At 33.7% G+C, this 1,148,764-nt stretch overlaps 9 protein-coding genes across 14 annotated transcripts; 6 read left to right on the forward strand and 3 right to left on the reverse strand.

Moving 5' to 3' along the window:
* The first annotated feature begins 574 nt into the window (after positions 1-574).
* fng (Fringe glycosyltransferase) lies at positions 575-266,749 on the forward strand. Its single transcript, XM_089634917.1, has 8 exons — positions 575-1,061; positions 65,979-66,027; positions 83,720-83,822; positions 213,505-213,652; positions 222,069-222,154; positions 256,786-256,856; positions 260,381-260,558; positions 262,029-266,749. Exons 1-8 carry the CDS (start codon positions 750-752, stop codon positions 262,081-262,083), a joined length of 1,002 nt encoding a protein of 333 aa, XP_089491043.1. The 5' UTR covers positions 575-749; the 3' UTR covers positions 262,084-266,749.
* A 113,246-nt stretch (positions 266,750-379,995) lies between these two features.
* LOC149421596 (uncharacterized) lies at positions 379,996-608,152 on the forward strand. Its single transcript, XM_089634449.1, has 11 exons — positions 379,996-380,527; positions 453,718-453,948; positions 562,515-562,651; positions 587,294-587,585; positions 589,707-590,311; positions 596,323-596,705; positions 600,390-600,911; positions 601,731-601,916; positions 603,921-604,353; positions 605,671-606,089; positions 606,373-608,152. The coding sequence occupies exons 1-11, from the start codon at positions 380,521-380,523 to the stop codon at positions 606,707-606,709; spliced, it is 3,552 nt and encodes a 1,183-aa protein (XP_089490575.1). The 5' UTR covers positions 379,996-380,520; the 3' UTR covers positions 606,710-608,152.
* Positions 608,153-613,461: 5,309 nt separating this feature from the next.
* Positions 613,462-639,563, forward strand: LOC149421597 (annexin B9-like). 4 transcript variants are annotated; one of them, XM_089634922.1, is made up of 9 exons: positions 613,462-613,844; positions 614,677-615,093; positions 615,479-615,658; positions 623,475-623,679; positions 624,627-624,706; positions 626,726-626,798; positions 631,395-631,568; positions 637,055-637,236; positions 637,866-639,563. In XM_089634922.1, the coding sequence occupies exons 1-9, from the start codon at positions 613,827-613,829 to the stop codon at positions 637,920-637,922; spliced, it is 1,386 nt and encodes a 461-aa protein (XP_089491048.1). In that variant the 5' UTR covers positions 613,462-613,826; the 3' UTR covers positions 637,923-639,563. The 4 variants fall into 4 exon arrangements, with proteins under 4 accessions (XP_089491048.1, XP_089491049.1, XP_089491052.1 ...); XM_089634923.1 differs by having other exon boundaries at positions 615,482-615,658; XM_089634926.1 differs by lacking the exon at positions 614,677-615,093 and having other exon boundaries at positions 613,466-613,844; positions 615,482-615,658; positions 637,866-639,562.
* Positions 639,564-641,192: 1,629 nt separating this feature from the next.
* Positions 641,193-956,137, reverse strand: Nos (Nitric oxide synthase). Of its 3 annotated transcripts, none has more exons than XM_089634919.1 (21): positions 955,677-956,137; positions 772,290-772,426; positions 761,741-761,903; positions 742,992-743,083; positions 742,645-742,786; positions 737,590-737,729; positions 725,387-725,561; positions 718,601-718,782; positions 717,884-717,998; positions 710,018-710,266; positions 702,872-702,976; positions 694,932-694,999; positions 661,891-662,212; positions 651,676-651,927; positions 651,108-651,261; positions 649,068-649,237; positions 648,614-648,824; positions 647,935-648,016; positions 646,867-647,194; positions 645,126-645,317; positions 641,193-643,286 (listed from the first exon to the last, which is right to left on the reverse strand). In XM_089634919.1, exons 1-21 carry the CDS (start codon positions 956,034-956,036, stop codon positions 643,179-643,181), a joined length of 3,747 nt encoding a protein of 1,248 aa, XP_089491045.1. In that variant the 5' UTR covers positions 956,037-956,137; the 3' UTR covers positions 641,193-643,178. The 3 variants fall into 3 exon arrangements, with proteins under 3 accessions (XP_089491045.1, XP_089491047.1, XP_089491046.1); XM_089634921.1 differs by lacking the exon at positions 955,677-956,137 and adding an exon at positions 834,840-835,011; XM_089634920.1 differs by lacking the exon at positions 955,677-956,137 and adding an exon at positions 824,945-825,022.
* Positions 791,522-821,144, forward strand: LOC149421599 (cilia- and flagella-associated protein 299-like). Its single transcript, XM_089634683.1, has 4 exons — positions 791,522-791,682; positions 801,250-801,427; positions 811,784-811,981; positions 820,974-821,144. Exons 1-4 carry the CDS (start codon positions 791,522-791,524, stop codon positions 821,142-821,144), a joined length of 708 nt encoding a protein of 235 aa, XP_089490809.1.
* A 127,714-nt stretch (positions 956,138-1,083,851) lies between the features above and the next one.
* On the reverse strand, positions 1,083,852-1,088,233 carry Sec20 (vesicle transport protein Sec20). Its single transcript, XM_089634450.1, has 5 exons — positions 1,088,074-1,088,233; positions 1,087,783-1,087,955; positions 1,087,542-1,087,693; positions 1,086,068-1,086,171; positions 1,083,852-1,084,596 (listed from the first exon to the last, which is right to left on the reverse strand). The coding sequence occupies exons 1-5, from the start codon at positions 1,088,158-1,088,160 to the stop codon at positions 1,084,432-1,084,434; spliced, it is 681 nt and encodes a 226-aa protein (XP_089490576.1). The 5' UTR covers positions 1,088,161-1,088,233; the 3' UTR covers positions 1,083,852-1,084,431.
* A 703-nt stretch (positions 1,088,234-1,088,936) lies between these two features.
* Positions 1,088,937-1,105,800, forward strand: hd (humpty dumpty). Its single transcript, XM_089634451.1, has 10 exons — positions 1,088,937-1,089,249; positions 1,089,699-1,089,820; positions 1,090,805-1,091,018; positions 1,091,776-1,091,915; positions 1,092,885-1,093,110; positions 1,094,271-1,094,421; positions 1,095,069-1,095,376; positions 1,097,705-1,097,908; positions 1,102,124-1,102,313; positions 1,103,042-1,105,800. Exons 1-10 carry the CDS (start codon positions 1,089,142-1,089,144, stop codon positions 1,103,221-1,103,223), a joined length of 1,845 nt encoding a protein of 614 aa, XP_089490577.1. The 5' UTR covers positions 1,088,937-1,089,141; the 3' UTR covers positions 1,103,224-1,105,800.
* A 4,676-nt stretch (positions 1,105,801-1,110,476) lies between these two features.
* On the reverse strand, positions 1,110,477-1,136,647 carry Mi-2 (chromodomain-helicase-DNA-binding protein Mi-2 homolog). The gene is made up of 18 exons (XM_089634927.1): positions 1,136,472-1,136,647; positions 1,135,945-1,136,015; positions 1,133,322-1,133,444; positions 1,130,471-1,130,621; positions 1,129,524-1,129,669; positions 1,125,861-1,126,040; positions 1,124,974-1,125,144; positions 1,124,186-1,124,500; positions 1,123,627-1,123,802; positions 1,121,130-1,121,253; positions 1,120,786-1,120,959; positions 1,117,833-1,118,008; positions 1,117,518-1,117,695; positions 1,113,710-1,117,423; positions 1,113,178-1,113,372; positions 1,112,109-1,112,271; positions 1,111,577-1,111,722; positions 1,110,477-1,111,205 (listed from the first exon to the last, which is right to left on the reverse strand). Exons 1-18 carry the CDS (start codon positions 1,136,506-1,136,508, stop codon positions 1,111,203-1,111,205), a joined length of 6,243 nt encoding a protein of 2,080 aa, XP_089491053.1. The 5' UTR covers positions 1,136,509-1,136,647; the 3' UTR covers positions 1,110,477-1,111,202.
* Positions 1,136,648-1,140,807: 4,160 nt separating this feature from the next.
* On the forward strand, positions 1,140,808-1,146,019 carry LOC149421603 (uncharacterized). The gene is made up of 4 exons (XM_089634452.1): positions 1,140,808-1,141,032; positions 1,141,169-1,141,304; positions 1,141,545-1,141,694; positions 1,145,422-1,146,019. The coding sequence occupies exons 1-4, from the start codon at positions 1,140,938-1,140,940 to the stop codon at positions 1,145,641-1,145,643; spliced, it is 603 nt and encodes a 200-aa protein (XP_089490578.1). The 5' UTR covers positions 1,140,808-1,140,937; the 3' UTR covers positions 1,145,644-1,146,019.
* The last annotated feature ends 2,745 nt before the right edge of the window (positions 1,146,020-1,148,764 follow it).

Below are 1,148,764 nucleotides of genomic sequence, written 5' to 3' on the forward strand. Positions count from 1 at the left end.
TACCAGGTCCGACCCATCACATACCTCTTCTTGTACAACGTACAAAGGAGATAAATAATGAGAGAAAGACATTCTATAATCCAGTCTCACGATGAATGGATAAAATAATAATACGAGTTGGTATCGGATATTACCTACTCGTGCCATGTTCTGTGTTTGGTTCCGTTCACCTCTCGGATGATAAACACACGAAACCAATAATATTTAACCGCTAAACCCTACGGTACAGCTCGAGAGCTACATAATAGCAGACAACAGTCCGGTGATCCGTACCTGCCAATTACCTCCGAACATTATAACGCGAGAAACGGCCATAAAAACACGCAAACAAAACCTTTTTCAAAACATAACCTCTCCATGCTTCCCGCTTAAAGTTTTTTATGCGCGCGCAGAGAGAGACACTTAGCTCACGTGGCCGCAAGGTGTATAAACCCATCTCTCTCCCACAAAAACAAAGAGAGACGGAGAGCTCACGTGGCGCCCGCCCAGATAGCCGCGTCCCTCTTGCGTAAACTGGAGTGGGAGGCCGGCATTCAAGATGGCGCCGTCGCTATCGGCACGTCTCGCGTCAGTGCTACAGTTTTATTTAGTTTACATGCGACAAACGTGCGCGACGTGTGTAAAACTGAATCACGGATACTCGACTCGATGTATTGCAAGTACTGCGCGGGAGTTTGTTGTTATTATTTTATATTTTAGTGTCATGTGGAATTGTTTTGTTTGCGCGCGCATGCTGCGCAACAAGTGAGATGGGCGCGAGAAGCTGGCGGCGGGCGGCCCAGAGTGTGTTCGGCTGCCTGGCCCTGGCCTGCGGAACCCTGCTGTTGTACCAGGCTGGAGCTGGGCCCGTTGCTGGCCCCCGCCCAGGGCTCCCGCTGGAGGGGCCCGCGCCCCTACCCGCCCTGGAGGCCGTGACACCCCCGCCCCCGGCGACGGCTACCCCTAGGCCGCTGCTCACATCTCTCCAAGATTTGTTTATCAGTGTTAAGACTACGAGACATTACCATGATCTGAGGTTGCCCATCATTCTCAAGACCTGGTTCCAATTAGCAAGAGAACAGGTTTGTTTACATTTTGTTTTCCTATGTTTTGATTGTGTTTGGTGTCTAAAATTTAATAAAACTTTCGGTCCTTCAATGTTATTTTAGAAAGTGAACCTACAAATTTAATTAAATCTACTAACCACACTGTCAGTTACTAGCAGTGGTGTACAGTTAAATTTTATTTGCTAGTTTCGTAAAAGTATTTGAATATGTTTTTATAGAATCACGCAAAAAGCAGATATATTTAATTATTTCCCACCCTTATAGAATAATGTTTTATTTTACAACCTATTAGCAATAGAAATGATAAAAACTGCCATCTATAAAATAATAACATAATCCTTGTTTTATCCGTACGGATGTATTTTGCTAAATTTTACATGTTCATGATAATATGACGTGAATAATACAAATTAAAAAATAGTAGTAGGTTATCTACCTACTAATTTTCACAGTGCAATTTTCGTGAAATATCATCTCAATGGCGCTAATATAAATAATAGATTTAAAGGTTGCAGATTTGAAATATTACCTATAAGCAGGTATGCAGTAAATAATAACAACATTAGGATTATTTGTACAGCGCCGTTTTTGCGAAAAATCACTTCAACAGCTGTGTACTAATATAACCTTCTTTCCTTTCATTTTCATTACTATGATTTATTATTTAATTTCTACAAAACACTGTTTTAACCTTTACAAATAAATGCGTTACATCTCCCGCCAAACCAAGGTATACACGATATATTACTAGAATATGAACTAAATTATAATTTTAATTATTTATATATCGTGATACAAGCTTTATATGTAAGCTCGTCCATATTATTACCCTCTTGCCTCGTAACAATAATTCCTTGATAATCCGTGAGTATTAATTGCATTTGATGGCTTTTTGCCCCCGAAACCATCCAACCACCTGCCGCTTTTATCTGAAATTAATAATAATACTTGGATGACTTGTATAGCGCCGTTTTTGTGCAAAAACACCTCAAGGGCGCTGTAACACCTCAAGGTGAACAAATGAAGCAGCTACTGAAATTAATTGTTATTTTGATTATTGTTAAGAACTACCCGGCTTCACCCGAGCTTTTAACACAATTTTATTATTATCAATCAATTTGAGAAATGAGAAAAAACTAATGTGACGTCTTACTTTTTGACAATTAATTTTATGAGCTCATGTTGGAAAAGCCGATACAAGTTTATTAGACAGACAGCTAATTAATATATTTTTATTTATAACTTGCTGTACTCTGTACGTTACTGTGGCTCAGTTTGTCTAACAATAGCGCGTTTTGCACTTACGTCCAACAGATGGCGCTGTTTTTTTTTAAACATGTTTTTACCGGTCACAGGTGACATCTATATAATATAGGTATATAAACGTTGTGTCAAAATTTCAAAGCAATCCGTGAAGAACTTTTGGAGATTTAAGATTTTGAACACACGAATATTAACATATTTATTTATATAGATTATTGACTTACATCAATGATATAGATAGATAACATACAAATTTTGTTTTAGAATCCAAATTATGTTTATCATATCACATTTATTTCTGTTAGTACTTCTCATCCAGGAAGAGGAGTATATTAAATGTTCTTAGCCGTTATATAATGATGGGGAACACGCATAATTACGTTCAATAGTATTATATAGTACATATTATGGTGAAGGTAACGAAAATATTGAAATTAAAATAAATACCTTTCTATGTATCTATTTAGAAATTATTTAGAAAATAATGTTACCGAGCGAGTTAATTGTACATAGGTATCGATACGTCCTCACACAGAATAGTTGTATAAAATTCACGACGCCAGAGCTCACGGTACGAAAGTTTTTCTGCTTCTGTCAATCGAGTGTCTTGCATTATAATTAATTTTAAGTTCTGTCACACTTAATTTTATTTCATTGTGTCCGTTTTAGATTGGCAGTGACCATAATTCGATGTGTTTAGGTACGAGTAGGTACCATGTTATTATATCTGCCACCCCGTGCGTGACGTGCCTGACGTGGCACGGAGAATAAACATAACCTCACCACGGTGACTGGTGACCGTCACGGTCAGAGCACATGCTACTGCCATGTGTCCAATCCGTTTTATATGCTACTTCATTGATCATTTAATATGTACTTTTTATTACTTTAAAACTTATCAAAAGAGACTCCAAAACTCGAAACCAATGAACTACAGCAGGTCTAGTCCGGCCATTCATCCTAGTCTCCAAATTCGCGGTATTGCAAAATTCGTCATTCAGTCCAAAAAATTTAGTTGTAAATTCCCAATAAATGTAAAAAGCAGCTCGGCTCATAACATACGTCAGTACATTTTCCATATTCTAATTTCTTACTTATATCCGGAAATTTACGCGTTTGCAAAAACGCGAATTTTTACCAAAAATTCGCAATTTCTACGCGAATTTTGTCAATTTCACAAGTTTAACTCAAAATTCGCACTTTTCGGGCAAACATAGCGGATTTTAGTATTTTTCTGATATTTTAAAATAAGAATACTTTTAACATTACAAGAAAATATTACTATACCCATGGTTTTGACAAAAAAATTACTTACCGACTTTGACAAAAAAACTTTTTTGTTATTAACATCACTTTTCTTTGGAAATTACTATCGCTCAAATGTTTCTCAAAAATATGGCGAATTTGGAAAGAAAAACGCCAATTTCGACGTAAAATACCGCGAACTTTTCAAGTCCCTACTTATAATCGATTTAATTAGGTAGATATTATATTAGTATGTGAATAATTTCTTTTCCATTGACGTACCTAAAAAGCGAAAACCAATCGGTAGGTACCTAATGTTTACTTTTCTTATCAGAGATTTCTCAATAAAGTATGATTTTGACCTGCAAAATTGACGCGGACATTTCAACACCATAGGTGTGCCTGACTTTCTAATTTGGCGACAGAAAGTGGTGCTGCCTTTTAAAGTGAACTATTTAAATTGTTGTGCATCATCGCCAAATTGGTCAAAATGAATTATTTAAATGACCAAAAATAATATGCTTAAATCTTTGATTTACTATTTAATTCCAGTGCTATAATATACTTTGGCAAATAGCTCACCCAGTGCTGGTTGTATATTATTAATGGTCCACTGGACACTGGTTACTTTTCCACACACGTGTGCGTGGGAAAATCACGACCGTGAAAAACAGAGGAAATAAACCACGGCGTAATGAGCACTGAATTAAAACAATCATGCATTCGGAAATTGCGTCTCGCTTAGGCTCCGATGGGGTAGACCAATCTGAAGGACATAATATGGAGCATTCATAATTCACTGGAAAGGTAGCTACTTATTACCTATTATTTATTATTATTTATTATTTATTAGGTACAACATTTTTTACAATTCAAGTTTTCCAGTAATGTTGGCCTCACTGGGTGGCTTGCCCGTGCTGAGGCCTTCATTTTATAATATGAAATATAAACTACATAATACATTTAATGAGAAAGATTATACATTTAAAATTAAAAATACATAATAATATATTTAAAATTAAAAACAATAGTACATTGAAAATAATCTTTTGTGTTTGTGAGTGATGTGTGTTTATATTGGTTTTGTGTGTTACGTGTAGGTTTTATTTTTATTTTATGCTATGACATTTTGGTAATATTGTCTTTTTTGTTCTTTAATCCATTTTGTAATTTTGTGTGTGAATTTATTTTTATTTTCCTCAATTTTAATTTCAAGTTTTAAATTGTTAAAAGCTTTTATTGCATGGTATTGGTAGTGTCTTTGTCCAAAGCTTGAATTTACTGTCGGAGTTTTTATGTTTTCTTTGTACGCTTGTCTAACTGGTCTGTTAGTGTTATTTTGTGTATGTTGAAATTTATTTTTTTTTTGTCAAAAATGTAGTTTAGTAGTGTTTTAACGTATAATTGGCGTATATCTAGTACGTCACAGCTGTTGAAATTTGGTCTGTATCAGTCAGTCTATGTTTTTTTAGTATTACTTTTAAGATCGTTTTCTGTGCGGTTTCTGTGTAATTGATAGCCGAGTTTGTTGCTCCTCCCCAAACAATAATACCATATTCTATTATTGATTGGCAAAGTCCAAAATATTTTGTTTTCAATTGTTTTATTTTATATATGTTTCTTATGTTTAGGAAAATGTGTATTGTTTTGAGTAATATAATATGAGTAATATATAATAATATAACCTATGAACCATAATTAACCATTCTATTCTACTACAGAAGCTTGATCGAATAGGTATTCACGGTGATCTTTTTAGATGGCTTAAGTCTTACTTAGAAAATAGAACACAATTAGTACTTATTAATGGGTACGAATCACCTCCCATAATTGTAACATCAGGCGTACCCCAGGGGTCCAATCTTGGCCCACTGCTTTTCTTAATCTTTATTAACGACCTTGGCCCCATGTTACGCTGTGATTTTGTTCTATTTGCCGATGATCTCAAGATTTACCGCAAAATTTCCACTGATTCTGATCATGTTAAGCTTCAAGATGACCTTTACACACTAAATAGCTGGTGCATTCAAAACGATATGTTTTTAAATATTGAAAAATGTTACATTATTACTTTTACTCGTAACAGAAAACGAAAGGATTTTGCATATTCCATTAATAATGTACGATTAAATGCAGTCACCACTATAAGAGATCTAGGAATCACTCTTGATTCAAAGTTTATGTTTGATGTACACATAAATGATATTATAAGTAAATCAATGAAAATGATTGGATTCATTCATAGAATATCGAAACCATTTAAATACCCCCAATCCATTATAACATTATACAACTCGTTGGTCAGAAGCAAATTGGAATATGGGAGTGTTATCTGGAACCCACATTATATAAAATATTCTAAAAGTATTGAATCTGTGCAAAAAAAATTCCTAAGACTGTTATCATATAAACTTGGATTAAATGCCTCACTCAAATCTTATGAAGAACGTCTACTAAACTTCAAATTTACGACATTGGAAAAAAGAAGACAATTTGCAGACTTAATATGTTTATATAAAATTATTCATGATAAACTTCTTACCACTAATTGTCTGAGCAATATTCATATTAAAGTCCCTAATAGACATAATTTAAGGAGCCAAAATATATTCCATATTGATATATTTAATAATAATATTGCATATTTCAATCCACTATCTAGAATGTGTCGTCTGTACAATACAGTTGAATGCGACCTTATAGATATATTCGCAAACAGTCTCGCATATTTTAAAAAACAAATCAACCATCTTCTACCATGATATGTTATGGAGAACAGTTAAGAGATATAATTGCTTTATTATTTTCTTTACTTTTCTTCCTTATCCTTTCTCTGTACATTTACTATATTTTATATTTCATACTTAATATACATGTTTTATATTTCTTTTTAATTATTATTATATTTGTATTTTTTTTCTTTCACCACTAGCATCTCCGCCTAATATCAACTAAACCTTGTTTACGCATGCTGTGAACATTTTTAATTGGGGTGTTAATATCTGTGCACATTCCCACCGAAATAATATAAATGTAATAATTGTTAACACTCTGTAAATGTTTCAAACAATAAATAAATAAATAAATAAATAAATAAACCATGGATAATAGAATCAAGGCGAGATACGGCACGTAAGCTTTTGCTGCTAGAGCTATCCCGATGAGTTACAAAACTCATTGCAGGAAGAGAGGAACTTACACTAAATAGGTGGGAGTTAAAAGGTATAATTATACAATGGTATTTTGATAACTAATTTCTAGAGATGTTCCGACTAGTCGGCGACTAGTCGGTAAAGCCGACTATCCGGCCACTATTGTAGTCGGCGATTAGTCGGCGACTAATCGGCAAAGAGCGCCGACAATCCGGCTTCTTACGTTGTATGTATATTCAATAATAGGAATGCGGGGGAACTACATGAAATAAAAACCTTGATTATATATATTTTCTTTTTATAATCAGTCTTATACATTAAAAAATGTAAAGCAATCTTTCCTTTGGTAATCACTTTTTAAAATTACTTGCTTGTAAAGAAAACATAATTATGACATTTATTGAACAAAATTAGTATCTATCCTAATTAACATAAAAAACAACATAATATCTTCTTATCTTCAATGAACATTTATAAGTATTTCTTATTATTAAAATAAAAAGTAGATTTTTTCAATTAACAAACTCAGTTATATGTATTAAATCAAGATTGTATGTACAAAATGCACAGTAATATATGTACCTATATGTATATTATATATATATATATATCCAAAAATTCTAAACATGAACTGTTTGATAAAAACAAAAAAAAATGAAAAAAACATATTTCTTATAACCATACCTACAAAATCTAATCAAATCAAAGTCACAATTGTGACAACCAAAAATATCATAATCTCCTTATATTTTTTATAACTTATATTTTTTAATTAAGGGTAAATTATGATGTAAGGAGACTAAAGCTTCTGCCTTTCTGGTAGCAATCGATTTCTTTTTGTTTCATATATGTTTCCGGCCTCTGAGAACAGCTTCTCACTGTAAACAGAACTTGCGGGACAGCAGAGGTACACTTTGGCCATGCGCGACATTTCAGGGTACCTAGAACTATCCCCGAAACCGTAATCGGCTTAGCCGACTAGTCGGCCGACTAGTCGGTCTTATTACAACCGACTAATCGGCTAGTCGGCTAGTCGGCGAAAGTCATAATCGGCACATCTCTACTAATTTCACTATTTAAAAACAGATACGACTAGTATTAGTATTCGTGAACTTAGTTGGCGACACGTTTAACCACGTTATCGTTCATTCTGATTACGCCGAATTTGCCGCTAAAGCTTGATTTAACATACCGCAATTGGGGATGCCATAATCTCACTGGCTCCAGACGGTTGGTAGCAGTTAGGACTCTTGTGCGTTATTGAGATAAAAAGATAGCTGGCTTTTAAGAGCTGGTCACTAAACATAGCTAAAATCATTGTCAATGTATGCGTTCGATGAATGAGAGTGTTTCTCAATTTATTTAATATAATCTTGTATTATACCAAGTAGGCTGTCTACAGTCATTCTTTAACGAGAGTCAAATCTTAAACCCTAGAATCCAAAATCAAAAATTAAGACCGCTACGCTACTATACTTGTCAACCTCCTTGACACAGATGCTGTCCTAGAAAAATGCCTTCTATCTTTTCTTATGATTCGACTTACATTCTTTCATTCTTGGAAAATAAAAAATAATAAAATAAAATAATACCTATTCGAAAATCGTCTTCATTTCTTACATTTATTAATATTTCAATATGTTAAATAAATAATTTTTTTTAAATTATTTCCTTCGTATTATTAATTTACGTAATTGTATATTATTTCTTAAAATCTGTCGTTGGAACTATGAAAAAATATGTTTAATTAACAGATGAACTAATGTGTACCAGACTTTAACGTGAGAAAAGCCGTGTAATGGATGTTAATGTAATAAATAATCACGCGTCACGCCATTGCCTCCACAATCTCAGTCCCCAGTTCCCATGGCTCCCCTCGTCCATCAACTCGTATCCAGATTGCAGAGATTTAAATTAAACTATTCATCGGGGGTAATTAAACAATGAAACAAGTGGCCGACACGTTACAGCGGTTTTCTCACACTTTTAAAAATTATAATTGTGTTTGCAAAATATATGAATTTAGCTTACATTGCAGCTGTTTAACCGATAAGTAAAACATAACTTGGTTGTTTATCACCTTCTTCAGCCTATCGGAGGTTGGTTATCATCAACTGACAGCATATAACAACTCTCTCTACCTGCATCACTAGCATCAGTTTATTTATAGTTTTCTGATGGTGACGTTTTGTAGCAAAAGCTCTTTAAAGCCACAAAATTCGTGAAATATGAATATTTTCTACAATATAAGGCAGAAAGGAAAACCTCATGTTTTGTTAAAAAACTGTAACACTGAGCTCTGAGGTCATGAAATTTTAACAGTTTTTACTCACTGAATTGTCAAGGTTCACAATGTTCTCAGGTTAGCGAAATTTATATCATGTTTAGAATTATCCCATTTTTATCCGTCAAAAAGCAAGTAAATATGACAAATTGTTTTATTTTTCTTAATCCCTTTTCGGACGAATCCGGGTGTTAAAACTGGTTATAATGAAATGGGTCATTTTACATTTACTGGAAAGATGTTCACTTTCGGAAGTTTTCATTAGGTACTTAATTAAATTGAATTTTCAAGAAATTTCCCCGACGGAAAGCAGCTATTTCAAGGAAAGCTGTATTTAATTTGCACTGTGCATTGCTGTACATTTCTAACGAATAAATTTACCAGGAGAAGTTTGCTACTACCTCTTCTGCTCCCTATTCTCCTGGGATTTTAAACATGAGTCTCCTACTTTTAAGTGTAATTCCATTAAAGTGGACTGTAGAACAATCCCTCTGTGGTGAAGTAAAAGAAAGTTTCCTTAGTTTCCTCCATTGGACTTATACTCTCCTGATACCTGGTGTTTCTTGTTTTGAAAGGAATTACACGATATTATATACATATAATGAAGGTACTGGATTGTCAGATGCAAAATAATATCTACATTTTTTTCGTTCTGTTTTGCCCATTGTTCTACTAAACCTACGTTTAGGAATGAATGCAGTTTCGAATTTTAATAGAAAATCATTTTATGGTACCTAACAACTTATTTTAAACACGTTCTCAGTAGTTTTATAGTACCTAACAACTTATTTTAAACACGTTCTCAGTAGTTTTATAGTACCTAACAACTTATTTTAAACACGTTCTCAGTAGTTTTATAGTACCTAACAACTTATTTTAACCTTGTTCTGAGTAGTTTTATAGTACCTAACGACTTATTTTAAACATACTCTTAGTAGTTTTATGTTTCGAAAACTTGATAATTACAAGAAAATATAAGAAATTAAAGTTAATGCTTTCTACCTCTTTTTTCCCAATCAACAATATTTTTTATATATTTAGTAAATATTATAAAACAAACAAAACATAATCATAACAATTTGACGTTAATTAATATTTCAAAAACACTTAATGTTGAAATGGAATTTCGAGTTGAAAATAATTGCGATGATCTAGAAATTCTATAAAGAACAAGCTGTACAATTTCACGCCTTTCGCGTTTTGGATCAGGCGTCTATGAAAGTCTGAAAATCCGAAATTGTGACCTAAATGGATTAAAGCACTATTAGCGTGAAATAACAATTCAAGGCCGCTTGCGCGTATTGGTATACAAATTGTTGACTGACCGTTTTTATGTCATTTAAATTTTTTGTAATTTATCAGGTAAGTTCGGTCTTTTATATATTTACTAATAAAATTGATTTTTATTGAATATCCATCACATTAAAAGCTTTTATGTTTGTGTATTTTGATAGTATTTGCCTTAACTCTTAGCATTTTCTTTTTACTGTTGAGTAAGCCGTAATTAAAAAGGCTTTTATGCCAGCGCAAACAAAAGACGAGTCTTCCAACTCGATGTGCCAATGGCAGTAGGAAAACTGTCTGCTGTCAGCATTTATTGTTACTGCACAAGACGTTGCAATGGAAATTTTGCTGCAACTGTCGTATATTTTCTAATGTAAAATGACACAATAATAATTATTTTTCTGTCTGTATCGGTCAATCAATAAATGTCAAAACGCACTACTCAGCAAAAAGATTACACGTAGAGTTCGCAGTCCATACAATGGTGACCGGATAAATCATCAAAATGATAATTCATCACATCTTTAAGAAGTTATATAAAGTCATGGAAAGTGATTTAACAAAAACATTGTAGGTTAGGTTAGGTTTCAATTTTATTTATTTATTTTATTTTTTTCATCGTTTTTAATGATTTTATATCACTTTTTAAAGGTGTGTTGAGTTATCATGGAACCCCATACATTATAGGTTCAATTATATTTAAATAGAGAAATATGTATACATTTGCGTTTGCAAATGAAATGATAGGTAGGTAGGTACCTACCCATCCTGTAATTTAGGAATTAGGTAGGTACTTGCTAACTCTCTAAATTTGGAATGGATTTTGTAAATAACGTTGTTTTGTCGAGTATATGGATAATTTAAAATGAAATAGTCTACCTAGTCTAATTTCTATGGTTCCGGCTTTATAGAACACAACCTCAAGGGCATTTTACGAAGTACGATCACAACTTAACAAAGATTGTAGATAATAGTTTTACACATTACGAGCTTAACATATCGGCATTTTCATTCTGTTTCGTACTTAGGAAAACACGGTTAAAAATTATTTATCTGATGGAATTCTTTATTTAAAACATTAATTTTAATTAAATTATAGTATCTAATAGTTGACGTGCACCCGGCGTTGCTAGGGGGTTGTGCACGATTTGGAGTAAAGTTTTAGATTGTGAATTTGGGGATAAACATGAACTTTTATCTACTTTCTATAAATATTATATAAATATGTAAACCTTCCGGAAGAAATTCTCTAAATGATAGTGAAAACCCTATCAAAATTCGTTTGAGAGCAAAGTTGCGTTTTCGCGTAGTTTAGAAGAGCTAAGCGCACAAACAGACAGACGCGGATAGCAACTTTATTTGATACTATTTAGAGATGTAAACTTTCAAAATGTATGCACTACTATTTATAAGAAGGTATAGAAGGTGTACAAATAGTTAAGGCATATTTATTTATGAAACAAACATTATTGAAACTTTTTATACAATATAATAGCAAACCTTTCCTCAATTTGTTAATCAATCCCTTCGATTTAACAGGACATAATTATATTTCTGGCACTATTAAACGGTACGATGAGAGTGTTGGGGTCTTGCCAACCATCACTTGCTCAATTCAAAACTCACAGGTCATATCGTGTAATATTTTCTACGGGGGTGCGCGAAACCATTGGGGATGATGGCCTTAGGTGGGCCCGCTCTATTCCCGCCCGGCTATATAATCCCATCAATGAATTTATGGCACCCGAACGATGCCATTTGGCGCCGGTCCAGTTCTCCATCCCCGTCCTGTATTATTATAATTCAGTTTTGGATGAGAAGTAATGAAGCGGGAGTTATATCGATTACCGTGGCTGATGAATTAGAACACCTCATTAAATTTCCTGGCTTCGAGGATATGAAGAGAGTTTATTGGACTATATTTTACAATTTTGCATCATGGTAATATTTGTTTGGTCGCAGCTTCAGTGGGATGAACAGTAAATAGTGTATTAGTCGTTATGTTGTACAATTAGCACAAGGGTTTGCCTGGATTTAAATTTCCTGCTGTCATTGATTGCTTGTTTTGTGGGTGACTAGAATGGAATGCCTTCTATCTGGCATAATATTTCTTTACGTTTTTCGTGAAATCGTTCAATCTGCTTACAAAGCATAGTATTGTTTTGACTTCTGTTTATTTTATAAAGTGGTCCAGCATTGTGACCACTTCAGCAGTTAGCGCTACCTAACATATGGTAACTCGTAATAAAATATTGCTTTGTTAATACATTTTTACAATACTTTTTTCCTTATTGTGAACTCTTCAGTTCAAATCATCCTTCCATCCGTAACACCTGAAAATCAACCCTTATTCCCCTCGAGCGTGATATGTTATTTCTTTCTCCATAGAATTGTTAAAATTATACCACTTAGCTACAATAAAAAATAACAACCAGTTTCAATCAGGACCTAGAGGGGGTGCCTTGGGTTTACTTTATGGGCTGGGTAGATTGAGACTTGTATCTTGTATGGGGTACGAAACGGGTTAAATGCGTGCGTGCGTGTAGGTCGCGTGCCAATAGACCACCTAGTCGTTTTATTGTTATTTTGTCACTTGGGACGAGGAGCTCTCGAACCGCACGCTTATTTTGGATTTATGAGTACCTACGCGCATTTCAAGTGGAATAAAACCTTAAGGCGATGCCATACGTAGTAATGCAAAATCATGTGTTTTTGGTTTGAAAATTTGGTCGCCTAGAAATGTTTCAGATGCTTTCATTAAATACTGCGAGTAGAATATATCTTGGCCTTTGAAATAATCGAGTATTTTTTAGATAAGTCATAAAATAATGTATAAGGCCACGAAAACTGCTTTAAAGTTTAAAATCTCCTACTTACGAACCCATTTTCGGTTATGATTTTATTGTATAATGTGGCAAATTAAGTCATCTATAAAATGATCGAAAAAAAATTAATATTTATGCCTGAACATCCACAAAATAAAATAAAAGGCACTTTTTGGCCATCTTTTTTTCTTTCATAAATCAAAACAGACGGATGGTGTTAAGCGGGAATTTAAACCTTACCGCCATCTACGTAAGGGTTGTTATTGATAGCGACTCAATTTAAAATATTATACGACGTAGTGCATCGCCTTAAATTAAAATAACACTTGATTTCCATGGTGCGCTTTTGTGAAATGTCACCCCGAGTTCCCTGTAGCCTTAAACATCGACTGTCAAAAGGTACGTATAAACCTTAGAGTGACAATATACAGTATAAACGAATAATCGTCACACTTTTCAACAAATGCAATGGTACCAACGTCGTATTAAGACGATATAAGACCAATAACGGGGGTTTGCTCGACGCTCACATTTTCATTATTTCTGATATAAGTATTAACCGTTTAAATTTTAAATAACATCCAAATATTACTTCAACTGTTTCCGACTAGTTTCCTTTGATGTTGGTTTTCCACAGTGGCCTCTGAGCTACTAACCCTTTAAAGAAATATGCATTATTTACCAACTTTTAGTGCCCAAATAAGGATCAACATGTTGAGAGAGTAAGTACCTCGTATTTTCGCATTTTACGCAGACTTTGTAAAAGCATTTTTAAAGAAATGAAATTTTGGTAAGCCTTATTTATTCAGACTCCTTGGTCGTATATCTGGGCTTAAACTGAGGAATCCTCTCTTTTCTCACAAATTTAACATTCAGACATCTTTACGCATTTTTAGGAAAATTTATTCAAATGGCTGGTTTTTGGATGATCTTTTAGGATGATATCTATTATTTTTTTAACTTTCTAGTTTGTTTACGTAGATATTATAGATGCACTTTCTTATTTTTCTTCTTGTACCCTCTCCTAATCTTCACCCTGCAGATGCATTGCTGAAAGCATTTTCAAACTAGAACCTGTTACATGGCGATAAATTCATATCACCCTCGGAAAAAAATTATACTGCACATAAGCAATATATTTTTTAAATACATCCATTTCAATTTTCACTTTTGTTTACAGTAATATTAATTATTTTCTTTCATACCAATGCAAATCTTGGAAGCGTAACTTGACCCATTTCCCGAAATCCGATCGAGGTGAAACTCAGCAAATAGACTCGTTGTCGATGATAATAAATTCTATCAAATTTACAGCAGCTAATATGCGAAAAAATGTCGGCCATATCGGATCGAGATTTGGCTCAGTTGTTAGCGCGTTTGACTCCAATCCCTGGGGAAGAAGGTTTATTCTTCAGTCAAATAATATTTTTAATGTTTTAAACGTTCACAGCAGTTAAGAGCCAGTCTCTGGGGAGGAAGGTTCAATCCTTAGTCAAACCAAATAAATATGTATTTTAAATACATAATGTATTATTAATAGACGTATTATTGTAAAAAAATATTTTTTTACTGGTTGCTTTTTTTAATTCTAGCAGACATTACACTAATTAAAAGTTTTATTATCACTAAATAGCCATTATTATAATTTCTCTGCATTTAAATATCCTGGCGCCCTAGGGCGTCTGACCAGGGGGCCTACTCCGTATCTTTCGGGTTAACAAACCAGTAAGTTCGAGGTTTAACCTTTCCTTGCCGGTGCTGTCAACTGAGTGAACATCGTCTCTAATTAATAAAATATCTATCTGAATATACTAAACATAGAGCGCAAATTTTAGGTATTCCTACGCATTAAATTTATGTATTGCATTAAGGCGATGCACTACGTCGTGTAATATTTTAAATTGAGCCGCTATCAATAACAACCCTTACGTAGATGGCGATAAGGTTTAAATTCCCGCTTAACACCATCCGCCTGTTTTGATTTATGCAAGAAAAAAACATGGCCAAAAAGTGCCTTTTATTTTATTTTGTGGATGTTCAGGCATAAATATTTATTTTTTTTCCGATCATTTAATAAATAACTTAATTTGCCACATTATACAATAAAATCATAACCGAAAATGGGTTCGTAAGTAGGAGATTTTGAACTTTAAAGCAGTTTTCATAGGCCTATACATTATTTTTTTCTGGGCTTATAAAAAGACTTATCTAAAAAATATTCGATTATTTCAAAGGCCAAGATGTATTCTACTCGCAGTATTTAATTAAAGCATCCGAAACATTTCTAGGCGACCAAATTTTCAAACCAAAAACACACGATTTTGCATTACTACGTATGGCATCGCCTTAAGTAATTACAATATATAAATATTTACCGAGTGTATAGCACCGGAGGAAGACGAATTTTTTAATACCGTAAGGGAAGGGTTAATACGGGTTTGTGGCATGGCTAAACTGGCGTCAGGAAAGTTTCTAAAGAAACAGAGTAGGCCCCCAGGCCTATAGAATTGACAAAATGCTTATCGAATTAATCATTTAATCTAATTTCATTACTTAATATTAAAAATAAAACAACGAAGAGAAAAACTGTTCACAGTTGGAAAATAAAATTATTTATTGCACTGTGTGTAAAAAAAATGTTTCTGCTCCAGTTCGTATTTTTCCTACAATATTGTAACTTTTATATTTAAAAACTAATTGATCCCCGATTATTTATTTCAAATCCGCTCTGTCAATAGTTTTTTTTCGTACCGTTTCCCCATAGTTATTACCTCTCCCTATTCAAAATTCCATTTCCGAATAGCCTTTCACGGCTTTATTTTCCCGATTTGGATCTAAATTTAAGCCAATTTGAGGTTTTACTCTTTTTAGGTATTAAGTTATTAAATTAAATAAACATAATTTAGTCTTTCATTACCCGAATTTCCTGCTTTAACCTCACTTTTAACTCCCTAACGAAATGCCCATCGAGATAAATACGATTATTAACAAAGCATAGACCACACGACATCTATCGGTTTTCCTTCACACTCAAGTGACCATCGTTTATAAATAGCCGGGCCGCGGTTTCGCCTTCACGCTCGATTAGCGCTATCGGATGCATTCGGTCGGCGATGCGTTTTGCGGTGGCCGGTTCGATGTTTGCCTACCGAACCGGAGAGTTATTAAATCATTTTCGCCTTTTTCCCAACACGGCTAAGCTGACCGCATGTCCCTCGCCGATTTGGCCGCCATTTGTTTAATTTATGCCCAGTCAGTGATTTCGCTCTTGGACTTTTGTTTTCCACGACGCTCGAATGCGTCCGTTTACTGTTTCATTTTCAAAAGGCTAGACAAAAAATAAACCGACTAAAGTCTAAGTTCTCTTATTTCATAGATTTGGGTTTAGGAGGAGTCACGCTGCGTACGAGAAATGTTTAAATACATAGGTTTTTCGTGTGGACGAGTACAGTTCTAAATTCAGCATTCCGCTGGTGATTGTCTTGTTAGGACTTAAATTACTGTGTAATGTTCGAGCATCCTTACTGGATCTGACATTATGCTGTTCCCATACAGCGTTAACATGGGCGTGTGTTAGCGTTGTTTAATAAAAATCGCCTTGCTATTATTGAATTTCCCCGTGGAGCCTTGTGCTTTAGAGAAAATATCTCGGTAGACCTCTAGGTTATGTTAGGTATAATGTTGCCAAAAGTTACAATGTGGTTTGAAGCGGTGTATATACGATGGCCTTTTCACGTCGTTACTGATTACCTACTGCATCTAGTGATGATACATTATCCTTTTGACCGCACACTATAGTGCATATGTTCAGGTAGACCTATCGTCATAGCATGACACCTTTGATGAAGATGGTGATTTAACTACGATAAAGATACCATGTTTACCGTAAAGAACTTATTTAGAAAAAACGTTACAAGCTTAACCAAATGTGGTTATGGTTACCCGCGTGGTCCAATCCATCACCTCCACCTACATAATGTGAGTCAAAGGTATATCAACAATCAACTGTTTACACTTTTAAAGGTTTATCGGATAAAATTGCTCTCTTATCGCGTTCGTAGAAAAGAAACGGTTTCATTCCATTGTGGTTACTTCTTATCTAACTCCGTTCATGGTTTATCGTTCTATTGGTAAATATTGACTTCCTTGTTTGGAGGCGGATCACGCGTGGGGCCTGGCTTTCCGTGTTATTTATGCAGGACCCTGGCTGTGAGTCTTGCCCAGGATGCCAATTATTTTTTCGGGTTAGTTTTGCTGAAGGAATTGTGTTCGCTTTTGAACAAGAAGTGAAGTTTAATAGACTCGCAACTTATTCGTTTTATTTCTGTATCTTTCCATTTAATTTTCTTTGAATATTATTAATATTGTTGCCGTGATGAAAATAACCTTAATTTGATTTGTTAACTGTCTACTGGTGCTGTTAATGAAATATCTTCACTTATTATGGTAATATTACAGAAAAAATGGTGGGAGATGTATATGATTAGCCAGTTACGTATTGCTTAACTTTCCCTTCTCTGTTCTCTCGTTTTCATCTTCATTATGGGAATGTCAAAGTTTCGATGGCATTAATAATTACATAATTTAACTAAAACGTGATAAATATACTCTCATTAGTACCTTATTTTATATGACCATATTTGAATTATTTTTTGTAGAAACTCATAAATTAATACATCGTTTATTTGCTGTTAGCCAGAATTGAACCCAAGATCTCTGGTCACAGAGTCAGGGATTTTGCTGGCCTACTCCGGTAATTGTCATCAAAATGTATTATAAAATAGGTACCAACACAGGTACGTCATTGTTATTTTAGACAATTATACCTCCATATAATGCGTCAATTCAAACGTTCACAATTCACACAGATATCTTTGAAAATAAATCTATTTCTCAACGTGTTTGTGGTATTAGGATCATTTACACATTTCTATCCAATTGTCTTGGCGTGGTTTCGCGATATGCATGCAAATTGTGGTTTCTTTAAGGTTTCCGCCTTTCCATCCAATAATTTACTTAACATTTCTACCTCCGAAAGAAATAAATGTTTCTGGTTTGTATTATACCTACCTAAATGTACTTACATTTGTATGAGAGAGCGTTTCGTGGATATTTTGGAAGGGGTGGGTACCCACCCTGGTTTTATAATCAAATTTTCCGCTCAGTTGGAAATTACGTTGCCTCGGGCCACTTACTTTAAATGAGATGTTTCACCTATCTATTTTTCAGTGGCGCGCAGTAACTTTTACCTGTTTTCCCTTATTGCATTAGTATTTTTGGTATTACACCCATGTATTAACGCGGATAGTGAAGATGAACTGGTCTCTTTTGTACAAAAAATTCAATCGATGATTTTGTTGTTAATAAAACTTTTAGATACTATATTAAATTTGTATAATAAAACCTCTTGATTCTCCGTACGCCACTGCTATATTAATATTTCTCATCATTTCTCGAATAGGCACCAAAAACTGACCCACCCACTGAGTTGTACCATTTTTACAAAAAAAAATTACGTTTACGTAGAATTTAAAAAATTCTTAATTTTTCTTGTTGAAGACATTAAAGATATTAAAAGTTGAACCTTCGTTACCATAAATTTTTAAATAAGAAGCAGTCGCTCTCCTTCATTATACAAGTTAAGGTTTATAGCAGGTATTACAAAAAAATACCCCGCTTAATTTTTTATGTACTTTTGATAGTGTATTCCTGAAAAATGATAACTTTTTTATTTAACCCCTCTACGGAAATCACGTCCCATGTTTACACTAATCGCACTTAATTTGTTAACTGTTCAGTAACAGCTAGTTGTAACAGTGCTATGAATGAGCCCCCATTAAACGAGCAGAATGGGGGGTGGTTTTTATGTTATGTGTATGTTAGTACTAGTTCCATTGGTAACACCCCCCCGTTCCCCGCGTGCCACGGTTAGAGCGGGTGTTTGTGACCCCAGCGTGGGAATATAATATGTATGAATATAGCGGGGGTCGGGGTATCAGATACCCCCCTATATGCTTAGACAGATCATATTTTGATGGTTCTTAAACTACACATTCATAAATACCTACACAATTTGTTAAACCTGTTAGCAAATGATTTTTGATCGTTTAGACGTAATCTGCAAATCTTATAATCGTTATAGTTATTAATAAATATTATTGAAGTTGTTTGAATTTATTAATGAATATCATGTCTTAAATTTATGATAGAAAAAGTCTACGACAGATTAAAAACTATCAATTCGTGAAATTTGAAAAATTGTTTGTGTAAGGAATTAACGTATAACTCGCAGCTTCTATTTGCGAGGTTTGTTGCTTTAATTTTGAAATATCATTTTAACTGGAAGGAAGGAAGCGACGTGAATAATGAAATGGAATGTTAGAAGTGTAAATGAACCCTCTTCCCGATATCTGATCGAGCTGAAACTCGACAGATAGACTCGTTATCTATTACAGTGCATTCCATCAACACAATATACGAAATGCACTGTCATCGACAACTATCTGCCTAGTTCAGCTTCATCGGATGTCGGAAAGTGGGTTAATTTCCACTTCCAAGATAACATTTCATTGATTTGCATTTTTTGCATTACACGAAAAAAATTGCAATTGCAATAGATGTATTTAAAAAAAGGGTGTTTAAACAAGGACATTGCGAACACGCCATCTGCGACTTAATGTACTTTCAAATTATAGTAGTGTTTACAATTAAAAGTATGGAAAAGTAAAAAAAAAATATAGACAAATAATTTCAAATATATGAATATTGTTATCAAGCATCAAATAACTCTACCAATTGGTAATAATCATCAGACAACTCTACCAATTGTAATCAAGCATCAAATATCACTACCAATTGTCATCAAGCATCAAATGATTCTAGTAATTGTTATCAAGCATCAAATAAATCTACCAATTGTTATTGAGCATTGCGACATTGCGGGGTAGTTAAAGCTAGTCTTCGATAATCTTTGATTTTTTCATACAATGTTAGATAAGATGAAAAAAGGTTTTTGCTGTATTAAACAATTTGTCATTTTTAAGCAGCGCAGTTGACAGATGACAACGTCCCATTTCTGTCTGCCTTCAATTAAATGTCGATATAGTTTATTTATAGCAGACAGTTTGAGGAGTGTGACCCTCCGACGAATTGAACAGACAAGAGAGAAGTTCATCCGCTCCCATTCTCGCTTCCCTTCATCTCATCCAGCAAATTGTTCATAATAAACACTCGTCGGCCTTTTATCCCATTATGGGGTATCAATGGGCCACTTTGCTTTAATGGGACGCTCCGTGCTTTATTGTACGAGTGTCAAAAGCGTTGAATGAATAAAAAAATACATCGGATAAATGGGTGTGTCTCGAAACGATGCCGTAATCAAAATTCGCCATGAAAAGCGCATCGTAAATAATTATTAGTATTCATATCAAGTGGTTATTATTTTGCATAAACGTAAACATGATATTTATTCTGGCTACAACTTTGGAGAGATTTGGCCACTTCTTGAACGCAAACTCCTCGGTTTCCTCTAAGTTTAGTCCATATTTGTGCCTTCACACCACTGACGTCAGAACACTTGCTCTATTCCCCCACCGTCCACCTACCTAAGTTTAGGTCTCCAGAGAATTCTCTTTCCTGCAAGCTTAGTACTTATTAAGAAGCCTCTTCAGTAGTCATCCATTGGAATCATAGACTAAGTATTATACATCAATGATTGGAATCGCAAATATTGTATGCGAATCATTTTTTGGTTTTATTTTGAACTGTAATCAATGTTTGACACAACTATTAGTGTTGCTGTGGTTAAAGTTAAAATTGGAAAGGGATTCCGACTCACCCCTGGTCTTTTCGATACATATTATGGCCTTGTAGGACACTGCTGGTTATCACTGCACAAGCCTCCGTAATTGACTCGAATTAACGCACCGAAGGAACTGCACCGGATGATAAATTGTTGCAATATCACTCAGTGGTACTCCACACTGTCGGACAGGGGCAGGTAATTGGGTAGCGGGTAATTTGGTACGCATCATTGGTACGGACATTCGGTCAGCTTTATATGACATGCTGTTATCTGTTTTTAATAGCTTTTTAAACTGTTTGGTCTTGATTTATTAATCCGACGGATGCCATTTTCTTATTTTTATTTATTTATTACAGAATTTATTTTACAGACGTAAGTAAACTTTAACTGTCCAACTATTAGGAATAATTCCCATTTTAGGTCTGTCAAATTGACAAGCTTATTTCAAAATAAGTGCCATTTATCTCATATATTCTAGATGAAGAAAACATAGTACAAAAGAATGTATGAATATTAATCAAGTAATAAAGAGGAGTAAAAAATTACAGATATATTATATAATTTGTGAATTTTGATAGGTATTGGTTATTGTTATGAACTGTATGACGGAATGCATTAAATATTTAGTATAAAAAAATTCTATTTTGTAATGTCCTTTAAAACTTAAAATAAATAAAAAATATATATTTTTGGTTTGACTGAGGATTGTACTCTCGTTCCTAGGGACTGGAATCAACCGCTCTAATAACCTCGCCAAATGGGTAGGACCGACATTTATTTCGTATATTAACCGCTGTAATGTCACCCGATTTCAGAGAAATGCATATATACCCCCGTTTGTGTACGTGATTGCCACCAAGATAGATAAAAAATGATATATTGCGATTTCGTCGACAACGAGTCTATCTGCTGAGTTTCAGCTCGATAGGATGTGGGTTGATTTCCGCTTACAAGATTTGCATTAATTTATTCCCGAAAACAAAAGTGAAATTCAAATTGTAGATTTATTTAAAAACCAAAACATTCATCAGAATTCATCAATCAAATAATTCGTATTCCAGTTAAAAACGGGACTGCAGGCCTTTAACGAATGAATTGACAGGTTTCCTAATAAACTATTAATAAAACACGAATGTGCTGTTGCGATGTCGGAACACGTAGAAAGCCTGTGCAGTGAACATATTCGGTTCCCTCAGTGTCTTTCGTATCCAACCTGGATGTTATGGAAGCTTGTGCGTGAAATAAATCAATCTCCTGTGAGTGAAACCAACCATCAACATCAAAGGGGTAAGTCGGATTCCTTCCTTACTCCATGTTCACCATCTCCAACCATAGTTGTGTCAACTTCAAAGTTCACAGTTAATATTTTATAGTCCACTCTCGATTCGCCTATTGCGATCACATTATTTGTATGCATGTATATGGCTGCAGAGAATCTTGTATGCTTTTCAAAAAATTTACGTTATTCTTCGTGATTTTTGGCTTTAGTCCTTCTCGGGAGAAGTCTATATTTCGTGATTGTTTCTTTGAAGTCCGCGGTAACTGCTGTTACCAGAGTGATTATTCTGTTGAGTAGGAAATTGAATAATAGTAACTTTAATTGATAATGGTCGATGTCAGTAGGACGACTCAGCAGATCACTTTTCCAATAAGATCACTGCCCACGCTTGCCCTAAAAGATGACGTGACTTGAATTTGATACAGAACACGATCGCGTTGAATCCAATAGATAACATATTCTCGTAGATAATCTTCTATAAAAATAGCATTCATCATAACAACTCAACGGGGAATCTCGGAGATCTCATTTCAAATGTAACCTTAGAATTTTTGTATGAATCGAACTCGGAACTTTTTTACTCCAACAACGGTCATCAACCGATATAATCTCACTAACAGGCCTACTCCAAATTTCTCTTTTGTCATATTACCTAATATAGAAATAAGATCCCTGAGGCGTATGTGAAGATCCGCAAAGAATGCAAGGCTGATGTAAGCGTAATGAGTAATATTATGAAAGGGACGCTTATATGGTGTGGACATGTAGAACGAAGGAGTGTAAGGAGAATAAATAACGCAAATTTGAATAGTAGCAGAAGTCGGGGATGCCCGAGGAAGACATGGCTCGATAAAGTGAATCAGATTCTTGAGTCGGGCCATGTCAAGAGTCAGAATAATAGAAGAGTATGTATGAATGTGAATGAGGCAAGGAGTGTGTGCCAAGACTGAGTTGTTTGGCGATCCGTCCTCTCTTCCACCCCTGCGGGGAAATGGCGTGATGTTAGTTAGTTAGTTAATAGGATGCAGCTGTATTTTTTTTCAATTTTTCATTTGAGAATCGCTAATGTTATCCTCGATAATGAAACTAATCTTTAAGTTAATATTACTATTCCCAGCATTTTATACAGCCTTCAATGGTTGGGGTTAAGATTAAACATGCCATAGAGATAAGATGGGGAAGTTTTATCTGTGTTAGTGCTCATTTGCAATCTTCCGCAAACTTCCTTGTGCATGGCTGTAATAATTCGGCAGTATCCACTTATCCAGCGCAGTTACAGTAAACATTACGCCCATCTTCCCCTAGCAGCTGATATGGTAATCCCGGGATACCGAATGCCGACACATCTTCCTGCAAGCCGGGAAGTGGGTCGCTCGGGTCACGACGACCCGCGCGGTGCTCGGCGTGACCCGAGCCGGGCGAGATGTGCCGATGACCGATATTGTACCTTCGCCGCGACACGACCCACCACTGCGGCTCTTACTTTTCAAACAAACAAACACACGAACGATCCGATCTCGGAATGGCCTTGTTATTGTTTGTAGAATTTTAGCACAAATTGGTGCGGTACGTGTGAGGTTAAACGTCTTTCCTTCGGATCGTTTCTATTGATCTCTGGAAATGTGCGAATGTTTAGAGTAATACGTAGGTACGTACCTCGTCTACCGATTTTCAGTTATTATTTATACACTATTTTGATTAATCTTTATAACGAATTGGTGTACATTATGAATACCAAAAAATATGCTTCAGATAAATTGAAAGTTTTCCTATCGTTTCGCTTGAGTAGAATACAAATAAAATAATAAATTTCTTAATAAACAAAAAAATTCAGTAGAAATGTATGAACGCGTAAAGGAAACAACTTTCAAAAAATACAGTATCATAGCTAAAATTATCTGTGACAGTTTCACTTGATTAGCTTTTTTGCTTTCTTACAAAATTATTTACAAAATAAATAAAAACCAGTTTTGTGCGTGAAATCGAACGTTTGTAGACTCCTTTTGTCAAGCCATTTTAATGTCTATTACCTACAATATAAGGTATACCAAGAATATACACATTATTGGCATGTAGATTCCTCTTGAACAATACTATTTATGGTCGTTTATCAGTTATGTAAAATTTAAAACACGTTTATTAGTAAAGGGCAAAATTAGTTTAATTAACAAATTTATTTCTTTGGGTTTTGATTTTCACGTTAGGTGGGTACCTACAGTAATTATTATATACTAATATAAATGAATAAATGACCAACAAAATTTATGTAGGTGCAACTCGATACGGAGAAATCTTACTGATATAAAATTTAGCGGATTTATTAAGAATCTCTTCAAATTATTCGTATTCCGGTTAAAAACGGGACTGCAGGCCTTTAACGAACAGGTTTCATGATAAACTATTAGTAAAACACTAATGTGAAAATCAAAATTGAAATATTTTCGCATTTCGTCACTGTTTATTATCAGGACAAACGCGGGCTCCTTAACACGTGTTCCGATATATTATATATAGTACTAAAAGTTTATGAAGAAACGGCCTGCAGTCCTGTTATTAACATTAATTTTTCTCCGTGTATTTTTTTAGTATTTCGAGATTTACGACACTGGTGATTTCGTAAAGCTTCCGCGTAGTTTTCGTATCTACCTGTTATATGTATATGTATCCAAGTATTTATATTATAGGTATGATGAAAAAAATCATTTTCCATTTCAATTACCGGTATTACAGTCTTATTCAGTACCGCGTCTGTAAAAAATATCATTAAGTTGCAGGTTTCTAGTTTGCGATCTCGGATTACGAATTGAAAAGGTATTGCAAGTTTCTTTGATCGCAAAAAATTCCGTTTACTCATTGAAGTCAGCCAGTATCGGAGCTAAAAGTTATCCATTCTCCGAAGAGCAAATAAAAATGGAATGGAATCGTGATGGAAAATGTTAAAGCCAAGCATTTTTTGTGTCTAGTGTCTCGGGCAAAGAATGGATATTACTTTATTTTGTTGTATTGCTTCTTTGGCTTGTTTTATGTGAAACTTTATGAAAAGAACAACTGTTATTCGTGAAGATAGAATTCTTATAATGGTAACACTTGCTATTTTCTGTGGCGCACCTAGAACTACAATTAGTACTAATATCTCGTCGAAACTTGTTCCACTATTATAACGCGATAAGCGCTGCACGTAGACCAGATTCGGAAGTTTTAGTTAGATCGTTGGGAGAGTTGGAGGTCAGTTGGAGGTAAAAAAACGGAAACTATTTTTTGCTTCATGTCTCATCTAAATAATCTATAGTAATCACACCAATGCATATGTGCCTTTTAAAGGAAGCAATGTTCCTAAAGTTAAATATGTTGACAGAGCTATATTCATTCCCCACGCGATGCAATCTCTGAGGAAAATAACTGCATATACAGTTGGTGCGAGAAGCAACTACATTAAATGAAGCACGGAGTGTAGTGTTATATTTATTGGGTACACGATAATTAATCATACTCTCCAGGTCAGGGCTGTCTAAATGAGTCCGTTATTGATTCTAAGGCGATGCCATACGTAGTAATGCAAAATCATGTGTTTTTGGTTTGAAAATTTGGACGCCTAGAAATGTTTCAGATGCTTTAATTATATTCCGCGAGTAGAATACATCTTGGCCTTTGAAATCATCGAGTATTTTTTAGATAAGTCTTTTTATAAGCCCAGAAAAAAATAATGTAAATGCCTATGAAAACTGCTTTAAAGTTCAAATCTCCTACTTGCGAACCCATTTTCGGTTATGATTTTATTGTATAACGTGGAAAATTAAGTTATTTATAAAAAGACCGAAAAAAAAATATTTATGCCTGAACATCCACAAAATAAAATAAAAGGCACTTTTTGCATAAATCAAAACAGGCGAATGGTGTTAAGCTGGAATTTTAACCTTATCGCCATATTCGCCATATCTACGTAAGGGTTGTTATTGATAGCGGCTCAATTTAAAATATTACACGACGTAGTGCATCGCCTTAAACAATATCTAATAAACCGTCATAATTTTTTCTTCACTGTGACAATGCGGGTAGTTTGCGTAATTGCATTAAATCAGTATTATTTAAATTATGAATTCGAATATGTAATTTATAATATGTGACTTAAAAAAATATGCTGTACTGTTTCAATTTTATATGAATGTATGTTGTGTAAAGGTGATCAGAGAGAGGGATTATATTCGTGAACTGAAATTTACTCCTGATGTCGATTATTAACAAATGGACCATCTACATAATGTTATGTAGATGTGTTGGAATGAATTAGTAATCGAAGTAAGGTTTCGACGACACATTTGAAACCTTTTTTATTTGCCGTCTGTTTTTAGACATCCAAATCCACATCATCGGAGCATTTAATTCAAAGCATCGCTCCAATATTAAAATATTTCGTACACAAACATTTCGATTATCAACATGTTTCGATTATGCCCTTAACTACTTTGCATTACCTACTTGATTGTATCGCAGAAATAAATGCGTAATTTTTTTCTTCTATTTTATTTAATTTGAGCAGAGTAATCCTACCCATTCTTTATATCAATACTTCATCCTTAGATTATCGCCTTTTTCCTTTAAAATTTGTCGCCGATATAGCTGAAGCGATGTCTTGTCTCCGGGAGTGCTCCACTCGATCTAGCTTTTCTGCTTGACCAATTTGTATCAATGAATAAATACAAAGACGATGCTAGCGGAAAGAGATGGTCACAACGACCAACTACGATTACCTACTTACTTGTAGCCTGAGTAGGTACCTACTTAAAACGTTAAAAGCTTTTCCCAGAGGTCCGTGCAAATGAATTACCCGATAAATTGCTGTGTAATTCAACACAAACGAAATGACAGAACGACCACCGGGGTGTTCTAACATTAAAATTACATCAAAATTTATCTACTGAGCACCGAGTTGACTCAATGCATGGTTAATTAAATTGCCAAAATCACTCAATGATAACGATGATATTTAAGTACTCGTATCGTTTGTACTCTGAGTTAAGTGATAGTTGTGGTTTGGTAAATCGTTTCGTAGCGTCGATTAAGAATTGCAACGGACCATCGATCCGACGCGGTGCATTGGGCATAATTATTAATTCAGATGGAATTCAAGCAAAAAGTCGCCGACAAATGAAATGTGCACCGGTGGTGGACGATTTAACCGCGAAGGGACGTGCTGATTTCTTTGGGTCAGCGTAATGGCGACCGTCGATAAAGGTCTTATTATTTTATTGCCTCGTATAAATCGCATAAAAAATTGTCTCCTTTTTTTAGGTGGGTCGTTGGAAAATGCTACATATCCCGAGAGAACGTTAAATCGATTAGCTGCAGCTCCTTGTCGCCAATTTCAGTCGAAAAACCTTTTTTTGGCATAATTGTCTTTTCGTTCTTCGATAAATTTGATGCAAGGTGCCAGTGATTAATGTTTTTCTCGTCTTTGATACTGCACAATAGTTTTAATGTAGTGAAGCTGAAGAAGTAGGGTTGGAAAGGAGAAGGGTAAGAGGAAATATAGGAAGTGCCTTGTTATTCAGATCTGGTTACTTACATTTTCAAGAAAATTTGAAACAAACAAAGCGGCATTGCAACTCTAAATTGCAGTCTGTCACCAGACTATTTTTATTTATTTATTGGGCAATTTTTATAGCGCCGCTTTTGTGAGATATCACCTCAGGTACGCTTTACAGTTGATGCAGGTATTACAAAAAATATAAATATTACAAAAAAAAAGTGAAATTAAGTTAAATAAAATGAAGTACAGGAACAGGTGACTCGAAGATAGAAGATGGAGACTCTGCAGCAATCCTAGGTGGTGAGGAAACTGGACCAGCTGCTGCAGCGAAAGAGTGCACAGTGCCAGCACGAGGTTCGTCATCCCTCCAGGTATGTGTCTACTGCTAATTAAGAGCTGACACAGTATCCTCACATAGATAAAAGACCTTGGCAGCATCGCTGTGACGTTCGGCAAGTCCATCATTCATCTCCATGTAATCTTGTTCCTGGTGATTGTGTTAGTGGTGCATAGTGCCAGCAATAATGACTATATAACGAATCTGCTGATACGTCGCTCTGACAGCATCTTCTACCCTAGAAAGTGCAATCAAATATACATATTATACAATATTTGTATGCACTTATGAAAAAACCCATATTTTTGTGTTAATTCATTTTTATTTTCTGTTTACCGCCCTGCCACGGAGGTCCTCAGCACTGTAATGGCACCGTAGCAACTAAAGCTAACTAAATTGGTTATTATGAATTGTTAATATTGCTGTTAAACTATATACATATTTTGTTTATATTATACATATTTTTATTTTTACAAATATAATACGACGAAAATTTACAATGAACAGTATTATGCAATATTAATTATGTTCAATAAATACTTATTTTCCCCTTTTAAATATTCTATAATATTTTTATTCAATTTATAAAAAAACAGTTTATTTGTAAACAAGTATTGTGTAAAAACATTAAAAATAAAAATGGAGTTCTACAAATTAAACTTGATAACAATACATAAATACTTAAAATTTTAAACACATAATACAGAAACATATTAGTTATATTTACAGCTAATTATTTTTGCTTTGATGTAGAACGGAGAGGTTTTAAATACATAATCGAATAGGTCTGTGCTGTAATGACAGTTAGGTAAAAATCACGCTAGTGGGGTGTTATATGAATAATTAAGGCTATGGTTGTCATAGTGGAAAAGATGGTGGATTCGAGTAGATTTAATATATTATACGCACAAAATAATATATATTATATTGTGTGAAAGTAAAGCTAGAAGTAAGTGACAAAACTGATAGGTCTAGCGTTCTGACTAGCAGCGAGTTAGCTTCAATTGTTTTCTAAAGACCGTATTATTTCCCACTAGTAGTCGGCCGTCGGATCGGCTTAATTCGTTCGTTATTTTCCCATCAGTTGATGATTTTTCTCCATAAGTGACGGCGCGGGCGGCTGGTTCACTACTTCGTAGGCGGGATCTCCAACGGGGAATCGCTTCTTCCGTTCATTGTGTTGCCATGGGAACCAGTCATGGGAAAAAACGTCGAAACAATCGCGAGTTTTCTAGACGGTGCCCACGCAAACGTAGGAAGTCCTGCGATCTCATCGTATCACAGGGTATACGTATAATGCTATAATTTGAAAGTAAATAAATTACGGCATTGTTAATATTGCAGCAGATGCATATCGCGGTATTTCGCATGAGTTGTTTTTTCTCGCTCGAATTGGTGGCAATGCACTTTAATTTAGAAATTTTAAGACAATGACGGCTACTGCATTCATTTGTCAGTGACTAACAATAGTAGAATGAACCTTGCTGTGGGATTATTGGCCTCTCTTTGCAGTGAGATGAACTGGATTGTGTAAAAGTCGATTGATTGATCTCACAGTAACTACACGACATACATTAACATTTAAAGGGAAGAATACAGCATATATTTTTAAGAGACATTTTTTCAAGTTTTTTGCAAATTATTTCAAATCTAAATTCTCCAGCATATTTTTACAGAGTTTTAGATTGTTTTTACTAGCAAAACAAAAACGAAACCTTTATTATTATTAGTACTACGCAAAGTTTCGACCAAAGGGTCCATTGATTTTGAGAAATCCGATAATGGTCCCTAAACATTTGCCTACTGGGTGTACTGGGACATCTAAAAACTGTGATTTTATTCCGGCACTCGTAAAGTAACGACTGTTTCTTTTATCAATAGTATCTATTCATTGGGTTTTCTCATTTCAGCGTTTTTGAATTGCGTTATTATCAAAAGACCCGCTCCGAATTCTCATTGTATTGGTCAATGAGTTTAAATGAAAAAATCTAACTAAAATCGCCGTAGCCATTGACCTAAAGAAGATGGTCGTTTTTAGGTAACCGTGGCTCAGGGATGACGACTCGTTGAAGATTTTAATTAATTTCCTTCTAACCTTCGAAACGATTTGTATTTTTAAAGAGTTTCGAGATTCGTGAGAAAAAACTAATTGTGGTTTAAATTAATGTACGAAGTACACACCTTCGTCAATTTTTTTGGAAATATTTTTCAGATTGATAATAATAATTCCCGGCTAATTTTGTATAATTTTTTACCTGAGGGCGTTTTAAAAAGCTTAAAATTACTTTAATAAAAATTACGTTGAAAACGCTTAATTTCCGTAATATAATTGTTTTTTCACCCATTGATGATCATTTGGATGATATTTTGTTATAATATGAATACTTTGTACTTGAAAGCAATGTTGAAGAAATAGTTTATTACTTCGCTGTTAATTTTATTTATGATTATTTTTTCTTGTTTGGCTTGTTTATGACTTGTTGTATTTTGAATACAACACAGGCACATTTCTGGAATTAAAAAAAAAACTTTTATAAAATTATCACTTTTAATTTTATCCATCTCTTAACTTTTCGAAAAGTTCTTGCATAAATTCAGAATCGCATGTAAACTTTATGGTTTATCGTCGAACAAGTCCATTCTTCCCGGATTAAGTAGAAGTTATACCATCTTAATCTGTTGCAATTCTTCAAAACTTTTCCCTCGCATAACGTTCATAACTTAATAGACTTAAATTTCGCATTGTAAGTTTTTTTTGCAAATTGCCAACCTGCTGATATTTTATTTAGAAATATCAGCAGATATGATATGTTTGCTGTTTGCTGTTTGTCTGTTACTTCAGACAAGTCAGCACTGGTTAAAGTTACCCTATCGTAACTGGTTCAGAAAGACATGTACTTTAGTTACCTGTTCATCCGATAAGGAAGGAAGGCAAACAATATGCAGTGTGCCTTTTGCGTCTTCCGGGCGATAATATCAATGCAAATAGCGGAATCTCCTTCACTAGTCTGTTATCCTGATATCTCTCGCATTGTATCTGGTACGCAAGCAAACCGATGTCGATTCATATAATCTACTGAAATAATTTACTTTGTATTTATTGATTTTGTTCCTTTTTTTATATATCCCTCACAAGAGCGCCCCTGTCTGTACAGTGTAAAGTTATGGGAACTATGGCCCCACTCGGTTGGGCAGAAGATTCAGTATTCAGATGGTCAGTTCCTGCTAAAATGTTTTTAAATTCTTGTTTTAAATAGGTACCAACGTATTATTTTTTCTATGTTTTATTTATTGACTCTTGATCGATTTCAGACTTAACTTACTGATTTCTTCTAACGGATGTAATGATTTATGATAAGTTTAAGGTCCGTAAGTCTTACTTAGTCAATGTCCGTAAGTTATTAAGCCTCACCAAACTTTTTCCCTAATGTGCTCGTACCTTCACTCCTTATTTTTTTAACTGATAACTCTACATTATAATACAGTCTCTACGTTATTTCAGATATTTTTTAAGGAGTATTCTTCTCGATTACTATTCAGACAGCGGTGGGCTATTAAAAACACAATTTAATTCCAAGTACTCTTAACCTTTAAATTGTCTCCCTTCTGGCTTAGTGAGCTCGAATTCCATGACGTACTTAATCGTTACAATTATTATGATTGTCCTTAAAACCCTTTCATACACCCACCTGTTTAGTTATTCCACCGTGGAGACGGAGATCGTTTCATCTCGCAAAGTGGTGCTTGCTTTTTCTCTCCCTCTAATTTGAATAACTGCCGGAGGGCGTCTGCCGTTCCAATGTCAATCAACGGGCACAGCGCGTCTCGAGTTCTCCTCGAAACTTCTGTGCTCCTGTTATTAACATATCGAAATACGATACAAAAGCCCAAGAAATAACAGAGCGGGTAATAATGAGGAAGATTACAAAGAATTCTCGTGGAACGCTGCCTACCATGCAGGTTGTATGTATGTTGTTAAATGTTTTCGATGTAGTCTACCATGTTGCGCGACTGAACACTGTATATTTTACATAGACCTGACAAAAGATTGCCCTGTTTGATAAAATTTAACAAGGCTGTAAGATATTTTGCAATATTCAAAGTAACGTAGTCTTATCGAATGCAGATCGCCTTTCCTCTTGTGTATCACTATTTTGTATCATTCCCAACAGCAAGTTTCTCAAACGTTTTGTAGTTTTCAAATAATGTCGCAGTAGAAACAGTATTTAAATTTGGACTGCTTACAGAAATAATAATACCTATTCCGGATTCGGACATGATTTTTATTACTGTGCCCTGTGTTTGAAGTGCTGCGCTTTAGTTCACTGGGTCAACAAGAGTTCAAAAATCAAATATGTATGTTTGTTTGATATTTGCGTAGATAGGAAGTTGTTATTGAAGTCCCAAAACAAGCATTGAAATACCCGAAGTTTTTAAACTGTAAGCGAAAGGATGAAGGGGATGAGCCAAACATGCTGACCAAATGAGTACATTAATAATAATAATATTTGGCCACAATTCTTTGTTCCATAAAAACCCAAATTAAAAGACGAGTTAATTAGGGAAAAGGGAACAAACCAACTTGCAAGGAGCGGGAAATGTGGCGCGACCATCCCACTTTTGGTGATTTGTCAATAAATCAATCTGAAAGTATACAGGCAATTCTCATATTGATATCACGAATTACTAGTTCTTTTTACAATGTCACGCCAATTGGTGGCTGGCAAATCGGGTAAATAAAAGTTTGGGCTTGTTTCCAGAGTTTAATATTTTGTTACATTATTAGTTTTACAAATGTGTTATTATTTAGTTACCTCTATCAATTGTGGCATACTGCGCCAGGCGATTCGTTTGAACGTTCAGGTCTTCCGCTGAAAAGCTCATCGAACCCTCTTGGTTCTAAAAATTTGGTAAGGTGGTTTGCCCCAAGCTCATCGAAACGATACCCAGATTTCATGTTAAGGCAAGTAGGTATATAAGGGCATTAATTTGAATATCTGCGGTCCTCATCGTGTTTTTCAAATACTTGATCGCACTAACACATTTACATGTTTTGACTGACTCAATTTGTTTCTTGCTGTATGTGTACCTAACTAAGAAGCTACTTTGTGTACCTACCTACTTATCCTAAAAATATAGTTTTTACTTATCTTCCTCTTCTTTTTACTATTAAAGTGATCATAGTGCCAAGAGTTTTCTGAAAAAAAAACGGGATATCATTTTCGTTCTTGCGCACAGCATATCTACAAGGGTACGATTAAAACGCGTAAGAAAAGTTTATATGGTTCCTTCACTGAGTACTCCGCCGCAAACACTCTTTCTATCAAATGAGTGGTTTATGATAAAGAAAAATGTAATAGGCCTTTACGTGTCTACTAATTTCAATTTAAAAGGAATGGAATTCCTTGGAAAGTGAAAGAATAATTCTCAGAAGACATAACTTTTACTGCTACCGTCTGCATATCATTCATAACGCCGAGTCTCCCGGGTGACCAGTAACTATCCACCTCTCCGCGAAGGACGCACGCGCCGCTATTCGTACCCCGGCTCCAATGCCCGCCTATTGTTATTCCGGGCACGGACGGGCCCGTCCAACATAGGCATCGCACGTCACGCGCGTTTTGTCTAGAGATGGTTTGTACCTGAAATGGGCTGTCACTGCGGTGACAGTTACCGGAGACCAATGTGGAACCAGTTCCGAAAATAATCTGATTCTCAGGGAAATAATGTCGATGGTTCCAGTGGCAGCAAGTCACCGGACCAAAGTAACCGGGACAGGAATATCGACCATCTCTAATTTGGTCCTTCGAGCCAGACAGTAATGCGCCCCTGAAGACCTGGACCCGGAGTGATGGACACTAAAAAATACATTCATTCGTTCATAATGGAAACGGAAAGTGGTGCTTTGTGGTAATATAAGTCAACGTTGCTTTGTTTGTGGCAGTAAAAGAGTTGAAGGTAAGGATGTGGAAAACTGATTTTATGAAGACATATATTATGTTTATCTTGCCTTCTTTTTTAACCAAAGAATTACGGATCTAACAAATAACTTTTTTTCTGTCAGGGTGCCAACAAACTCGCAACACCGGGAATTATTAGAATCATTAGAAAGTATTTTAAATTTTGTTCACCTTTTATAGAAAATGCTGATATTTTTAGAAATTCTTCAAAGTTTATTTGAAATTTCCTGTATTTCTTATGACGAGTTGTTTCGGAGAATTTGAACAATTCTTCAAATATCAAAGTTAATTTTCAAGATCTGTGAAAGATTTTTCAAGTTCTGTTCTAATTTCAGTTCTATCAAGCAACTAGCCATGATTATATAATAACATAACTGGAATAGAACTTTCACAGAACCTGAAAATCAACTTTGAAATGTGATGAATTGATCAAATTCTGTGAAAAAACCTATCCCTAATTCTAATAATTATTCCAGGAAAAAAAACACAATTAATTAAATTATAGTGGAATGAAATAGAGCAAATTTTTTTGGTGGCTTTAGTAGAATCTTAATGGGTTATCAATCTACTTCTCGGGATCCTTTTTAAAATATCAGGCTCACCTACAAGTAAAAGTGCTCTGGGAAATGTAGAATATTTATGACAGGTCGTTTCAGAGAATTTGAACAATTCATCAAATTTAAAAGATAATTATCAATTTCTTTGAAGATTCTATTCAAGTTTTGTTAATATTTCAGATTTGTGAAACAACTGGATAGTAATTATATAACAACCGAACTTGAATATAACCTCCTCAGAACTTAAAAATCATCTTTGAAATTTGATGAATTGATCAAATTCTGTGAAACAGCCCATTCTTAGTATTTCTATGGCCACTTTAATAAAATATTTTTTTCTTTATTTATTCAATCGTTAGCTACAATTAGGCATCTTTATCATTGTACGTATTAAATTGAATACGCCAGCATTTAGTATCATTCAAGATTCTTTATTTTGGAATGTTCATACTATTTTGGGGAAAACGAGTATGTCAACTTTCAGCTATGTCGCAAACCTCCATTAAAATGCAAATATGAATCGGAAATTACTCTATAAAGAATATACACGTACAAACAAGTTTCAACAGTCGTAATTACTAGAACTATTAAATTTAATACGTCAAGTTTTGTCCATTTTTATGAATGAATATCGACAATGCAATTTGGCTGAGCTTCAAACGTGATGCATCTGGGCGAGCAATAACCATACTACTAATTATTCATTGAATTCAATCAATACCCTAACTAACTAACTAACTAACCATCACGCCGTTTCCCCGCAGGGGTAGGCAGAGAGGACGGACCGCCAAACAACTCGGTCTTGGCACACACTCCTTGCCTCATTCACATTCATACATCGTCTCATACATACTCTTCTATTATTCTGACTCTTGACATGGCCCGACTCGAGTATCTGATTCACTTGATCGTGCCATGTCTTCCTCGGGCGTCCCCGACTTCTGCTACCATTCACATTTGCATCATATATCCTCCTTACACTCCTATCTTCGCTCATTCGCTCTACCCAAACCATCTAAGCGTCCCTTTCTTAATCTTACTCATAACGCTTACATCAGCCTTGCACTCTTTGCGGATCTCCACATTCCTCACACGATCAAACATGGTTTTACCACACATACGCCTCAGGGATCTCATTTCAACAGCATTTAATCTACTTTCATCCTTTCTTTGCCAGTTCCATGCCTCACTTCCATACATCAAGGTAGGTACCAGCACTCCGTTGTGGACTGCTAACTTCGCTTCTTTGGACAATTTTTTGTTAGCGCCTACGGCGTTTAGTCCTCCATTAACGGAATTACCTGCATTTACCCTTCTTTCGATATCTCTGTCAGCCTTCCCATCTCTCGTAAACATACTTCCTAAATACACAAACTCATCCACCTGCTCCAAGTATTCAATCAATACCCTAAATAGGAGATAATGGTTGATTCCTCCATCACAGCTAACAGCACAAACTGAATGTTTTGTCCAAGATGTCTAATTAGATCTAGTGCACGAAGAATACTTATTGATATATAATATTGCTAATTTATTAAAAAAATCTTGTCAAATTATTCGTTTTCCGGTTACAAACGGGACTGCACGCCTTTAACGAATGAATTTACAGGTTTCCTAACAAACTGTCGGTAAAACACGAATATGTTGTGAGGATGTCTGAACACGTGTTCATAAAAAAATTAATATTGTCGCATTTCGTCATTATATTTATCAGGAAAAGCGTTGCTGCATGAACACGTGTTTCGATACATACTGAATGGACCAATAATTTATTAGGAAATGCATTGCAATCACGTTTTTAACAGGATTTTAAAATAAAAATTGTAAATTAAATATTAAAATTATAAATCAGACATACTTATTTTTCTTCGTGTGAGCTGTTTGATCTCTGTTATGGCCGTACCACCAACAGAACTGATGTGACGCCATCACAAGTAAACTAATTTTAGTCAGCCCATCTCTACAGTTAGTAGGACTGCCTACCTACGTATAGTCAATGCAGGCATCGACGGTTTAAACGCCCGAAATGCGGTCTGCATGTTAAACAATGCTATATTGCTATTAGCAATACATGCATAGCTTCGTATCGATACCTAAACGGAACCAGACAAACAATCGAACATTAACCAATGTCTGGAAAATCTGCTCGACATCCATGGACCAAACTCACAACGCGTTCATTGACGACAAAACTAAAAACACTTCATCAAAAGAAGCAAAGTGTTCCTTTGATTTATTTTTCGATTTGGGTTCAAAATGTACAGTTTGACCTTGTGCCAAAACTTGATTGATGAATGGAATATTGTGGATGCGTTTTGGTCAGCACGCACCATCGGCAGGCACCTGACGTATCTACCTCACATTGTGCAGTCTCTTTTGATTTTTAAACATTTTTGAAGCTGTGTGTTTTGTATATAAATACATAATTAATGCTTTTCTTTCCTGATTTCGTATTCGAACAAAATAATTTAATTCCAAAGGAAGATGCTCTTCACAGCTTCGTCGATCTCTTTGCGTCGTTAAATAGTTAGGAGACAACGCGTGTCTAGAACCTGTGTTTTTTTTCCACTTTCCTACGAGGATAGCATTCAAATTGTTTTACGAATTTGTCATATTTTTGCAACGTAATAACGTGTATATATGCAGCGTATGAAAGGTTCCTTCCACCTTGCAAATGTGCTCTCAAAAGAATGTTTTCTTTTTCCGAAAGGCGATAAAATACTTGAACACTGAACCTGCAAGTTTGCACTTGTAAGCAGCATTTAACCCAAACACTGGAATTCCACCGCTCTGTTCCAGAAACCTGAGATATTCTTTGCATTTTGTAGGAATTTTTCGTTACCACCTGCTACTGGCGTGTTTACCGTTTTTGTTCCCCCGGGGCAGGATACGGGGACAGAGGACAGAGGACAGAAGATAGAGAACGAATAGCCGGGATTCTTCCAAACAACAATAATAGTAACAGTGCTGTACCTGTCGAGAGAGATGTTGCAACCAAACAACTCGACACCTTTATGAGGGCCTTTGTATTTTGTACGTACCTGCTTTAAATGCACACGCATTTCGCATTCATTGCTTTGTTCCACAGTAAAACCCCTGTTTTTTTTTTCGTCGTTAATGGACTACTGAATTTGTAAACATGTTAGGATTTATCAAAAGAATTTGTGTCCATGTTTGGATTTGTTTAATGTGCGGGCTGTGTTGTGTTGCAGCAGTTTGCACATTAACATGCGCTTTTAACGATTTAATGATAATGTTGATGTTTTTAAATTGTCACATTAGTGTTTAAATACACATTTCTAAGTGGCTGCTTTATCTTCCTACAAAGGAAAACTATTTTGTTGGTTTTGCTAAACATGTTGTTGAAATGCATCTTATGGCACCATACCAGTTGACAATGTAATATTTTTAAATATTCTGTTTTGCATAATAATGTGTACATTTAATATGTAGGTACCATGTTCAAGTTTTTTTGTTTTTATCTAAACGTTAAAAATCTCCTGCTGTCACTGTATAATGCAGTAAATCATGTAAAAGCCCATCATCATGTTTATAACAAATATGTATACTTTATGTTTTTACATAAATCATGTACGACTACCGTAATACGGGCATGAGTCTAGCTCATCTGTCTTCCGACACTTGTCTATAGATTGATTCCCTATTTTTAAAATTGATTGTACTGCCTTAGGGAGTTAAAAACAAATCATAATTTTTTAAATAAACTTCCTACTCGTTTACACTTGTAAATAACATTTTTTTTACTACATAATCATGGGTTACTAAGTGCACTTCACTCCCTAATTCAAATTCTGACCGATTAATTGCAGGAGCAACATGGGTTTAAATTGTAAATTTTCCACCAAATTCTTCTCATCTCTTCATCCTTATCTCTTATTAGTTTCGGCCAGTTTATAATGTTCACGTCTACTCGATGAACTGATGTTTTCTAACCGTCCTCCTTCCATACTTTTTCTCAACTGTATCGCTTTCAATATCTCACCTCTCTGGTGGTCCATCCGTCCTCAGCAGCTTCCTATAGCATCTGTTCAGCATTCGGTTCGCCCTGATTGAATTTAGCTCAGTGTCACGGGGCATGATTATATCCAAAAGACCCGCGAAAAAGTTAAAAAAATAACAGAGATTACTAATTTATTTATTTAAAGGCTCTGTTAAATATTCAATACAATTTCTTTGTTTTAAAAACCTTTCAAAATTGTTCATTTTGATGCATTTTTCAATATATTTGTTACATTTTGTCTTAATAATAATATACCATGACGAAATGCAAACATATTAGGATTTTCAATAACACCTGTTCCGACATCATGATATTATATTATTAATTTACAAATGGTTTATCAGGAAACCTGTTAATTCACTCGTGAGGCCTACAATCCCGTTTTTATCCGGAATTACCAATGATTTGAAGAGATTCTTAATAAATTAGCAATATTCATTTTTCTCCGCGATCTTTGGGTAGTAAAAACTTAAAGCCCTTCAAAACACTCGAGTATATAATCGAGTGATCACACCACTAAACTTTACTCCATACTGGGTTCCATTTTCAACAAATAATTCCGCTGTTTACTTCAAAATTACGTCAAAGGCGGGTGCTGTATAAATATGACTTCCTAGGCTCTATCTAATTATGTAAAAATACTTACCGGGCAGGTCACTTCAGAAAAACAGTTTTATTAGAAAGTTTAAGCTTGGAGAAGTCCTAGTCCTAGCTTTGAGTAGTCCTACTATAAATACTGTACGCAACTACACAAGCAAGAATCTCTTTATTCTGATTTATCTCTAATAATATAACTAACATTCCGCTATTATATTGTATTTTATATAAATTTAAATGAAATAAATTATTAATTTGATTAAATTAAATAAATAATTTAATCAACAAGGATCGGCATGTTTCAAAAACGTCATGATATATATTTATATTCAATAATAATTATAATGTTAACTTTGATAATGAATTGTGTCATTTTTGTGAATATCACCTAAAGGGCGCATTTCCGACGTAGTAGTATTAGTAGTCAAATATTAGTGTAGTGCATACCTATCTTTTGGCGTAGGTACCTACCGCTAGTAGCTCTAATCTGCAGGACTATACCTACTGCAAAATTTTTTCGTACATTGATTATATCGAGGTGTTATTTTTCAACAACACCTGAGTCATTATTTTATTTATGTCTATTCTTGAATACACATTTTACAAATGATTAGCGTGGTTTATATTGCAATACAGAAAAAAAGTACAGAAAAAAGGTACAAAAAATAAAGGAAATATGTTGATATAGGTAAAACTGTGTGTGGGTGATATTGTATGTTACGTGAGCACCTCACTAGGAGAACCTGTGCTGAGGTGTTAACGTGCTTGTGATTAAGTGTGACAGGTATTTATTTGTTGTAGTAGAAAGTTATTTTTAATTTTTTTTTTCACAGACATATTCAAACATGCAAACATGCATTATATATTTTATTATGAAAATAATATTAATAGTTCCCAGTACATTAAATCAACCCGTTTTTTAACATTATTTCCACAATGGAAGTCCTGAGAAAAATAATTTCCCTCAGGGGCTATGTCATCTCTGGGGATGCTGTGTGTAGGGTCTTTTTGAGAATAGGGAGGAGTGAACACGGGTCTTGAAGAGACCCATGTTGTAGGAGAGAGGAAACACAGAGGCCGGCAATTTTTTCCACAGCCGAACCCTCGGAGCATCTTCCATTGTAATACCGGTAGAACAAGGACATCATACCTACCTGACGCCTGTTCTCTAAAGATTGCAATCTGCTTGTTAAGATAAGGGAATCTATCAAACGGACCGCCCATTTCTGCACAGCGTCAAGGGTTTTAACAGGTAGTTTTGGGCTCCAGAGCAGAGGTGGCTGTCAAATTCAACAGTGGGGCGATACTTGCGATTTGTACAGAGTCAGCAGCTGTGTACTATTAACGGTCTCACTTGAAGTGAAATATCACTAAATTGCTTTATCAAAAATTATTTTTATATTTGGTACTGGTCTGAATTTGAACACCCATTAAGCAGGTAATTTATCATTTTTCGATTATTTCTCGATAATGTTGTTGTACAATGAAAGCGGATTTTGATGTTCAAATCCATTGCCTCCGGAAACTGCAAATCACCAATAATCTCCCAACAGGAAATAGATAACCATTAAATTCACCACTTCACGCCCATTCAACTTGACCACCTTCAATTAATTATTATTCCGGTAAATAAATAAATAAAAAATCTGCTTTATTAAAGATGATTTGGCAGCCAGAATGAGGTCACGGCCAATTTCTGAACAGTCCTCAATGAACTGAGGATATTGGGTTATATTCCTAGTCATTTATTTATTTATTGACGCCCTATTGGGCTTTTAAGTACATAAAAATTACAAACTTCATTTTTAGCAACAGTATAAAACAAACAATAGAAAATCGAAATAAAATATAATGATTTCTTATACATTATTTACATTTAAAAAGTGGTAGACTAATTTGGCTTTAAATGTATTAAAGTTCAAATTAAATATGTCAGCGACATCACTTAGTTCATTGCCCAACCTATGTATTCTTTCTAACACAGAATTCGTGGCGAAGTTATAGTTGTAGAATAAAATATTCCGTCTAGTATATTTTGGAGGTATATGTAAAGATAGCAAGTTTATAGTGTCAGGGCAGTCTAACCTTGAATGCACAATTTTATATAATAAAAGAAGATCAAATATTTTTCGCCTTTCAGATAATTTCGATAAGTTAAGTTTACTGCGTAAATTGACATAATTGATTTCAATAATAGGAATACCAATTTTGAAATTAATAAAACGTAAAAATTTATTTTGAATTTTTTCAATTTGTAAACAATGAGAGTTGAAATGAGGACACCAAATGGTTGCATTGTATTCAACCTGACTTCTAACCAGAGACGTGTACAGTAATTTTATAGTTTTTATGTTATTAAAGTCTTTAGCGATTCTGAGAATAAATCCAAGCATTTGTAATCCCTTACTGGTAATGCTATTAATGTGATTCAAGAAGCGTAATTTGGAGTCAAAGATAACTCCAAGGTCATTGAATTCAAAAACTCTTTTTAGATTGGCATTGTTAATTGAGTAGTCGAATAATAAAGGGGTTTTAGATCTATGGAAACTGATCGTTTGGCATTTGTTGATATTAAGATGTAATTTGTTTACGATGCACCATTCATAAAGTTTATTTAAGTTCATTTGTAGAGTTAAACAATCAGAAGAATTACCGATCGATTTAAACATCTTTAGATCATCGGCGAATAGAAGAAAGTGAATATTATCGAAAATTAGTGAAATGTCATTAATAAATAGTAGGAAAAGAATTGGTCCTAGGTGGGAACCTTGGGGGACCCCACTTAAGGCAAAAAAAGTGTAAGAAGTTGTGGAGGTAATTTATACAGATAATTTTCTGTATGATAAGTAACTTCTAAGCCATTCGAGAAAGTTGCCGCTTATTCCCAAGTGTTCTAATTTTTCCATTAAAATGCGATGAGAAACAGTATCAAAGGCTTTGCTAAAGTCAGTATAAATTGTATCAACTTGAAGACCCTTGGACAGTGCATTAGAAATAAAATTTTCGTAAAGCAATAAGTTAGATGACGTAGATCTGTCTGGCATAAAACCATGTTGAAATGTTGATATAATTGGTTTAATTTGATGCATGATTTTACTTAATATAATCTTTTCTAAAAGTTTAGGTAGTGATGACATAATACATATGGGTCTATAATTTTCAATTTGACATTTATCTCCTTTTTTAAAAATAGGTGTTATAAAGCTACTTTTCCAAATTTCAGGAAAACAACCTGTAGATAAAGATAAATTGAAAATTATAGTAATAGGAAGAGCTAGAACATGAATACAGTTTTTAAGTAATATTGAGGGAATCATATCTGGCCCCGAATTCGACCTGGTATCCAGCTGTTTGATAAAAGTCACAACATCATCTACTACCACATGGATGTTATGCAAGTTGAGTGAGCTTTCGGTAAATTGGGGTTTATCAGATAATATGTTGTCATTGTCTTCAACATATACACTCTTGAAGAAATCTGCAAATAAATTTACAATATCGTTTTTGTCATGACCCACTTTTTTCCCATAAAACATTGTACCGGGAAAGTTAGAGTTATTTTTCCGAAAGGAGTTAGCGTAATTCCAAAATTTATTAATATTTGTTAAAATAGAATTTTCAACATTGTTGGTGTATTTCTTGAAACATACTTTCGATTGCCTAGTACAATCTTTACGCAGAATGGAGAATGCGATATAATTATCTAGCGTTCTATTTATTTTATAACGTTTGTGGGCAATTTTTTTATCGTACGTTAGATTAATTAGTTCAGAATCGAACCATTTAGGGAATTTAGAAGTGTAATATTTTTGTAGGGGTACAAATCTATCGATTGCTTGATAAATTACATTGTAAAAGTATTCTAAGGCCTCATTTAAATTTGAGCTTTTACAAGTGAGATCATAAGTCCAATTATAAGTAGATAAAAATTCTATAATCTTTGGGTAATCTGCTTTTTCAAAATTACGCTTGACAATCGTGGGGTCAATTACCTTAACATAAGTATTGAGGTAATTGATTATTAGAGGGGGGTGGTATTTATCGAATGGAAGAATCATTTCATCAGAGGCATACACATTAACATTAGAAGAATTTGTAAAGACAAGATCGAGAAGACGAGAATTGATGTTGTACACATGGTTTTTCTGATGCAGATTTAAAAAGTTCGACATTTCTATAATTTCATGGGAGCCATGATTGATGTTGTCCGGACTCGAGGACGCGATGTTCTCAATGTCCCATACAATATTTGGGAGGTTGTAGTCACCCATCAGAATAAATGTAGCATCAGGAAATTTTCTTCGCATAGTTTCAACTTCAAGGTGGTGCTCCTTATATGTTTGCAGGCCGGAGGATGGTGGTATATATGTGCAACCGATTATAAGTTTTTCATTTTTTAAGGAAACCATTACAAACACTTGTTCAAGATGTTTGTGAAGGCATTTCAGTTTCTTCGAATTCAGTTTGGTTGATACTGACAATAGTACGCCGCCACCTCTTGTTTTATTGCTGGAACTTTGACATCTGTCGTTATATAGTCATAGTCATGTCCGTTATCTTTTAATATTTCTGTGTCTTGTTCTGTTTCATGTTTTCTTTAGATTTATTAGTATTATCTTCTTCTTCAATGATATATTGCATTGATTGGTATAAGCTTCAAAATAAATTAAAAATAAAAAGTTCTTCCTTAATTATTTTGATTAAATTACCAATACAATACAGTAAGTATTCTCGCTGCAAGTTCTCCATTTTCTATCTCCATCGAACGTCACAGCGGTGCTGCCAAGGTCTGTTATCTATGTGAGGATACTGTGTCAGCGCTTTATTAGCAGCAGACACATACCTGGACGGATGACGGACCTCGTGCTGGCACTGTTGGTGGACGCGGTGGACCCTCTCTCGCTGCAGCAGCTGGTCCAGTTTTTTCACCACCCAGGATTCTTGCTGCAGAGTCTCAATCTTTTATCTTCGTGTCACCTGTTAACTTCACTTTGTTTTTGTAATATAATTTTTTTGCAATACCTGCATCAACTGTAAAGCGCCCCCGAGGTGATTGATATCTCACAAAAGCGGCGCTATACAAATTGTCCAATAAATAACAATATTGCTTTATTTATAATTTATCACCGATACAATTTTATTTGTATGCCTTTCTTGAAAGAACTGCGTTTTTATACGGACATAACTATTTATTCATATTAATATTACATATGTACGGGCGCGAACAAATAATTCGTCTTAATATTTTAAAGCGTAACTTTCAAAAAAGTGTATTTTCATAAAATAATTAAATTTACGCCATCTATGAACGCGTATATTATAACGCACGTTACGTTTACCCTTAAGGTTTTCTATTGCAAGTAGTTAATTGGTCATATAAAAATATGAGTTCGATGGGTTAGGTTGGAGTGTAAGCAAATACATCTCTTTATTTGGTGGTGTTTTGAAAATTAGATAATAATAACAAACTGTATGCTATTACATTTGTATTGCATAAAGAACGCCTTTCGCAAGTCACCACCTCCCGGTTCTTTAAGTCGTTATTTTATAAGGCAATATTTTCTAGCGCCCCGGGGTGCCCGGGCGCTGATAGCCCTCTGCATAATACATGCGCTCCTGGCACCCGCGGGGCGGAGTGCAACCTTCAACTCCCGCGCTGCCCCCCGTCATGACGTAACCCCGCTCGGCCGCCGGCAAATGAGGCCCTTAAGAAATACGTCGTCCAACAAAATAATAAATTATATTTTCGCTGTACAAGTATTACAGTGATTGGAGTATTGTCATGCTAAAATGCGTCTTGGCGGTATGAATATAAATACGATGTGTAGGGATTTTAATTGAAACTATTGTAGCCATTTTACAAAGGCCTCTCAACTCCTTGACACCAGATAGACGAATCAATTTGATTTCTGTAGGAGATAATGGTAGTCGTAATAGTAGTATTAATTAATAATCAGTAAACAAATGTAATCAAAAATATTAATATAATGTAATAAATAAATAAGTTGTAAATTAGAATGCGACTTACACTTCTGAATTCCAAAGCTGGGTTACAAAAACGTATCTATATTTTTTTGTTCTTTTACACGTTTTTTCTTAGACATTTTTCTCATTTAAATGACATAAATAAGGTGGGTACTATAAAAGCTAAAGGATTTCTCTGACTGTTCTCGAATCCGTTATCCGTGTAAGTGATCTTATATAACAAACTTATTTCTTCTTGCAAGACGTTCTCCAGAATCAGCTTTGAAAATTTCTCTGGTTCGTCGAGGTGAAAAATAATAAATTGGTCCTAAAATTCATCGATACGTTACCGACTCTGGTCGATCGGTTTTCTGAGTTAAAAATGTATATTGGAAAAGCCAAAATCTATCTTCCTTTCAGTTCCAATCTTCCTGCGCTTCGTTTTCCAGACAGTATCAGTAACATATTATTTGTAATATGTATTATATTATCAGAATCAATTGTCTAGTCTTAGAAAATTCGTCAATGTTTGCAACTTATTTTGATATGTTGCCCCGAATAGGAGACTACTCAGAGATAGTTGAATTTAGATTACTTTTCAGTGCGATCATCTCTTTGCAGTCTTATAGAATGTATAATGTTCGAGTTTTAAGGTTTTATGCAGTTATAATTTAAAAAAGCAGTTTGTCAGCAGGTCAATTTCACAATATTAATTATAAAACTAAAGCACGCATATAACGAGAAGCCACAATATACAAAATATGTAGATAAATAAGATGATAATGAATAATAAATAATTGATAATGACAATTGGACATCTTTTTACGTTCTAAAGAATGCCACACATACAAAAAATGAAATGAAAAATTGATCACTTTACTGAAAAAAACACATCTCAGTTAACATATCTGAATTATTATTTTTAATTAATGTAATTTAAAACGTAGATGATAGAGGTATTGTTTTTCAACAGCCACCAAATTTATGTCGATCGCCTTATACAAGACCTACCTTTTTGTATTAGAGCCGAATTTCCCTATCTTTAGGGAATTTTTTTCTCTGAAACTACGAACATATTCTGGGGTAAATATACTATGGCTATTACGTCACACTTCACACCTCACCATCTCATTTCAGTATTTGAGTACCTACCTCATACCTGCTAACTCATTCCTACCCAAATTTACACCAAACAATATGCAGATAGGTACTTAGTTAGGAAAATGAATTTTCATAGTTTAGACATTTTGCCATCACCTTGGTTTGATTTTACGTGGAAACCAATCGGATTTTAATTGGAAATGCATTATATCCGTGAATTTTGTAAAGCCGCCATGCGCTTGGAAATAATATTTAGTTTTATCTCAGTGCCTTTCGAGGGGAATGGATTATTTTGAGAAATTACAAATGATTGCTAAAATTCTAGTGTAGTTTTCTACTTTTATTTTTATTTAATTAATTAATTAATTTATTTATAATGGATGTTTACAGTTGTTCTCACTGACGTGAGAACAATCCAGGTTTTGTAAACCTTGGTTAATACTCAAATTGGTACACACAATTGCAAAAAAATTTACTCCATAGTACACATTAATTTGCATACATCTAAATAATGTTTCAAAAACAAAATTATGTAAAAGCTTACTCAAATTATAAATAATACAAAGGGAGGTGAGAGATACGAGAGACAGAAATAGACGCAAAAGATACACAGAGAGACCCGAGTAATACATAATTTAATTAGCGTAACACATTTTTTAGCAACGGCAGAACATTTTTTCTAAGTAAATTATCGACGAAAATGTACACTTCAACACACTATCTTATTATATAGTACGTATTATGTGGAGAGGATTGGCTGTGTTTCCTGTGTTGTTAATAACTTTAAAGTAGTGAGTCATTGATTGAAGACGATCATAAAAATAGCTCAAATTTTCAACGTGACAACTTCTCCATTGATAGTTTATTTTGGACACCCTTCCACAGCTCATTCCGTGGGATGAAATAGCGATCCAAATCTCCTTGTTGTGATAAATGTCCGTAATATTTAGCGAGCCACCGAGGCAAATTAAACACCCCGCTGAATAACTCGCTGCGAGTGGAATTCTCTACTTCTATTTGCTGTGCTGCCGGCCAATAATTTATAGCTTTATCGCACTATGCGGAGCTTTTTGTACCGATCCGTTTAAATCAGCGTTTGTAAACCCAACGAAGAACGTAATGAAACGTTTGTAATAGAAAAAAATCTCTGGTATAAATTACGTGGGTGCTTACGAACTGCAATTGAATTGTGTAAAGCGGGGGTACAACCTACCCTAGTCAACTGAAGTTTTATTCATCGATTGAATTTGCTTTAGAAAACTCGCCGCTTTTAAAAACTACTTCTATTAAAACAAATCTTAAGTCCACACGTTTGCGTTTTATGTTTGGTCGTCAAAGATTTAAATTGCGACAAATTGCATATTTTTGTTGTTTATTTTACACTATGTTGACCTCTCGTAGAAGTGCAGAATTAATTTTTATATTTTTTGTACCGTTCTTGCCGCCTTTTGTTGATGATGGATGAAGCGTTTTTGCGGTCCGCGCTTATGTTTGTTTTTTCTCGCGGTATCGTCATGAGCATTGTTTTTTTCGTGCTCGGATGATTAAGATATCTGTGGTGCCGGGCTCGACGTTAATTTATCATTTCACCTTTTGTGTGGAAGATTGCGCTTATGAGAGAATTAGCCGGTTACTCTATGTTTGTAGATACTTGCGAATTTTTGCGGTTATTTAAAGTAAACGGGTTAATAGATACTCACACTATTTGGTGGTTTAGCCGTCAACTTACGAGTATCGCTTCACCATGGATCGGTAGGTTTAAGTTTTAACCTCGTCGAGGAAAATTCGATAAAGAAAGAAGTCGAGAGTTTATTGAATGTAAAAAAAATTGCATGTAAGCTCGCAGCCTTGCTCATAAAGGAGTCCAATTTTTTTAATGTGGTAAAGGCATTATATTCTTATGTTTTAAGGACATCTGTACCCATACCTGAAGCAGTAAATTCAATATCATTAAATTGCTTCAAATTTTTCAACAGAGTTTGAATTCTCTCGTTCAGTGTATATTATATTTTGAGCTCGCATAAAGATGTCCAAAGAGAAGATGCATTTGAAAAGAGCCCTACAACTCGGTCGAAGCCGGTTAGAAAACTGCTCTTATGATATAAAACAAACATTATTTTTATCGATTTAATAATTGTATCTTTTTTTATGCAAGTTAATGTTCTCCGCGCTGGATTTTACCTGTATTTTTGAGGAATACCTACTGACATCTAAGTAGTGAATGTTTTTTTTCATGCTTAGATACATAAAATTTTTATAAAGTCTGTTGGTGAAGGCAGGCAACACATTTAAACCTCAGTCTCGGTGCGCAATGAGGATTTTTTTCTCATGTCTGTCTCTTTATAATAGCCGGTTTGTTATTCCATAAGTCAGTCGGGTCAGTCTATAAGCGTGGCCTTCGCCGCACTAGCGCCAGCTCAGCGCAAGCACATAATCAAATCTTCACACGTAAACACGTCGGACTAAAGCCTACCTTCTAAAAGAACTCTGATATCCCTTTAGGGACCATTTTTTAAGTATGTAAATGCAAAAATATAATATATGCAGTGATGTTTGTTGGTATCTTTCTGGGTTTGTTTTGTTTAGCTTGATTGTGGCCTAGTATGGAATGTCTTTGGTATGTTTTTATCTTTAGTGATAAATGTAGAGCTTTTACACGGAACACATATTTTTAAATGTTAACAATACATACTTTAAAAGTTAAAAGACGTCATGTATTGATGTAAAAAATCATTTGAATGCCTTTTATGGTTATAACTACAAGGATGTATGTATTGTCATTAAAATATCTACGGATGAGGTTTATTGGTTTCAGCGGAGAATAGAATATTCATTCGTGTGATAGTTAATACTAATAATGTTTGGATTATTTTTATAGTGCCGTTTTCATGTGAAAATCACCCCAAGGGCGCTGTGGGTCTCAGTTTGCTCTTATGGCGTGTTGTTTCAGAGAATTTTAACAATTCTTCAAATTTCAAAGTTATATTTCAAGTTCTGTGAAAGATCTTTTTCTGTTATTATAATGATATAATAACAGAACTTGAATAGGACCAGAAAATTAACCTTGAAATTTGATGAATTTTTCAAATTCTGTGAAATAACCCATCCTTACTGTTGTACTAAAATTTCTTGAGGCTGTCTTTGCGTTTCAGACATCTTGATTTTCCCAGTTTTTTCAGACATGAAAATTTTGGAATCCTCAGTATCTGAGAAGTTCCATGATCTCAGCTTATCTACCTATTTATTTCACGAAGTGTGAACGGGTGTGTGGAGATGAGTTCTTGTTCATGCTATTAGTATCTTGTGCGGTACACTGATCTATTGCCCTCATTCACAATTAATTAGTAGTGTAATTATTCTTGTTCCGAGAATTAATTATACTACACCCAGTTATAACAACCATTTGTTACATGCTAATTAATTGAGGAGGTAATAGATATGATTGATCCCACATGGATCTCACTTCTTATGTATTTTATTACATTAGACTAATTTTCAAATAAATACGCCGACATATTTATCGTTCAATGACCCAATTAAAATTATTAATAATATGATAATATTAATGAGATGACAACAGTATTCATTTTCCAGTGGTCCTATAGCTCTTTTTATGACTTTATCCTCATCTATGATGCCATTAGACTTCCCATGATACATTATTTCTCCAGGATTTATTTTTGATCTCTGTTTTATTCTCTGAGCGTGGCGAAGCTGAGGTATTTATTGATTATACTATTTGGTATTTCATGTCTGTAAATTTGTTTGTCACGTTCAGGTTTAAATATGGTGGCCAGTTTAATGGTTCAGTAAAGATTTATTTTCAAATGTTTAATCGTTGTTTTTATTAATTAAATAGGTAGGTATTTAAGTACCCACTTACAATCTTACGTTATCAGAGAAAATTTTTGGTTTTAAAATTAGATACATACTTAGAAGGGGTGCCGGGGTTCATGGGGTGAGGTTTGTCTAGGTCTTGGCGGCGGATGCGTTTTCCCATCTGCTGCATGGCTGGCCGGATCGGGAGAGACTGGTTGAGGGAGACCTTTTGACCTCTCCAGCCGCACTCTCGGACCTACCGCTTTGTACCGCAGTGGGAGTGATGGATTCATTCGTCCGTTATCCCTGGACACGTTGACCCCCAGATGGACTCGTTGACCCACCTCTCATATTTTTTCCTTCCCAGAAATTCCTCTCTTTCCTTTCCCTAAAAAGCCCTCCACATAGCATCCCCAAATACGACTGAGGAAAAAAATTCTTTCATGGCCTCCTGTGTGAAACTAATGTAAAAAAAAACTTAATAAAGGATAATTTGCACACCTTTAAAAACTATTCGATGAGATGTGTTGGTCCAACATTCTGCGGAGAAAATGTTTAAACAACGCTGACGTACGATACTACTGCCTTATTATAGAATTTAGGAATGCATTCATTAATTGGTTGAATGCATCATGATAACAATCGTTCTAAATAAAGTGTTTGAAAAACATTAAAAAATTACGTATTCTAAACTAATAATTAAGTTACATGATTCTAGATAGGAGGTTTGGTAATAAGTAAAATAAATAAGTATCTTTAGGAAATTCCGATAACCAAAAGTTATCTTTTAGCGTTCCAAAGTACCAGTTATCTTTGACATCGAATTCATATTTAAACAAAGAGAAAAACTGGGGTTCGCCTTCCATCTCATTTTCTCACCCTCAGTCGTCACCCTTATATGTATTATGCTTTTCAGGAAATATTATCATTGGGATGAAATGTAATTCTTTATGATGCCTGTAATGAAACGGCAGTGAGAAAAAACTTCTGCATATCATTGTGCCTATTTTTAGGTTTTTTCCGCCCTTTATCATGATTTTATTTTTCCTGTTCATCTGCCGCCTTTTGTTCGACTGTTTTTTAATAACGCCTTCGGTATTGTCTTGCTTTCCGTATTTTGATAGCACAACACACACCTTGGTCAATGGTCAATTGTTATAGGTACATATATACGAACCATTTGTTTTAGAATTAGGATCAAATTTAGACAATATTTTTAAACTCTTATTCCACACACGCTGTTAAGAGAGAGTGAATCCCTTTGCATTGATTAATTAATAATTCAGGTGGATTATTTGAATTTAGCTAAATTATTCTCGAGCACTAATAGTAATTAAGCCTGTTTAGAGTAAAAAGTAGAGGGCGCAGGGTCCATGTGTTAATTGCCTGCCCTCTGTTGATTCCCCGGGAGACTACCAGGACTATTAATTAGCCGAGACCCGAACCGCCCACGCGGCTCATTAAGCCGACTTCTGTAAGTGAATCACCTCACCTCAAATAACCGTCCTCAGTCGTTCATCTGACCTTTGACCTGCGTGCAGTTTTTGTACAGTCATTTTAATGTTGAAAAGATGGGAAACTCTGTCTAGCCGTTGTATTTTTTGATGTGTGTTTATTGATGTGTCAAAAACAACATAATCCAGAGAAAGATACGCGGTAACAGGAATACTGGCAGAAAGCGAACATGTGACAGCGATATCTACGCGAGAGGTTTGTCTATAATACCAAGGATTGAGATGTTAATGGCGTAGTGTAATCTCCTATAGGAGCGAAATATGAAGAATTGAACGGTCAGTGGCTGAGGTAGCATCGCGTCTGGGTCCCACCCTCAACTCAATTCCTCCAAAGTCCTTCATCACAACACAAGCAACATTTTCTGCAAACTGTGGAAGTAATATGAGATTTTCAAATATTGTCAGGTTATTCGTGACCCGGAATTGTTTGTCTTTCTTTATTTTTTTATTATATTACGTAATATTTTTTATTGCACACATACTTTGTTTTTAATTTATTTGTATTGTAGGAGCTATTTTTAATTTGGATATGATTTGATTTTTTTTAAATAATTTTTTTTTGATTTTAATATATTTTGCGAATAAAATGTGTACGTTCGAAAATGAAGGCGTTCTTATTTGTACGAAAAGCTTAATAACTTTGTATATACATATCATTAAATTTTCTCATTAGAAGTGCTGTGAAACTATAGTCGAAACAGCCCATTTATTGGGTTGTGTCATAATAAGATAAATTCATCTCCCGTCTGCTGCTTTGAAGGGGGTTGAGCGAAATTACTAATTAATATTTAAAGCACTAGAGAGTTACATGAAAAAAATTATAACATGGTCTGTTTTTATTTTGATCGGTTCATCTTTTCTCAATTAGCTAGTTGAGTTTGAGTATAACCTGCTAAGTACATTCTCCTGTGTCTCTGATATTTCGATAGCGCTAATGGTGCTGTCGGGTCTGCCAATAATCTTATCATTCTACATCGAGATGAATCTCCACACTCCGAACAAACGTACGGTATGCATTATAATGCGGCTGTTGGGATTCTGCGCGACCTGTCAATGATTTTGTGTCTCCCCTGAACACGTAGGACATTAATCGGCTGAACCGCCTTTGGAAACGTCACATAAATATTCATTAAACTCAGACAAGCGCGGTATTATAATGCGACAACTCACACGTGTGTCATTACACATGTGTGTGTAAATAATACATACATATATATCGAATTACTGGTTTTCGTTGTAGCCTTTGCCAATATTACTGTCGGCACCCCCTATTTATTACCTATCTGGAGATAGTAAAGACTTTTGCGACATTTTTTGTTCAATAATCAAACCCAATACCGTTCCCTTCTTACTCTATAAAAGTAAGTAAATGTTTTGTTAAATTTTCTCAATTGCATGGAGACATTCGCATAATTCGGAGTCTCAGAAGTTTGTCAACGAAACTTCTAACTTTTTGCAACAGCTGCAGCAAGTACAAACAAATTCTGTACAAATTTCATTCGCGAATGCAGCCTTCTGAAGCGAACACTCACTTTACTGGTTGTTTCATTGGTAGAACGCACACGTAGGTTTTACGTATTCATTAGAGAAGATAATATAGGTAGGTATTGACACTAACTTGTCGGTGTGTGTTCCATTATTATTACGGGTTCATTGAATTCGACAAAAGAGTCATTTGCATACAAATATGTTTCGTTTTAAATTTGTTGAAATGGATTTTGCCTAAAATTATCATAAAATCTCTAATAATGACATCTTCATCTCAGAAGGCATGTTTGTCGCTCTTTTAATGGCTTTGCCTATATTACAAGAAACCTGATATACGGTAGGTGTTAATTGTAACCAACAAATCAATACATTTTTAATGCTGTTGACAATGTTGACCCCGAATAACCGTTTTAAACCTGAGTAATTGAGTGGCATTATGACGCAATGCTGTGATAAAGGCATATCTATCATCTCCCTCTTTATTACAAACGACGCATGTAACAGAACAAGAGATTGTAACCTAGTTCTCAGCGGCAATATTTTATTTCAGAGTTCCTAGCACAAACCCCTGCATAATCAATATGGCTTTCTTGTTTTAATTTTATTTATTTATTCCTTTAGATTTACACACAGTACAATATGATACAAGATATAATTAAAATATTTTTAGTGATTATAGATTATTGTACCTTATCAGGTCGAAATTATTGGTTCCTAACTAGGCAAATAGCCCGTTCCAAGGAACCAACATATGTGAAAGTAAGTGTGTGATTTGTCTATGTCTATAATATATCTCATTAATGTTTTAATTTGTGATGTTTAATCGTTACAATCTTATGATAGAATCGAACTTGAGCTGTTGTGTATGAGCAATAATTAAAATAGTGGAAGACACATATAGTGTGTGATTAGTCTATATCTATTTATTATGTGACGTTTTTAAACATTTTTTCAGATTCTCATCTACCCAGTCCAATCAACCATTTAGTTATTATTGGGCCTATGTAGGAAATATTTCAAGATTTTATGTTTAATTCAGGTGGGATTTTGTTGTACAGTTTAGGTCCCAAGTATGTGTGTGTCGATACTTTGCCGTATTGCTCGTTGGGATCATCATTTCCAACATATTTTTGTTTCCCCTTTTGATACATTATAATTCGAAATCTTTTTATTTTCATTTGCATTTTGCTTCACATCCCTAATTTTCGTCAATAGCTTAAGCCCATATCAAACGCGATCATCCGTGGTCAGTCAGGAGTCCGTCATCGTCACAGTCGCACCTCCTGCTAATATTAATGCGTTAAATAGCACGCGTCGCCCGTCGCTCATGGAATCCTGGTTTTGCTTTCGTTAGTGATGAGGAGAAGCGATTTGCCGGCATTTGAAATCTTTCTCCTATTATTTTTAATCTTAATTCTGTTAAAAGCAAATTTCTTATTTGATTATCAAGGGACTAAAATTTGTTCATCTTTTCCAGAATAACGTATACGTCTTTCCAGAATAAATCACCCGTTTGGCTTTGAGGTAAATTTATAAGATTATCTGTGCATTATCGCTTATTAAATGCGAACTAAGCATTGTAATTTTATTCTGATCAGCAGCGGCATTGCGGCTTTTTGATATCTCTGCAAATGAACTGTCACATGGTTATTATATCGATTTTAATCAATTCTGCGCCAAATACCCCCGAACGTGAATCCGCTTACACGGTTGTATCAGCTGTGAACTAATTCCCTTTCAAGCGAACACTATACTGAAATATTGTGTATAGTCGGTTCAATGGGGATGATTTGTTAATTTGGCACCGTTAATGCCGGTGTCAGACTGAACAGACTACACAGAGTGTACACACTATTTGTACACAGTTACACAGTAAGCACTGGCACATAACATAGGGTGATTATTATTTTGAATTTGACGAATTCATTACGCATGTATTATCTTCCATGAACGTGTATGAGCGTGGAGCTCCGTCAATGTCTCTAAATTAACACTAATTTAATTAAATCAATATTGTTTCATCTGACGCCAGTAGACTGATATAATGAGCTTTACAGTATCTGTCTCTAAAGCTCGTTATAACAGAACAGCGCAGTGTCAGATGGAACATTGTCACTCTAACTGGAAAATATATATAAGACTAAATTTATAGGAGAGCAGTTAATTAAAGTAATTTTGTATCAACATAGTAATAATAACAATTGGATAATTTGTGCAGCACCGTTTTTGTGAGGTTCTATCTAATTGTATTATCTACAAACATATAGGTACAGAAAACAAACTTACTTGGCAGGTCACTATAAATTATTGGCAGGGCATTCGAAAGCTTAGGCTTGGAGAAGATACGACTTTGCACGCAGAGGACACTATTTTAAAATAATGGACATTACATAATTATACATTTGCTATTTTACCATGCATTATACTATTGATATTAAGTTGAAGTTTTCCGACACTATGGATATGACTGTCTGAAAAAGGTGAGTTTTAAGATGAGCTCTAAGTTCTGTCGAGTCCGTGACCATTCTTATATCATCCAATTGCCCGGTACCAGTGGTTCTATGCCATTCTTAAGTTGTAAATGGGCAGGGATTACCATTCAGATCTGGTTAACATGATTTTAAGCAATGCCCAACGATTCGAATCTGGAAGCTGGACTTTCACCTGAACGATACTAGAGTATCTACCACAGAAAATGTCTACTTTTTAATTTTTATTCTTCGTTACAATCACCCGCCAAAATGTCGAAGCAATTTGTCAGCAGTGAACTCACGAATGAAATGACCATAGAACGTAACTAAAAATAAGTATTACATCTTTTAAAAAAAATATATATATATATTGGAAGATTGAAAAAAATTCATATTCTTAATGCTCAACAACGTATAATAATTTTTTTCTTGTCTATAAAATATATTATTTTATTTACCCTTTTACGAGCTTGTTTTTAACCACTCTGTCTCTGTGCGGCTACTGCAAATATCCACTCCCAAAGGATTTTAATATCCATTCATCGACATTAGTATGGAATTTGTAATGGGACTTTTGTTCCAATTAACGTTTTTTTTTTGGTCCTGGAACATGGACATATTAATTAATCTGAAATATTCATTAATCATAATTTGAGTCATATGTGACCGTTGAGGATTGTAACTACGTTATGTTTGACGTTATGAGATATTAATTTATTCTATTCCCTTCATCTCCGTGTTCATTTCACCGCACGTTCCCAATATTGGCGATACCATAATTTCATTGATTCCCGACAACCAGGTTAACTAAACATGCGTGTACAGTACATTGTATTTGTCTTAATATAATATAGTTTTTCATGAGGGTATGTCGGCCTGTAGGTAATATCGACATTTCCAATATCTGCAAGTCGGTGGCCGAGTTGACATCGCGCTTGGGTCCCACTCAGGCGTATCGTGTTCAATTCCTCGGCTGGCTAAGTCCTCCATCACAACACAAGCAACATTTTCCGCTTTCTGTGGTGGTAGTAGGAGATTTTCAAATATTGTCAGGTTATTCGTAACCCGGGAATGTTTGTCTTTCTTTGAAAAAATTAAAAAAAAAATTCTTCTTGAAAGAAGAAAACGTCCTGTAATATTAAGCAACTGCGCTTCTGGCAATAAGGAACACCAGTCCCTTTTTAATTATTTTTTCAAGAACGTCCTTTTAAGTTAAAAATCAGTATATTTTTTATTCTTTTAGTTAGTTTTAATCGTCAAAATAATTTTCATAGTTTTTATTTTTCGGGTCTCCCAAATCGCACCAGATCTGAGGTGTGTCTATGTAACTGGCGCCGAGTGTCGAGACGTTATTTACGGTCTAAAAACTGTGAAACAACAATAATGAAATCTTACAAACAAAACCCGACTTTCATTGGTTCGATCTGCAAACAAAATCAGAATGAAATATGGACATTGTGAACTGGTTCCGTGACCCGTGACGTCAGAATCAACATATTCAGTCGTGCCAAGCAAACAAGGCGTTTTATTGTGATGGTGCTGAAGATTTTATATTCTACGTATAGATAATACTATACAATATAACTTTATATTCAGAATTTGCGTTTGTTTTTTGATCTTATTAATACATATTATTTAAGCCACAATATTTTTCACTGGAGTTCCTTACTTTTAAAATGTTGAGCGTTGTACGAATTGTTCAACTTCATGAGCAACAACTGTGGTCACCCTTGCATTGTGTTGCAATTATGATTTTTTGTTACTTCAGGTGATAATGAACCGTAGGCTGTTATAAATTATTATAAGCAATAATTAGTCGCCTGAAATATCCGTACAAATTGAAAATATCTCCCGAGTAAAAAAAAATAAATGCCGCTGACGGGAATTGAACCCGCGCCTTCTGATGTCCGGTCAGGTGCTCTGGACCACTGAGCTACGTCGGCTTATTTTCAACACCCCAAATAATTCAATATGTACTAGTACTTCAATCAACAATTACTGCTTATTATATTTTTTCACCTGGAAACACCTACCGATGTTAATACCTACCCATCTAGTTTTTGATGTTTTACGGTTTTTTGCCTTCCTTTTGGTCTATTTGAACTCCGATCATTTCTCTTCTACACGTAGAAAAATAATCACGCTAAACAAAGTGAAAGCATGCTAACTTCCTTATAAAAGATTAGTCCTTCAGAATATATCGAGACCACGTGTTCTTTTCCTGATAGATTTATATCTATAATCCTAATAGATAGGAAAAACGAATAATTTGACAAAACAGATTTTATGGATATGATGAAGAGAAAGAGTACCTATATTCATTTAACAAACTACTCACCTAACGATATGATTTAAGATTTTTCTCACCTAACGTTCAAAGGTGGGCCTCCTTATGGGAGACAAATAAAAACTAAATTTGCATAGAGAATCAACATCATTAACGATGAATCTCCACACCATTCGTCATCATTTTGTGTAATTTGTCTTAAGGAAAGCATTTGTGATTTAAAAAGAGAAAAAAAAACAGATATAGGAAAATAGGTTTATCACGTTGTTTAAACAATATTAATGGCTTAAATATTCACGCTTCGTAACTAATAATACATATATTGTCACCATAATTACAATATTGACGGTCATAATCGAAACTGTTTATTATGGTGATCGAATTTTCGAATTAATCGTTCTTAAGGCGAAGCTTAATGCTAAATCACTATTTTGATTAATCTGTATAACGAATTGGTGTACTTTTTGAATACAAAAAAAATGCTTTAGATAAATTGATGGTTTTACTATCGATTCCCTTGAGTAGAATACAAATGAAAAAAATAAATTACTCAATAAAAAATGTAAAAGTAAACTACAAAAAAAAATGATTTTCAATATAAATGTGTAAAGGAAACAACTTTAAAAAATACATTTTTATAACTAAGATTATCTGTGACAGTTTCACTTGAACTTTTTTGCTTTCTTGTAAAATTATTTACAAAATAAATAAAAACCATTTTTGTGCTTGAAATCGAACGTTTCGGGACTCCGTTTGTCAAGCGATTTTAATGCCTATTACCTACAATATGAGGTATACCAAGAATATACACATTTTTGGCTTGTAGCTTCCTCTTAAGGTTGTCGCACACATATATATCACCCCTGTACCAGATTAGCATCACCTCAGCTCGAGTCGTTCACAGCTATTTGTATGAAACTCCATAATATTATGCTATGCAACGCACACTAATCACTAATCAGTAATCAGCATCGTTACAGCATCGCCTCGTCTCGGACAACTGGTGAAACGATGGGGGACAGTGCCGTTCGCCTCGTCTCGGACAAATGGTGAAACGATGGGTGCCGTGTGTGCGATAACCTTTATTATTTTGATTTCCTCTGACCCTCGCGACAGAATGGCTTAAGTCGGAATAATGAATTAGTCGAAAATAACCATTATTTCAATGCAGTTTCTAGAATATACTATGTAGAGATACAGAATAGAATATACTACAATCCTCAGAGATAAGCGAAATTGATTAATTTGAGAATCCGGGTATTTCGTTTAGATTTTACAGATAATCGATCATTTCGAAATGTATTTTTTTGAGTTACAAGTATCTGATAGTATTATTATTTATTGACTGTACAGTTTAGGATTGTGTAGATGGGAGTGGCGCCCTCTGTTATTTAAAAAACATCAATGGTTCTTTTACTACGAACACTAGCAGATAAAAACCGTTTTTATCTGCTAGTGTTCGTATATCATCACTACAACAGAATATTCAAATGCAGATTGACGGCACCTCCAATATTATATCCCATAGACTAATTTCCCGCCACACAACTGTGAGTGATCTCATTTCGGTGCCAATTTATTCGGTGATTGTTACCGGACGCGAACAATATAATATATTGTGCTCGGGAGGTCATATGAGAATAATTGAACAGCTTTTATTTATTTATACGTTGGGCTGTCACTGCTGCCGGCACAGCGAACAGCAAGCATTCGAAATTTAAACAAATTAATTTGTTTATTTTAAATTATAAAAAAAATACCTTTGTGTTCACAACTATGTTTTTTGTCTGGAGCCAGTGAGGATATGCCATTGGGGTATGTTCCGAGGCTGAAAGTTGTGGGTAGGAGAAGGAGATGGGGAACAGGAATGTGAGGGAGTACCTGGCTATTCAGATGTGGTCACCAAACACGGTTAAACCCATTTCAGGAAACGTTTCAATTCTTAATGGTGGTTTTACACCAGGGGGATACTGAGAATATCTTCCATTCTGGAAGGTGCCCCGAGTATACTGCATATTATTTTTAATTAATAAATTATGAAATAACACAAATTAATAAAAATTTACTTGCGCACTAGTCGAGAGCTTTACCCCTCAACCACGGAGGCCGTTAAATTTAAAAAGGATATAATTTTTTTTCCTTAACATTAAACATTGGTTTTGAACTATGTCGGTCCTTTTTGATTGAATCGTGGTGAATACTAAATTATTTATTTTATTTCAATTTAAACGACGTCACAGAGTAATTTTGCAATTATTGAAGAATAAATTAGAATATTTAGAAAATTCTGCGAAAACTGTTATACTTGAATTTGCAATATTTTTAAAAAATATGGAAAATTTACAACAGTGTAGTTATTTTTATGTTGACGAATAATTTTTCTAAACCATTTTAAAATTAACCATTTTCAATTTTCCGCCAAAAACGGCATGTTTATTTTGATGTTCGGCGTTGACATTTTTATTCACAGTGACAATATCCCATTATTGTGGACACGGCGTTTTCCTGAAGTCTTTCAGAGCTGTGAACCTAGAATGATTAGACAAGACGCTTATGAAACCCCACCTTCCTTTGCTATTGATAGCTCCGGTCAGTCGATATTTCACTCAAAAGGTTCTTTATTATATTGGCCAATTGTTATTTTTATTCATTTTGTCCTACCTTCCATAATGCCAGTAATTTTTTTGTGTCCTTTTATGTCGAAACACCTCAAGTTGCGTTGCGGGACAACTGTTTGCCAACCTATTTTATGTGTTCAAAATTTGGGAGGTCAACACCTCTGCCATAGGTCACCCCAATTGGTTTGCTACGTTTGTTGATTTAGCAGGGGTGCCCGGGTTCATCAGCTGCGTGGCCTGCCCAGAGCGGGAGAGAAAAATGTAGGTACCTTTTCCAGATATGGAATCTTGGAACATTTTTTACAACAAATCTCGGCAAAGTTTCCAAAACTTGATGTACATACTTGAAAGCCTAGTCGATTATAAAATTATACGAGATTACAGTACTTGAATGCTGAGTTCTGGTTTTGATTTGAGAGTTCACCTGAACATTTCGTTTGATTTGAAAGTTCCATCAATTTGTACTTAGGAAAACAAAACATTAATAATATTCAAAGATGCCAATCATTGCCAAAGTGATTTTTTATACAGTCATTTATCAATTTAATAGCTACCCGGAGCTGATGATCATGATCAGACTGCCTCGATGGGAACAAAGCTGCACACTCGTATGTTTAATGTAATAATACAGGTAGTTGTTTGTACCCTTGGAATGTTACCCTGGACTCGACGAATACGATTTTGGTTTCACTGCTTCTCGAAACCGGCTTTGATTTGTATCGGCAATAACAATTAATACATAAATATTATTGGTTCAGCTTCTTGGAGCCGGTTTTCAAATATTCTGTCAATAGCAGATGTGTTGGGGCAGTGGCGTAGTGGGAAATTCGCCGGTAAATTACTCACTCTTTCCCTAAAAGTAATCGAATCAATAATAGTAATGGGAAAATTGTAAAAGAATATTGTTTTTGTAAAAAAATTTACAACAGCTTAAAAAAAATTATAATAATGAAATATTTGATGTCTTTAATCTCTAAATAGTATAAAACGTTTTCGGGCGCTTACATCGCTAACGCTGGCTAAATCTTACGAGACACGTCAAAATAATGTACTACGGAATTGTATATCTTAAAAAGGAATACAGAAAAGTCAATATCCTAAGGGTAACCCCATAAAGCAAAGCCGGGTACACGTCAGCTAGATATTAAATACAGGGTTTTCCAATAAGAGGTGTTATTTTGATATTCAATCGTAAAAGATCAATGGTTTTGTTGCTTGTGTGCCACGTAGCGCCGTCTTGTTGAAAGTAAACGTTGTCCAGATCAATACCATCCAACTCCGGCCATAAAAAATCATTAATTATCTCTCGATAGCGCAATCCATTCACCGTAACTGTTGCTCCAGCCTCATTTTCGAAAAAGTAAGGTCCAATGACTCCGCCGGACCATAAACCGCACCAAACAGTCACACGTTGAGGATAGAGAGGCTTTTCAACAATAACTCTTGGATATTTCTATTTTTGAGACCGATAATTCGTGGTGGAATTCCATTATAATATATTATAATAAAACAAATAAAAAACTTTATTCCACTTAATTTTATTTTGACCGTAACCGGTTTCAGCTCGTCAAAGCCATCTTCAGACTGGTACACAAAATTCTTAGTCTACGGTTTATTTTAAACTACCCCTCTCCCCCCTCCCCCATATGTTGTGTATATAAACCGTAGACTAAGAATTTTGTGTACCAGTCTGAAGATGGCTTTGACGAGCTGAAACCGGTTACGGTCAAAATAAAATTAAGTGGAATAAAGTTTTTTATTTTTTATTTTTATTTGTTTTATTATAATATATAATAACTCTTGGGTTTTCCGAGCCCCAGGTGCAACAATTTTGCTTGTTGACGAAGCCACCGAGGTGGAAATGGGCCTCATCACTCAAGTTGATTTGCATTTGATTCACTGAAATGAATTTTAATAATTTCAATGCGTTGTTGAAGCATGTATCGTTCCATTTTTATTAATGGCGTAGTTTCTACTTGTCAAATGTCAAAAATGACAGCTTCAAAAGTAACATCTACCGAAATAGCGGGCTATTCAAAATAACACCTTTTATTAGAAAACCCTGTAGTACAAAACGCAGTCGCTATCCACGTCTGTCTGTTTGTGCGCAAGTTCTTCTTTTTAAACTACGTAACGGATTTCGATAGGGTTTTCACTCTCGTTTAGAGAATTTCTTCCGGAAAGTTTATATATAAAATACATGCATATTATATTTGTTGAAGTGAATTGACACAAAACTGCTATATAAATGCTATGTTATTATTATCATTATTAAAGAAAGTAGAGAAAAGTCATGCAATGCCCGGTATATTCGCTCTAAATGAGCTTTTTATTGAGTCTTGTTCGGGGGAGATTTTCAAGCGTTATGGCATGTTTATCCAAAAGCGTGACTTTAAACATTTTATCTGAACTCTGTTATGGTTCTTTCGATATAGTATGGTGTTTTGGACTGGCGTTATTCGATAATTTTCAGAATTACAGTTATCCATGACCAACATATTCTATGTAGTCGCAAATGTCTTAAAACGAAAATTAAATTATATTTCATTCATAATGACTGACGAATGTCTGATTCGGCATTGTTTTTTGTTTTTGTTTGTTTTGTTTTTTTGAAAAAATAGTAAAACGATAAATAATGTTCCGCGTGTGAACTTTTAATTTGATTCGAATAATCTGAATATAAGGTCAAGGTTATAACGGCCCTCCACGTACTCAGTTCGATGCTGCGCCCCTGGATATTTGGTATCTAACTCGTTTTTCAAAGCAACTTGAATAGTTGTCCGGTTTGGCGGTTGACAGAATTGACAATGAAAAAAGTAATATCATTTGTTCGGTACCCACAACTTTGACAGGTGACAGATAAAATACTAAAATGTTGCCTTCGTATATTTATTTATTTAATTTATTATGGGGCAGTCAATACATTTGAAACACCGCCAGTAAATTCATGCCATAATTTTTTTTGGTGCTTTAGATTGAACTGTTATAAATTATGCGAATTGGTATTAACATATTTTTGAAAGCTCTTTAGATCTTGTTAGGTTCAATTGCTTACGAAATTATTCAAAACAAACATAAAAACTCCTCCCTTCTGTCTACTAGACTTTTCGTCAGAATCACGTTACATAATTTAGTGGCTTTCAAAATGACGTGAATATTGAAACTGTATGTAAAATTGTTTGAATGTAGAATGCTGACTTCTGAATAGGCTATTCATTAACTTCCGCCTCCCAAAGCGATCAGACATATATCGATCAAATAATAGCATAGTGTATCAGCATGTATTGTTTTTGGAATACGATCGGTACCACTTCGTGCCAACAGCTACATAGAAACATCCATTGATATTATATTAACCTCCCTTTATTCGCAAACCGATGAATATATGAGCGAGCAGGATGATATGGAATTATCGCCCAACATTTCAACGACCATTGTAGGTATTAGCCGAACGAAACTGCAAATCTAAAAATACTTAAACGCTGTTAAAATTAATACATCAATACTCGTCGGTCGGAGATTTGACGGGATAGTTAGGTGGATCGACTTCGATATACATTCTCGAAGGGAATTTTAAACAAAACGATTACCCGAATCCGGAAAAATATACACTAATAGACCAAAAACGAGAAGCTAAAATATTCTATACTTGAAGTGAATTCTGAAACATCGGTGTCCAGTGTCGACAGCTCTCTGTAAAGACGGATACTGCACTCGACCATAGGACACAGTCTCATACTGAAAATTTGCTTGGGAATCAGCAAATGGGGAAAGACTGACAATATTTTACGTTTAGATAACTTGGTGATTTTGAAGGATATATTTGAAAATGAGGTATTTTTTTAACCTCATCTCTCGTGTCCGGGCAGGTTAGATAACTCAGAACTCCAGTTGTCATTATTTTGGTACATGATGCATAATCTACGGAGCGACACTTTTTAATTGGTCAATATTACCATCCTTGAAGTTAATCTAGTGAATCCTACAAAATATTGTACTCACTGAAAGAACTTTCCTGCATGTGGGGTATAATGTAGGGGTACCGCTAATCGCTCGACTGTAACCGCTCCCACTTTTCCATAAACGACGCATTTAACAGAAAGAGAGATTACAATGAAGCTCTCAGCGGCAGGACCATACGGCATAAATTACACTGTGTTCTGTATACGGCATGTGGTGGATGGAGGCTGTAGTTAGAGCCATTCACATTAATTATGGAATTATAATTCCCCAAGCACCCGGACCATTCTATATGTAAATCGGCCCAAACAAGTCCAGGATTAGCGGCGAGTTGTTTAGGGACCCACGGTCGATTAATTGATATTTTAATTATATATTATGCTTTCTGTTTACCAATTTGGTTTTGTATAATTTTATTATTAACTTTGTGTAAATTATGCAAATATGAAAATAGCCTCTTTTGAAACAATTTAAACCAAACCATTATAGTTACCTCGTAAAAATGCCTTTCTACATACATCTTAAACTTTTACACACTTTCAACAGCCATTGTCATTAATTGCTCAGGAGCAAGTATTCATTTCAACAATTGATTTATTAAGCAAATAATTTGCCTAGGTTTACTTCGAATCATTTACTTGACTAATTCCTTAATGTGATCAGTGATTACTCTTATCAATTCGTTTTTCGATTTTCTTGGTAACTTGCACACCTCAACAGTAAAATTCCTGTATTGGACGTGTATTTGATTTTTATGCACGTCAATGTTATGTCTTATCTTATTCACTGCTGAACAGTATAATGCATTGCTATGCAGCTTCTATGCACTGCAATGCACTTGTGTGCATACTGCACTATGTCCAACTAGATGATCTAGGCTAGATCGCTAGATTGTATAGCCGCAGCCCGCAGCCCGCAGCTCGCCAGTGCATAAAGCTATTTTGACGGAGCGTTTTATTAGGCAAATATTCCGGGAATCCTTATGGTCAGAGATCCGGTAACTATTTACCTCTGATTAAATTGCTCGCTACTTGCCCGAACTTCTGAAGCTAACAAAGCGATGTTTGAAGCTTCACGCAATTAATTTTCTCGGAAAGTGTTCAGAATTGTTTGGATAATGTATTTGAATCAAAAGCTTCGTACTGTGTTGCATCACATGCTCTGCACTGATAGCATTTTCGTTGGAGATTCTCATTGACCAGGCGAAAAAACATTTTTTTTTTTTTTGATGAAGTAAACAATACCTTTCAAATAATTATAGGTTTGTGTGAAACTAGTTTTATTAATTGGATGCAACAGTAATTTGGTTTCATGTAACTACCTAAATATCAACTTCATATTCCCCTGTATTTTCGCGCTAACCAGAAACTTGTCGTAGATTCTTACTTTTTGATAGTTTAATGAAACGAGCATTCAAATCCAAATTACGTTTCAAGTTAAAAATTGTTTCGTTGATCTATAAATCCCAGAAAGAAAAGCTGTGGAAACTTCAACCCCAGCTTATAGCAAATAGATTATTCCGTTGTATTTACGACTGTTCAACACATTTTAATAAATGTATTTTGTTTGTTTCAGATATGGTTCTTTACTGACGCTGACAGTTCCACGTATCAAGAAAAAACAAGTATGTTGTTCACACTTTTATATTTATTTAATAATTGTTTAATACCACGGAACATGCCGAGAACAATAAACACACAAACGTGTTCAAATAATAATTCACAATAACACGAGTGTTCAATATTGGACAATGGGTATAAACTTGATTGGAACTTTTTGCTCACAATAATCGTGAATATGCACGAAACGGATATGACGGAATCAAAACAACGCGTGCTGTTGAAATATATTAATTATTCAAATGCAATTGAATATATTGGTATTAAAATATAATCATTTTATTTATTCATCTAAATTGGATATTGAAAATAAACGGCATTTCTCATTGCAGATTTTTTTCCCTTAGTTTGGGTACATTTTGGATTTTTATTGATCAGAATACGTTAGCGGAAAGCTAATGATATAAACGTAATGACTACAATTTATTTGGGCATTCACAGTACATTTTACTATAAGTTATATGGTTCTAAATTCAATTATACATAGTTAATATATCTATTACGTATGTCCTTAAAATGTATTTTTAATTTCGTAGGTATGAGTTAGTGAAAACAAAGAATACTAAATAGGAAGGTGTGTGGAATGTGAAAGAGTTTTTTTTTTTTAAATCTCGCTTGTGTTCGATTTCACCTTTGTATAATCAAGAAAAAATGCAGTTAATCAAATCTTTTACAAGAATATATGCAATTTTATGAAAACTTACTAACCAATATGTTAAAAATAAACATAGATAGTGCATTGTCTGGACTCACCAGAACTTACCAATTTAATAAATCTTCATATTCCGTCTAGATCAACCCCACAATCTGATTTATTTTATCTACCCTCGTGTAGAACAAACATTCGAAAAAATTCCCCAATTCCTCGTATGTGTGCACAATATAATATAAAATTTTACAGCATTGACATTTTTGGTAATAACCTATAGAAATATCGATATGAAGTAATGCGTACGATCGATTATTAATATGAGAGTATGGAATGTATCGGCAGCATCTCCTATCCTCTTCCTATTTTCCTCTTCCTCTACCCTTCCTTTAACACCAAATCAATTTTAAGATACTAAAACTTGATTTCTAATGCACTTTAACATAAGATACTTCTGTGGCTTGACTTCAGTTAACTTGTATATTTATCTCGTATATTATATAAAAGCTGTTTGTTTCTTACAAAATAATTAAATAAATTAATGATATATATATCTTTTAAATATTTCATACATTAATGAATAGTGACATACGTTGTGACTTGTGACATACATCATTCATGCATGGAATGCGATTTAAAAGGACCATAAAACTATTTAAATAACAGTACATTATCCTTTTCAATTGTTAAATTTTTGACTTTTGTATAACTTAGTTAGTTTTAATAAAATAAACAGTTTTATTTGATCTCGAAACTTGAAAATGTAACATATATCACAATTAATAAATGAAACCTTCTAATGAGCAATTAATAGCGGTATTGCAAAGTGCAAGTGTACGTACTTATTATTATATTGTCTGTTAAGAATCGACAGAAATTTAAACAAAATAATACACAGATATTCTTGGAAATTCTCCCAAAACTCTGTGTTTCAGAATTGTTATATTTTAATTCGTACCGCACAATTTAGTTTGGGGTAGGTACCTATGTTATCAATCGTTGAGGGGTAGGAGATGGTGAGGAGAAAGGTTGCGTATATACACTATACGATTTGATTATAAGTCGTATAATAAAAGGGTTCCACGAGAAATCAGAATAGAAACGTGATATAAAGTAATTGCAAAAAAGAACTATCAAAAAAACCTCTCCTAATCTATTTTTTTATCACTTTTCATTACTTTGTACCTCTTTTAGAAAGTGTTCTGATTTGTCCGTTTACCAATAAACGTTTTTTTAAAGCATTGATTGAAACCACATAGAAGATAACAAAAACGGTGTGTAGGTATGTACAGAGTGTTCAAAAAGATTATTAAAAACTAGATCACTTCCTCCTTCTCGTCGGGTGTGTAAATCTTAAACATTACATGTAAATCGAATTGTTAATTGTACGGCTAGATTTTTTCTTATGAATAATGCATGAAGGTTATTCTCGCCGAAAACTGAGTGGGCTTAATCACGCCCATCTCTCGGTCAGCAGCGGCTTGACTCCGAGAACAAATCGAGCAATGCGTACCTAATAATGGTTTGATTTGAACCAGTTCTTCGTGAATTTGAAAGTGGCCGCACTGTTAATTGGTTCATCGTGAATAAATTAATTTGATCCGACGTACGTGTTCCTGCCTTATAGATTTTTAATACACGATAAAGATTTTTAACAACACGGTGGTTGCGGATGGAGCAAGTTGCATATTTAATAGCAAGACAACTTTTTAAATCTATAAATCTCAACCACATTAGTTAGCTTTACACTACTTGGACAGCGCCCAAAAATATATATCCAAGTACCCTACATAGTACATGTAGTGTACATAGTACACTACAGATTAAAAAACTATTTTTTAACTTTTTCAGTTATTTTATAGCTTTATACAAGTGAATCTCAAACTGTACGAGTAGAAAAACAGTTTGAAATTCTTCGAAATGACATTAAATTTTGCCAAATTTCGCTGCACCCCTTCTAAATAGATTGCGTAGCGAAAAATCGAAATTATCTACTACTTACCTATTTCTGGATTTCGTGGATAAAATCATACCTCTGTGGCCGAACCCAATCTGTACAAGCGGGCGTTAAAAACTCTCCCTACGTGACCCTGACTTCTGGAGTCCCCCAGGGTTCAGTCTTGGGGCCCCTACTTTTCATTCTGTTCATCAACGATGTTGCCAAAATTATAGATTCATTCGGACTTCTTTCCCATTGCTATGCTGACGATCAGCAAATCTATTTCTACTGTGCACCGAATGAGAAAGACAAATTAAAAGATATTACTGTTCAATGCATTGGTGCCATAACAGAGTGGATGTCTTCGAACAAACTTAGACTAAATCCATCCAAAACAGAATTTCTCTGGACAGCAACAAAAAAGCGCCAGTCAATGTTAGACAAAACTCCTCTCATTACTTCTGGCTGCAACATCATCCCTAAAAATGGCATTAAACTCCTAGGTGTTCATCTAGATGAAGATCTCTCACTCAAATCCCAAATTAACAAAACAGTAAGCGCAGGTTTCTTTCACCTGCGTCAAATCAAATCTATAAAAATAAATATTCCGGCTAGCGCCACAAAGATGTTAGTAAACTCCTATGTTGTATCACGACTCGACTATTGCAATGGCATATACGCAAGTCTCCCTAAAATATACACTGACAGACTTCAGTCAGTTTTCAATGCTGCAGCAAGGCTGATAACTGGTGTTCCCAAATATTCCCACATCTCACAACATTTGCGGAACCTTCATTGGCTTAAGTGCCCTGAGAGAATCCAATTCAAACTCTGCTGGATGGTTTTTAAAGCCGTACATAATATGGCGCCACCCTACTTGTCGGAACTCTGCATTCCAAACGATGTTAATGTTAGGCAAGCAACGCTTCGATCAGCATCTTCAACAGCCATAGGTAGACTTTCAGTACCTATGCGCAATCACAATACCAATTTTGGAGTAGCAGGCCCAACAGCTTGGAACAAACTCCCTTCATATTTGCGAAAGATCGACAGCTCATCTGAGTTCAGAGCAAAACTAAAGACTCACCTTTTCAACTTGTCGTATCCAGAATGATGACCTTTTTTTATTGTTTTATTCATCAGTAGTATTTCATTGCTCAGTCCAGGGGATTTTCTATTTGACTTTTTTTTCACCGCTATTAACCGTTTATTACGCGTAAATAATTTAAAAAAAAAATTTATAACTGACACCACGCGCAGAAATCATAACAATCGGTATTTGTAAATATAAATTAAATATGTATGTTAGTCGTAAATCTCTTGTTTAAGCCGTAGTTGTAAGTCGTTTTGTAGCGGTATTGTGTAAAAATGCCCACTTGGTCATAAAAATATGTATAGCTTAAGTCATTAGTTAAAAGTCTTAGTTGTAAATCACTCGACATTAGTCTTAGTTATAAGTCTCTCTCTATCTATGAAACTTAGTTATAAACCAAAAGTAACTAAGCCTAAGTGATTAATGCATAAATTAAGTTGTTAAGCGCCCTTGAGGTGATTTTCTCACGAAAACGGCGCTATATAAATAATCCAATCATTATTATTATTATTATTCTACAGGTACTATATAGCAGACAATTAGTTTGCTCTGAAGCAGAAAAAAAACCTTAAAATCCAGAGAGATCTGTAATTTCGTCCTCGCAATGTTCAATTCAAAAAGTTATTTTATTTACTTAACATTTATTTAACATTATGTGTAAGGCAAGAATGGTAACAACGGTTGTTATCAGTTGAAATGTATGAGTATGGAAATTTTGCTAACCCTCTCAATACCAGAGTTCCTCCTGAGGAACATGAACAAAAAAAATAAAATTTCCCGTATTTTGTGTACCGTTTGTGAAGGATATTCCTCATTGTTCCAACCTTTATTCCAGCAAAAAATACTGTATATATAATGACAGATCCAGTTTCGGGTCTTTTGCTCAACTGGGATCCTGGGATCCGAACTGTGATGGAATTTTTTTTAAAAGTTTTCTTTATATTAATGTATGTTAACCATAGACATATGAATATAAGTAGACCTGCCCTAAGTGATTAAAAGCGTATTATCCCCACTCCCCATACCGGTTCCATTGGAACCGGCTGGGCTGGCGTATGGCCTCAAGTGAAATTTGAAAACGTGACGTCATCATTCTTGTGCGAACTATGGTCGAGGCATCATCGGTTCATTTTACGAAATAACACGGCAAAATGTTGACTTGTACTATGAAAACTTGTAAAAATAGATGTGAAAAAGAGAATAAACCCAATTGTCGTATTACATTCCATATATAAGCATTATTTTACTTTATTTTAAGCATATTCACATCGTATAATATAGATCAGTTTTAGAAACATATTATACTATCATATCGAGAAACGTCTGGACGCGAAACACAAAGCTGGTTGGTTGCTGGGAAGTAAATTATGAACATTTATAAAAGTATCTTAACTAAATACTTTAACGAAATATTCGACTCTGAAAATACAACCGAATTTTTTTGCCGAATTTGGACTTCGCAAATTAGTTCATAACGTGGCGAGTAATTTGCGCTCCCATGTAAAAATGTCTATTCATTCCAAAGCAGATTTTACTTTTAAGAAGTAAATGGTGATATTATAATGCGAGATGCCTATTTACTGTCAGATTGATTTATTGACGAATCACAGTCAGCCTTACGCCCTTCGTTCTTCAACAGTTGATTTTACCCCTCGCCATTATCTTCTCGTCTATTAATTCCTATGTCTGTGATGTTAACCCCTTGAGATCTAAAAAATAATTAAAATCAAATTAGAAAAAAAATTGTATTCCAAAAATTTTCAAATAATTGTTCAAGGTGTTATGAAGCTTAAAATATGGTCTATATATGGAAATAAAAGTGCGGTGCTGAAGGGGTTAAATAATGTAAATATAATGTTATATGTAGAAGGTACAACATTTTAATTCTTTGGAATATCTACCATTATTTTATATTTGAGGCTTATATTTTCTAATGAAGGCCGAAGTATTTAACATGAGCAGATCCGGAAATAATACACGGCTGATTAAGCGCAATGGTTGAGAGGGAAAGGGATGCTTATTTGGCCTGGGCATGTAGAGCGGATGAAAAAAGAAAGGAATGTAAGGATACTATAATACGAGAAAGACATGGCACAATCAAGCAGCACAGTGAATCAAACAGATAGGTAGGTACTTGAGTCAAGTCGAGGGCCAGAATAACAGAATAGTATGTATACGGATAAAAATTATCCTGTTAAAAAAGTGACGGCACGCCAACATCCTAATAAAATATTAGTCATTCAGAATATATCGTGAACACGTGTTCTTTTCCTAATAGATATCACGACGGAATGCGACAATATCGATATCAGTATTTGTATGAACACGTCCTCATAAAACATTAGGTTTTGACTGATGCTTTGTTCGAAACTCTTCTAATTCATTCGTTATAGGCCTGCAGTCCCATTTTTAACAGTAAAACGAAAATAATTTTACCAGGTTTTGAATAAATTAACAGTATTTCATATCAGTAAGTTTTCTCCGTGTATGAGAATGAAGCAAGGAGTGTGTATACAAGAGTTTGTATACAAGAGTGTGTACACTTGTGTAGCGGTCTATCCTATTTGCCTACCACTGCTGTGAAACGGCGTGGTTGTTAATTAGTTAGTGAAGTAGGTATAATATTATCGTACTCATAAACCCACTCGTTCCTACTAATGTACCTCCGTCCTACATCTTGATTTTAGTCGAAAACCATATTATTATTTAACGATTTCCAATTAAAAATCTCCATTTCTAATGCCATTGAATTCTCAATATGGATACCTCGTATGGAGTGATAATAATGCACTTTAATAACCTTAACAATTTCATAAGTAATAGCCATGCCTCACTTACGTAAGATTCCCACTAGTCTCGTACGTGTTACTGGTTAACTATTATTCATCACACGTTGCGTTGTAAACATATAAAAAAACCTGTCCAATTACTTTGATGATTTGATTTAAATTTACATTAATTATATATTAAAGGTATCACGGCGTGTGTATTTATAAAGAAAACAGTTTTTTCATCGTTTGGATTCATTAATTACTCCAAGTAATAAAAAATGGTTACATTAATATATTTAATGGCGTAGGTACGCGTACCTGCTTAATTTATTAAAATTACATCTTTTTTGTGACTAGTCATTGAATTTGCTCTACTTTGCATATCCAGATTATCGGCGTTTTCTTTACGTGAACTATTTTTCTCTTGTTGAGCTGATACTAATTTCAGATATTTTTTTCATATTTTTAATATTAAATAATACGTTTAGTTTTATGTTGTCTTTTTAAGGCGATACAACATCGTGTAATATTTTAAATTGAGCCGCTATCAATAACACACCTTACGTAGATGGCGATAAGGTTTAAATTCCCGCTTGACACCATCCGCCTGTTTTGATTTATGCAAGAAAAAAACATGGCCAAAAAGTGCCTTTTATTTTATTTTGTGGATGTTCAGGCATAAATATTTAATTTTCGATCATTTTATAAATATCTTAATTTGCCACATTATACAATAAAATCATAACCGAAAATGGGTTTGTAAGTAGGAGATTTTGAACTTTAAAGCAGTTTTCATAGGCCTTATACATTATTTTTTCTAGACTTATAAAAAGACTTATCTAAAAAATACTCGATTGTTTCAAAGGCCAAGATGTATTCTACTCGCAGTATTTAATTAAAGCATCTGAAACATTTCTAGGCGACCAAATTTTCAAACCAAAAACACATGATTTTGCATTACTACGTATGGCATCAATTACATCTAATTGAATTTGTTTTCTTGATTGAATGAATTATTGAAATTGAAGTGGAAATTAACCCACTTCTCGACTTCAGATCGAGCTGCTCGGCAGATATACTCACTGTCGATGACAATGCGTTCTATCAACGTTTTGCACTCATTCACACACACACACACGCATTTCTCTGAAACTGGATGAAATTATATTTACGAAATTTACAGCAGTAAATATGTGAAATAAATGTCGGTGATATCGAATTTGGATTTGGCTTAGGTGTTAGCGGTGTTGACTTCAGTCCCAAGGGAGGAAGGATCAATCCTCAGTCAAAAAGTTTATTTTTTCAAATTTTAAAAGTACGAGTTGAATTTTTATACTTAAATTTGTATTTATATGACTCCCTCAGACAGTCTCGCGGAGAGAGTGGAGCAAGCATAAGACGTCTGCTAATCGACGTACACTACGTAAAATAGACTCCTACTTAATCTGCAGATCCGATATTCCATAAATGCTAAAAATGTTTTTGCTTTCCTAATTTTATCAAAAACTATATTGAACAGAAAAATAGTTCTCGTGTATTCATTAATGATAAGCCTTCAAATGAAAGCTCTTGAAAGATATCTCTTGAAGAAAATGCCGGTTTTATTGCCAAAAATGGCTAAGAAAGTGTTTAAACAAAAAACAACAAGTTAAACATAAAACAATTATTGCACCACGCTTAGACTACTGTTCTATTATTCTCTATCTTAGTATTGCAGGTAGGTTAAATCATCTTCAAATAATTCAGAATAGAGCAATGAGACAAATTTTGAAGCATAATAAATATAAATTAATAGCAAAAAATTATATTTAATTAATTATTTATTTTATTTATAATTTAAATTATTTTCCCATTTGATCTCTGGTGAGTTGACGTTAGGGAATGCAATCCCGCAAGAAAATGTCAATCCAGGTATTTGCGGGACTGAACAATCTTAGTCCCGCTGGATCCAGGTATTTGCGGGATCCAGCAGAATGGACTTAGATATCTAATCAATCGTATAATAAAGACCTAATACCTCGATCTACCAACCTTGTTTTTATACTTTCAAATTTATACGTATAATAAAACAAGTTCTTTGGGACATTTTAAATGATTTATTAATAGGTATACCTTTAGTTAGACATAGGTAAAATTTAAGTCATTAATTGGCAAAAAATAAGATAAGACATAAATTTACATAACATACCCGCTTCGGAACAGACTTCTAGTCTAGTGAGGTGGGCAAAAGAAGTCTATGTACACAAATGAAAATAAAATAAACGCCCGGATTGCCGGCACTGAAACTGAAACTTCAATTTGAATAATAACGTTCACACGATAAACAATATTCTTGTACAATGAGCATCATAAGTTTAATTAAACATTATTTTGGAAATAGCTTCGTAAAAAAAGTTAAAGTATTAATTGTGTCATCTGATAAACGGCTTCTGATATTGGACACAAGGAAGCCAGCGGCTGAAAAAGCTCGTTCAGCTTCCACGCTGGTTGGCACAATAGTCATTAGCGCATTGTAAGTGAATTGAAGGTATGTGCCTTTTAATCCACCGGACTCGAAGTAATTCATTTCCTTCTTTATGAAAACCTCAAGGTTGCTCATATTGCCAGATCTAGGTTGTTGATGGGCTGTTGATCTCGAACTCTTCATACTAATCAAAGTAAGTTCGAGTTCGTCTTGAAGTGACATTGGTGCTTATGCTGCTGCTGAGTTTGTCTCCAGATTAGCGAGAGAAGTGTCAGAGTAACACGTATGAGCTGCGCTTCTCTGTAATCCCGCCAGTCCAGCGGGATCCCGCAAAATTTTCGACCGAGATTAGTCCCGCAAAATGTCTGCGGGATCTCGGTATTTCGGGATCCCGGTATACCGGGATTGCATTCCCTAGTTGACGTGTTGTTCTTGTATTGTTTTGTATTTATTTTGCTTATATAATGCACTTGCATAGTGTTGATTGACTAGATGATCATTTGTGGAAAAGTGAGTGGAAGGGTTTAGTTTTTCCTATGGGGAAGATTTAACCCGGACAATAAAATCGGAAGTTTAAAATAATGATTGTTAAACAAAGTTTTTTTTTAAGTATTTTACCACCAACCAACTTAATTTAGAGATAAACTACATTACAATAAAGAATTCCACACACGCCATACAAGACAGAAATAAAAAAAAATACTAAAAATATTGAATACATCTAAAACGTTTGTTTTAAAACAGAATTGTCTACTGTATAAAGGCATTTAAATGTAAAGCTAAGTTCAAAGTAAAAATAAAAAATGTACTTATATTAAGCACATTTAAAGAAAAGTGTACCACATTTATATCAGACCACATGAAGTGGATCTATTTTAAGTTTGGTAAATACAAAAAATATAAAGAGCTTTAGAAACAATACATTCCTTTTTTCTACGATAAGTGAACAATAATTGATGCTGTGGACGTAGACGAGACCACCACATTACAAGATGTACTTTCAAATATACATCCGCATTGTTTAAAAAATAATTTAAATACTACATACCAGCGAGAGTGATTTAAAAGGGTTCACTGCCTGCTACCGTTCTGACTAATATTCATGTCCCAGCGACAGCTAATTGAAGATTTTAAATTCCTCTCTGGGCTGTAATTTCATTAAAATTTCCTTATCTCCGCGAGGAAGAGTCCGGAGCCTGTTATTAGGGTCCAGCCGGGAGTTGAGGAGATGCTCAGTTCTGCCCGGCTACCGTGGCCCCTTGAATAAATTAAATTACTTCGCCTCGGGCCCTCGTTTAGTCGGGCGCTTCGGAGGGCTGCTGCCTTTTTGGTAAGAAGGAACCTCCGGAAGGAATCACACGACGAACACTGAATATAACAAGTCAACGATGTTTTGCGAAAGATCGGCGAAAATATCATTGGATCAATATGATGTCAAGCCAGCAGGGTTCTTATAGGAATAGTATGATGATTTCAAAAAAGGTTTCTAAATTATTTATTGGCAAAGTCCTACTCTACTATTTGGAATTTAATCTGTCTGTTAGTTTGTTTGATAGATTCCTTTTAAAACGGTGGCCGTGTTGGAAACTACCCTTTTATTCCGTCAAAGTACGCTTGATTGCGGCGCCTTCTACGAGCTGTCAAATCGGAATAATCAATATTATGGTACTTACCCCAGATCATTTTTATTATGTTTAAGGTACTTACCTACCGACCTGAAGAATGTTTGAAAAAATAATTGTCATTGAGATGGTGAAATTTTTTCGGACAAATTGTATGAAATTTAAAAAATGTTGCTTAAATATTTATGATTTATTATTACGTAGATAAAAATTAAGACACGTACTTAATAATCTTATGATTTCAGAGGAAATTTTGGTCTTGATTTATTAAATAAGAGAAAATTAAAAACACTTTTTTGGACATGAGGTTTACTGTTTACAGAACAAATAGTTTATTTTTTTACTTAACTTGTAGGGTCAGTTTTGATTGTTGGAATTGAACATAATAGTGAATAAAATGTTAAAAGTAGGTAGGCACTTGCATGTAAAAACTAACGTGGTAATAAATAATGAACATCCTAACCAAATTTATTTTTATTTTTCGGAATGACTTTATTGAGTAAAACCTCAAATTGTAATATTTAAATATTGAAGAGAATACAATATTGACCGTTTCCTTTTCTGATTTTTCTGTTTCAGATTTTCGTTTAGAAATCACTAATATTGTCTTCAATATTTAAATTTATTTTTAATTAATTAATCAATGTTTTGAGGTCTGAAGTATGCCTTTGTTTGCATTAATTATAATTAACTTTACCTGGCTTTGCGGGGTTAACAATAGAGTCAATGCAATGGTGTAGCGACAAACTCACTCCTAGGGCACTCTTGGTAACTTTTACCCAGAGAAATTTACCTAATAACTATATATTGTGTTAACAGGACAATGTTAATTGAAATTAATACCATAAAAAAAGCATCATAGAGGAGTTTTTTAGATTTAAAAAAGGCATATTTTATTGAATGTGGTCCATCTGATCGTAACGCCACTGAGTCGAGTGCATTGTTATGAAATTCTGACGAAAAATTATGTGAAATTGCAGCTTTGTAAAAGGCCGTACATAAGTGGGCCTTTGTGTCAGGTAAAATATGTGCTATGATGAAAACAACACGGTAAAGAGTGGGTAGTTTTTGCAACCTATTTTGTACGTAATAATTTTAATTAAAATTGTTTTGTTTATTGATAGTGATATTTCACCCGCTTTTCACCACTTTTCATGTTTTCATTCAGAATTTTCTACAACAAAATATTATGTTTGCTTGCTTACAAGCTATCTAACCCCGATATTTAATATATTTGGATCCCACTCAGTTTCGAGTAAACCAACTAATTTATTTCTAGAAGGTACTAGCCGAAGTACCCGGCGATTACGTTTCACAGAAATCAGGAGACATTAATTTTTTTTATTTTATTTTATAGTTTTTTAAACATTAAAACTTTCAACTACTTATGGTAGTCAAACGTCAGATGTGCAAAATTTCATCAAGCGGTATCAAAATTCTGCTTTAAAGACTGGGAAAAGGGGTGGTTTTTCGACATGTCGTGTAAAACTGTGAATTTGTTTAAAATTATTTTATTTTATAGATTCAAATTTAATACGATAAAATAAAGAACAATAGAAGGCATAAACACTAACAAATTATTATAGGCAATAATTATTACCCGAAACACAAATATAAATTGAAATGCCGCCGGAGGCGTTTATTTTTTCTCGGAAGATTTTTCAATTTATATGTGTTTCAAGCTAATAATTTTTCTTCTATTAATTTGTTATCCTTTGTGCTTTATATAACAACATTGTCTTGTATATGTTTACCTTTATAAAACAATACTAACAATTATGGAGATCTGGGAGTTTTCCAAGATTCTAAAATACTATATTTCATAAGGAACGTATTGAAAAATTTTTAGTAAATGCCTATTTTACGCATTGCAAAGCCCTTCACTTTACGGCATATACTTATTTTTCTATTGTATATGTTGTATTTATGATCACAACTTGATTTTTACTCAGTCACTTAGAATTATATTCATCCTATTGAAAACATTAAAAAAATTTAACAAACATCTGTCGTATCGGTTTAGTAATCATTCCATTGCTCTATGTAGATGTAGTAAAACTTTTCATGCTATTTTTAAGCAAAAATGTGAACTGTTTTGTTAATAATCTTTTCTGTTAAAAAGGATTGCATTTAGTTGTTCCGAACGCCACACCAGATTTATTTAGTTATACAAGTTATGAAAATCTAAATATGTGCATAATTCATTTGAGACGTATCTGCCAAACATACAACACCCTAAGAGATGTAGATATTTTCAATTGTACCTTGAAAGTTATAAATTTAAACTGACCGGATTTATCATAGTGATCATATTAGTATTCGAAAATTATACTAATTTTTACTGTTCTTACATCTCTTGTTTATTTTTTTTTGCAATGTTGTACGCGTATAAACCGCTTAATTAATTGATCTTAATTGGTTTATCTTACGTTTATTTCATAATGTAATTATCATATTATATAACGAAACGCAAAAGGATACTAATTTACCAACTCCGTATCGGTATGTTTATGTATTATTGATTTAAAAGAAATATCTACTTTTATGAGTTTATTTATTTCACTGTTATACGTGGTGGAATTATATAGTATTAAAATAGAAAATAAAACATTTTTTAACTTATTTCCACTTGTTTATTTTACCAGTACGAAACCGGTACTGGTAAAATAAACAAGTGGAAATAAGTTAAAAAATGTTTTATTTTCTATTTTAATAAATATCTACTTCATTTTCGATTATATCGATACTATCTCGTTGTGTGTAACCAATTTTTTACACCACACCGTTTATATACGATATTGTTGGTTGATTGAAATTTAGTCAATGAACAAAGCCAAAAGAAAAAAAAATAACAGAGATAAGGAGGAAGACTGTATTTATATTGGTGCAAAGGAAGCCTATTTAAATTCTTAGATTAATATAACATAAAATAACTTTCTCCTTCCTTCGCATCTTCCATTCTTTGATCTAACTTGATAAAGTACAATATATACAACATAGGCCTCATTTCCTTATCAGTATCAGGTACTGTACCTTCTCGACATTCCTATCTCGCTTAAGGGCCATTTGTTTCTGTAACCCTTTGCGTGTTAATGTTTCGATTAAGCCCTGAGATCGTTTGTTATTCCTGTCTCGGAATTATAATATATTGTTGGGTGGATGCCACCCACGTGCAAATCTGTAGGGGACAAAGGGTTAACTGATAAATTGCCTGGGGAGATTTCAAATCTGGCCACCGAGAAAAAAGGGCAATACGAAAAGTAAGCTGCTTATCCCTAGTGTATTTATTTAAATTAATCCTTTTATAAAATGCTTTTATTTTTTTTTATTTCTCGTCTAATCCCTATTGTAATATTTTGGGTATGTAGGTAGATTTATACAGCACCATTTTTGTGAAAAATCATTACTTGGTTTTTTATGATGACTGAATGGCAGAAAAACTTGAACCTTATAAAGCAAAAGTGAAAATGCCCGTTATTCTCACAAAAAATTAGGCCTTTTTTGTATTTAAATATTTTGTACTGCAATTCTGGCACTGAACGCACTAATAACGTGGAATTAAAATTTATTTAAAAATTTTAAATAAGTACATCTATTTGAATTTAATTTTTATTTTCGATAATGAATGAATGAATGCAAATCCTGGAAGCGAAAATTAACCCACGTATTCCCGACATCCGATCTAGCTGAAACTCGTGTGATAGACTCGTTGTCGATGACAATGCATTCTTTCTTTTGAATCAGTGATAATATGGCATCCCAAATTAGGGTATGTTGTGAAGCTGAAGGTAGTGGGTAGGGGTAGTATATGGGGAAGAGGAAGGTGGGGAAATACCTGACTACTCGGATCTGGTCACCAAACACGGCTAAGGCCATTTCATGCTGAATTTCTAAATGGTGGTCTTACGCCACCAAATAAAATTTATTTGGGCACGCCGGGATTAAACCAAAACCTTTTTTTATTTATTGTTATTAAGTTTAATTTGTAGAACTCCATTTTATTTTTTTATTTTGTATATATTTAATAATATTGTTATTGGGTTTATAAAAACAGTTTATTTTTAAACAAGTTCTGCTGTGTAATTATTATTACGCGTGACAGCTGTTTCGCCCTCTGAAGGCATTATCAAACTGTGGGTAGCCCACTTACAGACGATACATTTATATTATTTCTAGGTAGGTATTTTAATTTCAATTACTGATTTCTGAGTAAAATGTTAGAAATTATTAATGGTTATTACCCCAGTAAAGTTTCCCCAATTAGTGTAATGTTTAAATTTGACTGAATGGCTTTATGTTAGTTATTCCCAAACTTTGACTCATAGGGTTATTTTAATAGCATAATTAAGAACATAATAAACCCAATAGCAATATTATTGAATATGTAAAAAAAAAAAAAACCAAAACCTCCTAGATCACAAGGCCGGGACACTCATTCAAATCAGCCTTCTAACTCGTATGGGATTTAACTTTTTTTTTCAATTTATTTTTGTTTATCAAAACAAGTTATTTAACAAAAATTATGAAAATACATTTTTTTTGAGGTTGTCATTAAGTTAGGAGGCTGATTTGATTCATTGTCCCGGCCTTATTATCTAGGAGGTTTTGATTGAATCTGTGAACTCCGGATCGCTAGTCGAGAGCCTTTCATGTCTAATAAACTTTTGTCATTAAATAACTAACCATCACGCCGTTTCTCTGCAGGGGTAGGCAGAGAGGACGGACCGCCAAACAACTCGGTCTTGTCACACATTTATACATCGTCTCATACATATTCTTCTATTATTTCTTAACTTTTGTAGCTAGTAAAAATAAAAAATGCGTTATTTTGGTGTCAATCACGTACATACGCATTTCTCTGAAATCGGACGACAGCAGTTAATATACGAAATAAATGTCGATCCTACCCGCTCGGCATCTGGCAAGGCCGAGAGCATTTTAAAATGGACGTATTTATAGTTAAAAAAAACTATTGATTTGTAACCGAATAAATTGATTTGAAAATGATTTTCAATTAAGCCTTTTGTTTTCGTTTAGTTTCGGAGTACCTAAATAGTAAATAGGTTTATTTGTATGAAAAAGAAGGGAATCTATCAATTCGGACTGCTAATTAGTGAACCTAATCGATTGTACGGCCTAATGGTGAATGATGGAGGCGTAATCAACGTCAAATAGCAAAGAATAATTCTTGCAAATCCAATGTCAATTAGCTCCGAAAGGTACCCACCTATTCGATTAATTAACATTTTTATTCTCCTTTATCCCTGATGTATGGCAGGGCGGCATAGAGAAACGACGAGATGGTTAATTATTTAGTTCTCCTTTTATTGATGTTGTAATTAGGTACCTACCCTGATGTACGGAAGTGAGGCATGGAACTGGAAGAGAATGGATGAAAGTAGACTGAATGCTGTAGAAATGAGATCCCTGAGGCGTATATGTGGTAAAACCATGTATGATCGTGTGAGAAATGTGGAGATCCGCAAAGAGTGCAATGTAAGCGTAACGAGTAAAATCAAGAAAGGTAGGCTTAGATGGTTTGAAGAAAGGAGTGTAAGGAGAATATACGATGCAAATGTGAATGGTAGCAGAAGTCGGGGACGCCCGAGAAGACATGGCACGACCAAGTGAATCAGATACTTGAGTCGTGCCATGTCAAGAGTCAGAATAATAGAAGACTATGTATGAGACGATGTATGAATGTGAATGAGGCAAGGAGTGTGTGCCAAAACCGAGTTGTTTGGAGGTCCATCCTCTCTGCCTACCCCTGCGGGGAAACGGCCTGACGGTTAGTTAGTTAGTAATTAGATACTAATTTTTATCTAAAAATCTTAACGCCTGAATCACCAACAGTACAACGGTGAGTTCTGGTGTAGTGAAATTTGCATTGCGTTTTCTGTCTGAACTGACAGGTTTGCATCTTATTTTATCTTGCAACGTCGTTTAGTTTTTGATTTGTGATGATTTAAGACATTCTTTTTATTCAAAACAATAATTTTTTTTTCAATCAATATAATTTGTGTTAAAATCTACCTAATATTATTGTTTGAATTTTTAATTTGGGAAATCATTTCAAGTATCTGCGCCAATTTTATTTAGGGGATAGAGTGTAGGATTTTAGGAATAGTTCGAAATTGAAAGCAAACTTCCCGTGTTAAAAGTTTGAACGAAAAAGTGTACGGACTGACAGATTTTAACTTCCCAAGCGTCAGCCAACACGAAACTGGATTAGAAACATCTGCTCCCAGACTAACGACTTCGTGTCATAAACATAACATAAAATATTTACGCTACTCCTATTTATAATACGTATTAGCGATTTAACCTTTGTCCGGCAGCACAACTTAACAAACTTTTAAAAAGCTAACATTTAACATTTGTATGAAATATATCAAAGACTCATATCATAGAATTTGAATAATTAATCATATTTCAAAGTAAATTTTCAAATTATGTGGAACGTTCTATTCAAGTTCTGTTATCATTCCATTATGGATCAGTTGTTTCAGAGAACCAAAATAATAACAGAACTTGAAAATTAACTTTGAAATTTGACGAAATGTTCGAATTCAGTGAAACAAATGGCCCTAAGTGCATACCTACGAAAACAAACTTTTTTATGTTGTAAAAAAATATATCCTTTAAATACCCTTTTATAATAAAATAATATTACCATGTATTTTTTGTATCAGTTACATACAATTTTATACGGGTGCTATTGTATCTTCACATTAGTACACAAACCGATTATATCGATATTATCTCGTTGTGTGTAACCAAAATTGTAATTGAAATATAGTCAACGAATGAATGCCAAAAGATTTTTGTCCTGAAATTTGGCCTATGTAATCTTACACAAACATGTAGAGATGTCACAAAATACAAAATAAAATAAGTTCTCTACGACTTGTACAAAAAATTACAATTTAAAAAAATGCGAAAGTTAAAATACTCCATAAATATGCCGCTAGAAAAGGGTTTATACACAGACAAACTGACTGACATTATCGCATACCAATAACGTGGAGTTCTCACATGAATGCTACCAATGTCAATGCCCTTCCGTATAATGTAGTTAGTTTTTATGGTTAGTGTAAGAGACATTTTTTACTCCGGAATCTCACATGATAATTATTAATTGTTGTATTTGTTTTTACAGACGGCCATATGATAAACACCAATTGCTCGTCGTCGCACAACCGCAAGGCCCTCTGCTGTAAGATGGCCGTGGAGTTTGATGTGTTCCTCGAAAGTGATAAGAAGTAAGTTTATTTAATTTCTTTACTGTTTTACTACTTCGGTTTTTCACGAATTTAGAAAATTTGAAGAAAACAAATTCGTTCGGTTTTTCAAATCTCCATAAATGACGTTTCCCAGCGCCCTTGAGGTGTTTTTGCACAAAAACGGCGCTATAAAAGTCATCCAGGTATTATTATTATTATTTCCACAGTTGTAATGATCTAGAAATTTCAGTCGAAATAAAAGGTGTAGTAATTTCACAAACCCATAGATCATTGTTTGAGAGTTTTGTTGCGTCGGTTGGAGTTTAAAAAAAAAATTAGTATATCTATTTGGATTTTGATTTTGTTTTGATGAATGAATTAAGTGTAAATTAAACCAATTCCCGACATCCGATCGATCTTAAACTCTGCAGATAGACTCGTTGTTGATGAGAATGCCTTCTAATATTGTTGGCAATCACGCATACACGCATACACGCACGGAAACATATGTATATCTCTAAAATTTTATAACGTAACAGCAGTTAATATATGAAATAAATGTCGGTCCTATCCAATCGGAATTTGATTCAGTTATTAGTGCGGTTGACTCCAGTTCCTGTGAAGGAAGGTTAAATATTCTGTCAAACCATTTTTTTAAATACACTATAAAAAATCTATTAAAGTAATTATACCTAAAAAATGTTTTTGTTGAGAGTTTTGTTAGATCGAGAATGGTGTTCTTTACTATTTTCTTCACTATTAAATTCATCTTATTCGGTTTTCAATTATGGTTTTCCAAACAGAAGGTAATCGAATGTAAAACATTCGTAGCCATTAGTTGATTAGAAAAGGGATTCATTTTTAATGTGATAGTATATAAAACATCTCAATAGCTAGTTAAAATTCTAGATTTAACCACGACCCTGGTGTTTTTATCTTAGTACATAGTTAATTCTGAACTTCGAATCTTTACCATGACCCTGGTGTTTCTATATTAGTACATAGTTAATTCTGAAATTCGAATCTTTAACCACAGTCTTCTATAAGTCTTTACTGCCGCATAAATAATTAGATCCGAAAATTGAGACCCTTCTCTTATTAAATCTCGCTTGATGTCTTCCAACAATACACTCCTTCCTTTTAAGATAAAACATAATTCAGGTCACCTTTCCGAGCTATTAAGATTGACTTTATCTTTTCGTAATCCAAAAGAGAGGTGTTAAACAGTCGTCCATTCACTCGGTAAAACGTTTTTTGTGTCTGCTCTGAATACAAAAAAACCTGTAACGTCTAACGTCTGTTATAATCCTGTTGAGATTTTGTGGTTTGACTGGCATTCCAAGGGATTACGTTATAAAGTTGACAAGAAGTCTTCCAGTATGTGGCGGTTCATGGGATTAATTGTCCGAATGATATTATTGTGCATAATTAGACATACGGATTATAAAACTAAAAATAGGTTTTTCATGTCGGGTTTTAGAATGAATGGAGAATGAAGTGATGTCGGATTACATGTCCCATGATCATTATTTTTTGTTTGATCGAAGCATGTTCAAAAACTCAACATTATCATTCGTTGAAAAAGTATGCTAGCCGAACTGTAGTTACGTAAAAAATTTTGAACCCAAGACGATTTGATGTAGGCAACGATTGTACTGTTGATATACGGAGAAGAATGAGTATTGCTAATTTATTAATAATAATAATAATATTTGGCTAATTTATATAGCGCCGTTTTAGCCAAATTACCTCAAGGGCGCAATGTGTACAAATATAATATTATTAAATAATATTAAGATTATATATAAAACGGGATTGCAGGTCGTTTCCTGATAAACTTTTAGTAAATTCGTAATAATATCGAAACACGTGTTCATGCACCCGCTTTTGTCTTGATAATATATAATGACGAAATGCGAAAATGTTAAAATTTTTATGAACACGTGTTCCAACATCGCGACAATATGTAGTTATTTTACTAAAAGTTTATTAGGAAACCTATAATTCATTCCTTAAAGGCCTGCAATCCAGTATTTAACTGGATTACAAATAATGATGAAATCAGTGAAAGTCTAATTCTAATTTTAAAAAAGTGAAATTTCGTTAAGCCGAAGCTTAATGCCAAATCACTATTTTGATTAATCTTTATAACGAATTGGTATACATTATGAATACCAAAAAATATGCTTTAGATAATATGAAAGTTTTCCTATCGCTTCGCTTGAGTAGAATACAAATAAAAATATAAATTACTCAAAAAAAAAAAAAATTCAATAGAAATGTACGAACGCATAAAGGAAAAAAAACTTGAAAAAATACAGTATTATAGCTAAGATTATCTGTGACAGTTTCACTTGATTAACTTTCTCATAAAATTATTTACAAAATAAATAAAAAACAGTTTTTTGCTCGAAATCGAACGTTTCTAGACTCCGTTTGTCAAGCGATTTTAATGCCTATTACCTACGATATAAGGTAAACCAAGAATATACACATTTTTGGCTTTTAGCTTCCTCTTAATCACATTTGCGACCGTCGTGTTTTTTGTCTGGATTATTATGTCAAACTCTAATATCTGTACCGCCGCTAACTAATTGCTTTCATTTAGCCGCTGTGTCTATCAGTGTAAATTTACAAATATTTGCTCCTGATTTATCCAGTTTGAGCTACTTTTGTTACGCCTCGATATAAATTAATTGAAAATATTGTTTATTGAAAAATTACCTCAAAAGAACAAAAAAAATAAATATATATATATATATATATATATATATATATATATATATATATATATCCCGCTACATTTGTTGCGTCCGACCCCTAAAAACTCCATAGCATTGCAGCGTCCACCGACTTACAGCGTCCGATATACGGACGCTGCAATGTTTTGACCTCAAAATTGGCCAGAACGATGCTTACCCCATGTAGAATCGTATGGCAAAAATTTTTGTGGAAGCAAAAAATGTCTCAGAATGTCTGGAAACGAATATTGAACGTTTGACATTTTGCCGACAGGTTCGCTACACGATGTATATATCGAGCAGTGTATGTTTTTATTCATTTCTACGATCTTGCCGCGTCCACGAAGTAATATAATTTTCGATACATAACGACGATCATGCTGCGTCTACGCATTACATCGTTAGTATTGCGTCCTCAAGACCGATAATGAGTAGATATTATTTTATATACATAACGACGGTCGTGCTGCGTCCACGCATTACGTCGATAGTACTGCGTCCCCGTAGCCGCTCATGAGAATATACTATTTTTAACTCATAATGACAATCATGATGCTTCCATGCATCACGTCGATAGTATTGCGTCCCAGTGAACGATCACGAGTAGATATTATTTTGAATATACAACGACGGTCATGCTGCATCCACGCATTACTTTGATAGTATTGCGTCCCCCTGGCCGATCACGTTGAAATATTATTATGAATACATAACGACGGTCTTGCTGCGTCTACGCATTACGTCGATAGTACTGCGTCCTCGTGGCCATTCGGAGTACATTGTTAAATATTATTTGAGCGTTTGGTTGAGTAAATCATCAGATTTGGCAACATTTGGTTAATTTACAACGATGCCGCTTGATACTCAGAACTAAGAATCGTCTTGCGTGGTTTTTAATGCATAACGACGATTTTGCTGCGTCCACGCATTACTTCGATAGTACTGCGTCCCCATGGCCATTCACGAGTACATTTTTATAAATTATTTGAGCGTTTGGTTGAGTAAATCATCAGATTTGGCAACGTTGGGTTAATTTACAACGATGCCGCTTGACACTAAGAACTAAGAAGCATCCTGCGTAGTTTTTAATGCATAACGACGATCGTGATGCGTTTACGCATTACGTTGGTAGTATTGCGTCCGTTGTTGTTTTTTTAAAAAGAAAAAGCGTTTTTTTGGGAGCGAAACCCGGTCGGCACAAAGTATAAAAAATAAAAGTGGTGTTTACAAAGTTATTGTTTTATTTTAAATTAAATATTGTTGTCAATTAAACAAACAATTTATAAGTTCCCGAATATTATCTGTGTACTGGACACTTACGCCAGTGACATCGACTGTAAATGCCGGTTTCCTCCCGGGGGTACCTTATGTAAGGATTTTCAAAGAAACACAACTTGCGAATGTCGTCGGACAACTGACTGATTGTGGCAGTTGTTTGCATATTTATTGAGTTCGAATTGAACACGTGTTAATGTACATCAAATATTCTTATCTCTAAACAGGATGCATGAGAGCATTAAGGAACCAAGAAAAAATAACTAAATTTTAATTACTACGGTTAAATCCCATTTGAAACATGATACGTGTCCGGTGATAAGCTTCAAAAAGGGATTCGGCGTCGTTAGATACGTGATAACAGTAAATATTCATTTCCTTAATTATTTTAATGATTATGTCCATCCGCCTGCTGTCCGGTACACCCCCAACGTGAAAAAGTATTTTTCACCAAATAGTTTCCTCGGACAGCAAGGTATCTTCTTAAGGTGTGAAGAATAATGGTTTTCGCAGCAGGTGTGTTGGTATCTTCCAAGTGTAGATATTCATTGAAGTTTCTGTTGTTGAGAGGTACTGCTATGTTGTCTTCAATTTCAATTAAAAATCCATATCTTTTCACAGCATAAGGCGATCGTTAAAGTAATCAGCTTTCATGTTTCAGAAAAATGAATGAACGACTGTAACGGGCGGCCTTCAGGCCCTCTAACGCATTAAAGAGTTATATGACCCACATGTCAAGTGTTTACATGTGAGCTATTTGTTTATAATAAACAAATCTTTCGTTTGTAGTTCAAGTTCATGAATCAGTGTTATTGTTATTACTGTCTCTCATGTGACTCTTCTTATTGGGTTTATCTGAACCTTATCTGGTTCCTTATTATTTATTCCAATCTTTATTTCAATTACGCTCTGTGTAGTTTTATTCCTCGGCTCAGAGGATGAAGTTAGCAGCTTGTACAGCAACAACCTTTTTCTTAAACGATTTCCACTCTCGTGCCATTTGGATTGCTTCAGCGGTAGATTTGGAGGGGAAGTACAGAAAAACACAAGGACTATAAGTATTTTCAGTAGCGTCGGAAAATTCACTTTTTCCATCTGGCGTGCCAATGAACTTTGATTTCGTCATATTATGTGTGCACGGTTCTTCCAGGTGATTCTCCCCCGGCAGAAATAACCTTTTCTGGTATTCTGTTTTCATTTCCACCTGGAGAAATATTTCTTTCATGTTTGCAGCAACGGCAATTCTTTGTCCCGTATCTAGGAACCGAGTTGATTCTCTCCATTGGAGCGCCGTGATGGGCGCAACATAAACATTATCTTCATTGTTTTCTCGTGTAACAAAGCTGTCACCATTATCTCGTTCGATTAATATTTTTAGTGGATACACTTCTTGTGCCGCTAGTGTTCCGATTTCACATGGATTAATTTGCTGATAAGTATCAGTCAGCAGATTTATAAATTTCACAATTTTCAAAGATGTCACAATTTTCACAGATTTCACTATTTTTACAAATCTTGAATCGTCCTCGTAAATGGTGTTTCCGGGGCACCATACGCCTCCAGATGATAGTGCAGCATAATTAATTTTACTTTCCATCAGCGCCATATTTTGTGCCTGGTTGTCGACCCCTTTCCTTGCGAGTCGTTTCTTTTCGCCAACATTACTTAGCGAAAATGTTTCATAATATTCTTCATTTTTATGAAGCTGCCGCGCAGGGGTTAACGGTAGCTGTGGCCTTTCTATCACAGCCGTAGAATCCTCTGGCGGATCCTGAGGAGAAAACGGTGTCTCCGGTATATCCTCAGGCAGTAGTGTGAGGGTGGACTTCCAGCCACCCTGGAAATCTGCAAACAGTGCATCCAAATACCGTGCAGTCTCCTCTTCTTGTAGACGCTGTGGGCGCCCATCTTCTTCTAGTTGACGTTGTAAGCGCCAATCCTCTTCTATTTGGCGTTGTAAGCGCCAATTCTCCTCCTGTAGTACTCTTACTTCTTCTAATTGGCGTTGTAAGCGCCAATTTTCCTCTTGTAGTGCTCTAACTATTTCCCAAGTAGAGCGCGAGTTGCCGCTGTCTTCGGGTGCCGGCACTAATCCTCTCCTGGAAGCAGGTGCTTCGGCGCCTTTCCAGGAGCGCAGTGACGGTGTCATGTTTCTTGATATCTGAGGAAAATCCGGATCGAAGGACCATAAATGTACTGGACACTTACGCCAGTGACATCGACTGTAAATGCCGGTTTCCTCCCGGGGGTACCTTATGTAAGGATTTTCAAAGAAACACAACTTGCGAATGTCGTCGGACAACTGACTGATTGTGGCAGTTGTTTGCATATTTATTGAGTTCGAATTGAACACGTGTTAATGTACATCAAATATTCTTATCTCTAAACAGGATGCATGAGAGCATTAAGGAACCAAGAAAAAATAACTAAATTTTAATTACTACGGTTAAATCCCATTTGAAACATGATACGTGTCCGGTGATAAGCTTCAAAAAGGGATTCGGCGTCGTTAGATACGTGATAACAGTAAATATTCATTTCCTTAATTATTTTAATGATTATGTCCATCCGCCTGCTGTCCGGTACAATCTGAATATAAAATAAATCTTATAGAATAAAATAAAAACCTCAAGATATGAATTGAAATCTAGCAAGAATATAGTAACACAAATTGTGAAGATTATTATTAATATATTCATAGAATTATAAATATATATTTTATCACACCTTCATAAATGCAATGAAAACTTTAACTTAAATGAAATCAACAAAAAATCAAAATATAGAAGAATACGTATGTGAAACATACAGCGAATGCACTAAAATCTAGAACAATATAATAAATTTACTAACAATCTTGCACTTAAATATAAGGAGTATAATTTGAAACATGGACGAACTTCTGGTATACCTATGTATTTAACATTATGTCCACAACCAGATTTTTTAATACTATCCGAGGCACACTCGCATGCAATACATATAAATATACCAAGTATTCCAAACTACAAACAATATGGCACAAATTATCACAAAAATAAAAGTAGTGGAATTGTAGTCTATGCTAAAGAAAAATTTACTGATATCAATGTTAACGAAATACCAATATGTAACGCAAACTGTTTGTCAATTAATGAATCTTAATAATTATCCAATTAATATAATCGCATGTATCGAATACATAGCTCGTTATACCCTTATAATCCAGTAGGTACCCAAGCGATTCCTTCAGAAACTTGATCAGGGTGACTTAGAAATTTAGACTTAGAAACTTAGACTTAGAAATACTGTATCATTAAAAATACTTAAAGGTATTTATTTTGCACTTGCACATTCTACACTACTACAATATGAAATCGTGGTTTGCGGGGGGGGGGGGGGGTGCGTATAAATCATACCTACGTCCACTTGTGACAATTCAAAAAATATTAATAAAAATCATATTTAAAAAAGCCATATAACTATCCAACAATAAATGTTTTCCAACAAAAATACTCGTACATTAAGAACTTCAATTACATAAAGATTTATTTGATAAAAATAATATTCCATAATTAATTTTAAGCTAAATAATTATTTATATTGGAGGACTAACCGTACCACTAGTTCGAACTGCAACAGCAAAACATCATTATTTATTTAACGGTATAAAATTATTCAATAAATTACTCCTGGATATATCTGAGGAAAATTATGACAGTTACAAAAAAAAAACAATTTAAAATTCTCTAATACCACCTAATAAATTTTCTTATTGTTTTAAATTATTTATTTATTTATATTATTTCAGGGAAATCAACAGTTTACAATATGGTTCATTTATACACGTGTAATTTACCTAACTGAGAAACCAATTGCAGATTTCCGCAATATTCTATTCTATTATGTATGTAAAAATTTAAAAACTATACTTACAAGAACTAAAAAATATTAAATTTATCGAAGAAAGCAAACACTTAGTGGCTTGACATTATACAAAACGAAACAAATACTTTGTTTTAAACCACTTTATTTTTATTTATATTTCGTCGACCGGTTTGGATTGAACCCAAATATTGTGTAAAATAAATATAAAGTGGTTTAAAACATAATATTGTTTCATTTTGTAAAAAATATAACGTTATTCAAGAGGGAGATTATTATAACATGAGATTATTTTAACTGGAGATTATTATAACAGGAGATTATTAAAATAGAAGATTATTATAACGTAATACTACATAATATATGTCATTACATAATATAATAACATTTTATGAAGTTTGGTACACGTTTAATACATTTTTAATATAGTTTTTATATTTATTTTGGTTACATCGAAGATAGAATCAGAAAGAATGTTATTATACATATGTTGAACATATTCTTCTAAGACAAGCATTTTTATTTTACTAGATTACATGAGCGTGTGTGCCGTGTAGGTACTTTCAAATCAATTCTGCTTAATAAACTCCACATATTATGTTTCTGCTTATCATTCCTTGGTATTATTTATAACTAACCTGTTTTTATTACTTTTATTGTATTTTCTTGTAAGGCTATTAATAGTTTTTGTAATAATATTTGCAATACAAATATTTAAAAATATATTGTTGTCCTCTCCTAAGCACAAGCATCTTACTTATCAGAAAAGTGATTTAAATATTATTTAATATTATGTTGTAAATATTGTAACACTAAAGATGTTAAGAAATAAAAATAAAAAAAATATTTTTATTTTGAACTTAATGGTATTAATAAGTTTAACTCATTTATTAAAATATTGCAATTTGAGGTTGAACTAATTAAGTTAAATATAATAACAGATATTATTATATTGAATACGTAACGACAGAAGTTCTGCGTCGATGGTATTGTATCCTCGTGACCAATCACGAGTAGATATTATTTTGTATACATAACGATGGCCGTGCTGCGTCCACGCATTTCGTCGATAGTATTGCGTCCCCATGGCCGTTGGCGAATTTGTACATTTTTTATGTATTGTTTGAGTCCTTGGTGAAGCAAGACCCCAGATTTGGCAACATTCAGTTCATTTACAACGTTGCCACTTAGCACTCAGAACTAAAAAGCGCCTTGCGCGGGTGGACATTTTTGTAAGATGGTTTACAGTGGACGGTAAATTGATATTCCGACCTAAAAATGTCCGACCGCCCTCTGCAATGGAGCGAACTGGCGCGTTATGAAATGATACATTTTTACTAAGGATATCGTTGTAAAAAAATTGTCGCACGCCTGCGCCCAGTAGGTACGTTTGTATACAAGGTGCAACAAGATATTCATTAAAACTTCTCACTATCAATAGACAGTTTGTTGTCAGGTCTGGTGTGTTTCTGGATGTCAAAAAAATAAAACATAAATATATATACATATATTTTTTATAACCGCACAAGAGTCTCAACCGCTCCCGTCTGAAACAGCGAGACTGTGGCATCCCCAATCTGAGTACTAGGGTGAAGGGATTGGGGAGGGGAAGAAGATGAGGAAGAGAAATGTAGAAAAGTACCTGGCTATTTATATCTGGTCACCAATCACGGCAAAAGCTTGGAAATAACGTTTCCATTCGGAATGCGAGATTGCAAAAATGCGGCTTCGGATTGCGAGTCGAGAGTATTATCTCTCAACCACAGATGCTGTAATTAATTAATAAATTCACTATGAACGTGAAAACTTCACTAGAAAAGTAAGAAATATTTTGTGTTGTTTATTTATTTGTTAATTTATTTATTACACCTAATAGACGTTTACATTCTAGTTTAATAGTTGAGTATCGCAGTTATTATAAATTCTTCAAAATTAAAACAAAAGAGAAAACAAAATAAAATGAAAAAAAAATGTTACAACAAAAGCGTATAATAAAATAAGATACATTGGTAAAAATGATAAGAAGTCTCACATAAGTAGATATTCAAAATAAAGAAAAGATTGCAAAAATTATAGATGTCTATTTGTCTCGATATATAAAAGAATTAAAATAAACAATATTTATATTGATTATTTTTAAGGTGAAATATATCTCCCATATCAGAATAAGTCATGTAATCCTAAGGGGTTTAATAATATAAGGGGCATAACAACGGCCTAAATTTATCTTTTGAAACTCTCAAAACAAATCCAAGAGTCTTAAGGGCCGTATATACGGAAGACGTAAAAATTTAATCGACCTTCAAAACGCCATGTAACAAACAAATAATATACACTCGGACGCAAGAATATATTATTCAGTATGGACGTGAAACCTTTATTAGAATAGTCAGCAATATACGGCAGACGTAACAATTAAATTAGAGTGAACGGACGTGAAACCTATATTAAAAGGAACCTTCAATATACAAAAAATATACACCCGGACGTGAGTATGTACGTGACGCTAGAAATGTATGAGAGTGTAATAAACATCAAAACCTGCATTATTATGAATATTAAAAAAATATGATATTAGCGATTATCGTGAGTAAAACATAGTGCAATATTCACAAAAACAATCTAAAAAAAAGAACTAGAAGTGCTGGACGCCCAAAGACGGATTTACGCACGGACGCAATAAATGTTGTGGGACCTATATATATATATATATATATATATATATATATATAATTGACTAATATGTATATATTTTAGGTAGCCACTTTGCATCCTCAATCGTTTTTTAGCAAACACTGGACCCAACCACGGAGGCTGTCATCACAGTAAAACGATATGGCCCATTATTATGATAATCTTAATGATGTTATAAATTCGCCAATAATACGAGCTTTTCTACTCTACTATTTTAAGGCCTCTAAGTCATGCGGTTAAAATAATCTTGCGTCGTATCAAGACATAGTAAAACTGCCGTAAAATCTGACTATAAAGGCTCTAGCACCTTATAAGGGGTAGAGAAATATATTTTATATTATTATAATTTAACATTTAGGTATTATTAAGAGCGCAAAAGTCAATTTGTTACTTACTCATGGAACAATATTCTAATCGGAACTTTTGGAATGTTTAATTGTAGTAATGATGGCGTTGTAAACTTTATAACCGTAGAGTTATAAATGCGTTAGTATTGTTTTTTTTGCTATAGTTATTACCTCCAATAAATTTATCTTACAAATTATTTAAATAAATTTATTTATCTTATCTTTATCGTACTTCCTGTAGGAAGTATATATATATATATATATATATATATATATATATATATATATATATATATAGGTCCCACAACATTTATTGCGTCCGTGCGTAAATCCGTCTTTGGGCGTCCAGCACTTCTAGTTCTTTTTTTTAGATTGTTTTTGTGAATATTGCACTATCTTTTACTCACGATAATCGCTAGTATCATATTTTTTTAATATTCATAATAATGCAGGTTTTGATGTTTATTACACTCTCATACATTTCTAGCGTCACGTACATACTCACGTCCGGGTGTATATTTTTTGTATATTGAAGGTTCCTTTTAATATAGGTTTCACGTCCGTTCACTCTAATTTAATTGTTACGTCTGCCGTATATTGCTGACTATTCTAATAAAGGTTTCACGTCCATACTGAATAATATATTCTTGCGTCCGAGTGTATATTATTTGTTTGTTACATGGCGTTTTGAAGGTCGATTTAATTTTTACGTCTTCCGTATATACGGCCCTTAAGACTCTTGGATTTGTTTTGAGAGTTTCAAAAGGTAAATTTAAGCCGTTGTTATGCCCCTTATATTATTAAACCCCTTAGGATTACATGATTTATTCTGATATGGGAGATATATTTCACCTTAAAAATAATCAATATAAATATTGTTTATTTTAATTCTTTTATATATCGAGACAAATAGACATCTATAATTTTTGCAATCTTTTGTTTATTTTGAATATCTACTTATGTGAGACTTCTTATCATTTTTACCAATGTATCTTATTTTATTATACGCTTTTGTTGTAACATTTTATTTTTTTCATTGTATTTTGTTTTCTCTATTGTTTTAATTTTGAAGAATTTATAACTGCGATACTCAACTATTAAACTAGAATGTAAACGTCTATTAGGTGTAATAAATAAATTAACAAATAAATAAACAACACAAAATATTTATTACTTTTCTGGTGAAGTTTTCACGTTCATAGTGAATTAATTAATTAATTACAGCATCTGTGGTTGAGAGGTAAGACTCTCGACTCGCAATCCGAAGCCCGTAAATCTGACGGTCAGACCCGGCGTGCGCAAATAATTTTTTATTTGTTTGTGTTATTTCACAATTAATACATTAAACATAATATAAAGAGTGTTTGCAGCACGTTCCAGAGTGAAATATACTCTCAGTATCGCCCTGATGTGAGACCACCATTCCGAATGGAAACGTTATATCAAAGCTTTTGCCGTGTTTGGTGACCAGATATAAATAACCAGGTACTTTTCTACATTTCTCTTCCCCATCTTCTTCCCCCCCCCTAATACCTTCACCCTTGTACTCAGATTGGGGATGCCACAGTCTCGCTGTTCCAGCCGGGAGCGGTTGAGACTCTTGTGCGGTATATAAAAAATATATGTATATATATATATGTTTTATTTTTTTTACATCCAGAAACACACCAGACCTGACAAAAAACTGTCTATTGATAGTGAGACTTTTGAATGAATATCTTGTTGCATCTTGTATACAAAAGTATCTACTGGGCGCAGGCGTGCGAAAATCATTTTTACAACGATATCTTGAATAAAAATGTATCATTTCATAATTCGCCAGTTCGCTCCATTGCAGAAGGCGGTCGGACCTTTTTAGGTCGGGACATCAATTTACCGTCTACTGTAAACCATCTTACAAAAATGTCCACCCGCGCAGGGTTATTTTTAATTCTGAGTGCTACGTGGCATCGTTGTAAATGAACTGAATGTTGCCAAATCTACCGTTTTGCTTCACCAAAGGCTCAAACAATACATAACAATGTATATATTCACAAACTGACACGAGGACGCAATACTATCGACGTAATGCATGGACGCAGCACGGCCGTCGTTATGTATACAAAATAATATCTACTCGTGATCGGTCACGAGGATACAATACCATCGACGAAGCACTTCCGTCGTTACGTATTCAATAGAATAATATCTGTTTTTTATATCTAACTTAATTAGTTCAACCTCAAATTGTAATATTTTAATTAATGAGTTAAACTTATTACTATCATTAAGTTAGAAATAAAAATATTTATTTATTTTTATCTCTTAACATCTTTAGTGTTACAATATTTACTACATAATATTATGTAATATTTCAATCACTTTTCTGATAAATAAGATGCTTGTGCTTAGGAGAGGACAACTATATATTTTTACATATATTTATATTGCAAATATTATTACAAAAACTCTTTATAACCTTACAAGAAAATACAATAAAAGTAATAAAAACAGGTTAGATATAAATAATACCAAGAAATGATAAGCAGAAACATAATATGTGGAGTTTATTAAGCAGAATTGATTTTAAAGTACCTACACGGCACACACGCTCATGTAATCTATTTAAAGAAAAACACTGTAAAACCAATTCAAATAAAAATGCTTGTCTTAGAAGAATATGTTCAACATATGTATAATAACATTCTCTCTGATTCTATCTTCAATGTAACCAAAATAAATTTATAAACTCAATTTAAAATGTATTAAACGTGTACCAAACAGCATAAAATGTAATTATATTATGTAATGACTAATGACATATATTATGTTATAATAACCTCGTGTTATAATAAACTCCCTCTTGAATAACGTTTAATTTTTTACAAAATAAAACCGTACTTTGTTTTAAACCACTTTATATTTATTTATCTCAATATTTGTGTTCAATCCAAACCGGTCAACGAAATATAAATTAAAATAAAGTCTTTTAAAACAAAGTATTTGTTTCATTTTGTATAATGTCAAGCTACAAAGTGTTTGTTTTCTTCGATAAAATTAGTATTTTTTAGTTCTTGTTAGTATAGTGTTTAAATTTTTAGATACATAATAGAATAGTATATTGAGGAAATCTGTAATTGGTTTCTTAGTTAGGTAAATTACACATGTATTAATGAACCACATTGTAAACTGTTGATTTCCCTGAAATAAAATAAATAATATCAAACAATAAGAAAAGTTATGAGGTGGTATTAGAGAATTTTAAATCGATTTTCTTTGCAATTGAATAATAATTTAACAAGAACTTTGTAAACACCACTTTTATTTTTTATATTTTGTTTCGACCGGGTTTCGCTACCACCGAATGTTCTTCAAAAAACAATATTGTTTCGTTCTTCGTTCGATAATGATTTCAACGTAAAATAGTGTGTTTGTGTAAACTCCGCTCATACGAGTTTTGAAAACATAGTGTAGAGATATAATATAAAATAATAATCATCCTAGACATGAAGAAAAGTCAATAGGTGTTGCATATTAAGTAAAAATTGATAAATGTATCCAAGACACTATCCAGATAGCATTTAGTTCGAGTTGAATCCTGCAATGATACATAAAGATAGCAGCCAATAAAAATATGCTTTAAGAAAATTAAGATTAAGTATGTTTTATTTTTATAGTGAATATCTCACAAGAGTCCCAACTGCTCCCGTCTGGAGCTAGTGAGACTATGGCATCCCCAATCGGGGTATATTGAAGGGGAAGAGATGGGGAAGAGAAAGGTGGGGAAGTACCTGGCTATTCAGATCTAGTTACTAAACACGGCTAAAGCCACTTGGAGCAACGTTTCAATTCTGAATGGTGGTCTTACACCAGGGCGATACTGGGAGTAACTTCCACTCTGTTGGTAATTCTTAGTCGAAGTATATTACAGTAAATATGACCGAATCAGACAGGGACACATTATCTCAGTTGGTAGGGTCACGGCTCAGAAACCCAAAGGTCCTGGGTTCGAGTCCCAAATGTGACAGTGCCTTTTTCAGATTTTTTCGTTTCAGATGTTCGATTGAGTTTCGCTAATATTGTCTTCATTAATTAAAAATAATACCTAATCTAGATCGGCCACGGGTACGCAATACTATCGATGTAATGCGTGGATAGAGCACTACCATCGATATGTATTAAAAATAATATCTATTCGTAAACGGACGCAATACTACCAACGTAATGCGTAGACGCAGCACGATCGTCGTTATGCATTAAAAACCACGCAGGATGCTTCTTAGTTCTGAGCATCAAGCGGCATCGTTGTAAATTAACCCAATGTTGCCAAATCTGATGACTTACCCAACCAAACGCTCAAATAATATTCAACAATGTACTCGCGAATGGCCACGGGACGCAGTACTATCGAAGTAATGCGTGGACGCAGCACGATCGTCGTTATGCATTAAAAACCACGCAGGACGCTTCTTAGTTCTGAATGTCAAGCGGCATCGTTGTAAATTAACCCAATGTTGCCAAATCTGATGATTTACTCAACCAAACGCTCAAATAATACATAACAATGCACGCGTGAATGGCCACGGGACGCAGTACAATCGAAATAATGTGTGGACGCAGCAAAACCGTCGTTATATATTCATAATAATATTTCAGCGTGATCGGCCATGGGGACGCAATACTATCAAAGTAATGTGTGGATGCAGCACGACCGTCGTTATGTATATTAAATAATATCTACTCGTATCGGTCTCGAGGACGCAATACTATCGACGTAATGCGTAGACGCAGTACGTTCGTCGTTATGTATTGAAAATTATTTCGACCGTCGTCGTATATTCAAAATAATATCTACTCGTGATCGTTCACTGGGACGCAATACTATCGACGTGATGCATGGAAGCAGCACGATTGTCATTATGTGCTAAAAATAGTATTTTCACATGAGCGGCTACGGGGACGCAGTACTATCGACGTAATGCGTGGACGCAGCAAGACTGTCGTAATGTATTCAAAATAATATCTACTCGCGAACGGCCATGGGGACGCAATACTATCGACGTAATGTGTGGATGCAGTACGACCGTCGATATGTATATAAAATAATATCTACTCGTAATCGGTCTCGCGGACGCAATACTATCGACGTAATGCGTAGACGCAGCAAGATCGTCGTTATGTATCGAAAATTATATTACTTCGTGGACGCGGCAAGATCGTAGAAATGAATAAAAACATACACTGCTCGATATATACATTGTGAAGCGAACCTGTCGGCAAAATGTCAAACGTTCAATATTCGTTTCCAGACACTCCGAGAGATTTTTTGCTTCCACAAAAATTTTTGCCATACGATTCTACATGGGGTAAGCATCGTTCTGGCCAATTTTGACGTCAAAACATTGCAGCGTCCGTATATCGGACGCTGTAAGTCGGTGGACGCTACAATGCTATGGAGTTTTTAGGGGTCGGACGCAACAAATGTAGCGGGATATATATATATATATATATATATATATATATATATATATATATATATAGATTCAATGTAAGACCGTAGATATTTATAGATCAATTTAGAATATTGTCGTAAAACAGTAAAAGCAGTAGGCATCCCACTTTTTAAATTGACTGGTAACATTTTAATTATTCAAACATGTAAGACAATATTTCATATATTTTTATTTATGTCTTTGGTTTTACGCCCAGCCGGGCGTTTATCTTGTCAAAGGTTGAACATTAGAATCGCAAACTTGAGTCTAATCTTTAATCTTTTCGGTACATAAATGATGTAATCATGATTTTTAATGCATGCTAATATCTTTGCTAATGGAGTGTATCTTGCATATACGATTTATAAGGCTTAAAAAATCTATGATATCGCAGCCTGAGGTAGTCTATCTCAAGCGCGACACTAGACAAGTTGTGGTTGTATGTCTCGAATCAACTTGTAGATATGTTTAAATACGGTGTATGTCGCTTCTTGTATCTAAGCTTTTTATGTATTATTTTTATTCCAACAAAAATAACACAGTAATTTTAACTAGAATTACGCATTATTAATTAACTAGGCATTCCAACCTTGAACATAGTTGTCTTCAGCCCCGCAGGTAATATCCTTACCCCCCTGGCAGAGATATTTCAATAGCATTACTGTACCTATTTTTATTTGAATTTCTAACTTCTCCGGTGCCAACTAAAGAGTTTCTGTGACCGTTAATAAAACTAATTGCTTTCATTTAACCGGCGGTAGAACGGTAATAATTTTTCTTTTTAATAACCCCGCTCCCACCGATGCAATTTGCGGTGCAGTCGAGTAAACGGTCCATCGCTTCTTCAATACTTATGTTTTATTTTCTCAGCGCTGCAACATCAGTAGTTAGGTACTTGCGTTTAAATTTTAAAAGCTCCCTTAGTCGAAGGAGAACACTAACTAGAAAATGGTCGATCTGGAATGAATTAATTTCCCGCTAACTGCACGCGATTTCAAAGCGAAAACATGACGATATCTAGACGAGGAATGCACTCGCCTTCGAAAATGTGTCACCGAGAGAAAAAAATAAAAGATAACACGCGTTTGATTTTCTTTTTAACCTTTCTGTTTTAACCCTTTTTCCACGTTGGTTAAAAGTTACCTTGCCCGCTATTGAAAGGCGCGGAATGTGGCTGAGATCAGGAAGCTATAAAGATAGATCTGGATCACTTAACGTGTTCTTTTTCTTTACTAAATTCCTTCCTAGCCGCATTTTCATTCCTTCTGAGGAGTTATGTATTCCTGGTGCCTACCCCGCCGCGGGGCTCTTCACATTACGTTTTATTTATTTCATATGCCATAGCGATATTGAAATATCTCCGACCCATTTTTATTTTCATATTATTTCCCTCTCGTATCTCTCTCTCTCTCTAGTGCGGAGGTGTCAGGAATCCATTTGAATAATTCTTGCAGTCTGGCTGCCTGCCTTCGAGTTTCAATGAAAGTTTTTCAATATCCTTCCTTGGACAAGGAACTCATATTAAATATGGAAATACAGCATTTTCTATTATTTCCACATTATGTAATGTAATAATGCATTCAAATGTAAATATAGTATATATTGTGTATGCCCCACTTTTAAACAAAAATTTCATTTTCCATTTACATTGAAAGCTTGACTTCACTGGCCATTTGAACAAAGGACCGTTTTGATCGGAGTCGATAAATCACTCATTCCGACTAACTAATTTTTCATTCGTTTGTTTGATGGGTAGATTCTAACTCCCATCACAAAATTGCGATAAAGTTTTTCTTTTAAATTGGCCGAAATATTAATTAAATCCGTATGTAGAAATTTTCATTATTAAATATTTTAATGAAAAATCGTGAACGGGCGTACTTATCTATTTTCAGTCATCCACATGGCCATCCAAGAGAAACCGACAGTTTGAAAATTCAATTTCATTTGAAGAGAGTCGAAAGTTTGACAGCTTACTTTTTTAACAGTAAGTTTTTGGCAGTTTTTTTGGTGGAACTTATTCATTCAATTCTTCTTGCATTGAGCTTCCTAGCTGTTAATACTCTAATTGGCGTCTTCGTGACAGATCGAGGAGTTTAGTACTTGATAAATTATTCTACTTGTCATCAAGTCGCCCTCAAACATCTCACCAACGATTGACGGCCGCCGTAATCGAGGGGTAAGGATGTCCACTAGCAAGCTGGAGGTCGCGGGTTAATTCCGGCGTGTGCAAGTAAATTTTATTTGATTAATTTCTGTTATTTCACAAAGTACTCATTTAAAATAATGTATAGCATATTTGTGGCACGTTCCAGAGTGGAAGATACTATCGTATCGCCCTGGTGTAAGACCACCATTCAAATTGAAACGTTTCTTGAAATGGCTTTGGCCATGTTTGGTGACCACATCAGAATAGCCAGGTACTTCCCCACCTTCCTCTTTCCCATCTCCTTCCTTCCCCATTACCTTCAGACTCACAACATACCCCAATCGGGGATGCCATAGTCTCACTGGCTCCAGCCGTTAGGAGTCTTGTGCGGTTTTACATAAAAAAAACGTTCGGGAAACTCCGATCTGACTCGTCCTAGCCTTTGCGTTCTATCGATTCCTGCGGATTGTACAATGGGATATGGAAGTGTTGTATGTTGTTGTATGGAATATGTGTATGGAAGTGACCGTCGTATCCATAATTTCAGAAACTTCCACTTTCACAGTCGACGGCAATTTAAATTAACAAAATGTAAAAAAATACTAAAAATAAAATAAAATAAATAAAAATAATAATTAAAAATAAATAAATAAAAATGATAACAACTAACAATTTGTAGGCTTTTTAAGACAGTTAAAATACAGTTAAATTAAAATAAAAACTATAGCAGACTTAAGGTCATGCGATGACCAGTGTTTTTTGATATAGTGTCCTCTGCGTGCAGTTTTATCTTTTATAAGCATAAACTTTTTAATATAAGTGTGTTTGTCGGAAGTGACTTGCCAGGTAAGTATGTTTTGGTATCTTTTCTAAATAACAAATGTAGATCCTAGGAAATAAATTGTACCGCGCCCTTGAGGTGATTATTCACAAAAACGGCGCTCTACAAATTATCCAATTATTGTTATTATTATTCTGTTTTACTGCAATAACCACCACCACACATCTCAATATCATTCTGTACCCGTGTAAGTTATTTGTTTAATCCCGCTGTTCGGCGAGTTGTCGGTTGCCGTCCGAGGTCTGAGGTCCGAGAAGGATTTATTGCCCCAGAAAGTAGACGCTGGAACTAATGAAGACTCTTCGGTGATTGGAGGTTGGGGTAGAACCGCCCCACCAAATTATTGTAAGCTCGATTCGCAAGTTTTCTAACAATTCTATTGAATGTGTTCGCTAATAATTACTCTTTTCGTTAAACGTAAACTATATAATGCCCCAGGCACGCTTTTTTTACAATTTAATATACTCTCCCAGCTCAATATAAATTAGGGTTTGGTCTTATTTTTATCATGGCGCAGTCATCTAGACATTTTCCATGTTCAAATATGATTTAAGATTTTCACGGCCAAAAGTATTTTTGTTATTTGTTTTTGGGGTGTTATGCCGTGTTGCGCTAACTCCTTCTTTAGCCAACGTTTCGGACAGCATTGCAGTGTCCATCATCAGGGCAGATGTGTTATTTTTTTTTTAAAAATAACAAATCTGCTCTGATGATGGACACTGCAATGCTGTCCGAAACGTTGGCTAAAGAAGGAGTTAGCGCAACACGGCATAACACCCCAAAAACAAATAACAAAAAAAATTTCCATGTTCTTTTGCGCCACACCATATTCCATGTATTTTTTGTCTTGTAGTTGTCATGAATTTAACTTAAAATTAACTCAAGAAAAGTGGTAAAAAATAGAGAGACTGTATGGGTGGATATTTTACCTCCGTATGTGCGGAACGATTACATGGGGCGTGGTAATTAGAATTATTATATTTTGGGCATTTGTGGATACATTGTCAACCTGAGCCCTAGGCTAATAAAGGCATTCACCATGTCTCAGATTTTGAGTTAATACTTTAATGTTTGGCTAATTAGCCTAATTTTGGTGGAATTTTACCTGTAGGCGCCTTACAATTAAGACATTCATGAAAATCTATTTTAAACCTGAAAAAATAGCCATTCTACTTCAATAACTTGATAATCTAGATTTCTATTTTGAACGCTGTAAATATTTTACCGGATGCAGTGTGTAATCGAATATTGTTGTTTCTTTTAATTATTTTTTTGCCAATTATTGATTAATGACGGTTAGGTTCTAGTGGAAATATACTCCTAGTTCAGTTTAGGAATCATCCCCTAGACGCTATGCCTAGACGTCTATAAATCTTCATTCGAATAACCTCTGTGAGAAACTGAACTGCCAGGCGAGCAGCGGCTAGTAGGAATTGAACGGGAGATAAATTTCCTGTCTAATTAATTAATTAATTCTGTTCTTCGTTGCAAAGCTCTACCGTGTTATTGGCTTCATGTGTAGCTTAGCTAAAGCCTAATGGACCGGTCAACTTGCATGTTTTTATATACGAAGTAACGTTCACGAGGTATGATGCTAAGTCTAAGTGCTTAAAGATTATATAAATTGCACCTGCAAGGTAGTCGGTAAGCTAAAAAGCGCTTTTGAGTTCTGAAAGCTTTTCAGAAACGGTTTAATTTTCATTCTGAAATTTAAATTCAAACTAATAGTAGATATATTATATGCTTTAGATGTATTTTTATACCTTTTCGTTGTTAATTCCATTCAAGAATCGTAACGCCTAGAGTCTGTGGGAATGTTGTTACCCCCAACAAGGAATGTTGCGAGAGAAAAATATGGTTGAGAGGCACCTGGATAATTGTACTTTTGCAGTTCTGAAGACATTTCCATATATTCTACATGACCAATGTATGCGTCTTTTACATACATATACCATTTCAATCGATTTTAAATTGTACGTTAAAGATCAAAGTAAAAAAGAGACAAACATTTCCAGGTTACGAATCAACTGACAATATTTGATAATGCACTATAAATCTCCTACTACCATCACGCTAAACGGAAATGTTTCTTGTGTCGTGATGAAGGACAGCCGAGGAATAATTGAACCCTTGGGTGGGATCTAACCCAATAACCCTTTTTATTTGAACTACTCCAGGTTTTGAACCAGAAAGCTCTGTGCTAAGGATTTTCCCGCTGGATGATGTTTAAAGTAGTTACTTAATTATGTATGCAGTTTCTGCCTTATTTCGTCTATAAAATAAATTCTTCCCTCGATAGATGTTTGTGCTTGTTTATGGGAACATTTCACCCCGTAACAAAAAACAATGCTTGGCGCTGAAACTGTTTATTCTCTGACCTTTAATTTTATGTCTTAACAAAGTTTCGTTATGATCCCCGCCAACTGATAAAAATAAGCTGATTCATCAAAGAGTAATTTTGATATCTTTATTAAACCGTCTCAACCGTATAATATCATCCCATCCTCTGTTTTATCTCTCAATAAACTTAATCAGTTTTCTCCTCAATTCTCTTTCTCCTACATGTTTTCCTGGCGTATCTTACTAAATCAGATTATGTTTTTTGTCCCGGAATTGTGGTTATACTTATTATTAAGTTAGGTTCATAAAAAAAATAAATGAAACCGTTTTTTGGGGGAAAGATGGCGCACAGTGTTGACTTTACCGTGACTGTTGATTGAGACAAAGCAGTTTTGTCTTTCCCACACTGAGAGTGTTTACGTTTAACCGGCAAACTGTTTTATGTGAACCATATTAAGGTTGGCTAGTAATGCTTCAATTTTGTCTTTTGAAGATTGTAAGGGATGGGAAGCAAAACTCACAAAGTTAGATAATAATAATAAATTATAATATTTGGCTAATTTACATAGCGCCGTTTTCGTGAGAATCACCCGAAGGGCGCTGTACAAATATATTTCTTAAATACTAGAACCACTGACTTACGACTAAGGCCTATAACTACTATCAATGATATATATATATATATATATAGTTATTTACGGTGACCGGATAAATTAACAAAATGATAATTCATCACATCTTTAAAAAGTTATATAAAGTCATGGAAAGTGATGAAACAAAAACTTTATTAACTGGGTTAAGTAAGTTAGGTTAGGTTTAATTTTTCATCATCTTTAATGACTTTATTTCACTTTTTAAAGGTGTGTTGAATAGTCACTGTGTTGAGTTAGCATGGAACCATATTTATATATGTAGAAACATACAACTAAAATTAACATTAACAATCTAATTTTACTAGCGCCTTACTTAAGAAGAAGAAAGTTCTATTGTATTAGGGTGTTTTTATAGTTAGCTGGATATATATCTTAAATGAATGAATGAATGAAGATCCGTTGATTATACATGATTTTGTAATTTTTATTTTATTTTATTACTTACAGACTTTCTTTCGAATGCTGTGTTGAATTTAAAATTTGATAGTAATGCTGCTTACTAGCTAGAGGTCTTAAAATATATTACAAAATGTAATGTATTTGCAGCAGTGTACGTGGACAACCGTTTAGTAAATGAAGTGTGAATTGCCACTGATTACAGGTATTCCCACGGACCATATGTGACCTGTTTCCAAGGAAATGCACTGCATTGAATCTTGTCGAAGGACCTGCCTTCGTAAGTTATCAATTTAGTATCCGGTCAGCTCCCAAAAAGGCCGGAGTATTTGTTAGAATTTTGCACCTCGGATTGGATTATATGTATAGCCTTCCTGTAGTTTTTAAAGCAAAAAAGTGAAAAAAAGTTAAAGTCAACCCTTCGTTGACACTTCTCTAGCTGAGAAAAATCAAATCAAATCTGAGTAGTCAAGTACTCAGAGCTACTCGTATGTAGTTTCGTCAAATAACTTTAAATATACACACCAATGTAATATACCAATAAAAAATAAGATAATACTAATAAACGGAACATGAAACATAACAAGACAGAACTTCCCAGTTGAGACCATCACCTTATGTTTCTGTTTCTTGTTCTGTTTCGTTTAGATTTATTAGTATTATCTTCTTCAATGATTAATTAACTTTATCTGATGTGTTTAACGCAGGTGGCCTTGTACGGCTAAATGTAATGGACGAGATGCGAAAATATTATTATATTGAAGAACGTGTCGTGTTCCGAATTCCTCAAAACATATTCGTGCTTTACTGATAGTTTATTATGAAATTTGTCAAATCATTTGTTATAGGGCTCTAGTCCCGTTTTTAACAAGAAAACAAATAATTGACAAGACTCTAATCTCCCCCTCCTCCTTTCCCCCCCCTTCACTTAAAAATGTTAAGCCTTATTTCCACTGGCTACAGTGTGGTAACGTTAAAAAACTTTTCTTTCGCGATGTTTTCATAAACATAAACCACACTTCAGTTTGATCCATAATTGATATTATTTCTAAAAAACTTTTCAGGAGGTGGATAAAGAAGGCTTTTATGGAGTTATTAGCTGAAAATTACAGATGTGGTGTCGCTTTAAAATGTACACGATAATCTCAATAAAGCCGCCCGGATTATGCATGCTTCTTACTATTTATCGGTGTACTAGAACAACGCCGGTGGATTTATGATTCTATTGTACTAAGTTTCTGGAGTTTCATAAATCTTAACTGCATGTAATATATAATAATGGTATTTGAACTAGCGCAGCACAAAATTTGAGAAAGCCAAGAATTTCACGGTTCATCGTGGAGATCGTCCGTTTGCTCAGCGGCGCCAGCAGTCTTATATTACCTCAATGTTTTTCTGCTCTCCTGGTAGACAAATAATTTGATATCTTTGTTTTGGTCCGTTGTTTATCCTCACGTATGTGCAATATTTAACTAACATCTTGAGCAGCCACTCGTGGGCGTCTCTGGTCTGCGTAACCCGAGTCGTTAGAGTGCTTCAACTCCCAAGCTGCTCCTGAACGTCAGGTATTATTATTTTAACACACAATACGCGAGGCTGTACTGTTTGCAGATGTGTAACCAGTGACCAGTGTCTCTGAGTAATTAGATTTGCATTAAAAAATAATTCAGCATAATCGCGTTTACGTATTTTATTTATAAATTTATTTAGTTACGTCACTTTGATATTACATGTTCACCAGTAGGTCGGATTGAAATAACCTAACTTTGTATCCTGGAATTACAGTACGGATATGTGTTTTAAAATGGAGTTTGTTATAAAGAATTAAAAGAATTCATACAATATAAAACCATAAATCTTAGAACAAGCTCCGAACTAAAGTTCCCCAAAAAACCGAAATCGGAGTGAAACTAAAATTATATGTTAAATAGTTATAACAGTTTTTGTGAGATATTATAACACCTTAAATATGTAAAACAAAGCAGAACTTTATAAACTCGGCAAAAAGCTGTATTTAAACATTAATATGAAGTTGCCTCTGATTATAATGTGGAAAAAGTTTAGAAAAAAAACAATCAATTATTGTAATCCTTGTCGATGAAATGAAAAAATTCCAGAAATAATTTCCTTGCCTTTTAAAAAAAATATTACAAAATTTTTGCAGTTCTTGTCTATGGAACGAAATAAATCCAAACGTAATTTCCTTCTTGGCTTAGTTCTGAAAGGTTTCGCCTCCTTTTCAACTTTGTGCATTTCCTCTTAAGCAGCTCTGAACGTTGCAGCCTCGCGTCTGCAACCGGTAATAAAAAACTGCATCGGCCTCTGCATTCTCTAATGTTTATGTTTGTTTTACTTGCTCGCTACATTGGCCGCCAAGTGAAGTAACTTGAAACTGACGGGTATTTGGTTTTTTCGTTACCACCACCTGCTTCTATGGCGTACGTGTGTGTTTGTGTGTACTTTTTGTTACTATAGTTTTATCGGTAGAATGAGATTTATCTTATGTTGAACCAAATTTTAAATCCGTGTTTTACTTTTCATGTACTTTGCCACCTGCCTCATTAAAAAGTGATACTTACTAATTATAACTTTGGTTATGTAGTTATCTTTTATTTGATCGAGAATATTTTTCTCACGTGAGGCGAATTAGTAAAGAGTGAATGATGTTTTGTGTAATTCACTGGCGGAATAATACATTTTCGGTCCCGGGGCACAATAATTTATCAATGAATCTGATGATCTAATATAATACATATTAAAATGTATATTTTTTATGAAGTTTCAGTACATATTTCTATTGCGCCACTGGAAAAATATTTTCCCATTCTAATTTGTATTGTCATTAGTAAAACGTGCTTCTCTTTCTTGTGTCTATCCAGTTCATATTTGGCTAATTTATATAGCGCCGTTTTCGTGAAAAATCACATCAACAAAGATATTTAACTCTTACTTTTGTCTTTATTTTGGCTTATAAATGGGTTGCTCCCGGGCGGTACCCAGAATACCTAAGTTGTCGTTACGGCACTGATAAGATTTAAGAATCATTTACTGTACAACCAAATATAAATCTTTCCGTAAAGTCACGAAAACTTGTGTAATTCTTTCCGAAGAGCATTAAATTTTTTTTATTCGTTATTAATCTAAACACAAGTAGTAAAATAGAGCTCTTTCTGTATATAAAACAAAGTTGAGATAGATACATGAAACTGTCGCGACTGCTCTTACTGCTTACCCTTTCGGATACAACAAAAAATTCAATCTCTCACAACATGTGCATTGCAATGCACAGGCTGCAGTTCAGTAATAAAGTAACCATGCTTCATTTGTTTGTGTTTCATTCTCTCTCTTCTCCTTCTTCGTCTCAAGTCTCAAAGATCCTGTTTCTTCCTTTATTTAGTGACGCCATCTGGCATCCAGATTGCTCTGCATCCGTAAAGGTCGAATTAGAAAGGAGCTTTGTCATAAAATCTACGACCCCTGATACTTAATGCCTTGGACGTTTTGATGGAGAACGGTTTTGTAGCTTGCGTTTTTTCGTACAGTCCACTGACTCCTAGAATTCTTTGGTGTTTTTTCGTGCATTTCATCCCAAATAGGCAAAGTATGCTGATAGAATTTTGTAGACTGTGAAATGATAGAGTAAGTTTTTTTTGCGTTTAGTGAATCGGAGAATTTTAGGTATTTTTAAAGGCAGGTCGTAACTTCCTGGCAGTGATTTATGTCATATAATTAATTCTTTAAAAAAAAACGAAGTCCCAGATGTTGCCCGGTGTTTATGCAAAGTTTTTCGAAATCAGTTTGGCTGTGAAAGTAATTTTTCTCTTACTTTGAACTTCAAATAGGCGAAATTTCATAAAGACGTTTCAAAGTTCTGCCTTAAGGGGTGTGAAAAGGGGATGGGGCGGTTTTAGAAATCTCATCTAGACATTGACCTTCTTCTTATTGTGAAGGTCAAGTGTGCAAAATTTCATCAACCTCAGAATTACTGTAGATTTGGATCAAAAACAAAGCCACGCCCCCCATCACAGACACTCTTCTTTATACTATACAATAATCAATATATATTTATACTATGGTCAGACAATTGTTTAAGAAGCATTATGTATGGCGGTTTATCTCAAGTCATTGGACTCCCAAGTCTTCTGATGTCATTAATTTAGTTTTTATTTAATCCTAAGTACCTAAATTATTCAATGTAACATATTTTTTCATGTTAGGATTTACTTATGCATCACACCGTGATGCAGGAGTAGGCAGAGGGGACGGAATGCTTCATCTACATTCATACAACTTGTTAATGATTTCGACTATTGCCTTACCTCTTCTACTATTTTCTTCAATTGATCGTGCAAGTATGTATTCTACGCCTTTCAATATAATTTAAAATCGTCATTCTTCATGTCGGTTCCGGCTGCATTCGTTTCAAGTTTCCGAATCGTCAACATAAAGTTTCCCCATCGGGCACTGAAAACTTCGACAGCAAACCGAACAGCAACAGTTTCGCAGTCCCATTGTTCTTTGGTGGAAGGCATGCACAAGTAAAAGGCTCAGCACTCAGCAGATTGGCTGCCAACTGAACACACAACTGGGTAGGTAGGTTCCACGTTCTACTGCTGTTCTACTGTTCTGTCCTGCAAGTTGGGAGTGCTGGAAGTGTGTTTGCGTCTCCATTCGATGTGGACTGGGCTTAAGTTCATCGTTTACGGATCCACACTTCGCTGCTGCTAAATGCAGTTAATTGTTTGTCAATCAAAGAAGAATTATTACTATTTCAATTGGATTGTGAACATGCTTTTACAGAATATGTGGTGCTACTATGAATGTTAACCCTCTGTGAATGAGACGCGAGATAGTGAACCCTTGAGGTTACATTAAAAAAGTGTTAAAACTATTTTTTACTGCTGAATCTCTTGATCTGATTGAAAAGCTATCAAAGTATTGTCAATTGTGATTTATACTGATGAATTATTTTTTAATGATATACTAATGTTTATAAGACAAGTTTTTTTATGCATAGCACAAAGGATAACAAATTATTATAAGAAATAATTTTTCGCCTGAAATATCCATACAAGTTGAAAATATCTCCCGAGTAAAAATAATTGCCGCCGACGGGAATTTTTGCTTTTATTTTTACTCTTTGAGATATTTTCAATTTGTATGGATATTTCAGGCGACTAATTATTGCTTATAATAATTTGTTATGAATGATGAACCTCAAGCTAATGAGAAAAAATTTATATTGAAACTAATCAAATATGGGTAGTAAATTAATATTTAATTGAACATAATATTAATTATTATTATTATTTTTTTTTTAAATAATAATAATATTTGACAAGTCAAAAATATTTCACCAATAAATGAAGATATAATATGTCTCGACGCCATCTAGTGAGAAATTTGGCACTAACAAAGCCTTTCCTACAAAAATAAAGTTGGTTGTTTACAGGTGGAAAACATAAAATAAGCAATAATTGTTGATTGAGGTACTAGTACATATTGAATCATTTGGCGGGTTAGAAATAAGTCGACATAGCTCAGTGGTTTCAGAGCACCTGACCGGACATCAGAAGGCACGGGTTCAATTCCCGTTGGCAGCATTTATTTTTACTCGGGAGATATTTTCAATTTGTATTGATATTTCAGGCGACCAATTATTGCTTATAATTATTTTAATCTTGCTAAATAACAATGAAAAATAGCTTATAATTTGCATAAAAGTATCCGATTTCTCATAAAACATTCTTCAAAGCATCATTAAATTTAGACACTTTAAAATGCATTAACGATGTTGATAAATCAATAATCAGGCGATCGAAATGAGAAACGAAAAGGAAATGTAAAATAAGGATGTTTATTGAAAATTGGGTAATAAACTTACCCAATCTAATTAATTTTACTGGCAACGTTTCCGTTTTGGAAAATGAGCGGGAATTAATATATGTATTTTATTTTAAATGATTTGTTGTTGCCAACGCAGTTAAAATGAACAAAAATAACATTTTACTAGCGCAGACCACTGAAAAATTACGAGAAATTATAATTTAGGTTTAAAGTGAGGCTGAAAGGATTTATATTTAAAGTATTTATTTTTGTAAAGGTAACTCCATTAATGGAAGACTGAATGCAGTTCAACAAAAACACAAAAAAAAAATGTCCAAACTATAGAAGCTAGCAGTCCACAATGGAGTGCTGGAACCTACCCTGATGTACGAAAGTGAGGCATGGAACTGGCAGAGAAAGGATGAAAGGAGACTGAATGCTGTAGAAATGAGATCCCTGAGGCGTATGCGTGGTAAAATAAAACCATGTATGATCGTGTGACAAATGTGAAGATCCGCAAATAGTGCAAGGCTGATGTAAGCGTAATTAGTAAGATCAAGAAAGAGACGCTTAGATGGTTTTGGCATGTAGAGCGAATGAGTGAAGAAAGGAGTGTAAGGAGAATATACGATGCAAATGTGAATGGTAGCAGAAGTCGGGGACGCCCGAGGAAGACATGGCACGACTAAGTGAATCAGATACTTGAGTCGGGCCATGTCAAGAGTCAAAATAATAGATGAGTATGTATGAGACGATGTATGAATGTGAATGAGGCAAGGAGTGTGTGCCAAGACAGAGTTAATAATAATTGGATGTCTTGTATAGCGCCGTTTTTGTGCAAAATCACCTCAAGGGCGCTGTACAAATTTATAATACATTTCTACAGTGATCTATGTTATTACTATTTTATTTATTTATTTACTATTTATGGAGATAATATACAGTACTATATTTACCTGGTAGGTCACTTGAGATTAACACTTAATTAACATTATCTAATTGTTTATTAGCGAAATTTAGATAAAGGATTTAGGACATAATTGGAAAATTGAATATAACTGGACTTTCGCTTAGGAATGGTATATTTAATTTAAGGGTATGACGGCTTGCAGGCAGTTGTTTGACAGTTACGTAGTGAAGTTGGCAGTAAAGTAAAGTAGTGAAGTTGGCAGTAAAGTAAAGTTGGCAGTTACGTAGTAAAGTTGTTTGGCGGTCCATCCTCTTTGCCTGCCCCTCCGGGGAAACGGACTGATGGTCAGTTAGTAACTATAAAAAAATATTTCCCTCTGGACCATTGCCTTTCAAAAGACGATCAGAAAATTTACATTTAGAATGAACACCGTTAGTAAACTTGAAAATTACGACATTTATTAATAAAAAAATTGTGCCTAATTTATCGCTTGTCTGAATCTTTCCCACAATACTAATAATAAGATATGATAATAATTGGATAATTCATACAGCGCCGTTTTTGTGAAAAATCACCCCCTTTTCTGTTTTAAATTTTGAAAATGCAAGAAAATACCAGTTCTAGGGGTCATTGAACCGAAGTTACACAGAGACACACCACCGAAATGATTATTTTTAATAATAAAGTTTTATTAAATTCTGCCACGGAACCACCTACCGTGAAATTACTGTTTTGTTCTATTTTTGATATCAAAAAAACTTATTATTATTATTATTCGCGTAAAGAAATGTTATTTAGGTTAAATTGAAAATAAAAACAAACTGTCTTATCTTAGAAAGAGTTATTAAACGCCATAAAAAGCTGCTCAGGTGAGAATGCAATTATTCCGTCCATTCATGAGATTAGTAACGGATTATAGAACTTCCGTTTCCTGGTGAAACCGATCGCATTAGGCGGGAGAAAAACAGCCAATCAGCGGCCGGCGGTTTCCTTTTCTTTGAGGTCTTACAAATAGATAAACGAGTAATGTAATTAGTAATTACCTGCTTATAAATTACTTTGGGAAGTACCTGCTTTCCAACCTTACTAGATTTAAAATTGGTTAGCAGGTATTTTGTACCGATTGATATGGGTATATTATCAACATTATATATTATGAAAATTGTTGATCTTAGCCATAAGAAGTATTTACTTCCGTTTCGTAGCCAAGATTTATAATAGTGAATCAATTTTTGTTTTTATGTACCTACCTACATTCAGATTGATGGTTCCCTTTGTTTTCCACTGTTACAGAAATAGAACTGCTACAAATAAATAAGAATTGAAAAACGTACAAATTTGTAAAAAGGAGATACTATTTTGCAGTTTTTCGGTAAAAAATAATTTTCGAGATACTTTTCATGGCTTCGTCCTAAAATTTACTAAAAAAAACATTAAAAAACAAACGCCAGACTCAATTTGGGAGGCGGGTATGGGTACCGCCGCTCTTAGAACCATTTATTGGATAACCAACGGTTATATATCCGTCGTGTGCCACCCAAAGTGGTTCACTACGTTTGGTGACTTAGCAGGGTTGCCCGGGTTCATGGGGTAAGGTTTGTTTAGGTCTTGGCGACGGATGCATCTGCCCACCTACTGCATGACAAGCCGGATCGGGAGACATCTTTGACCTTTCCAGCAGGACTCTATCGACCCATCGCTTTGCCCGCAGTGGGTGAAATGGATTCATACGTCCGTTACTCCTGGACACACTAACCCTTAGATTCCTACCTACCCCTCATACCGGTTTCCTTCCCAGAACTTCCTCTTCTTTATTTTCTTAAATTGACCCCCACACACCATCCCCAAAGATGATATTAGGCCACGAGGGAAATTGTTTTCCTCAGGGCCTCCTGTGTGGAGCTAATGTAAAAAAATGTTGCATTTATTTCATTTGACATACAAATTGTTCATAATTATTACAACTGCACGGAATATGGTTATAAGAAGGCTATCATAGCATTCCTCAAACACTATAATCATTGTCAGGAATAATAATACTCTTCTGCATGGCTCCTTGATATCTTATAGTTTTAGCTAACATATGTATTAATTTATTAAAAAAAATATTTCTTATTCATAAGTATCATTGAATCGCTGACAGGCCTGAATTGTTAATGCATACCTAGCTATTCCAAGTACAATTAATTTTGTGGGTAACAATAAATTCACTACTAACTATTATCATAGTATTATACTCGACTTATGACAAGTTTTATACAAACCTAGTATAAAGTAGTTCAACTATTGTTACACTTGTATATATTTCTTTTGAATTATGCATTGTCTTACAGCACTTATATAAATAACTGCATCACTTGCAATAGTGTTTTTGTTTACACATTAATTGTTATTTAATTTATTGCTATTATTATCGTGTTTATCACTGTACGCTTGTAATTCGATTATCACTGTATTGTAAAAGCCATTATGTGGCGTTTGAATAAATAAATAAATAAATAACAACACCATATATTTAAAAAAAAAACCTTAAAGGTCGCTCCTGTAAACTGCTTGTTGAACGCGTTATCTTCTTTGAAACGATTGGCTACTCGCATAGATATTGAAAATAAATAGAAAATGCTACTTACTAACATAAATTCTCTTCTCACTTAATTTATTTTGTGTCTGATCTGACCGCCTCGTACAAAGTATAAAATATCCGAAGCTGCGTTTGCGACTCCTGTCCCCCGCGTTAATTAAAAACACTTAATCGCCCGGCTACCTATTACCTACGAGAGGTACGGTGACTACCAGAACCAGGTACCGGAGGAATGCAGTTACGGGACGCCCCACCGACGCGACGGGGAAACGGGCTTAATAAAGTGGGCTGTTTACTCGCCCGGTTCGAAACGTTCAAAGACGCCGTTGGGAGATGCCGTACAAAGACGTCGATCGATCCTCCTCTCACTTTGCAGCAGGGATTGAAAACCGTATATTATCTATTATAATTATATAAAAAATATATTTTTTGGCATGGCCGGTTCCACCCTGCTCCGAGTGTCTTCGGAATAATTCATTTTAATATGTTGTTAATATCCTAGCATAAACTTTAACCAGTCTGAAGATGACCTTAATTGGGTGAAACTAGATTCATCGAAAATATCGCGATAACTGGAAAAAAGTCACATGTTTCCATAAATTTTAATATTATCTACAATTGATTTTCAACATAAATTTATTGAGAGCTTAAAAAATATGTAGGTATGGGTTAGGTAGACAGCGATAATCGTGTTTTTCTTTACACTAAAAATCATTCTGTAAAGCAATCTAAGATAAATATTGGACAAAGAAACAAAAATTTCAAATGATATATGCACGTGCAAGTAAATACAACAAAAAAACAAGGTACCTACTTAGAAACAAGTAAGGAAAGAAGAAGGATTATTTATAGTAGATTAGATAGACATTTTACAGCGCCCTTGAGGTGACTTCACCAAAATAGTGCTATACAAATTATACAATTATTATTAGATGCTAAACTTATCTTTATAACAGTTTCAAAGGTGCATTTGAAATATTGCAATTATAATAAAGTAGGAAATGGAAGGAAACACACTGATTTAATTATTGCAATTGTAATGTAGTAGGAAATGGAAGAAAACACACTGATTTATGTATTGCAATTATAATATAGTAGGAAATGGAAGGAAACACACAGATTTAAATATTGCAATTATAATATAGAAGGAAATGGAAGGGAACCCACGGGATTATAATATAGTAAGAAATGGAAGATAACTCACGGGACTTACCTTAGTTATAGTTGTTTAGCGCAGATTGAATAACAAATATACCACAACATTCCACAGCAAAAACTAGAACCATTATTAACTCTCGAAACCCTTTTCAACAATAGTTGGTTTGTTGTGCATATTAGAATACAACCTACAAATTCGTCTCCCCCCGTTTGCGTACCTCTGATCTATCGAAAGCGTATCACGGGAATGTCCGAGTTATTGATGACAGCTGTTGGCTTCGACTGAACTGTAAAGGTATATTGGCTTTATTGAGATATAAAAATGGAGACACGTCCAAAAGTCGATGTCACTCCTTTATTAAATTTGATATGTATCTTTGAAATGCGAATCTCGATCTCGAAGATAAAGTGTTTTTTTTCAAATATCTTAAGCTGCGTATAAAGTCGCTTGGGGACTATTTATTATTCACAGGTCCTTCACTTTTCAAGGCCTTAAGATTTTGACACATTTTGAATTTTATAAGGATGCTGCGAATATTGGGACAACTTTTAATAATAACACGGCTAGAACAAATTAAAAAGATGTTTATTAAATATCATAAAATATTGCTTGTTGCAGTATAGGTAATATGGATATGAATACGTTCAATTATGCATATTTGGTTTATGTGAGCTGTAGTTTATTCCTCGACGACCTACAGTCGTGCTCGGGAACGATGACAAGTTACCGACTTAATCGATAATTTATCGATGTGCTTTTCTAGGGGGCTTGGAGCCTTAATTCAGCTTCCGATCGGATGTACTATTACTTTGGTCCAAAATTTAGGCCGAATATTTGGAATTCATCTTAATTCACTTTTTATCTCACTGTCAAAAAGATTTTTTAAAAATCCGTACTTACATAAATGACTTGCAGCTTTGATACTGTCAAAAACATCATCATTTGTCAGTTGTCACGGAGTCAAAGATGTCAAGTGTTTATAATACTAAAACGAGCAAATAATGTTTTACTTCCTTAGTAACTCTTGCTCCACTTGCCTTTCTGTTTTTTTGCTTCTTTTGTGTTTAAAGCTTAACGTAAAAAAATCTGGAACGTGTTTACTGATTCTTTCCAATTGGAACACATGCTCATAGATTTTTAGAACCGAATAAGCGTTCCATTTTGAATAGGCAATCACAAAGTTTTCTAGTCTCGCTTTATTATAGTTCTGTGAAAATCGTATTAGGAATGTTTGTACCTTGGGGGAATAGCTTGTTCGGATATTCGACACAGGTATTATAGTCCTGGCAAGAGATATCAAGTATAAACTTCACTGAGATATTTACCATTATCAGGATATTGCAACACATCCATACATTATATTGGACAGAATATAATAACTTGTATATGGAGATTTCTTTAATTAAATGCGAACATCCATATGGGATGGAGTGCTTTTGGACGCAATTGTGATATTAAAAAACTTTCTTACACTGGGAAATTGTATAAACTGTTAAAAATATGTGAAATATAAACACCTTTTCTAATTCTGATCGTCTTATTTATAAGCAACCAACTAACTAACCATCACGCCGTTTCTCCGCAGGGGTAGGTAGAGAGAACGGACCGCCAAACAACTCGGTCTTGGCACACACTCCTTGCTTCATTCACACTCATACATCGCCTCATAAATAATTTTCTATTATTCTGACTCTTGACATGGCCCGACTCAAGTGCCTGATTCACTTGATCGTGCCATGTCTTCCTCGAATAAATAAAAATCTTAACATTTTCACATAATTGATTAAAAAACTCTCCAAAATCCCTGCTTCCTAATCTCTTCAATTTTGAGTATGACGTAGGTGCCGCTTCTGGTTGCGAACACTACTGTCATCAGAACTCGGGACTGCCTACAGATGTTAACCGGTGTGACGTCACCGACGCCTTCCGCCTACTGCGAATCAAAATACACATAATTTAAATCGTCGTAGATAATCTATTCGTCAACTATTTTAATATAAAAATATCAATCTATTCGTTATTTTAATATTAATATAAATTTGGGATAGCACTCCACCAGCGGCAGATAGATAGCAGCTGATGAAGTTTTCGTTGGCAGAACTTTGTTGGTATGCTAATGTGTTAGTCGCCCGCTGGTCCGCTAGTGTCAAGGCATATAAAGCCCGGTTTATAGAATATGATAATTTTAAATCCGTCATCGCTTCTGAACTGGGCTTAATAATTGAACAGCGTGAGGGCTTATGGCTACCAAAAGAAGCCTTTGCATGATAATGACGCCACCGTCAGGAAGATTAAAGCACACAAACATACGAGTAATTTAACCTGATTTTGGAAGCCCCCGGGAAGACGGTGCAGATCCGGGAAGAGTTGTTTGGCGCTTGTAGTGATCATATTACTACTGAACAGCCTTATTAATTAATTAAAAAATATAATTTCTGAATATACAATTAATATTATTTTCAGTAGGTACACATAATGAATTTATGTCTCCATTCTCACCGTTGGTGGTGTGATTGAATGAAATGAAAGTTGCCTTCCAAACAGTTGATCGGGGTTCGATTCTCGCCGCGGCAATTTTTTATTTGATTTTTTTTACTTTTGTACTTAAGAAAAATCTTTTAAAATAATATCCCGAGAATTTTCAGCATTATGATACTATTTACACGTAATTGTAATAAAACCTCAAAGTCACACAAATAAAAATAAAAACTGACCTAACGTAACCTAACCTACACTAACTAACCTAACCTATAATTTGTATCATGTGCTTTTTTGTCACTGTACCTGCTTAAAATTGATAGATTTGTAGATTCAGGGGTCCCATTTGTGTTAGGTTAAGATGTATAGCTCTATATTCCCTTATCGTCTTGTATTGGTCGCCCCATAGAAGTATCCCTATCACATAATTGTTTTTTTTTTAAATTACTTTCTTCATCTAAGGGCCGAAGATCGAGGGATCCTCTGGTTACAGAAGGAGACGTGTGTATTTCGATTTTGAAACCCTGCCTATCAACCATGCTAGAGAACTATAACCTGAATTACAATTCGCTAAAACTATTTCTCTGAACAATTTACGAGTGCTGACCATTCCCGGTGTCCCATTTTATGAAAAGAAATAGTGAAATAAACTCGTTGTAAATGGTAACCCGTTAGTAACGCAGTCCAGTTATAAGCGAACAGTAACCACATAATAAAATTACGGTCCGACGTTGCTGGAATATGCCACCACTGCCTGTGAAAGGGTTAATGAATAGTCTTCTGATTGTATGGCACATGGATGTAGTTTGAACGCGGAATTAACTAAATGCTAGATATTGTATTTACTGGTACTGTACTGAACTGGATAATATTGAATTGAATCTTTTTTATGGTGCCGTGGTGTTATTCGTCTTAGTTGGTGGACGATTTGAATACATAAGCTGTGTAGAGCTCTCTATGCACGTTTTTCTATTTCGTTTTCGTTTCTTTTGTAAGTTGAGAGTTTTTGTGACACATCATAAGCCTGTCGGATACAGAGTAAAATCGTCTGGTGGTTTATGTAATTTTAGCACGAATTTGGCTCATTATAATATCTTTTTATTTATGCTATTGTTCTTATTGAATCTATTTTTTTTTATAGTGAATACCTCACAAGAGTCCCAACTGCTCCCGTCTGGAGCCAGTGAGACTATGGCATCCCCAATTGGGGGATGTTGTGAGGCTGAAGGTAAGTGGGGAAGGGAAAGAGGAAGGTGGGGAAGTACCTGACTATTCAGATCTAGTCACTAAACACGGCTAAAGCCATTTGGAGCAACGTTTCAATTCTGAATGGTGGTCTTACACCAGGGCGATACTGGTAGTATCTTCCACTCTGGAACGTGCCGCAAATATACTATATATTATTTTAATTAATTAATTGTGAAATAACACAAATTAATCAAATAATTTTTTTTATTAAAACACAAATAACATTGTTTACATCACTTTATTTAATAAAATTTATTTACGCACGCCGGGTTCGAACCCGCGACCTTCTGAATGGCAGTCCAATGCGTTACCACTGGACTATGCCGGCCGTCAAAAGATTAAAGCACACAAACATACGAGTAATTTAACCTGATTTTGGAAGCCCCCGGGAAGACGGTGCAGATCCGGGAAGAGTTGTTTGGCGCTTGTAGTGATCATATTACTACTGAACAGCCTTATTAATGAATTAAAAAATATAATTTCTGAATATACAATTAATATTATTTTCATTATTATTATTCATTAGGTACACATAATGAATTTATGTCTATTAATATGTCAATTGAGACTGCCGACACGCAATTTGCCTAATAATATTTATAACAATAATAATGTTTGGATGATCAAAATCAGTTCAAGGACGTTGTTCGATATATATGATACATTTCTACAATTATCTATCTTATTACTTATTATAGACTAGTCAAACTATTGTCAATTTATGGCTAACAAATTGCATCCACCGGTTCGTCGATCACCAATACAAAGCTACATATATGTGTACAATGCATTTGATTGATGAACGTGATGCTAGAATGTACAAATGATATTATTTACTTACATTTCATACAGACAGTCACTTGAGATTAACACTGTTTATTGTTTATTAGAGAAATATAGATCCGGTTAGAACGCACAGGACATAATTAATAAAAGAAAATTGGACTTTCCGGTATTATGTAAGGTTCTACAAGCACGAGTACCTACCCACAGACAAAAGTGTGTCAAGATGTTATGTATTAGAAAGTGTTTTGGGGTCATTTTTTAAGCAACCGTATTTCACCAAAATGGACCTACATAAATTAGGCCAGTGGATGAAGATGATGATAGAGAAGTCTGGACGCCACAGATATACATAAAAGAGTATATTAATCCAGCGAGGTGAGATTCAAAAGTGAAATCGTATGATTCTTGAATTTGTCTCTCCTCAATGACACGATCTTCACCGACGCATGAAAAGTTTTTGAATTTTTTTTTTGTTGAAAAATGTTTTTTTTTGTATTTGTAGGTAATACCTTTTTTTACCAATATTGCGTGTAATTTCTTGTATTTTTTTTTAAAGTTTGTAATGTGTAAGAGATTTAGCAATTTAAAATAAATAATTATTTTATCATCAAATTCTTATTAATGTTAAGTGTCGGCATAACAGAAAAGTATATATCAGACGATGTAAATAAAACAAACAGTGGCTGCCAATACAGAGTTATATTAATTAGCACTAATAAATAAAAATAACGAATTAAATGCTGGGCCTTCCATTAAATCATTGAACCCCTTAAACATCAGGTAAAAAAATGTAATTCGATTAATCTCCAATCCTTCCGTTAAAAATTCTCAGTTCCTATAACCCCTATAAAGAATAGCGGGGTATAATGTTATTTCCCCCCGCCGCGCCGGGCTACGAACCATGTTAGTTTCATCTTACATTGGACCTCACAGCGTGAGTCCGGTAGGCTAGCCATTGTAAATAGAGTTTACGTATTTCCTGCTCCTTTCGACTCAACTTACCAATTATGGCCAATAAGAAAAAACAAAGGATGATTTGTTTGAATTTTATTTATCAAAAAATATTTTGATATTTTAGATGCGCTTTCAACTTTGTCTCAGTTTTACGACGCCATACGTCCTTTTTCTGCTATCTTACCCTAGTTACCAATAGACAACTCCTGTTAGTTAGGGTAGTATTTAAAAAAAAAAAAAATGGTCGTAAAAATATATTTTTCATTAACTCCACACAGGTTGCCTTGAGGAAAATAATTTCCCTTAGGGCCTATGTCACATTTAGGGATGCTGTATGAAGGATCTTTTGAAGAAGGGATCAATGATGCTGGTTTCTCAGAACATCTTCCATTGTAATAGGTAGAACAAGGACATCGTAACTACCTGACGCCTGTGCTCACGTGAAGTTATTCTCCTGTGATAATTATTATTATCGATTCATTTCATTCAAGTTCGACGAGCTTGCTTTCGAAGTGTCATGTCATGATCTAAAATAGGGAAAAAAACTGCCTTTTCAAAATTCAAATGATTTAATTACAGTTTTTTAATTTACATAGCTAAAGCAAGTCGGTTAGGACCTATCTAAAGTCATTTACATAGATAAAGCTAGTCGGTTAGGACCTATCTAAAGTCATTTATATAGCTAAAGCTAGTCGGTTAGGACCTATCTAAAGTCATTTACATAGCTAAAGCTAGTGGGTCAGGACCAATCTAAAGTCATTTACATAGCTAAAGCTAGTCAGCTGGGACAGCATCCCTAAAGATGACATATGACCTGAGAATTTAGCTAAATAAGCTTTTATTTGAATCAAACGTAAATTACTTTTACAAATGTCTCTAACCCTTCTGGCTTTACAGTCAGCAAAGTTTTATTTAAGAATTAAATAAAAATATTGTAATTTTGAAGGAGCTTGAAATCATTGTAAAGCGATAGATGGAAACCGTTCAACGTTCTTCTTAGTATTAGTTATTCTTATAGTTCTCCACTGCATGTTAACATGCATTAAGCACAACATTAACAAAGGAAAATCATTCACTCCGGATGTGCAGATTGCAGAAACCGTTCGCACTGCGCGTGGGAAGTTCAATGCTTTAGTGCGCACATCACATACCTAGAACATAGCCCATAACATGCAGATTAATGGTGTATCAACCTGACCTCCTGATGTGATGAAAATCACCAGTTGCGACAAAAGAGCTGGGGAAAAACAGCCCGGAGACAAAACAAAACAAATATTAAGCACAATGTTATAAAAAACAATAACGGTTATAGACAATATTTTCGGTTACCGAGATCTTGCAGTGCCAGCGAAATGCTTCAGGTAGAGTAAATTGTTTTTTATGCTACAATGAGGCATAAAACTCCCGATGCAATCTTTTACAAACTTCCGAAATGCTCCAATTGGTTGGTTAAACGCACCAATACAAAAAAATGTATTTGTCGAAAACCACCTTCAGCGAAACTTACGATGTAATATATTATTACTATGTCAACATTATTATCTTATTATTATTTTTTGTTTGCTTTTCGTACATGTAGGTTGATCTTTTTTTTAGTTGTTGTATAATGTTAATTTATTTCCTTATTATTTTTTCCTTATTATTTAAGACAATATTGACGTCAATGATTAATGCTCAACATCTGCATGTAGTCCGGAATAAAATAATAATAATAATTGATGCCTGACGATTTAAAAACCTATTTTTTCTACTAGAGTACTGAAAGCGACTGGATAGTAAATAAGTACATAGTATATTAGTGAAACTTCGTTCGGTTGAAGGAAAATTGGACAGAAGGAGACTTAGATAACAATAATTAATTCATGTAGCGCAATTTAGTGATATTTCTCCCCGAGTGCGCTTAACTTCAGCTTAGCTTAACCTACTTGGTGGCCCAGTTTTTCATCTGTCAAGGTTGCTCTTCTCACATAAAATTACTCCCGTTGCGGCGCGTCTAAACAATAGACACAAGCAACCTTAATTATTATATTTGTTTAACTACAGTTTTAAGTTTTTTTACAGCTTAGTTGAGCGCCCTTCTGTGTGGTATTTCTCATCAAAACTTATGCCTTGTTGGTATTATTTAATATTATTGTACTGTAAAGTAAGAATAATGTATAGATACTACCCGTAAATGAGTTAAATATTATAGTGTTTCGTGAACACCTCACTAGGAAAGCCTGTGCTATGGCAGTGTTTTAATATAGGTAATATTGCTGTTTGAACATATTTTAATAATTTTGCGTAGCGAAATATGATTTTTGATCACTGAAGAGATGTATTTAATAATTATTGTTTTGAGATGGCAATTTACAAGAATTCTGCTAAGTTTATAATCAAAAGTACTATTTTCACTTGTGTTTCTGTTTATCTGTGTAACTCCGGTTCAATGAATTCGGATTTGCTTTCAAATGAAACGTTATTTTCAAAATTGTTCTGTTAGAGGATTAGTAGTTAAAAGATCTTAATTGACGATGTCAATTTTCTTTCGTATGTAGATCACACTTCTGTGGATTTTCTGTTCAGTACAGCAGATATCAAGGAATCAGTTTCCTCTATTTGTCATTAGAGCGGCATTATTAGATTTCTGTTATTATTCCTTTGTTTTATGAAATATTTTGTATTCGCACTCAACAAACAACATGTTGTGACCGGAGCTTGTATTCTAATAATAATAAAGCTAGTGTTTAATTATGTAAAAGGAAAAAAAGTGGATGATTTATGTGATTGAAATACAAAACAGTGCCTTAATTTAACATATTTTCCAAAACAGTTTTTTGTTGTAGAGCTGTTTTATCGCAGCCACAATATACGTTGCTCGTTTAAATAATATACATGGGTACCGAGTATCAACTGCACAAGCTCACACCGTTAGGTAGGTACAAGTAGTGCACACGAGTGTTGCCCTTTCCGTGCTATGATTGCTCTCATTGCTCCCATCCTGCCACGGTGGACCAATCTCGTGCCCGGCTATATCCATAACCAGTGCTGTTTACCACTCGTGTCCTGTTGGGTGTTAATTGGCGCTATTGTCTGGCGGGACTCTGGAGGATGCCGTCATTCTCAACACACTTGTCACACTAATTATAATTTTCATATTTTTATTTATTTATTGCTGTCGTTTAAATTGGCTAAAGCAAACATTTTTAACGCTTGAAAATTATTGCAGATATCTATGACTATAAACGTTCATGCGTAAATTTATCTTTCTGTGAAACTGGCTCCAGGTGGTTGGGACTCTTGTGCGGTATTCACATAAAACAACAAAATAAACTTGTGATACTAAGTCAAGGGTCTTATCATGTTTCCTCTACACCGCGTAGCCACGAAATAATAACACCCGGTTATAAATGTAATCCTGTTGACAACAGGGAATCAGCATCAATTCGTCCATTTTGTTTTTCAATTTCACTTAGGTTTTTCTCCTCGGAGACGTGAAACATTAATCAGCGGGCGGGAAACAAAGGTAAATTTATTTGCCACACTTACCGCCCCGGGAGACAATACAGTCCGCCAACAATGCCCGGCTTAGGGGTACGTTTCTGTTTCACTCGAATCCTTCATCCCCTGGGGAGGTGTGCCCAACCTTGGGAGCCTTACGTGTCAAGGCTTAAGCCTTTAAGTTCCTTAGCTTTAACCTTACCGATACGTATTACGAAAAAAATTTATTTACTCCAACCTGGTCACTTCTTGTGATTCTACAAAATTATATGTTCATTTGTAATAATATAATTTGAAAACGCATTTCATTACCTTCCAAAAACATTTATTTTTTATTTTTCGTGTACGTTCAGAATTATTCCATTTATTTGGATTTTGTTGAAATCGGAAATACTCCGACAGAATATGCCAGAAGCCTTAGGGGCTACTATACTATTATAGCTGGAATACTACTATACTGAAAAAAAAACCCTCGATCTTCCACCTTTTTATACGGTAGAACATATATTTATTTTATTTCTTTTTGAAGTGAAACTTCTTTAGGCGCGTAATGGATTTTCGGGGACGGAGTAAAACCGAGTCAGGATCGACACGAAAATGCGGGTACCCCCACCACCGCTCACCGTTCACTGTCCCTCTCTCACCATATGCGCTTGTTGAGGTGGGGGAGCCGCTCACGAACGTTCTCTCTCTTCTCTTCTTTCCTCTCTCTCAGACACCAGCGAACTGCGCCACGCCAAGCATCAGCTGCTTGGTTAGTATACTGCGTCGTGAGTGTAATACGAGTGAAATACGTAATTGATTGTGGTTCATACGGTTTGGTACAGAATTTCAGTGTTAAAAATGAGTAGTGACGAGATAGAGGTGATGAACACATCAGTGGCACAAGAGGAAATATCCTATCAAATCCATGCTTCGTCGTTGAATTATTTAACCTCTAATTTTCAAACTAACCTAAGAGAGAAAATAGAGATGATGAAATGAAAATAGAGAGAGAGGAATACTAGAAGTTTCACTTCTGTCTTGCGTAGGCTTGACACACCCACTTTTTTTTTATTGAATTGCGTTTGTTTTTAAAGAGAAATACTTTAAAATATGTAATAATAATACTGTATAATAATTAGGACGGTTAGAACTGACTAAAGAATTAAAAGTGCATTCAAATAATAATTTCCTTTAAAATAAAGACAAACATTCCCGAGCTACGAATAACTTGACAATATTTGAAAATCTCCTACTACCACCACAGTAAGCGGAAAAAGTTGCTTGTGTTGTGATGGAGCCAGCCGAGGAATTGAACACACTTCGCCTTGGTGGGACCCGAACGCGATGTCAACTCAGCCACCGACCTGTCACATTTTCGTCTTACTTACATACAGCAACATGCTGTGTCGCATGAGGATTGGTTCATTTCTCGTTGTCGCTTATCCGTATGTACCTACTCGACAAACGACATGCTGAAGTGGATTTCAATACATCAAAGACATGTTTGACAAATGATAGATGATCTATTTAATGGAATTGATTTTGGCACTTAAAATGTGATGTCGACCGCCATCTTGGTTGGTGACCACCCCTGTAGTAGTATCTTGATATTTTCGGTTTTAAGTATTTCAGCATTTTCTTTCAGTCCCTTTTGTGTCGGTCCTAAGCAACGTTTAATCGCAATTCTTTACGTCCCGTTAATCTTTGTGACATTTTTACACCGGATTTCCGAGTAGGTTGGTAGAAGAAGTATGTACTGTTGCCTTTAGATTTTATTTTTATAAACCTCACTTCATTGTTTACAGGGTAATTTGCATGCTCAAATTATGGTTTATGATCGAATAAAATTTTACGACCCGATTTAGTATAATCTTAGACATAATCATTAGCTTCAGCGAGTAACTATAAATCTGAGTTCCCTGAAATATAATATTTTCCAGTAAAGTAGTAAAGTCGTGTCATGTATATTTTTATATTGTTTTGAAAAAGTGCTAATGTAGTGCAGAGTTGTAGCGAATAAAAATCAGTGATGGTAACGTATAATTAACTAATAGTTAATTACAAGGTGGTTTTTTCCGAAATATATTTTTTTATTGAATTTGACAATAGCGCGGATCCGCAATCCGTTTTTCTACCAAAATATAACATATTTCCCTGGAACGCTTTAAGTTGAACGCTTAAAAAATAAATACGTATAAGAAAAAAAATAATATGAAATTCCTCGAAATAAAAAATCACAAAGTATGCCCCGCAAATTATAAAAAACACACCTGGTCCTATTATTTTACATGTTATATGTATGAAAACATGCACAGTGTTTCTTTAAATGCTACATGACATTATTTATCGAGAGATTTTAGCACTATTTAAAAAAATCCTTCTAAATATTTTCTTTTATTATTACTTATAGTATGTTTTAACTTATAGCTCTTCCTCTAAAATTCGTAATTATTTATCTCCCTTTCAAACCATATTCGTCTTCTTTTAGAATGCTTTCTAGAGAACCTTACACACTCTCGAGAGCTAAAACAGTTCTGTCGAACTAGAAATTTTAAAAGGATGCAGCCAAAGCTCATCATTCGAGGATTCTTCGCTGCTTCAGAAAACATATTTCTGCTTTATGATTAGTTAATATTTGTAATAATTCCAGCCGTTATTGCATCTACAATTAAAGTTCTGTGCAATGCAGTGTTTTTGGTCACCAGACTCTTGCCATTTAGCACTTGTCGACACATTAATAATTACATTACATGTAACACCACGGTTTTGAATTACAGTTGACATTTTCATCAAATGTGCAAGATACATTACAACATTACACCTTATGCAGTTCTCCATCTGATCTTATCATCTCGTACGTGATTCTGTTTTCTAACGACCAAGAGTATTCTTCTACTTTACTGGTCTTTAATCATTACCGCTTCACGCTTCTTCTCTCCTGATCCACTACCGCTGCACCGTATCGACCTTTACTCCCGAGTAGCACGCTAATTATTATTCTCCTTCGGGTTTCCAAGTCTAGAATGAGATTCGCTATTTGCCTCACCATTCATTAACCCCCGGAGTACAGAATACGTGAGGAGGTAAACAGTTCCGAGAACGTTATCAGATTGGAGATGTGAAAACACATTGAGACTTCTCTTAGAACGCTTGCCTGTTAAAAGTTTTCTAAAGCTCTTTTTCCTTTATCCAAATACATGTTATTGAGCATCTTCTTATACGTTCGGTTTACATTTGAATTGAATATGATAGATTTTATTTAACTTTTTCGCGTTGTGAGCAAGAAAACGAAGTTACCTGCTCTTTTTACGGTAAGCGATAATGATTTGTTTAAATTTGTTTTCAAGTTATAATCTTCAATCTATGTAAATTATAATATGGAAACAATTAAATTGCGGTGCATAGGTATCCTCTGACTGTGTATAACCAAATTCTGAGTATGTATGAATGTGAATGAAGCCAGGATGGTGTGCCAAGACAGAGTTGTGTGGCGGTCTACCCTATACGTGATGGTTAGAAACATAGAAGTAATTAACTTAATTAACATTTTTAAGGATGTTCATTTCTTGCCACGCGGTGAGTAAGTACGTACTTTAGAGTTTGAGAGAAAATTCGTTAAATTCTGTCCTTCATAAATCATTGTCGTAATTGAATGTGACTTTGCTGTATTTTAGTGTCCAAAGTTGCCCTGACGTGGGACACAAACGTTAATGATATCAACTAATTGAGATCTAAGTTAATTCCTCAATACGCCAGACTAATCGCCACCAATAAAAAGGATTGGCGTTTTCAATTAATGTTAAGTGCTCGTCCATTAAATGTGCTCCTCGGCGTTTATTATTTTCGCGAATTAAAAAAAGCTAAAGTTCGAGTGTGTAATGGATGACCATATATTGGTTTTAATTAATGGGAACAAAGTACTGCCGACTGCGACTGGCAGAATACATGTGCGAACGAACTTACGTAGAACTGATATATTTTTCAGTGCGGTTTTGGTTGAAAGAACCTAACCTTTTTCATTCCTCCATAAATTATTTGGCCCACTCTCGAAATTCGAGCACTAAAACGGAAAAAGGAAACACCGGAATCAAGGTTGGTATTATTTATCAGCGTACCCACCGAACTTGCTTGGAATTAAGTGCTTCCGTACCGAAGATGAAAACGTGCAATTTTTTAATTTCCTTTTCTCTTACAACCTCAAAGACGTTAATATACAGGGTGTATCGGCACTAACCCGACAAACTTTAACCAGCTATTCCTTAGCACATTTGGAGTAAAAAATGTTATGTGCACTTTGCTGTCCGGTAACGTTTTTTTTTAATAAAAAATTAATTAAACATATTTTCACCACATGTCACCACTGTTTTATCCTTTGTCAAAATTTGAAAGCAACATCGCAACTCTCGCGTGTTGCTGCGAACGAAGCCCGTATTACATAATCCAGTACCAGAAAAGAAATATTTTATTTAACAATAATGATTATTCACATTTTTCGTATGCGAATCACTGATTGTCTTCTTGTATTGTACACATCAGTTTTATTTTTGTATCTAAATTGTTTCACCTCTGGAATGCTTTGGTTTCACCTCTTACGCGTTTCACGTATTAAATAGTCTAATTTTGAAACTAAGAAACTAATTAGTAGATTTCCTGAATTTATAATCGAAGTCCAATAATTCTGAGCACTTTTAAAAACAATTTTCCTCACTTAGGTACTTATCAATAATAATAATTGGATTATTTGAACAGCGCCGTTGTTTTTTAAATCACCGTAAGTGCTCTGTCAAAATGTTACTTGCTAGGCTATCCTACAACGTATATTTTTTAATAAATTTAGTTATTTACAACTTCGCGGAATGTGATTTATGAATATTATTGCTTATGTTAAAAGCCTTCCAGAATTACCGGAATATAACGAGCAGCTTGACACACTTAAGTTTATTTCCACTAATTTGAAGGTACAAAGAATGTATAGTTTTAAAAACAATCCCGATGAATCAAAAAACGGTTCATATAAAACTGCTGCGCAACACACTGAGACAAAGGAAAGCACTCACACAAACGTCATGACTGCATTGGATTGACCACCTGCAAATGAATGCTGCCAGATTGCTAATTTATTTAAACAATAATTATTAAATTTTATTTAAAATATCGCAATTTTTTTAAAAAATCGACAATAAATTACAACTATAATTTAAAAAAAATATTCTTAACCCCACGCTTTTTCGTAATTGATTAATTAATTCAGAATTTAAACGTTGCTTGAAATGACTAGCCGTATTTGGTGACCAGATCTGAATATCCAGGTTCAGAATTTAAACGTTGCTTGAAATGACTAGCCGTATTTGGTGACCAGATCTGAATATCCAGGTTTAGAATTTAAACGTTGCTTGAAATGACTAGCCGTATTTGGTGACCAGATCTGAATATCCAGGTTCAGAATTTAAACGTTGCTTGAAATGACTAGCCGTATTTGGTGACCAGATCTGAATATCCAGGTTTAGAATTTAAACGTTGCTTGAAATGACTAGCCGTATTTGGTGACCAGATCTGAATATCCAGGTTCAGAATTTAAACGTTGCTTGAAATGACTAGCCGTATTTGGTGACCAGATCTGAATATCCAGGTTTAGAATTTAAACGTTACTTGAAATGACTAGCCGTATTTGGTGACCAGATCTGAATATCCAGGTTCAGAATTTAAACGTTGCTTGAAATGACTAGCCGTATTTGGTGACCAGATCTGAATATCCAGGTTTAGAATTTAAACGTTGCTTGAAATGACTAGCCGTATTTGGTGACCAGATCTGAATATCCAGGTACTTCCTCACCTTCCACTCCTTCCCTTAGCCATAAAACTTACCCCAATTCAACATAAAAATTGTTTAAATTATCGGATGTAATGAAATGCATAATAATTAGACCCCAAAATACTTAATTATTCAGGGAAATAAACCCCTGAGTCATCAGTTGGAAATACCAACGACATTAAGTGAAATTAACAATGCAATAATCCTATTATTGCATTGTTTAAAATTTCACTTAATTATTAGCATTAGCAAATAATATTGGGATTAGCAAATAATAATTTACGACAATTTACTCGGAAATCAATAAAGCCAGAATAATAAAAAAAGAAAGTTATCACTTACGTCGTCTGTAAGTGGCTTTACCAAAGTTTGATAATGCCGTCAGAAGGTGAAACAGCTGTCACGCGTAATAATAATTACAACTAGCAGAACTTGTTTATAAACACACTGTTTTTATAAATTTTTTAATAAGACTGTTAAAATAAAAAAAATCTCTAAATTGAAATGGAGTTCTACAAACTAAACTTAAAATCAAATAAATTTATTGCGAAGGTTCAAAGTACTGTACTGTAATATTATATTAAATAATTTTTACGTGTTTAATTATTGTTTAAAGTCAGATTAAAGCGATTAAAAAACCCACCTGGCAATTCTTATTCGAGTTTCGTTGTTTTTACGTATTGGCGCGCTTACAAGCATCAGTCGTCTCATTTTTAACCATTAATATTTAGTGTGTAGGAAAGAGAGAAGACGCTTTTCGACACACTTGTCGAAAAACTTGTTGAATGCCGACGGGCATACTCTTCTACAGATTTTATTAAATATTGATATGTAGGTAATATTGATGTGTAAATGAATGACATTGTGAGAATTTTACCAATAAATAATAAATGAAAATGCGGACATGTAGTTTATGTTAATTTTTTTATTGGAGCATTTGTTCGAAGTGACTACCATTATTTTCGATGCAAGCGTGTAGTCTTGTTATATTTTGATTATTTAAGTTTGCAGGATTTGCTTTAATTTCTGCAGCGGCTTCCATCACTCGTTCGAGCAGTTGCTCTCTTGAGGCTATTGGCTTAGCATACACTTTTTCCTTGAGAGCCCCCCACAGGTAGTAATCCAGGGGGGTCAGGTCGGGTGATCTTGGTGGCCAAGCAATGGCCGGACTTCCACGGCCTATCCAACGACCAGGAAACTCGACATCCAAGTAGTTCCGCACGGCAATCGAATAGTGTGGTGGGGCTCCATCGTGCTGGAACCACATTCTCCGTAGTAATTCGAGGTTCACATCTTCCAGAATCTCGCCCAGTTGCACTTGTAAGAACTCCAAATACATCGGTCCATTTAGTCTGGGAGGCAACTCGATTGGACCGAGTATTTGATTTCCCAGGATTCCTGCCCACATGTTGATGGAAAATCTGTCCTGGCTCGACGACTCCCGAACAAGCTTGGGGTTTTGTTCAGCCCAATGGTGCAAGTTGTGCACATTTAGCACTCCTGTTTTAGTGAACTGTGCTTCGTCGGTAAACAATATGTTTTTCATGAAGTCTGCATCTCTTATGACATTATGCAGCATTCTTCTGCAGTACACGACTCTGGAAAAGTGGTCATTCTCCATGAGGCCTTGGCAGCGCCTATAGTGAAAAGGTTTGAGCCCGTGCTTCTTCAGAACTCTCCATACCGCCATGTGTTCCCTGTGTCCTATCATCAGAGCGACCCGACGCACGGACAGCGTGGGGTCTTCGGTAATTAAGTTCAGGATTCTCTCCTCAACTGCCACAGGAACGATGTTGTGTCCTCCGCCGGCGCCTTCAATCCGTCCGATGCCACAGTCACGCAATTGTTGATACATCTGAAACAAAACAACAAATAACAACTGCTTTTATTATTCAGCTCAGTAATAATGTCAAATAAACAATCGCGGGCTTTTTCACTCATTTTATTTTTAAAGAACACTTATTTTAGGCACATATCAGAAAACTTACGTTTTCTCTTCATTTATTTCATTTTTTTATAGTAAAATGTATAACAAAGTGTTTTAAATTATAATTTTCTTAACTAGGTACGGTTGATATCTTGGATTCACAGGGGTGAAATTGAATTCAAGTAATTTAAATAATCCCATGGTGAGAAAGGGAGTGAATTCAATTGCAGTGAATGATGCATTTATTAGAGATTAAAATTAATTAACTTTTTAAAACGCCGTTTAGTGACCACTGAACACAAATCACCTAAAGTACAATTTACATTTTTAAAGTTGGTGGCCCCTTGTTATGTTTTTAATGTTCCCAGTTTAAATTTCAAAAGCGCTTTTTGGCATTATCAATGAATGTAAATAGTTTCAATAAACAATTGATAGGGTACAAACCTGGACAAAGGTAGCATGGTGTGGGACGCGTCTTCCAGGAAACCTCATGCGATACTCCCTTACGGCTGCTCGTGAATTTCCATTGCAAAATCCATAAACAAAAACAATATCTGCTTGCTCGGCAGGTGGATAATTGAGGGGCATATTTCAACAGTAAAAACTTAGATAACAAAACAAAAACGAAACTAGAAACTTGATGACATGCGAACTCCCAAAACAGCACTGACCACTGATACGAGACGGGGTGGCGGGAACCACACGGGACTTGAGACAGAATATGTGTGAAAGAGATGACAGTAGCGCGGCGTTGCCAATTATTTTACCCCTATACTGTGGGCAGTAGCGGAGTGTGGAAATTTTATTTATTTTTTGTTTTTAAAAGAAAAAAAATGTTACCGGACAGCAAAGTGTACATAACATTTTTTACTCCAAATGTGCTAAGGAATAGCTGGTTAAAGTTTGTCGGGTTAGTGCCGATACACCCTGTATACTTAAATAAGATTCCTCTGAATATGTGTTTTCACTAAACGCATTCGACCAGTGGACTCCACTACGTGGAGTGTAGATAGTCCACTCACACGGACTCTCAGGAAGAACGTTATTACAAAATTGGCTGTCATAGGTTGGGTTTGTCAATGTCCAAACTCATGTGAGACTATGCTGGTCACGTAGCACGACTATCATATGACCGTTGGATTTTATATTTTCTCCAATTTCATCGAATTTCGTTGTTGGTTGATAAAACTTAGCTGCCGATAGATGATATGGTTTGACGAACTAAGCAGATCTACTGGGTGAAGGGTCACCAGAAATCCTGAAAACTTGAGATGTTTGAGGTAGGCCCGAGTCCAGAACTCAATGTTAGAAGGTTTTTGAAGAAGAAGCGGGAGCCGACTATTGCATTAACCTCTAAACGGCAATTTGAGAAAAGCCGATCCCTTTAAATATCGTAAGCAGCACTCTTTATTCCGTCTCTGTCAGCGACCCTTTTAGATGTTGTTCTTTGATAGTCTTTGCACGTTCGGTTTACATTTGTATTCCATCCGATTTAAACATAGTCGAGTCAAAGGTGTCGTCGGGATTAATTCCTCTCAACCTACTCGTGACACTGTAAGATCCATTTTCGCCACACGAACTACTTACTCTCCGCAGAACGATTACATTCGCCGCAATTATACGACACCTACATTAAGTTAACCCTCTCTCGTCCACTGGTTTTCAGTTTTACAGTTTTCATCTATTTAGTTGTGGTATATATTTAATACTTTACAACACGAGACGCCTAAAACACGAACGTACTTGCCTCATTTTTTGATTACCCTTGAAAGGTGTATGCCATGCTACATAAAGTTTATATGTTTAGAAAAATGCATGAATTTAAACAAGTTTTTAGTCCTCAGAATTATGTCGCAAATGATGGTAAACAACTGATTAAGTTTTTTTTGACAGTTTGATAATGGACTTGAATGCCGAAACAGCTGTCACAATATTAAAAACTGAAATACTTGCAGAACTTAATAATAAAATTATTAAATTGGCTTTACTTTAAATAATAAAAAAAATAATGATATTTGGAGTTCTAAGAATTAAACACAGTCACAACAAATGAATATCTCTATTCAGAGAAGTAAGACCACTATTCAGAATTAAACGTTGCTTAAAATGGATTTAGCCGTGTTTGGTCGCCAGGTACTCTCTCACCTTCCTATTGTCCATCTCCTTCCCCTCCTCATTACCTTAAGCCTCACAAGATTCCTTGATTGGGGATGCCAATTAGGTCACAATTAGTCTCACTGGCTCCGGACGGTTGGGAGCAGTTGGGACTCTTGTGCGGTGTTCACATAAAAAGGTACTTACTCGTAGTACAAACAATTGTTATCTAGTAATTTTAAAACATTGTAGGTATCTAAAGCTTTTGCCATTTTATATACTTGATCCAAAAAGCTTAATTGCGAATGTTTGCACCCAAAAATTCTGCCAGAAAAACGCCGGTGTAGTTAACGTATTAAAAAAGCCCGTAAATATTTGGATGTGAAAGGGTAAGCTGGAGGCACTGCATCTTAAAAAGATCTTTTTCAGATTTTCTCCCAGTGAAAGGTTCTTTGAAAATGCTTACCCTTTTTTACACTAGGATACAATATTATCAATCAAATAAAAAAGCGAGTCACACTATATACTTTGGATCGTCTCTCTTTACCCGAGATTCTGGCGGCGTTAAGACGGTGTTTTACAGTTTCTTTTTGTCCGCATCCAGGTAATATGGCGTGTTAAGCGCGCATTATGGCGGTGGTGTCGCCCAAACAAATGTCGCCCTTATCGACACGGCCCATCGCGTGCGCGACTCTGTTGTTTTTATTCGCTGCCGTTTCGTAGAGCGAATTCAAATCTAAATTGAAATGGCGTTTAATGCTTCCGCGTTCGTATCGCCCGTTAGCGGAACCGGAAGGCTGTTTCAGGCGTATCAAGGAAAACATACGTTCTCAGTTTGATATGTTTGTGGAGTAGCTATTTAAATAAGTCCTTTCTCGGTTTCTGTCCTATTCATTTCACAAAATTTTGAAAAAGGGAAACTTTTAATGTGTTGTGAAGTGGTTTATAGCCCGGGCGTAGGCGGCTCTAATAGTAATTAATCATACCGAGTTAGTTGCTCGTAGCGGGAATAGACTTATTCCCCTTTCAACGTGAGCTTTACTACAACCTTAAAGTTTAGAATTTATAGTTTTACAATTAAAATACATTCCTCACTTTCCGATTTTCCACTAAGCATAAAATGTCAAAAACTATATCATAACTATATATCCACCCCAAAAGCTGTAAGCGAAAACAACAAAATCCCTCAAAGCGGTAACTCCAGCATTATGAAATTTTGCACAGTTGTGTAATGTTTGGAATATATAGGGCAATTTTATATATTTTTTTTGGGTTTATTCATTTATTAATTTAAAAGAAATTTACATTTCACTTTGTTAACTTAAATATATAACATTAAATAAGTAGTTTTCTAATATTGTTCTAATAACTTAAGATTAAAAAGTTTTTTTTTTAAATACATTTATACTCTCCATTTAATTTCCCCCCATTTAGCTTTCAGTCTTTCAAGTTTTTTCATCAAGAGATTAAAAACCTTTGAAATATCCATTTAATTTTCAGAAAATAAGATTCCATTAATTTTTTCTGTTCAAAAATATGTTTTAGTAGGTTCCATGATAACTCAACACAGTGACAATTCAACACACTTTTTAAAAAGTGACATAAAGTCATTAGAAACGTTGAAATTTTTTTTAACTTAAACTACATAACCCAGTTAATAAAGTTTTTGTTTCATCACTTTCCATGACTTTGTATAACTTTTCAAAGTTGTGATGAATTATCATTGTGATGATTTATCCGGTTACCGTTTTAGTAAAAGGGGTGTTGAGTTATTAATAAAACGTATTCCCGCTATCCTGAGGACTGCACGTAGAAAAATTAGTATTGCAGATTAATCTAGTTCATAACGGGACTGCAGACCGCTTCCTAATGAAATGATAGTAGGTTCTTTCCGAATATATCGGAAAACATGTTCACGCACCTGCGTTTTCCCCGTTAATATGTCATGCGAAAATATAATGATTTTTATGAACGCGTGCATACATTCCGTTTGTACTAAGAGTTTAACATGAAATCTATCAATTCATTCGGTAAGGGCCTGCAGTCCATTTTTTAACAGGATTACGAATAATTTCAAGTAAACCTTACTATGTAAATACTACCTCTGTACCTTCCTATTTATTTTTTAATTTAATTACGAGGGTGTTTGATTTAATTAACAAAGAGAAGGTCCCATTTTGCATCTATTATGCGTAAAGTACATTCGAGAAACAACTAGAATGGGGTTTAAGGGTCTTAAAAGAATTCATAATCTGTTCTTTCATAGATGGCACTAATTTAATTATTTTACTAAAAAAAAGAGTTTTTTTGCAAGTTGTGCAATTAAAATTAAGATGAATTCTTCGTTTGCGCAGTACTTACGGTATATTAATATGAATAACTAGTTTTGTCCTTATAAAAACTCAATTCTTTCAAGAAAGGCGTACCGATTCAATAGTGAATTTGTATTTGTTTGTTAAGTTTGAATGCGGAAAAAACTATTTAGATATACAGATTAAGTATGTACGGGCGCAAATAAATAATTCATCTTTATATTTTAAAGCATAATTTACAAAAAGTATTTTTTTACTGAAATAAATACATTAGCGTCATAGAGTAGATTATTAATTCTTGTATACTCTACAAAATAATGCTGGAAAGAAAAAAAATATTATCATAATAAAGCACCGATTATTTATAAATGCCCTAGAGACCTGTTGTGCGAAAAACAATTGGGTATTTAATAATACTAAAATTTTGACACCTGTGACTTAGTGTACATTGCTTTTAGAATATTATATCAGCACGCCAACCGGTTTCGGTACAACCATGACCTCGTCAGAAAAGATAAGATCAGTTTGCCTCTATACCAGAATCGGTTACATTATTCGTATCATTATAGAGATGTTTAACAAGTTACAGTATTTCACTATAAGAATAAATTTCATCTACATTGTTGGTTCACATAAACTTTGAACAGGTTTGGTTAGTTTCCTTCGCTGAATAATCGGCGCTTCATCCTGAATTTAGAATATCCTCAAATATTCCAAAAGTTATTACAAGTCCCCTTGCCGGCCGGCGTAACAGCTATTTACCCGGCACGCGTGTTGTGGCTTCCCATATCCGACGTTTTGTTAACTCAGCCGAAAGTTTGCAGACCTTTGCCCGCGGACCCGTACAATCTACATGAACCTTACGTAACCTGCCCTCGTTTAAGGGTAGGTAATAGATTGTTACATTATGTAGCTTATGTGCCCTATCCTTCTAGTAAGGAATCGACTTATTGAACATTCTTATTTAAAAAAAAAAATCTTGGACGTAAATACAAATTATTTTGCTTCTATTAAATAATATTCATGCTGATTTGGTTTTATTTGTTTTATTTATTTGTTAATATTACTACCGTGTAAAAGAGAAAGAAAACAGTAGCTATCGGAAGATAGACAGAAGAGCGAAGTGAGAACTCACTATGTTTTTTAGATTTATGTATTTAAAATATACTCGTATATTATTTCAATTGTGACAAATAGAAGTTCATTTCTCTACCTCCTAATTGGTTAGTAGGTTTTGTAGAGTAAGATAATAAATGTACCGGACGTACCTCCACCGACTTAAATTAATTTGCATAAATCTGAATTTACGCAGAGGCAGTTCCTTTACAAACTCACCTCTGCGCATATTCGAATTTATGCAACAAAATCATCTCTAAAAACACAGACCCGACCTTCCCGCAGAACTGAAAGAACTAATAAGAGAAAAAAACTACGCCCGTAAGGAATGGCAAAGATTCTCAAACCCGATCGATCGCATTCGTATGAATCGTCTCTCTCACCAGGTGAAAGTCGAACTTCAAAAATACAGAGACGAACAGTGGCACGACTTCATCTCCACTCTCGACGACGACAGATCACCCTTTTGGAAACTCTCCAAAACCCTTAGAAAACCCCCGACCAGAATAAGTCCCCTTACGGGCCCAAAAGGCACAGTGTATTCCTCTAGAGACAAAGCCGAGACTTTTGCCGACAGTCTCGAAGAACAATTTTCCCCGACCACGACCTACGATGACCCTCAATTCGTTTCAACCGTAGAATCAACAGTCTCATCCATCCTGACAGAAACCCCCACAGACAATCCAATCCCGTTCACAACCCCTCAAGAAATTTCCAAAATTATTAAAACATTGAAAACAAAAAAATCTCCCGGTCCCGACTTAATATCAAATAAAATTTTAAAATGCCTCCCCTCCAAAGCCATTTGCTCTTTCACAGCCATCAGCAATGCATCCTTTCGACTTCGTTTATTCCCAAAAGACTACAAAACTGCAGACGTTATCCTTATCCCAAAACCTGGTAAAGACCCCCTTCAGGCCATAAACCACCGTCCGATTAGCCTGCTTCCCAGTGCAGGTAAAATTCTTGAAAAGCTTATCCTCGCTAGACTGAAAAAAATAGTCGACGATTTAAAAATCATCCCCGACTTTCAACACGGCTTTCGATCGGGCCATTCAACTCTCCACCAACTTCTGCGGGTGGTCGAACAAATTACAAACGGATTCAACTCTCGCCAACACACTGTAGTCCTCTCCCTAGACGTCTGCAAAGCATTCGATAAAGTCTGGCACAGAGGTCTCATTTATAAAATGAACCTCCTCGGTATCCCCCTTTCAATGCTCCAACTCATAGCTAATTTTATTAAAGACCGTAAATCTAGAATCAAATTAGATGGAATTTTTTCCACAGTGAGATCGCTAAGAGCAGGTGTCCCTCAAGGCTCTATTCTCTCGCCAGCTCTTTTCAATATATACCTAAGCGATATCCCCCGCCCCAGCATCTATAACTTTCGCACCAAAAAAACCAAAATAGGCAAATTTGCAGACGACACTGAAGTCATGTCGACTTCAGTAAGCGAAATGACCGCTACACGACGCGTCCAAGACCACGCGTCGAAACTAGAATCATTTTTTAAACAATGGCGAATTAGCATCAATCCCTCAAAAAGCGCCGCTTGTGTTTTCTCCCGTAGATGCCCTAAACGACCCCCTAACATCCACTTGTTCGGCGAAAACGTACCTTGGAAAAAAAACATTAAATACCTCGGAATAACTCTAGACAGTAGATTAACTTGGAAAAAGCATATAACCGAAACTTTAAATTCAGCCAATAGAACTCTTGCAGCCCTTTATCCCATGATATCCAAAAATAACAAAAAATTATCTCCAAGGAATAAATTACTAATATATAAATCCACTATAAGGCCTAAACTCACATACGCTAGCCCTGTCTGGGCACACGCTTCAGAGCCTCAGTTAAAAAGACTACAAACATTTCAAAACAAAGCCATACGCATTGCCCTGGGAGCTCCTAGATGGATGAGGGTTGCTCAACTACACCGGGACTCTGAAGTTCCCCTCCTTAAAGATCACATCTTAAGTCTCGCGGAATCATTTTATGCGGGCCTCCCCACCCATGAAAACGCGTCCATCAACTGTCTCGCACAGTATGATGAAAATGAAATAACTACCTTTAAAAAACCCAAACAAATCCTACGTAAATCTTAAATCCCCATATTGCAGCCATGTATATTGCAAAAAAAAAAAATTCTAAAAAAACCTAAAAACTAATTCTATTTTTCCTACAACCAATATTTAAAATCATGATGAAAGAGAAAGGGGCCTTTTTGGCCCGGAGCTCTGTATGCCAATATTTCATAAGTCATAAGTCATCTCTAAAAACTTGTGTAAAATCTGTAATCTTATATGAAAAATTGATTAATAAATAAAACCACGGGGTCAAGCAGTCATCATTTTAGAGAAACCCCCAAATACCCTCTTATAAATTGAAATACCTATCATAATAAATTTGTACAAAACATGGAAGACTTGCATGAAATTTGAAATTGTGCAGACGCGGTTTCCTTTACAAAACTTGCCGTTTGCACAAAATTGAATATTGTGCAAAGCTTCCCTTTTAAATACCAACTCCCTTTAATATGTAAATTTGCACAAAATTGAATATTGTGCAAAGCTGCCTTTTTAATATGTAAATTTGTGCACACACTCACAAAATATCTGAAAATAAAAATGTCCCGGGCAGGCGGATTAAAGAGACAGTCAGGGACCAAGTCAAATTCGTCCCCTTCCGAGTTGCGCGACAACGGCGCTCTGTCCTATGAAAATTCCGGGAACCCAAAAATAATTCTCGGAATTTATCGCTAACAAAGGGAGAGCTAAGCCCGTTGGTCCTTTAAAAGGCAAAAAACTTGCGCAATTCGGCAGAGATCCAGCAACCATCAACATCTCTCCTGGACTGCCCCTGACTGCCTCTTCAAGCCTCTTCTGCCTTGGGATCTTCACTTCAACCTGGCCTTCTTCTTTCTCCCGGATCCCTGGTGCTCACCAAGAAGAAACATTTCACAATAGTCGAAGCGTCCCTTGTCAGGGCGCAGGTTCCCCCCTACCTTCCTCCCCCTGCCTTATACCTTTCTCCCATAATCTCCCACAGTTTCCCAATTTCTCCCTTTCCCTATATTTTTTCCCCATTTCCCCCCACATTTCCCCCATTTTTTCCCACATTTTTCCCCATTTTTCCAAATCCTCATATTTTTCCCCATTTTTTCCCTTTTTTCAACATTTTCTCTCCTTTTTCCCGGTTTTCCTTCCAAGGCGTCGAAGCGGCCAGCCGGCCACTCCCGCTATATCGTCTGTGCGGCCGGCGACTACAGTGCCGTCCCGTACAATAAACATATATGTTATCATTAAATTGATTCACTGAATGTACGGAGGCATCATAAGGATACACTATTCCTGTATAAAATAGTTAGTAACAATAATATTCAATGCCTAGAGTTGTTAAATACGATTCAATTAAATGTACCTGCGCGTTCAACACGCTCTTGTGTCCTGTTCAGCGTGGATCAATGCAAAACGAACTCTAAGCAGAATTCTTGTCAGAACAGACAATGCAATAATTAAAATAGCGTATTATCCAAGTTGGGTATTTTCAGCTGCAAACTTACCAAATACAAGAGGTCCATAAAAGAATATTTCTCTGATGGTTTATGAATAATGGTATGTCTCTATTGTTTATATGTCTATTATCTTTTGATTTATATCAACAACCTCTCCTCGTGGCTATAAATGTATTGATAAATATTTTGTTTTGTAAATTTTTTGTTTTATATAATCTTTTGTTTTGTATAATTTTTTGTAATTCATATTCCTTTCTTACAAATTTAATTTACTGATTCCTTATTATGCTGTCTCAGTAGAGGAAAAGTCGCAAGGAGGAAAACCATAATCTTTGTGTCCACAAGCAGAAATTCTTTGAAGAAGAAGAAGATAATACTAATAAATCAAAACGAAACATGAAACGGTACAAGAAAAAAAAATTAAAGGATAACGGTCACAACTAGGAATCGAACCCAGGATCTCTTGTCTTACCGTCTTACCAAGTTCTTCCTAAAAAAATCTTTCTGTATAGCCGGATTTTTCTTTTAATTGGAAAGTCAAAAGCTCTAAATTTTCAGTATAACGATGCTGAAATATGTCTAAAAGATTTTCTAACACCCCTTCCTGTCATATTTGTACAACCTTTTAAAAATACAATACCCCCGCACGAGCATTATTTTCTTTAAGGGTGACCTTTGACGGGTTTATTCTACTTATTCCGCCCGGATAGCTCTCGAATTACAAAGAATATCATTGAACCAAGTGTGTCTATAGCTGTACAGAGTATATAAATCCAGAAAGGCTGAAGGGAAGACTGTCTTTTGTTACCCAATCCCCCGATGAAACCCAACACGTCTGGGGATGCTGCTTGCTTGATGAGAGTCGGGAGATATGATCCCTTTATGGCCTGGTTAACATGCCAGTAATTACGGCTAGCCCCACTGTGCCACAGAGTCCAGAGACTGTACTCTGTACCGACTCTCTACTATTACCGTCTACCAGTGGCGGTTCGTGCAATGAGGCAGGGGAAGCTGTGCCTCCCCTAAAAAAATAGGAGAAAATTGGAAAATTATGCATGTATCCATTCTTCCAAAATGTTATAATATATTTTCGAATACTTGGACTTGTTGTGTTTATAATACTTTGTAACTCATCAAACCTGTGGATTTCCGTTCGCCAAGTTACGCACCGCAGTACAATAATTATCAAAGAATCGCGGATTTTATAATATGTATGTGGAGAGGGGTTAATGTTGTCGTATGGAATCGAAATTAATGGTAGCTGACATGTTGTTTAGTTTGAGGCGCACCTCACAGCACTTTCAAAGTACCGCCGATCATTTATTATTTAAAAAAAAAATATATTCAATTGATGGTTTACTACCACCATACTAGGCACATGCCCATGTTGTGGTGGTCGGATTACTTTGTCATTTGATTAGATCACCGATTATTTTGCTATCATGAAAGATCTTTGCGTTTATTTGATCTTGCGCTAACGTGGTTTGTTGGTATGTGTATGTTTTTTTTTACATTAACCACATACGGGAGGACCTGAGGAAAACAATTTCTCTCAGTGCCTACGTCGTCTTTTTTAATAAATGGAAGGAGAGGAAGTTCAGCAAATGTAAACGGTATGCGGTTGGGATAGGAATCTAGGGATCAGTGTGTCCAGGAGTGGCGGACATATGAATATATCCCTCCCATTGCGGCGCAAGGCGGATGGGTCGAGAGACCATTTGGAGAGGTCAAAGGGTCTCCCCAAACCAGCCTCTCCCGATCTGGCAAGCCACGCAGCTGGTGGGCAGGCGCATCCTGAACACACCTCACCCGATGAGCCCGGGAACCCCTGCTAAACCACTTGGGGTTACATATGACCGAGGTATTGCTTATCAAATAAATGTTTTCTGGGGCGGCGGTACCCAAACCCGCCTCTCAAACTAATACTAAAAAAAATGTTTGTGCCTTCCCACTTTTCAACCCCACAAACCGCCACTGCTGTCTACGTATATCCCTGCATGTAGGTGACAGTGTCGTCAATTTGCCATTAGGATGAGCAATGTTCGTAAGAAGTGGGAATTAATTCGATGAACACGATGATCAACGAGGTTTAATCATCATAGAAATAATTACATTGGTCTAATAATGTAATAGCGTTTTTGTGATTCAGTATATACCGAACTTCAACAACGATTTAAAGTAAGAAGACTTAAGGAAAACCCCATTCCTATTGTATCATCTATTTTTTAGTTATTTGATTTGCAAATAATGAAAAATCTTTCGAGGCTGATAATGTGTGAACATTTTAATAAATGTGTTATTTTTATGATTATTGTGCGTAGTACTGAAAAGATTCCAAGTTGGGTCAGATTTCTATGTCAGTGTTGTCATTTTATTCAAAAACCGTGATTTAAAAAAAAATGTTATTTAAAACCAGCATTTTTTATTGCAGATAATATAGAACATCACACACCTTTCTGCTCATTAGAATTACTTCATTCATATTCTTATCTGACTAAAGTATTAAATGTAATTGATCGTTCGTTGTCTTGTTTTAATTTTAAACGTAGGTACGCATTTCAGTTTTCATTTATCTCGATTTCAATTTGTTAGGTTTCTTTATTATTTGTTTCTTTATGAATTTACCCCACTTACAATAATTACACAGATTACTTTGTTCATCTCTAAAGAAGCAGGTGCAATTGATATCTCTACAAACTGGTCTAAAGTTCAAATTGAATGGTCCCGTATATTGCTTAGAATATTGTGTGGCAAAGTGTTCGGACAAAGTTCGCGCACAGATTGGCTGCCCCATACAAATTGGGCAATACTATATTATCTCATTAGGATTTCGCTCTCCAAACTGGAGGAGGCGGTTGCATGTCGCGTCGAAAGGCACTATTCATTTTTTCAGACGGCTGCAATCCATATTCACATCCCCGTCTTTTTGTGAAAGATAAAACCTGCACAATAAGATGATGAAGACAGACCTTTGCCCGCGGCAAGTGATTATTATCTGTACTTACATCCTAAATGCATAGAATGTTTTTTTCAAATGACTGTTCTATAGCTTTTGTCGTTTATTAGCGATAGCACTAAGCATGCTTGATCATAGAACCATCCAAATTTCGTTATTTTTAATAGTACCTATTGACTGCCGTTATAGATGTTTGATCTTAATACTTAAATTTATTTAAACGAGAAATATACCACCACTATGGCGATGAATAAAAAATACCTTGTTGAATAAAGGACTGGGGTAACACAATCGTACATGTTACACTATAAAAATCACATAATTTAATACGTATTTTACGATATGTATGTTATGTCTCAATGTTTCACTCATTATTATTTTGAATAAAAATATCTGTCATACTGCGATATTTTTAAACACATTTAAAAAAATGAAGATAAACAAAAAAAAAGTTAATTAATACAGATCCATTAACTAACAAGTGAATTTTATCTGACAAAAGCTTGGTTTCAACAACGGCCACCAGCTTTATTCAGAAAATACAAACGACGAATTCGTTACTTAATTAAATTCCAAGCTGTACAATTGAAGTGAACAATGTTTTTAATGCAGTGAAGTATATCTATCTTGTCTGAATACAAATAAATTGGAGGCAACACCTTTGATTCCTTTGAAGCCGTTGCTTTTTTATTCTCAGCTGGGCATCAGCAATCGTCGGTATCAACAAAATTGCTAGAGGCTAAAAACTGACTGATGGCTGAAATTGGCTTCCGAATAAAATAACGAGCGGCCCGAGAATTGGACAAAATGAGGTCACGTATTGTTGCAGGTTACGTGAATGAATTCGGCTGCACTCGGAAACGTGTTCGGGTGCTGCCGACAGGTCACAAAAAGAGGCACGATTACTTGAAAAATAACAACCAGCTCTTGGGGGGAAAACGTTTGCGTGACAGACAGAAAAGTCCCTCCGAATTTCTTTACTTTAATTTCCGAAGTTAATGATTAAGTTTTTTTAATCGATTGTCAGTCTTCAGCACTAAGGTAAATTTACACCAAATTCAAAATTTTGAATTGCACAAACTAGAACAACGATTAATGTAGTATAACCCTACACCAGCAGAGAGAACATTGGTGACAGTTCTCAGACACTCAGAGCACACGGTCTTGGGTTCTATTCTGTGTGTTAGGGGCATTCATACATTGTATTTAAGGTAATCCACCATGAAACATGGTGTGTTAAACCCAGAACATCATCCTGCGTTTCATATTAATAATATCTGTTAAAAAAACTTCAATTCATTCAGATTTACCCACATACAATACTAATTATTATTTACAGCTGTAAACCTCACTACTGTTAAAAATACAGATATTTTTACGTTTTTCCGTTGATGCCTTTTTTATGACCGGAACAATCCGATAGCCATTATACTCGTATAATTGCTTTCGTAAGTTTGTTTGGAAGTATGTTTCTTTCAAGAATGTAAATCTTTTCAAGCTAAGCAAATAATAACGAAACTGAGGACCGCCCATCCCGCCCTAATGTTGGCATTATCTGATTGAAAGGATTGATTTCATTCTAATGTTGACATTATCTGATTATTCCCGAGATTGTGGTTCGACTGTTGTGAAATGTGACTTGGACACGAAATGAATAGTAAAGTTCTTTCATTATCTTTCGATCCACTATTGCTGCTTGAAGCATTATTTGTATGTGAAACTCGGTACAAAACTCGCTTCGTAATAAATCCACAACTTCCTCTACGAATTACTAGTTTACTTCGAAGAAATACGGGGTTGCTAACTATGAAATTAATGTCGAAAATTATTAACTTGGTGACGGAACATTGTTAATAACGCTGTGACATTGTTAACTTAAGTTACTTCGTAGGGACGTATTTATAGAAGCTAAATAAACATGTATTCTATTCTCCTACTGTTCTACTAAAATAAACACGAAAACAGATTTCTCAAGTGAGATATTAGGTGGTTTTGAAACTTCTTTTGAAAATTCTTGCGAAATCAATTATTAATAAATAAATAAATAAAACTAAAATAGTTTGTATTGTTATTTTTTTTAAATAGGCATTCAACCATTGTATAAATAAATAAATTACAATAAAATAGTGTGTACAAATTTACCTGTATTTGGTTATGCACCGAAACCAGTTAACGTGTTCGTATTATGTTTCGTTTCATAAAATAAATACATGATTTTACAACACTATTTTCCATTTTGTTTTTACAGTTTCTACAGGGTTTTCCAAAAAGAGGTGTTATTTTGAATAGGCCGCTATTTCGGTAGATGTTGCTTTTGAAGCTGTCATTTTTTGACATTTGACAAGTAGAAACTACGTCATTAATAAAAATGGAACGATACACGCTTCAACAACGCATTGAAATTATTAAAATTCGCTTGAGTGAATCAAATGCAAATCATTTTGAGTGATGAGGCCCATTTCCACCTCGGTGGCTTCGTCAACAAGCAAAATTGTCGCATTGTCGGAATTGTCGGAAAACCCAAAAGTTTTTGTTGAAAAGCCTCTCTATCCTCAACGTGTGACTGTTTGGTACGGTTTATGGTCCGGCGGAGTCATTGGACCTCACTTTTTCGAAAATGAGGCTGGAGCAACAGTTACGGTGAATGGATCGCTATCGAGAGATGATTAATGATTTTTTATGACCGGAATTGGATGGTATTGATCTGGACAACGTTTACTTTCACACAAGCAACGAAAGCATTGATCTTTTACGATTGAATATCAAAATAACACCTCTTATTGGAAAACCCCGTAGATAGATTCTTTGATAAAAATTGAGTTATTTACTTTTTTTTTTGGAATTCGTCGGCAATCGAGCCCTAAATCACCAAACTTTATCTCTAGAACCTTTTACCCTACTACAACCGTCGGCCGCAGTGATTGTTTTTCTCGACAAATCAATCCCTTAAAAAATCGTTAGGGTTTAAAATAATGTTTGCTATGTTCTCTACCCTTTCTGCTTTTCGAAGGAAATAATGTATCAATATTTTCTTTTACTCGAGGGGCCGATCTCTCGGCGTTTTAACGATAATACGAGTTGCTTTGCCCTCTCACTCTACGGCGGCCGAACTGTTCAAGAGATGATCAAAATCTGTCATCGTCCTGGAGCCAATTCAACGAGCGATACAACACGAATTCTCTCGAAACATTATTATTATTTTATTTTGATGTTTTATTTATGTATCGAAGTAACTTTATTCAATCTTTGATTTCTTGGAATATTTTATTAATAGATTTATATTGTTTTCTTCTGAAATACATCATATTTATTTTTCTTAATATAAAATAGCTTCTTGCACAGTATTCATCCATATTTATTGATTTTCGTTGTCTTAAAAGTAGATTGTCAGTACTGAAGGTTTTTTCTCGAAGAAGTTATGTTTACTCAAATTTAGATCGATAAAAGTAATTGACAATTATTATCATTATTAAATATTGGGTTTTTTTATTAAAAAAAATCATTTTGAGAAAGGACTGCATAGTTGTGTACTGGATGAATAAAACTTAATTTAATTTAACATTATTTAATTAAATCGCTAGTTTGGATTTAAACGGAAGTTGTGAATGTATGATTTGGGATACAAATGCGTCAATATGCACTCAGTATTTATGGGTATTTGCAGGGTAAAAGGGAACTCCGGTCTTTAAAAACTAGGTACTTAGAAAAACTATCGATGCTATCTGCAGATACTATCGGTGTTCACAATACATTTAAAAGAGCCCCCTGTAAAATGTTTCGCCTGTGCTTACACTCGTTTTTCCCAACTCCCATATCAAAAATGCAATACTTCAACAAGATTTTAATAGTTTGTCCCATGGCTGAGAACCATGATCTTTGGGCTTTCCCATCACTTTCTTATCATTTTTCAAGGTAAATTATTATAATATTTTAAGTTCCAAAGTTTATCTTTTATTAAGAATAAAAAAGGAGATTATTCGACCTTGGAAAGGTAAAAAGTACCTACCCGTTTTTCCCGATAAAATGTTGGGATTTTTAAGGTTTCGGGGAAAAAAACATTTAATGTTAGCACACTGCCGCTGGCGATAATTTGCATGTTTTTAAAACAATTTATTAATTTTACTTTTTTGCGGGCTTGTAAATTACCTTTCCGCTTATTATATTTGACTTCAGTTCTTGGGACCCGAATTTTAAAAATCCACAGCCGCGGTAGGCAGGGATTTGTTTTAAAGAACAATATTGATTTTGCCCTCGGCAAACACTGGCCGGGGTAAACGTATTAAATTCTGTTATTTTTGGATTTAAGTGTAGCCATCAATATTTATACGATTCTTCATATTGTTTGCTCTCAGTGTTTTCGGCTACGTCGGTGGCAGACTAAGTAATTCTCTGAGACATCAGTTTGGTATACCTACTTCATCGTTTTATTTTACTTACATCATTTATTCATTTTCGCTAGAAAAAAAAAACACCTGACATTACGATGCGAGTATATATACATAAATTAATTTCAGAACTAACCCGTAGCACCTAATCCTATAATATATTATTTTTGTATTATTTTGCCAATTTAGCTTCTTCTGTAAATATTTTTTATTTTGGTACAATATTTTTTTTACATTTCATAGTTATCCAGTAATGTTGGCCTCACTGGGTGGCTTACCCGTGCTGAGACCATAATGCACACATTATGTGTATTTCTATTTGTTTTTACTATTGATAACTTGTCCCACAATCTTTATAAAGGTCGCGATATCGCTAAATATGCAAATACCATTAATAATTTACTTCAATTAATTTTCTTAATTTGACCCAGTTTTGTTTTTTTTTTATTTCCAATCTTGCACGACGCCCTTGAGGTAGTATTTATAAAACGGCGCTTTATACATAAGTTACGCATTTGAATCGAAGTTTTTTTTTTGATGAATCAAATACTTATAACAAAGAATTTAATTTTGAGTTCTGTTTCGTTTTATACAGAGCAAAGTTATGTCTGAATTATGTACGGTCTGCATTTTTAAACAAAGATCAAAAAATAATTGGCCAGAAAAATATAAAATGAATGTTACAAAAGTTTTCAATACCTTTCAAAATGGAATTAAACATACCATGCAGATAATCATGTTTAAAACATCAAAATATGGTACCTATATACGGTATAAAATATGGTATATAAGTAAACATAAGGTTGAGGACATATAAGATTAACAGGATAATATAGATTAACACCACCACAGCAATTTACAATCCGCTTCGGGTCAAGACTCCCTAGTGTGGAGGACTGTGAATAATAATGAACTTTTATTATGTACTACATATTTTATAACGTAACACACGATAAATCAAACTTAAATAATCTGTCATAAAAAAATAAAGAGTTATGTTTAATTTAGAAAATTATATAAGTTTACCTATTTATTACCTTGGAAACCCCAGTATTTGCTTTTCAAAACTGTTGAAGTAGCTACATAGGTACAGTGTTTATTAAAATAATATAATTTCCTAGAGTTTTGGGTTTACGAGTGGAATTCTTTATAAAAACAAAAACAGATGGCACCAGTGTTCCGTTTTGTTTGAAGAAGAAGCGAGGCTCCAAAGTAAACTTACATTTGACAGAATTCCGTTCGTAACGACCATATAATTTTCTTCTTTACTTAGGTTACACACTCAGGGGACTGGGAGAACGAACCTGTTTACATGTTTTGTTTTCATAGGGTGTTTTTACTGAGAACTCTGAAAGCTTTCATACAGTACCCACGTCAGGCCTGGCTCAACGTACCCAGTCTTATTGCTAATTTATCATTTACCTACACCCTACACCACACCTGAATGCAATTAATTCAATAGTCACAATATGTCCGTACCTATTCATATTATCAATGTACAGGTATTAATCGATTTAGTTTGTCGATACTGCTAGGACCGCCTGATAAACAGATCTCGATTAATCAACAACTAAGAGCAATTACGACTAACGAGATAAAACCCGATAAACTATGTATTACAAATTACAACTAGCAGCTACAAACTTATTGTCAACGATGTGGTAATTGATTGCGTTTTTCTAAGGTATTGATAACTTGGAACAGTTTCCATTCAGCAAGTTGATTTATCATTTAAAATCGAAGGTCAAGAAATGAGTCATCTCTTCTATCTTCCATTCATTCAAGTCATTTATCATTTATCTTCGAATCGGCGTTTTTTACTTATTGTTTTGTGGAGCCAATCAGTTCTTATTGTATTATTAGACTTGTATGTTGTGAATGGTATTTGAATGTTTCCACACGTCCATTTTTATTCAAAGAGGCAGCTTTGTTCCAGGCGGTTGGTTTGATTCAATAACAAATAGACTCATTTGTCTTGATAAATCAAAATGGAAAACGAACATGTTCTGTCAATGTCTGGTTCGATCACTCGAGAGAAATTCGGCCGCCGAGTCATGATTTTTTTAGTCGAACCCAAAGAAGGCTTAAAAATGCTAATTAATCACAGCTCAGTAGAATCGAATTTAAGTAGCGTGTAAATTTGTAATCTTTTGTATCTAGATCTATTAAAATAACTTCGTGATTCGCCGTTTCAAACATTATTGAATTAAATAATTGGTCTTGGTGTTTTATATTTAACTTTTACTATTACGATTATAAATGAGATAACCTTCGTTGATTAGTTGTTCAGCATTGGGTTCGCACTAGAACGTGAAGATAATACCTTCAGAAGTCAGTTAATTTAATAATAAAATTTAACATTACAAAGGCGCGCTTTGATTGAAATAACGCAATAAATATGGAATAACGTTATATAAATTTTATGTTATTATTAGAACAATTTTCGATACCAAGGAACTACAGGGTTTTCCAAGAAGAGGTGTTATTTTAAATAGCCCGCTATTTCGGTAGATGTTACTTTTGAAGCTGTCGTTTTTTGACATTTGACAAGTAGAAACTACGCCATTAATAAAAATGGAACGATACACGCTTCAACAACGCATTGAAATTATTAAAATTCACTTGAGTGAATCAAATGCACATCATCTTGAGTGATGAGGCCCATGTCCACCTCGGTGGCCTCGTCGACAAGCAAAATTGTCGCATCTGGGGCTCGGAAAACCCAAGAGTTGTTGTTGAAAAGCCTCTCTATCCTCAACGTGTGACTGTTTGGTGCGGTTAATGGTCCGGCGGAGTCATTGGACCTTACTTTTTCGAAAATGAGGCTGGAGCAACAGTTACGGTGAATGGATTGCGCTATCGAGAGATGATTAATGATTTTTTATGGCCGGAATCGGATGATATTGATCTGGACAACGTTTACTTTCAACAAGACGGCGCTACGTGCCACACAAGCAACGAAACCATTGATCTTTTACGATTGAATATCAAAATAACACCTCTTATTGGAAAACCCTGTAAAATAGACACGAATCGGACTTATTTTTGACAAGAGATTGGTTACATATTTTACTGGTCTGTCTAGTGGTCATTAAATGTGTGTGGACTGTTCAACACAGCATCAGCAGTCCGATTAATATATATGTTACCGCTGGGTAGGTATATTAAAATCAATCGTCTATTTGATTGCCTGTGTTAGTTTCGGAACACGAAAAGAGTACATTTTTATTTTTTTTTATTTTTTTTATTTTTTTATTGAATAAATAGTTAATACATAATATCAAAAAACAAGTCCTGCTAAGCCGATTGAATTGGCTTGTCAACAGGTGCTTAAAGTTAGTTTCAAATACATTTTTTAAAGTTATAATTTACATCTTATATCTACAGAATTAACAATTTTTTCATACAATATTTCATACATATTAAAATAAATATTTTTTTTTCCGATAGCCAATTTTTCACCATATATTTAACCTTATTCATAGATTTACATTGCTTTATAGTGTCAGGTAATAAATTAAATATCTTCGGTATGTTGTATTCAAACGTTCTCTGTCCGTATTTATTATTAAATTTCGGAACTATTAACCCGTCATTGCGCGTGAATCTAGTACTGTATTTATGTTCTAATTTTTCTTTATGCTGCGGGGTAAATATATACTGAATTATGATTTTTTGCCATAGTATAGCCTTAACAGGTAAAATTTTGGCACTCTGAAACAGCAACGGTGTATTATGTCTCTGTTTAAAAATATTAGGGACGACTAGTAATTTTACAATTGCGTTTTGTACAACTTGGACTTGTTTCAGATTGGTTGTACTAGTATTTCCCCATATGGTTAATCCATATCTTATAATAGATTCTGCCATTGACATATAAATTATTTTAAGTGTTTCAATTGATAGGAAAAAATTTAATGTGTACATTCTGCCAGCAATTGATCTGAGTCTTTTACAGGTTTTTTTAATATGTTTGTCCCATTTGAAAAAGCAATCTACTGTAACACCAAGATAGACATATTCTGTAACTAATTCTAAGCTTTCACATTTACAATTAGTCGGGATATTTTTATGGATGCAATTAAAACTATGAGAAATAATATTAGGATTGAATTGAAATCTGGCATTAGGTGATCTTATATGCATAACTTTGGTTTTTTTAGCATTTATTAATAGTCCTGCATCATGTGACCATTTACAAAGTTGATTAAAGTCAATTTGCATGAGTTCAATTGCAATTTTTAGATCTTTATGTGATATGACCAATGCCGTATCATCTGCAAATACAAAATGTTTAACAAAAGAGAAAAGTTTTTTCATTATAGTTACATAAATTATATATAGTGTAGGTCCCAATATGGAACCTTGTGGAACTCCTACAGATACATTCTTTGTTTTACTAAAAGTATTATTTATTTTGGTACATATTTTTCTATTTCTAAGATAATCTTTAAATAGATTTAACACATTTCCTCTTATTCCAATTTTTTCTAAGGTTTCTAGCAGTTTTTTAGAGTTAATTGTGTCAAAAGCTTTAGAGTTATCGATAAATAACACAATAACATGTAATTTATTATTTAATTGATTATTTATGTAATTGGAAAAATCTTGCAGTAATTTTTCAGTATTTTTTTTCTTTGAAAGCCATATTGATTTGGATCTATGATAGCGAATTTTTCAATGTAATTATTTAATTTATTTGATAAAAATTTTTCGAGAATTTTTTCTAACGCAGGTAGTATACTAATAGGCCTATAATTTCCCAGTTCAATGTGTTTTCCACCTTTAAATATTGGTCTAGTAATGCTACATTTAAATTCTTGTGGAATTTTTGCTTGCTTTATTATCGTATGGATTAAATGAGTAATTATTGGCCCAAGAGTTTTTATATTTCTTTTTAAATCAAACATTCTTATATTGTCAATACCTGTGCTTTTAGAGTTTTTCATTTTTTTAACAATGTTTTCAATATCAGTTATAGTAGCTCTTGGTATAAATAAACTGTGAGGCAGTTCTTCCAGTACAATATTAGTAGCTTTGTGATTGCATTTATGTAACATGTTGCTGATGCTATCCGAGAAGTAATTCACAAAATCATTTGACACAGAATCCTCAGTTCTATCTTTTAACATATATCGTGTTATTGTTTCATCACAATCGTTTTTGGGTTTACGTCCTAAAATATTATTTATCACATCCCAGGTTTTTTTTGTATCATTAAAACAGTTTTTAAATTTATTATTATAGTAGTTAGTTTTATCTTTATTTATAATTTTATTGACAAGGTTTCGTGATTTTTTGTATTCTGTTTCATATGTTTTGTTTGTTGGTGTACTTTTCCATTTTTTATATTGTTTATCCCTTTTATTTATTTGACATAATAATTCACTGCTTACCCATTCATTTATTGCATGTTGTGTTTTCGGGTTTTGCACTATCGTTTTAGAACTACTCTTGTAAAATTTATTAAATAAAGATTTTATTTTTTCATATAATGAAATACAATCCTTATCCTCTATAAGTTTACTCCAGTTATAATCTCAGATATGTCTATCAATATCCTTTTGTGAGATGATTTGAATATACTTATTTGCAAAGTCTACCTGACGTTTATGACATTTTATATTAATAGCAGTGATAAAATGATCGGCAATATTATTTTCACAGACGCAAGCTGTTATTTTCTTGCCTCTAAATTTGACAAATATATGGTCAATACACGTGCGAGTAATTTGTCCATTTGATACAGCTTCTCTGGTTACTACATTGATGCATTTAGTTAAATATTGGTTAGTAAGTAAGTTTTCATACGAAGTTACAATATTATCTTGTTCATCAAGCAAATTAAGATTTATATCTCCAAGTAAGATAATATTTTCCTTACTATTAATTGTCTCAAGATATGATGATAATTCCGTCAGAAATGAAGATTTACTGAAATTAGGAGGTCTATAGATAGCTATTATATTGACTTTAGTTTTGTCCTGGAGTATGAGCTTTCCTGATATATTTTCAAAATGTATTGATTTTAATGTTTTTAGTCTAAATTCAAATTTGTTTCTTATATACAATATAATTCCTCCTCCTGACTTATCAGTTCTGCAGTAGTTATATGCATTATATCCAGGAATATTGTAAATACACATACTTTCATTTTGTACAGATGTTTCACATAGCATCAGAATGTCAATATGCTTCAAACAATTAATTAAATATATATGCAATACATCCCAATATTTTTGTATAGATCTAATATTTAATTGAATACAAACAAGATTATCAGACGAATTTATGTTTTGTTTTTTTATCCAATCTTCTAAATTATTTACTGTACTACTTTCTATTTCATTATCATTATCTATATAAGAAAAATTATTCTGCGCCATTTAATTCGTGATGGTAATTAATTGTTTTCTTGTTTTGTTTAACAGATATATTTTGAGTATAAATTGAAGAATTTAATGTTAAATATTTAACAAAATAAAAGTGATTGTATTTTAAGCTAATTGGTACAAGTAATTTTTGATAAAGGCTTAATAAATATAAAATAAACTGTATGTTCACATCTAGTGTTATTTCAGAATATTTTTCATATTTAAAAAAAAAATTTAAAAGCTGTTTTTATAATTATGAATGTGAAATATAGTACACAGTGAAAAAATGCATGTTTAAGTAAACAAAAAAATGTTTTTGAAGGTGACGTTATGATATTACTATTAAAAAAATTATGTAATATAATAATGTTATTTTTGTTAGTTAATTTGTGATTTTTTATAATTTTTATAACGATATTTATGTAATAAAATGTAATAACACTAAATCTATTTTGAGACAGGTTTAATCTTATTTCTAGTCAATATTCTATTTTTTCTTTTGCTAAAAAGCTCATTTTTTTATACACAATACATTTCGTTTTATCGTTTGCAGAATGCCTGATGTCAATATTCCAGTTCATTTTTTTATTTTTTTTATCACAATTTTTACATTTAGGTTCTTTATCTTTGTTAGCACAATCTTTGTAGGAATGATCACCAGCACAGTGTGTACACAATGGTTTGTCCTTTTCTTTATGAAGACACCTGACAGAAGTATGTCCAAAGCCCAGGCAGTGATAGCATTGCACTAGAGGATGGGCATCCTCTACTTGTATTCTCTGGTATCCCACATAGATTTTACCGGTATATACTAGCCTTCTTCTTATTTCAGTACTAACTTCTATTATGTAATTAGATGTGTTATTATATTTGTTTTTCAAGATCTTTTTTAACGTCATCTCAATTTCTGGTTTATCTATCATCACATCCTTGATATCTTCATTCTGTTCGATTATATCTTGTATTATATAATCCTTATTATAGTCATTAGCAATGCCCTTAAGTATTATAGTTGGTCTTTTCTTTTTAATTTCTGTATTTCATCATGTATCTTATTGATTTATGAAGGTAGATTTATTGTGCCATGATACTTAATGCTGATATTAAAAGGCAACTTGTACACATTTTTGGGACAAAATGCATTACGAGCAGCTGTTCTTGGAATTAACCTCATTTTGATCTGAGAAGCTAATTCAATTGAATTTTTTAAAAGGCACCTAAAACACGTTTACTAAAACGTCAACGTTTGATATTTGTTATACTGCAAACTATTTTAATTGGAGTTTCACAAAGTAATCATCAATATAAAACACATAAACCTTAATTTTTACTTAAAACTTTACTGCAGATAATACTGATAATCCTGTATATGTTCTCCGATTAGGCTGTAGTTGTAGCTCTCAGTTTCTGATTGTGGTATGATGATATTTTGTGTAAGTTTCCTGTGCCTGCTGTGCTGGTACATTATTCATTGTTTATGGTTGTATTAATAACATTACAACTACGAGTCCTCACGGCACGTGGAAAGTAATACTTGTCTGCCTAACGAATTTAATAATAACAAAATTATTTACGATCCTTTACCCAAGGAATACCCTGACATTTTTATTGCGGTTTTGTCTGGGCGTTCTTTGTTCAAAACCCTTGTCTATTTACATTAGTATAAATCAAATTTTTTTGTCGAGGAAAATTTTTTTTTTGAACAAAATACACAACTTCAAAAAGCATTTATTATTTCTGGTACGTACCAAACAATTATTATTATTTTTTATATATATTTTCATGATACTCGTGAAACGGTTGTCCACCAATATATTACAGAGAACAGTGCAAATTTAGAAAACTTATAGGTAATAATGCGAAACGGTAAAAAAATTAAAATTTATGTACGAAACAAGTACCTGGTAGCATTAACAAATAGTAGAATTAAGTAAATGACATGTGTACATTGAAGATTTAGAAATACTAAAGACAACGATATCAAATGAACTTGCAAGATGTGACATTATTGTGTTATGTTACGTTGTTAACTAGAAAAGGTTTTGTAGAAATTAGATCAACGTATAAAAAGTCGTGGGGGCAGTTTTACCATTTTGTGACATGCGTCAAAAGATATTTGTTTATTAAACTATCTGTAAAAGACGTTGTCTGTCTGTAAGTACCAAAGATATTGTTCTTCTAATATCTTTGGTAAGTACCAATGGACAATTCAGTATCGTTAGGCAGTTGAGTCGCTCTGTTGATTGGCGAAAGATTGATTATAAGAAAGCTTTCGTCTTTCCGTCGGTAACTCAACGTTGATTACCTACTTGACATTACTTAAACAATTATAAAATGGTCATTCTCAGTAAAACAAGTTCAATTATCTGTGAATTACCGTCGGTTAACATCCACCCACGGGTCTGTACCAGTCTCCTCCGCATACCATGTTCCCACAGTCCTTATACCTAACCGAGACAGACCACCTCATTCATTAAACACTATCTTCATTAGCAGCTTCGTCAAATATGCAATACTGTTTGTTTAGTTCGTGGGAAGTCCATTTTGGACCGTGTTTCTTATCTGGATTCTTGTAATTTTGGTAGTCGTAAGCCATGGCTCCATGGTTTTTGATAGTAGTTCCATTATTGCCGAATACATTTTTTAGATTTAATTTGTTGAAAAAAAAGTTTACTAGGCTAACATCCATTATTCAGAAGAATTAATAATCCTATAAAATTCACATGTTCCTTCTACTGAAAGTTTAAATGCATCCGTGAAAGTTTTGCACTTCAATTATTTAGCTCAGGTGACATTCTTTATTCCCTGCATTACTGAATTATCGCGCAGCTTTCGGAAAAAGGTCGATTATTCACGATTTAACACTGATTACTCAGTTTGTCGTTAACTATCACAATATTAGAGCGTTCTTTAATGTGTCAATATTTTGTTTCTTAACTATATTATTTCGAGTCCTTTTTATCTTATGGCTCTAAAGCAATAGTTGTTTTACGTTGATTTTGTGCTACAGTTTTTATAATAATAAAGGAAATTTTTCAATACGATTATCAAAATTTTACGGCTTAAAGTGTGAACAACTACAGCATACAAAAAGCTCCCTTAACAACTCAACAATAGTAGAATTCTAGACTTGATTTGAAAAATACAGTTCATATTGCTTTTTGTTTTGTAAGTAATATCTCAGATTCCACTTGCTTTCTTTATTCTTTTATTGTTTTATTCTTAACATTATCAGTAGGTACGCCTGTTTATATTTAATAAGCAGGTTCACCGTAAGTCAATGTAGTTGTTTCTTAGCTACCTCGTCACGTAAACTGTCAATTTCCTCAGTATAATATTTCATTTTCCAGACTTACGCCTAATTCCACATGATTAGCTACCGGGCACCGAGCACCGGGTACCGTCCGCAGTCGGCCAGGGGGTAGCAGGGTAATTACATAAGTGATGTACGACATAAAATACTAAATAATGTACGAGATCAAGGTTGGACGTGCTCCAGGACGTTTATGATGTGATTAAGTTAAACGCGGCGGACACGACACAGTAACTCTTGCCAAATTGAAGAAGACTCAGTCATTTCGTAATTTAAAGCTACGAAATCGGCAATAGACTTTATTATACTCTTGTATTTTGTTCCATTAATGTTTACTAATGATTTTTTAAATTTCCTTTGTTTCAGGTAAGTCCCAAATGTGTATTTCCGGTTCTTCAATCAAAAAATAGATCTGCGGAAAAGTTATATGATTTTAAAGCTGCCTAAGTAAGTGCCTACCATTTTATTTACGTAATCGATTGTTCAGTCACTTGTTTTTTTTACTCTGTGAGTAATCGTAAGATAGCGTTATTCAATCAATAATCATTAGGAATATTCCCCCATTTAAAATTTAGACAGAATTATTTTTTTATATAAATGCAGGAAGAATAGAGTAATCTAAGTATATAATGTTTCGTTTAATATATAAATCGTCATTTAAAAATGAATAAAACACAATCACATTAAAACACCACCGTATGGTAATATATCTATGGTCTATAATGTCCACATTTGAATCGATGAAAATGTTGTCTGTATTTTAAAGATTGTTGTTTTTTCGGTGTTGATGGAATTGAAACATTATTTAGGCGTCTATAATAATTCTTACTTACAAAAATAATGTAAGTGGTAGGCATTGATTTACAATTGATCTATAGTGATATGTGTATTATTTATAAAGGATCAAAAAGGATTAGGTTAGTGTCAAAATCTAAAGATAATATTTATATGGTAATCTGCTTACGTAATACTCGTATCTGTACCCGAGAAGCATATTGTACACGGATGCAAGTCCAAAACACGAATTGTTCAGGAGAGCAGAAAAGCTATGTGTTTTTAGCAAATCTCAACTTATTTACACCAATATTTTGATTGATAATTAGAAGATATATTGTATTTTTTTTAAAATTATCAATATTTCAACTGTGGAAATTACTTGAGATTTGATAAAAACACACAGACTCTCCTGAATATTTCGTGTTTTGGAGTTGCATCCGTATGCTTCTCGGGTACAAATAAAATGTATACGCGCTATTATCACTGTTGATTATAATAATTAGAATATGATAGATACCACAAAGGAAAAATTGTGGAAACTATTGTATACGTGTAATTTAAAAAGAAAATATGCACCAAAATGTAAACAAACAAGACAATAAAGGTTAAATTTATAGCAAACATTTGTTAGACCACCTACATTAAAAACGGAACTGCAGGCCTTTAACAAATGAATTGACAGATAACCTAACAAGCTATCAGTCTAACACGAATGTGTTATGAGGATTTAGGAACATGTGTTCGTAAAAATTTTAATATTGTGGCATTTCGTCAATATATTTCTCAGGATAAGCGATATATACTAAATGTACTAATATTGTATTAGGAAGTGGCTTGCCATCACGATTTTAATAAATCAGCCGTACTCATTTTACAACAAAATTCGTACTCGCTACTTCACTGCGTTAATTTGATTATCATGAAACATGAATTACATTCTCTAGTTTTTTTGATCATTCTCGTTCCAGAATCTTGATTGTGCTTAAAGTTAAATAAGTAGATATTAGTAATTTACAATCCCAATGGTCAAATTCACGAGCCTCACAAACACCACACTTCATCACAAGTTATTAGATGATTGCTTACAAATAGATACTGATTCTACACGCTTGTACCATAAACTTTATAATTTAGTACTTATCTCGGCAGTATTTCTAGCAGTAGGCTGGCAGCTCGCGTTGTGGCGATCCCATAACTCGATTCTAGTCTTGTTTTATTGGATGTTAAGAGGTGCATTGATTACATTTAAGATTTCTTCTCTCTGGACGTATTTCTTCTTCTGAACTCGTTTCTGTTCTGCAATTTCGTACTTTCTCATCGCATTTAATACGAAGAAAACAACTTGGTCCATATTAAATACATTAATAATTATCCACGGGAATGTATTTATGCTGATTTATTAATGTAATCTCGTGATAAATCCAATTTAATATGGAAATTAGAGCAGTTTTCTCAAGTTGTGGCATCTAATTAATTATACAGTCCGAGACAGTTATGATAATGGCGTCCAGGAACAGGCTAGAATTCGAAAAGAATTAAATTATTTTGGGTTTCTCTCTTAACCGGTCGTTTAGAGATAACCCCATATTGAGTAAATAATTAATTTATTTTAATTAAATTAACAACACGCGGTAAATATACCACCCACGTAATTTGTTTAAAGTGGCAATGATAGAAATGACCAATAAAAATTCCGGCGTTTCATGTTAACTGATGCTGGAATAATTTAATGCCACATAATTATAAAAATAATACCTTCATGTTGAAGTGTGATGTACGGAATTATGATATGAAGTAGGTGTACCTCATAAAAGTCCCAATTCCCTGGAATTGTGACATCCCATAATATCATGTAATGCAGGGACGGAGAAAGGAAGTATGAAGGTTTGGCATACAGATACGGTCACTCAGCGTATTAAAATAATGTTTCCTTTCTGAATTACTATCTATATTTAACCTAAAATTACATAGGCTTAAGGATGATCACCAAAGTATTTTATATAAATATTTTTGACATGAAAACGTCTTTAAATTCGATGCCGGATGTAGGGAGAGGTAATCGCGCCTGATAACTAATTTGAGTCTGTAGACCTTTTGTAAAACGGTTGACTGCTCTAATCCACTGAGCTATTAGGGTATCTAGAAAATTGATTGTGTTTCACGTTGCATCGAAACGATACTCATATACTGTATGATTGTACCACCCCCCAGCCAGGGGGCACTGATTTATTAGGGCTTAGAACACGTGCTCTGAGGATGGGAAGGAGGTTGGAGTTTAATCAATCGGTATACATGGCAACCTATAAGCCAATATTGGAATTTTCGACGGGCAGGAATAAAGGAATTGATTGAGCGTTTTTTTTCTTTCTTCGTTTCATCTTTCTTCTTGCCTCTTCTCTGCTCTTCTTAAATCTTCGCGTCTATTTTGACTCTCCTTGGCACTTCTTGACCCTTCTTGGATCTTGTCGTTGCTTGGCTCTTCTTGCTTCTTATTTTGTCTTCTTGTCTCTTCTTGTCTTTTCTTGTTTCTTCTTTGCTCTTCTCGTTTCCTCTGGGCTTTTCTTGTCTCTTCTTGCATAGTTTAATCGACCGGTAAGGATGTCAACCTAATAAAGCCAATATTGGAACTTAGGTTGGGCAGGAATAAAGGAATTGATTGAGCGTTGGTTTCTCGCTTCCCACTTCTTGTTTTCAGCTTCTCGCTTCTGTAATTTTATTGCCTCTTCTGATCGTTTCCTGCCTGAAACAATACTTATTAACAAGTCCATCTCAAGTTCTCATTTTAATCTACCATTCAACAGTGGCCATTTTATTTCATGTTCGTATTATTCTTTACTGCATTACCATAAATTAAAAACATGTAGGTACCTATCTGTAACTCCATTATCGCTGTGCGTCTGTTTTACGCGGTTTGTTTATTAGTTGGTTGTTATAAGGCCACTCAAGTTTCTTGCTACGCTTGAGCTTGTTTCTCTTATTTGTCAGGCTGAGTACTACAGTACACGCTCTATGCTTCAAGGACCCTTCTGTGTCTACTCGAATCCGACTTACGACTTACAGCTTACCACTGGCACTTGACTTAACCCAAAACAGACGTAATGTATTTTGTTCATTCTATGATATTTGTATAGTATTGTAAACACTGTGCGGGAGAGGTACCTTAACTTTGGTATGCGTAAACCGATCAAAATTATTAGCATTATCTCAATTCATTTTTCATTATCAGTGAATCTTTCCCTTTTCAATAAATTCTTCTTCAACATGCAGAAATTGATTTCTGAGAAAAAGGTAACCGTTAGATGCCATAGTGACAATTTCTGAACAAACAGTTTCAATTTTTTTTGGTTTCGTTGATAACAATATGGTGTCTTGTTCATTTTTAACGTTTTGATAAATAGATATTTAAAAGCGCCATAGCTCATGGTGGTATTGCGTTGCTGGCTGGAAGAACGTTGATGTGATATATAAATTATAGATAGTGAAAGCTGCTCAAATTTCATGATACTAGAGTTTACAATTTCATTCATTTTTGGCGCTTCATCCGACACATCTTTTTTTAACTTTATATCTTAGATTTTCTTATTCTACACTGTTTTATGTCTCTAAATCAATAAAATAATTTTAGATTTTTAAACTCTAATGTGATGAACAAATATGTTCCTATGTAATTTTTGTTTAGCCAAACATTTTATTTTGAAATTTTCTAAATTTACTGAAAATAATACGACGTAAAACTGTAACTATTTTTTTAGAAAAAAACTTTATTTGCACCCTTATTGTGTGAAAGCCCAATTTATCACAAAAAATCACGACATACCCTTGTTGTAATAGGTTGCGCCATATCCATTATTTTTATGGACATTGTTTTGAGTTAGGATAGTAACATAATATATCAGATATAAATTTATCTTATAAGTTTGTTTACCGCTTTCGCCTCCCACTGTTCGAACCCATATGGCGCGCCATACGTTCGTTTATTTTGTCTTCGATCTCCCGGGACTACCGCGATTCTGAAACCACTCTGCAGTAGTCGCCTTGATATTTAATAATATTGATACCAATCGTCAGTAATAATAATAATAATAATTGGATAGTTATGATAGCGCCGTTTTTTGTGAAAAATTACCTTAAATATGCTTTTAATTAATTTTTTTGTGTGAAAATCGCGCAAGGGTGCAAAACTGAACCCAACCCTTTGGATTCAGTAAGACTAAGGCATCCCCAATGGGGGGTATGTTGTGAGGCTGAAATGAAAGTTGTGGGGAAAGGATGGAGACGAGGAAGAGGAAGGTGGGGAAGTTCCTGGCTTTTCATATCTGGTCAACAAACACGGCTAAAGATATTTCAAGCAACGTTTTAATACTGAATGATGGTCTATATGATAGGGCGATATTGAGAGTACCTTCGACTCTGGATTGGATGCTGTACAATTTTTTCTTACTTGGCTTTATTTTATAGAGAAACACACTTACCTGAATTTGTTGTAACTGAAATTATTAATAATAATTTTTTACATTTACTTTTTTTGTTATTAATAATATCGCGTGTCGTGGACTGCAAATTGTTTGCTTTTTGTATAGCACTTGATCTATGTTCGTGTTGAATCACATGCTTCCATACTCAAGTTCTGTTGAAAATTATTTTATTTTTATACTGTAATTTATCAAACAAATTATACCATTTTATAATTCCTACACTTCATTTTTAAAGGTTTCTAAACTAACTAACCACAGCACAAATCTGTCTTGGCACACATCTCCGCTTTATTCACATTCATAAATAATGGTCTCATACATACTCTTCTGCTATACGGAATATGAATAATTTTGTACGTATAAAAACTCAATTCTTTCAAGAAGGTCATACAAATACAATATCTTATCGGTGATTCAGTCCAGTTTTTTTGTAAAATAATTAAATTAGCGCCATCTATGAAGGCATAGATTATAACGTATCTTCCGTTTACCCTCAAGCTACTATTTTTTTATAAAAATATATATTAAGGCGATGCCATACGTAGTAATGAAAAATCATGTGTTTTTGGTTTGAACATTTGGTCGCCTAGAAATGTTTCAGATACTTTAATTAAATACTGCGAGTAGAATACATCTTGGCCTTTGAAATAATCGAGTATTTTTTAGATAAGTCTTTTTATAATCCCAGAAAAAAATGTATTAGGCCTATGAAAACTGCTTTAAAGTTCAAAATCTCCTACTTATGAACCCATTTTCGGTTATGATTTTATTATTATAAATGATCGGAAAAAATTAAATACTTATGCCTGAACATCCACAAAATTCAATAAAAGGCACTTTTTGGCCATGTTTTTTTTCGCATAAATCAAAACAGGCGGATGGTGTTAAGCCGGAATTTAAACCTTATCGCTATCTACGTAAGGGTTGTTATTGATAGCGGCTCGATTTAAAATAGTACACGACTTAGTGCCTCGCCTTAATATGTTTCAAAACCAAAGGTTTCTGGTTCGTAGTTATGTCAGTGGGTAGTTTAACTTTATTGAAACCTGATACCTGTACACTTTGATAAAATAACGGATTAATAAAACGAATTCTTTTCATCGAATGTATTACGATTGTTATTTAAATAATATAAGTAACGATCGTAATACATTCGATGAAAAGTATTACAGAAGAAATTATTATATTCAGATCACATTGGGAATTCTTTTCATCGAATGTATTACGATTGTTATTTAAAAAATATAAGTAGATAATTGTGCGTTTATGGGTTGAATAACTGCATTCCCAATGTGATCTGAAAATAATAATTTCTTCTATAATATCGTTATATCAAAATTGCATGGCCACTTTTCCACAAATATAGATAAAACAAAACACTGAAATCTTAGTTTTTTTTAATTAGATAGGTATTTAATTTGTCATTTAAGAAGAATTATTTTTTTAATTATAAACTAACGTTTATAAGACAAGGTTTTATGCATTGCATAAAGGATAACAAATAATTATAAGCAATAATTAGTCATCCGAAATACTAATACAAATTGAAAATATCTCCCGAGTAAAAATAAATGCCGCCAACGGGAATTGAACCCGTGCCTTCTGATGTCCGGTCAGGTGCTCTGTATCCACTGAGCTGTGTCGGCTTATTTCCAACCCGCAAAATGATTCAATATATTATGTTCTAGTACCTCAATCAACAATTACTGCTTATTATATTTTTTCACCTGTAAACAACTAACTTTATTTTTGTAGGAAAGGCTTTGTTAGTGCTAAATTCCCGTTGGAGGCATTTATTTTTACTCGGGAGATATTTTCAATTTGTATTAGTATTTCGGATGACCAATTATTGCTTATAATTATTTGTTATTTAAGAAGAAGATAATACTAATACATCTAAACGAAACTCGAAACAGAACGCTACACAGAAAAAAAGTTCACAACTAGGAATCAAACCCAAGACCTCTCGTCTTACCGGGACAGCTTCTTGACCTCTCGACTTTGGGACCTAGTTATTAAACACCATATTTGTCGAACTTATATACAAATTCAGAAATAAAAATATAATCTTGCAACGGTCACAAAGTTCCAATGAATTGGTTTGTAACCTAGATAGTGTTCCGGATAAACATATCCGATTTTTATTTATGTGAGATACTTATTGAATTTTTCGAAAACCTGAATGAATTCTAAAATGGAACAATCATATTACTGTATTAACAATTCAGGAACAAGAAAGTTTTTCTTTATTTGATAGTTATACCCATCAATGAAGTATATCATTGAAGAAGAAGAAGATAATACTAATAAATCTAAAAAAGTTGTTTCTAGATATTTAATTGTAATTTTTAGTGAATTTGATTTATTCTGAACATTATAGTAATCCAGCGTTTATGGACGTAGACATGTGTTTAATGTTTCCGCGACCCGTCACACAGACACTTGTATGGCGACACAGTGAGCTTTAATCACATTTAAGAACACCCGCAGTGACCGTAAACTCTATTAATAATCACGCCATTACGTTGTAAGCCCCGTACCGTTATTTACCCATTAGGACACTCGGTTCCTACTCTTGGGATTCACCGCCTCATAATGCCGCCCTGAAATCGTATCAATTTCTTGCTAATGGCTACTAATCTCGAATGTGGAATTGCAAATTACAAACCTCGTGATAGGAAACGAAAAAAGAGTTTTGTTTAATCATAACACGCTTTTTGAGATCTAGTGAAAGTACGTTTGGTTCTTAAGGCTTCGTAGTAAGCGTTCAAAGATGGTTTGAAAGGGAGATGTGTAAATACGAATGTTAGAGGGAGCGCGCTTATATTTAAAAAAATGATAATAACTAAGCGAAAATGGTGAAAATATTAAATAAAACGACTCGTTTGAAATAGAAAAAAACTCTCTCTACAAATGCTTATGTTGCATTTAAAGATACACTTTGAGTTTTTTCATACCCACAACATGTTAATACCCTTCAGTAATTTCATACCCTTCAGTACTTTGCAATGTTTTGTGTGTATTATGAATGCGCTATATATATAGATATATCTTATTTTTTTTTAATTTTACGTAAAACCAAATACAGTTTTAGAAACTAGATAGAAATAACTTCTGTAAAATTATCCGGTGTGTGCATTTAAAATAAACATATTAATACTATTTCGAAAAATTTTTTTTTTTATTTCAAACGTGAAAAATGTTATTAAAAAGTAACCACATTTTTACTAACTAATATATACCTAGCACATTTGCGTTACTTTTCAAAGTGGAAGATAACGTTAGTATCGCCCTGGTTAAAGACCACCATTCAGAATTGATACGTTGCTTAAAATGGCTTATTAATGGCTTATTATATGACTTAATTGGTAACCAGATCTGAATAGCGGGTATTTCTCTATCTTCCTCTTCCCCGTCTCCTTTTTTCCCACTACTTTCAGCCTCACAACGTACCCTAATTAGGGATGCCATAGTCTCACTAGCTCCAGACGGTTGGGAACAGTTGCGACTCCCTTTAAAAATGACACTTCCGTTGATTTTACTAATAATAATAATAATAATAATAATTGGATAATTTGTAGAGCGCCGTTTTTGTGACAAATCACCTCAAGGGCGCTGTACAATTTATTTCCTAGGATCTACATTTGTTATTTAGAAAAGATACCAAAACATACTTACCTGGCAAGTCACTTCCAATAATCACACTTATATTAAAAAGTACCTATCCTATCTTTACCTATCTGAGGATTCTAAAGATTGTGTTTTATTTATCTTGAATTCGACATGTTTCACCCAACCTGTACGAGAGTAGATGTTTATGTAATTGGCATTCATTTTCTGAGATAACCTATATTTCTTACAAAAGTTAACATAACGGTAAAGGCAATGGTTTTCTGAAATAATGTCAAATGCTTATGGGTCATTCCGCCGTTTCGTTCAAATCGCATGTTCTTGCAAAAAAGTCATATGAAAAATAATGTTTTTCAAGAAAGTTTTATTGGAAAATGTAGTTATTTAAAAAAGGAAAAAGTAGTATTTACCGGATTAGGCATTTGTTACTTAATAACTTTATGGTATACAAAAAACATGCTAAAATCTCATTACCTTCCCCGTGTAAATGAGGGACCGGTAAATTGATCAATAAATAAGAACATTTTACACTAGTAAAATCACTACATTCATTAATCGACCTGAATGTACAACTAATTTTGCATATTTATTGGTGTTTAATTTATTTTTAAAGTTACTGTATCATAGAAAGAATTGAGATTTTGTTTTTGTCCAGAAAAAATCGCTGTCGTCTTCCGCCAAAGCGGTAATTAAAATTGTGACCGTGTTTGTCACTGTTCGTCAGCTGTACCCCACCCCGCGCCTCCGTTACTAATCAGTGTACCGCTATATCTGGACGGGGGAGGACGTGCGTCGCTGAATAAAGAAATATCTGCGATCTCCGTGCTCGAAAACGACTTTGTCACCGACCAGGCATCATTACCTTCCAGCATTTTTTAAAGTAAGTACATGTTTTAAAAATTCGAATCATGAACCTATAAACTATAATTAGTCGGACTATTTTTTATTGAAACATAAAGATTTGTAATGTCATTATTAAGCGAGTTATTAAGGAAAGATTGTCAAAACCTCATTACCTTCCGTATCGTAAAATTTTTTGCCGGATGGTAATTTAGAGGTGTGGAGGGTAATGATAAATTTGTAAGGGTTATTTTTACGTGCATCTGGGACCATGTTTGGGGGTTCATAAAAGTTAATATTATCAATAAAAGCAGTTTCTTGCGTTCTAGCGTCGGACAATTTCAGTTTTGGTGAAATACATATTTGCGTTTTTATCTATTTACTGATATGGAAAAACAATCTGTTAAAATTTACCCTGCGAATTTTTATTTGAAAATCGATTTTTTTATTCAATGATATAATTATAATTATTCAAATGTAAACGAATAATATATTAAACAAATGGTTTCCCTACAGTCACAATTATTTTCATTACTTATCTTTATTACTTCAGTTGTCTATTAAAACAGATGAATTTTTACAAAATTTCAAGTTTCTAAACAAATCCAGATTTGAACAAAAATCTATATAAAGGGCATTATTAAAAGTCCAACGCAAATTTCTTGATTAAAAAACCATATCATTACTGTTTGATTTTAAATCATTTAGGGAAAAAAATATTAAACTAAGATATAAAAGTAATGTAACAATTTTTGGGCTCTCCTGTAAAAGTAACGAAATTGAAATTATCCATATTTGTTATTCAACTTCTCACTTGATCCGATACTTATGATAATTTTTCTTTATTATTTGTTACAGGCTAAACACCATAATCCACAATGGCAAAGTTAAATAAAAAACTGAAAAAAGAAGAAAAGTTATCCAAGGACAGGCTGCGTAAGCAACAAAAATATGCTGAGATTAAAAACAATCCGGAACTGTACAGTCTTCAGAAAGCGAAAGAAAAAAAAGATACTTAATGCGAAAAGCGCAAAAAAAGATTTGCAGCATTGAAGATATGAGTGAAAGAGCCCAGAGAGAGCAAAGACGAAGATGGCGAAAGAACTCTGTAAATTATTGGAAGAAAAAAGAGGAGCAGCGTAAAATAGAAACGATTACAGTAGAAAATATGCCTCCAATTCATGAAAATGTCAAGGAAGTACCCAATAATGTGCAAAATACTCACTGTCATTGACTGTCATTGCAGAAGACGAAATATATCGGAATAAATTTCCAGAAAAACTTCCCGGATTTAAAGGAACAATCAAAGTACATCAGGTGATTTGGTCTTCGTCGTTGCCATACAGTGTTGTTTTAAGACGCCTCAGCTGTTTCAGTTGCCAACACAGCAATCTGTTATGTAAGCACAGCAAACATCTGGGAGTACTGAATGTAGAAAATGACGAAGCCTGTATAGATGTCACAGTTGACATGAATATTGAAAACTTAAGCCTACAAATTGACTCGCCTACTATTTTCAATAATATTGATGACAATATGCTATTGAGCGAATTCGACGGCTCCATGTTTTTGGACGATACTATTGCTTCAACGCCAGAGCCTGCTAAAACTATAGAAAAGAAATGTAAAGTGAAAATACTCTCAAACGTCCCGTTCGACTATCAGCATTATTCCCTTTATAAAAATAGTACGCAAGAATTCAATCCTTTCGATCAATGTGAGTTCGAGAAGTTCATCCGATCCCTAAGAGTAGAATATCCTGATTTCGATGAATCAAAACAGCAGTCCCCCAAAACTGTGGAACTCCCACACATGGACATTGACGAGGAAACCAACAAAGAGGATAAGGAGGCGCCATTCAAATACTACTTAGATGACTGGATAATGGTTCAATATAAAATAACTAACACGACACATCATTTCATTGGGAAAATTATTGGAAAACATGAGTACACACTAGAGTACAAAGTAATTTTTTTGAAAAAAGCTCAAGGGAATTCCAAAAAATTTGTCTGGCCAACAATTAGTGACGACGATTTCATTTTGGAATCACAAATTCTTCAGCGCTTGCAAGATCCAGATGAGAATGAAAGAGGACAATTCACTTTCAAAAATTTGCCGAACTTTGATTTGAAATATTTTCCAGCAAAAACTTTCACAAGAATGATCTCAAGTTCCTTAAATATTATGTTCCTATTTAGATGTAAGACCTTTATCTTGTACTTATTAGTTACATATGTTGTGTTTGTTTTAAGTATCTCTGATTTTATTTTAAACTGCATTTCAATTGACTTCTGATTTTTTCTTATTTTTAATTATTATTTTTATTATTTCTATTTTTCAAATATTACAATGTTTGCTTAGGAATGTGAAAATTTTGTATTTCTTGTGTACAAACCTACTTATAAAACGTAATTATAAAGAATTCGACTATTCCTTATAATTTCTGGGTAAGTAGTATAATAGGAAAATTTTAGTTGTGTTGGGTTTGATGTTCCAGCTGCCTTTTCTTAATTTGTATTTTGATATTTTTTTCCATTATTTTTTAACAATTCATACAGATATTGCAAAAGCATAAGTAAGCAGAACTGATTACGTATGAAAAAATGTATTTCTTGTCTCCAATGTTCAAAAGTCTGAATAAAGCATTTAGTTTTTCACTATAATAGGTTTTTCTTCTTTTTCCTAATCCGCTCACCACGTCAAATGATACTTAGCATGATTTGAAATCTATTTTATTATTCAATTTCTATTAAAATTTCATTATTCACAGACATTTTAAGAACCTTAAACATGTTCACTACCATCTATTAATATTTCATTACCAAACTTCATTACCATCCAAATTTTTAAATTACCATCCAACAGTTTTTCATTACCATCCACACCTTCATTACCTTCCATCAATTTTCTTCGAATCCAAGTGTCGCACAAAGGTGCCCTTTTCACTTTCATACATCTGATAGGTACGGGAACCCATTTCTATAAAAATATATAGTAAAAAAGCAAAAAAAAAAAAATCCGCGGAAACAGGCAAATTTGAACGAAACGGCGGAATGACCCTTATACGTTGTACAAATGCGTATTTAACTCACGAATTTTTAACGCACCGAGGAATTTTTTTGTATTACATTCTTTGTGTAATTATATAATGTTAATGCTTTTTATTGTTACGTTAAGAAACCAGAATAATTGTTCGATTATATGTATAATATTATCTCGAGCTTTCAGAAACCTTTGCGAGATTGTAAAATACAAAATTGCTTGAAATGCAAAGACGTGTTATTATGCATAATAATTATTACTTAGTCAGCAGGAAATTCTGTTTAATCTGAACACGTCTCTTTAATGATTATTAATCTGTATAAAATTGCATAGTACGCTTGATAAGACGTTGGTGCTGCAGGGACTTATTACTGGGGAGAATATTAAAAATACAACATAATTTTACCTCGAGGTAAAAGCTGTCAGATAATGTCGCAAATAAATGGCATCTATCTCGTTTCAAGAGACACTTGTTCTGTAACAGGGGTGCACATCTTTGGTTGTCAATTAAGCACTATTATAATCATTTAAATTCTAAAACTTCATCTAAAACTTACTTACATTTTTATACAATTAAGAAATATCTTAAATCTTTCAAATATTAAAATGGTTTACTTTGCTCTTGTACAGTCAGTGTTGCAGTACGGAATAATCGCATGGGGAGGTATCTATAAGAATAATCTGTATTCGATAGTAACAACACAAAAAATGATAATCAAAGTTATTATTAAAAAACCAAGAATTTTTCCAACCAACGAACTTTTTGAAAAATTTAAGGTCCTACCGATTTCAAAACTATTTCAAAGAAATGCTATTTTAAAAGTTTTTAAAGATTCTGAAAGGTCCTCAACGCGAAGTATAAGACCTAGAACATCTGGGAACATGTATGTACCTAGATTCAACACGACAGCTGCACAAAACCATCATGAATATATAGGCCCAAAGATATTTAACGATTTACCGGATACAATAAAAAGTGAGAAAAATTATTTTTAATTAAAAAAAAAACTTTCGTTGTATTTTTACAGAGAAGATTGACTTACTTTTATCGATGATTTTCAGATACATTCTGTTGCTTATATTTTTGTTGATTTTTCGTTGATTTTCGTTGATATTCTGTTCTATAATTATATTCAATTTTCTTTATTTTACAGTATTTTTGAAAATATTTTTTTTCCATTTTTGTAACTATACATATTATTATCTAAACATATAAGCACATAGACTAGCTCCCCAGTTTGACCCGAGAATATTTCTCTACAAATTGGGTAAACAAAAAAAAGTGATGTCTGATATGAAATGTAATATATTTTTATCTCTTGTGAATATTTACTTTTTTTTCTAAATAAAAAAAAAAACAAAAAAAATAAGTTACAGAGTGGTAGGTACTCTCATTATCGCTTTGGTGAAAGGTCACCATTCCGAGTCGAAACGTTGCTTGAAATGCCTTTAGCCGCGTTTGGTGACCAGATCCGATTAACCAGGTGCTTCCCAACCTTCCTCTTTCCCATTTCTCTTCCGTTCGCAACCCCTTCATCCTCACATCCTGTCCCGATTGGGGATACCTCTGTCCCACTGGGTCCAGACACTGAAGAGTCACGGTCCAGAGCTGTTGGAACTTGAAAACAAAAATATTACGATAAAAATGGCCGGTGTAAATTTTACATATACGATTTAAGTATATAATGGAAAAAAATTGAAAGCCACCCGGATAGCATAAGGTTTGTGATCTCTAATGCTCCTGTTTACCATTTCCAATTCCCGAGCGAGGAGTTACTATCGATGGACTTGTTTCATGCCAGATTCTTACCAAGGGTAGTCGCACGTTTAATTGATTACTTTAAGTAGCAGATATTATCACGGAGCTCGGCTATAATTGTGACTAGCCTCCGGGTATAGCTGGTAATAGTATCGCTGATTAAGTGGATAGCAGATACCTCTGCCGCACTATGCGCTCCGGGTTGCTTTAATTGAGTTAATGGATATATCTGTCGCTTGAATGAGGCCATCATTATAATGGCTGTGTGTCCTTTTATACGTAAAAATACGCCTTTCTACGTTCATTTATTTCTTATATCTTGATTAAAATAACGATACGGGATTTCTCACGTTGAGTGTGATCTTTAATACGCTCCTTATACATTAATTTGTACAAATGGAGACTGAAATAGTTATTACTGACACTTCACTTTTCTTTGTATGATACGAAGCTTTTCAAGAATTTGTACCTCTCAAATGTCGGCATAATTGAACTTGAGTTAATGTGTAAAAAAATTATATAAAAACTCTTTCACAGATACGAGATAGGTTGTTCGTAGTAAATACTGTATAGGTACTGTATACTGTATTTTACAAAATTAGGGTAATTTTCTGCGATACTAATTTCCTAATATCCTTAACTGCTTTGTCGTGCAACAGTTGTTACAAAATGGGTGTTTTAAAATTTATAGCTTGTCGCACGGCAGCCGTTTTGTAGAATTATCGCAGCGTGTACTTTAGCATAGTAGGTACCTACTTACTTTGTTCGGTAGATATAATAGTACTTTCTCGGTATTATCTTCTAACGTACCGAGGAGCTGGTTTTTGTTCAATGTAGTGCAAAGGTGATTCTCTTCTTGTTAGAACTGTAACTTTCTTACCCGTTGACATTATCATGGATGCAATGCACTCACCTTCTCCAGTATAATGTTGGAATCTCAGGAGTCTTAGGGGGTACATAACAGGATAGGTGACGGAAATTAGGGGTGGCATTGTTAGTTTGTTATCAAAATGAGAAAAAAGATATAAAATATATCATAGATACATATGGGGTTTAATAAGGTTACGTTAACAATGATTTTTATAAAGTAACTTCTTTAAAAATATTTCGAAAATTTATCGTTTTTTTTCACCTACACTTTTTCTATTAATTGGCATTTTATCAGCATTGTTGACAGTTTAAAAAGATGTTTTGGTTTTTGAATAGTTTTTTTCGATTTAAAAAAAATAGTTACGTTTGTAATACTTGTCATTGGAACAGTTATAAAAGGTAATATTCATGTAACAAAAAAATTTCGCAACCGCAATACTTGTGCGTTGGTATTACGGTATTATTATCAAATTTATATAGTAAGTGAAATAAAAACAAAACAATATAATGTAAAATGTGACATTTTCAACAGAATTTTTTAAACATAACAAAAATCAGTTACTAATATTGTGAACTCTTCCTTGTGGGGCCTCCAGGGAACAAATGGGGAGTGAACTCTTCCTTCGCGAGGCCTTCGGGGAACCTAGGATAGATGAGAGTTGAGGCCACCTCCGTGAACTCTTCCCTTGTAGGTGCTTTGGGTAACCAAAGGGGATTGTAGAGGACAGATAATGCATTCTTCCCTCGTGGGGTCCTCAGGGAACCAAGAAGGAGTGGAGAGGAGATCTGAAGCCACCTCCGTGAAATCTTCCTTTGTCGGGCCTCCAGAGAACAAAGAGGGAGTGAAATCATCTGTTGCGGAGCCTTCGGGGAACCGTGTCACTTAGGCCATAGTACTGTGGCCTAAGTTACACGGGAATTATATGTAAAAAAATCAAAAATAAGAAGTTTTATAAAAGTAAGTGTATATAAATCTGATAATATTATTACTCCAGCGTCTGGACGGTGTAGGCCCTGTGATTGGTCAAATTCAAATTGTGTTTAAATAAGACTTTAAAGATTAAGACACCATTTCATACTGAAATAGAATCGCCACATGTAATACGATATTTCTTAAAAAATATCGTTTCTGCTTATACAATTTTTGGATAATATCGAAGAAAATATGTCTTAGAAAGTTCATAATCCATTGGATTAATTACATTACAGTGAAAATTATCCACAATTACGTGATTACGTTTGACGTTTGACGAAAAAAGCAAGCGTTAATTCAATATGGCCGATACCCGAATACGCATCGCGGCTAGGTGGCCGACAGAGCGCCCCTCTGGCGGTGAAGAAACGAATCAAATGACTGGCGCGTATATTTAAATATGCAAAATTACTTGAACATCAAGTGTTTAATAATAAGATTTCTTCTGGAAGTTTAGTTCTACTTTGCAATGGCATTTTTCATTATTATTTATAATTTTTTTTTGCTTATTAATTACATCTGATTTTATATTGACATGTTTTCTAATTTCTAAAATTTCTAAATTATTTATTTGCGATGCTTTAATCCTGAGTGAAGTATTTTAAGACCTGAATTTTTATCGAAAGTGTGATTCAAAAGATGATTTGCAAACTCATATTCACTATTTCCATTTAGAACCCTGAGATGTTTTTTAGTTCTGACTTCAAAGTTTCTATTGGTTCTACCTTTGTAAAATAAATTACAATCCAGCCCAATTGAGTTTATAAACTCCTGATTTTTTTGTTTGATTTTCGCAATCTATATTATTAAGAATATATTTATTCATTCTGTTATTAGTGTAAAACGCCGGTTGAATAGTACCAGGAATGTTTATATACATATATAATTTTAGAAGTGTCGTTATCCACAAACAGAATTCTACGCCATTGTTTATTTATATCTTAAGAACTAGGGTAAAAATACCGTTTGAAGATAATATGTTTAATTATTTTATTTAGTATTTCAACTATCAATTTATTAGAATAACCGTTATTAAATGTTATTTGTCTTATGAATATATTGTTTTATGGTTATATGCAACAAAAAAAATTCAGGTCTTAAAATACTTCACACAGGATATAAAGCATCACAAATAAATAATTTCGAAATTTTAGAAATAAGAGAACATGTTTATAAAAGTAGATGTAATTAACAAGAATTTTTTTTTATAAACTCTTTTTTAAATATTTTCCCACTTAACTGGTCTTTCATATTGTAATTCCTAATTCTTATAAACCCAGCCTACTCTTACCCCTCCCCCCTCCTTCCACTTCTTTTTTCCAATTGTAATCTATATTTAATTTTTGACTTCGGTGTATACTTCGTTCATGAAACATGTATTGGTTGTATATAATAAAGTGAAGTTAAAAAAGTTATTTGTTTTTTAATAAAATAAAGTTTAATCGGATAACATTATTTTATCTATTTCCATTGTATATCAATGCATACGTACATAATAAAATGTAAACATTATATTTATTTATTAATTGGACAATTTGCATGGCGCCGCTTTTGTGAGATATCACCTCAGGGGCGCTATATTGTAATAATCTACCTTTATATATAGATTTTTACTCTCCTGATGAAGGTGTATATATAATCTAACTTTAAACTTTATTAGATACAGTAACAGTTTTAGGAAAAGAATTACCACCAGTTGGAGTAAAATTCACACCTTTTAATTAAACCGACTGCTAATCACATTGCACAATTACCCTCCTTTTATCCATAAACACGGGTACAATTAATCAATATGTAATAATGTATTATTTCAGTCAACTTTGTTGTAACTATCTTTAATTGTTGTGACAAACTATACGATATTGATTCAACTTATAGACATTGACGGTTGTAACACATATTTAAGCACTGCAAGTCTCCTATGAGCAAATTATATTAGGTACCATAACAGTTAATATCAGTTGTAGACATGTAGTCAATAATAGTGTTTCATTTGAAATAATCCATCACAAATACGTAAAATTTCATTTATTCAAACAACTGTCATTCTTATTATGCCTAAATTGAGCATGTTATTATTCATTAACTCCTTCCTGTTCCGTGTTTTAACAATATATACTCACCCTCTCTCTGTGAATGACCTAATATCTATCTATTAAATGTAACTGTTGTTAATATCACTTAAACTGGGCGCAGCCCAAGCAAGTGCCGCCCGCAGGGCCTAGCAGCAAAAACCCGCGGAGCGGGTTTTTAACTGCTAGTATTGTATTATTCTTGCAATCAAAACCAAATCAAGGACAAATAAAAATCAGTTTTTTAACGTTACGTGAATTACGCTTTACCTAAAACCCTGAAACATTATTTAATACACAAGGGCTTATTCACCATCTAAAAAACTTTCCTTTTGTGATGAATATTCTAAAATACAATAATTATTCAAAAATTCCCGCAAGTCACCGTTTACCACAAAAAGCCGGCGTCGTCCTTTATGCCTTTGGCCAACCCTGCTGACCCCGGCGAGCAGAAAGTCAGCCAGGTAAGGCGGAAGGGCGGAAGCCCTGGCGCGTGGCCCGACTCCCGATAAGTCGTGCCCACTCCGCCCCCCTTCCGCCCGCCCCCGCCCTAAGCGTGCCGCTGGAGGTCACGAGCGCTGAATGCCGGCAGACCTAACGACAGGCACGCCGGCCATTCCTCGAGGGATATGTATATAACATGTGGAACAAATGCCCTGGACATATTTTCGCTTTTAATGACGAATTTATTGTAGATTTTTTTCGTATGATTACCGCACCAGTCACCGTACCCTACTAATCGTGATCAGTGAGACTATGACATACCCAATCGGGGTATGTTGTGAGACCGAAGGGAATGGTAAAGAGGAAGGTTGGCAAGTAGGCACCTGGCACCAACACTGCTAAAAACATTTCATTCAACGTTTTGATTTCGAATGGAGGTCTTTCACCAGGGCGATCTGGGAGTACCACTCTGTGAAGTAATTAATCACTTTTCTTCGGATTTTAGCTTTATCTGAAAACCCATTTGTGATTTATTATTTGATAATTATAATTAGATGTTGTATTAATTTTTCATATTTTGGAATATGGATGCGTTTAATGGTACTATCACAACACCATCAAGCGGTTTTTGAGCATGACCTATATCATTATGTCGCTCGCCATACAATCCCATACATACCTGTCACACCAGACAGATGATGTGTTGTAAGTTTGGGCGTGGCGATGATGATGTGCCGTAATCTGCTAGCCAGGCGATATTTGAAAATGATGCGACCCCTCTCCTGCCGTATATGCAAGAGAGATGGTCAGCTCAATTTAAATAGCGTCTTGATCGTGCGGCTATCAGCCATCAAGATGACAGATCCCGTACAAAGAAATGATATTCCGCGGTAGATCCCCGATTGATTTGATTTCTCTCCTGTCGTAGGAAGAGGAAGATTATAGCGTAGTATGACACCTTTACATATAATCTGTATAGGCCACGCCCAAATAAGCGTTGGTGCCTATAGCGTAATGTGCTTTAGGTTTATTCCGCGGCAGCTCCCCAATTGACCTGACCCCTTATCCTATCTGTATAGCTTCGCGTGACACTACACCATAATATAATATCTAGGCCACGCCCAAAAAACGCTTGATGCGTATAGCTGGTCTGAAACAGGCATCAGGGCTGCATTTTTTAAATAAGGTTATATGATAATGGCACCTACCTTTAATGCAATTTCAGGAAGGTAATACTACAAATAATCAATCTTTTTACAAAACTTTGTGAATGTATTAATAATATAGTGGCCCTAGTCCGATATTAAACGACGATGTTTTTGAATTGAATTGACCCTTGCAATTTATGTATCGCGTGTATATAATTTATTTCCTGAAAATTGCTGTTTACCTCTCACCGCCATTCACCGTTGCTGAGCCAATTTGGCGAGACCAGACAATATTATGATTAATTATCTTTAAATTGTAATTCTTCCCCGTCATTTTGGATTACCCGCTTGACAATGGCGGAATATCTGCGGCCGCCATCTTTGAACAAAATTACACAACCGCCACATAAATAGCGTTGACTTGAAAAACTCTCGTGATAATTAAATGTCATCGAAACCCGTGTTTATATGTGGAATCTCCTTGGTCTCTTCTCTTATTTCCTTGACTATTTAACTAAGCTACGGTATAGCCACGGTAGATATAGGTTGTTATTTTAATCTCCTGGGTCATTTTCTGACTTTCGTATCGTTTTATTTTGATAAGTAGGTACCGTTACTTTAAATTTTACCACTCTTAAGATACCTGTTGCAGGGTAAAACCGGTACGGTCAAAAATTCAATGTACTCGTAAGTTATAAAGGGTTTTATTTCATAAATTCATGTTAAACTGTAATAAATTCATCATCTTTATTTTTTTAAATTTTCTTTATTATTTATACCCGCTAAACTGCCAAAGCAGTTTGTCAGCAAACCTAGTTTCAAATTTAGAAATAATCCTTAACTTCCATAATCAAAAATTGCTATTTCCTTTTGAATGTGATGAAAATGTATATTTTTTTATCAAACCATACAATCGAATTTTCATCATGTGTAATAGTTTTGGTGAAGCTGTTTCTGTCTATCCCTGTCGATATTGTATCCCGCATTAAACGTATATTTATATAGTTCTGCTTGAAATAATAATTTGAATACTAATCGTCTTACTACATTCATACACGCTCGTTCAACGTTGGTGTGTTAAAACCGGTCCCGAGCCTGGTTTAAGTCCGTTTTAACTAAATAAACGCCATAGTAATAAGTCAAGTTTTTCACTAATCTGACTTACTTTACGCGTAATATTTACGTCACGTTTTTTTAGTAAGGCCGTTAGTGTTTCTTTGAGTCTAGAGTATGGTCTTGTGATTTTAACTCTAATGGAGCAACCTACCTGTAATAAATACCTGTAATAAAATCGCGATTGCTCAGAGCAGAGCAGAGCGGCGGTGGACCGAATGTGATTATACACCACCCACAATATAATGCACGGGAACCTTCCTCCCACCTTGCATGGCATCGCACACTAACGCTATCTACTCGGAGAAATACCTGAGTTACTCTCATTTAGACTTGGAGACCTTGTGTATCGTGCGCTTTAAATAAAGTTAATATTTTTGTTCGTAACTACCTGTGTAATACTAATCTACTTTTTTTTCAATCATTTGCGGGCCTCTGCGTTTCATCCCTTCTAACAACATGAACCTCTTCAGTTACTCCTATCTTTCCCCAAAAAACCTTACGCACAGCATCTCCAAATACGATATGTGCCCAAAGGGAAATTTTTTCCCCCAGGTCCTCTTGCGTGGAGTTTATATTTAAAAAGGAGGGTTGGGAAAATTTGACTATCGAGATCTGACCAATTCAACGCTACGTATCATTTCCGATAGGTTGTATTTTGAGAGAGTGGATATCACCCACTCTATATAACGCGCTGTATAAAATAATCCAATCACAATATAATTAATATAATAACTAGCCGACTTGAAAGTGGGGTTATGCAGACTCGTTTGAGGTCAAACATTAGTTCGTTAATTAAGACTAGGAATATATCTAAAGATAGTGTGAGCCCAGGCCTAGTTAGGGAGCGGCAACCAAGCAACCAATAACCTTATCCTGATTATAATTTGGACCTCCCACTGTAGTATTTATGAACAAAGCCTTGGCTGAAATAACCACCCTTCGCGGCCGACCCAGATGACGAAAGGCCCATTAACTATGGTTAGGCTTAATAATACGCATTATTTGTGGAATCAGGCTTTAATCTGAGATTTTCAAAGCCTTGGTGACATTGAACTCTAAAAGTGCTCCAATACAGTGAATACTGAACTTCTTAGGTAAACCTTTTGAATTTGTTTTATAATTATCATTTATCATATAATACTCGTAAATCAGCTTCGATTATAGATAATTGTCGATTTTTTATTTGGCCGGTGGTCATCGATATTTACATTTCTTTCTTTATTTGAACTCCGTTAGTCATCGATATTTATATTTCTTTCCTTATTTGGACTCCGGTGGTCGTCGATATTTATATTTCTTTCCTTATTCGGGCGTCGGTGGTCATCGATATTTATATTTCTTTCTAAAGAATAAATAAGATGCAAAATAGGGCGTTAATGAAATATTCATAATAAATGTGAATATTGCATTCAATATTTATTCGATATTATTTTTTGTTCATATTCGGTTACTAAATTGGACTGGAATTAAAATGCATTTTCGGTCAATTGTACTAACGTTGTTTATAAATTGCAGGAGCCAACAGTAAAAAGTCTTTCTAGGTAGTAAAGAGAATCGTACTAAAAGAATTGTACTTGAAAATAGTTCAAGGAATGATTTAGTTTTTTTTGCCTTTTTTCCCATATGGCTAAATATAACACTGATGTTTTTTTTATACTTATTTTATTTGGCTCTTAGGTGCAGGTGTACTAAATTGTAAATAAATCATATATTATTATGTATTTCAAAAGCCATCAGCATTAAATCGAATTAATCATATTATGAATCGACAACAAGTTACAAAAAAGTAGTATACTTCCCGTAACGTGTGACAATTAACTGGTCTAGTTTTTTTTTTCCGAATTATATCAATTTAATTATGCACTTGGCCACCAAGCCGTAAGTAAATAACTTTCAACTGTATTTTTTTTATATATCGATCAATGTAATTTTTTCTCAACTGCTGAAAAAGCTTGACGCTTCCTGCAACAATGTTGAATATACAAAATGTTCTAGATTTTTTGTCAGAATCTGTCGAGATTAAAATGTATTAAGTACTTAACCATTTCAGCCCCAGTGTTAATTCTAATTAACATGAACTTAGTGATTTTATTTACCGTAACGGTAGCGATTTAGAAAAGCCATGTTTTTGTTTTCTTATAGCTTGTAATCTTTTCTGTAGCGTCTATTTTTTCCGCTCGGTTGAAATCCTTATTCCCGCCACAAAATGATAAATATTTTGACATCTGCTGATTGTGAGTTTCATCGTATTTCTGCCGTCATTGATTACTTAATTTAAGGGATATCAATATTTTCTACTCGAATCACAAATATTTTAATGCATTAAGATGTGTTCTTTAATAATAACATCAGTTCAATTTGCCAGAATATTGTAAATGAATTTCAATGTTCATTCAAATTAACACTGGTAGTGACGGACATGTTTTCGACTAGTATGGCGAACTTAGTTATGGCGAACGAGTTTTTAAAGATTTATTATCCTAGATTATTGCTTTAGTTCTGAATGAATTTTAGTTAAAATGTTATTTGTTTGTACTTTAGAGATTATCACTACATTGTAAATGTGCATTTTTAACATGAAACTGTTATTTGTATTACTTTTGTGTTATGTTTATTTTACCTCATTATTTAAAAAATACCCTCTGACATCCAATGTTAATCCAAATTAAATTTATAAAAAAAAATTAAAAACCAAAAATTTTCTGAGGTATTATCAAGCATTACGTATTTTATATACAGGGTGTATCGGCACTAACCCGACAAACTTTAACCAGCTATTCCTTAGCACATTTGGAGTAAAAAATGTTATGTGCACTTTGCTGTCCGGTAACGTTTTTTTTTAATAAAAAATTAATTAAACATATTTTCACCACATGTCACCACTGTTTTATCCTTTGTCAAAATTTGAAAGCAACATCGCAACTCTCGCGTGTTGCTGCGAACGAAGCCCGTATTACATAATCCAGTACCAGAAAAGAAATATTTTATTTAACAATAATGATTATTCACATTTTTCGTATGCGAATCACTGATTGTCTTCTTGTATTGTACACATCAGTTTTATTTTTGTATCTAAATTGTTTCACCTCTGGAATGCTTTGGTTTCACCTCTTACGCGTTTCACGTATTAAATAGTCTAATTTTGAAACTAAGAAACTAATTAGTAGATTTCCTGAATTTATAATCGAAGTCCAATAATTCTGAGCACTTTTAAAAACAATTTTCCTCACTTAGGTACTTATCAATAATAATAATTGGATTATTTGAACAGCGCCGTTGTTTTTTAAATCACCGTAAGTGCTCTGTCAAAATGTTACTTGCTAGGCTATCCTACAACGTATATTTTTTAATAAATTTAGTTATTTACAACTTCGCGGAATGTGATTTATGAATATTATTGCTTATGTTAAAAGCCTTCCAGAATTACCGGAATATAACGAGCAGCTTGACACACTTAAGTTTATTTCCACTAATTTGAAGGTACAAAGAATGTATAGTTTTAAAAACAATCCCGATGAATCAAAAAACGGTTCATATAAAACTGCTGCGCAACACACTGAGACAAAGGAAAGCACTCACACAAACGTCATGACTGCATTGGATTGACCACCTGCAAATGAATGCTGCCAGATTGCTAATTTATTTAAACAATAATTATTAAATTTTATTTAAAATATCGCAATTTTTTTAAAAAATCGACAATAAATTACAACTATAATTTAAAAAAAATATTCTTAACCCCACGCTTTTTCGTAATTGATTAATTAATTCAGAATTTAAACGTTGCTTGAAATGACTAGCCGTATTTGGTGACCAGATCTGAATATCCAGGTTCAGAATTTAAACGTTGCTTGAAATGACTAGCCGTATTTGGTGACCAGATCTGAATATCCAGGTTTAGAATTTAAACGTTACTTGAAATGACTAGCCGTATTTGGTGACCAGATCTGAATATCCAGGTTCAGAATTTAAACGTTGCTTGAAATGACTAGCCGTATTTGGTGACCAGATCTGAATATCCAGGTTTAGAATTTAAACGTTGCTTGAAATGACTAGCCGTATTTGGTGACCAGATCTGAATATCCAGGTACTTCCTCACCTTCCACTCCTTCCCTTAGCCATAAAACTTACCCCAATTCAACATAAAAATTGTTTAAATTATCGGATGTAATGAAATGCATAATAATTAGACCCCAAAATACTTAATTATTCAGGGAAATAAACCCCTGAGTCATCAGTTGGAAATACCAACGACATTAAGTGAAATTAACAATGCAATAATCCTATTATTGCATTGTTTAAAATTTCACTTAATTATTAGCATTAGCAAATAATATTGGGATTAGCAAATAATAATTTACGACAATTTACTCGGAAATCAATAAAGCCAGAATAATAAAAAAAGAAAGTTATCACTTACGTCGTCTGTAAGTGGCTTTACCAAAGTTTGATAATGCCGTCAGAAGGTGAAACAGCTGTCACGCGTAATAATAATTACAACTAGCAGAACTTGTTTATAAACACACTGTTTTTATAAATTTTTTAATAAGACTGTTAAAATAAAAAAAATCTCTAAATTGAAATGGAGTTCTACAAACTAAACTTAAAATCAAATAAATTTATTGCGAAGGTTCAAAGTACTGTACTGTAATATTATATTAAATAATTTTTACGTGTTTAATTATTGTTTAAAGTCAGATTAAAGCGATTAAAAAACCCACCTGGCAATTCTTATTCGAGTTTCGTTGTTTTTACGTATTGGCGCGCTTACAAGCATCAGTCGTCTCATTTTTAACCATTAATATTTAGTGTGTAGGAAAGAGAGAAGACGCTTTTCGACACACTTGTCGAAAAACTTGTTGAATGCCGACGGGCATACTCTTCTACAGATTTTATTAAATATTGATATGTAGGTAATATTGATGTGTAAATGAATGACATTGTGAGAATTTTACCAATAAATAATAAATGAAAATGCGGACATGTAGTTTATGTTAATTTTTTTATTGGAGCATTTGTTCGAAGTGACTACCATTATTTTCGATGCAAGCGTGTAGTCTTGTTATATTTTGATTATTTAAGTTTGCAGGATTTGCTTTAATTTCTGCAGCGGCTTCCATCACTCGTTCGAGCAGTTGCTCTCTTGAGGCTATTGGCTTAGCATACACTTTTTCCTTGAGAGCCCCCCACAGGTAGTAATCCAGGGGGGTCAGGTCGGGTGATCTTGGTGGCCAAGCAATGGCCGGACTTCCACGGCCTATCCAACGACCAGGAAACTCGACATCCAAGTAGTTCCGCACGGCAATCGAATAGTGTGGTGGGGCTCCATCGTGCTGGAACCACATTCTCCGTAGTAATTCGAGGTTCACATCTTCCAGAATCTCGCCCAGTTGCACTTGTAAGAACTCCAAATACATCGGTCCATTTAGTCTGGGAGGCAACTCGATTGGACCGAGTATTTGATTTCCCAGGATTCCTGCCCACATGTTGATGGAAAATCTGTCCTGGCTCGACGACTCCCGAACAAGCTTGGGGTTTTGTTCAGCCCAATGGTGCAAGTTGTGCACATTTAGCACTCCTGTTTTAGTGAACTGTGCTTCGTCGGTAAACAATATGTTTTTCATGAAGTCTGCATCTCTTATGACATTATGCAGCATTCTTCTGCAGTACACGACTCTGGAAAAGTGGTCATTCTCCATGAGGCCTTGGCAGCGCCTATAGTGAAAAGGTTTGAGCCCGTGCTTCTTCAGAACTCTCCATACCGCCATGTGTTCCCTGTGTCCTATCATCAGAGCGACCCGACGCACGGACAGCGTGGGGTCTTCGGTAATTAAGTTCAGGATTCTCTCCTCAACTGCCACAGGAACGATGTTGTGTCCTCCGCCGGCGCCTTCAATCCGTCCGATGCCACAGTCACGCAATTGTTGATACATCTGAAACAAAACAACAAATAACAACTGCTTTTATTATTCAGCTCAGTAATAATGTCAAATAAACAATCGCGGGCTTTTTCACTCATTTTATTTTTAAAGAACACTTATTTTAGGCACATATCAGAAAACTTACGTTTTCTCTTCATTTATTTCATTTTTTTATAGTAAAATGTATAACAAAGTGTTTTAAATTATAATTTTCTTAACTAGGTACGGTTGATATCTTGGATTCACAGGGGTGAAATTGAATTCAAGTAATTTAAATAATCCCATGGTGAGAAAGGGAGTGAATTCAATTGCAGTGAATGATGCATTTATTAGAGATTAAAATTAATTAACTTTTTAAAACGCCGTTTAGTGACCACTGAACACAAATCACCTAAAGTACAATTTACATTTTTAAAGTTGGTGGCCCCTTGTTATGTTTTTAATGTTCCCAGTTTAAATTTCAAAAGCGCTTTTTGGCATTATCAATGAATGTAAATAGTTTCAATAAACAATTGATAGGGTACAAACCTGGACAAAGGTAGCATGGTGTGGGACGCGTCTTCCAGGAAACCTCATGCGATACTCCCTTACGGCTGCTCGTGAATTTCCATTGCAAAATCCATAAACAAAAACAATATCTGCTTGCTCGGCAGGTGGATAATTGAGGGGCATATTTCAACAGTAAAAACTTAGATAACAAAACAAAAACGAAACTAGAAACTTGATGACATGCGAACTCCCAAAACAGCACTGACCACTGATACGAGACGGGGTGGCGGGAACCACACGGGACTTGAGACAGAATATGTGTGAAAGAGATGACAGTAGCGCGGCGTTGCCAATTATTTTACCCCTATACTGTGGGCAGTAGCGGAGTGTGGAAATTTTATTTATTTTTTGTTTTTAAAAGAAAAAAAATGTTACCGGACAGCAAAGTGTACATAACATTTTTTACTCCAAATGTGCTAAGGAATAGCTGGTTAAAGTTTGTCGGGTTAGTGCCGATACACCCTGTATGTGGAAACAATAATGCGGATGTGAAAGGGTTAAGCCACAGATTTAAAAGTTTGGATATAGCTTTCGAAATAACATCGACTGGAAACTGCTTCTATTTTTTTTATTTTGTTAAATATAGTTCAACTTTCATTGCACTGATTGTCAGATAATAATTAATAATCTATATAAATGCGCTCTTAAAGAGAAAGGCTGCGGCTTGCGTCAGAATATCATGATTTATCTCTGGTTGTTGGTCTTAAGACTAACCGATTTAAACAAGGGCGTTGCCCGTCGAAATGAAATCTTTAATCAATGTATTTTAAAAGGCATTGGAGTCAATCGGAATCTTAAGTTGGATTATTAGAGTGGGCGTCTGGATGAATGTTATCAATTAAAAAATTATAATTAGATCATTCGTTTCGGATTAGTAAATACATTTATAGAAAGGAAGGTAGGCACCGCACAATTTTTGTTGTGCTAGTTTATATTTTTGATGAATTAATCCCTAGGTAGGTACTTAATTTATTTCCAATCATCTCTAAGTACAATTAGAGCGTACATTTTCACGACCAATAGTAGTTATCTTCCTTTTGTCATAATATATTATGATTGTTGCGTTTAGGGGTGTAGAGCAGTGCTGTCTTGCCTTCCCCCCTTGAGCCAGCGTTTCGGGTAGCCTGACAGTTTCCATCATTAGGCAGATAGACTTCCATAGTATAATAATAATTATTATGTAATTTTTTTAGCGCTGTTTTGTTTTGTTATCACCTCTTGATGTGGTTTCTGTAAGTTATTTGACTTTTGGGGGTTTGACTGTGTTTTCAAGGAATATTTATAAACATCAATTTTAAAGCAGTTGTGTGGTGCGCTTTACCAGAAGCAAGAATGAACGTATTTCACTCATGGTAACTTTGAATTATAGTTCATGTATTTAATCCACTAAGCTCTCAAGTTGCAAGCAATAAGTATTTTACGCTTTCTCAAGATGAAATGTGTCTGTTAGGGGCATTTTACACTATGTTTTTTTCATACTGAATCCCACATGGAAACTGTTTGGGGCCCATGTGAAAAATCTTTGCCTTTTACGATCATTATTTTCATACCTTGAGGTGAAAAAAAACGGCGCTTTACAAATTATCCAATTATTTTTATTATCGATTATGTACAGATAGATTCCATTAGAGAAGAAATAATATTTTTTGAAGGTACTATATCGTTAAAAAATAACACCTTCAAAATAGCCATAGATGACATGAAAGCGTCTGTCATTTATCTTTTCCATTACCGTCAGTAAATCATCAAAAATCTAGGCAAAATTTACAATACCGAAGAGTAATACACGTTCACCTTCAGTAAATGATACCTGTTATGGTCTTCTTATCAATATTTTAAATACAAATCGAAATAAACATGCATAATTTCACATAATATGATAACATGAAACAATTACAGACGTCAAATAATGTCTGCCATTTTAAACTGTACAAAAATCGGTAACAAAATAGAATAAGTCCTTTTTGTCATTCTGAATCCGTATTATGAAAAGTCGGCCCATATGGAAACTAGACAGTAAAAAGCTTCGTGTAAAACGGCCTTTGAAGGCGGTGGGTACTGGTATGGATGTTTGTATATCGGCGCATGCTTAATTGCGTCCTGTGCGCAGTCGTTCCGCGCATGAAAGGCGTGAATAATCTGCTCCCTTTTCCACGATCTCGACCGTTGAACTGTCCGCCGTGACGGCAGGGGCAGGCAGAGTAGTTGCCAGAGTTGGCAGAGTTCTCAGTCTTACCGGCAAATACCTTGTCTCTCAATCTGAACAAACTCGTTTCGGTGTGAGATTGCCTCGCACCTGCTTCCTATCTGGAATAACTGGCGGTGGATTTAATTCAAGTCTCGTATTAGAAATAGAAAATTCGAAACATGGATTTAGTGAGATGCGTAAATAATTGCGGCAAACGTTAAACACTGACAATTTTTTTAGTATCACTTAGAAAAACGGATCCAGTTTTGCAATAGTTAGTTATTGCTCGCATTGTAGAAAATATAATAAATGAACAGGAGGTATTTTGTAATATTTTTTACTGTAACATACCTCGTAATAATATTCTTAGGTATTAGGCATCTGGATATAGTGCTGTTTAGAGAGATGAGAAAATCAAATTTAAATTCTGTATATGTGATGTATTTATTATTACTATTAGAACATTTTCGACATCTTGACAGCTTCTACAAGTTTAGTTCATACTGACCAAAGTTAATAATAAATAATAAACTTTAATATCTTTATAATTACCTAGAATTATAATAATGAATAACCCTTGTCAAAGTGAAAGTTCCATAAACTTTCTAATAATTACTTTAGCAGATATGAAAATTTATATTTGATTTACTGCGAAAGATTCAAAAGGTGCTTTGATAAAAGGCGAAATTATAATTTTGTATATTTGTAATAAGCATTTACTTTGTGGCTCGTTATAATTTACAATAAAATATATAAATTTGTTTTAGACCACTTTAATTTTAATTGTACTCTACCGGTTTCCGAAGCACCCTTCCTTCGTCAGGAGAATATTAAAACTAACCTATGATACAAAATATTGACAGATATATACACAAAAAATATAATTTAGGTGTTTGAGTGGGAGGTTAACAAAGGGGGACGGGTAATTGCGGGAATTCCGGCAGTAACAAAGTTAGAGAGAGTCAGAGAGAATCATAATTTTGTTGTTTCCAAAGCATTTACACGCTTTTTGAATTTTGAATCTAAGCGGTCTCTTTTTTTACTTCACTTTATACAAAAAGGGCATTTGCAAATAAAAACTCACTTATCACCATTTGTTAAATAAAATTAAGTTACCCTTAGAAAATGCAAAGTAAAATTTGTATTGTAATTTTAATGTACTTACTAATTAGTTTCTTCAGTTTCAAACTCGAAACAACGCTCTTAACTAAGTCTCACTGGGAAATAATTACTCGAATATTGTCTGCACTAGCTAAGCCGAGCTTAAAAGCTTCCCTGGATTTCTTCGTATCTATAATTCCTTCACCAATAATTATTCTGGCGTAGTTTAATTATAAAATAAAGCTCTCTATAAAGATTGCACGAGCGGTAAGCCAAAAGCTTTGCTTTAGCTCTGCCAACGAAACGTGAACTATGACTTATTATAGATATATTTGTTTAATATTTTATCCGAATATAAATTCGTAATAAACTCTCTGCAACTATAAAAAATGTACCCATTTTTCTGCATTTTTTATAATTGTTCTGATATTTTCTTTTCCACACCATTAGCACGAGCACATAAATTCCTTGTAATTTAAAACAAATTGAATATTGAAAGTATTTGTTAGGGGAAGGAGTTGGGGAAGAAGTAGGTGGGAGAGTACCGGGCTATTCAGATCTGGTCACCAAACACAGCTACACAAACAAAATTTACGTGCCCACGACGGAATTTGAACCCACGACCTTCGGCTAGCTAGTCGAGAGCCTTACCCCTCAACCCGGAGGCTGTCATTACTGAATATTTTAAATATTCAAATTTTAAAATACAGAAAAAAATTAACGGCATAAGCTTTTTATTGAAATTGTTAAACTCTAAATTCGATTGTTGTTATTTCTCGAATTTAACCAATCTACAATACCTAAACGAACGTCTAGAGTCTAGACCAAAGGTTCCCAAAATTTTTTGCCCCGTAGACCACTTGCCAAATTTTTTTTTCCGTAGATCCCCTAGCCTGCCGAATATTGAATTTTCCTAAAACTATTGACGTCCCATGTCAATAAATCATTTATTTTTTTCGTAAAAAGATTCCCTTTCCTTGCCTGCCCTACAACCGGGTGGCGATATAGTTCCTCTGTTTTTGCACTGTGCAGACAAGGGCGCCCTTGTGAGGTATTACACCAAATGAAAATGGAGCAGGATAAGCGACGGGAATTTCTTTCTGTAGCTGGCCCTACAGAACTGCCCCTTAGGTTCTTTGTTAGCGCTTATTCCGATCAGTTCTTCTTGTCATATGATATCCGATTCTTCAACATTCCATTTCCACAGTCAAAATGTCCTCAAACTTAGTTTCGAAGTCTGTGTGAAGTACATCTAAATGTTGTACGTCATTATTACCCAAGACGTTTTTAAAAAACAAGTTGGGGAAATACGATAATTCTTGTTAGGCTTCCAATGTGCAATGTTTTTGTTCAATATATTAATTCTGAGGAGAAAAACAACGTAGGCTCTATTTATATACCTCAATAAACAACTTTATTTAATATTATATAAAATAATATAACACTTACTACACCATACCTTGTAATAATTATAACTGTTGGTTTTCCAAATAAAATAAAATAAAACAAAAATAAAATATAAACATAAAAATATCAAATAAGTAATTTCTCAGTCTATTATTAATATTACGTAAACTGTGTTATTTGTTTTTCGGAATAACTTTATTGAGTAATACCTCAAATTGTAATATTTAATTATTGAAGACAATATTAGCGATTTCTAAACGAAAATCTGAAACAGAAAAATCAGAAGAGGATACGGTCACATCTAGGACACGAACCCAGGACCCTTGTCTTGACCCTTAACAGGACCCTGTGTCCCGGCAAGAGAAGGGTCCTGGGTTCGTGTCCTAGATGTGACCGTATCCTTTTCTGATTTTTCTGTTTCAGATTTTCGTTTAGAAATCACTAATATCGTCTTCAATAATGTGTTATTTGTGTTAGGTGTATTGTGTCATTTACGGAAATCCTAAATATTGAGTTGAGGTAAATGGGGGTCCGCTCGTATGTACCCCCATTTGAATCTCGTGGACCCCCAAATTTTTTTCTCCTTGACATAGACCCCCAGCAAGCTGATATCGATCCCTGGGGGTCCAAATAGACCACTTTGGAAACCTCTGGTCTAGACAGACAGCCATTGACATTTTTCATGTGTCTTATAGGTACTTCATTCCAAATTTCAAAAGCCGTATATGCGAACTATTTCTATCTAGTTTATTTTACGCGTTTTTAACTAATATTAACGTCGATTTGGTGTAGGTATGTTGACAGATTATCAATTTTTATGTTACAAAATATTTATAAATTTTTTGTTTCCTGTAAATATTTGTAAAAAGTAAAAATTGAAAAATTCAAGACTTTGTAAATCTATGGCATTAAAATGGTACACAATTCGTAACTAATTTTTTTTAAACCACGATCATTGCTTTGTTAACATACGTACAATACACCCGATTCTTTATTTCGCGTAGGTACTCGTACAGTGTTATAGATTCTAACGGAGAAGTTAAACGTGGTACAAAATAGCTTGTGTATTTTACAATGTTGATTATTTTATAGAAGAGTCATATACCTCATATCTAGTTGGGATGACTTCAGTATGAAAATTGGAGATCGGAAGTATATAAAATAAAGAAAATAGTGTATAAAGCTTGGCTTAAACCCTGACGGCAGAAGTGTGTGCTTGGGCTACTAGCGAGCTAATTGCATTAGCTCTGGTTTAAAAATTGCATACTTATACGTACAAATCAGCCGATTGTGTGTTTTAGTTAGTAGCTCGCGTATCGGAACGAAATTAACTTTAAAGTTTTTTTTAATTGAGCGCTTGGCGACCAGCTAAACGGATTAACGAACGATTGTCATCGCCGCTTTCGAATATTTAAAATCTCGAATTGAATACATTTGTTTTTATCCATGTTGACATGGTTTTTTTTTCTATTCGAAATGTTTTATATGGTATAGCGGTTTTAAATTTAAATTACATTATAAATACACAGAGTGGCTGAGATAACATCAATATAAAATTTTTAAAAATAATATCAGTCAATTCTGTATCAGTGTATTGTCACATTTTAGGTAATGTATATCAGAAATACACCCCCACAACACGGTTCTCGTCCTGCACAACACGGGCAAGTAGGTACCTAATTTGGCGGTCGTAACGTACAAAAATATAAAACATCTGTATGTAACGGACTGTTATACATTATTCCAAATAAAAAAATGAATAAAAAAACTCGATTTACAGGCCATAATTGGATATTTTGTAAAGCACCGGTTTGTAAAATATCATCTGAATGTTGTACTCATCCACTGTTAACCCCGACACTGCCTCTTCCGCAGCGATTCAACATTTGTAATTAATTGTTAAGAACTAAAATGTTCAATTCACCTACATCTCTATCAAATCCGGGTGTCGGGTTCCTATCCAATTGTGTCACCTCCGCCATCGCATAAGCACCATTATCTGCTTATAATCATAATAGTAGAAGAAATTTAAATATTGTTATTATTTCTTCAATAATCGCAATTTCTCATTGTGGCGTCATTTGAATGTAATTAAAATAAATCACTTTGTACACACCACTATAATTTAATCAAAATCATTCACATGTTTCGAAACGTATGGTTTCTTAGTCGGGACAAACATATAATGGAAATTAATAAATATAGGAATTGACAAAAGTGTTACAATGAGCGGTTTTTAATCATGTTTTATATTTTTGATATATACATTAGTACAATAATGACCTATTTTATAATCATTTTTTTATTCAATTTCATTCGTTTTCATTTTCAATAATTGTCACTAATTAATCAGCGATCAACTTGTTTGTCTAATAATTTTCATTATAACTTTACTAACGAAGAAACCATCGGTTACGAAACATGTCGATTATTTTGATAAAATAGTGTTATTTTCATATTGTTCTTATTATTCGTAAATGTTTTTATTTATTTTAAAATCAGTAGGTACCGAAGTAAAATCTTTCGCATAGAATATCATTCAATCTGAAATTCTGTAACACAAATGTAAACCCAGTAGAGTAGCAAATTACAGATGCCATTTTCCAGACCTGTATTAATGTATTAATATACTACAGGGTTTTCCAATAAGAGGTGTTATTTTGAATAGCCTGCTATTTAGGTAGATGTTACTTTTGAAGCTGTCTTTTTTTGACATTTGACAAGTAGAAACTACGCCATTAATAAAAATGGAACGATACACGCTTCAACAACGCATTGAAATTATTAAAATTCACTTGAGTGAATCAAATGCAAATCATCTTGAGTGATGAGGCCCATTTCCACCTCAAGCAAAATTGTCGCATCTGGGGCTCGGAAAACCTAAGAGTTATTGTTGAAAAACCTCTCTATCCTCAACGTGTGACTGTTTGGTGCAGTTTATGGTCCGGCGGAGTCATTGGACCTCACTTTTTCGAATATGAGGCTGGAGCAACAGTTACGGTGAATGGATTGCGCAATCGAGAGATGATTAATGATTTTTTATGGCCGGAATTGGATGGTATTGATCTGGACAACGTTTACTTTCAACAAGACGGCGCTACGTACCACACAAGCAACGAAACCATTGATCTTTTATGACTGAATATCAAAATAACACCTCTTATTGGAAAACCCTGTATATTATATACCTGTTCTCATTTCCCTTGCGTATTATGTTACTAAGCAGCTGTAAGTTCATATTGATTCCAGCGTACACATTTGTAATTGCTTTCCTTTTATCAGTAAATTGTATCAGCGGAATAATTTATACTTCACTTAGTCGTCCTACCAGCATCCGTTAATCTGCGTCGTTATCTTTAATCACCTGTAAATTATGCCAGTTCCGTCCATTCCTTTAATTCGCTACTGCTTACTACTCGATAAACAAGTTATTTATTTATTGATTAAAGCATAATGTTTGTGCAATCTCTAAATAGTATAAAACAAAGTTGCTATCCGTTTCTGTCTGTTTGTGCGCTTAGTTCTTCTAAACTATGCAACAGATTTTTATAGGGTTTTCACTGTCATGTAGAGAATCTCTTCCGGAAGGTTTGTGTCTATAAAACATGCATATTACATTTATATACTCGTAAAGTAGCGATAATTAGACATTTTGTAATCAACTCATGAAAATAATATTTTCGGGCCCTTACGCGGACGGCTAGTAATTAATATCGTTCAATATTATAATATATAAACATATACAATATTATAAACTTGAAATATTCTTCATCCTGATGCTCAACACTCTTTTAAACACAAGCGCCAGTTTCTATAGAAGAGAAACATTAAAAAAAACAAAAGCAGTGAAAACTAGTTTTATGGAATATCTTTTAACATAGATTATTTTATTATTTTTTTTATTTTTTATTATTTATTTTTTATTTAACAAAATAGGTACACCAACAAAGCTGTCACATGCCAGCTTGTCTGCAGGATCCACCGAATCAAAATATCTTAAGTCTATGTCTATAAAATTGCATGATTATGTGTACATGAGTAAGTCTTATTTCTAAGTAGGTGCATTTCACAGATTTTATTTTATTGCAGACATTCGCAAAATGTATTTCTAACGAGTAATTGTAAATACATAATATATCTAATGCACCTCACTAAAAACAAAGAGTTTGGGAATTTAAATTAAGGTGTTCAAAGGTACATGGATTGATCATTTATTAACCACAGCTTTATGATTTTAGGGCAGGGTCTCTCATTATTCACAATTTGTAAGTTTTTATTTAGTTTGTTGAAGATCACAGGTACCAAGTATTCAAGAGTACGGCCTCCATACTTATTTAAAATTAAAATTATACAAAATAAAGAAAAAAGATATATAATAATAATGTGCTAATTAAACTTATTCATTTAGTTGCACATGATGATGAACAGGCATTTGTTGTCACATCTTCGTGAAGGTAAAAGTAGTTTGTTTACCAAAATAGTTTTATAAACTAGTGAAAGGTACATTGCTGCATAATACCACGTATAGAAATGGTATGCGATTATCAAAATGGTCCTATGTTTAATATACGTTTTTTATAGTGCACTTTATTAAAATCTGGTATTAAACGTAATTGCAGGCTGTTTCCTGTTAAACTTTTAGTACTTTCCTAATGTATCGGAAAACGTGTTCATGCACCTGCATTTGTCCTGATAATATACAACGACGAAAAGCGAAAAAGAAATATTTTTTTATAAACACGTGTTCCGACATCGCGTTTTACAGAAAGTTCATTGGAAACCCTTAATTTCATTCGCTAAGGGCCTGCAATCCCCTTTTTAACCGGATTACGAATGACTTGAAGAGATTCATAATAAATTATATTCTTAACTTTTCTCCTGTGTGCGTTATTTAATAATATTAATCGTTTTCGTTGTATATACCATATCATATGGTTTATTCCATGTTTTTATGTCGTGGAACATATGAAAATATTTTTTGGAACACCTGCATAGGTACCGCATTAGTACGTACATAGGTACTGTGTTTTGTACTGGATTGTTTTTGTTATTAAAATGGGATCTAGGCACAAAAAAATCCATTAATTCGCCATATTCGACTTTATGAATGTTAATCGCCGGTTTCACTTCCCATCGTAATGATGAATGCCATCGTAATGCGAGAGCGATTTTTTTTTGCTACGACCATATTAGGCATTATTTGCTGCCCGAGCCAAATGATCATAAAAAGTTATATCTGGAGGAAAGTACTCGTGCTCACTTTATGGCAAAAATATTACATGTTTTATGCTTTTTTCGACATCAATTCTCGACCTCATCAAGAAGAACTTCAGTTTATTTCGACTCGGGCTTTTTATTAGCTCCTTGAATGCACTGCTGTTCAAAATTCAATTTACTGACTCCCCGTAAAAAAAAACTTTAGATTTTATATTGATTTTATAATAATATTGATTTATAATAAGTCTAAGGTGATTAATTTTATGAATGAAGTAAACACTAATTTTATGAATGAAGTAAACACTAATTTTTTGAATGAAGTGAACAGTAATTTTATGAATGAAGTAAACACTAATTTTATGGTGTGACATTACGTGTGTAATTAAAATAAAATATCTTGTTTTACTTTGATCTTTGAAAACGAATACTAAAAAATACACACCTCTTGCTAACGAAAGTATTTTAAATTTTACACAACTTTTAAACAACCATTTGCCCTATATTATTGGTAATCAGTTGTGTCAAATTTAAAACTAGTTTATTAGTAAGACCCTTTTTACGTAATGGTCTACTTATACGTTTTTTTAAAACATACCGAAGCCAATTTATTTTTATGCGGGTCAACAACTAAATTCCCCTTTAAATATATTTTGGCGTATTTTTTAATAATCCATATTGCGTTTTTATGAGCTCGAGATTGGTGCCTTAGGGCGGTTGCCCAAAGTGTCCGAGCTTCGCTCCGCAAATGCACATTGCAGCCTACAAAATCGCCTTCAAAGCATCACTTAACTCCCAGTACTCGCTGTACCCACAATAATTAGGTATACTACATGTACATTCTGATGTAGTACTTTGAGTTTTGACAGGAATATAGTTTCTTAATTCGCCCTGCTGGAAAATCGGCTGTAAACATTGGGAGGCAGGAGCGTAGCGGGCATTTTAATTGGTTCGCTGGTCAATTGCCCCCGGCACTGGGCTGCCGTTGTGGAAGCTGATGGCAAATTGCACCCCTGCCTTCCACCGCCCGGGCGCATTAATCACCGGTCTGACTTATGGAAAACAGCTCATAAATTCTCGTGTAATTGGGTTTGAACATATTATGCTAATTCTCTTACATTCGTATGTATAGTATTATTACTTGTTGTATTTTTTTTTTCAATTGTGATTTAAGTATTTTGATTTAGTATTTGTAAATATTTGCACTTTTTAACCTAAGCTTATCATAGTTTGAAGAAAAGTTAGTTTAAGGCCAATTAAGGCTGTAATTAATTATTTTTCAATTCATGCTATGTTCATAGTCTTTCGTAGGCTCTTTTGAAGTTGATGTTACACTCATCGTGGTGACGGCAGATCAAGAAAATTATGAAAGTATAGAGTTATCGGAGAACTTGATAGGAACGGGAATTTCAATCATTACGTTTTGTTATTATTATTAGTGAGTTATTTGAGAAAGCGTTTTTTATTTATTTTTTTACATTAACCCCACACAGGAGGCCGTGTGTAAAAATAATTTCCCTTCGGGCCAGGGCCATGTCATCTTTGGGAATGCTGTGTGGAGGGTATTTTTAAGGAGAGGAAATTCTGGAAAGGAAAAGGGTATGAGGGGTGGGTAGGAATCTAGGGATCCAGGAATGACGGACGTATGAATCTATCCCTCCCGCTGTATCCGTCACAAGGCGATGGGTCAATAGATACCAGTTGGAGAGGTCAAAGGGTCGCCCCAAACCAGCCTCTTTGTTCAATTTTGACCCATTATGCACGGTGTAGGTACATTTATTTGACCACTGATAATTAATTAAAGACCATGGTTGGTTTTCTACTGAAATGCTAATCGCAAGTAGGTACCTACCAAATTTATTTTTATTTCTCAAAATCTTTATAATTTTTCATATCACATTCGTAAATGGTACTCATATTTTTGGTACTGGGTTTTGTTACTGTGTTTTAAAAAGGTTTTGAGAAATGCTTTGGAATACTGTATTTTAACTACATACTTAAGAGTAGATACAAAATATAATAGTACGACACATTTTTTCAAGGAATTCTTAAACCCTCTTTTGTGGCTAGCCTCGTCAGATTTTTTCCGCATACCACAAAATAATGAAGAGCAAATACTGCCATTATTTTAAAATCGGTTGTAATAAAATTTCCATGGAGTCAGAATACTTAAAAAAGATTTTTACAAAAAAAAAGTTCCTGTTTGCATTCAAAGTAGTGTTGCTTTCCTCTTGCTGAAAGAAACGTTCGCTATTCACTTTTCATTAAAAAAAACCCTCCCACGGCATCCCCTAAGTTTTCTTAGGTCTCTTACGAGGAGTTATAATAAGAATAAAATATTTATTTTTTAATAACTTAATGAGTGAAAACTCAATTTGTAATATTTAATTATTGAAGACAATCTTAGCGATTCTTAAACGAAAATTTGAAACACAAAAATATATGGACCTGTTTTCGTTTATATTTATATTTCGCTAATATTGTCTTCAATAATTAAATAGAATAAAATATATTTCTACGATATCTTTCACTCCACTCGACCTTACAAGGCAGCAGATATATTCTCATCACATTAGACTGGTAGGTACATTCACGAAGAAACACTTTATTACAGCACTGCTCTATTTGTACGTAGTTAATTAAAGAAGTTCCTAGTTAAGACCGCTTGTCAATTGTGATTAATGGTTGGATGGAAAGGAATAACGATGTTTGCATTCCCCATTAGAACGCGACTGTCCGCTGATTGACGACCGTCATCATCCCAAATGGAACATGTTTGGTTTTAAGGCTGCCATTTGAAAAAGTGATTGACTTTCCACTAGGCACTCCACTCCACACTACCTGCTCAAACATCAATAACGATTAAAGGAATACAAACAAAGGTGGATTCTTTACGTTGAAGTATTATTACTTATTACGAAACAAGTGCTCTAAACCCGTCTCAGGACGGGCTCTAAATACGTGCAACGGTTAACTTAGTTACATATTTATCATTTTTGTGTCGAATTTGAAAAACTCTAGTTACAATCTGTAGTTTCAACACACTTTTTGTGTCGAATTTGAAGAACTCTAGTGACGATCTGTAGTTTAAACACTGTTTTTTGTGTCGAATTTGAAAAACTCTAGTGACAATCTGTAGTTTCAACACAATTTTTTTCAACAATATTGTTTTATGTTTTTACAATTGAATGCTTTTTTTAAAACTCATGACGTTTCGGTATAAAAATAATTTCGCTAACCTACAAATTTCGTAATGCCGATTTTTTACCGATTTAGATCAAATATTTTTTATTAGCCATTAATTTTACTCTTGATAGTACGTATTACTTAAAAAAATATTATTCTAGTTTTTCTTACATAATATCCAACAACATTAATATTCAATTTATTTAAAAAAAACAGTTTATTTATAAACAAGTTCTGCCGTGTTAAAGACTCAGTCCTTATACATTAATGAGGACGGGTTGTTTCACAGAATTTGAACAATTCATCAAATTTCAAAGTTGATTTTTAAGTTCTGTGAAGGTTCTATTCATAATCAGTTGTTCACAAAACTAAAATAGTACCAGAACATGGATAGAACCTTCACAGAACTTGAAAATCAACTTTGAAATTTGATGAATTATTCAAATTCTGTGAAACAACCCGCTCTAAGACGTATGTGAATAATTTTGAACTACTCAAGCTTTCACAGCTGTTGTTGTTCTGAACCAACGTTGTGCGGTGTTTACACCCACCAGCTAAACAATCTTGCCTGCCTTGGTAGGGTTGTGTACATTCATACGACATTGATAGATGAAAGGAAATGTAATATACATATTATATAATAATAATAATAATAATAATAATTGGACAATTTGTAGAGCGCCGTTTTTGTGAAAAATCACCTCAAGGGCGCTGTACAATTTACCTAGTATCTACTTCCTCCTTTTCAATTCTGCTCGCTGGGAAACCAGGGTAATTCATTGTGAGCATTATTGCACTCGGTAAACGTTAAATAAGAGATTGGAATTATTCCAACGGGCTGTAAGACAAATTCTGCCACGTAAGGAATTCTTCCTCTGTTCAGAGTAGGTACTTTTTAACTTTTAAACTCTCTACTAAATTAAAATCCTCGACTTAAATTGCTAACTATTGCGTATGATAATGTATCCTTTCTTCGTAATGTCAAAGCTTTTTATTGTTTATGGCCTCGCTCCGTTCAGAATTATTTTTAAATTACGTGACACCGCGCTAGACTATTTATTAATTGTCCGAGGCTAGAGGAACTATGGATTCAAGTTTTGAGGAGTATTGTGGGGATGGAAGGAAGTAATGTGGTAGAAGGAGAAAAATAAGATAGTGGGAAGTATGTAATTTAGATCTGGTCTCTTAACGTAGCTAAAGCAATTCAAGTACCTAGTTCACATTTTTACAACGAAGTTGTCGAAATGCACTGTACGAGCATGCAGTCCATATTGGCTCAAAAGTTGTGCACACCCTGAGAAAAACGAACCAAAAATTATATTTTTAAAAAATTCGACATTTCTGATCAAATACATTTTTCCGATGTATTTGGTAATTTATTCAGTTGGCCTCAAAAATCAGCGGAAGCGTTATCAAATAACCATTTTCAAATATTCAATGCTCATATCCCGAACTTGCAACAAAACTACACACAAGTCTACCTTTGGTCATAGAAAAATGCCACTGCGAGCATGTATGTGCTTTAAATTAAAATTTTCCGCATATTATTTTTTCAAAAATACATATCGAGTTCAGACCTTTTGTAAACACTGCAATAATTTTCAAAAAAAAATCATTTGAAGACGTGATGCTAAAATGCGAGACGCCGGACATCATGTCATTATTTTGTTTTTAATAACGTACCGCGCCTTTATAATTTCGCTCTCGCCTAAGTACCCCGGCTAATGCATACTCGGCAAACCTAATTGTCCAGATCTGGTCTTATATTCTGGTTTAAGCGGCTTACAAGGCGCGTTGCCTGCAATTACTACCAGGAGCGTAGGCGGCCTAGAAGGTAGCGTGGATTTTTTCTCTCCTTAATAGCGGGAAGACGATCGTATCTGCTACCAATTTGTTCTTATATACGGAATCTCGTCCGATCGAATGAACCCCGCTTTAAAGTTATTCTTTGCTAATAGGTATTTGAGATAGCGTAACAGGCTTTGTAGTAGTTAGTAAATTTGAGCTTGTGCACTTTTGGTAAATGTTTTTTAGCACAGTTCGTAATTTGAGAATCATTTTCTTTTTTTTTTGTTTATTTTGTACTTCAGTATGCACCTAACTAGGTCAATATTCTAAGGTGAACAATATGATAATATTTCTGTTTTACCTTTAAGGCGATGCCATACGTAGTAATGCAAAATCATGTGTTTTTGGTTTGAAAATTTGGTCGCCTAGAAATGTTTCAGATGCTTTAATTAAATACTGCGAGTAGAATACATGTTGGCCTTTGAAATAATCGAGTGTTTTTTTGATAAGTCTTTTTATAAGCCCAGAAAAAATAATGTAAAGGCCTTTGGAAACTGCTGTAAAGTTCAAAATCTTCTACTTACGAACCCATTTTCGGTTATGATTTTATTGTATAATGTAGAAAATTAAGTTATTTATAAAATGGTCGAAAAAAAATTGAATATTTATGCCTGAACATCCACAAAATAAAATAAAAGGCACTTCTTGGCCATGTTTTTTTCTTGCATAAATCAAAACAGGCGGATGGTGTTGGGCGGGAATTTAAACCTTATCGCCATCTACGTAAGGGTTGTTATTGATAGCGGCTCAATTTAAAATATTATACGACGTAAGACACGATGCAATTAATAACTTAATTGGCCTCATTATACAATAAAATCATAAACGAAAATGGGTTCGTAAGTAGGAGATTTTGAACTTTAAAGCAGTTTTCATAGGCCTTATACATTATTTTTTTCTGGGCTTATAAAAAGGCGATCAAATTTTCAAACCAAAAACACATGATATTGCATTACTACGTATGGCATCGCCTAAAGAAAAGAACACGATTTCTAGATATATTCTGAATGACTAATATTTTATCATAAAATTGGCATGCTATCGCTTTTTTAACGGGATCATTTATCTCGGTGCAATCATTACGAGAAACTCGTATGTTAAAATTATACGCGGTGTGTATTGTATTTAAAGGTAAGAGCTTATTATGGAGATAATATTACTAGATCGAAACCACTGTCCTATAAATTGCAGATTTTAAAGGCTGAGCAAATTACATGTCACTATAACTCGCCGTTTGAGTGTTGCTGCCGATTATTACCATCGGATTCCCGTTTTTCTTAGTTGACGCTATCTGGCATTATAAACTCATAGTTTATTCAAATTATCGTTTTTATTCAATTTTTTTTAGTCGAAGCTCTTTGGTACTATAAATGAACTTGTAGTTTATTCATATTATCGTTTTTATTCCTGTTTTTTTTGAGTTGACGCTGTTTGATACTATAAATAAACTTGTAGTTTATTCATATTATCGTTTTTATTCCTGTTTTTATTTAGTTGATGCTGTTTGGTACTCAGCATAAACTTGTAGTTTATTCATACTATCGATTTTATTCCTGTTTTTTTTTAGTTGACGCTGTTTTATACTATTAACAAACTTGTAGTTTATTTATATTATCGTTTGTATTCCTGTTTTTAGTTAGTTGACGCTGTTTGATACTGTAAATAAACTTATAGTTTATTCATATTATCGTTTTTATTCCAGTTTTTTTTTTAGTTGAAACTCTTTGGTACTATAAATGAACTTGTAGTTTATTCATATTATCGTTTTTATTCCTGTTTTTTTTTTAGTTGAAGCTCTTTGGTACTATAAATAAACTTGTAGTTTATAGTCGATAATATAAATACCAGACAGCGTCAACTAAAAAAAAATCCGTAAAGATTCCGATCAGAATCATTAGCAACACTCAAACGGCGAGTTATGGTGACATGTAATTGGCACAGCCTTTTCAGTCGGCAATTTACAGGACAGTGGTTTTCAGCTAGTAAAATTTTCTCTTTCGTGAGCTTACCTTTCAAATGCGCATTTTTCTAAAAATTTAACATTCGATCTTTAAAAAACTAACTAAGAATGTGTCCTTAACGTTCTCGGTTTTATGCGTTACTATTTTTGCACCTGTAATAAATTCTTCCCTACATCTCCATTAAATTTAACAACTCTCCATTAAAATGTGCTGTATCTACCTTTCCATAGATATCAAAGCCCCGTTTGATGTGCCCGTATTTACGAAGGGCCGTTAAATCAGACAGAGAATTCCGCTGCATGAAAAAATATTCCACGAATAGTTAGTGCTCCCATCTACCGCAGAAGTACCGCGGATAATGATTAATGTCCCACCATATATATTGTGCCGTAAAGTGCACGCTTAAGTACCTGGTTAATCTGAATGGGTGCAAACAGCATTTAACTCTGTATTCCGTTACCGAGCACGAGAATCTAAAAGAATTTGCCGTATGTATTGACTTTGCGGTTTGGACGACTGTGTTCCGATTTAATTGCGTTCAGGTGTCTTTTTACAGAACAAAACTAACTGTGACCTGCCGAGTTTAGTAGGTATATATAGCGGATTTTGCACTCTAGTTCGAAAAAATTCAACCACAGGTTCTGATTACCGAGTGTAATGGTCTGCGCATTTATTTTGCCGGTTCGATTTCTCAATAAGGAACATCATTGAAAAATATCATGGCTTAAAATCATATTATTCAAGCAGATCAACAAATGCTGATTCTGAATATTTGTTGTATTATATATATCGTCATTTAAAAGTCACTCAAACGCCCTGTGATTGGTCGGCGGTTCCTGACGGCACTTAAACTGCTGCTTAAATTCGTGCATTAAGAATGCGGACAATTGTGTGCCAATTTACGCTGCGTATACTCGCACACATGTCACTACTGCAGTTTATTAATTATTTCAAAAGAATTCATGTTTCTTGGAAATCTGGCAAAATATTTAAATTGGGTTTATTGTTTTCATACCTCCCGATTGGGATTGACCTTATTGTTAACCCATAAAACTGAGGTACGTATGACGTCGCGTGTACCCTGTCAGATTTCGATAGTTTTGGCGGCCTTTGAAAAATGCACACTTTGAAAACGATTTTAACAATGAAATCAAAATTATAAAAAAAAATACTAGTGTTTACTTTAGAAAATGAACATTCATGATAAAAAAATTACTGTAATTCCTTACTGTCGCATTATTTAGTTTTGAAAATCACATTACACTATCACCTTATATTATCACGTTACAGACATCTTATAACGCAAGTCCAGCATTTTCCGCATGAAAATTGATTGATTTTTTTTTATGTGCTCGGTTGTAGAATTCCTTGGCGGCATTTTTATTTCCTCCTTCCTACGATAGGAGGCTCTTAAAAATCCTTGTTTACTCTTTCCCCTCCTTAAAAAGACCCTCCACTCAGCATCCACTAAAATGACAAAGAAAAGACTAAGAAAACCCAAAGGTTTTTATCATTTTATATTTGTGTTGTCGATCCTTAACTTCAGCAATGAAATCTATAATGTACAGTCCACGACCTCTAGAAACGGTTTATCATAAAGTTTTAACATAAAAAATTATGTAAATTTAAAATAGTTTTTTTTCTATTTATCTCTTTCAGTAGGCATCTACTTAATGTGGTGCGGCAACACATAAAGCTCGCGTTATTTCCAGTTTCCATTTCGCGAGCGAATGCAAAGCGTTTATTATTATGCCCATAATGTTGCCACACTTATTTACTTTATGTTAACCTATACGCATATAAAATAGTTTTACTTTTCCGGCAGATGGCAACTCTGAACCACCTCTACAGGCTGTTTGGATTAATGATCCGAATAAGAGATTTAAGTGCACATTATTTAAAGTCATCATGGCGGATATTATCATCATAATAACTTATTTTGATAGTAATGGTTGTCTACATTAGAGACACAAATAATTCATAATACGCGAAATGGTTTTTATGACTCTTTTAAAGTAAGTATAGTTTTGGGGTAGCAGCAGGTATTAAAAAAGAAATATCATGAAAAATAGATATATTCCTAACACAATATATTTTTTTGAAATATAGGCAAAATCTTTAATCCGTATTAACTATATGACCATAAATTGATACAATTTGTTTTTATTACCTACCTTCATTTTACATAAGTAGGTATTTTCCGTTGATTAAAACTTAGCACATTTGGTTTAAAACCGTGATGCCTACCTAAGTGCTAAATTCTAAACAGTCCTCACGTAAATAATGCTAAAAATCGAAGATAATAATTATAAAAAAGGAAATCGAATATTACACATTTAAACTGCCAAATATTTAGCATACTATGTTTGCACTTTCTACAGTTTTAGGACATTTAAAAATGTCACGTAACCTATTTCAAATTTAAAACGAATTTCCACTTGATTTTTTTTTTATGAAAAAGAAAGACAAAGCTTACCTGACCTGTTTATTCAATATATTAGTATTAATTTTGCAATTTCAAAAGCACGAAATTTCAATATTGGTATGAGTTGCCTACCTGTGAATATTTTTATATATGCGTTTTTTTTTACGTTATTGTTGTTATTTTCATTTAAAGTTTTTTAACCCCTAGAGCAATTTTGTGAGATATTTCTCCCAGACGTCAACAACCCTCAGTGTCTTTAAGTGAGCTATTTCTATTTAAACGGTGTTAGAAAGGGTGAACACCATGCTTTGTATTTCTACTTAAACGTTTACAATAGACGCTCCCGAAAAAATGAAATAATTCCATGAACAAAATATTGAGCTTTTGAAAAATATTTGTGAAGTTTTTATAATTTTTGAATAAATATTTTATATGAAACGAAAAAATAATTTTTGTTTTTTTAGTTTCGTGTAAGTGCCGATTACAGTTAACACGATAAAAATGTATGCTTGCGTATATATATAAGTCTATGGAGTAAGGGTTAAATTACCTCCTTTATACTTTAGGTAAGATATCTACATAGATTTAAAGGGATATGTTTTTGTTTTTATTTTTCATTGAATACAAGGTTCAATGCGTTACTACTTCATTACTAAATTATACATACGTATTTTCTATAGATAATCGTAGCAATGACTCAGTGTTTTCATATCCTATCCATCGTTCTGCCACTTTAGTTTATCAAGATTCAACAAGACCATTCATACAACATTACGTAATGAATCAGATACGATAAATAAAAATTAACTATTGAAATTTAAATTAACATCTTCTCAAAGTGCCTAGGTACTTGGGTACTCGTCTCGAGTTCTGAATTCGCGAAAATTCAATTGTCTATTATCTTTTTGACGTATCTGAGCTGTGCGCAACATTTTTCACAATATACTTTTTTTTAGCCATGATAAAAAATGCGGTACTTTATAACGACCTTATATGTAAGTTGTTGTACTTATGAAATTTGTTATCTGAATAGCCAGGCTTCTTCTCTTTCTTATTCTCCTTCCTCGTGTGTAGCGCGAATGAACGAAGAAAGGAGTGTAAGGAGAACACATGACGCGAATGTGAATGGTAGAAGAAGTTGGGGACGCCCGAGGAAGACATGGCACGATCAAGTGAACCAGATACTTGAGTCGGGCCATGTCAAGCGTCAGAATAATAAAAGAGTATGTATGAGACGTTGTGCGAATATGAATGAAGCAAGGGGTGTGTTCCAAGAATGAATTGTTTGTCTTTACTTCCTCTTTGCCTATCCCTGCGGAGAAACGGTGTGATGGTTAATTAGTTAGTGTTATCCTACTGGGGTTGAGATTAAAAACTAATAATCAGGATTCGCGCTAGTGCTGTATTGTGATATGTTCTCCATACGACCATTGTATTCTTCCAATAATTTTACGACATGTACCTACACGAAACAATTTTATGTGTGGGTAACAAAATACAAATTTACTAATAAAATTAGAAAAGAAATACACGTTTTAAATTAAACAAAATAATAAAATATAATATCAAGTAAGTTTTAAAGTTACGGTATAATAATGCAATATTGTTGTGATTAAGTGAAACATAAAGATTCATGATTTTATGTTTTATCTTTTAAAATACAATAACAAGCAAGAATATAATGTAAATTTTGAAATAACAGTAATACTGTAGTGAAAATGAATGTTTGCAAAAAAATTGTGTTTCAACATCTAAATCATGCATACGTAATTTAAATTGTGTTTCAACATCTAAATCATACATACGTAATTTAATTTGTGTTTCAACATCTAAATCATACATACGTAATTTAAATTGTGTTTCAACATCTAAATCATACATACGTCATTTAAATTCTTTTAGTATTATATTTTTTTAGTCATTTGCATAAGCTTATAATGGTTAGGTGAAAATGTTTGATTAATTCACTTAAGGTATGTTAAAATTTTACTTTTATTTGGGCACACAGACACGCCCATAACACATTTTAATCGGTATTTCTATTCATTGCAAACGGCAATAAGGCAGATGAGCTTATCACTTAAAATAAAGTTATTCGTTTATTTATCGTCCAACACTGTTTGCAATCGCTTTAACCGCGCCAGCTTTTCCGTGCCTATTGTGACATTAGTGTAGTTAGAGAATGGTGGATTTTCTAATTGAATTTTACAGCCTTTTGTTCAATTGTTCGTAAAAGCTCTCTTGAAAAATTCACGTAGAACCTTGCTCGGCCGCAAAATGTTTTACACCTCTAAATGCGCTCCGTTCGAAGCTTAGTTTGTGTTTAATTAAGCCCGCCAATTATTTGCCCTAATCACTCGCGCCGTCTGTGGATCTCGGCCGTTTCACTCAGTTATTATTAATATGAATACAATTCATGAGAAACAGAACAATTAGTCTGTTATTAGAACAGAGATCATCTAAATATGAGACCGTGCATATTGTATTCATTGTGTTGGTCTCTGGATTCATTCATATTTGATTGAATTAAGCTTGGTATTCAAGCTATGAGCTGTTATTATTCTCGCCTTTGTATACGAGTAGCACCCGTTCTAATTTTATAATCTTCTATGCCACGGAGTTCTTGTTTCGAGGAGCAAAAAGTAATATATGAAAACATTGGGTGGAACATGCATAATTTTTTTGGAACTGAAGTTCAGAAGTGCCACGAAGTAAGGTTGTGGTGTTTTAAAGTTCGTCACAATTGATTGACAATCAGAGACATTTTGATTTTTTATCATTTGAACAGTTCCAGTTAAACGCCGATTTTCGCCCCTTTTTGCTTTTGATTATTTTTGATCGGTCGTCAAGCTTAACGATCGTGTTGATCGTTATGTTTGACGGCTGATCACGATTCGATCAAAAGCTGAAATAGGTCGAGAGTCGTCGTTTAAAGGGGGACCTTTTAAATGACTAAATTTAAAGATGGCATTGATCGTCGATTTGTGTCACTTAAGAGGAAGCTACAAGCCAAAAATGTGTATATTCTTCGTTTACCTTATACTGTAGGTAATAGGCATTAAAACCGTTTGACAAACGGAGTCTAGAAACGTTCGATTTCAAGCACAAAACTGGTTTTTATTTATTTTGTAAATAATTTTATAAGAAAGCAAAAAAGTTAATCAAGTGAAACTGTCACAGATAATCTTGGCTATAATACTGTGTTTTTTAAAAGTTGTTTCCTTTACGCGTTATTGAAAAAAAAAATATTTTTTAGTAGTTTACATTTATTTTTTTTATTGAGTAATTTATTTTTTTAATTGTATTCTACTCAAGCTAAACGATAGGAAAACCTTGAATTTATCTAAAGCATACGTTTTGGTATTCATAATGTACACCAATTCGATATAAACATGGTTCAGTTTGAAATACCCCAACCTAAATTATTTAACGACTGTAATAAATTGTGTTACTTATTTTGTTATTAATTCTTAGTTGTTTTGCACAATGCAATGTCACCATAACTTTTGACATATTCCCCAATGTTTGTACTATTTATTATTCAATAAATTAACTTGTTAATTAAACATGAACTATTATTCTTGCCTTTTGGTTGATCAATAACAAGAGTGGCCACAAACCGTCAAAACTAGGAAAACCGACAATTATTTGGGAATTTGATTGATGTGGGATTCATGGTAATATCAGAGAATTATTAATTTTTAAGGGATATCAGGAAAATCTAATTTTGATATTATTTCTATCTTGGCACAGCGTATGTACGTTAACTGTAATCCGTTATTCGAGTTTTTTGAGATATTTGAAGTTCGAAGGTTGATTCATTTCAGTAAGCTTGTAGGTATTCAATGACTAGAGAATGCTTTTTCAACATTTTTCCGAATCACATTTTTTTTAAGGTCAGTATCATAATTGATAATTTACTCTTTAGTTCTTTACCCGAGTAGTAAAAAAAATTAGGAATTCCAGTGGAAATTGAATCTATTTTGATATATCCAATGATTATTTTTAAAATATCGAACAAAAAGTAAAAATGAATCTTGTTTACTCGGAATTATCAGACCGTTTTGAAATCTATTTTCTAATCTAGGTACCACCTAATCAAGTGAATAACTAATTTGACAGCCTCCGTGGTCGAGGGGTAAGGCTCTCAATTAGCAATCCGAAGATCGCGGGTTCAAATCCCGGCGTGTGCAAATAAATTTTATTTAATTAATTAAGGTTATTTTATTTCACAATTTATTAATAAAATATAATATGTAGTATATTTGCAGCACGTTCCAGAGTGGAAAATACTCTCAGCATCGCCCTGGTATATGACCACCATTCAGAATTGAAAAGTTGATTGAAATGGCTTTAGCTGGCTTTGTTGTCAATGTTGGAATAGCCAGGTACTTCCCCACCTTCATCTTTTCCATCTCCTTTCTCTTCATCACTGCCTTTATCCCTCCATAAAAAGAGAATATTAAAACAATCTAACCTGATTATTTAATCTCTCAATCTAATTTTTCACATTTTCCCTCAACATTAACATTGTACGCAATTAAGCGCAGAACGCAGAGCGCGCTGTCGAACTCGCGCACCTCCATCCATTAATCACCCGTGGTAGCCATTCAACCTCTTGACTTGTAATTGCGAGGTGTCTGTAGGCACTTCTTCCTTTTGTACTGACTCCTATCACTAAATCAGATCTTAAATGGATTACACTGTTCTCGGAAATTACACACTTGAACGCTGCTGCACAAGGCCCATTATTCCACAAATCTTTCTGATTACTTGGCAGTGTTTGAGATTCTGCAGGTTGCACCTGTCCTTGCATCCTCGCGGTCAAGTAATCGTCTCTTGAGGAGATCTTGGTGCATTATCAAGACCACGGGGTTTTATAATTAAACCTTGAAAGTTGCCGTTCGGAAACTCGCTGATCGATTTTCACGGTTTGTAATATGGGGGTTGATGCAATCGTGGAGAATCTCTTTTACTATCGGAAACAATTCATGATAATAAAATCCTCATTATGTTTTTATATCTCAATACGTTTGCATTACCATGGAGGCGTGACGCATCATGCGTGATCATAGACAAAATATTAGGTATCGTAATTATAAATCTTTTTAGCTTTTATCCACATTATGTCTATCTTCTGTATGGTATATTTTTAACTTGTTCCTTAATATTTATATTTTCTGGGGCAGGGTGTTCAAATTGTCATTTTTGCACAGTGTTAAACCGTTTGTAAATTTCTCTTAATTATATTAAATAACACGAAATTGATTTTTTAATTCTTTTGCGTGGTTACTTACTATTTATAGATACTGTTAAACTATTTTGAAATTACTATTTAAACTATATTAAATAACTTTAAATTGATTTTTTAATTCTTTTGCGTAGTTACTGACCCTTACAGATACTGTTAAACTATTGGGCAATTACTATTTTAATTATATTAAATAATTTTAATTGATTTTTTAATTCTTTTGCATGGTTACTTACCCTTACAGATACTGTTAAACTATTTGGAAATTACTCTTTTAGTTATACTAAAATTATTATAAATTAGTTACTAGCCCTTTCAGAGACTGGCTACTTAATAGTTAAGTTTGTCCAACCCCGAAGTAAATATATATATGTAAATATCTTCCCAGGAGCTGAAGTCCCCGGCGTTTACCGGGCTCTACGCAAGATTTCTCAAAATCTTTTTTGGACAGTAATCTTCCTCTTGTTTTGAAGGTCAAGCCAGCCTCGGAATAAAATTGTAGATTTGAATACAAATAAAATCAACGCCGCCCGCCACAGACGCTCTTCTCAGCGCCTTTCAGGTGATTTTTTAACAAAAACGGCGCTCTACAAATTATCCAATTATTATTATTACTTAAATACATATATAGATTAGTTTAAAATGTAATAATCAACTGGTGTCTTTATTAGTATTTTATGGATATTGAGAATACCATAATATAAGTCTAACCATGCGCAAAATTCACTAATGGGAGACATCAAACATCCTACGAGATGTAGACATTTTCAACTTTATCTTGAAAACATCTAAAATCAAAATGGCTGAGTCTATCTCTTGATGCAAACATTTCAGATACTTATTATGAGTGTTTATTGATATGAAGCAGATACTTTATGATGTAACATTATAATTTAAAACAAAACAACGATTTAGTAAACACCACAAACACAATGAGTGTTTTCAGTATCCTTATTGTTTATTTTTATTTATTTTTTTACGTTGTATTATATACAATATACTTCGACCAAATATCGATGAGTACCTATGTATAATTATATATTTGTATATTTTGTTTGGTTTATTAAATGTTGATTTTACGATGTAATTATCTTATAAATAACTCTTCGATTCCTTATGATAAAATAATAATATGTATCCACCCTGAATAACAGTTAAATTTATTATTATAAGCAATAATTATTTACCTGAATAACCCATACATTTGAAATAATCACCCGATAAAAAATAAATGCCACCGACGGGAATTGAACCCGCAGTCTTCTGATTGTTGGTCAGCTGCTCGACCATTAGAAGTATACAGGTTCAATCAATTTATTTTTTCTCGGGATATGTTTTCAATTTATATGGGTGTTTCAAGACAATAATAATGTATTTTCCTTTGTACTATGCATAAAATCCTTGACTTATAAACAATAATTTACCATTAAAATATAATAAAAGTTTAATGATTAGATTAGCATTTGTTTTAAAAAATGTTCATTTTAACGTTAAACTGTCCGATCGTCGCTTTAACACTGATTTCTCCTTCTTTCAGATGGTTCTGTCACTTTGACGATGATAACTACGTGAACGTTCCTCGCCTCGTGAAGCTACTTCAGGACTATAGCCCCAAGAGGGACTGGTACCTCGGGAAGCCATCCATCCAGGCTCCGTTGCAGATACTGAATCGCGATAACACCAAGGTATTTACTCTATCTATGTAACAGTATTAATACTTTATCTATTATATACTTTAAAAATAGGTAAGCTGGTAGAATACACAGCACAGATGTTATGTAATAATTTCCTTTAATACAGTCATCTGCAAGGAAAGTGTTAAGACTTGAGTTTTTAAGTAGTTATTGCCTTGATGTGTGAGTTTTTTTAATACATACAACTAATTGAATTTCACTTTTGTTTTCGTGAATGAATGAATGCAAATCAATGCAGATCGAACTGAAACTCGGCAGATTTGTCGATGACAATCCATTGTATCAACTTGAAAGCAATCACACATACTCACGGGACATGTACACATTTCTCTGAAATTGGATGACATTATAGTAGATAATATACAAAATAATTGCCGGTCCTACCCAATCGGGATTTGGCGCAGTTTTAAGCTCACCTAACTCCAGTCCCCGGGGAGGAAGGTTCAATCCTCAGTCAAACCAAAAACAAATCTTTGAAATTGGTTGCTAGCCGGCCCAAGAGATGGCGCAACTAGTTCGAAAACTGAAAATATATACATATAAAAACTTTGTTTTTTACGGGTTGATTTTTAAATTTATTTATGTGTTCGAATATTTAGGACCTTCATATTGCCATTAGTTTTAAAAATAGTCTCCGAAAGTGAGGCACATGGAACCACATTTCGGATGAAAATAGTGGTTTAGAAAAACACATTTTGCTAATTTTTTTTACAAGATTTCCTCATGTGGGTTTCTATAGACTACATCGTCATCCGGTTGGATGTCGTTGTGAGCCGTGTTAAGTAATGGTATTTTTGGGATTATAAATACAGGTCTTGTATAGGCAGTTAGTCGATGCTACTGTACTGATGATACAGCCCCGAGCTGGCTTCATTGCACTGAATGGATAATACGCACTAGAAATGACTCCAATTAGATTTGAAGGAAACCAAGGTCTCAACTGACTACCGCTCACCACGCACGATCTATATGTCTTTTATACCAGCCTGGCGTCGTATATTGCTATCCCATTAGATTAAAATGAAAAACAGTTCTGCATCTGAAATCGAAGCAAAGAAACACGCCCACGTCGTATTTCTTGTACTATTCTTTATTCTGTGCTACGTTGTGATATCTGTAAAATAGATATGATTTGAGATTTTCACAGCCAATACGGCATAATACCTCAAAAATAAATCAGTATAAGATTCTTATTGCACTAGAAATGGGCATCGATCTATTATCGATAGATTAGTAATCAGAACAACCAACAATCTGAGGTATCTTTGTACCCAAAACATAGTATTTTAATGCCGAAGCCCATTGGTAAATATATATAATAATTTATTTGTCAGACTTGAAAACTGTACCTACAGGGTCAGCAGCTAACTTTTACGCCATTACATCTACCGTAAGGAATGTTGATCTACAAATAATAAACAACTTAGTAGTTTTGGTATTGTTCGTAATGTTGACGCTTAGTTAAACACTGAATGAATAATAGCTCTGAGCTGCTGCATTGTTTCACCACTTGAATGTTTTGTCTTCATTCGGCCAACATTCACATTCATTCGTACTGTTCGTTCATTATTCATGGAGCAAACCAAACATCATGCCTGGCACTATCTGCCCGCCTTGAGATATCATCAGATGAGACATGCCACAGTACATCATATATGGAGCACCACGATTCTCGATATCACCAAATTCAAATCACGAACACGGTTGCTGTTCTTTTGTTTATTTGATTTCCCGCCATATGCTGTACAAACACCACCTTACACTTCTGAAAAGGTTGCTTGAAGAACTACGCAACAATGTTTTTTTTGTTGCAGCTTTTGTAAGAGTTGGACGTTTATTGTGTTTGCTTCACGATTTTTCTTCGTTTGTCTCCAAGTAATAGGTATAAATTAGTTTTCTTAGTGCCCCTTAAGAAGGCGAGACACTCCACCGTGCCAGCTGTTTGTGCGAAATAAATATTTAGTGAACTTGACTGGTCCGAAATGAGTTTTAATTTTTTTCTTTCACTCCTAAAAGCAATAAGATTACTCAAGAATTACTTACATTATTGTATTTTTCTTTTCAGTTCTCCCCGACCAATCCTCTGGGTTTATGGTATTCAGTAGTATCTAATTTTCAAATGAACATTAAATAGATTCCTATTTTATTACCTTAACCGAATAATTTATAGTATAATATGAATAATTTTAATGTGAGATAGTAACTGAATCCCAATTGCACATTCACGTTTTTCAGTTTCTATCGAAATACCACTTCCACGGCAAATACCACTTTTGGAATGGGATCCCAAGAGGGACCTATAAAACTATACGTATTGAGTTGGATTTTAAACAGTTTAAATTCCGTCTTAAAGTCACATTTAAACGAGCTCGTACTCTTATCACGTTATAAATATTTACAGACAACAATCTTAAAGTTCAGTATTTTTATCACACGTTTATTTATTGAAGGCCGTTCTTCAGAACGACAGTAAAACTATCAAACACTGAAATAAATATGAAATAGACCTAGTCTATAGAATATTTCTAACCTTAAGCAACAGTTGTAAATATGTAGGTCATTAAGTCACTGGTTTTATGTCAGAAGTTTAAAGCCTTAGTAGTAAGTCACTAGATATAAGTAATAATAATAATAATTGGATAATTTGTAGAGCGCCGTTTTTGTGAAAAATCACCTCAAGGGCGCTGTACAATTTATTTCCTAGGATCTACATTTGTTATTTAGACCAACTGTGCCAGCACGAGGTTCGTCATCCGTTCAGGTATGTGTCTGCCGCCAATATAGCGCTGACATGTGTCTGCTGCCAATAAAGAGCGCTGACACAACATCCTCACATAGACAACAAACCTTGGCAGCACCGCTGTAACGCTCGACGAAGACAGAAGATGGAGACTCTGCTGCAAGAATCCTAGGTAGCGAAGGAACTGTACCAGCTGCTGCAGCGAGAGAGACCTACCCCGTCCACCAACTGTGCCAGCACGAGGCTCGTCATCCGTTCAGGCATGTGTCCGCCGCTAATATAGCGCTGACATGTGTCTGCTGCCAATAAAGAGCGCCGACACAACATCCTCACATAGATAACAGACCTTGGCAGCACCGCTGTTCAAAATCACCTCATCCTAGTCTACCTTAGTCTCTCCAGTCACCTCCCAGCCATTCATGCCACCTAGTGCATCCTCTCGACCCTTTCAGACTCCTTCCTGGATCCAATACCTAAATAAAATCCAGCAAAAAAAATTACAATTCTTTCTATTGTCGTGATCCGACGATTTCACACCTCTGTCTCAGACCCTTAGGGCTCGCTTATCGCAGGCTATCATAAGCAAAATCTTGAACCAAAGTCAAAATGAGGTTTATTTGTGTCATCTGTAACAAAATACATAAACAAAAACAGAAAATAAAAACAAAAACACCTAGATGTAAGTCACTAGTTTTAAGTCAGTAGTTATAAGTCTTAACGGTTTAGCGGAAACAGAAGTTTTTTTGTATTTGGGATGTTCTTCCGAAAACGGTTGATAGATAAAATAAATATATTGGCCAGAATGGATTTTGTTAAATTTAATCCATATTAAATAAATAAAAATTTGCATTAATCAGCCAGTGGCAATGGTACAGAACAAATCTTTTGAAAACAAACTGCAATTTATTTAATCGATCATTGTACATAATAATATTCTGAGAGATAAAAACTGTGTGCTCATTATTGCATTGGTCCATTGATACAAACAGCGGACCGTAAACTCGATCGATTAGTATTGCGCACGGGGAGTATTATTATGATTCCTTTGAATATCATTACGTGGAATCCGGCGTACTGCAGGGCTCGGCACCGGGGCCCGTCTTGGCCCGTGGCGGGGCCATCGCGATAGGCCCGCGTTAGTCACGACCTGGTCCATCGGATAGGACGATGATGACCAGAAGGGTGAAACGGTCCCGATAAAATGTGCAGATTGCCCGGAGTATGCGAGGATGAGGAATGGCCAGCGGGCAACGGCGAGGAAATAAAGGAAGATGATTATGCAATGGGAACGCTTCGAGTTCTCTTCGTGGAAACAATGCTTCTGCTGAATTAAAACTATAAGCTCATAAATATAAAACAGGGAATGGCTCGCTTAAATTTTTCTAAATTGGTTAATTTTATTTTTTTATTCTTTGACTGTCAAAGGTATTAAGCCAATGTTTCGCAGTATCGCTGATGAGCTTGATCACGTTAACACGGTTTAACAAATGTGATACGGTATCGCTTCTAGAAAAATACATATTTTTGTGCGGATGATGGACACTGTAATGTTATAAGAAATGCTCGAAGAGAAGAAGGTAGAGGAAGCGCAATACGTCTGAATACCCCAACAGTAACTCACATTACACTATCGATATTATGTTTGATTGATGATAATAAAGGAATAATTTATTTTATAATGTTAAGCAAAATTATGCAAATATCGGTTTAGTTACTTAAATAGTTACTTAATAGTTACTTAGTTACTTAATTAGTTTAATGCTCGGCTGACTTGTTTTCTCATTTTCTGGAAATCGTCATTTTACATTTTATCAGTTGGTCCATGTGTAGTATACCAAAAATAAATCCACTTTATGGATTTCCTTCTTGTGACTCTATCCCCATTATGACGAAATATAAAAATATCCATCTACACAATATAATGTCGTTGCTGTATAGCAATGAATCATTTTTGAATAATTTTATTACAAACCTAGTAAAGACATTCCTATTTTATGATCTGTTAATTCGTGGGGGATTTTCATTGTAATACCTACATTACAATTAAAAAACTTCCTCACCCGTCCGTTTCAGGGAGAACTCCGGGCCTGTCTAAAATAAGTGAAACAAAGTTATAAAGATTTTTAATCACAAAATCAACAACTAAAACAGCGGTAAATCATTTTACACATTTCCAATTGTGTAGGCTTTATGGAGTTACTTTCACGCTGCCAGCATACAGAATACAGAGACACCCTACTACCAGTGGCGTGCAGTTCATAAAGGCTGCAAGGCTGTGACTCCAAGAAAAAATGTGTTTTTTTCCAAAAAAATGAGGAAAATGATACTAAAATATTCATTTCAAAATATTCAATGCACAAATCTCACTCGAATCGAGCAATGCACGCCACTGACTTGAGTCACTGGACTAAGGAATTGCTCAGAGATGTGCTTTGCGCTATAACGAAAGGTAAACTGTGTGTAGTTTTTCAAGTTCTAGAATGAATTGCGCATTGCGTATTTGAAAATGACTATTTGATTATCATCTTTCGGTGACCAAGTTGTGGCCAGCTGAGTTATTAACTGAATATTTCATATATATTGACCGGTCGGTGGCTGAGTTGGCAACGCGTGTGGGTCCCACCCAGATGTTCAATTCATCGGCTGCCTGAGTCCTCCACCACGACACGAGCAACATTTTCCGCTTACTGTGATGGTTGTAGGAGATTGTAAAATATTATCAGGTTATTCGTAATCTGGAAATGATTATCTTTTATTTTTTTTTATGGTTCGTTTTTCTTAGGAAAGGAACAGCTTTTCACCCTTTATGAACTGCACGCAAATGGTATTGTTACTACTACTTAATTATTTGAAAAGCACGAAGTGACCGATGCCAGTAGCCTTTCAACGACCACCCCGTTTACAAGGCCTTAATATTTAATGCTTTCTGGACGTGGGCACCTTTTAAAATGTTGCTAATAATTAAGGGGTGGAAGTGCATTTTCGGGGAACGGAAAACCCGCTTATTTCGCTGTTAAATTTAAGTACGTCGTTAAACTTAATGATGTTTCACTTGCAGCGTAAAATGGGTACGAAATATTTTATGAAAATGTTTTGGCAGCATCGTTTATTTAATTTTCTCTTTGTCTGACTGACACTTAATTACTTGAGCTGTACAGATGCAAAGACAGCAGAGTTATGGAATGTTAGAAAATTAGTTAATAATAATAATAATACTTGGATGACTTGTATAGCGCCGTTTTTGTGCAAAAACACCTCAAGGGCGCTGTACAAACTTATAATACATTTCTACAGTGATCTATGTTATTACTTAACTATTTATTTAGTTAATGTGGAGAAAATACAATTTTGGCTTTATAAAATCATATTTAAAATAAACCCAGTCCCTACGTATCGATAACGGCAAATGGATTCAATGGAAATACGCTAGAAATAATGGTATTTTTCAAAATGGCGTTCCATACTTTTCATTTACAAAAAAAAATATTATGCACAGTTATAAACTTTTATTTATTGACTATTGATAACATCAGCTTGTCACAGATTCTACGTGGTTAAACCTATTTTGTTGTTTACAAACAATTGTATACTCCGACATATCTGTATTTTCACAACGACATACTTATCTTTGCAGTCGGTTGAAAAAGGGGAAATAAAAAATAAGTCGTCCTCTCGATAGTTCGTAGTAATCATTCATGTTCATAAAAATAATTGAGCCTATTCACCTTCAACATACCAACTAGATCGAGAATTCTTTTTTTTATTTCAACAACAATATTAGGACCGAGTACTTAAATTACATGCAGTTGGCAATAATTGTAAATGTGCTCAACTGCACGGAATATAGTTACAAGAAGGCTATAGTAACATACCTCAATAATATAACTAAGCTAAGCATAATACTATTCTTCTGCATTGAATTTCTATATTTATTTATTTATTAACGGACATCGTCCAAATTACAAAATAATAAGACGAATAAAGTAAAATGAAAAATATAGGAGTAGACAAAGGTACATGAAAGCAAAGACATATGGTAGATATAATATAAGAAAATAAAGTGACAAGTCGAATCAAGTCAAGACTACGCCGTGGGTCAGGACCACAGGACACTTATAATATTCCGTCACTTGTTTAGCGACTGGCAAAAATCATTTAGACTTATTCCAAAAAAGTTAAGGTTTTGACTTGAGTTGACCAGTCTACACATTCTGGACAATGGTGAATAATATCCATAATTTTATATGCATAACTTATAGCAATTTTTTATTTCTTGATTACTGTTGCACTAAACTATTATGTGTATTAAATTTTTGTAATATAATAGAATATATAAACAAATGAAAAAAAACATCTTTGTACTTTTTTTGTATATGGTTTTTTTAGTTGTAACGTTTGTGGGTGCCCTTCTTATATACTTTTTTTGTTTATATACTTTTTCGGATTTGATACCGGTAGGTACTCGGTACCTTATTATTCCATTAATTTAATTTGCTCTCGTACTATGCCTCTTCCTATTGTATTAATTCGCCCTTAAATTTTCAGACAAGATGGTAGGATTTTGTACGGTTCATAGTAAAATGATATTACCTGGCTTCTTCTTCAAGGGAACATTATTTTAGTGAAAGCTTCCAAAATTGTGTTTTGGAAACATAAATATATTTTTTCTGCTTTTAATTGTCCCGTCTTTTCGAGCTTACATATATCCCCTGATTCAATTTAGAATAAGCCGAGAACTTCAATCAAATTATACTAACCGACGAAAACACACATCGTTATAAAGTTACTATTATACATTATTTAACTAAGGCTTAGTCTTAAGGGTTTAAATCCATGAATCTATTATTTTATATTATTGTGTATTTACAAGCTTTACAAAATTTGTTTGTTAAAGTTTCCAAGATATTCTGGATCATGTGAGTGAGTATAACAATGCTTGCTGATGAGTCTATATATCCCTGTCAATTCGCTTTGTTAATCTTTTGTCTTACATCTACGAGATTCGAAGACGTGTACGTTATTTGATCGAGGGATATACGAATGTACGGCAAGGGTTTGGCGTATTCTTAGGAATGCTAGAGATAATGAGACAGTAATCATATACTAAACTTGATTGAATATAACATAATATACTGACTTATTCACTGCTTTATTATGATTATTGTTAGAGATGATTGGATACATACATCAGAGTAATGATACAACTCAAAAAAACATTGAAATTTAAATTTTATTACATGTTGAAATGTTTTTTTTTACCATACCGGATAGCTGGTACGAAGCAATACTTTTACAGTTCCATCTATGGACGTAATTGGAGTAATTGTTCATGGCATTATTAATGTTCTTTCAGTGATTTTTTGTTTGGACATGTTTTCTCCATTGTCGAACTAAGCCAAAACATAATTACAATTACGCCACCTAGAATGAAAAAGTTAAATCCCGCTGAGTTATATGAGGTTTTTTCTTCTCTCTTTGCCGATTCGAATTAAGAAATTATGACTTGCTCTTTGTGCGATGGTATTATTGATTACCGTCTTCAACTCCAACGTATGTCCGATTGATGAGCTGTTGAGTTGTTTCTCCTTTTGGTGATTTGATCATGGTTGTTTGTCCGACTATCTGACTGACTGTCTGACTGATGATGTTCTTGGTTTTGTTTTGCAGCAGAAAATCTCGTTCTGGTTCGCCACGGGGGGCGCCGGATTCTGCATCAGTAGGTCCCTCGCCTCCAAGATGATGCCGCTAGCCAGGTGAGTGTCGACGATGGTTGCCGATGATTATCGATGATTGCCGATGATTTTATTCGATAAGGACGTCCCGTTGTTATTTTAATTTCTAATTAATACTGAAGTTTCTGCTTTCTTCGAGGTATCATTGGATTTCAGCTTGTCAATTTCGTTTTTATCGCAAAACAAAATCGACAAAAACATTCATAATTTTAAGTGGCACTCCTTGCTTGAGGAACAAGATTGCAATATACTATATAGTAAAATTAAAAACAACTTTAAGAATTTGTATGAACAGAGTAAAATCGTTATTTATTTATTTATTTATTTATTTTTGTTTATTGCAGAAACAAACAGTACATAATTACATAGATGACAATAGTTACAAAGTTATAAAAGTTAGTATAATAATTGGTACCAATGACATGTCGCTGACATATATACATAGGAGGTATATTATACATTTACGGTTAAGTTACATTTTTAAGTTAAGTTAATTAGTGTGCTGGGGAAGGAGAGAGGTGTGTGTGAGTGTTTGTGTGTGTGTACGTGTGCGTGTGTGTCTGTGTGTGGTTGTATGTGTTATGTTATGTTATGTTGAATTATAAACCCAAAAAAAGACCTCTGTCAATAAAACCTTGGATAACTTCTAATATCTTAGAAAACATTAAAAAAAAGATTCATTGTACAGAAGGTGGAAGAATTTTCCTAGCAATCAATTCTTTGAATTGGAATATAAAACTTTCAGAAATAAGGTGACAAAAGAGATTATTAAATGTAAGTCTACCTTTTTTAACAATAAATTCAAAAATTATTTTGGAAATACAAAAAAAACTTGGGATGAAATAAATAAATTATTAGGACGCAAGTCCAAAAGTAGTTGTGACGAAATAATCTCGAAATATATGTTAAATACGAATAATGAAGAAACCGTAGCGGATAAGTTTGTTGAATATTTTACAAATAGTGTTAGCTCTATGATACATAAATGTGATTATTTAGCATCGACCGTCAGGCCGAATGAAGTGCAACATAGTATGTACCTACCCAGAGCTACCTGCCAAGAAATCAATATTATTGTTAGCAAATTAAACAATTCAAAGTCACCAGGGATTGACAACATTCGAATGTTTGACATTAAGACACATATTAATATTTTAGGGCCTGTTATAACACACTTTATCAATTTAATTTTATCGTAAGCAGTAATACCAGATGAACTAAAAAGTAGCATCACTAGGCCAATTTACAAAGGGGGCAAACATACAGATATTCAAAATTATAGGCCAATAAGCATATTGCCAGCCCTAGAAAAAATACTTGAAAAATACATTTCCATAAAACTTAATAAATATCTAGAATATTTCTCTTTGTTGGATCCCAACCAATATGGATTTCAAAAGAAAAAAAGTACGGAAATGCTGCTCCAGGAATTTTCAAATCACATAAATTATGAATTAAATCTAAAAAAACAAGTGTTGGTTTTATTCATAGATAACTCTAAGGCATTTGATACCATTGATACAAATAAACTATTAGAAACACTGGAGGCAATAGGAATTAGAGGAAAGCTGCTGGTTTTATTAAAAAATTTACTAACTGATCGACAAATAAGAGTAAAAATTCTTAAAAAATTTAGCAAAAGAAAATATATCTCAACAGGTGTTGCACAGGGGTCAATTCTAGGGCCAACCCTTTATATTATTTATGTCTCAATTATGAGAAAATTGTTTTCATTCGCTAAACATTTTGTATATGCAGACGATACGGCGCTCGTAATATCGCACGAAGATTTGGTTACTGCAATGAACCTTATGCAACATGATTTTATTGCCCTACTGAAATGGTCGCATGATGCAGGCCTCTTTATAAACGCCAAAAAAACTAAAATTATGCACATCAGATCTCCACACGCCAGATGTAATGTAATTCCTTCATTATATACACACACATTTGACTGCATACATAAAAATGTTGCACAGCCCTGTTCATGTGAAACCATTGATTTTGTCAAAAGTTATGTATATTTGGGTGTTACTATTGACTGCTACATGAAATGGGATATACACATTGCTAATGTTTGTAAACGTCTACGAGCTATTGTGGGTAGGATTTATAAAATAAAATATTTCGTGCCTATAAGTACTTTAAAGTTAATCTACTTATCTCTGGCTGAATCCACTATACGTTATGGAATTACTTCTTGGGGACATTCTTGTAAAACTAATATAAGCTATATACAAACATTACAAAACTCCATTATAAAATTGTTAATCCATAAATATGACAGTCAACACAGAAGTAACATTAAATTAATATACAAGTGTCTGAATATTTTACCTGTCAGAGGATTATTGTTTTATAATATTGTAAGTCAACATGTTATATTGTCTGATTCATTGTATAGGGAAAGAGTTTGCCATAAACATAACACAAGATTCACTCAAAATGAAGGACTGGTAGTTCCGAAATGTACTAATAAATATGGTGAAAGAACTTTAAACTATATAGTACCCAAAATTTTTAACCTATTACCAATGACAATTAAAAATAATAACATGTATACTGCTAATGTTAAATATAATCTAAGGAAATGGTTATTGGATAATAATGATTTAAAATGATGCCCCTGAAATGGAATTCATATTGTTAGAAAATGGAAAAACAATTATTTTGTAATACCTGACTACCTACCTCTATTTATGAAACTATTGATGTACTTGTTGATAATACTAATTTGTTCATACATTTATTTTACTTGCTTATTATATAAGGCTTTTATGCTGCTATTTAAACTTTTCTGCAATGTAACCAATTTATGTAATTATGTACCGTTCAAATTGTATCTTATGAGTGTATAAATGTTGTCTCTATGTCCCTGCTGACAAACTACATAAGTAGTTTAGCGGGTTTAAATGTGAATAAATAAAAAAAAAAATTAAAAAAAAATTTACTACGGTACGAATGTACCAAATCAAAACGTGAAACAGGTTTATGTTTCATACACCTTATTATAAAATTGAATGTAAATTCACGTGATCTTATAAATATTTTAAAATGCTTCATGATATCGTGATTAACACTCGTACTTCAAAATAATTATTTTTACAGGTTCCGAAAAACTGTTTACATTGCGTTTTGTTTTTTGGCCTATTTAGTTAGTGTTTCATTGAAGTTGTTCCCTCAGGGCCTATGTTATCTTTTTGGATGCTGTGTTGGGGGTCATTTTGTGGAAAGGAAGGAGTGAATCTGGGCCTTGAAGAGACCCATGTTTTAGGAGGGAGGGAACACAGAAACTGGCAAATCGTTCCACAGCCGAGTTGTTGAACTCAAGTCGAGAAACGTGTGCTAATGTTGGGCGTGCGTATGGTTTGTTTCCCGACTTTGCACCGGTGCCAAAGTAGTTATAGTAGTGCTAGTTCCTTGGATTCTCTTCCATTGAAAAACCGGTAGAAAAAGGGCGGCATTCCCACCCGACGCTTGAGCGGGGGTGGCTGCGTGGGGAGTACTTGTGATTTAAGCAGAGTTAGCACTTGTGTAACTTAATTAAACGATATCAAGTTCCACGTATAACGAATATACAATATTATTACCCCTCCTCGTTATCTCCATTGTCAATTTAGCATAATTTAGAATGTCTCGCAGCAATAAAGCACTAAATTCATCTCCGGCGAATAAATGGTACCTGCCTAATAGTAAATTTATGTAAATTACTTAACCGTCCTCGGGTCCCTGTTCCCTGTTCAGGTGAAAGCCTGGACCTTAAATCCCCGACCTTCCCCTGCGGGACCCGTCAACCTCCAACCCTAGCCGTATTACATTTCCTGAGGTCAATCAATTTTAGTTAGAGGCGGCTACCTGCTTCCGAAAATCAGCTTTGATAGAAATTTATTTGCGGAGAAATGTAATAAGCCATGGAGCGATTATGTTTTTCAGTATTTCGTAAGTTATATATTATTTAATTTGGGTCGAAAAAAGTCTGAACGGTGACTGAAACGGCAAAACATATTCGTGTTTTAGAATTAGACCGATGAACACGCTTTTTGCTTGCATTCTTCTCAGAAATGTATGATGAAGTACTAGTGTGTATAATTTTTGCTTCTACCTATATAGCAAGGAATGCACATCAATCACAGATACACTTTAATTTTTTTAACGACCAAAGTAGAGATAAAACGGTAAAAGTTTGTTGGGGACACGTCCGTGTGTCGAAATAAGCTCAACCATGTCTTACTTCTGGTGAAATATTGATCAAACTTTTTCAAATATCGAAATTCCTTCTTGAATAGATAATCAATTTTATTGGCCTGTCTGAGATCTGGGCTTCAAAAGTCTGATGCAAATTCGTATGACAACCGTTTCCTTTCAAATCGATATTAGTGATTTTCTGTCGAATTTGTGTATATCTTTATAGTAAAATTTTCTTCCTTACTGTTTTGGCATTGTTGTTTCCTGTGCGTAAAATTCCTGCCGCGTTAAATGTAGTTCCCGATTGCATTTTATCTGATGGTCCCCAGTTATTTATTTAACGCCCAGAGGGCTTTTACATGTAGGTAGTACGTTGCAGTAGAATAGTGTATTTTATTGTTTTGTAATAGTAGGAATGGGTAGGTTTATAAGTTAAAGGATTTATGCATCATATTGTGCTAATAATCCGCTTTCCTGGTAAAAGGTTACTTAAAATGTTCACAGATTGAACGTGAACTAAATTCGAAACAAACGTCCATAAATCCGCTCTTCCATAAAACGCTGAAAAATATCACAAAGGTTAATAAAAATGAATACTTGCAAAAAGCTAAATTGCCTGTGTTCGTACCGCTCCGTTAAAAACGTCACTTCATTAAAACTATATAGCTCCCCCCCAACTAAATGATGAACTCGCGTATCTACCAACAGGTGTTTTTATGAAAGACCCCTGCGGCTTTCGTGCTTTAATTAACACCTCCCAAGACTATCCGGCCCCTGGTGACGGAAGCGGAAAACTATACTTTCCCGGGCGGAATTGTTTTCTGGAAATGCTTCCGTTTCCTGTCTGATAAAGCGGCACCAACCCTCCGGCATGAAGAAGTTACCTGGAAGCAATGATTTTTCGCGTACTAACCCGTACTGTCTGTCGAACACCATTGCGCATTGGCCTGGTCAACTCTTTGATCTAGATTCTATTCTTGTCCCTGTCAGGTCTGACGACAAAGTTTCCGCGAGTTAACTCTTTCTATAAACAAATAATGCTTACATTTTAGATATCTGACTTTTTATTTATTTATTAACCGAGTATATATGGACAAATACAAATATATACTATCCATAATTCGAAAGCTTTTTGCTTCAGATATCGTGTTATTATCCATTACGTTTAAATATTAATTAACGCGTACCTGCTTTTAAATAAAAAGGCCAAACAGTGTAATTCCTTTTTACTGTATCTCCTTCTGATAATTATAATTTATTTATTTATTTATTGCATTTCACTATTCATAAAACACTTTTTTTTCACATAAAAATCAACCTCACTAGGACTAAGGACGGGTTGTTTCGGAGAATTTGAACAATTCATCAAATTTCAACGTTCATTTTCAAGTTCTGTGAAAGATTTTTTCAAGTTCTGTTTTTATTTCAGTTTTGTCAAGCAACTAGCCTATAATGATATAATAACAGAACTTAAAGACGACTTTCACAGAACCCAAAAATGAACGTTGAAATTTGATGAATTGTTCAAATTCTCCGAAACAACCCGTCCTAAGCCTGTATCGCGGTTAATAATTTAAATTTGAAGTGAAGCAAATATAAGAGTAATCACAAGCATAAAGTAATTCTGCATACAAACACAAAATGTTTCAAAATTAAAGAAAAAATAAGTATTAGATGTGTTACCAGATTGGGTAATATGACAGTATATTGTAATCATATTTGAACCGTAACTAATCATTAATCATTATTCAAAAGAAGTAAAGTGGATAATAAAGACAGATAGGGTGACATTCAGTTTTTAGTAAATGGGATTTATATAAAATCTTATTATTTAAGAAAGGACAAGGATGAAAAAATATTAAGACAATCGTCTGTCAATACAAAAATCCTAATTAACTTTTTAAATTTAACAAAGGAATTGGTAAACTTAATACTCGTATGATTTGGAAGAATATTAAACATAAGTGGTGCCTGATTTAATAATTTCTTTGACCAGAAGTTTTAGTATGTACAGCCACACAGTTCAGTGTAGAGCTAATTATAGTTGTCCGCGTTTGTTGTGTTCTTTCAACAAATTTAATATTGATAAAAAATCGACGAAGTATTTGAGTGATATATAGCTGTTTTATACACATAACATTACATTCCTTATAAAGTAGGTTGGATGGATAACAGATTTTTTTTTGTACATTACTTTAAGGATCAATTTTTGAGTAGTATTTAGTTGTTGAACATTAGACATGATCCCCAGCATACTATGTCATAAGAAAGTCGAGATAAATAATAATGAGGCAAAATAGACAGTTTTTAATTTCTCGTTGTCCAATATGTGTCGAAGTTCTTTAAAAATAAATGTAAGTCTCCTGATATTCTTTGTTAACATATCGATATGGTTATTCCATCTTAAAAATTTATCAATCTTTACACCTAGATACATGATACAATCTACACTTTCCAAGGGGTGGCAATTACAATTTAGCAGAAAATTATGTATAATTAGATTATGAGTATCAGAAGGCTGACTTTTTGATGATATACTAAATATCACATATTTAGTTTTTATTTTATTAAAAGATAAGATTTTATTATTCAGTCAACTCTTTACTGTTCTTAATTCTAAGTCACATTTGTTAAAAGCATCTCTCCAGGTTTTACCCTCAAATATTAAAGCAGTATCGTCTGCGAAACTAACAATGTTACCTGGAATATCTAAATTACACAAATCATTAATGTAGATTAAAAACAATATTGGCCCAAGCACCTTACCTTGCGGAACCCCAAAATAGATTGGTTTGCTATTGCTTAAATGATTATTTATCTCTACTTGTTGCGTTCTATCACTTAGATAGGATGTGAACCAGCCTAGTGCTGTACTATGAATGCCAAGAGAAGATAATTTTTTGAGGAGTAATCCATGGGAAACCGTATCAAATGCCTTTGAAAGATCTAAGAACACAGCCAAAGCTTTGTTTCCATAGTCTAACGCACTAGTGACTTTGGACAATACCCTCAACACTGCATCACTTGTTCCTATATTCTCTCTGAAACCAAACTGATTGCTAGAGAGTATATTATATGTTTCTAAGAATGATACCAATCTCGACTTAGCCAATCTCTCTATTACTTTTGAAAGAGTATTGAGTAAGGATAAAGGTCTGTAATTATTGACATCTAGACGATCCCCACCTTTAAAAACGGGAATTACTTTAGCTTTCTTACAATGAGAAGGGAACTTCCCACTTTTGAAGCTAATATTTACAAGGTGAGATATGGGACCAGCTAATTCGGATACATGCATTTTATACACCATAACACTTAAAGAATCAATACAGCACGAGAAAGACATTTTTAAATCATTTTTCACATTTGTGACTTCAGAAATGCTAGTTGGTTTAAAATAAAAATTGTCCCCTGCAACGTGTATTATTATCAAGAAATTCATAACCTACTTTTCTGTGCCATCGTCGCGGAATATACATTTATTTAGTGGAAATTTTATCTTTGTTTTTATTAGAGTCGTTTAAATTTTAGCACTATAGGGAAACCGACATAGTTACGTCGATTTTGTCCTCAACCGCTAAGGTATATTTAATTTTTATTATAACATTCAGAGGTTGTTGCCGCTTCTTATATTCGGAATGATTCGCTTCATTAAGATTACCCATTGATAAAAGAGCAATTATAATTAAAATATAAAAAAATAACTTTTATTTGTTCAATAAAATTAATTGTGTTTTGCAATCCCTAAAACTTGTGTCCATAAAATAAACTATTAAGTTTATGCTTTTGCTTATCGGGCGAGGTTTTAATGACATTTTGATACTGTGGCCGGCGCTCCTTTGATTAGAATTCTCCCACACAGACCGCGGACTTTGAATGCTTTATTTTGTCTGAATTTGTTTTTAATTTGGTAACATTCCGTATCGCGAATTTTATCCCTAATGAGGTGAAATTTCTGGCATAGCTCTGGCCACGCCGGGACACGGTAACATTATTAAAATAAAAGAGATGCTTTAAAAAAAGAGAAAAATCTACCGGAATATTTTCATCTCGTCATTTCGGAATGGTATCCGTAACCCGCGGACTGTTTGCCCGCGGCGTTCGTTAAAACAATAGGTTCATTTCCGTCTAATAATGAATTGGTAGATTCGGATTCCAAGTTTAATAAAATTGTTTCGAGACAATTCACAAAGAAAAATAAAAATCTTGTTTTCTCAGTATCCATAAATTGTTTGAAATGAGCGGAATTCTCGAAACCAATTGTTCATAAAAATATATCTTCGTTTTGTTGTATTACAATATCTAGCTTCAAAAGTTCCTACGAAATCTTCACAAACTTTTAAAAGATATTGTAAAAATTAGTAACCTCTATGTTATACGAGTATAATAGGTTAGTAAGTTACATTTATGTTATATAATAGGTTAATAAGTTACATTTATGTCATATAATAGGTTAATAAGTTACATTTATGTTATATAATTGGTTAATAAGTTACATTTATCTTATATTATAGGTTAATCAGTTATATTTACATTATATAATAGGTTAATAAGTTACATTTATGTTACATAATTTGTTGACACTTATGTTATATAATTGTTTAGTAAGTTATATTTAAGTTATAAAATTGGTCAATAAGTTACATTTATGTTATAAAATTGGTCAATTAGTTACATTTATGTTATATAATTGATTTATAAGTTACATTTATAATACATAATTGATTAATAATTTACATTTATATTGAACAATTTGGTAATATTTCAACCCAGGAGCACTTTATTATAAATTTTCAGTTTATAATAAAGTGCACCTGGGTTGAAACTGAAGGTTTATAATAAAGTGCTCCTGGGTTGAAACTGAATAATAATAATAATAATAATAATAATTGGATAATTTGTAGAGCGCCGTTTTTGTGAAAAATCACCTCAAGGGCGCTGTACAATTTATTTCCTAGGATCTTCATTTGTTATTTAGAAAAGGTTTGTAATAAAGTGCTCCTGGGTTGAAACTGAAGGTTTATAATAAAGTGCTCCTGGGTTGAAACTGAAGGTTTATAATAAAGTGCTCCTGGGTTGAAATAAATAAAAAACAGTAGTTGCTATACATTTGCTTTCTTCAGTTTAAATTACCCCTACCCGCTACCTGCTGCTTTAGTTTTAATTACCGAAAAACGTGAAATGCCAAAAGGCTACAATTGTTTTCAAATACGCAACAATTTCAACAACTATTTTCGCCAACAATTGTCGTTCTCTACAAGAAAAAAGTACCCATCCACTTCCCATATTTTAATAAACCTGCTTGTTACAGTGAAAATCTTATCTGCCGGGATGGTAAGAAGTGCCTGCCCTTGAATAAGCATTTAATTACAATGAAGGTATTCAAGATGACCGAGAATATAATATATATTTTTAATCATCCCAGATCATACACCTAGAACAGACATGAATAAATTTTATCATTAATCCGGATTACACGGGACACCTTTTAATTTAAATAAACAGCTGATAAATTTGAATAGTTATTTTATAAAAGATATCACCTTTGACTTTTATCTTGTTAATTGCCCGGAATGGCCGGCTCTTCGGCATTTTAATGAAGATTTATTCTGGTAAAGCTCTCGTCGCCGCGGCCATAAAGGGAAACCGAAAAATCTAAACACGTCGCCGTATGATTTTCTGAATAAATTATCCGAGTTGATAATAAATGTGGTCCATTACGTTAGATAAGATCGGAGGCTTACCGAAGTCCGTAAACAGAAGCAACTTTGTAGACGTTGTTTTGGTCGGAATATAAACATATTACTTCTGGCCGATTTGACTAAGCTAAGAGTATTTTTATTACATCCATTGTTGGAAGTGTTACTCGTTATATATAAATATGATATGATTCTGTCTCGTGATTCTGATTGTTATTAAATTTTATTCATGCATTAGATTTGTACAGATTTTCTCGGAATCCATGTTCGGCGTCTCAGTTTATCAGCTGACTTAGTACATTTAATCAATTAATTACCAGATCTGAGATGTCGTCAAGCGTTAAGATATTTGGAATTAATCAGTGGCTAAATTTACCCACGAATAAAATGTAATTCTTATTATCCCCAAAATAATCTTCGCGTTATAAGTTACCTTAATGAGACAGGAATTCAAAAAACGGAAGTGCTAATGGCCTCGGATTATCTCACTCTTCGTTTATGAGGTTGGAGTGGAATTTTTTCTTGTGATAACGTCTTATGTTCGTACATCCTGGAACGGTGAAAACCTTTGGCTTAACAGGGCTTTGTAGGTTCATTATTGTTGGATATTTGACGACCTCTGGTAGAGCAGTAAGCTAACGACGCAAGATTATTTGTCGCGGTTTCAAAATCGTGACAAATAATTTCTAAATAGTATAAAATAAAGTCGCTCTCTGTGTCTGTCTGTTTGTGCGTTTAGTTCTTTTAAACTACGAAACGGATTTTGATAAAGTTTTCACTTTCATTTAGAGAATTTCTCCCGAAAGGTTTATAAATATAATACATGCACATAATATTTATGGAAAGTAGGGAAAGTCAATTTCGTGGACTTTTCAACATACAGGCTTTTTCCTTTTCGAGTCACATGGCGCAACGTATCACGTGTCATGCTTTACATTAATGTAGGGTTTTTAAGGCTATCCACGCAAATCCACCTCTGCATGTAACGTTCTGATTCGGGGGGAAATTACGCACTCCTTACGCCTTACGCAGATTGAGGTAAGGTTATGATTTATGCAAAAAAAACATCGACAATACGTTTTTTTTTGAGAAATGCAGGCATACATATTTTAAAAAAATCGATGGTAATCTAAAGAACTTAATTTGAAACACTATACAATAAAACCATACCCGAAAAGCGGTTCGTAAATATGAGATTTTACACTCCAAAATGTGTTATATATTTTTTTTTTCTGGGCTTATAAAAAGATTGCTGGATTATAGCAAAGGCCACGAAGTATTCTACTCGCAGTATTTAATTTCTCTAAGCGATCAATTAAAAACATATGATTTTGCATTACTTTGCATTGCATCGTCTTAATAAAATATATTAACTGCTTAAAATAAAATGTTTTTTTTTGGTATTTCGACATTTTTATTGCTTCCTATTTACAATGTACATGGTTTGTATGTACAACTTCATCGTGAGACAGTGATGTTAGTCTTTGGATTCTTCTTTTATATACAAACGACACGAGTTTTTTTGTTGGTCAATTTAACACACAGCTAGTGGCTAGTTTCTGGCGGGTGCAAAAACAATTTGTGGAATCCAATAACGAGATTGGAGCCGAAAAATCTCCAGACCAGGCGCAAATTAAACCAGTCGGGGGACAAATACTTTAAAAGCCCCTCCTCTCCCCCAAAACCCCCGCCCACTTTAGAACATAGCCAAATTGATGCCCTTTTCATTACATAATTTATTATATTTATGGGAAAAGTTTGGCGATAAAGGGTAGTGCAGTAATATAGATTGCCGAAGCACTGAAGCGATTACTCAATTTTACAATGGGTTCGCACTAGAATCTCTAAAGGGTGAAGAGTACAAACCCTGAAATTGTTCGTGGTATTTAAAAGTGCTTTATTTCGAAGCCGCCCAAAATAGCTCATTTAAACGTTAAGGCCAGTTAACAATTAATAATTTTATTATTTAAATCAAATTGAAATTTTTTTTTAATAAATTGAGCGACTGAACTGCTTAACGATTCTGGATTGACCATCGCCATTTTTAACGTCATTTACAGACAGTTCAGCATCTTCAAGTGTCTTTTGATTTATTTCACAAAGAAGTAAAACTGCTCCCATCAATTTTTATTCTTATATATACCTTAAATTTATCATCTTCTCTGTAATTTATCGGTGCATAATCGTTTTATGGAGAACATGAGTAAATTAATTAACACAATGATTGTGTTATATCATCTCAAAATATCAACAATATCTTTGAATGTACGTTTCTAACGCAGCAAACTTTGCAGCAAAGGCGAGTAGTAGCTAACTTAACATTAATACATAGAATTTTGTATCAAACTTCTTATCCCTTATTAAGTTTAAAATATCTTTGAGACGTACACGACATACAGTGCTATTACACACGCTTAATTATAAAACAAATGCAGCATCTAATTCGCTAATTAACCGAGCTCTTCATACTCTAAATGATATTTGTCTAAACCAGAGGTTCCCAAAGTGGTCTATATGGACCCCCAGGGGTCGATATCGGCATGCTGGGGGTCTATGTCAGCGAGAAAAAAATTTGGGGGTTCACGAGATTCAAATGGGGGTACATACGAGTGGACCCCCATTTACCTCAAGTCAACATTTAGGAGTTCCGTAAATGACACAATAGACCAAACACAAATATAATAGACTGAGAAATTACTTATTTGATATTTCGTAAAGTTGTTAATTGAGGTATATAAATAGAGTCTAGTTCCTTTTCTTGTCAGAATTAATATATTCAAGCAGAACATTGCACATTGGAAGCCGCGAATTTTCCTAGTTCCACAACTTGTTTTTGAAAAACGTCCAAGATAATAATGACGTTCAACATTTAAATGCACTTCACACAGACTTGAAAACTAAGTTTAAGGACATTTTGGCTAAGGAAATGCAACGTTGAAGAATCAGATATCATGTGACAAGAAGAACTGACCGGAATAAGCACTGACAAAGAACTTAAGGGGCAGTTCTGTAAGGCCAGCCACAGAAAGAAATTCCCGTTGCTTATCCTGCTTCATTTTCATTTGGTGTAATACCTCACAAGGGTGCCCCTGTTTGCACAATGTATAGACAGAGCAACTATACCGCCACCCGGTTGTTGAGCAGGCAAGGGAAGGGAATAATTTTACTAAAAAAATAAATGATTATCACATTGGACGTTAATAGTTTTAGGAAAATTCAATATTCGGCAGGCAGGGGGTCTACGGAAAAAAAATATTAGGCAAGTGGTCTACGGGGCAAATAAGTTTGGGAACCTCTGGTCTAAACTCTAACATTGACATTATTTCTATTTCACTGCCCAAATTCAAACGTGGTATCATGTCAATAATATAAACTGTTCAATGCGAATACATGTACACACACACACACTCACACATACATACACACACACCTATATACTACACACGTCACCTGGTAATTAAGGCATAAACATACCACTTACCAGACATTACAAGGAAACATATCATAGATACCCAACATGAATTATCCAGTGCCTGTATATTGTTTCATCACTGTAAAATATTTACTGTTTGTTTCTATAATATCAAATAAATAAATCACTCACAACGCAAAGTTTAAAAGCTTATTTTTTAATATGAAATTGGTCGTTTTCGCTTTTCCCGCCTCAACGCTGATGTTTATTGGATGACCCATTGATCGATGAAATGTTTAGCGATTGAATTGTAAATACGCTATATTCGGCCTTTGAAATGGTGCGCAATATACGATTTAATTTCAACATTTGACTCAACAAAGGGATTTATTGTATCTGTCTAATTGCACCCGGCTTGCATTGATGGTACCTTTTAATTGGTTTTGAATTGGCCGCGATCTCTGGCAGGATCGGGATCAGGGACCCCGCTGCTTCTACAATTCTACATGACTTTCAAACAATCAAATTTCGTTTTAGACAATCAAAGATCTAATATCGTGTTTAGATGCTGACACAATCAAAAACGGACTTTAATCGGTTTCGATGAATAGACTTATTGTGTTTTGGATTGTGTGTACTTATCTACTGTGTAGGCGCAATCATGTCGAAATTTTTGTTAATTTTATTTTGTTGGAAGCTTTGGAAATCTTCGGCAATTATCATTAATTGTAGAGTCGTTCGAAGATGTTATCTGAAAGCGATTTCTTTCTAAATATTCGTATCAAATGATTCGCAATAGTGTATAAAGTATGACTGCCTAGGCTTTTAAAAAAATACATTATTTGAATACCACCTCGACGCCGATTTACGATGCTGAAATATAACTTTAAACCTGGTGTGACTCGCCCACTTTGCATTTCGTCTGTCTGCGAATTCGTTTGCGCATTCCGTGTCCGGTCTATCCTGGTAAGGTGGTAGCCGTGTTTATCTTTTTATTTCACAGAGCGCATGTACGTAGCGACTGTTGCGATCTGTCAAGTCGGAGTATTCAATATTACGCGAAGTCTATTGTTGACAGAACTACTATTCAGGTTAACTACAGAATACTGAGGCTTTTTGAAATAAAAGGATATTTGAATCTGCAAAATGACAGATCTTGCTGGCGGTGCAGTAGTAAATATTAAAATCATAAAGGTACATAAGATTCATAATACAATAGTCAATTTAGGTACAACGGGTTAGCTTTGACTGGGGTTTTTAGCGTTATTGTTAGTATTCAGAGAAGCAGTGAAGCTTTTGCCCTCTGTTTAGGCCTCGGTTGTATAACCGTGAAGTACCTACTTGTCAATAGATTGATGAAGCTGAACGCCGTGTTAAAAAAAATAAGTGTTGAATCTAATAATACCAAATTGATGCCAGGGCTAAAAAACAGCCTTTAGTCCTGTAAATCAACGTCCTACTCAGGACACTATCAATCTTGATCAGCCTTAGACATTAGGTTTAGCCCGGCCAACGCGAGTACAATGTCCTTCATTTCTCTGGAAAACTGATTATCTTTAAAGCTTCGAGCCTTTTTCGTTGATATCTCTTATAGGTACTACTGGATTATGCTAAAGAACATCATGTCAATGGGCTCCCATCCAGATAAAAACCTCGGAGAGTATAGAAAATTAAATCTACAGCGGCCATTGTCGGCAGAGCCGTTGGAATTTTTCAAATTTCAATTACTGAGATGCGGGCGAGATACAAAATCACATTTCCGATCTTCGATTATTATCAATAATTGAATGCGGGCCCATGGAACTTCAATGGCTCGCACTGACTTGACCAAAATTATCTGATATTGTTAATCTCGAATCACTTAAATTATGTCCTCGGACCGGGGAGAGTAGAGTGTTACGGCGTGGACCGACAACTTGTATTATTTGTCATTGTAGTGTATAGTATATTTATCTTGTAGAGAAGATAAAAATACGTAAGAATCGTAAAAATACCTCTTAATTTAATTTAAGTATTTTACTTGTGTATACCTGCAATGAAATTTAACGTCTTAGGCTGCCTAAACCCGAATAACTGGTCTAATAAAATATTGAATCGTTTTATAGATTAATGAATTCACATGAAGTCAGCCATTGGACGATAGGAATCATGCTTGTCAATCTACTTACTATTTTAATTAACATCCCGAATCTCAAATACCTTATTTCTTTAAAGGATTTGAGAGAACAATGTAGATTTATGTAAAGTGAGATGATAAAGGTGAGGAGAAGGATATGATTATATAACTTCTTTCAGCATTCAAAACCTGTTACAAAATTTATACGTTGCTTGAATGGCTTTGGTCGTGTTTGGTGACCAGATCTGAATAGCCGGGTTTTTCTCCACTTTCCTCGTTCCCATCTCCTTCCCCTTTCCACTTCCTTCAGCCTTACAACATACCCCGATCGGGGATGCCATATTCTCACTGGCTCCAGACGGTTGGGAGCAGTTTGAACTCTTGCGCGGTTTCACATTTAAAAAAAAAAGATTTTAAAAAGGTGTAGTTTTAGCTAGTTAAATTAAAGCTTAGTTAATTTGCATTAAAACAACTCCACTTGTAAGCTTATTCTTCTTCCGCTCATCACGTGTGTCACATGATTCGGGAATCTGACCGTATACCTCCAGTCGCACGTGTCCTGACTGCACAGTTCACGTGAACAGGAAGAGAAACAGCCAGAACCCTCGCACCGCCCTCGCACACCCTTGTACCCATGTACACGTACACTCATGTTTCACTGGTGGCTTTCCAATTATCCAATAAAGTCCAATCTGCCATAACTCAAACTGATTCCACGTGGCAGTACTACGGCACTACCAATCAATCGATCGTGCTTCCGGCCATCCAGAACCACCCTTGCAGGTTGTATTTTTGATTCTATTCAAGTCACGTGTGGGGATGATCAGTAGGGGCGGTGGTACACGTGTTCTGTTGTGAATGTTGTATGCTCAAAGAGCAATGTGTATTCAAACTGTCTGTTTGACTTATTATCGTATTTCATTCGATTTGTGTCTTGAAATAAATCATCCCGAAAGCACACTTCGGAGGGTTATTAATGTGATTTGGTCATATCCAACCGCAGTCCTTTATTGCTACTAAACTCGACTTTGAGAGTCGGTTTTCGTGGTATGTTCCCTAAAAGCTTTATTTTTTCGTCTATTTGCCAAAACTCACATATAAAATAATCTTTTTGATTAAAAAGACTTTTTACTCTATTCTTCATGGGATATTAGCTGAAATAATATATTTGTCATCCTTTATGTAAAAGTTACAGCAATTTTTACTTTTCATTTTTTTTTTTAAAGTGAAACCGCACCAGAGTCCCAACTGCTCCGAACCGCCTGGAGCCAGTGAGACTATGGCATCCCCAATTGGGGTATGTTGTGAGGCTGAAGGTAGAGGGGAGGGGAGGAGATGTGGAAGAGGGTAGTGGGGAAGTACCTGGCTGTTCCGATCTGGTCACCAAACACGGCCTAAGCCATTTCAAGCAATATTTCAATTCTGAATGTTCCAATCTGGAACCTGCCGCAAATATACCATATATTATTTTAAATAAGTAAATTGTTAAATAACACATTGTTTTTATTTTCTGTTTTTGTTTATGTATTTTGTTACAGATGACACTCATAAACTTCACTTTGACTTTGGTTCAAGATTTTGCTTATGATAGCCTGCGATAAGCGAGCCCTAAGGGTCTGAGACAGAGGTGTGAAATCGTCGGATCACGACAATAGAAAGAATGTATTGGAGCCAGGAAGGAGTCTGAAAGGGTCGAGAGGATGCACTAGGTGGCATGAAAGGCTGGGAGGTGACTGGAGAGACTAAGGTAAACTAGGATGAGGTGATTTTGCACAGCGGTGCTGCCAAGGTCTGTTATCTATGTGAGGATATTGTGTCGGCGCTCTTTATTGGCAGCAGACACATGTCAGCGCTATATTAGCGGCGGACACATGCCTGAACGGATGACGAGCCTCGTGCTGGCACAGTTGGTGGACGGGGTAGTCTCTCTCCCTGCAGCAGCTGGTACAGTTCCTTCGCTACCTAGGACTCTTGCAGCAGAGTCTCCATCTTCTGTCTTCGTCGAGCGTCACAGCGGTGCTGCCAAGGTTTGTTGTCTATGTGAGGATGTTGTGTCAGCGCTCTTTATTGGCAGCAGATACATGTCAGCGCTATATTGGCGGCAGACACATGCCTGAACGGATGACGAACCTCGTGCTGGCACAGTTGGTCTAAATAACAAATGTAGATCCTAGGAAATAAATTGTACAGCGCCCTTGAGGTGATTTTTCACAAAAACGGCGCTATACAAATTATCCAATTATTATTATTATTATTATTATTATATTTCCAATATATAGTTAGTAGATCATTGAAGAAGTGTATATTATACATTTTTACAGCGCCCTTGAGGCGATTGAACGGCGCTATATAAATCATCCAATTATTATTATTATTATTATTATTTATAAAATTAAATTTACTTGCGCACGCCGGGATTTGAACCCGCGACCTCCAGCTTGCTAGTCGAGAGCTTTATCCCTCGACCACAGAGGCCGTAAAATGTAAATAAAAAGTTAGTAAATGTAAATAACAAATTATCATAATCTATGCATATGCTTAAGCAGATTAAGTAACTAACTAACCATCATGCCGTTTCCCCGCAGGGGTAGGTAGAGAAGACGGACCGCCAAATAACTCGGTCTTTGCACACACTTCTTCCCTCATTCGCATTCATACATCATCTCATACTTACTCTTCTATTATTCTGACTCTTGACATGGCCCGACTCGAGTATCTGATTCACTTGATCGTGCCATGTCTTCCTCGGGCGTCCCCGACTTCTGCTACCATTCGCATTCGCATCATATATTTTACTTACACTCGTTTATTTGCTCATTCTCTCTACATGCCCAAACCACCTAACCTAAACTTAAGCAGCTTAAGTATGCATAATATCTTTTAAAATGTATTTCAAGGGTTCTTCAGTTATCGTGTTATTAACTTAACAAGTATATTGCATTTCATTCTTTGTTTTATAAATATTTTTTTATATACCTTGTACGGTTTTTAATTTACTGTTAACTTTACATTTTAGCTAATGTTGCTTTTAATTTATCTTATCGTAAAAATCCAATAGTGCATTAATAAATAAATACTTTTATAGTTCGGTTATTTTTTACAAAAATGGCAACTTTGTTTAGAGTCTCTTTCAAACCCTCGTTACATAAAAAAGAGTGAATGTCCCTCCTAGCCATTGCAAACCTGTAAATGATTTGAGTCGCTGTAAAAATATAAATAGTTTAATGCAAATTGAATTCTGAGATGGAATTGAATTCAACTCGGAAGCTTTCCAAAAGCATCCTCTCCAACATGACGGCAAAGCTTTTGGTCTGAAGTAAAATTCCTCATGCTAATAAGCATTCTGCATTGTTTTCTTCTGTCAGACGTTGCTAAAATGAATGGCATTTTGATATATTATTTACAAAGCGCTCCTAAAAGCTACTTATGCCCATTCTAGTACTTCTAATTTCTGTAGAGCCATTTTTGTAGAAAATTACCAAACTACGAAATTATTGAAATTATTAAGATTATAAATCAAATTAAAAACAACATTATAACATAAATAATTTTTTTTAAATAAAGCATGAAATACAATATACTTGTTAAGTTAATAACTCGCTAACAAGCTCTTGAAATAAAATGAATAATATATTATGAATACTTAAGCTGCTTAAGAATATATATACATTGTGATAATTCGTTATTTTGGCTCTAAACGTATCAAAATTTAAAACGAACATATCAGCAATATTTATATACATTCATTGCCAAAATTATAGAAAAAAAAACCTAAATTGTTTATACGTGTTTAATAGTTTAAATAAGAAATGTGAGTAATTTTGTATTAATTCTTTAAGTAGTTTAATTTAAGATTAAACTTGATGTTGAAATAAACTGACTAAGTGATCACTAAAGTCACGTTAAGTGTCTAAATCCGTTGTCTACAGTTAACAACAGTGAGTAGTTGTCGAGAGATAGGTGTATACGATTATAAAATAGGAATGTGTCAAATCAAATGCTATGCATGTGATGTGAGTTATAGCCAAAGGCAGGCATTTCTTGTATTTGTATCCTTATCCGTCAAACATCTACCATACATCAGACACATTCAACAAATAATAAACTCCAACAACTGTCCGTTGAACTGCTTTTGCAGACATACGGTTCATTACTACCGTCCCTTGTCACTTGAAAAAAAAAAATATCTCCCTCTAGCAGCAATGCCTTTCACCGAAAATGTCAATTTGCATCGTTTACCTGTGTCTCCGTCTCGTCAGTCGAACGATCTGTGTCCAATCGACCCACCTACGCGTCCGGCCGTTCTATGGCCGGCCATATTTCTTCCACTAATTGGGCACATATCCTCAGCCTATCGGAGTATCAGAGCTGCCAGCCGTCAGTCTTTTGTTTGTTGCTCTATTTTCGGACGAGTCCGTCCTGTCCTCTCCACCGCTTTGGGATTTCTGGGATGATTGTCCTTCCTTGCCGCTCGGTTTAAATAATCTACAATCTTTGGGCGGCACCAGCTAACGGCCTGAACTTTTTGCAGCCTTCAATGCCGAAGTTAAAAGCTGGAAGCTGAAAGATATACAATTCCATGTCTTTTTGTAGGGATGGTAATAGTTTTAATGTTAAAAACCCTAGTATCGATAGGATAAGAAATGAGAAAATTGTGTTTTGCGTGCTTGCATCCTTGGGTGATTTTGTAAAAACCAAAACAGAACTAAATATTATTATATCGTACAGATGAGTGATCCATCGACTCTCGTTATTCAAATGCGAGATACCTACTGATAATTTTTTATGTACTTCTATAATTTATGCGCTTCGTTATTTTGGTTGTGGCATTGAGTTTGGCGATATTTTTACATTTAAATAAGTAACTATTCGAATTTAATTATTTTTTTTGGTAATTCATGAATCCAAATTAATCCATTTCCCGTCAGCCGATCGAGCTGAAACTCGACAGATAGACTCGATGTCGATAATGCAGTCTATCAATTGTTGCTGGCAGTCATGTACACACACGCGGACATGTACGCATTTCTATGAAATTGGACGACATTACAGCAGTTGATATATGAAATAAATAGCGGTCCTATCGGTCGGTCAGCATTTGGTGAGGTTGGTAAGATGTATTGACTCCAGTTCCTGGATAGGAATTTTTAAAAGGCATTTAAAAATAGACGTGTTATAATAAAAAAAATGTTTTTATAGGTTGTTTCTCTCGTTTGAACTTCTTGCATCTAAACTAAACTTATTTTATTTCTGACATTATATTGATGATTAATTATTACATTTGTAACAATCCATTCTCATAATTTTAGCTTGTGAACTAGCTAAATATCTCAACTTCGACAGATTAAATTAATCGGAACACTGTTTTATCAAGACTTTTACAATAACATAAAATTTATGCCGTTTTCTTGTATGATTTCAACTTGTATTTCGACGGGTATTTGAATACCTTTATACTATACGATAAATCTGACTGGGGTGACAGGTGTTTCTGCAGTCGACATGTGTTTAAGAAATCATATAATAACGGTATGCGAAGCCTCTCCTTAATGAAAATGTTTTAATTTAATTAAACCTGAAATTAACATGTCGCGGTTCGACAGTATTTAGGGATACTTTGGATCGGGTATTAAAAGCCTGCCAGGATTAAATTTGAATAAACTTTGATACTCGATTGGACTTTAGTATGTTCTACCTGAAGATATGTATTTCTTAAATTCATAATTGTATAGTACTAAGGATGGGTGGTATACTGGTATCACAGAATTTGCACAATTCATCAAATTTCAAAGTTGATTTTCAAGTTCTGCGAAGATTCTATTCAAGTGTTATTATATAATTATTGTCGTTATTATAAAATAATTATTTGAGCTTGAAAATCAACTTCGAAATTTGATGTATTATTTACATTTTGTGAAACATCCCGCCCTTAGTATCGTCTCATACTCACCCATGTAATTTTAAGTTATTTAGACCCTTGCCATAACCCGACCCGAGTATTTAATTTGATTGGTCGTGCTATGTCTTCCTCGGGCGTTGTGACATCGGGTTTCTTTCAAATCAGTTTGACCGCACTTCTTTTGATTTTCTGTTCGGTAGCTTTCATTTAAATTTTTCTCTTTCTGGAATAAGATCCTTGAGGTGTATGTGTGGTAAACCCATCTATGATCATGTGATAAATTCGGAGTTGCATGCAAGGCAGATGTAAGCTTAATGAGTAAGATTAATGAGAAAGGGAGGCATATATGGTTTTTGCATGTAGAGGTAATTAAGGAGTGTAATTAATGTAAACTGTTCTGAATAATAGAAGAGTATGTATGAATGAAAATGAATGTGAATGAAAAAAATGTGTGTTCTAAGACCGTGTTTTTTGGCGGTCCGCCCTCTATGCCTACCCCTTGGGGAAACATAGTTAATTGGTTAGTTAGTTGGTATCGGTTAGTTGGTTAGATGTCACTTACACTTAAGAAGAGATATATTATTTTATGAATATGCTTTAAGAAGTTTTCGTATTAAATAATGTAAATGCTGTTCATTCTGATTCCGCTTTCCTATCTTGCTTCCGCCGGTAGTGGAAGGCGTAATGTGACAGCTTGGAAATGTTGAAACGTTGAAATGTAATGAATATTTAAACGTAACAGCTTCATATTAATAATTATTACTGTTGCGAGTGACTTGACACCGAGTGAGTCGCTACATTATTTGCTAGTTCACAGAAATCAAAATGACTTAATCCAGAAACTTGAATTACTAATAATGCTTACCGTGTGCCAGCTTCGTAAAGCGAACATATTATAATGAGCACTACGAGAAATGAATAACTACTTCTATGTCCAATTTTTATGTTATTTCGTTTTTTCGTCCGAAATTTGATACAAAAGATAAAACAAACCATTTGGCTTATTTTGATTATGAAAATGGCGTTGCGAACGGACGTAGAAATTCCAGACGTAGATGTGTAGATTTCATAAACCCTAGACCTCACCGTTCGAGAGTTTTTGTGGTGTCCACCATTGAGAGAAGTGTTTAAAGTTATTTAATATATTTTAAATTAACAAATATAATTATTACCAACTTAGAAAACTACTAGTGTTCGCCTAAATATTGAGTACCGTAAAATGGGGTTAATTTGATCATTTTTCAACTTTTAATATAAATAACTTTTTATAAGATGATTTGTGGTGGAATTTTCATATTTATGTATTTTAAAAAAAGTCAGTTTCACAAAAGTGGGGCGACTACGATGTAGGTACCGTTGTATATTAGCTTATCACAACAGTACGCCAATCCTAAAAAAATAATTACGTATTTGTCCATAGACTCTATCATACCCATGTAAATGACACTAAAAAACTATTATAATCGTTGAGGAATTTATGCATATGTATTTACATTTTTCTCTGTCTGAAAATGTCTAAAAAAATTTAACAATTCAACCATCAATATGTTTGAATATAATTAGAAACCAAGTTTCTTATTTTCTGGCTTTATTTTATCCACGTTGCTCGACAAAAAGAAATGGTAATTTCTGAGCAGTAGTGAGAATTATACAGATTATCTGCAATGATCAAAGTCACCCCTCGATTCAAAAGTCACCCCACGGTAACTAAATATTTTGTGTAGTTAATACAATTAACAAATAAGGACAAATAATGAATAATAGTCCCCAGTAAGTAAATGTATATTTTGTTTGCTCTAGAATTTCAAAGTTGTATTTGTATTATTATTTGAAGGTGCTTTTGAACCAGATTTTTCTGTTTGTATGGTACACAAAAAGAGAGTAAAAGTTCGTAAACCGTAGACATAATTAATTTAGGTAGAACTTCTTTTAGATTGCTTTGAAAATCCCCCTCCAATGGTAATTATGCCCTGATGTACAAATATCTACGAGTAAGTAACATCGCGTTTTGTTTCCCCTGAGTACATGGAATATAGACATTTGGATTTCTATTCAAATTTATGGAGAGGTAGTATATATAATGGAGTGTAGTACCTACTTGTGTAGCATCCTTGGCAAATGGCTCTGCGGCGGTTGTTAAATTGTTTGAATTTATATTCATTTGTTCCCCGATGTCTTGTGATAAAATGGTATAGGGAAAATGAAGAAACTAATACAGTATCAAAAATATTTCCACCTCAAATTTAACGCTTTATGAAGCTTTTATTAATTATGTTTGTGGTGCAAGTGAGTTTTGGACCCATAAATTTCAATTGAGTTTTGTTTGTTGGTTTTATAAAATGTTTTTACAACATTTTTAAGATCGAACTACATTCACATCCTTATTATTAAACGTGTTTAAAATTTTACACAACTGAAAAAAAAAACATTTATCATACATTAATGGTTGTTTATCAGTTGTGTATACACGTTTATTAGTAAGGCCCTTTGACAGTTACAATATTGAATTAGACAGAAAAGTATTCTGAACGAATACAGTTTTATGTAATTTTTTAGCTCTGTAAATGATTCTGTAATGTGATTGAATTGTAAAAAAACTGCCTAAACGGGTAATAATAGAATTTTATCTCGTTTTGGTTTAGACTGTTATTAGTAACACAGCATTCAGATAGATATTACGTAATATGTCCCCACCTTTCTTTGATTATGAATAATAAATATGTTTTTATTTCAGCTAATGTATTTATGTTGTTTCGTGTCACTAAATACGGATACGTTTAATTAAATATCGGAATCTTAGCTAAATGCTTGCATAACCTCTTTTATAGCGACAATTAAATTCATAATGTTCAATTAGCAACAGAATACGTCCATATATTTTCGCTGTAAGAAATAATCGTCATCACGCTATTTTAATATTATATATTCATGAGGATGGAATAGTTATTACCAAAAATCTATTTATATTAATGGATCGATTAAAAAACATTTGCCATACGAAGGAGTGAGTATTAGGTATCTGCCCAGTAACTTAAGTATTTGCATCTTAACGAGAACGATCTATGAAAACAAATTTATTTAAATGTCATTTTGGATACATAATTTAGTATAAAAATTCACCTTCCTAATATTGTTGACCGTCGGAATATTGTAAAAAAGTTTTTTAGATTGTTTGCATAAAACATTATAAAAAGAAACCTATAAATATTTTAGCAAATTTAATTTTAAATATAAAAAAATCTGTTTTAACGGGTATTTAAATTCCAGCCCGCCATTTATCTTCTGAATAATGGACCAACACATTTATCCAATGATCTGCCGAGTTTATGCGATTATCCTTTTAATATCAAAGATGATATTTATTATTGAAGTAAAGCTTAGCTGAGTTGCCGAACTCATAAAACATTGATACTTGATGGCTTTGTACCCTTCCAAGGATGTTGGCGGGGAGCAAGTGCTTAAACTGAGGGCGGAATGTTTTTAAATATTAAAGCCGGGCTTAAACCTCCGCTTAGGGTGGCTCTTAGTCAGATGAATAGCCCTCTAATAGCTGAATACATGACTCAGATGTATTGAATTATTAATTTATTCAAAGTTATTACCGTACGCATAGTTAACCTCCGGTGTAATCCTCTTAACTCGATTCATATTATATGACGGTAAGTAACATTTTGACGGGGAACGCAACGAACGTATCAAATCTTGATGTGGGAAACGCACCTGTTACTGTTACACTTTGGTAATAATATCAAAATCTTCTCGACCTGACTTAAACGTAAGTTAGAAATTATTATTTACCTTAGTAAGTATTAAGTAAAATCTTCAAATAATAACGCTTTTTATTCATAATTTCCACGATGTTATGTTACTATGCCCGTATAGTGGTAGTCGAAATTTGTGTATGTAATTATATATATGCAAAACCTATCAGTTGTTAAATATGCTGTTTGGTTAATTACAATGTATTAGTAAAATGAGGAAATCTATAATTCATTTCTCAGGTAAGTAAATTGCACATGTATTAAACCAATCTCATATTCTGTTGATTTCCATAAAATGTGGGGCATTCTTTAAAACAGTTCCTTTCCTTTATACATAACCAAATCTGAACACTTATGACAGAATGATGCTTTATCTACTAGGAATTTATGTTAAACTGAATGTTTTTGAAATATTTCTGTTTAATAATTCCATACTTATAGGTATAATTATTTGAATGACAAGATAATTTTATAATGATCTTCTTTTCCAAGAATTATTGTTATAATTCATATTTATACAATTTTTTATTATTTCTGTATTTTGGTTTTCTTATTTCAGTTTTTAAAAAATTTGTCAATATCTATTTTTAGTTAGATATATAAAAAAATCAAAATTATATTTTCAATATCTGCAAATCATTGAACCTTTTAAAATTGTAAATCAGTAAAACCCGCTGACCTTCTAGTTTCCCAGAGCTTTTTTATTTATTTATTTATTTGTATATAATATTTACAGTGTTCACATAATTATTTATATTTGTACATGATATATTTCAAACTTATAACTATAATATGTTGTGTGTAAGGTAGGTTTGAGAAGGTGAAACTGTATGTGAGTAATATTGTATGTTTCGTGAACCACCTCACTAGGTGAACCTGTGCTGAGGTGTTTACGTGGTTATGTATAGGTGTGACAAGTATTTATGTGTTGTAGAAGAAAGTTTTTATTTTTTATAAGTTTTAATTTTAGTGTGTTTTTTTTTATTTTTTTTTATATAAATATAGTTTTCTCCTCGAAATATTCCAACAGAAAATCATGTCCATAAATAAATAATAAAATTGAGACCCTTGTTTCAGAGCTACCCTGCTATACTTAAATTCTGTAATGTATTTTTTCATATTTGATTATTGTTCGCTGTGCATTCTTGTGAGTTTGTCCTACAAATCTGCATTCAAATCATACCGCAACGTTCGTAAATAGGTTAATTTTGCACGTTTTCTTCTGTTAGCCTTGATGAATAAATAATAAGCCAAGTAACTCAATATAACTATATTTTCTAGCCTTGTGTAATAGCGCCATTGAGTTTAAAATCTGGCACTTCAAACATTAACCAAGTATTACGTTTACCCTTTCAGTTGCTACATTTGCGATATGAAACTACCAGTTGTGTTTTTTCTGAATTGTTTTCCAAGTGGAAATTACCATTTTTCTACATATTTTTACATATTCCAGTTGGTACAAATGAGTTAAAAACTACAACACTCAACACAATACGGTATTATATTTTGTGAGTGCCTCGTCTGTTTGTACAGACTGGATTATATAACAGTTTGCTGGTGTAGAATGCAGATTGTATATATTTAGGAACTTTCAATACGGTGCGACTTGTATCAATGGCAGCAACACTTGAAACTTTCTGGCTTAATTTACTGAATAATTCGCTAGATAAAGCAATTTGAAGTTTCTTGTCAGCGGCGGCGCTAGTTTCACATCGCCTGCATATTGATTTTATAAGGAGTAGGTGTTAGGTAATAACTTTGTTTGTTTTTAGAATTCGTTGGACTCGGTTTGATTCGAAATGTGTTATTTGCAGAGAGGAAATGAATTTGATCTGTTTCCTTGGGTTGACACATAACGATAATGACGTATACATGTGATAAAAATTGTTTCCTTAGGTGTTCCTTTACAACATTTTTTCTTGGTGTCGATAAATGGCATCAGAAGTAGTTTATTGTTTCAATTATTACTCCATTGCTAAGGCAGAAGGGTAATGACATTTTTGGTATAATTATATGCTATACAAATCCCGACAAAAAATATATTTTTTATTTTTTCCGTCAGTCATTACTATTGGCTTACCTCTATCATTTTACCTCGAGAAAAGTGATAGGTCAAAGCCGCGAATACACTTTTTACTACCAAAAATGTTTACTACGTTCGCGAAATTATTTTATTTTAAGAAGAGGTATAGCTGCGCCATATTTTAGAATTCTGTTTCCCCCCCCTTTTGAACCATTTATTATAACGTATTTGAATCACTACGAAGTAATGCAAAATCATGTGATTTTGGTTTGAAAATTTGTTCGATTAGAAATATTTTAGGTGCTTTAATTAAGTACTCTGAATAGAACACATCTTGTCCTTTGAAATAATCGAGCATTTTGTCCAGTAACAAATAGTGTCAGGCCTTTAAAAACAAAGTTTAAAATCTTCTACTTACAAACCCCTTGTTACTGACTATTGTTTTATTGTATAGTGACAAATTAAAGTTTTTAGAACATGATCGTAAAAAATTTAAATATTTGTGCCTGAATTTCAAAAAAAAAATCTAACACGCTTTTTGGCGATGTTTTTTTCTTACATAAATCCAAACAGGCGGCTGGTGTTATGCGGGAATTTAAACCTTATCGTCATTTACATAAGGTGTTTTATTGTAAGCGGCCCGATTCCAAATGTCACGCGACGTGGTGCATCGACTTAATCTGCTTTAAAAGATTGCGAATGTGAATTTATTCCCATTTATCAATATCGAATGGTTTCTACAAGGTAATACAGAATAATTTCAAAAGTTATTTTCAATTTCATCAATAATCGGTTATAATAAACCCTGATATTATAACTCTCATAAAATCCCTTAGGCTGTACGATAAGGGTTTTATAGTCTAAATCGCACAGTAGATTTAAACTGTTATTATTAAAATTCCATTATTAAGCAATAATTAAACATCCTGTATAATGTTGATAGCGGGTGCCACGGAAGCTAAACGAATGCCGTGTGTTGGTGACAGCCACTCAAAAGTGTTTGCGGCTTACCGAATAACTGATAGCGTAAGCGGAGTTGCGTGACGTAGGCTGTAATTATAATGCCATTGACTTTTTGGCATCCAGGGTTAATGATATTTACCCTCCTGTGTACGGGATTCTTTATAGGTACATGTACATTTTATTCGTTTATGTACAAAGGAAGGTACAGCCCATCCAAAATCCAAACCATTTTTGGACAAACGCGATTTTTGGTTTAGATTTGAGTGGATTTTGTCAAGTCTCTGATTTATTGAAGCCTTCTTAGTGTTACGTCTTCTTGTTACATCATTTTAAGTAGAACGATTAGATCCTTGGCTGCAGAGGTTACTTATTCAGAATCCGACAGGGGAAATAAAGACGTAGGTAGCATATTAATAGAGTTTACTATAGTATTTTTAGTTAATATACCCCAAGTTCGAGATTGGAAGACGATGTATCGCCCTGCTGAGTTACCACCGTTTAAATGTTAAGGCTGCTTTATGTGGCTTTATCTAAGTTTAGTGTCAGATTTGATCAGCCAGATTTTACCCAGCCTTCGTCTCCATGCCCTAATCCCATTCTTTGCAGCCTCGCAACATTCCCTAAAAAAATGAGGATACCATGCTGTAGCTCCGGGCAGTTGGGCCTCTTGTGCGGTGTAAAAAAAGTATTTCGCACCCTTTATAGTAAAAGTAAGGACTATAATTTTTATTCATCCCCATAAAAGTTATCCTCTTTTACCGTTTTACTTTTTTTATTGAATAGACCCTTTACTCAGCAGAACCCGCAGAGAGCACGTGCCGCCACGTGGCGTAGGGTGGATACTCGGTGTGAGGTCACGGGTTGAGCAATCCTAATATTCAAGGGACAGATCCTTATATATATATTTTTTATATATATTTTGAAGAACATTTTTATTTTCACTAGAATTTCGCGAACGGATGTATGTAACGGGGTATTTTGTTGTTTTCAATTCGATCTATGATCCTGTAGGGTAAATTATAGGGAGTTTACATCTCCCGAAAATAATAACATCGTTACTTTTACCTACATTTATGTGAGACTGGTATCACTATAAACTCGCGTGGCATATATTTCATTCTCTCTCCAGTGGTCTCAGCCGCCGGAAAAAATCATTTAAAGAGCAATTATGATTTAGCAAGTAATATTTGTTAGTAAGTAATTATAATTGTCAGTATGGTTTCCCTATGCCTGTGTCTGATAAGCCAGCACAGGTACCTTGTACTTTAGTTAACAGAAGAATATTATTGTTGCCAACTTACTTAATAATGCTTCTTTTCTTTTCTTTTCTTTTGTTGACTTTTTTGTTTTTTGTTTTTGTTTTTATTTTGTTTTTTGTTTTTATTTTTTTCATACATTTGTCACTAAAATTTTGTTTATTTTTGTCTACCGGTCTCGAAACGTCCGTGTCATAAACTTTTCTTTTTTTGTTTAAATTTAATTTAATGTTGTTATTATTTTAAATTTACATATATGTATTTTTTTAAATGATATTATTGTAAAGCTGCACATCTTGATACAGGAATGCCCTAGTTAGATGTGCAGAGTATGCTTTTTATGTAAAAACTGTTTTTTGAATTAAATAAATAAATAAATAAATAAATTTGTTTTTAAAATTTTAGTTCAAGGACCTACGCTAATTCGATGATATCCTTGAAAGAGTTTTGGTTTCGTATTTGTGAAAAAAAAAATGTATAAATGATTTCTCTTTTTTATTCATAACTTAAAATCATATCCCGAGGTCCCTATCATGTGGGCCTCAGTCCATTAGAGGTCAAATTAATATCTTATTAACATAATTATTTATAATTTAATCTAAAAGCATCTTAATGCATTCAGCATGTTTGCATACTTTTTCACATAAACCCTCCGTTAAACAGCTGATCGATCGTCCGTATAATTTCCACTTTCCATCGCAACCACTTTCGCAGAACGGATCGCGGACATTTTCGTATAAATCTACAGCAATTTATTTTCCCTTCAGCATGTGAACCGATTTGCTGCCCATACATCTTCCCATCCACCCCCTCCCCCCACATTATCCCCCTCCAATTATTAATTGCCCGGAGAATAGCACTCATGCGACCCTATCGTCTCAAAGGCACAACTAAAAATTCATAAAACTGTCCGTTTTACAGCTCACCCCAGTTACAAACTTCCCCTATAATGATATTTCATTTTAAGAACATGATGGTTGTGTAATTGAAACCTATCCTCTCACAGGAACAACCAGAAATTCGTAACATAACCCGTAGTTACAACCTCACTTGATTATTTACTGTGAACCATTGGTTGGATGACCAACACCCCTGTAATAATTTACCCCAAGGGAATTGCTACGTTTGGTGACTTAGCAGGGGTGCCTAGGTTCATGGGGTCAGGTTTGTCTAGGTTTTAGTGGAGGATGCATTTGCCCTCCTACGCGTGGCGGGTCGAATTGGGAGAGACTGGTTAGGGGAGCCCTTTTGACCTCTCCTACTGGACTCTCTCGACCTCTCGCCTTGCGCCGCAGTGGGAAGGAATGATTCATACGTCTGTCACTCCTGGACACATTGACCCCAGATTTTTTTCTTTCTCAGAACTTCCTCTCCTTACTTTCCCTAAAAACACCCTCCACACGGCATCACCGAAGATGACTGCTGATTTTTTTCTCAAAACCTCCTGTGTGGAGCTAATAAAAAGAAACTAGACTGTTTTTTACAGTTTAAAATAATGAGGGTGCTGTAATTGAAATCTTTTATCGTACGAGATGTGCTTTGTCACAGTTAATCTATTGTGAAAGAATGGGATGGCAGCATTATCGTCTTTCGTCTACCTTTCAAGGTCACCTTTAACGGCTTACATGTATGCACGTTTTACCTCCTGTTTACATTATTACGTTCACTATTTACATGGATGTTAGAGGGTAGAGGAGATTAGTTTATCTATGGTGAATCATCTTCTATCTCTATTGATTTGTGAGGGTGTTCGGTTTGTGAACTCGGCAGGTGCAAAGATATTTTGTAGTTGCAGGGTTGTCACAAACCAATAAAATAACAATAAATTTTGAATTATTAAAGATATATTAGCGATTTTTAAACGTCCTAGATGCGACCGTACCTTTTTCTGATTTTTCTGTTTCAAATTTTCGTTTAAAAATCGCTCATATATCTTCAATAATTAAATTTGAGGTTTTACTCATTATTATTCTTTTTGTTTTTATTTTTGTGGCATAATTTTAGTCATTAGCATCATTAATAACTATACTTCGTATGTCTGATATTTAGTTTGAGGTAATTTTTCTTGAATTTCTGATAAAATCATGTCTTCTTCAGGGCAGATTTAATACTTATTATGAATTCATAAGATGTATGATAATATTATGTATGAAGTAAGAGCCTTTTTAATATTTACTTAGTGGTTAGTAATTTCTTGTGTGAGATTGATTGGCTGATATAATATATGTAAAAGGATAGGGGATGTAAAATGGCTGATCTTTGTTATTTGATCGTTGAATCTCATTCGATCGCATCAAATGGGGCGATAAAAGAGGATAGAATGAATAAAGTCTTATCTTGATGCTTGTTTCCTGTGATGTGTGTATCACAAATTCTTATAGATTTTTAGGTGCACATCTCACATCACAATTATTTTTAATTCCACTACATGACGACATTCAATTTGGAAATGTACAATTTTTACAATTCACCTGATTCAATGGAACCAATCGAACCAATTTTCGAGAGCAACGATCCTTTGTATGCAAGTATGCAACGACAATATAACCAATGGATTGGAAATATCTTGCCATCGCACTGGCCAAGTAGGTAGTAATTCTTCTTCTTTCTTCTAGTAGGTAAGACTTTGCAGGAATAGATGAACAAGGGAGATGGTAATGTTCTTGGGACCTTGGCCAATATTAAACACTATCCGTAATAGCTCAATATTATAATGTTTTATTTAACTTAAATACATATTTTCTTCGAATCTTTCAAAGCCCTGCTTTAAAATGTTAAAAATTAACCTTTTTGTGTTCCTTGAATTCCTTCGCACGCTCTTTTAGATTCTTCCGTATCGCGGGAGGTCCTTTATCCGATGGAGGAGAGAAAGGAAAATTGGTAAAACCGCCAGCGGGTGGCACCGCACCAATAGGTACGGACTGAACCGGGGCTAAAGGGAACACGCGCTACCACCCTTCCGCTTCTGTGACTAATCTTCCAAGCGGGGTAACGTGTCTCCTAATAAAAGATTCCATTGATACACTATCAAAAAGGACTTCACGGACTTGCCCTCTCTCCACGGTTATTTATTTTCCAAATATTTTTTTTGATACAATGTCGATATTGCTTCGGGGAACTTTTTAAATATATAGGTACTCGAACACGGTTCGATGTAAAAGGTAATAAGATATATTATAATGTCCAAAGAAGCTAAGCTAGTGGTTCACAATGGTGTTCTGGTACCTTCCCTGATGGATGGCAGTGAGGCATGGAACTAGCATAGGAAGGATGAAAGCAGACTAAATGCTGTAGAAACGAAATCCTTGAAATACAATTTAAAAGATATTATGCATACTTAAGCTGCTTAAGTTTAGGTTAGGTGGTTTGGGCATGCAGAGCGGATGACGCCGAAAAGAGTGTACTGAGAATGTATGACACGAATGTGTATGGTAGAAGAAGTTGGGGACGTCCGAGAAATACATGGCACGATCAAGTAAACCGGATACTTAAGTCTGGCCATGTCAAGAGTCTGTATGAGACGATGCATGAATGTGAATGTTATTCACGTACCTACATGTTTATTGTTTTATTTGACTGAGTTTATTTTGAATGTATAAATAGTGAACCTAGGCTACCTGTTCTTGTCCAATATAACAGCTCAATAATGGACTATAACACCAGTTATCTTTATTTTGAACCTACACTTTTCACGAAACAACAAGTTTAGATGTTCAATAATTTATTGTAAGGGAAATAAAGTCCGTCCGGTGTAAGACGGAGATAAATATGACGGTATACAAAGTGTACGTACAAATAAATACACTTTTTTTATTTTTTTTTTATTTATTGTTATTAAGTTTAATTTGTAGAACTCCATTTTATTTTTTTATTTTTTATATATACAATAATATTATTATTGGGTTTATAAAAACAGTTTATTTTTAAACAAGTTCTGCTGTGTAATTATTATTACGCGTGACAGCTGTTTCGCCCTCTGAAGGCATTATCAAACTGTGGGTAGCCCACTTACAGACGATACATTTATATTATTTCTAGGTAGGTATTTTAATTTCATTTACTGATTTCTTAATTGATTTCTAAGTAAAATATTAAAAATTATTAATGGTTATTACCCCAGCAAAGTTTCCCCAATTAGTGTAATGTTTAAATTTGGCTGAATGTCTTTATGTTAGTTATTCCCAAACGATGACTCATAGGGTTATTTTAATAGCATAATTAAGTACTTCATAGTGCACTCATATTTGCATTAGGTTTGAAGATATCTAGTAGGGGTGAACGAATTATATTTGTTTGTTCATTAATTAGAATAGCTTTCGGATTATTAGAGTTTTTGTTAATTTCTAATTGCTCTAAAAGATTCAGTTTACGGCCTTTATTTTGTACGTGTAACGGAGTTGGTTTATTATTATCATTAAGTGAGTGATTTTCATCTAGGAGATGTTTGGCAAATTGAGATTGTATTTTATTATTATTTTTAAAAGATCTTATATGTTCTTTAAACCTAGTGTTAAAGGACCGGCCCGTTTGTCCAACATAAACAGCGTTGCATTCGTCACACTGGAGTTTAACACTCCTTTAACCTTTAACACTAGGTTTAAAGAACATATAAGATCTTTTAAAAATAATAATAAAATACAATCTCAATTTGCCAAACATCTCCTAGATGAAAATCACTCACTTAATGATAATAATAAACCAACTCCGTTACACGTACAAAATAAAGGCCGTAAACTGAATCTTTTAGAGCAATTAGAAATTAACAAAAACTCTAATAATCCGAAAGCTATTCTAATTAATGAACAAACAAATATAATTCGTTCACCCCTACTAGATATCTTCAAACCTAATGCAAATATGAGTGCACTATGAAGTACTTAATTATGCTATTAAAATAACCCTATGAGTCATCGTTTGGGAATAACTAACATAAAGACATTCAGCCAAATTTAAACATTACACTAATTGGGGAAACTTTGCTGGGGTAATAACCATTAATAATTTTTAATATTTTACTTAGAAATCAATTAAGAAATCAGTAAATGAAATTAAAATACCTACCTAGAAATAATATAAATGTATCGTCTGTAAGTGGGCTACCCACAGTTTGATAATGCCTTCAGAGGGCGAAACAGCTGTCACGCGTAATAATAATTACACAGCAGAACTTGTTTAAAAATAAACTGTTTTTATAAACCCAATAATAATATTATTGTATATATAAAAAAAAATTAAAAAAAATAAATACACATTTTTTAATTTTATTCCTTTGAAATGCGTATTTTGATAATGAATGTAGAAAATCGATATTTATTTGTTTCGCTTTCTTTTGTTTCAGTGGCGGAAAATTCATCAGTATCGGTGATAAGATAAGGCTACCCGATGACGTCACGATGGGCTATATAATCGGTAAGAATAATTCGTCACTCTTATTTCAAAATAATAACGCTGACAATGTGTAAAGGAGTGCACTAAAAATCTTAAATATCAAAATAAATTCAGTGTTTTTTGATTTATTTAATCTTTTTAGTCTAATGTTTTCTTTCTGTCATGTGTTGTTTGTGTCTATATTGTTATGTGGTTAGGTTTTAGTTGTAGTTGGAAATGTTATTATTTCATAAAAAACACATACTATCCATACTACTAAATTTTAATAATTTTTTTTTCTTTTATTTTATAGATTTATGAACATTAAAATTTTCAACTACCAATATGTAATTAAATCCTCAGCACGGGAGATTACAGTGAAGATATCATTATATCTATTTGTACAAAAACAAAAAAAGAACATAATAAAACATTATTATTATAGTTCTGGTTGTAGGTAGGTATTTTAGGACACAGGATGTTATGATTTCCATAACTTTATCAATAAATAAATATGTGTGAAAAGTATTTTTCTCGAATTCTAAGCAGTATATCTAGTGGTTGGGTTTAAATTCGACTTTAGTGAAGGATGATCCGTATAAATCAGAAGGGGTGATCTTACTACCCGCGGCGTTTACGTATTTAGATTGCTGAATTTTTCTTTTATTACCAAAATTCCGCGGAATTGCCGATATGGAGCGATATAATTTTTCCGAAATGCGCCATAAACCCACACAGACACACCAGACCCTTCAAGTACTGAACAAGAATTACATATTTTATGATTTCCGTGAAGTTCCGTTCGGGTATCAGAAAAAATCAGTTTTTGAAAAACATTTTCGTAATATTTTCTAGTACTGTACAAGAATTACATTTTTTATTATTTCCTCGAATTTTCCCTTCGGGTTTCAGAAAAATTCAGTTTTTGAAGAACATTAATGTAATAATAATATTGTGTATAATTTATTAGCAAAAATATCATTCTATGCACAAAAATATATATAGCAATGTTATTGATGTAAAACAGGGTTATTTAAGGCGATGCACTACGTCTTGTGATATTTTGAATCGAGCGGTTATCAATAACACACCTTACGTAGATGGCGATAAGGCTCAAATTCCCGCTTAACACCATCCATCTGTTTTGATTTATGCAAAAAAAAACATTGCCAGACAGTGCCTTTTATTTTATTTTGTGGATGTTCAGGCATAAATATTTAATTTTTTAATTTAATAAATAACTTAAATTGCCACATTATACAATAAAATCATAACCGAAAATGGGTTCGTAGGTAGGAGATTTTGAACTTTAAAGCAGTTTTCATAGGCTTTATACATTATTTTTTCTGGGCTTATAAAAAGACTTATCTAAAAAATACTCGATTGTTTCAAAGGCCAAGATGTATTCAACTCCCAGTATTTAATTAAAGCATCTGAAACATTTCTAGGCGACCAAATTTTCAAACCAAAAACACATGATTTTGCATTACTACGTATGGCATCGCCTTAATGTTCTTGTTTTGTCCTGTCCTGCTGTTATTTTTATTCTAAGTTTTGTCATCACTTTGTATAAACAGTATATTTAGTGTTATAATATTACAGTAATAATAATCTAGTATTGGTTGTGCTCGTTCTCATGCCTCGCATCCTTTGACTTAGGTACAAAATATATAAAATCGTATTGCTACAATTGATAAGCTTCCGCATTCCACAATGTAATACTAGAAGTCAAGATTTATTTCAGTGCAGAAATTCTGGGACTAACTACCATATGTATTCCTCTTTGCCCAGAATACTAATGGAGGGAAACAATTATACAAAGTCAGTGGACATCTTCAATTTATCTTTAAACAAATATAAAATGTTCTTAATGAAGCAATTCAGTTATGTGCAATAAATAATGTATATTTCTTAATATTCATATGTAAAAGCCCCAAAAAGGGCGTGAGCCCCCTCGTGTAGTAATGCACATTACTTTCATACTAATTCATTTTATTCACTTATTTCAAGAATCAGAATGTTTCGGTTTAAATAATCGATTATTTTGAAATGAAATTGAAACTCGATTATGCTCCTCCACACTTTCATCCGAATCAAGCCCCATAATCTTAGTGGAACAAGAATGTCTTATCCACAGTGTCTTAGCGGCGCGCTTACTGAAAATCCCTTTTTTTTACAAGAAGCTAGCCATTACTGAAAACGTCGCCATGTCCGTGAAAATTTTTAGGCTTGGATGGCGTTTTCATGGATTATTACTTCATTTCCTGAAAATTCAGGATCATAACTTGAGAAATACGAGCTCTCTAGATCATACAGCCTATTAGTCTTAGATTTATGTCCTTCGCCCCAAGTTCACGACTCGTTGCGACTGAAGCATAAATCACATTTAAACATTTTCTATCTAGCCTCAATTCTTCAGAGTTTTTTTACAACTGCCGGGTATTGTATCTACAAGGAAATTGTTTATGAAAACGGTGATTAACCACAGCACGCTTCATTAATCTTTTGCGCTTCACTTGTCTGCTTTCATTATTTCACCATGTTTATTACATATCGTTATAATTCTTTCTTATGTTACTGTAGGGACAGTTTAATCAATCACACTACTGTTTTTAAATAATTAATCAAAACGTACAGTTTACTGCTTCATTTTTGTATTTTACTTGGTGTTCAACTAAATAGGTATGGTTGATTTATTTAAATCCTGTTAAAAACGGGATAGCAAGCCGTTTCCTAATAAAATTTTAGTACTTTACGAATAAATCGGAACACGTGTTCATGCATCTGCATTTGCCCTGTCAATATATAATGACGAAATGCGACAATACAATGTGTTTTATGAACACGTATTCCGACGAATACATTACTTCTTTACTAAAAGTTTAACATGAAACATATCCATTGCGAATATTTTGAAGACATTTTTAATAAATTAACAATATTTTATATCCGTAAGTTTTCTCCGTGTAACTAGAGACTATATACAAGAAAATTTACCTGTTGAAAATGGTGACCGGATAAATCATGAAAATGATAACTCATGACATCTTTAAAAAGTTATATAAAGTCATGGAAAGTGATGAAACAAAAACTTCATTAACTGGGTTAAGTAGGTTAGGTTAATTTTTTTTTCATCGTTTTTAATGACTTTATATCACTTTTTAAAAGTGTGTTGAATAGTCAGTGTGTTGATTTAGCATAGAACCGTTGAAAATAGTGTATGGTAGATACGCGTGTAAAAACAGCGTCATTAAACTGCTGGTGTTAAATTGTTGGTGTGTATGAATTAACTACGTAGAATTAATGTTTAATTGTTCTTTGATTGGTTTTAGTCACAATTCATGTTCCGACTTTTTAAAAACTTATTAACTGTAAAGCCTTCTTGAGAAGACTTTTAGTCTATTAATGAAATGCCGCGTGAAATGTTTAGAACTATTATGAATCGCTTTCCCGATTATTTATTTTATGCCATTTAATAAATATATACATAGGTGTACCGTATCGTACACGGTAGCTTATTTCTCATAAATCATATATATTTGACTAATGCTTCTCTATTCTTCCAGAACACCTGCTGGGCCAGCCTCTTACCGTGGTGGACCAGTTTCACTCGCACTTGGAGCCGATGAAGTTCCTCCGAAGAGACAGACTTCACGATCAGGTGTCCTTCTCCTTCTCCAAGAACAAGGACGAGTGGAACGTCGTCAGTGTGGACGGCTTCGAGAACAACTACGATCCTAACAGGTGAGGATCCTTTTTACGAAGTGGTCAGTTTTGATCACAAACGGAAAATTTTTAGTAGTAAATATATTATTTATTTACTCATATTCATCATCATATTCGCATTTCCACGGAAATGTTTTTAGGAACCGGATTTTTAAAGACAAATACGAATCAATTAAAAGAGAAAGCACCTGTCGTGCTATTACGGAAGGGGGGTTTTAAAAGTTTGTAAATAGACCACTTGTAATTGTGTCAACAACGTGTGTATGTTTACCCACACGTGATGAGTCGTGCACAAGTTTTATTAGCTTGATCGTGCATGTCTTTCTAGATTCGTGTCATAGCATCGCTTTTATCGATCCTGCATTCTTTGCTAACCTCGTTATTTCTCATTTAGGAACATGTTTTCTGAATCCCATTACTTCTGCATTCGATATACGTTCATCCTTCTTTTGAAAATTCCATCCCTTACTTGTCATAAACGTGGTTAGTATTAGCGATGTGGCGCTTCCTTTGACGATTTTCGATAAGTATGAAAGTGAATTGAAATAGAATTTTGTGACGGGATAAAGGTATGTGGTATTCCTCGCGCTTTGTCTAGCCCTGAGTGGAAACAGCGCTCGGCATTAGGATCCGTAGGATTGGTTTCATGCCTAAAAAGAGAAGATGGCTGTTTTGTTGAAATATTTATTGAGCTCACTATCGTATTATTCATAAAAATTCTTAAGAATTATTAATCGAATTTGTTTGGCTCCAGAGTAGGCCGTTGATGATTCCATGTAATATATACGCTATAAAATGACGGTGACCGGATAAATCATCACAATGATAATTCATCATATTTTTAAAAAGTTATATAAAGTCATGGAAAGTGATGAAACAAAAACTTTATTAACTGGGTTAAGTAGGTTAGGTTAGGTTTAAATTATATATTTATTCGTCGTTTCTAATGACTTTATATTACTTTTTAAAAGTGTGTTGAATTGTCACTGTGTTGAGTTATCATAGAACCGAAAATGACATGTTTCTGGATCTTCGATTCATCACGCCGATGAAATATTTAAAATCGATACAGACAACGGATCACTATAAATCACGGTAATATCTATGTTTGTTCTTAACACAACACAACGAACCTAACGTTCGAAGCCTCTGTTAACGATTTGTCTTATTTTTTCATGACTCCGTGTAGATATGTTCACTCCATAAGAGGAACAATAAAACGAAACCCGTGTCATCGTATATTATGCTCGCAGCTTGAGATTAACTCAACAAACGGATACCACGTGTGGAGATCATTTTAATGTTTCTACTATCAATATCAATAATTTCATTTTAGTTTAATCGAGGAAATGATTTAGTGCTATGCTTTTTCATAATAATATGACGAATAACATTAAAGATGTAAGATTAATTGACTAAGACTTTATGAAGACAGTCTTTAATGCTGTTTTTATTTCACCATTTGATAAGTTACGTTTTATTTCACAGATTCCTGTCGCTGCACTGTTTCCTGTTTCCGTACTTCAGCTTCTGTCCCAGATAATATTCCACGCCAGTCTCTAGGCATTGTTCCAGACTTCCTGCTGCTTCCTACCGCCTCCCGCCCAACACCGTATCCAGACAGAGAGGAAGAACACCTCAGGTTAATCAAGGGAACTTTCGCCACGGGGATGCGCTAATGATTCTTCAATTACCGGCCAACTCTGCGAGCTCCAACTGCTGAACTAAATAGTTATATCCAACTATTCAGGAAATAAGCTGGAATATTGTAAGCAAGGAGCTTTGACACAAATAACATGTGAAAGTTATATGGAATTTTGCATCGCAATGTGCAGCTTTGAGGTATCTGACATACAAAAACCATCACCACGTAAGTCATTGTAAAATTAAAAAACAACAAAAATTAAAAAAAGTCGTATTGTTATATCCAATTCGCTTCAAACGCGGAATATTGACTTTTTTTTGGACAATGGCAATTATTGGACTTACGCGACGATGGATTTGCATCAAGTATGAAATAACATATCAATTAATACCCGGCGTTACTAGAACAAGAGTTATCATGCTCCTGTGATGTAGACTAACAAGTTTATTTTGTTGTTAGATTGGCGCCGCTGTAAAGCTTTTCTGGTTCATATTGTAAAATAAAATGTATTGGGCAATATTCAAATTGATAATATTATGTGCAAGTAATTTGCTGGTTGTAGTTGAGTCAAGTCACTTTGAAACAAACAAATCACAGATTTGTTTATTTCAATGATTATGTTTAATATTTTGAAGAGTTACAATATTTCGAATTTGATAAGGTTGTCGAGTATTTTTAAGAGATTTGAGAGTTTCTGTTTTCAAGTGGTAGTTGTGGCCAATTGGAATCTGCGCTGTTAAATTTTGTAACTTCAAGACAATAATTTTATAAAATTATGACGTATTTTAAATTTAGTTATTTTATTTTTTAATTTATTATTCATTATCGCCCTGTCGGGCTTTTACAGAGTAAATTGACAGTTTATTTATGTAAGTGTAACATAATACATGGATAATAGCATAACTAAATAAAAAATATTATTATGAACTATATTATACCGTCGTTGTAGCGATGTTTAGTCAGCCTTTAAAACAGAAATGTATAAACATGTATATAGGTTATATTCTTTATCTAGATGTTTATAAGCACTGTAAATCATATACATACCTATTATATTTATCCATTATTATATTCTTCAGACAAATATTATTGGTGAAAAAGTTGATAATCCAATTCTCAATTTGCCATTTTTCATAATTTGCGATTTGTTTTCCAGCAACTTGGAAGATGAAAAATAAAGTTGAAGTCGCTAAAATATAATGGAAGATTTTTCAATTATAAAGTTTAAACCTAAAAACTGCTCTGAAAATCGGCAGAATTTTCAGTGTTTTTGAAATCTGTTGCCACTCTGAATTAATAAGTCTCAAACAAAATTAAAGTGGTTTGATTGTAAATTTTCACGGCCAAAAGTATTATCGTGATAATTTTTTAATTATAATGCCGTTTTACGCTTGTCCCTTCTTTAGCTAACGTTTCGGGCGGCATTACAGTTTCCATGATTACATGCCTTCAACAAACTTTTATCGAGCTCTTTTGAAAGCCTACGTGGTTGAGCGGTTACGATCCTCGGCTACGAGTCCGGAGGTCACGGATTCAAATCCAGGCGTTCAAAGGTAAATTTTATTTAATTGATTAATTAATTTATGTTATTTCACATTTAAAGTTAAAATAATATAATACGGTAAGTTTGCTGCACGTTCCAGAGTAGTAACAGAAAATTTGCTTGAAATGGCTTTAGCCGTGTTTGGTGACCATATCTGAATAGCCAGGCACTTCATTTTCCCCACCTTCATTTTCCCCATCTCCTTCCCATCCCTACTTCTTTCACTCTCACAACATATCACAATTGGGATGCCGGTTTCACTGGCTCTAGATTGTTGGGACTCACACTTAAAAAGTATGGTTTTGTTATTCGAGCGATGATTCAAATTTAAGAGCACTATTCTCCCATATTTCATCTCGCAAGCCACCCGTGAAGCAAACATTGAACGCTGAACAGCCTCTATATATTTTTAATATTTGAGCCCATAAATGGGCATCTGTTATGTGTTCACCTGCGGGTGATAATAATATTTTGTATCCACCTTTTTGTATCCCGATAAACCTTTAATGTCTGATCACTGGGGGGCTTTTGAAATTCGAAGAACAACATATTACAACCACTGCTGCGACTACAAAAAACTTTAGTGCCCTTACGGCGACCCTTTAAGGGGTGTGATAATTTAATACGGCCTTATTTTGAATAGTGCCCGTGACTTATGGGATAAAAATATTTGTCAACAGATGGGGTACATACTTTTAACGGAATGAATACAAAATTTTAGAAGACAAGGCATATTTCACAACCTTTGAGTAACTCGTATTGGACAATTTTCACATAAATTTGATTGATTTGATGAATCTGTTGAGAAACTACTCGCCAAGTAACTTTAATCGTAAGATTAACGTGGCGGTAAACAGCCGTCAAGCAGACCCTTATTAGCTCATCGTAGGATTGAGCATTGAGTTTGGAAGATGTTTGTTTTAAACAGACAGGTAGAGTTACTTAACGGTGGTGAAACAGATAACATACGTTACTCAACGAGTTTGGCTAATCGACAGTTTACTCAAAGGCGATGAAATACTCCTTAAATCTTTACCTGCTGTGTTGATTTTTTTTTCATTAATCTTGCTCAAATTTTAAAATTATGTATGTATGTATGCCACGCGCCCCATGTAAAATATCTATCCTACTCTCGTAAATTATCTCCAAATTTGTCATGTTTGAAAAATTTGTTTTTGGTATTTCGTGGTGATAAGTTAACCCGAAAAATTGTTGTTTGTAATAATTTATTTAATTATCAATTACAAATTTTCAGTAAAATTTAAAGAACTCTCAAAAAAGCAACGTGCTATTTATATTGAAAAGCAATATATTGTGCTATTTATTTTGAAAAGCAACATATTGTGCTACTTATATCGAATTGCAACATATTGTGCTATTTATATTGAATACCAACTTAGTGTGCTATTTATATTGAATAGCTAGAAATTGTGCTATTTATATTGAATAGCGACATATTGGGCCATTTATATTGAATATCAATATATTGTGCTATTTATATTGAATACCAACATATTGAATAGCAACATATTGTCCTATTTATATTGAATAGCATCATATTGTGCTATTTACATTAAATTTCATCGATTAGGCGAATATTCTCGCACAAAGAAAAGTTACAGTTGGGCAGATTTCTTTATATGCGTATATTTATTCAACCACATCAATGAAAACAGCACATAGAGAAAATTTTTATTATTGAATATTTAGTCAGATTATTACACATACTAAATGTCAATGCCTTACGGACAATACATCTTATTAGCAGATGATGTGTTGTAAACTAACTCGAACATGAAATTAATTAATTTGAAAGCTTGACGGCAGTTGATTTGAATTAATTAAATATTCAAGTTTGTATTGGACTATCTTGTCCAGTGATACAATTTCCCGAGCTTCAGATTAAGTTTCAATAACAATTTTTAATGCTTGTTTCTGACGGAAAGCCTTTCATATTTCATATTCATATTTTGAAAATATGAATTTATTTTTTAGTGTTTTTTTTTTTAACTCTTAATTATTCCACTGTCTTATAACTGGGCAACATTTGAAACGAGTGGCTGTAAAAATAATACACATTTTTAATTTTTCGTTCTTCCTCTGCAAATTCCGTGCTTCGCGAGGTTAAATTTAATAATAATAGTAATTGGATAATTTGTATAGCGCATTTTTTTAAATGAATAATGACCCAAGGGGCGCTTTTATTATTATTATTGTTTTCTGATCTTGGTACCTTTGTAGAAATTATTGTAAATTATTGTACATTATATTTAAGAAATTCTTCTTAAAACCCTTCTTTGAAAAAGTATCTGTGATCTTTGTAATCTAGTTTTAAGTGAAATAATAATGTAAAACACATTTGTAGTTGTATTGTTTTTTAAACATATTCCACATACGTAATAATTCCATGTTACATTCTTGTAAACGATTTTTATCGTAATTTATAAATTGTTTATTGAAATAATGGTTCCTGTGTGAATCTCTTTGAAAAAGTGTCATTGAAGTTAGTTTTTTTTAAACATCATCAATTGTAATCAGGCGTCAATCATGACAGCGTGTGGCTTACATCATCACAATTTTATCAAAAGCCGAAACGGGCCGAGAATCAGCGTAGAATGGAGACCATTCAAATGTCTGATCGTCGATTTTTTTAATCGTATTTGATATAATTATATATGCGACAAAGTTTTGAATACCCCAACTTTAATATTGAAATGCCTAAAAAAGTAGAGTTATTGATTATTAATTTTGTACAAGCAAAATGTTAAAATCATTCCATCATATTATTAAAAATTCTACGACCAATAGTTTAATAAGTATAAAAATCCGCTTTTTTCCTAGTCTAAGCGAATATATTTTTTAAATACTTTTATAAACATTAATTTTATAAATATAAACCTAACATTTTCATGCAATTAACAGAGCAATATTACATTGAAAGTTTTGTACATATTTTTTCTAAGTCTTTATCTTTTAAAAGAAATTATTGTTATCTTTGTAAGCTTTTGTAAATATTTTACTATATTATATCCAAGTCATTTGAAAAATGATTGTTAATATTTTGCAGCAAATTAAATGAATATTTTATTACAAACTTTTTTTCATCAATACCTACCCATTCTTCCTATGTAATAACTATATCATTAAATATGAAATTTAACCCAAATACGAACTGAATAATGAAAGCTTTCTACGAATGATTTCTTCTTGCAACATTAAAAAAATGAAATCAGAGATTCGAAATCGACTGTGACGTAGATTTACCAGTTTTCCGCTTGTCCTACGAGTTTCCGGACACTGCGTATAAAGAAGAGTGTTTGTTTTTTTATAAATCTTTTATTTTTTTCGAGATTGAGAAAGTTTGCACACTCGACCATCAAAACAAGAGGAAGTTGACTGTCTATATGAGATTTCTAAAAATAACACAAAACCAGGGCAACGCCGGGAAGCTAGTCAAATATAAGCAACAACTACTTGTTCCAAACTAAATAATTTTGCTATCAAACCCGTTAAAAAAATAAACAAAAAATACAGCATTACAACAAAGTTCAAGCCAAACGTTTACACAACCAAAAAATATATCCGCTGTATTTTCTGACAAAAGTAGTGTCCTCCACAAGGGAGAACACACAAACATTTATTTATCATTTTATATTCCAGGCGCGTATTTCCTTTCAATTTGACGTAGAAATTATTTCCGCAACTTCCAACGAACCCCCAGAGATGTCACTGTCTATTTGAACGTAGAAAAGTTTCTTTATTAAATTCATGAATGGGGTCGAAGTCTTATGAGGTAGAAATGAAAGGAATAGGCGTCCCGCCGAATCTACGAAGGCCTTATATACGGAAAGCCAATAACTTATCAACGCCCGCACAATTAAACTTTCAAACACGACTTGGAACCTTATACCTACATTGAATTTCTTTAGTCAAATTCTCGTTGCTTCAATTATTTTCGAGAATTTTCCTGGATAGGCGAGAATTTGTAAGATGGTTGCCTTTTTAAATAGCCAATGTGAAAGCAGAATTTCGCATGGTTCTAATCTATAAGTCAGGAAGGTTTTAATGCTTTTTTCGTATTTGAATTTCCAGAGCATGTTCTTAGGTGTTTACACATCTACCAAGGTATTTTAACTTTATTCAATTAAGTTAATATTAAATTAAATTTACTTACACACGGTGTCCGGAAACTCGTAGTAAAAGTGAGAAGCTTTTTGAGCTTCCGTTTTCGAGTAAATCGGGCCCGGAGGTGGAATTTAAAAAAAAAATATAATAGCAAAATGACAATGTGTAGGTACTTAAAGGTCCCACACACCAAGACCATAGATGCGATGTAAGTAAAGTGATGCACACACCTTGTTACAATTCCTATATGTAACATATCCTGCCATAGTCTCACTAGCTCCAACCATTTAAATGTATGATAATTGTACATAAATACACGATCTGAAGGAAATACGGCATAAAATCTGTTTACAAAGCCGCACGATTCAAGCATCTTCAACATAAACGACCTCCCTCTCCTTTATGGGTTGAAGTGGTGAAAAAGTTCCGCCCACGTTCATGTTACTGGTTAACCTATATTTCGTGCCAACCAACTTCCTCTGCATTGAGAATTATGCACACAGCGCCGCGCCGGAACGTCTCTGTGATTCAAATGCATAATCTGCAGGGGTGAATTTAGTGATATATTATTTTTCACTGACGTATAATAAAAACAGTGCTAAATGGAAGATATTTCCGAACACCCGTTATTCAAGATATGTATTCAAATCCAAACCGAACACAGCTAAATCCATTTATTTATTTTATTTATTCCTTTAGATTTACACACAGTACAATATGATACAAGATATAATTAACATATGTTTAGTGATTATAGATTATTGTACCTTATCAGGTCGAGGTTCCTAACTAGGCAAATTGCCCTTTCCAAGGAACCAAAAATATGTGAAAGTAAGAGTGTGATTTGTTTATATCTCTAATATATCTCATTAATGTTTTAATTTGTGATGTTTAATTGTTACAATCTTATGATAGAGACGAACTTGAGCTGTTGTGTATGTTTCAATTGTAAATGCGCAATAATTAGAATAATGGAAGATAATATATAGTGTGTGATTAGTCTATGTCTATACTATGTCTATTTATTATGTAACGTTTTTTAACATTTTTTCAGATTCTCCTCTGCCCAGTCCAATCAACCATTTAGTTATTATTGGGCCTATGTAGGAAATACTCGTATTACAAGTTTTTATATTTAATTCAGGGGGGGTTTTGTTGTACAGTTTAGGTCCCAAGTATGTGTGTGTCTTTTGATACTTTTCCGTATTGCTCGTTGGGATCATAAGGTCATTTCTGGTGTGGCTTCTTGTGATATGTTTATGGACAACTTTATTAATATTGTCTAGATTTTTATATACATGGATAATAATCTTTTTTATATAGTTTTGATGAACATCAAGTACATTAAATTGTTTAAAGAGCTCGTCGCTAGAGAACCTATATGGTTTGCGCATGACCGTATTCAATTCAGACAAACTTAACTTCCATGTCAAAAGCTTATTATTACTACCTACTTTGTAAGTAACTATTAACTACTTTGAACTTTATCTGGGTATCTAGCACGGTGAAATCGATAAGTTTACAATATCGAATCGATAGGCGCAATCACCGATGATTTTATAGAAATTTCACGAGCACGGTCGCGCTGTTGATACCCGGACCGATATTGATAAGTAATAAATAAGAAGTCGATATACGCTGGTAACACCAGAGGTAATTATTGTCTATGAGACATCAAACGTCAAACAGCTCCGTAAAAATATTAACAAATTGACATTGTGAAATTGAAATTCTAACCTAAATAGGCGTTGTCAGTCCGAATTTATTTACTGACTCTAAAAAGGGAGTTAATTAGTTAAACAGGTCACCATTTTTTATTGAATTAATAACTTACATCAAACCAGGTTTCGTTTATCTCAAGCTTCATCAGGGCTATTATATTAACTAAAGCATAATTGGCTGTCAGTTATTGATTCAATAAAAAACAAGCCCGAACTAATATAGCGTCATTAGCCCGAACAAATTCAACTCGCTGTGTATACGACTTCTTTCCATTCTAAGAGCTTCATTAGTTCAACTCCGTTCGCCAATAAGCCAGTAATTAGGTACAACGAACGACATTATTAAACATATGTGTACATTAACAGTTAAGCGAAGCTTATTTGATACTATTGAGGTCACGCTAAAATTTGTCTATCGCCCGTCGGAATATTTCTTATCAATCATTGACAGTGCTCGAAAAATGTCGCTAACTGACAGAAATAGATGACGAGTTTTGTTAATATCGTATTGACCTCCTGGACAAACAGTAACAAGTCATTTTGTGAAAATTTCCCCTCATAATTGGGCTAAGAGATTGGACATCGTTTTATAAGTTCGTATGTTTTACATATATATTTGTATATTGTTTTCATTAACTCCAAACAATATCACAATTTCTCAATTTTTGGCAAATCAATGCAGAACCTCTGTATAAGTTACCTGTATATTCAGGTTGTTGTGATGATACGATTCTCGTTAAAAAACGGAGATGTTGAATAGTGATTACTTTTGTTTTTATTAGTTTTTTCCGATTTTATGTCCGGGTTAAATCTTCCTCACAAGGAAAAACTAAACCCTTCCACACACTTTTCCACCAATGTTCATCTAGTCAATCCACATTATACAAGTGCATTATATAAGTATAATAAATAAAACATAATACAAATACAAGACTTCAAATCACCAGAGATCAAATGGGAAAATAATTCACCGACTCCAGATATTTTCATATCAGAGGGTTCGGCTCGGTAGACCTTCTAATTTGACCTATAAATCCTACTGATCCCTCAATATAAATATTTAAAAATGTATATGTATATCAATTTATTATTATTTTTATTTGTTTTACGTTACCACCATAATACTGGAATTTGCTAGTTTGGGGTATTTTAATAATAAATAAATCTTCATTTCACAAAAAACATAAATAAATCAAGTATTCCACACTCGCAAAGTATCCCGCACGCACCGGCCCCAAACATAAGAATGAATTTCTCGTTCGATTTCACTTTCTGTGCTTTCCCACCCTGCTCTAGTCTTCACCCCATCATCAAGGATCTTGGCCTCCGGGTTATTTCCCATAGGAACCCGTTGGTCATGAACTTTGCTGTCGTTTGGCATTATTTCAACACGACCGGCCCATCGTACCATCAGAGGGTCGTTTTTCATACCTTTCCCTTCACGCACAAATTTTCTTATTTATTTTCTTCTATGCGAAGAAAATAAATAAAATAAAAATCATAGAGCGCCTCGTCTCATAATCGCAAGCAATCACTAGCCACATATCTGTGAAAATATAACTTATGTTTAAAAACCTCGGATAAGTTTTTTATTTTTTATTTTATTTTATTTTATTTTTTATTTTTTATTTATTTATTTATTTATTTATTTCATTCAAAAAACAGTTTTTACATAAAAAGCATGCTCTGCACATCTCACTAGGGCATTCCTGTATCAAGATGTGCAGCTTTACAATAATATCATTTAAAAAAATACATATATGTAAATTTAAAATAATAACAACATTAAATTAAATTAAATTTAAACCAAAAAAGAAAAGTTTATGACACGGACGTTTCGAGACCGGTGGACAAAAATAAAACAAAATTTTAGTAACAAATGTATGAAAAAATAAAATAAAATGTCAACAAAAGAAGCATTAGTAAGTAAGTTGGCAACAATAATATTCTTCTGTTAACTAAAGTACAAGGTACCTGTGCTGGCTTATCAGACACAAGCATAGGGTAACCATACTAACAATTACAACATGGATAGTATGAATAATAGATTATAAGAAAAAATAAAAATAACTAAATAAAAATAGGTAAATAATAACCGATAGGTAAGTAGATAATATTATAATAAAAAGTAAGTAAGTAAATAATTTAGCTGGACAATAATTAAAGTAAATTTTAATACGATAATTAAGTAGATAATAATAATAATAAGTAACATAATAATATATAACCAAAAGTTATTTTAGAAGTAAATAAGTACATGCGCAGTAAGTAAGTAAGAAACAGAGCTTCCACAAGGAATTATGATATAAGCGACAACATGGGTGATCCAAAATCATCACTCTCAGCTAGTACGGAGATTTTGACCATTTTCTTGAATGAATTTAACGTACCTATAGTTTTTATATTTTCTCCAAGCATATTATATAGCAACGGAGCTTTATATGAAAAACTCCTTTGTCCGAAGGATGTTCTGGTATACACCGGCTGATACATTAAAGAAGAACCCATTCTAGTGCTGCGCACTTGTTGAGATCTTTTAGCAGTAATAGTGTTGTTGAAAATTTTACAGAGAGCCTGTATTATGTACAACTGCCTTATTGTCATAATTTTTCTTTCACTATATAATAACTTTGATGGATACATAAAATTTCTCTTATACATTATTTTTAAAATTAATTTTTGCGCAACATTCAAAGGCTCTAAGGTAGTCTTGTTACAAGAACCCCAACAGACAACATTATATGAAAGCATTGATTGAACAAGAGCATAATATACAGTTTTTAATGTAACTTTGTCCAATATGTTTCTTAGATTTTTGAAAATGTAGGCTAGCCTTCTTATTTTGTTTCTTAATATAGTAATGTGATTGTTCCATTTTAAATTTTTATCAATAATTAAACCCAGGTATTTGATGTTGTCTACTCTTTCCAAAGATTGACAGTTACACTCCTGCACACAACAATGTATTTTTAATGAACGTTCCAAAGATGGTTGATTTACAGAGGAAATGCTAAAAGTAATATATTTAGTTTTGTTCATGTTTAAGGTTAACAAGTTTTGATCAAGCCAATTTTTGACTGCCCTTAATCCTGCCTCGCACTTAGCATACGTTTCATTCCATGTGTCAGTAGCAAACACCAAGACAGTTTCATCTGCAAATACAATTGAAGATCCAGAAAATTTCAGTTTACAGATGTCGTTAATATATAACAAAAATAGAATTGGACCCAGAACACTACCTTGAGATACACCATATACAATTGATTTATTTGAGCTAATGTGATCATTAATTATTACTCTCTGTGTTCTATTTTCAAGATATGTTCTGAACCAATCTAAAGATTTATTAACAATACCCATTGAACTGAGTTTTTTTAAGAGTAAACCGTGGGATACGGTATCAAATGCCTTAGAAAAGTCTAAAAAGACGGCCATTGCTTTATTGCCAGTATCAAGAGCTTCTACGACTGTGGTGATCATTTTTAATGCAGCATCACTTGTTCCCATGTTCTCTCGGAAGCCAAATTGATTATCTGAGAGAATTTCATATCTTTTTACATAAGACATCAACCTAATTTTAGCTAATTTCTCTATTATTTTTGATAACGTATTTAGCAAGGAGATAGGTCGATAGTTATTTACATCTTTGTTATCTCCTCCTTTAAATAGAGGAATAACTTTGGAATTTTTGCAATGATTAGGGAACAAGCCATTCTCAAAACTAACATTTACAATGTGTGTAATAGGTATAACTAGTTCAGAAGCATTTTGTTTGTAGACCATTGCACTTATACTGTCATTTCCACTCGAAAAACCTGATTTTAGCTCTTTAATCACATTTAAAACTTCATTACAATTCGTTGGTTTGAATTCAAAGCAGGCATTTTGCAAAGATTGTGTTGGATTATAATTTTTTACTAAAGATTCTTCACTGGTGTTATTTGCACTACACAAAAGATTAGCAAAATTTTGACCTATATCACAAAAAAAATTATTCACGTGGTTAGTAATGACTGTTGGATTATCATTTATGGAAACAATGTTATTATTTACTTTCAGTTTATTAATGGGCACTGATTCCTTTTGCAAATCCAATGCTTGTTTTATTATTTTCCATTCTTGCTTTATGTTTCCTTTTACCTCGTGAAGCTTCCCTTTATAATATGTCTGTTTGGTCGTTTTTATAATTTTAGAACACCAATTTTTGTATCTTTTATAATGTGCAAACAGTTCGATATTATTTGGTTCTTTACGACAACTCTTGTGTAATTTGTCACGTTTAATGAGGCAGTTAACAATTCCAGAAGTTATCCATGGTTTCAAGTGCTTTTTATTACAATGGATTCTCTTAGTATATGAGCAATTTCCAATATGTAATTTTAGACGTCTTATGAAATTATCAGCTGCAGTATTGACATCACTGGTGGATAAGACTGTATCCCATGTTTCCTCTTTCAGTGTCGAATTTAGTAGGTCATTATCCACAGTTAGTCTAAGCTTTACGTCTATTTTTTTTGATTTTGTTACTCTGGATTTAGGATATTTCAATAATGTAGCAAAATGGTCTGTAATACTGGTCCTGAATACAGCACTCTGAAGATCGTCTTTTGACTTAACCATAATGTGATCAATACAACTCTCAGTACTTGATGTTACTCTAGTCGGTGAAATAATAAATGGTTTTAGACCGTGGTAAATCAAAAGTGAAAGAGTTATCTTTGTTTTTTTTTTGTTTTAAGAAAGACAAATATTCTCGGGTTACGAATAACCTGACAATATTTGAAAATCTCCTACTACCACCACAGTAAGCGGAAAATGTTGTTGGTGTTGTTATGGAGGACTTAGCCAGCCGAGGACTTGAACACACTACGCCTGGGTGGGACCCAAACCCGATGTCAACCTAGCCACCGACCGGTGTTTGCCTTCATAATCTAAAAATCTAGCTCCATCCCTTAGAAGGAAGCTTCGCAACATCCCCAAACTTCAACATTCCACGTTCTCGCCGCAATAAAAGTGCTCACTGCTCACGTACAAAGCGGGGGCTCCCGCCACCATTACACACAAGTGGCTTCACTTGTTCCGTATTCCGGGCTCCGTTTGGGGCTTGGGATGAGCCGAGCTACAAATCAATGTAAATGAATTGTTTGCATGTTTATGGTCGGGACCAGATTCGGTCCGCACCCCGCAGAGACCACAAACTACTGATTTAGTCATGAAGTTTTGACTCGATTCCAGATACATATATGGATAGTTTGTGTGAGGGTTTCATGATTCTACATTCGAGATAAACATAAAATAATAATACAACCTTGTGAAATCCATACCCACACTTCTGTGAAATTAGCTTTATTTTTTATTGAGGTTTTATGACATTTAATCGATTTTCAGGAAGTATAAAATTTTAAAAAATGTCGCTGAAGAACCAAAATTGCACAATGACGAAAACATCAAAACCATTTATTAAATGAATGGATTTGAAAATAAACAATAGATTTTGTTTATTTAGGGCAGTGATGCCCAACGTTTTCAGGCAGATGGCCGATTTATAAATGAGCCATGTTTTCAAAAAAAGTAATCGGGTAACCTTTTTGTATTTTGTAAAACTGTAACTATTTAGTAACTATCAGTCGATTAACGGACAAATATAGCACCGCAGTCAAATTTATTTTCTATCCCCAAGAGCAAACTTAAAAATGTTGTCGATTTTTTAAAATTTTGAAATATTGAAAACATCGAAGACAGAAAAATTACTCGCGATCTTTTCGTGTTTTATGAAATTCTTAAATATTTTATCATAGAATTCACCCGGAAATTCTAATAAGTGCTTTAAATAGATATACTAGTATCAACACTCACTTCTGCCATTTATATATTTTCAAAAATAGCGGTTATATAATCTGAACCAATTAAATATGTTAATAATGAAAAAATGTGCTGTGCCCAAAGAAAAACCAAAAAATACAGTTTATTTTTATGGTTTAGAAAATCAGATTTCGAACATAATTTTGTGTAAAATCTTTTGGAATTTTATGAAATGAATACCTTTAAAATTTAAATGCAGAAAGCCCTGCGTCGAAGGCGAAAACAAATTTACATTTAAGGTAAAGCTACAAAATTCTAACGTTTTTCTAAAAAAGCTTTTTTTTGAGCAGTTGACAGATTAAACCTTTTGCAAAATAGACTATAAACCATTGAATAGCGCCCAGAAATTCAATCAATGACCATTAAACGCGGTCTCCGAGGTCTTACCAAAAATATTTTGAGCCGAGAAGAGTTAAAATATTAATTAAATTGGTCCACAAAATTTTTTTGTTTCTGAGGTTCTTCTTTTTTTCACGAGAAGTACCGCAAATTTCTGGTATATTATTAAGCACGAAGAGAGAATAGTGTTTTCAGAATCGCTTTGAATTTAATAATTCGCGTGGTAGTTTATTGTCAAGCTTTAGGGCCTGTATTCCTGAAAGCGCGATTTCTGAACTAGATAAGAGGTAGGAAGTAGGTATCCAGTCTGAGCTCTGAGCTACTATGGACCTAACATTAAATAATCACTTTATTCTAATTTAATTGTCTTTAATCGTGTCGGAGTGCTTTCCTTGGTATCGCTTTTCCATAGCCGCAATGTTCTGGTGAAATCGTTCGCCATGCTCGTCACTGACATCTCCCATATTTTCTGGGAAAAAATTCAAATAAGAGTGAAGGAAGTATATTTTAGTGACGTTATATCCCATATTTTTATAGGCCATGAGCAATGAGCATTTCAGACACAATGCTGATATGGTCTTCACTTTAATGACTCCCAAGAAATTTCTCGACAACATTCTTGAAGGCTGACCAAGCGGCTAGCTGAACTGGTCTCAACACTGTTGTAAAATTCGGATCAGCCAAGACCTCCCTTATTTGTGGTCCCACGAATATTTCTTCTTTAATTTTTGCGTCGCTGATCTTAGGAAACTTTTGCTTTAAGTAAATCATGCCATTTCCATCCTTTTACAAAAAATTTCATCACACCCAATTTAACATGTAAGGGTGTAAGTAAGATTTCTTCAGATTTTACTAAGGGAGCATGTTGAACATTCTTCGTGCCAGGTTTAAGGTGCTTTCTAGTAGGCCAGTCCTTCTTGGCAAAATGGTTTTTCTTGTCTCTGCTGTCCCACTCGCACAGAAAACAACAATACTTTGTGTATCCCGCTTGCAGTCCTAGTAGGAGCCTTATTTTTAGATCACCACATATTTTACATTCGTATTTTACAAATTTATTTTTTGTTAACAGCAGCTTCATATTGTCATAGTTCTCTTTCAGGTTTGCAGCATGACCAAGTGGAATGGATGGTCAAAAAATCAAAAAATCGATGATAACTCACGAATAAATATGAATTAATAACATTTTAGTAAAACTTAAAACCCATAAAAACCTGACGTGATAGAAAAAAACTAATCACATATCTGAAATCAGCCTGAAATTTCCTGTCAGATTTGGCTACTTTCGTTAAAGGGACAAAAAATGTGTTGACCAGTGTAATTATTTTAATTGTTTGACCTGAGAAAAAAAATTGCACTATCATTTTGAAAATAGGTATTTGCATTTTGCATTTGAAATGGTTTTCTAAAAACTATTTTGCATTTTCAAATGGAAAAGTTTTGACCCATTTCCATTTTGCATTTCAAATGGTTTTGGGTACCCATTTTGCACATCTCTGCAAATATGTACTAGCTTCTAAGTACGAATATAATAATGTGGCTTGTTGTTTGTGTGTGTACTAGCCGTTTGTGTAAATTGTGCAGAGAAGAGAAAGTGAGGCAAGCGAGGTTTTGTTTTATTGTTAGTAATAAATTTCTTATTTTCCTCCTGTTTTCTTCCTGATGTAATTTATCAGACATACACACTACTCGCACCATCTTGTATTTGTATAAATTGTGTGGCGGGGCTTTTCCAACTTTATCGTACCAAGACCCACAAAATCTTTATTTTTTAGGCCTTAGTTGAAACAGAAGGGGTCTTATTCGATTTTCTTTATTAGCAGCTAACTTACTTTCCTTTTTTTAATTTAATGTTAAAAAAATTTAAATTAAATCAAAGTCCTGCAAGTATTTGTAATACTCGCAAAATACTTGCTAAACCTTATAATAACATTATGAAAATTTGATTGATATTAACAAAAATAATAAATGATGTTCTACGAATTAATAACTTACTTTCCGATATATTAAAAAGGAAGGAGTTTCAGGAGAAAACACGACCCGCGAATGATTGGAAGACGTTAGGAAGACATGGCAAGATCAAGTGAATCAAATAATTAAGCCGTGTTATAACCCTTACAATACCAGTGTTCTTCCTCAGGAACATAAAAAAACTTTATGACTCTATTTTTTACGCATATCGCTTGTGACGGTAGCAATCCATATTCCAGTGACATACCACATATTAATATAATAACAGATCCATTATTATTTTATATTTATATTAAGTTATTCATTTAAAAAAAATAAAATAAAAAATTGGTTGTGTATTGGGTTTTTCCGTAATAATAATTGAAATAATTAAACTCAAATAAGAAAATCCCCAACTATTCAAAATTATACATAACTATATATATATTATACACCAAAAATTTTCAAGCATAAATCTCTATATGACAGCATCCGTGATCGAGGGGTAAGGCTCTCGGCTAGCAAGCTGGAGGTCGCGGGTTCAAATCATTTTGTATTCATATACATTTCATTTGATTATTATGTATTATTTCACAAATTTCTCATTTAAAAAATAATAATATATTTGCGGCACGTTCCCGAGTCAAAGATACACTCAGTATAAGACCAACATTCAAAATTGAAACGTTGCTTGAAATGGTTTTGGCCGTGTTTGGTGACTAGATCTGAATAGCCAGCCCCACCTTCCTTTTCCCTACATCCTTCCGATCCCCACTACCTTACTGCCTTACCACTACCTCACTGGCTCCAGACGGTTGGGAAAAGTTGGGACTCTAGAAGGTTTAAGAGGCAACGAAATGTAATATTTACATGATGAAAATTTACAAGATAATGTATGAATGTGGCATTCGATCCACTATCAGGGGAATGCAAAAGTTGGGGCTGTAAAGCTCTGCATTCCCGACGACTTTTTGCAACAATGATATAATATTTTCCTGGCCCCCGACCCTTAGCTTGAGAAGCTCGTAGTCTCTGCCTCCTGCCTCGTAGGTTGGTAATGGAGTAGACTGTGTTTTTCCGAAGCGGTTTCCACTAAAGCGTAGCAAATATTTTTCTACGGAGGAAACAAATTCCACATTACATTCGAGGCACGCTCCGGCGGCGGCGACGGCATAACACCGTAACATTTCCCGGTTCGACTCGAATCGTTCACTCAAATTGGGAAAAACTGGGAATTCCGCGATTCATTTCAGTAAGAGTTGGGAACAGTGGCGGCTAGTTGTGATGAGCGTTGGTGCAACGCACTCCCAAAATTGTAGTCAATCTAAAAATAATAATTATCAACGAATAGTAATTAATCGAAACTCAAAGCAAATAAGGGTAATACAAAGTAATACTATAAAAGTATTAAGGAGATGCCATACGTAGTGAAGCAAAATCATGTGTTTTTGGTTTGAAAATTTGGTCGCCTAGAAATGTTTCAGATGCTTTAATTAAATACTGCGAGTAGAATACATCCTGGCCTTTGAAATAATAGAGTATTTTTTATAAAAGTCTTTTTATAAGCCCAGAAAAAAATGATGTATAGGCCTATGAAAACTTCTTTAAGTTCAAAATCTCCTACTTACGAACCCATTTTCGGTTATGATTTTATTGCATAATGTGGCAAATTGTGTTATTTATAGAATGATTGGAAACAAATTAAATATTTATTCCTGAACATCCACAAAATAAAATAAAAGGCACTATTGGCCATGTTTTTTTCTTGCATAAATCAAAACAGCCGGATGGTGTTAAGCGGGAATTTAAACCTTATCGACATCTACGTAAGGGTTGTTATTGATAGCGGCTCAATTTAAATTATTACACGACGTATTGCATCGCCTTAAGTTAACTTCAACCCGCTAAAAAAGGTTGTTATTTGTATCACGTGTCATCAAGTCACGTGGTGCGAGCGAATTCTATATCGCTCATTGAGAAACGTCGCCCGGGAACATCAATTATCTGTACGCGCAGAGCGTGGATGTCGACAACATTACAGTATTTAAATTTCTCCTAAACATGAACGGCGCTCGCCAATGCCTCGTAAACTCTTCGGTGAGATGGCGCCACTTTAATTTAGAGTTCGCATACCGATCATTCCAGTAGGTAGGGATAGATTGGTAATATTTTTAGTGCTCTACCCATTTAGTACTAGCCGCCACTGGTTGGGAACTGCTCGAAAGAATACCTTCATTGTTTTAAATCGCTTATACTTGATTCATTTTGAGAAGTTTCGAAAGCTATCAAAACTGTCAATGGATTTATGAAGAATAATGAAAACTGTTGGTATGTTTGTTTGAAGCATGACAAATGCTGAGACGTTCTAGTAGAGTGAAACTTCAAAAGTGAAAACTTCCAAGTACACGCAATAATTTTCAGTTCAATTTTCCACATTTCCATATAATATCTATCTTTTTCCTTGATCACATTAAATTTTTAAATTAGTAAAAAGATAATAAAATTTTCACAAAATATTTGGTTAACCATTTCACTTCCTGGTAAAAAAAAACACATTGCATCTCATATATTACTCAAGATAATAAACACGTTATGAACCTTTCGATATATATATATTTTTTTTTTTTTGGGATGTTGTGAGGCTGAAGGTAAGTGGGGAAGGGAAAGAGGAAGGTGGGGAAGAGGAAGGTGGGGAAGTACCTGGCTATTCAGATCTAGTCACTAAACACGGCTAAGGCCATTTGGAACAACGTTTCAATTCTGAATGGTGGTCTTACACCAGGGCGATACTGGTAGTATCTTCCACTCTGGAACGTGCCGCAAATATACTATATATTATTTTAATCAATTAATTGTGAAATAACACAAATTAATCAAATAAAATTTATTTGCGCACGCCGGGTTCGAAACCGCGACCTTCGGAATGGCAGTCCAATGCGTTACCACTGGACTATGCCGGCCGTCATATACATAAACAAAGCATTATGACAACAACAATGGTATATACAATATACATTATAGTAGGAGAATACAATGTACGTCGCTTGGTTACCAATAAAAATGTATATGTTACAGCCAAAGTAATAAATCCGGATATTATATATACTATCCAGCCATTATTTATAATGTCTACTCAATTAAGACAAAGTGATAATTGACACAGAATTAATCACATTAACAGTTACTAGCAATTTTACATAATATCTTCGAAGACTTGGATAAAGTAATAAAACAAGTAGGAATAGGTAAAAATTATATTTCGATTTGCCTTTAATTTATAAGGTTGGGTTATTATAGGTTAGGTTGGGTTATTATAGGTTAGGTTGGGTTATTATAGGTAAGGTTGGGTTATTATACGATAGGTTAGGTTAGGTTAGGTTGGGTTAGGTTAGGATGGGTTGGGTTATTTTAGATTAGGTTAATTTAGGTTGGGTTATTATAGGTTAGGTTGAGTTGGGTTATTATAGGTTAGGTTGGGTTACTATAGGTTAGGTTAAATTGGGTTATTGTAGGTTAGGTTGGGTTATTATAGGTTAGGTTGGGTTTTTATTGGTTATATTAGGTTGGGTTGGGTTAGGATGGGTTAAGTTATTTTAGGTTAGGTTATGTTGGGTTCGGTTAGGATAGGTTAGGTTAGGATATGTTAGGTTAGATTGGGTTATGATAGGTAAGGTTACGTTGGGTTATTAAAGGATAGGTTAGGATAGGGAGTAACAAGTCAGTTGGACCGTATTTATTACTTTGGCTAACTTTGACCCGATATTATGAATAATATCCGTATAAAGTGATTAATTTATCACATTAACTAAACAATTTTGTTATAATATATAATGACCAGTCATTATATATAATATCTCTTTAATCACTATGACTTTAATATATACATACATGACCGGTCGGTGGCTAGTTAATATCGCGTTTGGGTCCCACCCCGGCGTAGTGTGTTCAACTCCTCGGCTGACTAGGTCCTCCATTACAACTACAGCAACATTTTCCGCTTACTATGGTGGTAGCAGGAGATTTTAAAATATTGTCATGTTATCCGTAACCCGGGAATGTTTGTCTTTATTTTTAATAAAAAAATGTATTTTCTAAATATTTTATTGATTAATTTTTGTCGTTCTTTTATACACGGTGTCCGGAAACTCGTAGTACAAGCGGGAAACTGGAGAATCTACACCACATGGGGAACCCAAAAAAACATAAAGTTTTTTGATTTGAGCATTTTCAAAAAAAAAAAAAAAACCAAAAAAAAATATTTTTCGGCTATTTTAGGGTTAAAGTTTTTTCTGGTGTTTAGGGTTGAATAACAGATGTTTTAACCCTGCAGAGCAGAAATATTTTATGATTACACCGGGTTAAATGAAGGGTGATTTCCAAATAATTTTCAAATCCGAGTTTCTTCATTTGTTTTACTTTCAAATAGTTTTAATTAGTTGGGTACTTTGATCTTCAGTAATAATTTATAAGAATTTGATTAAAAAAAAAAAAAAAAAAATCAACTTCAAACTCGATTTACTCGATAACGAAAGCTCAAATAAAAAAAATATATACTACAAAATCGACTCCAAATGTGATGTAGATTCACCAGTTTCCCGCTTGTACTACGAGTTTCCGGACACCCTGTATAATTCTGTATTGAACTTTTAATGTTGTAATAAAATCATATAACATCTTCAATTACCACCAGAAAAAGCTCAATTAAATAAATGTTTGTCTTACGTGTCATGCGCGATTTTTTGTTTTATATATATTTTTTATAAATTTGATAATTTTAATTTTTTTCTTGTTTTTACTAGAGGTAAAGTTACAAGGAGGAAATCTATTGGTTTTAAACATGAACGAAGTGATAAAATTTTAATGGTCCACTTCACCAAAATTAATAAATAAACATTTATCTAAGCATTTTTAATAAAATCTTCTAATATAGGTACTACATATTTCAATTATTTTAAAATTCATTTGCTGAATTTTTTGCAATGGAGTTGGAATTTGCTCAGAAATTAGGGTAATTGTAAACATTCTACCTTTTCTAGCCTAGTTAGGTACAATTTATGCATCACAAAATAAATTGAATTAGTTTTGAAATTTTGTTCAGTAAGTACCCGTCATACTATGGAAGAATTATGTGAAAAAACTTTGTTAAATAATAAAAAAACCTGATCTATAAATTTTTTTTTGTTTCATTTCGTTTTTATAGATACTAAATACATATAAAAAATTAGATATGCAAGGGACTGCATTTAAAAAAATAAATATCGACCAGTGTTATTGAATTTTTAAACAATTTTGTTATTTAATAATGGACATCAATGTAGAACAAACATATTACATGATAGTAAATCCAAACACAACGACTACAGATTATGAAACCACAAAAAATTTGCGCGGGACTAATGTTGCCAACGTAAAAACATAGAACATTTAATATTACAGCGTCATGGCCCCATGTTCAGTATTTGAATCAGTATTTTTTGTAATGGTATCACTCAATTGCCAGGGCTCCTACCAGGGAACAACTTGACAAATGTAAATTATCTCTCATAGCGAGGTTGAGGACCGACTGATATTTGGCACTTATGAAAAAAAGATGAGTGGAGATAGTAAAAAGAATGTTGCAAAAAAGCATTTACAATGGAAAATGCATTGAGCACCTTCTTCAGGACTAAGAAACTAAAAACTAAATTGTAAACTAAAAATATAAGCAGTTTATATATCCATTGTCCTGAAGAAGGTTGAGTGCAACCGAAACCGGTTGATGAACTCAAATAAATAGTTTAAAACATTAAAAAATAACATTTATATTTAAAAAATATTTGATGTCAATCATTCCAAGTAATTACTTTCATTAACTTACGTAGAATCAGGATAAAAACAAATCTTTCTTTCTACCGGTGATTTTTCTTCTTCACAATAAATTCTCTCATTTTTAACAAGCACCAATTGAAAGAAATTGCAAAATGATTTTTCTTGTTAATTAAGTCAATTAAACCAAGATGAAAAACTCAATAACGAAGAATTTTAATTTTCCTTCAAAGTTTCAAAAACAATATGGAAGTAGAATTGCCCGAAGAAAAAAGTTTGGATTTGTTTCTTGCGATTTATTGAATAGATTTAGTTTGAAATTGGAACGGTTCGTTGCAATATCGTTATTTTGAATCGTTTCCCGCCAACACGAGCGTGACGGAAGGCGTCACCTATCGGCAATTCCTTTTACTACTTCACGGGTCAGGGGTTGTCACGAGGACTGAACAAATAAAATAATAAGACTCATACATCATGAATAAGACACATACAACATGGATAAGCTACATATATAACATGAATAAGATACTGAAAAATGTCGATCTTTTCGATTTTTATTTTTTTATTATGTGCATATAAATAAAAAGGTTTTTCACATATTTTTTTTGCTTTGCCTGTCTCACTAGGATATCCTGTGTCGAGACAGACTAGTTTACAAATATTTTATAATATTAAAATAAATTAAATTTTTCAATAAAGCAAAAATAGTTGACAAAAATTTTCAGGTTGGTAGGTAGTGGTAACAATAATGTGATACAGGATTATATTTTCGATGATCCATTGTTTAATCAGGATTTTGTATTTGTCACAGACATAGGAATTAATAGACGAGAAGATAATGGCGAGGGGTAAAATCAACTGTTGAAGAACGAAGGGCGTAAGGCTGACTGTGATTTGTCAATAAATCAATCTGACAGTAAATAGGCATCTCGCATTATAATATCCCATTTACTTCTTAAAAGTAAAATCTGCTTTTGAATGAATAGACATTTTTACATGGGAGCGCAAATTACTCGCCACGTTATGAACAAATTTGCGAAGTCCAAATTCGGCAAAAAAATTCGGTTGTATTTTCAGAGTCGAATATTTCGTTTAAGTATTTAGTTAAGACACTTTTATAAATGTTCCTAATTTACTTCCCAGCAACCAACCAGCTTTGTGTTTCGCGTCCAGACGTTTCTCGATGTGATAGTATAATATGTTTCTAAAACTGATCTATATTATACGATGTGAATATGCTTAAAATAAAGTAAAATAATGCTTATATATGGAATGTAATACGACAATTGGGTTTATTCTCTTTTTCACATCTATTTTTACAAGTTTTCATAGTACAAGTCAACATTTTGCCGTGTTATTTCGTAAAATGAACCGATGATGCCTCGACCATAGTTCGCACAAGAATGATGACGTCACGTTTTCAAATTTCACTTGAGGCCATACGCCAGCACAGCCGGTTCCAATGGAACCGGTATGGGGAGTGGGGATAATACGCTTTTAATCACTTAGGGCAGGTCTACTAATATTCATATGTCTATGGTATTTGTTAAAATTATTCGATTTTCTTGTTTTTTCAGGTAGGTTATTGTGTATTTTAGACGCAATGTATTTTAAATTTCTTTGACCAAATGTTGTGTTTGTTTTAGGTGTTTGTATGAGTTCTTTGGTTTTGTGCCTCGTGTTTACAATATTTTGGGTATTTGCATAAAATGTACGTGTTTTATTTTTAAACAGTTGAGTTAAGATAGTTTTTGTATAAATTTGTCGAATATCTAATACATAGAATATATCTGCAGTATTTTTTACTAACAGAACTTTAAGAATAACTTTCGTAATTAATTTTTGTGCCTTCGATAATGAATCTATAGCTAATAGTGTTGCACCTCCCCATGCGATTATTCCATACTCAATGATATATTGACAAAGAGAGTAATAATTTTTTTTCATAGATTTGGAGTCTGGTATGTTTCTAATGTTTTTGAAGAAATATATATGTTTTCTAAGTTTATTCGTCATAAGTAGGCAATGTGTATTCCACTTAATATATTTATCATATGTAAGACCAAGGTATTTGATATGGTCCGTTCGATCTAGGCAAGGACATTGACAGAATGTATCGTGAGTACAAGAACATTCATGTACTTTTATTTCAACATCTTGATTAGGTTGGTCAACGATATTCATACTAAAAGTAATGTATTTTGTTTTGGAAGTATTTAGTGCAAGAGGGTTTATATCTAGCCATTTTTAACAGAGTTATTGATTTCTCAGCCATTTTGAATGCGTCTAACCAAGTGTCGGATTGAATGAGTAGCACAGTATCGTCAGCGAAACTCAAAATTTTCCATCTATCATTAGGTTACAAAGATCATTTATGTAGATGAGAAACAAAGTAGGGCCTAGATTAAAGGTGTGGTGGGTACACCCTTACATGTGTACCAGATACAAGGTACCGAAAAACCCTTTTTTCTTTCTGGATCTGGTTTTTCACTGTCCATATTGCACCATTCTTATGCTTATTTAGTTTAAAATAATTAACCTTTGATTACCTCCGTCAGAGGACAGGTAAGCTCCTTGGTTCCTGAACCAGAGGTTCAAAACCCTGGGGGTGAATTTAATTTTTTTTTATTGATTTATTATTCTTAAAATATTAAATATTCCTCCGCGCTAAGAGCTCACGTGTGTTGTGGTAGACTTTTCCAATTGTAAATTACTTTAATAACAATGGTGTAATTAGTTATAGTATATGAAAAAGGTGGACTTAAGAGGGGTTGTTTCGGAAAATTTGAACAATTCTTCAAATATATGATTTTTTCAGGTTCTGTTATTATTTCAGTTCTTTGAAGCAACTAGCCTACAATAATATAATAACAGAACTTGAATAAAAATTTCCCAGAACCCGAAAATGAACGTTGAAGTTTGTTGAATTGTTCAAATTCTCCGAAACAACCCGTCCTTGGTACATAAGAAGAAACATGATTATTTCATGACCTACGAGTAAATTAATTTGATAAGTACACATTACCCATGTTTGCATCACATTTAGGAGTGTTAGGCACTCTCGGTATTGCCCTCCCTGGTAAACATTTAAAAAATAGTATTGAAGCATGACTTATTCCTTTGGGCAGTTGGAAGTTGGAACTAGTGGGGAATTCACATTTTGGGGAATGCCACAATTCTCTGATCCTTGTCACCAGGAAAAGGAGAGTGCCCACACAGTATATTTGCTAACACGCAACAAATAACAAGTCACCAGTTCAAATCCGCGCTGTGTGCAAAGTGAAACAATTCGCTGTGGACTTTTTTGTTCTTCAGAAGGAACAAATAGGATACCACCAACAAACTCTTTTGAATATTCTGGCGGCCTCCTCACTGCAGTACCATTTCCGTTCCTTTTTTCCACTAATTTCGTCATCAAGAAACTCTTAGACCTAGATTGCAATTACAAGGCCTATCTAAACATTTACTTATGCACAGAACAAAATGATTTCATTTTTAAATATAGCTTATAGCATTAATTTGAGTGTAACATAAACAAAATATTAACTCTTCTGTTATTCTGTGTATACGCATACTCACTCCACCCTATTCTCTGGATACTCAGTTCATCTCAAAGACTAAATAAAATACCCCGTTCATCTCCCCTACACGATCCTACACGAATCCAACACGATCTATCCTTATATGCTAACAAATGAAAATAGCAATAGAACTAAAAACGACTGTGAATACGGTCCAGTGATTAAAGCCAAACTCAAAAGCGAAATATCTATTTATAAGTTCAATAGGTTCTAGTATTGTAGACTTGCCTTTGTAGGAAAAAGGGTAAAAAGTTTTAGCCAGAACCATTCACAGAATAAATAGGCGTGTATTTTCTCGTAAAAGAAGGGTGTTGATATTATGACACCACCCATTCAGCGGTTGGGAAATAACGTTGAATGAGTACTTTCTTGGGAAGCTGGGTGGGTGGTGTGGTATAGGGTAGGTTAGTAATAAGATTTTCCACCTGAGTGCTTTGGCGACGGGTATTTTCGTTAGCTTTCCTTTGAAGCCATTGATGAAAATTTACACAGGAAAGTGGCAAAGCAAGGGACGGAGACAGAAAGTTCTTAAGTACATATTGAAAAATAAGTTTTGTCATTTATAACTTAAGTTTTCTGAAAGGTTTGTCTAAACCTAAACAAATCAATATTGACATGATCTGGATTACATTAAATATGAATTTTCTTACTTTCATACTGTGCTGTTTGTTTTGACTTAATTCTTTATGTTTATTTATACGTAAATTATTTAAATTTTTAATGCTAAAAAATGTATAGACTAAGTATCTTCTAGATATATGCCGTGCCCAAGATTTTCAGAAAATATATACTTATAAGGTTGGCTCATTTAAGGGGTAGATCGGTGATTGGTTATAAAGCCGTGACGTAGCTTGAAGTCCCTTTTCCAAAAGTTTGAATTTATTGCAACACAAGTGGCGTCAAGTGACTCTGAATTCATTTACAAATGATTTTTTTATGATACGTTGGTAATTATACAAATAATTATTTATTAAAACTAGAATTCAGAATGAAAGGGAAATGTCCCTGGAATATTTGCATGTTACTTTCACATTGATTATTATTACCAGTAAGGGATTACAAATGCTTGGATTTATTCTCAGAATCGCTAAAGACTTTAATAACATAAACACTTTAAAATTACTATTCACGTCTCTGGTTAGGAGTCAGGTTGAATACAATGCAACCATTTGGTGTCCTCATTTCAACTCTCATTGTTTTCAAATTGAAAAAATTCAAAATAAATTTTTACGTTTTATTAATTTCAAAATTGGTTTTCCTATTATTGAAATCAATTATGTCAATTTACGCAGTAAACTTAACTTATCGAAATTATAGGAAAGGCGAAAAATATTTGATTATCTTTTATTATATAAAATTGTTCATTCAAGGTTAGACTGCCCTGACACTATAAACTTGCTATCTTTACATATACCTCCAAAATATACTAGACGGAATATTTTATTCTACTACAATAACTTCGCTATGAATTCTGTGTTAGAAATAATACATAGGTTGGGCAATGAACTAAGTGATGTCGCTGACATATTTAATTTAAACTTCAATACATTTAAAGCCAAATTAGTCCACCACTTTTTAAATGTAAATAATGTATGAGAAATCATTATATTTTATTTCGATTTTGTATTGTTTGTTTTATACTGTTGCTAAAAATGAAATTTGTAATTTTTATGTACTTAAAAGACCAATAGGGCGTCAATAAATAAATAAATAAATTATTTTTTAATAAAATATATGGTTTTTTAATTGAAATTTACAAGGCGTTGATACATCGAATCACCATACTAGGCAACTGCCTATTTCATAGTTATTTTGAATAAAGGGTAAACAATATATTGTATGGTTTTGGGCCTTACTAATAAACGTGTTTCAAACCCTACACAACTTAAAACCAACCCTTAATGTAGAATAAATGGTAGGAACAACCAGCTGCCCAAAATCTAAAACACCCCCTTTAGTAAGGAGGTAAAAATATAAACATTAGAAATAATTGTAGTTTTGAATTAACGTTCTAACTTCTTTATAAAAATGCCTGTAGATTCGAGGTTATTAGCGCCTAGCCCAGTATCATATACAGAATATCAGGATACTTGTATGACAGATAATGTCAATTTTCCAAATTAAAAGTTTCTATCTTAACCAGAATTAAATAGGGAAAGAGTCGAGAGTACTCGGATAGTAATAAATAATGATTGGATTATTTATATAGCGCCGTTTTCGTGAGAAAATCACCCCAAGGGCGAAAAAATGGAACGTTCAGGGAGGTAATAATGAAAACGACAAGAAGTAACGTTTTGTTTCAGGTAGTTTATATAGGGTAAAGCTCATAGGGAGGCCCACATTATAAAATAATGTTTAAAATAAAATAAAGAGATGGTCGATATTCCTGTCACGGTTAAATGGAACCAGTTCCTTTGCTGTCACTGGATCCGTAGTTAATACGCCTATATTTGCAACCGGTTCTTTGTAGAATATTAATAAAAAATGACTGGTTCATTTTTTCACATGATTACTTTGATCACCCCCTACGGTTTTATTTTTATTTTTAAAGTACCGAAAAGTAAATGGATAAAGAACCACTACATCGGTCTTCGGTAACTGGAACCGCAGTGATGACCCATTTCAGGTAACAACCATTTGTTTATGGACCTTTTCTCGAAAAGTGCTGTGTGAGTGAAACTTGTTAGGTATATTTTTTAGAAGAACCTTACTTCATACCCTTAAAAATATTCTTTCCTACTAGTATTTTAATTTAAATCATCAACATTTTATATGAAACGGGATCCGTAGCCTTTACTCCTAAGATTTTGTACTTCCTAAAAAGACACGCAAAAACAATAAATTCCTGAAAAGAGTTTATTCAAACTCTCAATGAGTATCTTTTAATGTTTTGAATTTCTTCTGAAGTGTTATAAATTTTAGGTGGAAAAGTAATAAATATTCGGTGTCTACTTCTCTTCTTTAAAAAGTTTTGCGTATTTACCAAATATTCTGATATTATGATTAAATAAATGCTTTTGAAGAGTTTTCATCGCTGGAATTTAGCTCGGTTCATTTTCCCTTTTTAATCAGACGCCGAAGTCCACAAAACTTTTATTTCATTATTTACGAAGTTGCTCAGAGTTCTCGGGATTATTATATAATTTTCAATACAAAATAGCGAAACTGCGAAAGCTAAGATTAAAGTAAATTGCGGTACTCATGAAATTCTATACGACTTTCTGCAATTTGGAATTGCAACTAAAGAGCCTGCATGGGGGTCTCGGGGGGTGAAATCTTCCGCCTTTCTGCTAAAATAAAGGGCCGTTATTTTAAAACTTTATTCTGAAAGCTCCCAACTTAGTTTTTATTTGAAGTTCAATACTATAATTTGTTGTGGAGAATTTTTATGACACTTTAGGATTAAATCGATTTGGTTTCTATGTTTGTTGTGAAAACGAAATAAGTTTCTACATAACTTGAAAGGAAATGTTGTTTTCCTGTGGGTATGTATTTTTGAATTTATTTTAATAGCTGAATGTTTGAATAAAAAAAAACTGAGAAGATTGCTGAGATTAAATGATGTAATTTTTTAATGATTGTCACGTAAGCTTTTATTCTTTATTAAGTTAGTACTCCCAACAAAGTTTTTGTAATTAATAGAAACAAATATTAAATAATTGTTAACTGACGTATAAACGAATTCCTTTTATGAAAAGTACATTTACAAGTAATAAATATATTTTGGTGAGAATGTTGACAATAATAGTTACTACACGAGATATGAAAGGGAACTAATAAATAGATAAACAAAAGAAATTAAGTTTATGGCTTTCTTTTTTGTTATTTGTTTTTGGAGTGTTATGCCGTGTTGCGCTAACTCCTTCTTTAGCCAACGTTTCGAATAATGGGCTGGGTGGTGGTGGCGAGAATACTTACACGCTGATTCGCACCACCACACAGCGCAGAAGAGAGGACTTATCCATACGTTGGTGACCCGAGCGACCAGAATATGTGAAGAACATAAAATCGGAGCGGAACTTACAAAGCTGACCGATGCACTGGAGGGTAACGGTAACCCAGCAAGTCAGACAAGGCAAATCATAAGAGCCAAATCTGCACCAAACGAAGACAGAATTGAACAAGAGTTGAAAGGCTGTGCCTTCCTGCCTTATGTGCACAATGTGACAGAAAAAATTGCCAGGCTATTAAGAAAGGAATGTATCGAGACTGTCTTGGGAAGAACGACCAAGATACAAGACTTACTGAGGTCTGCAAAGACTAAGTTCCCTCTGGAAACAGATGGAGTGTATAAACTCAGCTGTTCCGGATGTGACAAGGTCTATGTAGGCCAGACAGAGCGGACTATTTCCAAAAGGATTTCAGAACACTTCAGAGCTTGTAAACTCGGCCACCCTGACAAATCGGAAATTGCCGAGCATTTGATTGACACCGGGCATTACTTTGGATTTGCTCCTGAAGTCCTGGGGAGACCCAACACATATAGAGCACGGCTGATTATGGAGGGCATTGAAATTCATAAAAATTCCGTAAATATTAATAGAGACGATGGAGCTAAGCTCAATAGTTCTTGGTATTCGGTAATTGATGGCTACACCAGAGCTAAACGAAGAAAACCACTTTAAAAATTATACGTTAATGTTAGCTCAGATGTTTGGAGCTGGCAACACGGATCACATCCTCATACATAAGCTCACCTTTCACCACAACCTCAAATAACACATCTGCCCTGATGATGGACGCTGCAATGCTCTCCGAAACGTTGGCTAAAGAAGGAGTTAGCGCAACACGACATAACACCCCAAAAACAAATAACAAAAATAGTTTTGGCCGTGAAAATCTTAAATCATATTTATGGCTTTCATTTTAAATCATAATCTTTATTTCAAGGATTACCTGCAAATGTTCATTGAAAAATACCTACTCATAAAAAAATACATAATGTTACAGATATATTATCACTTATCAGGGTTACGAGTAGCTCGGTTGATCGACAAAGGTTTTACCGAGAATGTCGGTAAATTTTCATCGTTCACAAAACAGTTCACGTTGAATAAATTAAGTCGATAACTTATTTGTTGTGACGAGTATAACGAGTTACTAATATTTTCGATAAAAATGATCGACCTTGCTAGATACAGGTATTGTCTACTTTGAAATCGATCTGCCAGCAATGAAGATATGTGCAATTCACTTTAATCGCTCCATTAGTGTGTTTGTCCACTCCTTATAGCCATCCATCTTGTGTCAACATTGTACAACAGGTGCTCTTCTGCCGTAAGTCTTCCCCAGGAATCTATCTGCTAAATTATATTAGTTTCAGAAGTAGTCAGTTTAGCGTTGCACAATGTGGTCATCGGCTGCCATGTGCAGTGTGAATTGAGCACGTTTGTAGTTAGACTGGTTCGAATGCGAAGTGATTCTAATTTGAAAGTAATCTCGAGAGATTTTGAATACGTTGACTATTTAACCTCGTCTTCTGACTGCATGTTAGTGAAAATCGGATTTAAAAAGACACCTTCGTATTCACACCATTTTCGTGTTATGACTGCTTTAAAATCAATTTATAAATTCTAAAAAAATACAGTGTGTGGCAAGCCTACGCACGACGGAAGTGAAACTTTTAGTATTCTTCTCTCTCTCTTTTCATTTCATTCTCTCTTTTTTCTGTCTATTGACATATTTATAAGTAGCATGTGATAAAAAATTTAAAAGTTATAAAAATATGGGATTCGAACCCGGGCCCTGCATAACGAGTGTCGAACGCTCTGCCTCTAAACCGGGAGGAGAGGTATCTCGCGCGACGAGAACCGCGTATACAACGTGTACTCCTCAATTGACTTGTCCCGCGCAAAATTTTCGTTTTCAAACACGGCAAATGAATAATATCACTCAACGTCTCGTTAACGCTTTATATAGGGTCGAATCGAAGACATATCGGCAGTGTGAAGTCATACCTGTCGTTTACAAAATATTTCCGTACATTTTTCCGTTTTGGAAAAGATCTATCGTGTTTTAACAGTCTCATACCCGTATGGAGTCTGAATTTGAAAAACATTTCTAAATTCGAAAAACTCACTTACGGCTGTGTTTTTTACTAAAAAAACTTGTCACGCACGTCTGCGAGGGAAATTAGTCGCGTTATCGGCCTTGATTAGTAATTTTAATGATTCAAAATAAAAAAAATAATTGATCAAAATACCGAGCGACTCTACCGGCTCGATTTGTAAGCTATATTTCGACCAAAATATCATATAGCCAAAATATCTTAAAGTCGCAGCACGAGAGCATTTTATCACTTTTCCTCGTATTAAAAAAATCACAAAAAGAAAAAAAAATAGTTAAAGCGGGGATCGAACCTCGGTTCTTCACGACGACAATCGGGCGCTCTGCCTCTAGACCGCTAAGCTGAGTTTGGAGAGTGACCTAAACTAGGTATATAATATTAGCTAGGCTCCTATAGCGAAATGATCACGGTTTTTCATGACGGTCATGAGTCGGTTTTACTCCGGTCCTCGAAATTGCATGACGCGCGTAAAGAAGTTTCACATCAAAAATGTTTCATATTTTTAGGTTATCAAATTTTTCTTTGGATTTATTATTACATGATTCAAATCAACACTGGTTTGGATCAACAATTCATGGATTTAAATCAACACGCGGTTAAGTTGAGGTTTAAATACTGAGTGGTCGTTAAGGGATAGAGTTTTAATCACCATTCATAAAATAGTTTTCCTAGTGTATCTAAGATGGCTGCTTGTTGGTGTCGTTTAATTTGTAAAAATGGCTGCATTTTATAACTGCCTTGTTTGCTTGAAGGGCCGTTTCTATGAACGACGCAATGTGCAGAATAGAAAATTTTGACAGAAGTTACCAAAATACATTTGAAATATTTTATTCGTGAATTCCTCAGTGAGTTCCATGCGCCTCTCAAGCCAAAGTATGCATGAATACGCTGCATTTTGTCATTTAAAGTAACGTAGGGTACATTCGTAATTATAAGATATATTTACAAAATATGTATTATTATGCCTACATTTGTGTATTTCAAAGATGTACAAGTACAATAAGGTATGGAAAAATTTAACAAACATGTTTTATGATTAGTTTTTCGTGAAACGAGAATTCTTTTCCGTTTTTTTCCAAATGCAGGCTGAAATTTAAATTTTTAACAACCCTTTTTAGTGTAAAAATACTAACAAAAACCCCTTTTCTGACATATCGCAATAACAGAAAAAATAAATAGGTATATTTCTGTTATTCTAATTAAATTCTAGCTTTACTAATGGACTTCGCACATCATTTTCTCGGTTTCAGTTTAAATACAATTTTTTGATATCTATGTTTGCATTAAATCCTAATTAATATCATAAATGCAGAAATGTGTTTATTTGTTTGTCCTGAATATTCACGTGATTTTTTGCATACGACTAGTTAGAGGTTTGGAAAGTGACATACAAGGCTATTTTACATCCCGGAAAATATATCATTCCCGTGGGAAAATACTTTTAGTCATTTTTCCTTAATACCACGCCAGCGAAGCCGCGGGTAAATGCTAGTATTTGGGACAAATGAATTGCCTTCTTGGCTTATTTTCCAACACAGAAACATATAATTCAAGATCCATAACGTACAATGAAAAAGTGTCACAAACGGCGAATAATATTTTCGTATTTTCTCTGAAAATCGCGATAGAAAGACTGTTTATTCTTGACCCCAAAGATACATTTGAGAGTTTCTGCTGTTTCGTATACAAAGAATTTCTACTTTCTAGTTTGGCATGTTTATAAAAATATGATTCTGTCGAAAGACGTAAAATTGTAGGTTATGTGCAACACAGCTACTATGGTACAGTGTGAAACTTTAACGGTTTATGCAACACGGTAAACTAAGTAAAGTAAATTTATGTAAAATATCTAAATAAAACTGTTTGTTCCAAACAAAGTAATACAAAAATAAAGTAAATGATATGCACTGTCTTGATTTTTTTAATTTTTTTATTTTATTTTATTTTATTTTATTTTTTTTATTTAACAATTTTTTATATAAGATAATGTGTCCTTACTGGGGTACCCCGTTCTAAGGTCACATTGTACATGGTTATATGTTTGAAATAGTATAAGTACATATGTTAAAATACTACATAGAAAATTAAAAAACAATATTTAGAGAAAAAATAAAACATAATACGAGCTTTAGTCTTTGTTGGGTTGCAAAATTATATTTATATTCTTCCTTCCCTTATCCATAATCCATTTCTTAATGTTTCTTTTGAAGTCAGTTATTTTTTTAATGTTTTTTATGTCAAAAGGGAGGACATTAAATAATTTTATAGAATAATACTGCATATTTCTTTGTCCAAAAGTTGTTTTAGTTGTAGGTTGGTGTAACATGTGTTGTAATGTGGATCTTGTGAGTCTGTCTGAGTTTGTCTGTGTAAAGTTGTCCTGGTTTTTGAATGCGTAAATTAGTATATCTTTTTTTTTGCGTATAATTGTTTTGGTGTCATTACATATTTTGAATGATAGATATAATTTATTAAAAGAGTATTTTTTTGTTTCCATTCTATTTTAAGATACAAAACATTATTGCCATACCATTATTTGATACTTTCGTTGAGAAACAAACAATACATTTGACAGCGCCCTTAAAAGGATATACTGTTAAATTATTTGAATTGAACGTAGTTGTGCAGAAAGAAGTCAGTCTGCAATGTAGCCCAAAATAAGAAATTACCAGCCAAACCGCTTTTATACGAAAAATCATAGTAATCGCCCTCCGAAATATTTGTTGATCGCGAAAAATACAGTTTGGAATTGTGCAGAAAGCGCCCACGGCACTCGAAACAATTTGATGTGGATATTTATTTTCCCAGTTATATTGATTTCAACAATATACCTAACATTCGAACAATATTCTTTAGCTAATCAGCAGAAAACGTTCAAGGCGCTTGTAATTACACAGTTTTTGGTAGTTCAAATGTTTTCTACATACTCTCGGAGTTTTCTGTATTTCACATTGTAAGATCAGACAGTTGATTGCGGAGTTTTTTTTTAAATTTTATTTCCTTTATAATTTTCCCAATTTATACATTTGACATTACAGTTTTATTTTAATAAAAAAGGGAACCCACTAAGGCGCAGCCTGTGCGTGGGTAATATAAGTGTATACATTATATTTTTGTACCTAAAAATAACAGTAAGCATATAAAGAAAAACGGTAGGATTAAAATTAAAGTTAGTCTAAAAGATTGTTCAAGAGGTGCATATTAAAAATAAATCAAAGTAAAAATAAAGCTTGTAAGATAATACATATGAAGTAAAAGAACACAAAATAAAATAATAATAAATATACAGAAAAAAATAGAAAAAGAGAAAAAAGTAAAAATTAAATGAATAATTCTTCAACATTTGCATTGTACAGCCATAACTTTAATTTTAGTTCACTTTAGTTTATTGGGGAATCGAAAAGTTTTTCAATTTTATATAAATAAATACATTTTACATGTAGACATACATTTTACAGTGAAGTTTCCACATAAAATTCATTTTACACATAGAAAAAAATACAAATAAACAGAAAAACATAAAAAACACCTAATGAAAATATTTTTTAATTATTGCAGACAATATTAGCGATTCTTTAACAAAAATTTGAACCAGAAAAATCAGAAAAATATACTTTACATATAGTACTTGAACCCAGGACCCTTGCCTTGCCGGGTCACCTCTTTGAGTGAGAAAAATTAATGAAAATAACTGAGATATCTTAGATATCTTACACACTGCAGGGGGAGAGGGTACGTAATTAACAATTTGAGTTAATCCTTTCCAATGTGCATTTAGTAAACTCAACTAAGGACAAAGAGTGAAAATATCGGCGTGTGAAAAAACATTATTTTATTTTGTGCGAATCCTTCTGAAAAATGAATGGAATGAAATTATAGTTGTGCAGATTTGATTATTCAATCTTTTAACAAAAGTGCTTTTTATCTTACTTTAAGTTTTTTGTGGCAGGCCGCTTTCTGCGTAATTCAATTAAATCTAACCCATAAAAAAAACTAATAAAAAAACATATAAAAACTAATAACCCATAAAAAAAACTAATTACTAAACTAATCTAACCCATATGGGAGGAGCAAAAAACTCGGCTATCAATTACATAGAAACCGCACAGAAAACGATCTTAAAGGTAGATAGGTTCATAGACTGACTGATACAGACCAAATATTCAACAGCTGTGACGTACTAGATATACGCCAATTATACGTTAAAACACTACTAACCTACATTTTTGACAAAAAAAACATAGACTGACTGATACAGACCAAATATTCAACAGCTGTGACGTACTAGATATACGCCAGTTATACGTTAAAACACTACTAACCTACATTTTTGACAAAAAAATAAATTTCAACATACACAAAATAACACTAACAGACCAGTTAGACAAGCGTACAAAGAAAACATAAAAACAGTAAATTCAAGCTTTGGACAAAGACACTACCAATACCATGCAATAAAAGCTTTCAACAGTTTAAAACTTGAAATTAAAATTGAGGAAAATAAAAATAAATTCACACACAAAATTACAAAATGGATTAAAGAACAAAAAAGACAATATTACCAAAATTTCATAGCATAAAATACAAATAAAACCTTCACGTAACACACAAAACCAATATAAACACACATCACTCACAAACACACAAGATTATTTTCAATGTACAATTTTTTTAAATTTTAAATATATTATTATGTATTTTTAATTTTAAATGTATAATTTTTCTCATTAAATGAATTATGTAGTTTATATTCAATATTATAAAATGAAGGCCTCAGCACGGGCAAGCCACCCAGTGAGGCCTACATTACTGGAAAACCTGAATTGTAAAAAATATTGTACCTAATTAAAAAAAAAAAAAGTTTTTATAAGGAGCACGTTTCATTACTTGATTTTACGACACTTGAAAACAACTCTGCCTGCTTGGAGATCTAACTGTCGCCTGAATATACCTGTATTCCTGTATACATAATATTATGTATTACCGCACAGTTCACAATGCTCCTCGCTTTTCCTGCAGTCAATTGACATCGAACAAAGAACATTCGATAAATTGCTGATCTGAAAAACACATTTCGCCGCTGCAGCAATTGTTTCGTGAATGCACACCTTGCAATATATTTATTATTACGTCAGACACGATAGAAGATTCGAGATACAATGCAAGAGCCGTGGAGGCAACAAATATCCCAATAGAATGATCTGGAACACAGACATTATGGGTAACGTATTGGCACGAGAACCTTAAGCCCCGCATACCCAATTTCTACCGATTTATAACAAGTTTCTCGTTAAGTCTTTAAGTTTTTATGTTCCATAAAAATATATGTTATTTTTGAAGATAATATCTGTACATTTGTTATGCCGCAACGTTAATTAAATGAAATTCGCTCGATAGAAAAAAATCGCAAAATAAGCTCTAAAAATTATTAAAAACACGTTTTGTGCTGTTATTTAATATGTTATGGGCATGAAAAAATCACAGTGTCTCTTTAAATACAACTAAAGCATTTGTCGAGAAAGTTTTGCTCCATTTTAAACAAGTCGTGTTTTATTATATATTTTTACCATTTTTGCTTAATTATTATCTCTTTATTATATTAGCGCACTCCCTCTCGTTCAATATTCGTATTTACACATCTCTCTTTCAAAAAATCTTTGAAAGTTTACTACGGGGCCTTAAGGTGGGTACGTAAAATATATCAGGTATATTGTGAAAACTATTAAACGTGTTGTGGAGAATTATTGCAGTAACACGGTAACACTGTTTGTATTGTTTTCTATGTCTCTCTACTTCAGACAAATTCTGATCAGGTTTTGGGCACAATCCTGGTTTTCAGGGTAGATATCATACGTCATTTGTGTGATTAGTAGGATAATTAATTTAAAATAAATTGTTCCCGGCCACGTGCCAGATTTATGAACAATATTAACTGCATATTGGCTTTGTACGAACCGTTTTTTAGTTTTCTTACATTTTTTAGATAATATTCACCAACGTCCAGAATGGCTAGACTTGTGAAATAAATTCAGGGTCTTGAATTTTTTGGTGAAAGTCTTTGTATTAATGTTGCAGAAATCGTTAACTCCATCTAAACCTTGTCCCTGTAATGACTTGACTTTACATATTCAATTACATGTTAATACATTATTTGAAGTTAACAGAAAGACATTAAAAAGAACACGGATATATAATTGATATAAACCTACTCTTATATTACAGGTGCCTAATTAAACAGATAATAAAACTAATCTTTGTACGGATTTCAAAAGGTTATTGGAAGCAAGCGGTGAGAGCAAAAAGAGGAACTTATTTTTGCATTTTTTTTTATTTATTTTACTCCTCAAGAGCGTCTATGTATCTCGTGCAGTAATCACATAAAAAATCAAAGGAAGATGAACATTTGTCACAGAGAACGGGGACTTGGATTTGCCGGCCTCGGCCTCCTTTATGTTACCTCTCTCCTACAATATGAGTCTCTTCAAGACCCAGGTTTAATCCTTCCTTTCTACAAAAAGAACCTCCACACAGCTTTCCCAAAGATGGTATAGGCCCTGATGTGTGGAGTTAATGTCTCTGATGTGTGGAGTTAAAGCTCTCAGACTCTCTACTCATTTACGGCTCCAAAGACTAAGATGGGCCGGACATGTGCACCGAATGCCAAGCACACGTGTACCAAAGAAGGTTCTAACAGGACACCCGGGAGGCAAACGAAAGGCGGGCAGACCTAGGCTGAGATGGGAGGACGATGTCAGGAAAGATGCCAGAGGACTACTCCATGATGCAGATTGGAAGACGACGGCCGAGGACAGAGGGCGGTGGAGGCTCATATTAAAGGAGGCCAAGGCTCGAAATGGGCTGTAGCGCCATTGAAGAAGAAGAAGAAGAAGTGTGGAGTTAATGTAAAAAAGCCAGCATCGAAAATAAACGGGTGTTATTCTGGTGTCCGTAGAGTTTCGCGTACGAGCTCCGGTGCACAAGAGATGAATGCTGCTATCTCATTAGAGCAGGCTCTATTGAAATACCTGTAAAATAGACTCATCATGCTTTAATGGAGTCTGTATTTTAGAAATGACAATCGGTCTGTTAACAACGGAACTAACGAACGCGCTAGGCCGTTTATTAAATCTATTTATACTGGATGTCCGGGGGTAAAGTGCGCTTACTTCGGGGTGTGATTCTAAATGATTTTCCAAGTAAAAAAGAAAAAAAATAACTAACTTTCGTAATTACATTGTTTTAAGGTAGCTTTTGGGTTAAAAAGATGATTTTTTTGAATGAGAAAATAAATATTGGTGAGAAAATAATATGGAAGAACATTTTTTTAGGAACAACAGAAATTTGGATAAAAAAATATTTTATTTTTTTATTTCTACCATCATGTTAAATCACCTCCGAATTTAGCGCACTTTACCCCCGGACAACCTGCATATTTTATGTTCACATATCTACAATACAAATTTAGCTATTTTGTTAAAAACAAAAACGGAAAAAAAACTCTGCTGGCGAATTGTCGCCTTTCCTTGTGTCATATTTCACAGAAAGTGCCCATTGTACGATTTCACTGATAAGCCTTATGAGATATGAAATGAATTCATTTTATTTCTTGAGTCATTTCCACAAACGATCCATTGTTTGAAATTGGTTGTGAAATTCTACGAAAGATTTTTTTTTATGAATTGAACCATAAATCAATAATAAAACATAACGATATCAATGCACCGATCTCCACAGGTAAGTACAAGTACATACATCCCACACAAACAGTTTTAAGTAAATGAAATTATTATTGATAGCTTCGATAAATTGAATCATTAATATCAATCGGTTATTTTTAAACGTTCATCAATTTAATCTTTTTCAACCGATTGATTGATTAAATCATGTTTTTAACATGAACGTATACATCTCGTCGATTCCAATGAAAAATCAATGAACTTTTTAACGATTCATTTTGCAAAATGTTTAAGACGTTTAATGGTTATTTATTTTATGGAATTTTTTTTATTCTTATTTTTAATTAAAAAATTGAAATCCGTTTTCAACGCTGCAGCAGGACTTATCACCGGAGTATCTAAATATTCCCACATTTCAGAGCATTTCAAAACTCTTAACTGCGTCAAATGTCCTGAAATAATCTAGTTCAAGTTCTGCTGGATGGTCTTCACGTAACCTAACAGAGGTTCCGGCTTAATATGTATTTTCCGTAAATGGTAATTCACGAGTCAACAGTCAACCCTGAGGTCAGTAACGTCATTAGCTATCGGAAAGTAAGATGAACGAAAACGCACACCAGGTAATGAGTTCTATGAGTGTGCTTTTGGAGAGTCAGGACCTAAAAGACCCACTTAAAAAACGTATTCCTTACATCTTAATTTCACACATTTTTATTTATGTGAATACCGCACAAGAGTTCCAATTGTCGTGGCAGGGGAATCACAACTTTAAAAAAATGAATTCCACTCTATTTTTATGTTATCTTTAAGGATGCTGTATGAAGAGTCTTTTTGGGGAGAGGAAGGAGTGAACATTAGCCTTGATGCCTGTATATCATTAGATTAATTCCATTTGTGAATTCACTATTAATCACTTAAATAATTGCAACAATTCATTCACTTATTCTCTCGTCAATAATGACTTTTTTAATGAAAAGAAGAAGAGGAATTTGTGGGAAGAAAATGGTATGAGGGGTGAATTATCTATCCCTACAGCTGCGGCGCAAGGTGAAGGGTCAAGAGAGACCATTTGGAGAGGTTAAAGGGTCTTCTCAAACCAGTAAACCTCTTAGTAGAGGTACTCGTACCTAAACAACACGGCTTGAGCCGTAGGCACCTATTAGAGGTACCTAAACAAACGAATCGAGCCGTAGGCATCTATTAGAGGTATGTAAACACACAACATGAGCCGTAGGCACGTATTAGAGGTATCTAAACAACATGACTTGAGCCGTAGGCATCTATAAGAGGTAACTAAACAATACGATTTGAGCCGTAGGCACCTATTTTATTTGGAAAAAAATCCTTGCAGTAGGTAACAGTTACCGACACTCTAAGATAAAATCACGCATCACATACCTATGAATCATATTACAAACGTAATGTGGGATAATAAAGTCGTTAATTTGAAAACTGTAGTGTTAGTGTGAGACAGCAATATACAATGCTTTATATACAGTAGTGGGTACTTACTCTTTCTCTTTCTTTACCCACATCTCCTCCAGTTCAGACGATAGGTCGTAATACTAATTGTTACTATTATCATTGTTTTCAATAAATTTGTTATTTACAGAATAATTCTTGCTATTTTAATGTCTTTCCACAAATAATATATGCTTTGATAAGTAATAATACAATTGTATTAACTTACTAATAAAATTGAAACATTACAAATTTACGACGTCATAAAATCAAAAGCCTAAGCCTTGGTTTAAAATATACATACGTACGTTAGGTATTTATCAGTGTAGATGTGCTCGTCGCAGGGTGAAACCCGTTAGGTCTAAAATTTATATTTTAGCAAGCAAAATAAAATGTAAAATTTTTAGTAATTCTGATCGTAATTTTCAATCCTCTGCCGCACAGCTTTTCACCGGAGATGGCAAAAAACGGCGGCATTAATGTCAAAATCAAGGAAAAAGAGTATTATACCCACCACTGATTGCTGAAAGCGTTTTATGTGCGGAATGTGTATGAAAGAAGAAGATAAAGAGAACGAAATTAGTGACCACATACTCCAACATAACGACCTAAGCGTGGCTTGCGGGCTCTAATGGCCCGGGGATAACAGAAATATTTTGAAAACCTTTCGGAAAGTCTTTTAAGTAAGTTCCTGAACACCAATATACTGTTTGACCACTGACGTTGTTTATTTAATCAGTAAGTTTAACAATAAAATGTAGAAATTAAATAAAGCGGAATTTTTTTCACGCAATATCAACACAGAGTAACGTAGATTTTGAAATAATATAATAATAAAAAATAAAATTAAACAATATTACGTACCTACTTTGTTTAAACCACAATATATTTTTTTATATTAACGCAAACCGGTTTCGGAAAACCCGTTTCTTCCTCAGGGCAAAATATAACGTAACATATATTATATTTATATTAGGTGTTGAAGTGGAGGTGGAGGCGTTAATGTGGTTTAGCGAAGAGTGGGGGTCGGAGAATGAGACCATATCTAAGATGAGGCTGTAAGGTAGGATTTTTGTAATACATATTCACTTAAACACTCAATATAATTACGCACACCCATGATTTTGTTATATTAAATTAGTATTTATTTTGCCCCGAGGAAGGAACGGTTGTTTCAAACAATATAATAATATTGAAAGAGTTTTGTGATTCCCCATGCCCTTTTTAAATTGTCATTTCCTTTTCTTCCTTTTCTTTCCTAAAAGTCTTATCTTGGAAGTAACAAGAACTGGAGAAAGAAGACCAACGCTAGTGTTATTAACACACACGTCACTTGTTTTATGATTCAAATTCTCGTCGTACTTGAGAGTGCATGTTATGACATGTTTTTTACCGGTCGGTGGCCGAGTTGACATCGCGTTTGGGTCCCACCCAGGCGTAGTGTGTTCAATTCCTCGGCTGGCTAAGTCCTCCATCACAACAAAACATTTTCAGCTTACTGTGGTGGTAGTAGGAGATTTTCAAATAGTGTCAGGTTATTCGTAACCAGGGAATGTTTGTCATTCTTTTTTTTTTTTTTTTTAAATTCGCTGCTCGAATCAACAATCTTGTGAAAAGTTCATTAAATAGTGCAAATTTCATTCCAAAGTTTAATATTGTAGTGTGTTGAATGTATTCAGAGTCGTGTTCTGATTATATAATAATACTGGTGATTGTATAAGGTGTACACCCATTGATTAAAAGCGACCCATGGAATTTTCAAGAAACCGGCAGGTCACAAAAGAAACCAACATCATCACCAGGTCAAGACTTCCTTTCCTCTCTCCTTGTATATCATTCTAATAATAACAATATCGATTGAAATTACTTTTTATTTACATTCATTCCATTTTAAATACCATTCTGGTAGTAAGCAGATAGATAGTGCTTTCCTCCCAAATTTCACAGATTTACATGTGGCAGAAAAAAGAGCCCAACTCAAAATTTCAGGCTTTTTTAAATTAATTTCCTTATTTCACATCTTTTCTGAAGTGTCTTTTTTTTATTCATTATCTGATAAACAACTAATTTCGATATAGAAAGCATGAAGGTAGGTATACATTTTCGCAAATACACTTATAAATGCGATTATCTCGCTTTACGAGGAAAGCACAAAAATTGTGTTTATTGCTAAATTGCGTTAGACAATAATGTATAATCATTTGCTTTCGAAAGTACCACTAGCATACACTAGCGGTTTTTCAAAGTTAAAACATTAGTCTATATGTAATTTAAAACAATAAAACATACAGCAGCAATCTACATTTTATATATCGATTAGTTCGACCGTAACGTTTTTTTATTCTGGATAGAAGTTAGGGACGCCCGAGGAAGACATGGCACGACCAAGTGAATCAGATACTTGAGTCGGGCCATGTCAAGAGTCAGAATAATAGAAGAGTATGTATGAGACGATGTATGAATGTGAATGAGGCAAGGAGTGTGTGCCAATACCGAGTTGTATGGCGGTCCGTCCTCTCTGCCTACTCCTGCGGGGAAATTTAGTTAGATAGAAGCAATTTTCAAATACATTTATTTGATTATCGTTTTTGTTGTGGAAATTAACCCTCTTTCCGACATCTGATCGAACTGAAATACGCATTTTTCTGAAATTGGATGGCATTAAAACACTTAATATACGAAATAAATGTCAGTTCTACCCAACATTTGAAATTTGTAATTTGGCTTAGTTATTAGCATGGTTGACTTCAGTCCCTGGAAAGGAAGGTTCAATCTTCATTCAAACCAAAAAAAAGAGAAATATTTTTTAAATTTTAAAAGCTCGTAGCAGTTCAAAAGTTCATAGTCTCTGCGTAAGAAGGTTCAATCGTCAGTAAAACCATTTTTTTAAACTGATGCATCTCTTAATAAAAATAGAAATCTTATAGTAAAAATGAATTGTTTTTACCGGTTGATTTTTTCACTCCTCAAAAACATTTTCAGAATGTTATTTTAGCCGCATATTTTAGGGGTGGAATAAGATTGATTTCCTGTTTTTTTAATATTTATTTATTTATTATTTTCAATGTTCGTTAAAACAACTGTAAAGCTTTTACCGTAAGGTCTAACGTCCCCGCTTTACCCTGTATTAGTGATGGCAGTTTTCGTTACCGAGTACAGTGAGTACAGGTACAAAAAAATACCTGTTACAAAATTACCGTTACAAAATTACCTATTCAAAATACCTTTTAAAAGTAAGTAATAAATATTTAATCCCAGTATAAAATACTTGTGAATATTTTGGATCGAGGTATTTTGGAGATTTGTCACAAGTACAAAGTATCGCATGAAAATCCGGTACTTTTACTGGGTACGATAAATACGCCTCTCCTCTAGTGCCTACACTAATACAGCGTAAAGCCTCAACCAACTGGCTTTAATCTGTTGATGTTAATTTATTATGATAATGGGTTTTCACAAAGTTACTTCCCTTCTTCTCAATAATAAACCGCAGTTATTTTATTAATATTTCATTCATTTCAGAAGTCCAAAGGAACGAAGTTTGGTTTAATAGAGATTAACCTTTAGCCGAAATTCGGAATATAGCTTTTAAAATATCTTTAAAATTCATCTCGGTTATGTTTAAGATTTGTAATTTTTTTTTTTTTTTTTTTTTTACAGTATTACCGCACAAGAGTCCCAACTGCTCCCGTCTGGAGCCAGTGAGACTATGGCATCCCCAATTGGGGTATGTTGTGAGGCTGAGGGTATTGGGGAGGGGAGGGAGATGGGGAAGAGGAAGGTGAGGAAGTACCTGGCTATTCAGATCTGGTCACCAAACACGGCTAAAGCCATTTCAAGCAACGTTTCAATTCTGAATGGTGGTCTTACACCAGGGCGATACTGAGAGTGTCTTCCACTCTGGAACGTGCCGCAAATATACTATATATTATTTTAATTAATTAATTGTGAAATAACACAAATTAATCAAATAAAATTTATTTGCGCACGCCGGGTTCGAACCCGCGACCTTCGGATCTGTAGTCAAAAGCGTATACCACTAGACCACGCCGGCCGTCAAAATGTAATGTAATGAACGCTATGAAGTAATAAATAATACAGCGTGCATATAAGCGTGCTGATCTATTTTCAAATCAATTCAATCACTTTATTCATTTTGAGAACATTAAAAAATCAAATTCGTTTCAATTCAATTCGTTTTTAAAAGATACATAGGGAAAAGGACCACACCAATAAATGTGTGCTAAACCGTACTCAACTGACAAAAAAAAATGGAAATGCTAGACAGCTTTTTCATTTTTTTTTAATGTTAAAAAGCAGTGTCCTAACTACTCCCAACCATCTGAAGCCAGTTAGACTATGGAAACCCCAATTGGGGTATGTTGGGAGGCTAAAGGTAGTGGGGAGGGGAAGGAGATGCGTAAGAGGAAAATGGGGAAGTATCTGGCTTTTCATATATGGACACCAAATACGTTCAAAGCCATTTCAAGCAACGTTTCAATTCTGAATGGTTTTCTTACGCCAGGGTGATACTGAGAGTATATTGCATTCTGGAACGTTTCGCAAATACACTGTATATTACTTTTAATGAGTAGTTTATGAAATAACATATATCAATCAAATCATTTTGTTGTTTTTTTTTTAGTTAAATCAAAACGAGTTTTTATTATTTTTACATCGACCGGTTTCGCTTCGATCAAGCTTTGTTAGTAAGAGTAAGCGCTTATATAGAGATAGGAAAACAGAGAGAGACAGAACATTAAATATTACAGAATAGTATATACTAGACAGAGACAGAATACTTGAAAAAGATGACCAAGTGATAATTAATAAGTGGAAGGGTGAAAACAATACATAGCTGTGATAATGAACCTACGGTATAGTTTACATTATAATAACAATTACAAGAATTACACATATTTTAATAATTAAATACCCAAGATCAACAATTTAACATGTAGACAATATAATGGAGTCGAAAGGATTGTAGGAAACAAATTAAATATAGGGCTATAGAGTATATGTTTTTTTTTAAATTAGATAGGTTGATTTGAGTGTTTTGTAAGTAATCAGACATATTTGTATTTGAAGACTTCCTAATTTCTAATCGTTCTAAATTGTAAATTTTAATACCGTTACCATTTTTATGAAAAATACCTAACTACAAAGTAATTGCTTCCTAAGAACAAATAAAATTTTCTTGCGCACTTCGGGAACCCGCGACCTTCGGCTTGCTAGTCGAGAGCATAACCACGGATACTGTCAACATTACAAAATAAAATTTCAATTTTTTATATATAATAAGTAAAAGAGAAAATGAGAAAGGTCACAACTGACCAACAATAAATACAAAATTATAAATAACAGATATCTGTAAAAATTTAAAAAGAGTTTTGCTTTAAGCCATCTGTTAAATTAGTTTATCGATATCTTTACACGGACCAATCGTTGAATAAAGCCTTCGGTTCGTAAATATACTTGATATTTTGAAGAATGGTAAAGAATGATAAACGTGATCGAGAAGAAACGCAGAGGAACTTATTGTTTTCTGTATCATTAAATCTCCTATTTAATAATTTGCTAATGCTAGTCATATGTGTATTCGTTATATTCAAAATAAGCTAACAGAATTACCAGGTTAACCAAACCAGATATAAATATTGGAACACTAAGCCGTGATATATCGCACTTGAAACATATCAGATTACTAAACGAGCCCGGCGTTGCACCTGCAAAAGCATTTTATCTGTGTCATTTCCATAATCTGTCCGAGCGGTGCCTGAAAATTCACGTAATATACCTAACATATTTATCACCAGTGACGTGCAGTTATATTATCTTATTTTCAGAAAAGCTATGAGTACTTCCAGTTAATTGATTTTCAAGTGACGAACTTAATCCTTTTAAAAATCAAACATCAGATCAAATCTATCTGTCAGTTATTTGTCCATGGTAGCTGGAATCAACCATACAATTTTATATTTTGTTTGTTAATGAATAATTATTTTCACTTATAGTGATTCGTTTTTGTGATATTATGCCGTGTTGCACTACCTCCTTCTTTAGTTTCGGACAGCATTGCAGTGTCCATGATCAGGACAGATGTGTCCGAAACGTTGGCTAAAGAGGGAACAACGCAACACGGCATAATTCCCCAAAAACAAATCACTTTAATACTTTTGGCCGTGAAAATCTCAAATCATTCCTGAATTATTTTCGCTTACTTTTTTTTGATGCGCTATTCTCATCACCTCTATTTTTTGTTTAGATTTGAGCAAGGTGAACATGAGCGTATCATTTTTCTTAGAAACAACAAAAATAGGGTTTTTCGTGCGTTATGGATGAAAATCGTTTGGTATAAATTTTTTTTCATTGTATCGCCACAAGCGGGGGAGTAAAAATGAGTGTCCAAATGTTTAGGTTAATACATTAATATCATGAAGATAAATATAACATGACCCATAGGATCCGATATAAATTGACGCATTATCTTCAGGCATCATTCAAACAGATAAAAACTATTATTTTACATTTAAAGATTGGTATTTTAGCTTTCAATAAATAACATAATATGATAAATTTTTTCATTTATTCTATTTTGTATTAATTGTTTATAAACTCCTAATTCTAATGTAATACTTTTCTAAGGATATATTATGTTTGGTCATTTAGAATTTTTTTAATTCTTAATGTATTTTAGACAAAATGTGTAATAACCATAGGAAATTCTTAATGTGGACCGCGCGCCCTTGTATATCAAATATAGCATAGAAGTGTTTGAAATTCCCTTCTCTACACAAGTATTAACTTGTGTGCATATTGACTTTCAGAAAGAGTAAGGGAATAAACCACGTTCTCAAAATGTTTACATGATTTGAATGGAAATATTTAACATTTTAATTCGCTGTCATCTGTATTTATACCATTTATTTAAAGAAGAACCACCTACCACTGGATTAATATATAGAGTGCTTGTTTTATTCGATTAATTTGTCTGAAAGTCTTTCCCATTCCATTCAAAATTTCAAACCCTACCTCCAATTTGTTCATTTAACGGATAACAGCGGAGATATACAGCTTAATCCCCAATACCTTATTGAAAAGGATATACAGGGTAACCGGTACATGGCGAGATATTTGCAATATTATATATGATTTGTATAAGCAGAAAAACGTTGACGCTATAAATTATGTATGGTGTTCATAATATTTACTTTTTTTAAATTAATTTCTAATGCATTACAAACTTTAATTTAAATGCATCCAACAAAGGTTTTTACTTTCTTTTTGTAAATACCCGTACAGCTGCAATAACAATCTTTTGTATAAATATGACCGAAAGAGATAGGGTCCCATTAGCTCAGTTGGTAGAGCAGTGCCCCGGCAAGGCAAGGGTCCTGGGTTCGAGTTCTAGATGTGACCGTATCTTTTTCTGATTTTTCTGTTTCACATTTTCGTTTAGGAATCGCTAATCTTGTCTTCAATAATTAAATATTGCAATTTGAGGTTTTACTCACTAAGTTATTCCAAGAAATAAACAATCTTTTGTATTTAAGTAGTGATGTCTACTGACTATAATTGCACTGCATAAAATTTTCCAGCCATTAGTATTCTGGGCAATGAGGAGTACATATGGTAGTTAGTACCAGAATTTCTACACTGAAATGAATCCCGACTTTTAGTATGTTTTGTTTTAGTTATGTTTAGTACCTAGTATTCTGGACTACCAAATGTTTAATTTTGAAGACAGATAATACATAATATTTGAAAAAAAAAATTGTTTTACAAACGTGAAAAAAAAAACATTTTTTTAAGAAGTGGTGAAGATCACGTTACGAGTTTTCACGTCGCGTTTGAGAGCCTAACTCTTTCTGCCGTAACTGTTACTTAATTTAAAAGAAAAAAATCTAACATCTAAATTTCTTGGGCTTTTTTGTATTTTTTATCAGTTTTTTGGAAATTCATTTATATAACAATTATAATAAGGATCAATTTATCAAACATCACTGATATGTGGGTAACCCGAGTATCGTAACTCGATCCGTTCAACTATTAGCTACTACCACACCCAGGAAAATGTAAATATTTATTATCCTTTGCCAGGAAGTTATCGCGCCAAGTAGAATGTAATAAAGCAAATAAGAATTTCCGATAGTTTTGCAGATTATAAAAATATTTTTAGAACAAAAATCTTATTATTAGTTGAACAATAGTGATGTGCAATAATACTTCATGACTATGTTGTATTTCAGACGTACTGCTGAAAGCTAATCATCCTTGGAAAAGTTTGTAAAGTCTGGAGTTAATTGGAAATTACAGCGTCTGGAAAGAAATTGTGCACAAAAAAGTACAAACACGAAGTTCTCGACTCAATTTGTGGCATTGTGCGGGCAAAGTGCAATTTACTTCAATCGAATTGATCTAGCGATGTATTAGAAACTTTGTTTTGAAATTAATTATAATTGAATAAAACTCGTAACTTAGAAATAATAACGCCGATATGAGGCGTTGTAATGATTCCAACTTATATAATCGCTCAAGAAATACAAACTACTTCTTCGTGGAGTGCCCATAATATTTATTTTTATTTCTTGTCATAAAATTTGTGCCTTTGGAACAATAAGGTTGCATCTGACTCGGCAATAATAATAATAATATATTTCACATAAAATTATACTATAAAACGGAAACTTGTTGGATCTTGTTTTAGGCCAGTCAAATTGACAAATTTAGTTCATATTATAATTTCATATTACATTGTTTAATTTTATGAACATATTATTTTGTAGAAGGAAAAAGGGTTAAGATTGAATTCCTGTTAGAAGCTTTAGTTAAATGTACAATTTTGTATTTATAAGAATAAGCGAAAAGATAAAAATAATATCTTAAGATATTATTACAAAATTAGGATCGAAGGTTATGCGATATTGAACTCTAATGTAGTACAGTCTAGAGTTCATTCGTGTTAGATAGAACCTTGTTGATTACCTTATAAAGGGACTCATGGAAGAAAAAAATCTTTAATAACTTGTAACCTCTCCCTCTAGTCATTTTTAGGTGAACGAACTAAAAAATAATGCCCTCCTTGCAAATACACTGTTTGTCATTTGGCACAGTTTTACACTAGATAAACTATAAATTATAAGTGGTGTATGTAATTAGTATTTACTTTTGTTCCCTGAAGGGATAAATTGATAGAATAAATTGTGTTATGGGCGTGACCGTTTGCCAATGAAGTTGAATTTAATAATTCAATTAATAAATCTGGACCCAGTGAGACTATGACCACCTCAATTGGGGTATTTTATGAGACTGAGGTTAGTAGGGAAGGGAAGGGAATAAGGAAGAGGAAAGTGAGGGAGTACTTTCTGCCAGTTGAGAGCCTTACCCCTCGACCACGGAGGCTGTCATATAAATATCGAAATACTTTCATGAACAGATAACCAAAATTACAATCTTTCATACCGGTGAGAAAACTCTTCTAGGTGTTATTAATCTGTTCAGGGCTTTTGTTACCACCCTAGCTATGTTCAATATTTTTCTTCCTCTGGTACCATCTCCCATCAAAAGTTGCTGCAGGCTGCGGTCCGGAGCAAATCTGCGTAACTGTGAAATAGTCACACAGGCATCGAAGTCATAAATCTTGATCAATGATCACCTAGTTTATGAATTGGGTATTGTGTGTCGCTCCTCGTAATATAAGTTTTCTTATTTTCGTATCTTGCACAGTTTCAAAATATTTTATTTATTTATTTATTTTAGGAACATAAACAGTCTTAGTAATATAATATACATAAGAGAATAACAAAAAACAGACCAATTATTAATGTTCACAGATATATATATAAACATAAAACTAACCTGCAAACAATAAACCTATAATATGCCTACCATAAACAGCAATAAATAAAAGTGATTTTAACTATACTTAAATAGACTTGGGTTGGAACGGGAAAGGGGAGGAAAGGGATGAGGAAAAGTTGCCACGCAGGTAATATTAAAATATTAGGTACAATCATTTTAACAGTGGTTAATATGAGTTAGAATGTGATACAATGAAATTCTGTAGTGATAGTAACTAGCAGTGAATATGTCAGCACGAGTGTCTATATTTGCAAATTTATTATTATAGTAGTTACATGTCCTTTGCATAAATTCATTTTGGTTGGAATTGGTATTGCATCTATCAATGTAGAAAAGGGTATTTTGTCTGCTGTATCGAATTGGCGCATGGAAATTTATTTTGTTCAGCAACTCCGGGCAGTCAACTTTAGAGTTAATAATTTTATACAAGAGCATCTGATCAGCGACAATCCTCCTGTTGAGTAGTTTCGTGATTCGAAAATGTTTATCGATTTCGTCGTAAGAGTTGTATATGTTAAATGATTTAAAATTGAGGAATTTGAGAAATCGTTCCTGAACTCTTTCTAACCTGTTAACATAAACAATATAGCGCGGGTTCCAAACCGGTGAACAGTACTCCAGGTGAGGACGAACATGTGAATTGTAGAGAGTCAGATATGTCTTAGTATTTTTGAAAAATTTACATGTTCTCAGTACAAAACCTAGACTTTTTGATGCTTTGGTGACAATGTTATCAACGTGTTTATCAAAGGTAAGTTTAGAGTCCAAGAAAACCCCGAGATCACGCACATAGTCTTTATTTGTTAAAATCGATCCAGAAATGGTGTAATCATGCAGTATTTTCACACGGTTACGTGTGAATGTGACTTTGCAACATTTAGAAATATTGATAAAAAGCTTATTTCTGAGACAGTAATCCGTCAGTCGATCAAGATCTGCTTGTAAACGCGCAGAACAGTCCGGGGAGCTTATAGGAAGGTATATCTTCATATCGTCAGCAAATAGTAAAATTTGAGCTTTGTGAAAACATGTCGTAATATCATTAATATAGATAGAGAAAAGCAAAGGACCCAAAATGGACCCCTGAGGCACACCGGAAGTAATGATTTTCCAGACCGAGGAAAATCCACCCACTGTCACAGCCTGGGACCTGTTTGTTACGTATGAGGATAACCAACGAAGGAGATCTCCATGAATACCATGATTAGCAAGTTTTCTAAGCAGAATGTTGTGGTTGATCTTGTCAAAAGCCTTGCTATAGTCGGTATAGATTGTATCAACTTGCACACGTTTATCCATGGAGGCAGACAAGAAGTTTGTAAAAGTTATAAGATTAGTAGCAACAGAGCGACCTGCAAAGAATCCATGCTGAAATTCGTTGATCGAATTCTTTACCACAGGGAATAACTGGTCATAGACTATGTTTTCGAACACCTTTGAAAAAATTCAAAGCTTGGAAATGGGTCTATAATTATCTGCTTCACACTTAGTTCCCGATTTATGAATTGGTGTGATGTAGGCTCTTTTCCATATATCTGGAAATGTACCAGTCTTGATCGATATATTAAACAGTATTGATAGCGGGAGTGACAAATGATTTGCGCACTCGGTAATGAACAGTGGTGGGATACCATCCGGCCCAGCTCCCTTGCTAGAATCGAGCCGTTTTAAATATTTAGACATGAGGTCAGCATCGATAAAAACTGATCCCATCGCACAAACTTGCTTAACTACAGAGTCATCGCAGGAAATCCCCAGAGGGTCAGCCGGTTCGTAGACAGAATGAAAGTAATCAGCAAATAAATCACAGACTGCCTGTCTACCCTCGGCTGTTACATCCTTAAGATTTAATACGCTAGGAATAGATGCTGATTGTTTTTTTGATTTAACATATGACCAGAATGCCTTGGGATCTTTGGCGATATTCTCTTCAGCATTATTAATAAAGTCTTCGTGACACTTTTTTGCCATTTTTTCTGTCTGGTGCGTAGCCTTGAAAAAGTAATGTAATCGGAAGGGTTCTTGTAGGTTGTATATAGTCTGTGAAATTTCTGCTTTTCACGAATAAGTTTTATTAATGATGAGCTATACCACGGGGGGTAGGAATATTTACCAGTACGCCTCAATGGAACCTTATCAGCGATCAAATTATTAATAATATTGTAAAAATGCGATACTGCAGGATTGACGGAATCGGTAAGGTTAAGTGCGTTCCAATCTTCTTGTGCCAGGCTATCTCTTATGTCATCATAATTAGCCTTGTGGAATGAGGGCCATTTAATTGAGTTTACCTTTATGACCGGGGGTTCAACGAGCTCAGCAGTGATAATTATGGATTTATGATGAGCATCCTCAGGAACCAACGGATCGTTCGCGGGAGCTACGCGTACCAAAAAATTACAGAGAACGAGATCAAGAATTCTTCCTAATGTATTTTGAATACCATTATATTGGTGGAGGTTACAGTAATTAATATTGTCGATAAATGTTGAGCTTATTGTAGAAGTGTAGTTGCTAGGAATCAGGTTAACCTCACCCACAGGAAGAGTCCAGGTAATATCGGGTAGGTTAAAGTCTCCCATGATAAGAAACTTGCCGTCTGGTTGATTCAAAAGCTTAATACCTAGATCATTCGAGAAGGCGGTGATTCGAGCATTGAAGTTGAAACTTTTTGACAGGTAGGTACAACAGAGATGAACGTTAGTGAATCCAGTTGCACGTGGGATGCGAAGAGTAACCCATATGTCCTCATCCGTAGAACACCATGAGTAATTACAAATTGCATTGAGTTCCTTTTTGACAGCCAGGAGCACACCACCACCCATGGTTACACCTTCGATACTTCTGTCGCGTCGGAATACGTTGTATCTTGAGTCAAAAAGCTCACCATCTGAAATAGTATCTGTAAGCCAAGTCTCTGTTATGCCGATAACGTCATAATCACCGCTCGTAACACTACGAAGAAATGTGTCACTTTTAGTTCTCAGACCGCGTACGTTCTGATGAAAAATACTTAATTGATTGTCAATAACAGAGAATGCGTGAACAGAATGTGAGGTTTAATATAGTATTATCTGCAGAAAATAAAATAATAGTAATATCTCTAAGTAATTGTTCGTTACGAAAAGGAGTGGATCCTATAGAAGCATAATACATTGTGAGTAACATAAATGTGCACTTGGAAATGAACGCTTAATGAGCCATTTGCACATCAGTATTACAGAATTCCGAGTTAAATTATCGAGTGACATTTGAAATATGAAGTACATAATAATATGATGTGTACAGAAAGTGAGAACATCTTGCAGTTGACAGGAGTTGTGAACATGATGATATAATAAGGTAATGTTGTGAGAGTATAATAAATATAATAGTAATGCAGTTGCAACATGAGAGGGAGGGTAGCGGGCGTGTGGAGGGAGAGGAAGGGTAGCGGGCGTGTGGAGGGGGAGGGAGGATAGCGGGTGTGTGGAGGGAGAGGGAGGGTAGCGGGCGTGTGGAGGGGGAGGGAGGATAGCGGGCGTGTGGAGGGAGAGGGAGAGGGAAGAGTATACAATAGTAATAGAATGAGCAGTATTTTCTTATGAAATTTTCTGGAGGTCGTCTTCCCTCCTGACTAAAAAAGCTGGTGAATTGTCGTTTTTTCTCACTAAGATCTTACAGTCTTTTACCCATACAAATCTGTAGCCTGCTTCCCGTGCCTTGCTTTTAACTTTCGAGAGCAGAATCTTATTGTTGATTGTTAAGTGGTTGTTAACATAAATTATTGCTTCTGGTCCGGAATATTTCAGGTCGGTACTGGTGATCTTCCTGGCCTTCTTAGATAGTGCAAGAAATTCCTCCTTTCTCCGTTTGCTTGCAAAACGGATGATTATCGGCTTAACCTGGGCGGACTTGGTAGCCACTCGCGTCACTGTGTCCACATCTTCTGGTTGTAGTTCAAAGCCAATCTGTTCGCCTATTTTCTTGGCTATGCAGAGTAAGTTTTCTCCCTTCGTCATTGGCACGTTCTTGATTTCTAGGTTTTTCACACGGGAGAGCTGATCGCGCTCGTCCAGTTCGTATCTGAAGATTTCAATGTTCTTCTTGATGGATGCAACCTCCGAAACTAACTTGTCGACAGTCTCTTCTCAACCGCCTCCACCCTTTTTTCCGTATCGGACATAGCTGCTAGAGCAAACTCGAGGCTCTTCTTTATGTCAGATATCTCTCCCCACATGGGCTTGATGCGAGTGAGCTCGACATCGATTTTGTTGAGCTTCTCCATTATTTCGGCTAGAGAACTAGCCGGTACCGTTTGTGAGGACGCTGCTGGAGTTACAATTGGAGACCCACTGCGGGCTGCATTACGCGTGCACGGCTTCATAATGTTGTTATAGTCGGTTCACTTGTGTTGACTGGTCCAAATTGTGTTTATTTTATACACAGATAAACACTGGATATTACAGCAACTGTAACTTGATCGAAAATAGTGTTGATAAGTAGATAAGTTACTCCTGTCAGACTAGCGCCTGTTTGCCGCAATCCGTAGGGCACAGTTCAAAATCAGACACTTTCGGCCAATAGCGAGATAGATGACGACATTTACGACCAATGGCGATATAATGACAACACTTGATCTTAGCGCCTGCGTGTTTAGTCTGTTTACGATCTAAGAAATGTTTTTATAATTTTTGCTTTTTTTTTAATCACCACACAGGTCACTACACACTTTGTTTCACAAATCTAACTGACTGTAATCGTCGAACACCAAGTGATTTCAATTATTAAAAACGTTGTACTAGATTAACTTGTAAATCCTTATCGTTTAGGCAATTTTAATGCGGAGTGTATTGTTATGTTTGCACATAAGCTTGCAAGAGCTTACTGTATAGTTATGTATGTCAATCACGCGCGGCCGGAAATCAAACATGCACCCAGAGCGTGTAAACACACTAATACATACGCAGGAGCTCGCGACATCACCGCCTGATATTGGTCACGTAGGCTTACAAGTACCTACAACCAATCATATGGCTAAGATGCAAAACGTGTCCTTATAAGGGCATGGGGCACGCGCCAAAGAGTGGGACAAGCCCCCCCCGCGAGCGACCAACGCAGGTCAAGTACTGGCAGCGAGCAAACAACGCGGCAGTTTACCGCCGACCTCGCTGAGCTCCACACGATGTAGAGTTCAAAGTTAACATTACCGCCAAATAAGTGACGCCGTAAATATGAATCGGCGGAGTTGTTTCATCTCGCGGGCCACTGCTCGAGTGCAAGTTCTCAGCTTCAAAGGGACCCCCAGAACCACCGCCCACTTGTTGTAGAGCTGTGTCCTGTCTGCATCTGCCGATGGCCACCAGCCCCATACGTTATATAATTGGGTCATATCTCCTCCGTCCGGGCCACCTGCTGCCTACGGCCCAGACACCGCTGCTCACCAAAGCCGGGTCGCGAAGAACCCTTTGGCGAACCGACCCGTGCTCCAGCTCTTCCTCGCCTGTTGATGCCGGCCGCCCTTCCTACCGTCCACGCCAGGCTGAGACCAGTGAACTCGTAGACCCCTGCCTCAGTCCTGGGCGTCTGCCGCCCTAGCCTGTTGTGTGGAGCCCCTTGGCCCTCCAACCAGTGCCCCCGCCCTGCTCCATCGCCTCTGCGCCTCCAGCCGCTGCCTTGGGGCCGCCCTTCTGCATCCATCCATGGCACCTGCCCTGGCACCTGCCGACCGTCTCACCGCATCCGCCGTAATCCACGTGAGCTAGTATTATACCTTTTCCATCAGAGCCTAGATTCAGTAGATCGCCAATATTAAGGATAGGCCTTAAAGAGCTTTGTACCTTTCGTAGACCTGTTGATAACCTGTATTACCTGTACAATAAACACTCATATCAAGAGACTTGTTTCATTTGGGAAATTGACTATATATAATCCACACCCTGAAGATTGGAGTACAAGCTCAGCTTGTGTACTCACCTATAGTATCTTACTTGGCTTGAATGCTAATGTAACAACTTATAACTATAAGTTACGTTATCAAGCAATAATGTAACACTGGACGCCACAACCTGGATAGTCAATTACCCGATGGAATGTGTCTTTTCTTGTTAGGTGTTACTGTAATATTCTTGTGTATTAATGTTTTTATCCACAGCTGTGTGTTATAATTCATTTCTGATTCGGGAGTGTTTGTTCCGTCGCCCGGTACACGTACGCAGTATATAGGTGCCGTCGGTAGTCGTAATGCGCAGTTCCAATTTCTAAATACGCAATAAACCAACGAGAAATTACGGCGTAATAAATGTTAAATGTGGATGTTTCCGAGAGATAGATGTGTTATTTCAATTTTGAAATGCAATTTAATTGTTTCGTATAGAAATAATTCTTTTTGTCAGGTTAAGCTTTGCTTATTTGTTTCATTATAATAAGTTGAAATAATTCAAATACTATAAAGAACTTCCAAGTGTCAATTTGCGATAGGATTAAATTCAGTTATTGTTTTAATTCACATTCTTTAATAAATATCGTATTGGTTGTTTTTAAATTAAGATCCATAGACTTTACCGGTCGTTCCCATTATTAAATCATGGATCCTCCCAATACTGGTAGAATTTTAAATTTTGAAAAAGCGACGGCGTCATCAATCAAAAAAATGGTTAATAGAAAGAGGGATTGTTCCAAAAAGGGCCGTGTCATCTCTAAGAGAACAATGTGTGGCATATAATGCATCTCTTAATAACAATGTCACTTAATACGTGTCACTAATCGGGTTGAATTTGTTGTTATATTACAGAAAATAAAATCATTGATCAGAATAAAAACTCGCAACAGAAAAATATTACACAGAAAATAAATTGTTGGTCAAAAATAAAACACGCTACAAGCAATAACTTGAGATATCTTAATAATTCACGACTATTAAAATACGACAAAAGAATTATTATTCCCGCGTCGCAACGGACAGTATTTACGCATAATAATAATAAATATGAATTCGTCAAGGTCGCCGCGTTCATGTTGATACGTATATTTGTTTATTCTCGCACACAGTTTAATGCGATATATTATGTAAACTATAATACATATTTCGTGCATTTTTAATAATATTATTTGAATAAACAAGGGGCTATATGTCATTCAATGTTTACAACTCAAAGACGTCATGAACCTTTGAGTGCATCTATTTTGGCTGGCATAGTAGCCACTCTGTTTATTTCATTATGTTTTCTGTGAGATTCTGAGTAGCTAACAGATATCTTGTAGAAATACATAATATATTTTTTTTTATCTCTCTCTTCCATAACTAATACTCGTTTTAAAATATAAAAAAAAATAACAATAAATCGAAACTCAGACACTTTTATCACAATAAGTGAGTATTGTGATATAGAAGATATAAGTTGTAGTTATGAAGTAACTACATAAGTTATATAAATTTATATTTAAAAATATACATTTTTGTATATATTTCGTTTACGAAACCGACACGTTACATTGATTGAGGGTTAAATTCAAGAACCTTAAGTTTTAGTGGAATTTTTTTTATTATAATAAGGAAAAAACCGCCTTAAGTATTCAATATCCTGCCCGGGACCGAAAAATAAACTTAATTTATATTTCGTGGAATTATTGTACTAAGAATATATACCAATTTTTAGTACAAATTAAGGTTATATTTGTATATGTAATCTTCTTTTCGTTGACAGGAAACGGCGTAAGAAATGTCCTGTACTTTTGAAGTGATGATTTCGTTCTTCATCACTTAAAGTTATCAGTGGTAGATTAGGAACCCATTTTGTAAATATAACTCAAATATCTTGTGTTATAAAAATTGTATAGTTCAAATGAGAAACCCCGTATGTGGTTTTTGTTCAGACATTCTCTTGTATAGAAAATTATGTCAAATATTTTTGTATTTAATTGGTTAACTACCAATTATTTGTTTTTTCTGGAATTTTTTTTTTCTCTCTTCTTGCGTAGTGAATACGTGTCGTTTATTTACGGAAGTCAAACTCTAGGAATCGGATTGTATAGATCTCGGTTATTAAATTGAAAAGACTCGAATAAGTCTTATATAACAGAGATTGAATTATCACACACAGTAGTTGTTGAGTGGTATGTAATATGTTGTAAATTATAATTGTGTAAATTGTTCCCTAACTAATTATTAATTAGTTATGGGTTGTGTATTGTAATTTGTTGTAAACACGTAATTGATTGCTTCGGTATCAATATGGAAAAAAAAACCAGCGTGTAAAGTCCTTCATAAAGTTGAGACGAAATAAAATTGTGTAATTGTATTATATGTTATGCCATGTCAATTATGGTGTAAATTTTTTTTTAGTTATAAACACGTATTTGATTGCCTCGGTATCAATAAAAAGAAATAACGTGTAAAGTCCTTCATAAAGTTGAGACGAAATAAAATTGTGTAATTGTATTATATGTTATGCCATGTCAATTATGGTGAAAAATTTTTTTTAGTTGTAAACACGTATTTGATTGCCTCGGTATCAATAAAAAGAAATAACGTGTAAAGTCCTTCATAAAGTTGAGACGAAATAAAATTGTGTAATTGTATTATGTGTTACGCCATGTCAAGTGTGGTGTGTATGTTCTCATAGGAAGATGAATTTTAGTATATACCCGGTAAGAAGAAATAGTTTTTGTAAAGATAACGTAATTATGTCTTAGATTTGGAAATCTAAAATTGTTGGTCATTAAGGACAAATGGTGGTTGCATATTTATGTCATTTTGGGACATTATTGAATCTTAACCAAAGAATTGGGTTGATAATTGCACTTAAGGTCATTTTGGGTTTTGTCTGGTCATTTGGTGAGAACACTTATGAGTGGTCTGAAAATTTTGTCGAACGTTTTCGTTACGACGTGCTGGTGTTTCTTGTTAACACCTGGTACAGCGCTGTACGGTTTATAGGAAATAAATCGTTAAATGTTATAGGATGATATTAGCCTTATAATTAATTACATGGGAGGTCTTGGTAGCGTTGACCTGTATAATCAATATGCGATACGAGAGGATTGGTCCATATGCCTAAGAATTATTAGCAACCAGACAAACCATGACTAAATGAGAATATATTGTTAAAATCTTGAGTAGAATTTTTGTTGTTTTCCGTTTTTCAAAATTATCAATGGATAATAAGAAATAACATAACATGTGTATTGATACTTGTGTTGTATAGTGTCAAGAATTTCATTGTTAAAGACGCAAATATGGGTTGATTTCGGTCAATCGCATGATATAATCAGCGTACACATTCCCTGAAAGGAATTTTGTGTATAAAAAACCATGTCTAGTTTAAGAATTTCATTGTAAAAAAAAAAAAAAAAACGCGAAATATGGGTTGATTTTGGTCAATCGCATAAGCGTATAATATTCTCTAACCAGAATATCATTTTGTATAACATTGTACAATTGTGAACATGGATAAGTTGTTCTTCTTTTGTGGGTTGATGGAAAGTGTAGGCCTGGTGGTAAATTGTGTCCATCCATTCGGAATTACCACATTGTAGGCTACATTTGTTGTGTTGGTATGGTCCAAAAAAAAAAAAAAAAAAGGAAGGCCATGTGTAGTCTCTTCTGTTTGGAAAAATCGTATGTATTCTTTTCTGTTTGGAAGGAAGGCCAGGTATATTCTTTTTGTTTGGAAAGAAGGTGATGTGTATTCTTTCTGTTTGGGAAGAAGGCCATGTGTATTCTTTTGTTTGGAAAAAAGTGGTGTATGTAAATCATAGCGTGTTTTGTATCGCGCCTTGGAGATTATTTCTGCAATTGTTTTTGGAAGAGGTTTGGCAACCCTTGTTCAGTGTACTTGTTAGGATTGTTCAACTTGGCTCTCAGGTAGTTAAATTTTTGTTTTGGCTCGTTAGGGAGTGTTTAAATCTTTGTGAAATGAGGTAGCTCTGTACCTCTCTTACGGCAAACAGGAGGACGTTGCCCTGCTTCAGCTACGTTGCCTGGGATCTTCTTTCGTCGACAAGGAGGGTAGTGTTATGTTTGCACATAAGCTTGCAAGAGCTTACTGTATAGTTATGTATGTCAATCACGCGCGGCCGGAAATCAAACATGCACCCAGAGCGTGTAAACACACTAATACATACGCAGGAGCTCGCGACATCACCGCCTGATATTGGTCACGTAGGCTTACAAGTACCTACAACCAATCATATGGCTAAGATGCAAAACGTGTCCTTATAAGGGCATGGGGCACGCGCCAAAGAGTGGGACAAGCCCCCCCCGCGAGCGACCAACGCAGGTCAAGTACTGGCAGCGAGCAAACAACGCGGCAGTTTACCGCCGACCTCGCTGAGCTCCACACGATGTAGAGTTCAAAGTTAACATTACCGCCAAATAAGTGACGCCGTAAATATGAATCGGCGGAGTTGTTTCATCTCGCGGGCCGCTGCTCGAGTGCAAGTTCTCAGCTTCAAAGGGACCCCCAGAACCACCGCCCACTTGTTGTAGAGCTGTGTCCTGTCTCCATCTGCCGATGGCCACCAGCCCCATACGTTATATAATTGGGTCATATCTCCTCCGTCCGGGCCACCTGCTGCCCACGGCCCAGACACCGCTGCTCACCAAAGCCGGGTCGCGAAGAACCCTTTGGCGAACCGACCCGTGCTCCAGCTCTTCCTCGCCTGTTGATGCCGGCCGCCCTTCCTACCGTCCACGCCAGGCTGAGACCAGTGAACTCGTAGACCCCTGCCTCAGTCCTGGGCGTCTGCCGCCCTAGCCTGTTGTGTGGAGCCCCTTGGCCCTCCAACCAGTGCCCCCGCCCTGCTCCATCGCCTCTGCGCCTCCAGCCGCTGCCTTGGGGCCGCCCTTCTGGATCCATCCATGGCACCTGCCCTGGCACCTGCCGACCGTCTCACCGCATCCGCCGTAATCCACGTGAGCTAGTATTATACCTTTTCCATCAGAGCCTAGATTCAGTAGATCGCCAATATTAAGGATAGGCCTTAAAGAGCTTTGTACCTTTCGTAGACCTGTTGATAACCTGTATTACCTGTACAATAAACACTCATATCAAGAGACTTGTTTCATTTGGGAAATTGACTATATATAATCCACACCCTGAAGATTGGAGTACAAGCTCAGCTTGTGTACTCACCTATAGTATCTTACTTGGCTTGAATGCTAATGTAACAACTTATAACTATAAGTTACGTTATCAAGCAATAATGTAACAGTATTTCGATGTATTCTAGACGGTATTTATGAAAGAAGTATTTCAAAATCCCAGGTATTTAAATGCTGACCTATTCACATTTCAAAATTTTAGATATTCTGTGCTAATGTTTTCTTAATCATGCAGAAAAAAATACATAACAGCGAAAAAAATTTGTTAACTATTTTTTTTTTTTTATAATTTCCGACTTTATGTCCGGGTTAAATCTTCCCCATAGGAGAAACTAGACCCTTCCACACACTTTTCGACAAATGATCAACTAGTCAATCAACATTGTGCAAGTGCATTACATAAGCAAAATATAAAACAATAGAAGAGCACGCCAACTCACCAGACTCCGACTCCAGATATTTTCATATCAGAGGGTTCGGCTTGGTAGAACTGCTAACAGGGCCTATAAATCCTACTGATCCCTTAGCATAAATATTTGAAAAATCTTTCGTTATCCTACATGTATTTAAAATTACTAATTAAATTATTACTATTTTATTATTGTTATTATTATTATTTACTTATTGTTATTATTATTATTTACTTATTGTTATTAATATTAACTTATTATTATCTACTTATTACTACCTACTTCATTCTCGTATTATTATTTACTGTAATTATTACCTTCCTATCTGTTATTATTTACCTATTTTTATTTAGTTTCTTTTTTCTCTTATAATTTATTATTCATGCTATCCATCTTGTAATTATTAGTAGGTTACCCTATGCTTGTGTCTGATAAACCAGCGCAGGAACCTTGTACTTCAGTTTACAGAAAAATATTATTGTTGCCAACCCACTATAAACGTACTGCCCAATGTTTCTTTTGTAGACATTGTTTAATTTTTCGTACATTTGTTACTAAAATTTTGTTTATTTTTGCTACCATTCTCGACACAACCGTGTCATTAATTTATTTTGTGGGTTTAAATTTAATTTAATTAATATATTTAGTTTAATTACGTGTATTTTTAAACGATGTAATTGTAAAGCACCACATCTTGACATAGGAATGCCCTAGTGAGATGTGCAGATTATATTTTTTTATGTTAAAATTATTATTTATAATTAAATAAAAATATTGTTTAATCCAGAGTTCTACGAATGTACTGATTTACATGGAGAGAATAATAATAATTGATAAGTTCAATCTACCAGGAACAGTAAGTACCTAGTAATAGTTATTCGGTAGAAACTATCCGCGATTGCACTCCAAAAGCATATTCCATTAAGGGAGGAATAACTTATCTCGATACCCGGTACCCATGGGGAAGGGGTGTTATCCCACCCCACGAGTAGAATCCAGATGGTGTGACAAAAGGAATATTAATATTATAGGACTCCCATAGCATACGCTGGTAGAACAATCCAAAATAATTACAATTACAAAGTACATACACGATGTCCGGAAACCAGTGGTGCAATCGGAAAAAAACTAGTGGTACAATCTGGAGAATCTACATCAGACAGGCCAAAAAAACATTTTTTTCGAGCTTTTTTTAAACTCATTGAATTTTTTTCGAAAATTAAAGAGTTAAAATTTTGGAGCCGGGTCTGTTGAAAACTGTAAACAGCTGATAGTAACTACTTAGCAGCCTAAAAATGGAACTCTGGACACGATTAACTCGAAAAAGAAAGCTCAAATAAAAAAAAATATATATAAAAATTGACATCAAAGATAGATTCACTAGTTTCCAGAAATCGTTTATCTTACTAAACTGGTAAGAGAGAGTTTTTCCGGGCGGAATCTGGGTCTGCCCGGGAAAAAAAGAAGGACATCAGTTTGAAACAGCGAAAACTCATGAACTCTGAGCTCTGGAGTTATGAAATATGCACATATTTTTTTTTCTCGAATTCTCAGGACGTGAAAATTTTTTTATCTCGTAAAGTCATTTCCATCATACTATGGAGCTGTGGAACACCAATTTTATACTTAAAAAAGAGTCAAGAGGGACTTTACAAAATCAATACTAGTACTTAATACGAGAATTTAATCATGGATATGAAATACACAATATTACGTGAGGTCCTACATATGAAAAAAAGTAGGTACTTCCAGGATTTGCAAGAGAAATTGTTCTATGTTGCAAAAAATATAATAAGTACCTACTGAGAAAACTCGTTTCTTTACGTATTGTAAAGAAACTAAACATAGTTTTTTTATTCTGAAAACATGTTTTGCATTCGAAAATAGCGGATTACTAATTGTTCCGAATACGTTTGTTTTTCTACCGACTACTATTTGAACAAATCGGAAACCCCTGCTTAGTTAACACTAATTGAGAACGAAAATAAAACACACGATCGTTCGTTTTTATCCTGAGACGAATACGCTTTCAATGTTCAATTTAATTACTAAGCAATGCGAGGTTGTCAAAATGAAAGCATTAATCATTAATCATTCTATCCTCATACCATATAAATATAATGACATATTAAAAACCATTATAAGTAATAAACGTATAGCTTTATATTACATTTATGCATTTACACGAAGAGTGGCAAATAAGAAGATTTAAAAAATTTAAACAAGTTATTTATTTTATTTCAAAATTGTCTTGTGGGTTATGACACTTTAACGCTGATAACTTCAATTATACATGAGATTTACCAATTGAAATTTAAAAGGAATTGATGAAAATATCAACTAATTTTTTTAATATTTAAATAAAATACTTTGTTTAACAATCACGTTTTTTTAAAAATTAATTTTCACTTCTACCGGTTTCGCTTCAGTCAAGTTTCATCAGGATCTTAATTAAAAACTAAGACAGAGAATGGGCTTATATATAGGAGGACAGAGGGAGACAGAATATAACATATTAAGTAAGAGTATATAATAGACAGAGACAAAATACATGAAAGAGAAGACCAAATTGCTAATTGATATGTGTGAGGGAGAACGATATGGGTGTGGTAATGTAAAAGCGCTGTAGTTTACATAATAACAAATTACAGAAAATAATAATTTTACAAGAATTACACATTTAAAAATAAATTCAAAGTCATAACAAACACAATATTATGGAGTGGAATGGATTGTGGGAAAGAGATTAAATATGGGGCAATAAAGTTTGTTTTTTTTTTGTTAGAAAGGTTTATTTGATTAATTAATAAATGGTCATAAATATTGGTATTTAGAGACTTCCTAATTTCTAACGATTCTAGACTATCTAATTTAATAACTATACTTTTTTTATGCAAAAGACTAGTACCGGTTTTTTTATTAAAACTATGGTCTATTGATATTAAATGATTGGCAAGTTACTTGAATTTTTTTTGCTGAATGCATCGATTTTCTCGAATCAAATTGTATTACTGATCAGTTTTGTACCTATATATTTGTACCTCAGAAGTCAAAGGTGGGTTGTCCAGTTTTTTGTGAAAATAAGTTATGTATGAGACCCTTTTTTCAGTATCTGCACATAGGTATAAAGACGATGTGATGATATTACGACAAAAAGAAACTAAGTTAGGTCAACGTAAAAGGTCTGGTATCCCCACAATGTTCAAAGGAAAATTTTTACTATTTCCTCTCTCCTGAACAATTTCAAAAATGTGACAACCGACCCTTAACTTCCGAGGTACAGATATTTCCTTGAAATTTTTTGTTGATCTTTACATTTTAAAATATTCATGGCGATGTGCTTACACCACTTATAAAATTCTCTTGAACTCTTCACTCGCTTGAAGATCTTTCATTCGAAATAAAGCTGTTTTCTCGTACGTACCAACTACCTTTCTTCACAAAGGGAATGTAAAACTCGGCTTCAAGCGTGCTTTAGGGATGCTGGGTGACGCAAAAAGTCGCCTCAAAGCGGAACATTAACGATAATCACGCTGACCGTTCGTAATCAGCGGGGAAGAGGGTGGCGCAAAATAATTCACTTAAGCGGAAGGGGCGGATTCTCAAATTACAAGGATTTTGTGCCACCCACTCCACTGCTGTACCCACCAACGATAAATGAATTAATTTAATTTTTATAAAAGTTTTGTATTTACCAGAGTTTTCTAATTCAGGTTTTAAAAATGCTTGAATTCTGTAAATTAGATATTACTTTTACGTAATTTAAAAGATATTATCGAGAAGAATAGTTCTTTTTACTAAATTGCGGATGTACCAAAATATCAAAAAGACAAGATGAATCTCCTGGGGGAGTTAGAAAATGTATAATCGATTGACATAAACTTAAAGAAAAATAATTCACTTTCACACAGATAATCGGCGATAGTGATAACTTCATAGATGTATTATATTTAGATTAGATTCGAAGCGAAAAAATAGTCCAAACTTTTGTATATACGATATGGTTTCCAACGTTCCTAACGCCGAACGACCGGAAACTACAACATCCGGTCTACGCGCAATGCGCACCGATTATCGCTAGGTAATCTAAAGGTTTCAAATCGCTATAAACAATTTATAGCAATACATCGGGTCTTAATAATAATCGTGATTATACATTGGTCTTATATATAAGCTCGATTAGGACAATCTAAAAGTATCTATGTTGAGATAAATTTATTATTCCAAGTTACGTTGATTTTGTTACATTTTATCTGAAAAATTTTTTTTTGTACCCTGAAGTTTGAAAGACAAACCTCGCTGAAATTGTAAATGAATGACCCAAACGACAAGCATAAAGGTTCGTACGTTTGTTACACAACGGTCAGAGCAAATGGCGTTCTCGGCAGAATTATCCAAATGGCGCTTATGAAAATGGGATCAATTTACATAATATTATTACATATTCCTCCCAGAACCAGAAACATTCAGAAACAAAGCAAACACCGCTCTGTTTCACTAAGCGAAGTGTTCCATATTCTCCGCTCGGGCTCAGCCGACTGGTGTATTCATGCACACGAAATGGTACTAATTTCCTCGGTGCTGACGTCGTGTAACAATACCTTTCTTTGTCATTGTACAACATATATCGCTGTTGTCAGATTCGTAAATACTGCGTTACTATATGAACTCCAAACAAATATTGTAAAAAAAAAGTATTTATTTTAATTGATCAATTTTTACAGCGCCGTATTTGTAGGAAATTGTGGCATTCTTACATTCCTACCTACTACTAAATCTATAGTCCATATTTCGTATACCTGGGAAAATAATAAAAAAATTGTGTTAATAATACTTTTATGGATTAAAACACCATTAAATTTCTTCCAGTTGACCGGACTGGTATATTTATATTCCTTCATATTCATTCATGACACAATATATACTATTGATTTAGTTCAAATTATACCACGCTGAAGATGCCTGTCAAAAATTTAAGCCTCGGTCATTAATACAAAAAGAGGAAAAAAGTTAAATAAATATGTTTTCATCCATTTTAAGATCACGTTAAAATGGAATTCCACCTTGAATTTATCTTTTTTTAAATATATTCAATGATATTATTATTAAATTTATAAAAAAAATGTCTGCTGGGTAATTATTACAACGCGTCAACTGTCTGATAATGCCTTCAGAAGGCGAAACAGCTATCACAAAAGCGATAAAAAAAATATTTGTCATAGTAAATATATAAGGTTGCATGTGGGACAGAAAAGGTTACACGTAGTTTACGCACACAGTTAAAGGTTATTTAATACATCGTGCTTACATTCGTTGTAGGATATGTGAAAAATATCCACATTTCCTGCTTGGCAGATAATTCATCTAAGGACGGGTTGTTTCGGAGAATTTGAACAATTCATCAAATTTCAACGTTCATTTTCGGGTTCTGTGAAAGTCCTATTCAAGTTCTGTTATTATATCATTGTAGGCTAGTTGCTTGACAAAACTGAAATAAAAGCAGAACTTGAAATTTTTTTTCACAGAACTTGAAAATGAACGTTGAAATTTGATGAATTGTTCAAATTCTCCGAAACAACCCGTCCTTAGATGAATTATCTGCCAAGCAGGAAATGTGGATATTTTTCACATATCCTACAACGAATGTAAGCACGATGTATTAAATAACCTTTAACTGTGTGCGTAAACTACGTGTAACCTTTTCTGTCCCACATGCAACCTTATATATTTACTATGACAAATATTTTTTTTATCGCTTTTGTAATGTATTGGTGTCAGTATTATTATGGTAATAAAAAAATAATGAGTTTATTCGAGAATGTATGCAGAGGTAGTGCAATTCAATACATTCCATGTTTAAAAAAACAGACAAATAATAAGAATACATAGATAGGCACAAAAATGCAGAATAGAAAAATGTATGCAAGCAGCCGTTTATGGAGGATATTTGAATATCTCTGATTAATAACTGTTCAGTTTAGGATTGTTGCAAGCGGAAGTGGCGCCATCTGTTATTTTCAAAAACAACCGTAGAAGTTTTCAAACCGCGAAATCCGCTGGTTTGTACTGTTTTCGTAAAAAAAATTCAATTGATATTTGTTGATTGATTTATTGTTTTGTTAAATTGACAAATCGAATAATCGCCTGAACATTTCAGCCACATCTAGGATTTTACAAAACATTCAGGTTTGAAACTTTATTTGATTTCCATCACGGGATTAAATATTCTAAAAGACTATGTGAGCGAAGCTTTGGAGCAACGAGAAACCATGCTAATAATATTTATGAACTCCTTTCTATGAAATTGTGGAGTTTCTGTTTTAAATTTGGCATTTTGGATGCATTAGTGAATTACACCATTGGGAAATGTATATTTGCTTTCGTGCACGCTTTTGCACAAGTAAACGGCTATGCTGGTGTTTGTTAAAATGAGGAATAATACTCGGAGAGCAAATACCAAACAGATACTAGACCCTTTTTAAAGCGCAGTTACTGTGTAACTTCACCTAAAGGCCGTGTCCAAAGCCAGACATTACATTTAAATAACTCATACCTATTAATAAAAAAATACTCATTTTGTTTGTCGGTTCATTCGTCATTTTGAAATTGAAATTGAAAATGCATACAATTATTCAATGAAGTTCGACGAAGTCTTAATTTTCAGATTTGGAGCTGATAAGTATTAATCGTATCAGAAAAGCGATAAAGTAGGTACCAAAGTTATTTAATTGATTAATAATTCTTTATTTGAAATGTGTATTTCTTTTGTTTTAATTTTTGACATAATACTAACTGTGTTGGTTCGATAGGTAATTCTGGTCATCTCTCTAAATATTTGTCGACAAAAACAAAATTGTGTTGTAATTGAAATTGACAGTATTTTTTTTTGATAGGATGATCCTCACCCAAATATTTTCAACTTTACGAATTCTCCAATTATGACATCTTGTGATTTTTCACGGGTTTTTGGTACTTATTGTAATGAAACTTAACTTTTGATACACATTAAAAGAGGTGGGTATGACTCACTTGAAAATAGAATTTCGAAATTTGAAAAGGTTTGATCAATTTTAGAAGAAAAAAGGTTAAAACTACTTACTTTTGTAGTACGCAGAAATCCACAATGCATTTCTGTATATTTATCAACAATAACATTAAAAACAAGAGACTTGGTAGTTGTTTAGTCTGTGGTTGCTTTGTGATTCCTCGTATCTTATATTTATTATTTGAAATGCTCTTCGAGTGTAACTGATAGATATGAAGGTATCAGTTTTATTTCTAATCGGTCTCAATTCCAATCATTTATACCGATTATAAGATGCTTGTATTTACCGTTTCATTTAGCCTGAATAAGTTTCTCATTTCAATCCCATTATTCCTATGTACATTTTGTTGCAGCCAGATCTGTCTCTATTTTATATCTCTGTAATCTCCGGACGATAGAGGAACTCGTCAAATAGTTGGTTGTTCCGAATACTGAAGACTGGATACAGATGGCTGGGGGCTCTATTCCCGGTTGCTGCAATTTCGACCAGTCGTGCTCAACGTCTAGGTATCTATATTAAAGTTTTTACCGGTATTATGATCATATATCTTGTTCGTTACTTTCAGCCCTTGGGAAATTATGTTTTTTTGTTTGTTTTTAATTAATAATACTGCATGAGAGTTCCTACTACTCCCAACCATCTAGAGCCAGTGAGACTATGGCATCCCCAATTGGGGTATGTTGTGGGGCTTAATGTTGAGAAGAGGGAAAGAAGACGGGAGAGGAAGGTGGGCGAGCACCTGGCTTTTCTGATCTGGTCATCAAACACGGCTAAACCATTTCAAGCAATGTTTCAATTCTGAATGGTGGTTCATGATACTCCAATTATCTTCCACTCTGGAACCACAAAGTGCCGCAAATATACTAAGTATTATTTAAAATGAAGAAATTGTGAAATAAATAAAATTAATCAAATAAAATTTACGTGCCCACGCCGGAATTTGAACCCGCGACATTCGGCTTGCTAGTCAAGAGCTTTACGAGTTTACATGTGCCTGAAAACTTGTGCCATAGTCGTCGCCACATCTTGTTCAAGAATCCACATGGCATAACAGATATTCTATCACAGCATAGCGTGACAAGAGAAATAGTTTATTGGTTATATTTTTTAAAGATTGACAAACATTCCCGGATTACAAAAAATCTGACTATATTAAAATCCATGCTGGTCGTATTACTAGGCAGAAATGTTGCTTGTGTAATAATGGTGGAACTAGTCAGCACAGGAATTGAACTCACGATGCCAGCGTTACTACCCGATGCATTTGCCAACTCAGCACCTGTCCGGTCGTTTAGTCGTTTAAGACATGTACCAGTACCGCCCTATATTCAATATAATAATATAAGTGTAAAAAAATAAACATGAATAATTTTTGATAACACTAATTTGACAGTTTAATGAATATTTCAAAGCTCCATAGTTTTTTGAAGTAAATGATGCTTTGAACTCTAAATTGCTGCGCCGACCTCCAAGTTCCTGACAAAAAAGGTTGCGTAAATTTCTACTTAAAAAAATCTACCTAGATAATAGTTTAGAAGAAGATTTTATCACTTTTTATATTAGTTGACAACATCTGATTGAAAGAGTAAGAGAATGATATTGCAGTGTGCCCGAGGATGTCCCAGGGCTATTCAACTGAACATTTTATGCTTCGATAAAGCGAACACATTCGATATTTGAAACCCATTCGATCGTCCTTTTTCTATTTAAGAACTATCGGCAAGGATTCATATTGAATGAGGCAAGGTTGGTGGGGAATATTAATATTTGAAAGGAGAAATATTTTATCATAAAACAGAAGAAAGATAAAATAGGACCTACTTGTCAAGAGTATTTAAAGGCTTTCAAAATATTGTAGTTTTTCAAAACAAATAATATTTAAAAAAAATATATGTAAATATATTTAACTATATTTATTAATTTCGAATCTGTCATCAAAGACACTAATTTCGGTCATATGCTGTGAGTTAATTAGTTATGCGTGAAATCTGATTCAATAAACTAAAATTTTGCTTTGAATCAAATTGTTATTTTTAAAATTAGAACTGATATGGGTGAAGAATAATTCAGACAAGCGATGTAGTAGGTACCTACCAATAATTTAATATTTTGACAGAAAATATTTTTGAAAGCAATATGGACAGAAGGCGAATATTTTATAAATATTTTCAGTTTCATAAATCCTACAATTGTAATATTCCGTGATTTTTCACAAGAATTCAGCAAGCGTTGAACGCAAGAGTCCCAACTGCTTCCAAGCCTCTGGAGTCAGTGAGACTACGGCATCCACAATCGGGGTATATTGTGAAGCTAAAGGTTGTGGGAAGGGGAATGAGGAATAAGAAGGTGGGGAATATCTGGCTATTCAGATCTGATCACCAAACACGGCTAAAGCCATTTCAAGCAACGTTTCAAATTTGAATGGTGTTATTTCACCAAGGCATTACTGAAAGTATCTATCACTGGACCTAGATACACTCTATATTATATCAAATTGTGAAACAACACACATTAATTAACAAACATTTACTTGAGAACGCCGGGATTTTAACTCACGACCTTCGGATTCGTAGTAGAGAGCCCTACCCTTCGTCTACGGAGGCCGTCTGGAAAAGTCACGAGAATTTTGGAATACCTACATTTCTTTGTAAAAAAAACAAAGAAAACATAACGTTTGAGTCTGTACCCTCCGGTCAGAGATCGCTCGAGGGTAAAGATTATGCCAACTCAAAGAAAAGAAGGAATCAGGAGAAATTTAACGTCCCACAGCTTCTAGTTCAAAGCAACAGATGCCTCCATTGTTGTCGCGAGAGGAAATGGCCGGTGGCGGGAAGACTTTAACTCAGAACGTTTCAGCAACCCGTAAAGGAGATGGTTGATCGTAAACCGCAATAGACATCCCTCAACTTTTGTTGATATCGTAAATTTTGCTGAAATTGAAGAGTAATTAATTACTATAACATCGTTTTTATGAGTAATAAAATAAAACTTCGCGTGTATAATAAGCTGCGTTGTAACCTTGAATTGCTTAGGTCCAGTTTTCTCAACAGTGATATATGTTTGAATAATTCAAAATTTATTGCAATCTGTCTCTTTCTGCAGTAATCTTTTTATTGATTCTGTTGAAAATAAATCGCACCCTTCGATGATTGCAAGTTCATAGTAATTTCCAATATTTATTTTATTACTCTCTTATTAACTAACTAACTCTTATTGAATACTTTCATGGTGGTTTTAAATATATTATTTTATATTATTATTAAATAATCGTAGAAAATGAAATTTCACGTATTTTTTTTAAAATATGTACATATGGGGAATTTTGTGAAGCTGAAGGTAGTAGGGAGAAGAAGGAGATGAGCTATTCAGATCTGGTCACCAAAAACGGCCAATACCATTTTAAGAAACGTTTCAATTCTGAGTGTGTTCTTACACTAGGGCGATACTGAGAGTATCTTGCACTCTGGAACTTGCTGCAAATATACTAATTATTATTTTAAATGAGTAAATTGTAAAATAACACACAGTGTTTTGAAATTTTCTTGCGTACGCCGGGATTTGAACCTGCAAGTCGAGAGCCTTACTCCTCGACCACGGAGGCCGTATTTTAATACACTGTCAAAGGAGGTTAAATTTAGTTGTTTTTAACTGACACTAAAGAACGTTATTTTTCCGTAGGGTGTGATTTATTGGAAAAACCTTTATTTAATTTTGTTATACACCAATATCTATATGTCAACGTCTATGTCAATATTTATTTCACAAAATAAATATAATGGTGAAACAGCTGTGAAACTATTGTGGTGTCGTATTCAGGTAATTCGATTTTTAGAGTCAATGAAATATTTCAATAAAAAGCGCATAACTTTGCAATTTTCACAGGTAATATTTCACCGTTTTCAGGTCAAAATAATATTTTTGAGCGCGGAGTCGGGGATAAAGCAGACGAAAGGAGGGTAATAAATCCAGCGATAGATGACTGAACATTTCAGTAATGGTTTCCAGAGTGCCATTGTTGCGATATTGAAAATGAAAAACTGTCACCAGTTGGCCACTATTGATGAACATTTACTGCGTTGGAGTTGAAGTGGTTCTTTGGGTTAGCGATTGTTGTTAGAAAATTAAATTTCAAGAGGGGTTTAAAAACAAGTGTTAGTAAAAACATTATGCCGGGTAAATAAGAGATCTGACAATATTTATTTATTTAGAATTAACGGAACAAGTGTCATTTACATACATGATAGTTTTTTTAAGTCATGGCACAATTTAAGAAAAGAAATAAAAGAAAGAGAAGAAAGAAAAGAAAGAAAAGAAAGAAAAGAAAGAAAAGAAAGAAAAGAAAGAAAAGAAAGAAAATAAAGAAAAGAAAGAAAAGAAACAAAAGAAAGAAAAGAAACAAAAGAAACAAAAGAAAGAAAAGAAACAAAAGAAAGCCAAGAAAGAAAAGAAATAAACGAAAGTAAAGAGAGTAAAGAAAGCCAAAAAGAAAAAGAAGAAAAGAAAAAAAGAATGACAAAAAAATAATGAAAACAAAGAAAATAAAGAAAATAAGAAAAATAAAGAAAATAAAGAAAAGATTGAAAAGAAAGAAAATAATGAAAAGAAAGAAAAGAAAGAAAAGAAAGAAAAGAAAGAAAATAAAGAAAAGAAAGAAAAGAAAGAAGAGAAAGAAAAGAAAGAAAAGAAAGAAAAGAAAAAAAAGAAAGAAAAGAAAGACAAGAAAGAAAAGAAAGAAAAGAAAGAAAGAAAAGAAAGAAAAGAAAGAAAAGAAAGAAAAGAAAGAAAAGAAAGAAAAGAAAGAAAAGAAAGAAAAGAAAGAAAAGAAAGAAAAGAAAGAAAAGAAAAGAAAAATACATAATAAGTAAACAAGACAAAAGAAAACAAATTAGTAGAAAGTTGGTGAAAGAAATGAAGAAGAAAAACCAAAAAACAAAAAAAAACTATATTGCAGTGACCTCGTTTAATATACACTGCTAAAATGTTTATTTAGTATAGCTTTATACTCATATGCTTTATGTTTGCTTTATCAGCAAACATAAAGCATATGATTTGGTGTATTTATAAGAGAATTGTACATGAAACCGTTATATAATTGTCATAATAATAGATACTAGGAAACCTTGATCTAATGGTGGGAGCGTAAAAGTGAATCAACATTATCAGCATGACTAATGTCCAGTATGAAATATACGACATGTGGGAGCGAAAAGAAAGGAACATAAAATATAACGGTTGTCCAGTTCTAAATCACTTGTTACCGTGCCTTAATTAGACATTATATTGTATTAATTATTACAATCTCTTTACTATTATTTCGCTATACCAATTCATAGTAAAAATAAATAATGTTAAGAAGACATTAAATGGGCAATACAGGTAATACCAGGGGTGTCGCGGTGCATTGCTTCATAAACAGAAACACGTAAAAAACATCGCAGACATATCTAATTAATAAACATGATTTTTCAACTCTAGTTCTAATTTGATCAAGCTCTTAGGTGGATAGCCCTTTCATAAATATCAAGCCGAAATCTTCTGCACATTAAAACATATTCAGTGTTCGGTGGAGGGGATACGGACATTCTAGAAATAGAAAGATGACGTCATATAGTGATGGAGTCGCCGAACGTCACAGCAGTGCTGCTAGGGTCTCTTATCTATGTGAGGTGTCAGCGTTTTATTAGCAGCAGACACATACCTTGATCGATGACGAACCTTGTGCTGGCACTGTTGGTGGACGCGGTGCACTCTCTCGCTGCAGCAGCTGGTTCAGTTTCTTCACCACCTAGGATTCTTGCTGCAGAGTCTCCATCTTCGTCGAACGTCAGAGCGATGCTGCCAAGGTCTGGTATCTGTGAGAGGATATTGTGTCAGCCCTTTATTAGCAGCAGACACATACCTGGACGGATGATGAACCTCGTGCTGGCACTGTTGGTGGACGCGGTGGACTCTTTCTCTGGCTGGTCCAGTTTCTGCACCACTTAGGATTCTTGCTGCAGAGTCTACATCTTCTATCTTCATGTCACCTGTTCCTGTACTTCATTTTGCTTTACTTAACTTCACTTTATTTTTGTAATACCTTCATCAAGTGTAAAGCGCCCCTGAGGTGATATCTCACGAAAATGGCGCTATACAAATTGTCCAATAAATAAATAAATTATAAATAAATATGTAGCATTCCTTAATATGTTTTTATTGTTTGAATTTTTTATGTGAATACTGCACAAGACTGCTCCCAACCGTCAACTCCCAACTCCCAGCCAGTGAGACTATCGCATCCCCAATTGGGGTAAGTTATGAGCCTGAAGGTAGTGAGAGGGGAAGAGGAAGGCGGGGGAGTACCGGGTTATTCAGATATGGTCACCAAATATAGCTAATCCATTTCAAGCAACGTTTCAATTCTTAATGGTGACCACCATGTGTGCGTAAATGTTATTTAATGAATTTGTGTTATTTCACAATTTATTAATTTAAAATAGTATGTAGTATACTTGCAACACGTTCCAGAGTTGAAGATACTCTCAGTATCGCCCTGGTGTAAGGTCTTACACCTTACACCGGTAATTACATATTATTTTTAATTAATAAATTGTGAAATAATGCAAATTCATGAAATAAAATTTACGCACACATTGCGGGATTTGAGCCCGCAACCTTCGAATTGCTAGTCCAGAGCCTTATCCCTCGACGACGAAGGCCGTCATACAGATATCGTAAACATAATGTTGATAATTATAATGGGTACTAACGTATGTTAAACGTTCTAACATCGGTGTGCAATACCATTAACTATTAGTTTATTTATAAATGTACCCTTTTACAATCACACGTTTGTATTTGTTTAAATAGTATAAGTTTTCGTGAAGAGTTTGTTAATAATTGGGCAAAGATTTGTAATAACTACTTGTTCACATAAGTATATAACTACTACTTATCAGTAATGCTATATAACGTCACTAAAATGGTCGCTTTACATGATACTTTTTTTTCACACCGATCCCATATGGAAACTATATCGGAACCAATATGAAAAATCTTTGCTTTGCATGATTATTAATTTCACATACATATGATTTCATACAGTTAGATCACACGATAGCATCTATCAATTCATAATGCCGAACAGTAATATTCGTTCACAATCAGTAATTCACATATATTATAGCCTTTTTATCAATGTTTTAAATAGGTAGGTACCAAAAATGTTTTTTTTCAACCCAAATCCATTTGAGAAGAATATGAAAACTTGATGAAAAAAACACCGTGTAAAACGCCCGTTACTCCTAAAATATAATACACTGCTATGAAGGATTCGCAAAAAATACGTAATAATTTTCATGAAAAAAAAATGAGAAATCTTTTCCATCCCACAGACGCCGTCCTTCTATCTTTGTTCTTTAGCAAACCAACAAGGAGCGGAATCCATTTAATTTGAGAAAGCTTAAACCGGCATTTCTGCAGCATGAAATGGGCATCAAGTTTCTCGGGGCCCGTTTGACACCGCCTTCCTGGCGGGAAAGTCAACAATGCAGGTGGAAATGCTTAAATGGCAAACACAGCGAGCACAACCCCACTTCGTTGAAATACTTAACTCAAGGGCTGTAGAGACCAACCTGGTGTCCATTTATTAAATGGGATTTTTGGTATCTTAGAAATCTTTATAATAGTTTTAAGGTATCGTTATGATATATTTGTACATACCCAGAGGGTTTTATACAATGTGTCCGAAAACTAGTGAAATTGGTGGATATACAATCCACATCAATTAGGTAATAGAAAAATATATTTTCGATCGAATATATTCATATATTGATTTTTTAAACTTTATCCTGTTTTTTGTCAACTTATAAAATAAAAATAAAAACTTTTGGAGCCGGGTCTATGCTTCAAAGCATTTAAAAATAATATTGACTGCTGATATTAACACCCTATCGACCGTTTTTTTCATACTTGGCCTAAAAAAGTAAGATTCTATTTACCTTAAAACGAAGCCTCAAATAAAAAAAATTATTCAGGAACAATTTTTTTTTTTTTTTGAAGATAAATCCAAACTAAACATGAAACAGAACAAGACATAGAAAAATAAAAATATAAAAGTCACAACTAGGAATCGAACCAAGGATATCTTGTCTTACCGAGACAGGCGTCTTAAACCACTCGACCATTGTTAGATAAAAGGTAGATGCCTAAAATATGGGAAAAAATATTAGCAAGATGAAATTAGTTTTAGAAGACATTTTAAAGGTTCACTGCCGTTAAGAGCCAGTACCGGAGAGGAAGGTTCAATCCTCAGTCATACAATTTGTTTTTAGATATAATGATAAATTTAGATATAAAAATGTATTTAAGTAAAAAAAACTTTGTTAGTTTTTACGTGCTTGATTTTTAAAATATTGAAATCATCTTATAATTATTACAAGGATTGATAAAATCGTAAAGAAAACTATATACTAAAAACACGAACACAGGACGACTTCTTGCAAATAATACGAAGATCAGTGAATTTTACTTATTCTCTAATGGTAGAACAAGTAGAAAATATTATAATGTTTCTGTGTTTTTTATGTTTTGGATACTTCGGGTATTATCTTAGCTAAAATCCATCATCCCTTCGGTCCAGTAATAACATTTGCTGATAACAACACATAACCTTAAGTATTCTCTATTAAATACAAAAAATGAATTATATGTTCCCTAGAAAATTACGTTCTGAGCCTACCATTGGTAATGCCGCTTCGAAAAATGATTCTACTAAAATAATTTTCCCCTGAAACTTATAGCAGAACTAACACCATTTGTCCCCCGATACTTATAGATTTCTCAAGTGAACGCTGAACATTTGAAAAAAATATGATATTATTTAACTACGTACAGTGCGTGTTAATTAGTGGTAATAATTTATGTAAAAGAACATTTAAAATTTTTGTCAAAATTGGTGGAAATTTGTCACACGATAACGATAGTTTCTACGACTCGTTGCCAGCCTCTGTGTTGTGTAGGAGGGCTACAACATGGGTCTCTTCAAGACTTTCCTTCCTCTCCTCAGAAACACCCTCCACACAGCATTCCCAATGTCATAGGGCCTGAGGGAAATTATTTTCCTCAAAGAGTCGTGTATGGAGTAAATGTATAAAAATGAATAAAAGAATTAAAAAATAATAATATGATGAAAGACTTAAAAAACAAATCAACGACATGAAAACGAAGGCAGCTCTACTTCGCAAGTTATGGCGAATACGAGATTCAAGTGGTTCCAAGAGCTATCGGTTTCACGGTGGATAGAGAGCAAAATGACTTTATTAAGCCGAGAGGAAAAGTCCGTGTATTTGCTCTTATTTCGAGGTGTGAAGTCGTGTGAAGGTGCCGCACGGTGTAAATATTTGAGTGTTGGAGCAGAAAGCTCGAGAGTCAGAAGCAAGTGATATTATAATGTTTCTGTGTTTTTTATGTTTTGGATGACAATAGGACATGGTGTATAATGTGCAATGCAAACCTTGGAGGATTCTTGTATATTCGTATAGTTACAGGTACCAGTTCAAGACTCCTTCAACAATAAAATGAAATTTAAGACACCATTAGCTTATAAATTTATTAAATTCAGCCAATCGAAAAAGACGTCACATGACAGAATCAGTATTTTTTTCTACTCAGACGAAATTTTTTTTTCTAATGAAAACTGTTTTTTTTTTCTCAGCGTATAGGTGCCTTTGTAACTACGTTATGTATCTTGCGTTCAGCCCAGGAAAGTAACGGGCCATGTTCATAAACTATTAATACCGTTCTGATTCTGATCATTGTAGATAAAAATGATCTAAAACCGAACATTCTGAAAGGGTTCCAACTGACTACAACGTCATTATGACGTAGAAAACGCAACTGGCTGGTAAGACGGCTGTCGAAAACGTTGCCCGCCGTGACGTCTACGCCGCCATATTCAAAATAAAAAAGAACACGTCTTTTTGATTTTGAAAATGAAAATGGTGCATTTTAAATCGTTATAGAAAATTTATTTCACAACATAAAAATACTGCAGTGGATGTGATGTCTACTTACATATACATCGCCACTACATTCTTGGTCGCGAGGTAAAAAGAAAAGAACAAGTTTTTGGAATCACTTGAATTAGTTACGAAATTACAAAATGTAGGACACAAGATTTATCAGAAAGGATTTGTGGGAAATTGAGAACTATTTTTTAACACCGTGTCAACCTAACAGATCATTCAGCCAGAATGACAGTAGTTTCTTCGCGGGCAATTAGATGGGGTTCGTCATGTTACGGTGTTGCCAGGGAAAGAATGTTCGGCACACAAAAATTAAATTAACCGATTTTTTGCAGTTCTTTATAAATTCCCCATGATACCTTCAGTGTCATAATTATTTTCGAGAATAAAAAAAAAACAGTGAAAATACTATATTATTATATTTCTTTCGTAATGTATAAATAAATTTCTCAGAAATATTTATTTTCGGACGTCGCGCGTCGCGTCGTCGTGAATCTCGTAGTGGGAAACGATTAAAATTTATTTCAGAACTCACGTATAATTGTGTCCGTTAATGCTGAGAAGGGTACAGGGTACAAGGAGCTAAGGAGGTTTAGGGGAAGTTTGTAAGAAGCTGCCGATGTATTGTGTCTGGTTTATCTCGAATAGCCGCTTGAAACGGTGCGATTTAACGCTCTCTATCCCTTCCATTTTCCTTCTAATCCTCAATCCCCAGAGAATTCTCTTTTAAAGCACTTTTCTCTGTAAATAGTACCTGAACTGGAATGAAAGAAAATAGGAAGCGACGATGACGATAAGAGAATAATATTTTTTCGTTTCGAAAAGTGTGAAAATATTTTTGAAAGAAATTAATTTGGAAATAGACAACATAGCACTTTATTTATTTTAGTTTTTTTAGTAAGGGAAATACCTCAACGATTTTATTTTTATATCCTAAAGAAAGATATAAAATTTGAAAAGATTTCACAAAACAGTTTTAATTTCACTTGTATTTTCTTACGGAGGTTTACTAGGCAATTATAAAAAAAACATTATTCCCATTCGATTTCATTCTAAACAACATCAAAGTTATATCATTGAAATGGATTTGGATTCAACACCCAGACACCATATTTCCCTTCGACGCTATAAATTCTGAATACCCAATGGCTTTTAATTTCCAAAGTATTTTGTCCCTCAAACCGCGAGGGGAACACCTTTCAAGACTTGAGAAAGCCCAGCAAACACATTAGAGAAAGCTCGACCGAGAGATGCGATGAAAGCTTTTACAAAGATCACGGAGTGCAACCTTGTTATACGCCAGTGATCACGTTATGCGGTTACTTGGAACTTTTATATACCTACACCTACCCATACTCGTAGGGAGGTAAATATAAGTTCAACCGAGAGATTTTCGACTTCAAAAAGATAAAATATAAAATTCATATTTATAAGCTGCAATCTGTAAACATAAATTGGTCAACAAATCTTTATTATAGATACTTACAAAATGAGCTCTTGTCAAATTCCGTTTGGTCGAAGAGGTTTACGAACAGAGCCACGAGTCATATTTTTCAGAGTAGTTTTAAATATATTTTTTAAATGTGAATATCGTACAAGAGTCCCTACTGCTCCCTGGAGCTAGTGAGATTATGACTTCCACAATTCGGGTGAGGCTAAAGGTTATGAACAAGAGAAAGATATGGAGAAAGTGAAGATGAGGAAGTACCTGGTTATTCACATCTGTTCACAAAACACCCCTTAAGCCATGTCAACAAGGCTATGATTCTGAATGGTGGTCTATCACCGGGGCGATACTGAGAGTATCTACAACACTAGAACATGTCGCGAGTATACTACATACGTTTTATAGGAATACAATGTGAAAAACACAATTCTATTAAATAACATTTACTTAAGCATGCCAGGATTAGAATCCGGACCTTCGGAATCGTAGTGGAAGACCGTACCCCTCAACCATAAAGGTCGACAAATTGAATATTGAAATCTTCGTTCTTTTGATATTTTAGATAATATTTATAACTCTGCAATACTTCTATTGATTTTTTTGTTTCTTTTCGAAATGAGCAAAAGGCATTCTCATTCTACGAAAAAAAAAATTCTTTGTTCGGAGGAAGGTTGGCAAATGTCATAATAGAATGCTGAGGTTATTTAACCATCCTATACACGTCATTGGTAATTACTTGATTCATCATAAGACAGCATGGCAATTTAATTATATTTCAAATAAATCGTAAAATACAGTAATCTTTTAAATAAAAAAAAAGATAATTGAAATTATTGTGTACTAACTGCATGTTATATGACTACTTTGTTGCTGTGCTTGTTCGGATAGACTTTCGATTGATCGAGGGACATCGAACTAACTAACTAACTAACTAACTAACCATCACGCCGTTTCCCCGCAGGGGTAGGCAGAGAGGACGGACCGCCAAACAACTCGGTCTTGGCACACACTCCTTGCCTCATTCACATTCATACATCTTCTCATACATACTCTTCTATTATTCTGACTCTTGACATGGCCCGACTCGAGTATCTGATTCACTTGATCGTGCCATGTCTTCCTCGGGCGTCCCCGACTTCTGCTACCATTCACATTTGCATCATATATCCTCCTTACACTCCTATCTTCGCTCATTCGCTCTACATGCCCAAACCATCTAAGCGTCCCTTTCTTAATCTTACTCATTACGCTTACATCAGCCTTGCACTCTTTGCGGATCTCCACATTCCTCACACGATCAAACATGGTTTTACCACACATACGCCTCAGGGATCTCATTTCAACAGCATTTAATCTACTTTCATCCTTTCTTTGCCAGTTCCATGCCTCACTTCCATACATCAAGGTAGGTACCAGCACTCCGTTGTGGACTGCTAACTTCGCTTCTTTGGACAATTTTTTGTTAGCGCCTACGGCGTTTAGTCCTCCATTAACGGAATTACCTGCATTTACCCTTCTTTCGATATCTCTGTCAGCCTTCCCATCTCTCGTAAACATACTTCCTAAATACACAAACTCATCCACCTGCTCCAAGTATTCCCCATTCACAATTATATTGCACACTGTTTTCGTACTCTCTCTTTCAAACACCATTACTTTAGACTTACTTACATTCATCATTAACTCATTCTTCATGCATACTTCGTTCATCCTAGACACGAGAGACTGTAGATCATCTATACTATTAGCAATCAGCACCGCATCATCAGCATACAACAGGCAACATACTTTCAAATTATTCAAATTCGCGCCCAATCCCACCTCTTTCAATTCTTGCATACAATTATCCATGTATAGATTGAATAACCACGGTGACATTACGCAGCCTTGTTTAACACCTTTTGTGATATCAAACCACCCCGTAAAACCACCGTTTACCCTAACACATGCAACGCTTCCCTCATACAGAGACGCAATTGCCTGAATCAGATTCGTATTCACTCCATACTTGGACAACACCTTCCATAGCTTTTTCCTGTCGACTCGGTCGTATGCTTTTTGTAAATCTACAAAGGCACAGAAAAGTTTCTGGTTTTTTGCCAGAAACTTCTCAGTGAGCATACGCAATGAGAATATCTGGTCCATGCACCCCCTTCCACTCATGAAAGCACCTTGCACATCCCATATTTTATCCTTTGTTTCCTTTCTTACTCTTTCAATCAAAATTCTACCATACAGCTTGCCAACTGAACTAAGCAGGCTAATAGCCCTATGATTCCCACATTCCATACGTGACCCTTTACCTTTGTATAATGGCATGATCACAGCCCTTCTCCAATCTAAAGGCGTGTAACCTTCCTTTAAACATTGGTTAAAAAGATTGCACAACCATGTGAGAATTACACGGCTACCTCCTTTAAAATATTCAGCAGCAATATTGTCAAACCCAACAGCCTTACCATTCTTCATACATTTAATCGAGCTTTCTATCTCATCCATGCTAATTTCGGTAACATTCACTCCATCGTCATTCATATCTGATTCGCCACTGGAATCACTGTCATTCACTTCGCTTTCGAAGACTTCCTCGAAATAATTCATCCATCTCTCTTTTATTTTTTCCTCATTCGTCAACATTTTTCCATCTTTTGATTTTATCACTTTCATGCTTCCGTTTTCTGGGCCACTCCGGGACCTTTTGACTTCTTTCCAAAACAACTTAATGTTTTCTTGGAAATGGTTTGTCATTTTCATTCCTTCTTCCTCTTCCAGGCGTTTCTTTCGTTCTTTCACTCCAACTCTTACTTTTTTCTTACATTCCTTATATACTTCTTTCGCTCGATACTTCTCTTCGCTGGAAGCACTGCCAGCCGCAATCAGACACAACCATGCTTTCTTCTTTTCTGAGACCAGTGCTTTAATCTCATCATCCCACCATGCATCACCTTTCTTCCTACCTTGCGTACTTATTCCACAAACCTCCCTAGCAGATTCACAAAGACACACTTTTATGTGGTTCCATGTTTCGTCTATGCTTAGACCATCCATTTCCTTCGCATTCAATCTTATCTCTGCACAATTCACATACTTACTTCTCACATTATCGTTTTGCAGTTTTTCTATTTTGACTCTTGTCGGAGCTGGTACCGTTTTCACTTTAGAGCGCCAACCGCGAAAGAGGTTTACTCTCGACACTACAAGAAAGTGGTCAGTTTCGACCTCAGCCCCTCTGAAAACTCTTGTGTCCTCGGTAACAGCTCTCAACCTAGAGTCAATTACTACAAAATCAATAATTGACCTCTCATTTCCTCTTTCCCACGTATATTGGTGGATACCTTTATGATCGAAGAAAGTATTCGACACAAACAGGTTCCACTCTAAACATACTTCAAGCATTCTGTTCCCGTTGTCATTCGTTCTTTTATCCCCAAACATACCTAAGACCGAATCAAATCCGTCACGTCTAATTCCCACCCACCCATTCAAATCGCCTGCCATTATAATCCTTTCGTTCATATTTTTTAGTCTCATTACAACATTCACACCAGTCCAAAAATCATCTTTCACTTCATCGCTTTCAGAATTAACAGGGGCGTAGCAAATAACAAGAAACACCCTTGTCAAACCGATTTTAAATCTGATCCACATTATTCTCGGACTTACACATTCATACTGCAACATACATTCAATCATTCTGGGAGACAGTAGCGCTGCAACACCTTGACAAGCCCTCTCCGTATCTGGTCTCCCAGACCAAATGACGAGCCTATCATTATGCTGCATTGTACCGCTACCTTTTTCCATACTCTCTGTTATACAAAGTACGTCCAAACATTTGCTCACCATAGTATCACACAGTTCGTTCATCTTTCTTTCCATTCCTCCTCTAATGTTCCATGTACCAATTCGACATTGATCACGTTCCGTCCTCCTCTTTGCGCCACCGAAGGGTTGGCGATGTGATGGATAGCGAACCTCATCGACATCTTTGTCGGCCATTCCCTTCCAAGTACTACTTAAACATCTTAATTATACAACTTATCATATCGTTACACACATAAAACAAATAATACATATTTATACGCTTAATATAACATTTAACTTAACAAATAAACTACCACTAAAAATAGTTATTTTATCACTATATAATTGTTTTAAAACACTCCATGTAGACAGCAAACCAAAGAGCGCGGGTTCATTCCGATTTCATCCTTCATTTCCGATGTCATTATTCCACGCGCGGAAGGGCACGAGCGGTGGGGAGCGGAGGTTGCGGCAGGGGTTGCATGAGTCGCCAAATGACTCTTTTCTTGTGCGGGTTCAGGGTAGATTCCGAGAAACGATGATTCTGTGGCCTAAGGAATGTCATATGGCCCACATTCTATAACGGCACTGAATAAGCACTGTATGACATCGAATTTAACTAATTATATTTAAGACGATGCACTACGTCATGTAATATTTTAAATTGAGCCGCTATCAATAATAACTCTTACGTAGATGGCGATAAGGTTTAAATTCCCGCTTAACACCATCCGCCTGTTTTGATTTATGCAAGAAAAAAACATGGCAAAAAGTGCCTTTTATTTTATTTTGTGGATGTTCAGGCATAAATATTTAATTTTTTTTTCGATCATTTTATAAATAACTTAATTTGCCACATTATACAATAAAATCATAATCGAAAATGGGTTTGTAAGTAGGAGATGTTGAACTTTAAAGCAGTTTTCATTGGCCTTATACATTTTTTTTTTGGGCTTATAAAAAGACTTATCTAAAAAATACTCGATTATTTCAAAGGGTAAGATGTATTCTACTCGCAGTATTTAATTAAAGCACCTGAAACATTTCTAGGCGACCAAATTTTCAAACCAAAAACACATTTTGCATTACTACGTATGGCATCGCCTTAATGGATTAAATTTGTGAGTTTCAACTGATTTATTGTAACACGCTTAAAACAATTTGAAAATGGTAATAATTTTGGTTTCATTAATCGATTAGTTTGAGCACATGAAGGGTACAACATGTTACACAAATAATGAATAACATGATTAGTACCATTGGTGTGGCATTAATTATGATCAATGGTTTTCTCATTTCCGCTTTGTTGTCGATAGAATTTAATTCGGTTGTAATGGATTTCAAAGTTCCAATTACTGCAATTAAATGTTAATCAAACGGAACATAAATATAACTAACAAATTAATTGCCGATGAATAATAATTGTTATCTTCAATGGCACATGACCATTCAACGATTTTGCATCGTATTTGAATTTTTAATTTGCCATAAAATGGCCTACCGCACTTCAGTGTGCATGATGACGTTCAACCTGACTGCATTGTTCCTATACATTTATCGGTGATCGGTATACATTAGCCTTTTTTGTCGGGTGCCGTATTGAGGGTCCTTATATTTCTAGAGAATTAAAATTAACTAAAATTGAATATTAATAAAATAAAATTTATGAACATAGGAAAACCAGTAACACAACTGTTCGAGCAATACATATGGGAGAAGCGGGTGTAGGTAGGCATGTATTCGCAAAGACTTGATGGTTAATAATCCTCAGTAATTAATCCTGCAATTGTCCTATCTACCCAATGTATCTACCCATCCTAAAATGTCGCCACGACCGGAATAATTGTTGCAAGAAGAAAAAGATGTAAAATCTACCTTTCAAAGTGACAGTATGCTCGGTGCTCGGACAGAACGGACCATAAACGGACGGAATAGACGGAACGGACGGGACGGACGGATGTTTGAAATAATGGAGACCGCGGAATATTATTAAGTGTAAAGTAATACCTCGGATGGGATGGACGGAACGGACGGATGTTTGAAATAATGGAGACCGCAGAATATTATTAAGTGTAAAGTAATACCTCGGATGAGATGGACGGGACGGATGGATGTTTGAAATAATGGAGACCGCGGAATATTATTAAGTGTAAAGTAATACCTCGGATGGGATGGACGGGACGGATGGATGTTTGAAATAATGGAGACCTCGGGATATTATTAAGTGTAAAGTAATACCTCGGATGGGATGGACGGGACGGATGGATGTTTGAAATAATGGAGACCGCGGAATATTATTAAGTGTAAAGTAATACCTCGGATGGGATGGACGGGACGGATGGATGTTTGAAATAATGGAGACCGCGGAATATTATTAAGTGTGAAATAATACCTCGGATGGGATGGACGGGACGGATGGATGTTTGAAATAATGGAGACCGCGGAATATTATTAAGTGTAAAGTAATACCTCGGATGGGATGGACGAGACTGATGGATGTTTGAAATAATGGAGACCGCGGAATATTATTAAGTGTAAAATAATACCTCGGATGGGATGGACGGGACGGATGGATGTTTGAAATAATGGAGAACGCGGAATATTATTAAGTGTAAAGTAATACCTCGGATGGGATGGACGAGACGGATGGATGTTTGAAATAATGGAGACCGCGGAATATTATTAAGTGTAAAGTAATACCTCGGATGGGATGGACGGGACGGATGGATGTTTGAAATAATGGAGACCGCGGAATATTATTAAGTGTAAAATAATACCTCGGATGGGATGGACGGGACGGATGGATGTTTGAAATAATGGAGACCGCGGAATAATTTTCAGTGTAAAGTAATACCTCGGATCAGTGTTGCCAACTCAACTACTTCAAAATATGAGTGATGGGAAAAATATGCCAGAAATATGCTAAATTCCATTAAAAAATGCCAAAAAAAAGCTAACTTAAATTTAACTTAGAAATAAAATCAGTGAAATAAAATATCAATATCTTCATCTTCATCTTCATCTTCTTCTTCTTCTTCATTAACAGCAGCTGATGTGGAAGGCTGAGAGACGGAGTCGTAATTTTCTTTGGTTCCAATGCAGCGTAGTACTTCGTCAGGAACAGTGTAAGAATAACAGCACTTTCCTGCTCTCTTTAGGCCAAATCTCACGTACAAAATGGAATTCAGGGTTCTCACCGCCAAACGATTACGGAGTTTTGTTTTGACCAGACTCATTTGGCAAATACACGTTCAATGTCCGCATTTGAATGCGGCAATGTTAAAATAGACATTGCAAACTGACATAAATCACCGAAGGGGTTATTATTAGCTGTATCTTTATATTGCATGACTTTATTCCAAAACTTTACAGTGGAAGTCAAGGATTCCCATTGAACTTTTTGTTAGTTAAAAAATTGGTTTTTATTACTCGTATTTGCACGTTTCTGTAAAAATAAGCCAAATAAATATGCTATATGCTAGAAGCATAATAGTTATGCTAAACATGGAGTAATTATGCCAAATTTAGATAATCTAACTTGGCAACACTGCCTCGGATGGGATGGACGGGACGGACGGATGTTGGAAATAATTGATGAATTTTGAATAAGTGCAAAATAATGTCTCAGACAGAGATTATAGATGTGTTATATAAAGAAGACTATGGATTAGAATATTGTGAATTTAAAATTGAAGTGAAGCATCCAGAATCTGCTATACTTTGTGGCCCCAACTGCGATGGGTCAGTCGCTTAATTATTAGATTACTTAATTATTCTATTGTGCCGAGGATGACTAAAAATAAAATATTTCAAAAAGGTTTTTTGTTTCCTTCTTTATGATTTTGGTAAAACGTAATGTGTTAATCAAATTTGGTCCACTAGAAGTTCCTAACATTATTTATAGCAAACTAACGTGTTATTAATACGAAATCACAGCTTGATGGTGCTGGATAATTGAAAACATTTGCGTGTTTATGGAACGTGGTTTGCGGTAATCTGTGCTAATTTAATATTAATATTAGAGAAATCTATCAATATAATTCAACGTGAATATTTATTAATTTTATTATCAAAACTAGTAAACCAGTGCAGTATGATGAAATAAAATCAGACCTACGGAAGGTGTAATCATAAGGCCACAGATACTGCAGGTATTGATAGGTCAGTGAAATAGATCACTGAATAGATATACTCGTATATTAAAAATGCCTTCCATGTAGATTTTAACGAAAACCATTGCCGCCACTTACTTAGTACCTTTTGTTTTCGAGTTCATTAAGAACAGGTTCTATCTCTTTTATACCTACCTGTTATTGTATATTGTCATCCCATTCGATCGAAATGTGAACTTTATGATGATAATAATAATAATAATAATAATAATTCTGGAATGTGGGGAGATTTGTGAAATACTACATAGTTCTGTATTTAAAATTTAAGCAAAGAATGGTCAACCTTTTTGATCACGAAATACGCGCACATCAAATTTCTTGCGTTCTTCTTTACTGTATGAAATAGATTATTTGTTTAAGAGAAAATTTCGATATTTAGAAATATTTCATGAAATTCATAAGGAATAATGAAAGAAATTAGCTCTTTGAGCGCACGGACTTTCTACAAATTTTTATTAGTATCTCTTATCAGGGACTGTGCTCTGTTGAAGCTTGTAGTAAATTTCATCCAGTCTAGGTCGAATTCTCTTTTAATTTTATATTTATTTTATAGTTACATCTCCAACTTTTCAAACAAAATATAAACATTTTCTTATAAGTGTATAAATACATGGATTGTGTAAATTTTTATTTAGTACTAGTTGTACCTCGCCACGCTTTTCTGTTGCTCGTTGTTTGCGTGTTATTACCTGTCACAGATGACATTTATATAATATAGGTATATAAAAACACATTCCAACGTTGTCTCAAAATTTCAAAGCAATTAGTGAATAACTTTAGGAGATTTAAGATTTTGAACAGATGAACATTCATATTTTTATTTATATAGATAATCACTGTGTTATTTTTAGCAGTTACAGTTTAGTTATTGTTTTTTTGTAAGAAAACAGGAATTAATGTTGATATCTTATTATTTGTCTTAAGCAACAAAAACTTTCAAACACAGAACACTTGCGTGAAAATTGCACTGCATTTTTGTCAAAAAAAAAGATAACGTTCACAACTAGGAATTGAACCAATCATCTCTTGTCTTATTGGCACAGGCGTCTTAAGCCATTCGACCACTGGGACCTATTTATTAAGAGTTATATTTGTCGATGTCATATTTCAAATTAACAATATCATCTTGCAACAAATTTTTCCAGTGTATAATAGCAAATATTTTTAGGTAGATATATTTATTTAATTTTCAGTGTCTTCATAAGACAGTTGTAAACCAATATATTACAGATATTAAAAATGTAGAACACATAAATGAAACTAGCTACCGAATAGTCGCAAAAAAAGGTGCCAGAGGTTAACCATTTAGTAAGTTCAACCAGTAGTGGTTTTTGGAAGACAATGTTGTTCATAAAGGCTACGAACGTTTTGATAGATTCTACTAATATCTATGACTATTCTAAATTTAGGGATGCCATAGTGTTCCTAGCTCCAGATGTAGGGAGTATTTGGGACTCTTGTTCAGTACTTTCATAAAAAAATAAATTTATCTTTTTTTGACGTATTATGTTGGTGGTCTTGTTTTGGCGTCGTGAACACCAAAATGACCTCTTGTTGAAAGCATATAACTAAACACTAAAGCTCCTCTTCTTCAATTTCTCTCTCATATCGTAAGTTGATTATCATCAGGGCAATCTTCACTCTGAAGGCTTTAGTACAAAACTCAAACCTGTATACAAATCTTTAAATCCTCAAAAACATTGAGTTTTCTTTGTGCTAAAACTATTTAGGTAGTATGGATACGAAAACAGTATTTTGTTCTTACTAAAAACTGTAATACGTATTCTTGCGGTTCCATTATAAAGAAGATTGTCTGTGGTGTGTTGAATGGTTTGATTTGTACAAATCTACACATTAAAACCGTTTAATTCCGAGATTGATGAAATTTTGTACATTTTACTATCAAAACGAGTGGAAAGTTACTCTCTATATCAGATTTCGAAAAAAACCACACCACGTTTTTCCCACCCCAAAAATCGGAATTTTGATACTTCTTGATGAAATTTTGCACACGTGAATAAGAGGAAAATTAATATCTATATCTGTAAGATCCGGTAAAGGCCCTGGCAACAGTAGGGACATCAGCTATTACTAATTATTTTCTCACTATTTTATTTTATTTTATTTGGGAAACAAACAGTTATACACTAGGAGTTATTAAACGTGATACATAATAATTACAGCATCCAAATCTCTGTTTCTTTCATTTCTAAACCTACGAACCGCCCAGCCCTGTGGAAAGTCCCGTCGCACATAAATCAGCCAATGCAACAACAATTCCTCTGATTACTTTACCTGTGTTAAGCACAAATGCAATGAAACCGTACCCCTTCTATGGAAATCCAGGTGATTTATGACGTCATAGCTCTAAGAAAGTCAAGATACGGAGTATGTATTATACAGCCATTCTAAAAATTCTTGTAACTCGTTGGTTGATTTAGAATTGGTCTTAATCTTCTTAATCTCGGTCCTAAAATAAATGTCTTTTTAAATTTTTTTTATTTTTAAAATAAGTTTTCATAGAATGAACTTCGATCTTCTACTACAACCGTTTTCAAGAAGGCATTTTCAAAATATCAAATTCGAAATAAACAAATGTACATTCTAAAGAGTGAGAAATGAGATTTTATTGTCCCTTTTGAGAGAATTTATCAGTCTTCCGGTCTGGAGAAGGGGAGATATCAAATCAAGTGACAAATTGTTCGAATCATATAATTAGATTATTAAATAGTTTCGATGTCAATTTGTTTTGAATATCAACACTATACGATTATCGATATGTTAAGAATACAATTTTTGAAACATTTTTTCATATAAATAAATTTCGAATAATTATAATAGACTGATCAAGAAAGTATTTTTGCTTTTTTATGTTAGTTAGTAATATGTGTTAAAATAATAGTACTAAAATTTACCGAACCTAATTTTTTTGTGTGTGTTTCCAGACTTACGTGCATCATTGAGCTTGCAGCTTTTTAGCGGGAAAACTACTGGTTACATGTAACAATACTAAAAGTAACACGCGATCCATAAATTTCCCACCGGATGTGAGATAAATCCCGGAACACGGCGGGTCGGGGTTCCGGAAGGCCGCAGGAGGCTGTAAAGGAAAAAACCTTTCTGTACACCCTGTACCCAATACCCGTACGAGTGAGCCCAGGTGAGTTAATGCTGGAACAGCTTTAAGACTAAAATCTCAAATTCGAGGGTGCTTGCTTTCACTTAAGTGCTTGCTTTTACTAAGTTGTGTCCGGATGTTACAGAAAGTGGTACCTGCGCAAATAATTACAATGCCACCAAAAAAATCTTAAAATATTTTTTTTGTGAATATTTGATTATTTGATTTATCTCCAAAACGACAGGTTCGTTTATTCTTGAATTCGGCGGCGCTGACGTCATGTCGGGCGACGTTGTTGACAGCCGTCTTACCAGAGCGATAGTGACATTGTAGTCTGTTGGAACTGTTTTGTAACGTGCAATTTTAGATCTCTTTTTAAATAAATAATTATTAATAAAAATATTTAAATTATATATTCTTAGTACGATCATCATAATCAGAAAAATTAACTTCAAAAATTTTCCCAACATTTTTTACGGTATTCGTATTTTTTGAAAATAGCCCATTAGTATTTCACTATATCGTGCACCTTTACATTTCATCACCATTTGCAGTCGCTTGAGCATGGATTGAGCAAGCCTGGCAAAGAAAATATAGTTCATGGTAAGTGTCTTCCGTCTTAATGGTTGACGATGCTGTGTCGTGTCTCTTGAACCTTGTTTTTAATGAAATTCCAGGCATTTTCGACAGGGTTAAGGTCTAGGGAATTACTTGGCCACTATAAGATATTAATGTTATGGTAATTGAGAAAGTTTGTTACAGCCTTGGCCTCGTAGGCAGGGAACCATAAAATGATCATACTGATGAATTGTGCAAAAATTAAGCAACTGTTCTTGCAAGTAAAGGAAGTGTAAAGCTCCCCTGCCCTTGCTGTAAAGTTTTTTGACCGCATAGGTGTAAAATTGTTTTTCCGGCACTGTACAAGATTTTCCAGAATAATGGGTATTATGATTATTTTTTAGTATTCCAGTCAGTTTAGAAATAAACCGTTTCACCATAAGGACAAAAAAATAGTTATCAATTATTGGGAAGGATAAAATAATAGGTCAAACATCAGAATCAACGTATTTATTTATTGATTCATGTGTCCAATGTGACGGCCATAAAATATTTTTTGATCACTTTGACCAATATTGAAGCTTTGAACTCTGTTTGCGAAACACATCACCGCGCGCCAGTGAAAACAAAATTTCAATAATACTTTTCAATGAAATTGGCATTTCGCTCTGTTTGACATCCAAAATTGATTAACAATATTTGATTTTGAGTTTTTCATTTCTGCTTTTATCAGTTTCCGATTTTTATCTAAAAAAAATAATTTATTAAAAAAAATGTCGTATGCGATCAGCTCACAACTGGCTTCCTGTAATAGGAACTCCTGTTCTCCCAAATCCTAAGCATCTAGAGCCAGTGAGACTATGGTATCCTTAATTGGGGTACGTTTTCAGGCTGAAGGTAGTGGGGAGGGGAAGGAAATGAGTAAGAGGAAAGTAGGGAAGTACCTGGCTATTTAGGCCCGCAACCTCCGTATCTAGTCTTCTTCTTAGTCGAGAGCTTTATCCCTCTACCACGGAGGCTGTGACATAACAAAGTTGACAATAACAATTAACAAAACCAACTTGCCTATATAACACTTTATGCGGAAGGTTTTTCAAAAAACTTATCGAAATATTTGACAAAAATATTTTAACCTTTATTTATTTATTTATTTTACACCTAGAGGGTGTCTACACAAAAAAGTCGTATATCTTTAATATGAGAAATACTTTTGAACATGAGAATAATAAAAATAAAATTAATAAGAAAAATAAATAAATAAAAACACAACACACAAAAATTAAAAGAAATGGAGTGACCAGATAGGGTAACAAAGACACTGACGAAAGTTTAAGAGTAGGGTTGGAATATGATTTTAATATGATTCACAAAATTCACAAAGTTATCATTAAACATGTCATTATCACCTAAGTATTGGTTTCCCATATTGCGCAACCGCTGGATTGGAGAATTAACAATGTAGTTGTTCTTATGTATACAGCAGTGGTATTGCGTCGTGTTGTTCTTGTGCATATATCGTCGCTGTGAAATCAAACCGGCATATATGCAAAAATGGAGATTTTGAGTTATTGGTGTCAAAAAATTTTTTTTTTCCCTTCTATTTTTATGTCGAACCGGCATGTCGTATAGTTGAATAAAAATCTGTCAGATGGCGTTGGGCCGGTATGCATTTACGCGTGAATCGCCATTTTTTTTAGCAGAAGACAGACCTATTCCGCAATACGCCAGTTGCTTCAAAACTTTCAAGGGGGAAATGCGTCCATCATGTAAGTAAAACTGGATTATCTCACAATAGTACATTTTTATTACTACCAAATATGACTTATTGTATGACTTATTGGCAGATAATCCGGTTTGCACTTAACAAAAGCGTTTATAGCAGCCTCAACTAAAACAAACCGGCATATATGCCAAAATGTCTGACCCGGGTAAAATTTCTCCCGGTTAAAAAAATAAATTATAATAGGCAAATTTAAAAAAAAAACTTTAGCAAACTGAAAGATGCGAAACTGCGGTGAGGAATACGAGTCTAAAACCCGTGGAAGAGTGAACCAACGAAGCATGAAGCCTCCTTGCCACAACTGTAAACGCAAGTGTTCCTAGTCATTACTACAGATCTCAAAGTTCTCGGGAGTATATCGATGGTGGAAAATCTATCGCCGATCACAGAGATTATCTAATATAACAGAAAGAAAGGAGTCAAACCTTGCAGGAATCAGCTACTACCAGTACAGAGGTTTTTTCAAGTCATACAAACTTTCACACTGAAGAAAGATCAGTGTGATGTTTGTCTCATTTACGACGGCAACTTTTACTTCAAAACCTCCTACGGATCACATGCCTGGGAGGAGGCGAAGAAAAGGAATAAACGGGGCAATGGGAGCGTGAATCCTGTTCTGATGCACGCTTATTCCAAGAGACTATTGATGAGAAGAAGAAAAATGGTATCCTAAAGTTAGTTACCGCCGGGATAATACCGTCAGTTCAGATTTCCATAAACGATTGGGAAACTTTGAAGTTACCAGCAAAGGAAAGAGCAGTATTATGTTAATTGTTTATAAAAAAAATTGTGAAGCAATAAATTATTTTTTCATTGACAACATTGTCTTTTTTTATACCTTAAACAGGTTCCAAAAGAAGAAGCCACTGTGACACAAATGCAAATATTACACTGATTTTAAAGCCATACTGGCATATCTGCATTTTACTCTTAATTTAAGCAATTTTCGATTTATTTGCAACTACTACTTCAATAAGCAGTATTCGTCTAAATTTTATTCATTCATAAGGTGGCATTGAGGTGAACCAAACGGACGTAAAAAGGAAAATATCATATGCGAAATCTTTAAAGCGCTCTGGTGAAAAACAAACATTTTGCAGATATGCCGGTTTGATTTCACAGCGACGATATGTAGTTTTATAAGTTACAAAAGTTTGGTAAAGCTAACAATATATTTGGTGTTTAGTATTTTAAATAAGAAAATTAAATAATTTACTTTACGTCTGTCTTCCAATTATTGAGTATTTACAATAGAAAATTGTTCTAGCGGGATATTTATATTGATAAAACGAAGAGTTTTTTTCTGTATTCGCCATACAAATTTTTCAAGAGGTAGATCAAACTACTAAATGCATGCACTATGTTATGAATTAGAGATTAAATACCACGGAGAACTCATATAAACGGAAAACCACATAATATTTTAATATTTTTATGAAACTTGCACAAAATGTGCAAACATTTCCAAACTGCCAAATGCTCTTTTTTTCTTAGTGACGTCTGCGCAAGCACGTGTGGTTTTTATGGCTGCATGTACCAACTTTCACGTGACGTATCCATTGTGCTCTAGGTCCTAACCGCGCACTAACAAACGGACATTTTAGCACTATTTCCGACAGTTTTCACCAAGTGCCGTTACGTAACACGTAACAATACGGTGCAAGCCTTCACAAACATTTCAAACCAGCATTTTTTAAACTAAACGTAGCATGGCTGGAAAATTCAATACAAAAATATCCGTTTACGAACTTTTGGAAGCATACACAGATTTTTTAAAGTAATAAAACGTAATATTGCGATGAAAATTTAACACAGAAATGTCCGCTTTTCTGATAAATAATGACAAAAGCTCCACCTGATTTTTTAACCTTACTGCGTACGAATGGACATTTTAGCACAGTGCCCAAGTTCTGTTATGTAATACATAAATATACGGATTTTTTTAAAACGTTAATAGTATCACTTTCCTTTCCCTATTCTCTTTTATATCGCATATATTATATATTACAAATGAATAATGGCTCAATGGATGCACCCGAATTGACAAAGCTATTAGCGTTTCGAATACCAAAGTGCCATAGCGTACTAAATCGTAACACGGGTCTTTCAAAATGGTTTTCTGTCAATTCGTCGAAAATAAACCGTTTCATTCATTCTATAGTGGAGTCCAAAGGCTCCATAGGCTTGGAAATAACTTCAGTTCCATTCGTATTTTAAATATTATCAGAAATTTTTGTTATTTTATTTTATATTTTAATTTTATTAACGCTCTTTTTAGGGGCTTTTATATATGATTAGTAAAAAAAATTTAATACAGTACATATATACTATACATAACTAAACTGTCTCAGTAACAATCTTTTGTATTGTTAAGTGATAAATTAAAGAAGTCCACTGACTATAATTATTTCCATCCGTTAGTGTTCTGGGCAGTCAGGAATACATACGGTAGTTAGTACCAAAATTTCAGCATTGTCAACAAAACTGCTGGAATAAGCATTTTAAAACTTAGAAAACATAAGAATTTATTATTTTTTCTTTCAATAGCTTGTACCTGAATATTGTAATGTGGGTTCCAGACGGGTGAATTGTGTGTTAGTTGACTTCTGACAAAGACCAAATACAGGGTTTTCCAATAAGAGGTGTTATTTTGATATTCAATCGTAAAAGATCAATGGTTTCGTTGCTTGTGTGGCACCTAGCGCCGTCTTGTTGAAAATAAACGTTGTCCAGATCAATACCATCCAATTCCGGCCATAAAAAATCATTAATCATCTCTCGATAGCGCAATCCATTCACCGTAACTGTTGCTCCAGCCTCATTTTCTAAAAAGTAAGATCCAATGACTCCGCCGGACCATAAACCGCACCAAACCTCACACGTTGAGGATTGAGAGGCTTTTCAACAATAACTCTTGGATTTTCCGAGCCCCAGATGCGACAATTTTGCTTGTTGACGAAGCCACCGAGGTGGAAATGGGCCTCATCACTCAAGATGATTTGAATTTGATTCACCCAAGTGAATTTTAATAATTTCAATGCGTTGTTGAAGCGTGTATCGTTCCATTTTTATTGATGGCGTAGTTTCTACTTGTCAAATGTAAAAAAAATGAGAGCTTCAAAAGTAACATCTACCGAAATAGCGGGCTATTCAAAATATTACACTTAATATTGTTGAAATTTCTAGTTAAACTAATTATAAAACCCAACATTTGTCTTGTTAGAGATTTCCGTTACAGGTTTTTTTTAAATTTTTCAACAGAATTGTTATAAATGTTGTAATTAAATATTTTTTATTCGGAATTAAATTTTGATATATTTAAGAAAAGTCTGTTTTCATTGCACCAAATAAACAATTTTTTAATATTATCTTGAAGAATATTACAATCATAAATATTTTGAACAAATCTAAAAATGTTGAGGTCATCAGCAAAAATTAAGTTAAATACATCAATAAATATTTTTTAAATTTTTTTATTTATTTTCTATTTTTATTATTTTTTTTTATTTTGGCTTTCACCCATTAGGGGTGATCTTGGCCATACACAATTAACATTTTTTCTTATTAACAAATACAACATATGACAGAATATAATTGATTATACATCATAAACATAACATAACGTAACATAAATAAACCTAACATAAACATAACAAAACATAACATAAACATAACTTAACACACGCATAACATGAACATAAGATAAGATAACATAAACATAACTTAACAAAAACAATACAGAGCCGGTAATAATAGGCAAATAGGAATCTGTGTACAATAGTAGTGGACCTTGTCATATCATTTATAATAAAAACATTGGACCAAGGTTTGAACTCTGTGGGACTTGTTGAATTATTTTTTTTCTGGGAGGATTTTGTTTCGCTAATATAATATATAATCTGTAACTTACTTTTAATGTTCATCTTTTTCTATTTACATAGTTTTACCACACATACGCCTCAGGGATCTCATTTCAACAGCATTCAAATATTATTGAAACTATTATTATTATAAAATTTACATTGGACTTGTAAGTAAGAGTTGTCTTCATGTAAAAGCCCTTAACTCGTAAACTATACTTATATGTTGTTTGTTTACACACTGGACAGATAACACCAAAAAGTGAGTGTATGGTCTCTTGTTAGTCTCTGGAGGTCTTGAGTCAGGTGTAAATCGAGCTCCTTCAATAACTTTCTTTATGTTCCAAAAAAGGGGGTTTTCGCACATTAGTTTGTAGGTTATACTCGAATAATAAACACTTGTGTTGAATTACTCGTCTATTGGGAAATTGCATATAAATAGTTCACACAAAGGTGAGATGATGTTAGATACTGGCTGTAGGGCCTTTAAAGGTGGAATTGAAGAACTTTGGTAAGAAATTACTGACAATCTTTTTAAATGATTTGTGACTGTTTTCCCGTAAAATCATAGACAAAATGATGCAAAAACAATTTTGATATATAGAACTGAAGATAAAATGTGACACAGGCGTGAAATTTAAAGTAAAAGAGTCCATATACAGAAATGATACGAAATAAATTTAAATATAAAATGACAGGTAAGAAATAAAGCGAAATATTTCAAATAGGATGACACAACGCTCAACAGCGTGATCCATACCGATTCGAACAAAAATTGATGTTGCTCACTGTCTTATAAAATTGATATTACCAACACTCCATAAAGACCTTTTAACTCCCAGGTACCAAAAGATCTAATAAAATTGTTTTTGTTCGAGAAAGAATTCAGATATTTTAAAATATTATATGATCAGTTGAATCACAAATAACGAAAAATTAAGCTTGCTTCGTAAATACGGACACGTCACACTTTTATGAATTTATGTCTTCAGAATTCATACCACATTTTTTTAATCTACAATTCACATTTAATTTATTTCAAATTTTGTAATTTGTTTATGAAATGAAGCCTGTCTAATCAGAAAGCCAAAGCTTTCAAGTCTGAGAGCTCCCAACCCTCAAAAGGCGCTGCTCTAATTTCTAAGACAGCATAAAGAATGTCTACTTTGTCGCAACAAATCAAATAAAGCTATCATGGTAATTCATTTAATATTTCAGTCGATTTCATGTTGAATTTGGACCGTTTGTTATTCGGATTATGTTTTATCTTATTCGTTTTAAAAAATTAAATTTTCTCTCTAAAACTTATGTTGCTTTCTTGCAATTTGTTTAATAATTGTCAGAAATATACAAGGGTGGATATAATTGGTAGCAATGTGCCCAAATACTAGAACACAGCCACTGATCTACACAGTTGTAAAAAAATGGCTGTCAACAAATAAGCTACCTGTATATAAGTCTGTTTTATGTTAGTCTTTACGTAGATAAATGTTTTCTTCTACAAAAGACTTAAACATGGACTCTTTGTTTACAATATCTTCCAAGTCTTTAACTTGTTTCAAAAATATGTTTATGTTTTAATCCTTTAAAAAAATTGAGCAAGTTTAATAAGTTTTAATAAAAAAATAAGTTTAAAATATTAAAAAAAAACACTTTGGACGGGTTGTTTCAGAGAATTTGAACAATTCTTCTGTTATTATTTCAGTTCTGTCAAGCAACTAGCCTATAGTGATATGATAACAGAACTTGATAAGGACTTTCACAGAACCCGAAAATGAAGGTTGAAATTTGATGGATTGTTCAAATTCTGTGAAACAATCCATCCTTATTGTATCATTAAATAGTTGCACTTTTTCAGAACTGCTTATGTTATAATATATTTTTATGTATTTTTCATTTTTAAAATTTTGTCTTAATTTTTAATGCCGTTATTTTTTTGGTCAATGGTATAATCAATTCCTAACACTGTAAAATGTGAATGAATAAAGATTTAAATATGTCAAAAACTTTAAAGAAAAAGCAATTTTCAGGATTAATAAAAAATATTTTAAATAACCATTACTCGGTCTTAACACACACTGTTTGCCTCATTCAAATTCATACATACTCTTCAAATATTCTGACTTTTAAGATGACCCGAGTCAAGTTTCTGAGTCACTTGATCGTGCCATGTCTTCCTCGGGCGTCCCCACTTCTGTTATCATTCACATGATATATTCTCCTTACAATCCTTTCGTCGCTCATTCGCTCTACATGCCCAAACCATCTAAGCGTCCCTTTCTTAATCTTACTCATTACGGTTACATCAGCCTTGCATTTCTCACACGATCATACATGGTTATACCAAACATATGCCTCAGGTATCTCATTTCTACAGTATTGAGTCTACTTTCATCTGTCCATGCCTCACTTCCATACATCAGTGTAGGTACTAGCACTCCATTGTGGACTGCTAGCTTCGCTTCATTGGATATTTTTTTCTTAGCGCCAACTGAATTCAGTCATCCATTAATGGAGTTACCTGAATTTATCCCTCTTTCAATATCTATGTCAGCCTTCCCATTTCTCATAAACATCCTTCCATAATTATTTTTTGGAATAACTTAATAGTAAAACTTCAAATTATAGTTTTTTAAATATTGAAGACAATATTAGCGATTTCTAAACGATAATTTGAAACAGAAAAATCAAAAAAATATACGGTCACATCTAGGACTCGAATCCAGAACCCTTGCCTTGCCGGGGCACCGCTCTACCAACTGAGCTAATGGAACCCTATCTGCTTCGGTCATATTTTACTGCATCATACATTGAATAAAAAATCATATTGTCTTCATTTTTCTCACCGCACATTTTTACTGGCAGCTATTTTTATGTATGATCACAAGATTCAACCCGAACTAAATGCAATCTAGACAGTGTCTCGGATAAATATATCTTATTTTTTTATTTTAATGTGCGACATCTATTGACTTTTTCTGCGACTCTAGGATGAATATTTTATTTTTTTAAATAACTTAATAAGTAAAACCAAAATTTTTAATATTTAATCATTGAAGACAATATTAGCGATTCCTAAATGAAAATTTGATATAAAAAAAAAATCAGAAAAAGATACTGTCACATCTAAGACTCGAACCCAGGACCTTTGCCTTGCCGGAGCACGGGGTTCGAGTCCTAGATGTGACCGTATCTTTTTTCTGTTTCAAATTTTCGTTTGGGAATTGCTAATATTATATTCAATAATTAAATATTTTCAAATTCAGTTTTTTGGGAATCAGAAAAATACGCGATCATAATATTAGAGGCTCTAAAATTCGAGGAATTAGATTAGGTTAGGTAAGCCGAGGAATATAAATTAGTTACAAAAAAATAAGAAAATAAAACAAGTATAATATTTTTATTGTAGAAAGCAATCATTTTGTGGTTTGACATATTTAATAAAATAAAATACTTTTTTGTTTTAAAACCACGAGTTTTTAATAATTTTTATAACCGACCGGTTTTGCTTTACTCAAGCATCTTCAGGGTCCAAATTATTACTGTAATAATTTGTAGTAATAATTTGTGCAGTAATAATTTGTACCCTGAATATGCTTGAGTAAAGCGAAACCGGTCGGTTATAAAAATTATTAAAAACTCGTGGTTTTAAAATATTTTTATTTACCCAATTGGTCCAGCCTCATTGTCACCACTTTATTTCCCTGCTTACATTTTTAATTATTAAAAGATTTTCCACCAAATAAAAAATAAAAATCAGTATTACGTATACCGGCCCCACCGGACTTCGGTCCACTGGTCCCTCCCTCCCCCAGAACTCTTTACCCGAGGAATGATTGTGTTGTGAAAGGGAAGTAATGCGATAAAAAAGGCTTTGCCAATTCAGCGAATATAATCTCGGAAGTTTAAAGCGACGGAGAATCGAAGCAGGTGATTAAGGCTGAACGCTACATGCAAGGATGAAGACGAATTAATGACAGATAAAACAAAATAAATATGAGGTTAATAATAATTTAAAGCAGGATACCTCGCCTGGTGAGTGGCTAAGTGGACATTCAAGTTACCTCGGAATAAAGGGGCTTAATAAAACATTAATACGCGCTTAATACTCTTTTTGGCCGGCTCTCGACTCGGTTTCATTTTTTAAGCACGAAAGTCATACGATGCTGGGGAAAGTTGAGAGTGTCGATGTAACCTCCACTCTTGAGACACTTCTGGGCAAGTTGGTTAAGTCAGACTAAGTAATAGAGGAAAATGTCCACTATAAACATATTAGAAATCTGTCGTGACTGCCACCTAGTGTACCCGCCTAGGGGGAGGCGTGCCACCGTTAAATCGAGTCGAGGTTGAAGCAATCAATAATTAAGGGTTTGGATCGGAAAAAGGCACCGGGATTTGACAGATTGAATAGAATAATTGCGAAGAATGTCTGGATCCACGCCAAATAGGAGTTCTACCAAGTGTGTTGGAGTGTTTGCATAGGTAAAATTCGTTTAGCCAAAGACGCACATAAGAGCCTCTATAGGCCTATACATTTATTGCCAATTTTAGGCAAAATGTTGGAAATCTTCAATTCGGCTTTGTCCCCGGAAAATCAATGGAGCACGTCATAGGTATCTTCTTGGATATCTCGGGTGCCTTTGATCACGTGAAGTGGCCGATGATACTTACCAAGTTAAAAAGCAGGAATTGCCTGTCTAAACTGGTTGAGATGGTTAGTGACTATCTAAACAATAGAACAGTTATCGTAAGGCACACGGATATTGTAGTCACCCGGACAGTCGACATGGGATGCCCACAGTGTTCAGTCCTCGGACCCGATCTATGGAAAATCTTTTTTGACGACTCCTCTAGGCTACCCTTGCCTGAGGGTTGTACATCGGTTGACTATGCGGACGACAAATTGTATTTATTCTCTATGGACAGTATAAGGGAAGTTGAATCAACGACTGAAGAAGGATTACGATAGATCCTCGTATGGAGAAAGAGAAATATACTGAACTTCGCTCCTCAGAAGACCGTGGGTCTCGTGGTCTTGACGTGTGCAGTTTAGCATATGTTTCCTTATTACGCCGTTGGGAAAGTGATGGGGTCCCCTCCAATTCGTTTTACAATAGTGGAAAGAGTAGCATCCGGGTTCCTTCACTTTGGGTTAAGTCTCACTAAATGTCGTGCATGCATAAAAGCGAGTCTTCGCGCAGAAGAGAGTAGTGCGCTTCCTTGCGGTACTCCATGAATGATTAGGAGAGGTTTGATGTTTCTCTTGTTAATTTTAACGCTTTGTGCACGCTCCATCATTTAACTATTTAGTATGTTTAGAGTTGTATTGGACATACCAATTTTTTAAAGTTTTGTAAAAAGGATTTTGTGATATATTGCATCAAAAGTCATTTGTTTGATGAAGTTTGCCAATGTTTTTTATCCACTGTCAATTTTATGTCATATTTGTCATAGTTTCTATGTTATCACCAGTACTTAAGTTAAGCCATAAAGCCATACTGTGTTTCTGATAATATTTTATTATCTTTTATGTAGGATAGGAGTTGTTTTTTTTGTATTTTCTCCAATTTTTTTGAAAAAGTATTGAGTAGGCTTATTGGCGACAGTTCTTAATGTCATTTTATATATTGGTAAATCAATAGCTTTTTGAGAGGTATGGGGAAAACGATTTCAGTTATAAGTTAATAAGTTCTTTACAGACAAATTTTACTGTCTTGGTTGTGATTAAGTCCTCCCCGAGGAAATATTTAATTTTAGAGAAGAATTTGTACTTTTGATTTCATCATTAGTGGTTTGTTTAAACTCGACCTTCTTTCAGAGTATTTTGTGATAATATAATATAAAGTTATAAAAATATCCTGCCGTGGAAACGCATTAATCATTCATTATTGAAACAATAATATTCATCCAATAAAATATTTTAAAAAGTGCTAAAGAAAAAATATTTGGTTGCCACCTAGACTAGAACCCAGATCTATGGCCAGCCAGGAGGTAAGGTTGTATTCTGAATTAAACCACCTTATCTCCTGGAAAAACTGAGATATTTATAAGTTACCAATGTTACCATGTCCTTATGATAACTTCGACACTGGGATTTCACGTGTCGGTTAATTTATTTAAACAATCTCCATTTTTTTGCGTCCGAAGCACTCCATCCCAGTTTATTTATTTTAAATTATCTACAAGAAAGGAAAATTATGATAAACTACTTCACAAACCCAGAAGATTCACAAATCCTCATCATTATTTTAATTGAACACAAGAGGAATCACCTGCTTCAAACACAAAATCAAATAATTCCTTTTCCGAGTTCATACACGTGGAAGTATCAACTGACTTGATCCAGTAATAATAAATTGCTTGACCTAAACCTATTCCGTACAACCACGATCCACCAGGCTACGACATTTCCCTGTATTTAGGGTTTTAATGGTGTTGCCATGTTCAGCGACCAGGATATTAACTAGGTTACCCTACTCATTTATTACACAGCCTTTGATGTGGCAACATTCCACCCAGAACTATTAACGTGGGATGGTTATAATAGCGATAGATCTTAAATGAATTCTCCCACACAAGTGCTGCAATATTTCAAATAAAAAACAAATTTTATTTGTTTCTACTGACTAACAAGCACATTGCTCCCAGCTTAACCTTTGGTGCATTTATGAGGTTACACCACCTTGAGATTTTAAAAAAGCACATTTTTTTGATTAGATAAATTTTTTATTTTTTTATTTTTTTTAAATTTAATATTAGAAAAAATATTTTTTTACACAGATAAATACAGGATATTAACAAGATATAAAACAATAGAAATTATAGCCTTTCCTCACCATAAAGAGACAATATTTATAATTGAAAAAAAAATTGACAAATTTATTTATTATTAATTTATTTCAGACAAATTGTTTATACTTTTAAGAATATTTTCAATGTTTAACCGTTTCAATATTCAATTTATTTCCCAATTAGAAGGCAGAGAATTCCCGGCAGAGTCGGCCCAAAATTCAGGTAGCGATCGATTTTTTTTTCGGAAGCGACGTTCATAAGTTATATATTTTTTTAACTCAAAATCTTTTCTTATCTATTTCTACAATTTATTTATATTTTTAATTTCCTTACTCAATAACTTAGCTATTCTTTTCTAAACAAGTTTTTTTAAAAAAAGGTCCTACTTGATGGTTCATATCTGCGTTATTTTTTAATTCGTTATTATTTCAAATTATTCATAAAATACTGTGTACATGTGACAAATGAAATGATTTTTTATGGCAGCGTCAAAATTTATTTTACTTTTATAAATTTTTTTACCCATTAATACGTGCTTAATATCTCGTTGAAGAGTTTAATTTTGTGAGGGTGTATCAGGTAGACATCTTTGCAGGTCGCACTTGGGTTTCATTAAAACTTACAATATTTTGCATACAATTACCTATATAAAAGTTTATTAAAACTTTAATATTTTGTATGAAATTACCTTTATAAAAGTTTATTAAAACTTACAATATTTTGCATACAATTACCTATATAAAAGTAGATTTGAGTACCTACATCACCGTTCTTTCAAATCGGAGAAGTCAATGTGAAACAGCGCTTAGTTATTTTTTGTGTTGAAATGAAATTTGTATTAAGTAAATGTGCGTGTTTTTGTGAAATTAATAAACCTAATTAAAGTTCACCTCCCGAAAATAAGGTTCCATTAGCGTTTTTTTTAAATTAAAAAATATGTAATTCTTACAGACCTCGTTATTAATAAAATAGATCAATTTCAGATTTCCCCGCTGGGAATTGAATTATGGCATCTTTAAGGACGCTAAAGGACGTAAAGCAAAATAATAATTTTGGGAAGTTCGGTTTAGGGTTCGTTGTCGGTTGTCTCTGAACTTTGTTCCCGAAGTAGGCTTGTATTGTCGTCAAAACTCCCTTGCGTTAATTAAACAAAATGTGGCCCGAACGCCCCCCTCCCCCCACCCCGACTAAGTGGCTTCACTCTACAGACATTTAATTTCACCCTCGTCTCTTCTTTCCACCCCACTCGTGTACATAATGAACATCCCCTTCGGCAATTTACATTGTAAGACTGACGGAAACTGGCGTTGTTTAAGATTGAACATACGTGGAATATTCACAAGAAGCAAGGAGTACGTACTACTTATGTCAGTGGACGGTGATTATGTTGGTTGGCTTCTTATAATCTATTTTTCACCGAGATATCATGAACAGAGCAGCCAAAACTCCCAGATATTCAGGAAAATTACAATAATTCATTTAAAAACTGAAAATAGTGTAGTCAAATATTTACCTACTCCTAATGTTAAACATTCCACTCAATGTACACGCAATAATTGAATTAGTATGGGCGAAGAAAATTTAATGGAATGTTACTTTAGATTGATAACATGCAAAATTATCATGAAATAACATATTTACGACGGGCTGTTTCGTAAAATTTGAACAATTCATCAAATTTAGAAGTTAATTTTCAAGTTCTGTGAAGGTTATATTCAAGCTTTGTTCTTATATCATTATGGCCAGTTGTTTCACAAAAACTAAAATGATCAACAACTCATCCTCAGTCTCTAATTTACAGATTTCTAATCAATCCAAAAGAATCTCCACATGTTTTAGATATACGACCATGCTCTAGTTGACATAGGTATAGGTAGGTAACTCCTTACCCTAGCCGGTCAAAGAATTTTAGGAATATTATTGAAATCATATCATTATTTATCTCTTGTAGTGCCACAGTCCTCATTGATCTCAGCGGGAAGGGAGTTAAAAATAATATCCTACTAAATGAACACATTGATTCTGCGTAAAAATATTCATGCACCGTCTCATACATTATCTTCTGTTATTCTGGCTCTTGAAATTGTTTAATTGATCGTGCCATGTCTTTTGCAGGCTTCTCACAGCATTCATTTTCGCGTCATATATTCTCCTTACACTCCCATTTTTGGTCATATACTCCAAATCAGTTAAGTGTCCCTTTCTTAATTATATTAATTAATTACAACATTAGCCTTGCATATATTCCGGATCACATGTGTAACATGGTCCTACGTGGTTTTACCACACAAACGCCTCGGGTATCTAATTTCAATAGCATATACTCCACTATCATACTTCTTCTATCTTCAGTTTCTTGTATCGAGGTTGGTAACAGCAAACCAATGTGAACTGCTAACCTTAACTAAAAGAGGTATCATTTATTCTATATCAAAGTTTCCAAGTGTTTATTTTTCGTTACATGCGTCATAGTTCGAATTTATCGTTCCCTTCATTTAGATTTTAGTACCCGTTACGCAACTCCCTTGGTGGACCTACCCCACGTGGCCGGATAAATCTACATTTTGCTAAACACGGAAAACGAGAAAATATTCCACGGCTGTTGACGCACCCAGCCTCCTAAAAATACATCACGTGAACAGTAAATAAAGTTATTGCTTTTTCGGGGATCAAAAGATTTGGAATTTTTCGGCAAAGGCCTTAAAAAGTTATTATTAAAAAAAACGATTTCAAACTATACCCAGGAGAAAAAGGTGTGTTTGGCGATTATTTTTGGTTTTGTCTGGTATGAAAATATTAGTAGCTCTGAAAAAAAGAAAATTGCTTCCTTGCAAACATTTTGAATAATGATTCAAATACAAAAGAAAAGGAAAATATGTTATATAGTTTGACACGCTTCATTTCGCAGCATCAACACTGTAAGTATTGGAGATTCCGAAAAATGCAAAATAAATCCCATTTTCATCGCTATAAATCAAGAAAAAATACTTCGAAGAAACACGAATAAAAATATTTTCACAGTCGGCCGTCTAAAAAGTTAACCTTGTCAAGTTATAGTTTGAAAACAGATGTAACATTTAAATGGTGTAATTTAGTATTTATAATTTAATAGTTTAATAATTTAAATGGTTTAATCTATTATTTATAGATTCAGGATTCACTTACAACACGATTTCTGTATGAAATCACATTTTCCAAGTCTTTTTTGAAATTTCTTAATTCTGCCAAATTCAAAACATCGCGTTTCATTCTCCTTTCTTCCAATAAACATTTTTTTTGGAATGTCTCAAGTCAATCATTTCCCGGGAAATGACGAGTCACACAGTCCCCGAAGGCATATCATCAGGCGCCAAATACAAGTTAGAGAGATCTGCGACTAGCTCTCGGGTGATGGAAGTTACAAGCTCAGCAGTTACGTCGGTGGACTGCTTCGTTGAATTTTAGATTAATCCAATCTCCCCGTGTGCAAAGAACCACAACTCCAGAATTCCAAAGAAAACTGAATACCTTGTTAATTTAGGAATACAATATATTATTATTACGGCGTCTGAGGAAAGTATGTGATAATAATATTTAACCTCTAGAGTCTCCGATATTTTGCAATGTTTTTCTCTTAAGCAAACTGTGAACATGCTGATTACACGGAAAATATTTATTTATCCCGTTAAATTCGTTGTTTTCCAGAAAAATTCTCAATTAAAAATACTGTTTTTGAAAACCGTTCTAGGACTCATTACAAATCGACATATCATGTAACTAAAACAGATTTAAAAAATTCAAACATAGAAGTTTTAAAGTCGCTTACCGATGGTTTTTATTGTCTAAACCGTAATTACCACGTTACATGGAACTAATTAAAAAAAATAATTAGAAAAAGGTGTGTATTTTATTTATTTAAGAAACAAAAAGTCGTACATTAAGTATACACAATGATTATTCATATGTTCTAGACAAATAAAGTACCACTAAGTTAATTTATGGATTAGTATTTTTACCTACAAAATATATTTACAAATTATAAAAATTAAAATTATAAGAAATACATAAACATGTAAAGAAATACATTTTTCGTATGATACAATTCAAGACAATAAAATAAACTACGGATAACGATAGTATAATTTTCACTTAGTATACTTTTCGATAGTATAGTTTATATCGGTTTAGTGAGCTGCATTATATATGATTTGAAGTTACAGTTGAAATATCTACATCTCGTAAGACTTTGTGAGTTTTAAAGATTCATCCTATTAAAGATCTGCGTTCTAAACAAGTCGTTCGATCTGGTATTGTGTTCATGGCAACGAAATGCAAAATTTTATATTATCTTTTTTTATTGTCTTAATGTGACACACTCTCAGTTACACTAGAATAATCTCCGTTTTCTTACTTTTCATGATCAATATTTTGTTTTTATATAATTTTAAAATGTAAACTATCAATATCCCAAAAATAAATAAATAATTATTAAAAATGAGATAGCATTATCTTACTTTCTTCTGCCTTTTATTTTTACATTAATACGAATTAAATTTGGGTACGGCCGTAGTAAATACTATCTGCCAAATTTAATTAAAACTACACAATATTTAATTGGGTTTGGTTTGTCTATTTTAAATCAGGATGTTCACCGAATTTACTTGATTCGATTTGTTCAAATAAATAGATAACATTGTTTTAATAAAGCTTTAGTAATATCAGTTATTGTTGTAGCGCTACAATTTTCAATTCACAAATTTAATGGTATACAATAATGAAATATATATACGAAATCAAGTCAATAAAGCACAATAGACCTGAATACACCACTCCTTATCCAAATATCAGGATTTTGTTTTATTTTAAGCTTCAATAAAAATTGTATATGTATTTAAAAAGTAATTGTTAAAAGAAACTGTTGACAAACTGATATCAATCAGTTTAACTAGACTTAATAGTAAACAACTGTATTTTTGAATGTTAATAAATAAAAAAATCACAGCTATTGACCAGATTTATTAAGTAATACCTACGCATATTTAGCTATAATGTAGTTTGGGTCAATCAAAACACAGCTGCCATTAAAATATTAATAAATGGTTGAAAAAAGTAAATAACTGTGCTTTATTAAAATTATGACGTGAGTGATTGGTGGAAAGTTCAAGCCATCGTGTTGAAATGTGGCGAAAAGAAAGTAGTTTGTAAAATAAAATAAAACGTACATTTCAGAAAGCGTGGCTAAGTGCAGAACGCCATTAATAAATAATAACTGCAGGGAACATTGAATAGACGGATAAACGGGAGCAAGGACAAATGCAGCAGTGCTATGGGCCAGGGTCAGGAAATGCACTTTAGACCAATGCAAACTGGCAGCATTTTTTTGAAATAGAGCGCATTCGAAACTTTTGAAGGACCTATACGTTTTATGTGAATTTTTAATTAGGAAAAGCCAACACAAAAATCGTATCAAATTTCTCCCACTATCTCAAAAGTTATATCATCACATTTTACACTATAACTCAATTTATCTTTCCGTTTTCTTAGAAGGACGGGGACCCATCGTATCACTCAGCAATTTCCATTGGTTTATTAATGATGGTCTAGTTGCGTCTGTGTATAATCAGTCATTCTTGGTCAGATTAAAATACTGAATATATAAAATAATTTTAATTTTCTTGGAAAACAAACATGATAAAATTATACTTGTATATTCCGGATGGCAAAGGGCAATGATTATTAATTTATGTCTTAACTCTAAATCTGAAACTTTTCTAATTTTGAATATTCTATATTTGTAGTACCAAAAATTTATAAACGATGTAGTCTGACCTAGAGGGTTCAGGTCATAGCAAACATTTCAATTAGCTACCTTTTTTCCAGTCAGTGTGCCCACTGCGCTGGAGAAGTCTTTCTTTTGTTCCTTGTTTTGTCAGATTCCCACCCTCCCCTCATACATTTTTCCTTCCCTAGTTTCCATTAAAAAAATCCTCCACACAGCACGCAAAAAGATGAAATAGGCCCTGAAAAAGTTTTTTTCTCAGGGTCTCTTGTGTGGAGCAAATATAAAAATTAACAAATAACCGCCAGGATCTGCTATGTGTTCCACATGACAGAAGTGATAGGGAGGTGCTGCTAAATGACTAGGTCTCTTAAAATTTTAAATATTGGCCTAGAAGGTTTTAAGTCATATTAGGCAAGAACTGTAACAATTTTTTACATTAACAAGAACACATTTTACAGGAACAAGCCGTAGGAACCACCCATTCTCATTTGACAAATGTCAACTTTATGCTTGGGATGTAAAGTTGTATAGTTAGGCGCGCGTTTGGCGTATTTCCTGATTGTGCACCGATGCCGAAGGGAATAATGACGATTGTTACTGGGAGCATCTTTCATTGAAATACCGGTAGGACAAGAACATCATTCCCACCCGACGTCTATGCTCTAAAGATTGCAATCCGTTTGTTAAGATAGGGGAATCTATCAAACGGACCGCCCGTTTCTGTACAGAGTCGATGATTTTTTTTCAGATATTTTGGGGCTCCAGACTAGAGGTGGCTGATAAATTCAACCTTGGGGATTTGTACAGGGTTAGCAGGTATGTACTATCAAAGTATCAGCGGGCTCTGTTAGTAAAGTACGCCCAGCTTCTGAGAGACTAACTTAACTCTGGCATCAAGCATATCAATGGAAGGCATGTTGGGAAGATTGCTTCCGTTGAAGGAGTCTAGAATGTCAATTCGTTTCCTTTTAGACGTAATCAGACGTGATTTGGTCTTTGAAACTTTAAATTCGACGAAGTTATTCGTACCCCGAGATGAAACTCTCTCGGGGTAACCGTCCATTCTCTATTTTAAAGCCCTTCGCGCTGTATATATTTGATCATATTGACCCATCCATCCTATATTTAAAAAATACTTTTCCATCTTCTCGGCGCTCTTTGTAATATTATGTAAAGAATTCTCCTTATTTTTTTTTCGTTTTTTATTCATCGGATATACAGAAAATCGTCTCATTTTCTGTTTCTTCCTGGCTACCTACTCCTCTTCAAGGAAAATTGCCACGAATTCTTGAATTAGAAGAATACACTAGTTAAACAAAGAGAACGCCTGTTTTTTTAAATTTTAATAAATTTTATTTGGGTTCTGAACGGCAAAGGTCAATGTTATACTTATTATCATCAATATTAAATCTATGAAGGTCAAGTTCGCTGAAAGGCTCCAACAAGATCTTACCCTGACAGACGACAGTAAAACAACTGACGCAGTGACATTTAAATGGCTTTGAAAAAAAATTACGGAGATTTTATTTTGATTTCCATGATTTTTAACATTATATCTTTCATTTTATTTTGCTCCATTCTAGTGGCCTTACAGCTAATGAAGATTTTTTACCTTTTTTACTTAACGGGCTTATCTCTTTGTTCTAGAAAAATAATTATGTAGTGATTTCTATTATATACATATTATACATGCATATAAATGTAATTTTTCCTTCACTTCAATTAATATATAATGAAAACTGAGGAAAAATTACACTGTGCACATAACATTGTGTTTTTTCCCAAATTTATTTATTTATTTGTGGTATTTTAAATAGGTACATAATTATCTATGTCATAATACAATCCGTATACAAATATTATTAAAAAAAGATGTTAGAATTATTAATTAACATATTTTCGTAATTTATGTTTAAATTTGTTTATGTTTGCTTCTATTTTTTTTTCTTCTGGTAATTTGCAAAATATCTTCCATATATCGACGATTTTTGCTGACTTCATTTCCTTTCCTCGTTTTATGTGTGTGTTTGTGCTGCAGGTTTTCAATTTTTCTTAGAAATTCAATTGATGTGTTGCTATTAATATCGAATGGTGTTTGCTCTCAAACTTTCTCGTTGTTTTTATCAATTTGTTGTTACATAAAAAAATAAAAAAGGTAACCATCTCAATTGGGAACCGAATCCAGGATTACTGTATTAACGAGACAAACATATTCATTAATCGATAGTCCCGGTAAGACAGAGATGTTGGGTTCGATTCCCAGTTTCGATTATTACCTTTTTTTATTTTTCTGTCTCGTTTCGTTGCATGTTTCATTTAATCTTGTTAGAATTAATTATAACTAACCTCCCATGCATATCAGATTTCTTATCAAGAACTCTTAACAGAGGTGACCAGGTTGATGCTGCTTATTTCGACCTGGAAAAAGCAATCGATATTCCCCTAAACAAGTTAGCTACTTTTAGTTTTTCCACAAGATTATTCCGTGTTTTAGCTTTATATTTCCGAAATCGTAAACTGTTCGTTTTTTTAAGGGTTACGGTTCTCTCGAAATCGTAGTATTTTCCGGAGTTCCTCGGGGGTCTATTCTTGGACCGCTATTGTTTCTGCTATTTATTATCGATATTGGTTCAGTCATAATTCATTCAAACTATTTACTTTTTGCAGATGATTTGAAGCTGTACCGTTCAATCAAAAGCCTTATTGACTGCGTTCTTCTTCAACGTGATTTCGAACGTGTCTCAAACTGTTCTAAAATAAACGGCCTAAGCTTCAGTACATCTAAGTGCACAAATAATACTTAGGACGGGTTGTTTCGGAAAATTTGAACAATTCATCAAATTTCAACGCTCATTTTCCAGTTATGCGAAAGATTTTTTCAAGTTCTGTTTTTATTTCAGTTCTGTCAAGCAAATAGCCTATAATGATATATTAACAGAACTTGAATAGGACTTTCACAGAACCCGGAAATGAACGTTGAAATTTGATGAATTGTTCAAATTCTCCGAAACAACCCGTCCTTAATGTTTTTGATTTTAAAATTAATGAAATCATTTTCCAACGCTTAAACCAAATCAAAGATATTGAGGTTTTGGAGGATTGTGAATTATCGCCAAAATAAATGGATTTTTGGCTGGATGATTCTGTGGTTCTCCAATCCGCAGAACCTAAGGTTGCGTGGTTACTCTCGGTGTGTAAAATCAGAATTCAAATATTTGAAATTTAGTTATATTTTAAGAAACTCACGTTACAATAATTTTATTAACAAAAGTAGATCGCGTACGTTAGAGGGGATTTAGGGCTAAACCAGGGCGGCTGAGACCACTGGGGAGAGAATTAAATATTTGCCGCGATAGGTATCGGTATCTATATATCTATGTATCTATATATGTATAGGTATATATATATAGGTATCGCGCACGAGTTTACAATGATACCAGTCTCACATAAATGTGGGGAAAAGTAAACGTTGTTACTATTTTCGGGAGATGTAAACTCATTATAATTTACCCTACAGGGTTATTTATGACAATAAACTAACTTTTCACCAACACATCTCAGTTTTAGTCAGCAGAGCATTCAATCATTTTGGCTTCTTCATTAGAAATTCGTTTGACAATAAACAAACGCTGAGGCTATTATATAACACACTATTCTTAAGTGTATTGGAGTAAAATTCAATTATTTGGGCCCCACACGAAGTGACGTACATTTTGTGCATTGCAAAAGTTTCGCGAGAAATTTAGAATATTTTTATTTCTTGGTCTCTACGGATACTACCCCTGGCTATACCAATATACTTATATCCTGGGCATGACCAATTACCACTCCTTAGAGACACGGACAAGTATTGCTCTGATTAAATAATTGTATCTCTTAATAAATGGTTACAAATATAACAATGATATTCCGGCTCAAATAACAAAAAAACATCTTTCCACTGGTCACTCAGCCGAGTAACCGCCCAGCCCCCTTACTGTTCAATACTAACTGATTGCTTATGTTTTTCGGTAAAAAAAACAATTTGCCTGAAAACAAAACGCCATCTACATTTTTTATCCCAAAAGAGAAAAGGAGTCACTGGTTAAAATATACGTCTCTTTACACCCTGTCAATATTTTTACTTCAGTATTTCTTTTATTTCTATAAAAAATTCATCAAATTTAGCAATCATCATCGAATATAAACTACCAATGAAATTTAGAAAGTAACAACCCAATAAAGTGAGAGGTAAAATTGAATTGAATTTGATCAATTCGTAGAAAATTGGTATTCTGCCAAGGCAACTTACACACAAGTACCCCACGACAATATTTGTCCGAATATCAGCAGTGGATGAGGGTTTACGTTATCAGTAATACTCGAGAAGACAGCCCTGTTAGAAGGTTGGGTTAAGTTAGGTTAGGTTGTAGTGGTGGGGGCGGGGGTGGGAGCTTCGATGGCATGGCGATATCGACACAGCCTTATGAGCTAGTGATGTAACTATAAACTTACTTCTCATCAGATGACAAAATATTGTCATATTTTATCTTAGTGCGAGTCTTCACTCGTTTAGTTTGAACATTAATTAAATGTCACTATGGTGTGCATTATTTATTTATATCTTTCATCAATGTGCGTATTATTTATTTATATATTTTTCTGTCTCCATAAAACAGAAGATTACAAAATGTAGAAGACACATAAAGCAGTAAATGGGAAATTGTAATCAAAATAGTGTATATATACATAAAACTAGTAGCACAAAATTATAACTAGTATAACAAAAAATAGTAAAAGCAAGTAGGTACATTTTAATATAAAAATATGTGTATATTAAGGCCCCGTAGTACGCGTTCAAAGATGGTCTGAGGGGAGACATGTAAATACGAATGTTAGAGGGAGCGCGCTAATATTAAAAAACGATAATAATTAAGCTAATATTGTGAAAATATTTAATAAAAAACGACTCGTTTGCAATAGAGCGTCATATTAAAATATTAACTTATTAGCAATATATTAATATATTATATAACGTATTTAATAAGAGAATAAAACGTGTTCTTAATAATTTTCGGAGTTTATTTTTCAATTTTTTTCCATCGATGGAATTCCATATAAATAACAATTCGCCATAACAAATGTATAGATATTATCTTAAAAAATAACATAAATTTTTTTTTAAATTTAAAAACTCAAAGAGTTAACGAGAAACTTGTTATAAATCGGTAGAAATTGGGTTGTGCGGGGGCTTAAAGGTTTGAAACAATACTAAATACAACAATATCAAATAATCATGCAAGAGGTGACATTTTTTATGTTAGGTTGGTACAGCTAAAAAAGTTTGGTATTGTATATCGCTTTAAAACTACAATACATGATGAACTTACATACATATATATATTTTAAATTTTAGTTGAACAAGTGTCCCGGCTGCGCAAAATCAATGGGACTGTGGCATTTCTAATGGAAACACGTTGTGAAACTGAAGAGAATGGCGAATGTAAGAATATGGTGAAGGGAAGTACCTGGCTGGAAGTAGTCACCAAATACGACAAATACAATTTCAAGCAAACTTTTCTACTCTAAAAGGTGGTCTTTAATTAAAGCTATTCAGAGAGTAATTATATACCCACATGAAATTATTGTTCCAGGCTGTAGTTTGCAGGGAAAACATTTCACTGTCAGTAGTTTTCCTCCGATAGAATGGGACACCAGTAGGATAACACGATGATTAAATACATGATATTATTTTAAAATAAAATATATATTCAAGTTTAATAAGTGGAGGAGAGACAAGTGTACGTGAAGATGACATACATATTATTATGTCATCCTTCTAATGGGTTCCAATATAACAGACGCAGTTTTGTCCCGGTTTCTGACGTTTGAAGAAGGTGGCAACGTAACAGTCATGATTAACGATCATATTAAATCAAATTAAAATGTTGCTGTTCCCGTCATTTTCTCTACTGAATAATAGCAGGAAAATTTACACGGGATTTATGACAATAAGAAGTGTAAAAGTTAATAAAATGAAAAGAAAAAAATAGGCTTATAAGTCTGTTCACAGAATAAGAGTTTTTCATGAGATAAAGGAAATCTGTTCTCATCACATAAGTTAAGTTAGGTCCCTAAGAAATCAAAATAATGGATAAAATTACTCATCATGTCTCTGACCAGTGGCGGCTCGTGACTTTTGGGTTACTAGAGTGCTAATATTACAAAAAATGGCTTAATTGATGTTGTTGTAGCTGAAAACGATTTTTTTTTTTTAAATTGATTTTTTATATGAAGATTTTCAGGAATTCCGCGCGGCGCACGGCTATACTGAAATTTCCTGAAAATCTTCATAGAAAATCGTTTTTTGAAAAAAAAAAAAAATCGTTTTCAGCTATAAAACAACATCAGAAATGCCATTTTTTATAATATTAGCACTCTAGTACACCCAAAAGTCACGAGCCGCCACTGTCTCTGACCCCCCATTTTGGGGAAATAATGTTGCCAGAATATGAAAATTCTCCAATAAATTGGTAAAATTTCACTGAATAATTTTTCATTTACTCTTTTTTACGTGTTACTTTTTGGAAATTATGAAAAGAAGGAAGAGAAAAATACATGTTAAAAAATGTCGGATTTATTTATTTTACATCATCGAACGTAAATAATCGAGAACCAAGTGTTTTTTCTAAAAATACTTATTTACTACAATAAACAAATGTTTTCGTCTTGTTAACTTTGTATTCATATATAATGAGCAAATTTTGTAAGAAAACCAATACAAACATTGATAGGACTAATTCGCTTGAATGGCTTGGGAAATCTTACCCGCCGTGATGTTTTTCAACTAACTGAAATTCTCTCGGGACAATTTCTTACAGCCAAATCTTGCGAAGAAAATACACAAGATCCATTCCCAAACATGCCAAAAATCTATCCAGCAAAAACACCACGAGCAAAAAGGAATGAAAAATAGTATGCGTGAAATTTTAGTTTGTGGGATTAAATATAATCTTTTTGTTAAGTGAGTCAATATTGTTTTCGTGTTTTACGTAAGCGATACCATTTTCACACACACGTAGACAATCGATCGCAGCGCGCGCCTACTCCGGGAAAGCGCTCCCGCTTTGCGCGTGCGCGTTAACTGCGCAATTCCCTCCAACCCTTACAATTCTCAGCCAAGTCTCAGTGCAAGCCGAGAGCGCTGTGCTCGCGCTGTCACCCGCCGCAAGCGAAACCACGGCGACGGCGAATACCAAAACCACGTTCGCTTTTCAAATCAAATCAAAACCCACGCGTTACAAACTCGAATGATTTTAAAACCCATACGCTAAATCGAGTTCAGTGATTAATTAAAACCCAATACGAATGACAGTCGATATATTGATGGATTGCGTTTTGAATTTGACTGTCGTTAATTCGCAAGCTTTCTAGAGAGAATAACTTTAGCCTTGACACGATTTTTGGCGCGTTTCATTATAGTTCGTCTTCAGATCTTATTGTATATAATTTCTCACGATAGGTTATCAATTATGTGCCATTTAAACCGATTAAAATAAACATAAAGAAAATACTTACATAAATCATAAATAACATTTAATAGTTTTAAATAAAGTATTTAATTGTTAATCGTTTAAAATTGCTCAATTCTTAGCATAATGATATATTTATCTAGAAAAAAAAGTTGCAAAGTTTCATCTTCAATGAAAGTTTGCCAAGTTTATTGACTCGTCTTAGTTAAATAAACCCTTTAATCGTTCGGATAATCTGTGTGTTAGTGTTCGTATTTTAAGATAATCTATTAATATGTCTTGTAAATCGTTCTCCACTTATAAATATTAGTACTTTAATGATAGATAACTTCAATTAAAAAACTTTAAAAGACATTTACGGAAGGTGGTTAAAACGATAATAATCTGGATTGTATTTACGACAATTTAACATAAAATTTATGATATTCGTTGAAAATAATAAAGAGTTTATTATTTTTGGTGGTGTTTGAAATTAAAATGACAATTACTATCTTATTTATTTATCTATTAATTATAACAAAATAAGGGTTTATTGTGTGCGTTATATACTCACTTTAAAATGGTTTTATTTAAATTGGAAAAAGTTTTATAAAAGCAAATTTTAACACAAAATAAGTGGAATTAAAACGTGGTATTCAAATGTTTTAATATTTAATGTTTCGTTTAATCTGAAATAAAAAGTCAAAGTGTTTGCTCGACATTCAAACCAATTATCTAATTAAAATAATAACTCAACAAATATTAATAGCAGCGTTCCTCAACAAGAATGCTGTTGTTATAAATTATAACTACAATTAGGAAGTTTCAAATGTGTGTTATTCCAGTGACTTCCGTACAATTATGATTAATGACTTATTTGGGTGTTGAATGGCAAATTAAACCCGGGGCGAGCCGGTTCTTGCTTATATCCGCCCCCTAGCCCGACCCCATCCCTTGAAAGGGTGAAGAACACCTCCCCCGACACTTCTCTCTCGGAGGACCTTGCGGAAGAAGGAGATATGAAGGGTGAGTTACAGATTACGGAGCCTGTCACTGTCACGTGATGATTGATTAAGCTCATGGGCCGTGGAAAAACACGTGTCTGTGTTAATATCAATGAAAAAATTATAACCTAAAATAATTAAACATAATATCATCACAAACACATTATGATATACAACTGTATCTCATAGTATTTGCCAATTTTTGTTGTTAATTACAGCCTTTATTATTGTCAGTGGCTTGATTGGTATCGCATCTGGGTAACACTCAGGCAAATCCTACATCACGACAAAAACAACCATTTTCCGCTTAATGTGGTGGTATTAAGATATCTTCAAATATTCTTAGGTTATTCGTAATACGGGAATGTTTGTCATTCTTTTCTAAAAAAAAGATAAAATGTGTGTTTTTATTTTTATTTCATTTCCGTTTTATTTTATTTCATGTTATCTTTTTTATAGAATTTTATTAAAATGTTGAGTACACTGAGGCGCACATTATCATAAGATATTTGAAAACACACAATATTAATGTACCGATAATAAAAAATGAAATAATTTGTTATGCAAATAACATAACATGATTTAAGTTCAAACACAACTATATTGCTTTGAACAATTCATCAAATTTCAAAGTTTAGTTTTAAGTTCTGTGAAGGTTCTTTTCAAGTTCTGTTATTATTTCATTTTTGTGAATCCCTGTTTGCAAAGTTTGCAAACTTTTGAAAATAATATTTTTGGATACCTATAAGATCGTGTTTTAAGTTCCGTAAGTGTAAAGATTTACAATGTGTTTCTAACTTTGGGACAGCAGTTTATTGCGATGCAATATGTGACCAAATCTTTAGTATATTTCAGCACTCATTTTCGACCAAAATATTGGAAATGTAATTCTAAGCAGTACCAATGATGGATTTTAGCTTTGAGATGCAATTTTATGCACTTTAGGTGCAATTATGTTTCCAAAAATATGAGTTTGTTTTTTTTTTTGTTTTTTTAATTTTAAACAGTGCCAACTGCTCCCAACCGTCTGGAACCAGTGAGTCTACGGCATCCACAATTGAGGTACGTTGTAAGGCGGGGAGGTGACGAGAAGGGAAGGGAGGGAGAGGAGACGAGAAGGGAAAGGTGGGGAAGTACCTAGCTATTCAGATCTGGTCACCAAACAAGACCAAAACCATTTTTATTTATTTTTTATTTTTTATTAATATCAATAGCAAAATTTGTACATTATGTAGGTTTAAAGTATAATATAAGTATATTTTTGTATTTTTTTCACAGTCCTCCTCACTAGGGTTTCCTGTTCTGAGGCGGCCTGTAGTTTTTCTTAAATTTTTGTATTTAGTTTTGAATTGTCTTTACATTGTCTTCATAATGTTTGTAAGTTGATTATTACTTTGATCTCTAAGCCATGTTTTGACTTTTGTTTTAAATATACTCATTTCGTTTATTTTTTTGGTTTCATTTGGTAGAGCATTGAACAATTTTATAGCATGGAATTTATTATTTCTCTGTCCAAAGGATGTGTTCAAACTGGGAGTAATCAGGATATTTTCGCTTTTTGCCCTGGTTGTGTATTTATGTTGGGCAGTGGAGTATTCGGATATGTTTTTTTTCAGTTTAAATAAAATATTTTTTGAATATAGTTTCTGTACATTGTAAACATTGAAGTTTTTGAATATTTCTTCTGTCGGAGTTCTAAGCGGAACTTTCAGTATAGTCTTTAATACTCCTTTTTGTGCTATATTGAGCCGCTCTGTGTGAGTGCTCAAGGCAGACCCCCATCCAGTTATTCCGTACTCTATTTGTGATTGACACAAAGCATAGTATACTTTTTTAATATCGTTTATATTGAGGATATTGCGAATGTTTCTAAAGAAGTATATGTACCTGGTTAGTTTTTTTGTAATTACATCTATATGTGAGTTCCAACGGAGATTATCATCAATTTCAATTCCAAGATATTTGATGCTTTTGGAGTGTGCTATAGTGGGACAGAGGCATGATAAGCCTTGATTTTTTTTGATAAATTCCTTGGCAACGTTTCAATTCTGAATGGTGGTCTTACACTTACCTTCACACTTTTGAACGTTTCAGAAATTATGACTATGAAATAATCAAGGCAGATATGGAACGTTTAAGTTAAAAGCGTAACTTAACACAAATCAAAGCGATATACCTTCACACTTTTGATTGAGGAAATCCGAAATCTTCTGTAAACTAGACAAAGGCATTAATAACTAGATATGGATAAATGTATGCCTTTTTTATTTATGACTAAAAAGCCGAGAATTAAACCCCGATCAGCTCCTTGGAAGGCAACAATGCTGACCATTATACCACCAACTATTAAAAGAACGACGGCATGAATTCATTATGTGTAATGAAAATTGAAGAATTACTCATTTTTGAGTTTTAGATAATATAAAATTTCAAAAATAATTAAAGAAAAAAATGTACATCGGTAACAGCATACAACCGGGGGATTTAAAAAAAAGCGATTCCTGAGCATATTTGATGTATATAAAAAAAAAACAAAAAAAAGATGTCAAAAAAACAGTAAAATTTTTTCAATTAAGAAAAAAATAATGTTTCTATCACACGTCGCAACTGATCACACTGTTACGCGTCTTCTCTCTCTTCCGACCCGTTAGGTTCAACCCAACTACTTAGATACGACATGTGATGGAAAAATATTATTTTGAAATTAAAAAATTCTTATCGGAGAGCAATATGACATTTAATTTTTTACTTCAAATATGTTTAGGAACGCTGGTTAAAATCCTTTGTTTACGTTCTGTTACACCTGTATAAGATATCTATCTAAACTATCACTGCCTCGGTCGAGAATCGAACCTCCATCAACTACTTGAAAGGCAACTATGCTGACTATTACATCACCAACTATTGTAATAACGGCAGCATGAATTCATTATGTGTACCGAAAATATGAGAATTACGTATTTTTATCGACGTTACGTACATTTTTATTATTACGTACATTCAACATTATATTACCCAGGAAAAGCGTAGGCCTAAACAAAACTGGTAGGCGACAAATTTTATAAGTAAATAAACTTTGCGGCTCTTACAAAGCGAAATATTTATACATTTTGTACTGTGAAACGACAAAACGGTTACTTACAACGAAAATAAAATGTATATTTATTTGGCCTACTTAAGGTATTTACGGAGAGCCAATTTCATACACCAATTTGTGTGAACATATTACGAGTATTTATTCTCGACTACGTCAATCGGATTTCTTATAAGACCACGTATTATTATAGGTAGATACGCCTGCTTTGACGTATTGATTTGTGCGAAACATGTAGAGTTTATCGAATATTTGATTACAAATTGGTATGTATTTTTATAGGTTTATTTTTAAACGTAGGTACCTATTTATAGTATTATGTTGCCGCAAGTTTTCACCCGGTTGGGGTAGGTCACGAGTTATGATCGATACGAGATGGTAGAAAGTTAGGAATGGAGATTTTACTGCTTATTATTATTTTTGTTTAAGTTTTTGATAAATCCTAGTGGGAATTACTTATTACTTATAACAACTATCTTAATAGTTAAGATCAGCAGCTGCTATCAATCCACTGCTGAATGAATCTATGGCTGCCCCAAGTTGCACACACTCTTCTTCGGGCGTCCCCGATATCTTCTACCGATTCTTTCTTCTTCGAATTTGCGTAATATATTCTCCTTACACTATTTTCTTCGTTCGTTTGCTTTACATGCCTGAACCATCTGACCATACTTTTCTTAATCTTACCCATTACGCTTACATCAACCTTGCATTCTTAGAACATTTATCACACAATATTTCTTGTATCACTGGTTTTACCACATCATCACCTCAGGCATTTGATTTCTACAGCATTCAGTCTACTTTAACCCTTCCTCTGCAAATTTTATGCTTCTTTGCCATACATCAAAGTAGGTACCAGCACTACATTATGGACTGCTAGCTTCACTTTTTGAGACAAATTGTACATTTATTTTTATTATGTTTTTTTAAATTATCATGTATAATTACGTCAAAATTTTGTGGAATGTCATTTGATTTTATTGAAAATGGTATAACATGAGTTTTTCGCTATTTAGAGATAGTAAGTTCATGTCGAACCAGTATTTAAGAGTATTTATGTCTTCTGTTGCTTTTAGTTTTACTAATTCCAATGTATTGTAACTTTCAATGATTACTGTATCGTCATACTACCATGAAGTGATTGAGAAAATATCCCGTTCACTTATAAGATGAATAATATTGGACACAGTAATGTACCTTGTGGGATTCCATAATCAGACGTGTCTTCGTCGCTATATACATTGTTGATTTTGATTTCGAGGGTGATTTTCTAGGTAGAATTTATCCAATTTGCTGCATTCTTTTTGATGTTCAGATTATCCAAGTTTTCCATAAGTTTTGTGTGGGAAATACTGTCAAAAGCTTTTCTCAGATCTATAAAAATACCAACACATTTTTTATTCGTGTCTAGTTTTTTTGTATATACGTGATGTGAGATTTGCAATTGTGTCTTGTGTGCTTCGCGCTTTTCGGAGTCCGGATAGGCTGTCGTGAAGAATTTCGTTGTTTTTAACAAATTCTATTAGTTGAGATTTTACAATTTTTTCAAATAATTGGCTATATTAGAAATGAAGGAAATTGGTTAATAATTTGTTACATTTTGGGTATTTATTTACACTTTTAAATACAGGTGAAATAATGGTTTTTTATAATTAGACGGAAATATACAATTTTTGAGACTTATTTTAATATTAATTGGGTGAGTTAATGCTTTTATCACATGGTTTTTAATAGATTTTAAAATTTGTACTATTGTATTGTCATAACCAGGAGACGATCATCCTTTCATATTTTCAATTATATTCAAAATATTTACTTCGCTGATCATTTTAAAACGGAATAGTGAGTTTATTTTTTGTGTGTTTTTAAAAGTTGGTTGTGTTTTTGATCCCCTTGAAACATATTTTTTTTGGTTAGGTTTTGTTCCACTTTTGCGAAAAAGGAGTTGAAAATATTACCACATTTTTTGGGTTTTCTTGGGCATTTATTATTAAGTCATTTTCCTCTTTAATTTCATTGATTGACTGTTTTTGTTTATTGTTACTTCCCAAATACCCAAAATCATTCACCCGCTCCAAGTATTCATCACTCACAACTATATTGCGCACTGTTTTCGGACTGTATCTTTCAAACATCGTGACTTTAGACTTCATCATTAACTCATTCTTCATACATACTTCGTTCATCCTAGACACGGGAGACTATAGATCTTTCGTTTTGTTACAAATCAGCATATAAGAGGTAAAATACTTTCAGATTGAGCTTTGGTTTTATGAAATATAGATGTTATGTTGATTTATTTAAAACGCTGTGATTATTGCTAAAAAAACACACGCTGAAAGAATGACCAAAGATTGAAACTATTTTATTTACGTTAATTAAAGTTGTTATCTTAATTATGCTGCGCATCAATGTAATGCCGTAATTTTTAACCACGTTGCGTGACAAATGAAACAATTAAAATTTATGATCTAACTTGTAAAATATCATAAGATTATTTCTAAATCAAGGTGAGTGGCAATGTAAAAGTTTTATTTTTCAGTGTACATGGAAAGGTTTTACTGTGATATCATAAATAAAAGCGCTATAAAAACAAGAGTCTATTACGAGACATGAATAATACTCGTAATTATAAAAGAATCTCAGTTTATATCTAACCTCTAAGAAAAGTTAGATGGCTAAAATAGAAATATGCAAGTTATTAATTTAATAAAATTCGGTAGGTAGATAAAATTAAGTTTGAATCTAACATAAATCATTTTAAGACTATACTATCAAAAAGGGCGCAAGCTCTTGCACTGATTGTCAAAACTAAATTTATAAAAAAAGTAAACTAATTATTACAAATAATATATGAAGTTAAAATTATGCATGTTGAACTAATTAACAAGATCGAAACCGAACGCCATTCTCCCGAGAATCTGTCCTCGAAGGCTGCCACCATAAGTAAACCACTCACTTGGTCCTTTGTTTAACCATAGATATGACAATATTTAGACAAATTTTAAGCGTGAAATAATGATACATCGCACACCATCGACGAAGATAGAGGAAAAGGAAAAAAAGCGCGACTATAGACAGTTTGATTCGGAGACTACTTATTAGCCAAAAATGGTTTTATAGTGACAATTGATTATATACACTTTGTTTTTCTCTTTTGACCGAGGGTAGCGAAATTCTGTTTTAATTTGACTGTTTAGCATTGCGTCTGTCTGTAAATCTGTTTGTACTTTCGAATTCCAGTACAAGATAGTGGTAGTTTTAATGGTCCAATTCCTTATTTGAAATTTACTACTGTTTACAGAACTACTACATATTTATTTGATAGTTGGGAACGGCTTACGTACGTTGTGTGGAATATGTATACTCGTGTAACATATTCTAAATAGCTTCTCACTTCGCGAAGGCCGTTTTCTATTTATCATTATTCCTGGTTAAGGCCCGTCGCACCCTACGGATATATTCACACCGCATGCGAACACACACACTACACATCCCTTTGTGCTCACGTGTTCCATTTAGGCGGGTCCATTCAGGCCGAGTCTTTACATCGCTGCCGATTGTACAAGTATAGTTGGAACTCCCCGCGGGAAGAAATTCTTATGGGATGCGCAGGATTGTACGAATGTATGGTCGACATCGATATAACGGGCTTCGGGTATTTTTGGAAAAATTGGACCATTGAACTTATTCGTTCCTGCTGGGATTCAAATGATTTATTCCATGTGGAACTTGTAAACCTTTTTGTGGAATTTGAACTCAGCACGCACCAATTTAATGGAAGTGCGAGTACTGAACTGTGTGCTCTGAATTTTATATGATTTCTTAGAACGGAAAGATTTTCATCGTATTTCTGTCAAAAACCGCAATGGAGTCGGAAACATTTACTATGCAAGAACCTAATACACCATGCATAATATAAATTCATATCTTACCAACCGAAGTGGTGGAATGTCACACTTCTTGAAAATATGCAATGATTTTCAAAATTCACATTGATACAAAAAGGTGGTTATTATTAATTAATTAATGGACTTACGTCCAATATATTACAAAGCGACGCGAGATTTGGAACAATGTATAATGAAAGAGTAAAGGATGATATATAAAAGCAGAGACAAATAGGGAAAACATAAGAAAATAGAAATTAAATATGAAGTGTCTAGTCAAGTTAAGACCTTGTTAAAACTAAAGTGATACAAAATATCCTCAATTGCATAGTGAGCGACAAAAAAACATTATGACCAAAAAAATCAAGGTCTTGACGTGAGTTGACCACTCTACATATTCTGGACAATGGTTAATTATAAGCATAATTAGTCGAGTATTGATTGAGGAAGAGCAGTTCTTTATTTCTGAGTCTACGAGAAGGTATATTGAATGAGATGAGTTCTAATAATGTAGGTGAATAAATAAAATTGTTGATAATTTTAAAGAAACAAATGAGATAATTATAAAAATCATTACGTATCAAATGCCAGAAATAAGAAGAAAGGTGAAAGGTGACGCCTCCCTTTTTTCTAAAGAAGATTTATGAAAAAATAAATTTACCAAGATCGAGTATATTTCGTATACTGTCGTCTAAACACTTATAGTCACATTTTTCATTCATCCGACCTTCTGGGTCTCTTTAAGTGCCGATTTCACTCTTTCACGCTCTTTCTCTAAAAAACACAGAATCTACATTCTAAATAATATACAGATTTCATCATAAGAAGACCTCTAGAAGGTATATTGTTCAAAGTTGGTTCGACGATGGTTTTCCTTTGAATCAATGCTATTGATTTATTTCTCTAGCGAAGCCTTATCTTTGTGAAAGAAACTGCCTTTAAAATTGATTTATCTGGACACTTAAATTGAAAAAAATCAAATACTACGTTAAAGCAGTGTTAACGTCACGATGGGTCACGTCTTATAGGGGTTTCATCGTATTTCCCAAGCAGTACCCAAGTAGTTTCATGATTTACGTCCGCACCGCTATCACACCGTATTTCGGAATGACGACACGTTGATAGGTTATACGCTGCCACCCCGGAGACATGTGATGTTACGAGGTAACTACTGCGCATATGCGCGCTTGAAAAATAGGCAGATTTATTAGGTTCATTAAGTTCACGTGTAACTACCAACTTCTTTTCAATGCCTACCATAAAAAAATTGCTAGAAACTGTTTTCTATATCTGTCTCTGAGTATGAAGAAGGTTTACATTACCCAATTTGAACTAGCACCATTTTAAGCCTGTCTACTGTCCATAATATTTAAGAATAATGGAGTATTACATCATCCTCTTGATAGTTTATGTAAAACCTCCAAAACGTAGCCACTAAATAATTATCTTCGACAAATAACTTTTATATTATCTACTTTTATGATCTAAACAAGGAAAATTAATTAGTTTATTAGAGTTATGCAGAATAAATTAAGGATATAAATAATGATAAAAGAATTTGTTGAATTTTTCACAATTCTTAAAAATCATGATTACTTACATTCTTAATACTTTACAAATTCATTCATTTCCACCCTGTTGAAACGTACTTGCAAAAATACCAGTGGAACACAATAGACCAGCTCGAAAAGGTTGTTTTTGTGCTCAGAAAGATATTATTTGGGCCGGTCACAGTTTTCTACATATATACTGTGGAAATAGGGCAATGATAAGAGAAGGGTGAGAAGGGATGGGTAATCAGTGCAATGGGGTTAGGATGGACAGTGACGAAGGAATGTGATTGATATGGGGTGTGATGGGAACATTGAAACTTTCTTCGATTGGAACTATACCCTTTTATGGTTGTGTGTGCACTCGACTTGTTTTAGGTGATTTTTTTCAACTCGACCACTTACCAGTAGTCTTTTAATATTGAATGCCAGTGGATTTTTCAAAGTACATTTTTGAATTATTTCAAAATTAAGGCTTTTTCATTCCATTATAATTATTTCATCATGCGAGTTTTGGACTCCATCATACTTATTTCATCATCCGAGTTTTGCACTCCATTATACTTAGTTCATCATGCGAGTTTTGCACTACATTATACTTATTTAATCAAGCGAGTTTTGTACTCCATTATACTTAGTTCATCATGCGAGTTTTGAACTCCATTATACTTATTTAATCAAGCGAGTTTCACACTCAATTATACTTAATCATCCTGCGAGTTTTGTACTCCATTATACTTATTTCATCGTGCGAGTTTTTCACTCCATAATACTTATTTCATCATACGACTTTTGTACTACATTATACTTATTTCATCATGCGAGTTTTGTACTCCATTATACTTATTTCATCATGCAAGTTTTGCACTCCATTATACTTATTTCTTCATGCGAGTTTTCAGATATGATTACTAAGAAAATTTAACGTGGTTACGTTTAGCTACAAATGTCTACGAAAACGTTGAATTTTTAAAAAGATTAAAATGCTTCAAAACTTACAAATCATAAAGATAGTCGTTCATTGTAACAAAAGAGATTTTTTTATTGGTAGGCAACTATTCATTTTTTATTCCCATTTTCACTCACAGATGAAAATTACACATTCAAATACAACGACTATGGTCTGTTTTTGAAGAAAATATTGTAGTATAACTTCAAATAAATTATGGTATTTACTAGTACAAAAGGAAATAAAATTTATAAAATATCATTAACCATCATTTTGAGATTAGAAAATGAAAATATTTTTTAACAATAAGCTACAAACAAAGGCTTGATACCAACAATACATAATGACAAAATCAACCACGTTTCAAAATTCTGTTACACATCTCCTTTACACATTGTGTGAATATTACAATTACAGTATAATTATTGCAGGTATATGAACAAAAGATTCATTTATTTTGCTTTTTATCCGAAAATTAATTCCTGAAATAATTTTATGATAAACAAACATGGAACATACAGTATAAAGAGTCGCATAAAATCAGGAATTGAACGACTTAATTGTCAAAAGGTCGCAAACTATCCTGAGAAAAATTATTACAAAGTACCTACGTTAACAATAGAGTAACATAAATAAAATAAATAGTTTTGTATACACTACTATTTTATCAAAAAGGATCGACGTGTTTCAAAATCCATGGTTTTTTCGTCATGAAAAGAGTAATAATTTAATTTTCCCTTCAGACGAAAATTCTTTCCTGAATTTCATGGATACAAGAAAATAAGCACGTTAAGTAAAATAACACTTAAGTATTTGAATAACTTGATCATACCCTTGAGGGAATTTTTCATAAAAAACGGCGCTATATTATTAACATTATTATATCAATACATTACAATTCACTGTGGGCGTATTTTATCAAAGAGTAATTATTTATTATTTTTCGGAATAACTTATTGAGTAAAACCTCAAATTATAATATTTAAATATTGAAGACAATATTAGTGATTTTTAAACGCAAATCTGAAACAGAAAAATCAGAAAAGGAAACGGTCACATCTGGGACTCGAACCCAGGACCCTTGTCTTTCCGGGACAATGCTTAAAAATAAAAACAATAAGATAGGTTTATCTATAAGACGCTGTCTAGGATTGCATTTAGTTCGGGTTGAATCATACATAAAGATAGTTGCCAATAAAAATGTGCGGTGAAAAAATGAAGACAACGTTGGTAGTTCTTATTCGAAGTATGATACAGTTAAAAGTGACCGATGAGGATAGGGTCCCATTAGCGCAGTTGGTAGAGCATTGTCCCGGACAATGCTTAAAAATAAAAACAATAAGATAGGTTTATCTATAAGACGCTGTCTAGGATTGCATTTAGTTCGGGTTGAATCTTGCGATCATACATAAAGATAGTTGCCAATAAAAATGTGCGGTGAAAAAATGAAGACAACGTTGGTAGTTCTTATTCGAAGTATGATACAGTTAAAAGTGACCGATGAGGATAGGGTCCCATTAGCGCAGTTGGTAGAGCATTGTCCCGGAAAGACAAGGGTCCTGGGTTCGAGTCCCAGATGTGACCGTTTCCTTTTCTGATTTTTCTGTTTCAGATTTGCGTTTAAAAATCACTAATATTGTCTTCAATATTTAAATATTATAATTTGAGGTTTTACTCAATAAGTTATTCCGAAAAATAATAATTCATTTCTAGACTTGCAGAAAAAGTCAATAGATGTCGCACATTAAAAATAAAAACAATAAGATAGGTTTATCTATAAGACGCTGTCTAGGATTGCATTTAGTTCGGGTTGAATCTTGCGATCATACATAAAGATAGTTGCCAATAAAAATGTGCGGTGAAAAAATGAAGACAACGTTGGTAGTTCTTATTCGAAGTATGATACAGTTAAAAGTGACCGATGAGGATAGGGTCCCATTAGCGCAGTTGGTAGAGCATTGTCCCGGAAAGACAAGGGTCCTGGGTTCGAGTCCCAGATGTGACCGTTTCCTTTTCTGATTTTTCTGTTTCAGATTTGCGTTTAAAAATCACTAATATTGTCTTCAATATTTAAGTAATTATTTACTTAGCCTTGTCGAAAATTCTTTCCTGGATTCGAAATTTAATGCATGTAAGGTTTACTGAATAAAAAACCACGTAAAGTCATGAATTTATTCAAGGGTTTGAATGGGAAGAGCATTAAGAGGGCTTGATCATCGTAAAGCCTACAGAGTTAATGATAATAAAAGCAACCCTTAAGGATGCATGCAAATCTCCTTTGTTCTAGAAAAGCTGCAAACTTTTTCTCTTTGGCAATGGAACAATGGCACATAGAATTTTTTTATAGAAGTTATTTTTTTTTATTGCAAACGATGTTTTGTCCACTCCTTTATGATGTACGATCCTCTGAAGTTATAAAAATACCACAAGCGGAGTGTTTAAAACATTTTTTTGTTGGCAGAAGAAAATAATTCCACAAAAAAATAATGAGTATAATTTTGTGTCGAAGGATATAACCGAAGTGGGGACGATTCCTAAACCCGTTAGGAAAAAAATGTTATAAACCAAAAAAATTGGGAAGTTTAAAATTAACAAATTTAAATTCGTAACAAAATCGTTTGAAAACATAATTTAATTTTTTTATTGAATGCTCATAGTGCTTTTACAGATATATATATATATATACAGGGTAAAAATAGAAGTAGATAATTAGTTAGAATTTACAAAAATAATAGTAGAAGATTAAAATCAATGACAAAATTATTTTTGCTTTGATGCCGTGCGATGATGTTTTGAACATGTGTCGAAAAGGTCTGTATATGTTTTGGCTGTTCAGTGAAGACGAAGATTAGTTGTGCGTCATATGAATACCGTAATTTTCATGCTTGATTCGAATATATCTAATAGGGACAAATATTTACAGCACTTAATATTTGAGAGCTCTCTTTGAAGTTATTCAGTATTTCAAAACAAATAAGAATATCGTTATCTCCGAATAAAATTTAGCGGTAGTTTTAGGTTAGATATTAATGTTTTGTAGCATAATCACTGGCTTGAGACGGTTGGGAGCAGTTTGGACTCTTGTGCGGAATTCCACATGAAAAAAGCAAATTTCATTTATAGGATGTCTTAACATATACTAAACATACGTCTTAGAAATGAATCCTATAATTTCTATACCCGCTATATCCGATTTTTTGACAAAATGATCTGAGTATGACATCTTGTTCACATTTTTGCGAGCAACAAGAGGAGCCTAAAATTGAGTTTCAAAACCCTCCTTATCACGACCAAAAACCATGTTAAAACTGCGAGTGAGAAACCAAATCCGCTATATCATACAGAAAGTTACTATCAAAATCCGCTATATCGGATTCAACGAATCACAAGCAGTTATTTTGCCAAAATACAATATGGCCGCCGCTCTGACGCCACGCTCGTGTGTCAAAATGATCTATGTACTCGTGAGTTTCTAAACCCGCCATGTCGGCTCAGTTGACTTTCAAAATCACGAAGTGAGTATCAAAATCCGCTATATCCATTTTATTTATCGAAATTACTTAATTATTGCTAGAAATATATAGAAAAATAAATGCTTTTCGAAATTTTATTACTCCAATTTATTATATAAAAAATTGTTATGCATTTACTTATGTACGCTAGAGATGTGACAGTTTTTTGCGGTTTTCTCCAAATCAATGAAAGATGATATAGCGGGTATAGAAATTACACGACTCAAATCTCCTTTGAACTTTTGCAAGCGGTTTATGTTACAAATACTTTTACGTAAGTAGTAGACCATACTGGTTATGCATACTCTGGTTGCGGTCTACCAAGGAGTTTAATTGAATCAATGTTATGAAAAGTCCTTGTGTTACGTATTGTTGATTACGTTTTGAACTCTATACAAATTCATTCAATAAAAAATATACGATTTCAAAAGAATCATTGTAAAGAGCATGACATAAAACCTTTTGAAAAATTAAACCAATTTCAAATGAAAAAAGTCCTTTTGTACGTATAAATTGAGTTTTATTAACCACATGTGAGTATGTTTTAAAAAAAATAAAAACGACAAGCATTCAAAGCTACTCCAATAATCTCCATTATAATATCGTTACCATTTTCCTAACAAGGTTGAAATCGCTACAGCTAAACAAATCCAGGTAGCTTACTCGATTCCAGGAATAAAAGAGATAAAACCCTTAACATTTTGACCGAGGCCCTGTGAAAATATAACAAGATTAGTCTCGCCTCTGTTGGTGGAAAATGGAAATAACGGATATTTAGTGACTGGAGTCCAGAACAACAAACTGTTGTGAAAAGTTTAGGGCAACGAACATAATCTTTCTTTAGTTGCGAGGTCATACAATATTATTATCGCCTCATTTGTGGCTCTCTTATCACAATAAATGCACTGAACGTTTGCTGTAGAGCTAATAAAACAATTAATAATAATAATTGGATGACTTGTATAGCGCCGTTTTTGTTCCAAATCACCTCAAGGGCGCTGTACAAACTTATAATACATTTTTTCTGTGATATATGGTATTACTTAACTATTTATAGAGATAATATACAGTACAATACTTACCTCGTAGGTCAGAGATAAACACTTAATTAACCTTATCTAATTGTTTTTTAGCGAAATTTAGATACAGGATTTAGGACATAATTAGAAAATTGAATATAACTGAACTTTCTCTTAGGAATGGTATATTTAATTTAAGGGTACGACAGCTGAAAAAGGTAAGTTTTTAGTTTAGACCTGAATTCTTTTGGACTTGTTATGGATCTTAGTTCTGGAGGGAGTTTATTTCAAGCCTTCGGCCCAGATAATTGTATCGATTGATGCAATAGGATTTATTACAGAATGCGAAGTTTGAAAAAATCACATTTTCTTCTTTGAACAAACTTATAAACATTATAATATTGTATCAGAACAAGTTTTCTTTAATAGAAATATACTTCTGACAACTGAAAAACTTTGGGTACACATTTTTTAATAAATATTTGACTGTCATAAAAACAAAGAAAGTTTTAAGAGGTTTCTTTAAACATGTACAGTGACAAAATAATTTTTCTTATCTACCAACTTTTTTTATGAAAGGTTCATATTTGAATTAAAACAGTTTTTTTAATTCCTTTCGACTAATTGAGTATTTTCATAAGAAAATAAGTTTTTATTTCAAAAACAGAAATCTTAGAAAAAAACCTTTCTTCTAAAATTGTAAATATGCCAGTTTAATAATAATAATAACATGGCATTTATATAGCCAGTTTAGTGTCATTTCACTTCAAGTGCGCTTAACTACTCGTATAACAAACTTAAAAAATGGTAATTCAGTATTAGTGGTTCTTAAAATTATTCGTACAGTGTGCCTTACCCAATACAGATCTAATATTATAACACTAAATACACTGTTTATACAAAGTGATGACAAAACTTAAAATAACAATAACAGCAGAACAGGACAAAACAATAATATTAAAACTAAAACATAATATAAAACAGGAAGCAGTTTGTGCTCAGAAACGAGAATTTTCTGAGCAGACACTTTAAAAAGGTACAATAAGGAGACAACCGAAACCAAACAATTACCAGAAGTTTTAGAATATGGCTTATTATATAATATTGATTATCTCCTACAATTCTACTTTAAAAATAATTTGGCTTTTATGCGTTCATTTTAAAGATGTTATATGAAGTTATAAATACGCATAAATAGGTACAAAAACATCATTCATATACCAAATTTCTCTAAACTGCCACACCAAATTGTTCTAAGTAACATATACCTCTTGCATTAACTAAACTATCCACGTGATGTAAGTAATAAAACTATACAGTCTAGCGAAAGTGGAAGCGAAGCAACAAAGCACACCTTTGCGAGCATCATGAGATTAATAAAGTTTTATAATATGAATGAAAACTACACCCAGTAAAGGCAGTAAAACTACCCTTCCTTGCTAATAGCCAACGCAGGTCGGATGTCGAGTCACTTGACGGATTCAATTATTATAGCTGTCTACAAACTGTCTGCGACATTTCTTATCTACGGAAAAGAATCAGGCGTTACTGTCAGTTGATTATTATTCTGTACGCAATCTTCTCTCAGTATTTTATTTAGCAACATTTTTAATGAATTGTCTTACAGTGGAGACGGTTGGATAAAGAAAATAAAGAATTTTCAGTGAGGTTGGAATCCAATTACTCGGCTGGTGAATATAAATAATACTTCTATAATTTTGACTAAATGTGGTGTTTTCTGTTAACAGAGGTTAGTAGTGGGAAGAATTTAGAGTGATTTAGGTCGGAGAAAAAATGATGCCCTTCAGATCAGTGGGTGAGTTAATTTTTTAAGTTTTTTTTTGTGTTGATAAAAATTGGAAAATAGTTCCTCGAACGTTAAGCAATGCTTGCGAGGGTTCGTCTAGTTTTATTTGCATCCGCTGGTTTTCGATAATTATAATTTGTGTTTTTGAAGAGTTGATTAAAAGTCTGACTTTAATGGTTAGACTATTTGTCTATGTCCTGTTTCATTCAAACGATTATCTTTAAAACTTTTACAAAGGCCCCCTGCACAAATAAATATTTACCTTGCTTAGTATTTTGTAAATAAAACACGCGAATTAAACAATGCATTCTATAAAATTATTTCAGTAGTTTAAATGCGTTTTTTTTTTAATGGTCAGATCTAGAAAATTCTGTTAGTTAAATTTTTAAAATTATTGGTTGTTATATTTTTATTTTTTAAATATGCTCATCTTACTAAAATTTATAAAGTACGTGTGATAAATGATAAACGTCCTTCGCCCATCCTTCTTATATCCATTCTCCTTTCCAATCCTTTAATATTTTGCACTCGTCCTACCCACGATTAAAACTTTTGAGTTTGTACATAAAAATACCGATGAGAACATTCTAAGAATTTTCCGAATATTTTGGCTGTATCATAATATCAAATTCCAGGCTTATCACTTTGCCTCGAGTTAGAGCAACATTATCAGTTGCTACTTACAAAATGTTTTTTAGCCATTGCAAGATACCATGGGATGTTCCCAGAACTGAAAGAAAAAGCATCAAAGTTTTCGTTTCATAATTATAGGAATTTCACATCAACTTACTACCCTGTTACAACTTGCTACCCTGTTACAAATTTCACAAATTGTGTTCTGCGCGCTTTATTGCCGGCGCAGATATTAGATTATTTCCACCTTATTATCTTTAGGGGGTCGCAAAGAAAACAATTCTTATTTCATTCTTGTTTGTATGAATATTGACTTTTTGGAAAGCGAGAAATAATGTGATAATTTGTGTCAGTCACGCAAATTACCGTCATGGCACGAATTCTCACAAAATTCTATGCTTGTTATTGAAAGTCAGATATCTTTGAGATCTTTATCTAAGTTTTCAGACTTTCTCATTAAACCATTATCTCAAATTTTAGTATTTAATTTTTTGTTGGTATCATTTAATATTTGCCTTGCTTATTATAATGCATACGACATATTTGTTCCTTGTGGTCGTTAGTGAATTTTTCAGTCAATTTATTCTTCAAAGTATGAGCTGTTCAAATTCACCGTAGTTGTAGTTATCGTTTTCTGTCTTTTCTGAGGAAACTGATTATGTTTGAGCCAAATGTTTTAGGAAAAAAAAATACGTAATATAGATGACCGTGTTTGAATTTTGCTCTCCCTCCTCCCCTTCAAAAAATTTATGGAACCGTTACTTTGCCTTCATAATTTCGCGTCGCCGTAAAATCAAAAATTTTAAAAAAAAACTGTGACTCAAACGAGATATTCCTCGTTAAATTTAGGTATGTATTTTGGAATTGTTAATGCATATTTATGCATATATTTTGGAATTGTTCGTGCATATTTAAGCGTCTATTTTGGAACTCTTAGGGCATATTCATCTTTGTCCTTTCTTAAATAATAAGATTTTATATAAGTCCCATTTACTAAAAACTGAATTTCACACTATCTGTCTTTATTATCTACTTTGCTTCTTCTTTTGAATAATAATTAATGATTAGTTATGGTTCAAATATTGTTACAATATACTGTCAAATAACCCATCTGGTAACACATCTAATACTTATTTTTTTCTTTAATTTTGAAATATTTTGTGTTTGTATGTAGAATTAATTTATGTTTGTGATTACTCTTATGTTTGCTTCACTATAATGTAAATTGTTAACCTCGATACAGGCTCAGTCCTAGTGAGGTTGATTTTTATGAGAAAACAAGTGTTTTATGTATAGTGAGATGCAATAAATAAAATAAATAAATATTTAGGCATTGTTACTTAGTGAATATTTTTTCCCTAATACGTTTGTTACTCGCGTGCAAATTTCCGATGTCTACTTATTAAGTATGTATTTACCTACACGACAAATTACGATTAACAAGAAAATTATGAAAGTAATTAGTAAGGTCTTTGTATCTCAAATATGTAGTAGGCATTGAAGTCAGATAGACCTACGCTAACTTCTGGAACGTGAGGAACCAGGAAATAAACCACATGATCATTTTAAAGACGGAAACTTTTAGAATTTTTTTAATGAACGGCTACATCATTTGTGCATTGACCGTCGGCGAGGGAACATGAAGCAAACAGGGCGATACTTAGAGTATTTACTAGACGTTGGCACAAATAATAATGTCACTGCTCTGTATTATTGTAGTTAAATTACGCATGAAACAAATAATTCACGTAAATCAGTAAAAGTTAAAATAAATAATTATATTATTTATATGATTGTTACTGTGGTAAATAAATTATAACTCATTTGTAAAAATGTATAACTAAATACGATAGCAAAATATTCGATCATGGAAATATACGAAACTTTGTCGAGGAATTTGGAATTTGCAATTACGTGTATTACTGCGCCTAGTAATTCGCGCGCTATTGCAAAAAGCACAAGGAATTCGTAAGCAGATTTTATTTACGAAGTCAATATTTATGATGGAATGCGAGGTGTCTGAAAACTGTCAGATTATTTTTCTGACCAGTCATTGAATGTCAATAAAAGCCTACTACCATAGACATGAGAAACAGTAGATGGGAACCTAAAGGTAAGGGAAACAATCACGTTGAGAAGTGCGGTTGGTTAAGTCAGAGGGGAGAGTAATCTCCACCTCATGATAGTCTCCGTGTTCGAGGGTTCTCAAATCTAGCGGTTGCGGATTCTAATCCAGGCCTGAGCAAATATTTTTTTTTGATTTAATTATTATGTGTTATTTCACAACTTATTAATTTAAAATGACTTAAATAGTATATTAAGAAATTCTCAGTATCCCCCTGTGAAGGACCAGCAATCAGAAATAAATCATTATTTGAAATGGCTTTAGCCGTGTTTGGTGAGCATTTGTGAATAGCCAGGTATTTCCCCACCTTCCTCTTACCCCTCTGCTCCTTTCCCACTAACTTTAGCTTCACAACATATTCCAATTTAGGTTTATACTAGATATAAAATGTATTTTTTTAACCATATTTTTTATATTTATGAATGGTGCATCGTAAACAAATTACATCTTAATATCAACAAATTCCAAACGATCAGTTTCCATAGATCTAAAACCCCTTTATTATTCGACTACTCAATTAACAATGCCAATCTAAAAAGAGTTTTTGAATTCAATGACCTTGGAGTTATCTTTGACTCCAAATTACGCTTCTTGAATCACATTAATAGCGTTACCAGTAAGGGATTACAAATGCTTGGATATATTCTCAGAATCGCTAAAGACTTTAATAACATAAAACTATAAAATTACTATACACGTCTCTGGTTAGAAGTCAGGTTGAATACAATGCAACCATTTGGTGTACTCATTTCAACTCTCATTGTTTACAAATTGAAAAAATTCAAAATAAATTTTTACGTTTTATTAATTTCAAAATTGGTATTATTTACCAATTTTGAAATTTAATTTGAATTCAATTATATCAATTTACGCAGTAAACTTAACTTATCGAAATTATCTGAAAGGCGAAAAATATTTGATCTCCTTTTATTATATAAAATCGTTCATTCAAGGTTAGACTGCCCTGACACTATAAACTTGCTATCTTTACATATACCTCCAAAATATACTAGACGGAATATTTTATTCTACAACAATAACTTCGCTACGAATTCTGTGTTAGAAATAATACATACGTTGGGCAATGAACTAAGTGATGTCGCTGACATATTTAATTTAAACTTCAAAACATTTAAAGCCAAATTAGTCCACCACTTTTTAAATGTAAATAATGTATGAGAAATCATTATATTTTATTTCGATTTTCTATTGTTTGTTTTATACTGTTGCTAAAAATGAAATTTGTAATTTTTATGTACTTAAAAGCCTAATAGGGCGTCAATAAATAAATAAATAAATAAATAACAAAGTAAAAAATGGGGAAGTCATAGTCTCACTGTCTCCAGTCAGTTGGGAGTTTGTAATTCAGATCTTGTAATTGAACATGGCTAATGACGTTTCAAGAAACGTTTCGATTCTAAATGGTGGTCTTTCCCCAGGACGATTCTTCGAAAAACTACCTAACTTCCTCCTACTTCTTGATCAAACTTTTCAGTGAGACGGAGTTACTAAAGGGATTTTTTTAAAAATTTATGTGATTATGCTGACATAAATAAATCGGGACAAAATATATACCATTTATTGGCTACCATAAAAAGAAATGTATTTTTTCATGACGACTAAAATTATAATTAATTATTATTACATTAAAAAAAACATTTGGATTTTACTTGCATGTTATTTTAACGCCCACTTAGAATTCTACATACGTTGTGAAATTTTCACTCGGTGTAATGTAATTTTATTTTGTTCATTCGTTCGTCATTTACAACAAAGAACGTTACGTTATGTTTGTTACGCATGTTGCGAGGCTTTCAGTGTGGTCGTTATGGTCTCTAATGAATAAATCGTTATATTCTATCTTCAAGCCTAACGAGGGAAGGTTTAAAAAATGATGTACGTGATTAGGTCGCTTTAGGGTGCAATTATTATTATTGTTATCCGGATATTTGTTTTAGAAAAAGTGCCATACAAAAACCGAGAAAACTCGATATAAGAAAAATTATATGGTCTAATAATGTCTGTTTATTTTTTTTAGTTTTCACCAAAGTATTTTCTTGATATGATATGATGTTAGATTTACACGGCCAAAAATATTTTAGTGATTTATTTTTGGGGTATTATGCCGTGTTGCGCTACCTCCTTCTTTAGCCAACGTTTTGCCCAGCATTACAGTGTCCGTTTCACACATCTGCCCAGATGAAGGACATATATGCAATACGGCATAGTATCCCAAAAATAAATCAATATTTTCTTCACATAATTCAACAAACCTTTAAAACTTCATTAACGAGATGAAAAAACTAAACCATAAACATAACCTACGGAACATATTTAACATCAAAGAATTATATTTGATTTAACCTATTATTTATTTTTGTTGTTTGTTTTTGGGGTGTTATGCCGTGTTGCGCTAACTCCTTCTTTAGCCGACGTTTCGGACAGCGTTGCAGTGTCCATCATCAGGGCAGATCCGGTAGATCCGAAGATGTGAAGATCACATCTTCGGATCTACCGGATCTGCCCTGATGATGGACACTGCAACGCTGTCCGAAACGTCGGCTAAAGAAGGAGTTAGCGCAACACGGCATAACACCCCAAAAACAAACAACAAAAATGCTTTTGGCCGTGAGAATCTAAAAACTTACTATTATTTATTTCATCACTCTTCGTGACTTTATACCACTTTTTAAAGGTATGTTGAATTGTCGTTTTGAAGAGTTATCCGGTCATCTTTGATTTTATGTAGGCTGAGAAGATAAAAATCAAAGCAGAATATAGGTACCATAGTTCAGACATAATGCAACACCCTGTGTAGATGTGCCAGATTTGCTTTCAACTCAAAGCACAAAATACGTACCATAGTTCAGACGCACAGTGACACTTTATATAGATGTGCCAGATTTGCTTTCAACTCAAAGCACAAAATACGTACCATAGTTCAGACGCATAGTGACACATTTTATAGATGTGCCAGATTTGCTTTCAACTCAAAGCACAATAAAGGTACCATAGTTCAGATATATAGCGACACTCTACATAGATGTGTCAGATTTTAGTGTGTCCTAATGTGTCTGAAATATAGTACCTATATTGTGCTTTGATTTGAAACCGCTTCGAAGCGCTATACCACTCAAATAAGAAACGATGCAATTTTTATCTTCTCAGCCTATATAAAAGCAAATAACAGAGTGTCAGAACACCGAGACCTACGGAAGGTCGTATACACAAATATACCTACCCCCACAGCTGTGCTTAGTTGAAAAACGAGCATTAGAGTAGATATATCAACATTTTTACTACGCCCTAAGGACAGACATCAAGAGCACGTTTTACGGTGGGGTTCCCGCGACTTCCTTTTCAGCTTTCCCTACCTGGAAGAGGGGATGGGGTGAGATGGGGTGGGTGAGGTCTTCATATAAAATTGGGGTTACTCTGGGAACACGTATGGAAAGAGCGGAAATGGTGGAATCTATCGAAAACTGAATCTTTGTGATGTCTTCTGATTATTGAGAATTGCTTTTACGGTTCTATCTGTAACATTTTTATCAGAAATGTGCGTTCGTTTGACGAGGAGGTCTTATAGAGTTCACGTACATAATACATCACTTTGAATTATGTGGTTCTTTATAAAAAAAAGAGATTGGTATATTTCTCAAAATGTACAAGGTGGCGCATAAGCCCTCCCACAATTTTATTAGGAAGTAACTTCGTTATATATATATATAATAATACTATTATTTGTAAAGTTCCGTTTATGTAAAAAAAAATAATAAAGGGCGCTGTACAATTTATTATGAGTTCCTAGGCTATATATAATTGTCTTATTTGCAAGAAAATATACCTACTTACCCGGCAGGTCACTTCATGTAAGCACACTTTTATTAGAAACTAGCTGTACCCCTCCATGCGTTGCTGTGACTGCGCTTTTTGTAAAACAGCACCTTTTGCCCATCACAGGTGATATTTAATAGTATAGGTATATAAAAACACACGCGTATTCGAATGGAACGTTGTCCAAAAATTTTTAAAAAATCTGTCAAGAACTTTCGGAGATTTAAGATTTTTAACAAACGAATATTTACATAGATTTTTATTTATGTAGATTGTACGATTTTGCACACAAAGGATACTATATTAAAAACACTGGACATCACGTGATTTTTGCATTTACTATTTTTTTATAGATAAACTAACGTTTATAAGACAAGGTTTTATGCATAGCATAAAGGGTGGAAAAAAATATAATAAGCAGTACTGGTTGATTGAGGTACTAGTACGTATTGAATCATTTAGCGGGTTGGAAATAAGCCGACATAGCTCAGTGATTACAGAGCACCTGACCGGACACCAGGAGGCACGGGTTCAATTCCCGATGGCGACATTTATTTTTACTCGGGAGATATTTTCAATTTGTATTAGTATTTCGGATGACTAATTATTGCTTATAATTATTTACTATTTTATCCTCCATTACTATTGATATTACCTTTTTCAGAAGATTAGTGGCAAAAATAGAGTTGATATTTAAGACCAATTATAACACACTCATTCCGCATTCTTGAGGAGTAATAGCGATCCTTGATTTGTCAGCGTGTAATCTGCTTCTGTTTACTTAATAAATATCAAAGTTTTGATGACCTAAGACCATTTGCAAAAACGAAAACATCTTGCGATAGTATGATGACGATAACTTTTGCACCATCTGTTATATAATTTTTATTGTCTGCTAAACATCCTTATTCTTACCCAACTATTACATATTTTTATTCTTGATGATTGATGATCAATGATCCGGAACAGCGCTTCCGAAAATCTTAACCGCTATGCGAAAAACATGTGCATGTTATTTCACCAAAATCGATTTGATGAGCTCTACCATAAAAAACGAAAATTTTAAATAAAAATAATTAAATATAATAAAAATAATAAATTCAATATTTTGGCGCTATAAGTAATTTAAAAACAATTTTCACTTAACTTATTTATAGTCAATTACAATTCGTGAGCTTTGTGTACTAATTGATTTAAAAAAAAAACTCTTCCACTCTCCACAAACCTTCTTCGAATTTAGTATTATTTGGTATCATTACTCACACCTACGAAATTAACAAAACATTTTAGGGACATACGTAAAAGGTATATTAACTATATATCATTTAATTTGGAAACACATAACTCTTAGTAAAATGTACTGTAAATGTCCAAAATAATAATGTAATTAATTCCCACGGTAACCGGTAATTACTCGAATCCGAAGAAATAAGCAAGATATATTTAAAAGTCCGGCTGGGCAAATAAAAAAAACTTTTTTTTAGTTTAAAAATAAATAAAAGTTTATTTTTTTCGTAACGAATTCCTAGTTAAAATAATAATACTCTTTTCGACAGCCCGTTTCGTTAGTGTCCATCAAGATTTTACCAATACTTAATAAAAGAATAAAATTTAATCATATTTAATAATTATTTATTTATCAGCCATCATCTTCAATCTATCTATCTGTCTTCTATATAAATAAAAACGTAATGTTCGTTTGTTCAAAATTCCAAGAAAGTTCGTTATCGATTGCTTTGAAATTTTTACACAACGTTGCTTTCGATTACACGTGTGTTTTTAAATATTATATAGATAATAATAATAACATGGCATTTATATAGTGCAGTTTAGTGTCATTTCACTTCAAGTGCGCTTAACTACTCGTATAACTAACTTAAAAAACAATGGTAATTCAGTATTAGTGGTTGTTAAAATTATTCCTACAGTGTGCCTTACCCAATACAGATCTAATATTATAACACTAAATACACTGTTTATACAAAGTAATGACAAAACTTAGAATAACATGTCACCTGCAGATAAAAACATGACTTTTTAAAAACAGCGCCATCTCTTGGACAAATATGCCAACATTAAACGCGCTATTTTTTTATCTATCTGCACAGACAGACTGAGTCGTAGTTACGCATGGCGGGGTACAGTTAATTTATTTATAAGATAATTAAAAACCTATTTTAGAATCATTTATGCCTTTTCACCGTGACAAGAAGATCAGAAGTTGAAAGTAAATTGTAGCGTTGGCCAAGCTATTAGAAGCCAAAGTTCATAACACCATTAGTGCTAGGGGTGACATTAGTGACCCCTTTTATCCCATTTCACCCCACTCCACCCCTCACTAGCACACCAGCAGTCACTCGTCACTCGAACCAATAATTACCTACTGTTGGTGTTGGTTACAGTCGTTACAGTTGACTAATAGGTAGTAGGTACATATAAATACGAAGCTATTGAATTACACATCAATCGACAATATGTTAAGGACATTTGATATGTAGGTAGGTTAATAGTTAATCAAAAATGTATATTTATAAATGTTACGTTGGAAATGTATTATTACAAACAATATGGTCTATCTTTAAAGATGTTACGTTGAAAATGTATTATTACAAACAATATGGTCTATCTTTAAAGATGTTACGTTGAAAATTTATCATTACAAACAATATGGTCTATCTTTGTGGATGTTACGTTGAAAGTGTATTATTACAAACAATATGGTCTATCCTTGGTCTATCTTTGTAGATGTTATGTTGAAAGTGTATTATTACAAACAATTTGGTCTATATTTATAGATGTTACGTTGAAAATGTTTTATTACAAAAAATATAGTCTCTATTTATTGTGATAATACTAATAATATTATCGTGTTGCAAATTGTAATTACAGTTCATGTCTTAGAACAGTGGCTTTCGTTTTTTCTTTTATTACGGATGTTGGATTATAACCGTTTGGTTAATGTGATATGACAATGTCATTAACTTTGTCCAGACACTGCACACAGCGCACGTGAGCCGTTCCCAACTAGTAAGTTAATATAATATTCTTTAACAATGATCGAAAGGCCCGAATACATTTTTAATGTCATAATTGATTTCATACACTTTAATTGCTTCTTGGGAATGGCTGGAGGGCATTGTGTGGAGTATCTGTAATAAGCTATTTATGTAAGATCGCATATGATATTATAATGCGGGGTTATTACAGAAGCCATGTTCATTATTGATTATTGAAGATGTTATATTGTGGAAATGCTTATATTGTTGAAATTTCGAAAATTATTAGTTTCGAAATATTTTCAACAGGACGATGTTTAAAAGTGGGTTTATCAGCTACTAAAATTTTATATTTTTATGTAAGCTAGATATAAAGGGTGTATGTAATGTAAATTCCCTAGGAAAACCTCAGACGTCGTATATGAGGGGATCACCAAAGTAATAAGAAATTTAAGAAATATACAGATATATGTGTTAAATGAATTAGAAAACTCATGTGCTTATTTATGCGTCTTAGAAATATATATATTTATGGATGTCAACCAAGAACTCTTCTGTTTTCAAGACATTTAGAAGATATGTACATATGCTAACTTATGGATAAACAACAAATGTTTAGTACATTCATATAATTATTTACTATTTTTGGCCTCTAGACCTAAAATAAACACTAGACTTCAGAAACTCTAATAATAATTTTAAACTTAATAACTTAGTAATAACTTAAATGTAATGTTTGCGAAGCATTTTACATTGGTAAAACTGCAAGAAATGTTCAAAAGCGGGTAGTTGAGCACTTGAGATGCTTAAACAACATAGGTTTTTCGGAATTTGCAACACATTTAATAGATACTTGAAGGCTTATCACTCATTTGATAAGCCTTCAGGTATGGATGTATTACATAAAAACGGGATAGGTCTACGCCTCAACAATTTAGAAGCACTCGAGATAAAAAATCCCTTAAAGTCAATAAAATCAATTTATTAAATAATCAATTAGATTTAACAAACAGCCCCATTTTAAATATATTTCCATTCTCTGCACCTATGTTTACCCCCTCTCTCTTACCTAAATCTTCCACCCCCACCAAAGTTGATGTTCTCTCTCCCTCTTCCAGCTTAACTATAATTACCCATGCACCTCTGTAATTAATTTAATATGTTTTTATGAACCCTGATGAAGGTTCGGGTTGAACTGAAACCGGTTGGTTATGAATATATACAATAAAGTGGTATTCAAACAAAGTTGTTTTATTTTAATTACTCAAATAATATGTACTATAAACACGTCTTAAATCAGTTAAAATAATAATTCTTACACATATTTTTTTACACATAATAGAAAAAGTGAAAAAATTAAAATGCTTTTATAACTTATCTCTTATATTGTAATCATGAAAGTAATTTCCACAATGTTGTCAAAAGTAATTTCTCCAATGTTATGAATTTATTGTTATGTCCAATCAATTTAACTTTCATGAAACGGGAAACCTTCCCAGTTGGACATTCAAAGCTTCATTATACTGTAATTGTATTTTTTAGTACTTATCCGATTTTATTAGCTTATTTGAGGCCTAAGTGTTGAAGGGTGTCTAAGAAATTGGCGGTAGCCATTTATCCTCTAGGAATTATCTGCTGACTGGTGGTTCTCTATTAAATCTTATTACAGAACACAGCTTGGTGAAATGTCTCCCGTCGCGTTATTAAAGTATTATTTAATGTAATAAATACAACGGGAAAAGTCTGCAGTTAAGACCTTTATGTAGAATTTATGCTCCACACTTAGTCTGCATGCGAGCTTCAAACACGTATCGGGGAAAATCCTTCTTCACGTAGAAATAGAACATCGCGTGCGAATCACATTATTTTTTTAAATCGTTAAGTCACTGGGAAAACCCTATTTTCTTTAGAACTTAAGTGCGAAAAAAGATAAAACGTTTCTAGTCACGTAATTCATTTAACTATCAATTTTCATAGTGTATTTTTTACTTAATTTTTACGATTTTTTTACAATAAAGCATAAATTGTCTTATGTAAGATTACCAGTTGCGAGTGGCTTAGTTTTTTTTTTAAATTTGTTTAGTTTAACACTAGTATTTCAGTATTCAGCGCTATTTTCACCTTTGACTGGTCAGTTGCCGAGTTCGCGTCTGAATCCCACCCAGACGTAGTGTGTTCAAATCCTTTGCTGACTAAGTCCTGCATCACGACACAAGCAAAATTTTCTTTACTGTGTTTATAGTATGAAATATTCAAATATTGTCTGATTATCATCCTGGGACTTTGTCTTTATGTTTACAGAAAAGAAAAGTTGCTTTGAAATCTCCATTTAATTTTAGAAAGTTTCAATTATTTGGTTTAGAACATAAATTCTATCCTAGAGTGCTACGTTAAAATTAAAAGGTCATCATTTTCGTATATAATTTAAAATTAAATGAATCCCTTCACTTCAAAGTGTATAATCAATTTTAAATCAAAATCATAAAAATTACATAAAATTATCACAATTATATAAAATCGTCATAATTACATAAAATCATCACAATTACATAAAATCATCATAGTTACATAAAATCATCATAACCATAATTATAAATAATAAAAAAATATAAATAGCAGTAAAATAAATAAATAATATAAATAGCAGTAAAAATTTTAAACATCACGTTAAAAAAACACACTTAAAATATAAACCATATACTTTAGCATAAAAAAAAAAAAATTACCAACAAAATGTAACATACCCCCATATAAACAAGCCTAGCTTTATTATGGTGGTTCATCTTATGTATTAAATTAGTCCAAATGATTTTTAACAACCGTTAATATGTTTGTAGTTTTTTTTTATTTATTAATTTTTTTTACCATTTTCCACCCAAAAATATCTTTGAAAACCTTTCCAGAGTTTATTATATTTACAAAAAATACCACAATTTAAAGTTGAGTGCACGCTGAAAAAATGTGTTTTTCATGTTGAAATAAATTGTATACAGGCCACGCCCACAAAACATATTTTAGCCCCTTTTTATTTATGTGAATGTGTTGTTGTAGTTAAATCCTGAAAAGCGCCGAAGCAGCGAAATTCCAAACTGCCGCCCCTCGACAAACAAAGGTCAGCAGAAACGAAAGGTATTTAGCTCCGTGTTCTGACTTGATTCTCCTGCTTCATTCCAGGGGTCCAACACCCCGCAACTATGGGGAAAAGATCAAAACGGAATAGGTGTAAAGTGACTCTGGACGGTGGTGGGTGTTTTATGGCTTTCAAAGCGGTTATTACGCCGTTAATCCGAGGTGTCAGGTTCAAAACAAAAGGTAAACTAAATTTTAAACCGATTACATGATGAGGGTTTATCTTTATGGCGCCCTCGTTGGTGTGCTCCATAGCACTGTGGTGATTCGCTGAATTTGGGTATTAATACTTTGGGTTATTCCCGTTGCGTGGGTAAACGATTTTATATACAGCCTCTATAAAAAATAGCCTTGCTTATATTTCCTTGAAAGATATAGTTTAAATCACTACAATAAATATATGGGAGGACTCTGACAAAAGCTAATGAAACCCATGAAGTAATCATGTGGTCAAGAATACGAAGAAAATAAATCTTGAACAACGTCAAATACTTTGAACATGTGTTTATTGACAAATATAAAAGACACAACATCTTTGCTTAGCGGCAAAAGGTGCTTTAAGAGAGGAACTACGTGACATTCATTCTCTAAGAATCGTTTGGTCGCAAAACGTCTCTTCAGTTTCAAGGATTCAGATAGAAATTGATACGAAAAAGAAATTAATTTAGATATGCGGTACAATATTGGTTACATAATAAATTATAATAAAGTATTTCAGTTTTATGTGGATAAATTCTGCACTTCTGACCAATTTAATGTGATTTTATATCGTTTAAAAAGAAAGCTTTTAATTTTGTTTTTCGTTAACATTTTCTTTTGATTTATAACATTGTATTTACACTGCTATCACAGATTAATAAATTGAGTAAATTAAAAAGAAAGTATACCAAAAACACTGCAGGCAACTGCAAACTTACGCTAGTCTAAAAAAACGAATAAACCACTTTATCTCAAATAATTCTCAAAACTAAAACTTAACTAAACTAGATTGAAAAGTTTGGTAGTAGACAGTAGACAGCTTTCAGTTAAGATTGCAGGGAAAATATTTATACCTTAATTCGAAGTTTTCTCTAGTTTTCATTACTCTCAGTGCCCGAATATCCTCTGTGTATGTTTTCAACTCCAGCCATTGATCTCTGTGTAATACTGTTGTAGGACTAGTTTCTTTGATCCTCTCCTCTTTACTTGTTCTTCTGCTGGGATAAAGCAGAAGGTAGAGTAAGTTAGTTGGTACAGTGGAGTTTGTTGGATCTAACACATTACAAGGGATCTTTCAATTCAAAGTTTGACGAGGTTTTACTTGGAAAAGGGTCAGGTAAGGAAGCCGGTTCAAAATATTTCGTTTAGAGCTCATATAGAATTTTATTTGCGAATATAGAATAAGGTATTGTATATGCGACGCCGTAATATACGGTTTGATCCAATTCGTTTGACCATAGAAATAACTATATTCTCTTACAGAAGTCAATAGATTTAGGAATTAGCGGTGATCTCCATAGATGGATAGCATCATATGTTTGTAATCGGTTATAATAGTAATTTATTATCTATTATGAGTGAAGCCTCTTATAACAGACAAAATTAGAAATCGTATGGGCACACGAAGTAAGTCAATGTACAATGTTTGTATAAATAAATATAAAAAATACCAAACATTAAATTAAATTACCGTGTTATCAAATTTCATCAAAATTTATATCAAAATCTCAAAAAAATTATATATTCTTTGTTGATCACTTTATTTGAAATTTTTAAATGAATCATCCATCTGGTGTTTTCTTGGCTAAAATGTTAAAACTTTGTTTCTGGGTTCAAAGGTTGTGGGTTGAAATCCGAGCAAAGTGGATAAGATCATACTGTTTATTTAAATATATTAATTTATATTGGTTTGAAAATGGAAGTTTTTTATGCTAGTTAAAAAAATAATTTAGGTTTTGTTTTACAAGCGCACTTGAAGTGAAATGACACTAAGCTATGCCATTTAAATTCCATATTATTATTATTATTACAAGGTTTAGAATTTTTGAAAATCCATTTCGGAACAGCCTTGTCGTTTCCAACGTTTATCTCTTCCTTATTTTTCTTGTTTCTGTTCCCCATTTTCATCAGTTTCACATTATCCTCCAATCAGGCAAAGAAAAACATCCTCCCATTCGATGATATATTATATATTCTGTAATTTGTTGATGAAATAAAAAAATAAATAAAAATAATTTCGGTATTGGTAATGTATAATTAAATTCACAAAGAAAAAATATTTATGTGATTGAACAGAAAAATTCTTCTCATATCATAAATCTAAATATATGTACATATATATATTTTTTTTACTTTTAGGGAACATTTCAAGTTATATTATTTTAAAAGAACTTAAAGGGATCATTTCGCAATGGAAATGATAACGTGAGATGATCGTAAAGTTAACACATAGCCATTGAGCTACCATTTTTAATAGGTTTATGAATGATCCAATTTTATTATTAACTTAATTTTATTAACGTTTCCAACATCCACTCCAAGTGGAAAACATGATTAACTTTTCATTTATTATCGATTATTATTTTAACCATTGTTTAAAACACAACTCAAAATAATCTCATTTACAAAAGAAACACTCTGATATCAGTTATATTATTTACAATCGCGTAGAAAGCTTTCATTTACATTGTATTGATAAAATTAAAATCCGTTACGTGTAAATACAGCCATTGTCTAATCCTGGAATATTACTTTTCCCCGGCATTCCACGAAGCGTAAAATTCGGAAGAAAGCTTTAATCCTCACGGTGGCTGATGGCCAGGGGCGATAGGGAGGGGAGGGGTGGTCGGTAGGTGGAATTTACGGGTGCGGTTAAGGGGTGGAAACCCGAGTTTTATGTTTTATAATCCACCCTGTTTGCTGGTCGGTCGGGTATCCATTGTTTTACAAACCTCGATATGTACAGGATATCTGATGTGTTCCGAGGGGTGGTGGTGGAATTGTAGCGGATACGGAAAGATTGGAAGAAATGCGGAATTGGGGGTAATTTAGGAATATCAATTGTATAAAATAACACGGCTTTATAAATTCGACATTCCATCGATTTAAGGTAGTTTTAGGTAAAAACAGATGAATTGTTTGTACAGGAAAATAAATATTCTACTATAGAAAAAATATTTTAACTTAAATTTTAAAAAGTTGGAATTTCGAAAAAAGTAATTTTTCTTTTTTACTACTACCACCATGTAGAATCACCTCCTGAAGTTAGCGCACTTTACCCCCGGACACCCTGTATGTATGCAAGATTGCATTTTCAGTCGCCAGGTGCAGATTATAAATTATTAGATGCAGTGAAATATTATTACCGTGCTATATGCAAGTATCTCTTAAATTAAATTGTTGAAACATCACAAATACCTACTATAACGTGTGATCTAAGACGTTAAAAATCTTTCTAGTTTCCCCAATAAAGCTGAGCATTTACTAGTTGAAAATATGACTAAAATACAAAATCTTGGGGTAACCAATTCCACTCTGTACAATTTTCGATTAGCAGTATACATAGTCTTGATAAAAGTCGTAACAAGTCATGAAAAAGTTTAACGCAAGCAATTAAAAAAATGATGCTGTTTTTCAAGAAAAGAATTTCCGAATAATATCCCGTCTGTGTCAACCACCATTTTTAATTTATTTTTAAACAAAACATGCACATTTATATCATTTTGAAATTCCGCAGAGTAAAAAAAGAACGGTTTATTTTCAAAACTGAAAGTGTTAGTCAGTATTGAAAGCTTTATACAAACAGAATGCGCATTTTCACTCACTTTTTTTTATGTTTTCCAAACATACAAATGCTTTATCACCAACCAACACGCTGACACTGACAGGCTGAATGACTAGGTGGGTTTCGTGGATAGAAATTGCAACAGGAAAAGTCTTGCTTTGGTCCCAGCTGATGAGTTTTTCACCCATCAGACCACTAGAGCCTTTGTGACGATTTTAATGGTAATGCATCCCTCTATGCTTGCGTACCACCTGCTAACTGTACTCTGTACGTGTTGGTATAATGCATTCATTATAAGGACACACGACATGGCAAGCTTTTAATGGGTTATCAACACGTCATCATTCTGGGATAATAGGAATGGGCCTTAAGTAATATTTAATGGGTTTCTCGTAGAAGTTCATTAATTCCGAAACGATTATCGATCAAGTAATAATAATAATACATCTGTAAAAAGATGTATTATTTTAATTATCTTTAAAAACACAATTTTTTAATTTGTGTACCTATGTTAATATTATGTTTGTATTTATTTCAAAAGTTATTGATTATTGTTTAAAAAATCATTAGAACTGAATGTAAATACTCCTCCCATAAACACGAGCTCCTGGAGATAATGTTAAATAATAAATAAATAAAAAAATAAAAAATATAAGTCGTAATCTTTTAACAGATTGGGAATGATTTTATAAATGAACTATTTTGCAAATTTGTTTGATCATCCAATGGGAAAATCTGTATTTAAAGTTGATTTTCATTCATTCACCACATAACATATGTAATCAGTCGATCCATCAATCAATCCTCCACACAGCATCCCGAAAGATGAAATAGGCCCTGAGGGAAATTATTTTCTTCAGGGCCTCCTGTGTGGAGTTAATATAAAAAATAAAAATATCATTAGTAAGTTATATAACTATGTGTAAGTTAGTAACAATGACATTGTTGAAAGAATAATTTTACAATAATAGAGCAGTTTCTAATAGAAGAAAAAGGAAATATGTGTGTAAGAGTGTTATATAGAAATGGCATAAATGATTAAAATAGGAGTTTTAACTGTTCATTGTATTTCATAAACACATTTATAATTTTAAAAAGGCTTCGGATACAAATTCTAACCCCTTAAGCTCCTTAATGACCGCCCTCTCCTCTCCGGAGCTTTCGCGCTGTGTTAAGGCTTCGACGGAAAATGGGATCGTTCAATTTTAATATCAAGTTATTTTTCAACTATTCACCGCGGGTTTTAAGTAGTCTTTTTATGGTTAACGTCAGATCGCGAGGTTAAGATCCCTTCATAATGGTAGATCCCTGTTCATTTTCATTGAGTTAGTTGGATACAAGAAAAGGCACTTTCATTGTAATGAGGTTTATAAAATTTCGCCCAAAAAGCCAATTACTTGAATTTTAAAAGTTTTTTCATTACTTTTACCTCAAGTGTAAAAACTTTATTAATTCTAAATTACAACTAGTCATTATCGCCCGGCCAGAGAAGCATTATTATTATTATTATTATTTAGCGGGTCAATCCCTAGTTTTTGGCAGTTATATGCACAGCTCACGATAGAAATATTAACCGTAGTCAATGTCAACGCTATAACCCACAGATCCCAGCTTTATAGTGGAGTTTTTTTTATTTACTTGCATATTATTTGTTACTGAATAGACGATTTGGCAATGAGTACCATGATATTTATTTCAAATTTCGATATGCGAATGATTTTCCAATCAAAACATTAAATTTTGCGACGCATTGTGGTGTAATCGTTTCGTAACCCTCAAATATCATTTTGAGCTGGTATCATTCTGGAATGGGAAAATTAATCGGAAACATCATAAGGTTATCAATATGTTTTAGTCTAATCTTCTCGGAATTATCTCTTAATGAGTTATGTCATGACATTATATGGTACCTATTGTAAGTGATGTGAGAGTTTAACTATTTAAGGCCAATGCTTAGGTTTGTAGACGGCTAATAAATAATAGGGTAAACAGAAGCCATTAGAAGATCAGGCGGGTTATTAGGATCAAGCTGTCCCCCCTGATAGCCCTCTGGAGACGGGGGACGGTCAAATATCCTCCATAAACGCGTGCGTTTTTTTGTTTAACATTTTTCACTTCTTTCCTGTTTTTTTTTATTTTTATTTTATTTGGTGTTCTATTTGTATTTTAGTTGATTATTTGTGTATAATTATTTCAAAATAAGACATTTATTGCATTGCACTATGGCTCTACAAAACCAGTCACTCTTAATCCCAGAATAACTGATTCATATCATCTCATTCCTGAATCTCTATCTCACTCTTTCAAACTCATATATAACACTTCTCAACTGATCTATTTACTACTTTGTTTTTTTATACATCAATTTGAATTTCGATTTTGTTTTCTCCATTGAATGAATTAATGAATCAAATGGAATCTTGGAAGTGAAAATTAACTCACTTGCCGACATCTGACCGAGTTGAAATATAGAAAAAAAAACTCTTTGTCGATGACAATGCATTCTGTCAACTTTTGGTGGTACTTATGCACACACACATGTACCCTTATGCATTTCTCTGAAATTGAATGACATTATATCAATTTTCAGAAGTTAATAATACGAAATTAATCTAGCATCCAATTAGGATTTTTAAGTGATAGCGCGGTTCACTCATTTTAGTCAGTCCGTGGGGAGGAAGGATCAATCCTCAGTCAAACGATTTAAAAGATATAAAGATATATATATATCTTTTTATAAAAATAGATGCATGATGTAAAATGACTATTTTTTTCTCCTTGCTTTACGTCATACAATTGGTTTGTCGAACGTAAGACAAATCCACCAGCCATTTTTTCTTCATATAAAGAACATATACGAGAAATTTTCAAAAATAATAATATGCCTTTATCCTCCTTCTAATAATAAAATGTATGCTACATTAATATAAATTGAATAGCTCTATCACCTTTTCTATTACACCGTAGTTTCAATACTCAATAAATACCTTATCTCTCATAAATATGAGGCTTTATTGTTTCCAGTATTTTCCTTCGCATCCCATAACCACGCCGCGTAGCGTTCGGCCTACGAGCTACGGTTCTACGTAACTACATGACTACGGGGCTTACGGAAGGTTGACACAGAATTCTGGAGGCTTGCCAATTTCAAGAGTGGAAGTAGGTAATGTGGAACGACCCCAATTCAGTCGGATTGAAGATTCTCCTCGGACCTTCATAATTCGGGATTACGGTCAGAGTCTTTATTAGGTAAATTACTACAAAACGATAAATTTTGATATTTTTCGTATTATTCTGAAATGAAAGGTTTCACCGATTATCGAAAATTTTGGAGAGTTTGAATTTATTGAAGTTTCACGATAATTTAATATTTAAGCTTCTCCATGTTAAAAAGTAGATCCTGAGTCACAAAAAATCCCTAGATTTTAGACAGTCGCGGTTACATTGATGGAAATGCTAATATTTTAAGGTAAGGGTGCAAACAAAACTTTTAAAGTTGGGAAAATATTCTGAAATCTGAGTTTTTGAATAACTGCGGATATTTGATAACCGTTTAGTAAAGGTTTGAGCAAAAAAATTGTAAAAAAAAACTGTACTTGTCTGTTATTTTTTCCTCAAAGCGACGAGCTTTATGCGTTCAATGGTTTTGATTATATTATTTTGAGGTGATCAATAGCTCAATGGGGGACGCTTTACTAGCGATTGGTTTGGTGGAGTTAGATATTCACAACATCTAACGAATTTTACATCCACCAGCTTATTTTTTATTCCTCCCATGCAATTTAATGCACATTTCAAATGAACTCTCTGCGAGTGAGCCGAAACGCTATACTATGATCTGTCACTTATTGTATAAATATATTGCCGAACGAGGCGCGAACAAGATTGATCGCGATATTATGGAATTACACCCCCCGAGCCACCCACTACCCCCATTCCATCCCTTCCACTCTCCCGCCCTACCCACCAAACCAACCACCCCCCCCCCTCGTTACGTCACTGCCATATCCCCTTCCCTGAATGGTGGAAATTATTTAAACTCGATAAGGGAAGTTTTATATTGTTTTCTCTTCGCGGTGAAGCCTTATCTTTGCGTCGTTGGTGGAGATCATGATTGATGTTTTTGGTATCGTAGATTAGATAAGAAGAAGTTTTATGATGGTTTGTTGTAGATCCTTATTGACCGTTAAAGTACGTATTTAAGTGTGATAAATGAACTCTTTCTTTTATAAGCGGTAGATTGAATATTCGTTGCTTGAAGTAGGTTCTGTAATATTGTAATTATTACAAATTTTTCGGTTACATATTTTACCGTAATCATTACAACACAATATCACCGAAAGAATGTTTTGTTTAACTAAAAAAAACTATACTGCATAACTTATAAGCATTCTTGAAGGTTATGGCAGTTATAAGGAAATTTCAACAGTTTCATGTGACTATAAAACGTGAAAGTCTCTAAAATGTTGTGTTGGTAATAGCGTTTGATTTATGCATTTAATTTTCTTTACTATTATTTTTGGTAATACTTATGAAAAAAGTGCTAAATTAAGTACTATCCAAAAACATTTTCAAAATTTTAAAGAAGCAAGAAAAAAGCAGAATATCTATGAAATTAATTCTGTTTAGTAATCGTAAACTAAACCATTTTACCTTATCTCAACTCTTCAATTTCAGATAGTAAGTGACTCAAAATATAAAAAAAGTTGTATTGTAATTTTTTTTATATCCTTATGCGTAAGTCTATAAATTATTCCCCAGTCCGCCGAAGAAATCTTTAAAAATCGCAGAAAAACCCGCCTGGCTCTTCATATCCCAACTTTTGTAAAGAGCCCACTTTATTTATAAAAATGTTCATCCCGACATACAGCCATAAAGCATTGCCATTCCTGGGCATGACAGGCCAGCGAAACTTTCCGAGACAGTTGGAAATATGACAATAATCCCTAATGGGCGCTTCTTCCCGTACTTCTTTTCGTCCCTACGTCTACTTCTTTACGTTTCTCTATTTCTCTCTCCGCATTCTCACTTCTGAACGCCTTTTGTTGTTCCTAACAGAAACATCGAGAACAATGGGAATATCTGAAATGCGATAAAAACGTGAGAAATATCACCGTCACACTGCTGAGATAGCGATGACGAGATGAGCGTATTAAATACAATGGACCACGGACAATACAGATAAAATAAACCTGACATATTTCCAGTTGATGAAATTTCAAATAATTAACTGAAAATGTGTCTTCTAGCGGAAATTTGCTGACAATCCACCGCGTTGTATTTCTTATGAAACAGCATTTCAATCTAAACCCTAAACATGTACATGTTTATGTATATTTACTTAAGTTCAATAACAATTATGACATGACAATGTCAAAACAAAGCATTTGCTAATATAAAACAGCAACTGATTACTCTAAGGCCTTCGATAAGGTAAACCATTTCATTCTAATTCAAAAATTAAAACAATTAGGCATCCATGGTGACTTACTCCGGTGGCTCACTTCATACCTTTGGAGTAGACTTCAAAGTGTTTTAGTTGAGGGAACAAAGTCCAGCTTGTTCTCTGTGCTCTCCGGTGTACCTTAAGGTTCTCATTTTGGCCCATTATTATTTAATGTGTATATATACGATTTTCACAAATGTTTTTAACATGCTAATTACCTAGCATATGCAGATGACAAAAAAAATATACTTAGTTATTAAATCAATCAACGACTGCATTAAACTTCAAGAGGACCTCAATCGTCTTTTTGTCTATTGCGAATTAAACAAATTTAAAATTTGTTATTAACATCGCAAAATGCAATAAATTAACATTTACACGAAATAAAAATAAAATATCCTTTATCCTTTAAAACACATAAATTATAAACTAAACTTACACTTCTCAAATTACATCGAATCCATTAAATTTCATAATTTTAACTCCCTCCAAACACGACGTCTAATTTTTGATCAAATCTTATAGTTTAAAATCTTAAATAATGGTCTGGACTCACCAGAACTTACCAATTTAATAAATCTTCATATTCCGTCTAGATCAACCCGACAATCTGATTTATTTTATCTACCCTCGTGTAGAACAAACATTCGAAAAAATTCCCCAATTCCTCGTATATGTGCACAATATAACACAAAATTTTACAGCATTGACATTTTTGGTAATAATCTAAATAAATATCGATATGAAGTAATGCGTAGGATCGATTATTAATTTGAGAGTATGGAATGTATCGGGAGCATCTCCTATCCTCTTCCTATTTTCCTCTTCCTGTCCCCTTCCTTTAACACCAAATTAATTTTAAGATATTAAAACTTCATTTCCAATGAACTTTAACATAAGAAACTTCTGTGGCTTGACTTCAGTTAACTTGTATATATATATCTATCATTGTATATTATATAGAAACTGTTTGTTTCTTACAAAATAAATAAATATATGTACATCTACTTAACATCTTACGTTCAATAATAATCATGACATGACATTGTCAAAACAAAGCATTTGCAAATATAAAACAGCAAATATACGTACATCTACTTAACATCTAAAGTTCAATAATAATCGTGACATGACATTGTCAATACAAAGCTTTTGCAAATACAAAACAGCCAATATGCATACATCTACTTAACCTCGTAAGTTCAATAACAATAATTACATGACTTTGTCAAAACAAAGCATTTGCAAATATACAACAGCAAATTTACGTTTATCTACTTAACATCATATGTTCAATAACAATGGTGACATGTATTGTAAAAACAAAGCAATTGCAAATAATATTATAAATCACAAACAAAATTGATTATTTGCGGCACATTGCATTTAAAGAGTTTGTCGAACATGCTATTGATACATTCAATCAACATGTTTCTTTTGCACCTTAAAAAAATATTGAAATTTTAATATGAAAATCGTCTGAAGTTTTTAATTACAGAAGATATCTTTATTATGTCCCGCTAAACCAACAACAAATAATAACCGGAAGATCCATTTCCTTGAAGGGAAATTGATAATTTTAATATCCGACACTGCCGCTAGATGGCAGCAGGTGCGTCACGGAAATAGAGCCTGGGAAGGCTCTACTTTCTAATGAAAAACATACGGAACATATTCAGGCCTTTGCAAACTTACATTAATATTCTACGCCTAGTCCTGCCATGCTTAAAGGAGATTTAAATATAAACTGAAAAATCCCCTGGCTAAATTGAGCATACAAGAATAATAACGGATGAATTCTGCAAAATTTTATGCGTTATTTTTAAATATTCAGGATTTAAAGCATATAAACCCCATAACATATATTATACTATATTGCATATTTGCGAACCTTTATGGGGCTTTGTAAGACTGTTACAAAATGTTGCCATATATTTGCCCAATATTTTGACGACCTTTTGGGAAAATCTTGGGTCTGAACATTAAGTCCTGGGTTTGATGCTCACCGAGTGAATAAAATTTTGTTTCATATACACATAGTGTTTATTTTATACATGGTTTTAGGTGTCTTTATTTCTCAGGCTAAAGTAGTACTTCGCTACACACTTCTTCCCTATTCTTCAGCACAAATTTCTTAGATACATAAGTTTTAAGCTCGAAATTCCAATTGAATATATTATTTATGTCAGTTTGATGAATCAATGGCATCTAATAACGTTGTCTGACTGGAGAATTATGTCATACCTGTTTGTATTACACAGAGTCATTAACAACTCAATTGACAGCCCTGAAGTCGTCGCCACTATTAAATTCCGTGTGCCGACTAGGAACACAAGACAAAATGTAACATTCTTCTGCAATACATAAACAACCACTATCAGACACACTCACTAACTAATAGGACGTATGATCTGGGCAACAAGTTTGGAGTATTATTGATATATTTACTGACTCCATTTATAGAATCAAACGTAATCTTGTAATCTATATCATCACTTTGTTGAATCATACAAAATATAATAGCGTTAGTAATTTAGTTGTCGTGATTGGTATTATATGTTGTATTGTTCTAGTTTTTATATTATTTTATTTTACTGTTACACGTTTTACTAATATTGTTTCAAATTCAGTTTATCGGACGTTTCATGCTTTAAAAACTTTGTGTATAATTTTCGATAGCTCACTTGGTATATTTTGTTTTTAAAATCCGCGTAAAAGCCCGGCTGGGGGTAAAAACCAAATAAAATAAAATAAAAATTCAACCTCTTAACCAAATAATGAGGTTCCCATAAAATCACTGTCTCTATTCAGTTTGGACACTTCTTTGTGCTTTATCCCGTAAACAGCAATTTAAATCATTATCATTATCTACCTTCATCTACTATCAAACCTCTGCTGGATTAAGGTCACAAAGTCGTGAGACATTTGAGATTTTTTTAAAGTTTTATTTAATAAAGAGAAAATGTAAACCAAGCCCGCATGGAGAAAGAATATCTTTATAAAATAAATACATTCGTTTTACGATGTTTTATTTACTGTCGAGAGTGAATATTATGTAATTGTATTTTTTCAAAGGGTAAAAATAATAAATCAACATCAAAGCAGACGTTTGCATATTTCCCGTTCAGCGCTGATGTAAAGTTTCGTTGGACATCTTCTGTCATAAATTTCAGACCTTATGTGGCGTCATTGTTATAAAATGTTGTTTTGAATATTGCTGGTTCAAACCTTAATGGAGAATAAAAAAAATCTTTTGTATGAAAAAACAATGTCATTTTGCTCTAGATTATTCAGAATGTCCGGGGTTAATGTGCACTAAATAGAACTAACTAAACTTCAAAAATAAAATAAGAAAAATACTTCAAAACATTGGAATTTCAAAAAGTTAAAAACATATTTTTATTTATAATATCACGTAGAATAACCTTCCCAGGTTAGTGCACTTTACCCCCAAACACCTTGTATATCATAGACGAAGAAATAATACCGCCTAAGCGACCTAAAGTCATTCATTTTTTAATGACATTCGATAGGCAAGCGAATTCTGCTAATGTCCGTATACTTAGATCATAGACATAGACTACCACTAGTTCATAGACTACCACTATTTCATAGACAACCACTAGTTCATAGACAACCACTAGTTCTTAGACAACCACTATTTCATAGACTACCACTAGTTCATGGACTATAACCATTTCACTAGTTCATAGGCTACCACTAGTTCATAGACTACCACTAGTTCATAGACTACCACTAGTTTATAGACTATCACAATTTCATAGAATACTACTAGATCACAGACTACCACTAGGCTAGGCGCGGTTTTGACGCTGAAGCTCTAGTTCGCCAGATATTAAAAATATGCTGACATATAAGGACTCTATTAAAAAGTTGTTTCTCCGAATAAAACTAGCTATTCTGGGGTAACTACTTCCTTAATAGATTATATATTATTTTTATAAACATATAAACACATTACCTGGTAAGACGGTTATAAACATAGAGTTACAATCCAAAATTTATTATGGTTATTACGAAATCAAATGGCGCACGGAGAAAATTTTGCTTCGGCGATCAAAAAGTTAAGCGATGTCATGGTTTTAATATTTAATGGTTAAAAAATTTGTCCGAAAAAATCATTTAATGAGAAAGATTTATAATATACACAATAAATTAGTAAATATTTTTTAATAAACAGTAATTATTTTTAAAGCAAATTATTTTTCTAGTAAAACGTGATCTTACTCAAAATACGCATCTAAAGACATCCACAAAAAACTTTTAAAAAGTATTAAAATTATATGTACCTGTATATTTTAATAACTGTACATATACTACGAGAATAACTCTTGCAAAAGCGACCTAAAATGTCGATGAATGATTTTTTTTACTATCCAGCTTATCAGTAAATTGTTGTCATTTCACATTTAGTAATTCTTCGTGACTTCACAAGTTTTCCATATCTGCCTACACACCTACCACACGGACAAAACGTACTGATATGAAATATTAGACTAAGCTTTAACGAATGATTACTATTGAACTATCAGTAAATCAAAGTAAACACGTTATGAAGAAGTCGGAACACGTGTTCTTACAAATAATAATATTTTCTCATCTCATCCATTATATTTATTCGGACAAGGCCACCTGCGTGAACACGTCACCAGATATATTCTGAACTAACTAACTAACTCACTAACCATCACGCCGTTTCCCCGCAGGGGTAGGCAGAGAGGACGGACCGCCAAACAACTCAGTCTTGGCACACACTCCTTGCCTCATTCACATTCATACATCGTCTCATACATACTCTTCTATTGTTCTGACTCTTGACATGGCCCGACTCAAGTATCTGATTCACTTGGTCATGCCATGTCTTCCTCGGGAGTCCCCGACTTCTGCTACCATTCACATTTGCATCGTATATTCTCCTTACACTCCTTTCTTCGCTCATTCGCTCTACATGCCCAAACCATCTAAGCGTCCCTTTCTTGATCTTACTCATTACGCTTACATCAGCCTTGCACTCTTTGCGGATCTCCACATTCCTCACACGATCATACATGGTTTTACCACACATACGCCTCAGGGACCTCATTTCAACAGCATTCAATCTACTTTCATCCTTTCTTTGCCAGTTCCATGCCTCACTTCCATACATCAGGGTAGGTACCAGCACTCCATTGTGGACTGCTTACTTCGCTTCTTTGGACAATTTTTTGTTAGCGCCATATTTTGAATGACTAATATTTTACTAGGAAATTATCACATTAATAACATCTATGTTTTTATTTAGTATATTGATAGAAAAAGCCGTTCTCATCTTTCTCCGTACAGCTTCAAAACAGTTTATAAATAGCTTAGTGACACATTTCCGGCAATTCATCTGATTAGGTGACAAAATCGACATGACAGTGTAGGTTTTACGATCCAATAAAAATGGAAATTGCTAATTTGAATAAATTACGCAAAAGCTGGAAGGGGAGAGGTGGTTGCGGAGAGTGAGGGGATTTTCCGTATCTGGGAATTATCGGCAAGTTGTGATTGGTCCATGGGTCCCGCGCAATATTTCATATCCCGTTCGAAATTCGAATAATCAAATTACTTTTCGGCAAAGCAAATCCAAAAATGCTCCTGTGATGGCGGCGTAATATTGACTATTGGAGTTGAAATTCCATTGGTATTGAACACTGATGAGATAAGTAGCTAGATATATGCTCTGGGCGTGTTCGCGTGACCACAGTAAGCATTATCCTTACGTACTACGTTTTCACATATTGAAATTCTTTATTGAACAGAAAATCAATTATGTCATTGAACTTCCAAACTGGCGATGTCCGTTTTATTTCTCAATGTGAATATCTGGTCGGTGGTAAAGAACGTATCAAGTACACGGTGCTTACCAGTGATAATTTTTTAACTAATTTAGATAACCTACAATGAAATTTTTAAAATAATTTCTGCATTCTGATGTCGGGTTCATTATTTTTTTTAATGATTTCTTTCAAAGATTAAATAAATCAATTATAATATCATTCATGTGTATTGTCTAAATATTGCAATGGAACGAGCTGGGCTGATTTGAACTATCCATTTATTTGTCAAAAAAATTACTAATACACCATATCCTGTGATAGGAAACGAATATTCATTGAAACTCGCAAGAAGCCAGTATTTCAAAAGGTATCTGTGAACCTACAGAGGCTAAAAAAAAAAATGAAATAAATTCGGAATCAGTGTAATATACTCATCTTTATTTTCAGTTTGCCCAAAATATTTCTGTGAAAATTCTACCGTTTAAAAGCCAAAAAGATCAACTCACGCGGAGATCATTTCACTGGTTTACAACGAACCAAGGTAAATTAACCTAAATATATTGGGCACTAAAAGATTCGGTGCGTACGGTAGGTTTAGGCACTCCAAACCAGAATAAATACTCTCAGAATCAGAGTTGAAGCTTAGCTTAAAATGGCTTCAACTTGTTAGTAGTATAAATAGACTGCCACAGTGTACTTCCAACCCTCTTCTTACTCTCGCTATTGTCCTCTCTCGCTTCTTTCCGCCACGCAAATTCAACCAATATTGGGGTTAAATGGAAACCTCACTTTATCCACTAAGTTTTGTATGGTGGCTAAATTGGAACGCGTTGAAGCGTCAATCGGTTAGTTAGTTATCTAGAACTGTATAAGGAAGTGTGTCTAATTCATGGTAATCATCTATTATAACGTGTGATATTAAGATTAAAGTCGATTTCACAAATTTTATTAGTTTATTTTAATTATTTTACTACGTCCAATTGAAAAAAAATAAGACAAGGCTTAACTTAGTTACTAAGCTAGCTGGAATTAGCTGGGGATGCGACGCCAACACTCTCAGAACAGCATCCATTGCCCCAGTTTTCTCAACGGCTGAATACTGTGCTCCAGTATGGGCTAGAAACGCCCACACTTCCATGATAGACGTTCAAATCAAAATAAATCAAATCAAAAATTATTTATTGTAAAATAAAAATAACAAAAGGTGTAGCTTGTGGGTAGACCCCATTTCTTCCAGCTTAATGCCACGATTCGAACCATCAGCGGGACTTTAAAATCTACTCCTCTCCTTTGGATCCTCGTACTTGGAGCCAAGCATAACCCCGCTAAACATCAGGCGAGAAATTGCAACACTGAGGGAATACAAGAAGGCGCTGCAAAAAATTGCAATACTTTGCACGAAGATGTCGTCTCCCACCCGGTATGATGCTTCAAGTCCCGAAAGCCCCTCTGGGCGGAAGGAGAGAGGCTCCTTCGATTACCTCTCACCCCAGAAAATAGGTGGAAACTTGAGTGGCAAACGGCCAAGTGGAAAATGCCCATCTCATACAGGACCCCACCGAGAGACAGCCTGGGCTCTCATTGCCTCGCAAAACCTGGTCCGCCATCAATAGGTTAAGGTGCTCCCATAGCCGCTGTGCTCACATGATGCACAGATGGGGCCTTAAAGAGTCGGCGATGTGTGAATGTGGTGCGGTTCAGACATTCATTCTTCGGCAGCATTGATGAGGTTCACATGGCGACGCCTGAGGCCCTAGACTGGCTCGCAGACCTAGATGTCCCCCTCTGACCCCCCACCATATGAAATAAGAAGAAAAAGACGTCCAGCTGAGCTTTTACATGTTTATTGTTTAAAGACAAAGAACATTAAATCAAAACAACATAAAAATAAAATACTGTTCGATGCACGATGGAGAAATAGTAAATAAGGCAATAGAGAGATTCTGAAACATTACTGGAAACACAATTAAAAAAAATAAGTCAATAGAACATCCGAAGTACTCAAAATATCTGTCTACAAAAAAAAAATGTTGTTTTTTTTTCGGAAAATGTTGAGCTAATATTCTAAATATAATGTTGAAATGTGAGTATTTTGATAGAGTCTGCTTGTGATAGTGGGACAGGTCGATTTTTAATTGTAGATATATTTAGTTATAATTACTAACTACACTTTTAATCGGTATAGTTAGTACTAACAGTAAACTAACTAGCAAGCGCGAGGTCACGTATTCAATTTTATTTGATCAATTTGTGTTATTACACAAATTACTCATTTAAAATAATATTTAGTATATTTGCGGCACGTTCCAGAGTGGAAGATATTCTTAATATAGAAACGTTAACAAATAATTGTAAGCAATAATTAGTCGCATGAAATATCAAAATAAATTGAATATATCTCCCGAGTAAAAATAAATGCCGCCAACGGGAATTGAACCCGTACCTTCTGATGTTCGGTCAGTTGCTCTGAACCACTGAGCTATGTCGGCCATTTATTTTTACTTGGGAGATATTTTCAAATTGTATTGATATTTCAGGCGACTAATTGTTGCTTATAATTATTTGTTATCCTTTATGCTATGCATAAAACCTTGACTTATAAACATTGGTTTATCATTAAAAAAAAACAATTGGAAACGTTGCTTGAAATGGCTTAGGTCGTGTTTGTTAACCATATCTGAAGAGCCAGGTAATTCCCCACCCCTCTACCTTCAGCCTCACAACATATACCAATTGGGGATGCCTTAGTCTCACTGGCTCCAGGTGGTTGGGAGCAGTTGGGAATCTTGTGCGGTTTCACATTAAAAAAAACTTATTTTACTAATAACTATTAATGCTAAATTTGTTCTGATTCTCTTGAAAGGTTTTTTAATTTTATGATATTTTGATAACAATTGGTAGGTAAATGCCCACCAGGAGCAAAGTTTTATTTTTATTTTTAAAGAGAGACACTTCTGGGTTACGAATAACCTGAGAATATTTGAATCTCCTAATACCACCACCATTGATGTATTATACTAGATTAGCCCTGTCTTGTTAAATTCATTTTTAAAATAACGCCACGTAGCGTACGTCACAAATATGGAGATGAACTTAATAACCCAACTCTGTTTAAACTCCTTGTACAAGCGTTCAAACTCGTAAACGAAACCATGGAGAATTTGTTTTCAGAGGTATTGTAATATAGACATTTAAATATTTGTAATATAGACATTTAACAATTTAAATATTTGGAACCCGGTTATTTTTGTGATTGAAAAAATGAACTTGCCCAGCATAGCTGAGAAGCAAAATAGACCAACAAAAGGTAAAACGCAATGTACAGTGCCCATTTCGCATTGCAACATAATGCGTGGGCCTTTTCATAAATGTGCATGTGAACCAAACCAAAATTGTGTTGGGGTTATTTTTAAATGAATATGCCGTGTCTAGTCTAATTTAGTCCATGACCACCACAGTAAGTGGAAAATTGTGCCTGTGTTGTGATGGAGAACTTATCCAGCCGATGAGTTGAACAGTGAACACACTACGCTTGGGTAGGACCCAAACGCGATGTCAACTCAGCCACAGACCGTACAATGTATTTTTTCGTAATTTCGATCAATGCAATGTAATAATTGGATTATTTTTCCTGAGATAAAAATCATCTTAGTTCTAGAAATACCAAACACTAATATAGCTTTCGATATTAAAGTTCCGTAGTAAGCGTTCAAAAAGAAAATGATTTGAAGAGAAGATATATAAATACGAATGTTAGAGGGACCTCGCTAATATTAAAAAAAACTATAATAATTAAGCAAAATTTTTTGAATTAGTTCAGTGGTCAGAGCACTTCCCGGGCAAGGAATAGGTCCTGGGTTCAATTCCTAGATGCGAATGAATATTTTTTGTCTTTTCTGTGTCACTTCTTTAGTTTGAGAGTCGATAAAATTGTCTTCATTGATTAAATATTACAATTTGAGGTTTTACCTATTACGTCATTCCACTACAAAAACATTATATTTCATTCTAACGGCAACTGAGAAAAATTGCCCACTAATATATTATAAAATATTTCATGCAAAATAAAGTAAATCGAATCCAAGTCACTGAACTTCCCACCGTTGGAATTGAGTTGAGTCCTCGTGAGATGTTTGCATTCTACTTCGCATATGCAAACATCTCCCAAATTGTAACCAGCGGTTATAAGCTGGTTGGAGCCTGGCTTACCTCAGCGGGTATCCCCCTACATACCCCTCAAGGCAACCAACCCTGTAGAGAAAGGGGTAGATCGGTTAGCATCGTGCATAGGATATAACAACATAACTGCTATCGATGGCTTACAGTAATGTATCCAGACCATGGTATATCCTCTTTTTGTGCGAAAATGTGTTAAGAATTGTATTATATTAATTAGATTATTAGGAACATATTTACTTGTTATGTGAACGCGTCAAAATCAAATGTTTAACTCCGTTTATCTCGGGAAAATGGTGAATGCATATAAAATATTTTCCAGTTTTTTTATTTTTTTTTTCCAATATGTGGAGAGGTTCCTGCAATCCAACACATCCTTTAATGTAAGTGCTTTAATAGATAAAAAATTAAGTCACCGAAATTAAGTTTGACGCATTTAATTTTGAAGGTGGTCAAAAAGAAACAAACAAACTATTTATACTGAATGCTTATAAACATAATATTACTATCAATGGCTTGAAGCTTAGATATGGTATCTCCACTCTTTGGCGAAAATCAATTATGAAAACCGAGGAAAACCCAAATCCCTAATATATATTGACATATTTCAAAGCATGTAATATATTTTTTTAAAGAAATTTAAATAATGTTGTTTATCTTAAAATGGTTTATGGAGATACAATGTCTTGTACTACTGCTTTGAATTCGGCCAAAAGAGGCACTGAAAAACGATTGATTATTATTTTTACATTAACCCCACACGGCATTTTTGAGGAAAATAATTTCCTTCAGGGCCTATGCCATCTTTGGGATGCTGTGTGGGGGTATTTTTAATGAAAGGTAGGAGATGAAGTTCTGTGAAGGAAAAACGTATGAGGGGTGGGTAGAAATCTAGTGGTCAGTATGTCCAGGGGTGATGATGATGATGAGTGACGAGTTAATGATATATCCAAGGCGAGGGGACAAGAGAGTCCAGTTGGAGAGGCCAAAGGGTCTTCCCAAACCAGCCTCTCCCGATCCGGCATACCGCGCAGCTGGTGGGCAAGCGCATCCTGAACACACCTCGCCCGATGAACCTGGGAACCCCTGCTGAATCACCATTTGGGGTGACCTATTGCAGAGGTGTCGGTTATCCAATAAATGGTTCCCGGGGCAGCGGTACCCAAACTCACCGCCAACATTGAAGCAATGACACGACAGTAAAACAAGTCGGATCGCTGATATTCTTTGTCCTGGCTTTAAACAGAACAAAGGGAGGATATAAATTAGTCCAATAAATTAAGTAAACGTTTATTCAAAAAAGAAAAATAGTCAAAGTGATGGCCGCATAAAATTAGTTCCTTTGAGTGGATTTGAGAAAGGTTCATGACGCGGTTAGCTTTGAGGTGGTTATACGTCCGGGTAACTTTCTACTAGTAAAGGTAAGTATAATACCTTATTCCGTTTGCCACACTGGTGAAGAGTTTTATTTCGACTTTATTATATCATTTTCAGGCATCACATTATGAAAATGTAGACCATAGATATTTTAATAGTTAGTAAATTCAGAACGGATTGAAACAAATCAAACCGTAACTGGTATGCATTAATTCATTAAGGTTAGTTCTGACTACGTGAAATCTGTAACATTAATTTATCGTGGTGAATAGTGAAATATGTTCATTATCACCAAATCATAATAACAGTAATTTTAATAATAATAATAATTTTAATAACGAGTTAATTTACCTAGAAATTTAGGAGGTAGAGGTATAGTCAAAATAACTTCTTTGAAACATAATCAGGTAGAAATGCTAAGAACTTTTTTCCATAGGAAAGCTCATAGCTCAGAAATGCACAAAATAATTTGCAAGGCAGATAGAAATATTACACCTTTAAATTTATACGATGAGAATGCCAACATTTTTATAAATCCTAACCAGGAATTATTAGATTCCTGGTCAAATAAAATTTTACACGCAAAACACTTCAATTATCTCAACCAAACGTATGTTGACAAAATTTCGTCAAACAAATGGTTGAGTATTGGAGAGTTGAGCGCAGAAATAGAAGGATTTATGCTTGCCATTCAGGATAGAGTCATTAATACTAAAAATAATAGAAAGCATATAATCAAAGATACAAATCAAATTGATGATTTGTGTAGAAAATGTTTAGCTTTTCCGGAAACTATAGAACATATTATATCGGGATGTTCTATATTAGCACCGTCCGAGTATACTTTTAGGCACAACCAAGTTTTAAAAATAATTCACCAAAATTTGGTAATTAAACATAACTTGATTGACTGCCGTAATGTAGTACCATATTATGAATACGAACCAAATTCATTTTTAGAAAACGAATTTTATAAAATATATTATGATAAAACTATACTAACAGACCGAGCGATTAGTCATAATAGACCCGATATAGTTTTACATGACAAAATTAAAAAAATAACTTATATCATTGATGTCGCTATTCCAAATTCCTGTAATATTCAAAAATCTGTTAGTGAAAAAATAAGAAAATACACAGATTTAGGAAATGAAATGAAAAGAATTTGGCATTCTCAGACTATAAAAATATTACCATTCGTTATTTCGGCTACTGGCATTATACCTAGCTCTCTCATTAAAAATTTAGGCGTATTAGATCTATCAAAAAATTTATATATAAAGATGCAAAAGTCGGTCATTTTGAATACATGTAGGATAACAAAAGATTTTTTAAATGTTTATGTTGAGGGATCAGTAGGATTTATAGGCTCTGTTAGAAGTTCTACCGAGCCGAACCCTCTGATATGAAAATATCTGGAGTCGGTGAATTATTTTCCCATTTGATCTCTGGTGATTTGACGTGTTGTTCTTGTATTGTTTTGTATTTATTTTGCTTATATAATGCACTTACATAATGTTGATTGACTAGATGATCATTTGTGGAAAAGTGAGTGGAAGGGTTAAATTTTTCCTTTGGGGAAGATTTAACCCGGACAACTAAATCGGAAGTTTGAAAAAAAAAAAATAATCATAATCAATATTTTTTTAAGTGCAGAAATATTAATAATATCTCAAAAAGTTACTGGAGTTATCCGTAAAGTGCACAACTTCAATACATTTATTTTTGTCAAGTTCTCCTTGATGTATTATTTAACAACTCCAATACATTTATTTTTATCAAGTTCTTCTGGATGTATTATTTATTTTTAAAAGTGAAAACTTTTTACTATGCTTGGAAAAAAGTGGCATATGCATACAATGACAGAAGAACTTATAGGCAAATTATTATTATTTAATTTTTCAAACAAAAGCAAACACATTGCTACTTGACATTTTAAATAAATGAAACGAAAATATTAATGTCACTTTATTTTTTAAAATAAAAATTATTTTAAAAATATTTTTTTATGAATATATCAATAAAGTGACTAAAAACTAAATATTTTCGTTTAATTTATTTATTATTATTTATTCTTAATACGTTTCTTATTTCATAATGGATTGAATTTATTGTAACACTATCTTTATAACACATCAGTTAACAACATTTATAAATAATTATACTTTGCTTTTCAAAATACCATTTACCGGAAGTCAAAAATATCCATCTATACTAATAATAATTATCTATACTAATTATATACTAATAATAACTTAGCCAAATTTTTAAATAATTGTAAAGATAAAGAAGATACGTTTAGCCACTCTGGGATCTACAAACTTAATTACAACGATTGCCCGGCAATATATATTGGTAAAACCGCGCGTAATGTAAATATTCGAGTAAAAGAACATGTCAGGTGTTTAACAAATATCGGTTTTTCAGAATTCGCCGAACACCTAATTAATACTAATCATACATTTAATAGAACGACAGGAGTTCAAATACTACATAAAAATAAAATAGGAATAGGTCTCAATAATTTAGAATCATTGGAAATCTCAAAAGCAAATAAAAATAAAAATAATTACCCAATTTTAAACAAACAGATAGAACTAACTAAAAGTCCTATTTTAAAGATGTTTCCTTTCTCCCTGGGTAATCCCCACCCCTCCCCGACCCCACTACCTACTCCACTGCCCTGATGCTCTCTCCCTCACATTTATATACTTTCTCTTTCTTTATTGTTTACTTAATAATCTTCCTCTGTATTATATTTTAGTTTATATTTGTACTGTCCTGATGAAGGTTGAGTTCAACCGAAAAAGGTCGACGTATATAAATGTATAATAAAGTGGTTTAAAACAAAGATATTCTTTCATTTGTGTCAAAAATATCCTGTTGTTATATTTCTAAAATCTAAAATCTATTTGAATGGTCAAATAACATGGCCTACGAAATGTCTACCTTGAGCTTTAGTAGTAGTAGTTGTCCATAAAATATCCTGCTCACTCTCATATTAAACTTAACGGGGAATTTCATTTACAGCACTAAAAACGCTTAAGCTTAATATAGTTAAGTCCTTTTTAATCGTTGGCCTCAAAGTTTATAAGTTAGATTCCGTGTCTTGGGGATGAGAAAAGGCTTTTGGTTAGGTTTTCATCCCTTAAAATTGGTCGAGTGTTTCATCGCTAGGGTGAAATGAGAGGGACATTTGGGAATGGAGGAACCGTTAAGAGTTAGTGACAAAGAAATAAGTTACATGATATTATCACTTACCTTTTCATAAATTACGTTATAATGATTACTTTGAAATTAATTTTTTAATTACTATTTCTATTTGTGTTACATTTTATTGATTATGTAGGTAGTCAATATAATAATATTTTTGTGCTAGAGACCGAAGTAAAGTATTACATTACAGACGGGGTACATATTTTTAGTTTAAACAAATAAACCTTTTCGAAAAACCGTGTTAGACCAATTTTTTCATTTACAAAATCAATAATAATTCCGATAACTTCATCGGCCTTACAGTTAACAAATATCTGATGTGTTGTTCAATGTACACATTTTATTACGTGACAAAAGCATCAATTAGGAATTGGTGTCATTCTAACTTCATAAATGTGGATTTTACGTTGAACAAAAAACGTATTCTCGATGCATTGGCTGTACTTTGTTTTAGAAATACGAGAACCTTGTGAAGAAGCTACATCAGGTGGCACATAATCGGTTTGAGGCACTTCGCTGATAAGTTATAAAAATGGATCATCCATCAAACAATTTATAAAATTAATCATAATCACGAAGCGAAGGCAAACAAAAGAAGGTAAAGGATCGCACGATCATAAAATATAAGTTAGTGTATTTATAAAATATTTTTAAAAATCAATGATTTTTGTGGAAAATTTACATTAATGCATGAAAATATACAGCAATTTGAAGTATCATCAATCATTTTTGAAAAATAATTGATGATATAAATTTCAACAGGGCGGTATCAATCTATGTCTACAGGTATCTGGAGGTAAAGTGCACTAACTTCAGGAGAACATTTTTACTTCTACATGATGGTAGAAGTAAAAAATAAAAATCACTTTTTTCGAAAATTTTTACTTTTTATAAGAGTATTTATTTTCCCTTACAAACAACTCAACTTTTTTTACCTAAAAACAACCTTAAAACGTTGGAATGTCGAAAAAAGTTTTACGTCATTTCTACTTCTAAAATCATGTAGCATCGCCCCCCCGAAGTTAGTGCAATTTACCCCCGGATAGCTGTATAATATAATATTATGAAGAACAGTTTCCCGGTTTGGGTTTGTTAGTTCGTGGCATTATTTTTTAAGCAAATCTACGGAATATTTCGAAATTGATGAAATTTTGCACAATTAAACTTCAAAAGACGAAATATTTTGAAAAACCACACCCACCCTCTTTTCCCACCTCTTGAAGCAGAACTTGACGTTGGAAATAATATAAAAATATCTGTCATCTGTAAAATATTTCAAACCCACAGGTTTTTTGTATCCACAAAATTTACACTAGCGACGACACTGTAAAGTATAGTATCAAATAAGCATAATAATTGGTTTTAACTCAACCGTTTTGCTTTTCATCTGTCTTTAAATTTGTTTGTACATTCCGTTTCCGTTTCAAGATGGTGACCGTTTCAGTAAAACTTTTGTTCAAATGTAAAATCGTCGTGATTATTTGAATTTTCTCATTCGCATTTTTTGAATATTATGGTACCTACCTGCCAGAAGAAACTTTGAAAATGAATTGTTATTTAGATAGTGACGTTTTTTTTAAATAAATTGGATAATTCTTTGTTTGAAATATCAAAAAAATTATATAAAATACATCATCGGCGATACTGCATATCCGCGTAACCAAAAATTGCAAAAAACATTTGAGGGGGAACAAAAAACTTTTTATTACCCATAATACTTAAGATTTTGACTTCTCGATTTGTTACTCATTTCGGTCCCGCGCATCACTCTATTTAGTTTTTTAACTTCTAGCTACACAAGTATGTAAGATGTAACACTTTAAAAAAAAAAAAATTTTAAATCACGCGAGATTTGCTATCATTCACATTCACACAAGCGATTAATCTTTATTTACCTGACAAAAAACTAAATAATACATATGTTTAAGCTGTGGACCTTTTATAACACAATCAATTATTCTTTTGGCAATGAATTTATAAGGGTATAAGGGTACTTACGGATGTAGAGGAACATTCACTTGTTGGGATTCACTGATTCACTTGGATTCCACTGTAATTTTGGTTTTAGCGAAATATTATTTATTGCGATGCGTTAAGATGATTTTGATTGTTTCTTGCGATAAGATACGTTATGGGTAATGATGTTCCCTTCGCGTCACGGCGGTTGGTTTTGCACTGACTGATTCCCGGACAAAGAGGAGAGGTATGAAGGAGAGGAAACGGGGTTCAGGAACAAAATTCATTGCCATAAACAATTCGCAATGACACGACAATTAGCCATTATTTGGCGTAAACATGCTCCCCGCCTTGACAGAATGGTCAAAACAAACCAACATACGATAACAAAAACAAAATAAATAACTGCTATAGAACATGGTGTTTCACTGTTCAAGATGTGTGTCTATTGCGATTAAAAAATATATAATAATGTAAAAAAATAAGAAATAAAGTAATTAGAAAAATAACAATCAGATGTATGTGTGCATACTTCTAAAATAACTAGGCTAACTAATGAAAAATAAAGGCTTATTGATTTGGTAAAGGGCGAACCTTTACCACAGGACGCTTGTAAGATCCTGCCTTGGTTCGGACAAGTACCACTCGAACAATACCATCCTTGCCTGGATAAACTTCATCTATAATACCTAATGGCCAGTGCAGAGGTGGTGCGTTGTCAGCCTTTAATAGCGTACCCTTTTGTACAGGATTAACTGGAGTGTTCCATTTTAACCTAGTTTGTAAAGAATTCAAGTACTCTATCTTCCAACGTCTCCAATAGTTCTGAACCATGTGATCTAACATAGATTTTCTTTTAAGTAATCCGACTGGTTCTTGGGACACGTCTGCAGAAGGCAATGCAGTTAAATAGGTTAATATGAGGAAATGCGCTGGGGTAAGTGCCAACGGTTCCAATGGAACAGAACTCAATTGAGACAGAGGACGAAAGTTTAATAAAGCTTCAATCTGAGCTAAGATAGTGGACAATTCTTCGTAGATAAGGAGCTGCTCTCCTATTACTCGGTATAAGTGTGTTTTCACACTTCGGACATTGGCTTCCCAACTACCACCGAAATGAGGGGCACTAGGTGGGTTTAATTTCCAGTGGACTCGATATTCTGATAGGGTATGTGAAAATGCGTCTTTAAATTGTTCAGAACTCAGTAAATGATACAAATCATCTAAATATGATTTGGCACCGATGAAAGCAATTCCATTATCCGAATATAATGTACTGCAAGGTCTTCGTCGTAAAATAAAACGTTTAAAGGCGTTTAGAAAGCAATCTGTGCTGAGATCAGAAACAAGTTCAATATGCACGGCTTTAGTGACGGGACATATGAATAAACCCATGTAAGCCTTTAAGCGACGAGTTCCTCTTTGTTGATTCATTGTGATTGCAATAGGTGCTGTATGGTCTACGCCCGTATGTAAAAATGATTTTGATTGTTTCACCCGGCACTCAGGCAAGTCTCCCATAATCGGAAAATTGGCTTTTGGGTTGGTTTTGAAGCAGGTGTTGCACAGGTGTACACGTTTTCTAATCAAGTTTCTAGCGGAAAGTATCCAATATTTTTGACGTAGCAAAGATATTAAAAGCTGTGGTCCAGCATGTAGATATTTATCATGGTGATAATCGATGAGGATGGTCGTGACGTGTTCCTTACTTGGCAACAAGATCGGATGTTGAGAATTGTAGTTCAGATCAGAATTTTTCAATCTGCCTCCAACACTAATAAGAATAATGTCTAAAAATAGTCTTAATTTTCTTAATGCAGGGGCTAAGTAACGTTGCTTTTGTAAATTCTTTAGGTCATTCTCAAAATGAACTACTTGTACATCACATAGTATGGCCCTCTCAGCAACTTCTAAATGATTTGATGATATTTTGAGTTTTTTGTGATGAGATACGATGAGTTGCGTTGCGTTTCGTTGCGTTGCGTTGCGTTTCATTGCGTTACGTTGCGGTGCGCTGCTATGCGATGTGATGCGATGCGATGCGTTGCGTTGCGTTGCGTTGCGGTGCGATATGATGCGTGTTGATGCGATGCGATGCGATGCGGTGCGATGTGATGCTTGTTGATGCGAAGCGATGCGATGCGGTGCGATGTGATTAATGTTGATGCGATGCGATGCGATGCGGTGCGATGTTATGCATGTTGTTGCGATGCGATGCGACGCGGTGCGATGTGATCCTTTTTCTAGTATTAAAAGATGACGTAAAGCTACTTGATAAGATTCTCCTTGCATTTCTGGAGGATCCTTAAATGGGATGTTAACTATACATCTACCTGACGGAACTCTGATGGTAGATTGAACATAAATTGCATCATGGACATTTTCTTCCGGCGATTGTGATTCACACTCTGTGACCTTTTCCAATTGACAGAATTTTGCAATAAGTTCTTCAACCGATGGTTCTGTCGTTGTGCAAAATGAGTTACCAAGGGAATAAGAACTTTCGATAGTAGGTGCATTTCCTATTATTATATATCCTAAGCTGGTCTCAATGGCACTTGGTAATAACCGTGTGCCTTTTACCTTACCGGGTAGTATTATTTGGCCAAATAAATTGGCTCCGATGATTGCATCTATGACCCCTGGGGTGTGGAATTCGTCATCGGCAAGTGGTAATTCATTTAAATAAGATAAAGCGTTTAGATTTAGCGATGATGCTGGCAGCTGAGTTGTGATGCGATCTACGACCAAAGGTCGAATGGAGAAAGATACTTTATTGTTGTAACGAGACTCAAACCTCAAATTAGTGACTCCTTTAACGCGTTGAGCAAAATCCCCTATTCCTCTAATCGTGGCGTGATTGCGATTTGGGAATAAATGTAAGCCAAGGCGTTGGCAACATTCCGTTGTAATGAAATCTTTTTGCGATGCGCTATCGATTAGAACACGTATTTTCTGATAATTATTCCTAAAATCAAGAACATTAATGGATGCGGTCCCTAATAGTATGGTTTGATTCGGAGAAAAAACGTTTGCATCTCCATTATTCAGAGTGCATAATGTGACATTATCGGATAGATTTTCAGATTCACGCTCGGAATTTTCCGCTAAATCTTGCTCATTAGAGTGAGAAGAGTCGGATGCTGTTGTATTAAAATGTAATAGAGAGTGATGATTTTGATTACAATATTTGCATCGGTTTTCCGATTTACATTTATTAGCAAAGTGCATTTTACTAAGACAATTTCTGCATAGATTTTGTTTTTGAGCAATATCAAATCTATTCTTAGGAGACGCTTTTAAAAATGTTGGGCATTTATAAATTGATGTATGATCTGATAGGTTACATACAGCGCACTCGTATTGTTTTATTTTACTGTTTGTTACACTAACAAATGCTTGGCTATATTGCTTCTTAAGTGAGTTTTTCTCCATGCGCTGTTGCGATTTACATTCCGGTAATGCAGATGTTCGCTGTAATATTTTTGCGTGCTCACGCAAAAAAATCACGAACTCTTCATATGAAGGTGTCTCAGATCTCCTTACTGACGATTCGAATGCCATAGCTGTTTCCTTATCTAATTTTTGAGTTCCTATATAAAGGAAGAAATATTGTAATAAATTCGGAATTTTTAATTGTTGTAACGCCGAAATTGACGCATGAAACTGGTCTATAAACGCTTCTAAATTGGATGCTGTTGGAATAGTTATTTGTTTAATGTTTAAAATTTGATCGAAATAATACGCTGCGTGTGCTCGATTATCTTCATATTTCTCTAATAAAGCATTCCAAATAATTTCATAATTATCAGCTGTTGTTGGAATCCCAACACAAATATTTAATGCTTTATCAGACAATGAACCGACCAAATATTGTACTTTTTCTGCGTTAGAGAGATCTGTGTTTTCGTGAATAATATTTTTAAACGTTTCATAATAAATTTTCCAGTTCATTAAATTCCCATTAAAGCCGGGTAGCGTTAACTTTGGTAACTTTAGATTATGTTTTGGTTGGGTAGTAGATGACGACTGATTCATATTTTCACTATTCATTTGCCGGGCGGTTAGTTGAATAATGGCGTAAATTTCGTCAAATGATTGTTCCATTTGAAAATTGGGAATATATTCCGGATTTATTTTAAGATTGAGCGTGTTTATTTTATTAACCATTTCTGAAAATTCCTTCCTAATCTCTGGTAATAATGTGGCGTTTGCGCAAAAAGTGTTTTTTGACGATGTCGTCTTCAAATTTTTCATGCTATCAAATATTCTCTGAGCTCTTGAAAAGAATGAATTTTGACGAGCTTCCAATAACTTAATTTCTCTATTAATTTCTACATTTGACGTTTCGTTAGTCATTTTTATGATAAATAATATAATAACAATAAATCGTTTAATTAAAATAAATAATGCGAGATCTTACTGTACAAAACTATATACCCTACCCACATAAATAATTCGACACGTATTTAACGATGAAACACAATATCGTGGATAAATGCGTAAATACGTATTATAATTACGAGATGCGCTGGTTCATATCTCTACATAATAATGTATGTGGCTCGAATTGACCAAATGTTTAAGCTGTGGACCTTTTATAACACAATCAATTATTCTTTTGGCAATGAATTTATAAGGGTATAAGGGTACTTACGGATGTAGAGGAACATTCACTTGTTGGGATTCACTGATTCACTTGGATTCCACTGTAATTTTGGTTTTAGCGAAATATTATTTATTGCGATGCGTTAAGATGATTTTGATTGTTTCTTGCGATAAGATACGTTATGGGTAATGATGTTCCCTTCGCGTCACGGCGGTTGGTTTTGCACTGACTGATTCCCGGACAAAGAGGAGAGGTATGAAGGAGAGGAAACGGGGTTCAGGAACAAAATTCATTGCCATAAACAATTCGCAATGACACGACAATTAGCCATTATTTGGCGTAAACAACATACATAAAGTTATATTACTAATTTATGCACATTTTGTGCTTGAAAAAAACGTTATTAACTTATTTACGCTCAATAATAATATACTTTTAAAACTACTGATCAAGATTTTGATTTTTTTTTTAACTTTTGCTTCACAAGTTAGTCATGAAGCACTACACGAAGAACACGTGTTTTTCGATACCCATTTTGATTGCTGTAATCGGAGCTCTGATAAAAAAATTGTGAAAATTACAAAAAGTTTTACTTATTATTCATGAGGTAAAACTTTCGTAAAAATTGTGACATTCTGCTGGAATTACATATTTTAGTTCCTGCAAATGGTTGAACTTTGTTTCGGTGATTTTGAGTCGGAAACTATTCAACGGATTTATGTGAATGTCCTGATAGTTGGCGAGACTCTTACACGTCCAGGTAGAGTTGATTATTTATATTCCATGCTACCTTATAATCAGGATTTCGTTAAGAATGTATTTTAGATATTATTCAGTTTGAATACGGAAATATTGTCTCCATTGTAAACAGCTTAAACAGTATCCTTAAGGCCCCTGGCAAACACTTTTTTCTTTGGCGTCTTGCTCGTAAATACATCTTTCTTGAAATATTATCAAAAAAGGTAAAAGCGGTTTATTAGAAAATTCTTAATAACCATAGTGCACCAAAATAATACTTTATTTATTTCTTGTTCAGCTGTATTAATCAAAACTTAATTTAATTTTAATTTTTTTTATTTTTTTATTCTAGATAAAAGAAAATTACATTTTTCACTTATTTAACTAGAAATATCATATATATTACACATAAATATATTACACACTGATATTATTCACTTTCATTGTTTTGTTGATTGAGCATAAAACTGAACAATTTTTTTTTAAATGTACCTATACTTTTTTCATTTTTAATTTCGTCTGGGAGGCAATTGTATATGTTGCTTCACTCGTAACCAATGGATTGCTTGCCATAATGAGTATGTATGGTGTTTAAATGTATTTTATCGTGTTGCCGTGTAAAGTGTGTGTGTACTTGGGACGTTTTAATGAGTTCTGTATTTGTATGTATGAGTTTATTATTTATTTTGTAAATAAGAAGACATGTATTATATTCATATTTGAAAGAGAAATAAAACTTGAGAGGGCGTGCAAAAACACGTCCACATTTACTAGGGTTTGATATTACGTACGCGGTATTAGTAGCAGCTTTTGGTGGGGCGTAGTTGAAAATGTACGCCGATTGGACTAACATGGGCCCATCTGTACGCAGTTTGGTTTCGCGCGACATTTCATTTCTGCTACTCGGTGAACATACGCGGTATTACAAAAGTTAGTTACGTGGATTTGTAGTATCACCGACAATATGGTTTACAATTAAATAGGTAGGTATATAAGTATCTACTGAAAAGTCTTATGATTTATTAAATAAGAAACAAATTGAAAAATCCTTTTTTGTAGCAGGACTACCACAGTTAACTACTATTATTTTTCGTAATTTTTCATCAGTATTCTTGTAAATAAGAAAGTTTCTTTGGGAGAATAACTCCTGCCTATAATCAATGGGTTCAGTGAAAAAACACTTTATCCTTTGAATGATCATCAATTTACAAGTTTCCTACCTTGTTCAACATTTCTGGCAAAAAATAAATCGTGGAAGGAAATTTTTGCCGTGAAACTTTTTCATGTTTTCTGCCGTAACGAAGAACAGAACTCAACTTTACGGCAGCTTTAGAAAAGTTTAGCAATGTCGAGTTGTAGTTGCCGTTACCGCAGTTAGGTTGGTAATGAATAAGGAGAAAAAAAACTCGGGAAGCAGGGGAATAAATAGGAGGAACAATGCTCTCCAATAAATTGGCTACAGGAAACGAAGTGTTTGCTGATGTTCTCCCCTGAAAGGACCGGGGATGGGTGTCGGGCCCTTTATTAGCTAATTGACGTGGATTACTGAATGCTCAGATCCTTCACAATGACGAGGGAAATTTATATTCTTAGGACGTGATCATGTACGTAGGTAATGTATAAGTAGTTTTACGGGTCTATCGTTTTCGAGATGAGAATTATGTTTAATGGAATACTCAAGCTACGATAAAGACATCTAAAGGTTAACCCCTTGGACAATTTTGGGAGATACTCTGTTAGGGCGGGTTATTTAACCATGGTGAGCGTCATTCTTAGGGTGCAATGTGCGCATATATTGTGATTGTAGATTGGGTGGTTAACATTGTGATTAAAATTAGTAGCATACATGGAAATGTTTATGAAAAATATAGTATGCCACTCTTTCAGACAGTAATTGGACTCTAAGCAGGCTAAATTTTTGTGAATAGTTTGTAGTAATGTTTTAAGGTTGTGAATTCTAGGATAAAAATTGTCTTTTCTATTATTTTATCTAAAAATATAATATGCACGTCTTATACACGTAAACCTTTTGGAAAAAATCTCTAAATGATAGTGAAAAATTAAAATCCGTTGGGTAGTTTAGAAGATTTAGGCGCACAAACAGAGAGACGTGAATAGCGACTTGCTCGACTTTTCTCTAGTTTCTACAAATATAATATGCATGTATTATATATTTATATTTACAAACCTCTTGGAAGAAGTTTTCTAAATGATAGTGAAAACCATATCAAAATCCGTTTGCTTAGTTTAGACAAACTAAGCGTACAAAACGACATTGTTTTGTACTATTAAAAGATAGAGAAAAGATTTTAAGCCCGATTGGATAGACTTTTGGATCACAAAACACGCCCATATTCATTAATCAATTGAATTTGAGGAGCTTTTGCGCTCGAATATCTCGTCGAAACGTGTTCCATTATGCGATAATTAGTGAGCGTAGACCGGATTTTGTAGTTTCCAGTGGTTCGGCATGATTTGATGTTTTAGATTCTTTAATTAAATACTGCGAGTAGAATACATATTAACCTTTGAAACAATCGAGTATTTTTTAGATAAGTGTTTTTATAAGCCCAGAAAAAAATATGTAAAGGCCTATGAAAACTGCTTTAAAGTTCAAAGTCTCCTACTTACGAACCCATTTTCGGTTATGATTTTATTGTATAATGTGGCAAATTAAGTTATTTATAAAATGATCGAAAAAAAAAATTTATGCATGAACATCCACAAAATAAAATAAAAGTCACTTTTTGGCCATGTTTTTTTCTTGCATAAATCAAAAAAGGCGGATGGTGTTAAGCGGGAATTTAAATATTATCGCTATCTACGTAAGGGGTGTTATTGATTGCGGCTAGATTTGAAATACTACACGACGTGGTGCATCGCCTTAACTGTAGATATATCTTAACTGGCAGAGAGAGTGGACTACTTTTACCATTCACCTCTTCGCCACATAAACTTTAAATCACAAAATTAACAACTTACAAAATTGCATAACACACTGGTAATCCGTTCACCAAACAGCAGAGCTCTATAGCTTGTTAAACTTCATCGCTCCGTTTTATGACTTCGGTGAGTGTCTCTGAATTATCAGGTTCTCCTAAAATGCCTAAAACTATTTCCTTAATTCAATTTCATTTTGTTATCTACCTTCCCTAGCACTTTTGAAAGCGGTACACGTATCAAAAAACCTACCCCTCCACGAATAGAGGTACAATTGTAAATTTAACTAACTTTACCTATACCGAACTATTATCATGATATTAAATACGTATTCTTTATCAAGCAGCAAGCTATTTAATAAATAAAATTTAATATACTGTACCTAAACCGAACTACATATGATCATGATATTAAAGACGTATTATTTATCAAGCAGCAAGCTATTCAATAAATAAAATTTAATTAACATAACCAATACCGAACTATGACCATGATATTAAAGACGTAGTCTTTTTCAAGCAGCAAACTATTCAATAAATAAAAATTTAATTAACTGCACCTATATCAAACTATGATCATGATATTAAAGACGTAGTCTTTGTCAAGCAGCAAGCTATTCAATAAATAAAAATTAATTAACTGTACCTATACCGAACTATGATCATGATATTAAAGACGTAGTCTTTATCAAGCAGCGAGCTATTCAATAAATAAAATTTAATTAACTGCACCTATACCAAACTATGATCATGATATTAAAGACGTAGTCTTTGTCAAGCAGCAAGCTATTCAATAAATAAAATTTAATTAACTGTACCTATACAGAACTATGATCATGATATTAAAGACGTATTATTTCTCAAGCAGCAAGCTATTCAAAAAATAAATAAAAAAAATTAACTCAAAACCTTTCAGCAAGCCCCATATAAGTTTTCCTTGGTAAATTAAGCTAAGGCCGTCATCAAATTTATCGCTCTGTTTACGTCAACATGATTAGGACCAAAGCCTAGTTCTAGCTCCACCAAACTAACCCCGCCTCAGTAAGCCGGCCAAACTATCCCTGTCTTACTAACCTAGACCTAAGAACTCGACTCTCTAAAGTTGCCATAATCCGACCTTCGCCTTTATTTGTATAGCCAATTCAGCATTATGTGCTAAACACACAAAACTCATGCCATTCTTTGCGATTATTTACCTACCTACTTTGTATTTATTGCCAGTCGTGAAAAAGCGAGAATGAAGAGCGTATTAATAATATTATTTATTCCTGTTTTATTTCTTTCCCGAAGGGATATATTTTGATTGATGGCAACTCCCGTTTTGGCGGAAAACTAATGAGATTTCTCGGTTTTGTGACTTAATTCATTTTTCCTGAGCAGGGTAAAATAGAATACATATTATTGCTCCAAGAAATCCGTACTATTTCGAGTTTTTTTGTCGTTAGTATTGCGAGAACTTTTCCCTGATAAAATGTCACCAAGATCCCAAGCGTCGCTGACTTCTTGATATATTCTGTTAAAAAAAGATTTATTTTTCTCTCCGGTAATAACTATCGTTCAACTTTCATAATAAAATATAATAGAATTCTGAGACATTGTTTGATAAAACGAAAATAACATAATGTTTTCGAGCCATTAAAGCATTTTTATTAAATAAAAACATAGAGGTTAAATATATGAAAGTGATGTAAACAAAGTTATTTGTGATTTAAGATTTTCACGGCCAAAAGTATTTTTGCTATTTGTTTTTGGGGTATTATGCCGTGTTGCGCTAACTCCTTCTTTAGCAAACGTTTCGGACAGCATTGCAGTGTCCATCATCAGGGCAGATGTGTTATTTGAGGTTGTGTTAAAAAGTGTGAGCTTATGTATGAGGTTGTGATACCGTGTTGCCAGCTCCAACCCTCTGAGCTAACATTAACGTATCATCATTTTATTTTATTTAAAGTGGTTTTCTTTATTTAGCTCTGGTGTATCCGTCAATTACCGAATACCAAGAACTATTAAGCGTAGCTCCATCGTCTCTATTAATGTTTACGGGATTTTTATGAATTTCAATGGCCTCCGTAATCAGCCGTGCTCTATAAGTTTTCGGTCTCCCCAGGATTTCAGGAACAAATCCAAAGTAATGCCCGGTGTCAATTAAATGCTCGGCAATTGCCGATTTGTCAGGGTGGCCGAGTTTACAAGCTCTGAAGTGTTCTGAAATCCTTTTGGAGATAGTCCGCTCTGTCTGGCCTACATAGACCTTGTCACATCCGGAACAGCTGAGTTTATACACTCCATCTGTTTCCAGAGGAAACTTAGTCTTTGCAGACCTCAGTAAGTCCTGTATCTTTGTTGTTGTTCCCAAGACAGTCTTGATATTTTCCTTTCTCAAAAGCCTGGCAATTTTGTCTGTCACATTGTGCACATAAGGCAGGAAGGCACAGCCTTTCGACTCTTGTTCAACTCTGTCTTCGTTTGGTGCAGATTTGGCTCTTATGATTTGCCTTGTCTGACTTGCTGGGTAGCCGTTACGCTCCAGTGCATCGGTCAGCTTCGTAAGTTCCGCTCCGATTTTATGTTCTTCGCATATTCTGGTCGCTTGGGTCACCAATGTATGGACAAGTCCTCTCTTCTGCGCTGGGTGGTGGTGCGAATCAGCGTGTAAGTACCGATTCGTATGGGTTGGTTTCCTATATACAGTATGCCCTAGGCTACCATCGTGTTTCCGCATCACCTCCACATCTAGAAAGGGCAGGATTTTATCTTCGTTTTCCAGTTCCATTGTGAATTTAATTTTGCCGTGGAGAGAATTAAGATGGTCCAGGAATTCGTTTAGTTTCTCCGTTCCATGAGGCCAAATGGCGAAGACATCGTCGACGTAGCGCCACCATACTTTAGGGACAGCCGAAGCTGTGTCGAGTGCCACTTCTTCAAACTTCTCCATAAAAAAGTTGGCTAGTACTGGCGATAACGGATTGCCCATCGCAACTCCCTCCAATTGCTCAAATAGTTCACCCTGAAACGCAAAGTATCCCGTTTTGAGGCAGTGTTCAAAAAGTTTGCAAATGTCTTCCTCATATATCTCCCTGAGCATTGTCATGGAGTCTTCTAGAGGCACATTTGTGAAAAGTGACACGACGTCAAAGCTGACCAGAATATCTCTTTCCTCAGTCTTAACTTTCTTGAGCTTACTTATCAGATCTGTTGAATCCTTAGTCCACGATTCAGTTTTACCAGTTTGCATCTGCAGTAATCTCGAGAGGTATTGGGAAAGTTTGTATGTAGGAGCGCCAATAGCGCTGACAATCGGTCTCATTGGGATTTCCTTTTTATGTATTTTTGGGAGACCGTACAGGGCAGGAGTTCTAGAGGCTTTTACAAAAAGCTTAGACCAATCCTCTTTCCTGATGCTAGAAGCTTTCACTAGTTCCCTTGTCTTTATGTCAATCTTGTTGGTGGGGTTGTTTTTAATCTTCTTATAGGTACCTGAATCGCACAAGAGGTCTTCCATCTTCTTTGTGTAGTCTGCCGTATTAATCACGATAGTGGCATTTCCTTTATCGGCTGGTAGAACCAAGATTTCCTCATTGGCGCGTAATTCTTTTAGGGCCGTAAACTCTCCTTTCGTGATATTGGGGCGGGGTATTTCAGCCCTTTTCAAAATATGGCAAGTCTCTTGCCGGATGTCCTCTGCTTGCACCTCTGACATTTTGTGTACTTTCATCATTGTATGTAGTGCAGTCTCTACACCACATACGATGGATTCCACAGGTATCTTTTTGGGGGCCACTGCAAAATTCATCCCCTTTGCCAGTACAGAAGTTGCGTCTGGGCTCAACGCAAGGGTCGAAATGTTGATGACAACTTTATTTTGATCGAGTTGTTTTCGATCACCTTCTTTGTCTCGGTTGAGCCTTTCAAACTTTTGTTTCTGTCTCGCATCTGTTGACTGCTTAGATCTTACTGCTTATTGGTAAATCATGTTGTCAACTTTTCTCCAGTCTTCTTCGGTAAGGGTTGCACTTAGGTGCAGATGTAGAGCGAAAAGGTCCCGAGATACTCCATCCAGCTCGCCTCGCACATTGTGGATCCTCTCCCTTAATAGTGCAGCCTCCGCTCTTTGGAATACTCTATCTGCTTTCCGGGATGTGATGTGTCTTTTTATTTGGATGTGTACTGGTACAATCGATTCTTCTTTACACCTCTTGAGAAAAGCAAGGCTGCCCAAAAAATGGTTCTTTCTCAGATTCTCCAATCGTCGTACCAGTGTGTGAACTTCCTCCCCATAGAGGTTCGTCAAATATGATTTAAGATTTTCACGGCCAAAAGTATTTTTGCTATTTGTTTTTGGGGTATTATGCCGTGTTGCGATAACTCCTTCTTTAGCCAACGTTTCGGATAGCATTGCAGTGTCCATCATCAGGGCAGATGTGTTATTTGAGGTTGTGTTAAAAAGTGTGAGCTTATGTATGAGGTTGTGATACCATGTTGCCAGCTCCAACCCTCTGAGCTAACATTAACGTATCATCATTTTTTTTATTTAAAGTGGTTTTCTTCGTTTAGCTCTGGTGTATCCGTCAATTACCGGATACCAAGAACTATTAAGCGTAGCTCCATCGTCTCTATTAATGTTTACGGGATTTTTATGAATTTCAATGGCCTCCGTAATCAGCCGTGCTCTATAAGTTTTCGGTCTCCCCAGGATTTCAGGAACAAATCCAAAGTAATGCCCGGTGTCAATTAAATGCTCGGCAATTGCCAATTTGTCAGGGTGGCCGAGTTTACAAGCTCTGAAGTGTTCTGAAATCCTTTTGGAGATAGTCCGCTCTGTCTGTCCGCATGGAAGAGAGGACTTATCCATACATTGGTGACCCGAGCGACCAGAATATGCGAAGAACATAAAATCGGAGCTGAACTTACGAAGCTGACCGATGCACTGGAGCGTAACGGCTACCCAGCAAGTCAGACAAGGCAAATCATAAGAGCCAAATCTGCACCAAACGAAGACAGAGTAAAACAAGAGTCGAAAGGCTGTGCCTTCCTGCCTTATGTGCACAATGTGACAGACAAAATTGCCAGGCTTTTGAGAAAGGAAAATATCAAGACTGTCTTCGGAACAACAACAAAGATACAGGACTTACTGAGGTCTGCAAAGACTAAGTTTCCTCTGGAAACAGATGGAGTGTATAAACTCAGCTGTTCCGGATGTGACAAGGTCTATGTAGGCCAGACAGAGCGGACTATCTCCAAAAGGATTTCAGAACACTTCAGAGCTTGTAAACTCGGCCACCCTGACAAATCGGCAATTGCCGAGCATTTAATTGACACCGGGCATTACTTTGGATTTGTTCCTGAAATCCTGGGGAGACCGAAAACTTATAGAGCACGGCTGATTACGGAGGCCATTGAAATTCATAAAAATCCCGTAAACATTAATAGAGACGATGGAGCTACGCTTAATAGTTCTTGGTATCCGGTAATTGACGGATACACCAGAGCTAAACGAAGAAAACCACTTTAAATAAAAAAAATGATGATACGTTAATGTTAGCTCAGAGGGTTGGAGCTGGCAACACGGTAACACAACCTCATACATAAGCTCACACTTTTTAACACAACCTCAAATAACACATCTGCCCTGATGATGGACACTGCAATGCTGTCCGAAACGTTGGCTAAAGAAGGAGTTAGCGCAACACGGCATAATACCCCAAAAACAAATAGCAAAAAAAAAAAAAGTTATTTGTGTATTATTCGAATAAATAAAAACTGTTCTTTTGTTTAACGAAGCAAACGTTTTGTAAGAAATAAAATAAATTGCTATTTTTATTTCTTATTTACGTTTTCAGTGATTTGAGTAGTAGCGGTAGGAGGACAGTGACATTATGTTTTAATGATAAATTAATATTTATAAGACAAAGTTTTTTATGCACAGCACAAAGGATAAAAAATATTATGATATCCATACAAATTAAAAATATCTCCCGAGTAAAAATAGATGCCGCCGACGGGAATTGAACCCGCGCCTTCTGATGTTTAGGATTGATTAGGTGCTCTGGACTACTGAGCTAAGTCGGTTTATTCCCAAAAAGCCAAATAATTCAATACGTACTAGTACTTAGTAATTAAAAATTACTGCTTATTATATTTTTGGACAATTGCATGTTTCGATGACCACTTGTAATCGACTCTATAATTTTGATACGCTATTTTTAGTTGACGTGTTTTTCAAACTTAAGTTCCTTTTTAGGTCTATTTATATTCTTTATAATTTTTATGTTAAATCGTAAACGGTATTTTGGTAGGATTTCATAAAGTTTTGTGTTACTACTATGATACGTGAATGATATTTTAAAAAGTTGTATACCATCTTATATTGTGTTGATTAACTATCAAAAAGCGATTAAAAATGTAATATTTTTATTTATTTAATAAATGTTTACAAGTGACATTTTTAGACATTTTTTTTAACTACCATACTAGGCTAATGCCCGTGTTGTGGTAGTTATACATGAAATAATAATAACAATGACATAAAAGAACTAAAAAATACTTATAGTAACATAAGTATGTAAGTATAAATCATAATGAAGTAATAATAAAAATAACTTAGAAGAACTAAAAAATACTATTTTATAGAAACATAAGAAAGAATTAGAGAAAAAAAAAACAAATTTAATGATAAATAAAACTAAAAACAAATATATTAAAATTAACAGTAAACTGAAAAATAAAGAAAAAGTATATGTATATTTAAAAAGATACAAATAAAAATTAAAAATATTAAACATTAAGATTAAAATATAAACATAATTAATATAGATTGTTTAATGCATATAATTGTTTGTGTGCAAGTTTATTTATCTTAGGTATTATCTATAAGACAACATGTTTATGTTCAACACTTAATTTTAATTTTCGTGATATGAGACAAGTTGGAAAAGAAGTTTTTATATTATTTAATCCTTGAAGACAATATTAAGTCGAAATGCAACAATCGTTATAATCTTCGGGTTCATATATGGCATTAGTTAAATTATTTTATTAAAAAACGCTTTTTGTAAGTTATACTTTACAATATTAATACGAATTATTTCTTTACGCCCGTACATCCGGAATATGAAAGTAAATAAATAGTTTTTGATTGAATATCGGTATAGTATTGTATTTATATGGATACGTTAAAAACATTAAGTAGGTTTTGGCATTTTTTTTTTTTATTTTTATTTTTTTTTTATTTTTTTTATTTTTTTTTTTTTATATATACAATAATATTATTATTGGGTTTATAAAAACAGTTTATTTTTAAACAAGTTCTGCTGTGTAATTATTATTACGCGTGACAGCTGTTTCGCCTTCTGAAGGCATTATCAAACTGTGGGTAGCCCACTTACAGACGATAAATTTATATTATTTCTAGGTAGGTATTTTAATTTCATTTACTGATTTCTTAATTGATTTCTAAGTAAAATATCAAAAATTATTAATGGTTATTACCCCAGCAAAGTTTCCCCAATTAGTGTAATGTTTAAATTTGACTGAATGTCTTTATGTTAGTTATTCCCAAACGATGACTCATAGGGTTATTTTAATAGCATAATTAAGTACTTCATAGTGCACTCATATTTGCATTAGGTTTGAAGATATCTAGTAGGGGTGAACGAATTATATTTGTTTGTTCATTAATTAGAATAGCTTTTGGATTATTAGAGTTTTTGTTAATTTCTAACTGCTCTAAAAGATTCAGTTTACGGCCTTTATTTTGTATGTGTAACGGAGTTGGTTTATTATTATCATTAAGTGAGTGATTTTCATCTAGGAGATGTTTGGCAAATTGAGATTGTATTTTATTATTATTTTTAAAAGATCTTATATGTTCTTTAAACCTAGTGTTAAAGGACCGGCCCGTTTGTCCAACATAAACAGCGTTGCATTCGTCACACTGGAGTTTATAAATGCCACTATTTTGTAATTTGAGTACCTTACTTTTTGAGTTTTTAAGAGATGATCCTAAGTTGTTATTTGTGCGGAAGGCAATATCTAAACCACACTTTTTGAGGACTTTGGCAATTTTATTAGATGTCTGTCCGATGAATTCTAAACACCCGAATTTATTATTCGTCTTATTATTAGTCGTTGGGTAAATTAATTTAAGGTTATTTTTGTGTTTGTTATTATTAATTATTTTTTCAATGTCTCTACCCTTGAAGCCATTATTTTTAGCAATAGTTAGGATTGTATTTTTTTCCTTCTCGTATGCTTTCTTGTCAAGTGGGATATTAGTAAGCCTATGTACCATTGAGTGGTAGGCAGATAATTTATGTGACCATGGGTGTAAAGATTTATAATTAATGGTCGTATCTGTAAACGTAGGCTTACGGAAAATTTCAAACGTATGTTTATTATTTTCTCTACCGATAGTTAGGTCTAAAAAATTAATTTTATTATTACACTCTCTTTCAACCGTAAAGCAGATTTTACGGTTGATGGAGTTAGCAAATGTGACAAAAAGATCTAATTGTCTGTTGGTACCTTTCCAACAGACCAAAATGTCGTCAACATAACGAACATAGTATATTATGTGTTTGCTAAAGATTGAATTTAAAATTTGTTTTTCAATGTAATCCATGAATATTTCTGCAATGAATTACATTGAAAAACAAATTTTAAATTCAATCTTTAGCAAACACATAATATACTATGTTCGTTATGTTGACGACATTTTGGTCTGTTGGAAAGGTACCAACAGACAATTAGATCTTTTTGTCACATTTGCTAACTCCATCAACCGTAAAATCTGCTTTACGGTTGAAAGAGAGTGTAATAATAAAATTAATTTTTTAGACCTAACTATCGGTAGAGAAAATAATAAACATACGTTTGAAATTTTCCGTAAGCCTACGTTTACAGATACGACCATTAATTATAAATCTTTACACCCATGGTCACATAAATTATCTGCCTACCACTCAATGGTACATAGGCTTACTAATATCCCACTTGACAAGAAAGCATACGAGAAGGAAAAAAATACAATCCTAACTATTGCTAAAAATAATGGCTTCAAGGGTAGAGACATTGAAAAAATAATTAATAATAACAAACACAAAAATAACCTTAAATTAATTTACCCAACGACTAATAATAAGACGAATAATAAATTCGGGTGTTTAGAATTCATCGGACAGACATCTAATAAAATTGCCAAAGTCCTCAAAAAGTGTGGTTTAGATATTGCCTTCCGCACAAATAACAACTTAGGATCATCTCTTAAAAACTCAAAAAGTAAGGTACTCAAATTACAAAATAGTGGCATTTATAAACTCCAGTGTGACGAATGCAACGCTGTTTATGTTGGACAAACGGGCCGGTCCTTTAACACTAGGTTTAAAGAACATATAAGATCTTTTAAAAATAATAATAAAATACAATCTCAATTTGCCAAACATCTCCTAGATGAAAATCACTCACTTAATGATAATAATAAACCAACTCCGTTACACATACAAAATAAAGGCCGTAAACTGAATCTTTTAGAGCAGTTAGAAATTAACAAAAACTCTAATAATCCAAAAGCTATTCTAATTAATGAACAAACAAATATAATTCGTTCACCCCTACTAGATATCTTCAAACCTAATGCAAATATGAGTGCACTATGAAGTACTTAATTATGCTATTAAAATAACCCTATGAGTCATCGTTTGGGAATAACTAACATAAAGACATTCAGTCAAATTTAAACATTACACTAATTGGGGAAACTTTGCTGGGGTAATAACCATTAATAATTTTTGATATTTTACTTAGAAATCAATTAAGAAATCAGTAAATGAAATTAAAATACCTACCTAGAAATAATATAAATTTATCGTCTGTAAGTGGGCTACCCACAGTTTGATAATGCCTTCAGAAGGCGAAACAGCTGTCACGCGTAATAATAATTACACAGCAGAACTTGTTTAAAAATAAACTGTTTTTATAAACCCAATAATAATATTATTGTATATATAAAAAATAAAAAAATAAAATGGAGTTCTACAAATTAAACTTAATAACAATAAAAAAAAAAAAAAAAAAAAAAAAAAAAAAAAAAAAAAAAAAAAAAAAAAATAGGTTTTGGCATTTTCCAAACATCTTCCCTTCACCCCGTGGCTTCAATTTTTCTCGAATTGCTCCGTCCAGTGCTTTTTAGTTCGAATGGATGAATAAATAAATAAATTAATACAATGGAATCTTGGAAGTGTGGCACTGACGCACACACACACACGCAATTCTCTGAAATTGGATGATTATTTTAAAATATACAGCAGATAATATATACGTAGTAAATGTCGATATCACTCACTTAGGATTTGGTTTAAGTGATAGCGCTGTTTGCATAATTTATTCTGTCCCTGGGGAAGAAGGTTCAATCCTCAGAGTAAAAAAAAAAAAATTACAACAATGACGACAATTAAAATTTTATACTGTTCTTAAGAGAAAATTTTCACTTATTCCCTTTTAAGTACAAAATAACCTAGCTAAAAATTAAAAAATTAATCCGGATTAAACGCGAGATAGTACATTACCTATGTCACCCAGCAGAACTCTGCACATTCAATTATATAATTATCTGAATTCTTTCAATTCTTTCAGATCGTTTCATCTTCTTCCTTGTGCCCCTCGCCGCCCTGCTGCTGCGCCGGGTGGGCGGGGAACCCGAGCCCGCCCCTGCCCCCGCGCCCCCGGGCCCGCCCAGCACGGTGCCGCCGCCCTGCCGCATGAGCGAGTATGCGTGCACCAACCGTCGGTGCGTGCCCGCCAACCGGTACTGCGATAACGTCAACGACTGTGGAGACTCGTCAGATGAGCCGCGCCACTGCACACGTGAGTTTAGCAATTTACAACATTCTTTTACTATGTCAAATACATTTTCACTGTAAAGTTCAAAACCGCACGGATTCACGGGGTGAGGTTTGTCTAGGTCTTGGCGGCGGATGCATTTGCCCACCTACTGCATGGCGATTCGAATTGAGGGAGACCTTTTGACCTCTCCAGCCGAGCTCTCTCTCTCTCTTTCTACCCATCGATCCATCTCCCACCGCAGTGGGAGGGATGAATTCAAACGTCCGTCACTCCTGGACACACTGACTCCCAGAATCCACCCCTAATACCCTTATTCGTCCCAGATCTTTATCTCGTTTCTTTCCTTAAAAAAAAAACCCACACAGCATCCCCAAAGATGACACAGGCCCTGAGGGAAATTATTTTCCTCAGGGTCTCTTGTGGAGCTTGTTAAAAAATAGAGAGTTCCAACTGCTCCCTACCGTCCGGAGCCAGTGAGACTATGGCGTCCCCAATCAGAGTATATGCTAAGGGTAATAGGAATGAGAAAGAGATAGATAAGAAAAAAGTGGGGAAGTACCTAGCTACTCAGATCTGGTCACCAAACATGGCTAAAGCCATTTCAAGCAACGTTTCAAATCTGAATGGCTGTGTCTTCATGGTCAAATAGTCAATACATCAGGGCAATACTGAGAGTGTCTTCCACTCTGCAACGTGCCTCAAATACACTATTTATTATTTTAAATGAATACATTGTGAAATAACACAAATTAATCAAATGACATAGATTTGAACCCGCAATCTACGGATTGCTAGTCGAGAGCCTTACCTTGACCATGGAGGCCGTCAGATTACTAATATATAGAGAAATAAAAATTTGTACGCGAAATACGCGACATTCTGGAGATTGTTTCCCGTCAAGAAAATATTTTTATTCCAAAAAACTGAGTAATTCATTATATAAAGTAACATTTAATTTTTATAATATTATGTATCTACATTTAAATGTAAATATCTATACACATAAAAAGCAATGCTTATGTGTAGGTGTTATTATAATTATACAATATTAAAAAAGTAAATAAATTACGAAAATGGGAACATAATATCGCCTTTGTTGCAAAATATCACCGTTTTGTTGAAAAATAACAATGTTTTTTCCAAACGTGAATTTCTTCAAATTAGTGTGAATTTCGCCAAAAAGTCACGCGATGTTTACAGATAAGGATCTGTAAACATCTCGTAACTAATATGTTAAAAATGTTATAATTAAATGTTACTAATATGTTAGTAGGGACTAATATGTCAGTTACGGTCCAACATTTTTTTCGTGAATAGTGCTAAGATATTGGTAAACATTTATTATACTTAACATGTATTTTATCTTGTTAGAGTCTTCTTCTTCTTTTGTATGGTGGGGGTTCAAAGGCAAAAATTTGGTAATTCTAGAACAGAAATGTACGTACATAACTGTGGATTTCATTATTTCCACAGGGGAACGAATATAATGTACATTCGTTAACCAAATACATAAGCGCTCTTGATGTCGAACTTTGGTGATTCGAGTTTAGATAATTAAATAGATAATACCACCAATCTGATGAGTTGAGACATAAGGTCCGTTCCCACAGCTTCCATTATCCATAAAAGTTTATTGCGGTATCCTGAAGCAAAGTAAACTCTCTCTGTTTTTCTTCTTGACTTCTTCTTAAACCATTAATAACCTACAGAGAGCATTCCTCGCAAAGAACAAACATAAATTGTACTACAATGCAAGAAAGGCTAAGCTAGGCTAGGGGAAATGTCTCATTCAGCCTGAAATTTATAAATTCTCTCACTTTTAAGTCACACACAAAAATTTTATACACATTTTATGAAATATACCAAAAGAGAAAACATCTACAAGTAAAAGCAATTATCAAAAAACAATCTCAATATTTTCTTTTTCCAAGCAAATGGTGAAATGAGATCAATAAAAATAAACACAGGATTCACGAGAATTTGCATAGAAGATTACAATCACCGTAACCAGTATTTTTACTGTCGAAGTTTTGGACACACCGCACAAAAATGCCACAAAAAATAATATATATTTCTGGCTTATTTGAAAAAATATACCGACGTAATAAAATGTAAAAAGGCTTTCTCTCGCGTTGTAGTTTTTATTTAGGTTGTACGAATACATTATTTTTCTTATACTGATTTTCTAATGCATATAAATTCAAACAACTGCTTTAAACTTTTTGTTCTTGGAGGTGTGTTTTGTTCAAGTTCTTTACAAGATCAAATTTTACACTAACCGGTGAGTGGTTCGTTTAGCATGGATCTTTTATTGACTCTTGCAAAGCCGGAAATAAATTGGACCGACTGAAGATATTTTCTTAATAAATTACTTGTATTTTGCAAAATTATATTTTTGTAAATTGTAAGGTCATACCAGATTTTTTTATATTTATTTATTTTATACATGGGACTCCCTCCTACAACATGGGACTCTTCAAGACCCATGTTCACTTCTTCCTCTCCACAAAAAGACCCTCCACACAGCATCTCCAAAGATGACATAGGCCCTGAGGGAAATTATTTTCTTCAGGGCCTCCTGTGTGGAGTTAATATAAAAAAATAATAAAAAAATGTAGCTATCCTATGTAACTTCTCCAAGATAGCCACAAATATTCAGAAAAATGTTTTTCGCTCTCTGTAATGTAAAAAATGAGAAAAGAAATTTGGAAATATTCTAAAGATTTATAATATTTTTTAGCTAAATAAGCGTTGTTTACAATAAACATAAATCATACGAGGCTTTCCTGTAAATAAATGCAGCACTATGATTTTTAATTATAATATTTGAATAATTTATTGAAACATATTGAATTATTTGGCGGGTTGGGAGTAAGCCGACGTAGCGTCAGTGGTTTAGAGCAGCTGACCGGCAATCAGAAGGTGCGGGTTCAATTCCCGTCGGCGGAATTTATTTTTACTCGGGAGATATTTTCAATTTCTATGGATATTTCAGGCAAATAATTATTTCTTATAATAATTTGTTATAATATTCGAAATGAAATTTGCGACGCACTTATATAATAAACACATTTTGAATTCCGAAACTACAAGTAAAAATAATAATAATGCACTATTTCCCTCCCAAACGAGTAAAATAAAATTTGTATAATAGCAGTTTATTCGAAGATTCACAATAACATAAAAATCGATGCAAGTTTGTTGAGCGACGAGGAAATCCTCCTTGGATGTCTTGGCACCCTTGGGGTTAAGGCTTGGTGGATGTCTTGACACATTAGGAGTCAAGGCTTAGTGGATATCTAAACGCACTAGGGGATAATGGCTTGGTGGATGTCTTGGCACACTAGGAGTTAAGGCTTGGTGGATGTCTTGACACACTAGGGGTTAAGGCTTAGTGGATATCTAAACACGGGGATAATGACTTGGTGGATGTCTTGCCACACTAGGGTGTAAGGCTTGGTGAATGTCTTGCTACACTAGAGGCTAAAGCTTGGTGGATGTCTTGCTACACTAGGGTGTAAGGCTTGGTGGATGTCTTGCTACACTAGGGTGTAAGGCTTGGTGGATGTCTTGCTACACTAGGGTGTAAGGCTTGGTGAATGTCTTGCTACACTAGAGGCTAAAGCTTGGTGGATGTCTTGCTACACTAGGGTGTAAGGCTTGGTGGATGTCTTGCCACACTAGGGTGTAAGGCTTGGTGAATGTCTTGCTACACTAGAGGCTAAAGCTTGGTGGATGTCTTGCTACACTAGGGTGTAAGGCTTGGTGGATGTCTTGCTACACTAGGGTGTAAGGCTTGGTGGATGTCTTGCCACACTAGGGTGTAAGGCTTGGTGAATGTCTTGCTACACTAGAGGCTAAAGCTTGGTGGATGTCTTGCTACACTAGGGTGTAAGGCTTGGTGGATGTCTTGCCACACTAGGGTGTAAGGCTTGGTGAATGTCTTGCTACACTAGAGGCTAAAGCTTGGTGGATGTCTTGCTACACTAGGGTGTAAGGCTTGGTGGATGTCTTGCTACACTAGGGTGTAAGGCTTGGTGGATGTCTTGCTACACTAGGGTGTATGGCTTTGTGGATGTCTTGCTACACTAGGGGCTAAAGCTTGGTGGATCTCTTGCCACACTAAGGGTTAAGGCTTGGTGGATGTCTTGCTACACTAGGGGCTAAAACTTGGTGGATGTCTTGCTACACTAGGGTGTGAGGCTTGGTGGATGTCTTGCTACACTAGGGTGTAAGGCTTTGTGGATGTCTTGCTACACTAGGGGCTAAAGCTTGGTGGACGTCTTGCCACACTAAGGGTTAAGGCTTGGTGGATGTCTTGCTACACTAGGGGCTAAAGTTTGGTGGATGTCTTGCTACACTAGGGTGTAAAGCTTGGTGGATGTCTTGCTACACTATGGTGTAAGGCTTGTTGGATGTCTTGCTACACTAGGGTGTAAGGCTTTGTGGATGTCTTGCTATACTAGGGGCTAAAGCTTGGTGGATGTCTTGTCACACTAAGGGTTAAGGCTTGGTGGATGTCTTGCTACACTAGGGGCTAAAGTTTTATGGATCTCTTGCTACACTAGGGGCTAAAGCTTTGTGGATGTCTTGCTACACTATGAGCTAAAGCTTGGTGGATGTCTTGCCACACTAGGGGTCAAGGCTTAGTGGATGTCTAAACACACTAGGGGATAAGGCTTGGTGGATGTCTTGACACACTAGGGGTCAAGGCTTAGTGGATATCTAAACACACTAGGGGATAAGGCTTGGTGGATGTCTTGCTACACTAGGGGTTAAGGCTTGGTGGATGTCTTGACACACTAAGGGTCAAGGCTTGGTGGATGTCTAAACACACTATGGGATAATGGCTTGCCACACTAGGGTGTAAGGCTTGGTGGATGTCTTGCCAAACTAGGGGTTAAGATTTGGTGAATCTCTTGAAAGTGTGAATTTAAATCACTTTCTCAATCTCGATTGTTCTCGAGGATTGCTTGTAAGGATTATATTATTTACTGCAGAAAAAAAATGTTATTTTAAATTTAAAATGATTTATATGAAATGTCTAGACTAATATAAAGACATACAAACTATAATTCCAGATTAAAGATCGTAAAAAAAATCATTTATTTGCATCTAGGAACCTACCTTATGTTTTTACAGCTTAGATTTTATATACATACAATACTTAAATCTCTGTAGATTTGTAGGTTAGGCTAGTGTTTGTTTTTAGCTTTGCTAATCACCCCAGGGTAATATTTCACAAAAATTGCTTTCTGAAATTTTTGATGCTTTTTTATTATTAATATATTAATCCATATAATCTATATAAATAAAGAAATAAAATAAATATTTGTCCATATACTCTATATACATAAAAATATTAATGTCCGTTTGTTCAAAATCTTAAATCTGCGAAAGCTTTTCACCGATTGCTCTGAAATTTTGAAACAATACATTGCGTTCAAATACGTGGGTGTTTTTATAAACCCATATTATATAGACGTCACCTGTGACAGGTAAAACAATATCTTTTTGAAAAACAGCGCCAATATCTGTGGGATGTAAAAGCAACACGCGCTATTTTTTATCTATCTGCGTAGCAGACTGAGCCACAGAAATGCGTGGCGGGGTGTAGCTAGTAATAAAATTAAAAATGTCACCATAAAAAGGCGAATTAAAAGTGAAAAAAATATTATGAAAAAATCTCCAATGATAAAAACGCAAGTGAAATATCTACCTACATCAAAACATAGAAATTAAAGAGAATATATTAAATATTTTTTAATGAAATTTTAAATGTAAATTAAGATGGAGAGTACTATTAAAACTGAGTACCGTCACAATTTCTGTCAATAACTATCGGTAATTTAAATCTTTGAATAATGACTGAAGACAAGTATTGAATGTTCTGTTTTGTGGAATTGTTATATTTTATAACGAGGCTAGGAGAATTTTTCAGTCATTTTGGCAGGAATTTTTATTTAACGAGCTAACTCACTAATGTCCTAGATTAGCCAAATGTTGCAAAATAACATAAAAAGTGTAGTGAGCCGTATTTTATAAACTAATAATGTGTGTTTGGAGTTTTAGGGTTGTTAATTCTAGTTAACCTGAAATATAGATGCATTTTTAATTTATTTTTTAATTTATGCGCAACCACACGAGAGTCCCGACTGCTTCCAACCGTCATGAGCCAGTGAGACTATGGAATTCCCAATTGGGATATGTTGTGAGTTTGAAGGTAGTGTGGAGTGGAAGAAGATGGGGAAGAGGAGGGTGGGAAAGTACCTGGTACCACACGTCCAATGCCATTTCAAGCAACGTTTCTATTCTCCTTTTTTAAGGAAAAGCATATTAGTAAGAGTAAAAGCCAGAAGACTAAGACTAAGACTAATTATTGCTTATAATTATTTGTTATCCTTTGTGCTATGCATAAAACCTTGTCTTACAAACATTAGTTTATCATTAAAAAAACATTACATTGTTAATAATAAAACTACATTATATTCAACCTCGTATCTTATTCTAGTGCGGAGATAATGCCTGTCAAAATATAATGATAAAGGAGAAAGTCTTCTTTTGTCGTACCCGTCTTCTACTCTCTTAAACTACTCTCTAAATATCCTGGCACTAATAAGAACAAACTTTGAAATTTTCGGCGATATCGGTCTAGTATTTTTTGAGTCTATAACCACTAGAGTGCTCGCGTCAATATCTGAGTTATTATATTAGTTGAGTGATTGACGTTCAAGGTGGAAATATTTAAATTATTATTTTTTTTTTTAAAACACACTATGAATATTAATACTTATTCAATGAATTTACCTATATTTTTAGGATTCATTAAAAAAACATAAATGGGCCAATTCTGAGTAAAAAAATGGCATATTGTGGTTTGCGATCACTCAAGACATTTTGCAAACATTGCATAATATGCCAAAACTCACTCGAGTGGATAAGGCACGCATACGTACATCGTACATGGCCTTTTAAGAATAGAGATTTATTAATCAATCAAAAAATGTTTACCAATTCGTTGCCGTTTGGTTAGTTAACTAGTAATTTAGCGATATATTACAATAACGTCACAATTTTATTTAATTTTCTATTTTCTACTTTCCATTTAATTTTTAACATGTTTATATATTTAATTCATATGTTTCCACTAGCCTTCATAGAAAAAAACTATGTTCCAATAGTCACCATGAAACGGGCATCGGCCTGGTGTGGTGATTTAATATACATATCTGAAAATGTCTATGTCAAATATCAATAATCAAAAATAAATTAACAACGATCATTCTTTAAGAAAAAGAATTTTAGTTTGTATTTCGAACAACATTTTAATCCTTACTATTGTAGCCATTTCAAAGCGACTACTTCGGTCTTGTCATACATAGCAAATTAAGTTGAATATCTCAAATTAGCTAACTTCTTGGAAATGCTTATTCAATTCTGTTTATTGAGGGCGTTAATTCTACATATAATAAAGATAATCTAGGTACAAGTTTTTCCCCTTCTCGACAAATAATTTATTCTAGAAGTTACCAACTAGAAGCAATATGAGTAGCCTGCATTGGGTTGAAATATTCACTTTTTCTAAATCTGCACAAACACATAAAAATAAATTAAATAATAAAATAATAATAATAATAAATTAAATAATAATTAAACAAAGATTGGTAGGTGGCTCGTACTGACCTTAGAGTATTTAAAAACGGGTACACAAATTACTACATTAAATAACTGATGTTTTCACTTAATATCCACATTTCTTCTTCTCGAGTCTTCTATCGTACGAACGACCTTACATGATTTTACCTCATTATGGCTCCTGGATAGCATTTTTACAGTACAATACTGTAATATACATATAAAATGTCCTTATCAGTATTTAAGTAAAAAATTCTATTTCTTAACATCTAATCCAAATATATTAGGTATGTCATGCAAAAAACATACATATCTCGGAGTCAATCATCAACAAACAAAGACTGATAAGTTGAACTATGAGTAAGTACATATAATATATTTGCAGTACAGTTCTATAGAACTTCAGAATTTTTTGTCATGTTAGAATGGGTAAGAATTTAGGAATTGTATTTGAAAGAAGAAATAGGTACATATTAGATATAAAACGCTTTTCACACTGTGTGGGTGACATCATGCCATATGTGGAAAATGAAAAATATTCGCTTTTTTCGCAAAACGCCCCACGATTCCATACCATAAAAAATCATTTAGAATCCTTCTACAGAAATCTTGAGTCAACATTGCCACATAAGAAGGATTTATTTTCCTGAGGAATTTTCATATCAATCCTTGAAAAAGCTATTGCGAACATAAAGAGAATTTCCCTCGGCATTTTTTACGCACATTCCTTCCTATAATAACTCATTTCGCACAGAATGTGGCTGAGAGCCTTCAGTGCCGGGGTTCAAATGGTGTTTTTCTTCCTTGTTAAACCCATTTCCTAAATTGTATTTTGTGCGGCGGGTGAATGGTACAGTTAGTGAACCCTTTAGGATGGCCTCGACTTTGACAGGTTATGATTTTAGCTGCATTAAAAAAATATTTACCATTTTACGTGGTTGCTTTGCAAGTTAAACTTAAATTTTGTTTCATCAATGTTAGAGGCATTTATTTAATGAATACCTCTCAAGAGTCCCAACCGTCTGGAGCCAATGTGATTATGGTATTTCCAATTGGGGTATGTTGTGAGACTGAAGGTAGAGAAATATATAATCTGGTCACCGGTACGGATATATCAAAGCCGGTAGACATTGAAAACATGTCAATAAAGTGACTTAAAACCAAGTGTTTTCGTTTAATTTATATAATTTATTTATTGATAAAATGTAGCTTGTTTTATGAAGTAGCTGAATGATTAGCAACACGCAGCTTGCAAGCTCATTTCCTACCCTGTCCTGCAAGGCCTACACATTGGCATTGCCCATTGTCTTGACTAAATAAAATATCAAAAAAATTACAGATAAAAAAAATGAAACGGTATCAGTTATGTTTAGTAAGTTTAGTCTTTCTGCAAAGTTTGAATCAGTCCATCATAATATAAACATATATTTTTTTTACATGTTGTTAAAAAGACAGAATATCGTGGTTCCACCTTAATTATAGAAAATTTTTCATCTTGGAATTTCAGCCTTTTTTGTTGAGTTCTATCTATGTCTGATGCGTTTTAAAGGTGTACATTTATTTAAGACTAAATTTTGTGGAACAAAATTTATTGGTCTGACTTTGGAGAAAAACCTTTTCGACTGCGGCCAATTATTCTTGCGTTCAATGGATATTTTATTTAAAAAAATACGGTTTTAGAAAATATATACTAGGTTTGCGACACTACCGACTTTAAAGTTAACCCCTCGAGTTGTACATACTCTAACTCTGGACATCCGAGAATAAAGTAAAAGTACACGGAATAATGAGTATTACTGATTTATAAAAAATCCGGTTAAAAACGGGTTTGCAGGCCGTTTCCTATTAAATTTTCAGTATCTTCCTAATAAATCGGAACACGTGTTCATGAACCCGGATTTGTCTTGATAATATACAAAACGAAATGCGATTTTATGCGAATTCTGTGAACAAGTTTTCCGACATCGCGATAAAAAAACTGTTTTATTACTTTTATTAGGAAACCTATCAATTCATTCGTTAAAAGACTGCAATCCCGTTTTAACCGGATTACGAAGAATTTGAAGAGATTCTTAAAAAGTTGGCAATATTTAATTTTATTAAGTTTTCTCCGTGCGTTAAAATGGCCCTCCAGTTAAAAAGGTCGATGGTAGTTGGCCTGGAGATTGAAAAAAAATATGACCGGTCGGTGGCCGAGTTGACATCGCGCTTGGGACCCACTCAGGCGTAGTGTGTTCAATTCCTCGGCTGGCTAAGTCCTCCATTACAACACAAGCAACATTTTCGGCTTATTGTGGTGGTAGTAGGAGATTTTCAAATATTTTCAGGTTATTCGTAACCCGGGAAAAGTTGTCTTTCTTTTAGAAAAAAAAATGTATTTATTTCCATACTGACCATTAAAATGCCATTTTTAGATATTAAAATACTCCACCGAAACCAGTTTGTGCTATATTTTGTCAAATCAAATGCAGTAAATCATGTAAAATATATAAAAATGCCCCCACCCATCAGGGTGTTTATAATTAATAAATAAATAAAAAAAATCATTAAAAATAAATCTTTATTTTGTCCTGTGCATAATAATAATATTTAATATTTGGCTAATTTATATAGCGCCGTTTTCGTGAGAAATCACCTCAAGGGCGCTTGAGGTGATTTATTTATTTATTTATTTATTTACGGGCGCATCCCTTTATAACACCGAAATTCAGCCTATTTGCCAAAGAAATCAAACTTTACATTTACTTTTTAATTAAGTATTAATTATTGTCTGTTTCATAGCTATAGAGACAAAAGTTTTTTCTGATCAAGTACACAAAGAGCCTTTACTGATTCAGCTTCTGTACACTTCAGCCTCTTTGTAAAGTAATTCTATTTTGCTTGTTCCATTTGTTTTACAACCCCGTAAGCAAAACAGTTGCTTAAGTAAATCATTTACTAGCTTTATAAACCAAAACAATAGTGAGTAAATGAACTTCAATCATTAGTTATTCTCATTCAACAGTTACGCAAGAATCAGTTTGCTAATACGAATGGTAAGAGATTGAGATAAACACTGATCCATTCATTGTCAGAATTAAAATAATAATTGTTTGGTAAATATCACTATAATGAAGAGCAATTTAAAATGTATTCAATAAGACATAAAAACCATTTATCGGATGACCAACACCTCTGCCATAGGTGGTTTGCTACGTTTGGTAACTTAGCAAGGGCGCCCGGCTTCATCAGATGAGATATGTTCAGATCTAGGCGGCGAATGCACCTGCCCAGCAGCTGCGTGGTGGGCCGGATGGGAAAAAGCCGGTTCGGGGAGACCATCTGATCTCTCCAGCTGGTTTCTCTCGAATTATCGTCTTTCACCGCAGCGGGAGGGATGGATTCATACGTCCTTCACTCCTGGATCCATTGACCCCTAGATTCCTACCCCCCCCCCTCATATTTTTTTCCTTCCCAGAACTTCCTCTCTTTCCTTTCCCTAGAAAGACCCTCCAGACAGCATCTCTAAAGATGACATAGGCCCGGAGGGAATATATTTTACTAGAAGCCTTCATCAAATCATCAAATTCTCATCATATAATAGGCCAATCTTTTGAACAACTGAAAGTCAACATCTATGTACATGTAGTTGCAAGCAAAACTGCCGACAAGTTGTTTTCTATTCGTAAAGTTTCGTATTACTCAAAAGCACGCGAGAGTTTGAAAAAAGCTCATGTCAAAATAATGAATAAATAAAGTCTTTAAAAAAAAAATTATAAACAAATGCAAAATTGTGTTTTAACGCTATAAATAAATTTAATAAAAATTGTGTTGTAATATAAAAGACATTCGTTGAAAGTATGTAACTCTGTTGTAGACCTTTTGAAGTTACGGAAACAAACATGTTTTTTTAAATATTAAGACAATAAATTATTGAATTACAAAAAGATAGCCGAAAAAGATATTCTCTGAGAATGCCTACTTGCAAAGACTGTACGAGATTTATCTTCTGTGTTTTTTACGAGAATTTCAGCTTCCTAGAACTGTAGATAAAAAATTATTTATTTAGTATCTGTTCTCCAAATTTCATTGAATTCCCCTTATTGGTGACTGTTCAAAATGTTAACACAGGTAATGCGTGCGACAAATCTGCAAAGGTAGTTGCTTACAGGAAAGAAACTATAAGCAGCCCTTAATTCGTCGTTTTTCAAATACTTTTGGTTTCAAAGACGTTTTTGACGCATTTACGACAAGAAGTAAGGCCTTAAAATGTACAGACGGAGTTAATACATTTGTAGGTTAAGATTAACTTTTCAATAATTTCTGCACATTTTTTGAATTACATATTCAATTGGAAACACCACAAATATGAGGACCGTTACACAAAAGTTCCGTTTCTATCAAAATTAGTTTTGTGTTATTCTCACGTTGATACAGAAGCTTATTTGACTTTAGCATTAAAAATAACAATTTCTTCTTTCAAAAGGTTACGATTACTCCTTTTGCTTTACGGCTTTTATCGGAAGTAATACGAAAATTCATTTGTTTTCGTCGAAGTTTCATTTGTTTTGACTGACGGAAACAAGATAAAGTTTTATTATTGTGGAAAGTTACCGAACATTTTTTTTCTATTTTCATGAACTTTTTATGTGTATCCGATAAGTTCGGTAAACATGTATTATGTAATCCGGTCTCATAAATAATAATTGAAAACAAACTTTACTTTACTCACATTATATTTAAATTGGAAAAAAACACGTTGGGTTGGAAAAGTAATTTTGTGTAAAGATTTGGATTAAGTTTATTGAAAAGACATCTTCATATATTTTTTTTTACTTTTTGATACCTAATGTGCTTTTTTATATTTATGTGTATCCGATAAGTTCGGAAAACATGTATTATGTTTTACGGTCTCATAAATATTGATTAGATTTTGGAGTAGTATTTTCCTTTTTTTAAACCTTAACTAAGAAAAAACATACCTTAAAATATTCATGTCGTTTTCATTTCAACGATATAACTATTGAACTGCATTATTTTCCATTTCCGAAATATGTTTATAGCCCAAATTCTTACATCGTGAATATCGAAGCAATTGATAACAGTAATTTACACTTGAGTGTTCACCATCAAGAGATAATTTGATACTAACACCAACACTATTTGTTGCTACGATGTACCATTTATGTTTGAATTTAAACTTTTCCCGGGATAGTTTGGGACAGTGAGACCTAAAGATAGGGTGCCCCAGTTCCACCCAGTGGGTCTACAGGACCCAAAATCGTTTCCCGATTCCCCATTGACTGTTTAGGTCAATGATACCTAAATTTAGGGATTCCAGTGGCGTACCCAGAAACTTTGCGGCGAGAAATGGCATTCCGAGTAGTTGTACGATTAGCCAACAAATTATTCCCGTCAGTAAATAATTAGGATTCTATAGAATTCTACGGTCTCAATGGCCTCAGATAAACTAATAGACGTCTTTAAAATATATTAATGGCTTTACCAAGCAAGTTATTTTTTCTGATTAAATGCAAATTGGTTAACTGCGTCTTTTATTTAGAATTATCTATTTATAGTAGAAAATATATAATATTATAACCTTCTTGGTGGACATTAATAATAATCTTATAAGGGTGCAAAATTTCATCAAGAAGTATCGAATTTCTGCTTTGTGGTTGGAAAAAGGGGGCGTGGGGTGGTTTTTCAAAAATCTCATGAAAACATTGACCTTCCTCTTTCATCAAACTCGGAATTTAACAAAATAAATAAAAAATTCTTAAAAACATTACAAAGGGAGCAAAGTAATAATAATAATAATTTACTCTCTTCATTTTTTGTAACAAATAGAGATAATGAAATCCTCACTGGGATTTCCCGTGCTCAGGATTTATTTTACATATTAAAAACATGTAGTAAGGATAATATAAAGCAATTATAAATATAAGTATTTTTCCAGAAATAATTTTAAAAATACAAATAATGTTTCAGTCTGTATTTAGTGTCAGTATATTATCTATTTCTGATCTCCCTATGTTTTGTATCAAGATTCTTATTTGAGATTTAAATGTCTAATATTGTTTAGTTTTGAATGAGAGTGCAATTTTGCTGTATAGTTTATTACCATAGTCAAGGATATGTCATGTCCTAATGTTGTATGCGTAGTTGCTTGTTAAATATGTATTATCCAAATATATATATTTTTTTTTTCATTTTTTATACTGTAATTGTTACATTATCTAGCGATTCCGTTTATTCAATTTTTCTATTTACTTGCCTACCAATGGACAATGGACAATATCAGCGGGAACATAACAAGTCAATCGGTTTAATTGCTGGCAGATGAATCATCTAAATGCGTTTAAGATTGAAGATTGAAGATTGATTTTATTCACTAATTTCATTCATTTAACATATATATCCAGCTAACCATAAAACACCCTAATATAATGGAACTTCCTTCTTCTTCTGGCGTTAGTAAGATTAGATTGTTAATATTAATTTTAGTTGTAAGTTGCTAAATATGTAAATACTCGTATATATGTCGTTAAGATAGTAGTTATAGGCCTTAGTCGTAAGTCACTAGATATAAGTCTTAGAGATAAGTCAGTAGTTCTAGTATTAACTATTTAAGAAATATATTTGTACAGCGCCCTTGAGGTGATTTCTCACGAAAACGGCTCTATATAAATTAGCGAAATATTATTATTATTATTGACTTTGAGAGTGTTTGTAATACACGTGTTAGTTGTTATTTATTGTGTTTTGAATTTACGAATTATTTTTGTAGAATAGAATAGAATTGTTTAATCGACATGATGTTCAGTTTGTTGAAGATTTCGTCAGTGCTAGTTCTTACAGGGACATTCAGAATAATTTTCACTGTAGCTTTTGGGTTTTAATGAGTGATTTGAGGATATTGTCATTTGCATCCGGTAGTACCGTATTCTAAGAGCGATTGGCACTATAAATTGTATAAACAGTTACATAAAATTTGAAATCTTTATTTAGAGTTAGACCAGCATAAAAAAGCCCACTCACGTGGCGACTGTCCATTTGCGGGTAGTGCTCCGCCCCTGATTCAGGACAATGATACCAAAACCGGGCTGTCCCACTACCCCAGATGGCCCATATACCCGTAACGCGTCACCCTGTGACCTACACCACCCCAACAAACTAGTATTGTATCGGTGTTATCTGCAGCCTATTGGAAGGAAGGTGCTTATACCGATATTTATCAATTCCTCTACCGATCCGTGGAGATTCCTTCGGTTACTGTCCTGTGAATTGAAAACCGATGTCGTTTGGGTGGGATGACGTCGCTGCTCACTTTACCGGGAGATTTTCTACAAATTGAATTCAGCTTAGTATCTGTCTAATAGAGTTTATCGATTTGCTATATGTAAATTAGTAAGTAAAAATATTATTAGGGTTGGATCGTCTAAATAGCCTCAACAAAAACGGGCTTCTTACCCAAAGAAAGTATAACTGACAAATTATTCTCACTTCAAAGATTATGGTCGAGGATTGCCTAAACGTATAATAAAAATGTGCACTAACCTATTTGTAACGGACGTACTGCACCAGGCTCAGCCGCGGTCGCCCATGTTAAAATCTATCTAATTAAAATTAAATATACTGCACAAATATGTTCATGTAAAATGTTTTTATGTAAAACCTAAATGTCAAATATGTAAAAACAATAAATGAAACGTCAGAGCTTGGCTAGAGGAACACGGGCAGAGAAGTATACTGTGAGAGCTGGGGATAAAATCATAATAGCATTTTAATTCGGGCTCGATTATGAGAATCGTGCTTATACGAGAGGGAACGTTCGGCCACGGCCCGAAGCAAGGGGCCGTGCGCCGTCATGACGTGAGAAATGATTCGCCGTCATAACGTTACACAGGCGCGATTCTGAGGATCGTTCCTGAACAAAGGAAAGCCGTGGTCACGTTCGACCACAAGCCCGAAATTACCGGCCGAGCGGCGGTAAACTGACCGGCGGGGCGCCGCGATCACGTCACAACACGGCTCTCGATTCCAAGAATCAAAGAGAAAGTGGGCCCGTGTATGCGTCGTGCGACCGCCGGCGGCCTATAAAACGGGAAACAGTCCCTCAGAAAGGCAGATAGCCAGCAACCACCACCAGCTCTACAACTCTCTCTCTGCTCTGCCTTCTACCTCGCTCCAACTTCTGCTTCTACTCGCCTTCTTTTCTTCTGGCCCTTCGCCTCACCCTGGACCTCTACGGACCTCTCTGCCTCTACGGACCCGACTATTACGATATTATGAATATAATCCAACTCTTGATATGAACATAGTCGCCGTCGGCTGCGACTATAACGGCGCCGCATACTAATTGACATATCGCGTAAGTGACTAAATAAACGAAATTAAAAGTGCGTATTCGTAACCTTTACCACATTTTTTTATTTAAAAGTTTTTAAATTTTGCGTCGCTGTGTCGCTGACAAAAACCGTACATACGATATGGGTATCAAATTACGCGTCTGAACCTACACAACCCGAACGGCTCGGTGAAAAAATGATCAGTAATCTCCTTGGGACTTTTTTTTCTCCAAATATACATTTATTTTTTTAAATTTTTGTAGACCCACACTCCTTGCTTCATTTTTACCCATTAGTTGCCTGCAACGGGTGAAAAACTAGTACATACAGTAATACTCAGTTTCTTTGTTTTTTTTTTCGGGGCATTTAGGCAAAAAGCGACCACTCTCCCCCTCAAGTCGATACGACTCGAGTTTCATTTTGGCGTGCGCGGCGTTTCGGAAAAAAGTTGCCTTTCATTTGTTTCGCGAGAGGCGAAAAGCGACGAGACGTCTCTCTGTCGGTATAAAACCCGAGGTTCAATTCGGCCTTGTGAAAATTCGACTAAATTTAGGTAAAATTTGGATGGAAATTTTTCCCCGAAAACTCGACCGGATTCGTTCGGGGCTTGATGTTGACAGAAATTTGAGGAAACTCTGGTGGCGGAAACTGGAAGCGCTCGCGGTGCGCCATATAAAAGCGCCGAAGTACGCTTTTCGGCCGCTGGGATGGCCACAATCGCGAAACGTTCATTTTGCACTGTTTAATTGGCACAGCTTCCCGGCGACAAATCAACGTTTCCCCGCGAGTGTTGCCACACGCACGGTTTCAAAACGGCTAAATTTCGATGCATTTTCGCAATGTTTCGTTTTCATCGATCACCATCGATCTGTAAAACTTTTTCTCCTTCACCGTTTATATTTTTATTCAATTTCGAACGCACCCCGAACGCGAAGTGATTAAAAAAAATATTCGTGCGCCCGTTTTGCTTGAAAATGTTTCGTTTTTCGCATTACTCTAAAGTAAATTAAAAAGACGATTGATTTTGATCGAGCGTCGGGTCTGATTAAATTAGTTATCGTTTTTTTTTTTTTAATTTCACAAAAATTTTTACGAAATTTCTTCATTTTTAGGGAAATTGATTTAATTTAAGTGGAAATGTTTTTCTTTACATAATGGTATCATTGGCCAAGAGAGTACCACGTGTTCACTCAAAACCACGTGGTACGCTTTTTTATCAAATCTACATGGTCAACCTGATGATTGAATTCCGTCGAAAACAAGCAGTCTGCGGGTAAAATTTTCGAAAAAAATCGTCGTCCAAAGGTTTAGGAATGTTAATCGGCCGTCTTATATATGGCGCTCGGTTCAAAATGTCTCACAATAACCGGCTAAAGTTTTGACATTGGCGATTTGAACCAAAAAATGCCATTTTAAAACAGTCGGGCTTTTGGCCAATCAGAAATCAGCCAATCATAGACTAGCAGCGAAGTGTTGTACTGTTAGTTTAGTGTTTTGAATTCAAAGAAACGATAAAATCTGTGTAGGTACTTAGTTTGGCAGTTTATCTTATTAAAATCGATAATGCTTTTGAACGAAATAAAATTAAGTTTGGAAAAAATAATTTGGCACGGGTACCGTCGCCCCGTAATGAAAAACTACATGAATAGCGTCACGCGAACTTATAATTTATACCAGGAGCGCAGAAATTAATAGGGTGAAGCGATGTTAATTGTTTTGTAAAATAAACATTTTTTTAATCAAAAGTTTTTCCAGTTTGAGTGTTTGTAATATAATCATTAAATTTGGGAGGCGGGCATGGGTACCGTCGCCCCGGGAGCCATTCATATTTAAAGTTTTTATCTCTTTATTATTTAACGAGTAGGTACCTAATTGCGTTATGAAAATATTTTTTCGGTAATATTTTTTTTTTAATTAAATTAAGTTTGAAATGACAACTTTTTTCCTCCATAATGATAATTCTTATAAAGCCATTTCTCCCAAAAATTACCTCGAGGACGCTGTAATCTACCAAGAGCATAGAAGTTTGGGAAAGTTATTTACTATTAAAAACGGATTATTTAATTGTTTTTTTTTTTAATATAATTTGTTTCAATAAAAGTTTTTACATTTTGCGTGTTTATTGAGCAATGCTTTTTCCATAATAAAACTCCCTGGGACTTTTCAAGAGTGTCGGTAACAAAAACCGTACATACTATATGGGTATCAAATTACGCGTCTCGACCTACACAACCTGAACGGCTCGGTGAAAAAATGATCAGTAAGCTCCTTGGCACATTTTTTTTCTCAAAATATCCATTTCTTTCTAAACATACATATATTTGAATACATTTGTGGTCACACACTCATTGTTTCATTCATATGCAAACATAAATGTTACATTTATAAACAATTTTATTATTTTTCTCTTATTTCACTCTTAATACGCAATATTTCACTTTAAAATAAATGGATTAAGCTTTATTAATTTAAAACATAATTTACTATGTCGGGGAGACGGAAAAATACGCACTTTTAATTTTAATTTCGTTTATTCAGTCACTTACGCGATATGTCAATTAGTATGCGGCGCCGTTATAGTCGCAGCTGACGGCGACTATTTTCATATCAAGAGTTGGATTATATTCATTATATCATAATTCATACCTACAAAATATTTCATAGACACTGCTGCCAACCAAAAAAAAATTAGTATTGCCATATAAAATAAATAATATCATCGTGTATAATTAATCCATATTAAAATGTAAGTCAATGTATTATTTATAACAAATAATCAACATATAATTAAACAAAATAACCCGAATAACAACCAAATAGAATAAAATGTGATTAAACGTATTCCGTTTAGGTAATTTAGGTTAGGTTAGGTTAAAACATGGGAAAAGGTATTGGAATTAAATCACAAACCAGTCTATACAAACCTAGCGTAGCCCACAAACTACTTGAAAACTGGGATATAACTCTAAAGGGGACGCGAGCAGGCGTTATTAAAGGGGCAATTTTTGCTATAGATAATCACAGTTAGATTAGGTTAGGTTATATATATTAATTTAATATTTTCAAGATTTAATTTTCTTTAACTGAATTAGTTCGTAGTGTAACGGACGTAGTTGACCACATTATTTAATTTTATAAAATTTGTTTTACTTTTATAAAATGTGCCTACCCCACGCCACTGGCGAAATCACCACTCCCCGCCACTGGTCATTTTGTCCAATTTTCGGCCCAGGCGGCTTGAAAACTTTGACCCCGAATGGCATCGATACCGTACCGCCCGCTTACCTGCCGCGTGGATCGATGTTCAACATTTTTTCTATGTAAAAATTACTAGGAAAAATCAATTTTTAAATATTGCATATGTTTATATTTTACTTGTTCATCCTCTCGGCGGTAGTCAAATAAACACTATTTTCTATATACTACCGCTGAGGAGATATTAAAAAAGCTGTTTTTCACACATATGTACAACCAATTTTGAACAATATTTTTTACCTTTTTTGCGTATACAAAAATCCAGGAACCTCGTAGCATAGTGAATCTTATCTCTTTCTGAGCGCTATGTTACGGGGGACCTGGGAAAAATACTAACTTAACATGTTTTACAAATTTGATCGCTTTGAGATCATATTTACACATTTATTTACAAACTTTTCTTATTTTTTGTCGTATCTTGGCAAACAAAAAAATCTAGTTGTCAAGATACACATTCTTATAACTACTATGCATTTAAACTATGTAATTGTTATTCATGTACAATGCTTTTTCCAAAATAAAATTGCCTGGGACTTTTCAAGAGTGTCGCTGACAAAAACCGTACATACGATATGGGTATCAAATTACGCGTCTTGACCTTCCCAACCCGAACGGCTCGGTGAAAAAATGATCAGTAAACTCCTTGGCAAATTTTTTTCCCAAAATATTCATTTTTTTTTTAAATTTGTAGTTCCACACTCCTGGCTTTATTCACATTCAAGCATTAAACCAAATATTTACCCATTAGTTTCGGGCAAAAAGCAAAAGTGTCGAAATATACTCTTTGCTTCATCCACATTCAACACCAAAATACATTATATTTTTTTCATCCACTTACTCCAATAATTTTTACCCATTAGTTGCCTGCAACGGGCACAAAGCTAATTTTAGGCCCATACATTCAAATATACATATATTTGAATAAATTTGTAGGAACACACCATTGCTTCATGCACATGCAAACATACATATGTTTTATATATAATTTTACTTTTTAAAAGTTTTTACATTTTGCGTGTAACATAAAATTGAAAGCTTTGGAATAACATAAAGGGTACTGAATAAATCGGTAAACTCCCTGGGACTTTTCAAGAGTGACGGTGACAAAAACCGTACCTACAATATGGGTATCAAATTACGCGTCTCGACCTACACAACCTGTGTTGCGTATTTATAAAGCAATGTTTTTTTTCCAAAATGAAACTTCCTTGGACTTTTGAAGAATGTCGGTGACAAAAACCGTACATACGATATGGATATCAAATTACGCGTCTCGACTTACAGAATCCGAATTGCTCGGTGAAAAAATGATCAGTAAGCTCCTTGGCACATTTTTTTCTCAAAATATTTATTTGTTTCGAAAAAAAAAAATATTTTAATACATTTGTGGTCACACACTCATTGCTTCATACACATGCAAACATACATATTACATATATAAACATTGTTTTATTTAAAAATTTAAAAATTTTGAGTGTTTATTAAGCAATGCTTTTTCCAAAATAAAACTCGCTGGGACTTTTGAAGAATGTCGGTGACAAAAACCGTACATACGATATGGGTATCAAATTACGCGTCTCGACCTACACAACCCGAACGGCTCGGTGAAAAAATTATCAGTAAGCTCCTTGGCTCTTTTTTTTCCAAATATTCATTTTTTGATTAAAAGTTTTTGTTTTTCGCGTATTTATAACAATATTAATTTTCACAGGCGGGCATGGGTACCGTCGCCCCAGGAGAAATTCATATTAAAAGTGTGATCCCTTTATTTTTTTACGAGTAGGTACCTTATTGCGTTATGTATGCATTTTTCCGATATTTTTTTATGAAATTAAATTAGGATTGAATAGAAAACTTTTTTCCTCCATAATGATAATTATAATAAAGCTATTTCTGCGAAAAATTACCTCGAGGACGCTGTAATCTACCAGGAGCACAAAAGTTTGGGAAAGGTATTTAATATTAAAAACGGATTATGTAATTGTTTTTTTTTTATATATTTTTTTCCAATAAAAGTTTTTACATTTTGCGTGTTTATAGAGCAATGTTGGACATTTTCTTCTGTGTGGACCGTACGTGGTCTTCCGGTACATGGAAGGTGTCTTACTGTTCCATGTTGTCGAAAATTTGCAACCAGGCGGTTTATTGTTGGTGCTGAAGGTCCAATACGCACATTAAAAAAACGACGATAAGCACGCTGCGTCAAAACACGCAGGTTGATTTCCATAATAAAATTCAACAATTGTTGGTCGCTGTTTTGTTGTGTAGTGTTCAATTTCAAATTTCCCAAGCTTTCTGCACAAAATTCTGAAATAAAAAATAAAAAAATTAAAAAAATATTAAACATTTAAACCATTACGGTAGTTTTGCGCCACCCTGTATTATTTAACTGTGAAATTGTGAAATAAATCAAATGAAATTTACTTGCGCACGCCGGGATTCGACCCGCGACCTTCGACTTGCTCTCATCCATTGACCACGGAGGCTATCAAACGGTTTCTATTCAACTATTTATTAATTTATTGATGAATAGTATTAATAAACTACTATTAATTTATTGGATAACCAACCCCTCTGCCATAATAGGTCACCCCAAGTGGTTCGCTACGTTTGGTGACTTAGCAGAGGTGCCCGGTTTCGTGGGGTGAGGTTCGTCCGGGTCTTGACGACGGATACGTCTCTCCACCAACTGCGTGGCAGACCGGATCAAGAGACACTCGTTGAAGGAGACCCTTTAGCCTCTCCAGCATGACTCATAGTAAGTCATTTCTGGACATACTGATCCCCAGATTCCTACCCACCCCTCATACCTTTTTTCTTTCCCAGAATTTTCTCCCCTTCATTTTCTTCGGGGCCGATAATATATATATTTTTTTAAATGAGCGTTGTAATTTTTATGCATTAATTAACACCCTGTGAAAGACAACAAATCCGAATTGAAAGGTAGTTTCTATGACTTTAATTTATTCGCAATATATGAACCGGCTGACCCAACCTTCCTCTACAGCTTCTCCTCCTCATCCCCAAATTGCCTCGCATCACAATAATCCTCAATATTAAGGGTGACAAAGATATCGCTTTGATCAGAGTTATTTACACATCAAGGATAACCTACTTTTTACTAAAATTCAATTAAGATGGGTGTAAGAGAGTGGAGTACACATAATTAGTTACGTACTTACTCAGTTAAGTACGTTAATAATACATTATAATTTGTTGTTTACTTATTCAGTTAGGTTCACTAATAATACAGTTGGCATTATAATTCGATACCTACTTACTCGGTTGGATTAGTATAATATAGGCGGCATTATAATTAGTTGCGTACTTACTATGTTAGGAGGATTCATAACACAGGTGGCATTATAATTAGTCGCTCACTTACTATGTTAGGAGGATTCATAACACAGGTGGCATTATAATTAGTTGCTTACTTACTATGTTAGGAGGATTCATAACACAGGTGGCATTATAATTAGTTTGATAAAAATACAGTGATTAAAAGTAATATTGTTTCAATTTCATTGGAATAACTTTTCTTTGAACAACTTTTGATAACTTTTTTATGCGCGTTAATGTAATTAAAGAAGAATATAATACTAATAAACATGAAACAGAACAAGACACAGATAAATAAAAAGGTAATTGTCTCAACTGGGAATCGAATCCACGATCTCTGTCTTACAGGGAGAACGCCTCTAACCACTCGGCCATTGGAACCTAATTATTTTACGATATTTTGTCGATCTCATATTTGAAATTCAGAATTAATAATATTGTGTTCAACTATACCTTTTCCGCATATTTTTATGCAGCCATCTTATTGAATAATTACAAAGTTCTAAAGAATTTATTTGTAACCTAGATAGTGTCTTGGATTAACATATCTGATTTTTATTTATATGGGATACCTATTTTCAATTTTATTCTAATAACTTTTCTTTTAATAACTTTCGAAGGTTATACCCATCAATGTAATATATCAATGAAAAATAAAATAATATTATTAAATCATGTCACCGAAACATGAAACAGAAGAAGACACAGAAAAATAAACAGGTAAGAGATTTTGGGTTCGATTCCCAGTTGAGATCGTTACCGTTTTTTTAATTATTCTGTGTCACGTTTTGTTTCATATTGAGTTTACATTTTTTATAAATAAAAAATTAAAGTTTTGGCGATTTTCTCAACTACCATATTATTATTAGGCTTATGCCCGTATTATTAATATTAACTTTTGGTAAATTTTGGATAGGGCCTGACACGCTTATTACGAATAATTTTTAGAAAAAAACTTTATATTCGCCTTAATTACTATAAAAGAAAACTTTTTGCATTTCGGGCGGCGGAAAATTATGCATTTTGATTTTCAATTGCATAAAACCAAAATTCACTTCGCGAATCGATGTGGCGACAACGCGACGCCATTAGGAACGCACTGTTATGTTGGTATCACTGATGCATTAACAAGAGCTAAATACGACCGTTGCTATCTTCGTGGGATGCCGAGGTTTGTGTAATATGGTTTGTGATACAAAGGAAAGTGCCCCTTAATAACGCCTGCTCGCGTCAAGGCAAGAAAAACATCCCAGTTTTCAACTAGTTTACCGGCTACGCTAGGTTTGTGTAACATGGTTTGTGATACAAATCAATGTATCAGGGATACCAACATAACAGTGACGTACCTAATGGCAGCTGATTGCCGCCGCATCGATTCGCGAAGTGAATTTTGGTTAACGCAATTGAAAATTTAAATTCATAATTTTCCGCCGCCCGAAATGCAAAAAGTTTTCTTTTATAGTAATTAAGGCGAATATAAAGTTTTTTTCTAAAAAATATTCGTAATAAGCGTGTCAGGCCCTATCCAAAAATTACCTAACTTTTTTTCAATTATATTGTTTAATTTATTATCATGTACATTTGCACGCCATTAATAAATTCGATTATCCTTTTTTAATTCAAATAATGCAACGAAACACGCACATGGAAACGAACTTAAAGAAAGCGTTAGCCTTTTTTAAATTAATTATTACTCCCTTGAGTAATTTTATCTACTCACAAATAACATGTGTCACAGTTAGGCATTAAAATGTGCCATATTTTTCTGTCATGCGATATTAAAAATAATGATTTGCCTTAGAGAATAGGTTTTGCATAAAAAATAATTAAAAAATGGTTTCTATTATGGAGTTTGAATATGAAATAGAGTTCCAGCATTTTCCTAGTTAAATATCGTAAGCATATATAAGACAAATTAAACGATGTATTGCTCTGAAATCAAAGAAACGACATTTAATGTTGATTTGTCGATCTTTTTTATTAAACATATTAAATATATCAATTACTGAAATGTCAGCCACATAGCGAGAAAACAATAATGCTGTTTAATTTGTAACCAAGACAACACATCAATGACATTTGAAAATAAAATAAATAAAAATTGAAAAATAAAATAAAAATTCATTATTCAAACACAAAGGAATTCTAGGCATTTCTAGGTAGGTACTTATTAGTACTTATTCCTTTACACATATTTTGACTATGTATATAGTTAACTTTCGCTTGCTAGCAATGTATTTAATAGACATGGTTGAAATGCTTAGACATGCCTAAGCATATATAAGTTCTTAGATGAATTAACAGTTGTCATAAGCACCAAGAGTGTAGCATGTAACGTATCTGATACTGTATCAATCTGCAAGTGGGTACGGCTCGTCCACGGTAACCGCGTATCCAGCTACGAGCTCCCGGATCCGCCTTTAGTGCTCGCTAGCAGGGTACTCACCAAGAGTGTAGCATGTAACGTATCTGATACTGTATCAATCTGCAAGTGGGTACGGCTCGTCCACGGTAACCGCGTATCCAGCTACGAGCTCCCGGATCCGCCTTTAGTGCTCGCTAGCAGGGTACTCACCAAGAGTGTAGCATGTAACGTAACTGATACTGTATCAATCTGCAAGTGGGTACGGCTCGTCCACGGTAACCGCGTATCCAGCTACGAGCTCCCGGATCCGCCTTTAGTGCTCGCTAGCAGGGTACTCACCAAGAGTGTAGCATGTAACGTAACTGATACTGTATCAATCTGCAAGTGGGTACGGCTCGTCCACGGTAACCGCGTATCCAGCTACGAGCTCCCGGATCCGCCTTTAGTGCTCGCTAGCAGGGTACTCACCAAGAGTGTAGCATGTAACGTAACTGATACTGTATCAATCTGCAAGTGGGTACGGCTCGTCCACGGTAACCGCGTATCCAGCTACGAGCTCCCGGATCCGCCTTTAGTGCTCGCAGTGTGATCGCAGTGAAACCGCCGTCGGCGGGTCGCTGCGAGCACACTGCGCTCCACCCGCGAGCGGCTCGCAGTAGGCTCGCGCCTACGTACTCACTTGATACAGTATCAGATACGTTACATGTTACACGTTTAAGCAGGGTACTCACCAAGAGTGTAGCACCGTGTAACGTGTAACGTAACTGATACTGTATCAATCTGCAAGTGGGTACGGCTCGTCCACGGTAACCGCGTATCCAGCTACGAGCTCCCGGATCCGCCTTTAGTGCTCGCAGTGTGATCGCAGTGAAACCGCCGTCGGCGGGTCGCTGCGAGCACACTGCGCTCCACCCGCGAGCGGCTCGCAGTAGGCTCGCGCCTACGTACTCACTTGATACAGTATCAGATACGTTACATGTTACACGTTTAAGCAGGGTACTCACCAAGAGTGTAGCACCGTGTAACGTGTAACGTAACTGATACTGTATCAATCTGCAAGTGGGTACGGCTCGTCCACGGTAACCGCGTATCCAGCTACGAGCTCCCGGATCCGCCTTTAGTGCTCGCAGTGTGATCGCAGTGAAACCGCCGTCGGCGGGTCGCTGCGAGCACACTGCGCTCCACCCGCGAGCGGCTCGCAGTAGGCTCGCGCCTACGTACTCACTTGATACAGTATCAGATACGTTACATGTTACACGTTTAAGCAGGGTACTCACCAAGAGTGTAGCACCGTGTAACGTGTAACGTAACTGATACTGTATCAATCTGCAAGTGGGTACGGCTCGTCCACGGTAACCGCGTATCCAGCTATGAGCTCCCGGATCCGCCTTTAGTGCTCGCAGTGTGATCGCAGTGAAACCGCCGTCGGCGGGTCGCTGCGAGCACACTGCGCTCCACCCGCGAGCGGCTCGCAGTAGGCTCGCGCCTACGTACTCACTTGATACAGTATCAGATACGTTACATGTTACACGTTTAAGCAGGGTACTCACCAAGAGTGTAGCACCGTGTAACGTGTAACGTAACTGATACTGTATCAATCTGCAAGTGGGTACGGCTCGTCCACGGTAACCGCGTATCCAGCTACGAGCTCCCGGATCCGCCTTTAGTGCTCGCAGTGTGATCGCAGTGAAACCGCCGTCGGCGGGTCGCTGCGAGCACACTGCGCTCCACCCGCGAGCGGCTCGCAGTAGGCTCGCGCCTACGTACTCACTTGATACAGTATCAGATACGTTACATGTTACACGTTTAAGCAGGGTACTCACCAAGAGTGTAGCACCGTGTAACGTGTAACGTAACTGATACTGTATCAATCTGCAAGTGGGTACGGCTCGTCCACGGTAACCGCGTATCCAGCTACGAGCTCCCGGATCCGCCTTTAGTGCTCGCAGTGTGATCGCAGTGAAACCGCCGTCGGCGGGTCGCTGCGAGCACACTGCGCTCCACCCGCGAGCGGCTCGCAGTAGGCTCGCGCCTACGTACTCACTTGATACAGTATCAGATACGTTACATGTTACACGTTTAAGCAGGGTACTCACCAAGAGTGTAGCACCGTGTAACGTGTAACGTAACTGATACTGTATCAATCTGCAAGTGGGTACGGCTCGTCCACGGTAACCGCGTATCCAGCTACGAGCTCCCGGATCCGCCTTTAGTGCTCGCAGTGTGATCGCAGTGAAACCGCCGTCGGCGGGTCGCTGCGAGCACACTGCGCTCCACCCGCGAGCGGCTCGCAGTAGGCTCGCGCCTACGTACTCACTTGATACAGTATCAGATACGTTACATGTTACACGTTTAAGCAGGGTACTCACCAAGAGTGTAGCACCGTGTAACGTGTAACGTAACTGATACTGTATCAATCTGCAAGTGGGTACGGCTCGTCCACGGTAACCGCGTATCCAGCTACGAGCTCCCGGATCCGCCTTTAGTGCTCGCAGTGTGATCGCAGTGAAACCGCCGTCGGCGGGTCGCTGCGAGCACACTGCGCTCCACCCGCGAGCGGCTCGCAGTAGGCTCGCGCCTACGTACTCACTTGATACAGTATCAGATACGTTACATGTTACACGTTTAAGCAGGGTACTCACCAAGAGTGTAGCACCGTGTAACGTGTAACGTAACTGATACTGTATCAATCTGCAAGTGGGTACGGCTCGTCCACGGTAACCGCGTATCCAGCTACGAGCTCCCGGATCCGCCTTTAGTGCTCGCAGTGTGATCGCAGTGAAACCGCCGTCGGCGGGTCGCTGCGAGCACACTGCGCTCCACCCGCGAGCGGCTCGCAGTAGGCTCGCGCCTACGTACTCACTTGATACAGTATCAGATACGTTACATGTTACACGTTTAAGCAGGGTACTCACCAAGAGTGTAGCACCGTGTAACGTGTAACGTAACTGATACTGTATCAATCTGCAAGTGGGTACGGCTCGTCCACGGTAACCGCGTATCCAGCTACGAGCTCCCGGATCCGCCTTTAGTGCTCGCAGTGTGATCGCAGTGAAACCGCCGTCGGCGGGTCGCTGCGAGCACACTGCGCTCCACCCGCGAGCGGCTCGCAGTAGGCTCGCGCCTACGTACTCACTTGATACAGTATCAGATACGTTACATGTTACACGTTTAAGCAGGGTACTCACCAAGAGTGTAGCACCGTGTAACGTGTAACGTAACTGATACTGTATCAATCTGCAAGTGGGTACGGCTCGTCCACGGTAACCGCGTATCCAGCTACGAGCTCCCGGATCCGCCTTTAGTGCTCGCAGTGTGATCGCAGTGAAACCGCCGTCGGCGGGTCGCTGCGAGCACACTGCGCTCCACCCGCGAGCGGCTCGCAGTAGGCTCGCGCCTACGTACTCACTTGATACAGTATCAGATACGTTACATGTTACACGGTTAGGTGAGTACCCTGCTATAGAAATGCCTAAGCATATATAAATTCTTAGATGAATTAATAGAGTGAAGATACGTCACTGAGACAGCGCCATTGGTATCACTGAACTAATAGGTCCAGTGGACGTACTTTAGTGGGCCGTTTTTTTTTTTTTTTATAGTGAATACCTCACAAGAGTCCCAACTGCTCCCGTCTGGAGCCAGTGAGACTATGGCATCCCCAATTGGGGGATGTTGTGAGGCTGAAGGTAAGTGGGGAAGGGAAAGAGGAAGGTGGGGAAGTACCTGGCTATTCAGATCTAGTCACTAAACACGGCTAAAGCCATTTGGAGCAACGTTTCAATTCTGAATGGCGGTCTTACACCAGGGCGATACTGGTAGTATCTTCCACTCTGGAACGTGCCGCAAATATACTATATATTATTTTAATTAATTAATTGTGAAATAACACAAATTAATCAAATAAAATTTATTTGCGCACGCCGGGTTCGAACCCGCGACCTTCGGAATGGCAGTCCAATGCGTTACCACTGGACTATGCTGGCCGTTAATATAGCTATTTCATTTGTTTACACGTATCCTTCGAATCTCAATACTCATCTCATATTGTTGTTCGATTAGTATGAATATAACGGGTCTTGAATTATTATAATATATTTGGTTGTATGCAATTATAGAATCATTTTCTTGTATCTGTATGGGGAATCTGGATAATGTGTGTTTCCAACTGTATTGATTATATTCGAGACAACTTGTGTTGATGATATTGTCTTTTATATTGCATGTTATTTATTTAATAAATTTGTTTACAGACAAATTATAACACATATAATATAATACAGGTGGCCTTATAATTCGGTTCTTACTTACTCGGTTGGGTTCATTAATATAAGGACAGCAATATCCCTGGGATGATTTTAATCAGAACCCTTGTCAAAGCAATGTGGGTGACCCCAAGGGACATGAGTCCGGTGATAACTTCCCATCTGTTAGTGAATTAATCTGTCAGGAAAGGATGAAACTATACCAGCACAATAAGGACGAATTAAGCGAGCTTCCGAGCACTGGCAGCAAGTACCAGCACCGCGAGTACCAGTGCGCGAGGCGAGATCGGCCGCAAGTGGTGACGATACTGCGTCCCTACCGGAGGGTGCGTCTGACGCCGGAGATGCGCTTACAGCCTATTAGCTCCCTCATGTCAGGCTTGCAACGATCGCGGCAGTCTTGTTCCTCATCTACGGAACAAGCTAAAGCAAAGGATTTATTTATTATGTCCAATAATATGTATAATAAATAGGTTTAACTGATTATTTATCAGACTCACTTCTTGGCAATCTTTCTAAAGTTATATTTTAAACCGTTAGTGTTTTCGCTGAAACAAATTGTGCTTGTGTGGCTTTCAGGAAATTCGGAATTTTCTAAAGAAGATGAATGTGACCGGCAGATTTCTCCTAGACAATTTGATAATATCGCACAGTGCACGTTTATATGAACTTTAAATTATTTCCAAAATCTGGCGCTTATTAAATGTACACTTTTACAATAAATTTAGTATGAATTACCTAGGAACTATTTTATTCAGAGCAATTAATTGATTATATCTTTTATACTAGTTACCTAAAAATTAAACAAATATATAAAATTTTAGGATTGCAATAATAAGGCCCAGTTGTTTCCCAGATTAACGTGTGACAAAGTCATCAAATGGACATTTTTTTTTTTTTTTTTTTTTTTTTTAATATTTTTATTTATTTTATAAAATACAGTATAATGTTTAAATTTACATAGTAAGAACATATTTCAATAAAAATTAACATGTTTACCTTTACAAGAGTCTAAAACTCGTGTGTAAAGGGAAAATAATAAAAACTTAACATACATATGTAAATAGAAGAAAAAAAGAATCATAAAAACATATAAAGTGAAGAGATTTTAGTTTTTTTATACAATAATTTATAAAATAATATAGTGAGATATCATCGTCATTCTAATTCGTTAAATTATTTATTGTAGTGAAGTTAATTTTATTTTTAAATTTATTAAAGTCCGGTTCTAATCTCATCTCAGTCGTTAATTTATTAAACCATACCACTCCAGTGTACGTGTAATAGTGTTGTGCAAAACTGGTATGCATTAATGGAGTCCATAAGCGACCCATTGTATTTTGCCTATTGCTCTCGACACGAACCATGGCATGGTGTGACTTCTTATACAGATCTTTGTGGATTTGAAGTAGCGTATTTTTCGTATATGTATTTTTTAGTGATGGGACTTGAAAATCTTGGAAAAGTTGTAAGGTTGGGTAGTCTGATGGTTTTTTTATTAAAATTTTTATTAACAGCCTTTGAGTGATTTCCAGCGGTAAAAGTGATGAATAAATAAATAAATAAACATTCAGCTCCATTTTGATATTTCCACAGTTGAAAGGTTCCCGTTAAAGTCCGTTTCAGTTTTTAAGCAAAATTCTGATCAGCTGAAGAGGACAACTATAATGTTGTTAAGTTTGGCAGCTTATTACTATTTGGTAGAAAGCTGAAAAGCATCTAGACTCAGCTTCTAGCGGAGACTTTTCAAATGTCAATAAAACAAAACGTCGTTGAATGGCCATGTGATGACAATGTTACATTTGAATTTCTGCGAAACAACTGGGCCTTATTATTGCAATCGTAAAATATTATATATTTGTTTAATTTTTAGGTAACTAGTATAAAAGATATAATCAATTAATTGCTCTGAATAAAATAGTTCCTAGGTAATTCATACTAAATTTATTGTAAAAGTGTACATTTAATAAGCGCCAGATTTTGGAAATAATTTAAAGTTCATATAAACGTGCACTGTGTATAAGTATTTTGATCAATTAACAAAAATGCACATATTAATAATAATAACAGCAGAAAAAAAATTGACGACAATACTTCAAATATAAAATAAAATAAAGTAGTAATATGTCAAAAACGTAAAATAAAATTTTTTGAAAATAATATACCGTATTGATGATTTTTCCTTGGCATTATTATTTATTTATCAATTTTAACGTAATACTAAATAAGTCAACTGAAATTTATGCCCATAAAATTCAGTTGAATAAAATAGTTCCTAGATAATTCTTACAAAATTTATTGTAAAAGTGTACATTTAATAAGCGCCAGATTTTGGAAATAATTTAAAGTTCATATAAACGTTCACTGTGCGATATTATCAAATTGTCTAGGAGAAATCTGCCGGTCACATTCATCTTCTTTAGAAAATTCCGAATTTCCTGAAAGCCACACAAGCACAATTTGTTTCAGCGAAAACACTAACGGTTTAAAATATAACTTTAGAAAGATTGCCAAGAAGTGAGTCTGATAAATAATTAGTTAAACCTATTTATTATACATATATTGGACATAATAAATAAATCCTTTGCTTTAGCTTGTTCCGTAGATGAGGAACAAGACTGCCGCGATCGTTGCAAGCCTGACATGAGGGAGCTAATAGGCTGTAAGCGCATCTCCGGCGTCAGACGCACCCTACGGTAGGGACGCAGTATCGTCACCACTTGCGGCCAATCTCGCCTCGCGCACTGGTACTCGCGGTGCTTGTACTTGCTGGCAGTGCTCGGAAGCTCGCTTAATTCGTCCTTATTGTGCTGGTATAGTTTCATCCTTTCCTGACAGATTAATTCACTAACAGATGGGAAGTTATCACCGGACTCATGTCCCTTGGGGTCACCCACATTGCTTTGACAAGGGTACTGATTAAAATCATCCCAGGGATATTGCTGTACTTATATTAATGAACCCAACCGAGTAAGTAAGAACTGAATTATAAGGCCACCTGTATTATATTATATGTGTTATAATTTGTCTGTAAACAAATTTATTAAATAAATAACATGCAATATAAAAGACAATATCATCAACACAAGTTGTCTCGGATATAATCAATACAGTTGGAAACACACATTATCCAGATTCCCCATACAGATACAAGAAAATGATTCTATAATTGCATACAACCAAATATATTATAATAATTCAAGACCCGTTATATTCATACTAATCGAACAACAATATGAGATGAGTATTGAGATTCGAAGAATACGTGTAAACAAATTAAATAGCTATATTAACGGCCCATTAAAGTACGTCCACTGGACCTATTAGTTCAGTGATACCAATGGCGCTGTCTCAGTGACGCATCTTCTCTCTATTAATTCATCTAAGAACTTATATATGCTTAGGCATGTCTATGACTACTATTAATTCATCTAAGAACTTATATATGCTTAGGCATGTCTAAGCATTTCAACCATGTCTATTAAATACATTGCTAGCAAGCGAAAAATAACTATATACATAGTCAAAATATGTGTAAAGGAATAAGTACTAATAAGTACCTACCTAGAAATGCCTAGAATTCCTTTGTGTTTGAATAATGAATTTTTATTTTATTTTTCAATTTTTATTTATTTTATTTTCAAATGTCATTGATGTGTTGTCTTGGTTACAAATTAAACAGCATTATTGTTTTCTCGCTATGTGGCTGACATTTGAGTAATTGATATATTTAAATATGTTTAATAAAAAAAGATCGACAAATCAACATTAAATGTCGTTTCTTTGATTTCAGAGCAATACATCGTTTAATTAGTCTTATATATGCTTACGATATTTAACTCGGAAAATGCTGAAACTCTTTTTCATATTCAAACTCCATAATAGAAACAATTTTTTAATTATTTTTTATGCAAAACCTATTCTCTAAGGCAAATCATTATTTTTAATATTGCGTGACAGAAAAAGATGGCACATTTTAATGCCTTACTATGACACGTGTTATTTGTGAGTAGATAAAAGTAATCAAGGGAGTAATAATTAATTTAAAAAAGGCTAACGCTTTCTTTAAGTTCGTTTCCATGTGCGTGTTTCGTAGCATTATTTGAATTAAAAAAGGATAATCGTATTTATTAATGGCGTGCAAATGTACATGATAATAAATTAAACAATATTATTGAAAAAAAAGTTAATATTAATAATTCGGGCATAAGCCTAGTAATAATATGGTGGTTGAGAAAATCGCCAAAAATGTATTTTTTTTATTTATAAAAAATGTTAACTCAATATGAAACAAAACGTGACACAGAATAATTAAAAAAACGGTAACGACCTCAACTGGGAATCGAACCCAAGATCTCTTGCCAAAATCTCTTACCTGTTTATTTTTCTGTGTCTTCTTCTATTTCATGTTTCGGTGACATGATTTAATAATATTATTTTCTTCTTCATTGATATATTACATTGATGGGTATAACCTTCGAAAGTTATTAAAAGAAAAGTTATTAGAATAAAATTGAAAATAGGTATCCCATATAAATAAAAATCAGATATGTTAATCCAAGACACTATCTAGGTTACAAATAAATTCTTTAGAACTTTATAATTATTCAAAAAGATGGCTGCATAAAAACATGCGGAAAAAGTATAGTTCAACATAATATTATTAATTCTGAATTTCAAATATGAGATCGACAAAATATCGTAAAATAATTAGGTTCCAATGGCCGAGTGGTTAGAGGCGTTCTCCCTGTAAGACGGAGATATAGGTAATTCATACTAAATTTATTGTAAAACTGTACATTTAATAAGCGCCAGATTTTGGAAATAATTTAAAGTTCATATAAACGTGCACTGTGCGATATTATCAAATTGTCTAGGAGAAATCTGCCGGACACATTCATCTTCTTTAGAAAATTCAGAATTTCCTGAAAGCTACACAAGCACAATTTGTTAAGAATTCAGTTTTATTTTATTTCAGCGAAAACACTAACGGTTTAAAATATAACTTTAGAAAGATTGCCAAGAAGTGAGTCTGAGAAATAATCAGTTAAACCTATTTATTGTACATATTATTGGACATAATAAATAAATCCTTTGCTTTAGCTTGTTCTGTAGATGAGGAACAAGACTGCCGCGATCGTTGCAAGCCTGACATGAGGGAGCTAATAGGCTGTAAGCGCATCTCCGGCGTCAGACGCACCCTACGGTAGGGACGCAGTATCGTCACCACTTGCGGCCGATCTCGCCTCGCGCACTGGTACTCGCGGTGCTGGTACTTGCTGCCAGTGCTCGGAAGCTCGCTCAATTCGTCCTTATTGTGCTGGTACATTTTCATCCTTTCCTGAGAGATTAATTCACTAACAGAAGGGAAGTTATCACTGGACTCATGTCCCATGGGGTCACCCACATTGGTTTGACAAGGGTACTGATTAAAATCATTCCTGGGATATGGCTGTCCTTCGTCCTTTACTTGGGAAATTTCCTCACTCAATTTGGATAGAACACTATCTGACCAAGTTTCGGAATACCTTTTTTGTGCGCTTCTCAAGGACTGAACTTCTGTTCCAAGGGCCGTTATCTTTTTCTCGTACTGGACTCTGCACCTTTGGCATATTTTAATGTGTTCTTCCATCAAAACGATCTGGTCCGCCAGAATTTGATTATCACGGTCTTTGCTTGCAATGATGAATTGAAGTTTTCGTATTTCTTCGACTTTAGCTGCGATGAACTGATTAGCCTGAAATAATACATGTTAGGTATATGTAATTGCTTAGATAGATGACTATACCTACAATGATATTGAATTGAAAATGAACAAAACCATTTATTCTCATGTCATAAATTACATGACATGTAATTAGATCGTATCAATAAAACGAATGAAACAAAAAAAATATAATTTGTAATTTGGATGCACCGCGTTAGTTTTCTATCCCATGTATATGGATTTTAATATTATGTCTTTTAACGCACCCGTCAATTATGTTTGTCTTCCCGATAACTATACGTAGGAAGGTGTGTCTCTTTGAATGTTTCTTATTCATTTAATTAAAAGACTATGTATCCGAGTCGATGTGAAAATATTTATATAAAAATAGTAGGTACCTCGTGCAGCTTCTGTTCTTGGGACTCCGAGCCTCCACTCTCAGCCAACTTCTGTTCCAGGCCCTCCAAGTATTTATTTCTCTCTTGGCTAAAATATTAAAAATACATATGAATGTTTTGTTTTGAATAACCATCTAGAAGTTTAAGGACGGGTTGTTTCGGAGAATTTGAACAATTCATCAAATTTCAACGTTCATTTACGGGTTCTGTGAAAGTCCTATTCAAATTCTGTTATTATATCAGTATAGGCTAGTTGCTTGACAGAACTGAAATAAAAACAGAACTTAAAAATATCTTTCACAGAACTTGAAAATTAACTTTGAAATTTGAAGAATTGTTCAAGTTCTCCGAAACAACCCGTCCTAAGAGAGACGGAAAGGCTGCTAGAGACATTAAAAGAAGGGTAAATGCAGGTAACACTATTATCGGAGGAGTGAACACCGTTGGCACTTTTTTGTTATTTGTTTTTGGGGTGTTATGCCGTGTCGCGCTAACTCCTTCTTTAGGCTAAAGGCTACAAACAAATAAAAAAACACTTTTGACCGTGAAAATCTTAAATCATACCGTTGGCACTATTGGTCTCCGTGGTCGATGGGTAAGTTCTCGAATCCCGGCATGCGCAATAAATAACATTTGATTAATTTGGATTACTTCAAAATGTTAATAAAATAAGGTACATTTGGGGTACGTTCCACAGTGGAAGATCTCTCAGTGTCGCCCTGGTGTAAGACCACCATTCAGAATTGAAACATCGCTTGAAATAGCTTTGGCCGTGTTTGGTGACCAGATCTGAATAGCTGGTTACTTCCCCACCTTCCTCTCCTCTATCTCCTTCCCTACCACACTACCTTCAGCCTCATAACATACCCTAATTGGGGATGCCATAGAGTCACACTGGCTCCAGACGGTTGGGAGCAGTTGTGACTTGTGTTTTTTTAAATAGACCTAAAATTTATTCCAAAGAATCGAGGCTAGCTATCTCCATAATATCTACTCTTGATGCATGGCAATGAGGCATGCAATTGGCATAGGAAGGATGAAAGTAGACTGGATGCTGTGGAAATGAGATCCCTGGGGCTTATGTGTGTTAAAACCATACGTGATCAGGTGATAAATGTGGAGATTCGCAAAGAATGCAAGGCTGATGCAAGCGTAATGAGTAAGATTAAGAAAGGGACGCTTAGATGATTTGGGCATGTAGAGCGAATGAACGAGAACAGGAGTAGGAAGATAATATAGAAGAAAATATGACGCGAAAAGTCGGGGTCGCCAAGTAAACCTAGTACTTGATTCGGGCCGTGTCAAGAGTCAGAATAACAGAAGAGTATGAAGAATGAGGCAAGGAGTGTGTGCCAAGACCGAGTTGTTTGCTGGTCTGTCCTCTCTGCCTACCATATTAATTAGAATTCTGCTTACAGTTCGAAGTAAAATCAAATAATTTGCCAATACCTAACGTTGAATAATGCTTCTCGAAGTTCGGCCAGCTCTCTGTGAAGTTTATTTGTGGTGACTTTCTTTGCCATTAACTCATTTTCAATTGTCTCTTTTGATTGCTGTTTGGTTAGAGCAGAAGATAATTAGTATACTGGTATTTATCAATACGAATAATGACTGTGACTAATATCACTAACAACCCCAATAAAGTAAATTACTCACATGGAACTTTGAAATACTTACTAATAAAAGAGCCACTTCTTTAGCTTGTTCAGAGTTTTTCTGCTTTATGGTAGCCAATTCTTCTTCTGCTGATGTTAGTAGATCTTTAAGTCTGCTACATTCTTTAATCATTTCGGCGTCATCTATCAATTTTTTTAAAAGAAAAGTAAATTAATTTTCCAGTTAGCGAACGATGGTGAAAGAAAAATAATAATGTATCTTTGGTAAGTAGGTGTTTGTGCATAGTTCATTCTGATGTGTAATTATTATTGCTAGTGGAGAAAATGAAGAAAACCAACTTGTCTGCATTCCATTGCCCTTTATCCTTATTAGATCCAAGATGCACCTACTTTTCTTTGCCAAATCCCTCATTGTTATTTCGTCTGCTGCTAGTTTCTTCAAAGCACTGGCGGTCTTTTCCTTTTGCTCCTCTAGAGCCTTCTCTAGGTCCGCGTTTCTTTCTTTCAGACCACATAGTAAATTCTCTCCCTCTTCCTGCGCATTTTGAAGGCTGCAATCATGTCCAACATGGAGTTAGAGTTAAATTGCTAACAAAATATTTAGTATATCGCCGTGTAATTTGTCGTAAAAACCTGGTATGAAGTTTGTCTCTCTCTTCAGCAAATGCATTCATTTTTTGTTCCGCATTGCGTACTTGGTCCCGTACTGAACGAAGAAGAGTCCCGTGTTGGCTCTCCCGCTGCTTGACCTGCATAATACAAATTTCAGGAAGTCAAGTAAACTATCCTAAAGCGCGAACGCGCATTTTCAGTACCTAGACCGTTTTTATGTTTTCATAGTAACATAAACTTTCGAAGTTATTTTTTTTTTGGATTGGAACTGGCTCCATAAGAGTCTGTATCAGATGACCTCCTTATAGTTGTCAATCTATCCGCGATGGGGCGTCGGTCGGTTTCAGGTGATGTCAGGAGACAGAGAGTTGCTTTAAACATAAAGCATGTACAACATAATTAGATTACCTCTGCCTCCTGAGTCTTCAAGATCTCTTTTTGCGTTGCATGAGCGGAGTTTAACTCTTTGAGCTCGCGCTCTAAGTCACGGATGCGCGTGCGGAGTACGCGCAGCTCCAGTTCATGATGTTTCTTCAACACATCTTCCTTCCCACTAGCGTTCTCTGTTTCTATCTGGAACATTACATATACAGGATGAACAACAACCCACCCGTATAGGTAAAAAAAATATCTATATAGACAGACACTACTCAAACAATGATTTGAATGGGTTAAAATAAACTCCTTCTTTAATAGTTGCATCACTGCAGATGATCGTAATCCGCAAACAAATTTCCCTGATGAATATTTCATGCACTCCTTGCGATCCTGACGTCAGTTTTCTTCCTCTGTTTCTCCTGCATCCCCTTTGGCCATTGACCGTGAGTTTCTGCAGTTTCGAGTTCTCAGTGTGGCGAGCTACTTGTCCCAAATATCTTAGGCATACAGTTGATTGCATATTATGGATGCTTAGCTTATCCAGAATAGAAATATTAGTGCGCCTAGCTGTCCATAGAATCCTGAACCCACCTCCCTCCCCAAATGTAAGTAACATGAATACATTACAAAATATACCTTTCTTTTTCCACCGTACTGGAAAGGTGTTTTGATGACCGAGGCGGGCTGTTGCTTAGCCTTGGCGGTGAGGCCATCTACAAGGGCGCGTCCGCTCTGTTTCTTGGCCTGCTCCAACTGTGTTTTCAACTCAAGCTGTTCTTCCTTCAGCACGACATTCTCGGAGTTTAGCGTCATCGCCTAAAATTATCACCAGGGTAAAATACGAGTACCTACCTGCATGGTGGCTCGGAGGTTGCATTTAAACATATTTGCATTTGCTCTTCAAGGATATGGAGACAGTTGAGCCTTTTGAAAAATATTATAGCATCTCAGTGATCTCCACCTGATCCTTAAAACATAAATTTTTAATGCAAATTTTGTTTTGGTTACCTGGTGCACAAATTCACACACTCTCTTGGAGAAGTTCAGGACATTCCGATCAGTTGTTTGGACAGTGTTGTCAACCAGCGTGCACAGCTTTTCACTCTCCACCCCGAACTGGCAAATTTTACTAGCGAGGTTTGCTTTTCCAATTTCCTGGAAACATTAATTGATTAAGATGATGTGGTAAAACTGGTTCTTTTAGCAAAAAAATATAAAAATTATTTTTTACGTTAGTAGATCCCATTAATTTCAAGAAATTAATGACGGCGTCTCGACTAGTCAATATTTCATGACACACTGCTATCAGCTGCGCTGGCAGCTCTGTTGTTATGTTAGACAGCTCGAGTCCATCCCCTGCAAACATGGAGAAGATTCATTACTTCAGAGTAGATTCTCTCCAACCGCATGATGAAAAAAACATTTTTATAAATTGGCATACATAGTACCGGGCCAATTAGAGCCTTGAAGGGGAATTATTATAGGTTGGTGGTTTTAGACATTTGTATTTTTGTTTCGAGACAATGTTCCACACTAAATTGCTAGAACGGTTGCAGGGAGCTGATCCAAGCGGGGTAAATGTTTACACATTTTTTTCAAATTTAATTTATTGTCAACATTGTAAGATTCCGCGAGACAAAATACGTATGTTTATGACGAGAACTTCAGTATCTTGGTGTAAATAGTGAGTTTGAGTCATGTTCTTTAGGGAGAGTGTGATTGAGTGTAATTCAGGTATGTTACCAATGGGGAGGGGTCCTCGCAGTACTTGGCTAAGGTCCATCAGATGCAGAGCAGGTTCCAGCGGGCACACTTCACGCCCAGCGCCCTGTATCTTTCCGTGTAGCTCATGCAAGTACGAAAACAGCAAGAGTATTGTGGACTGAAAAAACACACCATTTGTATTAAAATGTATCCCTATTTAAACTAATGGCTAAGTAAATATTAAATCATGTCAAAGCGCAAGCTGACTCAAGTAACGGATCCTTTTTAATTTCCACTCAGAAGGCCCTGAGGAAAATAATTCATCTTTGGAGATGATATGTGGAGGGACTTTTAGAGATAGGTAAGGACAGAAAGGTGTGGGAAGGAAGGGTATGATCCATCCCTCCAACCCCAGGGCAAGGCAATGGGTCGAGAGAGTCCGTCTGGAGAGATCAAGGTTATCCTGGTCTACTACTGGTCTCTGCCCGCTACGCACTTGATGAGGGGACGCATCTGCCGCAAAACAACCTCACTATAAACCCGGGCAATGATACAATGGGTGGCAGTACCCACACCTGAATTGTAAAAAACTGTTTTGTCTCTCGCGGTCCCTCCTCGGGCCGGGCTAATTGTTGCTTGTGAGGACTTACCTGCTTTTCCTCCAGATCCTTTTTGAGCAATTCGAATTCATGTGTTTTATTCAGATACATAATATCTTCATCTCCCCCGCCATGTTCAACTATAAAATAATACATTTATTTAAATAGCAATACTGGGACTTATCATTATTTAAAATTCAATGGAATTACTTTTAAAACTGCCCAGGAAAACAATCTACAAGCTGGTATCAAAACAATGAAAACCGTACTCATATTGCATTTTACGTCATCTGCAGCTGTTAAATCATCTGTTTCCGTCAAGGGGGCCACTTCATTGGTCGCCACAAATGTTTTCTGTAAACAAAAGTTTTCTTTTGAAAATATTCATTAAAATTCTTTTTTATTTCCTCCGCTGCTGATCTCACTAAGGAATTTCTGTGTCGAGATGAGCAGCTTCACAATTATATTTAATCAAAATAGTAATACATACATAGACGGATCATATCGAATACGGGGTTTCAAAGGTGATTTATTACAGAAGCTACGATATGGGTAATCCAAAATCACCACTCTCAGCTACTATGAAATTTTTTACCATTTTCTTGAATATATTTAAAGAACCTAACGTTTTTATAATTTCACTGAGCATATTATAAACCAACGAAGCTTTATAAGAAAAACTCCTTTTTCCAAAGGATGTTCTGGTATTTACTGGCTGATACATTAAAGAATAACCCAATCTAGTGTAGTGCACTTGTTGTAATCATTGGCAGTGTCATCAATGTTGTTGAAAATTTTACAGAGAACCTGTATTATGTACAACTGCCTTATTGACATAATTTTACTTTCACTACTTAATAACTGTGACAAATACAAAAAACTTTTCTTGTACATACGTTTTTAAATTTTAGGGTAGTCTTGTGACAAGAACCCCAACATTTTTATTTTATTTATTTATTTATTTATTTAGTACAGGTGATGATACAATGACACATGTACATATACATAAAAAATACTTTGACTGCCCAACTAGGAGGAATTCCCGTTTTAGGACAGTCAACATTTCACATTATATTAAAGCATTGATTGAACAAGCGCATAGTATACAGTTTTAAATGCAACTATATTCAATATATTTCTTACAGTATCGAGGATGTAGGCTAGCTTTCTTATTTTGTTTGTTAATATAGTAATATGTTTATTCCATTTTAACTTTCTATCAATTATTAAGCCAAGATATTTGATATTGTCTACTTTTTCCAAAGGTTGAAAATTTCACTCCTCCACACAACAATATATTTTTAAGGATCGGTCCAAAGATGGCTGATTTACAGAGGAAATGCTAAAGGTAATATATTTTGTTTTGGTCATGTTTGAGGTTAACAGGTTTTCACTAAGCCAAATTTTGACTGCCCTTAATCCCGCCTTGCACTTAGCATAAGTTTCATCACATGTATCACCAGCAAATTCCAAAACAGTGTCATCTGCAAATACAACGAAAGTACCAGAAAACGGTAGCTTACAAAGGTCTTTTATAACAAAAATAAAATTGGAACTAGAACACTACCCCGAGGAACACCATTTACAATTGATTTATTTGAACTAACATAATTAATCATTATTCTCTGTGATCTATTTCCAAGTTTAATTCCAAATTCAATCGATGTGTAGCGCCACCACTCAGTGTCCAAAGTAAAATTCAGTCAAAAAAAATTTTATGGCACATTTTATCTTTATATTGATTTATCTATGTTCTGTAAAACGTCCAATCGGGCGTAATAAAGATTAATTACAAACGTGCTTTAACCACAAACTATTGAACTCTGATTACTTTTATGATTATGATAATAAACTCATCGAACTCCTTTCAACAACTTTCGACATATCTTTAAATCTTTTTTACCTCTTCATGTGCATTTTTTTTGGCTGTATTAATTTAGCTGTGTTCAGTAAAACACTAACTAACTAATTTTGATAAATACAAACATTCTTTACAATAAACTGTTCGTGTTTACTTTTACAAATATCAACAAAGTTACTACACATTACTCTGTAACTACTTTCATAGTACTGAGGTACTTATTTTGTATTTTTGCTATTGTATACAATTATTGAATTCCTTTGTACGACAGAACTTTCTATGATAACTTGTATTGTACCTACTTACATCGTTCATACTCAGTGTATTATGTTATGTAACAAACTCACCTATAACAATGTATAAATGCAAAAGCTTTCAAGGCGTGAATAAATAAATAAATGAGTCCTGAAGAAGGCTGAGTGCAACCGAAACAGGTTGACCTGTATAACTCAAATAAAGTGGTTTAAAACAAATTAAAACAAAATGCGTTTATATAATGTCAAGCCACAAAGTGTTTGCTTTCTTCGATAATTAAATAAATAAATATTTTACTATGTAATTACTTCTTTGGTTGCAAGGCAAGGTTGCAACAGTTCTTCACAAACAGACGATGGTCTCGATCTTTCAGTGTGCTGAAACCATAACATTAATTTCTGTTAATAACATTATATTTTCGTAAGAAGATTGGCTACCGCGCTAATATACCCCATTCCATGAGGTATGAAGATGGAAAAGCCATAAAAAAATATCTTGCGATAGTCTGTTTTTCCTCATTCACATCATCCGGGTCTCTCCAAGACACGCATTAAAAAAACGACCGGGTGGCGGTATAGTTCCCCTGTCTTTATACTGAACAAATAAGGGAGCTCTTGAGAGGTATCATTTATAAAATATTATCATAAAATAAATCCATAATGCAAGATAAGCAGCAGGTATTTATTTAGTTAGTTCTTATTCCGACCTGTTCTTATATCTAGTTTTGAAGTCTATGTGAAGTACATTAAATGTTGAACGTAAGCCCTACTAAACAATCTAGGGGAAAAGGGAAGAAAGGGAACCACAGTTACAATGAAAGCAGGGACAAAGAGTTGCACAGCTACCATGGTACTCTGGGGAGCCAGAGAGGAAATCAAGTAAGATGGGTACATTACAGGTGTGTTGAGGCTAGTCCTGGCCGGTGAGTCCCCTTTGCAGTAGTTGCGCTGTGCCCGCACTCGGCTGGTGATCGTGCTCCTGGGGGCTTTTGGCAGCATGCTGCCTGAAACTAATTGTACAATGGGCAGAGTGATCAAAACAATTATTCTCAAGGATGTGACATTCATGAACTTTAAAAACCTATGAAATCAGATCATTTCAATATTACGACGAGTGGTCATCGGCTGTTTTAATTTTGATGTCAGCTATCAGAAATAAAGACCCATGAGAATAGTTATTTTTTTTAATTGACTATCGCAATATTATTTTTTGTAAACTTGTCGATTCCAGCTTCACGCCAAGGCTCTTAAAAAAATAACACTTGCTTTTAACTTAAATATCTAATGGAGACAACTATTTAAGTTAGGATTCATGCACAAAATAGGTTTTTAGGGTGATATTTTAATAATTATGCGTACTTCATAACGTTCAAACTTAATTTGATTGAGAAAAAATGGAACTTTAGTGCGTCTTTTACCATCTCTCACTACATAAATAGGTATTTCTTGTAGTAATTGAGTTAAAACCAAGTGCTATTTATATTTTTTTTGCGTACTGAGCGTGCAGCGGAATTCGACAAGTTTATCTTCTTTTTGCGTACTGAGCGTGCAGCGGAATTCGACAAGTTTATCTTCTTTTTGCGTACTGAGCGTGCAGCGGAATTCGACAAGTTTATCTTCTTTTTGCGTACTGAGCGTGCAGCGGAATTCGATAAGTTTATCTTCTTTTTGCGTATTGAGCGTGCAGCGGAATTTGACAAGTTTATCTTCTTTTTGCGTACTGAGCGTGCAGCGGAATTCGACAAGTTTATCTTCTTTTTGCGTACTGAGCGTGCAGCGGAATTCGACAAGTTTATCCTTTTTTGTTGGAAAACTTACTAATGTCAATATCTAAATTCTAGATACATTAAAAAATCACACGTCTCTTTATTTAGATATTTTGTAGGTTCAATCCAATTCAATATAAAGAAGTTTCGGTAATTATTCGGAATCGCTGGCCACGGAAATAATTTAATTACTATAAAAGGAAATTGACTGCATTTGGGAAATTTTTAAACTCCTGCTGACTGAAATTTTGATGACCATCAAATTGAAGATTACGGGCGCCATTTTTAATGTTTTACATTTGAACGGTACGCGATTCAAGGCATTTTTAAAATTTTTATCGTCTGTAATATATCAGCATTAAGGTGACGGTGTTTATAACACCCCAATTTTAGTAAATAATATAATTAATTTTAAAGTAAAATAATCGTGACAGAAATTCAAATCAAAACAAAAAAATATATTTATTGTACTTACATCTAGGATTGTTGTCTAGTTCACTTCTTTGTGGGGATGCCATGTCATACATAAAAAAAATATAATATAAAACTATAAAAAAATATCAGAATCTCAAAATAATATTATATATAAAATGTCTCTACAAAAATAAATGACAATGTAAAACAATTTGAATATTGATTTAAATTGAAAAAGAATAAAATTTTATAACGCAACAGATTTCATAAATAGTTTATAAAGCATTCATTACGCAAGTACTTATCTACATGGGTAGGTATTTTTTAAAATATTTTTTTTATTCTCGCTTTGAAAGATTTTACCTGCTATGCATTATTATAGGTAAGTTGTTTAGGAGTATAATAACAAGTGTATAGTACCTACATAAAATAATAAACTGAGTTCGAAAGATCTGGTAAGGAGACGAGAATTAAAGATAAGTGTGGTGTCCTAGCAGCGGCTTATTGAGGTGGTCAAATTACAGAGTCCAAATATAGATTAGTCACAGTTATTGCTGACGATGTGTAGCTAGTACGGTCGGTAACTTGTCATCGTTCCTGGGCTTGACTGCAGGTCGCCAATTAACAAACAACACTTCACACCGTGGTCTTAGTTCATTCGAAGTGTACTGTTGTTTGTTTGTTAGTGATCTACAGTCGTGCTCGGGAACGATGACAAGTTATCGACATTATCGACCAATGCTTTATCTTGACCGGACTTGCAGGTGGTGTTCGTCACTGTTGAATACCAAGGTTGTTCCTGGTACTCCAGTCTGAATTAAGCCAAAGATACGGTGAAATAAACCACAAATATTTCGTGGGCTTGTTTGTTATTCCAATTATATGAGGAACGAAAGTTAATTTACTGTCAAAATTAATACCAAGGTTCTTAATTTGCTCAACTCAAAATGTTGTAGATGCTATATTGATGCATAATGGGATTTAGCATTTTTCAATATTGAGGAACAGTTCATTTCTGCTGCGTAATATACGTAGTAATAATAGTAATTGAGATTAGTAATTGTAAATTTTAAGAACATCAGAAAATAAAAGTATCATAACTCCATCAAAAACAGTAGTTACATCGTTGATAAACAAGGAAAACAATACTGGGCCCTGTGGAGTGCCGGTGAAGATTTCAAACTGATTTGAAAAATGTGGAGTGACTTTAACTGATATATATTATATATTCTTCTTTTGTGTACATTATTTTTATTCCAGAGGTAGTACAATGCAATACATAACAAATTTTGAAATAATATATACAATTAGAATAAAAAATATAATAATACGAAAGGCACAAAAAATGTGGAATTTAAGTGAAAAATTAAGAAAAGAAAAAACAAAAATGTGTGTTAGCAGCCGTTTATGGAGGATATTTGGACATATCCCTTCTCCAGAGGGACATCAGGGGAACTCCATCTGGGCAACTATGGCAGTGATGATTGTATTATTTGATTGGAGTAGTCAAATAAGCTTCCCATATGTTGGCGGAGAAGCGCTCTGAAAGTGTGCACTCGTCCAGGAATATTTCAGTAGCGCTGGAGTATCTCGGTAGGCGGTATACTTGACGATACCGATTATTTCAAGGGTTCTTAATTAATGCATGAGAATTTAATGTGAGACTTTTTCGTAAGCCTTACTAAAGCCAGTGCACACTATGATTGTTTCCTGTTAAATCATTAAGTGTCTCTTGTCTTAATTGCTAGTTATTCCTAATTATATGTGTCTTTTTCTGTTATAATCAAACATAAAAAATTGAAAAGTCAAATTTATTAACCCAAATTTATGTGCGACGATATTCCGGTCAAGGTTTTTTGGATCGCCCGATATTATTTTTATGAACTTTTCTGTGACTAGAAACAAAAAAATGTATCTATACAATGATATATTCTAAATGGATATTTTAGAGCTCTCAAGCCGATTTTGCCCATACCCTATGTATCTATACAATGATATATTCTAAATGGATATTTTAGAGCTCTCAAGCCGATTTTGCCCATACCCTATGTATCTATACAATGATATATTCTAAATGGATATTTTAGAGCTCTCAAGCCGATTTTGTCCATACCCTATGTATCTATACAATGATATATTCTAAATGGATATTTTTGAGCTCTCAAGCCGATTTTTCCCACACCCTATGTATCTATACAATGATATATTCTAAATGGATATTTTAGAGCTCTCAAGCCGATTTTGTCCATACCCTATGTATCTATACAATGATATATTCTAAATGGATATTTTAGAGCTCTCAAGCCGATTTTGTCCATACCCTATGTATCTATACAATGATATATTCTTAATGGATATTTTAGAGCTCTCATGCCGATTTTGTCCATACCCTATGTATCTATACAATGATATATTCTTAATGGATATTTTAGAGCTCTCAAGCCGATTTTGTCCATGCTCCATGTATCTATACAATGATATATTCTGAATGGATATTTTAGAGCTCTCAAGCCGATTTTGTCCATACCCTATGGGAGGTATTGCTATAGGGAACTATTGAAGTGGGGAGAAACACGTTCTTTAGTTTCTCGAATTCTGATTGAGTAGAGTTCTTAGTTAAAGGGAGTTTGTACAATTTTGGTTTTCATTTCCAATTTGTTTAAAATAAACGAAGTTATAAGACAATATATATAATATATATGTCAGGGCATCACAAATGGATAGCAAAATGAATGGGTATGTTATAAGTAAATTTTTGCAACCATTCTAATAATTGTAGTTGTACATGCATAGGGGCAAAACTCTACAATCAGGGAATTGGGCAAAGCCTATCAAAATGAAGCCTGCAGGGCCTAGCACTATAAAATCCCGAAAAAAAACTTTTGAAATATATTTACTAAAAATCTTCAGTAATTATACATGGAATGAGGTTTTTCCTAAAATACTGCTAAATCTTTTTAGCAGTATTCTAGACATAAATATATGTTCTCAAATCGTACCAATATTTGGTTAATTGACACGATTAAAATACGTTAATTTATATTCAAAGTGGTTTTTTTTGAGATTTTATCGGTTGTTTTTTTTTTAAATATAACATCATAAAACGATGTATCACCAAAAACTATTAGATACAACTGGATACTGTGGTACTACGGATGGGAAAACAAGAATTATCTATAAAAAACCGCGAGTAGCACTTACCCCTGCCCTCTGAGACATACTGTCAAGTTGTGGGATAGATACAAATAATTCTGATAATCATTCATTTTTATACATTATCTACTCTGCGCTCTCTTCTTCTGAACCTAACCCTCCCTAATCTAATCTATCAGTGGAGACCTGAATTTTCGCGTTGTTTTGTGAAAAGTAGTGTTATTTTGCATTACTTATTATTTTAGCAGGCTTAGCGCCACAGTGAATATTTATGTTTCAACTGTGTGATAAAGTTAGGATGCTGCTTGCTTAATATTAATTTGGCCCTTCTCACTTGAAAGTCCAGACTGTATGGGTACCAATACGATACAGTGAGTAAATAATTGGTGGTTGGTGCGACGGTAAGTAAATAATGTGAAAAATTCTAACGTAGCGCGTAACATTATTTAAGTTCAATTAATTTAATTAGAACTGCTGATTAATTAAATTACATAATTAAATAAAAAAACATTTATCTAGAATTATAATATCCCGTTATTTTTTACGGGTCTGTGCCAGTGAGTGACCGGATAACTCATCAAAATCATAATTCAACGCACATTTAAAAAGTGATATAAACTCATGAAAACTGATGAAACAAAAGCGATGTTGTAGGTAAGGTTTATAGGTAAGTTTTTTTCATCGCTCTACTGACTTATATCACCTTTAAAGGCGCGTTGAATTGTCATTGTGTTGTGTTATCGTGGAATCAATGCAATAAGGTGAATAAGTTGGCTTTAAACCAGAGTAGGTAATCTATTTATATGTTCCGTATTAATATTCGGAGGAAAGATTTTTTTAAATGAGAAAACGCCATCACTCGAGTGGTTTTAACATTATTATTTGCTAGTAAGAAGTTGTCAGCAGTCCTTGAGGTGATATTACACGAAAACAACGCTATGCAAATTAGTCAATTATACTCTCATAATTGACTGCCATTTTTGCAAAACGCACAAATTAATAGGTTGCTTACATATATAAAAGGTAGTTAAGGTTTAAGAATATAATATTCTAATACTTGATGAGGACTTATCCTTTTTTCGCGCAAGGCCTGTGCAAAGCTACCGCCTAATATTCGGTCTGCATTGTCAGGTGTTATTTCTAGGAACTGAAATGCGGAGCTCGGCAGAAATATGTTGTACGCTGTTGTGCTTATTTCCTCATAGCATTTCAACCGTCATTCATAAATTCAAATGAATTTTTGTCACTAAGGACGGGTTGTTTCAGAGAATTTGAACGATTCATCAAATTTCAACGTTCATTTTCGGGTTCTGTGAAAGTCCTATTCAAGTTCTGTTATTATATCATTGTAGGCTAGTTGCTTGACAAAACTGAAATAAAAACAGAACTTGAAAAAATCTTTCACAGAACTGTTTTATTTTAAAATCGCTGTTTTTTGTCTGAAAATAATAACGTACAAAAATTGCCTCGTAAAGTCATTTTAATAAGTTTTTATATCCCGCGTCTGCCTGCGGGATTAAAAGTAACAGTCTGGGATAATCTATAAATTTCATGTCAACTTTGTTTATTTTTTTAACTCCGCCTTTTAACTCCCCTTACGGTATCCCGTTTATAACAGGAATACTAATAATTTTAAGGATTTTAAATAAACTAGCAACACTTAGTTTTTTTCGTGCACAAGATGCTCAACTTCTCCCAACCGTCTGAAGTCAGTTAGACTGACAGTAGTAGGGAGGTAAAGGAGATGGGGGAGAGGAAGGTGGGAAAATTTCCTGGCTATTCAGATATGGTCATCAAACACGGCCAAAGCTGTTTCAAGGAACTTTTCAATTCTGAATGGTGGTCTTACGCCAGGGCGATACTGAGAGTATCTTCCAATCTGGAACGTGCTGCAAGCATGCTATATATTATTTCAAATTAATAATTTATGAAATAACAAAAATGCATCAAATTAAATTTTCTTACGCACGCCGGGATTTGAACCCGCGACCTTCGCAGTCGAGAGGCTTATCCCTCGACCACGGAGGCCGTTATAAGTGAAAAGCCGTTAAATAGTAGTAAAAATAATATTATTATTACTGTACATTTGAAAAATAAAATTATAAGTTTCATATTAGACCAAATAATGGAAATTTGGTATGTGCACAGTGACATGTAATAATATAATAATAAGTGCGTGTACGTCGATAACATAAGTATTAACATTCGTTTGCAGTACAATTTTCAAGGGGTTTTCACGTACTAATTAATCATCTTTCTTTTTTAGTGATGGCAGATCTATTGTAAGTAATATTATTATTATTATCAATATTTTTTTTAATGCTTCCGATTTTGTTGTCCGGGTTAAATCTTCCCCATAGGAAAAACTAAACCCTTCCACTCACTTTTCCACAAATGATCAGCTAGTCAATCAACACTATGCAAGTGCATTATATAAGTAAAATAAATACAAAACAATACAAGAACAACAACACGTCAACTCATCAGAGATCAAATGGGAAAAAAAAATTCACCGACTCCAGATATTTTCATATCAGAGGGTTCGGCTCGGTAGAACTTCTAACAGGGCCTATAAATCCTACTGATCCCTCAACATAAATATTTAAAAAATCTTTCGTTATCCTACATGTATTCAAAATGACCGACTTTTGCATCTTTATATATAAATTTTTTGATAGATCTAATACGCCTAAATTTTTAATGAGAGAGCTAGGTATAATGCCAGTAGCCGAAATAACGAATGGTAATATTTTTATAGTCTGAGAATGCCAAATTATTTTTATTTCATTTCCTAAATCTGTGTATTATCTTATTTTTTCACTAACAGATTTTTTAATATTACAGGAATTTGGAATAGCGACATCAATGATATAAGTTATTTTTTTAATTTTGTCATGTAAAACTATATCGGGTATATTATGACTTAATATTATTTTTAGCTTTGTTTTTAGGGGTGATATTATAATTACTATCATTAATTGTACTTACGAAATAATTAATAAACTTAATTAGTGATAGCATTTGAATATTTATTCTTTTTTTTATTGAAAACACACAAAAAAGAGAGAGAGAAAAAATATTGATTCCTGTTTGTAGTAAATAAAAAAAATTAACATTAAAAAAAGCAAATTTTAAGGTAAATATTTACATAAAAAAGTAAAAAAAGTATTAAATAATAAAATAACGTTAGCAAAACAAAATGTTACATATTTCGGATTTAAATTTTTGTATGGAATAAATGAAAATATCAACGGAACTGAATTTATTTCCAAGCCTTCGTAGGTTTTGGTTTGGGGAATCCATAAAATAATTGGTTTTAGATGAATAAACAAAGAACAACTCAGGAAATAACGTGTTACGACTTGGTACTCGAAAAGTTATTAGCTTATTGCCGTTTGTGTATTTTTTAAAAATTAATATTTTTAAATATATTTAAAACTATTATTTAGAAATATCAAAATACAGATTGGTTGGTGTGTTTCAAACAAACCCTTTTCATATTTGATAGACACAAAATCATCGATCAATTCCAAATGATTTTTTTGAATTGGACGGCCCAAAAGATAAAAATTTTCAAGTTTTTATATAAGTGGAAAGTGTTGCTTGTGCAATGATGGAGGACTTAACTGTGCAATGATCTATAACTTAACTGTGCAATGATAGAGGACTAAGCTAGCATTAGATTGAACTCTCGACGCCTGGATGGGAATCCGCAACAGGCTGACGCGAGCCCACGCGAGAACATGCCAATTATAATTGTCCATGTGAAAGTGTTGCTTGTGCAATGATGGAGGACTTAATTGTGCAATGATCGAGAACTTAACTGTGCAGTGATAGAGGACTAAGCTAGCATTAGATTGAACTCTCGACGCCTGGATGGGAATCCGCAACAGGCTGACGCGAGCCCACGCGAGAACATGCCAATTATAATTGTCCATGTGAAAGTGTTGCTTGTGCAATGATGGAGGACTTAATTGTGCAATGATCGAGAACTTAACTGTGCAATGATAGAGGACTAAGCTAGCATTAGATTGAACTCTCGACGCCTGGATGGGAATCCGCAACAGGCTGACGCGAGCCCACGCGAGAACATGCCAATTATAATTGTCCATGTGAAAGTGTTGCTTGTGCAATGATGGAGGACTTAATTGTGCAATGATCGAGAACTTAACTGTGCAATGATGAGGACTAAGCTAGCATTAGATTGAACTCTCGACGCCTGGATGGGAATCCGCAACAGGCTGACGCGAGCCCACGCGAGAACATGCCAATTATAATTGTCCATGTGAAAGTGTTGCTTGTGCAATGATGGAGGACTTAATTGTGCAATGATCGAGAACTTAACTGTGCAATGATAGAGGACTAAGCTAGCATTAGATTGAACTCTCGACGCCTGGATGGGAATCCGCAACAGGCTGACGCGAGCCCACGCGAGAACATGCCAATTATAATTGTCCATGTGAAAGTGTTGCTTGTGCAATGATGGAGGACTTAATTGTGCAATGATCGAGAACTTAACTGTGCAATGATGAGGACTAAGCTAGCATTAGATTGAACTCTCGACGCCTGGATGGGAATCCGCAACAGGCTGACGCGAGCCCACGGGAGAACATGCCAATTATAATTGTCCATGTGAAAAACATGGTGTGCCGAAATTTAAACAAAAAAAAATTGATTTCGTTCAGCTCGTGCTTCTTGGATTTTTAGTTGATAGCCTTACTTCTGGACTACGGAGGGCATAAAACGTTTAAGCCCCGCATACCCAATTTCTACAGATTTATAACAAGTTTATCGTTATTTTTATACATTTGTTATGCCGAAACATTAATTATATGAAATTCGCTAATTATTGAAAATTATTAAACACACTTTTTTTTTCTGTTATTTAATATGTCAAGGTGTGAAAAAATTCACATTGTATCTTTAAATGCAACTAAAGCATTTGTCGAGAGATTTTTGCTCTATTTCAAACGAGCCGTGTTTTATGAATTATTATCGTTTTTAATATTAGCGCGCTCCGTAACATTCATATTTACATATCTCCTTTCAAACCATCTTTGAACGCATACTACGAGGCCTTAATCCAAATTTGTGTTCCTTTTAATCAAGAATATAGAGAGAATGTAAAATTATTACTTTTGTAAAATTTGTTGACTTAACACGACTGAATAAAAGCATTAATTCAAACATGCTTTCATATTTTCATTGTGGTTTAATTAACGTGAAAATATGATGCAGAAGTAAACAAAGTCATGGAGCCACACGGAATAACTTTATGCTTCAAGTCCGCCAGTGCCCATATTATTATTATTTAGGCATGAATTATTAATTACCTTCGGAGAACAAACGACCTAAAAGTGGCCTTTGATGTTTTGTTTTCCTTTGCCAAATACTTTTCCGAACAACAAAGAACTTTTTTTTTCTTTTTTTTTTTCTTTTTTTTTTTTTTTTTTTCCAAATTACCAAAATGGGAACATAATATCGCCTTTGTTGCAAAATATCACCGGTTTTTCTGAAAAATAACAATGCTTTTTCCATACGCGAATTTCTTCAAATTACTGTGAATTTCGCCAAAAAGTCACGCGATGTTTACAGATAAGGATTTGTAAAAATCTCGCGACTAATATGTCAAATGTTAGAATTAAATGTTACTAATATGTTAGTAGGGACTAATATGTCAGTTACGGTCCAACATTTTTTTCGTGAATAGTTCTAAGATATTGGTAAACATTTATTATACTTAACATGCATTTTATATTGTTAGAGTCTTCTTCTTCTTTTGTATGGTGGGGGTTCAAAGGCAAAAATTTGGTAATTCTAGAACAGAAATGTACGTACATAACTGTGGATTTCTTTATTTATACAGGGGAACGAATATAATGTACATTCGTTAACCAAATACATAAGCGCTATTGATCTCAAACTTTGGTGATTCGAGATAAGATAATTAAATAGATAATACCACCAATCTGATGAGTTGAGACATTAGGTCCGTTCCCACAGCTTCCATTATCCATAAAAGTTTGTTGCGGTATCCTGAAGCAAGGCGAACTCTCTCTGTTTTTCATCTTGACTTCTTCTTAAACCATTAATAACCTAAAGACACCATTCCTCGCAAACAACAAACATAAATTGTACTACAATGCATGGAAGGCTAGGTTAGGCTAGGGGTAATGGCTCATTCAGCCTGAAATTTATTAATTACCTCACTTTTATCTACAAAGAAAAAACTAAATATAGAAAAAAAATTCTATAAGTAAAAGCCATCATCACAAACAAATCTCAATATTTTATTTCTCCAAAAAATAGTGAAATGAGATTACACATTATCAATAAAAATAAACGTAGGATTCACGAGAATTTGCATAGAAGATTACAATCCCCGTAACCAGTATTTTTACAGTCGAAGTTTTGGACACACCATACAAAATGCTACAGAAAATTATATATATTTCTGGCTAATTTAAAAAAATATATCGACGTAATACGAGTACAATGTAAAAATGCTTTCTCTCGCGTTGTAGTTTTAATTTCGGTTTTTGGAATACATTATTTTTCTTATACTGATTTTCTAATGCATATAGATTCAAATAACTGCGTTAAACTTTTTGTTCTTGGAAGTCTGTTTCGTGCAAGTTCTTTACAAGATCAAATTTTACACTAAACGGTGAGGGGTTTGTTTAGCATGGGTCTTGTATTAACTCTTATAAAGTCGGGAATAAATTGCCAATCGTCTGCCGTGGACCGACTGAAGCTATTTTCTTAATAAATGACTTGTTTTTTTGCAAAATGATATTTTTGTAAATTGTAAGGTCACACCAGATATTTTTATTTATTTATATCTTTATTTTATATATATATATATATATATATATATATGTATTTGACAGAATAATTCCACCTTAATTATAGAATTTTTTACATCTTGGAAGTGCAGCCTTTTTTGTTGAGTTCTATCTATGTCTGATGCGTTTTAAAGGTGTACGTTTTTAAGACTAAATTTTGTTGAACAGAATTTATTGGTCTGACTTTGGAGAAAAACCTTTTCGACTGTCACGCATTATTCTTGAGTTCAATGGCTATTTTATTTTGAAAAATACGGTTTTAGAAAATATATACTAGGTTTACGACACTATCGACTTTAAAGTTAACTCCTCGAACGTACCCTACCCCCGGAGATCCGCGTATAAATTAAAAGTGCAAGGAATAATGAGTACTTTGAGTAGTTTGCAGGCCGTTTCCTGTTAAATTTTCAGTATCTTCCTAATATATCGGAACACGTGTTCATGCACCAGCATTTGTCTTGATAATATACAATAACGAAATTTTATTAATACAACATTTTATTAAAAAAAGTGTTTTACTGAAAGTTTATTAGGAAACCTATCAATTCATTCGTTAAAAGACTGCAATCCCGTTTTAACCGGATTACAAATAATTTGTTGAGATTCTTAAAAAGTTAGCAATATTTTATTTTAGTAAGTTTTCTCCGTGCGTTAAAATGGCCCTCCAGTTGAAAAGGTCTATTTCCATATTGATATTTAAAATGCCATTTTTAAATATTAAAATACTTCACCGAAACTAGTTTTGTCCTATATTTTGTCAAATCAAATGCAGTAAATCATGTTAAATATATAAAAATGCCCCCGCCTATCAGGGTGTTTAAAATCAATAAATAAAATAATGAAAAAAAAAGTTTTTTATTTTGTCCTGTACATCCCTTTATAAAACCGAAATTCAGCCTATTCGCCAATGAAATCAAACTTTACTTTTACTTTTAATTATTGTCTATTGTATTAATTATTGTCTGGCGAATTTTAAATTGTTTCATAGCTGTAAAGACAAAAGCTTTTTCTGATCAAAGTACACAAAGAGCCTTTACTGATTCAGTTTCTGTACATTTCAGCCTCTTTGTAAAGAAATTCTATTTTTCTTGTTCTGTTTGATTTACAACCCTTAAGCAAAACAGTTGCTTAAGTAATTCATTTACTAGCCTTATAAACCAAAACAATAGTGAGTAAATGAACTACAATCATTAGTTATTATCATTCAACAGTTACAAAAATCAGTTTGCTAATACGAATGAAACGAGATAGATATAAACACCGATCCACTCATTGTCAGATTAAAATAATACGCGTTTGGTAAATATCACTCGAATTAAGAGCAATTTACAATTTATTCAATAAGGCATAAAACCTTAAATTCAAGTTCGTTTCACTCACCTTAAACTTCACAATATCCCAATTTGGTAGGCGGGTATAGGTACCGCCTCCCCGGAAACATTTATCGGATGACCAAAACCTCTGCCATAGGTGATTTGCTACGTTTGGTAACTTAGCAAGGGCGCCCGGCTTCATCAGATGAGGTATGTTCAGATCATGGCGGATGCACCTGCCCAGCAGCCGCGTGGTGGGCCGGATCGGAAAAGGCCGGTTTGGGGAGACCACTTGATCTATACAGCTGATCTCTCTCGACCCATCGTCTTGCACTGCAGCGGGAGGGATGGTTTCATACGTCCTTCACTCCTGGACCGATTGACCCCTAGATTCCTACACATCCATCATACTTTTTTCCTTCCCAGAACTTCCTCTCTTTTCTTTCCCTAGAAAGGCCCTTCACACAGCATCCCCAGAGATGACATAGGCCCTGAGGGAATATATTTTATTGAAGGCCTTTTGTGTAGGGTTAAAGAAAAAAAAATGTGTAAAATAATCATCTAATTCTCAGCACATAAATAGGCCGACCTTTTGAACAATTCAACATCTATATACATAAGTATCTAGTATCTATATAAGTCAATATTTATATATATATATATATATATATATATAGTTGGAAGCAAAACTGCCGACAAGTTATAATCTATTCATAAAGTTTTCTATTACTCAAAAGCACGCGAGAGCTCAAATCAAAATATTGAATAAGTAAAGAGTCTTTAAAAAAAATTATAAACAAATGCAAAATTGTGTTTTAACGCTATAAATAAATTTAATAAAAATTGTGTTATAATTTAAAATAAATTTGTTGAAAGTATGTAACTCTGTTGTAGACCTTTTGAAGTTACGGAAACAAAACATGTTTTTTTAAATATTAAGAAAATAAATTATTAAATTATAAAAAGACAGCCGAAAAAGATATTCTCTGAGAATGCATACTTGCAAAGACTGTACGAGTTTTATCTTCTGTATTTTTTACGAGAATTTCAGCTCCCTAGAACTGTAAAAAATGATTTATTTAGTATCTGTTCTCCAAATTTCATTGAATCCCTCTTATTGGTGACTGTTCAAAATGTTAACACAGGTAACGCGTGCAACAAATCTACAAAGGTAGTTGCTTACAGGAAAGAAACTATAAGCAGCCCTTAATTAGGGGTGGTGTCGTGACGGGTTATTTCACGAATAACTACTGGAATTATCTTAAATTCCAGGTCATTATTTCATCGCATTTACATATAAATAACGTACATTTTTCATCAGGTAGACTTTCCTAGCGTGCGCTTAGTGAAATCGTGTTAAATTCGTCGTTTTTCAAATACTTGAGTGTTTCAAAGACTCATTTGACGCATTTACGACAAGAAGTAAGGCCTTAAAATTTACATACAAGGAGCCAATACATTTGTAGGTTAAGATTAACTTTTCAATAATTTCTGCACATTTTTTGAATTACATATTCAATTGGAAACACCACAAATATGAAAACCGTTACACAACAGTTCCGTTTCTATTAAAATTAGTTTTGTGTTATTCTCACTTGATACAGAAGCTTATTTGACTTAGCATTAAAAATAACAATTTCTTCTTTCAAAGGGTTACGATAACTTCTTTTGCTTTATGGCTTTTATCGGAAGTAATACGAAAATTCATTTGTTTTCGTCGATGTTTCATTTGTTTTGACTGACGGAAACAAGATAAACTTTTATTATTGTGGAAAGTTTTAGTATATGATTTTCGTAATCGACGGTACGGTAATTTAAATATATTTTTTGTTAAATATCCAGAGTTACTGGAATTCGTTTAAAATTTACATTTTATTTAAAAAAAGTACATTCTATCAGTTTAATAACAATAGAAAAAAACTATTCCAGTCAGCGTAAAATGAAAATATGCATTTTAATAGCCATTTCGTTAAAATATGGATAATTTGAGATCTTTTGTTCACGCTACTCGTATTCTTGGATATAATATATAAATGCGATTTTGAGTAGTATTTTCGTTGTTTTTTTAACTCTTGACAGGCCAAGATGCCAAACAAAACGTCTGTAATCAAGTAGGTCTTCCGACGACCCCGTGCATTCTTATGAGCTTTAAAACTATAGAAATCCCAATTATTCAGTCAATTATTAATGGTATATATTTGAACAGAAATACGTAAAATACTAAAATGATATGTCTAGTATTTAAGCTGATATAAGGAGAAAAGTAATTTTGGGTACTACCTACTCCCACACTTGACTTCGGATAGTTAACCTTAACTATGAAAAAACATACCTTTAAGTATTGATGTCGTTTTCATTTCAACTATTGAACTTCATTATGTTCATAGCCAAAATTCTTACATCGTGAATATAAAAGCAATTGATAACAGTAATTTACACTTGAGTGTTCACCATCAAGAGATAATTTGATACTAACACCAACACTATTTGTTGCTAGGATGTACCATTTATGTTTGAATTTAAACTTGGCCGATGTCCAACAACGCCTTTCCCGGGATAGTTTGGAACAGTGAGACCTAAAGATAGGGTGCCCCAGTTCCACCCAGTGGGTCTACAGGATCCAAAATTGTTTCCCGATTCCCCATTGACTGTTTAGGTCAATGATACCTAAATTTAGGGATTCCAGTGGCGTACCCAGAAACTTTGCGGCGAGAAATGGCATTCCGGATAGTTGGACGATTAGCCAACAAATTATTCCCGTTAGTAAATAATTAGGATTCTGTAGAATTCTAAGGTCTCAATGGCCTCAGATAAACTAATAGACGTCTCTTAAATATAATAATGGCTTTACCAAGCAAAATAAAGCAAAAGGTTGTTTTTTTATATTTTTCTAAGTAAATGCAAATTGGTTTTACGTCTGTAATTTGGAATATCTATTTGTAGTAAATAGTTGTAAGAAAATGGATAATGTTACAACCTTCTTCGTGGATCCATTTCTAAGGTTCTTGACCCCTCGATCAAAAATAGTGTTTTTCAAGTTTTTATGTTGATTTCCATATATTTTTAATGTTTTACTGAAAATGAATTCATCAAAGTCTCATACGCTTTTTAGTGCCTATAATAAAACGAACAACAATTCTTTTGATATTCTGTAACTACTTCGACCAGTAAGTAGAAGTTTCCGGAGCTGCCCGGGCTTTATACTGAGTTTTTTTAGACAATTTTTTTTCTAATATTAATAATAATTTTATAGTGTGCCAAATTTCATCATGAAGTATCGAATTTCTACTTTAGGGTTGGAAAAAGAGGGTGGGGGATTTTTTTTCGAAATCTTACGTAGACATTGACTTTCCTCTTGTTTTGAAGGTCAAATTTGCATAATTTCATCAAACTCGGAATATAACTAATTAAATAAAAATTCTTAAGAAATAAACGAGCAAAGTAATAATAAAAATAGTAAGTGTTTTATTATCTTCCTTTTGTGTAACAAATAGAGATAATGAAATCCTCATTGGAATCTCCCGTGGTGAGGATTTATTTTTACATATTATTAAAATCTAATAGTAAGGATACTATAAAATAATTATAAATATTATATATTTTTTTCCAAAAATACATATAATGTTTCAGTCTGTATTTGAATCAGTAAATTATCTATTTCTGATCTCCCTAAGTTGTGTATCAAGATTCTTATTTGAGATTTAAATGTTAAAATATCGTTGAGTTTTGAATGAGAGTGGAATTTCGCTCTAGAGTTTAGTACCATAGTATAGGAAGCTTTTTGTCCTAATGTTGTATTTGTAGTTGCTTGTTACATATGTATTTGACTTTGAGAGTGTTCCTAATACCCGTGTTAGGTGTCATTTATTGTGTTTTGAATTTACGAATTATTGTTGTAGAATAGAGTTGTTTAATCGACATGATGTTCTTACAGGGACATTCAGAATAACTTTAATTGTAGTTTTTTTGGCTTTTAATGAGTGATTTTAGGATATTCTCATTTGCACCATCCATCCGGTAGTACCGTATTCTAAGAGCGATTGGCACTATAAATCGTATAAACAGTTACATAAGATCTGAAAATGTTATTGAAATTAACTCATTTGATGGAACATTCTCCGTTATGTTACAAATCAAATGTATTGCTCAATTAGAATTAGACCAGCATCAAAAAGCTCACTCACGGGTCAACTGTACATTTGCGGACAGTGCTCCGCCCCTGATTCAGGACAATGATACCAAAACCGGGCTGTCCCACTACCCCAGATGGCCCATATACCCCGAACGCGTCACCTTGTGACCTACACCACCCCAACAAACTAGTATTGTATCGGTGTTATCTGCAGGCTATTGGAAGGAAGGTGCTTATACCGATATTTATGAATTCCTCTACCGATCTGTGGAGATTCCTTCGGTGCCTATCCTGTGAATTGAAAAACGATGTCGTTTACGTGTGAATTTGTGTGGGATGATGTCGCTCTTACTTTACCGGGAGATTTTCCACAAATTGAATTCAGCGTTCTATCTGGCTAATAGAGTTTTATCGATTCGCTAGATTAGTAAGTAAAAATATTATTAGGGTTGGATCGTCTAAATAGCCTCAACAAAAACGGGCTTTTTACCCAAAGAAAGTATAACTGACAAATTATTCTCACTTCAAAGATTATGGTCGAGAATTGCCTAAACGTATAATAAAAACGTGTACTAACCTGTTGTAGATCCCTTCTTGCAATTGTTAGGTTTCGTCTGGCCCATGCAATATGCGCAGCAGCTGATTCTCTTAGGTGGAGCCATAAATAAACCACACACGGTGGAGCGCTAATCGAACAGAAATCTTCTGGTGAGGCGGGTTACTTACTTGTTTGTATATGCTTATGTTATTGCAATAAACGCCCGGGTTGCCGGCAATTAAAAATAAATTAAATGAAATCATTTTGTGAAGAAAAGAAAATTATTCAAACTTACAGATGGCAAATTTCAAACAAGAGTAAGTAAGAAACAATAGACACCAAAAAGCACAATGCCAAGTAGTTCTAATTTTGAAGCGTAGACTAAATAAATAATATTGAAGATGCGTTGTCAAAAATACAAAATGAACTTAATGAATTATCTAAGTGGTTAAACATAAATAAATTGAAATTAAATGTAACTAAAAGTAAATTCATGGTATTAGGGAAAAAACTAAACGTACATGCTGTCCTAAATATAGACAATCAAAATATTGAAGAAGTAAAAGAAATTAAATACTTGGGAATCATAATAGATAACAAGTTAAAATTTAACACTAACTTTGAAATTTTAAATAAAAAAATTGCGAAAAAGGTTAATTTCTTAAGTAGGATAAAAGGAAAATTGGACATTAAAACAAGGATATTGGTCTACAATACCACTGTAGCATCCCATCTGAATTATTGTACAAGTGTAATATTTCTAAGTAACAAAACACAAATTAAGAAAATGGAAGTAATCCAGAACAGAGGCATGAGGTCAATACTGTGTTGTAGCAGGTACACCAGAATAAAAACCATGCAACGTCAACTCAATCTTTTAAGTGTGTGGCAACGATTAGTTTATAATACCTTAGTGTTTATTTATAAGCTAAAAAATAAAATGTTACCTGACTATATGTCAAAGAATGTTAGAACTAATAGTGCAGTTCATTTATATCCTACGAGAAACTGCAACGATTTTAGGCTTCCTAAAACACACTTATCAGAAACACAAAACAATATTTATTATAAAGGTTTTAAAATGTTCAATGAACTCCCGGTAATTGTTAAGGAAGCTAAAAGTCTTGCAGTTTTTCGTGGATTATGTCTCAATGTTGTGAAATCTAAATTTTAGTATGTAAGTAGTAAATAATATTATATTAGTCATAGAAAATAATATATTAGGTATAAGATGTAAACTCTTATAACTAAATAAAATATACATTAAAAAAAAAAAATTAAAAAAACCATTTGCCATGCATTCCGGTCAGTACTTACTAGATTAGTGTACATTGTGAATACATAGAGGCATGAAACACAATTTTTGAGGTACTTATTTAAAATACTAGGCAATTATAAACTAACCGAAACAAAAATATATCACGGTACTTAACCAATTAGTAAGTATAATGGTATCTCCTATGATGCCTGTTAATGTATCTATTTGTCTATGTAGTTGCCTTGCTATTATTATTATTGGAGTGAAAGGTTCGGAGGACGCAGTACAGTATAGTTAGAGCAGAACTGTATTTGAGAGCTGTGCCATTCCAATAAATCATTCAACGGTTTCGTGAATAACTGTTTTCATACATTTAAGTATGTGAACCTACTTATTCACGATGAAGTAAAATGGAGAAAAAACAATAAAACACTTAAGGGCCTTCCTTACTAGTGATCTCAATCGTTGTATGAAGAATCATGAATTGTCAGATTCAAACGACAATCTAAGTTATTAATCGTCAAAATATCGATAATGTAGCCACGCTTGGCTATCGTAAATACATTTTTCTGTCGAGATATATGTTTTTACTAACAATTTATTTTCGTTAAATACTATATAATGAACATCTAAGAATTCTCCTACTCATTCGGCTCTATGAGGTGGCCGTGAATGCACGCTTTCTACGGTCCGTCGTGTCAATATTTTTTCAAAGTTCGAAATTCCGCGTAATTATTACACTTCCATGAGACGTTTCAACAATATTCCACTCTATGCGTTGCGCGTAGGGACTATAATAGTGTGTCGCCTTTTTTTATGTTTCATCTGTGCGTTTCCGTCGAAGCTGTGTAGTGTCAAATAGTATTATTAAGAATCAATTTATTGTTAACATTTTTTTGGGTTTCTAGGTAATAAACAATTTAATATTATTAAGAATTAATATATTGTTAACATTTTTTCGGGTTTATAGGTAATAAACAATTTTATATTATTAAGAATTAATTTATTGTTAACTTTTTTTCGGGTTTCTAATAAATATAGTAATAAACAATTTGATGTTTTTAAAATATAAAAGTATATAAAATATTCCAGCACTTACAATAAAATAAAAGAAGCACATCGTATAAAAATGTTTCAGTCGAAAAGATCGAATGCCGAAATCACTTCGAAATTATTGCAAAAAACTTAAATCACTGTTAGAAGTATCCCTTAGCATTGAGGAAGATTGTGTCAAGCCGTATTTTACGCCTGAGAACGGCTGTACGTTGTGCAATAACGTACCGGAAGACTATGAATTAGGAAAAATAAAACAGTTTTATTTGAATATATTGAATGGTCCAAAACATGTATTTGGAGACCACTCACTATGCAAGGAACGGGCATACTTTTGCAAACGGGATACTGGCGACACTAATTACGTACCCAATATGACTTCGAGCTTGATAATGTCAAGAAACGCTTTTACAATTTTTGCATGCTACCCGAATTAATTGATCCTCGACATAATCGCTGCATGCCTATTAGAAATCCTGAGTATTTAGAAAAGTGCATAATAGCGAAAAGAAACAAAGTAAAATTGGTTTCAGCTAAAACCAAAACATGTAAAAAGGAATTGTTTCGAAGAAATCAATAACATTTTATTTCATTGAAGTGTCTTCAGAAGAAATTTCATTTATATTCCTAATGTATGTAGTCCACATTTTTAGAAATAGGGAAAAGGAGGGTTGGAAAGTTCCTGGCTATTCAGATCTAGTCACTAAACAACTAAAGAAACAAACTACCTTAAAAAATTGAAAATTAATAGTATTATTACTTCAATAGAAGAGAGTCCAAATATAATTACTAATCATATAAATTACTTCTTCAGTGACATTGGTCCAAGCTTCGCTAGTAATTTGTGCAGTGCTAATAAAACTATTGAGATGTGTCTGGTGAATGATTTTAAATCTGAACTTCACGTTACAGGGGACAATTTTTATTTAAAACCAACTAGCATTTCTGAAGTCACAAATGTGATAAATGATTTAAAAATGTCTTTCTCGTTCGGTATTGATTCTTTAAGTGTTATGGTGTATAAAATGCATGTATCCGAATTAGCTTGTCTCATATCTCACCTTGTAAATACAGGAGTTTTCCAATAAGAGGTGAAATTTTGATATTTAATCGTAAAATATCAATGGTTTCGTTGCTTGTGTGGCACGTAGCGCCGTCTTGTTGAAAGTAAACGTTGTCCAGATTAATACCATCCGGTTCCGGCCATAAAACATCATTCATTTTTTTTCGGTAGCGCAGTCCATTCACTGTTGTCCATTCTGTTGCTCCAGCCTCATTTTCATAAAAGTAAGGTCCAATGACTCCGCCGGACCATAAACCGCACCAAACAGTCACACGTTGAGTGTAAATAGGCTTTTTAACAATAACTCTTGGGTTTTTCGAGCCTCAGATGCGACGATTTTGCTTGTTGACGAAGCCACCGAGGTGGAAATGGGCCTCATCACTCAAAATGATTTGCATTTGATTCACTCAAGTGAATTTTAATAAGTTCAATGCGTTGTTGAAGCGTGTATCGTTCCATTTTATTAATGGCGTTGTTTCTACTTGTCAAATGTCAAAAAATGACAGCTTCAAAAGTAACATCTGCCGAAATAGCGGGCTATTCAAAATAACACCTCTTATTGGAAAACACTGTATTAGCTTCGAGAGTGGGATGTTCCCTTCTCATTGTAAGTAATTCCCCTTTTTAAATATGGAGATCGTCTAGATGTTAATAATTACAGACCTATATTCTTACTCAATACTCTTTCAAAAGTAATAGAGAGATTAGCTATGTCGAGATTGGTATCATTCTTAGAAACATATAATATACTCTCTAGCAATCAGTTTGGTTTCAGAGAGAATACAGGAAAGAGTGATGTAGTGTTGAGGGTATTGTCCAAAGTCAAAGTCAAACATGAATACAATGTCCTGAAGGAGCTTGCAGAACTAGAAAGCATTACCATAGAAAAGTGTGGTCTTTTCATACATGAAGAGTATCCGTATATGGGTGCGACACCAGATGGAATTTCTTCTGAATACACCGTGATTGAAATTAAATGTCCTTTCGCAGCACGCAGCATGCTCATATAAGAAGCAGTAAAATCCAAAAAAATTATGTTAGCAAAAATGGAGAAATTCTGGTAAATACATCTCACGATTGGTTTTACCAGGTTCAGGGCCAATTACATGTAACAAAAAAAGCTATTTGTATGTTTGTTGTATGGACTGAACTCGGATAAAAATCGAAAAAATTTTACGGGATGACGAATTTCGGCAGACTAATATGGTTGAACAGCTGAATCGCTTTTAAAATTTTTGCATGCTACCCGAATTAATTGATCCTGGACATAATCGCTGCATGCCTATTATAAATCCTGAGTAATTCAAAGTGCATAATACCGAAAAGAAGTAAAGTAAAATTGGTTTCAGCTAAAACCAAAACATGTAAGAATTTTTAAGAAGATCAATAACATTTTCATTGAAGTGTCCTCAAAAGAAATTTCATTTATATTCCTTATGTATGTGGTCTACATTTTTAGAGATAGGGAGGATGGGGGGTTGGAAAGTTCCAGGCTATTCAGATCTAGTCACTAAACATATCTACGCCGTTCTCAAGCAACTTTCAATCCTGAATTATGGTCTCTCACCAGGGTGATACTGAACGTATCTTCCACTTTTGAACGAGGTACAGATTCATTATATGTAACTATATAAAATATTTTTTAATTCTATAATATGACATACTTATATAAATTAGATTAAATTTGTTTTGTCCTCGCCGGCTTTTGAACCCGTGACCTCAAATTAAACTATACAATTTAGTATTAACAGTGCCCCGCCGCACTGCGAAACCAGTCTGGAACAAAGGGAAGCCTTTTGTAACTCTTATTATATTTAACTCGTATTGTATTTATCAAAAAAAAAATCCAAATAAAAAGTTATATTAAATGTTGTTACTGAGAACCTCCTCCATGAATCAAGCTATTGTAATATTGCATTACATTCTAAAATATATTTTAACATAATTTTCATAATCACAATATCTTTAATTAATAATAATTTGTTTTGCTCTGTGCGTGTCTTGTATTGAATGGAACGCACCGGCCAGCTGCCAGGTGCAGCGAGTTAGATATTCGAATTCGCGCTAGAAACATTTAGTAGCGAGGGCCGTTAATGGCAAAATGAAACCTAATGTTTAAATAAAGAAATACGAAGTTATAACTACATACATGAAACTTCTTACATTGAGCTAATTTAGTGATAAGTACTTAACAAAATAATGCATAAACTACAAATAGAGACATAATTTTCCTTCATGAAGGTTGATTTAGCTTTAAATGTACTTATTGACTAAGGGTGGCAAAGCTGTGTTCTAACTTGACCGTTTAGCATTTCTGTCTGTAAATTTGTTTGTCTGTTCCTTTTAATAGTTAAATAAAGATTCTGTTTTCAAATATGAATTCTTCATGTATATTTGGACTTTCTTATTCGCTTTTTTAACATCCTTCAAAAAGTTTGAGAAAAGAATTGTCATTGAGATTGTGACATTTTGTATAATTGCTTATTTGAAATTTAAAAATAAAAGTTACGTAAAATACATTACATGTTTTAATTTATTATTAAGTAGGTGAGTATTTGAGTAGCTATTTAAAAAACATTTAATTTCATTGGAAATTTTAGTTTTGATTTATGGAATAAGAGAATATTAAAAATGTCCTTTTTGGATGCGAGGTTTATATTGTTCACAAAACTATTAGAAATAATAATTGTTGCATATAAAAGTTGATACAATATTTACATAACATAAATAATAAATCAATACTTTGAAAATAAAAATTAAGTGTGTCACTAGGCTTCTTCCACAGTGACAATACAAATATACAATAGAAATGTTTTCTTAATTGCTTGACAGTAAAGACATCTCTTGTCTACTTTGAAGTCCCGGAAGGTTGTTTCTTTAAATCTTACTTTTTGCAGTGGGTAGTGGGCAACCTACATCAACAGGTACACACCTAATACACAGCTACACAAGCAAGATGTTGGTCTGGGAAAAACTCAACTAACACTCAAATATACCAGTAGCATGAGGCTATGAAACAATGGCGATTTGTCGTGTTGAAAAGTGGGACAAAAGTACAGAAAAAGTATCATGTATGCCTACAACTACCTATATCTAACATTACCTAGAAAAAACAATACAAACTGTTACCTACGTTAAACTATAATAATAATAATGTGAAAACATGATTAAGTTAATTTCTGGACACACACATGATAGGCCATCAACTTCGAACTCAGCCTATTGCCGCGTACGATACAAATCATGAAAAGAAACAAATTTTGGTTGTTAGATTAATCGTAAATGATCGGTTCTGCTTCGGAATCGTTTTTGTTTGAGGCGCGCCTCAACTGAACTATACGCAATCACGTCAAATATTGTTCATTTCACTTAAAAAGACATGCAGTCCTAGTGAAATAAGAACATATGAAAAGATTAATAATTTGATGAATTATGTTGTACTAGCGTAGTAAGTAGGGAAATATAATAAAATCTATCAAATGTAAAAAAACTTGTAAGCTTGATTAATGGATAACATTCAAAGTGAACCAACACTAGGGCTTAGACGATTTAAAAATTGGTAATATAAAATAAAATTAAGGTACATTATATTTGGGATCCGTGTATCTTTTTTCCACTCCACTCTTCAATGTTCTTAGAGAAGGCACATCATCCCTTGCCTCATTGCACGAACCGCCACTGCTATGACACTCTTTAACAGGAAAACCAACGTATACTTGAAATTAATTTATTTTCATAGAGCTCTACAAATTAGTGTGAGGACCAATGAATACAGCACACTTGGTCACCTACTAAAACACGATGCAAAATAAATTTATGCATTGAACTCTGAGAACACGGCACAATATTGCCAACTGCTTCCAAGCGTCTGAAGCCAGTAAGACTATTGAATCCCCGATTGGGGTATTTTATGAGTCACAAATAGACCAGGTGCATCAGGGCGATATTGAGAGTATCTTCTACTCTAGAACATGCCAAAAATGAACTATATGTTATTTTATTATTTCAGAAAAATTAAATAAATAAAATGTATTTGCATAATACAAAGGGTTTAAACCCAAGACCCCTGTGTTCGTTCACTGTCGAGAACCTTACCTGTCAAAATGAACCTTAGATAAGTTGAGATCAGCCTCTTTGCCCAAGTGACGAAATGATCCCTAAAATCCCCATACGAATCGAGCTGCCCGCGAATTAAACAATGAGGATTTCTGAGTTATTTGGATCTGCCAGCAAACTCACCTTTTTAAATGGTGTAAAAAATTTAAAACAAAAAACTTTAAACTTCTAAATCTGGTTTTATTTACAGATTCTTAGATAAGACTAATTTTCAACGACTAAATTTATAGTTGAAATAAACACGAATGTTTTCTTTTCTATCTGGATTTATTCGGGTACGATAATTACTCACGAATGTTATCTCCGGAAAGCAAAATAAAAGGTTTTTCTCAGACAGAAAACAAAACCACCCCTAAACAAAAACAAAAAAACTTGAAACTGTCGGCTTTATTTTCACCCATTTCGTAAACAAACTGCCCACTCAGACTACATTTTTCATAATTATTTCAAGAGAATAAAGAAAATCTGAATGGACATAAACCGATAGTGAAATAAATTTGAACTTATGTGAAAAAACGACAATGTACTCGAAACAATGGAGGTTATCCTTTCATTAGAAAAGGTCTAACGAAAGCTTTGCAGGATATTCTAGGGATACAGAATACTCCATTGTAAGGAAATTTAATGTTCGTATTTTAAATCGCTGTTTTTTTGTCTGAAAATAATATCGTACAAAAATTGCCTCGTAAAGTCATTTTAATAAGTTTTTATATCCCGCTTCGGGCTGCGGGATTAAAAGTAACAGTCTGGGAAAATCTATGAATTTAATGTCAAGTTTGTTTCTTTTTTTAACACCGGTTTATTTTTTAAAAAATTGAAAAAAAAACGAAAATACAGTTTTCAGGGTTGTTTCATTGGTTTTTCATTTGATTCAGTATTTATTTGATTTGAATACCGCACAAGAGTCCAAACTGCTCCCAACCATCTGTTGCCAGGAGAATATGGGGTCTGTACCTTATTGGGGTATATTGTGAGGCTTAAGGTAGTGTAGAGGGGAAAGAGATAGGGAAAAGGAAGGTGTAAAAGTTCCTGGCTATTCAGATCTAGTCACCAAATACGCCAAAACCATTTCAAGCAACGTTTCAATTCTGAATGGTAGTCTTACTTCAGGGTGATACTGAGAGTATCTTCCACTCTAGAACGTGCTGCAAGTATTTGAAATGAATATATTGTGAAAGAATTCATAAAATAAAATTTACTTGCGCACGCCGGGATTTGAACCAGCGACCTTCGTATTGCAGTCGAGAGGCTTATCCCTCGACCATGGAAGCCGTCAATAGCCAATGAATATTGAATAGTAGTGGTATTATTATTATTATTATTGTACATTTGAAAAAGAAAATTACATACATAACTACTAACATTAGTTTGTAGTACAATTTTCAGGGAGTTTTCATCGCATTAATTAATTATCCTTCATTGTTTGTGATGGCAGATCTATTAAAATTAATGTATTGAACCTTTTAACTTTGTTTTCAGTGGTGAAATTATAATTATTATAATTACTGTATTTAATGTACCTTTTAACTTTGATTTCCGTGGTGAAATTATATTTATTATCATTAATTTTACTTACGAAATAATAAATAAACTTAATAGAATATTAGAATATTACTTAGAATATTTATTCTTTTTTTATTGAAACAACACAAAAAAGAGAGAAAAAAAATATTGATACCTGTCTGGAGTAAGCCACCCAGTGAGATAAACATTACTGGATAACTATGAAATTTAAAATAGTGTACCAAAATAAATAAATAACAAAAATCAACATTAAAAGAAAAAGTAAATTATAAGGTAAATATTTACATACAAAATTAAAATAATAAAATAATGTTAGCAAAATTTTAGAAAATTCGGATTTAAATTTTTGTATGGAATGAATGAAAATATCAACGGAACTGAATTTATTTCAAAGCCTTTGCAGGCTTTGGACTGGGGAATCCATAAAATAGTTAATTTTAGATGAATGAACAAAGAACAAATCAGTCAATCAACAGGAACAACAGGAAATCCCGTATTACGATTTGGTACTCGGTAAGTTATTAGCTTATTGTTGTGTTTTTTTTACATGGATATTTTAATATTAAAGAAATATGAAAATATGGTTTGGTTGGTTGTTTCAAACCCTCTTCATACGGCCCAAAAGATACAAATTTTCACGTTTTTTAAAGCGGAAAATGTTGCTGAATGATGGAGAACTTAATTGTGCAATGGTCGAGAACTTATTTGTGCAGTGATAGATGACTTAGCATTAAATTGAACTCTCGACGCCTGGATGGTAATCCGAAGCATTTGTCCACTCGGCTACTAGCCGATTTATTAAAAGATTACATTTCTGCTAAAAGATGTCCATTTAAGAAAATACCAGATTTCAGTCAAAGTATTGTTGGGAAAACAAAAATTCATATACCAATCCCTTCTCCTGGGGATAGCACGTAAAAAATTTCACCTTTGACGCATTTTCGTGTTTTTTGTGAAAGTTACAACAAATTTCTCGTCACTTACGTACTCCAGTTGGGGATGCCATAGTTTCACAGGTAAAGATATTATTGAGGAATTGGAACTAACTGTAGGTAATTTACTACACATTAAAATAATCATATTTTCATTCCACAATTCAATATAATAATGGCGGAATTTTTATTTTTTTAAATTATTTTTAACTCGGCTCATATATAAATTTATCTCCAAATCGTGATTAGGTTTTAGAGCACTGTCTTTCATGAACCCCTTTACTAAAATTATTAAAGACATATCTTATGAGGTTTACTGTTTTCTTGTAGGATTACGGCTTTCAAAATAAGCTCCCAAACATGGTGTGCCCATGGGTAATTTGGCCACAAACCCACAATTTATTTTTTTATGAAAAAGGTCGCTCCGCCGTTCCCCTTAAGTGAAATTTTATAAATAAAATCACATTCAAAATAGACTGGTTGACCACCTACACTTCCAAGGGCCCTTGGTTATGTTTGCTAAATGTTTTTTGCTGAGTCTTAGATCCGTCTCCGTATGGCATTCGCAATTGGGATATGAAGATGGAAAGTTATGAAGTACCTTGCTATTCAGATCTGGACACCAAACACGGCTAAAGCCATTTCAAGCAACATTTCAATTCTTAGTAGTGGCGATATGGAGAGTATATTTCATTCTGGAATATACTATGTTACATATCTTTGATGGGCGGACATAACAGTATAACTGCATTTTTGACCATTTAACGATTTATATGAGAAAATGTGTCTTTTGTATGCCGGCATCAATGGTATTAACAGTATAGTTACACCAGTACTCAAAACATATTATGTTAAATGGTCATTATAAATCGTTAAATGGTCAAAAATGCAGTTATACTGTTATGTCCGCCCATCAAAGATATTATTTTAAATAATAAATCATTAATCAAATATATCAAAGAAATTGCTAAAATACTTGTTCACGCCAGGATTTCAATCTGTGACCTCCGAATTGCTAGTTGAGAGCCTTACTTCTCGACTACGGAGGCCATTAAACGATTAAGCCCCCGCATGCCCAATTTCTACCGATTTATAACAAGTTTCTCGTTAACTTAATGATTTATTAATTTTATTATTTATGATTTATTATTTCTTTTAACTTAAGTTAAAAAAAGTTATTTTTGAAGAAAATATCTATACATTTGTAATGCCGAAATGTTAATTATATAAAATTCGATAATTAATGAAAATTATTAAAAACCAGTTTTTTCTGTTATTTAATATGTTAAGGCATGAAAAAATTCACAATGTATCTTTAAATGCAAGCATTTGTCGAGAGATTTTTGCTCTGTTTCAAACGAGTCGTGTTTATTATCGGTTTTAATATAGGCGCGCTCCGTCTAACATTCGGATTTACATATCTCCATCAAACCATCTTTGAATGCACACTACGGGGCCTTATCCAAATTTATGTTCCTTTTAAGAGGAAGCTACAAGCCAAAAATGTGAATATTCTTGATATACCTTATATTGTAGGAAATAGGCATGGTGATAATCTAGCTTATAAATAGCACAGACCATCAAGAAATATTTTAATTCCCTATGAAAAAAAATGAATAGATCATTGAATTCACTCTGCAGGAGAAGACAACTTATAAACCAGCCACCAAATACATATAAACAGAAAGACTCACCAGAGAATACCACTTGCAATTGAGTTCTTCTCCTTGATCTTCAAATTCGGCGGCAAAACGGCAGATCAGCACAATAATATATTTGCATTCACACTATGAGATTATAATATGTCAACCAGCTCTCAAGAGAGTAGAATTATTAATAATGATGAATCAGCACATTGTAATAATACGCACTGCCACATTATTGTGACAAAAAAAATATTTTTTAATCATTTTAGTCTTAAATAGACCTCTTTTGACAAATGATACAATCCGGATGAATCCAACTGATCAATGCAAAGGTGAATGGAATTCGTCATCACTCACCTGCAGAGCAAAATCTATCCAAAACTGACCAGAGATGTTTCTTTCGTTCATTATTTTTAATTTATATTTTAAAAATTAATTCACACTAATTTTAAATCGACTGCTTCTCCAAGGCATTAAAATCGCTTGACAAAAGCAGTCTAGAAATGTTCGATTTCAAGAACAAAACTGGTTTTTATTTATTTTGTAAATAATTTTATAAGAAAGCAAAAAAGTTAATCAAGTGAAACTGTCACAGATAATCTTAGCTATAATACTGTATTCTTTAAAAGTTGTTTCCTTTACGCCTTCATACATTTCTATTGAAAATATTTTTTTTTAGTAGTTTACATTTGTATTTTTTATTGACTAATTTATTTTTTTATTTGTAAACTACTCAAGCGAAGCGATAGGAAAACCTTTAATTTATCTAAAGAATATTGGTATTCGTAATGTACACCAATTTGTTATAAATATTAATCAAAATAGTGATTTGGCATTAAACTTCGCCTTAAGCGCTTGTTATATGCCAGCGGATTTTCTCAAACTGTCGAAATCTCTTCATTTTTTGTCGCTAGAGGGCGGTAGTTGTACATTAATGAACTTGTCAAAATACAACGTCAAATGTGCGTTCATCATGTCGCGCATCATCAACGTACGCAATCGGAAATATTAAATAAAACAAACAGCTTAGTAAAAAGGTATGACTTATTTGCAGAACCTACTATTTTGGTAAAGCATTTACTTTGACATTTTTTATAAATGTTTATCATTCACTTGCTGTTGTTAAATCTAATTAGATTTGAACGGCTTTTGGCTTTACGAATCTCATTTAAGAAACATTTCCTATACAAAGAAAGGTTGTTTTACACGGTGTTCGGAAACTCGTTGTATAAACGGTATAACTTGTGAATGAATCTACCTTTCATTTAAAGTCAATTTTGGGTTTTTTTTTTTTTTTAATTTGAGATTTCGTTTTCGAGAAAATTGAAGGCGGATTTATGTGGTAGATTTAAAATTTTTATATTTGATAGAATATCTATACAAATTAATAATATTGACCTCGAGAAATAAAAGAAAGTTTTTTTTTAAATTTATATATTTGTTAAATTATTCTGTGTTAACTAAACAATAATTTGTTTTAACCATGGCAGTAGCTATCGTGCAAGGCATACTAGTACTGTATCAAAATATAATTAGCCGTTGGAAATAATAGTTATATTCATTTAACAACCAACGCTATTGAAAAAATTACGTCAATGGGTTGAAATATAATACCTAAATACAAATATTATTCAACGAATCCACGATTCGACCTATTGTTTAAGATGCATTGATGCGTAGTAAATATATGAAATGGTGAATCATTTAAATTTACTGAATTTAAAGATACTGTTCTTTATACAAATAGAACGGCGTCATATGTATGTTTCCATGTATCGTAACATGTATGTTTCCATGTATCGAAACAAGTAGTTCTGTAGAAGTTCAAAAAACCCTAAATAAATCCAACCTAAAAATATTTTCCATGAATATCAGAAGCATGAACAAAAATTTCAATGAACTAATGATACTACTTACAGAACTTGACTCAGACTTTGACTTGATTATTCTGAGCGAATGCTGGATCAGAGATAACTATATTCCTAAAAACATAAAAAACTATAATCAATACAGTACTCAGAATAACCAATTACAAAATGATGGCGTTATTATATACATAAAAAATCATATACAATACTCTATAAAGGAAATCACAATAACTCACTCAAATTGTCTTAAACTTGAAATAGAAAATAGCGTTACTGTTCTAACTATATACCGATCACCGAGCACTTCCAATATAACACCATTTTTAAACTCGCTTAATCAGTTTCTGGCATGTATTAGAGATCATGAAAATGTTCTAATTATTGGTGACCTAAATATTAATATTATAAATACAATGCATCCCCAAGCAAACGACTACATAAATTTATTAACTCTTCAAGGATTTATCCCAGCTATTACAGCCCCTACTCGTGTCTCAGAGTTATCCGCCAGTTGCATAGACCACGTCTTTGTCAAATGTAAGCTAAATATCAAATCTCTCATATATCAGTGCACTGTGACAGATCACTACGCTACTATCACCTCCATTTCTCATAAAATTCAAAAATTACCAGCATCCACTATACAACTAAAGAAAATTTCTTATGACACTCTCTTCAAACTGGTTTCCAATGAAAACTGGTCAAATTTCTACAAAATTAGCGATCCAAACATAGCGTGTGAATCTCTCATCAACATCCTACATAAGCATCTGAAAAATGCCACATCCCACACACACAACAATCAAAGTAGTCGTACAATTAAACTAAAACCTTGGATAACTACTGGTATTTTACACTGTATCCGCAAACGTGATAAACTTCATAAATATTGTAAAAATAACCCCACTGATTACAAATCTCTCTTATTTTATAAAAGATACAGAAATGCCTGTAAAAAAATAACCTGTACGGCCAGAGAAGATTATTATAGGAAACAGATAGAGGAAGCTGCGAATGATAATAAAAAATCTGGAACATTGTCAAAGAAATATGCTACACCGACAAAATTACCACACCCATAAATAAAATAACCATCACAAATAAAACACTAAATGCAACCGAAAATTCAGAAACAATCGCAAATCACTTCAACCAATTCTTCTCTACAATCGGATCGGATCTAGCAAATAATATTTTAAAAAGAAATAGCAAGTCTGAAAATAATCTTGCAAATACTATCTTTCTCGATAATCTGAGCTATGACCCTTTCAATCTCACACTAACAACAGAACAAGAAATCACTGAAATCATCAATTCACTCAAAAATACACACTCCACGGGAGTTGACAATATATCCACTAAACTAATTAAACACCTTAAACCAATCATTGCTAAGCCCCTTGTATACATCACAAATCTAAGTTTTCGAACTGGCCTTTTCCCAAACACTCTAAAACATTCAACAATTATTCCTATCTTTAAATCAGGGGACAGATCAATCGTCAATAACTATAGACCAATATCTCTACTGAGTCCAATCTCTAAAATAATCGAAAAAACAGTAAAACAAAGGCTCTACAAGTTTCTCGAAGAAAATAAAATCCTGTCAAAAAACCAATACGGCTTCCGCAAAGGTCTTAGTGCATCAGATGCAATTGCAGCTTTTACTAAATTAATTTCTGATAACCTCGATAAAAGTCGCAAACCCCTCGCTGTATTCTTGGATCTGGCTAAAGCCTTTGACACTGTATCTCACCACATACTTTTGAAAAAACTCTCACAGATAGGAATAAAAGGTGTTCCTCTTAAATGGTTTGAGAGCTATCTAACAAATAGGTCCCAGTCAACTATTATTAACTCCGCTAAAGAGTATAGAAGTACAAGTTTGCCAATCACATATGGCGTGCCCCAAGGCAGTGTGTTGGGCCCACTTCTGTTTCTAATATACATTAACTCGTTATGCAATTTGGATACTGGTGGCACTATAATATCTTTTGCCGATGATACGGTTATAATATTTGCAGATGAAAATTTGAATTCAACATTTGAAAAAGCAAATCATGGTATAAATGAAATAAAACACTGGTTAGATTCCAACCTCCTCACTCTAAATATTGAGAAAACTAAATACTTACTTTTTTCCATACGCAAACCTAATCTCCCTCAAAACTATCATAAACTTACCATACATTCATGTTCACAGAAATTCAACATGGCTACATCACCTCACAAAAATTGTTCATGCGATAACCTTATAATATCAAACGAAATTAAGTACTTGGGGGTCATTATAGACAATCAACTGCGACGGGAGGCCCATATAAATTCTACAACAAAAAGGCTTCGCAAATTATGCTACATTTTCTACTCTCTCAGATCTATCCTTAACCGGTCAGCAACGTAAGCAGATATACACGATAAAATAACGATAGCAGTCAAGTACAATAAGCGTGTTTACACGTCAACGCGTGTGTTTCCACAAAAATCGTCATAACTCCGTTATTCTTCTAGTGACATCCCTAAAACAAAAAGTAGAATATTCGTATTGAATGAAGCTTCACATCTCTATTCAAAGTTATCCATAGAAACCCGTAAAAAGACCTACTCAGTGGAAGCAAATTTTACCCGCCAAATCGTAAAACGACGCCAAGAAAGCCGTTTGACGTGCCGACCCGCCTCGCAAGTTTAATTATTTTTTAAAAAATATATTTTGTATGAAATGGTCAAAAAGTGAAGTGACAGAATTGTTTATTGTACATTTGTACGATGAAATAAGTGTTTTTTTTACATTATCCGTGATTTTAGTATCGTTTTTACATAAAACATTACAGGTGAGTCATTTTTACAATTTTTTCATGTTTCCATTCTAAATTTAAATATTTACAAATGTTAATATTTATTTATGATACAACAATTTGAAAGCCTATTTTGTAACCTTTCTAAAACAGTTTTTACTATTCGGCTCCGTTCAGTAATGTTTCATTTATAGAGCTTTGATTGTGAGGCGGTAATAACACAACGTTTTCGTGAAATTGACATTTCGGTAAAGACATCTTAGCTTCAAGTTCGCGAAAAGTCGGAGGGGTTAACCTACAAACACTAAGATGTGTATACTTTGCACTTTTTCAATCAATTACTACATATGGTATAGTGGGATGGGGAGGTTGTGCAAAAACGATTCTTCATCCCATGGTTTTAATTCAAAAACTGTTACTAAGGATAATATTCAAATGTAAGCCAACAAACCCATCAGAACCACTTTTTAGAAAACTCAGAATATTAGATATTCGACAATTATATGTTAAGACCATTCTCATATAGATACGGAAAAATGACTTGGTGAATAAAACACAACAAAAAATTAACACCCGTTACTCGTCACACCTAAATTGTAAAATTCCCCAAACGAAAACAGCTTTCGCCCAGCGGCAGTTTTCTTATATTGCTCCCAAAATATTCAACTCGCTGAGTATTGATATCAGAAAATCAAAAACTCACAATTTGTATGTCATAAGTGTTCAAAATTGGTTATTTATAAAGGGAAGGAACTTTTTCAAGGAATGCCTGCCATCATTAAATTAAGCTCATTTTCTTTATTAGTCATTTTTGTTTTTTCATTCAATTCTGTAAAGAAAAAAGTTTAATAATTAATTAATTAATCTTTATTTTCATTATTTCAACAAGTTCATTTTCATAATTTCTACTTTATTTTCATTATTTTAACAAGTAAAGTAACCTATTTATTTGCTGATTGTGTTCATTTTATCTCATTAATATCAACAGTTTAAAATACGGTTGATGTACACTTGAGCAATCTACTGAACTGGGAACCAGTAAAAGTGTCACCTATTATACACATACATTGCATGTAAAAAAAAATACTTAGATTAACAAGTTATCAAATATTACATTTATATAATTATATAAACCTATGTATATAAATTTCGACTACCATAATACGGGCGTGTGTCTAGTGTGGTAGTCGAAAAGCATGTAAAAACTGTACACATTAATATTTCATGAATAAAGAAAAAAAAAAAAAAAAAAAATATGCGCCTCACAATTTTTGCCTCATTTGGGTGTTTAAAATGTTACTTGGCTATTATAGACTTAGAGGCCTTGTGTTTTCTCGGTAGGGAAAAAATTGTTTCCTAAAAAACCCTAATTATTTGGAACTTTACAACACAATACATGGATATAATATATTTGATTTGACAAAGTGTGAATGGTTACGTGTGTATACGCAGAAAGGTGATATAATCATAAATTTATTTAAAAAGTTTTTTTTGTCTGTTTAATCCAAAGATAAAAAAAACTGTAATAAACTTGTTTACTCCTTATATTAATACTCCTTACCATTTAAGGTCGGAACAGTGAAAAACTTGACTTGTTATCACTTAAAATTGCCGATTTTACCAAACTAAAAATGATTTGGCGTGAGATGGTAATTTTTGGTTTTATTACCAAACGCGCCATATGAAAAAATGTTCACTCTCACAACTTAGAGCGACAGTGAATTCTCACACACACTTGCATAAAGGGCAAGCAAATCAACATCGTGACGTTCGTGCTAACCGCTAGGAAAAGGAACGCACATTGAATATTGTATTTTATGCGTTTCAAAGAATATGACAGTTGAAAAAATACAATGCGACAAATTTACGTGAAAAAAGAGTATTTGTGAGTACTTACCGTTTTTGTAGCTTCCTTAGATTATTGCAATGCTTCAAGTGAGTCGGTATTCTACTTTTAGACCCAGAAATGAAACATTTTGATGGCATTTTAGAAATATATACGCCATCAAATATGGAGCTTATAGTTTCACCACCGTTCACGGGGGCTTCTCTCCCGTAATAAGTAAAAGACTGTGAAATGTGTTGAAAATTTGGTGCAAGATGAAGTATTTATTTAATTGTTAATATCCACAGATATCATAACGATAATAAGAGGCCGTACATCTACAGATGTGTGTATTATATACATATTTAAAATTAAAAATATTGTGTAAAACCGTTATTAATGCGATAATCATGGATCGAAGTTTTAAAAGTGGGTTGTATGGTGTATCAATGTTTTTATTTTTTAAAGTCGAATGCCTACAACAACTACAAAAAAAATAGGCAGACTGAAAAATAATAGTCCATCAATTGGTATCAAAAAATATGAAGTCTGAGAATGACATACGAAAGGTACCTAGTATTAAGCCGTTTTAGAGAGCCGTTTTCCAGCAAATCACCATTCTGCCTTATAACCCACTCTTAATCAAAAATATAGAGAGAATGTAAAATTATTACTTTTGTAAAATTTGTTGACGTAACACGACTGAATAAAAGCATTAATTCAAACATGCTCTCATATTTCCATTGTGGTTTAATTAACGCGAAAATATGATGCAAAAGTAAACAAAGTCATGGAGTCACACGGAATAACTTTATGCTTCAAGTCCGCCAGTGCTCATATTATTATTATTATTCAGGCATGAATAATTAATTACCTTCAGAGAACAAACGACCGAAAAGTGGCCTTTGATGTTTTGTTTTCCTTTGCCAAATACTTTTCCGAACAACAAAGAACATTTTTTTCTTTTCGCCTACAATCGTGGTCTAACTAATTGGCACACAGTCGGCCTAACCAAATTTTCAGAATTAAATCATTCATTCTTTTTGGAAGAATTTAAAAAAAATATAAAGTTCATAAAATAACGGACATTTTAATTTTGATAGGTATAATCAAATAATTAAATAAATATATTTTAATAGCGTGAATGATAACAATACCTACTTAAGGCGATGCCATACGTAATAATGCAAAATCATGTATTTTTGGTGTGAAAATTTTGTCGGATAAAAATGTTTCAGATGCTTTAATTAAATACTGCGAGTAGAATACATCTTGGCCTTTGAAAAATAATGTATAAGTCCTTTGAAAACTGCTTTAAAATTCAAAATCTCCTACTTACGAACCCATTTTTGATAATGATTTTATTTTATAATTTTTGCAAATTAATTTATTTATAAAATGATCAAAAAAAAAAAAAATATTTATGCCTGAACATCCACAAAATAAAATAAAAGGCAATTTTTGGCCATGTTTTTTTCTTGCATAAATCAAAACAGGCGGATGGTGTTAAGCGGGAATTTAAACCTTATCGCCATCTACGTAAGGGCTGTTATTGATAGCAGCTCAATTTAAAATATTACACGACGTAGTGCATCGCCTTAAGGGAACGTTAAATGCTTCATGTTGAACGACAAAGTTCAAATTCAAGTGACGAACCACCCGAGTTAGTAATATTCAATTGCAAATTCCTCTGATAGTAAAATTTATCGTTGCATGATACCGTGACGATGGACTATTAAATATCCTCATTTTGGTTGTTGGTGAGTGGGTAAGTAAGTAATGTGAAATACTCCTGCGTCCCCTTGGTAGCATTTTTCAAGTTCAATAAAGGAGCTACTTACCAATAGCAAGCGATGCAGTGGGTGTCAAAATTATATCATGAATTAACTAACTAACCATAACGCCGTTTCTCCGCAGGGGTAGGCAGAGAGAACGTACGGTCTTGGCACACACTTCTTGCTTTATTCGCATTCATTCATACTATTATATTATTTTGACTCTTGACATGGCCCGACTCAAGTATCTGATTCACTTGATCGTGCCATCTCTTCCTCGGGCGTCCCCACTTCTGCTACCATTCACATTTGCATGATATATTTTCCTTACATGCCCAAACCATCTAAGGGTCTCTTTCTTAATCTTACTCATTACGCTTACATCAGCCTTGCACTCTTTGCGAATCTCCACATTTCTCACACGGTCATACATGGTTTTACCACACATACGCCTCAGGGATCTCATTTCATCAACATTCAGTCAACTTTCATCCATTCTCTGCCAGTTCATGAATAAAAACTAATTAATACTTCTTTACTCAAAATGCGTATTTGTTTGTTCAAATGCTTGACAGATGCTTTAGTGAAACTACGTACTGAGACAACTCGTGTATTTTCACTGAACTAGATGCAGTGGGCATACTTTAAGCCTGTTCATATACATGTTCTTTAAATGGCTATCCTTTTTATAAACCGTGCTACATTTTTTGCTCGATGAGAATGAATGTATTTTTATTATGTCATTGGATTGATGTGGTAATTTTTCAAGTTTACTAACATTCGATAGGTAAATTTCAACTTTTGGAAGGCGATGACCCTGAGGCAAATATTTTTTTTATACTTCCAGCTTTTCAAATCTATAACATTATAAGTGATTTATCACGGGTCTGCGTTAATGTAGGTTAGTTGCGCGTGAGGTTTTAAACTTGAATAGCCTTAAAATGTGTACCCTTCACCCCCCTTTGCCCCTTGTCCCCTTTCCTTGAGCCGGGCCAAACGACAAGGAGCATTATTATCGTTGCATCTTGGTCACCGTGAACATTCGTGTCATTTTGTTAATACCCGCATATGTTGAACTCGGCTGTGATTGTTTTGGAGCATCACAATCGTCCGGTGAAACGTTTTTACCCGCCGCAGTGAATGTCACTGTTTTTTTTTGTGTTGAGTGAGCGAGTGTTAAAGGGAATTGCCCTTAATTGTATGCAAGCTGATAAGTGTAAAGGAACCAGCGGCTACGGAGGACAAGACCTAGGGGTAAGTCTTTGGCCTTTCCCACTCATTTTCTCTTGTAAACAAACACTAAGGCAAATTCGTCATTATCGCACTTACCGCAACCCTCCGCACGAAAGATTTGCGCACCACCATAGGTACTTACTAATAATTACGGAACAGTCAACCATATTGCGAACAATACTTAGATTGTGTAGTATTCACCCTAATATATTCACCCTTTGACTCTGAAAAACTCCAGAACCGCTGCTACTAGCACTTAACCCCTCAGGCTAATCTGTTTACTTTTGGGAACAGCTTATATACTCTCATACGAATCGTTCTGTCTCCCTTACTTTCACGGTCAGAAATATGATCTAAATGGTGTTGGAAAGAGAAAACACCACGCTTTATATTCAAATACAAAAATAAACCACAAAAAAAATTACACCTCTATGAAACAAAGGTTCCGACTGCAATTTAAGGAAAAAATTATGAATTTTTTTAAAATTATTTTCATATGAAACGAAAAAAATAAGGTAACCATAATGTTGATAATACATTTTTCTAATAAAATACATGTTTTTTTGCTATTGGTTATTTTAGATCAGTATTTAGATGAAAATAAGAAAGATTAACTTTTTTTATTTTTTGGATTAAAAATTTTCATGTTTCAAAAATTATATGTTTATTTGTAATAATAAAATTTGAAAGCACATTTCTTCAACTATCGAAAACAGTTTCTATTTTTCGGATACGTTCATAATAATTGTTCCATTATTTGAATTTCAACACCTTCTGACAGAATACACTAGAAGTTTGAGGGGTTACTACGTAAGAACAAGAATGTTCAACAATTAAAGAAACCATAAAAAAGTGTTTTTCATGACCCTTTACTTTATTCGGCTTCTTACAAAATTATTAAAGTTCATATTTCACGACCCACTGCGCAATTTTTTTTATGCCCGCCATGACTCAAGATCAATACAAATAATTTGTAAGCGATATGTTTATGTATCTAAGTATTGGGTTTTTATGAAAAACGGCCTGAGAGAAAAATGATGGTAGGACTTTTCTGTCTTCTGCTTCAATGATCTCTATTATTTATCTTTTATGTTTGGCACTTCACCGTCACTGTGTCGAGAATCTTCCATTATATCTGATATCAATTTATGACTCGACACCTCCCCTGGTTAACTGGGAGATGATGTAAAATACAACACCTTTAGATAAGGGCAGTATAAAATAGTTACGATATGGAGGCCGCACGTCATTACAGTGGAATCTTTTTCACTTCGCCGTAAAGAAAAAGGTCGGGTTATCTATAGTTACCATTGTTAAACTTTAGGTGGTTTTGATGGCGTCGAACGGTTTAATGTGACGACTTCATAAATAAAGTCAACAGTACTTGATGTACTAAAGTTTATAAAATATGTTATCGGAGCTGTGATGGTATTTTGGCAACCTTTTCCGAAACCCGTTTCCGTAATAAGGTGACAGTTTTAATGATAGAAACCCTTTCAACAGTGTGTAACATATTTCATTTCAATTATTTGAATTACTGCTGACCTACATAAAACATTTTAAATTGTATGCAAAATTTGTAGATAAGTCATATTACCGTGGTAGCCAATCTTTTATTTATGTTCCACCAATGACGTTGTAATAATTCTAGACTTGTTATTGTATCACTAAATTAAGATAAAATGTGACAAGTAAGAAACACTCTTATGTTTTCAGTAAACTCTTAATGGAAACTTTGTTCTTGCATGACAAAGATAGTATTTAAAATATATATATGTGTGTTAACGAAATAAGCGATACCTCGAGGCCGACTAGAGTACAAGCCTGGGCGCCTGACGGATTTTGAGATGTCAAGTGATCAAGTCAGCGCCGCACAGTGGGCTGAAAATCGCCTTTCATAGACATAGAGACTTGAATTTTCAAGGGTATTTTTTTTGGCTAGAAATGGATTTTGCTGATCATTACTATGCTATAAAATTCGTATGAAGCAATTGCGTGTACAAATGAAGGAGTTATCATTTTTTTAAGAAAAAATTGTATGGCACTGACATTAAAAATGAGGATATCTCTGGAATCATAAAGTTGGCCATTATTTCCTTACACACAGATATACTACTATTTATTTGTATTTGTTTGACATACTTCGTATTGTGGCGCAACTTGCGATTCTTTTTTTTTTTTAAATCGTCAATGTTGAAAAAAAAAACTTTTTTATGTTGATGATTCATTTTAATGCTTAAAAGTTACAGTTCAGCACTAAAACTACGAAATTCAAAGCACTTCAATTGACGTACTTTTTGCTTGCCACTTCAGATTTCCACAGCGCTTCTATATATATTGTAACGTGATTTATTTCCATTATTTATTTTTTCTCTTATAGTAACAAAACTTTTAGATAATATGTTGTCAGTAATGCAATTTTTTTTCAAGGGAATATAATTGATTTTTAATTTTAAATATATGTCAGTTTGTTTGGGACAAACAAATATAATCGTGCGAGTCATTATGTTACGTATACATCCGCGAGCCGAACTGCCGAACTGAACGTCAACTTATGGGAAAGAAAGGAAGCAACCGCAAATGGCGCGAAACGCCGCTTGCAGTTGCTTCGTTCCTTTCCCGTAATTCGTGAAAATTAGTGCTTCCCTTAAATAGTGCTTCTAAGAGGCGAACAGTAGCAATACGTCCATATTAAAACGCACCATAATTAAGGCGATCCAAATTCTTACCAAAAAACATTTACGTAATTGTAAAAAGCATTCACAAAAAGCAAGCTCATCATAATTTATAATAAAAACACATAAGTTTGTTTTTGACCACGATAGTTTTATTTTCACTCTACCGGTTTCGGAAGATCCCTTCCTTCGTCAGGAGAATATTTAAAACTGCTTTTTTAAATATTCTCCTGACGAAGGAAGGGATCTTCCGAAACCGGTAGAGTGAAAATAAAACTATCGTGGTCAAAAACAAATTTATGTGTTTTTATTATAAAAAACATTTACTTTAGATTTGTTGTACTTTTTATCTTAACATTTTCTTTGGTATAATTGTTCAAATCCTAATCCTAATCTTATTTTACTTGGCAAACTTTGTTTTTTTGGTGTTGAATAAACAACCTAACGGATTTATATTTTACTCTGTATCTCAGAGGCGCAGGAATAACTTTTTTATCATACAAAAACAATAACATTAGAACTGGTACTAGAGAACTGTTGGGTTTTCTTCAACCTACACAATAAAAACTTTACAGGAGATATTAAAAACGAATATTTACGGATTAGTAAAACTAATTAATAAACTTTATGTTTATATGAAATTGGTTATTTGTTTTTCTTAATTTTGATTTTAAATATTGCAATTTATTTATGATTTTAAAAATGTTGAGGGTTGAGTGATTTCATTTAAGGTTTTTTTCGAAATAATCCAAAAAAATACACGTAAATTTCGTTTTTAGTGTTAAGAATGCCTTATCATTACTTATTACTTTACTCTTGGATTACTTTACCATGATGTACTTTGAAAACTATTCTGTATGCAACCACTGAAAAGTGACGTTCCCAAAAAATGTGGCTTGAAGGGTTTTAACAAAACACAGTGGATAATGAGGTTAGTTCCTACCGAGGTGTTATATGTTCAGTTCCTACATTTCTTATGAATCTCTACTTAGTTTGAAACTATTTGAAAAATGAAAAGTACCTATAGTTCATAGTTGAAGAAGATTTTGCAGATTCGGGCGCTTTTGTTTTGAACAAGAAAAGGGAAAAAGATATTCGTTGAGACAGGTTATTGTTATTCCTTTTTTAAGGAAAATCTTATTATCTGTTTGACGTCGATAGCATTGTAAACAATTGTTGCTATCGTTAAATCTAATAAACAAATATAAGAAACTATTGTGTTTTATGTGCTCGAACTTACACCGTACCCAAGCTGACCTTATTTTGGATATAGTCTCACATACTTTCAATCAATTTTATCAAACTAACGCAATTTCGTAATTTTTTACGGTCTATTTAAGTTCATCCGAAGCAACATAAATTTTATGTAGTTTCGGATGCAACAATCACACTTGTGCATTATTTAGGGTTTAATAACTTTTTGCTTTGTTTTCATCTGTCGATTTTAGGATCTGTTATATATCGTTCATAAACGAAAACCCTGTCTGATCTCTGTGACAAGTCAGACAATTTTGAAATAGTGTTGTTTGCCTTCGTCCATTTTACAAAAAAAAATGATTCCGAAAGTACCAAAATAACGCAAAGATCACATTGACACATAAGATCTTTGAATTTTAATCATCATCAAAAAAATCTTCGTAAACCTCTTACAATACAAAAAGGATCGACATTATGAACAGCCGATTATCTGAGCAAAAAAGATAAGCTGAGGTTTTAAAAATATATATATCGCACATCCCATAGAAAAGTGTTGTAAGTTAAATAAGTCAATTTTCTAGGAGAGCGAACACAATTTGTTTTTGTAAAGTTTCATAATTAAGCTGTTATTTGACGAAGGAACAATTTTTTCATTGACAAATGGCATTAACGGTAGGTACAAATTCTACTCTACATCAGTGTTTTATGTGAATGAATTTATTAATTAATGTATTATTAAACCTTTATTTGGAGACAGTTGGAGAGCAAGTGTTAATTCGAAAAAGACAATCCCATCGAAAAGAGACACTAGCTACATCTCGCGGAGACGGAGTGAACTAACTTAAATATGGTTTACGTGGGGCATAGACAATCACAATCAATTTACTATTCAGAGATAAAACGTAAACCAGAATATTTTGACTTCCAACCCTATAGAATATGCGATATTCTTCTTTTCAATTCCCCTGTGACCGGTTAACCTTACATTAAACTATTTATCAATTAGAAAAATTAAGATGAATTATTATTCTTTTTGCTTCCAGCTTCCCGGTGGTTCTTCCAATATCCAGTTTTTACCCATTATTTTCCTTCTCCCCTGGTACTCGCTTGTACCGAGACGTGATTCTAAGGAGAGCAAGGAGAATGAGGGTATTTTCTGTGTTCTCTGTAGTGTAAAGGTCGGCATTAATTAAACTGGTGACCCAATTTAGAAGGTTAGAAGGTTGTATCTACGTTGCACAATTCAGAGTGTGTTCCAGCTTACAGATTTTGGACAATATGATACAATAATGGAACGTCAGGTTACATAATTATTATGCAGTTTTAAGGTAAACAAATATCATATTTGGTTTTCAAATTATTGTTTATGCACCGTGTACTTACATTCGTAGATGATAAGTGGATACCTAATTTTCAAAATTACAAAGAGTTCAAATTAAAATATTGACTTTTTACCCTACAGGAATATAATATGTTTGAAAAACTCACAAAGGGTAGGATCGAAGGAAATTTCTAGGTTTCTAGGTTCTCCATGAATAGCTTATGACAAAGCTTTTAAAAATCAACACCCATAACTGACTTAAAGTTTGTCAAACGTCTTTTCTTTTATTGGTTCATTTTTTTCAATTATATCTTGATACATTTAATAAAAATTGTTAAGTTTCTTTTTCTCATCTGATTATATGGTATAAAATCGTTGATAATAAGTCGATCGTGAGCTAAAGAGCCTTGATATTTCAATTTATCTAAACGCGAGGCTTTCATATTGTTCAATTTAAATATCGAACGAAACAGGTGTTTAAAAAGTGTTTGTAGAGTAGTTTCCATACGTGGCACAGGGATGTTATCTGTGAATTAAATACGGTAAATATTTTTAATATTTGTGTGTAACAATAATATTAGGTACATACATAAGGCATTTGATTTATAAGATAGCTTCAAATTAATTTAAAGGTTTTTAATGAATCGTGATTTATCAAGCTTTTCGTTTGATCGCAAACTTTAGCTTATTTGGCCCTATAACCGATAACAAAGAAGTTTCAGAGAGGTGGTCGAGGTGCTATTAGATAAGTTACTTGGCAGAGCTCTCAACATCAGTAGTTAATAAACTACGGTGAAACCTGTATTATCCCCGGCTTTTTGCGTGGATGGATTGGGTGAAAATTTCTTCCGAACTCTCTTGTTGATTGATCGTTATTATATAGCGGGAAATGGACGATGCAAAACAAGTTTATTAATCAGGTAAACATTTTGTAAATAAATATATATAAAATTTAAAGTAAAGTTTGTGCGGGCTCCACTTGTCCCATACAATATAAAAATTGTATTTTAGAACATCTGAAAGTGCAACCCTGCTCCGGAAGAGAACTTTATTTATCCATCGAAATTCAAAATGAAGGGAGCGTGGACGCAGCTAGCTTTGGATCGTAGATTGCAAACACAAATAAACTAATGTATAAATCATGTTTCGTTTGGTATTGGATGATTATTGAGAACACTTGACTGTTATAAATGACTTTATTGACAAGGATGACATTCGACATGTTCCATCAACAGATCACCAGACAATAATAATCTCACTACCCACAGTAGTGATGTGAACTACAAGAATAGTGATGTCACTATTCTTAAGTATTATATTCTTAAGTTAAAAAATAGGCCTAGTAAAAAGTCTCAATATCTATTCGGTTATTTGACTTCTCTGCCATGTCTGGTAGTGCATGGATTTGCATTTTTGAAGTGAAACTTCTTTAGGCGCGTAATGGATTTTCGGGGACGGAGTAAAACCGAGTCAGGATCGACACGAAAATGCGGGTACCCCCACCACCGCTCACCGTTCACTGTCCCTCTCTCACCATATGCGCTTGTTGAGGTGGGGGAGCCGCTCACGAACGTTTTGCTTTGAGTTACGAGCGAGATACGAGTTCGGTTTAGCAGGTCGGCCGGTAGCGCACTTGCGCGGCCACGCCCACCACGGCCAGTGAATCAGTTAGCAGCGTGCTCCTGCTGTGATAAGTTGTGTTCGCGTTTTGTGTTGCGTTTACATTTACATTTATAGTTGTAGTTCATTTAATTAATTCATTTAATTTTTGATGAAATGAAAATAGAGAGAGAGGAATACTAGAAGTTTCACTTCTGTCTTGCGTAGGCTTGACACACCCACTTTTTTTTCCTGTACCACCTGTTCATCGTCTCTGACTTTTTATTCTTCGTACGCTGGACTAGATTGCATGGAAAGATGGTAATTATGAATATCAATATTATACCGGATTCTTAAGAGTACTCTATTCCGTCAATAGTACCATAAAAATCTTCAATAATATAAGACATTCTTTAACATCAGCTGGTAGCCAATTAATTTTAGAATTTTTCTTAAAATATAAATTATCCTCTGTTTTTAACATAGACAAAGGTTTTGGAAATCTTTTTTTTCAACACGTTTTTTGTAATCTGAGAATCGAACAACCTTTGGTTTTAATTTTATTTGAATTTGAGGAATATTCATTCTCAATTTTCTCTACATTAAAAATTGAGCAGGTGACGGTAGGTTGACTTTAGGTGTGTTCCTGTAAAGTAATAAAGCTATATAAGGATCTGTAATCTCTAGATTTTTTTAGAATATTTTTTACAATTTTCACAGAGCTCTCTGCCTACCATTAGATTGTGAATGATATGGACTACTAACTACATGTTCTATATCCCAATCATGTAAGAATAGTGATTACTTCGTATAAGAATAGCGATACTTCAAAAATCCGACATAAAAATCATTGTTGCTTTATTTAAAAAAAAATCTGTGTGGAATTTTTTAAAGATAAATATGAGAAAATTGGAGACAGCACAACTAAAAAATCTGATTTATTTATTTTATTATTGACAACTATGCAAAATATTTTTTCCAAGATTTTATAAAATACATGCAAGTGTCCTATTTCGCTCGGGCTATTTGTAGTTAAACATTTTGGGTATTTGAGTACTGTAGATTGAGCAAATAATTCGTAAGTAAACACAGTATACTTTATGCATAAAGCGCTCTCCTTTCATACAAAAATTTTGGATGTTTCACATCTCTCATCTTCCGTAGTGAAGTGGAAACCATAGCTCAAGTAGATGAGAGAGTTCAATCATAAAAACGTACAAGCTCCGTGCTCTTGTATACAATTACCCCCGAAATCTTAATATTTTGCAGTTGTTAGTCTTTTTTATATACGAGTATATATTTTTAATGTTGCACCTCGCAAGAGCACCCTTCTCTGCACAGTGAAAAGACAGGGAAGAAATATCGCCACCCGATTGAGTATCGTTTTGGGAGGTTCACAGGAGTTTTTTTTCTTATAAAGCTCCGTTGCTTTATAATATGCTTACTGAAAATATAAAAGCTTAAGGTTCGTTAAATCTATTCAAGAAAATGTTTTCAAATTCAAACATCAAAAATTCCATACAAGCTGAGAGTGGTGATTATGGATTACCTTTATATCGAGGCTCTTGTCATATATCACCATAGAAACCGTTATAATCCATCAATCCAATTCGTTATAATCCATCAATCCAATTCGTTATAATCCATCTATGTTTTATGTATTTTACTCGTTTGATTAAATATAATTGTAAAACTTCTCATCTCGACACGGGGATTCCCTAGTGAGATGAGCGGCGGAGGATTCTATTATAATGTACCATGTTATGAAGTAATACATAAATAAATACATGCGGGTCTTGAAGAGACTTGGATTATATGAAAAGGGAAAAACAGATGCCGGTAGCTCGTTCTAAAAACGAACCTCAAGAAGCCAATATCAACTACTGTGAACGGATGTTTCAAGTTTCGCTTATCAGCAATTTTACGTGCCTCGTTTGAGTCAGCCCTATTTTTCTGTCTGAAAAGTTCAGCGTCACCGTAAAAAACCAATGATATTTAAAATCGTGTTCATCTGCCTCAAGAAACGCGTCAAAGACAAACTAAAAAAATCTCCCCTTCAAACTAAACGCGGTCTCTTTAATTTACCTTTACGCGTCCACTGAGCAATGTCACGCGGTCCTTGATACCTGCGCCCGGTGTCGAGCCCTCAGGTTGAGGCTGTAGCTACCTCCCTCTTCCCTCCAGCCCTCATTCCTCAGTCCTCAGTCCTCTAGTCATAGTCCTCTCGCCCCCTCGACTCCGCAGAGACCCTCGACTTCCGTTTTTCACTCCTCGCGAGTAAGCTCGTTGCTGTTGTAGGTAAATTTGCATTTTGCGAGTCCGGTGCTTTAGTTTTTGCAGTGCTTAAGAGCACGACCCGCTGGAGCCGAGGACTTATCTGCGGTATCTCTGGACTTTGAGATAAACTGAAGAGATAAATAACCCAGATTCGCATGTGCTCCTGACGCTATTTATTTTTAATTTATACGAGTAATTTTAGTTAACGTGAACAATTTTCATAAATTATTGAAAACAATATTAGCGATTTCTAAACGAAAATCTGAAACATCTATGTGCGACATCTATTGACTTTTCTGCAAGTCTAGAATGAATATAATTTTTTCGGAATAACTTTATGGAGTAAAATCTCAAATTGTAATATTTAATTATTGAAGACAATATTAGCGATTTCTAAACGAAAATCTGAAACAGAAAACTCAGAAAAGGATGGGGTCACATCTAGGACTCGAACCCAGGACCCTTTTCTTTCCGGGACACCGCTCTACCACTGAGCTAATGGGACCCTATCCCCTTCGGTCACTTTTAACTGTATCATACTTTTCTCTTTCAGATTTTCGTTTAGAAATCGCTAATATTGTCTTCAATAATTAAATATTACGATTTGAGGTTTTACTCAATAAATTTATTCCGAAATATTTATAATTTTCATAAATTTAAGCGTATGTAAACTATGCCGAAATATTTTTCGTATCGAGGATTTTTCGGAGATCCGATTAATTTTTAATGTTAATGAAATCCTCTACACTGGAGATCCCAGTGATGATATCATTATCTCTATTTGTTACAAAAACGAGAGAAAATAAAACGTTTTTAATTATTTTATTACAAGTGCGGTCCCTGAAAAGTCACGCGATGTTATAAAATATTGGTGAAGCAGAAAGTCTTTAAAAAAATAATTTCCTTTTGAAAGATAATCAGAAATAATTTTCCTTTCATTACCGTTACTAAACTTGAATAATTACGACATCTGTTATAAATTCACAGTAAATATAGAAATATTCATTAATATACAAATATTCATTCATTAATTAAAAACAAAAACTGTTGGTGCCTACTTTATCGCTTGTCTGAATCGATCCCAAAATCTAATTCCAATTTAGAAAATCAAATGAAATCTATGTTCCAGAGTGCATTAAACCTGAGTTACACATAGATACAGATACACACCACCGAAATTATTATTTATTGTTATTCATTATTCATTACATACTTTTTTTCTGTCGTATATTATAATTAGATTGAATTGAGCCATAGGCTCCTTTTGCGTTTTAGAGTTTTTGATTTCACTTTATGTTTTGTTCAATTCTTGTATTTATTATGTTCAATTATACTTATTTATTTTGTCAAATTACACTTATTTATTATGTTAAATAATAATTATGTATAATTTTAAATTTTACTTATTTATTACGTTAAATTATACTTATTTATTGTGTTAAATTATACTCATTTATTATGTTAAATAATACTTATTTATTATGTTAAGTTATACTTATTTATTTTGTTAAAGTGTAATTATTTACTATGTAAAATTATACTAATTTATTATGTTAAATTATATTTACCTATTTTGTTAAATCATACTTATTTATGATTTTAATTTAGACTTGTTTATTATTTTAAATTATGCTTATTTATTATGTTAAATTATACTTATTTATTATGTTAAATTATACTTGTTTATTATGTTAATTTATATTATTTTTATAATGTGTAGTATATTTTTAGTTTTTTTTTTCATTCAAATGCGAACAGAAAACAAAACTTTCCAACAGCGTAAAACTCGTTAACCTTTAAATTGGGAAGTCCTTATTATCACAATGGTGCAGAAGTATCAGAGCCACTACGAAATACACAATGAAATGGGCCCATCCAAAAGGGTCGTTAGGATTTTACCTTTTATTTGCTTACTTGAATTTTATGGTTGAGAAAATACAGAAATTTTGCCTGTACGGTAAATATACAAGGTACGTACTTGACGCAATATGTAATAAAGGAGACGAATAAAATAAAAGTTTGCATAAACATGGTCAATCAATTATCTACAGCTATTGAAATAAGCAGATCTCTGGACATTGAATATTCACTTTCTAAGGACCCTGTCCCCGGCATCACATCTTCTACAGCGATATGGGTAAATTTGTTCATTTTTGCATTTTTTTCACATTTTTAATACAAGTAAATTTTACAAGAAATTTCACAGAAAATCCATTAAAACAATTTACCTACAAAGCTAGCGTTTTAAATTGCATATTGTTAAAGAAGAAATTTTTGATATTAGTGCAATTTCAATTAAGAGTATGATATTTTTTTCAATATACAAACTTTGTAATGGCCACCAAATAACTGTCTTCAAATTAACTCTTTCGCTTGAAATTGGCTTCGATATATTTTCTATTAAACTAGTACATAATTCTGTGAATAGTAGCTGAGTCCCAAAAAACATGTGTAACATTTTTTTTTTTATTTCAACCAAAGAATTATCTGATATTTCAAAAAAAAATCACTATCTCAAAGTTAATTCACTATTCAAACATTCTTCAGGCAGGTAGGTACCATAATATTGCAAAAATGCTAATATGAAAGATTAAAATAAACAAGACGATTTCATATAAAAAATAATCTTTATTGAACCGTTAAAATTGCCACCATCTTGAACCGGAAACGGAACGTACAAAAAAATGTACGCACAGACGAAATGCAAAAGTTTCGAGTTAAAACAGCACTTCGCTGCGCTCACTCAAATACGCAACAAGTACCAGTCACCTACTTTGTTATTTTAAATGAAATTTTACCTACTTCCCTCAACACTAACGCAATGTTTCAAAATGTGTAAAGCCACAATACAATGCAGAACTTTGTACTTCCCCTTTGTTTACTTTTATGAAACCTAAATACTCGTCTAACCCCTGAATTACTGTAGTAGACATACATCTAGGAGAATATATTTAAACATGGATCGGAACCATGGAAGCATGGAAGGCTTCCAATTTTAAAATAATGTGCCTTTCAGAACGCGTGTGTGTGTGTGTGCATAGTGCAATATTAGTGTGTAGTTATAGATAACCTTTTTGGCTGTTAAACTTTTTTCTCACGTTATCTAATGGCCGGCAAGCGCAAACCATATGCAAGCGTATTTTAATTTCGCATTTTAGTAGTCCCGCACTAATTTCATTTTCCACTTTACTGAATATTATTAACACTGTACTTTTTCTATCTCAGAACATAAAGCCGGGTTCACGATAGTAAATAATAAATTAATATTCTTGGTATCATGAGTACCTATTTTGAAGATTTATACAATTTTAAGAAAGACATGTTTTTACCGCTTTTCATTTTCGATGTACAGGGTATAACAGCACGTACACAAAGGATTTTAACTTGCGATTCCAGAGCACATTTTGGAGTATTTATTTATTTATATATTCCTTTAGATTTACACACACAGTACAATATGATACAAGATATAATTAAAATATTTTTAGTGATTATAGATTATTGTACCTTATCAGGTCGAAATTATTGGTTCCTAACTAGGCAAATTGCCCGTTCCAAGGAACCAAAATATGTGAAAGTAAGTGTGTGATTTGTCTATGTCTATAATATATCTCATTAATGTTTTAATTTGTGATGTTAAATCGTTACAATCTTATGATAGAATCGAACTTGAGCTGTTGTGTATGTTTCAATTGTTTATGAGCAATAATTAGAACAGTGGAAGATACATATAGTGTGTGATTAGTCTATGTCTATACTATGTAAAAATGTATAAAACGTGTATTTCATTTTGCAGTCCGGTGATATTTTTTTTCAATTAAAAACAAAAAAATTATGTTTCTATCACAAGTCACCGCGACGGGATCACGTGTCACCGTGATGCTGGAACGATACGGAGTGCGTATCGCGTGACCCGTTAGCCTGAACCCATACTGAGGATGTTTGCATGAGTTCGTATTTTCTTTCCGTCTATCCATACTGAGGATGTTTGCATGAGTTCGTATTTTCTTTCCGTCTATCCATACTGAGGATGTTTGCATGAGTTCGTATTTTCCTTCCGTCTATTCATACTGAGGATGTTTGCATGAGTTCGTACTTTCCTTCCGTCTATCCATACTGAGGATGTTTGCATGAGTTCGTATTTTCCTTCCGTCTATTCATACTGAGGATGTTTGCATGAGTTCGTATTTTCCTTCCGTCTATTCATACTGAGGATGTTTGCATGAGTTCGTACTTTCCTTCCGTCTATCCATACTGAGGATGTTTGCATGAGTTCGTATTTTCCTTCCGTCTATTCATACTGAGCACGTTTGCATGAGTTCGTATTTTCCTTCCGTCTATCCATACTGAGGATGTTTGCATGAGTTCGTATTTTCCTTCCGTCTATCCATACTGAGGATGTTTGCATGAGTTCGTATTTTCCTTCCGTCTATCCATACTGAGGATGTTTGCATGAGTTTGTATTTACATTTGAAAACCATGACGATTGATTTGGATACATTATAAATCAGGTTATGATTTTTTTTTAATAATCACATATTTGGAGAAGTTTCATTGGTGCGCTAAGTGACCGTGGTAGACGAAGAAACATATCATCTACGGAATTAATTAAGTTACTTTAATATGTTTATTTACAATATTTTGTGCTGTTTAAGAAGACATAGATGACACCAAATATATAATTGTCGGTAACCTAATCCAGAAATAGTGTAAATATGGAAGATAATACTAGTAATAATAATCAGCCACAATCAGAAGAAGAGAGACGGGTGCATTATGGATATACATTGCCGTGAAATTAAATGTAACTAAATTTTCCAATAAAATGATTATATTGTTTATTTCTTTTAATGTATCTATGAAATATTTTCCATTGAACTCCCTTTCAAATTCATTTTCTTATGTAAAATTAAGTTTCTTTTTTACGTCAGATTAAACCAACCTAGAACTAAATCCAGTATTCAAAAGAGAGATACATGTTATATTTTTTTGCTACTATTATTCTGTGGTTTCGCTGAAAAAAAACCTCACTACTTAATTTTCCAGACTAAACTGAAAATTGATGAGTTATTCCAGATTTTTCAATCTAAACCAGTTGTTCTGTGAACAGTAGACTAGATATGAAAACCAAAATTTCCACCGAAATCACAAAATTTTTAACTTAAATACCTACCTACTTAATTATAAACCATGCACACATTTTAAATAAGGAATTGTACAATCTGTCAAAAGAAAGTGACAATTCTTTTTTCACACTTTCTTCAGGCAGGTAGGTACCATAATATTTAAAAAAAATACAAATTAAAAAAAGACAATTTCACATCTGATAGAATAATCTTCACTGAACCATTAAACCACCATCTTGGACCGGAAACGAAACGTACAAACAAATCTACAGACATACGAAACACAAAATATTGAAGTTAAAACGGGACTTCGCTACGCCCAGTCAATAAATATGATCGCCACCCTTAAAAGCAGGTGAATGAGAAACATAACATAAAATGGTAAAGATTAATCGCAACGTTCATCCCTTACACCACTCCCCTACCTCGAGGGTGAATGTGTCTCGGTCTCCCTGTGGAAATGGAGGCTATTTCGTTTATGATTGTGCCTGGAATGACGTCACAGGGGGTTGTGGTACTATTACTACCCCAACTGCCTTTTCCCCTTCCGGCCAACCCTCTTTACCCCGTTAGTATGTAGGCTTTACTTTCGCTTCGTTGTGATTTCGTTATGGAATAACCTTGGTTTATAGGGCTTTACAGTGGAGTTCCTACTAATATTTTATTTATATTGTTTTCATTGAGGTATAAGACTGACTTACGCAACTTTTAGTAAAATTCGAATATATTATACTAGTATTCTTGAACAAGTATTCTATATATCCAAATGTTATAAATATCTAAGGCAAATGAAGGTGCATGAACATGTGTTCCGGTATATTAGGAATTTATTAAAACTTTATCAAGAAACCGGATTACCGGATTGAAGAGATTCTTAATAAATTAGCAATACTAATTTTTCTCCGTGTATGAATGTGTTTAGACCTATTTACGATGGTGGTACATAAATTAGTTATAAGAGTAAGCTATTTACGATAATGGCACACAAATCAGTTATAAGAGTAAGCTATTTACGATTGTGGTACACAAATTAGTTATAAGAGTAAGCTATTTACGATGGTGGTACACAAATCAGTTATAAAAGAAAGCTATTTACGATGGTGGTACACAAATCCGTTATAAGAGTAAGCTATTTACGATAGTGGTACAAAAATCAGTTATAAGAGTAAGCTATTTACGATGGTGGTACACAAATTAGTTATAAGAGTAAGCTATTTACGATGGTGGTACACAAATCAGTTATAAGAGAAAGCTATTTACTATGGTCGTACACAAATCAGTTATAAGAATAAGCTAATTTAATCGTTTATCGGACTACTTTGGAAGCAAGTTGTTGGTGTAGTTCGTTTATATCGACCGGTCGGTGGCCGAGTTGACATCGCGTTTGGGTCCCACCCAGGCGTAGTGTGTTCAATTCCTCGGCTGGCTAAGTCCTCTATCACAACACAAGCAACATTTTCAGCTTACTGTGGTGTTAGTAGGAAATTTTCAAATATTGTCAGGTTATTCGTAACCCGGAAATGTTTGTCTTTCTTTTTAAAAAAATATGTATATATAATATCGTTTTTAAGTGTAAAGAGAAAGAATTTGAATATGTTGGAAATAAGTTATTGGTTTTGTTCGTTTATATATTCTCGTTTTTAAGTTAAAAGGGGGAATTTGACTATCTTAAAAGTACATAATATCATTATTCAATTTCGTTCGTTTGGATTACCCAATGATGGAAATAGAAATTATATATCATGATTGTGTTTTGAGCTCCTTTGCAGAGATACAGTGGCAATTGATTGATCATCCCGTTTTCCTTCTACACCGATATAAATCTACCAAATATTATTATTGGTATAAGAAAACACCCAAAAATAAATTGAACCTAATATTTTCCCTTTCAGCAAATAAAAAAAACATAGAAATTACGCAACATATTATTTACAATCCAAGACGAAATAAAAATTATCTTTATTTATTTTATTATCTATTGCAACGTTCTTTCTTACGTTATTACATCATTTTCCCGTCTTTTTCGGTCCCCTACAGTCCTCCCCTCGTGTTTTTGTGTGACCTGACCTAGATGACCTACATAATATGTCATTATTCATTATTTATCTCCGTTTTCTCACACAATAGAGGAAAAAAAAATATCTCGAGCATTTCTTTTCCAAATTTTTTTTTTTTGCGTAACTGTATTTGTTTTTTTGGAAAATATTTTTGATGCATATTTGAATCATTTTAATGAAATTATAAAAATGAGCAGTGAATAGTGAACATAAGTATTAATGTGGTCACCAAATAATATTTATAATTGATATTATTCCTATTGGGGTCCAGTGGGCTGGCTCTGACATAGTTGGGAGAAACGACTACTGCGCCGCCCTGGTTAAAGACCCCCATTCAGGATCGAAAATTGGCTTTTACCGTGTTTCGTGAGCAGATCTTAATAGACAGGTACGTCCCTATATTTTTCTTCGATATCCCTTCTTTATTCCTTCCCCTCCCCACTACCTTCAGCCGCACAACATACCGCGATTTGAGATGCCTCCAGATGGGATAGGAGCAGTTGGGTCTCTTGTACGTTACTCATATATATATATTGGAACTATTGAACAAAAATCGTGTTGTATTTACATTCAAATAAATGCTAACTTTGGAGACAATTTCCTTGGCATTAGAGCTTTCGATCTGAGGTTTTACTCAATAAAGTTATTCGGAAAAATAAATAAAAAAAACACTTTTGCGCTAAAATCGAGCGTTTCTTGACTCCGTTTGCCAAGCGATTTGTATATCTATTACCAATATTCGTAGTAAATATGGCACATTATATAGATTTATAATATAGATTTATTCATTTAAAATACATATACACTCTTAAAGATAGAAATCCATTTGTTAAGTAACATCAAACGGTCCGGCCGTTTCAAGGGATTTTTTAAAAGTATTTTTCGGGCTCCATATCAGAGGTGGCTGCTAAATTCAACCGTGGGACTTGTAAATGGATTTGTAAATCAATTTCAGACGTAGCTACTTTATTTAATTTCTCGTACACTTTCCTCGATAATTTCTGGCTCAATAATACTATTTTTTCGCATTAAAAAAATTACAACAATAATGCCTTTAAATTTTTCATAATTCAAATTAATTAATTATTTCAAGCAATAATTAGTCGCCTGAAATATCCATACAAATTGAAAATATCTCCCGAGCACAGACATAAGAATATATAGACTAGAAATTAAAGGTGAGGGGTAAAATCAACTGTTGAAGAACGAAGGGGGTAAAGCTGACTGTGATTCGTCAATAAATCAATCTGACAGTATATAGGCATCTCGCATTTTAATATCACCATTTAGTTCTTAAAAGTAAAATCTGCTTTTGAATGAATAGACATTTTTACATGGGAGCGCAAATTACTCGCCACGTTATGAACAAATTTGCGAAGTCCAAATTCGTAAAAAAAAAATTCTTCTATTTTCAGAGTCGAATATTTTGTTAACGTATTTAGTTAAGACACTTTTATAAGTGTTCATAATTTACTTCCCAGTAACAACGATGCGCACACTTGAGAATCGCTACATTCGACCAGATGTATCTCGATGTAATAGTATATGTTTCTACAACTGATTCATATTATACGATGTGAATAAGCTTAAAATGATGCTTACATATGGAATGTAATACGACAATTGGGTTTATTCTCTTTTTAACATCTATTTTTACACGTTTTCATATCACAAGCCACTATTTTGCTGTGTTATTTCATAAAATGCGTCGACCATAGCTCGACGCTAGTTCGAACAAGAATGATGACGTCACATTCTCAAGAGTCACGGGAAGCCATACGCGAGCCCAGCCGGCTCCAATGGAACCGGTATGGGGAGTGGGGAATAATACGCTTTTAATCACTTAGGGCAGGTCTACTAATATTCATATGTCTATGCTCCCGAGTAAGCCGCTGAGATGCCGCTGACGGGAATTGAACCCGCACTTTCTAATGTCCGGCCAGGTGCTCTGGACCACTGACCTACGTCGGCTTATTTCCAACACGCCAAATGATTCTATATGTACTAGTACTTCAATCAACAATGTATGAATATTTCAGGCGACTAATTATTGTTTATATTAATTTGGTATCCTTTGTGCCATGCATAAGAAACCATGTCTTATAAACATTAGTTTGTCATTAAAAAAATAATAATTCAAAAACCTGTTTATGCAAAAGTGGATTTATCGTCGTTAGTTTTCTTAGTACCCACCCGAATATACATTTTTATGAACGTATTTTGTATTTGAAATATTTTATTGACATATATAGATTTCGATGACCGGATAACTCATCAAAATCACAATTCCACACACCTATAAAAAGTTATGAAAAGTGTTGAAACAAAAACTAGGTTAAATCGGTTACATATGTTACACAGATTTCATTGTATCCGAAACCAGAGCATTAAGGTATCTGTTGTGATTGGGAGTGCATATTTTAAATTTTTTTCGGAAAATTGAAAGCTTTAGACGAAAACATGTTTATCTAATACCTACTCAGAAAGGCAATTTTTTTCCTTGAAACAGTAACATCATTTCCCGTAATAAAGTTACTCCCTTCTCTGTAAAACATACATTTACTTTACTTCCACTGGGTTTAAATAAGCTTTGTAATAAAGCTTTTAACTTAGAATGTTTCCGAAATAATTTTGTTTCTTTGTTGACATCACAACCATAGAATAAAAATATATTTTCTGAGTTTACTAAAAATTACTAGAAGTCGTTGAATTTGTTTTGTGATTTACGTTTTAAAATTCAAATAAAAACATTGTTATTTGTTTACCATGTCAATCCTTTAGAAATATGCACTTTAAAACAAAATGATAACACTTAACTTAACTATCTGTTAAGCAAATTTACATTTCAAAGAGAATGACTTCAGCTTGATGCTTCCGTTCGTGAATATTTGTTTTGTCTCATTGCTCAACTTTAGGAACAATGTTGAGAAATGTTGAATGAACAATTCTTTTTCTGATAAGGTATACAAAACCAATGATGATCTAAAATGTAATATTGTTAAATATTCATGTATCTATATTCCTTATGTTACAATAAAAAATAAAGAAAATAAAAATAAGGAAAAAAATGTTATGATTATAAATTATATATTCGGATAGTTTCAGTGAGAATTAAAATTTAACATTGTACACATTGGTGTTGTAATGATCTGACCTTTCTACTTCAAACTTTTCCTTCTCTTCTTTCTACGATAAATTTTCTGTAAGTCCCATAGGAAACTTTTCCATAAGGCTTTGGTTATGTATATCCGGGGTAGGAATATCCTCCCTGTGGTCTTTATAAGCCTTTGCTCCTCTATTTATTACACACCCCTTCAAGTGTGTACATCCTAGATTGTCTACGTGACGTACGACCTTGAACGTACTCATTTCACGTGACGGGTAAGTATAAAAAGGCTTCACCGAACGTTGTGTTGGTTTTTTTGTTTCTCGGTTTAGAATCCTAGTTATGTATGTATGTGTGGTATCCCTCGGTTCTTTTGAGATAGAGTGAGTTGAATCCATTACCGCTGTGTTTTAAAACCATTTCACAAACCTTATCTTCTAAGTCGCCTGCTCCCCCAACTAGCTACGCGATTCTATCTATCGTAGGGTTATGTGAGTATAATAAAGTGTTAGATTTTATATATGTGATATACATACGATAAATTTATGGTGTTAGTTGTCGGCGCCATCCATGTATATATTTTGGGAGGGGAAGGAGAGGAAAGGAAATGATTTTTTTTCAAGCTAAGATTGACTCCTCCTCTTACCAAACAAAACTGATGGATGATAATTTGAGCAAGGCGATCGATATCTGCGTGTCTGGATATCACAACCGGCCGGGTCTCCCCTTGTTCCAAATCGGCAACCTTCACGCCAGAATAAAGAAAACCAGGTCTCATCACCAATTTCAGAATTGCCCCAATCTCAAACACCTCCAGGAAAATCTACTTTACTGAGTGTAGAAGGGGAAAACCATGACATCCCTTGTCACGAATCTAGTCGCGAGAATGTGACACGCAAGGTCCTAAGTTACGTGCCACCTCCAGAAAACGTTGTAACTCCCACGCCGTCGGGGATTTACATCCCTTTCTAGGTCAATACATAGGTAACACACGACGATCTTGTCGACATTTTGCCTGCTTATTAACGATAGGTTGTGTGCCTACCCATTCAGCCAATTATCATGTGAGATATATGTAAGGTCTACTCGAAATGCCAAATTTAGGATGAGGACTGTCTGTATTTTAAAATTCGGTTCTAGTAATTATTTTATGAGGTTACTAGCATCCTCGTGTATTAGGTATGGGTAACTCCTACTGAATACCTATCCTCTCAGGTAAGGTATAAACGGATAATTGGTTTGATGTTTTGCATTTAATTTAAAGAGGCTGCCTACCTCTCGAAAGATACCTGTTGAGAAAAGTTGTTCGGTTGGTAGTTTTATTTCGGAGATTACCATCTCCCTCTTTTGACTTTAGATTTGTTTTTGTGCATCCCAACTCGTAACTTAGAAAGTCAAACAATAGATGAAAAGTATTAAATTAGAAAGTCAAATAACAGAAGAAAAGTTTTCATTTTGTTCCGTCTGGTTGCATCCGATCGCTTTCAATTTGGGACGGCATACGCTAGCAAAACTTCCCCCTTTGACTGACTGTACCTGCGTCTTGTCCTATATATGAAAAGGTCGTTGACTCGTCTCTCGCTCACAGCTGATTGACAATGCGTCTAGCATATCCCTTCTTATGGGAAGATTATTTGGGTTGCAGGCGTTGCAAACTCGGTTCCTGTACCTCGGTTGTATCCTATTATTAAAAGGGTCCTCTGAAATTTAATAAATAATATAAAAAAACTCACCCTGTTAGTCACCTCCAAATCCTCGTGTGAAACTTACCTGGTTACACTATATAGCTAAATCACTTTAATTTTCGACCTCCTCCCTACGCTTATAAAAGGGTAATTAAATATTCCTGTAAATAAAATTGTACCTCCCTAATCTGTTAGGATTCGAACCCACAGTTAATAATCTATTTGATTCTCTGGTTTTCGGTCTCCGTGGATAGAATGCCATCTCGCCAAATCAATAACTTAGCCCGATTAAACACTTCCTGCCTTTAAGTACATTCACTCTATTTTAAAAACGCAATCATTATTTTTATTATTTTCATGTTTTTAAGACAAGCAATCTAGTTCGAACTGTATACGAAATCACGTTTAAATCAACACAACTTTATAACACAATCGCGATTGCACAACACCTGGCGCCCCTGAGGTGGGTTTTTACAAAACGGCGCTCTACAAATTATCCAATTATTATTATTGTCATTATTATTAATTGTTTTCCCACTGAGTCGAACCACTTTCACTTCACACAAACACCGGATCAATAATCTTTCACTTTAATTCAATATTCCGCAATATTCTCTAATACCATTTGAATTCAATAATTAACTGTAACTTCAAACAACACTTCTGATTTGTATCCCTTTCTCGGGGCTGTCAATGCACCCAAGTTCAAAACTCGACTGTCTGTATTTTATCCCTTCCTGTGGAATGTGTTCACTTAAGGCCTGTCTGTCAATAAATCTCCCGTCGTTGTCTAAACAAATTTTTTTTTTGAGCACGTTCGTTTCGTTTATTTTATGTGAGTGTCCAAAACATCACAGTGTGTCAACACCGGGTTGTTGTTTAAATCTAAAAAGCTAACAAAATTTGATCAGCGAGAAACGCAATGAATCATTTTCTATCTCTAATGTTGAAAATATCATACAAAAAGTTATTTTGCTACTTTATAGATGCAAAACCATCAATCAGACAATCCTTACTTCAGTTGTGTGTCTGTTGAATTTACGTGTCATTTTCAAAATTTGAGCAATAAAGCACATCTTTAGTATTATAAGTGAAAATTATTTTGATTGTCTTTTCAAAATTAGAATTATAACATCCATTTGAATTTTAGGCGCTAGACATAAATAATAAACGTCAAAACGTGAACCTGTCGGAATAAAATACCAGGAGTACAGAAATGTTATGGGGAATATTGTGTTAAGGCGATGCAATACGTAGTAATGCAAAATCATGTGTTTTTGGTTTGAAAATTTGGTCACCTAGAAATGTTTCAGATGCTTTAATTAAATACTGCGAGTAGAATACATCTTAGCCTTTAAAATAATCGAGTATTTTTTAGATTCTCATTAATGTTTTAATTTGTGATGTTTAATCGTTACAATCTTATGATAGAATCGAACTTGAGCTGTTGTGCATGTTTCAATTGTGTATGCGCAATAATTAGAATAATGGAAGATATATATGGTGTGTGATTAGTTTATGTCTATAGGTACTATGTCTATTTATTATGTGACGTTTTTTAACATTTTTTCAGATTCTCCTCTACCCAGTCCAATCAACCATTTAGTTATTATTGGGTCTTTGTAGGAAATATCACAAGTTTTTATGTTTAATTCAGGGGGGATTTTGTTGTACAGTTTAGGTCTCAAGTATGTGTGTGTCTTTTGATACTTTGCCGTATTGCTCGTACGGATCATAAGATCATTTCTGGTGTGGCTTCTTGTGATATGTTTATGGTCAATTTTATTAATATTGTCTAGATTTTTATGTACATGGATATTAACCTTTTTTATATAGTTTTGACGAACATCAAGTACATTAAATTGTTTAAAGAGCTTATCACTAGAGAACCTATATGGTTTGCGCATTATGACTTTAATTATTGATTTCTGGGCCTTCATAAGCGGATCTTGAATTGATCTTCCTGATGCTCCCCAGCCAACAATACATTAAGAGGGGGTTGTACAGTCCGAAATATATTTTTTTTAGATCTACTTTTCTAATTATGTTTCGCACTGCAAAGAAAATATGAGTCAGTTTTCTTACCCTAGTTGTAAGATTGTCAATGTGATAATTCCACTTAAGATGATTGTCTATTATAACACCTAGGTACTTGATGTTTTTCGCACATTCAAGATCTTCACAATTGCAATTAGGTTCAGTATTATAGGAGTTACAGTCATGATTGTGTGTTTTTATTATGTGTGTTGTACTCGGTTGTCCCTTTATAGTTGAGCTGAATCTCATGTATTTGGTTTTAGAAGTGTTCAGTGTTAGTAGATTTTTTTGAGCCATTGTTTTATCACATTAATTCCACTTTCAGCAAGTTTCTGTCCAGTCCAGTCATCTCCTTCAAAGATAGCTACCGTATCGTCTGCGAATGTAATAATTTTTCCACCGATCGGTAGTTCGCACAACTCATTGATATAGATTATAAATAGAAGGGGTCCCAGTGTTCTTCCTTGTGGTACACCAAAGTTAGTGCCTAGTGAGTCACTCAAAGTTTTACCAGTTTTGAGTTGCTGGCTTCTACCTTCTAGGTAACTCTTTAGCCATTCGTATGGCATACCTACAATTCCAATATTTTGTAGTCTTTTGAGGAGTATTTTATGAGAAATTGTGTCAAAAGCCTTGGCTAGGTCTAAGAATATTGTGAAGTTTTTCTTTCCACGATCTATATTATTAGAAATATGTTCTGTGAGTTGTGCTATGGCGTCGTCCGTACCTCTCCCCGATCGAAAGCCGAACTGATTTTTGATTAAAAGTTTTCTGTTCTCTATGTAATTAAATCAATCGACTACTTTTCGAGTTTTGTGAGCACAAAGATACGGAGGATGAATTTTTATAAATAAACATTAGACACCAGTTAGAATTTAACTCAACCATTTGGAATACATTTTATAATATAAGACGTTATCCTGCCACAGATCGCCTTCTATGTAGGGGAGTTAAAATTAGAGGTTGTATTTATTTTTAGGTGAAAAATCTTTTTGAAAAGAACTGAATTTTTTTTTAGGTTTTGACACAGCGCCACCTATCAAGTCCAAAACTATCCTCTATTTTAAGCTGGAACCAATACACATTGACAAACTTTCATTGAAAACGGTTGGACGGTTTTGGTGATTAGCGTATACGAACACAGTGAACGTTTTAATATAATTTATAAATTATCGTGAACCTGCCGAGGATACGAAAAAAATACCAGGAACACAGAAATATGATTGGGTATTTCTACTTAGTTATTATTATAAACGTGTATATTGCTCAGTGACACGTAGATGTTAAAAATCAAATAATAAGTAACGTTTTTACTCAATTTGCTCAGTATACATGTTTCTTTTTCTTCTCTGAAAGTGAGCTTCCTCAAATAATACTGAATAATTCAGGATTTTGGAAACGCGGTCAGTTCTCGAAAAGGTTCTTACATCATCAAATATCCGGTATTTGCCGAACCATTGACCAAATCAATCCCTTGTTCTAGGTCCGGAACCTAGATTATGTACGTTTATTATTCTGAAACTATTTGTAGTTGTTGAATTGCTAAAGTTCACGCGTGGCGCTAGGTTAGTGTTTATTTGGCAATTAGTAGAAACTACAATTAGGGTGTACGTATTATTCAATTAGCAATTAACACGGCAGCAAGGTGCCTCAGGTAGAACACGCAAACAGAAATCTGCATTCGATGAATAACTTATAAAGGTGGTTTGTAATTATGCGCTAGGGAAGCTCAGAAATGAAAAAAAATAGTGAAAAAGAGTACGCTAGTGCGTTCTAATATCTTGTCAAATCGTGTTCCACTAGCGATAATCGGTGAGCACTGTGAGTAGACCGGATTTTTGTAGTTTCCTGTCAGTCGGCGAGCAGTCGGTCTGCGGAGCGCAGAGAGCGTTGCAGCCTGTTTTTTTTTCATAACGCGTCAATGGCTGAGTGAAAATTAAAAAAATATATTTTATATGAACCCTACAAGATGTATTGAAGTTTCGCTTGCCCTTTCTTAATACGTATAGGCAGTGGCCATGTTTGGTCGATTTACGTGACCTATTGATTGACCGGCAACCGGGCAACTAAGGACAGTGGTAACTGAACACACTTTAACATGCTCTCAAGTGACAGTCATGAAAAGTGATAAAAACTAGGTTAAATTAGGTTTGGTTAGGTTAGGTTAGGTTAGGTTATATGTCAATTTTCAGGAGCAGGAGGACCAGTAACCATATAATATCAATGATTTGGTGCCTCCCTCTCCTCTTGCAAAACACCATATAAATCTTTTTCAAATGATTGTTTTTTACAGCAACACGAAATAAACACCTTTCCTCTTTATTTTATGCAATCATTATGATGCCAACTGACGAAATATCAACCTTACGCGGAGAAAAATGAGTACTGCTGATTTATTAAAATCTTGTTAAAAAGGTGACATCATGCCATTTCCCAATAACCCATCAGTACTTTCACAATATATCGGAACACTGTTATTATGTAATTAAGAAGCGCGACGTTAGTATTTTTATGAACACGTGTTCCAAGTCGCTAAATCACATTCGTGTTTTACTGGTGGTTTATTTGAAAGTCTGTGAATTCATTAATAAAAGGCCTGCAGTCCCGTTTTTAACAGGAATACGAATAATTTGAAGAGATTTGTAATAAATTAGCAATATTTTATTCCGGTAGATTTTCTCCATGCACCATTTCTTAAGATTCTAATTTGGGTAGCCTGGAGCCTAAGGCACCTTACCTTATCAGAGCAATAATATCTGCTTCCGCTTTCCTATCTATAAAATAAGGGTCTCTTTGTAATAAAGATAAATGAATTTATTTCTTAATAATTTGATACAAGTATTTTAAATCGCGCTGGGTTTTAGTGAGTGAAACGAATAATGTTATTTTGTTCAGAGCGTAATTAACAACAGAAAGCACATTAAATTATTATAATAAGTAATACCAAAAATAGAATTACGAATAGATAATACTTAGTTTAAGGGTGCTATGTTGAATTGTGTTGTGCTTCACACTCTGCGCGCTATTGGTTTTCCTGTGTCGTATTCAATGTAAAACGAATTGTGAACGAAATCCTTGGTTATCAAGGTTTTTATTTATTTTTTATATATTTGTTGGGAAGTAAGAGCATCACAGATGCACTCATAGAGGGCAGTGCATAGAGCTTGCGTGTAAGTCCGCAAGATGGCAGCTAGTAGCCAGTAGTCGCCTGGACCAGTTAGAATGCTCCCACACAAACTTAATGTTTCAGATCCCATTTAGCCAACTTCTAGTTAGGTCGACTATCGAGTCACCATTGTAATACGCGAAGTATTAATAAATCCCTGATTTAACACAATAACCTATTATTCAAAATATCCTTCCACGACGAGTTGAAGAACTGTTTGTGGGAGCACAACAATATTCATCAGAAGCATTTAAAAATATATATTATATGGTAACGAGAGCCTCACTGGATGCTTACCCGTACTGAGACACTCATTTTACAATTTTATGCAAATAAAATTGTCTGTATTGAAATTACAGTATAATATTTTCTGATGCGAATACCTTCGATTGTTGTTTACGAGAGATGTGTTTTTGTTTTGTGTAAATGAATTGTTGCTAAGCCTACTTTTACATCTTGTCTACAATTAGTTATTTTTAAGTTTGTTTTTAATTGTCTAATAATATTCAATCCGAAATTGTTTTTACAAAATATTATGAGAGCTTTAATATTGTTTAATGTAACTATTAATTTCCCGCAAATAAAATAAATAAAACATTTTTACGTAACATAAATGTGATCAATACCTTCTGAAATGTTTAAAAAAAAACGCAATTGGAAAATGTCACATTATGGACTTCCCCGGAGATAAAAACACAGAACAAGTGGCAGCGTGGTCCATTGAATTTTATTGCGATATTACGGTTTACGATATGACCTTTTGTTTTGTTCCAGCCTGTAACCGCACCTACTACGGAGACCTGGGAAGGACCTACGACCTAGAACTGCACCGGCCCAAGGAGGACCGCCTGCCCTTCATCTGCCACATCACCCTTACCGCCGGAGGAGGGGCGCATGGAGACCTTATTCAGGTAAATCTCTTTATTCAATCAATCATTTGAATTAAAATTCAGAATAAATTCCATTTTGAATTTTAAAGCCAAATAAAAATATTTACAAAAAATGAGGAACGAGTCTTGAAGACTTTAGCTGGTAATTTAATGTAAATGTCCCATTAAAAATGTATATGATTCATGGATTTAAAATTGTCCATATTCCTTAAAAATTCCACATAGCGTTATTTATTTTGGAATACAGTACAAGAGTTCTAACTGCCCAAAACCAATTGGACTATAGCATATAGCATCCCCAATTCACAAATCGATAACTGCGTTCGACTACGAGCTTTAGGGTCTACTACGGAAGTCGTTAAAAGCGAAAGCCATGTCATATTTATGTTTGGTTTTAGTATGGTGAAAAACACCTATTATTATCTTGTTAAATCTAGTGGCGGCTCTTGACTTTTAGGTGTACTAGAGCGCTAATATTACAAAAAATATATTTGTTTTTGAAAATTCGTATTTTTCGGCCAAACTGAAATTTCCTGAAAATCTTCATACAAAAAATCAAAAATCGTTTTCAGCTACAACATCATCAATAATGCCATTTTTCTAATATTAGCACTCTATTAAACCCAAAAGTCACGAGCTGCCACTGGTTAAATCGTTGAATAATGGAACAAGATTTATGTATTTATTATCTATTACATACAAGACAAGTGATGTATCTATTGCCAACTTTTTATTATCTATTCACTCCAGAATCTGACATCATTCAAATCTGTTTTTCAGTATTCAGACACGTATTACCGCTTTCTAATCTAAACTTTTGACGGGGATCAAACTGAAATATATTGTAGAGAATCTAAAAAGCGTATGTTTCTCGTAAATCGACCCTTAACTGTTCAAGTTTGAGAAACAAATATTCGAAGAGGGAAGAGAAAAAAAATCGAGCAAGTTAGGAATTTATTTTCACGTCAATTCCCCGAAGTTAACTTTCAATTCATTCAATCTAATAATATAGATAGAAGGAGGGGTTTTTAGGTAGAAATATCTCTTAGATCAATTTGTTTTTTTCTCTAGTTTTTAGTTCTTTCGTGATTATACCTAATGATTTTCTTACCGAGAATCAATCTGCCACTGATTTATTACTGCTTACGTCAAGAATGAATGCTGAAGAAATTAGTTATGTACGGTAAAACCATGTATGATCGTGTGAGAAATGTGGAAATCAGCAAAGAATGAAAGGCTGATGTAAGCGTAGTGAGTAAGATTATGAAAGGGACGCTTAGATGGTTTGGGCATGTAGAGCGAATGAACGAAGAAAGGAGTGTAAAGAGAATATATGAAGCAAGTATGAGTGGTAAAAGAAGTTGGAGACCCCCGAGGAAGACATGGGACTATCAAGTGAATCAGATACTTAAGTCGGTCCATGTAAAGAGTCAGAATAATAGAAGTGAATGTGAATGAGGCAAGTAGTGTGTGTCAAGACCGAGATGTTTGCTCTCTGCTTACTCCTGTTATTTAGTTAGTAACATCAAGTAACTGTAGATCAACTTATTAGTTTAGTTGATATTTACAGTCTAAAGCAAGGCTGCCAAACCTTTTTAACAGTTGGGCGAAATTGACGATTTTGAATCACTGGCGGGCCACTGAATATCTAACGGTTCCTATTTCCATGGAGGGGGGGGGTTGTTAGAGAATTTTTCTATAAAACATAATTCCCAACAAAAAAAAAATTTAATTGAGTGCTCCTCACAAAATATTGGAAATCCATGGGTGGGGGGTTGTTACGGAACTTCCACCCAAAACCCAAACCACCCTACCTACACCTAACCCTACCCAAAAACATAGTAAGTTCAACAGGTTAGATTTTTTCGTCGCTGATTCTCGTTCTGAGTAGCCTAAATAGCGATAAATCGCCTTCGTTGGCAACACTGGTGACCGCGCGCAAGCTGCATTGTTTGTTTTACCGCGGTCCCGCGACACTTTTTCAAATTGGCGGATTGGCGGGTTTTTTGAAAATGGTTCACGCGGGCCACTTATAATTCGTTCGCGGGCCACATCGTGGCCCGCGGGCCTGAGGTTGGGCAGCCTTGGTCTAAAGGGAACATAACGTTGATTTAATTAATTTGAGAAATTTTTTTGTGGGGATGCATTGTACCAGCCAAGCCAAATATATTGTATACGAATACCAATACATTGTGTTGGTAGGTACAGTTTCTTGAATAAATTTGAAAATATGGATAATATCTTTATGGTTTACTCACTAAAATCTATACACCAACTCACCTGGGTACTTTTAAATGAATCTACGAAAAAATGGTTACAATGGTAATTTAAAATTTTACGCATAGCATAGTGTCTAATATAATATAGTTTCAAAATTAAACATATAATCATTTTACGCATAGCGTAGTGTCTAATATAATATGGTGTCAAAATTAAATGTCTTATTCGCGAATATTATATTCATTTTTTTAGAATCTTTATTATTTTGCAAAATTTTCATATAAAACGCAAAAAAAATTCGTGCAAACAAACTAATTATTGTTATAACGCATTCTTCGTCTCATTTACACTTTTTTCTGTAATTTCTTTCGATGTTTTTACTCTCATTTATAAGCTAATGTTGGTAAAGGAAAACGAAGAAATGGAAGTAAAATCGCCATGCTTGATTTCCCCAAGGATACGCCATGTGAAATTATCTACTCTGTATGTTCTTCGCTTACCAAAAATTCCACAAATTACATTTTAAATTACATTTCTCCGCATTAATAGGGCCCTTAGAAGAATTCTAAGCCGATTAAAGACCTCCTTTATGATCCGCTTTATTCCAGACTAAAGACTAATTAGTTGAGTCTGCTCGCATTATCGTCTCGGTGGTAATGGAGAATTATCCCGTGCCTAAACGTTTCGAATTTACTACCTTCATAATCAAAATTTAAGATTCTACCTAATTTCAGAAATGTCTTGAGTTTATTTCTGAGCATACTTCTAAGTCTCAGTGGCGTGCGGTAAATTGTATTATTAATATATATTAATGCATGTTAATTTAAGTAATGTCATTAAGATTGATCAGTTTTTACCTTCTTTGTAAAGTCGACAAATTTTGACTTGCGCACTATAAGAATTAAGGTGACTCTTGTAATATAAACAAAAAATCCAAGAATAATAGTATTAGACTGTAATAGTATTAGGATGTAATCGTATATATAGATTCTAACAGTATGTAAAACAGAAAACAACGCGAATATTTTTTGCGTGCCAAAACGATTTCAGTTTAAGTAATTCCGTGTGTGTAAATGTTTGAGATTCAACAAGAAAGAGGTGGATGTTCTCGGAAACAAAAAGTGAAGTTTATATTCATGCATATTAAAAACTGCTTATTGTAGCACAAAAACATGTTCAAGTTGCTTATTAAGTTGCTTTTTAGAGTAAAAAATTCATATTTCGTTTCAGGTGCCAAATGTACTGTTTCTGACACTACTCGGTTTTTCTTGTTTTACGATTCAATTATTTTTATTGCTTGTGATTTACTTTTATTTCTTATATTATGAAACTGCTATATATAGCTGATAATATTTTCTCTAGTTATATGTTTTTAAATGTTTTTAGTTCAAATTCAATTATTACTGATGACTACCAACTGATTCTTTCATATTATTTAGTTATTTTCCATGATTTTGTTTGCTCTCATTTTGTATTAACTAACTAGTGGTAGCTATTTTGAACTGCACATATATTTATTTATAACTCTCCCTTTCAAGGGAGTGGATAGACCCTGACCCTGCAGTCAGTTACGCTAAGACAATCTGGAGCAGTCATCTTTTAACCCACTGGCGGCTCCCCCAACTTAACGAGTGTACACAAGGAATGTTAGCAGAAGTCTGATGCCCCCTTCTAGTAAACTTCAGGAGCTTCTCCCCTCTTCTTTAATTCAAATTTCTTCATAAAAACTCTCGATGAACTTGTTTTAAGGGGTAAGCGTTTGATTGTTGTATTTTTTTTAGTCCCCCGTGTGGTACACATGGAAATCCGTTACTATGAACCGCACGCCATTGATATAATATATTATATACCGTAATTCCATGAAATTATGTAACTTAATTAATATCTCATTGTTCGTAACACGATCTTAGAGGTTAATTAATTCAAAACCTTTAAGAAACAAACAACACCGACATAATACATAAAAATATGAAAACTTCAATCGCTTATAAGGCGGAGGCTTTCAGATATGCCCCATATTCTAAGTTCATATTCAGGTATCGGGTTATGAATACCGCCTGGGGGTAGGTAAACGGTAACCATTCGTGCATGATAAAATCGAGAACCAATCGCCTGTCAAAAACCGTCCCGCAGCGCGCCGCAACGAAGTCACCCGAGCAGTACTTTGCATTCACGAAACCCCACCACGAAAATAAAAACAACACTTTATCGGGTAGAATATTCAAGCAGTATTTTCATTTTGTATATGAACACCCATAAATATCACACCAAAGTAATTCACGTTAATTTTCATCTATTTATTTTAATTTCAGTTCTATTAGTAAAGTGAATAAATCAATAAATAAATGCACAAACTTTTAGCAACATCGAAAACGGTTACACATTGTATTTGATAAATATATTGACCATATTGGCTCAAAATAACCCAAAAAGAAGTACTAAAGACAATTGTAAAAAGTTCCTGTTAGAACTCGGACCTCTAAGTACCTACACAAAACAATATTCAAAACATTTCAAAAATGGAGTTCCACATATTATATACAATTTAATAATAAGTGCCTACCTACTTAACAATTTTTAACCCAACAACATGTCCAAAAGTTCGAAAGCAAAAACCGTAAAGCAGTGTCTGACATTCGACAGTGGCACACAATAGCTTTTATTTGAAGGCCAAGCACATTTTTCGCAAAGTAAAACAACTTAACTTTTACAACAATCAAACACATCGATAAAACCTTTCACAAGGCACGTTTTGGGGTGAAAGGTGTTTTGCAATCAATCATCTTTGTATAGTGGCCACCGTAAACATAATATAAAATGTATACATATTTCTGTACAGGCTCTACCATTCTTAGCGCGCGCCTGTAAAGGAAAACATATATATTTTTCGTTGACATATTTTCTCCGGCTTGTCATACCTGTGTCATCATGCCATATAAATATTCCAGGAGCTCAGCTTTACTAAGAGAATTGATGAGGAGATTTGGACAAGGGGAGAAGGACTGAAGACTAATGCTGGACGAAAATTTTCTTAGGAAGGCGTACATATTATTCACGAATTTTCTACGTCAATTTTCATTGAAAACCTTAAATGCTATCTCTAATAGAAATCAACTTGTACATTATGTAACTTCTGTTTAAGATAATTAAACCTTCCGCAAGAACTGACAGGTTCATAATAAGTATGAAGGAACAACCAGAAAGGGTTTGTTTTGCTTTGTGCATGGTGTAACGAAATTGGCGTCTGAACTCTTTTAGAAGCTTTTCCTCGTAATTACTAGGACTTATTATTGTTTCTGTGATAAACCAAAGCAAAGAGATTTAGATATAAGTATATTTATAAGTATACATGTATGTAATTTAAACAATAGATATATAAATGTGTGTATTTTTTTTAAAGAAAGACAAACATTTCCGGGTTACGAATAATCTGACAATACTTGAAAATCTCCTACTACCACCACAGTAAGCTGAAAATGTTGCTTGTGTTGCGATGGAGGACTTAACCAGCCGAGGAATTGAACACACTACGCCTGGGTGGGACCCAAACGCGATGTCAACTCGGCCACCGACCGGTCATATATATATATATATATATATACACATTTTCTTTGTCAGTTAGATACACGAATTTTTCAAAGCTAGTGATGAAAAGGCGTCACTGTTAACCTATGAACCTCAGACATCGAGCCATTGTTTTTACAGACAAAGGTTTCTGCTGTGTTTTGTGAAAATCTTATTAAAAAAATCTGAATTATTATTATGATTAATATGACACTTTTACAATGGTTTCGCTCGCGTAGCTGTCATTATTAAATATACCTTGTAGTGCTAAAACAAGTGGTGTTAGGCAAACCAATATCTGGCCGTTTCGCACTTGCAAAGAATATTTACACTGAGAAAACTTACGGATATAAAATATCTCAAACTTTTTACAAATCTGGTCAAATTATTTGTATTCGTGTTAAAAACGGGATTGCAGGCCTTTAACGAATGAATTGACAGATTTGCTAACAAACTGTCGGTAAAACACGAATATGTTAGTACGATATCTTGTTCATAAAATTGTAACATTTCGTCATTATATTTATCAGGAAAACGACACTTGCATGAACGCGTGTACCGATATATTTGGAATAGGCTAATATTTTTACTAAGATATGGATTGCAATCACGTTTTTAACAGAATTTCATTAAATCCGCCATACTCATTTTTCTCCAGGTATCATCAACATCTACAAATTATAACTAAGCGATTTTTCAAAATCGTTTTACTTTCAACTCATCATTTAAATAGACCCTGCAAAGCCGATATCTGTATATTTTACGGCTAAACAGGGCTAGAAAAAAATCCTCATCATATATATACAAAATTATTACACTTACCGGGCAAGAATTTTTTTCAATCGACTACCTGAAGAAATTAGAAACATTAATGATAACATCAAAATAATAAACACTGTAAAAAAATATTTTAAAGACAAACTCACAAAAAATAAAAATGTTTCCAATTGAATTAATCTTAAGAATAACTCACTTCATGAAAAATAACTCACTTCATTTAAATAAGTATAAAATCATTTTATTTTTAATTACTTACTTATTGTAATAAAACAATGTACACTCCTCTTCCAGCCACAAGCTAATGCTTCTATGGAAGAGGGGTCCTGAAATATTTTATCTTATAATGTAACAAATAAACAAAAATGTACTTATATAATAAATAATAAATAATAATAAAAAAAAAATTAAAAAAAAATATATATATATATAAAGAATGTAATCACTATAATTATGTCCTGAAAATATAAATCGTAAAGTTTGGTATAACCTAGAAATGCCGAAATAACTGTCACACTAAAATATAAATGTCAATTCCTGGCAGAGCTTACGTAAGAAATTAATTTTAATAATAATGGCAAAAGTAATTTCGAAACAAGTTGCTTTGACAGAATGAATTACTAAAGAAATCTGAGTTCAGAAAAAAATACCAGACTTGGGTCGTTTGAAATTGGTTGGGGAATATAAATAGTTGTTCTGGAACTGATGTAATAAGTATAATGGAGGATTATAAAAAAAGCGGGGAAGAGGGAACGCGATTTTGTTATTTTTATCATGCGAACCGTGTCCTGTAAACATTCACCAACATTATTCTTATTTTTTTGTTACCGTGCCATATCAGTTGTTGGAAAATATCTCTCCAGATATTAAAGAATGTTGTGAGTCGAAAGGTCGCGAAGAAAACGAGAAAGAGAAAAATAAGTCGAAGGTTATAATTTACTAGTACTATGAGCAATTAGTTGTCACATATCGTATCACAATGTTTCCGAATTTTTCCCAAAATGAAGTTACATAGTATTTTTCTTGCCACGAGGTTTAAAAGTTTTGCTGTAAAAATTGACGTCTGACGTTTGTTTCGCTGGGATTTTATGTCACAGTAAACAATGTTACTATTGTTTTCGTTGTTACCATTGACATGCACTGCGACAGATATATCAGATTTTAGCAATTTCCCAGGAAATTATTGAATTTTTTTATTCTATGAAAAAATTATATATACCGTTTGCGTGAGAAAAATACTGATTATGTGTTTCCCTTTTGATTAGTTAGTCAATGAAAATGATTATGGCATATAGTAACTAAAATATAATAATATAGTAATATTTAATTATTGAAGAAAATATTCCGTTGGTAGAGCGGTACTACAGCAAAGCATGAGTCCTGGGTTCAATTCCTAGATGTGACCGTATATTTTTCTGTTTCAAAATTTCGTTTAAGAATCTCTAATATTTTTTTCAATATTTAATATTACAATTTGAGGTTTTCTCATTAAATTATTCCAGAAAAATAAAAATATTTATCCTAGACCTGTAGAAAAAGTCAATAGATGTCGCACATTAAAATAAAAATAAGATATATTTATCGAAGACACTGTCTAGATTGCATTTAGTTCGAGTTGAATCTTGCGATCATCTATAAAGATAGCAACCAAAAAAAATATGCGGTGAGAAAATGAAGATAATGTTGGTAGTTCTTCCCGGTATGGCAAGGGTCCTGTCCTAGATGTGACCTTATCTTTTTCTGTTTCAAATTTTCAAAAGTTTAAGAATCGCTTTTGTCTTCAATACTTGGTTATTGCATTATTTCGTAAACAGATCTTAAGAGCAGGTTCCTTGACTTTACAGTCAAGATTCTTTTTTAAGATCATATTTAAAAATGCTTCCATTTCAACTAATTGTAGGTAACACAAGGTAGATGATATATTTGTCTATCTTAGCAAAACCCTAGAAAAATAAGTTCCAAGGTCCTGAAATATGTACAGAAGTATTATCAAAAACATATTATTGAAATTATAGACAGCCCTGATTTAATGAGCCCAATCACTTTCTGCATACCAATTAGAAGTACCCGATCGAAAGTTATTTATAATTGTAACAAAAATATCAGGAGTTTTAGATACGCCTATCCCTAGATTCCAAACAATTTGCAATAATTTTGCAGAAATTGTAGATTTGTTCAACTAGACAGAACGCAGTTACACAAAAGCTATAATAACATACCTAATAATAATAATAATTAAGGTTAGGATAATAATATTCTTCTGTGTGGGTAACATATAATTTGAATGGCAAATTTTACTCCACGATTACTGTTCCACTAAATTATTATGTATATCCAGTGCCATAAAGACAAAGACGCATTATGTTCATACTCATCGAACAAAAAATATGGCACGTTCCTGTTTCTAGATTGAAATCGAATAACGAAATGCATAAGAAAAGAATAGCCACAACGAATATGTGTGAATGAATAAAATTGCCACAAATTATATCATTCATAGCTTAATGGAACGGAACGCATTAAATAGAGATAGCCATTCAAAGAACATGTGTACGGGTGAAACGGCTATGGATATTATTATGACTGCCCCTCGTTTCTGTGCGCATTCCTCGCGACGCCAGTTGCGGCCCACTGACGGGCGAGCATGTCCACGGCAAGCGTGATGTCACAGGCGAGCGAAGATCATTTTTGTATGAATTTCTACCGGATAAATCGTGTGACGTCATGCCAAGACTGCTCGCCGCGGACATGCTCACCCGTCAGTGGGCCGATTTTTCCCGACTTCTCGACGACAAACGAGCGAGCATTGTAGTAGAATACGACGTACGTACTGTCACTAGGTTGTCCTTCATATGGTTATGTTTTTCTGCGTTTGCTGTCTCACTTTATTTTATTTGACGTTTAACGTTTTCGTGTAGCAAAAAGCACTGTGAATAATTGTATTTATTTAAATCATAGGCAAGTTTTGAAATGGAAACAATCTCAGATTTGGTGTTGACTCGAAGATGATTTGTGTACATTCCTAAAGCACAGGAAAGCTTTTTTTTACAAAAAAAGCCTAGAGCGATGTGTTTGTGGCATCCAGTGACAGCTTGTCTGACCTACGGACTTTATTTCCATATTAAACGCAGTAAATCACAAGTTTGTCCACTGGACCTAGTTCAGTGAGACCACGCACGTTGTCTCCGTAACCTATCTTCTCTTTTGATTCATTTAAGTGTATATCACTTTTTCGTAAAAGCCTGTATGGACGAATAATATAAATAAATAAATAAACTATAAATATGTATAACCATAAATAAGCAAAACGAGAAGTTTTATTATTTTATCAATTTTTAAATAAGAAAATGCTGAATCACCAGCGAAAAGGAGAGTAATTCTAATAATTGGTACTAGAATGGCACAATTTTGGCATCCATATCTTTGCTGAATTTCATGAGAATCTGACAACGATCAATTTCAGTTAATATTCATGATTATTTTCCCACATTCAACAAGATTGAATTATCTTTTTATCGGTATCGCCCAACAAATATAACGCGTTATCTGCACCAATCCTATGAACAGGAGAGGAAACGCTGGTTAAATAAATGCCGACATTGTTTGCACACGAGTAATGTTTTATTTCCTCTGGTGTTTTATTTGCTGCCGTTTGTATTTCAGTTTGATTACTTAGGTTGATTGAAAAGCACGTCCCGACTGGTCCAGAGGGAGGCTGCCGGCTTTTAGTATGATAAACAATATTTCAGAAGGGTTTCTGACACAGTTACAAAGAAAACTAATTAGTCTTTGGGTTTGGAGATAATGTAATATCGACCTGAAATGATGGAGCGAATAAAACTCATATTTGATCAAAACGATTCAGAAAAAAATGAGAAAAGAGAATAAGTAAATTTATTTGTAAAGATAAGCAGTGTATCTTATTTTGAAAGTAGAACAAACATATGTTTTTTAATTTACTATTTTTAAATTTATTTTTTAGAATAATAATAATATTTGGATGATAATAATGTATAGCGCCGTTTCCGTGCAAAATCACCTCAAGGGCGCTGTACAAATATATAATACATTTCTACATTATCTTTGTTATCACTAATTATATATGGAGATAATATACAATACCATACTTACCTGGTAGGTCACTTGAGATTAAAACTTAATTAACATTATCTAATTGTTTATTGGCGAAATTTAGATACAGGATTTAGGACTTAATTGAAAAATTGAATATAACTGGACTTTCTCTTAGGATTGGTATATTTAATTTAAGGGTACGACAGCTTAAAAAGGTAAGTTTTTAGTTTAGACCTAATATAAGATAAATGTAACTTATACTTATATATACTCTTACACTTGAGATTAACACTGTTTATTGTTTATTAGCCAAATTTAGATACGGTTCGCACACACAGGATATAGTTGGAAAATTGGACATAATTGGACTTTCCGGTATTTATTTTAATAATATATATATTTATGTTCTTTCGTGTTTAGAAAAGGAAAAGCCATTTTTTGCTGGGCGGTACTACAGTACAAGGTTTTGATCAGAATTCACTTTCCTAAATGTGATTCGTCCCTCGGTATAAGACAGATTTCTAATAATGTAAATTCTATAAGGAAAGGTTGATTAGGATGTAATGGTGACCGGATAAATTATCAAAATGATAATTCATCACATCTTTAAAAAGTTATATAAATTCATAGAAAGTGATGAAACAAAAACTTTATTAACTGAGTTAAGTAGGTTAGGTTAGGTTAAAAAAAAATTTCATCGTTTTTAATGACTTTATATCACTTTTTAAAGGTATTTTGAATAGTCACTATGTTGAGTTATCATGGAACCCTTAGTTCCGGAGGGATTTTATTCCAAGCCAGATGCTCCGAAAGTGCGATTACCAAACTTAGTATTTGGCTTGCGCTTAACTCCATGTGAATTTTTTTAATAGTAAATATAATTACTTAATTAATAAAAATGTTTATCTTGCCTTCCGTAGGCAATACATCTGTAATTACCTTGCCTTCCATAGGCGGAACATCTGTAATTACCAATAGAACCATTTTCTTTAAAAAATAAGAAAAAATTTCTGCCGCTTTTTATTATTTAAAATTTTTTTTTTCCAACTGAAACACCCAGCGTTGCTAAAGCTTTATTCTGCTTTGAGGACCGGGAGAAGGGGATGGGGGTGTTTTTTACTATTTGAACACCCAGCGTTGTCTAAAGCTTTATTCTGCTTTGAGAACCGGGAGAAGGGGATGGGGGTGTTTTTTACTTGCTGAACACCCAGCGTTACTACAGCTTTACTCTGCTTTGAAGACGGGGAGAAGGGGATGGGGGTGTTTTTTACTAGCTGAACACCCAGCGTTTCTAAAGCTTTATTCTGCTTTGAGGACCGGGAGAAGGGGATGGGAGTGTTTTTTTCAAAATCTCATACAGACATAGACAGTAAACTTCCTTTCGTTATAAAGATCTATAAAATGTTATCAATCTCGGAATTAAACTGCAGATTTATTTAAAAAACAAACCCACTCTCCTTCTTCAAGACAGATATACAAAAAGGAGTCTAAATGTTGAAAGCAGAAATTTGAAAGATGAACGTTGAAGGTTGATGGTCGAAATTTGAGAGCTGAAAGTTTAAAGTCGAAAGTTAAAATTTGAAAATTTTCGGAACGGGACTTTTAACCATTTCGGTAAGTATTCGGCCAGGTTAGCTAGGACTATCACTAGCATACTGGAACCCACGAGCTGCTAACTCAGAAGGACTCATAGATTTTTTTTTACCAATAAATAGGTTTGGTAATTGCTAGATAGTAGTAGATTTATCAATATTTAGGCTTTTACAGTAACTTATATTTAGTTCCAGTAAAAAAAAAGAAATATATTTCAATAACCTTACTCTCACTGTTTCAACAATATTTAAAAAAATCGTTCTAGGACTTTTATTCGTCATCGGTAGTTCCATATCCCTAGGGCTGATGCCTTCTAATGCAATTTAACTAATTGTTTATTTTCTTTAATTAGACCTATGTTTTTTATATGATTTCCTAATGGTGATGGAACATTCTTGCACGACAAGACTTTGCAACAATGCCAAAGATGTCCACAAATAAGTATGGCATCACAACCGAGAAATAAAAAAAACAGTAGCATAAGTTTGGTGCACAGCATGCCGACTAGGATTGAATTGTTTTTTAAGAACAAAGGAATGTTTGCCATATCCTAGATGTAAGCCATTCATCAGTCTTAAAAAATTGAAAACTAAAAACAAACATCATTCGAGTCTAATAATCTGCAACACATCTGTACTTTGATATACTTTATATTTATTTTCATATACAATGCTTATTAACTTCAATTTTACTTTAAAAGTTCAATATATCTGAACGTCCTAATTATCCATTCATCCACGTGACACATTGTGATTGACAAGTGGGAGGTAATTATGCGGAAATGAGGGTTTGGGGATCATCCAACTATTCTATTGAATGATCCCCTATCCCTAATTCTATATTCCATATAACCCTTAGGTGTCCCACATCTACTATATCCTTATCCTATGTCCCTTATATCCCATGTCGACTATATCTCATGGTATACAGTAATACCCCGGTTAGCGAGGTACCCAAACAATTATGCAAAATACTCCTATCGTGTGAACTCACACATAAAAAAGATTCAAGCTAAATTTGAACTGCGATATTCCCTTTATTAATTTAATAAAAATAAATTATGTTATTTGTATTCGTTCGAAAATTCAAAATTCCAAGATTCTATAGTTTTACTCATATTTTACGAAATCCAAAGATTCTTCTGTAGCACTATAGACATATTGCAACATCCATAACAATTAGTTTCCAAAAAAAATGTCTTCCAATATTTACTTCACTTATAAGTATATTTCTAACCTGGCGGCTATTGCTATATTTTAAGGGTATAAATAAAACCGCAACAAATTGATCCTTAAATGGTCCTGCCACTGAGGGTTCATTTGGACCACAATTTTTGCAACAACTTGGATAGTTTATGAGAATGGGGGGCGATGTCACATCGAATCTACTAGCAACATACTTAACGATAGAAGTTTTGATTTTCAAAAACAGGTTTCAGGATATTTCAAATTTTTAGTTTCTGGAATCCGCTTGGTACCAATGACTGTGTATTATTACGACGTTGAATCAATTTGCTACATCGACACACAAAAATTACATGCATAGTTTATTAGAAAGGGAGAGATGTCACAACGAATTTATCAGGCGCGAACCTATGCCTATACCTGGAAAATTTAGTCTTCAAAAACAGGTTTCGGATTTTCTTTTTTGAGTTATTTAGAATCCTATGTAATCGCTGGATTACAACACTGACTCCAGATTTGTAGATTATTGTATCGACTCGCCACACAAAAACAGAATCTTTTCCTCGTTTTCAGGGGTTTCGTCAATCGAAGTATTACTGTGACCTCTAAATCCCGTATCGCTTTTCCCGTATCTCCATCCCATACGTCTCCGTTCCTAACCCTTATTTCACTTCGACAACCCAGCCTTAGCCTGTCGTTGGAGGGACAATCATATCTCACGCGAGGAAAATATAATGGTGCAATTAAAGCTCAAATTCAGACAGAGATCATCTACTAACTGTAGGCTGGAAGGCAATTTATTCCGGATGGCATATGTAAAATATATCTTTGTTTTGTTTCAATTAATTTATAAGTGTTCCTCTGTACAAGTGATATGACACTGTATCTTACTTGGATTTTGAACAAAGTAATTAGTACGGTGAGTGTATCTTAAGAAGTTTCTTTGGTATAGGATGGTTCACTAAAACCTATCAAAATAAATATTTGAATGGTTCACAGATTCAATAAAAAATATATTCGAAGGATTTCTTGTGGATTGTATAATATTGTGTCAGAGACATCCGAGGAAGACATGTTTACTAAATGTAAAGACCTTACGAGAGTCCCAACAGCTTCCAACCATCTGGAGCTAGTGAGACTATAGCATCCCCAATTGGAGTATGTTGGGAGACTGAAGGTAGTGAGCGGGGAAGGAAATGGGAAAGAGGAAGGTGGGGAAGAACCTGGCTATTCAGATCTGGTTACCAAACAATCGAAGCGACGTTTCGATTCTGAATGGCTGTGTCTGCATTGTCAAATGCTAAATGAAATCATATCGTGTGTAAAATCATATCTCGAATCGGTATAAGACATTATAACTTCTATTAAAGACACACAGAGTACAAAAAAAAAAGATTTCTAGAAGCGGCTCAACACAAAAATGTAGGTATCCTTAATGGACATCAAACGTATTTCAGCGTTTCCGAAATAGAAAATTTTAGATAGGTACTATAATATTTTTAACGTATTGTAAGAGTCTCACCGATCCGATAGGAGTGGTAATGAGTGTATGCACGAAGTTCTTTCAATTTTTTCATAACTAATGTTTATTTATATTGCGTTATGTAATGTAATCTGTATATTTATAAACACTAATTTGCTGTATTTGTTTATAAGTTTGTCCATTTCATAGTTTTCAAAATGAAACCCCTGTTTAAAATGTTAAAAAATGTTAAAAATTTTGAAACCCCTCCAGAGTTTCATGGTCATATATAACCGGGCGTACATATTTTATAAAAGTATTTTTATCTTTTTTGTAAATACATAACTTTTTTAAACTATTATCGCCAAATTATAGTCTTTTCGACTCCTAGGCTATAGACAGGTCAATGAAAATGATTACCTCTCCAAGAAAGAATTTCGTTTTTCAAAATGTTTGATCTATTTCACAAGAAATAGATGATAATAATAGAACATAGGCCCTGAGGAATTTCTTTTCTCGCTTCCTGTGCGGAACTAATGTTGTTTAGCAGCACCACACTCCGTGTCATGTTGTGCTGAGCCAATACTTCTTTTCTGCCATATGTGGTATGCATAGCAGATCCTTGTGCCGCCCCTGGCAGTAGTTGTTTGATACAAATAACTTTATTGTATTCCAGAAGGTACGGACTATCTGATTATGCAACGAAAATTTGAAAAAGTATAGTGACGTTACCAGCATGACATTTAAACTAAAAAGTCCTTTATAGTAGTTAGATATCCCTTCTCATCCTAATAAACTTGTCTCAAAAGGGTGGATTAGGTACCTATCTACTACAGTTAGTCAATACAAGCTTAAGACTAATTAATATCATCGAAGATGGCCCATTATTATTCAAAGATTAAATTTTTGAAATCAATTATTCATTAATGGCTTTTCACTTAGATCTCATCAATGTTTCAGTAGACGTAAAACAGTTTCCCATCATCTCGCGTATTATAATTTTCTTTGCTTTTAACTACCCAAGGGATGTTTAAACTTGCGTCACAATTGATTGATGGTCAAATTGACGATCAGTGACATTTCAATTGTCCCACTTGAACGTCGAAACTAGGACCTTCTCAGCTTTTGATCAAATTAGGCTCAGCCGTTAAGCATAGTGGTCATAATGTTATGCTTGAGAGTTGATCCAATCGACGTAGAAAATATTATCTTATTTTCGGAAACGTTTTTGATAAAATCTATTACAAAAGTTTGCAATTGGTAAAGGCAAGAAGACCATAATTTATCTTATACGCTGTGTAGTTACGTTTGTTCTCCGTTTTCATTTTGGGAGGCGGTTATAGGTACCGCCACCCCGGAAACTATTCATTGAATAACCAACGCCTCTGCCATAGGTCACCGCAAGTGGTTTGCCACGTTTGGCGACTTAGCAGGAGTGGTCGGGTTCATGGGTTAAGGTTTGTCCAGGTCTTGGCAGTGAATGCGTCTGCGCGCGGACAGGATTGGGAGAGGCCGGTTGAAAGAGACCCTTTGACCTCTCCTGCCGGATTCTCTCGAATCATTGCCTTGCACCGCCGTGGGAGAGTTGGATTCATGCTTCTGTCACTTCTGGACACACTAAAAATCAGACTCCTACCCACCCCTCTTACTTCCCAGAAACTCCTGTCATTTCCGTTAAAGACTCTTTACGCAGCATCACCGAAGATGACATAGGCCCTGAGAAAAATAAAGGAACTTATTTTCCTCAGGGTCTTCTGTGTGGACCTATTGCTAAAAAATATCATTTGTGTGTATTACTTGAAGATAAATAACATAAAATTAGTCTCTCAACACCAAAAATGCTTGAAACCGTAAGCCACTGAAGAAGATGTTGTTTATTTCAGTCAGTACTCATCTAATAAAACTACCGTCGCATCTATAAATTTTCTGCACGGCCTAAAGGGATTCGTTTTCCATAAGCCTTGACCTATACTGAACTGGGTTAATTTTCCGGAGTCGTTGACCTATTTAGGGGTGTCATTCTCGTTGTTTGCCGCTGGTGGACCCGGGGTGCGGTACCAGACTTTCGGGTGTCGCTAGTCATTACAGATATTCGATTATGTTGTATTTTTTATCTATTTATTGGACAATTTTTATAGCGCCGCTTTTGTAAGCTATCACCTCAGGGGCAGTTATCAATGTAAGATTCATGGTCAGACTACCTACAGAGAGTAACTTCACTCTTCTTAATATTGAAAAGTATTGATATACCTACCTATTCGTGAGAATTAAAATAATAGCTTGTCTTTTTTTACGGTAACGAGGATATTTAAAAGCTCTATAGGTCACGATAAAAATTATATTCGGTGTTGAAAATTGTTGCTGTTGATATATAAATAAAAATAAATTGAAGTGTACGATGTAGATTGTAGGTACACGGAGAAAATGAGTATTGCTAATTAATTAAATCCCTTCAAATTATTGGAAATCCGGTTGAAAACGGGGTTCTTAACAAAAGAGCAATATTCAATATACGAAGATATTAAATTGAAAAGCTCACCATTAATTGAAAATTAAAAGGTATATAATAACATAATATAGAAAATCGTACGAAAGATATGGATAGGTAAGGTAATAAAAATTAGCCGATAATATTATATTATCCTGTCGATAAATTTTTACAACGTCCACCCGATCGTAAATAGATTTTAAAAAATTGTGAAAATGATTTAATTTAATTGATTACGTGAAATACCATTTTCGAGTCCAAATCTTTTCTCTTCTAAGCACGTAAAAAATAGTAAAAATCTTGACTGTCTTCGTAAAAAGTTTAAGTTTTCTTGGTTATAATTAAACCTTCACTTAATTAATGTATTTAAGTACTTGATTTCTAAATTTTTAAAAAACCATTATGTTGTCTGTATGTATACCTTTATGGAAAAAAACAAGTGCTTGATAAAACAAAAACTTCGAAAACTGTACGGAAAATTGGAAAAACATATTTTTTAGAGCTGAATTAACAACAAATTAAATACATAAAATATGGCCCACATTTCCTTACTTACACAAGAGTTTTAATTAAACTGCATAAGCGCTTTGTTTTAACAATCAAATTCATTTAAAATATCCTTCTTTTTCGAACGTACCCCGATACATTTTAAACTAACAACAAAATCAATACAGGAAAGTAATAAACTAACAAAAAATTCATTTCAGTAAGTATGACTAATTTTGAATTGAGTTGAAGTCTTTTAAATGTGTTCTATGAATACAGGATTTGCAAAAAACAATGCTGGTCCTGCAAAGCAGCCATCTGCCACGTGGCTGCTTGTCTTTAGGTTCTACCTTCATTTGAAATACCTTCTGGTGAAATCGAAAAGGTTTTTATCAATTTCATCAAAACCAAGAAAGCACAATATCGGTTTATCTCTCCGGTGGTACCAACATATTGATAAAGTATTTTTATTATAATCACAAATTATATATACAAGATGCTAAGGGTCGTACTTGACTTATTTTAACTAGTTATTCCTGGTATTATTTTGAGTTAAAAAATTTATAAATGTCTTAAAACATAAAAAAAATGAGTATTAAATAGTTAGGGTCAGGGTGAGGGGCAGGTCGGTTGAGGTGATTTTTTACGAAAACGGCGCTATATAAATTAGCCAAATATTATTATTAAGTTGAGTGACCAGTGACGACATGTGGAAGATTTTTTGTTTGGTTTCAATTGAAAAAAAAAAAACATAAAATCAACAGATTTTAAAATTTCTCTTACATTTTTACTCCAAATAATGTCAGGAATCACTGGTTAAAGTAAATACTAAGAACTTCTCTTAACATCCTGTATAATTAATAAATTTTAGGGTAAGGGCGTGTAATAATAAATAAATATATATGTGTATCTATAAATTTAAATTAACAAATCGAAAACTTTTACACCGGATGTATTTATGAAAAAAAAAATTCCACATTCAAAATTAAAAACATTTATACTGACCTTGAAGTTCTTATTAACACAATGATAAATAACCTTTTCCAAAATACTGAGTTGGTGGGTACTTAGAGTGTCGTGTTATTGGTTAATAACATTTTCGAATTAATTGACTTACCCTCTATTCCCTCTATCTCACTTGACCCTCTATTCTCTAAAAAATATTTGTATGTTAATGGATACTGTGCATTTTCTACTATTTTTTAATTCAATTATTTTAATATAACTATTTCCGACTTTATGTCCGGGTTAAATCTTCCCCATAGGAAAAACTAAACCCTTTCACACACTTTTCCACAAATTATCATCTAGTCAATCAACATTATGCAAGTGCATTATATAAGCAATATAAATACAAAACAATACAAGAACAACACGTCAACTCACCAGAGATCAAATGGGAAAATAATTCACCGACTCCAGGTATTTTCATATCAGAATGTTCGGCTCGGTAGAACTCCTAACAGGGCCTATAAATCCTACTGATCCCTCAACATAAATATTAAAAAAAATCTTTCGTAACCCTACATGTATTTAAAATGTGATTTTTGCATTTTTATATATAAATTTTTGTTAGATCTAATACGTCTAAATTTTAAATGAGAGAGCTAGATATAATGCCAGTAGCCGAAATAACAAATGGTAACATTTTTATAGTCAGAAAATATAATAATAATAAAATAATAATAATAAATTAATAATTATAATCTTATTAAAGCTTATTATTATTATTTATAAAGGCTGACATGTTAATCTGTGAGAAATAGTTAGGATGCATTTATAAATAAATAAATAAATAATTGTTTATTCCAGAATATATAAATAGTTAGTAGTTAGTATTATAGTATAAATAGTACATTTATAAATAGTTAGGATGGATAATTACGGGAATTCTCCAATTAATGTTTTTTTATTGTCATGTTTATTACTGTCTTTATCTGTTTTATCTAAAATAAAAAATAAAATAATATTTAAATTTAATAATTTCTATATTTTCTAAAAATTTATATTTCTCTAACTGTTAATAAATTATCCGTGTTAGAATTATATAGTAACGATTATACACAATTCAAGGAATTTATTTGTTTTTTTTTCTGAACTAAAACAAATTCTATTCGAACTTTCACATAATACCACAGTGTCCTTATTCCACATTTGTATTTTATTTCAAGTGAGTACCTTCTTAGAATAATGCCAAGGAATTTATCATTTGAGAAAGGGCTGGCAGTTGGTAGTGAGAAGGGTTATAATAATATATGTTCGTATTGAACGAAATCAGTATCACGATTTAAATTGGATATCGCAGACGAAAGTTGGTCGAATGTTCGGGGAAGGGAATTGCTTTGGTCGGAAACTATCGGGTGCAATAATAAACTTATCGATATTATCTAAAGTGAGATTGGCATTATCGGGTACTCGTTACTCGTTACCTACAACAGTGTTGGAAAAATGTTGATTATATCGACAGTATCATAAGCATTTCCATTTTTATTCTTTCTTTGATTGTATTAAATACACGGAGAAAAACTAGTATTGCTAATTTATTAAGAATCCGGCTATAAACGGAATTGCAGGCCTTAACGAATGAATAAACAGGTTTTCTGATAAACTTTTAGTTAATTACGAATATATTATCACGATGTGGAAACACGTGGTCATGAAAATCCGAATATTTTCGCATTTTGTCATATGATATATTATTAAACCAATGCACGTGTTCCTGCAATCCCGTCTTTGACCGGATTACCAATAATTTGAAGAGAATCTTAATATTTATAAGCAATACTCATTTTTCTCCGTGTATCAAGGTTTTTTATCTCCATAAACCAAAGTTATCGATCTTCGAGATAAACAAAGTTGGATAATTTGATTTAAAGGCGATAAAATATGCAAATGTACATTATCCCGGGGTTAGAGATACTCTCAGTATTGCCCTGGTGTATGATCACCATTGCTTGAAATGGCTTTTGCCGTGTTTGGTTACCAGATCTAAATATTCAGGAACCTACCCCACCTTCCTCCTCACCATCTCCTTCCTCTCTATACTACCTTCAGCCTCACAACATACCCCAATCAGGGATGCCATAGTCTCACTGGCTCCAGACGGTTGGGAGTAGTAGGGACGCTTGTGCGGTATTCACAGAAAAATAAATTTAAGGAGTACAATTCATGACAACAAGTGAAGCCACAATAACCACTTGGCTATGCAAAATTTTGGGTGACATAAAAATAAATAAATAATATTGATCTTTTCGACAATTAAAAACATTTCTATGGTAGTCGCAATAAATTAAAGATGTTAAAGCTACCTATTGAACTTCGACAAAACTAGTTCGATTGGTGGCATTTTTTCTTAACATCTTTAATATTGATATTTCTAATTTTAACTTCAAAAGTTACCTTAGAAAGGTCCCTAAGCATTTCTGACATTTTAAAACACACCCCACTGCGCCATGCCACACCCCTCTATATTTTATCCCCGTGTCATGAAAAAAAAACAGAAAACGCCACATTTAGATGTGTCACGCCACGAATAATTTAAATAAAACAAACGATTTTTCCTAGTGAGCAACATGCAATTTAAATTTCCGCTGAAATTAATGTGACGTTTTTATTAAAAGGAATAATTCATAGCAACATTTTCATTTTTAACAACTTTAATTAATTAAATGAATTTGTATTAGTTAATCACTTGCTTTTTAGTTATTTTAAGCAAACGAGCGATTATATCCTTCTATCTGTCATTCGTATTTTTGCAACAGTCCTTTTATTTTTAGCGTGATTTTAATATTCAATTGCTAGTGCTAACTTTTTCATAATACCTGTGATGGACCACATTATATTCTCGTGGCTTGGCCTATTTCATTATATCGCTTGCCATACATTCCCATTAGTAGTTAAAAGGCGACATAAGACTCTAATGCCGCGGGTTTGCTTGACGCCCATATTTCAACTATTTCTGATGAACGCATTACTAAATTGCCAAATGTTTCTAGAGGGATCTCTACGGATGTAAGTTATTTATATTTAAGATTAATAAAAACACGACCTTACAATTAAAATATTTTATGTGAAACGGTTTGAAAATTTTATAAAACGTTTTTCAACTATAAAATTAGCTGTAAGCACCAGGTTATATTTTTTAGACGATGAATTAGTAACATCCCCAGTGATCCCTCTAGAAATATTTGAGATTTTAGTAATGCGTTCATCAGAAATAATTAAAATAAACACCACGGAAAGATCGATTTTCTAGACTTGCTAGGGCAAAGTCCATTACTCTGAGCCGTGCGCTGAATATTGTTTTATGGTATTTTCTCGTCTTAATGGCGAGCGATATGCTGAAATAGGCCAAGACATGATGCGTACAGCGCAATGTTTCGCCTACCTAATGCAGGTAGGCGAAAATATAAATAAATAATCCAACTGACAGTAAAAATCTGTCACAATTTCATTACGTTAGAACTCACTCTTCCCAGAGTTTTTGGAACTTCGGAGAAACTTCTTTTACAGATTTGAAATGATGTTGAAAAATTAAAGTTTTTGATAAGCTCTCCGATTAAATAACTCAAAGTTAAAGAAAGCTGCATTGTGTTTAGGTAAATAATGACTAGTCAGTTAAGAAACTCAAGAAAATTGCTTCGAACTTCTTCTTAGGTACCTACCTAGCTACTCGTGTTTCATTCGATATCTCAACGTCATGCTATCTGAGAACAATTCACCATCAAACTTTTCAAATTAATTACATAAAGTTTTAAATTATTATTTGTTGGACTTTACTAAAATACCCGTCGGATGGGATAATATTACAATTGTTTTGGTTCTGTGGAACTGTGGAGGCTTCCATGAAATTACTCGATAATATTCTCTCTGGAGATATTCTTGAATAATAATTATAATTGTTATTTTTAAACTAACCAAGTTTTATGATTCTTCGAGCGGTTTAAATTAAAGTACCAGAATCGATTCCTTAGAAGTCCATAATCTTTTACTCATTGTTTGGTTGGTAAATTTTTTGATGTATTTCTAAGAAAGTTTAATTGAAACCTAGAAGTCAAAATAAGCACTTACATAATTCTACATTACATCGTACCTGGAAGCAGGATTTATATTACGGTTATCAGAGATGTGCTTTATTTCAAATAAATCCATTTCAAATGGAAATGCAAAATGCAAAATGGGTATTTTCCATTTTGCATTTTAAATGCTTTTCTAAAAACCATTTTGCTTTTTGCATTTTAAATGCTTTTCTCTATGCATTTTCCATTTTAAATGCTTTTTTGAAACATTCTTCCTACTATCTCCACTCATCTTTTTTTCATAAGCCCCAAATATCAGTCGGTCCTCAACCTCGCTATGAGAGATAATTTACATTTGTCAAGTTGCTCCCTGGTAGGAGCCCTGGAAATTGAGTTATACCATTCCAAAAAATACTGATTCAAATACTGAACATGGGGCCACACAGTGGGCTGAAAATCGCCTTTCATAGACATAGAGACTTGAATTTTGATTTGTAGTGTCAATAAAATATTGTAAACTAGACAAAGCATACTCATATGTAAAGCATTTAAGCATTAAAATGAATCATCAACATAAAAAAGTTTTTTTTTCAATTTGAGGATTTAAAAAAAAAAAAAAATTGCAAGTTGCGCCACAATACGAAGTATGTCAAAAAATACAAATAAATAGTAGTATATCTGTGTGTAAGGATAGAATGGCCAACCTTATGATTCCAGAGATAGCCTCATTTTTAATATCAGTGCCATACAAATTTTTCTTAAAAAAATTATAACTCCTTCATTTGTACACGCAATTGCTTCGTACGAAATTTTATAGCATAGTAATGATCAGCAGAATCCATTTCTAGCCATAAAAATACCCTTGAAAATTCAAGTCTCTATGTCTATGAAGGGCGATTTTCAGCCCGCTGTGGGCCATGACGCTGTAATACATAGTATTAAATGTTAGCAGTTTCTATGTTTTTACGTTGGCAACATTAGTCCCGCGCAAATTTGTTGTGGTTTCATAATCTGTAGTCGTGGTGTTTTTGGATTTACCATCATGTAATATGTTTTTTCTACATTGATGTCTATTATTAAATGACAAAATTGTTTAAAAATTCTATAATTATTTTAATTGTTTGACCTCAGAAACCATTTTGCATTTTCAATGCATTTTGAAAATAGGTATTTTGCATTTTGCATTTGAAATGCTTTTCTAAAAACTATTTTGCATTTTGCATTTTCAAATGGAAAAGTTTTGACCTATTTCCATTTTGCATTTCAAATGGTTTTGGGTACCCATTTTGCACATCTCTGACGGTTATATTAGCGCAATAGGTATATAATGAGAGACATTCAATGATGTAATTAGTTGATGGAGGCGATCGCTTATTTTAGATACCGTAAAATGGGGTGACTGCTCAATATTGAACTGAAAAAAATGGGTATTGCTTATTTATTGAGAATTTCTTCAAATTATTGGATGAATTTGTTTCAGGTTTGAATGAACAGGTTTTCTGGTAAACTTTTAGTAAATTTTGAATACATTATCACGAACGTAGATTAGATATAACACGAACCAAAAGTTTATCAAGAAACCTGTTATTTGATTCGTTTGAAGTCTTGCAATCCCTTTTTTAATCGAATTATCGAATAACGAATTTATTGAAGAGATTCTTACTCGATAAGCAATACTCATTTCTCTGCATGCATCTAGCTTTGACCATAGGCCTCTGTTAAATATCTTCTCTCTACAATGCAATTATCTTATGATGATATATTATCATCAAATAATTTGAATTTATTTTGTTCCAGCTGACCCTCGACAGCTTCACCCTCGGCCGTTTCGTGTCCTTCACCGCCGAGGGCTGCCCCGACGGCGCCCTTCAGATCGGTGAGCTTGGGCGGCCGCTGGTGGGCGGCTCCTGGTGTGGCACATCCTGGGGCCCGGCCGTTTACTACAGCGAGACGCGCTCCATCACGCTCACCGTCAAGCTACTGAGGCTGTCCAAGGACCAGACGGGGTACAACTTTGACTTCAGGATGGAGTACAAAGTGTTAAGGAGGGAGCTTGCCACTGTGCGGTATGGCGGGGCGGAACCGATGGGTAAAACTTATCATTAATGAAATAATTGATAACTTTATTAGTTTATAATTTTTGAATTTGCTATCGCAACTTTTCTAAGCACATTCGCGTATTTAAGTGAACAAAACTTCTCTGCAAATGTAACTTGAAAAATAGTGACTGTTACTTATTTGTGTAGATATGTATTACTTGTATATAAAATAGTCGAATCGTAGCAGACATAAATTATAATATCATAATTGAGGAGAAAAATGAAAGGACAACCTAACCGACAAAAGTTAGATTTTACGTTATGATTTTTTTTATTTAAATATTTATTCACAAAAAAATGTTACGTAATTTACAGAAAATATAGTAATTATTTCACCTAATGTTATACTTAAGGCGATGCCATACGTAGTAATGCAAAATCATGTGTTTTTGGATTGAAAATTTGGTCGCCTAGAAATGTTTCAGATGCTTTAATTAAATACTGCGAGTAGAATACATCTTGGCCTTTCAAATAATCGAGAATTTTTTATAAGTAATATAATAAAATAATTTTATAAGCCCAGAAAAAAATAATGTATAGGCCAATGAAAACTGCTTTAAAGATCAAAATCTCCTACTAACGAACCCATTTTCGGTTATAATTTTATTGTATAATGTGGAAAATTAAATTATTTATAAAATAATCGGAAAAAAAATCAATATTTATGCCTGAACATCCACAAATTTTTTTTTCTTGCATAAATCAAAACAGGCGGATGGTGTTAAGCGGGAATTTAAACCTTATCGCCATCTACGTAAGGGTTTTTATTGATAGCCGCTCAATTTAAAATATTACACGACGTAGTGCATCGCCTTAAGATAAACTACCATAATAAAGCTAGGCTTGTATGTATGGGGGATGTGTCATTTTGTTCGTTATTTTTTTTGTAATATGCCAAAGTATGCAATGAGTATTAAATATTTGAGTTTTATTCAGCTATTAAAAATGAGGTTCAAATAAAATTATTAAGGTTAAACGCAACGCTCGTTGTATTCTACGTGTTCACAGATGGCGTTAATTAATTAATTTTGTTTAAATACGCTTTTGCAAGGTATTGCTTTACAATATTAAGACAAATCATTTGTTTGCGCCCGTATATACACAATTTGAATATGAATCAATAGTTTTGTTCGTTTAAAGATTTAATTCTTTCGAGAAAGGCACACAAATACAATATTTTACCGATGATTCAATCCAATATTGTATTTGTATGCCTTTCTCGATAGAATTGAGTTTTTATATGGACAAAACTATTTATTCATATTCATATTGCGTATATGAGGGCGCAAACAAATAATTTATCTTAATACTGTAAAGCAATACCTTGCAAAAGCGTATTTAAACAAAATTAATTAATTAACGCCATCTGTGAACACGTAGAATACAACGAGCGTTGCGGAGGAAAGGTATGAAGTTTCTTTACTAAAATGGTATATAAAAAAGCGTTCTTTATAATTCACACCATAAAACTGAATCAAATTAATAATTAATAAAATTTTATGAGCTGTTATCGAAATGCTGTCTTTTTAACGAATGTCAATTTGACAGATGAAAGTGAGGTAAGAATGAAGATAATGACGGCAAATGGGGATTGTATGTAGCTGTAACTTGAGAGGCGTGTTGATATTTTTGTATGTAGGGGCATAAGTTGACAATGTAGCGTGACTATTTTTTGTGCGGTGTCAGCTAAGGCATTTAGTATAGGTACTAAATATGTCCTTAATTATTACACATCACACATATGTCAGTAACTACTAATCACATCATTTTTGCAGTTTTCATATTGTATTTGTTTTGTCAATGAATACCTACACCATGAAAATCTTCGTACGAAAAACGAATTTTCAATAAAAAATAAAATAATTTTTTTATGCAGCATCATCATTTATGCCATTGTTTGGAATATCAGCACTATAGTATCCCCAAAAGTCACGAGCCGCCACTGCCTACACGTAATTAACAAATTCCTTATTTAGATCACCCGTTGTTATTGAATCCAAAGCAATAACTTGCCAAACTGACAAACTATCTAATAACCTATGTAGCTTTTGAACAGACTGTAAAAACCTAGCTTGTCATATGTTGACGTTATTATTGTTTTCAAATAACAGATAACAACATACCCTACGCCCCGCAAGGCAACTACACCAGGATGCAAGACAACTACGAGGATACGGATCATTCTCCACTTCCACCTCCTCGCCAAGAATACTACCTCGGAGATCTCATATCCGGCACTTACTGCTCCCGCATCTTCAGCGATTGCGACCGCAAAATTTGCAGACTCCAATCCCCAAACTTTCCTGGAGTATACCCTAGAAACCTGACCTGCTACTACGCTGTAAGACAACACGAAGTCCCTCCAGGAAAACATGCCTTAATCACGGTAAAACAGAAAAAAGGACAACTTATTTCAATTAGAAGTCAGTCTGCTTTACATGCGCCAAATCAACAGCAGCAACAACAGACTAATACCCATGTGAGGACTTTGAAGGTTTGGACGGAGTGTGACGATGTGCAGGACTATGTGACTATTTATGACGGGTACACCACGAGAGATCCAGTTATCTTGAAGTTTTGCGGGGGAGGAGAAGCTGTCCCAGAAGCCGTATCCAGTGGACCAGAGTTGTTGGTTGAATTCACAACTTCGCCGTATGGAACGTTTCTGCATCCAGCGCCTATACAATCTCTGCACGGGTTTCAGTTGGAAGTCGAGGTGAGATTTCAACAAACTTATATATTTTAGTAGGTGTACATACCATAGACTAAAACAAAACACAAAAAAATGTGATGTGGGCGTGTTTTGTGATCCAAAAGTCTGGGCATTCGGGCCTTAAATTCCCTATTATAAACTGTGTTAAATCATCATTATCAAATTCAAATGAAATGGCAATGTACGATGTCAGGCATAAGAGAAACAGAACTCGTGCTAATTGGGATAGAACCGAAAGGTACCAAGTCGGTGGGGAAATTCGTTTCCATTCAAGTCTACACGGAAGGCATTTTTAGTGTATTATCTATTCACTCAACATTATCATTATTAGTTGCCTCTAGACGCACATGATCTGCTCCCAACTAGCAAGTAAGTCAATTAATACTTGAATATTTATGGAAAGGTTCGAAAATACTGAAATAGTCACAATTGATTTCTAATACTTTATTTAGCCATTTTAATTGCTTAATTTTTAATTTAGTTGGGAGCGGCTTCAGTGTGTTGTGCGGCCTGTCTGGAAATAACTATTATCTATCGGCGTTGAACCGACTCTCACACAATGCGATCCAAATCACTGTTGATCAAAATGTTATTTTCTAAAAACATCTGAAAAATTCGAGGAACGATTATGATTAACAATAAATAATTGATAAAAATCAAAAGTGGAAAGGTCACTTGTGCCATACAATAAAGGAAATTAATTCAAGTATTCTTCCGAAATAAATTTCTTTTCAACGAAAAACCTTTACTAAATATACTACGCATGTACCTACAATCTACAGCTTACAAACAAGCCTAATCTCCACAGATTTTTTTCAAAAACATTATAAAAATGTTATAGTGATTTGTTTTTGGGGTATTATGCCGTGTTGCGCTACCCCCCTCTTTAGCCAACGTTTCGGACAGCATTGCAGTGTGCATATATTTTTTTTTTTCAAATAATAACTCTAGACGCTGGCAACGTCAAAGGAAAATGCGTATAATTTTATAAAATCCATACAACAAACTGCATAGGCCGGAAAATTTATTTAATTCAATCTTAATTTATAATTTTACATAGTTCTAGTCTCTTTGATCCAACCGTTGGAGTTTGGTAATATTCTCAGTAGTTAAATTAAGAATAATTGTAACGATTCCATATATTTCAAATTTAACGTTTCTGACATTTACTAAATATCGCTCAATGCTTTTGAAAAATGCTAGTTACAGTAGTTTCTGTGTTCCAAGTTATTTGAGCCTCTGTATTTAATGTTCCGCGAGAAACATTATCCGTTCTCCGCATCAACTCTTAACTTCGCAGCCAGCGGTATTTATGTACCAAGTGTTTGGAAGTTTGTTGGCAGAAACGACTTACCAAACTCCACAACTTTACGTAGAACCTTTTATATTATTTACTGTAATCAGATTAAAGTGTTTCCGCGAATAATCGAACGAATTTACGTAAAGGGATGGGTAATATTAACAAAATTCTAAAAATTATTTTAAGATTTTAAGGGAAGTTTTTCACAACTTTTAGAACGTGTACATTTTAGATTACGGTACATACAAATGATAATCATTGATTAAAATTAATTCTGTTTGTGATTTTTCACAAGGATAACAATGATGGCTTAGAGTAAAAATATTGTATTATTATTTTTCGGAATAACTTATTGAGTAAAACCTCAAATTATAATATTTAAATACTGAAGACAATATTAGTGATTTTTTCAAACGAAAATCTGAAACAGAAAAATCAGAAAAGGAAACGGTCACATCTGGGACTCGAACCCAGGACCCTTGTCTTTCCGGGGCAATGCTCTACCAACTGCGCTAATGGGACCCTATCCTATTCGGTCACTTTTTTTAACTGTATCATACTTCGAATAAGAACTACCAACGTTGTCTTCATTTTTTCACCGCACATTTTTATTGGCAACTATCTTTATGTATGATCGCAAGATTCAACCCGAACTAAATGCAATCCTAGACAGCGTCTTATAGATAAACCTATCTTATTGTTTTTATTTTTTAATGTGCGACATCTATTGACTTTTTCTGCAAGTCTAGAAAATGAATTATTATTTTTCGGAATAACTTATTGAGTAAAACAATAAGATAGGTTTATCTATAAGACGCTGTCTAGGATTGCATTTAGTTCGGGTTGAATCTTGCGATCATACATAAAGATAGTTGCCAATAAAAATGTGCGGTGAAAAAATGAAGACAACGTTGGTAGTTCTTATTCGAAGTATGATACAGTTAAAAAAAGTGACCGAATAGGATAGGGTCCCATTAGCGCAGTTGGTAGAGCATTGTCCCGGAAAGACAAGGGTCCTGGGTTCGAGTCCCAGATGTGACCGTTTCCTTTTCTGATTTTTCTGTTTCAGATTTTCGTTTGAAAAAATCACTAATATTGTCTTCAGTATTTAAAAATATTGTAGCTCCATAAATTAGAATAGTGATAAAACTGAAAATAAAAGTTTGCAATTCTTGTGACATCAGATTTTATGATGTAAAAATAAGTTTTTAGTTTCATATTATAATCTGTATCAGGTGTAAATACAATATTTTGGCATGGACTTTCGTTTAGCATAAAAATAAATATTATTGTTAAGGAGTTACAATATCTAGTCCAGTCAGTGGGGAGTTTTACCTTGCAAAAGGTTAGGTAGTAGCGATTTTGATATATGTTGTTAAGATTGGGACTCTAAGGAAAAAAAAAAGTTTTCGACCTTGGGAGGGTCGAGCTCGACCCGCCATCTTGGATTGAAGGTGCCAAAATTTGTTTTTTTCATAATAATTGTGAAGTGGTCGTTTTTACAACCACATTGTTAAAGGCAAACTTAAAGACAACTAAATTACCTACATTTTTTGATTAGAGTTTTTTTTTGTTAGACTAATAGGTAACGAGTTACAGTGGCGGAAATGTGAATATTTTTCTAAAAAATGATGAAATTCCCAACTTGGTGATTTTTTCGCATTTTTTTTATTGTGGTATCCCCAGTAGGTCTACTCCAAAGATATACCAGCGATGGTAGATTTCGAAATTATGTTACATTTGAATGAATTATGTTACTATAAATTATGTTACTTAATAACAGTCTTCGTCATCAATGTCATCATCTAACTCATTGCCTGTGATACTGAGATTCTGGGCTTCCATTGACAAAATCTCTTCTTCTTCGTCATCGACATCGATGTGAACCTCTGGCGAATTTCGGCATGTTTGACCATTACAGCACCCACATACAATAGAACACTTCAATCCAGCTTTCCTGCAGCTACATGCAACGCCGCATCCTTTTTTACAATTGCATGAAATAAATTTTAATAAAGTCTCGGGTGCTGGTTTCTTTGTCATTCTTGCTGGAACAAGCCCGTTGGTGTCACGTTTCCAGCCCCAGTTTTCTGGATTTTTTTGGATTCCATACCATTTTTGGACTTGATGGTACGTTCTAAATGCATGGTACCGTGCAGCGTCGTTCGTTGGTGGCAAAGAGGCAAGATCGAATTTGCTTTTTGTTGTCGACTTTGCGAAACGTTTGTAGCGGACTTCTTCCAAGGTTTCCTTATCCATGTCACCCCCGTACAAAGCAACAAGAAAGCGTGTTCCTGCAACTGCTATGTCTTCTGGTGTTGCATCATGTTGTTTGAAGATTACTATCATGGCATTGAGTCTTGTGTCGTTTTGCACAAGCGAACAAAATTTTGTTTTTCCTTGGTTGAAGAAGGACGATGTTGTATCGCAGCCGCTAAAGGCATGAAGAAACAGAATATTCTCAGCCGCCTCTTTGTATTTCACACTATTCGCGGAATACAGTCTTTCAAATGTTTTGCCTCTCCCGGGTTTGCGAAGATATATACTACTTTTGGGTGGTGCTAATGCTGTCAGCAGAACTAGGAGATCAACGTCTTCGCCAATAATGAAAACAGCGTCATATGATGAACTGAGTGACCGAGCAACGGCATCCAGGCAACGTCCTGTAACCAGGACTCAATCAGTGTTGCCAAGTCAGCTGTAGACTAGGATCCCACTATAACAAATCAACGTCATCGAGCACACGGATGATGCTATATAAGTATATTGTAACGTAGAAATACGTTAAAATGATATTGTGTAATATGTTCCTACAAAATTTATCAAGAAAACTGGAGTTTTACAATTTTTTGTCAAAATTTTCTTCTTTCAACCGCTGTAACTCGTTACTTATTAGACTTACAAAAAAAACTTTCTACAAAAAATGTAGGTAATTTAGTTGTCTTTAAGTTTGCTTTCAACAATTTGGTTGTAAAATCAACCACTTAATAATTATTTTGAAAAAAACAAATTTTGGCACCTTCAATCCAAGATGGCGGGTCGAGCTCGACCCCCCCAAGGTCGAAAACTTTTTTTTTTCTTTAGAGTCCCAATCTTAACAACATATGTGAAAATCGCTACTACCTAACCTTTTGCAAGGTGGAGCCCTTTTTTATCCCCCACTGACTGGACTAATCTGTCTCATTAAAAATTTGCTTAAAGGATTTACAGAATGTTTATATCTATGGGCCGATAAGTTTAGGAGAAGCAATATTTATATATGTGATACATTTCAGTACCTAACTCATTTTCGACCTAAATTGGAGATACAACATTTTAACGAGAACTTGGTAGTTTGCAATATTCTATATTGATATGATATAAAGATAATTAGGGTGAGTAACACAGGCAAGACTATGGATTTAAAAATATTAATTTCCATTAACTTTACCGTGACTGAGATGTCATAAAAATCTTTGTTTCCCTTATATTATGAAGACATTTCCCTTGTGTGCGATTATCACAAACGTGCGGTTTGCGGTGCGGTCTACGGTGCGGTTTGTGATGCGGTAGTATAGTGATGTAAAAGTAGTGTATTCTCGTCTATCAAAAGGTGGTCTTTTATAAATTATTGCCACGATTGCCTTCAAATTCCATAATAAAAAAATTTCTAAGATATCTTTATATGAGAACGCATGGTGAATATCCACGATTTATGCATTACATAGATTTGCTCTCCGAAACGCACTACGAAGGTCTCCAATCTAGGAGAAATGGGACCCTTAATTAAAGATGAACTATTACATTGACAGCCCATACCTCTTGGAATGCTATACATTGTTTGTACCGAACAACTACCGTCAGGGTCGACGCCACGACTTGCTTTGTATTCCACACGGCAGAACGGACGTTCTGGCCTAGCAAAGCATGACAAGAGGTATGGTGCTGCTAAATGATACCTCTAGATCTCTTGACGTTTTCAACATTGGCCTAGAAGAATATTAATAATAATATTTTTATAATATAATTTACTGTATATGGTATATTTTATACCGTTGATATTAAAATAAATAAATAAATAAATAAAAAGTTATTTTAGGCAAGAACTCTAAAATATCGGTTATTGTAAAATGTTTCATTTAAAGCTTTGTATATTTCATGTGTATTGTAATAATATTACATCAATCTGTAATGCACAAAAAATAAAATAAAATAAAAAATTATAACAAAGTTTATTACAATCAGCGATCCAAAAATGCGTGATCATGTACCGTTGCCGTCAGTGAGAGCTTGACATGTTTATTTATTTATTGTTATATGTTGTAGCGATAATAAGCGAAAATGTAAAAATATCATATCGAGATCAATGTAAAAATGCCTTTCACTATCAAAAAGGGTAGACAGACACTTTGGGTATGCCTATTTTGATTTTCGGTAAGTTATTGTTCCACTTCCTGCAAGTAAGAGCGCGAACTGAATTTTTGTTCCACTTTCCGTTAATATCCTTATTGAATCATTTAATCACTGTGCAATAAGGCCGAGATTACTCCACACTGCATGCCCAATGAAGTCATAAGCACAGAGTGAAATGATTTCCCTGGAGACCTCCAGATTTAAGTTAATGTTTTAAAAACAAAATACAGAATACGTTTGCTGTAATTGGGTGGAAACTACCTTCCTGATTATATCTGGAATTATGTATTCGTATTTCTTATAACGAGTATGATCTTTTCAGGTTAAATTCGTGGATCAACAGAGCCCAACTTACGCGCGCAACAAGCGTGCCTGCGAGTTTTGGCTGCGCGGCACCGGCAAGGGGGTTCTGGAGAGCCCCCAGCACTCGCTCACCCCAAATACCACCTGCCTGTATCACCTGCAGGGCATCGATACCTCTGTGCCCTCCTCACCGGGCCCCCTGCGCCCCCTAGCGCCCTACCCCTGGCGCAGGTCGGGCTTCACCTACCCGCCGCCCAGGTTCCGTGTGTGGATGTCTGTACTAAAGTTCCACGTCACTTCCGCAATAGGGCCGCAGCTGCCCGAAGAGGAGATCTGTGCCAGTCATCTCAATGTGTGGGATGGGCCGCTCAGGATCGCGCCGGGATGCAGCGATATATTTTGGTAAGTATTATTTAAAGGTAGAGTGTAGGAATTATTAAGAGTCTGCTGTTCAACAGCTTTATTGTAATACGCGATAAAAGTAATACAAGATATCACGAGCGATAACGTTTATTCTACTGAAGTGTTGGGTTGAAAAGAGAGCGATCGAGTAGACACCACGCTATATAATGATGGGTAAATTTCCGGAAATTAATTTTTAGGGAATATTCCGAAACGGGAATTTTCATCTAAAAGGTGAAATCCCGAAGAGGTTGTTTCCTACAACGAAATTTCATGTTGTTAACAAACGAATCGTTTTAATTAGAGTATGCTTAGGACATAGCTTTGAGAATTTTTGGAAAATACCTAATACAGGGTTCTCCAATAAGAGGTGTTATTTTGATATTCAATCGTAAAAGATCAATCGTTTCGTTGCTTGTGTGGCACGTAGCGCCGTCTTGTAGAAAGTAAACGTTGTCCAGATCATTACCATTCAATTCCGGCCGTAAAAAATCATTAATCATCTCTCAATACCGCAATCCATTCACCGTAACTGTTGCTCCAGCCTCATTTTTGAAAAAAGTAAGGTCCAATGACTCCACCGGACCACAAATCGCACCAAACAGTCACACTTTGAGGATAAAGAGACTTTTCAACAATAACTCTTGGGTTTTTCGAGCCCCAGATGTGACAATTTTGCTTGTTGACGAAGCCACCGAGGTGGAAATGGGCCTCATCACTCAAAATGATTTGCATTCAAGTTAACTTTAATAATTTAAATGCGTTGTTGAAGCGTGTATCGTTCCATTTTTATTAATGGGGTAGTTTCTACTTGTCAAATGTCAAAAAATGACAGCTTCAAAAGTAACATCTACCGAAATAGCGGGCTTTTCAAAATAACACCTCTTATTGGAAAACCCTGTAGTAGGTACCGCCTCTAAGATATCGAAGATATAAGCCGTCAGTGTTAATATTTGCGCCACATACATACAATGACGGCACAGCAGTATTGCCATTCTAATTATGAATTGATATATATTTTACCCAAGTTATATGTTTATATAAGTTATATATTTTACTTCGAAAGCTCATAACGTTGACGTTGTTGGAGTTACCCAAAAAAATAATTTTACTGTCTCTATTAACTCTTATATACAATAGGTACAACCTCATATACAGTAACTTTATTAATAAAAATAAATAAATTCCCGACTTTAGGGAATTTATATATTAGGTAGGTGAATATTCATGTGCAACCCTATAACTTCACAAAACTTCAATCAACCATGAAATTTGATTATTTATTCAAATTCTGGGAAATAACCGTCCTAAGGGTATCTTCCATTCAATCGATTTCTGATACCCAGAGTTTGCTGTGGGTGGTGTATTTTAATCAAATATTGATATTATATTAATTACACAATTTAATTAACTCCAAAAAAACCCCTCGTGTAAAATATCTGCCATTTTGTTATTGATTTAGGTTAGCAGCCACACATTTTAAAAATCAGAGGCTTTTTAATAATACCCTCCCGAATAGAGGTTGCTTTTTATGAATATTGTAAAGGGTAGTGTTGCGTGCGAGCCTCCAGCTCAACCCTCCCCCTGCCCTTCATTATCACACCGTGTATTCTCTCGGTGCCCTTGCTGAATCAAATATGCCGACACGAGCGGATAAATATTCTAAAAGAATCCATGCAGCATCCATTTCGAGGGGTATTTTTAAAGATTCATCTTCCGTGCTCAAGGCACATGAATACCATTATCTTCTGGCTGTTGTTCCCGTTTCCCATGATTTTTTTTGGAAACCTTTGAATAAAGGCGGTGAACATCGAAATTGCATTACAATATCTTATTCCAACCCGATACATCCTTTCTTATCTTTCAATACATATTTTAAACAGAAATGATAGATTTATTGGGACATCCTATATTGGATTTTTGGGTAAAGTAAATGGATTTTATTCGAGCACGTCTAAATAACTTTGTATCTAAATGTAATCAATATTTTGTTGATATAATTATTATGAATACAAATAAGAAGTTTTCAAAAACCCGAAAGCAGCTTTCAGGTCATAAAAAAATAAAATAAAATAATGAAGATTTTATATTTTTTTGAATTATTTATTTGTATTATTTTATTTAATTACATTTGTGTAAGTATTCAAATATAATAAAATACCATGATTTTAGGTGTAAGTTGGCATTACGTTTTGCCTGGTCGATATTAATTACTAGCTAGAAATATCGTCAATTCTAAAGCCCCTTGTATACGTTGGCCCAATGCATCGAGAACTGAGGACCACGCCAACATGTGAATGCCCTATTGCGAGTTGCCCCCAAGATCCTTTGATGTGTGCACAAATACTGACAATAATTGGGTTGACGGCCAACGTTGTCGTCCAACGCATGCAACCGCCAAATCGCTCTGTACACGTTGGGCCAACGTACAAGGGGCTAAATACATTTGCTAGGTAGTAGTAAACAGCGCTAATATATTATATAGTATTACTATCTACTCCCGGCTTCAATTGGGGAACAAACAATATGGCGTCTTATTTTTGGTAGTTAAACTGCAATGGTCATAATGAAAACTAGAATGCTAGCTGTAAATAGTTGTGTTAACTCCCTGATTGAAAAATCCGTCTAAATTGAATTATCCAAATATCCTAAAAATCAAATAAAAGTTCAATTACCTGTCAGAATTGAATCCTTGACTCTATGCAGAAACGGACGGTGCGTTTGATACATGGATTGCACTCTTTAGAATACCGGCATCTGGTGGGAATGCTGTCCTTGTTCTACAGGTATTTCAATGGAAAATGCTCCGAGTGACTAGCGTCATTGATTCCTTCGGCACCGGTCCACAGTCGGGAAATGCGCCAAATTTGCACCCAACATTTGTACACAGTTGACATTTGCAGAGATGTGCTTTATTTCAAATAAATCCATTTCAAATGGAAATGCAAAATGGGTATTTTCCATTTTGCATTTTAAATGCTTTTCTAAAAACCATTTTGCATTTTGCATTTTAAATGCTTTTGTCGATGCATTTTCCATTTTAAATTCTTTTTTGCAACATTCTTCCTACTATCTCCACTCATCTTTTTTCATAAGCCCCAAATATCAGTCGGTCCTCAACCTCGCTATGAGAGATAATTTACATTTGTCAAGTTGCTCCCTGGTAGGAGTCCTGGCAATTGAGTGATACCATTACAAAAATTACTGAACATGGGGCCATGACGCTGTAATATTAAATGTTAGATAGCAGTTTCTATGTTTTTACTTTGGCAACATTAGTCAACATGGTTTCATAATCTGTAGTCGTGGTGTTTTTGGATTTACCATCATGTAATATGTTTGTTCTACATTGATGTCCATTATTAAATGACAAAATTGTTTAAGGATTTTAGGTATAATTATTTTAATTGTTTGACCTGAGAAACCATTTTGCATTTTCAATGCATTTTGAAAATAGGTATTTTGCATTTTGCATTTTCAAATGGAAAAGTTTTGACCCATTTCCATTTTGCATTTCAAATGGTTTTGGGTACCCATTTTGCACATCTCTGGACATTTGTCACTTGAGAGCGGGACGTTTCTACAACTCGCATTTGAGTTCAAAAGCTCGGCTGTGGAATGATTCCCTGGCCTCTGAAAAGTATGTTGATCATAAAACACTCAAAAACAATTTTCATATTACAGCGATCGTGAAAAATGGAAAGCCGTCAGAACCGGCAGCCTCGACCAGCCTGTCACAGTCGGCAAGCCCCCAGGAAATGCCACAATCCTCGCTCGGTACTGCCGAGACCGGGTGCCCCGCTCCTGCGACCACACCCTCCTGGGGGCCCACGGCACCCCCTCCACCCACCCCTCCAACAAGCGCAGATTGGACAACGTCTACCTGGACAGAAACAACAACTACAAAACCCATGAAAGACATGGCTATGCCATCGACAACTCTCAAAGCTCTTACGGGACTTCGAATCAGTTTGATCGGAGAGGTTCTTCTCTTGATAATTCTCCATATAATGGACATGATGGTATGAATGACTACACGATGAAAGGACGGGGTATAGACGTGAGGCTGTCGATGGAAGGACGAGGAGTTCAAGGAGTTACGACTGCACCGAGGTTGCCTCGTCCGTGCGCCCTTGCTGAGAGTTTCCTTTCAACCGGAGATAGCTTGACCCTGGAGTTGAGACTAGCTGATTCTACTGCACTTAAGTATGTTAAACTTAATAATCAATACCTACGTTCTTCTTTATTCTCTACCTTATTACCTATGTTGTTAGGTCAATTAATTTATTACTAGACATTGGATTGTATGGATTTGCATATTTGCAAATGATGCAATGCAAATATGAGCATTTTTGGTGGTTAGTGTATTTTCGAGCCTTTTTAATGCCTATTTAAGCCATAAAATTCTTCAAAAGCTGTATTGTTCAAATGGTGACCGGATAAATCATCACAATGATAATTCATCACATCTTTAAAAAGTTATATAAAGTCATGGAAAGTGATGAAACAAAAACTTTATTAACTGTGTTAAGTGGGTTAGGTTAGGTTAGGTTAGGTTAGGTTAAAAAAAAAAATTTCATCGTTTCTAATTACTTTATATCACTTTTTAAAAGTGTGTTGAATTGTCACTGTGTTGAGTTATCATGGAACCGTTCAAATTAGACATTATCGATATTCTTGTATTTTCTTAGTAACCGTAAACTTTTTATCAAAAAAGAAAATATCTCTTTGAGAAACTCGCAGGCAAATTTTGGATCACGAAACACGCCCACAAGACACTTCTTCTGTTATTATTTATTATGTAATTTTAGGTAAATCAAATATTTACTTTGTTTTTTACTCATAGAGGTTGATCTCAGCACTCTCAGCAGTAACATTTTCAAGAGATTAATAATCTACCTGGTAAAATACTTAACAAAGCAAGTAATAGCTTATGCAATTGAAATATTATAATAACAGTTATAAAGATTAATACCTATTAAAATCAATCAGCAAACTATATACAATTGCTGGTTTTCTTTTCAGGCCTGTAACGTTCAAAGCTTTGTATGAGTTTGTGGACCTACAGCAAGATGGAGAGTCGTATGGTTCAGGTATCTGCTCGCGTCGCTTCTTCAGTCGCTCAACAGATGCCACCGCTGAACCTCCCCAGAGGTTCACGGCACCGAGGGATGTGTTCCTCTACGGGCGTGGAGGGGCCAAGAATTTAAGGTTATCATTTATAATTATCATTCACTTATTTGGATTGGATTGAAATTAAGAGTATTTTGGTGAATTTTGCAGGAATCTGTGAATAAATAATGTACCAGAACCACTTTTCCACCTCCGACCAAGCCCGATGGTCGAATGGCTAACTCGGCCCGCGAGAAACCTGAGATATTAGGAAAAAATTTCGCGGAAAACTCGGCTATTCAAGATAACGGAGAGTCTCCCCCTTTCATTCCGCACTGCAGTTCCCAAATGAAGGAACCAAAGATCCGAAACAAGGAGGTTCTCCGTGTCTTGAACGAGTTGAAAATCTACAAAGCCAGCGGGACGAAAAAATACCTGCTTCTGTCATTAAGAGGTGTTCTGCAGAATTAATTCCGGTGCTCTCAAAATTATTTAACCTCTCACTCAAAAGAAGAAAGGTGCCAGATCTTTGAAAAAAGGCGACCGTCCACCCAATCCCTAAGAAGGACTCATTCAGATTGACAATCCATTGTTAACAGACCAATTGCCATCTCTAATGAACAGATGCAATGTGGGCATACTGAGTCTATTATGCAGCCTGCTCTAAAGAGCTCGCAACATTGATCCCCAGTGCACCAGTGCACAAGCGTGATTCTCGAAGTGCGTACGGGTGTTCAGCTGTTTCGGGTTCAACTTCCGGTTTCAACTTACGGGTTCAACTTCCGGGTACAAATTTCAGGTTCAACTTCAAATTCCAAGTTCCTCACACGAGCGGAACACCCGTTCGCAGTTGACGTTGGCTTCATGAAAACGGGTCCCTTCTTCGACCCGTATTTGTGTAAGACGGCTTGTATATGGAATGAACCACCGGCATCTATTTTTCCTCCTTCATACGATCTGGGCGTCTTCAAGACTGCTTTAATAAATTCCTTCCAAAAACCCCTACCTTAACCTGCCTCGCAACACTGCCTAACCAGGTGGCGACATAACTCCCCTACGTCACAGGGTAACGTAGACAGGGTACGGACCAAACACTTAAGGGCGCTTTTGTGAGGCATCACATAAAAAAAAAAATTAAGAAACTAAAATTAACGGTTGTGATATTGTCTATATAATATAAGTTTGGGCCAGAAGGTAAATTAATGCTTATGACCTAGGAAGTTATTTTTCCTGATCGCTAGATACTTCCAAAATAACTTATCAGAGTTCACGACTAAAATCAGTGATTACTTTTAGTTCAAGACATAAATGAATTAAACTTTACCATCACAGGGTAAAGTCAAGAAGATAATGCAAATTGAATTTAATTGTAATAGCAATTAGTGCTTTCCAATTTGAAAAAGTTTCAGGGAATTCTGAATTATTAATAAAAAGGGGTTAACTTTGGAATTTTGACAAGTACCTAAACTGGATAAAAGTTTTTATCACAAAAATACTAAATCTTGTCTAACAATACTTATTTAAGAAACAAACAGCTTTGTTGGCAAAAAAGTTAATAATGTTAAATAAGTAGTGTGATAACACAAGAAGAGATAAACTCAATACTGTACATCTATAAAATAAACACAGGAAAGGAAAAGGGAAAGAATGTGAAGATAGGGGTGGATATGTTTTCAGTATATGCTTGAATTACTCTTCATTTATCACATACACATCAATATTTGGTGATCATGCACATAACCGCGTTTTGATTTTTCGCCATGAATATTACTCAATCATTAGTTGGCTATGCTATCAAATCTTTTCAATCAATATTAATTTAATCTAATTCTACCTTATTTGCACTATAGAAACTTATGTACTTGTATCTCTTGTTTACTTACTTACTTACTCTCTAATGTCATTTCACAATCAAATGCCACATATATTTGTAATTCTTTTTTTTAAATATTTCTACGATTTTAACTGTGACATTTTATCATTGTTTATGGTATATTTATACCGTTGATATTAAATAAATAAATTATTTGCCCATATAAACGGTAAATTGTAGAAATATTCCTCAGATTGTGTATACTGTAACTGCGCTCTATTTGTTTTCAGTTGCTCTTATCGCTTCGAAGCTCAACGCGGTGAGCGTGTCAAGATCATCATAACATCTTTGACCGTGGATCGCAAGAAGAGAGGACGCTGCATCACACATGATAGCGCTAGAACATCTCGCCTCGCCTGTCTCGGCAAGCCCCGGGCTTCTTTAACCGTCTACGAAGTCCCTTGGCCTGGAGCCCCCGCAATCCCCAGAGACTGTCTGTGCTCGGAGAAGAAGGAACTTATTCCTTTTACGTTTGTGTCTTCTACTCATGTTGCGGAAGTCAGGTTCGAAGCCATTAACATGAGCGCTTCTGACGATTTTGGCAACATGTTCTTCGAAGGGACATACGAGTTTGTGAGGTCTCCGATTTGTCCCAAAACTCAGAAGGTCACTGGGGCTAGTGGAGAAGTTACGTTGGGAGTCCCAAGCCACGATGAGGATGAGGTAATAAAATTATGATTTATCTTTTCAATATTATTAATGTAGTATGAGACACTTTTTTCTTTTCCATATGGATAAAATTTTCTATATTTTCTCAAAATACATGCATACCTATAGGCAGAACAAATACGCATGAGGAACCAAAGGTTTCTATAAATGGAGAAATCATAAAAAAAGTGGAAGAAATTAAATATCTAGGTGTTATTATAGACTCAAAATTGAACTTCTCAAAAAATGCAGACTATACAATTAAAAAAATTGCAAAAAAATATAATTTCTTGGTAGAATCAGAAACAAAGTAAATAAAGAAACATGCCAGATAATATACAATACAATTATATCACCACACTTTAATTACTGTTCAAGTATTCTTTTTCTCTGCAATAAAGAGAAAATGAAAAAAATGCAAATACTGCAAAATAAAGCAATGCGAATAATACTTAAGCGCAACATATACACACGGATAAGAGACATGTTAAAGGAGCTGAATATTTTGACGGTGAAGCAAACTGTATATTTGAATGTACTTATTTTTATACATAAAATTAACTTAGGGATGATGTCTAAGGAACTGAAAAGAAAAATAAATTACAATAACGAGATACACGGACACGGGACGAGAAATTCTAAGCAAATTAGATTTCCAACAAGAAAAAAAACAAGCACCCAAAAATTTCTGATGTACCAGGCCGTTAAACTCTATAACAAAATCCCGAAGGAAATTGCTGTGATAGAAAATATTAATAAGTTCAAAAATGAATTAAGAAAATATGTCTATCTCAATTATTAATGTTTCTTTTCTTGTGACTTTATTGAAATATTTAAAGAAAGATTATGTTTGCCAAACAATGTACATGTTTATATGTTTATAAAACTATTAGCACACACGAAGATGTGAGCTAACTTAAGATTAATAAATAAAATAAAAATAAATTACAGAAAATTGTCAGCAGTAAGAAAGATTTAAAATCATCACTTTTAATAAGTGCAAGTTATATTGACAAGAATAATCCCCCATACATAAATATTACATGACACGCAGAATATATTCTTATATATTTCTACTTTGCTATTTATTACATAATACAAGAACACCGAGGATTATTTTTGTCAATACGTGTACTATTTTCAAAGTATGTATTGCTGTTGGCAAAAGGCCATTTGCATTATTTTATGAGTAAATTTTCAAATTCATTTCGAGAACACAAATAAAAACATGAATCAGAGAAAGTACAAATTTGAAAATGTAATTTTAATGGTACATTACAGAATTAGTTGATTACATTTGTCAATTTTATTCGTTTCTTTTCCTCATTTTAGTTGAACTGTCTCCACCACCCGTGGCTCATCGACGCATCGATAGGCCACTATCTATATGTTCAGATGAGAGGTACATATATGTATGAGCCCGTGTTAGACAATAACATATCCCACAATATAACAATCTTACACGACGACAAAGACCAGTGCCAAACCAAGAACCGCATAGCAATCTACCCCGGATCACTCCCACCCGTAATTGTGTGCCCCAATCCACCCCCTCATCAAAAGCACAACATGATTAAAGTGTTCTCCGAAGGGTGGGGTGTGCAATCTTCCAATAAGTTCGACCTTCCGACCTTGACCTCGATTCCGACAATAGACCGACTGGGTCAGGAATTCTCAAGAGCTATAGCGGTTGAACTAATTGGTAAAGAAACTGGAACATACTCGATAACATGGCTTGAATTATCAAGACGGTAAGTTTTTGTTGGATCCTAATTGTGCTTTTAAGTTGATAGAAATTCCGTAACACCTGTGTACCTAATTGAAATGAAGTCAACCTTTTCTCATATATTATGTACTTTGATTATACACATTATATAAGGCCAATATGGGAGCTGCATATAAATGGTCTCTTGTTACAATACCTATGTTCTCTGTTTCAACCGATCGTTTACTTATATGTATATTTTGTTGTTGCTGATATATGTAACTAAATAATAGTATACTCATTTTTAATGTTCATGTTTTCTTTTTCAGGAAGCACAATACTTATCCAGCTGTATTTGCAATGTTAGACGTGTGCAAGTACAGATGTCCAGAGTTGAACGCTTGCATCAATGCTTCTTTGTGGTGTGATGGGATATCGCATTGTCCGTCAGGCTATGACGAAGCTCTATCGCATTGTTCCTTTCTGCTCCAACTTCCCCTCCAGTATTTGCTAGCCTTCTGCGCCGCTATCATCTCTGGAGCATCCTTTACCGTGTTCATCCTCTTGAGGATTCGCAGAAAACGAAGGACCTCTGCATTCCAGAGGAGACTGGAAAGCATGTCTTCAGACACCGCTGTTTTCGGAGACAAGGAAGTGATTTGCTGACACAGCGACAATTCTGTTAGATACGTGGAAGTTGACCGTGTCACGACGGTGTGACAATGTTTTGAAAAGAAACATGGTTACTCTGAGTTTGTTGAAACCAAAAGCAGTGAATGTGATTGTTTTTATACACTAATCTCGGTGGTGTCTCACTCTCAAATAATTCTAAGTGTGCCTAATATCGCATCAATGTTAAGATGTCTTCAATTCACGGACAATTGACTATTGCGTGTAAATTTGGCAGATTAATTTGATGCGTCGACTCTCAAATGGTTCCAACGATTTCTTGCACCCGAACTCGTGCAACGAGATACTTAGCTAGCTAATATTAATTAAATGATACACCCTTTGAGATGTATACGCACAAAAAGCAATCTCACTCTCGGTTTCATAAAACAATGCTTCCAATGTATTAACAGAATTGTGATATTGAAGTAAATTTTAACATTATTATTATAACTTAGGTAATGTGATTTTATTTGTAGACTTTATTGGACCAAAACATTAAACATTTAAATTAGGATACCTCTGATAAAGAAATATTGTTTGAAGTGTTCATTCATTTATTTATTAGCGACAATCTAAGTAACTATTGTGCGTTCTATCTAAGTAACTGATACATAAATACTTTTCTATTTCAAGTAAGTATACAATGCATACATTATGTATATATTTACCTAAAAGTGTTGAGTTTCAAATATTTAAGGATTGATGAGATTGATGTATGTATAAGTGTGAAAGGATTTGATAGAATGTTAGTACCAATATTAAAGTAAGTGTTGTAACGACCTTATTATGTTAATTCTCAATTATTTCATTCTGATAAAAAATATAGAATTTATTAAATCTAAGAAACATTTAGAACATTTTTAGGAGGATTCATATCACGAGATGGAAAATTTGTTACTACAATAATATTAGTGTGTAAAATAATAATTTTTATTAACTTTGAATTTTATTAAAAGTATATTTAATTTTACAGGAGTACGAAACATGTTACGTATTTCTTTTTATTTAATACAAATCAGTGAAGAGACAAATACCTAAACATATGACAGACAGTATTGAAAATACAATATATTTACAAAGGATAGATAAAAAAATAGATAAATATTTAACTATTACAGCATTCAGACACAATTTCAACTTATGGGTAAACAGAACATGCATGATAATATCTATTTCAGATGGCGCTAATTTAGTTATACTTTAAAATATTTAGATGAATTATTACATAAGGAATTTGAAATTATAAAATTGGATTGAATCACCGCTACAATACTGTATTTTAATGTCTTTCTTGAAAGAATTGAGTTTTTGTATGCACAAAACTATTTATTCATATTCATATTGCGTATTAAAAAAATTATTCATCCTTACATTTTAAAGCGTAACTTGTAAAAAGTGTGTTTGCATAAAACAAATTAATTATCGCCATCTATAAACCTGTGGATTATAATGATAAATAAATATTTATATTTTGAATTTATTAAAATAATTTAAATGTTATTAAATTATACAAAGATTTAAAACATTTTAATTTGTAGGTCCATATAATATACCAACGGTGTATTATGGTGGTTTAAATACTTGCTAACAATAAATGGGGGAGAAAATAAATTATTGCATTTAACGTTTTTGTCTTTCTTAAAATCTAATTTTATTTGTGTTAAGTTTTGATGTCGATGAAATAAATTATATAAGCATCTTAGAAATTTGTAGGCTATGTCAAAAACAGTAGGAAAATTAGAAATGGATAAATCTATTGTTTAATAAACAATAATATAAAGAAATCGAAGTTCAACTTCTTATTTATTATAATATTTATAAAAATTTGTTTACTGATCGACTATTCTTACTGATTATAAGTTTTTCTGTATTTTTGTAAAACAATAATGTAGTAAAAAAAAAGTTAAATAAATTTATACATAATAATATAAATCATGTCATATCTTAGATCTTAGATGATGCATAAATAAATAGAATAAATTTTAATCATTTTATTATGGTTACCGATTTAAAAATAAATGCTTAGATAAAACATTAAAAATTGTAAAAAGGTTTTTTTAAATTTATTAATCATATTTTTATTATTTGCCTCATCTTTGGTGAGTATATTTAATTTTGTACAGTCAATATTTACATATAAATAAAAGTTTTCTGATAATACCCATAAAAATATTTCATTTATAGAATTAAAATTCTAAATAGCTTTCTGAAATGTCAACAGCGAATTTTTAATTTATATTCTTTTTATGATTAATTTCCAATCAAAGAACTTTTGCGTAACTTTTATGAATATTTTCTGGGCAAATTATAAGGCAGCAAGGTTGTTGATATTGAATAAGACTAATGAATTACAATGGTGTGAAAATCTATACATTATGGTTAAACCTTCATAAATGATAATGTAAGACAAGTTTCGTAGAGAATATTTATATACGGTTAAAGTGTAAATACAGTTTGAAGAATATTTTAAGTGATATTTCTGACAAGAGGTATCATTGAGTAATTGCAGCTGCCAATACATGTAATAGTATTCAAGGAAGACGATTCAAAGTCAGGTGCATTCTGACAATAACATTTTAGAACCTCTTAATTTCTCTTCGTTTTTCAGATTTTGTTACAGTCAAAATTATTTTTTGACGAATTTTAAATGAGAATTCTGAAAAGAACAATCGTTTTAATAACTGCCAATCTATGTGTGTATATATAAAGAATAGTGTCTGTGGAGTGCGGGCACCGGGTGGACACCAGGCGGGCGGTGTTGATTTGATTTTTATACAAATCTACAGTTTTATTCCGAGATTTATAAAATTTTGCACACTTGAAAACAAGAGGAAGGTAATGTTCTATGTCTGATTTTGAAAAACTCTTTGTAAAGCCAGGACAACAACAAAGCCGGGGACTTCAGCTAATAAAGGATATACGCGTGCAGTAGTTTTCAAGAAAAACAATAATTCATAATCATGTAGGTACATTCTGATACTAACATTTTAAAGAACTTCTTTGTTGGGGCCATTTGTTTCACAGAATTTGAACAATTCATCAAATTTCAAAAGCTATTAATTCCACTATAAAAGTTCTGTTATTACATCACTATAGGCGAGTTGTTTCACATAACTGAAATAATACCAGAACTTCAATAAAACTTTCACAGAACTTGAAAATTATCGTTGAAATTTGATGAATTCTTTAAATTCTGTGAAACAACCCATCCTTACTTTTCATGTTATTTTGTTGATATCAAAACTATTTGAAAATATGTAAAGAATATAAGTGATGTCTTGTGAGAATGAACTATATTTGTACTACCGAAGTACTGTAAAGTCAGGTGTGCTATAACAATAACAATATACTTTATTTTTTCTTTTTGCGATTTTGTTTCTATTAAATTCTCAGCAAAGTACCTACCATTTTAACAATGTGAATTAAAATCCATTCTTATTGCTTTTGTACAGATTTACAAATTTATCTGTGAAGGGGGAAAAAAACTTTCGAACAAACGATACAGCCAAAAACAAAACATAAATAATGTTTTGCTTGCACTAGTATACTTATATCTATAGTAGCATTGCCCCGGTGGCACAGAAAAGTTTGTATATCTCAGCTTTTTTTTCATCGAAAGACGATTGTCTAATACTGCCACCAAATGGGCTTCCGAGCTTTCTCCAACAATGGTGATAATGACCAAGATCTCACAGAGATTGTACTTTGTGACACCAAAAATAGCAATCATTAATGTTGGTAAGACCAGATTGTAAGATTCATGTGTCCACAAAAAGTGTTCTCCAATTTGATTGGAACAATCAAGGATGTCTTCTAAAGAAGTAGGAACTAATGTGCATTGATGTATTTAATAATAATTTAGGTAATTATTATGTAATTCCGGTAGCTACTAGTACTGACCTACATAATAATCTGATAGGTCAGTACCTACCAAGATATCTAGTTAGACAGTTGGTCAATTCATGTTACTTTACAAATTGTTTTTTATGGGTCACAGCAACAGTTCTTTAAGGTCTGTCTACTTGCGTGCAAAATCAGTTTGTGCAAAAACACGTTACACTGTGTGGCGTCTATACAACAGCTACTTGCGTGCAAAAACAGATTTAAAGTGTATGCAAATGTTTTAAGTGCATGGAAGCGATTTGAAGTGTTCTGAAGCTGTATGTGCTTACTTGTGTTGAGTTTGTGTAAGGAAGATTGAACTTGTGAACGGACTTTTAAAAGAAGGACTTTATAATAAATTACTTGAGCGACATTCTATCCCTGTTGCTCAATTATTTATAGCAATGGCTGTGGGCTGATTATTTAATTGCCACTACTATTGATTGATAATTACTTTGCAGAAAATGAATGACAGTGTACTGTTCCTCATCTTTTATTTTTGAATAATTCAAAAAATAAAATACTAACTATTATTGTTTCTCCCCCATCATTAATATTTTATTGTTAATACCTATCTCATAGTTTTATTTAGAAAAAAAATTGTATTGTTCACTTGGAGGGTTCGTCATAATGCCATAATTTGGTGTTTTATTTTTCTCAACTTATAAATAATTTATAAAATTGTAAATTATTGGCAATAAACTTGATTAAAATGTTCTCTCTGCTGTTTCACTTACTCAATATGTATTACCTTTTAATTTTCAATTTAATTGAATCTATTTTTTTCTGATAAGCTAGGACTAAACTTCTTCTCTAATCTAAATCTACCACAGCTGACAGCATAACAAAATTAGTTTGAGGAACCAGTATAATTCATCTCTAAATAGTATAAAACAAAGTCGCTATCCGCGTCTTTCTGTTTGTGCGCTTAGTTCTTCTAAACTACGCAACGGATTTTGATAGGATTTTCACAATCATATAGATAATTTATATCGGAAGTTTTATATATTTATGCATATTATATTTATAGAAAATATAGAAAAGTTGATGTTTAACGCTGGCTAAATCTTATGAGATACATCAAAATAATGTACTACAGAATCGTATATCTAAAAAAGGCCTCATAACCTCAAAACTTTACCCCAAACCATTTATAAGTCCCCGAGCAACGCCGGGTACACGTCAGCCATAAATAAACCAATCACACGTCAGCTAGTGATGGAATAATATATATTCTTTAACCTTTTTGTCTGAGTTATGCAGGTGTTACCTACCTAGAATAATTTTGCCTATAATAATTTGATAATTTGACGCAATAAAAAATAATAATTTAAATTGCACAGTATTACCACTCTGGTTATACATTACACCAAGGCTGCCCAACCCCAGGCCCGCGAACGAATTATAAGTGGCCCGCGTGAACCATTTTCAAAAAATCCGCCAATTTGAAAAAGTGTCGCGGGCCCGCGGTAAAACAAACAATGCAGCTTGCGCGCGGTCACCAGTGTTGCCAACGAAGGCGATTTATCGTTATTTAGGCTACTCAGAACAAGAATCAGCGACGAAAAAATCTAACCTCTTGAACTTACTTTTTAAACAAAAATACACCGGTTTTTTATATAATATTTTCTGCATCCGAAATGAATCTTGTAGCCATCCCCCCCCCATGGAATTCGAAAAATTGTTGTGGGGAATCACATATGATGTTTTTGGGTGCGCAGAATTTTTTCTCAGCGAAGTTCCGTAACAACCCCCCCCCCCCCATGGATTTCAAATCCCCCTCCCCCATGGAAATAGGAACCGTCAGGTATTCAGTGGCCCGCCAGTGATTCAAAATCGTCAATTTGGCCCAACTGTTAAAAAGGTTGGGCAGCCTTGCACATTACACAATTAACTTTGCAGTCGGAACTAACAATGGAGCAATCTGTAATTTGTTTGTGATAGGTATATAGTAACTGTAATAAGTAACTATTTTCAAATTTCAAACTGTAGATACCTAAACTTAACATTGGGAGGGAAGTTTACCGCCAAAACATTATAAAAATTATCGTAATAAAATTTGCTATTTTAATTTCGACCAAAACCTTAAAAAATAATAATAATGATAAAATAATAATAAGTGTTTTATTATCTTTTTTGTGTAACAAATAGATAAAATAATAATAATAATTGCCGAACCCTCTGATATGAAAGCCGAACCCTCTGATATGAAAATATCTGGAGACGGTGAATTTTTTTTTCCCATTTGATATCTGGTGATTTGACGTGTTGTTGTTCTTGTATTGTTTTGTATTTATTTTACTTATATAATGCACTTACATAGTGTTGATTGACTAGCTGATCATTTGTGGAAAAGTGAGTGGAAGGGTTAAGTTTTTCCTTTGGGGAAGACTTAACCCGGACAACTAAATCGGAAGTTAAAAAAAAAAAAAAAAAAAAAAAAAAAAAAAAAAAAAAAAAAAAAAAAAAAAAAAAAACAAACAAACAAACAAACTAACTTAGATTCTTAGATAGGCACCTGTTTCAAAATATGTTTTTTATAAAGTAAGTAGGTAGAAGGTACCAAAATACCAATTTTAATAACATGAGATTTCTATTTAGCTTCTTCAACTTTTCAGTGTCACTATTAAAGTCTCGAGAACAATAATGATATTATGAATCATACATTTTTACCTATTTTTCTTCTGATTATGATTCTAAAAATAGAATATGCACTCATGAATTATTAATAATACACCTATGTCGCAAAGAGAAAATCATGAGTTTATATTTCGCGGAACAATAGACATTCGACGAGTGTTGGAACAAGTAGACCATAGATGAAAATATTCTGATTTTAAACGTCACACGGACACGACAGGTCACGTGATCGCCGATCAATCGGGGTCTGTTTTTTTTGAGGCGTTGCTGACGTACGCGAAGGTTGTCCTTGAATCTATTGCATTGAATTTGTTACTCATCGTACTAGTACTGTAATTTCCAGACGGTATTCGTCATAATATAAACTGTCTTAGCTGGCATAGTGTAGCGAAGTTTTCCTCGAAAAAATCTAGTCGATAGCCGGCGTTTGCTACTAACTGGCGTTTGTCCAATTCTTTTGGATTAAAATTTACTTGCGGGCGTGTCTTACCTCTGTATCTGTACCGCTGTTGTGATCGTGCCGTACTGAAGTACTGACCGATAAAAATAAAAGAATTTCGCTCAAGAGCATTCTAAATTTATCTTAAAGATGAATCCTTATCAACAGGTTGGTGTTTTATATTTTCCCTCATAGATTTTAACATTCTTTAAAAGGCTTATTTTTTTGTTTGATTATCAGTAAAAAACTCGTCATTTGTCAGTGTTTTTTGTCCGCAAATTTGTCAATATTCATTTTGCTTTATGCCGCTTCCCACTGTTGCAACTGCTGTTTTCTACTTGCCTTTTATGAGGCATACATTCTTGCGGCTTTTGTTCTGCAATATTGTCCTTTGTATTGGACAATAATTATGGCATAAAAATTATATCATTAGCTCTGAAGGAAAATAGAAAACCTAAATGACATGAATAAAGTAGAAAAGCTTACAGATATAACATTTCATACTATTAATTGTATTTCACCAATTTTTTTTTAGTGTTTAGAAATTTTGCATGTTTTCTGTTATCCTTTTTTCAACTAACCATTAACTAATAAAAATATAATTCTGTTGTAGATTGTAGATTATAAGTAGTACTATAATTTATTGCACAACTGGCCCACTTTATTGCTATGTAAACAATAGGTTTGCGTTATTATTACATCGCAGTGAACAACTTATTTGAAAGTGCCAGAGTATCACAAAGTATTTTTCTCTAATGGTCAGTCAGAAAACATGTGAAAATCAGTGTTACGGTATGCATACTCTCAATGTCGAAAAATGCAGCTTCAGTTGTAATTGTATACACCTAACCATCAATCAAGCCTTCGCACAATCCATTTTCCTTTGGACCCAAACGGTCTTTAAGAAGTGTACATGGTTACAAATGATTCTGCCATTTTTGAGCATTTTGACATTGTGCGTTTGCATATCTTTAATTGTGATCGTTTTCATTTTCAAAAGGGCCAACCCGGAGCGCCTCCGCATCCGTCCTATCCACAAATGCCCTACGCTCCGCCCCAGCCGTACATGCATAACATCGGTCACAGCGGGGCACCGCAGTCCTTCGGGATGCCCATGCCTTACGGGGGAATGCAGCACCCTACTCCCTATCCTCAACAATATCCCCAACAGCAGGGAGGATACCCCCAGGCTGGCGGTTACCCTTCACAGGGGGGTTACCCTCCACAGGGAGGTTACCCTCCACAGGGAGGTTACCCTCCACAGGGAGGTTACCCTCCACAGGGAGGTTACCCTTCCCAAGGCCCCGCCCCCGGTGGCTACCCCTCCGAACAACCCCAGCAAAGCCAGCAATACGCCCCCCAACACGCACCACCTCCAGGGGGGCACGGCCAGGCCCCAAACCCCACAGCCAGGAAGGTAACAGTCTACTCTACTGTTTTTCAAAACTTAAACCTTCGCGAGTTGTGCTGATTTAAAAAAAAAATTACAAATAACGCTGGGCTAATTTAACACTTGCTTTATTTACTTTCTACAGATTATTTAAAAAAAAGATAATATCATTAAACATGATCAACAAGATTACAAGAATGATAAAAATGCTACAATGATCGATCTGTTTTTAAGTGTTTGTAATCTTATTTGTATAGGTACTTGACAAAAAGCATTATGAATGAGTTACAAATACTTTAATCTAATAACGACTATTGAGTGAAATACTTTGTGATAACATCAACCAACTGTGTGTTTGCATGAATCATATTTTTGAAGGACGATTTATTAATGTTTACACAATTTATTTTAGCAGCCGAGGCCGACCGTGGTGCCCTTCGAGCCTTTCAACCCCAGGGCTGATGCTGAGGTTCTACGTAAGGCCATGAAAGGGTTTGGAACGGATGAGAAGTCTATCATCCAATGCCTGACGAAGAGGAGCAATGTCCAACGGTTAAAGATCGCCTTTGAGTTCAAAACTCTCTATGGAAAGGTAAATAATGTAATGTGGTTGTCACTAATGCTTCAGTTGTTACCAACAATGTTTTAAAATGATATATTTTGAAAGACATTATTTTAACAAAAGACATTTTTGGCTTCAGTTACAGCCTCTATTCGTCACAATAGTTAAACAACATTGAAGAAAATATAATCGAATAATTGTTTCAAGCAGTTGTTGTATTGTGGTGAACGAATATTATAACACGTTTGTATTTGATATGTTATTTATTAAACCAGCCCAGCTGGCGATCTGTTGACAAGTGGTGACAGCTAGGGTTTGTGTAGCACAGACAATATATTAGGAAATGGCCATAGATAACATTATACTGATAACACCAACATCCCTCTTTTCCTAATAAAGAAAAACAAGTCAAGACAAGATGAACATTACAAATATAAATTTTTCTTTTCAAATAAACATAATTCATGACATAGTAATAAACTGTAAGTGAAATACAATTACCAAATTTAATTATAATCAGATGGATTATATCTATCAGGTTTATTAACAATTCTGCCCGAACGAGTTCGAATGCTTGCCTCATTGTTTGTCAGCTCATCAGAAGTTGTAGGACCTGGATAGAACGGGATGGAATGAAAATCATTGTCAAAACGTACACCTTTCTCCGATGAACTATTTCCATTCAGCGGTGACGATGATTCCTGACGTGATCTGTCTAAATTTAAGTGTTTCCTATTCCTGCGATATCTTGAACCATCGGGAGTTTCAACAATATATGACCTTGGGCATCCTTTAACAATTTCTACTACAGTAGCTGGTGACCATGAACTTGACACATCTTTTTTAAAAACTACTTTATCGCCTATCTTCAACTCAGACAAGTTCCGAACCTTTTTGTCAAAATATTTTTTCATTTTGTTTTGACGACCCTTAAATTTATCTTCATATTCTTTAAATCGCACGACTTTTGGTCTAAGTTGACTGGATGTTACGGGTAAATTACATCTAAGTTGACGTGACATTAAGAGGCTTGCAGGGGATGGAAAATTATTTTTTGGACTATTTCTGTAATGTAACATAGCAAGATACGGATCAGTTTTGGATTCAAGGCATTTTCTTAAAATATTCTTTACTATTTTTACTGAACTCTCAGCTTGACCATTTGACTGAGGATAGTTTGGACTAGTGGTGATATGTTCAATATCCCACTCATATAAAAAGTTTTTAAAAATGGCTGATTGAAATGGTGGTCCATTATCACTAACAAGCGTTAACGGTATCCCATGACGTGAAAATATAGATTTTAAGTGTGTGACTACAGTTTCCGCGTTATAATTGTGTAACATTGAATTTTCGATGTATTTTGAATAATAATCAGTAACAATGAGATAATTTGAGTTGTTGAAATGCATTAAATCTACACCTACCTTTTCCCAGGGAAAATTAGTGATACCATGGGGCAAAAGAGGCTGTGACGGGTTATTAGGTTTAAATTTAGTACAAATCTGACATTGATCGACAATGTTTTTAATATCTGAGTTAATATTCGGCCAAAAAATCATATTTCTGACTAGACTTTTTGCTTTTGACATACCTAAGTGACAGGACGTAAAATTGACGGTATAATTAAACTAGGTCCCTTAAATAGCAGATCATTGACAACATGAATTTCTGCTTGAAAATTCCAGTATGGTTTAACGCAGGGTTCAATTACATTTTTATTTGACGGCCAACCGGTTTTATAATATTTCATTAAAGTTAATAAAGACTGATCTTGTTTCGTCGCCTCAGTGATTAATTTCAGTTTTTCTTCTGAAACTGCCAGACTTGACATCAGTAAATTGATATGTATGTCAATTTCTTTTTCCGCATCTGTTATTTCTGTATCAGGTAACGGCGCTCTAGATAACGTATCGGCAATATACATAAATTTACCAGGTACATATCTGACGTCTAAATGGTAGCATTGTAGAGACATCATCATTCGTTGTAACCTTGCGGGAACTTCAGAAAGTGATTTCTTAAAAAGTGTGACTAGTGGTTTATGATCTGTTTCAACATTTACTACGTGGCCATAAATAAACTGATGGAATTTTGGACAACCGAATAAAATTGCATATAATTCCTTCTCTATCTGTGCATAATTTTGCTGACTGGACGTTAGTGTTTTTGACGCATAAGCAATCGGTCTACTTTCCTGCAAAATAACTGCGCCCACTGCGCTCTGCGAAGAATCTACTGATAATTTTAACGGTTTTTTAATGTCAAAATTAATAAGTACTGGAGATGAACTTATAATTTTCTTTAAATTGACAAAGGACTGATCGTGATTGGCATCCCATTGCCAGCTGACGTCTTTCTTTAGCAAAGTCCTTAAAAGTTCTGTTTCTTTTGACAAATCTTTGATAAAAGATCCCAAGTAATTAATCATACCTAAAAACCGTTGTAAGTCTTTCTTACAAGTGGGAGTAGGTAATTCTCGAATAGCTCTAATCTTTGACTCATCTGGCCTGATCCCTTGACTGCTAAAGATATGACCTAGAAAAGTAACTTCCTGTAAGCCAAAGTGACATTTATTTAGATTGAATTTTAAATTTACTTCTCTGGCTCTTTTAAAAACATTTTCTAATCTCCTTTCATGAGATTCAAGATTCTCTCCCCATACTAAAATATCGTCAACGAAAACTATCACCCCTTCTAGATCAGCAAATATTTCCGTCATTATTCTAGAGAAGAATTCGGGAGCTGAATTAATTCCATACGGAAGTCTTAAAAATTGATACCTGCCGAAAGGTGTTTGGAAAGTGCATAAATCTGAACTTTCACTATCTAAGCGTATCATCCAAAAACCTGAAAATGCGTCTAGATTTGAAAAAAACTTCGCTCCTTTAATTTTAAACCTAATTTCGTCCATTGAAGGTGTTGGATAATGCGTTCTGCAAATAGCCCTATTTAAATTTCGTGGATCTAGACAAATGCGTAACTGTGAATTTTTTTTTTCTACGACCACTATGGAACTCACCCACGGTGTTGGTTTTGTAACCTTGACAATGACCTTCATTTCCTCCATTCTATCTAATTCTTCTTTTAATTTATCGTGCAGCTTGAATGGAATCTTTCTTGGTGCATCGATTTTAGGATGAACATCAGATCGAACTGTTAGATGACATTCGTGAGGTAAGCATCCGAGACCCTGAAAAACATCGTTAAATTTCTTTATTAAATTGTTCGAATTATACATTGACAAATCATTGTTGGGAATATTTTCAGAATTATTCGTGTTAGAATACACACGTTTTATTATTCCCATTGCATTGCAAGTAGCTAGCCCTAATATAGTTTGACATGATTTCAACTCAGTGATGACAAAGGGAATGGACATATTTTTATCATTATTATAAAAACAATTTAACTTACAAATTCCTTTTGTAGGAATGTTAGTACCACCGAATGAATTTATTTTAAATGCTGTTTCTGTGATATTTTTTTCTGACAAACCAAGTTTATTAAAATTTGTAAAAGACATAACATTTACATTGGCACCGGTATCTATAAGACATGAAATTATAACATTATTTATTCTTAAATTAATGTGCCATGAATTCAATGTTGAATTAATATTGTTACAATTTAATGTATCAATTGTATAGTCGTGGTTGGGTATTTTACTTTGTGACAATGTATTAACATTAATTTTCCTACCTTTCAATTTCCTATTAAAACAAAATTTCGAATAATGCCCAATCTTGAGACAATTAAAGCATTTAGCTAATGATGCCGGGCAGTTTGTGCGGTGAATTTGTCCACATTTGGTACAGACTCCGCCCTGACTTCCGGATTGACCTCTGGATAGACTGCTCGGACTTCCCGATGGACTTCTGGAATGATTGCTCGGACTTCCGGATTGACTTCTGGAATGGCTTCTGGCTGATAGTGAAGATGAAGAAGGGCTTCGTAGAACTTGTTGTATAATATTCCCCTCAAGACTTCTTGTGTTTTCCCTCGATACAACAATCGCTCTTGACAAATTAATCGCTTTTTCCAAGTTTAACGACGTTTCTTGTAAAAGTCTTTCTTTCAAGTAGTAAAGATTTCGATTTAGGTTACATATGAATATGTCCTTTATTAAGGATGTTTGTAGATTGCCGAAATCACAAGTTTGACTTAGATTTTGTAGCGAAGCAATAAAATCTTCGACTGTTTCACTGTCGCCTTGTTTCCTCGTGAAGAATTTAAATCGTTCCACTGTCACATTTATTGTGGGTATGAAGTGTTTATCGTAAAGGAGTAAAATACCGTCGAGCGTACTTTTCTCAATTGTGAGGCCAAATGAGTTAAAAATTTCTACCCCTTTCGGGCCAATCGTGTGTAGAAGCCTGGCCACTTTTTGAATTTCCTTTTCTTCATTAAAATTATTAGCCATCATATAAATAAGGAATGATTGCTTAAATTTCTTCCACTCACCCGCCATATTTGGAACAATCACCATAGGCACAATATGACTCGACATTTTATTTCTTTTGACAATTTGTTTTGGATACAAATTATTGACTCTTGATGTGACTTGACTTGACTTCACTCACAATATATTTATTAAGACACACCTGACACCATGTTGTATTGTGGTGAACGAATATTATAACACATTTGTATTTGATATGTTATTTATTAAACCAGCCCAGCTGGCGATCTGTTGACAAGTGGTGACAGCTAGGGTTTGTGTAGCACAGACAATATATTAGGAAATGGCCATAGATAACATTATACTGATAACACCAACAGCAGTTTTTGGTTTGTTTTTTTTTTTTTCTAATTTAATTTTTTTTTTTTACCTCTGCTTATAAATATTCCTCAATATCGGAAGTGTGAAAAAATACTTTAATTTTATATAACATTTATACGGCAATACAAGATATTCATTATCGATGATATGGATTATGTATTGAGTTAGAGCTTATTGTAAAGCCATAAAATATTACTAATGCCTGGTTTATCAGTTTTACATAACTAAAATAAACATTACATCTGCAATATGTAATATGTCACAAATTCAAATCTTTTAGACGGTCTCTGTTGTCGAGGGGTAAGGCTCTCGACTAGCAAGCCAGAGGTCGAGGGTTTAAATCCCTAAATTTTATTTAATTAATTTGTGTTATTTCTCAATTTACTTGTTTAGCAAATAATATATAGTATATTTGCGACACGTTCCAGAGTGGAAAGTGGAGTTGCTTGAAATGGCTCCAACTGTGTTTGGTGACCAAATCTGAATAGCCAGGTACTTCCCACTGTTCTCTATCCAATTAGGGATGCCATTGTCTCACCGGCTTCAAACGGTTGGGAGCAGTTGGAGCTCTTTTGCGGTTTCAAAAGTTCTAATGACTTTGTACAGGGATGTGTGGCATTCTATACCCTCTGCCTACTCTTGTAGAGAAATGATGTGATCTTAGAGTTGAGTTAGTAGCTGAGTTAACAAATGCATTAGGTTCAAATAATGATGGAAGTTGGACAAATCCAAATATTGTCAGGTTATTCATAACCAGGGAATTTCTGTCACTCTTTAAAAAAAAAAAAAAGAATGGTCTTGTATATTTACATTACTTGTCATATTTACATAATGTAAATTACATTTATATTCATCTTCCTGCTGTAGTCATCAACTTCAAACAATAAAATCGGTTACTTTTCAAGAATATAGTCACAAGGCTTTGCTAGTATTATCTGGAATTTTATGGTCTTATTTTTTATCACTTTTGTACACCTTTTTAACTTGACAAGTTAAACAAACTCTTTAAAACATGAGTTAGTGGTTTGACAATATTCCTAGATACCTTATCTAAATGTGGTAGCAACAGTCAACACGGATACCTTACAAGTATATTATTATTTCTTTAGTAGTGCTGATTAAAGATTGTTGTGTTTAATTTTATGAAATAATTATTGACAACATGATACCGAGAAAAACAACAACGGTTTACTTACAGTCTTGCACTAAAACAATTTGGATAATATCCGACTGTGGTTTGGTAAAACCCTTCAAGCCACAAAATGAATATTTACGGATTCGTATAACTAATTAAAAATATTGATGTTTATATTAATTTTTTTATTAACAATTTTTCTGGTACATACATTGGTATAATATTACAATAAAGGAAACATTTTTTTATATAAACAGTTAAAAAGTAAAGAATAATACATTTAGCAGATAAACCAAAAAAATCCCACATAGGCATCACCAGTTCGTGGGTATACTTGTGTTTATTAACAGTTAAAATTGTACTCACAAAATATATGAAAGTGATGATGTTTATATGAAAGCGGTTATTTGTTTTTCAAAATTTTGATCTAAAATGCTATCTATAATTTTGTAAAATTTGAGGATTGAGTTTTATCAAAATAAGGTTTTCCCGAAATAACCTAAAAAAAATTACACCTAAATTTAGTTTTTAGTATAAAAAATGTTCCGTTTTTTTGTTGTCTATGGATTCTTGAAATAATACATCCTTCTTCACAGCAAAACACTGTCGACCTTACTAAAAAAACATGGTGTAAATATTACGCGGCGCGTAAGGTCAGAACAGTGCAAAACTTGACTCATTACCATGGCGTTTGTTTAGTTTAAAACAGTCTTAAACCAGGCTATCGGCAAAAATTACTTAACCATGTTATATTTTTAAAACTATTCTATGTATTAAAACCATTGAAAGTGGCATTCTCAAAAAAGTGTGGCTTGAAGGGTTTTACCAAAGCACAGTCGATATATTGCTACTACATTTATCATTTGTTATTAAATTTATCAGCTAAAAATAATTGTTATATAGTGCTGTTTTTGTATGATTTCTATAGTGCTGTTTTTATGAGAGAAAAAAAATCACATCAAGGGCGTTGTGTGTGTGTGTGTGTGTTTTTTTAAAAATCTTTGCTGATTTACATCTGAGCCTTGAAAGTCAGTACCTGAGAGCACCCAATTATGATTTCAAATTATTTATTTGATTAGTGTAAAATTCTGTACACCTTTATGTATATATTTTGTTACTATAAAATCACATCACCGATTATTAATCTTGCATAAAAAGCCACAGATCTGTGCGTATGAAGTGGTAAAAACTGTTGAACGGTGAGCTCGTGCAAATTGTGAAATTTGCGCAGTGTTTTCTGTCTGTTATTTCTATGTCAACATAGAAATAACAGCCAGCAACCAATCACTTTCCTTATGAATAAGTTTTGCATTAAAACAACTTGGATAATATGCTGTTATCACATTTATCATTTGTTATTGAATTTATAATGCTCAGTTGGATGCAATGAACGATAATATAAAACATATTTATTACAATTGGATGATTTCTATAGCACTGTTTTTGTGAAAGAAATCACATTGAGGGCATTTTGTTTGTTTTTGTTTTTTAAATCTTTCAATGATTTACATCTGAATCTTTATGTTAGGACTTCCTGAGAGCACCCAATAACTAATATGCGTAGATTAAATAGTAATAACATCTCTTTTTGCCCCTTGTATAGTATCACAAATACCAATATATGAAAATGCCGTGTACAGAAATTATTGTAAATGCTGTCATCCCATACAAAGAAAGCGTATTTTCATTTTAATTAATTGAAAATGATTTTCCATTTTCTCAAATGCAAATAGTTGCCTGTTATAGTAATTTTATGTATTAAGCGGATTCCTGAAAGTTTACCACGTTTTGTTTTGCATTTTAGCATGCCGAAGGTTAAATGTTAAAACCTTATTGAAACTTGGCAAAGCTGACTACTAACTACTATGTACTCGCTTGCTTTTTAATTATTATGTTTATTAGTTCAATTTCATTGTCTTCTCCGGCAGGACCTGGTTGAAGATCTAAAGAGTGAGTGCACCGGCAAGTTTGAGGATGTGATCGTGGCGCTGATGACTCCGCTGCCCCAGTACTACGCGCAGGAACTGCACGATGCCATCGTGGGGGTGGGCACGGACGAGGATACCCTCATCGAGGTCCTCTGCACCATGACCAATCATGAGATCAGGGTCATCCAGGATGCCTATCAGACCAGTAAGTAGATTATCACACTGGACCAAAATGTTGTCTACCTTTTTATACTGATATATCATATTGGATAAAACTAGTAGTCACTTAAAGAATACTTCCAATTTTGTTAATTTCACTTAATTGGGACACATCTGGCCCCCAAACATTTTGTCCCGAAGAAACGGCTGTCCCAAATAAGCGACCTTCAATATAAGGCCTCTAATATTCACCCCCCGGACCAGTTACCATAGAAAACCAATGATTTAATGCCTCCCCGACGTCTGGATCCTTTCCCCCGCGTTTTATTTTCGATGTCTCTGCTTTTTCTTTCTGTAACATCCATTTGTCAGCAAGTCGATTTTCTTATCATGACGTCGTGATGTGGTAGATTTTGGTGGTAACCGGGCAACTCAGGATAGTGGCAATTCAGGTTATGTTAGGTTAGGTTTATAGGCCATTTTGTTATTTTCTTCACTTTTAATGACTAATTTTATGAAGGTAATCAATTTTAGTTGAAAGTGTTTTTTGGCACTTAACTCGTGGGTGAAGTCTACCGAATTACCGCTGAACACGAAACTCCCGTAGCCCGCCCTTAACTAAAATTAGTTTACTGCGAAACAACATTCTCATACTTTATCCTGACACTCGGCACTTGGTTTTCAACAGGACACACAGACAAATTTCCTGCTTCTCAGTTCAAATTTTTCTTAAATTAAACTGTATTCAATTCAGTATAATGTTGCCAGATAAAACTTTTTTCTGTTCAAGAAAGAAAATGAAGTGCACACCTTTTTAAATAAGCACCAACTCTTCTTAGAAAACTATTGTTGTGATAACTGAACGCATTATTAACGGATTTAAGATATGCACATAATATTATTGCATGCTCATTGTCAATATATTTTTATTGCAGAACCAATCTGTAGAACTATCGATTGAGTGTCCAATTTTCATTTTTTGTTTTCTTCCAGTTTACAGAACATCTCTGACGGAGGAATTGTCTGCCGATACATCAGGCAGCTTCAAACGCCTTCTGATTGCTCTCTCGTGTGTAAGTGGTCCATTATTTATGATTGAATCACAATTACTTAAATTATCATATGTTTGATAAAAGAAATCGGAAATACATCAACGGAACTTATACATATTTTCAAAAGTTTTGTTGTTTCTTCAGACTTGTATACATTCTATTTTTGTATCATAATTGTCTGCCGCATCCGTCAAGACCCTGAAGATGGTTGGTATGATCCAACTCACACGTCATCTGCCTGGAACACTGAACCCTTTTAAATCCCTTCATTATAAATTGTATTATCATAAATATATATATGTATTTTTTATTGTATGATCTTTCCTATGCAGCAGAAAAATCTGTTTGTATCTCTCACAAAAAACTCTCAAATGGTGAGCTCTGGCTTTATGAAATTTGCACAGCTATTTCTGGCTAGAATTTCTAGATCAGTGCAACTATTCTCAGCACGAAATGTCTTTTCCATAAAATAATAATAATAATATTGTATTAGAACTGCGAAATATAAGCCAACATGCCGTATACACTATATTGTTTGTTCAGTACAGTATTTAAAGATTTTGATAACATAATGTTGATATTTAGGCAATCCTGGGTAGTAACTATGTACTTGAATCTCATCAAATTTAGCATTCTAAGTGCGGATTTCCCATCGTAGTTTATAATAACTGAATAGATTTGAATGGAAACAGATGTCGCCACTAGTAACATTTTGGTTCTTGCGATCTGTCTCTCTTATACTCGCCTGAAATTATATCGCCGTCCCATTTTATCGAAATGAAATTTTTATAATGATGATGAAATACAGTTTTGAAAATATGATAATTAACCCTTCCCTTCCAATTTGTTCGCTTTTGGGCACAACTCGCATGGTCTCACAGAAATCGTTGTATCTCCCATGGTGAAAAATATAATCTAAACAGTATTAGAAAGAGATAACACCACGCTTTATATTCAAATTTAGAAGTTAACCACAGACGAATTAAAAAGTACACCTCTATAAAACCAAAAATTCCGAATGCAATTTGAAAAAAAATTAGGAAACGACCAAAAAGTGAGCTGACAGTAACGTTTGTAAAGTATTTGTCTAATAAAATGCTTGAGTTTTTATTTATTTTTTGCTACAGGGTTTTCCAATAAGAGGTGTTATTTTGAATAGCCCGCTATTTCGGTAGATGTTACTTTTGAAGCTGTAATTTTTTGACATTTGACAAGTAGAAACTACGCCATTAATAAAAATGGAACGATACACGCTTCAACAACGCATTGAAATTATTAAAATTCACTATCAAATGCAAATCATCTTGAGTGATGAGGCCCATTTCCACCTCGGTGGCTTCGTCAACAAACAAAATTGTCGCATCTGGGGCTCGGAAAACCCAAGAGTTATTGTTGAAAAGCCTCTCTATCCTCAACGTGTGACTGTTTGGTGCGGTTTATGGTCCGGCGGAGTCATTGGACCTCACTTTTTCGAAAATGAGGCTGGAGCAACAGTTACGGTGAATGGATTGCGCTATCGAGAGATGATTAATGATTTTTTTATGGCCGGAATTGGATGGTATTGATCTGGACAACGTTTACTTTCAACACGACGGCGCTACGTGCCACACAAGCAACGAAACCATTGATCTTTTACGATTGAATATCAAAATAACACCTCTTATAGGAAAACCCTGTACATATAAGTAATTTTTGTTTTTCATTTATTTTTTATGTTTGAATTTAAAATTTTAATTTATGTTTATTTCTGATAATAATATTTATAAGCGTATTTCAACACCTTTCAAAAAGATTAGTTAGTTTTCGGATATGTTCAGAAATATTCCATTTATTTTGTTTTACAAGTGGAAATTATCCGACCTTCTGTCAAAATATGGCCTGGGCCTGAGGAGTTAAGCAAAGAATGGTCAGACTTTTGGATCACAAAATACGCCCACATTGCATTTCTCGTACTGTTCTTTTTCTATGTTTATAATATATTTTATGTATGTAATAATCTACAAATAAATAACTAATTTGTATATTATTTCTCCTCTATAGGCCAACAGAGTTGAGAACTTCGAGGTCAACATAGATCAGGCCAGGCAAGATGCCCAGTCGTTATTGAGAGCCGGTAAGTCAAACCTGTTTTGTGATGTTTATTCACTCTTTATTTTATTACAAACCTATACAGTAAAACTCGCTTAAGAAGTTCCCACTTAAGAAGTTTTCACGCTTAAGAAGTTTTGATTTTTGGTCCCTTGAAAATTCCATACAAAAAACACGATTTTTTCCCACATAAGAAGTTTTAGAGCTAAAACTGCTTCCCGCTTAAGAGGTTTTAGAAATCCGGCGGTAAAATCAACACAAACGAAATATTGTGTCGCAAAATATCTAAAATGAACCTTTTTCCAAGTCATAAATTGAAAGACGTTGACTGAAACCCATACCTAGTACCTGAGACCATAAAACCCTTTGTCGGCCGCCGGGCCGTAAGCCGTAACCTGCCGTAACCAATAAACATCCAATAAATAAACCAAATACCCCGTCTCCTAATCCCCTAACTAGGTAAAATAGCAATGGAACGAATAAACAATGCGGAATTATGTAACAAATATGCAAGCGTCTTTAAGGCCGAAATAACATGAAAGATTATATTAAACTCAACCTTAATGACAACGTGGGCTAGATCTACATTTGCATACATTTGACGCCTCCTTCAATAATCTTCTCTTTGATAATGAACATAGAGATGTTTCGTAATATTATTGTATAAAATTTTTATTCCATGGAATTTGTAAAACACGAAAAACTTTTGATAATCTATCGGATCACGGTTAATACGGAATATTTCACCTTTAAATACATAACAACATGATTATATGGCGGGGGAGATGGTAAAATATGCATTATAATTACGTTTTTTTCATTCAAACATCAAAAATTGCCGTGCATCATGTTTCATCTGACATTTGTCGTAAATTAAGTTTGAAGGTTAGGAAATACATATGCATAAATTTAAAATGTAGATTGAAACGAAACTTCGCAAATGATTTTTGTAGTTTTTGGATGCGTTCACAGATTATACATAATTCCAGCGTCAAACAGCTCGTATGATATAACTTTCTGATTCAAGCATCAAGCCATTTATTTATGTGCGAAATCGTAGCTATTCGATGTCTGCTAGTTAGGTAGGACCATAAATGAACCTACAGGTACATAATATTGAGCTGCGCATATTATTTTCATAAGGAATTTCTAGAAAAGGATTAAAATATCTTTAAAAATATACGATAGTCGACTGTGCCTGGCGAAAATACATCATGACAATAGTCTCTCAAATCTCAAATGCCATTGGAGCAAGCAGCAAGCGTGCAAAAAAGTTAAAGTCCGCCAACTAATAAGCAGTTTGCCGCGTAGATTTTGTGAGATTTTTCTGTGCAGTGCCATGGCAGGGTTGCAGTACGCAAACGGTTCTGAGGCAAAGAACCCGCTATCATCTGTTTGCGGTTAACAAAATTACTTGCGGTGTCCTTTTATCAAACCGCTTGGTAAAATTAACCACAACAAGTCTTTCTTTCTCCCTCAGTTCATATAGTAAACGAAAGCGTAAAAAAGAGACGGCGTATATCCACAGCTCTGTCTTCAACTGTCAAGTTAAGAGTGAGTAATCACTAACAAGTAAATATGTATAATCCATTGCCTTTACACCAATTTAAAATAAGATCAACAGTATGAACCTTTTGGAATGCTGCAACTTTTACTATCCGAATTCGAGTGGCTTTTTCGAGGGATGTACTTTAACAGTTTTAAAATTGTGTTTACTTTGTCCATGGGATGGTTTTGTTTTGATTTGTAATGTTTAGTCAAAATTTTACAACAAAAGAATTCAATAATAGAGTTAAGCAATCTACTATAGATAAATACTTCGAAAAAAAATAAAATTTATATGTAGGTATGTAAATAAACTTTTTATAATCAACTATGTTCTACCATTTTTCATTTATTTCACTTTCCCACCTTTTTCTAAATACATATGTAATACTAATTACCATGATAACTAGAAGATGTATATATATATATATATATTTTTTGACCGCTTGGATCATATGAGCTTGTTTTCATGACAATTTAACGTAGGTAGACATAGGAATGACGTATGCCCCGGACTCGAGTTATTAAATGGCTAAAATTGAATCCCACTTAAGAAGTTTTCCCACTTAAGAAGTTTTTTTTCCCCGGTCCCTTGGAAAACTTCTTAAGAGAGTTTCACTGTACTTGATCACACTTATAACACTGAAGAGCAAAATTTAACACTACTCATTCTTTTAACACCTTAAAATCTTTTATATATTTTTTTTACATGTATAATAATATTCTTTGTTTAGATATATTTTATGATCAGTGTCTAATTGTTGATGGGTGCACCAGAGTGAATGAACACAACACTTAGGATGGTGCAGTGTATTTTTGCATACGTATACATTTTTGACTGCCTCCGTGGCCGAGGGGTGGCTCTCAACTATGAATCTGGAGGTCGCTTGTTCAAATTTCAGCGTGTGCCAGAAATTTTGATAAATTAATTTGTGTTGTTCATAATTAATTAATTTATTTTTATTTTTTTATTATTTTTTTTTTATTATTTTTTTTTTTTTTTATTTATTTTTTTTTTTTAAAGAAAGACAAACATTCCCAGGTTACGAATAACCTGATAATATTTTAAAATCTCCTACTACCACCACAGTAAGTTGAAAATGTTGCTTGTGTTGTGGTGGAGGACTTAGCCAGCCGAGGAATTGAACACACTCCGCCTTGGTGGGACCCAAACGCGATGTCAACTCGGCCACCGACCGGTATAAAATAATACATGGTATATTTGCGGCACGATCGGAGAATGGAAGAGCCCTGGTGAAGGACCACCATTTAGAATTGAAACATGAAATGGCTTTAGCTGTGTTTGGTTACCAGGTCTGAATAGTCGGGTACTTCCCCCCACCTTCTTCTTCTGTATATCCTTCCCCTTACCCACTATCTTCAACCTCATTAGCATATTCCAATTGGGGATGCCATGGTCTCTCTTGCTCCAGATTGTTGGGTTGTGCGATGTTCAAATAAAAAAATAATAATTCCGACAGCAAAGTCCATGCGAAAAGATGCTGAGAAACAGCCTTTTGTATTGCTTACGCCCACTTATTAACTAGCTAAAAAGGGACAACAGAAGTTTTTACAGGTTGTTCTTTTTATTCATTAGTTAAAAAAAAAATTAAACAACCACGATTTTTTAAATTTCGCTAGAATTTTCTTTTCTGAATTCGAATAACAAGTTTAAAACATGTTGTATGCAAGCTATGCATCTGTGTGAGTGCTGTGTTTAATAATAAATAATAATATTTGGATGACTTGTATAGCGCCGTTTTTGTGCAAAATCACCTCAAGGGCGCTGATGCCATTCTAAGTATAAATACCAACATAGTGTTTCCTTCCACAATTGTGAAAAAATAATGTGATTCTTTTAAAAAAATTGATTGCTCATTTCCCATTTCCAACAAACAGTAAAATAAGGATAAAAATTAAGGAATCATTATCATTCCATTCCTTCCTTCTTGATAACTGTGGAGGAGGAAAACACTGTTTTTAATTAACACGGCAGTATTGTTGTCAAACCCAAAAGGTTATCTGTATGTATTATATTTATATGTATATATTAGAGAATACAAAGATCATACCTAACTCAAGATTAATCAATTAATAATCATTTTAACCTGTTCATAGGAAATCGATTTGAAAGAAATTGGATGTCACCAATTTACATAAGTATTTTCCTAGGCAAAATTTTTTGGTTAACTAACTTACCATTATGCCTTGGAGAGATGAAAAATGAATTAGTTAGATTAAGAATGGGACGCTTGGATGGTTTGGGCGTGTAGATCGAATGAACGAAGAAGGAGTGTAAGGAGAATGTGCCACAAATGTGAATGGTAGAAGAAGTGGGGGACACCCGAGGAAGACATGATCAAGTGAACCGGATATTCTAGTCAGGCCACATCAAGAGTCGGAATAACAGGTGAATAACAGGATCAATAAGAGGTGTACGAGACATTGTATGAATGTGAATGAAGCAAAGAGTGTGTGCAGAGACCGAGTTTTTTGGTGGTACATCCTCTGCCTACCCCTGTGGAGAAAACGCTTAATGGTTAGTTAGTTAGTGTCATACCCAAAGATATTAGAAGAACGAGATGTGCTATGAGCAGTTCATACTGTGTGGAATTGTTTTGCCCAGTGTCGCCGGTTTTGTTCACCAATACTAATGCACACCTTCGCTTACTCTAAGGTATCCGCACTAATACATAGAACAGATTTCTGTGCGTACACGTCCCGATACCGTTCAAAGTACCCTAATTAGGTAGTACTCCGCCTACGGTCCGGCGGCCAACATAGCATATCTCGTTCTTCTAATATCTTTGTTCATACCTAATATTATTTTGAAAACTGCATCTAGCACCATAACAAGGCTTACAACAGTCTAGATTTTTTGATTCTATTTTACTTTGTTACTTGTAATGTAATTTTTATTCTCACCACATTCTAACAAAAAAAGGCTTGTACCTAAATTCATAGGTTATTAACCCTTCATGCCAAAGCAACAAATTAATTTTTATTTCAAATTTGCTTGGCAATTAAGCGTTTGATGCAAAGTTGGGGTTGTATTAATTTTAGTTTTTCTGTCCAGGTGAGCTCCGCATGGGAACGGACGAGTCTGTCTTCAACGCCATCCTCTGCCAGCGCTCGTTCCCCCAGCTGTACGCCACCTTCGAGCAGTACCAGATCGTCACTGGACACGAGTTTGAGAAGGCCGTCAAGAATGAATTCTCTGGAGACATTAAGGACGGACTTATGGCCATTGGTAAGAATAATAATTACTTGTGCTGAGATTTATCAATTTATGTATACAGGGTGTCCGGGAGTAAAGTGCACTAACTTCGGGAGATAAATCTATTCGATAGTACAAAAAAAAATTTTTTTTTACGAAATTTCAACTTTTTAGGTTACTATTCAGTTAAAAATGTAAAATTGGCCTGCCGTGTGGGACTGGAATTATTATTTTGCATTGCTGCTACATCTATCGTCCCGCTTCCAAACGCTGCCGTTCCGTCAGTCTATTTACTGCCGTGCTTCATATCAATAATTTTTACTTTATTCGAAAAGGATCTGATAATTTAATGTATCTTGCAGATTTAACTTTAAAAACTTGATTGTTTTAATCAAAATTTGTTAATGTAGTATGTCTTTCTCTAGTATCGATTTATTAAGACTTACTTAGAACATCTTTATTCAGTGCGTGTTTTCTCCAAAGACTTACTTTTAACATTGTGTTTATTTGTGCGTAATTACTGTGACACTGCCTGGCTTGACCGGGCCAATCACAACGTTGCAACCTCGTTCTCGGCAAGTTCACTGCAAATTTATCAGTTTGTACCTCACACTAAGGATTTTAACCGGTCAGCAACGTAAGCAGATATACACGATAAAATAACGATAGCAGTCAAGTACAATAAGCGTGTTTACACGTCAACGCGTGTGTTTCCACAAAAATCGTCATAACTCCGTTATTCTTCTAGTGACATCCCTAAAACAAAAAGTAGAATATTTGTATTGAATGAAGCTTCACATCTCTATTCAAAGTTATCCATAGAAACCCGTAAAAAGACCTACTCAGTGGAAGCAAATTTTACCCGCCAAATCGTAAAACGACGCCAAGAAAGCCGTTTGACGTGCCGACCCGCCTCGCAAGTTTAATTATTTTTTTAAAAATATATTTTGTATGAAATGGTCAAAAAGTGAAGTGACAGAATTGTTTATTGTACATTTGTACGATGAAATAAGTGTTTTTTTTTTACATTATCCGTGATTTTAGTATCGTTTTTACATAAAACATTACAGGTGAGTCATTTTTACAATTTTTTCATGTTTCCATTCTAAATTTAAATATTTACAAATGTTAATATTTATTTATGATACAACAATTTGAAAGCCTATTTTGTAACCTTTCTAAAACAGTTTTTACTATTCTGCTCCGTTCAGTAATGTTTCATTTATAGAGCTTTGATTGTGAGGCGGTAATAACACAACGTTTTCGTGAAATTGACATTTCGATAAAGACATTTTAGCTTCAAGTTCGCGAAAAGTCGGAGGGGTTAAGAAGGTATGCCTTTTTATTAGGGAAAAAAATTTGGAATTTCGTAAAAAGTTATTTATCTTTTTTTCTCCCTACCATCACGTAGAATCACTTCCCAAAGTTAGTGGACTTTACCCCCGGACACCCTGTATTTGTAATGAAGGAAGTGAAAGTGAATGCGAATAAGTCTTTATATTTTTGATAGTCAAACAATTCTTTTATTATTATTTAAATTTGCATATTACAAATTAAAAATTCATCGTTATTTGAAATTTAGTGAGAATAGAAGCAAATATACCGCACAGAGTTTTGGCCGTGCAGAAAGAGCCGACGAGTCACGAGGCTGGCAGAATAAAGCGTCGTTCCGTGTGATTTTTCACATCAAAAATAGTTTTTAGTTGAACTAGTACCAGAACTCTTACGCACATCAATGATGATCGTCCTCTTCCTTCTCATACGTCTTGTATGAAAATGAAAAAGACAGAAGATACTAGAACTATGATATCACGTACAATCTCTCTTTGGAACTTGTATAATTATTATGCTTATCCGTTTCTTAATCCTATATCTTCAAGGAGTGAATAGATAAATCATAATTTAAAATAGCATTTATTATAATAACCTTTAAAGGACATAACGATAAGATTCAATGTTTGAAATACACGGCGAGAAATCTAAGAGCACTCATTTCGTTACATTTTTTAATTTTTAATTTACTCATTACCTTTTCAGTTTGAATAGTTAAGTTTAAATGTCACCCTGTTATTCAGGTCTATTTATATTGTAAGTGCAGAATTTGTCTTGTATGAAAATGAAAAAGACAGAAGATACTAGAACTATGATATCACGTACAATCTCTCTCTGGAACTTGTATAATTATTATGCTTATCCGTTTCTTAATCCTATATCTTCAAGGAGTGAATAGATAAATCATAATTTAAAATAGCATTTATTATAATAACCTTTAAAGGACATAACGATAAGATTCAATGTTTGAAATACACGGCGAGAAATCTAAGAGCACTCATTTCGTTACATTTTTTAATTTTTAATTTACTCATTACCTTTTCAGTTTGAATAGTTAAGTTTAAATGTCACCCTGTTATTCAGGTCTATTTATATTGTAAGTGCAGAATTTGTCTTGTATGAAAATGAAAAAGACAGAAGATACTAGAACTATGATATCACGTACAATCTCTCTCTGGAACTTGTATAATTATTATGCTTATCCGTTTCTTAATCCTATATCTTCAAGGAGTGAATAGATAAATCATAATTTAAAATAGCATTTATTATAATAACCTTTAAAGGACATAACGATAAGATTCAATGTTTGAAATACACGGCGAGAAATCTAAGAGCACTCATTTCGTTACATTTTTTAATTTTTAATTTACTCATTACCTTTTCAGTTTGAATAGTTAAGTTTAAATGTCACCCTGTTATTCAGGTCTATTTATATTGTAAGTGCAGAATTTGTCTTGTATGAAAATGAAAAAGACAGAAGATACTAGAACTATGATATCACGTACAATCTCTCTCTGGAACTTGTATAATTATTATGCTTATCCGTTTCTTAATCCTATATCTTCAAGGAGTGAATAGATAAATCATAATTTAAAATAGCATTTATTATAATAACCTTTAAAGGACATAACGATAAGATTCAATGTTTGAAATACACGGCGAGAAATCTAAGAGCACTCATTTCGTTACATTTTTTAATTTTTAATTTACTCATTACCTTTTCAGTTTGAATAGTTAAGTTTAAATGTCACCCTGTTATTCAGGTCTATTTATATTGTAAGTGCAGAATTTGTCTTGTATGAAAATGAAAAAGACAGAAGATACTAGAACTATGATATCACGTACAATCTCTCTCTGGAACTTGTATAATTATTATGCTTATCCGTTTCTTAATCCTATATCTTCAAGGAGTGAATAGATAAATCATAATTTAAAATAGCATTTATTATAATAACCTTTAAAGGACATAACGATAAGATTCAATGTTTGAAATACACGGCGAGAAATCTAAGAGCACTCATTTCGTTACATTTTTTAATTTTTAATTTACTCATTACCTTTTCAGTTTGAATAGTTAAGTTTAAATGTCACCCTGTTATTCAGGTCTATTTATATTGTAAGTGCAGAATTTGTCTTGTATGAAAATGAAAAAGACAGAAGATACTAGAACTATGATATCACGTACAATCTCTCTCTGGAACTTGTATAATTATTATGCTTATCCGTTTCTTAATCCTATATCTTCAAGGAGTGAATAGATAAATCATAATTTAAAATAGCATTTATTATAATAACCTTTAAAGGACATAACGATAAGATTCAATGTTTGAAATACACGGCGAGAAATCTAAGAGCACTCATTTCGTTACATTTTTTAATTTTTAATTTACTCATTACCTTTTCAGTTTGAATAGTTAAGTTTAAATGTCACCCTGTTATTCAGGTCTATTTATATTGTAAGTGCAGAATTTGTCTTGTATGAAAATGAAAAAGACAGAAGATACTAGAACTATGATATCACGTACAATCTCTCTCTGGAACTTGTATAATTATTATGCTTATCCGTTTCTTAATCCTATATCTTCAAGGAGTGAATAGATAAATCATAATTTAAAATAGCATTTATTATAATAACCTTTAAAGGACATAACGATAAGATTCAATGTTTGAAATACACGGCGAGAAATCTAAGAGCACTCATTTCGTTACATTTTTTAATTTTTAATTTATTCGTTACCTTTTCAGTTTCAATAGTTAAGTTTAAATGTCACCCTGTTATTCAGGTCTATTTATATTGTGAGTGCGGAATTTATTTCATGTCTGTAATTATCACAAAAAGAAAATAATAAGTCTTGTCTTGTGTGACACATCTACATATTAAAGTTCAAACAACCAAGCATTGACATTAAAATTTTTATCAACGAATGCTCCCTCGGTAACACAAACATTGGTTAAACAATTTCCGGTAATACAAAGAAATGTTGAAGTATGTGTAATCTTTTACTTCTTGAAAATTGATTGAATAAAATAGGCAAGGCATGTCCTTTGGAGTGCATAAAATAAATGAATTTCAAAGATAGCCAAATGTTTTACTGTATGAAGAATGTTAAGTCAAATTGTTTCTGTCCTATTACAGTAATCTTTTATAGTATGTAGATTCTTAAATAGAATTATCGTACATACATTTTACAGATGATTACAGTTTACATAGATATGTAATAATTAAAATATTCGAGTAAAAAAAAATGTTAATAATCAGTAACTGTATGTAAATGGGTTAGTACATACTGACAAATTATTATAAGCAATAATTAGTCGCTTGAAATATCAATACAAATTGAAAATATCTCCCGTCAGCGGCATTTATTTTTACTCAGGCAACTAATTATTGCTTATAATAATTTGTTATCCTTTGTGCCATGCATAAAAAATCTTGTCTTATAAACAGTAGTTTATCATAAAAAATAATAGTACATAGTAGTTTTTTGTGAACACATCTCACTAGGAGAACCTGTGCTGAGGTGTTCGCATGTTTTAGATTATTATGTTATTATGTTATTATGTTATTATTATGTTATTATTATGTTATTCTGCCGTGATAAGTAAAAATACAGTATCCTCTTTTAGACTCTCAAGCAGGATACTGTGTTCTCAACAAATTGAGGGAGCCTTTGGTTTCATAAAGGTGAATATTTTTATTCTTCCGTAGTTAACTGGTAGATTTGAATATAAAGCGTAGTGTTTTCTCTTTCTAACACTGTTGAGATCATATTTCTCACTATGACAGTACGGGAGACACAAGGATTTCTATGATACCATATGAACTGTTCCCAAAAGCTAACAAATTGGCTCTACGGGTAATATCTATTGTTCGCAAAACTAAACAAATTAGCCTTAGGGGGTAAGTGGATCTGATTATAGACGAATTTAATTGCGTTATGTTTGGTTTGGGGTAATAAGTTTTGGAAAAATTGTGTTTCTTTAATTTTTATCCATTCTGTGAACTGTTTTTTTTTTTCAGTTTGTGTATTGGTGAATTATCAGCAAGTTGTTTCAAAATAGGTGGCATGCAGTTATACAGTTTAATGGAATAGTACTTAAAGGATCTTTGATCTTTATACAATGTGTTTAATTTATAATTATCAGTTACCAACTGAAGTAAACATTTCAATCTCTTTGCCTTACAGTCAAGTGCGTTCGCAGCCGGGCCGACTTCTTCGCCGAGCGTCTGCACAAGTCCATGGCTGGGCTGGGCACCACTGACCGCCAGCTCATCCGTGTCCTGGTAACCAGGTCGGAGGTCGACCTCGGGGACATCAAGGACGCTTTCGAGGTCAAGTACGGCAAGTCACTACAGAGCTGGATCGAGGTAATTGAATTTGATCTTTCTCATGAACCCAATAGTCGCTCTCACCAAACAAGCTAAGCGACAGGTTCAAATTTATCTTAAGTGGTGGAAATAATTTTATGGTATATTTAATTATAATACATAGTATGTAAATTATAGCATGCATTCTCAAAAATTATGATAATTCTTTTTAATGTCAGTAAAATTACATATAAATAATACATTATCTTTTAGGCTATATTTTATACAGGGTGTCCGGGGATAAAGTGTGATAACTTCGGGAGGTGATTCTACATGATAGTGGAAGTAAAAAAGATAAATAACTTTTTTAGAAATTTCTATGTTTATTTTCCCATACAAAAATATTTTTCCATAGTAAAATCTTTATTTTCCCACACAAACAATTCCACTTTTTAAACTAAAAACTACCTTAAAACATTGGAGAATATGTTATTTATCTTTTTTATTTCTGGAATCATGTAGAATCATCCCGCGAAATTATCGCACTTTAAGGGGATAAAGTGGACACCCTATATATTATATAACGTAGCATTAATTCAGTTATGATTTGTGAATGTAGCCTTCACTCATCCAAACCAGTTGTTGTTGTATCAAAATTATTTGCTATAATTTTTATTTTTTTGTTTCAGGGTGACACTTCTGGCCATTACAAAAAGTGTCTGCTTGCGCTGATCAACTGCTACTAAAGTGAAAAATACATTTTATACCACAAATACGCCCGAACCACCTGTAATTTTAAGATTAATGGGAAACAATTATTAAATTTCATTCATCCAACTCTCTTTTAGTGCGTGTCTCATACATAATATTAATGTGTAATACTCAACGTTAGCTTGTGTATGACTTATCCCAAACAAAGTTCTCTTATAATATGCATGTACAGCATGTGAGGAGATACCAGATATTCTGCGTGATGATGATTTCAGTGGTGTGTCTGTACATTCTCTCGTTGGCAGGACTTCATAACTCTGTATCGTTCATATTAAAAATTAATGTAAGATTTTCAGAATCTCTATTACTATTTTAACTTTACATATTAGTAAAGAAATAATTTTTTTTAATATTTAGCAGTGACGTGCTGTGATGTTTTTATTTTTTAATTTTCTGGAACTTTTTGTTATGGGATTTTAATATAGTAAAAACAAAGTGACAGCAAGCCCCTGATATAATATGATTAGTTTTTCTTTTTTTTTTTAGGTGGGTGTTAATTAAGTTATTTCTTATAAAATTCTTTTCGCTTTTAATGTTTTTGATCATAACATAACAAATATCTTATGATTTTTTTAGTTTAACAATATTTCTAAATTATTCTTGTTACATACCATTGTGTAAATTTTTTTTTTTGATTTCTATTCCTTTGAGCTAAAGAATTTTATTTCAAGATTTTGCACAAAAGTAGCTGTCATTCAAAAATATCATATAAAATATTTTTATATGTATTTAAATAATTATTATAATTGTGCTTATGAGAAAAAAGTCTTGTGTCCTGATATTTAATTAATATTTACAAGAAACCACCAATTTTTCATGTGCCACTGTCATTCGATTAAATGAAGCCAAAACATTGACTATTTTTGTGTCTTTCAAATTACTTCTCAACAAAGCCTTCACTCTCTATAATGTTCTTCAATCCTTTCGAAGGCCAGTTTGTTTAAAACAAAACGGAGAACTTAGCATTTAATAAATATTTAATCACTTCCATTTTTATGTACGTGTTACATTATTATACTTAATATTAAAAAATACATTTATCTTCGAGCTTAAACATTTTTGTACGTTAGTTGTGAGCATTGTGAGGGGAGAGGAATGAGCAGGTCTCTTTTAAATTATTCAATTTCCGTATTTCTGTTAATAATTCTATTTCTTAGAATAACATGGATCTATCTGACACTAATGTAATATGATAATGAACTCTAGAGTAGCTTTCTCTTTTAGCCTATTATCGCATGACATTGTGCTGTTTTAGATAAAACCTTGTTATTCCAAGGGGACGAATTTCGTAACAATAAAAATGTCAATTGTCGTAATATATTTTCGAATGTAGATATTACATTATTGACTGAATTATAACTACATTTGTACTGATCTTACGAAAATATCTATTGAAAATTTTGTCCTAATTTTGAGAGGCCCAATTGTAAGGCTTAATTAAATAGAATTTTATGTTATTTTTATTAGACTTGTCGGCTTTTACGGCCTTTCAAAATATTTAGAATTTTATGCTTTATTGTGTATTAATAAATTATAGATATTTTCATTATAAAATATAACAAATGTTGTAGGAACTCATAATTTTAATAAATGTTTTGATCCCCAATATATTCTTGTTATTTGTTACTAAAGAAGATGACATATTCATGCCCTAATGCAAAATCTGGATATCATTTCGACGAGCTGGAGAAAAATCTGATTTAAATCTTTCTAACTAAACTATTACATCTGTGATGTATGGTAATAAGGTTGAGTATTTAATCGATAGATGGCGCTAGTCGTAAAGCTTACTCTAGAGTCCGTCAGATGTCGCTAGAGTGTAACAGGTACTTGTGAGATTATATTGACAGGGAACAAGCTTCTCGAACGAAAGAATTACTAACCCTCGGGTAATGAACAGTGTAGCTAAATCCAGACCTTTTTATTGTAACGTAAATAAACAATTATAAGAAGAACCTTTTACTTTTTCCAAAGAGTTCCCAACACACTAAGGGGGTATTTCACTATCTCTGATTATGTTCTGACTAAGTACTAATCCGCGGATTAGTCATTTTTTCGTTTTCACTATATCTGAATAACGCTAACGCTCGGGTTAAAGTTCGATTTGACTAATCAGTGCTCGAACATCACGTTAGGCGCTATTCCTTGAATCAAAGATGGCGTCAAAACATTCCGAGTTTGACAGCTGAGAAGTGAGTCGAATTTTGTTGAATGAATTTGAATGCTTGTATGATCCATCCTGAATTATTTGATTGTGTTCAAAATAAGAAACAATGTATTAATTCGACACGAATCTATCTAAAATGACCTGATAATCAACATAACATAACCAAAAAAATGCACACTTCGCGGTGTGCGGACTGTGACGCATGACAGCCGTGGCAGTAGATGGAGTAACTGCAAATATTTTGCGATGTTGCCAGACTATTTCGAGTGTTATCTATCCGGAAGCTCGAAACAATGGTGAAACGGTCGCCGTTGAATAACGAAGTTATTCTGATCTTTAAAGCCAGCCAACGGATAGCTAGTCAGATATTTAGCCCGACATAGTGAAATACCCCCTAAGTCTGCATAGTAAATGCAGATATACTTTGACCTCCAACGGGCGTTCTCTCATATTTCACGTGTTCGTTTTACTGCGGTGAGTAAGCTGTAATACATTTGTAAAAGTGTCTAATTAAATACTCTTAACAAAAAATTAGTTTTTACAAAATAGTCTAACCATTTCTTTGGCCGATACGGGATTCTCAACCATGTGTATTATACAGCGAGCAATTTGCGCACTTTTATAAAAAGGACTAGTTATTTGTAAGCAGATTTTATTTCCGATGACTAAAATGTGATTCTACTATGAGAGTTGCCTGTCGACTGTCGGATTAATTTATTGACAAATCACTGAAAGGGACACTCGTGCCACCTCTCCACTCCATGGAACTTGATTTGTTCACCTTGCACTTATGGTCAGGTCTATCTTTTCTTTGATCTATGTTATGCTGGTTGATATTAATGCTGGTTCTATGTTGTTTATATTCCAGACTATTCAAATTGGTTAAAAAAAAGAAGATAAAAACATTTGTACCTTCTTTTCTTCATTGGTATCAACCAGTATACTTTACCTAAGTGAGAAATGTATAGGCCAAAGATGATTTTTTGTTGTTTAGGAATAGGTTAAATAAGTGAAACTCACGTAGGTTAATAATTGAAATATATTTAAAACATTTATTAGTATACACAATGTACATTATTTTTTGAAACATGACAATATGATGAGAAGTCAAAATTGTTATCATATAATAAATCGACTGAAAAGGCGGAAGGGATTAATCCTCACTTGTGAATATATATTTGATGATTTGTTGCTTATTCTGGCGAAAGGAAGTAGGCCTCAGCTTAGTATGTATGTATTAAAAATATAGAAATATGTAATTTCATATCATTAAAAAATCACAGCAATGCAAAAGAACGGCATGTAGATAAGCCACATAGTGCCTAAAAACTTTGGTTTTTTGGTAGTCAGAAGTGGTGTCTCGACTGGAACACTTACATGTTTTTATTCATCACAAAATTAATTAATTTGTAAAAAAGTCAACAGATGTCACTCCTTAAAATGTTGTAGTAGAACTCTACTAACTCTACTGTCATCTTCAGCAACTTTCTTAACTATTGACTTTCCTGGTTGCTGCACACCTTATTTGGATTTTGTGATATAAGCTTTTTAACATCTACTTTATTCAAGGGTAAACTCACATTTCCTAAGTAGTCGTTGAATTATCAGACGGGGAAAAGAATGATGTTTGATAGTTAACAATTATGTTATTAATTCAGTCTGCATATATTTCTATTTTCATATTTTTTATGCTCGCAAAACTCGAAAAGTAGTTGATCGATATCGCTGAAATTTTAAAAGTTTGTTCTTATTAGTGCCAGTAGTGTTTAGAGAGTGGTTTGAATGGTAGAAGTAGTCGGGGACGCCAGAGGAATACTTAACGCAATGTGTTTGCATTGGAATGAGATACGGAGTCGAATTAAAGTAGTTTTAATGTAGTTTTTTAACAATAACATTGTGGTATACAGTAGTGAATGGTGAAAGAAGTCAGAGACGCCCGAGAAAGACATAAGCAATAGCGAAGCATTGCGGGATCCACTAGTGAATAATATAACCCATTGCATATCAACCATATCTCCCTTGTCAGATTTGGCTAGAATGACTTTCTAGCCATTCTTCTCATTAATTAATATACGTTTCTTGAGATCTAATGAGCTAAATTATACTTAAACCTATCTATTCTTTGTTCTGTGATGCCATCAAGTAAAGTTGTATAGATTACTTTACTTAAAGTAGTTGAGCACAGAATTGCAACTCTTTGTACAAAATGAACCTTTACAACACCAGCCCTTTCAACGCAATCCATCCCATCATGTGGCACGTTTTGACAAAATGACTACAGGATCACATATGCAACAGCTATGTATGACGGTAGCCTCCGATGGATCACATATGCGACAGCCACGAAGATCAAGTGAAACGTGCATTCAAGCCCCAAATTATTTTCCGTAAATATACATAAAATATGGACACGCTTGATACACACATTTCATTTTAAAAACACTTTGTACATATTGAAATGGGAAATACCTAATGCATTTTAGTAGCTATTTAGTTTAAAAAAACGGATAATTTGATGTCTTTTCTTTCACGCCTTGTTTTAAACCCAAGCTAAGAAACTATTTTAGGATTGTAGTTTCATATTTTGGGAAAATAAGTGAAGAAAAAAAAACTAACCTCAAAACTTTCTTATCAATAACAATGGCTGCCAAAGGAAAAAATGGTTTTTATTTTTAACACAATGACTATTGTAATGCATAATTTTCCATTTCTGGAAACTGAAATACTTACTTCTCATTATTATCTAACTACTATAAAGTGTTTTTTTTTTAAAGAATGTATTGAGCGTGTCCTTATTTTCTGTATATTTACCTTGTTTTCTATTTGAGAACTTGGCAGGTTTTTTTATTTTCCCTTCCGCCCTTTTCTAGTCACATATAATAATATGTATGTATAAGATAATATTATAATAATGCAATCGATAAAGATGGACTCGTGAAATGTGCAAATACGATATAATTCTTAATAATATACGAGATGTGAATTGAATAGTCATAATAAGAATGCTTTGAGAGGTCGAAATAGGTAGTTATTTAGTCTTCTTGGGCAGGTGAGAGAGCCTTCGTCATGGCTGGGTGGCCATCTTGATCCTGGCCGACTCCCGGGACTTGTTCTGGATCTCAGCCGTCCTCAGGGTGATGCCGAAGATGTCCTCGTGGTAACGGTCCTCCTCCTGGAAAGCAATCAATTTTTTAGTCCATCATTCGAACATCAACATAATATAATATTTGTAGTTACTACCTGGTTTCACGCGGGTTCAAACTTTTTCTTCAGTTTGTACAAATTAAAAAATATTTTATGAAAAATGTTGTCTTATTTTTAGAGTTAAAAGTAAACGAAAGCTTCTAAAAAGAAGCACAATAAAATAATAATAATACTTAATGACGCCGGAACTCAACGTAACAGATTTTTGACTCTTCAAAAACTAGATTTTTAGCGATACTGCTAAGATTCGGGGAATATTCATTTATATATGAAATTGTCCAAAGATTACTTTTATTTTCTTCCCAGTTTTCTTTATTCGCAGGTACATATTGTTCTGAGGTACAGCAATTGTACCACATGGGTATAAGAATTCTATAGAAAAGGACAGGTAGCAATTCATATTACTTCCTATTTTCATCTTTATTTTCACTAATCCCAACTCTGCATATTTTATTGTGTTTCTTTATATTTATTTCATAGTACCTACTGTTTTAAAAAAAAATAATGCTTCTAATTTTGGAAAAATCGGTTCTTTTAAACAACAAAAAAATTACTATTGTGCATAGGTTCCTATTTTTATAATTTTGTAATAGGGAATTCTCGTGCATTTTGTAAATAATTTATTTCAATAAAGATAATTATTTTATTATGTGCCTCATTTTTTTCTTTTTTTTTAAATGCATTTTCAATTTTTTGTAGTTGTTTTAAAAATTGCGTGCTATTTCGGCTCTGAAAACGGTCATGCGCCATCTTGACCGCTACGTCACACCTTTGCAGCCGCCGCCGCCATCGGTTTGCAGGATCTACTCAGGCCGGTCAACCGCGACGTCATTGTTCGCCCTTGAACGCTTGATCAATCACCGGGCGTTCTTAGCTGCATTGAAATATTTCGTTCGCGCCTGTTTTTAAAGTCATTATAACTTTAATAAATGATTTTTGAAAATTATAAAAACTATGTATTCTTGTGTCTGAAGTGTTTCTACATATGAATAATTAATAATAAGTGATTTTTTGGTGTGAAGAGAATTCCCTATTACCTATTATTACCGGCTCTGTATTGTTTTTGTTAAATTATGTTTATGTTATACCCTATGTTATGTTTATGTTATGTTATGTTATGTTTACGTTATGTTTATGATATGTTATGTTCGTGTTATGTTATGATATGTTTATGTTGTGTTCATGGTATGTTTGTGTTTTGTTAATCTTTATGTTTTATAATCACATTTGTTTACTCCCATGTGCTGTATTTGTTTATAAGATTCCCAATTTCATAGTTCTGTTAAAAAAAAAGATACTAATTTTAGAAAAATCTTTCGTTAAATCACGAAAATCGCCCACTTATACTGTACACAGGTTCCTATTTTTATAATTTTGTGATAACCTACTGTTACCAGCTCTGTACCGTTTATGTTAAGTATGTTATGTTATGTTTATGTTATGTTTGGTTTATTTATGTTACATTATGTTATGTTTATGATGATATTGTTAATAAGAATAATGTTAATTGTATATGGCCAAGATCACCCCTAATGGGTGAATGCCAAAATAAAGAATAATAGTAATAATAATACGCCATTATAAAATCATCTATTCTCAATATCAAAATATTAGTTGTTTTGTCCATTAATCTAAAGATTTTATTTGGATTTGATTTTGACTGAAAAATAAAAAGACTGTAAATGAAAGTCTATCTCCATAGGATGTACCAAAAACTACTTCATACAATGCCTTCGATATCTAGGTGCTAAATGACATGACCATTCTGAAAATGTGATATAAAAAGTGAAAAAGGAATTGAACTGACCTTCAGTCTGAGAATAAACTCATGTGCATCCTGCTCAGACATGTCTCCGTTCTTCTTGATGATCTTCTTGAGGGTCTGACAGACATGCTCCGCCATGGTGCAGTCTCCGCACACGTAGAAGTGTCCTTGGCGCTCTACCAGCATGTTGTATAGCTGACGCCCCTCCTGCTCCGCCAGCCCTTGGACGTAGGTCTGGAAGTAAGTAGATTCAGCATAAGAAGGGCATTACAAAATCTCACTGTCTAAAATAAACTAATTAGATTCTTAGTGGTCGGTTCAGCGTTGTAAACCGGGCGTACGGTCAATTAACCTCTATCTATGGCTTGGTCATACACCAATATTTACATTACCATTGAGAATCGAAATGTTGCTTGAAATGGCTACAGGATAGGTGTGCTAATGACCAGATCTGAATAGTAAGGTACTTCCCCTTTTCCTACCCCTCCCCCACTTCCTTCAGCCCCACAACAATCCTCAAATGGGCATGCCATAGTTCCATCGGCCCAGAGAGTTCTAACTTTTGTGCTGTATCATGAATACGGGTTATATTGTATCATTTTATTAGTTATTACCTACGATAATCAAAAAAATCTTCTCTTTTGAATTATTACGGTTCAAAGGTTTTCGATTTTGGTCGACGCTTATTCTATTTGTCGTTAGATGGCATTAATGACGTCTGAAGCTTATGTTTTATTTCACTAGATGGCAATAGTTACGCGTTACGCATTTCAAACATATACTAATTATTTCGCATTTTCGCGCTTATTTTGGGAAAAATATGTTTAGCGCCTTTTGCGATTTTGCGTCTTGGTAATACATTCATTATTTGCACCTATGACAGTGTAGTTCGTATTTTTATCTAAAAAAACAGGCTCTAAATATGAACATAGAAAATTAATGCCTCAGCATAACGATGTTTTTTTAGTCAGCATAAATATTAAAATCTCCATAATTTACTTAGCCTTTTTGATGAACTCTAACATTAATTTGGGTAATACATATCTATCCAACGTGTTTTTTTGGCAAAACTGATAAATAGGATGCCTATTTTTTGCTTAGCTCTTAGCATAGTGAAATTACGCATAATATCGTTATCGGTTATTATGCAAAACTCACAATGTTTGTTCAGGGAATGGGTAAAACAATTTTGTTTTAAAAGTATTTTTTGACGATGAGGTTTGGAGTGAAACGACAGATATGAATATTTACCCGCAAGTTTTACATACATATATTCCTATTTGTTAAAATTCGGAAAAAAAACATTTGCAAAACAGAGCAAAGTTGTTTTGCAACAACTAATACAAGTAGGTACTCTACTTTTTTAAATAGGGTTCTTACTTCCATACTTGCAAGGCTAAATCCTCTCAGGCATTAGCCATAAATTATTATTCGCTTTTGGGAACGGCTGATAATGGTCTCATAGAAATTCTTGTCTCTCTTATTGTCATGGTTAGAAATATGATCTAAATGATGCTGGAAAGAGAAAACACCACGCTTTATATTCAAATCTAGAAGTTAAATATAGCAGAATTAAAATGTACACTGTTAGCAAACCAAAGGTCCCGATCGCAATTTGGGAAAAATTCGTGATACTTTGTGAATTCTTTAATAATTATTTTATATGAAACGACAAAAAAGTGTGGTGATGCTTACAATAAATTTGTCCATAAAATGTGTGTTTTTTCGTTAGCAGTAATTATAGTTTGATATTTAGATGAAACATTAATTTAAGATAAATTACCTTGGGAATACCATCCTCCCTGGACAGGGCCAGGAATACCTTGCTCAGGACTCCCTCATTCACCATCGTCTGCTTCTCCTCGCTGTAGAGGTCCATGGGCTTGGTGCGACATCCGAAGAACAGCCAGGCCTCGCCAAGCGTGGCCCCCAGCCCGTCGCCGACCTTGGGCCCGGCCTGAACCACCGCCTTACTGGTCTTGGACCCGGCCTGGGCCAGCGCCTGGGCCCTCCTGTGGTGCCAGAAGCCGCGGAAGGGGGCGATGCCTGTTCCTGGGCCCACAAGGATAATGGGGCGGGAAGTGTCTTCGGGCAGGTGGAAGCTAGGAGCACTAATGGAACAAAAATTATGGTTATGATCAGCCAGTCATCATTAATTTATTATATACAGCGGTTCTTATGAGTTTTAAGATAATATTATAACAATTTTAAACTTTTAAAAATTTTTTCTGACCGTCACCGGTTTTATCATGTCACAGCCATTTTCAGACTTTTTTACATTTGCTCCACACAGGAGGCCTTGAAAAAAAATGCTTCAGGGTCTCCTTTGATGTCATCTGGAGGGTCTTTTTAGGGAAAGGAAGTTTTGGGAAGGAAAAGGGTATCAGGGATGATCAGGAGTGTTGGGGTCAATTTGTCCAGGAAACATGTTGATTTTTAAAAAATAAAGATTATCGTGGTAAAAACAAAGCGTTTTTATTATTTCATTAATAAAATGGTGCCACAAAGTGAATTTGGAAAATTTGAAGAGGTTAATAATTGTTTTTTCGGAATCGGAAATGTGAAAGCGGAATCAATAGTCCAGATTCAGTGCTTGTTTACCAAGTTTCAGTTTTTTAAAACTATTTTAGAGTCAACAAACGACATAATAACTCCTTAATTTTTTTAATTAGATTAATTTTCAAGAGTACCATTTTTGTTACTGCTTTGAAAATTCAACATTGCGTTGTTTATATAAAAATTCCGCTTTCTTAAACTGAACTTTTCAAATAGTTAAGTATTTGTTTTTAGGTTCAGTGTCATTATAAAAACCAACGTGAAGAAATTTTATCAAATTATTTTAGTAACAAACCTTCTTATGAACATGAACACTTGATCTCCTGATTTCAAATCCTTCAGGTAGTTGGAGCACACTCCGTAGTGGGTGTTACCATCTGAAATAAGAAAATAATTTAAATTATTTCACTCGTCGTGGAATTGACCTGTTTATTTGGAAATCAAAAAGCTCGCAGCTTCTTTTTCTGAAAAATTCAGCGCTCAGATAAACCTGTCCGACAAAATTACCGACTGCAACTCCCGTGGGAAAAATTCTCTCAGAATCTATAGATAATTTGTTGTACAACCTTATTAAGAAATAAATGTCTGCTTTGTACTCCAGCAAGAATTTTCCCCTAGACTAATCCCGGGGTAAACTCACTATAGATTTCAATCTTCATTCTCGTACCGCGCAGTTGTTTGTTGGATTATCATACATTCTATCTGCTTTTCCTCGGCTCATCACCAATACATCCTGTGCGCCATTTCCCCCATCCGTGCTAATGCGAGCAGGGCCGGTTCTGTGCTGGCACCATTGGAGCAGTCTGTTCCTGGCGACCTAACATCTAATACAGCGCCCTGGAGCATTTTATTAGCGCAAGGCGCCGTTTGGAACAGGGTCGGCCCTGGATACGAGGAACTTCAATTTGAGACGAGAATAGGCTTGATCGGGTAGTCTCGAAGATTTCAAAGTGTAAAGATATTTAGGTTCTCACTCTGAGTCTGATAGGTGACGACAGCCACGGTGAGGTGAACGAAACCGGGGTGAGCCAGCGGGCTGGAGCTGATACTGTAGAACCTGGGCTGTAGGGCGGACAGCTGAGCGGCGAGGGCGGCGGCGTGGGGCCTGGAGGACTTGAACTGTTGCAGGGTCTCCACTAGGGTAGGCGTGCCCCAGTGGCGCCAGTCTTCGAAGGCGTTGGCATCCTGGAAGGATTATTATATAAATGTTATAAAGTTCAGTCATCTGATTAGGTAGGTAAGGAACGATCGAGTGAACCAGATACTTGAGTTGGGCCATGTCAAGAATCGGAATAATAGAAGAAAGACTATATACGAGACGATCTATGAATGCGAATAAAGCAAATAGTGTGTGACAAGAACGGGTTGTTTGGTTGTAAGTTATATATTATATTGAAGTAATAATAATGTTCAATTATCAACTCTCACCACAGACAAGAACTCCAGCTTGCTCTTATCCTCAGGGTCCTCGCAGCAGGAGGCCAGGTAGGCCAGCAGACTGGTATTGGGCGAGGAGTTGATGTCCAGGAACCTGGTGAACAGCTCCCTGAGGGTGCAGGTGGGGAGGCGCTCGTGTTGCTCCCAGATACGCTCGACACCTACACAAATTACACATTATTTATTTATTTAATTATTATATTATTCGCACGGCTTTTACTTTTTATTATTTAAGTATTGGACTAGGTTATATATTGGTTCCGTGAAAAACATAACAGTGACAATACAGAACATCGAAGAAAATTTACAGACTAACAACAAAACTAACCTAATCTAACCTGTTATTTTATCATGTAGGATTTTGTCACTATATTTTTTTTAATGACACAACAAGAGTCTCAACTGCTCCCAATCGTCTGGAGCCAGTGTAAGGCTGAAGGTAGTGGAAAATAGAAGGAGACGGGGAAGAGGAAGGTGGGGAAGAACCTGGATACAGATCTGGTCACCAAACACGGTCAAAACCGTTTCAAGCAACGTTTCAATTCTGAATGGTTGTCTTACACCAGGGCGATACTGAGAGTATCTTCCATTCTATAACGTACTGCAAATATGGTGTGTATTAATTTTAATGTAAAAAATTGCGAAATAACGCAAATTAATCAAATTAAATTTTCTTGCGCACGCCGGGATTTGAACCTGTGACCTTCATCTTGCTAGTCGAGAGCCTTACCCCTCGACTACGGAGGTCGTCAATTATCACTGTTCTGTTTTTCCAGTTACTGGAATTTCGAAACATTTGTTAACATTAATTTTGACGAATGTAGATGGAAACGCATAGGCTGAGATGCCAGAGTCCTAAATGTGCTAAATAATTCTCATTCCTTTTTAAATAATAAGTAGTAGATACCTCAATATCGCCCTAAGAAAGACCACCATCATTTAGAATCGAAACGTTGCTTGAAAAGGCTTTAGCCGTGTTTGGTGACCAGATCTGAATGACAAGGTACTTCCTACCCTTCTTTTTATCCATCTCTTCCCCCCTTCATTGAGGCTTACAACATCCCCCGATTGCGAATTCCACAGGTTCCGAAAAGGACTCTTGTGCTGTCTTGATTACTATTATTTTCTCACTAAAACATCCAAGTAAAAATGAACAAACTGCATTTCCTAAAACATGCGAACACCTCAGCACAGGTTCTCCTAGTGAGGTGTTCACAAACAAAACATAAAACCCATACAGATACTAACTTTTAATATCCTTGTTTAACTGGTAGGTACTAATTATCTATAATGTATGGAAATAAAAATAAATCGCTAGTGTGAAAGGCCGTTAGTTCGGTAGGTACCGTCGTTTTTGCTTCATATAACAGTGCCCCATCAAATTATAGGAATAAAATATTTAGTACCCACAAAAGTATGCAAAATTTCAATATCCATAAATTTCAATTATCAATTATTATGTTTGTAGGGGTTTTTGTTGCAAAATCCGCCGCGTAAATCGCGGTAGCATTTGTTATTTTATTGGTCGATCCAACGTGGCGATAATGGACACAAGTTTGTGCAATCTTTTCAAAAGGAGTTTGAGTGACAGCCGATATCAACACAAATGTGCCATTATTTTTTTATTACTTTTACAGAGACGTTGTTAGAGCAGATTTTGTTGGGAAAATAATAAGCTATCGATTTAAAAATAGTTCGTTCATTCTCTGTTTCCACTTTTGCCTTCGATTGTGTAAAGATAATACTTAAAAGCTTTCAGAAGGGAAGTGCCACAATATCAAGCTTTCAGAGTGGAAGATACTTTCAGTATCGCTCCGGTAAAATACCACGATTTGTTGCGAAGGGTTGCTTGTAATGCATTCAGTCGTGATTGGTGATAAAATCTTAAAAGCCAAGTACTACTCGCATCTTCTTCTTCCCTAAAGGAGAAGGAAGGAGCCCTTAGGGAAGGAGCCCTCCCCACTGCCTTCAGCTTCACAACACACCCCAATTAAAAAAAAATAGTTGGGACACCCTGTTGTTTTCCCTCACCATTAGAAGTATGGTTTTCCCTCAGAATCTGCAGCTGTAGTGGCTTGTCGGGGTCTTCAACACCCTGAACACGTGTCAGCAGCTCGTCGACCATCTCCTTCCGGTTGCAGGGCAGGATACCCACGTGGTCTCCTGGTAGGTACTGCATGTCAACCTGGCAGAAAAAACGGTAAATCATAAATATGGTAATAATTGATTCTTGTCATTTTATCGTGCTATCGTGTAATATCATATATTGTAGGACTATGAAATTATATACTATTCTTTCTGGAATTTCTAGGGGGTAACTATCGCCCGCAAGATAATTTCCAACGTGAGCTTTAGAGCTTACAGTTCCAAAATGTAACCTAAATAAGGCAAGAAAATATAAAAAATTATTATTATTTGTTTTGAAAGCTTTCGATTTCACTGCTAAACCCCAAGTCTTATAATAAAATTTTGTCGCCAATTGAATATAATTCAATTCAACGAATCGAGAATATATTAGAAAGTTTCTTATGCTCTGTGTAGAGCCACTTACGGACTAAATATACTAAACAGGTAATGGTTAAAAGTATTAGGTACTTACCCCAGTTTCGAATTCCAGGAACATAGTCGCGCGACTGGACGACTCCCCGTGCAGGTTCTTGACCTGCACGACTGGGCAGGCGTGCACCTTCCTGTTGGTGGTGCCCTTAAGCGTCTCCAGCATGGGCACGCACAGGCAATCGTCTGGCACGGCAAATCGCACGGTGCTGTCAGACAGGGCCAGTGTGCCCAGCGCGTCGGTCACGTCAGACAGGGTGCTTTCGTCATCAAGGCAGAATGCCTCGCAGGAAACCTGGTGAAAAATAAGAAAAGTTATTTGAATTAATTAACTATTTGAATATGGAATCAATGAATAAAATGGAATCTTGGAAAAGGAAATTAACCCTCTTCCCGACGACCGATCGAGCATTGTTGTCGTTGTTGCGACTTATATGCTCTTGGTAACACTCACGCACACACACGCATTTCTCTGAAATTGGATGACATAACATTTAAAAATTTACAGCAGTTGATGTACAAAATAAATCTCGGTTTTATCCAATTAGGATTTGGTTTAGGTTAGCGCAGTTAGCGGTGTTCACTTATTTTATTTAGTCAATCGTTGGGGAGGAAGTTTCAATTTTTAGTTAATCCAAATATTTTTTTTAAAGATTAATGTTTTAAAAGTAGTCAGCAAAAAAGTGAAAATACGTATATTTTAGCAAAAAAACTTTTTCTGCGGGTTGATTTTTTATTAAGTCAAAATAAATATACATATTTCGCTTTCTTAACTTAAGTAACTTTAAGTTTTTTCTTGAATATGTTTATTCGGTTCCATGCTAACTCAAAACAGTGACTATTCAACACACTTTTAAAAAGTGATATAGAGTCATTAAAAATGATGAAATTTGTTATTTTTTTAATCTAACCTAACCTAACCTCACCTACTTAACTCAGTTAATAAAGTTTTTGTTTCATCACTTTCCATGACATATAACTTTTTAAAGATGTGATGAATTATCATTTTGATGATTTATCCAGTCACCGTTTATTCTATTCTCTGTTGTCAGGTTATCGTGAAGGAGATTGTGAGTGGTTACCCTCATGGTCTCTTCTTATATCTCACCCAGTCTTTACTGAATTAGTGTTTAATTTATTATGATTTCTTGTGAAGTGTTCACGTACTTATGAATGTTTTATAAATGTTGATCGTGTGTATAAATCCGTAATGGATTTTGTAGATTAAAAGACATATATTATATTCGTACAGTTTTCTTATTTTCAGTTAGTTAGTTTCTTGGTATACTTTTTGGTGGTACTATCTGGGTTGTAGTTAAATATTTTATTCTGTATTATTGTAAGTGGTTTTAATACATGGCGTGTTTGTTTCCTATATGTTCATTAGATAATTTATTTGGTACTGGATTAAATCAAAGTATAATCCCCTCTTTACTTGTGCTGGAAGAAGATAAACTATTATACCGAATACATCAATTAGTTGGATGATTTTTTCTTTTAGTTTTGTATGTGCTGTTTAAATGACAATTGTTAACCGATATAAAGGCTCAGATGTATTATATCTACATATTTTTCACATTAACACTACTCAGGCCTATGTCATATAAATGATCAACTTTATAGAGCCCTGTTTTGTGATAAAGTCGCCTCAAGTGCGCTGAAACAAGCTGCTATGTAGAAAACCAATTCAAGTATGCATTAAGCAGTTCAGCATACAAACTATTATAAGAGTTCAATCTGAAAACTACAAGAGTGAACCTTGTCTGGACCAATCTCTTGGGAGACACCTTTCAATGGATTTTATTTATCTTAGATACAATAAGCTAGACTTGTTGAATGCTCGTTGAAACGACAATATTTTGATCCAAGTCAATGTCAAAAAAACGTACTGATTTAAGGGAATAATATCCACTCTAGAGACTGGGGGTCTTTTTGGGGGATGCTGCGGGGGAGGGTTTTTTGAGGAAGGGAAGGTGTAAACCAGGGTCTTGAAGAGACCCATGGGAGGGGAGAACCATAGGAGGCCGCAAATAATTCCACAGTCGTATTCTCAAATACTATTTTATTGAATTCTCTTCTGCTTGTTTGTACTATATTTTGCCATAGTATTTTTTCTTTCTTATTTAAAATTCATCTATTATTTATATCTGTTTGTATTATAATCTATGCTTTTAATTTTTTTTGCATTGGATTTCTCTTACTCTTTTTATTTATTTTTTACATTATCTTCAATGAGGAAAATAATTTCCGTCAGGGCCTATGTAGTTTTTGAGGATGCTGTGTGGCGGTCTTTTTAAGAAAAGGAAGGAGAGGAAGTTCTAGTAGTTTTGACAGGAAAAAAGTATAAGGGTTGGATAGGAATATTGCGGTCTGTGAGTCTAGGAGTAACGGACGTATGAACCCATCCCTCCCACTGCGATGCAAGGTCGAGAGATCAAAGGATCTCCCAGAATTGTCTATTCCGATCCGGCCCGCCACCCAGTGAGTGAGCAGACGCATTTGCCACCAAGATCTAGACTAACTTTACCCTTTACACTACACCCTTGGCACTTGGGGCGATCTATGGCAGAGTGTTATCCAATTAATGGATCCTAGGGCGGTGGTACCCACTCCCACCTCCCAAATAGTAAAGTATTTGACATTCTTAAATATATATATAACTCGACTATAAAATTTCCATCTTCTCGTAAATAGCGAACGTTTTAAAAATAGTATCCCCAACGGATCCCTGAACGGCGCAGCACGACGGGAAAACAGGTGAAAATCATTGCAAGCTTACGAAAAAATTAGATCAAAAGTGATTGATTGCTTACTATTGCAATAATACTAAAATATTCCTAGAACCCTGATTTTTTCAAATGGTTTTCGATAAGATTCTCATCGAGTTCAATTTATCATAAATTTAGATATCTAAAATCATAAAAGATGCGCAGAAACAGCTACAGACCAAATTGTTTGGGGGTAATAAATGAATAACTGAATATTCATGATGTAGATTCTGCACAGTTTCGGGAACACGCTACTATGTAGCTTGCATTTATCTTGCCTCATAAATTACCAACATTACCAACAATTCAAACGCATATCGCCGACATGCAAATTTTTACTAATTTAAACATTATAGTTTTAATTTCGTTCAAAGGTGCGGAAACTCTTAGAAATCAAAATTATTTTATATCAAACACACTTCATAATTTACAAATCGGCTGCTGTTAATTAAGGGGGTTGCAAGTAGAGTACACAACGTAGGTATATTAAATATTTACCAGCATCATATCAACGCACTGAGAAATTTTGGCAGAATAAGGATACTGACAGACACGCCGGCTTTACCGACCGGTTTTTTTCGGTCGGTGCCGATTTTGACGGCAATATACGCAGGGTGGAACACATACACCGGCACCAGTAATATACAATCCGGAAGCATTGCCAGCACGCTCCCGGCCGGGCTGGGCAATTGCTTAAAAATATAAAATCTTTTAAAAATTAACGAAGTAAACTAAATTTATCAAAATTATCAGAAAAGCGAACTATATTTGTTTATTGTATATAACTTTTAATTCAAGATTTGACTGTCCTGACGCTATAAGTTTGCTGACACTGCATGCACCTCAGAAACGTGCTAGATGTAATATATTATTTCCCAACAATAACTTCGTGTTCAATTCTGTTATAGAGAGAATTCATAGACTGGGCAGAGAGCATATAGGTATCACTGATATTTTCGATTTTAACATTTACACAAAGCCGAATACATTCAGCACTTTTTAGTTAATGTAATTAACGAGTAATCATAATTTGTGCATATGCTATTTTACAATATTTTAAACATTTTTTTAAGTAAATTTCAAAGGTTCTTTAAAGTTATTGTGATAATAAGTTAACAAGTTTATTGTATTTTTTTTTGTTATACTTTTGTTTCAATTTAATTTATAATTTAGAGTCCAATGACGTTATTAAATAAATAAAATGATAAGATGGTATTATTTTTACCATTACGACTGATAAAACGCTTCAGGCTAATTTGTTCGCTAATTTTTGGGAACAACTTATATAGTCTAACAGAAATTGTTGTGTCACCCTAACTGTTGTGGCCACTCTTTATATCAAAATCTAGAAGTTAACCTCACAAGAATTAAAATGTGCACCTTTATGAACCCAATAGATTCCTCCGCATTTTGAAAAAAAAAATGAGACTTCTTCATATGAAATGACAGAAAGATTGAAAATATTTACGTTTGTTAAACATTTGTCTAATAAAATAAGTGTTTTATTTATATATTTTTCGCTATAAGTAATTTTAGTTACAAAAAACGTAAAGTGAGCCATTTTGATATATTTTAATGTTTGCATTAAAATAATATATATATGTTCATTTCTAATAATGAAACTGAAAGCCTAAATAAAACCTTTCAAAAACAGTTTTCGGTTTTCGAATACGTTCAGAAATATTCCATTTACTTGGATACCAGCGGAAATACTCCGACCTTCTGACAGAAAATTATGTCCGAGGACTAAGAAGTTTCATGTAATATTTTATATGTAACAAAATAATTAATATTCCGTTCAAAGATGAACAATTAATTTTATGAATGAGGAGACAATTTAGTATGATACCTTTGAAGCTAGTTTTTTTTTAAAATTTAATTCTGTTAATTTGGGGGCTAACGCATAACTGACTCAAACTGTAGCCGCGGAAACATGTTATCTATGGCGAAAACCGGCAGCCGGTGAATGTATCACCTCGTAGAAATATCCGGCCGGTTGCCGCCCGGCAAAAGCGGGCAGTGTGCATGCACCTTATCAAACATTTCATTAGGGGTTAAATCTATTTAAATACGTCTTTGAAATTTTACTTTGTAGTTCAGAAATATAAATAAACCGTTCACAATGGTTAAATAGAAATGTAGTTCTTGGAAGAAATTCGCTTACGAAGCTTATATTATACCTGAAGAAATGAATCTCTAGACGTCTAGACCTAGATATAGACTATCGGATATGTGTTTCCACAAAGCACACCTTTTATATTTCTTACATAGTTCTACCCCCTATTATCCAATTCACACACATTTTCTTCTCGGGGATTATTCCACTACCTTTGTGTGGCACAATAATAAAAGAGAATAAATCCTTCTTCATCCTGTAATCAGGTTTAAAAAGGTAACGGGAATCCAGCAATTCATTTTGTGATACAGCTGGACTTTCTCGACCCATTTATAGGATGTCCTGAGGTAAAGTGCACAACCTTCAGGAGGTGATTCTATATGATAATAAGTAAAGATATTTTTCTAAATTTCAACGTTTTACGGTAGTTTTCAGGTACAAAAGTAAAATTGTATTTATGGAGAAAATAATATTCTTCTATTGAAAAATATTTTTTTATGAGAAAAAAAAAACGGAATTTCTAAAAAAGTTATTTTTCTTTTTTTACTTCTACCATCGTGTCGAATCACCTCCCCAAGTTTGTGAACTTTTCTCCCGGACATCTTGTACATTTCGCCTTGACTGGGGTGGATTCATCGTCCGTCACTCCTTATACATGTTTCTTTCCTAGAACTTCCTTCATTTCTTTAAACACAGCATGTTCAAATATGACAATGAATTTATTTTTCTCAGAGTCTCCCGTGGGGAATTAATGTAAAAAAAATATGACGACAAAATGATGCAATATCATAGAAACAGGAAATACTGACGAAATTACGTGGTAAACACTTTCGTGTACCATTCCAACAACCAAAAAACGTTAATATAAAAAGATTTGAAATATTTTTGAAGGAAGGTACCCTACCAACCTTTGTGATTATGGATTAGTGATTTTTCTTAAGCATCAGTTTTGGACAATAAAAAAGAAAATTTCCCCAAAAAACTTTATTATTTATTTATTTTGTTATTATTTTTTTTGGTAAACTAATGTTTAAGACAAGATTTTTTATGCATAGCACAAAGGGTAACAATTATTTTTATAAGCAATAATTATTAGCCTGAAACACTCATCCACATTCAAAAATTCGACGGCAATCGAAAGGACACGGGTTCAAGTCCCGTTGGCGTCATGTATCTTTTATCAGGAGATTTTTCAATGTGGATGAGTGTTTCAGGCTAATAATAATTATTGCTTATAAAAATAATTAGTTATTTTCTATTTAATCATTAATAAACGTATCTACACAGAAATTACTGAATTGATATTAATGATTTTTCTATGTGTGCCTAGAACAAGATAGATGCTACTGGTTTTTGCTACATAAAACGTATTATTGAGATTATTAAATCATACATGCTGATTTTCGTTCACCGGTAAATCAATATTTTCCAATCTTTGCGAAGGACACTTTTATGAAAATGTCACCATAATACGCTGTCGACGTGATTTCTCCGTCATCTTAATTCCGTTTGGTGGGGGCCAATTTTTTTTTATCAATATGGTGGCACTCGGAATTATAGAATAGTACCAGAACTTGAAATTTTCAACAAAAAAATTTTGGAAAAAGATCATTATTTTATTTTGATTTTCGCAATGTAAAGATACATTTTGCCTAACTATCTATGTGTATAAAAACCCGAACTATGTAGGTGTGTAATGGGCTACGGTTTACGGATTGCATGTGAATCCTTTTCATTTCATTTATTCAACAGTCAGGCGACATCAATCCGAGGTATTCCTGTATAATGCCGCGAATCTTTGGAATTCCCCTCGCGTTTGTTTTATTACCCATCAAACCACCAGGCGGAATATCCCCGTAAAAATATCTCTACAGCCATCAGACTTCTGGCGGAATGTCTCTTCGCGTATTCTGTTATAAAGTAAGTCGTTACAGTCGACAAATTGTGGGTTACATATTGTTGTACAAATATTACAGTCTAGATGACAATGTTACTTACGGTTTTCATAACTCTTAAAAAATTTCACGATAATTTATCGTATTTTTACAATGTGTTTTTTTCCGAATTCAGTTTTGTGCGACTTTAAAATAGAAAATTATTTATATTAAATATAAATGCGTACTGACGCACAAAAAACTCAAAGCCTGAGCCAAAGAACTTAACATTCTGCCATTTATATATTCTGTCGATTACATTAGTATATTTTAGTACTATAAATAGCAATAGCTCTCAAATATATAATCAAAAATAATTTTGAACATTCCCTCGTTCTCTCTGACTCTCTCAGATCCCTCCAAAAACTTAAATCCAGTCCTCTTCTTCTTCCTGATGATCACTTTGTATGCCTTATTCGAGAGATGATAGCCTCCATTCAAAGCTCTGGTAAAACTGTAACTCTGATTTGGATTCCTGGACATGTTGGTATCATGGGTAATGATATTGCGGATGCCTTGGCAAAACAAGGAGCGTCCAACCCTGTTGTTACCCTCGTAAACCACATTCCCCTATCTGACATTTTTTCCATCATCAAAGATAGATCCCGCAATGTTTGGTCGGAGTATTGGCACATTGCTAGTCAATCCAAGGGAGCCTGCTATGCCTCAATACAAAGGACTATTCCATCAAAACCGTGGTTTCAGCAATTCTCTCATTTTTCCAAAAAAGAAATTTCTTCACTCATTCGAATGAGGATCGGACATTGTTCTGTTCCTTCCCATCTTTTTAAAATTCACGTCGTTGACTCCCCAGATTGTGCATTCTGTGGTCTAGAAGTGGGAACTTTAGATCACATATTTTTTGGTTTTCCCTCTCTAAACAAATATCCTCTCTTCTATCAAGCCTTATCTAAAATTGCCTCCCCTCCATTCAACATCTCATCTCTTCTCAGTCTGAACTCGACTCCAATTTTCATTATAATTTTGAAATTTGCTAATTTAAATAAAATTAATATTTAAATTCACCTTTCATTTCTCAATAATTTTAAATGATGGCCAAGGCCCTTCACCCTTGAAGGGTGAAAGCCAGAAATAATGGAAAAAAATAAAATAGCAATAGCAAACGATGTATTTAGTACTTTATATGACGCAAGGACAGGTAATTAAAGTACGTAGAAATGAACTGACATCTTTAGTAGCGGAGTGGTCCAAAGCATCGGATTCCCGCCTTCAATCATCTGCTAACGAAGTCCTCCATCATGAGGTTTATGTTGAAGACATCACGAGACATGTTCGATTTGGGAAGCGGATGTAGGTACCGCTGCCCCGGGAACCAATCATTTGATAATAAACACCTCTGCCATAGGTCACCCCAGGTGGTTCGCTACGTTTGGTGACTTAGCAGGGGTGCTCGGGTTCATTGGGTGAGGTTGGTCCGGGTCCTGGCGGTGGTTGGTCGGACTACCTACCCACCGTTCCTACCCACCCCTCATATATTTTTCCTTGCCAGAACTTTCCCTCCTGCCTTTCCTAAAAATACCCTCCACACAGCATCTCCAAATAGGACATAGGCCCTGAGGGGAATTATATTCCTCAGGGCCTCCTGAGGTATTAAAAATTGAGAGGTTTGTATTCGTAATTCAAGAATATTTGTTATTATTAAAAAACACGTTATTGGAAAACGATCACAACAAGAAAATAAATTCATTAATGGATTATCTTTCTTGTAAAAATCACAGAGAGATCATCATTTCAAACAACACCTAAAAACTGAACTGCTGTTCATTTAGGTAAGCCTACTTTTTTGGAGAATTCCATTTTTAAAAAGACCCTTCACCAATTTGCTATAATGATATCGCCAGGGAACATAGAATTCAAGCCGTTTTCATTACTCTAAAGTTCCGTATTTTGGGGTGAAACGTAAAAGAATATATCTAAACCCATCCCAGGGGAAGTGGAAGTTATTACAATTATGTTTGCCATAATTTAAAAAAAAAGAACAAAGGTTCTTTGTTAAAAATCATACAATAATTGTTTTGTTTTTTTTTGTGATGCCTACTCCATGGCTGATCAATTTGAAAAAAGCCAATGAAAATTAAAACTACGTCACATTTTCAAGTAAATAAAATTTGTTATTTCTAATTTTGAAACTGGTAGATAATTAGAAGCGGTAATCCCTAAATTCATAATTAATGTCGGAAAACAGTTCAGAAAAGAATGTAAATAATGATTATGTTTAAAAATATTAACGCTTACATGGATTGTTATTTAAGTGGATGTGTTTATTCAAATCAGTAACCTATGAATACAATTTTTTTTTAATCTTGAAAAACACGTAGAAAAATGAGCACTTATTGCTAATTTATTAAGAATCTCTTAATTTTTTTTGGTAATCCGGTTAAAAACAGGTTTGTGGGCCTTTAAAGAATGAATTAACAGGTTTCCTGATAAAATTTTAATAAATTTCGAATACATTATCACGATGTCGGAAAACGAGTTCGAACACGTAAAATAATAACAAAATTACTACTGAATCTTGTAGTTAGTTGTGTTTTCTTCAATTTTTTATTGCGAAAAATCATTATTTATCTGTGGGAAACATAATTAAACTTCGAACATTTTCGTATTTTTTTAAAATATGCTGTTTTAACACGAGAAAATAATCTCTGAATATGAGTAGCAATTCTGGGAAAACTAATGTTGATTATATATGTACATATTATCTGATAAGACGGTACAATATACAAAATTTTAATGTTGTAAAAACAAGTTATTACAAAAATAGAATCAGCTGGCGCACGGTTTTATAATATAAATAACAAATAAATAAAGTAGCACATATCAATTTTAGATATAACTTTTTGGTATTTTGGCTTCAAATCCGATTTTAAGTTTTGTATATTTTGTAAAGTGACCAGGAAATTGAAAAGAGCAGCTCAAAAGGAGTCGGAGAAATCACGGCAACAATGGATGACCTAATGTACGGGAATCGTGCCAAGAATCGCGGGATAATTAAAAAAATATTTGATTTTAAGACGCTGACGCCGTACTGTTTTTCCTTTCGCGTTTTATTTGAAACTCCCTTTTTAAACTGGTATACAAGATAACTCAAGATCTACCTAACCAATTTTGTTAAAACATATATCCTTTAAAATATTATCTAAGATGTAATATAGGATTTTTTTGCTTGTATGCCACGTTCTTAAGTTATAAAAAATTTTAACTCAAAATTTCGATAAAAATCTTAGCTATTACCTTTCTTAATAAGATTTATTTTTATTTTTCAGACATTGCGTGACATAGAAAATAAATACACCATCAGCAAGGATTTTAAAAAGAGGGTCCTACTTGATGACTCGTATCTCCTCTTGTTTTTAAATATTTTTTATTCCCTGTGGTGTAACCCCTTAAGTATCGAGAATATATTATATAATGCTTACCCTGAACACCTCTCCCGCCCACTTCTTGAACGCCTGATCCTGCCCGCACATCTCATCGCCCGTCTCCATGCCCATGAGCCGCTCCCCGCCGAGCTGACCCAACAAGGAATCCACGTCCTTGCCGAACTTGCAGAAGTTAGGGTAGGCGGAGCTGCCCAGCGCGAAGACGGCAAAGCGCACGTTGCTGAGTGGGCCGAGGTCTCCCTCGCCAGTACCGTCCCCCGACGAGCCGCGCAAGGTGTCAGAGCGAGCCAGCCCGCTGTCCAGCATCTCAGTCTGGCTGTTGGCCTTCATGAAGGACTTGGGTGTGTGCATCTGGGAGCTGGAACAAAAAGCATTCAAAGAATTAGTCCTCAAGCTCAAGGATTTTTATCAACCTTTATGTACCGACGTGTGGTCTGTCGGACCGTTCCCGTTCGACGTTCGAACCACGACCGTTCGGAATTCCGAGTTACCCTTGTTAGTGTAATTATATTATTCCGTGGTTCTGTCTACCCCCCCAGCTCGAACAGTCGCTCGGAAACGTTCTTGGAGAGTGGTAGTGTTGATGCGCTCGTTATCGTCATGTTATGGCTTTTATAAGATCGCAAGTGAATTGTCAAAACACTCGTTGGTACTTAGGTAAATTTTTTTGTTTCCTCATTGTTCATACAATAGTTTTTTCTCATTTATTTACAGTTTAATTTTAAAATTAATCAACATAACGTTAGTGTCCTGTCACTCAAAAACGATACTGCATGTACTCTTGCCATGAGATTTTCGCTCGTCGATATAATGAGTTCTTGGACCAGATGCTCCGGAATATCCAATGGAGGTTATTGGAGTGGAGGGTAATCCACTGAAAAAGCTGTGTCATATCTGTCCCTCAAGACTAAAATACAAGACTGCATACACATGTGACATTCGTACGAAACATGTATGCCTTCAATGGAGCAAGCCTGTTTGCAAAAGACAGTTTGTAACTGCCTGAAAATACCTATTTGGATGGCTTGTGATTTTTTTGAAAACGGATTTTTATTCCTTTTTTATTATGATAGTTTAAAATGTTATTTAATAAGAAAAAATGTATTTGTAAAAATTTTCCAGAGTTTAATTAGACTTTGTGTATTCTAAGGAGGGTTGTTTCGTAGAATTTGAACAATTTAACAAATTTCAACGTTCATTTTCGGGTTCTGTGAAAGTTCTATTCAAGTTCTGTTATTATATCATTATAGGCCAGTTGCTTGAAAAAACTAAAATAAAACAGAACTTGAAAAAATCTTTCGCAGAACTTGAAAATGAACGTTGAAATTTGATGAATTGTTCAAATTCTCCGTAACAACCCGTCCTAAGTAAAACACTATATTTTTTAATAAAAAATCGTCATTTAAATAGATAATTAATAATAAATGTCTAAGCCTTTTTATTTTATTAAACTAAAATGTACAATACAAATGAAACAAAATGTATGCATAAATACAAGAAAATTATTGTCATTCGATATTATGCTGGACTGTCTGAGCTTACCTCGGTACTTAAAGGTTAAAAATACCCGAAAACGATTCAATGGCAACTCAGAACAGTGGCAAATCAACACAGTTTTAAAAGTGATATAAAATCACCAATTGTGATTAGCAAAAAACTGTCATATAAATCTAACCTATTTAAGCTACTTTTCATGACTTTACATGATCACTTTGCAAAAGAGTGTTGAATCGCAACTGTCCTAAGTTGTACGGTTACCCCGAAAACTAACATTTTGTTCAAAAGATTTTATGGTTTACGTATAAAGTAACAACATTCATTCTACAACATTTAAATGTAAATTATTAAACTCAAAAAATGGTCATTCTTGGATAGTTTGTGACAAAATATGTTTTTCACAAATGTTTTGTAATGGAAGCAATTGTTATCATAAAATGATTTCTCATTTTCAGACTAGTAATCTCTATGAAATAGTATTACTCTGCCACACAGATTTCAATCGCTTTAAAAAGGAAAATTTGTTTAATAATATGACAAAAAATTTTTTTTTATCCATTTCATATACTTATTTTAAATATTTTCTAGCAAAAACGAGGCGTATCAGGTGGAGTCTGAAATCTAATTATTGTTCCAACATTTCTACTACAAAAGTGTGTCAAAGAGAATATGGTTCTTAGATCAGCTATTAGTGCCTGTGTGTATTTCGTCATAGTCGGTAAACACAATGAACATGGATTATATCCTTCTCTTTGACGACAAATAATTGAGTGTCGAGTTTCAAAGTATCCGAAACAAAACTCAAACAAAGTGATTTTAATCAGATTTACACCACATTTTGAATTATCTGTATATTTTTTGATTATAAAAAAGTAATTCTCAATTTTGAGTGTAGCAAAAAAATAATGCCGTAGATGAAATACACACTTATTATTCGGATGTATTTTCAAGAAAGAGTTACTACCATTTTTCTAATCAGTTTCTTTGATAAAACTTTAAGAAAATCATCTTTTCTTAAAGAAGAATATATTTTGACAAAAACATTTGCTATAGAACATATCTGATGCTATGAATTAAGACAGCGTTTTACAATAAAATTATGTTTTATTTTTGGAATAACTTAATGAGTAAAACCTCAAATTGTAATATTTTATTATTGAAGACAAAATTAGCGATTTCGAAACGAAAATTTGAAACAGAAAAAGATACGGTCGTATCTAGGATGTGAACCCAGGACCGTTGCCTTGCCGGGGCACCGCTCTACCAACTGAGCTAATGGGACTTCTGTATTTAACTGTATCATATTTCAAATAAGAACTACCAACATTGTTTTCATTTTCTCACAGCACATTTCCTCGATGTGATCGTATCTTTTTTTCTGATATTTCTGTTTCAAATTTTCGTTTAGGAATCGCTAATATTAGTTTAACAATTAAATAAAATTATGTATTTAAAAGGACCTACTTATTTTAGGAATTCGTTTATGAAACATTCCAAATTTATTTTAGAATTTAGTGAACAGGAACTAATATTTTTGGTAGACGAATATAATATTTTGTGTTGACTGGTTTCATTATGCCAATTCTATTAGTGAGTTTTTGAAATGTGAACAACTTGTATATAAATTTGTATTGTGTTGAAAGTATGTTCTTTTGGTATCTCGCTCTTTCTTAAAAGATTCTAAAAAAATTATGTGAAAACATTATTTACCTACGTTTCTCCACCTTTTTAAAACGAGGGTTGAACGCTGAAAGAAGTTCAATATATGATTTGAGATTATGAACATCTTGTTTCTTTTAAATAAAAATATAGGAAACACTATATCATGTAGATATAATTAATATAATTGATAAAATTAAGTAATAACGTACTTCTGAATGGTTTCACTAATTAAGCAGAAAAAAGCTGAAAGACGTTTTAAAAAGCCTAATGAAAAAAAGATGCATACCCTAATACCATATTACCACAATTTAATACATTTTGAGAGGCGAGTATGGGTGCCGCCGGCCCAGGAACCATTTATCAGATAACCAACACCTCTGATGTAGGTCGCCCATTGACTTGGTTAGGTTGATTTAGCAGGGATGCCCGGGTTCATGAGATGAGGTTTGACCAGGTCTTGACGGCGGATGCATTTGCCCACCAACTGCATGATACATCGGGTGAGGCCGGTTGGGGAAGACACTTCGTCGCTCTAGTTTTGTCTCGTTTTTCGTTTTTGTCTAACAGACCATATTTGGCGACATTGAGTTAACTATGCAGTTGTTCTCAAAAAGCATTCATTAATACGATACAACTGAATTTTTAAATTTTTTTATGTGTTTTCGAAACGAAGTTTGTCTTGTCCACCAACAAAATTCCGAGCTTGTTTATCCAACATTCACACGTTGGCCAAAAGGCCCCTCAAAGTGGCATTTCATATAAATGTATCCAAACATTCAAGCCATTGATTGCAAGCCAAGCAATTGAGCTAAATTCATTTTATGTGTTTTTCGTAAAAAAAACTTTGAAGCGCTATTTCTCCCGATTTACGTTTTGGTCTGTTATACAAAAACGAACTAGAGCGACGACTTTTTGACGTCTTCAGTCGGACTCTTTCAACCCATCGCCTTGCCCCACAGTGGGAGGAATGGATTCATACGTCAATACTTGACATACTGACCCCCAAACTCCTACGCACCCCTCATACGTTTATCTTCCCAGAACTTCCTATCCTTCCGTTCCTTAAAAAGACCCTAAACACAGCATGCCCAAAGATGACATGATCTCGTGTGTGGGGTTAATGTATAGAAAAAAACTACTATCTACACACTTTAATAGTTGAGCAATACGTTTAAAATAGTTTTGCCAGGTCAGAAATCCAAGAAATAAATCATGCAATAAAAGACTTTAAATCTGTGATTTCCCAGGGGAACACATCGTAAAACGAAACGTCAATTTAGTTCGTGCCTTGAATGCCTTTTGAATGAGCGAATTTTTTCCATTTTATAAATACCTTTAGATGACCTCCAAATTCGGACTGACAACTGGAATTTTGGAATTTGAAGTACGAGCAGGATTACCCAAGGTTTATTAGCTAACATTGGCGTGCCATCACTTTTTCCGATGTTTTGCAATTTTCGGGAATATCTATATTTAATTGTTTCTGGATAGTATTTTAGCAACATAAAATTTGTTTTTATTTATAAAAAAAAGCTCTCTTTCGGATTGATAAAATTCATTAATTTGTTCATTTTTTACGATAAGATTTTTACGCTTTCCATTCTGCATTTTTTTTGCATAAAATAATGAAAACATGAACTCTGTGCCGGAAAACAATGTTTAATGTGAGGAAGTGTTATAAATATCCTAAACGGGAGCATTCGTCAGTAAAGTGTCAGAATGTGCAGAAGTTGGTATTGTCGACAATTCGTTGAAGAATGATGTTTCTGAAAAAGAGGAATAACGTACGACGTTGTGCTAAACGAACCATAAAAATACAAACACAAAAATTTGCACACTTGGGTGAACAAAATATTCTGCGTTTTTACAACAAATACGATTGAGCGCTCACAGAAGAGAGTACGATAAAACGTAAAATTATACCATAACACTCTAATGGAACCGGCATTTTCTCGGAAAACCTGATAAATGATTGATATTCTTTTGATGACGAGAATATCAACAGTACCGTGGCGACTTCCCAACAACTTTTGCAGCTTCTGTGAAAGTTAGGCAAAAGTTTACTTTGCGGCGCATAAATTCTATATTTGCTGACTTTGTGGATGCATTATTCAAACCGATTTTTTACAAGGCGAACGACTTCTAAAGAAAAATATGAAAAAGCGAATGACTTCTTAAAAACAAAAAATATTTATTCATGGGTTACTTAGTTCAGTCACAACTAGAAAACAAACTGTCAGCGAGTTTGTCACCACGCCTATGTATTTGAACAGAGAATAAATAACATTAAAAAATAATTGAGAACAATTTATTTACAACAACTATTTCTGAGTGGGTACACGGAATCCACTGTCAGGAGTGGAGTAATAAATGGTTTTTTTCCTATATATATTTCGTACTAGTGTCCGGAACTGGTGGGACTATGGCATCCCAAAATAGAGTATATTGTGAGGCTGAAGAAGGAAGGGGGAGAAAACATGGCATTTCTCTTGGACGATGTACTGCCGAGAAAATCTACAACTCTGGAAATGTGAATATATATGATTACTCGTATGTGTACTCTACACCTGATAAGGTAATCTGGACAACCGAAAAGAACACAAATTCATTGGTGATTTTGTTCATACAAAACGGTCCAGTTAATAAACTTCTATAAATATTAAGCACTTTTCGTTTTGTCGCTTTCTTCTTGTTACGCTGAATTGTCGGCCTAGGATAAGGGTCTATTAGACCTTAGACCAGCAATATTTATGTAAATTCGGGTCCAGTGAAGTGAATTTGTCACAATTTCCGGCGCTTTTCCACCCCGGAAATGCAGCGCTGCATAGCAAGCAATTTTCTAGCAAGAATGAACAGAAAACTGCTTCCACGTGAGAAATGATTTCCTTAAATTACTCTTCAATTACAATCCAAGGTAATCATATTCACTGTAACATGATATAAAAGCCAATATTATTTATTCTCTTTTGCTTTTCACCCGTCAATTGCGTTATTTGCCAATGAGTATGTGATTATTCAAGAGAATCGGTTAGTTTTAGTACTTATATTACTATTTATTTATTTATTTATACATTTTAGGAAAAGTTGACAGCAAATCTTTAATTATACAATGATACAATAATAATATAATTAAATATGCCAATTATGAATTTTCCACTGATGAATAGTTGAGATGTTCTCTTAAATTAATTTCTTGTTTAGTTAGAAAATATTAAAATAAAGGAGGGTGGGGGGGGAGGAGGAGGAAATATAGGATAATGATTAAGAGGCAAAGGACGGGAATATATGGGAATTGAACTTCTAGTTTGAGTTTTGTTGATTATTGAGTTTTTGTTTTATGTCGCGTAAAGTCGAGTTAAAAATGTCAATATGGTAATAATTTAAGTTAAATGAATGTGTGGATCTGTAGATAAATTAGTTTTGTTTGGAATTGGTCTTACAATGAGGGAGATTAAAAGTAAGCGACTGTCTGTTGTTGCGATTGGGAACATGAAATAATAGGCGTTGAAGAAGATCAGGACTATCGATTAAATTGTGTGTAATTTTAAATAACATTACCGAATCTGCTATATTTCTTCGGAAAGTTAACGTCTGTATATTGAAAAACTTTGCAGAGTCTTCATTACTAATATGAAATCGAAAAGAGCAATGATTTGAACGTAAATTTATGTTGCAATGAATGTAATATTGATTTTCAAATTGTAGCTCACAACTAAAACGCCCCTGATAGTGGAATTTATTACATAGATTTAAAAATTATGGCATCATACCCATATTTAGCCTTTTACGTACAGGTTCTTTCTTAGGAAATGCAAAGTTTATTTTAAGGGAATTAATAATTTATTTGGCAGCCACTGGAAGCTATAATTCAAATTCATTATAACTCAAATGAAGCATATTATAATTGTTATATGTAACGATAAATCAGAATGGAAAAGGAACAATTTACGTGTTTTTAATAGAGTTAGAAAACGAGGGAATGTTTAATTTGATTTAACTATTGGAGAAAATCTGAAAAAGATACAGTCGCATCTAGGATTGGAACCCAAAATGATGAATATGACGTCGGTGGTTCTTATTGGAAGTTAAATATGAACGAGATAAAATAGGGCCCCATTAGCTCTGTTGGCGCAGCAGCACCATAGTAACACATATTTCCACGAGAAATGTGTTTATTAAATCAATTCAAGGACTTATAAATTCAATATTCTTGAAGTTATTTGAACAGATTACGGAACGCCCGTATCCGCTTCAATTTAAATGGTATTTATCCGTTTTAGCTAAAGAAATAAAAATTCATTCGCAAAATGAAAAAAAATTTATTACAAACGAAGCATATGTATTTTTTTCTTGTTTGGTTAAGAACTTTTGAATGAAATCGCGTAGCACAGCGTGTTTACGTACCTAATTTAAAAACTCAAGCAGCGATCAAAAACTTAAACGTATTTTCATTTTAACCGCGTTACGTTAGGTATGACTGAAAAAAATTAAAGGCTCAACTCATTTTTAAAAGCCGAAAAATTCATAATGCATTAAATTATGGCAGCCGCACGTTAAAAATTAATTGCGAAAACTCGGCCGGTTTTTAACATGAAATTAAAAAGCTCCAGTCTGGCTTCGAATCCGGGGGGAGGAAGGGAGAAGTATTTTAATGTTACCTTCTAGTGGAAAGGGAGACTTTTTCGGAGCTTTTATGGGGGGGAAATAGGCTGTTCAATTTGGCTGCACAGATCTCATGGTAATGGCATCCAAAGTACATAATGGATCAGGGTAATCCAAATATCTTCCAAGATATCTGTGAAATATTTGACAATGTAGTTTTTACTGCCTGTTTCGGGTAGATATGTGCTAAAATGTTATAATGTACGGTTTTCGTAAGACTTGCGAGTATTACTGTTCGAGACTTTACTGGGATTTCGTAAAATTGGCCCCTAAAGAGCTTTGAGTCACGCTCCTCTGTTTCTCAAAATAACTAAGGCGAGGAAGAAAGTACCCAACTAAAGAGTTTTTACGGGTAATATGTAAAAAAAATTAAACACACCTTTATAAAAGCGTATGACATGTGAGCTTTGTATAAAAATGTATTTATAATGAACGCTTTCAATTATTTTGCATTGACTTTTTGATAACTTTCATGTTCTTGGAAAGGGGAATTTAAAGTATAAGTAATATTCTGTTGGGAAGTAAGAGCTTCACAGATGCACTCATAGAGGTCAGTGCATAGAACTTGCTTGGAAGACCGCAAGATGGCAGCTAGTAGAAGTAGTCGCCTGGACCAGTTAGAATGCTCCCAGACAAACTTGGTGTTTTCAGATCTCATTTAGCCAGCTACTAGTTAGGTCAACTATCGAGTCACCATTTTAATACGCGAAGTATTAATAAATCCCTGATTTAACACAAAGAACAAATTATTTAAAATCTCCTTCTACGACGAGTTGGAGAACTGTTTGTAGGAACACAACATATTCTAAAGTAAAAGTAATATTCTTTCACCAATAAAACGTGTAATTTAAATATTTTCATTCGTAAGTATCAATTTCAAAAACGGCCTGCTTTAAACGGCCCGTGATTGGTTGACCGAATCATGACGTTACGGCTGTCGACTTTCAGAGGTTTGTCGCCGTGTTACCGTCAAACGTCTAAACATTGTTAGTGATTTGGAATTATTTAATTTTGAAATACTTGTGTTATGTACTTATGGTTTAGTATAATATTGTGTAGCAGTAATAACGGACAGTGGTTCATTACGGGCGCAATCCGACAACTTGCCTAAAATAGAAGCTGTAATAAGTAAAATAAATTTACTAAGCTCTGAGTAAGGTAAGAAAAACATAACGTATAATGTTTTATTATTACAAAATATTGTAACACTTCAAATTATAACAGTGTGCGAAATTGTATAATATTTTTTCTTAATTATTCTACTACTCCATGAGGTGAGCTCCAGTTGAGTTTGGCAGCCACCTCTAGTCTATAGCCCCAAAATACTTGACTGTACATAAACGGGCGGTCCGTTTGATCCTTGATTATCTTAACAAACGGATTGAAATATTTAGAGCCAGGTCAGCCGTCAGGAAGGGTTTAAATGGAAGATGATCCGAGGAATTAGCGTCATTGATCCCTTCGGCACCGGTGTATAGTCAGGAAACAAACCAAACGGACGCCTAACATTTGAAAACGTCAACTTTTATGGTCACGTGATGACGCGTCATTTAAACACCTTATTCGAAGTTTGTCTTGTAATATTTGTACACATAGGTACCAAACAATAACTGTTTCGCAAATGAGAAGACATCGAGCACACAACAATAAACACCAACTACAACTTACGAACTGTCTACAGTCACCTACAGCGGCGATCGCAAGATGTTAGGCGGTTATGTCGGCACAGAGCTAAGAGGCGAGAAAACATCATTTTGGCGGCATTTTAAAAAACAACGTAATTTAAATCGTTGTACAAAATTAAATAAAATTCAGTTTTCATTGTAATTTTTTACAAACTCATTTTTAAATTAATAAAACTGTGAAAATAACCCATTGTGTTGGATGTCACCAATTATTCACATAAGGCCATTTGACTCGTAGGTCCCAGATAGGTCAGCGAAATTGATTATCTGCTCAAGAAAGAATTCCGATATTTGAAAACATTTTAACAAAAAATGAGGTTACTTCGGACACGTCCACAACATACTGTGAATGCTATAATCTCACTAGCTCCATGCAATGCAACCTCTATTTATGGCCTTAAAAAGTAAATTATTTTCCCATATACACGGAACTGTTAAAATAACGTACGTTCTGTTCGTGTACCTATTGCATTTAACTGTACGGAACTGTCAGAGGTTTCAGAAATTGTTTGTCGAGTTGAGTCGAGTATTTATAGTACATCCGATTCACCTGTCCGCCTCATGTGAAAAAGTTTAGTCGCAAACACCGGGAAATGTGTGTATGGACTCCATGGACAAACTGGGGCAGGAATCCGCCTGGTAGTTAGTTGTTAGGAAAATGGCCACTGACTTCGAATGGAAACTTTGTCCAGTAGTAGACATGTATAGTATGGTGGGGAGTGGACACCGGATGGTGGCTTACGGCGTTGTGAAACGCAGTACACGGGGTGCCATATTGTGACATAACAGTAAGTTAGGCAGGTACTACGTGGTATCAGGGTAAATGTGGCAATGGTTGAAGTGTGATTTTTCAAAAAATAAAATACAGGGTTTTCCAATAAGAGGTGTTATTTTGAATAGCTCGCTATTTCGGTAGATGTTACTTTTGAAGCTGTAATTTTTTAACATTTGACAAGTAGAAACTACGCCATTATTAAAAATGGAACAATACACGCTTCAACAACGCGTTGAAATTATTAAAATTCACTTGAGTGAATCAAATGCAAATCATCTTGAGTGATGAGGCCTATTTCCACCTCGGTGGCTTCGTCAACAAGCATAATTGTCGCATCTGGGGCTCGAAAAACCCAAGAATTATTGTTGAAAAGCCTCTATATCCTCAACGTCTGACTGTTTGGTGCGGTTTATGGTCCGGCGAAGTCATTGGACCTTACTTTTTCGAAAATGAGGCTGGAGCAACAGTTACGGTGAATGGGTTGCGCTATCGAGAGATGATTAATGATATTTTATGGCCGGAATTGGATGGTATTGATCTGGACAACGTTTGATTTCAACAAGACGGCGCTACGTGCAACACAAGCAACGAAACCATTGATCTTTTACGATTGAACATCAAAATAACACCTCTTATTGGAAAACCCTATATATTCCCATGTTCTGGAGACGTTAGATTCTAAGAAAAATTATATTAATTTGGTGGTTTTTTTCGCTGTTAATGTAATTTCTATAAAGGGCTATAGCCCTTTGAAATATAAAGTTTTCCGTCCATAAAAAAAGACAATACGCAATATTATATTATTTGTATTATAATCCTGATAAACTTTAAGTAAATTACGAATACCAAGGCAAATCTTTTTGCATTTGCTTTGATAATATATCACGACGAAATGCAAAAATATTATTATTTTCAAGAACACGTGTTCCGACATCATGATAATACATTGGTTATTTACTAAAAATTTATCAGGAAACCTGTTAATTCATTCGGACCTGCAATCCCGTTTTTAACCGGAATTACCAATAATTTCAAGAGATTCTTAATTAATTAGTAATATTCATTTTTTTCCGTGTAGCATCAAGGTAGGGACTTAGTTTTTTTTTCAGTTTTTCTATTTATGGAGGTCTTTAAATGTTAGAAAAAAGATAAACTCTATTTTAATCGAGTATTATGTTTGTATTTGATATTGTTTTCTTCATTCAACATTTAAAATACACAATTTTAAATTCGTTATTCACATAACTAGCCCAGAAGTAATGGAAGCTCTTTTACGCGAGAGTTCAGTAACAATAGTAGCTGCATTTATCGTTTTGTTGCAGTAAACTATCATCAAATAACGTTTACCAGTAGACTCTCATTGCCTTATACAACATTGTTCTATTTGTAGTAAGAAAATAAATGTTTTAGTATCGCGTACCATTTTGAACAGATCAAACATAAAATATAGGAATATCTAACTGTTCTTAATTAAAAATTATTTTATATTATTAAAAACTACTTAAACTTTGTTCGTAGTTTGAAACTAATTGATTACTAAGGACACTATTGTTGTCACTATATCACGGACCAACCGGTAAGCAGCGCAGAACTTTAAAAAAAGTAACCTATTTTTTTAACCCAGTCTTTGCGGATTCGATCCTCTACTACTTTAATCTCTCATCATTACATCGGCCAAATTTTTCACATATCATGATGTAAGTTTGTGAATTTTAAATATTTAGAGATTATTTTTAACGCGGGAACGCTTTATTTCAAAAATAAAAACACTCTTTTCTCTAGGCAATTTATACATTATTTTAAGGATTTTTTTTTTAAATTCCATCAAATTACATATATATTTTTTAATGTGAATACCGCACAAGAGTCCCTACTACTCCCAACCATCTTGAACCAGCGAGACTATGGCATCCCCAATTGGGTTATGTTGTGAGGTTGAAGGTAGTTGGGAGGGGGAGAGGAAGGTGGGGAAGTACCCGGATATTCAGATCTGGCTAGAAACACGGCTTAAGCCATTTCAAACAACCTTTCAATTCTGAATGGTAGTCTGACATGAGAACGATACTGAGAATATCTTCCACTATGGAACGTGCCGCAAATATACTTTTTATTATTTAATTGGAAATAACTCAAATTAATCCAATAATATTTACTTGCGCACGCCGGTATTTGAACCCGCGACCTCACTCCTCGACCACGGAGATCGTCAGAATGGATTACTATTAATCGATCAATAATACAAATTATTAATACTAATTGAACGCTTCATCTGTAAGATTCCAACGGTCTATAACTTGGAGTACTTGCTTCACCGCCCCTCATTTGCCCCCTAATTTGCCCTCCAAGCCATCACCGCCCCCCTGGATCTCACCAACGCCCCCAGAGGAGTGAAACCGCCCCCATTGAGAATCACTGGTCTAGCGTATGATATTACACCAGAGCACAATAAAATACGAGACTTTTCAACACGATTGGTTTAGTGTCAAAAACGCTTACAACCGTTGACAATGCCCGTTTCTTTCTCCCCATGTTTCTATATATTAGATTGTTATGTAAAATACATTTCTAAACAACATCTGTCAAACGAAAAGTATTAATGTTAAAATAAGATTAGGTGCTAAGAAATCTGACAACAGTCTCTCCATTTTTCATACGTGCGAAAATGTTGTTTTTTGTTATGACAGGTTTGAAATATTGTCACTCTGTCAAACACTTCAATTTATTGTATTTTACCACGAATATTGTCAATTTGCATATTAGAGATAAACAAATCTCAAAGAAGATAAAACCGACAAAACAAGACAGTGATTTTCAACACTTGAATGACAGGCTTTAAGATGCAAATGAATTATTCAAAAAAAAATCAAACAGGAAAAATCAAACGTCATATAGGTGTATAGATACCTACTAACGCGTAATTAAAAAACGGTCAAAAAAATTTGAATTTTATTTTGTAAAGTTGAAAACGTTTTAAATTATATAAAAGAGTTAGAAGAGTTTTAACTGATTATTTTTATTGAAAATTATTAAATCTCTAATTGACAGCCCTGAATTATTGGCATTAATTTATATGAATGTACCTGCGAGACAAACTCGAAGCAAATACACTTATAAATGTAACAATAACCACAATACTAACTATTTACTCACCAATTCCAAGAATTCATCACCTTGTAAACAAACGCTGTGAACTTAAGAGTATTTTTACTCTGGAGTTATTTTAAATTTGTAGTGATATTTCAGGCGACTAATTATTGCTTATAATTATTTGTTGTCCTTTATGCTATGCATAAAACCTTGTCTTATAAACATTAGTTTTTCATTAAAAATAATAATATTTTACAAGTCAAAATATTTCACCAACAAATGTAGATATAATATGTCTCGACGCCATCTAGTGGGAAATTTAGCACTAACAAAGCCTTTCCTAAAAAAATAAAGTTGGTTGGTTTTACAGGTGAAAAAATATAATAAGCAATAATTGTTGATTGAGGTACTAGTACATATTGAATTATTTGGTGGATTCAGTGGTTCACAGCACCTGACCGGACATCAGAAGATGCGGGTTCAATTCCCGTAGGTGGCATTTATTTTTACTCGAGAGATATTTTCAATTTGTAGTGATGTTTCAGGCGACTAATTATTGCTTATAATTATTTGATATGTTTGGTGTTAATGATTTTGTGGGTTTCAAAAGACAACTTATTTCAGACTTATTTGCTCGTAATTATCTTTTATTTTTTAAATCTTGTCTTTGTATCTTCCTACGAGTACTTAGCATACTTCTTTTTAGTTTTATTTGTTTTTAAAAATGACTGTGTACATGTACGAACATACTAGATTTATAATTTGATGTTTCAAAGACCCAATTCTGTCTGATTACGTCTAAAAGGGATCCAAATGATAATTTAGTCTCCTTCAACGGAAGCAATCTTCCGAACAGGCCTTCCATTGATATGCTTGGTGTAACTATAAGTGACCAGCTCAGGTACGGGGGCTCCATCGAGGCCAGAGTAAAGTTGGCCTCTCAGAAGCTGGGCGTACTGTACAGGGCCCGCAGATACTTTAATAGTACACAACTGCTGACCCTGTACAAATCGCAAGTGCGCCCTACTGTCAAATTTGGCAGCCATCTCTGGTCCGGAGCCCCAAAATACCTGAAAAAACCCTTGACTCTGTGCAGAAACGGGCGGTCCGTTTGATAGATTCCCCAATCTTAACAAACGGACTGCAATCTTTAGAGCACAGGCGTCAGGTAGGTATGCTGTCCTTGTTCTATCGGTATTACAATGGAAGATGCTCTGAGGAACTAGCGACATTGATCCCTTCGGCACCGGTGCGTATAGTCGGGATACACGCCAAACGCGCGCCCAACATTTGTACACGGTTGACATTTGTCACATGAGAACGGGGCGCTTCTACGATTCGTTCTTAGGTTCAACAGCTCGGCTGTGGAACGAACTGCCGGCCTCTGTGTTTCCTCCCTCCTACAACTTGGGACTCTACAAGACCCATGTTCACTCCTTACACTCCACAAAAAGACCCTCCACACAGCATCCCCAAATATGACATAGGCCTTAAGGGAAATTATTTTCTTCAGGGCCTCCTGTGTGGAGTTAATATAAAAAAATATAGATTATACTTTGATTTATTTACCATTTTAGGTCCCATTATTTATATTCCATATTAATTGAAATGGCTTAAGCCGTACTTAGTGGCAAGATCTGAATGGCCAGGTACTTCTCCACCATCCTCTTCCCCTCCCAACTACCTTCAGCCTCACAACATAACCCAATTGGGGATGACATAGTCTCGCTGGTTTAAGATGGTCAGGAGTGGTAGGGACTGTTGTGCGGTATTCACATTAAAAAAATTACATGTAATTTGGAATTTAAAAAAAAAACCTTAAAATAATGTATAAATTGCCTAGAGAAAAGAGTTTCTTTTAATTTTGAAATACAGCATTGGTATTTTGCCATTACTTATTAAGTAGTTTTGTTCTATAGATACAACTGATATTATTTTTCTTATGTTTAATTCTCCTCTTTTCAAATATTGGTAAATACCTTACGAGTAAATTAAAAAATAAAAACGCAAAGAGTGCCAGGCTGATGTAAGCGTACTGAGTAAGGTCAAGAAAGGGACGCTTAGATGGTTTGGGCATGTAGAGCGAATGAGCGAAGAAAGGAGTGTAAGGAAAATATACGATGCAAATGTGAATGGTAGCAGAAGTCGGGGACGCCCGAGGATGACATAGCACGACCAAGTGAATCGGATACTTGAGTCGGGCCATGTCAAGTGTGTATGAGACGATGTATGAATGTGAATGAGGCAAGGAGTGTGTGCCAAGACCGAGTTGTTTGGCGGTCCGTTCTCTCTGCCTACCCCTGCGGGGAAACGGCGTGATGGTTAGTTAGTAAAATATTTTCCTGCGCTCAGTTTTACTGGTTTGCAACAAACATGAATAATTCTATGCATATACGGATGTACAATGTACGTACTTACTTTATATTTGACACTTTAATTTATTTACAAATCAGGTGTGATTTTTTGGATTTGATTTTAATCATATTATTAGTATTTAATTTTTTTATATATTTATGCTATTATCAATGTATCATGTTACACTTACATACATACATTGATAATTTTCCTTGCAAAAGCTCGCTACAACGATAGTGAATTATAAATGAATAAAATTAAAAAAATCTTTCTAGGGGCCTTACGACTTACGACCACTAAACTAGACGCATGTTCATGTTACGGCCAGTATCCACGAAAATGATTTGCTTACTATTTGAATGTGAGAATTTTTAATCTTTTGGAAATCTCTTTTCCACATAATATTTACCACACTAAGCAATTTTTTACCGTTTATCTAAATCTGCTATTTTCTTACATTAACTGAAAAAAAACTTTATTCGAATTCATTTTATTGAGTTGTAAACATATCCAGCTTGAATTAATTTTATTACTCAAATAAATTATAAAACGTTTAACGGCCAACAAAGTTCATCAACAAAAACATGATCACTCTACAAGAAGAAAAAAATATTTATGATTTCCCTTTTAAAAGATGTAAAAAATAGAACTCATTACTGTAGAAAGCGGTGAAGATCTTCGAAGAAATGCCGACCAAAATAAAATAAGATGAAAATATATTAAAATTTAAAAAAATTGAGAAGCGTGTTTTTTTAATGTAAAATCTTAAATATTAGGTTGTAACTTTATTGTACTTAGGTTGTAACTTCATTTTTCTTAGGTTCTAACTTTATTGTACTTTAGGTTGTACTTTATTGCTATAAATTATATAAATTTTTATTTATTGTTTTTGTGTTTAATTCGTAGAACTCCATTTAATTTTTTTATAAATTTAATTTAGATTAAATTTGATAATATTATTATTAAGTTCTGCAAGTGTTTTAGTTTTTTATTATTGTGACAGCTGTTTCGGCTTACAAGGCCATTTTCAAACTGTGGTTAGTCCACATTGAGACGACGTTTTTATACTATTTCAAATGTAAATTTTGAAGGTGCATACATTGATTTATTACTGGTTACACCGATGACATGATCTATTGTTGGTTAAACCAATCTATGTTTTCCCCTCAGTAAATGGTAATGGGTTCTTAATTATTTACTAATGACTTTATTGCTATGAATTATTTGGGTGCATTATACTGCTTGGGTTTTGTGAAAATACTAAGAAGTGGTGAGTAAATTATTTTCCGTACTTTATTAATTAGTGTTAAATTTGGGTCATTCGTTCGTTTATTGATTTCTAATTGTTCAAGTAAATTTAATCTAATGCCCTTTTTTTCTATATGCAATGGTTTAGGACCCTTGTTGTTAAGTGGGGTATGATTATTCACCAAGAGATGTTCTGCGAATTTTGAGGATGTGTTTTTATTATTATAACATCGTATATGTTCTTGGAATCTAGTTGAGAATGCCCTCAACTAGATTCTACAAATTTAACACTAATTAATAAAGTACGGAAAATAATTAATAAAGTACAAATTTAACACTAATTAATAAAGTACGGAAAATAATTTACTCACCACTTCTTAGTATTTTCACAAAACCCAAGCAGTATAATGCACCCAAATAATTCATAGCAATAAAGTCATTAGTAAATAATTAAGAACCCATTACCATTTACTGAGGGGAAAACATAGATTGGTTTAACCAACAATAGATCATGTCATCGGTGTAACCAGTAATAAATCAATGTATGCACCTTCAAAATTTACATTTGAAATAGTATAAAAACGTCGTCTCAATGTGGACTAACCACAGTTTGAAAATGGCCTTGTAAGCCGAAACAGCTGTCACAATAATAAAAAACTAAAACACTTGCAGAACTTAATAATAATATTATCAAATTTAATCTAAATTAAATTTATAAAAAAAAAAAAAAAAAAATTATATTAGCACATATGACGGCCGGCATAGTCCAGTGGTAACGCATTGGACTGCCATTCCGAAGGTCGCGGGTTCGAACCCGGCGTGCGCAAATAAATTTTATTTGATTAATTTGTGTTATTTCACAATTAATTAATTAAAATAATATATAGTATATTTGCGGCACGTTCCAGAGTGAAAGATACTACCAGTATCGCCCTGGTGTAAGACCACCATTCAGAATTGAAACGTTGCTCCAAATGGCTTTAGCCGTGTTTAGTGACTAGATCTGAATAGCCAGGTACTTCCCCACCTTCCTCTTTCCCTTCCCCACTTACCTTCAGCCTCACAACATCCCCCAATTGGGGATGCCATAGTCTCACTGGCTCCAGACGGGAGCAGTTGGGACTCTTGTGAGGTATTCACTATAAAAAAAAATATGTTACCACTGTACATACAAAAAATCCACCATTAAAAAACAAGTTTTTTTAATGTAATACATATTTTTATTAATTATAAACATTATTATTATTTTTTTTTGGTTTGACTGAGGATTAAACCTTCCTCCCCAGGAACTCGAGTCAACCGCGCTAGTAACCTTATCCCAAATAGGTTTGGGACCGACATTTATTTCGTGTATTAACTGTTCTAATGTTATCTAATTTCAGAGAATCGCGTACATGTCCGCGTGTACATGCGTAATTGCCACCTAAAGTAAAATAAAATGTCATTGACAACGAGTCTTTCCGATGAGTTTCAGTTCGATCAGATGTCGGGAAGTGGGTTAATTTCAACTTCCGAAATTCCACTTCATTCCTACATACATTCAAGAAAACAAAAGTGAAATTCAAATAGATTTATTTATTGAAAATTAAATTAATTTTGAAATTTTCGCGTTAAAAATGTTTTTCAATGATCTTTTTCTGAAGGTAATTTTTTACGTTTTGTCGGTGCCACAAACAAGAATCGATGCAAACATATTTATCTTAGTCTTTTCCAAAAATGTCTCCATTTTGAAACACCCTACTTATATGTAGATACTATGTGACGTAGAGAATGTATACAATTTACAAACGTAGCATATTTGAATATAAATATTTAGCGGCGTAAGCGGTATATTCCACGCTACACGTAATACGTGTCAACCCACACAGCCTCCAGATTGTCCCACAAAGTGGTTGTTTGTGGCTTCGCGGAGATTAAAACTAATTGAATATCGTGGAAAGCTTTGTTTTGGAACAAGCCCTTAAACACTATTCTACGAAGCGAATTAAAAACGTACCCTAATAAAAAAGAAAAGGATTATTTTAAATGACGCTGATCCTTACTTCGGTTAGACTTTTTGATTAAGTGTCGTTACACTTGTTTCTACCAACAGAGGTACTTGTTTCAGTGTAGTTAGAATGTTTAATAGTTTATTTTCACAAAAATTTGTGTGGGTACTATTAATTAGGAACTCGAAAAGTTTTAAGCAGTTTGTTGTTAGGGTTGAATTCCTTTAATAGTATGTTGTGTCCTTAACTTCGTGTTATTTAAAGGTTGTGTACTTTTCAGTGGCGTGGCGATAATAATTGGGAAATTATTTGTTTATTTAACTTAACTATACTCGTTTTATTACCAGGTTGTTGCTTTTTGAAAAAAAGGTGAATACCACAACAAAGTTTCAATTGCTCGCAACCATCTGGAGCCAATGAGAATATGGCATGAAAATGGGAAGATGGCGGGGAAGTACCTGGCTATTTATACTTGGTCACAAAACACGGCTAAAACCATTTCAAGCAACGTTTCAATTCTGAAAGGTGGTCTTTCACAAGACCGATACAGAGCGTATCTTCCACTCTGGATCAAGCCGCAATGATAGAGATAAATAGATTATTTTAATGAATTAATTAGGAATAAAATAAATTCATTAAATAAAATTTATTTGCGCATCCAGGAATTTGAACATGCGACCTCTGAATCGAGAGCCTTACTTCCAGATCCAGAGCCTTAGCTTTCGACCAAGGAGACCGAGTTAATAAAATTTAATTTAAAAAAAATCTCCATTTGATTCCTTGATTACGCTGTTATAAAATTGAAAAAAATTCGCTGTTATAAAAGAAAACAAATTTATGAACGGTTTTAACAACTGGTAGAAATAATATTTTGTGCATATCTTTATTTTCTTGGAAGGATAAATAGGTTAAAATATTTTTTATAAATTCTTTAGAATTTCACGGCACGCCCCTGTATACTACGCATGCTAATTTCGTGTAGTTAGTATGGTATTAGATTAAATTTTGATGCTCGATTTAACCTATTATCCAAATTTTCAATTGATTACTGAACAATTTGTCAATACACAATGACTATCAACATTATAACGCCTAACATGTAACCAACTTATGATAAAGATAATTTATCAGAACAAGCTACAACATAAAACTGAGTTTATTAGTAACAAACGGACCAAACACGGAACAAACTACAACATAAAACTCTGTTTATAAGTAATAAACGGACCAAATAAGGTACACACTAAAATATAATACTTTGTTCATCAGTGAAAAAAATACCAAATACCTAACAAACTACAACATAAAACTCTATTTATCAGTAATAATCAGATCAAACAATGTAAAAACTACAACATAAAACTCTATTTATCAGTAATAATCAGATCAAACAATGTAAAAACTACAACATAAAACTCTGTTTAAGTAACAAACTTACCAAACAAGGTACAAACTACAATATAAAACTCTGTTTATCAGTAAGTAACCGACCAAACGCGGAATAAACTACAACATAAAACTCTGTTTATTAATAACAAACGGAAAAAAACCTCAATATAAAACTTTGTTTATCAGTAACAAAAGGGCCAGACACGGAACAAACAGAAAACTATGTTTGTTACTGATAAAAAGTAGTCAAAATTAGTCAAATATATTCTATATAAATCCTAAATTCGGCTACAAAAACAAAACTGCAAAAAAAATTAAGTCGTTTGAATTTTCTTATATTATAGGAACGCATTTAGCCCTTCGTTTCGTCGTGAAATGATTTTTCAGGTGTTTACGCAAGGGCTTTAAGGGCTTTCTCTGGGATTTCCTTCAGTGGGGTACATTTCCGCCCTCCGAGATCCGTTTTGACAAGTGAAAACCTACAGGATACATTGTCAAGTTTATTATCCACAAAACGGATATGAAGGGTCAACTAATCTTATAAAAAAATTGAAATAAAAATTTGTATAAATAAGATTAATTTTACTAAGACTCGAAATTCGGCGCAATTTTTGTGAACTATTTTCCGGTATGAATTTAACGACAAAAGTTCATTATATTAGTTAAAATAAGTTAGCTTGGAAGATATTATTCTTTGCAAGGGTAAACGTTATAATCTACAAGTTCACGTGCATCCTTGATTCAATCTAATATTGTATTTGTATGACTTTCTTTAAAAAGTTTTTATTCGGACAATATTTATTTATATTCATATTGCGTGTGTAGTGTGTACGGGCGTAAACAAATAATTCGTAATTTTTAAAGAAATCTACAATTTTATTTGTAGATTGATTAAATTTTGCACACTATACCTTAATAAGTGAAAGATCATTGTCAAGAATAAATTTATAAAAATCTACCCATCTCCTATCCCCACCCCTTAAAATATGATGCTTCTTAGTAAAAATGTGTAAATGTTTTGTCATCAAGTTTAATTTGTAGAACTCCATTTTAATGTTGAGGTTTTCTTTTATATATTAAATAATTTTTTTAATAAATGTATAAAGACACTGTTTTTATTAATTGAATATTAATAACATTATTGAATATATAAAGAGAAAACTTTAAAGTTTTGCACACTTGACGTACAAAATAAGTGAAAGATTATTGCCTACATCTAGCCCGGGCAACGTCGGGGACAACAGCTAGTATATATTTATATATTAAGAATAGTGTCCGTGGCGGACGGGCGGCGTGGTTTTGATTTGAATACAAAAACTACAGTTTCATTCCAAGATTGATGAAATTTTACACACTTGACCTTCAAAACAAAAGGAATGTCTGCATGTGATTTCGTAAAACTCTGTATAAAGCACGGGCGATGCCGGGGACCACTTTGGAGTGTATTCCGATAAAATTTCGGAAATAGACTTTGACGATAGTATCATTATTTAACTTAAATGAGATATTGGACTGTATCCGCTGTTCGATTTGAACTCATCATGATAATTTATAAGTTTTCAAAGGTAATAAAATAATTATTTTTTAAATTTGTTTTTTTTTTTGTGGGAAGCTCAATTTTACTTAGGTTTATTCCTGTGAGAGTTCTTATTTCTGTTGATTTTATTTTCATTCCTTTAAGATGAGACAAATCCCAATGGTGCATAGACCGAACGAGATCCAGCAGTGGCGTGTTGTGACTTTCCAAGATACAGCGATTTAAAACAAATCCCAATGATGCATAGACCGAACGAGATCCAGCAGTGGCGTGTTGTGACTTTCCAAGATACAGCGATTTAAAACAAATCCCAATGGTGCATAGACCGATCGAGATCCAGCAGTGGCGTGTTGTGACTTTCCAAGATACAGCGATTTAAAACAAATCCCAATGATGCATAGACCGAACGAGATCCAGCAGTGGCGTGATGTGACTTTCCAAGATACAGTGATTTTAAACATGCTTAAAAATGCTTTTTTTTCAAATATTTTACTACTTGGTTGAAAAAAATGTCAGTCCATTATTTTAATTAAAAATAAAATTCTTCAAAAAATAAAAAAAATCCACGGCCCTTAGACCTCTCTCAATTTTAATATCAAAGAAATAATGCTGAAAGCTGTTCGTAATTCAATAATAACTAAATCATTTCAAATCCATGCATTAAAAAAATATTTTATCAATTTTATTTATATCCCATTGTACTTTAGGACCGCAGTTAGGCTATTCGTATAAAGTTTATCAAACGAAGCCAGGTCGGAAATAATATGCACATAAAATTTGATTTATTTTTTATGAAAACCGGATATCCGGACCCAGGGTTAAATTCACCGGTTTTTCATTTTTAAAACTTCCCCTCGTACAATGTGATCTCTAGTTAAATTTTGACAGTTTTTGAAAATAAATTCTAGATCCACAGTGTTATTTTGATATAGTACTATGAGAATATTTCACCATCCTCTCTCCACAACAGCTATCCATTATAATAAATAAATATTCGCAGTTAGCAAAAAAACTCGGTTGACGTATCCGATATATCCGATTCATATGTAGATTCGTGTACCGCATAGAAAGTTCAGTTCAAATCTTAAATCGAAAAACAAAAATAATTATTTATTCTGTGGATAGCGCTTATCAAGAGGATTTGGCGAGAAAAAATAACATGTTAAAGATCCATAGCTCATGATGGAAAATATGTGGCAATTAACTTAGATTTGACTTAAAAATTCCAAATAAAAATGAGTATCACAGTGGCAAATATTTTCAGTAGCGCCCAATTGAAAGACCACCACTAAGAATCGAAATGTTGCTTGAAAAAGCTTTAGGTGTGTTTGGTCACAAGATCTCAAGAACCAGCTACTTCCCCACCTTCCTCTTTACCATCTCCTTCTCCTCTCTAAAACCTTCAGCCTCACATCATACCCCAATTGGGGATACCATAGTTCCCACTGGCTCCCTACTGTTGGGCGCAGTTAGGACCTATGTGCAGTATTCACATAAAAAAACGTACTATTTTCATGAAGTCAGAGCTCATTGTTTCGAGATTTTAGCGAGGCTTACTTAACCGATTGTCTGCTTCATGGTCAAAATTAGAAATCGAACTTCAATGGAGGATAAAATAGCGACTGTAAAATCTTGCAATTTGCAGTGCTTTTAAAATAGTAGTGTCCTCTGCGTGCAAAGTCGTATCTTCTCATGGCTTTAACTATTTAATAAAATGTGTGTTTATTTGAAGTGACCTGAAAGGTAAGATTTTATGTACAACTGTTGTATACAATTAAATCGTTTATTGGAAATCATATTTGTACTGCGCCACTGAGGTGACTTCTCACAAAAACGGTGCTGAAAAAATAGTTCAATTATTATTACTATTCATCGGCATTTTAAGTAACAAAACTATTTGGAAAAGTCCTTTTGTTTCTACATTGAATATGTTAGATTGGATAAGTTCCTAAAGACCTTTTAATTGTACTTGGCTGTGAAAGTTTAAGAGCCTATCTTTTAAAAGGCAAATTTATGCCCATTTTTCAGACTAATTTTCTACAAGTAGAAACTGTTATTTTAAAATGAAATGGAGTAAGTTATTCTGAAAACTTTTAAGTTTATTCCTTAGAAAGGTTAATTTGAATGTTTGGGCTTACTAGAAGTTAGAATCTAATTTGCAATTATTAATTAATTATGTAAGATTAACTGTGAAATTGAGAGGTATCTTTATTAGGGGTGTTATTTTATTCCGATCCTTTGACTCCATTGGTTATATAAAATATCCCTTTTTTTAAATGTAACCGCACAAGAGTTCGAACTGCTCCTAACCGTCTGGAGTCGTAGGGAGGGGAAGAAGATGGGTAAGAGGAAGGTGAAGGAGTACCGGACTATTCTAATCTGATCACGAAACACGGCTAAAGCCATAACAAGCATCCTTTCAATTCTGAATAGTAGTCTTATATCAGAAGATACTGAAAGTATCTTCTCTTCTCCTTTATTATTTGAATGCATTATATTATAAGTTGTAGAAAAATAAAAGATATTTAACAGATATATTTAACCAGGGTTGCCAAAACATATATTTAAAATACCCACAATACAAATACCCCACAAGTTCCTTTACCTTTAAAATTAAACAAAATTTAATTTAATTGAGTAAATATCTATTTTTTATTTTTAACGTCATTTTAATATTTTCTTTTTCCTTTAAGCTAAATAAATAGAAATTAGTTAAAAAATTTGCTGCGTAAGGAATTTTTTTTATTTTTTATTCTTATTAGTATTTGTAAACATTATTTTTCAATATGGTTGGATAACCAGGAAATGCTCTCGTAATATGTATTAGTTACGTTAGTTCTCATATTGTAGAATCCTCCCATTTTCAAATTACCCGGTCGGCTTAAATTTGTGGAAATTCCCCGCAAACTGGGGATATTCCCACGAATCGACATCTTTTTCCGTACCTGCTGGGTTTATAAAAAAAATATTTTTGGCTATTTAATAAAAATATGTTCGGTTCATAAAAAATGCTCCGATTTCACGGATTGAAATTTTCAAAACAATCGCAATGGTTTCAAAAATACTAAAAAAAATCTTTAAATTTTTGTCTAATCCGAATTTTATTTTTGAAATGGTATGCAAGTGGCTTATTGCGTTGATATTTTTTTTTCATGTAAAACTATTAAATTCAGTGGCCTACAGTTAGGACGGGTTGTTTCGGAGAATTTGAACAATTCATCAAATTTCAACGTTCATTTACGGGTTCTGTGAAAGTCCTATTCAAATTTTGTTCTTATATCATTAAAGGCTAGTTGCTTGACAGAACTGAAATAAAAACAGAACTTAAAAATATCTTTCACAGAACTTGAAAATTAACTTTGAAATTTGAATAATTGTTCAAGTTCTCCGAAACAACCCGTCCTTAATGAAACTTTGTTGAATTGTTAAATTTCTATTCTTTATTGACAAACTAATAATATTCTCTCTATTTAAATGTAAAATACTTTCTCAAACTTCTTAACAGTTTTTGTATTTCACCATTTTAGAATTATTCAAATACCGTTTTCATTATCGCCGTACCGACAGAAAGAAAAAAGAAAAAAAGTGTTGCGGGAAGAAAAATGGCCAGCATCGGAGTAGTGCATCTCTAGTAGTTGTCTCGAATATTTAACATTTTAAAATGTCGACAAGCTTCCGTTGGTACGTTAAAAAAGTCGGCAAGAGTGGCGGCACGTTTTGTATGCAAATCCCCTTGGAAATATGTAGATTCTTCCAGGAATAAAGGGTGGTTAAATTGGACAGAAGTGGGCGAAGTTTTAGCACTCGAGATTGAGATTAGCCTTGATAGACAAGAGGGTAAGATTTAAAAAAACCGTTCAGATATTCGAGGCACACCTTACCGAAATAAATTGTTTTTTTTCAGTAAAGCGCCTCGTATCATCATACCTTTCAATATATTATTGTCTGAAATCAACGTCACTTTGCCCTGTTTATTTATTTCAATTTAAACAAGACACAACAATAATTAAGTATTGCATAGAGTTCTACAAATTGAATTATTTATGCAAAAAAAAAATTGTATTTCTTTCCTGGCTCTAAGATAATTTAAAAACCTCTGTAGATTATTAAAACTTTATCAGATTTTATTTCTAAAGCATTTACATTCTTTTGATTTTACAAAAGGCGTGTGTACATTTTTTTATATTCCTTATTTAGAACAAAATTCTGATTTAAAAATATACAGATAAATGCTTATTATTTTTTTTTTTTGTAAAATGATTTTTAGATGAACTTTATTGTACAAATCACAAAACTGTTCAATAAACCTTTTTCACTAGAACTACTATATATGATCATATCTCGAAATCTTTAAAATTTGAATCCTCATTACCAAATTTATACTAACCGAATTGAAAATATTCAAACAAAGTTTTTAATCATCTGTCGTATCGTTTTGAAAATCATCAGCGTATTACCCTATTACTCTGTCACATAAATATTTTGTGACAAGTTTAGTTCTTGCTTAATTGGGGTTATTTTGTCTATGGTGTTTTTTCTCGAACTTTGGCAATATTTTGAAGGAAGGAAGTACAGTTTTGTTTATGGTCACTTCCTACCCGGCCTTCTTGGCCGATGGGTCGGTGGATCCAGTCACTCGCCTTTTAAGGGGTTTCAATCTGAGTTAATCATGTGAATAGAAGTTATTATTTTCTTTAAAAAAAGGCGCGGGGTGTTTATCCTTTCACGTACAGTTCGTGTTAGTTATTATTTTCAGTGGTGATTATGGAATCCCGCTTTTATTGAAAGTTGGCCGGTGGTCATGTCGTAGTACTCGTGTTTCGGACTTGAAACCGCCAATGGTTTGGTCCTAGCTGTGGCTAGTAGTTCTTGGCGGAGTATCCCCGTGTCCTAAGAGAACGGATTGCTGTCCTGGCTCCGTAAGAAGAGTCTGGTTGACTACCACGTGCTGCAGGCCTGATGCCCCTACAGGCGTCCATTGAAGGAGTTGCGTCCTCCCGCTTCCCCTAAGAGAACGGATTGCTGTCCTGGCTCCGTAAGAAGAGTCTGGTTGACTACCACGTGCTGCAGGCCTGATGCCCCTGCAGGCGTCCATTGAAGGAGATGCGTCCTCCCGCTTCCACTAAGAGAAGGATGTCCTGGCCTTCGTCCCGGGTCCGTTCCCCGCTACCGAATACAAGTTTTCGTTCGCCATCCGTTGTTAGTCTTTCGTTTCTCGACCACGTAAAGTTAGTTTAGTTTGATTCAGGAGTCCATCTGGTATGTGCCTATTTTTATTCCTATGGTTATATAGTTATTATCTGTACTCCTTTGTTGTAACTTTTGATGGTTTCAATATATTTTCTATTAAGAATTCACTCTTATTATTTATGATCACCTAACTTACTTGACAGGAAATTATTCCCACAATCTTGAGATGAGATCTCAGCTCTACCGTTTTTGTAAACATTGGAATGTACCTACATTACATTACACCATTACATTACACCGTTACATTTGGCGCTCAACGTTTAAAATATTTCATTTTCGGTGCCGTATCCTTTTTTCTGTCATGTCAGGTTGGATTTTCATTAATACTAGTTGATAATATTAAAATTAAATCGATGTGTGTGTACTTTACATTTATATACTTACATTTACATATTCTATTGTCTACTATTGTTTTTCTTGCTCGAGAATATCTAATTTCTAACATTATAACCTTTAATATTAATGTTATTCAATGTTATGTTCATGTATTCTCATACATAACCTATAATAATTATGTTGTTTGCATTTTCAAATGTCATTGTTTGAGCATAGACAATCTATTACTGTTGAAGTTAGAAGTTTTCGAATGTTTGAGTAAATTAATTATTATTTTTTCTTAAAATATAATATCGATTGTCTATGATTTTTTTTTGTTGATCTATGAACAAGTTTCAAATGCATTAGTACAGGCCTTTAAAAAGAATGCCCAACATTATAATTTACGCCGTAAATCCGTGGTTTATGATATAGGTGATGTCGTTTGGAGGAAGAATTTTGTTCAATCCAGTGGTCCGGATTACTTTTCTCATAAGTTGGCACCAAGATTCGTGCGTAATGTTATAAAAAATAAAGTTTCAGATTTAGTATACACCTTGGCAGATATGCAAGGTAAAATTGTAGGCAATTTTCACGTAAAAGATATTGTTCGGGTAGATTAGTTTTTGTTTTTTTTTCCTTTAAGGAAGCCAATGTTTTAGTGTGTAGGCCTACCAACCCTTCACATTATGGCATTTGTTTCTTTTGTGACTGTTCTGTTCTCATGATTTGGAGTTTGGTACCTCCATTTCTTGTGCTCAGTACGGACACTAAAATCTAGTTTATCGACGATAAACCGTTTATTTACCCTCGGTAAACTGGAACGTGATCCTTGTGGTCACTGGCGCCCAAATTTTGTTAGTTAAGTCTTTCTTTCTTCGTTACTATGTTTTTTCTTGTTATTAATAACATACACTAGTTTCGGGATTTTGGTAGTTTCAAATATTTGATTATATTGGTTATAATACACTTAGTTACATACATGCACACACATTGATTTATTTCTTGGTTCCGTCTGTATAACGGATTATGTTGTAATGCTTTTATTTTTAAGTTTAAGCCCTTCTTTCTTTAGTCCACTGGAGGCCCTTTTATCGGCCCATTGAACCTCCAGGGAACTTGAGAATGTATATCTTGGAATTTTGTGTTTCAGAGACTTGAGCTACTTTCTGATGCACAAAAGTTCTGTTAGTTCTATTATTGCTAGTTTGTATTTCATAAACTTTAAGTATGGTATAACTTTCCTAAAAGTTCTTTAAATAAGTCTTAGTTCATAAGAAAGTTGTTTTGTCTCTAACAAAGTAAGTACTGCTTTGGCGTGCTTAACTAGTAATTAATTCTTTTGGAATTATCACTTTGCCTCTAATACAGGAAAATGTGTTTCTGTTTAGTTTTTAAGTCTAAATGTGATAAACATTAGTGTCTTACTGTTAATACCAGTATTAGACAATAAATTAAGTATTACTAGTGTCATTCATTAAATTTTGGATTGATCACCCCTCGAATAGTGTCAACTCACTGAAAGCCATAGTTGATCACACAATTTTGTTTTGTTTGTACAAGAAATGCTGACGTTTTGTCTACACTTGGAGTGTTCTTTTAAGGAATGCCAGCTTGGTTATTGCCTTGGTCTCTTTTCTTTTACAAACAATGTCACTCTGTTGAGTGTTTGCTGCAGGTTGTTATATGGATTTTTGTATATCCTAAGGTATGAGCTTAACTTACTAGTTTCTGTTTTGCTTTTTAGTACCAATTGACTTTGGTCATGAACTGATTGATAAATAGATAGGTATTGTGTTATGTAAATCCTATTCTGTCCACCTTGATTGGCAGGTATTTATAGTTTTATAAACCTGACCTGATTTGACTTTCGCAAAATGGATAATTTGAATATTATTCTTGTTTGACGACTCTGTTACTTATTGGTATTTCTTCGGAATTGTAAATCCTGGTTCAATAACGAACGATAAAAAAAAAATGATGGATAAATAATCCAATACAAACCCCTACTCTGGTCACGTCTAATAGACAGTTTGTAAACTGATCCTATACTACTAATAACACAGAAAAATATTTTCTTGTGTACTAATTTTGCCAACTTTGAACTCCATTGTTCTGAATTGTAAAAAAAAATGTATATCTATAAAGATATTTTCATTATCTATGATTGTTTAATTTTAAGTATTGTTTAATTTTAAGTTTTGTCATAAGAATGTTGTCATAAGATTTTTGTCATAAGACTGTTAAACCGGATGGACTTAGTTAGATAGGTTTCTCATTTTGTTATTTAATTATAGCGTAAATTCAGTGCAAGTGAGGGCTGTTTAACCACCCTAAAGTGAAGCCTAATTGGACTTTATTTCCTGTGCAAGGAAAAGTGATCTTGTTTTTTTTCTTTATTATTAAGAAATTTATTTTTAAGAAATTTAGTTTTTAAGAAACTTAATTCTAAGTTGTTATTTTAACTACTAATTATTGTTTATGTTTTCATTTTTCTAGATACCTGATGGACTCATAGTTTAGTTTATTAGTGGTCTTAGTTGTTCATGTTTGAGGGCAAACATTTTGTGGGAAGGGGGGAATTGTCACATAAATATTTTGTGACAAGTTTAGTTCTTGCTTAATTGGGGTTATTTTGTCTATGGTGTTTTTTCTCGAACTTTGGCAATATTTTGAAGGAAGGAAGTACAGTTTTGTTTATGGTCACTTCATCCCCGGCCTTCTTGGCCGATGGGTCGGTGGATCCAGTCACTCGCCTTTTAAGGGGTTTCAATCTGAGTTAATCATGTGAATAGAAGTTATTATTTTCTTTAAAAAAAGGCGCGGGGTGTTTATCCTTTCACGTGTCTACAGTTCGTGTTAGTTATTATTTTCAGTGGTGATTATGGAATCCCGCTTTTATTGAAAGTTGGCCGGTGGTCATGTCGTAGTACTCGTGTTTCGGACTTGAAACCGCCAATGGTTTGGTCCTAGCTGTGGCTAGTAGTTCTTGGCGGAGTATCCCCGTGTCCTAAGAGAACGGATTGCTGTCCTGGCTCCGTAAGAAGAGTCTGGTTGACTACCACGTGCTGCAGGCCTGATGCCCCTACAGGCGTCCATTGAAGGAGTTGCGTCCTCCCGCTTCCCCTAAGAGAACGGATTGCTGTCCTGGCTCCGTAAGAAGAGTCTGGTTGACTACCACGTGCTGCAGGCCTGATGCCCCTGCAGGCGTCCATTGAAGGAGATGCGTCCTCCCGCTTCCACTAAGAGAAGGATGTCCTGGCCTTCGTCCCGGGTCCGTTCCCCGCTACCGAATACAAGTTTTCGTTCGCCATCCGTTGTTAGTCTTTCGTTTCTCGACCACGTAAAGTTAGTTTAGTTTGATTCAGGAGTCCATCTGGTATGTGCCTATTTTTATTCCTATGGTTATATAGTTATTATCTGTACTCCTTTGTTGTAACTTTTGATGGTTTCAATATATTTTCCATTAAGAATTCACTCTTATTATTTATGATCACCTAACTTACTTGACAGGAAATTATTCCCACAATCTTGAGATGAGATCTCAGCTCTACCGTTTTTGTAAACATTGGAATGTACCTACATTACATTACACCATTACATTACACCGTTACAACTCTTAACAAACGTAGAAATTTTTTTGACTTACTCTTTCTGTACAAGATTGTAAACTATCTTATTGACTCAACAGCTTTATTAGAAAGGAATCCATTTCATGGCCCTGAACGCATACTTTATTTTTATAAATCATTTAAAATCTAAATACGGACAAAACTCTTTAATCAGACCTATCTTAAAATCTTACAATAACCTCAAGAGATAATTTCCACTGTACCCTTAAAACGTTTAAAATCATGTTAACCTTACAATTAATTATATCAAAACAATTATTTCTTTATTGTTTATCTATTATTTTCATTAATTTTTTACGTAACTCTGAATAGTATGAAATAAAGTCGCTATCCGCGTATGTCTGTTTGTTCGCTTAGTTCTTCTAAACTACGCAACTGATTTTGATAAAATTTCACTATCATTTAGAAAATTTCTTCCGAAAGATTTACGTATATGATACATGCATATTATATTTATAAAAAGTAGAGAAAATTCGATGTTTTATAATCAAGTCGTAAAAATATATTTTTGGACACTACATTGCTAACGCTGGCTAAACCTCATGAGCAGAGATGTGCTTTATTTCAAATAAATCCATTTCAAATGGAAATGCAAAATGCAAAATGGGTATTTTCCATTTTGCATTTTAAATGCTTTTCTAAAAACCGTTTTGCATTTTGCATTTTAAATGCTTTTCTCAATTCATTTTCCATTTTAAATGCTTTTTGCAACATTCTTCCTACTTTCTCCACTCATCTTTTTTTCATAAGCCCCAAATGTCAGTCGGTCCTCAACCTCGCTATGAGAGATAATTTACATTTGTCAAGTTGCTCCCTGGTAGGAGCCCTGGCAATTGAGTGATACCATTACAAAAAATACTGATTCAAATACTGAACATGGCCATGACGCTGTAATATTAAATGTTAGATAGCAGTTTCTATGTTTTTACGTTGGCAACATTAGTCCCGCGCAAATTTTTTGTGGTTTCATAATCTGTAGTCGTGGTGTTTTTGGATTTACCATCATGTAATATGTTTTACATTGATGTCCATTGTTAAATGACAAAATTGTTTAAAAATTCTATAATTATTTTAATTGTTTGACCTGAGAAACCATTTTGCATTTTCAATGCATTTTGAAAATAGGTATTTTGCATTTTGCATTTTGCATTTTCAAATGGAAAAGTTTTGACCCATTTCCATTTTGCATTTCAAATGGTTTTGGGTACCCATTTTGCACATCTCTGCTCATGAGATACATCAAAATTAAGTACTACGGTATTGTATATCTTGAAAAGGTCTACAGAAAAGTCCACGATTGTATATGTCTACCCAGCAACACCCGGTGCACGTCAGCTAGTACTATGTAATATTATAACTTTTAATATCTAGATGATTTCTAATCTGTAACCATAAAAAACTGTTAATGGAACTTAACTGGCTTATTTTATGTTCACCATATTAAATTTTAAATTAAATCAAATGTTTAACAGTATGTTTCCTCAATAAACTTAAGTGAAAAACAAAAACTCTAAATTAGGTTGGTGTGTTGGTAAAGTGAATATGTTTTATAATGTTAGTGGAGATTGTTATTTTAGTATTTGAAGAATAAACACCAAACAATACTCATACCAATTAGTCACTTATATGGTTTTTATGTATCTATATTAAAAATATATATTTCTTTTTTTTTAACAATAACCGATAATTTTAGAGTTAATTATAAATTTAGGTACCTTTATTATTTATTTTATTTTTATTTTAGTAATTTGTACATTAAGGTTTACAAATGACTAATTAATTTTTACATATTAATATTCAATGTTTTTTCTTGTTTTATGTGGCTTCTACACAACATCTTGAATTTTTCAATTTTTTATTATAAAATAGAAACGTGAAAGTAGTTGATGAAAGCACTAATTAATAAAGTGATAACTTTTTTCCATTGTAATTTATCTCGTTCATTGATAATTTGGCGAGAAGAAATGTTAGAAATTGAGAAAGAATTTCACTCACCTATTTCCTTCATCACCTCCTGGATTTTCTTCGAACCGCATCATATCTCCCAAGTCATTTGCGAAACCCTGAAAGAAAGGTTTTTTATAATCAGCTTTTAAGTAAAAAAGAAAAAAATAATTCGAATACAATGTAATTATGTGTTCGAGTTTTGAGTTTTCGATTACAGAAAAGTTGCTTGATATGGGTTTAGATATATTTTATGGCCGCCGTAGTTGAGGGGTTAGACTCTCAACTAGCAATTCGGAGGTTGCGGATTCAAGTAAATTTTATTTGGTTGATTTCTGTTATTTCACAATTTAATAATTAAAAATAACATAAGGCATATTTGCGGCACGTCTCAAAATGCAAAATACTCTCAGTATCGCCCTACTGTAAAACCACCATTCAGAATTGAATCATTGCTTGAAATGGTTTTAGCGGTGTTTTGTCACCAGATCTTAATAGCCAGGTATTCCTCACCTTCCGCTTACCATCTACTTTCCCTCCCTTTACCTTCAGCAACACAACATACCCCAATTATGGATGCCACTATGGATTCACTAGCTCCAGGCGGTTGGGAACAGTTGGGACTGTTGTACGTATTTACATAATATATATGTATATATATATTTTTTTAAAGTGACCAGGTCAGAATAGTCAGGTACTATCCAACTTTCCTCTCTCAGATTCTTCCCGTTTTCATCCTTGCATCCAGCATTACAACATTTCCCAAATTGAGGCGAGTTGCCTCCGAAAATTTTACCGCGACAGGTTGATCGTAAACATCCTCGGCCCTCAGCCGTATGTTGGTATTTTTCTTAATGGGCAATAAACTATTTGCTCGACGCACAGTTTTGTCACATGTCACAAACGTACAGTTCGTTGTACAGTGATAAACTCCCACTAAAAATATCGTCCTTAGTAGAGTCTCTTGGAAGTACTGCGCAGGGTGCCATACTTATCTTACACATAATGCAATGGCTTTATGAAATAAAATAAACACACACAAACGTGCTCAACAGCCCTGAAATGCTTTAAATTATTACCGAATCTACAGGCGAGACTATAATGTGTTGAATTTCATGCTTAGGATCCTTCGCGTAGTGATATATAACTATGAAGCAGAAATATGGCACCAAATCTCATGAATAGTATGCTAGTTTTGATTACAAAAATTATTAAAGCTTATTCATTCTGTAATTATTTTAAGATCAACGCAAAATTATGTCGCTTACGAAATAACAAGTTCGAATATTTAATTTCCTTAGAATTTGATGTAGAACATAAAGACTATACAGAAAGACTATCAACAATATATCTGTGCAATGAAATAAAGAGGGTTCCTCAAGGGCTGTTAATGAACCCAATCGTAAAAGACAAATCAATAACGACAAGTCGCGAGTCGATTAGAAAAGCAAATGATAAAAAGGAACCAGTATTTCAGATATCATCTAAAATACAAACGTTGTTTCTTGAATGTGTGTAAATGTACCTTTATTAAGATGAACAAATATGAGATTTCTCAATAAAGAACTAAGTTGCACTATTCCCCATCCATTATCGAGTGCCTGCATTTCTTTTAAGTACATTATTATCTTATTACTGTTTCAATGACAGAAAAATATATAATACATTATTTATAAAACCTACTCATTATCGACCTAAATATATTTCATTGAAATTAGAACCAAATAATATATACCTTTACTCTCGCGTTCTAAACAGCTTTTCTCTTCATGTTTCTAATCATTTACTAGCCCCTATACACGATCTCTAGGTTCGAAACCACAGAGCTTTCCGTTGTGAAATCAATATGTATAACCTAGTCGGTTCCATGCTAGCACAGTGACAATTCGACACACTTTTAAAAAGTTATATAAAGTTATTAAAAACGATGAAATTTTATTTTAACCTAACCTAACCTAACCTAACCTACTTAACCCAGTTAATAATGTTTTTGTTTGATAACTTTCCATGACTTTATATAACTTTTTAAATATGTGATGAATTATCATTTTGATGATTTATCCGGTCACCAACCTAGTCACAAGTTTATTATATTCGTAATAATATTTGCTTAAATTTTTATATGAAAGAAAAAATATCTAATGTCCGCCTATATCACATTACGTATCACAATAAAAGGAACAAAATAATCGAAAGCTTTCCCTTCAGAAACGTACTTGTACTTAATACAAAACAATAAAATAATCCTTAGCATTCATTCTATCCAAACAGCCCACACTCGGCCGATATTAGAAAACATTTTTTCCCTCATTCCCAGGCATTTTCTCGTGTTTGCGGTTTTGTTTCGTATATTAGACTCGAAATACTTTGAGTAGGTTTTCTCGAGCGTGCCGGGAATATCTGGAATTGTATCTAAATCTTTTGCACTATCGCATCTCCACTCTTCCACTTTACACACGTTTTTTGGTCATTCGGGTGGAAATATTTAAAACCAAGTCGCGGATGTTCTGTGCGTGCTACGATATCGAACAGGATCTTCAAACGTGTCCTTATGTGGCGTACATACAACCTTAGATTGCAAATAGGGTAGTCCGGATTTAAAAAAAATCCGGATATTTGGAATATTCACATTGGAATCAGATAATTAATAAGGATGTACGACATTGACACAAGTATACACAGGAAACTGCCGCTTTGCACTGCCGGCCGGTCCGGCAGTGCAAAGCGTCATACGGTAAATTATGTGTTCGTACGCAAGGGTAGCGGGGGTGACTGTTCATCACATCACCCGCCCCCGATCAGTACCATTAATATAAGTAACTATCTAACTAAAGTACTAGGAATTAGCGCCTTTCAAAAATGATATTTATTGTCTAATAGTTATAAAACTCTGTCCATCCACAGGGACTTTTTTTGTTTATAATCGCATACACGGCTTACCAAAGCGAGCGAGTGCCGCCCCCTGAAATCTGCCGCCCCTAGGCTGCGGCCTTTAAGGCCTATTGACAAATCCAGGACTGCATCTAGTCAAAGTAAGGCATGCTTGAATAATAAAATGGATGTAGTACCTACATTTTAGAAAAAGCCAATCATTCGACTATCTAGTCAAAGTTATCCACCTAGTAAGAGACTTGTCCAATAATAAAATGGATGCAGCAGATTTTTGAAACCGGAAACGGAACGTTCAAACAAATTTTACAGACAGATGAAATTCCAAACGGTCGAGTTAAAACTGAATAATCTGATGCTTGTATCAAGATGTGAAAAGTCGCGCGAAACTTTATTGCACTGAACGTTAAAACGAAATTATAATATAAAGTACAACCTGCGTTAAATTACTAATAAAGGGTTTATATTTGTTTATAACAGGTACCTAACTACCTACAAATCGATATATACACCTGCACAGTCACGAACTTGGGTATTGACTAAAGTAAAAAAATGTTAAATGTTTACGATAGTTTTATAAATTTGTTTTAATGTGACATATTCTTCGATGTGTAAAATTTGACTTGAGGTATTGACACGCGATATTATAGACTTGCCTACTTTCTAAATATCTTTTTATTTTGTTTATTTTGTTTATTTAGGAAAATCAACAGATTTTTTACATCTTTAAATAATTAACTTATAAAAAATACAAATAATATCTAATGATAGGTTTTCACTTAAAAAATTAATTATAATAACAAACTAAGGGTCCAGTACCCGTGGGCAAAAAATATTTACAGAAAATACAAAATACTAAATAAAGTAAACATAACATCGGATATAAGAACACAATTAAATTACAAAATATCAATTTTATCCTCACACAACACCAATAATCACCAATATATGTATATACCTACAACTAAACTGAACAGATGTTTATAAAATGAGTCACTTGTAACTGGACAGGGTTCATATCAACAACATGATAACTTGCAGTATGTTATTAATTATTATTTAATAATAGATAAGGTATCTTTTTTAAATGTTCCTAAACTACACGAAAATATGTCAATATAATTAAAATTCTTATTGTATAGGGTACAAGCTCTGAAAATAAAAGCGTTTTGTCTGAGATTAGTGGAGCATTTTTGAAGATGAAAAAGTGACTTATCTCTAGTTCTAAAGCTCGGGACTCTAAAATTAATCTCACACAAAAGGGGCGAACAATCAATAAGGCCACTGATAATTTTATAGAGATATATTATATCTGCGGAGTCTCTTCTAGTTTTTAATGGTATTAGTCCATAATATTCCATCGAGCTGTTAATCCCGTGGTTACCAATATTCATCTTAAAATATATTTTCGACGAAAAATTAGAGACACTCTTGTCGTAAAAATTATAGCGTTTTAATACAACACAAATGATTAAGATCAGGAATTATGAGTCAATTTCCTAACTGGCAAACGGTTTACCGCCCCATGTAAATAGGGCATTAGAAACAGAGGCAGCCTGGCCCGACTAACTTCCGACAATAGTCCCGGGAAGTCGACAGTGACATACGATTGAATTCAAATATTCGTCGGTCAGGAATGTTCTTGGCCATTTTTAATTGCCTTGGAAAAGGGTCTGCCATAAATGTTCATTATAATATGTAAATCATCATCTTTACTCATATATAGTTTAGTGATGCAATCACCACAGGGCGCTTAACACCGTCTCTTGTAAATAAAATAAGCATGTTAGTAAATTTAGGTAAAAACGTAGTATTTTCAATGTAGTTACTGTAATTTTACCTACAGAAAGAAAGTACTACATTTTTACTTACCAACAGCGCTGAAATTACGATTACATAAAAAATAATATCATCTTTTTTAAAACAAAAAACGGCTAATATTAAATAATGAATGTGTAATGGCTACGTCACCGCTGCTAGGGTCATCATATCATAACCAGACCGCACGAGTAAAAAAGCTAAATCAACAATCAGACTTACGAAACATCAATTGAAATATCGGTACCGCGATACGTAAACTGCTGATAAGAGAATGTTTGCATACAGGTGATGCAAATGTTCATACAATGAACCGAGTCAGCGATCCTGCAGGTTCGATGTCCAGACGCTACTCCAACCCTATTTAAGCGGAGAAGGATCTAAGTTCATTATCATTCCAGACAAGTCCGACTCGGCATAACGTTAGTCTGCGCCTCGGCCCCTCGGCATCTTCGCCGGCCAGCATCCTCCGCTCATCTGCAGACCAGCCCATCGCACCTTCGCCTACCTCGTTCACGCCGGAGTACACGGAAGACCTCACGTCTTCACCAGTGCTAAACACGTCCACGAGGCCGGTCTCCACGATTCCATCGCCGCCATCGTCGTCTACACCTGATATCATCGTCATCAGTCCAGAGCCATCTCTCAAATGCGCAATTATACTGACTCAAAATAAACATTGTGACACACAACATTATCTTTCACTGTCACAAAAATTCTTCTTTCCAAATACAACAATTTGCATGGTTTTTAATTTGGTAATTATTTTTTACTTTGTAACCAAGTTATATTATTTTTTCGCAAATGTACACTCCTCTTCCACCCACAAGCAAATGCTTTTAATGGAAGTGTAGTATAAATTAAAACAGTATGACTTGTAAATAGTAAGAAGTTCAGTAATCACTTCCCATATTCAACTATTATTTTGTAAATTTCGATAATTACTTACAACGATATTGTAAGTAGCAGTTTCTAATCTCAGAGATATTCTAAAAATGGGGATACAGCATTAAATGCTATGTCCCTAATTTTGCAACATCCCGTGTTCGACCCATCAGACTTGGCTGATCTGTTTTCCTCTGAGAAAAGGCCTGAACAAACCGCCGCGTTCAAAGCGCGTCCGCGATCCCGTGCACGGTGGCGATCAGATGTTGTGTATGAACTTGTAGCAAAGTGTTCACATCGAAGCGTTCTCAGATTGGCCGCGGCGTCCTGTGCAGCGTCTGGACGCGGCGATCGCTCGCGTCTGCGATAAGTTGCTGCTTGCAGGATCTGCACGCTGCACGCATCTCTGAGTTTGTGGTATTTCTCATGATGTCGGATACAAATACAGAGAGAATGATCAACGAAATTAGCATCTGCCGATGGTTTTTTCATGTTTTCAGCAATTAAATTACAATTACTATCACTTTTGATATAAAATATAATAAACATAATCGATTAGCTATGAATATTCATATTTTTCCGATATTAAATCGCTTATTTTGAGATGTGTATTGACTACACAGCGCCGGAACGCGTGTATTTTTTTAGTACAGTTCTATGTTTATATGTTGTACAAAAGAAGTTGTAATTATTATATATGTGTTCGATTAATTTGTTTTATGTAAGTGTAAACCATTCTTATTTAATTTTGTCCCCCCCATTAATCTGATATTTAAAATATTGAAATCGAAAGAAACTCTTGTAATTAAAATTCATTAAAAAATAGTTTATTCAAATATACATAAATTCTAACAAAACTGCATTATGGGATTCATTTTATCCTACCAACCCGTCGAAATTATTTATCTTACCAAACCGTCTTTTAAGTAAATTTACACTTTTCAGGGGCTTTTTCACCATCTTCCCAATAGCTTATCTACCCTAATAACGAATATTATTAAAATAAAAATAAAATACTTGCAGTGGTTAAAAAAATCGGCCAACTTATCCAATATATAGCCACTATACATAGGTTCGATTACCGAATTATAAACTCCAACTTAATAAATAAATAAACCGTAAATCGAAAATATTCGTTATTAGGGTAGATAAGCTACTATCTTCATCATCTGCAATAGCCGCTAAAAGTAATAATTCTTCTTCAGATTCGTCTCCAAACATGATTATGATTATTTAAATGGTTCCCGCTCCGAGCTATACCTACCACACAACCGACACGAACGTACGAATGCCACGGACGCCAGCTGATCGCTAATTGGTCGCTAGTTTGGTGTGAACGGTTCTGCACGCACACAGGACGCTGACCGTGCACGCCATCGCGGACGCAAAATGATCGCGGCGGTTTGGCCTTGCCTTAAGACTGTCCCTCAGTATGATAAAGCCAGTACCTGCCCGTTAAGTGCCCAAGACTCCATACGTCAAATTTTAATCCCTCGGGGCTAGTAAAAAATATTAAAACATCGAATTTTTTCTCTTAATATTCAATTCCAAATTAATTTTCTTTTTTGAACGTTTTTCAATGATCAAAATTACAAAAAAATCAAAATCACTATAATCAGTACCTGTATGTGTTAGTAGTACCTAGTGTTTTGTGAACACCTCACCACGAAAACCTGTGCTGAGGAGTTCCCAAATACAGTATTACCAAATAATCATGTAATAATATAATCAATTTTTAAGTAGACCTATTAAAAAAGATATATTATTTATTATTAAGATCTATTAAATACTAATACAATTGTATTGTGTTTTTTTCGAGTGATTATTATGTCCTTATGGACGTCTCATTTGGTGACAGATATTACATATATATTACCTGACCTGAGTGGTTTTAAACTGAACTATTGATGTAACTCGAAGCTAGGCAAGAAGAGGAGTGGTTTGACAATATTTTATGGCATCACGTAATAGACCAACTGCCGTGTTAAACACCCCTTAGCAAAACAACAATAGTCTATTCCAAAAACTCTGCAAGCTTACTAGTTTCCTTCTTAAATACCTATAAACATTTTCAACAAGGAATCAGAATTATAAAATGCGACACCTTACAAAATATGAGAATAATTATTTCGTTAAAATCCTTTTTTTTACGGTTTTTTTTACCGACTGCTGATATCGATAACATTATTCCATCGCTACAGCATCAAACAATCTTTCCGATCTTTGACGATTTTATCACAAGTGATTATTTGAGCCTCCATAAATCTTTTTACGGTGTTTTTTAAAGGTCAAAGCTGATTCTATTGTTTTCTTTGTGACAGCTAGATTTGAGTACTAGTGATTTTCTTTTAATTGAAAATAAAATTGAATTATTAAGAAGAAATTAATCGTATTCTTACCTCTCCGTTTTCCGGTGGGTCTCCATTGCCGAATGTTGATGTCACGATGAGAAGAAGTGCTTCGTGTTCGATGGACGAAACGTCGTAATCCGTCATGGAGTAGACCTGATAAAAAAATAATGATATAAATGCAAGCACCTTCCAACCCTACTCTTCCCCATCTCTTTCCCATCCTAACCGTACCATTTTATGAAAACAGGTATATTTATATATTTTTTTTATTTTATTATTATTATAATAGTAGTTCCATTCCGATACCAATGAAAGCATTGTTATATCTTTTTAATTGACCTTTAATTTTTTTTTAGATTTCTAACCTTTAATTTTCTTGTGACTCTTTGGTGTATTATTATTATTTTTTTAAAAAGGCATTGTTGACGTTGTTGTAGTAGAAAAGTTTTTTTATTTGGAAAATTGGAAGATTTCATGAAATCGGTGCAGCACTGCCAAACTGAAATTTCCTGAAAATCTTCATACTACAAAATCAAATAAAAAAATCGTTTTGGACTAAGCAACATCAATAAGATCTAACTCTATCACACTCAAAAATTCCAAGCCGCCACTGATTTGAAAGTGTGCTGTGACGTATCAGGGTGCCCGAATCCAGGTAAAATTTGACCAACTTTTTTAATTATAGAATTTCTTACTTCAACAGATAATCAATTTCATTGACCTGTCTAGGGCCTGGAAAAACAAATCTTATGTTATTGGGCGACATGAGTTTTCTGACTTTTCATCTGTCGGTTTATCTCTTTAGTGCTTAAATTACGCTAAAGAAGCCGTCTCGAGGGGTAAAGCTTTTGACTAGTAAGCTGGAGGTCGCGGGTTCAAATCCTGGCATGGTCAATAATTTTTTTGAATAATTTGCGTTATTTCACAATTCACTAACTAAACATAATATGTAATATATTTGCGGCATGTTCCAGAGTGGAAGATACACTCAATATAGCCCTGGTTTAAGACCACCATTGAAATGACTTTGGACGTGTTTGGTGACCAGATCTGAATGTCAGGTATTTCCCCACCTTCCTCTTCACCATCTGCTTCCCCTCCCCACTATCTTCAGCCCAACAATATGTTCACATATATGACTCGATTGGGAATGCCATATTCTCACTGTCTGTCAGACGCTTGGGAGCAGTTGGAACTCATATTAAAAACGGCGATAAAAATGGAATTATTTTATAAAAACTTCAAAGACTTCATGCAGCTGCGGAGAGTAAATTAAATTTTGAGTAGATATCATTAATTTTTTCTTTCATATTTCGACGAAGAATCTTTTCCTTCCAAATAAATCTTTTTATCTTACGAATCCTCGGCGAGTGGGTACTAATATGATGGACACGGAAAAGAAACTGAATAGATAATTCCTAGAAGTCTGATATACCTTTTGTGAAACCCCTTTTGGACACGGAAAAGAAACTGAATAGATAATTCCTAGAAGTCTGATAAACCTTATGTGAAACCCCTTTTAAGTCCAAACCGTCTGAGCCAGTGAGACTAGGGCATCCCCAACTGGGGTAAGTTGCGAGGCTGAAAAAAGTGGGGAGGGGAAAGAGATGGGAAGAGGTAAGCGAGAAAGTTCCTGAGTATTCAGATCTACTCCGATTTGAAAGCTATATAATGATAAAATTACATTTAGCATACACGACAATATAAATTTTAAACGTGTTAAAAAGGACACACGTTTTGAATATCACGATATCGCCATTTAATATAAAATTTTAAGGGTATATTAAGAAACGGAAAAGACATTTAAATTGTTAATCTGCTCAAGAGTGAATTTCAACATGGTTAAGTGCTTACTTTGGGAACACGGATACTCCCACAACACCCTTGTATCAGTTGGTGTCTTCAGTGGTTCCTACCACCCTACCGACGCTCCAGTAAAAAAAATCTACAGAAATTTTAAATCTATAGAAAGAATGGAGAGGTTTTAATTTTTTTATAAAAATGGTAATGTGAACACCACTGGGTGTTCAGGAGGTCTCATTTTACGATTTTATGAGACAAAATATGTATGTAAATAAAATAATGTATATTATTAAATTGAGTCAAATTAAAGGAACTTGAAATAAAATAAAATAAAATAAATAATAGTCAGTAATAAAAAATTAGGCAATATATATAAATAAACACATATATATATGGTATATGTATATTTTTTATTATTTTTTGTAATGTCACCTTTTTGTTTTAAATCTTATCTTAAATTTGTTTAGTTCCTTTTTTTGTGTTAAGTGTAAGATTGTTGAATGCTTTTATTGCCTTGTATTTGTAATTTTTTTGTCCAAAGCTTGTGCGTTTTGAAGGAGTTTTTTATGTTTTGTATTTTAATCTTGTCTAACTGGTCTATTAATGTTAGTTGAAGTTAATAGTTGTTGAAATTAAGTTTTTTTAGTTAAAAAATTACATTAGTCGTGTTTTTATGTATATCTAGTACGTTAAATATTTTAAAAATTTGGTCAGTATTATTGCCTCTAAGATAGTTGAGTTTGTTGCTCCTCCCAAAGCAATGATACCGTATTCTATAATCGATTGTTTTAATTTAAATATATTTCTTTAAAAACATTATTATAAGTCTGTCCTCTTTTAAGTTTCGCCTAATACTCCTTACTGTTATTAATATATGTATAAGTACGTTTTATAAAAGTACCTACATGCTCATATTTTATGTAGGTATTCTGATTCACGATTGTCAATTTGTAAAACTTTCAATTCATAACGTTAACAACTTGATAATAAAACTTTGTCTTTCTCTCATTACGTTCATTATTCTCTTTTCCTCGGTACTTGTTTTGACAATTCTTTCATTTTAAGCGGATACTCAGACCTTAATTTTCCCGTCAAGGTTAACATAGTTTAATATGGGTATTTATTTTAAGTATTCAAGTAACACCTACGTAAATAATTTGGGCACTAAATACTTAATGGTTAATTCCAAAAGCAACTTTTCTTCTGGGTGCTTTACTGAAGAAATTTCTACATAAAATTTATGAATATCGATTACAATTTAACTGAAGTAGTCACATTATTTCACACATTACGTACTTAAATTTCAAATTATTTATATTACAAGTGTAGAGGCAAGCTACTTCTAGTTAGTTCTAGAACATCATTACGTGCAACGTGCATCGCATTTAGAACCTACAAGTTTAGCGGCAAAAGTGCACCACATCTACCTCCTCGCGATTGTAACAATTTCTCGATCGTGTGTTTCCTATTTAAGCTCGCCCGCATTGCATTACCAAGTCAGTCGTAAGCAATTAACTAATTCCAACAACCACTATAAACTCATGATGAAAGAGAAAGGGGCCTTTTTGGCCCGGAGCTCTCTATACCATTATTACAAAAGACACAGTCGTAAGCAGTCAGTCTTTAGCACTAAGCTGGTCAATCCCGGGCAAGCGCCCGCCGTAACTGAACTGGACGACCGTTCCGCCGCCACCCCAGCGCCCGCAAATGGTTCCCGCATCGAACTGCAGGTACATACTATCATATCTGGCTTATATCCGCCAACTGGTTCCACCGTACCTTCGGCTTATTTCACACTGGAGTACCACCAGTGCTTAACATAACCTACAAGTCCGGTCTTCGCCAACGCGGTGTTGAGCCACCGACTTTATCGCCATGACCACTTCACCGCCGTTTATCTCCTCTACATATGGTGTTGACCATCGAATTGGAGGATTTGCCGTCGACTACATCCACCGACGCGGTCTCGATCTTCGACCTGGGGAATTCGCCATCGATCATGCCCACTAGCTGCGTCGAGCAATGGTTCGGAGTTTTCATTACATCTTCAATAAGTCAATAAATGCTGCAATCTGCAAAACACAACATCTTTCATTCGTCTCACCTTACCATCCCCAAACAGTCATAAATCTTACAAAAGAAATTATTGTCAGAAATATAATGAATAAATAATTTCCATACCTGGTCGTTGTACTCAACGCATTGAATTAACCTGGTTTTGGTTGTGTCAGAAGTCGAAGGCATCGCTTTTGTAACGTGTAGTAAATGTATTATACTAATCTCCACAGAAACTTCAAAGACTTTTTTTGTAAAATGGTTACTTCTAACTATAAATCAGCAGTATTAAGCTCTGTAATTTATTTGTGTGCTTCACGGTTTTTTTGCTAGACCAATATGCATAAGAATACAACTTGGACATCGAATTAAATATGTGTATTATTAAAGATCAGAACGATAGTCAGCTAGAACAATCTCTATCGAATAAAAAGGTATTCAAAATTTAACTGTTAAATGTGTATACCACGTGGGTATTATCAATACCTACTTATAAATTCTAATTCTCGAGTGTTAAGTCTTAATCACTCTCCAAGACTGAATTATTTGCAGTGAACGTTAACATGTCTCAGACAACTGTAAGGGAAGCCAATTGTAAAGTTTGGTGTAACTCCGAGTTCGCCGGGATTTGGAGCCATTTGCAGTCAATCCGAAGCATGTTTGCTCAACAGTTAGAGAATCCCCGCCTGCAAGAGGAAAGTTAAAAGCACTATAAAGTGATCGGTAAACCTCTAAGAGAAGTCTGCGTCACGCGAGAAGGAAAACCCCCCCCTAACGTGACATGTTTAAGGCACAATTTACTGTGCCGGGATTTTGCATAAAAGACCATCTACGAACGGAACGAAACCTGTCAAGTTTCATTAAAGTAAACTGGATATTTATGTAACAGATGTGATAGTGGATAGACGAAGACATAATATGTGAATTATTGTAGAAGTTGTCTGAAAGAAATCTTTTCTTGTACAAGAAAATGAAACTTCTGGAAACGAGTTGTGTTATTCTTGATGAACAATGAAAGCTCGAGTGGATGATTGTATTATAATTAGGATGGATAGTTTGATGTAATAAGTTTTGCTTTCTGAAAGCCGTTCTCTTCGTTTAGCGATAAAAATAATTGAATAGTATATTTTTTTAGATTTTATTCCTGAAACTGATGTTTGCTTTCAATTTCAGTTACAATTTTGCGATGTCTACCTTGAAATTCTATCTAAACACAATTTTTCCACGTCATTTTTGTTTATATTATAATATAATGCAGCAAATATAATTCTTAAAATTCTGATCGGAAGACATTTAAAAGTGTTGGCCTGAGTTTAGAAAAATAAATTAAAAGTATATTTTTAGTACGTCCAGAAGGGTGGTCGACGACGAGACGTTTTCAATTTTATCGCATTCTGCATAACGAGTACGTGGCCACTAACAAATTTTAAATCTTTATAGAATATAAATATAAAAAAGATTCGATAGTTAAACAAAACAAACACATACATACAATTTAGTTGAAAATGAGTTAATCATACAGTTTTGATTAGAATTTTTATCTAATCCTGCATGTTTGACTATTTTTTTTACCAATTTTTTTCTTTTACGCCCTTTTGCCTTTCCGGCATCGAATTTATTATTATTATACCCCCCATAAGATTCTACATCTCCATAAATTTCCAGCGCACCGATGTGATTAGTAATTACATATAATATTATATCATAACTTACAAATTTAAAACTTTTCACTCTTAAATCTTTTTTCATTATGCAACTTTATCATGTAAACGTTTTAAGTATCTTTTTCACGTTTTCACATTTTCGTATTCTTTTATTAAGTAAAAATATATTCCAATATATATAATGTACACTACGTTACCCTAAACAAACTTTATATTGAATTATGAATGTAAATCAACCCAAAAAAGTGCATCGCTTTCAAGTTATATATGAACTAAAAACCATTAAAAAATAACCGACTTCAAAATAAGTATTATGACATGGATTATGGACACAAAGGAAGAATATAAATACAATATTACAACGTAACAAGATTAACGCGTATGTTATGTTTTATTCTAGATACTGCTTTGAAATTTTCCTCTTGTAATATTTTAACATACATAAAAAGTTTACTTTAAAAAAATTAACAAACTTACAAAAAAACTTGACCTGTTTTATAATTCCCATACAAAACCAAGTACAGTGTGACCTTAGAACGGGGTACCCCAGTAAGGCCACATTCTTTTCGAAATTTGTAAAAAATTATAAAAAGAAAAATAAATAAATTTAAGCGCATGCCCTAATATGAATCCCAGTTTTTTGGCGCACCCACTCTTCCCAGCAGAGTGATAGCTTAACGCTTTGCCTGAAGGCCTCGGACTTGAACAAGGATGCTCACTCCGCGCAAAGCTCGTAATGAACTAGTTCCCGATATAAGTGTAGTAATTGAGAACCCTCTATATTTCATTATTCAGAAGTCAATTGGAGTATAATTCACCTATTTGGTCCCCTTTATATAAAGTTCACTCCAATAATATAGAAAGAGATCAGCACAAATTTCTTAAGTACGTAAATTTTAAGCTCAGAATTCCTATTGATTACATTAATTATGTCAGTTTGATGAATTAATTGCATCTAATAACAATGTCTGACAGGAGAATTATTTCAGACCTGGTTGTGTTACACAGAGTAATTAACAACTTAATTGATAGTCCTGCAATCTTTGCCACTATTAAACTCCATGTGCCGACTAGGAATACAAGACAAAATATAACATTCCTCTGCAATACATCAGATGATAGACCAACTATCAGATACTTTCACTGACCAATAAAATGCATGATCTGGCCAATAAGTATGGGGGTGTTATTGATTTATTTATTATTTACACTTTGTCGAATCCTACAAATTAGAGTAGCGTTGGTAAATTAGTTTTAATGATTTGTCTTATATGTAGTGTTGTTGTAATTTCTTTTTTACTTTATGTTACTCTTACGTTTTACTAATATTGATTCATATTTAGTTTTTTTTTAAAATTATTTAATTTATTTTCTCATTATGCTTGTAATCACAATTTTAAAATTGTGTATTTTGTACCTTCTTTACAATGGATTACATCTATTTACTGTCAATATCTCCTGTATAATACAGATATTCTCTTATGTACACTGCATCATGTATCACTTCTATGTAAAAGCCTTTTTAGGCGTATATATATATAAATAAATAAATAAACCTTGTTACCCTGAGCATTGAAGCGTGGCCGAATTTGAACAACAGTTTTTTGGCCTACGGTGGCTTAGCGCTTTGATTGATCGGGCGTACATTCACTATCTTATAAAGTTTAATTACCTGTGCATTGAATGCGTGTCCGAATATGATGCCCAGCTTCTTGGCGTACTGCTCGGACTTGCCGGTCTCCGTGGCGTAGAGCACAGTGGCCTTGATGCGTCGAGACAGCGCTTTGCCGAATAGCTTGGAGGTGAACTTGACGGCGCGCGCGATCTGCTTGAAATGGAACTTCCTGCGCGGCTTCTTGGACACGGAGGAGCGGTCACCCTCGCGCCCCTTGCGGAACTTATGCGTCTTCCAGGCAGGGTCCTGCGGAAAAACAAAAATATGAAAATCAGGATAAACTTTCAACAACTTCTGCAACACGTATCTTCAACTTTCGTTGAGCTTTTTAAGCATTCGTACAAATATATGTTTTTGCTCTGGTCACTAACACTAGTTAGATTTGAAAAATTGCATTGTCTGAAATAGACTAAGGACGGGTTGTTTCGGAGTATTTGAACAATTCATCAAATTTCAACGTTCATTTTCAAGTTCTGTGAAAGATTTTTTCAAGTTCTGTTTTTGTTTCAGTTCCAACAAGCAACTAGCCTATAATGATATAAAAACAGAACTTGAATAGAACTTTCACAGAACCCGAAAATTAACGTTGAAATTTGATGAATTTTTCAAATTTCAAAGTTGATTTTCAAGTTCCGTGAATGTTCTATTTATGTTCTGTTATTATATCATTATTGGCCAATTGTTTTACAAAACTGAAATAATAACAGCACTTGAATAGAACCTTCACAGAAATTGAAAGTCAACTTTGAAATTTGACGAATTGTTTAAATTCTTTGAAACAACCCATCCATAGCACGGTTGTTTCACAGAATTTGAACAATTCATCAAATTTTAACGTTAAAATTCAAATTCGGTGAAATTTAAATTCATTTCTATCATTACTTCATCATGGGGCGGTTTTTTCATAGTACTTTATTTTGATATTTTTATTTTCTTTAAAATATATATTAATCAATCAGTTTCGTATTCATTTTTATTTCAAATATGTATATTTTTTTTTACCATAACATGTCCTTTTCCCTTATGTTTCATTATTTGTTTTGCAAAAAATATTATGTTATTCTTACATAAATCATGCACGACTACCATAAAATGGGCATGAGCCTAGTTGAGAAAATCACGGTAATTGTAATATTTTAAAATTTATAAAATAAATAAAAGAACTTGAATATGACTTTCGAAGAACTTCAATATCAACTTTAAAATTGAGTGAATTGTTAAAAATTTGTTAAACAACCCGTTCTTAGCTTAGTTTCATTTAATAAATTTATCTAATTTGGCAGGTAGTTACTACATCCATTTTGTTTCCATTTCAGAGAAATATTCCAGAATTTTCTAAAAACTTTGTATAAAATTGTGCTACTACAAAATTAACGTTTAAGAATGACTAAATTTTCTTACTCGCATTTTTTTCAATATTATAGTACCTACATGCCTAAAGAAAGTTATAAAAGAAGAATTTTTATTGAGATAGTATCGTTTCTTTGAACAAATTGTGTATTTCCTAATTTGCAAAAGAAGTTACATAAAATATATGTTTTAAAATTAAGGAGGTGGGTATTTAAGTACCTACTTACAAATCGTATGATGCGAGGTCTACCGTTCACAGAACTACTAGTTATTTAGTTTTTATTCTGTCTCCATGAATACAAATGATTAATAGGTGTATGTACTTTCATACAGAGTTTGAAAGCTTTGCAGACAGAATATTTTACGCTCCAATAAGAGTTAATTCCTAGCTCCAATCTAGAAAAGCATTTCTATAAATTTCTTCGTTTATTACATAGCCCGATACGGAGAAAAATCCATTACAAAATACGATAATAATACTCGTTTTAAAATTGTTGATGCTTATGAACTCTATAGTAATATTCTCGCAGTTGAAGTAAGGAGATAACGTCTTTCCTGGAAGGAAGAATAAGGAAAAGAGTCGCCAGCGGCGTAAAGTCTATTCTACGAAATTACCCGGGGACCAAAAATCTAAGCATTCTAATTCGATTTATCAACAAAACCAATTTCTTATGTAATTCTTGACCTGTGTTAAATTTATATTCGTTTGAGGTATAAGGCTAATGTATTAAATTACAGTTTGATTTATGGAAAAATGAATTAAAAAGTCCTCGTAATCTTTTTTTAACATCCGATAAAATTCGTTCATGAAATTTTAAGGCTACGTAATGGACAAGGTACTTAAAATTTATCTACCATGTACATGCAAACCTTAAGCCCCTGCATACACAATTTTTACCGATTTATAACAAGTTTCTCGATAACTTTTTAAGTTTTTAACTAACAAACAAAAAAAAAATTGAAGTTAATATCAATACATTTGTTTTGCCGAAACGTTAATTATATGAAATTCCCTCGGCAAAAAAATGGCAAAGTATGCTCCGAAAATTATTTAAAAAACGTTTTATTCTGTTATTTAGTATGTTATAAGGATAAAAAATTTAAAGTGTATCTTTAAATGCAACTAAAGCATTTGTCAAATAAGTTTTTAATATCAACGCGCTCCCTCTAACATTCGTATTTACATACCTCCCTTCCAAACCATATTTGAAGAAAATATATTTGTTTAGAAAGGGACAGCCAAAAAAATGTGTGATCTAAAGTTCCCACTTCCATGAAGGTAGTTAAAATTAGGAGAGGAATAGAAAGTTATGAAAAATCTAGCTATTTAAGTCTGGTAATTAAAAGAGCGACTGCTATTTTACTTAGAATTCCATTTATGATCAGTTTCTGAGAGTCTCTTCTAATTTGTAACGCATTTAAATCTTATATATATATTTTTTTCAATAGTTTTGTAGTGGTCATTGCTCTTTGTCTACCCCCTCTGGGAAACAGCGTGATTGTTAATTAGCTTGTGACGTGAATTTAAAATATGTGTAATAACACATTCAATGGTAAGATACAATTTTTTTTTTTTTTCAAAACCCTGTATTTTAAATAATCAATCCCCGGTACTGTACCAAGGAGCTTTCCGAGTTGACAAAAAGAGACTCAATTATGGAAAAGACTCAAAAGGAAACTGTCAATAATATAAGTAACAAAGGTTGAGAATTGAAGACACCCCACGCCACTGCAAAATAACTGCGTCTGTCCTATAATAATGAAACGGTCCAGAATACACATTATAAAACTTCCCAGTTCATATAGTTCCCGATTGCAATAGTGAATTCTGTATTCACGTCGGCCGCTCTGAAATGAGATTGAAATGCTAGAATTAGTTTGGTGAACTTTTGTAAATTTGCGGCCAAGAAACACGGGATAATCAAATATGTAGGACCTATTTTACTGAACTTTGTTCCCTTGGAACTGTTGCCGGGACATCTATGTTTGCTGGGAACAAGATTACCATATTTATATGAGTTTCATTAAAGTTTTTAAATTGTATAACTCTCTTGACGTGGTTGGTTCTTAATTGGAAAAAACATCTTCTCTGGGCGAAAGTAAATTATGTTCCTATTATATTGATCCTTGTACCTGAGATGTATATTTTTATGGAAAGTTTTTTTTATTCGTTATGAACTTGTGTTAAATTATTATTATTGGCATATATTTGGTTAATAATTGTGATTTTTATGAATGAACCTAAAAGGCCCTGGATGGAGTTATTCAAGAGCAATTTGAAGCAGCGGGGTGAAAAAGAAAATGTATACCGAATACCATAACCTCCTTAAATCTTTTAATAACATATCCCATTCCTTGCCTCATCAAATATTCAACAAAATCTTAAACGGTTATAAATACATTAACAATAACAAAACAAAAGTGAAATTGAAATAATTCATTATATACCACTAAGCATACAAATCATTTCAAAAGATTTGGCTGCAAGGCAAGTTCCCTTCACCCTAGACTTGGCTTCAATTTCATTTGTAGAAAATCGCATTAATGCCTCTGGTTGTGCCAATACGCATTAAAAATTAATTTACACATACATAAATACATACATGTGATCACTGTACTGCGATAATATTGTTGTTCCTTTGTCCTACCTACTTCGATTCCTGCACCTTTCTGTGCACATTTCAATCTGTCTGTTTCAATAACCCGCCTAGCTCACTATAAAAAAAACATATTCGCGCGAGATCTTATCTCACTTACTTTATTACATTTTCATCCGCGCCGATATCATGCAAAACGTTATGTGTTCAGTGCCATTGCTGTGCGGAGAATAAACAGTAAGAAAACGAGTGCCCTTGTTCCTAATGGTGAGTCCTTCCTTCCATACAACATATTATTGTCTTATGTGCAGTTGCAATTACACTAACATTCAAGGTCCTTCGACAAACATTTTTTCACTCCTAAAACAACATAACATAACATCTTTTACACACCAGCCTCTGTCCAGAGCTTTTTAGGTTCAAATTCATCTACTTTAAATTTATACACTTTTAATGCAAAATATAAAAAAATAAAATGAAAACTAAAAAAAACTATTTGTTGGGTCGAAAATTGAAATTAAAAGCTTAAACTAAAATATAACACAAATAACAACTTCCAAAGTTGCTTCTAAAACCCTCTTAAAAAAGCCTTTTTCGTGGCCTATATTTTATAATTAAAAATGATATATATATTTTAAATTAAGGTAGTTTGGCCTCAAATTCAAACAAAATTTTGTATGAAACATGTCCAGTTGTCGTACCACTTAATCAGAGCAACAAACAATCCTATCCAATTATTGCACAACTAATTAAATCCATAATATAATTATTGAATTTTAACAATTCCAGGACTCCAGGTTAATGTTGACCTAAAACATTATTGATTTTCCAAAATGTTTGTTCCATAAAAATAAATGCAAAAGCGAATAACATGGAAATTTAATTTACAATAAGTGTTACCAAAATTGAACACTAACTCTACGAAGTGTATCAAAACGATTTTTACACAGTGATGATATTTTGTGGAGTCTAATTGGATATAGTTATTGTTACAGTCATAAGCATATAATACTGTTGATGTGTTGATATTTATTATTTAATTATGCAGATTAACAAAATGTCCAATAATTGTAATTATTATAGATTTTCGAGTTGAGTGGAATTGAATGTGATGTAAAAGGGGGTACCCAAAAGAAACCGATCTGACGTTGCAGGGGGCTTAGTTTTTGTAGTACCGTGTTCTGCCGATAGAATCGTGTACAGCTACCTTTCCCTAGTCAGTATGCTAAGCCCTGCGCCGGAGAAGTCCTCCTTTCAGCTGGTGTGATTTTTTTTGTGACTGTTGTTTTGTGTACTTGTCGTTTTTGAGGCGGCTGACTTTCAGTACATACATTAGAAGTCATTATTTATTTCCTCAAATCCTTGGTTCAAACTAAAGTAAATACGCTGTTTTATACTAACGTCAATACGCTGTTTTAATAGTACTTTTTTCAAGTTGACTAATTAGTTTAGTTTGAAGTTGTTAGAACGAACTGCGTACTGCGAAAATCCATTCAAAATACTCCTACTTTATTACGTAAAAAAACGTTTTCGGAAACACGAGTAAAAAATATTGATAGGAAGCATAGACAACCAAATTAATAGACTTGCACTAACACGAAATCTGGATATCATTTCAACGAGCTAGAGGCAAACCACGTGACCATATTTTTGTCACCAAGAGGGTCCGAAAATGCTTTGAATAAACTATGACATCAGTAGTACATTGTCCACCGAAGAGTGCACATTGAAAAGTTTACAGCGCTGTCCATTTTGGGACTTTTCTGCGCAGGATCTAAATTTATTAAACGAACCGTCTGTTGTAGCCCCACTAAAATTGAGTGAGGTGGGTAAATTATAACACATTTGTAAAATTGTGTAACTAAATAGTTTGAATATTTTAAACAAGGCCGAACTATTGTTTACCCGATTTGGTGTACATAATTAAGTGTTTTACCCAACCATTACCAGATTTTATTTTAGAGGACCGAATAGTGGTAAAAGTAAGTAATTATTTTACAAGCAATAATTATTCGCCTGAAACACCGAAAAAAAAATTATAAGTAAAAGTAAGTGGTTACACAAACATAGTTTAGAAGTTAAAAGTATTTAATTGGAAAGAAATGCGGGCAATCGCGTTAAATACAAACGAAAAAAAACTACTTAATTAATTTATAAAACATGCTCAAGAACTGCCGACCCGTTTTAATAATTCTAATCAAATTCAAGTTGTGATTCCGTCGGAAGCATTCCAAAAGTTTTACCGCTTTTTGCCTGCAGCCCCCTCCTCCCACCACCCACCCACCCCCCACCCCCCTACACCACAACCCACCCGTCACCTCAACCTTTCAGCAACAAGTAGATATTCCAGGGGAGGGGGAAACTTGAATTAACAGAAAACACTTCACCCATTTTTCAATTTATCGAATGAATTATTCCCAAGCTTTGTAAAAGTGAAAAGTGTTTTAGCCGGTTATTGTGTACAGTTTAAAATTAATATATAGTATTGTGTAAAATTTGCATGAAAATAATCTTTGATAAAAATTATAAAATAAAATAAAAATTATCAAATAATTTTTCAACGATGCAATGAGTATGTATTAACACATTCACCACAGCAGAGGACATGTGGACAATTCATCGGTTGACGCTAACTAACTAACTAACTGACGGACCGCCAAGCAACTCGGTCTTGGCACACACTCCTTGCCTCATTCACATTCATACATCGTCTCATACATACTCTTCTATTATTCTGACTCTTGACATGGCCCGACTCGAGTATCTGATTCACTTGATCGTGCCATGTCTTCCTCGGGCGTCCCCGACTTCTGCTACCATTTACATTTGCATCGTATATTCTCCTTATACTCCTTTCTCCGCTTCTCTCTACATGCCCAAACCATGTAAGCTTCCCTTTCTTAGTTTTACCACACATACGCCTCAGGGATCTCATTTCAACAGCATTCAGTCTGCTTTCATCCTTTCTCTGCCAGTTCCATGCCTCACTTCCGTACATGAGGGTAGGCACCAGCACTCCATTGTGGACTACTAGCTTCGCTTCGCTTCTTTGGACAATGGGTTGACGCAATTTCTTAAAAATTAACTTAATCACATTGATCTGTTTTTATGAAATAAAACATACTTAAAGTGCCAGAAATACATACAAGTATATATATAATAATTTTATCGTGTCTCCTTCGTAAATAAGCAGTGGCGGCCCTGAGTGGCAGTCCCCGAGGGCCGGTAAAGAAATAAGATCCAAGTTGCCCCAGGTCTCAGAACAAACATCACAAGCAAGAGACGGGAACACGTATAATTATTACTGTTGCGATGTTGTACGAAATACTAAGCAAAGAACTCTGATTAAATTTGTGTGACGGAGAACACAGTCATAAAATGTTATTCGTTAAACGTGTCTTAAGTATTTTGGACATGTCATCAATTAATTCACACCCGGGAATGCTTTTGCAACTCCTTTCAGAATGAAACATAGTCTAAGGACGGGTTGTTTCAAAGTTGATTTTCAAGTTCTTTGAAGGTTTTATTAAAACTTTGTTATTATTTCAGTTTTGTGAAACAACTGGCCAATAATTATGTAATAACAGAACTTGAATAGAACCTTCACAGAACTTGAAAATCAACATTGAAATTTGATGAATTGTTAAAATTCTATGAAACAACCCGTCCAAAGTATCCCCCTGGTGCTATTACCAGGCCAGGACTCCTAAAACTTAGAAGATATTCGTTTTAATATCAGGATACATTTGACGGTTTGTGTACCTGGTAATTAAGTAATTTCCATCCATCCCCTACGTATTTTCCTTCCCCTCGGCCATTTCCTTCCGCCTCATCATATTATCTAATTGGGTTGCCACGTAGTTCTGGCATTAGACCTATTCGGTTTTTGTCACAAAAAGCATTAAATGACATTTACCTGATAATCGTAGGAAGGTTTCAGGTAATACAGCGCCATCTCTTGGTGGAATACTGGAGTAATGGAAGCAGACATGGGAGGAATAATCCAAACCCAATCGGAGGGACATCCAGACCTGCAAAAATACACATACACCAAATAAATAAAACCATGGTTTTCTTTTCGGTGGATTTTTTTGCAGTAAAATTAACAAAGCCACTGATTTAAAATGGCATTTCTTTAATAATTTTATGACAATATCATTGAAAACACAAGAAAACTGTCCTGAATGCCGGTACTGTCTGATTTCCTCTAAATATTTTACGATGAAGAAATTTTCGGGTTTTGTACAAATATTGTCAAATTCGTGTTTGTTATGAACGCTCGCAGGTTTCAAAATTTGGTTAAATAATAATTAAAAATTTTATGAAACGATTTCTTCAGACAAGAGAAGTTTATCAATTTCCTTTAAATTGATTTCCCGACACAGAAATGTTGTTTGATAAAGGTTTTCAAAAAGCTCCTTTTGAATAAATGTTACTAAATATTTAGATAAATTATGATACTTATCAATGATAAATACAGTATCTATTGCTAAGAATAATTTTAACACTGAAACCAGAAAATACAGCACTAGCATATTTAAAAAAATATATTAGTTGTACTTAATTCGGCACCAGTCGGCACACTTCTATGCCATATCGCACTATTTTCCTATTATCTATGATTATTACATACCTTAGCTTAGATTCGTTGTCCAGATGCTTCATGAAGGACTCTGAAGCGGTGTGATGGTCCACGATGGTGACCAGCCTCTGCTGGAAGCTGTGGAGAACCGCCAGATTGATCTCCACTAGAGCTCGGTCCTTCCACAGGGACACCGAGGTGCTGGTGTCGAGACCCATTCTAATCGCAATTTTCTACAAGAAAAACATCAAAATTCTTAGATTATTATAGTCGGGAAGTAATTGTATTTATACTGCGAACAGTCTCTTCGATAGTAAAATGAGATTTAATGGAGAAATTTTGATTAAATTTACATAAACTAGATAGCAGTGAAATTATCGTTTTTATGCAAAAAATAATTAAGCCGGAAACGGGGCAGTAAAAATTTGTAGCGGAAAGAACAAAGGAAACGGAAATAAAACGTCATTATAAGTGGATATGACGTTTATGAACTTTGGTTACAAAATTCGACAAATATGTAATCTACATTAAATATACTAGGTCTGATTAGTATAACATCCTTGAAATCCTTAACATCCTTGCATATTTGTTAAAAAAATAACCTATTTTATGTACCTACTCATACACGATTATAGTTCACAAGTTGAAGTTGTCACACGATGGTGACATTGTGACACAGATAGTGAAGCCATTCCTATAATATTCTGGGGAAAGTTTTCTCTCTGAAGCCACCATTAAAATAACTTGTCCCTATATATGAATATTTAACAAAACTACCGATTTTCATTTTTGCATGGCCTCACTGGACATATATCAAACTGGTTCGATTCCTTGGCCCGGTCGTGTGTGGCCCACTAATTCACCGTGTCCAAATGGATTCAACCAAATGGTTCGGAGCCAAATGGCTCTGCCGTGTGTGCCCAGCTTTACATTACCAATGCACAACATTATTAGTTATTTTATTGCCGAACAATAGAGCGGCTTATTCGAATAGATTGATTATTTGGACACCATTGAAATATTGATTGAAATAATGACTGAAGGTTATATTTTATTGATGATATTCCCATCATTCATTTCAATCGCTATACGAAATAATTTTTTTGTGAAATTAAATTTACTTTAAAAAATCGCGAACTAAGTGAATTATTCACAAAATACCATCCGTCTCTTTTTTCCTATTTCTCCATTTTCTCCAATATTGGGAGTTAAATAAATGTAGCAGTTTTAGCCTTTTTTACTCCTAGCTCGCGAAATCTTAAAAAATTACCAGTTTTGTATCTTTCCAAAGATTTTTACCATACAGATTATAAATACTTAACCTTATTATATTATAACAAAAATATCTCATTCAATAAATAATTGCGAAATACGAACATTAATGATGGAAAAATAATACTTAACATTATCAATCTTTTTATTATTAGGGGTAAACGTAATCTTAGTTATAATCCACGCGTATCAGACGGCGCTTATTGAATCAGTTTATAGAAACATATTTTTTTAAAGTTATGCTTCAAAATATCAAGACGAATTATTTGTTTGCGCCCGTACACATGCAATATGAATATGAATAAATAGATTTGTCCGTAAAAAACCCGATTCCCTCAAGAAAGGCATACAAATTAGAGGTGAGGCGTATTTTATCGTACCCAGTAAAAGTACCGTATATTTTTATGCGATACTTTGTACTTGTGACAAATCTCCAAAATACTCACATTTATTTTATACTGGGACTAAGTAGTTATTACTTACAGGTATTTTTAATAGATACTTTCGATATGTACTTTTGATAGGTAATTTTAATAGGTACTTTGAATAGGTACTTTGAATAAGTACTTTTGAAAGGTATTTCTAACAGGTACTTTGAATAGGTGTTTTTAATAGGAAAAATGTGGGGAATTTTTCGACCGGGAATTTCATAGCTAACCCCCTCCCCATCATCACATATTGAAATTTTTTAGTGGGTAAATTTTTTAACATTTTATTAATAACCTTTCACAGAAATTCTCTAACAACCCCCCCCATGAATTTCAAATTGTTTATCGGGAATAATACTTCGAAAATTTTTGTGGGGAATTATCTTTTACAGAAAACACCCCCCGCCCTATGGATTCGAATAAGTATTGGGAGAATCGATTCAATTTTACTTAGAAAATATGGGGAATAGTTGTGGGCAGAAATTATCTGAGTACAGTTTACAAATTACTTATTATTAATCAATCCTCAGGTCACGGTCGGTTTAAAATACTTTTGAGTATTTTGTAACCGGTATTTTTTTTTTCCTGTTCTCACTGTAACCCAGTAACGAAAAGTACTCTCAGGGCCTACCTCTAATACAAATACTATATTGTATCTTTGATTCAATCCAATCTGTATTTTCATTTTTTTTTAAATGTTCACGTTATCTATGAACGCGTAGATCACAACATACGTTACGTTTACCCTTAAAGCCTTAGAAACATTACGCTATTCGTACGTATAATATGTTTGGGTGATACACAACGCTATAATCTTCCTCAAGAGAGGGGGTCAGATCAATTGGGAGACTGTTGCGGAATATCATTTCCTTGTATGGGAGTTGTCACTTTGACAGATGACAGCCGCGTAATTACGGCGCTCCGTAGATTGTTCTGGCCTTTTCTCCTGCCGTCGGTAGGAGAGGAGGGTCGCATAACTATCAAATGTAGCCTGGTTAGCAGATCACAGCGCATATCGTCGCCACGCCTACACTTCATCTTTTTAGGTTTTGTCTGTATGGGATTATATAAAACCCTTTAATATGGAGTTATATAAAACCCTTTGATCTTATAGCGTAATCTATCAACCCTTTAAAGGATCCACAAAATATAACACTAGAACAGATCGATCTCTTGGGGAAACTCAGGCGATATTTTTCAAGACGTATTTAATCAAATTGAAAACACAGAGAAAATTTCGGTCACATAACTACAATAACAAACTATCGTCACGTTCATAGGCAATTGGCTGTACAACGTGCTTGAATTAAAATGACGTAGGAGTTGTCGAAGTAGTTTTCGCCTCGTGCAAACCGCATGAGAATTCCACTTTGACAAACTGACGGGCCACCTCCAAATTCCTTAGTGCTCCCCTGGGAAGTATATTGCAGAAAGCTCCGTAAATCTGCGAAAAGCTTGTTCTACGCGGTAGTCACGAAAGCTTTCATTCCGTGTCAATGGTGTGTACTAGATGAGATAAAATACGTAGGGAAGTAAACGTCAGGGTTGTAGATACTCTGGGTATCGCCCTGGTTAAATACCATCATTGAGAATAGAAACTTTATTCTAATAGCCAGGTGCTTCCCAATCTTCCTTTTCCGGATTATCTTCCCCTCCCTTTTTTATGTGAATACCGCACAAGAGTCCCAACTGCTTCCAACCATCTGGAGCCAGTGAGACTAAGGATTCCCAAACTTGGGTATGTTGTCAGGCTTGAGATAGTAGGGAAGGGAAGGAGATGGATAAGCCGAAGGTGGAAAAGTACCTGGCTATACAGATTCACGAGTTAAACCGTTTAAATCAACGTTTCAATTCTGAATGGTGGTCTTTCACCAGAGCGATACTGAGAGTATCTTCTACTCTGGAACATGCCACAACTATCTTATTATAACTTAATAAAATTAAAATTTACTTTCGCACGCTTGGATTTGAACCCGCAACCTTTGACCTACATGTACAATATGTACATTATTTATTGTATATATACCTACAGTATTTTGGGCATTCACTCTGAAAAATTGTTGGTTTGAGGGTTCTCTTTGATAACGAAAATAATTTAACTGAATCCTACCAGACTTAGACGGTTAAACTATATTTAGTTTTAATATTCATAGTTTTTTTTAGTCTTAATTATTTCGTTTAATTTATTGCGTGGGTAAGTAAGTCCGGCATAATAAAACCTGGGATGAAAAAACTTTTACTTTGTACAACCCTTAACGTTTGACTCCCACGCTTAACTCTAAAGCCAATTCTCATCATTGGTGTAGAAAGACTTAAAAAAAATACATAACAACAATAATACATGTAACAATATTATAATTTAATAAAAAAATAAAATAAATTGAATTTTTAAATGCAGGGTTTTAAATTATTGTTTTTTTTTTTTATTTTTTTTTTAATGCCACGGCCGAGAATCGATTCCCAACCGATTACTTGGTAGGCAATTATGCCGACCATTAAGCCACCAACTATTTTAATAACGCTGGCATAAATATTAATTATTATAATATACCAAAATTTACTTAATTTTCTGTTAAAATACTAAACATATTTTAGGTAGCTTATTAGTACCTACTTTATCGCCTGTCTGAATTTTTCACACAATTTTCACACGTGATCAATTTTTGTATCCACGATTTTCGTAATGAGTCTATAAATTTCATAAATTAATTAGGTTGAATATTCCATAATGGTTCCAAAGTCAGGGAAACCAACTGGCTGTTTGAGGAGATAATGAATAGAGACAGAGATAGGGATGCTTATGGCACCTTAAAGAAGCCATGTTTTCCAACATAGGACAAGTGAAAGATATGTTTCCATAGTTTAAATCGTCTAAAATGGGGGAAATGTTTTCTGTACCTATCTTCCCGAATTTCAAGAATTTTAAACTCAGAAATCTTGTACTGTAAATCAATGTGTCGCACCAAAAATTAAAATATGAAAAACATATTAACGTAATCTTGCAAATTTAATCTGATGCCCACCATCTTGATTAATCATTTTAATTATATTTGTAGATTAGAACATCAACATTAAAATATCTAAATTCGTTACGAAACTAATTGCTTTTAGTTGACACGCCTGTTTTTTTTAGAATTTAAGAATTTTTCAGAAACTGAACAGGGCCGTATCAAGACTTTGATAGGTTCTAGGCCATAGGCGCTAGAAAAAATTAGGAGAGTTCAAATATTCTGGTAGTCATAAATATCAATAGACAATGATATTCTTCAGAATATAAAAGACACGAAACTATATAAATTGATCAGGGGGGGAATTTAAAAAAAATATATTAACATTTTTCTACCTGATAATATTTTTTAAAAAATCTTTACAATTCAATGTTTGAACATAATAAGAAACCAACTAATTTGAAACTTATTTTCGAAGCATCATTGTATCACGTTGCTTGAAAAAAAATCATTTTAAAGAAGCGAGTAAGGGGTAGCGAGAATTATGCTGATATTCACGATGGTCAAAGTCGCCCCATATTACGGTACAAATTTTATATTTCGTTCATTAAGTTGTTGTGATTGATTGACGGTATTATGTAATAATATTTATTTTCGTAAAAACAAATTATCTTTTCTGTTTCTAATAAGAATTCAATAAAATAAAAGGATTACAGACGATAATGTGAAAATGTAATCCCTAGTATGGTGCTACATTTTGAGTGATGGCTCAGTTTAGTATTTGATTGATATCATAAGACACGAAATAATATCTAATTCGTTAAAGGTCTAACTTCGTTTTTCACGATATTTGCTATGAACGAGTTAAGCACATGATCCTGTATCTAGAATAATTATTTTGACGGAAATTACAGATAGGCACGTAAAATAATTATTATGTGCGTTGTGAAAAGTATAACTGTAACTAATGGAAGATTAACGAAACACGTAGAAAAAAATTGATCAAAAATAACAGCTAACAATCTATTTAAGCGGACACATTCGTGGAACAAAAATAATGTGTTGGAAATGGCAATGGAATGAAATTAAATATTATATGAGAATGAGAATGAACTGCTTACATTATATAATAGTATTCTTATAATTACGTGGATTTTAACTGCATCAGCAATTTTCTTCTGATTTTGCTCAGATATTTATATTGATGCGACCACGACGCTGCTCTTGAAAAATGCTTTGACGATTTATTTTTATTTAAAGTTGCATATACACGTACGAGCCACGAATTATAGTAAGGAACGAAGCAACCGCAAGCGGCGTTTCACACCATTTGAGATTTATTTAATGTAAGCCTCACACAAGAGTCCATAGTCCCAACTACGTAGTTCAGAGTTCTCAGTTCGTAGACCAGAGTCCATAGTCCATAGTCCAAACCACCAAACACCTGGAGCCAGTGAGACTATGGTATCCCCAATTGGGGTATGTGTGAGGCTGAAGGTAATGGGGAAGGGAATGAGATCAGTCTCTATTTAGATCTAGTCACCAAACACGACCAAAGCCATTTCAAATAAAATTTCAATTTTGAATTATGGTCTTACACCAGGGCGATACTGATAGTATCTTCTACTCTGGAACGTGGCGCAAATACGCTTTATATTATTTTAAATTAATACATTGTGAAATAACACCAATCAAACAAATAAAATTTATTTGCGTACTCCGGGATTTAAACCCGCGACTTCAGGATCGCTAGTCAAGAATCTTAGGCCTTAGGCCCTAGGCCTTGTAGGTTTGATAAATCCTTATACATATTTGAATAATTCTATCCTAAATATAAACCCCATGCCGAGGAACACCCAAAGTATGAACTCCGTGTTAAGTATATTTGCAGTGATATTAAAATAATTATAAACATTTCAAATCAATACACAGCACCGACAACGAAGCGTTAAACCATAAAATAATATAATTGTGATTTACTAAAAGTTTATCAAGAAACCTGTTAATTTATTAGTAAGGCCTGCAAACCCGATTTATATCCCCAATAAATTGAAGAGTTTCTTAATAAATAAGCAATAGTATTTTTTCACTACGTGCGTTTAAATTAACACCACTCATAAATGTTTCACTATGAATATGAGTACAAGTGGAATATGAGTACAAAGATTATATTGATTACGGGTAATTACCTCAAGCATGTTGAGGCGGTTGGTGTCGCAGATGGTTCTGCAGCCAATCTCAGTGGACATGTACCAGCCATTGAAGGCGCACGCCGTGAATTCCAGGCCACCGCAGTCGAAGCGCATATTGGACACGGCCGGCAGTCCGTACCAGCGCAGCTTCAGCTCTTCGAACCAGGGAAAGCTGGAGACAATAATATTGTGAACATAATTAGTAGGTTGATACTATAATTCTTAAAAAGACAAATCGATTAGTCACCAATCAAACGGGAAGATGCTCGCAACCGCTACATAGCTCCAATTTAATGAATTAATGGATGTCTCTGGCAGATTATATTGAAAAATATAATATTCAAATTCTTCATTAATATGTGCGTGATATATTTAACAAGGTATCAAGGGACCTACTTGTCATACTTTAACAGTAATACCTGATGTTATTTGGAGTAAACTAAACTATCTTTCACCATAATTAGGAAATTAAAATTCGATGGCGAACGAGAGTCTGAACGCGTGCTAAATGGTGTAGAACCAAGAGGTAATAAGTTAGTGGCGACAATTGTTTGCATTCAAATTTGCAACGAAGGCACTTCTTCTAGTTTTCTAAAGCACGATGATAAAACAAATCTTTAAAAAAAAATCAACCTACCACATTTTTTTACAAAACTTGTCCACTGGTTTTCTCGACTAGATTGTGCCCAAAAATCAAGTCTAGTTACCATCTAAATACTAAATAAATAAGAACGTTAAAATAACCAAATTAAATTCAATGTAAGTTTTTGATTCCAGGAATAAGTTAATAAAATAAGTTCACGCTTACCCACCACCGTTGTTAACTAATGCTATATTATATATTATATTTCTTTATAGTACCTAAATCATTGATTATTTGGAAGGTCCGAGTTCATATAGAGAAAAAGTCATATGATATTAATTGAAATTCTAATAATACAACGATTCAAGTTATCGAAATTAAATTGTAAGTGTTGATGAATTCTTTATAGATAAAGAAGGACTGTTAAATCTATACAAAGCCTTTAAAGAAACATTTTTCGTCGAAAGACTCAATTCCGTCCCACAAAAGCTCTGAATCACTTGAATCACAATCAAGATGGCTTAAAAAGTTCTTAAACATACAACAAATCATCAAAACAATTAAAGACTTCTCATAAAAAGGGGTTGAAAGCTTTCCGGATATCACGAAGTTCAGAGTTATCACGAACTTCCGAAATATCGCGAATATTTTTCTTTTCGTGAAGTTTCGCTTATTCAACAAAGATCGTAGACGCTTTCAATAACGGACCGAGGATTAACAAGTTTGTATCTTACCTGAATTTGTGAAAAAGTATTTCTTCTCTACTATTATTTTGATTGCTTTCGCGCCGGCTCAAAGCTTTTCATGGAACAGTAAATTTGTGAGAAAAGTTTTCTGTATTTTTCACATATTTGTGATGAACGGTTAGAACGGAAACTCGCGGGGCGTGATTTCTCTCAGAAAAGTTCATTTGGGATAAAAGATAAACGCGCCAATGGATTGCCAAAAGTATTGAACCAAACCTAGCGAGAAAATTATCTGTTTTTTAATCATTGTGTACAAACCACACGTATTTGTCGTTCCAAACGTCAAAAACACTGATTATTGCGGTAAACCAACGTACAAAAGCAACAGGAGATTGATCTTTAGTGTAATGCAATGAACGAGCTTTACTGTATACATCATCAGAACCTTTATGATCTTTCTACTACGACCATCATGATGAAAAGAGCAAGAAACAATAACCAATCTTATCTATTTGAGAGTTTCAATAGAATTTAAAAAACTCATCGCATTTTTAACATTTTCAAATATTATTTTCGTGCGAACAGCTTTTAGTTGTGCTATTTCTCATCAGTAAGCAGCGGGAAACACTGCCACATAAAGTGGTCTCAGCACGCGCTAATTGCTTCGTAGATATTCATACTAATAAATCTAGTAAAAATATTGATTTTTCAAAATCTACCTGTAGTTATTCAATATTTGAATAACCTTTTTTAAATCATTTAATTTCAACATTTGCTTCACTAATCCAAAAGAACTCTGATTTTTTTTATTTCATCAGCTCTTTATTATTTAAATCTGCATGACGAACGTCTTCGTTTATAAAAGGACTCGTTTATTTTTTCGTTTGTTTTAATGAGAAGAAGATTATATTTACTTAGGTAAAAGCAATGGAAGTAAAAAGATACCTGCCGGAGATTTTCTTTTGCTCGTGAGACCTAAATTAAAATGTCAATCTGACTATTTAAACATTTTAAACCACAGATAAAATTTTAAAAAGTTCAACTGAATTGATGAATGTACATTACACGTTTTAGATATTTCTCGTGTTGTAATTGATCAATAAAACGATATTGAAGACTTCTTTCTCCACAAAAACAACCCTCATTTCTTAGCCGGTTTTTCAATTTGATATAAAAGATATTCCAAATAAGTCTGTCGTATTTTGTGAGATTATTTCAAGTTATTTTAACATTAAAAAATACAATTTGAAAGGCGGGTACCGCCGCCCCGGGAACCATATATTGGATAACCAACAGCTCTACCATAGGTCACCCCGAGTGGTACGCTACGTGCGGTGAGCAGTGCTACAGGGGTGCTGAAGGTATGTTCAGGTCTTGGCGGCGGAGGCACCTGCCACCAGCTGCGTGGTGGGCCGGATCGGAATTGGCCGGCTTGGGGAAGCCCTTTGACCTCTAATTCTGGTATCTCTCGACCCATAGCCTTGCATCGTAGCAAGAGGGATGGATTCATACGCCCGTCTCTCCTAGACGCACTTACCCGTAGATTCTTACCCACCCATCACATCTTTTTTCTTCCAAGAACGTGATCTATTTAAAAAAAGACCCTTCAAACAGCATCCCCAAAGATGACAAAGGCCATAAGAAAATTATTTTTCAAAACCATTGGGAAACCATTCAATTAAAAAAAAACATTCACAGGAATTTGTACTTAATCGGTGTTTTCTGAAAAAGTTCAGGGAAAATCTGTGTTTCACATTATCAGATCACTTCATTAACTTGATGTTGAAGATTCTTGAGTTATGTGGAAAGTACTTTTCTGTTGCACTAATGGGGTATGCATGAAAAGTTGTGATTTCAGACCTTTGATCTTTATTTTGGTACGTGTCAATCAAATTTCGAGTAAGTCTAAAAGGCTGAACCTTGTCCAAGCGATGATTGTTCACTTGAATAACTTTACGAAGAGATTACCTGCTAACTAAATTACAACGGTTATGTCCATTGATTTGTATTTAATCAATTGTTATGTCATTTTATAGACAAATGTGTCTTTTGTATTTACTTTTTTGAACGAGAAATGGCAAATGACTGGCTAGACTTTATCACAGCTTTTGGTATTTCGAGGATTGTTTATGCGTAATAATGTAGCAACATATGCATATGTGACAGTGCGTGAAATGAACAGAGTGCGAATTGTGAGCGGAAGCTGGAGGGCGTTATTTGCAGTAGCCGGCGGAACTCGCTGTATCATGTGTAAACGGGTGGCTAGGAACAAACAACACCTGTTCACGCATTATATACCTCTCTATGCTACAAAAGAGATCAAACATTTATAATTTAAAATAATCCAGAATAATACCCGATATTTTTATAAACGATGTCCTGAAATTAGTGGTATAAGCGGGAAACATAAAAACTATCAAAGACAACCGAAAAAACGTTGTTTTCGATCTTAGCGATTTTTTTTTTTTCGTTAACTAAGGATTAAAATATTTTGGAGGACAATTTATTTTCTTGGCTTGACCTCAAATATTTCTTTTTCGACAATTGTCATTTTAATTGTAGGAAAATATTCATATACCTATTCCATCATTTAATCAAAAATTCTGTTATGACAATATGCAATATTCAACTATTTTGTGATAATTTAATATAAGTTTTTTATAATAATAACTAAGTAATCACCGCTCATTGAAATATTTTTTTCTATAGCTACTTATTTGTATATTTTTAAATTTGTTAATTTTCATAATACGTTTATTCTGACGAAGAAAACACTAGTTTTGAAACACGTTGACCCTTTTTGATTTAGTGTCGTATATAAAGTATTTTATTTTCATATAATAAAAAAATTATAATTTTGACTCGATTTACTCGAAAACCAATGCTCGAATAAATAAAATGCTACAAAATCGACTCCAAATGTGATATATATTCACCAGTTTCCCGCTTGTACCACTAGTTGCCGAAAACCACACAAATACATATTTTATAAAGTATTTTATTTATGTTTATAAACCATCAACGAACACAATAATTTAGAGATCTTAATACTAGATGTAATGTATACAATCTGAATCTAATTACTAGATTTTTTTATTGGTCTTCAAAGTACGAGTACAATCCCACTAAACAGCAATTAAGCAGTTTGTCAACAGGATGTTCATGTTCAATTACAATATAACACATGCACTTAATATCTTTACTAATTACAATACAACTTATCCATAATATTTATCACTAATCACTGCCATAATCAATAGTATTACTAATATAGAGTATATCTGCTTAGTAGCCATGTTTTCAGCATATATCTGAGGTAATTCGCAATTTTTTTACATTGCTTGGTAACATGTTGAATATTTTGGGCACGTTGAACTCCAGGGTTCGCTGTCAGTATTTATTGTTATATTTTGGTACAAGCATTCCTTCATTTTTTGTGAACCTAGTATTGTGTTCATGTTCCGATTTCCTCTTATATTCGGAAACAGATATATGCTAAATCAATATTTTGTGCCATAATAAGGTATGTACCGGCAAGACAGTCAAGTTCCGATACAATAATGATATGATATGTTCCGCCTCTGCGAAAATATCTGTTTTGGAACTAGTAATGTAATGTATACAATCTGAATCTAAATACTAGATGTAATGTATACAATGATATGTTTCGCCTCTGTGAAAATATCCGTTTTGGAACTAGTAATGTAATGTATACAATCTGAATCTAAATACTAGATGTAATGTATACAATGATATGTTTCGCCTCTGTGAAAATATCCGTTTTGGAACTAGTAATGTAATGTATACAATCGGAATCTAAATACTAGATGTAATGTATGCAATGATATGTTTCGCCTCTGTGAAAATATCTGTTTTGGAACTAGTAATGTAATAATAATACTTGGATGACTTGTATAGCGCCGTTTTTGTGCAAAAACACCTCAAGGGCATGTATACAATCTGAATCTAAATACTAGATGTAATGTATACAATCTGAATCTAAATACTAATATGTAATGTATAAATGAGACTGTTTTAAAATCTGGATTCATTTTAGTAAAAAGTGCGTTTGTATTAGGACTCAACCGACAACTTTACTCAAATAACTCGCCGAGTAACCGCCTGACCATTTATGCCCAATGCTGTATACAGGTTGTATCGGCACGTACCCGACAAACTTTAACCAGCTATTCCTTAGCATATTTGGAGTAAAAAATCTTAAGTGCACTTTGCTGTCCGGTACCGTTTTTTTTAATAAAAAATTTATTATTCATATTTTCACCACATGTCACCACTTTTTTATCCTTTGTCAAAGTTTGAAAACCCATCTGGCAATATTTTATTCGAATTCCGTTGAATAATGTACGTGTGTACCTATATTGGCGCGCTTTTACAATCACAACGAAATGGCACGGCACCATTCGTCTCATTTTTAACTATTATTATTTAGTGTGTGCGAAAGAGCCAAGACGCTTTTCGACATACTTGCTTATAACAGCTGTTGAACACGAAAAGCAATGCCAATGACAGTGATGGAGTGTGGAAATTTTTAATTTTTTTGTTTTTAATTGAAAAAAAAATGCTACCGGACAGCAAAGTGCCCATAATATTTTTTACTCCAAATGTGCTAAAGAATAGCTGGTTAAAGTTTTTTTTTATTTTTTATAGTGAATACCTCACAAGAGTCCCAACTGCTCCCGTCTGGAGCCAGTGAGACTATGGCATCCCCAATTGGGGGATGTTTTGAGGCTGAAGGTAAGTGGGGAAGGGAAAGAGGAAGGCGGGGAAGTACCTGGCTATTCAGATCTAGTCACTAAACACGGCTAAAGCCATTAGGAGCAACGTTTCAATTCTGAATGGTGGTCTTACACCAGGGCGATACTGGTAGTATCTTCCACTCTGGAACGTGCCGCAAATATACTATATATTATTTTAATTAATTAATTGTGAAATAACACAAATCAATCAAATAAAATTTATTTGCGCACGCCGGGTTCGAACCCGCGACCTTCGGAATGGCAGTCCAATGCTTTACCACTGGACTATGCCGGCCGTCACAGTTTACAGGTAGTTTGTCGGGTTAGTGCCGATACACCCTGTATAACTCGTGGTATAAGTCCATTATCTCAGTTCAGCATATTTTGACTAACGGCAGTCAAATAAGAGAAAAGGGGAACTGTCGATTTTAAATGGATAAGATTAGCCAATAATGAAGTATAATTTTTAAAAATTAAGGAAACCATAACCGCAAGTCAGAAGACCGAGGAAAATGTAATTACTATGATTATCTTCAATATAACGTAGGGTTTCATGGACTAAAAGGAGCACCAGACAAAGCAAATCCCATTCCACTGCCGAACTAGATCATTATCGCGACAGGCACTTCCGTGGTCTCAGCTGTCAACCCCGAGCAGCAGGGTGCTGTAGAAATACATCCTACTGTGGTACAGTGTGTATTCCATTTAGTCCATGGATGATGACCACAATCATCAGTCATGGGACAAGAACATAGAAGGATCAACTATATAATTTAGTACCTACATATCTCTCTGAATTAGAAATTATCTATCTGTCTAATATGTTAGAGATAGGCGTTTCTAATTCATTTTGTAAATAACTTTGAACCCAATTGCTTCATGTAACATATTACAAGTACAGTTTTTAATATTATTAATGATTCAAATTTGATTTTCACAAACCGAAGCTCAAATATCTGGGCTGCTATTCGTTTTTATGTTGGCATTCCATTCTTTAGCAAATTTGATTACTCCAAACCAAATGAAACATAAAAGTTTACAAATTCACTATTTTAAACAAATTAAAATTTGTCCGTGTTTGAATTCAGGTTGCTTATCAAAATATTAACAGAATTCAACAAAACCTTCGTAAAGTTAATTCAATTATATAAATTTAAAGTTCTATAACACAATGATGTAGGAAATATTATCGCTCTTTATCTTATGTTAACAAATTGAACATTTGCTTAGTTAGGAAAAGAAAACGTTGAAAATCCTGTTTCTGAAATAATGTTTCTTTATTCTTCAGGGATGCGTCTTTTCAAGATTAACTCGAAAGATAAAATGTAACCAGAAACGCTATCTGCGGTGGCCTTTTAAAGGTGTTTTTAAAATAAAACATTTTCAAATCTGGATCTTCTGTGGCTTTTTGACGTTCTACGAATGTCACTCTGCATGTATTCCTTATATTAATTTTCAACGATATTTTTGACATTACTTAATTTGTTTTTAAAAGTTGCATTAAAAAATGGTGGTAGTGAAGAGGGGTAGCTGTAACAGCACGTGTGCTAATCGTAAGTAGATTGAAAGCGTCACGCCCTGTCGTACTATTGACGGAGTTATAGATTCATTGTCGTAAACGGAATTTATTTTATAAAGTAGAATCAACTTCATTCAAAGCCTCCTAAGTGTATAAGTTATTAATAATACAAGATGCTTTTTAACGACCGACTCCTGTGTTCAATTTACGTTTTCATAACAGGGCAGGATACAAAGAGAACTGGAATCTTATATTTTTTTTGGTACGAAATTAAAAATTCTTCTGAACAAATAATTTCGTGAAGGATGGGCTGTTATTGTTTTAAACTTTTGTTTGGATATTTCAAGAATATTTTTTCGCCTTACTTGAATGTAAGAATCAGAATCTGTATTAGTATTAGCTACACACTTCGTTTATTTTTCTTCTACCACTGTTTCGCTGGCATTTCGTTAAATTACATATTTATTTTAATTCATACATATTCTGCAGAAGATTTAGAACCGTTTCCCAGTTTACTTAGTTACTTAAAATTTGTTTTTCCAAACAACTAAGCTACTAACCATCACGCCGTTTCCCCGCAGGGGTAGGCAGAGAGGACGGACCGCCAAACAACTCGGTCTTGGCACACACTCCTTGCCTCATTCACATTCATACATCGTCTCATACATACTCTTTTAACATTCTACATATTATTCTGACTCTTCACATGGTCCGACTCAAGTATATAATTCACTTGATCGTGCCATGTCTTCCTCGGGCGTCCCCGACTTCTGCTACCATTCGCGTTTACGTCATATATTCTCCTTACTCTCCTTTCTTCGCCCATTTGCTCTACATGCCCAAACCATCTAAGCGTCCCTTTCTTAATCTTACTCATTACGCTTACATCAGCCTTGCACTCTTTGCGGATCTCCACATTTTTCGCACGATCATACATGTTTTTACCACACATACGCCTCAGCAATCTAATTTCTACTGCACAAACAAAATATTTTATAAATACATAAAATTTTTGAATTTTCTTGTGATTTCTTATTGCTTCTCAATTACACATCATATATTTATAAAAAAAATTGCACGCGGCGCGTCGCGTCATTTGAGAAACCAATACTGTTGTAACACTGTTGGTCTTGTGATTCTACAGTGAACCTTTTATGCACGGTTTAAAAGTTCTAAAAATATTTTTGATACAAAACTTATTTTGGGCTGATGCAACAGTATTGATTTCCTGTAAAGATATAAAATTATAATGACCTCTTTTGTTTATTTTCGTTTACGATCAACGTGCTTTCATCATTTTATATTTGTTTTTTGTTGATTTTAAATGATTGCTATTAATTTCCAGTTTTTAAATCGTAAATAATCATGAAAATATTAAAGTTCGTTAGAATGAGAATGGTAATAATTTCCTTTACTCGAAACATAAACATAAGATGATATATTTGAGTATTTTTTTTCCTTGTGTGAAAGTTTTTTTCATAATTCAAACCCTTTTAGATGCCTTAATTTAATACTGCAATTAGAACACATTTTGGCCTTTGAAATAATGGAGTGGATTCTTTTGATAAGCTCAGAAAAAATAAAGTATCAAGCCAATAAAAAGTGCTTTAAATTTTAAAATCTCTTACGAAACAAATTTTTGGTAATGGTTTTATTGTATGATATGGTAAATTAGTCTTTATAAAATGATTGTAAAACATTTAGATATTTGTCCCTAAATTTACTTAATAAATTATAATAAAAAATAAGATAAAATTCACTTTTTGACCGTGTTTATTTTTAGCATAAATCAAAACAGGTGGATGGTGTTAAGCGGGAATTAAAACCTTATCGCCATCTACATAAGGGTTTTCATTTTTAGCGGCTCGATTTAAAATGTCACACGACGTAGTGCATCGCCTTATATAGAATAAAACATTTTTAACAAAAAAAATATTACAAAAATTTACACATTGTAAACATACTAATATTATAACCAAATTTTATGACTTAAATTTAAAGTCATGCTATAGGAAACAAAATGTTAATAACTATTAAAAAACATCTGCTACTTCAGCATATTGGTTAACTCAGCTGTGCATACGTGGTATAAGGGAGTTTATAAACGAATTTATATTAACATTATTGTTGCAGCGAAAGATAGTTTTAGTTCGTGTGACTCTATTAGGAACATGAAATGAAATCAATTGTAATATTTAAATATTGAAGACAATATTAGTGATTTTTAAACGAAAATCTGAAACAGAAAAATCAGAAAAGGAAACGGTCACATCTGGGACTCATCAATAAATGTCGCACATTAAAAATAAAAACAATAAGATAGGTTTATCTACAAGACGCTGTCTAGGATTGCATTTAGTTCGGGTTGAATCTTGCGATCATACATAAAGATAGTTGCCAGTAAAAATGTGCGGTGAAAAAATGAAGACAATGTTGGTAGTTCTTATTCGAAGTATGATACAGTTAAAAGTGACCGAGGAGGATAGGGTCCCATTAGCGCAGTTGGTAGAGCATTGTCCCGGAAAGACAAGGGTCCTGGGTTCGAGTCCCAGATGTGACCGTTTCCTTTTCTGATTTTTCTCTTTCAGATTTTCGTTTAAAAATCACTAATATTGTCTTCAATATTTAAATATTACAATTTGAGGTTTTACTCAATAAAAGTTATTCCGAAAAATAAGAAATCAATTGTTTTGGAGGTTACCTCGTTTATTTGTTTTATAGTGAAACTTTCTAGACAAACTTCTCTATTTGAAGTGAGTTTTATTGTGTTTCTTTCCAAATTTCAAAGATAACTTTCTTAAATGCAAAAGACTCCAACCTATGAAACCTTTTAATGGCAACCCTAAGCCTACCCTGAAACATAAAACAAAGTTGAAGAAGAATCTAACAGAATACGTTGCGAAACTTTTCTATTTTCCAGATTCCAAATCATATTGCATTTAAACTTGTGGAGCTCATTCCGAGGAACTAGGTTCCTTATTTATGTTTCTTTAAACTCCCCTTGAAGCATTAAAGTGTTACGCCAAGTATAAACAACTCATTTAACGAAACTTCGGGGAATAAATACATTCACCCCGGATTTGCTCAAAACTGCAAAGCGGATTCGGCGAGAAATTAATGTTCCTAATGCAGAAAAGTAGAAGTTTTGCAGATACCGAAGAATTAATTATGAACTTATTGTTCGGGGCGAAATAATCCCGGAAAATTTCGCTATTCACGAATCAACAAGTAGTTTAAAGGTACGAAATAATTACGCTGATTTGTCTATTCGTTCAAATTTGTGTTAGCAACATATATCTTTATATATTTGTAAAATAAAGAATTTGGGTTACATAATACATTATTATACACATTGTATTCAATGTCATTATTGGTCATATATAGGTACCTTATAAGAAAAGAGGAACTTATGTGCCGGATAAGGGAGCCACGATTCTTATTTTGTTTGTATATTATAATACGTTTTGTTTAAAATATAAATTTTATATTTAATTTTTTTTGATAAATTATTTAATTTAAATTGATAATACAGCACAAATCAAAGGTACATTATTGTATTTTTTTGGTTTCTTAAATATAACAGTTTTCCATTAATTATGTTGTTTTAAAATTAGTTGTAATAAATTGATTTTCATCTCCCGTTTTTTGACATTCTTTGATTTTTTTTTTGACAAACATTTTTGATGAGAAGGTAGATTTTTTTCAGAGCAAATGATTATTCTTTGCGAAACTTTTACGGAGTTTAAAATTTTTTTGTAAGATTATCCCCAAGCTACAATGCCGTATGTTTTCTTTTTTAATTATTCTAGATTTCACATTAAAAATAACTCAATTTATTAACAAATAAACATCTAGCTAAATACCTTATTTAGAATCAATTTTTTAAAATTCAAATGAACCCCATCCTATATAAAAAGCTTTGTTTGGAACAAAGTTCAATAAATTCGTTAAATATTTAGTAAAAATTTTAACTTCAACAAACGGCAAACTGTTGAAAATGTGTAGGATAACCACAGAGTAAAGATTATCCCTAGAGAGGAAATAAGTGTAAATTGTGGTTAGTGCAATGGAACAATATGGAACGGATGGTGAGCATTGTTGGACACATGTGTCCGATATGTGTATGGCTGCACTATTAACTCTTCGTAAGCGAATTCCCCAGCCAATATTGGTATACCGTGTTTTATGATTCACGCTTATAGCATGAGTCGATACGATTCACGTTTTATTTCGTGATTAACCTGTCTGTGGTCTGTGGAGAAAACTAAAACGTTTATTGACAAGTATTTTAGAAAATTATAGAAACTCTGTTTTAGATTCGTCTTTCTTTTTTATGGATATCATGTAACACCACTGTTTCATTACGTAAGGCAGCAAAGTTCCACCATATCGTGCCATCGGAACATCAAAATTCTATCTGACACAGCAATGTCATGCGATATTGGGCTCTATTACTGTTTGTTTTCAATTACAGTTACAGTTCAATATCACACAATATTTTCGAGTCAGAAAGAACCTTATTGTTCCAAGGGCACAATGTTGCATAATATCATGCTTTGGAGCTCTGCACCCCTAGGCAATATTTTCATCTTTGGGAATCACTTACAGTGACACATTGATTTCTTTTACGGTTTGGCAGTAAGTGATTGACTTACTTGGGATGTGAAAAGTGTATCTCCATGACCAGGTCGCTGGGAATCTCGAAGAAATCTGGATCCTTCCCGTTGGCTGACAGCACCAGCGGCAGGATATCCCAGGCTGTCTTTGCGGGCTTCCATCCAAGGCTCATGCACAACTGTGGAATAAGCAATGGCAATTTAATAAGAGGTCACTAGCAAGGAAAGCAGTCGAAGTAATAGCACCGCTTGCGGAATCTGTATCTATATGGGTGGGTCAAATCCCAGCACTGGAAGGAATGGGAGAGGATACCTGGAGTGACAAAATCCTAAGCACTCATAAAAAGACCAAATCCTAGATAATTTAGTGAAACAAGATAAAAAATGTATAAAACTCATCATGTGTGGGGAAACTCAGATAGCTCGGCAGGCTCCGCTTTATATTTGGTGAGTCCAAAATTTACCAAGCCAAGCCTAAAATATGTGGCTTGTCTCTGCCGTACATGGAAAATCCCCGAGCCGATGGCTCGCCGACTACGCCACCATGTGTGTAATATCCCTAAACCAAAATCCGTTTCATGTGAATTCAGACATGGAGTCGTGAGTACGGCCACTACAAGCGGACGTGATTTTGTTCTGGATGATAAAATATATTTAATGTCTGTACCAATATTATTTCTTTTTACTTCATTTTAAACAAACCATTGTCAAAATTTCTAAAAAAAACCTATTTTATATACCCATAAACGATTTTAGTTTACAAGCTCGAGATGTTCATTCGATGATCAAACTGGCCTGGCTCGGCGTGGCTCGGCTCGGTCATGTGGCCCCCTATTTTGTACTGTGTCCAATCAGACTTATCCAAATGGCTTAGGTCCAAATACAAGTTCTGCCGTGTGTGTCCCGCTTAAAAGAGAGCTGAGTTGGAAACACGGATGCTGTATGAGTTAAAGTTCATTCGGCGGCTCCATCACAAAAGGCGGATTGAGTGAAATTGGAGTATGGAAGAGCCGCAAACGCCTTTCCGATGAACCGACCACTGTCCAGAACAAACTAGACAAATACTCAATATGTACCGAAACTGAAACTGGTAGAACTAGGTACTAACAGTACACTGAGACCTCAGGAGACACATGGAACTGTTAGGAGTGGAAAACACCATGCATGAAATAAGAAATAAGCAGAGGATGAACAGAGTCCAATTCACTAATGGTGTCAATGTTACGCAATGATGGGAACAATAAGAGAACTTTGAGACATGTGTTTAATATCCAATATTAACCCTGGTGAACTTTGAACAGGGTTGCTGTCAAAGGAGTAAGGTAAAATGGGAGATAGCACAATGGGCCCATGGCCTATATGTTCGCGAGATCTATGTAAACCGTCTGCGTTCAAGTTTTTTCACAACGAAGTACAAAAAATGTCGTTAAAAAGTAATTTAAATAATGGAACACAACATTTTCCGAAGGATTAATTTAGATCCCCAGACAGTAACACTTCATTAAGAAAAACGATAGACATAGACTTAGACATTCATAGTTAGATTCTCTATGGACAGATTTATCTATGCCTTTGTGAACTAATATCGCAGAGTAACCTTGTGAGTATCCAATCTAGCAATTACCTGTATGGAATATTTGCAGGACAACAATTGTACGTACGTCTTTTTCAAACCGTAAAAAATTATTATTTACTATAATAGTTGCGCCATCTCTTGAGCCGGCTAGTAGCCAATTTCAAAGATATTTTTTCTTGGTTTGACTGAGTATTAAACTTCCCTCTCCAGGGACTTGATCTCAAACTGCTGTGAACTTTTAAAATGTCTTTAAAACTTAAAAAAAGAAATTGAAAGTTGGCTTACAAAATTGTATATTATTTGTGTGTGTAAGTACTTGCATACTGCCTCCTAACACCGTATGCATGGACATCAGAGTATCTAGATTCGTTTTATATTAATTATCTTGGTTTATTAAATTTAGTAATATTTTAAGCGACTTAAGTTTTCCAAACAAATGAATGTCGTGAAGTGTCTAATAAATAGCTGTGATTTATCACTGAAGAAGTCAATCTACATGACGAGCAGCCTTGTAAGTTGTGTATTTCCAACCATCTTCAATACGTTACTATAATGAAGGAGTATTCCTATAACATTAACATGAAAAGCATATACGTAAGTAAGTATATATGTGTCTGTCAACTGATTTTAATAAACGATAATAATATTCGTCGACGCAATTTAATCGGGAAAGATGCAAACTTGGAATAATTTATTGAAGGCGAAAAATTAGAATGTTACTTCCATAAAAACACATTTCATTCCTTGTTTAATTACCTGCATGAAGCATGTAGCAATAATAAAATATATTATATTAGTGTTTTATTTGTAGAAATGTTGATGTTTTTCCATTCCGAGCTTTCAAACCCTTAATAAATATAATAAACTTTAATTTTGAAGCACAACGAGGTTTAAATTCAACGAATAGAAAACTTCGTGGTATCAATAAAATTTCACAAATCTAACAATTTTTTTTTTAAATATATCATCTTTAAAATGGATTACAGAACCAAAATTTCACAACATAAAATAATTAAACCTAATACCGACTTTAACTTTATTTCATTCTATTTTTTATATCAAAATTTTATTTTACTTTTATTTGAAATCTGCATTTTTTGTTTAAATTTATCTTAATCTTATTTTTTTTTCTTCACCAACATTGTATTTATTTTCTTTAAATGTATTATGTGTTTTTTTTTGTATTGTAAAATGAAGGCCTCAGCACGGGTAAGCCACCCAGTGAGGCCAACATTACTGCATTGTACTATGAAATGTAAAGTATTGTACCAAAATAAATAAATATCTTCAATAAAATTATTATTAAATTTACAAAAAAACTTTTTATTTGTAAAAAAGTACTGCTGTGTAAACACAGCAGATATTATTGAAGATATAAAATAAACATAAAAAAATTAAACGGAGTTCTACCAATTAAACTTGATAACAATCAATACATTAATTTTTCATACAACATCTGCTACTTTTCTGTTCGTTACTTTTTTGTGTCAAGAGTTAAGGCCTTGTGACTTTTACATCGAAGTTAAAAAATTTAAGATATTTATTTTTGTTTTAAATATTAGAAATTCTTCGGATAAAATACCTTGAACACAGCCGTTCTTGTAAATATTTATCTATCAATATGTAAAATTATTTCATCTGTACCGTTAGAACGTGATAGATTGGATGATGCCAAGCCTAGATAACATTGAATTTATTCTCCACCTTTTTCCGCGATTCTATTCATCTCCTCCGAGTTCTTCCATTCGTATTCAAATCTTATAAAACAGATGTCTTTAATCTAATCGAGATCCGCCAGGCTTCGCAGATTGTGTTCGACAAATTGAATATTCACAATAAAGTATAAAAGTCTAAGAAAAGGAGTACTTTGTAGGTAACCGCGATTTAATGTTGTTTACGATCCACCAGACATTTTTATCGATTTATTTATAACTGAGCAAAATATCTTTATTTTTTTATTACTGAAAGCTCGCCCTTTATGAGAGTAATTTCAAACCACCGATACTTGTTAATTTCAATCTAAGTGTATAAAATATGATCAAAGTATTTTGTTTACAAAATTAAGTTAATTTATATTCATACCGTCTTAGTTATCAGCCTGAATTTGAACTTCTTAATCTAATGCCACCGCGAAAAAGTTCAGATCCACTACGTTCTTCCGATGTGCTTAGATATGGATTTAAATTAGGTAGGTACCTATCTGTAAAGTTATAAGCATAGTAACAATGTTCAAGAGGCATGTATGTTAATTGCAAACGAACTTTAACAGCCATACTAATAAAAAACCACTTCCCGCCGTTAAACGGTGTTTTTCTTACACATCGTATAAAGACCGTAATTTTTTTAAATATTGAAGTCTATTTCAAATACAAAAATCTTAAAGGTCTTATCTTATCTAGTTTCTAAAATACCTAAAAAAATTCCGAAACTTGATGAGAATTTATTATTATTATTAACAGTTTTTACAACACTTTAACAACCCTATATATTTTTGTAATGTATATATTTTTCTATGAACTATTTTATGTCAGTTTTTATATTAGTGAAGTTTTCACATACACGGTTTTTTATCAATCGTGTACATTTTTTATCACGTGTATTAGAAACCCTATAGAAGAAAAAAATAAATTTTAGTTCTAAATTCGTTAGTATATAAAGAGTTTTGTCATTGTTGGCAAAAGTGTGGTTTTGCGATCTTATGCGATCCTCAGTTTCAAGGAACAAATACTAGCCATTTACCAATGTACAAACAATTCTACAGTTTGTATCGGCGGCAGGGCTGGTTTTTTTTAAACAATGAAATGCCTAACCCGGGGGGAAAAGATTGACCAATCTCCGTACTGTTAATTGGATATCTTCATATTCCTGCAGTTCTGAGCACCAATTCCCGCGAATCCTTTCAGAGTCCAAGATTGCCAGACGTCAAAATCTCCGGGAGATCACAAGATTCCCGATAGGTACTATTTTTGATCAGGGGGCGTCGGAACTAAATTGTTTCCAGCGTTTTGAATACAAAACACTATTCACGGTGTAACGGAGAGCATTAAAATGTTTATCTCGGAGCTTAAAGAAAAGCTTTTGTGCCGGAACTTGAATGGAATCCTACTGTGAATCAGTTTTCCAACAGCAGGGAATAGAAAAGACCCTTTTGAAGTGTTTTCATACAGAATTGAGGGCAAAATTATGGCTGCGCATAATATTTAAATATTTAAAAAAGTGATTATCAAGGGTAAGCTCTTTTTTGTCTCTTATTTTTAGGTGATACAAAATAATTAATGAACGTTCGCAATAATAATGCAGTTTTAGACATTTTTGTATGTTTTCTTCTTGTCGGAAAAAAACATATATTCTTCACAGAACACAACGTAATACGGTAATTTTTGTCAGGATACAAAAACAAAAATATTAGTTGTCCACAGAATCCACGACGTTACATATCACAACGTTGGCATATCTTTAAATCAGACGTATTTCCCTCAAGGTCCGCGTATATTCAAACATATTTGTTAGAACCTCACCTCAGTAAACTCAATCATCTGTGGATCTCCGGTAACGGTACCATCAGGATTCTTATAGCCTGCATAGCCCAGCAACTGGTTGTTCCAAATCCTGTAATCATGCTTCCCATCAGTTCTCTGCTTGAAGATGGTTATTGCAGATCTGAAAAAAATAACATCATTATTAGGTACCCCTTTAATTTTGCCGACTTACCCGGTATTTTTAATATCTCTAGTTTCGAACTGCTAAAAATTTCGTGCCGTTTAAGATTTTTTTCTGCTTGATCACAAAGATTTTTCTGCTTTCAGTGGTAGGTGCATGATAACAATCAAGCTTCAATAATGAATATTTTGATGTTAATAAATACCTGATGTTCCCTTTGTTGGTGGCGTACTTGATGTGATCGCACAGGGTGACAAACATACCGCTGGTTGTGGTTATTTTGCGTCCATCGAAAACCTGAGAAGAAGAAAAAGTTTTTCATTGAGACAAACATTATAAAAAAAAATTAATTTGACGTTGGTAATGATACATAAGGAATACGACAGCTTTTACCCAATATAAGATCGAGTCTTCTTAAGTTATATAAGGTAGTTTGGTTGTTTTTATTTCTAAGGATCGACAGGCAATTTCTCTGAGAACTGGACTCTCGCTAGGTAATATGATTCCTTAAGAATTAAGGAGACCGATGCTCCAGATCCTGATGAAGAATGATTTAGCTTAAAAGGTTTCTGCTGGTGAGGGTTTTTGAATTTGACCAGAGATATGTCAAATTTATCTCAGGATACATCCTAGGATTAACGGGCAGTTGTTTTGAGACCATAATTTTCCAGAATCCGTCTGTTGATACACCTGACTTTTCATAGTATCCTGAGCATTCTTTACCAATACCGTGTGACATCTCTAAAATTTTCATGTTCTTTCAATTTTTATTCGGCGTGAAAATATGGGACTGGTAGCTAACTCCAATCTGTCAATTTTTGTGTTTGTAGCCTTCGGTAACTTGAACATTTTAATTTCCATGATTGATGAAACACAACAAAATGAATCACGCATGACGTGCTTTTTGTCCACTTGCACTTTATATTTAATAAAAACTTTAAAATGTCATGGCTTCAACAAATTACTATTGCTCACTTGATGAAAACGTTAAGTTGAAACGTGCCATGTTTTTGTGATGACCGTATGATGTACGACAACTGAAATTAAAAATCAACACAGTTTCTAAATGAATAATGGTTTCATAACGAATGTAATAATGATACACCTATATTAAAAAAAGTTTTAGTAAAATTTTACGTGAGACAATTTTTTTAAATATTGTCTATAGGTACTCCCATGGAACAAAGAGTGTATTATCTTTTAAAATAAAACAATAACTTACAAACATAGCTTCTTCAAGGCAGTACAATTCTGTACTAGTAGAGTATACCTACTGCAAAAACGAAAGAGGTTTTTACTAAGTTCTTGTTCATATAAAAAATATATATATAATTGACATTGAAGAGATAATTTTAATTATTTTATAAGCAATAATTATAAGCCTGAAACACTCATCCACATTGAAAAATCTCCTGATAAAAGATACATGACGCCAACGGGACTTGACGGTGCTATGCATAAAAAATCTTGTCACATTAATAAAGTTTACCAAAAAAAAAAAAGATAATTTTAAAATTATAATTATTGTGAATTTCTCAACTACCATACTAGGCTCATGTCCGTATTATGGTAGTCTTACATGATAATACTGTCACATCATAAAGTTTCTGCTTCATTTGAACAAAAAAAGTGTATTATCTCTTCAATGCCAAGTCCCCTTTACCCAGTTGATAACGTTTGTGACTTTCCTTGCTACGTGCTTAATCTCACGTATATTAAAAGATTCATTCTTACTGCAAAACAAGACAAACAATAGTTATCATCCTTAATGTATATAGTGAAACAAGTAATAAGTTTCCAAGAACTCACATTAAACGGGAATACGCAAAATATTAATATTTGTTTTTGCAAATGTTTTTCATAATTTTACTTTGTCGGGACTCTGCTATTTGCGCGCAAAAATCAAACTGCGTCAAATTGACAAGTTGTTTGCCATCAAAAACAGTTGGCGCTTGCAAACATTTTATTTACCCGCGAATATTCTACTTTTATATTGCCGCGTTAATTGAAAACGTCAAAATTTTGTTCAGTAACGTTAATTTTGTTGATTTTTTCTGGAATATTTTCTTTGCATGTATTTTTTTTTTACTGGTGCATGTTTTGTTAGTGCTCAAGTCTGCCAAAATACATCGCTCTTTAAATTCCAGTCTATTTTGTATTTGAGGTCATATTAGTGAATTTTCATTGTGTCTACTATGATTTTTATTTAGTTAAGTTATCTACCACTTTAATCAAAGAATCTTCCCCTTGGACATTCCATATATAGTTCTCAGTACGCAAGTTGATCTTTCAGCAAAATATACTTCTCGCTTTATCTGGTCTAGATCTATTAAATTTGAGGCTAGTTAGATAAATCTCTTTGAGTTTGCTTTGGATCTAAGTTAGTCCAATTCAGTGCACGTTTAGCCAACCATCTCTTTTCCTTATTCGGTCTGCTCTAGTTTTAATGAGGCCATTGATACAAGGCCGTTACAATAACAATATACTTTTTGTTATCTTTGAGGCTAGTTTACCCTGTAGTATTTGAGTATTTTCTGATTCCCATGAAGTTAAATTAAGTGAACATTTAAAGTAAACTTCTCATGTTATCATGTGTAGTTCAAGCTGGCGCGTATTTTTATATGTTGGTCTTGGTGTTTTGGCATAATAATAAAGTGTGTGTGGAAACAATGAATAATTTGATAGATATAACGCGCGAAGTTTCTCAACACCTCGTTATTGCTCGAACTCTAGGTATATTATTGGTAATTTACATATAACTAAGAAATAAATGGCGAAATATTTACAAAGTAATTAACAATTGCATATATTCTTCGTGGGTCACGGTGATTCAACTCGTTATTTAGAGTCTATTATCTTTTTGATTATTCTGTTGAAGTCAAATAGCCATTCTAGGTACAACTGCTAATACTTGGTTCACCTATAAAAAATGTAATAAACTCGGAAAGTGTCGGTTTTCTAACGGTTGGCAAGACTTTTAACGATTGTTAAGGGTTTAGATAAAGAGTGTGACGATTAAACTAAGGACTTTGGGCATTTAAAAGTAGTTCAGCACTTGCTTAATATGAGAGGGGCCTAGTTTTGTGGTTGTGAGACCCTGAATTGTTTGAAAAAAATACTTTAAGTTCGGAACTGCGATAATTCCAATGACAGCCCCTGAAAAGGTCTCCATTGTTGCCCCAATGTACGGCTCTTTGTGAGGAGCAAAAAATTGACTGAACGAAATTAATAATCCTATAAATGGGTGCTTGTTTAGTGTAATTGTAATGGGTGTCTAAAGGGGTAAATGAAATATGAAAACTATACGATGGAAGGCATCAAGCTTAAATATGTGTTTTGTAGAAAATATTTACAATTTAAGACTGTTACAAAAAACGTTGCGTAATTCTTCAAGCCACTAAGAGCAGATATATTATTGTGTACGTAAATATTGTTTAATTTATTTTTGCTGAATTCATTTCCTCGAATTTCACCAATTTCTTTTTTTATACTACACCCTTAAAACCAATTCAATCCAATGCACTTTGTGATAATACTACGCACATACTAATTTAGGTTGTCGGTGCATGGGTGCATGCGTGAAGTGATGCGTATTTTCGCGTAATGCATTAAATTATTCATTCAAGTTCAATGAACTCTTAATTTTAAAAATTGAAACTGATAAGTAGAAATCCTACCCGACAAGCGATAAGGTAGGTATCCAAAATATTTTATTAATTATTAAAAATAATGTGTTTGACAATTGTCATAATTTTGCAAGTTTATTAACATTCGATAGGTAAATTTCTACTTTTGGAAGGCAATGATTCTCGTGTAAATATTTTTTTATAAATAATTTCAGCTTCACAAATTCTCCAATTGCATTCGAATACGTGTAAAAATATGCTTTTAAAAAACTAAAAAACAGCGCCATCTGTTAGACGTAAAAGCAACACGCGGTATTGTTTCTCTTTCTGCACAGACAGACTTAAGGGTACAGCTAGTACTTATTAAAAATGTTTTTACGAATACAGTTTTAACACAACTACAGTTATAATTATTATATTTCAAATTCCTTACCATTCTGACAAACTTCTGATAAGATTTCTCGAACATTCTTTCAGTCTTTTTTTCAGAAAGTTAGAGAGTTTTTTCTGCACTGCTGGTAGTCTTGCGCTCAGTTAGTTCTACTAACTTATTTGAAGTAAGGCTAACGGAATCATGCTTTGCTTATTAAACTCATAATAATATGATTACCGAATCATCTTACTCTGTGAGAAACTAGCTTGGAAGATCAAACAAGTTTGTGTAAGTTATTTCTAACTTATTCTAATAATGGCACAAAATGGGTAAACATTTTTATTTTGTAGAACCCTTAATTCAATTCCAACCTAAAATTAAATTGTATACAATAATACAGGGTTTTCCAATAAGAGGTGTTATTTTGAATAGCCCGCTATTTCGGTAGATGTTACTTTTGAAGCTGTCATTTTTTTACATTTGACAAGTAAGAACTACGCCATTAATAAAAATGGAACGATACACGCTTCAACAACGCATTGAAATTATTAAAATTCACTTGAGTGAATCAAATGAAAATCATCTTGAGTGATGAGGACAAGCAACAAGCAAAATTGTCGCATCTGGGGCTCGGAAAACCCAAGAGTTATTATTGAAAAGCCTTTTATCTTCAACGTGTGACTGTTTGATGCGGTTGATGGTCCGGCGGAGTCATTGGACCTTACTTTATCGAAAATGAGGCTGGAGCAATAGTTACGGCGAATGGATTGCGCTATCGAGAGATGATCAATGATTTTTTATGGCCGGAATTCGATGGTATTGATCTGGACAACGTTTACTTTCAACAAGACAGCGCTACGTGTTACACAAGCAACGAAACCATTATTTTACTATTGAATATCATAATAACACCTCTTATTGGAAAACCCTGTATATAAGCTGATTCATAGCTAAGCGATGAGTTTTCTTAAGCATGACAATATTATCGTTAAATCATCATTATTTGTCGACATGATTTCGTCGTTATTTAAAAAAAATAAGCCGTATACCCTGATCTTGTGGTACAGACCCTTACCACTAAGCATAACTTGTGTGGAAACAGAAGTGAACATTTGTTAGTCGGGTGTGGGTACTGCCTACCCGGAAACGATTAATTGAATAACCAATAACTCTGCCATAAGTCCTCCTAAGTTATTCGCTGCGTTTTGTGACTTAGCCGATGTGCTCTGATGATTGGGGTGAGGATTGCGTAGATAGGTGTAAGAGGCGGATGCGTCTGTCAACCTACTGCATGGTGGCTCGGATTTGGAGAGACTGGTTGAGCGAGATCTTTCTACCTCTTTATAAATGTATTGCGGAGCAATTCCTAAAATATGAACTCCATGGTTAGTATATTTACAGAGATATTTTTGTAATTAAAGACGATGTTCACTCAGTTGATACTACCGGCAAGGAAAGGTTAAACTATAAACTTACTGGTTTATCAACCCGAAAAACACAGAGTAGCCCCCAGATCATAATTTTCACTATAACAGTAAGGGAGATACACCGATTTATATGAAACCAAATGAGTTGTTCCCAAAAGCGAACAAATTAGCATAAAACTTAGACAAGCAGCTCCTTCAGTCTATATTGTTAAATTATGACGTTGGTCAGTAATTACTTCTTTATTAATTAGTTTAGCGGTCTGTCCTGAACATTTTCGCATGAAAGTTTCCCATTTTGAGTAACACTGGTTGGAATCAGTTTTTGTTAGCTCATTTTCAAAAATAATTAATAACCTTTTGGATAAATCTATCTCGCTACCCGCGCCCTGTGACACTGTGAAATTTTTCGCAATTTATGTGCACAGCATCGCATCGATCAAGTGCTTCGAAATTATAATTTCAATAAATTAAGAGTTTTGATTTATTACCGACTGAATAAAATAAGAAATTCCCAACGCAGGTGGATGGTTAAATACGAAATAATCCGTATCTTTCTTTACCATTCCTTGGCTTGATAATAAAATGCTAAGTCTTTAGGCGCATTTTTATAAAGACAAGCGTACCTCATGAATTTAATTAAAAAATCTGTATAATCTTGTCTTGTATAATTTTTCGTGTTTTTTTTTTACCGAAGTTTTCAGGGATAAAATATTTTAACATGCAGCGCTGTGCAAGATACATGTTACATACACTCCCATTTGAATCTTATCATTAAACTAATTACCTACCTGCAAAACAAACCTGTCCTGCAAAACAAAATAAAAATGTTTCTTTTTGCTTTTCAAGGTTCAAATCCTGCATTTTGCTCTTAAGGATGATATAAATTTCGTTAATCCAATTTAAAGACACGTCACATATATCATGTTGGTACTTTGTAAAACACGTCACATTTATCATGTTGGTACTTTGTAAAGACACTCCACATTTATCATGTTGGTACTTTGTAAAGACACGCCACATTTATCATGTTGGTACTTTGTAAAGACACGCCACATATATCAAGTTGGTACTTTGTAAAGACACGCCACATATATCATGTTGGTACTTTGTAAAGACAAGTTTCAAAAAAAAAAAGTATGATAAACTAATGTTTATAAGATAAGGTTTTTTTATACATAGCACAAAGGATAACAAATTATTATAAGCAATAATTTACAGGTGAAAAACTATAATAAGCTGTAATTGTTGATAGAATTATTTGGCGTGTTGGAAATAAGCCGACGTAGCTCAGTGGTCCAGATCCGGACATCAAAAGGTGCGGGTTCAATTCCCGTCAGCGGCATGTATTTTTACTCGAGAGATATTTTCAATTTGTATGGATATTTCAGGCGACTAATTATTGCTAATAATATATTTTTTTGTTGAAAATATAAACAAAAATATTCCGAGACGTGGGTACACAATAAAAATAAAAAATGTCATTACTTTGACCCTGAATCTCAATGAAACACATTTTTATAACTGATTCTAAATAATGAATTTTACCCTCGTGCTTTCTCCTATCGATGGTTGACTGTATCGGGTTATTCTTCGCTCTACGGGTTAGAGTCCGAATCAACTATTCGGAACTGCACTCCTTTCAAAGTCGTTTCAAAGTCTAATGTGGTAACCGCACAATGGTCCCAACTGCCCTGAGTCAGTGCGATTATGACATCCCTAATTAAGGGTAAGTAGAGAGGCAGAAGGAAGCAGGGAAGCCAAATAGAAAAGGAAGAGGTTTTCTAAGAAGTAGATTTATTATTATTATTTAAAAGTATATTATCGTGTAGTATTTGCCGCTGCTTGTGACGTGACGTTTGATTTTCCTTTAATCTATTACGATGGTTCTATTGGTCCAGGGATATCGTTTTTGACAACAATTTTTAGCTTCATGTTTTATTTTTTGCTGGAATGAAAATAGTTGATTAAGGCTATCATATGATTAAAGCAACTAAAATATTTCTAATTGATCAAATTTTCAAACTACAAACACATGATTTTGCATTACTACGTAGTGCTTTGCCTTAACTAGGATATCCTTTAATAAATTACCCGCTTTTTTATCCTATCAAGAAACGTGAGTCCTATATGGTGAACTTTAAATTTATGGTTTAATTTCAACAACATTGTGATTTTGACTGCTTGAAATGGATGGCTTGTTGTTGAAAAATAATATAGCTCTCCTGCCATTTTTGACCGAGCAGCTTTCGCGTTAAAACTTAATCAGGTTTGCTCGGGGTACGTTTTCTTCGTGCCCCCACTGTTCTCTTTTAATAGCTAGTTTGATGTTTTTATTTTTCGCTCAAATTTTATTTAAACATTTTTCTTCAATAAAAAACAAATTACCCGCACCAGCTTTCAAAGAATTGGATTTAATGTCCTGTACGTGATTATTTCCGTAATTGAAATTTGTGGTCGTGCAATGAGCTTTTTTACGGGCGACAAATTTCATTTTGTATTGCAAAGTTTGTCATTTTATAGCTCTAAGGTAAATTATTAAAATAACAAAAAATCAACTTTTGTTGAAACAACTTATCTTTAACGTTTGATGGATAACTTAATGTAATATGTCATTGAAGAAGAAGATAATGGTACCAAATAAAACGAAACATAAAACAGAACAAATCACAGAAAATAAGAAAGAAACGCCATCTCAACTGGAAATCAAACCTAGAATCCCTTTCTTACAGGACAACGTTTTTATTCGCTCGTCCATTTGGACCAATTTACCATACGATTCTACCCTGGGTTCGATTCCCAGTTGAGACTGTTATATATTTTTTCTGGTCTTGTTCTGTTTCATGTTTCGTTAAGATTTGTTAATAGATATTATCTTCTTCTTCCAATATTAAAAATGTTTGCCAAAATGAAACAATTGATTGTTTCGGTTAAAATATACAGGATTTTCCAATAAGAGGTGTTATTTTGAATTGCCCGCTATTTCGGTAGATGTTACTTTTGAAGCTGTCATTTTTTTGATATTTGACAAGTAGAAACTACGCCGTTAATAAAAATGGAACGATACACGTTTCAACAACGCATTTAAATTATTAAAATTCACTTGAGTGAATCAAATGCAAATCATCTTGAGTGATTAGACCCATTTCCACCTCGGTGGCTTCGTCAACAAGCAAAATTGTCGCATTTAGGGCTCGAAAAACCCTAGATTTATTGTTGAAAAGCCTCTCTATCCTCAACGTGTGACTATTTGGTGCGGTTTATGGTCCGGCGGAGTCATTGGACCTTACTTTTTCGAAAATGAGGCTGGAGCAACAGTTACGGTGAATGGATTGCGGTATCGAGAGATGATCAATGATTTTTTATGGCCGGAATTGGATGGTATTGATCTGGACAACGTTTACTTTCAACAAGACAGCGCTACGTGCCACACAAGCAACGAAAACATTGTTCTTTTACGAATATGATTGAATATCAAAATAACACCTCTTATTGGAAAGCCCTGTATATGAGAGAGTCACTATATGGCCTGCGACAGACCTCGCTATATTCTCGTATCATTCTCTACAATCCCAATGGAAATGTATGGCTAGCGATATGCTGAAATAGGCTAAGCCACAATACGTGTAGCGTAATCTGTCAATCCCATTATTGTCAACTATGATTTTTCTGGCTGTTTTGTGGAAAGACTGTTACCTTTCAATGGGCGTCTTGTCATATCTCTGAGTAATTGAAAAATTGCAGTAAAAATTGGCCTTTTCCGTAAACTTCATTTGTAGTAACGTTTTAAAAATGCCAATAAGAAAATAAGATCTTGTTTCACATTTATAATATTACTTGGAACTCCATATAATTAAAAAATACTCTTTTCGGTTGTGTGTATACGAGTGATTGTAACTCTGGGTAAATGAACTCAGATATGTTAAAAATGTACGAATCATTTTAAAAATTGTAACTGCTTGCGTCAAGAATTTGTAAAAGCGATAGCTTTTTATTGATTTATATTGGGTTTTTACAGATGATCTTACTTACGTGAGAACAATTCAGTTATAAAAACTCATGTAATATACAAATAGGTACAACAATTACAGAATCTATTATGGGATACAAAAATTTGTATACATCTAACTAAAGATTAAAATATAAAACAAATTAAAATACAAAATTATAAAATTATATGAAAGATCACTCAAATGACAAATAATTCAACAAAAGTAAGCGACAAAAGAGAAACGTGATATACACACCTATGATAGTACAAAAAATGTAAGAGTCAAAAGAAACACGTGTTATGCCTATGATAGTACAACTAAAGTATAAGACAAAAGAGACACTTGATATATACACCTATGATAGTACAAAAAAAGTAAGAGACAAAAGGGACACGTGTATACACACCTACAATAGTACAACAAAATTAAGACACAAAAGAGACACGTGATATAAACACCTATGACAGTACAACAAAAGTAAGAGATAAGCGATATACACACCTATGATAGTATAATACATTAACATAAAATATTAACAATTTCAAAATTGGAACTGCTGTGTCAAGAGTTCAGACATGTGATTTAAGTACTTGCCCATAATATAATATTTTACCCGAAACTTATCATATTTCTGTATTTAAATGTGTATGATTTTCTTAAAAAAAATAAGGATTACGGCTTGGCCTATTTCAGCGCATCGCTTGCCATACACTACCAATGGGAATGTATGGCCAGCGATATGTTGAAATGTGCCAAGCCACACAAATATAGCGCGCTCATAGTGTGGTCCGTCACAGGATTTTATTTTGACCAGTTAAAGTCAGTTTTTGTGATTTTTAGCTAACATGTAATAATTATCAATCCTACAATGAATTATTATTATTATAGCTGATATTTTTTTCTGCTGTTAAGAAATTTAAAACAGCAAAGTTAGTAATAATATTATCTCACTTGCCATTATGTGCGAGGGGTGGTATTGTATGAGAAAGTCATTATGATTGTGTTTAAAAATTCAATTTACATACTAAATGAGAATCTGGTAGCCACCAGCTGAACAAATTATCATTCAAAAGGTGAATCTTTTAATTAAAATTATTTTTTCTTTCATTATCGGGAGAAAAGTAATGAAAAGATTTTAACTGCTCGAAAAAATGTTTGAACTGGACTTCAAAAAATACTGAGTGGACATTGTCTTGTCAAAGCAATTTTCTGCTTTTGAAAGGTTTAATTTTATGAGTATTTCGATATTTATTTCACTTCAATTTAAAACTTCAGAGTAAACTCCTTTACTCGGGCCCAGAGTTCATGGCCTTAACTAATATAAAATTAAATTAAGTATTTTGCACCTATTTCAAAAGTGAAAGTTATTCATATCAAACTTATGAAAGGCAAGTATATGGAATTGAAATGTTGGTTCAATGTCTATTATGTATTTAGTTATGTTTAATGATCAGACCTGAACAAACACGTACTTCCCACCCATTCTCTACGATACCTCACTCAAAAGATTTTCTGAGATTGGGGATGGCATGGCACCACTGTTTTACTGTTTGCGTGGATTTACCTCTCTAAAAATAGCACATCTCCAAAAAGCGAGCACCCATCCCAATGAATGTAACCTTATCAAGAGTTGTTTTAAAGTCAATTTTGCATTTAACTACCACGCAAAAACTAAAAAATATGACTAAAATAAACACCTCACGCATCAAAATGCCTTAAAACACCCCCTTCATTAAAAGTTTGGGAATTTCAAGTGGAAGAATGCTGCTCTTACATTACATAGACTTAGACAAGAGTCGTAGAACCTCGATAATTTGTAAAATCAACACAGTGTTTCAGACTGTTACCTGCCTTATATCCAGTCTTTGTTTCTTTTATCAACGTGGAAAGCGAACATTATATTAAATATAATAGTAGAACTTGAATTTGACCATCGTCTCTAATGAATCAATGTCCGTTTTATAACCAACAAGAAAATTTGAAAATAAGTAAATTGTAGAAGACGTCGGGGGGAGCCCGAGGAAGGAGTGACAGCAAATGAATCTTAAGTAAGGTCATATCAAGAGTCAGAATAAAATAAGAGTTTGAATGATACTATGTGTTAATGAAAACAAAGCAAAGAGTGTGTGCAACGACAAAGGCGTATGGCAGTTCATCATCTCTGCCTTAATGTTACCTAAGTGGTGGTAAGTTGCCGCGAACCGCCGTTGAAAAGAAATACATTTTTAGAAACGTTGCAATTGAACCTCAATTGAATCAATGTACACAAACATTTTTTACCCCTCAAACACGGAGGCCGTCATAGCAGCATGGAAACTGGCTTCGATATATACATGTCTATAGCCTGCCAAAATTATCAATACCTACCCTGACGAATGCACGGTTGTCAAATTATGGCGTAAGCCTTTGTTAATTTTATTTGCATCCTTTTCTTTTCATTATTTTCTTTTTTTTAAAATATTTATTTATATAGAATATATATGTCGGTTTATTTAAATTTTAACAGACATAAAACGAAATTTTCTCATAGTTGGACAAACAAAACATTTTTCAAATGTATATACAGGGTTTTCCAATAAAAGGTGTTATTTTGAATAGCCCGCTATTTCAGTAGATATTACTTTTGAAGCTGTCATTTTTTGACATTTGACAAGTAGAAACTACACCATTAATAAAAATGGAGCGATACACGCTTCAACAACGCATTGAAATTATTAAAACTCACTTGAGTGAATCAAATGCAAATCATGTTGAGTGATGAGGCCCATTTCCACCTCGGTGGCTTCGTCAACAAGCAAAATTGTCGCATCTGGGGCTCGGAAAACCCAAGAGTTGAAAAGCCTCTCTATCCTCAAAGTCTGACTGTTTGGTGCGGTTAATGGTCCGGCGAAGTCATTGGACCTTACTTTTTCGAAAATGAGAGTGGAGCAACAGTTACGGTGAATGGATTGCTATCGAGAGATGATTAATGGTTTTTTATGGCCGAAATTGGATGGTATTGATCTGGACAACGTTTAATTTCAACAAGACGGTGCTACGTGCTACACAAGCAACGAAACCATTGATCTTTTAAGATTAAATATCAAAATAACACCTTTTATTGGAAAACCTGCATTAAACTGTAATAAATAAAATAAACAAATAAAAAAATACATATCTCCAGAGGTAGTTCCTTTAAAAACGGATATAATTTATTTATTTATTTATTGACGCCCAATTGGGCTTTTAAGTACATAAAAATTACAAATTTCATTTTAACAACAGTATAAAACAAACAATAGAAAATCGAAATAAAATAAAATGATTTCTTACACATTATTTACATTTAAAATAATAAAAGATAATTTAAATAAGCAATGAAAGTTATGACAGCTTTGCCACGTTTTTTGGAAACGTTGAAATTTCTATAGAAGTTACATTCGTGCCAACTAAATTTAATGTTAAATCATAAGAAATGGTTGCTCACTTATTCACCGCGAACAAAACGACTTGTGGAGCCCCTCCAAGGGTTACAGTTGAATTTGTTTTGCTTTCTCACTTGGTTTATCACTCGAAGTGATTTTAATTGCTTGTTTAGCTAAGGAATTTCAATTAATTTTCGCTCGGTTTGCCCGTAATGGAAGAATAACACAAAAAGTGTCAATTAAATGCGAAAGAAAATTATAAGACGTTTTTGGTATTTAAACACCGTTAATTATTAATAAAATAACTTGGGTTAATTATCTTTTTGGACATTTTGATTGGTGAACAATCAAGAAGTTATATTTAGAGGCTAGTAATTTGATTTAATAACCACGTTGAAATGAAAACAGTTGACAAAATGTTAGTAACCATTTTTTTCGTTTATTTGATAGCATTTATGATATGTACATTTGTTTAATAATAACACAACGCATACAAATAATGTTTACAACCTCCGAAGTAAAATCTACATACATGACTTTGAGTATAAAGGTTGCAGATCTATTTTCATCTTAAATCAAATTTAAAATTACGATTTCTTTGCATTTTACGCAATTAGACGAATTCCGAAAGGATGTTGTGATGACGAGGGTAAAAGTTGATGTAGTTAAGAAAATTTATAAATGGTTACTCTGAAGAACTTATTTAATGACAAGTTCTTAAATAAGAAATTACGGTTATTTGGCATTTAAACAAAAATATTGTGTTTTGGCCGACGTTCAGAATCAAAACCTTATCATCTCAAATAACTTAAGATATTATTAAGTAACTTTGAATAGAGGTTTGAATAGCCAAGTACTTCACATTCTTCTAAATCCCCTTTATTATACTCTTTTTATTTTTCATCAGTCGGTTTTTATCATATTTAGTGTGTATTTTCTAATTTTTCTTGGACATACCTCCTCTTCAATATTCTAGCACATCACTTGGCTTGAATTTTGGCAAGGGGGGGGGATCTTAGAAATGCTTTATGTCCGGGTTAAATCTTCCCATAGGAAAAACTAAACCCTTCCACACACTTTTCCAAAAATGATCATCTAGTCAATCCACATTATGCAAGTGCATTATATAAGCAAAATAAATGCAAAATAATACAAGAACAACACGTCAACTCACCAGAGATCAAATGGGAAAATAAATCTCCGACTCCAGATATTTTCATATCAGAGGGTTCGGCTCGGTAGAACTCCTAACAGGGCCTAAAAATCCTACTGATCTCTCAACATAAATATTTAAAAATCTTTCGTTACCCTACATGTATTTAAAGTGACTTATTTTTGCATTTAAACATATAAATTTTTTGATAGATCTAATACGCCTAAATTTTTAATGAGAGAGCTAGGTATAATGCCAGTACTGAAATAACAAATGGGAATATTTTTATAGTCTGAGAAAGCCAAATTGTTTTTATCTCATTTCCTAAATCTGTGTATTTTCTTATTTTTACATTAACAGATTTTTTAATATTACAGGAATTTGGAATAGCGACGACAATGATATAAGTTATTGTTTTTTAATTTTGTCATGTAAAACTATATCGGGTCTGTTATGACTAATCGTTCGGTCTGAGTTTGAATTTGTTTTATTTGTATTTTGTTTGATACCATATTGCGATATGAAAAGGTGGTGAGAGGTATCCTCAAGGTTGTCAGCACGAGCCATTACTAATTTGTCCACCTGAACCCATTGCTTAAGTAAGGTTTGTACCATAACCTCCCCTTATTTTGCAAGCCTTAGAGAGCAACGTCAGAATATTTAGTACGCAAGATACAGCAGAGGGGCTGAGAAAATTGTTTCACCCTCTGCGAGATCTTAAGATTCCGCAGGCAACAAAGCGGCAATGTCACAAGGTCACATCGGCCGGATGCCACGCAAGGCTCTCGGGCTAAATAGGTGCGTAATAACTAAGTTTCCGCAAGGGCCTTTAATGCAAAATACGTGTGTTTTATGATTATTTATGAGTTACAGCCTAACTAGCGAGAAATAATTATTTATGCATACGCCCTCTTTCCACTATCAAAGGACCCTACGTTAATATTGATATTCTTTGAAAACTATTCTTTAAATAAATGTTTTGATAGTTTGAAGCACCCTTTGAGATGTATTTAAAAAAAATATATGTTATGCTTGTATTTTTAAAAAATCAACAGGATTATACAAAAATAATACAGGATTATTTAAAAAAATACAGCCATGACAAAAATTGTGCAAAAAACAATACAGATGATGTTCAATCAAGACAAAAACAAAGTTTTGATGGAGTTTACAACTTCTGCCACATCAATACAAAATATTACTTGCGCAATGTCTGATAAAACTCAGTACGACTTACACCAAAAAATTCAAGCTGACTTGAGTTGACAAGTCTTGCTAATACTGGACATTGGTGAATGGTATCCATAATTTGTGGATGTTGATTGGGGAAAAACAAATCATTATTTCTGAGTCTACGGGTAGGGATATTGAAAGAGATGATTTGCAACATAGTAGGAGAGTCAATGATACTCAATAATTTGGAAAAGGCACATGAGATCAGAATCCTTCGTACGTTTTTCGAAAGAATAAAGATTTAAATTTACATCAAGTTCATCGTATGAGTAATCACCTCTTTCTAGCCCTAACCTCCAAGTAATTTCTATACTGATTCGACATGATTAATGTAAACATCATAGAATAGAGACCAAATAACGCAGGCATATTCTAGATTGGGGCGAACCAACGAACAGTAGAGAGTTTTTGGCTAATTATATTATTGACGTCCGAGGTAATTCTAATAATGATGCCAAGTAGTTTAAGAGGTATATTAACGACGTTATTGATGCATATAATGTAGATAAGCAAAGATCATTAAATTTATAAACAAAAATAATTCCTTTTTTCGCTCGATAAAATGACATCATTTTGCATTTATCAACAATTAGTTCAAAGCAATTGATTTTACACCAATCAATAAATGTGTTAGTATCTTATTGTAAAGAAAAAATATCTAGGTAGGATTTAACTATTTTGAGGATCTTATTGTCATCTGCGAAAAGCAGATAATAATTTAAAAATAAGCGGAGCTAGACGAGGTCCTTGGGGCACGCCAGAGTTTACATCAATATTAATAGATTCAAAGTTATTTATTTTAACTCTTTGCATCCTTTCTCTCAAGTAATAATTACAGAAGGATAATGCTGGATTTCTTATACCGATGGCATATAGTTTGGTAATAAGGATTGAGTGGTTAACTTTATCAAGGCTTTAGAAAAGACAGTGTAAAGAACATCTACCTGAGATCTATCTTCAAGAGCTTTGACAATGGTATAAGTAAAGGAAAGTAAAATATTAAAAACAAGCTGACCTGTACCCGGCGTTATTAGGGGTTATCCCTAGGAGATAACATATAACATCGTAGACTTTTCTGTAGGCCTTCGAGAGGCGTTCGAAAATATTTTTTTGCGACTTCATTACAAAATACTGATTTTTCTCTACTTTCTATAAATATAGTACGCATGTATAATATATTTAAGCCTTCCGGAAGAAAGTGATATAATAATCCCTATTACAATCCGTTGTGTTGTTTAGAAGAACTAAGCGCACAAACAGACAGACGCGGATAGCGACTTTGTTTTATACTATTTAGAGACGTAAATTTTGGGTACCCATACAAGAAAAAAAAATATTGTCCCTCCTGTATAAACCAACACTCTGTTTTTTTAGGGTATCATTTAGTATGATTTTAATACAAAACAATGGAATTAATACACTCGCTTCATAATATTAACATAAAAGAGGCCTAATCATAAAAATAAATAGGTTGCCTGTTTATTTCATTCGCATGTTTTGTATGCGAAGAATGGCGCATTTTTACTTCGAAATTACAATCGGAAAGAGTATTTTGTCCCGCTTTCTGTTTAATATTTACGCCATTTTAGTAAAAATGTCCAACAATCAGGCGAAACAAGCCATTTGTTCGTCCATTGTCCGGAGCCTATTGTTTAACTCGTTCCAGACGTCGTATTATATCCGCCACCAGTTGCTTCCACAGCTGAAAAAAAAATACTGTCGCCCATTCCACGTTGCGCAAAGTACAAAATAATTATCTCATCATTGTGAACAATTGAATCCCTTTAACTCATAGGCTTCTCTGAACATCCTATCCTTTATATCTTTAAAAAGTCCCCAAACAGCACGCAAAAGGACCATATAGGCCTTGAGGAATTTTTGTTTCTTAATGGCCTCCCGTGTGGAAGATAATGTATAAAAAGAATATTAAACTAATAAATATAATCCAATAAAAAATATGAATGGATACGATTTTTAAAAACATCTTTCATATCTCCTATATATCGGAATTATCTGTCCGACAAAACTTAAACAATAGACAGCTTACTCTAAGGTCAGCAGATCTAGATGTTAGTAATCATCTAATCGAACTTTCTAGGTCAAATCGAGCCATTTAATATGATCGCTCTTTTAGTGTAACAGGCCCGCTCATCTGGAATTGACTTCCCTCAGCTCTTACTAATCTCCAGAATTTGGCTGAATTTAAACGGGCTTTAAAAACAAAATTACTAAAAAAATCTCACCTTTCATAAATCATAACTTCTTTTCAATATTTTATAATAAGCCAAATTCTAAAACTTCTGGTAATTTTTTGGTTTCGGTTGCCTCCTTATAGTACCTTTTTAAAATTTCTGCTCAGAAGATTCTCATTTCTGAGCACAAACTGCCTCCTGTTTTATATTATGTTTTAGTTTTAATATTCTTGTTTTTTCCTGTCCTGCTGTTATTGTTATTCTAAGTTTTGTCATCACTTTGTATAAACAGTATATTTAGTGTTATAATATTAGATCTGTATTATGTAAGGCACACTGAAGGAATAATTTTAAGAACATGACCACTAATACTGAATTACCGTTTCTATGTTTGTTATAGTTAAGCGCACTTGAATTTAAATGACACTAAACTGCGCTTTATAAATACCAAGTTATTATTATTATAGCAAGAAAGAGTTTTCATCACATAAAATTACCATTTTATAAGAAAAATTGTGTTCAACAATATAAATTATTATGTCAACATCAATTATTTTTAAATTATTCTATTTTAAATCTACGGAAAGCGTGCACAACACCTTTTAAAATATTCATATTACACTTTTGTATTCTTAACTCGTTTTTGCTGTTGAAAAAAAACGTTAATATCGTTTTGCAACTGTAATAGTTGTGTATTTAGGTTTATGTTAGTCACTACTACATGGAGATGGATGTCAACAAGCTGAACAAATTTGCAGAAATCTAACTTACTTGCTGTTCATTTAGTATTCGGAATAGATACGAGTATCACTGGTGACTTCATAGCGAGTGTCACATAAGTTACTGTACTGCTGCGAAGTGAGACACATTTGAAAGTTCATAAAAGGATTATTTTATGGGGATAATTCATGAAGATTCTTTACGCAGTAAGTTTACAAATCTCAATAGTAGCTCAAGACGTCCCGGACCACTGAATAGATAAAGCAGACTAGAAATGCCTAACATGTAGATTTGAGTGGAAGCCAATTGGGTAACTGACTTAACATCTTTTGGTTCTAGCCTATTTAGCACTCCTGATATCTATACAACTCCTAGTTGTTCTTGTTATTGATGAAACAAAATTAAGGCGAGCCAAACTACACTATCATTACCTATGCACCAAAATATTAGGTCCGTATTAGATGGATATTAGGTAAATATTAAGTCCATATTAGGTCCATATTAGGCCCATATTACGTCAATATTTGCTCAGTATTAGGTTCTTAGTCCATATTAGGCCCATATTATGTCAATATTTGCTCCATATTAGGTTCTTGTTAGGTACATATTAGGCCCATATTACGTCAATATTTGCTCCATATTAGGTTCTTGTTAGGCCCATATTAGGTCCATATTAGATCCATATTACATCAATATTTGCTCTATAAAAGGTTCTTATAAGGTCCATATAAGGTCCATATTAGGTCCATGTCACGTCAATATAAAGTTCATATTATATTTTTTATTAGGTCCATATTAGGGCCATATAAGGTAAATATAGGGTTTATTCATACTAACTTGTAGTTTTGACCACTGGATCCTGCCGATGCAGCGAGGGGCGTTCCTCCAGGCCAGCTTGGCTCCGTAAGCCAGTTCGGTCTCCGTCAGGTCGTAGCTTCCAGTCGCCAGGATCTCGGCCTGGACGGTCTTCCAGCGGGCTTCATGCAAGGCGGTGTTGATTCTGAATTTCAAAAGAGACATGAACATATTTAAAAATATATATTTTAATTTAGAACAATTAAAAATAGGCGTATTCGGTTTTTGAATCATTTCTATCACAATTACGAGAAACAGTAAAGTCTATAATACTCATCGTTGGAATTAACTTTGAGTTATTTCTTATCTTTCGTACACAGAATTACTTACATAATAGGTCTCTAATTTTACTTTATTTAATAAACCAGAGTTATAAGTACGTACTTAAAAAGCTACCTACTAAAATATAAATATGTAGTATATTTTAAGTTAAAATATATTTATATTTTTTAAATAAGGAATTACACAACTTGTCTAAAGAAACGTCACTATCTCAATGAAAATTCTAATACTATAGTATTGGATGTAGTCTTGTATATATTAGCGCCCTTGAGGTGATTTTTCACTAGAACGGTGCTATACAAATTATTCAATTACCATGCGAATAAGAAAATCCAAATAAAAAAGACGATTTCACATTCGAAAAACAATTCCTGAACCATAATCAAAGTTAAATATGATTTAAATTTTATTTTAACCATCTAATGAAAGTAAGGATAGCACAAAACGAATCAACATGTAAAAACTTTTAAAAATATATTTATAAGAATAAATCAAAAAAAAGTGAGACGAAATGCAAAACAGTCGACTTAAAACAGGACTTCGCTATGCTCAGTGGAAAACAATATATTTATTTGTGTCCTGTAGAAAAATCGAACATGCAACCATTCGCCTTCCGAGGAGAAAGACAAAGGCACTCACATTACACGAAAAAGACCACCGAGAACATAAAATGAATTCCAAAAATTTATGTTTTAATACACTACCAGAAGGTTGTTTTAAATGACCTTGTGTACACAATACTTAGATAAAATCAATATAGAACTCTTTTTTCTGTAAAAACAACGCAATCAGGAGAAATAAAATAAACTAAGACATTCCCGATTACGTGTCCCAGTGGTTTCCAACGCAATATTTTTTTGACAAAGGGCAATAAGCCACAAAATCCGTAAATTTACATTTTCATTCAGGCCTTTAGTGGACCCCGACATTCCGTCAGTGAGCAAATAACATCGAATAAAATCCCCTTTGCTTCCTTTATTAGGCACAAAGGCCCGGTTTAAAATAACTTGCTTTGGTCATTTGTATCCACGTTTGCCAACAAATTAAATATTTCAGTTTTTGATGACGACTCTCTTGGCTTTGTGGAATTTTCTCTCCTCTAATCCAGGAATAAATTAAAACTACCTATATTTTTGTGTGTTAATCGTCACAATACGGACCTAGAGCAAAAAATATAATGTTATTCGTAAAGATCAACAAACTATGATTCTGGATACTTAAATTTTTTATTTTTTATTACACTTTGAAAATCATTAATTCCTAATGTTGGGTGCCTTACCCGTGCTTATTCTTCATTAGAAACACCCGCTAAACTCCAAGAGCAGTTTGTCAGTATGTCAACGAGAAACCACAATATTCTCGTAGAATATAGAATAGCACAAGTGACTACAATACAAATACATAAAATAAACACACAGATAGATATAATGCAGGCAACACACTCATTGACATACACACACTCAAAGGAATTATTTAAATTTTAATTTATTATTAAGAAGAATTAATAAGTCGTCATTTAAAAGCGATTAAAACCGTAATAGATTTAAGTGTTCTGTGGTTGGTCAAGGGGTTCTGACAAAACTTACACCGCTCTCTCACGGGTCAGCCGGACATGTGCATTAAGACCCTGTAGGAAGCGTTAAAAGATGGTTTGAAAGGGAGATATGTAAATACAAATGTTAGAGGGAGTGCGTTAATATTAAAAAACGATAATAATTAGGCGAAAATTGTGAAAATATTTAATAAAACACGACTCGTTAGAAATAGAGCAAAAATCTCTCGACAAATGCTTTAGTTTCATTTAAAGATACACTGTGATTTTTTTCATGCCTATAACATATTGAAACTAAAAGTGTTTTTAATAATTTTCGGAGCTTACTTTGTGATTTTTTTCTATTGAGGGAATTTCATATAATTAACGTTTCGGCAAAACAAATGTGTAGATATTAACTTCAAAATTTTTTTTTATTACTTAAAAACTTAAAGAGTTATTGAGAAACTTGTTATAAATCAGGTTTTTCGGGGGATTAAGGTTTGCCCGTATATGGTAGATACATTTTATTTACCTTGTTCATTACATAGCCTGAAAATTTCATGATCCGATTTTATCGGATGTTAAAAAAAGATTGTGAGGACTTATCAATTCATGTTTCCATAAATCTAACCGTCATTTAATACATAAGCCTTAGACCTCAAACGAATATAAATTTAACACAGGTCGAGGATATAAGTAATTGGTTTTGTTGATAAATAGAATTAAAATGCTTAGATTTTTGATCCCCCAGTAATTTCATTTAATTAACGTTTCGACACAACAAATGTACAAATATTCTTATTGGACCTTAAAAACTTGAAGAGTTAAAAGGGAAACTTGTTATAAATCTATAGAAATTGGGAATGCGGGGGCTTAAGAATACACATATTAATTTTGGTTTCATTGTCATTTTTAACATCCACGCGCCATGTTTAGACTTCGTTGGTCGATGAAACAAACAGTTTGACGTCTTGTCTCAATTTGTACGATTAAATAGATACATTCTGTTCTATATTGCTAATGATGAATGGAAAATCTGTGTAATATGATAGACGAATAGTTGTTTTGACCTAGAAAATAAACAAAACTTCACGAGTCTAATTCGAACTCAAGAATTAATTTTAGTACGACATGCAAAACTAAATTTCAGCTATACAGATAAAAAAGTATGTAGTAAATATTGTGTATTTTTTAATGATAAATGAATGTTTATAAGACAAGGTTTTTTTATGCATAGCACAAAAGATAACAAATTATTATAAGCAATAATTAGTCGAAAAAAAAATATTTGACAAGTCAAAATATTTCACCAACAAATGTAGATATAAAATGCCTCGACGCCATCTAGTTGTAAATTTAGCACTAACAAAGCCTTTCCTACAAAAATAAAGTTGTTTGTTTACAGGTGGAAAAAAATATAATAAGCAGTAATTGTTGATTGAAGTACTAGTACATATTGAATTATTTGGCGTGTTGGAAATAAGCCGACGTGGCTCAGAGGTCCAGGAGCATCTGACCAGACATCAGAAGGTGCGGGTTCAATTCCCGTCGGCGGCATTTATTTTTACTTAGGAGATATTTTCAATTTGTATTGATATTTCAGGCGACTAATTATTTTGACTTTGTGCTAATATTATATAAGTTTGAAATTATCATATAATTTAAAAAATCATTAGAAACTAAAATAAAATAAAACAGATACATGAGACGTTAAGATTTCACGCGAATGTAATTGAAGTGATCTTTACAGTAAAACTTATAATTTCTTCGTGACAAAACTTTGCAAAACGCCGTAATAAAAGTAATGGTGCCTTAATTCGTATCAGTAATCTTTATGTTTATAGTTTGTATTTGTTTAATCTGTTGATACATTAAATATAATTTATAAATATTACGTATTCAAGTCCCAAACTAATTAAACGATAAGATTATCTGCCCAATGATATCAGAGTTGGATCTCTTAAGTATTGTGGCTTTACAATGTAATTGTTTGTCTTGCGTCGGCAAACGGTGTTATTAGCCCTTCTATCGGCTGGGGGAGAAGGTTAAGGGGAAGGTAAGGGATAGCAGGTGTTAGCGTTTTTGAACGGAAACCCTCCCTTGCGAAATCCTGTTTACATAAAGTCTAAGCTTTACCTTACTGTTCAGAGATGGCAGATACGTGTTTGCTTTGTGTCCACAAAATCGCCACACCATAAATATTGTCCGATCGTTTCTAAAAGGTCCGAAATTTCACATCGAATTGATTTCATTTTATTTTTAAACTCTTGCAATTTAAAATCGTAGGTTTGTATGAAGGTAAACGAGTAAATTCGTTATTTTAAGCTCCCACAATCTGAATTTCTACTGATTTGCAACTTATAAGTTTTACAATTAATTTTAAGCAATAAATTAGTCGCCTGAAATATCAATACAAATTGAAAACATCTCCCGAGTAAAAATAAATGCCGCCAACGGGTATTGAACTCGTACCTTCTGATGTTCGGTCAGGTGCTCTGAACCACTGAGCTATGTTGGCTTATTTCCAACCCGCTAAATAATTCAATATGTACTAGTACGTCAATCAACAAATACTGCTTATTATATTTTTTCACCTGTAAATACATATTCGTTATTTTTGAAGAAAATATCTATACATTTGTAGAGCCGAAACGTTTATATGAAATTCCCTCAATAGAAAAAAATCGCATTTTTTTTTTCTATTGAGGGATTATTTTCTATATGAAATTCCCTCAATAAAAAAAAATCGCAAATACGTAAATTATTAAAAACACATTTTCTTCTCTTATTTAACATGTTATGGGTATTTTTTACATTAGCTTCCCACAGGCGGCCTAAGCAAAAAAATCCCTCAGGGCCTGTATCATCTTTGGGGATGCTGTGTGGAGGGTATTTTTAAGGAAATGAAGCAGAGAAAGTTCTGGGAAGGAAAATAGGTATGAAGGGTGGGTAGGAATCTGGGGGTAAATGTGTCCAGGAGTGACGGACGTAAGAATCCATCCCTCCCACTGCGGTGCAAGGCGATGGGTCGAGAGAGAGTCTGGCTGGAGAGATCAAAAGGTCTGACGCAAGCAGTCTCTCCTAAGCCACGCAGTAAGTGGGCAAATGGTTCCATGATAACTCAACACAGTGACAATTCAACACACTTTTAAAAAGTGGTATAAAGTCATTAAAACGATAAAAAAAATTTAAACCTAGCCTAACCTAACCTAACCTACTTAACCCAGTTAATAAAGTTTTTGTTTCATCACTTTCCATGACTTTATATAACTTTTTTAAGATGTGATGAATTATCATTTTGATGAGTTATCCGGTCACCGTAGAATCATCCCCCGAAATTAGCGCACTTTACCCCCGGACACCCTGTATATAATGTGTAAACATAGTTATGGTTACATCGTTATAATGATTATGAAATTATTCGACATGCATATTTATGAATTTGGAAATAAGAAAAACACTATCATGGAGTATATATAGAATATTGTAGTATTATTTGTGTGATCTTCAGGTGCATATGGAAAAGCATTTTTTTGTTAGCGGTTTCTCTAAAATATTTCGAGATAGACTTCAATGTTTGTATTTCATCATTAATGCCTTTGATTTTGTCCACTAATTTATTAAAGAAATGTTTCCTTGGTGAGTATAACTGTGTCAGGCAAAACAAGTGTCTAGTTTAGGGAATGCAAAGATTAAACATACACGTTGTTGCTGTTATCAATAATGTATTGCTCAGCGGAGTGACAAAAGTAAACAATTTCCTTAACGCTCCTTAATTAGGTGCTCAAATAACGCATAGGCGACGAACTCGAAGAAATCTTCCTGTGTCTATTGACTACAATTTAGCGACTAAATCTGGTAGTGTTTGCGAAATACATTACGCATTTCGCACTCCCTGCGAACTGACATGCGTGGCTGGGCCGACTAATAACTTCAAATTTAATTTCAGGTTGTTGAATTTTTGACTTTGGGGAGCATGTAAATATTGAAGGGCAAGGAAGTTTAATTTGTCGCGTAAATATTGACTATTGAGCATCTCTAAATATTCCCGAAACACCCGTATTTTAGTTAAGGCGATGCCATACGTAGTAATGCAAAATCATGTATTTTTGGTTTGAAAATTTGGTCGCCTAGAAATGTTTCAGATGCTTTAATTAAATACTGCGAGTAGAATACATTGCCTTTGAAATAATCGAGTATTTTTTAGATATGTCTTTTTATAAGCACAGAAAAAATAATGTACAAGGCCTATGAAAACTGCTTTAAAATTCAAAATCTCCTACTTACGAACCCATTTTCGGTTATGATTTTATTGTATAATGTGGCAAATTGAGTTATTTATAAAATGATCGGAAAAAAATTAAATATTTATTCCTGAACATCCACAAAATAAAATAAAAGGCACTTTTTGGCCATGTTTTTTTCTTGCATAAATCAAAACAGGCGGATGGTGTTAAACGGGAAATTAAACCTTATCGCCATCTACGTAATGGTTGTTATTGCCTTAAAAACGATAAATGTTTACTTAGAACCGTTTCTGTGTATCTAAATTGAGAACTTGGTTGGTTTTGTTAATTTTGTATGAACTCTATCTTAAGTTTCCTAGGTGTAAGGCAGTTTTCGTATGTTAGATTTTTAATTTAACAAGCTGTATTCTACTTTACAAACAACTGCGGTCGTTCATACTGTAACTATTGTTCAGTGTTCTCTTTCAAACTATTTATTTAATTAAAGTTTATAACTTTAAAAAAAAACAAAAAAATTATGTGAATACCGCACAAGAAATCTAACTGCTTCCAACCGTCTGGAGCCAGTGATACCATGGCAACCCCTATCGGGGTATATTATGAGGATGAAGGCAGTGGGGAGGGTAAAGAGATGAGAGAGAGGAAGGTGGGGAGAGTACCTGGATATTCCTATCTAGTCACCAAACTTGGCTAAAGCCATTTCAAGCAACGTTTCAATTCAGAATGGCAGTGTTACACCAGAGCGATACTGAGAGTCTCTTCCTATACCATATATTGTTTTAAACGAATGAATTGTGAAAAAACACAATATTCATCAAATAAAATTAACTTGCGCACGCCGGGATTTGAACCCGCGACCTTCGGCTTGCTAGTCGAGACCCTTACCCCTCGACCCCGGAGGCCGTTAACTGTTAAGAATAACATTTATTTTTAAATACACATTTTGTTCTTATTTTGTGATTTTATGTATCATACTGCCGAAGGTCACACTTTTATGTAATTATATACATATTTATATGTATATAGTGTGTGCATATTACACTAGAAATTATAAATGTTTTATTGTTTTCCTTTTTTGTAACAAATTGAGATAATAATATCACCTCACTGGAGTATCCCGTGTCGAGGATTCATTTACATTTTATTTAAATTTAGTAATATGAATAATGTGAAGTAATTATAAATATATTTCTCCCTATGTTTTGTAACCAGCTTTTTATTTAAGATTTCAATATTATGACATTGTTGTAATTTTTGAATGAGAGTGGGATTTTACAATAGAGTTTATTACCTTTTATAAGGAGACTTTTTTGCTCAAATTATTCAGCGACTTCTATGGTATGACTGCATGTTTTGGGTAAGGGTTTCCAGAAACTTCTACGACGATGTTTTAAATATGCTAGTAAGTTCTTTTTCCGGTAATTCCTTAAGCCAAGATTTAATGTTCTTAATGCAGTTGTTTTTTGTTTTGATTTGTTTGATACTAAGTGGGAGTTTGTTATATACCTTTACTGCTAAAAATTCAGAGCTTCTTTGTCCAAAGGTAGAGTTACACTTTGGTATAGTTAGTATCTCTGTTTGTTTGGCTCTGGTTTTATGAGTATGTGAGGTGTTTTCCTGAGAATTATTTTTGAGGTGTTGTACCAAAATGTTTTTGGCATAGATTTTCTGTATGCTTGGAACGTCAAATTGTTTAAAAATTTCTGTTGTTGACGTCCTTAAGGGAACCTTTAGTATGGTCTTTATGATGGAATTCTGAGTTACCTTCAGCTGTTTTATATGTTTTGATACATGATGTTGTAGCATGTTTTTACCCTCAGATCTTGTGTTTCTAATCTACGTGTTAGTTGTAATTTTTTTATGTTTTTGTACTGTGAAACAACCGTCCCATGATGAAATAATAACAGAATTTGAATTTTGACTTTGAAAATTAAAGATGAAACAACCCGTCCTTAGATTCACGTGACTAATCAAAATAAGCTAATATGATTTTCAAACCATTATTGATAATTTACATTCGATATGAAAATTATACAGTTTTCACTCAATCCAATTCAACTCTAAGTTAATTAAGCCGACGGTTTGACTTCACATTAATACGGCCAGATTACTGGAACTGCTTCCGTCAAACTAAATTATCATATTCTTTGAAATTCTAATCCGGCATGATCACTATTATCACTAACAATGTTATCCCTGTCATCATTCAAGTTTAGATTCAAGGTAGATTATCAAGTACCGCAATAGATTGTACCGAGAAATTAAGTGACCGGCATGATCACTTAATTTCTCGGTACAATCTATAACATTGTTTCATTAACAATGTTATCCCTGGCATCATTCAAGTTTAGATTCAAGGTAGATTATCAAGGACCGCAATAGATTGTACCGAGAAATTAAGAAAGATTGTCGAATCGAAATTCGAAATAAAGTACTGAAATGAGAGATTACAGATTAATATTTGAATAAATAAAATAAAATTGTGATGAAACAAAGGTTGAGAAAACTGAAATCCTTGGTTAGATAAAAAATTATAAGCCGCAATTGTACAACAGGTCTTAGAGTGATCTCAATTTGAAACTTAATTAACTATTGACATGATAATATTTTTCAAACAAATATTTTGAATGGGACAGATTTATTTATTTGATATTTACGTAACGTATGATATAAATCATTTTTGCACATTGAGTGTTTAATGTGACACGTTTCAAAAAATAAAATATAATACGACCGCAATAGACTATAATAAAAAAATGATTGATGAATCATTTCTCAACCAAATATTTCAACTCAACCATTTTTATTGTCCGAGCCGCTGACCTGCAATCAGAAAGCTGCGGGTTCAATTCCCGTCGGCGGCATGTATTTTTTCTCGGAAGATTTTTTCAATTTATATGGTTGTTTTAGGCTTATAAAAAATGATAAAGACCGCGATAGGCTGTACCACAAGTTTAAGAATTATTAATGAAACTTATTTCAAAAATCACTGTAGCACTAAAGAAAGGAAATCAGATTAATGGTACCAAAACAAATATTTATGTTGAAACCTTCAACAGATAAAAAATCGCATTGTAATAGTATACCATTGAGCGAGTAAAAACAGAATTCTGTGAGAAATTGAAATGAAATTTTCGCTAAGCGGATAACCGATTTTCATCATTGACAGTCGGTGGAAAAGCGATCAGGATGCTTTTAATTTGAATTTTATTTGCCTGACGATGTCCTTTCACAGGTTTGTCCTCATTTCCGAATTCTTGGTACGTCGTCCAATAAAAATATGATCGAAAATAATAGCTTTCGATTATTAGATACTTGTTTCTACAGCTTTTATTTTATTGGTTGCGTTGAAGCTTTTAGCAGAAAATTGGACCGAAGGTCAAAATACAAAAAAAATTGTATTTGAAATTTTACGTTTGTTGTGCTTTATAAACTGTAGCTGTTAGTTAATATTATTCATCTAATAATTTATCCAGTTAAAAATATTTTTACTTTCAACATTTCCACACGTAAATTTTCTGGTGCATGAACATAATTTACACCAAGAATAAAACACACTAATTTTAGTTGTCTGTGATGTGAGTTAATAATAATAATAATCAAGTTTATTCCAATATTTATGCAGGGGTAGTGCAATGCAATACATACCATATTTTTAAATAACAGACATGTTGTAATAATAAGAATTATTTTCCCATTTGATCTCTGGTGAGTTGACGTGTTGTTTTGTATTTATTATGCCTATATAATGCACTTCCATAATGTGGATTGACTAGATGATCATTTGTGGAAAAGTGTGTGGAAGGGTTTAGTTTTTCCTGTGGGGAAAATTTAACCCGGACATAAAGTCGGAAAAAATTCACAGATAGGCAATGCGGAATAGAAGTGACAAATGTGAGAGCCATCAAAGGTGACCCCATCCGGGAAACCAAGCTTCCCATGTGGTGGCGGAGAAGCGTTCTGAACGAGTGCACTCGTCCCTTCAGGAAAATTTCCGTAGCGCTGCAGTATCTTGGTAGGCGGAATAAATGGCAATAAGCATTATTGTAAGCGACTTTTAGCTTATGCAGTGTAATCTACCCACAGTTCTGACGTGTACAGCGAAGTGCAGAATGCGTTGAATATATAGTAAGTCCTGTTTGAAATCTGGTTCCTTTATTTTTTCGCCGTTTTCGGAATAGAATTCAGTGATAAATCATCTATCTACAATATAATATTTAGCTATTAAAAAAATTAAAGGTGGTTCGTCAGGAATCAAGAAATCAGACATTTTCGTGAATATAGACTATCCCATTTGGCGGGTTTGCGTTAGTCAATTAAATAATATATTTTATTTCTGTATAAATGCTGTATAAAAGTGCTAGTATTTACTTACTAATTTTTACGCATCCTAGATTTATTTAGTTTTTATTTATCTCAAACTTTTGAAATGTTTTATTCTGTCAAAATAAACTGTATTAATCCTTACCGTTTACTGGAAGTAAAATACTGGTCCAGGAACTCCTTGGCATGCTGCAGAACGTCGGAGATTTCTCTCGGTTCATCTCCTCGGCCGGGAATTCCCATCACGCTGCCCAGACATGTTGTCTCCGTGCACAGGGGAGCCTGGAAAGGAAAAGGGGAGTTATTACATTGTTTATTCTCAATTTTTAACATTACTCTGTAGTTAACAGCCATGGAAATAATCTGCCACATGCTGGACGGAACTCAGTTAAAGGTCGATGGGTGCTTTCTTTGATCTTAATTCTTATATGGTTGATTAACTTTCTGATTAATGAAATTGAATCTGCGTTCTTGATATAAGAAGTTGAAAATTAGATACCCTGGACGTTTTTAAATTTGATAAATATTTGTATCTTATAACTATGCAAAAATCCATCTTATATTTGACGGCCTCGCGGCCTTCAGGCATGCAAATTTTATTTGATTATTTGAAAACACTCAGTAACGCACTGATGAAAGACCACCATTCAGAATGGTTGATTGAAATGGCATTAGCTGTGTTATGGTGACCAAACACTTCCCCACCTTCTGATTTCTTACTCCTCCCCATCTCCGCTATCTTCAGCCTCACAACACAACTCGATTGGGAATGCCATAATCTCACAGGCTCTGAGAAGGTTAGGAGCAGTTGCCGTGCACCAAATAACATGCCAGTAAATATGCTTAATTTAACAAATTTTAGAGATAAATTACGCTTTCAAACTATCGACCTAGAAATTCGGTTTTTCCACACAATGTAGGTATTTGTACACTTCGACTCTTTTTTTCCTCCTAGAGATATGAATTTAGACAGCTTAACATTAATTTAAATAATATTAAAGTTTACAGTGTATTTTATAGACTTTTTTGCATTTTTAAACAAATATAGTACCTATAAAATATTAAAATTAACTATTCTTGGTTTTGTAAATGATGATCTTATTCGTGGTATCAGAATTAATATTTAAATGATGGCCTATTTATAAAACAATTAAATTAAGGCATAACTTAATCAGTAATTACCGTAAGAGCAAATAATTAATCACATTGAGGTTAGGTGTAACATTTGGTTTAATTTAATACCTACGCCAGTTTGCCAACTTCAGGTGCGTAAAGTAATTCATAATTAATTAATTAAATGTTTATTTAAGCAACAATATATGGCCCCATAAGTAAAGCAAGTCAATGTCTGGGAATTGAGATTGGAAATTATGTAGCTGCGAGTTTGTGCGGAATTTCGCTAAAGTTTTATGGAATTCTCGGTTCCAATGAGCAAACACATAAATGCGTAATTTTATGTGATCTTAAATTTTCTTAAGTGTGATAAAATTATAATAAATGTTGGTTATTTTCGAGGAAACGGTTCGGATTTTGAGAAGGAAATAATTTGAACATCTGAAATAACAATTTCAAAATAAAATGCTCAAAACAACAACCATAAGAATGCTTTGGCTACTAAGTATAGCATAGGAGATTTTTTAAATCACGCTCATTGTGTAGATATTTGATGTTTTTGAGGTTTTTCAGTTAAAATAATGTAATAATATTGAAATACATTTTTATTTATTTATTATTTGTTTACTAACGTTAACCGTAAATAAAACTCTTTGAATGTTATCTAAAGCAGAACCGGTGGGCTTTGGGGTAAATAATTTTATTTATTTTTCACGTTGATGATTTTGAAGATTTTTGATTTAAGAATCATTGTAATTATGTAATGTTTTTGTAAATTAAAAATAGTTCATGGAAAGATATATAGATTGCTTATCCAGCCAATTGGGGTTTTATAACTGTTGGATAAACTAGAAATAATAATAAATTTTCATCAAATACCGGAATTTTTCCAAGGTATTTTAAATCTTAATATATAGAAATCACGTGTCACTGTGTTCCTACACGCTAATCTCCGAAACCGCCCAACCGATTTCAATGAAATTTTGTGAACGTGTATGTTTGGTTCCAGCTTGATATACAATTTTAGACTCGATAGGTGTTGTCGAAATCTAATTTTTATTTTTCAGATATCTCAACCAAAAATAAATATACTACCACAAATTTTAACTTCCCTACATAGAAGGTGATATGTGGCAAGGCAAAATCTGCTTGGGCCCACTAGTATTCTATAAACATATCTTAATTTAAAGATTTTAAAATTTAAGCATTGCAAGTTGAAAAAAAGCTTACCACATATATTTTTAATCAAAACGTCAAAAAATGCAAGAGAACAAAATTTAAGAAACACAGTTTTTATTTAAAGAATTTGCAAGAAAGCTGTCACTTCACTGTTAATATCGTTCATACGAATAAAAAATAAAATTGCAGTTGCTTTTGATTCCAAGAAAAACAACAAAAAACTGAAATTTTCAACGCATTTCACACATTTACCCACACGTGCATTGGGCATTTATGTTATAAATAACATGACTTTCTTATAAAATATAGACCATAAAATTCAACTGCTATAACCTTTTAAAGGTATTTTTTAAATAAATTTTAAGTACGTTTTACAACATGCAATTATTGTGTATTTACTGACTAAAACTGTCGCAAAAATAACACAAATAAGTTTTATGTTTATTCAATTTTACGCATAAAATATAAAATTAACCCTTGTGTGAAAGAAAATACGATAATCACACCAATCACAAACATAAATAAACCACTCACATCACAGAGTTAAGTATAATTTATATTTTTTATATTTTTTATATTTTTTAGCACCAACTCGAATCTAAACTTTTACAGTCTTTATACAATGTGTGACAAAAACACCGTTTAATGGTCGTGAATTGATTCTTTATATTTAAGTGGTTTTAATGTTCGGTATTTAAAAATATTACTCAATTAGAAAAAAAGTGTTGAAATTTCAAACGAAACCTGTCAAGTCAAGCTACAATAATAATTTAAAAAAAACTGATTAATGAAGAGGTAAGTACCAAATATAATTTTGTTTTAATTCTTTCGGAACATTCATTCCTTTTGCTTAAAGCAATATAAATAATTAAGTTTAAGCGTTCCTATCAATGCCACGTTTTTAATATCTTTTTATCAATGAAATCATAATTTTACTGCGAAAACTTTGTTTTTTTTTTATTTCTACAATTATTTTATAAAATATTTATGATTTTTGCTGTTCTATTTGAGTGTTCTTAATTTAATTTGCATTGGTTAAGGCTGGCCGCATACATACGTTTTTCGTATTCGATTTCCGAATTCGTTTTCCGTATTCGGACATCCGAATGCACGGAATCAGTAGAAAATACATTAACTGCCGCACACGTTCGTTTTAGTTCCGAACGGAACAAATTCCTTACGCACGTTCCGAATGCCAGCCGGCGCGTTCGGAGAAAACGAATGGAAAAAACCTAATGACGTCATGTGGAACGCAGCTATTGCATACAGTTTGTTTGTGCCGACGGAAACGTACGGAAATTTCCATTCGTAATTCAGTGTTGCCAACGGATCTTGACCTAATATCGCCGTTTCTCATACATAAGGTAGCGTAAAGTAGCCGAATTTGCTGTTAGGTGGGACATGTTTAAAATTGATGTTTTTACGTGAAAATAAAAAAAAAATCGCGGGGGGGGGGGTGGCTAGAAAATTTCAAAAAAATAAAATTTGTCCCCAGAAAATAAAAAAATTCATGAGGAGGGTGGCTAGAGAATTTCAAGAAAATATAAAATTTGTCCCCAGAAAAATAAATTTCATGGGGGGGGGGGGGGGGTGGCTAGAGAATTTCGGGACATGTTTAAAATTGATGTTTTTGAAGTAGCTTAATTGGCGACCAGTCGCCTTTTGGATTTTTTCGACACCGATTCTCGCTCTGAGTAGATTCTCGTTTGCGCTAGTCTCACGGAATTCCGAATACGGAAAACGAATTCGTAAATCGAATACGGAAAACGTATGTATGCGGCCAGCCTTAATATGCGTAACTGTAAAATTAAAGTGTTTATTACTCATTAAGTAATAAATCATTGAATTAAATTATGTATTCCGCGGGGTGAAAATAAATTAAGCGTGCATCTATTTGTTCCGTTAGTCACACATTATCTTATTATATAATATCCAAGGAAAGACGATCTCTGATAATTTAATCCAACCATCATGAGAGACGATTAATTACACGAGAGCGAAGATGTAATAATATAACCGTTGTCATTTGTCAGCATCTCAAACCATATACTTATCGCAGACACTTCTCTCGCGAGTACGCTACTGATGAAATTAATAATTGTGATAATTAAACATGACAGAACTAGAAAATTGCACAACATAGATGTGAAGTTGCACTTATTCCAAAAAGGTGGATCAAGAGGACTCATTAAACATTTATATCTGTATTTTATTAAACCTTTTTATGATTTTTACCAAATTAAAAATCGAGAGCGTTTTCACAAAGAGAAATATCTACAAATACTTTTTTTTAGACAGTTTGAAGTGAATAACTCGAGGTTAATATTTTTTGAAAATTTTTAATTCCATATTCGATTACCTATTAGACATGATGAATAATAAATTCATTGTGACCATCTTTTTTTTAAGTGGTCGAAAACTGTGAATTTTGACAAAAGAGAAATAAACATCCACATCAGATGATTTGAGATTTTCACGGCCAAAACTATTATTGTGATTTATTTTTGAGGTATTATGCCGTGTTGCACTACATCCTTCTTTAGCCACAGTTTCGGACTGTATTATCACTGAAATGCTGTCAAAACACCATTCAATTTCTCACCTTGTGTATAAATTTTTGTCACAAATAATGGTAAGTTGCTTTATATTTCTCCCAAAACAATGTTTCCCAATACAAAAGTAAAACACACTTGTGAAAAACAAAACTCAATCTTTTTAAAATTATGCTAGGTACCTAAATAAAGGCCCAGATTTATGCCTTTACTCTATTCGGTTTTCGTTTCTCATTTTTTTTGTATAACCTTTTTAAAATTCTAAATCTATCAACACAAATAATTTTATTTTAAATTATCTCTTAGCAATAGTTGTTAACTCGTGTGACTGCTTTTTTCCTTTGATTAATTTGTAGCATTAAATATTGTGTAATATTTTAGGCTGTATGGGCATTGTAGATTGCATTCATTTCATAATTTTTTTTATTATTTGCATGGACTAAGCGTTCTAATGAGGATTTAGGATGGTCTAACAACAAACCTAATAAACACGTGTAAAATATATATTCTTGTTCGATAATGATATTTTAAAGTAATTTATTTAGATTCGCTACGAGCGCGACAGATTCCCCAGAACATTAGAGGGGTTGAATCTAACGAGGAGGCGATTAAAAAAAACGTTTTTCAACACTTAAAAATTTTCAGTAGACCGCCATAGTAAAAAAAAGTGGGTGTGTCAAGCCTACGCAAGACAGAAGTGAAACTTCTAGTTTCAGCTGATGCTTGGCGTGGCGCAGTTCGCTGGTGTCTGAGAGAGAGGAAAGAAGAGAAGAGAGAGAACGTTCGTGAGCGGCTCCCCCACCTCAACAAGGTTTCACTTCAAAAATGCCACAGCCGAGAATCGAACCTCGCTTAACTGATTGAAAGCCAACCACGCTGAGCACCAACTGTAAGCAAAGCCGCATAAATTGATTATATTATGTAGGTTCTGAAAATATGAGAGCTTGTTATGTTTTATAATGTTACCTACATCACACCCAAAATATAATATATTTTTAAAAATAATGTACAATGTACAGAAATAGAATCCCACACAAGATCGCGTAGTGCGCTCTAGCGAACGGATATTTTATCAGAGGGAGATAGTTTTAATTTTTTTTTCTGTAAATTATTACATATTATCAAAATAAATAAATTAATTAAATAAATGTAATACAATTATCATAATATACGGATTAGATAATAATTTTAATCCAACACAATAACGCAAAGCGCGCTCTAGCGGAGTAATGTTTTATCACAGTGAGATAAGTGTTTTTATTATTTTGCAATATTATTTTCTTTTAAAAAATGTTCTGACCTACTAAAAAATAAGATATTGAATGAAAAAGGCGTTAAAAACAAAAAAATAATGTGCGATGGCCGAGAATCGAACTCGGATCAACTGCTTGGAAGGCAACTATGCTGACCATTACACCACCAACGCCAGTTGTCGGGATGAGCTAAGAAGCATTTATATGTTACTTCAAAACTTTGACTAGATCAAATGAACTTTAATCGGTGGTGGGGGTACCCGCATTTTCGTTTCGGTCATGAGTCGGTTTTACTCCGGTCCTCGAAATTGCATGACGCGCGTAAAGAAGTTTCACTTCAATAAACAGACACTGGCAGAGGTTATTTCTACAACCCAATTAATAACCGCATACTATATGGTATTCTACACATTTCTTCATTAAAGAATAATAACTGTTCTTCTGGTGAAACGTCATAGCATAATTCATGCAAGAATTGCAGGTGTGGGTAAACATTGTCATTTAAATTACTATGTTCACAACAGTTCTAAATCTGGAAAAATCTTTGCATTTGAGGACAAAGGATAGTCATTTTATATTTTTATATCATTAGAGAAAGAGATACACACTAATATAGTTACAGGGATGGTTTATTTTACACCCAGATTTAATTATGATTGTCAGCCTGGATAATTTTATTGCTTTTCGAAAACAAAACAAAAATATAGGTACTCATAATACATTCTCTTTATTTTCCATCTATTTTTTCGCACCCATTTACCAGCTGTAACTACAAGCCAACTATTTTATTAAACCCTTTTCTCAATCACATGAAGAATACATAGCAGAATATATGGGCAAACGGTGTATGAATGTGAATGAAGCAGGGAGTGTGTGCCAAAACCGAGTTATTTGGCGGTCTTTCCTCTTTGCCTGCCTCTGCAGATAACCGGCGTTATCATCAGTTAATTATGAATAATAACTATAGTCCCGAAAGTATAGTGGCGCATGCAGTTGACTTCGTGAGATTCCGATTGATCCGACCTGATCCGATTCCGGATTAAGTAAAACTACCAGTTAAATGTATAGTATTGCGAACCTCATACTATGGGTTTTTTCGAGTAGCAGGCAAGTGATTGCACCAGGGGGTATTCGTCGACCTAATATAAATTCCCCAAAGTCGGGAATATTTTTTATTAAGAGTTTTTTTTTAATTTTTTAAATTTTTTATTAAAATGTATTATACTTAAAGCTGATAACGACAGTCTTCTTCTTCTTCTTTTGTATGTTGGGAGGGGGTCAGAGGGGAATGTCTATGTCTGTGAATCAGGCTAGGCACCCTATGGACCTCATAAATCCCTTCGGGGAATGATTGCAGCGGGCATTCTTTAACCACATATTCGATGGTCTGCACTGTACCGAATTAACATATATATGCATCGTATGGGCACAGTGGCTATGGGAGGACCTCATCCTATTGATGGCGGAACAGAGTTTACGAAGACGTGAGAATTCAAGCTATCTCTTGGTGGGGTCGTGCAGTTACCTATGAGATGGGTATTTCTCATAGGTAATCGGAGGCGCCTCTCTCTTTCCATCCAGAAATAGTGTGCCAACAAAGGTTGTATCCGCCGGGTTATTCGCGATATCACCAGCACATTTATTGTTACCGCGTGTGTAGGTAGGACAGTGAGTAATACAGCACCCATAATAAGAAAGCCTCCGTCTACAAATTATGCTGCTACATAAAGGGCCGAAGACCGACGAGTCTTCCGGCCAAGGGGAAATACTAAATATCGGGAAGCAATTAAAAATATTTTCCCTGAATATTGATGGAACATGTCAATCAAAAGTAGATTTCTTATTAAAATAACTACAGTAAAATTAGTTTTCGATATCTACAAAAATGACGAAGTCACGAGCTTTCAAAGTAAACATTGGTAAAACGAATAGAATCCTTTCTCATTACGTTGCATGAGACACAATTCAGTACAATTCATAAATCGACGGGCAGTGCTGCAGTACTGCTGCAGTATTTATATTTACTTTTGACACAAAACACTTATCGGCCGGCGGAAAATATTTAAAAATTACATTTTGATGGAAGATGGTACTGTTTTTAAAGTTCTCAAAGTTATGTCCTTAACTTTCTCTAATTAATACGGTTCATTTGCGAACATGATAATTTGTTGTAGGAGACAACCTGGTGTAAATTTCACAATTTAAATGAATTTTCCCCAAAAAATAACTTCTCGGGAATTTACCCATTACGTAAGTAGTACTAGTAAGTAAGTAGTACCTATCCTGCAGTTTTTGGTCACATAAGTGAAAGGAAAATGGTTAGAACTGTTAGAAGTGGAAATGGGAGGGTCACAATTGGCTATAAATGTCTTACCCGTAAAATAAAGACTTTCTCTTTCGTAAGGCTTTTCTGGAAAATAAACGCTTTAAATTTTTAAGTAACATTACAATTAATTTTCGATTTTTTTTTTAACTCGTAAATATTTCATTTCATTGTAATGCCGTAGTGAGCATAGAAACAGGTTATAAATTATCCACTTGCTTTGTTTTGCTCGCTCACTATGCTTTTAAATTCGAATTTAATCGAAAATCATTTATATTGTTCCAATTATAAGTCAAAATTTACTTTTGTTTAAATTTGAACTATGATGCTATTTATCGACGTCCAATCCCCACATTCCTCTTCCCCATCTCCTTCCACTCTCCACTACCGTCAGCCTCACAACATACCCCAATTTGGGAAGCCAAAGTCTCACTGGCTCCAGACGGTTGGGAAGAGTTGGGACTCTTATGCGGTACCTACTCACCTTATTATTTATATTTTTTAACTCTTAGATGTTTCAATTATAGTAATTTGTAATCATTATTGCATTCTGCCACTTTTTAGGCCAACTCTTAGAACTCCAAAGCTCTTCTTTATATTTGTAGTATATATTTAATTAGAAATAAACGTTCCACGTTTAATAGATTATGCTGTGAAATCGATTTGTTTAACACGAACCACAAAATTAACAAAAAATTTCAAAAATAACATTCGATCGAATATGTCTGAAAACTTATTATTTTATTGATACATTTTTTTAAATTGCATTTCTTTCTTACTTCCCTGTTCTGCTTTCAGTTTGAATTGCAATAACAACAGTTTGAATGAAAAAATAACGGCATAATTGAATAACAGCAATATGAATTAAATAATACTATTTTTTTTGTTATTATTGATATTAATTTTTGATTAATTTAAAAGTAAGCCTATAAAATATTTTTTTAAATTATGTTTTTTTATTTGGTTTTATATTTTTATTGTCGTTATTTTATTGGTAAATGATATAAACAATTATTAACACTGTAAAATATGACTGTTTATAACGCAAATAAATAAAATATATAATTTATAATTATTAAATAATTCTGTGTGATATAATAATGTGGTTTATTTGAATTTAAACCCACAAGCGATAAAATTGTTTAGCACTGTTAGTCAAAACATGTTACGAGTTTATTGCGGTGGGAGGATGATTATCTGTACTAATCGCGTCAAGTGACACTTAAAGCTCTAAATGCACGTACAAATTACCGATAATTAAACACTCAGCTCGTCAACGATCGGTTTACATCAGCCGACGTAATAATTAGCTTAAGAGGGGTATTAATAATTGGGTAATTTCGTAATTGCAGACTAATGCTTCTGGTTTTACTAATATCTGAATAGACAATATACGCATTAAACAAAACAGACTCACCAAATACTCAATTCAGTTCAGTCCCAATCATTTAAATTTAAAAAACAAAAAAACGTTGATCAATGATTAATGAAGAAAATCGGAAACGCAGATAACTAACTTATTATGCGGTCGGCAAAAAGAGAAAAAAACTATTTTTAGGAGGATTCCTTTTAAGGCGATGCACTACATCGTTTAATATTTTAAATCGAGCCGTTATCAATAACACCCCTTATGTAGATGGAAATAAGGTTTAAATTCCCGCTTAACACCATCCGCCTGTTTTGATTTGTGTAAGAAAAAAACATGGCCAAAAAGTGCCTTTTATTTTATTTTGTGGATGTTCAGGCATAAATATTTTTTTTTTCCAATCATTTTAAAAATAACTTAATTTTCCACACTATACAATAAAATCATAACCGAAAATGGGTTGGTAAGTAGGAGATTTTCAACTTTAAAGCAGTTTTCATAGGCCTTAAACATAATTTTTTCTGGGCTTATAAAAAGACTTATCTAAGAAATACTCGATAATTTCAAAGGTCAGGATGTATTCCAATCGTATTATTTAATTAAAGCATCTGAAACATTTCTAGGTGACCAAATTTTCAAACCAAAAACACATGAATTTTTATTACTACGTAGTGCATCGCCTTAATACGGATAATTTATGGGTTAATAAAATCAGTCCTTTTTAAAAAGGTTATTTAGGGGCTACCAAAAACAGTCAACCTTCTAAATTCTTCGAAAAGATGTAAAAAGGCCTATTCTGCTTTTAAAACAAAAAAAGATCTAAGATAGCTAAAGATTAGCTATAAACGGAGGCAGAGCAACATAGCGGAATAACCAAAAAATAACTAACAATAAAGACCTAACATGTTGTCATACTACAATATAAATACCTACACTTTGAAGTAGTAACACGGTTTCATGATTTACTGGTTCTTACAATATCAAGTAGATAATTTAAAAGCGTACAAACATAAGTACGCTTGCAAGTTGTAAACGGAACCGAAGCTTTTAGTAACATGAATAAAACAAACTGTTAAAATCGTGCTGAAAGGAAGATGTTATCATTTGTGGCTCATACATTGTGCGTTACTTAAAGAAAATTTTAAATACATCAAAGGTGCATACTCTCTGAGGGCATGAAATTTATTTTATGGCTCAGAATTAAGGGCTTTCACGTATGCTAGATTTAAAGCACGTCTGTTTTTAAGTCGGTGACAATGCTGCTAGTAAAATTTTCAACGATTGTGTAGAATCCTGCGAATGACGCTAATTACTTCTTGACATTGATGTATTATATTTAGAAAACACATGAAGCGAAAACATAGGTTCCGCTTTTTTACCTCCAACTGACCTCCAACTCTCCCAACGCTCTAACTAAATCTACGGATTCCGGTCTACGTACACCGCTTATCGCGTTCTAATGGTGGAACAAGTTTTGAACAATGATGTAACGCCTCTAATTATAGATCTATGCTTCTTGATACTTTCAAGTAACTGACAGAAGGTCAAATGATGCTAGAAACGGGAAAGAATGAACATGAGAACTGTCCTTAAGTTGACAGAATGGTAATGGGTGCTCATATAACATATTGACATACACAAAGCTACATCTGTTTTTATTGAAACGATAATATTATTTGTAATCGTCTCTTATAGTTTTACTGTGTTTTTTAACGCAGGAGTCTGGGGAAATAAGTGGACATGGTTTGATATAAACAAATTTATGAGGTGGGTCATTTCAAGAATAATAAACGAAATGTAAATAAGGGGATAATTACGAACGAATCATAAAACTTTGGTTGTAATTGCAGAGGCTAATTGAGTGCGGCTCTTCGACGAATTACGTACTTAAAATACTTTTTTTATTATTTTATAGTATCTGAATACAATGTTCAATCATTCAGTGTGTTACAGTAACAACCCGGTTAGGTCACAACACGAGTGGTCTGCTTTGAAAGACCTGGAGAGTAAAGTCGTGATGATTTTTAACACTTGGAATATTTTTCCTGACTACTCGACCTTACGTATTTATGCAAACAATCTTTTCAAATTGAGAAATCGTCTTATTGACGAAAACCAGGAATCGTGCCTGATATTAAAAACAACAATATAGAAACCTATAATGCAACGTCGTTGTTCATATTAAATATCACAATGTTTTAATTTTATTAATAAATATTTAATTTTTTATCAACAAATACGATTATTATAAAGTATTCCTAGTTTTATCCGAATTCTAAAAACAGGATTCATTTTAAGAAATTATGCTCTCAAAAGAAATATTTCTCGTTTAACTAGTAAGTTTTCTGACCATTGCACTGGTGTAGGCGCATTAAAAATTGTTAAGAAAGGGAGATTTTTTATGGTTCTACACGAGGGTTATTGAGAAGAAGTCAAGATAATTCCAGAAAGATGTGAAACGATCAAGGTAAAATTCAGGTCAGTACAAGTTTCTTCCCCTCTTAATTATATAGTGTGATGGTAGAATGTAGATTAGACGCATATATTACAGTTATCAAAAGCTATCTAAACTCAGTAAAAGTCTCGCAAAAAATTATTATAAAGGTAATACTTTAAAAAAACTCTACTTTCCCAACAAAATTGCTTTTTAAAATGTTTCCAGTACCAAATATTGATGATATATTTAAGCAAACTTCAATTATAAAAATGTGTAAAGAAAAAAATAACACAGAATATCAAGAATTTTACAAACTGATGAGAAATGGAAATCAATTTATTACGCCAATCTTTAAAACAACTCAAATGCAAAACCATTATATTTACCAAGCCATAAAAAACTACAATAATCTCCCTTCCGAATTGCGCTGTATTACGAACCAACAAGAACAAATCAATAAAATCAAACTTTTTTTCAAAAAAAACTTATATTAAAAAAATATATGGATATATTATATTTATATTTTACACATAACATTGAATCACTGAAGTAAGAATCGTGGCTCCCTTATCAGGCACAAGAGCTCCTCTTTTCTGATAAGGTATACATGAGCAATTATGTACCTAAATATTATAATTTACAAAAAAATGTATGTATTAATGTAACTATGATCTATATTAAAATAATAAAAAAAAATAATAAAAAAATCTTAAAAATCATTAAAATAGCTAAGAAAAATAAGACATAAAACACACATAACATGAACGTGCAATTGATATGGAAATTTTACAATAAACTTATCTAAAATAGAGCACATAAAATCCTTCATCCTTAACACGAAATGGGATACAAACGACGCGCGACGTGAATACAGAACGCGTTGCAGATAAGCAATTAAAACCTCTCACACCGAATACCTGAAAAGCGCTTAACGAGCAATAATGACCACTCCGGGAGCGATAATTTGCTTACTTGTTTAACGTATATACCATTATAGCGGTAGTTTTACGTCTGGGTTCCTGTATACATCGGTTAATAGTCTGTCGCCAGGTTTGGCGCCTGAATGTGGCAATATTGCTCTCATTAGCCATCAGTGCAGTGGAGACTGCTCTGTTCACGGCACAATGCATTAATATGCAATGTGGGTGCAGTGGGGGTGTTCTGCTTGCGCTGACGAGATACGCTTCAAAACAAAACAATCAAGCGTTAGATGAAAATAATGTATTGTCTTGCTCTGCGGAATTTTAAAGCAGGGGTGTTTTTAAAATTTTCAATGGAAGCAAGTTTCCAAGTAAGCATCTGATTTTATGCCGTTATTTACGCCGACAAATAATATAGGTACAATTCTTTAAAACGAATTTTACTGTCGCAGTTGTATGAATCTCGTAGGAGTTATTGGAAGTATATAAAAAGTATAAAAAATTCATAGGTATTTTTCTCCCTGGAACGAGTGCAAATCCATAATATTTTTAAGCCGCGTCGTGCTTGAATTCGCGACTCTTCTTGGACAAGGAAGTATCCTTAACCTTAAAATTATCAAATACTTTTACGTTAACTGCGATTCCAGTTCTCTCGGATGACAGCAGAATCCTTTTCTTGAACCTTAAAATTTAACTCCTTTTTCGTTAAGCGAATAAAGTTCTCTCGGATGACAGCAAAATAGCAATTTTTAATTTTTAAGGTTAAGAACAATTCCTTATTCTTAAGTAGAACAGCAATCGCCACTGTGTCCGGTGCAAAAGAGCTGCCGATCTGGCACGGTCCTGGGCCGGTCTGGCGTCTATCCATCTTCCACATGGCGTCTAGCGCTTGTATAAAACTCAAGGGCGCTGTATTAGCTGTTAGGTTTTATCAGCGCCTTGGTACCTTGGCTTATTGGTGTCTTGGCAAGTCGGCACCCGGAGCGGTCGTAACCTGTTGAATTCTGAACCAAAACAGCATTGATTGAACTTAAAAGTACAGAAAAAACCGTTGTAATAATCGAAACTTCATCGTATTTATAATCAACCTATAAATTAAATAGTTTGAGGAATATTTATAGTATGGTATAATTCCATGAATGTAAAAAAATGGTTCTATTGAAGGATCGCTGGCATTCGTTGAACACATTTGTCTCACGAACCTGCTATGATCTTCAATGACATGATAATGGAAATAAAGACAAGGACGTTTTATACTCGCATTATAAAATCCACTTTCAAGTTAGATCCTTAAATTTGGACGCACATCACCATAATATAAAAAGTTGGAATGCTCGTCAGCCGAGTTTGCCGAGTTAGTTTCTCCGAGGGGTATATTAGTTTCTTGGTCACTTTACCTGAAACTCCCGTTTCATTATATTATTACACCACCACTATCCTTATACGTCAGTCACAAGTCTCGCCAACTATTTAGCCATTTGATGTCAGACATTTTCCAGAATGTGAGTTGCTTAACTTGCAGTTGAAGCGACGTCGGTTCACTTTTCACTTGCATCAGCGATACTTCAAACTTTGATTAAAAATCGAAATGCTGTCAAATTTGTTATGACACCATGTTATAGTGATTGGATGTATTGCGCAGACATGTATTTTTATATAATTTAATACATTAAGTTTAAAGTCCGGTCTGGAGAAGTCCACAAATAAGTATAACGTAGTTCTACCACGAGTTAATTATGATTAAAAACATGTAACATATAAGCTATGAGAGTTGTAGGTATTTGCAATCGTTACAATAGGCATTCAAGTTAAAAAAATATATGAATGTTCACCCTTTAACTTTACCAGTTCCACTCTGGTTGGTATGAAAACAAAAGAATCCAATTTAAATATTTTGCAAAACATCCAAGAAACATGAATTCTTTTGAAATAATTTATAAACTGCAGTAGTGACCCGTGTACGAGTATACGCGGCGCAAGATGACACAAAATTGTCCGCATTCTGCACGCGGCGCGGCCGGCCAACCGGTGAGGGAGCAGTTTATATGCTGTCAGAACCCGCCGACCAATTACAGGGCGTTCAGGTTAAAATCTTTAGGTTTGAATCGTTTTTAAATGTGATTTATTAATTTTACTTCTATTTCTACATTATTAAATTTATATATTCAGAATCAGCGTATGTTGATCTATTTCAATTTTTGTTTATTAAGCCATTATATTTTTCACCCGAGTTCCTTATTACGTAAGAATAAACTATTTCAACCATTCTATGGAAGACTTATCGGAACTGTACGAGTACCAGGCTTATATCAATCTTTCCTGGATAATCAGTTGGATAATTTTGTGTTTTTCGCCATTATTGAGTGATAATTTTGGGCCATTCCCTACTCTTTTTTTCTATATCTAATGGCGTAAGATTTTGGTGACTCGGTTCCATGATAACTCAACACCTGACCTAACCTACATAACCCAGTTAATAAAGTTTTTGTTTCATCACTTTCCATGACTTTATATAACATTTTAAAGATGTGATGAATTATCATCGTGATGATTTATCCGGTTACCATTATTTTAAATGAACAAATTTTGAAATGACACAAATTAATCAAATGAAATTTACTTGAGCAAGCCGGGATTTGAATCCGAGAATCAAGCTCTGGCTGGCTATACGAGACCTGTACCCCTCGACCACGGAGGCGGAAAGAACGTCTTCATTAGTCTATCCAAGATATATTCTGATAAGGATGCAACAATAGATTCATGTTTAATGTGCTTTCATCTTTCTGTCAATTCCTGGTTTAGTGCCCAGGCTCCCATACCTCATTAATAGATTTTATAAAATATTATAATTACCGCAAATAATGAAGCAAGGTAATAACTTACTTATTGCAATGCAATGCACTTGCATCGAATCGGTAAAAATAACATTTAAAACTGAAGGAAATGTAAAGTTGTACAAGTCGAAAGCTCAAAGCTTTCCTATTTTAATACTTTGTGGGGAGGACTATCCCATTCGAAGAATGCTCGTATTGAACCAGAAACACGATATTAATATCATGCTCCAACAAAATAATTCCTCGTACCGTAAAGTTTGGTACTGTTCAACTGTAAAACGAATTTATGAATAATTAACATTCTGAAATATTGAGGAATGTCTGGAAATGAATAATTAACATCAACTGTACCGGAGGATTTATCGTTGCAAGAATATCGAATGCAGGCTTTCATCATTTTTCAGATATTAATTATATTTCCACGTAGGTGTTCGGTTTTGAAATTTTCAGAATGTTCTGCAACGGGGAAGCAGACGAATGCAGAATTAATGGAAAACGTGTGAAGAAAACAGAGAAGATGGTAATATATGCAGAACCAGGAGTAATCGTGCTGGAGCCGTTACGCGAAAACATTTGCAAGAAGAAATTTTGTACATCGATATGCATTGCATTAGATGACCAAGACCGACAACTACGAGTTGTTTCCAATTTATTTTTTTATTCAATCAATTTTTGAACATATATTGAAAGAATTTAACAAAACGTATCTTATCAACTGATTTAAAACCATGAAATATTAGTAGTTACTACTTTACTCAAAATAATTGTAAAAAGTAAACACAAAGGCGTTCTGATAATTTTGTGAAAATTTTTTGGAAAAATGTTTGCATTTTAATGTCATTCATGAATAAACTCACCAAAATACATTTATAATAATAAAAATTTGTAATAACAAATAATTATAAGCAACAATTAGTGGCCTGAAATATTAATGCAAATTGAAAATATCTCCCGAGTAAAAATAAATGCCGCCAACGGGAATTGAACCCGTGCCTTCTGATGTCCGGTCGGGTGCTCTAAAACCACTGAGCTATGTCTATGAGCTTATTTCCAACCCGCCAAATGATTCAATATGTACTAGTACTTCAATCAAAAATTACTGCTTATCATATTTTTTCCACCTGTGAACCACCAACTTTATTTTTGTAGGAAAGGCTTTGTTAGTGCTAAATTTCTCACTAGATGGCGTCGAGACATATAATATCTTCATTTATTGGTGAAATATTTTTGACTTGTTAAATGTGATTATTTTTTAATGATAAACTAATGTTTATAAGACAAGGTTTTTTGCATAGAATAAAGGATAACAAATAATTATGAGCAACAATTTAATTGGCGACTAATTAATACATAGCTCAGTGGTTTCAGAGCACCTGACCGGACATCAGTAGGCACGGGTTCAATTCCCGTTGGCGGCATTTATTTTTACTCGGGAGATATTTTCAATTTTTTATTGATATTTCGGGCGACTAATTTTTGCTTATAATTATTTTTTATCATTTATGCTATGCATAAAACCTTGTCTTATAAAAATTATTTCTTCATTAAAAAATTAAAAATATGTAATAGTTTTAAATTAAAATATCGAAAAAGAGTTATAATTTTCTTAAAAGATCATCTTTTTTCTCTATACATACCAAATAAAATTTCAGTTTCAGTTTTTCATTGTCAGTTTTAATTTATTAATATACTTCATATAATATGTAGACTAAAAAAACATACATTAGAATTTTTGAAAATTGTTTTGCAACAGTTTTAATTCACGGGAAAAATAGCCAGGACAAATAGTTTTGACAATTTAACTTGCTAAATCGTCACGTCGTGTCGTTATGAAAAGTTCTCTTTTAAACGAAAAAGTTTTCGTACAAATATTGGGGTTTATTGCAAACGATGTATTAAAATACGTAGTACTTTTTTTTGTAGGAGTTTGAAAACATTGAATAGGTAGTATAAAGATTATTAGAAAGGCTTTATTCAATAATGGTTTTCCACCTTTTAAATGTGTCATTATAAAAAATCGCATGAATTGATAATTTTGCGAGTCCCAATAAAAACACATATGAAATAATATTACCCGTATGATAAATTTATTTATAAATCAGTTTTTATACGAGCCGCAACAAAGCTTGCCGTTTGAACTCTGCTTCATAGATGTTAATTGCAATTCTCCATACAATAAATGAAAATAATCTCTAAATAGACTTGCAAATTTCGTGACATCTCTCACCGTTCTAAAGTTTTTGCTGCTAATACACAAAAATGTTCTGCTTTAAATGTTAAGAATAGCGAACCATTTCTTGTTTTATCTGTGGTTGCCTTCTCTTTTACTACATAGAAATTTTACGAGACCATTAAATCTTTAACTTTTCCGAGCTCTTAATCTTTCTTCAAGGCGCATGCATACATTGAACATCCCTATAGAGAGTGGGGTGCACAGATTTTTTAATCAGGCTAGACAGTAGGAAAAACAGCGAATTTATTTACTATCTAACTACAGATTTGGCAAGTTTTCTCTATGAATAGCTGAACTGCAGGCTTTAGCCAATGTCGGTTAGGATCACCACCAAAAGATTCGTACAGCCGTTTTATTTATTCATATTACAAGCAAAATATTGCATATACGAAAAATCTAAATTTTTTTACCTCTAAAGCCAATATTACAATTTTTTATTTCGTCGGTAAAATTGTATTAATTAATTGACGTACCAACAGATGGCGCTGATTGCTACACTTGTGATTTGTAGGCACGGCCTTTTTCGACACTTATTTTTTATCATGAATTTGAAAGAAATCTTCACTTGAATTACTGCGAAAACATCAACATTTTTTTTTGTAGAATACGGTCAACATTTGAATACATCATTTTGGCATATTTATTTTCTGCTTTTACACGTTATAGTTTGGCGGTAGTGGAGGTGCGCGCGGCGCTGCGATTCGTGTCTGGAACTTGAACAAGTGTAGTTTTGAAAGTTTTGTAGATTTATTTCATGCAAATATTTTATAAATGTAAACATTATTTATATTTGAGTAATGTATAGTAGACAGGGCTTAAACCTATACGGAATCCTCGCTTCCGCCTGTAGGGTTGGTTAAAGTATTTAATAAAACCCTCGCATATAAATATCATATCCATTAATCGCATTTACTTCATACAGTACCTCCATAGTTAATGCAATACCTACTTATAATAATAATAAAATTTTCGTATTTAGAAATCTTTGTTTAAACAATTTAAGTCTGACATGTCAACATTTAATCAATTGTCAAATATATAAACCACGTGTAAACAAACATTTCAAATTCTTTGTTCATGGAAATTTTTGTCGTGTCGTGTTTGTCGTGTTTTTAACGTCGTGTTTGAGTACATATTTTTTGTGTATGGTTTGATTAAAGAAATACAATGGCTTACAAATTTTCGTATACTCCCGCCGTAGAGGCAGACAGGCGTTTGCTGCCGTATAAGACCTACGACGATTATTTAGATTCCCTTGTGCAAGTAGTAGACCTCAGGAATCTTCGTAGCACACTTGTTGCCCGAATCGTCGTTGCTCTTGGATACAGGTAAGTCAAGTTATTATTATACCACAGATAAAATCGTAGTAAACTTGTCGAATTTCGCTGCATGCAAAGTCTCTTTAAAAAACCATCACTTGATTTCAACCTAAATATCTAATGGAGTCAACTATTAAAGTCGGGGGTTTGTAAACATGCACAAAATCGGTTTTTAGGGTGTTAACTCGGATTATTTAAGGCGATGCACTACGTCGTATAATATTTTAAATTGAGCCGCTATCAATAACAACCCTTACGTAGATGGCAATAAGGTTTATATTCCCGCTTAACACCATCCGCCTGTTTTGATTTATGCAAGAAAAAAAAATGGCCAAAAAGTGCCTTTTATTTTATTTTGTGGATGTTCAGGCATAAATATTAAAAAAAAATTTCGATCATTTTATAAATAACTTAATTTGCCACATTATACAATAAAATCATGACCGAAAATGGGTTCGTAAGTAGGAGATTTTGAACTTTAAAGCAGTTTTCATAGGCCTTTACACTATTTTTTTTTCTGGGCTTATAAAAAGACTTATCTAAAAAATACTCGATTATTTCAAAGGCCAAGATGTATTCTACTCGCAGTGTTTAATTAAAGCATCTGAAACATTTCTAGGCGACCAATTTTTCAAACCAAAAATACACGATTTTTAATTACTACGTATGGCATCGCCTTAAATAATTTATGCGTATTTCCTAAGCTTCAAACATAAACTTTAATTGAGAAAAAAAACCTAATGCAACGATTCACCATCTTCCACGACATAAATAGTTATTTCTTGTAGTAATTAAGATGAAACCAAGTGCTATTTGTTTTAGCTTATTAAGCGTGCAGCGAAATTTGACAAGTTTATCAAAATCGTAAACAGGTAATTCGACAGCTTTCGTGGTTGAGTGGTTGTGCTTCTCAGCTACGAATCCGGAGATTGCGGGTTCAAGTCCCGGCATGTATAATTAAATATGAATTGATTAATTAGTGTTATTGCACTGTTCGTTAATTTATTAGCGAGAAAAAAATAAGTTTTATGAAATACAAAATATGGGCTTAACCAAGGTTAATCCAACAATCCTTTTGCTAATATTGATCAGAGATAGTAGTTGATTCTGCCCTAAACTAATAAGAAGGTATTTAAAGGGAAGAGGAATATATGATAAGGATAGGAGATCCTTACGATACATTCTATCCTCATGTATTTATTTGTGATCGAATGCATTAATTAGGTTCGATATTTCTGAATGCATAATATTCTTAAGAATAGATATTTTGAAATTATGTGTTGTATCATTATATTTTAATGAAGTATATTTTTGCCACGTTCCTCAGTGAAAAATACTTCAAGAAACATCCTGGTGGAAAACCGCCTTCCAAATTCGAAATGTTGCTTGAAATGGCTTTAGTCTTGTTTGGTCGTCAGATATGAATAGTTAGGTACTTCGCCACCTTTGTCTTCCCCATCTCCTTCCCCTCCCCACTACTTTCAGCGTTAGAATTCTACCACAGATAAAATTGTCTATTTCTCTTAAACAATAATCACGTGAGCTTAATTTACTGTTCATTTAGTATAGAAGATTTTCACACCGTCATAGATTTAAAAAAATATATGGATATGTACTAAAATGGAGTGATAGTAATTTTAACGTTGCCAAAAAATTGTTGGATGTCTTCAGAGGGTTCAAGGAATATAATGGAGAAATATTATCTTCTACGTGAAGAGACTTTCAAGATAGAAGCTAACGTGATAAATTTTATGAAGGCACATTCAATACCTACTAAATCCTGACTTATCTGTATTGATTAACAATTTTTAGTCAGTCTCAGGCGTAACAAATTTGGGTAACTTTTCTGACCGGAATTTTTTAGTGAACTTTATTAAGCTCAGAGTATTTTTTTACATCAGGAATTATAGCTTTAAAATATTATGTAATTAAACTGAAAAAAAAAATTACAATCAAAACTCCACATCCTACAATTATGGTAAAGCTGGCGAAGCCGGTTATTATGTTACTGTCATAAATGATTTTTCACTGTAAGAAAAAAATTAGGTTTAATTTTTTTTTAAATCCCTTATTTTTGGCTGACAGTTTTCGAAGATAGTTTGAAGATTTTGTATTGTCCCAGAGATGTTAAATCTCCTAAGGTGTAGGTATTGATAAATTCATTTCAAAATAACACTTTATTTAATTTTCCCAAGCACAAATTACACCACGATAAACTGATATGTTTTTTGACAACGATCTTAAATATTTTTCTCTTCTAGAAAGTGTCTTAAATATTTTTTTAAACTGAGAGAAACATAATTTTATACTGATAATAAATAAATGTCTAATTTAATTATTAATTTATGTATTTGCTCTTTTATACGCCCATTGGGCAATTACACTGTGTAGATAAAATGTTAATAACGAGGCAAAGTAATGTATTTACTTGTTAATTATAAACCTTCTGATGGGCTTTTACACGAATAGAAGTTTTTAAATGTTTAAATAACATAAAACTTAAAAAATAAACAGTTCTAAAATCCTACGCGATGCTGCTAAATAATAATATAATGGTGTATAAAAACTTTTTTCGTGTATGCCTTATATAATGCTTGACTTATATTAAATATCCCGATATTTAACATAAGTTTATCATATATATTAATGGTTCTGTAAAGATTCATTTTGCAAAAGTAAATTCGATGTGTTAATTTGGACTTTTCAATAATATTGTACATACCTGCCTGAATATAAAAAACAAGAATTCACATTGAGATGGTGACGTTTCTTTGGACAAAATTCATAATTCTTTATGATATTTATGTACCTACTTACAAATATTTTTATTTTACTTTCGACATGTTAAATAAAAGAAAATTAGGAACGTACTTTTTGGTCTAAAGAACTACTATTAGAAAGACAAACTTTCTTAAGTTACGGTTAACCTGTCAGTATGATTTTAATACCTCCTACTGCCATCATTATGCTATCGCTATGTTTAAAATGTTGCTTGTGCAAGGAGGACTTAGTTACTAAAGGAATGAACCCGCGGCGCTTGGGTAAGAACCCATCACTTGGATTACTTGTCTCTAACCTGTCTAAATAATATCACTTTAATGGTGTCAAAGTGCTCATTCTCTGTATTCCCTCGACCCCGTTGTCAGCCTTAAGTTTAATATACAGGGTAGACACCCCAAACCCGAATGCACTAATTGTTAATAACGAAGTGGAAATTAATGAAATTATATTATATTATATCTGTCAAGGTACGACCCTGATGTTGACGAATTTGTGTCGTTATTACAAGATGTTTATATGGTATTTTACCTTTGTTTTATTAAATGCTTTTGCGGGAGGTTGCAGACAGTTTATAAGAGGTGTATTGTTTGCATTAAACCGGCATTTTATGCTTTTCTCGTCTCTGAATTAAGAATGTAAAAGGGAACCTATAAACAAGACCGAGTCGTAAAAACAATAGGGACTCCAGCGCTAAAATTACGCAAGTCGTTTAACATAGAAAACAATAAAAGTTGGATGTGTCGGAAAAACGTTCGTTTAGTAGGAAGCTAGCGGGAGTGGAACGGTTTTTATGATTTTTCTTCAACTTCACACTCGAGAAGCGGGGTTTATTTTTGGACGAAAAAATAACGTGTTCCAACAATAAGAGAAAACCTGCGCGTGTTTTTATTTTTGTCTGATATAGATAAAGTCTAGGAAGAGATTTACAAATAAACTACCTTATTAAATACTCGTAGATTGCAAGATTCGTCTAGGTAGAGATGAACAAAGAAGCTACCTTATTAAATTCGCTTATTTAGTTGTCCTCGAGGAGCAAAGGATAATTTAAAACATCTCTCTTAACTCGAGTTGTGCTCATTGTAGATTATTATTGATATATGTAAGTCTCTAAAATGACTTTGTTTCCACTCTTCGTTTTACATTGTTTTTTTTTTTTCAGAGTTAAAATATTTATTTTTAGCATGAACATCGCGGTAGATATTAAATTTGAATAATTATTGATTTTTATTTACACGGCACATGACTCATTAGCATATGTATAAATAGTGACAACATAAAGAAAGTATAAAGTAATAAAAATGAAGTAAAAAAAGTTAAATGTAAAGGGGTATAAAAAGTAAATAATGCTAAATAGGAGAAAGAAGAAAATACTTAAGGTAAACTACAGGGAGAATCGAATATAATAATAATATTATGGATTAATGACAAGGCGATATGATGAATTTGTACATTGTTCAAATACAAGTGCTAAGCTAATAACGTTCCGAGTACCAAATCGTAACACGAGACTTCGCGAGTTGTTCTTTGTTCATTCATTTAAAATGAAGTATTTTATTAATTCGCTAGTTCAAAGACTACATAGGCTTGGAAATAAATTCAGTTCATAAGATATTATCATTTATTTCATACTAAAATTTAAATGAAAAATTTCAAAGATTTTGTTTCTTTAACATTATTGTATTATACAATCTGTAACTTACCTATTATGTAAATATTTAACTTATTCTTTTATGGTGATTTTTATTATTTACTCCAGGAATTATACATTTTTTTCTTTCTTCTCTCTTTTTGTATTTGTAGTATTACATCAATAGATGTGTATTACATTAATTAATTTTCTTCCTATCTTATTTTTTTTTATTCTTTTGATGCTTTACATCGTGATGCCATAAAATATTATCATTTATTTTATTATTATTATGTTAAGTTAAATGCACTATGTAATGTAATTAATTTATCCTTGTTAATGTGAAAACTCGACCGGGGTAAAGTAATTTTACCCCCTCTACATTTTACTGGAACATTATAAAATGTCCTACTACTAAAATGATAACATTAAAAATATTAGCTATAGTTTATTTTTACTGCGTATTTAACAAAAGCATCGGCAGACGCACGAACGACCTAATAAAAAAACCATGTAACCACCCAAGCTAATAATTTTATAGAGAAATGAAAAGGATAATTCAATTTATCGCAATAATGGACTATCAAACCTGTCCAAGAGGTGCTCCAGATTTGTAGGAGTCATCAAGCTTACTTTTTCTTGGCAGTTATAATTTTACAACGAATAAGAAACTGGTTCTATTTAATCGCATTATTGAAATCAGAGCCACCAGATCGTCTAATAAACAGATTATTCAACGATTCATAAATTTCCTTATTGGGAAGTTCGTCATCTTAAGCTCCTCTGAAAAAACCACCCCTTTAATCAAGTTTTCAGTGATATTAAAGGCGTGATTATTATTATTCTACGTCATTAAAGATCTGCTTATTGTAAATATTCAATTTCAATTTTATGGAAAACTACTAGCCCCATGAAAATAAAAAAAGTTTTTATAAAAAAAATATTTATCCCATATTTGTGCGTGTTGCTCAGGAAGTCACCGGAACCCGGGACTGAACTCAAAATTTGAAAGGATACTTCCATGTACATATGAACATTGAACATGATATAATAACGTTATGTGGTTAGTACTTTAATACTGTTGCGAATACGTAATGAATGTTTCAAAGGAATATAAATATGTCCTTAAAGTAAATCATTTTCTAATGCTGCGTAGATTGAATCATATTTTGCTTTGACTGATTTAAAATTAGATTTAATGACACTCCTTCTAAATAAGGTGTCGTGTTTTCCTAGGCGCTATTGAGGGTATTAAATAAGGGATGACTTATAGATTACGCACAAATACCCCATAAAACTGAGGGAGGAAACAGATTTCTGTGGTAAATTTTAGAATTAATGTTCGGCAACGTGTCAGATTAAGTACAGCTCAATAAATTCATAGGCAGTAGCAGGTTACCTGTAAATATGTAAATTGCCAATTTGAATCCTATATGACGTGAACACAGAGAACTAGGATGTACGCAATTATATCTTGTTGCGACAAGTACAATGCAACTCAAGATATCAAAGGTTTTTTTTATAAATTAATTGAAAAACTCAAAAGATGATTTTAATCACGATCATTAGGAATAATATGCAATTTAAAGGTCGCCCAAAATAAATAAATAATACTAACTATTGAACCATAGCTGTAGTTTTTATTAAGTCTTTCCCTTCTATGTTCACTTCACGTTTAAAATTAAAAAACAAAGAAACATAAGTTTGTAACGTTTTTTTTTCTTTTACCACAACCCAACTGCATTTTTCGCATCAAGTTGTAAATATTTATTATTTGTAAGAAAAATAAAGTTTTGAAGATAAATCTCCCGACCGTATATTTTTGTCTCAGAAGTTCTTAATTTTCTTTGAGGGATTTTTCGTAAAAGTTTTAATAATTTCTTTGAAGCTAACTGCAAGTTATTTACATCACGGAACTTGTTTTGCTGAGTTTGATGGCTTACCATAATTCGAGTGTATTAATGTTTATCACTGTAAAAAGAGAGTGCTGCAATTTATTGCCTTCATTAAAATGCAACCGGGCTACGCGATATCACTCAAAAAACGGAAGTTAAAATACAAGGCCCTGTTATAAGTTTGATAAAAATTCAAATAGGCTTCACTGATTACAAACAAAACAGAGAACAAGTACAAAAAAGTCGAACTTCAGCAGTCAAAAATTTAATGCACGAAATTGTGTGAAAGCTCTTTTTTAAAAAAGTGTCGCGGCTAGGTTTATTTCTGATTTTGGTCCATCCAGGGCTCAAAAATAACCCTGTGTAACTTTATAAAGTCTCTTACTACAAAGAATGGTCGGTAAGCTGTATTTCCTCTTGCCACGTAAAGTTAAACGCCCATGAAATTGACCCTTATAAAATAAATGATCCTTCCATAATATTTTAACGACTCCGAGGCACGTATGAAGCACTCGTGTATTTATTTTCTATTAGACTATAAATGATATACCGTTATTTATTCTTCTTAGTAGGTACTTGCGTAAAATATTAAATAATCATCAACACCAATTTAAATACTTACAGCCTTACTAAAAAAATCACTTCAAAACCGTTAAACGGTGCTTTTTTTACACATTACATATATATTCTGTAAAATTATAGATTCCAGTTGGTACTAATAAAAAAATATCATTAACTGGGCTCCGAAAGAACTGGTTACATCGTATTTCAGCAAACTGACGCGTGAAATTCCTGTCTTGAAAAAGTGATGTTATATCAGACGCACTATTTTTAATTGATTGTTCCTGTGTGAATTTAATAAGAATTCAATCAGAGCGATTTTTATTAAAACCAAACATGTTTTATATGTGTTTAGGTAAATATGAATCATAAAAATCAACGATTATATTGCGCTTGCAATGAATTCAAAATCTCAATTTATGTTGATATCATTCTCTGGGAAATATTATGAAATTTTTTATTGTATAAACGCGATAAAAAAAGAGGTGACAGTTCTCGCAGATTCCCTAAATAAAATGATGTTTTTTAAAAATTTCGCATTCTCTACAACTTTTCAACGTTTGGAGTATAAAAATATGTACATTTTTTTTCAACATTTATCATGTTTGGAATTAAAATTTTTCAAGTATATTTCGAATCGATACAAAGATCTTTTTTTTGACAGTTTCTCTTTTAGTAATGTTTTCACGTTCGTTTATCAATTGAATAAAATTTTCACCACGTTTTTTAGCAAGGCCGACAAAGTTAATCATAAAGGACACAAAAAAATTAAATTGCGTGCATCGGAGATATTTAAAAGAAATTGAAAATTATGGTTTTTGATCGTAGACATGTCAGATCCATGTTAAACGCAGTTATATTTTTTGTTGTTTGTTTTAGGGGTGAACTTTTAAAACATTATTAGGAAAACTTTTTTTTACATTAACCCCAATCAGAAGGCACTGAAAAAAATAATTTACCTCAGCATGTCATCTTTGAGGAAGCTGTGTGGAGGTTATTTTTAAGGAGAGGAAGTTCTGTGAAGGACAAAGGTATTAGGTGTGGGTTGGAATCTAGGGATCAGTTTGTCCAGGACTGACGTATAAATATATCCCTCCCGCTGCGGAGCGAGGCGATGAGTCGAGAGACCAGTTGAAATAAAATCATTTTCGAAAATAAAAAGTTAGTATCTTATTATTGCTGCTATAAAAGTTTATAGAAAACCATAAATACATAATGTATGAATTCCCATCCTATCCGTAAAATACACCCACGGCTTTGCACAAAAACACTCCATCGGTAGGTTCACGATATAAAGACTCCATAATACCGTCTATGAGTCTATGCCATATAAAAAAAACATTTAATAATATTATTATATTCTTCCTACAGTATGTCTATGTACACTTGGGAGAAGGAAATCCACATTTGAAGGTATTTAGCGCAGCAAAAACGCATACTTCAAATGAATTCTTGAAAACTTGTTCTCAAACGGAGAAAAGAATTTTTAGAAAATTTTCGAAACCCTTTTTCACCTCTAAAATACTTTTAAATTATTCATGGAAAGTGATACTTCTCTTTCAAAAAGGATTACCTACAAAATTCAAAGCCTTTTTAAAGTTTCCCAGTTGTTCACTGTTTAGTTAAAAACCGATGAGATGGTATATTAACAACTGGTACATTTTGTAAAAATACACATATTACTGACGAAATTCAATAAAGATACATAACATATTTAAAAAAAATTGACGACTTGTTCATTTTCTTCTCGTGAATTACGCCTCATTTTTATGTGGGACCGTTTACGCTAATACATGCGCTCTACATTTGTTATAGTAAACTCTTTTTTTTAAGTGTTTTTTTAAATTTTCAAAATCAGTTTCTGACCTTAATCTCAATGGAAAATCTTTCCAAAAATGTGGATCCAGCGTGATAAATCGCAAACTTCACAATATACATAAGAGAGGGTTCCACTAGTTCATACGATGCATCAGAGAGAGTGTAACGGTAAGATTATTGCCTCAGTCAATTATGATGGATATAATCAGTGGCAACCCGTGACTTTGGTTGCACTAGAGCGCTAATACTACAAAAAATGACATTATTGATGTTGTTGTAGCCGAAAACGTGATTTTTCGAAAATTCGGTTTATGACGGCCAAACTGAAATTTCCTAAAAATCTTCTTGTAAATAGATTAGGACTAAATAACATCAAATTTTCAAACATAGCAATCTTTCACTCTTAAAAGTCACGAGCCGCCACTGGCTTTAATATACTATTTAATAATAGGAAGTATAAAATGTACTTGTGCATATAACCAGGCATCTCTTATAACTACATCCTAAAAATTCTTATCCATAAACAAAACAAAAAAATCCGTTCCGAAGCTGTAAAAACATAACGAGTTTTTGTCATCGAAAATTTTCACAGCTTTTCTAAAAATGGTTTTCTATGTAAGTCTCTTTTTATACTATTTTTAGCTCGTAAAGTCACGTTACCTTAATAGCATTATTGACATCTCTACCAAACTCGCCAAATGCCAATTGGGCAGGATGCACATTTATCTCGGATATTAATTTTTGTAATATCATCCGATTTCAGAGAAATGCGTGTATCCCCGCATGTGTGTACGTGATTGCTAAATCATTTATGTTGATATGTCCAAGTGACTGTGTGTCGTGTATCTACAACATTTTCAAGAGATTTTAATCAACTTTAAATTTATTTTTCAGAACAACCGGGGAATGTTTCTCCAAGCAGGAGTTCGTGAAGCACCGCTCAGAGATTGAAGAAGTAGTCCGCCCCACGGTGCGGCCGTACAAGTGCGCCAGTGAAGGTCTCACTGTCACCGAACCCTTAGCGCAGGCTCTGGCTGCCAGGGAAAAAGCAAATCGGCTGGAGCAATTGAACGTAAGTCGGATGCGGATGACAGAGATTATTTTGTTTATTCAAGTGTTTTGTGAATTAGTGGTACTTAGACATGTGGGGACAAATAAATAGTTGGTTTTTGATCTTAATAATACAGGTATATCTCATTTCGTCAACCAAACGAAATGATCTCATGCCATATTATAGCTGTCGTGCATTATTGATGTAATATTATTCCGTTTTTGAAATCTGATGATATTATAAATATTTTTTTTTATGTTGTGTGCAAGAGTGCCACTGTCTGTACAGTGTAAAAACAGCAGAACTGTATCGCCAAACGACTGGACAGTGTTGTGAGGCGGGTTGAAGTAGGGGCTTTGAGAAGGGAAATTCGAAAGACTTATCATTTGCATCACGGTGTAAAAAGTGTATATTTCTGTTTGTTGAATGAGATTAAATAATAATCCATTGTATTTGAAGTCGCTTAAAATACTTGATCTGCACTTGTGAAAGAGTTAATTGAATCTATTGCCTTTCTGAATTTCGACTACGCATCCATAAGTCGGGAGATTGAAACCCGACGTTCGCGAACAAATTTGAAGATTCTCATAATCATACTGGTGAGAACCGCAAATCTAAACCTAGTATGAAATGGCTTTATTATTAGAGGGGACCCCACAACCTTCCAGACGGCGTTACAACCAGTTCTGAATAGCTGTGTACTTCTTAAACTTCCTCTTTCCCATCTCTTTCCCTCCACTCACGCTATATTCAGCCCAGGGACGTGCATTCCATATGCCCATAAGCACTGCCACCTTCCGTATTCGCGAAGGCTAAAAAATATAATGATGACGCGTTTGTGTTAGTTTTTTTGTTTGAGTTAAGGCAGGGATTGTAGGAACACATTCAATGGGTAGCAGTGAAATCTGTTGGTACCTACCTCTATTGATTAATTAGTACTTGAAAATTAGTTGACTTTCTTCCGTACAAGTGTACGTCAGGTCGGAAACGTGTAATTTTAAATATGGAAAATTTAACTTGTCAAACTTGCGGTAGTGAAGGCAGTGTATATTTAGCTAAATTTAGAAAAAACAACAACTTGCCACGTATATGTAAACATATTTATGTAAATTATTTCGATGTCGTACTGCCTACCCTGATTAAAAACTCTGTGCACGCACTGCTTTAGCCTCACATGCGGGTTCAAATCCCGGTGTGCGCAAGTAAATTTTATTATAATAATTTGTGTTATTTTACAATTTACTCATTTAAAATAATAAGTATTATTGCAGCACGTTCCAGAGTGAAAGATAATCTCAGTATCGCCCTGGTGTAAGTCCGCCATTCAGGAATTCAATGAAGTTGCTTGAAGTAGATTTGACAATGTTTGGTGACCGGATCTGAATAGCCTGGTACTGTTCCACCTTTCTCTTCCCCATCTCCTTCCCCTCTCCACTATCTTCAGCCTTATGGGGGGGATTCCATAGTCTCACTGGCTCCAGACGGTTGAGAGCAGTTGGAACTTTTGTGGGGTTTCACATTTGAAAAAAAAATAGGAGATGGCATTGCTCCATTTTCCAGTCACGGTGCGGTATTCACATAAATTTGTTTTAAGATATAATTTTTTTGAAAAAGTAGGAATACAAAGAAGACACAAGCGTGTACTTTTGTGTTTTTTTTGTATTCCTTCTTTTTCAATAAAATTATATTGAAAAATAGGAATACAAAGAAGACACAAGCTTGTACTTTTGTGTCTTCTTTGTATTCCTTCTTATTCAATAAAATTATATTAAAAAGTAGGAATACAAAAAAGACACAAGCGTGTACTTTTTGCAAATCCAATCCCCAAGATAGCCTTATTACTTTTTTAAACCATATGCTAGCTTTACAATCTTTTATTATTCAATGAATTTTAAGCAACGCTAGGAATTTACATTTAAAGTATTCTTAGGGAATTCATCAAGCCCTAACTGCCAAATTATTGTTCAGACTTTTAATTAAAATAAACCAAATTGAAGTTATTCTTTTGGGGTTTGTGTAGAAAAACAAAGGGCTGGTTAATCAGTGGCTTCTTGTGCTTAGCTCATTGAAAATATTTTTACAGACAAACAGCAAGTGGATTTTACGTTATTCGACTGAAACAATAAAACAAATCACTTGTAAGAAAAAATTCTTACTAAGCAATCATCTTTTTTTATTTTAATATCATATATTTAAAAACTCTCAGTTAGTATTCATCACCTACCCTTGTATTCTGCTGTAAAAATTATATTTTTTTAATTTAACTGGTTGTTATTCGAGCGAAATAGCGTAATGTAATCTTAACACATTTGAAAAGGGCATAAAATACAAAATTAAATATTTTTCACAATGCACATATAAGTATAATCTACACTTATAATATGCTGTCGAATTTGGCATCCACCTCTGGTATGGAGCTCCAGTATACTTGAATAAAACTCTCTGTCCGTTTGATAGATTACCCTACCTAAACAAACGGATTTCACTCTTTAGAGCACAAGCAATGCTGGAATGCCGTCCTTGTTCTACTGGTATTTCAATGGAAGATACCCTAATAAACTTGCGCCATTGATCCCTTGGTCACCGGTGCCTTCTCGGACAACAAGCCAAACGCGCGCCCACATGCCAATCGTATGCGGTTGACATTTGTCACATGAGAACGTGTCGTTTTTACTCCCACAACGTGAGCCTCTTCCATGACCCATGTTCATTCCTTCCTCTCCTCAAAAACACCCTTCACGCAACATTCCCAAAGATGATATACCTTATACTCCCATACACGGAGAAACCTTACTGATAAGAAATCAAATTATTCGTTTTCCTGTTAAAAATGGACAACAGGCCAATAACGAATGAATTGAAAGAATTCCTAGCAAAGTATCAGTCCAAAGCGAATGTTTTATGAAGATGACGGAACAGGTGTTCATACAAAGGTCTCCTGTCTAAGGCTAAATAAACAAAAAAAAAATTTAATATTTTCTTTTTCACAGTTGAATACAGTTACAATATTATCGAGACTGTTTTGTTTTATCGTTAGGTCCAATTGCATTACACTTATTTCCAACTGTTAAGGTTGAAAGTTGAGAATATCTACGCCAGAATATCCGTTCACTTTGCGTTAAATTAATATTTCGTTTACGGTTCATTTCACATTCATTAGAATTTACATTCTGTGTTGCAGATGCCTCCCTTTAGCATCAGAAGATCACTTTTAGAATTCTGGGAAAATGCACCTCCGCTTGTGCACTCCTATATTTAATTAAAACGAGCAATATGGATCAAGTTCTATAAGCGTTAAATATTCAAGAATACTGCAGATTCAGAGTTTTATTAGACTGTTTATGATTCACGTAAAATATAATGTTTATCTAAGATAGCAGACGTAAATACTTTATTGTGGACTATATTAATAATGTTGCTGCAATATAATTTAATACACTGTTTGAGCCGTTTATTAATCTTATCTTCCCCTTTTAAATTCAATACCCACCCTTCGGGCTATGATAGTTTTATGGGCTTTGTCACTCGCAGGGCCGCAAGAGATTAATGTAAAATCATCGAAAACTATTAAAATCTGTAAATTAATACATTATACAGGGTTTTCTAATAAGAGGTGTTATTTTGATATTCAATCGTAAAAGATCAATAGTTTCGTTGCTTGTGTGGCACGTAGCGCCGTCTTGTTGAAAGTAAACGTTTTCCAGATCAATACCATCCAATTCCGGCCATAAAAAATCATTAATCATCTCTCGATAGCGCAATCCATTCACCGTAACTGTTGCTCCAGTCTCATTTTCGAAAAAGTTAGGTCCAATTACTCCGCCGGACCTTCAACCGCACCAAACAGTCACACGTTGAGAATAAAGAGGCTTTTCAACAATAATTCTTGGGTTTTCCGAGCCCCAGATGCGACGATTTTGCTTGTTGACGAAGCCACCGAGGTGGAAATGGGACTCATCACTCAAAATGATTTGCATTTGATTCACTCAAGTGAATTTTAACAATTTCAATGCGTTGTTGAAGCGTGTATCGTTCAATTTTTATTAATGGCGTAGTTTCTAGTTGTCAAATATTAAAAAATGACAGCTTCAAAAGTAACATCTACCGAAATAGCGGGCTATTCAAAATAACACATCTTATTGGAAAACCCTGTATGTGTTTTACATTCACTTAACTCCTCAGACTAATTTATTCGGTTTTGGGAACCAACCGCTATTACACGTAGAGTTAATTTTTTCGCTTTTAGGAACAACTCATATGGTCTCATAAAAATCTTTGTGTCTCCCTTACTGTATAAGTTAGAAATATAAACTACACGGAGTTAGAAAGAAAAAATACTATGCTTTATATTCAAATCTAAAAGATAACCACAGAAGAAATAAAACGTACACCTACGAAACCAAAGATTCCGGACATAATTTTAGATAAAATATATAAAATTTTGTGATTGTTTTTAAATTATAAGTAAAGTTTACAGATCATTTGTCAAAAAAAGTGTTATCTTTTGGCTATCAGTAAGTTTTGTTAAATTTTTAGAGGAAAAAACCTAAGGTTAGTCATTTTTAAAACTTTTAAATACTGCCCTAAAAAATTTTATTTTTGTTTTGTTTCTTTTTTTTCATCACCTTACGAAAACAGTTTTTAGTTTTCGGATGCGTTCAGAAATATTCCATTTATTTCGATTTTATCGCAAATCGTACATCCAATGCTCCGAACTTCTGTAAGCGTCTTTAAGAAATAAAACAGTCAATATGCCAGAGGCCTGAAAGGTTAAATAACTACAATGCATTTTTATTAGAATTGAAGCTAAGCCGTTGTCGACATTTAAAAAAAAATTAAAAAACATTCCCAAGTTACGAATAACCTGACGATATTTTAAAATCTCCTACTACCATCACAGTAAGCGCAAAATGTTGCTTGTGTCATGACGGAAGACTTAACCAGCCGAGAAACTGAACATACGCCTGGGCGAGACCCAGACACGATGTCAACTCAGTCACTGACCGATTTTGTAAGAAAAAACTATTACGAGCTACCAAACAGATATTCGCAGAAAAACATTCCACATTAATTCTTGGGTGACCGGATAAATCATCACAATGATAATTCATCACATTTTTAAAAAGTTATATAAAGTCATGGAAAGTGATGAAATAAAAACTTTATTAATTGGGTAGGTTAGGTTAGGTTAGGTTAAAAAAAAATTTCATCGTTTTTAATGACTTTATATCACAAATGAAAGAATATCTTTGTTTTAAACCACTTTATTAAATTTATATACGTCGACCGGTTTCGGTTGAACTCAACCTTCATCAGGACAGTACAAATATAAACTATTTTATATTTGTACTGTAAACTATTTTATATTTGTACTATGTTTATATTTGTACTGTCCTGATGAAGGTTGAGTTCAACCGAAACCGGTCGACGTATATAAATTTGATAAAGTGGTTTAAAACAAAGATATTCTTTCATTTTTGTAATAATGTCAAGCCACAAAGTGTTTGCTTCCTTCGATGACTTTATATCACTTTTTAAAAGCTTGTTGAATTGTCACTGTGTTGAGTTATCATGGAACCTAATTCTTGATAGTTAATAAATCAGTGTTACGTTAGTAAACATTTTGTTTCGTGTAGGGAGTGTTACGTTATAATTAAAACCAAACTATGACGAAACAAAAATGAAACATAATGAATATATATCTAGCATTTTTTGCATTCCGTAGTATGTTTTCAGCATTTTAAGCCTCCATTATTTCGCGAATGGTCCGGGAATGAGTATTTATGTACAACGCAGATAGCTAAAGTAGCCAGATGGTAGCCAGTAGCTAGTAGCCACTCTGGAGTGCGACGTACAATCGCACAATGCAGAGGAATCTTCTAATGGAGCCGGTAAAAGCGGTCTTAACGGTCGGCCCGCCCCTAAACTCTGTTCCTACCCCAGCAACCCTAGGCGCTCTGTTCTCGTGGGGAAGCAACCGGCTAGCGCCTGCATGTTGTTTAAGCCGGGCTTAACTGGTTTGCTACATATCCGACAGCAGTGTGGTTTATTCACTGCTTCGAAGCGTCCGCTAATTAAAACGTTCACACCGAATGTACAGATGTACACATTTATCTTTGCAGTCAGATCATCGCTATTGTACATTTTAGGTACATATGTTTTTTTTTATTTATTTTAAGGAAAATAAATAGTCTTTATATTAATTGAATATACAGCGGGATAATTCAAAGCAAAGTATTCGGTGAATGTAACCCAGGTAATGCATTATTTATTTATTAATTTTCGGGAAATCGACAGTTTACATTTAATCGAATAAAATTTGCTAAAATCTGCAATCATCGAAAAAGATATTTAGTTTGGTGATGCTTGTCAACTTACGTAATATCGTCTGGAATCGGATAAGCTTTTTGAGTCCACGTTTTATATGTTTATCTGACAGAAGCAGGACGCCAACTCAATTATTTCAACAGTTTAAAACTTGAAATTAAAATTGAGGAAAATAAAAATAAATTCACACACAAAATTACAAAATGGATTAAAGAACAAAAAAGACAATATTACCAAAATTTCATAGCATAAAATAAAAATAAAACCTACACGTAACACACAAAACCAATATAAAAACACATCACTCACAAACACACAAGATTATTTTCAATGTACTTTTTTTTTTTAATTTTAAATATATTATTATGTATTTTTAATTTTAAATGTATAATTTTTCTCATAAAATGTATTAAATAGTTTATATTTCATATTATAAAATGAAGGCCTCAGCACGGGCAAGCCACCCAGTGAGGCCTACATTACTGGAAAACTTGAATTGTAAAAAATATTGTACCTAATAAAAAATAAATAAAAAAAACAGTTTGTACATAAGTATTGTATAGCGAAATAAAACCAATCAAGGATTTCCTCCTTCTTACTTTACCTCTACTGAGACAGCATAATATGGAATAAGTAAATTAAAACTTGTGAGAAAGAAATATGAATTAAAAAATTTGTACAAAACAAAAGATTATATAAAACGAAAAATTTACAAAACAATACATTTATAGCCATGGAGAGAAGTTGTAGATATATGTGTTTGTAAGTATACAGGATGGATAGAGTGGGAAACAGATGTTGGCGTTGTATCGGGATGGGGGAGAAAAGGGATGAGGGAATGTTGCCGCGCAACTGAAATTAAAAATAATAATAAATTAGCAATTTAAAGATAAAATAAGGTGCAATTAATTTAATCATCATAATTTTGTGCTATTCAAACCTAAAATGTGACACAATGAACTTCTGTAACGGTTATGGATAGGTCATGCATTAGTTAGTCATATTGATGATTATTCGTTTTTGGCTCTAAAACAGTGCATGCCCGAAGAAAGGTAGAAAGAAAACGAAACCCGATAAATTATTGAAAATTAGTTAGTCATATTGTTAGTCATTTGTTTGGGGCTCTAAAATAGTGCAAAGGAAAGAAGAAAGAAAACAAATCCTTATTGAAACGCTTTTTTTAAATAATTTTATACGGATTTATTTTCCTTGTACTATTAGTGTACCTTTCACAAGATTACGGCCTCTAAATGCTGTATTACATGTCGCTACTAATCATGTACTATAAAAATAATATAGTGGTCAATTTCAATCACCTAAACTGCCCTTGGGGACGAATTAGAAGACCTTATTTATATTAATTCGATAGTAGAAATATCGTCTTAGCTCTCAGATTAATGAACGAAACAAAAATTGCACGGTTTTCTAGCACTCTTCTTCATAGTGTTTACCTGATAAATATAATTCACGGTTAATTTTTTTCAATATAAGTACTGCACAAGAGTCCCAACTACTCCTAACCACTCTCAACTGAGTCAGTGAGTCTGTGGTATCCCCAATTTGAGCACACGAAGAAAAATGACTATTGCCAATTTATTAAGAATCTCTTCAAATTTTTGGTAATTCCAGTTGATTGCAGCCTTACGAATTAATTTATGAGTTTACTCATAATCGTTTAGTAAATTACGAATATATTGTCATGATGTCGGAACACGTGTTCATAAAAATCCGATTATTTTTTAAACTTTGTATTGTCGTGATAAATTATTCTAAAATTTAAGTTTTATTAATAAGGCCTGTTAATTGTTAATCGCGAGGGCAAAAATCTAGTCACTCTAGTCAATCCAGTCACCAAACACAGTTAAAAGTATTTCAAGCAATATTTTGATTCTGAATCGTGATCTCTGATCAGGGCTATACTGAAATTATCTACCAGTTTTATGAGTTAAAATGAGTTTTTTTTTCTTATTAAGGCTGTGGCGAATAAAAATTCTAAAATCTGCAATCATCGAAAAAGATATTTAGTTTGGTGATGCTTGTCAACCTACGTAATATCGTCTGGAATCGGATAAGCTTTTTGAGTCCACGTTTTATATGTTTATCTGACAGAAGCAGGACGCCAACGCGCTAGGAACATCAAAATATGATTTTTATTTTCAAATAACACCTGTTACTGACGGCAGGTTGCTGGCAGTATTTGTTGGAATATTGTTTGATGTTGTCCTTCCGGGAAAATAAACAATTATTTATTTTAAAAGTTGATGTACAGAGTGGCCCACAAATTACTTGAACTCTTTAATTAAGAAAAAAGTATTATAAATTATTCGACGTCTTGTCTCATTTTTCATGTAAAATGAATATTTGAATGACCGTACCGTAGAAATCTCGTAGCGAGCTTAAAATTATTGCGCTTAAATTAATCTTATAAATCCATCGTAGGAAAGTTGTGGGAATTTCGCCAATCGACACTTAAATACTAGAGCTCGTAGTTTGGCAGTTTTTTGAGATCGTTAAAAAAATAAGAATTCAATAAAATACTATAAAATGATACTTGTACGGCACAGCCATCATAGACGAGCGGCCAGGGTCTCGACTAGCAATTCAAAGGTCGCGGTGTCAAATCCTGGCGTGCGCAAGTAAATTTCATTTGATGAAATAATGTTATCACACAATTTATTCCCATAAAATAATACGTACTCGTAGTATACTTGCGGTACGTTACGCTATAAGTGGAATATACTCTCATTATCGCCCTGGTGTAAGACCACCATTCATTCTTGCTTGTATGTTGGAATACATTTAACCGTATTTGGTGACCAGGTCTGAATGGCCAGATGCTCCCTCACCTTCCTCTTTCTCATCTTTTTACCCTCCTCACTTTATTCACCCTCACAGCAAGCTTTAAGATTATTGTGGTAACCATAATCTCTCTGGCTGCAGACGGTTGGGAGCAGTTGGGACTCTTGTGCGGTATTCACATGGAATATATTTTTGGAATGGCAGCTGATAAGACCATTTCTATTCAGCTGTAAACCAGAAACGGTGGAATTCACAACTCAATTATTTATTTCACTTACTCGATTATTTCACGTCTTCTCGCGACGTCTCCGACTTTCGTTTCACTGGCGCATTATCTTAAAACTATGTTCTTTCTTGAAATGTTTAAATAAACCTGATGTTAATTAAATAAAAAAAAACGTAGTTAACATTCAAAAACATATATAGATATTAATTTCTAGCCACTCTGTAAGAATGTACATACATGTACTTGTCATTCAGTCTGGAATATTGAATAACAAATCTGTTTGGAATGGTTTTGTTACTACTTGTCGTGACTTCGGATACTTATTTAAAAACAATCCCCACCACGCAAAAAGTTTTTATAAGTAAAATTTCATTCACAAAAGAATATAATATTACGTGGTTCTTGAATATTATTCATGTAATAATAATGGGGTGTATTTTGAGAAAATGAGTTCAATCAAGTTTTGTAAAGTTATTAATTTAAAAAAAATAAACAATTTTGTTTTTTTTTTTATTGAATGAATTAATTGAAATCTTGGCATTAATTCATTCATTTATTTAGTCAGTTAAGCGGAGTTTAACCGACTTCTCAACATCCGATCGAGATGAGACTCGGCAGATACACTTGATGACAATGTATTCTATCAACTACGGTGGCAATTTGGTGCCAATCGAATGATATTACAGCAGTTAAAATTTGAAATAAATGGTTCCACCCGATTGGCATTCGGCGGTTGGTAAATTGGAGGAAGTTCAATACTCAGTGAAAGCAAGTGTTGTTTTTTAAAGATTTATAAGACATTTTAAAACATATGTAATTTAGTAAAATATCTTTCTATATTGACGAAAAATAAAGAAAATATTTCACATAAAATCCGTTAAAAAGAAAAAATCAACCGCAACTCGCACCGCTAGTAGGCGTTAGTATAGCAGGTTGCCATCATGATGTATGGAAAATGTTGAGAAGTTGGAGGTGTTATCACAATTCTACAGTATTGGGTGTCTCATCAACCTTTTTACTTCCAGACGATAATCTTCCTTCGTCTCCGCAACAAGATGGGCTACGAAGTGTCCGGCTACATAGACTTCCAGCAGCGGCTGATGAGCGAGGATTGGGCACCCTTCTTCAGGGGAGAGGTCAAGCTGAGACCTCAACTTAATGACCTCAGCTACTATCACTGGAAGAGCGGTACGACCACCAGCACGGTCACCAGAAACTTTACGGTAACCTTATCATGTCCTTGGAACAACCAGTTGCCACCGGAAACAGTAATGTCACGGTAATGAGCTCTAGAGAGTACTACCTTAGAGTTTATTATCGCATAACTTTGCAGATTCAGATTTATTTATTTTTTTATATACTATGTATAAGTAAGGTATACGCATATTTTTTACTGTGCCCGTCTCTAAGGATATCCTGTGGCGAGACTGGTTAGTTTACAAATATTTTACTGGTATATTTTTCGATAGACATTATTTTAATGTTATTAAGTTGGATGCAAGCAGTTGTCATTGGTAACAAAATTAGGATTAGAGAGCTTTTAATTTGGACTTGAGTGAGTTGACTAATTACTGGTGACTGGATAAATCATCACAATGATAATTCATCACATCTTTAAAAAGTTATATAAAGTCATGGAAAGTGATGAAACAAAAACTTTATTAACTGGGTTAAGTAGGTTAGGTTAGGTTAAAAAAATATATTTCATCGTTTCTAATGACTTTATATCACTTTTAAAAAGTGTGTTGAATTGTCACTGTGTTGAGTTATCATGGAACCCTAATTACTGCATGAACTTTTTTGATGAACAATTTTTTGGTGAAGATTTAAAATTCGTTTAGATTTTTTTATTGTCTTCTTTTTACATGTGGGTTATTATATGTATTTGAAATTTATTTATCGAAATGTTGTATTTATTTTACTTATTTGTAAGAGTTCGTTGGTTTTATGCCGCGTGTTTCGTCTGTTTGTTTTTTTTAATATTTACTTGTTTTCTTAAAAGAATGATAAGAATTCCTCCTAATTCCATCATTAATAGCGGAAAATTTTGTGTTAGCATTGATGGAGGACTTTATGTAGCAGAGTATTCAATCTCCGATGGGAATCCGACGCATTTGTTCACTCAGCTACTAACCGGTAATTAACTGTTCGTAAAAATATATTGATTGTTTTTTAAATGCTAACAATGCGTTAAACTGAGGAAGTCAAATGACTGTAATTTATTTTTTTAGAAAGAGATTCATTCCTGGATTACAAATAAAACCCGAGAGTGTTTGAAAATCTTCTACTACCATTATTATAAGCGGAAGTTTTTAAATGAAAACGATATTATGACTAGCCCGTAGGGTATAAAATTGGTTCCGCAAGTATCAGGAATCAACGTTACTAGAAGCTTGCAAAGAATTTTCATAGTTGTGAAATTGAACGTTGGAATAACGGGATAAAACAGAACAGTGATAAAATCGAACATAATAAAATATTAAGTTAGGTGGGTTCGGTTAGGTTAGGTTAGGTAATGTTAGGTTAGGTTAAGTTAGGTTAGGTTAGGTTTCATAGTTGTGAAATTGAATGTTGGAGTAACGGGATAAAACAGAACAGTAATAAAATCGAACATGATAAAATATTATGTTAGGTAGGTTGGGTTAGGTTAAGTCAGGTAAAGTTAGGTTAGGCTAGGCTAGTTAAGGTTATTTTTATTATTTTTCTTCAATGTACTGTTTTGTCATGGAGCCGTTTAATTTATTAATATCTGTCTAATAATATATACCTTACTATCCTAGTTAAAACTCCAAGCGGGTTAAATGTCTAGAAAGTTTAAATGATAAATATTTTATACACAAAGATTTTTTCCAACCAGCCCCTGTTCGGGTTGAAGACAACCGGCACGGGTAGAGAGACGGGTAGAAAGCCATGCGCCCTATTAATTCTTTACTTCAATAAATTTCACATTCAACACTTCGTTAACATAAATTCCCGATTTCTACTCGTTTAAATAATTCCAACTAATAGATATATATCTATTTAGGTACTTGCTAAGTTAAAACATATTACATTAGTATAAAACGTGCATACTTATCGACTTTTGAGTTAAATGAACTGCTCACAATGCAAAGTGGTTGTTTTCAATTCACTTCACTTTTTAGAATTAGGACGAGTTTCAAACTTTGATGACTTGAAACTTTAGCTTAACCTAGTGTCGATAGTTTGAAATCATTGTGTTCTGATTTTTGGTGTAGAACACACAGTGGCGTTACTGGCTACTGTGTTTCCCAGTAACGTAACAGATATTGTCAGCCCCACGAGCTTGCATAGATTTGTGATAAATATAAAGCGTTCGCAACAATCGTAAAACTTTAATTACTTTTTCAAATGTACCACTCCTGGGTTTGAATATATAGAGAGTAAAATTCTCATTCGGAACCTACTTATTATACTATACACCAATGAAAAACTCTGAAAGTCTATGGAATATTTCAGAGTTTTTCATTGGTGGATATAGTTAGGCAACAATATGACGTCACAATATTAACGGTTCCAATTTTCAATCGGAGTTATACCCCCCGGGGTTAACTATATCACTAAACCACCACATATTATTTGATTTAAAAAAAAAACAGAATGAATTTAAAAATAGAACACATAAATAAGAATGTTTGAATCCCGCAGCGCTTTTCAAACTTGGTTAATAATATCTCCCATATATTTTCATGAGATAAGCAGCGCACCCACACAAAGTATTTTGGCGCGTTCGCTGAATCGAGTTCCTTGTTTGAATTCCTTAACATGCGCCGCACTTCATATCGGAGACGTTACGTATTATTTATATTATGTTGCGTTGTGTTCTACAACTATTGTTGGGGGCTATCTGCTAGTAGTGCTATATCCCGTTGCATCAAATCAATGGCAAAGCATGTTGCAGTTGCAGAGCCGGGGCAACATGAACTAGATATATTGTGCATTAGGCCCAAAGAAAAATAATATCTTTACAAGGAAATTTGAAAAAGAATTGAAGTTTTTTATGTGTTAGATGATTTTATATCCACAGACATGTTATTAGGCTTGAAAAAAGTGGAGGAAGGTGAGGAGAAAGACAATGGTAAGGTGAAGGTTGTAAAGTACCTACCCCATCAATATACTCGTACATATCTGGCTACTGACTATTAAAAACTAGTCAAAACAAAGTTAAACGTCATCGTAAAAGATTGCTTAATCCTTCCATGATTATCATTCTTCTCACGAGTCTTGCATGAAACTGGCTATTCAAAACCAGTCAAAACAAATTTGAAGTCATCGAAAAATAATGTTTAATCTTTCATAATTATCATTATTCTCATACATTTTGCATGAAACTGGCTATTCAAAAATAGTCAAAACAAATTTGAAGTCATCGAAAAAAAAAGTTTAATCCTTCCATAATTATCATCCTTCTCACACGCCTTGCATAAAAATGAAAAAGAAAGAAAATACAAGAATTTCGAATGTTTTCTTATCAAACCAATATAAATTGAAGAATGGACGTCATTTTTGAATCGTACTTTTTTACTGCAACGAATACAGAGTTCGATTTTTAAATTGTCACTTTTCGGCAAAGGTAATAATTGTTGGAACGAATCAAGCTGTATTGAAAAGCACACGATAGCTTATGGCGAAAGTTTAATCTGTGAAATACATGTATCTATGAGGACAGTAATTAACAAACAATTTAAAAATAATTACTATGGAATTTGATGCAAATATTTCTCACAGCAACAAATAAATAGCTCCACATATAAATTTTAAAAGGAAAACGTAAAATATTGTATTATATAAAAACACTAGAACGGCACATCAATTAGGTATTTGAAAATTTCATTAAATCATTTTCATAGAATAAAGAAGACCATAAGAAATGCCTTGTGGACGTGTTTCGTGAACCAATTTTTTAATTTGAATACTGCACAAGAGTCCCAACTGCTACCAACCGTCTGGAGCCAGTGAGACTATGGCATTCCCAATTGGAGTATGTTGTGAGATAGTGAGGAAGGGAAGGAGATAGGGAAGAGGAAGGTAGGGAAGTACCTGGCTATTCAGGTCCGGTCATATAACACGGCTAAAGCCATTTCAAGCAACGCTTTAATTCTGAATGGTGGTCTTACACCAGGGCGATACTGAGAGTATCTTCTACTCTGGAACGTGCCACAAGCATACTATATATTATTTTAAATGAATAAATTGTGAAATAATACCAATTAATCAAATAAAATATACTGGCACACGCCGGGTTTGAACCCCCGACCTTTGGCTTGCTGGTCGAGAGCCTTACTCCTCGACCACTAATTGTAATCGAGGTTTTAATTTCCAATACACTTCTGTGTTTACGGAATTCAAATGAGATGGCGATCTGCGATGTTAGGCGAGAGTAAGTGAGAGAAAGCGCTGAGCTATTCATGCACCTAAAAAAACCCTGGACGGAGCAATACGAGAACAATTTGAAGCCGCGGGGTGTGGGGAAAAATGTATGAAAAATACCAAAACCTACTTAAATTTTGTAATGACATATCCCATTCCTTGTCTCATGAAATACGCCAAAAAATCATAAGCCATTATAACTGCGTTAACATCACAAAAATAAAATAATAATAGTTAATAATAATTAGTCCAATTTTGATACAAATCAGTTTAAAAGTTAGTCATACAAGATGGCTGCCAGGCAATTTCCCCTTACCCTAGATTTGGCTTCAATGCCATTCATACAAAATCGCACTAATGCTCTGTCCATGGCTTTTTAGGTGCATGGAACTATTGGGCTAAAAGGAACGTGTGTTTCCTTTTAAATTTGTTTGGAAGACACTTCTAGTTTTTTTTCTTTTTTCTATGGTTTTATTTATCCCATTATTTGAATTTTTGAAAGTTCCTATCCGGGCCTGGATACTGCAACAGCAATGAACCGCGAGAGTAGCTCGAGGGAATTCCCACATTTTACGATCAAGTTTCGTGGGATAATTCGGGATTTGCCCCCTCTGCAAGTTCGGGACAAAAGTAACACTGGGGCAAGATTATTTCTCACGAAAATGCGAAGCGAGCAAAGTAACCCCGGACGGAGCGAGTGCATTACCAAACGTCGCACGGTATTTGAAGAATTTTTAAAAAGAAACCAAATATTAAACTTTTTGGGTACTGTTTTGTTCGAGGAAATTTGGTGATTTCAGCGTTAGCGAGATTTTGACATGAGTCGAGGATGATTTTGGAAAAAGAATTTATGAGAAACATAGAAATATTCATTTTTATTGTTTTGATTTACCGACTGACTGTGACGATATTAGCTATCTAAATAGATATGTAATACTCCTGATTATTTGCAAGTTCCAATGCTAGTTTAATTACAAATAATTTTTTAACGTTTTTGCAATCCTAAAAGTTTTATAGATAAGACTAAGGCTCATTTGATTCACAGAAATTCATGTGCGACAAAGTCGAAAAATAGCCATTCAACGCCATTTTATTTTTTTCCCGCTAAACGCCGATTTTAGATGCGTACTATAAATTGTAATAAGCTGACAGGCTTAACATGATATTTGTCTTCTTCTGCTGATCACAATTTATTCAAAAGCTGGAACCTTTTAAGTGTCAAAAAAATTGCGCTGAACGGCCTTTTGATGACAATGTCACATTTGTATTTCTGCGAAACAACTAGGTCCATGTTTACTATTTAGTAAAAATAATAAAATCGTTTTCATCGTTTCGCAAAGCTTAAATTCACTCTTTATCAGCAACTATGCTAGATAAAGACACTCCTCAATGTTGAATCATTAATAATCCATTAAACATATCGTTTTCCACCATGATTAACATGTCACAGTCAACCTTCATGTTTTTCTCCTACTCACCTATCAATAAATCTGTTATTTGCTTTTATTTTCTACCTTCCATAACTAATTTATGTTATTAAAACCTAATGTGGGGTGAATAGGAATGGGTTTCAATTTTTGAATGAAATAATTCCAAAAAAATATTTTAAGCAGATTAGATTTATTCCCGAAATACTGGGAAGACCCAAAATATATCGAGCACGCCTAACTACATAGGCATTTTAAATCTACAAAAAACAGTAATAAGGAACGATGGGTCTAAGCTTGATTGTTTTTGAAATCCAGTTCTTGACGGTTACACCAAAACTAAACACCGAAAACCACATTCATTTCACTAAATATTATACTGAAATACCGGCTCTAAGAGGATTAACATTACACTTCACCACAAATTACACATCTTCCCTGGCGATAACACTGTAACGCTATGTAAGGAAGCGCAACACGGCATAGTAACCCAAAAATGTTTAATATTGTGAATTTCTGAGAAAATTATACAATTGAGCTGTGTCAAATTTGGCTAGCATTGGGGGAGAGCTTAAGAAAATAAGAACAAGAATTCTTAACAAAATTGGAGAAATAATTCAACAAACTTTTTCCAGATGATTGTTTCTATTCACCCCATATTACCAGAACGGCACTACAAACTACTGGTTTTGAAACTCCAATAATGTTTGGTGTATGAATTTTTAATATTTTTTATTCCTCGTAATGCTAATTGCTCCATTATTTTGAAAAACAATACCAAAACTTATTACGGTTTACAAACGCTTTTCCGTTTTCCAATTGCTCATTAGAGTCATTAGTCCGATGAAAGTTTGAGTGTCCTTCAGTGATTAATGTTGTTCCGTAATAATGACCCGAAAAAAACGAAGCGTTGCTGTTAATGTTATTCAGTGTAAATAAAAAACTGCCTTAAATAATATAATATGCGGAAATGATACGAAACTGATGTTTTGTTCAATAGGAATAATGGTGCGGATGTTTTTATTTCAAGTTAATATATATATTATATCCGGTGATTTGAAATCAAAACAAACATACTTACAAACGTTCTTAGCAAGGCCTAAGTCTATTTACGTCATATGTAATGAAGTTTAACGGTGTTTTTATAATATTGTAAAGAAAACAGGACGAAAACTATTACATAGCCAATAATCATAAGCAATAATTAGTCATCCGAAATACAAATACAAATTGAAAATATCTCCCGAGTAAAAATAAATGCCGCCAACGGGAATTGAACCCGTGCCTTCTGATGTCCGGTCAGGTGCTCTGTATCCACTGAGCTATGTCGGCTTATTTCCAACCCGCCAAATGATTCAATATGTACTAGTACCTCAATCAACAATTACTAATTATTATATTTTTTCACCTGTAAACAACCAACATTATTTTTGTAGGAAAGGCTTTGTTAGTGCTAAATTTCTCACTAGGGTTCAATTCCCGTTGGCGGCATTTATTTTTACTCGGGAGATATTTTCAATTTGTATTAGTATTTCGGATGACTAATTATTGCTTATAATTATTTGTTATCCTTTATGCTATGCATAAAACTTTGTCTTAAAAACGTTAGTTAATCATTAAAAAATAATAATTTTACATAGCCATTTATATCAACTACCCTTGAGGTGATTTTTCACAAAAACGGCGCTATTAAAATTATCCAATTGTTATTATTTTTATGATTAAGAATGCTGTAGAATTTTGTATTATCCGATATGAACGGAATAATATTAATCTGTAATACTGAAATATTTTTATTAAATGCCAGGTCCGTTGTTTTTTTTTTGTAAAATGTGTTTTTTTTTCTTTGTTGAGTTGTACCCGTTTCATACTGTTAGGGGCATCTTCAGACTAATGCTGCACGGAAAAAACTTGCTGATAAAAATATTGCTAATTTATTAAGAATCTCTTCAAATTATTCGTAAACCTGTTAAAAACTGGATAGCGGGCCGTTAACAAATAAATTGATAGGTTTCCTGATAAACTTTTAGTAAAATACCAATGCATTGTCACGATATCAGAACATGTCTTAATAAAAATCCAAAAATTTTCGCATTTCGTCATTACCGTCAGTACCTTCGCCTCGGGAACCATTTATTGGATAACCAACGCCTCTGACATAAGTCACCCCGAGTGGTTCGCTACGTTTGGTGATTTAGCAGGGGTGCCCGGGTTCATCGGGTGAGGTGTGTTCAGGATGGGAAGGTTATATTAAAACATCACTCCAGGACACACTGATCTGTAGATTCCTAACCTCCCCTCAAACTTCTTTCCTTCCCAGAACTTCCTCTTCTTAAAAAACCCCCTCTAAACAGCGTCCCCAAAGATGGCATAGGTCTTGAGGGAAATTATTTTCCTCAAGGCCTCCTGTGTTGGGTTAATGTAAAAAATATAAATAAACACACATATATAATACCTACAATAGAAACACGATAAAATATACTATTCCACTGCAACACACATAAGCGCAATTACATTGCGAACTCCCCAATACAACGGTTTCACACAATGGGAGACCAATACTTAGGTGATGTCGATATATTTAATATTAACTTTGCGAATTTTGTGGATTACGTAAAAGCCTTATTTCAACACTATTCCTAAATGGAAGTTATATATTTGTAAACCATTCTAATCGCTGTGTTTTTTAATTTATATTCGTGTTATTTTTTATTTTGTTTCTTGCATATATTATTTTTTAATGTAATTTTATTTTGATTATTTCTTTCTTATGTTTCAAAACTGTCATTAAAATTGTACCACCTACGTGTAAAAGCCCTCTGGGCGTTAAATAAATAAATAAATATAGGAGAACATATAGAAAGAACATTTTTATGTAAATTTGGAACAAAACGCCAAACTGTTGGCAAATACTAAAAAAGTAACACTTTTAGTAGTTGGATCCTGCAACACATGAAATTCTCAGAGGTTTGTTTACTAACGTATTTTCCCATGTTCAAATACTGTCAAATCGAGTGTTATCAGTTGACAAGGAGTGGTTGTATTCGGTATACAATTTAATAATCGCTTAGCGCCTAAGCCAAGCCAAGCCAAGCCAAGCCTTATTTCTATGAAACATCGAAAAACTAATCTGACCTAGTTAATTCACATTTGTATAACTAATTCACCGGGAATACCTACCGATGATAAATAATGATTAACATGTCCATCTTTCTCATAAACTTAATAGAATATGTTACATAAAAAAGCACAGCTGAGCTCTCAGTAGCAGGAATATAGTGCATTTGCGTATTTCACAGTTTTTGAAATTTATTTGAATCCATTCCCTAGATACATTTGTGTTCTTTGTCTTCGGTAGCAGTATTAACCACAAATCTTTCAATGTTGTTTTTACTTCCAGGCTTTCACGGACAAAGACCGCGGTCTTCTATTCCAGAACCGCCACGACCGCATGATCATGCAGGTAGACCCCGCGATGCCCCCTGGTCCCAACACGGTGCGACAAAGGGTCTACTCGAACGCTTATCGACAGGCTGAACTCTACGACCACGTGCTACGCAGGAAGACGTAGAACAGCGCTACGAAGTCTACGCCTGTATGTAATTTCAGTGTAATTTTCTATTTAACCAAATTAGTATAACTCTATATTATGAACAAAATTATTTATGTACGGCACAATGTACCTTTAAATACAGAATAAAACATTTTTAACAAAAAAAGATCCATATGGACTATTTAAGATTAAGACTGTTCTTAGCAATGTTATGGTAGTTTCATAGCGTAAAATTATTATTGTTATGTTAATTCATTATTAAAGCTTATTTATAGCTCACCTCAAAGAAAGACACCGTCGAGAGGACAAGGAAAAAACTTTTTTCTTTTGGATTTAATTTCGACTGGCAAAAATATTTTTAATGGAATAATTAACAAGTCTATTGTTATCTTTAGAATTATTTCTGGAATTTTTTTTTATATTGTGTCCCGAAATGGAATGTTGTTTATCATCTGTTATCTATTATATATGATTCATTTCGAATCAAAATCTACAGATTCGCGTGCCAAGCAGATAAATCAAACGTAATTCAGTCTCAAGTCTCGTATGTTTGAGGTCAAGAACGACGGTAATATAGTTTGTTATGATACCGACAGAATCTACAGTTTTGCAGCGTCCTACGTTACTGACTGCACGTTTCGGCGATAGAGAATAAAATGGCGATCCTTTAAATCCCACCGTCAAACATTTGCCGAGCAATCCTTAGGAAACTATCCTTTATGTCCAGCCAGAGAGGAAACTAAACTCTATTGTCGCCGGCTGCAAAGGGATGCTTTATTGAAGGGTATTAAGCTGCTGCCGGTGTATGCAAAAGGACCGCCATAAGGAGGCTTTGCAGGAAATGACCGGCCATGTGAATACTTAATGCATAACACGGATCATCTTTGCTCGTAGTAATACTCCTTTCCTTATGTGGGGAGATTTCCAAGTATTCCTTTTACTACGGTTTATAAGCGAGCCGAAATATAATTTATGGCCAGGTTATATAGTCAGATATGGCATTTATTTATGTACTCTAATTCATTTTTTTATTTGCCATTGTCATATAATTACAAGCAATAATTAGTCGCCCGAAATACTAATACAAATTGAAAATATCTCCCGAGTAAAAATAAATGCCGCCAACGGGAAGATATTTTCAATTTGTATTAGTATTTCGGGCGAATAATTATTGCTTATAAATATTTGTTTTCCTTTATGCTATGCATAAAACCTTGTCTTATAAAAATTAGCTTATTATTAAAAAATAATGCTATTGTCATGCTCAAACTTATTATTTCTCATGTTAAAGAATTGGATAAAAAATATAAAATTTAAAAGCCCTACAAATTACTAATAATAATAATAAATGTCAAAACAATTTATAAACCTAAATGTTTTTAATTTTATTTTGCGAACGAAACATCAAATAACATGTCTTCAGCTGTTTTAGAGAACTTAAACAAAAAATCAAAATGCTTTTAAATATTTTTAATTTGATTTCTTTTTTTAGTCAGTTTACAAACTCTTCCGAATAGTCTATTTACTTTTATCAACTTTAATATTAGTGCTGTGCCTTTTGTTTGTTTTTGTAATCTGTAAACGCAATTTTGACAGTATTTTATATAATGTTTATTTTATAAAATGTTATCGAATACAAATCGTCTAAAATGATAATGATTTTTTTCAATTCTGATAAAACGTTATCGCATTTACCACATTATAAAAGTTGTATTAAATTATTTTTCTGTTGTAGAGTTATTATAACGTGCCCATGTTTCTTTAAAAAAAATCAACGTCGATAAAGGTCTCCTCTACGAACTCTTTCATTGTGGGGCCTTCGGGGAACCAAAGGAAAGTGGACCCTTCCATCATGGGGCCGTCAGAGAACCAAAGAGGAGTGGAGAGGAGAGATGAGGCCCTTTTCCCTCGCGGGGCTTTTAAGGAACCAATGGGTTGTGGAGAGGAGAGATGAGGCCCTTTTCCTTTGTTGGGCTTTTAAGGAACCAATGGGTTGTGGAGAAGAGAGATGAGGCCCTTTTCCCTCGCGGGGCTTTTAAGGAACCAATGGGTTGTGGAGAAGAGAGATGAGGCCCTTTTCCCTCGCGGGGCTTTTAAGGAACCAATGGGTTGTGGAGAGGAAAGATGAGATCTCGGAAGACACATTGTGAAACCAGAAGTCCTGGCCTCATATCCACTGACAACCCTGGTGAACTTTATAAAAGGGACCGGGTTACTGCTATATGAATGAGGTGACATAGTAGACAGCATAATGAGCGTATGACTTAAGTGCTCACGGGAACTATAAGTCAATATAAGGAGAGAGGCTCCTCCGATTACCTCTCACCCCAGAAGATAGGTGGAAACTTGAGTGGCAAACGGCCAACTTGGGAAATGCCCATCTCATACAGGACCCCACCAAGAAACAGCCTGGGTTCTCATTGCCTCGCAAAACCTGATCCGCGATCAACAGGTTAAGGTACTCCCATAGCCGCTGTGCCCACATGATGCACAGATGGGGCCTTAAAGAGTCGGCGATGTGTGAATGTGGTGCGGTGCAGAACACCGAATATGTGGTCAACGAATGCCCGCTCCATTCATTCCCCGGCGGGATTTTTGAGGTTCACGTGGCGACGCCTGAGGCCCTAGAATGGCTCACAGACCTAGATGTCCCCCTCTGACCCCCCACCATACGAAAAAAGAAGTCGATAAATTTCATGAAGTTTGAAAAATATTAATTTTTGAGTTTAATATTACTCAAATCTTTTAAATAAAATAATCTTTGAATATTAACGGCACATCTATCTATTTCTAGGAACACCGCCAAACCAAACACAATAAACGCATAAAAAAATTATATTTTATCATTGAATACAATATTAACGACTCAAATGAAAGATATGAAAAGACAGAAAAAGATTCAGTCCCATCTGTGAACTGGGTCCAGGACCTCCTCCTTGCCGGGGAAGGAAGCAATTTTAAATTTATTATAATTTGAGGTTTAACTCATTAATTATTCCATTATATTTTTTATACTAAACTAATTACGTCAGCTTAAACTAAAACTTCAAGATCAAATAAATTAAATTAAACGAAAAAAACGTTTTTAAATCCCGTCAGAATATTAAGCAAGAGAAAAATTCTAAAACCACCAAGAATAATCAAGCAAACACTTTTCAACTATATACCTGACCTCATTTCAATCGCTTTAATTAATTTCGAGGTGTTTGTGTTTTTGTTAACAATGAAATTGATTGAAAATTATTAATTACTATAGTTTCGGGTGTGATATACGTGTAACATTCTAAAATATATAATTCCAATATTTTGAGTACGCCACGTGCGAAATTTGGGCAGCCGTTCTCACAATAATTTGTGGTTTTATGGTCAGAAAAGTTGGCTTCAATTGATTTGGGCTCGATTCTCAGAATTTTTTAAATTTATGTAAGTACGTGTATATGTATTTTTTTACTTTTGATTTTAAAAACTTTTTTTAATTATGATATCTCTATATTGTCTGCGCTAGTAAAACGTAATTTCCTTTGCGAGTACGTTCTTCCGTAAACTTTTCGAAATTGGAACTGATGTCGGATGTCTTGAAGAAACTTTCAAATTAAAAAGAATGTTTTTAAATACAGACAAGCTATTAAGTGCTCACGTAGTACGTAGGTACCTACCTATAATGTATTTTAACAGAAAATTATTTTGTTCTAAATTTGTAATGTACTATGAATTTCTTTGGCAGGCTATTTTTAAAAGCGGAACAACGCACGTCAATATAAATTCCGTGATTATTCACGTGTAACTAGTTAGGTACTGAAAAATTTAAATTTACGAACCGTAATCAAATGCTTGGAATTGAGTCCATCCACATCAAACACCATTGAGTCGACATTCTTCAGGCGAATCTTATTCGGATTCTTGGGAAGAGCTCCAGATCTCATCACAGTATCTACGCACTTCTCTGGAGGGGGTCTGAACGGACACACCATCCCTGGATTAGCCATGACTTAAGAACTCGTTCAACCGAAACTCAACTAGAATTTTCAACTTAGGCGATCGACTTAGAGGGTCGACCTTTCGCACAGAACTAAACGGTTCTGTTTTGCGGTGTTATATATATAACTATTTTTATTTATTTGTATACACTAATTGTGAGGCATGTCATAATCAAACCATAAACTTAGGTGAGGAATCATTATTATTAACGATATCGCCAGCGGTTGTGCGTAATACAAGGTGTGTGGTAATTCATGCGCGCCGGAAACAAGCGACTTAGAGGTAACTTAGATTAGTAGGTATTATAGTCTCAGTTAGGAGCCAAAAGTTACAAATAGTATATTTTTCGATAAAACCATAGAATCTTATTTATTCTGCTGATAAAAAGTTCAATTTAACATATTTAAAATATATATATTTGTAAGATAGTTATTAAAGAATTCATATTATATAAATAAAGAATTTTGAAATATATCATGTTTTCTTGTTTATCTTTTCTCAATAAATTTAGCTTTATTGCTCGTGGTCATAGGAGGAGTAATATAAACATAATGGAAAATAATGCTTAGTGGGCACAGAATAAAGAATAACACAAGAAGTGCCTTGTGGGCATCTTTCGTGTTGCAAATCTTTGCCTAACCAAGTCTTAAATTTCCACTGTGTTTACGAAATTTAAATGGGATGGAAATTTATAATGTTATGCGAGTGTTAATAAGACAGAGCGTTTGGCTATTGAGCTAAATGAAAGATTTTTTTCCATTCAGATTTGTATAGAAAGCACAAGTGTTATTCTATGTTAGTGGGTGATATGTAAACAATATTATGTTTTTAATTCCTTACCTTATTTGTTTAATTTCCTATTTATTTACGGCATTGAGTAGGTAGTTATTTATTAATGTTTTGTGAATTTTATTTTCATAATAATATCACCATTTCCCACAGAGATAAGCAGATAGGATGGAACGCCATTTAACTCAGTCGTAACAGATAATAATTTCTGCACCCACAATCATATATTATATCGTGTGGACTTTTCTGTTACTGCAACTCTTAAATTGACGCAATTAAAATAGTTGATTTTGTCGTGTCTTACCGGGGCGACCCGATATCCTCTTTCAATCGCATGAATTTCATATATTTCCTGACACTCCTTTCTCTGGACTTTCGCTCTATGTCTCCAAATTGACTAACGTTTTATCTTAATACTTAGAGACGTTCGTAATTCACAAATGCACTTTCAGTTTGATGCATCGTCCTCTTGAAACACGGTTCACATCAAATTTTCACCGAGAACTGCTGGTTCGTCAGCCAATTACTAATGATATAATTTTATGTAAATTTATCATAAATGGCTTTCACCTCCAGTTTCCGGACGCCGTGTAATATGTTGTGTAAATATTAGTACGGAGGTTCGCTTTGTTCATAACGCATATTGTAATTTTTGGTGCGAATCTGACGAAATTCCTTCAGAATTGGATAAAAATGTACATTGGTAGTAAGCATTTCATTATGGTTCACCAAAAAAATACTCAATAAAGAATTTATTAATATATTAGTATGAACGATAAAATGACATATCATAACCAAAACTTTCAATTATCCTTTGTTTTTTTAACTTATTTGTTCTCGTACATAATTTATTTGATCCATCGCAACCATTTGTTTAGCTTTATCGTTCCACATTTTCACAATCTATTTCTTCCGGCCATTTTCACGTCATATATTACTTAATAATCCTGTCACAACTTTCTGCATTCATCTTTTATCTTTTTCGTAACGCTATCATCATTCCCAGATTTCAACGGATCTTCTTAATGGAGATTTAGTCATACGTGACTATGACACATAAGCTTCTAAAAAATCTCATTTCTGCTTCATTTCAACGAGGTTTATACACGGTACCGGAAACGTATGGTACAAGTGGGATACTGAATCTACATCACATTTGGAGTCGATTTTTTAGTATAACTTTTTTGGGCCCCATTAAATCGGGTCCAATCGAAAAAAATCGGTTGTTATTATTAGCCATTATCGGGATCTCCTATTAGCCATTTGATGTATTTTAAAATGTTTCGAAGCATAGACCCTGCTATCAAAGATTTTTTAACCCTTATGTTACCGAAAATAATAGACAAAATATAAAAAAATGCTCTGTTCGAAAAAATAATGTTTTTTTGGATTCACCGGTTTTCAGTTTGTACTAGGAGTTTCCAGACACTGTGTGCAACACATTATAACGCGTTCTTTTGATTTGACTGTTTACATTCGAATGAAAGTTGTAATAAAATGATATCTGCTGTAAAAGTATAAAAAAAGTTAATTTTACCTCTTATGGTATAATAAATTGATATTGTACCAATTGAGAGTGTTATCGTTCAAATATCTTTTTTCACTTTTCACAATATTTTTATTGTATTATTTTAATCTATATATATATACTTCCTTGAAATAGTTAAAGTTGATAAAACAAGACAGCCGTAATTGTCATTATTATTGTATTACCTATTCACTAACAAAATGTCACAAACCAGTGCTCGCCGCCGCAAGGCTTTGATATCAAATGTCAATTTGGTTTCGGGTTTTCACATATTGTGAAATAATTTAACAAGAATTCTTTACTTATTCGTAAGTATACAAAGTGGTTTTTATGACAGTCTAAATATTTTTAATCAGACGGAAACAAATTAGGTTTTTTTTGCATATAACGAAAACTCATCACTGTAAGAAATTCAAAAATACAAGTACCATATGGAAATAAAATGATAATGTCTTGAACTCTGTTTATAAACGTAGATAAAATTTCATGTTAACAACATAATTATTTCCGAATTCTAACTCATGCTAATTAATAATGTGTACTCACGGAGCTATATTTTTGAGGTCTAACCGATGTTAATTAATGATGTGTATTCACGGGGTTATATTTCCGAGGAATAACTCAAGTCGATTAATAATGTGTACTCACTTTGCTATATTTTCGAGGTCTAACTTATCTATTTACTCTATTTTTTTGAACAACTTAATGAGTAAAACCTCAAATTGTAATATTTAATTATTGAAGACAATGTTAGCGATTCCTAAACGAATATTTGAAACAGAAAAATTAGAAAAAGATAGGTCACATCTAGGACTCGAATCCAGAACCCTTGCCTTCCCGGGTTATATTAATAATGTTTGCTCGCGGGGTCTAACTCATGTTAATTAATAATATGTACTCACGGGGTATATTTTCGAGGTCTAACTCAAGTTGATTAATAATGTGTACTCAAGGTGTTACATTTTTGTGGTGTACTGAATGCTTTAACTTTCACGTAGGTACTCAAGGTAAAAATTACGCACGATCCGAAAGGGGGTCGCTAGGGTCCCCCATAAAAATTACGCGCGATCCGAAGGGGGTCGCAAGGGACCCCATAAAATCGCAAAGCAATCGTGTCTCTTAATATTACTTTTACCCTTACCAGTAACACTCAGATAAGGCCTATCCGTTCATTACCTATCTTCGCCCAGCAGTCAATTATTAAGTAATACAAAACGGTAAAAGAGTATAAAGACATAACGAAATCGAGCGTAACTCAAATATATAATTATAGCCCTTTCCAGTATAATGTACCTTTTACGACCGCTCTTGCGTAGTGGAGATCCGGAGCAAGGGTAGAGTAATTTCGTCGGATTTTAATATAAAGATATAATTTAGTACCTTAACACCTCAGAATAATTTGTTCGGTTTTGGTAACAAACATCAATTTGTTCGGTTTTGGTAACAAACATCAATTTGTTAGCTTTTAAGAACAGTTCAAATGATCTGATGGAAATCGTTCTGTCTCCCTTACCGTCATAGTTAGAAATATGGACTAAATGGCGTTAGAAAAGAGAAAAAAACACCATTTATGTAAAAAAAATAGAAGCTAACCACAGAATAATTGTGAATTTTTACCGAATTATTTTTATAATAAATGACAAAAAAGTGTGCTGATATTAATGTTTATAATACATTTTTCAAGTAAAATGCGTGATTTTTTGCCATCAGTAATTTTAGTTGGGGGTTTAGGTGAAAAACCGTAAGGTGAGTCATTTTTACAACTTTGTTTTAATGTTATAAATTTTTAAATATTTACATTTCAAATTATATGTTTATTTCTAGAAATAAAATAAGAAGGCGTATTTTATCACTTTTCTAAAACAGTTTTCAGATACATTCAGAAATATGATTTTGTACCACTTGAGAGTGTTATCGTTCAAATATATTATTTCACCATTCACACAATTTTAATTTTATTCTTAAAACTAAAATATGAAGGCGTATTTTATAACTTTTCGAAAACCGTTTTCAGATACATTCAGAAATATGATATTGTACCACTCGAGAGTGTTATTGTTCTAATATCTTTTTTCACCATTCACCATTCATACTATTTTAATTTTATTCTTAAAAATAAAATATGAAGGCGTATTTTATGACTTTTCTAAAACAGTTTTCAGATTCATTCAGAAATATCCTATTTATTTGGATTTTATTGAGAAGCGAAAATATCCATAAATTCTCCGACTTTCTTAGAGCATGTTTAAGAAATATTTAGGTAAATATGCGCCTGAAGGGTTAATCAATAGTAACCGGGTATTTTTTTAATTGCAGATCGGTTACCAAGTAGTTTTTACGATATCTAAATTGAGTATGTGATGCAAATAACAACTTAGATATCATTTGTGAACACCTTCTGAACGGGAATATTAACATTAAAAACTTTCAACTTAACTGAGTGTTTATTTAATCAATTATCCGAAGCGTGATTAGGCATAAAATAATTGGTGAGACCTTGATTAGAGTGAAATATTTAAAAAAAAAATGGAAAAATTATTTAAGTGTTCAGAAAGTAGGTTAATAATATTATTATTCAGATTTTAAATGATCAAATTTTAGGCACAGCTGGAACGCTCCATTAATAGTGCATTTTTCGTAGCACTCATTAACTAACTGCAATAATTTACTATACCGGTTTTCATAACAGAACTGACCTGCAATGTTATTGAAATTATTTAAATTAGATTTCTTATTTTGGTTGCAACGCTAAGCACTTCACACGCATTGCGAAGTAACAAATAAACCACATCATTTCCTATACCGATACGACCATCCGTCCTTCCGTCCACACGAGCGATGGGGATGGTAATCGATGTGCTTATATCTTAGAAAATTATCAAAATAATCATTTCAAATCCATGCAAGTTATTAGGTTAGTATACTAGTCACGGGGCGGGATCGTATGTGACATCGTTCTAGTATCTCCTGTATTTTTCGAAATAACACGACGAGAGACGCGTGAGAAGGAATAGAACGATCGTCGATGACGTACGTACGAGCTCTGTTTGGGACTAGTATTGATATATCCATAATTTATAGCAGATAATTATATTTAAATATTTATTATTACCAATCACTTTTGCAGGCTTATTAACGTTGGACTAAAGAAGTCAAATTAATTCTTAATTACGTATTATGATTTTTTGTTTGTTATGAATCAGCAAAAACTTTTGTTCTATCCTGATGAAATTTACCGAGATTTTTCTATGAAATTTCTATCTCAACGCAACTTTTGCGAGCACGCAACGTCCTTTCTACCACGAGCTATGCAGTTTTGAGATAGATATCCTTTTAAGTTTTTATAAAAACAAGAAAAGTTATATTAACCATTTATTAGAAAACCAAAACCTCTGCCATAAGTCACTCCAAGTGGTTTCATCGGGTGAGGTGTGTTCGGGATGCGCCTACCCACCAACTGCGTGGCGTGCCAGATCGGTAGAGGCTAGTTTGGGGCGACTCTTTGACATAGTAAAAACACCCTCCACATAACATCCCCAAAGATAGGCCCCGAAGAAAATTATTTTCCTCAGGGCCTCCTGTATATGGATTATGCTTGATTAAGAAAACCTTTGAAAACCGCTCAATATAAAATGAATGAAAATATGAGCTCCACCGATTTAAGAGTTAAAAAAATTTAGAAACTCTTTTCAAAAATCTCGTTGATGAAGAAGTAGGGGATGCCCAAGGAAAACATCACTAACTTGAGTTTCATGTCAGTGACGAAAGAGTTTCTGATATTTATACCTACATACATAGAATAAGTTTCATAGTTTATGGTTCTTATAGATGCCTAGAACATTAATAAAATAATAATGCATAACTTTTTTGTTCTCCTGAAAGGTTATATTTTTCGACGTTCGCATCGGTCATCCCATCATAAAATTTATCGGCAAATATTGCATCACTACAAACTAAATATTTGTGGAACCAAAGCCAATATAATATTCAAACAGTGAAAATTAGGGTGACCACAAAGTATGTGCCTCAAATTTCTATATTGGAAACACCGGCGGCTGCGGTCGGTGGTCTTCACGCTTAACAGTTGTATTCACAGCGGTTCGGACCACCCAGTACAACTATAAATATTGTGATTTTTAAAGCCATATGGAATACCCCCAAAAAAATGAAGGAGGTTAAAACAAATGTGCATTTCGAGTATGGGAATCATTAGTAAAGATGGGTTGTATCGCAAAATTTGTACAATTCATCCAATTTCAAAGTTGATGTTAAAAGGTCTATAAAGATAGGCCAGTTATTTCACAAACCTAAAATATTGACAGAACCTGAATAGAACCTTCGCAGAACTTGAAAATCAACTTTCGAATTGGATGAATTGTTCGATTTCTATGAAACAACGCGTCCTAAGTATGAATCATGTACATATTAGTAAATATTGAAGTGAATATGAATTTGAAGAAATTTTAGAACGCAGTCATTATCAATAATAATTTATTTCTGCTGACAATGGTCACACTTAACTGAAAACAAATGTAATAAAAGTTAACTTCTTAACTATGATAAAGGGATAATTAGACCTTAATACAAGTGTATTGGTCTACAACACCACTGTAGCATACCACATGTGTAATTTATCTGAGCGATAAAACACAAGTTAAAAGAATGGAAATAATTTACAACACAGGCATGAGGTCTGTATCGTGCTGTAGCAGATATACTAGGATAAAAACAATGCAACGCCATCAATATTCTGTGTTTGCAGCCACGTCTGGTATATAATACCCCAATATGTATTTATAAGCTAAAACCAGATTATTTGTTAAAAAGTTTTAGTTCATGGCTAATATACGAGAATTTGAAACGATTTTAGGCTTAATTTATCGGCCATACCAAACAATATAAGGGTTGTAAAATATTCATTAAACTCTTTTTAATGTTAACGAAGCTACAAGTCGTGTGTTTTCTCAATGTTGTAAAGTCCGAATATTAGTACGTAGGTAATAGAATAATATTATAGTCGTTTTAGAAAAGATATACTCTAGACATATAATGTATAATTTAATAGCTAAATAAAAAATACTTTTCTATTTCGTTAACCTTGACTGGTCAGTCGATTAATTTCCTCCACTGTTTTCCGCATTATAATATTTAACTTCTGATTTGGGCTATGTAAAAATGTGAAAGTGAGTTATAAAATGTGCTTAAACCATTGATGTAATGTCGTATTAAGTCAATGGCTTAAATGGATGCAATCCTTCAATTAATATATTCCTGTATTTAACTCCTTTCTCATACCAAAGCACTATTTGTATTTCCTTTAAATAGAAAATGAACAGTTTTATTTAGTCATTGAGTATTTCCTGTCAATTATCAAGGTCTTTTTTTTTGCCACAGCAAAACGAAAAATTTTTATCACTTGGTTTTTATTATGTGTGTTTTGTGTTATCGTAAGTTATCATTTCGTTAACCTTAATATATTTTGATGCAATTATTCAATTATGCAATAATCACACCCATTTGTAGAAATTTCGATAATGAACACAAATTTTATCATTCCATCATAAAAATAATCGTTTGTCGGAATATCTTATTTGCATTAAATTGTTCTAAGATAACTGGATATACAAGACTGTTATGGGTACAATATTAATTTGGTTTTGCTTTATTGAGGAAAACAAATCATTTATTATGATAATCAAAAGTTTTATTTTCGCCTCTTGTGTGTTTAGGTGTGAGGAACATGGCGTAACGTTTTTGTTCTTATAAAACAAAGAACTAAAACAAAAAGTTCGTTTTAGTTCTTGAGTGGAAAACAACTATTAGTTCCCGGTTAGTACTCAAAATCAGTAAAATTTATGAAGCTATAGCTTCATAAATTCTCAAAACTCAAATACTTCCCAACGGTTAAAAGGTATTTTTGTAAAAGAAAAAAAAATAATCATTCAAAACAGAGCTCGTTCACTGTTTATTCATTGCGTAATAAAATACCTATTTACTGTTTTTCAAAATTATTTATTAGTAATGATACAAATAATTATTGATTAATTTTGCAACATGCGCAAATATGAAGAACTACAAATAGGTACCAATTATATGTATATACAAAAAAACAGTTGCAACTCTGTTTATACATTTTTAAATCAAACTTTAAAATAAGTGGGTTCCCAGGTATCTGTAAATATCGTATCTGTTCTTTTGTTATTCAACAGAAAGAAGTATACCGTGGGCGTGTCCTTGTGCCCGAATTAAGAGCAATTTTCAATTACTTTTACGAAATTGAACAAAAATATTCAAATGTCGAAAAAAAAATTTGAAAGGTAGATTCTATAGTTATCGCAGCAACGGCACGGCGACAGCGCGGCGACGGCGCGGCGACGGCGCGGCGACGGCGCGGCGACGGCACGGCGATGGCAACGACATTCGTGTGAGGGAGACTATAGTAGTATGATAATGATTACTTTTTTCCTTCGGGGGAAGCAGACAGACTTCCATAATTTGTCATATTTTTAACAGTTCTTTCAAACTCTATTATGAAGTGTGTAAGAAAGAACTGCAGCACCATTGTGATAAATAACGTATGTTTTATGCTGTATTTTGCCGTTGTCGGCCTATTCTAAAAATCATTGAAGAAAAATATTTCTAAGTGTGCACAACTTTTCAGTCTTTGTGGACTGTGAGCCACTGGACTGGGGAATAATGCCATGAAAAACGACATCAAAAGTTCAACATTACAACAATCAGAATTGATACATTAAAAAAACAATAATTTACATTATAAACATACGAACATTAAAATAAAAAAAAAACACAAAAAAAAAAAACAATTTATTTAATGCAGCCATCTTACATATTTCACGCGTTCGGAATATATTTAATAATGCATTATAACTTTGATATTGACCTTCACAGTCGAGGGACTAAAATCCCGGCGTGCGAAAGTAAATTTTGTTTAACTGATTTGTGTTATTTTACAATTTAATCATTTAAAAATAATATAATATATATTTGCGCCACGTTCCAAGATGGAAGAAACTCTCAGTTCGCCTTGGTGTAAGACCACCATTCCGAATTGAAACGTTTCTCGAAATGGCTTTAGTTATGTTTGGTGACCAGATCTGAATAGTCAGATAGGTTCCCACCTTCTATTCCCATCTCCTTCCTCTCCCTACTTCCTTTAGCTTTACAACATACCCCAATTTGGGATGCCATAGTCTCACTGGCTCGATGCGGTTGGTAGCAGTCGGAGCTAGCAATTGCGGTATTCACATAAAAAAAAAAAAATAATAACTAACCGCGTTATTATATGTGGTAACCTATAATTATCACAATTACTACTAATACACAGCTACATTGCTTAATACAATAATGCTTAAAAACAACCAATTTATAATTATGATAATTTAATTATTATGACTAACCGTATTAATGTGGCGAGCATGCAAAAAATCATCGCTTGTTTCTCCACTGCTCACGTCCCTAAGACGTATCCTTTTTTGCACTAGTTTAACGACCACATCACTAGAACTGTCTCCATTGACTTTATTTAGAGCGGAACTCGCACCGCTAAAGGGACACGTGCGAATGGCAGACTCCATCTCACAGATCAACAACACACTGAGATAATAATATTTTCTTAACCGGCGAACTCTGTTAACTGATGTAGTGAAACTTTATTTCGTATTGAAAATGACTTCTCCTAACCGGCGATCTCTGTGAACTGAGATGTCAGTTTCCTTGCTTATAGAGTATATGTTTTTTAAGTAATGTCCTACGTGACTAAATACCTGTTTTATGGTCAATAAAACCTCCAGTTGACTACACATGAAAGAGATGTCAATAGTGTTTGTCGTATTGAAAGGGGTTTACCTCGTCTCCAGTGTGACTCCACGGAAAGTACTCAGAAATGTGTTTTCCCTTCCCGCGGTTTTCAATTGGATTTGTCCAATAACTCGCACGTATGTCAAATTTGGTTTGAAGGAAGTTTTCGTTTAGTAAAAAGGTAAAAGATAACATTGCTGCGTTCATAAATAACCACAATACGCCGTTTTCCTGATTCTGTTAAGAGAGGAACGGCTGCGCGGCCTTTTCCATATAAGACTTAAATTTGAATGTTAGGTCAAAATACTCAAATTAATTATAATAGTTAATGGTAAATATTTTCTAAAAATCCTTCCTAATCTACTGTTAAAATATAATGATATATTAATTTAATAAAAATGAAACATACTAAAAAATTGTTTATGGGTTAAAATTTTAAATTTACATACGGCAAATTTGTGTTCCAAACGTTCCATAATTCGGTCGTTTATAATTTATATTTAAGTCCATCAAAATGCTTTTAAAATCTTGAAAAATAGATATCTTTAAAACATTGGAATGAAATAGCACATATCCGTACCAAATATTTGCTATACCTTTTGATTATTCTGTTTGATTAAGTATTTTGGCCTCAAATCTAAATTAAGGTTTTCTATTCCACCCCTGTATACTTATGTATTCGTTGCAACTTCACTGCATCACTCACAACATAATTCTCAGTTCTCTTAATAATTTTTTTAATGCTTCATTTTGGTGGATTCCCAAAGAAATATTTATTCAAGCCAATTTCCGAGAAATGTAATTATACCTTTCTGTAAGATATTTGACTAGCAATGTTTGATTTCTATCTGAATGATTATTTGAAGATAAATCCCACATAATAATTACGAATTCAAGATGAATATTAGCAACATAAACTAAACGTTTTTATACCGATATTATTTATCTTCTTAAAACGTCCGTGTACATTTTACATATTAGATTTTAATGACTTGTCATTTTAATTCTGTGACATAAGAAAAATGTGATAATTACATTGAAAACCTGATGAAGTTTAACAAGTTTGCCGTAAAAAAATCTGTCGAAAAAAAACAACGTATGTAATAACGTATGGCCTTCCGGAACATCGCTTAGCAGAGAGGACACGAACCACACCATGAGCTGACAAAATTTACGAACGGTGATGACGCCTCAGTTCAATAATTTACCTTTGGTCATCCTTCGTTCTACATATAAATAACAGCAATGCTTACCGCATCGCTTGGCGCCCTTTATTACATTCATCAGGTTAGTTTATAATAAATTTCACCATCTAATTGTCGCTTTCAATGCAATTTTTAAATTACCCATCGTGCTTTCAACCTTCGGTTGTAGCACACGCCTGAGTTATTTGTCATCAATTAAAAGAGTTCTCATGTTGATTAAATGTTGTAGTAATAAATGTTGTACTAGCAGTTAAAAACCCGCTCCGCGGGTTTTTGCTGCTAGGCCCTGCGGGCGGCACTTGGTTGGGCTGCGCCCAGTTTAAGTGATACTAACAACAGTTACATTTAATAGATAGATGTTAGGTCATTCACAGAGAGAGGGTGAGTATATATTGTTAAAACACGGAACAGGAAGGAGTTAATGAATAATAACATGCTCAATTTAGGCATAATAAGAATGACAGTTGTTTGAATAAATGAAATTTTACGTATTTGTGATGGATTATTTCAAATGAAACACTATTATTGACTACATGTCTACAACTGATATTAACTGTTATGGTACCTAATATAATTTGCTCATAGGAGACTTGCAGTGCTTAAATATGTGTTACAACCGTCAATGTCTATAAGTTGAATCAATATCGTATAGTTTGTCACAACAATTAAAGATAGTTACAACAAAGTTGACTGAAATAATACATTATTACATATTGATTAATTGTACCCGTGTTTATGGATAAAAGGAGGGTGGTGGGATGGTGCAATGTGATTAGCAGTCGGTTTAATTAAAAGGTGTGAATTTTACTCCAACTGGTAGTAATTCTTTACCTAAAACTGTTACTGTATCTAATAAAGTTTAAAGTTAGATTATATATACACCTTCATCAGGAGAGTAAAAATCTATATATAAAGGTAGATTATTACAATATAGCGCCCCTGAGGTGATATCTCACAAAAGCGGCGCCATGCAAATTGTCCAATTAATAAATAAATATAATGTTTACATTTTATTATGTACGTATGCATTGATATACAATGGAAATAGATAAAATAATGTTATCCGATTAAACTTTATTTTATTAAAAAACAAATAACTTTTTTAACTTCACTTTATTATATACAACCAATACATGTTTCATGAACGAAGTATACACCGAAGTCAAAAATTAAATATAGATTACAATTGGAAAAAAGAAGTGGAAGGAGGGGGGAGGGGTAAGAGTAGGCTGGGTTTATAAGAATTAGGAATTACAATATGAAAGACCAGTTAAGTGGGAAAATATTTAAAAGAGAGTTTATAAAAAAAAAATCTTGTTAATTACATCTACTTTTATAAACATGTTCTCTTATTTCTAAAATTTCGAAATTATTTATTTGTGATGCTGTATATCCTGTGTGAAGTATTTTAAGACCTGAAATTTTTTTTTGCATATAACCATAAAACAATATATTCATAAGACAAATAACATTTAATAACGGTTATTCTAATAAATTGATAGTTGAAATACTAAATAAAATAATTAAACATATTATCTTCAAACGGTATTTTTACCCTAGTTCTTAAGATATAAATAAACAATGGCGTAGAATTCTGTTTGTGGATAACGACACTTCTAAAATTATATATATAAACATTCCTGGTACTATTCAACCGGCGTTTTACACTAATAACAGAATGAATAAATATATTCGTAATAATAAAGATTGCGAAAATCAAACAAAAAAATCAGGAGTTTATAAACTCAATTGGGCTAGATTGTAATTTATTTTACAAAGGTAGAACCAATAGAAACTTTGAAGTCAGAACTAAAAAACATCTCAGGGTTCTAAATGGAAATAGTGAATATGAGTTTGCAAATCATCTTTTGAATCACACTTTCGATAAAAATTCAGGTCTTAAAATACTTCACTCAGGATTAAAGCATCGCAAATAAATAATTTAGAAATTTTAGAAATTAGAAAACATGTCAATATAAAATCAGATGTAATTAATAAGCAAAAAAAAATTATAAATAATAATGAAAAATGCCATTGCAAAGTTGAACTAAACTTCCAGAAGAAATCTTATTATTAAACGCTGATGTTCAAGTAATTTTGCATATTTAAATATACGCGCCAGTCATTTGATTCGTTTCTTCACCGCCAGAGGGGCGCTCTGTCGGCCACCTATAGCCACGATGCGTATCGGGTATCGGCCATATTGAATTAACGCCTGCTTTTTTCGTCAAACGTCAAACGTAATCACGTAATTGTGGATAATTTTCACTGTAATGTAATTAATCCAATGGATTATGAACTTTCTAAGACATATTTTCTTCGATATTATCCAAAAATTGTATGAGCAGAAACGATATTTTTTAAGAAATATCGTATTACATGTGGCGATTCTATTTCAGTATGAAATCGTGTCTTAATCTTTAAAGTCTTATTTAAACAAAATTTGAATTTGACCAATCACAGGGCCTACACCGTCCAGACGCTGGAGTAATAATATTATCAGATTATGGAATTCATTTTCTCCGTTCTTTTATTTACTACACTTACTGCCCTCGTGGCAATAACCCCTCTTACAATAACCTCAACACAGGCTTGTCCTAGTGAGGTTAAAAATTATAACTTTAAAAAAAAAGATACAATGTAAAGAAACGATAAATAAATAAATAAATAAATAAATAAATTAGGGACAAATTTACAAAATTTTGTTTGAAACCATAAATATTAAAGAATAGGCTGTAATAATAACATTGCGCGTACTTGACGGGCTCCGTGGTCGAGCGGTAAGTTCTTCGACTCTGAATCTGGTTGTCGTGGGTTCGAATCCCGATATACGCAAGAAAGAAATAAAAGCTTATTTCCTAGATGCGACCAAAAGAATTTTACTAAAAACTTATCAGTAAGGCCCAGAGTATAAACATGCAGCACATAGTGAAATAAAAAAATATTATTATTATAGTATATCTACGACCAGTGGCGGTTTTCTCTAAAGTGCGTTTGTGCGGCGAACCCCCATTAAAAAGATGAGAAAATAAAACAAACTTGTTTTATAATAATATAAGCACATTATAGATAGCGCGCTATTAAAATTTCGCCTTCAAAACCCGCGCCACCGAAAAATACGATACCTATTCCAAGTTTGTGCGAGTTGAAATCCCCGCCAAACTCTTCATACAAAATAATCTTAGCCGGTACAGACCCTATGACGGTGATATATACAAAATTTGGTCTTTCTTTGCAAAAATAAGACAAATTGTGTGCGTCGAACACGCGTTACGATATCACGTGACCTCCGAACATTGACGAATGTAACCGAAGAAACCCGAGAACTTCGCGGCCGACGTTTGACCTTTGAACCATAGGGATGCAAGTTAAGTGTTATTTTTTTATGTTATATTATGGTATTTAACTTTGTAGTCATTTTTGTACATATTTTTGTTTTCTTGTTTCTGCATTTCTCCAACCGATTGCTTATGGCATTTGTAAATCTACTACCTATTGAAGTAGACCGATTTTGATTACTGTTTTCGTATTTTTTTTTTTAGATAAGTCGTTATATTCCTCAATTATATTTGCGAAAGTTTCGGCAAACGCCCCATTGTCGTCGCTAGTTATGCAATTTTGTGTTTTGTCTTCTCCAGTTCAGTTCTCCATCTCCACTATCTCCAGTATTCTTTCGGATTTCAAATTGAAATCGTTTAATAATTAGCAACATACCTACATTGAGTGCTATAAAAACATTAAACAATTTAATTCCTATAAAACTTTTCTCATTATCTAATAATTGTGTCTAGTGTAAAGTGATTTAAAAACAATAATATGTAGGTACCCCTCCCACTAACTTTATTTAAGTTGTGTGACTGCTGCCGTATTCGACTATTTGACGAAGGACAACAGTAAGTAAATTTTAATTAGATATGTTTATCTTCTCTTGAATTTCTGAACCCCCTGTTAAAAAGACCACGAACCGCCACTGTCTACGACACCTTTCAGAGTGGTGGATACTCTCTGCACCGCACTAGCAACCACCGATCAGAATTCAAAACGTTGCTTGAAATGGATTTAACCATGTTTGGTGACCGGATCTGAAAATCCAGGTACTTACCCACCCACCTCCTTCTCGTCGCATTTCCCTCCCCATTCCTTTATGGGAATAGCATAGTCTCACTGGCCCCGGTTAACAGGGAGCAGTTAATACCATAATAACAATAAATGGATAATTTTTATAGCGCCTTTTTGTGAAAAATCATCTCAAGTTGGGACACATGTGCGGTATTTACATAAAAATACTTTATTTGTATCCGTTTCTTTGTTTTAAATGTTAAAGACAGTGGGACTACGAAATGCCCAATATGATAATAAATCACTGAACATAGGCTATAAAACAATAGAATAAAGAATAAAACTACAAATGCCTTCTTTATAGATTTAAATAGAAACAAATATCGCCAGTGACTTGGTACCTTTTGTTTCTAGACCATTTAGCTCGCGCTCTGTCTCTCTTACACTTGCCTGACATCTTATGTCGCCATCCCATTTGAATTTCATAATCATGGTGAAACAGATTTGTATTGGAAATTCAAGGCCCTATTGGCCTTAAATTGGTTCCCGAAACACGACAACTTGGCATTTTTTATGTTCCTTTTTATTATTTAGCTTAAATCGTGTTTTTTATGTTTGCCCTCTACGTGCTTTAACCTGTGACCCTTTGGCTCATATCAGGGAATTAGCTCGTCCATGGAGGTTGGCAAAACGATTTTACACATTGCGAAATAAGAATTATCTTTTAAGAAAATTTCACAAAAATAAGTATCTTACCAACTAAAAAATAATGTGGGCATACTGCAAAGCCACTTTTAAAAAGACCAAAAGATCACTGCACTATTTTATTCAGTTTACAATTAGCAAGGATACGCAATCTTTTCAAGAGTTTTGCGAGAATCGGATTGTGTATTTGTGATTGACACATCAGAAATTAAGCACTACATTTTTTTCAGTGTACAATTACCAAGTAATACGCAATATTTTCAAGAGTTTTGCGAGAATCGGATTGTGTGTTTGTGATTAATACGTCAGAAGTTAAGCACTGCGTTTTGTTGAGTGTACAATTACCAACACATACGCACTCTTTTCAAGAGTTTTGCGATGGTCGGATTGTGTGATTGTGATTGACACATCATAAGTTAAGCATTACATTTTGAAATAAAATTTTTAGATATTACGATGACCTATGAGCTTAAATTTTGCATGAGCGGAGTTCTAATCAACTTGCTTTACTTATGAAGTATTCTAAAAATTTCTAAAAGAGTTTCATGATAATAACTCAACACACCTTTTAAAGGTGTTTTGAATTGTCATTTTGACGAGTTATCTAGTCACCTTCTAAAATATGGTATAACCATGGGTGTAGCCAAATATTTATACTGTTTCTTTAAATAATTATATTTAAATATTTGAAACACGGATTTCTATTTGAGAGCCTAAAATCTTGATTCCGGAATTGAATAATTGGTACTGTCAATTTTTTTATGGAAAACTCAAAACAACAACTTGATATTTCATTGTATTTAAAGTGCCTTCTAAAGTAATCTCTTATTTAGAAAATCGGAAGCGAGCACTCCTAAATACTTTTAAACGGATGTTGAAAAGAGGCTTTTATGCTGAAAAAATATTTAAAATTTCATGAACGAGGTCGCTAGTTATGTTAAGAAATAATTCTATCGTTTGTACAAATATAAAAAAAACATTACTGTAAGAATTTATTAGTTTACCAGTTTATTTTTAAAGCAAAACCAAGTAAAGCAAAATCATGTGGTTTTGGAATGAAAATTTGATCGATAAGAAATATTTTAGTTGCGTTATTTAAATACTGCGAGTAGAACACGACTTTGTCTTTGAAATAATTGAGCAATGTTTGTTTTTTTAGTCCATAAAAAAATTAAAGTATCAGGCATATAAAAACTGCTTTAAAGTTATACATCTCCTACTTACGAACCCCTTGTCGGTTATGTTTTATTGTATAGAGTGGCAAATTAAGTTCTTTTAAATATTTGTGCCTGATCTTCCCAAAATAAAATAAAACACACTTTTTAGCTTTATATTGATTTACTTTTGGGGTTTTATGCCGTGTTGTGCTACCTCCTAATTTGGCAAACGTTTCGGACAGCTTTAAACTATTCATCATCAGGGTCTAACATCATCGTTTACAAATCTGCCCTGATGGTGGACACAGCATTGCTGTCCGATATGTTGGCTACAAAAGGGGGTTGCGCAACACGGTATAATACCCCAAAATAAATCACTATAATACTTTTGGCCGTGAAAATAATAATAAATCAAAATGGGTAGCTGGCAAAAAGCAGGAATTTAAACCGTATCGCCATTTACATAAGAAGTGTTATTGTTAGCGGCTATTCCGAATATAACCCGACGTGGTGCGTTACCTTAAAGTCAATCTTGGGTTATCTCTAAATAGAATAAAATAAAAATAAATATTCTGTCTCTTTATGCGTTTAGTTCTTCTAAACTACTCAACGGATTTTGATAAAATTTTCACCATCATTTAGAAAAAAAAATTCGAAAGGTTTATATATATAGAACATGTATATTATACTCATAGAAAGTAGAGAAAAGTCGATGTTTTGTAATCAAATCGTAAAAAAAAATGTTTTCGGGCGCTTACATTGCTGACGCTGGCTACACCTTATGAGATACATTAAAATAATGTTCTACGGAATTATATATCTTGAAAAGGCCTAAAGAAAAGTCCACCATGACATATGTCTATCTCCTACAAATAACCCCTAGCAACGCCGGGTACACGTCAGCTAGTACAAGATACTTTCACTAACAACATTATTGCTCTAAGTTCAGTAACTTGGATCGTACATATCTATATCGTTATATATGGTTATCGTGGTAACCTTCAGACCTGTGAATATTTAACAAATTATTAAAAATAAACAAATTATTAAAATTTAACAAATTATTAAAATTTAACAAATTATTAAAAAATAACAAATTATTAAAATTTAACAAATTATTATAATTTAGTAAATTATTAAAATTTAACAAATTATTAAAATTTAACAAATTATGAAAATTTAACAAATTATTAAAATTTAACAAATTATTAAAATTTAACAAATTATTAAAATTTAACAAATTATTACAAGCAATAATTAGTAGCCTGAAATATCTATACAAATTGAAAATATATCCCGAGTGCAAATAAATGCCGCCGACGGCAAATGAACCCGTACCTTCTGATGTCCGTTCAGGTGCTCTGGACCACTTAGCTACTTCGGCTTATTCCCAACACGCCAAATAATTCAATATGTACTAGTAGGTACTTCTATCAACAATTACTGCTTTTCCCGTCGGCGGCATTTATTTCTACTCTGGAAATATTTTCAATTTGTATGTATATTTCAGGCGACTAATTATTGCTTATAATAATTTGTTATCCTTTGTGCTATGCATAAAGAACCATGTCTTATAAACATTAGTTTATCATTAAAAATAAATGAATATTTAATATGCACGGTATCCAGAAACCGTTTTCCGCTTGTTATTCACAATAATTATTATTTAAAGAATTTGAAAATAAGTACTTTTTCTGCTTACAAATATAAGTATGGTATATTTTGCATCATACATTATTTTATCTGCTGTGTGATGAACATAAAAAACTGTTTATTCTTGTTGATTGACATGATTTTTTAAAAAATATTATACATAAAGCCAGTGAGACTATAGTATCCCAATGAGGCTAAAAGTATTGGGGAGGGGAATGAGATATGAAAGAGGAAGGTGGTGGAGTACTTGGCTGTTCAGATCGGGTCACCAAAGATAGCTAAAGCCATTTCAAGAAACGTTTAATTTATTAATGGTTGTCTTCCTCCAGGGCGGTACTGAGAGTATATTTCACTCTGGAACGTGTAGCTAGTATACTATATATTATTTTTACTTAATAAATTTTGAAAGAACACAAATTAAATTGCGCACGCCGGGATTTGAATCCGCGTCCTTCGGATTGCTAGTCGAGAGCCTTACCCCTTGACCACGGAGGTGGTGAAATGCAAAGATGTAATATAATATATTATAATATAACCAGTGTCGTAAATACGGACATGAGTGTGATGGTCGAGCGAACCCAAATATAATGGATCATATAAAAATGTTTTCATGTATAATTTTTTTTTAATTAAGTGGTATTTCAGGAAACATAATTATTGCATTTTATTAACATCCACTGTATAAATATACCATACACCAACATTTCTTGTCACAGTATTATCAAATATTAGAAATAATTCAAACAAAAAATAACAAGTATCTCTGGCATTTGATCGTAAAATGACGACAGAAAGAATTAAATTAATACAAGCACTAGAAGGAGATACAAATACATATAAAATATAATAAAGGTATAAGTAGATATAGTTTTAATGAATATTGATTTAAAATATATGATATTATAGCCTTCTTGTACCTACCTTCCGTGCAGTTAAACAGATCCGCCACTTTTGCGTATCGTAGTTTATAAATCACGTTAAATGCTAATTTCAGACAAGTTAAATCAGTTACAGCCCTAGATCAATTTACCCAACTCCCATATTGAATTAACTAGGAAGCTTCGTACGTTATTTCTCATCGTGTTTCGAAAAACCGGATTATAGATTCCGCAATGTAAACTTATTATAATAACCAGAGAAAGGTATTGTCCACCTAGACAACATAATGCGTAGGTAGTTACTGATTTAATTTTTTTAACCTTAATCAATGTTTTTTAATCTGTTACTATTTAGGGCATACCGTAAGAACCAAGAAGTGTGATAACTAATTTCAGTTGTATCTATCTGTGAGTATAATGACCATGGAATTTTAAAAAATCTATCTGTTATTTTCAAAATTGTAACTGATTGTCAAGAATTCAGAAAAAAGATTAAGTACCTACCTGTATTACAATATTTTAACATTAAATTATTTTGATTGTCATTTCAAAATTAGAATTGATGTTTTAAGAATTAAGACTTTCCCGTGATTTTTCACAGGTCTGCGTTAGTTGTTGTATATTGTTTCTACGCATGGCATTATTGTTTACATTTCAATTTTGGACTTTACTAGGACTAGCCTGTGTCGTGTTCTAGGCTAATAATTTTATAAAATAATAAAATTAACGCAAAATAATATATTGAAAGAATAAAATTGTTACATTTTTGTTTCTTCCAAATAATGGACAACTACTAAGCTGAAGGAAGCTGATTCATTATAATGTAGTAAACATGTAGGGTGACCATGTGTTATTGACATATGATTTGAAATAACACATTATGCTGTTAATAATTAAGTATAAAGATGACAAGTTGAAAAAATGTTATATATTATGCTATTTATTCACAATGGACAAGGATGAAAATATATGTATATGTGAAACGTATTATACCATTAATTTAAAAAGGATAAAGACAAAAAAGAAATGTTGGCAATCCTCGGCTAACACAGATAATAATATGATGTAAGACTTTTGACTCCCAGCTAGGCTAATGAAATTGAATTTCTACTCAAGAAAGCACTTCTCTATTTGAAAATATTTTATCAAATTGACAGAAACGCTCAATACACAAATCTATCGGATTATATCTACAGTGACCATCAGTAAACGAAGTTTCACTGCAAGAAATAGTATTTATATGTTTATTTGTTAATATAGTGGAGAACGTTGAATACTTGGGGTGACTTTGCGTGCTTGGGATTATGTATTTGACAAACGGGAAGACTGATAAAGACACAAGGATGAATGCAGGAAATTAAATTAATGCCGGACTGAATACTGAATGCAGTTATAATAGTCGCTATCAAAAAGTTATCAAAGGATGAGAGATTAGCCGTCAACAACGTTTGATACCAAGCATGATGTACTCTATGGAGGCATGAAACAGGCAGCGGAAGGACGAAAGTCAATCGAATAAAGTAGAAAAAGGTACCTAACGCGTGTGCCTGTTTGCATTTTCTATGAGAAGTAAGCATGATTAATGATTATAAACAAGAATAAGAAAATAATGTTGATATCGTTTCGATATGTTCAGCGGATGGAAGGTGTTGGAGACGCCCCGGGATGATGTTGTTAGATAATGTGAATTTATTTAATTTGTGAGAAACCAGAAGCTTTTATAACTGTGAGGTTGGATAAGGTAAGTCTAAAAAGTTTCTTGTCCTAAAGGTGGCTAAATGTAAGAGTTTTATAATGAATTAAAACTAATAAAGACGAGAAGAAATGCTCCCGATGTTGTCATGTGAAGAATTAAAATAACAGAAAAGTATACAAGGACGTACTTGAATTACTAACGAGTGATTATTTGGAGTACAAAATAATCGTAATGAAATTTTGATCTCCGGTGACATTTTTGATGTATTTTTTCAACTTGTAGTAGGTATTAAGCAGTTAGGGTCGGGGTGAGGGTTTGGGCGGTTACTCGGCTAAGTGATCAATAATGATATATGGAAAAAAAGTTTGGTATTCAAGAAAAAAAATAATTTTAAAATGCAAAAGGGTCACAGGAGACAGAAATTTCATTTGAATTTTTTACTATAAAAATTTAAGGAATCACTGGTAGCTAGTCAAGTACATCCCTTGACATCCTGTTTATGAGGTAATAACAAGTGAATAAAGATCCATGTGTGCAAAGACATAGAGGCGTTCAATCCGATTTGCCGAGAAATGCATATTGTTATAGGTAGTTATTATTGTTATTTACTATCCATCTATTTATGTAAGAACCTTCATTCGATTATTAATGTTGAAAAATAATAACTTAAGTACGAAAAATGCATGAAATCTACAAAAAATTTGATAAATCGGGAACTGAATATGAAATTAAAATTTATTCGAAATTTTGCAATTTCAGGGTATGCGTTTTCGATAGTTATACAACGACCCTATTTTCGGATGCCTAAAATCGAAAGAGATGTAAACGATTTCAGTTCTACACGAAACCAGAACGATATTTATCTTTGCGAAATCAACAATTGAACATTATAATATATAACATTATCCCAAAAATACAACCAATTATAATTATAGATTTCTTCCTCGCGTTAAGAGATTAACAGAATCAACAGAACAGAATTATATAAAAACAAAAACAATATATCAACCAACTGTGTTAGGTTACGATTACCTTTCCCATGCTCTGAATATATATATATATATATATAACATGTTGATAATTGATAATTAGTGGTTTAAACAAGACTAAGTTTATTAATTTCATTTATAGATATATCTATATAAAATATTAAACTTTTTTTAAACCACTATTTAATAAAAATTATCACTGTGTTTCAAAACCCAAAGGTTTCTTCATAAGAATACAATTGTATACTAAAAAAATTAAGACATATGAAAAATGATAAATGAGCATTGACAAATAAGAACCCATATAAATTATGCATATAAAATTAAAATAATGTACTATTTCTGCATGTTCAAAAAGGAAGTTTATGTGTGTAGGAAAGTAACAAATTAATGTATTTGAAAGCATTAACATTACCCAACAGCAAAACGATTAAAAGTGTGTTTCAAAAACCAAAGGTTTCTTCATCAGAATACAATTGTATATTAGACACATGAGAAAATATAAATAAGCATTGACAAATAAAAACCCATATACGTTATGCATATAAGATAAAAACAATTTACTATATCTGCATGTTCACTGAAAAAGTTTATTTAACGTTTAATTTGTGTAAGAAAGTAACAAATTAATGTATTTGAAAGCATTAACATTACCCAACAGCAAAACGATTAAAACTGTGTTTCAAAAACCAAAGGTTTCTTCATCAGAATACAATTGTATATTAGACATATGAGAAAATATAAATAAGCATTGACAAATAAAAACCCATATACGTTATGCATATAAGATCAAAACAATTTACTATATCTGCATGTTCACTGAAGAAGTTTATTTAACGTTTAATTTATGTAAGAAAGTAACAAATTAATGTATTTGAAAGCATTAACATTACCCAACAGCAAAACGATTAAAACTGTGTTTCATCAACCAAAGGTTTCTTCATCAGAATACAATTGTATACTAAAAAAATTAAGGCATAAGAGAAAAGATAAATAAGCATTGACAAATAAGAACCCATATACGAGTACATTATGCATATAAGATCAAAACAATGTACTATTTCTGCATGTTCACTGACGTGAAATGTATGTAAGAAAGTAACAAATGAATGTATTTGAAAGCATTAACATTACCCAACAGCAAAACGATTAAAAGTGAAATGAGAGAGAAGACCAAAGAGCCATCAGAACTCCGCAAAGTGCGTGGGTTTGGCCAGAATTGATTCGAGTATTCCCTCATTGTCGATGAGTGTCCATCCGGACTCTGGAGTCGTAATGAAAAATCGCACGGCTTCTGTTACCCTCGCCGCTAGGGCCCGCTTTGGGAGCAATTTCACGTTACTTTGCATAAACCTATTTGCTATTTTTTTAGAAAAATGTTACCATTTTTTTATCTGCTGCTTTTGAGAGAGACACGCGTAATGGCAGGAGAAAAATTACAGCTCCGATACGCCTGTAGTTGCATACCGACGGATTGATTTGTCTTCATTTTTAAAAAAGTGTTTATACCCGGCTTGGCCAGAGTTTCAAAAATATATTTACCTATTATAATTTTTTTAAATACGGAACGTACAATTTACTTTTTTCTAAAAAAACCCAGGTTTAAGATTTCCACTCCTGTTTATATCACACAAATAGATTTTATACTATAGTTCACTGAATTATAGTTGATTCAAACTACACATCCTTGTGTGTATTTGTGCATAAAATCTATAGATTGAATCAGAAATTTCTTATCAATGAAAAATCTTTATTCAATATATTATGCATTAGTACAGTCTGTTCTGCAATATGCCATTATCAGTTGGGGAGCAGCTTACAAAACTAGCCTGACCCCAATGGAAATTGTTCAAAAAGTCATAATAGAAATAATACTAAAAAAAACCTCCAGACTTCTTCACTGAACGCGTATACTAAGAATTCACAGTTCCTACATTTAAACACTTATTTATGAAAAATTCAAGTATTCAAATTATAAAAGAAAAAAATTAATACACATTCATAGCTGAAAATCGAACCAGACTTAAATATATATTTGCATGCCCTAAACTACACACTTCTTTTGCCGAGCACCATTATACCCACCAAGGAAAACATTTCTTTAATAAAATACCAAAGGAAATTTGAAGCATTAATGATAAAAAAACAAATATTGAACTATATAAAAAAAAATATTTTAGGGAAATCGTTAACAAAAAAACTGATTCCCTAGTTTCACTTGAAAATCGCACTAATTATCCTACTATACTCTATTTATCCTCCATAATATATTTTTTTTCTTCCTTCCAAATACAATAATTTGTATGGATTTTAATTTTGTATTTTTTTTAACTTTGTAACCTAGTTATAGTATTTTTTCGCAAATGTACACTCCTCTTCCATCCAAAGGCAAATGCTTTTAATGGAAGTGTAGTATAAATTAAAACAGTGTGACTTGTAAACATTGTATATTTATTGTAAAAAACACAAATAATAAACAAATAAAAAATAAAAAAATAATAAATATGTGCCATGAGTGTAAGGAGGAGATATGTTGCAAATGCGAATGGTAGCAGAAGTCGGGGATGCCCGAGGAAGACATGGTACGATTAAGTGAATCAGATACTCGAGTCGGGCCATGTCAAGAGTCAGAATAATAGAATAGTATGTATGAGACGATGTGTGAATGTGAATGAGGCAAGAAGTGTGTGCCAAGACCGAGTTGTTTAGCGATCCGTCCTCTGCCTACTCCTGGCATGATGGTTAGTTAGTTAAGTATACTCGTGGGAGATCCCATGCACTTTTATTATACTCCGAAAGCGAGGACTTCTACCTATCAGAAATGACTCAACTGCTTAACCATTCAGCATTGCTTATCGACATTTTTAAAGTCACTTACCGACAGTTTAGCAACTATCTTTTGACGCATGTCACAAAATAGTAAAACTGCCTCCATGACCTTTTATACTTACACTAACCTCAAATTTAATATATTTGTGCATAAACGTTTTATGGAGAAAACGGATAAATAAATTAATAAATATTTATAAACTTCTGAGGGTGATGTCCTTGCCAAACGTAACTGAAAAACAGAATTTTATCTTGCTTAAGCTACTTGTTTTTACCAGCAAGAAAAGTACATGTCCCAAGCAACCGTCAAATTAGAATAATGGAGAAGTTTTTATAGTTGGGTATATGAAATGTTTTATAGCATGTTCTTTTTCGATACTTCTAAAGGTAAGTTTGAGTTTTATGTAGTTAGTTTTACCTACGTGCAAATTTAGAGCATGTTTTTGGTTTTTTTAGTATTTATTTGTTCGGAAATTACGCGTCGGCGGACGTGCGAAAGAATGTGAATTATCGAATTCAACGGAAAACCAAACACTGTAATTCCGAGATTCATAATACACGGACCACATCTTCATTGGCTTTACCGCAAACGAACCGTAAAATGTGGTCATAAGGCCTCCATTCCCCACATTCTATTATAAGCTTCTGATGCCGGGAGTTTCGTGTGGTTCAAGACAACCACGGTGGCTGCCGTACAGTCTGAGTGAGCTTATCAATATGTATATCATTTATCCATGCGGAATGATGAGTGTGTATTGATTGAATTAGGATATCACTGTAGATTAGCGGCGAGGTTGAATATTTAAATGAAATCATAACCATCCGTCTTAACGTCATCAGTGTATTTAACAAATATATACCAACTTCTATTACTAAATATGGGCTGTAAGCAAGAATGATTTGATGAAAATGGATATCAGAGCCAAGGAAAGAGTAAGTAACACTCTGTCCTACTAAAATATAAGACATTTTTACCACTATCATTTAGCTTCTGAGGACAAAGCAAAGATGGTAATCCAGACTTGAGGACAAAATGAATGAAATCGCTTCCCAGTATTAAGTGGTCAGCGTGCTGGTGGGCCCAGCTCCCCGCGGTATTGCCATCGTCCGGCGCCCATATGTCTCCCGTTATTGCGGACTTTAAAGCCTACTGCTGCGGCCTTAAAAAGTGAAATATCTCTCCGCTACCCGCGTGATTCATGCCTCGGGCGGGCGGAGGGATAGGGCGGACAGGGCAGCGTGAAGAGGCAGGGGAGGGCAGAGTGTTTGGGCGGTCCGGGTAGACAAGAGAAATATGCTTAATCAATCCGGAATTTTCCAAGCACCACCGAACTCTGTATTCACTGTACTCGGTGCAGGCCTCTTGTTCTCTCATGCAGTTGCCCGCGGCAATGCAGTATGAGAACATTCAAGTATTCGTGGTATAGTAAGTATTCCACTTTCCTAAAGTTCTCATCGCTACGAAAAACGCACATCGGAAATTCCCACGATTTCTCAAATTTATATATTACTACGAGTAGTGGATTCCCCGCATTTAAAATTTCTTTACAGTATAATAATAATATTTGGATGATTTGTATAGCGCCGTTTTATGCAAGGTCGCTTTACAGATATATTATACGTTTCAACAATTATCTGTATTATTACTAAATATAGACTAGTCACACTATTATCAATTTATGTCTAACAGATAGCATCCACCGGTTCGTCGATAACTACTACAAAGTTATATCTGCAATGCATTTGATTTATGAACGTGATGTACATATTTTATTTTTATTATTTATTTAAATTTTGTACAGGCATGTAAATAAATTATATTATAATATAATATGATAATTATTTGTCAGATGGAAGGAGGTTTGTGCGATCCCACACATCCCATAAAGCATATACACTTAGATAATTGTTTATCAGAATGTAGGATGGTTTAGTGATCCCACACATCCCATAAAGCATATACACTTGGATAATTGTTAGTCAGAATGTAGAGAGGTTTGTGCGATCACACACATCCCATAAAGCATATACACTTAGATGATAGGTTTATCAGAGTATAGAGAGGTTTGTGCGATCACACACATCCCATAAAGCATATATACTAAGATAACATGTTTATCAGAATGTAGGGAGATTTGTGCGATCCCACACATCCCATAAAGCATATACACTTGGATAATTGTTAATCAGAATGTAGAGAGGTTTGTGCGATCACACACATCCCATAAAGCATATGCACTTGGATAATTGTTTATTAGAATGTAGAATGGTTTAGTGATCCCACACATCCCATAAAGCATATACACTCAGATAATTGTTTATCAGAATGAAGGATGGTTTGGTGATCCCACACATCCCATAAATCATATACACTTAGATAATTGTTTATCAGAATGTAGGATGGTTTAGTGATCCCACACATCCCATAAAGCATATACACTAAGATAACATGTTTATCAGAATGTAGGGAGATTTGTGCGATCCCACACATCACATAAAGCATATACACTTGGATCATTGTTAATCAGAATGTAGAGAGGTTTGTGCGATCACACACATCCCATAAAGCATATACAGTTAGATGATAGGTTTATCAGAGTATAGAGAGGTTTGTGCGATCACACACATCCCATAAAGCATATATACTAAGATAACATGTTTATCAGAATTTAGGGAGATTTGTGCGATCCCACACATCCCATAAAGCATATACACTTGGATAATTGTTAATCAGAATGTAGAGAGGTTTGTGCGATCACACACATCCCATAAAGCATATACACTTGGATAATTTTTAATCAGAATGTAGAGAGGTTTGTGCGATCACACACATCCCATAAAGCATATACACTTAGATGATAGGTTTATCAGAGTATAGAGAGGTTTGTGCGATCACACACATCCCATAAAGCATATACACTTAGATTATAGGTTTGTCAGAGTATAGAGAGGTTTGTGCGATCACACACATCCCATAAAGCATATACACTTAGATTATAGGTTTGTCAGAGTATAGAGAGGTTTGTGCGATCACACACATCCCATAAAGCATATACACTTAAAAAGTAGGAATGTGCAAGAAAGGAAATAATTTATATTATTATATATACGTTCAACAAAAAATACGTTAATGATCTATAGCATTTGAGAATAATTTACATACATATAAACACATATTTTCTAATCTGCTCCTAACCATGTATGTTATGAGGTTGAAGGTAGTAGGGGGGAGAAAGAGATGGGGAAGAGAAAGTTTTTAAAATACCACCAGACACGGCTAAAGTCATTTCAAGCAACGTTCCAATTTTGAACTGGAGTATCTTCCACTCTGGAGCGTGCCCCAAATATAATAAAGGAATATTATTTGTTATTAATTAATTATGATGAAAAAAAATAATAAAATAAAAATTTACTTGAGCATGGGATTCGAACCCGTGGCCTCCGGATTGGATTAGAGCCTTACCCCACGACCACGGAGGATTTAAAACTTTTGTTTATCTTTGCAATTCTCATCGCATAAACTTGAAACCACGGGGGAATCCTCATTTTTAAATGAATTAGTTAATTTATCTTTTGTACAATGTACCTTCACCTAAACAAAATACTGTTTTAAAAATAATTCTAAGAAATACCGGTCATGAACGCATAAACTAAGTGAAAATGACCAATTAGAGGTATTTATCGAAAAATCACGTAGGCACATCGTGCACACAGTGGTACAAGTGATAATCCTGCAGGTGATTCATTAAATTGCATATTAACAAGGAAAATATATGACATTCAAACTCACAGACTCACGCTCTATACTTGTCTGATATTGACATTTAAAATTTGAGAAGTTTTAATAATATTTACATGTTCAATTCCATTGAATAATTCACTAAAGAATAACTTATAAATAGTTTCTCTGTCCGCGGCTATATGATGCATTATAACATATAACATGTAACATTATAACATTTATTATCTTTATTATCATATGTTCTCGTATTGCGTAAAATTGTACTACAGTGTGAACTTTTGTACTAAATGTGTTTTTTTACAACGAAGTAAAAAAAATGTTTTTGGTTTAAAAAATTGAAAATATTTTAGATGCTTATTGATTACTGCGAGTTAAACACTTTTGGCCTTTGAAATAATAAAGTATTTTTTTCGAGATTGTCCATAAAAAATGTTTAAATTTCTGTGAAAGCACTATTCATGGTTATTATTTCATCATGAGCCTTTGCAGTACAAGGATAATAACAGAACTTGAATATAATTTGCACAGAACTTGAATATTAAGGATGGGTTGTTTCATAGAATTTTAACAATTCATCAAATTTCAACGTTCATTTTCTTTTTCTGTGAATGTCATATTCAAGTTTTTCTTTTATATCATTATAGGCCAGTTACTTAACTGAATTGAAATAATAACAGAACTGGAAAATTAACTCTGAAATTTGAATAATTGTTCAAATTCTCTGAAACAACGCATTCTAACTATGGAATTTTTATGAATTATTCACTTTCCGTGAAACAATCCATTATAATTTTTTTGCTCGTAGCTATTTGAAGGTATCTCTCTTTTTGAAAGAGTACTATCCAGCAGTTCCTAAAAATCGTCTTTGGATTACGCGTTTCCCAGCTATTATTCCTTTTATAACAGGTTGAGAATAACTGAATTTAAACGCATATTTAATATGACATAATCTCATTTTATGTTGCATCTTGTATTTGCATGTCTCAATAGCGCAGCATTCAAAATATTGAACTTCGTACGTCCTACATTCACCAACTTGTGTTTGTATATTTAAAAAAAAAAAACATAACAAACTTTTCAGGCAGAATATTGCATTTTCCTAAAATAATTGCACTATCTCATGCTGAACCAAACACGAAAACTCCATTCTTCTGTCCGTTTATTTTCAGCTAAAACTAAATGAATCCGGAGAAATTTCACCACGCGAATGTTAAAACATCGGGTATCTAGCAGAATTTCACAAACTCTGGAGGTAATAAACAAAATGTATTGCCGAGAGCGCAATTAAATTCACGTTTTTCATTTGAAACCGTTTTTCACCACCGGTGCCTAAACTATGGCCGAAATTAAAAGTACCCAAGAAATAGACAAATGTTGTAATGAAGGAAGCAAATTCAACCTTTTTAAAGAAAAAGAATATATTTTAGGTTCATCGATTTAATCGAATTTAATTCAATTCAATTTATCCACGTTATTACACTTTTTATTCGCTCGAAGAATTAGATTAATTTTGCAAAGTGAAAGTGAATACCAGCCGCTGAAAAATTAATAGTGTTCTGTTCCGTCTTTTATTAGGTACTTACTCATCAACGCGGAAATTGTACAGAAGTCTTTACTGATGTTGGGAATGGTTTTGTTAGGTACCTACCTACCTATTTAATGGAAAGTATGATTTTGATCTTACGAGTGAAAGTATTTTAATGCGCCGAAATAGCAAAAAAATTAACCCCTCAAAAACAAACTTATTTCTGTTATATATCTATTTATCTTAATAGATCTTTTCTGTTATTTGGTTTGACTGTGGATTGAAGCTTCCTCCCCAGGAACTGACTCTTAACTTCTGTGAGCTTTAATAAATGAAAACAGAATCAACATTATAAATAATAATGTATTTTATACTCCCCAAACGAACACAAAACAAATACAAACACACTGCAGTTTCATTGGACCTCGTACTTTCAATCTTTTACCGAAAAATATTCAAGTGATCACTTAACTTCCTCAATATTTAAAAGAGTTAAAATTATGGCTTTCCTATCGAAACGATTCTATCGATACTGCTGTATCCAGCAGTTGAAAATTTTTTATTTGATTTGTATCAATTTATGTTTCTCATAAAATATTCACCATATATTACACTAAACACTTATAACTTCACTATACACTATTGTAAACACTTTTAGACAAAATGTAATCTTGTTTTTGTTTTATATGCCCACAGTTTGTTTATTTCTAGGTACAATACTATAATAACATAAATATATTACTAACGAACAGATTACGCCTTAGTGGGTTCCCATTATTCGTATTGATTTATATAATATTGTATGTAATTAATGTAAAAATTGGGAATGACAGGACAGTGGGTTATATTCTACTTCAAAGATGTAAATTCATTTTATAGCGGAAACAAATGGAAAATCTATTAGATGTATTTAAAAAAAATTAAAAAGCTTGGTTAATAACTTTATTTTAAATCGCAGATGTGTCTTACGAAAATTGCTCCACTCGTGGGGTGAACATCGTTATAAAATTAATTATGATTAAACTAGAGGGTGTCTTATTTTTATATTGATGGTGGAAACTATAGCAAAATATAATATAGGTATTAATATTTGGAATTCAGATTTTAACAATTCTTTCTTTTGTGTTTTCAATATCCATTTAGAGAGCTGCGGGTTTTCGACAAATTCTGTTCTTGTTAAATTAATGTACATATACACAATCTACTCGTACCTAAAAAGTTAATTACACATATTCCATACAAAATTTCTATGTTATTTTCATCATTTTGAATACCTGTCGCGTGTAAAGGAATGAGTAGGTATTTTGTGCTAGAATTCAATGGAAAATAAAATAATTTTATCTGTGTTTGACATTGGTATTTTTACAGCAATTTTCGGAAGCTATCTGTTTTCGAATATCAGAAAATTTATTTCGTAAATGGTCTTAACCGTAGTACAATACATATGGTGGTCCTACCTCTACGATATTTTATTCAATTTTCCGATTTATCAATAACAACCACATCAGGTCGAACCTATAAATTATTTCCAGAATAACGTTTTTTGGCATCTCTGTTAGCTGTAAGGATCACGGGAAGATTTATTTTAAAGGGTTAAAAAAATCATGACCCTTTTTTCAATTGCGGTTAGCGCAAACTTTGTAAAACTTTGAAACCTTTAAGGATTTTATAGTGTAGTGGTGGCAGCTTGGACAATTGCTAAGGGATTCAAGTTTCGAACGTGATTATGGACAAAATAGTTATTTTGTTATGCGGCTTTGATTATCTCGATTTATTTTCTGGTTGTTATTCTGTTGTTTTAATATTTCGTTCTATATATATGTGAGATTTCCAGTAACTAACGTTGCCCTTGAGCCCGAGAACACCGCTGGTGTTTTTGTGACTTTTGGTCAAAAGTCATAAAAGGAAATTTTTAATTTAAATTTTATTCAATTTTTTTATTATCAATCGGTATTCCTTTGTCTTCATCATTTTCCTTGAGAACTTATTGATTATTTTCAGTTATTTGCAAGTAATGATAATAATTTTTTGATGTTGTTCAAATCAAACTTTTGTCAGGCGTCATTAAATAGAAAACTTTCAACAATTAAAATAAGTTGAACGCCAGTCAGCCTAGTTTAAATGAAAAATGAAGAATTTTTCCAAAATTTATTATATCGACAATATTTATGTGAATGTGACGGTTTGTTCATGCTTCAAAAAGATTTAAAAAATGTTATTTGTCATAAACATGGATTGTTAGTTATGTTCATGAGTTTATATTTATGAAAGAAATGTAGTAAAATAATTGTTTCGCTTCATGCTTACTTGACATCAATTCGCGTGTTTGCACGATAAAAGGAGGCAATTTTGTCATAGTTAAAGTGAGAAGGTTTTTGCTTAGTTACACAAAGCAGGGGTATAAAGGTTTTCGTCAACTCGTTAATTCGAGGTGTGTACCTCAGGGATGTAAGCGAGGCAGGGGTCAGCAAACTTAAAAAAATTAATACTCGTGGTCATTGCTTGACAAAACATCTTCTGATATCTGCGTATTTCATTGGGAACTGTTTATACCCACAAAATAATTCATAGATGGTTTGGAAATGTAGAGCAAATGAACGAAGAATGTAGTGTAGGAGAACATATTACTACGCTGAAGTTAATAGAAGAACAATTCGGAAACGCCCGAAGAAGGCATGGCACGACCAAGCGAATCAAATACGTGAGTCGGGTCTTGTAAAAAGTCCTAATTATGGAATCTGTATGAGACGATGTATGAATGTGAATGAAGCAAGGAGTGTGTACTAAAACCGAGTTTTTTGGCGGTCAATCCTCTCTGCCTACCTCTGCGGAGAAAAGGTGTGATGGTTAGTTAATTAGTTGAATATTATCAAACTAAATCATATTTTTTGTATTCCCTTGTTTCCGATTACTTCAATTTCAAAAGTTTTCAACCGACTCGACCTCGGAACATGGACTCCACCCAAACCTTCATAAACTCTGGTTATTCTGTTCAAAATTAAATTAATGGAGATTACAAAAAAATGGCACGATACGACCCACTATTACGGTATATCTCCATTAGAGCAATCGACGTGGGACATTTTTTTCTAGATATTCTCATAGATTTTGTACTACGTGCCACATTTTCCATAAAATTATACTTTCAGAAATACGCCGCATACAGATTTCAACGATATTTTCAAATGGGCTGCGTTTTAATTTAAATTTAAAACTTTGACTTTCCGAGATTGATATGTTCAACTTTACAGTCGGTGGCATGGCTAGTGGACATGAAAATCTATCAATTGAAAAAAAAATAAAAAAGACAATAGATCCTCGGTTCGATTCCTAGTTGTAACCGTCATCTTTTTATTTTTATGTGTCTTGTTCTGTTTCATGTTTCGCTTAGATTTATCAGTATTATCTTCTTATTCAATGATAAACAAACTTCATTCGTTTGATAGTTCCTTCTTTGGCCGCCTGCAAAAACAAGTGTTTTCATTGTACAGGACACAAAAACAAATTACAAATTTAACAAATTACTTAGAAGAGTATGTATGAGAAGATGTATGAATGTGAATGAGGCAAGGAGTGTGTGCCAAGACCGAGTTGTTTGGCGGTCCGTCCTCTCTGCCTACGCCTGCGGGGAAACGGAGTGATGGTTAGTTAGTTAGTTAGTTAGCAAATTACTTTTAATCAAGTTATGACATATCATACGTCTCGTAAGAGGTTAAATTTACACCGCACACTTTTCATCTACATAAATCGAACTCGTGTTACTACTTTACCATACCATTTTTTTATTATTATTATCAAAATGGAATCTTTGTGATATCTTATTTATGTTTTACAATATGGTTTCTTTAAGATATTTTCCACTATTCCCTAAAAACTTTTAAAAACAAATTAACCTTAATAACATTTTTTTTTATTGTTCGTCTATTCTTTCAATTCATTTTTAGCAATTTCTTTAAATATCTACTTTCTTCTTAACCTGTAACCATAAAAAAATGTTAATGGAACTTAACTGGTTTATCTTATATTCAACTTAAATGCAAAATTAATTCACATGTACAACTTTCTGTTTCCTAAATAAACTAAAATAAAAAATAAATAAAATAAGTGGAATCTAATTTTTTACTCCATGCCTCTATATAATACATCAATTTTAAAGCAGTATTTGAAGACCAACTGATTTGATTGACTGATTTGGCTGATTCTAGATTTGACTGATTCAAATGGAACTTATGTGAGCTCGAGTACCAGAATTTTCGCTCTTCTGATATAAGGACTTAAGGTTTAAGGGATGGTAAGGTACTCCCAAGGGTTGAGTGTCACGTGACTTGATGGCCAGAAGGGTTGTGTTATTGCAAGTGTGATTTGCGGGAGCGTAAAGCTATAATATGTTTTGCCAACACTCTTATCTCATTTCATTTTCATTAAATAAATAATTGAAACACAAATACACAGTAATTACCTACGAGTACACAAAACCCTTAACAGACATATTGTAGGGAACGTTTGTCAGAATGTATGAAACAGACATTAATGTTTGAAAGAGATAGCATGATCATGCCGACTAGTATAAATGGGTATTTCTGCTTTAGTTTGTCTTTTTACCAGTAAGCATAAAAAAACTCCCACCCATTAAGCTTTTTTCAGTTAACTTGTGCCAATAGTGCGACAATAAACAGTAATTAGTTTAGGTACACCTACACTACTATATTACTACTATTATTATATTAAGTCTACCCATCATGAATTACTCAGGTATGTATTTATTTATTTTTATTTAAGTACATAAAACAGGCATGGTGCCCAAAAATTTACATACATGGATGTTTAAATACATAATAATAACAAAAATAGTAACAAAATGAATAAGCTAAATATGCAGAAGTAAATAACAAATAAGAATGGGTAAAAGGTAAATACAAATATGTTCATAAACGATTTGTTATTGTCACACCTGTACTGGTGAGACACTGATTAGATAGGTACAATGTTGCTTCTCTTTAAATAAAGGGCTTCATCACAATATCAGGTATGGTAGGAAGTGTCTAAATTAAGAAGTAGGTAAATAAAATTGTTAAATGTATGTAAATAAAAAAATATGAAAAAGTAGATTACCAGCTTAAGCATATCCGTGACCTGTTTTGGTTCTTCCTTTGTACGCATATAATTAAAAAAAAATTGTCTACGGATTTTTTTTTTAATTTTATGAATATTTCCCAATAAATTACTTTTTAAAAACAAAAAGATTTGAGATTTCTAAATCCCAAGAAGATTATTAATTTGTATAAAATATATTTTTGGAAAAATTTCATTTTTAGGCTTAGGTATTTATTGGGTTTTTAAAAATCATTTTTAAGCAAAATTTCACAATGAAGCAGAAAATCTTTGAATATAATGCTGCAGCACTATAACAGCTCCCAACGTCATTTCTGTCATGAGTCACGGAGCTTTAAATTTTCAATTTATCCATTCATTTTTTTTAATATACAATACAAAAATTAAGTAAAATAAGCTTGCTGAAATTTACACGGGAAATGTGCATTATTTGTTTAAACTGGGAAGTAAACACACTACTTATAAAGTAAATTGAATATTGGCGATGATTAAAACAGGCTGCTTTACTGTGTTATAAAGGTGCATTCCATCAGACTTTAATCAAATTTATTAGCTTTCGCATTTTATTAAAAGTAATTAGATGTTACCGTTAATAGGCCAAAACTGATGATTAACACAGAAATAGTATCAGGATAAAGGATCAAAAATATTAAAAACATAATTTTTTAATATTTTTGGTTACTGCAAAATGTATATTTCAAACCCGAAACATTTTCTGTAAAAATTCCAGAGCCGGAAAAATGCTTCGCAATAATTCGATGAAAATTTTCCGTTTTAAATTCTCGGTGCATTACATTTATTTTTTTTTATGTCAGAAGACATAAAAACATCAACTAACGTAGGTATGTGATGTGTCGCAGTGGCGGCTCGTTACTTTTGGGTGTACTAGATTGCCAATATTATAAAAATATGCATTATTGATGTTGTTCTAGCTGAAAACGATTTATTATATTTTTTTTCGAAAATTCGAATTTTTTTATGAAGATATTTCCTAATTCTTAATACAAAAAATCAAATTATGGAAAAAAAATAATTGATTTCAGCTACAACAACATCAATACTGCCATTTTTGTAATATTAGCATTCTAGTACATGCAAAAGTCACTAGCCGCCACTGGTTATGTGTTTTAAAATTACCAAATTATATTTATCAGAAGAATGTATACTTGTTTAATTATGCCATAAATACCTATTTATTACGTATTTTACAAATAAATAATTTTTAGTCTGTATTTTAAATTTTTATTTATTTCTGTATTAACAAAATGTTTTGATTCTCATCTCGGCAAGTCTAGTTATATTATGTTATTATTAAAGTGAATTACCTAGTTAATAAATAAACCATTAAGATAAGAATTACAATTTAATTGCTAATCGATTGATATATGTGCATCAATTATATCTGAAATAACCATCAAATGCCTACCAATTAAATGACACCAAGGTTACCCTGAAATGCTAACATGTTGTTTTTTTTACCTAGCCAACCAGTTATCGAATACAATAATAAATTATTGATCAAGATAAGTGAATATATCACCTTTGTGATTTGCAGGTATTTAATCATTGTGTTTATGGTAATTTTGTCATCTTGAATACTAGCTGTGATATTTATTACAAATGTTTTAAACGGTTCCATGACTAAACAAATCAGTGATAAAACAGACGCTATTGAAAAGTGATATAAAGTCATTAAAAATTGTGAAAAACATTTTTCATGACTTTGTATCACTAACGTGTTCTGTTTCGTCACTGTTCTGTTCGGTCCGGTTACTTTTTAACAATGGGCCACTTGAATGCATTTTGTATCGAATAAAAAAAGTGTAAATAGATTTTTTTAAAAGACATCGATATAGTTTTTTTTCAAAACTAAAATAAAAAATTATTTTTAAGCTCGTGACGTCACTTTATGCAATGTCCGGTATACGATTATATTTTCTTTCATAAAAATCCACACCGATTCGATTATTTACTTAATATAATAGGAACACTGAGACTTTGACTATTCGCGTTTGACATCATTTTTTACTTCACTTGCCTATCCTTGCCTGCAAACGCTGTTTTAAAAAATTATAAATTTTAATATAGACGGGTTGTTTCAGAGAATTTGAATAATTCATCAAATTTCACAGTTAATTTTCAAGGACTGTGAAAGTTCCATTAAAGTGCTATTATTATTTCAGTTCTGTGAATCAACTGACCCACGTTTATGTAATAACAAAACTTCAATAGGACATTCACAGAACTTGGAAAATAACTTTTAAATTTGACAAATTGTTCAAATTCTCTGAAACATCCCGTTCTAGGCCTATGTTTTGATAAATGGTAGAAATTTTATGGTCATATTTGGTTCATGTTGACAATTTTCGCATAGCCATACACCTTCTGACAGCTTAATTTCTCATTTCTTTTGGTTATCTTTTTCCTGTGGTATTGAAGCAGAAGAATTTTTACGCAAAGAAACTACATAATACCTTTAGTTATTTAACGGTTCTTCCCAACGGTAGCTGATAAATTAATGCATAAACAAAACACAAAATAGATTCCGCTCCCTGTAAGAATGTTGAGAGATATATGTTCTGACCCATAAAAGAAAAAAATTATCTGGTCTATGAAAAAACGATATGATTTAAGGAATTGAAATTTTCAAAAAATAGCCATGTTTTAAAAATACCACTAAATAATAGTCATATCAGTACCTATGTTTTAGAATTTTTGCCCGAATCGAAAAAATAAATAAATAAATATGAATTTTTCACTTGTAGCAAACACTTTGTGGGTATACATAATTATAATAATTAAAATAAAATAACTTTGTTTAAATACCACTTTATTGTATATATTTATAACCTTATATTTATAACCCTTATAGGGTTATAAATATATACAATAAAGTGGTATTTAAACAAAGTTATTTTATTTTAATTATTATAAATAAATATGATGTAAGTGGACCATCAACTTCGTTCAATGATTTAGTCACCGAAAGTCTTTGTATTGAGATTTTTATAAAGTATTACGTTTAATGGACATAGCAACAATCACCAAACGAATACATTCAAATATATAATTATTTGTCATCAAAGACATACTTGGAAATATTAAAAATGCCTTTCTACAAACCATTCTCTAAAACGGGACTATTATGAGTACTGAGCCTTGTTACATGACTTTTCCCAGTAAAACAGCATGTAAACAAGAAATGGATGAACGAAAACAAAGTAATATAGATAGCATTATTACGGCAATATGAATAATCGTAATCGTTTTCTCTAAAAATTACATACTTATGTAAAATACAAGTACTTATTATGTACATGTATTATAGTGAAAGGAAATACGCAATAGTATTTATGATGTAGTGACTCCATAACTAAATACCGATAAGGCCTTTGAAATAACGACGAATACAGGAAACTCTACGATTTTAGGACTGTATGAGGTTATTTCAAATAAAAATATGTCAAAAAAAGCGAGGTTACCATTCCACAATAGCGTGCTGATAGCTAAAAGCAACCCCCATGTATGGTAGTGATGCATGGAACTGGCAGATGAATTATTACTTAAATAGACTAAATCCTATAGAAACGAGATCCCTTAGTCGATGTGTGATAAAACCTCGGATGCCGTTTTATATTTCTGGATATCCGGAAAGAATGCAGAGATGATGTAAACGTAATAAACAAGATTAAGAAAGGGACGCTAAAATGGTTTTAATATTATGAGCTGATTAATTGGGAAGCAATCTTCCCAACATGCCTTCCATTGATATGTTTGCTATAACTCTATGTGACAAACGGAGTCAAGTTAGCCTCTCTGAAGCTGGGCGTACTGTACAGGGCCCGTTGACCCTGTACAAATAGCAAGTGCGCCTCACTGATGATTTTGGCAGCCACCTCTAGTCTGGAGTCCCGAAATACCTGAAAACAACTCTTGACTCTGTGAAGAAACGGACGGTCCATTTGATTGTTTCCCCTATATTAACAATCGGATTGCAATCTTTATAGCACAGGCGTCAGGTGGGTTGTCCTTATTCTACTTGTATTTCAATGGAAGATGCTCCGAGGAACTAGCGTCATTGATCCTTTCGGCACCTTTTATAATCGGTAAACACGCCAAACGCGCGCACACGGTTAACATTCGGATGTGGACCTATTTACCGGCCTATGTGTTTCCTCCCTCCTTCAACATGGATATCTACAAGACCCATTTCACTTCTTCCTCTCTTTAAAAAGACGATCCCCACAGCATCCCCAGTGATGGCATAATCCCTGAGAAAAAGTGTGTGACGTGGAAAAAAATTGAAGAAGTTGGGAAAGACCGAGGAAGACGAGCTAAGATTGAATAATGAAATAAATAAACTCTACAAGTTTGACGTATTTTCAAATTCCATCAATTGATTTAATTAATTTGAATCAATCAATTTAATTTAATTTAACCTGCTGACAAACTACATAAGTAGTTTAGCGGGTTTAAATGTGAATAAATAAAAAAAGGCATCTTATGCCTGAATCTTAAAAAAAAAAATAAAAAAAAATAAAAATAAAAATAAAAATAAAAAATTTACCAACAAATGATTAAATAAAAATTGTAGAACCAGAGGCGGCTCTGGGAATACAGGCGCGGAAGGTTATTTGAATAAAATGTGTGACTAATCTTTATTTGAAGTTGTGAAAAACACCCAAATATTATTATCTACATCAATTTTTAGGTACGTCATGAGTCCTCGACTCTAAATACCCGGTCACCATACAGCAGTAAGGACAGTAGCTCTGTGAAAAGATCCAACCTGATTTGCTCATTTTGCTCATAGGACTGTACGGTGTTTGTGTAGGAAAACACTCTTTTAAATAAATGTTATATATTTGCCGTGTATTTTCTTGTCAATAAATATGTAGTATTCAATTTCTGCTTTTACGATCATAGTTTGAAAAAACTATGAAAATTAGTATTATAACAAAAATGACAAGTGTTTTATTTTTTTCTGTAAATATGCACTTTTTAAATGGCATTTTCAGCATATTTTGACAAAGTATTCATGGCACTAAAACGTTTAATGTAGTTGTGCACAACATTAAAGTATATAAAATAAGAGTTTGAAACGCCCGTCCGCAGTATCTAAAGATACTGGGTGGGTACTAATTTAGACTTGCGATTTCATTTGACTATGATCTTTTAAGTTTTTTGTTTAGTTTCATTCTTCAGCTTCATTCTACATTGATTACAACATAAAGAATTATTTCAAATCTTTTCCGAACTGTCCAACTGAAAAACAACCGTTGTTCCACACACAACAAGCGTTTAAAATGAAAAACCGACATATGTTACCATCTCTTTAAAACATAAAATATTTATAGTGCTGTCTCATTCACGGCCATGACCTAAGCGTCCCTAAGCTTTCTTCGGTACCTAATTTTTACTTAGACGAAAGACATAGACAAAGACAGAATAAAATTAAAGATTACAGTGTCACACACACGTCATTTTTCGCTCTCTTAAAGTAATTTCTTTCCTACAGTTAAAACATCAAATTGTATCATTGAACCTCGCAAAATTTTTCAGTGAACTCACATAAAATTGACTCTTATATAATCTCTACAGTGTTGATGTTAATTTGCTGTGAAACCAATATTATAAAGTCCAGTAAGGTGCAGTTCCGCGTAGCCATATTTGATACTACCTACTAGTGGCAGTGCAGTGCCGTGCGTGCTCTGACAGACATACATACTCAGCTATATATCCACTTCATCGCCGGTGCCCGACAATCCAGAGGTGCCCAACCTTTTCAACATGAACTGTTCTAAGTGCCAACTAACTATTACCGACGGCATCACGTGTTACTCCTGCAGTAAGCAGTTTCATTACGAATGCGGAGGAACATCTGAAACTACCTTTAGAAAGGCTAATAACGAGAAAAGAAGAACCTGGCGCTGCACTACATGCAAAACTTCACTCCAATCATCCGCTACGTCAACCAACCCAATAGAAGATGTAATGGTCGAAATAAAAAAATATCTTCTGAACTTGCCTCTCTCAAAACACTTAATAAGCAATTCAAGGAAGACATGTCAGAACTGAAAAAATCTGTCGACTTCAACAACTCAAAATTGGATGACTTTTCCAATAGATTCCAAGCTTTCGAACAGTCAATGAGCAAAGTAGACTTTTTGGAACAAGAAGTTTCCTCCCTTAAATCGACCATCAAACAAATTCAAGAAGATTCCAACAAAAGGGATCAATGGATGAGACTACAAAATGTCGAAATAAAAGGAATACCTCAAGATAACAATGAAAACATTCCAAACATTCTATCAGAGATAGCAAACAAACTTGGCTTACACAACTTTAAAACTAACGAAATTGAGTTCGCCACCAGAGTCTCGGCGAAAGACCAACTTCATTCCAAATTAATCAAACCAATAATTGTTAAATTCACCACCCGCTCGCGTAAAAATGAATTCATCACCGAAATTCGACGAAGGAAAGGAATAAGCACGAAGGACCTGAATTACCCTGGTGACGATAGAAAAATCTATGTCAACGACCATCTGACTAGTTCTAACAAAAACCTCCTTTTTCGGGCCAAGGGGATTGCCAAGGAGAAGGGATTCCAGTTCACGTGGATAAAAAACACCAGGATATTTGTGAGAAAAAATCCCCCTTCGCCTCCCATACCAATTTTCAAGGAAGAGGACCTAAAGAAAATAGCCGTCGTAAAATAGAGTCGATCTGCATTCTCTTCGCGTCGTAAAATGGATTTTTCATACACTCATGTGTCTCCCCATACATTTCCCCCCTCCTTTTATCCACTCTTATTACACTCACCCTCCCTCTACCATTTCACCCTCTCCCACAAACTTTCTAATTCTTTCCTAAATCAGTCTACACTTCTCAAGAACCAACCTGGAATACATTTTACCGCATGTTGGCGACCCCCTGCACTCCCGACAATCAGACCTACTCGACGGACAATCGCGGTCTCACACACACTAATTATATTCTCTGCCGTGGTAAGCAAATTACCGTATTTGTCAACAAATATTTCACTCAAATATAAACTGAATAGTATTATTAACCGCTTTTACCTCAAATATGGATATCTACCTCTATCTAATTATATCAACATCAGAATAATATTATCACTAGCCGAGCCAGAGATGCGTATTACAAGATTTTTATACCATTATTAATTTTAACTACTTTATGCACCCATACCAAGAAATTATTGTGTTAGATGTACTTACTTTGTAAAACTGCATGACCACTATAATCGAACTCACTTATTGAAGTTATCATTTATATGTATAACTTACCGCCTACTCACTAATATTTATTCGAATACTCCCCATGTCTTTAGCAATATATCACCAGAACTGTAGAGGTCTTCGTACCAAGACTACGACGATCCTTCAAAATACCTTTTCAAACGATTACAATTTAATTGCCCTCACAGAATCATGGCTCACCAAAGTTATCAGAGACGAAGAACTTTTCGATCCTCGATACTATATGTATATCGTAGAGACCGCGATTACGCTTCCACCGGTCAGCGTCTTGGCGGTGGTGTAGTGATAGCTATTAAACAGGAGCTGATCAGCGTCGCCAGACCAGAATGGACTTCTTGTGCTGAAGACATTTGGGTCACCATTCGCACCAATACTACACCTCACAGTTTGGTCCATATATGTTGCGTGTACATCCCCGGAGGGACTCAACATCAATATTTAATCGAAAATTTCCTGAACATGTTATCAGACGTAGTATCAAATAACCCTAATGATTCTTTTATTATCTTAGGTGACTTTAATCTTCCTGAAATTTCATAGATCCAAACTACGCCATCTGCTCACTATGCAGCTAGTAATTACTCTACTCACGTTAGTAATTACTTCGTAGACTGTATGCATTTTCTGAACCTCTCTCAATATAACGGTGAACTAAACTCAAGCGGCCATATCCTAGATCTGATTCTGTCAAATCTACTAATCTCCGTCGAATCTAATGACGACCCGCTAGTTCCCGAAGATGAACATCATAAAGCTCTATCCATTAGTGTGCCATTTCAGGAAACTCCTTCATTGACAAATGCGAAAAGAAAAGTTTTTCTATATAATCGTGGAGACTACGATTCAATTAATTTCGCCCTTGAACAAGCTGACTGGGCTTCCATTTTTTCTACCTCTCAAATAGAACCAGCGCTTGACGGTTTCTATACGTTTTTGAAATACCTCATAAATCTTCATATTCCTCATAAACTTTCGTGGAACTCGAAATATCCTCCTTGGTACAGTGCTGCCCTTATTAAGGTAACTAAGGAAAAATCAAAATACTTTAGCAAATATAAAAAACACAAGAACCAGGCTGACTATGACGCATTTTCCCTGCTTCGTAAACGGCACAAAGACTTATGTCGGAAAAGCAAATCCCGTTTCTTGAGTAATATTGAAAACAATATTTCCCCAAACCCTAAAAACTTCTGGAGCCACGTCAAATCTTCTAACGCATCCCAAGGTGTCCCAAAATGTATGTATTTTGGAGAGCTGAAAGCCAATAATGGAACGGAAATTGCAAATTTATTTTCAAAATATTTCAGTTCAGTTTTCAGTAAACCCTCCGATCCACTTACCCTTGATCCAACTGACGTCGGGAACCATACATCCAATATAAGCAATATTGAGGTGACACGAGAAATTGTCTTAAAATACCTTAAGGAAATTGATACTCGCAAAGGTGCCGGTCCTGACGAAATACCTTCAATCTTTATCAAACAATGTGCACACAATCTAGCCTTACCCCTTTCTTTAATTTTCAATCGTTCCCTAACCGATTGCACTGTCCCTGTTATATGGAAATCTGCCTATGTGTCTCCTATTTTCAAAAATGGCAAAAAAACAGACGTTAAAAACTACAGTCCAATCTCCAAACTTTGTATATTTAACAAAATTTTTGAAAAAATAGTCTATGACCAACTATATTCTGCTCTTAAGCCCAGCCTGAATACGACCCAACACGGTTTCATTAGTGGTAAATCTACAACCACAAATTTTAACCTTCACAGAGTACCTGCAGGATAACAGAATACAAGTGGACACTGTCTATACCGACTATAGTAAGGCGTTTGACAAGGTCGATCACTCAACCTTGTTGAACAAGCTTTTAAAGATTGGTATTCACGGCAATCTTTATCGTTGGCTCTCTTCTTATATCTCAAACCGTAGTCAAATAGTAGTGGTTGCTGGATTTAAATCCGACTTTGTTGCTGTAACATCGGGAGTTCCTCAAGGCAGCCTGTTAGGACCGTTACTATTTAATATCTATATCAATGATATTGGTCACTGCTTTTTACACTCGCAGACCATCCTATATGCAGATGACATGAAAATCTTCTCACCTATAAAATCAATCACTATTACACGTGGAACGAAACGTATGCTAAGTGCGAGGCAGGATTAAAGGCAGTCAAAAATTGGCTTGATCAAAACTTGTTAACCTTAAACATGAACAAAACTAAATATATTACTTTTAGCATTTCCTCTGTAAATCAACCATCTTTGGAACGTTCATTAAAAATACATTGTTGTGTGCAGGAGTGTAATTGTCAATCTTTGGAAAGAGTAGACAACATCAAATACCTGGGTTTAGTTATTGATAAAAATTTAAAATGGAACAATCACATTACTACATTAAGAAACAAAATAAGAAGGCTAGCCTACATTTTCAAAAATCTAAGAAACATATTGGACAAAGTTACATTAAAAACTGTATATTATGCTCTAGTTCAATCAATGCTTTCATATAATGTTGTCTGTTGGGGTTCTTGTAACAAGACTACCTTAGAGCCTTTGAATGTTGCGCAAAAATTAATTTTAAAAATAATGTATAAGAGAAATTTTATGTATCTATCAAAGTTATTATATAGTGAAAGCAAAATTATGACAATAAGGCAGTTGTACATAATACAGGCTCTTTGTAAATTTTTCAACAACACTATTACTGCTAAAAGATCTCAACAAGTGCGCAGCACTAGAATGGGTTCTTCTTTAATGTATCAGCCGGTGTATACCAGAACATCCTTCGGACAAAGGAGTTTTTCATATAAAGCTCCGTTGCTATATAATATGCTTGGAGAAAATATAAAAACTATAGGTACGTTAAATTCATTCAAGAAAATGGTCAAAATCTCCGTACTAGCTGAGAATGATGATTTTGGATCACCCATTTTGTCGCTTATATCATAATTCCTTGTGGAAGCTCTGTTTCGATACAATCCTTATTTACTTACTGCGCATGCACTTATTTACTTCTAAAATAACTTTTGGTTATTTATTATTATGTTACTTATTATTATTATTATCTACTTAATTATCGTATTAATATTTACTTTAATTATTGTCTAGCTAAAATATTTACTTACTTACTTTTTATTATAATAATATCTACTTACCTATCGGTTATTATTTACCTTTTTTATTTAGTTATTTTTATTTTTTCTTATAATCTATTATTCATACTATCCATGTTGTAATTGTTAGTATGGTTGCCCTATGCTTGTGTCTGATAAGCCAGCACAGGTACCTTGTACTTTAGTTAACAGAAGAATATTATTGTTGCCAACTTACTTAATAATGCTTCTTTTGTTGACTTTTTTGTTTTTTGTTTTTTTTGTTTTTATTTTTTTCATACATTTGTTACTAAAATTTTGTTTATTTTTGTCTACCGGTCTCGAAACGTCCGTGTCATAAACTTTTCTTTTTTTGTTTAAATTTAATTAAATGTTGTTATTATTTTAAATTTACATATATGTATTTTTTTTAATGATATTATTGTAAAGCTGCACATCTTGATACAGGAATGCCCTAGTGAGATGTGCAGAGTATGCTTTTTATGTAAAAACTGTTTTTTGAATTAAATAAATAAATAAATAAATAAATCGAAGACTGTCACAAGCTGCAAAAGGATTTACAACGTTTAAACGCTTATGTTAATGCCCATTGTCTGGAATTAAATATATCCAAATGCTTCATCGTACGCTTTACTAGAAGCAAAAACATATTTATACACGAATACTCAATTAATCATCAACCTTTATCTACCAAATCAGAAATTAAGGACCTTGGGGTTATACTTGATAGCAGAGGCGGCTCGTGACAGAATTTGCCACCAGTGCATTTCACAAATAATGGTAACATGTAAAATAGGAAAATATACCCAGTACAAATAATTCATTTGTAGAGAAAATCCATTCGTCGCTCTTTCATTTGAGAAAATTCTTCAATTACAAGATTATTAAAGTCTGGTATAGACGAGATCAAACTTTTTTCGATGCAGCAATGAGACGATCTTGGGACATAGTATTCCTCAGAAATGTTTTTACACGTTTCAACGTAGAAAAACACCTTTCGCACTCGACAGTTGTCATCGGAATAGTACAAATTATTTTTAACAGTATCACTATTTCACTAAAACACTCCACCAAGTTACATTTGTAAAATAATTGTAAAATTGATATTGCTCCGTCAGCAATCGCAAAATCATCTCTAGTTTGTTGGGATTAAATGAACTTCGGTTACTTTTGATAAAATCAATGTTAACCGCAATGTTTTCATTAGCACTCATTTTTAAAAACCTTTCGGCAGAGCAAAACTCGCAAAAACCGTTAAAACGTCGCGTCAATCGCCAATACTGAATAGTGAATACTGTCAAGTTTGCAGATATGTAGATCGCGCCGGTACCGCTAGAATATTATAACATTGTTAATTAGTTCGAAATCTGTCAATCCTAACTAATGCATTCCAAACGTTTTACGCATGTTTAAGGTATTTGATAAAGATCAGGATGTTTCGGCGCATGCGCCGATAATGCACCGACCACCTTCTATCTCCACTGCTCTAACACATCAACAGCCGTTATGGGTCTCTACCTGTCTCACTCATTTCACGGTTCCGGCCTCTAGAGATAGTGCCTATAGAAGGTACATGGCATGCCTCGGCAAAGCGAAATATGCACGGGTTGATACCTATATTACATTGTTTTTCGCATGCGCGGGAGTCTAGTAAAAACTTTGATTGGTAAGAATATTATAATGATCTGGGGGGAATTCTTCGTGAGTGGATATACGATTTTACATTTCTGACGTATATCGATATTTGGCAGTGCAGTGCACAAATGCACTAAGGCAGGGACCGCCTCTGCTTGATAGTAAACTGAATTTCAATAAACATATTGACCACGTAGTCACTAACGCATCTTCTATGCTGGGTTTCATAATCCGTTCCTGTAAAAAATTCAAAGATATTGCTACTTTCAAAACACTGTATTTCTCATACGTTCGTAGTATCCTTGAATACGCATCACAAGTGTGGAACCCAGGCTATGCAATACATAAAAATAGAATTGAAAGTGTTCAAAATAGATTTTTAAGGTACCTTAATTTCCGCTCTTTTCGATCTCATATCAGTAATGAAGACTCTGCAAAGTTCTTCAATATACAGACGTTAACTTTCCGAAGAAATATAGCAGATTCGGTAATGTTATTCAAAATTATACACAATTTAATCGATAGTCCTGATCTTCTTCAACGCCTATTATTCCATGTTCCCAATCGCAACAGCAGACAGTCGCTTACTTTTAATCTCCCTCATTGTAAGACGAATTCCAAACAAAACTCATTTATCTACAGATCCACACACTATTTTAACTTAAATTATTACCATATTGACATATTTAACTCGACTTTACGCGACATAAAACAAAAACTCAATAATCAACAAAACTCAAACTAGAAGTTCAATTCCTATATATTCCCGTCCTTTGCCTCTTAATCCTTATCCTATATTTCCCCCTCCTCCCCCCCACCCTTCTTTATTTTAATATTTTTAATATTTTCTAACTAAACAAGAAATTAATTTAAGAGAACATCTCTATGCCATTGTACACCATTGTAACACCATTAACTATTCATCAGTGGAAAGTTCATAATTGGCATAATTAATAATATTATTATTGTATCATTATATAATTAAAGATTTGCTGTCAACTTTTCCAAATAAATAAATAAATAGTGCTTTCTCGATTATTCTATGGCGCGCATAGAAACAGAAGATGCCAAAGCCGGGGACATTCTTTTAATTGTCCCAGCGAATCGTATAGACTTGTGAATGAAAGCTTCTATTATAGACAATAGATATCACTGCTCGTCACTCTCCGCCGTCGCTCGAAGCCCTTCTATTTCGCGGTATCTTTCAAATAAATTAAGAATAAGACCTGTTGTTCTGATGCACATAATTTATAATTATTGTTGTCTTATAATTTTGGGGGGTCAAACACTAATTGACCTAAGGGTAGAATCAGGAGATAAGTTGCATGGGGCAGATTTGCGTGAGTGTTTTATCTGATATCATTAAAATTCTTATATTTAATAATAAAGTACATAAATAATAATTTTTATAAATTAGAAAACCCGTGGCAAAAAGCAGCTATTTCTGATTATATTTTTAGTTGTTAATTTGTGTCGTAATCTATTCAACATGTAAGTTAGTTTGGTCGTAATATTTTTTCTGCCACCTAAATATTAAAATTGTGGAATTATTACAGTTTTCATGGACATTTGCACATCACTATTTTATGTTCAATATGGGTAGTTTGCATCAACAAGTATTTTATAGACTGATTTAATCAGAACTGCGGGAAATTTTACTCCTGATATCTTAGAAAGAGTATTTAAACAGGCTGAATCCGGCGCGGGAATTTAAAAGGGTTTCAAATTTAGGTAACCGGGCAACGCAAGACAATGGCAATTTACACACTCTTGAAAATTGATATAAAGTCATGCAAATTGATGCAAAAAAACTAGGTTAATAGGTAACTTTTGTTTTGTTTTAAAGGACAGTTTTTTTTTTCGTCACTCTTAATGACTCTATCATATTGCCACTGTTCCGAGTTGCCATGGTACCCAAATTACTTATAACCCTTATCAAATCAATAATAAAGCAAATAAAATCTTCGAGCTGTTTTGTTGTAACTTTGTTCTGCCTTAAAAATTGTTACATTTACGTTTGTTTGCCACCGAGATTTAGTTGAAAAATTAAAATTTTGTTTGTAATCAAATAATTCTTAAGCATTATTATGAACATGTTTTAAACACATTTATTTGAGATATTTACAAGCATATTGTTTAGAATGTATTTTGTTTTGACAATTTTTTGTAAATATTTAGTTTGGGTTTCGAAATAAATATATGTTTTTAAATGAACAAGAAGTGTTAATGTACCAAGGCTGACGTGCAGTCGTATTATTATTAGTGTGTTAGTTAGTTTAGGCTGTACTTTATAAAAAAAATAAAACAACTGAATAATTGCCCTTAATGGAGATGAATTAATAGGGGGTTTAGATTTTGGCGACAAATTGTAATTTTTTGCTTATTTATTGGGCGCTTTCTAAGAGAAATTCGGTTTCATTAATTACATATGGCTTTGAAAACCATTAACACAAAGCCTCTTTTTAGTGTTATTTTCAGTATGATAACGATGGGATTTAAATTCTTCCGTTCTTTTGAATCGTAAATAAGCAACATTGCTTTGAATGATTTTTTTATTCAGAATCGTTCCGAATGCCCCTTGAATTAATAAAAAAGTTTGTTTATTTACTATCGGTTTTAATTCATGTCTGCAAAGGACAAGGCTTTACAATTTGTATACTTGAATATTAACATTTTTGAACTCATGTGATATTATGAAATGTAACACTATGCAACGTGTGCGATGAATCAGCTATCCGATTTGTTTGTTGTGAATTTCGCCATACTGTCCGGAGGCTATATGACATCCTCAACAAATTGGGACATGAAAAGCTGAAAGAAGTGGAGGGGAAGGAGATGAGGCAGTATAAGAGGCTGGTTGGGAAATACCTGGCTATTTCGATCTAGATTTTGAATGTTGGTCATTCAACAAGTTAGTATCTACAACTCTGAAAAGTACGGAGGATTTACTGTGATAAAGATGTATTAATTAAATAAATTATGAGAAATAACTCAGACAGAGCAAATGTCAATCAGAATGCTATCAAATGGTGATATAATGTCATAACATAAGACAACTCCAAACTATGGACTTGAAATTCCAAGATGTCAAAACAAACACCGCCAAAGAACCTTAAAATACACTGTCCCAAAAATTTACAACATATTCCCAATTTAATAAAATTTACAACATATTACCCAATTTAATAAAATAGAATAGAAAGTAGATTAAATGCTGTTGAAATGAGATCCCTGAGGCGTATGTATGGTAAAACCATATTTGATCGTGTGAGGAATGTGGAGATCCGCAAAGAGTGCAAGGCTGATGTAAGCGTAATGAGTAAGATTAAGAAAGGGACGCTTAGATGGTTTGGGCATGTAGAGCGAATGAGCGAAGATAGGAGTGTAAGGAGGATATATTATGCAAATGCGAATGGTAGCAGAAGTCGGGGACGCCCGAGGAAGACATGGCACGATCAAGTGAATCAGATACTCGAGTCGGGTCACGTCAAGAGTCAGAATAATAGAAGAGTATGTATGAGACGATGTATGAATGTGAATGAGGCAAGAAGTGTGTGCCAAGACCGAGTTGTTTGGCGGTCCGTCCTCTCTGCCTACCCCTGCGGGAAAACGGCGTGATGGTTAGTTAGTTAGTTAGTTTAATAGAATGTACAACATATTAACCTGTCTGATTACGTCTAAAAGGGATCCAAATGATAATCTGGTCTCCTTCAACGGAAGCAATCTTCCGAACAAGCCTTCCATTGATATGCTTGGTGTAACTTTAAGTGACCAGCTCAGGTACGGGGGCTCCATCGAAGCCAGAGTAAAGTTGGCCTCTCAGAAGCTGGGCGTACTGTACAGGGCCCGCAGATACTTTAATAGTACACAACTGCTGACCCTGTACAAATCGCAAGTGCCCCCTACTGTCGAATTTGGCAGCCATCTCTGGTCCGGAGCCCCTAAATACCTGAAAAAACCCTCGACTCTGTGCAAAAACGGGCGGTCCATTTGATAGATTCCCCAATCTTAACAAATGGACTGCAATCTTTAGAGCACAGGCGTCAGGTAGGTATGCTGTCCTTGTTCTATCGGTATTACAATGGAAGATGCTCTGAGGAACTAGCGTCATTGATCCGTTCGGCACCGGTGCGTAGTCGGGATACACGCCAAACGCGCGCCCAACATTTGTACACGGTTGACATTTGTCACATGAGAACGGGTCGCTTCTACCTCTGTGTTTCCTCCCTCCTACAACATGGGACTCTTCAAGACCCATGTTCACTCCTTCCTCTCCACAAAAAGACCCTCCACACAGCATCCCCAAAGATGACATAGGCCCTGAGGGAAATTATTTTCTTCAGGGCCTCCTGTGTGGAGTTAATATAAAAATTAAAAAAAACCAATTTAATAAAATTTACAACATATTACCCAATTTAATAAAATTTACAACTTATTAGCAAATTTAACAAAATTGACAACATATTACACAATTTAATAAAATTTACAACTTATTAGCAAATTTAACAAAATTGACAACATATTACACAATTTAATAAAATGTACAACATATAACCCATTTTAATAAAAAAATAAGAAATCATTTTTCAAAAGAGATGCATACCGAAAAAATGATCGTGACAAAGATATTTGTACTAATCTTAAGTGTTTTACATAAGGTTTGTTTGTACATAATTTTTTTTTCCGATTCTGTGTTTTTTTTCTCTAAATATCTTATGTATGTGGTTAAATTAATAATATATACGTGTTGTAGATTGTTTTTAAGAACTCGTTATCGTTATAAGGTTATCTTTGTTTTATAATATTTTACAAAGGATGTTTTTTTATTGTTCTCCCAATACACAAATCTACACAACCTAGTTCCTATCCTTCTAAAATAGTAAAGTAGTCTATGTGAGACTCAGCTCAAACTAATCCTCACAACTCTCATACCAAGTACATACTCGTAATATCTGACATTTAATTTAGGTAACCGACTTGACGAATATTCGAACAACAAAATCCGGAACTAAATTTATTACTTCTGAATGTGTATCGAGAAATAACGAAAGCAATTTTTACAAATTCGTGTTTCAAGGGCGCTGATCCAAATCGCCAACTTTTTGTAATTCATAAATAAAATTCCGCCGCTCAGAGAAATTTCCATATTACCTTGTATTTCCGTTCCTACTGAATGGGTTTACGTGAAAATGTTGTTATTTTTCAGGCAAATACGGCGGCATCTGTGGGGGAAAAGTCGTAACTTCGTGTCAAATACAAAAAAATGTGGAAAAAAGAAAACATTGTTTGAGCGACCATCGAAAAATTTGAATCATCTTTTTAAGTAGGTACTTTCATTTCTTGTTTAAAAAAAATTTAGTACCTGTGTAGAATTAGAATTTGTTATCTCATAACATCATTAATATTTTTAAAAAAGGAATTCCATTGATCTTATTTGTAAAATGTATTGGACTCTTTTTTTAAACAATGGATACATTCCACGCAATACCGTGTAAAAAAGTACACTAAAATAAAAATAAATAGTGGTAGATAGGTTTCCTTGTATAAAAATAAATTCAAAATATCAAATAAAAACATTTTTGTTAATTGTATCTTAGTGTTATTGTTAAAAAATACTCTGTACTAAAAATTATTCACTATTACTATCAAATAATTGATACGCTTACGCATATTTGACAGGACATCGCTTTCATCACTGGAGATAACCTGAGCCAGTGGAATATTTCTTTTCAAATTTACTGGATTAAAAAAAACTCTGCTATCGATCACTGTGACAGTTTTTTGTGTGATTTTTGTATGACTCTTGATAACGAGCAAAACAAGCGGTTTAATCGCTTTGAAATTGTATAGCTCGTTTGTTATGAAATGATTACCAAGTTTATTAGCCAGTTACAGACATTCACGCGATGATTCACGCATAATTCACGCCCTGCTTTGCGCACACCTCTCTGCGCACAATACCTACATATTTAATAGTAAGTTTTCGTTTTGATTTTATGGATTCTTTCTTACTCCTCTAACTACCTAAGGCTTATAATAATAGTGATTTTACGTTACATTAATATGTTTTATGAGGAAAAAGTCTTAACTGGATAATAGTAGTAACTACATGCAAGGAATGTAGCACCGTGTTAAATAATATAAACCGTGTAAAAAGGAGTCTGAATTACGCATATTATTATTAAGCTAAAATATGTAATAAGACTCAAGAATATTTTCGTATGTCTTCATTATATTACGTATTTTTTTTAATTAAAGTATCTATCCTGACAGGGCCGGCCCTGTTTAGACTCAATTGGTGCAGCAAGCACCGGGCGCCGATTTGCCAAAAAATCAAAAAGAGCCAAGAAGCCAAGGCGCCGATAATACCTAACGCCTTACGCAGCAACCTTGGGAGTTTTACTAGCGCCGTGCACGTTTGGCTTAGGGCCGGCACTGTAGCATGGGGAAACTACATGGAATAGACTCATTGTTTTTAAATTTAAATGCAAAAAATTATATCTCACATCTGAGATCTCTGAGAAAAAAAATACCTATTTATTTTTAAAATGCTCATGTTTTCTTATCTAATTAACATTACGGAGAATATAAATTCCCATTTATAAAAGGATTTTTTACCTAAAAATTTTAATGGAATCTGACAGTAATGTTGTTCAGACGATAAGCTGAAACCCCAATGTAAATACACCTCCACACAAAATCAGGATTGATAAAACGACACCGTGCAAAAAAAACCTCATTTCGCGAATGGTGCTTATCTAGTAATTGTGTTTTGTCAACAACAAAGTTAAATACCAACCTTATATAATCAAACCACTGAATTACATTGTTGTTTAAAGAAATTTTGCATTAAGCGAATTAAATTATCTTCTAATTAAAATACTATTTAATAATTTTTCCTGTGTGTAACTTTCTTATCTTTTAATTAAGTTGGAATGATGCCTCCAAGTTTCCTATTTTTTTTCTACCTTGCGTGATACGCCGTTTATAAACAAAATGCAATTTAAAGCCCACTTTCCGACACTAGCCACTCTTATCAACTGCTGGTGGTGTACTTTCAAACAAGGATAAACAGGCCCGGCGGCCAATGGAAATAAAGTGAAATTTAAAGTTTTCAACTTTTAATTGACACAATTTATTTCCATGATTTGAAATTTGGCCCCTTTGATGTCTCCGAGTAGCAGCCCAAGACAAATCCAACTGTTATTTATGTGTTAAGTTATTGTGTAAAAATAATCGGTTTTTTTTTAACATGTGCCTACTACAATAGCGGCTTGAACTAATACGTCAACCACTGACTTATACATTTGTGGCTCGGGAATATGTATAACAAGTGGCATTGAATAAAGTAACTTTGAATACATAAATAGGTAGCAGTTTACTTAAAATCGGTGCGTTGTAGGGGATTTATAATTACTTTCAAACACGAAATAATTGTTGACATACAGAAACTAAAAGTAAATAAAACGTGAAATCATTTACTTGATAACAACAAAGCAAATATTGTGATGCGGGTAATATTATCATAATGTTGAATAAATCTGCGTAAGTGCCTGGGTTCTGTGCCCTCAGACACAGAGTATATATTATATCTCTCGAACCGTTACCTACCTTTCAGTCTACCTACACACAAACTCTAGCACCGTTCGAAACCGACTTTATGTTGAAATATACCATAGGTTTCTTTAGCTTCCTTGTGCGTTTTGGAATCCGCGCTGTGTCGGATTCCCATTGCTGCATTTTTACTGTTCATTCATACGGTCGGATTTTTTACTATGGAGTAGTGACGCGTTGTTCAAACTGCACAAATATTATAATCCAAGTAAGTACTGTTCGCTGTAGTTATTCTAAGGGTTCACTGCACATACGCACAAATATTATTATTAATATTATGTTAAGTGACACAATATAAAAAAGAAATTGGTTAGAATGTTTTTTAATCTTTTTTGGTTGCTAATCCGCCACTGCTCCTCGCTAGTTATCTCGAACAGGAAACAAAGCTAAATTCGTTGTAACACTGGAAAAATGGCTGAAAATCTCTCTGCCCGGTTTTGTTGTTCAGCTTTCAGTCCGGAATATTCCCGGCTTTAGCGAATACGGTAAACTCTTAAAGAGATCCGTATGCTTTTTACACCAGCGGTCCCCAATCTTTTAAAAGCTGCGACCCCAAAATCAAAGGTTTTTTCAGCGACCTGAAGAAAGAAAAAAATCATCAATTTTAATGGGTACACAAAAAAACTGGTATCATTCTTTATTTTCTTTTCTCTTTTAAGATCTCATATTAATATTCATGTACTAGTATCATATTTTTAATATCTTTTATTTGTAATTGTTGTTTAACATCTCTTTATAGTGAAATATAAATCATAAACTGTGCATTCTGTAAATATTTTTAACAGGGTTTACACTGTTTGGACACTTACGCCCTTTCCAATGCTAAGTTTATAACTATATTATGTTGAAACTCTGTAAATGTAATGTTCCAAAACAAAAAATAAATAAATGAAAGAAGCAGCTTGTTGTAGCGGTTTTTCACTATCTGATAATATTATTACGCCAACATGTGGACGGTTTCGGCCCTCTGATTGGTCAGATTCAAATCTTATGTTTCGAGTAAATTCCGCAAAATAAATAAATCGTGCTTTACCGGCCGTGGGAGTAGTTTTCCTATTAGCCGACAGGAAAACGTTTTTTACCTTTCTTTACAATTCTTAACCTACAACTACCGTTTTAATACGCATTTAAAAAAAAACTTTGATTTAACTTAATGGCAATAAACAGCAACTCTTTCCATTTACGATTTTGAAAAATATTTATATTTAATAATAATTTCGCACCATTTTTACAAAACACCGATATGAAGTTCGCGCATAATACGCGTTTGTTTGTAGGAAGTGTAGGCACTGCCAACCCAATAAAAAAACATGAAACACAATCGGAAGCTAGAAACGCAAAAATCTAAATATAATTAAAAAGAAGGTCAAATTTATCTTTAAAAAAAATTAATATCACCTATCAAATGTTATAACTTCAATTCATGTTCCAACCAAAATTAACGTCACAATCCTCTTTTAAGTTTATATTTATTGTACTGTAATAATGTTAATTACTGATATAAACATGAAATAATTGTCAAATAACTCCTACGCCAAGCTCAAGAGCTAGCACTCTTCATTGGAGTAGTATTTCAACAACATATGTTTTACACTATTACTTATTATTACCTTATTTTATGTACAATGTAACAATGTTATAAGTTAAACAATAAAAAAATTAAAAAAATTAAAAATATGTAATAATGCGATAATGTGTAATAATTTGTAAAATGTTTTTTTATTACATAAATAATGTGTTAAAAATCCCTTATTTATTCGAATATGGGTATTAAGGCGATGCCATACGTAGTAATGCAAAATCATGTTTTTTGGTTTGAAAATTTAGAAATCTTTCAGTTGCTTTAATTAAATACTGCGAGTATAATACATCTTGGCCTTTGAAATAATCGAGTATTTTTTAAATAAGTCTTTTTATAAGCCCAGAAAAAAATAATGTCTGAAGACTGCTTTAAAGATCAAAATCTCCTACTTACGAACCCATTTTCGGTTATTATTTTATTGTATGATGTGGATAATTAAGTTATTTATAAAATGATTGGAAAAAATTAAATATTTATTCCTGAACATCCACAAAATAAAATAAAAGGCACTTTTGTCCATGTTTTTTTCTTGCATAAATCAAAACTGGCGGATGGTGTTAAGCGGGAATTTAAACCTTATCGCCATCTACGTAAGGGTTGTTATTGAAAGCGGCTCAATTTAAAATATTACACGACGTAGTGCATCGCCTTAAGATATTTTTACTGTTAGGTTGGCAGTGTCTACACTGCGTATAGATGAACGCGAACTTCATATCGGTTTTCTGTCAAGATGGTGCGTCGGTTGGAAAATTTTCGCGTAAATTGTTATTTACGTAAATAATATCAAATATCAATATTTTTCAACGTCTTAAATGCAAAAAGTTGTTGTTTATTGTCATTAAGTTGATTCAAATGTTTTTTTTAAATGAGTATTAAAATCGGTAGTTGTAGGTAAAGTTATACCGAAACAACTGTCATTCTTATTATGCCTAAATTGAACATGTTATTATTCATTAACTTATTCCTGTTCCGCGTTTTAACTATATATACTAACCCTCTCTCTGTGAATGACCTAATATCTACCTTTTAAATGTTACTATTAGTGTCACTTAAACTGGGCGAAGCCCAACAAGTGCCGCCCGCGGAACGGGTTTTAAACTGCTAGTTTCATTCATAATTGTTTTCAAATTATACGAGGGGGGATAGGAAACCACATCTTATTTATTTTTAGAAGCAAATAATTCATAAAATTACGCCGACTTTCTTGGAGAGCACATTATTTTGCTTTGCATTTTGGGTCGAGAACCAGGGGTTGCTAACCGCTGTTTTCCACCACTCGTTTACCACGGACTACGGGCTTGCCTACCCCTTTTAGCTTAGACTCTTCTCGCGGTGCCTACTTTATGCATAGGATAATGTTTTTTCTGTGGTGAATTGTGATCTGTGCTTAGATAAGTCATGTTTAAATGGTAACATTACAATAGAGGTAATTTTTGTCTAGATTTTTAAATATCTTAATTTGGAACGTTAGGTACTCTTAGATTGTGATGTCAAATTCGATCGATTTGATTTAGTTTTCTTACATTTTATCTATCCCCTGTTGACCACTCGGTCTCAACCCGTTTCAGCGTTGTATCAAATTTAAATTATCCATCAAGCTTATTATGAGTTGAGACTCGCTGTTGTTATTCTTACATGAAACGTTAAAACAACTACTATTTAATTGTCGAAAAATCAAAACGCCGTGGATCGTGATCTATCTGATGTTATGATAGTTCCAACAATCCATATGTATTACAGTCGCTTGTCGTAGTAGGCTGAAATTTTTTTACTATATTCATTTCGAAACGTCATTATTACAATGAGTTATGGAAAACTTAGAAATTTTTTTAAATGTTGCTCAACAAGCACTCAACTGAGTCATATATTTTATTTGGTTGTTCTATTATATCAGATTTATAAATTGCATATTTTTGCGACATTTATATTAGTCAATAAAGGTTATCAAAAATATGAATAAATGGCTCACTGATACTTTTATTATTATTAATATCAAATAAACTGACGCTTCTGCTCATAAACAAACATGTAAGTTTAGACTTGACGTCATAAAAAAGCACGCAACCTGTAACTTCTTACTCCATAAGTAGGCCGCATTCTAACGATCAAAAGATTTTACAAAAAAAATCTTGTGCCAGTCACAATCCTTACTATTTTTAGGGGTAGATATTCGGTTGTTTTATCCGAAAGCGCTTCTCGTTAAACCACCCACCCTTATCCCTTAGACAGGCCATTTTTCGGTTCGTAGGAGGGCTACAATAAAAGGTTACTTAGCAAGTTTATGAAAATATTACACGCACTTTATCCTATTTATGGAGACAAAATGTTTGATCCACTTTTTATATATATTTTTTAGTAAGCCGCTCTAAACGGAGAGAATTTCGGTATATACCACTGAGCGGTGAAGTGAAGACATAAATCATAAGTGTGTTTTGGGAGTGTTTGTATGAAATAAAGAATAATCTATTTTACTAATTTATTTATTTGTTCATTGTTTTTTTCCTCCGCTGTTTATCTCACTATGAAATTTCTGTGTCAAAATGAGCAGTTTACAATTATATGTAATCAAGTACATAGATGGATTATATCGGTTTATAATATGGGTTTATGACAGTAGCTACGATATAAGAATTTTTTTTTTTTTTAAGGGTAACAATTATTTAAAGCAATAATTATTGGCCATTTGTGCTATGCATAAAAAATCTCGTCTTAAACATTAGTTTACCAAAAAAAATAATAATTAATATTTGACAAGTTCTAGTATTTCACCTAAAAATGTAGACAATTTATCTCGACGCCATCTAGTGAGAGAGTTAGCACTTACAATGCCTTTCGTATATAAAATAAAGTTGGTTGTTTTCAGGTGAAAAAATGTAACAAGCAGTAATTGTTGAATGAAACACTAGTATCTATTGAATTATTTCGCGGATAAGAGATAAGCCGCCATAGCTCAGTGGTCAGAGCTGTCGACTGGAAAGGACACGGGTTCGAGTCCCGTTGGCGTCATGTATCTTTTATCAGGAGATTTTTCAATTTGGTCATACAATTATTGCTTGTAAAATAATTGTTACGATATAAGAAATTAAAAATCACAACACTCAGCAAGTATGGAATTTTTGACAGTTTTCTTGAATAGATTTAACAAACCTGAAGTTTTTATATTTCCACATATTATAAAGCAACAAAAACAAACACATGTCCTAAGTTAGGTTATATCAAACTTTTTCAAGAACCAATAAACAATTTATACCGATTTATGACAAGTTTCTCCTTAACTCTTTAAGTCTTTAAGCTCCTAAAGAAATAAATGTAATTTTTTAAGATAATACTCGTATCTATACATTTGTTATACCAAAACGTTAATTATATGAAATTCTCAATTCTCGAAATTATTTGAAACATTTTTTTTCTGTTGTCTAATTTGCTATAGGCATGGCAAATTTTTTTTAATGCAACTATAAAATTTATCGAGAGAATTTTGCTCTATTTCAAAGGAGTCGTATTTTATTAAATATTTTCACCATTTTCGCTTAATTATTATCATTTTTAATATAAGGCGCGCTCCCTCTAACATTCCTATTTCCCTTTCAAACCATCTTTCAACGCTTACTACGGGGCCTTTACTATCGTATTTGAAGTGAAAATTTATTTTAATTGTCTGACTGAGGACTGGAGCCATAACGTCTTTAAAATTTATGTGAATACCACACAAGACTCACGAAAACTGGTTCCAACCGTCTGGAAGTGAAAATATTGGCATCCAAGAGTGTTTGGTGACTAGATTTCAAGCAATGTTTCGATTTCAAGCAATGTTTCGATTTCAAGCAATGTTTCGATTTCAAGCAATGTTTCGATTCCGAATGATGGTCTTGCACCAGGGCGAAACTAAGAATATCATCCAATCAAATATTATATTTTATTGGAAATTAATAAATTGTGAAGTAAAAAAAAATTATGATTATTTTTAGTGATAAACAAATGTTTATAATACAAGGTTTTTATGCATAGCCAAAGAATAACAAATTATTATTCTGAAACACCCATACAAAATATAATAATAACTATAGCTTATAATAATTTGTAACAAATTAATCAAATACAATTTTCTTGCGCATGCCGGAATATGAACCCGCCACCTCCAGCTAAAATACAAATGATTTAATTTGAACTTCTTCCAGCACAGCAATATCATTATTCAGTATAGATCGCACTTCTAGGGACTTTCTGTTCACCGCATACACTATAACTAAGTGAAAGTAAGTGGGGTGAACTGGTTCTGCGGGTCGGTTAGCGACCTCCATAGATAATATTTACCTTATAATATTGGTATTTCTGTTGAGCTCATAGACAATAATTTCTTCTCGGTGACCTCAATAGACAATATTTTTTACCTCGTATTGGTTATTCCAGTTTGCTCATAGACAATGCTTTCTAACTTATATCATGTACGAATAATATTAGCCTCTCATTAATAGTTATTTAAGTCGGTTCGTAGACAGAGCTATGGTTTTTCCAGTTGATTCGTATCCCAACACGGGTTTTTCAAGCTATTCTCAAGCTAGCTCTTTTGAAATCCTGACTACAATCTAAACTAAACTAAATCCTGACCTCCATAGATAATATATCTTATAGTTATGATGGCGAATTCATAGATAAACAATACTAACCTCATGTTAGTTTACAGACGAAAACATTTTTAGTAAATCGCTTTTGTTCTATTGTTTTTTTTTTAATTCTTGAAATGCATAGGTAGGTACTATTTCTTAAGTCATATTTCGCACTCCCGCTGCTAAACTTATATAATTACAGATATATTAAACTGGGATAAGATACTTTTAAATGCCCCTTTTTGGTTGCTTGAATTCTGCGAAACTATGAGAGTTATTATGGTGATTACTCGTTTTGTGATATTAATTTCAATCACCAAGTAAATTTCTTAGTGATGGGTAGTAAATAAATTATTCTTGTGTAATAAAGAATTAGTCTTATATACACCCATATGCCAACAAACAAGATTAAATGATGTTCGTAATAGGTACGCAGATGTAGCGGATCTGTTTAACTGCAAAGAAGCTAGGTTCAAAAAGGCTATAATATATTTTAAATAATTATTAATTATACCTTGTCTACTCATACTTGGATATAATAAATAAATCTTGCATTATTTTTTTTACCTTCTGTCTTTATTTTATGATCAAATGCACAGTTAATTCTTATTTTTGTTTAAATTATCACTAGTATTTGATTATGCTTGTATTCTGTAAAATGTAATTATTATGTGTGGTATATTTATACCGTGAATATTAAATAACTAAAAAAACTGAATACATCGATATATCAACAAACTTATATACTTATATACATCCATATACCATATAAAAAAACTGAATACATCCATATCCCATATTATAAACTGAATACATCCATATACCAACATACTAATATACAACCATATACCAACAAACTTTTATACATCCATATACCAACAATCTGAATTTCTAATTACCTATAGTCCCAGTTTCACAAATTTGGTGACAGTAGAAATATAGGAAATATGGTGAAAGTCACAGACATATGAATATATAGACTAGAAATTAAAGATGAGGGGTAAAATCAACTGTTGAAGAACGAAGGGGGTAAAGCTGACTGTGATTCGTCAATAAATCAATCTGACAGTATATAGGCATCTCGCATTATAATATCACCATTTAGTTCTTAAAAGTAAAATCTGCTTTTGAATGAATAGACATTTTTACATGGGAGCGCAAATTACTCGCCACGTTATGAACAAATTTGCTAAGTCCAAATTCGGCAAAATAAATTTCTTCTATTTTCAGAGTCGAATATTTCGTTTACGTATTTAGTTAAGACACTTTTATAAATGTTCATAATTTACTTCCCAGCAACCAACCAGCTTTGTGTTTCGCGTCCAGACGTATCTCTATCTGTGATAGTATATGTTTCTACAACTGATCCAAATCATACGATGTGAATATGCTTAAAATAAAGTAAAATAATGCTTATATATGGAATGTAATACGACAATTGGGTTTATTCTCTTTTTCACATCTATTTTTACAAGTTTTCATACCAAAAGCCACCATTTTGGCGTGTTATTTCGTAAAATGAACCGATGATGCCTCGACCATAGTTCGCACAAGAATGATGACGTCACGTTTTCTAAATTCACTTGAGGCCATACGCGAGCCCAGCCGGCTCCAATGGAACTGGTATGGGGAGTGGGGAATAATACGCTTTTAATCACTTAGGGCAGGTCTACTAATATTCATATGTCTATGGTGAAAGTGCTATACACACTAAGTATAATATATTTATACATATATATATATATATACTATAGGTAATTAGAAATTCAGATTGTTGGTATATGGATGTATAAAAGTTTGTCGGTATATGGATGTATTCAGTTTGCTGGTATATGGTTGTATATTAGTTTGTTGGTATATAATAATAATAATAATAAGAATTTATGCAGGGGTAGTGCAATGCAATACATTCCATATTTGAAATAATATACATAATAATAAGGTAGGTAAAAACATAAGTGATTCCGACGGGCACAAATAAGCGGAATTTAAGTGAAAAAAGAATTATATATATACATATATATCTACGTATAAAAGTGTTACTTAAATAAGAACATCACATTGGAACACAAGAGCACAGAAATATTCCACGTTTATTGTATTACTGGGAATTTGGTTGGTACATGGATGTATATAAGACTAATTTTTATTACACAAGAATAATTTTTACGTATAGGTATTTATATATGTACGTATATTTATTATTATAATATTTTTTTAAATTATATTCTAGATAAAAAAATATTTATTTGATTGTTATTTGTGTATTTCAGTGTAATAATTATTATCCAATTCTTTTATCCAGATAAATTTATTTTAATCTTCACTTGGACAAAATTGAGTCCTGTAAAATTATATCAGATTTGTGGTTATAAGTCGCAGTAAGAGAAACAGATTAGCCGATGTAAATTCAAAAATGTAACAAAAAAATTGTAAGCGGAACTTTACCTTCAAAATATTTTTCAATATTCACTTTTCTTTAATTATCACTTCTAGAAATGCGAGGGTCCAAACAACCCAGCCCCTCCCCCGCTTGTAGTAGGTACCATAACCTCCCCTTGATAAACCCGCTTCCGCGTGAAATCATCGTCTAATCAATCGTTACAGCACCGCCGTCCTCCACGACCTTCGAACTCCATTTTTATCATTTTAATTATGGCGTTGGAGCGTTATTCAATCACCCATCACTTTTCAGGTATCGCCGCGTTACGGAACATCGGTGGCACACCTCTATTATTTACGTCACATTGCTTTCTTAGCTAGGTGACAATACATTTATGATTATTCACCACGACACATAAATTAATATCGAAGCGTTAGAATGATTGACATTGAATCTATTTGATAAGCGATCAAAGTAATTATTCAACATTTTGGTAACTTATTTGTCTTTCCGAGCATTCCGACAATTTTGCTTGTTGACAAAGCAACCGAGGTGGAAATGGGCCTCATCACTCAAGATGATTTGCATTTGATTCACTCAAGTGAATTTTAATAATTTCAATGCATTGTTGAAGCATGTATTGTTCCATTTTTATTAATGGCGTAGTTTTTACTTGTTAAATGTCAAAAAATTACAGCTTTAAAAGCAACATCTACCGAAATAGCGGGCTATTCAAAATAATACCTCTTATTGGAAGACCCTGTATTACAAGCCTAAGATATTAAAAGAAAAATATGAACATATTATCAAACATACTTATTTCGGTTTTCCGGGCGTACTGCGATAAGTCTATTTTACGTTAGGAAAAAACGTACCTCAGGGAAAAAATCCTTCAGCGCAAATGTCATCTTTGGGGATTCTGTGTGGAGAGTTTTTTTAAAGAAAGGAAGGATAGGAAGATCTGGGAAGGAAAAATGTATCAGAGGTGAGTAGGAATCTGGGGGTCAATGTGTCCAGGAGTGACCAATGAATCCATCGTCCCCATGCAAGACGATGGGTTGGGAGAGAGTCCGGCTGCAGAGGTCACACGGTCTCCCTCAACCGGTCTCTCTCGATCCGACCCGCCACGCAGTAGGTGGGAAGACCTAGACAAACCTCACCCCATGAACAAAGGCACTCCTGCTAATTCACCAAACGTACGGTCGATTTGAGGTTACATATCGCAGGGGTGTTGGTTATCTAAAAAATAGTTATCGGGGCGGCGGTACACATACCCGCCTCCTAAATTGATAAGTTTGGTTCAATGCTCAAATTTGCTTTGTTTTTAAGATCCATTTTCAAAATTGGAACTTAGTGTGTGAAGGATCCAGACAAGCGATACAATAGGTACATAGCTATTTATACGATATTTTGACAGAAAATTATTTTAGTCATTTTCAAAATAATAATTTATCATTTTTATAATATCCCGTGATTTTTAGATAAAACTGAATGGGCATATTATTTGGTTAGTTCTTAACCACAAAAATTCTCTTTTTTTGACAATGAGCGTCGGGCATAATCGAAATACATGTTTTATCGAAGTATTTTTTAATGTCCAACAAATTTTCGAACGTAATTTCCAATACTATACATGCTTTAAAAATTAAGATATTGTTTTGGAAGGAATATTTCCATGCCCACCGCAAGTTTTAATGGGATTTTTTTGAGTAGAAAAGGTAGAGAGTACAGAGAAATGTATTATAATTATTCTTGAATGCACCATAAATAAAAAAGTTTTAACAAAACACGAGAGCTAAAGTGAAAAGTCGTGTCAATTAGTAAAGATATTTAATTAACGAAGTTTGCAAAAAAACGCATCATACACGTAAAGTTATCCCAGAGAAAGCGCAAGGTCGTACGTGACGTCATAGTTCTAGCATATTCTGTCTTTTTCGTTTTCTTACAAGAAGTGTGAGAAGTAAAGTCATCGATAATGTACGTACTCTTGATGATTTAATAATGATAAAACTTTCTCATTTCCGATCTTATCTGTTTTGCAAATTACACCAACATAAATTATGTTTTCTTTTTGTCGCATTTTGGAACCCCCTTAGAAAGAAAACAGAACCTTTGTAACATCTCACCTGAATTACTACATGAGTGTATTTTTTCTAAGCAATAAAAAACAAGTTGAAATGAAAATAATTCAAACAGAGATACCAGGATAAAACAAAGCAACGCCAACTCAATATTAAAAGTGTGTTGCAACGTTTGGTCCAGTATTTTTTACTAGTAAAAAAATGTTACCAGATTGTATGTTAAAAAGGGTTCCATGATAACCCAACACAGTGACAATACAATACACTTTTAAAAAGTGATATAAAGTAATTACAAACGATGAAAATTTTTTTTTAACCTAACCTAACTTACATAACCCAGTAAATAAACTTTTTGTTTCATCACTTTCCATGACCTTATATAACTTTTTAAAGATATGATGATTTATCATTGTGATGATTTATCCGGTTACCGTTAAAAAGTATCAATGGTAGAGTTCATAGCTATCGTACAAGAAGCTGCAACGATATTAGGCTTTCTAAGACAAAGTTGTCGGGAACACAAAACAATGTTTATTATAAGGGTTGTTCAATGATTTAATGTTGTTATGTCCAAATTTTAGCACGTACGTAATAGAATATTATTATAGTAGTTTTAGAATAGATTTTCACTGGCGGTATTACTAAAAAACATGATGAAAATTTTATTCTATTGATAAACGACCGTGTATGTGAAACACTTACCAACTAAAACTGACATAAAATAGTTCATGGAAAGATATATACTCTTACATTGCTTCTCCAGTCAAAGAGGCTTGCTTATCTGTTGTATGAACTTGAAATACTAATAATTTCTCATCGGATTTCAGAATTTTTAAGGCGATGCACTACGTCGTGTAGCATTTTAAATTGAGCCGCTATCAATAACAAACCTTACGTAGATGGCGATAAGATTTAAATTCCCGCTTAACACCATCCGCTTGTTTTGATTAATGCAAGAAAAAAACATGGCTAAAAAGTGCCTTTTATATTATTTTGTGGATGTTCAGGCATAAATATTTAATTTTTTAACGATCATTTTGCCACACTATACAATAAAATCATAACTGAAAATGGATTCGTAAGTAGGAAATTTTGAACTCTAAAGCAGTTTTTATAGGCCTTATACATTATTTTTTTCTGGGCTTATAGAAAGACTTATCTAAAAATACTCGAATATTTCAAAGGCGAAGATGTATTCTACTCGCAGTATTTAATTAAAGCATCTGAAACACTTCTAGGCGACCAAGTTTTCAAACAAAAAACACATGATTTTGCATTACTACGTATGGCATCGCCTTAAAAGGTATTTTTAAATGTTCTATATATTTCTTAATTTTGAAGATGTTTAAGATTTAATAGCTAAATAACAAATATTTAAAATAAGAGCTTTCTAAGTTGGTATTATTTTCAATCTAAAAAGAAAACAATATAATAAAGACATTTCATTCATATTTTTGAAACCAGTACATAAATCGTCGGAAACTGGACAAACATGACAAACAAGAACGATAATATATGTAGAATGATGTTCTCGGTTTACCCGAGTAACGTAGTCTAACTTTTTAATTCCTGACGTTTCGGACAGATCTCACTGTCCATCTTCAGAGGCCTTATGTCCTGAATTTTGTCTCAAACTGAACGTTTTCGCGTGTCTGTTCGGTCCAAAAGTCAAGATACAAGTGGGTGCTTATCAATTCTTATGTCTAGGACGAAGTATGCGTGTTGAGAGTGATTTGACGGTAGAAGGGGTGGGGGCGGGGTTGGCAATATCAAGCATTATACGTTTATCAACCTGATTGGGTTGCTTTGAACTAGTTGGAAATACTTCTGAGAATTTTAGAAATGAATAAACCGAGAACATCATTCTACATTTTACACCCGTGAAAACCTTAACCATAACATAAATATATTTATATGCCGCCTGGAAAGTATTGCATCAATTTAAATTTTCGCCTTCTTCCCTTGGGTAGGCCAATACTGGTGTGGCAAAGAGCCCGAACCCTCCCTTGTGGATTCTTATGGACAAAGCAACCAATTTATCAAAGTCACCATGTGGAAACCCGAGGTGTTATTAGTAGAGTGAACCAACAACAGATGGAGTCCTAATAGTTTCCTTTTAGTGTGACCCGCCCAGACATCTCTAGTGAGCAATTTATTCGAGAATACCTTCTTAGCCGAGACGTCCACCTCACAACACACGTCTTAGGGGTAGTATTTAGTAGCAAGGGTGCTTAGGACTAACTTATTACTTGAGTTTGAAATCGTTGGGTTACGCAAGATTTAAATATGTTTTTTATATGGATCTGTGTCGTGCTCAGTGGACAGCATATTAGCCAATACATATATTATCTAATATTGATTTTCAAAGTGTAAAATTAGTTCGCGGCGTACCGTGTACATACTCACAAATAAATACGATCAAGTCTTATTAGCTACACCTTTCAGTGATCGTGATACTGAAATAAAAACATGACATTTTTTTTAAAATTAAAATTTCACTTATTAATCAAATGTGAATCTTATCAAAACACCTACTTTGTAGTTTGTTTGAAATTTTCACAGTCAGTTCCAATGATGAAAATGACACTAAAATTCAATAGATATCGAAGTTCTAGGATTCAATGAACCAGAGTTACAGACAGGCACCCAACTGAAACTACTATTTTTGATAAGTACGCTATACATCAGTGATAAGCAACCTGCGGCCCGTGAGCCCTTCTCGTACGGCCCACTTGGCGTATAAATTATAAAAAATTCAATCAATGCTGTTATGTTTTGGACAAGGGCTTAGCGAAAAACTTAATTTTTTCTTCAATGTTTTGAATCAGCCACTCGAAATAATATGCTTTTTTCTGCATATTCAAGAATAGTCTTAAAAATACAGAATTTCATCTCATTAATTGCAGAAAAAATTACTAATTTATGTTTAATGCATTTTAGAGGTTTTCGTTTTATAAAATAGTTACCAAAAGTTTTCTAACCAAAATTTTGTTTAACTTTCCGAGCGATAAAAATCAACAGCATTTATTGGATGGATCAAATTCTTTTCGTTTGATCTTTAATATTTAACAATAATAATAATTCACTAGATTCAACACAACATCGCCAGTTTCATCAGTGATTATTACATCGAAAGTTTCATCACATCTTTCATCACTGATTTCATCACAGGTTTCATAACTGAATTCAATGGATTAGTAATAATAATACACATGCAGAGTCCCCATACACAGAGTCTAAGATATGTTTGATTTGCGTATTGCCTTTCATTTTTTTTTCATTTTCTCAAAAACACACACATCGACTCACTCAAACGACTGTCAACTAAAAACTACGCGTCCAAAATGGCAGAAACATTGGTGAGTAACTGTTAAATGATGCAAAACTACATTCACTAGCTTTTATTGACGAGTACCGCCATCTTTGCGTTAAGGTCGGAAACTTTTCAGACCACCCTCGTATATATATTTTTAAATTTACAAGATTTGATATGTTGATTAGTTTCTTATAACAGGCACTGCCTAATTAGAAACTAATGTTGATTGGTTTGTTAACTGGGCCATAATGTATTCACGCCTGTATTGCAGCTTTTCCTCCACGTCCATTTTACTTTTCAATATCATTGTGCATATATCTAATATACATGTATCATTATTTGGCCTAATATGTAACTTATAAAAAAATAAATTTAAAAAAATAAATTCCACAGCATTTAGGTATCGGTTTTGCCTTGGAGATACAAAATATTCACCTGCGGTGCTTTGCTTTTGCGTAATATGATTTTTTTTAATGAAAAAAAATGTTTTATAAAATACAAGTGGGTTAGCGACACCACTAACTGGAAATTTAACCATGTCAAGCTGTATGTAACCTACCCTCAGTGGCCTTCAAACAAATTGAACCTCTGTCTAAAAAGATTCTTTTCACAACCGATATACATAATTGAAGTACTTTATATTCACAGTCCTCCTCACCAGGGATTCCTGGCAAGGGAGGACTGTAAATTGTTGTTTTGATTTCATACTTATGTTGTCTTCAAAACTTTTATATACTCCTCGCTTTTATGTTTACTTTTCCATATTCGGTCATATTTAAGTGTATCTAAGACTAAGAGCTCGCAACATTAGAAAATGAAGATAATTCTAATAGCTCTTAGTCGAAGTACAGGTACAATTAAATATATATTCGAAAGGGATAGCGTCGAATCAACACAGTGGTAGAGCAAAGTCCCGGGTTTAGTTGATTTTCTGTTTGCAATTACAAATAGAAGTTTTACTCATTAGGTTATTAAAAAATAAAAATCTTGCATTTATTATTTGAATAAATAAATTACCTTTTGAAGGATTGGTTTTCATTGCCAGTTTAAATAGATTGATGGCTAAATGATTCTGCGGTTCTCCAAATCCGCAGAATCCGAGGTTGCGTGATTACTTTCAGTATGAAATAACGAGAATTTGAATAATTCTAATTTAACAAAACTCATTTATAATAAATAATTTTACGAAACAAATAATTGCGTACGCTAGAGGAGGTTTAGGGTAAACCCGACGGCAGGACTGCTGAAGACAGAGTAATATTATTTACCGCGTGAAGTATCGCGCGCAGGTTTGCAATGATACCAGCCTCACAAGAATGTGGGTAAAATAATATTGTTGTTATTTTCGGGAGATGCAAACTCCATATAATTTACCCCACAACCTAAGCAATACTGAGTGATGAATACGACATGATGTATTTTCACTAAGCCCAACTTCAATGCAATTAATTACACAACGAATTGATTGTTTAAAACCACATATTTTTATCTTTACCTATTTTCATGACTTAAAATAATATATTCAATGAACGCGTAAATGATTTACAAACATGTCAGAAAAGGTTATTTTCACAAACTATGAATAACGTTAAAAATATGTTGATGATTTAAAGTTAATTTTTCTGATTACGATTACCGTACTAGAAATATGTAATTTTAATGTTCCAAATAAATTTCAAACTGATTCCAACTGGCCACAACTTCATTATGTAAGACGGCTTACCAAGGTTGCCTGGGGTGACGTCAACGCTGCTGAATTCGCGAATAAAAACGAACAAGTTATTTTGGCAGCAACTCGAAAATGGCACATTTTAATCCTCGTTATAGAAAATTTATTCGTTAACTAACTAACTAACTAGCCATCACGCCGTTTCCCCGCAGGGGTAGGCAGAGAGCACGGACCGCCAAACAACTCGGTCCTCATTCACATTCATACATCGTCTCATACATACTCTTCTATTATTCTGACTCTTGACATGGCCCGACTCGAGTATCTGATTCACTTGATCATGCCATGTCTACCTCGGGCATCCCCGACTTCTGCTACCATTCACATTTGCATCGTATATTCTCCTTACACTCCTTTCTTCGCTCATTCGCTCTACATGCCCAAACCATCTAAGCGTCCCTTTCTTGATCTTACTCATTACGCTTACATCAGCCTTGCACTCTTTGCAGATCTCCACATTTCTCACCCGATCGTACATGGTTTTACCACACATACGCCTCAGGGATATCATTTCAACAGCATTCACTTCATTGTGGACTGCTAGCTTCGCTTCTTTGGACATCTTTTGTTAGCGCCAACTGCGTTCAGTCCTCCATTAATGGAGTTACCAGCATTTACATATAAAAATATCTTCATTATCACACTTTTTTTCGATAAAAAAAAACTGTGAAAATATCCTATTCCATTTGCTCAGACAGTTTACAAATACCCGCATATTGCTCATTTGAATTATAGTTTGGATGGAATCGTTTTCAAGTTCTCATTAGTGTTTTTGGGTAAACATAAATCAACAAATGGACGTTTCTTATTGAGCGCTCCGGTTGGCAGGGTCTAGGAAAAACTTAACATCCGCCTCCAATAAAACAAGGCTTTCGAGGAGATTTAATCGTCCTGCGGGGGCGCATCCTACAGCCTCCTGCCGTGGGTAAGCCTCCTGGCAGGTAAAGCCTTGGAACGAAAAAATAGAGAAAGAATCCCAACAGATAAAGCAGTAAGTTTGGGAGTAATGACGGTAATGAATCGGCAAGACATTTTGCAGTGTATTCAAATTGCGGTCTTATTTTTAGATTATCCAATATTCTTTTTTTTAAGCAAACGAAAAAGAGATTTGGTTATTTTGAATTTTAGGATTGATTTTTTTATCGTTGTCCCTTTTGCTTTAATTTCTTAGTGCGCGTTTGTAATGTATCATTGCGTATTTGTAAGTTATGGAATATTCGTGGGCTATGCCAGGATATCTAGCACAGATTTATCAATAATTTCGGTAACTTGTTACTGTCCCCGAGCACGACTGCAGATTGCAAACGAACAAACAACAGTTCACAATGACTAAGTATTCTTAATTTATTCGACGTGATCTGTTGTTTGTACAGTCATTAAAACTAACCTAAAAACATTATTTTTTTATCACTTCTCATGATTTAATATCACTTTTTAAGGCGATGCCATACGTAGTAATGCAAAATCATGTTTATTTGTTTTGAAAATTTGGTCGCCTAGAAATGTTTCAGATAATATTTAATATTTGGCTAATTTATATAGCGCCGTTTTCGTGAGAAATCACCTCAAGGGCGCTGATGCTTTAAATAAATACCGCGAATATAATAATACATCTTGGCCTTTGAAATAATCGAGTATTTTTTAGATAAGTCTTTTTATAAGCCCAGAAAAAAATAATGTACAAGGCCTATGAAAACTGCTTTAAAGTTCAAAATTTCCTACTTACGAACCCATTTTCGGCTATGGTTTTATTGTATAATGTGGCAAATTAAATTATTTATAAAATGATTGGAAAACATTTAAATATTTATGCCTGAACATCCACAAAATAATGTAAAAGGCACTTTTTGGCCATGTTTTTTTCTTGCCTAAATCGAAACAGCTGGATGGTGTTAAGCGGGAATTTAAGCCTTATCGCCATCTACGTAAGGAGTGTTATTGATGGCGGCTCGATTCAAAATACTACACGACGTATGGCATCGCCTTAAAGGTTTGTTGAATTTTCATTGTGTTGAGCTATCCGTTTACCGCTAGATGTCTAGAAGTTATTTGTCAGTAATAGAAGTACCGGATTCTCTAGAGCAGTGCTCCGCAACCGGTGTGCCGTGGCACACTGGTGTGCCGTGAGCCGGTCACAGGTATGCCGCGGTCAAATTCAATGTATTTGACATTTTACAATATTTCATTATGTATTTAATACACAATGACAAAATATTTTTCATAATATTATCTATTTTTAATTGTCTGCAGATACTGTTAAAAGAAGAATTATATTTATTAGATACGTATTCACAATATATTAGAAACACTGATTAGAAAACTGCTATTGGCTGAAAAATTAGCGCTTCAGATCAACTAAACAACCGATATTAAAAATAAAGCAGTTGATAACTATTGTACTTTTCGTTGACGAGGACTTTATTAAAGAAAATTATTTTTTTTGTAAGGAGGTTCCAGAGCGAACTACCGGTGAAGATTTTTTTCAAGTAACCGATGATTTATTCAAAATATATAATATTAAATGGAGCAATTGCATTGCTGTTTGCACGGATGGCGCTGCGGCAATGACGGGTAGTAAAAAGGGTTTGTCTTTTATGTAAAACAAAAAAATCCAACGTTACAATTTACACACTGCTGCATACATCGAGAAGCATTGATGGTCAAAAATTTACCGGAGGAACTTTTGAACACGATGAATGAATGCATTAAAATCGTAAACATAATTAAATCAAGAGCCCTAAACTCGTGAATCTTTGGAATACTCTGTGCAGAAATGGGAGGCGAATATGAATCTTTATTGTTTTATACTGAAATTCGTTGGCTATTCCGAGGCAAAGTTTTGGCTAGATTGTTTGAGCTTCGTTACGAGGTGTGTGAGTTTCAATTAAATCAAAATATGCCCAAACTATATCAGTACCTCGATGATAATAACTGGATAGCCAAACTTGCATACATGGCTGATATATTCGAGCATTTGAATAAACTTAATAACGAACTTCGGCAGAAAGTGTTCCAAAAAGGATTTTTGGAAGTGTACCAAAGGATCAACCATAGTACAATTAAAAACAAACAATTAACTGTGGATCTGGCCCAACAACGGTTAAGTATGCTTCAGCAGATATTTGGTCACTATTTTTATTCCATTAATACGGAACAATACGATTGGATTCGAAATCCTTTTGCAACCAATGCAATAAATTCTACGGAAGCAATGCTTCTGCAAATTCGAGTGGAATTTACAGATTTAAATAATGACATGACATTAAAACTTCACTTCTCCGAAGATCAATTAGATGTTTTCTGGATTTACGTTAAAAAAGAATATCCTCACATTTCCATCAAAGCATTCTTACCACTACTTCCATTTTCAACGACATATCTGAGCAAAGTTTTTCAACGCTTGTATTAATTAAAAATGATAAGCGGTCATGCTTAAAAGGTCATGACCAAGAATTTCGGGTTGCGCTGTCAAAAATCGAGCCGAATATAAATCTTTTGCGTTCATTGAAACGAGCGCAGGTTAATTTAACAATGAATCGTTCATTAATTTATTATTATTTTATAATAATAATTAAGATTGCGTAAAAATAAATATGTTATATGTATGTATGTATAATTCTCAAATAAAAAACAAGAAATTATTGTAAAATTTGTGTATCAATTAAATATGTATATATTTTAGCTTTTGGTGTGCCGCGGAATTTTAGGAAGAAATTTGGTGTGTCGTAGGTGAGAAAAGGTTGCGGAGCACTGCTCTAGAGAATACATGGCTTTGTGACGACAAGGTTATATCTGACATTTTTACACAATTGACTACTTGCTATTTTCATTTTTTTCTCAATAAAACCCTATCTAAAATATGTTAAACTTCTATGTAAGTTCGCAGATAATTATGTAAACACGTTATATTTAGAATGCTTTATATCTATTTTTAGAACAATAAGTTTTTTTTTTTTTCAACAACTGAATTCTATCTGCCATAGATAAAATATTTTTAAGCAACATTCGTTTAATTCGGTCATTTGCTTGGGATAACAAGACTTCATCTGTCAATTGCGTGAATCTGAGAAAATAAATGATAAATTACATTTATGGAACAGTGAATACGCAGAACGTATTCCAATTGGACTATTTTAGGTTTGACAAAATTCTAAGCAAAAACTAAATTTACCCACGAAAACTAATTAAAATATTCAGCTGATTTCAAGGTGAAAAATCAATTAAAATACGTTTGAACGTTAAAATTGTATGAATCGTTAAAATTTTTTAAAACCCTTTCATCCTTACACTTGAAAATTATGAATATGAAAAACGTTTATTTATTCGGGATTAAATATTTGAACCTCAATATCTCAGTTTCATACAAACGGCAGATAGAACTTTGTTGTTCCGAGGTATGTACCGTTCATTAAGGTATGAAGATAATAGCTACAACAAAAATTTTTCGTAAGTAATAAATTTGAAATCAAAATCTATATTAACCAATATTACACTAAGTACCATTTACGAGTAACTTGTATCATATCTTCTCTCAAAAATATTTCACCTATATGAGCACCTAGTAAAGCAATATGTGGTTATTCAACATACTAATTTTGGTTGTAGGTGCATGGGTAAGTAAGTAATGTGAAATGTTCCTGCGTAGTACGTAACATTATTCAATTTCAATGAACTTAAAATTTTCAAAATTCAAAATACTGTCATATCAGAAAAGCGACAAGTATGTAGGTACCAAAATTATTTTATGAATTTATTAATAATTCTTTTTTTCGAAATGCGCCTATTTATCTTTTTAAATTCTTGACAGTAGTTAATAGAGTAAACATACGTTACTTCAACGCACGTTGTTTCAATGAACTAAGTCCGATGGACATACTTTAGCGTGTCTTTTGTACATATTATTTGATTGCTATCCTTTTCATAAGCGGTGCTATATGTTTTGTCCGATTAGTATGAATATAACGTGTCTTGAATTTTGGATATATGTCGTAATTTTTCTCGTTTTTGAAAATATTTATTTATAAATTAATACTTACAGTTTCGCAAATCCTACAACTACAATATCTGGTTTATGTTAATACTTTCAGTTTGGCAAATCTTACAATTACAATATCTCGTATATATTCATACTTTCAGCTTCGCAATTCCCAAAATTACAATATCTCGTATTTATTAATACTTCCAACATCGCAATTCCTACAATATGCTATACAATATCTTGTATATATTATATTATGACAATCGAATAATTTTAGAAATAGTGTCAAATTTAGTTATCAATAATTTAAGTACACTGCTTGTCAGAGTGTTTGTTGTAACAGATAACGTTACCGCCATTATGAAGCGGTAGTGGAGCATATCACTTCGGAACAAAAGCACTCAAAATCTTCCGACGGGTGTAACCCTATTCTCGACAAGCATAAACGACCCTTACCACTACGCCATCTGGGCGGTTCTGTCCACTCTTCAATGGATACCTCCCCCTCCCAAAACGAGGATTTTTCTCCAACTATTTGAAGATAATGACATAACTTTAGCCCAATTCATTATTCCAACAATAATTGTCTATCGCCGTGCTTCATTTCATTCGACGACTTCTTGAGGGAAAAATCAGTTCTGCTGGGCTACTTACGAACGAATAACAGAAGAAATTTAATGGAAAGCGCTGTGGAACTTTACATAAAGATTTTTGTTTGAAAGTTAAGGATAAAAGCAGTGGCGGCTCGTGAAACGTATAAGCCTAACTGAAATTTACTGAAAATCTACATAATATTTTTTAATTTTTCTTAAAAAATTTTTAAAAGTTTTAGACTAAACTATATCAATAATGTCGACTTTTTCAAACTAAGCATTTCATCACACTCAAAAGTCACGAGACGGTACGGGATAAAAGTATCGTTCAAAATATGTAAGTCGTAACTTGAATTTGAAAGAATAAAATACATATTTAAGTTATTCTTTCTTAACTCTCGGTGATTTTTAATGATATTTTTCTGTACTGCTCAAACCGATCGTTAATAGCGCATTTTAATATTTCTCACATAAATTAAGTATACAACATCGTGACATCGACCCCCCAACTTTGAAAGAGACTAATTTTTTTCAACACGAGGTAAAAATGACTTACATACATTTTATCCATTTTGTTTTTCTTTTCTCTCCTTTTCTATTCCAATCAAGTAAAATTTATTTTTACCAATGTCTTAGTGGATAAATACCTTTTTGTAAATTCCTTCCTTGACGTTGTGCTTATGTGTATATCCTTATTTGTTTATTTTTTTGTGTTTCCTTGTTTGTTCTACTTAACCTCCTTATGTCAATTTAGTACTATTTTGTATATGCAACTTATAATTTCTGATATCAAAATTCCAACGTAAAGTTGTTCCTATTAACTCCCACCTATGCATTGTAAGTTCCTCCCGTCCTAAGATGAGTTTTGTAAATCTTAGCATAGACGGATTGCTCTAGCAAGAAATAAATAAAAAACAAATTCTTAATAATTTTATAAGTTTTTGATATCTTTAAGCAGTTCTTTTTCGATATTTTTAATTTCTCAATTTCCCCACCATTGTTTTAAAATTCAACCGTGTTACTATTTGAGAAAAAATACTCAATTTTCTTGCGGCTGTAAAAACGGAAGATTTTGAAAATAATCCCTAAGGATGTAATTATTGTCCGCTATCGGGATTCTTTTCCGGAAAAAAGGATCATTTGTTCGGGGCCCATTTGTGATGGTGGACAAATACGTTATTAAGCCCAACTAATAATCATTAATCAACGTTGAAAACACTCTTCACAGTAATTAACATGATCATTTTAGGTTTCAGTTGATTCTGCTTATATTAAATACTATTATAAAGTTTCGACCGGTCAGTGGCTGAGTCGGCATCACATTTCCGCTTACTTTTGTGGTAGTATAAGGTTTTAAAAACAACGACAAGTAATTCTTGCCTGGGATGTTTGTCTCTCTTTTTAAATATTATGAAAGTTATAATAAATAAGTCATTTATAAACTTAGATGTTTATATAAAATAATAAACTAAAATTAAAATAAATAAAATATTTTAAAATAAAAACGAGACATATAAGAAGGCTATAATAAGATTAAAAAATATTTTTAATTAGTAACTCTGTTACTTATTTTTAGGTAGATACTCTTTTATGAGCATAACATTTACTACGATACGGCTATATTATTATGTATTTATACTACAAAGTTCTGTTTTAACTCGACCATTTGGCATGTCTGTAAATTTTGTTTGCTACGTTCCGGTTTCGATTAAAGATGTTTGCCGTGCTGGATACTACATTTTTATACCACCAGAGTTCATGTGACCTTGATCCTATGATCCTACTTAGATCTGTTCAATCGGAATAATTAATATTTTGGTACCTACCTGACTGAAAAAATTAAAAAATATATATTTGTCATTGTAATGGCAACGTTTAAAATTCCTAGAATTATTGCAAGAACCTTGTGTGGGATTTCTTAGGACAAATAGTATACAAACTTGTATTAAATAAAATATTTATGGTCTATTATTAAGTAGGTAGGTATTTACGGACCTACTTAACAAATCTTAAGATTTCAAAGGATTTTTTAATTTGATTTATAAAATAAGAGAAAATTAGAACAAAAAACCATAAGGCCGTATATAAATAAATAAATTATCAGCAGCTCATAATATTTAGGAAAAAATGTATTTTATTATAAAAATGTATGTATTTTTTTGTTTATTTAAGGCTTTCTTACTTGGAAAGCTACAATCCTGTTTCAGCAGAAATTTACATAATAATTTAATGTCCAGTTGGTTCGCTGGATTTTATATGATGATTCATAATAGAGGCTTAAAGTGTTCATGCTACAACAATATGTTAGTTACTTCAGGGAAATGCAGAGAGTATAATGTACTAAGGAAGCTATAATCCTGTTGCAGCAGATATTTACGACACTCTTAAGATTCTTGGTCCTCGGTTTTACTGAATTGCACTGGACCATTCTTGTGAAATGCGAGTCACATTCAAACAATGCAAGATTGTATGACAAAGTTATAATAATATAAAGTAGGTATCTACACTGATTAAGATTACGAAAACAATTAATAAACAGTTCGTTTCAGTGATTTTAATCAGCGTCCGCGGACGTTTTTAATTGGGTATCTAATTAATATGTTTGGTTATAGTACCTACAGTGGGTGGTCAAATTATTAGTTACGCTAGAGTGTTTTCTTATGATTTAAGAATCAACAGCTTTTAATACACCTACAAATTGATTTTTTTTTTTTATTTACTAGATTAAAAAATACCTGCGCACGGAGAAAAATAAGTATTGCTAATTACTTAAGAATCTCTTCGAATTATTCGGTTAAAAACTGGTTGCAGGACCGTCACGAATAAATTGATAGGTTTCCTGATTAACGTTTAGTAAAATACTAATATACTATCAGAATGTCGGAACACGTGTTCATAAAAATCCTAATATTTTCGAATTTGTCATTATATATAATTAAGGCAATTGCAGGTGCATGAACGCGTGTTCCGATATATTGGGAATTTTCTAAAAGTTTGTCAGGAAATGGCCTGCAATCCTGTTTTTAATCTGATTACCAATCATTTGAAGATATTTTAAATAAATTAGGAATACATACATCAATAATAATATTAATAACCAATTTAAGCATAATACTACTCTTCTCAATTGAATTTCTATATAACTAATAGCAATCTTTTATTTCTTGATTACTGTTACTAAACTAGTATGTATATCAAATGTTTCTAAAAGCTTGGATGGGCGTGACGTATATAAATAAATAAATATTCATTTTTTTCTGTGTACTAAGTGAGAAAACTAGAAAATGAGGAGGAAAGTGATTACTGCACCTTAAAATGATCGACTAATTAAAAAACTGCCGGAAATGATGAGAAAATGTAAGAAATTATTTGTGCTAGTTAGAGAGCTAATAACAAACATTATAAATAAAGCCGGAGTGACTACTTCTGCCTGAATAACCAGGTGTAGAATTTGTATCAGTTTTGTAGAATTGAGGTAACTGTAACTGGTGAAAATGGAGGTTCTACTAAATAATAACAGATTATTCTAAACATTTTGAAAAACTTTGAAATAAGTTTTTTTACTTGTACAAGAAAAACCTAATTTTTTATAAAAATTCTACTCTACCCAAATTTATTATACAACTTCAAACTGATATTTTTTAGAAGTTGAAGTAATAATTTGGCCACCCACCGAATGTATTACCTTGATTTTTGTATCTTCGGACGTTGAAGTATTTTTCTTGAAGGTTTTTTGTCTTACCTGAAACAAATAAAATAATTGATTAAAATCAAGACATTTAAAACACATTCAGGATTAGGTATAATTTTACCTGGAAATATCACCCTTCAGCGTCACAACATTCTCCAAATGAAGATGAATAATCTCACTAACTTCGGGTAGTAGGGACTGTTGTTCGTTGTTCACATGAAAAGTATAACTATATAATATGTAGGTAAACTTTCATACGCTAGTTCGAGTTTGGAAATGCCAAAAAAATGTTTTTTCATTTAGAATCCCATATTTAAAAAAAACGCTCAATGTAGGCATAGTAAATCGTTTCTACTCCTACAATTTTTCTTAGTTTTTGCCACTCTTAAAAAGTTAGCCCTAATGTACCCACATAGGCAGTTTGTTGGTTAAGCCGAAGATGTATGGTGGCAAAGGAATTATTGATTGAAGTAATAATTCTTGGCAGTGAAATTGTTACGCTGATGTCGGATAATGTCGTCTGAAAGAAGATTTAGGGAGGGAATGAGATCTATTGCCGATGTTTCGACTTGTTTATATCAGCCATCTTCAAGACACTCGGGTTTAAAAATATAACACCTACCACGAATATGTTATTTTTTATACGTTCTGAGATTATTTTTGTTACATTATCAATCTGTATTATATCCTAAGTATTTGAATTAAAATTAAAACTAATAAATGTGTTAAAGTTACACAGAGAACAATTACTGATAAAAAATTTTGCAAATTCATTAAGAATCTCTTCAAATTATTCGTATTGAATTTATAGGTTTCCTAATAAGCTTTTTGTAAAATACGAACGTATTATCAACATTTCGGGGCACGTGTTCATAAATATCAAGGCAAATTCCGGTGGGTGAACACGTTTTCCGATATGTTAGAAATTCGGCCAGCAATACCGTTTTTAACCGGATTACCAATAATTTGAGGAAATTTTTAATAAATTAGCAGTACTCGTTTTTCTCCGTGTATCACACTATATTTACAATTGTTTATTGATAACTGCAACAGCCCGATGTTTCATTAGAACCGAATTTTTAATAAAAAAGGGCTTAAATACTTACGCACTTAATTAACGTTTTAACATATAATTAACGTAATCAAGGTTCACAGCATCGGAAGAAGATAAGATAATAAATTACACATTTGGTCTTCGGCAGGGAGATGATGATAAACCGTGCCTGATTTTACATAGCAACGATTTAAGTCCTGTTGGGAAGTGAGTTAGCTGAGAGCTTAACAGATGCACTCATAGAGGGTAGTGCAAAGAGCTTGCTTGGAAGATGGCAGTTAGTAGTCAGTAGTCGCTAGGGCCAGTTAGGTTGCTTCCAGACAAACATGGTGTTTGCAGATCTCATTTAGCCAGCTCCTAGTTAGGTCGACAATCGAAGTCACTCTTGTAATACGCGAAGTATTGAATAAATTCCTGATTATTCCTGACATCAAACTTTATATTCAAATATATAAATTAACTGGAGAATATATGACGCTAATGTGAATAGTAGCAGAAATCGGGGACACCCGAGGAAGACATTGCACGATCAAGTCAATCAGATACTTGAGTAGGGTCGTGTCAAGAGTCAGAATAATAGAAGATTATGTATGAATGTGAATGAGGCAAGGAGTGTGTGTAAAGACCGAGTTGTCTTTGCTCCTTGATCTCTGCCTTCCCTTGCGGAGAACCGTCGTGATGGTTAAATACTTGGTTAGAAATTAACCAGAAAATAATAAAAATGTAAATCTTTATAAAACCAAAAGTTCTGAGATTTTTTTATTAATTATTTTTATATGAAACGACAACAAAATGTGAGGTGGCCATAATGTTTTAATATTTATATATTATATTTATAAATTATTTCATAATTTTTTACTATCCGCAACTTTTTTTCAGAATAATAATAACGATAGTTGGACCATTTATATAGTGCAGTTTTGGGAGAAAATTATCCCAAGGGCGCTTAACAACTCGGTTTATACATTTAATAATTATAACTATATATTTATAGCTAATATTAATGTCTAGTGATTTACAACTAAGACGTTTAACTAGTAGATACTAAATATAGACGAAAAAGATGAGATATTTCTAAAAAAAAAATTATGTTTGATTTATTTAGTTTTAACACTTCATAAAATTATATGTTTATTTTATCACCTTTCAAAAACAATTTTTAGTTTTCGGATACGTTCGTAAATATTCTTTTAATTTGGATTTTAATGAAATATTGAAATACTCACAAATTCTCTGACTTTCTGACAGCATCTTTAAGAAATGTAACGGTCAATATGCCACAAGCCTGAAGGGTTAACACAATCTGGTTTTAATGGTTATCTATCAGCTTCAGGATTAACACTTTAACAGCATTAACCAATCCTTCGAGTATAATAAAAAAACGAACTAAGCCAAATGGAGAAAAGAACTTCTCAGCAAAATGATGGAAAAATTTCAAATACACGATAAAATTGAAAAATATGAACCGTCTAGTAAACAGGTCGCTGTCGCTTAGCAAAGCCAGAAAGCCTTTGAACGCTGCTGGTATTTCAAGTTTAGAACCGTAACTGGACAACTAACAAAAGGTCGGGAACCTGGAAAAGCTCCGTATCAAAGCAACTCATATGGAGTAGGGAAAAAAACGTTGCAAATTTGGGACAGGAATTTTACGCGGAACAATAAGACCCGCGTTACGAGCGTAAACTGATCGCCTGAATTTATAAAAGAAAACAGAATAATAAATATATTTCTCTTGCTGCATTCATCGCCTTCTTATATAAGTATAACCTTTATTTTCCATAAAATAGATTAATAAAAATAATATTTTATTTTTTATAATAATTCTCAACAGTTCTTAAATAAAATAATTTAATTCTAAAGAAACAAACGTAAAAATTCGTACAACTGAAACAAAAATGTATTTCTACTGCTTGTTTGATCATATTTGAAAATTTTATATCGTTTTGAAATCATAAACGATAAAAATAAAAATAAAAATATAAAAATCTGATCTCATTTGTTTCATTAAAATTATCAACAATTTGATTGACTCACCTGCATTACTAGAACTCATCACATTCAATATACCTACTCGTAGACTCAGAAATAAAGAACTGTTCTTCCTCAATCAACACTCGACTAATTATGCATATAATTCACCATTGTCCAGAATAATATGTAGAATGGTCAACTCACGTCAAGACCTTGATTTTTTTGGTATAAATCTGAATGTTTTTTGTCACTCACTATGAAATTGAGGATATTTTGTATCACTTTAGTTTTAGCAAGGTCTTAACTTGACTTGACACTTCTATTTCATTTCTATTTTCTTATGTTTTCCCTATTTGTCTCTGCTTTTATATACCATCCTTTACTTTTGCATTGTACATTGTCCTAAATCTCGTGACGCTTTGTTATATATTTGACGAAGTCCGTTGATTAATTAATCAATAAACAATTATGACAGAATTTAGTTTATTTGCATCTTAGTTTTCGATAATGAAAGATTTGATTACAAAGACAGGTAAAGTATTTATTTTTATTGTAACCAGATTTTTTGTCTTGCTCAGTTCCATAAAACTACCATACATTTATTATCATAATTTTATCATCACTGATTTATTTACATTTCTACTGTTTTTCAACCGGGCACAACTTTATGTACGGGTTTTATTATTGCATAAAAAATATATGTAAATTGATTGGCCTCGGTTGACCTAGTAAAGTAACAGTATAACATTCGAAAACATGCGTGGCATTTTGATACGAGAAAACAACATTATTTTCCAAGTTAAAGTGTGGATTTCTAGTCGTCATCGTGGCAAGACAATATTTTTGTTTTTTTTTTTGTAACAGGATCCATAAAAATATTCAAATGCTTGGAAAATTTGAGAGTGGTGATTTTGTTACGTAATTTTCACCCCTCTGCCTGTGTCTGTGTTTATATTTATTCCGCTAAATTTCACAAAGGGTTTAAATAAACAAAGCGCTCTTTTTTCTGTTATTACTCATTCGTAAGCTGATATTTTTACGGAAAATATGTTAGAGATAAATAAGGAACAAAAACGATGAAAATATTTATTCATATTTTTTTATTAATGACATTAACATAGACATTCATATTCTTAGGTCAGCAAATCAAGGAAAGGGGAACAAACCAAGTTCGAGGAATGGGGAGGCGGCTTGACTGTCTCCTCTTTCGTTGTTTGTTAATACATTAATCTGACAGAACATATTCATTGTAATAATCACTATTTTTTCTTTGAAAATAAAAGCTGCTTAAAAATTACTAGTCCTTTTTACAATGGCACGCAAATTGCTGGCAGTGTTAAAACCTTAGCTACAAATCCCAAATCAAAACAAACCAAAAGTTTCGGGCCTATTTTCAAAAGTAAATATTATATTACACTATTTAGATCGACGCTTTTACAAATGTTTTATAATTTACCAACCTCACTACCAAGCGGTTCGATTAAAAACGAACATTCAAATCTTGCGCATAAGGCAATGGACTGCACTGCAAATCGTTGCCTTACTTTAGCGAACTTTACTTTTCTGCGCGGGTCTAGTTATTTCAATGCGCTCTTCGGCGTTCTATCAATTTGGATGTTTATTAATCAGATTATATTAATCATTCATTCCATCTATTACAACTGCAAAGTTGAAAAAGTATTTTATAATATTCTGAATGCAAAGCAAGAAATCTTTGCTTCACATAGTAAAAACTGTCGAACCGTGAGCTCCAGCGTCATTAAATTTGAAAAGCTGCTCATTGCTGTAATTTCTATCTCTTATGCTATTTTTCAGCTCGCCACGTCATTATCGCCATGAGATCAAAATTTTCAAGTAAAAATAATTCTTGCGTAGCCATGAGTAAATGCTAGTTCATTGTGATAAAAGTCTTTATTTATTCTTCTAGCTGCAGAATAATAAACATTTAAAAAATTGACTGTCTTTTTGATAACATTTCTAAATTATCTCATTAGAAGTTGGTCAACTTTTAATCCTTCAAGTCTTGGAAATTTATATAGTCAATCATTGAATTCATTAGAGCCATCGCTTACATGAGCACATGGTTTGGTTCTATCTTTATCGCTTTAAGTAAGGATAAGCGGAATTAAAAATATTGTTTTGGTGTGTTCAAATTATCTTAAAAGATACACATTCATACAAAACAATACATCTGATTACGTACCAAACTTAAACTACGACGGCTAGCAATTAAAAAAATCATAATGTTTTGAAAATTAGCAGTTTAATTTTATATTTTTAATAATAACATTTATGGATTTCCTTCTTGTGTTAAAAATTGAGTAGAATTAATAGAATACGAGTATCTGATGGTATTATTACGCCAACTTCTGGACGGTTTCGGCCCTCTGATTGGTCAAATTCAAATCTTATGTTTCGGGTCAATTCCTTGAAAATGTCAATCCCTCCTTTACCGGCCGATGGAGTAGTTTCCCTATTGGCCGACAAAGTGCACCTCTGGCGGCATACTAGCGAATTATAGTGTTTCATTTGAAATAATCAAAACAAATAGGCACAATTTCATTTATTTAAACATCGGTTATTCTTTATGTAACAAAAACCGTTTTAATACATTTAAAAAGAAAACAAACATTCGATTCAACTTAATGACAATAAACAACAACTCTTGGCATTTACGATTATTTTAAATATTGATATTTAATATTATTTACGTAAATAATAATTTCGCACCATTTTGACAGAACACCGATACGAAATTCGCGCATAATACGCGTTTGTTTGTAGGAAGTGTAGGCACTGCCAACCCAATAAAAAACTTGAAACATACTTGGAAGCTAGAAACGCTTCGTTGATTGTAAAATTAGCCAACAAATCTCTAATCTGACATGTAATTATATGTATAGTAAAATGTACATGTACTTATGACATTTACTTATATGTATAATAAAATGGTAGGTTAGATTAGTTTATTTTGGGTTATGTTGGGTTATTATAGGTTAACTGTTGTTAGCATCACTTAAACTGGGCGAAGCCTAACTAAGTGCCCGTTTCCATAGTAGCAAAAAAGCCGCGGAGCGGGTTTTTAACTGCTTGTTTTGATAATTATATAAAACAAAAATAAAAAACCATAACATTATAATTTAATATATAACAGAATTATATAAAAAACAACTGAAAACTTACTTATGACATGTTATAAAAACATAATTTTATTTAGTTTTTATATTTAATCAGCTCCCAATTGAAAATGTCCACTTTAGATGTCATATTATTTTAATTTTATAGCATAGTCTGTCCAAGCAAGATATTTTTTTACAGTTCGTTTTGCACTGATCCACTTTAAAAGCATTGTTAATAAACATAGAGAAATTTGAGTCAATATAGAGAAATCTGTTAGATAAATGGCATTATTTGCTAATCAAGCACACTTTTAGCAAGTTATCCAAGAAGATTATCGCATTCACCGTTAATTTCATCTTTGGCAAGTACCAGAAGGAAGTTTGAAGTTCCGAAAGTTTTCCATGAGTTCTTTGATGAATTCTGAAATCGTTTCATATTTTCCCTGTTCTATTCTCGGATACTCTCGTTCCTCAGAGAAACCTCATTCACATGAGAAGGAAAATTGTTGTCGCATGGTTATTGCCACAGGACGCTAGAACAACTTTTTTTCCTACGCGCTTGTGACTGTCAGCTTGATGTTTCGATTTAACCTGTAGGTATTTTGAATTAGATTTTTTTAAAGCGTGTGTAATTTTTATTTAGAAAGTATTGAAAAAGAAAAACATATAAATAGGTAACGTCGTCAAGTTATAATTCGAATGTGTTGGCAGAAGATGTCTTTAGAATATAACGATATTATTTACCACCTACCTAAATAACCATGAAGGCAAAAAGGAATCGCGTTGAAAATGCTCTTATACGAATAAGGATTACTATCATAAAAAAAAACAAGGCGCTGAAAAGTTATATTTGAGCTGTAAGAGTGTTGTTTTATTTCTATAGCTTTTAGTTAAAGTTTCAAAGAGTATTTGCTTTGACTTATGAAGAACGTGCCAAGTGCACTGCGCATTTTCAGCAAATGAGAAAATTATTCACTATGCTTGTTCGAATTCCAAATAAACAGAAGTATATTTCATTTTTAACTTATTTTTAACTTTATAATATATTCTCATACGTTAAAATTTTACAAACTTCTGTATTATAATACAAATGTTACTTATGGTCAGTTCCTTGGCTAATAATAATATCCACTGTCAAATTTTTAATATTACGTCATCCAAAATAAAAGAGTACCTACTTCTACACATAATGCGATGTTATACAGACGTATATATGTATGCCTAGTAAGAAAATTATTTTTAATACTTATGACATAAACTTCATTCATCTGTACCAATTTGGCAGCCTACGGTAAATCGAATCACAAAAATTTTCTCACAACATTCATCGTATTTTTTTAAGGTTTCCTTGAATGGACCAATTATTAGACAAGCTTCCGAATATTAGCAACAATATTGATCTGAAAACATACAAATTTACAATCACAATGAAAATACTGACCAACATCAAAAATAAATTTCCTAATGATTTTTGTGCCTATTTAGTAACGTAATCCATCACCATGATTGATTTTCCTTTTGTCGCGAAAAACTACAAGTTTTTCGACAGGTAAAATGGCACAACCAAATTTTTTTTTTTGAAAAAGAATCAGATTTCTTAAAACTCAATTTCTACCTAAACTAGCTTTCGTTCGCAGCTTTTGTTGATTTATAGGGTTTTTTGTTACTGACATTAAATGATGAACACAATAAAACTTTCTACCCATGTCAATTTTATTTCAAAGTGTAACCAACTAAAGAAAAAACAACCAATTCATTCCTTACAGAAGTCCTTTACTTTCGCTGGCTATTTGGCCATTATCTGAACCAGGAATGTGACGGTTCCTGGCCACTTGTTCCTTCCGCTTATTTTACCGAATATTTTTATCAGTCACTAAGACAGTGTTATTTCATTAAACCATCGCGAAAGCGGCTGACACCTAAAGGGCTGGGAAATAAAATTCCTCACACAAACGATATCGAAATTCCAAGTATTTACTTAGGAAACTGCCAAATCAAAAAGCCAAAATCCCAAAAGGCCATTTGGAGTAACCTTTTCGGCGTGATATTTCTGGTATACGTTTATATAAACCATTTCAGAGATAGGTAAACTTGTCGAATTCCGCTGTCTGCAAAGATTGTAACTTGTATATCTAATCTGGAAGTGAGAGAATTTTCTATAATTTATATTACGAATATGATACCTAAAATATGTCTTTACCGTCTACATTTAAAAAAAAAACTAACTTCTATTTAACTTCAACTTTAACTGTTATTTATTAAATACGCATAAATTCCAGTAAAATCATATTAATCTAACTATAGGTACTATATATATTGGTAGTTACATTATAGATAATGTAACCACCACTGTTTTGAATACATAACTTATAATGCCCACGCCCAGGCTTCGCCTTTGTGGGATTTTTTTTGTTACTGTCTTATATTTTGTATAATAACCTGTACGTCCTGTATGTACCTGTATGTCCTGTATGTATCAAAAAAATTCTCAATAAATAAAAAAATAATAAAAAAAATAATGTTTACAAATATCTACCGGTCGGTGGCCGAGTTGACATCGCGTTTGGGTCCCACCCAGGCGTAGTGTATTCAATTCCTCGGCTGGCTAAGTCCTCCATCACAACACAAGCAACATTTTCAGTTTACTGTGGTGGTAGTAGGAGATTTTCAAATATTGTCAGGTTATTCGTAATCCGGTAATGTTTGCCTTTCTTTTTAAAAAATTAAATTAAATTAAATCTAAGTCGGTGTTTTAAGTCGCACATGAACAAATTGGTTCTTAGGGTTTAGTTTCGGTTATTTCAATAATTTACGCTTATTTCCTAACCTCAGAACTTTACTTTCATTGAGAAAAAATGGAACTTGAATGCATATTTTGCCATCTCCCACGACATAAATAATTATTTGATGTAGTAATTAAGTTGAATCCAAGTGCTATTCAATTTTTCGCGTACTAATTCGATAAGTTTACTCAGAGATAATTTTACGATATAATTAATAATATTAATTTTACAAAGCCAAAGTTCTCCGCTCAAGTGTTTTTATTTGGAATACTTTTAAAATAAGTGTGTTTATCTGAAGTAGATGCCATGTAAGTATGTTTTTCTGTATCTGTTTGTAAATAGTAAGTATGTTTTACTGTATCTGTTTGTAAATAATAAGTATATTTTTCTGAATCTGTTGGTAAATAATAACATTATATACTCGTATAACCTAGGAACTCGTAATAAATTGTATAGAGCGCATTTGGGGTGATTATTCACAAAAATCTTAAAAATTATCGATATAATTTTGCTTTGACTTCAGTAAAAAACTTATAATAACTTCTTGAATAATATTTTTGACATTAGGGGCCTGACATAATACGACTTTTCCTGGTTCCTGTTCATTGCCTCAGAATCGCAAGTGCCTACTTATGGTCAACAATTGAATGGATGATTTATTATAAAGTGGACGACAATGGGTTCTTTTCAATCACATGAATGAGAAATCAATTGTTCATTTGTGTTTTGGTTCCGAGAACGCGTGGGTGACCGGCAAAACATTCTCCCTGCGAGCGTAGGTGAACGTCGATCAGGATTCACCGAACTTGATTCCCTCTTAACTTCAAGAAACGTGTGGGCTGAAAGTTAAATTCATTGTCTTCAATTATTCTTAGATCGGTACTTACATTTAGGAAAAGTTTTTGTATGTTGTCAGCTATTAAAGTTTATATCAGAGTAAAAAAAACGTTTCTTTTATACCAGTACCTATACTTGCAATAGAATCGCTGTATTACCACGGTATCCAGATTAATAGAGAGTAAAAAACATAATCATGGTTGATTTTAAGAATATTTGTGGATACTGATGATTGCATATTAGTTCTTATTGCATTCTGGTAACGATATGTGCAAATACTTAATTTACTTAATCATTAAAGTTTTTCTTAAGAGGCCATGAGGGATATTTCATATTTTAAGGTTTTTAAGTGTTCTTAAAGTAAGGGCACCTAAAAAAAGTTATTATATTTTTTACTTCTTACTAAGTGTCTACAAAAGAGCTGTTTTTTTAAATATTACTACTTGTAAATGTTTTTCTTATGCGGACATATTAAAAACTATCTATTTTGACTTAGTCCAATCTCGACTTTCTTATAACATAGTATTTTAGGGATCATGTCTAAAATGCGATGTAGAGCCACTGAATATTACTCAAAAATTGATCCTTTAAGTTATGTACAAAAAATCCTTTATCTATCCTACCTACTTTATAAAGAATTTATTGTTATATGTATAAAACAGCTGTATATAACTCAAATACTGTGTAGATTTTTTATCAATATCAAATTTGCAGAAAGAACACAACAAACCCGTGCAACTAGACTTGGCTCTTCATTGAACTTTCTGGTGGTACATACTAAAACTTATTTTGGTTAAAGAAACTATTTATATCAGGCACGACATTCTTCCAAATCATATTAATTCCTTAGTTAAATTAAAAAATTTAGTTAGTTGAACTCAAGAACTATTCGTAGAAACGTCAATATGAAAGTCATCATCACATAGAAAACGCAATCTTGTATTTTTTCTGCTTTTCGTAAACTTTTTCATTTTTATCGGCAGTTAGAGGGCTCAAAATATATGACAGTAACCCTACAGAAACCGATTTTTTTTAAATTTTATCTTCAAATTTGATTTACTCAAAATCGAAAACATAAATCAAAAAAGTTACACCTGCCATAACATCGACTCCAAGTGTAACCAGTTTTCCGCTTGTATCCTTTCATTAGTTTCCTGAGCCCATGTATGTAATATTGTATAGTGATATTTATACATATTTTTTATAATTAAAAATATTCCATGAACTTATTACATGCGCACATTATCAAATCATCTGTTATTATGTGAAAGTATTCTTGTTAAGTTTTCAAAGAAACAAAAAAATCCTTTCATTAAAGTAGTATTTAATGACAGCAAACATACACTTTTACAGTGCTCGAAAAAATTTGTGATAAAAATGTAATAATTTCCATTGAAAATTCAATTTTGGTACTTTATGTCTAATCTAAAATTATACTGCTTATTAACCCTGAAAATAACGAAGATTCCGCGAGTAAAATTATACATGAATTTCATAGTAATGTCGACTCGCAGGAGCTTGAAGATGACGGAAGGTGGCGGATTTAGATTAGAAGTAGGGTTATGATATTATTTACAAATTCACTCTGGATTCGTCAGGATTCTAAAGTTCTTGTATTTAATTTTGTGACAATTTAGAAAACTAATATCACTGAATTTGAAAATATTCCTAGCGTCTTAGAGGTTAACGGAACATGCGTTATAATCTGCGCGTTCATAGATGATGCTTATTTTATTATTTTAGGAATAGCACATTTTAAAGTTATGTTTTAAAATCAGAAGATCAATTATTTGTTTGCGCATGTATAAACAGAATTAATTGTGAATAAATGTTTTTATCCGTACAAAAATACATTTCATTAAAAATATAAATACAATATACAGGGTTTTCCAATAAGAGGTGTTATTTTGATATTCCATCGTAAAAGATCAATGGTTTCGTTGCTTGTGTGGCACAAAGCGCCGTTTTATTAAAAGTAAATGTTATCTAAATCAATACCATCCAATTCCGGCCATAAAAGATCATTAATTATCTCTCGATAGCGCAATCCATTTAGCGTAACTGTTGCTCCAGCCTCATTTTCGAAAAAGTAAGGTCCAATGACTCTGCCAGACTATAAACCGCACCAAACAGTCACACGTTGAAGACAAAGAGGCTTTCAACAATAATTCTTGGGTTTTCCGAGCCCCAGTTGCGACAATTTTGCTTGTTGACGAAGCCACCGAGGTGGAAATGGTCCTCATCACTTAAGATGATGTGCATTTGATTCACCCAAGTGAATTTTAATAATTTCAATGCATATTTGAAGCTTGTATCGTTCCATTTTTATCAATGACGTAGTTTTTACTTGTCAAATGTAAAAAAATGACAGCTTCAGAAATAACATCTACCGAAATAGCGGGCTATTCAAAATAACACCTCTTATTGGAAAACCCTGTAGTATCGGTTATTCTATCCAATTTTGTATTTGAATTCATTTCTTGAAATAGTTGTGTTTTTATATTGACAAAACTTTTATTCATATTCAAATATCGTTTGCACATGCGCAAATAAATAATCAATCTTTTATTTTAAAGCGTTTTTGCTAAAGTAATTAAATTTGGGCAATCTATAAAAGAGTAAATAAATAATTATTTGGATTATTAGTCCTGGTTCATCCACAACATTAAAGGAAATAACTCACATATCTTATATGTTTGTGTTTTAATCCGTATGTCGTGAATGAGGAGGTCTTTTGGATGCTTTGATTTTATCACATTTAAAAATTTACGTCTTATATTTTCAGACTTGTAATTTAAAAAAATATTACACTCCGGTTTGCTAGCAACTTAGAACTATCATAATTAATTTTTTTACCCGTAGCGCCGTGTGCCGGTATTACCACCATGGGTTTTCATATTTTAAAACATGTTCGTAACATATTTTAATTATCGCTTGTCTACAAAGTGACCTATCAGACGTTTTATTTTGCATCAGTGGGGTAAAGTCATGTAAAAATTATTGACATAAATGCGGCTCGCATATTTGAGTGATCCAGTTATTTTGTTGGTTACAATACTCTATTTATTTACAAGAAAACTTTTTATTTATTCAAACTTTCGAAAATACAATAAAATGATAAAGAAAATATTCACGTTTCTTTGTTAAACATTTTGCTAGTATTATTATTCAGTATTATTTAGTAAATATATTTGTACAGCGTCCTTAAGGTGATTTTTTCTCAAAAACGGCTCTATATAAATTAGCAAAATATTATTATTATTATTATGAGAGAGAAAAAGAGCAATATTAATAAATTCATAAATATACAAGTTATCTAAAAAGTTGCAAAATTTACGTAAATATATATATTATTGAATAAGGAAGCACAATCTACATAAATATACACATAATCTGATAAGATGGCACCATTTACATAAATAAACACATTATATGATAAGATGGCACAATTTATATAAATATGAACATTATCTGAGAAGATGGCACAATTTATATAAATATACACATTATCTGATAAGATGGCACCATTTACATAAATATACACATTATCTGATAAGATGGCACCATTTACATAAATAAACACATTATATGATAAGATGACACAATTTATATAAATATGAACATTATCTGAGAAGATGGCACAATTTACATAAATATACACATTATCTGATAAGGGGTCATAATAATATCACAATATCACAATAATGTCACAATATATTTATATAAATATTAATATTATCTGAGAAGATGGTACAATTTACATAAATATACACATTATCTGATAAGATGGCAGAATTTATATAAATATGAACATTATCTGAGAAGATGGCACAATTTACATAAATATACACATTATCTGATAAGGGGTCATAATAATATCACAATATCACAATAATGTCACAATATATTTATATAAATATTAATATTATCTGAGAAGATGGTGCAATTTACATAAATATACACATTATCTGATAAGATGGCAGAATTTATATAAATATGAACATTATCTGAGAAGATGGCACAATTTACATAAATATACACATTATCTGATAAGAGGTCACAATTTATATAAATATTAATATTATCTGAGAAGATGGTACAATTTACATAAATATACACATATCTGATAAGATGGCACAATTTTCATAAATAAACACATTATCTTATAAGATGGGCCAATTTACAGACACATAAATATACACATAATCTGATAAGATGGGACAAATAAAAATATATTTTGTTGAAAAAAAAATACGAAATTACGGTCTGCAAGCGCATGACCACCCATAATGTCCAGCACACGACGAGAATTAAAGTTCGCGGGTATCCGGCATCCCAAGGGTTAAAACAAATTTAGCACCTTTATGTAATGCCCCTAGGCCGTTAAATTACCGTACATAAATATTTTACACCATCACCTCGGGCATGGTCAAGTCAGCTATTATGTAGGTACATTAATATAATGCTAATGCGTAATTAATGTTAGAATCATTAACAATCGTAATTTTATACGAATTTGTAAGCATTATATTTAATTTCCCCAATAAAACCTACTATTATCTACCAACTAGAATCTAAATAGTACATTATGTGTTACCATCAGTGACGACTTGTGGATACTCATTAATCTTACAAATACCATTTTTTTGTAATTTCGCTTTAAAGATTTTATATAATTAGATATTTATTTATTTAAAAATAAACTAATGTTTACAAGACAAGGTGTTTATGCAAAGCACAAAGGATAACAAATTATTATAAACAATAATAATTAGCCTGAAACACTTTTGAGAAAATCTTCCGAGAAAAAATAAATGCCGTTGACGGGAATCGAACCCGCGGCCTTCCGATTGCCGGACTGGTGCACTAAGCCACTTTGCTATGTCGGTTTATTTTAAATTGCCAAATAATTCAATAAATAATAGTATTTTAGTCAACAATATTGCTTATTAGATTTTAATTTATATTTTTTTCTTAACATTTTTTGTGTGTTTTTGAGGTGTTTCAGGCTAATAACCATTGTTTATAATTATTCATTTATTTGTTTAAATTAATTAAATGATCTAATTTATTTGTCTTCAATCCTTTATAGATTATTTTAAAAAATTTGAAAAAATAACATAATAATAATGTGATGTTCTCTCTACCTCGTAATATTTGTAATGTTCAAAATCAAATATCGTCTGTAAACATCTTCATTTTGTGTCAAATTAATATAATCTGTGATCTCAAATCAAAATAGAAATTCTATTTCTGTGGGTTTAGTGAATTCGTGATAATGTAATTGCTTTTAATCAATGGTACTTGGTAATCAATTGGTAATATTTCGTCGCAAGAACCCTGGTTTTTGGCTGTACCATATATCGAAGGTATAGATTTAGATATCAAATACAAAAATTGTGCCCCGTTCAATGTTCTTTTTTATTCCACTAACCATGGTAGTGGTGTAACCTAGACTTCTCAGACCACCCAGTATTGATAATGAACTCTTGCAAAACCACTCGTGTCAAATAGTGCTGTATCTGTCACCAAATGACACAATTGTCTTTACATTAAAAAGTTTGCCATAGACACGGTTATAATTTGAAAATAAATTATCAAACAGAAAACTGGCAAACAGTTTGCGTGCTTAAGGTTTGCTAAATTTTAAAATAATTATTTTTACATAAAACGAGAAAAAGTCAGACAGACAGTCAGTCACCTTTATGATACGTTTGTCAAAATAAATGCGTTTTCGTTTCGTATTAAGATTTAAATCATAAGATTACTGCCAAAAGTTGACAACTAAATTTTTAGATTTTTTGAGTTAGTGATGATTTTAATGTTTATGTTTTATAATCTACATATGTCTGGAATATGTTTGATTCCGCTCTTATGTCATTAAGTAGGTTTAAAAGCAGTGCCTTTTTATTAAACTTGGTAACTTTTTAAAATAATAATAGACAAAAAAAATAATATAAAAGCACTTCCAAAAATAAACATGCTTGTTTATGAAACAACGCTCCAATGATTTTTTCAAATCAACATTAATATTATTTCCCAAAACCCTGACTTCGTAATAAAGATCAAACATTAAAATTGAATTTTTTCTAAACATTTTTGTTAGTTACCAACTTTTGGCAGTCAGTCTTTTGTCATGAAATACAGTAAAAAAATATCGTTTAGGGTTTTTAATAACTTAAGCTACGTCTGAGTTCAAACATTAAAATTATTTATATTTGCAAATGTCCGTTTAAAATCAAATTCCGAAATAATCTTTCACCTGCTTTAAAAAACAATTAACAAGACTAAAATCTTTTCAAAGAAGGGTTTAATTCTGAATGGTGGTCTTTCACTATGGCGATACTGATTATCTACCACTTTGGAATGTGCCGGAAATATACCAAATGCTATTTTAAATGCTGAAACAATACATGTAGTATACATACTATATACATAGGAGTATTAATACAAATAATAATAATTATACCTAGCTCTCTCATTAAAAATTTAGGCGTATTAGATCTATCAAAAAATTTATACATGAAAATGCAAAAATCAGTCATTTTAAATACATGTAGTATAACGAAAGATTTTTTAAATATTTATGTTTAGGGATCAGTAGGATTTATAGGCCCTGTTAGGAGTTCTACCGAGCTGAACCCTCTGATATGAAAATATCTGGAGTCGGTGAATTATTTTCCCATTTGATCTCTGGTGAGTTGACGTGTTGTTCTTGTATTTATTTTGCTTATATAATGCACTTGCATAATGTTGATTGACTAGATGATCATTTGTGGAAAAGTTTGTGGAAGGGTTTAGTTTTTCCTATGGGGAAGATTTAACCCGGACATAAAATCGGAAAGATTAAAAATGGTCTTTATTCAATAATATACATACTAGATACATATTAATACAAATAATAATGGTCTTTTTTCCAAACTAAAAAACAATATCTACAATAATATAATGTACACACTCCTCTTCCAACCACAAGCTAATGCTTCTCTGGAAGAGTAGTCTTAAATATTGTCATTGTAATTGTAAACCTTATTACTTATATAAACTTTAAAATTGATAAATAAAAAAAAATTATAATAAAATTAAAATTTATAAAAAATAAAATAAAATAAAAATACATAATAATAAAATAAAATTTACTCTCGCACGCCAGGAAATGAACCAGCTACCAGTGGCGGCTCGTGACTTTTGATTGTGACAAATTCGCCATTATTGATGCTGTTTAGTCCAAAATGACGTTTTGTTTTTTTTTCTAAAAATCTTTTTCATGTATGAAGATTTTCAGGAAATTTCAGTTCAGTCGTGCCCCGCACGGATTTCCGAAATTTCGAAAAAATATTAAAATCGTTTTCGTAAAAAACAACAAAAGTCATGAGCCTCCACTGCCCGCGACCTCCGAGTTCTTTGTGTTTAATGACCTACCTATTTGTATCCATCCTTCTTTTCTATTTTTGTAATTATTTAATTTTATGGTGTCACAATATTAATTTTAATAATAACCAGCATGTATTCTTAGATCCTTGGCCGCCATTATTAAAAATAGAAGGCAATATTTTCGGCATTGGCTCCGCAGGTAACCTTTCAGGCAATCGGGCTGATTATCAATTTCATTCGCCACAGGAAGTATTAATGCTCTTTCATCCACACCGTCGATTGATCGTCCCCACTAAAATAAGATTGGTCACGTCCTCCCAGCCTCCCTTATATCCCGAGTTATCTCCCACTGGCGCAATACGACGCTAGCGACTCCCGTTACACCCAATGCAATGAATTTGATTGTATTAGATAAACAAAGTGTTGTTAACATATCTTTTTATGTGGCGATCACGCAACGGTACCAGTGGGACTATGACACTATGACACCCCCCAGTGTTGTGAATATATTTAGGAATAATAAGGGTTAAGGGTAGAGGTTGAATCTAGCTATTCAGATCTGCTGACTAAACACAGCTATAATCATTTGAAATAATCTATTTTTACTTACCCCAGTTGTTGTAACCGGGCAACTTGGGACAGTGGCAGCTCTTGAAAAGTCTTATAAATTAATGAAAATTGATGTAAAAAACTAGGTTACCTTAGGTTAGGTTTATAATACTTTTTTATCACTTTTAATGACTTTGTATCATTTTTCAGTGCCAACTCATTTGTGTGATAAGTTGGCACTGTCCTGAGTTGGAACCGTTTTTTTCAAGAGGGTTTGATCCTTTTTTAATGTGAATATCACACGACTTTCCCAGCTGCTTCCAACCGTCTGGAGCAAGTAATACTATGTCAGTCCCAATTGGGGTATGTTGTGAGACTAAGGTAGTAGATAGGGGAAAGAGATGGGAACATGAAGGGGGACAAGTATCCTGCTATTCAGATCTGGTCACTAAACATTATTAAACCCATTTCAAATAACGTTTTAATTCTGAATGGAAGTCTTTCACTAGGGCAAAACAGAGAGTGTCTTCAACTCAGGAACTTGCAGCAAATATACTCTATAGTATTTTAATGAATTAATTTGGGTGATTAATTAAATACAACAAACTTGCGTACTTAGCACAGCCCCAACTCTCTCGAGACCACGGAGGTTGTCGATACTGAGAGTACCCACCCTGGAAAGTGAGCATCTTCGATTATAGCAAACAAAATCGATTCAAGAAGATTACCAACGATCGACAACTACAACTATCGACAACGGTTGATGGCGATCAATTGGACACTCTGGCAACTTGGGTCGACAATCTTGTAGAAATCGTAAAGAAATAAATAATAAATTTACTTGCTAAGTTAAAAATAAACTTATTATATACTCTTAGTCTTACGTGTGTTTAAACTTATGTGACATTTGACATCGTCACAAATTGCCATCCATCGCTAAATTGAAGTTAACGTGATTTCAAACAACTGCACCTTATTCAAGACAAAGAATTTTTAATCTGCTCTTTCATCATAGATGGCGCTAATTTAATAATAATTTCAAGTTATGCTTTGTTGAAGACAAGTTATGCTTTAAATTACTAAGATGAATTATTTGTTTGCGACCGTACATATGCAATATCAATATGTATAAATAGTTTTCAAGAGAGGCAAAAAGTACAATATTGTATCGGTGGACCTATCCAATATTGAATTTGCTTTCCTTATTTTAAAGATTTGAGTTTTTATACTTACAAAACTATTTATTCCTGTTCATAATGCATGTGTTCCTGTTCATTATAATTCGTATAATAATTTTAAAGTAAAACTTGCTAAAGGTGCATTTTAATAAAATAATTATTACAACGCCATCGTACATTGCGTTTAACTTTAAGCGAGAAAATGCTTAACAACAGAGTTAATTTTGTACAAATTTGTTCCGCTTAAACGTTGAAATGGATACATCAGGTAACTTCAGATACAGTAAAGGTCAACCTAGCACACCTGCTGTGTGTCAAAGATCCCTTGTCTCTGACCTCTAGATGAGTATCATTAACATCCACCTGTTTATGAAAGATTTAATCACAGACTCGCCGCGGGAGCACAAGGGATGAGTAGGGGGTGTTCAAGGCTTCACCGCCAGATAGACAAGTTTTCAATGAGAGTGCTCATATCCGTGTTATTCTCTACAGAGTTTTATAACTCCACTTCAACCTTTTTAAGATTCACACGCTTTCTCACGAAGTTTTAGATTAATCTGTTTTCAGTTGTGCTTAATATTGATGTCTAAAAAGTTTTCGTTGGTATTATTAACAGATTTTCTTACTTATTTATCTGGTTAAAGCGTTAAAACGAAGTAAATGGTTCAAATTGGTCTTTAATAATGTGAATGTGATAATTGCAAAGTTTTTTCACGTTGATCCGACGCATCATAACCGGAGGTAATACACATGTTTAAGGTTGACTACTGTTAAATTATCAGAATATTTTGACATCTTACTAGTTTTCCAAAAAAAAAAAATATTTAAATACTTTCCCCTATAATTCTGAACTTTTCAACAGTCTGCGGCATCTGAAAAGTGTTTTAACAAGTTTTGGTTTGTTTTATATCGTTTTTTTTCATCTTATAATTTTTTGAACGAAGTATTTTAACAAATTATTATAACCAATAATTTGTCTCTTGAAATATCCATACAAATTGAAAATATCCCCCGAGTAAAAACAAATGTCACCGCTGGGAATTGAATTCTCACCTTCTGATGTCCGGTCAGGTGCTGTGAGACCACTGAGCTACGTCGGCTTATTTCCAACACGCCAAATAATTCAATATTTACTAGTACTTCAATCAACAATTACTGCTTATTATATTTTTTCACTTGAAAACAACCAACTTGGTAAACTTTGATAAACATCAGTTTGGCATAAAAAAAACAATAAGAAGTATTTTGAGGTCATTTTAATTCCTCGGGCTAATTTGTTCGGTTTTGGGGAACAAATAGTTATTACCCGTAGAGTTAACTTGTTCGCTTTTCGGAATAGCTCATATGGTCTCATAGACATCGTCGTGTCTTCTTTACCGTCATAGTTAGAAATATGGACTAAACGGCATTAGAAAGAAAAAATACCAAGCTTTATATTGAAACATAGAAGTTAATCTTAGAATAATTCAAATGTACATCTCTATGAAAGAAAAGGTTCCGATCGCAATTGGTGGTAATTTCTCTTGGGAAGGGATAGCATGTTTTCCATCCCGACCATTATCGATGCCATGCATTGTCTTTTGCAATACGAGCACATGTTTTGAATATTTATCATGGCTATCCGATGCATCTCATAAATGAAATGAGTGAATTCGTATTCTTCAACAGCACGAATACAAATTACAAAAACAACTAAAATCTGTCAGTTTACATTATCTTATTTAACTGTTAGTAAAAGGCTGTTAAAAGTTGTCAGTTTACATTGTCTTATTTAACTGTTAGTAAAAGACTGTTAAAAGCTGTCAGTTTACATTATCTTATTTAACTGTGAGTAAAAGGCTGTTAAAAACAGTCAGTTTACATTATCTTATTTAACTGTTAGTAAAAGGCTGTTAAAAACAGTCAGTTTACATTATCTTATTTAACTGTGAGTAAAAGGCTGTTAAAAACAGTCAGTTTACATTATTTTATTTAACTGTTGGTAAAAGGCTGTTAAAAACAGTCAGTTTACATTATCTTATTTAACTGTTAGTAAAAGGCTGTTAAAAACAGTCAGTTTACATTATCTTATTTAACTGTTAGTAAAAAACTGTTAAAAACAGTCAGTTTACATTATCTTATTTAACTGTTAGTAAAAGGCTTTCAAAAGATTTAATGTATCTATCGATTTCCGTTTTTTTTCGATATTCCACTTCCCCTAACCTTCCACACGAATATAAAATTTTGCTTATTTATTTAAAATCTGGTCATATTATTAGTATTTCTGTTAAAAATGGGACTACAGGTTTTTAATAAATGAATTGACAGATTTCCTAACAAACTATCAGTAACACACGAACTTGTTATGAGGATGCCGGAAAACGTGTTCATAAAAATTGTAATACTTTCGCATTTCGTCATCATATTTATCAGGATAAGCGCACCTGCATGAACACTTGTTCAGATTTATTCTTATTGTATACGGAGAAAACTTAAGCATATAAAATATTGTTAATATATTAAAAATCTGAACAAAATTATTCGTTTTCCTGTTGAAAACGGGAATGAAGGCCTATGAAGAATGAATTGTCAAACTTCATTACAACCTATCAGTAAAGCACGAATGTGTTATGAGGAAGTCGGAACACGTGTTCATAAAAATTATAATATTTTCTCACATCGTCCATTAAATTTATTATGACAAGGCCACCGACCGCGACGTGAACACGTGTTAAGATTTCTTCTGAATGACTAATATTTTTGAGGAAATGGGCCTGCATACACATTTTTAACAGTATTTCAATTTTTAAAAAGCCGTACTCATTTTTTTCCGTGTTCTTATATTTTATTAGTAAATGGCCTTCCACCACATTTTAACAGGGTTTTAATAAATCAGTCATACTCATTACTATCCGTGCACATTCATATAAATAAGTCTTCAAATAAGTTTAAAATCATTTTATTTTTAATTACTTACTTACTGTAATAAAACAATGTACACTCCACTTCCAGCCACAAGCTAATGATTCTATGGAAGAGGGTTCTTGAAATATTTGATAATATATTGTAACAAATAAACAAAAATGTACTTATATAAAAAACAAAAAAAATAATAAAAATAAATATTACAGGTTTTCTACAATGACTTAAAGAGAGACCAAGAGAGACTATTACCAAATGACCAACTCATTTATGTCACATTAAGCGCAAATTAAATTTTATTTTTATTTACCAACACTACAATGATGTAGTTAATTGGTAATACCGTAAACCAAATACTCCAGAACCAAACAAACAAACAAAAACTTCCATTCAAGATTCGACCAGTTTCTACATCCGGGACTAATCTACTGATTGACTAGCGCGTTGATCGGGTTTTCCCAACTACCTTTGATCTTTTTTTAGGTGATGACCACATAGGAGTCCCGGCGACCCGGAGCCAGTGGGTCTATTGCGACCCCAATTGATTTAAAATCTATGTTATTTTACTCTGAACATTCTAAATATTCTCGCTTTAAAACTATAATATTTTTTGAAAACCTGGATGTTATTTCATATTATATGTTTTACTAACTCGAATCTAATTTTATACACAGTCATTTTGTTTTCCTCCCTGCGTAATCAATGTATCGTAATTTTGGCATTTCTTGTTAACCGGACGGGACGTATAAATACGTCAAACGTAAACAGTATCGGGTACGGGTAGGACATAATATGAATACGTCCTTTAAATATATGTTGCGCCCTGGAACGAGCGGGACGTATATTTCCGAGCATATCACACAGAAATTGAGTTTTTAATTTTTACATATTTTAATTTTTTAAACTCAATGTTTCTCTTTTATCTGTGTGCTTTTGTTTATTGTTCTGTAATTATAACCTTCTTTATATTTTTTGTAATCTTTACAATTGTTTGTAAAGTTTCTATTTTTTTAATTCGATGTTTTCATTTTATAATGCATAAATGAAAAAAAATAATAATATGAAATTACGTCCTCCGGGCGTGACAAACTGATACGTCCTAGTGAATGAGTTCGCGCCCGTTATATGCTGCGTAATTCAAAACGGAATTCCCCGGTTAACAGGTTTATTATTCTCGGACAAAATTAAAATCTTAAGGGTAAACTTAAAATGTATTTAAACTGCTCGTTCATAGATGGCGCATATTTAATTGTTTTAGAGAAAAAAAAAACAATTTTCGTAAGTAGTGCTTCATTTCTAAAATAATTAAATTAACGCCACCTATGAACGAGCATTTGATGAAAATTTTTAAATTAAGGTACTCTTAGGGTTATTATAATAAACAAAAAATAATTATTGATTGGCATAGAGTGTAACACCGGCATAAGTAACAAAATATGTTTGGCCTAACTCGATCAAGCTTGCATGATGAATTGAAATAACAATCGGCCTAACGTAAGGTCATTCTAATTTTCAACAAATGTGATTTTTAAATATGTTTGAATTGGCAGTTGTTTCGTGTTTGGTAGGGAAGATCTGGCTTATGTCAGTTAGCCCACTTTTCATATTGGCCACTTCGTTATAACAGTTTTTAATTTCGAATGAATAAAACTACAGGATGTGTCGCAGGCTGCAGAATCTAGGAGGACTAGAACTAGATATTATTATTTGCCGATTAAAGGTCTTTTAGTTTGCACCGCCACCGGCCACCGTGGTCGAGGGGTAAGGCTCTTGACTAGCAAGCCGAAGGTCGCGGGTTCAAATCCTGGCGTGCGCAATAAATTTTATTTGAGTAATAATTTGCGATATTTCACGATTTACTGATTTAAAATAATATATAATATTTTTGCAGCACGTTCCAGATCGGAAGATACTCTCAGTATCTCCCTGGTGTACGACCACTATTCAGAACTGAACAGTGGCGGTTTTCTCTAAAGTGCGTTTGTGCGGCGAACCCCCATTAAAAAGATGAGAAAATAAAACAAACTTGTTTTATAATAATATAAGCACATTATAGATAGCACTCTATTAAAATTTCGCCTTCAAAACCCGCGCCACCAAAAAATACGATACATATTCCAACTTTGTGCGAGTTGAAATCCGCGCCAAACTCTTCATACAAAAGAATTTTAGTCGGTACAGACCCTATGACGGTGACATATACAAAATTTGGTCTTTCTTTGCAAAACTAAGACAAATTGTGTGCGCCGAACACGCGTTGTGATATCACGTGACCTCCGAACATTGACGAATGTAACCGAAGAAACCCGAGCACTTCGCGGACTGACTGACCGACGTTTGACCTTTGAACCATAGGGAAGCAAGTGTTATTTTTTATGTTATATTATGGTATTTAACTTTGTAGTCATTTTTGTACATATTTTTGTTTTCTTGTTTCTGCATTTCTCCAACCGTTTGCTTATGGCATTTGTAAATCTACTACCTATTGAAGTAGACCGATTTTGATTTCTGTTTTCGTATTTTTTTTTTTAGATAAGTCGTTATATTCCTTAATTATATTTGCGAAAGTTTCGGCAAACGCCCCATTGTCGTCGCTAGTTATGCAATTTTGTGTTTTGTCCAGTTCTCCATCTCCAGTATTCTTTCGGATTTCAAATTGAAAGCGTTTGCGTATATGTTTATTTATGCGTTTGCGTTTATTGATTGTCGCGAATATTTTACAATAATTTTTTTATACAATGGCGGAATACAGTGTTGTCTATATAAAAAAATAACGCCAATACTTATGAAAAAAGGTTGGAAATTAACAATAAAGGGCCTCCGCGTCCTGACCTCTCATTAAAGCAGGTTTGTGCCGCGAAAAGCGAGAAATTCACTCGAGTTTTTAAACGTGATTGGTACGCGAGGTGTACTTGGTTATGTGGTTGCGAGGAAACCAATCGGTTATTTTGCTTCCCCTGTTTAGTTTTTGGAGGCGACCCATCGTGGTGTAAAATCGGAGTAAACGATCTTTCCTTTATTAATAATTATAAATATAATTTAATTCCTATAAAACTTTTCTCATTATCTAATAATTGTGTCTAGTGTAAAGTGATTTAAAAACAATAATATGTAGGTACCCCTCCCACTAACTTTATTTAAGTTGTGTGACTGCTGCCGTATTCGACTATTTGACGAAGGACAACAGTAAGTAAATTTTAATTAGATATGTTTATCTTCTCTTGAATTTCTGAACCCCCTGTTAAAAAACCACGAACCGCCACTGGAACTGAAACATTGCTTGAAATGGCTTTGGTCGTGTTTGGTGACCAGATCTGAATAGCCTGGTTCATATGGTTCAGATCCTGGTTCAGATCTGAATAGCCAGTATCCTGGTTCAGATCTGAATAGCCTGGCTCCATCTTCGTCTTCCCCATTTCCTTCCCCTCTCCAATACCTTCAGCTTCAGAACACAGCCTAATTGGGGATGCCATAGTCTCACTGGCTGCAGATGGTTCCGAGCAGTTGGAACTCCTACAAGGTTTCAGATTAAAAAAATTAAGAAAAACTTACTGACATAAAATATTGCTAATTTATTGAAAATCTGGTCAAATTTTTCGTATTCATGTTAAAAACGGGAATGAAAGCCTTTAACGAATAAATTGACAGATGTCCTAACAAACTATCAGTAAAACACGAAAATGTTATGAGGATGTCAGAACGTGCGTTTTTTTTTTAAATTAGCGCAGCTGCATGAACACTTGTGTTTTGATATATTCTGAATATAAAAGTAATATTTTTTTATCAGGAAATGGCTTGCCATCACGTTTTTAACAGGATTTTAATAAAACAGCCATACTGAATATCTCCGTGTAATTAAAAAATAAATCTGTCTACGTGTAGCTCCTGTCGACAGAAGATGAAGACATCCTTCTGCGAACAAGACTGATGAAGTTCAGGATGAAATAAGCTTTCACAAGTTTCTTAAGTATGAGTCCCATTACACTCTTTATAAATCTTCACGACAGTACTTAGCACCCAATCTCAATTTGACAAAAATGTTCTCTTTGTATTACCTGGAAAATATAAGAGTTTCAGATGGTTTCAAAATTGATGGTTTATTTTATTAAAATACGCTTTTTGCAAGGTATTGCTTTACAATATTACGACAAATTATTTGTTTGCGCTCGTGCATGCGCAATATGAATATGAATAAACAGTTTTGTCCGTAAAAAAAACTCAATTCTTTCAAGAAAGGCATACAAATTGTAAAGGGCGCAATTTCCCTGTGAGAGGTCCATTGCAAAAAGGGTGCCTTAGTACATATCGGCGTTAGCTCAGGTGGTAGAGGTTGAGATCATGATCATCAGGCGTCAGGTCAGCTACGGCTTTTACACGGGGAACTGATTGCCAAACAAACCACTTCGAATTCGTCAAAGGAAACGCATTAATGGGGTATGATAGTATATTCACAAAGCACAATTACAAACAGATACACAAATGAGATGGGTCATTTACATCCTAAATATTCCTAGCGTTTCGTTAGGAACAATCTCTCTTGATAATTTAGGTTCTGGCTGGCAAGCGTGTGTGTAGGCATAATACAAGTCACAAAAGGCACATAAAAGGTAAAGATAGTTAATCCGCTTACATGAATTTGTAGTAGGTTTCGCGTACATGTTGAACCACAAAAGGAGGGTTATCTTCCGTACTGTACGCGCTATTACGCGTACATTTCTCCATGGTGAGTAGGCACAGCAATTAGGTACAGGCTTCGAAAATACTTGTACAAAGCGGCCGTTAATTTAGGCGCGCAATCATGGCGTCCTGGTTGATAGCAAAACAGACATGTTGACAGGGCCAAGGCTAGATTGTGAGTGTGGGCGGCCGTTGGTGATTTGAATGGCCGGCGTGTCGAGCGTAGAGCAGTTTTACCAACTTGGCCGTGCACAAGGCAGGCGCGCGCGCACAGCGACAATGGTAACAACTCACCGCTGACTAATTTGAATTCGCGGGAGTTTTGAACGTGTCCGATTCGTTACGTGACAAAATACATTATTGGATTGATCTATCTGGACAATATTGTATTTATATGCCTTTTTCAAAAGAATTGAATTTTAAAATATTCAATTAAACATTCCATATTCCTGTTACATCTGTGCCGAAAGTGCGTACAGCAGATGTTAAAAGAATTAAAGTTATTTATTTTTGGGGTGTTATGACGTGCTGCGTTACCTCCTTCTTTAGACAACGTTTCGGAGAGCATTACATTACATTTGCCTTAATGATGGACACCGTTAACAGAATTGAGTTTTAAAAAATTCTATGAAAAGTTCAATTGAATATTCCATAATCCTGTCACATTCATGCTGAAAGTGTGTACAGCAGATATTCAAAATCTTCATTTTTTAAGCAGACACTGCTAGTAATAATTGTACCCATTAATAAAGCGATAGAAAATACGGATTTGACAATTATTATGTGTTTCGGTTTGATTAGAACATTCCCCCTATATCAACTGGTGTACACATCATAAACGACGGACGTATGTCTATTGCTTTGATATTCATAACTTGACTACAGGATACGTCTACGTGTATATTATATATATGAGGTGTAAATGGTGACTATCTACTATACAGGGTGTATCGGCACTAACCCGACAAACTTTAACCAGCTATTCCTTAGCACATTTGGAGTAAAAAAAATTATGGGCACTTTGATGTCCGGTAGCATTTTTTTTCAATTAAAAACAACAAAAAAATTAAAAATTTCCACACTACATCACTGTCATTGGCATTGCTTTTCGTGTTCAACAGCTGTTATAAGCAAGTATGTCGAAAAGCGTCTTCGCTCTTTCGCACACACTAAATAATAATAGTTAAAAATGAGACGAATGGTGCCGTGCCATTTCGTTGTGATTGTAAAAGTGCGCCAATATAGGTACACACGTACATTATTCAATGGAATTCGAATAAATTATTGCCAGATGGGTTTTCAAACTTTGACAAAGGATAAAACAGTGGTGACATGTGGTGAAAATATGAATGGTAAATTTTTTATTAAAAAAAACGTTACCGGACAGCAAAGTGCACATAAGATTTTTTACTCCAAATATGCTAAGGAATAGCTGGTTAAAGTTTGTCGGTTACGTGCCGATACATCCTGTATAATATATAAAAACCCTTTTGGCGTGTAAATAAATAAAAACTAATTTAATTAATGTTTCTTCTTCTCCAGATTTTAAACTCAAGTCTTTATCTACCTACCACGAATCTTGCAGTTAACTTGCACTAAAAGTAATCGATCAGCCAAGTTACGACCAAACCCACCAACTTCACGTCAATCCTCCCAACTCGTGACGTAATTTCCATCTGCCCTTATTGGTGGGATGCTGAGCTTGGCGATAGTGCTTTTGATCTTGTCATCAGATCAAAAGTGGGCCGAGAAGGGTGGCTGGACGGTGTTTGAACTGAACGTCAAGGTCTTAGATAGAATATTACGAAACAATAATCTACTTTTTTTAACAACACTTATTTTAGAAATTAACGTCATGAGCTATGATGTGCGATTTAATGATAAGATAATGGTAGAATAGAGTGAAAGATCACTTTCTTCCCAACCCATTACATACTCCCATTTACTTTTCTACTAGAGCTCAGTCCGATTTTTGCAACCCATGTTAAAACTTAATATATTAAGAACACAAGTTACTTGTAGATTTTATATTTTAAATTTGAATACAGTATTTCACAGCCCTAAAGAATCTACGGTTGTAGTGAAAACCTGTTGCGATAAGGATAAAAAATAAAAAATGGTTTTTAAAGTTTTTTTTTATTTATATTATAATATCACATCACAAAGTATCTGTTTCGTACAAGTTAACAATCATAAGAGCTTTTCCTCACTATAAAGATACAAGGCTCTTGTGCTTGGTGGGGCTTACGCTGAAGCACAAAATAATGTTATAATAATAATTAAAAAAACGCATGATTAGTCGTAAAAACATAAAAAGAAGAATTCTTTGAGTAATAACAATAATGGACTCTAATAGCAGTTTAGAGTAATTTTCAATATAGTTTGAATTTTTTTTAGATTTAATTAAGGTAAGAAATGTATTCCTAGATAATAATAATAATCAATGCATTTTGTCTATTTACTTTTTATGCTTTATTAGCATCAATCATAAGTACCATGAAAATTGAACCTATTTTGCCCGCTATACGTTAAGACGATGCACTACGTCGTTTACTATTTTAAATCAAGCCGCCATCAATAACACCCCTTACGTAGATGTCGATAAGGTTTAAATTCCCGCTTAACACCATCCGCCTGTTTTGATTTATGCAAGAAAAGAACATGGCCAAAAAGTGCCTTTATTTTGTTTTGTGGATGTTCAGGCATAAATAAAATAAAATAATTTCCGACCATTTTATAAATAACTTAATTTTCCACATTATACAATAAAATCATAGCCGAAAATGGGTTCATAAGTAGGAGATTTTGAACTTTAAAGCAGTTTTCATAGGCCTTATACATTATTTTTTTCTGGGCTTATAAAAAGACTTATCTAAAAAATACACGATTATTTCAAAGGCCAAGATGTATTCTACTCGTAGTATTTATTTAAAGCATCTGAAACATTTCTAGGCGACCAAATTTTCAAACCAAAAACACATGATTGTGCATTACTACGTAGTGCATCGCCTTAAATGTAATTTTGTTTTATATTATTTCGGCTGTCACACATTTCAGACAGCATTACATTACATCTACCTTGATGATGGACACTGTAATGCTGTCCAAAAAGTTATAAAGAAGGAGGTAGCGTAACACGTTAAACACCCTAAAAATAAATTACTTTTATAAATAGTCTTGTTTATTATTTTCATCATCCGTATTTTGGGTATTGTTATGGTAATTATTAATGACATATTTATAATGATAATAAATATCGCTTAATTAGCATGTTTGATTACTATTTGTATATTTTACACTGTGTGAGCAAGACTTTACCAAACTTCTATGATAATCTTTTGATCAAACACTTGTCACTTTTTTCTTGCCTAATGGCTGATCAATCTCATCCCACCAGTTATCTACGTCCTGTTTACCTTTCAACTTATTTATACAAGTGGGCGAATGTACAGCTACCTTCATATTATAACAAGCACAGCAGAAAGTTTGTGAGTTCACCATTGTCTGTATATTTTTTTAAGAGAAAAACTTTTTTACTTGAAATTATTATGCATTCATCATGAGATGTTATGTTTTATATTAGTTATCTTCAATTAATGCACAGAATAATTTTAAATCAATGTTGAAAACAAAGTAAGAAGCATAAATTAATCAACACAAAATACGACCCACAGTAATGTCTAAGGTACAATGATAAGTCATTAAATAAATATTTCTGACACTAGATAAAAGATACAGTGAATTCTTCTTTTCTGAACTGAGATATGAATGAATCAATGTTTTTGGAAAAAAAGAGAGTAGGATACAGGGTGTTCGGGTGTAAAGTGCACTAACTTCGGGAGGTGATTCTACACGATAGTACACGTAAAAAAAACTATGACATATTTCAAAATTCCAAAACTTAGGCGTACTTTTCAGGTAAAAGGGTATAATTGGTCCGTTGTGTGAGACCGGCATTATTTTTTTGCGCTGTTGCCAAATCTAGCAAATTTACATAACTTTTCTGGAGTTGTTTTATCATGGAACTGATATATTTCGTCAAATAAGAGTTGCACATACTAAAAAAGCCTTTCTTAAGGAACACGAGTCATTTCTGTTAGGACAACTTACGGCAAATGATTAGTGAAAAATTGTACTTCGTTATGAATAGAGCCTGAGTTGGAGGGTCAGCCATTACCTTCGTATATCACCTTACTTTTGCATTTCCTGAATTTTGTGCGGGTTCAATCAGCAGTTAGGAATGTATTTAATTAATTTACGACCAATCTTGCTTTCTTCCTTCTTTCTTCCCTCTTCTCTCTTTCTCCGTAATTATTCCTCGTGTAGAAACTTAAGGGCGCCCCTGCGGGCGAGGGGCAGGTAATTTGATTGCGAATGGGTAATTTGTGATGGAGCTTTTGAGACCTGCGTGTCGCGTTTAAATATTCAGGAGATGAATATTATGTGTATTTCATGGATACAATGGGACGACGATATTTATACATCTATGTTTCGTAGCGTGACAACAAACTCCTCGCAAAGCTTGTAATCTTTTTCTCAATCACAATACAAAGAAAAAAAGTGGGTGTGTCAAGCCTACGCAAGACAGAAGTGAAACTTCTAGTTTCAGCTGATGCTTGGCGTGGCGCAGTTCGCTGGTGTCTGAGAGAGAGGAAAGAAGAGAAGAGAGAGAACGTTCGTGAGCGGCTCCCCCACCTCAACAAGGTTTCACTTCAAAAATGCCACAGCCGAGAATCGAACCTCGCTTAACTGATTGAAAGCCAACCACGCTGAGCACCAACTGTAAGCAAAGCCGCATAAATTGATTATATTATGTAGGTTCTGAAAATATGAGAGCTTGTTATGTTTTATAATGTTACCTACATCACACCCAAAATATAATATATTTTTAAAAATAATGTACAATGTACAGAAATAGAATCCCACACAAGATCGCGTAGTGCGCTCTAGCGAACGGATATTTTATCAGAGGGAGATAGTTTTAATTTTTTTTTCTGTAAATTATTACATATTATCAAAATAAATAAATTAATTAAATAAATGTAATACAATTATCATAATATACGGATTAGATAATAATTTTAATCCAACACAATAACGCAAAGCGCGCTCTAGCGGAGTAATGTTTTATCACAGTGAGATAAGTGTTTTTATTATTTTGCAATATTATTTTCTTTTAAAAAATGTTCTGACCTACTAAAAAATAAGATATTGAATGAAAAAGGCGTTAAAAACAAAAAAATAATGTGCGATGGCCGAGAATCGAACTCGGATCAACTGCTTGGAAGGCAACTATGCTGACCATTACACCACCAACGCCAGTTGTCGGGATGAGCTAAGAAGCATTTATATGTTACTTCAAAACTTTGACTAGATCAAATGAACTTTAATCGGTGGTGGGGGTACCCGCATTTTCGTTTCGGTCATGAGTCGGTTTTACTCCGGTCCTCGAAATTGCATGACGCGCGTAAAGAAGTTTCACTTCAAAAACATTTTAAATGTATGTTATGACACTATTTGAAAATTTATCCCCTCTAGTCTAGAACCTTAACTAATCACTAAGACCAGGGGGTTTAAACGCCAGTCACATATGATGTTGTCACAAAATGATGATCAGCATAATCTTGAATGTTCTGACAGTGTTGTGAAAAAAATTGATGAAACTCTGAATCGGTGGTTAGCGGTAGTTTTTATTTGAAGAGTTAAAAGTTCAAATTTTTAGAATTAATGTCGATTTGCGACGATTTCAAATGTGACATGGGTTCAACCAACTAGGCCTAAATCGTCGCTGCAGACTAAATATAGGCATGTAAGACTAGATGTTGAAACGCAAAGAATTTCATGATGATATTAAAAGGATTATTTAAGATATTAAATCAATAAATTATCATCGAAACTTATGTACAAGGAAAATACATGAAAAAAGTTTTGATCGTGTCCGGCAGTAACATGCGTTACTTTGATACCTACATCATTTTTTTTAATATTTTCGGTAGCTTTGATTATTTAATTTGTTAATGCCACTGAGATTATTGATTTATTTATGAATGTTCACAGCTGAAATGAAATTATTTTTAATGATGTAAGCCCGTTTAACGTATATAAAATATTGCGCCACTGGTTAGGTGCCTATTTAGCGTGTTTATTACTCCCTTGTTGGCCATACTTATCATGAAGGAACAAGACAATTTAACATAAGATTACCAATTACTATTACTTCATTTCCTTTGTTTCGCGACGTAATATATTTATGAGATAAAGTAGAACTACAGCTCTTATTTATTTAGTTTAATAAAATATGGAATCTGCATCGTAAAATTTGTGTAAAAGTTTCTGATCAGACACATAAATGATTCCATCATATGTAAAATATTCGTACTAAAGAAATGTCACCAAACTTTGTTTAAAATATTTTCGCAATCAGAACAGTAACATGAGTTTTATTTATGTTTTGTTCGGGTTGTTATTTATATTCAGTTTTAAATGTGGTTTTTCTATGTGTTGTAACTTCTAGGTATTAGGTATTATAACTTATATCCAATCCTTCAAACGAGATGTACATAAATATTACGCGGCGCGTAATGTCGGAATAATTAAAACTTTACTTATAACCACAGCGCAGGCATAGTTAAACCAGTCTTAATCCAGGCATAAGGTTGGCTTATGTATACCGACGCTCAAACTATGCGTAAGAAGTATGTACGACGGATCTATTTTATCCGTACTATTTCAATGATTATATTTTTCCAATTTAATTTTTGAATAAATTTATTATTATAATTTCAAATACAAGGAAAACAAAAATTAATATTTCCAGAATTTAGAGCTATCGTAGAAACGGCGAGTTATACCTTACTCAATCATTGAATTATAATAACGCACGTAGTTCTAAGCAGTATTGAGTCATTGGCAAGCCTGGTATTATCTTGTCTGTACCGAGAAGTCTTGTAAAATTATAGTATTAATAACTGAATAAGGTCGTTTATACCCTTCGTTTACATCATATATTTGCAATAATCGGATTATCTGGTTTGTTATAAATGTGAAACCTCAAGTTGTATTTTTTTTAAATTTAAGACAATATTGACAACTCGAATCTAGATTGAAATTAAATTCGGGTAAAAAAATATGCATTAGGAAAATAAAGACCATTATTCTTAGTCTTGAGAAGTGAGAATGCGACCGAATTTTTTTTAATCTTTTCTGTTTCACATTTTTCGTTTGAGAGTGATTAATATTATCTTCAATAATGATACCAATAATAATATATTTAATCACTCTCTAGAATACTACCGAAGATTGTAAAGTAGCGTGTAATCGTCAATATTTGGTTCCATGCCAACTGAACACATCTTTAAAAAGTAATAAAAAGTCATTAAAAGCGATGAAAAATCTAGTTTTTTTCACTTTTTAAAGGTGTGTTAATTGTTTTTGTGTTGAGTTGTCCTGTTACCGAAAACTTATGTTGGACAATAATGTGTTTATATATTTTTTGGAAATTATTTACAATGTGAATTCACTATTTCTGGAACACACATAAGTATACTGAGGCGTTTCAATCTTTCTTTTTTTGAACAGTTGCAGAATACTCGTATACTGTGTATACTGCTAAAATGGTATTTTATATCCCCTCATAATGGAAACGAGAGAACAGAGTCGATAATAGTTTTCTTTACCTTGAAATGGCAGATAGAACAGATCACTCTGGAACAGTTCCATACTACTCCATATTATTTAATTACATGAAATAACCCATCAAAACTCTTTTTTGTATTTGTAAAAGACCAAGATTTCGAATTTTTAATCTGTGGTCTAAATATCTAAAGATTGTTAAAACTATACCTATTTATGCCACATGGGGCCGAGCTTAAATGTTTTTCCACTAAACAATAATAATATACCGTAAAATGTCGTAACTTTCACCAATTTTCAACTTTGACACATTTTTTTTGTATAAAGCAATACTTTGTAATGTGACGTTATAATTTAAAATATAACAATAACTTAGTACACATCACTTTTCGAATATTCAAGTAATTATACGTATTTCGATGATACTGATAAATTTTGATACTTTACAATATATACGTCACACAATTATTACAGTCGCTGAATATTTTTTACAATCTTTTACATTTTCTTTGTCTGAAAACATTTTAAAAGAACAACTCAGAACTCAAACTCAAAAGAAACGATTAATAATTACGAGAAATTATTTCCGAGTGGTAACGAGAATTGTGCAGATATCCGCAATGACCAAAGTTACACCCCGATTCAAAAGTAGCCCCATATATTACGGTACCTTTCATATTCCGCTGCTTACATAATATATAATGAATAAAAGCAGAGATAACAGTAAACAATCTTTGTTTATATTCAAGATAGTCATGTTGATGTTTCTGAACTACCCCCGGTTCTGGCAGTAACGTTCACTGTCACGATACGTGTATTTTTCCACATATTGTGATCAGAATACGACGAACCTATCCGGGCCCCTACAGTGAGGGGGTGCTTTGTTTGGGGAGGGACACTGCCTGCGTTTGAAGTATGTATCTATTGAACCGTACCTAGGAATATTAGTGTGTCAGCTTAGGACTCGAATATTAACAAGAAACATACGTGATATTGACACTTTTATAATGTTTTAATATCAAAGTATCTTACAGTGTTTACATAAACTCTTCGATTGGCTTAAAAGAGAACTATGAATTTAAGAAAGTAGGTACTATAATTGTTTTTTTAAATCAATCAATTTGGGTCAGTTTTACTATTTTGTATAACTACTTGAATATTTGAACGAGATTTATTTTTTTGACAATCTTTTCATAATAATCTGTTTTTTATATATCGTTGTAAAAATCTAATTTATTCATAAGAAACAAACAGTTTATTAATATAATACAAAGTTAATTGAAGATAGAGATGGAGTTTAATTGTGTTTTAAACTAGCTTCAGGTAAGGGGTAGAGGAAACGTAATATAGGATAAGGATGGGAGACGCTCCCGATACATTCTACATGGAATTTTAATATCGATAATTGAATATACTGCTATAATTTTGTATCTACGAGCTGTTAGATACATTTTAATGTATTGCTATAATTGTGTAGCTACGAGCTATTAGATACAATTGAATCTACTGCTATAATTGTGTAGCTGCGAGCTATTAGATACATTTGAATCTACTGCCATTTTCATGTGCCAATTTTTTCGTCTTTTTTTTATTTAATTTATTTTTGTCGGATTGCCCACAAACTTGCCGCAACAATTTTAAAAAAAGGAATAGCTACCTGATACACTCCTGAATATATGTACCTTCGTCTGTGCACGCAGAAAAGTGAGTTTTTCTAATTTATTAAAAATCTCTTCAAATTATTAGTAATCCCGTTAAAGACGGGATTGCCGGCCGTTTCCTGATAAATTATTATTAAATTCCTGACAATATAAAAAAACGTGATCATGCACCTGCACTTACTTTGATAAAATATAGTGACAAAATGCGGAAATATTATGATTTTTATGAACACGTGTTGCGACATCGTGATAATACGTTCGTAATATACTAAAAGTTTATTATGAAATTTTATCAATTCATTCGTTAAGGGCCTGCAATCGCTTTTTTAATCGGATTACGAATAATTTGAAGAGACTCTTAATAAATTACTATTATTTTGTATCTGTTTGCAGAACTATCAAATAAGTCTAGATTTTTGATTTTATCTAAACCGTGTGACCAAGAAATATATATATATTCAAGGGTCACCAAGGAGGAATCTTCTGAATCCAAAAACTATGTATTGAAGAGTTACCATGTTTACCTCTCATCCGACAATTATTAAGATTAAGTAACTTAGGACGTAGACACAGACTTTTATCAGCGATTCCTAAACTTATTTGTCGTAAAGAAAGCGGATGACATTTTGCCTTTTCAACCTTACTTTGTAGAATTCCAATTCAATTTAAAGTTTTTTTATTTATTTACTAGTATCATTATTTAATTTTTTAAGCAGTTAATGCGTAAATTAGTAATTATTATTCCGCTGTTTTACCTTCCGAAGAAAATTTGATAATGGTGTTAGAAGTTTGATAATGCCTTCGGAAGGTGAAACAGCTGTCGCACGCAATAATAACTGCATTGCAGAACTTATTTAAAAACAAGTTGTTTTTTTTTAATAATTTATACTAAAATTCAGCCCGCGTATGTTTGTTCTCGCAAAACTCGAAAAGTAGTCAACAGATATCGCTGAAAATTAAACTTTATTCTTGTTAGTGCCAGGAGTGATTGAATGATAAAAGAAGTCGGGGACGCCCCAGGAATACTTAACGTAATAACCCTGCATCGAAATGAGATACGGAGTCGAATTAAAGACGATTTAATGTAGTTTTTTTAACAATAATACTGTGGCAAATATTGCTGATTGGTGAAAGAATTCGGAGAAAGACATTAACAATAGCGAATAATAGCGGGGCGCTTAACAAGGCTACAAATGAACTAAAACTACAGTTTGGAATAAAATGACATCTGCTTTTTGTGCTCCAGGTAATATTCCTGTTGTTTAGCAATCGCTGAGCAAAATTTCGGATTCATCCTGTTTACCCTGTATAATGAAGGTCTAGGTCCAGACTCTATCCTCGGATATCTTGGCATTATTACTACTCGTAGCTCTCGTAACGATGGGGTGCCCATAAATTGGTCCGCACATTGTCGGAAAGATACTGACTTTGGATCAGTTTATTTTTATAAACCAGATGAAGAGGGTTAACCCCTGGTCAACATAACCCCCGCTTACCGGAGTGGTGACATCTTACCCTATAAGAAAAAATGAAACGATTTTCAATTTGAGTTAAATCATCGAGGTTTTTGTATTGTACGAGTATCACGACAAATTGTTATATTTTGAGCTTTTCAATAGAAAATTACTACTAGTATAACATTATAAATTAATTACATTGTTTATGGATGTTACTTGAGATAATTGAATAACCGTTTTTTGTAAGGTCAGTGGAACTTTGAAATCAACATCACAGCACCCAAACAAAGTATTTCTGATGTAATTAATGTTAAAACCCATATCAACTATTTTTTGCGCTAAGCAATCATTACACGGGAGGCCGGTTGGAAGGATTTCAAGCAGGTTACATTTTTCTCCATTAGAAAGGATTATACTTTATCATCTCAAAATCCTTTTCCAATCATCAATTCTTCGGAGCTAGGGAATAAAATGTATGAGGATAATTAGAAAGTAATCTTAAATGTCTTGGTCCTGAAACTAATAATTTATTATATAGTAGATGAAGTCCCGGGCGTTGTCCGGGATTTACGAGGAGTTTTTTTAGACCCTCCTCTTGATTTGAAGGTCAAATGTGCATATTTTCATCAAACTCGGAATAAAACTGTAGATTTGCATAAAAATCAAACAAATGCCGCCCGCCACAGACAACTTTTTTGTGTAAATGGACAGATTAATGAAGGCTTTGGTTGTACGAACAACAGAATATTTTTTACACATAGTTACGGTTCAACCTTCATTAGGGTTATACAAATACATACTGTACACGTGTAATAATCACATCTCTGTAAAAGCCCAGCTCGGCATAAAACCAAATAAAAATCCGAGTCCGTGGCGTTAGGATATATACAAATCTACAGTTTTTATTGAGATTGGTGAAATTTTGCACACTTGACATTCAAAGCGAGAGGAAGGTCACTGTTTACATAAGATTTGAAAAATCACCCCATCCCTTTTCCACACTCCTCAAAGCCGAATTTTTATACTTTTGGATGAAATTTTTCACATAAAGATACTAAAAATAAAGCCCGCGCATCGTCGGGACTTCAGCTAGGATTATATGTACCTTTAAATTCAATTAAAGTGGTGTTAAAACGAAACATTGTTATTCAAAATATAATTATTATGTCTAACCACAATGTGATTACTTTTTTTGAAAGTTTATAAAACATTTACGTATGGCAAAATCTTTTTTATATTTTTTTCTTTGGAATGAATCCTGGTGCTTATCTTGCCGCTTTTTATAGCACGATAACGTTCTGTAATATAATCATCTTTGAAAAAAGATATTATGAGTATTATTTTCTCTTGAATTGTTGAAAATCGAGACTTGGCGAGAATGTGAGTAACATACTGAATCTTTCGTTTTTCGCCTCATTTCCTAAGTAAATTGGAATCGAGCATAGCTTCCATAATAAATTACTTCGGGGATTACAAAAATCTTTCTCCCTAAATTTGAATTACCTTTGCTAAATCGATTCTAGAATCGAAATATTACGTTCTTCCAAAATTGTCATAACCACACAAAGAGGCTTTGCTATGTTTTGAAAAAATCACCATACTCTACTACGACATGATATACATTCGAGCTTGACAATGAAAACTCTGCAGTCGATGGCGTCGTCATAATAGATATTGGGGGTGTGAGTGCAAAATAAATAACTTGCCGTAGGAATCTTTGAAACAGTTATTATTTCCTGATCATTCTTATTTAGTTCACAGTTATAGAAATAATTATTACGAAATTTACCATTCTTAGGTATAAATCTATATACATAAAAATTTAAATGTTCGTTTGTTCAAAATCTCAAATCTCTGAAAATTCTTTACCGATGGCTTTAAAATTTTGACACAAAGTTGCATTAAAATTCGAGTGTGTTTTTATATATCTATATTATATAGATGTCACCTGTGACAGGTAAAAACATGTTTTTTTTTTAAATACCGCCATCTGTTGGACCTAAACGCAAAGCGCGCTATTGTTTCTCTATCTGCACATATATCTGGGTATAGCTATTATAAAATATGTATTTTATATAACACAGTAAGCAATCACAAATAATAAATTTACAACACAATACAAACAGCAGCCTTGGGACCTTTTACATCTTTTCAAATTTTATAAATGCATTCACCAGAATAATGCTATGTGCATAAAGTTACATGGGAATAACCATGTTAATAAATTTAGAAGTATGTTTCACAGAATTTGAACAATTCGTAAAGTTTCAAAGTTAAAATTGTATATAAATGTTCTGAGAAAGTTCTATTGAAGTTCTGTTAATATTTCATGATGGGCTGGAGGTTTCACAGTACTTGAATATAAACAGAACTTGAATATTAACTTTGAAATTTGATGAATTATTTAATTTCTGTGAAATAACCAATCCGGAAACAAACAAAAAACTTTGGAGAAACCCTATTGAAAATACTTTAATAGACGAATAACGATAAACATTGTTGTTAGTTTGATAGTGTCAAACTGTACATAACTTTATTTGTTTGTTTTTGTTTTGTCTTAATTCTAAATAGGCATTCTTTTAATCTGAAAAAAAATATCATCATATATTTACATTACATTATGCTGCGATAAGCTAGAGAAAAAATGGACCACAAATTATGGAAAACAAACGAAGCAAAGCGCGCGAAATGTCGCTTGGGGTTGCTAGTGTCAGATTCGTGGTTCGGCTAGCGCATTTTTTTATCTTGTTTAGCTAACTAACTAACTAACTAACCATCACGCCGTTTCCCCGCAGGGATGGGCAGAGAGGACGGACCGCCAAACAACTCGGTCTTGGCACACACTCCTTGCCTCATTCACATTCACACATACTATTCCATTATTCTGACTCTTGACATGGCCCGACTCAAGTATTTGATTCACTTGGTTGTGCCATGTCTTCCTCGGGCGTCTCCGACTTCTGCTACCATTCACATTTGCATATTATATTCTCCTTACACTCCTTTCTTCGCTAATTGCTCTACTTTCCCAACCCATCTAAGCGTCCCTTTCTTGATCTTACTCATTATGCTTTCATCAGCCTTGCACTTTTTGCGGATCTCCACATTTCTCACACGATCATACATGGTTTTACCACACAAACGCCTCAGCCTTCAGTCTTCTTTCATCCTTTCTCTGCCAGTTCCATGCCTCACTTCCGTACATCAGGGTAGGTACCAGCACTCCATTGTGAACTACTAACTTCGCTTCTTTGGACAATTTTTTGTTAGCGCCAACTGCGTTCAGTCCTCCATCAATGGAGTTACCTGCATTAACCCTTCTTTCAATATCTCTGTCAGCCTTCCCATCTCTCGTTAACATACTTCCTAAGTACACAAACTCATCCACCTGTTCCAGCATTAGATATTCTCTTTCAGGTAGCAAGATAACTCAAATTCAGCTAAATGGTAGTTGAACAATCTTTTTATAATATTTTACGTTAGTAAAAAAACTTCAAAAATAAATTTATCTAATATTTTAAGTCACGAGAAATCATAATCATAATTTACAATTTAGATAGTATCTGAGCTTTGTAAATGTATTACTGGAGGATTGAATGATTGTATCAATTTAATATAATTGTATTTCGTGAAATCATCATCATTCTGGTTTATTACGAAATTAGTTCTAAAAATAAATAGACTTGGTATGGACTATTGCGTTCCCTTGTAAAAAATATACAACTAAATAAAAAATAATCAATATTTGGGAAGTTTGCCATGTAATGGTGATCTTCATGGGTATTTGTACCCGGAGAAAAATGACGATTGCTAATTTATTGAGAATTTCTTCAAATTATTACTCTAATTATTGATTTGCCTTGAAAATATATTATGATTATACAAAGAATGTTTGTTGTAATGCAAAAGGATTCGGATTTTCATTGGAAATTTACTTAAAGTTTATTAGGAAACCTATGAATTCATTACAGTTTTTTAAGGTTAAACGCGACGCTCGTTATAATTTAGGTGTTCATAGATGGCGTTTATTAATTTATTTGATTAAAATACGCTTTTTTAAGGTATTGGTGAATCAATACAATATTGTATTTGTATGCCTTTCTTGAAAGAATTGAGTTTTTAAACGAACAAAACTGTTTATTAATACTCATATTGCGTTTGTACGGGCGCAAATAAATAATTTGTCTTAATATTGGCAAGCAATACCTTGCAAAAACCGTGTTTTAATAAAATGAATAAATCAATGCCACCTATTACCACGTAGATTATAACGAGCGTCGCATTTAACCTTAACTGGAATTATCTATAATTAAAAGAGGTTTTTCATAAATTAGCAAGTCATTTTTTCTCCGTGTTCACTTGTGAACCACATAGTGAGTGCTGTACGTATTCTTCATTTAAGCAGTATATGCAAATATTAAAATTACTTGAAAATAAAATTATTAATTTAACTGCATAAGAAATAATTTATCGAATGTAAACAACATTTTTGTTTTTGAATTGTTTGTGCTATCCTATATTCCCCATTTCTTTTCAATATGAATATCACACCAAACAATTAATTGAAAACAAACACCCGTTATCCTCTGATTTAGCTGTATAAACCTTTGTTATTTCGCAGGTAATTAAAAACATACAATACCTACGGTCTGCACTAATTAATAGTGCGGATGAAATTCCAAAATTGCGGTAAATGAACGGACTGTACTCGTATATTTTAAGGGTTAAACCATTCCGAGAGCGTCGAACTGTTTTTTTTTTACTATGGTCATATAATTGTTAAACCCATAACAACCTCCCGTTATTATAAGTTCTTGCGTTTTCCATTAGATTACTTCTTATCCACGTTCAGATAAATGTTATGAATGTGGTCACGAACGGTATAAATAAAGCGATTGGAAATGCTTTTCTGTGAAATAAAATCGTTATAATTAAACTGCTCAGAATCAGAATTTATAAAAATAGCTCACCTACTCAGGGCAGTCGTATGCAGGCGCAACTGGAGCAGTCCGATTCAGGCGCCGACTTGCCAAGGCGTCAAGAAGTCAAGAAAACATAAGCTGCGTTAATACAGCAGACCGGAAATTGGTCAAATAAGCAGTAACAATAATTCCGCGTCTATCTCTCCATTGCTTGTTATTAATTATATATAGGTCTACAACATAAATATCAAAACACGATTACATTTGAGTCTATTTGAAAAATTATGTCACATTCACGTCATGAAATTACTTTTGCCCCACCTCAGAATTAATCAAGTGAGTGACTAGCTATTTTTAAAAATTACACTTTTCTGTGCAGTCGAGAGTGTTGCTATTTTATATATTGTAGTATCATCGCCAAAAAATGATTAGTGCAATAATGATTAGTTTCTCTTCTAGCGACCTGCTAGTATTTATAAATGTGTACTACAAACAGCTGATCGGAATCTCCATGTAAATAAGCAGAAATCTAACATAATGATTCAATTTACAATGAATCCGAAACTAACCTAACCTAACCACTATATTATCTTCATAGTTGTTCATGCAGTTGATTAATTATCATGTACTTATTATAAATTTCGCATAATTGCTAGATATGAATGCAAAAACCGATATTACTAATGAAACCATAAACATGTTCATTATGTTACAAGATGTATGAATTCATATGAAATAATTCCAGATGACAGGATACCCAGTGAAAGCAACCTAGAATTAGACCGAGGAAGGAGTGGACTGAAAAGAAGCTCGGAACAGGATAGAAATAATCTACTGGCGACTTTGACTATTGACTGGAGCGATAGATAATAATTTTGGAGAAAGCTAAAAAATCCCAACCTGGGATGTAAACGCCATGATAATTATAATGGTACAGTGATATAAGTATACTAAATATAGTAACTAGATTACTTTCGTTTACGTGCAAGCAAAAAATAAAAATAACTTATGTAATCATCTTAAACTTCCGCCTACGGGAGAAATGCCTACGACCGCATCGGTTCCGATTTCAATTAACTCAAACCACAGAAAATTATATAATTATAATTCAATGACGAGTAGGTACCCTTGGTATTGGATAAGATGTAAATAAAAATAGTTTAATACGTCCCATACAAACCACAGAATTATTTATCACACGTGTGGACCGCAAGGTTTCCGCCTAAGCTTTTTCTTAACTTCGGAACGGAACCTTGATCTGATTATGCACTATTTGCGGTTTGTAAATTCCGGAAAAGCAATTAACAGTTTTTTTATGCGATCACCGCATGCCCCACTACCAGGAGGCATGGCACCATCGATTATTAACTGAAGTATAATGGAAGAGGAAGGGAATGATAACTGACCATACGCAATATTTTAATTTAGCAATTCAATACATATTAAGCCTGTCTCAAACGATGCTATACACACCACGCGTTTTTTTGGCATGGTATTTATAGCTCACATGTTCTAGTGTCACAAGAAACTCCTTCCTTCTTCTCTTCTTCTTCCTCACCCACCTTAACATGTGGCAGAGGGGGAGTGGGAAAGCACGGAATTACATTTCTTTTAAGAGTCTCTACAAATTATTTGTAATCCTGTAAAATCCACGTACATTTGCATTCATCATAACGAAACGCGAAAATATTCGGATTTTCATCAACACATGTTCCAACATCGTGATAATACTCTTATATATTTGTATTTTACTAAAAGTTTATCAGGAATTTATTCAATCGAAAGGTCTGCATTTCCGTTTTTAAATGAATTGCCAATAATTGGAAGAGGGATTGTACGGGATTAAATTGGGATTGCATGGCGAGCGATATGGTGTAATAGGCAACGCTCAAAACACGCTCGATGCTTTCAGCGTCGTCTGGCATAGCCATAGCTATTTCAAGCAACTCTCAATGTATTAAACGATGGTCTCTCAACTTGAAATTTTAACTCACTTAAATTTTGTAAATTACATTACTTGCTCAAATAATTATGGATATTTTTTGCATTATCTCCACACAGGAGACCCTGAGGAATACAACTTCCCTCAGGGCCTCCCCCATCTTTGGGTACGTTTTGTGAAGGGTCTTTTAAGGAAAGGAAGAATAAGAAGTTCTAGAAAGGAAAAATAAGGGTGTATATAAATAAAGGAGTCCGTGTTTCCACTAGTGACTTCCCACTACAGTACTAGGAGATGGGTCGAGAGAATCCAGCTTCAGTCAAAGGTTCTCACTCAACCAGCCTTTCCTGATCTAGAGCACCACGCAACTGGTGAGTAGACATATCCACCGCCAAGACATGAACACATTTCACCCCTTAAACCCCGGCAAACCTTTTAAGTCACCAAATGCAGCAAACCCTTTGGGATATGGCAGAGGTTTTGTTTATCTAACGAATGATTCCCGCAGCAGCGATACGAAATTGAATTGCTTTAATCTATTTTTGTAATTATTATAAATAAACTGTTAAATTATTCTATATTTCTGATCCCGTGTGCCCTAATTAGTGCTATCCTAACAACTAACAATATCTGATGGTAATACCAGGTGGGTCACTACCCACCACTGTGCTAGGGGTGTGCCCGCGATTGCCTTTTGGTTAAGGGATCGTAATTGATAAAGTTTAACCCCGACCAGTAAGCCAACCCCTCGCAAGCCGTATGAGGAAAATATGAATTAATTTCACGTTATTCCTGCCTTCATTGAGTCAGGATGTTATACTTGCACTGTACATTTCTTGAATTGTACTTCCAACAGAAATATATAGAAATTTGAACATGAATATTTCGGTTCCATGATAACTCAACACAGTGACAATTCAACTCACCTTTAAAAAGTGATATAAAGTCATAAGAAACGGTGAAAAAAAAAAATTAAACCTAACTTAACCTAACCTAACCTAACCTACATAACCCAGTTAATAAAGTTTTTGTTTCATCAATTTCCATGACTTTAATAACATAAAAACTATAAAATTACTATACACGTCTCTGGTTAGAAGTCAGGTTGAATACAATGCAACCATTTGGTGTCCTCATTTCAACTCTCATTGTTTACAAATTGAAAAAATTCAAAACAAATTTTTACGTTTTATTAATTTCAAAATTGGTATTCCTATTATTGAAATCAATTATATCAATTTACGCAGTAAACTTAACTTATCGAAATTATCTGAAAGGCGAAAAATATTTAATCTTCTCTTATTATATAAAATTGTTCATTCAAGGTTAGACTGCCCTGACACTATAAACTTGCTATCTTTACATATACCTCCAAAATATACTAGACGGAATATTTTATTCTACAACAATAACTTCGCTACGAATTCTGTGTTAGAAAGAATACATAGGTTGGGCAATGAACTAAGTGATGTCGCTGACATATTTAATTTAAACTTCAATACATTTAAAGCCAAATTAGTCCACCACTTTTTAAATGTAAATAATGTATGAGAAATCATTATATTTTATTTCGATTTTCTATTGTTTGTTTTATACTGTTGCTAAAAATGAAATTTGTAATTTTTATGTACTTAAAAGCCCAATAGGGCGTCAATAAATAAATAAATATATAACTTTTTAAAAATGTGATGAATTATCATTTTGGTCACCGAATATTTTTAACTACATATTTGTATTTTTTATGTGAAACCGCACGAGAGTCCCAACCGTTTGGAGCCAGTGAGACTTTGGCGTTGCCGATTGGGGTACGTTGTGAGGCTAAAGGTAGTGGGGACGGGAAGTAAATCAGTAAGAAGACGGTGGAGTATTACTTGGCTATTCAGATGTGTTCACCAAACACGGCCAAAGCCATTTCAAGCAACGTTTCAATTCTAATTATGACTTCTAGCGAGGTCTTGACTTGACTTATCACTTCAATTTACTTATGTTTATCTCTGCCCGTCTCCTTTAGACAAAGGTATTAGCTTTTGTATACCATCCTTTACTCTTCTAGTTTTCATTTTTATTTTAATATCCTGTTACTGATTTTTTAAAATTGGACGTAAGTCTTATAGCAAATAAATTAATTTTTAAGTTCAATCTAAAACAATAATACGTATTATCTAGCGAGTAATCGAGTTACCATTTCAGAAAATTAAGAATAAAATCACCATATATAACGCTGTCTTTCAAAAAAAAATACATGCTATTATCATTTGTTCCTACATCTAACATTTTGTACAATCTTTTTACGTGATTTCTGTTTATAATCCTGTTGATTTTGAGTAATAAATCTATTATTCTCCGTAATTGACAAATACTTGATTCCAGAACTATGAACTTGAACTTAGGACGGGTTGTTTTAACAATTCTTCAAATTACAAAGTTAATTTTCAAGTTCTGCAAAAGATTTTTTCAAATTCTGTTATTATTTCGGTTCTTTCAAGTAACTGGTATATAATGATACAATAACAGAACTTGAATAGGACTTCCACATAACACGAAAATTAACGTTGAAATTTGATGAATTTTTCAAATTCTCCGACACAACCCTATGAACAAATAAATTTATATCAGATTTTTGTGAACAGTGTTTCAGTAGATTAAAGTTAGAGTTTACACCTTTGAATACAGATTTCACGCTGGCCGCTTCAATCAAGCTTATCCTCTCGAATCAGTGGACCGTACAGCCGCAGGTTGGTTTGGGTGGGGAATGTTTACGGAACAATATGAGAGTAGTAAATTCATTTGGTTACATTAAATTTGATAAAATCCATCGATTGTTGCCAGGATGTGAAGTAACGGTTGCTTGAAGTTCAATGTACAGGGTTTTCCAATAAGAGGTGTTATTTTGATATTCAATCGTAAAAGATCAATGGTTTCGTTGCTTGTGTGGCACGTAGTGCCGTCTTGTTGAAAGTAAACGTTGTCCAAATCAATACCATCCAATTTCAGCCATAAAAAATCATCAATCATCTCTCAATAGCGATCCATTCACCGTAACTGTTGCTCCAGCCTCATTTTCGAAAAAGTTAGGTCCAATGACTCCGCCGGACCATAAACCGCACCAAACAGTCACACGTTGAGGATTGAGAGGCTTTTTCAACATTAACTCTTGGGTTTTCCGAGCCCCAGATGCGACAATTTTGCTTTTTGACGAAACCACCGAGGTGGAAATGCGCCTCATCACTCAAGATGATTTTCATTTGATTCACTCAAGTGAATTTTAATGCGTTGTTGAAGCGTGTATCGTTCCATTTTTATTAATGACGTAGTTTCTACTTGTCAAATGTCAAAAAATGACAGCTTCAAAAGTAACATCTACCGAAAAAGCGGGCTATTCAAAATAACACTTCTTATTGGAAAACCCTGTATAATAAATAGCGAAATGGATTAATATTACAGTTAGACAGTCAGCCCAGATTCTGTTGGCACTCAGGCCATATTTTGATTTCTCAACAGTTTCCCCTTATGTTTCACCGAGCCGCTCTAAACAAGCGAGTAAGCGATGGCGACACTAGACTCTAATAACGGGGTTCGCTCGAAGTTAACATTTTTATTGATTCTGACGAATTCGTAACGATCTCTACGGATGTTAGTTATTTATATATGAGATTAATAAAAACAATAAAATTTTAAAACACGTTATTTTACTCTAAAATTAGCGATGAGCACCAGATTTTATTTCTTCTAAATGATGTATTCTTAGATTTTAGTAATACTTTTATCAGAAATAATTAAAATAAGACCCACGGAAAGATCAATTTTTTAGGGCTGCTGGGGCAAAGTCGACCGTAGGTACGTCCATTACGTCGGGTCGCGCGAATATTGTTTTTACATGACTTCATCACTTATTTCGTTAAGATTCCCACTTAAATTTAGAGATTTGCCAGGGCAAATTCAACCGTAGGTCTGTCCAACACACCAGGGCCGCCCGCCGCATATTTTTGTGCACGGCTGCTGTTGACGGAACCGATGTTAGCGATAGAAAATACAACTACCACGTGTAACTTTCTAATTCAGGTATATTCGCTTAACACGCCTTAACCGGCCGGCCTTAAGTAGGCAGATAATGGATGCACCTGACTTAACAAAGTTTAGGATTTTACTTACTTATGTGTTTTGGGTTAAAACAGATCCTAAAGGACTCTCAATATCAGAAGGTTGTTTTTAATAAAAGAATATTGAAATTCACTGAGTTTATTTGAACACATTGTTATACGCGACAATAAAATTTACATGGACGATTCTAGAATGTAGACGGTAATCTAAAAGCACAACCAGTCGGGTCCAGCGGGAAATCAAGAATAATTCGGTCGGCTCACTGGCGGACCGTTGTGTTGAACACAGAATGTTGCCATAATCAGGAAATTAAATTAATAATTATTTTGTGCTGTTCGCTGTCAGGTCGCTGGTAGGTACCGTCTACAAAGTTAATAATGTTGCGAGAACGAAATCGATACACAGACTTCCAGAGTTGTTCTTTGTTTATTATTCTATTTAAACTATTTCATTCGTTAATCAGTCCAAAGGCTAGGCTTGAAAATAAATTCGGTTTCGTTGATATGATATGTTCATTTATTCCCTCCTAAAATTTATATGAGAAATTTGTATCATTTTATTTCGCTAATATTATTATATATTATATTATCTAACTTACTTTACATGTAGAATATACATGTATTGTTATTTATTTATATTTTGCACAGGGAGATAATACACAGGACCATACTTACCTGGGAGATCATTTGAGATTCCGATATTTATGTTAATATATATATAGGTATATATATATATATGTTATGTGATTATCATATTTGTGTTCTATAATGAGCGTGTTTAGGAGATCAAAGGCAATTTTTATGTTGGACGGTACAACAGTACAAGGATCCAATACAGAATTGACAATTGTGTTCAGAGGTGATAAATATGTGTTTTTGTATTGTATGGACTTTAAAACATTATGTATCAGTGTTTTGACAATAATTTACATATATATTTTTTATAATGAGATTATCTATTGATCAACATATCTTCACTTTTTACCCTCCCTAAATCAAAGAGCCAGTCGTTGACCAATTTGCGCAAAACATTTGTACTTTTCGTTTTCCAAGCATTAGGAATGATATTAAATAATTTAGGTCCTAAGTACGAGAATTGCCGTTGCCCAAGGGACGTCGTGGTTTTTATTGGTACTATTGGATTATTCCTTGAAAGTCGGGTGTCGTGAAGGTGGTCGAAAAGCCATAATGTATAAATTAAAACTTGTAAACCATTGGAAAAATGTAATTTTATTATTGTGAGGTAAAAAAGTCGCTGATAATTATTTTTAATATTTATATTTAACTTAGATCGTTGACTGAATCTTTTAGTTTAATACTTTAAAATAAAAGTTTGGTTGCCAGTGTGGAGAGCCGATAATAAAGCTAACATAGCTTTTCATTTGAGTCATTTTCGAGGGCTTCATAAGTGGCTTACCAGAGAGATACCTAACCCTTATTCCAATCAAGATAGGATAGTTGCAAGTACTGGACGTGATGTCTTCAAGTTATTATAAATCAAATCATATCTATTATAAATCAATTTGCTTACATACCACCTATCATTATAAACATAATATAACATAAAGGATCAGTAAAAAGCCGGGTTTGTTTGACCTTAGAAATAATAAACATCTCATCCTAATGGATCAACCTTGGACATCACTCAAATGAATGCCTAATTGCTTCTTTTTCAAGTTCGTTGAAGCTGTTATATCTTGAATTTTCATAATTAGACTAAAGTAATCAATACTTTTTTACCGCAAAATTTATTTTCATTTTCATTGTTCAAATTATTTCGTCAGTAAGAAAGTTACCAGGGTATCTAGCACGGTCGATAGATAAAGGATTTATCAATAATGTCGGTAACTTCTCATTGCTTCCAAGCATGTCTGTAGATAGCTAGTGAACAAAAAACAGTTCACAACGACTAAAAATTAGTAATTTATTCAACCTGAACTGTTGTTATTACGGTATCGATCTGCAGTCGTGTTCAGAAAGTTCTAGATACCGAGGAGTCTATAATTAGATAACAACGTAAAGATTTGGTATAAATTTCGAAGCGCTCTTCCAAAACCTTTAAAAAGTACTGTGCTTAGTTTGTTTTCTGCTTTCAAAATATATATAATAAAATGAAACTCACCATGTTCGAGTTGAAGTAGAGAGAATCATAGTTCTCTGCCTTTGAGGAGACATTCCTCAGTTTCATGGGCCTCTTCAGCGGTGCGATGTGGTGCTGCGAGGGGTGGCGCTGCGAGTGCGTGGGCGTGCAGTGGTTGTGGGGGGCGAGGGCCACGTGGGCGGGCGAGACGGGCGCCGCGTGGCCAGTGGCCATCGGCGTCACGTGGTTCCCTTCCACGTGGTTACTGGTCTGGCCGGGCTGGTTGGGCTTGCAGCCCTCCCCGGGCTTGCCGGCCGCCTTAGAACTGTTGCCGCATGTCAGATTGTTCTTGGTGAAGTTTCCGATCTGCTCGAACACGCTACTCAGGTGTTGGGACATCATCGGGAACCTATTCCCGTACGTGCGGGAACACCACTTGCAAAAGGTACTCAACAAGTCCACGGGTTCGTTCTCAACCCTGCCCGATATCTATCCAAGAACCGAACAGTTACAAAAATTAATTTGAACCCGACAAACGATTCAATTACACTTCCAGTTACGCAATCAAAACAAATAATAATGGCACAGTAAAAATAAATAACACAACTAGCTTGGGAAATTAAATTTTGACTCAACTAACCGCACGCAAACCACTGTTTATATCAGTGATTAAAAATGAATTAAACCAGTTACAATGCTAACACTAAATATAATATTACAGTTGTAGGTACATGGATTGAAGGACTTGGAATGACATTCACGTTGTTGATACACTTTTGTTCCTAGCACTTTTATTACAATGAAAAACCCTGATAGATTAATCAAATAATCACAATCGATCGAAAGTAGTTAGTTATTTTACTATCGACACACGATTGGTAATCTGTACCGGCGTACCGCACCGAACTTCATTGAACGATTGAGCAATGCCAAATAATGAGAAATCCTCCAGTCTCCTATTTATAAATGTAGCCGCGACTGTGACGCTTAACCCCGGTGCGGAAACAGGTAAGCATTATAGTAAGAGAAACACTTAACGGTTTAATTAATTGATATATAATATTAAACAATGGCATTGCAATAAGTGAAACGTGCGGGTGTACATGTACAATGTGTACATGATTGAAGTTTTTTTTTTTACTTTTGTGGGAAATCCACAATATTCCCAACTGAATACACTAGCGGTCAATTTTTTTCTGAATAGTATTTTCGTTCGGAGAATCTTGCAATTTTTATGCACAGACCTACATTTGTTTGAAAGAGGATAACATCAAGGTACATGTGATGGAAAGGGGAGACGGATTTGTTTTAAATGCGTTAAAACCGCACGAATTTGTCAAAGGGGAAATCTATTCATTTAAACAAATCAGCGTCCTGTTCAATCAAGTATTTTAACGAGCTTTTTCGCGTGCTTTATGGTAGAGTTTTGGATTTGTGCGCGTGGTCACTTGTTTAAAATCCTTTCAAGTGCGTATACATATATTTATATCGGGATTTCGGAATCGCCATACATATTATATAAGAGCATATATTAATGCCCTTGTGAGTCACCACGATTCTTATTTAAAACTTTATTTTTATTTTATTTTAAAATATTTTTATTCTGCTAGTCGAGCGTCCTACCCATAATATTCCTGTCTTTTATCATATCCTTTAACGTCCCAACGCTCCCTAATTGGTGTGGAGTTTCTCTAAATGGGATCATGGGGAGAGGTTTTTCTAGGTTTGGCAGCGGATGCATTTGCCCACCTACTGTGTGGCGGGTCGGAACGGGAGACTGGATAAGGGAGATCTTTTGACCTCTCCAGCCGGACTCTCTCTCGACCCATCATTTTGCACCGCAGTGCCAGTGATGGATCCATACGTCCGTTAATCCTGGACACAGTGACCCCCATACTCTACCTACCCTTTATAATTGTTTCCATCCCAGAACTGTTTCTTCTTCCTTTCCCTCCACACAGCATCACCATAGATGTCATAGGCCATTGGAGAAAAAAATTCTTAGGCATCCTGTGTGGATTTAATGTAAAAAAAAATAATCGCACCGGTGAAAGACAGCCATTAAGAATTGAAGCATTGACTTCATCTAAGTTTAGTGAATGAGAGCGAAGTAATTTCCTACCTCCTTCTTCCTTTTTCCTTATCACTTCCACATCCAGAATTTCTTTATCCTCACAACATTCACGAAATGGTGACGCAATATCCAGCTTCAAGAAGCTATGGGTATTTCTTATGATACATAGTTTTTTTTTTAATTATTAGTGATAATACAGTCCTGTTCGCTCCGGAAATTCAAACTGTTGAATGATTTTATATAATAAATTCAGAACTTTCGAATCGATGGTTTTATTCTATTTTTACTAATATTTATTGTATAACAGTGTTTGATGGATTTTTATAAATTATTTTGCAAGAGAAAAATACTGTAAAATCTTCGAAAAAAATTCGAATTTTCGGGCATTCATAAACTCGCCTTAGGTCACCTTATCTCGCCCAGGGGGAAACTTTGCAGATCCGTCTAAAGATAGATAAATCGGAATTTATCTTCGAATTTTACGTAAAATATTATTGGAAATCTGAAAATAGTAACTTATATTCTTTATCATTTTCCGCGGGCTGCAATAAATAAATGATAAAAAATATTTACGAAAACCGCAAGTTCAGGTAATAAATAATTTGTTTTCAATATATTTACTGGCACCGGTTAATGTATTCATGAGTCAATCGCTTATTATGGTCAAATGTAATTTACGGAACGAATCATACAAAATAATCGGTACTCCGCCGTATTTTAGAATCAAACTGTTCGGCTCATTTGATCGTTTGAAAACTATTGAAGTAATAATAAAAGAATATTTTTTGTAGATAAGAACAAATAGACAGAGTTTATATTTATTTATTTATTGTTATTAAGTTTAATTTGTAGAACTCCATTTTAATTTTTATTTTTTATATATTCAATAATATTATTATTATAAACTTATTATCTTTTATAAACGCCCCAACGACAATACTCGCCAAAAAACTTAACTTTCTTTTCAAACAACATACTAAATTCTACCCAAAACATAGCGTTAAAAATTCTCTCGAACTTGTAAACAAAATAAAAAACATAAATCTACCGCACAATTGCCAGTTCATATCTTTAGACGTGGTCAGTCTCTTTAGCAATATCCCTATTCAAGAATGCCTTAAAATCATTGAAGATATTTTAGACGAATCTAATATAAACCCAGTTACTAAAAAAGAATTATTCGATCTATTTAAAATTTGTGTGGAAACTAACTACTTTGAGTTTAACGATAAATTCTATCAACAAAACGACGGATTACCAATGGGATCGCCCCTCAGTCCACTTCTTGCAGAAATATTTATGGATTACATTGAAAAACAAATTTTAAATTCAATCTTTAACAAACACATCATTTACTATGTTCGTTATGTTGACGACATTTTGGTCTGTTGGAAAGGTACCAACAGACAATTAGATCTTTTTGTCACATTTGCTAACTCCATCAACCGTAAAATCTGCTTTACGGTTGAAAGAGAGTGTAATAATAAAATCAATTTTTTAGACCTAACAATCGGTAGAGAAAATAATAAACATACGTTTGAAATTTTCCGTAAGCCTACGTTTACAGATACGACCATTAATTATAAATCTTTACACCCATGGTCACATAAATTATCTGCCTACCACTCAATGGTACATAGGCTTAATAACATCCCACTCGACAAGAAAGCATACGAGAAGGAAAAAAATACAATCCTAACTATTGCTAAAAATAATGGCTTCAAGGGTAGAGACATTGAAAAAATAATTAATAATAACAAACACAAAAATAACCTTAAATTAATTTACCCAGCGACTAATAATAAGACGAATAATAAATTCGGGTGTTTAGAATTCATCGGACAGACATCTAATAAAATTGCCAAAGTCCTCAAAAAGTCTGGCTTAGATATTGCCTTCCGCACAAATAATAACTTAGGATCATCTCTTAAAAACTCAAAAAGTAAGGTACTCAAATTACAAAATAGTGGCATTTATAAACTCCAGTGTGACGAATGCAACGCTGTTTATGTTGGACAAACGGGCCGGTCCTTTAACACTAGGTTCAAAGAACATATTAGATCTTTTAAAAATAATAATAAAATGCAATCTCAATTTGCCAAACATCTCCTAGATGAAAATCACTCACTTAATGATAATAATAAACCAACTCCGTTACACGTTCAAAATAAAGGCCGTAAACTGAATCTTTTAGAACAGTTAGAAATTAACAAAAACTCTAATAATCCGAAAGCTATTCTAATTAATGAACAAACAAATATAATTCGTTCACCCCTACTAGATATCTTCAAACCTAGGGCAAATATGAGTACACTATGAAGTACTTAATTATGCTATTAAAATAACCCTATGAGTCATCGTTTGGGAATAACTAACATTAAGACATTCAGTCAAATTTAAACATTACACTAATTGGGGAAACTTTGCTGGGGTAATAACCATTAATAATTTCTAATATTTTACTCAAAAATCAATTAAGAAATCAGTAATTGAAATTAAAATACCTACCTAGAAATAATATAAATGTATCGTCTGTAAGTGGGCTACCCACAGTTTGATAATGCCTTCAGAGGGCGAAACAGCTGTCACGCGTAATAATAATTACACAGCAGAACTTGTTTAAAAATAAACTGTTTTTATAAACCCAATAATAATATTATTGAATATATAAAAAAAAAAAAAAAAAAAAAAAAAAAAAAAAAAAAAAAAAAAAAAAAAAAAAAAAAAAAAAAAAAGAGTTTATATTGGCGAGAAATTTCAAAAACAAGATAGTTTTATTGTTTAGCGAAAAACAAAGTATTAATTAATATGGTAGATTGATCACATATGCATTTATTGTGAATTACGAGTAGGTGAATTTATCAGACAATCGTTTTTCAACGTATACAGGGACGAACAGTTGGATTTTGGATTTACTTTAATAAATGTGTGCATTCAATTTCTGGTATTTTTTTTCTTATATTTTTGGTATTATCTTATATTTCTTGTATTTTTTCTGGTATGCCACTTTGCTTATTCTTAAATTTTAATGTTTATGCAAAATACAGTGTTATTAGGATAAAATATTACAAGTAGGTACGCAATTCTTTTACTCCATGCTTGTGAAAAGTTTGATTTAAATAATTAGGAAAACACTGATTCCATTAACCGGCGCCTTCCATTCTATTTTTAACCAAACCCAAAATATTTTGGAAACGTTCGACACATCTCTAAACAATTTGTGTTATAATTCCTGTGACGGATTTGAAGTATCCCTGGGATAAAAGGGAGTAACTAAAAACAAAGACGCAAATGAAATAGCCAATAATTGTCTATTTTTATTCTTTTCCATTCATGTTGAGATTTAGAGTCAAAGAAAACCGCACGAGGTCAAATTAGCGATATTTGATTAAAAAGTACAGAGATCTGAACGAATTTGATTGCTACGTGCCAAAAAGATCGTTCGAAGTTACTAAATGGCATTCTGCTTTGTCGAATTCTAGATGACAAATTTTACGAAGAAAATATTTAATTATCACTCTTGTGACATCGCAATCTGCTCTCCGAAATACTGGACCTTTTATTTTAACTTTGTCCATCGTTTCAAAGATGTAGATTTATCGAAATATATTATGGTCCTCATAGATTAAGTATATTATTTAATTTTCCTAAAATTTTAATGGAGATCTGCAAACGGATTCTTTGAAACTATTCTGGATATGATACAACATAACTGTCATAGATTATTTTTGTATATGCATGTCGCACAGCTGGATATGGAAATATGGCTTTTGGAAATATACTATATTTAGTTGAATGCATGAAGCCCTCTTCGTGTTGATGTTTTTATAAAGGTTTAACTGTATATAATTTAGCTATGAACATTTTATATCTAGTGCATATCTTTTCTAAAACTACCATAATAATATTCCATTACCTACGTGATAAAATTTGGACATTCATTGTTTGACAATGACGGTACAATGGTAAAATAACTACAGGAAAATATCAGTAAGAAAAATATTTTTTATATTATTAATGGAGTTCTGCAAAATGAACAAAAGAAAGTTTACACAATTCCCACCAATGGTTTTTATCCGGTTTCGCCTGAGTTTCAATTTTCAGTAAAATTTCTGAAAAATCTGCAACGTAAAACATTGCTTCTTGTCTTATTTTTAATCTTATATAATGGACATTTGAGTTCTAATGCTCACGAGGAATACAATGTATTAAACGCAAAATAGTTTCGTTGGCGTAAAAATTTAAGACGCCGAAATCTGTGCACATTTCATGAAGCCAGAGCACGCCCTTCAAAAAACAAATGTCTGCTTCTTGGTTACCGGATTAACAACGGAACAATGTTCTGTTTCATCAGTTGTGTTTTATCATGGAACCAAAATATATAGAGGCGGACTTTATGCGAATTATTTTTTAAATTTTTCTCTTCTTAAAACTGTTGATTGGTTGTCTAAAGATTTCCATAGATTTAATTCTTCTTTGTATTGTCTGAACATTTTTTGTTCTCGTTTCTGTTGGCATCTATTAAATAATGCTTGTCACAGCAAACTAGTCACCACTATATAAAGAGATTATTTTTTATTCACAGGTGGTTGACTTATTGACGCAAGCGATTGCCTCAGAATGGTGATTGCTGGGTTCGATGAAACCAACAAACATTCAAAACCAAGCATACATAATTATTATGAACACCATTCATCACCAACAGTACATACATTTGTATGGGGCTCTACGGTGAAAAGGGAAAATATTCAATACTGCTATTATTTCAACCAAGGCCGTTCCTTCATGACTCGTCGAAATAATTCATTCAGGGATAATTATAATCGATTTCAAATAGTAATTAACGTTTTTAATATTCTGAAGCAGTGTGTATTTATAATGGAGACTTGTTTTTTGTTGTTTGCGAGACAAAGTAGATATGACTGTAAATAAGAGAACCCCCGCTATGTTCCGTTTCCCTCTTGGTCATTTTAAATATTATCTCCAATGACGCTACACCATGTATACTGCTGTAGACATCTCTAAGTGTCAAGCTAAAGTGAGTCAATTGTAGTGCTTTCTATTGTTTAGTTTTAGTACTAAACTGTCAATCGTCGCGTGAGGTTGCGTGCTACCTCAAAGTAAATTGGCTTAAAAATGCGCCAAAATTTCAATGAATTCGTGTTAAATGAAAAAAATGTTTTAATTACTCGACAAACGCTAGTAATAACAAGGAATAACATTTGTAAAAAAGGCGAATTACTTATTATTTTAGTTTATTATAAACAATGCAATTGTTTCCCGCCCGAAAATTTTATACTTCATAGAGAAAATGCAAGGCCAACTAGAGTACAGGTCTGGGTGCGCAATTGCCAAATTGCGAAGTTACTGCTGTCGTTAAATAAACTTAACTGTTTCAAATAGTCTAATCACTTCTATGTTAATTTATAACAGGCAAAATATTCAATATTCCGAAGTAACAACGACTATCAACAATCGCCGCGATTTACTATTGACACCTCAAAATCCGTCACGGGCCCAGGCCTACAATATAGTCGGCTTCGAGTTAGTATTCAGCGTAACTTTTGAATACGAAAACGTGGCCCGGTCCTACCGTTTATTTCATTCATACTTTTTTTTTAATTTCCTCTTTGTTAAATATGAACAATGTTTTAAGTTTGAATTTACTTCAAAGATAATTTTTCAGACTTTCCAATTTTTTTCTTAATTTTGTTAGTCACTAATAACAAGTCTAGATGTATTGTAACGCCATTTATTAATTCTGTATACTAATATTATTATTGTGATGAAATAATATCCGGCTTCATGTCACTGAATAGAAAATCCTTAGAAAGTGTGAACTGTACTACATACCGATATGAAAGAAAACCGACGTCGACAAAATATACATGAGACCTTTCGACTCCTAGGTCACAGACAAATCGATACATTGGTAAACAAATAATTTCGATGTTTGAAAATCAATTTCAGCAGAAGTAAGAAAAAAATTTGCTGTCTACCGGCACACGAAACACCCACAACATACTTATATCGGATTATCTCTTCAAAGTCCCGAACCTCGAATATGTCCAAATTTGAATAATTATTATTAATTTATTGTACAATAAACTGTCATACAGATTGACACGGTTAATCTTTGGCATCGATAGTGTATACTTCATAGACACAAAATATGCACCAACTTCAATAGGTGTTCCAAAAAATTCTGAACCAAAAAATGTGCTAACAATTATTATATTTTTTTAGCATGCAGGTACTTTTATTCCTACTCATGTGGTATTTCTTTATTATTTTGCTTTTAAAAACTATTATTATATAAAATAATTACAGACCTATATAATTTACTTTCAAAACAAAATTATTCCAAAAATATAAATCTCTGGTGTAGGCAATTGATAAACTTTTATTTTTTAAAGAATTAATATCCATATCTAATTACTCACGATTTTTAATAGAATCTTCAAAGAACATAATATATCGAGAAAGAAACTAGTCTCTTGATGTTGCGTTAACTTGTTTATGCAGTGTCAATCGCTAGTGAATCAATCAACACTCGTAAATATGTTTATTAAACATTCTATCTAAATTAAAGTGAGAATAAGTATATTATGTTTTCAATAGGATATCCTATTGAGAAAATCGTTGTAACACATAAACATGCTACTTATTTGTACCACTTTTATGTTATGATTCAATCGACTTTAGAGATTCATAATCTGTGAGACGCTAGTTACTACTAGGGGGTAGAGAGCAATGAATTGTAGAATTAGAGGTAACATTACTTGCTAAATTAGTGTAAAATATTGTTGAAGTTATTATATTATTGGGTAGTTGGGAGGGGGTGTGGTAGTTGTCGATGTATACCGAATCCTTCCGACCGAGTCCCCGATGACCGCCCGCCTCGCCACGGTCCGGAGAACTTGGGTTACCGGTGCGCCAAATTTAAATACTCCGTGAGTTTTTTTAAAATTAAATTGCCAAATTACGCGACTGCCGATTCTGGTAAAACCCCATTTACCGATGAATGGTTATACCATCGCTTTCCCTACTTATCCAATACTACTTATACGATATCTCAACGCGCATTTCGGCATTTTGATATTATCGCCGGAGACCTGTGCTTGGCGAGCGCTTGTAACCGGCCGAAGCCGGTGGTATCTCACAGCGGACAATTTTTTTTGTGGTCCATACTTCGAACGCCAATGTTAGCTCTATATATAAACCTCAATGGTAAAGAGCCGATTGGTGGGTCGCGATAAGTTTTTCGTTATGAAAAATTCGTGCTCATTTAGATCATCTTTTGAAGTTAATGAATCTGTTTGTGACCTCACAGTAAAAAATCAAAGCATATCAGTATAAACTTCAAGGCTTCATAAAAAACACTCGAATCATATATGTACCGAGATATTGCCGAAAATGTCTAATATATTGTGGAAAGCAAAATATTGACAATATATTGGCAAAGATCAAAGGTAGGTAGTTTAGCAAACAAACAGAAGACAGGCAAAAAAGAGAAGTAAGATCCAAACGAAAAAAACGCCTAAATAAAAAAAAATTTGATGCTAGGACGATACCAACATAATATTCTGCCATAATTTTAAATATGTATACATAAAAACCTGAATATATTTTTTATATTGACATATTAACATTGTTTTCAAACGCCATTATTATTCACCATTGTCCAGAATGTGTAGACTGTCAAGTAAAAACTAGAAAACTAGTAAGACTCAAGTCAAAACCTTAACTTTTTTGGGATAAGTCTGAATGATTTTTGCCAGTCGCTAAACAAGTGATGGAATATTATAAGTGTCCTGGGGTCCTGACCCACGGCGTAGTCTTGACTTGATTCGACTTGTCACTTTATTTTCTTATATTATATCTGCCTTATGTCTTTGCTTTCATGTACCTTTGTCTACTCCTGTATTTTTCATTTTACTATATTCCTGTTATTATTTAGTGATTCGGACGATGTCCGTTAATAAATAAATAAATCTAGTGAACCTCCCTAGGTTCTTTACCCGTGCTTATCGGTATATCAAAATATTTTCTCCTGTTCTACCAAAAAGTTTTAGAGCCCCTGCCCCCAAAGTAATGACCAAAAAACAGCCTATTATCATTGATGTCCGCATCAGATATTACTCAGCATCTCAAAACATAACATCTAAGTCCGCTGACTAAACTAAACTCTAAATTAGAATTCTCAGTTATTATTTCATCTGCAATACAATGGACCATTTTTTATCCGTGATCAGTCACAATGTGTATGAGTCTCTTGAGGAGGTTGTATGTGTGGCAAGGCCACTCGGGTTTTACCAGCTCCCAGTGCGATATTATGTCGTATCGAAATAATACCAAAATTGCTCACTAGGAATTAGGAACTGGACAATTGGAACTTAAAAAGAGAGGTCAAAAGAAATAGCATTAGTCAAAAGCTACATTGTGATACTAGTGTTTAAACCCATCCGCATCGTAGAGATTTCGTTAACTTCCCGCAAATGAGAGTTCTGTACGAAATCTAAGATTATAGTGATTTGTTTTTGGGGTATTTTGCCGTGTTGCGCTACCTCCTTCTTTAGCCAACGCTTCGGACAGCATTGCATTGCATTTACATATAAATCAGATTACACATCTGCCCTGATGATGAAGACTACAATGCTGTCTGAAACGTTGGCTAAAGAAGGAAGTAGCGCAACATGGCATAATACCCCAAAAACAAATCACGATAATACTTTTGGCCGTGAAAATCTCAAATCACACCGAAATCCTAGATGTTTTTTGAAATCATATACTCTATAACTTGGGTAATCGTAGAAAAACCATCCGGTAATCGATCTGCATTTAAAAAAAATTCCCGTTACTGTTCAAGATATTATATAATGTCTACCAAATTACGAATTAATTGCTAAAGTTATTTAATAACGGGTCATTAATCACTTGAGAATCTTAAAATAATAAATATTTTATATTATTAAATATAAAGTAGATTTTTTACCTGTTTTTAAATAAAGACAAACATTCCCGGACAAACCTGAAAATATTTTAAAATTTTCAACTAACATCACAGTAAGCGGAAAATGTTGCTTATGTCGCGATGAAGGATTTGAACTCATAACGCCTGTGTGAAAACCAGACGCAATGCCAACTCAGCCGCTGACCGGTCTATATTACCCACATTATTTGAATGTCTGTATTATCTACTTATCAACACTTTTTCACTTTTAAAACATCCATGTTAAACCATAATCTACTAGAGAAGACAAAATGCGATTTCGGTATACTGATAACCAAAAAATTCAAGTCATTTTCTTGATTTTAGAGGAAGCTACAAGACAAAACTTTATATATTCTTGGTATACCTTATATTGTAGGTAATAGGCATTCAAATTGCTTGAAAAAATGGACTCTAGAAACGTTTGATTTCAAGCACAAAACTGGTTTTTATTTATTTTGTCAATAACTTTATAAGAAAGCAAAAAAGTTAATCAAGTGAAACTGTCACAGATAATTTTAGATATAATACTGTATTTTTTAAAGTTGTTTCCTTTACGCGTTCATACATTTATATTGAACAAAATATTTTTAGTTTTGTAGCTTACATTTATATTTTTTATTGAGTCATTTATTTGTATTCTATTCAAGCCAAACGATAGGAAAACCTTCAATTTATCTAAAGCATATTTGTTGGTATTCATAATGTACATCAATTCGTTATAAAGATTAATTAAAATAATGATTTACAACTAAGCTTCGCCTTAAGAAATTAGTTTTATTCTTGGAATCCAACATCATTTCTTCATACTCTAATAAATTGGGTAATTTAATATAATATAGTATTGCCTTGATGCCCGCACATTGCTCAAATAGGTTCTTAGCTTCCTAATTCAAGAATATTTGATTTATTCATGTAGTGACTGTAAGCTAAAAGTGATTACTTTTGCACTCACTTCGTGGATAAAAAAAGCCTGAGATCTATACGAACAGTATTAGAAGTATTACACATCTGCCCTGATGATGGACACTGCAACGTTGTCCGAAACGTTGGCTAAAGAAGGAGTTAGCGCAACACGGCATAATACCCCAAAAACAAATAACAAAAATAAGTATTAGAGGTACACGCAGGCAATTTTTTTCTATACCTTCCTTTAAAATATAGGAAAATAACCCTCATAATTAAAATAACGACATCAAATCGTAATCAATATTGTTTTTGATATTAAAATTACTCGTGTTATTTTAAAAAAAAATAATAATAATACCACTAACTTAAAAATGCCTGAATCTGAATAAAAAAAATGTTAGTTTTTAATAATGGTTTTGTTCTGAAGACAAAAGACACTAAGGACGGGTTGTTTCGGAGAATTTGAACAATTCTTCAAATTTCAAAGGTAATTTTCAGGTTCTGTGAAAGATTTTTTCAAGTTCTGTTTTTATTTCAGTTCTGTCAAGCAACTACCCTATGCTGATATAATAACAGAACTTGAATAGGACTTTCACAGAACCCGGAAATCAACATTGAAATTTGATGAATTGTTCAAATCCTCCGAAACAACCCGTCCTAAGAACGCGTTTTTTTCAGAATTTGAACGATTCATCGAATTTCAACTCCAAATTTAAGTCCTCCTATTATTTTACTACGAGCCAGTTGCTTCACTGAAATAAAAACAAAACTGGAATCGAACTTTCACAGAACTTGAAAATTAGCTTTGAAATTTGAACAATTTTTAAAATTCAATCTGTCCATGGGACGGTTTGTTTAGAAGAATTTTAACAATTCTTCGAATTTCAATGATAATTTTCTAGTTCTGCGAAAGTCCTATTCAAGTTCTTTTATTAGTTAGTTAGGCCAGTTGCTTCACAGAACTGAAATAATAACAGAACTTGAATAAAACTTTCACAAAACTAGAAAATTATCTTTTAAATTTGAGAAATCGTTCAAATTCTATGAATACACCGACCTTAGTGTTGAAATTTAACGTAACTTCTTTATAACTTTTCGCATCACCAGTTACAAATTACATCTATTTATATATTTTTTAAACACGTAGATTTACATCAAACAGTTCTTTCAAACAAACAACAAACTCCTGTACCAATAAAGAGCATAAAATCTCTTTGTACAATTTGTTGCACAGTCGGAAATGAGTGAAAACACAAATTCCTTGCGACTTCCAACGAAATCAATTGTATTTCAATCTGTTGGGATTTAAATATGCAACGGAATGTGCCAATGCATACGGTGTACAGAGAACAGTAGGTACAGTACAACACCTGACTGATTTATAATATTGATCTTGCACTTGTAACAGAGTGCACTTTCATTTTGAAAAAGCCAGGCTGTTAACTATTTTACATTGTAATCAAATTGTTTTATTAGCATTTCGTAGTTTGTGTTACAATTGGGATGTACTATTTGTCTGTTTCCGTGGTTGACTGGTTACGATTATCAGCTTCGAATTCGGAGGTCCAATCCCGGCGTGCGCAGGTAAATTTTATTTGATTAATTTGTGTAATTTCACAATCTATTCATTAAACTAATATATAGTATATTTTCATTATTATATTATAAGTGGAAGATACTTTCGGTACAGTGCTGGTAAATAGCCACAATTCAGAAACGAAACTTTGGCTGTTTTTGGTGACCAGTTCTGAATTGTCAGCTACTTCCCCACCTTCTGTACCCGTATCTTTCCTCTCCCCACTACGTTCAGACTCACAACCTACCCAATTTGAGCTGTCATAATCTCACTTGCTCCAGATGGTTGGGAACAGACCCTTGTAAGGAACTTATATAAACAATAAAATTTTGTATAAAAGTAATTAAAATAATAAATAAAAATATTCTAAGCACCTTTGCCACAACAATATACTACGCCTTTTAAAATTTTATTTTGCATTTTTGGAATATAAAATGATACAAATATTTAAAAACATATAACAACAAAAAATGTTAATTCCTATTAATGTAAGTATTAGTTTTATTGTATATTAAGGTATATTCGTACAATTAATAAATTAATTTAGAAGAACGATAACACAACTAAACGATCCGACTCGATTCTTAGATGACGTCACACTGATGCAAAATTTATGGTGGGTCTTCAAATTGAGCCCGTTTTAAAAAGTTAAAAAAACTGACTTTTCACATTCATTTTACTACGAAAACGTGCTTTAAAAAATGTACAGGTAAATAGTTTTAAAGAGATCCTTTGTTGTGTGCGTCTACTCAATTGATAAAAACGATTATATTCCTTGTTTAATGTTTGACGTTTGGATAAAAATAAAAAATTTAAAAAATCGTAAAAATGAAATATTGGTTATAAAATTTCTTCGTTTTGATTAAGATTCCTGACACTATTTGGAGTAAAAAAACTGAACGAATTTTGGTCACCGGTGAAATTTTTTATTCATTTTTCTCAACAAAAAATCAATAGCAATTGTACGTTGAGACCCTCATTTTAGGCGGTTACTCGATTTAGTGACCAGCGTCATCACGCGGAAGATTTTTTTTTGAAAAAAAAAAACAAAAAAAGTCACCAAAACTTGATTTAATACTTTTACTCCAAATAATTTCAGGAATCACTGGTTGAAGTAGTTGAATTAGTTGAAGGCTTGTGGGCAGGTGTTCCTAACTAAATCTATGGTTCCATGCTAACTCAACACTCTTTTAAAATGTGATATAAAGTCATTAAAAATGATCTAACTAACCTAACCTAAACTACTTAACCCAGTTAATAAAGTTTTTGTTTCATCACTTCCAATGACTTTATGTAATTTTTAAAGATGTGATGAATTCTGATTTTGATGATTTATCCGGTCACCTTAATCTATATATATATATATATAATATATATCCTAAATCTTTCTATTCCATTGGTGTGCACAAATACTAAGGACGGATTGTTTTGGAGAATTTGAACAATTCATCAAATTTCAACGTTCATTTTCGGGTTCTGTGAAAGTCCTATTCAAGTTCTGTTATTTTATCATTGTAGGTTAGTTGCTTGACAAAACTGAAATAAAAACAGAACTTGAAAAAATCTTTCACAGAACTTGAAAATGAACGTTGAAATTTGATGAATTGTTCAAATTCTCCGAAACAACCCGTCCTTTGTGTCTTTAAAATGTGTTTCCTGTATTTATTTATTTACTTTCTGGTATTCCAAGTTATACGGTAAAATTTTGAAACACTGGAATAGCCCATTAATTTAACAATGAAATTCTTTTAAAATAACTAAAATATCTCTATTTTTCAAATCTTGGAACAACGATATCTCTGTAAAGCATATACCATACCTAATGGCCATTAGCGCTACATAGAGAAGTTCCTGAGAACTAAATCTTTTTATGTAATTATTTACGCAATGCCACATCTACATTACATTCATAATATAGGTATTTATTTAAACTTAACGTAATAATATTTTTTGTACATAATCATTTTATTTATACTGAAGACGTAAACCATTACGAATAGAAGTGTGTTGTTGGTCTGGTGTGACCGAAGTAATGAATAGAAGTGTGTTGTTGGTCTGGTGTCCCCGAAGTAATGAATAGAAGTGTGTTGTTGGTCTGGTGTGACCGAAGTAATGAATAGAAGTGTGTTGTTGGTCTGGTGTGACCGAAGTAATGAATAGAAGTGTGTTGTTGGTCTGGTGTGACAGAAGTAGTGAATAGAAGTATGTTGTTGGTCTAGTGTGACCGAGGTAATGCATAGAAGTGTGTTGTTGGTCTAGTGTGACCGAGGTAATGAATAAAAGTGTGTTGTTAGTCTGTTGAGTCTGAAGTAATAAATAGAAGCGTGTTGTTGGTCTGGTGTAACCGAAGTAATGAATAGAAGTGTGTTGTTGGTCTGGTGTGACCGAAGTAACGAATAGAAGTGTGTTTTTGGTCTGGTGTAACCGAAGTTATACAGTTTCCCTTACTTCGGGTCAAACATGATTTTTTTTACAGATAAAAATCAAGTTTTACGAAATAGATCACATTTACATCACCGTAAAATGAAATAAACAAAGGTCGTCTATAAATTCAAATAAAATCAAACGAATTGTCTGTAGAAATAGAATTTGATTTTACGACTGCCGAATATTTGTAATTGTCGATAAACTATTAGTTTTTACACGAGCTCAATACAAGATACTATCAATTTTGTGGATTGTAAGGTTCCATCTTATAGGAGGAAGGAAACACTGAAGCTAGCTGGTTATCGAGTCGTTAAAACGTCGTGCGAAAAAATCCACCGTTTACGAATTCAGGGCACGTGTTTACCTCTTCTCTGGACCATGACTGTGAACCGCTGCAGATGGCTATGTCGCAAGTTCGTCAAAGGACCTTCCGTTGAGACACTTGTTTATTTTAACGACTGCAATTCCTCAGTAAGGATAGACTAATCTATCGGGCCATTCACCTGCTTTCGCAAAGTTTCCTATATTTTTACTCCAAGTTACTCCACGTAAATAAAAATATAACGGCCCCAACTGTGTCTTATTCTATTGTAATATTTTTATTGAGAATTTTAGATGATTAAAAATTAATAATATATTTTCATTAATTAATAAATAAAACTTTAATTGCTCATACTCGATGGTATTTAAGGTTAATCGTAACGTTCGTTTAATAAATTTATTAAAATACACTTTTGCAAATTATGCTTTAAGAGGAAGCTACAAGCCATACTTGTATATATTCTTGGTATACCTCATATTGTAGGTAATAGGCATTAAAATCGCTTGACAAAAGGAGTCTAGAAACGTTCGATTTCAAGCACATAAGTGGTTCTTTATTTATTTTGTAAATAATTTTATAAGAAAGCAAAAAAGTTAATCAAATGAAACTGTCACAGATAATCTTAACTATAATACTGAATTTTTTTAAATTTCTATTGAAAAAATATTTTTTTACTAGTTTACATTTATATTTTTTATGGAGTAATTTATTTTTTTATTTGTATTCTACTCAAGCAAAACGATAGAAAAATCTTCAATTTATCTAAATCATATTTTTGGTATTTATAATGTACACTGATTCGCTAAGTTTTTATACGGACAAAACGTATATTTATATTCATACTGCGTATGTACGGGGCACACAAATAATTCGTCGTAATATTTTATATAACTAGATAAAAAATACTTCAACAGCCTACCCGAAAATATCAGAACAATCGAAAACGATAAACACCTACTAAAAGCGATTAAAGAGAAGTTCGTAAAAATACAAAAAATGATGAAACTATCTTAATTATTAATTTTTGTTCATTAAAATATATTTGTAATATTCGTATTTCCTCAAATCCCAGATTCTATAAAAGAGAAACATTAAAAAAAATCTAAAAAAAAGTGAAAACTAGTTTTATGAATTATTTTAGTTAATATGAATTATTATACTCTATAAATTGCTTAGTTATTTAATAAAAAAGCACAACTTGCAAATTCGTTTATTTTCGTAAAATAGTTCAATGTACGCCATCAATGAACGCGTAGATTATAACGTACGTTGCGTTCAACCTTAAGTGTTAAACACAGAATCCCTTTTCCGGTGGGTTGAATGTTTGATAAAGAGGATGACTATGCTATTTAAAAAAATACGCAATTACATAAAACTCACAAAAACAAAATATATAAACCATATAAAAGAAATCGGAACTAAACCTATTTAGAAACGTACAAAAGAGTAGGTACCGTTTTGAAACTCCATTGGCCGCGTTCAGTCGGTAAGTCAATCGTCCCGGATACGGATGACATACGAACTCAACTATGTAGTCGGGAGTAGCGATGAGTCGTTCATAAACGAGCCGTACAATTGAGCTAGCTCATTTTGATGATCCGTATTGGTAGGACTCCCGGTAAAACGTATCACGGATCTCTTTTCTTTATCGGGAGATATTTTCGAAAAACAGAGCCATTAAAATTATCCCAGTATTAATTGTTAGTACATACTCAGAGATGTGTAGGGCGTCGGGACAGTATAACATCTGGACTTGGATATATGTACCTACACCGACTGACTACCTAGCATCTTATTTTTCTCGTGATACGAATGGTGTACCTGTACCAAGAGACGTACGATCATTCATCAGGGCCGCCGACAGCTAATCTGGGCCCCAAGTCTAGTAGACTATACCGGGCCCCCTCCCCACAACTTACCGGGAGGGGGGGGGGGTGAGATAACAATTAATAAGTTCATGCTTACCTGCTACTGCTAGGAATACTACTTCATTACCTTTTCTTATACCATTATACCAATCATTCGAATTTAGCATAATTATTCAATGGAAATGTTTAAAAGTTATGGTGAATACTCAAAATAAAATACTTGTGTTTCTTGTTTGTGTGTATTTACATATTCTTCGTTAATCAAGATATCTTGAGGTTAAATTAAATTATTATATTTGAAAGACAGAAAACAGGTAACAAAAATAAATAATCAATTTTCAAAACCAATGGAAAATAAATTAGGAGTACCGCAGTGATCGATCCTTGGACCCCTATTGTTCATACTCTATAAGTCTATATTAATGACATGGTGAAAATATTTTCAAAATGCAAAGTACGACTATTTGCCGATGATACACTTATATACTTAATTGGAGATAACTATAAAGAACTAATAAATATTTTAAATAATGAACTAGATGATGTATCAAGATGGCTAAAAATAAATAAGCATTGTCCCGGAAAGACAAGGGTCCTGGGTTCGAGTCCCAGATGTGACCGTTTCCTTTTCTGATTTTTCTGTTTCAGATTTTCGTTTAAAAATCACGAATATTGTCTTCAGTATTTAAAAATAAATAAGCTTAAATTAAAAACAAAATGTATGGTGATTGGAAATAAGAAGACATTCAGTGAAAGCAAAATTAAAATTGATGGTGAAATTATTGAAAATGTTACTGAAATCAAATACTTAGGAGTTATATTAGATTCCAAACTAAACTTCAATAGACATGCCGAATATACCCAAAAGAAAATTGGCAAAAAGATATCTTTTTTGGGAAGAATCCGGCCTAAAATTTCCAGAAAAATCGCCATCACCATTTACAATTCAATAGGCCACTTGCATGGATTTCATAACGACTTGGAAAAAATCGTGTGGATAGATCTTTTTACTAAGATTACGAAAATGTTAGTAAAATTTTGTAGAAATGTACATTTATTTTTATTTTTAAATAAATAAATCCATTATTTGGGCTCGTGTCGTCACTACATGAAAATGTCCCGTCTACTGAAAATGTTCCTATTAATTTTGTAAAATTCCACACTGATTTAATTTTTTTATATGGCATCACTTTGATTTCAGGCGAATTTTTTAATTCGTTCACTAGATTTATTGTTTGTTCTCTGCGAACTTTTCATTTGGTTTGAATTTTTGACAGATGTGAAGAGAACCCCGTACAATTTAGATGTCGGTACGTGTTTTAGAGGTATAATGGTTATGGTGCTGATTTTATCAAAATCAAATTTTATAATATTCTTATTATTATTATAATTTACAAGTACAAGTATATTACATTGGATTTATTAATATAGACGTTGTACATTATAATGATTTATGATCAATAAGATGGATCAAGGAAAAAAATATTTATGAGATGTAATATTTTTGGTATGCCTCGTTATTCTGCTGTGTCATTCGTGTGGAAAACGTTCTTTTTTTAAAAATGATTTTCGGCTATGTAATCATTGTTTTTTCTCACCTATAAAATTATGTCCCGTCTTTCCGGTTTATAAAAAAAGGTCTGATTTTTCGGATTGAGATTTTCAAAAAATCCCCAGGGTTTCAAAAATACGATTAAATGATGCAAGTGGCCTATTATTGCTCCACACTTCAACTACTGATCAAGTATCCTTTTCCTCTGAAATGAAAGAGAACAGAAAAAGTTTCAGAAAAAGGGCCTACGGAGCGTGCGGGCCTGGGCGCCCGGCCCACGTCCGTTCCTAGTGTCATTGGCATTTTTTAGTAAAATATCCGGGCCCCGTCCCGGGCCCCCCTTAGGCCCGGGCCCCAAGTTTCGGACTTGGCTAACGTGCCCTCTCGGCGGCCCTGTCATTCATACGTTTATTCTGCCAGCTGGTATCGGCAAGTCGTATCGGGCGGGTACAATATTCTCATTGCTCATACGCTCTGAGCTGAAGTCTCCCGTTTAGTCGACTCTTTGAGCCGTACAAAAATATTGAGCTGGTACCGTGTCTCCCGCTCTTAATAATATGAGTCATGACCCATCGCTAGTTGGGAGGCCATTGCCAACAAAAAATAGCATAATATTCTATTGCCAGATGTTGCTTTGTTTGTGAGATATGTTTCGAATAAACTTAAGTACTTCTTATGTTTTATTCAATAAGTCGTGTATATTTAAATATTTAGGAATATGGAATGTTTTGGTGGGTTTGTGAGGGAACGGGTGAAAACAATTCTCGTAAAAATGGTTAACAGTATAAATTTAGCGAAAGCTATCCAAACCACAAATATTCCCTTCTAGGAACTCCATGGCTCCGGACCCATAGTTCGCGGGTTCTAAACCGGCGGGTTATTCTATTTAACTCTTGGAATAGCAACAGCAAAATGCCAATCGCCCGACGTACGCCCGCTGTCACTATTTTTTTAATAGCTTGTTTTTTACAGAATTATGATTTTGTAAGTAGTAGGGTCTAACCAGTTAATGTGTTTATAAATGGAATATATCATTTTTATTTTTTTATATACCTAACCTGTGTAGTTAAGCCAGAACAGCTACTTATATTGAGAGTTTTTTTTCTCTCTAATGTTGAAAAAAAAAATTATTTAAATAAAACGAAAAAATTATTTAGTTTTATTATATTCTCCAGCTATATAAGCGTTCCTCACAATAAAAATAAGTCCCTTGAGGATTTTCTGTAAATACATATAGTAATATAGTATAAAATAAACATATTTGGATGTTAAACGACAAGCTAGGATAATATGAAAATACATTATTTCCTTGCCGAGCAAATAAAATATATTAAAGTATGCTAGGAGCATTTATTAATGTTCAAAATACCATAAAATCGAGACAAGTGCGGTTAGCTTCTAGCAAATTCACCGTGATTTTCTTGGCACACTAGGGGTTAAATAGAAAAAAATATACACAGTGTCCGGAACTCTCAGTGCAAACTGGTGAAGCTACGAGTACATCACATTTAGGAGTCGATTTTATCTTTTCACTTATTTGAGTAGAGCTTTAGTTTTCGAGTAAATCGAGTCGTAAATTGTAATTTTTTAGATAAAATTGGATCCAAATTGATCGCTTGGAGGTTAATCTGAGCTGTTTTATACATTTTAAAAAGCGGCTCCAAATTTTTTTAATTGTGTCAAAAAAATAGAAAGTGCAAAAAAATCGAATTACTCAGATCGGAAAAAAGTTTTTCTGGATCCTCGCGTGTACTACAAGTTCCCAGACCCTGTGAATATCACACAACATACCTTTTTTTAAAAATCATAATAAAATTTTTGCAGGATTAATCAACTGAAAATAATACATTATTATTGGCCTATCGCAAATACATGATTTATTTGCTTCCTAGATTGGAAATTGTTTACTTTATTTCACGTTTATAAATTTTTTTTTTTTTTTTTTTTTTATTATTTAACATTATAAATGATAACAATATGCAGACTTATAAATAATTTGTTCATTATTATTCTATTTCTCCATAAGTTGAGCTCCAGGAGCTCGTGTTTATGGGAGGAGTCTTTACATTTAGTTCTAATGATTTAACAATAATCAAAAACTTTTGAAATAAATACAAACATAATATTAACATAGGTACACAAATTAGAAAATTGTTTTTTTAAAGATAATTAAAATAATTCATCTTTTTACAGATTAAGTAAGCGTGAGGAAATTAAGGGTACAATATATCAAGAAAAATTTAGAAAAGTAGTTTTTTTTAAAGACAATCAAATTAATATATATTTTTTACAGATTGAGTAAGTGTAAGAAAATTAGGGGTACAATATATCATTATCCAATTTTAGGGACTTAATTAACTTTTTGAATTGTTCATAATTCACAGTTTCGGTTACACTAATTTTATTTTTGGACAATAATATATTGTACCATCTCACACCTAAATACGAATAGTGGTGCTGAGCCGTGGTCGTTCTAAGCATAGGAATGGCTATTAAGCCATTTGTTTTGAATCTATTGCTTATGCTATCTGAGGGGTGAATTTTATAAATAAAATATTCTTTATAAATTTGATATAAGGCGATTCTCTTATACAATTCTGTTATAGATGGTACATTAAATTCCTGAAATATCTCTAAAGTAGGGGAGTCATATGGTTTTCTAAGGATGATTTTTATAATTATTCTTTGAATTGTAATTATGGGCTGTAAAGAAGCCTTAAAAGCCCCTCCCCACCCAATAATCCCGTACTGCAATAAGGACTGAATTAATGCATAATAGACAATTTTGATAGTTTTCTTATTTAAAATATTTCGTATATTATAGAAAATATAGATAAGTTTTCTTATTCTTTCAACAGTGAGATTAATATGGTCTTTCCATTTAACATTTTTATCTATTAAGATACCAAGATATTTTATATTGGATTTATGATTTAGTTTCGCGCAGTCCGTATTACATGTACCGTCATTTACACAGTTTTTAAATAAAGATATTTATTACTGTGCTCCTACACAACTTTGAGAGTTCAACACTAATATAGTTCATACGATATTTTTTCAATAGTGCATTATAATTTTTGGAATATCTATCCACCCTATATTTATTTACTTTAAGAGGAAGCTACAAGCCAAAAATGTATATATTCTTGGTATACCTTATATTGCAGGTAATACGCATTAAAATCGCTTGACAAACGGAGTCTAGAAACGTTCGATTTCAAGCACAAAACTGGTTTTTATTTATTTTGTAAATAGTTTTATAAGCAAGCAAAAAAATTAATCAAGTGAAACTGTTACAGATAATCTTAATCTTACAAACATTTTGTAGTTAACGTTTAAATTTTTTACTGAGTAATTTATTTTTTATTTGTATTCTACTCATAGGAAAACCTTCAATTTGTCTAAAACATATTTTTTTACTCACAATGTAAACCAATTCGTTATAAATATTAATATAAATATTAATTTAGCATAACCGGGGTTTCAAAATATTCAAACATTTCAGAACACCTTCGTAACCTTCACTGGCTCAAGTGCCCTAAAAGAATCCAGTACAAACTGTGCTGGATGGTGTTTAAATCCATCAATGAAATGGCCCCACCCTACATCTCTGAACTGTGCGTCCCGGAAAACACTGGCCTGAGGCAGTCAACTCTTATATCAGCAACATCATCAGCTGTAGGCAGACTGATAGAACCCAAGCGCAAGCCAAATACTAAGTTTGGTGATCGCGCTTTCGGAGTATCTGTGCCGAAGGCTTGGAATAAACTCTCTCCGGAACTAAGACCCATAACAAGTCCAACAGAATTCAGGTCTAATCTAAAAACTTACCTTTTTAAGCTGTCATTCCCTTAAATTAAATATACCATTCCTGAGAGTTTCAGTTATATTCAATTTTCCAACTATGTCCTAAATCCTGTATCTAAATTTCGCTAATAAACAATTAGATAATGTTAATTAAGTGTTAATCTCAAGTGACCTACCAGGTAAGTATTGTACTGTATATTATCTCCATAAATAGTTAGTGATAACTTAGATCACTGTAGAAATGTATTATAAATTTGTACAGCGCCCTTGAGGTGATTTTGCACAAAAACGGCGATAACAAGTCATCCAATTATTTATTATCATTATTTATTATTAAGCTTCGCCTTAAGCCATTGTCGTTAACATGTAATTTGAGTATTTCTGCTTTTAATCTTCTATATTATATTTCTTTTATATTATCTCTTATTTCTGCATTATTTTTAAACTTTTATTTAAGTCAGAAAGTTCTCATGAATTTTTAATGAAATATCTTGTAAGTACTACGCAAATATTAACTGCATATTTCCAGACTTGTAATTATTATTGAGTGCTCTGCTGCATACAGGATGTTAAGAGGCAAACTTGACTAATTTTAACAAGTGATTTCTGAGCTTATTTGGAGTTAAGAACCTAATTAGCATTTTGGTCTAGCGCAGACCCGTGAAAAATCGAGGGATATTATAATTGTAGGATTTTTTTTTCTTTATTCAGTGTTTTATTTATATATTTATTTTTACACTTTTAGGAGTGTTAAAACTACCATGCTAGGCACATGCCCGTGTTACGGTGGTTGATTAAATAAACAGTACAAAAAAATAATAAATCATGTATGAAATATAGAAGACATTACAATAATATAAAAAGTACATAATTTAAAAGAAAATAAAGAGTATATAGTTTAAGAAAGCATGTGAAATACATTAAAATAATTTGAAAGAATATATCGAAAGATAGAAATGTAATAGAATATTTTTTAAAAGTATAGAATATAAGACATACAGTAAAAAGTAAAAAAAATTGAAACGAGAAAAAAAAAATAATTATATGTAAAAGAAGTTATTAAAATTATATACCTATATCATCAAAATGAGAATGTATTACTAGGTAAGCAAATGTAAAAATATGGTAAACAGTTGATAATTAAATGTTGGCTAAAAAGCGCAGACCCTTGTAACATCACGAAAACTGACTTTAATTGTAAAGATTAATCCTGAGAAATGTAAACGAAAGAAATCCCGTTTATTGTGTTTTATTTTTGTCTTTTTATGCCGTGTTACACTTCCTCCTTCTATAGCCAACGTCACATCTGCCCTGATGATGGAGAATGTAACGTTGTCCGAAACGTTGGTTAAAGGAGTAGGAAGTTCAACAAGACTTAGTAACCCAAAAATAGACAAAAAATAGAATTCTTTACATATCACTTCCAATTTTTGAAAATAACAACTAAAAATTTGTTTCTGTTATTATTATTATATTATATTATGTGTCATTTTATACGTATGTATTTTATCGCTTATCTTAACTCTTGAATTGAATTGAACCTGAGTCACTATCAGACAGACAGACCAACAACCGAAATTAGTATATTTTTTAATTAATTGAATGAATTAATCTTCTATCGGTTTGAAAGAGAGAGTGGCGGACAGACACCGGACAAGCGGCGTGGATTTGATGTGTGTACAAAAAAAATTTGCATACTTGTCCTTCAAAACTAGAAAAAATAAATATTTTTTACGTTAAGCCAAACAAGAGTCCCAACTCTCCCAACCTTCTGGAGCCAGTGAGACTATGGAATCCCCAGTAGTATGTGAGACTGAAGTGGGTAAGAGGAGGAGATGGCGAAGAGGAAAATGGTAAAGTATCTGGCTATTCATATCACGAAACATCATTCCGTCGCATTTAGGAATTGAACCCTCAGGCTTGTCCGGGATTTGTACTATAATAACAATGTCTTTGATATTATATTAATTTTATACATGAGATTAAAGATTCTAATACCTGAGGGCCTACTTTGTATCTTTTGGGTTAGCAAACCAGTAAGTTCGTGGTTTAACCTGTCCTTGCCGGTGCTATCAATGAGTGAATATACTAAACACAGAGTTGAAATTTAAGGTATTCTTCCGTAATACATTTATGTATTGCATTAAGTAATTACAATATATAAATATTTACCGAGTGTATTGCACCGGAGGACGATGAATTTTTGAACACCGCAAGGGAAGGGTTAATACGGGTTGGCTAAACCGGCGCACAGTGAGCTGAAAATTGCCTTTCATAGACATAGAGACTTGAATTTTCAAGGGTATTTTTTTTGGCTAGAAATGGATTCTGCTGATCATTACTATGCTATAAAATTTTGTATGAAGCAATTGCGTGTACAAATGAAGGAGTCATCATTTTTTTAAGAAAAATTTGTATGGCACTGACATTAAAAATGAGGCTATCTCTGGAATCATAAGGTTGGCCATTCTATCCTTACACACAGATATACTACTATTTATTTGTATTTTTTTCACATACTTCGTATTGTGGCGCAACTTGCGATTTTTTTTTTTAAATCCTCAAAGTTGAAAAAAAACACTTTTATGTTGATGATTCATTTTAATGCTCAAATGCTTTTAGGCTTGCAGTGTAAATAAAATATTGTAAACTAGACAAAGCAAACTCATATGTAAATATATATAGCATACTAATGATCAGCAGAATTCATTTCCAGCCAAAAAAAATACCCTTGAAAATTCAAGTCTCTATGTCTATGGAAGGCGATTTTCAGCCCACTGTGCGGCGACAGGAATGTTTCGAAAGATACAGAGTTCCCCCTAAATGGAAACAGAATCACAAAGTTACCTTACCAAAATTGAATTCGAATAGAATCAACATTTTAACTTTTATCTTCAGATGTTTATTCCCGGGGTACAGAAGTCAAAATAATATTATTTCCCTGTGGAAATTTCACCGTAACCGGTTTACAGTTTACAGTCACGGTTCTGTTGTTCTATACGCTTCCGCAATTGATTGTGGATCCAAGCTTTTAGCTTTGGATTGACTGTACTTGTGATTGTAGAGGGTCTTTGCCAACCAACTTCCGCATAAATTGAAATATTTTCCTGCGCTGCAAAATTCTTGACTTTTTGTTCATAGGTCCACTTAAGTGGTTTTGATTCGAGTTAAATCTGCCGTTGTTATTAGTTTTACTATTTATTTTTTGGTTATTAGAATATAAATAAAGTGGATATTTTAACTAGAATTCAAAAGTAGTGGATATTTCAACTAGAATACAAGTGTAGTGCATATTTTAGTTGGAGCACAAATGTAGTGGATATTTTAAATAGAATACAAATATAGTGGATATTTTAAATTGAATACAAATACAGAGGGTATTTTAACTAGAATCAAATATAGTGAATATTTTAACTAGATTCAAATATAGTGAATATTTTAACTACAGTAAAATATAGTAGATATTTTAACTACAGTAAAAATATAGAGGATATTTTATTTAGAATACAAAAATAGTGGATATTTCAACTTTAATATAATAATATTTCTGTCTGAGTGAATGTAGCTCTGGTTCATATGCACCAATACACACAATTCTAAGTATGTTTTGCTAGCATCAACTCTAATTGCGTAACCTGTACTTCTGGTCGTCGCTCTACTTTCAACACTTCTTTTGAAAATGTGTTTTTAAAGCTCTGTAACTTGTGATAAATGGCGTCTCAAACCGAAAATATTTAGGTTGACTTTGAAAAACCAAGCAATTTTTTTTGCAAATTTAATGATGCCAATCGAGATATTTTCATGCTTTAGAAAACATACTTATCTGCAGGTAAAATTTATTTTAAGTATTAAACCAACAGTGGCTAAGTTGGCATCGCGTTTGGGTCCTACCCAGGCGTAGTGTGTGTTTAATTACTCTGCTGGCTAATTCTTCCATCACAACACAAGCGACATTTTCCGCTTACTGCGCTGGTAGGAGGAGATTTTTAAATATTGTCAGGTTATTCGTAACCCGGGAATGTGAATCATTCTTAAAAAAAAAACAAACAAAGAAAACAAAATTTCAAAAGACCATCGTAATGATGGGATGTTCCTAGCCTGAACCACATTCAAATCTTTCAACAGATTTTTATCAAACTGCTTATAGTTCAATTGTCAGAATCATTTACGTCTGAATTGAAAAAAAATAAAGCTTTTAGCAATGAGAACCACCCATACAAAGTATTATTTTTTTAATATAATCACTCAAATGACACGAACGCCTAGTAAAAAATCAATTACATAAATCGACTGTTTTTTGTTGATTTTTCCCTGAACAAAATGCATTCAATAAAATTTCTCTTTGATGTGAAAACACTGAACAGATTATGCCAATAAGTGTGATTTATACCTTTTATAAAGAAGACTGATGTCGCCAAATTACATGAATGTTGCTAATTTATTTTAAAAAAAAATTAAAATGTTTGGTGATCCGGTTTAAAACGGAAGTGCAGGCCGTTTCCTGTTAAGCTTTTAAAAATATATAATGACGAAATGCGAAAATATTTGTATTTTTATGAACACATCGGTGATGATATATTTTGTCAGGATTCTTATTGATACCGGCAATCCCGTTTAAACCGTATTACCAATAATTTTAAGAGATTCCTAATAGATTAGCTACACTATTTTTTCTTCGTACTGATAGACCAATGTAATTGTACACGAATTTAATATATTTTTGAATTGACGTTTCAAAAAATTAAATCTGTTCAGGCAAGATTTTCGATTTCTGAAAATGTTTGATCATTTTCTCTAGAAGTAAAGAAAAATTGAGCTTATTTCGGGCATTCCGACACGCCCACAACGTATTTCTATATGTTTATCTTTTCAGTGTGTGAAGACTATTTTAAATGATTGAATTCGGATAAAGTTAAAGGCAAATATTTTCAGTTATAATATTAAATTTTTGGGCAAAAATAATAAAATTACGTTATAAAAATATTACGACTATCGCAAAAATTTTAAAAAAAATTTAATGTTTCATACATTTTTAGAGCACAATGCTATACAATTTTTTTATTATTTTCAGAAATGTTCTAAATATTAAAGATAATTAAGTTTAAAATGAAAAAAACATAAATATATTTTCTTAAGCAATAAACAATAATTTATGTGGAAGTTAGATTGTATTTTACAGCACAAAATCATGATGGGATCATACTTAAGATAAATAACTAAACGCCAGCAGTTTCACTAGCACCTGCTTTTGATGGATATTTTAAATTTGAATTTATCTACATTATACAAGATCCGATATTCCCCCGAAAGAAAAATAGGTGCACATTTACAATGATTGTTTGTGCATACGTTCCTCTGCAAAGACGTCCGTAATCGGAATGTTAAAAAAATGTTTAAGTGACAAGTACCAATTTAAAAGAAAACAAGGGAAATTTATTTTTAATGATAACGTGACCTATTTTCTAATCTAAATAAAATATACTGTTAAAAGATATTATATTATTTAATTATTGAAGACAATATTAGAGATTCTTAAACGAAAATTTAAAAAAGAAAAAAAATGATTGTCTTGAAGGATAGGACTTGAAACCAGGAACCTCGCCTTTCCGGGGCTTCGCTTTACCATTACTCATTAAGTTTTTCCAAGAAATACATATTCACCCTAGACTTGCAGAAAAGTCAATAGATGTCGCACATAAAAATATGATATATATATATATATATCCAAGACACTGTCTACATTGCATTTAGTACGGGTTGAATCTTGCGAACATACATAAAGATGTTCGGTGTTAATTAAGATAATGTTGTTATTTCATATTTGAAGTATGATTCAGTTAAATATAACCGAAAGAGATAGAGTCCCATTAGCTCAGTTGGTAGAGCGGTGCCCGGCAAGGCAAGAAGAGTAAGGTTCAATTCTTAGATGCGACCGTATCTTTTTCTGATTTTTCTGTTTCAAAATTTCGAATAAAAATCTGTAATATTGTCTTCAATAATTAAATATTACAATTTGTGGTTTTACTCATCAAGCTATTCCTAAATATAAATAAATATAATATTATTATTAAATATTAAATTTATATGGAGGAATAACATGTTCAGTAAAACCCCAAATTGTAATATTTAGGACAGGTTGTTTCGGAGAATTTGAACAATTCATCAAATTTCAACGTTGATTTTCGGGTTCTGTGAAAGTCCTATTCAAGTTCTGTTATTATATTATAGTCTAGTCGCTTGACAGAACAGAAATAATAACATAACTTGAAAAAATCTTTCACAGAACTTGAAAATTAACTTTTAAATTTGAAGAATTGTACAAATTCTCTGAAACAACCCATCCTTAATCATTGAAGAAAATATTAACAATTCTCAAATTAAAAATGTAAAACAGTAAAATCAGAAATTTGATGGCCTCCGTGGTCGAGGGGTAAGGCTCTCGTTCAGCAATCCGGAGGTCGCGGGTTCAAATCAGTTTTTGATGTGTTTGTGTTTAGTTAATTTAATTTCACAATTTATTCACTATAACAATATATAGTATATTTACGGCGTGTTCCAGAGTGTAAGATACTCTCAGTATCGCCCAGGAGTAAGACCACCATTCAGAATTGAAACATTGCTTGAAATGGCTTTAGCCGTGTTTGGTGATCAGATCTGACTAGCCAGGTACTCCCACACTTTCCTCTTCAACATCTCCTTCATATCCCCACTACCTTAAACCAAAAAAAATACCCCAATTGGGGATGCCATAGTCTCACTGGCTCCATTGGGAGAAGTTAGGACTCTTGAGTCTTGAGTAATCAACTTAATCACAGTTTTTTTTATTAATTTTAACACTTCTTATGTGAATTTAGAATAAGAATTCCACTATTAAAAGTTGGTAAGTACATAAATTTATAATAATTTGTACAGTATCAGTTTAAAATTTGATTATTAGAAAAAATAAATTATTCCGTCAACCCGGTTACGGATAATAGCATAAATATATCAAAAACATATTTCTTGGTACAATTATCAGGTATGAATAAATACAATATTATTTGAAGATCTTCATACGTATCAGGTAACTGACTAACAAGTTTGTCTTTGAATCAGATTAGAAAGCAATAATAATAATTGTCCCGCTAATAAGGGTTTTCTTAAAAATACTAAGTTTAGTGTCGTATCTGTCGTGCGTAACTTTGATTCAACGAATTATACAACTGGGATTTGGTTGAAAACTGAAAAATTTAAACTTATGTTATTTCCTGTTCAAATATAAAAACAAAACTCTTTTACAACACAACTACACCACCAGAACAATAACCAACGGTCACTACAAATTATCTTCATTACATACCACGTCAGCTCAAAAACAATTTTTCTTCCTAGCTCCTAAAATCTTTAACCTTATCTCTGAAAACCTAAAACCGTGAGTCAACCCCATTCCTTTAAAAAACAAATTACGAAATGGATCCTTACACACGGAATATATTACAACTACAATACCCATTCAGTCTACACTCTATCAATTTAATCACCTTTCAGACAAAATATAATATATCCTTATTCTCTAACTTAGCGGTATAGTATGTACATAATTAATTAGTGTGATCTATTTACTAAAAATTTCTCAAATTTTTCACCTTCTTATAATTCTCTAACTTCTCCATTCTCTTCTTGTAACCCAAACTAGCAATACATCATTTTTCTTTTTCATATTATAGTAATGTATAGATTCTATGTCCGCAAACTGTAAAATTCACCCGCCATAACACAGGGTCATCCCTAGCATGGAGGGTGAAATATCACAAAAACCACATGTACCCTCTAAATCATGTATTAATAAAATAAATATGTTTGAAGAATTCAGACAATCGATATAGTACTTACCTAATAATATAATATTTCAACAGAAAATTATTTTATTACCATTTTTAAAATTGGAACTGACTTATCGAGTATTCATCTATCCCGCGATTTTTCACGATTCTGAACTGGTTTGCAATGCAAAACAAAAGCAGTAAAACGATTTCCTTTCAAAGTTAAAGCTGTCTTTTACCAAACCCAAAACATTTTTAATACAGAGCGAAGGAAAATGTAAAAAAAATATATGATCTGTTAATTCCACGCTGGCTGCTACTTTTATTGCTAATCTATGCGGTTCTCCCTCGCTTATAATCCGAGTCTTTTCGAGCCTGGATTACGTTTCCTCTTCACACAATCAACGGTCTGAGACGCTACAACCACATCCTTCACACGCTTTGCGCTTTGTGTACTGACATAAGTCTTTCAGGCTTAGTGTAAAAATAGAAAAGTTCGTTTTAATAACTACTCGTTTATACTAGCGAAAAAAAAGGTGTGGTAACATTTGGTGAGGGTAATTTGTTAATACTCGGGTAGTTACCAAATAAATGTGAGTGATCCTAGGTCAGGATATCAACAATTGTACATTTGTAATAAGTATGTTATTTCATCAAATGCTATTCCCTCTTTCTCGAATCAAAATGGTTTATCAAACCAAATATATTATTTTTCGATTTGCAGGGACGTAAGTTTCAAACTATTCTCCCGAGAAATGTGAAATTTGCAGTTATTTTATCCAAATGTCGTAGATAAAATGTATTCCATGTTATTATAGCTGCTTTTAAATAGCAATATCGGTAAACTAATGTCTTAATTTGTAACGTTTTTTTCAATAGTTTAACTTATTGTATTGTTCTTTTGTATTACACATCTTTTGTATTCTTAATACAGGTGTCTGGGGGTAAATTGGGCTAACATGATTCGACATGATGGTAGAAGTAAAAAGATAAATACATTTTTTCTAAATTCTACTTGTTATTTTCCCATACAAATAATACAACTTTTTATGCCTAAAACCTACGTTGGAATTTCGAAAAAAATATATTTTAATTTTTACTTGCACCTTAATATAGAATCAAAAAAAACATACGTTAAAACCATACGTTGGAATTTCTAAAAAAATATATTTTAATTTTTACTTGCACATTAATATAGAATCACCCCCTAAGTTAGCGCGCTTTACCCCGGACATTCTGTATTGTACGGACAGGTCGTGAAGACAAATTTTCAATAATAATAATAATAATAGGAAATTATGAAAATAATGATGAAGTAGGAAACTTACCCAATTTATATTTGTTTAAAAATCACACAAAATCTCATAAAAATTCTGCTACACATCTGCCCTAATGATGGACAATTAACGCTGTCCGAAACGTTGGCTGAAAACGGAGGTAGCGTAACACGGTATAATACCCCAAAAATAAATCACGATTAGTTACTGTTTATTTTCATGTTTGTATGTTTTTTTTACTAAAACAATTAAACTTCTTTCTGAGTCGAAAAAATAATTACGCTGCGTGTAATTTTTAAGTGTATTATATCTAAAAGTAAAAAGAGTTGTTAAAAATGTCATTCCAATTCCCGTATTAACAATGTAACAAAAAAATCCCAGCTTCAGTTTTCGAATGCGTTACCAACACAAGAAAAAAAAATTCAAATTTAAATGTAATTAGTATTATCAGCTCTATAATTACTATAATATTATTCTAAACATAAATATGAAAAAATGCCAATACTATAATTTGATATAATTTACGGTACTAAATATTATTATTAAAATGGTTTTATTAATTTAATTTCAAAATACATCTGTACTAAAGTGTATTTTTGGTATTTATTTGTACTTGTGGTTTATCTAGAAATATTTACATATTTTGACTTGTGTCGGTAATTCATTAAAATATCAACATTTAAAAATTATTCAAAACTCAAAAAAATTATGTTTTAACTATCGGTAAAAAAAATTACCATCCGGTTTGCAAACAACCGAAATTTTTCAAAAGTTCGAAAAAGATTTTCGAAAGAAACGTGAAAGTTTGGCAAGTTTTTGAAAGTAGAATGCGCGACGTGCTGCGGTAGGCTGTCGGCTTGCGGAGTGCGTGCGGCGGCGTGCCACTGTGCGGGCAGGCGACCTGCCACTGAGGCTGCAAGGACTGCTTCCGCCGGCTCTGCCTCGGGACGCGGGACACCACGCGGGCAGAGCGGCCGGGCGCACGCGCGTCCTGCAGACACGGACACCTGTCAGAGGGTGGTCGAGGGCTTTCGATGCGGGCTTGAGACGCGTCGAGGGCTGTTGGCCGCTAACGGCTCCGTGCCAGTCCTTTGAAGTTTCCCGAACATGCACGTCATTTTACTTTTTAACATGTGTAGATATTTCTGCAGGTATGCTCAATGTACATGTATTTTTTAATGAACTGAGATTCCATCCGTTTTTCTTTGCGATCGTAAGGGTATCCCGAGTCTTGAAAAGACCCATGTCATAAGATAGAGAAAATACAAGAGCCCATAAATTCTTCCACTGCCATCGTATTAAACGCATCATCTCATGCAGGACTTTGTGGAAGGTTCGGAAAACAAATTTTAAAATCTTTCCTGTGTTTTTTTCAAGATATTAAAAACATTTTAAAAGTTTACAGCAGTTAAAAGACAGTATCTGGAGAGGATTGTTCTAATTTTTTTTAATATATCTGTTTTTATAAAAAGATTTTTTACGGGTTGATTTTTTTTAACCACTTTAGTATGTTTGTACGAAAATTAGTATGTTTGTACGAAAATTAGTTTATTTGTACGAAAATATTTGATGTGTCAAACGCAGGCCTTCCGCCGAAAGTCTATGTTTTAAAGATTTCACACCGTCCGTTGAGGGGAATCAGACAGATTTTCCGTTGAGGGGAATCAGACAGACTGTCTGTTGAGGGGAATCAGATAGACTTTCCGTTGAGGGGAATCAGACAGACTGTCTGTTGAGGGGAATCAGACAGACTTTCCGCTGAGGGGAATCAGACAGACTTTCAGTTAAATAGAATCAGACAGACTGTCTGTTGAGGGGAATCAGACAGACTTTCCGCTGAGGGGAATCAGACAGACTGTCTGTTGAGGGGAATCAGACAGACTTTCCGTTGAGGGGAATCAGACAGACTTTCAGTTAAATAGAATCAGACAAACTGTCAGTTTACAGGGAGTCGAGGGGTTTTATTATTTATTACATAGATGGCTATCAAACTCAACAAAATGACTACTCAACAAAATGACTGTAACAAGTCCTTTTTAAACAGAGCAGATATTTTCAATTATTTTTAATCGAGAATTATTCTATATGGTTTTGTGGGCAAGACACACAAATCATAATTAAGTGATTCGCGTGTAATACAAGTTTCAATTGAAGGGAATTTTGGGAAAATCATGCAATTATTAATTTAAAACGTTCTGGTAGACTTTATATTAAATTCTAAAAATCCCTCATCCCTTTCGTACCTTAAGATTACAATAACAGTAACATGTGTCGTCATTCCCATCGTGTTTGGTTTTATTCAAAATAAGGAGTACATTATTATCTCTGTATTCCCTAATATATTCCGCGTTATCTCTGTCGTAAGAGGCTCTGCGAGGGAAGTTCTCCGCAATATCCGTGCACTATGAAGTCATCACATTTCAGCAATCCCATCTGGCGACGTTGAACAGAACTAACAAACCAACAAAATGTTGGAGATCTTAAATTTCTGTTGGAGAATGTAATTGGAAATTTTATTAACTTACTAATAATAATGTTTTTCTCGGACGTCTCCGACATCTTCCACCATTCACTACAGTATACGACAATGTTACTGTTAAAAAACTACATTACATCGACATTAATTCTACTCGGTATCTCATGCCGGTGCAGAGATATTACGTTAACTATCCCTCGGACGTACCCGACTACTTCTACCATTTGAACCACTCTCTTAAGTCCCCCAATTCCCAGTTTCTTCCGATTTATAACAAATTTCTCCTTCTTCTCTTAAGTTCCAAAAAATGTATGTTATTTTTTAAATAATATCGATAATAGTTATGCCGAAACGTTAATTATATGAAATTCCCTCGATAGAAATAAATCGCAAAGTAAGCTCTGAAAATTATTAAAAACACATTTTGTTTTGTTATTTAATATGTTAAAGGCATTCTTAGTGTATATTTAAATTCAAATAAAGCATTTGTTGAGAGATTTTTGGTCTATTTCAAATGAGTCGTGTTTTATTAAATATTTTCACCATTTACTCTTAATTATTATAGTTTCTTAATAATAGCGCACCCTCTCTAACATTCGTATTGACATATCTCCATTTCAATCCATCTTTTAACGCTTACTACGGGGCCTTAATGTAGGCCCTCTGATTGGTCAAATTCAAATTGTGTGTTTCGGGTAAATTTCGCTAACTTGAAAATGAATACGAGATTTCTTCAAAAGCATCGTTTCTGCTCATATAATTTTTGGATAATATCGAAGAAAATATGTTTTAGAAAGTTAAATCCATTGGATTAATTACATTACACTAAAAATTATCCACTATTACGTTGTCAAGAATCAAACATTCTAAGGTTCCTTACATTTTAACTGCTAGTATATAGATTATTATGGGTTACAAACTTTTTAAGTAGGTTTACCGGCTAGCCAATAAATCATTTTTTGACCGTTAATTCGTCGTTTTCTTACGTAGATTCTGGAAATTGCATAAAAGTAACTCTCTGCTCGTAAAAATAGATAAAATTACTTTTTACAACTATTTATCAAAAGATTATTTAAATTCAATAGAAAATAATAGTACTACATTATATTTTAAGGTGTAAAAAAACGATCAAGCGTGAGTAGTATTCAGAAGTACAATTTTAAATTACGGTATAATGCTTCCCGAGATAAACATGAGAAGTCCGGGTTACCTGAATAATTAAATCTACGTGTGTATTACAGTGCTCATATCAGGTTTAAGCGAGTGTCAAAGGAGATATAACTTTAAAATTGATATCATATAAGACAGTTTTCTTCGCACTATTAATTCGACCATAAAAATCATCAGATAATGTGGCCTTTAAAGGTGTCAAAATAAATGTAATTTTTAAAATGAGTTCATTTATGTTTTCATCGCAATATTAAAGCCGTCATCCCACTGGGTCGGTATCGGTAAGCAATTCCCAAAAAATCCCACGTGGCTACGCTGCAAACCGTAGTGAACTTTACTTTTCTGCGCAGTGTCTTCGTCGGTTTATGTCATTTGCTTACCGATCCCGACCTAGTGGGACAGCGCTACGGGCTAAATCCACTGCAAAAAAATTTCAGATAACATGGCCCTTCCCTTTCATAAAATTACTAACCGAAATAAATAAGCCTAAGTCAAGGGTCATTAAGTTTGAAATTTATATTTGCCATAATATTTTTTAAATCACTGCAAAGTAGATTCTCTGCCTTAGGCCCTTGCTAAGGTGCATTTTCCGATAAGGTAAAATAAGCCGTACCAGATAGCACGCCAGCTCCCACAAGGTTATGGTTTATGACTATTAAACGTGTCGCGTGTGAATTTCTTTACTGTGAGGCAGAACAGAACTTAACCTATTTCAGGAAAGTTTCGTGGGTAGTTTACCTGCTGACATTCACTATTTAACATAGAAAAAGTTTTAATTTTGTACAATTGGCAGATTTTCTCGTAATTTTTCCAGTACTTCTTGAAAAGGTGATCTTTCAATTTCAAACCAGTGTTTTATCTTTTACAACCATTAATTTTTCTAGTAGCTACAGAAATAAATTTATTTGACAATAATATTATTAAAAAATGTTTTCATTGTCCTATTACGAAGATTTTCCTGTTTCAGAATTTAAAATAAATATTACTAAAGATAACGTTTTCATTAATTTTCCCAATATAACATAAAATATAGTTCACTCTACTATGATTTTGCTCAATAGTTTTAACAGGTTTATAATTTAATTTGCCTTTCAAATATTGATACATATTACAATTGAACTGATTCATTCATCCGATAGAAGTGTAATGTGGGCGTTTCCGTATATATAAAGCAAACTCAAGTTTCCTTACTTCTGGTGAAACTGATCATGCATGTTTAAATTTCGGAATTACTTATCAGCAGATAATCTATTTTATGGTCTTGTCTGGGGTCTAGAAATCAAAAGGTCTTATGTAAATGGCGACAGCCGTTTTCTTTCAAGTTAGTGTAGATTACTAGTGACGTCGCAGAGTCTAAAGCGTTTAAATCCTTAGTTTTTTTCCTGTATATAAAAATCTAGGAACAATTATTTCGAATTGAAATGTGAGAATTAAAATAAATTCGGTAGGAGTAATACCATCAACATATAGGAGTGGGAAAACAAACTTTTCGAACATATTATTTATTGTCTTTGATGCCAGGAGCACATATTCTTTCAGGAGTCTTGTTCGGATTACCTGAGATATAAAGTCACGAGACACCGGGAGATATCCCTTCCCACGAACTTTTTATTGTTTTATTTTAGTGAGAACACTTGGCGAAATCAAATTAAATATATTGCGTAGAGTAGAAGTAGAGCAAAGAGGCCTTTCGCACCCATAATGTTTTTTTCTATTAAAGTTCTGTTATTATATTATTACTGGCCAGTTGAACACAACTGAAATAATAATGAAACTTGAAAATTCACATTGAAATTTGATGAATTGTTTAAATTATGTGAAATAACTGGCTTTTAACAGTTGTTCACTTTCATCAATTTCAACAAGTAGATTTTTCTAATGATCTTTTCTTTGTAATCCGATTTCATTGAATGTGTATTACCAACACACGTCCAATTAAATTAATAATTAATAAATTAAAATACGTTGATATTATTAAACATGCTAATTTCGGTTATCGGTATCGCTCTATTGATAAATAATACAAAATGGTTACTATGGCCAAACAGGAATCTACTAATATCGTTTTATTGAAAAATAAACTACAGACATCTATTGACAATATTAGTTGCTTGTATTATGGAGCTTAATATAATAATTATTATTTCGAACCATTAATGTATTATACTTAGATGAGACATGAAGCAAAATTATGTTCCGCTTTTTAACTTCAACTGACCTCCAACTCTACTAACGCTCAACTTAAACTACTGAATCCGGAATAGTGTTTTAATAATCAATATTAATAGTTTGACTGAGCTTAGCGAGGACCTGTTTTAACTCGACCACAGGGCATTTCAACTATCTGTAAATTTGTTTTTTTTTTAATTTATGGTCCAATCCAAGATGGTAGCCGACTTGAATATCTACTACATTTATATGTCGCCCGAGTTCGCATGGTTCCTACTACGAACTGACGGAAAAATCAATATTATGAAACTGGTGTCGCAAAACTGTGATTTCACTATTTTAATTGATGTTTGGAGGTGCTGCTAGCACAAGCCCTACGCCACACACTCGAAGGACCAATCCCAAAACTATTTCAACTGCTATGTCATATGTCATTTTATATGGGACAATTATTTTTTTATGCATCCGATAAGAAAAGCCCAGATTGGTGTACAAAAATCAAAGGACTCACAAGTCTGTCAGATTCTGGATGCTTCACTAGAAATATATATGGTATCATTTTAGAATGGGTACATTGTGTAGTTAGATGGAGGTAAGAAGGTATGTACAGGAAGGAAAAAAGACATACTTTCTTACCTCCGTGAGTAAGTAGGACAATTGCAGGATTTGATGTTTAGGTTTCCTACCCACAAATCTTTTCGAATGAATCCTAAACAATCCTATACATATTGCGTGAATAGATACATAGCGACCTAAACAATCCTATTTATACTGCCTGAATAGATACGTACCGACCTAAACAATTCTATACATATTGCGTGAATAGATACATACCGACCTAAACAAAGCTTAGAAAAAAAATTGTCATTGAAATGGAGACATATTTTTGAAAAAAATATAATTCATTATTTTTTTAATGTTACGTAAAAGATTAATGATTTATAATTAAGTAGGTGGGTATTGAAGTGTCTACATACAAACCTATGATTTCATAGGAAATTTTGTTTTTTTTATTAAATACGAGAAAGTAAGAAACTTATATTTTGGACGCGAGTTTACAGAACAACTAATTATATAATAGCCCAACAATATTTTACGTTGATACTCCAAATAACTGATCTGATTGTTTAGTGAGTGATCTAAATATCTCATTTTCACCTCTCTCCCGTGTCGTTCTAACTAAATCACCTTATACGACCCTTTTTGTCTGATATTACCATGGGATAGTATACGCTTAAACCTGAACCTTATTGAATGAGACGGTGATCACTTTTCATTGTACGATTATATCAACTTTCCTCTAGGATCTATTGCCTCCTTAAAATCCTGGCCGGGATAAACTGAACACTTTTTCTGAACGTCTTTACTTTCTACGAAGCCTTAAAAATAGATCAGGATTCACACGAATTTTCGTTTAAATACGACAAAATCAATCATTTTTATGGTGAACTAATTCTTCCCTTCAAATTTGGTGAAGAATTTATTGGCCATGGGAAGAAATGATAAACTTATTCATGAAGTACACATGTGATGGAGAAAGTCTTAAAATTATTAGGTACCAAAATAATGTTAGTTGTATTCACAAGTCCTTTAAAATATTTTTTTAATTAGGTTACGACTTAGGCTTACATTATCCACCAACTAAACAATTCGTTTGTTGTCATTCAATAGCCATGAAATGTACATTGAAAGATATATAAATTGTTTATACAGCCAAAAGGCTTTCACACGAACAGTATTGAATTCCGTAAGTTTAAACTTAAAATTTAGGGCGCACAGTTTACATCCGCGCTGTGCAAGCGCAAATCAAGAGTGAACGATCATGCTACAGAGCATCGGACCATTCCATCTGTTATTTAAAAAATAAATGTCTCATCGAATTCTCATAACGTGCTATATACTTTATTACTTCTTCTTTTTGAAGATGTCGTTAAAATAAATACCATTTTAAAAAGTACATAAAATTACCTTTTAGCTTTGTATTTGAAATATTTTAATTTAAAAAACGAAAAAAGTTGAACAAAAATCACTTTAAACATCGAAAAATTGTAGAATATTCGAAATTTACACATTTAGGAAACCGTAAGAAAAATGTCTCGTTTACGCTATAAAAAATATTAGAAATCATAATAATATTTCCCAAAATAAATTAACATTTTGGATTCATTGTTTTCACAATATAAAATGGTTTTTGATTTATATTTAACTATACATGCATAAGATATTTATGTTATTAAAAACATCACTTTCGTGGAATTCTTAATAAGATCACGCGGTAACGTTCGATTAAAAAATAATATGTTCAAAATAAACTAATTTTTTTAAGACGGGAATCTCATGTGTCAGTCAGCCAATATGCGACGTTGCCAGCTCTTTTGCAGCTCAGTGACATTTTTTTATAAGTAAAAATTCAAATTAGAGCTTGTATATTCTATACTCACAATGTTTAACTAAAACGCCGTTTAACGGTAGGGAAGTGTTTTTTTTATTTGTAAGTCTGTGAGTTTTAACTATTTGCGTGGTATGACCATCAAATTCATATTCTTGGGTCTACGTGATGATTCAATAACAAACTTTCTACTAAACTTACCTATTACTAAAAAGAATGCAGGTAGGTACAACAGATACATTTCATAGCAACACCTATTTTTTTTTTTTCAAAAACATTTTTTTTATTAAATGACCATAACATTGTAAATATTCCAAATGCAATCCTTTTCTTCAGATCTCTGTACTACACTCAGAGTATCATAATATTTACCCTTCTCCAGAAAGGATAATTTATATTGTTATTTGATATTAATTCCCATTCATGTTTCACAGGAATGTTTTCAGGACTGGCAAATACAGGGTGTATCGGCACTAACCCGACAAACTTTAACCAGCTATTCCTTAGCACATTTGGAGTAAAAAATGTTATGTGCACTTTGCTGTCCGGTAACGTTTTTTTTTAATAAAAAATTAATTAAACATATTTTCACCACATGTCACCACTGTTTTATCCTTTGTCAAAATTTGAAAGCAACATCGCAACTCTCGCGTGTTGCTGCGAACGAAGCCCGTATTACATAATCCAGTACCAGAAAAGAAATATTTTATTTAACAATAATGATTATTCACATTTTTCGTATGCGAATCACTGATTGTCTTCTTGTATTGTACACATCAGTTTTATTTTTGTATCTAAATTGTTTCACCTCTGGAATGCTTTGGTTTCACCTCTTACGCGTTTCACGTATTAAATAGTCTAATTTTGAAACTAAGAAACTAATTAGTAGATTTCCTGAATTTATAATCGAAGTCCAATAATTCTGAGCACTTTTAAAAACAATTTTCCTCACTTAGGTACTTATCAATAATAATAATTGGATTATTTGAACAGCGCCGTTGTTTTTTAAATCACCGTAAGTGCTCTGTCAAAATGTTACTTGCTAGGCTATCCTACAACGTATATTTTTTAATAAATTTAGTTATTTACAACTTCGCGGAATGTGATTTATGAATATTATTGCTTATGTTAAAAGCCTTCCAGAATTACCGGAATATAACGAGCAGCTTGACACACTTAAGTTTATTTCCACTAATTTGAAGGTACAAAGAATGTATAGTTTTAAAAACAATCCCGATGAATCAAAAAACGGTTCATATAAAACTGCTGCGCAACACACTGAGACAAAGGAAAGCACTCACACAAACGTCATGACTGCATTGGATTGACCACCTGCAAATGAATGCTGCCAGATTGCTAATTTATTTAAACAATAATTATTAAATTTTATTTAAAATATCGCAATTTTTTTAAAAAATCGACAATAAATTACAACTATAATTTAAAAAAAATATTCTTAACCCCACGCTTTTTCGTAATTGATTAATTAATTCAGAATTTAAACGTTGCTTGAAATGACTAGCCGTATTTGGTGACCAGATCTGAATATCCAGGTTCAGAATTTAAACGTTGCTTGAAATGACTAGCCGTATTTGGTGACCAGATCTGAATATCCAGGTTTAGAATTTAAACGTTGCTTGAAATGACTAGCCGTATTTGGTGACCAGATCTGAATATCCAGGTTCAGAATTTAAACGTTGCTTGAAATGACTAGCCGTATTTGGTGACCAGATCTGAATATCCAGGTTTAGAATTTAAACGTTGCTTGAAATGACTAGCCGTATTTGGTGACCAGATCTGAATATCCAGGTTCAGAATTTAAACGTTGCTTGAAATGACTAGCCGTATTTGGTGACCAGATCTGAATATCCAGGTTTAGAATTTAAACGTTACTTGAAATGACTAGCCGTATTTGGTGACCAGATCTGAATATCCAGGTTCAGAATTTAAACGTTGCTTGAAATGACTAGCCGTATTTGGTGACCAGATCTGAATATCCAGGTTTAGAATTTAAACGTTGCTTGAAATGACTAGCCGTATTTGGTGACCAGATCTGAATATCCAGGTACTTCCTCACCTTCCACTCCTTCCCTTAGCCATAAAACTTACCCCAATTCAACATAAAAATTGTTTAAATTATCGGATGTAATGAAATGCATAATAATTAGACCCCAAAATACTTAATTATTCAGGGAAATAAACCCCTGAGTCATCAGTTGGAAATACCAACGACATTAAGTGAAATTAACAATGCAATAATCCTATTATTGCATTGTTTAAAATTTCACTTAATTATTAGCATTAGCAAATAATATTGGGATTAGCAAATAATAATTTACGACAATTTACTCGGAAATCAATAAAGCCAGAATAATAAAAAAAGAAAGTTATCACTTACGTCGTCTGTAAGTGGCTTTACCAAAGTTTGATAATGCCGTCAGAAGGTGAAACAGCTGTCACGCGTAATAATAATTACAACTAGCAGAACTTGTTTATAAACACACTGTTTTTATAAATTTTTTAATAAGACTGTTAAAATAAAAAAAATCTCTAAATTGAAATGGAGTTCTACAAACTAAACTTAAAATCAAATAAATTTATTGCGAAGGTTCAAAGTACTGTACTGTAATATTATATTAAATAATTTTTACGTGTTTAATTATTGTTTAAAGTCAGATTAAAGCGATTAAAAAACCCACCTGGCAATTCTTATTCGAGTTTCGTTGTTTTTACGTATTGGCGCGCTTACAAGCATCAGTCGTCTCATTTTTAACCATTAATATTTAGTGTGTAGGAAAGAGAGAAGACGCTTTTCGACACACTTGTCGAAAAACTTGTTGAATGCCGACGGGCATACTCTTCTACAGATTTTATTAAATATTGATATGTAGGTAATATTGATGTGTAAATGAATGACATTGTGAGAATTTTACCAATAAATAATAAATGAAAATGCGGACATGTAGTTTATGTTAATTTTTTTATTGGAGCATTTGTTCGAAGTGACTACCATTATTTTCGATGCAAGCGTGTAGTCTTGTTATATTTTGATTATTTAAGTTTGCAGGATTTGCTTTAATTTCTGCAGCGGCTTCCATCACTCGTTCGAGCAGTTGCTCTCTTGAGGCTATTGGCTTAGCATACACTTTTTCCTTGAGAGCCCCCCACAGGTAGTAATCCAGGGGGGTCAGGTCGGGTGATCTTGGTGGCCAAGCAATGGCCGGACTTCCACGGCCTATCCAACGACCAGGAAACTCGACATCCAAGTAGTTCCGCACGGCAATCGAATAGTGTGGTGGGGCTCCATCGTGCTGGAACCACATTCTCCGTAGTAATTCGAGGTTCACATCTTCCAGAATCTCGCCCAGTTGCACTTGTAAGAACTCCAAATACATCGGTCCATTTAGTCTGGGAGGCAACTCGATTGGACCGAGTATTTGATTTCCCAGGATTCCTGCCCACATGTTGATGGAAAATCTGTCCTGGCTCGACGACTCCCGAACAAGCTTGGGGTTTTGTTCAGCCCAATGGTGCAAGTTGTGCACATTTAGCACTCCTGTTTTAGTGAACTGTGCTTCGTCGGTAAACAATATGTTTTTCATGAAGTCTGCATCTCTTATGACATTATGCAGCATTCTTCTGCAGTACACGACTCTGGAAAAGTGGTCATTCTCCATGAGGCCTTGGCAGCGCCTATAGTGAAAAGGTTTGAGCCCGTGCTTCTTCAGAACTCTCCATACCGCCATGTGTTCCCTGTGTCCTATCATCAGAGCGACCCGACGCACGGACAGCGTGGGGTCTTCGGTAATTAAGTTCAGGATTCTCTCCTCAACTGCCACAGGAACGATGTTGTGTCCTCCGCCGGCGCCTTCAATCCGTCCGATGCCACAGTCACGCAATTGTTGATACATCTGAAACAAAACAACAAATAACAACTGCTTTTATTATTCAGCTCAGTAATAATGTCAAATAAACAATCGCGGGCTTTTTCACTCATTTTATTTTTAAAGAACACTTATTTTAGGCACATATCAGAAAACTTACGTTTTCTCTTCATTTATTTCATTTTTTTATAGTAAAATGTATAACAAAGTGTTTTAAATTATAATTTTCTTAACTAGGTACGGTTGATATCTTGGATTCACAGGGGTGAAATTGAATTCAAGTAATTTAAATAATCCCATGGTGAGAAAGGGAGTGAATTCAATTGCAGTGAATGATGCATTTATTAGAGATTAAAATTAATTAACTTTTTAAAACGCCGTTTAGTGACCACTGAACACAAATCACCTAAAGTACAATTTACATTTTTAAAGTTGGTGGCCCCTTGTTATGTTTTTAATGTTCCCAGTTTAAATTTCAAAAGCGCTTTTTGGCATTATCAATGAATGTAAATAGTTTCAATAAACAATTGATAGGGTACAAACCTGGACAAAGGTAGCATGGTGTGGGACGCGTCTTCCAGGAAACCTCATGCGATACTCCCTTACGGCTGCTCGTGAATTTCCATTGCAAAATCCATAAACAAAAACAATATCTGCTTGCTCGGCAGGTGGATAATTGAGGGGCATATTTCAACAGTAAAAACTTAGATAACAAAACAAAAACGAAACTAGAAACTTGATGACATGCGAACTCCCAAAACAGCACTGACCACTGATACGAGACGGGGTGGCGGGAACCACACGGGACTTGAGACAGAATATGTGTGAAAGAGATGACAGTAGCGCGGCGTTGCCAATTATTTTACCCCTATACTGTGGGCAGTAGCGGAGTGTGGAAATTTTATTTATTTTTTGTTTTTAAAAGAAAAAAAATGTTACCGGACAGCAAAGTGTACATAACATTTTTTACTCCAAATGTGCTAAGGAATAGCTGGTTAAAGTTTGTCGGGTTAGTGCCGATACACCCTGTATATATAATAATTACTGCTTTTGTAGGTCATCACTTTATTCGGAAACGGGTATATTTCTTTTCTCAGAGTTTTATTTATGTAATTGTTTTACATCAGTCTAGGAAAATAAAAGTAAAAAACAATTCTATATTATATTTCTGAATTTTGTGTCGAATGCAGAGTATATGCATGGATATTTTCTTTAATAAAAAAGCACACAGAGGTTATATTCTTACACTTTTTAAACCAAAGAATAACTTCATAGAGTGCCTACAAATTAAATAAATGTCTAATCGACTCCACCATTATTTCTACTTTAACAACCGCAACACAAACTGTTTATATAAATAAATAATAATAAATATTGGACAATTTTTATAGCGCCGGTTTTGTGAGTTATCACCTCAGGGGCGCTTTACAGTTGATGCAGGTATTAAAAAAATATATAAATATTACCAAAATAAAGTGAAGTTAAGTAAAGTAAAATGAAGAACAGGAACAGGTGACATGAAGATAGAAGATGGAGACTCTGCTGCAAGAATCCTAGGTGGTGAAGGAACTGCACCAGCTGCTGCAGCGAGAGAGACTACCGCGTCCACCAACATTGCCAACACGAGGTTCGTCATCCGTTCAGGTATGTGTCTGCTGCTTAATATATACCTTCACCAAACTGTCAAAAAGAACACACTACATGGCCATTAAAGTATATAACAACCTTCCACGTAGCATCAAACAAATAACCAACATACTCAAATTTAAATCATCACTAAAAATATTTCTTTGTCAAATGTCACTTCACTTTAAATGAATACCTTAGATAAATTAAATACCTCTGTTTTTATTTACATACATTTGTTAACATGTAATTGTTGGGTTATGTAATATAATGTGTATTTGTTGGGTTAGCCGGAAGAAATAGGATGTAACATGTAACCTATAAGCCATACCCTTTGTACTCTGTATTTTTGTGCAATAAATGTTTTTTGTATTTGAATTTGAATTTGAATACCTACGCAGTCTTTTTCGGCATATTCAAAACAGCTTCATCCAGTATCAAAGCAAAAATAATTATTTCTGAATGTATCTGATATGTTTTTCTTTAATTTTAAATTTCCACTTCTATTTTGCTAATATAGGTACTAATGTATACAGTCCTATTTCCACCCAATTGACAGTTATGTTTGTAAAGCCCTACGGACGTTCAATAAATAAATTATGTTAACCATTGATTCACAGGTTCGTAGTATGTTATTTTTTAAACTAAAAATTAAAAATAACATCTTCATTTTTCACCAGAAACATGTCAGCAAAGACTGCAATTAAGTTATATTAAGAAAATATTTGCGGAAATTCTAAACATTTGAGCACTATTACGATTACCGAAGCAATATCTGAATTGTCCTCTCCTAATTTGCACTAAGCAGTGATTTATTTCGGCTTAAATTTTTGTCAATATTTTATTTTCGTTTCCTATCTGCCAATACATTAATTCAAGTCCTGGTACTTGTATTGCCATACCTCTCACGCACATTCCTGTATGTAAAATTGGTTATTCCATCTCGTTACGCATAATACATTTCCGAAGAAATGTATCTATCGGTTTTTGTCAAAGCCGATGTGAATAAGCGATACGGAATTTGTTTAAACTGTCAGAGAAAATGGTAACGTGAGGAAACATATTTAGTATGCATACTCCTCCCTCATTCATATTGATGGGAACATCGTACAAAATATTATGGCAATTGGTTTTATTATATTTTTTTCAAAATATCATGCTTTTAAGTACCTACAAATTCGTAATCGATTCGTTGTATTTATAAATAAATACCGTAGTATTTTTTGAGTTTTAATGCAAATTTTACATATACAAATATCCCTTAGCAAGAAATACTCATTTTACATACAATTTTTCATAATTCGAAATACAAAAGAATTCACAAACATTATCAAACAACTATGTTTTGAATTATATGAAGCTATCTATTCTCCATGTTATACTTTACATATTAAAAAAAATTGAATAGATCCGGTAAAAAAACATAAAAAACGGTAATAAACTTAGACTTTAATACTTTTTTGTCTTCAAAAAGAGCTGATTTATTAAGTGAAATAATTAAACTCTGAAGGTGAAAAATTAAGTCGGTTGATGTCTGATAAACTAAACATATTTAATTTTTTGGCAAGGCGAGGGTCCTAGGTTCAAGTCGTTCAAGTCAAGACCGTATCTTATACTGATTTTTCTGTTTCAAGTTTTTCGTTTAGGAATCGATAATATTGTCTTCAATAATTAAATAAAAATATTTCTTTCTGTTTAAGGCTGGCCGCATACATACGTTTTCCGTATTCGATTTCCGAATTCGTTTTCCGTATTCGGACATCCGAATGCACGGAATCAGTAGAAAATACATTAACTGCCGCACACGTTCGTTTTAGTTCCGAACGGAACAAATTCCTTACGCACGTTCCGAATGCAAACCGGCGCGTTCGGAGAAACCGAATGGAAAAAACCTAATGACGTCATGTGGAACGCAGCTCTTGCATACATTTTGTTTGTGCCGACGCAAACGTTCGGAAATTTCCGTTCAGTAATTTAGTGTTGCCAACGGATCTTGACCTAATATCGCCGTTTCTCATACATAAGGTAGCGTAAAGTAGCCGAATTTGCTGTTAGGTGGGACATGTTTAAAATTGATGTTTTTACGTGAAAATAAAAATTTCGTGGGGGGGGGGTGGCTAGAGAATTTCAAAAAAATAAAATTTGTCCCCAGAAAATAAAAAAAATTCATGGGGGGGGTGGCTAGAGAATTTCAAGAAAATAAGAAAATATAAAATTTGTCCCCAGAAAAATAAATTTCATGGGGGGGGGGGTGGCTAGAGAATTTCGGGCATGTTTAAAATTGATGTTTTTGAAGTAGCTTAATTGGCGACCAGTCGCCTTTTAGATTTTTTCGGCGCCGATTCTCGCTCTGAGTAGCCTTAATGGCGATATATCGCCCTTGTTGGCAACACTGGTACTGACGTTCATACTTTCCAAATGAAGAAAAACGGACGTTTGCGCTAGTCTCACGGAATTCCGAATAAACTAATAAAATTCGGAAAACGAATTCGGAAATCGAATACGGAAAACGTATGTATGCGGCCAGCCTTACTCGTTTATGTTTGTGAATTTGTATTAAATATACAAATATAAAAAGTCTAATTAACGAGAGTAAAAAGATTAATTGATAAAATTGTTCTCCTTTCTGCAAATTCTGCAATAGTGACTAGAAAGTAATATGAAAATTATTTACTGTACCAATGATATTTACTATAAATACTTGCATATTAGGCACATCTCTGCATTATTATGTCTGTATTCTGTATTTAGTTTATAATATTCTTGATTCAGTTGATAGTCCGGTATTGCTAGAATTGATAAGCTTCCGGATTCCACAACGTAATACTAGAAGTCAGAATTTATTTCAGTTTAGAAATTCTGGGACTAACTACCATATGTATTCCTCTTTGCCAGAATACTAATGGAGGGAAACAAATATATCAAGTCAGTGGACATTTTCAATTTATCTTTAAGCAAATATAGTTATGTACAATAAATAATCTATATTTCTTAATATTCAAATGTAAAAGCCTCGAAAAAGGGCGTTAATTAATAAATAAATAAATAAATTATGTCTGTAAAAGCTCTACGGGCGTTCAATAAAAATTTTAAGTAAAATAAAGATTTAATAATTATTTTGGTGAAATTGTATTTTTCAAAATTGATTAATTTTGCAGATAACATGGCTGACTATCCTGAATAATTAAATAGAATTACAAGAGCAAAGCTCCGGCAAGCCTGAGGTCCTGGGTTTAATTCCTAAATGCGACCGAATTTTTCTGATTTTTCTGTTTCAAATTTTGGTTTGATAGTCACTAATATTATCGTCGATAATTAAATAGAATTGATTTGAAAGCATCTACACGGTACACGCGTTCATGCAAACTTTTTAAATGAAAAACACTATAAAACATATTCGCATCAAAATGCTTGCCATATAAGATTGTGTTTAACATATAATAATAATAATATCTCTGATGGAGATATCTTCAACTGTAATGAAAATCAATATAAAATCTCTATTAAAAATGTATTTACATTCCAACTAAACCAAATAACATGTTATATATAACATTTTATATGTATATACATATATGTAATGCCTGTTAAATGTTAAAAAAAAGTTAAATTGGTAAATAGATAGTGTTATTAGTATAATGAGGATATCTATAATTCAATTTTTATCGGAACAACTTATCTTTAAATTTTGAAGATTATACTCATCAATATAATATATCATTGAAGAACAAGATTGTCGAGTGGTTAAGACGTTGTCCGGGTAAGACAAGAGATCCTGAGGTCGCTTCCTAGTTGTGACCGTCATCTTTTTATTTTCTGTGTCTTGCTCTGTATCATGTTTAGATTTGTTAGTATTAATTATTATTCTTCTTCGAAAATCTATAACTGGTTTCTCAGTTAAGTAAATTGCACATGTATAAACTTACTTTTTTTTTATTTTTTTTTTTTTTTTTATTAAATATCAAAATAATATACAAAAATCACAAAGTCCCAATAAACTACTTTAAAGTAGTTTGTCATTGGGTGCTTTTAACTTAAACAGATTATACCAAATGTATACATTCATATCATGAGAGGTGTAATACAATAAGTATATACTTTACTGTAAACAGTTGATTTCCCTCAAACAATATTAATTAAACCTGAATTTTAATAATTTTCAAGAATCACTTCAGTACCGACATGTCAAAAATAATCCCCAACTTAAGTTTCTTCTAAAGTTTTCATAATCTTAATTTTTCTTTAAAAATTCGGCATTATACTGACATTTTAAAGTTCTCTAGTTGAGTTCTTAAGTTCTTTTTAAAACCATCTCATATAATTATATCTAAAATATGGAATTCATGTTACGGTTTAAGAAAATACCTGCATAATTTTAAGATCAAATTGTTTGTTTGATATCTATATTTGCGAGTGTAATAAAATAATAGCATGACAAAACATTTAAAACTGTTATATTATTATTGAATAACCAGTTGAAACCTTTTCCAATGCGTGACCATTCGAAACAAAGCTAGCATCGCATCAGCAAAGCGCAAAGGCAATGGTACAGAATGTTAACGCATCCTTACTCTTTACCTTACCTCCCGTTTGCCTGCGGCACATCACGATCGTATAGAATGTGACCAGGGAACCAATGAAAAGATTTCTCAAATTCTCCTTTCGTTTCTGCCCCCCTGGCAGAGAGAGGGTCCTAAACCTTTTGTTTTTCTTATCCATATATCTGCTCTCCCAACCAGATTTTACATCAGATTGAATGACAAAGCAAGTCCTTAACCTCTTTTTCCTTGAGAAAAATCTGTTGAGTGACCGCAGGGATAAGAAGGAGGCATTCAAATTCCTCGGCTCCAGAGGGAGGCTGTCACACGCGCTATAGTGGAAACCTTCAATAAACACGAACTGTTTAATGTTTTATTCAAGAAAATTTCGTTGTATTTCGAGAATTTGGTGTAAGAAAACGTAGGATATGGATACGGTTACAAAAACAAATATTTTGTTCCGGAAATGTGTACAGAAAATGTTTTTCTTTTTAAGGAGGGGGAAGGTCTGAAAGAAGACTGTAGATTTTTATTGGATTATGTTAACTATGAATAGAGTTGGTTTTTTTATATTTAAAATGTATTACACAATTGTACACGTTCCACGCATCGCCAAATTTGTGTTATATAATCGTTTTAAATTTCTCTTTCAAAAATTAGTACCTACTTAAATACCAAATAGATACCTATAATATGTTACAACTGGCTTACCAACATTTTTTTATTGAAAAACAAAGATATAAATGTATACCTATGTCAAAATAATCTAGCCATGGCTAATACATCAAGAAACTTTCTCATCTTACTCTATTTGATAAATCAAACCAAAATTTCCTCTGTTACAATAAGATTTGTAAGCAAATAATTAAGTGCCTACCTGCTGAATTATTAACCGTATATTTTTGTTAGTTTTTTATATCAAATAAGAAATTATACAAAGAAACGTCATTATTTCAATGACAATTCTCTTTTCAAACTTTCTTCAAGCTTGTAGGTATTATATTGAAAAAATGCGAATAAAATAAAACAATTTTACATTTGCAAAATAATCTATACTGAATCATCTAAACGACCACCATTTTGAAAAGTAAAAGGAACGTATAAACAAATTTACAGACAGACGAATGCAAAACAATCGAGTTAAAAAAAATACGTTCTGTATAGCAACGGAATGGTGCACTAACCTATCTACAAAATTACTGCGTTAAATCTGTCAAAACTGCCACACAAAAGTACATCCTTCCCGTCAAAACCAATGAAATAGTCCTGCAACAACCTTTTCGACCCCCCACCCTATGTGTCAAGTGGCCGCCACAATCCACAGTGGGGATCCCCACCCCACCTCCACATTAACCAACCCTGCTTTGCAATCAGCAGCCACCTCGGGCCCTGATTAGTTATGACAGAGCGACTGTACCACCAAATGAAACGGGACATGATGCATGAAACCATACTGACTTATAAATGGACAATATTCTGTGTCTCCGTTTTCATCTGCAGTACTGTTTTGGTACAATTTTCACGGATTTGACTATTTGAAAATTCATAAAATTTCTCGTATTTCCAGGAAAATATATGAATGCGTTATAATCAATTACTGTGGCTTTAATTAAATGTGCTTGAGGACTGTATTCTGATACAACATAACTATAATTCTGTTAACAGTTGATCTCGCGTCCAAAAAAATTGTTTCTATGTGTTTAATGGAATATAATTTGTCAAAATAAACTTCGCTATCTTCGAAAACAATTATATTTTTTTAACTTTCTTTGGGCAGGTAGGTACCGTGTTATTGTTTATTCCGATTTGAGAGCTCGTAGTTGGAACCACGATCATGCAAACTCTGGCGGGATAAAAAGGTAGTACCAACACGACCACCATCTTGAACCGGAACCCGAACATAACAAACAAATTTACAGACAGATGAGATGAAATTCCAAATGGTGGACTTAAAACAGGGCTAAATTAAATAGAATTAGAGTTCATTGCCTTTGCAAACTTACATTTTTGGTTCGAAAAATCTCTGTATCTTTTAATCTTTTTATTGTTATCAAGTTTAATTTGTAGAACTCAATTTAAATTTTAAGTTTTCTTTTATATATTCAATAATTTTATATTCAATTAACAAAAGAACTGTTTATTTATAAACCTGTTCTGCTGTGTATAATAATGCTTTCAGAAGGCGTAACATCTGTTGAAAAGAAATACTGCTGTGTAATAATTACACAGGAGTATTTCTTTTTTAAATAAACTTTTTTTTAAATCTCTGTTTAAATTTGAACCCCATAAACCAACTTTTCAAAGTTAAATTAATAAAATATTTTTTATTCTAAATACGAGTAGTTAACTTTTTCTATAATAATAAATATGAGTAGTTAACTTATTCTATAATAATAATGAAGATAAGTTAATTTCTTCAATAATAATAAATACGAGTAGTTAATTTCTTCTATAATAATAAATAAGAGTAGTTAATTTCTTCAATAATAATAAATACGAGTAGTTAACTTATTTTATAAAAATATATATTAGTATTTAACTTCTTCTATAATAATAAATACGAGTAGTTAACTTCTTCTACAAAAATAATTAAGAGTAGTTAATTTCTTCAATAATAATAAATACGAGTACCCAGTTAACTTCTTCTATAATAATAAAAACAAGTAGTAAATTCTTCTATAATAATGTATTTTATCTTTCTTTCCCTCTGAATGAAATACCTTTGTAAATTTAGCTCGATCATAATTTAACAGGTGCATGAAATAATTGAATTATCTAACAATTAGCCAGACAGTTCATTCCTCGGAACCTATTATTTCAGAATAACTATGTTAGGTATAAAACAACACAATTATTCGTTCTTAATGTTGTGCGTTGAATGTTTGAAACATCTGTGAAGAAACAGTTCGTCGATTGAGTTTGGGGCCTCAGATACGAAATGGCTTCTCAGAGACTTATAAACCAACACATTATAATGACTCTAATATGTAATATGTAATAATGTAACGTTGTGTCAAAATTTCAAAGCAATCATTGAAGATCTTAAAATTTTTATTCACATAGACTATAGGAGGCTTGTTTTTTATAATATTACATTTTTTTTTTTAAATCACAAACTTTAACAAATCTTTCGCAAACATGCAAGCAATGGCAGTGTATGACTTTTTGGATAATATTGCAATTATTTTTAAGTGTCTATGGTTCACTTTTAAATGCAAATGCAAAGCGTGGTATTACCACTATCCAAAGGATTTTATGAATTTGTCTCAGTTTGCGTCGTAAATTACACAAAACTACTCGGTTCCATGATAACTCAATAATATTGTTGATAATGCAATACCAATTCCAATCAAAATGAATTTATGCAAAGGACACGTAACTACTATAATAATAAATTTGCAAATATAAATACTCATGCTGACATATTCACTGCTAGTTACTATCACTACAGAATTTCATTGTATAACATTCTAACTCATATTCACGACTGTTAAATTGATTGTACCTAATATTTTAATATTACTTGCGTGGCAACTTTTCCTTATCCCTCTCCTCCCCTTTCCCGTTCCAACCTAAGTATATTTAAGTATAGTTATAATCACTTTTATTTATTGCTGTTTATGGTAGGCATATTATAGGTTTATCGTTTGTTGAATTTACATTCGTATTATTATTTTTCTTATTTGCTGCTTTATTCTGTTTTTTTTTCTATTTTTATTAAATATTCTAGTTTACGGGTTATTTTTATGTTTCTGAATATCTATCTGTGAACATTAATAATTGGTCTGTTTTTTTGTTATCCTCTTATGTATATTGTATTACTAAGACTGTTTATGTTCCTCAAATAAATAAAATAAAATAACTCAACACAGTAACAATTCAACACACCTTTAAAAAGTGAGATAAAATCGTTAAAAGCTTTGAAGAAACCAACAAATAAACCTAACCTACTTAACCTATTTAACCTTGTTTTTATCATAAATTTTCTTGACTTGACATCACTTTTTAAAGGTTGTTGTTAGTTGTTTGTTGGTTGTTGTAAAAAGTGATGTTACTTGACATCACTTTTTTTGGTGTGTTGAGTTGTCCGGTTATCCCATTTATAGAAAGATTAGCTGAAGCACCCGGCGTTGGCCCGAATTTATTCTACTTTAAGAGGTGGGGAAAAGGGGTGGTTTTTCAAAATCTCACGTAGACAGTGACCTTACTCTTGTTTTGAAGGTCAAATGTGCAAAATTTCATCAATAGCACAACTGTAAAATTATTTTTTTTTAAACACGCCCTTGGGCACTTTTCTTTATTTATTAAGAATAGCTAAAGAGAGAATTTATAAACGAGGTAATTTTAAGGTAGTGATAATATTATTATATATTGATCGCGTCTTCCTCGGGCGTTCCCGACTTTTTTTACCTTTCATTTCCACATCATATTAAGCTCACCACACTCCTTTCTGAGTTCATCCGCTCTTAACGCACGAACAATATAAGCCTCCCTTTTGTAATCTAAACAATTTGACTTACGTTGCCTCATGCGTACGTCTCATTTTACAACAGATAAGTATTTGTTTCATTATTTTTCAATGATAAACTGATGTCTATAATACAAGGTTTTATGCATAGCATGTAATGATCTGCCCTTTCTACTTCAGACTTTTCCTTCTCTTCTTTCTACGATAATTTTCCTTAAGTCCCGTAGGTAACTTTTCCATAAGGCTTTGGTTATATATATATCCGGGGTAGGTAGGTCCTCCCTGCCGTCTTTTCTTTATTACACACCCCTTCAAGTGTGTACATCCTAGTTTGTCTACGTGACGTACGACCTTGAACGTACTCATTTCACGTGACGGTTCAGTATAAAAAGGCTTCACCGAACGTTGTGTTGGGTTTTTGTTTCTCGGTTTAGAAACCTAGTTATTTATGTATGTGTGGTATCCCTTGGTTCTTTTGAGATAGAGTGAGTTGAATCCATTACCGCTGTGTTTCAAAACCATTTTATAAACCTTATCTTCTAAGTCGCCTGCTCCCCCCCCCCCACTAGCTACTCGATTCTACCTATCGTAGGGTAATGTGAATATAATAAAGTGTTAGATTTTATATATGTGATATACATACGATAAGTTTATGGTGTTAGTTGTCGGCGCCATCCATGTATATATTTTGGGAGGGGAAGGAGAGGAAAGGAAATGAATTTTTTTCAAGCTAAGATTGACTCCTCCTCTTACCAAACAAAACTGATGGATGATAATTTGAGCAAGGCGATCGATATCTGCGTGTCTGGATATCACAACCGGCCGGGTCTCCCCTTGTTCCAAATCGGCAACCTTCACGCCAGAATAAAGAAAACCAGGTCTCATCACCAATTTCAGAATTGCCCCAATCTCAAACACCTCCAGGAAAATCTACTTTACTGAGTGTAGAAGGGGAAAACCATGACATCCCTTGTCACGAATCTAGTCGCGAAAATGTGACACGCAAGGTCCTAAGTTACGTGCCACCTCCAGAAAACGTTGTAACTCCCACGCCGTCGGGGATTTACATCCCTTTCTAGGTCAATACATAGATAACACACGACGATCTTGTCGACATTTAGCCCGCTTTTTAACGATAGGTTGTGTGCCTACCCATTCAGCCAATTATCATGTGAGATATATGTAAGGTCTACTCGAAATGCCAAATTTAGGATGAGGACTGTCTGTATTTTAATATTCGGTTCTAGTAATTATTTTATGAGGTTACTAGCATCCTCGTGTATTAGGTATGGGTAACTCCTACTGAATACCTATCCTCTCAGGTAGGTATAAACGGATAATTGGTTTGATTTTTGCATTTAATTTAAAGAGGCTGCCCTACCTCTCGAAAGGTACCTGTTGAGAAAAGTTGTTCGGTTGGTAGTTTTATTTCGGAGATTACCATCTCCCTCTTTTGACTTTAGATTTGTTTTTGTGCATCCCAATTCGTAACTTAGAAAGTCAAACAATAGATGAAAAGTATTAAATTAGAAAGTCAAATAACAGAAGAAAAGTTTTCATTTTGTTCCGTCTGGTTGCATCCGATCGCTTTCAATTTGGGACGGCATACGCTAGCAAAACTTCCCCTTTGACTGACTGTACACCGCGCCTTGTCCTATATATGAAAAGGTCGTTGACTCGTCTCTCGCTCACAGCTGATTGACGGTTCGCCTAGCACATCCCTGTTAATGATAACATTATTTGGGCGGCAGGTGTCGTAAACTTAGTTCCTGTACCTCGGTTGTATCCGTCTTTTAAAAGGTCCTCTGAAATTTAATAAATAATATAAAAAACTCACCCAGTTAGGCACCTCTCATTCTCAGCGTGAAGCTTACCTGGTTACACTATATAGCTAAATCACTTTAATTTTCGACCTCCTCCCTACGCTTATAAAAGGGTAATTAAATATTCCTGTAAATAAAATTGTACCTCCCTAATCTGTTAGGATTCGAACCCACAGTTAATAATCTATTTGATTCTCTGGTTTTCGGTCTCCGTGGATAGAATGCCATCTCGCCAAATCAATAACTTAGCCCGATTAAACACTTCCTGCCTTTAAGTACATTCACTCTGTTTTAAAAACGCAATCGTTATTTTTATTATTTTCATGTTTTTAAGACAAGCAATCTAGTTCGAACTGTATACGAAATCACGTTTAAATCAACACAACTTTATAACACAATCGCGATTGCACAACACCTGGCGCCCCTGAGGTGGGTTTTTACAAAACGGCGCTCTACAAATTATCCAATTATTATTATTGTCATTATTATTAATTGTTTTCCCACTGAGTCGAACCACTTTCACTTCACACAAACACCGGATCAATAATCTTTCACTTTAATTCAATATTCCACAATATTCTCTAATACCATTTGAATGCAATAATTAACTGTAACTTCAAACAACACTTCTGATTTGTATCCATTTCTCGGGGCTGTCAATGCACCCAAGTTCAAAACTCGACTGTCCCTCCGGTCTCTCCTTTCCCGTGGGAATCTGTTTACTCCAGGCCTGTCTGTCAATAAATCTTCCGTCGTTGTCTAAACAAAAAATTTTTTTGAGCACGTTCGTTTATTATTTATCGTTTATTTTTGTGGATATTCAAAACATCACAAGCATAAAGGATAACAAATAATTATTGCTAATAATTATTTATTTGTTTCACTTGATTATGCCATGTCTTTCTTGGGCGTCCCCGGTTTCTTCTACCATTCTCTTGCAAGTCTTATATTTATTTTTACACCCTTTTCTTCTTTCATCACATACGCTTAATTTTACCATTTATGAGTTACACCCAGTAAAGCACAATAAAGCTCAGTCAACGCGCCGGGCGCTTCATCTAGATAACATAGTATTGATTTAGAAAAATCAGGAACTACTACGACTAAGATGAAAATAATTCCAACAAATTGTGTAGAATGTAATAACGTTCTACCCTCTTAAATAAAACACTTTCTTTATCGATGCATCCGCTCTATGAAGAGTACGGAAGATAATTAGTTTGTGAGAAACAGTTGTAGTACCTACTTAGGAACAATCGGATGAATAATTAATAATCTTGTTTTTATATAATCTTGAATGAATATGAATAAATAGTTTTGTCCGTACACAAACTCGATTATTTGAAGAAAATACAAATAAAATACAAATTCAGTTTGTATACGGAAAGGTTAACATAGAATATAGATTATCTATGGTTGGATTTGGAGGTTAGTTTAGTTCAAAAGAATCAAAAGTGACATTTTGAACTCAATAATAAACATACTAATTTTGGTTGTCGGTGCATCGGTGCATGCGTGAAGTGACGTGAAATATTTCTGGGTAATGCGTAAAATTATTCACGCTCAAAGCATTATTATTTTCAAAATTGAAATTGATTGTGAGAACCATGTTGTAGGTACCAAAATTATTTTATTTTAATATTAACTCCATATTTGAGTATTATTTATGTAGTTAAATATAATGACAAGTATCGTAATTTGTCAAAAGTTTACTTACGGTGTTCATTAATGTTAATTAATCTCTGACGTCTCACTCTAATTTGTCAACAAAATAATTGAAATATTTGTTTTATCCTAAGTCAAATGTTTTATAAATACTTTCAGCCTCACAAATCCTATAATTATAATATGTATTTTAATGTTCTAACAAATTTTGAATGCTGTTGAAATGAGATCCCTGAGGCGTATGTGTGGTAAAACTATGTATGATCGTGTGAGGAATGTGGAGATCCGCAAAGAGTGTAAGGCTGATGTAAGCGTAATGAGTAAGATCAAGAAAGGGACGCTTAGATGGTTTGGGCATGTAGAGCAAATGAGCGAAGAAAGGAGTGTAAGGAGAATATACGATGCAAATGTGAATGGTAGCAGAAGTCGGGGACGCCCGAGGAAGACACGACCAAGTGAATCAGATACTTGAGTCGGGCCATGTCAAGAGTCAGAACAATAGAAGAGTAAGTATGAGACGATGTATGAATGTGAATGAGGCAAGCCTACCCCTACCCCTGCGGGGAAACGGCGTGACGGTTAGTTAGTTAGTTTTTTTTTTTTTAACAAATTTTTGATTGCAGAAAAAGCTGCATTCAAAAATTCTAGATATAACACACTATCCATTTATTAAATCTTCTACAACAAGCCACTAATTCTCACAATGTTATTATGTCATAATGAACATCTAGGACACCACATATCGTTTCTACACAAATTGAATTGAAATGGTAGGATTTTCCTACCATAGTAGTGTACATGAAACAGGGTAGCAGAAGGTAAAGTACGTAGTTCAGGTAGTACCGAGGGTATGTACACGAGCTAAGGGGTCTGCTGAATCCCAATTAAGTTAGCCTGAGCGAATCGGTGAACCATCGCAAATCTATTTATATTCCCGATCTGGTCACTTCTAGTTCCTAATCGCAAATAGAGACACATGCTCGCTGGTGAAACTACAATTTTCAAAGCACTTCGAAGCGAAGCAAATGAATTATAAAAAAGTTAAGCAATTAGTTCATAAAGTGCTACCGTTTTGGTCAATACGATCAACGTTTCTACTAGATGACAAGTTACATTTAAATTGAAGGTGCTTTTGTTGATTTATGTAAATATTCGGAGTACGCTATAATTGTTTGAGCCTAGCGATGTCCTGTTTTATCAGTTCCTGTTCATCAGAGATTTCATAAAAACAAACTCGTTTACATGTCAGGTAAACACAACACACCTAACAGAAGCAACACTCTAAAATTTACACTTTTTATATTAAATATTCATTCATCTTGTCGAATTAGGCTGCACACTTAATATGCAAAATGATTATTATTAGTACATGGTTTCAAGTTCATTACTATAAGAAATAACTATGTAGGATGTGGTGGGAAGTCAATGTTAGGTTTAAAGGTTAGGAAATCCGCACAAATTATTAAAATAATTGTTTAATTAAAACCCCCGACCTAAATAGTTGTCTGTATTCGATATTTAAGTTAAAATCAAGTGTTGTATTTTGAAAGAGCCTTTGCATGCAGCGGAATTCGAAGAGGTTACCAAAGATTCGTAGACCTCAGAAAAGGTTTTATTATTCCCAGTGAGATCTGTATAACAAACAAATAATTTGCTACTCTTATTCAAAGTATTATTCCTACTACGTGTTTTCAAATTGGAGTAATCAATATTATGGTACACACCGGTCCAATGAAAGTTGAAAAGAATTATCATTGAGTAACATTTCTTAGGACAAATGTTATAATTCCTTATTTGAATTTTTTTCCAAATGTCACATAATATATTTATGGTTTATAGTTAAGTGGATGAGTTTTTAAATACCTGCTTACGAATCTTATGATTTCAGAGCAAATTTTGGTTTTTATTTATTAAATGAGATAAAATTAGAAACACATTTTTTGGACGCGAGGTCTACTGCTACTATTAGTAATTAGTAGACATCGGATTATATGCACTAACAAAGTGCCAAAATATGCATGCAAATATGCACTAAAAAAGGCCGAAATATGCACTAAAAACTCTTGATTTGCCCAAAATATGCACAATGCAAAATCAAAAAACCATTATTTATATTTTTATATATTTTAATTAAAGACCGTACGAAAAAAGCGAAATATTCTTAAAATTATGCATAGTTTTTGTGACAATATACAACTAAGTATTTTTCCAAATTTTCGAGCTCAAATTTGTGACGTTTGTCACCCAGTATTAATTTGTACGCGGAAAACGACCTCTCTACGTCAACTGACGTCATTGGACAAAATTTAAAATTTGGCGCCATTTCTGGAGATATCTGTTTAGGCAGGGTGACCTGTGCCGTTGATGTAGGCATTTATGTTCTTCATATCTTCAAGACTCGGGTTTTTAAGCAAAATAGAGTCTAACTTTTTACGAATCTTTTCTGATATTGAATTAGGAAGGGCGTTGGCGAGTTCGATCATTGTTTCCAGTATTTCTATTGCTTTAATTAGAGGAAGGTTTTTTGTTTCCAATTTTTTTATGGTATCTGGTAACTTGTGGAAATATGTTGAGATGAGGGCGATATTCTGTTTAATGGATGCGTCTTCAAATGCTAGCTTGCTTGAATGAATTGCAATGGCCTCAGAACTGTCAAATTGCCCAACTACTTGTTTTACGGCATCAAAATTTTCAGCATAGAATAATACTGCCTTTAGCCAAGTACCCCATCGAGTAATTATGGGTTTCTGGCGGCAATGCTAGATTTGGCAATTGCTCTTTATAAGACTGCACACGCACCGTCGCGTTTTAAAAACACTTAGGAAATCAATTTATTAACATTCCCATACTCTTGCCGTATCTCTTCTGCAAGGGGATGAAACCCGTGAGCTAAGCAGGTAATGTGTAGTAAATTTGGATAAAAAGGCTTGGCCAGCTTTCACCATGTATGGCGCAGCATCAGAAACAAACATTCAGATTTTTTCATCCACGCTTTTGTAAGGTGATTTATGCATAACAATCCCTACCGCGTTTCAGTGAGTCAGCCACCGCGCTCGTGCCCCTAGCGTCCGAGTCACCTAGCTCCCTATACGTAGATGATACCTCCCGCTAAACGAAATATGCACGATTTGGGAAAAAAGGCTGAAATATCCCTTAACGTCGTAATTAGAGAATTATATGCATTTGCATATGCAAATATGCAAATGCATATAATCCGATGTCTAGTAATTAGGTTAATTTTTGTAGGTGGACAGACGCTAACTACCTCTTCTTCCAGCTGCTGTTTTGAAATTATATTTTAAAGACTTCAGTCATAGGCAGTACTGACTGAAGATGAATCAGTAAGCAGTGTACCGGGAACATTATCGGCTTTTATTTTAAAAGATCCTCTAGGTACTGGTCATAAGTATGTGGACATGTTCGGAGTCACAAACACCACGTGTCTTTTTACGGGACCCACGTCTCGTACAAATGGTCCTGCTAAAGGTGTGCCATTTTATGTCAAAATTGATTGATATTGTTTCACTTCTCACAGTAACTCGGAATAACACAACAAATAGTAACTGATCAATGTTTTGGTTTCGGTTTCTGCCAGTTTCGGCAAATAAACGAGTTTTTGTCGCGATTTCTGTTTCTGTTAAAAACATTCCAAAATTTCGACTGAGCTGAATCTTGCGCTCGTGATGTGTCGGAACACGTTCGGCTTTACACGGACGCGTATGTAGGCCTCCTAAAATATCCATCGCCAATACCTAGACAAACCTCACCCCCATGAAACCGGGTACCCCTGGTAAGTCACCAAATGTAGCGAAACACACGGAGTTCATAAAGCCCTTCCGTAAAAAAGCAGCATAGGCGATTTGTGGTTGCATCGATTTCACGTATCTTGTAAGTATCTCTGTCTACGAGGAGCCTCAATAGCATGCAACTAACGTCAAATCCTTAGTCTACCAGTCGCGTTGTGTGCAAACACTAGCAAAGGAGTATGGCAGATAATACGAGCGACGTGTATGCCACGGGCAAAAACTCGAGTCGCTTGTAAGTATCTCCATGTACGAATGGTCATAAAGTTCAAAGTTAAAGAGTTATTAATTTTGAAATACCGTTTATTTTTGAAAAAAATTATTGTTTAAATAATAATTAGTCATTTATTTGCTATTGTCTAGCATTAAAAAAACCGTTCAAAACTTGACTGATTTGTTTACTATATTTAGAATTTCTAAGATGCTTTGTATTTTTTTTAAATAAAAGTAAGTACAGCGTACGTTGAAGAACTTTTAAGTACATAACAACGAACTAAAAAGCTCAAAAATTAATCAAAATTACTCATAAAATTAATGTCTTGTATTTCAGTTTACATTTCGTTTAAAACTAGCTTTAATTAACTCTTACGATTTTAACAATAAAAACGCCTAATTTAAAAGTATAGAGCTTTTCTAACCTTATTTATGTTTTTTAGTTTCGGTTCCGGCTGAAAACCCACTTTCGGTTGGTCACTAGCAACAAGCACTTAAGGTATTTTAAGTCAGTTTTCAAGTAAAAAAATCACTTAGTGACTTCTATCACGTACGACTTTCCAATGAAATGAGATTTCTATATATGTTTTATAACGTGGGAGAATCACTGGCTTTAAGAGTTATATGTTATATATTACATCTCAGATTGTCTTCAATTTATTTATTAAAGTTTATTTTGATTGGGAAAGAATGATTTTCTGGAAGTATTCATCTTTTATCAAAGTTACAGATGAAAGTTATGGACTACCTTTAACCTATTTTACCAAACCTTTAGATCTATAATTAACCCAATCATTGACACGTTACTGATTACCACTTCGGCTGCGGGCAAGTGACATTTGGAACTGTGACCGGGGAATCACGTTCGCACGGTCCGGTGACATTTTCGCCTAAACTTTGTAGTGGGCACTGGCCAGTGTACGTCAGGAATAAATTTTGCAGAATTCTCCTCCCATCACGAACTTGAGCAGTCAATTTATTAACATTTGGATAGATTGGAGTCCCAACTACTATTAACCGTCTGAAGCCAGTGAGACTATGGCATCCTCAGTTGGGGTATGATGTGAGGCCGATTAGAGTAGGCAGGGGTAGAAGATGGTGTATAGGAAGGCGAGGAAGTACCTGGCCATATCTGATCATCAAAGACGGCTTAAGTCATTTCAAAACACCAGGGTGATACTGAGAGTATCTTCCACTCTGTAACGTACCGAAAACATACTTTTTATTATTTTTAATGAATTAATTGTGAAATAACACAAATTAATCAAATAAAATTTACCTGCGCACGCCGGGATTTGAACCCGCGATCTCCATTAATTATAACATTATACCTCGACAAAAAAGACAAATAAATAACCCCAAGGGCTTCATGGTTCCATGTTAAAAAAGAAAATGCGCTGAAAACAGTTGAATTTATTTAATTCTAAAAATTTTCATGACTTCAAGGCCCACTATTCAATTGCTACTTCGGCACACATATTTTCATGATCACTGACATTTTTTAAAAGAAATATTATATTCGTTCTTTTTTATTTTTTTAAGTTTATTTTAGGTATTTTCCAAAAAATAAATTTAAACCAGACCGTCTCACTACTTACAATATAAATACTTAAATAGTATATTTGTTTGTATCCTTGCAAGAGGATATTAGAATACATTATGAAGCTTCGCTGATGTTATATTTGCTTATCACAATTCCCTGTAATTCTCCGAATATAAAGTGGATTTTCAAGACAAAATCATATTCAGATTCTTATCGTCCGGACGTGATCACTTCTCACGCTTATTTAGATAATAAGATTAAATCCGTCTTTATTTACGTGATATTATTTCTAGAAGCAAATCTCGGTGGTCCTTTATATCATCCCAAATATCATCATTCAGATTTACTTTAATTTACAGTCCGTTTCCCTGGAATTCATATTAGTGGCAGACAGTGGTGAAACGATTAAAGTTATTTGGTATGTACTACAAGGTGTCCATAAACTCGTAGTATGTGTAGGAAACTTACGATTATATTCGCACTTAATCCTGGTGCATATTTACGGTGCAGGCGGCTTGTTTCACTGCATATTTTGTTGGGCTATTACCTTGAGATCCCCGGGTGGCCGAGGTTAAGGTAGAAACACACTGCGTCGACGTACGCGATATACGCATTACTACGCTCCCAGGTCAACGTGTGTGACCACGTGGCAAGTGGTCTCTAGTTCTTAAGTACGCGGTGCGTAGGTGTGTCAGTTGATGGACGTTTTTTTGGTCATGTTGATATTGATGCATTGATAATACCACTCATAGATGAGAAATCAACTCGTTGGAGGCGTTTAAAATATTTTAATTACATATAATAAGGTTTAAGGTAATCAGGTTTTTTTGTGTTTTAAATATGTAAAAGGTTTTTTTTAACTTCGTGGTTAGATATGGATACTATTTTTTGAATGGATGCATTCTTTTTCTTTCGATTGATAATTAAAACAGTTATAATCTGCCTAAAAGTTTAGAAGTTACTTAAAATTTTGATAAAATGTAAATGATAAAAATCAACCACTAAAAAACTTTGTGTAGTATAATAAATCTATTTTTATTAAAATAAAAAATATTGTTGACTGAGGATTATACCTTCCTCCCCAGGGACTGAAGTTAACAACGCATAAACATAAGCCAAATTCTAATTGGATAGTACCGACATTTATTTCGTATGTTAACTGAGTGTGTGCGCGCTTGTATGTATATTAATGCATCCAAAATATATTGATTGATAGATAGAATGCGTTGTCATCGTTCCACTTCATTCATTTATTCAATCGAGAAAACAAAATCTAAATTAAAATAGATATACATATTTAAAAATAAATAATCAGTCTACCGTCCATGCCACAACAGTATAATTTTTAATGTAATAGATCGGAAGAAAATCTCGTTATACTATGTCTTTAAACTCTAACATCGATTAAGATTTAACACTTCGTGCATGTATAGTTTTTTTATGTTCTATAATACTTTTCAATTTTTTTACTTTTCAATCAAATACCAGTAACCCTGTTAAGGGAACCATCCCATGTAATATAACGTATGTAAGACAACAGGCAACTGGTACCAAACTTCACGAAATGTTATCTATGGTTTCAGATTTCCAAATTATGCGTTGCTCCTCCTACACGCCATAATATCCCATACGCCTCGCGAACTCTGGGTGCCGTGAAGGGTAGTTAGTTGTGTACTAGGGGAGGATACATGTTATTATTAAGGGCTGAAGGTCCGAAGGCAGTGGGTATTGTAATGAATGTAATTCGATACTTTTACAATAATGAGAGAAATATTATTTTGGGATAACGATTTTAGCAATATACCAGTAAATCTACGTTTTAAAACATTAAAAATCTGAAACGATAATCTCTTTCGCTGTGAAATATAAGTAGATTTTGTCTCGAGTTTCTTAGCAAACTATTTTCAGCTTTTTTATAGAGCTTACAATATCCATTCCATCACACATGAGTTTTGGTATGTTTTGATTTGATTCATAATAAATGGTCGAAAAATAAGTTGTAAAATAACAATAAAAATTAAGCACAAAACTCAATTCTTTCAGGAAAGAATTTAGGCAATGCCATACGTAGTAATGCAAAATCATGTGTTTTTGGTTTGAAAATTTGGTCGCCTAAAAATGTTTCAGATGCTTTAATTAAATACTGCCTGTAGAATACATCTTGGCTTTTGAAATAATCGAGTATTTTTTAGATAAGTCTTTTTATAAGCCCAGAAAAAAATAATGTAAAGGCCTATGAAAACTGCTTTAAAGTTCAAAATCTCCTACTTACGAACCCATTTTCGGTTATGATTTTATTATATAATGTGGCAAATTAAGTTATTTATAAATATCGAAAAAAAATTAAATATTTATGCCGGAACATCCACAAAATAAAATAACAAGCACTTTTTGGCCATGTTTTTTCCTTGCATAAATCAAAACAGGCGGATGGTGTTAAGCGGTAATTTAAACCTTATCGCTATCTACGTAAGGGTTGTTATTGTTAGCGGCTCAATTTAAAATATAACACGACGTAGTGCATCGCCTTCAGTTTACATAATACAGCTGCCGAAAAGCGTTTTTTATAAATTATTTTAAATAGCGCCATCTGCATACATGTCATATTAATTTAATTCATCTGAACTTTCAACCTCCGACCAAAATATCATATGATATGAATAGCACTGAAAGATTTTCGCTTTGAAATTGTCATTTCATGGGATAAAGTCAAATGTTTACAAACGGAAATTAATCGGTTATGGATTTGATTGAATTTGCGGTTTGATGACCTGTCATGTCCTGAGCACTATACAGGAAGGGTTAATTGATTTCCATGTCGAATTTTGATAAATTACTTTATGTAACCATTTATCTAAATAATACGATGGCGGTTTTGGTATTAATGCTAATCGTACACGAGCGCTTTACTCCCAAAATACATGTGAGATTTCGCTTTTTCGCATATTCATTCACTGCGAAGGGGAGTGTACGTTGAGCGATTCAATGAAACAGACCAAGCCCACATATATTATGAGAGCATGGGCTCGTGTGCGAGTAGCATAAATGTGAAGGTACTTAATCTACTCGTAGATAATATTTCGTGTTTAAAAGTTTACTGTAAATTTATTAAGCTGTTTCATTTCAATATTTTTGTCGTTTAATTTTCACTTGTTTACAAAATACTAGTGTTTTAATTAATTAATTCGGTATTTGTAAAAAGCATTAACTTTGTGGCTTGCCATTATTTACAATTGAAACACAAACCTTTGTTTTTGACCACTTTATTTTAATTACACTCAACCGGTTTCAGAAGTACCATTCCTTCATCGTGATGTTCAAAAACAAATGTATATGTTTCTGTTGTAGATTCATTCGGTGTTCACTTTGAGTTTATTTTCCAATCAATCGATTAGGTTAGTACCTACACGGAGAAAAATGGGCATTGCTAATTTATTAAGAACCACTTTTAATTAATAATAATCTGTGTACATGTTTCAAAGTCAATGACTTCTTGGTCTGGATGGAGATTATTATTAATTTAAAGTGGTGTGTACAAACTATTTCATCTTCATATTATTAAAAAAAATGGTAATTGGGTTAAATACGGGATTTGAGGCCGTTTCCTGATAAAATTTATAAAATATATCCCTCCCACTGCGACGCGGTCGAGAGACCACTTGGAAAGGTCAAAACGTCTCCCCAAACCAGCCTCTCCCGATCTGGCCCGCCACGCAGTTAGTAGGTAGGCGCATCCTGAACACACCTCACCCAATGAACCCGAGCAGCCCTACTAAATCACCAAACGTAGCCAACCACTCGGGGCGACATATAGCAGAGGTGTTATCCAATAAATGGTTCCCAGAGCGGGGTTCCCAAACCCGCCTCCGAAATTGAAAACTTCATTCTTATTTACCGAATTAATTTGTTTTAGGTTGTAAAAAGATTATTTTATTTTCATAGTGTAATTAGGTCATGTGTCAACTCTTCAGTATCAGATCACTATTTATAATCAAAAAGCATGTACTATTTTATGAATTAATAAATAAATGGCTTAGTAATAATAAATAAAATTTAGCTACACTTGGTGACCATATCTGAATATCTATTATCTTTCCAATCTCCTTCCACTTCCCACAATCTTCAGCCTTATAACATACCACTGTGGATGTCATGATCTTATTGGCTCTACACGCAGACAGATAAGTATCTTATGTGGTACTCATAAAAAAGTCCGTTATTCTCAACCTTCCTTTTTCTCATCTCCATCTCTTTTTCCTCTCCACTTCCTCGGTCTCAAAACATTTTGGGGATTCAATAATCCCACTGGCTCCGAACATTTGCAAAGTTATTTGTTCAATTAGTGTTTGTTTAAGGCTACACAAGACTCCGACAACAGGGGTTACCCCGAGGCTCACATTTTAATTATTTTCCTGGAATTCGTAATGATAAAATACGTTTTATAAAATATAATTTACTTTGCACTTTGGGGTGTGCATATAAATCATCCCTTCTCCCACTCGAAACAATTCAAAAAAATTCTTATAAAAATTTTCCTAAAAAAAACTGTATTACTACCCAACAATAAATGTATTCCAAGAATTCGCTGTTCCCCCACTTACAAAAATTTACGATAAAATTGCACTACTTCAGCTACACAAAGATATTTTTAATGAAAATAATACCCCATTGCTAAATATTAGCATAAAGAATACTTCTGTTGGTGGACTAACTGTACCACACGTACGAACCACAACAGCACAGAATCACTATGTTTACAAAGGCGAACAGAAAAAAAACGACAAATATAAAAAAAAAAATTAAATCATATTTTTGTAGTACCACCATATAATTTTAACTTCCTCCTAGATATATTCTTGACTGTTTTGTTATTCCTAATGTTTTATGTACATCCCATATACATTTCTTGTTTTAAATACGAGTACCTTTATAATCTTAAAAAATATTATCTCTAATATGTTAAATTCATAAGTTTTTAAGTTATTAATAATTTGTCGTCTCCTAACCACAAGCGTCAGCTTTTGTAGGAGAGTGTATAAAATATGCTTTAATACGTTATATTTTGTAAAAAAATAAAAAATATTTTATTTAATTTGATTTGAAAATTTTATAAAACGTTTTTCAACTATAATTTTATATTTCTAGACTTTATTATTACATTATTAGTAACATCCCGAAGGATTTCTCTAGAAAATCTTTTAGTAATACGTTCATCGGAAATAATTAAAATAAACCCCACAAAAATTCGATTTTCTAGGCCTGCTAGGGCAAATTCAACCATAGGTCCGTCATTATTTTTACATGACTCCATCACTTAAGATTCCTACTTTATTTTAGAGATTTGTTAGTGGAAATACAACCGTGGGTCTGCCCACTACACAGTGCCAAGCGTCGCATATTTTTGTGCACGGCTTCTTCACTTACGTCGTTAAGATTTCGAGGTTATTTTAGACTATTGTCTCGTCTTAATGTTTGAGTTTCCTTTCTTACAAAAATTCTTTACATTTCTCATTTCTTGTCTTCAGTCCTTCCAGCCTCTTCTGCGTCAAGATGTCATATTTCATAATTAATATTCGCAGTCATTTAAGAATTTGAACGAGGACAAAGATAAATTTGGCGATATTTCATGAACGTCATTTCTCGGTTATTTATTTAAGAAATTTTGGTAGTGAATTTATGAATTAATTTAAGAGCGATGACGTGAATGAATCTTTTAATTCTAAAAATAAATTAGTTTCGGGACGAGAATAGACGATTAACTTGCGTTGAAATAATATACCGTGGTTTAGTTTTCATTGAAAGGTGATATAGGCGAATAATCATAACTTCTATATTTGGATGCCACTTTATTACCTGAGTTTGGCATTTTAGTTTGATCCTATGAAAATAATTTTATGTTTATTCAATATTTGTTAACTGGGTTATTTATACGAGTATAAGCACCTAAGAAAAACTTAACTTTTAGAAACTTGTGTTCCGTTTTGAATACTAATTGCAAATTTCAAGTTATTTTTTCGTAATCTCGGGAATCATCGGGTAATCTCGCCGCGAGTGCGGAGCACAAATACAAGTTATAAAAGTTTAGAATTCATCCCTTTATTTAGTGGTACTTCTGTGCGAAAACTGTAAAAATAAAATATTAAAGGTATTGAAAAGTCACGATAACGCGTTGTTATTGAAAAGCCCAAATTGGTCTGCGAATTTATCCGATTTGAATAAAACATTTAAAATGAGATCGAAATATGGGCTAAAAGTGTTCAAAAATGGTGCAAATATAAATCCAGATTTTCAAAACTGAAAAAGAGTGAAAAAAAGTAATTTCAATTCATTTTTTCAGCAGAAATATTACAAATAATAAATGTAAATAGTCAAAGAATGGGCGACATTTTTAATCTTTTCCCAATACTCGTACTTTATATTATAATTTTTTTCAATTTTTTATAAAAACATAATAATATAAATATGTATTACACTTCAACTAGACCAGATTCGACTATAACAGGATGAGAAAAAAATCAGAAACCAGTTTTTGAATTGCAGATGGCATAAAAATAATAATATAGGTTCATAATACATAATTTGCAAGTGAATGTGGAGAATATAAAAATATATACAATCGGTGGATGCTATGTTACTCTCCTAAATAATAATATTATGCTACACAAACATAAAATTTTAATAAAAATATTGATATTTGACGTGAATTTGAGTATAAATGCGCGAAGTAGGTGCTTGTATGTAGTAGTTAGTCCCGGAATTATAGTTAAGGTAAATCTGTGTATAAATGCGCGAAGTAGGTGCTTGTATGTAGTAGTTAGTCCTGGAATTATAGTTGAGGTAAATTTGTGTACAAATGCGAGAAGTAGGTGCTTGTATGTAGTAGTTAGTCCTGGAATTATAGTTGAGGTGAATTTGTGTACAAATGCGAGAAGTAGGTGCTTGTATGTAGTAGTTAGTCCTGGAATTATAGTTGAGGTGAATTAGTGTACAAATGTGAAAAGTAGGTGCTTGTATGTAGTACCTAGTTAGTCCTGGAATTACAGTTGAGGTGAATTAGTGTACAAATGCGAAAATTAGGTGCTTGTATGTAGTAGTTAGTCCTGGAATTATAGTTGAGATGAATGAACGACAGTTCTAGTTTGTAGTGAATAATTTTAAAGAAGAAACAAAAGTCATTACTTTCTTCCGTATTTTAAGCGTATTTAATAAGAATTTATAATTGTGTAGTTTGATATTAAAATATTGTAAAAAAATGGTTCAAATTTCTTGTATTAATTTGACAGTGTGGGGACCACGCTATAGAATTTTATTCTAATAAGCTGCGTACTAGACCAATATACGAATTTTTATAATAAGGACTAGAATTAATTAAACAATCAATAAGCAATCTTTCATGACTAACTTGCGCCATGGTGCATAAGATGGTCGTACGGCATTTAACTATTTTCCAAGCGGAGTAATTAGACCAATTGCCCATATTTATGCAAGTAGGTAAACGTTTCTTGTTGCTCGAATTTCATAAAATATCCAGAGACGAAAGTGTGTAGTTACTAAATTTGCAATTTAAAGTTTTAATGGTTATCGGTCGTAGAAACTAGCAAATGACTGACGCGTTTATCGCTCTGCTGGTTTAAAAGTTTAGCAATTATACGAGTAAACCATTAAAGTTACTCCGGGGACTTTCGTATCCGAATAAGCAAATGATAATACATTAAATATGTAAATTGCTTATTTTAGCATTGTCTCAAATGTGTCGACTATGTAATAACATATTGATTTATTTACGCAGATATTGATATATTATTGTAGCCAATAATTTAATAATTTTTACAAAAAATGCTTATGTCACTACGCGTTCTTATGTATTTCTACCGATATATTCTCTTCGGCATTCTAGTTTCTTTTTGTTCTTTGTTTTTCTCATGTATTGTGAATTTTATTTGTTTTACGTATCTTTTAGCAATGTTTTTATACGCTTTCTAAGTTTTGAATATAGGTATTCTAGAAATTTTGTTGAACTACAAAACCATTTTAAATTATCTGAATATACAGGGTTTTCCAATAAGAGGTGTTATTTTGAATAGCCCGCTATTTCGATAGATGTTACTTTTGAAGCTGTCATTTTTTGACATTTGACAAGTAGAAACTACGCCATTAATAAAAATGGAACGATACACGCTTCAACAACGCATTGAAATTATTAAAATTCACTTGAGTGATTCAAATGCAAAACATCTTGAGTGATGAGGCCCATTTCCACCTCGGTGGCTTTGTCAACAAGCAAAATGTTCGCATCTGAGTTATTGTTGAAAAGCCTTTCTTTCCTCAACATGTGACTATTTTGTGCGGATTATGGTCCGGCGGAGTCATTGGACCTTACTTTTTCGAAAATGAGGCTGGAGCAACAGTTACGGTGAATGGATTGCGCTACCGAGAGATGATTAATGATTTTTCATGGCCGGAATTGGATGTTATTGATCTGAACAACGTTTACTTTCAACGAGACAGCGCTACGTGCCACACAAGTAACGAAACCATTGATCTTTTACGATTGAATATCAAAATAACACCTCTTATTAGAAACCCTTTATAATCCGATATTGCACTCTCTTAGTATTTCCATATAAAATTGGCGTTGATAAGCTTTCGGATTCCTATTATATACATAATACTAGAAGCCGAAACTAACTTCTATATATTATGTACTCCTCAAAGAATATTGATGGGGGGAAATAATTATGCCGAGTCAGGGGACATCTACAATTTATCACTAAAATAAAAAGATTGTTACTGGGGCTCTGCAGTTATTTAAAAAAGTAAGAAAAAACTGTATTAACTTACTATTCCTATCTAAGTCCTAACAAAGGGCGCTAATAAATTAATTAAAAAAAATAATTGTGTGGTTGTTCTCACGCATATATGAATGATTTCTAAAAAACCCAGAATCTATCTATGAAAAGTATTTTTACAATTTATTCTTATACAATTCATAACATTATAATATTGTTACAAAAATACATAGATGATGGCATAAGAACAAAATAGTGAAAATATGTTTTTTAGTATTTCTATACCAATGAAGAGAACTAGCTCTTGTGTTTGGTGTAGGAGTAAAAAGTAATATTATATAGTGTATGATAGTACAGGATGTGATAATATTATAAAATATAAATATGGTTCGAAATGAAGTTACTGCATTTTGTTAATGATGTTACACGTGTTCAGTTTTATAAATATAATTTTACTTTTTTCTTAAATATTTCGGAAGGACTATTAAAATATTTTATCCATTTGTAAATATAATTTTTGTGCATTGGTTTTGTAGAAAAGAGAGAAATTTGGGTGTTATTTATATGTTTTAATGTTGAATTAAGTTTTAATTGCTTCAATGTATTATCTTTGAATACTTGTAATATTTAGTCCTTTTTATAATTGTGTTCAATCTTCTTTGGCACTTTTGGAAAAATTTTGAACAAGTGTTCATACTGTGTAAATCTCAGGCAACTCCGGGGACTTCAGCTGGAAATAAATAAATATACAGTCGTATTTTGAACAGAATATTATATTCCCTTGCATCGGGTACGTCGTTACGAATCTAACCTACATACTTCATTTTAATATCTAATAAGATTACATCTATTTAGCGTGACTTAGTGGTATTTTATCCCGAGTGCGTTCGACTCTAATCTCGAATCTTACTAACCTATAAATAATATACATTTCCTAAGATGAAATCTTTTCAGGGGTGTTCTTATTACTACCACAATGGTGTTTACATGACAACTTATCTTACACCTTACATTTCATGTTAATTTATTCAAATCGTACACAACATAATATTACACACGGATACACATAGTACAAGCGGGAGACTGATGAAACTACATCACATTTGAAGTAGTTTTTTTTATTATTTACTTAAACTTTCGTTTTAGAGTAAATTAGGACCGAAGATAGGATTTCTTAAGTGAAATTTGAAATAAATCGGTTACTAATATCCAATTTTCAATTTCTATTAAAATTCGTCCAAAAGTGGACCCTGTTACTTAAAATCTTATTGTTCAATTCGAAAAAATAATAATTTTGGGGTGTAGTTTTATCGCTTGTACTACGAGTTTTCGGACATGGTGTATGTATTATATTATTCGAGATTTAAAATGATATTAAGTATAATGTATCCGTATATGTAAATAAGAATAGAAAGAAAAGGTTGATTCTCAAATATAATTCAAATGTTATTACTTTTTTTACTTTACTGTATTTAATTTTGTGTTTAATAGACATACCAGACTATTGTTAGACCCGCGATAATGTATGGCTCCGAATGCTGGACTATGTACATTGTACAACTCCTACTCTAGGCAACTCGAATCAGCAGAAATGCGAATGCTTAGATGGACGGCAGGAGTATCATTAAAAGATAAAATTAAAAGCTCACGCATTCGTGGTAGCCTGGGTGTCACTGACATAAACAGTAAGCTAGAGGAACGACAGTTAAGATGGTATGGGCACATAAGACGGAGACCACCAGACCACACAGTGAAGCAGGCAATGTCTATAGAGCTTCAAAGACAGTCATCCAGAGGTAGACCAAAGAACTCCTGGATGACCCAATGCTCCAAAATCCTACAAAGAAACGGCCTAGATGAAAGCGACACTCAGAACCGAAGAAGCTATAACCTGAGAACGAGAAGAGCCGACCCCAACAGCCTACCTAGGCAATGAGTTGGGATAGTGCTAGGAAGAAGAAGAAGAAGAAGAAAGATTTTGTGTTTAAAATATATGGTGGAGTTTTTATAAATGAATTACCGAGTTCATGTAAGACAATAACTAATCCGTTAATATTGCCGATAAATAAGAATCAAAAAATAAAAAATAAAAAAATAAAAACTCACCAATTTGCCGACCACTGTCAAAGGAGTTGTTTCAATTATTGAATAACTTCTTACAGCAAGTAAGTTCATACGAGTAAATACTTGAACATTTACTATTAAAGTCAAGATCGATTTCAAACACTTGACTTTACCCTTTTGACTGGTTATTTGCAGTTAGACTATGAATGCCAAACTGGCTCTAGACGGTTGGAAGCAATTGAGACTCTTGTGCGGTATTCACATAAAAAAGTTAAAGAAACTTTTTGATTCAACTTTTTTACTTAAAATTAACTCTAAATGCTATTTTTTTGTTTGATCTACATTAATAATCAATCTCATTAGCAAACGAAAAAAATGAATAAATTATTAACATATATGTTTACATGCACTACATGCTCACAAAAGAACTGGATGTTTTGGCCCGTTTAGCAAATTTAGTAGCCCCTGCATTTCAATTGAAAGTACAAAGATCTAGAGTCCAGATATCTAGACTACGGTACTTGAAAATGAAAAATACATTTTCAGTTCTATTATATAATAGCGTGATCACACCTGTCACTTTATATTTCTCAAAATAAATGTAAAGTCTTTACTAAGTCGTTCTACTGACAACAATATAAATAATACTCGCTTTGACTTTTTTAAGTGTAGTGTAAATAAATATAAATTCTGTTTATACGCACATTGGTCAACAAAATAAAGGTATTAAAGAAAATAAGCAGTAATAGTTGATTGAAGGACTAGTACATTTTGAACTACTAGTACATTATTAGGCGTGTTGCAAATAAGCCGACGTGGCTCAGTGGTCCAGATCACCTGACCGGACATCAGAAGGTGCGGGTTCATTTCCCATCGGCGGCATTTATTTTTACTCGGTACATATTTTCAATTTGTATTGGTATTTCAGACGACTAATTATTGCTTATAATAATTTGTTATCCTTTGTGCTATGCATAAAAAACCTTGTCTTATAAACATTAGTTTATCAATAAAAAAATAATTCAATGAACAATTTTGTCATTTTTTATTCGTGCACAACTGCTGACCCTGTACATATCGCAAGTGCGCCTCTTTGTCGAATTTGACAGCCACCTCCGTCTGGAGCCCCAACGTACCTGAACAAAGGCCTTCATTCTGTGCAAAAATGGGCGTTCCCTTCTCCCACCTTAACAAACCTTTTTCCTATTTTGCTATTTCCGTGGAACAGAATTTTAGACATTTTTGTCACATGTGAAGGGGTCGTTCATAGTTTTACGGCGTGTTCTTGAGTTAAACAGTTAGGCTGTGGAACGATTTGCCTCCCTCCTACTAATAGGTAGGTACTCAGGTCTCTCCAAGACCCGTGTCCACTCCATCCTCTTCTTATAATATATCCCCAAAGATGACGTAGGTCCCGAGGGAAATTATTTTCTTCAGCTAAATAAAAAAGGTAAAAAATAACTCAAATAACATTATTTATTGATTTATTACACGCCCCGGTGGGCTTTTACATTATAGTTTTACAAGTTGTTTGTAAAACTATATCACTAAACTATCTTCAATATAAACTAACACAATTTCAGAAAATATAAATATAATTGGAAAATGTAATCAACAAAAACGTAAAATGAAATTAAATACATTCGTAAAAATTTGAACAGAAACTAATAATACAAACAAAACCCTAGAGATCACGCCAACTTATATAACCCCTCACATATACAACACCAAATTTGATGAACTAACCCTTAAATGAATGATTTATTTATTTTTCTGGAAAAAAATGTATTTTGTAGATATTTACATGAATATGCAAGGAAATAAAAAGAAATTATTTTTTTGTAATTTTTTAATGATATTTGATTAAAAAAACAATTGTTGCTGATTTACAACACCATGTATTTAATAGAAATTAATATGAAAAATTTACGTATGAAAAAATAAATAAAAAACGTAAAACAATTTCTCAAAACTAATAAGTGTACCGGAAAAAATACGAGTTATTACATTTAAGTATTATATTATTGTATCTACTTACTTAAGAAAATCAAAATAATAACAGCAAAACAAAACTGTAATTCTAACCTCCAACCAATTTTCGAAAATCTTCACTTTGTTAAAAGAAAAAGTGACATTTGACATTCGCGAAAGAAAAAAAAGGTGATGCCACTCGATAAAATATATTACCGTGAACTTGATAATTCTAAAACGGCATGCATTAAGTATACACCAAAGAGTTAAAGGTGGTTTGAACGGTATGTTGCCGTTTTGAAACAGTATGCATTTAAGAGCTAACTAACCATCATTTCCCCGCAAGGGTAGGTAGAGAGGACGGACAGTCTAACAACTCGGTCTTGGCACACACTCCTTGCTTCATTCACATTCATACATCATCTCATACATACTCTTTTATTATTCTGACTCATGATATGGCCCGACTAAAGTATCTGGTTCACTTGATCGTGCCATGTCTTCTTCGTGCGTCCATGACTTTTTCCATTCACATTCGCGTCACATAAATAATAGAAAGTGCACAATATCCATTAGTTCACGAATATTTTTTACAGAATAGAGGGTAAAGTCAATTTTCGAAAATATTATTAAACAGAAAAGTGAAAAAGTAATTAATGTATGAAGGAAGTATGTCAAGGTTGTTGTTTTTTTATAGGAAAACAGCTTTCAATTATCTACAAAAGGTACTGCATGTATCTTACTGTATGAATCCTTCAGATTTTGATTTTGACTAAACAATTCACACATTCTTATGATTGGATCCCTGACACCAGCATTTGTGCGAGACCGGCTAATGTGGAATTAAAGTTGAATCTAGTAAATCTTTAGATAACTTGGTCAATATTGATTAATTGAAGAAATTCAGGACAGTCAATTTTTTAATGCAGTATCTTATGTCATAGTATTAAATCTGTGCTTATTCTTATCTTAATGTTTCAGTAGAGATATTTTGTTCAAGAGGTAATTATAATCAATGTTTCGTATTTCCATGTTATAGTTGATGTACCTTGAAAATCTTTTCAATGTTGTCGGAATGAATATTGAAAAGGGGAGACGATAACGTAGAGAGATACTCTATAGTTGCAATCTGACAAGGGTTTTATATATAAAATGATAAATGTGCATAAATTATTGAATTATTTTGCAGCTCAACACATTGTAGTCGGGCGATTCAAACAATAGAATCTAGCCTATAGCGGGTGTTTTTCACGATTAGCGCATAAATATATCGCTTTCCTAAAATTGACACAATTTCTAAACCAAATAATATTTTCAATTGAAATTTTCAAAGAAATCATATACGACATTTGATCATCAACAATAAATTATAATTGCTTTGATTACATCATAATTTCACCACATTTCAAAGCTGAATATAAAAACCATATATTAATTCAGTAAATAGCATTCAATATTCAATATTTGAAAATTCCAAGTAAAAGATAACATGTTTATTCGTATCATATAGTTATATAATAAATAATAATATATATTTGCCATGCCCGCAATATTACAATCGCTGGATGTGTGAAATCTGATCGCGTAAATTGAACAGTGTCGCCTAAGGTCGAAGGCGCACACTCAATAACTCATATGTTTAATTGCTTCTTGTCAAAACAGAGTCTTTTGCGGTTGCCTCGCCTAATTGAAGAGCCCACTCCACTTATGAATCATAGTATTTCACGCTGATAACAAACCCGTATAATGCCGTTTCCCGCCAAAAACCGACAGTTGACAAAAACGGCATTTGCCGTGTCCCGCAGTTGACCGACAGTCCGCGAAAAACGGCAAAGGCTGTGTCCCGACGACAATGTGTTAATACTATATCAACGGTGGTTTGCTCAACGCTTATATTTTAATTATATCTGATGAACGTATTACTAAAATTTCAAATGTTTCTAGAGTGAGCTCTATGGATGTAATTTATTTATATTTAAGATTAATAAAAACAGGACCTTACCATTAAAATATTTTATGTACAACGGTTAGAAAAGTTTATAAAACGTTTTTCAACTATAAAATTAGCGGTAAGCACCAGATTTTATTTTCCTAGACGATGAATTAGTAACTTCTGGGGGGATCCCTCTAGAAAATGAAATGATATTTTAGTAATACGTTCATCGGAAATAATAAAAGTAAACCCCACGAAAAGATCGATTTTCTAGGCCTGCTAGGGAAAAATCGACGGTACGTTCGTCTATTACGACGGGCAACGCCGAATATTATTTTTACACGATGTCATCACTTATGTCGTTAAGATTCCCACTTTATTTTAGAGATTTGATAGGGAAAATTCAACCGTAGGTCTGTCCAATACACAAAGGCCGCGCGTCGCATATTTTTGTGCACAGCTACTTCCTACGTCGTTAGATTTTTTTTTTAAACATACAACAAACGATGTTGCACTCCCATGAGTTATCAAACTCATTAAGGGATCGCCAATTGGTAGTTTTGAAATAGAAGAGTAAAAAAATAAAAAAATGAGTTGTACAGAAAAATTAGACCCAACCCAACCCAATGTGCAGACACAATGTATGAAGAAAACATTTCACAGAAGCAACATACAGACACAACATATGAAGAATCACTTTACAGATATGTCACAAAAAAATTGTCTTATAAGACTGTATGAATTATTATAATCACTCATTTGATTTATGTACTGTTGGTGTCAAAAAGTTAAAAAAGTATCCTCAATGATGGACTATAGAAATGCATAAAAACAAAATCAGGAAAATACATTAAAAAGTACGGGCTCAAAAATAAACAGACCTAATACAAGATGTTTTACATTCAAAATACATGATTTATAATATTATTAATATGACACGCTTGTTAGTTTGCTATCGCGTATGATACCTAGGTCAATCATTTCATTAAGGCAATAATTTTTTTTTGTCATTTGGATTATAATGAATAATGAGGAAATCTAAAAGCGCTAAAATGTAATGAATATAAAAGAAAAAATAGCATAAATTTAACTGTTTGTTGTCCGTTTTATCTTGCTTCAAGTGATTCTAGATATTTTGTATTAGTGTCACTTTGAACGTGAAATGTCGCTACAAACATCTGTTTGCTAATTCTTTTCCTTTACAAGGGAAGAGAATCCAGATCGAAGAGTCAAAGGGGTGCATTCTTATCCATTGTCATCGTTTGTAAGCTACATACCTCAACCCTACATATTAACGTGGGTTAATATGTAAGCTTTGTTAAATTGTTAACAACACCGTTCACCTTTGAAGGAATCTAGATTAGATTTAAATTAATGAAATAAAAACAATATTTTTTGTTTAAAACCACGATTTTTTATTAATTTTAAGACCGACCGGTTTCGCTACACTCGAGCATCGTCAGGGTACAAAAATAAACTAATCAATAATACAAAATGTGTCATTATATATACATACAGAGGGAGATAGAAAGTAAAACCAAAATGAAACAACAATATATTAAAAGAAAACAATTAGTGTATATAAATATTATAATAATACAGAATAGGCATTAATAATTGTAAGGTGATTAAGGGATACTGGGAATTTTACGGTTTACAGGGAATATTCCCAGTATTGGGCTTTTTGACAAATCTAATTGATTATTCAGAATTAAACTTTTGGTTTTAATGGCTTTCTTAATTTCTAGTGCTTCTATGTTATTCAATTGGTTACTATGGTCTTTTCTATGGAGAAACTTAGCACCGGTGCTTTTATTGAAGGTATGGTCTTTTTCAATAAGATGATTGGCAAACTCTGAAAAGCCATTGCTATTTAGGCATCTAAGATGTTCTTTAATCCTAATGTTGACATTGCGCGTTGTCTTCCCGGTATAAAACGCTGGACAATTGTTACAATTTAATTTATAAATTCCTGCATGACTATGTGTGTCATCTTTATCTTTAGAATTGACTAAAAATTTACCTAAATTGTTGTTGGTATAAAACGCCGGTTTGACTTTAGAAGGATAGGTTAGGCGCCATTGGAAAGGAAGATTAATATTATGTGGACTTGCGAATAAGAAGTTTTTAACTGCCAATTGTTTTAGTTTTTTACTTGAAATTCTATCAATAAAATCGGGATCGTATCCATTATTAGACGCTATTTTTTTAATTATTGATAATTCGTTAGAGAAATTAATATTAGTTAATGGAATCGTGACCAAGCGATGGACCATTGAGTGAAATGCTGAGTGTTTGTGTGAAAAGGGATGATTGGATGTATTATGTACGACAATATCGGTGTAGGTAGGTTTCCGAAAGATGTTAAAATCGATTTTATTATTTATGAGAGATAAGGATAGGTCTAGGAAGTTTAAGGATGAATTAATGCCTATCTCTAATGTAAATTTAATATGTTTATGATAAGAATTTATAAGGTTGAGGAAGGAATTTAGTTGACGTTCCGTGCCTGTCCATATACAAAATATGTCATCGACATATCTTTTCCACAGAAAGACGTTTTTATATGTGGTGAGTTACCGGCAAGTATTTTACTCTCCAAGTTATTCATGAATATATCGGCAATCAAAGGGCTAGTGGGAGCACCCATAGGTAAACCTTCTTTTTGCTGATATATTACATTATTAAATTGGAAATAGTTTTGACTTAGGCACATATTAAATAACGACGTGAGATCATTTATAAAGTCTTTGGATAAATTAGAAGTATTTAATAAGTCTGATATTAAACATTTACTTTCCCCAATGGGAACTTTAGGGAACAAATTAACCACGTCAAACGAAATGAGTTTACAATTATTAGGGAGAACCCACAGACATAGGAATTAATAGACGAGAAGCTAATGGCGAGGGGTAAAATCAACTGTTGAAGAACGAAGGGAGTAAGGCTGACTGTGATTCGTCAATAAATCAATCTGACAGTAAATAGGCATCTCGCATTATAATATCACCATTTAGTTCTTAAAAGTAAAATCTGCTTTTGAATGAATAGACATTTCTACATAGGAGCGCAAATTACTCGCCACGTTATGGACTAATTTGCGAAGTCCAAATTCGGCAAAGTAAGGCAGCTTCTATTTTCAGAGTCGTAGTTAGTTTCAGAGTATTTAGTTAAGACACTTTTATAAATGTTCATAATTTACTTCCCAGCAACCAACCAGCTTTGTGTTTCGCGTCCAGACGTTTCTCGATGTGATAGTATAATATGTTTCTAAAACTGATCTATATTATACGATGTGAATATGCTTAAAATAAAGTAAAATAATGCGTATATATGGAATGTAATACGACAATTGGGTTTATTCTCTTTTTCACATCTATTTTTACAAGTTTTCATATCACAAGTCAACATTTTGCCGTTTTATTTCGTAAAATGAACCGATGATGCCTCGACCATAGTTCGCACAAGAATGATGACGTCACGTTTTCAAATTTCACTTGAGGCCATATGCGAGCCTAGCCGGCTCAATGGAACCGGTATGGGGAGTGGGGATAATACGCTTTTAATCACTTAGGGCAGGTCTACTAATATTCATATGTCTATGGGAGAACCAAATCTTTCAATTCTTCTACTAATGTAAATGAGTTTTTAATTGTGTAATTAGGAGTGAAAACATTGGTATTATTAAACACTTTAGTAATAAATGACGATATTATAAAATTTGGGGCATTACAACATGATACTACTGGTCTAATTGGGTTGTCAATTTTATGAATTTTAATAAAACCATATAATTTTGGAGATTTGGGGTTTTTAGTTAAAAATTTTACTTGGTGATATGAATCATCTTGGAATTTTTTAGTTTTACATGCCTTAAGTGTTTGTTTAACATTTTCTAGGTACTGGGGTTAGTGGGGTCTTTATTCAGAATTACAAAATTATAACTATTAATGAAGTCTTTCACTTTTTCATTATATACATTTCGTGGGATGATTAAAACTGTATTACCCTTGTCAGCTTTCGTCAGGATCAAATCTTCATCGGCTAATTTTTTACGTATATTTTTCATTATAGTTTTCTCAGGATTTGGCATAGATTTGAATTTGGGTATGAGTTCTTTTATTGTTTCAGCGCTCTTGTAGAAGAATTTTTGTGGATGATTATGTAAAGCTGAATCTATATCCACTGCAACTTGTTCTATTGCAGCATTAAACTGATTATTAGAATACTTCAGGTTATATTTTAATCCCTTGGATAGTAATAGCAATGTCAACATTAGGATAGTAATAGCAATGTCAACATTAGGATTAAAGAACATCTTAGATGCCTAAATAGCAATGGCTTTTCAGAGTTTGTCAATCATCTCATTGAAAAAGATCATACCTTCAATAAAAGCACCGGTGCCAAGATTCTCCATAGAAAAGACCATAGTAACAAATTGAATAACCTAGAAGCACTAGACATTAAGAAAGCCATTAAAACCAAAAGTTTAATTCTGAATAATCAATTAGATTCGTCAAAAAGCCCAATACTGGGAATATTCCCTGTAAACCGTAAAATTCCCAGTATCCCTTAATCACCTTACAATTATTAATGCCTATTCTCTATTATTATAATATTTATATACACTAATTGTTTTCTTTTAATATATTTTTGTTTCATTTTGGTTTTACTTTCTATCTCCCTCTGTAGGTATGTATATATAATGACACATTTTGTATTATTGATTAGTTTATTTTTGTACTCTGACGATGCTCGAGTGTAGCGAAACCGGTCGGTTTTAAAATTAATAAAAAATCGTGGTTTTAAACAAAAAATATTGTTTTTATTTCATTAAAATGTTAAACCACAAAGTGATTGCTTTCTACGAAAATATAGATTTAAATTAATACAAATAGCTTTATATATTTAAAACAATAAGTCAGAAACAAGGATAATGAATTGGCTTGTGAATAAATATTAATTCAAGGTATCTACGTAACTCCGCGTAGCTACATACAAAAAAGATGGTTTTGTGTATTCAAATTTATGTTTTATATAAATATCTAATTATTTCTGTTCGTTAGTTCCTCATTTGCCCACCTTCAAGTAATGTGTCAAGCAGTACCTACGTTTAGCGCTACTACCGCCATCTACGGGTGAAATGATTTGACACAAAATTTAAAAGTGCAAATCGATGTTCTATATTCGTTATTCTTAAAAACCACAGATGGCGCGAAGAAACCTATTCAATGAATTTTCCCACGAATATTTTCCAAAGTTACAACTTACCTACAGTATTTCAACATGACACAATTTTGAATTATTTCGAATTGCAAATTTATTCCATCACAAGAAGAGTAATTTATTTTTGACTCCAGTTTCCGAATCTTTTAGAAGAATTTCTGAATGATATGTTTGATTATTTTTAGTATCATATACGTTACCGGTATTTCTACGTAGGCAGATTGGATGAACATCTTTGGATCAATTTTTGGACATCTCGACTACAAACTGGTGTCATATGTTCCGGTGATATGCGTTTCGTAATAAAATTGAGTGACCGGAATTGGAAAAGGGAAATCAAAAAGCGATAAGATTCAGATCTGATCATCAGTTAGTTTTACCAACCCTTTAATTATTATTGAAACCATAAAACATGAGAAAAAAAAAACAAAAATAAAAAATTCTATTTATATTTTTACAGATTTTTTAAATATTTATGTTGAGGGATCAGTAGGATTTATAGGCCCTGTTAGGAGTTCTACCGAGCCGAACCCTCTGATGTAAAAATATCTGGAGTCGGTGAATTTTTTTCCCATTTGATCTCTGGTGAGTTGACGTGTTGTTCTTGTATTGTTTTGTATTTATTTTGCTTATATAATGCACTTCCATAATTTTGATTGATTAGATGATCATTTGTGGAAAAGTGTGTGGAAGGGTTTAGTTTTTCCTATGGGGAAGATTTAACCCGAACATAAAATCGGAAAAGAAATAATAGTGGAATAACTTTATGAGTAAAACCTCTAATTGTAATATTTATTTTACAATATTAACAATATTAAAGACAATATTAACGACTCTCAAACGAAAGTTATAAAAAAAGAAAAGGAAAAAGTTTTAAAATGACGGAAGTTGATATGATCGAATTAGCTCAGTGGTCAGTGCACTTCCCCGGCAAGGGTTCAATTCCTAGATGCGACTGTATATTTGTGTCAGTATTTGTATGAACACGTGTTCCGCTGTCCTCAGAAAACACTGGCTTTTAAATTATTTTTTAGAAACTCTGTCAATTCATTCGTTAAAGGCCTGCAGTCCTGTTTTTAACAGAAATTATTTGATAACGGTAAGTTTTCTCCGTGTAGCAAACTTGAAGCCTAAATAAATAAAATCATTTCCACTCCCAGCACCATCCAAATATTACGAAATTTTCCATCACAAAGACGCGTACCAAATCAAGTCTGGTCGACGCCTTTGAACTTGGCTTTGACGCCATTTGAGTCAGGCAGTCAAGGCAACATCAACAAGATACGCGCGCGGAATCCATCTTCTCGATTAGCGCCGATTCCTTTGCAATCGGAGAATTAACATTCCACGGGCAACCCCGGGTGCCTCGGCGGGAGGAATACCTGATCAACGGGAAAACTATGACCATAATCATATGGGGCCGATTCTACTTAGCCACGTAGCCAAGGTTACCTGTCATAAGAGTAGTAAAAAAAATCTGTTAGTCGATTATTATAATACTAGCCTGGTCTGCGTGGTCGAGGGATATAGCTCTCGACTAGCAAGCCGGAGGTCTCGCAAGTAAATTTCATTTATAATAATTTGAATAAAATAACTTTGTTTTTTATATCACTTTATTCTTTATATATTTTAAATATAAAACCAACCGGTTACGGTTCACCCTGAACCTTCATCAGGGTTTATTTATTGTTATTAAGTTTAATTTGTAGAACTCCATTTTATTTTTTTTATTTTTTATATATTCAATAATATTGTTATTGGGTTTATAAAAACAGTTTATTTTTAAACAAGTTCTGCTGTGTAATTGTTATTACGCGTGTAATTGAAATTAAAATACCTACCTAGAAATAATATAAATGTATCGTCTATAAGTGGGCTACCCACAGTTTGATAATGCCTTCAGAGGGCGAAACAGCTGTCACGCGTAATAATAATTACACAGCATAACTTGTTTAAAAATAAACTGTTTTCATCAGGGTTATATAAAAATATATTAAATCAATAACAGAGTTACATGGCGTATTATAAGGTAAGGTAATATAGGTAAGATGGAGAGAGAACATAAACTTTGGGGGGCGAGGGGGAGGCAGGGGTGTAAAAACTCAATTATTTCAAGAAAGGCATACAAATACAACATTGGATTGAATCATAGATTCAATATTGCCTTTATATGCCTTTCTTGAAAGAATTGAGTTTGTATACGGACAAAACTATTTATTCATATTCATATTGCGTATGTAAGGACGCAAACAAATAATTCGTACTAAAATTTTAAAGCAATACTTTTCAAAACGTGTATTTTATTAAAATAAATTAATTAATGCCATCCATGAACAAGTAGAATATAACGAGCGTCGCATTTAATGTGATGTCATACGTAGTAATGTAAAATCATGTGTTTTTGGTTTGAAATTTGGTAGCCTAGAAATGTTTCAGATGCTTTAATTAAATAATGCGAGTAGAATACATCTTGGCCTTTTAAATAATCGAGTATTTTTTAGATAAGTCTTTTTATAAGCCCAGAAAAAAATATTGTAAAGGCCTATGAAATCTGCTTTAAAGTTCAAAGTCTCCTACTTTCGAACCCATTTTCGGTTATGATTTTATTTTATAATGTGGCAAATTAAGTTATTTATAAAATGATCGAAAAACAAATTAAGTATTTATGCCTGAACATCCACAAAATAAAATAAAAGGCACTTTTTGGCCATGTTTTTTTCTCGCATAAATCAAAACAGGCGGATGGTGTTAAGCGGGAATTTAAACCTTATCGCCATCTACGTAAGGGTAGTTATGGATAGTGGCTCAATTTAAAATACTACACGACGTAGTGCATCGCCTTAACCTTACGGGCTCAAGAGCCGGCATTGGTGATACTGACGTAGTTCATTTAGGTACGGTCTCTTGGTTGGAGGGATGAAAGCGGTGTTTTAGTAATTCATTTACTTTTTACACAAACAACGCTCAGTCACCACTAACACTATTCGTCCTTGGCAGTTTAACAAGTGCTTAGCGATGCTAAAATCCATCTTGAGGGCAAAATGTGCACAGCGGCATTGTTTAAGTTACATTTTAACATAGCATGGATCTGCTAAAAACCAGCAAATAAATTTGTGCGATACCGTCCCGTTTATTTTTACCAAACTCTTACGTCAAGTCATGGTTTTTTACAAGTCACTGAAAAGAATCGGTCAGAATACCAATATGATTATGATGTGATCATATGTGTCCTGCATAAGGATGTGGTGGATACTCGTACAACGCGTGCCATGTTAAACCCAAATTTATTGTTTTTAACACTAACTTCCTAGAGTGACGTCATGACGTCTAGCTTCAGCATTTTTTTTAATTCTCTCCGTGACTTATTGTTTATGGCTAAAAGTTATTTATTTCCTGAATAATAGTAATAGATGTAGTAGTACTCCAACTAGATTTTTACTTACTCTCTATTGGTACAGGTAAAATAGGGTTTGATCATAGACATATGAATATTAGTAGACCTGCCCTAAGTGATTAAAAGCGTATTATCCCCACTCTCCATACCGGTTCCATTGGAGCCGGCTGTGCTCGTGTATGGCCTCAAGTGAAATTTGAAAACGTGACGTCATCATTCTTGTGCGAACTATGGTCGAGGCATCATCGGTTCATTTTACGAAATAACACGGCAAAATGTTGACTTGTACTATGAAAACTTGTAAAAATAGATGTGAAAAAGAGAATAAACCCAATTGTCGTATTACATTCCATATTTTATATAAGCATTATTTTACTTTATTTTCAGCGTATTCACATCGTATAATATGAATCAGTTGTTACTATCACATCGAGAAACGTCTGGACGCGAAACACAAAGCTGGTTGGTTGCTGGGAAGTAAATTATGAACATTTATAAAAGTGTCTTAACTAAATACTCTAACGAAATATTCGACTCTGAAAATAGAACCGAATTTTTTTGCCGAATTTGGACTTCGCAAATTTGTTCATAACGTGGCGAGTAATTTGCGCTCCCATGTAAAAATGTCTATTCATTCAAAAGCAGATTTTACTTTTAAGAAGTAAATGGTGATATTATAATGCGAGATGCCTATTTACTGTCAGATTGATTTATTGACGAATCACAGTCAGCTTCACTCCCTTCGTTCTTCAACAGTTGATTTTACCCCTCGCCGTTATCTTCTCGTCTATCAATTCCTATGTCTGTGGGTTTGATAAATGACAAAAATTTTGCATTCATGAAACGTTGGTGATACATTCAGCTTGACAGTATTAATGAAATAAAAAAACAGATCTGATGAGTCTGCTCAAAAAATACACCAATAGGGGGAGGGCGGAGGAAATGATGAAAAATACATGTTTACAAACTAGATCGAGTGAGTTATAGTTAACTATGATTTCATTGGTGCTGAATCGAATGGGGCCAATCCCAAGTCGATGGAATCAATATTTGGTGAGATTATTCAGTTTTAGTGAAGAAACATAAACACAAAATAAATAGTTACAAAATTCGTGCATCCATGAAAATATGCATATACATTTTTCTTGGCAGTAAAAATGAAGTTCGGCAGAGTCCGCAAAAAAATGTGAGAACACTCCTCAGCACAAACTTAGATTTTTTTACGGTGTGATGAACGCCATTTCCCAGGAAGGTTCTTTACATTACATATCCCAAGAAAAATATAATAAAACATATAATATATAATAAATATATTATTTTATTATTTTTGTCAATGTTAACCTTAGAACAGGTGACCTCTCGTGACCCAGTTATGTAGATTAGATGACCTTTTAACATTATATTTTTATTTATCGTTGTAATAAAACATGAAAATAAGCAAACGGAGGTTTTCTGTGTTCTATACATTTTTCTTTAATTCATGTTTTTGTTAAAAAATCTTTAAATGTGACAATATAGAAGAAGTCAATATTTTATATTCTGGGTTTCAAGAATGTCTTAAAACAGTCCTGCATATAAAGGTCAGCATTTGGGTCATAAGACATGATGTACTTATAATTCATTATAAGTCAATTTCAAGTTCAATCACAACATTAATTTATTTATTTTTTTTAATTCCTCCAATTTAATTCATTTTGAAATTCCGGGTAGCCTGCCGGACCAGTTCGCCTCATAACTTGTCTGGGAAGTTTCTAGAGTAAACCATATTGTGCATGCAAACTACAAACATCCTAAAGATATATGGTTTACTGTAGCGGAAAGGCAATCATGTCTGCGTGAATTGTCCCAAACCAAAGCTCATTGCTTAATAGACAGAATCAAATCTAGCAGACACATACCAGTGCATCTTTACTTATTCAACAAATGGTGAAATATAGATCTTGACTATAGACTAGAATTATTTAGCTATGGCTATGGCATATATTTGATAGCATGTCTATATTTCTGAATAATATTGCCATATTGACCGATTAACTCCGAATTTAAGTTCACCGAATAGGTAGGTAGGTACAAATTTATTCTGCAAGGAGTCAATAATATTCGGATAAATGGATTTTTTTAAGCAGATTCATTTTTTATTATTTTATTGAAGAACCTCAATAGATATGGTGCGATAATCCTGATCTCAATCTTGTTTCCATGTTTTACTAACTTCGCTTAAACCCACTCAACTACGTTTAGAATACAGTGAAATACGCTCCACATTAAAATTGCCAAAATAATAAGGATTTTGCAAGTAAAAATAATATAATATATTAAATAAAATCACTTGATGTTTGTAGTTTTTAGTCAGTTATATTTATGAAATATACCGTCTGACTCATAATAGATAATACGGAGGGATAAGAACAGGTTAGTAGAAAACGTTACAATAATCATACCGTGTGTACCGACCGTAATACCGCAGTATTAGTGGCTGACAGATTTTAAAACTGCCCGATCCCCAGGATTAGGTTAGTTTAGGTTAGGTTAGGTTAGATCGCGGACTTTGTTAAAAATCTTTTTGAATTGTTGAATATCTATCGGTCGCGCAATGAAAATGTAAAAAAGCAGTAATTCCCATTGGCAGCACTATCAGAAAAATATATTAAATCTAAGTATCGATTACCAAAGCAAATACAGAACGCATAATCAAACTGACAATTTTAAAGCAGACCGGGTCAATGTCATCAGAAGAAACTTGAAGTTAGCAACTAAACGCGAAATGCAAAAAAGACGCAAAGAACAAGTATTGTCATTGTATCGCCATTGATCGAAAGTGTCGTATCGGATTTTGGAATTGTGCCCTACTGATTGCGGCAAATAGGCATTAATGTAAAATTCTTTTACAATAAATTAAATCATGGATTTAAACGAAAACTCTCTCAACTACATGACCAAAGCAAAAGATCTACTGAGTTTAATTTTTAAAATTTTAAATGATCCTGTAAACAAGTTTATGAAGGAACAGATGGGAAAAATAATTATAACGGAACTGTTGGGAACCACAGGTTTGATGGTTGTAAGAATGCGAATATTGGAAGGCGAATTAAAAACCTTAAAAAGTGCAGTGCATACCCAGTCAACAGATGCTAAGCCCACAAATCCTTCATTTAATGTTTGTGATGTGTTATTGGACATTCAAAAGAGGAAGATCCGTGCAAAAAATGTCATCCTCTTCAATGTCCCTGAGAGTAACTCAGAGTAACTTACCTCAATTAATATTTCAGATGATGTCAACGAGGTTACTACGGCACTGAAAAATATTGATAATTCCTTAAATGTTCAAGATATTAAAATATACAGGTCGGGAACGAGAAAATTGAAATATATTTAATATTCTTACTATAGCACAGGACGAATCAAGAATATTAGCTAATATAGCACTGTGAATGTTAATTATTACTTATCTTTGCTTTTTATTGTCCCGTACACTGCTATTGTTAATTTTTACTCTCTTATCATTGCTTTATAAAAACCGAACGTTTTTCTACGTCAAGTTATTTGATCAATATTATGTAAGGAGCCTTGCACCGAGCGCTGAATGCTAAATTATTATCGTTTAGTTTATTATAGTGGAGAATTTTATGATTTTATAGTAGAGATTAATAAAGGGACGCGTAGATGGTTTCGGCATGTAGAGCGAATAAGCGAAGAAGAGTGTAAGGAGAATATAGGACGAAAATGCGAATGGTACTAGGAGTCGGGGACATCCTAGGAAGACATGGCAAATCAAGTGAATCAGATACTTGAGTCGGGCTATGTCAAGAGTCATAATAATAAATCAGTATTTATGAGATGATGTATGAATGTGAATGAGGCAATGAGTATGTGCAAAGACACAGTTGTTTGGCGGTCCGTCTTCTCTGCTTACCCCTGCGGTGAAACGGCGTGATGGTTAGTTAGTTAGTTTAGTTGTAGTAGAGAACTCTTGGAGTGAAATAGCACAAAACTGAGGTATACAAATGTCATGTTACAGTAATTTTAGCTCCTTTTTCACATATATCGAGCACACCTGTAAGACAGGTCGTTTTCCACACTCTAACATGATATCTCACTAGCCATGATAAGTTGTTACCAAACAACACAATGTCTCACTATCCACGGTAGGTTGTTCTCGGTTTGTCTCCCTATTCATGATAAGTTGTTCTCGGTTTGTAGTTTGTACCAAACAACGTTTGACTATATTTGGCAACGCAGCCGCAAACCAGAATCGCGCACTAGGACAGATTTGAAAGGAAAATGCAATAAAATCCAGAACATGTACGGTGGCATATGAAATAATACGAGAAGTCATAAATAACGGTTTGTGAAAACTCTCTGACCCGATTTCCCAATAGACCGATGCTGTGGCTGTACTTAGAACTGAGTAAAACCACCTCAATCCGAGCCAGGATAGTGAATCAAGTCAGCCTCTTATTTGCATATGATCCTCCTATGAAGAATATTACTGCATACTTCAATAACCTCAGCCTCAAGCCTCAGAAAACTTACAATGTACTTTTCTTAGGAGAACTGTCATAATACAGTTTGCTCGGAAAATATATTCGCATAACATTTTATTCCAGATAAATTCGCTGTTTTTACACTATTTCAAAATAAAATGCGGTTTTTTACCTATTAGACTTACAAAAAAAAACTTTTACAAAAAATGTAGGTAAATTTGGTTGTAAAATCAACCACTTCATAATTATTTTGAAAAAAACACATTTTTGCACCTTCAATCCAAGATGGCGGGTCGAGCTCGACCCCCCCAAGGTCGAAAACTTTTTTTTTTCTTTAGAGTCCCAATCTTAACAACATATGTGAAAATCGCTACTACCTAACCTTTTGCAAAGTGGAGCCCTTTTTTATCCCCCACTGACTGGACTAAACACAAAAATTAAAAAAAAAACATATTTAACAAAGGTATTATAAAAGCTATCGTCACTCAACTTTTTTCCGATTAACATAAAAATATGTATTTAAAAAATTTGAAAACCTAATATTTTTCGTGTTCTAAATATGGTTTCATGGAGTTTTTTTTTACTTTTCGGGAACGTTTGTGGTATTTTTTCATGCAAATTAAGCGATGTATTCTTTCTTTCTAACACTATTTAAATCGTATTTATCACCATAATACAAAATGTGATAGCATACAGTTTACGAGACCGTTTCAGGCTGGGATATATATCTCCTAAAAAATGCCTAAAGGTTAAAACAAATTCAACAATAACTTGGTAAAGCAGTTATTATACAGGGAAGATCTTACGGAAATAAGAGGCAGATTTGATTCAGTGTCCTGGCCCGGGTTTAGGTAGTTTTGACCTTAGACGCGGACAAGATTACTGTATTCTCTTCGTTGGGCTATTTATGGAAACATAATGGAAAGGCTTTTCTGGTTTAGGAGTTTTAGTTTCTATTCGATATTACCTTAAGCGCTATTAGCCGGGTAAGTGCTAGAGTTACAGCTGCTATGGAGTTAGTTGTGAAAGGCCAAATCACATTTCAATAAGTGAACGATAATAATAATATGTTGGTATTGTAGAAATTTATTTTCACTTTTAATTTATTTAAGTCATTATTTGATTGATTCATTTTCAGTCCAATGTCGTATTTTAAACTTTTTCCACGAACATTTCCCTCCTTTTGTCCCCTCAAAATCTTCTAAGTTGTGTTGAACATAAAAATTATCTACAATAGATTCCACTGTAATGAGAAGATGCGTAACCTACTGTACTATACAATCTTAAAATGTTTTTGTATTTGCGTAGAATAATATTATTGTAACATTACCATCATAATATTGTGTATTTAAAAAACATAAACATGTATTTTGTATTAAACCACCTTTCATTTTATTTCCTTACGCTAACGCTTATAACGCTTAACGCTTATAACGCTTAACGCGTAACGCTTCTCGTATACGTTTCGGACAGGCTGACTATCTCCGTCATGGTTACGTGACGAAATTACGCAGGCGTGAATTTCACACACATCAAAAAAAAACTAATCTAACTTTTGTATTGTTTTTGTACATTAAATTTATTAGCACACACTTCATACTCTAAAATTTATAATTATTTTTGACTTGTGTAATTCCAGTAGGTGTAATTTTCTCTTTATGTAATTTAGTCCACGCGTAATTCTATTGGTGTGTAATTTTATTATATTTTATTTATTTATTAACGTTTTGGACATCAACAGATGAATTTCATCATTTTTATACACTGTACAAAAAATACAACCAATTATAGATTTTCTTCTTGTAATAAACAGAATTAAGAGAACAGATAAATATAAAACAAAAACAAAAACTTAAAATTATAGTATAATAATAAGTCGGGATATAAAACAAATTAATTACATAACAGAATTACATAAACAACATAAAAGTTATGATTAGAAATTTTCATGGCCACATCACAGTTTTTTGGAGTATTATGCCATGTTGTGTTACCTCCTTCTTTAGCCAACGTTTTGGACAGCATTACAGTGTCCGTCATCAGTACAGATGTGTTTACTGATGATGTGTATAACAGAAAAGTTACTTACGATTGTCAGAAAAACCTTACTTAATGGACTTTTTTATATCCATTTAGCTCGAAGTTGAAGATGTACACTTCTTATATCATGTTTTTGTAATTATTACATAGTTTTTTCAAGAAAGAAATTTTATAGTGATTTTGGGGGGATTTTCTTTGTTAGAATTTGCCAGGAGTACAGATGAATCAGAAGTTAATTATTCTAATGAAACCATTCCCGCCAGAGTTAATTTAAACCATGTATTTTAATAGAACGGTACGTTGTAAAAATGAGTGAAATTCATTCCTGTGAGATTTCATCCAGACGCCTCTGTCATCCCCGGAAAATAACTTAAAACTATGTAATTTCTTTGTTAAAATATCCTAGATGAATCAGAAGTTAATTATTCTAATGAAACCACTTCCGCCAGAGTTCATTTAAACCGTGTATTTTAATAGCACGGTACACGAAAATTCATTCCTGTGAGATTTCATCCAGTCACCTCTGTCATTACCGAAAAATAACTTAATACCATGTAATTTCTTTGTTAGAATCTCCCAGGAAACCACTTCCGCCAGAGTTCATTTAAACCATGTATTTTAATAGAACGGTACGTGAAATTCATTCCTGTGAGATTTCACCCAGACACCTCTGTCATCCGCGAGAAATAACTTAAAACCATGTTATTTCTTTGTGAGAATATCCCAGGAGTACAGATGAATCAGAAGTTAATTATTCTAATGAAACCACTACTGCCAGAGTTCATTTACATTTCGTCGCCATATCTTTTCTTTGTTGTCTATACTAGGTGTTTTATATAACCAGGGATGTTCAGAATATTAAGTATTGTTGTTGAGCTGGTGAGTATTAGCTTTTAAATTTGCTATTTACCCCACGTTTGCATCCATATGTGATTTAATTTATTTGTGACTATCAAACACTATGTAATATTTTCTATTCCGCCTTGATCTCGTGAATTATAAAATGTTAAATTGACTTGCAAATGAAAAGCGTTTAAGAAAATAACACGTAATAAATAACGACGCATCTAGAAACAATAAGTTTTTTTTCTGAAAAACAGATAAACGCAAAGTTACAGTTTATTATAAGCATGTCGACAAAACCAGAAAAAAACTGGCTTTTTAATGTATTGAGCTAGTCAAAACTAGTTGAAAGTCAACAAATTTAATAAGTTATAACGCATCAAGAATGAAATCTACATTTTTTCTTTAAAAAAACGACGAACGCAGCCTTTCTCTTCTTTGATTACCTACTGCCCCATTTGTCCGATCCCCTCATACGCTCTATCCGTTGTACTAGGTTAGATTAATGCAATCGTATGTATATGGATATAGCAAAGCAAAAACTTTACAGATTTGATTTTATTTTATATTTATTTATTTATATATAAATTACAAACAATACAAAACAAAATGAACCTTCGTCTGTCCAACTGGGAAGGATTCCCGTTTCAGGACAGCCAAATTGTGTATTTAGTACATAATATTCTTACAATGGAATGGCGATGCTGTCAAAACAAATTTTGAGAACATTGTTGATTGCATTCGAAGTGACAGGATAGTTTCTTTATCCTTGAAAGAATCGCAAAGATGTAATTTATTAACAGGGTCAATTTGGATAACATTAGTAATTGCATTCAGAACAGATGAATGGTTTCTTTCGGGACATCACAAGTCTGAGATTCTTTCCAGGGCATTTTACATCTTAATTATATATAATATATTAGTACTTACGTACCAACCATTTAGTTTTCACGGAGAAAAATGTCTAATGCTAATTTATCAAGAATCTCTTCAAATTATTGGTAATCCGGTTAAAAACGGAATTGTAGGCCGTATTCTGATAAAAATTTTGTTAATTCCCGATATATCGTAACACAGGTTCTTGATCCTGCATTTGCCTTAATAATATACAATGAGGAAAAGCGGATTTTTTTATAAAAACATGTTATTATGATATCGTAATAATACATTCGTATTTTACTAAAAGTTTATTAGAAAACCTATCAATTCATTCGTTAAGGGCCTGCAATTAAGTTATTAACCGAATTATCAATAATTTAAAGAGATTCTTAATAAATTTATAATATTCAGTTTTAGTAATTTTGCCCCGTGTAGTAGAAAATTATAAAAAATATTACGTAACTCTCTCCATCGCTCATTTCCGTATTGATTTAGAAATAAGTTTTTTGTTTCTATTATTTATAACAAACAAGATTTGTTTATAAAATTTCAATCACTATAAATAATTACTTCCGTATGTCTATTGAATCTAGTTCATGACTTTATAAATACATAATACAAGTACATAATCAATGCAAAGCCTTTCCGAATATAATCTCTTGTGCATTCTCAAAGGCCATTCCACGACAAATTCCCTGTAGAAATGTTTATCGTGTTTGCACTAAGCGACCCAGTGGATGAAACTGACATAATACCAGAGACCGGTTACCTATGCCTTTAAAGGTAAAAGCTATTTACAGTCTTATTTCACTTCTAACAGATATTTCCTTTTACTTTTAATAGGCCAGACATTCTTACGTGGTGATAATTATTGTTTCGATCAAATACATGACCCAGTTCAATATAACGATCAATAAAACCACTAATAAGTTAGCGAGCAGTTAAAATGTTGTCTTTATTGGTCACAGCTTCATTAAAAGCCTAAATACCACTGAATAGGTATCCCCTAGAAGTGTGATCTGAACTGATTTGAAAGAAAACATTAATTTACATTAATATTAACTATCAAAGTTTTCAAATCTGGCCCCCCAGACTGACAATGTAATTGATTATGTACTCAAAAAAATATTTCTAAATTTAATAAGTTTGGTTAATTTTAGCAAAAGTAAAGTATATTTAAACTTATTTCGGACACACGGACACGCCTGCAACACGATTTTATCGGTTTATCTCTTCAGTTGTGAGTACTAACACACAATTAATTTTGAATTATGTAATGAGACGATAAAAATAAATGATATAAAACTCCCACCGGAATAAAAACCCAGATTCAAAAGTCCAACAAAAAAGGATTATATTTTCGCCTCGTCCTTCCTCCTCACTTCTCCTTTTTCTGTTCCTCTTCCTTCCACTACACAGCTGTAACCCTTATATTATAAAATACCCTCACTATTTGACAACTGTAGAATAAAACCTTTAAGTTACGAGTGATGCCAATACGAAAAATATTTGAAATACAATATTTTCTGACAAACAGTATGTAAACAATTATCATGATTAATTTTGGACTTACTATGTCGTTTTTCGCTTTCTCCTTGTTCAGCGTTTCGAACAGGATTACATTGTCCATCATCTGGGCAGATGTCATCTGTAACACTTTCCGAAACGTCGCATTGGCTAAAGAAGGTGGAAGCGGAATAGCGCATCATAACCCAAAAATTAACCACAATAATACTTTTGGCCGTCAAAATGTTCAATCATATCAGTAGTCAAAAACATTAATTCGTTAATTATTGAAACATCATATTCTTGTCAGATATCTGATATTTCTAATGGCATTTATAGTACAGGGTTTTCCAATAAGCGGTGTTATTTTGAATAGCCCGCTATTTCGGTAGATGTTACTTTTCAAGCTGTCATTTTTTGACATTTAACAAGTAGAAACTACGCCATTAATAAAAATGGAACGATACACGCTTCAACAACGCATTGAAATTATTAAAATTCACTTGAGTGAATCAAATGCAAATCATCTTGAGTGATGAGGCCCATTTCCTTCTCGGTGGCTTCGTCAACAAGCAAAATTTTCGCATCTCGGGCTCGGAAAACCCAAGAGTTATTGTTGAAAAGCCTCTCTATTCTCAACATGTGACTGTTTGGTGGGGTTTATGGTCCGGCGGAGTCATTGGACCTAACTTTTTCGAAAATGCGGCTGGAGCAACAGTTACTGTGAATGGATCGCGCTATCGAGAGATGATTAATGATGTTTTATGGCCGGAATTGGATGGTATTGATCTGGACAACGTTTACTTTCAACAATACGGCGCTACGTACCACAAAAGCAACGAAACCATTGATCTTTACGATTACGAAAACCCTGTAGAATCAAAGAAGATACACAGATTGAGAAGAAAACACCTGCCCGGTAGTTATTCAAGTTTGTTGGTATTATATATTTCAATGGGGTCATCCGATTTCGTAACAAAGGGATGCCCTCAAAAATATATCACATTTATTAATATCAACTATGTATCATTGGCGGTCCGTGACTTTTCAGTGCTATAGAGTGGTGAAATGAAAAACATGACATTAAAATGATGTTGGTGTATGTGAAAATGTATAGATATTTTTTTTTTCAAATTTTTTTATTTTTTGTATGAAGATTTTTCAGTTTGTTAAATCCTGAAAAAATTTAATGTTGTAGTTTTCGATCTTACCACTCTAGCTCACTGAAAAGTCATGTACCTCCATTGGACATAAGTGTACTGATTTATTTTAACCAGTGATTTCTGACATTACATGGAGAAAAAATGTAAAACTAAATTTTGTTCTGCGGATACAGTTTTGATGTTTGTTTTTTCAACTAAAAACATAGAAAATTAGTAGGTATGGGACAGGTAGGGTCGATATGGGGTTTGAGCGGTTACTCGGCTGAACGACTAAAATATATATCTGTGATGAATCAAATTTCCTTAAATTTTTTCACTCTAAAAATAATGTCAGGAATCGTTGGTTAAAGTAAGTCAAGTGATTCTCTTAACACCCTGCATAATTTCAAAATATTATTTTATAAGTTTGACACACTTGAGCTTAGTACAGATCTTCATTTTTTAAGTAATTAGTAAACCGCTGAATAATAGCATCTTTAATAATAACAAAAAATAGATACAATGATATCAAAAATTTTAACAGTTCCAAAAAATATATATTTTAATGTCATCATATCCATTATATCCCAAAACCCATTAGTTTTATAGATAAATTCAATATTTTTGTCGACCAATAGCGTATTTTCAATTTTAAAAATTAAAAAAAAAAAAACACAGCGTAGTTCCCAAATAATCTGAATGACAGACGTGATTTCTGCCATTTAATACTGCTAACTGTTTTAGAAATCTGCTGGCCTCCTCACTTGAATTTGGTTACGATATATGTCAGTGATTATGAAAGGTCAAAACCCTATTCGTCATTTCTGATAAGACATATTTCTGTGAAGACTTATTTTTGTGTTCATTTGAATTAAATAAATAAACTATCTGAATTAACTAGGCACCTACAGATTTACAAATGTATCGTCCTCCATTAGCTTCAAAACATACCCCAATTGGTGGTGTCATAGTCCCACTAGCTCGGAATGTTGGAAAACTTATGCGAATTTGAATTGAAAAATTAAAGAAAATACAACAACAAAATTATTTGGTATTTACCGATATTTTTACGGTATTTACGGTACGAAAAAAATGGACTATATTATCAATATTCAATTGACGATAGGGGGAAAATTCATCGTTTATTCGGCATCCATTGTTTGCGGTCAAATAAAAGGCTTTTACCGTCACGCCAACCGCACACCGCACAGTGGGGAGAGTGCGGGCGGTGGCCGAAATATCATTATGTAGAAATGATCATTGCAGTCACGACTACTGGCGAATTCTATCCCATTGTGTTACGCATTTGCAGTTGTACCGCGACCGACACTCTAATAATTATTCGTCGAAATCCATTAATATCATACATATATATTAAAATAAAATGTATTTTACATTGCCATTAAGCATAAATATTGGCATCCTGTCGATTGTGAGTAATTGTTTTGTGGGTGGAATTACTCACGCTTTGGCTTTGAATGCACATTTCACAGATAAAATCATTTCGTAAAAAAATTCTAAATTATTGATTAAATCTTCATTATTTTCAGTTTTGTAACTCGGCTTCACCATAAATTCATATTGAAAATATAGAACAAACAATGTTGTGTTTCTAAGAATAAAACAAGATAAAATAAAATAAGAATTTCATGGCAGATTAGTTCGTAATGTCAAATTCCATAGACCATGTTGTCAAAGAAATGTAACCGTGTAGGTGAGAAGTAACTTCAGGTTAATTATAAGTTGTTAAACAACAAAATTATTGTACATATTCACTTTTAATCCATTCTAGATGAAATAAGTAATGTAAATTTCATACAAAACATCTATTTACAAAGCAATCTTGATAAATAAATGCTTTGCAAAACACGAAATTGTTTTTACTTAAAACTGCATTTAATACAAATGTGCGCTAGGCCATCGATAATTACGTTAGCTACCCATTAGTGTACCTATTGGTACATTTTGAAAAGTATGACTTTCTTTAATGAGATCTTATTTTGAACACATTTTTGCAAGATGCATTAAATGGCCCATTTTACATCATTGTCAGTTTGATGTATTTTATTGCAAAATATGTTCCTCACCAAACTGACCTTGGTTTTGACAAAAACACAACATACCAACTGTTACGCTGAGGTAAAATGATAACTGCTGGAAAAATGATAAATTGTAAAAATAATCACGGTCCTCCTGTTTGTTCTGAACACTTGCATACTAAGCCACCTGTTCGTATAATACACAAATATTATTCTTTGTAAACAGAAAAAAACAGTAAAAACATTTAAATTATGTGATTCGTTTATTTATTTTTTCTATTTATTCATACACAATTTATAATCGATGGGATATGCACGGATATACAGAATAATATGGTATTTTATTGGTAACACCATCGTTTGACTAGAAATTATAAAATTATTATGTTAAATTAACATGTTGTACAAAATTAAACATCAACTGCCTATATTTAATTAATCAATCAGAAAACCTTTTTTTAAATCACTAAAATATATATCGTTCATTAAAATGTGGAAAGTAGGTTCAATAAAGGCTTGAAAAACACACGGCTTCATGGTCCCTACAACTTTTAAAAAGAATTCCGAAGAAATTCTGTAAAATAAAAGCTTATAAAACATATAGAATATTATCAATTCCTTGCCACGAAATATCTCAAAAATAAAAACGTAAGATAACTCTGTAAATTTTGTATCGATAGAAAATGAATTTATTTTACTATTGGGTTTTTTAAAAAATATATATTTTTAATTTTTTTGTTTTTTATCCAACCAATCGTGTTTTGTGTTATGTATTTTTTGGTAAATTTACGAATGTTGAAATGTCAGAAGGAGGTTTGAAAATTACATCAGGTGAAAATATTATACAATTTACACTATTTTCACAGCCAGTATATTATAATCCTTTGAGAAGAATTATATCTAATTTTCACACTTTCCCATTTTCCATAATTGAACAATTTAATTGATTGATGAAATCAAAATAACTACATAAATAGGTACGAGATGTCAACTGTCAACTGTAACTGTAGACACCCATTCTGAAATGATTCACTCGGTTTCATTGAACTCCCATAATGCTGTAATAGACACGTTTGGCTTTCAGCCGAGTAAGGCAATGAAAATTATTGGTACTCCAGTCAATGACACCGAATCGAAACAATACGGTAACCATATACCTTAATCTTGAACTTGTGATTCGAAATTGGTAACTCTCACACTGTTGAAATAAAAAGATTATTAAAAAAAATCCGTAATTTTTTTTACTTCGAAATCAATCAAATTCTTTAAAGGAATAGGTTTTTAAATGCTAGGGATATTTTTGTAAATACCCCAGTAAACAAAAAAAGTTAATAAAATAAAATACTGCAAAACAGTTTATGGCACAGATGTTATTAAAATAGTAAACTCTAGCTAGCCCTAAAGCTAGGGGATTAAAATGTCATTTTGAATCTCTAAGTTCACAGTCTCTATGAGTCTTGATCGGGCACTAACATTATTCATATTACTTATGACAGCAATTAGTCCTTAATTACATTTTAAAGCTATTTTTCACTTTCGGCATAAAAATTCATCAAACACACAATATTTTTTCAATATGAGTACATATTTCACTTGGCACTGACACTAGTTGTAGGGACAAATCGGCGCTGCAGGGTAGGGACCCCTTCCCGTAAAATCGAAGGCATTTGCACCGACAACTCTACAGATGTCATTGTAGCTCCTACCCCCGGAGGCTCTTGGCCCTCCGGAGCGTCCGCCACCTCTATTCCTGTACCTCCTCTCGCCCCCGTAGCCAGCACTGCCTCCGAACAGAACGTCCAAGAGATTTTGAGGAGCGCCGCTGATGGAAACAACCACTGCACTCAGCACCAATGCGACAAACACCCACATGTACTTAAATGATGCCATGATTGCACTAGAACCACTTATTGAATCAATTAATTCTCAAAACTGGTTTTTATTTTACTTCAAATAACACCTTTTGCATGTATTAAGTGCAGTTTCAACGCTGAGTAAAACAGCAATGATGTTATTTCTAAGTGTTGCACTGCTCAATAGCCAACAACAACTTCCACCCAGTGTCTTGCAGCAATAGGGTTGTCTTGCAAAGCGCTCGGAGCTTTTTATAAGAACGGTCCAGAGGAGTGTGCGTGTGACCATGGCCCGCTGGAAACTGGACATTAAACAGATCTGACTTATCTCGCCTGACCTTGGGACCGTCCCGCTCCGGAGAAATTATTCATCATAAGCTGACCTTCTGAATGTACGACGAAAACAAACGGACAACGCGTTGTCTTGTCATTATTTTCCATTACTTGTATTGCGGCATATAAATCACTTGCTACTAGGTACTTGGTGCTTCTGCTGGTGTTACGGATTCCAAGCGAGTAGCCATGAGGGTTTTGTATACGCACGAACGTGTATTTATACTTCTATGTACTTATTTATCACTATTATTTATTCAGCGTTTACGTTGTTTAGAAGGAATAGCTAAATCGCTAAATGCAATGCTCGGTGTATTTGCAAATCATCGATGACGTTAATTATTGCCTTCAATATGATGATGGAACATTCGAATCGTTCTATTGAAATTTTATTGAATCGTTGACAAATACAATTTACTTCCCCGATTCCTATACAGGCTACTTCCTATTGGAAAAATTTGAATGATTAATGGAAAATTTATTTAACGCCTTTTTTTTCAGAAATATCGTCTCAATGGCGCTTTACAATAGGAAATTCAAGTTATTCTAAGACATTTAAAAACTTATTTTTTATTGTTCACTCATTCAATTTCCATAAACTCACTAAACCAAAAACTGACCAAATTTAAATCTTTCTGGTATAAAATCAAATGTTAAATGACAACTTAAGTTGATTAATTTTCCAGTACCTACCAATTTACAAAGAAAATTCAACTAGGTAAGTACTGAGGAGTTAAACAACTTAAGTATATATAAGTTTATATATAAATATTGGACTCTACACCAGTTTTTTTAAAGTATATAATAGCTTATAAGTAATTACTATGCACATTAATGATATATTAAGGTCGGGTTGTTTCGAAGAATTTGAACAATTCATAAAATTTCAACGTTCATTTTCGGGTCTGTGAAAGTCAAGTTTTCTTATTATTTCATTATAGGCTAGTTGCTTGACAGAACTGAAATAATAACAGAACTTGAAAAAATCTTTCACATAACTTGAAAATTAACATTGAAATTTGAAGAATTGTTCAAATTCTCCGAAAAACCCGTCCTAAGAATCAGCGTCTGTTGATCTACATTAATGTATATTTCTTAAGCCATAATATTTTCATTCTTCAATTCAGTTTCTTATTGCAATTATTATCTTCTTTAGAGAATTATACTAACCTATTCCTTTCGCAAAACGATAGGAGGTCAAAACAAAATCACAACATTCATGCAATACATGTGCAATAACCGGGATATGTTCATAATGTGCACACATTTTGAAAGTGTATTATAAAGTTCTATAATGAAAAAAAGCAATCATCACAAGTCTGTAGAAATTGAGATTGGAGATTGTCAACAAAAAATACCTACATTATTTCATTATATTTTAATGGGCTTAATCAATTCACAAATTTCACAACTTAGTACTTTAGAAGTTTCCTCATTTCACTTGTATTGTAGTACCTACCTCGAATCATATCAATGTTTTTTGTAAGTCATATATCTACATGTTTACGAATGTGAATGAAAGTAATTTCTCATTATTATTTAGGGCGGTAATGCAAAATTTTTGAAATTGAAATTGTCAACGACTTTAATTGCGCTCCATGTCCAAGTCTCTTGGGCCGAATTGGTAATTAGACAAATATATCATAATCAGACCACGTTTTTAATGAAGAATCAATAAAAATATGTAAGTACTGCCCAGCTGGAAAATAAGTTTGAAGATGTTTCAAATAATTTTGTTATAATTTTTTTATAATTGCAAAGCTACACATTTCGAAACAGAAATTTCCTATTTATTCCCGATTTTATTTGAGTATGGTTTTTTTGAAAAAAATTAATCAGATTTAGTAGCTGTGTTTTTTGTTTGCGAAAATCCGCACTTTGAGACAACAATGGCGGCCATCATCTGTTTGTCTGAACCATCAAAAACTGGGGAACTTTCAGCTTTGGTGACATGAAATTAATCAGATTTGAAACTTTGAGATATCAAATCGATTATTAAACAATTGAGAAAACGGCCATATTGTTTTATTGTTCAGTAAGAAAAACTAGGGCAAAGTCGTTCAGTAACTTCTAGTCTATCTATCTATTTATATGAAGCAGAGTGTATGTGTGTTTGTGGCGGGCGGCGTAGGTATGTTTTTTATACAAATCCAGAATTCCGAGATTGATCAAATTTTGCACTCTTGACCTTCAAAACAAGTAGAAGGACATTGAATTTCGAAAAACTCTGCGAAAAGCCAGGACAACTTCGGGGTTTTCAGCTAGTTATTTATAAAAATACACCGGGCTACTAAAACTTGAAAAATGCTTTATTATAACAAGTATATTACAGAACATTTAATTTATTAATTTGTTATTAGAGAGAGGAGAAATTGTACATTTTAAAAAACAAGAAACCTCCATCCAGAGAGTCTCACGGAGAAAAATGAGTGTTGCTAATTTATTCAAAAACCTCTTCAAATTAATGGTTATCCAGTTAAAAACAGGACTGCAGGCTGCTAAACTTTTTAATAATTTGTAATATTATCGGAACTCGTGTTCATGCACCTGCGTTTGTCTCAATAACATTATATGTTATAACGTCATTATTGACGAAATGCGAAAATGATAGGATTTTTATGAACAGGTTTTCATGATATTTTACTTAATTCATTCGTTAAAGGCCTGCAATCTCGTTTTTAACCGGTTTACGAATAATTTGAAGAGATTTTTAATAAATCAACAATATTTTTTATCAGTCAGTTTTTTCCGAGCTCTAACTATTGTATCATAATCATTTTATAAGAAATAAGCATTATTATTGTAACATGTTTACACACATTCAATTTACGCAGCAGACAGTGTGACAAAACCCACGTAATAGAATTTTTAAATTACTTCTGGTACTCGAATTCGCGATGTTTTTTATTGGTTTTGGCAAAATGAAAGGCGTTATTCCGCAAAGACGGAAACGGAAATGTGGTAAGATGTTCCAATTGTGGCCACGCAAAATATTTGTTATTCAAAAAATAACGACATCCGCGCGATATGAAATTAGCATGAAAAGTGCAGAAGGAAGTTTCCATTAGAAATTTAAAAACCATCATTGGTTTACAGATTACAGATCTGCATTTGTATATGTGCAATCAGGGGCGTCCCTGCTGTATAAATAATTTATACAACAAACAAAACGTAACACCCGTTCGACTGATGTTTACGAGAAAAGGGGAATACAAAAAAAAATTGAACGGTTGTCCTTTGTCGCTTCTCTATCAGCCTTCTCGAGATAACTTATTAGAGTTAATTTGACTGTTATTTTGCTCTCCTAATCCTCAGTACATATAATATTAATGAAAGATAATAACACTTAATAGTTCCTATGGCATCCCCAATTGTGGTATGTTCTTCGGCTGAAGATAATGGGGAGGGGAAGAGGGAGGTGGGGAAGTACCTGGCTATTCAAATCTGGTCACCAAACACGGCTAAAGCCATTTCAAGCAACGTTTCAATTCTGAATGTTGGTCTTGCACCAGGGCGATACTGATAGTATATTCCACTCTGGAACGTGCCGCAAGTATACTATATATTGTTTTAAATGATCAAATTGTGAAATAACGCAAATTTATAAAATAAAATTTACTTGGTGGCAGGGAGTCAAAGATTACGCAGATTTCTTTAAATCGGATAGACGCTAAATTTTCTCTTATTTTAAACATCAAGTGTGCAAATTTTCATCAAGGAGAATCAAAAATCAGCTTTAAGGAGTGATAAAAAGTGGGTTGTTTTTCGAAATCTCAAGAAAAAAGAAAAGTCAAGTGTGCAAAATTTCATCAATCTGGGAATAAAACTGTATATTTGTCTAAAAACAACACTCACGCCACACCACTTTTCTTTATAGGATTATTATATAATTTTTAAATTATAATTGCAATGGATAATATAAAAAATATTATAATGAATTATCGAAATAATATTGCTTCTACCTAGGTATAACAAAATATGTACGGAAGACACAAATCATAACGTTGTACTGCCTGATTATGTTAAGTAAAATTAACATATTTTACGTTTTTGTTGTTTTTACCATGTTGCAAGATTTTAATAATGTTTTGGACATATACAGGGTGTCCGGAAACTCGTAGTACAAGCGGGAAACTGGTGAATCTACATCACATTTGGAGTCGATTTTGTAGTATATATTTTTTTTATTTGAGCTTTCGTTATCGAGTAAATCGAGTTTGAAATTGATTTTTTTTTTTTTTTTTAATCAAATTCTTATGAATTATTACTGAAGATCAAAGTACCCAACTAATTAAAACTATTTGAAAGTAAAACAAATGAAGAAACTCGGATTTGAAGCATTATTTTGAAATCACCCTTCATTTAACCCGGTGTAATCATAAAATATTTCTGCTCTGCAGGGTTAAAACATCTGTTATTCAACCCTAAACACCAGAAAAAACTTTAACCCTAAAATAGCCGAAAAATATTTTTTTTTGGTTTTTTTTTTTTTTTTGAAAATGCTCAAATCAAAAAACTTTATGTTTTTTTGGGTTCCCCATGTGTTGTAGATTCTCCAGTTTCCCGCTTGTACTACGAGTTTCCGGACACCGTGTATAGTGGAGTTATGCATGTTGGTTCGATCATCTCCAGAAAAATTCCCACAAAAAAACTCAAAACATAAACACGCTACAAGGTTCACAGAAAACTTATTAATCCCAAAAGCAAACAAAACTATATTTCAAAAAGGACTGCACTACATGGCCATTAAAGTGTATAACAACCTTCCACGTAGCATCAAACAAATAACCGACATATTCAAATTTAAATCATCACTAAAAACATTTATTTTAAACAAATGTCGCTACACTTTAAATGAATACCTTACATAAATTAAATACCTCTGTTTTTTTTTTAATTTTTTATTTTCATATATTTTTTTAACGTGTAATTGTTGGGTTTTGTAATATAATGTGTATTTGTTGGGTTAGCTGGAAGAAATAGGATGTTCCTGTAAGCTATACCCTTTGTACTCTGTATTTTTGTGCAATAAAGGTTTTTTTTTAATTTTGAATTTTTTGAATTTTTGAATTTATCATTAGGTGAGATATTGCCATAATATTTTAATTTATGATAATTTATTTGAAATGTCACCCAAAAAACTCAATATGAATGCAAAACGTTATAGTATGAATGTTATTATGTTTCAATGATTTCTAAAAAGAGTGTTGAAGCTCGGACAAAGCAAGTTATAATTTTTTTTTTAAATCTATACTGAGTTGATAAAACGTAAAATGTGTAATGTTATCAGCAGTGTTTAAGGCCCCGTAGTGAGCGTTCATAAATGGTTTCCAAGGGAGATATGTAAATACGAATGTTAGAGGGAGAGCGCTAATATTAAAAAAATTATAACAACTAAGCGAAAATTATGAAAATATTTAATAAAACAAGACTCGTTTGAAATAGAGCAAAAATCTTTCGACAAATGCTTTAGTTGCATTTAATGATACGCTGTGATTTTGTTCATGCCAGAAAAAAATAATGTAAAGGCCTATGAAAACTGCTTTAAAGTTCAGATTCTCCTACTTACGAACCCATTTTCGGTTATGATTTTATTGTATAATATGGAAAATTAAGTTATTTATACAATGATCGAAAAACAAAAATGTTTATGCCTGAACATCCACAAAATAAAATAAAAGGTACTTTTTGGCCATGTTTTTTTCTTGCATAAATCAAAACAGGCGGATGGTGCTAAGCGGGAATTTAAACCTTATCGCCATCTACGTAAGGGTTGTTATTGATAGTGGCTCAATTTAAAATATTACACGACGTAGTGCATCGCTTTAACTGATTTATGTAGGTTAGGTTAGGTTAAGTTAAAAAAATATATATTTCATAGTTTCTAATGACTTTATATCACTTTTTAAAAGTGTGTTGAATTGTCACTGTGTTGAGTTATCATGGAACCTAATGAAATATAATAAACATTATGTATTATGATTTTTAATTGTTAAACGATAGATTAATCATCCATTTACAGTATACTATTTCTTATTTTGACATTCTTAACATTTGGGAGGATAGGTAGGTATCAAAAAGTCTTAAAATTATTTTGAGAGTAAATAAATATTAATTTCTACTGCTTAGGGCCCCTTAGTAAGCGTTCAAAGATGGTTTGAAAGGGAGATATGTAAATGCGAATATTAGAGGGAGAGCGCTAATATAAAAAAAAACGATAACAACTAAGCGAAAATTATGAAAATATTTAATAAAACACGACTCGTTTTAAATAGAGCAAAAAATCTTTCGACAAATACTTTAGTTGCATTTAAAGATACACTGTGAATTTTTTCAGGCCTATAACATATTAAATAATAATTTTATTAATTTCATATAATTAACGTTTCAGCATAACAAATGTATAGATACTATCGGCAAAAATAATATGTAGGTATTTTTTTGAGAACTAAAAAACTTAAAGCGTTAACGAGAAACTTGTTATAAATCGGTAGAAATTTCAATAAATAGCACCATTCCTCTGTGCTAGAATATCTGGTCTGCTGTGTGGAATCTTAAACAAGTCGTAGCTGATATAAATGCCTGAACAGGTAATAATAATGACTGAATTATCATGATATAAAGACAAAGATGTAAAAAATGACTCGATTACTAATAAACATGTTTTAAAATTTGCACACCTGAGAAACGCCAATTTGTTTATGGTGAAGGTAAATGAAGTTATTAGTAGTGCCCTAAGAAGATATACTCGTATAATAAACTGTGAAAACAAGTGCTAGTTAACAACAACGAATGACCAAGTTAAGTAAAGAATTAACAATACCTACTCGAATGTACCGGATAAATAATGAGGGTCCGCTCATTGATCAATAAAGCTATTAAGCGGTGTTAGTCCGACATTAATCAGTAGCGAGGTGGATAGATCAGTTAAGCTTAGCATAGATTAGGAAAAGTTCTGCTACTTGCAAAGTATTTAAGTCCCGCATTCCCGATTTATTACAAGTTTTCCTTAAACTCTTTGAGTTTTTAAATATTAAAATTATATGTATATATTAGCTGGTTCCATGATAACTCAACACAGTGACAATTCAACACACTTTTAAAAAGTGATATAATGTCATTAGAAACGATGGAATATATATTTTTTTAACATAACCTAACCTAACCTAACCTACATAACTCAGTTAAGTTTTTATTTTATCACTTTCCATGACTTTAAATAACTTTTTAAAGATGTGATGAATTATCATTGTGACGATTTATCGGGTTACCCATATTTTAGGTTATACAAATTTGGCTCAACTTGGCGTAGTACGCCACAAATCACTCGAGTGGAAGAGGAACTTCTTTTAGTGGAATTTCAATTTTTGGAATCGTCATTAAATGCATTTTTATAGGATGTTCACAGAAGAGTCCCAAAAGGCCAGGAACCGGGGAAATATATATAGATCCTCCGAGATTAGAAAATTTTTTTAGGAAAAGATTAGAAGACTGGTAGAAATGTTCAAATATCTCAATATATCTTGACCAAGGCGATACTGAAAGTATCCTCCACTCCTTTGTAAAAACATGTTTACTTTCTTTTTCTTTGTTTTTTTGTAACATGAATTTGATAAGTCAAATAGTCAAAATAGTCGAGGTTATCAATCGATGTATTTCATAATAAACCGCACAAAACAAGTTCTTGTGATAATTTAATAAACAACTTAAAATTGTACGACTAAATTTGATTGCAATATTTGGAAGGCGTGTAATTTTATAATATTTTACAAATAATTATTAGACTCAGTGGCGTAGCAAAACTGTTACGACCCCCGAGAAAAAACCAAATGGGAATACAACTACTAATAAACAAAAGTATAAATTTGATATATTCAAATTTAACAAGTTCATTGCACATTGTGCATGTTTCATAGGGCTTTCAGACAAACAAAGTATTGAATTCCATCAGTCTACACTTAAACTTTATAGCGCACAATTTACACCCGCGTTGTGCAAGCGGGCTCCCTACAACGTATCAGACCATCTCATGGACGGTATATGTCACTCCGCAATAGTTTTTCATATCTGGCTTTCGGCATTGAAGTAATAATCATGTATTGTTACTTAGCATTGTGTATTCTAATCTTCAGGATATGGGGAAGTTTGTTTTTGATGTTTTTTTTAATAAAAAATCTACCAATTTCTCAATCTACCTCAAAATCGCTTCCACTTTCGCATTCGCTTGAGCATGGTTTTCCGTATTACCTGGCGTTCTTTTCGCATAACCATCCTTTCACAGCATTTGCCACCTACATAATCTTACAATAGTTCAATTGTATTCTGTATAAATACTCTTTTGGTGTGAATGTAGTTCGAGACATGGACCCCGGGGCGGTTTCTTAGACTGTCGCTTGATCGTTACGCCACTGGTGGAAGCACTACTTTCGATCTTAATTAGGACTATCAAAGTAATATCGATAAAACCCGTTTACTTCGCCTATATGTAATATTTAATAACTAACTGTAATCAATAATCCAAACTGGGACATATTTTTAAGAATTATTTGCTTCAGTCACGAGGCGTATTATTCACAATGTAAGTTTTTTTATTTATCTATATCTAAGTTCTATTAGAGGAGATCTACCGAATATGGCATATGTCCCTAATATGAGATGATGGTATATCTCAAAAGCTAAGAAAGAGCATCGTCTGTAACCCAGCTTTCCCGATTACACACCGACCAACCTAAAACATGTCAGAACAGTGTATATAGCCTGCCGTCAGTGGTACCATACTGAGGGTTCGGGGGGCGATAATTTCGACTTCGTATGCGATTATTGCATGCAAAAAAAATAACAGTTTTTCCATAATACTTTTTTCTAACGTTTTACTTTTTGTTTAAAATGAAAACGTTAGTGAACTTTTTTTATATTTCGATAAAATTTTAAGTTACATAACCATGTTTCCAAAGGTTTCAATGTGTAATCCTTAGGACCGGTTGTTTCATAGAATTTGAACAAATCATCAAATTTCAACGTAAATTTTCAAGTTCTGTGAAATTTCTTTTCAAGTTTTGTGATTATTAAAGTTCTGTGAAGCAACTGGCTCATAATTATGTAATAACAGAACTTGAATAGGGCTTTCACAGACCTTGAAATTTGATTAATTCTTCAAATTCTATGAAGCAACCCGTCCTTAGATAATGATTTACTAATAATTAATCAGTTTTTTTTCCTAAGCTATTCCATATAGGTTATAATTAATACAATTTATTTAGAAATTTTTTCTTGACTTCAAAACATTCTATAAAACTTTTTTACTAAACCGGTGAAAGTGTGTTTCCCTAAATAAATACGTAACTAATAACTATGATCGACACCGCTATAGATTAAAAAAAAAATAAAACAAAAACTTTATAAACATCACTTTTATTTTTATACTATAACGTAAGCAAAACTAGTATTATACTGCCCTGAAAAAGCTACGATAGTAACAAAAAACTATTCAGCAGTTGTAATTGAATGAGTACCCGTTGGATTTTTTTTAATTTGGAAAAAAACAATAAAAAATTTCAACGGAGACCAAAACTTTATTTTAATTCTTTACACCGGCTTAAAGATTAAATTTGATTAAAGTTTGTCAGTTACGCCCCCTTTTTTTAAATTACTGGAATTTCTTCTTATTGACACGATTCTTCAACACTGCTTGAGAAGCTTTGTCTATTACTCGTAATTTCACTTTAAATCGGGGATGTATACATTTATTTATATATGGGGGGCTTAGCACGAGTTACCGAATAATGTGTTATAAGAAAATACTTCTAATGAATCAATAATTCAAAAAAGAAAATAAAATGATCGTTTTTTATTTAAGTACATAATATGTGAAATGTATAAATAAAATACTATTTTTATTAGTTCCTAAGTATGTTTTCCTCCAGGCCATAACTCATAAGGACGCGTTATTTTAAAAAAAATTAACAATATTTCTTCAAGTTCTGTGAAGGCTCTATTCAAAGTTCTGTTATTGTTTTATTATGGACCAGTTATTTGAAAAAAAATGAAATAATAACAGAACTCGAATAAAACCTTTACAGAACTTGAAAATGAACTACTTGATGAATTGTTCAAATTATGTGAAACAACCCGTCTTAAGTTCCCTCTATTGCTAAACGTAGGTACTACTCAATATAATCGTTCGTGGTTTAATTAACACGTTAGCTCATTAGTGCGAATAAATTATGTAATACTTCACATGATATTTACATTACTTAATGTATAAATCATTTAATTTGCAGTACACTTTTGAGTTGAATTTTCACGTCGCATTTTTTAAATACAGTGCAAAGCCGTCGATATAAAATCAATGTTATAGAGTGGTTAGACCGCAATGCTATGGTTGTTGCGTTGGGAAATAGTTACTCGTAGCTGCCCCATTAATGGCCGGGAACAACCGTTTACACAAAATAACTTAAATAATTAATAATGAGACTAGAGTGGGAATATGTCGACACCATAATGCTTGCTCCTAGCTCTCACCTAGTCCAGTCACCTGACCACCGGTTCTCTTGCGCTCATTTCTATATCGAGTTGCTATCAAATACAAACATTACCAATATTATACTAGTGGCTGGCAACTAGACATTATTTTAAAAGCGGTAGAGTACATCGATGAAAATCTGTGGTTTCTGTGGAGAAACGTGCCGGAACAGCGCTCCGCCACCAATTTACGACTGTTTTTAGTAACTATGGTTGTCGGCTGTACACTATTATTATAAAGTTCTCATTTATTCATACAATGATACTCCGAGTTCAATTACTTAGGACGGGTTGTTTTTACAGAATTTGAACAATCCTTCCAATTTAAAAGTTGATTTTCAAGATCTATGAAGGTTCTATTCAAGTTCTGTTGTTATATTATTATGGGCCAGTTGCTTAATAATACCGAAATAATAACATAACTTGAAAATAACTTTCACAGAACTTGAAAATTAACATTGAAATTTGATGAGTTATTAAAATTCTGAGAAATAACCCGTCTTAAGTTCATTGCTATCCGAATACAGAGATTGCGTAAGCATATTTACTGATTTCGGGGTAGAATGTGAGAGCGATATCAAACTAATACATAGGCTTTTATACTATTAGTTTTAGCGAGTTATTTTTCATACAAAACTTAAATTTGTATTTGATGCCAAAATACTCAACCAAACTGCATAATATTTTTCTTAATCAGACTGTAGCAAATATCTAGTACGGATATGTGCTATTTTATTTATTTATCTTTTAAATTATTATATATATGCCATTTAATATTATGTTTTGCATGATTTTAGATGTAACTTTCTCATTTTTTTGTGAGTTAATCATAACTATTAAAAAAATCATCTTTCCCTGCCTACTGTGATAATTAATATAAAAATATAAATTAAACATTCAAAAAAATATATTTATTTTCGACAAATTTTTGTTCTAACGTAAATCGATCGTTTATAATTAAAATTTACGTCCATCAAAATGCTTTTTTATAACTTCCAGTGCAAATTTTTTTTTAATTTTGTTAACTCAAAAATAATTGAAATAATTGAAAAATGGAATTGCTTAATGTCCTATATTTTTTAATTTAATTTGCACATATTAGTAGTAGATATTTGCTATACCTTTTGATTTAAAAAATTATTTTTCGATTTGACTCAAATCTTAATTTAATTTTTTTAAAGGCCGAGCTCGTCATAACACACTAACAACAAAACAAGAAGTCGAGGCAATTTGTCGACCGAGAATACAAAAAATTAAAAAAAAAACTTGGAAGCTACAATGAACCTATTAAGGAATTGTCTTACTAGAAAACATAAAATTCTTTTAATATTATTTTCATAAAAAAGTTAACAGGGTATCACAGTTCCGGCACATTTTTTCAACAAAAAAAGAACTGGGTAAAAGTAATATCACTTCACAGTGAACGCGAAAAATCAACCGCAAAATTTTATTTCCGTCAACTTTCGCGAAAGTAAGATTGCGTTTCTGAAAACCACAGATATTTAAAATGAAACAGAATATTCTGGTATTTTGTTTGTTTTTATTGTGTAAAAAAAACATGTGCAGCCGTAAACTTACATTTATCTATGCTATATGCAAAAAAGGCATCGGTCGCTGCAGTAGATATTGAATCTGACATTACAAAAAATTAGTTCATTCTTTAGTTTATCTTTTGATCGGCTATACAGTAAGGTTTTAACATGTATTGAGTTCATAAATTATTTTAAAGCTTTTTCTGTGAAGACAGCTAAAAGCGTAATAAATAAATTAATGTTTCTAAAATAATTTATTTTGTTCATAATTTGTTTGGTTTTCGACTGCAGAAAATAACGTGTCGAGCAGTACAATAGGTAGAAATTTGTTAACTCATGTGGGTCTGAAAGACTTTTTTTATATAATTATCATAATCATGACATGACATTGGACAAAAACAGTAAACGGATTTTTTTCTTTCGTATGCGGCTCGCTTCAACCTAAACATGTTGTAAGTGATACCGCATAATAGTTCCATCTGTCCAGAGCCGGTGGAGATAAGGCAACCTGATAATTTAATATTTTGTAGAATTTTATGAAGCGAAATAAATGGGGTAGAGGATGGTAGAGAATGTAAGAGGCAATTATATAATAATAATATCTTTCATTTTGGTCAAGTTCTGTTTTAAACAGTTTCTCTAAATTAAAATGTGTAATAAATCAATCAATTATTTACATCGACCTGTCGGACCAGCTGAATAACTAGTAATTCTGTAAACAGTAAACCTCACTTCCTAAAAAGTATGTTACTTACCTAATTATAAACCAAAATATGTGGTTTTTTTAAATTTCAAATAAGGAATTGAACAATTTAACTAACTCGATGACAATTCTTTTTTTCAATCATTCTTTATGTACCTGAAAAGGTAAATAAAATGAAAATTGGAAAGTCGAAATAAACACTACGATTTGACTTTAAAAAATTCTTTGGTTAACCATTAAAACGGCCACCATCTTGAAACAGAAACGGAACGTACAAGCAAATTAACAAACAGACGAAACGCAAAACGGTACAGTTAAAACAGGACTTCGCTGCTCTCAGTCAAAAATAAATTGATCGACACTAAGATATATTTATGATCCATTCAATCGGATAAGTTGTTTTTTTGTTCATATTATGAACTTGGTCCATTTTTGTGACGGAATAAACATTTTACCCTTGTCACTTTTATCGAAAAACAATAATTAAAATGATTGAACCGCGAAGCGAAAGTTCAGTATGGTAAAAGTAAGATTATTCTTTAATATTCATTATTAAATCAGTGCTTTCCAAACTGTTTTTTTATAATAGTTACAGAAAGGCGCGAGAAATTTTACGATGTATGTTGCATGATCTCTGCAATCGGCAGATGAGCTATGTAGCTTGTATTTTTTTACCTCAGAAAACTGTTGGTGTTGCAGATTTTGCTTTCGCATTTACCGCCTTCACGCTGAATGTCATTATCTTACTCGTACTATGATAAGGGTACTATTGTAACAGGTGATTTAACTGGTATATATATTATAATTTCATAAGAAACTGAGGAAATGGCGCTTTAACATGTAAACAATAACAAATGATTGTGAATCAACGCAGTCACCAAGTGACGATGAGGTTGTGGATTTTTTTGTGATATTATTGTTTTGCCTATAAATACTTTCTTAGTAATTTAAATCATTTTTAACCAAAATAAATATTATTGTTAAACTGATAATTGTAATTTTATGTGTAATCGCGATAAATATCGAGTGCTCGCTAAATCCTGGGACAGCTAGCTGTTTACGGGAAGTAGGTACATCGCTTCGCTCCATCTCGCCTCCCGACGGCCACAATACAAATATAATATAGATGGTGGGCTTTCGATAAACCGCACTCTTTTTCCGACCCGTGGGACGACCGCCTTATCGTGCTTATTTATCATATTGTTACAAATTTATAATATATATCTCAAAATTTTGAAATAAGTTTTTTGTTAACTAAAACAATTTATGACATCCTACTTTAAGAAGCTCTGATTCAAGATATTGTTTTTTACACAAATTAAAATGATAATAATTTGAGTAATTTAATAAGGCTATTTTATTCTTATAAATGTTTACTGTGTAATTTCATTGTTTGATATATTTAAGCAGCATCATTTTTCAAAAATGGTTATAATCACCTGTTTATCAGTATTTTTTAAGAAATAATGATACATTAATTTATACGGTATATTTAAATGAATGATTTATGTCGTAAAACAAGAACAATATTTTTTTACTAAGATTTAATTTGAACAAATTAGGCAAAATTTATTAGCATTTTTTTTTTAAATAAAACATTAACTTAGTAAACACCACACTTATATATATAAAGTTATTTTAAATTATAATTTGAATTAATAATCACAAAGAATCTGATTTATATGAACAAAAAGGGTATTTTTTGTTTATGTTTATGTGAATAAACTAATAATTTTTGGACTCATTATAATAGAGCAAAAAACCCTCAAACAATTTCAACGGATAAGAAGGAAAGAGTTCATTGAAACCTTTTTTCCAACCCTAGCATTAAACTCGTAAGCCACACAAAGGACCATCCCATCAAAACAATGGTTTCAACAATTCCTCCATTTGTCCAAAACAGAAATTTCCTCACTTATTCGAATGAGGATTGGACATTGTTCCGTTCCCTCTCACCTTTTTAAAATTGACGTACTAGACTCTCAATATTGTACTTTATGCGGTCTAGAAGTGAGAACTATTAAGTATTCAGTATTTTTAGGTTATCCCACTCTAATCAAATAACCTCTTTTCTATCAAGCCTTATCTAAAATTGTCCTCTCCATTCGACACTTCATCTCTTCTCGTCTGAACTCGACTTCAATCATTCACATAATTACGAAATTTGCCCACCTTACTAAAATGAATATATACATTCTCCTGCTCTCTCCATTATGTGAAATTATGGCCTAGAACACCCTTAAAGGGTGAAAGCCAGAATCCACAAGAAAAAAGTCATTTAGTCGTATATAAGAATCATGGACCTAAAATGTCTTGTACTTGTATCTAAGAATCTTGGACCTAAAAAGTCTTGTACTCGTATGTAAGAATTATGGACCTAAAAAGTCTTGTACTCGTATCTAAGAATCATGGACCTAAAAAGCCTTGTACTCGTATGTAAGAATCATGGACCTAAAAAGTCTTGTACTCGTATGTAAGAATTATGGAACTAAAAAGTCTTGTACTCGTATGTAAAAATCATGGACCTAAAAAGTCTTGTACCTTCTCGTATGTAAGGATCGTGGACCTAAAAAGTATTGTACTCGTATGTAAGAATCATGGGCCTAAAAAGTCTTGTACTCGTAATCTATATTAATGCAATTTTTATTAGTATGGCTTATGATTTTTTGGGGTATTTGATGAGACAAGAAGTGGAATACATCATTTAAACGTTATCGAATTGTTCCGTCCAGGATTTTTTAGGTCCATGGTACGATTCAAATCATGGTAGTCAGGTATGTTTTGGTTTTCAAATCAGACAATAAAAAAATTCTACGAGAATAATATACCATACACAGTTAAAAAAAAACAAAATTATAAAATGGTGGTTACCGACTTTGCATGGCGGTATCCTCAAGTTAAAGTCCTTCAACCCGAATGGTGTACATGCGTACCTACCTAATATCCTTTGAGAGATAACCTTATAAAAGTGTTTACTTAAATCTTTTTCGAATATGGTTTGTGTTAAGGTGAAATCAACGATTTAAAATGCATGCATTTATTCTGACACAGTTGTTTATAAAAATATATTTTGTGTTTATAGAGTTGAATGTGTGTCGAAGGTTATTGTTATTATTAAATTACTGTCGCTTTCAAAACGCAATATTTTGCGAAATCATTGAATCACTGCAGGCAAAATTGATCCATTTACATAAGTCAGCCATATTGGCCTTAATTGACAACCAAAATATGATTGGCAGGGGCATTCGAGTAAGTGCATCATTTGGTACACTTGTTAACAAGGTTTTATCCATAAAGATAAATGCACGCCTTGAGACAAATATTACAATATACTATCTAATTAACCTATGTACTTGTGACAATGTATGCCCTGTAGTAGATACAAGGTCTATACTTACATGCTTAACATTTTATTTTAAAAGAATACCCCACACGATTCCCAGCTGCTCCCAAGAGACTATGGCATCCCCAATTGCAGTATGTTTTGAGGCTTAAGGTAGCGGGGAGGGGAAGGAGGTGGGGAAGAGGAAGTTGGGGGAGTACCTGGCTATTCAGATCTGGTCACCAAACACAGCTAAAACCATTTCAAGCAACGTTTCAAAATTTAATGTTGGGCTTACACAAGGGCAATACTGAGAATATCTACCACTCTGAATTATATTTGACTTGAATATGTGACTGAATTTGGTATTAAGTCTACAAATGGATGGACAAAAGTAATGGAATATCAATTTTTGTTTAATGTTGATCAATTAGGTTTTTTTTAATTTTTCAAAGTGGTAATGGAGTTGAAACTAAGAAGAGATGCAATTTGGAAAGGCGAGTGGAAAGCATTTTTATAATTAATAATAGAGAGGGAGTTATGTGGTTACCCGATACGGCTCCCCAGTACGGCTCTCCGGTACGGCTCCCCCGCTACACGGCTAGATTGGGTCAAACATTGCAATGTTCTGACATGTGTTATTTGAAAGAATTGGTCAAACTTGCAAAGAGTAGCAGTAAATCACTCGATAATGAAGTTATTGCTCTTGAAAATAAAAATAAAAACCATTTCTGTCTGGAATATCTAAGTCAACGCAACTATTTTAATCACCAATCATATTTCCATCGTGGGCTATAGCGTTTTGAAATACGAAGAAAAATATTCATTAACTGTCAAAAATTAAACAAGAAGTTAATCATTAATGGGTAGAACCTACATAGGAAGTAAAACTAGTTACATGTCTGGAAAAATCTTACATACGGTTATAGGTTACAATAGGCGGCGTATAAACGAAGGGCGGTATTCATCCCATTATGTAGAAGACAGTTAAATTAGTTCTGCCTTTCAGACTACAGTTTTGAAACGGTTCACATTTATTAGTACCTACCTACTATACTTAACCCTTTCAACGCCGGGTTTCAATTAATTACTAACCATACTTACTTAATTCAGTATCAATTAAGGAGACAGAACAAAACAATCAACTAGGTACCTACTTAAAATTATCAACATTTACAGCAGAAAATATTGAACGGTGAATTCTGGTATCATTAAATTAAAAAATTTTCCTTTTTGAAATTTGAAAGTCCAACGCAACTATTTTCAACATAAATTCCATCATGAACTTCGAAATTTTTTTCGAAAAATGTTTTCGGAAAAAGTCGGGTAGTACATAAATTCTCATCTATGATAGTATTTTTTGTGGAATTTTGCTGTGTATAATAATATTCATGTTGTAAATTGATGTACTCGATAATGTATTGCAGGGAAACAGTTGCTCATAGGTAAGTTGGAAAAAAAAATAAAACAGGTAGTTTATTTTGGTCCGATATTTAACCCCAGACGAAATGATATTATTTACATTATAATATATTACGGTGCACTTTCAGTGGCAAGGCGAAATGTTGTTAAGGTCAACAGCTTCTTTCAAGACGGCCGAGAGCACGTCGTAATTCAATACTTTAACTTGAATAGCATTCCAGTTGCAGTACGTATCGTGAAATGCTTCTGAATGCACCGAATTCCCGCGCATTTTTATTGAAAGTCACCTGACATTATTCAGGGTTTTTTTAAATTAATAAGGGACAGTCACAATTCCGGTATCCGAAGGACGAAGTCTTACGCACATTTAGGTAGGTAACAACATTGTAACTTATTTTATAAGGAAGTTGAAGTAATTAAAGCTGAAAGAGTTGATTTTAAAATGGTGCCAAACGCTGTTTACCGGAAAACTTGATTGCTTCTTGGTTGTCTACGCCAGAGTCGAGACGATGTATTTAGACGCCTGGGGCACCAATAAAAGGCGCCCTCACGAAACGGGGGCAATCTTTGGATAAAAAGTAATCTATTAAGTTTTTTATCTTTCTATTTATGGTTTCATTGCATGAAGCAAATTAAATTCTCGGGCGCAAAGCTGGTGTCAAAATACTTATCACAGATTTTCGTACGGATAATCTATGTAAACTTTACTTTCACTTATCAACGTCAATTTTGATTTCCATCCTATCAATAAAAATTATACCCGTTTTTTATATTTAAACAATGATATTTATATTTAAATGATTAAATTGAAAACTAGGAAAGAATTTATTATAATATGTACAATAATGCAGCAAATAACTCACCAATTACTCGCAAAAGCACAACATATACCCACTACGAAAAATTGATAAACCTGGACATTTTTCATGCATGTTTTCCAATGTATAAAACTAATTTATTAAAATTTAAAAACTATTTGCACTTGACTTTCAAAAACTTTTTCAAACCTTAATTACAATTCGTGAGCTTCGTGTACTTATTGATTTAAAAATAAAAACTCTTCCACTCTCCACACACCTTCTTCCTATTTGGTATTCGTTGTTATCACTACCCATACCTACGAAATTAAAAAGACATTAAGGACATACGTTATAGAGATATTAACTATGTATAATTTTATTTAGAACCGTATAACTTGTAGTAAAATGTACTGTGAATGTCCAAATAAATAAATAAAAATACATAAGAGATTTTTTTGAGGGTAAACATTAAATTATTTATAAACTTCGTGTTCATTGATGGCGCTAATTTCAATATTTAAAAAAAAACCTTTTTGTAAAAATTGCTATAATAAGATGAATGTATTGTGTGTTGGCGGGTGTCATAGAATGAGGAAGAACATTTATATTTTATAGCAGATGCAGGAATGGATCTAACGGTAATCATTTCAGCAAATACTGATTGGGCCCCTCTGAGGCCCCCTTGCAGTTCCGTCTCTGATGTAGTCCCGGAATTCATGCCCATAGACAGGGCCGCCGAGATGAGAGTTCAGGAGGTTATAAATCATACCCACCCGAGGTCCAAGCAATTGCAGAACTTATCAAGAATTACAAATTACAATTTTACAAATCATTCAATTATTATTAAGGTTCATATAATAAATTAAAAGGTTACCTCTGCACGTGAAGGTCATGCAAGACTGGAGGCCTCGATAGGAAATAAGTTCTTTAATGCATATTATGTCATCTTTCGGATACTGTGAAAATTGTACATTTTGAATGGGAATCCAACGAATTTGTTCATTCGGCTACTAGCCAGTTAAGCTAATATGCTTTAAAGGTTTCTATTTTAAACAATACTAAAAGATTTCCATTTATGAAAATACTAAAGGATTTCTGTCTATGTATTTTTGGGATACTGACTTTCCAAAAACAAATCGACAGCATTTATTGGTTTGCCTCCGATCTACAAAAAATTTCGCCTGCTGCGTTTTATCCGTGTCTGTGTGAATGTATTAATTCTTATTTCACTCCCTTCACCCACACCACATAGGTACCCCAATTGGGATACTTTGTGAATGTATTAATTCTTATTTCACTCCCTCCACCCACACCACATAAGTACCCTAATTGCGATACTTTGTGAATGTATTAATTATTATTTCACTCCCTTCACCTACACCACATAAGTACCCTAATTGGGATACTTTGTGAATGTATTAATTCTTATTTCACTCCCTTCACCCACACCACATAGGTAGGTACCCCAATTGGGATACTTTGTTAATTTTTGTTGTTTGTTTTTGGGGTGTTATGCCGTGTTGCGCTAACTCCTTCTTTAGCCGACGTTTCGGACAGCGTTGCAGTGTCCATCATCAGGGCAGATCCGGTAGATCCGAAGATGTGTAAATTTTGGCTGTCGAGTTTGTGCTTATTTGTTGGACGGGCCCCAGGCTAACATAAATACTGTGCTTTCAGAATTCGCCACAAGATGTCGCCACTTCCGTTGGCATTTCGCACTTGGACGGGCCCAGGCCACAAACAAATAAGCACAAACTCGAGAACCAAAATTTACACATCTTCGGATCTACCGGATCTGCCCTGATGATGGACACTGCGACGCTGTCCGAAACGTCGGCTAAAGGAGTTAGCGCAACACGGTTAGAGGTGAGTCGTACTAGCTCTTCTTGATACTCGGAACAATTGGTACAAGTATGAATAAATACCTAATCCAAATACCTGTTCCCTAGTATTTAACTTGCTCATTACATGGGGGGGGTGGGGGGTTGTTAGAGAATTTCTAAAAAATGTCATATATGTGATTTCCAGTTTCCCACAACGATTTTTCACATCGGGGGTTGCTAGAGGATTTCAATTTCAATGAAGCAAAATAAAATAATTTTTTAAAACTATATTTATGGAGATTCTCATCTTACCTAACCTAATTAATTTTATAAATGAGTCATAGCACGGAAAACTTGCTACCTAAATAAGAGGCCCCAAGAAGGAACACTAAAGAAAAAAAAATTATAATCCACTCTAAGCAAATACACAACAACATAACTGCAATATCTCGTGTTTAGTGATAGAAATCCAAACCGACATAAAATACCTATACATTACAGTAGACAAATTAATGCATAAAATCGTCCGCACACATTAACGTACTCAAAGACAGAGTGAGGAAACTAAGATACATCATAGATTCAAAAAAATAATAATTCCACTTAAATCATATCGGTACATATTCATCAGAACTTCTGTTTAAAGAATTTAAAGTCAGAAAACTAAATGCATTCTTTTTATATCACGAAATTTTACAAATTTACAAAGAAAATAGTCTTAATAAAACTGCACCTTTTAAAATAATAGAAAACCCAGACAAACATCAACTCTCACAACTCGAAAAAGTAATTAAAAAACAGTGCAATTCAACTATAAATATCTTGGAGTGAAATTTTTTTAATACATTATCAGAAAGTATTAGAAATAACAATAAACATTTTAAATACCACCTTAAAAATACACTGAAAATATAAACAGAATACTCATAGTAAAAATAACGATCATAATATTACACCCCCACATACACAAGCCAAGCTTTATTATGGTGGTGCATCTCAACAACAAAGATTTTAAATGCCAACAAAGAACACAGTGAAAATATTTTTTTATAAAGCCCTAATATTTTATTTTTAGATGGCGCCACTTTCGTTCGCAGTTCGCACAAGATAGCTTCCAATTTTCGAAAGCGAGAAATAATACATTAGCCGTGCACTAATTATGTGCACTAGGTAGAAAGCGCCCGGCCGGACCTCGTCTCCGGCGATGCTTTTGTACTCTTGCTAAAACCTTTTTTAACTGGTGGACGCATATTACCGGAGTTTTATTGACAATAGCTGCCGAGATCGCGCTGGATTTTAACAGTATCATATCCTTTCTCGCTTACTCACCTACATAAGAAGATTGTTTCCCTAATATTCAAAGATTAGGGAAACACTCTTCTAATGTAAGCGAGTAACGAGATGCCTATACATATGTCCCGCCCTCGGTATGAATACGCGAGACGCGAGACGCGCAAGACTAGCAAGACGCGTAAGACGTCCAATACTCGCAAGACTCGGAAGACGTGCAATACTCGAAAGACTCGCAAGACTCGCAAGACGTGCAATACTCGCAAGACGTGCAATACTCGCAAGACGCGCAAGACTCGCAAGACGCGCAATACTTAAGAACAAATACTAAGTACGAAAGTCTCTTTGAAATATCTGTTCCAAACATCTGTTCTAGTAAATACGCTTCACCTCTACAACACGGCATAACACCCCAAAAACAAACAACAAAAATACTTTTGGCCGTGAGAATCTAAAAACTTACTTTGTTAATGTATTAATTCTTATTTCACTCCCTCCACCCACACCACATAAGTACCCTAATTGGTATACTTTGTGAATGTATTAATTCTTATTTCACTCCCTTCACCCACACCACATAAGTACCCTAATTGGGATACTTTGTGAATGTATTAATTCTTATTTCACTCCCTTCACCCACGCCACATAGGTACCCCAATTGGGATACTTTGTTAATGTATTAATTCTTATTTCACTCCCTCCACCCACACCACATAAGTACCCTAATTGGGATACTTTGTGAATGTATTAATTCTTATTTCACTCCCTTCACCCACACCACATAGGTACCCCAATTGGGATACTTTGTTAATGTATTAATTCTTATTTCACTCCCTCCACCCACACCACATAAGTACCATTTGGGATACTTTGTGAATGTATTAATTCTTATTTCACTCCCTCCACCCACACCACATAAGTACCCTAATTGGGATACTTTGTGAATGTATTAATTCTTATTTCACTCCTTTCACCCACACCACATAAGTACCCTATTTGGGATACTTTGTGAATGTATTTATTCTTATTTCACTTCCTTTACCCACACCACATAGGTACCCCAACTGGGACACCATGTAAAAAATTCCTGCAGTGCTTTTCTGTGCTTAGTGAGAGATATGATATATTTTCAACTCAATTCATATGTGTGTCACAAATCAAAACATAAATATAATAGAATGGGAAAGTTTTATTTAGAAGAGTGGTGTAATAATACTTAACTTTTTTGCCTGCTGGTTTAGATACCCTTCAGAAATTGCGTCTAGAGCCAGTGCCCTGGTTTCCGCAACCTCATCCTGGCTCTTATATAACCAATTGATTTACGAGAGCTCATTGCGGCTGAATAGGCTACTGACATCTTTTTTTCAAAATATCTTGGCTTTTCTGGTCATTGGCGCTTTTAACATTCCCATATTTATAATTTCTGCACAACTATAATAATGAAATAATAATAGGTATTGATAATTTAAAAAAAACATTTATTATAACAAAATAACATTTCCACAGAATATATTACCAAATTGGCTTAATTATCATTATATCCGTTTGTTTTACAATTAGGCACAATGTCTACTATAGAATAACTAAACATTACCGAAATATCATCATTTGTTTATGTTATACCGCAACTACTATCCTCATCTGCATAGCTTGGGGACTTCCGAAGCTTAGAGGGCAAAAATAAACCAAATATGTTCACCAATTTGAACATTGATTAACAATAAAATAGAAGCTGCCATCTAACTTTCGGAGCCCGTGGAACTATGAGTATATCATCCCTCTTTGGGGAATATTGTACGGCTAAATTAAGCGGGAAAGGAGAAGGTAAGAGAAGGGTCAAGTAAAAATTGAATTCTGAATTCTCCCACCAGGGCAATACTGTAGGTATATTTAACTTATATTTCACACTGGAATGAGGCGCAAAAATAACAAAGTGAATTATTATGTATTAATCACTGAAAACAATATTAATGACTCTCAAACATAGACTAAATAAGACTAGACACGGCATAACCATTGAAAAATGACCCCAACACAATTTTGGTTTGGTTCACGTGCACATTTATGAAAAGGCGCACGCATTGTGTCGCAATGCGAAATGGGCACTGTGCATTGCGTTTTACCTTTTGTTGGTCTAGAGTTAAGCTATTTTGCTTGTCAGCTATTTTTGCTGGTAAAATTCCTGACGTCACATGAATAACACACCCACAAGGAATCCACCAATTGGGTGATTCCTGTTAATTATTATCACGTGGGGAGCATACAAATATCACGCAACCAATGCGTGATAATTATTGATGTATTAGTCGTCTAGCGTTGACACGCGCGACAACTCAAGTGTGTGATATATTTGGTCTGTGCATTTTGCCAATCAGGGTTGTATTAAGTCGTTATTGCCTTTCGGGTAATATCTACTTCGCCTTTTAGATTTTTTTGTAGAAGAATTGATAGAAATAAATTTGCGTCATTTAATGAATTCATTTATTTTATGGGTATTTTCGCTTTGGTTTCCCTACAAACCGGAAAAAATGGAGAAATGGTTAGAAACAATCCGAATTCAATTATGTGACAATAACTGGGTACCATCAGCAGGAAACCGCGTTTGCTCTAAGAATTTTCAAACCTATTTATCTAACTGCAAGCGGCCTCCGACGTGTAGACTGCAAAGCTTTGCCTGTTTTTCCGGTAATTATAAAAGACTTAAGAAAGTTTATTATGGATTGATCAGGTTTTAATTGATAATGTCGTTGTTTTCAGGCTGATATTGGACAGTCGCTGTCCACCATGGCCACGGGTCCTGCGAATATAGATACCGCCATTGTTTTTTCTCGAACAAGACTGGTTCTCAATCCTGCTGAAACTTCTTTTGTAATCGAATAGCCGGTTGTTCCTGTATCAGAATTGCAACAACCGATGTTCGTGAATGCCGTAAATAATACGTAAAATCCTATTTAACGGGCGTAAATAAATAAGTATATATTGTAATCATGTAATCTCCACCCCCCTTACCCCTTACCCATACGCTCTCTGAAGCTCTGTCCTCATCATTGTTGCTTATTCAATTAGGTTGCTTCGTTCCTTTCCCATAAGTCGTGGTTCAGCTCGCTTGTGTACCCACAATATTTGATGATTTATCTCTCTCTTTATGTTAATCTTACATTATGTTTAATGTAAAGTCGTTAGGTTAGTTTTAGTACTTAGGTTAGTTTTCAATAATGCTATCTTGAAGAAGATTGAGAAACTAGCTGACCAAAACTAGTTGACACAATGTCTTAATTCTAACAAAGTGGTCGAAGACAAAATAACTTTTAATTGAATGGTAGTAGTATAATTATTAAATGATAGTGTTGTTCTAGTATCTATAATTTTATGTTACTGTTAAATGTTTTACTAATATTATTTTATATTCATCAGTTTTAATTATTTTGTATAATTTTCGACAGCTTACTAGATATCTTCTGTTTTAAAATGCATGCAAAAGCCCGACCGGGCATAAAACCAAATTAAATTAAATGATTTCAAATCACAAAGTGATTGTTTTCTTCAATAATTATATACCATTCTATCTAAATACTATGGTAAATTAAAAAAAAAACCTCTTCACAATAATAAAAATGTGAACGTTTTTGCTTTTGTAGGACCTGTATAGAATTCCAAAACAAAATATAAATTAAATTAAAATCATTTTTGTGTTATTTATCAATTCTTTCCTGATTCAGCCCTTATTCAGCACATAAAATTTGCTGTAAGTGTTAGTTTCTTTTTGGCTTTATGTCCATATTACAAAACCTCTGACAACAAATTCTCCGTGGTTTTGATTACGAGTTTGAACGCTAGTACAAGGAGTTTAAACAGAGTTGGGTTGTTAAGTTCATCTCCATATTTGTGAGGTACGCTATGTGGGGTCATTTTAAAAATGAATTTAGCTAGACAGGGCTAATCTAGTATAATACATCAATGCTCTCAAATGAAAAACTTGAAACAGAAAAGACAGAAAAAGATTCCCTCGCATCTAGGAAATTGAACCCTTACCGGGGAAGTGCTCTGATCACTGAGCTAATTCAACCATACCAACTTATGTCATTTTTAACAGTATCATACTTCGACGGAGAGCTACCAACATTATCTTCATTTTATTAATGCATATTTTTATTGGCTGCTATCTTTATGTATGATTGCAAGATTCTACCCAAACTAAATGCAATAAAAGATGCATTAAGAAAATTAAGATAATGTTGGTATCTCTCAGTCGAAGTTCGATACTGTTAAAAATGACATTAGTTGATATGGTTGAATTAGCTCAGTGGTCAGAGCACTTTCCTGGCAATGAAAAGGTTTTGGGTTCAATTCCCAGATGCGACTGAATTTTTTTCTGTCTTTTCGATTTCAAATGTTTTGTTTGAGATTTGTTAATATTGTCTTCAATGAATAAATATTACAATTTGAGGTTTAACTCGTCAAGTTATTCCAAAAATTAAAATACTATTTTATTTAATTATTAAAATCAATTGATGTTTAAAAAAGTCTTTTATGTAAAACATATAAAACACAAGCAATAAAAAATAGGAATGAAAAGAATATGACGATTTTATCGGTGAACTCTCGGCGGCTGTACTTCTGCAATAGCTTCCCAGATTGGTTGATGGTTCCAGCTGTGTTCTCCAGTTCGTCTCTCGTATTCTTGAAAATAACAGAAAAATAAATCAACCAATCTTGTTGGAAACCGATGCATGCACAAAATTATAGATAATCTATCGTCGCTGGAAGTTAAAACTTCAAATGTGACAGTTTTCCAAAAATGCATTAATCATTTTTGATCCTGGTTTAATAATTTATAGTAAGTTCAAAATGATAAATTTTAAATAATTATGTAATTTTAATAGGTTTTGTGTATTTCGTTTGAAAATAACCATGAACTACTATGCTAATTCTATACACAAATGATCCAACGAACCAAAGAGATCACAGTATCTTTTCGATTTACAAAACTAATTAATGTTTCAAACTATTGTCCTGAGATATGTCTGCACTTGTATTTTCACCTAAGACCACACAAAACATGATTTTCGATATCATCGTTGCACTCGCAAGACCGGCTGTGTTTGTTTTACCAAATTTTATAGGTGAAGCAGAAATCTTCCCCGGTTTCTATTAAAATGTATCAACAAACGTCGTTTGAATGGGTATTGTGCTGTAACGGCCGAGATTGGGCCCGAATCCTTGATTTTTTATAGAATTTTCTAGCATAAAATCTCAGTAGACATTTTTGCAAGCGGAATGACGATATATCACGTTGAAACGTTTAGCTTTGTAAACTGTCCAAGATGCTAAATAATTAAAATAATTATTGTCTTAGTAAATCTGCAAACAAAACTCTATCAGTTATTTTTCACCACAAATTATTGAAGTAATTACGAATCCAGCAAGGACATATCCCTGGAAAATAATCACTTAAGGGTAAATGTGACGTGCAATATAATCTATTCGGTCATAGATGGCGTTAATTTAATTATTTTATGAAAATACACTTTTTGCAAGTTATGCTTTAAAATGTTAGGACAAATTATTTATTTGCGCCCGTAAACACGCAATATAAATGTGAATAAATAGTTTTATGCGCATACTAATAGAATAATGGATTGAATCACGGATACAATATTGTGTTTGTATGCCTTTCTTTAAGAATTGAGTTTTTATTTGGAAAACAAGTTTTTCAAAACTATTTATTCATATTCATATTTCGGGTGTACGAGCATAAGAAGAGCAATAGTGAAGGCCGGATCATAAAACAGAAAAATATTTTTTAAGCCTTGAGAGAGATGCCATTCATAAAATTCAAAAGTAGGATCTAAAATTTTATTAGCCCAAGCGAAGCCGATTTTGTTCTTCATATACATTTTTCGAAGCATTATGGTCCAAATCGCATCGCAAATTATTCTAAAAAGGATAATATTAGAATGCTCGCATGTTCGCCAGAGACCCATCGGCGTTCCACTGGTTAAAAGATTATTGGCAAAAAGTATATTTTCATAAAATGATTCAATTAACGCCATCTAAATATAAAGCGTAGATTATAACGTATGTTACATTTACCATTAAGAAAAGTATTTTAATAATTCTATAACAATAAGATGGTGAAATATTAGAATACCTGAACACCAGAACTGGAAGTGGCGAGAGTATCTAGGGTCTCTGCACTTCTTTGCGTTGTGTCCGCCAGTTGTCTACTGATTGATAGCAGCTGATCCGTGACACCTTCAAATTACACAGAATTAATTGGTAAAAGTGTAATGAAACTGGTACAAAGGATTATGTTGCAAATGCCACACTTAAAAATACGACTGAGTTATCATTGCAAGCGGGGAAAGCATATTATACCGAAGCATATGATAAAAATTCGAGTTCCACTCAATGTTTTATCAAAATTGCTAACAAAATATTGTCAAAATGGAGAGAATTTAAAATTACATCAATTTATAAAATAGAAATCAATCTTTATTTTTACATATTTTTCGTCGTAAGAAAGTGCACATAAAGTACTAGAATTAAAAACTGTATTCGAAAGCATGAACTTAAGATAATGTAATCATCAGAGATGTGCTTTATTTCAAATAAATCCATTTCAAATGGAAATGCAAAATGCAAAATGGGTATTTCCCATTTTGCATTTTAAATGCTTTTCTAAAAACCATTTTGCATTTTAAATGCTTTTCTCAATGCATTTTCCATTTTAAATGCTTTTTTGCAACATTCTTCATACTATCTCCACTCATCTTTTTTTCATAAGCCCCAAATATCAGTCGTTACTCAACCTCGCTATGAGAGATAATTTACATTTGTCAAGTTGCTCCCTGGTAGGAGCCCTGGCAATTGAGTGATACCATTACAAAAAATACTGATTCAAATACTAAACAAGGGGCCATGAGGCTGTAATATTAAATGTTAGATAGCAGTATCTATGTTTTTACATTGGCAACAATAGTCCCGCGCAATTTTTTTGTGGTTTCATAATCTGTAGTCGTAGTGTTTTTGGATTTACCATCATGTAATATGTTTGTTCTACATTGATGTCCATTATTAAATGACAAAATTGTTTAAAAATTCTATAATTATTTTAATTGTTTAACCTGAGAAACCATTTTGCATTTTCAATGCATTTTGAAAATACGTATTTTGCATTTGAAATGCTTTTCTAAAAACCATTTTGCATTTTGCATTTTTAAATGGAAAAATTTTGACCCATTTCCATTTTGCATTTCAAATGGTTTTGGGTACCCATTTTGCACATCTCTGGTAATCATGCTCTTGGCCAATTTGACAAGTACATGCACCGAGGTGCGCTGTTATGCTTCTTGGCACTTTAATGGTGATGCTATGAATGTAAGCTAGAGGTCCAACCGCTGAGAGCTCCATTTTTCAATATCTTTCTGTTACAGACCCCAATGAAAAAGAGGGAAGGTAACAACGGATCAGTGGTACAGATAGCTTATTATACTTAAATATAGGATAGAACTATAGCTGTGAAAGCTGAAAGAATGTGAACCAAAGGTGTGTCCTCGGCCAACTCTGTATTTTTCAACCATTATTTTTAATCAGTACCTACCATAAATATGAATACAACTTACCTGAAGACACTTTCAATAAGCTAGATTTGTCAGTTTTCTTCCTCTGGCGAATTTCACCATCGCCGGGCTTATATCCGAGAAGTTCTTCTTTTTGCGCTTTCTCAATGGCGAATGCACTGGCAACATTGGCATTTTTAAATGCATGAAGGGAACTAGATAAAATAATAAAATAAAAATTATCGCACACATACTTTAACTATAAAACTTTATTTTATATTATTATCTTATGTGGCTCCATTACCTAGCGAGCTGTTGCCTGTGTGATTCCACTTCAGCGGAGAGCTTTTTGTCCATGTTATCTCTAGCATATTGTTCTAGTAATTCGATATCTTTTCTCAGTTCTTCGATGTGTCCCCTACCCTGACAGTTGAGGAGATTCAGACCTTCTAGTGATTCTTTACAACCAACAATATCCTATAAAATAATGTCAGTATTTATTTAATAAGTCAAGCCTGTGAGGTACATCGTAGGTAAGTAATTATTTAACATTTTAGGTGGATATGAAATATCCTAATTCAAAAAAATGATTTACCTGAATCAATGCTTTTACTTGAAGATCATGTTGAACTAAATTTTGACGAATTAGTTCGATAGAAATTACATTACTTTTTTTATTCATTTTGTTAGAAAGTATAGTAGGAATAATTTCTTAGATTCGGAATAATCAACAAAAGTCATACGTCAACGCAAATTTGACAGTTGTCTATAATGTTGCAAGGATTTAAACCAGAACTGCACAATAAGCCGGGAATACACATGCCTGTAGCTGGCACACTTGCATGCCAGCTCCTTGCACATGCCAGCTACTATCATGTGTATACGCTAACTTGCATGCCTGTACCTGCCTTGCCAGTAGATTGCACAACATTTGATTTACTGGCATGCAAGTTGAGGGAGGGGACGAGGGGGGCTATGAAACCGGCATGTGTGAACGTCGTGACAAGTACGGGCATGCCAGTAGCTGACCTGTTGTTCGCCGGGGCCTTTTCTCTCATTAAATTAGCCACACATTGTACTGCCAATTGCAATACGATGATATTTAATTCACTTCGAATGTTTTCCATTGCCAAAAAGCTTGAGACTACTCAGTCTCAGAGTGATTTGAGACACGTACTGTCTAGTGACTGGCATGTGTATACGTCTTGCAAATACAGGCATGCAAGGACGCAACTGGCATGCAAGTTTAACTTGCATGTGTATTCTCATTGCGCCAGTAGCTTGCACATGCCAGTAGCTTGCATGCAAGCTACTGGTCCATTTTACAGTCATGTGTATCGCCGCCTATAGAAGTGAGAACCGACCTTTACTGAATCAGGAGAAAAATACATCTTTGAGCACTGGCAATAAAGCAATAATGGCTATTGGCAATACTGATTTGACGGATAAAAACAGAAAAGTTGCAGCTGTTCCTAGCTCATCTTTTTGAAAATTGTTTGTAAGCATTTTGGCCATCGAACGCAGGATTTATGAACGGAATTGTTTATATTATATCTATTGACTATTTCTCCCGTATAGTATACTATAAAAGACATCCTAGATCAATAAAGAAACGTTGACAAACTTTTCCCCCCTGGAGTTGATAAACACAAAGCTCGCGAAAATGACTGATAGCACCAAAACTCAATTATTAGGAAATTCTCCTATCTGGAAAAAGCCCGATGAAGTTATGCAATTACACCGGTTGAAGCGGAAAAAGAAGGCTTTACAAGTAAGTTTTCCAGTTACACGTTTTATTCAAATTAACAATTCCTATGTGGTTGTACAAGGCACTTACACCTTTTTAAAAAATCGTTTTTTACTATTAAATCTAACATTATGTCCTTTAATTGTAATTACGTTTAAACTGACAACATCCTTCGATTTTGTGAATTTCCTATGAATTTTATCAAATTCTGAAAACAGCAACATTGATAGAATTAACCTGTTTACTGTTGTAAAAAAACACTCTGCCTCCTAATATTGTACTGTATCGGTAAGATTCAACGGAGATTCGTGGGATTATTAAATATTTATCAATTTAATTGTATTTTTACTAATTTAATCCAACCTTTAATAAGCACATGTGAAAATTAAACATAGTAAGTGGGTGTGTAAACTGTGATCCTATTTCTTAATATGTAATAAAAGATTTTTATCTGAGAATGATTTTATTTACAGGAGCGAATGAAACAACCTTTAGCTGTAAGTTGTCCGGATTTAAGCAAAGTTTTAGGAAACAAAAATTCCTTAAACTTTAGTCGGATATTGGGGGGAGAAAAAAGGAAGAACCCCTTTTCAAAGTTAGTACCACTATTTATTTTACCGTAAAAGCTTTAAACTAAAATGTAATTTAGAATGAGGGTAAGGATATGCTCATCGCAGAAAGCTCTCAAGTCAATCCCAGTTGCAGACTGTAACAGTGTAAACTGGAAAAAAAAACATATTGCCACCATCCATCTAATTATATCTATATAAGTGGATCTATTGTATTTAAAAATATTATTACATGTTATATCCATACCCGCACTGCAGTATAACTAGCTCACAAAATTCACACGCAAAGTTTTGTTTTTCGGTTCCTTAAAAACTGAAATATAATGTATTTATTGTTTTTGTGTTTAATTCGTAGAACTCCATTTAATTTTTTTTTATAAATTTAATTTAGATTAAATTTGATAATATTATTATTAAGTTCTGCAAGTGTTTTAGTTTTTTATTATTGTGACAGCTGTTTCGGCTTACAAGGCCATTTTCAAACAGTTTGAAAATGGCCTTGTAAGCCGAAACAGCTGTCACAATAATAAAAAACTAAAACACTTGCAGAACTTAATAATAATATTATCAAATTTAATCTAAATTAAATTTATAAAAAAAAAAAAAAAAAAAAAAAAAAAAAAAAAAAAAAAAAAAAAAAAAAAAAAAAAAAAAAAAAAAAAAAAAAAAAAAAAAAAAAAAAAAATGAAATATAATGACCCATTGAACCTGCATAATAAATTATTTTTCTTGAGATTGAATGCTTAACATTTCGATGCTAGGTGCCCCTGTATGAGGCACTTTTTTATTGATACATGTTCGCAAGATAACTGTTGTGGTGTTCGCATATGGGGCACGGTCGCTTGCAACCCAACTGTTGTGACGCGCACGTCAACAATGGGTTAAATTTAATGTATGGAAATTAAACTGTCCTCAAGTTTTGGAAGGAACAATTATTATTATTTGCAATTTCATTGAAAAATATTATGTGACTTATTTAAGCTTTCAAATAATGATAGTGTATTTTTTAGAAATACTGCTACAGACCAAGACGATAAGAAATTCTGCAGCCCGCAACAATGTGGCGACACCACGCTAGATGAATCTTCAGATGCCACTCTGTTCCAGCTCTTAGCCCTCTCCAACAGTCCGCTCACTGTCACCAAACTAGACAACAATGAGAAACTGTCCACCTTCACTAACCTGCTCAATAAAATTACAAAAGAACAAAATGAAGTTGAAGAAGTAAGAACAATATCTTAAATTTATTTGAGATATTGGCATGCAATCCAGCACATGTGACATAAAACAAATTGTTTAGGAAAGGGAAAAATACGAAAAAATATTAACAAATATTTGGCATTCTTTGGATAAATATACCCATGGAAGATGGTTACGTATCGAATTGAATTGACACCTTTGCAGTGTTCCAGTAATGGCAACATACGCAAAATAGAATTTTTGGGTCCAGGGTTGCGTTTTTCAATTACCCAAGAACCAACAACCGTGAGTTGCTGTATCAAGGGTTGATACGGCCGTGTGTCAATCCTGATTTATCAGCTTGTAAACTGTTATGATCGCTTGCAAAAAGTTAAATGATTAACTCTTGAAATTTAATGGTCCACAAATTCAAAAAACCGGGCAATTCAACACACTCTTGAAAAGTCATGAAAAGCGATGAAAAACCTAGATTTAATATGTTAGGTGTAATTGCCACTATCCCAGCTGCCATGGAACAAAAGAATGGTGTTTTTTTCTGAATACACCATAATTGTGATAATTCTTGTGCGTGTTAGACATTCCTTGGAATGAGGCATGGGAAGATCTGATTTTAATATTATAATTTTGCCACTAACCTCAAAATACGATAGCATAGCATATCTTTTTCTTTAATTAATTATTTATGTTGTATTCACTTATTATTCTATGTGCATTGGGAAAGCAGTTATAAAGGTCAAGAGGATTAGAGGATTGAACCAATATGAAATATATTATTTTCCAGGTATTATTACCAAGTGTAGCAGGCAAAAGTCATATTCCCATTGACTGGTCGCTGAAAACCAAGCTCAGGTTCATGTCCCCTCTTCCCTTTGCTTGGAATCAGAAGTTGAAAGCCAGTGAAGAGGCTTCTGGAATTACAGGGTAAGTAAGCTAACTTAGTTTTAAATTCATATTAGTTATTCACGGTAGGTTCATGGTTGATTGGATTTTTGTAGTTTCCACCATTCCATAATATTTATTTTTCGGAATAACTTTATTGAGTAAAACCTCAAATTGTAATATTTAAATATTGAAGACAATATTAGTGATTTCTAAACGCAAATCTGAAACAGAAAAATCAGAAAAGGAAACGGTCACATCTGGGACATGAACCCAGGACCCTTGTCTTTCCGGGACAGTGCTCTACCAACTGAGCTAATGGGACCCTATTCCCCTCTGTCACTTTTAACTGTATCATAAATCACTAATATTGTCTTCAATTTTTAAATATTCCATAATATGTTTATTTATCCAATAATTCCACCACCATAACTTATCCAATAATTTCACATGTTGATTTATCCAGTTGTTTCTCTATTTCACATAACTTGTTGACTTATCCAATAATTTCACGTGTTCGCAGATCCAATTATTCCAGTATTTCAAATGATATGTTGAATTATCCATTAACTCTACCATTTCACATGTTGACATATCCAATAATTCCACATGTTGACAAATTGAATAATTTTACCATTCCATAATATATTTACTTATCCAAAAATTCCTTCAATCCGCTTGTGGACTTATCCAATAATTCCACCATTTCATATATTGACTGATCCAAAAATTCCATCATTCTGCATATTGACATATCCAATAATTCCACCATTCCACACGTTGACATATCCACTAATTTCACCATTCTACATGTTGACTTATCCAATAACTCCACCATTCCATATAATTTTCTACATTATATAGATAGCTCACTAGGTATATTATATTCTTAAAATCCATGTAAATGCCCGGCTGGGCGTAAAACCAAAAAAATAAAATTCCATATGTTGATTTATCCAATAATTCCACACTTTCCATATGTTGACTTATCCAATTTTTCCACCATTCCAGATACGTGAGATGTTTAGACACATCGAGGTCATGTACTCTGGACACATCGCACCACGCCCGCTTCCACCAGAACTGCCTGTACTGGCAGCACCCCAGTTTGCCATGGCTCTCCCTGTTCCCGCGAACCTCCGGCCGTGTGTCCGCCAAGAGCTTCATCGTCTCCAACGAAGAGATCAAGGAAGCACTGCACAAGGAGTGGGCTGAGAGTTTTAGATCTTTATTTCAGGTATAACATAATATTATGAAATGGTTTGTTTGTCTATGTTCTTCACAACAGAAAATACATCAGTGCTGCGAAGTTTATCAACTTAGCAATCAGCAGTGTGATATCGCACAAGAGTCTCAAGTGATAAGTGCCAGTGAAATTATTATAGCCCCATTTTGGGAAATGTTGTGAGACTGAAGGGTGAAGGGTGTATGTAGGAGAGAAGGTTAGGAAGCACCTGTGTAAAGATTTTGAAAAAAAAAATTATTCATTTTAAGTTAGCTCACATTGTTGTGTGTGCTAATAATTTTAGAAACATATTTATATAAAAATTGGTAAGCATAATATATCTTTAAATATTTTAAATTTAAACATTAAATAACACAAACAAAACATCAATATTTGAGGTGGACATACTTTCTTAATTCCCTTTTAAAATTAATCATATTTTTAATCTCAATAATTTCATTCGGGATTTTGTTGTAAAGTTGGACGGCCTCGTACGTCAGAGATTTCTGGGTGCTTGATTTCTTCCTTGTAGGCAATCTAATTTGCTTTGGTCAATAAACATAGCTGAAGCCATGTCAACTATGATGGCCTATCAATACTGAGTATTTTCCATTCTGAAATGAGGTGCAAATATTTTACTGTGTTTTAATTTATTTATATGATAAGAACCCACATTAAGTAACTTAATTTTGAATTGCCATGCTGGGATTTAAAACCAGTGACCTCTGGATCCAGTCAAGAAATACTATCGCATTATCATTATAAACGTGGCATATTCTTTCATTGGAAAATGAGAATAAAACTTTCATCAGATAATAAATGAGATCACTGAGGCGTATGAGTGGTAAAACCATACTTGACCATGTTAAAAATGTGGAGAGTCATCTATTTAAATGGTTTGGACATGAGGAGCGGATGAAAGAAGACAGGATTTCCACGAGAATATATCACATCAAAGCAGGCATGGTATGACCAAGTGAATGAAATACTTGAGTCAGGTCATGTCAAGAGTCTGAATAAAATGAGAGTATGCATGAGACGATGCATAAATGTGAATGAAGCAATGAGTTGTGTGGCTGTCTATCCTCTGTCCCCACCCCTTCAGGAAAATGGCGTGATGATGATGTCTTATACTTAGTCAACTAATATTAACCACTATGTGATGTTTGCAGCTGGTGCGCGCAAGACAGTGCCCTTACTTCTACGTGTGTGCAAACACCTTCACGTGCCTATTCCAAGCGGCCGGAGTGGGGGGACAGCTGGAGACTTGTGCATTCCTTACTCCATCCACCAGAGGACTTCGACAAACCCTTAAACAAGAAGGTAAAACTAACAGATTTATTTTTCTTTCTTAGCCTAATTTCCATTATTTCCTATTCCCCGTCTATGTACAGTAAAACTCTATTAAAAGTTTATCCGAGGAACCGGAAAAAACTTTTTAAGAGGATTCTTATAAGTGGATTTTACTGTATTTCTCGACTTTATCTAAGTTTCAACACTTTTTTTTGCTTTTTTAACACACAAATATAGCATCTTGACCTAATTTTTGGGCGTTAAATGGTTATTTAAAATCTTCTTAGCTCATGATGCAAATTATATTTCAAGCTGACAATAGTTGCATTGACCTAGAAATTCCTGTGAAAGAAAGCACCACACCATATTTCAAGATGCCGGATTACACTGTTAAAGAGTTTTTGCTACTTCATTATTATATTTAAAGTATCTTTCGAAATAATAATTATCATTAAAGATATACAACTTTCCCGTGGTACAACTAAACTAACAATATTTTAATTACTCCCACTATCATCATTATCAAAATCTTGCTTGTGCAATGATGAAAGACTTAGCTAACAGAGGAATAGAACCCACAATGCCTGGGTGGGAACCAGACGTCTTTGAACATATAGCTACTAACTATTAACCGGTCAATTTCCGCCAAACCTTTCAAAGTAATTTTTTTTATGTAGAAATTGAATACACAATGCCCAACAATAAAAACTACACAAAAAGAAAATCGGAAGAAATGAGTACACCGCAAACGAACGGCGAAGAGAAGCCGGAGGGAACCTCGAAGAATTCCTCCTTTGACAGCTGTTACGACACTATGGACAACACCAGCGGCCAGTCTCCCCCCACAGCCGGTAATCCCGACAACAATCCTCAGGAGGACGCTAAGGACGATGGATCGGCTGACGAAGATGACATGGAATCTGAACAATGGCTCCAGAGTTTAGGAGTGGCAGAAGATGAAATCAAGAAGATTAATTATTCACAGGTCAGTGAACTGAGCAAAACGTTTTTTCGATTGGACAGTATTTTATATTCTAAAGCAGTTGCAGAGATATTTTTAAACACAATTTTATTTTGTAATTTGTGCCACCAGACCGAGGCAGTCTGCCAAATTATATTTTGGCTGTCTTCCTACCATATGTATAAATTTACTTTTACATAATAATAATATAATAAAAAAATTATTTAAAAGAAAATTCACATTGGATGATACATTAAATTTAGAATGCTATTTCAGCCGCCATGCTAGAGATATAGGGATGCCCCCGTGTTATGGCGGGTGAAGTTTACAGATTGAGGATTTTCATAATATGTATACATAATAGTTAGTAAATTATACAATTCCGATTTAGTTAAAATTTTATGTTACAAATAATAAGTTAATAATAATAATAATTGGATCACTTGTATAGGGCCGTTTTTGTGCAAAATCACCTCAAGTTCGCTGTACAAACTTATAATACATTTCTACAGTGATCTATGTTATTACTTAACTATTTATAGAGATAATATACAGTACAATACTTACCTGGTAGGTCACTTGAGATTAACACTTAATTAACATTATCTAATTGTTTATTAGCGAAATTTAGTTACAGGATTTAGGACTTAATTGGAAAATTGAATATAACTGGACTTTCTCTTAGGAATGGTATATTTAATTTAAGGGTACGACAGCTTAAAAAGGTAAGTTTTTAGTTTAGACCTGAATTCTGTTGGACTTGTTATGGATCTTAGTTCCGGAGGGAGTTTATTCCAAGCCTTCGGGCCAGATACTCCGAAAGCGCGATCACTAAACTTAGTATTTGGCTTGCACTTAGGTTCTATTAGTCTGTCTACAGCTGATGATGTTGCTGATCTAAGAGTTGACTGCCTCAGACCAGTGTTTTCCGGGACGCATAGTTCAGAGATGTAGGGTGGGGCCATTTCATTGATGGATTTAAACACCATCCAGCACAGTTTGTACTGGATTCTTTCAGGGCACTTGAGCCAGTGAAGGTTACGAAGGTGTTCTGAAATGTGCGAATATTTTGAAACCCCGGTTATGAGCCGTGCTGCTGCATTAAACACTGATTGAAGTTTGTCAATTTGATATTTTGGAAGGCTGGCATAAATGCCGTTGCAGTAATCGAGACGTGAGACTACGTAAGAGTTGATAAGTAGTTTTGTTGCTTCCGTAGGAAGGTTTCTTCGGACGGACTTGAGTTGTCTTAGGTGAAAAAAACCGGTGCTTACAGTCCTATTTATTTGACTTTTAAACGAAAAGTCTGATCTAAATTGACACCGAGAAGTTTGACTGTTGTTTTTGGGATGATATCGCTGCCGGAAATAGTAATAGGTGAATCGTCTATTAAATGTTGACGTTTGTTTGTGGCTGCCCAGAGAAACTCAGTCTTAGATGGATTGAGCTTCAGCTTGTTTGAAGACATCTAACGAGTTATTGCTTCTAGACATTCAGTTATACGGATCTTGAGACTATTGATTTCATTTGGAGCGTAGTAAAAATAAACTTGCTGATCGTCAGCGTAGCAGTGAGACAAGAGATCAAATGACTCGATTATTTTGGCGACATCATTTGTAAAAAGGATGAAGAGAAGTGGACCTAAAACGGATCTCTGGGGTATCACTGAAGAAAGTGTTGCGAAGTTGGACAATTTATTTCCAACCCTTACGGCTTGTAAGCGGTTGGATAAATAGGATACCAGCCAATTTTTTATGTCGGAATTCAAACCAAATGTTTCCTCTAATCTCCTAATGAGGAATTCATGATCAATCGTGTCAAACGCTGCACTCATGTCTAGGAGTGAGATAAGTGATAACTTACCTGACTCTACGACAAGAGTTATGTCTGATAGCATACGAAGTAGTCCGGTTTCAGTTGAGTGGAACTTTCTGTACGCAGATTGACATTTTGCGAATAATTTATTTGAATTCAAGTGACTGGTTATTTGTACGGCAGCAATTTTCTTTTTTTTTTAGGTTTTTAGGATATCAGGGAGAAGGTTGAAGGTTTTGGGAACTAGATAGGTGTATTGTCTTTGTGCTGATGTAGTATGAGGTTTTGGTACATTGTAGCAGTGGCGGCTCATGACTTTTTGTTGTACTAGAGTGCTAATATTACAAAAAATGGCATTATTGATGTTGTTGTAGGTGAAAATCCAAGGACTGGAGGTATCGCAGCCCCGCGTATAATTTTAAACCTCCTCCCCGCTCGTCGAACTGACCAGTTTGTAATGAGAGCAACAGGGCAGTACCTTACTCACCGTCCGGTACATTTAGTGTCTTTTTATGATATATCTAAATCTTCTTGCAGATACGTAAGAACCACGTGATGGAAAGTATAATAGACAGTGGAGACGAATCGCTGGTGTTTGTGCATGGAGTGGATGCCCAGGCCCTGTTCAACTTCCTCCTCAACTGCAAGTCCTCCATTCCGGCCACCGGGCCCTTCGCCGGCATCCCGCCCACCCTCCTCGCCCCCACCGCCTTCCAGGGAGGCACCCTGCAGCCACTCAAGGTACATATCTACATTCTAGTTAGTCCCACTTAAAGATAATAGAACCAAGGAAGATCAGTCATGAACCATCATTAGTATGCCAACAACATGTTCACCCATACTAATGCAAATAGCATATCTGCACAGCGGCGCCCTGCCTTTGTTTCTACCTACTCACCAAATTTGACGGCCGGCGTGGTCTAGTGGTATACGCTTTTGACTACAGATCCGAAGGTCGCGGGTTCGAACCCGGCGTGCGCAAATAAATTTTATTTGATTAATTTGTGTTATTTCACAATTAATTAATTTAAAATAATATATAGTATATTTGCGGCACGTTCCAGAGTGGAAGATACTCTCAGTATCGCCCTGGTGTAAGACCACCATTCAGAATTGAAACGTTGCTTGAAATGGCTTTAGCCGTGTTTGGTGACCAGATCTGAATAGCCAGGTACTTCCCCACCTTCCTCTTCCCCATCTCCCTCCCCTCCCCAATACCCTCAGCCTCACATCATACCCCAATTGGGGATGCCATAGTCTCACTGGCTCCAGACGGGAGCAGTTGGGACTCTTGTGCGGTAATACTGTAAAAAAAAAAAAAAAAACACTCATCTTTCATTGGCTCCGCCGCTTTGATAGTATGTGCAGTTTGATCATAGCTCGGCAACATTCAGCACAATTCCATGCCATCTCCCTTTGCTTCAATTGTATGCTTCGCTTTCTGTCAATCAATTATACAATACGGCATTATAGGCTGGGCGGCACATATAAAAATCAAACACAAACAATTTACATATCACAAAAACTAATAATAAAAACCATATTAAAAAAACCCTATTCATATTCGTCCGAACTTTTATTCAAACAATTTAAGGTCAGAAAATTAAGTGCATTATACTTCTACCATGCAACATTACAAATTTATAAAAACAATATTCAAAATAAAATTGTACCCTTTAAAAATAACAGAAATCTTAGACAAACGTCAATACTTCCTACTCCTAAATGTAAAAAAACAATAGGACAGTTCAACCATGAATATCTCGAAGTTAAATTTTTTAACTCATTACCAGAAAAAATTAGAAACATGAATGCAAATATAAACAAATTCAAAAGCCACCTTAAAAAGTATTCCGAACAGTTGAACTGAATCATATCAAATTTAAACCAATATAACAACACCCCCATACACACAAGCCCTGCTTATTTATGGGGGTACATCAAAATACTTATATTATATTATGCAATTAATAACTGTATTATATTATGTAATGTAATTCATGCATCTTTTTTTACTAATAAAAAATAAAAAAAATAAAAAATATGGTCCCACTAGCACGTAGACTAAAATCAATAGTTGTACCTACCATAATGCAAGTATTTAACATAGTAACACATATATGGGCATTTTTGCCAAAATTTATACCTGTTTTTACCATTTTTATGTTTTCCATTTCAATACTTTTCCATTTTATTTAATGTTTCCACCAATACCAGATTTCTATAAGTAGGGATTTTTTTAAGTGCAGAAATTCTGGGACTAACTACCATAACATGTACTCCTCATTGCCCAGAATACTAATGGAGGGTAATAATTTGGAAGTCTTCAATTTATCACTTAATTAATACAAAAGATTGTTGCTAGGGCACTTCAGTTATGTATAAAAAAAGATTAAAAACTTAATTTTATTAAAATGTAGTCACGTAATGAAACTAACGGATTCTTTACCAGGTATGTTAAACTCGGTTTTCTTCAATATTGCTCCAAATTTATGTAAAAACTGTATGTATTCAAAAAATAAATTATAGAAGATATTTAAGACACCACCAAATTAATCTTACACACCTAAAATTAAATACAAAATCAGACTTTCTTAACCCTTTAAATTTTTTTTATTTATTTATTTTTTTTTATAGTGAATACCTCACAAGAGTCCCAACTGCTCCCATCTGGAGCCAGTGAGACTATGGCATCCCCAATTGGGGGATGTTGTGAGGCTGAAGGTAAGTGGGGAAGGGAAAGAGTAAGGTGGGGAAGTACCTGGCTATTCAGATCTAGTCACTAAACACGGCTAAAGCCATTTGGAGCAACGTTTCAATTCTGAATGGTGGTCTTACACCAGGGCGATACTGAGAGTATCTTCCACTCTGGAAAGTGCCGCAAATATACTATATATTATTTTAATTAATTAATTGTGAAATAACACAAATTAATCAAATAAAATTTATTTGCGCACGCCGGGCTCGAACCCGCGACCTTCGGAATGGCAGTCCAATGCGTTACCACTGGACTATGCCGGCCGTCATGCTGGAATGTGTTTTGCTTGGATGTACCGACAGGCCGCGAATTTTTTACACCGATACCTTGAATTCCACAGACAGAATTGACATAAATGCTATCGTGGTATGGAGTGAAATTAACAAATTAGGTTTTAATTTTAAGAAATGCGCCATAATGTGCTATACTAGAGCAAACACTGTGATTTATTACAACTATAGGATGTCCCAATGTTCTCTTAAACATATTTCTGAACCGAAAGATTTGGGAATAACCTTTGACCCACACTTAACATTTCACGTTCATATTGAAACGATATGCAGCAGGGCTTTGAGAATGCTTGGATTTGTGCTATGTAACTCCAGGCATTTCTGCAGCTCTGCCGTGGTTCGCTTGCTATATTTTAGCCTAGTACGTAGTATTTTGGAAAGTGGCTCAATAATATGGGGACCAGGGGATGCAACGTACACTTCTATGGTAGAGAAAGTACAAAAGAAGTTTCTACGTTATCTTTATCTTAGAGACTTCGGGTACTATCCCTATTTATACCCATCAGCCTTCCTTTCCGGAATGCTAGGTATCGATAGTCTTGTCAACAGGCGGAAAGCTGCGTTGCTGATGATGGCCTATAACTTGTTGAACGGTCACATCAACAATCCAGAAATTTTGAATAAAATTTTATTTTACGTCCCTGATAACTTCGCAAGAGCGCGTAGACACAAACCATTCATTCTTCCGAGATGTAGGACTAACTTACCATCAGCAATGCCTCTCGGAAGAATGATAGGCCTTCTTAACTCACTAGCCTCTGACATCGACATTTTCCACCTGCGCATCACTAAATTTAAATTGCTAATTAGGCAATTATGATTGTATAATGTATCTTTGTTAATGGATATTTTTATTCTGTAAATATACATGTAAAATATAAATAAATAAATAAAATAAATAAATAAATTCCATATTTTAGATTTTTCAAATTACTTGAGTTTGACAAGCGAAATCGTCATATAGAACAACGTGTTAACGCGCTCATTTTGTATGGCCGGCCTTGTGAGCACGGCTACCTAGAGCGCGTAAATGCGCTTAAGGCACACAACCGGTTAAATTGAATGTAGAAATGGGACATGGTAAAAACACACTTAATTTGGATCTAAATAATTAATAAGAAATATGTGCAGGTTTGAAAACTATGAAATTTAACTGATTGAATAAAGTAAATTATTAAATTTGCCTGTTAAAAGTGTATAACTTTCCAATATTCCACAATACGTAACTATGAAAAACCTATCAAAATCGTAGGACACAAGAAAAACGCAATGTACAAACTTTGGCAAAAATGCTGATGTACATACAGTGAAACTCTCTTATGAAGTTTACCGGAGACCGGAAAAAACTTATTTTGTGGGAAAACCTTTAAATCTTGGGGATGGTACCGGACTTGCAGGTGGTGTTCATCACTGGTGAAGACCATGGGTCTTCCTGGTCCTCCTTTGTGTAGTAAACCAAAGGTAAGGTTTGGCCTGGTTGGCTGATGATGGGCTCGAATCGCGAGCGAGGCCCGGTACACTTGTTGGTACCTGTGTACAGTTGCGTGGCGGAGCAAGGGCGGCAGCTCCGCCCTCGCCTCGTCAGTTGCAGCTGGGCACTTGCAAGAGACTGATCATCTGTGTGCTTAAGACTGACCCTAGGTACCGCAATGTCGCCGTGTTTATATAGGTACCACTCGTTCGAGAACAAATCGCGAGTAGGTAGGTTGACGGCTTCGCTATTATTCCAGATAGGTAGATGCAGCATACATTCACCGTCTTACCCATAGGTTCCAATGTGATGCGCGTTGCATGTATTGAATTTCTCAAACCTACTATGTAGTAGCTGCCGCTACAAAATATTGATGCTTCAAAAACCTTTAGTTCTAATTATTTGGCTACATAATTATGTTGTATTCTCTTCTGTAGGTCCGAGAAAGTATCGTACACTCGGAAGGTGGGAAATACTATTCCGTGGAGCTGAAAGGACCAATCCTCCCCACAACAGTTCACTCCATGTGCTCGCTACTTCAGAGCAATTCCAACTCATTCAGCGGCACCTTCGCCAACCTGCAGCCCAGCGTGGCTTTCACCAAAGCTGCTAAAATTATGGCTGATGGTAAAGTTATAATTTTTTATGATTTTCTTTAATAATATTTCGCCACGTGCACCCAACGAAGGTGATGAAATTTGATTAATATTCGCAAATATTAATTCATAATAGTAATAATAATATTTTGATGACTTGTGAAGTGCCATTTGTGTGACAAATCATCTCAAGGGTGCTTGATTTGCTTGATTCTTCCTCTTCTAGTGAACATTGTGCATATATTTGTTCTGATTCAAAACAGCTCTGATGACCGAACTGTCATGATTTTCTAAGAATTTTTGTTTAAAAAGTCTTTATAACTTATTTCTGAAATAATTAGTAAAGATTTTTTATTAAAAAATTTATATTAAAATGAATTCCATGACAAATTATTTGTTTTAAAATTAGAAATATATAATGACATGATTTGTTGAACCCTTTTTGTGGGTTATTTAGTTATGAGACTGTTTTCGTTTTGCGCTTCTATTAAATTACCAGAAGCAAAGACCAGGACATATTGGATATATGTATTACATAGAACCACACATACATATTACATTTTGGTTTTTTTTTTCAAATGCATTCATAATACATAAAGGATATTGTAAAGAACATGTGTTTATTAAAAACTCAATTTGGCAAAAAATGTTAGTTCGCCACTTGTCGCTCTTAACAGAACTATATTATTTTTCTCACCATGTGCCCAAATTGACAAAATTTCCAATATTGATTTTTCTATTCATATTTTTTTGTTCCAGGTGACAAAACAAGGCAAAATTCATCCAACACCATGCCAAGCGTGTTTGGAAGGGAGAACTTATCCGATTGCGGCCTGAATCCTGACATGCTGGAGCGCTTCTGTTCAGCAGATCCTACTACAATGGAGACCATAGACAGTCTGGCATACTCTGATAATAAAAGGGTCTACACCTGGTCATAGCTGTATTCTATCTTACCGAATCAGAGAACAGCCATATTACAAACAGTTTTGTCTAGCTTTAATCAAATTCAATCATTTTGGATGCATCTGATTGAAGTAGGCACTAGCCCAGCGATATAGCCAAGTGATTTGTGCCTAGTTGACTTTCATATTTCATTAAACAGTGAAACCCTCTTATAAAGTTCCCAGACAAGAGGTTGTTTTTTTTGGACACTTGGAAAACCTTATAAGAGAGTTTCACTATATGTAGATCATCTTGGCACGCTCAACTTTTAGTCTGCCCCAAAATCAAAGCTAAAAAACGAAAACGACATATAGACACTTGTGTGTGAATGTCAAATTGACAAAAGACAGACTGTCACTTAGTGTGGATGACCAAGTGACAACACCAAGATCAGATATCAAACTGGAAATCGTATGACGATAAAACAAGGTTAATGTAAATAGATAAATTACATACAATTAAATTGGCCTGAATTTGATTGCCAAGTGAATGTACATATATTTAATTGAAAGTACAAATTAAATTTTAACTAAGTAGTAATGAACTATGACAATTCACAAATTATGTGCATGCTTATTTTTAATTTTTTTTTTTTATTAAACTCTCCGAGAGCTGGTATCCAGAATTTATATCATTCTATGAGAATGAAAAACAATATACTTTAGTATATTTAAGGATAATATGTACTTAATTCAACATTATGTGCAGCGGTGGCTATTGATTTTTCTGCCTAGAGCCAATTTTATAAATTATTTTTTCTTATCCAAGGGTAATATTGTATATGTAGTAATGTTGTAATATTATATACCTGCATGAATAAATTAAATAAATGTTTCTATGAATTTTTCATCAAACGATTTTGTGCATCTCTGATTGGAATCTCAATTACTGGAAAATCTTCATAATATGAATTACAGGCACATCTCAGTTACGAAACAATTGACTTATATAAATTTGCAGATACATAAAAAGGAAATGTCGAAAATTCGAAAAACAATCTTGAGTAGCAGTGGAGGCTCTTGACTTTTGGGTGTGGTAGAGTGCTAAGTTTGAAAACTTAGAGTTGATTTTTAGTAAAAAACACATTTTCAACTACAACATCAATTATGCCATTTTTTGTCATATTAGCACTCTAGTACACCCAAAGTCACGAGCCGCCACTGCTGAGCAGAGTTACATAAAATTGTACACACAATTACAATTTCAAATATCTAATACCCAAGCGCACATGTTTTTGAATGAAATGCGTAAATGGCATTATACCTATCATGTATATATTTTTATTTATGTTATATTAATGCCTGTTGAATGATTAATATAATAATACTTAGATTAAAGAGCGCTTTAGTTTATTATTAAATGCGTACAGTGATTACGAATATATGATCTAGCTGAGAGCTGGCGTGTGAGAGTGAGATGATGCTAATACTATACAGTATTTCTACAGTAATCCAACAATCTACTTACTTAACCAATTTACTAATTCGACTTCAAAAAGAAAAATTCAAGTTATATAAAGGTCTACGGAACACATTACTGTTACTCGGGATATTACCTACTGTACATAAATTATACACAGTTCAGGAAACTAATGGTACAAGCAGGAAACTTGTGAATTCATATCACATAGAGAACCCAAAAAACAACATCAAAACTTCAACCTGAGGATTGTGACTTGTTTTTACTGCAACTAAATGGTTAAAAATCTTTTGTAGCCGGGTCCACGACAATCAACAGCCAAGAGTAATTGTGTAGCGACCGAATATTTTGAATTTGACCAAAAAAAAATTCAACAGTCGGTCTCGAATTACTTGAAAACTAAAGCTCAAAAAAAAAGGTTATACATACTACAAAATCGACTTCAAATGTGATGTTTATTTCAGTTTCCCACTTGTACCATGAGTTTCTGGACATCGTGTATAATTATGAAAGAATGTTGTACTTTTATCCGTGCAAAAATGTAGATTGAGTTTTTACCAATTGCCAACCCCCACTGGTTATGATATCATGGCGCCATCATTTAGAATTCACTTCTTGTTAAGATTATTGAAAATTTCATCTATTTGTTTTCACCTTATTGTGTCTTCTAGTGGTGAAATTTCCTAGAAGAAGTCGGTGATCACCGAGACATAGCTTATAAACATAGCATCAAAACACAGATTAATAATACATAACAATTTTTAATACACAAAGAGTTTGGGGGCAAGAATTTTAGATCTGCTCTAACAATTTATGATTTAAAAGATCAATAAAATTCTGCATGTGTTTATTTGTTCAAAATAATTTATAATATTCTTATGTTTCAATAAAATAAACTTTTGTTTAGAATATATTTTTATATATGTAAAAAGTTTTTCATAAAATCGGCTTCTCAATCTTTTCCTAGAAATTTTTTTTAAACTTATTGAACATCATTGGGTTATATTTTTTATATTACTTGCTCGATTATTTCTTTAACAATTTTTGACAGTGCATTAAGTGCTTTTACATATGTTTTAATTTTTTCTGGTGTCCAATTATTTTTTGTATGAATTATGATGTAATGGTACATTTTTAAAACTGTAAAATGTCTAATCTAAATCGTATATGTGACCATTTTTACATAAAATAATGAGATGGTTAGTTTGTTAAGAATATTGTTCATAGGTGTTCATATTTTAAAATACAAAAATGCTTTTCACAAAATCTGTTTCTCAATCCTTTTCCTTCTCAATTCTTTTAAAAATAATCTTGTTTTTATATGTAACAAAATAAGATGATGAGTGTGGTGTGGAACATATCGCAGAGACTAATTATCCGATCCGAGTGAGCCAAGTGTTGTTTTAAAGAGCAGTTAAAAATATTACAACTCATCTTGTGCTCCAAGCTCTCAAAAAGTTTTAAAATTTTTCGATTTTTTTTTTTTAAATGTTTATCTAAAAATTATGTTACATAATTTACAGAAGATATACTAATTATTTCATCTAATTTTATACACAAGATGTACCACCATAATAAAGCTACGCTTGTGTGTATGTTTTTCTTAAAATGCTCCAATATTGAGGGCAAAGTACAACCATGAAAATGTAGAGCACAAAATTTCAAAAAGAATTACACCGAAAAAATGCTTACCCTTACGGGCATACCATCAGAAAATCTTTCAAATTGAACTAGATTTGGACAAACCGACCATGGAACGGAAAACTTGTACATATAGATTTGGCTTTTGCAAGAGGCATTCAAATAATTTAACAAGATGTACTCATACATATTGTACATTTGTTAAATGTTTTTAGTGTCCAACGGAGGAATACCCTTTTTAGGATAGTCTAAATTGGGACAAATTTGCATACATATTTTGTACAACAACAAAAAAGATATAAAAAAAAGGACTAAAAAAAAATTTAATATATTAAAACATAAAGTTAACAGATGTTTGTTTAGCATACTTATTAAAACAATAATAAACATATAGGTGGAAAACTGGTGTTTGCATCGCATATTATATTTTTGTTTTTGTGAGTTTTGTTTTGTTTGTATTTGATTTTATTTTGTTCACTCGTTTCTTCCTAATTGATGTAGCCAAGAAGTGGTTAATTGACAAAGAACACCTTTATTTTCCTTTTTCCAACCATCAGGTATGAAGTTGTATAGTTTTGGCCCTAAAAATGACAAGTGTCTTTGAGCGATGGATGTTTTGGTTGTGAGTGATACAATTGGATTTCTCCGTGACTGTCGGGTGTCGTGAGATTGTTCAGTAGAAGGGTAAATAATAATATGTGTTTATTACAGAATGTATGCAGGGGTAGTGAATGCAATACATTCCATCTTTTAAAATAACAGACAAATGATAAGAATACATAGATAGGCACAAAAAAATTCGAACTAGAAGAGAAAAATGTGTGCAAGAAGCCGTTTATGTAGGATATTTGAACATCTCCCGTCTCCAGAGGGACATCAGGGGGGACTCCATTCAGGCAGTGCAACCATGGCAGTGATGATAGTGTTATTTGATTGGCGTAGTCTGCGCCATAAGCTTCCCATGTAGTGCACTCGTCCCTCCAGGAACATATCCGTAGCGCTGCAGTATCTCGGTAGGCGGAATAGTTGGCGATAAGTATTTTTGTAAGCGACTTTTAGCTTATGCCATTGGGATGCAGTGTAAAGATGACGTTGTTTATAAGTGTTTAAAATTAATTTCCTAACATCCAGAACTCGTAACTCTTCAAATAGTGCATTGCTGTGATATCTAAATGGTTTTTTGAGGATGACCCTCAGTAATGATTTTTGAGCTTTTGCTAAGTGATCCAAAACAGTTTTTGCACACCCACCCCACCCTAAGGATGCGTAGTCTAGTAGTAATCTACACATAGTTTCGTAAATGAGTTTCAGTTCTTTTTTACGTAGGATATTTCTAATTGGCATAAATATGTGTGTAAGCTTAGGACCTGTGATGACTGGTGACTAGATCTGTGTCCTTCCCATCTCAGGTATATGTCAACTAATATACCCAGATATTTTATACTGTTCAAGCATTCTAATTTATAGCAAGCTGAGTCCGAGCATTTATGTATAAAAATATTATATAGTTCCTTAGGTTGGCCTGCACCTAACCTTTTGGTCGCACTAAAACATGAATTTCGTTTTTCCCGAGTTAAGAATCAACCGATTATAGTCTAATCAAAGATTTAGCTGTTTTATACCATCTTCTGCTTTGCAGTGAACATCATTCCAGAGTTTTCCTTCAAATATTAAGACAGTATCATTTGCAAATATTATTATGTGATTGGAAAAATTGCTGTTACACAGATCATACATATTAATACTGAACATAAGTGGTCCTAAGCAGTGGCGGCTCGTGACTTTTGAATGTGATAGAGTGCTAAGTTCGAAAAATTCGACATTATTGATGATAACACAAAAAGTTTTTTTTTTTTTTGGAAATTCGATTTTTGTATGAAGATTTTCAGGAAATTTCAGTATGGCAGTGCACTACACCGATTTCCTGAAAATCTTCATACAAAAAACCGAATTTTAGAAAAAAAAACGTTTTCGGCTACAACGACATCAATAATGTAATTTTTTTAAATTATTACTCAAAACACACCCAAAAGTAACGAGCAGCCACTAGTCTTAAGGTACTCCCTTGGGGTACACCAAATTCTATAAGGGCAGGATCGCTAGCAGTGTCATTAATTTTAACTTTTTGGTATCTGTTAGCTAAGTAACTAGCCATCCATTTGTATAGTTGTCCCTGAATACCTAAAGCCTGTAGTTTTTTTAAAAGTATTTTATGGGAGATTGTATCGGAGGTTTTGGCAAGATCTAAGAAAAGAGCGATGGATTTATTTCCCCGGTCAATATTAATGGAAATATTACAGTCAGCTTAGCAATACCATTTTCTTTTCCTAGACCTGGTCGAAAACCGAACTGTTTTTGGATAGGATCTTATTACTTTCTAGATAGATTAGTGGTTTGGGAATATGCCTGACTTGAAACTAAGATTGCAGATGAATGCAATAGGACTTACTATAAGCGATTTCAATACTTTCAGCAGATTTGGAGAAACTTTGTCTGGCCCACAAGTATTCAATGTCTTGAGTTCATCTATCATTTTTATGACTTCTTTAATCGTTGTTTGTATCTCGTCTGCTTTAAGATTAAGAACAGTTGAGGGTATGTTGGCTAGTTCAGATTCAGTTTTCTTATGTTTGTCGAGTTTTTTGTTCGCAAGTGAACCCACTGAAGTGAAATGGTGGTTAGCAAAAATCATACTATCATACTTCTCATACCACTACCCTGTATTTAATAAATTAATGTATGTTGCAAATGAATTACAATTCAAAACAATTTTTTAATATATTTTCAATATGCCTACCTACAGTGGAGGCCTGTGACTTTTCAGTGAGATATGAGTGCTATGATTGAAAAATACAGCATAATTGATGTTGTAGCTAGCAATGGGTCACGACTCATTTTATTAAGAGCGGGAGCCACGGTACCAGCTCAATATTCTCATACAGCTCAAAGAGGTGACTATTGAAAGGGAGCCATGAGCTCAGAGCGAATGAACAATGAGAATACTGTGCTCACCCGATATGTCTCGCCAATACGCTACACAACTCCCCGATAAGGCTTCCAGCTCTCAGCCAAAGCATATGGATGATCATGACTCTTGGTATGGCGCTCGTACCATGAGAAAAATAAGATGCTAGGTAGTTAGTAGGTTTAGGTAGGTTCATATATCCAAGTCCAGATGTCGGACGCCATTCACATCTCTAAGTATGTAATAACAATCAATACTTGGATAATTTTAATGGTGCTATTTTTATAAAATAACTTCTGATAAAAAGAGTAACTGTTCAATCGAGCCGTGGTATGGTTTACTGGGAATCGTACAAATAAGGCTTATCAAAAAGAGCTAGCTCAATTGTGCAGCTCGTTCGTGAACAACTCATTGCTTGTTGTAGCTGAAAATGCTGTCAGGACAATGGAAATATAAATAGTTGATATTTAAGGTTGAGTGCAACCGAAACTGGTCGACCTATACATATAACTCAAATATGTGGTTTAAAAAAAATTCGTTTAGATATATCATCTCACCTTTTTTTGTGGTCTAGAGGTGGGAACTTTAGATCACATATTTTTTGGTTGTCCCTCTCTAAACAAATCTCTCTTCTATCAAAGCCTTATCTAAAATTGCCTCCCCTCCATGCAACTTCTCATCTCTTCTAAGTCTGAATTCGACTCCAGTCTTCCATATTATTTTGATATTTGCCAATTTGAACAAAATTAATATGTAAATTCACCTTCCCCTCTCTCCATAATTTGGAATGATGGCCAGAAACATTTGAAAAAAAAAGCCACATAGATGTTTTTAATATTTAAAAAATACGAATTTTGGTTGTCTGTAACTCCGGTTGAATAACTGATGAACACTACAACTGGATTTTGCTTTAAATAGTGTCATTCTCAAAATTGGAACGTTTGTTTGAACAAATTCAGACAAGCAATTAATAAGGACGGGTTGTTTCGGAGAATCTGAACAATTCATCAAATTTCAACGTTCATTTACGGGTTCTGTGAAAGACTTATTCAAGTTCTGTTTTTATATCATTGTAGGCTAGTTGCTTGACAGAACTGAAATAAAAACAGAACTTGAAAAAGTTTTTCACAGAACTTGAAAATGAATGTTGAAATTTGATGAATTGTTCAGATTCTCCGAAACAACCTGTCCTTAGTGTACATAATGGGATCAGGTTATAGGAAAAGAATTAAAGTCAGATTGATGAATAAATAATGTTTATGTATTTCACGATCATGTCTGTATTCATAAAACTGTTCCTTAAAAATCGAAGACTTTGCTATCACAAAGAATTCCACACTAAGTGGATGTGGCCTGTGCCAAATAAAAACCCAGATCAGAGCTGCAGGCGTCCTTCAGTCAGACATGTTCACATAATTCAATTAACATAATATGCTTCATCAAAAAAATGGGACAAAAATAATACAGACATCCTATCCAGTGGCGGCTCGTGACTTTTGGGTATAGTAGAGTGCTAATATTACAAAAAATGGACATTATTGTTGTTGTAGCTGAAAACAATTTTTTGAAAATTCGATTTTTTGTGTTCAATTTCAGTTTAGCCGTACGGATTTCCAGAAAATCTTCACACAAAATACCGAATTTTCGAAAAAATCGTTTTCAGCTACCGCAACATTAATAATGTCATTTTTTGTAATATTAGCACTCTACTATACCCAAAAGTCACGAGCCGCCACTGATCCTATCCTGTAAAGACAATAAATTATTGTTCAAAAATAGTAAGAAAGAATTCAGCGTAGTGGAGATACATTTAATTTCACACTAATAATATAGTCAATGCTTATATCTATCACTGTTTAAACCCAATATCAGTTATTAGTGTATTTGCCTAACATTTTTATCCTAACTTTATGCTAAGTTCTGGCCGTCGATTCTTCCCTCGATCACCGTTTACTGAAACAACAAAACACCATTGATTAGTGACACTTTATTGGTAAATAATTTAAATTAGTTCTCATTTATTGGATGAATTTGCTAAATATAATTTTAAATTGACCAATCAGAATGCTACAACAATCATTTTTAAAGATGGCAGTTCGACGTCATGATGTTGCATTAACCCTTAACTGCTAATGTGAGCTTTCACAGACCATGCGTTTGACAAACACTAGATTACACTATTCCCCTCCCCTAGCTGTGAGTGTGCATCTGAAATCTTTGAGTTTAGTTGCATTCATGCCGTAGGTAGGTGTACAGAGTTTATAAAATAAATATACTAGATCAAAGATACTGGCTGTGTTAGCCATTGTTGGCTGGGTACTCACACTCTGCGTGCTGGGTTGTGTGGGCTGTCCGGGCACCGAGTACTGTGGCCGGAAGTTGGTGAAGCTGGCGGCGGTGGCGGCCGCCGTGTTGAAGCCCGGCAGGGCTCCAGCCTGGAAGCCGGGCGGGAACTGAGACATCTGCTGAGCTGCAAATATAAAAAATTGATTTAATATCTCCAAATCAAATGTTACATTTTCCATTGCCAAGGAAATCCATTACACTTATAAGGTTAAAATCTGTAAAATGAAGGAGTCTTAAATAAATAAGGAGATGATTCGCATAAATCCCATCTCCTGTAAGCACTTGTGCAAACTTCCATGTTTTACCTTATCTTTCAATAAAGTTCACCAGTGTTGTTATTGGGTATTTCCAACTATCTCCTGATTCCATAATATGTCTTTTCCGAGGTATCTGAGCCTTCTTCCCATAAATGTTCTGTTAATATTCCTACTAGATCCCTCCAATCCCAATCCACATTAAGTAGTTGATACAATGTATATAGGTAGGCGTGGTGTTGGAGATGCCCTTTACCTTGTGATGCAGGGTTGCCGGCGGTGGCAGCCAGGCGACTGAGGATGGAGCGTTCTGACATCTGCAGGCGCTGCGCCACAGGAGGGATGCGTGCCAGGGTGGCCGGCAGGCGGGACACGTCCGACTTCATGTCGGACAACAGCTCCTCCAGCTGGTTCAGAACCTAAGACATACCAAAATACAAATGTTTAATTAAATCAATAATTTCAAAGGCAATAAAAGTTTTATTTTGTCGGTGTAGATATGAATTGCAATTGTAATAAAGGTGGAAGAGAATGGACAGCCAAACAACTCCTCTTGGCACGCACTCCTTGCTACATTTATGGGCATTTTCACCAAAATTTGTAAAAGTTTTTACTATTTTTATACTCTTCATTCAGTTACTTTTGCGTTGTATTTATAAGTTTCCACGAATACCAGATTACTAGAAGTTGGGATTTTTTTTCAGTGCAGAAATTCTGGGACTAACTACCATAATGTACTCCTAATTGCCCAGAATACTAATAGGGGTAATAATATGGATTCTTTAGTGGACATCTTCAATGAATCACTTAATACAAAAGATTGTTGTTGAACCATTAACGGTCAAACAATAAAATAAGTGGAAAGAAGTTTAAAATTGTTTCAATATACATGGTCCGTATAAACAAATATGTTCGTGCAGCCATTTCCTTAGCCCCCAATGGGGCGATGATATAGTTGTGGCTCTGGGCAGTGAGCCAATGAGATCTCTTACGAGCAAGATGGGAGTCATCAAATTTAAAACAATGATATAATTGTAATGTAAAACAATGAAATAGATATAATTAATGATCTGAGAAGGCCTTAACATCGAACCCCTGCTACTCTTTGAGGTGGCTTTTTCGTATATTAAGAATACCAGAAGACTGTATTTCACTGATAATACAGATTCAAGAGGGAAGATGTCCAGTGGGCCGCCCCGGGTAAAGCAAGGAGAAGCAACTCCAAAGGCAGGGTGAGGAGAGGCTAGGCATACTATGAGGAGGCGCCTTATCGAGGCAATGGGTTCCCGAGCCCAACAAGACAAGGAGAAGAAGACGAGATGTACCTTGTGTAATACTGCATTGGCAGGCTTGTTGCCGGCGAGCGACTCCTTGCTGAGGTGCTGGTGCGACTCGGCCAGGCACTCCACCTCGGCGAAGCGGGCGTTCAACGACATGGCCGGGTGGTTGGGGTCCTGCGTCAGGTTCAGGTAGGCTGCCCGCCGCAGCTGCTCCTCGATCACCAGGGCCTGCTCCAGGAGCTAAACCCAAAACATATAACATGGTTAAAATAGGTGCTTGACAACTTCATTGACACTCATATTACAAACAAGTCACTTAGATACAGTTTTTATCATCCTTTATAAAATGTCCCTTATTGACCACATTTGGATTCAATACAAATTTCATAGCTAAAGTTTGTAATAAATAAATAACATCTTATGACATACATTGGCTAAAATCTATCACTGTTTCAAAGTTAAGATAATGATATATATATTTTAATGTAATGATCAGTGCCAGTTTTAAATCCATGAATCAACAAATCAATTAGAATTAATTTGAATTAATTGATTAAATCAGAAGAATATAACTAACCTTAAACCTCCTTGCCAGGAATTTGTTCTTGATTTCCAAGAAGTTTCCTTTGCCGACATCCATCTTGAAGGGCTCATTGATGATGGCGAACCTGATGTCGTTCTGTATGTCTTGCCAGCGTCCGTAGCCGTGAGTCACGATGCCGGCCAGCAGCCAGTAGTCATGGCGACGGTGCCAGATCTCATACTCTCTGCCGGGAGCAGCTGCCCGCTCTTCGTTCAGCCACAGAGTGTGCAACTCAGTGAAGCCACCGTCGGCGATATTGAACATGAACTTGCGCTTTTTTATCTCCAACTTGAGGGCGTCCTCCTCCTCCTGCTTGTTGTCCGGCTTCTTAATGTCAGAGTCGTCATCCTTGACAAGGACAACATCGTCATCATCACTGGCATCTTTCTTGTCATCCTTGGATGGCTTATCCGAAATAATAACCACATCTTTGTCATCCTTGTCCTCTGACTCGTCCTTGACTTCAATGACCTTGTCTTTATCGTCCTTTATTTCAACAACATCATTATCCTTTTCTTTTTCTTCTTCGACTTTTTCAATTTTTTCTACCTTTTCCACCTTCTCAACTTTTTCGGGCTTGTCCACTTTTTCAGCACTTTCGACTTCCATCTCCTCAGTCTTGACATTTTCTACTTCACCAGTTTCTTCATCCACAGACATCTTTCTTTCTTTGGTTTCTTCAACTGTGGAAGCTTCCTTCTCCTCCTTGTCAGGTACATCAATAGTTTCTTCAAGTGCTTTCTCTTCAAGCACCTTCTTGTCCAGTAGGCCTTCAGGGTCTGCTGCTTGCGTTATTGTTACGCTCGCTTCATCCAATGGTTTCTCCTTAACAGTTTCATTACCGTCTTTCTCTTCCAGAGGATCTTTTTCTTTGACCTCTTCAGGTTTAGCTTCATCCTTGTCCCCTACAGCTGTAGTCGTGACTGCTGTGACCAGGGCTGGAGTGGGAGTGGGTGTGGGTGTGGGTGTGGGGGCGGGGGAGGGGGCAGCGCTGGTTGTGGGGGTGGCAGAGGAAGGAGACGGGCTGGGAACGGCACTCTCGCCTCCGGCAGAAGCTCCCCCGGTGACAGAGGTGGCAGCACTGCCGGGAGGTTTGACTGGTTCACATGGCTTCCTAATGAGCTCTGGCATACTATAGTAACCGTTGATGTGCTCAAACTCTTGAACTTTCTTCCTTATAAGCGACATAACACCAATTCTGGTTAAGACATGCTGCCTGGAGAGTCCCTCCCTCGGGACACCATCTGCAAATGTTTCAGAGTTATCTGCTCCAGGCTCACACAAATGTCTCATGAATAGGGAGACGTAAGCCTTGAAATTCCGCTCTGTCTTTCCACGTAAATCTCGAACAAGCCATTGAGAATTAAAGGCGTCTTGAGGTGGCATTCCATAACGCATGATAGCATTGAGGAATGACTTGCGTTGACGAGCGTTGAATCCAAGAACCTCCATGTTGCCTCCCACTCGAGCCAAGAGAGGTGGCAGAGGGCGGTCTCTCTCCTCCTTGCGTTCCAGCCTTCTCTTACTGCGTCTACTCAGATCACCATTATCATTCTTCTCATCAAAGTCGTCATCTTCTTTGTCATCATCGGAACCTTGAGAGAAATCTGAATTGTTATAATCTGAGGCATTTTCTTGCCAAGTAGAATCTTCACGTGATTCTGTCTGTACAACTCCTCCGTCATTATAATTGACCTGTTTGCGAACTCTCTTTCCTTTCCCCAGGGTTCTAGAGATATCTTCCTGCTGTTGTTCATAATGATGGCGGAGCAACTTGATCCAGTAAGCCGGGTCCGTGTTTTCAGCTTCTTGTTTAATTATCTCTGTATCCACTTCTTCTTCACCATCTCCTTCCTTTGTGGCGTATGAAGCCACCTTGAAAGAGCTCAGGTACTCATTAGCCCAAGATTCTTTCTGCTCTATTCCCAGATTAGACCTATCGAGCAATTCACTTACAGCCTTGTCGTCGTAGTGAATGGCCTCCTCTTCTTTTCCATCTTCTTCTTTGAAGAGTTCTTCTGTTCCAAATCGAAGAATATCGTCCAATTCTTGCTTGGTGAAGTTAGCTCCTTTCCCACCCATTCCGGGCCTCACCACCAGATGAGTCAACATCATCTTACGCTTGGCAACTTGCGTGACCCTTTCCTCAACACTGTTACGTGTGACAAATCGATAGATCATGACTTTATTGGCCTGTCCAATTCTGTGGGCACGAGAGAAAGCTTGGATATCATTGTGGGGATTCCAATCAGAATCATAGATAATAACAGTATCGGCTGTAGCCAAATTAATACCGAGACCTCCTGCTCTGGTGGACAGCAAGAACACAAACTGGGGAGCTCCGGGGGCATTGAACCTGTCAATGGCTTCCTGACGGAGAGATCCCGTAATGCCTCCATCAATCCTCTCGTATTTATAACCCTGACCTTCCAGATAATCTTCCAGGATGTCTAACATTTTTGTCATCTGAGAGAAGATGAGAACCCTGTGACCTTGCTCTTTGAGCAGTTTTAACATTTTGGAAAGTAACACGAGTTTACCTGCCGCTTTAATTAGGGCTTGAGTGTCGTAGTTACCGTGAATACTCAAAGGTGCTTCTTCCGAAGCAGCTGGAAACAGGTAAGGATGGTTACAGCATTTCTTCAGATCCATCATCACGTTCAATAGGGACACCTGAGCACCGCCGCTTTTAGGATTAAGAGCTTCGAAATTTCTTGTTAAAATATACTTATAATACTTCTTCTGCATGGGAGACAATTCTACTCTGACGATGAACTCAGACTTGGAAGGCATGTTCTTGAGTACATCAGCCTTCAGTCGCCGCAGCATGTGCGGTCCAAGCATCTCGTGCAAACGCTTCACTTGCTCCTCCTTCGAAACGTCGGCAAATTCACTTTGGAAAGCCCCGAGGTCATTGAACTTATCCTTACTGAGGAAATTAAGAAGATGGAACAATTCCTCAAGATTATTCTGTAGCGGTGTTCCTGTCAACAAAAGCTTGTAATTGATGTTGTATCCAGCAAGGAGCCGGAAGAACTTGGACTGGTTACTCTTCAGTCTGTGGGCTTCATCCACCACCAGCACGGCCCACTCAATGGAGCCCAGACAAGCTGCGTCGATGCAGACCAACTCATATGATGTCAGCAGCACATTGAACTTTATAGCACTGCCCTTAATCTTGGACGGGCGCCCACCGCGGTTGGCTCCTTCTTCGAAAGACAACTCATTTTCTCTTATGACAGCGCGCGAGTCCTTATCCCCAACATATGTGATGACGTAGAAATCTGGAGCCCAGAGCTCGAATTCTCTCTCCCAATTAATGATTGTAGAGAGAGGTACAGATACAATGAAGGGGCCCTTGCAGTGACCCTCTTTGTAGAGGGAATAGAGGAATGTAACAGTCTGAATGGTTTTTCCCAAACCCATCTCATCGGCAAGGATGGTGTCGATGCCCTGTCCCCAGGAGTAACGCAACCAGTTGATTCCTTCCAGCTGGTAGGGGTGGAGCTGCATACCGGTTTCATTGATAAAGGGTGGTTGGTCTTCGTACTTCTTCTTGAGATCAGTGGTGGGTCTATCTGGAGGAGCGCTGTATCGCCTGTTGAGTTTCTCTTCATCTTCCACCTCTCCTCTTCGTCCTTTGCGGCCGGGTTTCCCTTTCTTCCCCTTGCGTATGGGGCCATCAGCACAGCAGGCGGCGCGGAGATCCTAAACATACCATGACATCAGCATTGAATCACTTCAGAAGATTATATACCTACTTATATCAAGTATGTATAGGATATCAAGTATGTGTATTTACCATGTAGTATTCAATGGCCAATTTAAGTCCCGGAATGAGATCATCGTTCTCCACCTCCCAGGTGGCTTGGTCGTATGAGAGTTCCCTCCACTTGACCAGATAGGTTATGGACCCATCCCGGTTGGTGCGGTGGTTGATGACACGGTGCACTATAAGCCACTCGGGTTTCACTCCGTACCTGAATAAAATGCCAAAAGTTTATAAAAAAAACACCCTGTATTACAATAATAAATTACTCCAGAGAAAAGAAAAGAATTAAGTAATTACAATATGTGATGGTTCATTTATTATAACTATAAAAATACTAAATCATACTTGTAATATTTCTCCTCGAAATTCTTCTCCTCCCTGTCATGGTCCTCAGTCCTGTTGTTCTTTATCCTCTTGTAGCGGGAGTCGGACTCGTCCAGTGGTTCCTCAAGTTTAGGTGGCTCCTCCATGTCATATTTTCGTGTGTACGAACGGAACATCAGGGGGTGGAACACGTCAATCTAAGATCGATAAAGACTATTGTTAAATAACATTCTAAACAGGCAGGCCTGTTATGGACCCTCCATTTCTTGGTTAAGCACTATTATAATATGTACAAATAATGGACACTCAATCACTATCCCTAGTTAAGATCCTATAATAAAAATCACATATTATATTAGTTCAGCGTTAGGAAAATATGAATATAAATTAATTTTGATCTGTGTCCAATAGATCAGCACACTTTTGGTTAAAATGCATGTTATTTTATTAGTTGTCTGATGACCTAATGAGCCTGTACTACAGTTGCTTTTTTTTAACGAAGCTTGCAAGATATTTACATACGTCAAGTAGTTATCTGGTAATACAGGGTGGCCACAAAAAACGGATTTCAAAATTCCCTGATAATTCCAGGTTTTCCAGGGCAGTTTCTATATTTTTCCCTGATATGTTTTATTTGGTATAAAGGACATATCGTTCAAAATTTTATTTTTGAAACACGATTTTCATCTACGCCAGAAAATTAGAACAGATACATAAATAAAAGGAATTCCGTCATCTAAAGCATTTATTATTTCTTTGCACCACAATGATCTATTCAAAACAAAATACACTTATTACAAATTTATGATATTTCGCCTGAAGACAATTTGTGTACAAATGAAAAGACCAGACAAAAATAGACAAATAAACAAAAGTAAGTACAGTAGAACCCCGATAATTCGAAAAAACGCGTAATTCGAAATTTTCGCCAAAAAAATTACCGCAGAAAAAATTTTTCATACAAAAATTTTTTTAATTCGAAATTCGTTAATTCGTAATTCGAAATTTATTTTTCTCCGCGCACGAAAATTTATTCGTGAAATTCGAAAAAATTTGATTTTTGCGAAAATAAATCATCAGCCGTGGCGGTAAAACGCCGAAAAATGTATTTTTACGTGGTTATACATCATCCTAATTAGTATTATTATTGTGTTAATCTGAATCGATTTACACTGGAATGTTGTATTTTTTCAAATTTATTTCGAATATCCGAGTTTGAAGGGCGAAGAAAATACGTTTTATGCGTATATATGTCGTAGTTTTACGAGTTTACACCAAATATAGTATTTAAAGGGTCGGCCGCGACGAAACTCGGCCGCGAAATTTCGATTTACGCGTAAATGTATCGTATATTTACGAATTTATTTCGAATATTTGAATTTAAATGGCCCGCTGCGACGGAATCGGCCACGAAATCTCGATTTACGCGTAAATATATCGTATTTTTACGAATTTATTTCGAATATCTGAAATTTTAAGGGCCCGCCGCGACGGAAATCGGACGCGAAATTTCAATTTACGCGGAAATATATCGTATTTTTACTAACTTTACTTCGAATATCCGAGTTAAAAAATACGGCGTGACGGAAATCGGCCGAAAAATTTCGATTCACGCCGAAATATGACATATTTTTACGAATTTACTTCAAATATCTGAACTTAAAAGGCCGGCCGCGACGAAAAACTGCCGATAAAATTCGATTTACGCGGAAATATTTCATATTTTTACGAATTTACATGAAATATCTTAATTTAAAGGGTCGGCCGCGACGGAAATCGGCCGCACATTCTCGATTTACACGGAAATATATCGTATTTTTGCGAATTTTTTTCGAATCTGAATTTTAAGAGCTGGCCGCGACGGAATACGGCCGCGAATTCTCGTTTAACGCGGAAATATATCGTATTTTTACGAATTTAAATTCAGATATTTGAAATAATGTGCCGGCTGCGACGGAAAATTACCGCGAAATCGCGATTTACGCGGAAATATATCGTATTTTTACGAATATCTCAATTTAAAGGGTAGGCCGCGACCGAAATCGGCAGCGAAATCTCGATTTACGCGTAAATATATAGCATTTTTACGAATTTATTGCGAATATCTAAATTTAAAGGGCCCGCCGCTACGGTAATCGGCCGCGAAAATAAAGAAATAATTGGTATTAATACGAATTTACAACTAAAATACCACCCGGATTTGAAGAGGTGGCCGAGAAAATCGATTTTCCGCTTTTTTTTTTTTTCATAAAAATTCGAATTACGTGGGAATTCCTTAATTCGAAATTTGATTTTTGATGTCCCGTGGATTTCGAATTAACAAGGTTCTACTGTATTGATACTTTGTAAAAATGTTGATAATGATGATCTTTAAATTTTATTACGACCGTACTGGGTGTCCGACCCTTTTGACACTTTGTTGTAACTTTGCTAGCTTTTTCTTTACAGATTTCGCACCTACATAGTATAGGGTAAAAATCAAGGCGGGTGGTTTACGACATGATTGTGTTGCAAGGGCTATTTACGAAAATAATAATAAAAAAATACCTACTTATTTAGTTTGTCTTTGTAGGCATATCTTTTGTTACACAGGCCGCAAGTAAAAGTAATAAAACACAACTTTGGGACTTCACAAATCGTAAATAACGAATTTCGTTTTATTGTTGGAATTCCCTGATATTTTAAGAATATTTTAAAATTCCCTGACATTTCCCTGATAATTCCCGGTTCGGTAAAATTCCCTGATAATTCCCGGTTTTCCCGGTTTTCCAGGTCTGTGGCCACCCTGTAATAATACTAACATCCCAATTTGACTTATAACATTCCTGAAATACTGGTTCTATGTGCTCTTACTTTGTTTTTTGGTTCAAGTTCAAAACAATTTGGGAGACGGGAATGCGTACTGCCACACCGAGAGCCATTTATTATTATATTAACACCCCACAGTGATAACTATAAGAGATTGATTACACACCTGCAGCTCTGAGATCCAGCTGCAGTGCCAGTAGGAAAGGTCCTGCCACTTGACGAAAAACTCCCTCCGACGCTGGACCTGTCCCTTCTTGGAGGTGCCGGGCGCAGGTGGCTCCTTCACCTCCTTCCACCGCCAAGTGATGATACGCGCCACCTTACCCTTCAGTGGGGGGCACTGGAAAGTCAAAATGGGGTTAGCTTGTGTACAAACATCATGAAAATACATTTATGTACATACCAATAGTCTGAAAGAAACATTTCGGAAACCAAAATGAAAGCATTATTTATTTGCAATGCTTCTTACACAGCTGAATCTGAATGAGTTAGTAATAGTAATGTTCTTACGCCACAGCGAGGACACTTCCAGTCTCCGTCGGGAATGTCCACCAGAGGAGGGTTGAGGCAGAATGTGTGGTAGGCGGAGGGGCACTGGTCGCAGCACAAAAGCTCTCCACCGTCCTTGCAGACCCTAATAATAAACACGCACATTACAACTCATATTATGTCATTATCAAACTCACTAAGAATAAAAGTTTATGTAAAAATAATATACCTGACTTGAAAAAACTTGTTCTCTTCTCCCTGTTCTATGAAATATCAAAAACAATTACAGTAGAACCTCGTTAATTCGAAATCCAACGGACATCAAAAATCAAATTTCGAATTAACGAATTCCCACGTAATTCGAAATTTTATGAAAAAAAAACAAAAAAAAATACGCCGAAAATCGATTTTCTCGGCCGCCTCTTCAAATCCAGGTGGTATTTTAGTTGTAAATTCGTATTAATATCAATTATTTCTTTATTTTCGCGGTCGATTACCGTAGCGGCCGGCCCTTTAAATTCAGATATTCGCAATAAATTCGTAAAAATGCTATATATTTACGCGTAAATCGAGATTTTGCTGCAGATTTCGGTCGCGGCCTACCCTTTAAATTGAGATATTCGTAAAAATACGATATATTTCCGCGTAAATCGATATTTCGCAGTAATTTTCCGTCGCGGCCGGCCCTTTATTTCAAATATCTGAATTTGAATTCGTAAAAATACGATATATTTCCGCGTAAAACGAGGATTCGCGGCCGGCTCTTCAAATTCAGATATTCGAAATAAATTCATAAAAATGCTATATATTTACGCGTAAATCGAGATTTTGCTGCTGATTTCGGTCGCGGCCTACCCTTTAAATTGAGATATTCGTAAAAATACGATATATTTCCGCGTAAATCGAGATTTCGCGGTAATTATCTGTCGCGGCCGGCCCTTTATTTCAAATATCTGAATTTGAATTCGTAAAAATACGATATATTTCCGCGTAAAATGAGAATTCGCGGCCGTATTCCGTCGCGGCCGGCTCTTCAAATTCAGATATTCGGAATAAATTCGTAAAAATATGATATATTTCCGCGTATATCGAATTTTGTCGGCAGTTTTTCGTCGCGGCCGGCCTTTTAAGTTCAGATATTTGAAGTAAATTCGTAAAAATATGTCATATTTCGGCATGGACCGAAATTTTTCGTCCGATTTCCGTCGCGCCGTATTTTTAACTCGGATATTCGAAGTAAAGTTGGTAAAAATACGATATATTTCCGCGTAAATTGAAATTTCGCGTCCGATTTCCGTCGCGGTGATGAAATACGATATATTTACGCGTAAATCGAAATTACGCGGCTGAGTTTCGTCGCGGCCGACCCTTTAAATTCAGATATTTGGCGTAAACTCGTAAAACTACGACATATATCCGCGTAAAATGTATTTTCTCGGCCCTTTTAACTCGGATATTCGAAAAAAATTTGAAAAAATACGACATTCCAGTGTAAATCGATTCAGATTTACAAAATAATAATTCTAATTAGGACGATGTATAACCACGTAAAAATACATTTTTCGGCGTTTTACCGCCACGGCTGACTTTTAGATTCAGATTTACGAAATATTATGATTTATTTTCGCAAAAATTAAATTTTTTCGAATTACACGAACAAATTTTCGTGCGCGGACAAAAATAAATTTCGAATTACGAATTAACGAATTTCGAATTAAAAAAAAATTTGTATGAAAAATTTTTTCAGCGGAAATTTTTTTTGCGAAAATTTCGAATTACGCGTTTTTTCGAATTATCGGGGTTCGAATTAACGGGGTTCTACTGTATTACTACTTGGGTTTAAACTCATTACACTAAAAAATCAACCCGTAAAAACAAGGTTTTTTACTACAATAATTTTAATAATAATTTCAAATGCACAAGATATAGAGATTTAACAACCAAATTAATGTTGTCCAAGCTTCTAAAAACGTGGGTGAAGCCAGTGACGACCATTCATTTTGTGGTAAAAGTGTTGTCACCATTTTTGACCTGAGGTGGTTTTTTTGTTATAAAGAAATGTGTGATTTTTACCAATTGTTACTTTAATCAATATGCCGCTTCGAAGTCATCTATGGGGTATTTTTAAAAACTCATAACTAGCTGAGGTGTATGGCGTTGCTCTGGGTTGTGAATGATTTAGAGTAAAGTTTTGAGGTTGTGAATTCTAGGATAAACATCGACTTCTCTCTACTTTTTATCAATATAATATGCATGTATTATATGTATAAACCTTCCGGAAGAAATTATCTAAATGATAATGAAACCACCCATCAAAATCTAGTTTAGAAGAACTAAGCGCACAAACAGACAGACTTTATTTTACACTATTTGGAGATCTCAGGGAACAACTTGCTGGGAGACGAATTTGCTCTGTGCAGACCGACACAAGGTAATAAGCAATGCTTCTTTCGACTGCGAGATAATACTTAGTCGATGGATAGCACGAAGTGTCTGGAATTCAGTAACAGTATCTCACCTGCAGAACTCCTGGTGCTCGTCATCATCCTCCTCCTCCTTATTGCCCTCGGCCTCGCAGTGGGGACAGGACCAGCGGCCCTCGGGGGTGTCCTCAAGCTCCGGCTCCAGGCAGACCAGATGGTATGCCCGGGGGCAGGTGTCACACAGGATGATCTCCCCGCCTTGTTGGCACACCTGGAAATAATCACAACCATATTAGGTAACACGCACGACCTACCCGGACCTACACATAGTCCTGGCTCTTCAGTACAACTCTCCTATGTTGAGTTCAGTCCCAGGTAAGATTCATCAATCAAGAAAGATTTTTTCAGAAAGATCCACTTGTGCATCTCGTTTGTTATTTCATATTAGGGTCCTTTCATCATGTGACCCAGATAGTTTTCAATGACTGAAAGTGTTAAAAACGATACGATAGGGCTTACCCCCATTACTAACGTTGATAATTTTTTTAAATGTTTCAAGATTGTATGTAGGAACCATAGATTTTATCTTGTTGTGGTAAACATGTAATGGAAGATTTTAATCTACTTTAGGGTATTTAATTAATTAATTCTCACCTCGCAATAGTCCTGATGCTCTTGCTCTCCATCTGGCCCCTCGGGGAACTTGCTCGTGGTCTTCAACTTCTTCTTCTTCTTGGACTTGTTGCCGATCTTTGTCTTGGCCTTGCGTCGTGGTGCGTTGGGATCCACCTCAACGGGTTCGGCAGGGGCTGCCTCGGTGTCCCCAGCAAGCTCGGGGACCCCCGTCCTGGAGCTGCGGCCCGACAGAACCGGGGGCTGGGGAGTGGAGTCTTCCGCCTCCGCCAGCATCTGCTCGAACTCTGCGTCAGAGTCAGAATTGTTGCCACCACTTCCCTCAGGATCATCCTCCTGGAAAGATTTCTACTCTTGTAAAAATTTTCAAGAAATAAAAAGTAAACAGATAAGATTAATAAAAATGATTAGTCAGTTATATATTAATTCAGATATATTTTCATTTATTCTTTAATTTAGTGAAAATAAAATTTAGGGATCCATTTTTGTTTTAATTGGATGTACATACATATTAATTGAGTCGGTCTCAGATTGTGTCTCAGTGTTCTCTCAAGAGCTTCATCCAAATTCTACGGAAGATAGGATGAAAGTGAAGGAACGATTTCTGATCTGGTTTTTATATATTTGAGAAGAAATAGAGGAGCTACAATTTCACCACAAATAAACCATTGAGAACAGGAAGGATGACTTTTTTATTCAGAATATTTAATATGTATATTGTGTCCTGTAGAGCAAGGTTCAATCTTGGAACATGGAAACCCAGTTTTATAAATATGATGAAGCTATAAAGAAAAATAAAATGTTCTTACACTGCTGGCGCGCTTTCTCTTGCCGAACTTGATCTTGAGGGTGGGCACTTTGGGTTTACGGGCAGGCTTGCGACCCGATGAAGAGGTTGGCTTGCTGCGACGCCCCCTCCTCTTTACACTGTCACTCTCCTCTTCATCGTCATCATCCTCTATCTCTTCTATTTCATCACTCTAGAAAGACAAACAAAAATGTTTTTGATTAGCGTTATACATTGTACCTACATTCACAACTGAACAAAAGGAAATATATTCCAATGGTTGCTTTTAAAATTCCCACGGCAACGGCAAGGCAAAGGCAACGGTGTTTCATTTATTTAATACGAATAAATGGATTTATGATAATAATTGAATTTTTCCTCTGGGGAAGCAGACATATAAACTCACTATTATTTAGTGTCTAAGAAAGAGATGCAGCATTGTTGTGATAAAGAACGAAGAATGTGTGTTAATAATAATAATGATATTTGGCTAATTTATATAGTGCCGTGTTTGTGAAAAATCACCTCAAGGGCGCTGTAATTGAAAACGCTGTTGTTGAAATTTACTTCCAAATTGTGGCATTTTGTGGAAGTGAACTGGCAGCAATATTATTCTTCCAAGAGATTCCATTGTAAACAATTATTTACACTGAGGGTTGGTCACTGCACTCAATAAGTTCAATGTGTACACTTATGATGAACAAGCTAATCATTAATTAATAAAAATGCAAAACACATATAAAGAACTGTATGATCTTCCGGCTGCGGTAAGTGGAGATGCACCATTCTGAACCTGAGACAATCAACTATACCACTGGAAGAACAAACTACTAGTATAAACAAGTAATCTCTGTCAGTAATGTGGTGTTTGTTCACATGGCGGTGTGGCTTGAATGAGAGATACCATACCTTATCCTTCTCCCTGCGACTGCGCGGGGTCTTGGTGTACTCTGAGGACACAGAGGTATTGGTGTTCTCCTCGGAGCCCCCGCCCGGCACGCCACTGCTGCCGCCGCCCAGCCCAGGGTTCAGGTCGCTGAACTGACGCCACTTGGCCGCCACCAGCATCATGAGCTTGGACATCGGCACCTACACAACAAACAATACACAAACACTTATTCATTGTTGATTCTTAGGGTCAAAATATAATATAATAATGTAGTCATACACACAAGCTTAATTATGGGTAAATCATTATTATAATTATAGTGTCAGCATTTTACATTAACTTCTTGATCGCCGATGCTAAATTTTCACTGTGTGCCAGCTAATTCTATTTCATAATAACTTGACTGTTTATTGCAAACTGTTGTTTTTGTAAATTATACTGTCTTACCAGACTTCTTAAAATATATTTATATAAAATCTACCATAAGTAGTTTTTTCCCAGAATAGTTCAGATAAATGATTTAATAGTATCCTCTGTAGGGAATAATAGGGAATGCGCTCTGTTCCCTGGCCGTTTGGTTTCCCGTAATGGAGATCTCCATTGGCCCCCTCGCTCACCGGAACTCACGGTATGTGACTTCTTCTTATGGGGCTATTTAAAAGCAAGGGTGTACATGAACAAACCCCGGACCATTCAGGAGTTGAAAGCAGCAATTCACAACGAAATCACATTAATTCCTGGTGATGTGCTTGCGCGGGCAATGCGGAACGTTAAGGACCGACTCCAAGAATGCGTCGCTCGAGAAGGAGGGCATTTGATGGATGTAATTTTTAAAAACTAACTTTACTAATTTTTTGTTAATAAACTTCCATTGTAACTACACGTTTTGCACTTTATTTCAATCCAATACCTTTAAAATTGACAGTTTGACAAGTATTTTAAAACCACCCGATCCATCTGCGCCACCCTGTATCACTCACACTTTTTTCTTTCACCATTTTTATACGGCGAGAGTTCAAGTGTTCCAGTTGCCACGCAAGCTTGGCGTGTGATGTCTTTTTGCACGAAAATGGCTTAGCAACGAAATTACAACGAAATTAAAACTAATTACAAAATTCATTGTTTTATTTTGAAAATATAATAAAAAAGAGTCTATTAAAAAAAAAATGCCTCTATTTAAATAATGGTTATGTAAATATGAATAATTGAATATGTGCCAAAAAGCGCGGATGGGGAATGTTTACTAAAAGGAATCTGGCCAGTCAGGCGATAACTGCGTCACAAACTGCATTCGGACGCGGCCGCGGCTTGGAAAGTATTACAGTAGAACCCCGTTAATTCGAACCCTGATAATTCGAAAAAACGCGTAATTCGAAATTTTCGCCAAAAAAATTTCCGCTAAAAAATTTTTTCATACAAAATTTTTTTTAATTCGAAATTCGTTAATTCGTAATTCGAAATTTATTTTTGTCCGCGCACGAAAATTTGTTTGTGTAATTCGAAAAAATTTGATTTTTGCGAAAATAAATCATAATATTTCTTAAATCTGAATCTAAAAGTCAGCCGTGGCGGTAAAACGCCGAAAAATGTATTTTTACGTGGTTATACGTCGTCCTAATTAGTATTATTATTTTGTAAATCTGAATCGATTTACACTGGAATGTCGTACTTTTTCAAATTTATTTCGAATATCCGAGTTTCAAGGGCCGAGAAAATACGTTTTACGCGGATATATGTCGTAGTTTTACGAGTTTACACCAAATATCTGAATTTAAAGGGTCAGCCGCGACGAAACTCGACCGCGAAATTTCGATTTACGCGTAAATGTATCATATATTTACGAATTTATTTCGAATATTTGAATTTAAATGGCCCGCTGCGACGGAAATCGGCCGCGAAATCTCGATTTACGCGTAAATATATCGTATTTTTACGAATTTATTTCGAATATCTGAATTTTAAAGGGCCCGCCGCGACGGAAATCGGACGCGAAATTTCAATTTACGCGGAAATATATCGTATTTTTACTAACTTTACTTCGAATATCCAAGTTAAAATATACGGCGCGACGGAAATCGGCCGAAAAATTTCGATTCACGCCGAAATATGACATATTTTTACGAATTTACTTCAAATATCTAAACTTAAAAGGCCGGCTGCGACGAAAAACTGCCGACATAATTCGATTTACGCGGAAATATATCATATTTTTACGAATTTACATCAAATATCTGAATTTAAAGGGTCGGCCGCGACGCGAAATCGGCCGCTAATTCTCGATTTACGCGGAAACATATCGTATTTTTGCGAATTTATTTAGAATATCTGAATTTAAATAGCCGGCCGCGACGGAATACGGCCGCTAATTCTCGATTTACGCGGAAATATATCGTATTTTTACGAATTTAAATTCAGATATTCGAAATAAAGGGCCGGCCCCGACCGAAATCGGCCGCGAAATCTCGATTTACGCCTAAATATATAGCATTTTTACGAATTTATTGCGAATATCTGAATTTAAAGGGCCGGCCGCTACGGTAATCGGATGCGAAATTTTAATTTACGCGGAAATATATCGTATTTTTACTAACTTTACTTCGAATATCCGAGTTAAAAAATACGGTGCGACGGAAATCGGCCGAAAAATTTCGATTCACGCCGAAATATGACATATTTTTACGAATTTACTTCAAATATCTGAACTTAAAAGGCCGGCTGCGACGAAAAACTGCCGATAAAATTCGATTAACGCGAAAATATATCATATTTTTGCGAATTTATTTCGAATATCCGAATTTAAAGAGCCGGCCGCGACGGAATACGGCCGCGAATTCTCGTTTTACGCGGAAATATATCGTATTTTTACGAATTTAAATTCATAAATTTGAAATAAAAGGCCGGCCGCGACGGAAAATTACCGCGAAATCTCGATTTACGCGGAAATATATCGAAATATTTTTACGAATATCTCAATTTAAAGGGTAGGCCGCGACCGAAATCGGCAGCGAAATCTCGATTTACGCGTAAATATATAGCATTTTTACGAATTTATTGCGAATTTCTGAATTTAAAGGGCCCGCCGCTACGGTAATCGGCCGCGAAAATAAAGAAATAATTGGTATTAATACGAATTTACAACTAAAATACCATCCGGATTTGAAGAGACGGCCGAGAAAATCGATTTTCGGCGTATTTTTTTTTTTTTTTTCATAAAATTTCGAATTACGTGGGAATTCGTTAATTCGAAATTTGATTTTTGATGTCCCGTGGATTTCGAATTAACGAGGTTCTACTGTAATTCAATTTTCAAAGAACCGATGAGCAAAATGTCACAAATTCATGCTGTTTTTCTGCAGGGATTGACAGAGAGAATGGACCACCAAACTCAGTATTGGAAAGCACTTCTTGCATCATTGACATTCATATATTTTCTCATTCATACCCTTAATAAACGTGAATGGGAAAAACCCTAATGCGGGAACCGTCTTTTATGGGGGTTTTACTGAATGACAATAATTTCATATAAACAAGCCAGACGACCTAAGTTACATAATAAATGACTTGATGAGTCAGGAGTGGGAGGTCAGAGTGGTTTAATTGAAAATGATAAGAGGGCAAACAGATCTATTAGTCCTAGAGAAAATATGTCTACCAAGTGAATGTGAAGGGAAGGGCGATATTACCTTTGGGTTTTCTTTGACAAGCAAGGGTCTGACATGCTGCTGGAACAACTTGTATGTGCTCAGATTCTCCAGGTCTGCATCGGAGTATTGGATATCAACATCCGTCAGGCCGAAGGAGGAGCAAACTTCATCGATTGTCGGCATTCCTAGGAATACAAAATATACATGTGAAAGTGAAATTTACAACAATTACATTTTAAGCCTTCTAAGTTTATCTTACATATTTGAACGTGGGCACATGCGCTTGCCAACAGCCCTATGATAAATTACTAACTAACAATCAAGCCGTTTCTCCGCAGGGGTAGGCAGAGAGGACAGACAGCCAAACAACTCGGTCTTGGCGCACATTCCTTGCCACATTCATACATACACTCTTCTCTTTTTTTCTAACTTTATATGGCCCAACTCAAGTATTTGGTTCACTTGATGATGCCATGTCTTCCTTCGGAGTCCCTGACTTCTAGCATTCGCATCATATATTCTCTTTATACCCTTTTTTATTCATTCGCTCTACATGCCCAAATCATCCAAGCATCCCTTTCTTAATCTTGCTCGTTACACTTACATCAGCCTTGAATTCTTTGTGAATCCCTGAATTTTTCACACGGTTATACATGGTTTTAGTATGCATATGCCTCATACGATCTCATTTCCACAGCATTCAGTCATTTGATACATTTAAATATAGTGAAACTCTCTCATAAGGTTTTCCAAGGAAAAACTTTGAAGTGCGAAAACTTCTTATTGGGGAACGTTATAAGAGGGTTTCACTGCAGTTGACAATTGACTTGAATTGAAAACTTAATGCGAACCTTCACAAAAGTGCGCTAACAAATTAACCGCTACTAATATTATTGTGATGCTTGGATTGATGTAAAAAAATATAGTTTAATAGTTTCTAAGTCCTTCTTGAGCATCTAACTTGAAGAACATAATGAGTTAGTTACCTGATCCTGAATCCGAGGGTGTTGCCGGGGGGCGACCGCTGCTGCTCCGACTCTTGGAGGTACCGCCTCTCTTCTTGCCGCTGGACACGGCGCTCAGGGCATAGTCACTGTCACCGCCTTCCACACCCTCTTCTCCCCCAAACTCACTCTCCTAAGGTCATACAATAACTTTTTTTAAACCTTCCATTTACGATTTTCTTTAATAAAAATCACTGAAGTTTTTCACAAAAAGTACAATATTTAAACGCTAATTAGTGTTGGATATCTTTTTTTTTCTAAAAAAGAAACACATACATTTCATTAAATGGTGTTAGAAAGAGAAAACAACACGCTCTATATTCAAGTTCAGAAGTTAACCACAGAAGAATTAAAATGTATATTTTTATTTATTTATTTATAGAATACATGATAATACAATAATACATTTTCTTACATGTGATACATTAAATCACCACACTAGGCGACTGCCTGTCTCGTGGCGACCAATGGTATATAGTTAGTATGTGAGGTCTAGTGTTAACATATGAATTAAATATTTATACATGTTTAAAGTATGAAAGATTATATTAGAATGAATTATAATGGAAATAGAAAATATAAAAATGTTAAAGTAGAAAGCAGAAGACAAAAAAAAAATAAAAAGAAAAATAAAAAGAATAAAGAAGAAATAAATAAATTACATATCTCTATGAAACCAAAGCTACCGACCACAATTTGAGGAAAATTTATGATACTTCGTAAATCGCGCTACTCGGGTGTAGACTATGTTAACTGATAAAAACAAGTTTTGAGATATAAGCATTTTAAATGTTTTAATGCATAAAAATAACATAATTCTTAAAAAATTAAGAGTCATTTTTATTTTACAATGTTTGCTATCACTTTATCCATTAATTGTGATGACACAGAACATAGTATGTGTCAGCCATCCGCCGTTTTGCATCACATACCATTCTTTACTTGAAACAATATGTTGTATACAATTGATTACATATCTCAAATCGTCCGATAAAACAGTGCTACCACTGCGAGAGTGGTCTCTAGAGGACAACAGTAAACACCGTTTACACTAAAAATAAAAAACAATTTTCGCAAAAATGTCAGTTAACATGGTCTACATCCGAGCAGCTCAATTATTTATTGATTACTTTTATATGAAAAAACAAACTTTTTTTATCAGTAATTTTAGTTCAGTGTTTACATGAAAAAATACAAGGTAGTTTTTAAAACTTTTTATGTTTACATTTAAAATTGTAATGTTTCAAAAACTACATGTTTCTTTCTCATAATAAAATTTTAAAGCGTATTTATATACATGCACCTTTCAAAAACAGTTTTTAGTTTTCATATATATACGATTTATTTGTATTTTATTGCTAAGCTCAAATACACACAAATTCTGACAGAATATGCCAGAAGCCTAAGGTTTTAAGACATTCTGACTGAGAAGACAAAAATTATGAATAAGGTGGGGTTCTGCTGGTTCAAATGTTACGATTTTATTTAACCCTGATAAAAAATATATATATATATATATATATTTTTGTGTTCATTTTTAGCAGTTTCAGGTGTATTTATTATTGCTCAGAATGCACAGTTACATATCAATCGTTAGTTAAGAAATTATTTCAATTAAAACGCCACCTTGAAATACACAACGCTAACACAGTTTAGTAATTATTATTCCCGAACATTTACAATTTAATAAACCAGAAGAAAAATAAACCATTTATAAACCAGCATAAAAATTTAAGTGTATTAATGAATTTCCTCTCATAACAGATAACTATTGATGTGAATAAATTATCATTAAACTGGCTTGGAATGTAATTGCAATTTTTTTCTAAAAACAAAATATTGAATCTATGAACTTATAGACACCAAGAACAAGAGAATGTATCACTTTGTATCAAACAAGGCATATCAACGTTAAGTATAAAAGTTACATATTTGGTGTAGTTGGAACTGCAGCAAACCCAGGGTCAAGAGAGGCTTAATACTTAATTTAGTTCTCTGGAATGTTCTGTCAGATGACCGGAGTATTTTCCATTATACAAATAAATGAAATATTTCTAATATTTCCGAATTCCGAAAACTGTTTTAGGAAAGTAATAAAATACGCTTTCAAATATACTATTAAAAATAAACATAAAATAATTTTGCATTTTATTTTTTTTTTATAACTAAAATTACTGCAGAAAAAAAAACACATTTTGTTAGACAAATTGTGTTACAAACATTATTGTCGCCTAGCTTTCTTGTCATTTCACATAAAAAGAAAGAATAAAAAAACTTCTACATTTGAATATAAAGCGTGATGTTTTCTTTTTCTACCAACGTTTAGATTATATATAATACCAGTAAGGGAGACAAGGATTTCTATGAGACCATAAAAGTTCCCAAAAGCAAACAAATTAGCCTGAGGGGTTAACAAGCCAGAGTTTAGTAATTATTAGAACTAGATATTACTAGTAGTTCTGTAAACAGTAGACGTCGCGCCAAAAAAATATCATTTTACTAATTTTCTCATATTTAAATCAAAACAAAAATTTCCACTGTAATCGTAAAAAAATTATAAGTAGGTGCACTTAAATACTTCCTTACAAACCATAAATATTTTACGTAACTTTTTTTAATTTCAAATGAGAAATGGAATTATAAAATTTATCCAAAGAAATGCCACATCTCAATGACAATTCTTTTTTCGAACTTGGTTCAGGCCGGTAGGTATATTGATTATTTCGATTTGACAGCTCATAGTATAGTAGGAAAAAGGTAGTATCCAACATGGCCGCCATCTTGAACCGGAATGTAACAAACAAATTTACATAGAGATGAAATGCCAAATTACCTCTTCGCTCTCATTCTTTCGTTTTTTCTTTTTCTTTCTGCCCTTCTTGTCGTCTCCTCGAGCCTTCCTCTTTTTACCTTTTTTCTTCTTCCTGCTGTCTTCTGGTGAGTAATCATCTTCCTCCTGCGCAAACAAACACTACATTACTTATCAGATATACATATTATCTCACTTGCTATTATTAGCGAGAAAGGGTTAGCAAGTGTATGCCATCATTGAACTTTAATATTCAAAAAGTTTTCAGCTAATTTCACATGTCCCGGACGAGGCCGGCCGGTGTCGAGCAAAAACAAACCTTTCACATGTAACCCGGTTATCATATAGATATTTACATGCAGATCATATTTGTTTTTATGCTGCTTTTACATTAATATTTTGTTTGCGTTTCTAAATACATATTTTAAGATGTAAGCTAGCAGATAGGAGGTTCCCCAGTCTCACCCAGACATCGACCAATTCTAGGTACGAATCGTGAGAGCATTATCGCAATGTGAATACTGAACAACTGCGGCTGGCAGACCAGCTAATGCTCCGTTGTGTTCCATAACCCGCTACATGAAAATCGCCGGTTAGTCGGCACCCAGCAGCCGGGTTCTCGGTGTGCATGTACAGCGTCGATCCGACCACCCGTGCCGGACGGTATCGGCCGGCATATGTGAAATGACACTTACCAGCCCATACAACTCAGGGACCAGTGCCATCCGGGACTTGCAGGCTTGGTCCGTCACATGTTTTAATTAGCCTTAAAGTGTATTCTTTGGATTATTTAACACCTATAGAATGGGTAAAATGGGTAAACATCTCAAAGCCAAACATAACATCAAAAATTATATTTGAAACTAGCTATACCACGCCACGCGTTGCTCAGTCTGTCTGTGCAGATGGAGAAACAATAGCGCCTGTTGCTTTTACGTCCAACAGATCGTCGCTCTAGTTCATTTTTGACCAACAGACCATTTTTGGTGAAATTGAGTTAAGTATGCAGTTGTTCTCAGAAAGCATTTATTTATACGATACAAGTGAAAAAAATATTTTTAGTGTGTTTTGTCTTAATTCCACCAAAATTAAATCAGCAATCCGAGCTTATTTATCCAACACTGTGTCCTACATTGAAATTAAAAACGTGTTTTCTGTGTAATTTTAGACATTTGGAACGAATTTTACTTAAAAATAATAATTTCATTACTTCAAATCATTTTATAGTAAGCTTAGAATGAGCTAATTTCATTGTATATGCGTTTTAGGTAAAAAAAACTTTGAAGCCCTATTTCTCCCGATTTACGTTATGGTCTGTTGGACAAAAACGAACTAGAGCAACGAGATGGCACTGTTTTTTATCAAAAAAAGAATATTTGTCCAACAGATGGAACTGTTTTTCAAAGAAAGCATGTTTTTTACCTGTCACATGTGACACCTATATTATATGTGTATGTAAAAACACACGCATATTCAAATGTAATGTTGTGTCAAAATTTCAAAGCAATCGGTTAAGAACTTTAAGAGATTTAAGATTTTGAACACACTGCCATTTACATTTTTATTTATATAAAATATATTATATACTTCTACAATAGTAACTTTTTTACTTTGGAATTTTAATGGACAGTAAAGAAATACATTCAAACTTGTAAAGCTTAGCAGTACATAATGCAAATTGCAGTACACCTCAAGGTGATAAATATTTTACTGCACTGCAAATGTAGCCAGCAGCACTATAGGGGTTAAAAAACTAACTATTTGAAAATTTTACACTGAAATCTGAAACATGTTGTATGAAAGGAATGCATCTGTCTGAGTGTGAGGAGTGCATCTGTGTGAGTGTCACCTGCTACGTCCAACTAAACTCTGGTTGCCCTACAAGTATATATTAAGCCAAAGTATTAGTAAGCTACTTTTAAATCAAATACATATTGTAAACTTGCGGAACTTTACAATGTTGCATTTGTATTATGAGGAAAAACTGTGAGTGAAATTCCTGGCAACATTCTTATAGTTTTTTTATAACTAAAATTAGATAAGAAAACTGTGCAGCAGATGAGATTGTTATCAATTGAGATGAATGATTTGCGATTTTACAAATCAAAATTATTATCAAACTAAATAAATTATGAAAACTGGACTGCAGGCCTAACTGCTACTACTGCTAAAGGCTCTCTTGAAGTTGGCTTCCTTAGCTTATCATCAAGATGTATTATACCATGTAATGATTTTTGGCATAAGTTATGCTAGTGTATTGCTAGTATCTACTAGAAGAGAAATGTTTTATTTACAATGTAGTAACATGAGTGATCTTTCAGCAAGATTTATAAGTATTCCATAACGTTGTTTACAGATGTATCCGGTTGTTTTTCTCTAAATGATTTCAAAGTATATATATAAATAATTACAGAAATTTTGGACCTTTCAAGACATCAGTAAAAGTTGAGAATGACTGTCTTCAGCTGGCCTTTCCCAAACTTGGTACATTAATAACGAGATGATAGAATTTAATTACAAAACAAATACCATGACATTGAGTGCAATCAGTTATATCTCCTACCCACATGATAGTCATGCCCCTGTAGAACCTAAGATGTTCAGACAGTTTTGGAAAATATTTAATTCATGAATAGTGAAAGGGCACCTTTGGGGGTCCATCATCAGAGTCTCCGGAGTTGTCAGGCTGGCCCTCGCCATCCTCGACTTCATCTTCCCCTGAAAAATAAAAATATTTGTGAAAAATTTAAAAACTGAAAATTATTTCGCGAAAATATGAAAACACGAATCGAGTAAAAGGGATGCCTTCGAGGTTAGGACCGCATTTGCCGTTGGCGGCAATTGCAATTCGTGGTTATCATTGCTAATCTCTTTGTTTGTCGGCGTCCATTTTGTTAAGGAAGTAATGAAGGGTATGTGCATGGTCTATTCTGTCAAAACATTATTTAGAGGTATTTATGCACCACTTAAATTACAATAGAAATAAAAACAGCTAATGACATATCCGAAAACAGTAATATGGGTCGAAATGGGCAAATAGGCAGTCTCCGGGGGTTGTTTAGGGGTAAGTAATAACTTGTAATTTTTAATTGCCGATATCGGAAGTAAACACATGATACCGCTAGTCGGCTTGGCCTATGACATGCTACTGTGATTTTTTATTTCGCGAATTACCTGCAAATGATTCATCTACTTCGTCGTCGGATGCCATTACTAATCACAACCAAAATTTTCAGTGAATTGTAAGATTATTGTTCACTTAACTATCGGTACTTTAATTGCATTAAATAAAACTAAAATATAAAAGACATTGAAACCCGCCGACACGGGAAGCTTCGCGCACAAACGGAGTCACCAGGAATACCAACTGTAAAATTCTAAAAACTTATTACGAATACCGAAAAAAAATATTGCCAGGTGGATAATTATTCCCAACTCTCAGGGAAGTGACCAAACAAATATAAAATAAAAGAATGGAGAACAATCACTTTATTTTTTTTGCTTTACCAAAAATGAGAGAAAAAAATTACAACTGGAATATACAAACAAATAAACTTTTACTCCAGGAATAGTCTTTCAACAACGTTTTGAATATTCCCATTTCAAATTACGACCGAAACATGCTTTTGACGTGACTGTGCCGTACTTCTTCCAGCCACCTACATAATGGGTAAAGTTTTACCTACAACTACCATTTTTAACGCATCTAAACAAACAAACCGTTGAAAAAATCTTAATTATAATAATATGCGATTATTTGCATTTACGATTGTGGAAAATAGTAACATTTAATATTATTCGTAAATATTAATATGCGCGTAAAACATTATATTACTTAGGTAATCTAAAAATCACTTAACCAGGGGCTATAAACGCAGGGTCCCCCTAGTTTGAAATTAGGTACGAGAATGATTAATAAAAATGGATTGTAAAAATAGTCAACAAAACTCTAATCAGAATCACTCTCAAATTATGTAAATAAAAGAACCATATGATATAAATGCATTAAACATATTATTTATTATTATGAGATTCCCCGAAGAATTTCATGTAGGTAAATAAATAATGTGTGTTATAAAAAAAGTCCTGGCTTTTCACCATTTATATGAAAAAATTAAAACCCTGGGTATTTAATATACTTTTTTTACATTCGCTACACACAGGAGGCCCAGAAGAAAATATTTTCCCTCATGGCCTATTTCGTCTTAGGGGATGCTTGTGGAGGGTTTTTTTAATGAAAGGAAGGAGAGGAAGATCTCAGAAGGAAAAAGGTATGAGTGGGGGTGTAAGAATCTGGGTCAGTGTGTCCAGAAATGACGGACGTTTGAATTCATCACTCCCACTGTGGTGCAAGGAGATGGGTTGAGAGTCCTGCTGGCGAGGTAAAGAGGTATCCCTCAACCAATCTCTCCAAATCCGTCCCGCTACACAGTAAGTGGGTAGATGCATCCGTTGCCAATACCTTGACAATCCTCACCCCATGAACCCGGGCGCCCATGCTAAGTCACCAAACGTAGCGAATCACTTGTGGTGACCTATGTCAGAGGTTTTGGTTACCCAATTACTGGATTCCGGGGCGGCGGTACAGATACCCGCCTACCAAATTATATAATTACATTATGTGTATTACACAAAATGCACTTTTTTAATATCAAATGTTATCTACTTACACGAAAAGTCAGGGGTATTTCACTATAATAATTTGTATAATTTATTTATATCATCTGTTTTTTTTTTTATTTACACAATTTTAGAATGATTTTTATTAGAGCTATTGCTTAGATTGATTTGGAATGTATTGTTTTGAGAACCTGCTTTTATAACCCCTGGTTGAGTGATTCTTTAGATTGGAAGTAAATGCCTGTCGAACCTCACATCGTGAGTAGTTTATTTATGCTCACATCGATCAGCTTCCGCAATGTTATGTCAAATGTCAAATATAAGGGATTTTACGCGGATATTAATATTTACGAAAATAATATCAAATTTCACTATTTTCCACAATCATAAATGCAAAAAATCGTTTATTATTGTCATTAAGTTTAATCAAAAGGTTTGTTTAAAAAATGCGTATTAAAACGGTAGTTGTAAGTACAAGTTTACCTAGTATTATTATGGTAGGTATTTAGATTTGCGTTTTATAAAAACAAATCGGTTTAGAATGCAAGGAAGGAGCAATCAAACCATAAATAAACCAATCAAACTATACAACCAGAAACGGGAACAAAAAACCTAGAAGCATACATAAACCACTCACTAGAAGCAACTTGACGCGAGGATATTGTGACGTCATAATCTCGCCAGCCAATCATGTGTCGTTTATTGGTATTTGAATTTTCATAGAACTTAAAACGTGAATTAATTATAATTTTTTAAAATGGGGGTTTCAAGTACGATATTCGCGTTTAGTTAAATTGTTTACATATATTGAATGCATTTAAAACACTATATTACATACACTGCATGTACCCTATGCAATCAAAAAACCACGAAACATAGACTTATATTATTTATTATTACGTCCAGTTGGATAATTCCTAACGAAGTGATTTATTGAAACTCTTAAGTGGATTTTCTAAAACTCAAACATCTCTTATTCAATAGTACACTTTGACTTGTGGTTAGATTTTCTTCCAATATGCAATTGGTATATTATTTACAAATATTTTTTGTACAAGCGTTAGAATGATAGGGTAAAAAAGACTGATTTAGTCTTAAGGCAGATTCTCAGATTAAGAGAAAATCTTTTGATCGATTTTATGATCTTAAATAGCGAATTTGCACGTTTCAATTTTATTTGATCAACTTTTATTGAACGACGAGATTTCCAATTAAACACTTGCCCAACTTTGTTGAACGAAGAAAACGTTCGTGTTGAGTCGATCAACTAAAATTTAAACGTCTGAACCCGGTAATATGAACTTATTTAATACAGGCTAGCTGTAGAAACCGCACGGAAAGTTAAAGAGACTTGTTTTCGGACTTCTTTCACCGGATAATCCGAATCTTGAAGTTCGAAAACCCGTCTCCTTAACCTTCATTTCAATTTCTACAGCATGGCCTGTTAATGCAGATGGCAGAGGTGATGGTCGTTATCGTTAATGCTATGTTAGTAAATTGTTTTGCGTGTAAGTTAGACAACTTTTCCGAAACAATTATAAATATAATGGCGTTTCAAGTTGATAATATTATTCTGTTTTGTTTCCCTTCAATGGCGGCAGAAACATTTCCTCTCTCCGGCAACAGATTCGATATTAATAGTCGTAGATAAACCACTCTCAATCTAATAGTATTATACCACTTCGTGGTCTAGGGGTATGAGCATAAGATTGCGAATTCAAATCCCAGCGTGCGCAAGTAATTTTTTTGTTTTTAATTTTTGTTATTTCAAAAATTACTAATTAAAAATAATAGAACTCTTCAGGCCTCAGCCATATTTTAACAGAAGATAAAATATTTCCGCTTTGCAATAAAATCTAAATTAGTGGAATATTTCTGAACGTATATGAAAACCAAAAACTGCTTTTGAAAGGTGATAAAATAAGTTTTAATTTAATCACAATAAATAAAAATATAATTTTCGATGTATTAAAATTTTGTATTCGAACATAAAAAATAGCTCAATTTACGTTTTTCGTATCTAAAATTACAGGTAGCAAAAATATATTAAAAGACATGCATTTTGTTAGACAAATGTATTACAAACGTTAGTGTTATACAAAAATATGTAACGAAAAAATCACAAAGTTTCTAATTTTTTTTTCAAATTACGAAAAAAGCGAACAAATTATCCCAAAAAGATACAGTATATTTGTGGCCCGTCCCAGAGTGAAAGATTCTCTTAGTATCGCCTTGGTGTAGAGAATTGAAACGTTGTTTGAAATTAATTTGGCTGTGCTTGGTGACCAGATCTGAATAGCCAGGTACTTCCCCACCTTCCTTTCCCCATCTCCTTCCCACCCCTGCTACCTTCAGTCTCACAACATAACTCAATTGGGTATGTCTCACTGGCTCCAGACGGTTGGAAGCAGTTAGGACTCTTGTGCGGTATTCACATAAAAAATAACTTTAATCAGTATTTTTTTCATTCAAATAATTGGATTCATACGACGATCGATAAATAATGGCCGACTAATCTCACTACTCTACTTGGTAACTGAATTTCATGAAGCTAAAAAGTCCTGACATCTCATTCTTTGTCTCATCAAATACCCAAAAAAAAATCATAAGCCATTATAACTGCATTAACAACACAAACATAAAATGATAAAAGTTCATAATGCACTACTTTGCATACATATCATTTCAAAAGTTTATCACACAAGATGGAGCCATTCCCCTACACCCTAGATTTGGCTTCAATGCTATTCTTCATACAAAATCCCACTAATGCTCTGTCCAGGGCTTTTTAGGTGCATGCTGTATTCTATCTTTTATTTTCTATAATCTATGATTATTTATTTATGGTGAGTGGTATATCTATGATTAGTTTCTTTGCATTTTTCTGTGGAAAAGTTGTCAAGAATATAGTAAAAATATTAAATATCTGTATTAAATGTTATCACAAATACATTTTTTCTTAATAAACGATATCATTAGAAAATAAAAGTGATGGGAATGCTTTTGTAATCTAAATCACTATGGATTCGCTACTTGCAAATTACGGAACATCGTCGAGTGAATCAGAGAGTGAGAAATCAGAAACTGAAGACCGTGAGGATATTATCATTGAAAAGTACTATTCGTTTATTAAATTGAATATACGTGGTTCGTGAAGGGAACTTTGTGCAATTCTATTTGCAGTATACAATATAAGTCAGTAGTTGTTTGGATAGTTCTTGAATATTTGCTAAATATTCCTGTTTTTTCAGCAAAATTGAATCTCAATCAATAAAACTACCTACACCGGATTTCGATGGATCTTCATCTAAAAATTCAGTCTTCTCAAATCCCTTTGTCGAAGCTGAGAATGCAAAAAAGGCAATTTTGGAGAAGCATGTCAAAATGGTACAGGTTGACTTTACATTAGTTAGAAATGTTCTGACATAACATACAACATAGTGCTTCAATGTCTTATTGTTACAATATTAATATTGCACGACTTAAAACACAAAATTAACTTAATTATTTGCCAGTATGATTTATTATGTCTTCCCGCCAAAATGTATAAAACCAACCTAATATCCTCTCAAGCCCAAACTCTCTTTTATCATAATATCGTCAAGTACATTGGCCTTGAATGTGTAGGTACCTACCAAAGGGAAAGTGGAGATGATCAACGGAAAGAAGATTTGTTGGAATTACAGAAAAGGCCGCTGCCATTTTGGACATAATTGTACATTCGCACACGACACCGACTTACAGAGAAGCAAGGAAGAAATCTTATCAGACAACCAGGTATTGTAGTTTTCTTGGAAACAATTTTTCTCAAAACATTGTTTACATGGCATAGCAAAAAGTGTTCATTTTTAAATGTATTCCTTCCCACCTAAACTTTTTTTTTGAATTTCGTGTCAATACCTACCTTTGTTTTCTCATTTAGAATTGATACTAGAAGAATCTTTTAATAGCCACTGTCCACACTACCCGCAAAACAGCTGTTTTCAATGCAACATTTAGATGATTTCTATTTTGTTTAGCGCAAAATAAATTTAGGTTTTAATTTAATAACATGTTTTTCTGTATGGGTATGAAAATGTGTTAAATATTTACACTACATCTAAAAAAGACTTAAAGTTCGATTAATTAATATTAATTAATTTTCGAGAATTATTAAAATATTCATTGTAACAACATTAACACGTTGAACGCCATTCTGGAAATGAAGAAACATTACGATTTTCAATTTTTTAAAAAAATACTCAGATGGCATCGGCGATTATCAAAACGTATTCCATTTTTTTTTTACCATAATTTTCCATGAAAATCAAGAAAATTCACTGCGGTCACCGGTGACCGTCATGGCGCTATGGGAGAAAAATGACGATTTTCATTACGAGGTCACCGGTGACCTACATGGCGTTCAACGTGTTAACAATGTCTAAACCCTATATTATTTTAATAGGCACTTCAAATTTCCTTAAATAAATAAAAACTACTTTTATATGTAAAAAGCTTCTCGAATAATTTCCAGTCAGTCTATGAGCGAAAGTCAAGTATAGAGGTTATTCGTTTTTGCTGCAAAAAAAGTTTGTGGGCATATCAGAAAAAATCATATTAACGGTTAGTGGTCACGTTATTATGCATCATTGCATGTACAAGTTGATTTTTTTACAACATCAACCAAGTCACTGAGTGAAAATCCAAACCAAAGGCGTAAAATATTATAGAGTTTGCCTTCACCGGAATCGTGTTTTTATGAGCGCTTCACACAATACGTTTTTTCATACCGATTCCATGCCGGTCATCTTTCCTTATAGATACGGTACCGAAAATAGGTATATTTTTGATTCTGACTTTAATGTAGTTTACATAATATATACATTATGATGTAGGCACCATTGTCGGAGTAATTTTAAGTAAATACCTCAAACAGAAAATATATTTAAATTTTTTATATATTCAATAATATTGTTATTGGGTTTATAAAAACCGTTTATTTTTAAACAAGTTCTGCTGTGTAATTATTATTACGCGTGACAGCTGTTTCGAGTGTTTGTTGAGTTCTACAAATTAAACTTAATAACAATAAAAAAAAAAATTTCAGTATCATAGGTTAATGTATTGTAACATGATATACCGCACTTGCAGTGGAATTTCACAAAAATGGAATTAAATTTTAAGAACAATAAACTTCCCAAAATACATAAATGAAGGTGACATAGCTAATAACTTTAACCCTTCAGGCCTCTGGCAAATTGACCATTATATTTCTTAAAGATTCTGTCAGAAAGTCAGAGAATTTGTGCATATTTCCGCTTCTCGTTAAAATCCAAATGAATGGGATATTTCTGAACTTATCCGAAAACTAAAAACTGTTTGGTGATGAGTATACTTTCAAATTTTGTTATTAGAATTAAATTTTGAAATCAAACAAAAATAGTTTTAAAAATGGCTCACCTCACATTTTTTTGTCTAAACACTAAACTAAAATTACAAAATTAAAACCTAAAATATGTATTTTTTGTTATCAGTAGTTTTAGTTAAGAGGAAGCTACAAGCCAAAAATGTGTATATTCTTAGTATACCTTATATTTTAGGTAATAGGCATTAAAATTGCTTGACAAACGCAGTCCAGAAACATTCGATTTCAAGCACAAAACTGGTTTTGATTTATTTTGTAAATAATTTTATAAGAAAGCAAAAAAGTTAATCAAGTGAAACTGTTACAGATAATCTTAGCTACATGTATTACTGTATTTTTTAAAAGTTGTTTCCTTTATGCGTTCATTGCTATTGAAAAAAATTATTTTTTTGTAGTTTACATTTATAATTTTCATTGAGTAATTTATTTTTTTATTTGTATTCTACTCAAGCGAATCGATAGGAAAACCTTCAATTTATCTAAAGCATATTTTTTGGTATTCATAATGTACACCAATTCGTTATAAAGATTAATCAAAATAGTGATTTGGCATTAAGCTTCGCCTTAAGTTGCGTCTGCAGATGAGTCTACAAATTGTAGCATATGGTGAGAAACTAGAATTTATACTTCACTTGAAACACGGTTTCCTTCAAAATGCATTAGCAGGAGAATCCACAACTGAAAATTTAAAACATCATTCGGGAGACAAAACTGCTTTTAACTTAAAATCGAACCTTTGTGCGAGTCCCCAGCCTTGATTAAAACTACAGCTTTGATGAAAATGGTTTCCTCCGATTTTTGCAGAACACAGTCTGCATCTTGGATTTTATAACAGAACCACGACAATGTTTTCCTTCCGAATGTCTATCTGACAGCAGATTAATCCAAAACCTTTAAGAATTTGATCAATACATTTTCAACACAAAACTGGTATCAACTTGAGTTAATCCTTGTGTGAGTTTGTAACATTTATTAAAACTGCACCTAGAACACGAAAATGGTTTCATTCAACTTTTGCAACACATAGTCTGCAACTAGAATTTCAAAACTATACTTTAAACATGAAAATGGTTTTCTTCTTATATGCATTTGCAGGTAAATTCACAGCTGTAATTTTATCCCCAGTTTAATTAGCAATAAGGGGGTGACAGATTACGCTATAAGATCAAAGCATTTTATATAACTCCATATTGCTCGCCATACAATCCCATACAGACCTGTTACATCTAAAAAGATGATATGTTATACGCTGTTATCTGCTAGCCAGGCTATATTTGAAAATTATGCTTAGAACAGAACAATCAAGTCAAGTAACAGATCCTGTACAAAAATTGAGATTCAGCGGCTGTTCCCCAATTGATCTGTCCCCCTCTCCTGAGGAAGATCATAGCGAAGTGTGTCACCCCAACGTATAATGCGTATATGCCAGTTTCACTTGATTAACTTTTTTGCTTTCTTATAAAATTATTTACAAAATAAATAAAAAACAGTTTTGTGCTTGAAATCGAGCGTTTCTAGACTCCATTTGTCAAGCGATTTTAATGCCTATTACCTACAATATAAGGTATATCAAGAATTTACACATTTTTGGCTTGTAGCTTCCTCTTAAGGGAAACCATTCTCGCGTTCAGAGTGCAGTTATATATGTCTATTGGTAGACGTAATTTGTGAACATGACATTTGGCCACGCATTTTCAATTATTTTATCCAAAGAATTCTTGCCAGGTGCGATATAAAAATTAATTACTTGATAAAATGAGTTTGTAATATAATATATCGAGGATTTCGACACCTCCCCCACATCAAAATCTAAGGGCGGCCCGCAGGTGATACTACGAACGTCCAAATGGCTCTCAATGACGAAAAGGTTGCTCACGCCAAGCAGTGAAATCATACTGGCCTAGTAAGCCACGTCCAATTGCGCCTAGTTGAGTTTGTTTGATGTATTGTGCCCAGTTACCCTAGTGCCATCTCCTCTCCCTTCTTTCCTCCATGGTCCCAACCATCGAACAAGTGCTCGAGCCCCTACTGCTTACTGTGCATACTTAGTTATGAGTAAAATTAGAGAGAAACCTGAAAACCTTGTTTATGTGATTTCAGACTCAGTCAACCTTCTGTGAGAACACGGGCGGCGGGGCGCGCATATCACAAATTAGCGGAGTGAACCAGGGGCAAGAGGATATCCCAGCAGAAGACCCTGACGACAAATGGGAGAACCAGGTTCCTAATAAGAAGAAGAGACCCGGATTAACGCCGGGATTAATTCCCAGTAAAAAAGCTAAAAAGTTTTTCAAAAAGACCAACAATTCCAGTTTACGATGAACAAAAAACTATATTATCATAGTTAATTATGTACCCTACCCAATTTAACAATAAATTATTTGTATGTTGAAACTATTTTTATTATTTATATTTACTGAAAGGTTACCATACCTTCTGTTGTAGAGTAAGAATTTTTAAGATCATTTCTGTAAATTATTAGATCCTAGGAAGGCATATCTGTACAGCCCTTGAGGTAATTTTCACAAAAATGGCAGTATACAGATCTTCCAATTATTAACGGCGTGTTTCATGATCCAAAAGTCTGATTATTTTTTGCTTAAATTTCATATTTATGTAGAACTGTTTTCACAATCATAATGAAATTCAAATGGGATGGCGATGTATAATGTCAGGCAAGTGTAGAGCTAGTTTCACATCAGCTGCATGATCGTTTTCGATATACAAATTTACCCGGCTGAATCGCGTTGCTAAGTCGCATGTGAAACTGTGAAACATGTGAAACTAGCCTAAGAGAAACAAGCGCGTGTGAAACGGGCTAGAACTAAGTCACTGGAGACATTGGTTTCCATTCATCTACACCAGGGCTGTCCAAACCACGGCCCGCGGGCCGCATGCGGTTTAGATTATTGCGGCCCATTGAACCTTTTTTTAACCGACTTCAAAAAAAAGTCCGGTTCGGTTACACCGACTACAAAGAGGTCTGTAGGTGTACCCACTGCATATAATAATACTTTATTAACACGCTTTTATATTAACTTCACTTGTATGTTTGTTTGCTTGCTTGTATGTAACTCTCCTGCTGCCTTCCTCGGCCCTAGTGGTAGCCGTTTCTCAGGCTCCCTCTCCGGAATAAAAGTTACCTGTTAGAACCATAGTCGGTAATAAAGAAACTACCATTAAATAAATATAGTTTAAAGAAACTAAAAAAACACGCTTTTGTAGCATACGAAACTAAAAAGTGAAAAATAAATATAGTTTAAAAAAACTAAAAAACACGCTTTTAAATAATATCGAACTAAAAACTTCAAAATAATTTTTAAAATAAGCTTAAAGCAATAATGAATGAAAAATGATTGTGAAAAAGCGTCGGGCGCACGATATACGAAAAATATGGCACAAAGCGCCCACGCTTTTTAACAATAATACATCATTTTTCATTCATTATTGCTTTAAGCTTATTTTAAAAATTATTTTGAAGTTTTTAGTTCGATATTATTTAAAAGCGTGTTTTTTAGTTTTTTTAAACTATATTTATTTTAATTAATAATTGCTTTAACTTAGTTACTTTATTTATTTCTTGTCACATTTTGTATGAAAGCAATTATTATTCAGATTTTAGTTCATTATCTTCTTTGTTCGAAGTTTTAAATACATTAATGAGCAAACTATTTTTCTCGCGACGAAATTCAAACGTTTTGGGTATGTTCGATCACGTCGCTCACATCACTATTGACTCGAGAATTCGGGGAATTCCCCGAACTCAAAATAGGTACCTACCGCGCATCGTTCATTGGGCATTTGTTTGTCACTTGTCATTCAACGCAATGAAAGTTTTGATTGCGCAAGGTTACTCTCAGGTTATTAAAGACTTTTACATTATTTTAAAGTTTGGTATTACGTTGTTCGCTTTGTGTTTGAGTATATTGAACTTTTCATCATGTCTACAAAGAAGAGGAAGTTAAGTGAAGAAAATCGTACATTCAATGCGAAATGGGAGTTAGACTACTTTATCTCCAACAATAACAATAAAATTCAGTGTTTGATTTGTATGCAAGTTTTATCTGTAAGTAAAGAATATAATGTTAAGCGACACTATACTTCTTTACATGAAGAAAAGTATAAAAAACATGTCGGTGAAGCAAGAAAAGTTATGGTGGCTGAGTACAAAAAAAAACTAATACAGCAAACAAGTATGTTTTCAAAAGTAAGTACTGAGAATGAACAAAGCTTGGCTGCCTCATATGAAGTTTCATTACAATTAGCCAGAGCAAAAAAACCATTTAGTGATGGAGTTTTAATAAAAAAATGCGCAGTTGAAATGGCTAAACGCTTTATGCAGCCGAAATTAGCGGAAAAGTTTGAATCTGTTGCATTATCTCATCAAACGGTGGCGCGACGAATAGAGGACATGGGTATATTACAAAAAAAAATGTGATTACTTTGTAGATTGCGAATACTATTCAATATGTTTGGATGAAAGTACCGACCAGACCGATGTCAGTCAATTAATAATCTTTATACGTTGCATTTCCAAAGATTTTACAATCACGGAAGAAATGCTGGATTTAATACCATTTCATGGAACAACTAAAGGCAGTGATATATTTGAAGCGGTTAACAAAACTATAGTAGAATATGGAGGATTTCGTAAGTGTTCTTGTATTGTGACCGATGGGGCAAAAGCTATGACCGGGACAGTGACAGGATTCGCGGGACTTCTAACACAAAATGGCATTGATTGCCCGTTGTTGCATTGTATTATACATCAGGAAGCCTTGTGTGGAAAATCTTTGCGTCAAATGAATGCTATGAAAGTTGTTATAAGGATAACCAATTTGATTAGAGGTGGAAACAGGGCATTGACACATAGAAAATTTAGAGACTTTTTAAGTGAAATCGATGCAAACTATGGAGATTTACTATTGCATTCGGAAATCAGATGGCTAAGTGCTGGCCAGTGCTTGCAACGCTTTTTCGCCTTAAGAAAAGAAATACCTTTATTTCTAAAAAATGAGATATCATCTGACACTTCTGAACTACAAGATAAAATGCGAGATCCTCAGTTTCTGGCTGATCTTGCGTTTTTAACTGATATGACGCAACACTTGAATGAATTAAATTTAAAATTGCAAGGTAAAAACCTCAATATAGCCAACATGTACGGAAATGTGAATGGATTCAGAAGTAAACTGAAATTGTTCAAAACGTCTCTACAACAAAATGATTTTTCTTTTTTTTCAAGTTGTAAAGAACATTATTTAGAGATGAAAAATTTTGAAGAATGTAATTTTTTGGACCACCTCAAATACATGGACGAAATAATCGTCGAATTTGAGCGGCGTTTTGCAGATTTAAAAAAAAATGAGATTGATATAGCTCTCTTTACTCATCCATTAACGATCGCAGTTGCGAGTGTGAAGATTGATTATCAATTGGAACT

Source organism: Hesperophylax consimilis, chromosome 8, assembly GCF_061612785.1.
Source record: "Hesperophylax consimilis isolate HC1 chromosome 8, BYU_Hcon_1.0, whole genome shotgun sequence".
NCBI classification, from domain to species: Eukaryota; Metazoa; Arthropoda; class Insecta; order Trichoptera; family Limnephilidae; genus Hesperophylax; species Hesperophylax consimilis.

Coding starts and splice junctions, on each gene's coding strand:
- LOC149421597 (XM_089634922.1), top strand. Junction 623,680..624,626: donor CCAGGATGCCTATCAGACCA/GTAAGTAGATTA, acceptor GTTTTCTTCCAG/TTTACAGAACATCTCTGACG. Junction 637,237..637,865: donor CACTACAGAGCTGGATCGAG/GTAATTGAATTT, acceptor TTTTTGTTTCAG/GGTGACACTTCTGGCCATTA.
- Mi-2 (XM_089634927.1), bottom strand. CDS start 1,136,508: ATGGCATCCGACGACGAAGTAGATGAATCATTTGCAG. Junction 1,123,803..1,124,185: donor AGCATCAGGACTATTGCGAG/GTGAGAATTAAT, acceptor GATTATTTCCAG/GTGTGCCAACAAGGCGGGGA. Junction 1,112,272..1,113,177: donor CCAATGCAGTATTACACAAG/GTACATCTCGTC, acceptor GGTATGTCTTAG/GTTCTGAACCAGCTGGAGGA.
- LOC149421603 (XM_089634452.1), top strand. CDS start 1,140,938: ATGGATTCGCTACTTGCAAATTACGGAACATCGTCGAGTGAATCAGAG. Junction 1,141,033..1,141,168: donor GAGGATATTATCATTGAAAA/GTACTATTCGTT, acceptor CTGTTTTTTCAG/CAAAATTGAATCTCAATCAA. Junction 1,141,305..1,141,544: donor TGGAGAAGCATGTCAAAATG/GTACAGGTTGAC, acceptor TTGAATGTGTAG/GTACCTACCAAAGGGAAAGT.
- hd (XM_089634451.1), top strand. CDS start 1,089,142: ATGACTGATAGCACCAAAACTCAATTATTAGGAAATTCTCCTATCTGG. Junction 1,091,916..1,092,884: donor GAGGCTTCTGGAATTACAGG/GTAAGTAAGCTA, acceptor CCACCATTCCAG/ATACGTGAGATGTTTAGACA. Junction 1,093,111..1,094,270: donor GTTTTAGATCTTTATTTCAG/GTATAACATAAT, acceptor TGATGTTTGCAG/CTGGTGCGCGCAAGACAGTG.
- LOC149421596 (XM_089634449.1), top strand. Junction 587,586..589,706: donor TGGCGGGGCGGAACCGATGG/GTAAAACTTATC, acceptor TTCAAATAACAG/ATAACAACATACCCTACGCC. Junction 604,354..605,670: donor CAAGCCACGATGAGGATGAG/GTAATAAAATTA, acceptor TCCTCATTTTAG/TTGAACTGTCTCCACCACCC.
- LOC149421599 (XM_089634683.1), top strand. CDS start 791,522: ATGGCTTACAAATTTTCGTATACTCCCGCCGTAGAGGCAGACAGGCGT. Junction 801,428..811,783: donor ATCGGCTGGAGCAATTGAAC/GTAAGTCGGATG, acceptor TTTTACTTCCAG/ACGATAATCTTCCTTCGTCT. Junction 811,982..820,973: donor CGGTCACCAGAAACTTTACG/GTAACCTTATCA, acceptor TTTTACTTCCAG/GCTTTCACGGACAAAGACCG.
- fng (XM_089634917.1), top strand. CDS start 750: ATGGGCGCGAGAAGCTGGCGGCGGGCGGCCCAGAGTGTGTTCGGCTGC. Junction 213,653..222,068: donor TGAATCGCGATAACACCAAG/GTATTTACTCTA, acceptor TTTGTTTTGCAG/CAGAAAATCTCGTTCTGGTT. Junction 222,155..256,785: donor AAGATGATGCCGCTAGCCAG/GTGAGTGTCGAC, acceptor CTTTTGTTTCAG/TGGCGGAAAATTCATCAGTA.
- Sec20 (XM_089634450.1), bottom strand. CDS start 1,088,160: ATGAATAAAAAAAGTAATGTAATTTCTATCGAACTAATTCGTCAAAAT. Junction 1,087,956..1,088,073: donor AAGTAAAAGCATTGATTCAG/GTAAATCATTTT, acceptor ATTATTTTATAG/GATATTGTTGGTTGTAAAGA. Junction 1,084,597..1,086,067: donor CTTCCAGTTCTGGTGTTCAG/GTATTCTAATAT, acceptor GTTATTTTCAAG/AATACGAGAGACGAACTGGA.
- Nos (XM_089634919.1), bottom strand. CDS start 956,036: ATGATGTCCCAACACCTGAGTAGCGTGTTCGAGCAGATCGGAAACTTC. Junction 710,267..717,883: donor AACCTTCCTACGATTATCAG/GTAAATGTCATT, acceptor GTTTTTCCGCAG/GACCCTGCCTGGAAGACGCA. Junction 695,000..702,871: donor ACCCACCGGAAAACGGAGAG/GTAAGAATACGA, acceptor CCTTTCTTTCAG/GGTTTCGCAAATGACTTGGG.